Source organism: Pseudorca crassidens, chromosome 8 (assembly GCF_039906515.1).
Source record: "Pseudorca crassidens isolate mPseCra1 chromosome 8, mPseCra1.hap1, whole genome shotgun sequence".
NCBI lineage: Eukaryota > Metazoa > Chordata > Mammalia > Artiodactyla > Delphinidae > Pseudorca > Pseudorca crassidens.
Window position 1 is genome coordinate 67,295,423 of NC_090303.1, and position 903,785 is coordinate 68,199,207.

At 36.9% G+C, this 903,785-nt stretch overlaps 3 protein-coding genes and 2 non-coding genes across 11 annotated transcripts; 3 read left to right on the forward strand and 2 right to left on the reverse strand.

Moving 5' to 3' along the window:
• Positions 1 to 651: 651 nt before the first annotated feature.
• On the reverse strand, positions 652 to 8,602 carry THAP5 (THAP domain containing 5). The gene is made up of 3 exons (XM_067746737.1): positions 8,414 to 8,602; positions 4,493 to 4,685; positions 652 to 3,973 (listed from the first exon to the last, which is right to left on the reverse strand). Exons 1-3 carry the CDS (start codon positions 8,491 to 8,493, stop codon positions 3,059 to 3,061), a joined length of 1,188 nt encoding a protein of 395 aa, XP_067602838.1. The 5' UTR covers positions 8,494 to 8,602; the 3' UTR covers positions 652 to 3,058.
• Positions 8,603 to 8,728: 126 nt separating this feature from the next.
• DNAJB9 (DnaJ heat shock protein family (Hsp40) member B9) lies at positions 8,729 to 708,881 on the forward strand. Of its 7 annotated transcripts, XR_010945587.1 has the most exons (21): positions 8,729 to 8,883; positions 10,539 to 10,765; positions 11,692 to 11,958; positions 48,108 to 48,225; positions 51,393 to 51,472; positions 174,113 to 174,290; positions 176,091 to 176,254; positions 176,370 to 176,530; positions 191,317 to 191,427; positions 262,797 to 262,975; positions 329,679 to 329,772; positions 412,040 to 412,102; positions 419,998 to 420,445; positions 428,955 to 429,118; positions 433,201 to 433,294; positions 434,396 to 434,562; positions 445,446 to 445,533; positions 508,554 to 508,628; positions 509,194 to 509,250; positions 695,775 to 695,872; positions 708,255 to 708,881. XR_010945587.1 is itself a non-coding variant. In XM_067746746.1 (5 exons), the coding sequence occupies exons 2-5, from the start codon at positions 10,549 to 10,551 to the stop codon at positions 191,321 to 191,323; spliced, it is 609 nt and encodes a 202-aa protein (XP_067602847.1). In that variant the 5' UTR covers positions 8,729 to 8,883; positions 10,539 to 10,548; the 3' UTR covers positions 191,324 to 191,338. The 7 variants fall into 7 exon arrangements, 5 of the variants coding, with proteins under 5 accessions (XP_067602847.1, XP_067602848.1, XP_067602849.1 ...); XR_010945588.1 differs by lacking the exons at positions 419,998 to 420,445; positions 428,955 to 429,118; positions 433,201 to 433,294; ... (4 more) ...; positions 695,775 to 695,872; positions 708,255 to 708,881 and adding an exon at positions 416,049 to 416,694; XM_067746746.1 differs by lacking the exons at positions 51,393 to 51,472; positions 174,113 to 174,290; positions 176,091 to 176,254; ... (11 more) ...; positions 695,775 to 695,872; positions 708,255 to 708,881 and having other exon boundaries at positions 191,317 to 191,338.
• LOC137229541 (T-complex protein 1 subunit alpha-like) lies at positions 88,888 to 105,394 on the forward strand. Its single transcript, XM_067747618.1, is given in 3 exon segments — positions 88,888 to 89,000; positions 104,580 to 104,678; positions 104,680 to 105,394. Coding segments are annotated over 3 exon segments (870 nt in total). The 3' UTR covers positions 105,338 to 105,394.
• On the forward strand, positions 104,338 to 104,467 carry LOC137229636 (small nucleolar RNA SNORA20). Its single transcript, XR_010945788.1, has one exon. It is a non-coding gene; the product is annotated as a small nucleolar RNA SNORA20 (small nucleolar RNA).
• LOC137229594 (U6 spliceosomal RNA) lies at positions 267,012 to 267,118 on the reverse strand. Its single transcript, XR_010945751.1, has one exon. It is a non-coding gene; the product is annotated as a U6 spliceosomal RNA (small nuclear RNA).
• Positions 708,882 to 903,785: the final 194,904 nt, after the last annotated feature.

Here is a 903,785-nt window from a genome sequence, read left to right on the forward strand (position 1 = left end):
AAGAACTCTGTGCATCCTTTTTCTTAAAAAAATGACCTTGTGTGTGTCACAGAAGTGCTGCTTTATTGCTGCAGAGGTCAAAGTTCAAGGCTCAAGAGGTACAGGAGAGAATACAAAGGTAGCTTTAGGAAAACTGGTTTTATGTATAAAAAAGAAAGTTTATAAAACTTAATTTACAAACCAAGAACAAAGTAGTATGCATGCCTTATGTATAAGCATCCTTAAAACGTCAAAATTTTTGAAATGCATAGCCAGAAAACAAAAAACCACTACTGCCCCTTGCCAAAACCTGCATGATGTTTAGATCAACGTCACATATTATTTATATGATGAAGTCTTTCTAAATTTGACTTACCAATCTCCCTGACATGTAGGCATAAACAGCTTCCTTAGACTTATTTCCTTTTTAACTATCAGATAGAAAGTAGGAAATAGTCTGTGGTGGGGATAGCCTTCTACAACAAAAATCAGTTAATAGGTGGCGTAGCAGATAACTGGTAAATGGTACTGTCCATTGGAAACATGGAATGTTTTAAAGATTATATGAAGATCTATATCCTTCCCTAATCATTCTCAAGGTATCAAGGATATATTTGTTAAGAAGGTTCTTGATTTTAGGTGACCAGAACCAAGAAATTCTAAGTAGGCAAATTCAAAATATTCATCCAAACATTTATTGAGTTAATATTACATTGTCAAAGAAATGAAAGTGAATAAAAATTCTGCTTTCAAAAAGCATACAGTCCAGTTGAAGAGAAAGCTATGGATAACATCATGATATAAAACAGTGTAAACACTGTTACGGTGTTATAAAACAAGGCTCAGTGTTATAAGACAAAGCCCTGTAGGAAAAGAGAAAAAACAATTTTGACTGGTAAGAAGGGATGACATTCCAACAAAATCGAAATACAATTTTAACAGACTGGTTGAATTTAGAGAATAAAATAAGAAGACACAAAAACAAGTACCTGTCTAGCATGTTTGAGAAATGCTAAGAAGTCCAGTGTGGCTAGAACACAGGATGAACAGAATCACAGAGGATCATATACATGATAGTAACAAGTTTTGCTTAATTCTGTAGGTATTAAAGAGTGATTACAGATTTCTCAGCTAGGAAAGTTAGGTGGTGTGCAGGTGATACAGCTAGATCTATAGCTTAGGTAAAAAGCTGATAGCAGAGTCCAGGAAAATATGGAAGCAGGAGATTGAAAATACAGGTACTACTAGTTAAGAGGCTGCTATAAGAATGTAAGTAAGAAATAAAGTTGGTCAGAACCCCCAAATAAAATTTATTGGTTAACTGAGTTAGAGGGAACATTCTGAACTGAATATAGAAAAGCCAAGAAAGTATCTTAAATACTTATGATTTAGTAGTTTAAAGAAACACAACTAGTTTAAATTATTCCTGAGTAAACTATAACTTTAAATAGAAAATAACTGCAATGTACAACATATTTTATAATGACTTAAAAAGGCTATTTACATCTATATTATTTATTTTAAATACCAGCAAAATGCAACTTAAAAATAACATCACATCAACTTTACCAATTATATACACATAATTTATGCAAAAATTTTAAGGAATTTTGCCCCACCCATAGCCACACAATAAGGACACCACTAATCAACTTTTTATAATTAGCTGACACACATTCATATACTAATTAATTTTATTAGCCTAAAAAAACTAAGTGACATATGGCCCCAAATAATCATCCATTTACAAAACAATTAGTATACTATTTGCTGTGTAGTCAACTAATATTTATTGAGCACCTCCTATTTTCTGGCACCAAAAACACATTTACTACCTTACAGAATTCAAAAAACCATCCTTCAAAATAGGTAACAGTATTTTTTATAAAACAGATGAGAAAACTAAGAATCAGGCTGACAGGAATTTGCTTAATACCATAAAGAGCAACATATTTAATTATATTAACTGCCAATTCTAAGGGATCATCTATTTTTCACATTTGTGTTGCTACGATTATGTCTCTGCTTTTACGTTTCATTTTATTTCTATCACCATTATTTCTCTTTCCCACTTGTCTCTCCAAGGTTATCACCACCTATCTATAATTTCTTTTACTAAAATACATGTAAGTGGGAAGGTGTAACATTAAGTATTACTCTATCATTCTGGAATTTTAAAACAACATATGCACACATTTTTAAAAGTTACACATATTAAATAGATAAAAACCATAATTTAAAAAAAGTATTAAAAATTTAACCTCATTGAAATTTTTGGTTTATAAATATAACCTTAAATACAAGGTGTCAAGAAGCTTAAATGACTGTGTATTATGATGGTCTGCCACATATAAGGTACATATTCTTTCAAGTTTAAAGTACCTCTCCTAAGAACTGGGCTAATGGTTGATTCCTTATTTTAGTTCAATTGGAATAAAATTGTAACTGGAGTATTTTCCTTTATAACACAGAAAACTATAGCGCAAAGGCCAAGCAACACATAATTTAATAAATATTGAGAAGAATCCAACAGTTAGTAATATCAAATGCTAGCCAGCATCTAGTTTTATGTGAGTATAAGATTATCATATAGAAAACTTGTTCTATTAAAAGTATCTAATTAGAAAGGCAAGAAACTATAAAGAAACAGACTATGTTAGAGGTCTAATTAAGTGCCCTCTTTTTACAGATTAGAGACTGAATATCTTGATAAGTAACTTGTCCAAGTCACATGTCAATGGTAGAACCAAGACTGACTCCTGAGGCTGATTTCTATTCTGGGCTCTTGTTTACCATATTCGTGTTGTCTCATTTTACGACTTAACCATATTATTTATTCACTACATTTTAACTTCAAATTTGGAAAATTAACAAGTAATGACACTTCTTCTACCCAACAACTCTCTAGTTTTTCTCAAAAATGAGCATTACAAGAACAGGACGCAGTTCATAACATTAGAGCACTTGCTTAGCTTCATTAAGATAAGAACTTTACACAGGAAAAAGTTCACTTTACATATAATTTGGTTTGGCAAACAAAAAGCTTACATAAAAGTCACAGCTTTAAAATCTCTTTAACCTACATCATAGTAACTTCATACGTTGTGAAATGGTTTTCTATAATCTTGACATTTTCTTCAGATAGCCGGTTTTCCTGTTTTAGCTGCCTTATAAGAGCTTCCAAAGACTTCAATCTTCCTAGAGTTTGTTGTTCTTGTAACTCAAGAAGAGTTATCTTTGAATGTAGTTTAGAGACTTTCTGCCAAAGATGTTCCTTACTTACATCTTGTCTGCAGTAAGAATGCTCAATCTGTAAAACTTCCATCTCATTGTCTACATCCTTATATGAGTCTTCAACATCTATGTCTTCTACCATTTCCACCTTTTCTTTGGGGGCAGGTATAAAAGAATTAATTGTAGGTTTGGAATTTTCTGTAGGTACAAAAATGGCAATAACAGATTCTTTATTTGTGTTTAATTCTTCAACTCTTTGAGTAATTGTGCTGAACAAGAATGGATTTTCCTGTGCTGACTTAATTTCCACAGAATTATTTGTAAAGTGTGGGTTAGCAAGATGATTGGTAGTTATTTCAAGCACTTCTTGGGCTTCCAAAGACTGCTGAATACCTTCTGAATTTGAAGTTGTCAAAGTAATAGTTGTAGAATTTAGATTCTCAAAAGATCTGTGAAAACCACCTATACCTATGTCTTGACTAACTGATGTTTCCAAGGTAGGTTCTGATTTTCTGGTATCTTGTTTAAGCAGATTAAGAGTTAATACATTATTTTGTAAACTTTCTGTTTTTGTATCTGGTGGCTTTACCAAGGCAGATGAATCAAGTAATTCTGCATGCTCAGGGGGGACATCTGTGTCAACTGTATTCTTCTTTGGCTCATTTGATGAAAATGACTCTTCTGACTTGGCTTTTAGGCATACTTCTTTCTCATCTTTCAATTTTTTCTTCTGAGATTTTTTTTTGGAAGGGTCTTTCTCCTATAAAATAATATTTTCAAATTCTAATAAAGATGTCCTTACTAGGCTTATTCCCTTATTAGTTAGTGCTATTTCAGTACAACTACGAGCAGTATACTGGCCAAGCAAATTTATTCAGTTAAAAAAATGTTTTCAGTATATAACAGCTCAAAATATACTTGAAAACATTTTTTTAAAAAAATTATGCATAATCAATATATCAATATAATGGAAAAAAATCTCAGATCACTCACAAGACCAGTAAAATATCTAGATCATTAATTTACGTTAATAACTTAACCTGATAATTTATGTATGTTATCCTTGGCTCCTCTGAAGCTATGCTTCAAAACGGTTTAAATCTTTAAAAAATTATTACACTTTCAGTAAAAGCACAAATTAGTTTTTCTTTTTCTCAAATATGTGTTTTCCCAGCAGTTACCTTTCCCTCTCATCCCCTCTACCTGATTACCTGCCACCCTGCAATCTGCCACCATGCTCAGCATTATCCCCTTCTCCCCTACTCCCTGCCTCCAATACCTGATTCTCTTCAGGCAAAGAAAATATTGTTGGAATTGCAGTTTGTTTCAAATAGCGAATACCCCATCTGATGTCAAGAGAGTCAGGAGTAAAATGGTCACTACACAGGAACTGGTATTTACTGGGAACCCATGAATCTCGCTTCATGTTCTTTAACCATTTTTCAAGTCTTTCTTTGTCATGTAGAGGAAACCTGAAAGTAAAAAAAGGAAAACTTTGCTATATTTTAACAATTTTGCCAGATTCCAGGCCTGCACATATAGGTAACCTATCAATCAAGTGCCATAAAAGCAAGACAACCACTCCTACCATACAACAGCATCTTCATGACAACTACTACCATATCATCTCTGCAGCAAAGAGGACTAAGATATGAGATGTGTAGCCAAAGCTTTTGTCTGAGAAGAGTGGCTTGTAATACATAACTCAGAGTCCCTTCAAGTAAAACCTGTTACTACAAAAGATAAAATCTATTCATATTTGCTATGGATTACATTTCTTTTTCATTCTGTTGTGTAGTTTGCCTAGAACTAGTGAAGAGCTTTGTAACTACAAAGTCCTATTCAAATATATTTCATAGTAACATAACAAGTCAAACGGTTTCTGGTCTATAATTCAAGAAGTATTAAACTTCAGGCTCTTACATTAATATTTTTAAAATACAGAGATGTTAATTCAAACAAATGGTTTAGCTGACATAAATGAATACTCAATCTTATAAAACTTCTAATCCTCCATTCTCTTTACTAGAATCAGCCTCTATTCTACCCATTTGTAATTTAGTCCAATATTTCTAGTCTTCTACAGCTGGTAGATTGGGAACTCTAAAATTCAAGTGTTCAAGTTCTGAAAGAGAAATTGACACAAGAACTAAACGTGTTAAAGGACAGACTCAGATATTTTATAATATGAAACAAACAGAAAAGATAGAGAAAAGTAAAACAGCTCTTTATACGTGTTCTTCCTGTACTGAGTAACCTGGATTTTTAGAGTTGGCTTTAACGTACTACAATGTGTTTTATGGGTAAAACTGGACTAATGGCAGAATTTGACAGAAAACTTTATCTACCAGTCTAATCAGGTTTGAGTTAAACTGAATTAAACAACAGTGATTTATACTTCTTTTGAAGATTTTACAAGAATACAGTCCAAGACACATACTACATAATAATTTCCTACTTATAAAAAAGTTACATAGGGTTTCCCTGGTGGCGCAGTGGTTGAGAGTCCGCCTGCCGATGCAGGGGACACGGCTTTGTGCCCTGGTCCGGTAAGATCCCACGTGCCGCGGAGCGGCTGGGCCCGTGAGCCATGGCCGCTGAGCCTGCGCGTCCGGAGCCTGTGCTCCGCAGCGGGAGAGGCCACAACAGTGAGAGGCCCGCGTACCGCAAAAAAAAAAAAAAAACACAAAAAAACCCACAAAAAAACCAAAAAACAGTAACATAGAAGGTTCTCATACAAAAAGCAGCTGTTATACATTCCTCCCAATCACAACCATTTATGCTTCGTAGTAGCACGATTTTCTAAAATAAATATTGATAACTTTGTAAGATGCTAGACGAAAAGAGTCTGGGTATTTTGTAGGAAATAATTTTTAACCCTGATATCCTTCCGTGGAAAACTCAGATTATCTACCTTTGGAAGTTTTTACCATAGGTATAATATTCATACATGGCTTGAAAATTTTTTAACCTTACATATATCAATGACTTAGGTTATAAGTATGATAGGCCTAACGAGAAAAGGCACTTAATGGCAAAAAGCATTTTCTTTTCAGAGGACTTGGAACTCTGTTATCCAGAGATAAGTTTATACCTTTTCTGTTATAGCTAAAATGAGAATATGCCTTTTACAAAAAAATTTTTTAAATGTAATTTCATGTATATGGATGCCATTTGTAAATTATTTCTATTGTACCTATATGTTATCAAACAATTAAAAAAATACACTTTGTGAATGTCTTTATTGGTAATTGTATTGCAATGCTTTCTTAACAGGTAAATCTCTAAGAACTCTCCTAGAATATGTTTCTGGAACAACTTAGTATCTCTACATTGGTTCAGTTTGTTTGACTGGTAATTTTGTTTCTCTGTCTTATTAATTCTCCCCAAAACATAAAATAATCACTGGTATAAACTGGTCACCATATGCATATATTCACTGAATTCTCAAATTAGTATAAATTTATTTTGTAGCTTGCTATAGTGTTAGCATGAGAAAATTCAATTCTTCAAGTTTGGTGCTATTAGGGGAATAAAACTAATTCAATGTTTAGTTTGCTGATTACACATGAAATTTCAAAAACTCACTTAAAAACTCCACTTTCAGTAAATTCATTTTGAGGAAAAAATTCTTTATAATTGTCTTCCTCCGGCATTATTATTTTTCACTCCTTAAAAATAGTAACCACGCAGTCCACAAAGATTAAAAGAATTTTTAGTCTGAGGTTATGACGCTCCCAAATCCAAGGCCAAGGAAATATGGGGTTAAATCAAGCTCAACATGATCCTTTGCTACAAACCTCCTCAGAGCCAGAGCCATTAATATACTAGCATATATTTCTCCCCCTAAAATATCTCTTTGCAACTTGTGGAAGGGCTTCGAGGAAGATAATCCTGGAAATATTGCCACATGGTGTGAATTATTTGGAGTTATCAGTTTTTTTATTAGTTAAGATAATGAAAAGCAGCTGAGTCATTAGTGAACAGAAAGCTTTAGGTCTAATGTCAAATAAGCTTCACAAAATAGCTAGTGAAAATTCAAAGAAAGTTAAAGACAACCAGGTTAGGGCTAAATTAATTATTTTTAAATACAAGAAATAAAGCAAATAGAATAACATAAATACGTTGACTTTCATAAACACTAAGCACGTTATGAGTGCCAAACGCCATTTTATGTCTTTACACACTACGTGTGAATTAGGTATTACTAGTGTCTCCACTTTACAGATGGGAGGTCTTAGCTAGAAGGGTTAAATAATTTACGGCCAGTTATTCAGCTACAAAGTAGTGGAGCCAGTATTTGAACCTAAGTCTGGCTTTGGAGTCTGGCCTCTTACTTATTACACAATACTGCTTCACTATTCTTCCAAATAAAAATGGGTACTTCTCGGGTTCCACGAAAATATTTCGTGGCCGCAGTAATTTGGAATACAGGTATTCTCCACTTCTCCAAAGTTCGCTTTCTGCCACTTCACTTTTAGGAAAGTTAGGTCTAACAGGTACCGATGCCCGAACAAGATTTTCGCTTTCACCAAAAAAAAAAAAAAAGCAGTTGCTTCCTCGCTTAGGAAAGGTTTCAGAGTAACGCTCTACGTTGGGAGGGCGGGAAAAACCTGTTAGCCCTGACTTACCCTGCTCTCTGAACGAATGGAGAGTATCTAGAGCCCTGAGCAGGAGGTAGGTTATAATTCTGGGTCTGCCACAAAACTTTCAAGGTCACTTACCTAACCTTTCTCAAAGCCTTCAGTTTCGTCAGGAGAAAGTGGAATTAAATAACAACTATGCGACCTAACTCACTGGAAGTGTAAGTTAACTTTAAGTGCACCTTCCCACTTGGCACGTCTGATGCACCTTAAGTGGTGGTTAAGGTCGTCAATGAGATGAGTTCCGGGGAGGTGGGGAAACGCTCTGAAAACCACGGAGCATCGCGCAAACATGACTGCTTTAGGCGCCCTATGAACACTCCAACAGGCCCCAACGCCTCGCCACACGCCCAGCGACCTCCCTAGAAACGTCAGAACATTTCCAGGTAAACTGAACTCGAGCCTTCGCGCCCTCCTCCCGCGGAGGGGCCGAACACGACCGCAGAACCAAGGCCGAATTTATAGAGCTGACAGGAGATACGCCAAACCCCAACCCCAAACGCCACAGAACTGCGACCCAGAGGCAAGCTGACGCTTCTGCGTTAGGGACAACTTACGGGTAAAAACTCAGCTTCCGGTCTTTACTGTTTCGTCCCCGGCGGTTCTTACAGCAAATCGCTGCGCAATACCGGGGCATCGCTGCGGCGAGGCACAGGAGACCTGGGCCGCCGACAGGCACAGGCGGGCCTTCCTCGCTGAGGCGGAGCCGCAGATGCAGGCCACCGGAGCCACTGCGCCTGCGCCAGGCTCGGCGGAACGGAAAGACGGTGCAACCCTCGACTCACTTCCGCTTCTGCCGGCTTCAGTACGGCCCTTTCGGGGGTTGGGGCAGGAAGTGACGCACAGGCCGAGCGGCAACAACAGTTTTCCACGTGCGCGTAGGGCGCCAGGGTCAGGTGGGGAGGCGGGAGCCAATAGGAAAGCGTTTCGTGTAGGTCTCCTCCTGAGGTGGTGGCGCGGGCAGCGGCCGGCGCGCCTGTGGGGAGTTGGCTGTGAGGGGACGCGGCGGCGACGGCAGGAGTGTGAGGTCGGTGGACAGGCAGCAGTGGGTGCGCACCAGCTCCCGGAGGCCACGGAGGCCGGGGTTGGGGGGGCCAAGCCGCGCAGCCCTGTGGAGTAGCTGGTCAGCACCGCCGGCGCCTCCGGTCTCTGAAGGAGCAGCTGCAGCTGGAGGGTGCGAATGAGGGATGAGGCCGGGGTCTCCGGGAGGGGGTTTAGGCCTCGGTGTCCGCCACGATCGCCGGTAGGGCTTCGGGCTGCCTGGTGTTCTTGAGGAAGAGAATAGGAGAAAGGAGATGGCCTAAGCACAGTGTAGTGCGGTTTTTTTGGGGGGGTTGTACCGCTCGCCTTCTCGGGTGTCGGGCAGCTGGACCCCGAGCCGCGGACAACCGGACGGCGGCGCAAGGTCTGACAGGGCGAGTCCAGCCCAACCAGCCACTGGCTCTGGGGAGTAAGGGCCAGACTTGCCGTCCGCCGGCTCTCGGGAATGAGGAGTCAGTATAACGCAACGGTCCGTCTTTTAGGAGAGTATGGTATATTCAACTTGAAACTGTGGAGTAAGGTTTGTGAAACTGGGAAGATGCCTCCCTGTCAGTTTTAGACCCGCCCTTTGACTAGGGATCAGTCACGGTACGCGCTTGGTTTGTGTTCTTTAAACCAGGAGTTCGTACTTGATCCTTGGTTCGCGTGACTGTGAGTGACTCTCTGGGAAGAAGTAATCCATCTGCTAATTACGCTCTGAACAGGCCAACAGGAGAGGAACGCAGGCAGTTTGCACAAACCAGAGCGTCTTTCGTCCGCTGTTATGTCATCCTAGGTTCTTAAGGACTCCTGTGGTACGGTGTTCAACAAACAGGGTCGTTTGAATCCCAAGTCATTTAATCTGTACTCTCAAGAATTCTCAGTTGAATTCTAGGTTCAAACTTCTTTAAGGTTAGAGAAACATTTTAACGACTCCTGAGAAGTTAGAAAGAATTTACCTTATCTAAAGTACAAACTATGAAAGTTCATTTTTCTGGCAGCCTTCGCAGAAATCTTAAATTCTATTAATTATGAGTTTTTAAAACTCATTTATCCATGCTTTTTTGTTAAATATTTGGGATAAAATATTTTGTTAAATATTTGGGATAAAAAAAGAGAGATTACATTCTGTTGTGTTGCGTTGTCAATATTATGTAATATTGAGATTCTCTGTGTGCAATCCTTGGCTCACCTTGCTGAAATGAAAACTGAAAGTTTCTTAGGGAGGGAAGATTACTGCTAATTTAGATATACTGGGCTGATTACCTTGGTAATATACTTTTTTACCATTAAGTTAAAGTTTTTAAAAAATCCCTTTAGAATATGAATTCTAGAAGGGAAGATTGAGATATTGAGATCATTTTAAGCTATATTTTTGTAACTACTGTGTTTATGGCCAGAGTGTTAGTGGAAAGGCAAAGCCAAGAAAGATTTTTCTTAATTTGGTTGAATTATATTTGCTCTCAAGATTACAACCAATTTAGGGATAGTGCAGCCTGTATAAGTGAAATAACATGGAAATAGATACAAGATACACTATATATGCTTAACATTTTGATACTGCATTAGTATACTTTGAATCCTAAAAGCTCATTGTTTCTTTTAAAAGAAAAATCTTAAGATTAGTTCCATGGATAATATTTTTTTTCTTTTCTTTTTTAGGATATTAGAAATGGCTACTCCCCAGTCAGTTTTCATCTTTGCAATCTGCATTTTAATGATAACTGAATTAATTTTGGCCTCAAAAAGTTACTATGATATCTTAGGTGTGCCAAAGTCAGCATCAGAGCGCCAAATCAAGAAGGCCTTTCACAAGTTGGCCATGAAGTACCATCCTGATAAAAATAAGAGTCCTGATGCTGAAGCAAAATTCAGAGAGATTGCAGAAGGTACGTAAATGACTATCTTCAAGGTCTCGCAGATATTAACTAGTAAAGGTGAATGATACCTAAGAAGTTTGTATGTATTTGAAGGTTTTGTGGAGGCGGGAGGGAGAGTGGGATCTACACACGAATATAGTGAGAGTGAGATTCTCAAGGCTATTATAACATATTTTGATCCTGGATGTGTGGAAGTATATATTTTTTTGGCATTCAGATCTGAAAATGTTGAAAATGTATTATTTCATTCTTTTGTTATTTATAAAGTTGCTTATTGTTTCTATGTCAAAAGGAATTTTAGATACCCAAAACTTATGAATTAATTTAAGAAAGTTTTTATGAATTATGGAGATTAAATATAAAAAGATTAATCATAAAAAGATTAAATAGACTCTAAAATGCCTTGGTCTTTTTTCTTCCTCACTTGGTCTACATCTCAAAGCCACATTTGTCTTTAAAGGAAAAGTATGAAACAAGTTTTGCCTTAAGACTAATTCTAAAACAAATTGCATCTCTTGAGCATTTAGTAATTAATGGTGGGTGGAGGTAACTGAGTAGGGAGTTGGAGTTAAACATTTACTTCAACTAGTAAGTGAAAAATGAATTCCTCTGAATTTGCTCATTAAATTCTTTCATACAAGTGATGATTTTGCACAAATAATAACTCTGAAATTGTTGCTCCCATATTTATTTGTATTAATAGTAGCATTTATCAAATATTTATTGGTTATTTACTAGAGGCAGGCATTGTGCTAACTGCTGATAGTGTGCAGTGAATAAGACAAAGTATTTGCCTTTTGTGACTTCTAACTTTTATGTTAGTAGCATTTGGTTTTATTTGTGATGTGAAATACTTTCATAAAATAAATTTAAGAGGTTTGGGTATATGTAATTTTGATTACTTTCAATTACTAAAGTATTTTTATTTCTTTCAGCATATGAAACACTCTCAGATGCTAATAGGCGAAAAGAATATGATACACTTGGACATAGTGCTTTTACTAATGGTAAAGGACAAAGAGCTAGTGGAAGTCCTTTTGAGCAGTCATTTAACTTCAATTTTGATGACTTATTTAAAGACTTTGGTTTTTTTGGTCAAAACCAAAACACTCGGTCCAAGAAGCATTTTGAAAATCACTTCCAGGCACGCCAGGATGGTTCCAGTAGACAAAGGCACCATTTCCAGGAGTTTTCTTTTGGAGGTGGGTTGTTTGATGACATGTTTGAAGATATGGAGAAAATGTTTTCTTTTAGTGGTTTTGACACCACCACCAATCGACATACAGTACAGACTGAAAATAGCTTCCATGGATCTAGCAAGCACTGTAGGACTGTCACTCAACGAAAAGGAAATATGGTTACTACCTACACTGACTGTTCAGGGCAGTAGTTTGTCCTTTTTCTGTTCTCTTTAAACCCAACTAGTTGACTCTTCTTCAATATCTTTGATGCAGAACCAATTTTTTGTGAACTGTTTTGACAAGTGCATGATTTCACTTAACTTGATATAGCTATCAAATATATTTAAATTGTTTTTGAGAAATTCAGCGACATTCAGTTAGTAGAGAAATAGCTAATTATTAATTTCCCTGATTAGGCAAGTTTCTTTAAAAAAAAGATATTATAATTCTGCCTGGTCTTTTTTCTCTACCTGCCCTTGGGCTTATTAACATGACCAGTTTTATTACCAAGGAAAAAATGAGTTTGCCTGATAAATATTTAAAGGTTAAATTTTAAAAGTTATTGTAGATTTAAATTGTGTGAACTTGAATGATTTTTTTTGCAGTGAAACCTTTGCTAATTTAAAATTGCATGCTCTGTAGCATCTCTGACTTGGGTCACAAAATATGTGAAACTGTATAATTGAGTCGTTCCGCAAAGGATAGCAAGCAGTATCTTGGTTAATTTCCACTGAAAGCTTCAGAAAGGTATGGTTTAATATTTACCAGAGAACCATGCAGAAGAATTTGAGTGAAGGAAATGATTGTATTGCTCATAGTCATTTAGACTCAAAGAAAGTTGAAAACTTAATATTGTCCGGAGTTTGTTACATGTTTGGTCCCTGGCTAATGATTTTGTAGTGTTGAAATCATAGCTATTTTACACATATTTTCACATTTCTTCCTTAATTGTTGACGCTCTAGATTTTAGTATGGATTTATGTTTTTTTTTGTGTGTGTGGTTTTTCTTCTTTGCCCTCATCTTTAGAGATTGACTAATACCTCATTCTGTTTATAAAAACAGCCAGTAATTTCTGTGCAACCGTATTATGTGCAATATTTTTAAATCCTAAGAAATGTGTGCTTTTGTTTTCAGATAGACATTTCTTTAGTTCCGCACTTTTCCGTGTTATACTCCACATGAGTATTAATCCTATGGATACATATTAAAACTAGTAAATATCTCATACACCCTTGTGAGTGAGAGAAATATAATATTTACAATATGATGTTCTCTGTTGTCATTTTATTGTTAAAAGTTTAGTCAGCAATTCTGGAGATAGGAAGGGTATATAAGCAATTGGGCTGCTTATACTGATCATAGACCATATTCTAGAAGTTACTTTTCACTAACCTGAAGCCCTGAGGTGACCTTGTTAGATTGCCATTTAGTAATTTCTCTTGCTTTCTTATCATCCTCCATCCTCCTTCCCTCACAGATTTTGGTAGCTTGAAGAATTTGTTAATTATAATTTTGGTGTATTTGTTTGCTAGGAACAAGTATTCTTGCCCCTGCTGCTTTCCTCTTTAGGCCTGGTTGGGAAAAAGCAGACTTTGCATGAAGCTTTATTTGTTAGTGATCATCTTTAATTTGACATCTGTGAAGAAAATGAATTTATTCTATTATGTTTATGCACCTTAATTATTTCCTGAAAGTTATACCTACTACTTTTGTTTGATAATAAGAAAATAGCCATACGTTGTATTTTGGTCTGAGGATTATCTGTGGCCTATTAAACAGAACAAATGAGGCAAAAAAAAAATTTTTTTTTTCAAATGACGATGAACTTTAAGGATTATTTTAATGTTGTTAGCATCTGTACCCTTGATTATCTTTCCTGTTTTTCCCATTTTAAACATTTATTTGAACCCCTTCTTTTTTTTTAACCTCCCATTTGGCTCTTTGGCATACTTTTTACAAGGAAAAATGTACCATGAATCATAACTCTTATGATACAAACTAAATATAAAGACGCTTAGGTAATCTACAGGTGTGTGTGTGTGAGTAGTTAGTTATATAAGCAACTAGAAATTAGACCAGTAATCAACATGAAAGTTTCCTCAGTAATTTAAAATTTTTCTTCTTTATAGTTTATACGGGTTGAATGCACAAGGAGAATGGTAAACTCCTGTAGTTATGAAATGACCAAGACAGTAGCTTAATCTACACTCCCTACACAAGTCAACATGTGAAATCTATCACTTTTTTTTCTTTGGCGTAAAATAGTAATATTCATAACATGACTTAATCTTTTTCTTGAACTAATTTCTCTAATTCTTCATGTTTTCTGGATTGAGTATGTCTTGCATTGTATGCTATAGTGCATGTGGTAGGCGTGAAATTCTTTTGGTGCTCCAGATTGGTAGGTAGTTTTGTGCTCTAAATTTCAGGTCCAATTCTGAGATCAGTCCATGAAAATTTAGGTTGCCCAAGGTCAATTAAGAATTTGTACAGGGCTTCCCTGGTGGCACAGTGGTTGAGAGTCCGCCTGCCGATGCAGGGGACATGGGTTCATGCCGCGGAGTGGCTGGGCCCGTGAGCCATGGCTGCTGAGCCTGCGCGTCCGGAGCCTGTGCTCCGCAACGGGAGAGGCCACAACAGTGAGAGGCCCGTGTACCACAAAAAAAAAAAAAAAAAAAAAAGAATTCGTACAATCCTGGGGTAGTTATTCTAATTTTTTTGAAGTAAAAGCAAATAAAAACACACTAGAGGAAAATGAGACTATTGCCAAACAGAATAAAGAAGAGATTGGTATCAGCAGTAGGTCTCTAAGGTTTTATATTTTTCATGTTAATGCTGGCATCTTTAGTCCCAGGTGACAGGTTGAATAAAATCAGTCATGATTGTTTCCCCTCTTGGTCCCAATGACAGAAAATATAATAATGAAGTTGTAAACATGCTGTAAAACACCATACAGAAGTTTTGAGGCATGATATACAGGAAAAGGTATAAAGCAGAAGAAATTGAATTGAGAGGGAAATCAGAGAACCACAGTCAAGGTGTCCTGGAGAAGCTTTTAAGTCTCAGATTTTTAAGGGGGGTGGGGAAGGGGAAGCAAAGTGAAAGAATGGGCCAGAGTAGAACTTCATGGGGAACCCTTGCCCTTTTCTCTCCCCTTCAGGTAAACTGTTGACAGCTTTTTCTGCAGGTCAGGGACTTAGGATAACTTCGAAGAAAGAAATTATCCCTGGGCAGGCTCCCCATTTGAGGGTATTGAGATGCCAAAAAAAGAGCAGAGGTGAAGTGAATTTTTCACTTGGTGATGGAGTGGGTGCTGGTGAGTAATAGCAGCCCTCCACTCCCAGAGTGAATAAAGCCGTCTTACTTTGGCATGTGTAGGGAACAGTAACTTCTGCGTGCTGATGACATACTCAACTGCAGTTGCCTGCAGGTTGAAATACCGTGACAACTTACAAGAAACCATAGCTCCTATTCAAAAAGGAGCTTTAACATAGGCATACGTAACTGCTGAAGAAACTGCTTTTCTCATCTCTCTGTGCAAGTTGATGTAAGTCCTTCATAAACACATAACAGATGCCCAAGGAATTCAGACATTTAAGGAAAACCAACAGTAAGGAAGAGAAACCCTAACATCCAACCCTGTATTTACTGACATGCATCAATGAATCAGGCATAGGTCCTTATCTTACCTAACCTGCTTACACCAAGGTTTCCTTCCATGTGGTGATGGTGTCAGACAGTATTAGATGAAAGAGTATGAATCCACATTTAGTTTACATTTACATCAACCACAGCCAAAGTTAGTGGAAGATACAGCAGATATGCAATGTGTATGTTCCCTATTGTTAAAAAACAAAATTCACATGAGGGAATTTTAAAAATCTTACTGGCTTTATTCAACGATTCATGTGTTAGGCAGCTTTCCACCTAGCTGATAGAAAGGAGCTCTGAGGAACTAAACAACATGAAAGACTTACAGGCAGGAAGAAGCAGGACAAGGAAGTTATACCAGCAAAAAGTTGTCGCAAGGTCATTTTCCTTTAGGGGATGGCAGGGGTCTGTCAGGCAGATTACGTCACTAGTGCCCATCAGGTAGTTCCTGATTGGGTTAAGATTCCATTTCTGGGAGAGTTGAAACAGTACTTAAGCTTTGGTTAGGTGTTGTGGGGCTTAGCATAAACAACTTCGTTTTGGGCCTCTTGTCTTATTTTTCACGCTACCATGCAGGCCTTATTTTGACTTCTGTAAAATTCAGATTCTTCCTCTTAGCTAAACTTTGCTACTTAAACCACTCTCCAGCTTCTCTTCATTCCTTGCCCTGCGGTTGAACTACCCAGTGAAGGGGAGCAGAATTTGCCACCCCAAAAATATGCCTCTTTGGCATAAGGATTATCTTATACTGATTATTGTAAACAAACAAAATCATAGGAGAAGCTCAGAAAACCAAGTAAATGGTACCCTTCTATAAGAGACGTTTACATTTATAAGCAAATCTTCATTTTTAAGTGTGTCTCCCTCTCTGGACAAGGAAGAGGAGGGTGACAAAATCTCTAGGAACTCTTAGCAGTGAGGAAGGCATGGGCTTAAATCGACACAACAACCATATCCTTGCTTACTGTGCTTTGCCTGAAAATCTCCCATAACTGCCCCCCACTCCAGACATCTTTTTCATCTTTTTGTGTCTTTCCGTAGGTGATGGCTTGGGCCATTCCTGAGTGTTACTCAGTTTTCCTGTCTATCTCCCATATATACAGGAGGTACATGGTATTAAACTTCTTTTTGTTTTTCTCTTGCTAATCTTTTATTACCTGGGTGGGGACGTTCCTCAGCAAAGAGGAGGACTCTCTAGGAGGGTAGAGGAAAAATAATTCTTACTCCTCTACACTAGATAATTTGCTGTACAATTTTATTTATTGTCATTGATAATGTATTGTAAGGAGTATGGGGTGCAGGTGCTTACATTCTCTTGAAAGGAGATCGGTAATAACCATAATAAAATAATTACTGTTGACTTAAATAGACTGCCAGTAATTTCTCCAGCAAAAATGGGTTTATTTGGGATCAACAAAGAGTTGCCATTCAGGGTCTGTAACCATGGCAAACCACATCCAATTCCCCAGCAAAAATGGAGAAGAGAATTATTTCATAGAGGGGAAAAGGAAGCCGAGAGGGTTGTAGTAAAGAGTCCATGGCTTTTCATTGGCTGAGTTGTGACAGTCTCAGCCGACCTCTTGTCAGGAAAGAAAGGAAGTCTTTCTTCTTCCTGTTGGGCTCTGCTATGGTGTTAAGGTGTGAGAGCTCCCATTCTGGTCTACCCATTCTATTTAAATAATTGAGATTTCTGTTTATTAATTTTTTACTTTACTATGTAAGGTGATACACTGTACAAAAGAAAGGAAGTGTAATACAGGGGAAGGATATTGGCAGGGCAGGCAGGTCAAAAACGTGTTACAATTTTCAACTGGATGGTCTGTGTAGGCTTCATTGAGAAGGTGAATTTGCAGGCTTGAGTTATTTGTATGGAAGATGGAAATGTGTGACAAGTTCTAGGAAAAGCAAAGAAGCCAGTGTAGCTGGAAGTCAGTGACACGGGGGAGTAGTTGGAGATGAGTTTATAAAGATAGTGGGGTAGGGGGCAGGACAGATCATGTAGGGCTTTGTCAGCTTTTGTAAAGGTTTTGGCATTGGAATGTGATGTGATAGCTGAGCAAATAAATGATTTTATCTTCTATACGTTTTAAAAGGATCATACTGGCTGCTGTGTTGTTAATAGACTATAGAGGGGCAACAGTGGAACAGAGAGGCCGGTTAGTCTATTTCTGTATTCCAGGATGAGAAATTGATGCAGCTCACACACTACACCAGGAGCGTAGCGGTGGCAGTGGTGGGAAGTGGTTGCCAGTAGGAATTGCTTACCGATTGGATATAGACATCAAAGAGGAGAAAAGGATGATTCCAAGTTTAGTGTTTATAGAGAACCAGAAGGATAGTTGCCATAAACTAAGATGGGGAAAGTTGCAAGAAGACATTTAAGAGGGAAGATGGGAAATTCAGTTTGGACATACCAACTTAGAGACAATGTGTAGAGGGTTGGAGATAGGCCTGAATTTAGAGAGAATGTGGAGCTGAAGATGTGTATTTTGGAATTGTCAAAATATAGGGAATATTTTAAACCATGAGTGTAAATGAAATCACCAAGGGAATATATATAGATATAAAAAGAAACAATCCAAGAACTGAACCCTCAGGTGCTCTAAAATTAAAATTACAAGGAGAAAATGAGGAACCCACAAAGGTATCTGAGAAGAAGCAGCCAATGAGTTAGGAGTTTTGTGTCTTGAGAGAAAGTGAAACAAAGTTTATCAAGAAGTAGAAAGTGGTCAACTTTGTAAAATGCTGCCACTGAGTCCAGTAAGAAGATGCCTGAGAAGTAGCCATTGTTCTTTCTAGCAATTTAGAGCTCAGAAATGAACTTGACAAGACTACTTTTTATCAAGTGGTGGGGGTGTGCCCCATTGGAGCAGGTATAGAGAGAATGGCAGCAAAACCAAGTGCTTTTAAAGAAATGTGGAAAAGAATTTATACTGAATACATTTTTGGACAGAATTAACATGGATATTTTACTGGAGTTTCAATTATGACTCCATACGTGAGTAGCAAATAGCTTGCTCTTCAGAATGAGGTTCTACAGGATGATCATAAATATGCTGTGAAAAAAAAATCATGTTCAAATAGATTTGTGAAATATAGATTAAGATTTGAATCTTGTTAAGTGTTTCTTTATAAGGGCGTTCAGTATTGTGATTTATAAGAAATACATGCTTGGTCATTTAGATGATCAGAATACATTTTTCATGTATACAGTTGACCCTCAAACAATACAAGTTTGAACTACACAGGTCCACTTATACACAGATTTTTTTCAATAAATACTTAAAATTTATTTTAAGTACTACGCAGTCTGTTGTTGGTTGACTCTGTGGTTTTGGAACTGTGGATAAAACAAGCTGACTCTAAAGTTATACTCAGATTTTCCACTGCATGAGGTCAGTGCCCCTAACACCCATGTTGTTGAAGGGTTAGCAACTTGGCTTTCATTCAGTTCCCAGTTCCTAAAACCTTTGGAATTTCCTGTGATGACAGCAAAGCAGTGTCTCTTGTTATGCTAAGCATGTGACTTTTGGACCATACCTAAGGATGGGGGCTGGTTGCTAGAAGTGGTTAGAGGGTTAGAACTTTCAGTCCCACCCCTAGGCTTTTGGGAAGGGAGAGGAGCTGAAGATTGAATTGGTAACCAATGATTTAATCAATCCTGCCTCTGTAATGAAGCCTCTATAAAAACCAAAAAAAAAAAAAAAAAAGAGGGTTTGGAGAGCTTCCAAATGGGTGAACACATGGAGATCAGGGAGAGGTGCACCTGGAGAGGGTGTGGAAACTTGGTGTCCTTTCCACATATCATGCTCTATGCACCCCTTCCATTTGGCTGTTCTTAGTCATATCCTTTTATAATAAATCTGTAAGTAAAGTGTTTCTCTGAGTTCTGTGAGCCTCTCTAGCAAATTAATAGAACCTGAGGAAGGAGTCCAGGGAACCTCCAGTCTGTGGCCAGTTGGTCAGAAGCACAGGTGACAGTCTGGGCTTGCGGTTGGCATCTGAAGTGAAAAATAGTCTTGTAGGACTAAGCCCTTAACCTGTGGGATCTGACCCTGTCTCCAGATAGTGTCAAAATTGAGTTGAATTGTAGCACACCCAGCTGGTGTTAGGAGCATTACTTGGTGGTGTGGGGGGGAAACCTCCCCAAAACATGTTGGAAATTTGGGTCCTTGAATACCCATTTATTGGGCTTCTCAGAGTTTTTAATAAGCTAACCTATATTGTGCATCTCCAGTAGAGATACTAAGTATTGTTTGGACCGTAGAATCATTTTTATTGAGTACCAAATCCAGGTGTGCCACAGCAAAAGTTTGGTGAATACTGGCCTAAATAAAACTGAATAACAAATCATAATGAATTTTTAGAACATGTGCATGAACACGTATTAAATGGTACTTCAGGTAGAGCAAGGATGATATCATATATTATGCTTGTGCTCCCATTCTCCCCCTCCCTTTCTCTTTCTCTCTCATCTGTTTGAATTAAGTATGACCTGAAAAAGATTATCCGTCAAACACATTATGATTTTATTTAGTGTAGCTTACATTTAATCAACATGCTTTTCTTCTTTTGATCACCACTCTGAATAACATTGTTTTTTCAGAACTATTTTATACCTATAAAAGCCATCATGAAGCAAATTATGACAGTACAACTTATGTAAATGAAAAGCTCCTTTATTATTCTTCCAAGAAAATAAAAACTAGCCATTATTGTTTCTATGTTGTATTTTAAAAATAAGACGGTATTTGAGGACAGAAGAGTCAAAGTGGATAAAGAGCGAGAATGATTCTTATAGTCTCATCTGTTTACTTTTGGACTAGTATTAGGAACTGGTGCTATCAAACAGGTTCTGACAGTGAGGAATGAAATAATTACAGGCACACACACACCCCCATACATATTCTGCTTCTTGAAATATTCTTTGGCTATGTCTGCAAAATAATGGGGTACATGGAAACATCAAAATACTAATATAAGTGAGTAGTTTGTTACAGTCTTTCAAGAATCATCTGCTCTTTTTTACTCTGCAAATATGCCTAAATTTAAAAAATTACTGGTCTTATTCCTAATGTAAACTTTTACGGTAGGCTTCTGGTGAGATAGTCTCATCTTGTGGGGGGACATAAAGCATCCTTTTCTCACCCAACCCCGACCACACCAAAAAATAAATTATTACAAAAGGGTGACAGTGAGGGAGAGAGAGAAGGAGAATGGAAGGGGAGGAGCCGAAGATACCAAGTCTAGAAAAGCAGTGTGTAGAGTTTTTTGGGGAAGAGTTGCAGAGAAATGGGCAGTATTTGGTGGGGAAAGTGGAGTGAAAAGAAGTTTCCTACAAAGTAGCAAGAATTCGCTTCACAGACATGGGGAAAATAATAGCAGATGCTGAAGTGGAATGGAGTAGTGTCTCCAAATATCTGAGGGAAAAATGCTTTTGAACTTTGTAACCAAATAAATATTAATAGAAGGTGAACCCAAAATAAAGACATTTTAGAAATGCAAGAACTCAAAGATTACCATCCACATACCCTTTATGAAAAAAACTACTGGTTTTTTACTCTGAATTACAATGTACAAGAAGGGTTACAACATGGGAAACTAGACAGTGTGGCTGAGTATATACCCTCATGAAGAAATAAAGAAAGCTAGAAAGAAATTGAGAGCATACATTAGAATTTGACACTTGGGAACTTCTCATTTGGAAAACTGATATTGTTTTATTACTCAATTTACAACGAATTTGTTTATATAATATTATAAATGTTTTTCAATTAATCTATAAACAGTACACCAAAGATTTAATTACATTTATTGGTTAATGATGTAAAATGTACCTCACATTGGGAAATAGAAGAAAAAAGGAGAGGAAAAGGCTTAGTGTACCAATTCTATAATCTTTCACGGTAGGTGGTTGATTCTGTCTAAAGTTGATAAAGACCATGATTAGGTATATTATTTTCAATTTTAAATGACAACCACCAAAAGATCTGCTAATAGACACTGGTTACATGATAATTTCTGAGGAGTAGTACTGGGAGGTCAGGGAAGACTTAACTTTGCATTTTATATCAACCTGTTGTGTTCGAATTGTTTGTGAATGCATTTTTTTCTACATTAGTAGATTTTTAAAGGAAAAAAAAAAGCCTGGTGTATCAGTTAGGATGCCTGCAACTAACAGAAAACCCCTAAATTAAATTTACTCAAGCAATACAAAGCTTATTCTCTTCTTTAACAAGGAGTCCAGAGGTCAGGCAGCTGCAGGAGTGGTATTTGCCAGGAATCTGGTTTTGCTTTTTCATAGCTGTCTGGGCTTTGATCTCTGTGTTGGCTTCATCCTGATGGCTGTTAGGAGCCATGAAACCTTCTCTTGAATGCCCTAAAAAAAATTTTCCCTCCCAACTTACTGGCCAGAAATGTTCCATACTGTTACATGTTCACACCTAAACCAGTCGTTAACAAGGAGAATATGACCACCATGCTTGGTTTGGGCTAGTCAAGACCACCTGCTGGGGCTGTGGATATTCTCCCCTACAACTCATGGTCTCATGGAAAAGTATTGATACCTGGAGAAAAAGGTGCTTTATTAGAGAGGACTTAAGAAGATGGATGGGAAGGATGTATATATTACAAGCAATTGAATATTTAAACTTAAAAAAAAGACTTCAGTGGTCTTGAATGTTTTTACTTCCTTTATAATTTATTCTTCACCATTAGATGTTTTTAAAGAGGATTGGGCTTTTCTCTTTGTACCCCCAAATGATAGCTGAGTTTTTGTTTCAGTTAGGAACCAACCCCACCTTAAATATTGTAGAATCTTGGCATTGGTAGGTTTAATGTTTATGGTTTCAGCTATTTGGGACAGACCCCAAAGTTCCATAATATAAGAATTTGTGATTTTTCTGGGGTATAGAATTGAATTCCATACCTTGCTAGTCTATCATTCAGGATATAGTCATTTAGGTAGTAAGTAGGCCTAGTCACCTATTCAGCATCTACATATCAAAATATCTTTGAATAGTTTGTATTTATCATTATGTAGGCATTTTAAGAGGGAAATTATTTGCTAAATGGTGTTCACTAAATTTGAGATATAAGTCTCTTTCATCAAAGTCAAGGCTACTACATTCTTTTTCGTGTGAAGATTGGTTGCTACCCTCACCCATTTACCTGATCAAATCTTTTGCACCCACCCCTTTCTGTTCTGCCCCATTCTGCCTCTGTCAAACCTCAGTTTTCCTCATTTATTTGAATACTGGCTTTGAATTTTAACTACTGGCCTGTAGGGAGTCAAATCTACACCTGGATCATTTCCCTTAGCCTTGGCCCTGCCAACTCATTGTTTTCATCTTTCCGCCACCAAGCTATGCTGCTGACATCCCAGAGATGCCTCATGGTAGTCTTTTTTTGGGTTACAACACATTATGTAATTATCACTCACTAAATTAGCAACTTAAGGACTTTCCACTATTTAATTTTTTTAAACTTGATTTCCTATTATTCAAATTAATTTCACATAATAATAATCACTTGAATTACATGATTCATTACACATATTAGGGAAAAGTCACTAAAATTCTCTGCTGACATTTTACAGTTTACTTTTAGTTACAACTAAATGTATTAATATGTATGTATTATTTAAAAGAGCAATAACGTTTTTTGTTTTTAAATGAGTTTTCTTAGCATTTTCTACATTATATTACATGTTTCATAATTAGAAATGGAATGAACTGGTGTTTGCTAATGCATATATTTGGTTATTTATTTGTATTCATTCTTAACATTTAGATAATACCGATTCTCATTCCCTGATGCAGAGATCAGGAATATAGGCCCACATAGATCTGAGATATAAGATATGGAAAAAAACATTTTACTTTGCTTTTCAGGGAGGGTTTTGATCCTTTCATCTCGGTTCCTTTCCCTGTGTAGGCAGAGATGTTAATGTTAGTTGGCATAGGCTGGTCTATGCTGCAGTAATAGTCACATTCATTTTCTTAAATATTGGAATAGTATCAAAATAAATATGCCTAGTGACTATATTATGTAATGCTATATTTTTGAAAAAGGAATAGCTGTAAACCAGCTTTTCCCAAAGTGTGTTATGTGTGTGTTCAATGAAAATAAGAATTCTGTAGCCACGCATGGGAAAGAGTAGGTTTCCTCATTCTCCTAAGACTTCTCAAAGTCTTTAATATGCTAATTTTTACATTGGATAGCTCTAAGAAGCAAATATAGTTTGAGGCATTTCTAAAATCTGTGATCAAAAACTGTTTTTTCTAGGAGCATCTCTTTGGACCAATTAAGTAAGAGAAGAATTCCGTGTAACACTCTTTGGAAACTCTGGACTAGAAATACCTTTAAATCTAATTAAAGAACAAACTTTTGTGGAAAAGGCAAGCTTTTAAAAACTCTACTGTAAAAGCTTTCCATGAATAGGTGTTAGGACTAATGTCCCTTATAGCGCTACTATGGGCAGTAGAGAAAATTTATTACAAGAGTGATTTGAAGAGAGTCATGACATTAAAAGTGTAAAGCACATGTATATAGTATTACCTTTCCTTTCTTTGTTATAAATGTTACAAAGCTCTGGATTACAGTTAGATGTTGGTCATAAAGACAGAATACCTATGATTAAGAGATACATTATGCATGGTAATGCATCTTAAGCGGTAAGAGCCTAAAAGTCCTCCTTTTCGTATTCTCAGAATGCTCACTGAAATCTCAGTGTTTGTTTGCCACCTGGAAAATGACATAAAAATTATAAATATCGTAAACTAGTATTGGGGAAATCAGAAAATTCACCTAAATGGAAAAAAGTGCAAAGATAAATGCATCCATACTCATTCATAGCTGGCAATCTTCTTTCTTCATTGAGAAAATGGAAGTAGTCTGAAAAGAACTTCCCAAGTTTCCCATCATCTTCCTATAGCAGCAGCTCCACTTTCTCTGCCTTTCCATGAGCCCAGCCACCATCAATAAGCTCCTCAAGTCCCCTCCTAAAGCCAACCCCTCCACCATACACTGGATCACATCACTCAGAGCATTCAAAAATACTTTCCCAAAAATTCTTCCTTCCTGCTCCTATTACCAATTTTGCTTTTCATTCAATAATTCCTACCAGAGAACAAGCCTGTTGCTCTTTCTCCACATTAAAAACAAATTCTTGCCTTGACTCCACTTTTCCAACCAATTGCTGTCTCATTTCTTTGCTCATCTTTGTAGCAAGACTTCTCCAAAGAGTTTCCATTCCCACCACTCTACCAGAACTTCTGTTGTCAGCGTTATTGATGAGCTCCACACTGCAAAAGCAGTGTCAAATAACAGATAAATTGGCCACTTCTCAGGCCTCATTTTACACACAATATTCTCCTCCTTAATATTCTTTCTTTGCTTAGTTCCCAGAACACCAAACTCTTGGTTTTTCTTGTCCCTCATTGGTTGTTGCTTCTCAGTTTCCTTTGCTGATTTTTCCTTCTCTTCTTTGCATCTTCTCAGTCCTGGTTCCTCTCTCTTTTCTTTCTTCTCCCCTCTTCTCTCTTCCCTTCCTTTCTCTTCTCTTCCCTCTTCTTCCCTTCCCCTTTCATCTATTATCTCTCTTCTATTCCTATTACACTTATTCCTTTCATGTCCTCTTTTCATGGTTTTAAAGTCATCAGTGTACCTGCCGCTTCCAAATTTCTGTCTCTGGGCTGGATCTCTCTCCTAAACTCAGATTCATATATTCAGCTATCTAAAGTACAGTTCTGCTCAACATATCTAAAATAGAATTCTTGATATTCCAACTCAGATCTGCTCCATCTCAGCTGATTGTCAGTCCATCCTGCCAGGTGCTCGGGTTGAAACCTTGGACTGATTCTTTTTTTTTTTTCTTAACATTTTTATTGCAGTATAATTGTTTTACAATGGTGTCTTAGTTTCTGCTTTATAACAAAGCGAATCAGTTATACATATATCCCCATATCTCTTCCCTCTTGCATCTCCCTCCCTCCCACCCTCCCTATCCCACCCTTCTAGCTGGTCACAAAGCACCAAGCTGATCTCCCTGTGCTATGCGACTGCTTCCCACTAGCTATCTACCTTACGTTTGGTAGTGTATATATGTCAATATATACACTACCACTCTCTCACTTTGCCTTGGACTGATTCTTGATTTCTTTCTTGCTCTTGTACTCCCACCCCATAGCCAATTCTACTGGCTATACCTTCAGAATATTTTCAGAATCTCACAACTTCTTATCACCCCAATACCAATACAACCATCATCCCTCATATGGATTAGTGGGTAAAGGTAAATTTCCATCCTTTATTCCTTATATTGTGTTATCAAACCAGCAACTAAGATTATCCTTTTAAAAGGTAAGTCAGAACTTGTCATTTCTCTGCCCAAAGCTTTCCATTTACTCTATTCTCATTCACAGTAGAAGCTAAATCCTCCATAATATTCCACAAAGTATTATATAATCAGCCCACCCTCCCCCTTAGCTCACTAATTTTATCTTCTACTCCTTTTCCCCTTGTTCATTTTGTTCCTGCCAGACTGGGCTCCTTAATCTTTCAGTAACATACCAGGCATGCTTCCTCCTTAGGGCTTTTGCACTACCTATTTCCTCTCTTTGGACCATTCTACCATACAACCAACCCTTTCACCTTCTTCTAGTCTTAGCTCAAATGTCACCTTTTTGGTGGAACCTCCTGGCCCACCCTATTTAATACTACATGGTGTCCCTCCTCCTCCACCCTCCCCATCCCTTTCATCTCCATTTTTTTTTACACACAGTCATATTTGCTTACTTATTATGTTGTTATGTGTTTCTTCTTGATAGACTGCAAGTTCCATGAGGCTAGGAATCTTTATTTTGTTCACTGATGTGTCTTAAGTGCCTAGGTCTGTGACTGGCATAGAGTGGATACTCAGTATTTACTGAATGAATGAATTAGACATCTCAACGAGATGTGCATATCTCAGCAATTTGATTTTTGGAAACATTACAGTATTTTCATTTATCTCATAGAAAGGGGTTAATCCGAATAGGGACATTTTAATTATACCAGATAAACGACATCTGTTCATAAAGATATTGAGAATCTAACATAGTCATCTAGCAGATTTTTTTTCCTCCCAAATGATAACATCTCTTTTGCTATAAGTTTTTTCTCATTGTTTTTCTTTCAGACATTATAGTGTTAGAAAATAATATTCTGTTCAAATACCATAGTCCAAGCTCTCAGAGATAGTATCTCATAAGAAATTATTTTTGAAAGGAGACAAAAATGCAGTTTATATATTGATACTGGTGGATCTTCAGATACTCAGAATACTAGGATATGGCTCCTCACTTATAAGAAGATCAAAGGGGAACTTTAAAAGAACTTTTATTGAGTTAAGAAGTTAAAATCAGCTGTTAACTCTCTTTATAGAGACACTCTTTACTGCATGGGAATGTGTGAGCTTATTTTTACCAACTTTGAAAATAATAAATCTTCCTTCTCCCAACCCCTTTGAGCTGTGTGCACAAGGACCTAAACATGCAATTTAAATTTTACTTTAAAACTATAATAATGGTGTACTGAAAATGTCCCCTATTTGGTAATTACAAATAAACAAAAGAATTCTGTTTTTTCCAACATTTCCGGAATATTTTAAAATTGATCATAAAGTAGGTAAAAGAAAATCTCAATGAATTCATGTTTGGACAATTTATAGAATGTCCTTTCAGCCGAGACTGCTAACAGAAAGAATGATGTGAACTTGATGCTGCCAAGGGTTACATTATGGCAACAGAGAAAGGGCTTCCATGGAGGACTTCAGAGCCATTTAGCCCAGGATCCAGCTATGCCTGAAGCCAATACTTGCCTTGGACTCCTCGGTTATGTGAGACCAAAAAAAAAAGTCGTCTTTTTACATTAGTTAGACTGATGTAGTTGAATTCTAGCAACTGCCACTCAATTAAATCCTTCATCAAGTGTCAGGAGCAGTAAGGAATCACATTGGGTTGTCCCAGAGAAGGAAGGGGGAGGACAGGAGGGCAAAGGAAGATTATGCTTAGATAAGAAGATAGATATGTGCTGGCCTTGTGAAGAGAGGGATCCTCTGAGACTGGGAGGAAGCGGTGATGGCAGATTAAAGATGGCAGAGCTTCCCTTCCCACTCAGCTGCTCTGGAAGACTCCATGGAGACAGTAAGTACTTGCAGGTCTATGGTTTGATCCCTGAGTATCTCAGTCTTAATAGCATTTTTGTTAAGTCCCTGTGACCAGTCCTGTGGTCATTATACAAATGACCCAAAGTTGTGCTGAGGCCTGACAGGGTTATCCAGTTGCCCCAGTATGCTATAATTTTCACTGAATTCCCTGATGTAAAAAAGAGGTTGGGAAGCACTAGAGAGGATTGCATTGTGGAGCTTCTATCGCAGTGTCTGTAGTAGGTAAAATAGTGGCCTTCCCAAGATGTCCATATTAATTCCCGGAACCCATGAATATTAGGTACGTGACAAGGGAGAATTAGGTTGCAGATTGAACTGTGTGTGTTAACCATCTTTTACATAAGGAGGTTATCCTGGATTATTTAGGAGGGGCTAATATAATCACAAGGGTCTTTAAATGGGTCAGAGAGAAGCGGAAGAGTCAGAATATGAGAGATGGTGTCCTGAGAAGGACTTGATTTGTCATTGCTGGCTTTGAAGGTGGAGGAAAGGGCTACTAATCAAGGAATGAAGGCAGCTTCCATAACGTTTGAAAAAGGCAAGAAAATGGGTTCTCCCTAGAGCCTCCAGAAAGGCAAGAAAATGGGTTCTCCCTTAGAGTCTCCAGAAAGGCAAGAAAATGGGTTCTCCCTTAGAGCCTCCAGAAAGGCAAGAAAATGGGTTCTCCCTTAGAGCCTTCAGAAAGCCTCCACAGGCCTGGCAATGCCTTGATTTTAGCCCAGTAGAGTCCATTTCAGACTTCTAACCTCTAGAACTATGAGATAATAAATTTGTGTTGTTTTTTATCTGCTAAGTTTGTGATAATTTGTTGCAGCTACAATAGGAAAATAATGCAGGGTCCTGTAGAGGACAGAGGTTCAGTGCTTGATGGAAAAATCAGGCAGCAGAAGGTGGATGATGATGACAGGTGTGGACTAAGGGCCAGGCCTGCCCCATTTTGCTGTCACCATCTTAGTCTCAGGATTCTCATACATTTCTCAGAGGGTGGCAGGGTGTACCAGTAATGGTATTTACCATCCCATCAGCAGGTAGGTGGGAGATCCAAACCAGATTTAATTTTATTTGGAAAATGAGGTGCTTGTATCAGAATATCATGGAACAATGAAAGTGGTGTTTATCAATTGTGTAACTTCAATTTTGAATTTTGTTCATTTGTACTCTTTTGAAGTCGCTTTTTGAACCAATTACCAGTGTCAAGTCTTTACAACTGTCTATAAAATCCCCAAACTGACCTTTTCCTGGAGGATTTCTACTGTATGAAGTTGATACATTTCTCCCTTTTGACGTTATTCTCACCAGCAGTAGCACTACTCCATCGTTGTTTATAACCGTCACTAAACTTTCGTGAGCTCTTTTTCAACTTGCTCCCGCTTCGAGCAGTAGCCAGCTCACTATGAATCTCGTCTCTTCTGTTCTTGACCATCCCTCCCACCTCAGTGAACGCTGTAGGGCCCAAACCCTTCTCTTCTCCCTTCCATCCTCATCTGAAGACATCCTGTTGTCTTGTTATCTTAAAGGCGCTGATCATCATGAAAGATCATGAATTTATCCTCTGTTAGGATTCTAACTAGTCTTCATACTCTTTAAACACCACCCATTAGTTTGTTAAAAGCTTTCTCTTATTCCATTCTTTGACCTTTACATATATTTTCTTGTTACCTCTCCACTGAATTCTGTGCACCACATTATTAAAAATAATTATCATTTGTCTATCAACTTCCCAAATTTGAAGCTGATGTGAAACAGTTTCTGCTATATAATAAAGATGCAAAAACAACTCAGTGTCATTTCAAATGGAATCATACTACGAATTAGGCTGATAAGCTCTTATATTGGTGGTACCTGGTCAAATCTTTTTTCTTTTCCCACCTATTCTCAGTAATGATAGGAACTCTCAGACATTTAATTTTACTTGTTGACTGTGTCTTGGGTAGTCAGGTGCTATTTTTCGTATATCTTAAAGTATTTTCCACATTAAACTGTAACATAAAGAGTGACTTTACAGTCTTTAGTGCTGCTGTTATTTCTCATAAAAATCACTTGGTATATATTGGTTGAATTGTAGTTTAAGACGTAGTCTTTGTTTTAATTAGATGGATTAAAAATCGTATTGCACAGAGGTAAAAAGACTTTCTTCAAAATGATATTTTTCATTTTTTCCCAGTATTATTAGGAAAGAAGAAGAAACTACCTTTATGCTGTTTAGCTTACTGCCTGAAGGACAGATTTTTTTCATTTAGTTTCACTGATGCATTAGTATTTGTGATACAGCAGAAGCTGGAACACTACAAATGTCCGCAATTGTTTGCATTGCTGTAGGGAATTAAATGTTGTGAATATCTGTTACTGGACTAAATGAATTAATTAAGTAGCCAGAAACAAATATGATTGTCAAGCGTGATTTAGTTGGCGTATAGCTTTAGAACAGCTGCCAAATTTAATATGGGGGGGTGGAGGAGGGTTTCATATCATTTGCAAATAGCATTTTGCAATGTCGGACACCTCTGTTTTTCCACTAGATGGAGGCCTTGCTTTGCCTTAAAGCCGTGGACCGCTTGGGTGCTGCAGTGTGGTATAAAATGAATAAAATTCTACAGAGTTTTTCTTTTTCCTTCTTTGTTCCATTGCTTTTATTGTTAGCTAACATCTGTGCCTTGCGCATGCTTTTGTCCTTTGGAGGGGCCTGTAAAAGAAAGAGAGGATCAAGTTAGAAGCGGGGAGAGCAGGGAAATCAGAGGTTAAAACTGGTGCTAACACAAGCTGCACTGTGAGAAGGCTGAGGTTTTCCTTTATTTCCTCCCATTTTAGTCATCAGTATTGCTGACCCTGCTCTTGGACACACAGGATACACGGGGCCTCACTTTCTTGGGCATTCCTGATATATTTATTATCAAGATACACCTTTTCAGTGTCCTGTTTCTTCGTAAGGATTTAGATTTGTGTTTTGGTTCTTCTAATACTGTACTCATTGAGGCACAGTACTAGGAGCTTTCACATCAACCATCTCATCTCATTCTCAACAAAAAAAATAGCCGTTAGCTATTCTGGCAAGGTAATTTGCTAAAAGGTTTTCCAAACTGATGTGTTGTGGGTATTTCCACAATATTTCAGTATCGTGGTTCAGTAAATTTGGAGTACATTGTAATAGACACTATTAAAAAACATGTACTTATTGCAGGATTTCCCTAAGTCTTTAACAGTGACTTCTGGCTGTGAGAAGTCCTCACTCCATCACCCATCAATGATATTTCTGCTACCCGAGGGTGCTACGCTTTCTTATGTGTTTGGTGTATAAGGATCTCCTGGTATAGAACAAGCATTCTTCTTGAAGATCAGCTGTTCTCATTAAAAACACTACTTAGGACAACTGTAGCTCTAGCTATCACCTCCACAGAATTATAGGGAAGAAAGGGATTAGGAGGGAGCTAAATCTCCAGGACAGCAGATGAACCTTTGCCTTCCTGGCAATGAGTAGGATGGAAGCATCCAGCTATAGCATCTCTTTTGTGTCACCTTTCATTGCATGTGTATTAAAAGGTGAGTACCTCCTAAACCTGCCACTGGTTTACAGGCATTACCTGTAAAGTTCTCCTCCTCTATCACTAATTACTGGATTATAGATTATGGCTTTCAGTTGGTCCAAGTTGTCCCAATCTAATGGTTCATATTTACTGGAGATCATGGATATTAACACATACTTTTTTTTATCTAAAGGCTAACTTGTATAAGATACTAATGGATAAAAATGTTTCAGTAAATTAAATATTCCATGTCACAGTGGGGCTCATAGACCTGGGGAAAATTAAGCTGCAAGTTTCACAATTCTCCAAGGACAGGGATCTTTAGAGCTCTGCCAGATAAGGGTCTGCCAGCAGAAATGCTGGAGCCAGCCTCAGATGAGACCTGATATCACTACCCCACTAATTACCTGAATTGGTGCTGGCCCAGCTCCCTGGCTCTTTTTCTCTCTCTCGGTGATTTTTTTTAATCACAGGGGCCTCTTGGCCTTCTCTGGCCCTGACCTTTGGTCAGTGCCAGTGTAGTCCACAGATCTCAATGGCTAAATCTTGAGACAGAAGGTTGGGATCTTGATTCCTTCTTTCCTTAGAAGGCCTCTATGCTACTTACACAAATTTATTCATACCCTCCAGCATCCTTCAGGAGTTTCTCTTGCTGTGTTTGCCACAACCCCCATAATATACATGTATATTACTTATTACAGTTCTGCATCATTGGACATCTTATCATCAAAAGCCCCAAACAAGCAAACAAACACCTCTTATAACAGATCACTAAATGCAACTCTTGCTTTTGCTTCAGAGGAGGGCAGAGGCTTCAAAGGCTGGGAGCAATGCAGTAGATATTAAGTACTACCAGCAAAGGGCAGATGTGCTAAGATGTTGTGAAGTCTGGTTCTGCCCCCATTTTCCAATGCCCACCTCTGGACCAGGAACTGGGAACCAAGGGGCTGAGCAGGAAGTTGAATAGCACCCGTTGGAGGAGGCCCCCAACATCAAGGGAACTACAGAGAAGAGGTCCTGTGTGTGAGTGCGTGTGTACATGTATGTGTGTGTTTCTCATGAGGAGTAGTCTCAGAAGAGCCTACCAAAGTCCTCCACAAAACAGTTCTCTTTGACCATCTGCTCAACTCAGTGAGCACCAAAGCAATAAGACAACTGTACCCAGGCTTACCTGCCCTTCCTTCTTGTCCTTCTCCTCTCACTCTGGTCCCTGCTGAGGGGCCCCAGAGGGTCGTAGCAACTAGAGAAAGGAAGATGAAGGGGCTCACCATGTCCTGGGCTTCTCACTGCAAGTTTTCTGGCCTCAGGACCATCTATCTTGCAGATGGAGGAAGTGGGGGGTGGGGTGGGTTTGGAGGGAGTAAAACTGCATAGAGAATAAAGTTTTGGTATTAAATTTGGCAAGATATTCTATTGCCCAGAATGCTTAGGGGGCTTAAAATTTTTTTATGATGAAATATACATAATATAAAATTTACCATTTTAACCATTATAAAGTATACAGTTCAGTGGCATAAAGTACATTCACATTGTTGTGCAACTGTCACCACTGTCCATCTCCAGAACTTTTTCCTCATCTAAACTGAAATTCTATACCCATAAAACAATAACTCCCCACTCCCCCTTCCTCCAACCCCTATTAACCACTGTGCTACTATTCTGTCTCTGTGAATTTGACTGTTTGGGTATGCTCTGTATAACTGGATTCATACAGTATTTGTCCTTTTGTGAATGACTTATTTCACTGAGTATAATGTCCTTAATTTTTATGCATGTTGTAGCTTGTGTCAGAATTTCCTTCCTTTTTAAGGCTGAATAATATTCCTTGTATGTATGTACCACATGTTGTTTATCCATTCGTCTGTTGATGAACACTTGGGTTGCTTCCACCTTTTGGCTGTTGTGAATAATGCTGCTATGAACATTGGCCTACTAGTGTCTGTTGAGTTCCTGTTTTCAATTCTTTTTGGGCATACACCTAAGAGTGGTATTGCTGAGTCATATGATAATTCTGTTTAACTTCTTGTGTAATTGCCAAACCTTTTTTCTCAGCAGCTGCACCACTTTGCATTGCCACCAGCAAAAACACACTAGGGTTTCCGATTTCTCCACATCCTCACCAACATTTTAGAAGACTTTTTATTCCATATACTGAGCTGAATATCTGCTGGACCAGCCCATGATTTCCTTCAAGGGCTCAGAAGAGCAAGCTGTGAGAGCCAGTGTAAAGGGTTGAGTGGAGTGAGTATAACTGAGCAGGACCCTATGGGACCTTCCGAGGACAGACCCCTCCCTGCATGTCCTCTGCTATATCTCTTCTCCAAGTACCTAGATGGCAGTATCGGATACACATTTCCCGAGTTGATTTACAGAGGCTAAAACCCCCACCAAATGGAAGACATTAACTGCTTGATGACTGTGAGCACATAGCCCCCAGACCTAAGGAGCCTAAGGATTGATAATGTTAACCCCTGTGACACTGCCCTGTTACCTCACCATCAGCCAGTCAGGGAATTGTGCACAAGCTGATCACATACCCTGGAAATCCCCTCCCTCACCTGGCCTTTAAAAATGCTTCCCTGAAACCCATGGGGAATTTGGGTTTTTGAGCATGAGTTGTCCTGGACTCCTTGTCTGGCACCTTATAATAAATGCTGCACTTTCCTTCACCGCAACTCAGTGTCAGTAGATTGGCTTTACTGAGCGCACCTAGTGGACCCAAGTTTTGGTTTGGTAACATGACAATAGCTACCTTTTGCTTGCTCTCTACATCCTGTGGGGTCCAGTTTGGAAGCAGTCAGATGGTAGTGACTGTTAGGAAGTGGCTGAGGCTGGTGCAGTTTCCTCTGTCAACAAAATCCTGAGGCAGTAGCCTTTGCTTTTTAAGATCTGAGAACGAGGAAGGCCCAGAGCTCTGGATCATAGTCTACCTCTTTGTATCTTCTGTGCCTACAAGTGGGCAAAGTGAGTAAAACCAAGGCATGCAAATTGGTTCTTTATTTTGTACAGATTCGTCCTTTCCATTCTTTTCAAAAAGATAGGAAGAGTTACAGAGCTAGACGCTCATGACTCAGAGATTATCAACCCACTTTTGCAGACTGTTTATTTTTGTCTTCCTCTTTTATCATATGGCTAGTTTTGAGGTCAGAATGAAGACTACTAAAACCTGCAACATTAATGGTCATGGTTTCTTTTCCTCTCATTGTCCAACTTTGTCTTCCTTGGAGCTTCCTATCGAATACACAGTGGTACATGGGTGCCATCTCCTATTTCCTCAGCTTTATCAATGGTGGAAATTATTCCTCATTTAGCCCTTTTTATGAACTTACTAATTTCTTCATAAAATGTGTTCGTAAACTTCTACAGCCATGGTCCACAGTTACGCAATTAAAGTTGGATAAAATGAGCATTTTCTGGCTGATAAAAGCTGAATGAAGTAGCTAAGGGCCTCAGGTGAAACCAAGGGTCCCCTACCCAGCATTAATCAGCAACATTAATTGATAATCCTAGCAGTTATCCTTAGCACTTTACAAGCATTAACTAAACCTCACAACATCTTGTGAAGCAGATATTGTTTTCTCTGTTTTTACAGATGAGGAAATGATCTTAAAATGACTAAGAAGCAAATTGCTTAGAGAGTATCTGCCTAAGCCTTTGACTTTTCACAGTCATGTGGTGGGGAAAAAACAGGACGGATAGATGGTTTCTCCTTCTCCACCTTCCCTCCCCCAACTAAAAGGCTGCTTGGAATTTCAAAAACATTTTTGAAACAACATTATTATTATTTTTTCCTTTTTGCCGAGGTCTTTGAAGACTTTAGAAATCATGAAAAATCTATTTCTGTAATTAAAATGTGAAAACAAAAGCTATTTGTAGCCAAAAAACATCCCATTAATGTAATTTCCTTATGGTGGATTGACAAGTTCAAAGCAGGAATGTATGTTGCCATGGCCACCAGATTGTATTTGCTCTGCTGGTTCATTTGACTTAGCTGCTGGAGGAGGGTAGCTTTCAGCCAGGAATCACTGAGCATTGTTAGAATAGATTTGTAATTTTTATGTAACACCTTCTCTTTATAGATCTACACAGATAACAGCTGCAAATTGTTTACAGTCACTTTAGGGACAGAGTTTTCAGAATCTCTCAGGAATATAAACGACAGAAGGGGGCATAGGAGAATGCCTTTTCTCCCTTCTCAAACATCTCATCAGTAACAGGCCGTAAATAAATATTTGTCAAAAAGATGGGGGATGGATGAATGGATGACTCATTTTCATGCACCCGCTGCCTGAGTTAAACTTTGGGTTTATGGGGAGGGAGGTTGGGAAAAGAACTTGCGATACAGAAGAAAGGGAAGGGGAAAGGGGGATGTCAGGAGAGAGAAGGAAGCAGACATTCTGGAGTGGTTTGTAATCTTTCAGATAAAGGGGTGCAGAATGAAAGCTGTCCTTCTGCAGTGACAGAGGGAGAGAGATTAAGAGTGAGTGGGAGAGATTATGTGTGCTACTTTCCTAAGACCACTGAAGTCAAATACACAGAAAGCAGTTAAATCTTATTAGCCCGATGATGCTCCCAACCTCCTCTAACTCTCTTCTTTTACTATGGTTATAGGGTCTAATAGTAACTGAGAAAAGGTTGGGGAGCTCCCTGTCTGGAGGGGCAGGGGTGGTTTCCTGGTGCGGAGCCAAAGAATGAAGTTTGCTTTATTTATCAGGACCAGGTGACTTTCATTTTGAATTACGCATTTTCCTTCCCTGATAAATGAAGCCTCCTGCCTAGGCCTTTGGGTCAGAAAGGGCTTCTGCTCCTCACATAACAGCAGCAAGCGTTCACATTGTAAAATGATGGTTCCGCAATAGCAGTGGAAGTGGCAGTATTTCAAAGTGAGTGGTTTTCTCCCTTCCTTCTCACTGCTACCCCATGTTCAGTGTTGTCTAAGCAAATTCTGGTAGTGTCTTTTGTGTCTGTATATGCCTAAGTAAGCAACAGGCAGGATAAAGTAAATGTCTTCCAAATCTCCATTTATCATGAACACAGATTATAGTTTCGGCTCTTTTGCTTGATGCAAATAAGCTGACAGATGTATATCCATTGGCAGCAAATCTTATGGCTGACATAGCTGTTAAATTTATGTCTGTATTTTTCCTGGGGAGGGATAAATTGTGATGTAAAATTTTTTGGTGCTAATGCTCCCTGACCTTTCTGCTTCACTCCTCTGATTCAGCCCTGAAAGTACACCTTTTCAGAGCTCTAGTCCCATTTCACCCATTTCCTCCTCAACTTCCTCAGCCGCCACCTGCCACCAGTTACATCCTTTGCTCAGTTATTCCATGGCCCTTGCGGGTAACTGTTTGATCATGATAACCTGATATATTAATTCACACCAAGTACTAAGGGATGATAATAACGAAGTGTATAATTTCTCAAATGTTTCCACTAAGATCCTAAATTCACTAAAGTGAATAAGTATCTCTAATGGGGCTGAGGGACAGGTGGGAGGCAGGGGTGTAAGGTTGGGGGAAGAAAGGCTGGAGGGGAAGTGCTTAAAAGGTCTATTTTAAATTAGTTATCGTTTAGGTTACTTAATGCTCTAGCCCATCTGAAATTCCCAGCAGAATACACTTTCTACATGCCTTGTTCATCCTGTGCTTTCGCAAACTTCCAGCACACTGCTGTGCACTTTTGAAGGTAAACAGAGGTAAATATTTAATTCAGATGAATAAATCTCTGTTATCCTTTATCCCATCCTTTAAAAAATGTTATTAGTATTAATATATTATAAAAGTAATATTTGCTTTTGTAAACTTCAAGTAATACCGAGGAGTATCAAGAAAAATGCCCCCTATTCTTTTTTTTTTTTTTTTTTGCGGTACGCGGGCCTCTCGCTGTTGTGGCCTCTCACGTTGTGGAGCACAGTCTCCGGACGCGCAGGCTCAGCGGCCATGGCTCACGGGCCCAGCCGCTCCGCGGCATGTGGGATCTTCCCGGACCGGGGCACGAACCCGTGTCCCCTGCATCGGCAGGCGGACTCTCAACCACTGTGCCACCAGGGAAGCCCCTCCCCTATTCTTAATTCCATTCTTTTTGGAGAAAATCACTAATAATAATTTGCTGGTTATTGTTTTCAAACTTTTTTTTTCTTTTTTGGTAAATGCATATCATTATATGATCTGTAATTTATTATAAATTAGTTAAGTGTGCCTGTGTTTTAGCTTTAATCAATAGCTTAGGGCTGATTAGTTAATCTTTGACGTACCCTAATCAAGGTAAACTTTCAAGGAATGGTCAGTTACAACTGAAAGACTAATCAGAAGGCCCCACTCTGGAGGAACTAGCTCTCCAGTTATTTATTTTTAGTACAATGGATATTAGAAATAATATTTCCTTAGTAAGACTATTAGTGTTCAAGACATGTGAATTGATTAGAAATATTATATAGGCCCTCCTGCCCTTGATGAATAGGGAATAAGAATTTAAGTGCAGTCCTATACCATTTGCCTGGCACTCTAGGTTGAGGATTTTATTCTGTCTTGTGGGCACTTCTTTGAGCTAAGAGAATTGAGTGTAACTGTGTTTGTGCCTGCCAACTAATAAATTTTTGTCTCCTGAGCAAAAGTCGATGTGAGACCTGCTTTCATTGTACCAAATGCCCACTGGCGCGGTAGTTGTGGGAGAAGAGTCCATTACTATCACCTACTTCTAACCTTTAGAGCCTACAGCTCTATGAAAAAGAACCTGATGATTGTGAACAAGTTGAGTTGGGTCAAGTTCCCAACGTGTGTATAGCTAATATAAATAAATAATAAGTAAACAGATATTAAAATATATACTCATTTAAAACAAAAAAAGAAATAGGATTATAAATATATACTGTCTGCTCAAGATACGTTGTTGAATAAATTTCTAATTATAGGAATTTTGTGTACCTGCAGAATATTGGTGGAAGAGATTTTTGGGTAAGATGGAAATCTTCTTAAATTTCTATCACATAAGTGAATATTTGTCCTGCTGATTAGTTATCTCTTGAGGCAGGCTAGGCATTTTAACATATTTACTTATTTCCTGATTTTAGTAGTAAAATACATTAGTCATGGAAGGATTGAAAAAAATCCAGAAGAAAGTAAAAATCATCCCTAATCCTCTCATTTGGATATAACTGTGTTATTGACAGTTTGGTGTGTTTCCTTCCAGTGTGAGTGTGTGTGTGTGTGTGTGTGTACATCTGTACATACTTATAAATAAAATCATACTGTAAAATCATAGTTTTGTGTTATGCTTCTTTCACTTAGCCTTATATAGTGAGCATTTCTGCAGATCATTAAGATGACTTGAAAGCATAATTCTGTAATTGTCTAATAATTCCACCTTATAGATGGACCATAGCTAAACCATTTCCCTGTCATCGGATATTTACATATCTAGGTTTTTTGTTTTAACATTATCATATTGTGACATATTTTAGACCTAAAGTTTTGCACTCATCTCTGATGCTAGACTTCCGCGTATACTTTGGAAAGCATAGTTTATACATGACCTATTTCATCCTTCTCATTCATCTGTCATCCTCCAAAAATAAACAACAAAAACCTCTGTGACCTCATGCTCTGTCGTTTAGAAATATTTGGAAGGCTTTTAGGGAAAAAAATTAGAATGTTCTAAGGAAGAGTACTGTTGGTGTTACAAGCTATGCTTTGTTTTGAAAAAATAAAAAGCCACTTTGTGTTCTTTCTAACGGCTAGTTTAGGAAGCATGGGCTTAGGATTCTAGTCTGACTTCACCATCAGAGTAGCTCCTTGCTCAGCGCCATTCTTTGCCAATGGATCTGGCTTGTTCTGCCATCATAATGCCATCCACTGAATGCCATCCCTGCCATCCCTTCAATCTGAGCTCAAATGTTCCTTCCTCCTTCATTCCTGTTCTTTTTGTTGTTGTTGTTGGAGGGGAAATAAACATTTAAAGCTTTTGACACCAGCAAGTGTCAATGGCATCCATGGATCCCAGCCCCAAGCTGTACAAAGTAAGAGTGAGGTGGTGCTGGCCATCTTGGTTAGCGGTGAAGCAGAGAGAATTCACAGCTGTTCCCTGCTAGCCTTCTTATCTCATGAGTCTGTGAAGTGACAGTTTCCATGGGCTTGAAGTAGATGTTAGGAAAATTTTTAGCGTCCTCTGACCCTGGAAGCTGCTAATTAAAGTGTCACCAAGATGCTTCCATCGGCTCTGAGCTGGTTACACATACATTTGAAAGAGCTGCCCTTTCCCCTTTCTGTCTCTTGTACCCCATTGTGAGTGCTGTGGGTGGTCGGCAGATAATAACTGATAATAACCCTCTCCTATCCTTTCAAACCTCTACAGAAATGCAAATTGCTGCCTTCAGAAGAAAGCACACAGGCATATGAATTTTATATCAGCAGGGATTACCAATGAGTCATGCTTGATGTTGTTGTATAAACCATTCAGGTGGGAAGCCTAGCACTGCAATAAGAGAATACGGTGGGGAGTGTCTCTCTTCCCTGAATGTTCAATTATCAGAGAGCACACAATACACACGCGTCCCAACCCACAAAAACAGACAATTACATAAAGTGTATGCCAAAATCTCCACAGGGAGGAAAGCTAAACTCTTCAAAATCAAATGTTTATCACAGTGCAGAAGAGAAAAAATCTGGAAGGTGGTAAGCAGAATTAATACCTGAGCAAGTGCCAAAACTCATGCAGATGTGTGTTATTTATGCCCTTAATTGTTATTTCCAGTAGGTGTCTGGCTGCCAGTGCACCTGAGTTAAATACTGTAAAATAACAGATGTCACACATCACAAGAACAATAGGGAGTCAACGTAAGCAGCAGCATAAATCTGATTACCTTAGGTACTAGGGAAGAAAAAAGAGGAAGTCCACAAAAACGGGTGAGCCCGTGGCTGTAATTTATAAAACAAATGATCCCATTCAAATATGTTCTACACTAATTATATATCTGCACTGAATATACTGAGAGACAAGCCATCCTGAAATAACAGCCTATTTGGGTAACAAAGTTGCCCTTCATTTTTAAAAGGACAAAGGAAAGGGGAGAATGAGAATGAATGAGAGGCAACAAAAGAAGAGAACCAAGTCAACCAGTGCCATTTTGTAGAGAAAGACATTTTGCAAGAAAAAGACTGAGAAGAACCTTCGATGTAAATTTTAAAAGCATCATTAATGATCCGGCAGAGAGAAGATGTTCCAATGAGGCTTACAATCTAGCACCAAATGATGGTGCTGAGAACACCACAGACTGAGATCGTTTACAAAGACTTAAGGGAGCTCAGAGATTTGAGAAAAAAAAAAAAAAAGGAAGTACAGGATACAACTGAGAAAAGTGAATGCAAACACATCACCCGGGAAAAAAAAAATCTTAAATAAGGATACCTAGTTGGAGAAGAACTGTGTAAAGCCTGGATGTGGAGTGAAAGCTGATTGCAAATCCTATCAGAATTGCAAGGTAGTATTTCAACAGCTCCAAACGGTGAGAGTTCTCTCGGGGTTTTTAATGAAGAGGTGTCTTTTTTTTTTTTTTTTTAATAAATTTACTTATTTTTGGCTGTGTTGGGTCTTCGTTGTTGGGTCTTCGTTGCTGCGCTTGGGCTTTCTCTAGTTGTGGCAAGCAGGGGCTTCTCTTTGTTGTGGTGCGTGAGATTCTCATTGTGGTGGCTTCTCTTGTTTCGGAGCTCAGGCTCTAGGCGCACGGGCTTCAGTAGTTGTGGCACATGGTCTCAGTTGTGGCGCACAGGCTTAGTTGCTCCGCGGCATGTGGGATCTTCCTGGACCAGGACTCGAACCCGTGTCCCCTGCATTGGCAGGCAGATTCTTAACCACTACGCCACCAGGGAAGTTTCGCAGAGGTGTGTCTTTATGAAGCATTGACAAAGGAACTCATGTCCCTTTTTACTAACATAATGAGATCTTCATTACATAGCTGACTAAATGAACCTTGATCACGGTGTTGAGTACATTTGGGGTCGTGTAAATATGCACGTGTGGCTGAAACTGTTCTATCATTTCTAGTTAAACAATTTAACAGAAATTTGATTCTACCAACCTATAATTTTCAGAGCCTAAGAAACTATTTAAGGATAATAGCATTTACTAAACACCAGGCATTGTTGTAAGCACTTTACATATTTAACTAAATCCTTATAACCCCCCCAAGTAGGTGCAGTTGTTTTCCTCCTCATCAGATGGGGAAACCAGGATGCAGAGCTTAATGAAACATCCCTAAATCATACATTTAATAAACGGTGATTCTGGGATTCAGACCCAGGCAGGCTGTTCATGACCTTTCAGCACTACACAGAACTTCTGTGTGTGGGTAGAAAAAGAGGCTTACTCTATAATTCCCTTCAATTTGTCAGATAAACTTTATCTCTGAATAGGACTGGAAAGGCTGATGATCTATGGCCAGGCTATACCATTCATCCTCCTGTATGCCTACATGTCTCCTCACTCCCAAATATCCAGTTCCCTCCCAAAGGTGATCCAAGTGGTCTGCCAAGACACGGAGTCAAACGTTAAAGTCTGTGGCTCCAGCACCGGGACCTTTTTCATCTTTGGCCCATTGAGCTGCGATGGTCTTTGAGAGACATGGACATGCCAGAGACTATGAAAAGCTTTTATAGATCTAAGTATCCCTCATGAATTTTGTCATTCAGTTGAGAAATTAAAACTAGTTAATTCTGGGAGGTTACTAAAAACAACTGAAGTAATATAATTTTTGAAACATACTCCATTGAAAACATACATTAGTATATGTTATTTATGAAACGTTGGTTTCTTTGCAAACACTCTTTGTCCCCACAGAACCATGAAGTACAGATAGCTGCCCCCATGACAGTGTTTTGAAGGAATCAATAAAATTGTGACTATCAAAGAATACATTTCTCACTGGGCTGCCATGATGCTATTCTGTTTTCCTCCCTGTCTTGAGTCTCCCAGCATTAGAGTCATGACTTTTTACTGGGCAACAAAAGCACACTGCCTCTGAAATAGCATCACTCAAATCCATGTGCAAAGCATGGTGAGTGTCTTGTAACTGACCAAGTTCCCTTCCCTGCCTTGGCACCTGTGAACCTCAGAGTCAGAGTTGTGACACAGCCTTGATAAGTGTTGCTCTTTAATCTCTCACCATCTTTCCTATTCTTAACATTTACCAAGTCTCTTGACTTATTATTTTACTGTTATGGGCTGAATTGTGCCCCATGAAAATTGGTACGTTGACATCCTAACCCCCAGTACCTCAGACTGTGACTATGTTTGGAGACAGAATCTTTAAAGAGGTGATTAAGTTAAATTGAGGTAATTAGGGTGGGCCCTAGTCCAATATGATTGGTTTCCTCATAAGAGGAAATTTAGACACAAACATGTACAGAAGAAAGACCATGTGAAGTCACAGAGAGAAGATGGCCATTTATACGTCAAGTAAGAAGAAACCAATCTGAATTGTGAGAAAATAAATTTCTGTGGTTTAAGCCTTCCAATCTGTGGTACTTTGTTAGGTCCACCTGTTATGGACTGAATTGTGCCCCCCAAAGCCAGGAAGACAGGCCCAACCAAAAACCAATCCTGATGGCACCTTGATCTTGAAGTTCTAGCCTCAAGAACTGTGAGAAAATTAATTTTTGCTCATAATTACTAAGCTCTCATTTCTCTGCGTGGGGCTTAGGAGTAAACAAGTCAATGGAAATGAACCCTGCTTTTGAGAAGGATGGAGCAGATGGACCAGAAAACAGAGTCTGAGCTCCAACTGGGAACTGCTGTGTTTGGGTCGTTGCAGTGGACTGAATGTTTGTGTTCCCCCAAGTTCGTATGTTGAAATCCTAAGCCTCAGTGTAGTAGCATAATGAGGTGGAGTCTTTGGGAGGTAATTAGGTCATGAGCCCTCATAAATGGGGTGAGTGTCCTTATAAGAGAGGCTCTTGTTCTCTTTTAGCCACGTGAGGATACAATGAGTAGTTGGCAGTCTGCAGCCTGGACAAGAGCTCTCACTAGAACCCATCCATACTGGCACCCTGATCTGGGGCTTCCAACCTACAGAACTGTGAGAAATAAGTTTTTGTTGTTTATAAGTCAAGCCACGCAGTCTGTGGTACTTTGTTACGGCAATCCACACTGACTAAGGTGTGTAGGAACTGACTGGACTTGCCTCTTTAACTCTAGCATGGGAGCCTTAGTGGTGACCCAGCCCAGTGATGGTCCAAAAAGACTTGTTTTAGTGTGAATCTGCTGCCAGCCACATCCACCCTGAGCCAGAGTGTCGCAATCCCAAGGATAATTTTCCATGGGACTGGGAGAGTTGGAGATTAGATAGACTACAGGTTTGGTACCACTTATTGATTCTTTTACTTCATCTGAGAAATACCTTTCACCTTTTAAGAGACTGAGATTGAATTCTCAGTTCAGTAGGTTCAAGTGATGAGATCAAAAGGATTATGCTCAACATTTTCTACTTGTTTCATGTCTCCTGGCTCACTCAGAGATCATCCAGAATGAGAGGCTGGAAATAAGCTGATAGAATTAAAATGTAGCGTGTGGCATATCCAGAGAAAAATAAGCTCTAAGACAGAATTGTGTGCCTGAGTCTGCCTACTACAGGTGTCTTTAATCAGTCAAATGAGATACCTGGCATAGGTTTTCTAGTATAAGAATACCTAGATTAGCAGCAGCACAGCACGGAGATCAGCTCGGTGCTTTGCGACGACCTAGAGGGGTGGGATAGGGAGGGTGGGAGGGAGACGCAAGAGGGAGGGGATATGGGGATATATGTATGCATATGGCTGATTCACTTTGTTGTACAACAGAAACTAATACAGCATTGTGAAGCAATTTTGCTCCAATAAAGATGTATTTAAAAAAAAGAATACCTAGATTCATTATTTAGTTATATACGTATATATTATGCAGCATATATAAAGGTTTATTATATATATGCATATATATATATGTATATGTATACAGAGAGAGAGGGGGGAGAGAGAGAAAGAGAATGAGAGAATTTATTGGAGGGATTCATCACAGAATGTATAGGCTTAGACATGTGATGGCTTCTACACAATCCCAGAGTGAAAACGGAAACCAGGGCAGTCTAGTAGGTCTCTAGACAGTGGAAACTATCTGACCATCTTTTACAGGCCCTGCTTCTGGAATGAATGTGACCCAAACTTTATTTTTTTAAACTAAAAAAAAAATCACTCTTCTCAAAGTGCAAAGTCCAGAGAGAGAGGGTCACACTCCATGACTTTGTGCCAAATCTCTGCTTAGGGTAAGGTACAGTTCCACTAAGACTTCACAGAGAGGTGAAGAAGTCATTCCTCTAAAGGGAATTAGGATAACAGTAGAAAGAGGGAATGAATCTCGTTTAGCCAAACAATGATAATAACAACGACAACAATAATGACAACAAATGTCCACTAGATTCTAAGACCTTCTTGTTTTGGATCTGGTGATCCGCCCAGGGTGACTCCTTTTCAGTGTGTTTCAGGCTGTTCTTGGCACCCTGTCTGAAAGAGGATGTCTACCCCTTGCTTTAAAAATCTATGTAACTGGTCATAAAGAGTTGTTAGCATTATTTAAGCTCTGGCCCAGAGCATAGTTTTAAGGACTGAATTACCATTTGCTGATGTTCAGGGCATGGTGTCTTATCACTGTCTTCCCGGCTGTGCTGGATGCCTGCTTTGCTAGTTCATGGAGGAAGCAGGGTGGTGTGAAGCTGTCCCTCTGCACCTTACTCTGTGTCTGTGTGCTTTTAGCTGGCTGCTCTCTTGTTGTCAGGCTGCTCTGCCCCAAGGCTAGGTGATGAGGGCTTTCACCTCATCTTGCTGGGAATGACATTTAGTTTTGGTTTAGGACAGCCTGTCCATATCATGTAGGCTGGCATATGTTACTTGGGAAGGAAGAAGATTCTGAGGGTCCATAGTACTCCCAGGAATGATTTTTCTCAAATTAATTAGCTGTCACTTTGAAGGGGAAGCATAGTAGTCATAAACTGTGGGTGGATAGGTAATAGTAACAAGTATACAAGAAGGCCACCTTCATGGGTCCCTGAGCAGCCCCAGGAATGCAGGGGTCTGGAATGGTAGGGCTTCCTCACTTCACTGTCAGAGCATTTATGTTCATTCTCACCCCTCAGCACTTCACTTCCCTTATTAAGTACCCATAATCCTGCTTCTCTTTCTCAGGTCTTGTCAGAGCAGACAAAAGGTAGTTTAATAAACACCAACACAAACCAAGGTGCTAAGAACTGGGTGGACTGCTCTTCCAAGGGGAAAGTGCATTTTTAAATGGTAGAGCAATTTGTAGCACAATGGAATCAACTCTTTTGGTGGGATTTAGTTAACATAGTAGGGGGGAAAATATTATTGGACAATGGGGGTCTTCTTCATATCTTTGAAAGTGTACTTTATTGACCATTTCCTGATTCTGAACATGTGCAACCTTAGTGTGGGGCCATACAGCTATTGTGGAGAGAGGGAAATAACACTGATCAAGAAAAGGGGCCCAGTTTCCTTTGGCTGCAAACAAGTTCTGTGCTTTAAGGGAAGGGCTAGTGGAAGAAAAGCTGAAAAAGCTGGTTTGAATGGCATTTAGCTAACAAAATTCTCTCCTCTCTTAGCTCTCCTTAACCCCAGGAGAGATCACACTTTTTACCATCATACAAAGACCAAACCGGTCAATATACACTTAGAGAGCCTACGCAGATAAACCATAAACTAATCGAGGGCAATGATTATACTTTCAACTCCTTTGTATAACACCATCCACCCTTATTTATTCAATTCATTTAGCAAACATTTATTGAGTGTCTACTATTTGCCAGACACTATGCTAGATGTTAGTGATTCTACATGATTAAGTTGTGGTTTCTCTCTTTAGAGAGTGCACAGTCTAGCGAGGAAGACAGATGGGCACACGATAGTTTTAAAACAATGTGTGAAGTGCATTCTTAGCTATAGGAATAAATTGCTGTTGTATCATTGAAGAGGAAGAACTAATTCTGTCTAGTTTTAGAGACACTCTGGCATTTGAGCTGGTCCTTGAAGGACAAGAAGATTTCTCAGTATCTCATTAGCTCAGCATCCTGAATATAGCAAAGATGGAGGCAACTAGAATTCCTTGAAAGTGGAGTCCATTGTTGTTTCTCTCAGGTTTTGTCTGGACTGAGGTTGAATCAGTTCATCTCATTAATGAAACCCCTGCATGGTTCTAGCATGGCATCATTTGGCCACATAATCAATGTTCCTGAGATTATCACACAGACACCGTATAGGAGTTGAGAACTTGACCTATTATGGATGCAAACGTAGTTAGGTGTTGAAATTGTCATTTCTCCTTTTTTTTTTTTACTTTCGAGGGGTTTTGTATTTTTTTTTTTTTTTTTTTTTTGCTGTACGCGGGCCTCTCACTGTTGTGGCCTCTCCCGTCGCGGAGCACAGGCTCCGGACGCGCAGGCTCAGCAGCCATGGCTCACGGGCCCAGCCGCTCCACGGCATGTGGGATCTTCCCGGACCGGGGCACGAACCCATGTCCCCTGCATCGGCAGGCGGACTCTCAACCACTGCGCCACCAGGGAAGCCCAGGGGTTTTGTATTTTTAAGTTGTCAGTCTTGATACCACACTTATAACCCCAGTAATTCAACCCAAGTACATCCTCATGGGTGACTGAAATGTGTTGCTGTGGTGACACAATCTGGCACCACTGAGCAGTCAACTCTAGAGCTGCAAATTTTAGATTTTACAATGAAATTTTGATCAAACTGGGCTTTTTTTTTTCTTCTAGTGATAGTTATCCATTAAGTAGCACAGTATTTACAAAATAAATGGTGAGAAGCCCACCACAAATTCTCTGTGTAGTTTTAGCGACTTTATTTTTAGCAGTAACAATCACATTATTCTGATGTATTGAATTTCTTTTTTCGGGCACTCTAAAAAAACTAACAGTTGAATGTTGTTTGAAAAAATTTATTGACTGACTACTCCCATCAGTTGTTTTCGTCTGCATCTAGATAAGAAAAAGAACAAATCCTACCAACTATTAGGTTTTTCAAAAAGATAGGCATTTGGATGATATTCAGAAACAATGAGATGATTGAATCTGTCAATTTCTGTTTAAACTTGATACTGGGTATAAATAAGCCTTTGCTGTTGTTCACTGTCAACCTTTAAATTTCAAAAATAGTAAAATTCTAATTTTCACCACAAGGAGGAAGTAGAGCACTAAGATTGTTATGCAATGGAGCCTAATGAAAAATATAGCGTATTTGTATTAAGAAAAACTGTAATCTGTAGCAAAAAAAATAAGAACTTTAAAAAAAATCTTGACTAGAATTTAGTAATCGTTGTGGATTCGTATTCACATTAATTTCAGCCTCTTTATAGTTTGTAAATTTTCTACAGATTTCATCTTTGAGCTAAACATACGGTTTATGAAATGGACAAAGAAAAGAAATAACAATTATCAGTGAAGGGAAATACTTCACATTTCATCTTAAATGATAGCATGTATATTCTCAAGTATTTTGGGGTGATTATCAATTTTTTTTTAAGATAGCTGGGTGGGAAGTGTATATTTTTGAGGCTGCAACATCAGTGGAAAATATTCAATAGATCCGCCAAAGTAGTTGCATGATAAGGTTTAGCATTTAAACAGAGCCTAAACTTCTTTGAAAAGGTAAATATTTAATCTGTTTTTCTGATCTTGCTTGTAGTTCAGGCAAACCTTCTAATTCTTGTCAAGTCTGATTAAATGTTCTTTTCCTTCAAGAAACATTCCTGATCTCATTGGACCTGAAGCGGATGACTTTTCTTTCGTGTGCATCAGAATCCCCTGGAAAAGTTCTGCCAACAGATTGTAGGCTTCTTCCCTCAGAGTTCCTGGTTTGGTAAGTCTGGGAAGGGGCCTGAGAATATGTACTTCTAACAAGTGCCAGGTAGTGCTGATGCTGTGGGTCTGGGACCACACTTTGAGAACCATTGTTTTAGCATGTATTCACTCAGTTTATGCTATCATATGCTATTGCAGCAAAGTAAAGAATGTTACCTATTTGTTTGTTATGCTGGAATTTGGTTTGGCTCAGTATTGTTTGAAACCAGGTGGCTGTTGACTATGGCTCAGTAAGTTTTCTCAGCCCTGCAGTTGGATATATTTATTAGGGTTTGACATGAATATTGCCCCACATCTTTGGGTATGTTGGTTTCTCACGACACTTTGTGTGTGTATGTTGTGTCTTTCTGGGCACACTTGAAGTCACTTGAAGTGGGCTGGGCCTTTTGTTCTGTGCTTGCCCTTAGAGCCCCCTAGAGCTAATTACAGTGCTTGTTCTATACCACGTGTGTACCCAAACCTTCATGACTGAAGACAAGTTAAAATATCAGTACATATGCTATTTAATGAGTAATTCTTGCCAGAAATACTAGTACTGATATAAAATGAGAATTAGGGAAGTGTTTGGTCTGAATCATTCAGCCTATATATCTATAGTCATTAGTTAAATGGAAATTGTTAATTGTCTATATTTCTTTACCTTTTGCCTCAGTGAAAGAAAAAAATGAGCCTAACATTGTGTTGGGTATCAGCAGACTTCTATTGTTTTGGTCTCCGGTTTAGTGGGTAAATTGTAGCAACGTGATCTTTAGCCTTCCAGAGTAAGATGAAAATAGCCACACTTACCTAAATAGATCCATTGTAAATGCAACCAGCAGCAGCAACAACAAAATCCTTTGTAAATATAAAGTGCCATAAATATATTTAGTAAAGAGAATCAATTCCATATTGTGGGTTTTACTGGTCAGATCTATTTCTTTACAGACCACACTTGTAGAAATAGAAGAATTATAAGCAGAAATGCATGGATCCACTGAGGACAATATAATACAATGGCAACAATTTAAATATACTGAAGATTAAAGCTGGCTATTTACCAGCATGGCGTAATGGGTATAGGACTTTATAAGGCACATGTTCTAGTTGCTTAACAAATCAATGCAGGCAATGCGATTAATCTGGTAGGCCCCATACACTCTGCCACTGATTCCTTGATTCACAGTAAGCAACACATCCTTCGGAGGTTCTAGAAGTATGTGTAATCCCTGCAAAACAAGCTGTGGGATTCCAATTTCGAAATCATCACTGTCTTCTCTCTAGCCTAGGTGAAAGTACAAGATACCCTGAAGGGTCGTAGGAAGATACTGGATTCTTCTCTAATATTCCAACCCTAGCTTCAGGGCACTGAATAAAAAGGATTCTTCTGTGAGGGCCACTGTAAGAGTGTTTATGAAATGTTTTGAGACCTCAGATGAAGGCATGATATTCCACATGTTGGTACGCTCTTGTCAAAGCAAGATTTTCGATAATTTTTTTTTTTTTAATGAGGAGAAATGAAAGAGTTCTATTTGACCTGCAGAATGTGTTCTTGAATGATCCACACTTACCAAGATGCCTATTTCTAGTCATCCCTGTCTGATGGTGGTTTGTAATTACAAGTGATTAAAGAGGGACAGGTCACAGCTGCTGGATGAGGCTGAGCACAGGCTTCCAAAGCAGCATCACACACCTACCTGCTGGTCCTGGCTGTGGGGCTCAACCTCTTAAACATTTGTCCACTGACTCCTTTTGCCCCCCTCTTGATGTTTGGCTGATTCATTTCGGTTTCCCTGCTCATGTTTGCCATTTCCTCACTTCAGCCAGTGCTCCTGAGGGCTTCTGGCAAAAGCATGGGCCGTGAAGTTATATTGCCTGGATTTGTTTCCGATTCCACCGCTGGCTTTCTGAGTCTTAGTTTCCCTCTCCCTAACAGGGAGATAGAAACTATCAAAACCTCCTGTCAAGATTTGCTGAGATAAACACAATTCCTGGCAAATATTTGTGCTCAACATATGGCAGTTGTAGTTATGACTAATTAGGTGTTAGCGCTTTTAGCTCGACCCTGTGTTACTTTGGCCACATGACCTGTGCTGCTTTCTCCTGCCCAATTCTGTGGCACTGATGTCCTGTCCCAGCTTTTCTTGAGCTGGGTGTATCCTCTGCTTCTCTTATAGTCCCCTTGCTTCCTCTCTCGGGGTTAGGGCTCCTGGGGTTAGGAGAGCTTCTGCTTTTCTGTTAGCACCAATATCATTATGCTTCAATCTCAGACAACAGCAAGCACTCTTCAGATTTTACCACATAAGGGGCCAGATAGGCAGTGGAACTGACCCATTGGTTTTGTCATCTGAGTAAACAGATGATCAACTCCTGAAAGATTTGATTTTAGAAATCAATATTCATTATCAGTGTGGTTAAAGTGACTGAATGAGTTGGCTATTGTCCCACTGATTACTCATTGATTAATTGGTTGTATGACCTCAGCATTCCTATTTTGTGAACAATTATTCCAACCTCAGCAAAGAAGACATTAAACTTCTTTTGTCTCCAGCCAAGTTTTAGGTGTAACCATTATGTGTTTTAATTTTATGCCTTCTTTTAGAGAAACCTCATTCAGTTGATTAGCTTGAAATATTTTCTGTACCCTAAAGCCAACTCATTTTGCTATTCTGTAGGTTAGAGAGGTCAGGCTTCTGGCGTCTGGAAGGGGCAGGCAACAAAGCTCAGAGAATTTATTTTCTGCTCATACAGAACTAGTGGATGGAGGATTTCCTCCTTGTGAAGCTTTGTAGGACACATTTTGGCACTCTAGAGAATTGGCAGGGAAAAAAGTAGGGTTAAATAATGAAGAACATTGCACACTGTGAAAAAAAGAGCTTAAAGAAAGATTTTTACCTAAGGAATAAGGTATAGCAATGTGGCTCTGTTTTCAGATGAATCGATTTTAGCTTGTCCTTTAACAATAAGTAAATGAGGAACTTCAATCTCCATTAATTTGAATACCTGTACTACATCACTGTAACCAATGGTTTGTTCTTTTGTCCCACGAATGAGCTGAACACAGGGCCTTACTTTAATATAAAGTGTACTGATTTTGTTGGATTCTATTGCATTCTCATGCTGCTAAAAAGTCTCTTTCATGCTCAAATTCCACCGTGTTTTCAATGTCAGATTTTCTTCTTTCAAAAGGAAAAGGGTCCCCTGTGGAAGTTTATGAAAGCTGACACATTTTCTTGTAAAATATCCTTCTGAGACCATATGGTTTATTGGTAAGCACATATTTTTGGACCTTTTAAAGTGAGTATTATGAAATTAACATGAGATGTTTTTAGAAAAGTGAATGCTGTTGACTCAATAGGGCAGAATGCCTGTCTCCTTTGTGGTTTTTATTCTTTATAATTCCCTGCAAAAGGCATTTTCAGGTAATTAAAAAAGGTATTTGGAGCAAAAATACTTATCAAAAGAGGTTATATAACACATGCACAGCAGCCACTTGTCAAAGTTAAATATACCCGTTTCTTTCCCCCCAAAGCCATTAGCTCTATTACCACCTAATTGCTTGGAAAATTCATTTTCTTTTTCTCAAATCACAGCCTTAATTGAGGTCTGAAAGCTCACCAAGTGCCTCTTAAATCAGTAAACCTAACTTTTTAAAAAAATTTTTTTTTAGTTCTTCTATAATTTATCTTTGTGGCTAAGGGCATATTGTTTTCTTTGAGACAGTTATGGCAGTCAGTACTGGGAATAAAACCTCTCACTTTGAGAAATAAGAAAACTGAGGAGCATGTCTCATGTTTCTGATAATGTACACTGAGGCCAAGAATTCACAACAAAGTGAATAAATGTTGATGCAAGCATATTATTTAGTCACACTGAAACCAAAAGATTTTTAACCAGTTTATGTATTTTATCCTTAATGTCAAGATGTGAAACTCAAATCTGTTCTTCATTCTGACTATGGAAATCTGCCCTTTATGTAACCATCATCAGGAGTATCATATGTGTAATATATACAACCTTATTCCTTGTTATATAAACCCTGAAGAATGTACATAACAAGAAATGACTTTCTTTTTTTGTAGATTTTTTTAAAATTTATTTTTTATTGAAGTATAATTGAATTACAATGTTGTGTTAATTACTGCTGTACAGCAGAGTGACTCAGTTATGCATGTATATACACACTTTGTCATTTTCTTTTCCATTATGGTTTATCACAGGATATTGAACATAGTTCCCTGTGCTATAAGTAGCACCTTGTTGTTTATCCATTCTATGTATACCAGTTTGCATCTGCTAAATAAACCAAAGCTGAAAATTATTTCTTGGGATTAGCAGATACAAGCAATAATTTTCAGCTTTGGTTTATGACATATCAAGCATCAATGGTGATTCGAATATCTAAATTGGTGTCCGAAACTAGAATTAATTTTAATTATATAAAACAGATGAGAATAAATGTGATTTTTTTTAATGAATATAGAAGCAATCATTCAGTTTAGGGTTGCTATTTTAAGGAATTACCTTGGGAAGCTATAAACAAATTTGAAAAAAATATTTTTCAAAATGTTTTTAAAACCCCTCTATCAGAATTGCTTCAAGGTTAGTTTATGACCTTATGACCTGTTTTGCCTTATTACTTTATTTATTTTTCAAAATTTTAAGAGTTTATTTGAGCAAAAAAGTCAATTGGAATTGGGCAGTGCCAAACCGAAAGTGGTTAGGAGCTCAGGGAGATACTTTTCTAGGGAAGAGGGAGAAATGGCCTCCGTGTTGAATTAATTTAACAATTCCTCCATTTTGATCATCCTCTGATACATGAGATATTGACCAAAAATTTAGTATTAGCGCTACTCTCAGTCACCATCAGAGTTAAGTTGTTCTTGTCTCATTGTGAAACTCATAGGTTACGATGTCAGATCTGTGGAAGAGATTGTTTCTGCTGTTCATGTTGTTTCTGTTTCTCCAAGCATTGTGAGACCATCTAGTGTACTACTGGTGGCTGTGGACATGCATTTAAGACTTTTGAGAGAGCATAGTGCACCAGGGAGACTACAATGATAGCTACTAGGAAGATAATACCAAGAGAATGATGTATACTCCGTAGCCAGGGCCCCTGTGAACCAAACCAGTTGGTATCAAATAAATCAAAGAATATACCTGAAGGGGCAACAGTCTGTTTTAGCCAAGTGGTTTATTTGTTTATTTCCTCTCTTTGCTACAATACCACAGGTGTTGATCCAGGTAGAGCAGAAAGTATTTGCTATGGCACAGACTGCTCTTTGTTCAGCCAAGAAGTAATCTAAAGCAATCCTACTATCTAAAACCACCTTAGCAAGAAAATATAGGCACTTTTGTTGTTCAGCTATGGGCTTAGCAGTAAATTAAGCAACATTTGCCAAAGCTAAGGAGCTCTGTCTTCCCGTGCACTAACAGAGAGAAAAACCAAGTAGTGAAAAGGCAAAGGAATAAAGTTTTATATTGGAGATGAAGATCTTGATCTCTGAGTTTGGAAGAGCTGTCTACCTGAGAATGCCATCTGCTTCTGGGGAGGAACCTCCCTAGACGATTTTAATTTTAGATCTCCAGCTAGTGTGCAGTTCCAAGAGTCTAGAGGAGCCCATTTTAATTGGGGGATGTGGACCCAAGGTTCAAGTCCCTGAAGTTTGGCTGCCTTCTGGACAGTGAGGGGTACCTGGTATGGTCCCTGCCAGGGAGATTAAAGGGCAGTCTTTGTTCTTAGTGATTCCAATTCAAAAAGGGTGGGAGAAAATTGGAAATGTTAGTCTGGAGAGTTGTAGCCAGATAATTGAGGATACTAGAAGAATTCAGGATCTAGTTTGGTTTATAGATATATAACAAAACCTCAAAGACAATAGATGGAACTAGAATCTGATATCCACAAGGCTGTGTTATAATTTTCTACTGAAACATATTTTTTTTTTTTACGAACACCCTCATTTCTATCAAAGATAATCACAGCAGGACTAATTTGTTTGCAAAATAAGTCTAGTCTCATTAAATTTGGCCTGCTTATTTATGTAAATGTAGCAAGGATAGTGATTGACCATATATACTCATTTTAAATCTGCTTTGCTGGAATTTTTCGTAAGTTTTATTGGCTCCTTAAAGTCAACCTTAGTTCCTTAAAACTGTTTGGTCATATCTGATTTTATGGAATTCTCAAATATGATATTCCAGTCAAAGCCTTGGTAATATAACCAATGTTTCCAATCATGTCTTGTTACAAGGAGACCAGATCCTTATTGAAGTTATGCAAACAACTATATTGCTATGAAAAGAAAAATATTCAATAAATTTCTGTATTCTGGAGGGATTAGGTAGGGAGAAAAATTAAATATTTCAGTTCTGTTTACAGAGGTGTACTTTATAAAATTACTATAAGTCATAGATATCTTAAGAGAAAAAAGAAAAAGTTTTCCTTAAATCTGGAAAAACAAAACATTAAGGAACCAGTAATGTTTCAAAGCAAAAGTTGTAAAAAATTTATAATCATCCTCATCAGTTTATTCAGTCCCATATTATTAATATTATTCTTCTTGAAGCCAGTTTTTCCTAATGGAAATTCTTACCCAGTTCAGTTTTACCCAGTTTTACCCAATTCTTACCTAGTTCTAGAATATTTGTCAAAGTCCGTTCTATGAATCTCTCTGAAGATTAGGTACCTCAAAATACATCAGAGTAAAACAGTAACTATATGTAAATGAAAAAAGGCTAAAAAATGGCCATGGTTGAAGATCTGATGAGAGTTCATTTGACAAGGAAATTTAGTTATTTTTGTGGCATATAATAATTTTAGATAATAATTGGACAATGACAGTATGACAAATTTCTAAAGACTTTAGACAATTTTTGAAATAGCTATGTCAACAATATATATCCCTATACAGATAACATAAGGAGGATTATCATCACTTCTTACTTGACAGTGCTCCCATGTAATTTAACATACAAAATCAATCTCATTAGCTTAACATCTCTGTTTTACAAGGTGAGAGACAAGTTCTTTGAGGTTTTTCAGAGGTCTTCTGGAAAATCTCAAAGTTGCTCTGAGGTAAAAAAGACTCCATTTAGAATTTGATTTTGGGAAGTTGTCAAATGTCTAAAGGTTTGGACATTTGACTATGTTGGATGTAAGATTATAAAATAATACTAAATTATTTATTTAACCAAAGTGGTAATAAAAGACTTTGAAGGCAAATACAGAAGGTTACATATTTGTGAACAAAACTTAATTCTTTTAATATTCAGAAGACTGGGCTGATAAAGACAACATGAAGCACAATAAATTATTTTGGTAAGACACAAAACCTTTGCTTTCCAAGTAGATTACGTGGAAAAAAAAACAACTTTCACAATCTCTTATCAAGATCAGACCAATAGTCCAATAAAACTTTGTCCTTTTGACAGAGAAAACCAAATTCAAATTTTACACCAGTGTACTTTTGCTATTAAAACTTATTCTTTAAAAACTTAAATAAATCCATTCCAATTTTAGTTCATTTGATCACTCATAAAATTCCTTTTCCAATACTCCTTTTCCATACTCCTACAAAAAATTGTTTTAAATAAATTTATTTATTTTATTTATTTATTTTTGGCTGCATTGAGTCTTCGTTGCTGCGTGTGGGCTCTTTCTAGTTTGTGGCGAGTTGGGGCTACTCTTTGTTGTGGTGTGCGGCCTTCTCACTGTGATATCCATTCAGGTTTTGTCCTATGGTTCTTCTCTTTGTCATTTTGGAACAACCAGTCATGTTACTTTCCTTACCTACTTTTCATACATAGTTGTTTCCTTTCACCATTATTATTTCTAAGTAGTTTTAATTAAACACATTGATTAGATTTCTTAAATCTTAGAATCCTTTATTTCTAGTGGAAACTAAGAAGTAAGTAATTGTGAACTGTTTGTTACACTAGCATTCTGTAGATTGGCAAGTTTAGAAATATATTTTACAACTTCTAGAAGTATATTCTTCCTCATAGTAAATTTTTCAATGTGGCGCAAAACATGTTTACTAATAGACCAATATATCTTTACTTCATCTGTAAAAGGAAGCCAAAAGTAGATAAACCTCTGTTCAGCAATTAACATTTCAGTATTTTATCTTACTTGGAAAGAATCTAGATAGTCAATGAATATATATCATTCAACTTATCTCAGTATAACTTTAAGGTTTCAAATTACCAAAAAGATTTTGGAAATTATTTTTAAGTAGACATAAAGCATAATTATTGTTGAAAAGTTTATTTATAAACTTACTTACATCTATTTAATTTACTTGTTCTTAATAATAATGTTTAGACCATTCATGAAAATTTCATGAGACATTAGACAGCTAACCATCATCTAAGTCATCTTTCTTGGGTGCAAATTCTGTAACAGAAAAAACGTGAGCTTATCTGACTTTTAGTAAACCTAGGTAGAATAAAAGAATTATATTTAATGCTTATAACTCTAAAGACAAGCCCGTTGTAATTAAACCAATAAACTTTAGCTTTTATCCTAGATCATGTGAACTTGAAAAACATTTGGGTTAGTTTCTATATTTCTGAGAGTATACTTGATTTATGTAAGTTTTTGTTTGTCTTTAAGTAAATTAAATAGAGCTCTTGACAAATTAATTTTGGCAATATCATCCAGAGGTAGAAAAATTTCACACAACTATAACATACATACAAAGATATACAGATGCATTGATTTTATAGTTTTTGTTTTAAAATCTTACCCAGGAGACAGGTGCAACAATGCAAAACTCTCTAGTTTATAAAAGAATGGTTGGTTGTATTTCTGGCAGATAGAATAAGTTAAGGTTACCTGCTCAGATGGCTAAAGTTTTTACTACCAATATTTGTGAAAAAAACTTGAGACTTTTTATTCACTTCATTTCCAAATAGCTTAATTTTTTTTCTCTGATAAGAATTCTCTCTCATATTGCATTTCAAGAGCTGGCTCTGGGTTCCTAAAGACCAGGAAGAACATTTACATCTCAAAGGCACAGGGAAAGGCTGTAAGTTTCTCCAAAAAAGGGCTTTTGTTTCCTAAATTCAGATCTTTTCCAACATCTGCAAGCCTTTTGAGATAAATAGGGAAGTTTGGGTGTTTGGTAAAAAGATAGGTAGGTTTTGAATTGTTGCTACAACTGCATTTCTGTTCTTGTAAAGACTCAGTTGTAAGACAAGTACAATTTTTTAAAATTCCTGAAAGAATTGGGTTGCAACCTAAATAATTTCAAGATGCTGACCCCGCCGTCCAGCCACATTACCCTCAATTTCCTCTTTTATATTGGGGAGAAGATTTTCCAACTAAGATGGAAATCAAAAGATTCCTATGTTCTAGATTTAGAGCTGTGATTCTTTGGAATGTTTTAGTAATCCTTCCACAGTGGCTTCAGAATGTTTTTCTTTCCCTCTGGGTACATAGTTTCATTTTAGATTAGGCGAGAAGGTCTACAAAACAGTTCCTATCAGGCTCTGAATGTCAGCTTCCAATTAGGTCAACTTCTGACCATAGAGCTACTTAAAAAAAAAACAAAAAACGAAAAACACCTCTTGAATAGCAGTAAATATTCCGAAGTATTGAACAACCCCATGGACACAAGAGGGGTCCCCAACGAGGGTGCAAAAGATACTACCCTTCCAAGATCTAGAGCCACTCCCAAAGATAACCAAAAGAATGAAAGACAATTCCCCTGAGAGCTGGGAACGTCGGTAGGACCCTAGCTGCAAATGGAGTGCAACTCACATTTCTGTCTGTCCATATTTTGGGGTCCTGCAACCTGATGGTTGCCAAGCCAACCTCTCAGGACACAAAATGAGACAGGAAGACAATAGCTGCCCCTGGGAGAGAAAGGATCAATAATCAATGATTTCCCCTGCCAATCTAAATTTGGAAAAGAAGGAACTACGTAAAATTTTAGCTTCCTCTTTTGACCAGGCACCACAGAGAGATCTGGGGGAGCTGACTTTGGTGAGGATTCTCACCCTTTGCCAGCTTCTGCAATTTCCCCAGGATCCCATCTGCAGGTCGCATCCTGGTCACCAGAAACTGTAAAGGAGGAAAAATAATTTCCCCTCTATTCTTTTCAGCAAGTGCCTGAGTGAAACTCCTTTGTCTCTAGGGCACCTGTGTAAATGGATAAGCCTGCCTAAGATGGTTAAAAGTTCTCTACTGTAGACACTGTAATTCAAGATTATCTTTGGTAAAGTTAACCTACTTGTTTAGCCTCAAAATAATTTTATTCACCTGAGGCCGCACACTGCACCCAGTCCAGGTTTAAGCTGGATCCAGTCCAGATCATGTCCAGTTTCTAAGTTGAACTTAGTCCAACCCCAGACCCAGTCTAACTCTGACCAGGTTCTGGACCCAGTCCAGAAAAAGAAATGCTCAAAGTCTGAGCATAATGCAAAAGTTGTGGAGCTCAGATCCAGGATCCTGGAGGGACTTACCTATCATCTCCAGAGACAGTGAGATCAAGGGGCTCATGAGGTCCTACACCTGGCTGCTCATTGCTCTTGCGGGCCATTGGGGGTCTCCTTTGTTTCCCTCTTTGGACACCAGGGTGTTAAAAGATAAACCGAGGCGTATTAAAAAATGTAAGAGATTGTGCAAAAATTGATTCCAGTTGAGTAGCACCAAACCGGAAGTGGTTAGGGGTACTCCATATTACTGTAGTTACATTTTTACTACTTAAAGAGCAGGACCCTGTAGGGGCTCCTGGGCATGGGGAGCCTTTCTGTTCAGCCTCCATGACCTTTCCTGAGTTCCAAAGGGCAGATTCAAACAGTGGCTAATTCCGGAAGGGAAGGGATACAGAATCAAGGGAAGAACAGCCAAGAAACAATAGTACAGCTTTGGGGCAGCATCCTGGTTCCACCTCAAGGGACACACAGAACAATATCTTTAAGCCGTTTTATAGAACTAAAAGCCAACAAATGGAAGATTCAGCATTCTCCATGCCAGAGAAGACCACTTGAGGCCACATAAAGGAACCAGAGAAGTTCATCAAGAATATTGCCTGAGAGACTTCCCTGATGGTGCAGTGGTTAAGAGTCTGCCTGCCAATGCAGGGGACACGGGTTCGATCCCTGGTCCGGGAAGATCCCACATGCCACAGAGCAATTAAGCCCATGAGCCATAACTACTGAGCCCACGTGCCACAACTACTGAAGCCCGCACTCCTAGAGCTCGTTCTCCGCAACAAGAGAAGCCATCGCAATGAGAAGCCCATGCACCGCAACGAAGACTAGCCCCTGATCGTCGCAACTAGAGAAAGCCCGCGTGCAGTCAACGACCCAATGCGACCAAAAATATATATATAAATTTAAAAAAAGAAAAGATTACCTGAGGCCAGATTAAAGGAGAACAGGCCCTACACACACCCTAATCTCATCAGCAACCCCACTCTTGGATTATTGCTATAAAACTTTTCATCACATCATCCTGGGTTGGGATGTAGTTTTCTAGGGCAGGAGCCCTCTGTGTCCCCCTTTGCCTGGCAAAGCAATAAAGCTATTCTTTTCTACTTCACCCAAAACTCTGTCTCCTGTCTCTAAGATTCAATTCAGCACCAGTGTACAGAGAGGCTGAGCTTTTGGCATCACTACTGATGGTGTTGCCCTGCTTGGCTCACTCACTTTATTCATCAAACTTGACTCGGAGTGAATTTTTGTTAGTTGAGAAATTTACAGAGATGTGGCGTAAGCAATTCCAAAGTATTCTGTATAGCAGCATCCTCTGTGGAATGGCTGTGTGCCTCCTCTTCCACCACAGGATAACTTAGATTTAGAAACGGGAAGAAGCAAGCTCAGTTTTTAACATAAATCACTTTTATTTAATCTTCACCAAAGTCCTATGAAGCAGGTAATATCCCTGTCATCCAGATGAGGAAGCAGAATCAAAATGTTTAAGTGATTTAAATCCCGGGCTTCCCTGGTGGCGCAGTAGTTGGGAGTCCGTCTGCCGATGCAGGGGACGCGGGTTCATGCCCCGGTCTGGAAGGGTCCGGGAGGATCTCACATGCCGCGGAGCGGCTGGGCGCGTGAGCCATGGTCGCTGAGACTGCGCGTCCGGAGCCTGTGCTCCGCAACGGGAGAAGCCAGAACAGTGAGAGGCCCGCGTACCGCAAAAAAAAAAAGAATCCCTTCGAACTAGTGTAGAATTGGGATTTATCTGGCACTACAGTTCTACTCTTTCTTATACTCCCTATTATCTCCTTCAATGGTGACAACCTCACTGTGGAATGATAAGTTCTGTTGTATTTGTGAAAGTTCACATTATTTTTTAATTGTGTCACACGTGCGTTATCTATATAAGCTTGGGCCAGTGCATAAGAGATATTTTTAATATTGTTTGTGATTACGTAGCTTTGAGCGATGAGGAAAGGGGAAGAAATGCTTTATGTTTATGCATAGCAAGCACTGTGATGGGAAGCCAAATAATGTTGGGCACTCTTGACAGCAGTGATGTTTTACCTCCTAGTGTTACAAAAATTTGCCTCATTAAACAAGATGAAACAATGCGCCAATAAGAAGGGAGCCCCATTTGGAACAAGCAGGCTTTAAGAGAAAGTAAACCGTTGAGAAGTGAGTTTGTGATGGTAATGTGAAAACCCTGGGGAAGATGATACAGACATGATTCAGGCCTCTATTTCAAATGATTAGTTTGAAGACAAAAGAATCCATAGTAAGTCCTGGTTCCAGGCTGAGCAGTTTCGGTGGTATGCATCCTGCTTGCTTAAATGACTTGACTTTTGAAAAGACAGAAATGGGAGATATGTAACAATCCAGTTATAAGTCCAAATGAACTAGTGTCACCAACTATATCAACCGAAAAAATCTAACATGTTTACACTACTTACTGTGTGCCAGGTAGGCACACAGAAATCATCCTGGTTTGCCTGGGACTTTCTCAGTTTTAGCATTGAAAATTCTGCATCCTAGGACCCGCTCAATCTCAGAAAAACCAGGATGACTGGTCATTGATGCCGGGTTCTGTTCTAAACATTTTATATTTAGTAACACATTTAATCTTCACAACAGCTCTCTGAGGGAGGTACTATTATTATCCCTAATTAATTAATTAAAAATTATTTATTTGGCTGCTCCAGGTCTTTAGTTGTGGCATGCAGGATCTAGTTCCCTGACCAGGGACCAAACCCGGGCTCCCTGCTTTGGGAGTTTGGAATCTTAACTGCTGGACCAACAGGGAAGTCCCTATTCCTATTTTACAGGTGAGGAAATGCTTGCATAGAGAGGCTAAGAAATTTGCCTAGGGTTCTACAGCCAATAAGTGACAGAACCAGGATTTGAAATCAGGCAGTCTGGTTCAGTGTCAGTCTGCCTCTAAGTGGACTACCTCTAAGAGTGTCCTGCTTTGTAATAGATGGAGAAAGAGAGATGTTTGGGGAGAGAATAATGGAGAAAAGCCTAGTCCCACTCTCCTGCTGCATATGTGGGATATATAGGCAAGCAAACAGGCTGTCACAGGTCTGGAAAAGAAGAGAAACCCTTTTCAGAAAGTAGGTAGAGTGAGCCCTTTGAGTATGTTGGAAAATTAATTAACCCAAACTGCTTGGTCAGGGAAGGCATGAGATACTATGTGAAGGGTCTAGCTTTCTGCTTGACGTATGCTGGTTGGTTAATGAGCAGAAGTTTGTCATTAGCCTTCAATAATGGCAACTGTAGGAGAATTGACAACAATGACAATGGCAGAAAAGTGGAAACTGTGGCTAAGAAGGGATATGAACCACTCAGGGCTTCCAGGACAGCAGAGGTCAGGATAGGGAGATTAGGGTAGAATCAATCACTTTGTGATTGTCCCTAAGGTTGTGGTAGCATTTGTCTGTAGGTCTAGGTGGTCCATGGAAGCCTGGGTTAAATGAGTACATACAATTGAAGGTTTCTTGGCATGGAGATTCATAGGTTTATCCATGATGGGATGCCAATATGTTAATACAACCACAACCCAAAAAACAAAAATTAAAAACAAATTTGGAATCATTTTTCTAAAAGGTAGGAACTGTTCTGTGTTGTGCTATGTTACCCAGGGATTAACAGGTTTCAGAGTTTTTCCCTGATTTGGAAAATAGTAAGCTTTGTCATTTATTATAAGCCTGATGAATAAGAGGGTAATGTAACTGTTACTAGTAGGTTTGTCCACGACTCTCTTTAATTTAGCATTGAAAGTCCCACATCCCAGAAAACCACTTAGTCCTGAGCAAACTGGACAGTTGGCTACTCTACAAGTAGGCTGGCTCTGGAGCCACTCAATTCTAACTCAACAGCTCATTCTAAGCTCTGTGACCTTGGGAAAATTACTTCACTGCTTTTAGCCTCAGTTTACTTACTTGTAAGATGGTAATGGTAAGAGTACCTATCTGTATGGTTACTATGAATATTCATATACAATGTACCTGTCTTATCCTTATTGCAGCCTCTTGCACATAATAAGTGCTCAATAACTTTTAGCTATTATAAAGAAATAGAAAAATTCCACAAAGGACAGAGGTTTGTCTAAACCTCCCTAGTGCATTAAGCCAGCTCTAGCAATGTGCTGTAGTTAGTTTTGTTGCTCACCAAATATTTCTAGTTTTTTGTTTAGGCATGTGGTAGGATTGATGTCAGGTGTGGGTGGCCATATGACTTGCTTTGGTCAAAGAAATAGGAGAAGTGATCTGTGTAACATCCCAGTGGAAGCTTTAAAACTGTCACATGGAACACGATGCTCTCTCTCCCAGGAAGGTTCCAAACAGTGGCTACTCTGTCACTCAGGGTCCTGAACTAAGGACCAAGAAGAGCAAAGCTCCCATTGACCTGTGACAGACATGAAGCAGGAGTAAGAAATAAACTTCATTGCTTTAAGCTGCTGAGGAGTTTTGGGTGTGTTAGCACAGCGCTAACTAGCCTGTACACTAATGAAGGGACTGATAATTCCTGAACTCTGTCAATCGTGGAGAACTGCAGTCAGGCCCAAACTGACTGACTTAATACAGTTACAGTTATATTGTAAACTTAAGTTCATTTTTGGCTTCAGTTAGGTTTTCAGTTTTGTTAAACAAAGAATGAGTTGACTTAGCATGCTTTTTCATGGTTTGACTTGCATTGGCAATGTTATATGTAGCACGCTGTGCTTTTACTCTATTTTGCCTGTGTTTCTTTGCTGTTTGTGTGTAATGCTTCAGTTGGACAAGCATTCATAACCCTGGCTGCACGTTAGATTCTTCTGGGAGCTCTAAAAAATATCCATATCCAGACCCTAGCTAGAGTCTGGTTGTTTTCAAAAATTCCCCAGGTGATTCAAATGTGAAGCCAGCGCTTTGGCCCTGAACCAGATCTTTAACTTCTTAATGAGGGACTATGACCTGAAATTGCTGAATATCCCCTTTGTTGTAAGTAGGAGCCCAGAACACAGAGGGCCATGCAGCACCATGACCAAGAATGGCTGACATGGCTTAGAGGAGACTATTGTGCCATACTTCTTTTTTTAAAAATTTTATTTTATTTATTTATTTTTATACAGCAGGTTCTTATTAGTTATCTATTTTATACATATTAGTGTGTATATGTCAATCCCAATCTCCCAGTTCATCCCACCACCACCACCCCACCCCGTGCCATACTTCTAAGTGGTATTAACCAACCTAGAACAAGCACTCAGTGGGGTCTGACATCATCTTTCTGGAAGGGAATTCAGGGCTGTAGGTGCCAGTTGAATGTCTGCAGAATTAAGCTTGTTACAAGTGTCCACGTCGTCAAGAGGATGTAGTCTCTTTAAGAAAGGAAGGGATCATCTCTTAGTAGGTGTACTAAAGGAAGTTCACCACTTTTGCAAAAGGGTGATACCAGTCTACAAGCACTTCGGGAAGTGACATCTTGTCTCCTACTGTTACTTTGGCTTCACTTGTAGCAGATCTCAGCTCTCTTACTATTGGATCAATTATTCATTATCTGTTTGATACTGCCTACCTCCAGCTGAAATGTATACACTTGTACAGGCTCTAGGATTTTATTTTTGCTTCTGTCCTCATTCGTGCTAATGAATGCCCTCTATGGTATCATTAGCACCATATCCCGGTGGTCGCGTGGAACCAGCACTTGCTGAGCCGTGGAGGTCTGGCCAGGCTCTTCTCTTTGTTGCTTTGCCCACCTGGAATGTTTCTATTTTTCAGCTCAATTTACCAGCTTGTGCCCACCTAGGCTCAACATAGGTGGAGTGAAGGCAAAATCCCCTGCTTTCTGCAGCTTTTGTTGGCCTCCTTGTCCTTTGATACCTGTAAGTTGATTGAGAGCTGCCTTATTCCAAGAGGAGCCCTTTGCCTTCCTCTGACTTCCTACCTCTCTCACCTTATCTGAAGATTTAAATAGATCATAGGCAGAAGTTAATTGGAGATAAAAGTTTACAGTTAAGCAGGCAGGTCGTAACACAGTATCTGTATAATCTAAAGTAACTGGGGCTCCCTCAGGGTCATTGAAATGAACAAAGGTATTCTTCCAATGCATTTTTAAAACCTAGACAAATTGTGTTATAAAACCTAGACAAAATGCATTATAAAAGGTTCCAATTGAGTCATTGGATTAAATGAACATTTCAACACCTTTCGGAGGAAAAGAGATTGTATTTGGTGTGATAAAATAGTCAATGCTTGGCTTCACACTTAGGTAATGCAATGGTCATCAGGGAACACTTTACTTAAAACAAAAAAATAAAAAGAAATAAATCAATCAACCTCTGACTTTGTATCAGATATAAAATATTATTATTTTTAAATCATAGCTTCCAGGATATTCTCAGAAAGAAAAATGATATTTAAAGCTTCTTCTGTCTTCTGACCCACTATTAAAAAGATATCTAATCCTCCCCCCACACCCAATATCAACTACAACCTATTAAGTAATTGATCACTCATATGCTAAAAGCTGTCTGATTTCTCTCATTCCTTCAGTAGCAAGTGTTACATAAATTCTGCTAAGGTCACAATTAACAGGAAGCCAGAAGCCAGTCTCTGACAGTGAACTAATACAGAAGAATGAGAACAGATATGATTAGTATGTTAGAAAGGGTTTCCTCATTCTTTAGTTTTCTTTATTTTGAACCTATTTTTTAGAAAACTATTTAAGAGATTCAGTTTGGAATCCATTTAGATAGTCTCATATTTGGAGAAGAGTTTAAGGTCACTCTAAGAGATGCTTCATTTCATTTGAAAAACATTGTACTATCACCTTTATGGAGAATATCTAATGAGAGACAGTTGGAAGGTAGAGATGTTGAATAATATCCTCCGAACTGAGAAGGAACTTTAAGGCTGAAAAACAATGAAGCAGGCAACTCCATAAAGTGCAATTATGAAGTTTATTGTGGGTGACTTACATACAGGCAGGATTGGGCCAAGGGTGATCCAGAGACATACACTAAAAGGGGTACAGAGGGATTTAAAGGGGCCAAAGCTAAAAATAGAATCTGACAACTGAGGGAGAAGCACATCTGCACAAAAGGAACCAGGGGTTTTTCCTCCCACTGTGGGTCTCATGACCATTAACCTTCCAGTTTTCATATCAGATGAAGGCAAGGGTAAAAGTTGACAGGGAACTTAATTGGATTGGGTGCATTCCTTATGAGTAGGCTAAAGCTCAACCACGCAGAAAGGGGAGGGGCAGCAGGACTAAGATGGAGCCAACAAAATGGAGTCAGTGTGGTTCAGCCACACAGAGACATTCCCGAATCCTACATTGCCTAAATTCCAAAGTCCACTTCTCTCATGCCTTGGCTTCCCTCCTCTCACTTTCAGACTCTTTCTGTGTCTTGACCTTCCCACTGATTAGTCTGTGGCATCCTCAGTTTTCTTTTCAATTTAAAGGTAATATTTTGTTCAGTGTTTCTTGTTCCTTATTTGTATATCTATACCATGATTATTTTTCTTAAAATTTAAAGTATCTATGGGTAGGGGCCTTGCTCCTGCTAAAATGATGCTCTCAGATGGTGATGATGATAAACTAAAATAAGAAATCAAATTTCTATATGCTAAAATGGTTATAAGAAACATTGAAATCTTTGGATAAAACTTACATTATGATGTAGAGCAGAGTGTCTTGAAAACATTTAAAGACGCTGATAAAGTCAACATTTATAAACATTGTTTTTTCTTCTTGGAACCTTCTATTCAAATTTTTATTGAGCAGCTACTTTATACTTCATACTGACCTAGCAACCCCAAGCAGTCTTTTTATTCCAATCCTACTTGGATGGAATCCCAGATTTTCTTGCAGGACCCAGAGGGGACTGGGGAGAAGAGTAAATTAGCTGAGATTCTGGCATGCCAAGGGTGCTGTGGCAGAGTGGAGGTGACCTTGCAGCTGAGTGTCATAAGATAAACCACTGGGCCAGGACCAGATGTTCAAGGAGAGATAAGAGGGGCTTAAAGAGGATGAGGCTTTAAGGAAAGCAAAAGAGGTTAGGCCATAAATCCCACTGGCTGCCAAATTTAACAGCAGATGCCAGCAGAACATCCCAGGACAGGCTCAGTGGTACTTCTATGATTGCTAGTCCAGAGAAAAAGCATAAGGACAGAGAATATAAATGCCAGACCTCTTCCCCCTACTGTCAGGAGGACACAGGAAACGCCTCATATAACCAGATGTTTCCGTGGAGAAGAGAAGGGAGAGAGAGCGTATCTGAAAGACTAGACATTTATCCCCAAAATACTGAGTTATCTAGAAAGAATTAGATTAATTTATAAGAGAGGAATAAACTCAGTTTATCACCACTCAGCAGGTGGGTGCTAATGAGGAAGATTAGATTGGTTACAGATGAAATAAAGAAGTTAAATTTTCTCTACACATTTGTGTGAATTGAGGGGAATTTTGGAACCCTCTGCTGTGTGTGTGTGTGTGTGTGTGTATGTGTGTGTGTGTATTAGTCAGGGAAGGTCCCATCTCAAAACCCAGAGAGGAAGTAGTGATATAGCAGGAAAAATTTAGAACTGGTTCTTGGGTGGTTCTGGCAAGGAGTGACCGGCATGCCCCACCGTTATACATGACCATTCCCAAAAGAAAATAGAATAAGGGCTAACAGAAATAAAAGCAAAGAGAGCATTACTAATATTATTAGTCTTTAGTAGTATTAGTAATTTAGTATTTAGTATTATTAGTAATACTAATACTCAGCCAAAGAGAGTATTATCGACACAACTTGGGGAATCATGAATGACTTTATTGAAGAGGTGTATCCTGAAAGATGAGTAGAATTTCAGAAGGAACCTAAAGACTGTCATACAGAGTGAAGTAAGTCGGAAAGAGAAAAAGAAATATCGTATATTAACGCATATATGTGGAATCTAGAAAAATGGTACAGATGAACCAGCTTGCAAGGCAGAAATAGACACAGATGTAAAGAACAAACGTATGGACACCAAGGGGGGAAAACGGGGGGCAGGGTAGTGATGGTGGTGGGATGAATTGGGAGATTGGGATTGACATACATACACTAATATGTATAAAATAGATAACTAATAAGAACCTCTTGTATAATAAAAATAAATAAAATTAAATTGAAAAAAAAAAAAGACTTTCAGAAGGAGACTGTTCAAGAGCTCCAAAGCAAGGGGGTATGAAGCATGCTTAGTGAAAAATGAAATGTCCAGTTTGTCCAGGGTGTAGAGAACATGGGCAGAAGGAGTTGACAAGGTGGCTGAAAAGGTAGGGGTGGGGCCAGGCTGTGAGGGTGGGGCGTTGGGATCTGCAGATGGATTTTGTTCACCTCACTCTCCTGCTGAAACTCCTTCTTAGACAACAACTTCATATCCTAGAATGGGTTTAATAACATGTCCTGCCAGGTGTTCTATGGAAAAAGAGTTTCCAGGTCAAATAAGTTTGGAAAATGTCTTAGATCAAATTCTCCTCTTGGAGAGTCATAATACACATTTGCATATTAAAAGCTCTGAGAAATCCTACGGTAAAGAAATCTGTTGGTTATTGTTTACTCTTTTAACCCAGCATTTCCTGGACCTGTTTGATTCTGGAATGCTTTTTTTTTTAAACATCACTCCTCCCACCTTTTTTTTAAGAGTAGTGTTTTTTCTCTTTGACTTATTCTCTAATTCCTCATATGAAAACTGCAAACTTTTCATGATCTGGTCCTCTTTGTGCAATGAACTTCTTTTCCTTCAGCACTTTTTGAGATACTATATTTCTCAAGACTCACCTATTTCCTCTTTAGAAACTTCTTTGTTTGCTGACCAGGGAAGAATTGATTGTTCTTTTTGAGGGGGCTCCACTGCACCTTTTATGGTATATAAAAGGTATATATATGGTATATATTTGGTATATATATATACCAAATATATATATATTTATATATATATATACACCATATATATATATATATACCATATATATACCATATATATATGTGTATATATATATATACCATATATATATATGGTATATATATATGGTATATATATATATGGTATATATATATATACCATATATATGTGTATATATATGTATATATGCATGTATATATGTATATATACACATATATATATGCATATATATGTATATATACATATGTATACATACATATATATACATATATGTATATATGTATACATATATGTATATACATATATGTATATATGTATACATATATGTATATATATGGTATATATATATGGTATATATTTACCATTATTTGTTTTCTCTACTGTTCTTTGAGTCCCTTGAGAATAGAATACATACCTTATTAATTTCTATCATCTAGGATAGTGTCTGGCACATAGCAAAGACTCAGTTTATGTTAAATAAATGAATAATTCCACCTGGTCTCTACAAATTGTTCTGGCAGAGGTGTGGGAGATGAATCTGAAGAGAAAAGAACATGGAGACAAAGAGCCTTGTGGGAACCCACTGCAGTTGTGAGAGAGAACTTAGGCCTGAACTAGAGTCATAGCAGGGGGATGAAAGAGTGGGGCTAAGATTTACTGAGCGTCTGTTATATTCCAGTCACTAGACAAGCTGTTTGCACATCTTATCTGAGCCTCACCAACACCTGTTCTGTGCAGGTCATTCAAAAGAGCGCTCAATTACACTACTCTCTCCTGAGAAACCTCCGAGGGCAAGCCTGTCAACAGTTCTCTCTGCATATGTACCCATGCTTTGTCCATGTGACACATGTTAGCCACACTCGAGTGTATCAAGATGAGCATCAGTCTCCAAGGCAGCCACCCACAGGCTGAACAGGAGTCTATAAGGGATAGGCATCAAATTCTGTGCCAAAGCAGAGTTTTATTCCGATTAGTAAGTTGATCAGACCTTGTCTCTTAGGCAGCTTAAAAATGAAACGCACAAAAAAGGATGCAGTGAGTCGTGGAAGCAGCAGAAGAGAAATACACAAAGAAATGGCCTTAAAAAGAAGGCAATAGTAGAAGTAGGAAGTTAATGGGAGTGGTAACATGGGGAGTAGAGAGAATTTCGTTAGTAGTAGAATAGAAGGAAGCAGGTGGGGAAAAGAAGGAGAGAGAAAGAGAGAGAGAGAGATAGTTACCATTTTGGCAGAGGTTGCTAGTGTTAGGAGAAATGAACTCTCATCTTCAGGTGAATTTGAGTCTTGATGGGCCGTCAGAGCAGCACCTGCCCTGTTCTGAGTAATGATGAACAACGTGCTGATGATCAGGATGGTGACTGAGGCAGTTTCCTTTTTGTCTTTATAATATCTTGAGGTAACTGGAACATATCTCTTTTCCTTAAACCTGAGAAAGCCCAGCACAGCATTATTATTCTGATTTTTACAGTAAGGAAACTGAGGCAAAAAGAGACTAGGTATTTTGCTCAAGTTCATAAAACTAGGAAGCACTGGTGACAGAAGCAGAAGCCAGATTTGTCTGACTCAGAGCAGATATTATATCTAATTCAATACAAAGCTTCTGCCAGCTGGGAAGCAGAGAATGGATTCAAAAAACACTGCAGAATTAGCATCCGTGGTGCTTGGCGACCTAGTAACTGTTTCATTTGCATATCATTAAACAAAAGGTCTTAGAATGTTTCCTTTCCTCTTCGCCCACATTTTTTCTTAACCTCCATTTGTGCTGTGGGAAGGTGACACAGAATCACAGAATCAAAGGGCTGTGATGCTGTGGAGTCCGGTTCTTTTTATAAAGTTTCTGAAACACTTGTGAATTTGCTTCAGCTTAACAGCAGAGACTTCTTAAATATAATAACTCTTGATTTTTGGTAGTGATGAAAAGAGAAAGCTTTCCTGCTGCTCACCAGTCTAAATGGAAGATGGAAGCACAGCACTCACCCACACAGAATTCACAAAAACATTCCTTGCCCTCCACCACTGCAATAAGCATTTTTGTTGACAAATCCTGGTCTAACCCTTGTTCTGCTTTCAGGAAGGACCCCACTAAACTTCATCTGAGGGGACTTCCAAGCAAATTTTATAAATTCTGTCTCCACAAATTTAAAGACAAGTGAATAAGACACAAAGCAGTCTGAAGTTTATCCTGTATACATACATAAAAATAATTTTCTTGGGAAATCGTATGAAGAAGATTGGGGTAAACAGTATGCCTTCTGTAAGTAGTGTTGTGGGGGGGAAAATGTGGACCTATTCAGTGTCTGTTCTTAAGTTCTGAGCTTAATACATCATAAGTTCCACAAAGTCAGGGACCAAGTCTTTTTTGTCCATCACTGTATTTCCATCTCTGGTATAATGTCTGCTACCTTTTATGGAATGAATTATGTCCTCCCGAAATTCATATGTTGGAACCTAACCCTCAATGTGACAATATTTGGAGATAGGGCCTTTACAGAAGTAATTAAGATAAAATGAGGTCATAAGGGTAGAGCCATAATCTTACAGGACTGTGGCCTTACGGAAGAGGAAGAGAGACCAGAGGTCTGTCTCTCTCTAGCACAGAGGAAAGGCCATGTGAAGACACAATGAGAAAGCAGTCATCTGCAAGCCAGGAAAAGAGGTCTCACTAGAAACCCACCCTTGAAGGCACCTTAATCTTGGACTTATTCGAACCTCCAGAACTGTGAGAAAATGCAGTTCTGTGGTTTCAGCCATTCCGTCTGTGGTTCTTGTTATGGCAGCCTGAGTGGACAAATTCACTGCCCAAAAAGTATTTTTGGAAAGGAGAGGAAGGAAAAAAGGCAGGTAGCAGAAGAAATCTGACTTTTCTATTGACTAGATTGTATGGTCTTTTGTGAATCATTGCAAATGTCTCTATTTGAGCTTCTATTTCCTAATAGATAAACTATAGATGAAAACAAGGTCCATATTTTAGGGTTGTGTGGAGGAGTAAGTGAGTATATGTAAACTACATGATATTATTCAAGTACTAGTTGCTCTTGTTTAAGAAAATATTTTACCCCAAATATTAGTCACTTCGGCAAAAGGACTAACTCAATGATTTTTTTTTTTTTTTAAATATTTACTTATTTGGTTGTGCCAGGTCTTAGTTGCAACAGGCGGGCTCCTTAGTTGCGGCTCGCCACCTCCTTAGTCGTGCCATGCAAACTCTTAGTTGCAGCATGCATGTGGGGTCTCTTTCCCTGACCAGGGATCGAACCTGGGTCCCCCGCATTGGGAGCATGGAGTCTTATCCATTGCGCCACTAGAGAAGTCCCTCAATGACTTTTTTTTTTTTTTTACAAAAGTTTTTTATTTTGATGATGTCCAATTTAGTGTCTGGGCTTACATTTAGGTCTTGAATCGATTTTGAGTTTATTTTTGTGTATGGTGTTAGGGAGTGTTCTAATTTCATTCTTTTACATGTAGCTGTCCAGTTTTCCCAGCACCACTTATTGAAGAGACTGTCTTTTCTCCATTGTATATCCTTGCCTCCTTTGTCATAGATTAGTTGACCATAGGTGCGTGGGTTTATCTCTGGGCTTTCTATCTTATTCCATTGATCTAGGTTTCTGTTTTTGTGCCAGTACCATATTGTCTTGATTACTGTAGCTTTATAGTATAGTCTGAAGTCAGGGAGTCTGATTCCTCCAACTCCGTTTTTTCCCCTCAAGACTGCTTCGGCTTTTCAGGGGTCTTTTGTGTCTCCATACAAATTTTAAGATTTTTTGTTCTAGCTCCGTAAAAAATGCCATTGGTAATTTGATAGGGATTGCTTGAATCCGTAGATTGCTTTGGGTAGTAGAGTCATTTTCACAATATTGATTTTTCCAATCCAAGAACATGGTATATCTCTCCATCTGGTGGTATCATCTTTAATTTCTTTCTTCAGTGTCTTAGAGTTTTCTGCATACAGGTCTTTTGTCTCCGTAGGTAGGTTTATTCCTAGGTATTTTGTTCTTTTTGTTGCAATGGTAAATGGGAGTGTTTCCTTAATTTCTCTTTCAGATTTTTCATCAATAGTGTATAGGAATGCAAGAGATTTCTGTGCACTAATTTTATATCCTGCAACTTTACCAAATTCATTGATTAGCTCTAGTAGTTTTCTGGTGGCATCTCTAGGATTCTCTGTGTATAGTATTATGTCATCTGCAAACAGTGACAGTTTTACTTCTTCTTTTCCAATTTGTATTCCTTTTATTTCTTTTTATTCTCTGATTGCCGTGGCTAGGACTTCCAAAACTATGTTGAATAATAGTGGCAAGAGTGGACATCCTTGTCTTGCTCCTGATCTTCGAGGAAATGCTTTCAGTTTTTCACCATTGAGAATGATGTTTGCTGTGGGTTTGTCATATATGGCCTTTATTATGTTGAGGTAGGTTCCCTCTGTGCCCACTTTCTGGAGAGTTTTTATCATAAATGGATGTTGAAATTTGTCAAAAGCTTTTTCTACATCTATTGAGGTGATCATATGCTTTTTATTCTTCAATTTGTTAATATGCTGTATCACATTGATTGATTTGCATATATTGAAGAATCCTTGCATCCCTGGGATAAATCCCACTTGGTCATGGTGTATGATTCTCTTAATGTGTTGTTGGATTCTGTTTGCTAGTATTTTGTTGAGGATTTTTGCATCTATATTCATGAGTGATGTTGGTCTGTAATTTTCTTTTTTTTGGAGTACTTTGTCTGGTTTTTGTAGCAGGGTGATGGTGCCCTCATAGAATGAGTTGGGGAGTGTTCCTTCCTCTGCAATGTTTTGGAAGACTTTGAGAAGGATGGGTTTTAGCTCTTCTATAAATGTTGGATAGAATTCACCTGTGAAACCATCTGGTCCTGGACTTTTGTTTCTTGGAAGATTTTAAATCACAGTTTCAACTTCATTGCTTGTGATTGGTCTGTTCATATTTTCTATTTCTTCCTGGTTCAGTCTTGGAAGGTTATATCTTTCTAAGAATTTGTCCATTTCTTCCAGGTTGTCCATTTTATTGGCATAGAGTTGCTTGTAGTAGCCTCTTAGGATGCTTTGTATTTCTGCGGTGTCTGTTGTAACTTCTCCTTTTTCATTTCTAATCCTATTGATTTGAGTCCTCTCCCTCTTTTTCTTGATGAGTCTGGCTAATGGTTTATCAATTTCGTTTATCTTCTCAAGGAACCACCTTTCAGTTTTATTGATCTTTGCTATTTTTTTTTGTTTCTATTTCATTTATTTCTGCTCTGATCTTTATGATTTCTTTCCTTCTGCTAACTTTGGGTTTTGTTTGCTCTTCTTTCTCTAGTTCCTTTAGGTGTAAGGTTAGATTGTTTACTTGAGATTTTTCTTGTTTCTTGAGGTAGGCTTGTATAGCTATAAACTTCCCTCTTAGAACTGCTTTTGCTGCATCCCAGAGGTTTTGGATTGTGGTATTTTCATTCTCATTTTCTCTAGGTATTTTTGGATTTCCTCTTTGGTTTCTTCAGTGATCTCTTGGTTATTTAGTAATGTATTGTTTAGCCTCCAATGTGTTTGTGTTTTTTTACGTTCTTTTCCCTGTAATTAATTTCTAATCTCATAGCAGTGTGGTCAGAAAAGATACTTGATATGAATTCAATTTTCTTAACTTTACTGAGGCTTGATTTGTGACCCAAGATGTGATCTATCCTGGAGAATGTTCTGTGTGCACTTGAGAAGAAAGTATAATCTGCTGTTTTTGGATGGAATGTCCCATAAATATCAATTAAATCTATCTGGTCTATTGTGTCATTTAAAGCTTCTGTTTCCTTATTTATTTTCATTTTGGATGATCTGTCCATTGGTGTAAGTGAGGTGTTAAAGTCCCCCACTGTTATTGTGTTACTGTCAATTTCCTCTTTTAGAGCTGTTAGCAGTTGCCTTATGTATTGAGGTGCTCCTATGTTGGGTGCATATATAGTTATAATTGTTATATCTTCTTCTTGGATTGATCCCTTGATCCTTATGTAGTGTCCTTCCTTGTCTCTTGTAACAGTCTTTATTTTAAAGTCTCTTTTTTCTGATATGAGTATTGCTACTCCAGCTTTCTTTTGATTTCCATTTGCATGGAATATCTTTTTCCAACCCATCACTTTCAGTCTGAATGTGTCCCTAGGTCTGAAGTGGGTCTCTTGTAGACAGCATATATTTGGCTCTTGTTTTTGTATCCATTCAGTAAGTCTGTGTCTTTTGTTTGGAGCATTCAATCCATTCACATTTAGGGTAATTATTGATATGTATGTCCCTATGACCCTTTTCTTAATTGTTTTGAGTTTGTTTTTGTAGGTCCTTTTTTCTCTTGTGTTTCCCACTTAGAGAAGTTTCTTTAGCATTTGTTGTAGAGCTGATTTGGTGGTGCTGAATTCTCTTAGCTTTTGGTTGTCTGTAAAGCTTTTGATTTCTCCATCGAATCTGAATGAGATCCTTGCCGGGTAGAGTAATCTTGGTTGTAGGTTCTTTCCTTTCATCACTTTAAGTATATCGTGCCACTTCCTTCTGGCTTGTAGAGTTTCTGATGAGAAATCAGCTCTTAACCTTATGGGAGTTCCTTTGTATTTTATTTGTCGTTTTTCCCTTGCTGCTTTCAATAATTTTTCTTTGTCTTTAATTTTTCCAATTTGATTACTATGTGCCTCAGTGTGTTTCTCCTTGTGTTTATCCTGTATGGGACTCTCTGTGCTTCCTGGACTTGGGTGGCTATTTCCTTTCCCATGTTAGGGAAGTTTTCGACTATAACCTCTTCAAATATTTTCTCTTGTCCTTTCTCTCTCTCTTCTCCTTCTGGGACCCCTATAATGCGAATGTTTTTGCATTTAATGTTGTCCCAGAGGTCTCTTAGGCTGTCTTCATTTCTTTTCATTCTTTTTTCTATAGTCTGTACTTTATGGCAGCAGTGAATTCCACCATTCTGTCTTCCAGGTCACTTATCCGTTCTTCTGCCTCAGTTATTCTGCTATTGATTCCTTCTAGTGTAGTTTTCTTTTCAGTTATTGTATCGTTCAGCTCTGTTTGTTTGTTCTTTAAATATTCTACGTCTTTGTTAAACCTTTCTTGCATCTTTTTGATCTTTGCCTCCATTCTTTTTCTGAGGTCCTGGATCATCTTCACTATCATTATTCTGAATTGTTTTTCTGGAAGGTTGCCTATCTCCACTTCATTTAGTTGTTTCTCTGGGGTTTTATCTTGTTCCTTCATCTGGTACATAGCCCTCTGCCTTTTCATCTTGTCTCTCTTTCTGTGAATGTGGTTTTTGTTCTACAGGCTGCAGGATTGTAGTTCTTCTTGCTTCTGCTGTCTGCCCTCTCCCATTATTATATTTTCAACAATTTCTTTCCAACTCTGAATTCAGAGATGTCACATTGGTAGCTTGAAATTGGCTATGTAGGCGTACTTATACTATGGACATTGGCAAATGCTAGGAACCTCAACTTTCCCACCCCCTCCCCTGAAGACCCGGTGGTTAAATGGCAGACAATTGGGGACAACAAGCAGAAGTGACTGCAAGTGACCCTCAGGCTCACTCAGGGTGGCCTGGAAAATGAACCAGCTGGGATCTGGAGAAGCGCTTCTGTCAAGGGGAATGGGGAGTGAGGAGTGTACCAGACTCAACTTCCATGGGACCTTGGGCTTCCTCTCTCCAGCAGGTGGAAGACAACAAGTCATATGCACCAAAGTCTCTAGAGCTGGGCAGCTTGGTGTTTGCAGATATATACTATACAGGTCTGATATCCCAAAATAGACAGCGTGGGGCCAGCAGCCTGTGTGCTCCCCCACGGCTTTCTCTTATTGGTCCTATGGAAATGGCAGAATAACACAGTCCAAGGCCCTGCACTGAAACACAACTGCACAACTCCCCACCCAGCAGAGCCCTGGCCTCAGTATGTATTCCTGCGAAATAATGGGAACCATGCCATGTAACACTGTGCAATTTGTCCTGAATTCTGGTGCTTGTAAGATGGGACACAAGGTCAGCAACAAAAAGAAAGGAAAATAAGACATTAACCCAACAATTTTGAAAGTTATGGTAATGGGACCTAGCCATACACATAGCACCCACTTCATTTTTGGATCAGGTTCTAAAAGTTGCTTGCTGACTAAATTTTTAAAATTTGTTTTTACTATGTATTGTTACAAGAAGATGGTTTACAAAGATCTATATCTATATAGATATATACAAATATATATATCATGTTAGAATAAATTAAAAATAAATGAAAGTATTTAGACAAAGGGAATATGAGTAATATTGGGGGAGGAATAATAACAATAAAAGGGGAGGAAACTGTGAGTATACCAATGCTAGTCATAGTATCCTATATCCTTTCTAGAGGCAGGTAGTCCACGTTTTCTCTAGCAGCCAACATGAAGACAAAAATGCAGACATTTTATTTGAAGGATTCTTAAAGCACACACAAACAGGTTGTTTAGGAAAAGTATTAACTATTCCTGGTACTGTGACAATAGGACACTATTTGATGTAGTGAATGATGTCCTCAACAACACCCTGCAGTTAATAAAGCATTCAGTTTCACTGTGCTCTTTCATATCATGGCTCAATGTAAGCTGATATTAATTTCCATTGTTTCATCATTAATCAATTGTCAAACCCTTTAGTTAGACTTGGTTATAGGTGTTACCTCTGTCAAGTTTTTCTTTCATCATCTTGATTCTGCTTAATCCTCTCTTTGTATTCAGTTATTTGTGTCCTACTTTGGTATTTGTTGTAACAATCATTTTCTTATATTAAGACCTTTATTATTAATTGCAAAAAATTCTGTCTCTGGATCTGCAATTTTGTTAAAGTTTAGCCTCAGTATAATAAAGTTTATATAAATTGTTTTAATAAAAAGTTTGATGTGGCCAATATGCTTTGCAAAAGTTTTAACCCTAACAAATTATTACCTGGGAATGCTTTTTCCTCCAGGGGACTGATCCTGCAACCTGCCATCTCTTGCTCTTATTTCTGTGTGTCTTAGGCTCCCTGAGTAGTTAGAGAAAAATTTATACTTTTTGGCGTAAAGAATAGTTTCTAGGGCTTCCCTGGTGGCGCAGTGGTTGAGAGTCTGCCTGCCGATGCAGGGGACACGGGTTCATGCCCCGGTCCGGGAAGATCCCACATGCCGCGGAGCGGCTGGGCCCGTGAGCCATGGCCGCTGTGCCTGCGCGTCCGGAGCCTGTGCTCTGCAACGGGAGAGGCCACAGCAGTGAGAGGTCCGCGTGCCGCAAAAAAAAAAAAAAAAAAAAAAAAAAAAAAGAATAGCTTCTAGATCAGGTCCAACCTTATAGGATTACTTTGGGTGGAGTATGGAAATTATGAAATCACACTATGTGCCAGGCACTGTCCTACATGCTTTTCATGTATTATTTCATTTAACTCTCATAACACCAAAGCTGCATATGTATTATCTTCATTTTACAGAAAAAGAAGCTGAAGCTCAGAGAGGTTAAATGTCACCCAGTCAGGGGCAGTGTCAGGATTTTAACTCAGGTCTTTTTGACTCCATGGGTTATTTTTAACTCCTTCTGGTTCCATGCATTACATTTCCCCCCTCCCTCCCTCCCACCCTCCCTCCTTTCTTTCTTTCTCTCTTTCTTTCTTTTTTTCTCCCTTTCTTTCTCTTTCTTTCTTCTTTCTTTCTTTTCTTCCTTCCTTCCTTTTTTTCTTTCTTTGTTTCTTTCTTCCTTCCTTCTTTCCTTTCTTCCTTTCTCTCTCTCTCTCTCTTTCTTTCTTTCTTGACTATTTTTTTGAGCAGTTTTATGTTCATAGCAAAACTGAATGGAAAGTGTAGACACTTGCCATATATACCCTGCCCCCACAAGCGCATCTTCCCTGCCATTGACATCCTGCATTAGAGTGGTACATTTGTTGCAATCAATGAATCTATATTGACACTTCATTACCACCCAAAGTACAAAGTTTGCATTAGGGTTCACTCTTGGTGTTGTTCACTTTATGGGTTTTGACACATATATAATGACATGCTTCATTACTTTTTGGTTTTGCTTTTGAACCATTTCACACATTTGCTCAGGCAGGGTTCTTTCGCAAACTGATGAAGTCCCTGTGGGTCTAGCATTCAGCTTCAAGAAATGATACTATCAGTTCACTGAGGAATGATGAGCTTCTGTGGGGACTGACTTCAGGCTATCAGGTCTCATGGATTTATTTATAAACAAGTGCTAACTTATTAACATTCAGTGGGGATGTACCTTCCTTGTCACTAGAAAACCCTTATCTAAAATAGCCCTTTTTATTATCAGACTTCCCTGGAATGCAAGTTGCTAATCAAGAAATTGTGAGGCAGACATATGTATGAGATAATGGTAAAATAAATTGAGTAATCTTGAAGGATATGTCTTTTGGATTGTGGCAAAAACTAGAGAAATCACTCCTGCTTTACTGCTGACTACATATTTCTAATGACTTGTATTCCACGTCTCTCTAAATAAACCCCAACAGATTATTATTTGTCAACTCTCTGTTTTCTAAACATCATGCAGAGTGCCACATCATTTTGTTTGCATTTATTACGTGCATGTGGTTATCCAGGTTATCTAAAGTCAAAGCTCAGGCTACAGTAAGTAATATTTGGACTGGGGACCTTAAGGGGATTTAGAGGCACAACTCATTGCAAAGTGCCTCTCAAAGGTCACTCCTGCAGAAGGCTAATCATATCCATTCCATATTAATTAATATAAACTTCAATTGCAGAGGATGACTTTTCTGATTTTATTCCTATTTTTTGTGAGTGACTTTCACTTAGGCCTTGGAGTTTATTATGCACTGATTATTAAAAAATGCAAGGGGACCAAAAATACCATCTTGTCTTCCGTTTAGCAGGGTTCATCTGAGACTGGGAATATAGTGATAATCTGGCATGTATGTGTGATGATTAGTATGTCTTTAAGGTTTTTAAATTTTTACCTAGAATCTGAAATGAAGGCGTCAGTGTATTAAAGTAATACAAAAAGTCATTTGGTGAATTGAAAGTCTAAGAAAAATTAAAATTGAAAAAAATAAAAGCATCCATCCCATAATTTCCCTCAAAATTCTCCTTGCAGCAACTCTACCCTGGCTCCCAGCTTAGGCTGCTAACACTTTTAGGAAATGAATTCTACCCCGATTCAACCACAGTTGTGTATCTTATGGTACCAGGAAATTTTACTCTCTTGGATTCCTAAAACCAGGATCTGTCAAATTAATTGTCACTTTCTATTGAGTATGGTATGTGAACCGCTACCTTCAAAGGAACACTGTTAGAAGAACTCATTTTCCCAGGCTTCTGGGTGATAAGGCTTTTGTTTGTCAGTTTTAAATTTGCACATGCATGGTCTGAAAATAAAGAAAAGAATGTAAGTCTGTCACCAATGACTGTGGATTTGAGACCAAACATTAATGTTTTTTTTTCTTTGTCTATTCTTTGATTATGATAAGTAGCAATTGAAACTTTTTTGAAAGAGACATCAAAACTCACCTTCACCTCCTGATTAAACTCCTTCAGTTTGATACTATAAAATTTGTGCTTGATTCATGTTAAGACTAAATCATCTTGAGAGCACTTAATTTTTTAAAAATACATTGCTATTTTAATGGGGCAAAAAATTCCAAGTTGGAAGTCTATTTCCTAATGAAAATGATTTTGATTTTGAGCAGTGAAACAGTCATGTCAGTTGGAAGATCAATCTACCATATATTCCAAGCAGAAAAGTACAGTTTTTCTTAAATATATCCCTTTTGGAATCAGTGGCAAAATTGATGTCTCCCTTTCTTGATCGCTAAGCCAGACTGGTATAGGCAAAAGGGCTCCTGCACTGTATGCCTCTTCTCTTTTCCTTTAAATGCTGGTTCAAATTAAAACTTAAAAATTATAGTCAAGAAAATAATTACACGCTGCTTATTGTTCTTGCCAGAGGGGGGATTGATTGTAAGCAAACAAAGGAGAGCCCAGTGCTTTGAAGCTATAATAGGATTTCCCTTGTGTGTTTTTTCCTCTTTGTATAGTCATTAGTTGAGGTAAATCCCATTTCACTTAATAACTGCCTGGATTAAGGAAGTTTTTGAAGAGACTAATTTACATAAAGTAAGCTGATTTGAATAACTGGTGCTAGTTTTGATACTGAAAACAAAACACAGACCTGCAATTTTATAAAAGATTTTGGCTTGATTGGCATTGCCTCAGGTGTTTCTTCTTGTAACAATGAGGTTAAAGTTTCCTTACTATGTTTATGCATCAGTGGAGAAGGCTGAAGAAAAATTTCCATACAAATAAATTCTTTGGCAACTAATTGCTAGGCACTTTGCCTAAAAGTCGGTACTGCCTAAAATTACAGAAATATGAAACCAAAGGACAAATTAATTCTTCTGAAACTGAGGATTTAATGTTTACCTTTTTTAAATCCTAAAGAAGTGCTAACAATATTTAATGATAAAAATGGATACAAATTAAGAATTTCTTTATGTTCAAAAGTTACTTTTTGTGATAATCAAATAAAATTCTACAAAAAGTGTTTCACTCAATTTTGTGAAAACACCAAGATGTAATAATAATGTATAGTTTATGTCTAGAGTTTCATATCATTTAAGCAGAGGTTTCTGAACTTCTCCTGTGAACAGCGCTTTTAGTGTCTGATAACTTTTTCACTGCATCTTTAGGCCAGAAGACTAACTTAATAGACCTATTTTTGAGTATTTAGGCTCAAATAACTTAAGTATTTATATTGTAGCATTATAGAAGACAGTTGGAAAAATAATACACATAGAATGGAAAGAAAAATAATATTTTCATTCTTAAACACCCATAGTTATATACTATTAGTATGTGTATGATTATGCCACTGCACAAATTCTCAAACCATGGAGTAAAATGGACCTACTGCTCTCATTTCTTGTTCTGCATTGATTTTTGTTTAGTTCTCGATTTTTATCACAACAACTGATGAAAATGTTTCACAAAGATATGACATTATTGCAATATATACATATACCAAATCATTATGTTGTACACCTAAAAATAATACAGTTATATGTTAATTATATCTCAATAAAACTGGGAAAAAAATGACATCAAAAGGAATGTACATGTTGAAACTGAACTATCTCAGAGCTGTTTTTTGAGTGGTGTCTGACAGATGTTGCTGTGCTTCCTTTGAAAATTAAAATATCCCGTGGCACCCTTGTGAATTTGCTGCAGCTCCCTGGGTGGCTCTGTGAGTTTGAGAAGTACAGCATTTAGGACAGTATAGTTTAGAAAATTTTATAATACATCTTAATAGTTTAACTACCTAAAGCTAAATTTCTTGTTAGTGTTCTCAGTTCTTGAACTGACCATTAGTCATTAACTGCTAAAGAAGGTATTGGCTGTATTCATATACTCAATAAGTATCGATCTGTAATAATGACTTCTATTTCAGGAATGACACAACGTTTTGCATGATAAGTATCTGTTGGAAATATTGACTTATTTTAACTTTCCAGAAAAGCAGTATATAAGCAGCCTTCCAGTGGATCAGAGACCAGGATGGACCCAGTTGTGGAATGGAATAAATGACCAGATGAAAGAGGGGTACCAGCACTCCCCATTTCCTAGACTATTTACCTGACTCAGTTACCATAGCATTTCTGTCTTCTGCTTTGTTTGGAATTCCCATCCTTGTAATTGCTCCTTCACGAACACAAGAAACACAGGGCATGGGTTCAAGAGATTAGTGCTAAAATAAACATATCATCTTGGGGAATAGTGGAGAAGCATACAGTGGTTTTGGTGTTCTACCTGTATCGTTACCTGCACTTGAGTATCAGATTAACTGTCTATTACCTAGAGAAGAAGAGAGTTGTGAGGACTGAATGGAGGACAGGTAAAATTTAGAGTGCAGATTTAGAGTCGGAGTGGATCAAACATGAAACAGACAGAAGGCAACATGAGGGCAAGAACAGGATCTAGGTTAGGGGAGGATGGAAGAGACTAGGATCTGCAGATCAAGTATGCCCATTCGAATGGGGGAAACTGGACTAGTAGGGGATAAGCTATTTCCAATTGGTTACAAAACAATTCCATTGGATAGTCCTTAGATTCTTGACTCTTAGAACTAATAGTGTGCTAGATAGTCTCATACATAAGTCTTTGTGCACATTTGTGATAGTTTCCTTAGGGCAAATTTATAGAAATGCTAGATCATAGAATATAAGTATGTTAAGACTTTTGGTACACTCTGTCAGAGTATTCCTCAGAAAGGTAATAACAATGAAAAGTCCACCATCAGTGTATGAGAATAGATACCAGAAATGGAAAGTTCCATTTCTTTTGGCAAGCTCCACCTAGGACAGTTATACCTGTTATACTTCTACATAGTCATGAAGGGATTCTGCTTAAAAGGCCAGAAGTTGATTCACTGAGAAATACTAGATTTACAGTAAAAATTTAAAAATAAGCAAGGTAGACTAAGAATGTTGATTAATGAATATTGCCAAGCATCTGTGAACACTCTACAGTGAGATTCTGGCTATAAATTCTCATTCCTCCTCAAGAATGGGAATACCAAGCCAGAGTGGTACTAAAGGAGTGGTGTCTCTTTGTTTTGGTCTGGATACTTTTACTTTGCTTAACATAACCTTTAAAAATGACCTCATTATTTTTACTCAAAAATCTCCCCTTCTTTCTGAAGTTTCCTGTCTTTCCTAGAACTACCATCCCCACATTTCACCAAGCCAGACCTGGGAATAATATAAAAAATACCATTTTAAACCCCACCCAGATCCAGCAGGCAATTGGTTACCAATTGCTGTCATTCTATTCTCTGAATATCTTCCAAACATACCCCTCTTCTAGTGCCCTCATTTACACCTTTGTCATTTCTTGTTTCCTAATGTTCTTGCTACCTTCAGCCTTATATTTCTCCAGTCTATCACACTGACACTAGAGTGGAACTTTTAAACTACATGTCAGATCATGTCAGGTTCCTGCTCAGGATTTTAGATAGATTCCTATTGCCTACAGAATAGAAACTAAAACTTCTGTTCAGTCTTACAGGGTCCTATTCACCATAAAGCCCATTGTTATGTCACATAGCTGGTGTCACCCATGTACTGGTCATGGTTTTCATCCTGAACCTCTTGCCTTCATCCATTTGAGGTGCCATATCCTGACTTGGGCCTTATCCTTCACGCTTTTGGTGTATGACTTATCTTCCTAGGCACAGCTTCTCATTCACCTCCCCACCTCGTGCTCAGCACTGTGTCTCTGGTTTTGACCTCTTGTATCCTGCCCTGCCTGTTATTGAGAATCTCCCTTTCTCCTGGTTGCTACTGTGGAAAAAATATATCCAGAGTTCTACTAGGATCAGTGCATCAGTTCAGAGCAAAACTCTGTCCAGAGGTGGCCCACAGCCTGGGGAGGGGCAAAACTTGCCAGAAGGGGTTCATCTGCTTGAGTTTCAGGATTGAGGATCTCTAGCACCAAAACTAAGGCCTGCCTTGGTTCTTAGAGGCAAAATTCCATCTCAAAGTTCTGTCTTATTTGTGGTTTTTCCAAGAAAGCTATCATAGGAGTGCTGTAGACAGAATGAAGCTTTTAACAGAATTCCTTCTACAGGTATAGAAAGAATGGTTTCTATTTGCTAAACTATTTGCAAATGAGAAATGGTTTACGATTTGAAAAAGCAGAAAAGCACTTTATCCTGGCTGAATCTTTGTATACCAATAAATAATAAGGTGACAGCTGAATTGAGCTGGTTATCCTAATTTTAATGTTTTCCCTGCTGAAATGTAATCAGTTAATGAAAGGAAACAAAACCTTGCTCATATAAATAACATAGACACATATTTATCTTATTAAAATACTTCTTATTGTTTCTGGTTAAAGAAAATACACAGAATAAATTTATTTTAAGAAAATAAAAATTGAGGGCTTCCCTGGTGGCGCAGTGGTTGAGAGTCCGCCCGCCGATGCAGGGGACACGGGTTTGTGCCCTGGTCCGGGAAGATCCCACATGCCGCGGAGCGGCTAGGCCCGTGAGCCATGGCCGCTGAGCCTGCACGTCCGGAGCCTGTGCTCCGCAACGGGAGAGGCCGCAACAGTGAGAGGCCCGCGTACTGCAAAAAAAAAAAAAAAAAGAAAATAAAAATTGACATTGCTGTTATTTACCTAAATAATATGACTAAAATATTTATAATTTACCTATTGAGTCTAAAGTGCTTTGCTGACAATTACTTTATTTTTGATTACCTTTTGCATGGAAATAATGACTATTAAATTTTATGTGCATGGAAGATGAATATATATATTAAAATAAAGCAGTGCTGTAAAATCTATAAATAGGCCTTACAAGAATCAAACTTGTATTTATATCTTTGTTACAGTTTTTTAGAATTATGGTATGTAACGTTTTTAGGTTGGAAAGGCTTTTATTGGCCTTCAGTCATGCAGTGTATGAATAGATGAGGATGAATTAATTGGGAAAGTGTCTGAACCCCAGACAGAATCATAGTGCCCATTTTGTCAGGGAGACATGGAGATCAGAAGTGGGTCTCAGAATGGAAAGAGAAGGCAATAGTCATGCAGATCCAAATCTTAGACAGGCCATAAAGTGATGTTCTCAAATATTTGTTTTAAATGTATGATTTACATTTTCATTGAGTATTGAATAAATATTCACCAGATTAACAGTTAATAAAACATCAAAGAGTAAGAGATTCCATTTTTTCATGGAAAAAGAGAGAAAATGTTTTAGGCAAATTGCCAAATGTTTAGGCAAATGTTGATTATGAAATACATTGTGAACTTTTTCCATATCGAAATAATTGCCTCTCACTAAGAAAAGCTTTCACTGACACCTCATCTTGAGACGTAACAAACATATTTTAAAACCCATCCAACTGATTAATAGTTTTTGGCTTTTAGGAGCGTTTTCAATAAGATAAAGGTTGGAGTGAAGTGGAAGGGAGGCCGTCTGTTTCAGTGTTGAATTTTAATTTTCCGTTATTAATATGACAATTAGCAATTGATAATTAATCCAGATAAAAGCTGTGTTCGTAAATATTTAAAACAAGACAAGTGGTTGGGTTGGTTGGATAACTTGGAGGGGATTTGGATCAATGAAACCAGAATTTAGTGGTTATATGGTTTGTGTTTCTTGTTAAATTCTGGAATGGTACTGGCATATGGAGCGGCATTAGATTAATTTCTTTTTTCACTCTCGTTTTCATGCAATTTCCCACATTATACCCTTTGCTATAAAACGTGCCATGTTCAATTAAGGTATGCTAGTATGTTGAAGTATTTTTCAACAACTCTGTTGAAATCTCATGAATGAGGTCAGTTCACAGGGTCAAACTAATACATGCTAAATGCTTGTATGTAATTTTTTAGCTTGAGACAGGCTCAGAGGCATTTATTTGAAGAACTCCTGAGAATAATTGGTTCTCCAACAACCTAGACAGAATAGGCTTTTTGAGAATAAAACAGGTCCTCATTCATTCCTTTCCTGTAGCTCATTTAAAGTAGCATCTTATAACAATCCTAATTTTAAAGTTACTTCTATTCACCCAATGAAAGTAACTTGTTTCTTTTGATCCTTTTGGTTCCTGGGTCTTTAAATTGCTTAGAGCTATTCTCTCAAACTGTCACTGTTAATCACGCACATTTGTTTTGCCTTATGCTATTAGTAGGATCGAATTTACTAACTTCTTTGCATGATCCTGTTATACTGATACACTTAACATCTGCCATAAATGATTTATTAAGATTTAGTGAAAATTATATTTCAACATATTTAAGGAGCAAACTTCACTGAAAACACAAATGGTATACTCACATGTCAGTACTCTTCAAGTCTTTCTAATTATAATTAAGATATAATTTTATTTCCTTATTTTTGGAGACCCAAGCTCTCACAATTTATCTTTTCTTTTATGCAGCATTTCCCCCCTAAACACATTCAGAAAACTTTCATTTTGTCCAGATAAGCACAGGCTTTCGGTTGCAATTTCTTTTTCAGATCAAATACATGTTTCAGAGTATGGAAGATTTTATGATTTTCAAACTAATACAAAGGCCAAGGTTAGGAATTTAACCCAATAGATGGAGCACACACACACACACACACACACACACACACACACACACACACGGCATTTGATGCTCGTTTGTTTTTTTGTTTGTTTGTTTTTATATTGCTCACACCAAAATTTATTTTATTCAAATGCGTAAAATCACTTGGGTCACTGAAGCTGATGTGTAAGTCCAGGCTTTTATGTTAAAGCATTAGCCTAATAGATTAATATGTCTCCTCTGAATAAACAGCCCTCTTGAGACTGTTTCAGCCTGTGAGTTCAATAAATTTACCAACCCCACAAAAGCATTAGGCTTAAATAGAGTTCTCCTCTCTTGGGACATCAGCCTCACCAACACAAAATTAAACTTTGTAAGGGTCACCCATCGCATTTCCTTTCCCATGCTTCCCTTCCTTCCTTGTCCACGCTCTTACTTGTTTTGGGAGACTTTGTGACTAAGGAGACAAATGTAACCTCATTCTGAGTGACCTCATTCTTACAATAAGGGTAGACTTTATATATTTTTGTGGGTAAAATGGTTAAAAGGAACATCTTCAGAACCACTATGGGGAGGTGGGTAATGGGGAAATGCCTTTTCAGCTGAAATTGGGTCAGTTGACCTGAATCCATTAAGTACTCAGTAAATATTAACTAATAATATTATTATTATTAAAATAAATTTGCAACAATTTTCCATTGCTAGGATATGGAGAGCACAAAATTGCCATAGCAAGGCAGAACACAGACAACACAAGACAGAGGCAGATAAATAGAAAGCAACCCTATTTCAGTGTTAATAAATGAAATATCACAGGTTTAGTCTGAATATTTCTTTTTAAAGAGCACACTAAATCAATCATTCATTAAAAAATCCTTCAAGGAACTTCCCTGGTGGCGCAGTGGTAGAGAGTCCGCCTGCCGATGCAGAGGACACGGGTTCGTGCCCCGGTCCGGGAAGATCCCACATGCCGCGCAGCAGCTGGACCCGTGAGCCATGGCCGCTGAGCCTGTGCGTCCGGAGCCTGTGCTCCGCAACGGGAGAGGCTACAACAGTGAGAGGCCCGCGTACCGCAAAAAAAAAAAAAAAAAAAAAAAATCCTTCAATAAATGTTTGCTGCCCCAAAGCATACTTTGAAAAATCATTAAAGAGAGACTGAGAATAATCTAGAATAGTTTTCTTTTTCTTTTTTTTTTTTTAAGCAGTGTTTCAATCTGGAGGTCCATGAGTGAAATTTTCCCCTCAATTTAGTTTGCTTGACTGTCAGGATGGTTTTAAAAATGAGTTTGAAATGAAATTGAACTTATCAAAACATGTGGGATGCTGTGAAAGCAATGCTTAGAGCAAAATTTATAGCAGTGAATACTTATATTAGAAAAGAAGAAAAATTTAAAATCATTAATCTAAGTTTTCACCTCAGGAAACTGGAAAAAGAAGAACAAATTAAACCCGAAATAAGCAGAAAAAAAAAAAAGAGTTAAAGCATAAATAAATTTGAAAATGAGAAATCAATAGAGAAAATCAAACCAAAAGCTGGTTCTTAGAAAAGATGAATAAAATTGATAAGCCTCTAGCCAGTCTGTGAAAAAAAAGGACATGCATTACTAATACCAGAAATGAAAGAGGGGACATGACTACAGATCCCATGGAAATTAAAATGATAATAAAAAAGATAATAAAAATTACTATGAACAACTCTTCGCTCATAAATTTGATAATCTAGATTAAATGGACCAATTCCTTCCTTAAAAGACACAATCTGCTAAAACTTACACAAGAAGAAATAGATGGTCTAAATAGGCCTACATCTATTAAAGAAATAAATCAATAATTAATAACCTTCCAAAACAGAAAGCACCAGGCCCAGATGAGTTAACTGGCAAATTCTACCAGACATTTAAGGAAGAAATTATACCAATTCTCTATAATCTCTTTCAGAAGACAGAAGCAGAGGGACTACTTCCTAGTTCATTATATGAAAGCAGAATAAGCAAACAAACAAACTGCAGAGCAGTATCTCTCGTGAACATAGATGCAATAATCCTTAACAAAATATTAGCAACTGAATCTAACAATGTACGCAAATAATTATACATGATGACAAATTGGGATTTATCCCATGTATGCAAGCCTGGTTCAATATTCAAAAATCAATGTAATCCATCACCTCAACAGACTAAAAACAAAAAATCACATGATCATATTAATAGATGCAAGAAAAGCATTTGACAAAATCCAACACCCATTCATGACAAAAAACACTCAGTAACTATGAGTAAGGAGGAACTTTCTCCACTTGGTAAAGACTATCTACAAAAACCTTCAGCCAACATCATATTTAGTGGTGAGAAACTCATAGTTTTCCCACTAAGGTCAGGTACAAGGTAAGGATGTCCCCTCTCACCACTCCTTTTCAACACCATACTGGAAGTCCTGGCTACAACAATAAAGCAAGAAAGGTATACAGACTAGGAAGGAAGACGTTGTTCACAAATGGTATGACTGTCTAAGTAAAAAATCCAGAAGAATTTGATATAAACCTAAAACTGACCTAAAAGAAAAAGTTTTCAAAAAGTAAGTACCTCCGTAATAGAAATATAATCTATCTTCCATGATAAAAAAATGAATTTGAACTACTTTACTGCAGTTTCTTATACACTCCACTACTCCCCAGTGTTTAGAAATTGGCAAGGTTTCTATCTTTATATACCTGTATGGGATTTGTAGCTGATTGAGTTATGCTCTCTGAGAATCAAGCATTTATACTAAGGGTACTTGTATCCTGTCACAGAGATGTATGAGAAAAGAATGATGCTAAGTACTAACAGAATGCTCTGCTAAATCAGGAAGAACTTTCCAGACCAAACCAAAGAGAGACCACTCCTTTAGCTATGGCTCAGTATTTCTATTTTTGAGGAGGAACTAGAACTTGCTGCTCATTTTTCTCTGTGAAGCATCCACAGATGCTTAGAAGTATTCATAAATTAACATTATTAGTAAACTTACTTAATTCTTACTTTTTCGTGTGAATCTAGTAGTTCTCAGTGAATCAATTTCTGGCCTTAAATAGGTGGCAGAATCCCACTTGTCATTACTATGAACGCATGTAACTGTCCTGAGTGGATCTTGCCTGAGGATTTCAGTGCCATTTCTGGTGTCCATTCTCACACTGATGGTAGACTTTCAATTGTTATTACCTTTCTGAGGAATCCTTTGGAAAGTGTATCAAAAATCTTAACACACTTATATTCTAGAATCTAGCAATTGTCCTTCTAGGAATTTGTCATGTGGAAATTATATATCTTGTACATTAAAACATTTTTTTCAGAGTGTCTAGTACCCTATTAGTGAAGACTGAAAAATCAGAAACAATCTAAGTGTCCCCAAATGAGTATTTGTTAAGTAAATTCTAGTTTGGTAATTTGGAATTCACTGCAGCCATTCAAAATCACTATTAGACTAGTTAGTAATATGGAGACAATATTTACAACTAAGTATTCTGTGAAAAAAGTACATCATAAAATAATGTGTATGTTATGGTCCCATTAGAGTCTTTATAAAAGGAAAAATAAAGCCACAGAATAAGTTTAGAAAAATGTCCCAAGTTAGCAGTCGTTCTCTGGGGGGTAGGAGTATGGTTGGGTTGATTTTTGTTTCTTCTATGTGCTTTTCTATGTTTTCTAAATTTTATTGTTTTGTAATGAGAGCAATGCTAAAAATATCTATTTTAAGAGGTATTCTAGTGCTCTGATGGTTAATTCTAGGCAAGTAGCACCCTTTGAAGACTACTCAACTAGTCTAGTTTCTGGCTATGCTCCCTGCCTGAGCCAGAGGTCTTGGGCATCAGATCTCTGGAGGGCCCTTTCAGTAACATGGCCTAATTCTCTGATTTTAAGATAATCATGATTTGTAGATCTCTTGTCATCTCAAGCAACTTTTCAATTGGAGAGGAATTGGGAGCTTTTCACTGTCAGAGCTAATGGTCCATACCAGTACTGCCACCCTGTAGAATAATTATGCTTTTAAGAGGAACATTCTCTGTTACCCTGTGATGGTTAAGCACGGGATTGTTCTCTTCATTTCAAGAGGAGTGGCTCTAATTTAATTCTTCTGAATGCAATTGCAGGGAATGGATATTTGTTCTCAGAAGGATCTTTTTAATAGGATCATTGCCTTGAAGCAGTGTTCCCTTGGAAACTGCTTGATGTCTGTCTGTGTAGCAGGAGTATTAGATTTTTAGAAGTTGGGTACATGTGTGTGTATGTGAATTCATATTGAAATGGCTAAAGATAAAATGAATAAAAGAAATGCATTAATATCCTAAAAATTCAAATTAAATTAAAACATATAACCATATTTTTCAGAATAGAGAGATAATGAAAAGAGGGAACATCCAATTATTGGATGTATTGTTTCAAATGTTTACATGATGGGAAAAATTCATATCTAAAATATACAACTCCCAAACTCACACTAGTTTTTAAATTCTTTCTTAGCCTCTATGCTCCGGGTTATATGAAGAAATTAATATATGTCACTGCAAAGTTGCTTTCTTGGCCCATAAATCCTTGCATATATGGTGTTTTGGGGGTGTGGGAAGGTAAATTAATATAAAAACTATTAACATCTAGCCCTTTTATGGGTATTGTGAAAGAAGAAAAAGAAAGCTTACATTCATTAGATGGCATAGACAGATTGCATCAGAGACACAAAACATCATTTCAGTTAATGTGTTCAGACCACAATCTATAGGCGATAAATATACCTATTACATATTTGAGGGGATGTTGGGGAACATCTGCCTCATGGTCTTGAATGATCAGTGTGCACGCATGTCAAGGGATGGGCAACGTGGCTTGAGAAGATAAGAAATCAATTCTAGAGTATTTTCAGGCTACCCAAATCCTACTCTGCTCTAAAGGGTTGTATCAAAATTGAATGGAAGAGTAGGGGGTCCATTGGTTATGTGAATTTTGAAAAATTGCCAGATTCCTGCTTAAAAACCATGCTGCTTAGCTTTCTAAATTTATGAGTGAAAATATCACAGAAGTTAAGTGGCATTACAAAAAATTGCCAAACTAGTTTTTGAGAAAACTGAGATTGATTACTCATCCAGTGGATGAAGTATCTTGACTTTTTAAATAAAAATTAAAAGGGAGCGGTTTTATTTTTAAAAAATAAAGCCTCAATAGATTGAACAAATAGCTTTTCAAATTGCTTTACATTCTCTGCCCCATATCAACCCAATTCTTTACTTGTCACTTACCGATGGATTCAGTCCTCATGACTGCTGCTGACCCAACTCTGCATCGTATCTGCCCCTTTGGTAAAGAAATGAGTGACACTTGAGAAAATGGTCTCTATAATGTCAAGATGTAAACCTAATTTCAGGGGTTACAGCATGTGGGAATGAACAAAAGGAGACAAATACAGATAGACTGTTGCTTCAAGAAGTTACAACTAAAGACGAAAGAGTGATAGTGTTAGTTGGATACTAAAGAAAGGATAAAACCCTTTATGAGATATGGCAAAATAAATCATGGATAAAGAGTTGTAGAAATCTTTCTACATGATATTGGTGGTGTATATGAAATTACCTTCAGGTTTTTGCCACAATAATTCTGCATAACAAAACCCCAAAATCTAGTGGCTTTCAACAACAAGCATATATTTCTTTCTAATGGGCTTGTAGGTCAGATTTGACTTGTGGGCTCTGCTGGGCTTGGCTGAGCTTGGGTACTGTAGTGGAGCTGGCTCTAGATGAAGGCATGGAAAATTCACCTATGGTAACAGAAAAGAAGGTGGAATAAGTGTAGCTGCATGGGTGAAGGTGGTGGCAGTAGTTTCTAGAGCTGTTCTTCTCTCAGAGATATAGGAAGCAAAACTGAGAGTGAAGGTGAGGAGGTGCTAGAGTTTTGAGGTGAAAGTAGAGGTAACTGAGTGGAGTAGAGATATGTAGTCCATTCACTGGAGTCCATTCACTGGACGGCACTAACGGTCTCTTTGAGATCAGTGATCATGACTTAAGGATACAGCAGATTGTTTTTCTCCAGCCACATTCAGCTTCATGGGTGCCAGGACAGAGCAGGTGGTGAGTTGGCTTTAAGTATGATTAGAGTTTTGCCATGCGAGACCTATGAGGTAAGAAGACGACAAGAGAGTTGAGGTTTTATGCAAGAGAGAAATAATGGACTGTGGATTCTAAACTATCAGTACATAAGGAGAATATTAAATATATGAATAGTATGTGGGGAAAAAGTGATAGGTCCTTGTTGGGAATGGGATATTAGAGGAAAGATCTGGAAGGACAAGAGATGGTTGTGGGAGAGTGGGATGCTTGATGTTGAACTTATGGGGGAATTGCTGTTACTGGTAATGAGAAGGTGACTGGGTTAGGTGGGAGACAAGATCATTGAAGATGAGCTCAAATGGATTAGAAGGATCATCAGGGGAATATTGAAATCACCAAGAATAATGACAAGTAGAGTGCTGGAATTGACAGTGAGTTAGAAGCTTAATTCTTCAAGGAGTGGGGAAGGACCCAGGTCTGTGTATAATTGCAACAAGGAGGGGTAGTGGGTTGATATTCTGAGGAGTTGAAGAGTAGCCATAGCTTGGGGGAAGAGCCAGGTCAAGTTCAGGATATTAGTGATACAAGGGATTTTGCTGGCGATTGATTTTTGGATACAAGGGATTTTGCTGGTGATTGATTTTGGGTTCCAGGGGGATTTGGGGATGGGTTGGAGATAAGTTCATAAAAGGGTAAGTACACAGCTATCTAATAAGAAGAGCCCAGGGATGAAGGCATTTCTAGGTAAGGAGAGGGGCTAGGCTTTATGAGGTGATCAACAAATCAGGAATAAAGGGATGTCTGAGTCACAAGGCAGATAGATGATGAGAGTTGGTGTAATGAAGGATGAGAGTTGATTTTTACTCATAGCACATTAATTTGGAGGTCTTCCTCTTCATGTCAAGAATAGTACAGAAGTGGAGGAAGAGTGGTTTTATCTGATGCTTGTAGGGCTCCAGGGCATGGAATTAGGGTGAAGTGGTGTGTGTGGCTGAGGTAGTATCTAATGTTAGAATCACCTGGCATAATCAGTTGACTAGGGCTTGGTTTTCAGGGTCTTTAGGTTTAGAACATGGGACTCTTTTTCTCTCATCATAATGAATTTTTTCCTGATTATGTCATAAAACCCATGGCTCAGTAGCCAGGCGTTTGATAGCTGAGTTTTTTAAAAAAAACAACAAAAAGCAGGTATTGAGAACATGCATACAAGACAGAGTTATAGGACTAGTTTATCTAATTTAACTATCAATCTATCCATTTCTTTCTTTACTGTGTGGGAAGATGGTTGGGTGTGACACTGTTTGAACTCAAATTTCATAGAGGATAGAAAATGTGCCCAAACTATTTAATATGAAAAGAACAAATTCAGGCCATCTATCCCCTTCCTTCTGTTTCTGTAATCTGGTGAGTTGTCCAACTTTATTTTTAAGATTCTCTTCATGGGGTTTTTCATAAGATCCTGCAGAATAATAGGCTTGAAGAAGATTAATTTTACATACCTCATGGTGCAAAATCCTCTTTCCCCCAGTGGAAAGCTAGAAAAGATTGATGAGGTCATTTTGGCTGTTTCACAATAAAAATTCCCTTTATTTTTTTTAGCAATCGGGGCATAAATATACCTTATTTTTATAAGGTATGCTTTTACAGCTACTTTACTTTCACTGGGTAATTTTATGATAGAATTTAAACTTTTCACCAACTTTTATTTATGGTGTTAAAGTTTTACATTTTAGTACTTTGCTTAATTGGCTTCCAGAGAATGACGGACGGGCATGGCTTATATTAATCAGCTGTGAATCTCTGTGGCATATTTTCTTTTACCTTCTTTATTAATTTTATGCTTAGGGGCTGTCGGGAAATAGTATAAATCTTTTCAGGAATCCCACATTTTAGACAAACAAAGTGTGGAAAGATAATAAACCATAGCTCCTTGGCACTTGTGCCCCTCTACGTTGAGATTCTCGAATAATTATACCTCCACACGTTGAGAGCACCACTCTACTGTATTTAAAAATGAAATACATTTCAGTTCATCAACAGCATCCTTTAGTTTGGAGTCTTGGGGTAGAGGTTGTAAATACCTCATTCATTTGTTCCTTTGCTTTTCCTGAGGGAAACCACATCACATTTTGATTTCTTCTGGATATCAAATGGAGACAAAATGACCACTAGCAAGAGAATAGAACATAATTGTCTTAGTTCCTTTACGCTGCTATAACAAAATCCTGCAGACTGGGTAGATTATAAACAACAAAAATTTATTGCTTACAGTTCTGGAAACTGGAAGTTCAGTGTTAAGGTGCCAGTATCATCAGGCAAGGGCCCTCTTTTGAGTTGCAGACTTCTCATTGTACCTTCATGTGGTAGAAGGGGAGAGGTACCTCTCTGGGGTCACTCATAAGAGCATTAATTCCATTCACGAAGGCTCCTCCACTCTCATGACCTAAGCACCTCCTAAAGTTCCCACCTCCCAACACCACTACCATGGGCATTGGGATTTCAACATGGGAGGACACAAACATTTAGATCACAGCAATAACAAACTGTGTTGTAATGGGCATAGGTTGTTTTGTGTAATTTTATTTTTCAGGTGAAAACATTAGCTCATTATAGTATATAATATAGTTTCTATTAAGTAGTAAAATCTTGTCATAGCTTTATTTGATATAAATTAGGTTCACACATATTTTTAGAACTAGCAAATTTTTCAAATTACCACTGAGAGCTCACACATATTTTTAGAACTAGCAAATTAAAATGTATCTTGTGTGGTAATTCACATAGTTTGTCTTTATATGCTTGATTAAGTGAATGAAGTTACCATCATAAAACCTATAGAATTTTCTAATTTAGCAGTGTACATTGTGTTTTCAGTCAAAAGACAACATCTAGTTGAATAAGATAGAAGGGTCAAAGTGCATAGGAAGGTTATCACTGAGATTATCTAGTTTTGCCTAAAGTTTGTATATATGTGGGGTGTGTGTGTGTGTGTGTGTGTGTGTGTGTGTGTGTGTGAGGGAGGGAGAGAGAGAGAGAGAGAGAGAGAGAGAGAGAGAGAGAGAGAGATTATGAGGAATTTGCTTGCTTATGCAATTATGTAGGCTATGTTCCATTATCTGCTATCTGTAAGCTGGACACCCGGGAAAGCAATAATGTGATTCCAGTTGTCTGATTTTTGTCCTATTCAGGCTGTCAACCACTGCACCATGTGTACCCACACTGGGGAGGGCAACCCACTTTATTGAGTCCACCACCAATACAAATGCTCATGTAATCCAGAAACACCCTCACAAACACACCCAGGAATAATTTTAATCTGGGTACCCTGTGACCCAGTCAAACTGACACATAAAATTAGCCATTATACTATGTAAATACTTTTGGGGTGATTTAAAATAAAATAATATCAAAATTTTTTATTACTTTATTTGTCATTTGTTTTCTAACTCTAAGTTGCTTAAATTGCTTCTCATCCACCATTGGAAATGACCACTGGATTATTTCAAATTGCCAAGAAGACCATCCACATTAAAAAGTCACATTAAATAATGAAAAGTGATGTATTAGTTTCTTACTGTTGTAACAAATTACCACAAAACTTTGTGGCTTAGAATAACAGAGTTATTATAGTTTGCCCTTGACTCCACTCTCTCCTTTTTCATTCAAGATCTAATTTTGGTTTCTTTTTCCTTCTTAATATGCTTCCTGAATTTTACTTCTCCCATGGACCTACTGAATATACAGTGACATAAGGAGCAATTCCCTTTGAGAGAAATCCAGAAACTAGGGGAGTGACTTCTTCATATTGAGTGACTGAGAAAATGCCCACATAGAAATGGGTAGGAAAAGCTGATACACACTCTTGCCATAAATCCCACCATTGGGACAGTGCCACGCAATCAGGAGTGAATCCCTAACTCCCAGCTTCTCCCCAAGGAGTGGAGGGTTTGGACCACACATCTAGCAGCCCAGCTTTTAAGGCTGCCACCCAAAGAATAGACTGCCAAATCACCTAGCTCTGAAAGTCAATGGGTCAAAGAAGAAATCAAAAAAGAAACCAAAAAATATCTTGAGACAAATGAAAATGAAAACATAACATATCAAAACTTATGGGATGCAGGAAAAACATTTCTAAGAGGAAGTTTATAGGGATAAATGCCTACATAAAGAAAAAGAAAAATCTCAAATAAACAACTGAACTTTAATCCTCAAGAAACTTGAAAAAGAAGAGCAAACTAAGCCCAAAGTTAGTAGTAGGAAGGAAATAACAAATATCAGAGTTGAAATAAATGAAATAGAGACTAGAAAAGATCAATAAAGCTAAGAGCTGGTTCCTTTAAAAGATAAAATGAACAAACCTTTAGGTAGACTTACCAAGAAAAAAAGAGAGAAGCCTCAAATAAATAAAATTAGAAAGAAAAGAGGAGACATCACATCTGATACCACACAAATACAAAGGATCATGAGAGACTACTATGAACAATTAATTATATGCTAACAAATTGGACAACCTAGAAGAAATGGATAAATTCTTAGAAATATACAACCTACTAATAACCAGGAAGAAAAAGAAAATCTGAACAGACTAATTGCTAGTGAGGAAATTGAATAGTCTAGGACTAGATGTCTTTACCTGTGAATTCTACGAAACACTTAAAGAAGAATTAATATGCCTTTCTCAGACTCTTCCAAAAACTAGGAAGGGACACTTCTAAACTCATTTTACAAGGCTAGCATTACCCTGGTACAAAAACCAGACAATGACATTACAAGAAAAGAAAATTACAGACCAATATCCCTGACGAACATAAATACTTGAAAAAAATTTGCAAACAGAATTCAATAGTACATTAAAAGGATCATACACTCTGACCAAATGAGCTGTATTCCTGGTTTCAAGGATGGTTCAACATCCACAAATCAATTAATGCAATACACCACATTAACAAAATGAAGTATAAAAATTATATGATCATCTCAGTAGATGCAGAAAAAGATTTTGACAAAATTCAGTATTCATTTATGATAAAACTCTCAACAAAATGGGTATAGTGCTAGCATAGCTTAACATATTAAAGGACGTACATAAGAAACCCATAGCAAACATCATACTCAACGATGGAAAGCTGAAAGCATTTCCTCTAAGATCAGGTACAAGACAAGAATGCCCACTCTTGCCACTTTTATTCAACATAGCACTGGAAGTCCTAGCCAGAGCAATTAGGCAAGAAAATGAAATAATAGGCATCCAACTCAGAACAAAAGAAGGAAAATTTTCTGTGTTTGCAGATGACATAATATTATATATAGAAAACCCTAAAGATGCCACCAAAAACTATTAGAACTAATAAACAAATTCAGTAAATTTGCAAGATACAAAATCAGCATATAAAAATCAGTTGCTTTTCTATACACTAACAATGAACTATAGGAAAGAGAAATTAAAAAAAACAATCCCATTTACAACAGAATTAAAAAGAATAAAATACTTAGGAATAAATTTAAGCAAGGGGATGGAAGATCTATTCACTAAAAATTATAAAATACTGATAAAAGACATTGAAGAAGACACAAATAAATGAACAAACATTCCATGCTCATGGAATGGGAGAATTAATATTGTTAAAATGCCATACTACCCAAAGCAATCTACAGACACAATACAATGCCTGTTAAAATTCCAATGGAGAATCACTCTGAATGATTCTATATATATAGTATTCTTGAAATAACAAAGTTATAGAGATGGAGAACAAAAGAAAAATACCAATGGCATTTTTCACAGAAATAGAAAAAATAACCCTAAAATTTATATGAAACCACAAAACAGCCTGAATAGTCAAGAAATCTTGAGAAAGAAGGCAAAGCTGGAGGCATCACACTTCCCACTCTCAAACTTTATTACAAAGCTATTGTAATCAAGACAGTATGGTAGTGACATAAAAACAGACACACAGGGCTTCCCTGGTGGCGCAGTGGTTGAGAGTCCACCTGCTGATGCAGGGGACACGGGATTGTGCCCCATGGAGCAGCTGGGCCCGTGAGCCATGGCCGCTGAGCCTGCACGTCCGGAGCCTGTGCTCCGCAACGGGAGAGGCCACAGCAGTGAGAGGCCTGCGTACTGCGTACCAAAAAAAAAAAAAAACCAGACAGATCAATGAAACAGAATAGAGAACCCAGAATAACCCACTCATATATAGTCAATTAATTTATGACAAAGGAGCCAAGAATATACCGTTGGTAAAGAATATTCTGTTCATTAAATGGTGTTGGGAAAACTGGATATCCACACACAAATGAATGAAACTGGACCCCTATCTTACACCATACACAAAAATCAACTCAAAATGGATTAAAGGCTTGAATGTAAGACCTGTAGCCATAAAACTCCTAGAAATAACGTAAGGTGTAATCTCCTGGATCTGGGTCTTGCAGTGAGTTTTTGGATTTGACACCAAAAGCAAAGGCAGCAAAAGGAAAAATAAACAAGTAGGACTACATGCAATTAAAAACTTCTGTACAGCAAAGGAAACCATCAACAGAATGAAAAGGTAAACAATGAAATGGGAAAAAACATTTGCAAACCACATATACAATAAGTGGTTAGGGGGAAAGTGGGGGGGGTCGTGGTAGGATGAACTGGGAGATTGGGATTGACATATATACACTAATATGTATAAAATGGATGACTAATAAGAACCTGCTATATAAAAAATAAATTAAAAAAAAACAATAAGGGGTTAATGTCCAAAATATACAAGGTACTCATACAACTCAATAGCAAAAAATCAAATAACCCAATTTAAAAAAAGGGCAAAGGACCTGAACAGATATTTTCCTAGAGAAGATATACAAATGGCAACAGGTAGATGAAAAGGTAGTCAACATCACTAATCATCAAGGAAATGCAAATCAAAACCATGAGATATCATCTCACACCTGTTAGGATGTCTACTATCAAAAAGATACAAATAACAAATGCTGATGAGGATGTGAAGAAAAGGAAATTCTGGATGGGGAACTGGTGTTGGTGGGAATGTAAACTGGTACAACCACTATGAAAAACAGTATGGAGGTTCTTCAAAAAATTTAAGATAGAATTATCATATGATCCAGCAATCCCACTTCTGGGTATACAGTTGACCCTTGAACAACATAGAGGTTGGTGGCACTGACCCTCTGCCCAGTTGAAACTCCAAGTATAACTTATAGTTGGTCCTTCTGTATCCATGATTCTTCATCCATGGATTCAATCAACTTTGGATCGTGTAGTACTGTGGTATTTACTATTGAGAAAAAATCCTTGTATAAGTGCACCCTAGCAGTTCAAACCTGTGATGTTCAAGGGTCAATTGTATATCCAAAGGAAACAAAATCATTTTCTTGAAGAGATATCTATACTCCCATGTTCACTGTAGCATTATTCACAATGGCCAAGGTGCAGAAACAACGTGTCTGTCGATGAAAGAATGAATAAAGGATATGTAGTATAAATATAGAATGGAGTATTATTCAGCCTTAAAAGAAGGAAATCTTGCCAGTTGCAACAACATGGATGAATCTGGAGGGAATTATGGTAAATGAAATAGCCAGATAGAGGAAGACATTATTTATATGTGGAATTTTTTAAAAAAAGAAAGTTGAACTCAGAGAAACAAAGAGTAGAATGGCAGCTGTCAGGAGACAGAGGTGAGGGAAAGAGAAAGAGGTTAGTAAAAGGGTATAAACTTTCAGTTAGAAGAGAAATAAGATCTGAGGATCTAATATATAATGGCGACTATAGTTGACAATACTGTATTGTATGATTGAAATTTGATAAGAGTGGAACTTAAGTGTTCTCACGAGAAAAAAAAGATAAATATGTGAGGTGATAGATTTAACTCATTGGTGGGGATCATTTTACAAGGTATATGTATCAAAGCATCATCTTTAAATGTATTACAGTTTTGTCAATTATACCTCAATAAAGCAGAAAAAAAAGTGAGAAATGTATTGATAGTGGTGATGATTGTACCACTATCATTCAACTCTGAATATACTAAAAGCCTCATTGTGCACTTTAAAAGGGTGAATTTTATGGCATGCAAAGTATATTTCAAGTAAAAAATTTACATACAAAAATGAAAAAAATGTTGACGTTTCCTTTATACGAGGCGTTGTTGGTGCTGGTGATTCATTAGTGAATGGAGAAATAGAGGGTGGTACTTAATTCTAATGTGAACAATTCTGGTGGACTTCATAGTTCAAAGAAGGATCACCAGGGGGTGGGGGTGGGGCTGGGGGAGATGAAAGAGACCTGAGCATGGAGCTGAGAAGAATGGTAAAAGGGTTTCTCTTGGGAGGAAATGATACTTTCTCTTCTGAAACAGGAAAGAAAGGAAAGAAAAAAAGAAAGAGAGAGAGAGAGAGAGAGAAAGGAAGGAAGGAAGGAAGGAAGGAAGAAAGAGGAAGGAAGGAAGGAAGAAAGGAAGGAAGGAAGAAAGAGAAAGAAGAAAGAAAGAAAGAGAAAGAAGGAAAGAAAGGGAAAGAAAGGAAGGAAGAAAGAAAGAAAGGAAGAAAAGAAAGAAAGGGAAAAGAGAGAGGGAGGGAGGGAGGAAGGAAAGAAGGGAAAGGAAGGAAGGAAGGAAGAGAGAAAGGAAGGAAGGAAGGTTAGAAAAAGTAGGCTTAGATACTGCAAAATTTTGAGAAAGAACTCTGCGGTGTTTCTGTGTGGTGGTGTTATATCTGTAAAGAGAGATGAAATTTAATTCTTATATTGACTTTTTGTGCATATAGGAGAAAATATCAGTTTTATAGTCACAGTACTTCAGCACACTTCACCCAGGACAATAGTCTTCTAGAATCTAGGCATTTGGCAGTCCTGGTCGCAGGTGGGAATTTCTACCTCAGTAGCTGTCCTAGGACAAGTCTATCAGAGCAACTGACACACAGTTTCCAGCCAGCTGTTTGGTCTTATTTTTAGGTTGTAAATTTTTCCAGAAACAAGCTCTGCATTTTCAAGTGCCCTGTGTCCATGCTTTTGATAATAGCTTAATAAATATTTGATTCATGATGTTTGTTAACAGCTACTTCATTTCCAGAAGAAGAATGAATGTGAGTTGCCAGGGTATGTATTCTACTTAGTACTTCAGTTAGTAGGGGGATATGGCAGAGTATCCTATCTTTTATTTATGCTTATAGTTATACAATGCAACTTAGTGATTAAGTGAGGGTTGCAAGTTGGAAGGGACTGTGCTGGGTGGAAATATCTTAAAAATCCACAAGAGGGAGATATATTGCTATTGAAGTAGAATGGTGCTAATGAAATACCAATTCCTAACTTTTCAGAGCAGAATATTTTACTGCATTTCCCCAGCTGAAAATAAGAAAAGGATAGGCTTTCTCAAGTTTGACTTTTCAGTTTTCTTTTGGGATGGGAGATTAGATTTAGGAATGCTCAGTTATTTGCAGAGTCTTGGCATATGCATGATATGTCAAGGTTTATGATGCATCAACAGCTTCAATGAGCACATCCAAAGGCTTTAAGGATTTTTGTTTTTGATCTGATTGTGACTCTTTCAAGGACGGATTGCAAAGCTGTCTTTTCTCTGCTTCCTCTTTTCATTTCTTTGGCAGTGGGGAGTCCGTGCTGGCCAGATTGGGTCTTGTATTCTTACTGGGAAGTGCCCTCGCTAATCTCACTGTCTCCTTTGGGCAAGATGTCTCAGCAGGACGAATCATCTTGGTTTTCAGTGGCCTTTACCTACGAAGAGGCAGAGCTGAACTCTAAGCAACTATAGAAAAGGAACCTTTATTTTTTATTTTATTTTATTTTATTTTTGCGGTACGCGGGCCTCTCACTGTTGTGGCCTCTCCCGTTGCGGAGCACAGGCTCCGGACGCGCAGGCTCAGCGGCCATGGCTCACGGGCCCAGCCACTTGGCGGCATGTGGGATCCTCCCGGACCGGGGCACAAAGCCGTGTCCCCTGCATCGGCAGGCGGACTCTCAACCACTGCGCCACCAGGGAAGCCCCAGGAACCTTTATTTTAAATAGCATATATTTGTACTTTGAAATTCATACTCCTTGCCTGACCTCCTCATGTTTATGTGGTCAGCAGGGCAGAAACCCTTTATAATTTCAGAAGAAATGTTTGCAACATTATTACTAGATTACTTACAAGCTTTATTTGCTTTCTTTTCAGAAAAAAATATTTTTTTCTCTTCCGATACGAAGAAATGATATGTACTAATGATACCTTTAGTGTTTGCCTTTCCTGAAGGCTTCCTAATTCGTTTTTTTAGCAGCCATGGCTCACGGGCCCAGCCGCTCCGCAGCATGTGGGATCCTCCCAGACCGGGGCATGAACCTGTGTCCCCGGCATTGGCAGGTGGACTCTCAACCACTGGGCCACCAGGGAGGCCCAAGACTTCCTAATTCTTAAAACTATTTCTTCCTTGGTCTTCCCATTCCCTTTTTTTTTTTTTTTTTTTGCGGTACGCGGGCCTCTCACTGTTGTGGCCTCTCCCGTTGCGGAGCACAGGCTCCGGACATGCAGGCTCAGTGGCTATGGCTCACGGGCCCAGCCGCTCCGCGGCATGTGGGATCTTCCCGGACCGGGGCACGAACCCGTGTCCCCTGCATCAGCAGGCGGACTCTCAACCACTGCGCCACCAGGAAAACCCCCATTCCCTTTTATAGTGTCCTATTCTCAGTATTCTTTGAGTGATCATTTCCTTCTTCCCACATCATTGCAGTCCAGGGTGACCTCTGTGGTCAGCCTCTCTTAGGAAGGCTGTGTTGTGTAAAGGCTAAGAGCACAGGCTGGAGACAGTCTGTTCTGGGTTCATATCCCAGCTCCAACACTGACTAGCTGTGTGTGACTTTGTGCAAGTTGCTTCAGTTATCTAAGCCTTAGTCTTACAAACCACAAAATGGGGATAATGATTGGATTTATGTGAGGATGAGATCAGTTAATATATGTAAAGGGCTTAGAACAGGGTCCGGCAAATAGGAAGCACACTTTAAAGGTTGGCCATTACTATTGTTTTCATTATTAATCTCTTCCACCAGAGACTCTCCTTGCAGGAGCTCAGCTACACCATAAGTCTCACGTATTCCCTTCATATCTTTTCTGAGCTCTAGACACATTTCCTAGAGCTCTCTAGACATTTTAACATGGGCTGCCAACAGGGTACCTCAGACTCAACATATTTAGAACTGAACACATTATCTGTCAGTCTCCACTCCTGGTAACCTGCTTCTTTTTCTATTCCCTCTTTTAGCCAATGGCATCATTTCTTGTCTAGGAGCTGAAGCCAGGAAACAAAGAGTTATCCTTGCCTTCAATCCTTTACCTCAAACTCATTTGATTACCAAATTATGTCAATGCACCTATTCAAACTTCATTCACACTCAAGCCCTTTATTACTACAGGGACCTTGAACCCTCTTCTTGCCCTTACTTGTACCTCGTTCTTTCCACTTTGTCCAGAACAATATTTTACAAATGAAAATCTGATCCCATACCTCCTCAGATTAAAAAGTTCTGTATTTTTCATAGCTTTCAATTTTATATATAGTATGACACACAAGATCCTTCATGACCTGGCCCTTGCTTGCCTCACTGTGCTGACCTATTGCTTCTCTTTGCCACATAGAAAATGTTGTTCTCTTTCCCATTTATTTGCTGCTATAATCTTTCAGTGATACGAGCAGTTATACACATGGGATAAAATGATGTTGGGCCACTGTGAATTGAGCTGAAGTAACCATTTCATCTCTTCTCCATGGTCTAGACATTGCTTCCGTGTCTAAATGTCCTGTGTAAGCAGGATTTAATCGAGGCACTTAGAGTGAATTTCTACGTGGACTTATTAAAGCATTGATTTAAGAATTTCAGTATTTTTTAAGTAGCACTAAGGCTCATACCTCTGCCTCAGTCATCTTACGTGGGGCGAATGATTTCATGTGTGACCAGATGGCGTACTCTTTACATGATGCTCTTCGTGTGGTGAAGAGTTTTGGAGTCAAAATCTGTGATTCCGGGTGGAGGCGCTGTAGAAGCAGCCCTTTCCATATACCTTGAAAACTACGCAACCAGCGTGGGCTCCCGGGAACAGCTTGCTATTGTGGAATTTACAAGATCTCTTCCTGTTATTCCTAATACTCTGGCAGTTAATGCTGCCCAAGACTCCACAGATCTGGTTGCAAAATTAAGAACTTTTCATCATGAGGCTCAGGTTAACCCAGAACACAAAAATCTAAAAAGGATTGGTCTTGACCTGGTCAATGGTAAACCCCGAGACAACAAACAGGCAGGGATGTTTGAACCAACCATAGTTAAAGTTAAGAGTTTGAAATTTGCAACTGAAGCTGCAATTACCGTTCTTCGAATTGATGATCTTATTAAATTACACTCAGAAGGCAAAGACGATAAGCATGGAGGTTATGAAGATGCTGTTCACTCTGGAGCCCTTGATGACCTGATTTCTTTTATTTACAACAATCTTAGATGCAATTTTCTTGTACCTCGAGTATTACACATTAAAGTGCAAATTAAGCGGTCAAAAAACAAAAAGAAAAAATGTTCTTATTTTGAGTCGGGGACACAAAGGAGGAAACCTCATTACACGTGCAGCAGAGAGGGATTAGTATCTAAATACCTGTTTTAGTAGAGATCCTAGCATATAGTAGGTACTAAATACATGTTAATATTTGTATGAATAAAATCTGGGCTCTATATGAATGGGAGGGCTTTGTTGCTCACGGACTGTAAAACTGTCCTCAATGTGTTGATTGGGATCAGTATGTTCCACAGTATAATTAAAATGTGAGAAATGTTTCTTGCACATCAGTAATATAAACACTTTCAAATAATGTCTGAGGAAATGCAAGCTCAAATTTACAAATAGCCTTTTACATAAACAACACTCAGAGGTGCACTTTCCCCTTAATTCATGTATATAACTTCCATTAATGTTCCTTGCCTCGGTATTTAGCTTTTATTTTTATGTCTGTAGTATAAATCTGAGTCTTGACACTTTAATGGAAAGATCTTGGTTTGTGATGACATCATATCAAATGTAAAATAGAGATGGTTGCATTGTTTGGAAAACTTTCATCTGAGAATGTTTGTCTGTAATCCTGAAGAAAAATTATTTTAAGCCAGTGACACTCTGATTCTCAAGAGAGCCTCTTCCAGTTCATAGGTTTTACATGCTACCTTCACCCCTCCAAACTATATTTCCGCATGATTTATTGTGGGCAGCTATAGAGAAAATGGCTTGATATGGCCCAGTCCCAGTTAAAAGGCAAAGGGCTCAGGCTGGAGAGAAATGCAATAACTCATTATGGCTTCTATAGGAAGGGGCTGATATGTTGCTGGGATGGGGATGAGAAGGAACGGGTCGTGGGAAGGGACCAGATGTAGCTCATTCTGTTGTTGTTATTATTATTACTATTATTATTATTAGTGTAGTGTTTGGCATATAGTCGGTATTCGAGAAACCACTCTGGTGAGACTTTGTTCCACATCCTATAATGTAAACTTTTTTTTTTTTTTTTTCGGTACGCGGGCCTCTCACTGTTGTGGCCTCTCCCGTTGCGGAGCACAGGCTCTGGACGCGCAGGCTCAGTGGCCATGGCTCACGGGCCCACCGGCTCCTAGGCATGTGGGATCTTCCCGGACTGGGGCACGAACCCGTGTCCCCTGCATCGGCAGGCGGACTCTCAACCACTGCGCCACCAGGGAAGCCCTAATGTAAACTTTTTCATACCAACGTCGGGGCAAGTTAGAGGTTTGAATGTACCAGAGTTTCCTGGGTTTTCTTATGTTGTTCTGAGATCCTGAAAAATTGGAGGTAGGCATAAATCTTTGATTCTCCTCACAATTCTCTTTTAGGCATTCCTGACAGAGGGCGTGGCCATTGGGTCCTGCTTGTTATAAATGGAAGTCTGAAACCCAGCGGTCTCCCTGAGTTATCTTCACTCACTTCCCACCCCACCTACCCATAGTAGAGCAACTGCCCCGATGAATGATGTGAGGCTTTGACCTTCATGCTGAATTGTGACCATGACTTTTTTTTTTTTTTTTTTTTTTTTGCTGTACGCGGGCCTCTCACTGTTGTGGCCTCTCCCGTTGCGGAGCACAGGCTCTGGACGCGCAGGCTAGCGGCCATGGCTCACGGGCCTAGCCGCTCCGCGGCATGTGGGATCTTCCCAGACCGGGGTACGAACCCGTGTCCCCTGCATCGGCAGGCGGACTCTCAACCACTGCGCCACCAGGGAAGCCCATGATGACCATGACTTTTTAATCTAGTACTTTGTTCACTGCATCAGACATAGGCTGAGAGTTTTTATCCCAGGGCAATACCACTTCTCCAAACGTGAATCTCAATGGCTACTTCAAGGATCATAGAATACTGAGCTGGAATCTAGGTCATTGTCCTTTTATTAGGGAGGAAGAAACAGGCTCACAGACATGAAGTTCCTTGCTCAAGATGGGTTTAGTGACAGAGCAAGGCTGAGAGCTCAGTTACCTGATTTCCAGCACAGACATTTCCTCCCTCACTCCATTCCCTGTTTTTCTCATTCTCTCTCTTTCTTGCATTCCTTCTTCCCTTCTCCCTTCTATTTTATTTCTGTCATATGAGAACACTTTCACAGCAGAGAAGACATAATTTGATATGTTACACAATTATTTGGTATAATTTTATATCATAAAAGTCCTAACAAACAATTCTTAAATGACCACAAGGTATTATTCAAAGGCATAAAAAGATGGAGTTTACTTTTTGGGGGTTTTATTCACTGTTAACTTTCTCTAAATCAGAGAATTGAGTCCTGTTTTGCTATCAGACTGCTCAGCCACTGATGTTGTTTTGTCCTCCTTTGTGGCTCATTTTTTATAGCTGATGCTCTTGTAAGGGCAACTCATTGTCTTGTTCTTAGTTCAGCCCGCTCTCTCGTGTCATTTAATATCACCGTGACACTTCTCTCGGTTGAAAATTATACATTAGCTGCATAATTATTTTTTCTTTTTATTTTAAAAATATTTCAAGCATACAAGAGTTAATAACAGAAACCCGTATTTTCCACTATCCAGATTTAGTACATATTAACATTTTGCCATAACTTTTTCAGATAGTTTTAATGAAATATAACATTGCAGATCCATTGGAAACCCCCTTAACCCCCAAATCTCCCCAGGGATAAGCATTGTTAATGTGTGCCCCCTTCTTTATATTATGTCTCCAAAAACAATGTGTTTTAAATAATTTACATAAATGGAATCATTGTGTATGTTCTTTTTTGCAACTTTCCTTATTTACTCAAAACTACTTTCTTTAGATATATTCATACTGATACAGTAATTCATTTTCATTGATCCTAGTATGTATGATATTATTTTATGAAAAACATCATAATTTATCTATCTCTTCCACTATTGATAGACATTACAGTTGCATTTAATTTTTTCTGTTATAAACAGTGCTGCAGTGAACATCTTTGTCTATATTTTTTAGTGGATTTATGTGAGAGATGCTGTAGGGTCCCCACCTAAGAGTGAAATTTGAGGTTTGTAACTTATATTTAATTTTGCTAAATGTGCTAATTATTCCCCAAAGTGGCTTTCCAGCTGACCCTCTTCCCAGCAGTGCATGAGAGTTCACATTTCCCTATGTCCTCTGTTGCAGCAACTTGAGTACTGTTCACCAGTGACTTCCAGCTCTCTGCCTTCTAGGCATGTGGAGGCCTTGCACTCTCCCATTCCCTTTGAAGTTAGGCATAGCCATGAGATCATTTTAGACAATGAATGTGAGCAGAGTCTTAAGGGCGAGTGAGGCATTCATCACATTGTCTGGACTTTGCCTCAGTGAACTTTCATGATCCCTATGGTGAATTCTTCATTGTATTGGGTTACAGTGAGGATAACATGGAGTATAAAGCCTCCAGCTGACTGGACAGTAAACATTAACTATGAGTTATAAATAAATCATTGATGTTTTATATTAGAGCTTGGAAAACTATCCTGTTGGCCAAATCTGACCCACTGCCTGTTTCCATAAAGCTTTATTGGAACACAGCCATGCCAGTTTTTGTATGTCTTGTCTAGGCAGAGTTGAGTAGTTGAGACAGAAACCAGGTGGTGTACAAAGTTGAAGATATTTATTATTTGGCCATTTGTAGAAAGAGTTTGCTGACCCCCGTTTTAAGCCACTGATCTTTTGGGATTGTTTGTTACTGTCGTAGATCATAGCACATTTTGACTGATATGCTCACCACCATGTGGTATTATCTGACTGTAAGCTTCTTACCAATCTAATGGGTGTCTTGAAATATTTTTTATCAGGTAAGTAAATAATTCCTTTTTTAAAAAAAATAAATTTATTTTATTTATTTATTTTTGGCTGCATTGGGTCTTCTTGCTGCACACGGGCTTTCTCTAGTTGTGGCGAGCGGGGGTTACTCTTTGTTGCGGTGTGCGGGCTTCTCCTTGCAGTGGCTTCTCTTGTTGCAGAGCACGGGCTCTAGGCCCGCGGGCTTCAGTAGTTGTGGCATGAGGGCTCAGTAGTTGTGGCTTGTGGGCTCTAGAACGCAGGCTCAGTAGTTGTGGTGAGCTTAGTTGTTCCGCAGCATGTGGGATCTTCCCGGACCAGGGCTCGAACCCGTGTCCCCTGTGTTGGCAGGAGGACTCCCAACCACTGAACCACCAGGGAAGTCCCAATAATTCCTTTTTGAAAGCCACAGACATATCTTGATGACCCTAATGGCTCTTTATTTTTAAAGTTTTTAAAAATCAACTTTATTGAGGTATAATTACATACAATGAAATTCACCCATAAAATTCCATAATTTTTATTAAATATACAGAGTGTGCAATCATCACTATAACCCAGTTTTAGAGCAATTTCATTATCCCAAAAAGTTCCTTTGGGCCCTTTCGCAGTCAATCCTCACTCCCATCCCTAGCCCCAGACAACCACTAATCTGCCTCCTGTCTGTATGAATTTTTCATTTCTGGACATTTCATACTTTTGGAATCATGTAAGTCTAAATGGAATCATGTAATCTTTTGCATTTGTCTTCCTTCCCTTAGCATAATATTTTTGAGATTCATCCTTGTTTTATCACAAATCAATAGTTTGTTCCTCTTTATTGCTGAATAGTATTCCACAGTACACGGAAATCCCACATTTTATTTATCCATCCACAAACTGATGGAAATTTGTTTTGTTTCTACTTTGGCTATTATCAATGCTGCTATAAACACTTGCATACAAGTCTTTATATAGACATATGTTTTAAATGGGTAAATTTCTGGGAGTGGTCCTGTTGCATAAGATGGTTAGGTTTATGTTTCACTCTTAAAAGAAACTGCCAAACTGTTTTCCATTTTACCATTTTACCTTTCCACCAGCAATGTAGGAGAGAGTTCCAGTTTTTCCACACCCTCACCAACATTTGATGTTGTGTCTTTTTGATTATTGCCATCTCGCGGGTACACAGTAGTATTTCATTGTGATTTTAATTTTCATTTCACTAGATACTAATGATGTTGAGCAGTTTTTCATGTGATTATTAAACATTCACGTATCTTGTTTTTTGTTTTTTGTTTTTTTTTTTTGCGGTACGCGGGCCTCTCACTGTCGCGGCCTCTCCCGCCGCGGAGCACAGGCTCCGGACGCGCAGGCTCAGCGGCCATGGCCCACGGGCCCAGCCGCTCCGCGGCACGTGGGATCCTCCCGGACTGGGGCACGAACCCGCGTCCCCCGCATCGGCAGGCAGACTCTCAACCACTGCGCCACCAGGGAAGCCCTCACGTATCTTGTTTATGAATTTATTCAAATATTTTGGCCATTTTAAAATTGGGTTGTGTTTTCTTATTATTATTTAATTGAAAGAGTTCTTTATATGTATTCTGGATATAAGTCATTTGTTAGATATATGATTTCAAATAATTTCTCCCAGCCTGTGGTATGTCTCTTCATTTTCTTAACAATGTCTTTTGAAATGCGAAAGACTAATTTTGATTAAGTCCAGTTTATCATTTTTCTCTTTTATAGATTATGTTTTTGGCGTTGCTTCTCAGAACTCTTGGTCAACTGAAGATCATGACAAATATCGTCTATGTTTTCTTTTAGAAATTGTAAAGTTTTAGCTTTTCCATTTAGATCTATGATCCATTTTGAGTTGATTTCTGTGTATGGTAACCCTAGTGGCTCTTACTTCATACCTTTTGGGGTGACTGGTGGAGGGGAAGGGAGTATCAGGGCTGAAAAACTGGTGCCTTAGAGTTTGGTTAAAAAAAAAAAAAGGGAGACACAGTCAGAAGCCAGAGAACCTATTTTCCAACTTTCCAAATATGAAAATATGAAACTTTTAAAGTATAAAAATATGTTACTTCTGTGAAAAATACATTTGAAAATGTTATCAATGTTTATATTGCAAGCAAGTAATGAGAGCTTACTCCGCTTATGTGCATAAAGTTGTGGATGTTTGAAAAGAAACTAACTGAAGCTTATGCAAGCTTATCTATATTTTCCTTCCGGTTTTATAGACTTCAAGAGAGTTGGGCAAGTCCAGAGAGACTTAAGTTTTCTTCAAAAGTTTCAGGACATAACTCAACTCAGCAAGGAACACTTTCATAATTCTTTCATAAAATGAGGGGAACACAGACGTCTTTGAGTAGGACCAACACGGCTCTCTGTAGAGATTTAGTTGTACACGTGGAGGGAGATAAGCTTGTTTTTCTTTCTAGCTGCTGCAACTTGGGAGCAGAGTGGGAAGTTACACTGTGTTTACTTAGCTGCAGAATTATGCAGCTATGAATCAGTATTTCCCCCGAGGTCCCCAAACCTAAAGGGGCAGTCATCAGAGTAACAGTAACAGTAGCAACATCAAAAAAGATCCTCCTAATCTCCACCCACCAGGAAAATGCTCTATCCCCCGCTCCCCCCATGTTGCTTCCCTTTTGGGCAGAGTCCCAGGTGCTGGCCCCATCCTCCGTGTTATGGCTCTTGACTGTGTTCGATGTTCCTCTGCTAGCCAGGGCTGGTGGATTTCATGGTCAAGTACTGTCTTGCAGGCTCTTACACCCTCTCTCCACAGACCTCTCTCCCAATCACCATATACCCACAGGCCTTGGAGTCAAACAGACTTGGTTTGAATCCTGGCTTTGCTAATGGCTCCATGACCATGGACAAATCATTTGTCCTCTTTGAGTTTCAGTTTCCTTTTCTGTAAATATGAGACAGTAACACCCAACTTTCAGGATTTCTATGTGGATTAGAGACAATAGGAAGCACCTAGCACGGTGCCTAGCTTGGTATAACACTTCTCAGCATCACTCATCTTATTGAGTGTATACCATAAATGGTAGCTCCCAAAAATCCAAAAGAAAACAAAAAGACTAGTGGCAGTAGTACAAGTAGGTTTTCTCTTTCTTCCCCTTTTCCCTCTCCTCTTCTTTCTTCCTCCCCCTCCCCCTTACCTGTGACAGATGAGATCAATGTTGCAGACGTTTTGATGAGCTATGTGCTCTGAGCCTGAGCCAGAGCCACAGTCATTGTCACAAAAAACCTCTCCTTGCTGGCTAGTCATTATTGTCACCATTTCTACCATCTCCCTGTGACCCTAGACAGGGGTTTTACCCATTGGAACTAGCAATGCCTTTCATTTTAGGGTAGCATGGGCTGAAATGTTGCTAGCGTTGTAAGGGATAAGCCTTTCAGAGCATAATTTGGGAGCATCTGATGCATCAGCCTCTCAGCGCCTCATTCAAAATATACTCTGACTCCCTTAACATAGCCTCTTTGCTACTGCTGCAAACCCCAATTCAAGCCACCATCATGTCTCTCCTGGACAGGAGTCTCCTTATTGCTGTTTCTGCTACCGCTTTTGAACTCTATAATGTATACTACATTTTGCAGCCAGAGAGATCTTTTTTTAAAATTTATTTTATTTTTTATTTTTGGCTGCATTGGGTCTTCATTGCTGCACACCGGATTTCTCTAGTTGTGGCAGACGGGGGCTACTCTTCGTTGTGGTGTGTGGTCTTCTCATTGCGGTGGCTTGTCTTGTTGCAGAGTACAGGCTCTAGGCATGCAGGCTTCAGTAGTTGTGGCATGTGGGCTCAGTAGTTGTGGCTCGTGGGCTCTAGAGAGCAGGCTCAGTAGTTGTGGTGCATGGGCTTAGTTGCTCCGCGGCACATGGGATCTTCCCGGGCCGGGGCTCGAACCTGTGTCCCCTGCATTGGCAGGCGGATTCCCAACCACTGTGCCACCAGGGAAGCCCAGCCAGAGAGATCTTAAAACACAAATCACTCCATGCATTATACTACATAAAACCCTCTAATTGGTTCCCATTGCTCTTAGCATAAAATCCAAATACTGCATCATGCTTTTACAAAGTCCTATATATATGGGCCCCACTAATGTTTCTGCCATCATCCACTACTTACATTTGCTGTGCTGTAGCCACACTGAATGTCTTTTTGTTCTTTAACCTAACCAAGTTAATACATTCCTCAGGATCTTTACACGTGCCATTTCCTTTGCCTAGAATCCTCTTACCCCATATCCTCTCATGACGATCTTTTCTTCCTTCATTTAGATTAAGCTCAAATGTCATGTCTACAGGGAGGCCTTTCCTGAATACCTGACCTAAAGTGGTGTCTCCACTCCCCTAGTCTTTTGCTATTGCACTATCAGTGTTTTAGTTATGCATTTATGTGTGTATTTATTTTTTATTTGTTTGGTGTCTGTCTCCCCCAACTAGTATGCTAGTTCCAAGAGAAAGAGACATTCCCTGTCTTGTTCACCCCTTTATCCTCAGTATATAGAGCACTGCCTAGCACACAGAAGACTCAATAAATATCTGTTTGTTAAGCTGAATAAACAGATATCCATCCAGAAACTACTTCTCCCCTTCAGAAAGCACTTCTGGCCACTTCCACCTGCTCAGATGTTTTGCTCCATAATTTCTCACACTTGCCTCTGAGGAACATCCCATCACCATCCCCTGGAGAGGAGTTCCTGGTGGCAAGTGTGTCTGGCCTCTTGTTCTTTCAGGATTTGAGGTAGGATTTGAGCCTGGGTGCCTCCTATCCATAGTCTGAGTTCTTGTAAATGGTGACAGTCTGGTGTTTGAAGAGTGTTGGTGTCAAAGACAGGTTTGAAGAGCTGTGGAAATCAGTTGGGTTAGTCAAGAACACATATCTAAAACATGGAGCAAAACTGGGCATTGGAATTTTGGCTGGTGGGAAGCAAAGCTCAAGAAACCAATAGAGTGGGGTGGCCCAGGGAGAGTGGTCTAGATGAATTCTAGATTTGGAGTATGGATTCCTGAGACCATTTCCTATGGAGGCAGAGCCTGTATTTAATGTGGCTGATCTAGGTTTGTTTAAGGAATTGTAATGCTGTTTATAGAGTTCAAGACTCCCTTGGGACCTGCCCCAGCCATGTTTTTCATGCTCCCTCTGCATCTTCCTCTCTGAGGAAGACTGCTATACTCCTTTCCATAGTTATACCTTTACATTTCTTTAAAGTATTCTCCAAATTTTCTGTCCCTACATTTCTCTAAAGTACTCTCCAAATTTTCTGTCCCTGGAACAATGGAGAAATGTGATATTTTGTAATCAGATTTTCAAGAGTGAGCCTTGGACTCAGTTTTCAGGCACACAGTCTTTTGGACTAAACATTGCTTGCTTGTGAGATATCTTTGCCTGCCATCTATAGGACATAATTGTGGCAATACACAGAGATGTCCCTTAAGGAAATCCAGTACATATAAAGCTGAACTCTAATATATACACTAGAGGTGATTATGTTACAGAACAATAAATAGTGGATACCATTAATGATTCAAAATAATATTTAACTTAAAGCAATAGGTCATCATACAAATTTATGGCATAAAATAAAGAACATGTATACAAAAAAGCCATCACCCCTCCTGAAGTAGGGTATTCATAGGCTTTTTTCAACCTTGCCATATATAGAGAGTGTAAATTTTGGTTGGAGTCATTGTTTGGCAAAGCCGTTGTTTGCTCAAGGCAGCAGTAGAGACGTAAGTTTCCCTCAATTCTCACATAGAAAAGTATCACCCAGAAGTCACAACTCTCAAAAACTACCTTCTGTGCACCAGGCATTATCATTTGTGCTTGCAATAACCACAGTAGGTGCTATTCTTGCCTGTGTTTTACTGATGGGGAAATGGACAGAACAGCTGACTTCTTACAAATGTGGCTGAAGCTTCATAAATCAAGTCTTGCTTTTTGAATAATGGTCATACCTCTTATTTCAAATCAACAGCCCAGCAGGTTTTTAACTTCACCAACTTTCTCGATGAGAAGGAAGCTGAACAATAAATTGTCTGTAAAAGTATGAGCAAGAAATGTTACCCTAGAGTTGTGCAGAAATGGAAAGATGCAAGAACATTGATTTTTTTGTTGTTTTGTTTTTGACATGTTGGGAAAGGCTATAGACAATTTTGGGTGTGAAAGAAGTTGACTAAGATGTATAAATTTGCTCTGATGTTCTGGCCTCAGAAACATGTTGTACTTCATTTTAACATCTCTCTCTCTCTCTCCTATTTTATAATGACTTTGTTTTCTTGACTATAACATGGCTGGAATTCTCCAGGCATGACTATATTAGAATTGGATTAGTAAAAAAAAAAAAAAAAAAAAAAAAAAAACCACGAAGAAAAAAGACTAAAACAGAATATCATTAGTTATTGTTAATATTCTAATAGTTATTTATATCCATTCAGATGAAAATTCATATAAGATTTGAAAATAACTATGGATGAGAAAGATTGCTTTATAATGAAGGAAATATCCACTTAAACCTCCCAAACTTCCTAAATAATTGATAGAAATTTAACCATCTACTTTCCCTGAAGTAATGGCTTGAGAAAGTGTTTCAATAGATACATCTGATTTTATCTTACACAATTCTTTAAAAAATGTTGAAGAATTCTGGAAACCTTCTGGAACCACTAGTGTTTATTATACTGATATGTAGTTTAAAATTTAGAGAAAAAATTGATCTCTTCTTTGGGGAATCCACATAATCTGAGGAGATAGAAATAGCAGGTGTTGGAAAAAGAGGGGGTAGTTTTAAGATTACTTATTTTTTATCTACTTCCCATTAGAATTACCTGGGAAGTTAAAAAATCTCCATGTCAAGCCCACACCTCAGACCAGTTAAATCAGAACCTAAATTGATGGAAACCAAGGTCATTCCAATGTGCAGCCAAAGCTGAGAACCACTGCTTAAAGAGTCTCTGTTAAACAGCCCACTGGAATTCTCCCTTCCTTGAATTCCTTCTGCATTTAACCTATTTTCACATGCCTTTGTATATTTTGTTTTTCTAATTTGAAAAATATACTGCCTGTAGTCATTAGGTGTGTCTTAAATGAATTTTATGTATAATTAGTTAAACCACCTCTGATATACATAAATACTTTGGATAATTATTGGGCTTGTAGTCTATCATACTTAATAATGAACCACACTTCTCCTTCTAGATTGCTTAAACATATTTCAAAGTTGTTAGGATACAATCCACATTCCTTATAATTTGGTAACCCTAATCTGTCATCTTTGGCACAGAGTGTATGGGAGAATGTGAATCTGTATGTGTGTGTGTGTAAACAAATATACACATAAATAGAATTCTGCTGAAATTCCAAAGCAGCATATTAAATAGTAGAGGGAAAGTTGGTTTAATTATCTTGTATTACTGACAGCCACTTTTCACGATCTTATTTTTTCCCACTCAGTACAATCAGAAGCTTATGTTTTTATTAAAATTTATTAATATGCATCATCAGTATATCATTTAGTTCCTAGGATAATCTTAGACGAGCTAAGCTGGTGATTTAACTATATGAAAATATGCTATTATATCCCACATTTGAAAACGAAGATTATGACATTCATAGTTCATATGTGGACCAAACAAAACTGTAGGCTTTTTTTTTTTTTTTTTGCGGTACGCGGGCCTCTCACTGTTGTGGCCCCTCCCGCTTCGGAGCACAGGCTTCGGACGCGCAAGCTCAGCGGCCATGGCTCAGGGGCCCAGCCGCTCCGCGGCATGTGGGATCCTCCCGGATTGGGGCACGAACGCGCGTCTCCTCCATCAGCAGGCGGACTCTCAACCACTACGCCACCAGGGAAGCCCAAAACTGTAGACTTTTAATGAAAATATCTGTCTCTAGATTTCAGCTGAGCTAAAATGAGTTTAAATGGTGATGTGACCTACCTGTGTCTTGATTAGTGTAAAAGGAAAAGTTTGACAAACCTTTTTGGAAGAATTTCCCACTTTCACGTTTTGCTCTGAATACAAAATCAAGCTTTTAAGGGTATGACTACAAGGACATTTAAAAATCTTAACAATTAACCAGGGCATTGAGTGACTACATGCAGCTCAACCTAGTGGGGTTTTTCCCCCTTTGTTTTCTTTTTTTTTAAATAAATTTATTTATTTATTTTTGGCTGCGTTGGGTCTTCGTTGCTGCACGCGCGTTTTCTCTAGTTGCAGCGAGCAGGGGTTACTCTTTGTTGCGGTGGCTTCTCTTGTTGAGGAGCATGGGCTGTAGGCGCACGGGCTTCAGTAGTTGTGGCTCGCGGGCTCTAGAGCACAGGCTCAGTAGTTGTGGCGCACAGGCTTAGTTGCTCCGTGGCATGTGGGATCTTCCCGGACTAGGGCTCGAACCCGTGTCTCCTGCATTGACAGGCGGATTCTTAACCACTGCGCCACCAGGGAAGCCCTCCCCCTTTGTTTTCTTTTCTTTTCTTTTCTTTTCTTCTTTACCATGATTCATGGTGAATCATAGTTGTTTAAAAAACTATAGGATTAACTATTTATGATTTGTATTAATTATACAATATTAATTGTTATTAATTGAGATATTAATCATTTTTCTGAGATGGGAACCCTAACAAAATATCCAATTAAGACTTTTCAAAATTAATTAACTGGAAGATTCTACTGTTTTTTTCCTTGTAAAGTTTTGTCTGGGAAGCTGGCACTGATTCTCATTCTTCTATCTACTGTGAGCTACTTAGTAGCTGTAAAATAATGTCAGAGCCTGCTTTTAAGGAAAACATCCTTTCAGAATGAAGGGGTTAAAGAACTTTGAATTGCTCACATGTGACTGTGACAAATCGCTTTAACCTTTAGCTGCTCTGTGTTACTTCTGACTCACTAAAGAATAGCCAAACCCAGGTTGCTTTCAGAAAGGACTCCATTTTATCCCTGAAGGAAGTGATTATGTGTGAAATGCTTTTAAACTTAACAATTATGAATATTATCATCTGATGTCAGGCAGTACCTACTGCATCTGGATTCCCTTTGTGATAAAGTTTGACATTTCGTGCTAGAACTGAATATATACCTTTTCTTAAAATCAAGTCTTCTCAGGAATCACTTCCCTGGCTCATTCCAAGAGGAGGCACCTTGAGGAATAGTGTGTTCTTTCCCATTTGTATACCTCATGCAACAGCACTCTTGTTGATCAGAGGTAATTTGACAAATGGAATTTAAAAGAGGATTATTAAAACAGCTAGCAAAAATGCAGCACCAGAAGTTCTGGAAACCTACAGATATGACTTCTTAAATGCATTATTTAGTAATTTATATTTGATATTTTAGATTCTGAGCAGCTCCTGAGTGAGAAGAGAATTGGAATAGAGATAGTACGTTGCCTAAGGTTTCGCTTAGCTAGATGCATCTAGATAGCCACGTTAGAGTCAATTCTAGGGGTTTCATGGCAATGAGGAACTCTGAGCAGTAGAGACACTGTATGCTAATAGTGATTGCATCATCATCCTTTCCATGTGTTGAGGTCAGTTTGAGTTAAAGATATAAGTGGGTTTTTTTTGTTTATTTTTGTTGTTGTTGTTATTTGTCTGGATTATTCTGGTTGCAGTAAAGAAAGACCCTTCTCAAGTGTGCTGAAGAAAGGAGACCCTCCTCTAAGAAGAGGAGTAACAAGCGGTCTGAGTTTCACTGGTGTGTTCTGGATTCAAGGCTGCCCATGAACCTTAGTGGCAGGAGCTCATGCATTTTTCCTTTGTGCTAAGCCATTTCTGGGACTCAGCTGCACTCTGAATGACTGCATCTTTCTGTCCCCTTGTCCAATCAGCTGTGGAGAAGGGGGAATCAATGGCCTACTGTCCACTCAGCAGGGTCAACGGGTAAGAAATGGTTCCTTTATAATACGGATGAGATATTATCCCAAAATACATTGTTACCAAAAATGTTATTGGGAGCAAAGGAGGAAAGAATCCAGAGAAGAAGTGTTGTCAGAAGAAGATGTCAAATTCAGGTTTGCCTGTGTTGAACAAGAGGTGACTGTAGATACCCAAGTGCATATATGTAGAAGTGATTTGGTTGGTTGAATCTGAAGCTCAGGGCAGAGGGCAGAGCTCTAGAACTAGCCTTGGTTGTCATTAGCACATAGGTGAGAGTTTAAATCATTAGCTCAAATGAGGTTACCTGAAAAGAGCATATGGAGAGAAAGGCAGTGTGCAGAAAAAATGAGGAGAGGAAAAAACCCTGTGGAACACTGACATTTAAGGAACAAGCAGAGGAGAAGCAAATATACTCATATGGGAGATAGTAACAGAATAGGGTTAAACCTAGGAGAGAATAATATCATGGAAACCGAGGATATACAATTTTAGAAAGGACTGAGTCTCTACTATTCTCAAATAGGACAGAAAGTACCAAAAAATAAGAATAGAGAATTGACAGATTTGACATGATGGAGATCATTGGTTGCCATTTCCAGAGCAGTTTTTGCAGAGTTGAGGCAAGTGTGTGGTACACAGGAGGTGAAAATCAGCTTTTCATGGTTGAGAGAAAACAGGAATAGGAAGCGAAGATGTAGAGGTCGTTGGAATAGAGTATTCTTCAGAAGCAGCCGAACAGGGAAGAATAAAGCGAGCACATAGTTAGAGGTAAGGCCTGGGCCAAGAAGACATACTTTTTCAGGATAGAAAAAATTTGAACATGTTTATTAGCTAGGGGTAAGAGACTGGAGGTTGCAATAGGAGTAAAAGGTTGAAAAAAAATTATGGTGCTAATGAAGCTAGGGGAAAGTAATATGGAAGAAGATTTCACCATGATAGGTAGTTGCCAGTAATAGACTGGCAGTTCTGTGAGTTAGATACCAGTAAGTAACTATGAAAATATTTGTATATAAGGTATAGTGTCCAGTTAACTCTTAAATTGGTTTATTAAACCGCTGATATCTGTGCCAAGACTTTCTGTCTCAGCTCTCTCATTATAGGTGAGAGATCATTTCTTTTTCTTTGCTTTTTTCTTGTTTGTAATGGAGTTTGAACAACATCCTTGCTCTTGGTACAATGATGGCAGGAACAGTTAAAGTCCCCCGATAATTCATTATGAACTATTTTAGAGCTACTTTCAACCATTTGGCTCTGCCTAATATTTTAGTAAAATTCAAAATATAGTGTCATTGACTGACATGTTTTTTCTCCATTTCCTTTTCAACTTACCCCCAGGAAAAAACATTAATTAAAAAAAAATTCTAACATTTCCCTCAGCAAAAATATTTAATAAAATACTGTCCAACTCTTCCCAACTCCAACCAGATGGTTGAAGTGGCCTATGCAACTGAAAAATTCAAGAAAAAGTTTTTGTGATCAAGAGCTTTCTGCCATTTAAAGCGTTGTAACCATTTCCTCATGGTATTGGTGATTCCAGACTTGCCTTTTTGCTGCCAATGGAGCTCAGTCACTCATGTCAGCAGGGAAAGAAAACAGAGACAGGGACTCAGACAGACATAGCATGGGACATTTATACAGAATGAATTAAGGAAGTGTAACTATGTGCCATCTGCCACAAAGTAATTTACAGTCTCAACACAAATTCCTGATATTGCACCTTGAATTCCTTGATATGTGAAGTCAGATATAACAGTTAATTATTTTTTGAAGTGTTTGTCATTAACAGCCCCACTCAGCTATTCATGTTGTGATCAAAGCTCTAAGGATTTCTGTAGACTTGTAGCAGCCAACATCCCTTTCTGTTCAAGCAGAGAAAAAGAACTCTGTAGCTCAACCTGACACCCTGGTAAGACCCGGAGTGTTTCTCATCTACTTCATTTGGTGCCAGTGACTTGAAAAATTGATGACAAATAACATATGCATTGCTACCACCGGGAAACTTTATAGAGTTCCTCTTTTTTAATACATGGACTACTGAGAATTAAAATTTTAAACTGGGGAAAGATAAAAACCTAAAGTAATATTTGAGAGGGAGCAAAAACTGCTGAGAGTAGGAGAGGCAAATGATAAAGCCATGAAATTATTCTGCAATGTTCTGAAGAGGGAGAGGGATTAAAAATAGGTTCCTGAATCAAACAAACAGATTGGAATCAGGCAGTGAGGTTTGAATCTCGGTTTGGGCACTTACTAGCCCTGTGATGCTGGACAAATTATACGAGTGTATAAGCCCCAGTTTACCCAGCTGTAAATGGGTTGCTGTGAGTTTTAAATGAAATGTGAAGTGATAAGCATGATGCCTGGCACATGGGAGATGCTTAATAAATGTCAGCATCATAATTTTAAAGGGATACCTAAGGGATGTATGAAATGGAAAATGGGTCTGATGAATATACCCAGAGTGGTTTGTTAGAAACAGGTGGAGAACTGTGGATAGACTGAAGGAGCAGCAGGTGCACTCTGAGTGGGGGAAGCTAATCTCTGGCAACATTAGTGAGGAGTGGGCGTTCTCACTTCTCTTTAACCTGTTTAGTTCAAGGACTAAGGACAGTGACTACATGGAAAATTAAAAAATATACATATTCCTAGGTGCCTAACATCCTTCTCCCTCCCCAACTTAAATGTAATTGAATAGGGCTGGGGTAGGATCCTGAAATCTGTACATTCAAAGTGATCCTCAGTGGGTCTGATTACTTAGTCCAGGAAACACTGGGTTAGGAAATGAGGCTTAGAAGGATAAGACAGTTTAGAAAATCTCTATATGGCAATGATTTTTTAAAAATATTTGGGAGGCTTTGAAGCCCTCTGAAAATCTGACATAAAGATGCTTTAAAAATGCAGCCCATACCGACTCATAAAATTCTGCATACATTTCAAAGTGTTAACTTACCTCTGAAGCTCAGCCACACCAGGCTAAAGAAAACCCACTGTAAGTAATTAGTTATAGAAACAGAACTCTGTGGCACAGATAACAACTAGTCAAATAAAAGAATCCCTTCCACTGGTTCCTAGCGGGCTGTGATAGAGAGAGCTGGCTTTTCATCAAAAACTTGTGTCCTTCCTATGATAGTGTAAAACTGTTGCTGGGAAACGACTACATCTCTCCCAGCCTCCCTCACATCTAGGTGTGGCCATGCCGGTGGCCTTGCCAATGAAATATGAGCAGAGGTGACGTGTGTCACTTGCAGGAAAAGAGGGTCAAGAATGAGGCACACCCTTTCCATCTCTTCTTTTTCTCACCTGCTGGCTGGAAGAACACCCCTGGGGTAACCTTGGAAACCACATGTTGACAATAGAAGAGCAGTAAATTGGATGGAGGCTGGGTCTTGAAACACTGCTCAGAGGAGAGCTGGCAGCTGATCAGGAACATCCATTTTTCTCCTACATGCAGGAGAGATACATTTATGTGTTCAACCACTGAGATTTCAGGCTTTCTTGTTTTTAGAGGTGCTAGTGTTATTTTAACTAACCACTGTCAGTTTTTGGAACTATGTATAGGGTTGAGCCCCAGAGCACTACTTGGGAAATAAGCAGCAAGTGTATAGTCTTCTGGCACTGGTCAAGAGGTTCGATTTCCCCTGTTGTGGGCAGTGAATTTCACAGATGATGTACTTAGGAAGCAAAGCAATGAATGAAGCTGATTTTGCTCTCGAAAGCAATGGTAGAACTAGTCAGTTACTTTTTTCCCCGACTCCTCTCTCCTCTAGTACAAGCCATGTTTTCAGCTCAGTGTGTTTCATCCTGGCAGGATGATTAATACCAACCTCAGGCCTAATGTGTGTGTGTGGGGGGCAGCATACTCTCTGCACTTTAGCTTTCCCATTTAGAAAATGATGATTCTCTTTCTTCCTATTTCCTAGGTATATGTTTTGAGGGTTGAAAGAAAGGTTCAGTGCCACTGTAGCAGAGACTGCGAGATGTTCCCCAAGTCCCTCTTCTCCTTTTCTTTATGAACAAACAGCTGGACTCAATTCCTAGCCTCTTTCGCATTCGGCGTAGCTATGTGACTGTGTTCTAGCTCGAAGTGATATATGCCACATTTTTCTGGCTTTGAAAAATCATCTAAGTGTGATCTTCCTTCCTATTTTCCCTTTTTGGCTGGCTGGGAGGGAGCTGACCATGATGGCCTTGGAAGCTACAATTGAAGATGGCAAAGCTTCTGTCACTTTGTTGCCCTAAATGACTGTGAGGGCAAAACCATTGATCTGATCAGCTGCCCAGCACGAAATAAAGTCCTATTGAATTTGAAGCAAAGTACGTTTTGGCAACTAGTATTACTCTAACCAATATAGCTATTAACTAAACTTTGGACCATACGCTCCTCCTAAACTAAACATCCTTATGAAGTTTATAAATAAATAAACATAAATATTTATGTATATATATTTGCAGTATATATCATACACATAAGATCTTTACACACATATAATACACACACACATACACATCTATATGTAAAAGGAAATTACTGATGATGTTTTAATTGGAATGATGAATATAATGGTAAGAACAATGGATAAATACTCCAGAGATCTGATTTGAGGTGCAAGATATTTGATACTGGGGAGAGCCCTTACTTAACTTGGATAGGACTCCATTAATTAATGGAAAGTAAAGGGATGGCTTTGAATCAGAAGTGGCTTTCATATTTTCCTTTTCTTTTTTTAGCGGTGACTTGTTTGCTCAAATTAAAATTTGGCGGAAATTAACTTCAGAATTGCTTTTTTTGTAATGAGGGTGGTGGGTGAAGGGCTGAATCCCATCAGATTAAGGAATTCTCTGCAGAAGCTTCCTAGTGGCCCTGGGACCACTCAGAGCAGAATCTGAACATCTTCAATTAGATGAACTTTTAAAGTTTCTTTTGGATATAACGTCCTCTTGGGAAAACACAAGTTTTTCCATTTTTTGTTTCTGTGTTTAGTTGACAAATAACACTAAATTCTGCTTCCACTTTCTGTTTTGGTTAATAGTAAACTAACTAGACTAAACTGATGGGAATCCAATGATATTTTATCTTCTTTTCCAAGAGATCTGCATTTGAAAACATCAAGTTCCCAGGAGTCTGACCAAATTGCAGTCTAGGATCTGTGTCAAACACACTTGTAATTACTTTTGTGGAAGAATCTTTGCTATCTATCTGCTTTTAATGATAGAACTATTGCTACTGTCCCTTAGAGGTTTGAGTTGAATTTTATTCTTAACTCTGCATGTGTGCATTTGTGCTCTGTAAGTACATGTGTATGTGTGTGTGTAAAATGACTAATATCTATAGAAATGGTCAATAACACATTTGATGAGGGTCTTCTTTCAGCTCTATGGTGAAATCTATTTATTTGTTAGCTTATGGTTTTAAGCCTATCTTAAAGTATTATTAAACAAAAATGTTGACTGTTTTTTATCAGTGAGCATCCCAGCAGGAAATAGATGGGTTATTTAAAGGGAGTAATAAATAAAGGCAGGTATGTGGAGCAAGGCATAGCCCAATAACTACCTGAGAGCCAGTAACAGTGGGGTGTCATCACTATCTGTAGGCCTGAGGAACCAAAAGGAGGAAGTAGTTACCAGAGCCTAGAGATAGAAAGGCATCTGGAGAAGGCTGTCTGAAAGGAGCTGTGACCTGTGATTGAGGGATATTGCTAACCCACAGCTACCCCGCAGGAAGGAAATAGGGAGGGAAGTAACCCAATTTCTCTCTGCTCCCTCTGTTCCATCTTCAGGGAATTCTGAGTAACCAACCTCAAATGAAAGCCAGAGGGCAAAGGAGTCTATTTACATAATCCATGCCTGTCAGGCTATGGGGTCTAGAATAATGAAGAGAAAGGTAGAGACTTGATTTGGAAGGGTAAATACAGTATCCAGCCCACTGACCATGGGTCTTTGTTGTGAAATTCAAGAGTATTTGTAAATATTAGAGTAATTAGTGCTCATGGTTAAAGAACTAATCATTTATTTAGGGTGTTCTATCTTATAGAAGAGTATTCTTATAAAAAATAAAAATATAAAGGCTATAAAAATATAAAGACTCTGGTTCTCTGCCCAATATGATAGCAAGCAGCCCACGTGGCTATTTAAATTAAGTTTAGTTGAAATTAAATAAAGTTATAAATTCGGTTCCTCAGTTACACTAGCTTCATTTCATGTGGCTGGCGGCTACTGTACTGGACAGTACAGACAGAGGGCATTTCCACCATTGCTGAAAGTTTGGTTGGATAGCACTGCTGTAGTTAATTCATTCCTCATTGCCCAATTTCTTTCCTTTGTTCCAACTAAAAATGAAAGTGAAATGACTTTTGGAATTATTCATTTTTCCTAAACTCCTAGACCCCCATAGTAGTATTACTGTCAGATATTAAAATATCTTATTCTGAGTGAGTTAAAGTTATTTGGGTGCATGCAAAAAAAAAAAAAAAAATTCAGCTCTGGCCAGCTCAAGGGAAAAAAGAATATATTGAAAGGATCTAGTGGAGTTCTAGAAGGGGAATAGAAGGTGAAGGGAGACTGAAGAACCAAGAACGCAGAAAATCCAGGAGTTAAGGAAACATGAACTTCTAGACTCTCATTAGATGCTGAATGAAAGCTGAGCCTCTTCTTTTCTTGTTGCTCACAGAGAGGGTCCAATGTATTACCAGATGCCTGTACCTTGACTAGGGGAAAGTATGGTACCTTGATATATGGGTCCATTAAGGCTACACACAGTGAAAAGGGTCATTCTCCAAAGGAAATCTGGTTTTCTAGTACCAAGAAAAGGTGGCATGGATGGAAATACTCTCAACCCCCAAAGTTGTTCAATACAGTCCAACCTTTGGCTACTTAATATCTACATATGTCTTTCCTATACATAATGCATACATTCTCAACAGGGATGATATTCCTCCCAAAGGGGTAAAATTTGTTTTTTGGCGGAAGAAATGTTAGATATTTATGGTAGGCTGAATAACAGTTCCGTAAAGATGTGCACGTCCTGGTCCCCAGAACATGTGACTGTTACCTTACATGGTAAAAGAGACTTTGAGAATATGACTGAGTTAAGGATTTTGAGGTGGGGAGATTATCTTGCGTTATCTGAGTGGGCCCGGTGTAATCACAGAGTCCTTATAAGAGGGAAGCAAGAGGATCAGGGTCAGCAGTAGGAGATGTGATGACAGAAGCAAGAGATTTGAAGATGTGATGCTGCTGGTTTTGAAGATGGAGGAAGGAGGCCATGAGCCAAGGAATGCAGGCAGCCTTTAGAATCTGGAAAAGACAAGGAAATGGCTTCTCCCCTTAGAGTCTTCAGAACAAACGCAGGCCCGCTAACATCTTGACTTTAGTCCAGTGAAACTGATTTCAGTTGACGTCCAGAACTGTAAGAGAAAAAAGTTGTAAAAGCTGTTAAGAAAGAAAAAAGCTGTTAAGTTGTGGTAGTTTATGCATGAGTAGGAAACAAATACAGTACTTCAATAGTTTGTGGTTCTCCATAGCTCAACCCCACGTAACAAAGTCTTATTCCTTACTATTTAATTTTTCTCATTAAGGAGAATTTAAATTTAATTTTTCTCTTTGGGAGAGGTAATAATAAAAGGTTGAGAAACTCTGATAATAGAGTTTCAAGAATCCTCCTTTTACATTATTTGCAGCCTAAACTCTATTCATCCCTTTCCCAAAGGAACATAGCCTATAGTTGTGGTCAGCTCCTGTGTCTCACTCCATGTATGAGACATCTGGATGATGTTTTATTCCTCATGGTTTTCCTGTGATCAATCCATGCTGATATTACACACTATGGACAAAATGGCAAGGCTAATCATCATCACTAAACTCCATTTACAATATTGTAAGTGTAGGAAGCCACTAGGAAAGCGAAAGGAAATGATTAAAAGAAAAATGACTCAGCAATTAAAGGGATATGAGTGAGGGTTAAAATTTCTATTTCTTACATTTATTATTTCTTCTGTACTACCCATTCTAGTTCCTTTTGCCATTGGTTGTTTGCCCAGCGATATGCTCCAAACATTCATTCTTTAAATATCTGAAACCCTGGTGATCCTTCATTAATTTTTTTTTGTTTTTTTGGGGTTTTTTTTGCGGTACGTGGGCCTCTCACTGTTGTGGCCTCTCCCGTTGCGGAGCACAGGCTCCGGATGCGCAGGCTCAGCAGCCATGGCTCACAGGCCCAGCCGCTCCGCAGCATGTGGGATCTTCCCGGACCGGGGCACGAACCCGTGTCCCCTGCATCGGCAGGTGGACTCTCAACCACTGCGCCACCAGGGAAGCCCCTTCATTAATTTTTTAAAACAGCTTTATCAAGGTATAATTGAAATATAAAAAATAACTACACATGTTTAATGCATATGAGTTTGGACATATGCACACACCCTTGACACTATCACCACAATCAAGGTAATAAACATATCCAGCATGACTCCAAAAGTTTCCTTCTATCTCTATTTTATGTGGGTGGTAAGAGCGTGTAACGTGAGATCTACTCTGAATAAATTTTTAAGTGCACAATACCCTGTTGTCAACCATAGTCATTAGGTTGTACAGTAGATCTCTAGAAACTTATTCATCTCACATAACTGAAACTTTATGCCCATTGAACAACTTCCCATTTCTTCTTTGCCTCATCCCCTGGCAACCACCATTCTATTCTCTGCTGCCACAAGTCTGACTACTTTAAATACCTCTTATAAGTGGAATCATACAGTATTTGGCTTATTTCACTTAACATAATGTTCTCTAAATTCATCTATACTGTTGCAAATGATAGGATTTCCTTCTTTTTAAAGGTTGAATAATATTCCACTGTATGTATATATTATCTTTTTTTTATCCATTCATTTGTCGATGGACATTTGGTTTGTTTCTGTATTTTGGTTATTGTGAATAATGCTGCATTGAACATGGGGGTGAAGATACCTCTTCAAAATACTAATTTTAATTTACCCAGAAGTGGGATTGCTGGATCATATAGTAGTTCAATCTTTAATTTTTTGAGGAACATCCACATTGTTTTCCATAGTGGCTATACCATGTTACTTTCCCCGCAACAGAGTACAGGTGTCCCGATTTCTCCACATCCCCTGTAACATTTATCTTTTTTTTTTTTTTGATAATTGCCATCCTAAAAGGTATGAGGTTTTATTGTGATTTTTGACTTGCATTTCCCTGATCATTAGTGATGTTGAGCACCTTTTCTATACTTTGTGACCATTTAAGTGTCTTCTTTGGAAAAATGTCTGTTCAGGTCCTTTGCCCATCCATTAAATCAAGTTCCTAGTTTTTATCACTAACCATGGTTATAAAAGAACGTGTCCCAGGGAATTACCTGGGTTCCAGGTGTTATCCTTGAATGCATTTAATAATAGTAGACACTTCAGGATCTTGGTTAACACTGTAACACCTGCTTTTGCCTATTTTCCCAGTGGCATGAGGATCCCTGCATGGTCAAGTAGCAGTCTTAATTTCCGTTGCAGTGAATTGTTGTTGGATGCCTGTTGTAGAAATTCCTTTCTTGTATAGCAATTTGCTCTTTTATGTGGTGAAAGCCTCTAAACTACTCAGATACGTGGGGCTAGGAACAAAACACATTGTGGGTGGGTCATTATGTGTGATTGGGAGAAAACTTTTCGAAGAGTTTGACTTTTAAAAGGCAATGACATTTTTAGGAACTGGGGTGAGATGATCAGCTTTGCATTTAGAACGTAGGACTGTATTTAATTTGCTATATGAATTATTCTCTGTTTAGTTAGTTGATGATCAGTATACCTCAAAATAAGATTTGCATTTACTCTGCCAGTCCCCTGGAGCTGATACCAATCTGGAACCACCATAAGTTCAATTTTTCTCCTGAGGACTTTTTTCAGATCACTGAGATAGAGTGAACTCAGATTGCAAACGTGGTTTAGGAATGGCTTATGTTTGTGAATTACTAGGGTAAATACATATTTTTTCCCTTCCGAGAGAGCTTAGTTGGCACAGATGAATTTCTTTTCTGCTCCATTCTGTGCAGTGGGGTTTATGTCTCACTCACCCTTACATGGTGGGTGCAGCAGGGACCACTTATCAAATAACCCACCTTGAGGGGCCCTGGGCTTTATGTTACATCCCCTATTTCCTGATCTGGTGCCAAGTAGAAGCTCAAGGTTTCACAACTTCAATAAAAATCTTCAGGTCAAAAGTCAGCCTTGGCTCTCTTTTATTTCCTAGAGCTCCTGGTTACTGTTGAGGCTTGACATCTTTATACTTTTTTGTTCTCTCAGTGATGCATTTAAAAAATAATTAAAACATTTTATATGATTTTTTATCTTATTCAAACAGTTTGTTCAGGGTATCTAGTCTGCCATACTGTCAAATGTAGAAGTCCTTCTACCTTTATTTCAAAGGTAAAGAAACATAGATTCAGAGTTGCCATGACTTTCCTAAGATCATACAGCTCTTTTGAACAACCACATATGCACTGTTAGATACTAATTTTAGAACAAGACCGGGGCTTCCCTGGTGGCGCAGTGGTTGAGAGTCCGCCTGCTGGTGTAGGGGATGCGGGTTCGTGCTCCGGTCCGCGAAGATCCCACATGCCGCGGAGCGGCTGGGCCCGTGAGCCATGGCCGTTGAGCCTGCGCGTTCGGAGCCTGTGCTCCACAACGGTAGAGGCCACAACAGTGAGAGGCCAGCGTACGGGGGAGAGGGGGGGGAAGATAAGACCAAAATCTGACTTTCTGACAATTCCTGGAACCTTGTTTTTACCTCTGTACTTAAAAGATCAATGTCTTAATCAAAGATGATTTTTTTTTTTTTGCGGTATGCGGGCCTCTCACTGTTGTGGCCTCTCCCATTGCGGAGCACAGGCTCTGGACGCGCAGGCTCAGCGGCCATGGCCCACGGGCCCAGCTGCTCCGCGGCACGTGGGATCTTCCCGGACTGGGGCACGAATGCGTGTCCCCTGCATCAGCAGGCGGACTCTCAACCACTGCGCCACCAGGGAAGCCCCTCAAAGCCGATTTGACTGTACAACGTAGAACCTATTAAAAATATGCTAAACCAGGGACTTCCCTGGTGGTGCAGTGGTTAAGACTCTGTGCTCCCAATGTAGGGGGCCCGGGTTTGATCCCTGGTCCGGGAACTTGAGCCCACATGCATGCTGCAAGTAAGAGTTTGCATGCCACAACTAAGGAGCTGGTGAGCTGCAACTAAGGAGCCCGTGAGCTGCAACTAAGGAGCTCACCTGCCGCAACTAAGGAGCACATGTGCCACAACTAAGAAGCCGACAAGCCACAACTAAGGAGTACTCCTGCCACAACTAAGACCCGACACAAGCAAATAAATAGATAAATTAATTTTAAAAAATATGCTAAACCAAAAGGAACATTTGGGTGGTCTTAGAGAGCCCAAAGTTAGGATGTACAGTGTGACCTCAGGAGAGGTTGTCATTGGATGTGAAAAATGATCCAAATTCAAGGCAGTCATTCTCTCTGTCTCTCCCACCTACAGGGTCTCCTGTCTCTACAACTCTCTTGCACCCACTTCATTCTCTCATTTTTTCTGTTGACTGACTTTTTGTACTTCATTTAGCATAAGGTGAAAAATAACCATTCTCATCCCTTTTAGGTTATCTCACAACTAAAATATTCATCAGAGACTGACTGGGTTCTCCCAGTTCTAACTTCAAAATGATGATCAGAATGAGATGATGTAACTCATTCAGCTTGGATGTTTTCTTCCAATTAGCTTTGGCCAGAGTGTCATCTTGGGGTATGACAGCAGACTTTATGAGACTGGGGTATGGACATATTATTTAAAGAGAGAGAATAAGGAGGAAATGATTAGAAAGAATATATATCCATCTCTAGTACCACTAGGAAAACAAAGAAACAAATAAATTTTTTACTGTGGAATTTTGGGGCATGCCAATAACTTGGGCGCCTAAAATAATGGGACGGATTGTTTCCCCTTTTGCCAAATAAAAATAAGACAAAAAATCTTTGTCTTCATACTTACGCTTTGTTCATGTAATATGCTTGTTAGAGTGACATTTATTTCCTTTCCAAGGTCAGTCCAAAAGTCATTAAACATGGTTTAATGCATTATTCCAGCCAGTGCGTGCCAAATATAGGATGCAAAAGAATGACCTTTTTGAGCTTGACTCCTTGTAGAGATGGTTGCCAAGAAGTAGTCAGCTTACAGGTAGATTTAATGAATGGAACAATCCATCATGAATAGGACAAGACCTACTTGAAATTGCTGCTGATTGTGAGCCTATTTCAGATGCTTTATTTACCTAAGAATTCATAGAATCAGTTCTTTTCTTGGTTTATTTAATTTCTTGCAGTCATTCCCAGATGTGAAATACAGACTCTTTTGAATACTGGGTAGAGAAAAGAAGATAATTGCAAATTGTTCGTGTGTGTGTGTATGTGTTTGTGTAGGACGGAGAATTATTTTAAACAATTAAGGGAAATATCTTCTAAGCATTAGAAAACTAGATCGTCAGGAGATGTTTTGAGAATATACATTAAAAAACTTTTTTAAATTTAATTGTATTAATTTTTTTATACAGCAGGTTCTTATTAGTCATCAGTTTTATACACATCAGTGTATACATGTCAATCCCAATCGCCCAGTTCATCACACCACCCCCCGCCACTTACCCGTCTTGGTGTCCATACGTTTGTTCTCTACATTTGTGTCTCAATTTCTGCCTTGCAAACCAGTTCATCTGTACCATTTTTCTAGGTTCCACATATACTCGTAAATATACGATATTTGTTTTTCTCTTTCGGACTTACTTCACTCTGTATGACAGTCTCTAGATCCATCCACCTCACTACAAATAACTCAGTTTCATTCCTTTTTATGGCGGAGAAATATTCCATTGTATATATGTACCACATCTTCTTTATCCATTCATCTATCGATGGGCATTTAGGTTGCTTCCATGACCTGGCTATTGTAAATAGTGCTGCAATGAACATTGGGGTGCATGTGTCTTTTTGAATTATGGTTTTCTCTTGGTATATGCCCAGTAGTGGGATTGCTGGATGATATGGTAATTCTATTTTTAGTTATTTAAGGAACCTCCATACTGTTCTCCATAGTGGCTGTATCCATTTACATTCCCACCAACAGTGCAAGAGGGCTCCCTTTTCTCCACACCCTCTCCAGCATTTCTTGTTTGTAGATTTTCTGATGATGCCCATTCTAACTGGTGTGAGGTGATGCCTCATTGTAGTTTTGATTTGCATTTCTCTAATAATTAGTGATGTTGAGCAGGTTTTCATGTGCTTCTTGGTCATCTGTATGTCTTCTTTGGTGAAATGTCTGTTTAGGTCTTCTGCCCGTTTTTGTATTGGGTTGTTTTTTTTTTTTTTAATATTGACATGCATGACCTGTTTATATATTTTGGAGATTAATCCTTTGTCCGTTGATTCATTTGAAAATATTTTCTCACATTCTGAGGGTTGCCTTTTCGTCTTGTTTATGGTTTCCTTTGCTGTGCAAAAGCTTTTAAGTTTCATTAGGTCCCAATTGTTTTATTTTAGTTTTTATTTCCATTACTGTAGGAGGAGGTACAAAAAAGATCTTGCTGTGATTTATGTCAAAGAGTGTTCTTCCTATGTTTTCCTCTAAGAGTTTTATAGTGTCCAGTCTTACATTTAGGTCTCGAATCCATTTTGACTTTATTTTTGTGTATGGTGCTAGGGGGTGTTCTAATTTCATTCTTTTACATGTAGCTGTCCAGTTTCCCCAGCACCACTTATTGAAGAGACTGTCTTTTCTCCATTGTATATCCTTGCCTCCTTTGTCATAGAATAGTTGACCATAGGTGTGTGGGTTTATCTCTGGGCTTTCTATCTTATTCCATTGATCTATGTTTCTGTTTTTGTGCCAGTACCATATTGTCTTGATTACTGTAGCTTTATAGTATAGTCTGAAGTCAGGGAGTCTGATTCCTCCAGCTCCGTTTTTTTCCCTCAAGACCGCTTTGGCTATTTGGAGTCTTTTGTGTCTCCATACAAATTTTAAGATTTTTTGTTCTAGTTCTGTAAAAAATGCCATTGGTAATTTGATAGGGATTGCTTGAATCTGTAGATTGCTTTGGGTAGTATTGTCATTTTCACAGTATTGATTCTTCCAATCCAAGAACATGGTATATCTCTCCATCTGTTGGTATCATCTTTAATTTCTTTCATCAGTGTCTTAGAGTTTTCTGCATACAGGTCCTTTGTCTCCCTAGGTAGGTTTATTCCAAGGTATTTTATTCTTTTGGTTTCAATGGTAAATGAGAGTGTTTCTTTAATTTTTCTTTCAGATTTTTTATCATTAGTGTATAGGAATGCAAGAGATTTCTGTGCATTAATTAATTTCCTCCAGCTTTACCAAATTCATTGATTAGCTCTAGTAGTTTTCTGGTGGCATCTTTAGGATTCTCTGTGTATAGTATCATATCATCTGCAAACAATGACACTTTTATTTCTTCTTTTCCAATTTGTATTCCTTTTATGTCTTTTTCTTCTCTGATTGCCGTGGCTAGGACTTCCAAAACAATGTTAAATAATAGTTGTGAGAGTGGACATCCTTGTCTTGCTCCTGATCTTAGAGGAAATGCTTTCAGTTTTTCACCATTGAGAATGATGTTTGCTGTGGGTTTGTCATATATGGCCTTTATTATGTTGAGGTAGTTTCCCTCTATGCCCACTTTCTGGAGAGTTTTTATCATAAATCAGTGTTGAATTTTGTCAAAATCTTTTTCTACATCTATTGAGATGATCATATGGTTTTTATTCTTCAATTTGTTAATATGGTGTATCACATTGATTGATTTGTGTATATTGAAGAATCCTTGCATCCCTGGGATAAATCCCACTTGATCATGGTGTATGATCCTTTTAATGTGTTGTTGGATTCTGTTTGCTAGTATTTTGTTGAGGATTTTTGCATCTATATTCATCAGTGATATTGGTCTGTAATTTTCTTTTTTTGTAGTATCTTTGGCAGGTCTTTGTATCAGGGTGATGGTGGCCTCATAGAATGAGTTTGGGAGTGTTCCTTCCTCTGCAATTTTTTGGAAGAGTTTGAGATGGATGGGTGTTAGCTCTTCTCTAAATGTTTGATAGAATTCACCTGTGAAGTCATCTGGTCCTGGACTTTTGTTTGTTGGAAGATTTTTCTCACAGTTTCATTTCATTACTTATTATTGGTCTGTTCATATTTTCTATTTCTTCCTGGTTCAGTCTTGGAAGGTTATACCTTTCTAAGAATTTGTCCATTTCTTCCAGGTTGTCCATTTTATTGGCATAGCGTTGCTTGTAGTAGTCTCTTAGGATGCTTTGTATTTCTGCGGTGTTTGTTGTAACTTCTCCTTTTTCATTTCTAATTTTATTGATTTGAGTCCTAACCCTCTTTTTTTGATGATTCTGGCTAATGGCTTTTCAATTTTGTTTATCTTCTCAAAGAAACAGCTTTTAGTTTTATTCATCTTTGCTATTGTTTTTTGGTTTCTGTTTCATCTCTAATCTTTATGATTTCTTTCCTTCTGCTAACTTTGGGTTTTCTTTATTCTTCTTTCTCTAGTTCCTTTAGGTGTAAGGTTAGATTGTTTGGTTGAGATTTTTCTTGTTTCTTGAGGTAGGCTTGTATAGCTATAAACTTCCCTCTTAGAACTGCTTTTGCTGCATCCCATAGGTTTTGGATCGTCATGTTTTCATTGTCATTTGTCTCTAGGTATTTTTTGATTTACTCTTTGATTTCTTCAGTGATCTCTTGGTTATTTAGTAATGTATTGCTTAGCCTCCATGTGTTTGAGTTTTTTATGTTTTTTTCCCTTGTAATGCATTTCTAGTCTCCTATCGTTGTGGTCAGAAGAGATGCTTGATATGATTTCAAATTTCTTAACTTTACTGAGGCTTGATTTGTGACCCAAGATCTGCTCTATCCTCAAGAATGTTCCGTACGCACTTGAGAAGAAAGTGTAATCTGCTGTTTTTGGATGGAATGTCCTATAAATATCAATTAAATCTATCTGGTCTATTATGTCATTTAAAGCTTCTGTTTCCTTATTTATTTTCATTTTAGATGATCTGTCCATTGGTGTAACTGAGGTGTTAAAATCCCCCACTATTATTGTGTTACTGTCGATTTCCTCTTTTTATTTATTTATTTATTTATTGCGGTACGGGGGCCTCTTACTGTTGTGGCCTCTCCCGTTGTGGAGCACAGGCTCCGGACATGCAGGCTCAGCGGCCATGGATCACGGGCCCAGCTGCTCCGTGGCATGTGGGATCTTCCCGGACCAGGCACGAACCCGTGTCCCCTGCATCAGCAGGCGGACTCTCAACCCCTGTGCTACCAGGTTATCCCCGATTTCCTCTTTTATAGCTGTTAGCAGTTGCCTTACGTATTGAGGTGCTCCTATGTTGGGTGCATATACATTTATAATTGTTATATCTTCTTCTTGGATTGATCCCTTGATCATTATGTAGTGTCCTTCCTTGTCTCTTGTAACATTCTTTATTTCAATGTCTATTTTATCTGATATGAGTATTGGTACTCCAGCTTTCTTTTGATTTCCATTTGCATGGAATTTCCTTTTCCATCCCCTCACTTTCAGTCTGAATGTGTCTGTAGGTCTGAAGTAGGTCTCTTGTAGACAGCATATATATGGGTCTTGTTTTTGTATCCATTCAGCAAGCCTGTGTCTTTTGGTTGGAGCACTTAATCTATTCATGTTTAAGGTAATTATCAATATGTATGTTCTTATGACCATTTTCTTAATTGTTGTGGGGTTTTTTTTTGTAGGTCCTTTTCTTCTCTTGTGTTTCCCACTTAGAGAAGTTCCTTTAGCATTTGTTGTAGAGCTGGTTTGGTGGTGCTGAATTCTCTTAGCTTTTGCTTGTCTATAAATCTGTTGATTTCTCCAACGAATCTGAATGAGATCCTTGCTGGGTAGAGTAATGTTGGTTGTAGGTTCTTCCCTTTCATCACTTTAAGTATATGATGCCACTCTCTTCTGGCTGGTAGAGTTTCTGATGAGAAATCAGCTCTTAACCTTATGGGAGTTCCCTTGTATGTTATTTGTCATTTTTCTCTTGCTGCTTTCAATAATTTTTCTTTGTCTTTAATTTTTGCCAGTTTGATTACTATGTGTCTCAGCGTGTTTCTCCTTGGGTTTATCCTGTATGGGACTCTGTGCGATTCCTGGACTTGGGTAGCTATTTCATTTCCCACGTTAGGGAAATTTTCGAGTATAATCTCTTCAAATATTTTCTCTTGTCCTTTCTCTCTCTCTTCTCCTTCTGGGACCCCTATAATGCAAATGTTGTTGTGTTTAATGTTGTCCTAGACGTCTCTCAGGCTGTCTTCATTTCTTTTCATTCTTTTTTCTTTATTCTGTTCCACAGCAGTGAATTCCACCATTCTGTCTTCCAGGTCACTTATCTGTTCTTCTGCCTCAGTTATTCTGCTATTGATTACTTCTAGTTTATTTTTCATTTCAGTTATTGTATTGTTCATCTGTTTGTTTGTTCTTTAATTCTTCTAGGTCTTTGTTAAACATTTCTTGCGTCTTCTCGATCTTTGCCTCCATTCTTTTTCTGAGGTCCTGCATCATCGTCACTATCATTATTCTGAATTCTGTTTCTGGAAGGTTGCCTATCTCCACTTCATTTAGTTGTTTTTCTGGGGTTTTATCTTGTTCCTTCATCTGGCACATAGCCCTCTGCCTTTTCATCTTGTCTATCTTTCTGTGAATGTGCTTTTTGTTCCAAAGGCTACAGGATTGTAGTTCTTGCTTCTGCTGTCTGCCTTCTGGAGAGAATATACATTTTTAATGTAAATGCAATGTAATGTAAAGAACACAAAAATAAGTTGTAAATTTAGAAGCTATTTTGAAAGTCTAAGATCAATAATACATCTAAACAAGGTTGGAGAAGGGAGAAGAAAACCTGGGATGGATCTCTCTCTTTTTGTTTCTGATGGGAATGGTAAGAGCATTATAGAGAATTGGAAAAGAAATAAATGAAACAGTTTAAATTTGATGCAGTTTTTGTTGCAGAGATACTCTATCTACCCACTAATAGTGTCCAAGCTCCCAGTAGTTTCTGATTTTGTATTTGTCAATCAAATCAATTGATTGATCAATTCTCTAGTCCTTGAACCACATTGTGATGACCATCAAAATATACAATAAACCCATTTTGAATTGCTACAGATGGGGTTTTTCTGTATAACTTTTTTCGGTTGTTTATGTGATGTTATATAATATAACTCTGGTAAAATAAGCTTAGGATAGTTTACATCCTGGGAAATGGTTGTGATTTTCAGGATTTTCCCCCCAGATATCATTTCTGGAGATAATCAACAAGTGTCTTTTTGAGAGCTTACGCACTCTCATAAAGAAAAGTGATAGAAATGTACTACGTTTCTAAGAAGTCAGGGACTGTATTATTCACCAATGTAGGTACCACTCTTAACTAATGTAGTTCCTGGCACAATATATGTGCTTAATTACTATTTGTTGGATGAGTGGACAAGGTACATGTTCTATTGGTTCCAAAGAGAATAAATGACATGATATACTGTCTTAGACTTTTCATTTTATTTTGCAGGGTCTAATCAGGTGAATAAAATAAAAATAAATGTGATATCAAATTGATTTGTAATTCAGGCTTGGAAATCTAGGAGTTTCTGGGTCATAAAATGATGGTTAAGGTTGAATCTACATAATCTACATTAACTGCTAGTTCGTCCCTGAAAACTTATCCCGCTCATTGACATTAAAGGGAGAAAGAATTATGAACTGCAGCCTTCCTGGACACATAATTTATCTCTTTTCATATGGCATTTGCCTTGAATAGTGATGAGTATATTAAAAATATCATAAATAATGTCACAGAAGCCTGTTTTATTTTGGAATTTTAAAATCGAAAACTTAGGGAAGAAAGGATGCAATAGTGTAATGAATTCGGCTATGTAACAACATTTTTTAGTAAAATGAAAATAAAGTTTTAATTATGAGGGAGACCTCTACATATTTTCTCATATAACTAGAACTGGAGAAAATGTCAGTTGATAATTTGGGATATCTTGCTCTTGATAGTCTGCTAGGTTGAATTGCTAAAGTGTAGGAATAATGTCCTATTCTTCTTTGAATTCCTAAGGCCTAACATAAAGTCTGGCCTCTCTCCCTCAAAAAGGGAAGTGGAGCTGATAATAGTAAATGCTATGCTAATCAGATAATCATGTGAACTTGGCTGAGAACCCACCCATTAAGGCCTTTGTGGACAGCTTATGAGTGAAAGCATCAGACTTCTTCAGAAATCACCTCAGACTTCCTCCTTTTCACTAATGAGATGTTACAGTGCATTGTTGCTTTAATAACTATTTGGACCATTTGAACAGCAAGAATGTCACCAAAATTATCATATAAAAATTCTATTTTCTACAGGGGCAAAAGGACAAAGCATTAAAGACTGAGGCTTAAATTTCAGTTTTGAATTGAATGTATCTTGAAACATGAGGCAATATCTCTTTGTCTGACTAAGGTAATATGTAAGCTGAGATACCTTTCATAGAATCTGGCTTGAAAAGTATAAGCCAATGACAGGCAATCAGTTCTTTTTCAACAAGAGATAAGAACATAGTTAAAAGCCTTAATGTTGATGAGAAATGGGCTTGCTGGTGCTTTAGAGGACAAAATGGGCTGTTTGTAGGAAAAGAGCTTTCAGTTTTCAGGGAAATTTTAAGTACAATAAGATGTCACCGAAACAAAGTATTATGGAACGTTAAATCTCTGGTTAGATCAATAGGCTCAAATATTGTTTCTCCCTGGCTCCTCTTTACTGTCCCTACAGATTAAGTGATACTCAGTTTTATAATTACTCACTTCTCTCTTGTACATGTGCCATTGACCTCTGTATCCAGCATTGACATTTCCAACCACCTTGTGATTCATAGATACACATTCCTGGTGGACATCTTCACTTGGATGTCACACGTAGCCTGAAATTAATATCACAGTCTTCTTCCTTTTCCCCAGTGCTACCCAGCAATGGCACCTCTTCAAGTGTTAATGATATCACCATTCATCCCGTTGCTGAAGACAGAAAACTGGGAGTTACCCTGGACAGGGCTGCTGTTTGAGGTGCTTTTGTGAAAATCAGAAAGTGTTGACATTCCTCTGTGCATATATAGACTCTACTTGATAAGCAAAGCTCAGGTGGGATTCCATTTCCCATTTCCCCCCTCAGTTCAGAACATGGCATGCATAAATATATGAGACAATCTTCATTCTAGATTCTTCTACTTTTTAAATTTAAAAATTTTTTTATTATTTTATTTTTGGCTGCATTGGGTCTTTGTTGCTGCACATGGGCCCTCTCTAGTTTGCCGCGAGCAGGGGCCACTCCTCGTCGTGGTGCGCACGCTTCTCACTGTGGTGGCTTCTCTTGTTGCGGAGCACGAGCTCTAGGCGCGTGGGCCTCAACAGCTGTGGCACGCGGGCTCAGTAGTTGTGGCTCTTGGGCTGTAGAGCACAGGCTCAGTAGTTGTGGCACACAGGCCTATTTGCTCTGCAGCATGTGGGATCTTCCAGGACAAGGGATTGAACCCATGTCCCCTGCACTGGCAGGCGGACCCCCAACCACTGCACCACCAGGGAAGTCCCTCTTTTACCTCTTAATCTACATATCTGATTAATTTTCAACACCTAAATATCCTGTGATCTACAACTCCTTTTTCTTTTCTGCTTCATTGTCTATTAAACTTAATATTTAATACAGAAAACTGTATGTTATGCATGTATGTGTACTATAATAATATAGATAACACCAGTGAACCTACCACCTTCCCAAGAACCAGAACATTATTGGTATTTTGCCCTGTGCTTTTTGTTTCTTACTTATCACTTAAACTTCTTTTTTTTTTTTTATTGGAGTATAGTTGCTTACAATGTTGTGTTAGTTTCTGCTTTACAGCAAAGTAAATTAGTTATACATATACATATATCCACTCTTTTTTAGATTTCCTTCCCATTTAGGTCACCACAGATCACTGAGTAGAGTTCCCTGTGCTATATAGTAAGTTCTCATTAGTTATCTATTTTTCAATACATAGTAGTGTATATGTGTCAACCCCAATCTCCCAGTCCATCCCACACCCCCTCTTCCCACCTTGGTAACCATAAGTTTGTTCTCTACATCTGTGGCTCTATTTCTGCTTTGCAAATAAGGTCACCTCTACCAATTTTCTACATTCCACATATAAGCGTTATTATATATTTGTTTTTCTCTTTCTGACTTACTTTACTCTGTATGACAATCTCTAGGTCCATCTATGTCTCTTCAAATGGCATTATTTCGTTCCCTTTTATGGCTGAGTAATATTCCATTGTATATATGCACCACACCTTTTTTATCCATTCCTCTGTTGATGGACATTTGGGTTGTTTCCATGTACTGGCTATTGTAAATAGGGCTGCAAGGAACATCAGGGTGCATGCATCCTTTCAAATTATAGTTTTCTCTGGATATGTGCCTAGAAGTGGGATTGCTGGGTCATATGGTAGCTGTATTTTCAGTTTTGTAAGGAACCTCCATACTGTTCTCCATAGTGGCTGTACCAATTTACATTCCCACCAACAGTGTAGGAGGGTCCCCTTTACTCCACACCCTCTCCAGCATTTATTATTTGTAGATTTTTTGATGATGGTCATTCTGACTGGTATGAGGTGATACCTTATTGTAGTTTTGATTTGCATTTCTCTAATGATTAGTGATGTTGAGCATCTTTTCATGTGTTTGCAAGATCTTTTTCAATCCACCACCCAGATTAATGAAAATAAAAACAAAAATAATCAAATGGGACCTAATTAAACTTAAAACCTTTTGCATAGCAAAGGAAACCATAAACAAAACGAAAAGACAACCCTCAGAATGGAAGAAAATATTTGCAAATGAAGCAACTGACAAGGGATTAATCTGCAAAATATACAAACAGCTCATGTAGCTCAATATCAAAAAAACAAACAACCCAACCCAAAAATGGGCAGAAGACCTAAATAGACATTTCACCAAAGAAGACATACGGATGGCCAACAAACACTTAAACTATTGCTAAAGCCGCCTAGTTAGATTTCAACTCCCCAGTATGCCCAGATCCATCCATGTACCACACCACCACACATTTAACTTTTTCACTCTCCTGCTTAAAACTCTTCTATAGATTTCCATTCCTTAGAGAAGAGCCTCTAAGTTGCTCAGCATGGCAGAGAAAGATGTTCAAGTTCTATCCCCTATGGGGCAAAAGCCCCATCTTTTGCCATTTCATAGTTTAGGCAGAACTAAGGTGGTTCCTCAAATAGCTCATTCCACTGTTTGCTCTGCATGAAGCACTGCTTCCTTCTGCTTTGTCCAGTCAATCCTTTCCAATTTTATTGAAGTTATCTCTCTGAGTCTGTCTCCATTCCTAGACACTTATTTGAAGACAACATATATATCTCATTTATTTTTTATTTCTAATCCAGTTTTTGGGTCATTGCAGGTTTTCAAATATTTGAATCAAAATGATTAAGAAGGAAGTTTATCTTAATATTTTTTTGGGTGACACCAAACCTTTATTCTAAATTTTTGTTTTCAGTTCAACTGGTCATCTAGACATTTGTTATGGATGCCTTTCAATGTACATTTTATAATTCTTTGCCATCGTATAAACATGGCCTCTGAATTACCTTAAGGAAATTTCTTAATGTGAAACAGGGACTCTGACAGTTAAGAGTCAGACAGTAGTGTTGATTTTTCCCTCCACTCCAACATAGTTAAATGAGTGAACCCAGAGGATTTGCTTGGTATCATGTAAACATAGCTTACATGACTGTTGTCCCAGGGCAATCTTGGGTGAGGTTTTAGAAGTTTCCTTAGCACCCATGTATCTTCCCTTTTGTTTCCTTCTTTGATCTCTGGCACGCCCCTCTTCCCCTTCCTGATTCCTACCCTGCTGTTCAGGGTCAGCTGAGGCTCCCATCAGCTCTGTGCTCCCAGAGCAATTTCATTTGTTGCAATTTTCTCTCCATATTCTCTGTCTTCAAACCTGCTCTTCTTCCAGGGCCACCATTTATTTATTTATTTATTTTAAATTTTTTCAAATATTTATTTATTTAGGCTGCACCAGATCTTAGTTGTGGCACATGGGATCTTCATTGCGGCGTGTGGGCTATTTAGCTGCAGCATGCAGGCTTCTTAGTTGCAGCATGTGGGCTTCTTAGTTGCAGCATGCATGCAGGATCTAATTCCACGATCAGGGATCAAACCCGGACCGCCTGCATTGGGAGGGCAGAGTCTTACCCACTGGACCACCAGGGAAGTCCCAAAACATTAGAGATATTTTTGATAACTGAGTTTTGCCTGCATGATATTTTCCAGTGTTTCATTGGGAAGGGGCTGCTTTCGTCATCATTTTCTCCCCTGTTGGGATAGACCAATCCACAAATACATACCTATGCATTCGTTGGGCCATGGATATGCCTTTCTAGGGATAATTGCTGTTCATCATCACTGCGTGCTGGGGAAGGTGAGTGAGGGGGAAGGAAGATCTTCCATGTAGGCAGCAGCAAACCACCATCACAAGTAAGGTAAAGACTGCAAGGAATCCTATAGGCAGGATTCACTCTGAGGTTTCCCAGTTCACACAGCTAGTCCTAGGGTTATCTATCCTGCATATCCACACAGTTCTCCAAGAATACTTCACGGTGGGTATCTCTTAGTGAGTTATGGATGTCTCTTCTCTTTCCAGGTGAAAGCCACTACAGAGCAGTGAAAACTTAGGAGCTCCCTTTCGGGCTATCGTAGTCCTAAATGGTACCTGTGATTTGGAGAGGAGTCAGTAGTACTTAGTTTTTAGAGCTTTTTGGTGTGACTGTGGCTTCTTAGCTTTTAGTACTTTTGATGTGGCTGTGACTTGTCTCCAGTCTCCAGGAAGGCTTGCAATGAAATATGCGTATCCACATGGGTGGTCTGGTACAAAGTACAGCAGTGGGAGCAGGGCCACCATGTTTAACTGGCTGTCAGGAGGGAGGCAATCTCATTAAATTAATTCATTTAGTATATGAATAACTGTTACTTAACTTCATCTGTGGACTTTCTCAAGTATCTTTACCTTAAGGTAAAGAAGCTTGAATGATGCATTGTATTTAGTGGGTAGTGAATGCATCTTTATACTTTTCTAATCATACCAAATAATGCACGTGCCTATTCCTTTTCCCACAAATCAGCCTTGCTTGGATGTAAAAATCCTCAAATTGATCCTTTCATAAAAGAAAGCTTTATACATATTATTTAGCGGCAAAGTCAAACAGATGTACAGAGCATTTCAAAATCAACTTGGGTGATTATTATCTGTGGATGTCAGCCCTAAGAGCAAAATTTTAGCCTCTTTAGGCATTGTTAAACTTACAAGAAACAGGCTTAGTTTTTGACCTCCCTTTCCATTTCTACAACAATCTCATACTATGAGAAAGCTTGGTTAGTAATGTAGTTTCTCTTTTCTTCAGTCCTAATGCATACCATGGTGGTAAGGGATGTTTGAAAACTTTAGTACATTTTCCAAAGTGACAAAAATTTCTCAAGAATATACTATTTTCAGGGCAGTGTGCAATGAATAAGACGTGATTCCTGTTCTCACAGAGCTTATTAGAGGTCCTCATGCCCGGATAGAAGGCAGGATGTGATAAAAGTTGTACAGGAGGTACAAATAGCCTTCCTAAGTTTACAGGAGAAGATTAATTCTGTTTGGCAAAGATGGAAAATATTTTGCAAGCGGATGGCATCTGGAGAATAGCTGTAATCTCAAAATGTAGAGATACTGGACAAGGGTGTTCCAGATAAAGGGAGGAGTATGAGCCAAAATACAAAGGCAGGAAGTCGGGAGGAGGTGGAAGGGTTTGAGTGGCAGAGAGTTAGAGACCTTGTGTACTACTTTAGGTTTTTTTTTTTTTTTTTTTTTTTCTGGTGGTACGCGGGCCTCTCACTGTTGTGGCCTCTCCCGTGGCGGAGCACAGGCTCCGGACGCGCAGGCTCAGCGGCCATGGCTCACGGACCCAGCCGCTCCGTGGCACGCGGGACCCTCTCGGACCGGAGCACGAACCCACGCCCCCGCATCGGCAGGCGGACTCTCAACCACTGCACCACCAGGGAAGCCCTACTTTAGGTTTTGACTGAGAAGCACTCGGCGCATGGCAACTCCTTTGTTATCCTTGGAAAAATAATTCAAGGTTGCTCTTTTTGCTACAGAACATATTTACAATTCAGTTGTTCATCTTCAACTGGTTTGATTTTAGGGGAAATAAAAACTCCTTTCATATCGACTAATAGGAAAATTTAGGAAATTGTTTCACATTTTGATATTTAAATACTATGTTTTAAAACCTCATGTTGTCCAATGAGTTTTAAATTTTCTATAGTCCTGGATTGTATCAGACCCTGCTAATGAATTTTAACAAGTAATTATTGAGTATCAACTATATTCCAGATGGCATTTTTGGTGCTGTAAATGAGACAAAGTCTTTGCTTTAATGGAGCTTACATTCTACTCAGGGAGACAGACATTAAACAAGTAAAAAAATAGGACTTCCCTGGTGGTCCAGTTGTTAAGACTCCACAGCTTCCACTGCAGGGGGTGTGGGTTCAGTCCCTGGTCCGGGAAAGTTCCCACATGCTGTGAGGCGGAAAAACAAAACAAAACAAAACAAACCCCCCACCCCCAAAATAAGTAAAAAAAAACAAACAAGAAACCTCATAGAGTGATCCATTCTCAGAGCTTTTGCTGTGACAACAAAGCAAAGAGCAGTAAATTCTCAGTGGCTTAAAAAAAAACATTTATTTCTCAGATCAGGGGTCAACTACAGTGACTCTGTTTCCTGCTGTGAGTGGGTTCTGGTCTGTCCATGTGTCTTTCATCCTAGGACCAAAGTTGAAGGGGCAGTGGCTGCCTCAAACAAGCTCTGCTCATCATGGGAAAAGGGTCTTAGGAGCATAAGCAGGCTGGTGAGACTTACCGTACCTCCTAATGCTCACTGTCACTCCCGACCACATTTCAGTGGCCAAAGCAAGTCTCAGGTCAATGGACTGGGGAAGTACACATCTCTCATGGAGGATACTGTGGGAAAGAGTGACTATTTGATGAAAATAATCCAATCTACCTCAACAGATAAAGTGAACATGAGTAAGATCTTAGAAAGTAATGTGTATCATAAAGAAAATAAAATCAGGTAATGGGCTATGTTATCTGTGGAACAGCAAGATACTCTTAGATAAAGTGGCCAGAGAAGAGATGACTTTAGATGAAATCTAAATGATGAGCAAGAGCACGTCATGGAAAGAGTTGGAGAAAAGGGAATCCAGGCATAGGCAATAATAGGTGCAAAGGCTCTGGGGTGTAAATGAGCTTGGCTTGCTCAACGGTGAAAAGATGGGCAATATAGCTGAGGCGTGGTGACTAATGGTGAGTAGACAGGAGTTCGGCATGGTAGACAGGAGTCAGATCAGACAGGAACTTGTAGCTCAGTTGAGAGTTTGGGGTTCATGCTTAGTGCAATGGGAGAACATTAGACTTTCAAGGCGGAATAGTGACAATCTAATCTATATTTAAAACAATCTTTCTTGCTGCTGTGTGGATTAAGGATTATGGGAGTGAGGGTGGGCAAGGGTGGAAGCAGGCAAATGAATTAGGGAACTTTTGGAGAAGCCCAGGAGAGAGACAGCGGTAATTGGCAATAGGGCAATGGAAAAGAAACGGGGAGAAATCTAAAACGGAACATATTTTGGAAGTATAATTGAAGTAGGGTTCATTAACCTTTCTGTTAAAAGAGACCGTGTGCTTTGAATAGTCCAAGCAAACACACATTGTGGTGGAGGGGAAAGAGCTTGGGACTTGGGGTCAGGAGATCGTTCTTTATCCAGGCTTTGCTTCTTAAGTTGCCCTTGACTGAGGGCAACTTCTTAACTATTCTGAACCTTAATGTCCATAATTCCAATAAACAAATAAACAGATTAATGGCTGAATGATTGAATAACTAAATAGATAGGGAATGACACCAAAGTTGTAATTTTTTCAGAAGATTAAATGTGAAAGAAATTCATGTAAAATATAAATAGTTTGCATGGGTAAGGCTTAAATTTCTTAAGTATGGTCATTTGTTGGCATTCTCAAAAAAATGTTCAAAATATAGGCAGCCCCATAAGTTGTGTATTCTGGAAGATGATATAGTGGTGGTGGTACTAATTCACCTGCACTCTTACATAAAATGTTAATGTTGTTTCTCCCAATCTCCAAGTGAGTGTGATCACCGGGAAATGCAGGAACTGCTGATGCTAGAAGTTTTTCTAAGCATGGACTTATGATATACATTCCTGGGAGTCACTCTCTCATGGGCTGACCTATATGCTGCTGCCAGGGGTAAGGGATAGTGCACCATAAGCCTTACCAGTTAATATAGCAGTTTTGCTTGTAATGGAGTGATTAAGCCATTTTTTGGCAAAAACACCTTAACATCAAATTGAGCTGTCAGGGATTTGCTGGTAATGTAGCAATTTTTCAGACAAGGTCCTTGTATTTTCTGACAACATCACTGTGTTATATCTAATTAATACTACTGTTATTTGAGTGGTATTTCTGAGATGTGAACTTCGACTACTTCAGAAGTCCAGGATTGGAGAGAGAGGTGATATTTTCTCAAGTATCTGCGTTTGTTTTTCTCTGTTTTTTCCTCCTTTCCTAAACTGGTCTTCATAGCCCTACTACTGCTGCTCTTTATGATAAAAAGCACAAGCAATACCACCATGTAAACTTAAAATTATTTCCAGTTGGTGCTTTTAATAAAGAATCAGCTAATTATAGTTATCTATACACCTTTGCAGCTTAGAGGGTGTACAGTTAACTGAGTAACCTTAACATAAATATATGTATGTGTTAGTCAAGCTCCAGAACAACAAAAAAAATGTAGGGCAGTTGGTTCACAGGCCCACTCACAGAGGATGAGCAGTTTTAAGGCAATAAATGAGGGATGTTGAAGCACCCAGAAAATAGCGACGAGGGATGCCATTCGAGGCCCTAGGCTTCAAGAGAAATAGTATTATTTGAGCCTAGTGAGAGTTGGAGTTTTGGAGAAGGGATCAATTAATATTAATTGTAGTCCTGGAGGAATGTAACTTGAAGAAATATAGTCCAAAGCATAGAGTATAAGGGGAAAAAAATTGTGACATCTCTCTCCTCCCAACCTCTGGTTTCCTTCTGATGATGCCCACTGGCCAAGCCCTACCTAAGCTCGGCCACAAAGAAGTTCAGGTGCCCTGGACCATTGGACCAGTGACAGAGCAGGGAGAAGAAGAGCTAAGAACAAATTTGTGGGACTAAATGAACAATAACCACATCATTTCTAATTCTCAGCTATCCTACTGTATCCTGAAATGTGCTCCAGTTATCGGAGGGGGTTTAAAGATTTTTCTAAACAATGATTAAGGTCATCTTGTAGGTTCACGTCAAAAAGGCTAACAATAGCATTGCAACTCTAAGTCTGGAAATCGCTGGGTCATGAAGAATAGTCCATGCATGCACTTTTGGCTGTGCTGCTGAGCATGATGAAGAGGGGGCTGGGACTTGGGGGTTCTGGCTACACCACCAAATAAGCAACTCTCCGTGACTCTTCCTCATGTAATATTAGGAAGATTCTTTATTGTTCTAACCTGTGAAGATCATTGTAATCACTACTGAATCAAAGATAACTTCTGTAATATATACTTAGGAAAGGCAAATGCACAGCCAAAAATTTATGTAATAATGAAAGGTATGTATATGTGATTTTAGTTTTATCCCTGCTTGCGATTATCCATACTATCACAGCAAGGTTAGTTGGAAGTTGACATAAACACAGATGTCTTTTGTACAAACAGTCTACTATAGCTTTGTAATATGAAATTAAATGCAAATATTTGGAACAAATGAAAATCTGAAGCATGAGAGAGTGCTGGAATTCCAATACTGCAGAGACGGCTGTGTTTTTATGCTTCGCTTATAACACATCCTTGCAAATAAGCTCCACGGAAGGTCAAAGATACCAACGGTAAAGCCATTGACTGTTTTCCATGTGGTCTATACTCTCAAACCAGATTTGAGTCTTGTCTCTTGCTTTTCATGGGGAAAGGATTTATTTTCCTCCTAGATAGCACTTCTCTTTGTTTGTTTCTTTCCATATTCAGCTTTCTTCTTCCTCTTTCAAATTCTATATTTTTGTCTTATTCTCATGCTTTTTTCCTAAAAGCAGCCATAGTTTGGCATATAGTAGAGGTTGAGAGGTTCTTAGGAGCTGTCAAAGTACAGTGGAAGAAAGCAAGGGGAATCAAAGTGTTTGCTGATACCGAAAGTTATGGGAGTTACCTATTAAGAGAGAAGTTGGGTTTAAGGTATAAAGAGGCATGTCTGGTGTGTCTCTTTGTTCTCAGAATTATAGGGAATAAAGTATATATTTATTAATCACTAAGAGTCAGGCTTAGATGACCTTCCTTCTACTCCCTCCAAACCACTTCTCCTCCTGTAGCATCTCAATAGGTGGCACCCAAATGCATAATATAGAATTGTAGGAGCCATTCTCCCTAAATCATCACACCCAATTGACCATGACATCTGGCAGAATTCTGTTGATTGCATTTCCCAAATATCTCCTGATGTATTGTTCATTCATAGTGTTGTTCATTCACTCAACAAGTATTTAAGCGTCAAGCACTGTGCTAGATTCTGGATCCGAAGATGAATAAGTCATCATGGTCTTGACCTCACAGTGTTGATAATGTAGTACGAAAGAAAGATAAATACATACACAAATGCACATTTATAATTTGCTATATCATAAGGTGTTATGTTAGAGAATAAGGGAGGAAGGATCTAATTTAAAAAGGGTAGTTAGTTGAGACCTCCCTGAGAAGGTGATATTCAAGAGGAGGTATGGAAAGTGAGAAAGGTCCAGTCATTCAAGAATTGGTGTATAGGAGGGTGGCTAAGGTGGTGGTAGAGAGCTGTGTGAAGGTTATGAAGAGAGAAAAAACATAATTTGAAGAGTTGACTGGAAATCAGTGGTTAAAGATGAAGTGCTATAGGTTGAATGTTTGTGTTCCACAGAATTCATATGTTGAAATCCTAACCCCCAATGTGCTGGTATTTGGAAGTGAGGTTTGGGGAAGATGATTAGTTCTCATGAATGGAATTAGTGCCCTTATAGAAGAAACCTCAGAGAGCTCCCTTGCTGCTTCTGCCCTGTGAGGACACAGTGAAAAGATGACAATCTGTGAACCAGGAAGTGGGCTCTCACTAGACTGAAGTCTGCCAGCACCTTGATTTTTAAACTTCCCATCCTCCAGAACTGTGAGAAATAAATTTCTGTTGTTTATAAGCCATCCAGTCTAGGAGTTCTGTTATAGCAGCCTGAATGGATTACAACAGAAAGGCTTAGGGAGTAGTAGACCCAGGCAGGATTAGGAGTTAGCATTTTATTTTCATTGCAGTGGGAAGTCATTGAAAATTGGGGAGTGACATGATCAGCTTCACATTTCAAAAAGATACTTCTGGTTATTTGGTAGAGAGTGGATTTGAAGGCATCAAGAGTGAGGGCAGAGAAATCCAGTTCAGAGCTAACACACTGTCAAGGTGATAGCTGACAGTAACATCATAATTTTGGAAGCAGTAAAGAAGGAACTAAGTAGCTTTGATATGGTAGACTCTGTGCTGTGCCACCTAGATGCCCCCTTCAGGACTGAGACACTCATTCTCCCAGTGCTAGGAGTGTTGGCCACTAACAGCTTAGAGCTTAGTCCATCTCCAGGACTTGTCCTTTGCCTAACAGAAGTGCCTTATTCAAGATCATGCCTCTGGGTTAGCCCACACATCCTGTAACTGGTCAGTGAAGGGGGCGGGGGGAGGCAGAATAAGGTCCTTGCTTTAAATTGGGACAACTCTGAAAGGCCATTCTAGCTTCAGAGTTTTCTGTGGAATTATCTGAGGCCTCTGATGTGGCTGCATTTCAGTTCAACCTCTCCTTTTGCCCATTCTGCTTCCCTATTCTACAAATTTGTCTTGAGTCATCCCCAGTTGACTTCTTGCATACAAATCCTCTCTAAGTCTATTTCCAACCTGAACCAAGAAAATCAGAGATAAATTTTGAAGGCAGAATTAGTGAGATTTATGAACAGAGCAGAGAGGAGTGAATATGGGGGGCAAAATAAGAAAAAAATAGAAGAATCTGTTATATCTCCAAGGTGTCTGACCTCCATGTCTAGGAGAATGTGCCTCTTATTGAGCTTGGAAAGACCAAAGATCATTAGCAGGGTTTTGAATATGTTTTGCTTTAGAAGATTCCACGACTTGCCTGCTCAGGCAGGAAATGTCAAGTATGTCGTTAATACAGGAGTTGTTTCCTTCCTTAGATCACCACTGCAACCTCCCTTATCCTGGCCATCCTCTCTCATCTGGAGTTCTGTAATAGCTCCTAACTTGGCTTCCCAGTTGTAATCATGTTCCTCTTAAATCCTTTTTACATTCCTTGTTTCAAGAAATATTATAAAACTTAATAATTTAAGTTTCATACTTAAAATGCTTTCATGATTTCCCATTGTCCTGATATAAAGTCAAGATCTCTTAATCCAGTTTGTAAGATCTGCCACCTGGAACTGTTCCAGATTGTCGGCCTCATCTCTTTTCCCTACCTTCTTTCATATGTATCACTATGAATTTTTTTTTGCCTTAATACACCATGTTTTGTCTTATCTCAGGCACTTTGCACATGTGCCCAAACAGTGCACACTGGTAGAATGTCCTCTGACTGAGACATTTGTATCACTCCACACTCTCCTTTCAAAGGGCTAACTCCTAATCATTTTTTGGCTTAAATGTTAGCTCCTCAAGGAGGACTCCGTCCTAGAAGACCCCCTGTGACATATTTCAGGGATCACTGTACTGTGCTAATCATAATCCTCATTCTACATTTGTAGAAAGTAATTTATTTCTACATTCAGGGAAAGAAAAGTCTGGCTAAACACATACAATTCTATTTAAATTTTTCCATAGAGCCCTGTCCCTTCTCTTGCTCTCCTTTTATCATGAAATAAAAAAGGACTCAACACTACTGACAACCCTCTAACCTTGGGGTGTAGGTTTCTATTAAAATTGGCTTCCAGGTCAGATAAAACTTAATGAACTTGTCTCTTTACAACTCACTGATCTCTCCTCCAGTATCCCGCCCTGGCCACAGACATGGTAGAACCAGGAATCCGAATAACAGATTCCCCTTCTTGCCCAACCAAGGCAGCCTAGGAAGAAGGGGAGTTTCCAGCATGTGCTTTCTTTGATCTTCTTTGCTCAACTTTGCATGAATACCTCATCCTGCCTACAAGTTTCTCAAAGCTGTCCCTACTTATGTTTTTAAGGCACACCACCTCTTCTGTATAAGACTCTCTAAGTTATAATGCACTACATCAATTTATTCTTTACCATTAATTAGAAGCTTCTTCATCAGAGGCAACCCTGATCTGACATTTAATCTCTGAAATGCTGAGAGGGTGAGGATGAGGGCAGAGGATCAGTGATTCTGGCTATTGTGGTTTGCACTTGAGCCTAGATTTCAACCTCAGTTCCTTTATGGATTTATTAAAGGTCTCCAGGGCTCTCTCTAGAGGAAACAGATGAGTGACTAAGGGCTTAACATTCACAGTGTTGACTTCAAGCATTGAAAATGCCATGGCTGCATATTGCAGTATTGAAACTTGCTCTTGATATCCACCTCCTGGATGGCTGCATTCATTAGAGACGTAGTGGACAGAGATCATATCTAGACCCTGTTTCCCAAACACTAGGGTCCAATCAGAATGGGTTTTGTAGATGCTAGACAGCAAGATAGCCTTTTATATATTCATTTAATGGTGATTTCTGGCTGGCAGTCACCAAATACTCCACTTCACCGGTGATTTTCTGAAGGCTCTCCTTTTGAGATCTGGAGGACAATATCATCTTGGACTTCTTTGGCTAAGAGGTTGACAGATTAGCCATCCATTCTTGAGTTAAACACACTGATTGCCTGGTCATGAGCAAAGTGGCCAGCCTGGTTAGGCAGATCCACACACAAAGACTTTTTTCATGACCTCAGATCTCATCCACAGTGATGGATTCTTATAGACTGTGGCCTAGTTAGTGCCTCTTCCTCAACGGTGACATTGTCAGGAAGCTTGTAGCAAAAGTCTATAAAACTATCAGAAGTTCTTGTCATTAGTGTGCAAAGCATGGAAGGAAAATGGACAGAGACATTATATGGCCAATCTGTAGAATTCACTGGGTTCTCAGGGAACACTCAGGTCAACGGCAACCTGCCCAGATTGTCTTCCCCTGTCCAGCCAATTTCCTGTGGGCAGGGACAACGTCTCAGTTATCACTGCTGTATTAGCAGGGTGTCTGCCTAAAGAAGTCAATAAAAGTTCATGCCACCAATGGATGTCTAATCTGAAGACTTCAACTGGAGGCATTGTCATTAGTGCTTCATTTGGGTCTGCTTTTGAGACTGGGCAATTTGTCTTATCTGTTCTTTCTTGCTCCCTTGAAGTCCTGCCCTTTCTACTCAGCTCTCTGCACCATCAGGGAGACCCTTGGTCTGGATTCCTGTGGCCATGGTGCTTGCTCCCTTTGGGGTCTAGACTGAAGCCTTTGGGAGTGCTGTCCACTCTCTCTCACTACACATTGTTATAGCTGTTGTGTTTGTCAGGTTGGGCTGCCACAACAAAATTCCATAGACTAGGTAGCTTAAACAACAGCATTTTTTCCCCCCTCAGAGTTCTGAAGGCTGCGAAGTCCAAGATCAAGGTTCTGGCAGGATTCAATTTCTGGCTAACCCTCTCTTTCAGGCTTGCAGACTTCTTGCTGTATTCTCACACAGCAGAAAGAGAGAGAGAGTGAGAAAGCAAGAGAGAGAGAGAGGTATCCGTCTTCTTTTCCTGAGGTCCCACCCTTATGACCTCATTTAACCTTAATTGCCCCCTGAAGATGTTATGTCCAGATACATTACATTGGGAGTTAGGGCCTCAACATATGAAATTTGAAGGGACACAATTCAGTCCATAGTAGCTATTTTAAATATTCTACCTTCTGCAAAGATTATCAGCCACATGAAGGCAAGGATACTACCTTTGTATTTGGCAGTATCTTGCAGGGTCCTGACAGACAGTGAGAGCAAAGGAAACCTTGAATCCTTGAAAAGACGGGACATTTCTAGTTGACTAGCTGAATTTTCCTTGGGGGAAAACCCTTTACCACTTTAGGCCTAAATTTTTCCATCAGAAAAATGAGAGGTTGAATTCTGATCACTAAGATTTGACCTGAACCTTAGAATCTATAATTTTCCTTGCCTGAGGGAAATCATTTTAGCTTGCTTGGTAGAGCTTTTAATGCCCTTCTAAGGACTTTATCATTAGTCAGCAAGGATCTACTAAATGATGTTTAAGGGGCTGTTTGGGATGCCAAAGAAGAGTTTAGTAAAAGGCATTTAATATCTCACTTCCTACATCTTCCTCGTTTTTGTCTAAGAAGTTCATAGAGAATGCCAGCTCTCTTTGTTTTAGATACTGCTACTAAAGTAATATAATACTATTTCATAATACTATTTTCATCTATTACTGAGTAATGTGAAATTTCTAACCCAGCTATGCTGATAACCCTATTTGAAAAGTCACTTTTATTCTTCACATATGTAGAATGTCAGATATGTTTCTCTCCAATAGTTTTTTTTTTTTTTTTTTTTTGCGGTACGCGGGCCTCTCACTGTTGTGGCCTCTCCCCCTATGGAGCACAGGCTCCGGACGCGCAGGCTCAGCGGCCATGGCTCATGGGCCCAGCCTCTCCGCGGCATGTGGGATCTTCCCGGACCGGGGCACGAACCCGTGTCCCCTGCATCGGCAGGCGGACTCTCAACCACTGCGCCACCGGGGAAGCCCGCAATAGTTTTTTTTTTTTAATGGATATTTTCAATATAAATTTCCACTGTGTGTCTTATCATGAGTTTCGTGCTTTTAGGCATTCCTGACTGTTGTAGTTACTTTATTGGGGTGATGGTTTTACATGTCGGTATAACTTCTACTCTGAATGGCCTCTGAGTAGGTGAGTCCAAGACACACAGATTCACTATGACCTTCTCTCTCCACCTTTGGATTTAGCATGATCCTATCTATACCTGACAATCTGAAAGTGAAATCCTCTTCCAAATTTGATTAGCTGGCTATTGTTTTTGGAGAAGTAGAACTTGTTCTGTTTATTTCCCCCCCACCCATTAATGACATGATTTTGATAATGAGGACATAACTTCCAACTTCCCAAAGCTTGTGCAGTAGACTGGAAACATATAGTAAACCCTAGTACTAGTAATAGAATCTCATTCCCCTCATCTGCTATCTTATATAGAGAGACACTGGGATGAATAGGATGACTTCTAAAATGACCTGTGAAATCTCTGCTAGTCTATGGCTCAAGATAAAGTAAAAAAGGTATAATACAGATTTATTACACTTTTTCTCTTCAAGGTACTACCCTATATTTATGCATTTATTATGGATCCCTTCATGCATCTCTGTTTTTTTTTTTTTTCAGTGACTGCGCAATACTTGCTTTTGAAATTATTCTCCTTTCCTTTCCCTACTTCAAAAAATCTCCATTTTGTACATGGAAGTTTTTTTCAAAAGGCTATTTCTTTGGTTATCTTAATGATTATATCTATATATAAACTGTCTCAAGATGAACATTCTGAATCATGTCCTAATAGGAACAGGTTCTTTTCTTCTTGCGCATAGGAACTATACAAGTTTATGTACTTTTGGATTTATAAAGCAAATTTTCTGACACACTATTACAGTTCAACAGCAGTTATATAGGTATGGAATATGAGGACTATGCTGGAAAGAAGCCAGATGCTATTTAAGAACAGATAGGAAGGATGTAAATAAAACAATTAGCAGTGGGATGAGTTTTCCATGTACACCACGAGTGAGCAACAGTGGAACCCAAGAATATTCCTATCACTCAGGTGGTGGTGCTTCTTTGGGTTGAAAAATGCATTCTGTTGTACGGGCTTCATTAGCATCACAGTCTTGATTTCCTGTCATAACACCTACATGAGGCTGAGTACTGCTGTGGGCCTCAGCATCTGCCGTGCATGCATCACTGATCAGAGCCAAGCTTTCATTGCCTTTGAATTCCTACTCATCAGTTCAGCTTGGGAAGGGAGGCATTGTGCACAGAGGCAAAGAGTGAAAACAGTGTTTGGAAGAAATGCTGGATCAAAAGTCCTGTCATCTTTTGTCTTCACGGAGCATGAATGACAAGGGCAGGCTCACCGTGGGGTTACCTGATTTTCCCCATCCATGAGTAAGCTGGCATGCTCTCCTAGAGATAAATTGTGCTTCTTCTGCAGAGCCTGACCTATCAGTCTGTGCCGTCGGCGATGACACCAATTAGTGTCAATTTTAATGATGGCTCTTGAGACCCAAAGGGGACCTCTATTTTGGCTACTGAAATATGAGTTTGGTTTTCTATTCAAATGATGAGAAATGAACATTCTTCTTGAGTCTGCAGATGTGGGTGGAGAATGAGTGAGTTAGCCATTTGACTACCATAAACAATATTTTTGTCCAAGCATGGTTAATACTTATTCCTTGGGGTAGTGTTACGGGCTTGTAGACTTCTGTGGTCTGTATGTGCATATGAGATAAGAATGACCCCCAAGTGCATTCCCTAGCTTTTTGGTGCAAACAATGGCATACACCTTGAATACGTTTCCAGGAGTGGTACTGGATTGTGCTGAGCAGTTAACTCCTTTTAGACAGATCACTTGCATTTCCAAATTATCTAGACAGAGTCTACATGCAGTCTGTAGCTATTTGAAAGAGGCTTTGCACTTGTGTGCCTCCTTTAAAACGTGATTCTAAATTACATTTAGCTGATGTGTTCTTAATATGGTCTAATCTCTTTGGTGAGGAGGTCCTTGCCCTGGACACGTTTCTTTCATGTCTTCCTTCCTTTAATTATCCTTCTGCTTAGGGAAGGAACCGAACTGCCCATGTGGAAAAAAAATGCAGAGCATTATCTCTATCGAGCACAAATTTCATGTCAAGGCTGATAATCCAGGAGCACAGAAATGGTTACAATTATAGCCTAACACAGGAAAACACTTTTTAGAGCAGAGATTCAATACTGGGGATGAGAACTAGTTCAAGCAATGAAGTAAGTTTACCCTTGCAAGTCAAGTTGACATAGAAAACTGACTAGGCATTAAACCCCCCCGCCAAAAAAAAAACAACCCATGAGTTTTTCTTCTAGCATAAAAAAGAATTTAAGGTTGTTATTTTCTGGGGGAAGGGGAGCTACCACTTTTTTATCTGCCAAATTCAGGGTGATCATTACCACACATTTCTCTCTCTTTATGGTAATATCATATAGTACTGACAGCATGGTCCGCTCTTTCATTGTAGAAACAGAATAGATGGTTGTTTAAAGATTGAGTCCGTTCAGACTTAAAAAGGAGTCGGGTAACATTTTCGTTTTATCATATGATGTATTAGTCTCCCTTTCTGAACATTATGGCAGATTCTAGAAGGGCTTGTTGGGCTGTCTTGGCATGACAGGCTTCCTCTGTTTTACTGCTGTCATTGGTGAGTGTGACATGCTTCTCAGGAATTCTGAGGTCTGCTGAGGAGTGTAATTTGGGTCTTAGGATGGAATTTTAAGTCTCAAACTAAGAAACTTTAAGAAATCTACCCTACCAAAGTTTTCTTTCAATATAAAAATGAAGTTACGTATTTATCAGCTATTTGAAGCAAATACCAAAAGCTATGTTGAGGAACCACATACCATTACAGGGAAAAACGGAAAGAACATAATGAATGCTCATTTTCAAGTTAACTTAAAAATAATCTGAGATGATCTCATATATTTGTTTTATATGTATACTTTTATGTTTATATATATAAAACATATAGATATATTATTCACCGTTGTGTTTTAAATAATATCTATATTAACTCTGGTAATAGTACCATTTAGTTCTCATAGGAGTTAGGAGTTAACTCACATAAGAAGATGGAAGAAGATGGAAGAAGTGAACTCGTGCAAGAAGATGGCCGTGGCAGGCAGACTGCTGTTGGGGGCAGCTGAGACCTCCTCTTTGGGTTCTCCCAGGAATGAGCAGAGCAGTCAAACCACTGTGTGGGGTGAAAATCATACCATCCAAACTTTGCACACACAAAGGAAATGTGACCTTGTTTTGCGGTCAGAAGCTGATGATAAGCAAGTCCTTATTTTGTGGTTAGAGGCTGCATTCGGACTAAATGAAATAATGTATGTGAAATGCTTGTTTTGGCTTCACATTCAAGATGGCTAATTGAGCACATGTATTCATCTCCTTTTCCTTTCAAGACTCAAATAAAATGTTAAAGACTAAGAAATGGAGTTAACTTAGTGGTGAAGAGGGGAGCAACAGCTGAGAGGATATTTCACTCCTTCTTCTGGAGGATGAAGTAGATAGGAGCATGCTGGTGCATCCAGCAGAGTTGGGGTAGAGGCCAGAATAAGTCAGGCGGAACCCCTCAAAAGACCGCAGACCTTAGTGGGCTAGTATAGAGGGTGGGAATGGGAAAGTATGCAAATAATAAGCATAAGGGAATGAAAGGTGTGCCCACTGGAACAAAAATACTTTGGTTTCCCACTTCCCTTTCTTTTGCCCTTTCCTGTTCTCTGGCAGGCAGACTGTGGACGACTCAATATTTAACCCTTGACAAGAAAATCCAGAAGATTCTTTTCCACAGAAATTAAACAAACTGCCTGGGAAGAATTTGGGCTGCTATTCTGGCATTTGGGTTCTCTTCCTATTACAGCCTGGTTCCTTGCCCTTTACCCTAAAGTGAAGTCTATCGGATGACAAGCCCTCTCTACTACACGGCTCCTGGTCAAATTTCCTATTCAGTAGAGACCTAGTAAGGGAAAAAAGACATATATATATATATATATATATATATATATATAACAGCAGGAAAACATCAGAGAAGAAAAAGATCTAATTCAGAGGATAAAATATAGCTTAAAACAAATACAAACAATAAATTCCAAACTTCCAATTTGTATATTCAGAAAGAATAATATATAAGGACTGATAAAACCAGGTCAACATCTCATGAAAACAAAACCAAGAACAAGAAAGAACTCTTGAAATTAATGCAAAACTAACAAGAACATAGTAAATAAGTCAGAAATTAAAGTCAGCGTCAAGTAGAAAATTTCCCAGAGTAGAAAGAGACAGATGTAGAATGTATGAGAGAGACAGAGAGAGACTGTAGAAAGGTCAGCATAACATCCACTTAATAAGGATTTCAGATAGAGAAAAGATAAAATGAGGAATCTGTCAAACCATTAATAGGAAAAATAAATGCCCAGTCTTTAAAAAAAAATACTTACCTTATTTTATTTTTTTAAGTGTTTTTCTCAAAGTTTTTTTTTAATTGAAGTATAGTTGATTTACGTTTCAGATATACAGCAAAGTGATTCCGTTTTATGTATATATATTTCTATACATATACTTTTATTATTACAAGATATTGAATATAGTTCCCTGTGCTATACAGTAGGTCCTTGTTATTTACCTATTTATTGTACAGTAGTGTGTATCTGTTAATCCCAAACTCCTAATTTAGCCCTCCCCTGCCTTTCCCCTCTGGTAACCATATATTTGTTTTCTATGTCTGTGAGTCTATTTCTGTTTGTAAACAAGTTCATTTGTATCAAATTTTTTTAGACTCCACATATAATAATACCATAAATTTGTCTTTCTCTGTCTGACTTACTTCACTTAGTATGATAATCTCTAGGTCCATCCATGTTGCTGCAAATGGCATTATTTCATTCTTTTTTACGGCTGAGTAATATTCCTTTATATATATATACTACATCTTCTTTATCCATTCATCTGTTGAGGGACATTTAGGTTGCTTCCATGTCTTAGCAATTGTAGACAGTGCTGCTATGAACACTGGAGTGCATGTATCTTTTCAAATTAGAGTCTTCTCCAGATATATGCCCAGGTGTGAAATTGCTGGAACATATGGTAACTCTATTTTTAGTTTTTGAAGGATTCTCCATACTGTTCTCCATAGTGAAATACCCAGTCTTTAGATTGAAAGGACCCACCATGTATATATATAATGAATGAAAACACACACACACACACACACACACACACACACACCCACCCCCTTATAGTCATTATCATATCATTTTATCAATAGAACACCAAAGATAAAAATATGTATCCTACAAACAGAAAAGAAAAAAAATCACCCTGAAAGGAATGAGAATCAGGCTGACATTAAACTTCTCTTTGATAATCCTTAATACTAGAAAACCATGGAATGATGCCTTTAAAGCTCTGATGGAAATTATTCAACATTTTGAATCTAGACTTCCATACCCACTCAGTTATCATGGTAAATACCTTTCAACATGCAAAGATGAAGAAAATCAACCCCCCATACATATTTTTTAAAGGAAGTTACTTGAGAATTTTCTCAAGTGCTACAAATTTGAAAACCAATAGAAGGAAAGATGAGATACTCAAAAAGTGTAGAATTAATTCCAAAGTCCACTGGAAACAAATTCAGGAAATCAGCTATACAGCATGCCTAGAAATGAAGTACCATAAGGAATCTGCTGAGAAGAATGGAGTAGAATCCAAGCAGTAGATAAGAATTTCAAGAGTAGAATAAGTAGTAGAGAAAATTACATGAGAAAATAAAGGCAAATTTGAACTCAAGGAAAAACAACAGCAACCACACACATGCACACACGAACCTCTGTAAGAAAGCCATAGTTCAAATATGAAGCAAATGAACAAATTGGCAGGTTCTGAGAAATCAGTGGGGTATAAAAAACCATTTGACTTGGGTACTAGGACAACAAATACTGAATTCTGGCACATTTCTTGGCTTTCAGTAAATGATGCGTAGTCATAATAACGTTAAGTTCTGCTGTGGATTTTCAATTTCAATAATCAATTTATAGACAAAGCAAACAGAATAAAATGTAAATGTTATCGACCTTAACAATATAAAGGTAAAGATATAGCTAACATATGAGAAAAGGTGCCAATATCTTTATCCCATAGAGTCCAGAAATATTACCAACAACTTTGTGAAAAAAAGACACGCACCGACCCTCCGCTGCAGAAACCAGCAGACTGCTGCTTCCTCCCAGGCTGCTAAGCCTGGCAGCCCCTAAGCACCCCTCTCCAGCCGCCAGGCCCACCGAGGAGTCCTTGCGCCCCCCCCCCCCCCCCCCCCCCCGCCTAGTCACCTCCTCCTTTGACCCTCGCGTGCTGGCATCCGCGACCTGGGCCAGGGCAGCGGGAGCAGGAGAAAGAGCGTACTGAGCCGCATCAGCCTCTAGGACCCCAGAACTCCCAACGTGGGTGGCTAAGCCACGGAGCCGACTGCCGATGCCAACGCCAACCCAAGGGCCTCGAGGGCGACAGCAAGAGCTCAGCCGCCAAGGCCTAGGAGCCCCCATGTGCCTGCAAGGCGGGCCTGGAACAGCCTGAACTCCGGAGGTCCAGTGCGAAAGGGGGCGGGGCCAAGTTCACAGACAGAGGGACCAATTACAATCGGAACTACCCGAGGCCGCTGCGGTCCCCGCCACCGCCACGGGCGACCCGCCACCAGAGGGCGCCCCGTCCCAGCCCGGGGTGCACAACCTCCTCATGCCAACTCTCTTTTCCTGAAACAGGCGCCTAAGACCCGCGCCGGAAGCACATTTGCTGGAAATACACCGGCCCGCGACGGTGAGCAGGACGCTGGGTCCCTGAACGATGCTTTTAAAGGCTTTGACTCCACTGTCTACCCCTTTTGCCAGTAGCGTTAAGCCGGAGTCGAGAGCTCCCTGCACCCCACCCTTCCCAGGGCAATATTTAAGGGAAGCACCCAGAGTTGGAAACTTGGGGGGAGGGGCATTGGGTAGTTTTTCTTTTCTGTTTTCTTATTCTCTTTTCTTTTCTCTCTCTCTCTCTTTTTTTTTTTTCAAGTAGTACTTTTTTCGAAACATATAAATTGTATATAACCATCTTCACTTCTGTTCTGCTGCGGGGCTCCTAGGCTCCTGCCTGAGAAAACCTACTTGCGCATGTGAACAGCTGTGAGTTCCCTGGGCCTCAGCCCCAGCTGGCACTCCGCCTGAACGGGCCTGATTTTCAGAGACTCCCTAAAGCCTGGGGTCGCAGTCTGTGGCTGGGGGTCTGGTGGGTTTTCTGGGCAAAGCATATGCCCTCCTTCTCCTCCTCGTCTGCTGCATCCTCCCCCAGGAAAAAGGGAACAGCAAGCTTCTAGAGGGCACCGAACGCTGCTCACCCCGTGTTGCATGAGCAAGATGAAATGGAGCCAAGATGGCAGGCAAGACCCGCATGGAAGCAGGTCCAGGCATTTCTGGAACCCTGTCTCCTCTGCAGTGCGTGGGCCATGAGGACCCCGCTTCGGGGGCCAGTGGAAGTGAAAAAATATCAAAGAAAGAAAGAAAAGGAAAAGAGCCTGGGATGGGAGAAATGGAGTCCTTTGCCACTGCTTGTCTCGTCTGCATTCACACATGGGCCTTCCTGCCATCCTCCTTCCAGAGTTCATCCTTAAACCCGCACCCTCCAGCCTGCATCAGAAGACTCCAGGGTGAGAGATGGACCTGGAAGAGATGGACCAGGGCTGGTGTGGGACAGCGTCCCCCCAAGAGCTGCCTCCAGGAAACAGTATTAACCCCTGTCCTGGCCTGGCCTGGCCAGCCGTGCCTTTCTCCCCTCATGCCGGTGTCTATCCTGGTCCTCAGAAGCCAGAGCGCCCTGTGTGCCAGCCCCGGCCCCTCTGGGGGCAACTAAGGATGGGTGGTGTGGCCGCTTCGCCAGGCTCCCAACGGTGGGAACCCTGGGTGTGGTTCTAGGCAGAGTGTTTCTGCTTTATCTGCACCTCTTTGCACCATATCTTTAGCGCCTGTGGTTTTGGTGTGTTTGGTGTTCTGTCAGGCTGACAGGTGCATGGGTTCAAAGGTGTGTACGGTGTTGAATTTGTGGATATTTCTGGAAAAGAGGCCTGAGGAAAGGGTGGGAGACTAGTGGGGGCTGCTGGGCCCTCTCCAGGAGAGGCACTGGTGTTCCTGGTGTGAGTGGGGAGCTTGGAACTGGGAAGGGAGCAGAGATGCCTGCAGTGGACTCCCCCAGGACCTGGCCGAGGTCCAGTGCTGTCCACAGAGCCCCAGAGGAAGCCCACCCCGTGGCTGTGGCCTGGGGAGACAGGCCCAAGGGGAGTGGGCGAGGCCTGTGTGGCCGGGGGTCCCTCCCGCCTGTGTGTCGGTACTTGCCGGTGGTCTCCTGCCTTTTCCTCCTCATCCCACCTCCTCAGCCACCTTACTAAGGCCCCTGACTCTTCCTTGCTAATTATCAGGAAACCTGGTGTGCCAGCCACAGGGTTCCCCCTGCCAACTCCTTGGGGTGGCAGGTGAACGAGGCTCCTATACCAAACCCCCTTCCGCCAGAAAAGAAATAGTCATCGAGTTTGCAGCCAGAAGCAAGGGCGGGAGGGGCAGCCCCCCAAGGTCAGTGTGCCATGATCAGGTTGGTTTGGTTTGTCTTTTTTTTTTTAAACAATGATTAGTGAGATTTTTCTTCAGCCATGAGTGTTGGCCTTGAAGCAGAGGGTTGTAGCCCTTGGTGTTTGTAAGATACATGCTGTGGCTATGGTTGGTTTTTTTCCCCCTCCTTTGGGAATTTTGTTTTGTAAAAGCAAAACTCAATACCTTTTAAAAACAGAAATCTGTGGATGAAACTGGAACCAGCCTCTTGGAATCTTTAGCCTAAGCACCTCACAGGACTATGAATTCACCTGAGATTTTCATTTGCTGTCAGGCTGAGGTTTTAAAGAAACATTGTTCTCTAACCAGGATTGTAACAAAAGTGTAAATACTATTTCACAGTTGAAAGTTGATGGTGCAGGTATCTATAGAATGTACTGTATTTTTTACAGTGACTGTCACATGACCCTATTCCCCCCTTTTCTGTATTCCATATCTGTCTTCCAGAAATGTCACCTGTCCTTTCTGCTGTGGTCTCTTCATCCAATAATTGTATTACTGCCATCAAAGGATGCAGTGTTTTTTTAAGAAAAAAAGAAATATTATACATACTAATTATTTAAAATTATATAGGTGTCCAGTAGAAATGTATAGTAAAGTTATAGTAAAAATTGATAATAACTATCACAAATTAGGAGAGGCTAGAGAGAAGAAATAGAATTAATAAGCTGTCTTTATATTTCATACCAGAGAGTCAGATTTGACAGATCAAGAGATTTTAATGTAAGCATATTTTTAAATATTAAAGAACTAAACTACTAGAAGAGCTACAACAAAAAAGTCAAAAGTGATCACTTCTTGGGCTTCCCTCGTGGCGCAGTGGTTGAGAGTCCGCCTGCCGATGCAGGGGACATGGGTTCGTGCCCAGGTCTGGGAAGATCCTACATGCCGCGGAGCGGCTAGGCCCGTGGGCCATGGCCGCTGAGCCTGCGCGTCCGGAGCCTGTGCTCCGCAACGGGAGAGGCCACAGCAGTGAGAGGCCTGTGTACCGCAAAAAAAAAAAAAAAAAAAAGTGTTCACTTCTTGAAAGCTAGAGTTCAAATTGGAAAAGGTGGGTCGGGGGACATTACTTTTCATTTAAAACACCTATTATAGAATTTTATTTTTTTAACAAGTGCATATATTACTTTATTATATTTTTAGGAAATAAAATATCCAGAATCTAGGATATGCTTAATAAATATTTCTTTCCACATACATATTCTTCATAGAAGTCTCTGAGAAAGCATTTTTTCTAAGTTACTCCTTAGAGTGACTCACCTGACTTCTGAGTTTTAGTTCTGTGACTATTAATGTGAATTTAATCTCCTAAGGGATCCTATTAAAATGCAGATTCTGATTCTGTAGAGCTGAGGTGGTGACTAAGATTTTCGGCATTTCTAACAAGCTCCCAGGTGACACAGACGCTGCTGGTCTGTGACCCACAGTTTGAATAGGAAGAATATCCCTGGATTTCTCCCCATCCCCCATTTATGAGTTATATTTTCCTGCTTCTTTGCATGTATGGTGACTTTTTTTTGGGGGGGGTCAGATTTCCTTTAATTTCCAATTAAGTAAATACTGATTGATATCGAGGCTCATAGGTCTGGATGTTTAACTCAAATTCCTTAGGAAATCCCAGTGGATGCTGATTTAGGTCAGGAAATTCCTTAGCCAAGGCTCTAAGTTCTGCTCAGGTCCAGGGTGTGTAAAGTAAGCACCGAGGATGGTTCACCTCTCCCTGTAATAGGTTCTTCTGAAAGGGAGCTATAATACTTCTGATTTCTTTTTATCTGCCTTTGCTGTGGAAGAGGGAGCAGCAGGAGGCAGAAGAGTTGGAAGAGAAAAAGAACGTCTGGGCGTATGGTGACTTCTGATTGGATGCCAGACATGGTGAATGCTACCTTGTTGCATGCTGGATATTTTCATGTTCTTATAAATATTCTGAACTTTGTTCTGGGATGCAGCTAAGTTACTTGGAAATAGTTTGATCCTTTTGAGGTGTTGGTGGATCCAGAGAAGTCTTTAGTCTGGGGATAATTTTACCCCACTACTCAGGCAGTACTCTTCTGAGTTCTCCGTCACTTTTTCACTCTGGCTATTGGGAACACAAATGATTCCTTGCCCTGTGTGAGCTCCGGGGGGTTCTTTTCTCTGCCTTTGGTAGTTTCTTCATACACGTGCACTTATCAGTACTCAGTTGATGACAGGAAGAGAATCTCTGGAGTTCTTTCTCTGTCCAACTCCCTCCTATCTTGTCCTCTGCCTTGCAAATTCTAATTGCCTAGGTTTCTCAACTCTGTCTCTTTAACTTAGAGAGACCGATGGGCTCTTCTTGTGTTCTTCTCTTGCAGACTGTAAATTCATGCAGGCACTTTGTTTCCCCTCTCTCAGAGATCACTGTTGCACACTGACTGATGTCCAAATGTCTTAACAGCATTGTTTTCGGATATTTTTCTTAGCTTATAGTTATTTTGGTCTGATGATAAATTTGGCTCTCTACTCTATCTTGGCCACATGCAGAAGTCCCTGGATATTAGTTTCTATCCCAATTGGCTTTGCTTATTTAGCTTAGTGTCAAGAACTATGAAGAGTCTGAGATTATACCCTGCTTGCAAAATAACAAGTTAGTCGCCCACAGTTTTAAAATGCTAGCAGAAGACAGGAGACTCCGGGATCAGAGACAAAGGATTTATTATTCAAGGCACAGCAAGAAGCTTGAGCTTCCTGTTCTTATTGGTTCCCCTTGTCCCCTGAATCCTGTGGAGTGATGTGGAAGGATCTAGATAAACAGTGTGCACAGAGTGGGTCTGTGTCATAGCTGAGGAATGCTGAGTCTCAGTATTATAAAGAAGATGCTAGCCAATTTGCCAAAATTTGTTCCAGAGGGAGAGATTTTAAAACTTATTCTCATCACTAAAGACATGTTCTCTGCCGAGTGGGAGACACTATCTTTTTCTTCCAAGATTGTTTGCTATACAGTCATTCTTAGAAATATAGTCAGATAAAAGTTGTCACAACACATGTTGAAACTGTGGAGAGTAGCTCCTCAACATTGAACTTTGCTAAGTGACCTGGCTGAGTGCTTTTGGTACTGTGTGCTTTTGGTATCTCAGTTATTTTTTATTAGGTATTGAACGATGCAGAATACCTATGAAGGATGACTTAAATAAGGGCCAGACTCGTTTGGCAATGAATAGCTCTTAGGACACACGCATTGATTATTTAGCATGTACTTAATTTCAACAAATTGGATTCTTTCTAAGCATTAGCACAAAAGTTACTCACTTTTTCAAGGAAAATTACCAAGCAAGGTAGGTTTCGGCATTTTTAGAGTTGATATCTGATCTCAACTTTAAGGTGGGCACATATTCACAATGTACATTCAATGCCAACTTGTTGAACTTCTTCAACAAGGTATAATAATATTGTTGAGCATGTAAAAGGATCATTTCCAATTTAAATTTTATATGTCTCATCATCAAGCTGGTTATTTGCCAAACTGGAAAGGTAAAGCTGTGAGAGATAAGGCTTCTAGGTGCAGTGAGGATCTTTTTCTTTCTTTGGAGAATTTCTTGGTCTTTGATAATACTTTTCATGTGATACTGTCTGAAAGATTCTAATTATGAGAAACAGAGAGTAGATATGGCACAATTAGACTTGATTAAAGAAACAGAGCTGATAATACTGACTTTTTTTAAAAAAATTATCTATTTAATTTATATATATTTGGCTGCATTGGCTCTTCGTTGCTGTGCGGGCTTTCTCTAGTTGTGGTGAGAGGGGGCTACTCTTCACTGTGGTGTACAGACTTCTCATTGTGGTGGCTTCTCTTGTTGTGGAGCATGGGCTCTAGGTGCGCGGGCTTCAGTAGTTGTGGCACGTGGGCTCAGTAGTTATGGCTCACGGGCTCTAGAGTGCAGGCTCAGTAGTTGGGGCACATGGGCTTAGTTGCTCCGCGGCATGTGAGATCTTCCTGGACCAGGGATAGAACCAGTGTCACCTGCATTGGCAGGCAGATTCTTAACCACTGCGCCACCAGGGACGTCCCTACATGGACTTTATTATTTGGTAAAATCCCATAGGAAGCTAGAACTATTAGGCAAAACTATCTTGACAATGTCATAAGCAAGTCAATAGAAGCCACTCAAAAGCTTAGTTGGCTTATTTAACAATTTAAACACATTGCATTCTCTAAGGAGGCAGGTCTTATCACATATTCAGGACAAGTGCATGACAGAGGAGACATTGTGCTCATTGTACGGCTTCATGTTAGAGCAGAATGAGAAAGGCTAATATTTATAAATGATTTCAAGGTTAAGTTTGTGTCTGTCTGACTTGTAAATGGATCTAAAGCTTTTTGTAGGTAGCATGAGAGAAGTCTATAACTCCAAATCAGCAGGAGCTCTTACCTTAGTTTATGTGGACACAAGGAGATGCTTCAGGAAGTCTATGAATCTGTGTAAAATTTTATGTGAATGGATGTGTTGCATTTTAGGGGGCGGGGATTCAATAACTTTCATCAGATTCTTGAAGGATCAGTGAAGATTAGGAACAGTCTTTCAATGCCCAGATTAACCAAGGAATAACTCAGAGACATTTAGCTCGGTATTTTTATATTCTCAAAGTTATATGGAATGAAAATTGTACACTCAGATGTTAGGAAGAGTTGGTAGAATGAGTCAAGAGACGAAGGAAAAATGAGGATTAAAAGAGAGAGAGAAAAAAAGAGAGAGGGGTGAGGTAATTTAAAACAACAACAACAACTATGGTTAATCTGAGAACAAAAAATCTTGATTATACATTTTTTCGGTAAAATAATTATCTGACAAGTAGTACAGAAGTCAGGCTGGAGGGTTTTTGTTGTTGCTGTTTTGGTTTTGTTTTTGAGATGGCCAACTAGGGTATCGAAGAAAACAATTTTAGTTGCTGATAAATTCTCTCAATTGAGAGTTCTTGTAAGGTATACACATGACATGTTTCTTTCTTCACATGCCATCCATCAGTGCCTTCACCATAGTTAAGCTAGTTCAGCCTCATTTCCCTCAGGATTTCTCACAGCTCCAGTTGAAAATAACCCCAAGAGAAGATCACATGGCAGAAAAACCACACAAAATATTTCCTGAGTGATGAGCCCTGATCTCTAATAGTCAAACTCTTAAATTAGTTCTATTTTTATGCTTCTTTCAGGACGCAGTCACTTTATTACTTCAAAATTACGGACAAAGTTTTTGACACACATTTCAAACTCTGTTAGCTTAGAAACAACTGAATTATCATTTCCTCAAACTGTATTTTTTATGAGAAGCATAATTCAAGAGCACATGTTTTATTATTAGTCACTATGCAAAGCAATTTCATATTACTAGGAAAATTGCCAAGGATGATTAAAGTCTATTTAATAATTAATTGACCTATCAGAATCCTTTTTTCTCAGCATTCAGGGGCTATATATTGGCCTAATTATGGCCAGGAAATTGATCTCAGACTATCATTATTTCTTTATTCAGTTTTAAAACATTGCTGTCAAAACCCAATTAGAGAGGGGAGAGATGTAAAACTATATGGGATTCTATTTTTAATTAGTGTTATCTTGGCTTATACCTTAGGACTCCTTTCTGATATCCTGCTTCAGGATCTTAGGACATATTGTTCTGCCCGCTAGAATGTTCTTTCCCTAGATATTCACATTCAGGGGTTTGCTCCAAAATTTTCTCCTTAAAGATGCTTTCTCTAATTACACTGAAAAGTATTAATCTATATTACCTAAAATTTAGTTATCTAAAATGTTACCAACATTTTTCTCTTCTTCATGCTGCTTTATTTTTCTTCAGAGCACTTGCCCATTGTATTCCAGATATATTTTTATTTATATCCTTTACTAGAATGGAAGGAAGCTTAGCGAAGGCAGCTTCACTATTGAATCTCTTGCTTCTAGAATGGTGCCCAGAACACCGAAGTTCCTGTTTGTTGAAAGCATGAACATGTGGACTTTTATCTAAGTATTTTGAAATAGTTTCTTTAGATGGATTGTATAGTTGTCCTTCAACTATACCAAAAATAATGGTAGCTTCTTTGACTATGTTAAATACAGAGTATATTGCCTTGTTCTAGGAGAAGTTTCTAAGAAGTTCGATTTTATGCTTAGCAATTATTAGAAAGAACAGCTGAACATCAATAGCATAATCTTAGTTGTCATATTTACCACAAATGTATAAAATATAATCGGTCACTTTTTAACTTATTCAGTAGTTTAAAATTTCATCTTTTGGTGTTTAAATGGTCTTTTTTTTTTTTTTCTATTATTTTGTATGGACATGTGGTATCCTGACCTATCACTAGTATGGAAGATTAAAGATCAAAGATCTAACTTATCCATTTATCATTTTACCCCACATAATTCCAAAATCAAGGTAAGATCCATACAAAGAATAGCTGAAATAATAAAGAAGAAATTAGGATTCGTACAAAATGTGAGGGAAAGGATGGTGTGAGTGGCTAAAAGTCAAAGTTGCTGCAATTGTCCATTATTCATATTCTTTGATTCCAGAAACTCAACACCTAAATTTAGGATTCAAGAATTTTAATCAACTCAATTCAGGTGCTAAGAAGTAATATTCCACTTGCATCTTTCAGGTAGTCTGTTTCACTTTTATTCTTAAATATTACATTTTACATTCCATGATAATCTTTAAATTACTTCAGAACTTATTTGAAATGCATAGGGCACAGAGTCAATTTAAAAAAAAGCCGTGATCTTCATTTTCAGAAGAGCTGTATATGTAACTCTATCGCATCTTTTAGTATTCATGGTGATAAAAGTGTAGACTAATTTATGATCATCTCAATGTAGAAAATGAACCAATATCCATACAATATAGAGTCAAAATCATTTTACAGCTATTTTTAATCTAAAAATCTCAATTTTGAACAGAGATTTTTTTTATCATCAACCTTTATCCTTCTTTTTGATGAAATGGGGTAAAAGCTGAAAAAAGATAATTGAAAAAACAGTTAAAAATGACTTAGTTATACTGATCCAAATAGTCTTAGCCTGCTATCAAGGTTTGCTGCTGAATTTTTTTCCATTACCTGTCATCAAGAAGTGGAGAAGTATGGTCCCTATAAATTATGTTGCAGAGCTATTGCAGTAGAAAAATGGCAGCCATTATTTTATCAAATTACTTTTTATCTACAAGACTGCTCTCCTTGCTGCCATGATATTGTAAATTAAGTGGCAGTGTTTGAAAAAGAGAGTTGTTACTTAGTTTCTAATCTCTACTGCTATCGGTTTCTAATCTCTACTGCTATCGGTGACAGAATAACTTTGTCTTTTAAGTAAATCCTGTAAGACCCCCCTGAGTACTTTGTGGTCTGGGCTACTGTACTTGTTTGGTGCTAATACATTCTCATGATAAAAATAAATTTAAAGGAATGTTTTATTTCATTAGTATTACGGGGCTATGAGTTAGCCAAGAGGTATTATGAACTTGAAGAATGGTTAATTTAACATATAGTACTTAAATCTCTTGGTATTCCAAGTTCCAACTGCAATTTCTTCATTGAGCTAAAATTGTAACCTCTGACATAGGCTTTTATATGTTGCAGTGTTTTTCATAAATGTTATTCAGATATGGATGGGGTTGTGGTTTGGCAGAAAAAAAAAGCAAACCCTAATACATGTTTAGGGTCTATGACATATTAGGTGTTTTATCTTGACCAGTGCTTATGATTCTGTACCTTATGGATATCTGGTAACTATAGGTATTATTACATTTATTTTATTTTTATTTATTTATTTTTAATTAATTAATTTATTTATTTTTGGCTGCGTTGGGTCTTCGTTGCTATGCCCAGGCTTTCTCCAGTTGCGGTGCGTGGGGGCTACTCTTCGTTGCGGTGCATGGGCTTCTCATTGCGGTGGCTTCTCTTGTTGCAGAGCACAGGCTCTAGGCATGCGGGCTTCAGTAGTTGTGGCATGTGGACTCAGTAGTTGTGGCTCTTGGGCTCTATAGCACAGGCTCAGTGGTTGTGGTGATGGACTTAGTTGCTCTGCGGCATCTTCCTGGACCAGGGCTTGAACCCGTGTCCCCTGCATGGACAGGTGGATTCTTAACTGCTGCGCCACCAGGGAAGCCCTACATTTATTTTATAGATAAACGTTCACCAAATCATATAACTTCAAGAAAGAAGAGTCAAGCCTGGTCAGAATCTAAAGCTATGTTTTTGTACTATGTCATATTATTCGCACACATTTTTTATATTGGGAACTATGAGAAAAGCAAGGATAATTTTATCTATTTAGTATGAGGAGAAGAGGATTGAACATGTCTTTAAGAAGATGTAATGTTTAGGAGGCAAGATGATGTGTGGAAATAGTCCTGAAACTGAAGTTTTGGAACTCATCCTTGATTTAGGCACTAAATAACTATATGGGTGAACGAATAATTTAACTAAAAAAAGATCCCATTTCCTTCTATGTAAAATGAAGGAGTTGGTTTCAATATTTTAAGTTCTCTTCTATGCCTTACTTACTTTGATTCTGTGATGTTGAAAGATTACTGCCTCGATTTTAGGTGAAGAGAGAAGATGCCTTAGAATGAATTTATGAAAGGTACAAAGGGAATTCTTGTTTACTTAAAGGAAAGGTTATAATCAGAGGCCATGGAAACGCCATCTTTAGGATTTTTAAGAATTTGAAGGACCACTTTATTGGAGTGCCTTGAGAATGAAAAAAAATCACTCATCAACAAATATACTTTTGAGTCCTTTCTGTGTGCGAAACACTATGGAAATGTATAAGATATAACTACTACCTTCAAGGAGACTTTGATCTAGTGGGGGAGATAGCTGTGTAAACACTAGCAGAATATAGTATTTGTACACTACTGTACAATAGGATCTAATCTTACTGAAGTAGTCAAAGAAATGATTTAGAAACCCAACGGTAATTCAGAAGAGCTCTCTCTTTACTTAATATTTGCTTCAACCACATGAAAAGCATTACATAACCTAAAGCAATACTTTAAATACTTCTTTTGTCACTCATCCATTTTCCTCACACAATCCCAACTCTGTGCCTCTTTCTTCTCAAAGTTTTGCCACATTACACCCCCGCACATCTTGTGTTTTTCTCTCTTCTTTCTCCTCGTTCTCTCTTAATGTACTGCTTTTGAAAGACAAAATCCAGAGGAACCAATCTGGCAGGAGAAAATCCATCTCTGAAAGCAGAGAAGGAAAAGACCAAGCCAGCAAATGGAGAACATGCCTACAAGGGTCTCTGAGAGTCACAGCCTGGCTTTTCTAGCTTGCTTTCCTCCCCTTCCCTTCCCTTTCTCTTTGGTACAGAATTTCTTCCTGTGGAAAACGTGTATTGGGTAGTTTGTGGGGCTAACACCATCACAAACTAGCCACAGAGATAGACGGGCTCCAGGATTGGCCATCAGACTCCCTCATTCCCCTGACCAAAATGTATGGTTCAAGGACATACACATGTCCAAAACTGTGTCAGTCAGATGCCCTCCAGGGGATTGGTTGTAGACTCTTTTCTTCCTTTGTGTATCACAAGCTGTAAAGATCATAGTGTGGAATTGCCAGCATTTGTTTCCCCTTCTTCCCTTGGTTGGATTCAATAGGCTGCCCGAAGAATGAAGCTGACTAAGGAGGAGGGCAGAACTGGAAAATGGGAAGAAAAATAAACCACTGGCAGCCTGAGCCTCTAGGTCTAACAGTGTCTGAGGCTGATGCACCCCTGAATTTTCCACTTACATGAACTAATAAGTCCCATCTTTTTTTCTTTTCACTTAATTTAAGTTGATTTTTTCCCTCTTGAAATGAAAAGAGCTCTGTCTAATGTACATCTATAGCAGTATTTGTGGGAATAGTCACATATTAGTAATCGTTGTCCAGTCATACTTCCTGTGGGTTAGTCCATATAGGGGGTAACAAAATATTAGTCCAGAGCACCTAAATATTTTCATATCTCAAGTTCCCATCCTACTTGCTTAGTTAGTAGGGCTCTGTTTACAGTTCAGTGTCTCCTCTCCCTTTTCCTATGTTGAGATTGTATATAATACCTCTCAGGTTCCTCTGTAGGTGCTATGAAGTAAACCCCACCTTAGTTCATTGCAGTACCTTCTTCAAGACCTTGGGACTAGGGGATGGTTAACTTCTCAAAGAGCAAACTGGCATTCTTGGTATTTAATCCCCTCTCCTCATGACCAGTATTTTAACTCTGGAGATGAAAAAGGAACATGGGAAAGCCCTCTTTGACACAATAAAGCAAGAAACAAAGGCTTCCTTTGGAATATATTCCAATCACACTGGCTCTGCAATCCTCTGGGAGAGGATGATGGGGTAACTATATCCTTCCCACTTATGACCTGCTCTAATTTACTAGAACCAAATTCAGAAGCTGCATCTTAACCAAGGTCCCCAGGCTTACTTTAGAGGGCTCCCTGACCATGATTAGAGGAACCAGCTTATCTCTACCTGCTGAGATCTCATCTGTTAGGATTCGTCTTCAAGGGAAGGAGATACACCTTCTTTACTTCCAGCTTCCAAGACCACTCAAAGGGTGACTTGGCTGAGCTTCATCGGTCTGGCTATCCAAAAATGAGCTAGCTGTCTCCTCCGTTCTCATTAGATTCAGTATTCAGAGCTAATGAATGTTTTTAGCTTGAGTTTCCGGAAGATTTGTGATGTCATTTGTGTGAAATAGAAAATATAAGAGATAGTGTAACTTGTTTTGGGGGCTGAGACAGGGATAATTTTATCTTGGGGCAAGTGGAGTGTGAGTTATCAGATAGGTGTGCATGTGGGAATGCCTTGCCAGGGGCTGGGAATGCTGGTCTGAAATTCAGTAGAGAGGCTATAAGTTGCAGTGAAGAGAGTGAGGGAGACACTGCTGAGGGAGGAAATGATTATAAGAGAAGGAGAGCATCAGATGAGCATCATTGTGACGCCAGCCAGTGATCCTCAGACCAGGGTACAAAGAGACTTTCCATGGGGTATACTGGTGGTTCATTTTACAGGAACCATCTTCCAGAGAATTGCCTTCATGTGTGCTGTTTTCTAAAGCTGATTTACCTGAGCAGTTATCTGAGGTAGATACTCCCTTTGCCACCTGCCCTTCCACAAAACCTTTTTGCCCATGTTGCAAAAGAAAAGCCTACCTTCACCCATTAGGAATCTTATTTTGAGACTTGACCTTGGGACTTCAAAGCCTGCAGAGCAGCAGGCAGAGGGACTGTTCAATGATTCCTCTAATCGAGACATGATAAATTTCTTCTTCTCATTAAGATGTATAGACCCAATAAAGTTTTCCTTTTTGTATTTATTTTACTTTCTCTCTATATACTTTCTATATTTGTATTCACCTTTTAAATTTATATATGTTATTATATAGATTATTTTTGTTAATTTTATATCAGTACTAATTTAGTGAATTATTAATTCAAAGAAAATGTATAGTCTTGTGTTAATAGAATATTAAAAATAAATTCCTATATTTTGTTGCAGAGGGCTATAATAAGGAGATAATGAACAACTTTCAAGTATAAAAATATATATAAAGATCACATGCTGTGGAGACACAGGAAGAGAAATACAGATTTGAGGAGAAAAAGAAACACAGAATTCTCAGGACCTACAAAGAAAAATATTTGTACTACTTGAACGTTATTGATGCAAGCTATTGGTATGTCTTTTTTTTTTTTGCGTTACGTAGGCCTCTCACTGCTGTGGCCTCTCCCGTTGCGGAGCACAGGCTCCAGATGCGCAGGCCCAGCGGCCATGGCGCATGGGCCCAGCCGCTCCGCGGCATGTGGGATCTTCCCGGACCGGGGCACAAACCCGTGTCCCCTGCATCGGCAGGCGGACTCCCAACCACTGCGCCACCAGGGAAGCCCTATTTGTATGTCTTTGACATTAATGTGAGCAGTGTCCCAGTGACAAATGTCTTACAGGAAGCTAAGTGTTTAGATTCTTAGACTCCAACTGGCTTCTTAGAATCTAATATAGAGCCTTAATTTATAAATTTATTCTTTTGTAGCTCCTTTAGGGCTCCCCTTGGGAAAAACTCAGGGGCCTCAATGGTCATCTTGTTCAATCACTTTAGATCGTGAATAATCTTTTCAGTCATCTGAAAAAGTTATTTCATCTTTCCTTCTGTCTCTTCATCTGTCCTTTCCTTCACCCCCTTCCTTCTTTGCATGAACACAGTTATAAAATGAAAATTTTTATACTAAGGATTTATGATAAGTGCTGGGGATATATGACTGGTGAAGAAAATGACAAGTTCCTGACCTCTCTGAGCCAGTGGGAAATACAGCCAATGGAATAAGCATTTTTGTAAAGTTCAAGGGCTGTAACCAAGGAAGCACAGGATATTATGGTAAGAACAGATAAGAAACATGTTACTTTATCAGTGAATGTTTCTAAGAATGTGTCATTTAAGTTCACTCACTATTTTGTCATTTTGTTCTTTCTTGCCCAGTCCTGTTCTATTGAGGATCAAGACAGATAAACTTGCAGGGCTCATAGAACCTACATTCTATTGAAAAGGTAGAGACGGAGAAAACAGACAACAGAGGAAATGAATAGGATATGTTTCAGATAATGATGAATGCTATGTAGAAAAGCAGGGTGATTCATTCATTCGTTATATTAAAATTTAATGAGTGCCTAGTATTTTCTTGGCACTGCTCTAAGTGCTGAGCATACAGTCTCTTCTCCTGCAGTTTACATTTATTTTTATTAGGGGAGAGAAATAATACGCAGGCAAAAATGTGTAGTAGGAGGTCAGATAGTGATAAGGATTATAAAATGAAATGATAAAAGAGAAAGAGAAAGAGAAAGTGTGTGGAGAGGTCTGATTTTTTTTTAACATCTTTATTGGAGTATAATTGCTTTACAATGGTGTGTTAGTTTCTGCTGTATAACAAAGTGAATCAGCTATACATATACATATTTCCCCATATCTCCGCCCTCTTGCGTCTCCCTCCCACCCTCCCTATCCCACCCCTCTAGGTGGTCACAAAGCACCGAGCTGATCTCCCTGTGCTATGGTGGCTGCTTCCCACTAGCTATCTATTTTACATTTGGTAGTATATATAAGTCCATGCCACTCTCTCACTTCATCCTAGCTTACCCTTCCCCCTCCCCACGTCCTCAAGTCCATTCTCTACATCTGCGTCTTTATTCCTGTCCTGCCCCTAGGTTCTTCAGAACCATTTTTTTTTTTCAGATTCCGTATATATGTGTTAGCATACAGTATTTATTTTTCTGTTTCTGACTTACTTCACTCTGTATGACAGTCTCTAGGTCCATCCACCTCACTACAAATAACTCAGTTTCATTTTTTTTTTATGGCTGAGTGAGAGGTCTATTTTTGATAGATGCTGGTGAGGGAAATATCCCAAGGCAGTGAGAATTGAGCAGAATTTTGAATGAAGTGAGGCACCAACTCATGTAAATATCTGGGAAAATTTTGTTCCAGGTAGAGGAAGCTGCAAGTGAAAAGATTGTGAGGCCAAGAACATGCAAAATATGTTCAAGGAACAGCAAGAAATCTGGCATGGCTGGAGCAGAGAGAAGCACTGATAGAGAGCAGCTGAGGATGGAGGGAGCCAGAGGTCAGACCACGAAGCTTTGTAGATCATGGTGAGGAGGATTTTGTTCTAAATGTGATCAGAAGCCACTGGAGGATTTGAACAGGGAGTGAGGTGGTCTGGTTTATGTTTTAAAAAGATCACTGTGATTTTGTTCCTTTTGTTAGTTTATATAAGCTTGAGGGTGACTTTAGCTTGGTTCATCTGAGAAGGATATTTGAGCTGGATACCAAAGCTGTGATCTGAAGGACAAGAAGAACTTACCCAGACATTGAGGAGAAGTCATCGTGCTGTATGTAAAGACACTAATGAGAGCTGAAGTCTGAAGGTGAGTGAAGCATGTCCTGTTCAAGGATCTGGGAAATGTTCATTTGGGCTGAAGTCCAGAGTACAAAGGCAGAACTGTGAAAGAGGAGATTGAAAATGTATAGTGGTGAGGGAGGAGTTTTGATTTTATCCTAAAGATAATGGACTGTTTTGAAGACTTTTAGGTAGGGGAATATCAGAGCAGTTCTGTATTTTGAATGGTTTTCTTTGGCTGTTGGAGAGGAACTGGAGATGGGAGATCAGGTAGGAGGAAGGTGCAGAAGTAGCTCAGGTGAAGGGATGGATTATGGTCAGACTTTGTGTGAACATTTCTTGGAGCCGCTATTAATTTTGGAAAACTGTGATTGTTGAATAGGTCTTGCCTATACAGAGTCGATCCACCATCTTGGAACATCCACCAATTTATCTTAGATTTTTCTCTTGTCACACAGGACAAATTTAATTCTGTTTCTACATGGCAGTCCTTCATATTTTTGAAGGCAGCCATTAGTGTCTCCTTTTTCCATATTTCTTTCCATCATGTGGGAGTTTTTTCTTGTGTGTGAATGTCCCAAATTTCTTCAACTCGTGAGAGTTGAGTGTGCCCCACGTGACACAGCTTTTTGTTCCTTTTCAATATTCTGTTCAGTTTTATCTTGATCGATTCTTGTCTGTTAGTGACCCTCTCAGGGTGTGCTACCCTACTTTTACCAGCATAGTAAAGGGGGCAATTATTTCTTCCCTTTTTATGATCATTATATTTTACAAATAATAACTATTCTCAAAAATAATAAAATAATAAGTTCTCAGAAACTTTTCTAGTGCTTGTACAATATTACTGAGCTTCTCAGTCAACTAAAATCCTCATTTTCTTTTCAATTATGTTACCATTAAACTTGAGTCTGGCTGTGTGATAAATAGATGCAGGGCACCAGGGTGGACATGGTGTCCAAAAGGTGGCTTTTATACAATATAATCAGATGAGAGAAGGTAGAAGCTTTATCTAGGGTATTAACAATAGAAATGGAGAAAAAGTGGTTGAATTCTATGTACATTTTGAAGGAAAATCCAGTCCATATTTTGTGTCCCCTGGAAAATGTAAGGAATCAATGGTATGAAGTGTCTGTCTTTGCTGTATTGTCTCAGGTGACTGGCTCATATTCAGTCCCTATCACATGGTTCAAGTCGAAACCTTTAATTTTGTGCATATTTTACATGTACTATTATACATGACTACAGTTTTCAGAATAATTGACTCCTGTGATAGGCTGCAAGTATGTAACTTTAAAATACCAGGTATACGGTTAGATTTTATTTCGTTTCACCTTTGTTTTATTGATCTAAAATATGTCATATTATGAGACTATTACTGTCAACTTCAAATTTCATTAAATCACTCATATTATAATAGAAGACACTGAGGGGCTGGCTGTGCTTTGTGTCTTTTATAGGATTCATAGGAAATGTCATTACGATTATGTCTTTTTGCTAAATGGGATTTGTAAGAACTGCTTCACATTTATAGAGAAGATGACAGCCCCCTCCCTTCTGAGACTTAACCTCTCAGCTCCATTCAAAGTACCTATGAATCCTGGCACTTTTGCTCCACAGATACTCATTTCTTTAATGCACTGTGATCTCAGAATTTGGTGTTCTATCTGCAAGTCCTGGTGAGACAATGTCAGCTTGTCTTGTGCCAATTCATCTACACATTGAATGACAGCTTTGCTGTCTCTGAATGGTAGCAGGATGAGAGGTCGTTCTACCTGGCTGTGCTGCCAACTGAAATGCTTAGTGTGTTTTCAAATTTGGGGTTATTAGAGCCAAAGAAACTTTATAAATTACCTTGTCTGTTCTCTTACCTTATAAATGTGGAAAATGAGAGTAGAATAGCTAAGAAGAAAATGCTCTTTCTTTTTCTCTCTTTTCAACCATTATTACAGACAAGGACATGTACCTTAAAAAAGCCATTATCTGGAGTTGAAGAGTGAATACTTTAACAAGAAATCTTGTCAAAATATGATAGCAGTCATTCTGGGGTCAAAGTCATGGTGTCCGAAATAATGGCATGTGAAATTATCTTCAGAGCAACAGCCTGAGGAACAGCTAAGGGATGTGTCCCTTGTAGGTGGATATGTCTCCATCTTAACCTGAACAACACTCATATTAAAGAGAGAAGAAAGTAGTTCCTTGTTTCTTCTTGGAGGGCAAATCATTTTAGCTACTCAGAATTATTTTTAAAGGGCTATCCTATTAATAACAGTCAATAAAAGTCTGGGGGATAAAAGCAAGATTAGTAACCAGTTAATGCAAGGGGAAGATAGTGTGTAATAACATCTTTCTCCAGTGGGATACTGACACTTAAACTCACATCATGCCTTAAAGCAGTTCATACATGCCTTCTTTTTAGTCACCAGCTGAGCACTGGTTTTATTTTCTCAGATATTTCTAAGCTGTGAGAAGTTGCTGCCTAAAAGGAAATCTAGGGGCTGTTCTTAGGATGAGGTGAAAATTGATTCTGAGAGGGAAAACAGTGGATATTCTCTATAATAGGGTGAGTGGTTTGGGCAAAGAGATTCTCTGAGGGCTCCTTTATGATTGAACCAAAGCTTATCTACAGACCAAGTTTGCTTTCGAAACCAAGATATTATAGAAAGAGAGGTGGAGCGAAACAACAAACCTTTTTCAGTATCTGGGACTTCAATTCCTGGTTTTTTATATCTTAAAACCCACATTTCTTGGTCAAGGTTTAAATCTCTTTCTAGGGACTTTCCTGGTGGTCCAGTGGTAAAGAAGCTGCCTTCCAATGCAGGGGACGTGGGTTCAATCCCTGTTCGGGGAACTAAGATCCCACATGCCGTTGGGCAACTAAGCCCACGTGCCACATCTACCGAGCTCGCGCTCCTCAAGTAGAGAGCCCGCATGCCGCAAACTACAGAGCCCACGCGCCACAATTACAGAGCCCACCCACCCTGGAGGCTGTGCACCACAACTAGAGAGAGAAAACCCGCATGCCACAACTAGAGAGAAGCCTGCGCACCACAATGAAGAGCCCGCACTACAACGAAAGATCCTGCGTGCCGCAACTAAGACCCAACGCAGCCAAAAAAAAGAAAGAAAGAAAGAAAGAAAATAAATAAATCTCTTTCTGGAATAGTCCTTTTCACATTTCTACCTGCATGCTGTCCCTGCAGTGTGGACCTCTTGCTGCATGCTTCGTGGTGCATGTACAGACTTGCTTCACTTCTAGACAAAGAGAGGCTCAGAGAGAGACACTGAAGCAGACGTCTGAGACAGTTTTCACCATTTGTCCTTGAACCTCATGGACAGTGTTGTATATTCCCACGGGAGTGTGTGTTTATGGGGAATATTGCCTACAAGATGGTGTATCACTATACCGTGTACATGGGAGAACATCTTAGAAGAAAATAAAATTCTCTGCTCTTCATGATGATCAGGCTTAAGGGAGAGTGTGAGGGTGTGAGTAGGAGAGAGATGGAATGAAGAGGGATAATAAGAAACAGGGAGACCAAATAATTAATTGCTTCCCAAAGTGTGATTAAATGGGTCACCAGTATTTGAAGCATCTGCAAAGGATGAAGTAATTTGTTAATAATGAAGATTCTAGGGCTTCCCTGGTGGTGCAGTGGTTAAGAATCTGCTCGCCAACGCAGGGGACACAGGTTCGAGCCCTGGTCCGGGAAGATCCTACATGCCACAGAGCAACTAAGCCCGTTGGCCACAGCTACTAAGCCCGTTGGCCACAGCTGCTGAGCCCGCATGCCACAACTACTGAGCACATGCACCTAGAGCCTGTGCTTCGCAACAAGAGAAGCTACCGCAATGAGAAGCCTGCACAGCACAACTAAGAGTAGCCCCCGTGCAGCAACAAAGACCCAGCACAGCCAAAAATAAATAAATAAAATAAATAAATTTATATTAAAAAAAAGATTCCAGGCAACCAAACAGTATTTCTGAGTAAGGGGCATAAAAATCTGCATTTTTTTAACATGCACATCAAGTGGTCCTTATATAAAAAAGTTTTAGAATCATTGAGTTTTGAAGTTAATATAATTGTGAAGGTGAGAGTTGAGGCCATAGATCAAGAGAGGATAAAAGAAATATTTGGTTGGTAAAATATACAGAACTTGATAATTGTGTGGCAGCGTGAAGAGAATTGAATCTAGGATGATTCTCACAGGTGTTTGGTTACCTGGTAGATGATTGTATCATTACTCTGATTAACTGGAACCTAGAAAAAAGGACTAGGTTTGAGAAGGTGGATGAGAAACTTTGGGCTTTGATTATGAGTTTAAAGTGTTTATGAGGCAACTTAAATTTTTTTTTGCAGTAGAGATAACCATATAGACTTGTAGTTTGGTGGAGCAATCTGGGTTAGAAAGATAGATTTAGTGGTTACCAGAATACAAGAGGAAGTTGAATCTATTGGCATGACTGAGATTTCCCAAAGAGAAAATGTATCAGGAGAGAAAGCCTGGGGTGGAGTCAAGACCCAGGGACCATTGCTAACAGGATCATGTGATCAGGAAGCTGGCTGTTGAATTCCTTTCTTCAGAGATAGAAGACTTCTGACAGGTTGATAAGGCTCATTACATGATCTTAAAAGAGGAATATCAAAGAGGAGTGAAGGTAAAGGCAACAACAGTTGCCCAGGTCAAGAGATTAAGAGGCTGTCCATTTATATTAGTGTCCCTCTGGATAAAAGCTTGATGTAATTTAAATGATCTAGATGGTAACATCTGCAACGTATGTGCAGTGAATTGAAGTGGCACCACTAGATAGGGGAGAAGTTAGAGTTGTTTGATGGTATGAAAATAAAAGGAGGAATGTTTTCTTTTCACACTTGAGTGGAGTGAATTAATATGGAAGTGCCAGTGGGATGCCAAAAAAATGTGTGTGCCATCTCCTTCTCCTGGTGTATGTGGGTCATCAGCATGTGGGCATCTTCCATCCAGAAGAGTTGGAAGAAAAGCCCTATCCTAAGAGAAGACTTCTGTTTTTATTTAAGCACAAGAATGGGAAGAACATCCAGTAAAGCCACTGAGGATGCAGAAGAGTGTGATGGAATTGGGAGCTCCAGTATTGGAAAGAATTGAGAGGGAGGTTAGCTGTGAGGTAATGAGAGATAGAGAAATGGTGAAGGGAAGGGGGTGGGGGCGGTTCTGGGGTATGGACACAGGTGATGAGCATGCAGGAGAGGAAAGATTACCAGAGGGGTGCTAGATAATATCTCTACCTGTGGAGTTAGAGACAACACCTTTGTACACCAAGATATTTACATGTTTTTCAAGACCGTATATGGAATTGTGCCAAAGTATTTTGTGTATAAAATAAGTAGAGTTCAAAGGAGGACCAGAATGTGCTGAGAAGTGGCAGTGGAAAGATCATTGAATGGAGTGGGGCATGAATCAATTAGGTTAATTTATATGAAGCACCCTGAAAACTGCAAAGTGTAATATAAAACTGAGGTGGGGAGACGCAAGAGGGAAGAGATATGGGAACATATGTATATGTATAACTGATTCACTTTGTTATAAAGCAGAAACTAACACACCATTGTAAAGCAATTATACCCCAACAAAGATGTTAAAAAAAAAAACCCAAAAAACTATGAGGTGGTATAGCCAGGGCAATGATCTAGAAGTTTCCAAAGTCTTTTAATAAACTTGCTGCATCAGGATCTTCTGAGGTGCTTTTGAAATTTTGGATGCCTGGGCCCTACACTCAGTTTACTAGATCAGGCTCCCTGATACTGAGCCCAGGGGATCTCTTTTGTCTTTTTTTACAGCTCTCATTTCTGATATATACTTTAGTATTATACACCTACTTGAGTATTGATATTATAGTTCAACTTAGATGACAATAAACGTGTATGTGAATGGTAAAAAAATTAAAAGATCACAATGAATGAATAAATCTCATGAATGAAATTAACAAATAGTGAACAGTTGGTTGGAAAATCATAAAAGTTGTTTAATTTCAGAATTTTAATTTGAAGGCAATGAAATACCACTAAATTATTTTGAGCAAGTAGTGATACTGTGAATTTTAAGAGAATTATTGTGGTTTCTGTAAATAACATTTACTAATAAACTTACAGTGGCTCAGAATTATTCTATTCATGTATTTGAAAATATATTTAGAATAACAAGGGAATTCCCTGGTGGTCCAGTGGTTAGGACTTTGTGCTTCCACTGCAGGGGGCACAGGTTCAATTCCTGGTTGGGGAACTAAGGTCCAGCATGCCTTGTGGCACAGCCAAAAAAAAAAAAAAAATAAACAGAATAACAAGATTTTAAATGAAGTTTAGCCCAAGTTTTGTTAAAAATGAAACATCTAATCTATAATCCTCTGAGCATTATGTTTGTCTGATATTGAGAAATCAGACATTCTTATTTTAATGTACATGACTATATTTATATGAATAAGAAATTTAAGTGGAAAATCATTAGGCTTTGCTGTATTATTGATTTCTAGTTTCTCTAGTGAATTAAAAGTTACTGATTTTTTTTAAACTCAGAAATAAAACCTCATATATCAGTGTTTTTTCTACTAAAAAATGATTATCTTTAGTTTTGCCTTTCAGACTAATGAATTCCTTGTAGTTTGGTAAAAGAATTAAAAATCATAATTTGGTGAATTAAAAATAGTGTATTTTTTCATTTCCCTTGGGCATATAGAGTGACTTATTTTATGATTTGCTAAAGTTGTAGACGTTTTCTGATCTTTTCTAAAGCAAAAATTGTGTGCCACCTTTGCAAACTTTTCCTTATATTTGGATCTGTCTAAAGCTACTTTTAAGAAATATATAATTCTGATCAAGAATTCTGTTTCTCCCTGAAAAACTTCCTTCTATATCTGATTTGGATGACATGATGGTGATTATCTTTGTTCCTACTTAGATATGTTGAAATTGCCTCAAGGCTTTGAAGTTCTGAGATTTAAAGAAAAGATGAAATACAAATATGTATGTGCTATTTTCATATGGAAATAATATTCTGAATGAGAAGTAACTTCTTTGTTGGCATACACTGGGTCTTACAGAATAAATTAAAAAGCACTTGGAAGACAGGCTCCATGCTTTTTCTTATAACTTCACTAAGATACATTATTAAATTGGTAGACACCAAAACTTCTAGGATTTTAAAGAGTAATTGATATTTTCATTAAATTTTAGCACTTAAAAATTTGAGGATTTTGTTTATTTCTGTGTTTGAAGTGTGTCTATTTCATTCTTGAGTTCCAGTGTTCTTTTTTATAAGTAGCTTTATATTTTATTATTTTTGATTATTATTTCTGATTATTAAAGTTATAAATTTTCATAGTAAAAAAAATCAAGTAATATAGAAAGGTAGAGTGAAAATTACTTATAACCTCCCCACTCAGACTGAACCACTATTTAACCTTTTAGTATATATCCTTTCATACTTTTTCCTGTCTGTATGAATCTCTTTGGGTGTAACTCAATCTGTATATCTCAGACCATTCTGTGGGTGTCTGCTTTTCTCCACTCTGTCTGTAAGGGGTTCCCTACCTGTCTTATTTTAGCTTCTGGCCCCTCATCTTTTCTCTGTCACACACATTCTCATTGTCTTTCACATTCTCTGTATGTGGATTCATACGTATGAAGTGTGTGAGTGAGTCTCTATATATGGGTAAATGTATGTGTATATGTATGTCAAAATAGCACCGTTAGATACATGCTGCCTTGTAATTAAAAAAAAAACTTTTCTATAACAATAAATATAGATACAAAGCTCCATTTTTGATGACTGAATGGTATCCTAGAGTGTAGTGTGGGCTAGATTTAATTTATTTATCCAATCCTTTCGAACAATTTCTTTTGGACATTTAGGTTGTTTCCAAATTTTTTTGTTACCATATTTAGTCCTTTTAAGTGCACATTTTTACATATTTGTACAATCATTTCTTAGTAACTGAAATGTTACTATTAACTGTTACTAATAACCCAATTGTAAATATCTTTAATTAGATGTTCTAAATTATGTAAACTTAGAAATTCACTATTAGGCTAAGCTCAATACAGTTTTTATTTCTTGGGAAAGGTCAGTTTTCTTTAAATAATAAAATATTACAAGATATTGCTAGCAACTATTGGTGGGATGTGGCTTTATATTGTTAGACATTTCTAACTGTATTTTCTGATGGGTATGTCCTGAGCTCTCTTCTCCATGACTGACAGAAGGAGTGTTTTGAGAAAAGCAGTTAAGGTTATAGCTGTTGTTTGTGATCCAAAGAGCAGAATCAAGCTACACATTCACAGACTAGGAATGAAAATCACCACCCTGCCCTAACCACTTGGATCAATTGTATTCTTTTCTCAACAACAGCAGGCCTCCTTTTGAGTTTTGCCTCCTTTTTCTTTTTTTTTTTTTTTTTTTGCGGTACGCGGGCCTCTCACTGTTGTGGCCTCTCCCATTGCAGAGCACAGGCTCCAGACGCGCAGGCTCAGCGGCCATGGCTCACGGGCCCAGTTGCTCCGCGGCATGTGGGATCTTCCCGGACCGGGGCACGAACCCGCATCCCCTGCGTTGGCAGGCGGACTCGCAACCACTGCGCCACCAGGGAAGCCCTTGCCTCCCTTTTCTTTAGTTCTTTGTCTAAATAAGCTCTAAGCTGCTTGAGACATGAGCTTTGTTTTCATTGTGTTGTTTTGTAAAATGCCATATGCACGTATGACATTTTGTAGATAATAAAACAGCAACGATTATAGGCTGTTGGTAGTCCTCTGCTGATATCCCAGCTGGTAACAATACACTAAGATATCACTTGACATTCTATTGAGTTAACAGAAACTGTTGTGTTGATTTTTACTGCTGTTAAGAGCAGGGTGAATATTGATTTTAATCAGAAAGAGCAGGGAGAAATTGCTTTGACATGTGTCTTTTACTTGATCTTTGAGAATGTCATGAAAAAATGAAAAGAGTAAATAGTAATCTATGTGAGGTTCTTTCAAAAGAGCTGAAAGGTTGTTTGAAAATAGTGACCCAAGGATAGAGATTTAGTTTCAGAAATGAAATGTTTAATCAGCCATCTCAGAGTAATCTCTTACATGACAAAATGAAGCCTTTCTTTGGAATATTAAATAATTGCATTTTTAGTCACACTGCGATTGAAATATAAAGAGACATGGCTTAATTTGTTAACCATTTTAATATTTATGGAGCTATTCATTCAACAAATATACAGTGATCACCTACATTAAGGCTGTTGTTGTCCTAGGTCCTGGGGTCACACTAGAGAGCAAAGCAAAGTCCTTGCTTTAATGGAGTTTGTTTTCTAGAGGAGGAATAGATAACAATTAAAAATGATGTAGTATGTCAAGTGGCAATAAGTACTGTGCAGAAATAAACAGAGCAGGTTGGGGAGTGTGGATGGTAGTAGCCATTTTCGTATTGCAGTTGGGGAAGCCAACCTGGAGACCTAAAGAAGGGGTGAATGAGCCATATCCGCATTTGTTGAAAGAATATTTCAGGCAGAAGGAAGAGCAAGGGCAAGTGTCCTGCGGCAGGAGCATGCTCCAGAGACAGCAGGGAGGCCTCTGTGTCCAGGAGATTAGCAGATATGAGCAAGGAAGTGGGAAGATGTAGGTCTTACAGGGCCTTGGGGGCCATTATGTGCCTTTGGCTTTTACTCTTGAGTGGGATGGAAGTCAATAGAAAGTCATAAAAACAAAAGTGACCTGATCTTATTTTCTTGTGAAGGGATTAGTCTGGATGCTATAAGAATAACTGTCAAGGTGCCGAAATGGAGAAGCACTGTAGTAATAAGCTAGGTCATATCCAGGCAATGGGCGATGATGGTTTGGATCAGGGTAATAGCAATAGAGGATGTGGAAAGTGATTCGATTTTTGCCATGTTTTAGAGACAGGGGTGACAGAATATCCTGATGTATTGGATGTTGGGTATGAAATAAAGCAAGTAAAGATGTTTTCAAGGTTTTTGACCTGAGCAACTCAGAAGGGTAAGGCTGCAGAAAAGAGAGTTTGGTAGGGAACTTGGCAGTTTGTTTTGGGATAAATCCAGTTTGGACATTAGAGATTAGTATTTAGTTCCAAGAAAAAAGGTCATAGCTGGACATGTAGATTTGGGAGTTGTCAACATGAAATTGGTATTTAATACCATTACAGACAGGAAGCTGGAAGAGATCATTTAGGGAGTAATTTAGATAGAGAAGTTCTGAGAGCTGAGGCCTTGGGTGTTTCCAGAGTTAGAGGTTGGAGGAATCTGCGGTGAATGCTGAGGAGGAGTGAGATAGTGAGGTACAAGGGAACCTAAAGAGTGGTCTTTCAGGGGCCAAGTGAAGTAACTGCTTCAGGGAGGAGGGAGGGGTGAGTGGAATCAAAAGCCATTGATAGGTCTATTAAATAAGGACAGAAGTTGGCAACTGGGCGTCATTGTTGACCATCTTGTGAGTTGTTCAGAAGAATAGAAAAGGCTTTCTGGAGAGGGTCCAAAAGAGAACAAGAAAATAAAAAACAGAAGCAACAGTATGGGTAACTATTGAGGAATTTGCTCTAAACAGGAGAATGGTAGTGTTGTCCCAGCCATGTTGAACAGATGGCCAGACAGCATACGTGCCAGGCTTGCTGGAGCAGTGTTTATTGGGGGAGAACTCCTAGGGGCAGGACCAGTATCAGGACATGAACCCACACTGCCCATTGCATTTAGGGAAGTACACACATATCTAGCAGGGCTGAGTGTCAGACTCCAGGAGAGGAACTTTGACATTAGGCTGTAGGGCTTTAAAGCTGTACCAGCTCCTCTCTTGATGTGAGTAGGGCTGCCGTGATATTTTCATTTCAGCCCAGTTCCTTCAACCCCTGCCTCAACTGCTCACAGGGCTGAGGTTCAAGTTTCTGGTTGATCAGGATTGAATATAATAAGTATTAGCTCCCCAGTTTCCATAGGAGGGCTATAGGACACCGAATTCTTTTCTGGGAGCCCAGCCTAAAGGAGATTTAGTCCTGATAAGGTAAGCCTGATCTCTCAGTAACAAGAGAAGTATGAGAGGGGAATGCGAGGGTTTTTCTTTACTGCTCTCTTGTTCCCTTCCCTCGCTTCCCCTCTCCTCCTTCCTTCCCTCATTCCCTTTCTTCCTTCTTTACTTCCTTTTCTTTGATGTGCAATATTATAGATTTTTATTATCTAGTAGAGAGGAAAAACCATTGAGAATGTAAGGGAAATAGTCATTGGAGTGATTGCTGTTGAGAAGATAAGAGGATGATAAGAGTGGAGGGCTTGGCCCTGTGAGAGGAATGGATACACATCCATATTAGAGAGAAGCCAGGATTGATAAGCACAGATGTGCTTGTGCTGTGGTCAGAGCTTGTGGGCATTCTTTTAGGATTGTTTCTAATTGCTCAGTGAAAGGTGAATTTGCACTGAGAGCAAGGAGAGAGATGCAAGTGTTGGAGTGATTATAACAGTGTGTGATTAACAACCTTATTTTCCCAATGAAAACAAATTTTATTAGCTATGTGCTCTAAAAAAAGAAACTACTTTCCCTCTCTTACTGAGGATTGAATTTTGTGTATTTTTGGTGGACAGTCTTGGTTAAATCTGTTTAGCTTTTGGTCAAATGTTTACTTCTACGGGCCACCTTTCATACAAAAAAAATCTCATTTTTTATGGTGTTCTGTGATTTGAGTCATGTTAGATGATTTTGTAAACATAACACAGAAATAAGCAAAATGTACTTGGGCTTCTATGGGATGTGTGCAGAAGAATCTGTATTTATTAAGCATACAAATATGTTTAAAATTCACTAACCTTTGTGTGGCTCATTGCAAGCAAAAGCATGACATTTGAAATTGTGTCTTCATCACCTTCTCAGGGCATGGGATGATTGACACATCCTAACCTGCTCAATAACTGTGAGACAGAGCCAGTTATTCACGTGAGTTTCCCCCCCAACACACACACATTTAAAGCTTTAGATAATTGGATTAAATTACAGCAAAATAAGTCAGGCCAGCTATACTTACACTCTCTCAACTGGCAGGAGACTGACTATTCTGGCAAGATGAATACATTTTATATATGTCTTCTCTGGTTGTTTCCTCTGATACAGCATTTCCTTAGTTCCTTTTGAGATGATCCTGCCATTTTACTTCAAGTTGTTGAGGTAGCTCCAAGTGAATTGGGGGACTTATTTCAAACCTCATATGTTTCTAAATGGCAGGAGTCTGGAGGCAAAATTATCCTTAAACTTGTTAAAAATGCAGATTTCCAGGACTTTGAAACTGGGCTTGGAAATCTGCACTTTAGTAAGCACTCAAGTAGTTCTGAGGTGGGTAGCTAATGAAACACGCTTTGGAACACAGCCCTGGTTAATATGTAGAATTGAAAATATGGTCCTTGAATCTGTAACAAAATGTAACATATATAGTTCTATACATCCATCCTTGAAATCTGTCTTGAATCCAGAAAACTGTCATGTTGGAAATTAAGAACCCCATTGAATTATACTGTTAAATTTCCTTTCTTTCTCCCTCCCTCCTTCCCTTTATTCCTTCCCTCCTTTTTTTTTTCTCTCTCTCTCTCTCTCTTTCCTTTTTTTTTTTTTTCCTGGCAGTTTTTTAAAATATCTGAATCTTATGTATGTATTGTATAGTCAGGGGAAAGCCTTGTCCATTATTTTGTCTTTAAAAAATAAATATTTTATCATTTTAAAAAAATTATAAGCTCCACAAAGGTAAAGAATTATGACAAATGCTTATTTTAGAAACCCTTAATATTTTCTACTGTAATTGGTAATATTAGAATTGCAACCAGTATTTTATTTATTTATTTATTTATTTTTGGCTCCGTTGGGTCTTTTGTTGCTGTGCGCGGGCTTCCTCTAGCTGCAGGGGCCACTCTTTGCTGCGGTGTGAGGGCCTCTCACTGCGGTGGCCTCTCCTGTCACAGAGCACAGGCTCCAGGCGTGCGGGCTTCAGCAGCCATGGCACACGGGCTCAGTAGTTGTGGCTCAAAGGCTCTAGAGCGCAGGCTCAGTAGTTGTGGAGCACGGGCCTAGTTGCTCCGCGGCATGTGGGATCTTCCCGGACCAGGGATCGAACCCATGTCCCCTGCATTGGCAGGCGGGCTCTTAACCACTGCGCCACCAGGGAAGTCCCTGCAACCAGTATTTTAATGAGCTTTCTGCTGTTCCTTTGCTTGAAGTGTATTTCTCATTTTCTTCCTGGGGTGAAATCCTAGTAGTTCTTTGAGATTTAATTAAAACCTTACTTTCTTTGGAAGTGTCCCCTGATCACCATCCTTTAGCCTCCCCATCCCCCAAATTAATTGCTTTTTCATTTGAGTTTTCATAACAGTTTGATCATGCTACTTACCAATTTGTGATCTCCTTAAGCAGGGTGAGTATGTGTCTTAAATTTCTTGGGTCAATTTTCCTGACATAATTATTAAAAGAGCCCCCTTTCACTCTCTGAAGTGTCCCTGTTTGGGTAATAGATGAGATGTCCATCCTATAGTGAAGAACTTTTCATCTCTAGTACTTCGCCTGTTATCTGGTACATGGAGGTTATTCAATCAGAGTTTGTCAATGAGTTTGAATTGAATTAATCATTTAATGGCTGGAAGGACTGTTAGCGGCTTGGCAGAAGCCTTTGTGTATTTTATAGGTATTATTATTTGTATCTATTATTTATAGGTATTAATGTTCAAAGACAGCCGAAGTAGGATCCCCTGAAGCCATTAGTTACTCGGAAGAAGGTGGAGGTAACCTGGACCAAGCTTTTGAGGAATCGGCTGAACCCTAGTCCAGTGGTTTCTAAATGCTGATCCAGAGGAATGTCCACAGGACAGTAAATACCCTTGAAGATACTTTTATTGTTTCATGGCAAAAAAGAGACAAAATGAGGTCCAGGTAGTGAGTTAAAACTAAATGTATTTATTGGATTGATCTTTCTTTTTAAATTGTTATTGGTGTATAGTTGATTTACAATGTTGTGTTAGTTTCATGTGTACAGCAAAGTGAATCAGTTATACATATACATAAACCACTTTTTAAAGATTCTTTTCCCATAGAGGCCATTACAGTGTATTGAGTAGAGTTCCTTGTGCTATACAGTAGGTCTTTATTAGTTATCTATTTTATATATAGTAGTGTGTATGTGTCAATCCCAATCTCCCAATTTATCTCTCTCCCCCACCCACCTTACCCCCTGGTAACCATATGTTTGTTTTCTACATCTGTGACTCTGCTTCTGTTTTGTAAGTTCATTTGTACCCTTTTTTTAGATTCCACATGTAAGCAGTATCATATGATATTTGTCTTTCTGTGTCTGACTTACTTCACTCAGTATGACAATCTCCAGGTCCATCCATATTGTTGCAAATGGCATTATTTTGTTCTTTTTTGTGGCTGAGTAATATTCCATTGTATATATGTACCACCTCTTCTTTATCCATTCCTCTGTTGATGAACATTTAGGTTGCTTCCATGTCCTGGTTATTGTAAATAGAGCTGCAGTGAACATTGGGGTGCGTGTATCTTTTCGAATTATGGTTTTCTCCAGGTATATGCCTAGGAGTGGGATTGCTGCGTCATATGATAGTTCCATTATCAGTTTTTTAAGGAACCTCCATACTGTTCTCCATAGTGGCTGTATCAATTTACATTCCCACCAACAGTGTAGGAGGGTTCCCTTTCTTCCACACCCTCTCCAGCATTTATTGATTGATCTTTATTTTAAGATTATATCTAGTGTTAGGCTATTGTTTGTATCTTAGAATTTTCTTTCTTTTCTGAATTGACAGTAATTGAAAAGAACTTTCCTTATCAAAATAAGAAGTTGGCATGCCCCAAGTCTGGCAAACATTGACTAAGAAAACAGGCTGTGGATGGAAGGTGCTATCTGGACTCACAAGGTAAGAATGATCAAAGGGCTCAAACCTGTGAGTTGTAGAAAGACCCATCACCTTTCCCTATCCATTCTGGAAAATGAGACGAACAGTGTCTTTTTTGTTCACTACTTTGTCCCTAGGATGTATACAGCCTAGTACACAGTTAGTATTCAACAATTTGTTATTTAAATAAATTCAGAAGTTCCATGAATAAATCATGTGCTGAAAACATCTGAAGTGACCCAACCTGGTGAATGGTTGAGTTAGTTGTGCTCTGCTGATTATCCAGCCCTTTCCATGACTAAGAATCAGTAACTCCATCAGTTATTGCTTCTTGCCCTTTACTTGGCTAAAGTTTTAGCTAAGGATTCAGTGTTTTTTGTGTGTGGATTATTATAATGGTTTCTTTTTTTTCATTGTTAAAATACACATAAGATTTACCATCTTAACCATTTTTAAGTGTACAGTTCAATGGCATCCAATATATTCACACTGTTGTGCTACCATCACTACCATCCATCCACAGAACACTTTTCATCTTGCAAGACTGAAACTCTGTACCCACTAGACAATAACTTCTCCATTTCCTCCTTTCCCAGCCCTGGTGATCATCATTCTACTTTCTGTCTCTGTGAATTTGACTACTCTATGTACTTGATAAAAGTGGAATCATACAGTATTTGTTCTTTGTGTCTGATGTATTTCACTTAGTATAATATTCTCAAGGTTCATCCATATTGTAGCATGTTTCAGAAGTTCCTTTCTTTTTAAGGCTGAATAATATATATATATATATATATATATATAAATATATATATCACATTTTGTTTATCCATTCATCTGTTGATAGATACTTTAATTGCTTCCACCTTTTGGTTATCACAAGTAATGCTGTTATGAACATGACTTTACAAATATCTCATTGAGTACCTACTTTCTCTTCTTTTGGGTCTATATCCCAAAGTAGAATTACTGGATTATATGGTAATTTTATTTGTAAAATTTTGAGGAATCACCACACAGTTTTCCATAGGAGCTGCACCATTTTACATTCCTACCAATAGTGCCAAAGGGTTACAATTTCTCCACATACTTGCTAATAATTATTATTTCCTGGATTTTTGGTAGTAGCCATCATATGGGTATGCTATCATGGCCTCTGTCTCCAGGATTTTTCTCTAGTGTTTTTTATTTACCTGTAAATCTGACCATGTCAAATCTATTGATGACTCTCAATTTCTTTTTTTTAAATTCTAAGGTTCTTAACATGCTAACCTCTCAGGTCTAATTTCTATTCACCCTATAATCTAGTCATAATGACATATTTGCTCTTCTCTATACTTACTGTTTGCTTTCAAGTCCCTATGACTTTGTGTTAGTGATTTCTTCAGCATGGAGTGCTTTAATTCCATGGTTCCCAAATTTCATTTCTTCTGTTTGTGCCTTTTCCTTCATTAACTTCCCATCTTTACTATTAGTTTCCTATGATTTTTTTCTTTGCATACATATTAAACAGTTCACTGTTTAAAATATAGCCTCATTCTAAACAACAACAAAAAAATCCATGAAATAATGGGTTTAATAAGTTGATCTTATTAATTCTCCACACATCTTAATAAATACATTACCATTAAATTTTTAAAGGCCTATCTACATATCACCAAAAATTCATCTTGAACACCACCAATGATGTATATGCCACACTTTGTGGAAGACTTTGGTAACCCACCTTCCCAAGTCTATCTGCTCAGCTCCAGCTCATCCTTAGGATAAGTTTATGCATTAGTGTAAGTCATGTAGGGAGTCGTGGTGCTGGCTCTGGAGTTAGATGAGTGGGTCCAAATCCTGACCTGCCACTCACTATTGCATGACCTTGGCCATGTTATTTAACCTCTTTTGTAAAAAGGGGATAATAATAGTTCCTACCTGAAAACTTGTGAGGTGTTTTTAGGATAATGCATGCAGGATTCAATGTTTTCTAACTAGTCTAGCTCTCCTTTTGTGCTCCATATCATGAAAAGATGATCAACATTTGCTTCATTCAAAGTTATCCCATTATGAAATTGATGAAAACAAAGGTAAAGTGGAATCGATGCAGGGTATGCTTTCATGATTATTCTAATACAAGTTAAGTAATTACAATCATTTGACCTTAACTTTTCTGGGTCCCTAAATTACAATATTTTAGAGCCAAATGGGATGTCAAATTGACCCTGAGGGTGTTTTTTCTGCCGGTTTCAGTCAACATCTGCGGGATTAGTTAATGTAACTCAAAGTGGAATAGAGGCAGAGGGGTGTGAAGCCAGTTTTTAACAGCTGCCTCTTCCTCTGCAGTCCCAGTGGTGTCAAAGAAAACCACATAAGACCCACCATTTATTTCAGTTTCCAGTAACGGTTGTAGAAATTGGTTCCTTCTCTCAGCTGTGTTCCTTTCTAAGTCTCTTATGTCGTGGTGAGATTTTTCTCTTATATTCTCCAGTTCCTGAAGCAGCCCTATGCACTTGAAACTGTCCATTTCTTTACTCCTTTGTCCTCAAAATGCACGTTTTTCATTTACCCTTTCCATGAAAATACCTAGCGAACAGAAACCCAAGGAAGAGGAGAAAAAAAGAGGAAGGTATAGGAGGAAAAAAGGGGAAAAAAACCTAAAAGATTCTTGAAAGCCTGTACCTCTGAAACTGACATTTAACCAAAGACCTGGCTTTCTTGTTATATGCAAATGGCTCTGTCTGTATTTCTTAAGATAGTAAGTCCCTGGTATTGTACCAAGTACAGTGTGAGCATTCTATAAGGAGTGATACCATATTTTCATCTTCAAATCTAAGGATTCTCTTTGCAATGTAAGAGATACTCAATAAGAATAATGCCAATTTTTTTTCTACCGGATCTATTTCAGTCACAATCATGGAATAAAAAAAGAGATTTACTAAGTAATTATTATTTCCATATTAATAAAAGAAAGGTGGGCATAGTTTTCTTTTGAAATCATTCTTTTTTGTCTTAAGTTATTAAAAATATAAAGATTTTCTTTACTAGTTGCTTAACATATTTATGTATCCAAGACCTTTATCTTACAACTTTATGGACTTCTAGCATTTAACCCATGTGAACCTGACATTTAAGATGGAGCAGGTGGTATGGCAGTGATACTTGAAACTTCAGGGATGGTTACTATTTTTCAGATATCTACTTTCAAGTTCTTATGATTCCTTCAGAGATATTAGACCTTTTAACCTTAATAAAATATTTTATATTTAAAAAAATAATTAAGCTGTTTGTCAATAATGCTCATTAAGTGGAAGGTCATATCATTTGGCAGAAAACATGAATAATGGATTATACAAGCATGTTTACTGAAGAATTTAAATTATATTTCTAAAGAAGTTTACAAGTTTAGTTTGGTAAATGAATTCTTAGTGCTCTTAGCTAAAATTAATTAAATCTAGCAGAAAGAAAAAGATTTCTTAAATACAAAAAGAGTCAGATCACAGTCCTTTTTGTACTGATTGATTTCTCCACAATTTCTACCAAAAGTTGTGGTGTGTCAAAAGAAACTTTGTTTTTAAATTGTCATTGCAAAATGTAGTAACAATTTTTATTTAAACAATGAACCTCTCTTGAGCAGCAGCAGAGATTTAATTACATGTTTCCATGAGAACCATAATCCAATTTTATAAAATAAAATTAAATAAAACCAATAAGTTGGGACTTCCCTGGTGGTCCAGTGGTTAGGACTCGGCATTTTTCACTGCCATTGCCCCGGGTTCAATCCCTGGTCAGGGAAGTAACTAAGATCCCGCGAGCCATGCAGTGATGTGGCCAAGAAAAAAAAAAAAGCTAATAAGTTGACTTTTAGAGTAGCTGCAAAAGAACACATCTTCAGCAAAGAATATGTGAATGATGTGATGGGATGTGGGGTACCTTGGGGAATGCAGACTGCCAAAGATTTCTGATTATTGACTGGAATTAAAAAGATTAAAATATAATATATATAGGGCTTCCCTGGTGGCTCAGTGGTTGAGAGTCCGCCTGCCGATGCAGGGAACACGGGTTTGTGCCCCGGTCCGGGAAGATCCCACATGCCGCGGAGCGGCTAGGCCTGTGAGCCATGGCTGCTGAGCCTGCACGTCCGGAGCCTGTGCTCTGCAACGGGAGAGGCCACAACAGTGAGAGGCCCGTGTACCGCAAAAAAAAAAGAAAAAATATATATATATAATTTTTATGGGGAGAAAGGAGTTGCTTTAAAATATGATTTTATTCCTTGCTGGCATGTTTCTTCCTCTTTTAAATAATAAATGTACTGATCTGAATCCCTTATTTTAACACTGGCTTACTGTACAGAGAACTGCAAACTTAGGTTGGGAGGAGTTTGGTTATTACGAGACACACTCAGGGTCCAGGTCAGTTTTTAACCCAACTCTGGATAAGATCAGGATGTGGGCTGCATGGCAGCTCAGGTTGTTCTAATAGCAGATATAGGCTGTAGCTGAAATTTGGCTGTGGCAGAGCTATAAAAACTTTCTGAGTGTGTATCTGTAAGATTGACAGAGATTATAGATTAGTAGCTACTAACAGTGGCTGAGGAAGAAAGAAATAATCAAACCCATGGTTAGTGACACAAGGAGTCCTGGGTTAGTGGGCCAGGGAATGGCTCAATTCAGAAGCATTTCATGGTCTTGGATGACCCAGAGTAATTGATTGCGGTCTCCAACTTAATGACAGAACATTGCTGTACTTAGCAGGTATTTCCCCACAAACATGCAAACAAACCTCAATATTCCAGGACTATAGAGTTTATTTCAAGTGGATGTCAAAACCAAGTTATACTCTCTTGGGAGGAAAGGCAGGAGAGCAGCTACAAAAGAAATGTTAAGTAACAGCTCTTCATAGAACAGAGTGCTAAAGAAACCTTGGACAGTTCACTGTTTCAGTCCTGAGAATTGGTTTGGCCCAAACTTTTTAAATATCATAGATCATTGCAAATATTAATTGTTCAATGTGAAAAATTATTTTCACATTATGCAATGTTTATAAAAGCTAGTGGCTTTAAAATCAGCTATAAATCTAATCTTCCTACCCCTCCAGATACACAGTGGGGAGAAGAAAGTATCAGCTCCATGATATTTTCTGGTGTGATGAGTGATCTGACTGGTGATGATGAGTTATTTTAGATTATCAACTGATTGGTCTTTCCACAAGGAAGCCATAAGGGCCACCAATTATATTTCAGCTTTTTCTTCTAAATCATTTTGTAAGATTAGATTTCTCACAGCTGAAATGACAGAATTAATGAGACTGTATAATAATGTTTTGATATAATAAATGATGCCAAATGGAATTTCTGTCATCCAGTCCAGTAGATCTGAGGCTGAACATTATTCTCTAGTGAAAACTTGGAAAGTACAAATAAAGTCATAATGAAGTACCTTGCTCAGAAGTAATAAAACCTTGGCTAAAATTTACCTTCCACCCCAGAGTCAATAATATATTAACTGAGTTGGACTGTGAAGCAAAACAAAACTGAGTTCTCTCCTGGCTTGGTTACCTGTTTCAGAAGAGCAGCAGGGAGATTAATTGTATTGAATAATATCCATAGAACTACTACTGCATGGAATGTACAATAGCGGACACAAAGAGGAATAAGGCATAGTACCTTTGTCAAATGATTTACCATCTTTTGGGAAAGAAAAAACCTAAATACAAATGACTGTTAATAAGGAGGAACTTGATAGATCAAATATTTTAGAAAAAGACTGGGAGACCTAGAGGTCATTACAATGGTAGAAAGAAGGACATGAAAGAAAATACACTGTTTTCTAAAGATTTAGTGGTTGCTGTTCCTTATACATTATTACTAAATATATAATGTTGGTGTGGAAACTCTGTAGGTTCCTTGCATCTACCCTTTCTCTTAAATCCACCCCAAAGTGTAGGGATGATCATTTAATTGGTTAAGTTTTAGAGATTAATTGGGCAATATTTGCTAGTAGGCAGGGGTGTTACACGTTAATAAAATACATACATAGACCTGTCCTGCATTTTCTCCTTCGTGCCTAATACAATTAAAGTGATGAACTCATCCAGGCTATACTGTCAGAGAAATCCTTACCACATTTCATCAAATATTCCCTTTTTTCCTTCTCTTTTTGCCAAAGAGTTTTGTTCAGATCTGTAGAGGTAACTCTGCATTCCCATTACTTCTCTGCTCTGATTTTCCAGCCAGGTATGGGCTTAAAGATTTGCATAATCTGTCCAGATGAACTTGGAATTAAGCTTGGGATCAAATTCCTTTTGTTCTGTCTATTCCAGTGTTTTGGAATGTGTGTTGGATATGGCTTTCTGTATACTGCAGTGATAAGATCCTATAGTTGGGTCTGGGGATGGTGGGTAAACAGATAGTGTATCTTTTTTAATAGCTGGTATGGTTTTCTCTGGTTGAGTGGGCATATAGGTATGGAGACTTATGTTTGGAAATAATGTACGTCATAGCAACATAGAGTTTCTGTGTTGGGAGATGGGAGATACATCTCATGTGGGTACCTCAAAATGTAAATAGAGAGCTGTGCTGAGCTAGATGCACTTTGCTAGGCTGTGCAATTTCAAGGGCTGTTTTGAAGTTTTTAAAGTAAAAAAATATTATACAATTGTATGTTATTAAGTTATTAATATTACTTAAGAACTTCAAATGGCTTAACAAAGCAATGTGGTATAGTAAGAAAATCAGGCCTTTAGTTGCAAATAAAATTTACTGATTGAGTAACTTTAACCTCAGTTCCCTAACCATCAGTTCATTCTGTGAAATGGGAGTAATCAAGTTTACTCCATAGAGCTATTGTGAAATTTAAATTCAATACAGCACATTAAGCACCTACTGTAGTCCTTGATACACTGTGGGACATCAGCAGATTGTTGTTATTGGTAGATATTTCTTGGCACTTTGTAGGTTTCTTATAAATATTAGTTCTCTTAAAACTTTTAATCATTTTGTGGATAGTTATATGCCTAGATCTGGTAACAAATATGCTATATCAGCAGTAAAAACATTTCATCTTAATTTTATTATGATACTTATTGGAAATATTAGTGAGGTTTTGATTGTATAAAGGTGATTATATGGCATTATTATGCCATACGTACTCAGGAATAATCAAATTCTGTGCTAAATTAGAGCTGACCCTCCCTGTGGTGCTGAGAAAGATATACAGTACAAATTAGTATTTTATTAGTATTATCATTTACACATGCCATTTTTAATAACCCATGTACAGTTATACTAGAAAACAAAAAAAAAAGGCATACAAAATTCAGCCTAAAGACAAGGCAGACATTACTTGTGAAAATATAGATATTTCAGACACTAAGATTTATAGGATTTAAAGTTGTGGCAAGTGGATGGTTCCCTCATATCAAACATATGGAATGGCACAAATGTGAATGAATAGGATGTTCTTCCTAGTATATCTTTTAAGTGAAATACATTCTGTTTCTAAAAATTGGTCCAAAGTCACATGAAAAGAAATGGTAAAGTACTGAATTTATAACATGGGAAAATTCTACCCCAAATACCTTTATATTTTAATAGGTTTCAGGTCCAGATCCTAGAAATAATTAAGAACTAGAAACATGTAGTAAGATTTGAAGAAAATCACAAACCCCACAAACCCTATTTGTCTCAAAATATATTCTAGAGTGCCTAAATTCTTGCCATTGAAATAGGTTTATAGGTTTAGTGTATTTCTTCTAGATGGAACCTGGAAGTTTCACCTTTTATCTGGTGGAGGAAAAGAAAAAGTCAGGTTAGCTAGTACTCAGCTTGCAGAAAGGATTGCAATGAGAGAATGGATTGTGGTCAGATGAGTTTGTGTAGGAGACACATCAGAAAGGGTGTAGAGCTTATGACATTCCTCAGAGAGAGTAACGACAATAAACATGAAGACACTGGGCATATGAGAGAAGAGAATGGTAGTGGAGTAAAGATTTCAACTCTGATAGTTTCACTCAGAGACTTGATAGAGAATGTACTTGCTCATATGGATAGTGTCTAGTCCTTGTCAACACCAAATCAGAGAGTGCACACTACCAAATGTCCACCATGTATGAGGCACTGCTTTGGGAACAATGGGATATAAAAATAAGAACACTTTCTCCTTTATGGAGTCTCTGATCTATTTGGAGATACAGACATGGAGATACAGAAAAGCAGAGAGGCAATAGAAAAGATAAATATCCACAAAAAGAACTGAGCATGCCCATTGAGTTTTATAGCAAAGTGCGATTTACAATTTTTAGAAAGAGATAATTGGGACCAAATTCCAATGAGGAAGTAGGATTTGAAATGGTTCCTGAAGACTGAGAAAGGTTTGGATGAGTGGAATGCAGGGGCCATCTTTCAAAGGGAGTTAATCAGAAGAAGCACAATACAAGAGAAGGAGATAAATTTGTCTGGAGCAGATGATTCTCAGTGGGGAAAGATGGAAGATTAGTGAGGAGTTTGGGGACACGAATGCATTGTGGGGTCTACTGCTTACGCCCCTCTTACTCTATTCCTTAAATGTTAATGCTGCCTTGGTCTCCAACCAGAAACCCACTTTCACTTTGCATAATCTCCCTAGGGACTCACATCCTGTCCTAAGACTTCAGTTATGAAGAATATGTGTTGAAAATTTTCAAGCTTATATCTCTAGCCATTGTGTTTCTATGTTGCTGGACTCCAAGCTAGTATATCCAATTGCTTATCAGACTTCTCTACTTAAATATCTCCAACTTTTAGAGAGACTAATGGATTCCAACCTGATTTTCCTAATCTCACTCAACCCTCTCTCCAAACTCCTTCTCCTCCTATAATCTTATCTTCTCTACTTTTTACTTGAATGACTTTGCACAGGTTGCTTAAGCTTTTTGTACCTTGCTAGCTACATGTGAAAAAATAGGGATAAAGTTATTGTTATTTTCAGGAGTTTCTGGGAGGACAAAAGCAGCCAAAATATGTAAAACTGTAAGAACAGTGTTTAGCACATAATAAAGCCCCTACAAACATATACATATATTCAGTTATCTAAGCCAGTATGTTTCACTACTCTTCTCCCAGTATTTAATTGGTCACAAAGTGCCATCAAATATATGCTTCTCCATTTCCTTCTCTCAATCCCCTCTGGCATGGCCTTAGTCCAGATGTGCATTACTTCTCAACCGTATTGTTGAGATAATTGTACTAAACTGATAAATGCTCCTCCTATCTCCAATTTCAATTCTCTCCCCTCTACTTTCCAAAATACCACTATTGTCACCTTTTGAAACTGCACTGAACAAAGATGCTTCAAGAAAAGTGAATTGAATTCATAATGAGACCCCAATTCCTTTGAATCACACCAGGCTCTACATGATCTGGCCCCTGATTGCCTCTTTGGCTGTCTATTCCACCGTTTTCTGAACAACTCCAGATGCTTCAGACATATCATATATTCCTTGTTCTTTACATTTTTACAGATGAAATTTTTTTTCCACTTTTAAAGTCCATTCTTTAATCCCTTTTCTTCTCTTATCCAGTCTTCTCTTCTTTTTCATGACCAGGTGATATACTTTGTCTTCCTAAATATGGTTCTTCCCAACCCAGTCTGGGTTGGGTGATGTATCAAGAAAACAAACAGACAGCATATGCAAAGTAGGTAATTTGAGGAGGGTTTAATATAGGGATTATTTACAAAAGTGTAGATGTGATTAAGGGAAACCCACAAAAGATAGTGCAGGATCCCAGGACTAGCAACAGCTGGGGGTCATTATAACTGCTAGGCCTGACAGGGCAAGAGGAGGTAGTGGTTTACCCCAGAACGGACCACCTAACAGGAGATGTAGTCTGTTGTACAACCTGCAGCTACCTCTCAAGGAGGAATTGGGAGATAAACACCTGTCCTTAGTATTCTTGTGCCCTCTGTCCTGCTTTCAGTGTCTCTTATTACCTGAACCCAACTTGAAGCCAGAAGGTAAGGCTGTTGAAAGAGCCATAAGGTCTGCCTCCTGGCAGCATCACAGAGGAAGGGTGGAAAGGAGATCTGCAAGGACGATTGAAAACCATTAAGCAGAGGTGCTCCCTTCTGCAGTACCTAGTCTCCAGAACATACCTTTATTATAAAACTTAACACATTGTATTGAATACATATCCACTTTTGTCATAAATTGAGAAGTTTTTGGTCATACAGACTACCTTTATATTTTCTTAGCATTTAGCCAGGGACCCAGGTACTTTAACATGTGCTTGGATGAATGAATGAATGAGTGAATGTCAATGTCACGGTAAGGTCTGTGCCCTATAAAACGGGAATCATAACTGTTTGAAGCTGTTTATCTACTTCACTTTGTAGAACTCTAGATTTGGGCTGTAATTCAGGCTTTTCTGTTAAGACATGATGCCTATTTTTCTTTTGTGTGATATGTAAATGAATGCAAGTGTGCACGTGTGCTGTTTACCTCATAATTTTTGAAAATGATGATGGGTCAGACAAATACCAGACAATTCACAAGCTTGAGCCAAATTTGAGAAAACAATTTCTGTAAGAAAATGATCTCCATTTAGTCATTTATTCACTTGATTTAACCCCATGCTGCTATTAGTTATGCAGGGAAATAGCGTTTTAATGACTCTTCAGAAAAGGTTCACCACAGGAAGAAATACTGTATGCCTGGAATAGGCTAAGAGGATATTTATCTCTCTGTGCATTTTGTGGATCTTAATACTATCACACCTATGTGCTCCAAGAAAGATATTATAGTAGAACAGCTGCTAACAAAAGTATTTATAATTCAAATGGAAATTAGGACTTCAGAAAGAGCAAAGTCCTTTTGATCTGCTAAATATAAAATAGAAATTACATGATCTACTCCTTATGTTAATCACCATGACTATGATTGTAATTAAAGATAATTTAGAAAATAGTATAAGGAGTTAATGTAATTCTGTCTCTTGGCCTTTTTAAATGAAGCACTCTCATTGAAAAAGTAGTGTTAGCTTGTTGTGATAATTATGATCACCCCAACTTCTTTTGTAACAAGAAAATCGTTTTTGAGAGTTTGAAGAAGGGGCTTCCCTGGTGGCGCAGTGGTTAAGAATCCGCCTGCCAATGCAGGGGACACGGGTTCGAGCCCTGGACCGGGAAAATACCACTATGCCACGGAGCGACGAAGCCCGTGTGCCGCAACTACTGAGCCTGCGCTGTAGAGCCTGTGCTCTAGAGCCCACGCGCCTAGAGCAGAAGTCCGCACACCGCAATGAAGAGTAGCCCCCGCTCGCCCCAACTAGAGAAAGCCCGTGCACAGCAACGAAGACCCGACGCAGCCAAAAATAAATAAACAACAAAAAAAAAGGGTTTGAAGGAGACATAATCTTCCCCACCCCCCCTTTTTTTAACAGATGAGGAAACTGATCTTCAAAGAGGTTATAACTTATGGAAATCACTTTGTATTTAGATGCAGAGATAGAACCCTTGTTTGTGGATTTCCAAACCTAAATTTCTTATACCACATCATGCTGTCTCCCTAATGCTAGGCACTAATGGAATAAGACATCATCTAAAATTAGGCAGTCAACCCCCCATGGCATTTGATGTGGGGGGGCTGCGATTCCTGGAGAGTCAAGGACCTTATTACAGAGCACAGGGATTCATTTAACATGAGCTTTCATACAGAATATGGAAGCCCAGATCCATTTATAAACTACAGAACTAGAAAATCTCTCTGCTAAGGAGGTTTTGTGGGTGAATGGTTGTAAGGTGCCATCACTAATTATTTTCTTTCATTAATGGCTTATCAAAGGAAAGCCGAAGTGGTGTCTGTGTTGTTCTGGGGAAAATAGTTTTGCTTATTTTCTATTTTCATAAACAAGGAGAGCCATTTTTTTTCTAAAGTATTTTTTATAATAGTAACTTTTAATGGGAATTCCACTTCTTCTCTTTTGCTGATCACACCAAATCTTACCTCTCTATGTTTACATGGCTCAGATTTACTGTTAATTTTTTTGCCCTGTTCCTAGCTTCCTCCGTTATCATTTGTATTAGCTTGAAAGCTGAATAAAAGGAAAAATGAACTAAGAAACAACTGTTCACTTGATTAAATGGAACCCATTTATTCTCATATCATGGATGAGAACTTATCACCTAAAATCTCATCACCATTTGTTTCCATCTCCTCTATGTTTCTGGCTGCGAGTGAGAATCTTTAAGGCTTGGAGCTATTTTTTGATGTTAATCCTTAAAAAACCAGTACTAATCTTTGTCATTTATGACAGGTCCTGACATTAGGACTGCTGAGTGCCAATTTGGAGAAAACAGATATAGTGTTATCTGAGCCATTTCCCCCATCTGGCAAGCATCAGGGATCTCTGCTGAAATAAGAAAGGGGTTCACTTCCAGCATAGGAAGTGTTACCTCTAACCCTAAATTTTACCATAAGTTTCAGAGTAAGATTATCTGACTCCATCCTGAACCTCACTTGGCCCTTCCTCCCCAAACTTGCTCTTCCAGCAGTTTCCCCCACTTCAGTAGCATTGAAAATATGGCCCCAGTTTGGGTGATGGGAGTGACTAAAGATGAAATACAGAGACCTGAACTAAACACCTAGAAGCTCATCTCAAGGTCTCTCAAGAGTACAGTTAGTTATGCAAGATGGGAAAAGAATTTACAAGTCAGCCAGGCCATCCATCTACCTTGAGGTGGTGGCTACACCTAAAATCTCATTGATGTGAGAACTAATCTGCTTAAGGCATTTAGAAAACATATTCTAGAGTAGATATCATGACTTGCTTGTAAACAGACGCATCGAAGGTTGAACATGAATTTGAGATATGTATATATTAAAAGAAAGACAAAACAGTTGAAGCCTATTCCAAGAGTGGGGTAGTGTTAAGTGTCTATTAGAGGGAAGCTTTGTGCTCTGTGTGAAGGGAACCTTCAACTGCCTTCAAAACTTTCTTCTCTCTAAGGTATTCTGTGGAATAACTGGGAACAGAGGGGCTCAGCTTCAGTAACATTTGAATCAGTGTTTGGAGAGTTTTCAGAGTTAGCCTTAGATGCCTGTAATGGGTGAAAGTAAGCCACTTGTCATAAATCACACCAGTTTATTAGTAGTAGGTGGGATAAATCCTGCAGTAAGTGAAGAGAGACTTAATGAGAGAGTGCTTTATTCCTAAAGCATTTGAGAGAGAGACAGAGCTGTAAATAAAAGGCTTGGTGAGAAATAGAGGAGGGAGGGCACTGGGGAGGTGCCCTGCTCTGAAACAGCAAGTATCTGCCACTAAACACCTTGCTTTGGGGACCTAGATCGCTGGACATTGCAAAAATAGTAGGTTGTGTGTCCGAAGAGATTATAAAAAAATGACTGCCTGAGAAAGGCCAACTATTATGTTTTTAAAAGTATTGATCCTGGGCTCCTAACATCAGCAGGCTGAGCTTGTTCCTCTGAAAATATTGGGAGACTGGCGAGAGACTAAGCAGAAAACCAGGATATAAAGTGAGAGTTCTGTTACCCTTAACAGGGTAAGGGTAACAGAGTCGACCCATATCAACTCTTCTTAGGAGCTAGTGTTATTTCCCAGCTCTCTCATATCTTCAGAATTTTCCTCTTCACGGGCCTTAACCAGCTTGTCCATGTCTAAAAATGTCCACATACTGAGAATTATTACAGCTTTCCTGGATCTTGAGTCCCTTTGTTGCTCAATATTGTCCCTATTCTTTGTCCCCAAATTTGAAAGAAAACTCAATACTCACTTCTTCAGTCTTCCTCAACTTGCCGGGGATTCTTATTCCCATCCATCACTCTCCAGAAGCTAGCTTCTCAAAGGTTACTGACAACCTCCTACCTGCCCTATCTAATGGCTTCTTTTCAGCTGTTATCCTCTAGGACTTCTGTGGCATTTACCATGAGAAAGCATCCTTTGGCTTCTGAATCACTACATTTTCCCATTTTCCTCTTGATTTTTTTTTTTTTTTACTATTTTTTTTTAATCAGTCTCCTTTTAGATTTCCTTTCCTTTCATGAGCTTGTAAATATTGTTTTTTTTTTTTTTTACAAGAACAGGATAAGTTCTTGGTTTTTTACTTTTCTCATCCTCTTATTTATTGCCATGGCCTCAACTATGCTGATTTCCACAAACCTATATCTCCAGCCCAGACCTTGTCTGAGCTGCCAATTATTGCCTTCATCTAGTTGGCCCTAATGCCTCTCAAAGGTCACATAACTAACTACTATTCTCTGGTAAACTTTCTCCCCTCTTCTGCACTTTCACCCTCTTAATAGAATTACTTTGAAGTCATCCTCCTGGAAACTTTGCCACCTTTGACTCTTATTTCTCACAGCCCCAGGAGCCAATCAATAAGTCTAGCTTATAGTATGTCAAAACTAACTTTGAGATTTCTTTCTTCTTCCTCCATTTACTCTGCCATTCCCCTCATTTGACTTTCCTCATTTCTCAGCTAGTTTTAGTTAGATAGCCTCCTAATATTACCTTGTCTTCAGCCATCTCAGTACCTCTCCACACTTCTCCCAAATTTTCTCTTTCTCTTATCATGTCTATTTTCTTCTTAAAACAACAAATGACTCCTCATTGCCAAGAACATTAAATTAATTAGCATGGTTTTAAGGCCCTTCCTCATTTTTTGCCATCTGTTTCATGGCAATCCAAGTGTGTTAAGAAGGGTTTGGATGCGCTCCTTGGACCATAAATGGAAGGAATGTTGATTGCGCCTGATTCTGTTTCTCAGATTGTTTTATGCAAACCCCAGGCCACAGTAGAACAAAACAGCTCCTTTGAATGGCATTCCAGAGAGGAGCTGTGTGCATGCATGAGTGAATGTGTATAGTCCAGTGCTAAGGAGATGCCATCCTGAAAAGTTAAGTCCCCATTAAGAGGTAAGTATGAAGTAAAGAAAATAAATTTGAAAAGAGGGAATAACGTAGGGGCGTAACTAGGGTAGTTTGTTTATTATTAAAAAAGTCTTTTTTTGACAAGAAAAGCAAAGGCAACAAAAGCAAAAATCAACAAATGGGACTATATCAAACCAAAAATTTTTGCACAGTAAGGGAAACCATCAACATAATTAAAAAGCAGCCTACAGAATGAGAGAAAATATTTTCAAATCATGTATCTGATAAGACATTAATAAAAAAATATATGAAGACAACTCAATAGCAGAAAACAAACAAACAAACAATAGCCTGATGGGCAGTTCACTGATGTTCCACAGAAAATGTAGCCTTACTTGAATAAAACTTAATTCCCTCGCTTTCTCACTCCCTCCACCTATCTTCGCTCCTCCTACATTTTCAAGCTTGATGGATGGCATCGCGACTTAGCCTTCTAAGCCAGAAATGTGGGGATTATCCCAGATTTTTCCATTCCCCTGTATTCTGCATCCAACCGGTTGGCAAGTCTTATTCAGTTTCCTTAGTATTTCTAAACTAATCACATTTTCCTACTCTATTCCCACTACCTTTGTTCAGACCTACATCATTTCTTGTCTTGAAAACTGTAGCAGCCTCAGTCATCAGTCATCCTGGTATCTATTTCCTTGCCTACATATTATGTAGTGGTCCCTCCTTCCCTCCTTTCCTCCCTTGTATACAAAACCTATAAGGAATGAAATCATAATTCTCCTTCTGCAAACCTTTCAGTGGTTGAATCAGCTCTGTACTCATTGCTTTGATTTTGCTCTGTGAGGCTGTTTGGACTGTGCTTCAAGGGAAGGTTAGGGCATCCCAACTCTGAATGGAGTCTGGAAGAGAGTAAGGGTTCCAAGAGCTTGTTCTGCCATTTTCCTAAAGCGACAAAACCCATCAGCCCACCCATGGAGAGATTAGACTGCATGTTAGTTTTAAAAACGCTCCCCAAGCTGTGTACTTCCTCTCTCGATCTGCATTTTACTGCTCTGCTTGTACTCCTTAGAGAAGCTAGTTCTAATAGGACTGATAGCCAACCTGTTTGTGAGCAGGTGAAGCATCAGGAAAACTTTCAGAAGAACTCTTGCCACTGTCAGTTTTATTATTTTCTTGTTTTCCTTCTTAAATTTTCTTGTTGTTAGGTAGGAGGAAGTAAGCTTAATAGTTTTCAACATTCGCAAAATGACTGACTTGCTTGATTGATAAAAATGGCTACTCTGCTAATTTGTGAGATTCTCCGTCCAAGCTGTATAGATCCTGAGTCTGATTAGCCAACTTTGATTAAATTAGGTGGAATTGAGTTTCCCCACAGAATCCAGTGAACTTTGCTTCCCACACAGTTTTCCACGACTTTAGCAGGTCTCATAGAGCCCCTGAGTCATTCTCTACGGGGAGTGATATTTCTAAAATTCCAATGAAATATTACCACTTTCTTTCTTAAAATCCTTCAAAGGTAACTGATTACCTTTAGTGTAAAATTTATGTTGAATGATTTGCTTTTTAGGTAATGTGCCATGATCTCCCCTGCTTATTTTCTACCTTCCATTCCTTCCACCTAAGTTCTGCCCTCTCTCCACCACCCTGCATTTCTTCATCTCTTTCTGCACTATTTAAAAACCTACAGTTACCAGGGGATAAGAAGGGCAGGGATATGGGCTTCCCTGGTGGCGCAGTGGTTGAGAGTCCACCTGCCGATGCAGGGGACACGGGTTCGTGCCCCGGTCCAGGAGGATCCCACATGCTGTGGAGTGGCTGGGCGTGTGAGCCATGGCCGCTGAGCCTGCGCGTCCCGAGCCTGTGCTCTGCAACGGGAGAGGCCACATTAGTGAGAGGCCCGCGTACCGCAAAAAAAAAAAAAAAAAAAAAAAGAGGGGCAGGGATAAATTGGGAGAATGGGATTGATATATACACACTACTAAAGTAGATAATAAGGACCTACTGTATAGCACAGGGAACTCTGCTCCGTACTCTGTAATGACCGATATAGGAATAGGATCTAAAAAAGAGTGGATATATGTATATGTATAACTAATTCACTTTGCTGTACACCTGAAACCAACACAACATTGTAAATCAACTATACTCCAATAAAAATTTTAAAAAAGTCGGCGCTAATGCTATCTGGTCAGGGAAGACTTTTCTCATTATTGTTACTTCCTGCCCCCCTTCCTGCCCAATCTGGGTTAGGTAACATCTCCCCTTCTCACAGGCCACTCTCATAAAAAGAACCCAGTGCTTACCTTTGCCCTAGCATTGATGTGCTCTCTGATCTCAGGATCCACCAGACTGGAGAAGTCCCAAGGTCAAAAGTTCTGACTTATTTGACTTTGCTCACCTAGGTCTAATACAGTGCCTGGGGCTTAGCAGGTATTTAATGTATCTTTGTTGACTAAAATTAATAACAAAGTACAGCTCAATGGGAATGTTGCTTTTAATGAAATCGCTAACTTTCTCAACCATTCTTCCGCGAATAGCCCAGAACTTTTTAGTTTGTGACACACCCTGTGGAGAAGTCCTTGCGAGTTTAAGTTGGCCTAAATATTTCATGTATTATACTTTTGAGGAGAGAAATTGTGCATTTAAGCCATGGTGTCTAAAAGGCACCTATGAAGAAAGGATCCTTAACCTGACTGTAAGTTCTCAATAAATGTTTTCAGAGACTCTGATCTGGATTAGCTTCTTAGAGAAGAGAGGAACAATTTATAGGGAACTTGGAGCTGAAGCTCCTTGGTTCACTAGGGTAGGGCTGGATCAAGACCAAACTTTTCCCCATCATTTTGTATAAGCAGACATTTTTGTATGTTACCAGAATAGACACTAAACAAGATTTGATTCATTAAATTGTCCTCTTTGAAATGATGGAATTGACTCTAAAACATTTCTGTTCGGGTCCATGTGGAGTATCAACACAGGAATATGAAGGGCAGAGAGCAGTACCCTCCGTCTCTCAAAATGCTGTCTTATTCTCATTTTGTCAACCTTGACTATTAAATGAAAGCTCGTCCTTTTAGTTGCAGTAAACTATCTTTCCATCTTTCATGTTGACCCCGAATGCCAGATTTATTTTCCTATTTTGAGAATGTCTTAAAATGGCAGTGGGCCCAAAGTTCTCTTGGTGAGTACAGAGTAGTGATGAGCTGAATCTGCCACTAGGTGTCATTGCATTTTCAAACAAATGGCTTTAAAGATCTTTTCAGTAAAAGGTAGCTTCAAATCTCAGATTTTTGTTCTTTTACGTGGTATCTGTGGAGTAAGTAATAAAGCTATCATTCATTTTAACACATTTGCCCTGTTTAGATTTTGGAATTTATTTTGCCTTTTCCCAGCCTGTTGCATTGTGAACTGGTGCTTACAGTGTGTGAATGGTACTTTTCATAATGCAATACTGATCTTGTCTTCACTTAAGAAGATGTGAAAACTATTCAGAAGCACAAAACAATATATATTTAATAGCCTTTCCATTACAGAAAGCTAATAAAAATTCCAACATGAATAGATTTTGCTTGGGAAATTGCATTTCCATTTCTCTTGGGGAAAATGGGTACTTTATTTTTTATGTTCCTTCGTAAATGACTACTAAATTGCATAACTTCTGTGCATTCTAGAGTTGTACAGCAGTTTTATCAATTTTTTTGTAAAAGTGCTACCAAATTATTGTTATCAATTATACTTTCCAGTACGAACTCTTGATATTGTGCTAGTCATACTTCACCAAAGAGCTGTACGTGCATCTGTGTAAAAAAACAAACAGCAACAACAAAAAAACAAAAACAAAAACAAAGTAAGATTGACTATAAGACAAGGTAATTAGTGAAGCATAGCAATCTCACACTTGCATATTTTATAATCTCTGATCACAGCAGGAAAAGTAGTTATTCCAGTTGGATATCTAAATAATAGGCTTTCAAAATCTCAAGCCAAATTTGGTGCTATTATGAATTGATGTATGTTCTTTGTTTATGTTTTTTGAAAAGATTATTAATAATTGGAACTTATTCTGAAGGACTGATGCCTAGAACTAGAAATCTCATTTTCTATCCAGTGCATATATTCCATCTTTCTGCCCATTTCTCTAGTAGAAACTAGAAAATTTCAGATTTAAATATGGAAAAGGTCTTCCTTCCTACCATTGACCTATCAGATCTGTCCCATTTATACACCATTGTCAGAGTAGAGGATTTTTTTATTTTATTTTTTCTGGAACAGCCAATTCATCCTGCTGGTGAAACCTCTATAATACATGGACCAAAGCAAGATGAGGATTATTATGTGTGGATATGGCTCAATAATTCTTCACAACCACTAGTGAAGTTGATTAAACTTCCACTGGGTAAACCCTGCCTAAGCCTATCCTGGGAACGCGTTGCCCTCTGAGGCTGCTTCTGTGATGCTGAAATGAGTAGTACTTCCTCCCTACTGTTGCCAGGTCAGGAGAGGCACTGGAGTTGTTCGCTGCTGAGGGAAACATATTTAAGGATGAAAATTTTCACCCATAATAAGAGATGAACGGTTGATGGATAAAGGTTTACAAATGAGCAAAGATGATTAAGATTATACTGACATGGTGATACCATGTCACTGTCATCTTACCATCACTGGTGCTAAGAACAGAGAGGGGGCTGGATTAACATTTACTGAGTTGAATTATAAAAAGGAATTTTAAAAGCACATGGAAGTTTCTTTACTACTGTATGAGGTCTGTGTTCCTGTAGATACAAAATTATGCTGTCTTTTGAATAAAAAATATACAATGATATACATACCCTGATGTATAGTCAGGGTGATATGCTTGGGTGTGTGTCTCCCAGGGTAGTTGAATTTTGGTGATAAGTTTGTTGGTCATACTCTCGTCTTGTCTATCTTGGTCACTTGCATTTATCGCAAAACTGTGATTGGGGGATACATCTACTTTGTGTGACAGAGAAAGGACCTCAGAAAGAGAAAAGGACCTTGCACTTGCAAGGAAGTTCACTCTGATTAAAGAGGCAAGTACTGGCCTAGAAACAGATTAAAGTTGAGTTACCTACCACATAGAAATGAAAACCATAGCTTTTGCTTCTTTAACACATTTCTCTAACCACCATGGCTGTTGGTCACCTCTTGGGTATATAAAGGCTAGAGTTCTATGAGGTCATTACAAGCATATGACACCTATTGTAGTTACATGTAGTTGCCCTGAACATTTATTGTCATTATGGGGAATCTACTGTCTACTTCTTTATCTCTGCTCTAGATTGGAGACTTCAAAAAATTGATTGTTGTCTCATTCACACATGACTGTATCTTAGATCTGACTCTGGAAAATCAAATACAAAGGGTTCAAATGTATTTAAAAATATTAAGGTATAAAGGGAGACACTTCTGTCTAGTAAATCCAAGGACAGCATCACAGGTACTTTTCCAGATATCCATATATGAGATGTTCTGAAGGTAGGTTTCATTTAGACCAGTAGGCAGCCCTTGGGGAGTGGTCCATCATACCCATTCACTTCTAACCAGAACAGCTCTGATACATTTGTTTTTTTTACATACAAAAGCAAAGAGTGTAACTGGGCTCAGGGGCAGACTTATTCATAGAAACCTGGCTTCTTCCATTACAACTCGGGAGATCTTCACAATTTACTTAACCTCCCTATTACAAACTTTCTTCATCTGGTGCCAACTGGGGGTAATATTACCAATATCTGGGTGCTGCTGTGAGGTTTAAATAAATTAACACATATATTTAAATCAGCACCTGCCACATGGTAATATTCAGTATTAGTTATTGCTATTTTTACTGTTCTTATATTGGATTTCTGCCTACTAATCCCTTTGAAAAATGGGACAATTTTCTTCCACCAAGAAATTTTGAAACCTACTAATCTAGACTCCTACTATATGAAAATTCTCTTTTTTCCACTCGAAGCATTTTGCCTAGTATATTGAAATGGGCTCCACAGATCAGAGCAATGAAACGCTCAGGTCAGTGCTGGGTAAACCCTGATGAATTGTTCTTTGATGAGTTGTCATTTTCTATTCTTAAAAGGGGCATTAAGAATTTATAACAATGTTCTAGTTGCATTACCATTTGGACAGTATGTTTATGCTAATTTCTACTGCCAATCCTAATTACCAGTGGTTAAATTCATTAAAAAATATTTTTTTTCCAGACCCTTTTCTGATTCACCTTGCTTCTTAGAATATCTCAATTTCCTTTTGGTTCACTTGCCACAAGTATCAAATGATTTATTCACCAAGCAGTGTAAATCAGAGGTGCTTTTCCTTATTTGCCAGTCAGTCACTGAGTGCTTCTGGATGCCTCAGGGGTATCCCAACATTTTCCCATAAAACCTTAGAGGTCATCTAGTCCAACAGGTCACCTATTATAGAGTTATTTTTGTATGCTCAGTGACAGGTGGTTCTCTGTCTGTTGCATGGAGGCTAGATTCTTGCCTGGGAATAGCTTATACTGTAGTTGCTGACACATAACATAGAACTAAGAGTAAAGTTGCAAAGTTTTCACATTTTTCAATCTGGTAAGTCAAGCACACGAATATTACTTACTTTTCCAAGTCACAAACTAAGTAATAGTAGGGTTGAAAACAGAATTCAGATGCCCAGCTCCTAAAATAAAACTTTATCAAGAACACTCAGAGCCATTTCTTCTTGTGAAAAGTACTGTGAATAGTGATTCAATATTTAGTTACGTAATAAAACTAAACTTGGTTTAATGAAAAGATTGCTTGTTTTTGTGGTCAGAAGTCATGGATAAGAGACCAGGTTTTGTCATTGAACAGTTGTGTGAACACAGAAACCTCAATCAGCTTCAATTTTCTTCATGTATAAACTCAGGATTATAATCTTGCCCTGTCCAATTTATAAGCTAGCTAATCAAATGAAATTATTCTTGGGTAACTCTTACTTTGCTCAGACTCTTTTGTAGGAGGCAAGATTTCTAAATTTAGGAATATCTTCTTCCTTAGCTTATCTTCTCCCAACCATGTGGGACTACTTACGTCCTGGAGAAGAATAACATTCTTCACCTCACACATCTTGCAAGACCTCAATATAGGCTGTTGAAAGAGAGAAAATAACCTTATGTAGCAGGTATGAATCTCCACCCACAAATTCAGTCTTTTAATAGATGCCTCTGGTAGAAAGTGCTAATATTTCCAAATATTTCCCCAATATTTATTCTCCTTTTCTCTCAGAGATGGAACCCTGCTCATTTTAGTTCATGGATTCTCAGAATAAAGATCATATTTCCTTGACTACAGAATGTGTCCCTGTGACTACATTCTGGCGAATGGAACATAAACACAAGTGGTGTGCGAAACTTCTGGGAAGGAGTGTCCTGTCCTCTCAATTTCCCCTTTCTTGCTGTCTGTCATATGGATGTCTATACATTTTAACTTAATCATCCCAACAACACTTGAAACATATAACTATTAGTATCCTCACTCTGCTGGTGAGGAATCTGAGGCACAGGGGGGTCAGGAACCTTATTCAAAGTCATATAATCCTGAGAGCCAGGTTTCCCACTCAAAAAGTGTGGCTCTTGAGGAGATTACGTATGTAACTGCTGCCTCTCCTCTGAGGGAAACGGAATTAATACTGTTTCAGCTCTTCTCCTGCTGGGCTGGAGGGAAATGTGACTGTAGCCATCTTTGAGTGTCCCCTCCCCAAGCTTCATATACACTACCAAAGTTTCAGATAGGACTTGGTGGTCACTCATCATCTTTCTACCATGGATATAACTGAAACGGCCATTATTAAGAGAGTAAATCTTTAAAAATGTTAGCTAGAACACAGGTGGCTCTACATATTTTCAGCCCAAAAAAGGAGAGAAGCCTCGAATACAGTTGTCAGACCCCAAAGAATTAACATTTAAGGAGTGATGAAACTGTACCTATCTGGCTCCCAGTTGCCCTGACATTGAGCCTTTATCTTATGATAATTTTATAATGAAAAATAAGCCCCCCTCGTTTTTTTTCTCCATTCAAGAAAATAGCAAGAGCTCCTTCTCCTTTGTCTAGAGAAGTTTGTGGGAGGACTTTATGGGTTCTGTTTTGTGTACGGCCCCGGGCGTCCCCGGGAGTCCCGACCAGCAGGACAAATCCTTGTGAGTCTGAGGAGGAACCTGTGGGGGTTGAAAAAAGGGGGAAGGGCAGGAGACGCGAAAGAATGGAGGCAAGACAGAATCCTGATCAAGCCTCAAACTTTTATTGCTGCGGTAGCTGTATTTATACACTGCAGAGAAAGGGGGGCGGGATTCAGAATGAGGGAAGTACTTGGCTAATCATCATTGGTGCTGCGTGCGCGGGCTTTCATTTTAGGCGCGAACTTCTATCTCATAAATCAGGAAGAGAAGCAGGGTGTCGGCCATCTTCTAATGGCGAAAACTTCTTGGCTCCCAACATTTCCTCCCTTTTTATTTCTTTTAAGGAGGTGGGCATTAACCGAGTGAGGGAGTAGTGACCTGAATCCTCCCGTGGACAAGGTATGTGTGTCCACACTCATCGGCTCTTGGTATCTTTTGGGGAGGAGAGGCAGAGCCAAAGATAATCTTAGCTACTAAAAGCCAAAAACAATGTTTAGATACCAACCTCTATCATAATTCAGGTATACTCACAGGGAATAATAGAGATTACCTTGTATATACATATATACACGTTTTCCCTTGTGCATGCTTTGCTGCCACACTCAACTCGGTACCCATACCCTCCATCAAAGAGGGGGGTAGGCATGTCTCTGTTTCATGCCGCTCCAGTGGAGGGGCAGCCAGAATCATCCTTTGGTTCTGCTTCTGTAATGGCGAGGCGATGGTAATGTATCAGGTTAAATTTTGAGGCAAGTGGGGAGTGCTTTCAGCCTGTCCAACAACCAGCAAAGATGACAGGATCAGGGTCACAACGGATAACTCATGTCGTCTCTGCCGCTCTTTCAATATTAGGAGGGTCTCCATCTTTTTCTGAAAAAGAAAAAGAAATACAATCTCAGGGAAAAGGGCCCTGGATACAATTTATTACTTTATAGAACTTATAGGTTTAATAAGGCGCTCAGGCAACCAGCGTGCTCCACCTTCTTTGGTATTATATACACATGCGGATCCCCTCCCCCAGATGAGGAGTGGATCGGGTCCATGCCATTTAAAGGTCAAAGGGTCTTTCCACATAACTTGTGCATATTGATTTTTAGTTTCTTGATGCCAAAGGCGATCGGCGGCAGATCTACCATTATTATCTAATTGTAAAAAATTAATTACAAACAGGGCATGACTAAGAATATTTTTGGGGGAATTTTTTGTAGCAGTTAAATCATTATTTTTAAGCTTGGAAATGGTATTTTTAAGGGTTTGATGGGCTCTTTCTACTATGCCTTGACCCTGGGGGTTATATGGAATTCCCGTAAGATGTTTTATTTGAAGCCGGGTGCAAAAATCTTGGAAAGCCTGGGAGGTATACCCAGGCCCATTATCTGTTTTAATTATTTGAGGCTTGCCTAAAACTGTAAAACATTGGAGCACATGTGAAATAATGTTTTTTGTGGCTTCTCCTCCCTGAAGGGAGGCATATATAAAGCCGCTAAAGGTATCAATGGACACATGAATAAATTTTAATTTTCCAAATTCAGCAAGATGGGTAACATCCATCTGCCAGATTTCATTAGGTAATAGACCTCTTGGGTTTACCCCAAGATGTGGAAGAGGTAAAAATGTAACGCACCCTGGACAATTTTTTACAATTTGTCTTGATTGTTCTCGAGTAAGCTTAAACATTAAGCGAAGAGTATGTGCATTAACATGATGTAGCTGATGAAATTGAGTAGTTTGAGAAACAGAATCAGAGGTTACGGTGCACATCAGGCGGGCATTTTTATCAGCTAAATCATTGCCCTGAGAGAGGGGTCCAGGAAGATCTGTATGAGCCCTAAGATGATCAATAAAAAAAGGCGCTTGTCTTCGAAGTATAAGACTTTGAAGTTGTTGAAAAAGGGGAACAGCATTGGAAGAGGGTTTAATATATGGAACAGTTTCTAAAAGGGGGACGGACAAAGCTATATATGAGCTGTCCGTATATAAATTAAAGGGGATATTCTGTAACATCTCAAAAACCTGAAGAATGGCAAAAAGCTCAACAAGTTGTGCTGATAAAAAGGGGGACTGTACCCTATAGGGCTGATTATTTATAACAAATACAGCAACACCGGATGATGATCCATCAGTGAACACTAGGGCAGCATCTCCCAGAGGAACAGCAGAAGTGATTTTGGGAAATATAAACAGATGTTTTCTAGCAAACTGAAGGAGCTTATCAGGTGGATAATGATTATCAATATTACCCTGAAAGGAGGATAAGGAAACAAGCCATTTATCATCAGTTTGTAATAACCAACTAAGCTCTTCTTTGGTATAGGGGAGAATCAAATGATCAGGATCTCTGCCAAAAAATTGACGGCTTTTTTCTCTGCCCAAAGTAAGAACCTGTGCTACTAAGGAAGGGTAGGTCTTAAGCACTTTATTAGGAGATACGGACAAATGTATCCACAAGAGGGGATGATCTTGCCATAGGACTCCAGTGGGTGTATGTGCAGTGGCACAAATAATCAAACTAAAGGGACGACCATAATCTAAAAAGGTAATCTGTTGACATCTAATGGCCTTTTCTACTAATTGAAGAGAATTTTTAGCCTCCTTAGTCAGCCTACGGGGTGACAAGGGATCTGATGGCCCTTGTAAAATCTCGAATAAGGGTTTTAACTCTCCCGTAGTAAGTTTAAGATACGGTCGTAGCCAATTAATATCTCCCAAAAATTTTTGAAAATCATTGAGGGTTTGCAAATGTGATACTTGTATGTGTATCTTTTGAGTGGTAATTATTTTTTTGTTTAATTCGAAACCAAGATAATAGTATGGATCTTTTAATTGTACCTTATTTGAAGCAATTTGAAGGCCAGAGGAAGCAAGATTATCTTTTAAATCTTGATAACACTTAAGGAGTTCATCAGTTGATTTTCCAGCCAAAAGAATATCATCCATATAATGAATGATATAGATACCAGGCCAACGAGCCCTAAGAGGGTCTACAGCTTGTGCAACAAATTTTTGACATAAGGTGGGGCTATTGGCCATACCCTGCGGGAGGACCTTCCATTGAAAACGTGGCGTTGGGCCTTTAAAATTAATTACTGGGAGACTAAATGCAAAACGCTCTCTATCCTGAGGATGGAGAGGGATAGTAAAAAAGCAATCTTTAAGATCAATAATGATTTTAAAATAGCCAGCTGGAATGGCAATAGGAGAAGGCAAGCCAGGCTGTAAAGCTCCCATAGTAAACATTGTTTTATTAATTTCCCTAAGATCTTGGAGAAGTCGCCATGAGCCAGATCTCTTTTTTATCACAAATATAGGGGTATTCCATGGCGAAGTAGTGGCTTCTAAATGTCCAGCGGCCAATTGTTCCTGCACTAACTTTGTGGCAGCTGTAAGTTTTTCTTCTGTTAGAGGCCATTGGTCCACCCAAACGGGATCATTAGTTTTCCATCGTATTTTGTCCGCATGGGGCACAGGAAGGTCAATGGCCGCTAAGAAAAAGGCGAACTGCCTAGGCCCTGGCGATTTATGTTAGATGCCAGGGAAATAGGTCGTGTAATACCCTGATTATTTTTTCCTAAGCCTAAGCCTGGTAGAAACCCTTGGTTTAGCATTTGTTGGGTCACCACCTCATTGGGGCTGGCCATGATTAACTTTAATTGTGACAGGATGTCACGTCCCCAAAGATTCAACGGGATATGTGGCAAAATATAAGGTTGTACCTGTCCAGTATTACCTTCAGTATCTATCCATGTAAGAACTTTAGAGCTCCGTTTAGGATTGGTAGAATGTCCTATGCCTTGTAAATGAGTTATAGACACTGTACAAGGCCAAGAGGAGGGCCAATATTTTTCCGAAATAACTGTTGCATCGGCTCCTGTATCGACTAAACCCTCAAATTTCTTTCCATCTAACCACAGGGTTAGGAGTGGCCTTTCAGGAGTAATTTGTTGGACCCAATAAACATCTGAGGAGCCAAAAGCAGCATCTGCTCTAGGACAATTAGTATGGCTCTTATTTAAAGAATTTAGGGGCAACAATACTAACTGTGCTATCCTTTGACCTTTAGGGATTGATATAGGGCCTTGTAAAGCAGATGCCAAAAGGGTAATTTGACCTGAATAATCATTATCAATAACACCAGGTATAATTTGGAGGCCAGCCAAAGCGGAACTACCTCTTCCTAAAATTAAACCAAAAGTATTTGGGGGCAGGGGGCCATAAACTTCTGTGGGAATTGGTTGTACTCCTTGTTCTGGGACTAATATTGAGTCGGTGGAGGCACAGAGGTCCAATCCTGCGCTTCCGGGTGTGGCTCGACAGAGGGAGCCAACATCCGGGTGCAGGGAACTTGTCCAGATTTTTGAGGAACAAACCGAATTGCCCCTTGGTTTGGTTCCAAGGAAGGGGCCAGGGGCTGGCCCCGTGAAAAGTTTCCCTGTTTTTTGGGGAGCAATTGGCCATTTATATCCGTTTTTGAAAAACATTCTGAAGACCAATGTTTGCCTCTTTTACAACGAGGGCAAACGGTGGTGGGAGGAGCCCGGGATTGATATCGGGGTTGTTGTGGGTTAGCCTTTAATGACTGTCCTTGTCTATGTAATGAACAATCCCGGGCAAAATGTCCAGGTTGTTTGCAATTATAGCAAGTTTTTTGTTGTTTATCTAGGACGGATGTATCTTTAATAAAATCTTTTAGAGCAGCTCCAATCGCAAGACCAACAGAATGGGAGGGACCAATTCCGGAGCACAACTTAATGTAATCAGCCAGGCTACCACCACGATGAGCCCGAAGGGCAGCTTGGCAGGCCGGATTGGCATTTTCATAAGCTAAATGTTTAACAAAGGCATTATCAGTTTCACTATCACCCACTACACGCTCGGCGGCGTCCGTGAGGCGGCTAATAAACTCACAATAAGGCTCTTCTGGTCCCTGGCGAATTTTTGCCAAGGAAGTTGTGGGCGAACCCTTAGGCGGAAGACGGCGCCAGGCCTTAAGGCCAGCATTTTGTATTTGAGCCAACAAACCAGGGGGAAAAGCAGCCTGAGACTCATTGGATTCATAGGGGGGACGGCCAAGTAATTTATCTCGGGTCCATGATCGGGAAGTTCTGTTTTCAGCATTTCTTTGGGCAGTTTCTCTACAATTTTCTGCAAATTCAGTGCGCCATAAAACAAAATCTCCCCCAGAAAGGGTGGCCCGAGCCAGGGTAAGCCAATCATTTGGGGTCAGCCAGCGATCGCTTAATCCCTCCAAGATTGCCAATGTATAAGGGGCTGTGGGCCCATAATTATTGACAGCAGATTTTAAATCTTTTATATGTTTTAAATTGAGGCGGTGATATTTATGTTCAAAAGGGCCGCCCCCAGAAGAATTATGAATATCTGGTCCCTCATCAGGTTCAGGAGATTCTTTTCCCTCTTCCTCTTCCCCTTCCTCACTATCTTCAGCTTGAATTTCACCTTGAGTGGGTAAATTTTGACTGCGAGTAACAGGGAAGGCTAACTTAATGGATCCTGGTTTTTGTCGAAGCGGGGGTTTATTGGGACCGTTCGAGACATTAAAAGAAGTAAGCTCCACCTCAAGGGCCTTAAGCTCCTTTAGGAGATCCAAGCGTTCCCGTTTTTGTTGTAAAACATCTCTCAAAAGAGGAAATTTCCTGGGTTAAGGCCATCTTAGCCTGTCGAAGGGGATCAATCAGGGGGGCAATGGGAGCAGGGGCGCTAAAGGCAGGCATCTGATGAGGAGTATTATAAGATGGTGGAGGCTTCAAAAGGGGGAATCCCCAGGAATCATCCTTGCGATGATAACGAGCAGCCTGCTCATCGAGAGTTTCCTGATCTTGGGGGGAAAGCTGGTCATCATTGGGATCACCCTTAATAGCAGTAAGGGAAGGATAAATCTTTGGGATAACTTTATCATCTGTGGGATAATGATGACCGGTTTCTGGAATTTTTGGGAACTCTTCATTTGAACCCATATCAATGGTAACGGATGGACAAGCTGAATGGAGACGAGAGGCTGCTTTAAGAATTGTTTCCCCGGTCTCTACAACCTTTTGGACATCGGGGTCAAAAAAATGACCCATGAGAATCTCCCTAATTAAATTCCAATACGAAAATGCAGTCACAGGCACTTTAGAAGGCCCAAAGGTTTGATAATAATCATTTAAACAATTTCCTACACGATTCCAGCATTTTTTATCTATTGTCCCTTCCTGTGGGAACCATGGGCAAACATCAGACAAGAACATAAAGAATTCACGCAAATCTTTTTTTCTAGCCTTAATCTTCCGCATCTTGAGGGAATCCTCGATCCCCTGAAGAAAGAGTTCATGGGAACTCAATTCCTGTCCCATATTTATAGCTCCGCTTACCTTATCCTCAGGTCACGACTGCCGAAGGGCGGCCAGTCCTCCGGGGACCTAATCAAGCTGCACTTTCGAGTAAGTCTCGCGGCGGCTCAGTGGGTGCCTGGCCAGGCGTTCGTAAGCGTGCTACCTCCGTCAGGATCCGTTCCTCAGGCCCCACGTTGGGCGCCAATTGTGTACGGCCCCGGGCGTCCCCGGGAGTCCCGACCAGCAGGACAAATCCTTGTGAGTCTGAGGAGGAACCTGTGGGGGTTGAAAAAAGGGGGAAGGGCAGGAGACGCGAAAGAATGGAGGCAAGACAGAATCCTGATCAAGCCTCAAACTTCTATTGCTGCGGTAGCTGTATTTATACACTGCAGAGAAAGGGGGGCGGGATTCAGAATGAGGGAAGTACTTGGCTAATCATCATTGGTGCTGCGTGCGCGGGCTTTCATTTTAGGCGCGAACTTCTATCTCATAAATCAGGAAGAGAAGCAGGGTGTCGGCCATCTTCTAATGGCGAAAACTTCTTGGCTCCCAACACTGTTTTCAAAGCTGAAGTCCATTGGGATTTGAGGTGAGAGAAACTTCTTCCAAGTTAAAGGAGATTGTTAGACTGTTGAAGAGTAGAGTTGGATCAGTGAACAAAACTAGAGGTTGGATCCAAAACTAGAGGTTGATCACTGTTGGGTCAGTGAACGAAGCTAGAGGTTTATATTGTTTTACAATTTCATTTTGGGGGGAAGGTCAGGTCTGATAGTTTCATGCTGCAAATAATATATACAATGATGAGGGAAATACTTTTTTAACTATAAAAGGACTAAATTTATCTTTGAAGTCTAAAAGCTGTTGGCCAAAGAACATAGGTGATGTTCAGTGATAATCAACCAAGCAACTGAGAATTCACATGGTCCTGCCTGAACTTCTCATCCACCTGCACTGAAAACCCAGTTGTACTTCCTCACCTGTCAACTTGGCTGGGGACAGTAATAGTCTGTTGTATGGATACTCTTTCTGTCCCTTACTGTTGGCCTGAAGATTTGGACTGCTTGGAGAATGAAAGAAAGTGGAACCAGAGAAGTACCTCTCCTGCCAACATGCCTTACTCTTTCAGTTAGGTGGCTCTGCCTTCCCCATGCCATTCTTGGATTATGGGGCTCTGGTCAATCCAGAAGACCCACGTAGCACTCAGTTTCCTTGACGTTTTGTGTGACCATGGATTATAGTACCACTCCCAGTCCAAAGGCTCATAATTCAGCCTGGGGCCATCTTTTCCTTTTCAAACCTCATTCCTCCCACAGTCCAAAGCTTATGAAAAGAAAGAACAGATTGCCCTGCCGTGAACTTCTCCTGAAGCAACCAAACATGGAGCCTTTAAAAGCAAAGGAAGGGAAAGGGAATGTAAGGCAAACCATAAATTATATCCTGAAATTATCCTGCTCCACACATATCACACATACACATATTTTATCTGAAGACTAAGAATAAACAACTGAGAATCCAGCCAAACAGTCAGTCTTCCAAATGTTCATCTGCCTCATGACCGTTGAAGGCTTGGCTGGTGAGTCTTTCTGTCCTCAGTTGCCCATCAGAAGCCTTTGCCATGGGGGTCACTTCCAGTCTGTCAGCATTCATAGTCTCAGCTTCTCCTTCTTGCCAAGAAATCTGCATTTAGTTTCTTCTGGGATCCCTGAGCTTAGCCCACCTTCATTGTATTCTTTGTTGCCTGAATTCCAGGAGGCCCACTGCTGGCAGATAACTCACCTTTCTCATCTCGGACCACGGGACAGAGGTGTCCTTTCAGTTGTTTTCCTCAGGCATTACTATTTCTCTTTCTTTTCCCTCTATGATGTCTGGCATCACTTGCCAACCTGCATTCCAAAATTCCCTGACATAAAACTCGACTCACAAAGCATTTTATGAAGCATGTAGTGCTCTATAAGTAGGCAATTTTTTTTCCTGTATTAAAACAGTTATATTCACTAAAATTTTATTTTCTTAAATAGTTGTACTCAAGAAAATCAGTTTTAAATGGAGGAAGTTAAAACAAGCAAATGATTTTGGATCTTTTCAAAACCTTTAGAAATTGATGTCCCTTGTTCTTTTCCTATTTTTTATGTTGGAGCTACCGGTAACAAATAGGGTCCAGGGTATGTTGTGTGAATGTATTCTTGGCTCTAGTTCCATCAAAAGACTCAGAAAAATCTTTCCATGAGATATTCCAGAAAACTGCCACAACTGGCCATCCAACCGACAGTTGCCAACTGGTTGTCCAGCTGGCACCAGCTCATACGAGATTGAGCGTGAAATGCTTAAACACTAATACCTCTGAGCTGCTGAAACAATGGTCTGTACTGTGGGGAGACCTGCTTTTAGCTGTAATTCCAATCACCAATTTATGTTTTCCTCCAAAAAGAATGAGTAGGATCAAATCCTCCCATTATCACAAGGTAACTGGAAAATGCAGAGCAGACTCAAGTGGCCAAGCTGTGTGGCAGAGGTGGATCCTGCAGATGTAAGAATACCCTCATGGGGCAATGAGGATGGCAGGAATCTTAAGAACTGTCACGTACGTGACATTTCCTAACAGAGAGCCTGAGATAGTAGATGCTCAAAATATCTTAGCTGAATATGAAAATGAAGGATATCAGAGGGAGTGCATGTACTCTGGTTGACAGTTATAAGACTCAGACCTTGAGGTGAATTCTAAGTAATTATTGATTAGAGACTGAGATTTCCCGTTAGTGATAATCTGGATTTTGGTGTCTGATTATCCCTACCCCTTAAAACTCCTTAAGGTAAAATCCAAGTCCTATTGCCCTTAAGGTAAAGTCCAAACTCCTCAGTAAGCCACGTGTCGTGATTTTGGTCCTGTCTTTCTTTTCAGGTTTATTTTGAGATGTACTCTCCATTTCTCAACCATCCCCACATAAATTCTGTACATTAGCCACATCCAACAACTTGCTTCTTGAATAGATACATTATACGACATCCATACGGTGGAATACTACTCAGCAACAAAAAAGAATATTACTGATGCACACAGCTCAAAAATTTTATGTTGCTACCCAGACATAAGAATACATATTGATAATTCCATTAATAAGAAATTCAAGAACAGGTGAAACCAATCCATGGTGATAAAAATTAGAACAGAGATTGACTATGGTTGTGTTCTGCCTGCTGACCTAGTCAGATCATTGCTTTTTACTGGGGTGGGTACCTTGGCTTGTTGGGCTTGCTGCCCACCCTGTGGTTTTGTTTGTGCTGTCTTTCCTGGTCAGATAGATATCTTCACCAAGGGCAATCACAGCATTTCCTATGTCTCCTGGCTATTGAGGCAGGTAAAATATGGAGAGCCTGGGAGTTCTCCATATGTAATTTTGCCTATGATAAAAACATATGTCCATGGCTTTTATAATAAGGTATTGGAATTTTCCTCTTGAGTTGTATCCTGTTTACAGAGTAAACATGTTTACTTCCTAGATACTAACCTGGAATTGTGCCTCTGTTACTTCTTTTCTGATAAACATTTCCTTGACCACTGAAGGTCATGAAACTTTGATACTGTGCTCAGATATGGTAGTTGACAGCCCTGACCAGCCTCAGGAAAGGAAAAATCTCTTTCCTAGGGACTAATGTCTCATCATGCTTATTGTCATCAGACAAGAATAGTCAAATTTCCAGGGGTATTGTTGGCAAGTTACATCATCACTATCCTTTCTTAAGTCAGTTGGAGGGATGAGTGTGTTGAGGATAGACTTTCCTAGTATCAGCTCAGAATACTTGCTGTAAAGAAGCAAAGATAAAAATAAGAATATTATACCCTACAACTGACAAAAATAGAGGTTTGTCATTTAATTAACACATGTATGTTGTCAGCACTATTGTTAAATCATCAAGATTATGCTAAGTTTTTAAGTCAGAAATAGAATGAAGAGAGGGAACACGTTTTTCTTTCTTTCTTTTTTCTTTTTGGCCACGCCACTCAACTTGTGGGATTTCAGTTCCCTGACCAGGGATCAAACCTGGGCCCTCGGCAGTGAGAGCTCAGAGTCCTAACCGCTGGACCGCCAGGGGATTCTTGTGAACACATTTTTCTTGAGGTTAATAACTGACACTAGTGATCTGGCACAGAGCTTGTTAAAAATAAAGGGAGCAACGATATAGAAAGGAAATTAATGTGCAAAAAGGTTAGAGAATGGAAGTTACAGAGAATTACTGTGTAATGGGTAGGGGAAACAGAAGGCAAGGGGTCACATGACATGTTGACTAGATGAAAGAAAGGCAGCACTTGGGAAGAAGACATAGTATTAGTTCACTAGGAGGAGAGACGCATGAGGAGCAGCCTTGGGGAAGAACAAGGGAAAGAGGCAAGAAGAAGCTGGCTGTCTCCATATACTGGAGATGTACATATACAGGAGTCTGGAAAGGAGGGAGGTGAGGACTATGTGAAGTGACTGAACCCATTCCTTTAAGGTAAGCCTTCAGATGCCTCTGTAATAATTAACAGGACACTTCAGACGAACTGCATACTTGAATTTGCAGCACAGCAAGGAATAGGCCTCCTTAAGGTACCTTTGTGGAAGAAGAGCTTCTTGCCTGGCCTGTCCATCCCCTGCTCCAGCATCGCAGCTGCTCCAGACACTTGGATCACGAGGTACAAATATCTACTTAGGTATTCTTATGTTGTTCTATAAAAACAACATTAAATATAACTAGGGGAGGAGCTGAACCCACATAGATGACCTGTATTTAATGAATATAAAACTACTTAATAAACTTAACCATTATATTTTATATGTACATGTGGAAAACTCCACTATGACGCACAGTATTGCTCCAGTATTAATGGCAGCTAAAGAATTGGATGCTAAGGGAATGTTCTCTTCTGGATCTATTCTGGGCTTTCTTTCTTTGAAATCTTTGTGTATGCGATGATTCTTGTCTGTGTTCTACAAGGTTCTTCATAATGTGTTTTCCCTGCTCCAAACAGAATTGCTTGACTGATGGCTGAAAATTCTCAGTGGTTTTATTTGCAGTTTGTAAAACTCACACTTTGAGTGCAGGTTTCGTTACCAGCTCTTCCTGTTCTTAATTTGCTGCTTTACATGTTTAACTGAGGGACCTCTTAACAATAGCAACAATCATTGGAAAGACTAATCTATTCTATACACTTTATATATGTGTGAACAATTTAATCTTCACAAAAACTCCATGAGGTAGGGGCTAGTGCTATCTCTATTGTATTGTTGGGAGATGTGGGCACAGAGATGGGGAGTAATTTGTTCAGGGTCTTCGTACTGGTAATTGGCAGAGGGGTTTGAGCTTGGGCAGCATGAATCCAGAACTGGTGCCCTTAACTACTACCATTTATTGTCTCTCAAAAAGCTTCCTTCTTCTTCCTGTGCAACTTGGCTATTAGCATTATCTGGAATGGTTTCTCTGTCTTCTATCTAGCAATCAGAAGAATTATATAGATCATTCTCTATTTTGATGGAAGGCTTAACCTCCGGTCAGACTGATATATGATAAAGTTAACTCTAGTATGCAGAAGTCTATTTTTTTTCCTTTTTTCATGTTATCAAATGTTTCCATAACGTGGGTTAACTTTGGAATTTAATAAATATATTTTTATTCCCATCTATATATGCTGGCATTTAATCATCAATATTTTTTGCTTTAGTATATTGGTAATCCAAAAGAACAGGCCAAGATATAGCTGAAATTTGGTGTAGAATATTAGGGTGGAGGATGAAAAGTTGCAGTGGGCACATCTCGATGTGCTTCCTGAGCAGCTAGGAGAGCAAAGATGATGGTACCTTGATGTAGATGTTTAAAGTGGGAGAGAGAGTTCATAAATGGGTAGGGAGTAAAGTGAAGCTAAGCCTGGCCCCTATCTCGTGAGGAATAAAGGTATGATAGGAGGGAAGGGCTAGTGAGGTAAATTTTGAGTCTGACCTTGAAAGAACTAATGGATTTGGACTGATAGCACGGTACAGGGTGGGTGAGAGTATGAGCAAAGTTTGGAGGTAAAAATGACCAAGAAGCAGGAAATCTGCATCAGTTCCCTTCATTTTTCGCCAGATGCAGCAATCTCTATTATGGTTATTGCTTTTTGGCTTCTCAGATAATTTTAACTTATTTTTAGAAATATTATCACAGCTTTATCTTTATTGTGACCAGATGTGAGCATATTCAAAGCAATTGGAATTGTTTGGAAGTAGTAGAGTTTGTGTAAAACAGACACAGCAGTCAGCGGTGGACTGCTTTAGATTATAAGCAAAAGCCAAAATACTTTTTGCACAAATGACAAAAAGAAGAAACAAATAAAAATCCCTATAAGAATAAATGTAATTTATGTATCTGTTAAATACAGTATCATTTGGCTTATTAGATTGCTTCAAATGCCTATTTTCTATAAAATTATGAACTTGTAAGCTAATGCTATTTATTTTTAGTCATTAGTTCACCCTTCTCTATGAGAGGTAAGAGCCTCATAAAGCATTAGAGTTACAAGGACCTAAGAGGTAATTGAATTCAAGCCTTGCATTTGCAAAGGACAAAGCAGAGACTTAAAGAAATAGAATGATCTTCCCAAGGTCATGTAATTAGTTAGCATTGAAGCTGAAGCTAGAATTCTGATCTCCTGACACTTAGGTCATGAAGTGCTTGTTTTCCTAATATTCTCCAAGGTGGCCTTTATAGCAACACTTGGAAGTCAACCCCTTAAGTGTCTGGTACTAATTATATGATACATTACACACAAACAGAATGTTGCATTGTAAATCATAAGAAGACCTTATTAAACTAAATAAAATATAAACAGAATTGAATTTTTGTTATATGACACACTAGGGAGATTGACATTAGAGGCAAGGATAAAGAATTATGGGATTATTTTAGGGAGACTTGAGTTTAAATTAAAAAAAAAGGAACTTGATATCATAGTAAGCCATGGTAGATTTTTCACCCGGGAGTAATGTGATCAATGTGGTGTTCTAGGAAGATTATTCTGTCAGTTATATGGATATTGGCAAAAAGTCAGATTGAAACCAAGAGAAGGAGAATGATAGCAGAGGCTTCTGAGGTGATCCAGAACTGACATGAATGTGTACCTTACAGTGACAGTGGCAGCTCTGACTACTCTTCATTTAGTATCTGCGTCCTTTCAGGCTGCTATAACATGGTACCATAGACTGAGTGGCTTAGACAGTAAATGTTTATTTCTCACAGTTCTGGAGGCTAGGAAGTCCAAGTTTAAGGCATTAGCGATACTGTGTCTGCTGAGAGCCCGCTTCCTGGTTCATAAACAGTCATCTTCTCGCTGTCTTCACATGGCAGAAAGGGAAAGGGAGCTCTCTCGGGTCTCTCTTATAAGGGCACTAATCCCCGTCATGAGGGCTCTGACCTCATAACCTCATCATCTCCCATAGGCTCCACCTCCAAATACCATCACATGGGAGGTTAGGTTTCAACATATGAATTTTGAAGGGACACAAACATTGTCTATGGCAATTAGTGACTGAATAACATCAGTAATGAGGAAAGACAAAAAATTATCATGGTTGCTAACCAAGACTTTGAAATCGATGGAAATTTAAAAAATGCAACTACCCAAGCCTCAAACTTTGTGATTCTGATTTTGTCCTCAAACTATGGATCCTTGCTCTATAGGTGATAGTGTATATGAAAGGTTAAATGAGAGTGTTTTAGGGGGGCAATAGACAAAACTGACTCTTTAAAAAGCAGATGTAGAGATTCTTAGATTTATAAAAGCATGTTTATTCTTCTTCCTTGAGAAGTTATTTAATTAGTTAAATAAGTAAAGACCACTACTAATTAATGATGAGAGTATGTATTCCCTATAGATAACTAAGGTTAGACTCAACGCCCCCCCCCCCGACTTCCTAATATATAAGCATTTAGAAATAAGTAAATGTTACAGATGCAAGGATTATTCACTTTCAAATGTGCTTGTATTTTTATTTTACCTTTTTTTCTTCTCCTCATTTTTCATTCTCTTTCCCAAGTCCTTTTGTACTGTCTAGTTTCTCTTTTAATACATACGACTCTGTCCTTACTCAGGCTCATCTCTACAGATGGAGTCCTTTGGGAGGAAGGATGGAAAGGGATATTAATGGTGCCAAACCTCCTACCTGAGTGAGAAGACAAAGTAATCATGATTGTTTGTCTTTAGAGAAACAGTGTGGTAGGATTTATTTGAAAGCACAGAATCTTGCCTCTATCTGCCTTGTTCTGCTCTACTTCAGATATTCTGATCTGAAAGTCCTGCTATAAAAATTGAAAAATTCATTTAGATTTTTTAGATTTAAAAAAAATCTTCCATCTTTTAAAGAGTGCCACTCACTGTTTTTCATTCCAATGTTGTATGTATCTTAACCTTGACCCTGTAAACTCCAAAAGCACAGGCTGAAGATTCACAAATTCATGTCTCCATCTTGGACTCCTCTGAACTCTAGATTTGTATAGCCAACTGCCTGCTCAGCATCACCACTTGTATGTGTAGCAGGCATCCCATTTTTAATGTATTCATAACTGAGCTTATTGTTTTTCCCTCCAAACCTGTCTCCCCCACCCAGCCTTTCCCATTTTAATTACTTACAACTCCATTCTTATGGTTTCTTGGGAACAACAACAACAAAAACAAGACCCTTGGAGTCATTCTCAACTGGTTTCTTTCACTCAATTCTCACATCTAATTTTGTCAGCAAATCCCATTCACTGTGTCTTCAAAATATATCTTGGCTTCCAACTATGATGGACTGGATTGGACCTAACCAATCCTCTCCCTGAGAGCAACTAGAAAATCTGGATGAAATACAGAAAAACATCTGCTTGAAGGCTTTGTATGGTTTCCAAGGCAGCCAGGATTTGAAGAGTCATAATCCTAGAATAAAGACAATGGCAGAGAAGTGATATTTACCTTCTAAGCCACGTTTGCCCATGAGGCAGTGCTGGCCAGGGATTAGAGAAGCTGAGCAGAGAGCAGTTATCAGAAATCTGGTGGTGCTGGGAGATAAAAACTGGAGTACAAGGTCTGCCAGGTGAATGGGCCCAGACTCTCAGCTGAGAGTTCTAAACGACAACATGCAAGAAATAAGGGGAAACCAGAAATAGATCAGCTTGAGGAAGATTGAAACCTTTATCCCAATCAGCTTAAGCTCTGATTGGGTCAGTGTTTCTGCTCCTATTCAAAACTGCCTTCTAGAAACTTGAGAAAAGCCCTTTGGAGGAAGAATCACCCTTCAGTCCCTGTACAATTTTTCTGTCCAATGTCCTGATTTATTACTAGACAGGACCTTGGGAAAGAGTAGAGAATAAAAATACTCACAGGTGATTCAGATATTGGAATTTTAAATAACTCTGAAAAATTGATGACAAAATGGAGAGTTTCACTGGAAAGCTGACATCTATAATAAAGAATAAGTGGAAATTCAAGAACTGAAAATCATCCTTTCCTGATGGTGATAATTTTTTTTAATGTCTTCTCTATTTTTCTTGATAAATCAGAAGTTTTTCAATTTTACTGGTTATCTCAAAGAACAAATTTTAGGTTTTATTCGTTCTTTCTAGAGAAATGGATTTGTTTCCACTGGGCAGCTATAGGTAATCTAGTAAACCACTCTAGGATTCAGTTTTCACATCTTGAAAATGCAGGTTTTAGCTTAAATGAGTATTTATTGAACTTGAATAAATTGAACTTCAGTAAAATGTTGATTTTTGAGTTGTGAAGAGAACAATTATGTGGAGTTGTGCCATACACAGGTGGAATTTCAAAGCTGAGCTAAGGAGAGAAGTCCAAGCTAGACGGTGGGTCATCAGCCACGAGGGGGCAGTTGTAGCTAAGAGGGTGCATAGGATCACCAGAAAAGAAAGGGAAGAGACAGAAGAGGGAACATGAAAAGGATAGGAATGCAGATCCCCGAACCTGTGCATTTTGAATCGGCTTTCTTGATCAATTCCAGAGCTTGCTCACCAGCCAAGCTACTAACAAGACAAAACAAACAGCCCCCCTCCCCCTGCAAAACAAAACAACTTATGTTTTACTAAACAATTTTCTCCTTTTTAAAATCTTTTCCAACAGAAGGTATATGTAGAAGGTATATGTATGTATGAATGAATGACATACTTCAAAAATGTGGGGTTCTTGAAGGATGTTAAAGAAAAAAAGAATGGTTTCTAAAGATACAGTGAAAAGCTAGGATTATGCAGTCTGATTCTCTGGGATCAATTAATATAAAAACAAAGGTACTGGAATGGCCTGAATTGTAGATGACTCTAAGGGACGTGGTGACACCAGGGCATTGGAAGATTTCCATGGAGCTGTGATTTTAAAGCAGGTATTGGGTTCCTTGGAAAATAAATCAAAACATCTATTAAAGGTATATATTACAACTGTAATATTTTCAGATCTTCTGTTTTAGTCATTCACATCTATGTCTTGCCTAAGATTGAGTGCTTTTAATTTCTTGAGCATATCGACCATAAATACTATGTGAACCTGATGACATGTTAGTCAATGGCCTGTAATTTCAAATTGAAAAGTGGGCTGATCTGGCATGCTGTGTAAGAAATTTTCATCTCCCTGGTATTATCAAAATCCTGACATGCTTTTAATAAATCGTTAAAATTAACTATGACACTTGCTTTAGTATACACATTGCCTTATAATTTACAATGTATTTGCCATGCTGAAAGATTGATTTTAGATAGGTCTAGCCTGTCTGACTGGGGAAAAAAAATGTCATTCTGTTTTAGGGAATAAAACAAGATTCCTCAAGACACATTCAGTTAAAATGAAGCAAAAACTGCAGTGTCTGAGAATGGTAATGCTTGTGTTATCTGGATTTATTGATCAAAATAAAATCAGTGTTCCATTTCAAATCTGCCTGCAGCAGCGTGCTCTTTTCAACAGCCCCAGTTTTTTGAAAAGCTTCCCACTGTACTCCCTACCTACCTCTTTTGAGCATAAGAAAAATATTGCAGAATTGCATGCTAACTGGAAGACTATTGAGTTGCTCTCTGTAAAGTTAAGACAGAAAGCGAGCCAGTGAATTAAAAACTCGTAGGTAGAGGAGCTTTTGAAAGGTGCTTTCTTAGCATCTGAAATTACAAGAATTTTCTATTGAACTCAACTGGTTAGATTTGAATAAAACCTAATCTTACATCAAAAATTATAGCCTGAGAGACTATGGAAAAATACTCTCTCATATAGACTCTTAAAACGTTTTCTTTTGTGAGGAATTATGTACATAGGTTATTGATTTTAAACTCAACTAAATGAGAAAGAGCAATCTATTGCTGCAAACTACCCCAAAACTTAACGGCTAAAACAGAAGTATTTTATTTCATCTCAAAACTGTATGGGTCTAGAATTCAGGCAGAGTTTGGCTGGGTGATTTTTCTGCTGCTCATGATGTTGTTGGAGATAACTTAGTGGTACTCAGCTGGCAGATGAACTGGGCTGCAGGTTCCCAGATGTCTTCTCTTGGCATCCTGGTATGGATGGTTGGAAAACTGGACTCCCTGGGTCTCCATCTTTTAATGGGAGTAGCTGCAAAGAGTTTGCAACAGTCTTTAATACAGCCAGCACTGTGTCAGTTTGGGTCCTTTAAAAAGACAACATGGGATTAGATATGCAAGAGATTTATTGAGAGGACGCATCTGTGAAGTAAGGTACCTCTGTGGCCACCATATTTACCTAGGTTGGCAATGCATAAATAAAATTGGGAAGATGAAGTATGGTTAATAAGATGAGTAATTAGGCTTATATGAATAAGTAAACACCAATATCTGATTCATTTCATAAAGAGTGAATGATCAGAGAGGAACCATTGTCTACTGGCATTGAGGATGTCTGAGGAGTCATGCTTGCTCCCTCCCTGAACAAAGAGAGTGCAGCTGTAGTCTGGTTGCAAGCACTCAGGTCTTTGTCCAGGTTCATCTTCTGTGCCGTTTCTGATTTATTGTATAAATAAAAATTTAAAAATATTTTTTTCTTTCAGTGGCTGATTGGTCTGGGCAGGGGCTGGGTGTTGGCTGGGGGCTCTGTTGGGATGCTTAGGGAATAGGGTGGTCAGTCTTCTATGGAAATGTAAGACAAATATTACTGAATGTGAGCCTGAATATCATGCTGTGAGTCATTATGCAAAATCACTATGTCCAGAACAATTCTATTTGACTTACAAATTATTTATACCCAGAAGAAAGATGGAAATAAAGTTTCTGGGAGCTGGAATATTAATTTTCTGCTTTGGCTCTTCAGCTGGAACTGTCCAAATGACTTACAGGATTGAAGTTCCTTTTACCTTTCTTCTTGAACTTCAATGAAAGGAGGTTGCAAGTGATTAAAATGGATTATCCTCTGATGTCACAAGTAGTGACAGACCCTTCTGCCTAAGGTCACACTGCAGAGGGATTGAGAATATTTCTTTGGTCCTTTTCCTGGAGTGGAAAGTGGTTTCTGTCAGTTCTTGAGAGCAGGAGTTAGGTTTTGATGAGCGTGATGATCATCTGGGCAGCTTATTGTTAAAACAGATGTCAGAGCTGTAGCCCTGGAGATTCTGGCTCAGTACGTCTGGGATAGGGCCCAAGGCTTCCCTATGTATTTTTAAGAAGCTTCAGTGGTAAGTTTGGTGCACACTAAAGTTAGAGAACAATTGCTGTTAAACCTAGGTAAGAGAAAGGAAGCAGTTGTCAGGTTAATACCCAATATCTGGTTAATCCACAATTCCATGATTATATACTAACTATGAGCATATATGTTTTCAAGTTGTTCCTTTCAGTAAATACCTCGTGAACATCTACTTTGTATTGGGATTTATTCTAGGAGATGGGGACACACAAAGAGGATAAGACACCATCATTTCCTCAGACAGCTCAGTTTGGTGGACAAAATATACATTACAGTGACAAATGTGTTATAAATAGAAAAATATCTGTACAGTGAAGGTACATAGAAGGAAATGATATATTCTGGGGCCATAAATGAAGGCTTTACTGAGGAAGTGATATAGAAACTGGATTTTGAAGAGTGTATTGGTATATGCTAAATGGATGCGGGCAGAAAAAATAGTCTAGAAAGAAGTACTAGTTTATACATAGGCACAAGTTATACTACTTGAGTAACCGCACATAGTTTAAGTGGAACATAATATATAAGGGAAAGAAATGTAAGGGATGAGTCTGGAGAGGTAGGTAGGAAACAGATTATAAAAGGTCTTATATTCCATACTAAATATCTTAGTTTTCTAAAAGTCCATTTTATCAGTGGTTTTTTTAACCTTTTCTGGGTCATGGATTTTTTTCTGGGATAGTCTACCAGAAAATTTCACATACTTAGTCATTCAAAAAATTTTGCATCTGATTTCAAGGAAGTCATAGTCAAAAGAATCACTGTTGTAGACAGTTCGTAAAGAGAGTTACATGGTCAGGTCTGTGCTTTAGAGTAATTGCTCTAGTTGGAGTGGGTTGGGAAAAGGCAGCCTAGAGGCAGGGAGATGAGTTAGGAGGTAGTGGCAATAGAAATGAGATGGAGAGTCAAGATTATCAGAATTGGGGATTGTTGTTTATATAGGAAAAGAAGGAGTGGAAGACCTCTCCCAGGTTTCTGACTAGACTTGATTACGTGAAAGTGTTCTCAAATGCAATTGGAAATATGAAAAGTGCAGATAATGACTGGTTTTGTACATGTTGAGTTAGATATGAGAGCAGATGTTTTAGAAACAGTTGTATCCGTGTGTCTACTGCACATAGGAGAGATCAGTGTAACAGATATAGTTGTCCAACTAAATCTTCTCCATGTCCCTTCTTCCTTACTGGTAGAGCTCTGACTTTGTGCCTTCACCCTTCTCTGTGCAGCCATGTGCTCTGGGAAGGAGAGACTAACCTCATCCTCGGCAAAGGTTTCTGAGAAGCCTCTCAGCTTGAACCGTCTCTTCTGGTCATAGTGACATCACAGTGATTTGCTTAGGAAGTGGCTGGTGATTCAGTTCTGTTTAGAAATATAAGGGTGTCTCCTGGGCCCTGCTGGGAGAGTTCCTTAATGCTTATAAGGCGAGATGTGTGAGAATATGAAGCGTGGAGCAGGTGCAACCATTTTGAAGCCATGTAGTGAGCTAGCCAAGGTGCTAACCAAAATTATCCTAAATTTGGGATTTGGAACCTCTCTCCCTCTCTCTTTCTCATCTGTCTAACATCTATCATGGTAAAAAACATTTTTAAGTGTACAGTTTAGCGGTGTTAAGTATATTCACAATGTTGTGAAAAATCTCACAACAGAAATTGCCATCTTGCAAATCTGAGACTTTATACTCATTAAATAATTACTCCCTCTTCCTCCTTCCCCTAGCTCCTGGCATCCACTGTGGATTTTTTTTTAATAAGTTGTAAGAGAGAACACAACCCTACCCAGAGAGGATATAATACTATAGGAATAATGGTATTTTAGAAGGAGGCAGAGAAAGAGAGTTCCACAGAGGAGATGGAGAAAGATCAACAGGTGGTAGAACGCGAGAACTGGTAGCATACACGTCCGTGAGACTCAAGAGGAAAGGGGATTTAGGGGATGGAATAGTTACCAAGCCAAGTGTTGCAGAAAGATGTATTAAAGTAAAGCCTAAAAATGTCAACACTGTTTTGTAATTAGGAAGTCATGGGTAATGTCGGTAAGAGCCATTTGGATAGAGTAAGGAGATTAGAAGCCAGAGCTGAAGAGTGAATAGTAACTGAAGAAATTAGAAGAGGTTTCCCAGCAAGGGAGAGAGCCACACAGTGAAATCCCCACTTTTCTCATCTGGTACAGTTCAAACTCACCCCTTTAACACTCAGCTGATATTCGCCCTGATTTCAGCTGGATGGTGTCCAGAGACTGGTGCCGTAGAGACTGGAACAAAGCTGGACCTTGAGTCCTGTTTATCCTCCTGCTGCCTAAATGAGTACCTATACTCTAGAGGAACTTTATCGATTTGCCAGCTTTTGTTTATCTTCGTGGGCCCTGTGGCTATATATTGTTTTATTCTTACATGGGGGTCTGGGAAGAGGTATTGTTTCTTTGAAAGGTTTGAATTTGCCCAGCAGAGGGATCTAATTTAAACACTCTTAGTTTTAGAGCTACATGCCTTAAGAGAAGTATTTGGCCCTCTGTCTAGCAGTGCTTACAGCACAGGCTGGTCTGCTTTAAATTCAAAGCAGCTTCATTATTATTATTTATTTATTTCCCTGTATTAGTTTTGGTGAAAAACATATTAGTATTGTGCAGTAACCAAGGTCATTTTGCTCTCCACAATTTTCCTTCTGTGTCTACAAAAACAGACATTTCAATGAAAGGTTGCGATGTGTTTAATTATAACTCCAAGTGGTTGAACTGCCAGGTTAGTGGGCTAATGCCATTTCAGCCTCTGAAATGCTATAAATTGAAAGCATTTATAGCAGATTCTTGGATATCCTCAGGGCTAACTTGTAACATGACTAGGTTGCAGATTCCCCAGGCTTGACCAAAATGAATTGTTTTTATCTTCTCTTAAAAAGATTAGTGAGTGAAGATGATCTTAAACCCACAGAATAAGTGTATTCAAATAATAAAAAAATACACATATTTCTAAGAAATTGTGTTGAAAATAAAACTTGGATGTTGATAAACATCTCATTTAGTCATTTAATTCATATTCAATGACTGAATCAAGCATCTACTATGTGCAAGACACTAAGGTGATGTGTGTTTAAAGGGGCACTGTGTAGCAACTCAAAATGTTTTATGAAGTAAAAAGTCTCATTTTTTGAAAGTCAAATTTTCATGTGTTGAGGTGTTTTACGTGGGTATGGGAATAATACATATGGTTTAGTGGCTCTACCCTGCTAGAAAATATTTGTCTTCCCTCCTTCTATTTCAAATGATTGCTTCTAACATTGATATGGATATGAGCGATTCTCCTGATTATCAGTGAAAATTCGGAAGGTGCATCTAGACACTAAAGTGTTAAGATATTAAAATACGCTGCTGTACTCTTCAGGAGTTAGAGTGTGAGTAGAACCATCTTTGAAATATTTCATGAAAAAAATCTTTGGATATACAGATTGGTTCAGAGAATATTTGGTGTTTTCAATGAATAAAATAAGTCTTGCAAGCAACTTGAAGAAGTAAATGTCAATTAAATCCTATAAGGATAGACATACGTTTGTATGATAAAGGAAAGTTTTTGGAGAACAAACCATCCTGGGCTTCTGAATATTTAAATGAGAGCATTTCAATGTTCTACCAATATAGTGGCGTTAAATAAAAAGACAGTGACTATGTGCAAAGCTTTTTCATTTTTATTTCGCTTCTTTGCAGTCAGGATATATGCTGGAATCAAATCTAAGATATCTGTTTATTCATTGGCCTGATTCTCAAAATGTCTTAAATGTAAAATTGCTTGTTGGCGTTTAGACCCTGTGGATTCCTACAGATGTGAGGATTTAATTACCTGCTTGTTCACTTTGTGAAGTGGTCAGCCCGTGAAGCCAGCTCTAAGCTGATAATCACCTAGGAGGAGGAACCGCTGGTTTTTACCCTGATGATTTTAATTATTGCTGGTAGCTCAAGAAATAGTAAGTCTCTTTAAGGTTGTTGTTAACAAGAATTTTTGACAGCAGGAAAGACAGGGAATATATTTCAATGTTAGAAATGCCCAGATAGAAGAGAGAAGCTATTCACAAATGAATGAACTAATGGAGAGTAGGACTATAATTGGATTTCTCTCTTGTTCCTCTTCCTTTAAAATCCCAGGATAACCAATTTAGTCTGGAAAGGCCTTCCCTGTACCATAGGCGTTATTCTCCACAATTTTCATGTTGGCAACTTACTAAAAAAAGCCACAAAAACAAAACAGAACAGCACTAAAAGTTTCAAATTAAATAGGCCTGCAGCTTGATTTCAATGCACAGGCCACCAATTTCCACCAATTTCTGCTTCAAACTTTCCTCAGTATGTAAACGGAAGTGATCGCTCTCTCTTTTAAAATCATTTAAAAATTATTGTCTGCGCAATTCATTTTGAAATTAATCATGAACTGCCTCATGACATCTTTCCTATTATGTCTGAGCTGTTGTTTAATTTTTAATGGCTCTGAAACTTTTCACTTGCCTTGAACCATTAATCAATTAACTTCTTTAGTGCAGAAGATGTGTGTCTTATATTTCTTTGCATTTCCTCTACTGCCAAATACAATGAACCCTCAAGAAATTAGTGTTAGTTTTGTTTTATTTCATAAAGATGCATAATATTCCAAATCTACATTCACCTTTTTTGTAAGAGTACTGAAATGACAGAAAATGAGATATAATCAGTTCATATTCATGGAGTGATATTTATTTCTCCCTGGAAATGGCTGCAGAATTTGTAAAAAGACACAAATACTTGTAAGGAAAATCAGAAAACAACTCACAGATGCCTCAGATGTGCTAGCGGGGAAAATGCCTCCCCCTTTCCTTTTTCCTATGCTGCAGGTTGATCAGATGGAGGAGAACAGATGAGCAGACGAAGAGAAGCACCATATCAGGAACTTTACATACCCATCTCTTTATTTCTCAAAGGTCCATGAATAGGAATTATTATCCCCTTTTACAGATGGGGAACTGAGAGATACAGAGGTAGTGTACAAGATCACACAGCTGCTGTTAGAGCTTGGATTTTAATTCTGGTCTGTTCTTGCACATGTGGGGCTGCCTCTCTTAAGCCAGGCACCTTCTACCTTGCCTACTAGAAGAAGGCAGGTCTTTATAGATATTCAGGAAGAAAGGGCTCTGGGACAAGGTCAGCAGAGTGTCAAAATGGTGAAGTTGTTTTAGTTTATCTTTAGCAGGTCCTTCCTCTCTTCTCTTCATTTCTCTTCCTTGCACCCACTGACTTCAGTTCCCTCATGCTTCTCTTGGCTTTAAGAATCCACACTCTGCTGTTTTAGACCTCCCCAGGCCAGAGCACCTGACCTAGAATCTATCTAAATCTTTACTTGGTTGCATTCTTATTAAGACTAGGGTCAGGACAGGAATAAAGACACAGACGTAGAGAATGGACTTGAGGGCACGGGGAGGGGGAAGGGTAAGCTGGGACGAAGTGAGAGAGTGGCGTGGACTTATATACACTACCAAATGTAGAATAGATAGCTAGTGGGAAGCAGCCGCATAGCACAGGGAGATCAGCTCGGTGCTTTGTGTCCACCTAGAGGGGTGGGATAGGGAGGGCGGGAGGGAGACTCAAGAGGGAGGAGATATGGGGAAAAGATGTTAAAAAAAAAAAGACATCAGTTCTTTGTTTCATTACTGTTTTATAAGTCAATCTGTATTTACACATTAATGGTCAGTGATGGAATAATGGCATTCTTCTAGATTACATTTAGAAGCTGACAGGTATTGTTAGGAATTTCGGATATGGTAGGAGGCATAAAGGGGGATTCTTGATTAGGAGTTCTTCATTTCCATCTCAAGACCAGTTCTGTGATAGACTTATCTGAAGGGTAAAATGCTTTCGTTATTACATGCTCATTTATGTTATTTATTATTTAACAAATGGGGACTACCTGAAACCAAACAAAAAAGTGTTTCAATATATAGATTTAGTTAGGGAAGTCCTAAAGTAGTCTATTTCAAGTTATGTATCATAACTTCTTTGATCTTTGAAAACATTCTTCTTCGTAACAGGTAGTATGTGATTCCACATTGTCAAACTGAGAAATTCATTTAAATAAGCATATCATCTGCCTACACAATATCAAGCAGTTATTGCACTGAACACATCGTGGGAACATTCTCCTTGCCCCATTCTAAGGGAATTGTCTAAAATAAGCGCTTGGAAAGGTTCTTACAAAGCAGTATTTTTGAAAGTATGGTCCTACATCAGAATCACAGAGGTACTTCCTAAAAATGCTAGTTCCCAGACCCAATGAATCAGAACCTCTAAGATACTATATATTTTTTTAAAAAGAGTCTTACCTTAGATTGGTGAGGAGCTCTTGGGAGATCTTTTGTAATTAAGGCAAATCGCTTCCTGAAAACAATGCAGTGTTTTCAGTTAATTCAGCTGCTCACAAGTGCCAAATGCATTTGAAGACAAAACTATTCACACTAGAGAAAGATATAATACCAAAAAAAGGTCACTGGGTCACTGCATCACCAAAGTCAAAGAGAATCTGCACAATTTTCTGGAGTTTGTTAAATACAAGTGGAGTACACTACACTCTTTATGCTAGTTAAAACTATCATAAATGTGCTTATCTTCTAACATTTCCATAGAATAACAGAGATTCTATACAAAGAATGAAAATGTGCTCCTAGTCGTCAAAATAGTTGTGCAATCACTTTAAAACCTCATTTCAAGGCCGTTTTATATCCTAAAGTTATTATTTTTCTTCTTTTTTATGCTCTTTCTCTCCTTTCCTATTTTTTATTTCTATGGAAGGTAGTCCTTTTAGGAAAAGCAATTGTATATGAATTAACTTTTTGAGCAAACTCCTTTCTAAGAATACCACAATGTTTATGCTTTAGTCTCCTTTCGTTGGAGAGTAATTGGTCCATGAGCCAGGAAGAGTTTGGTCCTGGCTTTGTAGGCTAATGAACTGTGTAGTCTTGCTGACGTAGCTACATCTTGCCACGCCCCAATTTTGCCATCTGTATAATGAGGAGGCTACAGTGGCTGATTTCTGATGCCCCTTCCAGCTGTACAACGGGAAAGGAGCAGAGGTAGTCTTTGCAGGTGGTTTCCCTGGTAAATGTTAATTTCTAAGGAATCTTTTCTACTTTCACTGTGAAGTAATACGCACATTTCTCAGTAAGGGAGAAGGCACAGAAAGAAAACATAAAATGGATCATTTGCATTTAAGTTGCTTAAGTAAGATGGAAATTACTCACTTATTTAGATGACTCAACATATTCTCTTGGAATCCATTGTGTCATCATGCATTTCTTAAGTTAATCACTTCAGGAAAATGGCTCTGGAGGAGGGTGGGCCAAAGTTAGCAAAGCAAGGTACTTTAAAAAAAACAATCCCTGGTGGCGGGATGAACTGGGAGATTGGGATTGACATATATACACTAATATGTATAAAATGGATAACTAATAAGAACCCGCTGTATAAAAAATAAATAAAATAAAATTTTAAAAAAATCCCTTTAATGTGTACGTGCTTAAGTTAGTGGTTCCTTATGAAATGAGTTTAGTCAGCATTTCAGAAAAAATCAATGAGAAATTAAGAATTGACATGCCCTTTATTCTCTACTGATCTCTTCTTGCCCCTTGTTCTGTTTTTTTGAAGACTGGCCTCAATATTTTTGAATATACACATCTATCAGAAAAACTGAGCATGTACTCCCCAGATATATACTTATATATGTATTTATAAGCTATATCTGTACATACACACATACATATATATATATATATATATAAACCATCTCTAGTTACTATATCAAGAAACGATGTGCAATTAAAAGAAATTCATCATTAGAGAAAATAGATGGAAGCCTTTAGATAATTTAAAATTGGAGGAGGGGCTGACATAGGTCCACATACGATTGAATCATTGTCATTTTTGATTTATAACATGGCAGAGAATTCATGTTAAGAATAGATGTGTTAACTCTGCCACTGCCACTTTATTTTTTATCTGCTCTAACTTGCATCATTAGTTTTATCTTCAATCTGGGTTTCTTGGCAGAGATTTTTTAAAAAGCCCTTTGACCATGTTGAGAAGATTTAGTTTAGTTGAAAACCTTATAAATATAGCCTGTAGATCTATCTAATTAGGCATACACAATCTGTAATTCACTGCAATATGTTGAAATCTAGGGAACCAGTGAAAATGTCAAATTAGGGGGAAGTCCCGCCCTTCCCTCCGTCTCCTGTGTGGAGCATATGTCACATGTGACTCTCTGACATATGGACTGAGGGTGGAAACCCAGGATCATTCAACAGTAAATATTAGTAAAGCTTAATTTCCTGTTCTGTTTCTAGAACAGGATAAGTGGAATTTCAATATTTTCTTCCCACATCCCACTTCAAAAAAGTACTGCTTTGCGGCAGAGTAATGGGGACAAGCTGCATAGCAAATGAGAGGTGACTTTCTGAGTCATAATTAGTAGCAAGGATATAACTACTGTAGGGTAGATAAAGTATGTTTCCCCTTCCCTCCCTCATGCTCCCAGTACTTAGGCATGCACCTTCTTAGTAATGATGAAGTCGATATTAAATCAGGTGGGAAGAACCAAAAGAAAGCATGTGTTTGTCATGATTGGCTTTCCCTAACCATAAGCTGCTTTATGAGCCTACATTTGTGGCTTCTTCTATGTTTTGTGGTCTTCTTAACCAGGAATTATTTATCCACTGACACAGAAACATTATGATATCTGTCCTTAGCCAGGGCTTTAAAGTTAGCTCAAGTACAAATTGCCCATTTTCTTAGAGGGACTATATTCCTTTCCACGGGGTTGGGAAAGAAATATAATACCTTTGAAATAGAATATGTCACAGGCTTTTAAATCATGATGAGTATAGTTGCCCAACTGCCTGCTTTGACAGTTGGGAGCCATGCATATTTTCCTTCTGTCTTTTTCAAGTCTCGGTTATTCTCTGGGGCACGTTGTGAGCTATATAAAGCTGATGGTGGTTTTGCCCTGAATAAATACATACAGTCTGCCCACATGTTTTCTCTGTAGGTTCTCATGGTGATCTCATGGCTGCTTTTTAGTGCTGTACTTAACTTTCTCTAGTGTGAAACATTCTGTCTTCAAATGCATTTGGCACTTGCTGGTAGCAGAGTTAACTGAAAATAGAGCATTTTTCCAGGCCATGATTTGCTTTGATCATGAAAGAACATTTCCTGGGATTGCTCTGAGATAGCTTGAAAAGAAAAATGATTATTGCAAACACAGTTTTGTTGTCCACCTTTAGATACACACTTTATAAATGACTACTATATACTTAAAACATGTCCAAGGTACATAAACGCAGGAGAGAAGTTTATCTGATTTTTAGAACCTGGAAATCTTAAGCGCTAAATAATAATAAAAAAAAAAGTGGAAGGGTCTGACATTTTATAACCATTCCATGTTGAAAATGAATACTTACAGCCCACTACCTAGTACTGTCATTTTCAAAAAGAGAGTAGAGGAAAACCTGCCAGGAAAAAACTCTGCCATGTTATCTGTGAGAAAACCAAGCAGTGAAGTTATAAACCCAATGCTTCTAATTAGACTCATTTACTTAAAATTGATTTTAAATTTAAATTATGTAAGCAATGCAGTCTTGTAAAAAAAAAGAAATTAAAAAGTAAAGTCTCCTCACTCATCCCACAGACCATCTGCTTCCCCAAATCCTGTCCCTAGACTCTCCAAAAGGAAGTTATTAACCATTATTACGAATTTCTAATACATACATGTAGGCATTTTTGATTCATATAGAAGTGCATGTGAGGAAACACACACGCGCGCGCGCACACACACACACACACACACACACTAAGTGCTCTCAGAACCATGCACCGTTTGATAGTGGGGTAGGGTTCCTGGAAAGAATCAACACAAACACAGTGTAGGGCACCTTCCACGTGGAGGCACACTTTATGCACCATGCAGAGGCAATGACTTTTCCATGTTCATTTAATTTCCTAGACTCAGGTCATGCCTTTGGCCAAGGTTTCTTTCAGCTTTCCAATGATTTCATGCAGCTCTTGCCCAATCGTTTCCAGATTACAGTGATGTTTAACATGTCCTTCATGATGTCAGAGCATTTCCATTAGTTCTCAATTACTGTGTGAAATTTCCCTTGATTTCTTTTACTATTCTCTCAAAAGCCCTATGTGCATCCCCAAAACTTGCATTTTAAGCAACAGTGAGATCTTTTCCCTTTGCGGCAGGTCTAGTGCTGTCACTAACAAACCTTCAGTGAAGGTGGATTTAATTTATTTGCTAATCCATAGACAAATGGCACAAGATAGACCATCACACAGCAAATAGTGGAAGATACAGACGTCACCCAATTTATGCCATAGACCTCACTGACTCCATTTGTACTCTGGGTACTCACTAGTTGGAAGTATATGGTGTAGTTGGCTAAGAAGATACTGTCACTGGCTGAGAGCATACGAAATAGATCATGAGAAAAAAATATAAACACATTATTCTAGTTACCTATTGCCTGTTTTCTGTCTATAGTGTAACAATCAGCACAGATCTTAATGTCATCAAAGAGCCAGTTTCTAATGTTCAAAACCTCTGGGGACAGGAATTTGGACAGAGCAAAGTATTGGTGGCTTATGTTTGCTCCATGAAGTCTAGGACCTCAGCTGAACAGACTGGAAGGCTGGGGCTGATATCAACAAGAGGCATATTAGCTCACACGTTAAGTAGTTGATGCTGGTTGTTGTGTGGGCCTCAGCTGGACTATCAGCCAGAACACCTGTAGATGGACTCTTCATGTGGCCTCGGCTTCCTCAGAGCAGAAGCTGGGTTCAAGAATGAGTATCCCAACACCAGAAAGTAGAAACTGCCAGTTTCTCATAACTTGAGTCTGGAAACTGGGTAGTGTCACTCTCATCCTGTTCTATTGATGAAACAGAGACAGAGCCCAGATTCAAAGACGAGGAAATAGACCTCATTTCTCTGTGGGAAGAAGGTCAAAAAATTGTGGGACTGTTTGCTTTTAAACTTCCATGAGTATGAACAGTGTACTGTAATGAATTGTTTACATAGTTTTCCTCAGTTAAACACAAATAATATCTCTAAATAGTATGATACTGAACTACCCTGCCTATAAGTAGTGTAAAGGCAAGCCTCACTTTCCACACATCCTTGATGTCACATTGAATTTTGTTGTTTCACAATTTCCCTTTTTTATGCAACAGCTTTCAATATCATTATTTAATTTTATTATAAATTTATCTTTACTTTTCTGTATAGCATTCTATTGTATAGATGTATGGACTTATTGGTTTTTCTTTTATCTTTTTTTTGCGGTACGTGGGCCTCTCACTATTGTGGCCTCTCCCGTTGCGGAGCACAGGCTCCGGACGCGCAGGCTCAGCAGCCATGGCTCACGGGCCCAGCTGCTCCACGGCATGTGCGATCCTCCCGGACCAGGGCACAAACCCGTGTCCCCTGCATCAGCAGGCGGACTCTCAACCACTGCACCACCAGGGAAGCCCTGGACTTATTTAATTAGTTTCCAAGTAGATTTATATTTATTTCATATTTAAATAGCACTTACCATGTGCCAAGTACTGTTCCAAGCACTTTATAAATATCAATTCATTGACTTTCCATAATAACATAGAGACTCTTGTTATCCCTGTTTTACAGGTAATGAAACGTAAGAATAGAGAGGTTAAGTAACTTACCTAAGGTCAAACAACAATGAGTAGTGGAGCCTTGATTTAACCTGAGTCCCTCTGACTTCAGAATTCACTCTTTTAGCCATCATGCTTTGCTTCCTACTGGTAGACATTAATTTTTTCTTTGTATGCTAGTATAAGCTATGCTGTAGTAAACAACTTTTTATTTGTATCTATACTTCTACAAAATTTAAAGCGTGTATAAACATATATGTCTTTAAGTAGTACAACTTTTAATGATAACCTTATACACACATGAGCATTTTTCTTGGCAGAGGTGGATTTTCTGTGAATATAATGAAGCAGAAGCTTCAGGACACCTCACTTGCATGGCTCTTTGAATGCTGAGAGTTGTGGAGGATTTTTGGTGCAAGGGGACATCAGGATGCAAACAGAAAGCATTTCTATATGAGCATTTCTGGTAATTTGCCTAAGGAAGGTTTTTTAAAAAAAGAAGGGACCTGATTTCTAAGACACCTATAATTTGGTTTAATTTCTTTTCTCATTATAGATATTCACTTTTGTAACTAATTTTTAATTCATACTGCTGTGCTTTTTCATAAAGAGGGCTTTCCAAATTGCATAAGCTTCTGGCCTTACAAAGAGGCCAGAATCTGCCTCTTTCTGGGATAAATTCCTTAAGTGAAGTTGCTCAGTCATAGGTCTGCTTATTTTAAATATTGATAATAATAATAATGATGGCTAACACTTGTGTAGAGTTTTTTTGTGTCAGACAGTTCTAATTACTTTGTATATGCTTATGCATATGCTTGTATACATATATTTGTCTAACGCTAAGTATACAATATACTTACATTATAAATAAGTGTTATTATTTCCATTTTTAGTTGAAGAAATTGACAGCATTGTCACAATTTACAGAGACAGATATTTCCACATTGCCTTCTTAAAAATTTTCACCAATTCTTCTAACAAGTATAAATGAAAGTGACTGAATATTATTGAATATTTTAATTTTTAAAGAAATCTGAGAGTTAAAGCATTTTAATTTACGTTTCTTTTTATAAGAGACGTTGGGCCTATGTTTATTGGCTAGCTATACTTTGTGAATTGTAACTGGCCTTATTTTTAACTCTTTCAGAATCTTAGATGCTTGGAGATGTTCGGTACATGTGAGTCCAGATAGACTCCAGTGGTATTAAACAGGCCACTGGATCAGTTCTCCCACAGCTGGTACACAGATTTCAGGGAATGGCAGGCAATGCAGAGATGCCATGTAGAGATACAATGGCAATCTTCAAAGCTGTGGCAAATGAAACCACTGGGTTAGGCATATTGTTCATCATCATCTAGACTCATTCTGAGAGCAAACCCATATAAAAGAAGAGCAGGTTGAAAACACCGAGAAGAGTTCTGGAACAATATGGCAGCTGTTTGCATGTGAATAGCAGTTTTTGTATATTAGGCTCTTATAGGCTCCAAATTTCAAAATGTGTCTCTCATTGGGAGAAGTAAGAAGCTAAAGGGACCCTAATGAGACCTGAGGATCATAAGAGACCACAAGGTGGGTACAGAGTGTTTAGTGTGGAAATTTTCTCCAGAGCCAGAGTGGCCATCAAGAAAGGGTGACAGCTGAAATCACGAATGATAAAGCCAGAGTCCTTTGGAGAAGGGTAGAAGTGACTAGTGAAAACAATGATATTCATTTATAAAGTGTGATTGGTGAGGACCCTTAGAGGACATACCTATCAGTCTGAGGGGACTGAGAAGAGGCCTTGACCTTGAAAAGAGTAACGTAAGAGATCAGTGTAGCCTCACCACGTGGGCACCATGAAGTCCCCTGCTCTTAGAGGCAAATCACTCTGCACCAAATATAGCAGATGAAATAATCCTAGAATGTCCCAAGTAGACACAGGCATTTCCAAACCCCTTGTACAATTCAATGCAATCTGTGTAATTATAAAGAAGCAAAGGTAGAAGCAACATGGAAAACAGTGGTAGCAGAGTTGTAGACACAGAAGTAGCAACAGTAGCAATTAAGGCAGATACTTTTATATATTACAAGTTGGAATTAAATGAATTCAAATAAAAAACTACAGCCCTGACAAAGCTGGAGATAGTTGCTTCAAATACCATTAAAAAAAATGAGATAGACTATAATTTATTAACTAAACATAAATAGACAAACACTGCTAAAATCTACACTGTAAGCCAATTGAAATAATGTAATCAGCAAAAGAAGTGTTTTGGAACTCAAAAGTTGATTATGTCAAAGATAACTTACTTTAAGACTGACCCTCTTTTATTTGTGGTTAGAAGATAGCAGAAATTTGGCAATAAATGAGAATATACCCTTGTCATTCATAGCCCACTAAGCATCTAGTAAAACGGGTTTCTTTTCCCATATCATTCATTATATTAGTTCTTAATTCATTTATTTCTTTACAAAAATTTCTCTGCAAAAAATCATTCAAGTTAGGAAGTAAGAACATTATGTGGAACCCTTAAAATTTCTATTTTTTATTTCCTTCCATTGTGCGAGGAGATACAATTGTCTTCTACGCCTTAAGACACAGAAGCAGGAGTTATAAACTGACCTTTGAAAGGGTACTGCTTTTCAGATGTGAATACTGAGTGTAACCTGAACTTTACATGGGCATTATGAAACATTTCATCTCACCATGTTCACAGCATTCTGGACATCTCCTAATAATGCATCATCTGCTATATGTGTGGCCTGAAAATTAGTGTTAGAATTAAAAATAGTCAATGTCTTAACTTTCTGGCTACCCTATGCTTGTTGCCAAAGAGGTAAGTAAAATACATAAAATGGAAGAAACTCAATTTTTAAAATAATCATCTTAAAATTATTATCATTACAACTATTTCCCACCGTAATATATTTCAACTCTTCCACAATATTACTGAAGAATATTAATATTCTCTACTTAATATCTTACTAGTGGCCTGTACACTCTTAACCATTTTTGCAAATTATCTTCTACACTGAATATTTCATTCTGTATTCTTTCAAAAGTAGCCGTTTACTTATCCCTAATACAATGGTGGATTTCATATAATTAAAAGGTAATTTATTAGAAATCGATTTGGACTTTAAATGGCTTACTATAATTTGACCCATGAAAATGATCTCCACATTTTATTTATTTTTTATTTCTTCATTGAATCTATTCCAATATGGTAAGCAGACAATTCTTTCAGCTGTATTAATATGTATGGCCTTCTCTGGGTAGGTTTAGTTTCTTCAAACTTATGGCAGTAGCTGGCATTAGGAATGGAATAAACAGGTCTGCTTAGCTCTGCAGAAAATAAAATAAAGTGTAATTTTATCAACTTTCTTTTTTAGTTGTCAGCTCTAAATGCAACTCTCATGTTACAAGGTTAGTGCTAGGCTGACATTAAATCATCATCTAGGGCCACACAGAAATATGTTGAATTATGTATTTAAATGTGCTCACACATTATCTCCATATAGAATAAAACAAAGTAATCAGATTTCCGTTTTATTTCTCTGCCAGAACCTACAGTATTATTTTGCACTCGCTGGAGGGAATTTGGCAATGTGTTATTCTCCTCAGGCCTGTTTTCACACGATAGCAATTCGACTGAAGTGCAGTGTAAAAGTATTTATTAAAAGCTATTCCCCTCTGGCACTTAGAAAAGAAAGACAATAGGAGTATGCTGTTTTGCTCTCTGGGAAAGGTTCACATTTTGTGAGTTGATGAAAAAGTTCTGTGTATCACACCCTTAAATAAATATCTATGCTTGCCCCTGGAGAGAAAAGTAGCAGGAGTTTTCAAAAGTTCTTAAGAAGCTTAAAAATACAATGCCCAGCACCTTAGAACAAGGATGAAGACAGTTTAGTTGTCCAGTCTTGCCCATTCCTTTCATATGCTAACCTCTGTTCTCTCCACCTGAAGGCTTAGTCCATTTCATTGACCAGTCATCATTTCCCATCACTACTTCCCAACATCTAAGACCATCATGATTATTAGATGTGTTTACAGTCTCTGCCCAGTAACCTTTGGAATGCAGAATTAGTCTTGTTGACAGAATCAAATACCAAGGATGCCTGCTGCAAGCCATGGGTACATATATGTCCAGTGAGTTGCAGGTTTTCCCCCATGGAATTGTTCAGGTCACCTGATTGGTCTTTGGCTTCTGTTTCTCTGGCTAGGTCTTCCCTGAGTCCTTGCCATGTCCTTCTGACAGGAAGAATCCACTCAGCTCTCTGTCCCCTGACTACTGAAGGTACTCTTGGAATCTGCTCAACTTCAACCAACATGTGCTCTGAATTTCTGTTGCAATACTCCATTTGTTGGCTTGGACTGCAGTGCCTGCCTGAATCAAGTGTGGGTCTACCTAGCACTGGCATGTTGAACATCAGACCAAGAGTCATCTTCAGTAGCCAGTGCTACACCTGGGTTGGTGGCTTTCAAATCCACTACCTGTTCTTTTCTGTCCTGGTTTCTTCCTCCTCACAATCAGCTAGCACCTCTTTGGTCCTCAAATGCCTCTTAGCTGAGCCTACCCTGTGGCTGCCTGAGTTCTTGATAAATGATTCATGCTTGGAGATGCATCCATTTTGCGGTGGTTTAACATCCTTGATGGGTTAGTGTTTCAGTATCTACTGAAACTGAAAAAACTCTCATTTGTCATGTTTTAAAACGAATAATTATTGATCTCTCTTCTCTCTTCTGTCAAGAGATTTTGCTTTCTTTCCATTTTTTAAAAAGTGGCAAATTTAAACAGGGAAGGAAGACTTTATTCAAGGCTGTTGCAATAGGGGAGAGAGACCAGAACTCAGTTTTAGCTCAGCTCCACTAAAAGCAAAGGGTGTGAGGGTTTTTAAACACTGAGGTGAGTGGAAGAACACAGACCATCTGTGTTTGTTAATTGGGCTTTACCCAAAGGAAAAGTAAACTTTCTGTGTCTTTGTGACAGGAGGCAGTTTTAAAACTTGGAGCAAGTTTGGCACACTATGGTTAGTCTCCTACTTTCCCACAGAAACAGGAAGATGGGGCACTGTTTCCCCTGATGTTTACACTTCAAAGAGATGGCTCCCAGGCCCTTGAGAAAGAGATCCCTGCGTTTAAAACCGTTAAGAGCCTTTTCAAAATATTTACATACATTTCAGTGGGGCAGGGAAAGAATTTACAATGAAAAGTTTTCTAAAGTAAATGCTGTAAGAAAAGGAGGTCAGGAAGAAACCTATCTAAAGTTTAGTTGAGCTGAGGAGACCACTAAGGTAGTCTGGTTGGCTTCCTTCCCTCCCCTCTCCCACCCCCCCCCTCCTCTCCTCCCCTCTGCTCCCTTTCCTTCTTTCCTTCCTCTTTCTGTTTCTTCTTTTTCTGTTCTTAGCCCTTGTCTATTACCTCCCCCCCCCCCCCCCCCCCCCCCCCCCGCCAAGGGGGTATTTATTTAACATTTAATGATAAGTTTATTTTATTTTAACTTTCTCCTATCTTTACCTTGTGACTTTTCAGAGTTGTTTGTGTATTACATTAACTGCAAAAGAAGTGTGAAAAATATTTTACACATCCTCAGCTTGCTTGTTCATCACAATAATAATTTTCATGTCATGTTTTAAGAAAATAGTTATTTCTTATCATGGACAAACTTTATAGATGTGGATGTATCACAAAACTATCTTCTCAGAGAAAATCACCCAGACTTGTGGATTTCTTGGACCTTACACTTCTTATACTATCTCACTTTGAGAACCATTTCTGTAGAGCAAAACATATTTTTTGTTAAATATATAGTTATTTAAAACAGCTAAAACATACATGTGTTCAGTTACTTGTTTGTCCCTCATTTGTCCGCTCATCAGACAGGAACTGATCATCCACTACTCTTCATTAGGCTTCTTCTATAACTTGACCTTTATCCCACATTCTTTGTTGTTGTTGTTTTCTTTTGAAACATCTCTTGTCCTAAGGGAGCTTTGCATGTCCTGGTTGTTTCACAGTCCTGTAACTTTACTGCCTTCCTTTGTGTAACTGGAACTCCATTTTCAGGTAGTCCTTTCATTTTTATGCAGGTTTCCTAGATCTAGGAATGCTTTCAAATTATGCCCAATTAAATACTGTATATTAGATTTACTTTGTTAAAGTTGTCTTTTTCATTTTTATTTTGTAGAACATCAGTTCACTTATTGTAATTTTTTGTCTGATTCTGTAAAATTTTTTCATTGCTTATTAGGTAGAAAACTCCCTGCATTTCTCCATGTTTTCAAGCTGTGAACTCTATAATATGAGCTACAAATTGGCAAATTTGCCACATTTTAAAATTTCTAATCTATAACCTGTCAAATTAATTTTTGTCACTAATTCTCAGTTTTCAGAGAAATTGTTTTCTCCATGTTAATATATGTTATGTGAATATACTTGAATATAATATTCCTTATATGAATTTACTATTCGTTTTATGACTACGCTATTCCTTAAATACTGATTAATGAGTGCTAGGAAATATGAAAAATGTTGCTAAAGACATACCTAATTAGTGAACCAGTTTTATGAATATCTTTGTGAAGGCATCCAACTTTAAATTGCATGCTTTCAACGCCGGTGTACCAAGCACTGTTTCTGGTAATAGGAATACAGGAGTGAATCAAAGAAAAAAGTTTTTGCCTTGTAGAGCTTACTCTGTGTACCTTTTGGAGTGAAGTAGACAATACACCAGTAACAAATTGTGTAGTATCTTTCTTATTCTTTCTGAAAACATTTTGTGTATGGCTGACTTTTTTAGATCTTGCCTGAAATCTTAAGTGATGAAAAATATGAAATAATTGAAACCTGTAATGGGAAGGAAACTAGAACTTTATGAAACCCTCATGGAGTGCATCATCTATTGGGGTCATCAAAGAATGACATTTTCTAGAAGTCAGTTGCATTCTTTGACCACTAAGGATGTTTTATTTCTGATGAATGACCGCATGAATAACTAGTTATTAAGTTCATTCACATTAGAACTACTTCATGCATTTAATTGAAAAAGTGAAGCCGGAAGGAATTACTTTTTAAACAAAAGAACATATTATTAGATAATGTTAATTCTGTGTGAGTATAGCTACCAGTTGCCTCATACTGTAGCATTTATTACTCTTGTCATACTTATTTCTTTTATTTCCTTCTGGATATTCTGACTTTTCTCCTTGAACCCCTTTCAGCCTTCTGATGTTTCATCTAATTTCCAAGTTCTGTTATATTATTATTTTCTTCCCTTCATATTTGCTTCTGAGGCTTAGTTCCTGTGTTTTCTTTTGATGTAAAGAATAATAATAGGTTGTCGGTTGAATATTTTTCAGGCTTATTAATATTTATTATGCCTTTTGTTACCACTTTTTTTAGTTGTTCCTTAGAATTTACTTTTGTAGCTGCCTTCTAGCAGGCATAGAAAGAGATGGCATAGTTACCCAGGCTTTAAAGTGAGGACAAGTGGATGGGAGAAAAACAGCAATAAAAATATTACTAGATAGGATCATTACATTTTTTCATAATTTATTCCTATTACTCTACAATATCAAGACTATTAAAAGTCATGTTAAAGTGAAAAAAAGATTTAAAGATAATCCTACATTATCAGAAATAACATTAAGAGAAACAGATCTTTATAGTGAGGATTGACTCAGAACATGGCATTGTTATTTGAAGGAGATTGTCAAGGAAGAGAGCAACATCCTTCGAGAACAAGGGGAGATTAAAGAGCAAGCTTGGCCCAGAGGAGGGAAATATTAGGGACTAATGTCACTCATCAGTTGATGTAGGACACTACAAGTGTGCTTCAGGTTTCTTGAAAATAGTTACTGTAAAAAATTAGATAATAAATGATAAATGTGAGGAAGGCATACATCCAAGATGACATTACTGAGAAAAATCATTCTGACATCACTCTATAGATATTTGTTTAGGTAGAACAAATAATATCGATAGATGGAGCAGATGTTACTGCTTCTGAAGGAAAATTTCCAAGATACTTTAGTTGGACTTAATGCCTGACTTTGTTTTGAGAAACAGTGATGAAAACTTAGGTTTAACTTAATGTATATTTAAACAAAATTGTCTCATGTTTTCAGATAAAGAAGAAATATCTGAGAAATGTTATATATTTTGCATTTTCTCTCAATATTCTTTGATTTAGTCACTCATCCATTCATTCAGTCATTTGTTGTGTCCCTATTATGTGCCAGACACTGAAAGAAATGACTCAAGACTAAGACATTGACAAAACAGTAGTAAGCCTAAAGAACTTACTCTAGAATGAATTGGGATTTTCTAAATGGCAAAGTATTTAGTAATATTCTAGAGATAAGTTATTTTAAGAAAACCTCGTCTAAATGTTTAGTAAAGGAAATGATATTAGTGCCGACATTTAATCATATGCTGCTTTGATGATTATCTTTATAATCCCTATATGCTCTGTTCAGTTAAGCTGTAGACTCCTTAACAATAAGAATCGTGTTATATACTTTGTAAAAAAAATACATGGTACACTTTCTGGGACGCAGTAAAGGTCAACATCTGTTTTAAGTAAACAAGTCCAAGCTCTGGACATATATCTGGTTAGCAAACAAGTTGTCACTTAGTCCTTTTCAACAGGTATAGCAATTGTTGATTTGCCTTTTTCCCAGACCCATCACTGAAATTTTATAGAATGTAAATGTATCCTTAATTCTGTAGAAGCCTTCTGTACTCTAACCCATAAACAGGGTGAAACCACTGCAATTTAAAAAGAAAACACACTATAAGAATTATCTTAATAATTAAATCAAAGTCTTGATCTTACGTCTTTAAATCACTGTAGGCAAGAGTATAATAAAGTTAAAGGGGACTAGATTGAAGAGTTTAAAACTATAAACTTTAACCCAAAGACTTAGGGAGAATAAAATACTAAAAACAAGTATGTATTTTTAAGTATATTTAAGGATACAAATATTTTCCATATTATCTCCAGATTTCACAACTCCTCACTGATTTTCTCCTAATGTTAATTTATGGAGGCAAAATGTAAATGGCTTTAAAAATAACAAGATTTTAAAGATGATAATAAAATATTCTCATGTTTGCTCCAGTACAGAGATATTTTTGCTGATAAAAGGGGTGATTTACCGTGAGATGATTTTCAGTCTTTGTTAATTTATAGAATAAATGATATGACTTTTACAGTCTTTCAGACTTTCATTTATCCGCCCAAGAAGCTAATGAAAGTTTGCCTAAACTCTCCCATATTAAATGGACAGATTTAAACTTTTTTCATGTTAATATAAATTAGATGACTTTTGTCCTTGCCTGAAGTGACAGTGTCAGTGTCTGAAGCTTACATCTTTCCTGACTATCAGCTAATTAGAATGCAGGACAGCTTTAAAGGTCTCATCTCTAATCTGCCATTCTGGATTACATCCACTGTTAGCACTCCTGTCAGTCGCCACAGGGCCCCAAAACCTATGATAAGCATGATTTCCATGAGAACCAACAGTAGGAGGTAAAAAAGCCACCTTTTTATATTTCAGAATTTAAAGTAAATCTGATAATCTTACTCCTGTAAAGTCCTCAGTCCATTGCTGCTGAACAGATACTATCTTCCTTAGAACCGAAAGATTGTCAGAGAAGCACTCTTACTGTTTCTTGTTTACGTAAAGTGCAGAACTAGGGATTGTGTGTTTTGGAGAGAAGTAGTTTTTTTATTAGGGATTTCTCCTGGGTCCTGAGAATATATTGACTTTATTTATGGCCCTCCTATCTAGCTCTTGACTCTACCTCTCTCATCCTGACTTTTCCAAGTCCTCATCAGAAGGGCAAGTGACACAAGACAAGGTTTCTTCTCTTTCTCTCCATCTCACCCCTACCTTCCCCCATTGACCTCCCTCCAAATTTTATACAATGCACCCTCAGTTTTCCTGATAACCTTGAGCCTTTTCATTGATTTTGTCTACCATCATCTTATGTAACTGGAATTTATTAGTAAGTCTCGGTCGTTAGTGAAGCTTATTTGAAAAGCTTCCCTCCAAAACTTTGATTGGGACTGCTCATTCTTTCACTTCCCTGTGTCTCAGAAACTAGGGTCAGTATTTTCCAGAGTTTTACTTCCAAAACGTGAACAGAAGCCTATCTGCCCTTCACATTCCCTGGGTTATATCACCTTTCAGTAGTCTCTAGGTCTTTCCTCTTCAGAGGCATTAAAGAATTAATACTTGGCTGTCAGTGTTCCTCTGGACTCAAACTGTCCTCATTCTATGTGATTTAAATGTCTATAGGGAGGACCCACCAAACACTCCAAACACTCTTCAAACAACATTTACTGCCACTTGATTTCCACCACTCATGACCAGGACAACTCCCTGGGCCCCGTCATCCTCTAACACTGATCTATTTCAGAAAACCGAAATCCTTGAATTCCCACAGCTTTGTTTCTTGCCACGGTTCTGTGCCTTTCGTATCTGCATTTTGACATCCTCAAGATCTCTAGGTTCTCTGGCTACTCATAATGAGTTTGGTAGAACAGCAGTGGCATTGGCTTCACTTGGGAGCCCCTCCCCAAATTTACTCCACAATTTAACAAGGTCCCCAGGTGCTTCATATGCACATACCAGTTTAAAAAGACCTGCTCTACCACTTACAGATTTTCCTCAGAACAGTATGGTACTGGCATAAAAACAGGCACATAGATCAGTCGAACAGAATCGAAAGCCTAGATAGAAACCCTCACATACATAGTCAACTAATTTTTGAAAGGGTTCCCAAAACACACAATGGGTACATTACTATGAACTAAACTGTAGTCTTTATTTGGATTTCCCTAGTTTTTACACTACCACCCTTTTTTGTTCCAGGATCCCATCTAGGATATGACATTGCATTTAGTTATATGGTGTTTCCTTAGTTATCCCTGAGATGTGACAGTTTCTCAGTCTTTTTGTTTTGTTTTGGACAGTTTTGAGGGGTACTGCTCAATTATTTTGTGTAGACTATCCCTCAATTTGGGTTTGTCTGATGTTTTTTCATGATTAGACTAAAGTCTTGGGCTTGAGGGAAGAATACCAATGTTTTATTTATCTTTATATGCTCATTGCTAACCACATACTAGCTAGTTTTCAATACCCATTTACTCAGAGAAAGAAGGCATACAAATCTGCCAGCACCTTATTTCTTTCCTTGCCAGCTAGGTGCCAGTTCTAGGATGCTATTTTCTATTTTATACAAAAATAGACATTTTAACTTCAATTGATTTCCTTTGTTGACTGAAAAGAGAGCATTGTCCAAGGCTTAGACTATAGAAAAGGGCCTTTGAGTTTCAGAGAATGTTTTAGCAGCTGCTTGTTGAGATGGTCATGTTAACTATACCATCACTAGATAGTTTAGTTCATGATAAGCAGCTATGCAAAGGGAAGGACATATTGTAAGCTCTCCCATGATGGCTCTTTCTGGTGCTCCCACTTGCCTTGCCATGCTATGCTCCAGATTCCTAGTGTTTTCTGTCCTTTACTGACATGCTCCTTAACTACTCTTCTAAACATTTCTCCCTGTGTCCCCACTTTCATCTCCTTCACGAACTCTCTTAACTCCCCAAACTGGAATTTCTTTAACACACTCTATTAGGAGGAAAGTCATTTGCTTTTCTCGCTAATGATTGTATGATACCTTAGAATTTTAGCAGCAGCACTTTCCTCTACACTCTCATTTGATCCTACTTCAAAGGGCTATTATTATTCCCTTTCTTTTTTTTTTTTTTTTCCGGTACGCTGGCCTCTCACTGTTGCGGCCTCTCCCGTTGAGGAGCACGGGCTCCGGACACGCAGGCTCAGTGGCCATGGCTCACGGGCCCAGCCCCTCCGCGGCATGTGGGATCTTCCCGGACCGGGGCACGAACCCGTGTCCCTTGCATCAGCAGGTGGACTCTCAACCACTGTGCCACCAGGGAAGCCCCTTATTCCCTTTTTTAAATAAGCAAATTGAAATTCACAGAACTTATGATTTCCCTAATATTTCCAAGATACAGTAGAGTTGGGCATAGAATGCTGGCTTGATTTAAAATCCTGTATACTTCTCAACTCAGAGAAACCAGATCCTGATGACATCATCTGAATCCCGGAAAAGTAGTATCTAAATTAAAATTAACTAGGAATACCTCAGTTATAATAGCCAATATTTTTTCAGGAGGTACTTTAAGTAACATTTCTGTTTGCTGAGGAGAAAATTGCAACAAAAATATTCTGATCAGATGTAGCCTTTATAGGTTTTGATTTTGTGGTTGGTCAGTATTCACAAGCGTGGTTTATAAAGTGACTGAATGGATATGTCGGTGTGCTTAGTGTAGAAGAGGAAAAGACAGAAGCATTGTCATGTATTTCATTGTCTTTGCGACAGAAAAGAATCAACCATGAAATGGAAGTGTTCTTTTTAAAGTGTTGCTGCATTCATATTTTTCTTGAGTGCTTTGTTTTGTTTTGTTTTTAAAACCAGCTTAAGAAGTTGAATATAAATATAATGCTTTAGGCATATTAAAAAATACTTTTTTTTAAAACACATACTGATCACCACTGAAATTAAGGCTTTCAGGAACAAGCAATACAAGCCAGTTCCTGCCTTTTTCTCCCTCATTGTAACTGACAATATTCCTGGTGGCCCATTTGTGTCTCCCTGAACAGCTGGAGAGGATATGGGTAAGAGTCCCAGCAAAATGGTAGTAAGATTCATAAGGAAAGCCTTTTGATTCCTAAACAGCTTAGCTCACATACAGAATTTCTCACTCTACTCATTACAGCAGAAAGGCTGAATCAATACAGTGGTAGCCTGGTAGATAACCCTAGGGTTTTGGCTAAAAATTGCCCTCAGCATGAGGTCTATATGGCTTGATTAATCTAAGTAATTCAGAAGTAAACCAGCCTCTCTGAAGTTTATTGAGTTTGTTTTGCTTTATTTGTTTTCAGAGGGAGGGGAATTTGCAGCCTAATCTTCAAAGAGAAATATTTTGTTTGATAGAGGTTTTACTCTATACAACAAGAAGTTAACATGTGTTTTTGGATTTTAAATGAATTCTGATATTTTCATAAGCTTAAATTGACTCTAGGAATGTCCATAGGTAACAGGAGGAAGTCAGATTTTGAGTAGAACTGTTGTCCTCCACGACCTCCCTTGTGTAAGTGATCTTCCTGCTTTGGCTACCCAAGCAGTCTTCTCTAAAAGCCTGGCAAGTCATGGTTTTTTGTTGGAACTGACGTTCTTAATTCTCATTCTTTCAAGTCTCACTGCAAAACGAACCCTATGTTCATTTATTTTGTAGAATAGAATTCACAACCAATACAGCCCTTATACTCAAATTCGAACAGGTTTTAAAATGGTATTTGTAGTGAAATGCCATAGATGTGAAAGTTCCAAAGTATCATTTTAAAATGCTGCCCATACACATTGATTTTGTAAGAATAAATTAAAATAGGCAATAAAACAAACTAAAATTTCAGTTTTTAATATTCTTAAATGTCATCAACTAAACAAAAATGATTTAAGCACAAATTTAACAAGCAAACTGAATAAATGCTACATTTATTATCATAAAAACATGATGTGGTATAGTAGAAAGCCCAGCAGTTTTTAACTCAAATCGATGTCCTTTCAAATATCAGCATTTTTACTTCCTGGCCCTGTTTCCTTCCAGAAATTAAATTTATGTGAATAAGATTCCCTGTATGAAAAATGAAGATGATGATGCGTATCAGCGAGGTTGTCATGAGATTAAGAATAAGTGTAAAATGTGTGACACATCTAAGGACTGAAAAATGTAATTGTTATTATTACAATGATTTTCAATACTTTCATTTCATGGTTTTACCTTGTGACTGAAATTGTGTTAATTAACCCTGTTACATATATCATCAAGTGAATTCATAACACCCTTGCCCATAAATATATTTATAACAATACAAAGAATAGAAACATATCAATAGAATGAAGATTTTTACACTAAAGAATAAGAGCATATGAGCATACTAGCAGCAAAATACTTAGTAGAAGTTAAGAAGCCGACAAAATATAATTACACACATTTTCGTGATCTGTCGCAGTCTTTGTCACAAGTGAATTTTTATAGAGAAACTCAGTCTATTTCCATGATAGGTCCCGTGGCAGGCATGGCCTTCCCTGTAGGATACTCCTTCATTCATGTTAATATAAATAGACATTCAAGACAAATCAGTATTTTTTGGTAGTTTGAGTTGATTGCTTTTAATAACTATTTTTAGCCAAATTTTTTCCACTTTTTTTTTTCCACTTTTGAAGATAATTTTTTTTTAATAAGAATTGTTTCTGTTTTTTTTTTTTTTTTTCTGGCTGCGTGGTGTGGAATGCAGGATCTTAGTTCCCCAGCCAGAGATTGAACCCGTACCCCTGCAGTGGAAGCGCAGTCTTTACCACTGGACTGCCAAGGAAGTCCCCTTTAATAAGAATTTTGATTGGCTATCAGTGCATTCCCTTCCAGATGAGTTCATAGAACACCCCACCCACCACACCTGATACAGAGAGCAGTTCTGTATCAGAAGTCAGTGGGATAGCCACCATGAGGGTACCATCATAATGACTACATGAATTTGCCCATAACTATTTATATTTCCTGCAGAGACTTTTGGAATTATCACTCTGGGACACAGAGTGTTAAACTCAGTTAAACTCAGGCAAGGTGATGCCAGCTTTGCTTGGGTTGTAACTTTTGTCTGATGAGTTCTCAGTGGACATGGTGTTAGTAGTGAATCCAAATTTTGGTATGTTTATTTAAAAAGCCCATTCCTATCAAATATTGTTTACCTTTTCTTCAGGTTAATTTTTTTCAGTATTCTTACAATATTTTAAAACTCAATTTCTAAGTCTTTAATTAGCTTTGTGTTTCTCTGAACCTTTCATGATTTTTGACCCAGAGAACGTCTACTCTGAGGAAATTTAAAAGTCCCTGAACCTAATCTTTGCTCTCTGCCTATCTGTCTTCTCAAGGCTTGTTTTGAGTTCTTCTGGCCCTTTTGCCTTTCACTTCTAAATCAATTTCCTGTACAGGTTTGTGTTTTTTTTGGTTCTTGGAGAGCATTATGTTTGAGTCAAGGTATTACCAGATAAGGCTAAATTCATAGATAACTCAGGTTTCTTGAACATTCAAGGGGATGCAGCAGGCATGAGGAGAGTGGTGGTTGTTCACCGGTGGGGTTTCTCAGGAAGCACACCTGGTCTGCTGATTTACAGTACTGATCCAGAGCTGGGTACTCCATTCTACAAAGAATTTCACCTTTGCTAAGGGAAAAGGGACCATTTTACTTTTATAAATACAGCTTAAGATAGTACACATAAACTAGTATTTTGTTCTCACAAGGTACTCAAAGGTATGCAGTATTTTTCAGGCTTAATTTGAGAATAGTCAAGGTGGATGATGTATTTAACAGTAAATTCTACACTTTTTCTTATCTACTCTTTTCATTTTACCTCCTCAGAAACCTACAATGTCTTCCTCTTTCTCCATATCATTTTCTGTCTTTCTAATCTCTCTTCCATTACCCCAGAGGCAGCTTCTCAACTCCCTACCTTTGAACATCATTGTTGATTCAAAATTTAAATTTTTTAAAGAAAGTTCTAATACATTTCCATTTGTTTGGGTTACTCCTCTGATGGACATGCTTAGATTTTTGGAAGGCACAAACCATGTTCTTTTGTACCTTCAAAATATATCCAGAATCCAACCAGCTCTCACTACCTTCATTGCTATCGTCCTAGCCGCCATCATCTCTCTCCTGGATAATTGCAATTACCGTTAATAGGTCCCCTGACTTTTATGATACCTGCCCCATCACTGTCATTCTCTATACAGCAGGCAATATGAACCTTCTAAAAGATAAACCAGATCCCGTTATTCCTCTGCTCACAATCCTCCAATGGTGTTCCATTTCAGTTGAGTAAATGCAAAAGTCCATATAATTGCTTACAATGACCTTCATCATCTTGCTTCTCTCTGACACCATTTACTACTCCCTCCCATGTTCTCTCCACCTCAGCCACACTGGTCTGTTTATCTTAACCAAGCACATCAGGTGCTTGGTGCCTTGAAGTCTTTGCATTGCTGTCCCTTCTGCCTAGGTATCTGTAGAACTCATTCCATTACCTCTCCCGGGTTTCTGTACAAATATCAGTGAGGTCTTCCCAGACAACTCTAAGTAAAAAGGACAGCACTCACTGCACTTCCTAGCCCCATCCTTGCTTAATTTTTTCCCCACAAATTTTTCGCCAAATGACATACTATATGTTTTCCTTTTTTTCCCCCTTTCTCCCATAGAATGTAAGCTCCATGAGAGCAGGGTTATTTGTTTTGTTCACTGCTATAGCAAAGCACCTCACACATAGAGGCAGTTGATGAATACCTATTAAATAGATGGATCAATTTGTAGATAAATGCCTATCATGTTAATATTCTAACTAAAAGGCATTGGGTGAGATAGTGTTGGGCAATGAGGAAGAGTCAGACATATTTCTTACAAAATTTTTGATTAGTAATGACAGCGAGAGTCACAATTTTCTAAGTATGGACATGTTATGATCTTCTATGTTTAGATGTTTAAAATGTAATGGGTTACATATTTTGATCTTTAGACAATTTCTAAGGACAAGCTTTTTCATCCAAACAACTAGTTACCAAAATAAATGTAGAATCACAAGAACTCTAAGCTATTTCTCTATTTGTGGTTATTTAGGTCAATTAAAAAATCGTCTCAAATGTATAGACACCAAGGGGGGAAAGTGGCGGGGGGTGGTGGTGGTGGGATGAATTGGGAGATTGGGATTGACATATACACACTAATATGTATAAAATAGATAACTGATAAGAACCTGCTGTAAAAAAAATAAATAAAATTCAAAAATTCAAAAAAACAAAAAAAAAAACGGTCTCAATAGCATGAATGCTTTAAAAATTTCCAGAGAATGGAAATCAGTTTACTGAAGTATAACTTAACTATTTTCCCAGCTCCTAATGAGAATAAAACATGGGCGTTTGGGGGTCTTTCTAGTCCTAAGTCAGAGGGATTACTTGGGGAAGTAATTGTTGGTCCTGTGAGGTCACTGAGTTTTAAGAACATATCGGGATTGGATACAGTGATGATGATGATAATAAAATAACAATATCTAATAGCTAATACTTACTGAAGCTCACCATGTACAGGCATGTACCATGATTGCTTGTATGAATGTACTTGATCTTTACAATAACCCTGTAAATCAGATATTATTATTTCCATATTACGAATGAAAAAACTCAAGTTTGAAGAGGTTAGATAACTAGCCAAAGTCACACAGAAAACATATATGGCAAAGATGGAATCTGAATGCATGGATTCAGAGTCCTCTCTTTCTTGACCCCCATGCTATATTGTGCCAATCTCCTACCTGGAGCATAAGTAGAACTCCAAAAAAGTGTGTGTGCATGCTCATGTGTGTGTGTGCGTGCAAGGGAGGGCGTATGCACACTTGCTTGTGCATGTGTGCACGTGTGTATATGAGTTGATAATGGTGATAGTACTCTGTTAATGTTGAAAGTGAAGGTGATACAGCTCTGAAGAGAGTGAAGGTGAGAAAATAAGCACCATTGTTAAGCTTTATGCATGTTACATTATCAGCATAGCAACTTGTACAAGGGAACATTTTCACTTCTTTTTTAATAGATGAGCTATCAGAGGATCAGAGAAACAAGAGCCTCACCCTTGGATAAGGCCTTGTCCAGGCAGTGGCAGCGAGACTGGGAGGAAAAATCTCACCCTGCTCCTCAGGGGTAAAGCTGACAGCTCTCCTGGAGGTATACAGGAAGGCATTCTGGCTTCCATGCGGAGATCCTCTGTACAAGGTATGTGTGTGTTCCCTTTGTGGTTGGGAGGGGACATCAGCCAAGGGAAGACATTGGGTCAGTCTAGGGCTATGTAGTCTAAGGCTAGAGTTGCCAAGTATTGCATGGGAAATACTTATACTGAAAATTATTTGTTGTTTTTTGAAACTCAGATTTAACTGGGTGGGTGTTCTGTTTTTTGCTCAATCTCCCAACTCTACCTGTGGCATCTAAACCCCTGTCAGAAGTGCTGAGCCAAAAAAAAAAAAAAGTGCTGAGCAGATCACAAGAGCAGAGAGGGGCACTGCCTTAGACTTCGTGAATCCCCATACAGATTCATCAACTGTTCATTTATTCATACATCATTGACAGAACCATGACTACCTACCAGGGTCAGGCAGCATGCTAGGTTCTGAATGAGACTTGTGAATGTTCACTCCCAGGGTTTACAGTGTCTAGTACAGAGGTTCTCAAATTTTAGCATATATTAAGATCACTTGGGAAGCTTGTTTAAAAAATTCCCTAGAGATTATAACTCTAAGAGTAAAACCCTGGAATTTGTGTTCTTAATGAACACTCCAGGTGATCTTGAGGTAGGTGGTTCCAGGAGCAAACTTTGATAAGTACTGGTCTAGTAGATGGAAGGAGACTTCATCCAGAAATTACAAGTATTAATAAGAAATACTCCTCAGTCAGACTTATATACTGGTACATTGTGTGATTTGAGTTTCTCTAAGGTATTAATGCAGATTATAGAGTGCTGTATTCTCCACATTACTTTTTTTAAATGAAGGTGTCTTCTGGTAAGATATAACTAAGTGTGCTAGCAAGTGGGAATTGGCTCTTGAAAAGAGAGATTGTCCCCAGATTTCTGATCAGAGCCTCAAGTCAAGTGAAGTATGGCATTCTTATAAAGTAGCTTAGACCTCTTGAGCCACAGTCAGTTCTACACCATGGTTATACATGAAAGCCTTGTTTCTGGAAGGAAAAGGTTCACTGTTTCATCATGTTAAAAGCAAGGACCTGTACCTACACTTTTTCAAACCAGTTTTTTATTTCAACATAGTGTTTGTGGTACTGATAGGGTATGTGCAGGCATTTCTGTATTTGTTGTTGAACACCCTGACTGCCGAATCCTCTATACAAAGTCAAGTCAAAGCAGTGAGCTTTCTGGGAGGAATACCAACAACAAATTGTAGTAATCCAGCCTTGTTGTTATAAAAACATGAATCAAAAGCTCAGCATCTTGCTGAGACAGCAATTGTCTAAACCTTGTTATACTCTTGAGATGGTAATACGAGGTCTTATCAGTATTGTTGATATGGCTCTCAAAGGAAGGATGAGGGTCAAAAATGGCTGGAATTTATCATGGAGAATATTGCTTTGTGGGATATCCCGCTATGGAATTGTGACTACCTATTAAATCCTCTATGAAGTAAGAAATATATGGTCCACTGCCTGCAGGATAAGAGAAGGGGAAGGAGGTGGAATCAAAAGTGAAATAAAACTGGTCAAATGAGATGAAAGTCTGCTTTCTTAATTTTCAGCCATAGGCATCAGTGTTTGAGATTACCCCTTAGGCAGCTTCTGATTGAGTGGGGATAGTTCCATGACATGGAAGATTAAAGGTTTTCTGGGTGACTGTATTTTAAATGATGAAATCTTTTCAAAGAGATTTTATTTTTGTAATCAAGTCTAGGCTGTGTTCATGTGAAAGCAAGTTATAAGTGACCCAGATGATTAATAGCATTTAAATAAGTATATAGAATAAAGCTACTGTGATCTATAGTTTCTATTTTTTTTTCAATTTGGGCTTTTTTTAATGAAGTTCTTTTTTTTTAAGACTTATTATTTATTTATTTGTTTTATTTATTTTTTTGACTGCGTCGGGTCTTAGTTGCGGCACACGGGATCTTCGTTGAGGCATGCAGGATCTTCTGTTGTGGCACTCAGGCTCTTCATTGTAGTGCATGGGCTTCTCTCTAGTTGTGGTGTGTGGGTTTTCTCTTCTCTAGTTGTGGCACGCGGGCTCCAGAGCACGTGGGCTCTGTAGTTTGCGGCATGCAGGCTCTCAAGTTGAGGCATGTGAGCTCAGTAGTTGTGGCGCACAGGCTTAGTTGCCCTGCAGCATGTGAGATCTTAGTTCCCTGACCAGAGATCGAACTTGGGTCGTCTGCATTGTAAGGTGGATTCTTTACCACTGGACCACCAGGGAAATCCCTCAATTTGAGCTTTATATCTAGAAAGAAGTTTCTTAGAAAATTCTTAGAAAGAAATCAAACCAAGACTGATACCAAGAAGACAGCTTTCTTTAGGAATTGTCATTAGTGTTCAGTTCCAACCTCATGTCCTCCAGGAGGAAGGGCAATATGCAGAGTGTGCAAAAGCCTGGGCTTTGAAGTGAGAAAGACCTGGACATGAATCACAACATTGTCACTTCGAAGTTGTGAGACCTTGAGCGAGTTACTTACCTCTCTGTGCCTTGTTTTTTTTTTTTTTTTTTTTTTTGCGGTACGCGGGCCTCTCACTGTTGTGGCCTCTCCCGTTGCGGAGCACAGGCTCCGGACGCGCAGGCTCAGCGGCCATGGCTCACGGGCCCAGCCGCTCCGCGGCATGTGGGATCTTCCCGGACCGGGGCACGAACCCGTGTCCCCTGCATCGGCAGGCGGACTCTCAACCACTGCGCCACCAGGGAAGCCCTGTGCCTTGGTTTTATTAGCTATAAAATGCAGCTAAGATCAGTACTTGCTTCATAAAGTCTTTGTGAGGATGAAATGAGATATGTAAAATGCTCTCTGCAGTGCCTGGCATATGGTATGTACTCTGTAAATATTAGCAGTGGAGAATTTGAGACTCCCCCCAAAATTGCACCTCTCTTTTCCTACCCAGGTTGTGAATAATTGGGAATTTTAGAAAAAGAAAAGAAACAAGAAAATATCACCTTATTAGTTATAGAGAAAGGTTGGAGAACGCAGTTTAGTTTGAAAGATAAATTGGTCTGCTAAATGTACCCCAGAATTAGTAGACTCACCCTACCTGTTATAGCAGTACCACCTGGGCCAGCCTTCCCAAGGAAAGAGAAAGAAGAGCAGAACATGCTTGTCCCTCCAGGAAGCTCTTTTTCAAGAATGGCAGAACTGAATTGAGTATGTCCAGATATTCTTTTCAAAGTAAACAGAGACATCGTTCTATATCACCAGGGCCTGAGTGATTAAAAGGTCAGAAGTGAGGGGATGTGTTAGATAAAAGTCTTCTCCATGAAAACAAAGACTGAGGAGAAGATGTTCCTGTCTAACATAAAAATGTTATCAACATCATCAATGATTCATTTCCATTATACTTCATTTAATTCAATATTACCGCCTAACTTTATATTTTCAAATCATACCATAGCTGTATTAGTTTCCAACCACAAACTTAGTAGCTAAGACAATGTAAATTTTTTCTCATACAGTCCGGAGGTCAGAAGTCCATAAACTAAAGTCAGGGTATTGGCATGGCTGATTTTTCTGGAGACTCTGAGGGGAGAATCATTTCTTTGCCTTTTTCAGCTGGTAGAGGACACCTGCTTGTGGTTCTTTCTTTGCATCATTCCAACCTCTTGCTTCCGTCCTCATATCTCTTACTACTCTCTTGCACCTACCCATATAATCCAGGATAATCTCCTATTTCAGAATTATCAATCACATGGGCAAACTCCCTTCTGCCATGTTAAGTAGTAAAGTCAAAGGTTTCAGGGATTAGGATGTTAACATTTTGGGAGAGTCGATATTCAGCCTATCACAATGACATTTTTTTTTAACATCGTTATTGGAGTATAATTGCTTTACAATGTTGCGTTAGTTTCTGCTGTATAACAAAGTGAATCAGATATACGTACACATATATCCTCATATCCCTCCCTCTTGCATCTCCCTCCCACCCTCCCTATCCCAACCCTCTAGGTGGTCACAAAGCACAGAGCTGATCTCCCTGTGCTATGCAGCTGCTTCCCACTAGCTATCTATTTTATATTTGGTAGTGTATATATGTCAATGCCACTCTCTCACTTCGTCCCCAAAATATGGAACGCTTCACGAATTTGCGTGTCATCCTTGAGCAGGGGCCATGCTAATCTTCTCTGTATCGTTCCAATTTTAGCATATGTGCTGCCGAAGCGAGCACCACAGTGACATTTTGATTATTTCATTATGCCTTGTAGCTATTTTTCTTGTTTCTGTGTACAGTATTCTTTTTAATTTCCTGAGTCAGGTTGTAAGTTCCTCAAGGATAGATATCAAATCTTCCATGTTTTTAATATGTTTACTACTTCATTATATTGTGTGTTTAAAGTAAAACGATGCTCATAATAGGCACTCAGTAAAGCCTACTGATTTAAATACTCTTGAATCACACAGTCTTTAGAATGGAGACACGGGTCTGGTCTACGTATGTTCCAGGAGAAACAATCTTAGCTTTGACTTTGGATTCTACGAACATTCAGACTACATAAGAGACAATGTAGACTGAAGCATTAGAATGTAACTTGTTTTCCAGAATTCTCACTGTTGGACTGTAGACAGGCTTTGGGACAGTCAGTTAAGTGTTAAGATTTACTGGAAATCCGTGGGATTGCTTCGGCCACACTCTCCTTCCTTCTGATAAAGAAGAGAAATATTGCGATTCTTGTGAGTGGATGTGAAAACTTACCCTGCACAATTTAACTGGCTCTCCCCATTAAACTTTGGAGGGAGGAGGATTATTATACAATGGAATTTGTTTCTGATGTTTGCTGCAGTAGTTAATAAGTAGTGTACTGTGACTTGAAATGAATATGGACACAAAATAATTCTCTCAGACATAGGTACATCTCAAATGCATGGTGGTTCATCACTTACGGGTTGAATTAGAAAATTATGGAGACCAGTATGTAATTTTAAGGTATTCAATTTACATTAGCAGATATCTAAATGAACCATAGAATTATCTCTGAGACATATAGCCCAGTTCATACTCATAATTTTAAAAGTTAGCAATGCTGTATAGTAGCCTTGCATATAATATTTTGGTACATAATTAAGACAAAAGATTATCTTTGTGCTTAGCCCTCAAAATTTGCAATTGACCTTTTGTACCCGACCTGTGCCACCTTCATATCTTTCCTCTCCCTCCTTGAGTTTTCCTCTCTAGAATGGTAGAATCTGAATTGCAGAACTGGAAAGGACCCTAGAGGCCATCTTGTCAATTTGGATATTTTACAACTGAGACCATAGTTCTCAAAACATTAATTGACTTGCTTAAGGTCACACAGCTATTGGCAGAGCTTTATTAAAAACTCAGTTCTCCTAATTCTCTGTAAAGATTTTTCCCCCTCTACTTAGGTAAGATAATATAGAAATATAGAGGAATAAGAGAAATAATCTAGTAGTAAAGCAATGGAGGGTGAGAGGATTCTGGAAATACTGTGGCTTAAAGGAGACACAGTTCTCAGTCAACTACTTTCTAGAGCTTATCATCTGTTAGAGCAAGAGGAAGAAGGATGTGTCTGCCTTGGGGATGAAAATAAGGCCAACGTGAAGGAAATCACAAAAAGAAAAAAGAAAAAGAAAAAAGAAAGCAGGCGTGGCAATAGTAGAAACTATGTTAATAATAGGAAAAGAGGTATGTAAAGTTGAAAGTAGTAATCAATATAGGGGAATCTTGCAATAATAAAGTGATAAATTGAACAAACAGTTTATGAAGAATCTGAAAACCACACAATGAAAACACCCAAAGACCACATAATAGCTAAATATAAAAAGATATATCTATTAGATGTGCAAGGATAAATTACAAAACTACAGTTATAATGGGATACCTTAAAATACCCATTTTTAGAATTATACGAGATTATAAGGGAATTGAATAATGATATCAAGACATTTTCTTGTATAGAGAGAGCAAGACAAAAAGAAAAATTCAGAAACATATATCTCTTGAATGGAGAATATAAAATTTTTTTCTATGTCTGTGGAAACTTCACAAAAATAGATGTGTAATTGACCACAAAGCAAATCTTGACAAAATTTTAAAAGCAAGATTTTTACAGACTACTCTCTCTGACCATGTTAAAATAAGAGATAATGAAATAGTGATTTTCTTTTTTCCTCCAAGCCCCAACCTACTTGGAAATTAAGAATGCATTCCTGGTTAGCCCATGGACCAAAGACCATATGAAAACTGAAAGTACAAACTATCTTAAAAACAGTAAAAAAATGATGAATATCAAAACTTACAGGACAGCAAAAACTCAGAGAGAAAATTTATAGCCTAAATTCCTTTGATAAGTGGTAAAATAAAAGGGAAAGAGGATGGAAGATATTTGAAACTCCAAAGAAAATTACTGATTTCCAAGCAAAGTAAACATACCAAAATTGATAAAGAAGTACAGACCTAGAGTAAAACAATTATGAGTGAAGAAGTGAAAAAGGTGATTAAAGTTATATCATTAAAAAAAAGCATTGTGAACCCTTGCACATTGCTGGTGGAAATAGGAAATGATGCAGGCACTAAGGAAAGGAGTGATGGTTCCTCAAATAATTAGACATAAACCAAATGATTCAGCAATCTCACTTCTAGGTATATACCCCCAAGAAATGAAAGCAGGAGCTCAGAAAGATAGTTGCATACCAATGTTCATAGCAGCATTATTCATAATAACCAAAAGGTGAAAACAACCCCAAATCCATCAACAGATCAATGAATAAACTAACTTGGTATACACATACAATGGAATATTATTCAGCCTTGAAAAGGAATGAAGTTCTGATTCGTGCTTCAACATGGATGAACCCTGAAAACATTATGCTAAGTTAAATAAGCCAGACATAAAAGATGTATATTGTATGATTCCACTTATATGAAGTACCTAGAATAGGCAAATTCATAGGGACAGAAAGTAAAATAGAGGTTATCAGGGGTTGGAGAAAGGGTAGGATATGGAGTTATTGTTTAATGGGTACAGAGTTTCTGTTTGTGATGATAAGTTTCTGGAAATGGATAGTGGCGGTGGTTGACTAACATTGTCGATGTACTTAGCGCCACTGAATTGTACATTTAAAAGTGGTTAAAATGGTAAATTTTGTTATGTATATTTTTATCACATTAAGAAAAATGTATCATGACCAGTTATTTTCCTGAGTTCTAACTGATCTCAAAAGAACAGCTAAGGCTTCCCTGGTGGCGCAGTGGTTGAGAGTCCGCCTTCCGATGCAGGGGACACGGGTTCATGCCCCGGTCCAGGAAGATCCCACATGCCGCGGAGCGGCTGGGTCTGTGAGCCATGGCCGCTGAGCCTGCGCGTCCGGAGCCTGTGCTCCGCAACGGGAGAAGGCCACAACAGTGAGAGGCCCGCGTACAGCACAAAAAAAAAAAAAAAAAAAAGAACAGCTATTTCTCGTATTACTTAATTTACACAATAAAAAGATGGAAATTTCATCAAATCATTTTTGAAGACAGCACAGCTTTAATACCCAAATTTGGCAAAAGTATTTCAAAATCAAAAACTATAAACCAATTACACATATGAATTTAGATACACTAACATTAAAAAACTTCACATAAAATCTGGCTTTGTATTAAAAGAAGATTTATTAAGACCAACTAGAATTTATCCAGAAATGCAAAAGTGGTTCAATATCAGAAAAATCTTATTGTAATTTGTCTAATCAACAAACTAAAAGAGGAAAAAAACCTTATCATTTTAAGAGAAGCTGAAAGCATATTAGATAAAATTTCGAAGGATACCCTAGGGTAAAATATGAATAGAGTGAAATTACTTTTAAAACCTTGAAATCATGTCAATTGAAATCAGGAACTAGATGGAAATGCTCATTATTGCTGTTAATACTCAACAGTTTTGCAGTTATAACAAATGTTATAACATGGATCATTTGATAAAGTGCTGGAAAGGAAGAGATTAAATCATCTCTTTTTCACTGATGAATATGATTACATATTTAAAAATGCCAAGAATTCTAACACAAGAATGGTATGAAGAAAATAATTGTGTAGATAAACAAGTAGAAGATGAAATAGAGTAAAGGAATAGATTTTCTCTCAGTTAACAAAACCTAAAAGTAAAAATAGGGGAAAATCCATTAAAATAACAGTACAAGCATAAAATGTTTAGAAATACATTTACCAAGAGTAGAATTTTACAAAAACACTTATAAAATCTTTGAGTTATACAAAATAATATTTAAAAAAATGGAAAAGACACAATATTCTTGGAGGGTGAGATACAATAAAAATCTCAGTTCTGTTAAAATTAAAATAAGAATTCATTGCAGTTTTAATTAGACTCTAGAGAATTTTATTTTGAGAGGGATTTCATAAAATAATCCAATATGAAATAGTAAATGCCTGAGAATATTCATGAAAAATATAAAGAAGAGCTGGGATAAACTACCTACCTTATCATCATTAGAAATACAATACCATTGTAATAAAGATCAATGTGACATTGTGCTAAAACTAGGAAACTAGATAAAAATTGGTTAAATGATTCCAGTGTATATGAGAGTTCAATATATGATAAAGTTAGTAGTATTTCAATTCAGTGAGTAAAGGATGAATAATCAACCTAGGAGATGAAGGAACAAAGAATAGAGATATATATTTCATAGAAGATAAAATCCAAATGGCCAATGAACATTTGAGAAGATGCTCAAAATTACTGGTAGTGAGAGAAATGCAAATTAAATAAAAATCAGTGTTATTTACACCCATCAGAATGGCAAAAATGTGGAAAGAATGATAACAGTTATTGCTGGTTGTAATATGAGGAAGTGGGTACTTTCATATATTGGTAGACAAATGGAATTTTGCAGTCTTTTGGGAAAGCAATCTGGTACCAATTTATTGAAATGAAAAATACATGCATTCTTGATCCGTAGTCCTACTGCTGGGAATATATAGTAATACAAATTACTATATAGTTGTATGTAGTAATAAAATCACTAGCTTATAAAATTGCATGTACAAGGATTATGTACTACAGAATTTTTCAGTTGGGTAAAAATACAGAAAGTTGGAAATATAATAAATGCCCATTTATAGGGAAAGCTTGAAATAAATATTGGTTTGTCCACATTGTGGAATATAATGCTACTATGCATCCATTAAAAATAATAAAAAATAATAAAAACTAGAACTATACTAGTTAATTTAGAGCAATGTACTCAAGGCATTTTTTAAAGAGAAAAGTAAGATACATAGGAATGTGTATAGTATGATACAAATTTTATAATCAATTTCAAACTCCTTATCAATGCAGATATATGTGTATATGCTTGTATGTATGTGTGTGTGTGTTTTGTGTGTGTAATTACATGAGCCTGAAATAAAGCATGGAGGTACAAACACAGGGTTGTTAACATGGGTTACCCGATCGACTGGAAGAAAGGTCAGTAAATCTGGATGAGTTGGAGAGAATTGTTGGAAAGAGGTGAAATTGGAGGGAAGCAGAAGGGGTGGGGTAGATAATTAGCTTTTTCTTTATACATCTTCGTAAGTTTTATTTATTGCAGCAAGCATGTGTTAATCCATAGTTTGAAAATATATATATATAAGGAACCTTTAAAATATTGTTTAGATTAAATTCTCTTTGATATTGTAGTTAGTTGAATGGTGGCCTCCCTAGAGATATGTCTACTCAGACCATGTGAATGTGATCTTATTTGGAAAAAACATCATTGCAGATGTAATTAATTTAAAGCTCTCCAGATGTTCTCATCTGGATTAGGGTGGACCCTAAATTCATGACAAGTGTTTTCATAAAAGAAGAGAAAGGTAGAAGATGTGAAGAAGAGAAGGCCATGTGAAAGCTGACGCAGGAATTGGACTGAGAGCCACAAGCCAAGGAATTCCAAGAGCCACCAGACGCTGAAAGAGGCAAGGAACAGAATCTCCCTAAAGCTGCTGGAGGGAGTCCAGCCCTACTGACACTTGATTTTGGCCTTCTGGCCTCTATAATTGTGAGAAAATACATTTCTGTTGTTTTAAGCCACTAAGTTTGTGGTAATTTGTTATAGCAGCCCAAGGAAATTAATACAGATACTAAACCTTTATTTCAGTGGAATTTTTCTGTGAATTCCAATATGTAAAAGAGTTAGTCAGAACTGTTCTGGCTCTTGGATAGGATGTCCTGCCCCACCTGCCCCATCTCTGTGTCACCACAGAGACACGAGGCCTGCTGGAGCACAGCTGGAGCACCACTGATTTAGCCCAAACCCCTTTCTGTACAAATGAGAAGAGTGAGGCTTGAAGAGTGCCCCCACCTTTTGACAAGCTAAGCAAACTCAGGCAACTTTATACCTCTTTCTTAATTTCTCCCTTGGAAGGCCTGGGATCGTTGTGAGTTCTTTATCACAGTTGGATATAGTTCAGTCAACTCTTCTCTCAGCAGGACATTGATAATGGCATTTTTTTCACTTTTCACAAATGCATTTTGCTACCACACAGTCACTTTTGTAAAGTTTTATTAACTTTTTTTCCTGTTTCCTTTGGAAAGAATTTTGCATAACCCACGAGTTTCTTGCTGTAGATGCCTAGATATGCATCTTTCACTGGAAGTATGTATCCCTGATAAATTCTTAATTCTGTGTCTCTGATTCATCATATGACTAAACTAAGCTGAGAATTCCCCTCACATCACTGCATGCAAAAAGCCCAGGATGGAAAAATGCTTGAGAAGGCAGGGCATTAGGGGTGCAGAAAGAATGAGTGCACCCTGTGTGAAATCAGGGAAGAGGGAAAAAAGTGCTGAGCAGCTACAATTAAGGTTCCATGTCACACAATATGCCACAGGATTCCTGTAGAATGAGGTATACATTTTTCCCCGACCTGGATACTTCTTTATTCCTACCAAAAAAGAATTTTCCACCTTCCTCAAAACAGCATCACAAGACAACTGAGGCTGAAAAGGTTCTGAAGAGCTAGATGAGGTGCAGAGGCATGAGAAGCACCATTTTTAGGTAACATCACAGCCATCACCTTGCAAAGCTTATATGGATGTCTTCCAGAGTTTCAGCTCAAGATATGTCTTGTGCATTGGAGAACAGAGTTAGCTGAAGCTGAAGAAATAGTTTACAAAGACCTTCTACTTGACTCTTCAGCAATCACACAGATATTGTGAGAATTTTCAACAGTAGGTTTAAAAAACCATGATTGTTACATATTGGCATGGGGAATATGGAAAGCAAGGTATGAAGAAATGATGCAGAATCAGGATGATCAATACAGAAATAAACAAAAACAAATGGGGTGGAGCTTTTCCTATTTATCACAACTAAGGGGTTTTATATATTTATAATGAAGAAGGGCACAGATGATACCATAACCATGCTGGGTTTATTTGTAGTGTTTGATATATATATAAAAAAATTTGGTGTGGCACATATATACAATGGAATATTACTCAGCCATAAAAAGGAACGAAATTGAGTTGTTTGTAATGAGGTGGATGGACCTAGAGTCTGTCATACAGAGTGAAATAAGTCAGAAAGAGAAAAACAAATACTGTATGCTAATGCACATATATGGAATCTAAAAAAAACGGTACTGATGAACCTAGTGGCAGGGCAAGAATAAAGATGCAGACATAGAGAACAGACTTGAGGACACAGGAGGGGACAGGGAAGCTGGGGTGAAGGGAGAGAGTGGCATTGACATATGTACACTACTAAATGTAAAATGGATGGCTAGTGGGAAGCTGCTGCATAGCACAGGGAGATCAACTTGATGCTTTGTGATGATCTAGAAGGGTGGGATAGGGAGGGTGGGAGGGAGGCTCAAGAGGGAGGGCGTATAGGGATATATGTATACATATAGCTGATTCACTTTGTTGTACGGCAGAAACTAACACAACACTGTAAAGCAATTATACTCCAATAAAGATATAAAAGAAAAAAAAAAGAATGAAAAGGCAGTTCATAAAATCAAGGGGAAAATAAAATAAATGACCCTAATTGCACATTGAGTTGATAGCTTAATTATGCAGAGGTGTGTTATTTTAAATGGTTTGAAAATACAGTAATTCACCTATATGTCTCTGGTAGGATATACCTAAGAACTGCAATAACAATAATAATATTTTCACTAATCATATATTTGATATTGATCTTATATGAATATATGGGTGTGTTAAAAATGGGGTAAAGCAAATAAGCAATTATGCTATTGTCATTAAGAACTAAGATTTTTAGCATAAAAGGAAAAGATTCAAAATAAAATCACAAGTTTAGCAAAAAAAAAATTGTATTTGGTAAACTGTTTACAATTTCTATTCCATTTCATAATGTGGGTTCAGTCCTTTTTGTTGGGCTTTTATATAGTATAAATATGTCCCAAATATTGCATAGGACATATTGTACTTCCACTAATTTTTAAAAAATATTTATATGAAATTCAAATTTAACTGGGCGTCTTGTGTTTTTATTTGCTAAATCTGGCAACCCTATTCTAAGAAGTTGTTTGTGTCTTATTTTTAAGACAGAGAACTTTCCTGCTTCTTAGATCTAAATGAAATCACCTCATTGATTCTACTATGTTGAAGTCTCAAGGGATCTTCCAAATTTTTGGCAAATTTACAGGGAACTTATGTTCTCAGAGCTCTCCACGTCTTTGGGTTTCTGCATCCTTGCACACTATACCTGTCCTACACCTCCTCAATCTGTCGTGATGCTCAGCCCTTTCTTTAGTTTTCATGGACAGCCCCTGCACACCTTGCCACACACGCATACCAGGACTCTAAGAATTTGGTGTTTTGATTGTTTATTTGGTGGATGGATCAGCATGAGAGGTAATAATAACACCATAAAGTCCTCCTTTCCTCCCCTTCTTTCATCTTCTGTACTCAAATCCCTTCTTCCTGGCAGCCCTCAGACAGCTAAATTCTTCACTGTAACTTCAGGGTCAGCCCTTTAGGCCCTGATGGTAGAAATTGGGAAGGGAGAGGAGCTCACCTTCTACACTAAAAAATTAAAACATTTTTCCCAAGGGAGGTTGATCTCTCTTGAGGAGAAATTCTACCAACTGTGAAGATAATGCATTTTCTCCATCTTATTACATATTTATATGTAAAAGTGTAAAAGCAAGTGTAAAAGCAAGAAAAGCTGGGTTCAGTAATATGTTACATTGGAAAATCAGTGTGAATTCATGTCCTTAAAAGACTTATTTTCCAGCTCTATCATTATTATAAATGGCCCAACAGCAGGGGCACTACTCTAATTTATTATCAACCCTCATGTACACCCCTAGCACACAAATTTTGATCCCTGGAGGGTAGATGACTCTATGTCTGGTGCAAAGACAAAATGAGATGGATTCAAAACAACTTGTTATTAAGCAGAAGTCAAAGCTGCTTCTTGAAACATCATGGTAGAGCTTCAATGACAAAAAAGTCGGCAAATAAGGACAGAAGTAATAATGCTAATGGTTCAATTGGAACAAGTTAAGCCTGAAAAAAGCCATGAGTTTACAGTAATACTCAAAAGAGGAAACACAAAGTGTACAAAGAGGTACTTGTAATATAAAAAAAGAATAATTCCAGCAGGATCTTTGCATCTTTAAACAATTTAAACAAGTAGGAAATTGTTGACACGTAACATTTTATTCTCTGTTTAGCATATATTTCCATATGTTTAGCACATATACTCGTTTTGTGTAAAAAAGAAAAGGAACAAAGATATATAAATGAACCAATAAGACACAGGATTTCTGCTCAATAAGGTAGACGTTTTTCTTGAGGTAGAAATGACTGGGAAAAGAGGGCATACTAAATACTAAAGGAGGACTAGAATTAATGGTCTTATATAATAATGACTTACAAGGTTATTAACATTGATTACAACTATGGCATACAGGCATTACACCATGGCCATTACAAAATGGGGTGTTTCAAAATTATAAATGATCCAAATATTCTGAGAGGAAAAGCACAAAAATTCAATCCCTCATCTCCTAGGAGACAAAGAGTATCTACTTATTATGAATAAATCCTTATGAACTTTAATAAAATAGTAATAAGAAATATGTATATTTCAGTACTTGAAACAAACCAGGTCAATGTATCATAATATCAAGGCAATGGCATAGGGACTTCTGGCTATGAGAAACTTAGGGAAAGAAAAGTCTTCAAAAATTAAAATTTATATTAAAGACAGGGATACATGGGTATCAGGATGTAATGAGTGAAAGAAAGTTTGATATAAAAAGGCAATCAGCCTGTTGCAGAGACAGAAGTTTGCTTTATCTTGGACCATACAACTAAGTGTCACACCACAAATGTAAACGAACAGCCAGAAACCTGGATTCTGGTATTCTAAATTAGCATTGTTTTTCTTTTAGATCTGGAAAAACTTTTTTAAATCCCTGGAAAGATTGTAAACATTGGTTCTGGTAAAGCTTCAGAAAGCTTAGGAAGGTATAAATTAGAACCCTGAAAAGATGTAAAAATAAGAATTAAAGCACATTTCATTAATGGTATTAGTGCTTTTGCTACTAGTATTATTTTAAGATATTGGGCATTATGAGTATTGTGTTTCTGTATATTTTTCTTGCTGTTTAGGGTGTTTAAAGTATCCAGAAGAATCAGTCACACTAAGTTGCTAATTGCAGTTCAAATTGTTTAAAGGAATTTAATCAATCAAACTTAAAATAATTAAATGTCCACAAAAATGGATTTTCCAAGTTTTGTTTTTTAGATATGTGGATCTAATGAATTAAGCATTGAGTGAAAGGAACCATTACAGTTGAACTAAAATCACTCCTGAGATGTAATTATAAAATAATTTTGTTCTTGTCTTTTGCTGTTTCTTTAAATCTGTTCTATAAGGCTAGTTCTTCTCCTGTCTCTGTTGAAAATAAGGGCCAGATCTGTGGTTTCTAGTCATGGTTGCCTTAAGTTCAGACACAGTCTTCAGTTAATAATTAAAATGTCCATTCTCATGTACTAATCAAAATTCTAAACTTAAATTTGAGATTTCTCCCTATTCCTAACTTGAACGAGGTTGGAATCCTACAATTGGGAAAAGATGTGGTTGGTTGCCTCCCTAGCACTTCCATTTTTCACCTTCATCCCCTTCCCTTGATCTGGCTAACTAACTGCACTTCTGACCACTTTGTAGTCAGGGTATTGGAAGGGAAGAGAAGGACGAAGGTAGGAGAGTCTCAACCGACTGATGCTATCATTAACTGGTCCATGCTGTCTTGGACCATTAGGAGATTAAAGTAGGCTCCTTCTCTTTTAAGAGTACTTTAGAAACCCTCCCCTACCCCAGTTATGGGGACATATTACCTGAAGTTCTTTTGACCCTACCAAGTGCATCTCTATTTTGCTTTCTCAGCCCTTTAACATTTCTCGATATCTTCAAATTCTCTCTGTTGTTGTCAACTACCATGTGGTTTTCTTGGGTGAGACTTAAGACGACCTCACACTAGGTTTCCTATGTGTGTGCTCCTCACATCTGGTCCATGGAAAAGCATTTATGCATTATTTACTCTGAATCTGAATTTATAAGCCAGCACCAACTCTTTTGCTCCATTGTCAAAACGGCAAGCTACCTTCTCTCTCACGCTTTAGATTTCTTACCTGTGACTCAGAAACTTGTCCATTGTGTCTCCAGAATGCATATGACACATATAAAGCCCTCTAAGTGGTCTTGAAACCACTCATTACCTTCTCACGTCCCCTTGGGAGTGATGGGTGGGACTTGCGGCACAGTTCTCCCCGAAGAAATCTTCCCCTCCAAATTCTTTTGGAATATGCCACTCCTGATCTATTTAAGTCCTTCTAGTGAGTTTGTGGTTAAAGGACATGTGAATAGTTTCTTGAAACAACCTTTTGAATTCTGTGTATGGTCTAATGCCTCCTTTGGAATACAATACCTATTATATGATTTTGTTTCTGCCAAACTTCCATTTTAATATGTAGTAATATAAAGTACACATTTTAGTGAGTGTTCTGCTCCATGCACAAAACTTTCTCTTCATTGGAGATGCTTACAACAGTAAAGATCTGAGTTAAAGGACTCGGGATATTGTAAACATCTGTCAATAGCTACATAAACTGGGTAGACATCCAAGTGAGAACTACAGTTAATATTAAGGAACATTGAGCAGATTAGCAGCTCTACTTAGCAGTGCTTGAATAAGACTTTTCCCTAATGTTCCATTAGCATGGTCTTTTATGTTTCCTATTAAGTTATTAGTACTGGGGGACCAAGTTAGAGCTACTTAAGAACCTTTCATTGGTGGGAGGGATCACAGGTCTTAGTTGTTAATTAACAGCACAGGAGTACTCCTGTTTCCTTAGGTCTGTAATGGAAATCTTGGCTCGAAGCCTTAGCAGCTTTACCGTTAGAAAGGAACCCTGAGGTATCAGGTGATTTCTTTCCATTTTCAAAAGCACTTATGGGCACCAAGTAGATATGTTTTCCCCTGAAGATGACTTTGTCAGTGTTTAATAATATTTACTTCAGAATCTCCTTAGTTTTTTTAAATTAAACATGAAGATTTCTAGTCCCCGCTCCACATAGATATGAATCCGTAAAACTCTAATGGGCCCCAGGGGTCAGCATTTTAAATTAGTACTGAAGCTGATCTAAGGGACACACTTTGACTTAGAATTCTCCTTTCATGAAAAGTCCATGGACCTAAAGGGGCAGACAAGCCACCTCCCATATCCCCTGTCGCAACTACGTGAGATTGACTGAAAACTATCCTCCACTTGGTCAATATAACTAGATCCAGAGGGTTATTTGCCACTGAAAATGCCCTTTTCTTTTTTCAATGTTAGAGCCATGAGGCAGAAACCGACCCCAGGAAAGTATCCCTGCAGAAAACACCACTTTAAAGTATCCTCCTTGGGCAATTGGAAAAGGAACCTAAGCTTTGGAAAAGCATTTATCTTCTTTTCTGACTTTACTCTCAGATCTCATTGATGTTTCTGTCTTGTTTAATATTAGCTGTGACAGGTAAGTTTTGCAGATGTAATTGCTCGTAATGCCAGTGTTGATGTCCATCATTGACTCAGCATCATGGGAAAAAGAACTCTGGATACATCAACCATTACCCTGTTTGCCTTTTGTTTGATGTGGAATCAATGGTATATGAATCTCACAACGTTTATCTTCTGAAACACAGATGCTAGTAGCTTTGACTTCTTTTTCATTGCTTTGACAATCTGTCATAGACTGTGAGGCAGCTTTTAACTCTATGATGCCAAACAGAAACTGCCTGAGAATTGGGGTGACCTGGAACAACCTGGTATCTTGTCAGTCTAAGAAACCCATCCTGTTGCCACAAACTGATTCCTGCATTTGGGCATGTTCCCTTATATGTTTTTTTACTTCTAACCCAACCTATTACTTTATCCACCACACATAGATACGTTATGCTCTTCCTCAGATTTTCTAGGCACAGCCCCTACCTGAAACTTCAGCTGCTCTTTCATCTCAGTCACTTCTGCTTTGGACAGAGATAAAGTCCACTCAGTTCTGTCCCCTAAGACAACAGAGTCAGTCTTTTGGTTAGTCATTTACTCTGGGAGGGCTAGGCCCTTCCACTTGGCCACACTGAGCCACCAGGCTGTTCAGGATGGCCAACCAGCCACATGCCGGGTTTCTGGGCCTCCTGCCACTTCAGGACTTGGTGAAACAGCACGCTCCAGGGGTAGACTCTGCCATTCTGAGCAGCTGCCTGCCAGATGATAAGTCCAGAGTGCATGGGAGTTAAGTCCCCAAGGGATAGCCATTGGGAAACAAGTCAGGAGGGAGCAGGCAGATAGATTCCTTTACCTCCCTACCTTGTATCGGCTATTTCAAGGCACGGCTTCTCTTTGCATTTGGTCCAAAGAAGACTCATGTTTAAGTAGCCAGACCTACTAATCACGCTGCACCGTCTTTCTCTGCAGCTTATGGAGAAGTGATAGGCCACATCTAAAACCTCACTTCACATTGGTTTATAGCCTTTTTTGCTGACTTCCCTTTCACCATCATTCCTGCCTTGTTTCACACCTCCCAAGTAAAGCATCAGCACTTTAATTCTTGTCTCAGGCTCCACTTTCTAGAGAGCCCTGTCTAAGATCTGTGGAATTTATAATAGCCTGGGTCTTTGGAGTGGGTTGTATACTTTTCACAGCACCTAGGATGTTTTCTGATTTACAGCCCAATTAAGCAAAACAAACCTTTTGAATGTCTACTTTGTTTTGGAAAAACATTTGTAGGGCTAAATATGACACAATGCACACACATACATTAGAATTTATTTCTAATCATGAAACAACTGAAATACTTAATTTCTTGATTGTCATTAGTTGTAAGGAGGGAAACGTATGCTCTAAGTGGTAAATATAATCAGGTCCTTTATTTATGTATCAAGATTTCATTTTCAGTGAGTGATTTTGGTATATTCTTGTGCTGTCCTTGCTGCTCCTGGCACCATGGAAAGCTACAGGTAGTTACCTCAGTGCTCCGTTTTCTTCTCCTGATTGAAATCTCATGTAAAGTGTTCCTCTCTGTAATGAAAATAAGGACAATTGAGCAACCAACAAGTTATAAACCTAATTTTCTCCTTAAATAGAACTTGGGTTTTTTTTTTAGAATTGCAACTGATGGACCTAACAGAATACAATAACGACTTTCAAAAGAATAATTTGTTTCTGCAGGGACTCTGGAGTGTAACAAATCGAGTGATCTTTCACCACAAAGAAAGTAATTTTTTAGGCAAAAGGTTAAAGGCTGGGGAGAGGAGAAATTCTGCATTGTAATTATTTACATCAAATTTGACATGTAGTTATAAGATCGCACTTACAAACAATATCTTTTCTATTTCTCTTTAACTCTTGCAAATATTTGCCATTTTTAAGTGAATTGCATTTCATCCCCACTGAGAATCAATGACAACGTGTATTGATCAACTTTAATGGCTGAGCTTGATTGTTCTATTTTACAATCATTCCAATAATAGTATTTTTAGAGAAAGCAGTGAATTAGCTTTCAGTTTCTTTCAGTCTTGAAGCTGAAACAGGCCAATAAAAAGGTAAGTGACAGGATTTGACAATCAGAGCTTCTACATTTCAACTTCAAACTATCACAAACGACAAGAGCAGGGCTTCATCTGGCCCCATATGTACTGATGTAGACATACACATACCCACGTACATTTGTTTTTTGTTTTTTAAACATCTTTATTAGAGTATAATTACTTTACAATGGTGTGTTAGTTTCTGCTACATAACAAAGTGAATCAGCTATAGATATACATACATCCCCATATCTCCTCCCTCCTGCGTCTTCCTCCCACCCTCCCTATCCCACCCCTTTAGGTGGACACAAAGCACCGAGCTGATCTCCCTGTGCTATGCAGCTGCTTCCCGCTAGCTATCTGTTTTACATTTGGTAGTGTATATATGTCCATGCCACTCTCTCACTTCATCGCAGATTACCCTTCCCCATCCCCGTGTCCTCAAGTCCATTCTCTATGTGTGCGTCTGTATTTCTGTCCTGCCCCTAGGTTCTTCAGAACCCTTTTTAAATTTTTTTAGATTCCATATGTGTGTGTTAGCATACGGTATTTGTTTTTCTCTTTCTGACTTACTTCCCTCTGTATGACAGACTCTAGGTCCATCCACCTCACTACAAATAACTCGATTTCATTTCTTTTTATGGCTGAGTAATATTCCATTATATATATATGTGCCACATCTTCATTATCCATTCATCTGTCGATGGACACTTAGGTTGCTTCCATGTCCTGGTTATTGTAAATAGAGCTGCAATGAACATTGTGGTACATGAATCTTTTTGAATTATGGTTTTCTCAGGGTATATGCCCAGTAGTGGGATTTCTGGGTCATATGGTAGTTTATTTTTAGTTTTTTAAGGAACCTCCATGCTGTTCTCCATAGTGGCTGTATCAATTTACATTCCCACCAACACTGCAAGAGGGTTCCCTTTTCTCCACACCCTCTACAGCATTTATTGTTTCTAGATATTTTCATGATGGCCATTCTGACTGGTGTGAGGTGATAACCTCGTTGCAGTTTTGATTTGCATTTCTCTAATGATTAGTGATGTTGAGCATCCTTTCATGTGTTTGTTGGCAATCTGTATATCTTCTTTGGAGCAATGTTTATTTAGGTCTTCTGCCCATTTTTAGATTGGGTTGTTTGTTTTTTTGATATTGAGCTGCATGAGCTGCTTATAAATTTTGGAGATTAATCCTTTGTCAGTTGCTCCATTTGCAAATATTTTCTCCCATTCTGAGAGTTGTCTCTTCATCTTATTCATGTTTTCCTTTGCTGTGCAAAAGTTTTAAAACTTCATTAGGTCCCATTTGTTTATTTTTGTTTGTATTTCCATTCCTCTAGGAGGTGGGTCATAAAGGATCTTGCTGTGGTTTATATCATAGAGTGTTCTGCCTATGTTTTCCTCTAAGAGTTTTATAGTGTCTGGCCTTACATTTAGGTCTTTAATCCATTTTGAGTTTATTTTTGTGTATGGTGTTAGGGAGTGTTCTAATTTTATTCTTTTACATGTAGCTGTCCAGTTTTCCGAGCACCACTTATTGAAGAGGCTGTCTTTTCTCCATTGTATATTCTTGTCTCCTTTATCAAAAATAAGGTGACCATATGTGAGTGGGTTTATCTCTGGGCTTTCTATCCTGTTCCATTGATCTATCTTTCTGTTTTTGTGCCAGTACCATACTGTCTTGATTACTGTAGCTTTGTAGTATAATCTGAAGTCAGGGAGCCTGATTCCTCCCGCTCTGTTTTTCGTTCTCAAGATTGCTTTGGCTATTCAGGGTCTTTTGTGTTTCCATACAAATTGTGAAATTTTTTGTTCTAGTTCTGTGAAAAATGCCAATGGTAGTTTGATAGGGATTGCTTTGAATCTGTAGATTGCTTTGGGTAGTAGAGTCATTTTCACAATGTTGATTCTTCCAACCCAAGAACATGGTATATCTCTCCATCTGTTGGTATCATCTTTAATTTCTTTCATCAGTGTCTTATAGTTTTCTGCATACAGGTCTTTTTTCTCCTTAGGTAGATTTATTCCTAGGTATTTTATTCTTTTTGTTGCAGTGGTAAATAGGAGTGTTTCCTTAATTTCTCTTTCAGATTTTTCATCATTAGTGTATAGGAATGGAAGAGATTTCTGTGCATGAATTTTGTATCCTGCTACTTTATCAAATTCATTGATTAGCTCTAGTAGTTTTCTGGTAGCATCTTTAGGATTCTCTATGTGTAGTATCATGTCATCTGCAGTGACAGCTTTACTTCTTCTTTTCCAATTTGGATTCCTTTTATTTCTTTTTCTTCTCTGATTGCTGTGGCTAAAACTTCCAAAACTATGTTGAATAATAGTGGTGAAAGTGGACAACCTTTCTTGTTCCTGATCTTAGAGGAAATGGTTTCAGTTTTTCACCACTGAGAACGATGTTGGCTGTGGGTTTGTCATATATGGCCTTTATTATGTTGAGGTAAGTTCCCACTGTGCCTACTGTCTGGAGGGTTTTTATCATAAATGAGTGTTGAATTTTGTCAAACGCTTTTTCTGCATCTATTGAGATAATCATATGGTTTTTCTCCTTCAGTTTGTTAATATGGTTTATCACATTGATTGATTTGTGTATATTGAAGAATCCTTACACTCCTGGGATAAAGCCCACTTGATCATGGTGTATGATCCTTTTAATGTGTTGTTGGTTCTGTTTGCTAGTATTTTGTTGAGGATTTTTGCATCTATGATCATCAGTGATATTGGTCTGTAGTTTCTTTCTTTGTGACATCTTTGTCTGGTTTTGGTGTCAGGGTGATGGTGGCCTCGTAGAATGAGTTGAGGAGTGTTCCTCCCTCTGGTATATTTTGGAAGAGTTTGAGAGGGATAGGTGTTAACTCTTCTCTAAATGTTTGATAGAATTCGCCTGTGAAGCCATCTGGTCCTGGCCTTTTGTTTGTTGGAAGATTTTTAATCACAGTCTTAAGTTTAGTGCTTGCGATTGGTCTGTTTATATTTTCTGTTTCTTCCTGGTTCAGTCTCGGAAGGTTGTGCTTTTCTAAGAATTTGTCCATTTCTTCCAGGTTGTCTATTTTATTGGCATATAGTTGCTTGTTGTAATCTCTCATGATGCTTTGTATTTCTGCAGTGTCAGTTGTTACTTCTCCTTTTTCATTTCTTATTCTATTGATTTGAGTCTTCTTCCTTTTTTTCGTGATGAGTCTGGTTAATGGTTCATCAATTTTATTTATCTTCTCAAATAACCAGCTTTTAGTTTTATTGATCTTTGCTATCAAGGGTCTTTTAAAATTTTTGCACCTTTGGGGCAGAGAAAGAATTGATAAGTTTTCTAAAGTAAGTGCTCTTAGAAAAGAGCAGTCAGGGCCCAGAATCTGGAAGAAGTCTGTCTAAAGTTTAGGCAAGCCGAGGGAAATATTAAGCCCTTCTTAAATGAGTAAAGTTGGGAAAAATCAAGGGAGTTCTAATATGACTGGTTTTTCTCCTCTACAAAACAGAAGTCTAAATCCAGGTTCCTTTGTATATGAAGCCACTACAACTCGGCAGTTTGGATCATCTGCTTTTATCACATTTCAATATCATTTGATGATGATACTACTATGAAAGATATTTAATGGGAATTCTGTAAATATTTAGCCTATATTTTGATGGAAAAGGAAGTGCTCCGTAACTATATGAGAAAAGATTTCAGTGTTTTACAATTCAACATGACTAGCTCCTCATATAATAACAAACTGTCAAAAGTAAATTTCTTACTCAAGCTGAAAGCAGATAAAAGGAAGACAGCAAGAAACAACAGCTGCAGGATTAAAAGTGATTTATTATTTCACTAAATGATCACTTCAGGAAGCAATAGTGATTTCTCTGGTATTTGGGTAGTTTTTGCCTTGTGGGGAAGCCAGTGTGAAAATGGCAAGTCTTTAGGAACTGAAACAATACCCAACGATGCCTATTTTCATCATTTTTTGTTTATTTCTGTTGATGAAAATGACAGCTAGAAATTTAAACAAAGATCAGATGTGAATATTCTGGAAGGAAGAGTAATTTTTCCAAAATTCATCATTGCTCAGTTTTTACTTTGGAGAAATTTCAGAATACAAGGCCAAAAGAAAACAATTGTTTCACAAAAAAAACACAAAAAAAATGTGGGAACATTCCACATTCCAAGGGGCAAGATGTGAGGTCTCATGTAATCTCAGCTTTTATTTACTTGCATTGGACATGGTAAGCACTGCAGAGGTACTAATAGTGTTTAGTGGAGAGAAGAGATATATTTTGGACACTGAATTAAAATGTGGTGCAATTATTAAGACCAGTTTTCCTTCTGAATAATTGGTTCAATTTAGTGAAGCCATATTTGCACTCAGTTCAGAACTATGTTTTTTAATGTAATTGCATATATCTCTAAGAAACATCATATAGTAAACTGATGAAATGTATTTTACCCCAGATGGCAATACTAAAGTCCTTAAGCAAAATTCAGAAATCAGATTTTACATGACATATAGTTATACTCTGTCTACAAAGGGGGCTTATAATACAAAGTGGAAAGAACATTGTGTGTTTCCCCTCATGGGAAAAAAGTTTAGATTTTTTTAATCTCATGTTCTCCCCCATCTAAGTGTAGGATTCCATTCAGATATATGGGCAATAAAGAAAGTAAGTAATAATAGATTACTGAACAATGTCTAATCCTTGGACTGGTGGAACAGAGCCTTTTCTCAAACTTCTGGCTGCTTCACTCTGTGTAAGTGGTTGGACACTTCAATCATCACCAAATAAAAAGGCAACATTTCCTCTGATGATTAATCATTTGGTCCTTAGCGAGCATCAGAGACAGCCTTTGAGACATTTATTCCCTAAGAGCTCCCAACATTAGCTGTAATATTGTATTAATATAATAGTCCCCATGTTCTTACTATTTTTCATGGTTTCCACCTGCTCTTTACATAGTGCGGCTGTTTGAACTCACAGTCTTCCTTCTCATTTGCACTCACGGCCCCACCCTTTTTGCTCATTCCCTTTGGTTTCCACTTGACAGGTTTTCTGTGGCATGTGGTGGGTGGGTCAGCAAGTAGAGCACTTGCCCCAGTTTACTCAGAAATTGCTTCTAAATCTAGGATTGTGAGTTCTTCCCAAAGTTAGCAACTTCAAAATTCAAAAGTGGTCATTCATTATATGATAGCTGCTGAACAATAATTTAGTCTGAGACTTTGTTCTGACAATCTGTGTCCCTGGGACCACCCATTCTTCCCATCCATGATTTCCTAGGTGGCCTTCTATAGGTCACAACTCAAGGCCCACTTTGGTATTTCTGAGGTTAATACAAACCTCTCACACACATCTATACTACATTTTCTTAATAGCAAGTTGAATAATTGACTTCTTAATTGTATATTCAGTGCTATCTACATGAAAAAGTGATAACTTCATTGAGAAAGTAATATGAGGAGGAATAGAATCTATAAAAATGAGTAAATGGCCAGTAATAATTTAGGAAACATTTTTGTCTCTCTCTAATTTTTCATGTAATACAACTGCAATAAAACCAGAGAAGGGAAGCAAAAAACTAGATATGTGTATCGTAAACTCTTTGTTTTAAATCCACTTCCTAGGAAGCAATCTTTAGTAGTAGACTTTTTTTTAGAAGACTTATTTCATTTATTTTTGTTCAGGATGATGACAGTTTAAGGAGGGTAAAATAATATGTGACGTTGCATGTGCTACCTGTAATTTTTTGTTTTTGTTTTTCTTTTTAGTAAGGGAGAAGTAAGTATAAAGAAAGCCCTGATCAAAAGATGAAAACATTTTCTGAGATTTCTTTGATACTTAGCGTCAGATACCCAGCTCTGCTTTGTTTTCAGGGGACTCCAGAAGGTGATCAACTGATCATACAAGTGACCTACCTAGCTATAACCAAAGCATGACAAAACTTCTCTCCAGGAGAAGCATGTTTTCTCTATTACATTGCTGCACTAAAGGAAGCCCCATGGCAGTCCTAGTTCTTGTCTGGTAGTTTTAAATGGCCTTAGGTCAGACACAAAGGCAAAGAGATTTGACCCAGCAGTGTGAAGACATCAAGTGAGGGAGTATCATGCTGAACAGAAATAGAGAAAGAAGTAAGGATGTCTTTACCCTAAAGCTCCCAAACTTGGAATCAAACTTTGTGCCTTGTAAGTGTGTGGATTTGGCTCACTGAAGCTGAAATTCAGTTAGCTGTAGGGCAGAGCTTGACAGTGATTGTGTAAATGACCACAGGGTCATGCAGTAATCCTTGATTTAGTGGAGAAAAGATGGAGAAGAAGCAACGATTAGAGACGATCTAAGCATTCTGCAAGTGGGAACATTCCACATTCCAAGGGGCAAGATGTAAGGTCTCATGTAATCTCAGCTTTTATTTACTTGCATTTTTCTTTCCATCAACACCCCACACGATTATTTTATTTATTTATTTATTTTTTTGCGGTACGCGGGCCTCTCACTGCCGTGGCCTCTCCCGTTGCGGAGCACAGGCTCTGGACGCGCAGGCTCAGCGGCCATGGCTCACGGACCCAGCTGCTCCGCGGCATGCGGGATCTTCCCGGACCGGGGCACGAACCCGTGTCCCCTGCATCGGCAGACGGACTCTCAACCACTGCGCCACCAGGGAAGCCCCCACACGATTATTAAATGTCTTCTGTGTGTCAGTTGGAATATAAAAGGCACATTTCTCTGAAGATATTATTTTGTGGTTGAAAAGGCAAGGATTATGTTCAATAAATTAATGGGGAAATATAAAAAAAATTAATGGTGTAAGGACTCAGAGAAAGAAAGACGCTGCAGTCTTTGGGGATTTGATGTGTGTGTGTGTGTGTGTGTGTGTACCAGATATTGCAGTAAGTACAAGGATATTTAGGGGTTCATGAATCCCCTGAAATTGTATCAATAATTTTGGGTATATATACACATTTTATAGGCACATTTTTTCTGTGAAAGAAGATCCATTACTTTCTAATTCAAATTCTCAAAGTAATCTATGTAAAAAATTTTAAGGACCAACTACTGTTTTAAAGGCATCTGTATTTATGAAAAATTTTAAATAAATTACTGGGAAGGAGAATATTTTAATTTGACAAATAAAGAGGTATATTGTCCCATTTTATTTCAAGCATTATCTTATATTTCAGGAATCAATTATATAAGTATAGAGTATTAAGCATAACTTATAACAGTTATAAGGATAAATTGAGTTGTTCCATAAATATGAGCCATTTCCAACCACCTTTGCCTTCTTTGGACCAATAAGCCTCTAATATTTCTGTGTGTTTCTGTCATTTGGGTCTTTGTAGATAGTCAAATCATGCTTGTTTGAATTTGACTAACGGGTTGATCGACTGACTGAAAAAACTGAGTAACTAATTATGTTACTTGGTTTGATGAATCATCTTATGCTTAAATCCCTCCTGAAGCTAGTTTTGTCTCTCTGGTTGTGTTTTTTGGTCATTTAACCTGTTTTTGAGTAGGAGGTGGAGAAAGGTGGAAAAGATAAGTTGATATTGCAATGGTAAGCAGAAGTATTTAGTTTCACTGCCCAGAGCTCTTTTATTGATCCTTTCTCCACCCAAACATTATTCAACAAATGAATAAGTTTAAAATTAAGTCAAGGCATCTTGAAAACTAAAGCTGAGTCATCTTTATAGTCTGTGGAGTATATTTATGAGAGTTGGAGAATCATACTGCCAACATTAATTGAATCATACTGCCAACATTAGTTAATTCCTCCTTCTGCACCTTCTGCCATACTGGGCAACTCCCCAAGCCAGTGCTCAGCTTATAGTTTCCCCAGTATACTGGTCTGGGGGAAATTATGGCCGTCAAAAAAATTAGGTTGTGCTTTTAACACAGCTGGTTTTACTTCTCTTCAATGTGAGAGGTTTGAATTCAGCCATGAATGGGTGAAGGAAGCATATAGCAACTGTCAAAAGCCAACTGAATGTTGCCTGAAAACATGGGACAAAGTCTGCTGGAAATTAGACAAAAAGATATGCTAACCTTATAAGATATACTTCACTTCCCACACTCATAATTTTGCCATCATTTTAAGTATTCCAAACTTCTAGGAAATTATGGTCAAACTTTTGACATGAGAACTAGTCTCAAATTTTATGTCCTTTAGATTAGTGAGAAGCAAAACAACAGCAACAGTGCCCTTTTACCGTTGGAAACTCTATTGAGTTTACCTAATGTGGTGAGAAGTAGCTAGATGGTTTTATATGATTTGTGCAATTCTGCATCTTAATCACTAATAAGAACCACTTAACAATGGGGGACCATGTAAATTAGTTTTGCAGTAAGACAGAAAATGTAGGCGTTTGAATTACCAACATTTAATATAGGATAATGGGTAAATGTCAAATCAAGTCTTAGGGAGTATTAAATAAAAAGAATTAGCGACCTAGATGCTAACAGTAATAGACAATTGGGTGAAATGGCTGTGCAGTTGTCTTCAAAGATGGCAGAAGCAACCACGCTAATTAGTATTAGAAATTAGGCTTGTCACTCTTAATTGTAGAGATAGAGTCAATGCTTATTCACAAGTTTTAGAGTATAAATTAAAAGTTCCTAAAATTTCAGCTAACAGAATGGAATTGTATTACTTCTGGTCATAAAGAGGAAGAACTATGATTTTGTACAGCTGCTATGAAAAATGATTTAGCAGAAAGGAATGCAGTGTGCTGTGAAGTTGAGGATGTGGTGACCGTGAAAGGCTTTTTGTTTTGTTTTTGTGAGTGATTCATTTAGAGCCTTGTTTCATGTGATGACTGTTGACAAGTAGCTTTATTCCAAAGGAAAAAAAAAAGTCATTTTTAATGGATTTATTGAATATATATATTTCTAAGAGTGGTTTTTATAAATTATATATTTTTTCATCTAAGGATGAATAAGCCTGTGTATGAATAACATATAGCCCCATGGAGGTATATTTTGGGGAGAGATTAAGCAAATAAAAGAATGGGATTGGAATATAATGAAATCAGAGGGAGGAAAAAAGAAAACGCTTGAACATATTGAATGCTATGGCAAGCACATAGATTTTGGAGCGTGTGTTTGAGTTCAAGCTCTGCTATTTACTAATTCCCCTCACTCAACCTTGGTTTCCTCTTTTAAAATGAAGAATATTATTACTTAATCATGGAATTTTTAATATTTAATAACATATAATATATGCAAAGTACACTGTACAGCCTCAAGCACATAAAGATGCTCGATAAGTGCCATTGCTTACCCATATTGCCTTCATACTGTGAAATGACTTGCTTCTCCTAAGTGGATTTTATGGCTCAGTGGTTTAGCTGGTTCATATATTTTCTCTGATTGTTTGGAAAATGCCACCTGGAAGGATCCAGTCATGCAGGGTGGGACAGATGAAGTTGACCACAGTATTTTACCTCCCATGTGGAAACCTATGCCATCACAAGTCATTATTAGGAAAAGATAGAAATAGAATTGCTGATATAGGCTCTTTCTAAAATCATTAAAATATATATTTTATTTTTGCAAATTAAAATCTTTATTTTGGTTTGCTCTTTTTGTATTTTTATTTTAGCTTTAAGTAAGTAAAAGAGATAGACATAGTTTAATAGAGCTTTGGATGACGTGGATGATGTCTGTAAAGCTAATGTGCTTGTTTAGACCATCTTTCTTCCTGTTACATCAAGGGAAAGCACTTTTACTGTTTATGAGGTTCAGACTTAATTTATTTTAAAAGCTAGATTTTCCATCTTGTTGAAGACACCTCATTTCTTTCCTGTTGTAGAGAGAGTCAAATAAAGTGACCTCACATTTCAGCACAACTAGAGATCTACTTCACAACTAATAAAAAATAAAATGTCCCTCTTCAAACTGACCAGAAAATAACCTTATTCCATAGTTTGTTGTAGCATACTCTAGCTTATGTATTTTTAGTAACATGATTATGAGTATTATTACAGAGTGGAAAATTAAATATAATTACAGTGTGGAATTAAAGGTATTTAGGCCTATATATATATAAATTTTTAGCTGTGAGATGTTTTTAGTTTATTCCGTTTTGTTTTCTTTGTATCTTTTATACAAATTTTAATTGTTGTAAAAAAACACTTAAAATTTACCATCTTAGCCATTTTTAAGTGTATAGCATAGTGGTGTCAAGTATCACAATGTTTTCCAAAAGCTTTCCAGAACTTTTTCATCTTGTAAAACTGAAACTTTCTACTCATTAAACAACATCTCCCCTTTTCCCTTTTCTTCTTCCCTCAGCCACTGGTAACCACCATTCTACTTTATGTTTCTGTGAATTTCACAACCTTAGATACATTAGATAAGTGAAATCACATGATATTTGCCTTTTTCTTTTCAAACTGGTAGGCCCCAATTTTTTTTTTTTTTTTTACTATTTATTTATTTGGCTGTGCCGGGTCTTTGTTGCAGCACACAGGCTCTTTAGTTGCAGCATGTGGGATCTAGTTCCCTGACCAGGGATCAAACCTGGGCCCTTTGCCTTGGGAGCGCAGAGTCTTAACCGCTGGACCACCAGGGAAGTCCCGGTAGGCTCAAATTTTTAAAGTTGAAAGGAAAAATTTCAAAATACTTTGTCTAACAAATCACATATAATTAAGTTTGACAACTATATCAGTGTACAATACTGGGCGATAGCTATTTTCATCCCAATTTAAAGAAAATTATTTAAGAGTATGCTCAAGTTTGTATCAAACTATTTATATTTCTAGATGTCTTAATATGTGATGCTAAGAAAGTGTGAGTTGGTAATACTATAGAGTTTTGTGTAAATAGGTCATTAAGTGTACAGAGCATATATTTATCAAAAATTATTTTTGTATAATGTTTACACTTAAAAATGCCTCTACACTGAACTTTATTGACACTGATTGGATAGGGTTTTCTTTATAAAATAAAAAATATAAATCTCTTTATAATAGTAGAATAAATAGAGCTATAAAAAATTGGGCTTCACAATTCTTTTTAAGAATAAAAGGTAATATATTTGAAATACATAGAAATAGAGAATCACTATGTTGTGTAATAGGAACTAACATAGTGTTGTTGGTCAATTATACTTCAAAAACAAACAAGCAAACTCATAAAAAAGGAGATCAGATTTAAACTTCCAGTATAAGATAAATAAATACTAGGGATGTAATGTACAACATGGTAAATATAATGAACACTGCTGTATGTTATACCTAAAAGTTGTTAAGAGAGTAAAGCCTAAGAGTTCTCATCACAAGAAAAACTATTTTCTTTTTCTTTTATTTTGTATCTATACAAGATGATGATAATCACTAAACTTACTGTGGTAACCATTACATGCTATATGTAAGTCTAATCTTTATGCTGTACACCTTAAATTTATACAGAGCTATATGTCAATTATATCTCAATAAAACAATAAAAATAACTAAAAAGAAGAAATGATAAGATTTGAAAATCGTTTGATATTTATATTTCTTTATTACACCTAAGAGTCAGAAGACATATTCTGCAAAACAAAACATTAATTTTTAAGACATTCTCTGTAAATAAAATCACTAATTTTTAGTGAAACTTAGCAAAATCATTTGTGAGTAATATTATCTAAACAGACATTTATGAACACATCATTTTGTGAATTTCCAAAAGGGCCGGGACTGTGTCTAATTTGTGGTATAGACCAAAACACCATATCTCTAATTGGACTTCAAATATATTTTCTTTTATAAGGATAACCCCTTGCAGCAAAGGAGATCAACTCCTAGATTACCCAGCTATGTCTGTGCAGAGAATACAGGCTCCTTTTAATAACAAAATTGAAGCATTTATTACGTCACTAGTGGACCTGTATCACCTTTATTTTTATTTTTGCATGAAAGTATTCTGTGATGTTGCAGATTTGAAAACATTGTAAAACAGGGAACAGCTGATTTATACTCAATAGCAGACAATATCACCTGGTCAACATTTTCAATAACTTCAAAAATGTGTAGGTAGAGTTTGATTATATGCAGATTTTTTATGGCTCTTACAATATCATTGAAATTTGTTAAAAATGACAAGAAAATTCAGACAGGGTTATAGTTCATTTAACATGTAAAGGATATCTGATCAGGCATTTACTCATGTAGCCTGAAGAAAGTCTACTGGTGATGACGAATGGCTCAGAGGCCCTTTCCTCACTGTGTAGATGGAGCAGAGACACCACCCAGGGAAGCCCCAACTGACACTGATTAAAATGCTCACAGGCGCCGAGGATAAAACAACTGAAGCAAACATAATGGGAGAGCTCAAAAGGAGAGTGTGCCAGGGGCTAGAAAACTTTGCTGCAGGAACTAGCAGGATGGACTGAATATACTTAAAAGTCTCTATCTGGTATTCTATTCAGACGGTATATTCATATGCATGAGGAGGAGCGACAGGGTTGATGATGATGTAGTCACACATGTGGAGATCAGGTGGAAGAGAGCAACGGGAAGGTGAAAATCCTTTTAGCAGACCCTGATATAGAGAATTGATTGATGAGCGTGTAGAAATGGTGTGGACAATTGGGACTGGAATTCATTACAGAGGAAGAGGGTTGATATAGAGATCTTCCACTGAAGACTGGTGGTGGGGTAGAAGAAAGGATAATAGTCACTAATTGTTTGCAGAATGAAGGCAGTGATTTTGGTTTGTTTGTTTCTAGATGGGGAGTTAATGGAAATGTTGGTAGATTGAGAGGAAGGATCAGTGGAGAGAATGAGCATTAAGAAGACAAAAGGGAAAATTTCGGAGTGCCACTGAGATTCCTTCTTTCCTAAGCAGAGATTTTTTTGCCACACCACACGGCACGTGGGATCTTAGCTCCCCGACCAGCGACTGAACCCGCGCCCCCTGCAGTGGGAGTGTGGAGTCTTAACCACTGGACTGCCAGGGAAGTCCCTCCTGAGCATAGTTTGATAAATTATAGGCTACCATCCATCTGAAAAGGAGAAAGAAGGACTTGAGATGGTGGCAATGGTGACAAGGAATGTCAGTAGAGGAGATAAATTTTAATTCACAGTTTTGCTTGTAGATTGACTTCTTAAAGGAATTAAGAAGGAGTAAGTGCTGAAAGTATCCGTGGAGCTCCAGCGTTTAATCATATGTGTACTGGGCTAAAGACAGACTCCTCTTCTTACTCATATCTATTGACTGTTTCCTGTATAACAGGTACTCAACATTTTCTCATTTAAATCTCACAACAACCCTTTGCAGGAAACACTAACATTCTCTCAAATTTATGTTGAGGAAAGCAAGGCTCAGGAAGGTTAAGTAAGTTGGAGGTGGTTATACAGCTAGTGAGCGTCACAGTTGGGATCCAAACCAGGTTTGTCTGCCGGGGAACTCTCACCTCTTAAATATACTCTACAGGACTAAGGCAGATACCTTTCTGACTTAATTCGGTGTGTGTGTGTGTGTGTGTGTGTGTGTGTGTGTGTGTGAGAGAGAGAGAGAGAGAGAGAGAGAGAGAGTATGAAAAAGGGATTCTTTGATTTATCATGTGTGAATTTTCTTTTCCACTTAATTAAAAGTTCCTTGTGTATAGGGACCCTGCCCTCATTTGTATTAAGTGGAACATTTTTATTTCATTTTTTATAACAGCTCTTTTTCTGTTGTTCTTTACAAAAGGTATTTCTGGGCATTTGTTTTCACAAAATATTAATCAAGGTGGCATTTTATATTCTAAGTAATAAAGAAACACTCCCTCTACTATGGATTTCAGAGCAAGTTGGAGATAGCCCACACCTGCATATTGACTGTCTCTATCCTTTTCTTGTTGTCATTGAGTTTAGGGGGCATTTTATGACCTTGGGTGGCACTTACATTAGATTCTGAGTATAGAAAGAACCGCAGGGGTATCTTTTTTTCCAGTACCCATGTCATTATATAAGTTAAATGCTACGAAGAAAATGAGTCCATTTTGCTTTACTTAGACAGAACCTATTTAGAATTTGTCAAATGCTCCATACACAAATAACCTGGAGAAGTTAGTCACAAAGGACTTTCAGATACTTTAAAAAATTACTCTCCCCCAACACTGCCCTAAACGTTTTCATATCTCTATTGAAATGTGCTTAGGGATCTTATGTGTCCCAGACCAGCGTCAAAGTCAGAGTCCCATTTTGCAAGGGATATAAATCTCTGAATTTGAAATAGCTCTTGAAAATGTTTGGAGTCTTAATTTCATACTTGCCTAATTTTAATGTGGGTCAAGAAAACGGAATGGCAAATGCATCTGGTAGTTGGAATAATGGGACAACATCTAGCAAAGAGCAAAAAAAAAAAGAAAAGAGAGATAGCATTAATAATGTATTTTGAACCCATATGTGAAGAAGAGAAATAATTTATTGTTTTAACTAATAAAACTACATTATTTTGATGTTAATTGCTACGATATTAATTGAAACTCGTGATTGTTACTAATTACATATCTTCAACCTATCTTTTATTTACCTGCCACTGCTTTACTTTATCAGAATTTTCTGCTCTGACTTTAACAACCTACTCCTTTCTTTCCGTTTCAAGGTTCTTTGTACTTTGGTCTTAACAGTGGAATTGCTGGCAAGGCTTGCCTTAATTTTTACTTCATCCTTTCTGTTTTTTAAATTACAGTTTCCTTCCTCTGTCCCATCGAAGTCTCTTAAGGACTTTGAAGCTAATTTATAGTGATACTTTCACTGCCTCCACTTATTAAGGAGTGATAGATGATGATGAGTGTACGCTACAACAGAGTGAGGCTGTTGAAGTCAGTGCTCTCTTATTTGCTGTTTATTCTCAACTTAATAAAGTTGATTGACTTATAAAACTTGCTTGGTGGGAAAAATGTTTTCCAACCAGGTTAACTGCTCAATTATTTCACTGTACAATTCTTGCTGTGGGTTGCAAGGTGATCTTGCTTTTCAGTGAGAGATCGTTGATCAGAGATCATACAAGTTTATGCCTACGAGATAGTACCAACACCCTGTAGAATTACTGTTGCTAACAAATTTAGATTCACTGGGATAATAACTGCCAAGCTGTCCTTATAAGGGGAAAACACAGAAGTTTATTGACTCCATGATAACTCAGAACTGCACGGTACTTCTCTGCCTTCTACTGAGGAGGGGTATTGTTGCTTGTTGGAATTCTCTCTCTACATCAAGGCTGTGGGGACATTCTCCCTTCCACTTCTTGGGTACAGAGGCTGGTTGTGAAGATTAGACCCATTGGAGGGTCCACCATGTGTATCAATGAAAATCAACAGGACTGTCATGCTCCTCACTCTGAAATCCCTTCCTCAGATCACTATTTCAGGAAATTCAACTAAGGAAGAGCTGTGTTGATAATGATTATTCCCACTACACCTACATTAGCATTCTGTGCACACCAGTCTCTTAAGAATGTTAACTAAATATTGAAGAGTGATTCCTTAATCTCATGTTGGTACCCCAAATAACTGCTTCTATTCTAAATCTCTAGACATACAATACCTGTACATCAAAAGAACAGTTTCTCCTAACATGTCAGTCAACTAAGTTTGCAAGTAATTTCAGGTCCTCCTGAGAATTTTGAACTGTGTTGACTTCTCAGGGTTCTTCCTGCACTGATATGAAAGCAATAAAGCCAGGGTGCACATTTCTCACTTTTTAGGGAGCTAGCCTACATCTTCAAAGCACCCAATAAGTATAATTGTTCAAGGTGACATCTTCTTTCCCACCATTTAACCCTAATTCCTAACATGGGCTCTATTATAAATAATTGGATCCCCTTTCCTTCTGAGCTGGGAGAATTTTTGTCTTTGTTTGTGGCCTTTTGTCATTTTGTAGTACCTATTATAGATTCCTCCCTTTCCTCCTGGGTTACTGGACCTCTCCATGTTTTCTTGTTGTTCTTAGAGATTTTCTCTACAAAGTATTTGGTGATTGGGTATTAAGGGAACCATATACAACCAACATTTATTGTTGAGTGTAACTTTGTTTCATTAACTAATCAATGTAGTTCCCCAGTGTAAAGTCTCCATCATTTTTCCCTCTGGACCAATGAGTAGGCTTCAATTTTCAGAAAAGATGAATTTCAGAAGACGTAAGAGCAGCAGACTTAGCTTGTTTGACACTTCTAGCTAAAAAGACATAACTATAACTATTCCTATTAATGTGATATTTGAAAATTAACATCAAAAGTAGTTCACTTTACTTAATATATGAAAATAATAGTAATGCTTCAAATTCAGAATGATATTCATTAATTGTCTCCCACATCCCTACCGCTTCCTGCCCCACTCAGACAGACACAGATACATATCCAGCAGCGGTTATGACTACTGGTTATTTTTGTGAGTTTTGAGATGTTCGTATTGTTCGTAACATAGAGCAAGAGCATGATGGATTTAGTTTCAGAAATTAAGTGTGGCACCTACATCTGTTACTTAGCAGTACAACTTTGGGCAAGTCCTTAAATGATTCCCAGCTTTAATTTCCTCATCTAAAATAGTGGTTGTTGGTGTTTTACCTATGTTATAGGACTGCTCTCTGTCTCTTAGATAAGGCTTCACGTGCTAACATCTCATGAGTTTCATGGCTTATTCTGAAAGATTTGACCACTAAGATGTTGCAAATTCCAGTGTTCCCAAATTGCCATTGCTTGGGCATGGTGAAAGCGTGTCATCCCTTAATGAGTTTAGAAGTAAGTTGATTTGTCTGGAAGCTATAAAACAAATCCATAACAGCCTGAGGGTTTTACTCTAATTCTACTCATGGATTTCATAGCTTTGCAAAAGTCCAGGTTTTGTAAAAGTCCATAGCATCAATTTGAGGCTTTTAAGTCATGTTTTAAAAACACATCTCCTTCTTTCTAGCACCATTACTTCCATCCTGGATCCCAAAGCCTTTTCCTTTACTTAGTTGAATAAATTATCCTTATTCAACTAACACCATCGAAACTTAATATCCTCTGTTTTTTGCAAAGTATTGGGGAAAAAAGGATGAAAGACAGTCCCTGATATCAAGGGACTTGTGGTGTGGTGAGTAAATTTGACAGGAAAATCACTAAAATTAAATGTAGTAATTTCTAAGAAGAGAGATATACATAGGATTCAACTAGTGCAAGAAAACAACTAACACAGGTTTGCCACATAGGTAGCAAATAAAATAGGTTTAATTCAGGACAGAATGTGGTGGGGAAAATAAGCAATATCAGATGTGAGTCCTAAATAACCATGTGTTATGCAGGGCAAGGAGAGAAGAGATGGCACTCCATATTAGAGAAAAGCATCCACAAAGGCACAGAAGCAAGAGAGCGTAGTCTGTTTGGGAAACAACAAATGGAATATGCTAGAACGGAGTATTTGTGCAGGGAAGTTACTAGAAGTGTTACTAGGATGCTCCAGAAACACAGAACCAATAGCCCCCACCCCCTTATCTGCAAGGAATATGTTCCAAGATCCCCATCTGATGCCTGAATTTGTGGATAGTATCAAACCCTATACTTGAAGGACATTTGATCCTGTCCAAAAGGTCATTGATATTTGATCCTGTTCAAAGCATTCATAAAACATTTGTTCCACCCTAAAACATCCTTGAAATTTGGTTCTCTCCAAAACACCCATAAGACATTTGGTCCATGCCAAAAGATCCTTGAAATGTGGTCCTGTCCGAAACACCCATAAGACGTTTGGTCCATATGAAAATGTCCTTGAAATTTGGTGCTATCTAAAATGTCCATGAGAATATGTGTTCCATGCTAAATAGTTTTGGAGATATATATATAGTAGTCCCCTCTTATCCATGGTTTTACTTTCCATGGTTTCAGTTACCTGAGGTCAACTGTGGTCCAAAAATATTAAATGGAAAATTGCAGAGATAAATAATTTATAAGTTTTAAATTGTGTACGCATCTGAGTAGCATGATGAAATCTTGCACCATCTTACTCTGTCCCACCTGGGACATGAATTGTTCTTTTGTCCAGAGTATCCTGCCTATTAGTTACTTAGTAGCCATCTCAGTTATCATACTGACTGTTGCAGTATCACAGTGCTTGTGATCTAGTGACCCTTATTTTGCTTCATAATAGCACCAAAGTGCAAGAGTAGTGATGCTGTCAATTCAGATATGCCAAAGAGAAGTGTAAAGTACTTCCTTTAAGTGAAAATGTAAATGTTCTTGAAAGAAAAGAAAAAAAGTTGTACTCTGAGGTTGCTAAGATCTCTGAGGTTGCAGGCTTTATGTTAATTATAAAAGTTCATAAAGTACGAAGGATTACATCAATAGAGGGTGACTCATAGTTAAATGAGGTTTTCCATCCATAAGGCATTTATCGATAAAAAATGCTGTACTTACAAACGAAGCCAGCTAATGCACTAACAACATAATTATAATGATTTTAGGTGTGACAAAAGGTATGCATAAATTTCAACCTAAGCACATAAAAATCTACAAAGCATGACATTGTCTCAAAAGAACGGTTGATGGAGTAGCATGGGTAGTTATTGCACTTGCAGGCTTTTTATTTATAAAGTGTTTATAAGAAAATATCCCACTAACATCACACTTGACTATATCCTTACTAAGTGCTGTATTTTATAAATATTTTTTTCTGTAGAGAAATATCTAATTTTCGTTTGCCCTTCTCCAGAAGGTTTTGGAATTTCTTTGGACTTGGAGTGGAACTGCTGATAAAGTAGGTTGTGAAGAGTTGAAAATTTTGAAAAGAGAGGGCGTATGATTGAGTGATATAGATGTAATTTATAAAAGGAGACAAAAGGTAGAGTGGAAATTAAAATTCTTCCAACTTGTATTATATGATTTAAATAGAGTGCAATTTCCATGAGCCAGAGGAAAAAATCAATATAACAAGAGTCTGAAATGTAAGGAAATGCTTACCCAGCACATGCTCCCTCGGTTACCTTGACCCTCTCCTTTCTGAGGTTGAAAAAGTGGTGTGGAGTCATGAAAGAACACTGATTTCTCCCAGGAAAATGCTGTGAGGATAAAGAACTGCTTAACAGTTCAAACGAATACATTGCTGTGTATAAGAATTCAATATCCCCAGGGTTTGTAAATGAAAGGAAGTTTTAATATCAGCCTATGGGATTTTTCAGTCAAATTTAAAATTTTGGAACATGTGGAATTCAATATGCATGGATTCAATAAAAGCACGTCACTGCATTTTGGATATAATGAAGCAAAAAAGGAGTGATGTTTCCATATGCAGAAGTCTTCCAATTTATATTTCATCAAAATTGTATTACATTTGGCTGTGGTACTACATGCATTTATCTCTAAACATTGTATTGGAAGAAGTATATTTTCTATTCCCTTTCCAAGTATAAGTTTCACTGTAAAGGTTTTATATAGCTAAAAATCAGACTTGTAACATTTTCATTGCTAAGGCAAGTATTCCTTCTTTTTAATCACTCTAACATATGTAATAAAATAATATCTTGAAACTTCTCATTATTACATAAATAATCTTGCTATTAGAAGAGGAAACTTGAATTCTTATGAAATTACACAAGGACTATTTTAAGAACACTTACAGAGTTTGTTTCCTGGCGTGCCTGACAGTTTTCTTCGGAATGGCTGCTTTGTAAAGAAAGTAGTAATTGTTAAACCTTTCCCCATGAAGCATACAATTTCTCAAATGTGCCCTGCATTGTTATATTTTAAGAAAGGTTTCAATTTGGTTACATAATTTCAGCCCTTGCTAGGCCCACAGTAATGATAACATTGAAAAATAACTTGGTATGCTGCATGTTCTCCTATTGCTAAGATTTTATCACAAACTGCTAGTTTGCTAGAGATTAGCTGCTAAAATGCTCTCCTGATTAATGTGCTAATTAATTAATGCAGCTGCTAAATTGTACTGCTGATTAAAATACACCACACAGGGAACACTGGAAAAACTCCACAAATTAGTCACTCATTGCAGGTGCTTTTTACCCTAAAAAACCCCTCAGATACAGAGCAGAGTAGGCAGATCTATGGCCGGCTTATTGGAGCAACTGGAACATGTCTGATTCAGGTCTCCTGTTCTTTTATCTCAGTTCTGAAATTGACCTCATGTCCCAAACTCAAAGATGAGGCATAGAGAAGAATTAGGACAAACTTTTCTCTTTTTCTCTAGCAGATTATTTTCTCTAGGGTGTCTCAGGGACTGAACTTTACTAAGATATGAAAGAGTTTGTAGTGCACACAACGTGTGTTGAGTCCAAGCTCAAGTTCACACTTAGCTTGGTTAGCTATGTAGAAGTTTTAGCGATAAACATTTCTTCCAGGTGATTCCAATTGTGATATTCCTTCTCTAAGACCCTGATTCTCAGTGTTCATAGTCTGCCCAACAAAACAGGAATTATTAAGCATCTGCCATGTGCAAGCATTGCACTAGGTAAAAACATCAGGCATTTCTACTCTCTTTAAGCACTTTATTTTATAATTTTGGGAATAAGGCATGCACCTTAAAAGCATTTACCATTACCAGGCAACAAATGGACAGCTAACAAATCAGTGGAAGAGACATTAAGAATTACAGGAACATGGAGGAAGAATAAATAATTTGCATTTGAAGTGATATCTTCTCCAACGAAGAGGACGTTGTTAAAAACCTTGAAGGATGCATTGTTAAAATCCTTGAAGAATGAAAGGATTTAGACTGATGGGTTGGTAGCTGTTAGGCATAGAGAAATCATATGAATAGATGTGTAAAAACACAAGAGGGAGCAGGCCTAAAAGTGAATAAAGTTCAGTGCAGTTGACAAAAATGAGGCTTAATTGATGAGACCCATGAAGGTATCTGAGAGTAAGACTCAAAGCTAACAAGTCAACCAGGACCAGTGTAGAGGAGGCCTTGAGTGACAGGCAAGAACCGGGCCAATGAGTCACTCATCTTTTGGATAAGGAAAATGACTTGTTTTGAGAAGACCAGTCTCTGCACCAAGAAGACTGGTTTGGATGAGGAAGATTCGGGAAAGGAAGAGACAAATTAGTAAAATTTCCCATGATCCAGATATGTTATTTGTAACTTGGAAAACAGCTAATCCAAAACATCAAAGTGGATGGAGAGGGTGCCTTGGACAATAGACCAAGAAGAGTCTCTGATAAAATAAAAACACAGGCCCTTTTATTTGCTTTGTGGTCAACAGAGACCCTCAGTAAATTACCTTTTCATTTGTATTCATAGTTCTTACCTAACTTTGGGGCATTGTGAGTACATTTAATTAGCTTTGTTCAGAGAATTCCTGAAGAGATGGTTCACATTCTGTGCACTTAGATAAGTGACAACTCTTAGGTCCAGTACCATTGCTATGGGTTGAATTGTGTTCCCCCCCTTCAAAGATGTATTGAAATTTTAACTGCTTGTATCTATTAATGTGAACTTACTTGGAGATAGGCTCTTTGCAGAGGTAACCATGTTAAGATGAGGTCATTACTGTGAACTGTAGTCCAATGTGAATGGTGTCCTTATCAGAAGAGGAGAAGAGATACAAAGATAGAGACACACAAGGAGAAGATGGACATGTGGCAACAGAGGCAGAGATTGCAGTGAGCATCTACAAACCAGGGAACACCAAGGATTTCTAACAAACACCAGAAGCTAGAAGAGGCAAGGAAGGATTCTCCCTTACAGGTTTCAGACGGAGCAGGGCCCTGCCAATGCCTTAATTTCAGACTTCTAGACTCCAGAACTGTGAGACAATAAATTTCTATTGTTTTAAGCCACCCACTCTGTGTTCCTTTGTTACTGCAGCCCTAGGAATTTAATAGACTCAGTAATGATTCTAATAGTTAATTTTTGGTGAGCTCTTACCATGTGCCAAGGGTTACAGTGAGCTCTTGCATGCATTACTTCACTCACTCCTCACATTAACACTGTCTGGTAAGTATTATTAATACCCCTTTAATATAAATAAGAGAAAGAGAAATTAAAGGCTCATCTAAAGTCACAGTCTATCTGATTTCAGTGCTACCTCATAAAGCAGAGCAGAGCCAAAAGTTTTGTAAGGTGATGAGAGCATTTTTCAACCCAGGCATCCTGGAATCCACTGTGTGAAAAAATCAAGCCGTGTTACTAGCTTCCATCCTGTTTTTCTCATTGCCAGGCTCAGGAAGAGTACCCCTGTCTCTTCCTTGAAGATCCAGTGGTAGCTAAGATATTGGCTTGGGTATTAGCAAACATCTATGCCAATATTCCTTCTTAACAAGTGAGTGACAAAAGCTGAAGGTTTAAAGTGGAGGGTTAATATGGTCAAGAGCAAGTGCCTCTCGGGATAGAAATAGAACCAGGTCCAACAGTCCAGTGGTATTTGTTTTTCTTTCTTACCAATTTCATTTCTTCTGTCTTCCTGGATATATCATGTTAGAATGGATCTTTTTATATTCCTTAGCCATCATTGCTTATAGCAGGGCTAAATCCCCCCAAATAGAGAATAATCTCTGGAAGTGCATACTTTTTACTCCTGGCTAGGGATTCTGTACAAATATAGAGTTCTTTTTTTCCTTTTGGTAGGCATATTTTCCTCCCTGTTTTTTTGTTTTTTTTTTAAATTTATTTATTTATTTATTTATTTTGACTGCATTGGGTCTCCGCTGCTGCACGTGGGCTTTCTCTAGTTTTGGCGAGTGGGGGCTACTCTTCATTACAGTGCGTGGGCTTCTCATTGCAGTGGCTTCTTTTGTTGCGGAGCACGGGCTCTAGGTGCGCGGGCTTTAGTAGTTGCGACGCGTGGGCTTAGTAGTTGTGGTGCATGGGCTCAGTAGTTGTGGCACACGGGCTTAGGTGCTCCACGGCATGTGGGATCTTCCCGGACCAGGGATCGAACCTGTGTCCCCTGCATTGGCAGGCAGATTTTAACCACTGCGCCACCAGGGAAGTCCCTCTCTGTTTTTTAAAGGCATGTGGATGGGCAGTTGGAAAACAGTGCTAAGGCAAAACAATTCTTCTCCAAATGATTTCCTCAAGTTTTGTAATATCAAAACCTCAAAAACTGCTTCTAAGAAGGAGGTCACTACTCTAGTAGAAGAAGATGTGGTCTCTCTGGGTCTTTTAGATTCTTCTCCATGGCTAATGTGGCTCCAAGAATTCCACACCCAGGCATACTGGCCTCATCACTTGTGCCCATGTTGTTCTTATCCCATAGTGGAGCTTCAACTTGAGAAGTGTGAAGGGTGGTAATGAGCGTGAAGATGGAGAAAGGGCATGGTGAAAGAAAACGAAATGTGGTCAGTAAATGCGACATAATGTATTAAGTGCTTTAGTAGAGATATGTAGAAGGAGAAAAAGTAGTACATACAAACAACCGAAGAACTCTGCCTGGGGTTGTTGGCAAAGTTTTCATGGAAAACATACTAATTGAGTCTAAGGGTTGTGAGACATTTCTCCAGAGGAGGAAGAGGGAGAAGAGAATTTCTGAGTTAGTATATGCAGACCTAGAGGTAAGGTAGGACAATTAATGGAATGAGAGGATAGCAGTAAGCCAGTGACGGCTGGACCTTGGGAGTGTCTCACACTGGGCACAAGCAGTTGTTTAGAACTTAAGACTATATATATATATGTCTTTTATTTTTTTTTTAGAAAACAGTATTCACCACTGATTTTTTTTTTTTTTTTTTTTGGCCATGCCACGCAGCTTGTGGGATCTTAGTTTCCCAACCAAGGATGGAACCTGGGCCCCCTGCAGTGGAAGCATGGCATCCTAACCACTGGACTGCCAGGGAATTCCTTACCATTGACTTTTATTTATTTACTTTTTTTTGGGTCTCTGCCAGCTATACAGTTTTATGACACTGTTTCCTCTAATACACATAGAATAAGATTTATAATACATAGGAAAATTATGTACATTTTCAGATGCTCACTTCCACAATTTATATCAATATGATCCTGGTAAATGGAAAAATGAAAACAAAAAATGTGTTTAAAATTTTGGGCTGTTTTTTTAAACTGCCTTATTGAATAAGACTTTGTGCTAGAAAAGCTTTAAAAATCTACTAAAGTTCAAAAATTCTAGGTTTGTTTTTTTAATTAGGGTGTAGTTGCTTTACAATGTTGTGTTAGTTTCTGCTGTACAATGAAGTGAATCAGCTATAGGTATACCTGTATCCCCTCCCTCTTGGACCTCCGTGCCACCCCTCCCCACATCCTACCCATCTAGGTCACCACAGAGCACCGAGCTGAGCTCCCTGCGCTATACAGCAGGCTCCCATTAGCTATCTGTTGACTTTTAAAATAATAATGGTGATAATATTAAGCTGAATGACTCAGTAAATTTTATCATGCAATTTAATTTTCTGCAGGAAAAATTACCCACTTATTGCTTGCACCTAGAGCTCACCATCCTCATCACCCTCCCTTGACAAATTGTTGTAATAGGAGATTATTACAGGAAAGTATAGAGGGCAATATGGGAAGAAGTTTCCATAAGGCTAGTGAAGAAGAGAGCCAACATTTTCCTAAAGGCAGTTGAAGCCATCAGAAGACTTACTTTGTTTCATTTATATATTTCCTGTTTGTTAATTTTCCCTGTCATAAATGAGTACATATTTGTTGACAAAACAATGAAAAATTAAGTAAAATATAAAGAAAAATTTTGGTTATTCATGTTCCATACATGTAGTGAGCCTTTGTTAACATTTTAGTTATTTATTTCTGTCTAGTATCTTTTCATGCACATACACTACATATGTTCATATTTTACATATATGTTCATGATGTAAATGCAGTTTGATATCCTGCTTTTCTCTTAGCTGTATATCATGAACATTTCCCCATACAAATAAAAATTATTTAAAGTCATTATTTATTAAGGCTCCTTAATATTCCATTATTTGGATGCATTAGAATTTTTATAATATCATTGCCTTCCATAAGCTTACATTCTAAACTACTCATCCAGAGTACTCAAAAACTAGCTCAGCTAAGTTTGCTGCAGGGAGTCAACCCCCATTTATCTTATTGCCTTATGCTCTAAATTAGAATTGGGACTGGAATCTGACTGGATAGCTAAATGTACTAAAGCTATACTCTTTATTGACCTGGGGTTCTTCCTTATCTATTTCCTCAGCATTGGAGGAAAAAAATATATATATTGCAGAAAGTTAAAGGGCTCATTATAAGAATAAAGCTAGAGATGACTTAAAATATTTTCTTTAGTCTTGTACCTTCATCAAACTGGTGACACTACTATATATTTTTCAGTAACAAGATGTCCAAACAAAATGAGAAACTATTATTTTTGCCCTTGTCTAGCACTTACAAGATTGGGCTCCCACTGAAGCCCTATGTGTTTGTTTTAGATCTCCAGATTTACATTTTTTCTTTTTAACTGAAGAACCAGTTGTTCACTCTGCCCGCTGGTCACCTGGTCCAGATCTGACTGCACCAAGGATCTGAGTATAAGTGAAGATATGCATGACTCAGCCTAATTTGTTGAATGGGGTGCTTGATGCTGAAGTAGCTCAGAAGGGATCACTTTGGATTAGAAGGGAATAGTTATGGGGCATTGCCACCTGCAAATTTATTCATGGCTTTGCCTGAGTTTACAGCTGAGCTTTGGGCTGAAAAGCTCTTAAACATGATTTATCAACAGCTTCAGAAGTCTCCATGGGGTCTGCACTAATTCAACCAGGACTTTCTGCTACTGAAAAGAATTTAAGCACCACTTTCCAGGGGCATTCATGACCTTCACAGATCAATTTAACGGGTCATTTCAAAGTTAAAAAACAAAAAAGTATTTTCAAAGCCACTAAAGTATTCTTAATATAACTGTAGTTTCACTCATATTGTACCATGTTATACAAGTTAGAATTTTCTTCCTTCCTATTTTCTGTGATATGATTTCTGTCACAGGTTTATTTTAATAGAAGTCACTTTCTTAGGTTATAAAATCTACCTGTCATATCAGAGCTTCATTTTAGGGCAAGACCAGGATTCCTTGTGAGACAGCAGAAGACTTCAACCAAGATACTGCCAGATAAGACATCAAATAATTTGTTGGATTTTTAACTTTGTGACTTCTATTAGTTGTAAAGGAGGAGATGCTGCTGTCTTGGGTAAGGGCAGGATGAAGCTGTTTAGTTAACAAATTTGAATACTAATAGTTTGAATTTATTTTATTAAATGCTCCAGTGTTCCATGAATGAATATATTTTAGAAAATGAAGTATCCTATGGGGGTTAATTTCATCACAAATAGAAGATACATATTTCTGTAGTACCCTGCATTTGTATGAAGCTTTCTTCTACTTCAAAGTACTCGTCTCATATAAGTCTTCTGGCAATTATATGAAATAAATAGGTCAAGGAGAAAGTTTTTATTACCATTGGAAAGGAAAAAAGCTGAGAAATCTTTTGAATGACTTTTTCTGGTAAAAGAACCTAGTTCTTCAATGATTGAATTTACATAATGGCTTGAATTCTAATAACGAGAGTTTTTAGGAAAAGGTCAAAGTCAAAAACACCTTGGGGCTTATTCTGTCTTCTTTACCTTTGAAAATCTTAACAAAAGACTCTTCTGGGTATATGAGAAGTTGACTGTTAGTGACCAGCTCTCTTCTATTAAGGCAATCTTTGGACCAAAGAGGAACAGTTATTACTATAGTGATACATGAAGACGGAGACACATTAATTATATGCATCAATTTCCTTTGTGCACCTATGTATCAGTCAGGATAGACTGGGTTATACTGAAGTAAAATCAACCCCCAATTTTAGGCCCTAATGATAATAAATGCTCTGTGTCCATGTCAAGTCAGCTCTGGCTCTGCTTCCTTTTCTCCTTCACTCTGCCATCCATGTTAATGTAACAGCCTCTATCTAGAATACTGTTTGTCTCAAGCAGAGGGAAACTAGACATGGTAATCTACAGTCTTACTTTTAAAAGTTCTAGTTAAAATTGACTGCATTTCACTGTTGAAAAGAAGTCAGATGGCCAGGCTGATGCCAATGAATACAAGGATGTATTATGCTGCCGCTGGAGTGGAAGCTAATAATTGTCCATATTAAAATCTACCATAATCTTGAAAAGGTCATTATGAAATGGGAAAATGGCTTTGACCAAGTTTTAAGAAACAACATTTTGACTTTTGCTTCCAGATCTGATGGAATGGCTTGTTATAAACCAGTGCTTCTGATGAGAATAACTAGAACAGCTGAATTTTAAAAAAATCTTTTAAAAGATATCAGAGTGTCTCTCAAGCCACTGGGCCTTGACAGTCCAAGATCCTGGAGCGAAGAGAAGCTCATTGACTTGGGTCAGCATTCTATGCATTGCTTTCTGCTAGAGGGCATTTTCTGACTCTGAAGAGGCACACAGTAAGAGGCTAAGAAGCCAAGGGTAGGTGAGATGAGGTGGCTGAGAAGCAAGCAGAGTTTAAAACAATCTCATGGGACTAAAGATACAGAAAGTGGAGATCTAGAGTGCCAACGCATCTAAGACTTGAGAGCCCAAGGTTCTGGTTAGGAGGGAGATGTAAAGAAGAGAGCCCACAATCTGCAACAGTTTTTCCCTTGGGTCATTTGCTGAGTCTTAAACTGCACAGAGCAAGAGGCTTAGAAGCCAAGAAGATAAACACTAAAAAGATAAGCAGAACTGAGTTTTTAATAGAAACAACGGAAGTAAAAAGAAAATTAAATAACATCTTTAAAGTATGGAGAAAAATAGCTGCTTATTTTGATTTCTGAACTAAGTAAAAATACCCTTTAAAAGATAAAGGCATTTTTATACAAGCAAAAACTGAGAATTTGTTGCCAGTGGACCTGAATTAAAATATACATGAAAGAAATCCCTTTAGGCAGAAGAAAAATGATACAAGACCAAAAAATAGGGAAAAATAAGAAGAAAAGTGGAGAAGGTGGATATGTGAGTAAACCTAAGTGAAAATTGACAGTGAAAATAATAATACAAATAATGTACTTAACCGTATGTAGAATTAAAATTGATGACAATAATTACACAGAAAGTAGGAGAGAGGAAGATAAAGTGAAAGTGTTCTAAGGACCTACCATTGTCTGAGAAGAGATAAAATTCTAATTTATATTAAATTTTAATAAATTAAGGATGCTTATTGCACTCTCTAATGTTATCCCTACAAGTAAAAGAGGTATAATCTGTTATGCATTTTTGCAAGAAGAAAGACAGAAAGATAGAATATGTGGAAAAAATTAGAAATGAAGAGCAAGACGATAGATTCAAATCTAAGTATAGAAATTATTACATTAAATGTAAGCAAAATAAAATTTTCCATTAAGAGTTGTAAAACAACACACATCTCTAAGCTATTTGAAAAAAATACACCTTAAATTAAAGGAAATGTTGAAACAGAAATGTTGACATTTCAACAGAAATGTTGAAAATCAAATGTTAGGAAAAATTATAACATGTAAACACAAGCCATAAAAGTGCTTTATAACTAAATTAGTATCAGACTTATGGTGAGTTATTAAGAAAGTTTCCATACATTTCAAACTACTAAATCATAGAGATTATTTCCTTTGATCATATTAGAATTAAATCTAGGATTCAGGGCTTCCCTGGTGGTGCAGTGGTTGAGAGTCCGCCTGCTGATGCAGGGAACATGGGTTTGTGTCCCGGTCCAGGAGGATCCCACATGCCATGGAGCGGCTGCGCGTCAGGAACCTGTGCTCCACAGCAGGAGAGGCCACAACAGTGACAGGCCCACGTACCATAAAAAAAAAAAAAAAAAAGATACTGATAAATCTAGGATTCAATTACACCGTAACTAGAAAATTCTCAAAAATTTGGGAACAAGTAACAAAATTTTAAAAAAGAACAAAATTATGAGTAAAAAAATAAACTACAAGGGAATGAAAAGATATGTTTTATTAACTTATAAAAACAAAAGACATATACAAACTTTCAGATGCAAGACTATCAAAATAAGAAAGCCTTATATTCATATCTTAGAGAGCTACATACATGCAGTCATTTATTTTGTATAAAGATGACACAGAATGCAGGGAGGAAAGTACAAATTATTCTAGAAATTGATAAACTCAATAAATTGGATATCTATATGAAAAAATAAATATTCTCTACCTCCCATATAGATACAGTCAAATTTCAGTTAACTGTACAATAAAAACAATAAGACTTCTAGGGGAGAGCCTAAAAGAATATTTTCTAATACGAATAGCATCCAAAAGGCACAAACCAAAAGGAAAGATTGATAATTTGGACTACTTTAGTTTTAATAAAGAAAATCAAAAAACACTTAAGAATAAAAAGGCAAGTCACAGAGTTGGAGAATATATTTTCTCTATATATATAGAATATACAAAGAATTCCTACAAATCAATAAGAAAACAACCACGTGGAAAAATTGGCAAGATGTTCAACAAACATTTCACAAAGAGGATACTCAGGTTGTCATAAACATATGAAAAGATGCTTAATCTCATTAGTAATCAAGAAAATTCAAATTAAAACTAAAATACGATAGTACTACACGCCCAACAGAATGGTTGAAATTTAAAAGATGGACAATACCACTTTTGATGAAAATGTACAGAAATGGGTACTCTTCCACATTGCTAGTTGGGGTATAAAGTAATACAACTTATTTGAAAAATTGCTTGGCAGATTTTATACACCATTTGACCAGCAATTCTATTCTTACGTCCAACAGAGATATGTATATATAGAAACCAAAAGACTTATTCAAGAAGATTTGGAGCAGGATTATTTGTAATAACCCTAAGTTTAAAACAAACTAAATGTTGGTCAACTGTAGAATGGATAAATAAATTGTGATATAAATCATACAAGGAAATGCCATGGATCGATGAAAATGAATGACTATGCAACAATAAGGATAAATCTTACCAACCTAATATTAATTAAAACAATTTGGTAGCAGAAAGAACTATCCAATGGTGATGGAAGTCAGGGTAATTTTTATCTTTGGGGAAGAAAGTATACGAATTAGGTGGAGTCAGGAGATAGCTTGGGGTGCTATTATTGTCCTATTTCTTGATCTGTGAATTGGTTGCACAGTGGTGTTAACTTTGTTAAAATTCATTGAGCAGTATACTTGTTTATGTCATACCTAGATGAAATCTTACCTAAAAAAATCAGTGTTTTGGCTTGGAGCAACATCTTTTTAAGAGCTACTTGGTGACAAATGGAGAGAGGGCCATGTGTAGAATGTAATTCTGATTCCCTTTCTCATTTTATTCCTTTCTTTTGCTCTGGAAGTAGAAGCTTATTTATTTTCCCCCTCCGTTACCAGAAGTGTGGCAAGTTCAGAATAGATGGTAGCTTCTTTTCTCTATATTAATTTATCTTTCTGAAAATCACCCAGATTGATGCCTCTGGATGTATTTGGAATGTCCATGGAAAAATTAGATATCAAAATGCAAAAGGCATAAAACATACGAGCTTCTTTTCACGTTGTGAGTTTTTTGTTTTTTTTTTTGTTGTTTGTTTGTTTGTTTTTTGCGGTATGCGGGCCCCTCACTGTTGTGGCCTCTTCCGTTGCGAAGCACAGGCTCCGGACGCGCAGGCTCAGCGGCCGTGGCTCACGGGCCCAGCCGCCCTGCGGCATGTGGGATCCTTCCGGACCGGGGCACGAATCCATGTCCCCTGCATCGGCAGGCAGACTCAAAACCACTGTGCCACCAGGGAAGCCCCACGTTGTGAGTTTTAAGAATGTAAATATGAATCAGCAAGTTTTAGAGGTAAAATCTTCTAGGAATAGCAAAGGGGAAAAATAATAAGAGCAGGAATGCCAGTGCTCTAAGACATTCAAGCGTATGTATAGGTAGAGTGAGCAGACATCAAGGGAAAAGAAGTAAAGCATGACAAAGTATTCTGAGATTTGGTTTCGCCAGCGCTGAAACTGCAAACAGATGTAAGGACAAATTTTCATTTTCTCTAGGTGAATCATGTTCTCTACCGTGGCTCTGTGACAGATCTTGCATCCAATTTCTATTTGAAATAATCACCTAGTGAGGACTTTGCTGGTGTGGTAACTTGTTTAATGCTGTTTTGTGTGTAGCCTGCAGGCTGGCAGAAGCATGACAGGGGCAGAAAGCACAGGCAGAAGGGTCTCTGAGCTAGAACGAGCAGAGGCAGAGAGAGTGGGTAGCAAATGAAGAATTTTTCTGCTATCACCTTATAATAATTTACAGTACTGTCATTCTGCCTTTGTTGTATCTTTGGACCTTTTGTTCTTATATTCTGAGAAAAATACATTATATTTTATATGATATCTACAATGATTACAATATGATAAATGTACCAAGAAGCAGCTATTTAGTTTGGGTCATGGCTAAAGATGCCTGCATCCAGGCTTGCCTGTCTGTTAGTAGTCCCATTCACTATCAAAAGTGTCCCAGTTTGTCCAATATATTACATGGTCATCTTAGATCAACCTTATTGACTTTTTTTAAAATAAATAAATTTATTTATTTATTTTATTTTTGGCTGTGTTGGGTCTTCGTTGCTGCGCGCAGACTTTCTCTAGTTGTGGTGAGTAGGGACTACTCTTCCTTGCGGTGCGTGGGCTTCTCATTGCGGTGGCTTCTCTTGTTGCGAAGCACAGGCTCTAGGTGCACGCGGGCTTCAGCAGTTGTGGTTCGCGGGCTCTAGAGCGCAGGCTCAGTAGTTGCGGCGCTTGGACTTAGTTGCTCCGTGACATGTGGGATCTTCCCCGACCAGGGCTAGAACCTATTTCCCCTGCATTGGCAGGCAGATTCTTAACCACTGTGCCACCAGGGAAGTCCAACCTTACTGACTTTGAACGTGGACTTAGGACTCAACGGGTGATTGCTCCCCTAAATCAAAGAGGATGTAAGCTATATTTTAAAGCTGAAAAAAAAAATCCCTTCCTAAGAAGCAACAGCCAACTCATGTTAATATAGAGGTTTTTTCCTTAAGTAATAGACACATCTAAGTGTGTTCTGTCACATAAACTCTAAGACTATATAAGTCTAGAAATACACAGCCATTGGCCTTCATAGCAAAGGGAGGCCACGTGTATATGAAATCTGTGTAAGTTTTATATGATGGTGGATAGCTTAAGGAGTAAAGATAGAAAAAACAATTTGAGTTACACCCAAATGGGCTGAGCCTTTGAAAAATATTTTATGTTATCAGATGAGATTTGGCTATTATTGCATGACTTTGCTTTATTTACTTCCTGGGTTTTCATCAAAACTGAAAATAGAACACCTGTATAATGGATATTTGTATAGAAACAAAAGTGATTATGGCTATGAGACGCCTCCCCTCCCTGTTTTACTCCCTCCAAATTTTCCACTACTTTTGGGTTTTATTCAGTAGCTATTGATTATCTATTGTGCTCATGTATCATCTATGGAAGTTCATGTGTGCGCCCTTTCCCTGCAGGACTCAGAATAAGAACAGTGTCAGACATTACCTTTTGTTGTGGGGGGAGGAAGGCAAGAGCCCTGATTGTTATCCTTGGTTTGGCTAATTTTTAAACAACTGCCTGTATTTCTGCTTTTCTTCTCCCCGAGCTGACAGTCTATTTGCTAATAAAGGATTTTTATGTTCAAAAAGAGGGGCAAGGTTTTATTAGAGATAGAGTCCTATTTTATGCTCATTCAGAGGAAAGAAATCTCACTGCTGAGCACACACAGATACACTTACACCATGCATTCATGCACATACACAGACCCCAAACACTTGCCTTGTAAAACTGTAGTATGTAAAGAGACTTTTGGTGCTCAAACTTCATTTATGTTCAGGAATTCCTTTGACTTCATATTTAAAAACATGGCTTGTTGCAGTATTATGAAAATGCAAATTACTGCCACAGAGCATAGCTCATTCTGTATGTAAAATAGAAACCAAGTTCAAAAAGAGAAACCATGCTCAAAAATCTGCAGTTGCAGCTAGCTAACCTCTTCCAGTATTTCCTCCTCTAAAGCCCCCTCCTGGGTCCAAGCAGGGATGTCGATTGAAAGCACCATCTCACTGGCCTACTGCATGTATAATACTGTATATTATATTCTGTAAAAGGCAAAACAAGACGAAACTTTTCAAACAAACTTTTAATAGGAAACTTAAGGGAAAAAACAAAACAGAAAAGCACTGAAATGGATGAGTCTAAAAAACCTGGTGTTTCTAATCTTAACCAGAGATGACCACGAAGGGGCTAGGCAGGCAGAGCTGAGGCAACTGGCAGTCCTGGTCTCTTTACCAGACTTACCGCATCATCTTGGGAAATCCTGGCTGGAGATGTACCGCCAGCCCTTCCTTCCATCCTTGCCCCTTTCTTTACCTTCTTTATTTTCCCTTCTACCGCAGTCACCTAACTTAATGGGGAAAATGAAAACCACAGACATGGATACCTTCCCAGAAAGATGCTTCTTTCTCTTTCAGTGAAGAACTTAGAGCCATCCATTCTTAATTATAAAAGTAATGCATATTTATTGAAGGGAATTTAGAAAATCAGTTGTATAAAGAAAATAACAATTTACATTGAAAACAATCATTGTTAACATTTTAAAAAACTATTTGTAATATGATGATCACGTTCCCAGTCAGTGAACATTATTAAAATACATTATTTAAATGACTTTTCATTCTATTATGCTGAAGTTTTATAATTTAATGTATAATTGTTGGATATTAATATTATTTCTAATTTTTCACTATTAAAGATGGTGACATGATAAATGTCTGTGAATAGAGGTCTTTGCACTTTTGGAGGCATATTACCTAAGTGTATTCCAGACAGGTTATACTAATTCCATTTCTACTAATAAGTATATGATAAGTCGGTACTGCCATGTCTTTAGAAGAACTTGCTACTTTTAAATATATATTTTTCCAATTTGATAGAGTAAAGAACGTGTGTCTTCATTTTGAGGGGAGAACATTAAAAAAAAAATCTATTGACTGTTTGCTCTATGAATTTCCTGTTTTTGTTCTGTGCTCATTTAAAAAAATTGAATCCAGTGTATTTTTTACCTCTTACTATATTCTTTACTTAGCTTTTTTTATTCGTTCTTTTCTTTTGTCCTTCCTGCCTCTCTCTCTCCTTCTCTAAGATAAACAGATTTCACTGGAAATACTTCTTAAAATAACATTTACAAAATTGTGCTTCCAAGATGAAAGATTTTCTGTTGACTTTGATTTATAATTTGGAGTAGGTTTATAGTGCTTGTCCCTCTTAAGGAACAAACTATTTCCTCTTCAACGTGTAAAAGAAAGAAAAAGAATGAAACTTAACAGTGACTTATTTTTTTCTTTTAAAACACCTGGTTTCCTGTTCCCTGTTATTAGATCTAATAGTTCTTATGATGGAAAGATTTATTTTTTCCCTTTCTTTTCTGCCTGCTTTGCTTTATGCTGAATTAATATAGTACCTGGATTCAATTGTGCCTGCATTAATGAATAGGCTAAAAGCAATGACATTTATACTCCATAGTATAACATAGAAGACACAGAGATACAGTCCAGCCTGTGAATTTCTTCTTTGATGTACCATCCACCATAGGCTACTGTTTTCTAAATTTACCTATTTTGTTAGTAAGGACATTTGGGAAAGTTACTTAATCTTCCTGACCTTAGATTTCTCAGACACAAAATGTGGATCTTTGTTGGGCTTGAAGTTTTGTTTTGTTTTGTTTTTCCCTAACTTTTTAATATAATTGTAGGTTCATATGTAGTTGTAAGAAATAATACAGAGTGATCCTCTATATCCTTTACCAAGTTTCTCCCAGTTGCAACACGTTGCATAACTGTAGTGCAGTATCATAGCAAGGAAATTGACCTTGGTCCAATCCACTGACCTCATTCAGAGTTCACCAGGTTGACGTATGTGTGTGTTATCTTCTTCTGTGAAGGCTGACAGTTTTTTAATTGCCTGATACCTGCCTACCCTGTGGTAGGTTCTCAACAATTGTTTAATAACAATATTTGCCTAGCTAGTTTTTCTTCTCCTTTTCTTCAAATAGGAACCTCTGGGAACTCTTAGGCTTTGATGGCTTATCACAGTGAAAATGATGATTTGTTCAGTGATACAGAACTCACACTTAATTTCTTATGCTACTCCCAGGCATCTCATAGAAGGAGCTCAGGGCTGTTTAGTGGCAGACCCAGGGCTTGACACCAAATCAAATCGTCTGACTCCTTCTGCTATAGTACTTGTTTCCCAACCTTGTTAGACGATAAACATCACTGAGGTGGTGATTCTCACACTTAAGTGTGTGTACAAATACCTGGGGATCCTGTTAACTTACAGATTTGGATTCAACAGGCCTGGAGTGCAGCTTGATATTCTGCGTTTCTAGCAAGTTTCTAGGCGATGCTGCTGATCCACCACCAACACCTTATGTTGCAAGAATCTCAGCACTTGCTAAAAGTTCTGATTTCTAGTGCCTTCTTCCCAACATTCTGGTTTAAGAAAGCTAGAGTGAAGTCTAGGACTTCGTATTTTTATCTAATATCCTAGCCAATTCTTAGGATAAATTACTTTTGTCAAACACTAAATATCATTTATATCATCTCCATCCAGAGTTTCTGATTCTTCCAGCTCCTTTTAAACATACACATATTGTTTACCTTAATATTGTGGCTCAGAGATTTGGTGCAGTCAGTTTTTTTTTTTCTTTCTTTTTTGGCTTTTTTCATTGTTTTATTTTGCTTAGCTTGGCTTTCATCTCTTGAGGACCAAAAATCCCGAAGTAGAATTGAACTCTCTTGCTGAAAGTTTAGTTCAACTCGTAAGAGCTTTAAGGTATTAAAATAATTTCAGTACCATTCCATTTGACATGCAGGGATTTTATCAGTGCTTTAAAAAGTCTTCCTAAACCTGTATATAACAGCTCTTTTTCTGATCTAAATAAATAACACATTGGACTTGCAACCAGAAATTTTTTAGCATCTCTGAATTTACTCTTCTTAGGTCCAGATAAAAAGTGGTCCTTAATCCCCTGAAGATATAGACAGTTACGTGAGCTGGTCATATTGATAAAAGAGGATCATGGCCAGAGACGTATGGCTGGGTTCAACTGTAAAAGCTGAAGCTGTATAAATCATCAAATAACATGGGAATTGGAAAATATCATTATAAGCAACTTGTGTGAACCCTTGATGTTTTAAATTAGCCATGAAATGTGACTTGCTTTGTAATATTTCAGAGCTTCTGAAAATCCCAGCTTTTAAATCGAAATTTTCCTATTTGGCAGTAACACAACAGGCCTACAAAATAATTTACAACCATTTGCTTTGTTAGTTATCCCTTTTAAGCAACCCTTGCGGGGAGGAAAACATTATTAAACCCCATTTTATGGATGATAGTATTGACGTATTAAGAGGACTCAAAGCTTTGATTTAGCCAACATTGCATTTTTTAGTCTCAGTCCAAAGCTCTCGTCTTTACTTAGGTCAGGATGCCTGTCCTTATTATTTTGGTTTATCTTGATAAAGAACACAGACTCAATTTTCAAAAGTCAACTTAAACCACTTAGAAAAATTGGGGTAAATATAGCAGTATTGCTTTCTCAGATTGATACACTAAGGTTTTCAGTTTTGCAGCGCTATTTTATTTTGTAATTGCTATGAATGTTAGCATTTGTACATCTTCTCCAAATCATACCATAGGACTACTATTTTAGAGGAGTTTACCTCAGTCATTTTCAACAATCAAGTAAAGGAGAGAAGACATTGCAATTCTAATTCAAGTATGTATCTGTACATTGTGGACTATGCTACCCAATTCCCTGAACATTTTGTTCTTTAATTAAATATACACTTTGCCTTGGTGTTTTACATTTGGAGAAGTATTTTTACATACAGATTTAAAAAAAAACTTTTTGCTATAACCTTGTGATTCTGTAAAGCAGATCTTAAAAGATGAGGTCATTGATGCTCCCTCAGAAAGCTGAAGAGACTCTTGTTCAGAGGCAAGAATAGAGCCCATCTATTATAGCTTTTGCTTCAGTTCCCTTTCTATGGCAAAGGAAGTATTGATAATTGAAAGTAATACAGTGATCATCATCCCCACTCCTGGACTCAATATATATTTTACTGATTTAGTTTACACAGTTCTAAGTGTGGTACCCAGGCAGTCGACATCAGAATCAAAGACTGACTAAAAGAAAGATAGCTTTAGTGTTCCTGGCAGCTACAGAAAGAGGATTGGGGGGAAATCTTGGAATCTGCTCTTTAACAAGGTCTCCAAGTGATTTTCATGCTTACTAATATCTGAGATCCATGGCATAAGAGTAAGAGGCTTGATTCACATCTATCATAGAAGCTATTCTGCTCATGGAAGCTGTTTGAGATCTGTGAGTGACTGGATTGCTTTGTTTCAATACAGAGTGCACTTTTTTCCCAGTGTAATCTTCACTTACTGAAATAGCCTACATCTAGCAAAACTGTTTAAACATTGCAAGCAATCCAGATTAACAAGATGGTTGAATGTTCCTGAAACCTTCTCACATAACGTTTTCACCTAGGTGGGTGGACTCCTACCAAGGAAACCTTGCTGCTCAGGCTAAATACCTGGGCCTATAGTTAGATTTATTCCTCTTACTGGACTTTCTGGGAGTGGCTAATGGTGACCTGTGCTTGCTCTAGAGGGTACAGCAAGTTTTTCTTAGCTAGGCAATTTGCTTTAACTATCTACATTTTTATTACCTTCTTATCTCAAGTGCTAAATTTGATATCTCCTTTAAAGTGCGTAAACATTTTACTGAATCTAGAGCTCAGCCATACAATAACCCAGAACTAAGGGAGGCATAAAATGTAAAGGGCCACTCTGAGTTCTCTATTACTTCCTCATATTCTACTATAGGTAGTACTAGTACTTGATCTTCAAAGAGAGCATGTTCTAGTTACCTGGAATAGTACACTAAGTGAAGAAATATTGTAAGGTATAATGTGCTAGAGAAATATAATGCAACATTATTCACATCATTATCAAGAGAAATGGCATCAAATAAAGTTCTCTTGTTTATTTAAAGGAGCAAAAGCAAGGCACTTTTCAATAAATTTTTCTAAAATCCAGATTCCATAGTTTTGACATATTGTATGCTCATATAATTTCCCATTTTTAAATTTTCTAAGATCCCTTCATACAGAAAACTCTTTCTATCATCTCTGTTTCCATTACTGCTTACATATTCTTGGGCATTAACTCAAATTTTAGACAATGGACCAGGGTGAATTAGGGTCCAGAAAATGCCCAGGGGTACGCTGAACCTAATGGGTGCTTAAGACCTTGGCAGAAAGAAAGGAGGAAAGAAGAGTAAACTTTGGTGTGATTGGGGCCAAGCTTCTCAAGCTTCTTGAATTTTTCTTCTATAAAAGCATATATGTGGGGGATGGGGGAAAGGTAAGATGTGGAGATCACCTTCCTCCCCACAAATACATCCGAAATACATCTACATGTGGAACAACTCCTACAGAACACCTACTGAACGCTGGTAGAAGACCTCAGACTTCCCAAAAGGCAAGACACTCCCCACGTACCTGGGTAGGGCAAAAGAAAAAAGAAAAAACAGAGACATAAGAACAGGGATGGGACCTGCACCTCTGGGAGGGACCTGTGAAGGAGGAAAGGTTTCCACACACTAGGATGCCCCTTCGTGGGCGGAGACTGCAGGTGGCAGAGGGGGGAAGCTTCAGAGCCACGGAGGAGAGCACAGCAATGGGGGTGCAGAGGGCAAAGCGGAGAGATTTCCACACAGAGGATCGGTGTCGACCGGCACTCACCAACCCAAGAGGCTTGTCTGCTCACCCGCCGGGGCGGGTTGGGGCAGGGAGCTGAGGCTCAGGCTTCGGAGGTCAGATCCCAGGGAGAGGACTGGGGTTGGCTGCATGAACACAGCCTGAAGGGGGCTAGTGCACCACAGCTAGCCGGGAGGGAGTCCGGGAAAAAGTCTGTACCTAAGAGGCAAGAGACCATTGTTTCTGGTAACATAACCCCACCCATTAGCAGAGAGGCTGGCTAAAATCATAATAAGGTCACAGACAACCCAAAACACAACACCGAACATGGTCCTGCCCACCAGAAAGAAAAGATCCAGCCTCATCCACCAGAACACAGGCACTAGTCCCCTCCACAAGGAAGCCTACACAATCCACTGAACCAAACTTAGCCACTGGGGGCAGACACCAAAAACAATGGGAACTACGATCCTGCAGCCTGTGAAAAGGAGACCCCAAACACACTAAGTTAAGCAAAGTGAGAAGACAGAGAAACACACAGCAGTTGAAGGAGCAAGGTAAAAACCAAACACACCAAACAAATGAAGAGGAAATAAGCAGTCTACCTGAAAAAGAATTCAGAGTAATAATAGTAAAGATGATCCAAATTCTTGGAAATAGAATGGAGAAAATACAAGAAACATTTAACAAGGACCTAGAAGAACTAAAGAGCAAACAAACAATGATGAACAACACAGTAAATGTAATTAAAAATTCTCTAGAAGAAATCAATAGCAGAGTAACTGAGGCAGAAGAATGGATAAGTGACCTGGAAGATAAAATAGTGGAAATAACTACCACAGAGCAGAATAAAGAAAAAAGAATGAAAAGAATTGAGAACAGTCTCAGAAACATCTGGGACAACATTAAACACACCAACATTCGAATTATAGGGGTCCCAAAAAACGAAGAGAAAAAGAAAGGGACTGAGAAAATATTTGAAGAGATTATAGTTGAAAACTTCCCTAATATGAGAAAGGAAATAGTTAATCAAGTCCAGGAAGTGCAGAGAGTCCTATACAGGATAAATCCAAGGAGAAACGTACCAAGACACATATTAATCAAACTATCAAAAATTAAATACAAAGAAAAAATATTATAAGCAGCAAGGGAAAAACAACAAATAACATACAAGGGAATCCCCATAAGGTTAACAGCTGATCTTTCAGCAGAAACTCTGCAAGCCAGAAGGGAGCGGCAGGACGTATTTAAAGTGATGAAAGGGAAAAACCTACAATCAAGATTACTTTACCCAGCAAGGATCTCATTCAGATTTGACAGAGAAATTAAAACCTTAACAGACAAGGAAAAGCTAAGAGACTTCAGCACCACAAAACCAGCTTTACAACACATGCTGAAGGAAGTTCTCAAGGTAGGAAACACAAGAGAAGGAGAAGACCTACAGTAACAAACCCAAAACAATTAAGAAAATGGTAATAGGAACATACATATCGATAATTACCTTAAATGTAAATGGATTAAATGCTCCAACCAAAAGACATAGACTGGCTGAATGGATAAAAAAACAAGACCCATATATATGCTGTCTACAAGAGACCCACTTCAGACCTAGGGACACATACAGACTGAAAGTGAGGGGATGGAAAAAGATATTCCATGCAAATGGCAATCAAAAGAAAGCTGGAGTAGCAATTCTCATATCAGAGAATTTAGACTTTAAAATAAAGACTGTTACAAGAGACAAGTACGCTACATAATGATCAAGGGATCCACCTAAGAAGAAGATATAACAATTGTAAATATTTATGCACCCAACAGCAGCACCTCAATACATAAGGCAAATGCTAACAGCCATAAAAGGGGAAATTGACAGTAACACTATCATGGTAGGGAACTTTAACACCCCACTTTCACCAATGGACAGATCATCCAAAATGAAAGTAAATAAGGAAACAAGCTTTAAATGATACATTAAACAAGATGGACTTAATTGATATTTATAGGATATTCCATCCAAAAATGACAGAATACACTTTCTTCTTAAGTGCTCATGGAACATACTCCAGGATAGATCACATCTTGGGTCACAAATCAAGCCTTGGTAAATTTAAGAAAATTGAAATCATATCAAGTATCTTTTCTGACCACAGCGCTATGAGACTAGATATCAATTACAGGAAAAAAATCTGTAAAAAAACAGATACATGGAGGCTAAACAATACTAAATAAACAACAGATCACTGAAGAAATCAAAAAGGAAATCAAAAAATACCTAGAAACAAATGACAATAAAAACATTACGACCCAAAACCTGTGGGCTGCAGCAAAAGCAGTTCTAGAGGGAAGTTTATAGGAATACAGTCCTGCCTCAAGAAACAAGAAATATCTCAAATAAACAACCTTAACCTTACACCTAAAGCAATTAGAGAAAAAAGAACAAAAAAACCCCAAAGTTAGCAGAAGGAAAGAAATCATAAAGATCAGATCAGAAATAAAGGAAAAAGAAATGAAGGAAACAATAGCAAAGATCAATAAAACTAAAAGCTGGTTCTTTGAGAAGATAAACAAAGTTGATAAACCATTAGCCAGACTCATCAAGAAAAAAAAGGGAGAAGACTCAAATCAATAGAAGTAGAAATGAAAAAGGAGAAGTAACAACTGACACTGCAGAAATACAAAGCATCATGAGCGATTACTACAAGCAACTATGCCAATAAAATGGACAACCCTGAAGAAATGGACAAATTCTTAGGAAAGCACAACCTTCTGAGACTGAACCAGAAAGAAATATAACATATGAACAGACCAATCACAAGCACTGAAATTGAAACTGTGATTAAAAATCTTCCAACAAACAAAAGGCCAGGGCCAGATGGCTTCACAGGCGTATTCTATCAAACATTTAGAGAAGAGCTAACACCTATCCTTCTCAAACTCTTCCAAAATATAGCAGAGGGAGGAACACTTCTCAACTCATTCTACGAGGCCACCATCACCCTGATACCAAAACCAGACAAAGATGTCACAAAGAAAGAAAACTACAGGCCAATATCACTGATGAACATAGTTGCAAAAATCCTCAATAGCGTACTAGCAAACAGAATCCAATAGCACATTAAAAGGATCATACACCATGATCAAGTGGGGTTTATCCCAGGAATGCAAGGACTCTCAATATACACAAATCAGTCAATGTGATACAACATATTAACAAACTGAAGGAGAAAAACCATATGATCATCTCAATAGATGCAGAGAAAGCTTTCAGAAAACTTCAGCACCCATTTATGATAAAAACCCTCCAGAAAGTAGGCATAGAGGGAACTTTCCTAAACATAATAAAGGCCACATATGAGAGACCCACAGCCAACGTCGTTCTCAATGGTGATAAACTGAAACCATTTCCACTAAGATCAGGAACAAGGTTGCCCACTCTCACCACTATTATTCTACAGAGTTTTGGAAGTTTTAGCCACAGCAATCAGAGAAGAAATAAAAGGAATCCAAATTGGGAAAGAAGAAGTAAAGCTGTCACTGTTTGCAGATGACATGATACTATACATAGAGAATCCTAAAGATGCTACCAGAAACCTACTAGAGCTAATCAATGAATTTGGTAAAGTAGCAGGATACAAATTAATGCACAGAAATCTCTGGCATTCCTATACACTAATGATGAAAAATCTGAAAGAGAAATTAAGGAAACACTCCTATTTACCACTGCAACAAAAAGAATAAAATACCTAGGAATAAATCTACCTAAGGAGAAAAAAGACCTGTATGCAGAAAACTATAAGACACTGATGAAAGAAATTAAAGATGATACCAACAGATGGAGAGATATACCATGTTCTTGGGTTGGAAGAATCAACATTGTGAAAATGACTCTACTACCCAAAGCAATCTACAGATTCAAAGCAATCCCTATCAAACTACCATTGGCATTTTTCACAGAACTAGAACAAAAAATTTCACAATTTGTATGGAAACATAGAAGACCCCAAATAGCCAAAGCAATCTTGAGAAAGAAAAATGGAGCTGGAGGAATCAGGCTCCCTGACTTCAGACTCTACTGTGAAGCTACAGTAATCAAGACAGTATGGTACTGGCACAAAAACAGAAATATAGATCAATGGAACAGGTTAGAAAGCCCACTCTTTTACAGCTACATGTAAAAGAATGAAATTAGAACACTCCTTAACACCATATACAAAAATAAACTCAAAATGGATTAAAGCCCTAAATGTAAAGCCAGACACTATAAAACTATTAGAGGAAAACATAGGCAGAACACTCTATGACATACATCACAGCAAGATCCTTTTTGACCCCCCTCCTAGAGACACGGAAATAAAAACAAAAATAAACAAATGGGACCTAATGAAACTTAAAAGCTTTTGCACAGCAAAGGAAACCATAAACAAGACAAAAAGACAACCCTCAGAATGGGAACAAATATTTGCAAATGAAGCAACTAGCAAAGGAGTGATCTCCAAAATTACAAGCAGCTCATGCAGTTCAATATCAACAAAACAAACAACCCAATCCAAAAATGGGCAGAAGACCTAAATAGACTTTTCTCCAAAGAAGATATACAGATTGCCAACAAACACATGAAAGAATGCTCAACATCACTAAGCATTAGAGAAATGCAAATGAAAACTACAATGAGATATCACCTCGCACCTGTCAGAATGGCCATCATCAAAAAATCAAGAAACAATAAATGCTGGAGAGGGTGTGGAGAAAAGGGAACCCTCTTGCAGTGTTGGTGGGAATGTAAATTGATACAGCCACTATGGAGAACAGTATGGAGGTTGCTTAAAAAACTAAAAATAGAAATACCATACGACCCAGCAATCCCACTACTGGGCATATACCCTAAGAAAATCATAATTTGAAAAGGGTCTTGTACCACAATGTTCATTGCAGCTCTATTTACAATAGGCAGGACTTGGAGGCAACCTAAGTGTCCATTGACAGATGAATGGATAAGGAAGATGTGGCACATATATACAGTGGAATATTACTCCGCCATAAAAAGAAATGAAATTGAGTTATTTGTAATGAGGTGTATGGACCTAGAGACTTTCATACAGACTGAAGTAAGTCAGAATGAGAAAAATAAGTACTGTATGTTAACACATATATATGGAATCTAAAGAAAAAAAATGGTTATGCAGAATCTAGTGGCTGGACAGGAATAAAGACGCAGATGTAGAGAATGGACTTGAGGACACGGGGACTGGGAAGGGTAATCTGGGTCGAAGTGAGAGAGTGGCATGGACTTATATATACTACCAAAATAGATAGCTAGTGGGAAGCAGCCACTTAGCACAGGGAGATCAACTCAGTGCTTTGTGACCACCTAGAGGGGTGGGATGGGGAGGGTGGGAGGGAGATACAAGAGGGAGGAGATATGGGGATATATGTATATGTGTAGCTGATTCACTTTGTTATATAGCAGAAACTAACACACCGTTGTAAAGCAATTATACTCTAATAAACATGTTAAAATTTTTTTCAGAAAAAAAAGCATATATATGGAATCTAGAAAAATGGTACAGATGAACCTATTTGCAAAGCAGAAATAGAGACACAGATGTAGAGAACAATCGTATGGACACAGAGGTGGGAAAGGGGGAGTGGGATGAATTGGGAGATTGGGATTGACATATATACACTACTATGTATAAAATAGATAACTAATGAGAACGTACTGTATAGCACCAGGGAATTCTACTCAATGCTCTGTGGGAAGGAAATCCAAAAAGGAGTGGATATATGTATATGTATAGCTGATTCACTTTTCTGTGCAGCAGAAACTAACACAACATTTTGAAGCCACTGTACTCCAATTAAAAAAAAAAAAAAAAAGCAAAGGCTTGTATTAGATTATCTTTAATGTGGTTACCAGCTCTAACACTGTGAGTCTCAATGAAATCTAGTAGAAGGGGGAAAGGAGAGAAAGAGATAAATATATATATATATATATATATATATATATATATATAAAGAGAATAGATAGGAAGAGGAAGTAACAAAAGGAGGAGAAGAGGAGAGAGGGAATAGGGAAGTGGTTGAGAGAGAGTCCCACCAATTACCTTGGCTGTGATTCCTTGATCCTGAGCAAGGGTGGACCTTATCTGGTATTCAGAGGAATTCAATAAACAAGTGAGTAACTAAATAAATCACAAAAATCATAACATAATCATATATCATATAATATCATATATGATAATCATATATATGATAATCATATCATAATCATAATTTTCTCAGACAAGGTTGATTTAATAGCCACTTGTCCCTTAGTTAGTTTCATGAATTATTCTTGTATCCCTTTGGATACTACCTGTAGTTGATCGAGTTATATGGCATCACTGATTTGGACACTGTTACGCTTGGCTTGTAGAAGCCAGTAAATAGAAGACAGTTTATGAGAGGAATGCTAAAGGTGGCTGTGATAGATCTAAAATGTTATTTCCATTCATTTAAAAAGCCTCTGAAATATAAATAACCCCAGTGTGAATGGTAAGGCACTTAGCCTATCCAGTTCCTTTGTTCGCTAATGACTGCAAAAGTTCACTCTCACCTGCAGAGTCATAAAAGTTTACAGATAATAACAATACATGAACAGCCTCTCTGCCAAAATTCCTTGACCATGTCTTATTTTATTGATTCTACCCTCTAAATGTTCTACTAGAGGAAGAATGAATACGGATATTTAACAAGATTTTAGGAGAAATCAATATTAATGTATTTAGCAGCTGAGTTTAATTTTTAAAAGGGAAAAAGTCTGCATTAAAAAGGCTAAAGCTTAGATTTATTTGTATGCACTGAGGAACAGTTGGAAAGGAAGGGTGTTTTGAAGTTCAGTCAGCCGGACAGATCACTGGAGGGAGCTCTAACTTCACCACAAAATCAGAACTGAGCTCTTTCTTTGTTCTTAAATTTCACATACAGCCGATGCCCACCCGCCCCCCCCCAATAAAATCAATAATAAATACGAAAAGTGTCTGGAAAGGAAAAATGTGTTTTGGGGGGCATCACATGCCACATTTGCTTACAAATAAAGACAGAACCACTATTCAGAATTGGCAATAAACAAGTCAAAAATACAATATATATATAGTTAGAGCCACAGTATACGCTTTGTATGAAAAATACTTCGAAAAATATACTTTAAAACTCTCCACACTATCGCACCTCACCCCCATTATAATAGTGTAAATCCAAAATGACACCACTCTCAAGGCCAGCCAGGCAGAATCTGGCTTTGGTGTTCACAGAATTCACACAAGCTCTTGAGTACTTTATACGGGAGGAGACTTTGTAAAGGCGTGGGTGATATCTTGGGCCCGTTCTTAGCAACATCACAACTGTTTCTGTGTTGGACCAGCTTTATGAAGGGCATTTACTTTTTCAGAGGCTGAGTGGTGTGCTTAATAGCACCCTGGATTGGGAACCAGAACACCTAGATTTTCAGCACTGCTGAAATCCTAACTATATGTGAGCCTGTGGGCTTTATCATCTTCACATTCCTGATGAAACAGAAATATGAAAAGGTTGAACTAAGTGATTTCTAAAGTCCCTTCTAATTTTTAAGTATGATCATCAAGTTAAAATTGTTTATTTGCTTTTTCAGTACGAACTGACTCTGATTATCATATATGTTCATAGAGAGTGATATTTAGAATTCACTTCTGTCATTTAGAACCCCCACCCACCCCCGAATGCTGTGTCTATCTTAAATACATTTTCCAAGAGTTTTCCTACACCTTCCTTCTTATATACCCTTCCTCCTCCTTCCATTGCTTACCTGGTCCTTTTACAGTTGGCTCCAGCTAAGAAGCAAATCTGTACTAATATTCTGAAAAAATGACTCTCAGTATCTTCAGGATCAGGCCTAACCTGGTAGGAATTCTGGGGACTTAAGCAGGCTATAGAGCAGGGTCTTCTGGTAGGGATATGTTTAATTAAGGTGTTACCTCGAGCCAAGTACATAGTTTGCAGGACCCAGTGCAGAATGAAAATGCAGGGTCCCTGCTCAAAAAATTATTAAGAATTTTCAGATGGTGACAGCAGACCATTAAACCAAGCCAAGGGAACTTACGAACGTGAGGCCATTATGTCATAGTATGTGACTACACAGGTCACATACCCAGGCAGCCATTCGTGCCTGGAGTGGTGGGAACCCTGGGTTCAGTTTCACTGGTGCATAGGACTGAGTTTGACTCCAAAAGTATTATCCATTGAAAAAAAAAATCCAATACAAATAAGGTAACATAAAAGCAAGCCACTCCTGCCAACTTATTTTTTTAAAGGTGACAAATGGTTCCAACAAAGAAGCTCTGATTATGTTTGGGCCAAATCCTTAGAAGGATGATCAGTTAAATAGTTTCGGAAAAAGCACTGTGGAAAGGGAAGGTGTTGAAATCATATGATCATTATGTTTATACCAATTAAAATTTTCATTCTGAGAAGGTGTAATGGTTTCTTCCAAGTAGTTTCAAGAAATTGGAAAGCCAGATGGAGATGCAAACAGTGGCACAAAGACTGACAAGAAGTTTCCTGGAGGGACTGGCGAAGTGTAGGGAAAAGATGCTTTCAAAAGGCTAGAGGCATTAGTTTACCTCTACTTCCCAAAGCTTTAAAATAAAGTTTGTAATAGATCAACTGTATAATTTCTTCGTGTTTTTTTCTAACATTTTATTTTTGTCTGATTCTGTTATTCTAGTGGGGAGATTACCTTGGCAATGCATACACTGTATTGTAACCTTTGATGGAATATTTGTGGTTTCAAAACAAGTTCAAAGCTATTTTTTCCTTTCAACAATAGGCATTAGTCAGCATTGATTGACTTTATGACAGTGTTCCTTGGCATTCATTTTTATTTGAGCTCAGAGGTCCAAGTAAATTGTGTTAATATTTTAGGTAGCATCTTGTGATTTGCATTGGCTGAGATCTGGAACAAGACAATTCACATCTGTGAATTTGTTTTTTCCTCTCTACACAGCACAACTTGGTGGCATCCTGACTGCCTCAGAGAAGCACCATCATCACCTTTGAGATGGAGTCTTAGAAGGCTTCTTCCAGCCAGTTGTAAGCAGGTAAGTTTGCATTAGGGCTTCTGCTGCCTTCTTTCCCTCTTCCCCAGGTTCTGAGTCTCCTACTCCTACCCTCATCTGTGAACAGAAGCTTATACTTTTAGACTTTCAAGTTTTCCTTCTCCTACAGTAGTCCTCTTTCTCTCTTGAGTTAAAAACTAGCCAATCTGCTGAACTAAGTGTTATTAGTTTGTCTACTGGTGGATGACTATACACATAGGTGCACTTCTAAGTACTATGTTTGCTTTTCCTTCGAGCCTGCCGCTATGAGATAATTTAAGCCAAGTGAGAGTCAGAAACGTAGAACTATGTCATGAGGAAGGCCAGAAGGAGAGTTGACTTGGGTAAGGAGTGATAGATATATTGTGACCTTAAAATAACAAAGTTGCTTACTTTCTACCATAAAGGCAATCCTAATTCTTAGATAGTATATCTCATCCTTTTAAGGGTGTGTTGGACAACCAAAGATAATTTAGAGAAGCTAAAATTTAGGAATCTGAAAACAGTCCTTAATTATGGCCTTTGCATTCAATTCACAATGAAAGCAGATTGAATTTAAACTTCCCAATAACATAGCCCTTGGGGCTAATGCTCTTGGAATAAATTTAAAATGAAACTGTTTCATACTGAAATCCATTAGTCATTTCTTTAGCAAACCCTCTTAGGTAGGGCTCCTTTAGCCTACATTTCCTGATTCTGCTGTACTTTATGATGTTATGACTAGATCCCAAAGAACACTGTGGAATGCAATCTGCAAAAGCACTTTTTACTTAAAATTTTAAAATCAAAAATGACTGGAGAAAAAACATGGTAATTATAGCTTAACATAACAATGCAGAGGATACAGCCTGCAATGTAGTAGTTTCAATCACCATTATTATTAGCACAGTTTTTAGTAGTCATTAGTTGCTGAATTTTTAAATGTTTTGTTTATTAAGATAAAAAATATATTTTTATTTATGCAAAAGATGCCATCGAATCAGTTTTCCAAAGGTGGTGAGGAGTTAGTTTTCTCAGTATCACAAGATCTTTCCTCAGGCATGCTGCAGAGAGATATTTCACTTACAGCTAAAATCCACCCAATTGCATAAGGAAACAAAGGACATTTCTGCCCAAGGATTTGGTTTACACTGTTAATTTGGAATCATTTTAGACTTATAGAAAATTTGCAAAAATAATATAGAGAATTCCTATATACCCTTCACCCAGCTTCCCCTAATGTTAACATATTACATAAACATAGTACAATGATCAAAACCAAGAAATTAATATTGGCAAAATGCTATTAACTAAACTATAGATGGTATTTGAATCCCAACAATTTTCCCATTCATGTCCTTTTTTTTGGTCACAGAATCCAATCGAGAATCCCACATAGCATTCCGTCTTCAAATCTACTTAGTCTCTCCCGATGTGTAAAAATTTCCTCAGTCTTTCCTTGTCTTTCTTGATCAGAGTCATATTTCAAACAGGATTTATTCCTTTGAGTTGAATAATAATGAAAGAACAGAAAAATCCCCAACATTTGGGAACTTTAAGAGAAAAATTACATGTTTTCTTAGAAATCTTTCAAATTATTAGAGTGTGCTTTGCTTAATTTTAAATGTATATATTTAAAATTATGAATTAAACTCTAGATTATTTAAATATTTTAAAAATATTTTTGAAAGAAAAAAATTTTTTCTGCACATTGCTGTTTTGTTTTTTGTTTGCAATGACCTGTCTTGAGCAGTTTAAATCTAAAATAAGACTCCTTTGGGAGTGGTTTTTGGATTTATAATTTAGAAGAATTTTTACAGAAATGGAATTAGGATAATTGCTCTATGGCCTCTTTGGCTTAAATTAGAAGGAAATTCTATTAATTGTGTGGTATAAATTTACTCCTTTAAATAGCTTAAAGTAAATTTCAGAGTAGTAGTAGTCAAATTTCAATGTAGTCAAATTCTGCATGTAAATACTTGTATATATTCTATGTTCCTAACTTAAGTTTCTGAAAACATTATTTATATATATAATTTATATATATAATTGTATATATAGTCTGTATATATATGTAGACTGTATATTATATATATATATATAATTTGTATATACATGCGTGTGTGTGTAATTCTCTGCAGCATTGTTGAATGCTTTACTGAGAACACATGAAAAAAATACATATTTTTCAATAAGAGCTATTTCATGTAGCATAAATGCACTTCATCAGCTTGGAGAACAAACAAAGGTCACAATAATTCTTTTTAAAATAAAAATTAATGTGACTGTCCTCCCACTTTACCACTCAAAGTATGTCCTCTCTCTGCCCCAGGGACAGAGAGATGTCCTCATAGAGTCTGTCCTCATAGAGCGTTCCAAATCCTGAGGAGGCTCACCCATAGTTCAGCCCCAATCTGACCTCACTTTCATTGGTGTCTAAAGCCCAGGTGTGGCTCCTTGAATCTGAAGCATGCCCAGGTATAATCTTAAGCCAGTGCTTTGGATTGGATCACCTCCCTGTCAAGCTGGGGACTCTCTCCACATCCTCTTATACCACTCCTGAAAGCTGCAGCGTTCACAGCCAAGGGAGCAGTTTCTCTGTTCCTGAGGCATCATCTAAAGTACCACATCTGGTTCCTAGGACCTTGCAGAAGGAGAACTAGAGGACTCAAACCAGTGCCACATAGTGCCACCTTTACGTCAGGTGGTTTCGTAATGTCTGCTGATGTCCTTGTCTACTTAGTGTTCACTGATAGTACCATCTTTTCTTGAGGTCAGTGTTTGCATGTGTGGAGGGGGTTGCTGAGCTAGAGAGAAGGAAGTCTTTCCTCACCATGTTATGTTCACTGTGCTCACCCTACCAACCTTCAGTTGAGTTTCTGGTACCATTACCTTTGCTGTTCTCATACCAGAAGAGTGGCATAACAAGGCTAGACCCATTAAAGGAGTTTCAGAATCAAGGATAGGGCCCATGTATTACAAAAATGTGGTCTATTCAGTAGAAAAGCTATCCAGGCTTGTCAGACATGTTCATCTTTTTAAAAAAATATTTATTTTTATTGAAGTACAGTTGATTTATAATGTGTTAGTTTCAGGTATACAGCAAAGCGTGTCTGTGTGTGTGTGTGTGTGTGTGTGTGTGTGTGTATGTGTGTATATATATATATATATATATATATATATATACTTTTTCAGATTCTTCTCCACTATAGTTATTATAAGATATTGAATATAGTTCCCTGTAATATATAGCAGGTCCTCGTTGTTTGTCTATTTTATATATAGTTGTGTGTATCTGTTATTCCCAAACTCCTAATTTATCCTTCCCCCACTTTCCCCTTTGGTACCCATAAGTTTGTTTTCTATGTCTGTGAGTCTATTTCTGTTTTGTAAATAAGTTCATTTGTATCATTTTTTTAGATATATACATTCCACATGTAAGTGATATCATATGATATTTGTCTTTCTCTGTCAGAATTACCTCATTTAGTACGATAATCTCCAGGTCCATCCATGTTGTTGCAAATGGCATTATTTCATTCCTTTTTATGGCCTAGTAATATTCCATTGTATATATATACATACATCTTCTTTATCAATTCATCTGTCAATGGACATTTAGTTGCTTTCACGTCTTGGCTATTGTAAATAGTACTGCTATGAACATTGGGATGCATGTATCTTTTTGAATTGGAGTTTTCAGACGTGTTCATCTTTTTAATGATGAATTTTAACCTCTTTGGGTTAAAATATCTATATCTATATAGATAGATATAGATATTTATACACACACAAACACATACAAGTACAGAGAGCTGGAGGGATACTATAAAAAAATGTAGGATACTCACTTGTGAGTGGGTTGTGCTGACAACCCAGTATGCGAGAGTTCATTTAAAATAAAGGTGTCCTGCAACCCATTAGAGGGAAGGATCAAATCTTGAAACAGGGACAAGTTCTTCAGGTCATCATTGTTCAGTCAGTGTTCCAGATTTTCTACATAGGAAGAACCAAAGAAAACAGTCTTACTGGAATGGAGGGAGGGGTTGGAGGAGAGATATCTTGAAGCTGCATTTACAGAGCATCCTCCTCCACCTCCTTCTTTGATTCTCTTTATTTGGAGGTGGTTTGGGAATAGATACTGAAGGATTAGATTATATGGAGGCAGAAAGACCCTGCCCCTCAAGGAACTTCTTGGTAATCCCAAACCACAATGCAATCTCTGTGCTTACCTTACACACAGAAGTTATTGTTGAATTTCTCTGCAGCTCAAAGGCTTTTTGCAATTAAGTATGAAATTTTTTTGGAGTAGAAACAAAACTAGGATGTTAGCTCCAAGAGGGCAAAAATTTTGTGTTTGTTCTTTGCTCTGTTTCGAATTCCTAGAACAGTGCATGATCCATAGTAAGAACTGAATAATAAGAACTGAATATTGGGGGGATTGGTTCAAGATGGTGGAGTAGAAGGATGTGAGCTCACTCCCTCTTGTGAGAGCACTGGAATCACAACTAACTGCTGAACAATCATTGACAGGAAGACACTGGAACTCGCCAAAAAATACCCCACATTCAAAGAAAAAGGAGAAGCCACAATGAGACGGTAGGAGGGGTGCAATCACAATAAAATCAAATCCCATAACTGCTGGGTGGGTGACTCACAAACTGGAGAACACTTATACCACAGAAGTCCACCCACTGGAGTGAAGGTTCTGAACCCCACATCAGGCTTCCCAACCTGGGGGTCCAGCAATGGGAAGAGGAATTCCCAGAGAATCCGACTTTGAAGGCTAGCGAGATTTGATTGCAGGACTTTGACAAGACTGGGGGAAACAGAGACTCCACTCTTGGAGAGCACACACAAAGTAGTGTGCACATCAGGACCCAAGGGAAGGAGCAGTGACCCCTTAGGAGACTGAACCAGACCTAGTGTTGGAGGGTCTCCTGCAGAGGCAGGGGGTGGCTGTGAGTCACTGTGTGGACAAGGACACTGGCAGCAGAAGTTCTGGGAAGCACTTATTTGTGTGCGCCCTCCTGGAGTTCACCACTGGCCCCACCAAAGGGCCTGTAGGCTCCAGTGCTAGATTGCCTCAGGCCAACCAACAGGGAGGGAAATCAGCCCCACCCATCAGCAGACAAATGGATTAAAGTTTTACAGATCTCTGCCCACCAGAGCAACACCCAGTTCTACCCTCCACCAGTCCCTCCCATCAGAAAGCTTGCACAAGCCTCTTAGATAGCCTCATCCACCAGAGGCCAGACAGCAGAAGCAGGAAGAACTAGAGTCCTGCAGCCCATGGAACAAAAACCACATTCACAGAAAGACAGACAAGATGAAAAGGCAGACACCTATGTACCAGATGAAGGAACAAGATAAAACCCCAGAAAAACAATTAAATGAAGTGGAGTAGGCAACCTTCCAGAAAAAGAATTCAGAATAATGATAGTGAAGATGATCTGAGACCTTGGAAAAAGAATGGAGGCAAAGATTGAGAAGATACAAGAAAGGTTTAACAAAGATGTAGAAGAATTAAAGAAAAAACACCTAGAGGAATTAAAGAACAAACCAACAGAGATGAAGAATACAATAACCAAAATGAAAAATACACTAGAAGGAATCAATAGCAGAATAACTGAGGCAGAAGAATGGGTAAGTAACCTGGAAGACAGAATGGTGGAATTCACTGCCGCACAACAGAATAAAGAAAAAAGAATGAAAAGAAATGAGGACTGCCTAAGAGACCTCTGGGACAACATTAAACACACCAACATGTGCATTTCAGGGATCCAAGAAGGAGAAGAGAGAGAGAAAGGACCTGAGAAAATATTTGAAGAGATTATAGTTGAAAATTTCCCTAACATGGGAAAGGAAAGACCACCAAAGTGCAGGAGTCACAGAGAGTCCCAAGCAGGATAAACCCAAGGAGAAACATGCAGAGACATATAGTAATCAAACTGACAAAAATTAAAGACAAAGAAAAATTATTAAAAGCAACAAGGGAAAAATGACAAATAACATACAAGGGAACTCTCATAAGGTTAGCAACCAATTTCTCAGCAGAAACTCTGCAAGCCAGAATGGAGTGGCACAATATATTTAAAGTGATGAAAGGGAAGAACCTACAACCAAGATTACTCTACCTGGCAAGGATCTTATTTGGATTCAACAGAGAAATAAAAAGCTTTACAGACAAGCAACAGCTAAGAGAATTCAGCACCACCAAACCAGCTCTACAACAAGTGCTAAAGGAACTTCTCTAAGTGGGAAACACAAGAGGAGAAAAGGACCTACAAAAACAAACCCAAAACAATTAGGAAAATGGTAATAGAAACATACATATTGATAATCACCTTAAATGTGAATGGATTAAATACTCCAACCAAAAGACACAGGCTTACTGAATGGATACAAAAACAACACCCATCCATACGCTGTCTACAAGAGACCCACTTCAGACCTAGGGACACATACAGACTGCTAGTGAGAGTATGGAAAAAGCTATTCCATGCAAATGGAAATCAAAAGAAATCTGGGTAGTAATACTCATATCAGATAAAATAGACTTTAAAATAAAGAATGTTACAAGAGACAAGGAAGTACACTACATAATGATCAAGGGATCAATCCAAGAAGAAGATATAACAATTATAAATATATATGCACCCAATATAGGAGCACCTCAATACATAAGGCAACTGCTAACAGCTGTAAAAGAGGAAATCGACAGTAGCACAATCATAGTGGGGGACTTTAACACCTCACTTACACCAATGGACAGATCATCCAGACAGAAAATTCATAAGGATACACAAGTTTTAAATGACACAATAGACCAGATAGATTTAATTGATATTTATAAGACATTCCATCCGAAAACAGCAGATTACACTTTCTTCTCAAGTGCACACAGAACATTCTTCAGGATAGATCACAGCTTGAGTCACAAAGCAAGCCTTGGTAAATTTAAGAAAATTGAAACTGTATCAAGAATATTTTCTGACCACAATGCTATGAGATTAGAAATAAATTACAGGGGAAAAAAACCGTAAAAAACACAAACACTTAGAGGCGAAACAATACGTTGCTAAATAATGCGGAGACCACTGAAGAAATCAAAGAGGAAATCAAAAAATATCTACAGAAAAATGACAATGAAAACACAACGATACAAAATCTATGGCATGCAGCAAAAGCAGTTCTAAGAGGGAAGTTTATAGCAATGCAATCCTAACTCAAGAAAAAAGAAAAATCTCAAATAAACAATCTAACCTTACACCTAAAGGAACTAGAGAAACAAGAACAAACAAAACCCAAAGCTAATAGAGGGAAAGAAATAATAACGATCAGAGCAGAAATAAATGAAATAGAAACAAAGAAAACAATAGCAAAGCTCAATAAAATTAAAAGCTCTTTCTTTCAGAAGATAAATAAAATTGATAAACCTTTAGCCAGACTCATCAAGAAAAAGAGGGAGAGGACTCAGATCAATAAAATTAGAAATGAAAAAGGAGAAGTTACAGTGGACACCACAGAAATACAAAGTATCATAAGAGACTACTACAAGCAACTGTATGCCAATAAAATGACAACCTGGAAGGAATGGACAAATTCTTAGAAAAGCACAACCTTCCAAGACTGAACCAGGAAGAAATAGAAAATATGAACAGACCAATCACAAGTAATGAAATTGAAACTGTGATTAAAAATCTTCCAACAAACAAAAGTCCAGGACCAGATGGCTTCACATGTGAATTCTAGCAAACATTTAGAGAAGAGCTAAGACTCATCTTTTTCAAGCTCTTCCAAAAAATGGCAGTGGAAGAAACACTCCCAAACTTATTCTACAAGGCCACCATCACCCTGATACCAAAACCAGACAAAGATAGTGCAAAAAAAGAAAAGTACAGACCAATATCACTGATGAATATAGATGCAAAAGTCCTCAAAAAATACTTGCAGCCAGAATCCAACAGCACATTAAAAGGATCATACACCATGATCAGGTGAGATTTATCCCAGGGATGCAAGGATTCTTCAATATACGCAAATCAATCAATGTGATACACCTTATTAACAAATTAAAGAATAAAAACCATATGATCATCTCAATAGATGCAGAAAAAGCTTTTGACAAAATTCAACACCAATTTACAATAGAAACTGTCCAGAAAGTGGGCATAGAGGCAACCTACCTCAACATGATAAAGGTCATATATGACAAATCCACAGCAAACATCATTCTCAATGGTGAAAAACTGAAAGCATTTCCTCTAAGATCAGGAACAAGACAAGGATATCCACTCTCGCCACTATCATTCAACATAGTTTTGGAAGTCCTAGCCTCGGCAATCAGAGAAGAAAAAGAAATAAAAGGAATACAAATTGGAAAAGAGAAGTAAAACTGTCACTACCTGCAGATGACATGATACTATACATAGAGAATCCTAAAGATGCCACCAGAAAGCTACTAGAGCTAATCAATGAATTTGGTAAAGTCCCAGGATACAAAATTAATGCACAGAAATCTCTTGCATTCCTATACACTAATGATGAAAAATCTGAAAGAGAAATTAAGGAAACACTCCCACTTACCATTGCAACAAAAAGAATAAAATACCTAGGAATAAACCTACCTAAGGAGGCAAAAGACCTGTTTTCAGAAAACTATAAGACACTGATGAAGGAAATTAAAGATGATACAAACAGATGGAGAGATATACCATGTTCTTGGATTGGAAGAATCAATATTGTGAAAATGACTATACTACCCAAAGCAATCTACAGATTCAATGCAATCCCTATCAAATTACCAATGCCATTTTTTACAGAAGTAGAAGAAAAAAATCTTAAAATTTATATGGGGAATAAAAGACCCCGAAGAGCCAATGCAATCTTGAGGGAACAAAATGGAGCTGGAGAAATCAGACTCCCTTACTTCAGACTATACTAAAAGCTACAGTAATCAAGACAATATGGTACTGGCACAAAAACAGAAATATAGATCAATGGAACAGGATAGAAAGATCAGAGATAAACCCACACACCTATGGTCAACTAATCTATGACAAAGGAGGCAAGGATATACAATGAAGAAAAGACAGTCTCTTCAATAAGTAGTGCTGGGAAAACTGGACAGCTACATGTAAAACAGTGAACTTAGAACACTCCCTAACACCATACACAAAAATAAACTCAAAATGGATTAAAGACTTAAATGTAAGATCAGACGCTGTAAAACTCTTAGAAGAAAACATAGGAAGAACACTCTGACATAAATCACAGCAAGATCTGTTTTTGCCCCACCTCCTAGAGTAATGGAACTAAAAACAAAAATAAACAGGTGGAACCTAATGAAACTTAAAATCTTTTGCAGAGCAAAGGAAACTATAAAACAAGACGAAAGGACAACCCTCAGAATGGGAGAAAATATTTGCAAACGAATCAATGGACAACAGATTAATCTCCCAAATATGTAAACAGCTCATGCAGCTCAATATTAAAAAAACAAACAACCCAATCCAACAATGGGCAGAAGATCTAAATAGACATTTCTCCAAAGAAGACATATGGCCAAGAAGTACATGAAAAGCTGCTCAACATCACTAATTATTAGAGAAATGCAAATCAAAACTACAGTGAGGTACCACCTCACACCAGTAAGAATGGGCATCATCAAAAAATCTACAAACTGGCTTCCCTGGAGGCGCAGTGGTTGAGAGTCCGCCTGTTAATGCAGGGGACACAGGTTCATGCTCCAGTCCAGTAAGATCCCACATGCTGCCGAGCGGCTGGGCCCATTAGCCATGGTCGCTGAACCAGCATGTCCGGAGCCTGTGCTCTGCAACGGGAGAGGCCACAACAGTGAGAGGCCCACGTACTGCAAAAAAAAAAAAAAAAAAAAATCTGCAAACTACAAATGCTGGAGAGGGTGTGGAGAAAAGGGAACCCTCTTGCATTGTTGGTGGGAATGTTAATTGATACAGCTACTAAGGAGAACAGTATGGAGGTGCCTTAAAAAACTAAAAATAGAATTACCATATGACCCAGCAGTCCCACTACTGGGCATATACCCAGAGAAAACCATAATTAAACAAGACACATGCAACCCAATGTTCATTGCAGCACTATTTACAATAGCCATGTCCTGGAAGCAACCTAAATGCCTGTCGACAGACGAATGGATAAAGAAAATGTGGTACATATATACAGTGGAATATTACTCAGCCATAAAAAGGAATGAAGTCGGGTCATTTGTAGAGATATGGATGGACCTAGAGACTGTCATACAGAGTGGTGTAGGTCAGAAAGAGAAAAACAAATATCGTATATTTTTGCATATATATAGAACCTAGAAAAATGGTGCAGATGAACCGGTTTGCAAGGAAGAAATAGGTACACAGATGTAGAGAACTAATGTATGGACACCAAGGGGGGAAAGCGGGAGAGGGGGGTGATGGTGGTGGGATGAATTTGGAGATTTGGATTGACATATATACACTAATATGTATAAAATAGATAACTAATAATAAGCTGTTGTATAAAAATAATAAATAAAATTTTTAAAAAAAGAACCAAAAATAAAAAAGAACTGGATATTTGTTCTTGAATGAACTTGTGTATTTAGCCGCAAATTAGTTAAATTAGTCAAATGCATTATCTGGGCTTCCCTGGTGGCACAGTGGTTGAGAGTCCACCTGCCGATGCAGGGGACACGGGTTCGTGCCCCGGTCCGGGTAGATCCCACGTGCCGCGGAGTGGTTGGGCCCGTGAGCCATGGCCACTGAGCCTGCGCATCTGGAGCCTGTGCTCCGCAACGGGAGAGGCCACAACAGTGAGAGGCTTGCATACTGAAAAAAAAAAAAAAAAAATGCAGTATCTAATTCATCATGGCAGTTCTTGCAATAAAGTATTTTACAGTCATTAGGATGGTTTATACCAGTATGTATTGTCATAGAAAAATGTTTATGATTTAGGAAAGATAAGTAAATGTCTTATTTGCATAAATTATATTTATTTGTAAATTACTTTTGAAAAATATATATCATTTGAAAATTATGTAGGTGCATATATAGATGCAAAGTCATAGACTTGGATGTAAATAAAATAATTCTTAGGTGATTGTATTCAGATTAGTTGAATGTAACTAGTGGAATTCAAATGAAATCAATAGAGGTGACTTAAAAAATTAATAGTTGGAAAAAAATAACAGTGGTTGAATGTCAGCATTCAATATTATTTGTATTAATATTAGCTAAAATTATTAAAATCGAGCCACACCAGTGGTAGAAGTTATTGGAAATTATGGCATTAAAAAATAAAAAAGCAAGCACACTCACTTCTATAGTTGAACAAGTTACAAAAACTATACAAATGGACAAATGATATTGAAAAAATTACCGATTTTTTTCCCCAAGCCAAGAAATTACTGACTTTTTGGTAAAGATATAAAATTATCTTATAGATAGGGTTAGCATCAGTCACCCTACTTGACTAATGTGTAAGATGGATAACAGAGGGGATTTTCAAGGTGCCCCGTGCATAAGACAAATATCTCATACTTTTTGGGTTTATATATATTTGTGTTCAACCCTATCTCCCCTCTAGATCAAGGAACATGATACCAGCACAGGATAGGCAGTTAATAAATGCTCATTGAATGAACTCATGATTGTTTGGGTTTAGTGGGAAACAGTGGTACAGATACTGAAAAGTAGGGGCAATGGGAATGATAGTAGCAGTATCATGGACCCAAACTTTGTGTGGTGGTGTAGACAAATTCAAAAGATCCTCACCTTTCGCTGGCTTTTGAAAATTGGATCTTGTATAACTTTTATCTGTACCCAAACTTAAATTGTTTTGTCTTCCATTCTTTTTGGCAATAAAAGTTTTTTCCTGCAAACTCTGGCTCAGTAGAGGAAGTAAAACCCTAATTCTACCTCACCCTCCAGCACCATCAGACGCTAATAGAGTTTTACGTACAGGATATATCTCCTCATCATTGTATTGAATTTTTAGAATTGCTTCCTCAGTGCAGTTGTAAGGCTTTGAAAAGTTCTGTTTGTAGAGTTGGTGATTGGGTAACATATTTCGAGTGAAGTTGTAAAGAGTCCATGAATAAAAAAGAGCAGAAGAGAAGAAAAAGATATAGATTGAATCTAAGGATGTTAAAATGCAATTTTAGCTTTTTCTCTGATAACAGGCTCTGCCTTTGGTTTCTTTCTACATTTGAATGAGGTACATGGAAAACTGAGCTACTTTTAAGAGAAGGCTACACTGTGATTGTTTCTTTTTTCTTTTTCTTCATTTCTTCTTTCCTTTTTTAAAAAAAAATAATATAGGCAATCTTTTCCAAAAGTTGATGTCTTGAAGTAAATACTATACTTCTCTTCTTACGGTGGTTTGACTCAATGCTTCAGATTGGCAAAGAAGAAATTTGTACTCCATCTTCTTGTGTTTTTACAGCTTCGTTTGCATAAATGTGCAATTTATGTAGGGGTTGATGTACTGTATTGAGAAATTCAGAGACAGCTGCCAGGGCCATCTTGCAGGGAAACTGTGCTGAACCTGAAATTTAATTTAAATATTTCATTTCATTATCATAGATTGCAGTGTTGGTAGTAAACTCTCCCTTCTTTAGAATCAGCACTAATCCAATCCATGAAAATTCAATTGCCCTGTCCACAAATTTTGTGACTGAAAGCAGGGAACTGCAGACTTTGCAATGTAGATTGCCTGAAAGAATACTTTTGACTTCTTTCTTAGAAGGAAGAATCTTCGTCTTAGGAATTCAGGTAATAGAATTCAATTAAATTAACTAAAAAATTGTGCTTATTAATGTTCTCCTGCTACATCACCAGACATAAATGCAAGTCAGCTGACATCTTTCACTTTCCACTAAGCTTTTTGAAATTAACCATTTTTGTTAAGTTTAGCTGCTGCAATTAACTGCTGATTTCACCTCTGCATGGGCCTTGCTTCAGATGGTGTTAGGGATATCAACACCATTGAAGTCAATGGCACATGCTGGTGATTAATAACTACTTCGTTACTCAGAAAAAGGCTTCTCTTCGTTAATAATGATTATGGAAAATTTCCTATAAAAATATTATTTCTAGGACTTCCCTGGTGGTCCAGTGGTTAAGGTGCCATGCTTCCAGTGCAGGGGGCATGGTCGGGGAACTAAGATCCTGCATGCCATGCACTGCGGCCAAAAAAAAAAAAAAAATTTTATATATATATATATATATATATATACACACACACATATACATATATATGTGTATATTATTTCTACAAATACATGCATAGTTATTAGCTAAGATTGTAGGCATTATTAGAATCATGAGAATGTCAAGACTGCAAAAATACATTATGGTTTCCTTGATGTAGTAAAAACCATTGTTGCAATTATTGTTTGATTAATGTATTAGGAGAGTGTGGCTTTCTCAATGCTCACCCTCATTTTGGTTTAGCTATGAATATTAGCAAATGCTTTTTGAAAATAATACTTTAACCCCTAAGAGTAATTCTGGTCCAAAGAGAATGATTTGAAGCTGATGAAGTCATTGTGTTTTTCACACAGCTCATGCTAACTTATTCAATCTTTATGTCTAATTGCTTATAGCTCAAAGACTACATTAATGGCACATCAAATCGTCCATCAATGAAATAAATGCATGCACATACATAAAATTATGCTCACATCCCTACTCAATCTTACATACAAATACAGTGGATATGACATATCTTTTGGAAAAAAAATTTTTTTTTCTCTCCTCTAAGCTAAAAAAGGGCTAAATTGACGCTTTTATTTTTAGAATTGAATGGGTTGTGCGATCACCTTCATCTTGGACCTTGAAATTTCCATAATCCTCTTCTCTTCTGGGTTTGAGTAGAGAACATATTGATGGATTCAATATTCAATCCTGAAAAGACCCCAGGGGAACAAATGTAGTCAGAATAGACATGTAGCTTATCAGTGCTTAGCTTTCCTCCTAAGATGAATCAGTGCCTGTTTGGTCACATGGAGGTTTTTAGCCATGGAAAGCAAATTCCTTCACTGTCTTTATTGGGGATGGACTCTGTCTGCATATTCATGACATTGAAATTCTAATGTAAGATGCATCTCATCCCTTCTGAGTTTGGGCCTCCTTTCTGCTGACAGTGTTCATATTAAGTTTGGAAAGGATTTGCCATTGTTTTTACTTCTGTTTTTTAATTATTTTTATTGCCACATAATTTTGAAATTTATGGGCAACATTTAAATCAGTTGTAAATGGCTAGAATTATGAAGTAATAAAAATAAGTAAAAACTGCTTCATATTTTAAATTTGTTCTTAGAGATAAAAGAAAATAAGGAGGTACCGAAAGGGTCACAGCTTGGAAGGAGGTAACAGTTTCTGCCTTACAGTGCTATTTTCCCACAGGTGAAAAGTAGAATGGATCATATGGGGGTCACCAGTCATGGACTACGTTTGATTAATATTGTCTTCATTGAGAGGACTCACTGTACACAACATCCACGCTCATGAACAATATTCTATTGAGAGTGGGTGAGACTAGATGAAGGCCACAGGCATGAAAGTGTGTGTGTAATATCAAAAGTTGATATTAAGCTTCTTATTCTTAAGAAACTCATACTTTATCGTGCAAAACAATATACATACAAAAAATAAAGACCCAGATCAATATTAGTGGTACTGTATTTACAAGTGCTAATGGTTTGGTTAAAAAAAAAAGTACTAAAGGGATTCAGAAACTGGAGAGATAGGTGTGGTCTGGGGTTATTCAGAATATGCTTTTGGAGAAAGGTATGGTTTGCTCTGCATCTGAAAATATTTGTTAAGGGAAAGGAGAATAGGAGGACATTTCAGCTGGAGAATAAACTTGTAGAGATGAAGACTTTGCTGTATCAAAGTATAATATGGAGGGTTTTTTTGTTTTTGTTTTTTTTTTGTTTGTTTTGCGGTACGCGGGCCTCTCATTGTTGTGGCCTCTCCCGCTGCGGAGCACAGGCTCCGGACGCGCAGGCTCAGCGGCCATGGCTCACGGGCCTAGCTGCTCCGCGGCATGTGGGATATTCCCGGACCGGGGCACGAACCCGTGTCCCCTGCATCGGCAGGCGGACTCTCAACCACTGCGCCACCAGGGAAGCCCAGAGGGTTTTTTTTTTTAATGCAAGTGAAATGAACTTAATGCATAGCAAATTAATGCTAATAAAAATAATACTGACAAACAACCAATATTTACTGAATGGTTTCTATGGCCCAAAGCATTGAGCTAAGTGCATTACACGGATTATCTCTTGTAACCCATTTTTTAAGATTGACAGCAACATATTGGAAGACTTCACTTTTGTACTTGAGTCCCTTGGCAATAGGAACTAATGTAAATCTTAAAATATTCAGTGATTTGATTTGGATGAGTGAATATGAGATGGAAAAAAGGCAAGAAGAAGAGCTGAGAGATTACTCTGAAAATCTGAGTGTTAATGAATTGTACCATTCTGCATGAAAATAGTGGATTTATCAGTGGTGTTCTGGTAAATATTTAACAGTTGACTCTCCAGGGGGGAAAAGCCCTGATTTGATAACTTGCCACTTTCTGTGACGTAAATACTTTCACAATGACTGAATTCAAGCTGCCAATTCGAGGTCAACTGGCTCACCAAACTCCTGACAGCAACAGCTGGCTTTTGTCAGTCAGTATGAGCTGGCTCTGCACACCATCAAATTAATCTCAGACATAGAGAAAGTGAAGAATGAATGAGAGTTGGATGGTTTGGCTATGTGGAATAGAAGAGACTGTATCAAAAGTGGCATCCAGTTTTATAGCTTCAAGGAATGACAACCTGGGTGTCACTGCCTTCTAGGAGGGCAAGTCTAGCTGTGCCTCAACTGGGCAAGAGTCACGTAGAGACAGCTCTAGTAGCTCCTTCAGGCAAGTATCTGAGGGTTTTACTTGCTTGGAGGAGAAAGTTTTCTGCCTGGGTGACTAGGGGAGGCACGTGATACTGGGGCAACTAGAGGATGGTGTGGCAAATGTGCCTTGGTCCAGTTCAAGGATTAAGTCTGAGCCATCAAAGTAGAGAGGCTAGAGACTGATTTGGGAAGATTTCTTTTTCACTGAAGGGCCCCATGAAATGTTATCTATTTCTCCTGGAGGAAGGATATGGTGTAGAGTAGGGAAAAGAATCATTCTTTCAAGCTGTGCACATCCCTGTGGCACTGTGAGAGCCTCAGAGACATGGGACACTTTCTGGAGAGTCCTAGAAGTGTTTAGGGGAGTCGGAGAAACTCTCAATCAAAGTGAAGTCCTATCTTTGCAGATACAAAATGAAATTTGGATGTTAACAAATATGCAAGTTTGTACCCAAAGGCTTCTGAAGCCTGGGAAATTTGGACAGGGGAAAAAAGGCAAAAGGTGTGCATGAACCTAATTACGTTACATATGAGATGATAAGCAAGAAAATTTGTCTTGTAGTGCAGCTGAAGCTCTAGTGAAAAGACCAGAAGTAAGGAAGGGAGATGGGAGTCATCACCCAAAAGATGACACTTCTTGGCTGGAATCCAAATCAGGGAGAGTGTAGAAAGGAGATCAGATTGTCTCTGGTGAAGCCCACAAGAACATATCACAACATTCTAAGTGAAATCAATATATTTCACCAGTCCACAATCCTGAGTGTGTATAATAGATAAATTCATTTTTCCTGGGCATGCCTTAGAAACAAACATTTCTGTGCCATGCTCATTCAATTGCTAGTTACAGATCTTCATAGGTTTCTAAATTCCTCCTGACTTAACGACATTTTTGGTAAGCAGGGTCAGGCAGCAGGCATGCCATGCCTGTACTAAATAGTCCATGTGCTGAGATAGAATGCTTCTGTCTTTCTACTGTCTGAAGACTTCACAATGCATTGTGTCCTCACTGATGTTTTGGTGGCAGATGGCTTTTATTGTGTTTGAGCAGCAGGGATGATTTAATTTCCTTATTCCTTTGAAGGAATTTCTTATTCTTTAGCATTTTTCTCTTTCTCCTTGTCCTGAGTGAGCTCAGAGCCAAGAATTTACATCTTTCTTCTTTTCCTTCCCCCTTTCAGCAATTATTATCAGTACAGAGCTTTTCCTAAATGTTCCAATCCCAAACCATACTGTAAACCGTCTTTTCTTCTTGCTGGCCAACTTCTCAATGTTTGATTAATACATTTGGCTTAAAATTTGTATTTCCCGCTCAGTCTTCTGCTAAAAGTATGGCATAAGATCACACACACACACACACACACACACACACACACACACACACACAGTTCCAGCTGAAATGGCTAGACTTACTGGTGTTATTTCAATATATAAAGTCCATGGAGAAACATAGTGGTTCCATGCCCCCTGCCCATTCACCAAAGGAAGGACTTAGACTACATTTATCTCTGTTGATCTTATCTCTGAAACCCATGGCCTGAGGCCACTGAATTTAAGTTTTAAAGTTAAAAGTATTAAGGAGAATAAATAAAATTTCAACATGCACAAATCTGGTACATAGATTCATTGCATTTTCACCTTCACACTTCATTTCTTTACTTTTACATTTCATTTCTTTAGGTTTTAAGATTTTTGTTTGCATTTATGTTACACTTTATAGGTCTTCTTCAAAGGAAATATGCTTCCTTTGTGTTTATTGATATCTCCTAAAGATTTAAAATTTTGCTCAATCTCCTACTATCATTCCAAACCGTGAGAATGATCTCAACTTTTGCTTTATGGATTTGAGGTTTGCTTCTTCCTTCTCTCACATCCTTAAGTTTAAATTCATGATTTTTTCCCATATTTATTTATTTAAATTATATAGTTCATGCTCTTATTTCTAAATCTTACCTTCTATTTCTAACCTTTTTTTTTTTTTAAGATGTTGGGGGTAGGAGTTTAATAATTTATTTATTTATTTTTGCTGTGTTGGGTCTTCGTTTCTGTGTGAGGGCTTTCTCTAGTTGTGGCAAGCGGGGGCCACTCTTCATCGTGGTGTGTGGGCCTCTCACTATCGTGGCCTCTTTTGTTGCGGAGCACAGGCTCCAGACGCGCAGGCTCAGTAGTTGTGGCTCACGGGCCTAGTTGCCCCACAGCATGTGGGATCCTCCCAGACCAGGGCTAGAACCCGAGTCCCCTGCATTAGCAGGCAGGTTCTCAACCACTGCGCCACCAGGGAAGCCCCCTCTAACCTTCTTTAGATTGGCTTCAACCTCCTTATTTTCACTGCTTCCATCTCTCGCACTCAACTGGATTCTTTTTTAGTATATAAACATTCTCAGTTCTCTCCCACCTGCAGAAATATCCTTTCTCTTGATGCTGTCAACACTTTGCACACTCATCCACTTTTCTTTCTTTAAGCCAAACACCGTATAAGTAGTCTGGCTTCACTGTTACCATTTTCCTACTTTTCTCTAATTCCTCAAGTTTTTACAGTCTTGTTTTGTGCTCCCATCACATTACCTAAGTATGTAAAAAAATAAGGAAACAAACAAATATGTAAACAAATGCTCTTTTGGAGATTATAATGAGCTCCTTATAACCAATCAATATCATTTCTTAGTCCTTGTTTCCTTTTTCTCTAAAACGGTAGGATTTGACACTACTAATAATCCTAATTCTGAAATTCTCTCCCCACTGGATTCTACAGGTCAGTTCTATCTTGGCTCCCTTTCTACTTCTCTGATCATGACTCTTAGACTTTGTTCTCCAGTCTCATATACATTTTCAATGGGATCAGTTCTCTGGCTCTTTTTTTCCTCTCTCTTTCATTTAGTTAAACAATGTTTCATTTAGTTAAATGAATGCTTATTAATCACATATTATCTGTAACTCCTTTGAGTCTAAGGATGCCTTGGGGTACCACTGTGGTCCTGTTTGAGGACAATGGAAAACCATCTTGTTCCAAGAAATCTTGAGAGACTTCTAGGACCTTTCATTATGTGTGAAATTTCCATCCTTCTTTACTGCTTTTGGCTGAGGAATTTATGATCCTTGTTGAAATGCAAAAAATATTCTCCAATAGGCCTCATACATTGTCAGCCAGGTCTTTGGTCAAAATAGAAAAAACCAGATGGTCAAATTATCTAACAGAACACAGATCCAGAGGCATGAAATACAGGACAGTTATAGTCTAATGAGGTAAGGGAGAAAGGTGAGAGAATATTGGGTAATGGGAGGCGCTCCCTAGAAAGGTAAACAAGTGGTTTGCCCCCTGGCTGGCCTTGGAAATGCCTAATTAAAAAGACACAAAACAAATATTGTAAACAAATTCTCTCAACTGGATAAGCTTAGCATTTTGAAAACAAGAGTTTCTTTGCAGAGTATGTATTCCCACTGCTGTTTGTTTTTTGTTTGTTTGTTTGTTTTTCCTGAATTCTCTCATAGTTCTTGGTAAATGAATCTGAGTCACAAGAGATCAGCTCCCTGGAGGTGCTTAGTCTAATTAAGAACAATAATAAAAATCTCCATTAAAGCCTTTACTCTGAGAAAGCCATTAGGAAACTACCAGAGTGACAGCAGTTTTTCTTCCAAGTTCAAGTGTTTCCTTTTACTCTAGTGCATGATTATAAATAAATATTCTTTGATATCCTACTAAATATCTCTGGATGGACCATAAACTACTCTGTAATATAAATGATTTACTAGGCTAACACAAAAGGTGATTTTTGCTTATCAATGAAAAATGATATAAATTTAGCCCGTCATTTCTAATAAAACATTACTATTTTCATAATATGATCTGGAATTTGGTAGTCTTCGAAGATGTTGTACAAAACACTTATGGATTTAAAAAAATTAAAGAGCCGTAGTAACAGAAACTCTTTATTTTATAGTATTAACTGAAAACTACCAGCTTCATAGTGTTTTCTTCATTTTAAACTTGCCTTCTGTTCATACTACTTCACCGTAGATTCACCAGTGGGATTTTACTGAGTTAGAAATTCTTTGTTATGTGGGGTTCTTACTCTGATATTTATGTGGGGATTTTGAGACTACATATCCTAGCATCCGCCTCCTTGACTGTGTGCATATTAAATTTAATAGAACCTAGTCAATCCTTACCAAAACAACAATCTTATTTTCTGCTTTCTATATTTTAAGGAGAATAATGCATTTGCAGAACATCAGTAAGTAAAGAGCCTTCCTGAACAAGCACAAGAGTATTGATTATTTAAGGATTATTCATATAAAGAACAAATGTTTTAGCATTGCCAGAAAAACCAGCAGGGGTTAGTTTGCAGATGATGCTATTTATGGCATTTATAGTTCTCTGATGACTACAACTTTTGTTTGCATACCTCTGCCATCACAGCACCTTCATCCTGCCAACCACTCAGATGCCCAGAGCTTCCTGGTAATAAACGAGGTGGCCTCCGTGCTCCTGATTTTCTCACTTTCCTTCTATCCCAGATTTGCTTTTTTTGTGTGAGTCTTTCTCTCTGTGGGAGATGGGTATTAATTTGTGGTGCTTATACAACAACTAATATAAGAACATCACAATTCCCGCCTAACATTTACGGCTTTGGCTTCAACTACTGAAAGGAGTTTCAGGTATCATCATAGGTTAGTAGGAGAGATGTTTTGGGCTTGGGATCTTTCTTATCACTTTTTTTTTTTTATGCGGTACGCGGGCCTCTCACTGTTGTGGCCTCTCCCGTTGCGGAGCACAGGCTCCAGACGCGCAGGCTCAGCGGCCATGGCTCACGGGCCCAGCCGCTCTGCGGCATGTGGGATCTTCCCGAACCAGGGCACGAACCCGTGTCCCCTGCATCGGCAGGCGAACTCTCAACCACTCTTATCGTTTTTGATTTCAAATTTCCGGATATTTAAAGGCACTTAGAGTAACTAATTTGAAGATATAAAATAATTTAATGTTTTTTGAAAACCTTTTATGTAAGTCATAACAGACTTTAAAGATATATAAAAAGTATAAGTTTTTATATATTAAACTTTACTGAGTTGTAATTGACATTCAATAAAAGGCATATATTTAAAATGTACAATTTGATAAGTTCTGACATATCTATATACCCATGAAACAATCACCACCATCAAGATAGTGAACATATCCACTACCTAGTAATGTTTCCTCATGCCCTTTTGTAATAAAACTCTCCTACACTACCCTATCATCTGCTCCATCCCCCACCTACAACCAAACATTCACTGGTTTGAAAAGCTAAGACTTTTTCATACCAGACTATGCTTTGTGGTCAACACACTTAATAAAATCATGAGAATTCCCAACCACAAGTGTACCATTTAGGGTTCAATTATTTGTCCTTGACAAATTGGGTTAATCTGGGTCTGCCACGCAACAGGAGGGCTATTCTAGAGCACCACTGTGAATGGTCAGATCTGTATTGTGAATGGTGACTTCAACAGTTTAGTGGTGAAAAGAAATGAGAACAAGAATTATATGCAAGCAGAGACCTGAAGCAACAGCTTCTGAACCTTCTTAAGACCCTAAAGCTTGCATCATGGTTTCAACTGGTGTTTGCAACTCTAGCTGCACATTAAAATCGCCAAGGGAGCTTTAATTAGTTAACTCAGAATCTCTGGTAGGGACTGAGTCTTGGGATTCATAAATAGTATTTAAAACTTCCCAGGTGACTCTGATATGCAGTGAGAGCTGAGAATCATTGCTGGTGTTTTACTAATAATTAAGTGTTCTTTTTCTAGAACCGGTTTCAGGTTTAATTTTCTTAAGGAGTTCACCCAGAATTGATCATTCTGTATCACCGTTTTCTCTTAGGAGGTTGTCTTACTCTGGTCAAGAAGCGTTTCCTCAAGGAACAGTAAATGTGACACAGAAAAAAAAGAAAGATATTAAAAGTATTTATTAAAAAAAAAAGTAAATGGTTGTTGTTTAGCCACGATTTTGATTTATCTTCCTGCCTTATAATAATCTACAAATTCTAATCCAATTCTGCTGTGTTCTGTGATCAATTTTACCTTTCCTTTACCGTTTTCTGTTTCAATATGCATGAGAGGCCACAGGAAAATGTGGCATGTTTAGGTGCCGCGCTCCCTCATGCCTCTGATCTCTCTCTTCAGTGTCTCCACTGGGAGTCACTACCGTGTCTCACTATTGTGTCTTCAAAGTGGCTCCTAGCCCTCTATTCTGCCCCATCCCTGGGTCTTCCCTCTCTGCTCTCTGACTTATCCTGACTCCTTTGCTCCAGGAAAATACCCCTATCCTCTCTCCTATTTTTAATGTCCACTGGTTGCTAGATATCTTTTCAAATACATGTATTTATGTCAATGGCTGCCAGTATTTGAATATGGTATCTCAGGCAAGCTACTATTATGTTAATCTCAGCCTTTCGCGGATGATGCCATGACCTAAAGAACTAACTTTATTTTTTTAATAATACGTTTTATTTACTTTTCATTGAAGTATAGTTGATTTACAATGTTGTGTTAGTTTCTTGTGTACAGCCAAGTGGCTCAGTTATAAGTATATATATATCTTTTTCAGGTTCTTTTCCATTACAGTTTATTACAAGATATTGAATATAGTACCCTATGCTATACAGTAGGACCTTTTTATTTATCCATTTTATATATAGTAGTTTGTATCTGCTAATCCCAAACTCCTAATTTATCCCCCCCTCCCACTTTCCCCTTTGGAAACCATAAATTTGTTTTCCAGAACTAACTTTATAGTGGGAAATTCCTGTTTCTGTTTCAAGCTGGTGGGAGAAAAATTTGAGAACAGGTATGCCAGCCTGTGGCCTCCATATCATACCATGGACTAGAGTTCCCTTGTACCTCTGTAAACAAAAAAACCCTGCTCTGTCGGTAGTGTCACCTTTACAGTGTGTTAAGGGACATTAGTGTGCCTACCTCTGAGAAAAATGAAGCAGCTGAGTGATAGTGAAACACTGATGCTTCACTGTGAATTAATGGTCCAATGTCATTTTTCAAAGTACTTTTATGACTGTGGTGCAACAGGAAAACATTTCTGCTCAACGACCCTTGAATGCAAACTTCCATTTGTGAGGCTACTGAGTGTTTTAGCAGATTGGGCTCTAAATTAAAGATGTAGGAATTGATTTTTCTCAAAAGGATTTTATAGTTTTGTGTTTTTTCCCTCCCATCTCTATTTAGCTTCAGATACTTGTTAAATGCAGGAGTTTGTAGAAGAAAACACATCTCACTATTGTATATCATTCATGATAGATATGAGAATGATTTTTTATTGTCCGTATTATAGACTCACTTCTAGAAATTAAAATTGCATTTAAAGTGATATAGTGAAAGGTAACTGCAATATTATATGTTTATGAATCACAAGTTTGCCTTATATTTGCTTTGTTTCTTTTAGGAGAATTTTATTAGCACATGTAAAAGTAGCTAAGAGGTAAAACACTTTCCTTTTGTTTACATGTAACTTGGGAAACATTTTTACTGCTGACCATAAATTGAAAAACTGTGATAGCCATGATTAAGTCAGTCTAACATAGAAATGTGTTTTGGGCACCTGCTACATACACAGCACTGTGATAGAGATGTGGGGATATAATACATTATATCTAATTGGTATGATTAAAGAATTTAAAATGTATTAGAGAAAAATGTGGGCACAACTATGATTGGAATAAACTTCTGCTCTGATAGTAGGGCTAATAAATTTTCATGTATTTGGCATCAGTAAAATTCCTACAGATTCAAATGTTTAAGGAAGCTTTCAAAATGCCTAATTTGTCAATAGGAGTAAAAGGAATAAAAGCAGAATAAAGATGACCTAAAAGTTAAGACACCTAGGTGAACTGATAACTACCTAGTTCACTTAGGTAATTGATGAGCAATGGCTTCAACTTTTAAGTTTCCTGAGACCTAAAGCCCTCCAGTTTTTATTTTCTGACAAAGAAAAGACACAGTTTATCTACAAAGATATTTTTATGACAGGGCACTCAAATAGGAATATATCTCAAAGGCCTCAGTAGAGTGAATATCATACTGGCTAATAAAATCAACTACAGTCTTACAAACAGCAGGAAAAGTAAGTCCACAGAAATGATTCTAGGTTATAACTATCTAACTGTGAGACTAAGAACACTGCTTGAACTAAAGAAAGATTTATATCAGGAGTTGAGATCATATAATACAAAGACATTTTTCAATTAAAAATTATATCATAAAATATTACATGTATTTGAAATAAATTTAAATAATAAATAACATGAAATTAAAGTGAAATTCTCCCTTCTCTTTTTTTCCCAACCCTCAGTTGTATATCACATAAGTAATGTATTTAACCCTTTTGGTTTCCACGTATGGCAGTTAGCCTCAAAATACTAAATGCTATTCTCATAGAGCTATTTATTCACTCAATAATTTTGATAAAGTCTAATATCTTCTCACTATGACAGAGGAGATATACTATCCCCTCTTTTAATCTTCTCCCAATGTTTGTTAATTACCAGTTTTTATTTCAGCTGCATAATTAGAAAAACTAACCCTCTAAAAATTGTGAATCAGTATATTGTACACCTGTAACATTGTACAGCAACTATAGTTCAATTAAAAAAAAGACTAACCCCTGATTCTTTAATATCAATACATATTGGAGTGTCTCTTGAATCTCAACATCACAAAGTGAGGAATTTGGAATTTCTACTCATCTGTCAAACTCTGCTCTAAACTCCATTTCTGTTGTTATGGCATTACTTGTACATTGCCAACAAAATATTTTCCTACGCACTAAACCAGTGCTGCTGGAAGAGATTATTCCAAGTGTCATGATAAAATTCACCCTCTTTCCTTACATCCTACCAATTGCCAAAATTATGCCATATTTTACATTCGTTCATTGTTGAACCATGAGTTGAATGCACAACTTTTTGTTTTCCTTTGAATTTCTAGTTGTCTTTCTTTTGCCTTTGTCACATACAGTACATCCCTTCATCTTACCATTAAGATCCTACATACAGTTTATGTAATTCCAATCATATCCACTTTCTTCTTGACGACAATCTTTGATCTCTCGCCTTTCTGTTCTAACAAAGAAAAATTGCCTCTAAAACACTTGCTCCACTGTCACACTGAGACTTCTTTTTAATGTATTCTGGTAGTTATTTTGATTCCCAATACTTCATTTTTCTTAGATCCCCTTTTCAGTTTGTTGGCATTCTCCTCCTTCTTTTTTGGAAATGAGCCTGGGCAATAACGTTTTGTCTCTTGCTTATCTACAAAGTCTTAGTTTGCCTTCAAATTTGTTTCAGCTATGTGTGAAAATCTAGGTTTCAGTAATTTTGGCTCAAAATGTTGAAAGCATCCCTTCATTGTCTCGATTGTCATCTAGTGTTCAGTGGGCTCTGCCAATCAATGATTGAATTCCCCAGTGCTAACTTTTGCTTTAGATTTCCTTAAGTTGTACCGTCTAGTGTGTTACATATTGGTGAGAGGGAACACATCTGTAGAACTTTAAGAATCAGATTTACATTCTCTCTTAAAGAAAAGGCTAAATAATAATTCACCTTTTCTGTTTTCAGAAAGGAGCTTAAGTTAGAATCAGGCAATTTCCAAAAGCCTTTCTTGAGATCTCACAGTCGTGTGGCACAACATGGAAAATTCTCAGTGTCTTTAAGAAATACAGTTATATACCCAAAGCAATCCAAATAATTTAAAGCATTTCCTTTTTTTGGACTTGATACTTTACCATGAGATGTTTTCTGTGGAACCACTCTGAGTTTGTTAATGTTAGCTAACTCTGAAGCTGATTCTGATAATGGCAAGAAACATTCCATAAGAATAAAATTGCCCTAATCAAAAAGTGTATATGCCTGAGCTAGTAAGTACCAAAGAAGTCAATTAATGTATTTTACCCTTAAAATGTTCTATGTTCTTTTACAATAGTGTTCTTTTACAACAGTGTTTTCTTGCCGTTTTGTTTCACTGTTTGAGAACTTCCCTAGCTAAAAACTGTTTCTTGACTCTGACTCTTTGTCAGCTTCGGTTACTCAGTTGGCCAAGTCCTGCCTTAGAAGTGACAATTCTTAAAGCCACATCTAAGCTTAGTACTGATTACTTCCAACTCATCATAGAACTGGAAGGAAACATGAAGCATTTCTAATGGCTTCTAAGCCTTTAGAGGGGACCATCTAGTATGATAAAAATCATAGGATTTGGAGGCTAGCAGGAGCTTTCAATATTCTCTAACCCAGGGGTCCCCAACCCCCGGGCCGCGGACCAGTACCAGTCCGTGGCCTGTTAGAAACCAGGCTGCACAGCAGGAGGTGAGCAGCGAGCAGAGTGAAGCTTCATCTGCCGCTCCCCCCATCGCTCACATTACCGCCTGAACACGCCACCAGTCCGTAGAAAACTTATCTTCCTCGATACGAGTCCCTGGAGCCAAAAATATTGGGGACCGCTGCTCTAGCCCCTTTACTGAAGAAATTGAATCACAGCAAAGTTAGCAGTGTCTTAAAGTTACATGCTAATTAGGCAGGACTACTGAATGTAGTTTTGCAGGTGTGCACAGCAAATTCTAGGAGGGGCCTCTCACCTCTGTAGGCTACAAAAATAGCACCCACGGCCTTGTTCAGTGCTGTATGGATCTTCTCAGCAGTCAGGAGTCAATGGCAGAAGCCACGTGTCCCCACCCTTAGCTCAATGCTCTTTTCATTTCATTGTGACACTGATACACAATGAGATATATGTACACATGCTTGAATGTGGGTTTGTGATCTTTTGGGCTTTCAGAGCTTAACTTTAGTAATTATAAAAACCCTTTATGAAATTTTAAATGTATAAAGGATTAAAGATCATAAGCTAGCTCTCTCAACATATTGATGTACCAAAAGGTTCCAGAATGAGCTGAAGGGCTTATTGGAATATAAAACCAATTTATTATTTGTGACAAAATTTGAAGGTAAAAAGAGTTAAGGCTGGGATGACAATAAAAAATATTATGTAAGCACTTTTTTGTAGTTTCTTTTTCCTTATTGAAATATGGAAGGGACTAGGATGTGAGGAAAATCTGTCAGGCCAACATGACGGCCACTCAGTACATGCCAAGTTGACAATATTGGATTTTAAAGATGATATTGATATCACATATTTACTCTACCTTTAGAAATAAAATAGAGATAGAGAATAGTTCAGATAAAACATATATTTCAGATCAAACATATTGAATAATGTTTTTCTTTGGTCCTATGGTGCTGGCACAGCATAAGCTCTGCATCTTGTTTGGGCCCAGTAGCTGTCAGTATTAGGCTGTTGTCAAAAAGTCTGGTGTGGACATAGAGTTAGATCGAGAGTAGTTAGCAAGCAGAGGAGTTGTTCTCTGACCTTAACTATTTTTTTCAGGTAAACTTGTTTGCCTCCTCTATCCTTTATAGCGTCTCACATTTTATCTTTTTCAACTTCTCTGCTAATGCAAAAGGAAAAGAAAAAAAAAACAACTTTTCTCCGATCTGTGAGTGTTCTTTTTCTTTCTCTCATCCTTGGGAATTTCACAAAGCCTCCTCTGATTAGGTGGAAAAGAGGTGTGAAGTTTTTTCTTCAAACACACTGGTGCTATAAAAACTAAAAATATACTCATCAAAATATATGTTTGGAATTCATTTGAATGTATGCTGTTGGTGGCAGAAGTGTCTGTCTTCCATTTTTCATATCTCAACCATATGCCAGGCCATTTAAAATCATTATGGCTTGGAGTTCATAATTGTAGGGGAGTAAGAATTTTATAGTTGATCCAATGAATTCACACTGAGAACAGAGTCCTAGAGTGACATTCGGCCATTCATATAAAGAAGCTGGCAGTCTGGTTTTTACAAAGATTAAGTAGACTCTGTCTACTCTGTTTTAAAGCAGCATTGTAAAATTTTGGCAACAGATATACTTAGATCTTCTTTTGGTTCATTCTTGATAAATGAATGCATTTCCTACCCTGTCAGAAAGTCATACATATTGAAAAGTTTTTCATTTGCTTTTGTTTTTCCTAGAAAGAGGTAGTTTTGGTTTGCTCAAAACTATCTTCTGTTGGTTCATTTTATCCACAAGTGCCCAGTTTTTTACATGCTCAAGGACCGTAACTGATGTTAGAAGTGCAAACAGTGAATAATTTTTTTTTTTTTTTTTGCGGTACGCGGGCCTCTCACTGTTGTGGCCTCTCCCGTTGCGGAGCACAGGCTCCGGATGTGCAGGCTCAGCGGCCATGGCTCACGGGCCTAGCAGCTCCGCGGCATGTGGGATCTTCCCGGACCGGGGCACGAACCCGTGTCCCCTGCATCGGCAGGCGGACTCTCAACCACTGCGCCACCAGGGAAGCCCAATAATTTTTTTAAAATTTCTTTTCTCTCCAGAAAGTTAAAAGGTCAACATGGTAGTAGAAAAACAGTATACTTGTATGTTTATAATTGACCCTCATTGTTAAGATCCCTTTGGTGACACTACGCTCTAAGCAGAGCGTCTTAAAAAGAGAAATGTTAAAGAACTTGTGAACTTTCAGGGCAAGATAATTTTCATTCTGAAACTTACCAGCACATGCTCAAGAATTTCTGTCTGCTAGCCTAGGGCTATAGAACGTTCTCTCTTTTCAACTGAGGACAACCACTGTTAGCCTCCTTTTATGTTCTATAGGTTTAAAGCTCTTTTATTTCAAAAGGCCTTGGCCATGGTACACTGATTTTGTTTGATTTTTATTACTGATTTTAATTGCTTCTGCAGTTGTATATATTTTTGGTACTCCAGCTATATTGTTCCTTGTAAAATACCTGAAATATTTTCTAAGAGGGAGAATATCTTACGAATTGTTTTTTGTGTGTAATTAAATAATACATAATCTTTATGTTACTGACTCCAACTTCCTAAAAATTTTAGAGTAAATGCAAGGTGTACCTTATAGATTTGAGGAAAAATATTTAAATAACACATTCTTTTCTCAAATATTCTCTTCCACAGATTTGATGTAAATGAAATAAAATAGAAAATTCATGTTTTAGAAACTGCATTAATTATTTCTAGTTGCCTTTTGGGGACATCTTGATTTTTCACTTTAAGAATGGTTTAGCTTTCTTTTTATGACAAGTCAGATGTTACCAACTACCTTTTGTGTATAACATATAAATGAAAAATTAAAATTCCCTGTTGAAATGTAAAATTCAGCAAAGAACTTCTAAGTGCATCCAGTCAAAAAATATATATAAAAAATATATCTATATATGTATATATATATAGCAACTACTTATTTACAATGGGATGTTATAAACTTAGTTTGCAGTTGTTATAAATCTCATTAAAATAGATTTTACCAGACAGATATCTTTTCAAATATGAAAATAGCTCTATTGCCTTAAATATTTTGATGGAATCAACAGTAGCCAAAAATGATGTAATCATAAGAGTTTTGTATCAGATTGATTACACTTCTTTAAAATTACTTTATAAATATTGTGGGCAGGTATCTCCCCTGCTCCCGGACTAGGTAAACAGTCTGTGGTGAATCAAGTTGACTGACTCTCCTAAGTCCTCCCTAGTTCTCTTGTATTTTATTAGAGAGTTTTTATAAAAACTCAACTATATTCAAGTTTTTGAATGTAAATGACCTCCTGTGATCACAAGCTCAGTGCTGCATAATTTTCATAACAATATAAAATTATAATTTCTGTTGCTGTGTGGACATCTTTCTACACTCTTTGGGATGGAGGCTAAGGGGGGAAAGGGAAAAAGAAAAAGAAGAGAAGAAAAGCTGACTTGCTTGTTTGAGTGAATTTGGGGCTTAGGGAAGAGTTTCTGTGATAGGGGTCCCTGAGCTTTGTCTTCAATTAGATGTTATTCGTAAATTTAATTTTATTTTATGTGCACTGAGTAGTTTATGTTGAGAAGCACAGTATAATATTGGGTCAAGATTGGATAACAGATCATTTTACCTGCATTAATATCCATGTATTCTGCCAGTATTACTGGAAATATTGTTTAAAAATTACATAGATTATTACATAAATGAATTCCATTTCACAGGTTAGAAGTGCACAAAATTAAGATTATTTATGCCTCAATAAAAAACTACATGGAGAAGCCAATTCTTGTCCTTAGAGCCTTAGGTATTATGATTAAGAATTAATTTTTCTATATCACCATTAGGAACAAATTGTAAACCTTTTCCAAATTTGCAGAGCACATTTATGGAACATTACTCAGGGTATTCACTTAACACTAAAATGTAATGAAGTGAATTTGCATATTTTTCATTAGCTAAAGTTCTTGTATTTCTCCAAGGCTGTCTTAATAAAATGTATATAGTCTGCCCAGTCTCCCATTTTCAAAAATGTTGAATTAATGAATTTTGAGAAATCTTCCTATCGTCCACTTATTGGTGTGATTATTTGGATAATCATAACACTTGTAACTCTGAACAAAATCTTTAAACTTTAAATTCAAAAGTAATCTCCTAGAAAACATTTTTAAAGCTTCTGCAATATTCAGTTCCTTACATGATGTATTCTTTGGGAAATTCTCCCCACTTCTGCCTTTTATGAGGCTTCACCTCACTGCTGCTTCTACTCCTCTGGCTATCCTTTTTTTCCTTTTTCTACTTCCTTCTGAAACCCCAAGGCTTATCTCTTAGTCCTCTGTTTCTTGCCCAGCATGCTCAGGTCAGAGTTCTCCTCAACTCACAGATGCAGTGGCCATCACTTCACTCTCAGCTGTAGTCACCTCCTGAACTCAAGTCTGACCTCTCTAAGAGATGTTGAGATCCAACACAGTTACCTGCTCATTCTTCCCTAGTACCCCAGTGGAATTTTCCCTCTAGTTTCCTTTCTCTGTCAGTGTTATTTTTCCTTATTTAGCTCCCAGGGATGAAATTCCAGATAATCCTTACTCTTCCTTCATCCTCAGCCCACACATTCAGTACCCAAGTTTAGTCCTATGTTATGCTTTCCTAATCAAATTATTTCCTCTAATTTCTTCATTTCTACCTTAGTCCAAAATCTAAGTATTGCCTAAATTACCTCTAAGATTCCATTCCATCTCCTTTCTTTTTTATTTTACACCTTGCAAAACAAAACAAACCCAACTTTGTGCGTGTACTCACAAAAATCTTAATTGATACTTGAAGTTTATTTGGAGATTTAACTTTTTGCCCCGCCCCTACCCCCCAAATCCTTACCCACACACATCAACACTAGAAAACTGTTTGGAATATAAAGTCAAGGAAAGCCGGAATTTGATCCAAAAACTTGCCAAGGGTACCATTAGATACCAGAAAAAATTAAAGGAATTGTTGCTATTTAGTTCAATTGACCAAAAGGACCAGATATGACCTTCTATATTGAAGAAATAAAAAACAGTAGGATGTCTGTGCAGGAGACCTTTGCACAGTCCAGGGATTCCTTCTCATTTTAGGGCTTAGGGTTGGGGCAAGGACAAGATGCAGAGCAACTGAAGACCCTACCACTTGGTATTTTGTTTACTGTGGTTAATTAGCAATAAAAAGCAGCTATACTGGGAGTTGCAGGGCTCATGAGGTAGCTACACTGAGCAGAGAACGAGTAGTGCAATGGAGTTTTCATGATTCGGCACTAGCAAAGAGGCATTTCTTCCTTCACTATTTGAAATGACTGCAATGACTCAGTTTAAAGTAAAATATAGTAGAATTCTGAATAAAAATGATGGTAATAAATAGAAAGTGCACAGAACAATTTTTTTATCTATTTGGGGACTTTGGTGCCTGCCTTAATCCATACATATCTGTATTATTCCATGAGGTAACACACCTGTATATTTTCAAAGAGCTCTTCCTGAAATTCTAAAAAGGAGCTTCCAGATATGGGTCAAACTAAGACCTATTGTAGAGTAGGAAGTAGTTGGACTTGGGATTCAGAGAGAAGGATTCAAATGCTACCTCTGCCACTTAACTTCTCTGAGGCTTCTAATCTGAATTTTTTAAATGGGAACAAGAATCCTTACCTTGAGAAGCACTGTGAGGTTCATTGAGATAATTATGAAAGAGCTTGCCCTTAGTAGATTCTTTCTACCATCTTCACCTCCCATTTTCCAGAGGAATTTCTTACAACATTTTAGTGATAATTGTTTCCATGTTGCAAGTGTGCCTGTCTTTCCTAATCAATAATTCACTTTGCAAAACAATTTAAAGTGTACACTTACGTTATAATCTCCCTTGGGGCCTTGAATAGTTTGTTATTCAACAAAGAAGCAGGAAGCAGAAAAGTCCAAACTTCAGTTGCACCATTGCCAATAGCAAACCAATGAGGAATGATGGTAAAGTGTATCTGCAATGATAATTCAGGTCTGTGAAAACTTATGCTGTAACTTATAATCAACTGACATGTGATTTTTAGGAACATATGTTGACTGAAGGGAGGTGACCCTGTGGCAAGAATTTAAGCATGGTTAACTTTCATGAGTCCTCTGAAAACTTCATTAGGATTTGCTAATTGGCAATTGTTTAAATTATAACACTCCTCATCAACTAATAATCAGTGAACATTCTTACACATTCTGTTGTCTTTTAGGCTCCAGAGCATCTGGCTCTGAGATATGCCATTATAAAATGCCTGAACACTATAAAACTCTTAGAGGAAAACATAGGAAGAACACTCTTTGACATAAGTCACAGCAAGATGTTTTTTGACCCACTTCCTACAGTAAAAATAAACAAATGGGACCTAATGAAACTTAAAAGCTTTTGCACAGCAAAGGAAACTATAAACAAGACGAAAAAACAACCCTCAGAATGGGAGAAAATATTTGCAAACGCATCAACTGACAAAGGATTAATCTCCAAAATATATAAACAGCTCATGCAGCTCCATATTTAAAAAAACAAACAACCCAATCCAAAAATGGGCAGAAGACCTAAATAGACATTTCTCCAAAGAAGACATACAGATGGCCAAGAGGCACATGAAAAGCTGCTCAACATCACTAATTATTATAGAAATGCAAATCAAAACTACAATGAGGTATCACCTCACACCAGTTAGAATGGGCATCATTAGAAAATCTACAAACAGCAAATGCTGGAGAGAGTGTGGAGAAAAGGGAACCCTCTTGCACTACTGGTGGGAATGTCAATTAATACAGCCACTATGGAAAACAGTATGGAGGTTCCTTAAAAAACTAAAAATAGAATTACCATATGACCCAGCAATCCCACTACTGGGTATATACCCAGAGAAAACCATAATTCAAAAAGACACATGCACCCCAATGTTCATTGCAGCACTGTTTACAATAGCCATGTCCTGGAAGCAACCTAAATGCCCATCGACAGACGAATGGATAAATAAGATGTGGTACATATACACAATAGAATATTACTCAGCCATAAAAAGGAACGAAATTGGGTCATTTGTAGAGATGTGGATGGACCTAGAGACTGTCATACAGAGTGAAGTAAATCAGAAAGAGAAAAACAAATATTGTATATTATCACATATATGTAGAATCTAGAAAAATGGTACAGGTGCACCAGTTTGCAAGGCAGAAATAGAGACACAGATGTAGAGAACTAACATATGGACACCAAGGGGGGAAAGCGGGGAGGTGGGGTGGTGGTGGTGGGATGAATTGGGAGATTGGGATTGACATATATACACTATATATGTCAGTATGTATACTGACATATATACAGTATACATATATGTATACAGTATACATATGTATACAGTGTACAGTATACATATACATATATGTATACAGTATACAGTATACATACTGTATACATATACAGTATGTATAAAATAGATTACTAATAAGAACCTGCTGTATAAAAAAAATAAATAAAATTCAAAAAATTAAAATAAAATGCCTGAAAAAAGTTTACAAGGCTTAGTTATAAATTGTAAAAATTTTTGGTAAAAAGAAGTAGATTCCAATTTGAATAGCCTTATAAAAGGGGAAATGCTGGAAATTATCATTCTTTTTTAATGGTTGAATAAATAAATGGAATTAATTATATGAAAGATGAAATAAAAAATATTCCTAGCAATAAAATATATGGTTCTGAGCAACTTGTTCTTCATGTACTACTGGTTTAAAACTAAAACAAAAAGTTCTGAAATGTCTTATGTTTTTTGCAGTTTTTGCCTGCACTGATGGAACAATTCAGTCAAAATTAGAAGATTCTGTGTCCTCATTTTCTCTTTCTTTCTTCTCTCTCTAAATACTGTGGAATAGGGAAACAAAGGTTATAATTTTAGATGGAGACAAAAGTGTAAGGCTGAGAACTCATGACAAATAATTTAAACATCAGATATTAGGCTATGCAGGCTGCGTTCTATAACAAATTTATAAGAGTTGAAAAAATGTCAATGCCAAGAAAAAAATAACAAGGCATTTTAGAGGGTAGAAGAAAAACAGGAAACTGGCAAATAAAACAGAGTCCAAACCTTATCCTTTGTTAAATGAGGAACTGAATTTCTAAGAAATCAATCTCTGGCCTTGATGTTTGGGAAGCAAATGAAATGTTTATTCATATATCAATTTATTCATTTAAGAAAACCTTTGATATTGAAGATGATATTATAAAATAAAACTCTCTTGGACTTCTTTAAAGAGTTACAGTTCTTCCCAGAGTCAGAAAGATTGGTCCTTAGTAATAGGAGCCCTAAATACTTAAAATTGCTAAAAGATTAGACTGTACTCTTAAATTAAAAATATTTTTTCTAACCAAGGCAGTCATCTAAGAAAATCACTAGGTTTATATATTCATGAATTCAAAAATGAAACTGAAAGGGTCCCTCATGTTAATGTATTAGACTAAACTGGTATGGGAAACCTTCCCCCATCAAATACATTTTGGATGAAATATAAACATATACAAAAAAGTTAAATACAAAACTGGGCTTGAAATCGAAGAAGAAAGAGAAAGAAGAAGGAGGAGGAGGAAGAGAAGAAGAAGGAGAAGAATGAGAAGAAGAGTATCCTCAGTGTCAGAACTGAAGAGAGAGCTCAAAATCAGAAGAGTTCAAAAGTGGTTCTTTTCATGGATTTAGTCAGTGAATTCCTTTCATGTGTGTGTGTGTGTTTAGGGGCTATTTTGTTGATACAGGAAGGAAAGTCTCAGCTTTAGGCACTGTGCACATGGGGAACCTGGGACAGAACTTCCTTTTTAAAAGTCATAAGTGATCAGGTTATATATGAAATTAAGGCAAGAAAAGCTTGACCTCCATTCAGGCCAGGAAATCAGCAAGGAAGCTTGTCAACTGCAGAAGTGAAGGGTGGAAAGAAGAGCTACTTCTAAGAGATAAGAAGCTGCATGGGCCCTGAGCAGAGTTGTCTGGATTTGTGGTAATTCCTGGGAATGAGGATACCCACTGGAACCCTTTATACTGGGGTCCTAAAGCAGAGGCAATCCTCAAACTATGCTGCAGGGATACTCCCACACTCCAGGGCATGTAGGACTCCCACAGGAGTAACCCTTGATGAAGATAAGTTTACAGTAAAATAACAAACCTCATGAGAAAACAAGCCACCAAGAGAAGAGTCAACAGATAACAACACATGGGTGAACTTATACCTCATGGACTGGAGATTGCAGAGCACACTCAAGAGACTTTAATGTAAATTAAAAAGACAAAATAGAAAAGAGAAGGATAGACTAAATTATTTTGAGAAAAAAGGGGATGCAAAAGAACCACATGGAAGTTAAAGAAATTAGAAATGTAAGCCTTGACATAAAACCTCAATGGAGGGGTTATATAAAACTAGATTCAGCTGAAGAAAGAGTTAATGAATTAAAACTCAGATCCAAGGAAATCACTCAGAATGTAGTACAGAGTTAAAGATAGGAAACATGAAACTGAAGTTTGAGTTGTGGACAATGAAAAGAGAAGATCCAACATAATTATAATACAAATTTCAGGAGGAGAGGATAGAGACAGTGGGAAGGGCACTTTATATGAAGATAAAAAAAGGGAAATAATTATCAAAATTTTAAAAAACTGTTAATTCCAGAATAGGATAGGTAAAAACAGATTTGCTCCTAGAAACATCATAGTGAAATTGCAGTAAAGACCAATTCAGATTTTAAAGCTTTCAACTGGGAGGGGGTATATAACCTACAAAGGAACAGCAATCAGATTTTTCGCAGACTTTTATCTCAGTCTACTTTTATTAGAAGACAATGGAATGACACTTCCAATAAGCTGAAAACAAAACAAAACCTGTGCACCATTTTTGCATTCAGACAAGTAATTATAAAGAGTAAGGAAGGGAATAAAGACTTTTACAGATAGAAAAATATTGAGTTTACAACTCACCTATTTTCCAAGAAAAAAAAACTATTTAAAGATATAATACAGCAAAATAAAACTGAACTCAGAAAGATGAGTGGGATGCAAAAAACAATGCTGACAAATAAATTGATAAGTGTATTGTATTGTTAGGATTAAATACATATTAGCATTATTAAAAAGCTAATTTGAGGGACATTATAGAGGAATCAGGAAATCAAACTGAAATAGTTTAAGAAGTCACATAGGAGAGATTGAAGCAAAAGCATCTTAAATTCCTGTAATTGCTTTTGAGGTGAAATAAATTTGTTTAATCTCTGTTTGTAATACTTAAAAAGTAGAATTAGCCCTTCACTAAGAAATAGGTTAAAAAACATTGTATATTTATATAATTAATAATATACAGCCATTAAAATGAATGAAATAGATGAATACTGATGTAGTTTAATCCCAAAACCTAATGATGAATGAAAACAGCCAGTTGAAAATAGATACTTCATATATGGTAGCCCTATATAAACTTTTAAAACAAACAACACCAAGCCATCCTATGTATTATATATTCTATTTATTTTAAATGGATATATGTACAGTGACAAAAGAAATTGGCCTTGGGATACTTACTGATATTTTTCTGTTGTTGTCCTTGTGGTTTGTTTGTTTGGAAGAAAAACATATGTAGGCAGCTTATCTAGTTTGGATAACTTGCTTCCAGAATTAGTGCTCTGAAGAAACAGCAGCCCAGTGGGAAAAGGCAGAATATTCTTGATAAAGTTGATACCTTAGAGAGTTAAAGTTCTGCAATTAAAGGGGCCTTGATAAGATTTGATATTACACACTGATATCTCAGTGTGTGCAAAGATTTCCAAATTTATACCTTCAGATAAAAAGATACAAAATGATATGCAACTTGGGAAACTAAAATATTTCAAGATCCATGATTGCTTCAAACAAGTGGTATATTTTATTCTATTTTCTCCTCAGGGGAAAATAGAATCTACCTAAAAGCAAATTAATTTTGTTTTTCTTGAAATTCTAGACAAACTATATCTCTAGAATTTATTGACACCATAAACTAAGTTTTTTATCAAACCAACTTTCAGCCCTTAAAGATTTATATATGTGCTTAATGAGTTGAAGGATAATTTATTTATAACATGTAGTACCAGGATATTAGATTTTTTTTTTTTGTATTTCATAAAAAGTGTGTGTTTAACAAACATAAAATAAGTGAGACTTTCAGTGTATCTTCTATATAAAATATGCATTTGGTCCAACACCTACCAGAAAGAATAATGACATGTGTCAGACTATCTCAGAGGAATTTTGAAGGATTCACATTGCTTCAATGTGCTTTTTGGAAAAACAGTGTTTACATTATGAATTTTCATCAAAATGACATTCAGTGGGTCATCATCAGTGTGGCTCTGTGTAGCCATACCTTTAGTTAGATACCCTTAGTTTAAAACTGATTAGAGGGCTTCCCTGGTGGCGCAGTGGTTGAGAGTCCGCCTGCCGATGCAGGGGACACGGGTTTGTGCTCCGGTCCCGGAAGATCCCAGATGCCGCGGAGCGGCTGGGCCCGTGAGCCATGGCCGCTGAGCCTGCGCGTCCGGAGCCTGGGCTCCGCAACGTGAGAGGCCACAACAGTGAGAGGCCCGCGTACCACAAAAACAAACAAAAAAACTGATTAGAACCTGAATATAAAGTTTCCATAATAAAGGCAGTTTTAGTCAATTCCTGTATTCAAAAATCCATCAAAGCAGTATAAAACTGATAAATAAACAATAGCAGAGCAAAATGAAGAAAAGGGGGATTATATGTTCAATGAAATAAGCAAACAGACACAACTCTGGATCAAAATCTATTAACCTGACATCCAAATTATGAAAATTGGGGGCCAAAATGAACGAATCCGAATCTGAGAGCTGACGCAAACATCTTCAAACCTTAAGCCCAAAGCAGCTGTCCCTAAAAGCTGGTGGTCCAAACCAAAAGGTGTACCTGAAACACCGACTTCCCCCCATTCAAGCCTTTGTGCGACCTGTTCATCATGTCTGGAAGGCCGCTTTCCACAGACCCTTCTCTTAATTTTTTCACTTAGACGTTATCTCCCTTAAGTTACTGCCACTTGCCATACAGTAGCACAGCATCCCACCTTCATCATTCTCTAGCCCCCAATCCTATTTTGTTTTCTTCTTGGCATTTATCATTTCTAAAAGTACCTTCTTAATTTATTTGTTCCCGTGGTTTTGGTCCTTGCTTTCTGCCAGAAGTTAAGTCTGAAGCAGTTAGGAACTTGAGTGTCCTCCAAACTTAGATAATTGCCTGACAATTAAATGATTCTGAATAAATAAATGAAATAATGATTAAAAAACACCTAAGCAGCAGAAACTAAGACACCATTGTTAAGCAATTATGCTCCAGTAAAGATGTTAAAAATAAATAAATAAAATTAAAAACAACAACAACACCACCTAAATTAGGATTAAAAGTAAGTAGTGGGATAAATGAAAAATATTCCTGTAGTAACCAATTTGGATATCACAGTGTGTTAAGGATATAGAGGTAAAGAGAAACCACACTGACATGCCATCATAATTTTCTGTAGTCTGGTTTTCTTTCTAATCTAAGAAATTTGGAGAAGGAGGTCTGAAGGCTGGATGGGAGGGTGAGAAGCAGCGATCACCAGAGTGCAACACAAATGACCTGGGATCGAAGGGCTTTATCCCACTGATTCCTGCCATGTGAAAACTGAGGCGGGGAGCTGGTTCAAGGAGGAAAGCATTGGGGAGAAAATTCTTGTAGCAAAAATTGCAACAAGGCTGCCAAATGTTCTAGTTCTTCCCACTGTTCCTCTCTTACATATGCTTCATAAATTAGTTTAGTTCACTCTAAAATGAATAATAATAAACAAGGAACCAGCACCTGTCTAACACACTAATACAATAAATAAACAGGCAAGCAAAGGAAAAGAAAGCAAAGCACATTAACAATCTGTGGAATGTACATCAGAGTATTCAAAAAATCGAGACATAATTCAGTTAAATGCCTCCCTGTATTATCAACAAAATTATAGTCAACCTGTGAATTTATAGAAAAGATTCAAAGTTTAAAAAAGAGATAAGAGGATGCCAGAAAGAGATGAAAATCAAAGAAATTAGGAACAGTTAAAAATTTTAATAAAATAAAAGTCAAAATAGAAACAGCAAACATTACAAAAGAATAAACATGATGAAAACATGGTGGGAACATGGCGGGCAAGCTTGAGGAAAGCAGTTAAAACCACAAATGGAAAAATAAGAAAGATATAAAATAGATTTAGAGAAAAAGGGGAGAAAGTCAAAGTATATTTAATATAGACTTAATTGTACTTCCCTAAGGAAAGAACAAAACAAGTGGAACAGGAAGCAAAATTAAAATCTCTTAATATAAGAACATATTTCTTTAAATGAAAGACCACATTCTTAAACATGAAAAAACTTTGCTTGAAATAAAACAAAACAAAAAAATCTAAACTAACTGACAGTACAATACAGCTCTACAAATGACAAATCAGAATAAAGTACGCAGGACTGGAAAAGCAATATTGTTGGGACTGATGATGAAATTTAAAAGTTGACAATAAGATAACTGTCAATGATTTCAGAACCATGAGAAATGGGAGATGGAGGAGACAAACGTAGAAGTTTTCTAATTTTTAAAATCAGGGAGTCAATAGACACTGTAATTAAAAACAAACTATGTTGACTCCAAACTCTTAATGGTTTTCATAATCATGTTTCTTTAGAAAAAGTTTTGAGAATTTATTACCTCCTATGGTAAAAAAAATTTATCTGAAGTTCAGCAATTAAATTAAATTCTATTTTTATATTTTTTATCTTTAAATTCAATAAAATTATATTTAACATTTTTTCTTTAAAATAGCATGTGTGACATAAACCATTTTTTCTACATTTTAAACCTTTGTATCATTTAGCCTATATATGTATGCATGGACCCAAGAGATATAAAGAATTATGTTAACAACAATGACTTCTGCTTGGCAAATAATATTTTTGTTTTACTTTGTACTTTGATATCTTTGGTATATCTGTTTTATAAAACAAATGAGTACTTTTACAGAAAGTTCTAATTAATAAAGTTTCACATCTAAATAGTATTCTTTGCAGTCATTTTCATGTAAGCAATAACGTCAGTAATACCAGTATAGCTTGGAATATTCCTTATAAATTTTCATAGAGTTACCTCTAACATAAAGGCATGTCATGGCTGCATGATAAATGCACTTATGATGTTACTTATATGTAGTAGTGCTGTTGAGCTATGTCCTACCTGGTTCTCTTGATAAATTTGCATGCTCTCTTATCTAAAAAAATATTCTAGAGAAGACAAAAATAATTTATAATAAATATGTTTAAAAAATCTCATGAAGAAATTAAGAATTAAGGCAATTATCTAAAACATCTACTTGTGATAATGGACAGCCAGGTGGGGCAGAAGCCAGGTGATTTTGTACTTTTTTCCCTCATATTCTGAGATTGATGCTCCCTGACATGTGAAAAAATAAATTAGAAAGACACAGTCTTTATCAAGAAAAATTTATAAGGATGTTTTAAATAATTATCCAAACATGCTGTTAAACTATCAAGGTGCTTTAATATCTTTGGTGATATTTTTTTTCAGTGCTGAAAGTTAATTTTATTAATTAATTTATTTTGGTAACAGATCTGGGTTCATTACAAAATGTGTTCTCCTTCTGAACTCTTTCTCTCTTTATTAAATTGTGGTAAGAACACTTCACATGGACCTCCCTCTTAAATCTGTAAGTGAACAACACAATATTGTTAACTACAGATACATTGTTGTACAGTAGATCTCTAGTGATAGTTTTATTATTCAGAATATATTCATCACTCACTGAAAATCTTCAAAAACATTCATTTTCTGAAATGAAATTGATACATGTTAGAGGATTAACGTCCAAATTAGGGCACTCCATAAACCGATTACAACTTTTCTTTCCAACTTTATCTTCCATTCATTTTTCCACTGCATGAAGCCTCAGCTCCAAGCAGGTCAGCTCATGGGTAGAACAGACACTCACTGAGTACCTACTCTGTGTCAGGCCGTGGGGTAGGTTTTGGGAAAGTAAAGAGATGAGTAAGATTCAGTCCCTGACCTTGAGGATGTCACAGTCTAGTAGGGAAGGCAAACATTCAGCTAGTTATAATGACAATGTCCTAAATGATAAAATAAAAATGTGAATAAGGTGCTGTGGGAGATGTGATAGCAATTAATACTGCCTAGAGGTGGTGAGAAGAGGACATGGCTTGAAATGAAATTGAAAACTCTGTAAATTTTGTGTAATAGGGATAATATATTTAGACCTTCTATTCTAACAAAGACATTTTACCTACCTTCACTATGTCTGACTGGTAAGTGGGCAATATGAACATCAGCTAGGGAAGAAGTGAAAGAAAGTAAAAAGCCTGCTCCTACCCACTTCTAAGGGAAACAGGAAGGCAAGGAGATCAGACACCAGATCTAATCCACTCCAAGTTCTGAGTTGATCTACAGCGTTGGAGGGCTAAAACCACGCAGACTGGTATGGAATCTGCTGAAAACATCAGGTTCATGTCCTACTTTGAAGACATAGCCTTCAGCCTCTGGTGCTGGGAGAAGTCTGGTCTTTGGCATGGGGCCGCTTCCAACATCATGTCAGAGCAGTAGAGAAATTTTGGCAGTAGGTGGTGGCAAGATAGATAACCCTTAGGGAGATGTCTAGGCTCCTCATATTCTATACATAGTGCAGAGAAGACCAAAATTTCCTAGTGTCCCGGTGACAGAGAATGGAGGGTCTGAGAATACCTATAGATGAACGGACACCTAGAGCTAGAACACAGAGCACGGAGCTCTGGCTGTTCATCAGGCTGGGGGTGTGTGGGAAAGATCTGATCACTTATATAAGATAAAGCAGCTGAGGTCTTCCTTGAGTTGTAGTGTCTAAATGAATGTACCATATAACTATGGGGCCAGGTGAAAAAAAAGGTAGGCTATGTTAAGTTTCTTTTTTAAAATTAATTAATTTTTTGGCTGTGTTGGGTCTTTGTTGCTGCATGTGGTCTTTCTCTAGTTGCGGTGAGTGGGGGTTACTCTTTGTTGCAGCTCCCGGGCTTCAGTAGTTGCGACATGCAGGCTCAGTAGTTGTGGCTCACAGGCTTTGTTGCTCCGTGGCATGTGGGATCTTCCCAGACCAGGGATTGAACCTGTGTTCCCTGCCTTAACCAGCAGATTCTTACCCACTGCGCCACCAGGGAAGTCCTATGTCAGGGTTCTTGAACTTTCTCCAATTAAAAATGAAACGTTTGGAAAGATTTTAACTGAAGACCTGGCAAGTTTTGTTTCTAGACTATCCATCTATTGGGAGAATAGGGATGAATATTAAAGGCAAAGCAGCTAGGGGAAAGACTAAACTCAGTGAAACATGATAGAAGCCTGTAGAAACAATAAAATAAGCCCCTTAGATAAGGCAGTTAGATAATGGAAAGAAAGTGATAGAATTTTTGACTAATGAGATATCCCAAGGAAGTACATTTGTGGGAAGTGTTCATGAGAAAGGAGAAAAGTCCTAAAAATGGTATGAGTCTTTTACTATGAGCACCTAGATATATAGGGTTATAACTAATTTATATTGCAAATGAAAGAGGACAGGTGGGGTTTGATAGGAAGAAAATGTATTCTGTGTGAGGCATGTTTAAGGCACCCATGAGGTATTTAATTAGAAACAGTCAAGAAGCAATATAGGTGAGGAGCCATTAAGTAATGAATTGTTAATTCATTAAAGTAATATTTTGAGAACACACACTTTATCAGATACTTGTTCAGCATTACCCATATACTGGCGAGTATAACAAACAAGATTCATCTATGTACAAATTTGTGAGCACAAATCATTGGAATTTAAGTTCCAGTAGTGAAGATAGATATTAACTAATGACAGAAAAAAGCCTAAACCACAAACCGTGATAAGGGTCATGAGGGAAAAATACATGAGGGATTAAGAAAAAACACCGGGAAGAAATTGTCTAGTCCAAGAGGTAAGGAAAAGCTTCATCACAGTATAAAAAATCATTACCTGAGGTCTAAAGAATACATGGGTTTAAACTCCAGTGTGTGTGTGTGTGTGTGTGTGTGTGTGTGTGTGTGTGTTGGTATGGAGAGCAAACATTCCAAGGGGTTGGAGTAATTGCAAGGGCTCTGAGGCAGGAAGGAGAAAACAGCATACTTGAAAAACTAAACGCAGGCTGTTTTGGCTGTTTTGGTTGAGTGCCTAAGAAAGTGAAGAGATACTTACAAGTTTAGGTGAAGAGATCCCCTTCAGATAATGGTAGAAGAGCTTCTACCAATCTTTCCCTGTAGATAACTACTATAAATTCTGGAGAGACCCCACACAACAACTTGAAGCCTTTATAAAGCAACCCAAAAGAAGAAAAAACTTGAAAGAAGGGAACTAAACTGGGTAAAATTTTCAGTTGAGAGCCCTCCCCAGGATGCTTGGTGCTAAGGCAGTTATAATTGAAGCAAAGATCACAATGTTACTAGAGTCATAGGACAAAGAGGAAGAAAGCAAGAGCAACTGCAAAGTGAGGATAGAAAGGAGTATAAAATAGGGACAATGAATATTTAAAAAACAAATGTCCACAAATTTGCCAAATTTAATAAAATGATACACCCATAGAGCAAAGTAACTAAGTAGATGTTAAGCAGAAAAAATATAAAGAAAACTACACCCAGGCACATCATAAACAAACTTCAGAACACCAAGGAGACAGAAAAAATTCTCAAAAGCAGCCAGAAGAAGCAATATAGTACATGCAGAGGAACAGTAATAGAACTGATGAATGGTCTCTTTTTAGAAAAAATGAGCCAGAAGACATCAGAATGACAATTTCAAAAGGATGGAAGAAAATTAGGACTTCCCTGGTGGCACAGTGATTTCAAATCCACCTGCCAATGCAGGGGACATGGGTTTGATCCTTGGTCTGGGAAGGTCCCACATGCTGCGGAGAAACTAAGCCTGTGCACCACAACTACTGAGCCTGAGTACCACAACTATTGAAGCCCGGGCGCTAGGGCTTGTGCTCTGAAACAAGAGAAGCCACCTCAATGAAGCCCCCACTCACCTCAACTAGAGAAAGCCCACACGCAGCAACGAAGACCCAATGCAGCCAGAAATTAATTAGTTAATTAATTAATTAATTAATATAAAAAGAAAGTTAAAAACCTGTAAAGTCAGAATTCCATACCCAGCAAAAATGTCCTCTGAAACTGAAGGAGAAAGACAAACATTAGCAGAAAAATAAACCAGACTTTTTTTTTTTTTTTTTTTTTTTTTTTTTTTTTTGCGGTACACGGGCCTCTCACTGCTGTGGCCTCTCCCGTTGCAGAGAGCACAGGCTCCGGACGCACAGGCTCAGCGGCCATGGCTCACGGGCCCAGCTGCTCCGCGGCATGTGGCATCTTCCTGGACCGGGGCACGAACCTGTGTCCCGTGCACTGGCAGGCAGACTCTCAACCACTGCGCCACCAGGGAAGCCCTAAAGCAGACATTTTGCTGTCAGCAGCCTGCATCATAAGAAATGTCAGAGAAAGTTGTTCAGGTTGAAGTAAAATGACTCCAGATGGAAACTTGGATTCTACAGAAAGAAACAAAAAGAATTGGAAACGCTGAAATATGTAAGCAATATAAAAATTCATATATATATATTTTTCCTATCCTAATTTTTCCAAAAGACATATGGCTGTTTAAACCAAAAATTCTAACTGTATTATGGAGTTTATAATGTATGTGGACCATATATATACATGACTATAATAGCACAAAGGATGGTGGGCTGCTAAATGGACATATATTGTTGCAATATGAAATGATACAATATAATATAATAATTTTACGTGGACTGTGAAATGTTAAGGATGCATATTATAACTCCCAAATACCCTCAATAATCTGGATTCAATGCAACACAATTTCCAACAGACTTTTCTTAGTATTTATAAATTGACAATATAATTCTAAAATCTACACTGAAAAATAAAAGGACTACAAGGCCAAAAAGATCTTGAAAAAGAAGAACAAAGCTGGAAGATTTACACTGATTTTAAAAATTACGACAACTGTGATATTAAAGACAGTATGGTGTTGGCATAAAGACAGAAAATAGAATAAGAGAGCCAGACATAACATTTAGAAACAGATCCACACCAACATGAACATTGATTTTGGTAAAGGTAGCAAAGTAAATTTGATAAAGATGGAAAGGAAAGCATTTCCAGTAAATGATATGAGAACAACTGAATATCTATATGAATATAGAAAAATTAATTCATGGTAGATTATAGACCTAAGTGTACAATCCCGAACTATACATCTTCTAAAATAAAACATAGGAAAATATATTTTCTCCCTATGGATAAGCAAAGATTTCTTAGGATACAGAAATAAATAAACACAAAGTATGACGAATTATACTTCATCAAATTGAAAACTTCTGCTCATTGAAAAACAGCATTAAGAAAATAAATATCCAAGAGATCATAAGAGACAACTATGAACAATTAGTTGTCAACAAAGTTGACAACCTAAAAGAAATGAATAAATGCCTAGAAATGTAAAACCTACCAAAACTGAATCATGAAGAAATAGAAAATCTGAACAGACCAATAACTAGTAGGAGATTGAATCAGTAATCGAGGACGAAAAGCTCTGGACCAGATGGTTTCACTGGTGAATTCCACCATATATGTAAAAAGAATTAACCCCAATTCTTCTCAAACTTTTCCAAATTCATTCAATATTACCCTAATACCAAAGCCAGATAAGGACACCAGAAGAAAAAAAGAAAACAATCTACAAGCCGATATCCCCAATGAATATGTATACAAAAGTTCTCAACAAAATACTAGCAAACTAAATTCAACAACACGTTACAAGGGTCATACACTATGATCAAGTGGGATTCATCCCTGGAATGTTCCTATTCCAATCCAAGCATTATTCAAAATAGCCAAGACATGGAAACAACCTAAGTGTTCATCAGTGGATATATGGATAAAGAAGATGTTATATGTATAACAAACATACACACAAAATGGAATATTATTCAGCCACGAGAAAGAAGGAAATCTTTCCACTTGCCACAACACGTATGAAACTTGAGAATGTTGAAATAAGTCAAAGAGAAAAAGACAAGATCTCACTTATATGTGGAACATTAAAAAAAAAAAAAAGAAGAGCTAGAAATAGAGAGTAGCTTGCTTTATCAGGAGGAGCTCAAAGGACTCAGGGGCAGCGCTACTTTATAGTTCAATGGTACCTTCACTATGTCCTTTAGCATTGGTATGCCCCCTTTAGGAACCAGGACATCTAACTCTGCAAAACTCAAAGTTATTGCAGAGACAGGAAGCCAGATTCCCCTGGTGGTAACCATTTGGTTCCCAGACCCATGTATTCTTCCTACTGAAGATATAGTGTATATAAATGTCTTTGACTCAATGTGCATACTGTGTCCAGAAAAACCATACTCTATTCTCACAGAGTATTGCCTCCAAGACAGTCCTTCAATAGTGTGTATAGAGGCTGTTTCAATGCTCTCTCATGCCAGCTGCTTCTGGGTGGTACAGTATGTAATACAACCTGTGTATGCCCTGGGCATAGGCCCACTCCTGTACCTCCTTTATGTAGAGTGGGTCCCCTGGTCTGATGTGAAGTCCTGTGACATCCCATGCTGACAGATAAGTCATCCTGTGAGCCCTCAGATAGTGGTATTGCATGGTTGGTAAGACTGGAAAATTAGAAACATCTAAATGACTATTAATAGGAGGAAAAATAGTCTGGTTTATTGATATAAAGTATCACTTTCAAAGAACAAGATAAAGTTACATGTATTGCCATAAAAGTGTTGCTAAGACATACTATTAAGTAAAAAACAGCAAGTTTCAGAATAGCATATACATTATGATACCCTTGGTGTTACACATTTGTGCGTGCACACGTGTGTATCAATACACAAAAAGTTCTAGGATATATACCACCAAACTATTAACAGTGGTATTTAATGAGGATAGAAATGAGATTGGGAATGGAGTTTATCAGGCAGAAGGGGGAGAGACAGTGTGGGATTTTAACTTTGTATTCTGTAGATTGGTGCATCATGAAAATATATTCAAGTATTTCTTCTGTAAAAAATATAGACTTTAGGGGCTTCCCTGGTGGTGCAGTGGTTGAGAGTCCGCCTGCTGATGCAGGCAACACGGGTTCGTGCCCCGGTCCGGGAAGGTCCTACATGCCGCGGAGCAGCTGGGCCCCTGAGCCATGGCCGCTGAGCCTGTGCGTCCGGAGCCTGTGCTCTGCAACGGGAGAGGCCACAACAGTGAGAGGCCTGCGTACAGCAAAAAAAAAAAAAAAAAAAAAAAAAAAATATATATATATATATATATATGTGTATATATTTTAAAAGTTGAAGATGTATTAATGTATCAGAGAATGCTAATTAAGGGATTAAAGGCCTAGAGGGGCCTGGGGTTTCCAGCACTTACTTAACGACCTCTCTCCAAAGATGTATTTTTAGCACAAATTATCTCTCCATGTTTCTTACCATCTAATCCTATGCTTCTTTAAATTGTTATTTTGCTTTTAATTTTTTTGTGTGTGTCCTGATTCCCATATTATTACAAGCTCTTTGAGGTAAGGAACATGATGCTTTTCATACAATTTATCCAACACCTTCCCTCATACACTCTAACCCTTTTTCAGGGCTCACAAAAGCCATGCATGTGGGAGACATTCTAAATATTCATTAAATGAAAAATTATGTTCAAAAAATTCCATGTAGAGCAGTTTAATCCTTTCCATTAGTGTATAATTTTATACTTTAAAATCCATTTGGTATACATTACCTCATTTGACCTCACATTAACATAAAGTTCTAGACAGTGCAGGTGGTATTTTGCTGTTTTGTCAGTTTTCAGGAGAAGGAAGTGAAGTTAAAGGTCACTTGACCAACTAAGTCAGAGCTTAGAATGAAGCTGAGTCTTATGACTCCTCATCTAACGATTTTGTCACTGTAGTGCACGGCCCAAGATATTTCCACAGATCAGTCTACTTGAAACTCAAAATACAAGTAATTGAAGTAAACTGCCTGATTTTCTGGAAAAGAAAACATCATATTCAGAAATTCAATTGCATTTTAACAATAAAGACTAAACAAATGGCATTGTGGAATTTACATAGAAAAATTATTTGCCCAATTTATGAACAGAGGAAGATGTTGTATAATCTCTCAGTGTTGCAAAGCAGAGTGATACTGTCCATTAAATAGAAACACACACATGGAATGAAAAGACTGTGCTGCACTGTTCTTTATTCATGCATGAGCCACCAGAACTGATCTGGGGTGACTTACCTGCCGTGTTCCTCCTAATTCACTCTTTGTCAGGCAGGGTAGATGCAGCATTTGAGGCTGCTGCTGGAGTTGTCTCCTCTCCCCTGGGACTCCTTCTGATCTCCTCAGCCACCTCAAGGGTTTAACCTCTTCTCTAGACTTGCAGTTTTAGTCTTATTGTGACATACAACTTTCTTCTAATTGATGTAGAGAGCGTTTGGCTTTGTTGTGAGTAGAGAGAGGGGAATGCACATCAATGGACAGTCATCAAGATCAAACATATACAAAAATCCAGCACACTTATGTGGACAAGTATTATCACCTCCAAGTCAATCTCCAGCGTGTTACTATGCTAACAGTATCCCTCTTTTTTTTTTTTTTTTTTTTCTGCTTTAAGTTGCTTCAAAGTGAAACTTTTTATGTCATGCCCCAGGGAAGGGATGGGGTGGAAAAGGCATTCTTCCACAGTTGTCTCCTATATCCGCTTTGATTATTTCCCCTAATCTTATAGTTGACACTAAAGAAATGCATAGTACAATATTATAAATGTATTCTTATTTATAGAATCAAAAGTGTTTGGTAATATTTGGGTTTAGAATAGAACTATTTAGGGGAGGGGAGGGACTCAAATATGAATGTGTTCTGTTGATTTTACACACAAATTTAATTTTTTTTTTACAAATTTGATATTTTGTCTTCTAATATATAACAGAACAGATAGGGAGCTGGCCTAAAATAAATTATTAAAATTATTTTTGTGGGTTTAAACTTAAACCACACATGAATTCTTCACTCCTCTGGGTTTGGACCAGGACAACATAGCACTTGTATAGGACTTTTTTTGCCAGTGGGTACCTGGTACTCTAGTTAGTGAGGAAGATGGGAATTATTAGATCCATATATACTAGAGTTGTTACCAGGACCCCTAAGGAGTATGTTGTTTGAGTGAGTTCATTTCATTAAAATGAAATCTACTGAGTAAGCTCTGGCCATTAGAATGTCAGTAGAAGTGATCTGTTTCCAGGCCCATAAAATTCTCCCACCATGCAGCATCTCTCCAGGATCTTTTTTATTCTGGCTGTTGGGGTAGAGATGAACTGAAGAATAACCATGGAAGGCGCATGATAAAGATAACAGGGCCTGGATAGTTCTGACTTCCTGAATAACTGTGGAGGAAGGCTGTCTAGCAAACTCTTCACCCCCCTGCAGTGTTACAAAAAGCAAAAAATGAAATTTTATTCTGTTAAAGTTATATGTCTATATGTTGCATTGGTGAGCTTACCCTAATTCAGAGAGCAAAGAAGGACTTTCTAAGGAGGTGACAGTAAGCAGAGATTTGAAGAATGATTAAGAATTGTCTTAATTGGTGGGGGGAGAGGGAGGGAGGGAGAAGGGATGGAGAGAGAGAGAGAGAGAGATTGATTGAGAGAGATTGAGAGCAAAACTTTCCAGAATTGACCTTTGGACTTTTTTGGACTTAACTCCAATTATTTCCATACATGAACTGCATGATCCAGTCAAACTAGTCTATTTGTCAAATCATTGAACATATCTCTGCTCGTGCTTGCTACATAACTCTCTTTCCCTAATATCAAATTGCCATGTGCCTTTCCAAGTATAGTTCAAGTGCTATCTTTTCTGTGAAGCAATTATCCCAGCTGAAATTGACCTCTTTTTTTCTCACCTCAGTTTTGGCAATTTGAATCTTTTATTAGAAAACAGAACTCAAGAGATCAAACTTGAAAGAAAAAAAGAAGTTAACTTAGAATAATATGTATATATAGTGTTATATATGGCAAAAATGAGATCAATTGTCTTAAATATATAAGCTAGTGTCAAAATTCTCAGCTTTAATTTCTTGGGAGAATAAATGAAATTTTAAAAGATTTTCAACTATCTGGTGAATGAATTAGTGCAGAAATACCATAAGCCACAGAACATAACAGCCATCTCTCATGTATCCTTTCCTGAACACATTTCCTTTCTTCTAGGGGGAAAGTCATCTGTCATTTTCAATAATCATTTTCTTGCTTTTTTATAGTTAACCATCTATGTTTGCATCCCTAAACATAATAATTTGGTTTTGTCTATTTTTAAACATCATCTAAATGAAGTCATACTGTCTACATACTTCTGTGACTTGTTTCATTCATTCAGCATATTGTGTTCACTGTGTTTAGCAGTAGTTTATTCATTTTCAGTGTTGCATAGCATTCCATTTTATGTCATTATTTATTTTCCCATTCTAATTTTCATGGATATTTGGGTTATTTCCTGTATGGAACTTTTACAAGCAATGAGCAATAAAAACTCTTTTATGTGTCTTTTGGTGCACAAGTGTATGAGTTTCTTTGTGATTATACCTAGGATGAGAACTACAGGATCATAGGCTATACACATTTTCAATTTTACTGGATAATGTCGTATGATTTTCCACAGGGATTGTACCAAATGGCACTCATAGTTGCAGCTCATATGAGTTGGAATTGTTAGGCTTCTGAATTTATTCAATCAGATGAGTGTGAAATTGGTTGATTTTCATTTTTTCTAATAACTTGTGAGATAAAACATCTTTTTATAAATTTCGTCTTTTTGAAGTATCTATTAAGATATTTTCCCCATTTTCTACTGGGTCTCTAGACAGTATCTCTTTTGATTCTAGACATTATGTATATCTTGGATACCAGTCCATTGTCGGTGTTGGGGAGGAAGAATTTTTCCTCTACTCTTTTAGGTTCTTCTTGCTGGGCTAAGCATTAAATTGACATGGGACAGATTAACAGGAGAAAATTAAACAAAAGTTTTGTAACATGTATACATGGGAGAGACTCAGGAAAACTGAATAACTCACCAAAATGGCTGAATCTCTCACCTTAAATAACATCCTCAGCTATAGACAAAAGAGGATGTTGAGGGTAGTGGTTTGGGACCTCAAAGGGGAAGAAGGCAATTGACATGGAGAGGGAAAAACACCTAGAGGGGTGGGATAGGGAGGGTGGGAGGGAGGGAGATGCAAGAGGGAAGAGATATGGGGACATATGTATATGTATAACTGATTCACTTTGTTATAAAGCAGAAACTGCCACACCATTGTAAAGCAATTATACTCTAATAAAGATGTTTAAAAAAAAAACCCAAAAAACAAATGTTTAGTAAACAAATATTTGCTGGGCCATGCAGAGACAATAGGACACAGAGGAGAATTTTACACGTAGACTTGCTAGGTTCTTCCCTGTCTGCACACCTAGTTCATTCTATAGTTACTTACGGTGACAGCTTCCTTCCTGGAACAGGTCCTCTGTCTACATTCTTTAGGTAGTTAGGGAGAAGATCAGGGTTTCTTCAGAGTTTTTTGGGCCTCGATTGTTTTCAGCCTGAAATAATCTACATGCTGAAGAGATATTTTGGGGTGACAAATTTTTCTTCCTTACATCAGTTAAATATCATGCAAATATATTCTCCTGTTTTGCAATTTCTCTTATTTCTCTAGATGATGTATTTTGATGAACAGAAATTCCTTTTAAAGTGGTAAATTTAGCTTTCTTTGGTCTTAAGAGTTCCTTCCCTGCCACAAAGTAATGAAAATATTCACTTGTATTATCTTCTAAAAGCTTTATAGTTTTGTCATTTGCATTTAGTTCTATAATTTATCTAAAATTAATTTTTTGTGGATGGAGTAAGGTAGAAATCGAATTAATTTTTTCCATATGTATACAAAAATAACCTAGTAGCATTTCCTGAAAAAAAAAATCTGTTCTTTCCTTGCTAATCTGCAATGCTACATTTAACAAATATTTACATATGCATGGATTTATTTCTGGACTCTCTATTTTGTTGCATTGATTTATTTTCCTATTGCTGTGCCAGTAGCCACACTGTCTTAATAGTGTGGCTAATAGAGCAAGTATTCCTTATTTTTTTTTTATTTTTTAAAGTGTAGTTTTGCTATTTTGATTTTTTTTTTAATAAGTTTATGTATTTTTATTTTTAGCTGTGTTGGGTCTTCGTTTCTGTGCGAGGGCTTTGTCTAGTTGTGGCAAGCGGGGGCCACTCTTCATCGCGGTGCGCCGGCCTCTCACTGTTGTGGCGTCTCTTGTTGCGGAGCACAGGCTCCAGACGTACAGGCTCAATAGTTGTGGCTCACGGGCCTAGTTGCTCCGCGGCACGTGGGATCTTCCCAGACCAGGGCTCGAATCCATGTCCCCTGCATTGGCAGGCAGATTCTCAACCACTGTGCCACCAGGGAAGTCCTGATGGGTTTTTTTGGGTACAATTTTCAGAGTTGAGAAAAATCCTTACTCCATTGAATCTATAGATCAATTTGGGAATATTTGGCATCTTTATCACACTGAATTTTGCAATTTTCGGGGAGCAAAATTTGCCACCCCAAAATGTCTCTTTGGCACATAGATTATTTCAAGCTGAAAACAATCAAAGCCCAAAAGATTCAGGAAAAAACTGACTTTCTCCCTGTCTAAAGAATGTAGACAGAGAACTTGTTTCAGGAAGTGAGCTATCACCATAAATAACTATAGTATGGACTAGGTGTGCAGACAGGGAGGAACCTAGCAAGCATATTTGTAAAATTCTCCTCTGTGTCCTATTGTTTCTGCATGGCCCAGCAAATATTTGTTTACCAAACATTTGTTTTTCCATCTTCACGTCAATTGCCTTCTTCCCCTTTGAGGTCCCAAACCACTACCCTCAACATCCTCTTTTGTCTATAGCTGAGGGTTTTATTTAAGGTGAGGGATTCAGCCATTTTGGTGAGTTACTCAGTTTTCCTGAGTCTCTCCCATGTATACATGTTACAAAACTTTTGTTTAATTTTCTCCTGTTAATCTGTCCCATGTCAATTTAATTCTTAGATCAGCCAGAAGAACCTAAAAGGGTAGAGGAAATTTTCTTCTGCCACACAGTCCATTTGTTTTATGTCACCTTTAAGCACTTTTTCTTTGTTGTAAGAAATTAAGTCTCCATTTACTAAGTACTCATCAGAGAATCTGTGCTAGGAAGTGTGTGTATATGTGTGTGTGTGGTGAAATCTTTCTAGTGAGTCTTTCCATTTGGCCTCAGAGAATAGAAAAACATCGACTGTCTTGCTGTTGACCTCTGTCTTCACTACATAAAAGTTCTTCATTTTAGTAGAGGCGCTAATTATTATTAGGTTGTGTTTCACTAGTGGAGATGGTTCTGTCTTAAAGGCCAATGCTCATGTGAATCATGGTCTCCTGACCACATCCTTCTAGTTTCTGATGAATCCAATTTCCATTATATTTCTGAATTCAGCCCCATTTCTATGCAGTTTATTGGGTAAACAGATTCTGGATCTACTCCTTTGCTGGCCCATAAGAACAAGAAGACTCAATTGAGTCTGGGCTTAAGTCACATTCTCCAAATCAGCTTTTGCCAAGCAACCTTGTATTTGTAGGGTTATAGCAACCTTGCTCAGCCGGTGTTGCTTCCAGTACTCTCCTCTCCAATTGGCTATTAGTCATATGAATATGGAAGTCCAGGGCGTAAAGGTAGAATTCAAGAACTAAACTGTTCTTCAACATCAATGCTAAAATTTTCATAGAACAAGTTGTACCTGTATATAATTACAATTAATAACATTATTATTTTTTAAAATGATTTTGTTTTATTAAAATAAAAATATGGCCTTTTCTTTTTACTGAATATTAATATTATCTGATTCTTTTGAGCCTGAAGGTGAAGATCATAGCTAAATATTATAAAATAAACATGCATGTGAGGGTATATGCCTTTTCAAAACTGTACCATATTGAGTCTATTTGGCAAATACAATGAGCATGAATCAATGCAAAAGAAGTTATCATCATAATAATTATTATATGTATTTCTTAGCACTTTATAGTTTTCAAGTCACTTGAGTACTCATCATTTCATTTGTTCATTACAAGCTATTTGCATAGGTAAGGAAACTATTTTTTATACCCATTTTGTACTTGAGGAAACTGATCAAAGAACCTAGATTAGTTTCTGAGTTACTAAGATGAAGAGCAGTGTTCGCTGTGATAAATGAGATAGACAAAGACTCCAATTCTAGGGTTGATAAATTATAAAATTATATTTAAAATATATTTCTATTTAACCCAAGTAACAGTGCAGAGTAGTAGAAAGGATACAGATTGGGAGTTAGACACAAGTCAGCCATCTACTAGCTGTGTGACCAAGAACAATATACTTAACTTCCCCCAGCCTACTTTCTTTATCTGTGCAATATGTAGTACCTAACCCTTAGATTTTTTGTAAGATTATATGAAAGCCTCTAACATGGAAGAGTTTTAATAACTTGTATCAATTATTTTAATAATTAAACTTTTAAACGTAAAATGGAGATAAAAATCAAGCAAGGCTATATATTCCAATATGTAATATTAAAAAAAATTCCAGACTTGAATTTGAAATATCTACTCTTCCTATTTGAGCAGCTATTCATTTCTTTCTGCATTGAGGAACTACTTTGTGATGTGTTTGTTCGAAAGGATCAATGTATGCTTCATGACTTGGAGAGAAAAATAATAATCAGGAATGGATGCTGTGATATGCTGTCCAGATTCCTGTTCAGTACTGAAGAGCTCGTTACCCTAATTGCTGGGAACCCTCAGTTGTCATCCTTCTCTGGAAGTTGACCTTGGTTGGAGGAGCTGCTTCTCCCAAAGTCACATCTCTTTCTCGAGGTAGTCTACATCCTGTGACTGGTTGATTCAGAGTATAAAGACTTGACTTTCTCACAACAATGTGGAACAAATCTGAAGGACCATTCCACCTTCAGAGCTGTTTATGGCATTTAGTTTTGACCATTGTTGAGACTGCATTTCATCCCATCTTTCCCATCTGCCCAATATTGCTTTCTTTCCTCCCCTTCCACACAGATTTTCGTGTAAGACTACCCTTAATAGATATTAATTGACAAAGTTGGAGAACACAAACTGGATTTAAATATCTTCAGATACCATGTTTCACATAGGTGAGCACAGGCCCTGTATTTGGTTTCTCAAATGGTTGTTTCTTTCACCCCTTAGCGATCAAGTTTCAAGGTAATAGATTTATGCCATTTAAGGAGCAAAAATGAATGGCAGGGTGGAGGAGTTTTTTCACTCCTCCAGGAGTGAATGGAGATACAGATATATAAAATTAGGGGTTGCAGAGAGAGCTGGAGTACTTTTATTAAACAATAGCGTTTCCCTGTTGTCACATGAAGTCTAAAATTTTTTTTTCCAGAAGTTAAGACTTGCAAATATATTCTGTTCCTCTTTCCTGTAAACTCTCATCTACAGCAGTGGGGAATGCTATGGCAAGCTACCCTGAAGAAAGCAAATCCTATTTTGCTATAGTTTTAAAGTGTTTTTATGGCATAACTATATCCAGGTAGACAACTGTGGATAGAAATGTACAATATACACAGAAATTCACTGTCCTCAAGTTAGGAGATAGAAGATGTGCCTTTTAGTTAAATACAACTTGACTGCCTCAGGGCTACCTCCTCCATGTCCTGGAGCATTTCTTTTCTATAGTGCTCTTCAAATTGGAGAATGTGGGCATACTGGTGAGTAAAGATGTGTACAGCTGCAGGAAAATCATCTTTCTGTGCTGTGAGTTTTTCTCAGTGATTTGGAAAATATCACATTTTTATCCTCTTAATTTTTTTGGTCACATTGTACCTTCACAAGCAAATTATAAGAATATCACTTTTCCCTTTTGGTGAACTTCCATTTTGTCTCAAAAGTCTGGAGTGTTAGAGACTTAATGTGTAGGCAGTGACTGGAAAATTATGGTAGTTTTGTGTTCTGGAAAGACCTAGTGCTCTTAGGACCAGAGCAATGTAAATAATGCATGCAAAACAAAATATACTAAAGTCACCAGTCTTTAGATTGATGTACCAGAAGGAAATACAGGGAAGAACAAAGTATATGAAGCCCAGGAAGAAAGCTCATGGAAAGAATGAAGTATATGAAAATGCATACAACTTGTTTGTTGAAAAAATTAGTTTCCTCAAGTCAGTTAAATAGCTTGCTTTTTAAATATGTCTGTGAAGACATATTAATTTCACGATGCTAAATGATAAAAAAACCCAAAAAACTTGTGAACACATTTTATAAACAAATGTGTGATTTTTATAAAGCATCATACCATCTAGGAAAAAAATATATCTAGAGACATATGTGCACAGGTGGAGTCAAATCATGACAGACAAAACATTGTACCCTGCACATGTACCTGCAGCCACTTCATTATCCATGACAAATTACTAAGGAAATCATAAGGCAATCTTTTTGTAGCAGTTTGCTTATTTTGGGGGCAAATGGTGAATTGCATTAAAATGACTTTTTTATAAAATAGAAAGTAACTTTCTCAATCCTTCTACAGATAAATGTACTGAATGGAGCTGTTTATCAGTTTTTAAATTCATATCTTATCTATTTTCCTTCACTGAGGGAAAGGCACTATAATAAAGGGTAAGAATCTGTCTACATGAATTAATTCATTGTTAAATTTATTGAAAAGAGTGTATCACAATGTTTGCTTATATAGCAATTTTTTTCAAGGCTAAATACTTACAATCAATAACTGCAAGGCAAAAATCTAATGATTTAACTGCCTACAACAAAATGGCTGCCATGAAAACGAGGCTTGAGATTTGGATGAGAAGTTAATTGTTGAGAAAATGAGTCATTTTAGATTCTTAGTCCATTTGCACGGAATGAATATGAGAACATCAGCCAGCAAAGAACACCAACAACAATCTTTCTTTACTGACAAAGACCTTTCTGCAAATTTTTCCTTGAGATATTAATAGAATCTGATTGGTTGATTGGAGACATTTTCAGCCCAGCACCTGACGATCATTATCTTGACATTTCAATAAGAAGATGCAGTTCATGAGATTTCCATTGACAACACTCCCAAAACTTTGCACTTTCCCACTTCTTCAGTGGCTTTCTGGAAGTCTTCTGTCATGATAATTAACAAAGTCCATAAAAAAGAGAAAAAAAGGTACCAATTGCATTCTCTTAATAGGTAAGAATGAAGTCTTACAACATGTGACCCTGAGACTAACGGGAAATTGTATAAAAGATGTCAACTCTGTTTCAGTTCAAGCTAATTTGCCAAAGTTGACAGATTCAGTGCAATTGAATTGTTCATAATCAATAAGATATGAAAAATGTTTTGAGGTCTATTGCTTAGCCAATTGGAAAATAATTAAAATGATTTTGCATTCATTCCACAGATATTTACTGGTTGCTTAGCAAGGTGCTAGGCTTTCTGATAACCATTCAAGATCTAGCTGGAAACAAATGGTCTTTGCCTTCATGGTCATGAAAACAAACAGAAATATAAAATGAACTACACTGCTAAATTCGCATGAGTTTTAAAAAAGAAATTGTTTTTAAAGAAATTTTAAGCATTGCTTTAGGCTATATCTCCAGATTCATAAATTGCCCATCTTCACTTTGCTCTGTATTAAGCACACTAAATTAATACCCCATGGACTCAAACACAGTGAAACACTGCTTCTCTATTAGTTGTCACTAGTATTCTCTATGGTCCCATACCATTCACATAGAGTAGTTTCCAAGCCCAGATCTCTTGAGTCTCTGAAGAAATAAAAGTCCCCACTAGTTGTTCACTTCCTATCCCTGACTCTTTTTTTTTAATCTTTTTTTCCTCATTATCTTGTACTTTTGATGTCTAGTGTTAGTAACATGTATAACATCTACAGTGTTTTGTATCATATAAGAAAATATTGATGTAAGTACTGACAGATAATTCATCCTGTAAACAGACAATGCAAACTCTCAGTATCAATAAATACAGTACCGTACTTAAAATGTATTTTCTCTTCCTTATGATTTTTCTTAATAACATTTTCTTTTCTCTAACTTACTTTGTTGTAAGAATATGTATATAGCACAAACAACATACACAATAAGTGTTAATTGACTTTTTTTAACATCTTTATTAGAGTATAATTGCTTTACAATGGTGTGTCAGTTTCTGCTTTATAACAAAGTGAATCAGTTATACATATACATATGTCCCCATATCTCTTCCCTCTTGCATCTCCCTCCCTCCCACTCTCCCTGTTCAACCCCTCTAGGTGGTCACAAAGCACTGAGCTGATCTCCCTGTGCTATGCAGCTGCTTCCCACTAGCTATCTATTTTACATTTGGTAGTGTTTATATGTCCATGCCACTCTGTCACTTTGTCCCAGCTTACCCTTCCCCCTCCCCATATCCTCAAGTCCATTCTCTAGTAGGTCTGTGTCTTTATTCCCATCTTGCCTCTAGGTTCTTCATGACCACTGTTTTTTTTTTTTTTTTAGATTCCATATATATGTGTTAGCATATGGTATTTGTTTTTCTCTTTCTGACTTACTTCACTCTGTATGACAAGTCTCTAGATCCATCCACCTCACTACAAATAACTCAGTTTCATTCCTTTTTATGGCTGAGTAATATTCCACTGTATATATGTACCACATCTTCTTTATCCATTCATCTGTCGATGGACACTTAGGTTGCTTCCATGTCCTGGCTATTGTACATAGAGCTGCAGTGAACATTTTGGTACATGACTCTTTTTGAATTATGGTTTTCTCAGGGTATATGCCCAGTAGTGGGATTGCTGAGTTGTATGGTAGTTCTCTTTTTAGTTTTTAAGGAACCTCCATACTGTTCTCCATAGTGGCTGTATCAATTTACATTCCCACCAACAGTGCAAGAGGGTTCCCTTTTCTCCACACCCTCTCCAGCATTTATTGTTTGTAGATTTTTTGATGATGGCCATTCTGACCGGTGTGAGATGATACCTCATTGTAGTTTTGATTTGCATTTCTGTAATGATTAATCATGTTGAGCATTCTTTCATGTATTTGTTGGCTATCTGTATGTCTTCTTTGGAGAAATGTCTATTTAGGTCTTCTGCCCATTTTTGGATTGGGTTGTTTGTTTTGTTTGCTTTTTTTTTGCGGTACGCGGGCCTCTCACTGTTGTGGTCTCTCCCGTTGTGGAGCACAGGCTCTGGACATGCAGGCTCGTCGTCCATGGCTCACGGGCCTAGCCGCTCCGCGGCATGTGGGATCTTCCTGGACCGGGGAGCGAACCAACGTCCCCTGCATCAGCAGGTGGACTCTCAACCACTGCGCCACCAGGGAAGCCCGGGTTGTTTGTTTTTTTGATATTGAGCTGCATGAGTTGCTTGTATGTTTTGGAGATTAATCCTTTGTCAGTTGCTTCATTTGCAAATACTTTCTCCTATCCTGAGGGTTGTCTTTTGGTCTTGTTTATGGTTTCCTTTGCTATGCAAAAGCTTTGAAGTTTCATTAGGTCCTATTTGTTTATTTTTGTTTTTATTTCTATTTCTCTAGGAGGTGGGTCAAAAAGGATCTTGCTGTGATTTATGTCATAGAGTGTTCTGCCTATGTTTTCCTCTAAGAGTTTGATGGTGTCTGGCCTTACATTTAGGTCTTTAACCATTTTGAGTTTATTTTTGTGTATGGTGTTAGGGAGTGTTCTAATTTCATTCTTTTACATGTAGCTGTCCAATTTTCCCAGCACCACTAATTGAAAAGGCTGTCTTTTCTCCATTGTATATTCTTGCCTCCTTTATCAAAGATAAGGTGACCATATGTGTGTGGGTTTATTTCTGGGCTTTCTATCCTGTTCCATTGATCTATCTTTCTGTTTTTGTTCCAGTACTATACTGTCTTGATTACTGTAGCTTTGTAGTATAGTCTGAAGTCAGGGAGCCTGATTCCTCCAGCTCCATATTTCTTTCTCAAGATTGCTTTGGCTATTTGGGGTCCTTTGTGTTTCCATACAAATTATGAAATTTTTTGTTCTAGTTCTGTGAAAAATGCCAGTGGTAGTTTGATAGGGATTGCATTGAATCTGTAGATTCCTTTGCCTATCCCTGACTCTTGGGCAAGGGGAATATCTATCATTTTTTCTGAGACAGTAATTAAAATCTCTACATTAGTGTCAACTTTTAGAAGATCCATCTTCAATGTCTTGCTTTTCTATTGGCCTAACTGCTCTCTGTCTTTCACATTTAGTCTGCAATATTACTTGCCTTGACCAAGTATTGAGTTAAGAATTAGTATCAATGAATCTAATCACTCATTCACAAAAGTTATTCATCAAATTTTGTTGAGCATATACTACTTGTGAGTCAACAAAATATACTCTTTGACCTCATGGGATTTAAAATTTTGAGAAGGGATATAAAGAGTCATGCAATTACTTGAAGAGTCATTTAGCATATATGTTTAGGTAGTATCATGCTGTAGGGTTTTTTTTAAGAGCTTATATTTTTTGTAATCATCAGAAATTGGGAACTTTGAGACTGTGTTCATTTCCTCTTACTCCTATTAGGTATAACAGTTTCTTCCCAGTTTCCTTAAACAATATGGGAGACAAACCAACCTAATATTTTCCTTAATCTTTCATTTCTCCTGACTTCAGTTTTTAGCCTGTGTCTCTAGTTTCTGAAATTTTACTTCAATAAAGCACCTTTCTACATTCCATACCAGATAGTAAGTCATTGACTGTATCTTTTATTTCTGATTTTCCAGTACCAATACCAGGCAACTGTCAGTTGTATTAATAGGTACATATAAATGTATGTATATTTACTAAAAAATAAAGCATGTCATTTCAAATGGGTCTTATATAGCTTGCTTTTCCAATTAGTTTAGGAACTCCTGGAAGGAGAGACCCATGCCTTAGGAATCCTTCAATGTGTAGTGTATTTTGAGGCATTTTCATTGAGGAATTATAGCTCAATTTGTAAAAAAGTTTATACACTCAACTTCTTGGAGGAAAAAAATTTTTCCCCCAAATTATAGAGTAAATTATAGGTTAGTCTCTGAAGTAAGCACTATTGTCAGTGTAGACAGATGAGATTAAAAACAAGATGAGGAAGGAAAGCTATTTTGTGGGAGGACATGAATCTTCACCAGAGAAAATGTCAGTGCATCATATGAAAATGCCCTCGATGGTGTGTAACAGGAGTTAACAGAGTGACTGGGGTCATGGCAGCATCACTGAAATGAGGGCATTGTTTCTGCAGAGACTCTAAAATATTTGGATGTAAAAGATCTGTTAGGTTAAAAAATATCCCATCACTCTCATTGCTTTTGTTAGCACAATTCAGCTGTAGCACAGTGTTCCATTAGGTGTCTAAAATGAATAAGTGCTGAAGAGGAATTACAAAAAGGAAAGGTCAGTGTGTGGGATAATCAGATGAGGTTTCTTGGGAGAGGTGATGCTTGTCTGCAGACCCAGTAAAGTTGGAGTTCAGATATAGACTGGGATACTCCTCAGAAGAAGGTTCAAATTTCTTCCTTGCCTAACAGAAACAGTAAACTAGGTTATGCTGAAGTAGTATGAATGCTGCTTATACATTAGCCCATTTCAAGAGATTTGCATACTGTCACAATTACTCAGTACACCTATATTATGTTGACTGAATTCAATAACTTATGATATACTAGTGCATTCACATTTCTACAATCTCAAAAATGCAGCACAGTACAAGGTGGCATTATGAATTTATATTTAACTGACTCTTCAAGAACTGAACTTCAAAATGTGCCTATTAAAATTTTTAATTATACTATTACCAGGAGAGAAATTCACTTGATAAATAAACCATTCTTTTTAATGGAAAACTTTTCATGTTGATTACTACTTAAAGTTAACCTGAAGTAGAGAGCAGTGAAGGAAACACTTCTTTTGCCTTCCAAATTGGATTTGTTCAAGTCTATCTATGTGAACACTCTCACTTATGTTAATCATTATAATTTAAAAACAAGTGTTAAGTAGTGATTGTCAAGGGATGAGGAGAGAGGGAAATTGGGACTGAGTACAAATAGGTACACGATTTCTTTTGGGGTGATGAAAATGTTCTAGAATTAGGTAGTGGTGATGACGTACGACATAGTGAATATAATAAAAATCATATGAATCATATAAGGTTGGTAAAATTCTTTAAATCTACCAGGGCCTCATCCTTTTGTAATTAATAGAATTTTGCTGCTTCCTCAATTTTTTAATGGTTATAGTTTAATTCTGGCCTTCTATTTGCTCAAGTCAATTTGCTAATAATTTTGAAAATTGTTCTTTCAATATAATTTTCAATTTTATTTGCATAATTTTTCCATATATTTTCTTTTGATGCTTTTAAATCTCTGCTGTTTATACGTATGTCTCCTTCAACTTTCCAAAACCTAAAAAAATTGTTAATACTGTTGATCAATCTTGCCTCTTTTATTTTTTATTATTTTTAAAGCTTATTTATTTTTTTGATATTCTCTAGCCTTCCCATTAAAAAAATAGTTTCTACTCTTACTATTATAATCTCTTCATTCTCAGGGTTTTCTCTCTTGTTCTGTCTCTAGCTTCTTGATTTGGCCACTTAGTTCATTAATTTTTAGTCTTTATTATATGTGTATGAAAGTTAAACATTTTTTTCTTTGTACTGCTTTAGAGACATTTACACATTTTAATCTCTATTGCTTTCATTTTTATGTAGATCCAATTCATAAGTTTCATTCTAATTTAGCCTTTGGGCAGTGGATTATTCAGAAGTGTATTTTCAGTATTTTATGTGTGTGTGTGTGTCTGTGTCCTATTTTGACTCTTTATAACATTGTGGTGAGAGAAAATAGTTTATATAAGATATTCTTTCGTACATAGGCATACTCTGTGACTAAAAGGATTTATTTTCTCTTTTTTTTTTCCATGAAGGTGGTCTACATGTTTATAAGGTACAGCTTAATAATTTCACCTTTTATATTTTCAACAATCTCATTATTGTTTTGTCTGTTTGATGTTCAGTTTCTGAGGAATATATCTGTAAAATCCCTAACTGTATTTACAGATTTGTCAATTTCTTTTTTGCTTATGTTAATTTTTGCCTAAAATCCATTTTAGAAAATGGAGAGCCTTATATTTTAAACCAATTCTAGTCTTAAAGATACCTAAAGCTAGTTAACGTCTCTATGCTCTTGCATAATAATGCAAGGGACTAAAAATATGGAAACACTAATCTCTTTCTATTATTTTCATGCTATTGTTATGTTACCAGGTCTGTTAGCTCTATCCTCTCCTATTAATCCTCATTATTAATTTGTTTTTAGAGTCTATAATTAAATAGATTCACCAACATGTTTACCAATGTCTAGATTCACTACTTTTTCTTGTATTTTACTTTTGTGGTTACCTTCCTTCTTTTTTCTTTCTTCTTTTCTTCAAAAATATTAACTTAAGGCAGTATATAAATACATATATATATTATACTGTGGTCTGGGTGACAGACAATAAACATTAACATAATAGCTAAATTATAGTAAGTTAGTAAATTATAAATATTCTGGAAAAGTGAGAGCAGAAGGACAGAGATTTGGGCAGGTTACATTTTTAGACATGGTAATCAGCCATCAGCCATGATTCACTAAGAACATGTTCAAGCAAAAACTTTAAAGAAATGAGAGCGTGAGCTATGCAAATATTAGAAAGAAAAACATTCCAGGCAGAGGGATTATAGCTAATGGAAATAACCAAGATGCAAACATGACTGCAGTATTTGAAAAAACAATACAAAACAAAACATGGTGGGTAGTGTGGCTGGAGCAGATAGAGGGGAGGAGAGAGAAGGAGATGAGGTCAGAGAAGACACAGGTCAAATCACGTAGGCTTTGTAAGCCATTATATGGACTGTGGGCTTTTGCTGTGAGTGAGATGGGAAGTCATTGTGGGATTCAGCAGATCTCATATACCTTTTAAATGTTGACTCTGGCTGTTGTGTGGAGAATTGGCTTGTAGGAAGGCAAGAATAAAAACAGGGAAAGTAGTTAGAAGACTGCTATGGTCTGACTGTTTGTGTCCCCGAAGTTCAAATGTTGAAATCCTAACCACCAAAATGATAGTGTTAGGAGCGGGGGGCTTTGGGTGGTGTTTAAGTCATGAGGGTGGAGTCTTCATGAATAGCATTAGTGCCTTATAATTGAAACACCCCAGAAATCCCTAGCCTTTCCACCATGTGAGGACACAGTGAGAAGTAACCAGCTATGAACCAGGAAGAGCACCCTCACCAGAATGTAGCCATGTTACCCCTCAGTCTTGGACTTCCAGCCTCCAGAACTGTGAGAAATAAACTTCTGTTGTTTATAAGCTACCCCATCTGTTTTATTTTGTTATAGCAGCCTGAATGGACTAAGACAAGGATAATTACCACGATCTAAATAAGAGATGTTGGCTGGACCAGATCTGTAGCTGTGGGGTTGGTGAGAGTTTCTGGATAACTTTTGAAAACACACACACACACACACACACACACACACACACGTGCGTGCGCACGCGTGCACACAAACACACACGTGCACACACACACAGAGCAGGTTTGTTTCTTCATTTAATAAGGAAATCACTATGGCTATAAGAAGAGATCCTGGTGATAACCAGCATGTGGTAGTTAATTACAGTAATGCAAGTTTTTAGAGAATAATTATGCTACCAAATCTCTACTATAAATATACTTCATATATAAACAATTTTATTGAAACTCCTTAAATAAACTCAAAGAGCTGGAACTTTGTAGCTTACAATTTTGACTGATTCCAGGAATGACAGATTTGTTTTGTTTGTTGCTGTTACTAATTAGAAATTACCCTATAATATTATGTAGTAACTAAAAATAATAATAAAGGTCAAGAAATAAGAATATAAAAATTAGGGTAGGATAAAGCAAATAATATGAATTCTTTAAAAAATTACTTTAAAATTAACTTTGGGGCTCCTTTATGTTTTGTATTGTTTGACCCCACAGGAGATAGAGTTTGTTAAATTAAGAGAGTTTGCAATAATATGCATAACATGAAGAAATGAGGTTTTAAAATTTAATTGTCATATAGATCACACGAAGAGCCATGAGTATGGCTAATACTGTGTAGCAGTGTTAAAAATATAGTCACAGTGTCTAGACATTAAATAAAGGTAATTGCTTTTTGTGACAAACAATTTGAGATAGAGAAACTAGGCATCCATCTTTTTCAAAGATCACCAGGACCCATAATTACTATGGGTATATAAACCTGCTTTTCATTAACAGTGCATATGAGTGAATATAACTTCTGAAGAAACATTATGTACAAAGTCCAGGTCAGATTGAGGAGGATAAAACATTATATAAGAAAATTAGTTCAGCAGCTTTGATCTTCATGATAAAGATGTACAACCAGTGCATAGCAGATAGGGAACAAGAGATCAGAAAGACTAGTGTTGTGCTGGTGAATGTTTAATAATTAGCACACTGGAAAAAAAAAACAACACTGGTTTGTAATGCTTGCAGACTTCCATGATGTAAATACTCCTATTGTGGCCAATTTCAAGCTACCATCCTGATGTCACTGAAAGTGGTGTTAGGAAGACTTCTCACAGTTAAGCCTTGCAAGCCCATGCGAGTCAGTTTCAGCATGTCACTTCCTAGACTTATTATTATCAAATAGCTGTGACAGTTTAAATAACCCTGAGTTTCCTCACTTACAAAATCCAGAGGTTGGACTAGTTATTTTCTTATTCCCTTTCCAGATTTATCATTCTTTTTAAAGGAAAGTGGTGAGATGATTTTTGTCTCCATAAATAAAATAAAATGTATATAGAATATCCCCATTTAAAAATCTTACATACAACTACAGGTGGAAGTAATGGTACAAACACACTTTTTCCATTAATTACTGTTTTAATACCCTTATCTTTAAATGGAGTGACCGATTTGGGAACATCATATAGATGAACTGGCATTAAAAAAATAAAGTTCCAATTCGATGAAATTCTCTAATTCCAATTGTTATACCAATGATAACAGTGCAAAGAGATACCTTCTTGGCAGTAGAAAATATGTTTTCTATTATATTCTTCATACAACCTAATTCTGTGCAAAGCTGTGGTAAACCTGTAAGATTCCAGCTCGTGATATTCATATATTTATACAATTTCCTTTCTTTGAGTGTGGGCTGGATCTTGTGACTCATATCTAGTGGATGGAATTCGGCAATATTGTTGAATATTACTTACCTGATTAGGTTACGAAAAGACTATGATTTCTGTCTTGCATGCCCTTCCTTACTCTCTTGCTGGCTGGCTCAGAGAGGCAGTCAGATGACTGCAGCCTCAGCCATTTTAACTGAAACTTCAAAAGTGACCTGAGACCATCATGTGGCTTGGCCTCTCCCAGATTCTCAACACTCTGAAACTAAGATAATAAATCTATTTATTTTAAGTTGCAGATTGTTGTTTAGATGGGATCATTTCTATTGATCTATTTTCAACACTGTCTTCTCTGTTATCTTCATTCTGTTATTGACGTTCCCAGTGAATTTTCTGTCTTGTGTATTGTATATTTCAGTTACAAAACTTCCGTTTCTTTTTTCTTTATGTCTTCTACTTCTTTGCTGAAAATTTATATTTTTTCATCATTTCTGGAGTGTCCCTGATTGCTGGAGCATTTATCTACTAACTACTTTAAAGTCTTCAGATATTTTCAACAGCTGTGTCATTTTGTTGTTGGAAACTGTTGATTGTCTTTTCTCCTGCAAGTTGAAATTTTCCTAGTTTTCCACATGGAAAACCATTTTGGCCTGTATCTTGCAAATTTTGAATGTTATGCTATAACCTTCCTGATTCACTTTAAATCCCAATGAAAACATTGACATTTTTGTTCTAGCAAGCAGTCAACCTTGTTAGGTTTATGCTGAGAGTTCCAACATACTTTTTGTGGGCTGTGGTTCCAATTTCAGTTTAGTTTTCAAAGCCTTTGTAGTGCTATTTGAATCTGTCCCTTGTGTGTACCACCCAGTAGTAGTTTGGGACCTAGTTGGTAGTTTATGTGTTAGCTCCGTTCTCAATAGCTTTGATACACTGATCAGGGGTGGATCTACGTGTGCACAACTTGGTGATGAGCCCGGGAACTCATAACCAACTTTGTAGGGTTTCTTTTCCAAACCCTGCCCTCCGTCTGATCTCCCTGGTACTTTTAGGTTCCCTGGGACTTCCTTTTTCAGTCTTTGCCCAGAAAGCTGAGGCTTTAATTACTCCTCTCTGCCACTCACTTTTACAACTGTGCAGCATTCAGGGCCAAATGGTGAGAGTCCAAAGGGGAAAAAAATGGTCACCTTAGCACAGATCTGGTGGTTACTCAAATGCTCATCTTCTTACCTATTGTACCTGCTACCATATACTTTTCAGTGTCTTTGAATAGTTGCTTCACACATTCTGTCCATTTTTATAGTTGCAGTTAGTGTGAGAGATAGAGTGGCGTGTGCTTTGCCATCTTATGCAGAACAAGAATTCCTGTTCATTTATTTTTAGCATAATTATTGATATGGATTTGTTTAAATTTATCAAGTAGAGGGATATGAGTTAAGGGGTACATACATGTTCCTCCTGGGTGTTAGTTATCTGGAATAATTCTTTTTCTATTGTATATTAACACTCTACATTAAATTTTTCTTTGAGAATTAGCACATGTTGATTGCAGAAAATTTGGAAATATAGAAAGGTGTAAGTTTGATTAGAAACTATTCCAACCAGTCAGTGATAATAATAGATTGTTTAATTTTTCCTTTTACCTTTACAATACATGTATGTGTGCATCTGCTTATAGAAAATAAAATGGTACCGTATTCATAAGTTCTTTTCATTTTATAATACATTATAATAAGTTTTGTATTGTAAAAGTTTAATAGCTGCACAATATTCCACTATGTGGAAGTATATTAACTTTATAATACACCCACAGTTTCTAAATTTTCTTCCACAAAGTTTATACTTTCTAGAACCTGCAGTTCCTTACAGGGTATTCTTCACACAGGTGTATATGTCAGGTTGTTAAAAATGAATAGATAAATATTATACGAACAGTCTAATAAGAGATGTCAAAACAGTTTTCTTTTGGACACTAGTATGTTATCATTAACTTGTCTTAATTACTTTGAAACTTTCTTTTTAGTCTAAAACCTTTTGATTTTATGATTCCTTTATCTTTTTTCTTTCCAAGTGTTTAGGGAACAGTGGGCTAAGGACAAGGTAAGTTTTTTTCTGTGCACGTTTTGATGGCACTAGGAGAATAAAATTTATTACTTTGTCCATTTAAAAAAAAATCACCTACCTGGTATATCACAGTTTGATTTTACACACAATACATACACACACACTAACACACACTTAAAGAAAATAAAGGTTTCTTTAGTACGCATGTGGGAGAGATTATACACTATGATTTGTATTTATGTGCAAAAGGAAATGGAGCAAAAGAAAAATCTCTCTGAGTCAAATATATTTATTTATACTTGTAGTTTCTATTAGATGATTATCAGAACTATAAGGATATATAGCAAGTGTAGATAATCTTAAGTATGTCTAGCAAAATTGTAACTAAGAAATAACAAACCACTTATTAATTTGATAGATTCCTCAATAACATTATTCATAGCCCATTTTCATAATCATAGCTTTATTTGACTTTTTTTAGGAGAGCTATTTCAAAGACATTCTATTATAGCAACACTGTAAGTTTAACAAAGATATTGTTGCTTACGAAATGATTTAACTCTTTGAACTATAGTACCATATTCCATTTTGGACCTTACATAACTTTGCCCTAACTAACATAGCATATTATTATTTTAAAGAATTGTTATCGATTTTACTAAATAATTTTATTTCAATTTTCCATGGTTTTTGAAAAAGGTAACCACATTTAGCAGGGAGTATTATTCATCATATTGAAAGGAGTTATATCTTTTCATGATATTTAGGTCACAATATAAAGGCCTTTATATATAAAATAAATAATAGAAAGAAATAAAATGTAACATATATCCCTGTAAAATAGTTAATAGTTAAAATAAAATTTTATACTGTTCAAAACAACCACACAAGATTAACAAAATTTATATCACAATTCAGGTAAATTAGATTTCTTATTCATTTTTAGACTGTCCAACAAGCCCTGTGGTGAGAAATTTTAAGTTGTCAGCTTCAGAGTAAAGGTTACAATTTATATTTGGTGACTTTTGTCAAGTTCTGCTAAGGCCCTTTACACCTCCCTAATGTAAAGTGGTATTTTTGCATTTTTATACACCCTGATTCACTTATAACTGACAAGTGGCATATCTTAGATTGACAAAGATATGCATGAAGCAGATGTCAGAAGATGGAAATGATTACAGTATGGAGCACTTCTTTTGTAAAATATATGAGTTAATCCGCCAGGCATGACAGCGAAGGACTGAGAAAAGCTTTCTTTGTGTGTAGTGTTGGCAGGTGTCATGAAACCTCCACCAAGCAAGATTATTAATTCATGACCTATTTTCCTTATTGCCATTACAGTAGCACCTTTTTCAGAAAGGACAGCCAATTCCAACAGGTAGACCTTCAAATTATGCATGGGGTATGAAGTAAATGCAAATCTGCATCACAAATTTAAAAGCAAAGAGCGCTCTTGACAATCCAGTGCTTATCTTCCCAGGTTAAAACTTTCCAAGTTCTGATGGATGGTTTCCGCAACCCTGCATTTACCTTAAAACCCATGTTTCTCCAAGACTTGGTTGGCAACTGATGGAAGAGAAACATACTTTTCTTGAGAATGAATTGTATCTTTTACAGAGCTAAGGTTAAAAGAAATTGTAAGGGCAATGTCCACAAGCTGATATATGAAACTATTCAAAGGTCCTGTATTTTGTCTACCAAGAGGGGGTCTGGAGGAAGTCTTACAGCAGATGTCTGCCTTTAAATATGTAGCTGTCCTGTTTCAAATCTCTCATGACTTTTAACCTCATATTCTTGTGTTGAGTCAGGCAATCAATGTAAAACATATCTGGGCAGAATCATCCCTCAAAGACATTACTCCACTGTGCTTTAGAATCTGTCATTGACCTATGTTAGGGGAATTTCTGGAAAATTGTTCTGTCAAATTTTCTGCTATGTTGTTGAGGATGTTATTTGTTTATCATATTATTCACTGACTTCTTTTTGAGGTCTTTGGTCTTAGTATCAGTTGTGATTTTCCTGAGCATTTGGTTTACTTGTGCCATATAATACTAAATCTTTTATCTGATTTTCCGTATTCGTGTGGGAAAACAATCTTGTCTATCGCTTTTAACAAATGTATAACTTGTTATAGCATGCTTCTTAAAAACTTAACTTCTTTCCTAGGTACACTGCACTAATTTAAATCTTAATTTTTATTTTGACTCATTTTTTTCCTGAAGTGTAAATTAGGTTATTTTTCTTGGTTTTGCTGCATCTTTGTAAACTACCTCAAATCATTTCAGACCAAGGTAGGATGCAACTTAATAATACTAAAATTTATAGCTCAAGATGAAATTCAAGTCACTTTGCAATCTAAATCCAATTTACTTTTCAAATGTTACCTCTAGGAACATCTTTATATACCACTAGTTGTAATCAGCTTTGTCACCTCCATGTCCCTATACAAACCAGGTTCATTTTCATTAGGCCCACATTGAAAATGCCTTCTTCTTTAACCTCTATTCATCCAAATATTATCTTTCAAGATCCATTCTTTATTATACCTGATCATGACATTTTCCTAACGGTGAATTCATGGCATCTATTTACTTAACTGTTCATCTAGATCTTGACTTTGTTTCTCTACTGGTGATTCTCATATTGCTTGATATGTCATGTACCTTCTTAATATATTTAGTACCAAGATCTTGGCTTTCAGGTAAACAATGAGTTCCTAAAAGTGAGGAGATGAGTCTTGTCTAGAACTCATAATATTTGCATTCTGGTGCATTTATTGAAGGCATAAACGTTTATAAAATAATAAATCAATTTATATGATGAAATAAAAGTATTAACTAAGACTGAGAGGCCAAAGGAGATTTTAACACAACATCATAAGTTCACTGGAAATTCTAAAGTATTGCGTTGGCCAAAAAGGTCATTTGGGTTTTTCCGTGACATCTTATGGAAAAACCCAAACGAACTTTTTGGCCAACCCAATATTTACAATTGTCGCAATACTTAAGATTTCTATGTACCGAGCACTAACTTGGGTCTTGAACAGAAGTCGCCAGTTTTTCCTTATATTTTGTTATTCCATTCCATCTCTTTGTAAAATTTGGGATGGCTATGTGACTCTGAGTTTTTTCTGGAGTGAAGAAACTTAGGCAAGAATCCTATCTGAATTCAGCAGTGACATTAGGGTTTACATTGAGCAAAGGGTCAATCTATTGATCTGTGACAATTTACTAGGGCCACAGATTGTCATGGCTTGGTGACACTGAGAGATGAGTCATTATGATTTTTCTGGATGATGACCTGTGGTGAAATCAACAAGGCTCAGACTAGGCAACCCAAATGAAACAGTTGTTTTCCAGTGTATTCTTATACCTTACACACAGGTAGAATATAGTATAGGGCGTATTTGGAAGCTCAGAAAGGCACAAAGATAATTTCTCTGCCATTCTGAATGACTGCCATCTTCTTGAATGCTGTGACAATTTTCTATTCTAAACACTTAGTTCACTAAACATTCATACTACATTCCTTAACGGGTTTTGTTTTTGAGGGCTTTCTTTTTTTCTTTTCTTTATTTTTCTTCAGAGTAGATAGTAGCATGCTGTTGATAAAACACTTGAACTCCTGCTGTTAAAATTGTTGAGTTCTGTTCAGAGGAGTGAAAAAATGTTCTGCCATTTGTTCCCAGGTACTGAGACTGCTGCGGAAATGTACAAATAAGTGCTGTAATGTGTGTAGAGAATAGTTCTTTGTAGGGTTTAAGGCAGTGTAGAAGCGGGGTGTCTCACTTCTTTCCTTGTGGGAGGTTGAACTGCTTGTTTCCCCTGCTGGGACTCCCATCCCTCAAAAATTCTTATATACTAACACATGGATCACTAGAGGTTTTTTTTTTTAATTTGCTTTATTTATTTTTCCCCCAAAACAACTCAAAGTTTGCATTGTCAATGACAAGGTAACTCCCAAGTTTGCTAGACCAAACTTCTGAGAAGAGTTTAAAGTGCTTTAATCTGTCATTTAATTAATATGGATATTCTGAATGATCAGTGTTCAAAGTGTTTCATTTTTATTTCAGAGAAGTAAACCTCTTTCTTGACTTTTTACTTTGTTACATTTTGAAAGCAAGTTCTTCTCTGTACCAAAATAAACTTAACTAATGTCATAATTTTTTATCAATTCATGTTACCTAGATGATTTGATACTCTGAGTTTATTGGAGCCAGGGATGGATGATCTGTTCTAAGTGGACTGTACACATTCACACATGCCCACTCACTGGAACACATTCACTGTTTACTGCACAATCTTTTAAGATAGTTATTTTCCATCTGGTTCATGCTCCCCCACTACCAACTACCATTACTAAATTTTTTTAACGAAATAATCCTCTTGTGGGTAACGTCTCATTTTGCACATCCAAAGATATTCCCTGTATCTTTACAATAACGTTTTTTTTTCTCTCAGTCATCTTATGTCTATTAGGCATCTAGTACTTGCCAACAGTTCTGATAAGCCTTAATGTTACAAATTCAAAACAAACAAAATCTGTGCTTCCAATAAGTGAACAATGTGGAGTATAAAGTCACAAATGCCAATAGACCACTACTGTGTGCTGCATGCTGTGATGACTGTATTCTATGTGTTCTACAAGGGGTCAATGATTATGTTCTCATTTGCATAGTTTATAGGGCTAGGCCCTGTACAAATTTCATATCTCTGGGTACATTTTAAAGAAAATAAGATATATAATACCACTGTAATATATTATAAATATTACATAGAATGAAATTTTGGTGCTATATTGCTGATGAGTTTCTGCTCTAATTGATTGGATTGAATTGAAATCAGAAGTTCAAAGACCAAGGTTACAGAGCTACTTTACTCCACTTATCTCAGTCACAAGTACCTACTGTCTCAACAGACAGGTACACAAATCAGAAATGAGTTTCCAGGTGTTGGTAGAAAATGTGACCTCTTTTTATATCTTTGGAGGCCTAAGAGTTGGGTAGAGGACTTGATTCTAAATGTCAGTTCCAAGAAGGGATTATATACAGTCTTTTTAAAGTGCTTATGTTGGTGCAAATCCCCATGAATATGACCTATTCATGAGTGAAAGAAATCCTCTTTGAGCATTTCTTACAATGATGCTTTTCCATTTAAGGATTACCCATCCGTTTTTATCTTTGCTGCTTATTGCATATCGAGATTGCCCTTCTCTGTGATTTACTTTTTTCCGAATGCTCTTATTTTAAAGACCTAAGGATGAGACTGCAGATGAGAATTGAATTGATATTGAAACTACAAAAAAAAAAAAAAAATCCCAGGTTTTATTGTAACTCTAAAAGCGCATTTTAAACCCTGGAACACATTAAGAATAAAAGTTCAAACTCACACTTGTCAAGGCATTTATAGTTAAGTATCATCTATTGTTAATGTTTCCTAATTTGCCATTACTTTCTAACAGTTATGTGTTAATAAGAGAGGCCTAAATTTTTTATCTTGTGTCTCCTTACTGGGTTTTATGACCTACCTCCAAAGATGAGGCCGCTGGAACTCCTGCTCAGACAGACAGAAAGGCAGCACATAGCTCAGGAAATTGGTGCTGATCTGGACATCAAAAATCCCCTCTCCTCATTTTGGCCTTTTTCTCTTTAGAGACATAGGCTGGGTCAATCGTAGAGATAGAGAATAATAACAAGAAACAATTTAAGAGGAAGTTTTAAACTTTTCTTCCCCCAAAAGCTACTTTGAAGAAAAAGTTTCTTTCCCATTCCTATTCCAGAATAATATTTCTTCAGTTGCCTTTTAAACACAGGTTCTTCATGTCTCAAAAACACACTCTAGCATGATGGTTTAGATGAACGACTTGGTAGATGGTGTTTGTGGTCACTGTGCATAGGATGAAATTTTGGTGCTGTATTGCTGATCAGTTTCTGCTCTAATTGATTGGATTGAATTGAAATCAGAAGTTCAAAGATGACGGTTACGGGTTCAAAGAACCACCAGACAGCATTACTAAAACAATGGTCAGAATGAGTCACTGCAAATTGTGTCCACTGAATCTTCTGGTCAGTACAGTTCTCCACAATCATACCGGTCCATTTCAGAAGCAAATTTTCTACTCTTGGCAAAAAGAATTTGCCTCCTGAAGTCCAGCCCACTTTGGGGTGTGGAGCCATAGTCCCATATAGTAAGACTGCGGCCTTGCGTGCTTTGCTTACTTTATCCATCCATCTCTCATCCAGGAGCTTCTCAAAACGAGTGGCTGGATCATGGTAAGATGTTAGTATTCCTGGATACATTCTAGTATCTTATCCACATAATAAGGTTTCTTATCAAAACCTCAGTGTGTCTGTCTCTGGAAAACTGTATATAATTACGTTAGGGCTGAAGACTTATAAATAAAGCCATAATAATCAGGCTTTGTTTGCATTGTGTCTTTTCATTTACAAAACATTTCACCACATGTTTTAAAATTGGTCCTCCCAATCATTTCATTAGCTAACTAGGGATGTATTATTTATATCCATTTTCCAGATGACACTAGAGGTGTGACAAGTATAAGGTCATGAAACTTGTAAGCAGAAGAGCCAACACCGGCACCTAGTAAAGAGGTTACTTTACAATACAGACTGAATCTAACAAATAGCCCCATGAAGACGGGTGGGCAGTTCGTATCAAATTACTTTTTAGTCTCCCCTAAAATCTGCATCAGTAGCCATTGTAAATGAGTGTTGATGAAATGAAGAAGCTGTGCTTCATCTCATTTTCCTGAGTCTGGGAGAAGCTTCTTTTTATGGTGGGACTGTGAAACATGCAGCCCCTGAACAAATACTTGAATGCTATTGATTTAGAGATAAAGGAAACAAGAAAAGGACCTTGTAGAGGATGAGAGAGGAAGATGCTTATATAACATTTTACACAAAATACAAAGTAAGCCAAAAAACCCCCAAATAACCCAAAAAACCTTAGAGGAGAAAGAAAGGAAAAAAAGAAGAGTAATACTAGGCACACGTTTATCCCATCAGAATTGTAGTGTGATTAGTGCACAAATATAGTCCCATCTTCACTCTGGGCTTGTTTCCACAGAGTGTAGGGTCATCAGGATGATCAGGACGAATAAACATCACATTCTGCATCGCACAGCCCAGTAAGCCTCTGTGGCATCAGGTAGCAGGAACTAAGTGAGGTTCTATCAACCTCTGGGGAAGAATATGCGCGGGGAGGGAGGAATAACACCAAGGGCCAGAAAATTACTTGGTAGTCTCTTATCTAGATGAAACCGTGCTACACAGAGGATGCAGTGTCTTGAGGGAGCTTTGAGCCTCTGTTAACACTTAGACTTCTCTGCCCATGATTCTTGCTGGCTTGGTCAGCACTGGATTCCTAGGATAGAGCATCCCTTAGATTTGAGTCAGCATCCTGGATGGAGAAAGGATACTAATAGATGTTGCTGCTTCCTACACTTTGGCTCTAAAGAGAACAAAAAGTAGTGCTTTAGAATAATAATTTAAAAAGTAATCTTTTTTTCTGATGGTTTTTGTTATTCTCCTCAAAACAGGCAGATTATAAAAATATATTCAGAAAAATTTCAGCTAAGTTTGTATGTTAGCTGCAAAATGACTGATAAGGAAAACGAGGCATGTTTGAAATTTTTTTTTTGGAATTGACTTAATTAAGAGCAGCTATCGCAGCACCTCCCCAAAGCTCCTAGATGCCAAGGGTGGCAATGCTGAATTGATCTGGATGGCATCTTTGATTGATAAAAGGAGAATGGGTAGAAAGCTAAGAAGACAAAAGAGAAAAAAGGGAAGAAAATATATATGCACTGAGCATAATATGCAGTGGGTTCCAGTGTTGTGCTGTAGCCAGCTAGTACTGGCTCACCTGAAAGAGCTCATTGTTAAATTTTCAAGAATTTTTCAAAGCAGTTGTTAGAAACATCCATTATTAAAAATTAAATTGTGTAAACCTTCACTTAACTAAAAATTAAAAGCAAAATTAAAACACTCAAAGCTCAATCACTTCCAAATTATTTTTCATTTTACTATTATTTATGTTCTCGAGGTTATCCATACCTATTGTATCTGTGGTGGAAATCCTGTATAACAGTGCACTATTACACATATCTTTTCAGCCCTATATTCAATGACATCATATTGGCGGCTCAAATTACCCATGGCTGGCAAATGCTACAAATCAGGTATTGATTTATTGTTTTGTTGATTGTCTAATGTTGAGAAATGTTAATGATGAAAATTAAAATGGAAAGTGTGTCATGCAGTTACATTATGAAGAATATAAAATTAAGGAAATATTCATTTATCATTTGAAAACTATTATCTGATTCATCAAAGATGTGATGCACGTCATTCATGAGCAAATAAGCTTCTGACACACATCTTAGTTGTTTCACTTTCCTCCTAACTTGTTATAGTAAACAAAAATATCAACCAGCTTTGATGTCGCATATCAGATTTAATGATGAGGCATTTATTGGGAAAAGAGATGGCAGATTGGGATCTGACTCTTTTTGCCAAATCCTGGTTGAATTGAAGCCATAATTTGTCTATCACTACAAGAGTTTGGAAAATATCAGTGGAAGCATTGGTAGAACCAATTGGTTATGTAGAATTTACAATAATAAGTACTGTGTATTTTACCATTAATTGCTAATTGTGTGCTGCACATTCATGTCAATAACATTTATAATAAACTTATATACGTACTTTTTTCTTCAGAGAGCCTGTTGTTTATTTGTCAGCATACTGCTGATAATTATTAAAATTTTCTCTTATTCCCTTATTTAATTCTGTAACAATTCCTTGAAGTAGGTATTATCCATATTTGTAGCTATGGAAAATGAGGCCCAGAAGAGTTTGGAAATAGTACCAATGTCACATAGCTGTCAGAGAATATAGTTGGGTTGGGGTCTCAGGTATATTCTGGCCAGGGCCTGGGCTTTTGTACTGACACCACTCTGTCACTGACATTTACTAGTTAAAGACCTCAGTTAAGTCACTTGTGCTACATTCTGGCCTCAGCATCCTCTTCCATGAAAGGAGAATGGCACTATCTATTCATTCCTCCTCAGAATTGTTGTGAGGATCAAATGTGAAAATAATTTGGAAACTTAAGGTGCTAAAATATTACCTAATTATGTACTTAAGAGCTAGACATTTAAGATAGCCTTTTGCTTGCAGAGCTTTACTATTTCGAGTCTGACTCAGGCTCCTTGAAAATTAACTTTTCCATATACTACCTGAAAAACAGAATATGCACTTCATTTTCTTTGGGAAATACTTTCTGTTATAAATTTCTAGATATTTTCCTGTTCTGGGCTTCTTTGCAGGTCTCCAACATCTTTTCTGTAAATTTAAGCACTGTTCATTTTTTACAGTAATAGATTGATGGTTTCTTAAAGTGTTTGGCAGCTCTGTATGCCCACGTTTTTATCAGCCTAGAGCATCCCTGAGGGTAGTGTGTGACCAGAGGATCTGGAGAAGCAGCCAAAAGCTAAAACCAATGCATAAGAGAAAAGAAAGAAAAACAAATTATTTCTTTGAAAAGCAATCAAGTTGTTTGCATTAGAGCATTGTTACTTATAACCTTGGATAATTTAAAGTTATTGGAGAATGTAAGTACATTTTAATACCCTCTGATACCTCAGTATTAGATCGAGGTATGGATAATAGATAATTTTGCCCTGTATCTGTCTCCCAATGCCAAAGCACTTCCAGGTGATGACATTTTCTATTGCAATTCTGAGTGTTTACAGGCCTTGATTCTGCTAGGTAATTATAAAATCTACCATGGCAGTAAGGCTCACTGCATGAGCTAATGCCATGATATAGAATTAATCAAACCTAAATGAAAAGGTCATTAGAGAGTTAAATTATTTCAGTAATACCAGAGTAACACCACATAAACAAGAATTATCCTCCATTTTGATATAATAGATTCTGAAATTTAGTCATTAGTTTCACCTCACTAAGCCTATTTAATTACTGATGTGGTTAATTACTTAAGCCCATTGACCACTGTTTAGTATTCTGTTACTTATATTTTTGGCTCTTTGAAAAAAATGGTGTGTCACATTCTTAACTTATCGTTATGCTTCACCTTAATTACTTCCTATGAGCTAACAGAGATGATCTAATAAAACACTAACAGTACAGGGCATGACTATTTCTTAAAAAAAAAAAAAAACACTAACAGTTATTTATTAAACTTTTACTATATAGGGGATTGTGCATAGGTACAAAGGGAAATTGTTCTTTTCATGGTAAAATAAGTGAATTTCCTAACACATTAGAATGGTATTTAGTTTCTTAGGGGAGCTTTAATGGCCTCCTTTGCCATCGTCCCTGACCAGAACAGAGCAGATTAAGAATCTGTGTAGAAGTGTGCTTTAAGGAATTCTGGATGATTCGAGGCAGAGAAATGGTGCAGTGTCACTTAACAGCTGAATGTCCATTTTCTCTGGCAGGTTAATGTAGTTTGCTGATGTAAATGTGTAGTAGTCAGGGTAGGCTAGATGATGTTGCACTAACATACATTCCCAGTATCTCACTGACCGCAAAGACTTATTTCTTGCTTATGCCACATGTCCCCTGTGAGTTAGCTCAGTCTTACATCCTCTCTGTTAGGGGCTAAGGCTGACAGAGGCGTCATCTTAATTTCCATAACCATCAGGGTAGGGGGAAGAGCACGTAGTGAATTACACACTTATATTTTCCCCAGAATTACAATCTTACCACGTGCCCCAAAGAAACAGGGCCAGAATATTCATGTCCAGCAATAATGACTATCACACACCACCACTAAGGACTTCAATGGAGGGAGCAAGAAATGGAGCAAGTCTCAAGAAACTCTGTTGTAGTTCTTCTTGCTCTGTATGGTCACGTCACTCCAGCTAAAATTCTATAACCTTTGAGCAGTACTAGATGAATTCAACTGAGCATTTTGGGTTACGTGTGTGCTCTTCTTTTTTCTGTGTAATCGGTAATCTTTCAGAGATGCTTCAGTCCTTTTACAATCTCACTGCATCCTGATGTTCTCATATAGAATTGATCAAAAGCAAAGATTTAATTATTTGAATAATTATTTTCCTATGTACAATGAGGGAAGGAACTGTAATCACTGCTTTTCCAAAGCATCTCACTCAGTACCAATGTCAGAGTGTTGCAAAATAAATGTAGGTTGTGTGAACAAATGAATGAATGAGAAGATAGAAATTCCAGCCAATTTGAAGGCGGTTGTCAGCTGGAAATATTTAATATCTATTTCTATTTCAGTTCTTATCTTTATCATTTCTTCATTCTACATCCTTTGTGCTTAATTTATTCATTTTCATGTTTTTTCATTTTCTTAAATGAAAGCTTAGTTCTATTTACACCTTTCTTTTTTAATATAAGCACATAAGCATTTAAAGTTATATGTTTCCCTTTAATCAATACTCTTTCTGTGCTCCACAAATTTAGATATGTTGTATTTTAATTATTATTGAGTTCAAAATATTTTCTAGTTTCTGCTGTAATACATTTTTTGATCCACATGTTATTTAGAAGTGATTATTTAAAATGCAAATATTTGAGGGTTTTTTGGGTATATCATTGCAAATGAAGATAATTTAATATCATTTCATAATTAATGAAGACTTACCTTCTGGTTGAGCATATGGTATCTTTGTGAATATTCCTTGTGCACTTGAAATAGATGTGTATTTTTTGCTATTGTGTTCTGTAATTTGCAATTAGTCAAGTTGATTGACAGTGTTGTTCATATCTTTTATCTCTTTACTGACTTTTTTCTACTTGTTTTATCAATTTATGAGATATAGGCGTTGAAGTCTCCAAATATCACTGTTTCTTTCCTAGTTCTGATTTTAATATTTGTTCATAAAATTTTAAAAATTATTTATTACATTGTTAATTGCAAAATGGTGAATTTGTCCATTTCTTTTATTCTGTAAGGAAGTTCTCTCTCTCACACATAGCCTCTTGTCTTTCTTAAAAAGTGTCTTTCTGGTTGTATTGATTCATTTTTTTGGTCAATGTATTATAAGCCATTATGATTATTATATTTTAATTTTTAATTTGTCCTAAATATCACCAGGAAAGTCCTTTCAGGTAATCTCTGTACCCTTTTAATGTATCCCTTTTAGTATATGAACACATCTTTGATTTCTGATGCAACAAAATATTTCGGGCTCACCTTTTACTTTCCCAGTCCCAAACCTCATATCTTTTAGTTGGAAGTGACATTTAAAAACCAAAATCTGGGGGCTTCCCTGGTGACACAGTAGTTAAGAACCTGTCTGCCAATGCAGGGGACCAAGGTTTGAGCCCTGGTCCGGGAAGATCCCACATGCCGTGGAGCAGCTAAGCCTGTGTGCCACAACTCCTGAGCCTGCGCTCTAGAGCCCGCGAGCCACAACTACTGAGCCTGTGTGCCACAACTACTGAAGCCCGCGCATCTAGAGCCCGTGCTCCGCAACAAGAGAAGCCACCACAGTAAGAAGCCTGTGCACCGCAACGAAGAGTAGCTCCCACTTGCCGCAACTAGAGAAAGCTCATGTGCAGCAAGGAAGACCCAACGCAGCCAAAAATAAATAAATAAAAAAAATAAAAAAAGATATTAGTGATATCAAACTTAGCAATGCCATTATAAGAAAGGAAATTTAGAGAGCAATATACCTTATAAACAAAGACACAACATTTGTTAACTAAGAATATCAAATCAATCTAGCAATATATAACAAAAGATAACGAATTTATACTATGACAAATTCAGTTTAATCCAAGAAATTAAGGTTAATTTATTATGCAAAACTAAGTCAATCTAATGGAATACTAAATAATTAAAAAAGAACAAACTATTGCTATGTACAGCAGCATGGATGAATCACAAATTCATTGTGCTAAATTAAGGAACCCAATATTAAAATGTTATACCACATAATTTCATTCATTTGGCATTTTGGAAAAGGCGATAATATAGGAGGACAGAACAGATGAGTGGTTTCCAGGAGTTTGATTGGGAATATGTTGTGAATACAAATGAAATGAATGAGATAATTCTTTGGGATATAGGAATATTTCTGTATCCTACTCTGGTTGTAGTTATGAGAATACATGCACATGTAAAAACTTACTGAACTTTACACCAAAAAATGTGACCTTTGCTCTATGTAAATTAAAACAAATCCAAAAACAATTTTATTTTTTATATTAATAGAAAAAAGCAGATAAACTGTCATCTTAATAAAATTCAGACAATGCTTTTGACAAAAGTCAATATCCCTTTATGATAAAATGTCCTAGCAAATTAGGAGTAGAAAAAAATTTTCTTACTGTGACAAAGGGTATTTGCAACAAACCTAGAGTTAACATTATACTGACTCATGAAATAATGAATACTTTCGCCCTAAGATTGAGAATAAATACACCCACTCTCACTATGTCTGTTCAATGCTGTATTGGGCAACAAGGCTAAAAAAAACCCTCCCAATTCCAGAATATGTTTTCATATTTCAGTATCTACAGAGGAGAAAGGCCCACTAGAAGGATATTGGAATGGAGACCTAGTACCCAACAGAGGTCGGTACCATTATTATTTACATTTTGCAAATACCGAGTCTTAGAAATGCTATTTAGTTTGTTGTTAAGGCTGAAAATTGAACACTAAATTTTATGTTTCTAACCACTAAGCTGTACTTAATAAGTTACACTCAATTTCTCTTTGCATCTTGTTACTTCACCTCAACATTTTGTATAATCTTTGGTCCAAGGTCTATGATCCAGAGAATAATGACATCGGAAGTCTTGTTTGGAATATTTGAGAAAACTTTCGCCATCTGAGGCTTACTGTTTTTTTTAATCCAGACATTTTTAGCTACTCATTTTTAATTAAATGGAACATAATTATATGATTAGACTCAGATGAGCTACAGGGAAATTTACCAATGTATTTGAAACTAAAAGATAATTGGAAAGTCTATCTGTGATGCCCAAAATTTTAAGAAATACATATTTGAGTTTTATCAGTGGCTTTGCACTGAAAATTATTCTGGGCCTGCAAAGGCAAAGCTCATTCTGGAGAACCGTATTGCAGAATTTCATGACACATTCTGAGTTCATGTGGCAAATTAATAAAGGACATCATTCTGGGTCCCTTAATGTTATGTTTTGCGTTTTACTTTACAAGTTACTTAGAAATTCATTCTTCTATCTTGGCATGAGATTAGTTCAGCCTCCTAAAGGCTATCAGCATTGTCTTTGAGTGACAGGCTCTATATTGGAAGTTAAGACTTCTTAGTTTTAATTTGTATTTCAGAGTACTAGTTTGTAGGTGGGAGAAGCCAAAGTCCCTTCCAGAACCCATTCTACCTTGTTGGAGGTCGTTTCTGGACACTGCAGTGCTTGAATGGTGCTTGCGTTCACTGCCAGCTTTTATGGAGGATCTTTATTTCCTTCTGACCCATTTAAGCCTGTTAGGTGACGAGAGGAAAATGAAGGAAGCTCTTCCTTCATTATGTACATTATGTACTTCTATTATGTACTGCTTCCTCACTGTCACCTTTCCTGGGTCCCAGAAGGGAGAGTATAAAATCCCAAAGGAGAGTGTTAAATCACAGGTAGAGATTAGTATATTCACAGAATGAGTTTCCTGCTGGTATCCTGTTTTGTTTTACGTTTTGGTTTTTAGAACAGAGTTCCACTTAATTTTTTAAGAGAATTATTTTTTCTATGATAAGATTTGGAATTACCCTCAGGCGATTACTTAATTCAGGAACTATCTGCTGAATACCTAAACCAGTGATGGGAAAGGAATTTTGTTGAGAAGGAAAATAGTGCAAGTAAAATATTTATGGCTAGTAAAGTATTAATAATTAAGTTTATGGAATATAAAAAATGAGAAATAATATTACAGTACATTTTATTAAGTGGCCTTGTAAAAGAGAAGTGAAGATGAAAGGACATGAGTAATTGTTTATTAATTTGAAAAATAAGTAGGGAGGTGTGGACTTGTGTGGATATTCTGTTTCTTCTATTAAGTTTATTTCTGTCAGTAGGCATAGTTGTTTTCATTTTTTAAATATCGTATTAGCAGAAATCAGTGTATAGAGAGAGCAGATAACAGTGAGCCAGAAAGTTACCAAAAAAATGTAGGAAGTATAATGATTAAAAAAAAATACCAGATGGAATGGATCACCAATGATATGTTGTCAGATGCCAATATAGCCAAATGTCTTCAGAAGATAACTGACCAGGTAGGCTTCATCTCCTATCTCCTAGAATACTAATACCCTCATGGTCCCACCAAATGCAACAGGAGGCCAAACAGTCAAGAAAGCAAATCATAAACTATGGAAGCTTAATAAATTAGTAAAATAGACGTTAAAGGATGTATATGTGATAAGAACTAGGGTCATGTGAGGAATTAGAAATGTGGAAGGTTAGAGAGAAAAAAGGAAAATCTGTCTATATATCTTATTAATTTACTGATTTCTGTATAAGCCAAACTTTTCCCTGTGTTTTTGAGTTAAAGTAGGCTATAGTTAATTAAACTGAAACTTGTATAGGGTTTAAGATTGACTTACAAAACATTTTATCTCTCATTAAAAACTCTAATCAATTAGTAATGGCTACTTCAATTGCTCTATGGGGTTGTATCGTGAAGCCGTATTCAAGTTCTGTGAGAGTGTCATAATCAATTACTTATGTCTACAGTGATCATGAGAATGTCTGCAGTGATTATGACTTCTTAACCTGAATGAGACCTTTCAAAACGGATGGCTCTTATGTAAAGCAGGGCTCAAATCAGACTAGGATTGAAAATTTGTCAGACTTCTAATGTCAAGCAGATATGGAGTTTGATGAGGAATAGATGGCCAGTGACTGTATGTTCTAGAGACCGACTAGAGCCTAAATATAAAAGACAGTTTAAACCCAGACATGAAGAAGAAAGTGGACTCACATTACATCACATGATTCTTGGCTTGGAATCAAAGATTTGAGGAGAAAGATTCAGCCAATAGACTTCAGAATGTTCTTGGTTAAGGAAGGCTGAGATTGGCTGATACGAGGTTTTGTTTTCTTGAGTGAACCCTGGTTTATGGATAGTGCTTTTACATCTTTCTTGGACTTTGGAATATAATCCGTAAGGATTCCATATGCTTAGGGTATATCATTGAATATGTTCACTTGGGTTCTGATAATATAGTACATCCCAGCCTTAAGAGAACTGGTTGGCAGTTCTTGGGGAGATAACAATTCCTGTAATGGTTTGTTTGCTTTTTTAAAGATAGGCTTGTAGGAAAAACAGGCACAGTAATAGAATGCTTAAGAATATTGGACAAGTTGGATGCATTTTGAGTGTATGTAGACCAAATTCAGTGATTCAATAGGAACTTCTGTCTCTGAGGCTATAATGGATTTAGAAAACCAAAAGACACATCAGTGAGAAGAATGATTAACGCAACATTACTCTTAGCAATGTCAGTCAGAATCCAAGATCCTAGCTATCTGCTGGAACAGGTAACTGACAAATTCTAACATACAGACATTGACTTTGCTATTAAAAAGCTAGGAAACCAAGCAGGGTAACTGTGAATGAGGTAGGGACCCAGTTATCAGTGAACTCTAATCAGTGGATTGGTGGCATTGGACTGATAAAGCAATATCATGAGATTCCTTCTCCTTCTCTACCAGGGCCTAGTTATAAGGCTAGTTAAAAACCTATGGAAGGAAGCTATGACCAGGCTTAGAATCAAGGGCTACAAGTCTGGATATGAAGAAAAGAATTTGTCAGGTACTTCAAGTTTTATTCAATTTTTGAAGTTCTCTGTGGATGTAATTTTATAGTCTCTTTGTAGGTCTATTCTATTGATTAAGGGAGTGAAAAATAATTTTATAGTTATATATAATAATTGACTGCTCTCCTAGAGATAAAATTCTTCCTACTCTATAGCTGTGAGTGCGGAAAACGGTGTCCTTTTGAGACAATAAAACCAAACCAGGGAATTCCTTGCAGTCCAGTGGTTAGTACTTGGACCTTTCACGGCTGTGGCCCGGGTTCAATCCCTGGTTGGGGAACTAAGATCCCGCAAGCTGTGAGGAGTGGCCAAAAAATAAATCAAACCAAACCAAACCAAATGTACAATTAATTGAAAGTAAGAACTTTCCCTGAGGTCCATGGATCCTTAGGGTTTACGAGTGGAGTTTGAAAAACCACTGAACTGTTGAAGCTCTATCATATATATATATGTATATATTTGTGTGTGTGTGTGTGGTACGCGAGCCTCTCACTGTTGTAGCCTCTCCCATTGCGGAACACAGGCTCCGGACGCGCAGGCTCAGCGGCCATGGCTCATGGGCCCAGCCGCTCCACGGCATGTGGGATCTTCCCAGACCGGGGCACGAACCCGTGTCCCCTGCATCGGCAGGCGGACTCTCAACCACTGCGCCACCAGGGAATCCCCTATCATATATTTTTTAAAAATTTTTCATTGTAGTATAAAATATTTTATAACATATCATATAGGTGTACAACTTGATGAATTTTCTCAAAGTAAACACGTCTTTGAAATCAGTGCCTGGAACAAGAAACATTGTCAGCATCCCTGAAGGCCAGTATCCCTTCCATTCACTAATCCTGTAACAAAGGTAATTGCTGTCCTGACTTCTAACCCCATAGGTTTATTCTAGTATTGATCTAAGTGGAATTCTATAGAAAGTGCTTTATTCGTCTGTCTTCTTTCTCTTGACATTTTACTTGTGAAGTTTATTCATGTTATTATGACTAGGTGTAGATTGTTCATTCTCATTACTAAATAATGTCCCACTGTGTGACACTGCCATGATTTACTTATCTATTTACTGCTGATGGGTATTTAGATAGCTTCTAGTTTGGAGCTATTGTAAATAGTATGTCTATGAATGTTTCAGTACATGTCTTTTGGTAAATATATTTTGGCATTTCTGTTGTATAAATCTAGTAGTGAAATTTCTGGGTCATAACTGTAGACCCTCTACTTTCATCAGTCTGATTATCTCTCTAATTTCAATGTTCACTCTTCCATCTTTTCAAAATGGCATAGTAAAGTTTATGGTTTGAATCTCTCCACTTTTTTTTGCAACAAAAACATGGAGTAATATATTAAGCATTGAAAATTAAATTTAAAAAGATACATCAGTGCTCCAAAGAAAGATATTTCCATAAACTAGAAATGAAAACACACACTCATTGTGCATTGTGATAGATAATAATAAAACCACACCAAAATATTATCCTCGAACTAGAAAATATCAAGGATAAAAATGAAATTTTAAGTGCAAGTAGGTTGGAAAAAACAAGTTATTGACACAACAACTATAATCATAGTCGACTTATCAGCAATGCTAAATACTAGAAGATGAGGAAATGCTATTTAAAAATGCTGTTTAAAAAAGATGAGGAAATGCTGTTTAACACTGAAAACTATCATTCAAAGAAGAGAGGTAAATTAAGGTATTGCCAGGGATACAAAAAGCAAGGAGTCTTTCCTCCTGCAAATACTTCTCAGAAAGAATTATTAAAAACATAGTTCAAAAGGAAGCACATTCATAAAACCTTGACCACACTTTAGATCAGGTGTCATCAAACTTTTTCTGTGAAGGGTTGGATAGAAAATATTTTAGGCTTTACGAGCTACATCATCTCTGTGGCAACTACTCAGTGAGGCTGTTGCATTGTGAGACCAGCCATGGACGGGATGTAAAGGATGGTGTGGCTGAGTTCCAATAAAACTTTTTTTTTCTTTTTACAAAAACAGATGGCAGAGCATCTATGGCTCACAGACTGTAGTTTGCTGACCACTACTCTAGATCACAAAGAGAGACTCAAAAAAATTAAAAAATGTAATTATCTCTCTCTGTGCCACATCTGGTCTGGTACTACTCGGTATCAGAATTAGTATAGAAATGGCATGAAGTTCTTAATCCCTGTATTTGCAACATTTCTTTCTTTAGATTTTATATTACAAGATAATATAATTACAATTCTGTTTTAGAATCCAACAACAACATATCTTGGATCATTTTTATTTCTAATAGTTATCACCAATGCACACGAACCTTGGCTTTTCAGAAGAAGGGCTCTTTTGTGGAGAGAGCCCCATCATGCCCTGAAATGCTGGGGTCAGATGGGTCTCCACAGATTTTTGTGCCGTTGGACAGAACAAAAGTGTCTTCTGGGCTGAGTGCCACTTGGAAGACTTTGTACGATTATTCAGATGCTTTTTCCTTCATTGCTGTTTCCATGTCTCATTTCAGAAGAACCTCACTACAGAGGCACAACCTTCTCTCAGGGCTGGATTTAGCAGAATGTGTTTGATCATTTAATTTCTTCACGCCCTCGGTGCAGAAGGGTTACATTCATATTACTGGTTATTGGCAGAGTTGGCAATTTTTTAAGTCAATTGATTTCCTGACACTAAAGATTACACATTTAAAAGCAGTTTTATCAGAAGAAATATGAAGCAAATGCTTAAGTCTCTAAATCACTCTCAGGCTTCAATGTAGCTTGGTTATTCATACAATTTGAGTTAGAAACTGGGGACCCAGACAAGCAGTGCATGCCTGCTAATGTTGACAAAAAGGATACAATATAGAAAGTTTTTATTCAGTCTATTCCTAAAAATGTAATTTTTTCCTGGCTCTGTATTCTTCTGCATACTCCTGACTGAGAAATGCATGTTTCTTTTAATTCTTTTGCTGACTTTATTTTTTTTTCTGATAATATTAACGATGTACTTTTTTTTAAGTAATAGATTTAAGGATTTCAGAGGTAGAAGAGACTCAAGATATCCAATGTGTTACCTGATATCAAAACCCTTCTACAGGGCTTCCCTGGTGGCGCAGTGGTTGAGAGTCCGCCTGCCGATGCAGGGGACGCGGGTTCGTGCCCCCGTCCGGGAGGATCCCGCATGCCGCGGAGCGACTGGGCCCGTGAGCCATGGCCGCTGGGCCTGCGCGTCCGGAGCCTGTGCTCCGCAACGGGAGAGGCCACAGCAGTGAGAGGCCCGCATACTGAAAAAAAAAAAAAAAAAAAAACCCTTCTACAGTATTCTTGCTAAATAGTCACTTAGCTTTTGCTTGATTACTTCCTATAATGGATAATTCACTATATCCCATGATTGCCCAGGCCATTCTCAGTCATGTCCTATTGATTAGAAAATTTGTTTCTTATTATAAGTGTAATGTTAAATATTGAATTTCTATAATAGAGATTTTACATAGAGGGTTGAAAGATAAAATTTGTACAATACGAGTTATATCCAGTGTGATTTTGAATAGTTATGACTATGAAATTCTGATCATTTAGTATAATAAAGGTTTCTTTATGACCTCCATTATTCCAAAAATGATTCAAGAAGCCTCAGACAAAAAGCATGACAAGCAAGATAAAGATTAAAGTAGGTGAAGAAAACAGGCCCAAAAGAAATTAAGAAAGGGAAATGACATCAGCTAAAATTACGGTTTATCATAAAATTTGTGATATTAAATACTTCATACTTACTAGTCTAAGCAGCCAAAGCAAAGAGAGATACAAGATAATTTGTGGTTAAGGCAGAGCTATTGTTTTCCTTGGTAGGCAAACCGTGGGTCTTCATAACGGATATATACAGGGATGTACTGAACAAAGTCCTCAACCATATCTTCCCAATATATATTTCAGAGGAAGCTTGCTGATAACATGCTACACAGCAATCCAAGTGTGGTTTTGTCAAACCTGTTGCCCTATCAGAGACCTATGGCCTAGTAGTCTGGTTTGACTCAAGGATAATTTGGAATATAAATGGGAAGAGATAATTTGAACATCTACAAAAATTCCATAATTGAACTTTTTATATGAATAGCATAACAGAAAATAAAATGTTATATTCTTTGGCATGATTCAGAAGTACAGAATTTTTAAGTGGTTTCTTAAAGACATGTTCAAATACTTTGACAATGAACTGAGTAACAGAGAGTTGATGTCATTTTAAAATAAAAGTAACCTAATGAAGACAAGCAGCTATGTAGATAATTCTCCTTGAATGAGTTTACATTTATGCACGGCAGGTGGGCGTGTAATTCCCGAGTTCACTATGCAATCCTGAAATGCCATCTGGAAACTAACCAGTAAACTCTAGACTAGTGGTTCTCAAACTTTAGTATATTGAAGAATCACTTGGGAACCTTGTCAGACATGCAGATCTCCCCACAGCCAAATATTCTGTGTGGAATATAGGAATCTGCATTTTGCATGTGATGTGGACACATTTTGCAAAACATTGCTCTAGACCTGGTAAATCTCTACTCTGGGGCTGAGATTAGTATAGAGTTAGCCAAAATTATCAGTAGGTCATTATTCACAAATTTTGTTTCATTTAATTTTCCCCCTTTGGAGTTGGAAGATTATGTCTCTTTTTTCACAAGATTTCTATAAGACTGCCTTCATTCATTTAAAGTTCCAGGGACTTCCCTGGGGGCACAGTGGTTAAGAATCCGCCTGGCAATTCAGGGGACATGGATTTGAGCCCTGGTCCGGGAAGATCCCACATGCCGCAGAGCAACTAAGCCTGTGCGCCACAACTACTGAGCCTGTGCTCTAGAGCCCGCGAGCCACAACTACTGAGCCCACATGCCACAACTACTGAAGCCCACACGCCTTGAGCCAGTGCTCCGCAATGGGACAAGCCACCAAATTGAGAAGTCTGCGCACCGCAACAAGGAGTAGCCCTGACTCGCTGCAACTAGAGAAAGCCTGTGTGCAGCAACGAAGACCCAATGCAGCCAAAAAAAAAAAAAAAATTCCAGGTTCAGAGAAAGATAAAGGAGATTTCCAGAGCTAATATAAAAATCTCTTCTGGTTAAGAATTTTCAGTGAACCTCTACACTGTACCACCAAGTTGCCAGGTAACAACTTTGTTTTTATACTGTATTAATATAGTTCATCGACTTTTAGTATTATTATTCTTGGAAACTTCTTTTTATTGTTCACAGGATGCCTGAGGGAGACCATGTTATTTATAGTTGTGTGGTTATAAACACATTGAGAGACACAATCTGTGTCACTAAGTATACGGGGCATAGCAGGATGGAAGAGGCAGTTTTGCTTCTGGTAATCCACTTATCTTCCTGTATGTGATGGTGAAAAATGAATTATCTGGCTACCTGCTTGAGTAGCTCAGGTGAAAAATGTGCATATTTCAGCTCTTGTACAATCTGGTTATTTGCCTTCTTAAAAACAGAGCTGCTAAAAACAATGTCATGCTTAAATTCACACTAAGAGCAATGACAGAGAATGAAGTTCTCTTTGTCTTAAACTCGGGCTTCATTTACCTAATCACTTTCAGCATTTTCAGAGTCAAACACTGAAGAATGTAAAGCTCTTTGACTAAAGCAACAAAGCTGACATGTGTTCTTTCTACTATTTGTCAGGCACTGTGTTAGGTTATGGGAAAAAGGGAACGAATAGGACAGATGATATCCCCAAGGAGTTCACATTGAATCCCCTCACCTCCTTTTTGGGCTTTTCACTGCTGTACCTCACCCTTGATCCACCAGGGGAATTTCTCACTGTGAGACAGGTCACTAGGCGAAGAAATCACTTCACCAGGTTATTTTCTATTATCAGGGATTTAAAAATATTATGTTTTGACAATAAAGTGTTATTGTGTTTCTAAGCTTAGAGAGTAGAAGTAACAAATGAAATCAGTTTTTTGCATTTTTGTTTTTGTTTGTTTGTTTTTAAGTATCAGGAGGGAAAAAAGGAGAAACGTAGAGTAGGTAATGAAGTGGCTGTGATTTCTGATTTTCTTTTCATCTAGGGAAAACATAATCACAGGGTTTTTTTGCTGCTTATATTGATGTGCTATGCTTTCTTTCAACGTGGGTGAGATGCTAGCAGTTATATACAGATGATAAGAAATTCTGAGAATATTGAATGAAAGGATTTCTTTCCTTAGTGAATGGGCAATCTTCCTTGCTTGAAAGAATGCCCTCAAATAAAAGCCCCTGAAATGGCTTTAGATGCAAACTTGGTTACAGCTTCTGTAGAAAAGCCAAGTTTAAGAAACACTGAGCAATCAAGAAGATATTTGATGAGTTAAAAGGGGTTTTCTATTCTAGTTGAGTGGCAGGAAGTTAAGTTAGGCCAAGTAGTAACTAATAAATGATTTCAACAGGTAGTATTAGTGAGAAAATTAGATGTGTATCCTCAGAGTATTTAAATCTTTTTTTTCTAATTTGTGTATCATGTACTTTAGTATTTTCAGTGATTTTTTGGTATAATTTTTTTTCTGTTTTTGATGTTTTCTGTTCTTTTGATGAAATTCTTTCATCAAAAGCCAACCAAACAGAACCCTGAGTTTTGAAACATGCCATATATATATATATATATATATATATATATATATATATATATATATATGCCTGTATTAATTCCATCTACGGGATGTTTGGTTATTTATTTATTAATTTTTAATGGCAGTTGTCACTTAAATTATATTATAAACAACATTCCATTTGGCTAATTTATAAGATCACACCATAATTATTCTAGCATAGTTTCTAAAGAACAAATTAGTTCAAATCACTAACAGATTTGCTGAAATTGGTTATGTAATATAGTATTTTAGCAGAATAAATGATTTAAACTAACATAACTTGTGGAGGTTAATAGTAACAAACTTGAGAATAATTCATAGACAAGGTTAGAAATATACTAATATTAATGTTAATGACATTAACATGATTCTTCTATATTTTACTGATGTAACTAGTCCAGAAAACACATAGTAAGCAACAACAAGAAAAAATTAGAACCTCCAATAGCGACCAATGCTGTTGAATATAATTATAAGAAATTATAAATTGGCAGGTAAAACTCTAATCCTAAATATTATATCCATGTGATATCCCTGTAATTTGTTTTTTTTTTATTTTTTACATCTTTATTGGAGTATAATTGCTTTACAATGGTGTGTTAGTTTCTGCTTTATAACAAAGTGAATCAGTTATACATATACATATGTCCCCATATCTCTTCCCTCTTGCGCCTCCCTCCCTCCCACCCTCCCTATCCCACCCCTCTAGGTGGTCACAAAGCACGGAGCTGATCTCCCTGTGCTATGCGGCTGCTTCCCACTAGCTATCTATTTTAAGTTTGGTAGGGTATATATGTCCATGCCACTCTCTCACTTTGTAACAGCTTACCCTTCCCCCTCCCCATATCCTCAAGTCCATTTGCTAGTAGGTCTGTGTCTTTATTCCTTTTTTATGCCTAGGTTCTTCATGACATTTTTTTTTCTTAAATTCCTTATATACGTGTTAGCGTACGGTATTTGTCTTTCTCTTTTGACTTACTTCACTCTGTATGACACAATCTAGGTCCATCCACCTCTTTACAAATAGCTCAATTTCGTTTCTTTTTATGGCTGAGTAATATTCCATTGTATATATGTGCCACATCTTTATCCATTCATCCGATGATGGACACTTAGGTTGTTTCCATCTCCTGGCTATTGTAAATAGAGCTGCAATGAACATTTTGGTACATGACACTTTTTGAATTATGGTTTTCTCCGGGTATATGCCCAGTAGTGGGATTGCTGGATCATATGGTAGTTCTATTTGTAGTTTCTTAAGGAACCTCCGTACTGTTCTCCATAATGGCTATACCAATTCACATTTCGACCAACAGTGCAAGAGTGTTCCCTTTTCTCCACACCCTCTCCAGCATTTATTGTTTCTAGATTTTTTGATGATGGCCATTCTGACTGGTGTGAGATGATATCTCATTGTAGTTTTGATTTGCATTTCTCTAATGATTAATGATGTTGAGCATTCTTTCATGTGTTTGTTGGCAGTCTGTATATCTTCTTTGGAGAAATGTCTATTTAGGTCTTCTGCCCATTTTTGGATTGGGTTGTTTGTTTTTTTATTATTGAGCTGCATGAGCTGCTTGTAAATTTTGGAGATTAGTCCTTTGTCAGTTGCTTCATTTGCAAATATTTTCTTCCATTCTGAGGGTTGTCTCTTGGTCTTGTTTATGGTTTCCTTTGCTGTGTAAAAACTTTGAAGTTTCATTAGGTCCTATTTGTTTATTGTTGTTTTTATTTCCATTTCTCTAGGAGATGGGTCAAAAAGGATCTTGCTGTGATGTATGTCATAGAGTGTTCTCCCTATATTTTCCTCTAAGAGTTTGATAGTTTCTTGCCTTACATTTAAGTCTTTAATCCATTTTGAGCTTATTTAGTTTATGGTGTTAGGGATTGATCTAATCTCATAGTTTTACATGTACCTGTCCAGTTTTCCCAGCACCACTTATTGAACAGGCTGTCCTTTCTCCACTGTACATTCCTGCCTCCTTTATCAAAGATAAGGTGACCACATGTGCGTGGGTTTATCTCTGGGCTTTCTATCCTGTTCCATTGATCTATATTTCTGTTTTTGTGCCAGTACCATACTGTCTTGATTACTGTAGCTTTATAGAATAGTTGGAAGTCAGGGAGCCTGATTCCTCCAGCTCCATTTTTCGTTTTCAAGATTGCTTTGGCTTTTTGGGGTCTTTTGTGTTTCCATACAAATTGTGAAATTTTTTGTTCCAGTTCTGTGAAAATGCCAGTGGTAGTTTGTTAGGGATTGCATTGAATCTGTAGATTGCTTTGGGTAGTAGAGTCATTTTCACATTGTTGACTCTTCCCATCCAAGAACATGGTATATCTCTCCATGTATTTGTATCATCTTTAATTTCTTTCATCAGTGTCTTATAATTTTCTGCATACAGGTCTTTTGTCTCCTTAGGTAGGTTTATTCCTAGATATTTTATTCTTATTTTGCAATGGTAAATGGGAGTGTTTTCTTGATTTCACTTTCAGATTTTTCATCATTAGTGTATAGGAATGCCAGAGATTTCTGTGCATTAATTTTGTGTCCTGCTGTTTTACCAAATTCATTGATTAGCTCTAGTAGATTTATGGTAGCATCTTTAGGATTCTCTTTGTATAGCATCATGTCATCTGCAAACAGTGACAGCTTTACTTCTTCTTTTCCAATTTGGATTCCTTTTCTTTTCTTTTCTTCTCTGATTGCTGTGGCTAAAACTTCCAAAACTATGTTGAATAAGAGTGGTGAGAGTGGGCAGCCTTGTCTTGTTCCTGATCTTAGTGAAAATGCTTTCAGTTTTTCTCCATTGAGGACGATGTTGGCTGTGGGTTTGTCATATATGGCCTTTATTATGTTGAAGAAAGTTCCCTCTATGCCTACTTTCTGCAGGGTTTTTATCATAAATGGGTGTTGAATTTTGTTGAAAGCTTTCTCTGCATCTACTGAGATGACCATATGGTTTTTCTCCTTCAATTTGTTAATATGGTGTATCACATTGACTGATTTGCGCGTATTGAAGAATCCTTGCATTCGTGGGATAAACCCCACTTGATCATGATGTATGATCCTTTTAACATGCTGTTGGATTCTGTTTGCTAGTATTTTGTTGAGGATTTTTGCATCTATGTTCAACAGTGATACTGGCCTGTAGTTTTCTTTCTTTGTGACATCCTTGTCTGGTTTTGGTATCAGGGTGATGGTGGCCTCGTAGAATGAGTTTGGGAGGGTTCCTCCTTCTGCTATATTTTGGAAGAGTTTGAGAGGGATAGGTGTTAGCTCTTCTCTAAATGTTTGATAGAATTTGCCTGTGAAGCCATCTGGTCCTGGGCTTTTGTTTGTTGGAAGATTTTTAATCACAGTTTCAATTTCAGTGCTTGAGATTGGTCTGTTCATATTTTCTATTTCTTCCTGATTCAGTCTTGGCAGGTTGTGCATTTCTAAGAATTTGTCCATTTCTTCCAGATTGTCCATTTTATTGGCATAGAGTTGCTTGTAGTAATCTCTCATGGTCTTTTGTATTTCTGCAGTTCAGTTGTTACTTCTCCTTTTTCGTTTCTAAATCTATTGATTTGAGTCTTCTCCCTTTTTTTCTTGATGAGTCTGGCTAATGGTTTATCAATTTTGTTTATCTTCTCAAAGAACCAGCTTTTAATTTTATTGATCTTTGCTATCGTTTCCTTCATTTCTTCTTCATTTATTTCTGATCTCATCTTTATGATTTCTTTCCTTTTGCTAACTTTGGGGTTTTCTGTTCTTCTTTCTCTAATTGCTTTAGGTGCAAGGTTAGGTTGTTTATTTGAGGTGTTTCCTTTTTCTTAAGGTAGGATTGTATTGCTATAAAATTCTTAGAAGTGCTTTTGCTGCATCCCATAGGTTTTGGGTCATCGTGTCTCCATTGTCATTTGTTTCTAGGTATTTTTTGATTTCCTCTTTGATTTCTTAGTGATCACTTCATTTTTAAGTAGTGTATTGTTTAGCCTCCATGTGATTGTATTTTTTACAGATCTTTTCTTGTAATTGATATCTAGTCTCATAATGTTGTGGTCAGAAAAGATACTTGATACAATTTAAATTCTCTTAAATTTACCAAGGCTTGATTTGTGACCCAAGATATGATCTATCCTGGAGAATGCTCCATGAACACTTGAGAAAAATGTGTATTCTGTTGTTTTTGGATGGAATGTCCTATAAATATCAATTAAGTCCATCTTGTTTAATGTATTATTTAAAGCTTGTATTTATTTATTTTCATTTTGGATGTTCTGTCCATTGGTGAAAGTGGGGTGTTAAAGTCCCGTACTATGAATGTGTTACTGTCGATTTCCCCTTTTTATGGCTGTTAGTATTTGCCTTATGTATTGAGGTGCTCCTGTGTTAGGTGCATAAATATTTACAATTGTTATATCTTCTTCTTGGATCGATCCCTTGATCATTATGTAGTGTCCTTCTTTGTTTCTTCTAATAGTCTTTATTTTAACATCTATTTTGTCTGATATGTGAATTGCTACTCCAGCTTTCTTTTGGTTTCCATTTGCATGGAATACCTTTTTCCATCCCCTCACTTTCAGTCTGTATGTGTCTCTAGGTCTGAAGTGGGTCTCTTGTAGACAGCATATATATGGATCTTGTTTTTGTATTCATTCAGCCAGTCTGTGTCTTTTGGTGGGAGCATTTAATCCATTTACATTTAAGGTAATTATCGATATGTATGTTCCTATTCCCATTTAGGTATTTTCCTTCTCTTGTGTTTCTTGCCTAGAGAAGATCCTTTAGCATTTGTTGTAAAGCTGGTTTGGTGCTGCTGAACTCTCTCAGCTTTTGCTCGTCTGTAAAGCTTTTAATTTCTCCATCAAATCTGAATGAGATCCTTGCTGGGTAGAGTAATCTTGGTTGCAGGTTTTTCTCCTTCATCACTTTAAATATGTCCTGCCACTCCCTTCTGGCTTGTAGAGTTTCTGCTGAAAGATCAGCTGTTAACCTTATGGGGATTCCCTTGTGTGTTATTTGTTGTTTTTCCCTTGCTGCTTTCAATATGTTTTCTTTATATTTAATTTTTGACAGTGTGATTAATATGTGTCTTGGCATATTTCTCCTTGGATTTATCCTGTATGGGACTCTCTGTGCTTCCTGGACTTGATTAACTATTTCCTTTCCCATATTAGGGAAGTTTTCAACTATAATCTCTTGAAAGATTTTCTCAGTCCCTTTCTTTGTCTCTTCTTCTTCTGGAACCCCTATAATTCGAATGTTGGTGCATTTAATGTTGCCTCAGAGGTCTCTGACACTGTCCTCAGTTCTTTGCATTCTTTTTTCTTTATTCTGCTCTGCAGTAGTTATTTCCACTATTTTATCTTCCAGGTCACTTATCCATTTTTCTTCCTCAGTTATTCTGCTGTTGATCCCTTCTAGAGTATTTTTAATTCCATTTATTGTGTTGTTCATCGTTGCTTGTTTCACCTTTAGTTCTTCTAGGTCCTTGTTAATTGTTTCTTGCATTTTCTCTATTCTGTTTCCAAGATTTTGATCGTCTTTACTATCATTATTCTGAATTCTTTTTCAGGTAGACTGCCTATTTCCTCTTCATTTGTTAGGCCTGGTGGGTGTTTATCTTGCTCCTTCATCTGCTGTGTCTTTTTCTGTCTTCTCATTTTGCTTATCTTACTGTGTTTGGGGTCTCCTTTTTGCAGGCTGCAGATTCGTAGTTCCCTTTGTTTTTGGTGTCTGTCCCCAGTGGCTAAGGTTGGTTCAGTGGGTTGTGTAGGCTTCCTGCTGGAGGGGACTAGTGCCTGTGTTCTGGTGGATGAGGCTGGATCTTGTCTTTCTGGTGGGCAGGTCCATGTCTGGTGTTGTGTTTTGGGGTGTCTGTGGACTTATTATGATTTTAGGCAGCCTCTCTGCTAATGGGTGGGGTTGTGTTCCTGTCTTGCTAGTTATTTGGCATAGGGTGTCCAGTACTGTAGCTTGCTGGTCATTGAGTGAAGCTGGGTGTTGATGTTGAGATGGAGATCTCTGGGAGATTTTCACCATTTGATATTATGTGGAGCTGGGAAGTCTCTTGTTGACCAGTGTCCTAAAGTTGGCTCTCCCTCCTCAGAAGCACAGCACTGACTCCTGGCTGCAGTACCAAGAGCCTTTCATCCACACGGCTCAGAATATAGGGGAGAAAAAGTATAAAGAAAGACAGAAAGAGAATAAAAGAAAATAAGGTAAAATAAAATTATTAAAATAAAAAATAATTATTAAGAACAAAAAAAAATTTTTTAAGTAAAAAAAAGCAAAAACGGATGGAAAGAACCGTAGGAGAAATGGTGAAAGCAAAGATATACAGGCAAAATCTCACACAGAATCATACACATATACACTCACAAAAAGAGGAAAAGGGGGAAAAATCATAAATCTTGCTCTCAAAGTGCACCTCCTCAATTTGGGATGATTCGTTTTCTGTTCAGGTATTCCACAGATGCAGGGTACATCATGTTGATTGTGAAGATTTAATCCGCTGCTCCTGAGGCTGCTGGGAGAGATTTCCGTTTCTGTTCTTTGTTCACACAGCTCCCGGGGTTCAGCTTTGGATTTGGCCCCGCCTCTGCGTGTAGGTCGCCGGAGGTCTGTTCATCGCTCAGATAGGACGGGGTTAAAGGAGCCGCTAATTCGGGGGCTCCGCCTCACTCAGGCCGGAGGGAGGGAGGGGCACAGAGTGCGGGGCGAGCCTGCGGCGTCAGAGGCTGGCATGACGTTGCACCAGCCTTGGACGCGCCGTGCGTTCTCCTGGGGAGGTTGTCCCTGGATCCTGGGACCCTGGCAGTGGCGGGCTGCACAGGTTCCCCGGAAGGGAGGTGTGGTGAGTGCCCTGTGCTCGCACCCAGGCTTCTTGGTGGCGGTAGCAGCAGCCTTAGCGTCTCATTCCCGTCTCTGGGGTCTGCGCTGTTAGCTGCGGCTGGCGCTCTGGAGCTCCTTTTAAGCAGCGCTCTTAATCCGCTCTCATAGCGCACCAGGAAACAAAGAGGGAAGAAAAAGTCTTTTGCTTCTTCGGCAGGTCCAGACTTTTTCCCGGACTCCCTCCCGGCCAGCCGTGGCGCACTAGTCCCCTGCAGGCTGCGTTCTCGCCGCCAGTCCTCTCCCTGCGCTCCGACAGAAGCCCGAGCCTCAGCTCCCAGCCCCGCCCACCCCGGCGGGTGAGCAGACAAGCCTCTCAGATTGGTGAGTGCTGGTTGGCACCGACCCTGTGTGCGGAAATCTCTCCGCTTTTTCCTCTGCACCCCTGTTGCTGTGCTCTCCTCCGCGGCTCCGAAGCTTTCCCCCTCTGCCACCCGCAGTCTCCACCCGCGAAGGGGCTTCCTAGTGTGTGGAAACGTTTCCTCCTTCACAGCTCCCTCCCTGGTGTAGGTCCCGTCCCTATTCTTTTGTCTCTGTTTATTCTTTTTTCTCTTGCCCTACCCAGGTATGTGGGGAGGTTTTTTTTTTTCCCCTTTTGCGGTACGCGGGCCTCTCACTGCTGCGGCCTCTCCCGCTGCGGAGCAACAGGCTCCGGACGCGCAGGCTCAGCGGCCATGGCTCACGGGCCCAGGCGCTCCGCAGCACGTGGGATCCGCCCGGACCGGGGCACAAACCCGCGTCCCCTGCATCGGCAGGCGGACTCTCAACCACTGCGCCACCAGGCAAGTCCCGTGGGGAGTTTCTTGCCTTTTGGGAGGTCTGAGGTCTTCTGCCAGCGTTCAGTAGGTGTTCTGTAGGAGTTGTTACACGTGTAGATGTATTTCTGATGTATCTGTGGGGAGGAAGGTGGTCTCCGCGTCTTAGTCTTCCGCCATCTTCTCCTAGATTCGGGATGTTTGTTTTTTAGAACAAAGGAGTGTAGAAGGAGACCACTGATTTAACCAGGTAAATGATGGAGGGAAATGGCTTTAAGCAGATTGGTTGTAAAATTAAAGAAATTTATGCCAAAGACGGCATCTTCAGCTGACACTTCATGTAGGCATGCAAATCGTGACCTTCCCATTACTCCGATTTCTCTGTTCGTTCTCACTTGCTTTTCTTGGAGACGACATTTCTTCACACAGGTTTTGCCTCTACTCAGTATTCACTTTGAATCCTCCCTCAAAACCTCTGTCCTCCTGGGAGAGTTCAGAGTGGCTTCTCCTGACTCTGATCATCTCTTTCCTTTAACCCTTCTGCCACTAACATATCCCATGTACCATAACCCGTGGCTTTTTCTGTCTCTGGGATTGCACAGAAAACGCACCCAAAGGACAGGACAAGTGTAGCCTCTCCCTTTGCAGTCTGACAGCTCTTCTCAGAGGGGAAAGGTCATTGAGAAAGGATCTAACTAGAGACCAGGATGCTCACTTCTAGTCCACATTCCACCCCCAGTTAGCCACGGAACTTGGGCTCATCAGGCATCTCTCTAGTCTGTAAGAGGTGTTAAAAGATAACCTGAAACATATTAAACATGTGAAGAATTTATTTGAGCAAAAATAGATTTGAAACGGGCAGCGCCAATCAGGAAGTGGCTAGGTGGCCAGGGGAAGGACGGGAGCCAGGGTTAAGCAAGTTCAGAGAAAGTGGAGGAGTTTGCCTGGCTATAGCTTAAAGCCTAGTTTGCTCTTTGTGATTGATTGTTTCTTAGCGCTTCAATTTCATAACTTTGGCGCGTTTACAGGCTTAGATTTTGGTTTATGTTTGGCGTGCTGGCATTAGAGCTGCCTCAGTCTAATGGTTTCCTTGTTTAATTAATTGAACAGCAGATATCAGCTGCTCACCTGCAGACGGAACTGATGTGACAGGTGAGGTAAATGAGATGTGCTTTGTAAACTGTAAAGTGCTCTGTGAACGTGGTGACTCTGCATCCTGTTCAGTCTCTCTGGCCGGCCGCGACCGTTTCCTGGGCATCTGACCTGTGCCACTGCTCAGGGCCTTGCTCTGGGAAAGCCTGGCGCCTGGTTAAATGTCCTGCTGTCGCCTGCTGAAATTCTTAACCGCTTTGTCTTTTCACTTGTGGTTTATAAGTCAAGGCTGAGGGAAAATGGAGCACAGGAAGAGATGCTTGGAAATAAGCATAATATGCACCTCCTCTGCTCCTTGCTGCCTTATTTGAATATGACGCAGAATTCCAAGATATTTGGGGGTTAAGTATTGCTCAAAGCCACTAGGAGGTAAGATGTTAAGACTATGACTGAGTAAGGGGTGGGAGGCATTTACTGACTGCCCCTAGAGACCACACATTCCCGGTTGAACCAAGACTTGTCTCTAATGCAGAAATAAGGCCATGATGGCATTCTGAAAAATAGAAACAACCACAGAGCTCTACCAGGCCCTTTCTTACTTGTGTTACTTCCTTGCATTAGCCAACCACTTACACTGAAAGTAATGACAGGAAAAGGAAAAATAGGGCTTCCAGTTCCTTCTCCTTTTAGTTCTTCCTTACACATCAGTCAGCCAGTGTAGAGTGTCAGTAGAATGTATGCTTATCAAGAAAGGAAATAAAGATGGTGGTGATGATTGTACAATATAGGTGTACCTAATACCACTGAACTATCCACTTAAAAATGGTTAAGGTGGTAAATTTTATGTTATGCTTATTTTACCACAATTAAAAATATTAAAAATTAATTTTAAAAAGAAGTAAAATAAAACCAGTTGAAATTAATTTTGTGGAATGTTTCTGCTATTCTGGTGAGAATGAAATATACATGTACTAACCAAGACATATGAATTACATAATTTTGTAATACTGCAACTGAGTTAAATTCTCTCATATTTTCATTTAAAATGACATTGCATAATATAAAGTGAATGATAAAATTTCTTCCATTTAAAATTTTAATTTAAAAAAGTTTGAATTATGTTAAATAGCAAATATTAAACAATATGACAAGTTGAGAGAAAGACTACAAAAGAAAGGAAAAAAATTATATCTTAGGACTATTAGAGGCATTGTTTTTTCTTGCTTTTTAAACGAGGGGCCCCAGATTTTCATTTTGTATTAGACCCTGCAAATTATGTATCTTGCCCTGTTCATCTGTACTGTATTTATATTGGTGAGGAATGTATTTGGAAAATGTAAAGAATGCATGTAAACCCACATATATAGCTTTGTGAGCACAAAGTTCCCAGTGGGATGCTAAAATAGAGATGTACACTTTTTAAAAAAAATTTATTGGAGTATAGCTGATTTACAATGTTGTGTTAGTTTCAGGTTTACAGCAAAGTGAATTGGTTATATATATACATGTATCCACTCTTTTTTATGTTTTTTTAGATTCTTTTCCCATATAGGCCATTACAGAATATTGAGTAGAGTTCCCTGTACTATATAGCAGGTCTTATTAGTTATCTATTTTGTATATAGTAGTGTGTATATGTCAATCCCAGTCTCCCAATTCATCCCTGCCCCGCCCCCATCCCCTGGTAACCGAGACATACACTTTTAACCTGAGCCTTTTACCCATGTCATGTTGTTAATAAGCTTATTCTGTGGGTTCTCTTGCTTTACTTTTGTCTTCAATTCATTTCTTGATATATATGCTATTTGAGAGACTATTCAATGTCTCAGCCTGGCATTCATCAGTGACAACATTTAACAATGAAAAGTTAATGAAGCAGAAAGGATTTTAATTGTTCATAACCATCTTTTCACTTTTACTAATGGCTTTTTGGGTTTTCCATACATCTTCTTTAGGTTAAAAGAATTCTCAAAAATAAAGGAAGAAAGAAAGAAAGACTTTTAAATTCTCACATGCATTTTCAAGTCCTTCTTACCAATTCCATAGTAATAAAAAGAAAAAAGGAATGTTCCCTGCAGCTCTGAAGACCCCTGAGTGCTAAGCTAGACATTGAAAGTTGGTCTGCCTCGCTTTTAATCACTCTTTACATCTGTTGTTCCTTTTTATAACTTTTCTTATTTGCCTTGTGCTAATATTTTCATATTATTGATTACTGACAAGAAGAAGAAAAGAGCGCTTAATAAGTTCCTTTCTTCACTATATTTCACTGATTCCATTTTATCCCCTCCTCTTCTCCCTTTCTGTACCTATATCATCACTGACTCAAATGCCTGTCATCTTCAAAGCATGCTTGAGGCCTGTGTCTTGGCTGCAGGGAACCAGGCAGGTATTAAACCTTAGCATCTTGCTGTTCTTTTAAAAGTGAAAGGGTCAAGAAAATCCACCCTGTTGCCCACTTGGTAGATCATTCTAAACTTAAGCTGTTACTTTTGTTTTTAAGGGATAAAAAATATGCTGCCTTTCATATTAAGAAAGACCCTATTGTCCTCCTTTCCATAGAGCCTGCACTTTGAATTGTATTTCCAGTTGGAGCAATGATCCATCCACATCCCGTTTCAGGATCGGCTCTGCGACCAACAGCCTACCGTGAGAGGTACATTTACTGGGGTGATTGGTGCAGTCCAGTTTGTAGCTGAGAAACAGATTATCCGCAAGCCAGGTGTATTAGAACCTGTTTTCTGTTTCACTAATATGCTCTACTTTGATATCACCAAACTTAATGGACCCTTTCCTGTGCTTTGGTTAGCTCTACTTTGTAGCATTTGAACACTGACACCTACTTTTTCCTCTTTTGGTTTCTAGGTCATCCTTTTCTCTTTTTTATTCTTTTTCCTTATAGTCATATATCTTTTTCCAGCAGCTTCTTTCCTCTAGCAGTTGTTCTTAAGTGCCAGTGTTCTCCAACGCTTGTTCTCAGCCCTGTTTTCCTTTTACTGTATAATATTCTCACTTGGTGATCTCATTCAAACCGTGGCTTCAACTGCTATGTCTACCCTGTTGACTTCTTTCCTGCCTAGATCTTTCTTGAGTTTCTATATATTTATAGTATCAATTAGGAAAGTATCAGTTATTACACAAAATCTGACAAACAGCTGAAAAAAATAGTGCATATTTTTTCCCACTTACTGAATAATAAATCCAGAGATAGTTCATCTATGGCTTTTGCAGAAGACCTTTTAGTCAGTAATGATCCAAATTCCACCTGCCTTTTTGCTCCAGCGTTGTTAGCATATTGGCTTTTGTCTTCATGCTTATTGCTTCCTAGTCATGCAATGGATGCTACATCTCCTGGCATCACATCCAGAAAGGGAACATGGAGGAAGGAATAAACAGCTGAGTCTATTTTTTTAAATTGGAAAGCAAAGTATTCACTAGAAAGCCCACCCAACATATGTTCAGATGCATCTCTGATAAAGTTTCACTTGGCTGTCCATAATTTTAAGGTGGACTATAAAGTTGATTATTAAACTTTCTTCTTCAATAATGGATAAAGGCAAGGGAGAATTTAGTTATGAAAAATTCCTCCATAGTTTGAGGTACCCAATCCAGCTTTGGCCCATCTATTTTCAAACTTGACATCTCCAACTGAATATTCCACAGATACCTTAAACTCAGTGTACAGATTTTTTGGAGTGGGGCAAAAATTAGAAAAAAGGAATGGCAAATGGTGAGTTCCCTGTTTTTGTGGTTTTAGCCTGGGGATGAAAATCATGTCTTGATATAAGGCAGCTGAAACATCCATAGAAAACCTACTAGCTTCATGACCAGAGGAATCAGAGGACAGAACTTATGGCAGCTATAGCTGAAGGAAAGTGAGGGGACCATCCCAGAAAGGAGAAAGCCTGAAAATGGAAACCCCAGGTATGTGTAAACTCATACTTATAAAATTATAAAAGATAATGGTACATATGATTTTGTACATTGGTTGATATGAAACGTTTCCAGAAAGGTTCAGAGAAATTCATGGAAGCCTGAGGGTGATTATAAGAGAGTCAGGTAGACTTTCCTAGAAATTGTACCACTTTAACTAGATCCTGAAGGATCCACTTTGTTCTTCCAAGGAAGGATGACAAAGATGCATGACCAATGAGCCATCAGAATCAATAAAATTCTTGGCCCCTATAGTTTAAATCTTAGGGAAAGGAATATGGGTAATCCTATAGATATTCCTGCAGGGAAAATTTGAGTCCCAAGTGATTTAGGGAAGCTCTTTAGAACTAAAATATATATGAAGCCTATACCTGGACTTCTAGATGGAGAATGATAGAAGCATCTGATTAACTCTCTCTTCCTTAATTAGTGATAAAGTAAGTGCATGTAACATTAACAGGTTGCTGCAAGCTGGAAGAATGTCAAGATAAGGCCAAAGGAGAGAGAGAAATTCAGAGCATTTCACTTCTTTGTCAAAAAGCCTGGGTACTCATAGTAATGTGTAAACTCTGCCCAATGTCTAGCTGGCTTAGATCACACCTGTAAGGATAGATTCAGTGATGCTAAAAATGAAAGAACTTAATTGAGATTTGAATTGCCATCCACTGCAGTTGAAACAGTTGTTAAAGTTTGTTTCTAACCAAGTTAATTGCCTATATTTTCTGCTAAAACAAAAACAACATTCTTCAGAACAATGTAACAAAATCTAGAGACTCCACAACATAAATTTTGTGATGTTCAGGATAAAATCTATTTTTACTTGAAATATGAAGAGACAGGAAAATGTGACCATTTTCAGGGGGAAAAATAATCAGCTGAAGTGAACCCTTGGATGATCCATATTTTTATTTTTCGGAAAAGAACTTTCAAGTAGCTTTTATAAGTATGTTCAAGTAAGTAATGAAGGGAAAGATTGTCTCAGAAGATGAATGGAAAATATAAAAAGATCAAAACAAAAATTCTACAACTGAAAAGTATAATATCTGAAATTTAAAAATATTGCACTAGTTAGTAGCATAATAAATTTGACAGAGAGAATCATTGGATTTGGGGAAAAATCTAAAAATGAGACAGAAACTATATCAAAAATAGAAAAATCTTAGAGACTTGTGGAAAATTTTCAACAAATTTAAAATATAGTCAATCAGAATGTGGAATGAAAGAAGAGAACAGATCAGAAAAAAAATACATAAAGAAATATTGGCTCAAACTTCCCAAAGTTCTTGAATGAGCATGGCATCCCTAGGGACAAAATAGGTAGGCAACTAAATACTCTTGTACAATACTGGTACATAATTCAAAATGTAGCAAGGATAGATGAGCTGAGGATGATTTCCCCAACAAAAAGCCATGAACTTTTTCCCAGGTGCCTGAGACATGTTTTAGACCCAGAGACCACTGACTAATGAGGTGACAGTGTACACAGGAGGAAGGATTCTATATAACCATGGCAAAAATATATCAATGTTTTAATGATGCCTTCAGGCCTTCCCCGAAAGAACCTATATCCATTTACTTGGGTAAATGTCCCCTGGGGAAAGAGGAATACCCAGACATTTTGAGGATTATTAGAAGTCTTAAGTTGACATTAATAACAGAAGACTGGGAAAGACATCATTGAGCCATGTTAGAGTAGGAAGCTATGGAGACGAGGTAATAAATGGAGTCTTGGGCCAAATTTGGCTTACAGTTGGCTGGGTCCATATACTTGGCCAATGGTCATTTCTTTATTCTATGAATGTATAAATGGGGCTGGCATAATTGACAGAATAACTCCTACTTTCAGTCCTTGACCTATAGGGAAATAACAGTCATAGTGGGGAAGGCCGCCCTACCTACATGTGCTAAGGGAGAAATAAAACACAATATCTCATCCTGCTATATGTGTATGGAAGAGGGGATGGCAGAAACTGGTGCCATCTTTAAGGATCTCAAAAATGTAGGGGTGGTATTACCTATTGTGTTTTCGTTTAATTCATCAGTCTGCCTCCTGCAGAAACCAGAAGGATCTTGGAGAATGAACATAGACTTAACTACCCGCTTAATCAAGTGGTAGCCCTGATCACACCTACTATGTTAGACATGTTATCTATTTTTAGAGCAAATTAATATGGCTAAGGGATTATGGTATGCATTCTTTTCTATCCCAACCAGTTAAGAAGAGGATAAACAGTTTACATGCACATGGAATAGACAAAAATATACATTTAGGATTTTCTCCCAGGGTTGTGTTAATTCTTTTATGTCTAAGCTTTCTTGAATAGGGCACAAAAACATGAACCATAGAGAAAAAAAATAAGATAAATTGGATGTTATCAAAATTAAAAATGTTCATTCTTCGAAAGACACCATTAAGAAAATGAAATTCAAAATGTAGAATGGGAGAAAATATTCACAATAGTATATTTAACGGAGGACTTAGGTCCAGAATATATGCAGAACTCCTATAACTCAATAATATGACCAACAACTCCTTCCCCCAACAACAAAAAATTGGCTAAAATATTTGAACAAATACTTCACCAAAGAAGATATATAAATGGACAGAAAAACACATGAAGAGATGTTCAACATCATTAGTCATCAGAGAAATGCTGATTAAAACTACAATGAGATGCTACTATAAGCCTGTTAGAAAATTGATAATACCAATCGTTGGAGATGATGTAGAGTAACTGGAATTCTCATACATGTTTGGCGCAAATATAAAATCATATGGCCACTTTGGAAAACTTGAAGTTTCTTAAAATGTTAAATATATGCCTACCATATGAGCCAGATATTCCACTCCTAGGTATTTTTATAACAGCTTTATTCATGTAAGCCTCAAACTGGGAACAACCTCTTATTCCACACCTGCAAATCCAACTCATCTGTAGAGACGAGTAGCTTAATGGTTGCCTGGGGCTGGGTTGGGAGGGAGGGATAAGTTACAAAGGGACTTGAAGAAATTTGGGTGGGTAGTAGAAATGTTCTGACCTTAATTATGGTTGTATTTATACATCTTTAAATGTCTGTCAAAACTCATTGAATTATATGCTTCAGATGAGTGTACTTTCTTGTACATAAATTATACCTCAAAATTAATTTTAAAAAATCTACAGTGATTTTCAGTATACCCAGGATAAAGAACAGATTTGCTGGTTAGCCTGAAAATTCTTTCTTTATTCCGCCCCATAGGTAATTGCTCTTGCCTTAACTGCTGGCACTCCTCCGTCTAAACCATAATCACTTATACTTTCCGAGTGCATCACACTCCTGCAATCTAGGGTCCCTGTCCCTCTTTCTCTACAGGGATAACTTTTACTGATTCTTTAACAGTCTGCTTATGCATACTCTTCTCCAGGAAGTCTTCACTGGTTCCCTGGTGTGAGTTGATGACGCTCTTCTGTGTTCCCATGGGACCCTGCACTCACCTCTCATGTAAGAGGCTGTGTTTCACTCTCACCTTTTTTCTTAGTCTCCTCACTAGGTTTAAAATTCTGTAAGGAGAGAGACCACACTTGTGGTCACCTTTCTATCTTCAGTATCAAGCCTAGAGTAGATATTCAGGTGCTTATTACATTTTTGCTAAGTTATTATATGTAAAAATCAAAGTTTTGACATTTTACATTGCTATTATTTGCAAGTTTGAGGAAATGGGACCATATAAGAAACTTCTGGAGGAGAGGCTCATGTGTGAATATTACGGAAAGTAAGAGGATAACTTTCATGAACTCGGCTTTATTCTCCCATACACTTTCTTCTTGTGCTTCAGAACTACTCTGTTGGTAAAAATGGAAGATAGAACTTACCTGTGGTCTCCTTCTTAGAGGTTCTGTTCTTTCTCACAGCGAATGCTCACTCTCAGTGGTCTCTGGTTCTCAGAGTAACCTTTCACCATATCGAAAGGTGCCTGCCTTCTGTATCTCCTCTTCCCAGGCGTTACTCTTTTTTTCTCCTGGTTCTTGTCTATCACATTATGCACAGTCATTTCCACTCTTATTTGAAACCTCATGCTCTTTTTAAAAATCATGGTAGCTTAATAAAACATAATGGTAGGATTTCAGGCTTGATACATAGGAAGAGTGATGCCTGATTAGGCTGAGAATTGCTGTGTTTTGGAAGGTATTGTTGATACCATTTTTAGGAACTTAAGAGTTGCATGAAACTAGTAGCATGTGATCTTTGGCTTAGCCAAGGTCTCTCTGTTATTGGACATGACAAACTCTAGGCTTCCAGGCTTTATCCTAGAGGAGAAAATTGTTGTAGAAGGAAAAAGTGCTAGGATTATATCTTTCTTGTGCCTTTTTCCCATAAGCTGAAAATGGTATTTCTCCTTTTTCTTGACACACATATGATTTGTCTCTTTTTCTACCTGTATCCAAATTTTTAATAGTATTTAATAATATTTTTCTCTCTCTTTTCACACTTCTCTGTCTTTGCCTCTTTCTTTCCTACTCCTTCTCTCACCCTCTCTGACATGGCATCCCCATGAAGTGCTCTGAAAGGTTTTGATGTATTCCACTTTCTCTTGTGTGGCTCATTTTTAATAGTGTTTTCTGAAGGGTGAAAAGAAACCAGCATTATTACAGTTGTTAGAGTAATACCAATAGTAGTGATTGTTAACAATCAAAACAGGGGATGATGTTTTTGAGGGGATGATGTTTTGAGGGGATGTTTTGAGGGGATGATGTTTTGAGGGGATGATGTGAAAACTAGAGTCCGTTATGTTTTAAAATGCTCCTTCGAGGGAATGCTCCACATAAAATATAGTAATTGTTCCTAGCATTTTGATTAGTATTTGGGTAAAACACTCTTTGGAACGAACAGTGTGACTGTTCGTTCCAAACTGACTGATGTGTGACTGTTTCTGTCTTTTTTTTTTTTTTTTTTTTTGGTATTGAGAATTGATTGTAGAATATTACTGTGTTAAAATCATATCAACATATCAATGACTCAACTTTCCCCTTTAAAAAAATAGTTTCAGATGGAAAGTTCAAAGCCTTTACTTTCTAGGGTTGTTTCTTAAACAACTCAATTCACTGTATTGTAAATATGCACAAAAGGATCCGGTATTGTTTGGGGCAATATTTAGTGCAGGACCACTTTGTCAATCCATCACTCCCACTTGTGACAGAAGATGGAAAGGTCACTGGAGTGGACATTTTTATGGCCAACTCAAATGATGCTCTTGCATTAATTAAATTTAGAATCTCCCCAGCCACTAAAAACATAAACTCCTGGGCTTCCCTGGTGGCGCAGTGGTTGGGAGTCCGCCTGCCGATGCAGGGGACGCGGGTTGGTGCCCCGGTCCAGGAGGATCCCGCGTGCCGCAGAGCGGCTGAGCCTGCGCGTCCGGAGCCTGTGCTCCGCAGCGGGAGAGGCTGCAGCAGTGAGAGGCCCGCGTACCGCAAAAAAACAAAACAAGACATAAACTCCTTTTGCAGAAAGGATAAAATATGCAACAGAAATAGCTTCACTTACGCTACACATTTTCAGGATGCTTAGAGTTGTGTAGATATGCTCTATGGAAGATTTCTGTTTTCTTGAAAATACAATTTGACTCCATGACAGAATTATAAAAGGTGACCATATAACCTGCTCATGTTCATAAATATGCCAGGTTTGTTTGCAGGAGTGAAATTGTTTCTAGATTAAGCCAAAGATGAAAATGTAGCACTAAAATGAAAGTACTTTCCTTGTCACCTTTAACACAGAAGCTGAAAAATCCTCATACATAGGAAAAAAATGAAAACGAAATAAGCTTTACCTGAACCATTGATTACTCAGCTAACCTGAAGATTAAACTGAGGGTGCCTTTAAAGGAGGAGAAGGCTGTCATTGATGAGCTCAGATGAGAGGGTTTTAGGAGCCCAGTGAGATTACGTGGGTTAGGTCACAGGCAAATAGATGGGATGGCCTGGTTCGGGCCTAACAGGAGGAGCTTATTCAGGACAGAGAGTAAGAAACGTAGCCAGAAATTCAGTCGGCTTATCGGGAAACAAGGGAAATAAATTTATTAAAGGCAAGAAAATAAGCGCAAATGACACTTTAATACTAAAGGTTACTGACACACTTTGTTAAGCTTCCTTCAAGTGTGCATATTTGAAGGTGGGTTATTCCTAGTTGGAGGTGAAATTTTATGATCCATTAATGCATATTATAAGTAGTTTGTATTTAATTGGAGTAACATGTACATATTCATTTATATCACAGGTTTTTTTTAATGTTAAAATAAAAGGAATCACCTGTTATTTCCAGGGATTCTTCCTTTTACATCAATGAGTGATAACTGAAAGTATCTTAGGATTGATACATTCACTATGTTTTATTTTATTTATTTACATAATTATTCCACTATCTTGGATTTTCACTGACATTTTCTGTTTCAGCGTGTAGGGGACAAATAAACGATAGCTTCTGAATCTTGGAAGAGTGTTAGCAGCCTCTATAGCTTTCCAGGAGAAATTAACTTTCTCCTCCTGTCCTTGTTTTAAATTCAGCCCCTTGTTCTTGTCTTGGGACTTCGGTGGCTGAGAACTGAGAAACGGTGTTGCTTCTGCTCCTAGGACTTTACTTAGCAATATACACTAAGCACCTGCGCTGCACCAGGAGCTGTTCTGGGCTCTAGGGAGAGAATAGACCAGGGAGATCCTGTTCTAAAGAGGAGAAGCCAAAAATAAACACTAAGTGAATTTTAAATATTGCTCTCTACTGTGGAGACAGGAAAGCGGGGTGATGTGAAAGAGTGACTGACACTGGGGGATACAAAGACTCTACACTGAGAAACAAACTTTTCTCTGAAGAAATGAAATTTGAGCCAAGTTTTCCAGGTACCCCAAACAGCAAGTGAAACGGCCCAAAGGTTGAATAAGCTGGGTATGATCAAGGACAGAAGGAAGGCTGATAGAGTTGAACAAAAGGGTTAGTAAAGCTGCAGTGATGCCAGGAAGATAGGCAGGAGCCAGATCATGGAAGTGCTCATAGGCCATCAGGACTTGAATTTTAAGTGCAGAGAGAGGCCATGCTTTGTTACTATTGTGGAGGTGGTGCTTAGCTTAATCAAGGGTGTGACATATTCTGATTTTTTTCTTTAAAGATGGATTGAAGAAGGGCAAGACTAGATGCAGGGAGATAGGTCGGATGTGCCTGAAGGATTCGAGGGCAATATGATAACAGAGAAGGTAACATGAGATAAAACCGAACCAGGTGGAGAAACCTTGAGTTGGCCTCTGCCACCTGTAGGCCAAGCAGGTGTAAACCTCCAGGATTTGGTTTCAATGCTCACAGTTATGTTCAATGAGTATCTTCCTCTTCCCCTTGTAGACTGCAAGTAATAAAACAAAATCTATCATTAGTCATTTATTGCTGGGACTAAATTCTCCCTTTCCAAATGCAAGTACTTTTCTGAAAGATGCTATATTCAGACATTAAAAGCAAATTCAATAATCGTAATGTTACCCAGCCAAACTTGGGTCTGCTTGCCTGCCTGCAGTAAAACTGATCTACTGACACTGGGCTGTGGTGAAGGAAAGTGCAGCATTTATTGCAGGGAGCCAAGCAAGGATTCTGGGGCAGGTTGTACTTAAAAGACCCGAACTCCCTGAAGGCTTTCAGGGAAAGGTTTTTAAAGACAGGGTGAGGGAGGAGGGTTGTGGGGTGTGTGACCAGCTCAGAAGAATGCCAACCAGACGTTCTCCTGATTGTTTGGTGGTAAGGTAATTGGGAGCCAACATCATCAACCTTCTGGTTCCAATCAGTCTGAGGTTTACGTGCTTGTGGGCATCATACAGTTAACTTCTACCTGGTGGGGGTTTCAGTATCCGCAAAACAACTCAAGGGACAAGGCTCAGAATATTGTCTACAGCCCTTAAGGAGGAACTAAAGGTCCTTAACATTGTTTAATGGTTAAACTATTATTTTTTTGTCTTGCTTGACTAATTTCCTTTTTTTCTCCATTTCCTCACTTCTCTGATTAAATTTATTCTGGGACTAAAGTTTTTCTACAGACAAAAGGCAGGCAGAGGACATGGGCAGGGGTGGGGTTGGGGGGGCGGAAACATCTGCTCCTGAAAGGCCACACAAGGTCTTGCTTGGTTAAAATAACATTTCTTATGTACCATGGAAGATTCTCTTCACCAGAAAAAAACCGCTTGGTTAGAAGGGCAAGACAGACACAGAGGAAAACGTAAAAAAATATAGCATTGCATGTTCTTGATCCGTTGATTTGCAGGGACTACCGTATTGGATTTTTCTGTATCCTCTCTATTACAGCACTACATTTTAGCTACCGAGAAAATGTTTGTTGACAAATATGGTTGCACTCTCCAGCATTCGCATCTTAGTTTAATAGTCTAATTCTCCCATGTGATAAACACATGTGGCTTTTTCAAGAAGCCTACTTTTGGATATTCAACTTCACACATGATGAAGCACTAGATTCTTTTTTCTGAAGGGTAATCAAAGATGATGTTTTTTGGGGGGAGAAGAGTTTAAATTGAATTCCTTTGAGTTTCATCATATAATATTTGGCCATCCTGCCATGTTTTGAGCAAGATAGCATATGTTTTATGAGGCACAGCTTGAAAGAAGAACAAATTCAACGATGAGAGACAAACACCAGTCAAAAGCAGGGATTCAGTCAGTGCATCAAATAATATTTTTAAGAATTCGTCATGGGCAAACATATTAGGTACCTTTTGGGACATAAGGCCTTAGGGAAACTACATATATACTTATAAAAGATAGCGGTACATATAATTTTGTAAATTGGCTGTTACAAAGCATTGCTATAAGGGGTCAGAGTAATTCAGAGGAGTCTGAGGGTGATAGTAAGAGAGTTTGGCAGACTTTTTAAGAAGTCGTAGCAATTTAAGTGGATTCTGAAGGATCCACATTGTTCTTCCAGGAAAGAATGACAAAGATGCGTGACCAACGAGCCATCAGAATAATAAAACTCTTGGCCCCTACAGCTTAAATTTTAGGGAAAGGAATATGCGTAATCCTATAGTAGACATTTATGGATGGAAAGATTGAGTCCCAAGTGTTTTGGGGAAGCTCTTTAGAACTAAAATATATATAAAGCCTATACCTGGATTTCTAGACAGAGAATGATGGAAGCATCTGATTAACCCTTTCATTCTTAATTCATGACAAAGTAAATGCATGTAACATCAACAAGTTGCTGCAAGCTGGACGTCTAGAGAAGAGAGAAACATTGAGTGTTGTGTTTCTTTGTCAAAATATATGGGTACTGACAGTAATGGCTTATCTTTGTTTTTCTTTTCTTGTTACTCATTTGGATTCTGTAAGTTCTTTTCAAAGAAATAGACAGTCTATGTAGTTACACTATTAAAAGACGTTAAAAAAAGGTTTTAGCTTGGGGCACAATTATTCAAGTATAGTTGCAAAACACAAAAAGAGTACATATTTAAAATTGTGCTCTGGTGAGTATGTTTGGTAGCACACTTTTAATCTGGCCTAAATTACTTTTTTTTCATAGTGGCTTCTTGTTGTAGTCTATAGTAGGGAATGGGGTGACAAGTAGGTCAGTTTTTTCCATATCCGGATGAATACTTCTCATTCTGTAAGCCTTTCACAGATTTTTTATTTTATTTTATTTTTTTAGTGGAGCTACTCAGCTGGCGGGATCTTAGTTTCCTGACCAGGGATTGAACCTGGGCCCACTGCAGTGGAAACGCAGAGTCCTAACCACTGGACTGGCAGGGAATTTCCATCATAGATTTTATTTTTGTTTTCTTATTTGAAAGGAACACAGGTACTTACTCTATTCTCTTGAAAAAAAAATGAAAAACTGTATATTGGTACAATTTAAACAAAAGAATTATATTCTGATGAAAAGAAAACATATAATAATGTTATGTTAATATTTTGGAAATAGAAGTATTAATTGCTATTTTAGAAAACATTTCAAAATTTCCTCTATTCTAAGCCAAAAGTAAATGTTTATTGATTTTACCATGTGTGCGTCAACTGGGAAAACTGTTCTGGTTAACAAAAAACAGCTCATTATGATTCTTGACTTTATAAAAGCATACATTACTGAAGAGAATGTTAAGCCCATAGAGTAATAGTGACAAGGAACAAGTGGATATAATACAGATAGTTAATATATTTTTTTATATTATCAAGTATTATATATATATTTTTTTGATTTTGCCCAAACCAAAGTGAAATAAAACTCTCCTTTAGGAGCAGCAAGTATTCTTATTAAAGGAAACATAAAAAGGAAAAATAAATTTACAGAGATTGTCTAGTTCCAAGGGATAAAAAAAATACACATTTTTTTGTTGTTTATTTAGATTCATACTTCAATGGTGACAGTTATAGAATTCAGTGTATTTTATCTTTATTTTTTTATAGAAAGAACCTGAGTTCTATTTTTAAAATTACGGCATGCGATAATTTAGGCTTTCTTGAAAAACAAGAATGTATTGTGTTGAACATTGAATTAAATATGGTCCCTACTGAATGAATGAATCTTGAAAAAATTGCTAAGTGGAGTGAGTCATGAAGGAAAAGAAACCTATTTTAGAGCAACCATGTTTATCATTTAATATATGTTTACTGTCCCTATTATTTCAACAAAGAAAATACATATTCCAGTAAAAACCAAAATTTGCCTGAAGTTAGCCAATATAATCTTTCCCTTTTGCTTTTTTAGCTGCTATAATCATATATGTAATATATAATCATAGTATAGGTATAATATATATATCATATTATATATATATATTGAGCAATATTTTTCTCTTCTTCCTATAAGCTCTCCTCTCTCTAACTGTTTTCATTTTATACCTGGTATAAAATAGCTGATGACACTGAAACAGATGTGGAACAACAACATACTAGGAAAACTGTACCAACGGGATCCTCTAAAGAGAATTGGATCTCCTAAACGTAAGTGACCATCCATGGTTCTACATGAGCTGGTGGGATCTCCCTAATGAAATGGCCACATGTGAGCTGAATGGCATGGGCTCACGTAGGAGCTGAGAGTTGGAGTAAATAATAGTAGTAGTAGTAGCTAACATTTACTGGGTATTTAATATGTATTAAATATACTACTGACTGTTATAAGATATATATATATATATATGCATATTTATATATTCTTATTTAACGTAAACAATTCTTACAGTGTAGGTATCATTACTAACTCTACAGGTGAGAAATCCAACTTTAGTAACATTAAGTAACTTGCCCAATTCACACAAGTGTCAATACTAAATAGCAGAAAATAGCAGACTGAATTCAAATTCAGGCCATCTGGCTGCAGAGCCCATACTGCTAGCAATGATGCCATTCTACCACCACAGGTGAGCTCCTAGGCTCCTTTTATCTCTGAGATTATAAAATTATGATTTATGTCTTCTCCTTCAAGAACTCAGTAAGGAGATATCACTCAACAACATATTCCTTGGGAATATAGCTTTATGTATGAAGGCCTGGAAATATATCTAGCTAAAGATTATGGTTTGAATAGTAGAAAAGAGATGACATTACAACTTATTTTTAGTGAATTACTTTAGTTAGATGTGTTGTTGTTGGTTTTTTTTTTGCGGTACGCGGGCCCCTCACTGTTGTGGCCTCTCCCGTTGCGGAGCACAGGCTCCGGATGCACAGGCTCACGGGCCTAGCTGCTCCACGGCATGTGGGATCTTCCCGGACCGGGGCCCGAACCTGTGTCCCCTACCTCGGCAGGCGGACTCTCAACCACTGCGCTACCAGGGAAGCCCAGATGTGTTGGTTTTTAGTAACCGGAAATAATGATTCATTATCACAGGCCAGGACAACCTTTGCTAAGAGAGTATTTATATGTTTGTTAGTATTTGATGTGAATCGAAACAACCATAAAATGAAAGAAATACTTTAGGGTAAATGCCTCTAAATTTAAAACTAAAAACTCACTTTACAACTGTGAGCATTGCCAAATTATAATGTCATATAATGACATTAGAGATTAAAAAAATATTTGTGAGCTATGGCTACGATAACATTTTCATTTATTGGTGCTTACATAACACATTCTCAGAGGCTTTAAAAAACAATTTGCAGACATCTTGGAAATGTTCTAGCATTTCAGTAAGGTAAAAAGCAAATATATACTAATTTGGAAGATAGAAAAAACATAACCAAAAATAGATTAAGTAGTATGTTCAGTGTCACTGAATAAATTGGAATTAGCATGCTGTATAACTCTTCTCATAGAAATGATTTTCATATCACTCCTCTTGAACCGCAGTAAAAGCCTATCTCAGAACTCTGCTCAAGTTAGCTCCTTTGTTTATCTTGTTAGCTAGGATGACACAGATTTGCATTAAAAAATCAGTAGCTTGAGAACATCCTCATTTAAATGACAGGCAGAGAAAAATATGCCACAAGCAATAATGCTGGAAAGTAACTAAAGAGAGAGAGGAGGAAGACTATGAGAGTATATGTTATGAAATTGGTTTTCGTAGCATTGAAAGAGTCATGAAAAGAAGCAAGAAGTCAATGGTATAAATAGCTTCCAAGCCATCGAATGAGATGAAGACTGAATAGTGCTCACTAATTTGTGAAAACAGGAGCTATTTGTCAATCATGCTGAGTTTGAGATTCAGTTGAGTAGAAGAGATGGAATCTAGAGTGTGATAGTTTGAGAAGTGAGGAGACAGAGTGTAGATAACCTATATTTTAATTAGTTTGACTGCAAAAAAGGTAGAGATAAGTAATAGCCAGAGGAAGTTTTGAACTAAGAAGATAACTTATAGAATTTGGAAATAGTGTTAATTTCTGACAGTGAAACCAAAAATATAAAATTAACTATTTGTAGAGGAACCTAACCCATGCACTGGTTTGTATAGATGAAAACCTAGGAAATATACGTGATCAATCAAGGCAACTAATGCATTTCTTTATAACGGGAATGCTACTAAGAAGCTGTAATATGCCCTGCCTTATTTTATAACCTAATCTAACTTATGTGCTAATGGAAAGAAAAAAAAAGAATACCTCACAGCAGTGTGCTATGGAAATTTGCTCAACAAAGAAGTGCAGTGCTTATGGGAAAGATGGATTTAGAGCACAATATATAATGTCACATATCAGCGACATAAGGAACGATAGAAACCTAGTAAAAATAGTAGTACAGTTTTACACATGTTAAATGGATATGAAAAAATAATACAATAAATAAGACACTTTAATTTGAAAAATACCCATGTTTGCTTCTGGAAATGGGCTTCAGAAGGGTTTCAGCTTATGAGTTATTGTGAAGTGGTAGAAGATGGGTGTATTAGTTTTGTAGGGCTGCTGTAACAAATTACCACAAACTGGGTGGCTTAAAGCAAGGGAAGTTTATTCTCTCACAGTTCTGGAGGCTAGAAGTTTGAAATCAAGGTGTAGGCAGGTCTGTGCTTTCTCTGATGGTTCTAGGGAAGAATTCTCCCTTGCCTCTTCTAGCTTCTGTTGGTTGATGGCAGAATCCTTAGGATTACATAGGTACATCACTTCAGTCTCTGCCACTGTCTTCACATAGCCTTTTCCCCTGTGTATCTGTTTCTTTGTGTCCAAATCTCCCTCTTATAAGGACATCGGTCTTACTGGAGTTAGGGTTCACCCAATCTAGTTCACCTCAGTTTGACTTGCTTACATGTACAAAGACCCTATTTACAAGTAAGGTCACATTTATAGGTTCCAAATGGACATGGATTTTTGAAGGTCATTCTTTAATCCAGTACAATGGATCATATGAAATTAGAAAGCTGTAACACTAGATGTGGATGGGACTGGCTTATAACACATGTGGTGAACTGAGACAGCTGGTAGGTGTTTGAAGTATGTTCATTTTTTGCATTATTTGGCTCAGTTAAATTGGGTGCTGGTTTCGATGTTCAGCTAGTGTTTTTCATGCATAAGCTAACACTAAGTTCCTTTCCTATTATTCCCTAATACATCAGTCATGTTGGAACAAATTCACGCTATCAAAACTAGTGTTATAGATCTGATTATACAATGAAATACATAATTCTTAATCACATTGTTTGTTCAGCTTTGAAAAATGCATAAACTGTGTAATCTGTGCCTTTCTCAAGATGTCAGACATTTTCATCACTCCAGAATGTTCCCTTTGTGCTTCATACCAGTTATTCTTCCCAACCAACCATTGCTCTGATTTCTGTCATCATGTTTGTTTTGCCTATTCTAGAACTTCATGTAAATGGGATTATACAATAGGTACTCTTATGTATCAGGCTTCCTTTATACAGTATCGTGTTAGGTTCATCCATGCTGTTGTATACATCACTACTTCACTCCATTATTTTAAATTGAGGTAAAATTTATGTAAAATAAATTTCACCATTTTAACCATTTAAAATTATACAGTTCAGTGGGGTTTTTTTACATACACAATGTTGTACAATCATCACCATTGTCTCATTTCAGAATATTTTTGTCTCCCCCAAAAGCTATCTCCTGCCCATTAACAGTTACTCCCTATTCCCTTCCCCCTTTCTCCTAGCCCCTGAAAACCACTAATCTACTTTCTACCTATATGAGTTTGCTCATTCTATATGTTTCATGTAAAAGGAATCACACAATATGTGACCTTTGTGTCCGGCTTCTTTCAGTTAGTATAATGTTTTCTATATTCATCCAAGTTGTAGCTGTTTTAGTACTTCATTTCTTTTTATAACTGAATAACATTCCATTGTACGAATATACCACGTTTTGTTTATCCATTTACCAGTTGACAGACATTGGATTGTTTTCACTTTTTGGCTATTATGAATAATGCTGTTATGAATATTTGTGTTTAATATTTTTACTTGAACATGTCTTTAATTTCCTCGGGTGAATACTTAAGAGTAAAGTTGCTTGGTCATATGGTAATTCTATATTTAGCTTTTTGAAGAAATGCCAGACTGTTTTCTAAAGTAGCTGTACCATTTTAAATTCCTACCAGCAATGTATGAGGACTCGTTTCTCTGCATCATCATCATCATTTTTTAAAAATTATGGCCATACTAGTGGGTCTGAAATTGTCTCATGGGTTTTGATTTGGAATAAATGGCTAATGACATTGAGCATCTCATTGCTCATGGTCATGTGTCTATCCTCTTTGAAGAAATGTCTATTCAAATCCTTTGCCCGTTTTAAAATTGCATTGTTTGTCTTTTAGCTGTTGAGTTTTCAGTTCTTTATATATTCTGGATACTAGACCCTTATTAGATTTAAGATTTGTAAATATTTTCTCCCATTTTGTGGATTTTCTTTTCACTCTGTTGTTAGTGTCCTTTGAAGTACAAAAAAATTTAATTTTGATTTGATGAAGTTCAATTTTTTTTTCTCTTTTTGCTTGTGTTTTGGTGTCATGTATAAGTATCCATGGTCATGAAGATTTATTCTTATATTCTCTTTTATGATTTGTACAATTTTAACTCTTCGATATAGATGTTTTTATCCATTTTGAGTTATCTTTTGTGTTATGATATGAGGTAAGTGTCCCAACGTCCTACATTTTCATGTGGATATCCTGTATTCCCAGCATTTGTTAAATGCTTTCCCTCATTGAATGGTCTTGGCATCTTGAGAAGATCAATTGACCATATATTATGTATTTATTTTGGGGTTCTCAATTTTATTCCATTAATCTGTATGTCTATCATTATGCTAGTATGGCATTGTTTTGATTATAGTAGCTGTATAATAAGTTTTGAAATCAAGAAGTGTAAGTCCTTCAACCTTGTTCTTCCTTTTCAATATTGTTTTTCATATTCAGGGTCTTTTGCAATTCCATATGGTCTTTAGGATTAGCCTTTACATTTCTGCAAAATGGCAGATGGAAATTTAGTAAGGAATGCATTAAATTTCTTGAACATTTTGAGTATTACTGCCACCTTAAAATTAAGGCTTCTGATTCATTAACACGGATTGTCTTTCCATTTATTTAGGTCCTCTTTAATTTCTTTCAATAATGTTTTATAGTTTTCAAAATATTAGTGTAGTACAGTATGCAAGTCTTGAACCTCTTTTGTGAATTTATTTCTAAGTATTTTCTTCTTTTTTTTTTTTTTTTTTTGGCGGTACGAAGGCCTCTCACCGTTGTGGCCTCTCCCGCTGCGGAGCACAGGTTCCGGACGCGCAGGCCCAGCGGCCATGGCTCACGGGCCCAGCCGCTCCGCAGCATGTGGGATCCTCCCGGACCGGGGCACGAACCCGCGTCCCCTGCGTCAGCAGGCGGACTCTCAACCACTGCGCCACCAGGGAAGCCCCCTCTTCTTTTTTATAGTCTTGTAAATGAATTTTTTCCTTAATTTCCTCTTGGATTGTAATTTCCAGTACGTAGAAATACACATGATCGTTAGAACTCAAATTAATAGACATTTTCCAGTACTCTGGCATATGGATGATAACATACTTTAAAGATCATGGGAGCATTTTATCAAACACGGTTAGAACTTGTCACCTTAACTGGGATGTTTTGAGGAGTGGAATGGGGAATACATCTAGTTTACATCTAAAGTCATCTTTTATAGCCAAATTGTACAAATGATGTTGACTTGACATATTTCATGGGTACTATGTCAAACGCTTCAAAAGAGTGTAGACATATGTTTGCATGCATCTACCAAAACCAATGAAGGGTGAAAAATTCAGACAATCAAATGGAGTTTACATCAGATAGGTTTTTTTTTTCTTCACTAAATTACTTAAATTTTTCAGTTTTCAAGAAAGTCATTGGTAATTTTCACAAAAGTAACACTTCGAAATATATTTCAATTTGATATTTGAGTGATAGGAAGGAGTATAACAAGTTCTCAAATGCGGAAAACATTGAAATCACATTTCTAAAGAAATGTTTTGGAACTTTCTCTAAAAGAAACACTTTTCCATTTATTGTATGTAATTCAGGCATATATAACACTCTCAGAGGAAAATGAGAGCAATCAGGGAAAAATCCCTTGAAAATGCTATAATTTTAGTTTATCTCAAATTACTTTGAAAGGCACACTTTTTGCAACAAAAAATTTTCACCATCGCTGAATTTAAAATAGCCTATGAAATGTATGTCTTCTCCCATGACAGTTTTGTAGAACACCACTCTTATTACTTATTGCTCAAGTGAGTTTAAAAAACAAAACAAGAACAACAAATCATTCCTATGAAATGTCTTATTATTGCAGAACTCTTATACTAAAAAAATAATTTAAAATTATATCATATGGCAGTTCTAGATTTCAGTGTAGAATATTATGCTTTGTAGTAAGTATATTCTGTCTTTTAAATTTCACATACTTTTTGGTAATCATATTTCTGTAAAGTAACCACATTGCAGTCAAATAGAATTTGTCTTTGTCTTGATTATTCAGTATAAAACAGTACCCACACAACCAAGATGTATGCTTACGGTTATTTAATAATTGTTAAAGAGACAATTTTGATGCGTAAATCTGGAATGCCATCTACCAACCTAATGAAAAGAAATACTGTTATCTTGCGTTTTCCTTTTCTGTTATTGACTTGTGATGCCCCAAGACCATTTTTAAATTGATCAGTGTAGTCTTTATCTGTCATGGAAGCAAATTCATTCTTTGGGTGCCTGAGCAAGATGAGGGAAAATAAATTTCTCACAAATGTATCCCCTGAAGGTTGCTGTCCATTATTGTTACAAGTTTGCAATGGAAATGACTTCATTGCTATACAGAGAATATGATAAAATTTAAAGCTTGTGCAAAATGATTAGAAAACAAATATAATACATACATATTACTATATATCACCACAATATGATACATTTATTTATTAGACAATGTTTTGAGTATATCAAAGCAAACATAGAACAACTCAAATCTGAATGTTAATCCAAAGAATAATAAAAATGAAAAATTAATGCCTGCAGGGAATAGGGGATTGAAATCTTCTCCCTTTTTCAACATAGAGGACTTAACATTTTCTGCTTGGATGGCATGTGTGCGCTCTGTAAATCAGATTTCATCATATCAATGTTTCACTTAACTTTACCCCTTCCACATTGCTCCTAGTCTGATTTAGCATGGTTTCATGAGTCTTTCTAAGAGATCATCTCAACAGAAAAATAGAGCAAAACTTAATGAAGCTAATTCTATCACTTGAGTTTAGACTTAGCTCTATGTCATCTGTGCCCACTTTTATATAAACCACATCACATGAGTTACAATATATTATTTTTATTTTACTATATTTAAGTATAAGCCTTATCTACACATCTGTACACAGGTAAACACATACATTTATTTAAAATATTAATATATATTTTGACCTGTGTGTGGTATATCAGCAAGGATATTAAAGTTTCCATATATTTATAAAAACAAATAACTGGAAAAACTTTAATGTTCCACTAAGTGTACTAATATCATTCTCTCTGGATACTGATCTTGCATAATTTTAATTTAAGTTGCTTTTACATATAGTTTTGAAAAAAGATTTTCCCAAATGGCTTTGTTTTCCTTGTGTGGTTACAATTAGCAAAGCTAGATAATTGCATCCATTATACATATTACCTACTTTTTTGGTAACATCTTGTCTTTTGGCATGATTCTTGGAGGTATGCAGATAGAAAGAAAGACATTTTCATTAGAATAAACAAAGATTTAAGAAAATAATATATAATAGTGTTAGAAGATTTACTGTCATATCAACAAATGCAGTTCTTTATATCAGCACAAGTTTCTAAATTCACATGTAAATCTGTATTTGATACCTTGTTGCCAAAGTTGCTAACACTTGGATTTTCTTTTAGAATTATCTAATGGATCTAGTTTAAGAATTCCCCATTAAAGATCATTGCAGTAAAAAAAATATGACTATTATTATTGTGACTATCATAAGTCTATCATTTTAATGTCTGGTTTCAGTGATCCAGCATTGAGAAACCAATACCTTTAAATTGTTATTAAGCACACTGTATTGTACAGTCTAAAATTCTAAGTGCTATCTTGATATCTTGAGCCTCACAGGACCCCAAAAAGCCTAACCGTGAGCTCCCCTGCTCTTGCCAAATATGCATTCCTCCTCCAATCTCCCCAGCAGGAAAGGTTCTCCACCTGGCTAACCTGCTATGAGCCAGATGAACTATACTCCAACTGGTCATCAACCTAACTTTTCCAGCCTGTGGAATTAAACAAATCAATCACATCCTCCCGCAGGACACTTTATCCTCTTGTTACTATAGAATCTGCTTCCACAGTCCTCAAGTGCAAACCCTGTGTGGCCTTGAATAGCATGCAGTGTCCTTCTCCCCTAGACTGTGAGTATATGTGACTAACAGTCTGCTATCAAGTTCATCTGACCAATGTTGGGTATTATGTGTTTGGCTATCTAGTACTGTTTAGTGTAGGGCACTCCTTCATCAGTGGGATGAATAGGAGGTGATCAGAATACATATGTGATGAAAATGAATAATACATTAAATGGTTTTTCATATCTTTGTGAAATTTAAATATCTTCCACATAAATGAAAACTTTGCTGTTCTTTATCTTTTGTTGTTCTGAGCCATTCAAAGAGAGTAACATAATTTTACTTATATCATAAAAATGTTATTTCCAGAAGAATATGAAGTGTATTTTAGCAAAGTGTGATGACCCTTTTTCTTATTTTTGGAAATAATAATTTATCAACTTTATTTAATTCAGGAATAAATAACTCGTAGACATGATGAATGAATGGCATTTTTGCTTCATACATTAATTGTAAATTTATCTAACATGGCAGCAGAAATATTTGAGAATTAAATTGTATTCATGTTGATAGATCCCTGTGTGATTATTACTATTGACTAGATTCCATATACTTTGTAGGGATTAGCAAAGCAGCCTCACCTTCTCTAATTTGATTATAGTTCCTCAAACTTTAACAAGTTTTTTGCATATTCATGAATTTTAAAAAAATAATAGTTTCCTTACCTGATGGTAAATTCCACCATTAGCATTAGCCAATTAAATGGCTAACAGGGAAGTCTAAACCACATATACACACACACACACACACACACACACACACACACATACACATACACCCAAACACGTATACACATATTTGCTTAAAGAGGGTTGCAAAATACAAGCTTCCTAGGGGTAATATTTTGGGTTTCTCCATGACCATCAAGTTATTGACTCTACTTCTCTGTTTACTTTTATAATGTGAATCTTAACATGAAACTTGGAAAAACCTACATGATTTTTCTAAACCTACACCAACCCACACCTACAATAGTAAATCATAATTTAATTACTAATTAATTACCGTACTTTAGAAATTAGAACATTTTTATCTAACTTGCGTTACTCCAAAAAAAGATTTGAAACGTTACATTAAAGTCCATTCTCCACAAGGAATCTTCAGTCGTCTAGTTAAGAGTCTGTTGATTTGTAACTGCTGCTCAATTATAACCAGCTCAGAGCAATGGCATATTAAACGGCATCACGTGATGTCATGGCATAATTGCCTAAAAGTCTGTTTTTTTAACTGTCTTCATAACACTTATATTTTTAGCTCCTGGGTTTTCTCATGTGTGAAATAAAATAATCTCAAAGCCCTCTTCAAAACTAGAATATTGTTATTCAACATGTGTGGAAGCTATGATAGAGAAAAAGCAAGGATTGATTTTATTTTATGGAGGTTTTCTTTGGGAAAAAGATTCTGAGCATCTACTGGGTCAAAAGGTAAAAGGGAGATCTTGGATTCTTCTGGGTCTTAGTAAAGTCAACTGGTATTGGAATTTCTCCCTTCTTAGCTAAGTGAGCATCTTGTGAGCATCTGGGGTGAGGACCAGAAAGCAGTAGATCTTTGTCCTCAAAAATAATCTGAGGAATGGCTGATAGTAATGCTGCATTATTGCACCTGGCATTCCTGATTCCTAAGAAGCCATGAAAGAAATTTGTGTGTGAATGGAATCTTCTAATTCCGTAAGGTGGGGAGAGGACAGAGGGACCAGAAAGTGGGGCAACTTCTTTTAGATGCCTCTGCAGGGAGCTGGGAGTCTTTAATTTTATCAAAATCCTTAAGGGAAAAAAGCACCTTGCCTTCCACCACTTGTGGGCCTGCCACCTCTGAATATACTCCAGCAATAAGACTTGAACCTCAAAGAGCCGGCAAAGAAGAGTATAACCCAAATAACTTGAACCCATCAGCCAGAGAGAAGAAGATGAGTTGGCACAGACAGAGATACCCAGAAATATAGACATACACAGAGGTACAGAGTTTCTGAAAAAGAAACACTGGAACTAGACAACAATTAAAATAACTTGATAAAGATACAATGGCACCTACAAAACAAACAAAAAAAAAAAGAAATTAAGCAACAAAATCTCATGATATATCAACTAAACAATGTATTAGATGAATTAAAGGATGTTGAGACTAAAATATTTTGCACTAGGGGAACTACAAAGTAGAAAGACAAGAAAATAGAAATCATAATGGAAAAGTTAAGAGTCTTGAAGGATAACTCTGGGAGCACTAATGTACAAAACAATAGGCCTTCAAAAAAGAGAAAGTGACACTTGGAGGAGAAGAAGTACAACAACAAACAATAGAAAAATTTTTCTTAAGGTGAGAGCAAGTTTACAGCTTAATTGCTTGTACTGAATTCTAGTATGGAATGATAAGCAAAAAAAAAAAGATCGAGAAACATTCTGGTAAAATTGCTGAGAAAGAGAAAATCTTATAGTTTCATAAATTTCCAGGGAGAAAAAACAAGTTACCTACAATTGGCTCAGAAAGAGGTTACAGTAATATTGGACTTATCTAAGATTTGAAGCCAGAAGACAATAAAAAATCATCTACAGACTACTGGGAGGAAAGAACTAGAACTCAGGATTACCATGCTCAACCTAGATGTCATTCAGCCATCACAGTGAATGAATGAGGAGGAGATGCAAGAACTCAGAGTATTTAACATTTGCTCCCTTCTGAGGAAAATACCCATAAAACATATCAAGTAACAAATAATCCATAGTAGGTCTCTCTCTCTACACTCACACACCTCTTACACACAATTTTCTACACATAATTAAATGTGAGCTAATAAGGAAGAGTCAGGGTAGATCTTTTGCCAGTGTAAATGTAGTGCTTCTCTAGGATTCTTGGAGAAAAAGCATAGTTTAAGGAAAATATATAGAGTGTACAACTAAAAGTTTAACCATATCAGCAAAATCACCAGCGTTCAGAATGGTGAGGGACGAGGGAGAAGTAAAAAACTAAAAACATTCAAAGTGTGTGTCTTACTAATGATAGAAATGGAGAATAAATAAGAGGAAAAGGGGATAATGTGAAAATGTTTTAAAGATCCCATCTTATTGGAGTGAAGCAGTTTCAGATGAGGTCTAGGAGTTCTTGACATAGAAAAGAGTGAATCTTGGTAGGAGAAGTATTTGGTATATTATTTTTAAATACTTATAGAGAAATATGTGCTTGCCTATACCAGCAATAAAAGAAAGGTAATTACTCATGTTATCAAAAAGTGGGGCAAAACTTCCTAGTTAATAAATAGTAATAACTGCCAAATCAACAAAAATTTGGAAAATGAAAATGAAGAAAGAATAACACAAAATATGTGATAGGTATAAATAAGTTGGGCATAAAGAAATTATATATGTCAGTCATTATGTTACATGCAAATGAACTGATAACAGATTTAATTAAAAACAGGTATATTTCTGCAAAAAACACATGTTTTATTAGAGTTGAAAATAAGGCATGGGTAGAGAAATACTAGAAAAATTCAAACAACAGGAAAATAGGTACTGCAATATTATGTTAAAGAGGAGTCAAAGCACTAAACATAATACAGAGGGAAATTGCATAATGAAAAAAAGACAAAAGAGGTACGATATATGATAAGGATGAAACAGAGTAGTGCATACACATGCACAGACACACACACACACACAAACCAACAACAAATCAGAAACCAGCAACTAAATACATGCAAAAAATCTCTTTGAAGAGCAAAGAGAAGGTGACTAAAAATAAATCACAAGTATAATAATAGATTTCATGTTACTGTCAGAACTAGACTGTTCTAGTAGGGAAAAAGACTTGGATGAATAGAATTGTACATGAACACATATTAAGTATGGCTAGTGTAGTGTATCATTATTACAAGATTTTTAGAGCTATATATAAAGAGAGAGCGAGAACTTTGTCTTCATCAAATAAAGGATATATGTTTGTTTTGAATATTTATTGAAGATTTTGAAAAATTGGTCCTGCCCTTGGGCATTAAGAAAAACATTTTAAAATGAGCTTTAATATTTTACATTTTTCTGCAAAATTAAAAACTATAAAATGCTGACAAAATTTTAACTTCTTGAAATTAATATTATATCAAAAGGTATAATAAAATGAAAGGAAGATTAAAAACCACATAGAAATTAAAGGGGATACAGTGATACCTATACAACAGGATGAGCACTATATTTAGAAACAAATTTATAGGCTCTGAAGAAAGAAGGAAAATAAAGGTTCTAAGGACTAACAGTAAGAAATTAAGGAAAAAACAAGAGAAAAGAAACTGTGAGTAGAAGTGCTATGATTTCAGTGTGTACCAGCAGAATTCATATGCTGATATCCTAATGCCCAATGTGACGGTATTATGAGGTGGGGCCTTTGAGATGTGATTAGGTCTTGAAGGCAGAGCCCTCATGTATGGGATGTTATGTGTTAATTTCATTAAAAAAATTTCAACCTTGTAGTTTGAAATCCATTGACTGAGTTATTTTCAATATTTGCTGATTGTTAGAATTTTGTAGATAAAGCCTTAGTTGTTTTCCTTCAAGAAACAAAAGTAGGCAACTGAATTTTCTCTCCACATATGAAGCATTGGGAATAGGCTGTAAAAGTTACCTAAAGAAATGCTTAGTTTTTTTCTTAGCAATTAGGAGAACCCAAAGGCAATTTAATAAAGACTTTCAAACAACTCTTCTCAGTAGAAAGTCCTAGCAGGAATTGGTATAGATAAAGGAAAAGAGACTAAATTATAGAAAATATTAAACTTAAAAGTGGTGAAAACTGTGAATTATTTGGTGTATCTATTTTTGACACAAATGGTTATCTAAATTATTTTTATCAATTACAGTAAAAGTGCTTTCTTTAGTCTTCTTAGGTCTCCCTTAAGAACATTAAACTAAGGTTTCTGGTGGCACAGTGGTAAAGAATCCCTCTGCCAATGCAGGAGACACGGGTTCAAGCCCTGGTCTGGGAAGATCCCACCTGCCGCAGAGCAGCTAAGCCCGTGTGCCACAACTACCGAGCCCTCATGCCACAACTACTGAAGCCCGCGTGCCTAGAACCTATGCTCCGCAACAAGAGAAGCCACCACAATGAGAAGGCCGTGCACTGCAGCGAAGAGTAGCCCCTGCTCACCGCAACTAGAGAAAGCCTGCGTGCAGCAATGAAGACCCAACGCAGCCAAAATAAATAAATAAATAAATAAAATAAATTTATAAGAAAAAAACCCAAACATTAAACTATGAGTTATAAAAAAAAAAAAGAAAAGAACATTAAACGATGAGCTAGAAGAGTGGTACTCAAGGTCTGTCTCTAACAGTAACATTGTGACTCTGAGCAATTCACTCAAACTCTTTTAGCTTTAGTTTTATTCTCTTTTAGCTTTAATTTAATTTTCTATTATTATAATAAATTATCTCATAATTTATAATTTATTATGAGATCAAGTAATTATTTGCATGAAAGTGCATTATAAATCTAAGGACTATGTTAATATCACTATCAGTTTAGAACTATACCCTACAATTCTAATGAGCAGATATCAAGTTGAGCATATGGGACAAAGGAGTGGGCAAAAGATAAGATGGACCAATCATGTTATGGAAGTGGGAGAATGATGTTACCACATTCAGGATCATACATTTGGTGAAGAAATATTCCTCTCCTCAACATGGAGCTTTGGTTGAACCTCAGCTTGTTTGGTCCATAAAGGACCTTAAAGAAAAAGAGTCTTTCACAAAGAAATACTTATTCTTGAATGTCCTTTCTCTTTGAGGCATTGGAGCCAAAGAATGCCTCTTCCAGACAAGTCAATTATCCCTTTGATTTTCCCATATTTGCTTCTGGGCTTCACTACTTCATAGTTTTGTATGAATTTGAATAGGTTAATTCACTCTGTAAGCTTCAGTTTCTCTGCTATGGAGTGCTACTGACTGCTACCTTTAAGTTGAAAGAGCAGAACTCAATAGGGTACAATCATTAAACATTATTTTTCTCCCACTTCCATTGAGATCACCTTAGTGAATTAGTTGTTGGTCTCTCCTAGCATGAAATCTCAGAGAATTCCCATGACTTTTCCAGTCACTCTTGGATTTAAAAAAATAGTCTTGTAAGCACTTCTAGTCATTTTCATTTTATTAAAATGTTATTGCAGTTGAACAATCAGAATTCCAACCTTCATGTGAGCTTAAGACACTTTCTCTCCTCCCATGCCTTGAGTATACTGCAGTGTGGAAACCAACAAAGGGAAGGCAGGTATGGGCAGCTTTTCGATTTCTCTTTCTTCTGCTAAACCTTCTCTTCTTCCTCTTCCCCCACATTCCATCTCCTCATTCATTAGTTTGCTTCTGGTTCCTCCGGTATTGGGGTAGGTCAAGGGAGAGAGGAGAGATGTGAGAAAATACCTACTTATGAAATGGTATTTGCATTTTCTAGGCTTGGTGGACTTTGAAAGTTGACTCTCGCCTTGGGCAGTTTTGGCTTCTCAGTGATTCCCTCCCTGTGAACCTCTCACTGTACTCAGGATAATGCAGCCAAAGCATCTTTTCTAACTGGTCACTTCAGATCTCTCCTTGAGTCCTTGTTTATTCTCTTCTACTGGACTTTTCTCCAACCCCGCCCCACCCCGCCCTTCATGGCTTTTTATCCAAAGCACTTTTCACAATTTGACATATTTGTTTATTATCTCTCTTTCCTCAATAGAATATAAGGTTTTAAAAGGCAAAGGTTACCTATTTTATTCATTACTGTATCTCCTGTGCCAAGAATAATGCTTGGCTTGCAGTAGGTGTTCAGTAAATATTGTTGAAAAGATGAATGAATAAATGGAGGAATGAATCTTGGAGGAAGAGCCTCTATATTGGAGTCCCATTGTTTCTCTACACAGCCCTATTTGGTGTGATCCAAAACAAGCCCTCGATGGCTTCTATCAAAATATACAAAATTAATTCCTTTAAACACTAACGTTTGACAACTGAAAGTGCTGCTACTTCTCAACTCAGCCCTCTATACTCTTGGGGCAACTAGATAACCACAAACTCACATATTTGGACCTGTTACGATACCAGTCTGGCACCAGTTCCTATATCACATAAGGTACAAATTCAAGTTCTCTGAGTCTTGAAGTGCCTTCTCACTGGCTTAAAATGTGGAGGGTTTATCTCCCTTCTCATGGCTCTTCACCACCCTTCTTCAAAGAAATTCTCTCTGAAACTCCTCTCTTTTCTCTCTTCACCTCTCCCCTCCTCTCTCCTTACTCCCTTTAATCACTTACATATTAGATGTTGAAGATTTGGAAAACAGAATGGCAGATGCCTCCTTTGCTGGTCCTGTGTAGGTGTGCTCAAGCAATTTGCAATTTGCTTCAGACCTATTGCTTTGCTTTGTGCCATCAGAGCCTCAGTCAAATTTGAGACAAGGGGAGTTCAGTTTTAGAATCCTGTTACATCTACCTTGAAAAGCTGTTGTAAATGTATAATGAGATAAAGTGAATCAATCATTTAACAAAATGCTTACCGTAAAGCAAATGTTTATATTTTCTCGATATTCTTCCCTAATCTCACTTCTTGCTGTTCCTACTAAAATGATAGGTAGAATCCTAGCCCATAATTACCTTTCCTTGGAAATTTTTGAGCAAAGAAAAAGAGTAAAAGGACCAATAAATTCCTTTGAAAATCTGAAGAAGGAAAAAAAAAAGACAAGAAAAAACCCCACCATCATCATAAATATTTCATGTGTAATTTAGAATTACAGTATTTTTTCCTCACAGGAGTATATCTCCTATTGCTAATTTTTGAATTTCACTTTAGAGGTGCAAGCTAGGCAATTTAAAATTGTCAGAGTCGTATAAATTACTGACTGACTTTAGAAGCAAGGGCTATTTTCTGGTATTCAGCGATTAGACCTGAAATATATTTTATAGCAAAGTATGAGATTAGTTTCACCTCTAAATGTGGTATGCATATGCTTCTTGTATCCCCCTTGAAAATTAACTATTCATGTTTAGCAGAGAGTGAAATTCATCAGGGACAAAACCCTGCAGGTGAGCTCATTCCCTTGTTACCTTGGTGCATGGAATTATTCCCCCAGGTCCAAACCTAATCAGATGTGACCACAACTCATCTCATACTTTCTTCCAGATTTGTGCAGCCTTAGTGATATTACCAACTAATGAATTCTTCTACAGAGACACTGATAGTAAAATCCTTCTGTAACCAAGTAATTCTTCAGAGAATTATATTTTATTTTGAGGCTAGGAGTAGCTTTATTTGAGTTATCAGTACTTTGGGAATTTAGCAGATTACCAGTATGTAATGAAAGATGAATTAGAACATTTCCCCCAAATGCTATGAACATTTACAAAAAGTTGAAATAAATAGTTTGGATTAGAACAAAAATACAGTATGACTTAAGTTATTTGGATATACTATTTGGGAAATCTCTTCCTTGTTTGAGAACAGTCTTGCTAGTAAGAATTAGCCACCTGTATAAATCCTATATCTGAAATGTCCTTATGACAAAGGCACTCTTAGAGGTATTCCTATTCCATGTGTTTTGAGCATGTGCTTGAAGACCTGACACAAACAGACTTTTCATGAGTCCTAATGATTCTTCTAGATCACTGAATTACAATAGTCTACAATTGTAATCCACAATGTCCCACAGTGCACATTCCTTAAAACCCCTTTGGAGTCTTTGTGAAGGTTTAGGTAAATTGAATTTCAAACTCTATGCGCAACCAGCCATGACCTGGGGGCATTTGCTAACCTCAGTCTGGTAATCATTAATGTGGAAGATACCCAGTTACTAAAGGGGCTGCGTTGGTAGGGTTGACATAGTGAGTCTCTTGATGTCCTGGAATACCTTGAATTGGTCAAGGAAAGACCCTGAGTTTCAGATCAGGGCATCTGAACTCCATGTGTGTCACATGGAGTAAGACCATTGATCATAATTTTAAGAAAAGCATAACTGTGAGGGCAGTTCTAACACTAACCTTGTTATATTGCTTTATAGCTCCCAAGGTCTAGAACAGTGATAAAGAACAGGTGATCAATATTTTTTTAATTAAATATGGATATCAAATATCTGCTTCCCCTAATAGACTGATCTTATTGACATAATATGAGCCAGGGCACAGAATTCAGCCAGTTTTCAAAAGGAATCCAAATTTACCAGGAAACTTGTGATTTTTTACAGTCTTTAGAAAAGACAAAAGTATTATAAGGTCATGGTAAAAGAAGATATTGCATGGGTCATGCAGCAATTTCCTAATTTCTCTTTCCCTGGTCCTTCTTCCCTAGTACTTTAATTTTACAATTATTTCTTTTTATGGTGATAAAATACACATAATATACAATTTACCATTAGTGGCATTTAGTACAATGTTGTACAACCATCACCACTGTCTAATTCCAGAACATTTTCGTCACCCCCCAAAGAAACCCATTAAACAATCGCTCCCCACTTCCCATCCTTAACTTCTGGCAACCAATAATTTTTTTCTCTCTGTAAAATTGCCTACTCTGGGTTTTCCACAATGGAACCATACAATATACAGCCTTTTGTTTCTGGCTTCTTTCACGTAGCTTATTGTTTTCAAGATTTATCCATGCTGTAGCATGTATAAATACTTTGTTCTTTTATGTCTGAATAATATTCCATTGTTTATATATACTACATTTTATTTGTTAATTGATGAACATTTAGGTTGTTTTCATCTTCTGGAAATTATAAATACTGCTATGAACATTTGTGTGCAAGTTTGTTTGAACACCTGATTTAAAATCTTCTGGATACATACCCAGAAGAGGAATTTCTGGATCATATGGTAATTCTATGTTTAACTTATTGAGGAACTGCCAACTGTTTTCCACAGCATCTGTACCATTTTACATTCCCATCAGCAATGTACAAGGGTTCCAATTTCTCCATTTCCTTACGAACACTTGCTATTTTCTGTTTTGGTTTTTGTTTTTTAGTTAAAGCCATCCTACTGTGAGGCTGTATTTCATTTTGGCTTTGATTTGCATTTTCCAAATGGTGAATTATGTTGAGCTTATTATCCATTTGTATATAATCCTTGGAAAGATGTGTATTCAATTCTTTGCACATTTTTCAATTGGGTTGTTTGGTTTTATGTTGTTGAAGTATAAGTGCTTTTTATGTATTATACTAGATCCTTATTGGATATATAGTTTGTGAATATTTTCCACCATTCTGTGTGTTGTCTTTTCCCAATCTTGATAGTTTCCTTTGATCCTTTCCTTGTTACTTTGCCTCCAATATCTTCTTCCCCTACTGTCTCTCAGGAGTAAATATGTCCCTTTCTCATGTGCAGATGAGGAGTTCTTCCGTAGATTCTCTCTAACTCAGGCACCAATCTCAGTACAATCAGGCCCTGGGGCCTCAGGCTTCATTAGAGATGGTCTATTCTCTTAACAAAGACAGGTCTCCACAAAGAGACATTTCATACCAGCAGCTAAGAAAATAAAGTGTACTCCATATATTTTTCAGGAATAAGTTTTATATGCAGAAAAATGATTATTTTCTTTTAAAACATTACACAGAATGATAAGTTCTGCTATTGTAAAATAGTTATTTCTAGCAAGATGGGGTGCAATAGTTGTTTGAGGGTTTTAAATAATAGGTAACTTGTCCTGAGAGCATTAAGAACCTGATACAGGTGTGCCAGATATAATCCTCACAAGGTCTATACTACAGATAAGTCCTCTCTGTGGGAGAGTAGTTTTATTACACAATAATTGTCTAGAAGTCTTCAGTCACATGGTAGAATTAGGCCAAGTGTGAAGTATTGGATACCTAGATTACTGAAAACAGGAGTGAATTGAAAATGTATACTACTTGTGCATTTACTTTCAACCAGGATAAATAATAAAAACAAACAAAAAAAACATGTTGACTTTATGATTCAAGGCAGCAGCATCGGTAGACTTTTTTTTTTTTTTTTTTTTTTTTTACCATCAAGACATTCCCTCTAGTTTCAGAATATATTTAGGTCCATCCTTATCCCTGTGATATTAAAAAAAAAAGTTCTTTTTGACATGTTCTGACTTTACTTTAACATTGTCTGTCTCTCAAAACTGGTTTGACGACAGTACCTAAAGAACAAATATCTGATAGCTTTTATAGACAGTGACAGAGCAGTGAATGCAAATATAAACTCACTACTCCGTTAAGGATCAGCTGTTCCCAGCCACTCCCCAACAATTTTGGTGGAAGACTTCTTTACTCTTATTAAACTTATTTTATTGATAGACTGTTTTCATCAGATTTAAAATGTTATATCATAGGGCTTCCCTGGTGGCGCAGTGGTTGAGAGTCCGCCTGCCGATGCAGGGGTCATGGGTTCGTGCCCTGGTCTGGGAAGATCCCACATGCCGCGGAGTGGCTGGGCCCGTAAGCCATGGCCGCTGAGCCTGTGCGTCCGGAGCCTCTGCTCTGCAACGGGAGAGGCCACAAAAGTGAGAGGCCCGCGTACCGCAGAAAAAAAAAAAAAAAGTTATATCATATATGTACTGAATTTTAGCACTGTTAATAAGATAAATTTTGCTTCACACTTTTCAATCCTATGAAATTGTAATTAGATTTATGTAGCTATAGACTTTTATAGACTTATGTATTATGTAGTCATATATACATGTATATATACACACACACACACACACATAGAGATACAGAGTACACACATACACTTAAGGATCTGGAGATGAGATCATCCTGGATTGCCTGAGTCGGCCTGAAATCCAAGCATAGGTGTCATTACAAGAGTGAGTCAGAAGTAGATTATACAGACAGAAGAGGAGAAGATACAGAGAAGATGATATAAAGAAAGAGGCAGAGATTGCAGTAATGCATCTACTAGCCAAGGAAGGCCAAGGATTGCCAGTAGCCACCAGAAGCTGGAAGAAACTAGAAAGTATTGGTCCCTAGAGACTTTGGAGAGACTGTGGCACTGTTAGTACCTTGATTTAAGACTTCTTGCCTCCATAATTGTGAGAGAATACATTTTTGTTTAAAGCCACTAAGTGGGCTTCCCTGGTGGCGCAGTGGTTGAGAGCCCGCCTGCCGATGCAGGGGACACGGGTTCGTGCCCCGGTCCTTGAAGATGCTGCATGCCGCGGAGCGGCTGGGTCCGTGAGCCATGGCCGCTGAGCCTGCATGTCCGTAGCCTATGCTCCGCAACGGGAGAGGTCACACAGTGAGAGGCCCGTGTAGCGGAAAAAAAAAAAAAGCCACTAAGTGTGTGGGCTGTTCATTATGGCAGCACTAAGAAACCAATATAGATTTTGGTACTGAGAGTGGGGTATTGCTGTAAAAATACCTAAAATTACAGAAGTGGCTCTAGAATTGGATAATAGCTAGAGACTGGAAGAATCTTGACATACTTAACAGTAAAAAGCCTAGATTTCCTTGAAGAGACTTTTGGTAGAAATAAGGACCTTAAAGGTGCTTCTGGTGAGGTCTCAGAAAGAAATAAGGAACATGTTATAAGGAAACTGGAGGAAAACTGTTCCATGTCATAAAGTGACAGAGAACATGACTGAATTGTTTTCTATTTTGGAATGGAAAGCAGATCTTGGATATTTAGCTGAAGAGATTTCCAAACAAAGTGCTAAAGGTGTGAGAGGAAAGAGATAAATTAAGGAAAGAACTGTTAAGCAATATGGAACCAGAACTTGATTATTTTGGGAGTACCTAGTGTAACCAGATTGCAAATGATGCTAAAGTTGGGTTCTTTACTAATGGGAAAGCACCCGCTCGAGAGAGGTTCAAGGGTGTGGCTGGAAAACTTTTGCTGATGTATATGACTCCTCTTTTGCTGGATATATGACTCATGGATCCAATCAACTATCATCTCAGCAGAAGCCAGGAATAGATAGGGGTTATCCAGGAATGGTCTATGGAGAACCCTCTTGTCTAATGGTATAGATCCTTATGACATACATGGAAGACAGAGAATGTTTTTGAGACTGCTGTACCAGCAGAAACAATGCCAACGTGGACAGAAGAATACAGACAAGATGAAATAAAGGATGGTCGTTGGGCTTCTGGGATTCTACATGAGGGAAATGAGCTGATAGAGCTCATTGACTTAAAAAATATGCAGCCCTTCAAGAAAAAGGAGAATGGCTCCAAGCGCAGAGCTGCCAATGCAGAAGCACAAGCCAGAGAGGTGGGGGCAGAGTAAGATGGAGACACTGATATTGCCAGAGCCTCTGTGAGAGAACACATTTCTGTTGTTTTAGGCTTCCACGTTTGTAGTAATTTGTATGGCAGCCTAGGAAACAAATACATTCACATTTTCTGAAATTTGCTGGTATCATTTGCATTCTATTTTAGGTAATAAACCATCTTCCCCAACAGATGTGTCTGGATTTTTTTTTTTTTTTTACTCTCTCTTTTAAACCTTTTTTATGTACACGTAAAAGCTAGACAAAAGCAAAGTAGATGAGAAGACAGAATGGAGTAATGGAAATCATATTAGGATTTGAGTCAAACTAAGTTTAAGGTCTACTCCTCCACTAACTATGTGACATTGAGCAAATGAATTAACGTCTCTGAATCTACTTTCTTTAACTATAAGATGGAGATAATAACAATAAAGTTAACAAGAGAATTAAAGTAGAAAATATATTTAATTTGGCAGGCACAGTGTATGCTAGTTTTCTCCCTTCCCTGTATCCCAGTAGGAATATTATGAATAAGCAATAGGAGGAGGTTACCCTGTAGTCATGAATTTAATGCTTGCAAATTTTGAACATCTAGAATGATTTTAATCCATGTGGCAATTTAGAAAGACTGATCAGAAAGTTAGATCTTTTGCAGTCGTTGTAAAACCTGCTTTTACATAGATGTATATCTTTATGGCCCCAGGGAATTCATTTAAGAATATGTTTTGCATGACTACTTGTTAAACTTATGTGTACAAAAAAATGTTACACAGTCAGAGGAAAAGAAATAACTCAATCAGTGGTAAAAGAAAGGCTGTAGTCTGAGTTTTCTGTTACGTTATTCTATCTGCTATATCTGATCCTCATTATTAAAACATACTGACAAGCTCATAGATTCCCAAAGTGATCTTAATGGTGGATAAATATCTGTATTTATACTCTCTGCTCACATTTGAGGTTTCATTTTTGAAGACACTTGCAGAAGACACATGCAGAAGTTTTCATCTCTCCTGAGTTAAGTCCTCATTAGCCTCACAGGAAGCATGATAAGAATGCTTTGAAAAGTTGTATCTATTTGTATTGATTGCTTCTCCAACTTTTATGTTCTTATCTTGAGCATGTACCAAAATTCTGAAATTGAAAAATTGATTCCTCAAAGTTACATTTATAATAAAACCTCAAATAAATTTGAAGTAATTGTGCAGTAAAATTTTCTGAAGGGGAAGGAAGAGGCCTCTCCCACTTTATACAATGTCTTTTAAATATTTCTGTTCTCACTTAGAGCTCTTCCTAAAAAGTTGACTCTATATTTTTCCTCATCCTCAAGGACCTCAACTCTAGATGTACATTAGAATTGGAATGTCTGGAGTTGGAACATTGTTGTTTAAAAAAATATGTGAGCGTGTGGAAATTTTCTAGCATGTTCAAGAGTAAAGAGAATAGTATGATGTGTTCCCACATGTCTTTCACCAGCTTCAACAGTGAACTTATTATCAGCCTTGTTTCATCTATTCCTTGTTTTACCTGTACTCTCACCCAGCCTTGGATCACGCTGAACCAAATCTAAACCATCATTACAGTAAATTTCATCTGTAAATATCTTCATATGTATTTCTGTTGGAAACTATATTTAAACATAACTGTAACATCCTTATCATATACTAAATAACACTCCTTAATATCATCAAATATAAATGCTCACATTTCCCCCAATGTTTTATAATATAATTGCATACAATTTCTTTTAATAAAATTCCAAATAACATGTATATATTATAATTGGAAGATATATATATATATATTTAAAACTAATAATACATTTTATTTTTGAAGTAAAGTAAAACACAATAGAGCAATTTTTCATAGCATCTAGTATGTATCTATCTATACATCTAGATATGTTAATACATATGAATGTTTATTTTAAAATCATAACAAAATTATGAGGTTGATTGATATGATACACAATTGTCTCAATTTTACAGAAGAAACAAATATAAGCCCAGAATTTTCTCAGGTCGCATATTGATGAGACAGATCTAGGACTGAACATAGATTGTTCACTCTGATAGCTGAAATATGAAGCATCATAATGTAGACTACCTTTGGCTGTACTGGCAGCAGGAGGTATAAAAGAAATGACATGTTTCAAAATAAGAGAGGCTCACGTAATGTGTTTAATGCAGGAGGGTAAGGTATAGAAATTTATAAAATATTCCATTATCTAATGTATATTTTGAGGTCCTAGGAAGGTCGTGTCACTCTGTTAGATATAAGAAGTATAACTCTACAACTGAGACAATTAATCATTAATCAAATTAGACTGCCTTACCATCCATACCTGAAAAGTAATCATCAATCATCAATTCTTCACAGCAACATTTAATATTTACCAACTGCATGGTGTTTTATTGTTTTTTAACATCTTTGTGGGAGTAAAATCGCTTTACAATGGTGTCTTAGTTTCTGCTTTATAACAAAGTGAATCAGCTATACATATATATGTATATCCCCATATCTCCTCCCTCTTGCGTCTCCCTCCCACCATCCCTATCCCACCCTTCTAGGTGGACACAAAGCACCGAGCTGATCTCCCTGTGCTCTGCAGCTGCTTCCCACTAGCTACCAATTTTACATTTGGCAGTGCATATATATCAATGCCACTCTCTCACTTCATCCCAGCTTACCCTTCCCCCTCCCCATATCCTCAAGTCCATTCTCTGAGTCTGTTCTTTATACCTGTCCTGCCCCTAGGTTCTTCAGAACCATTCTTTTTTTTTTTAGATTCCATATATATGTGTTAGCATACGGTATTTGTTTTTCTCTTTCTGACTTAGTTCACTCTGTATGACAGTCTCTAGGTCCATCCACCTCACTACAAATAACTCAATTTCTTTTCTTTTTATGGCTGAGTAATATTCCATTATATATATGTGCCACATCTTCGTTATCCATTCATCTGTTGATGGACACTTAGGTTGCTTCCCTGTCCTGGCTATTGTAAATAGAGCTGCAGTGAACACTGCAATACATGACACTTTTTGAATTATGGTTTTCTCAGGGTATATGCCCAGTAGTGGGATTTCTGGGTCATATGGTAGTTCTAATTTTAGATTTTTTTTTTTTTTGGCGGTACGTGGCCCTCCCACTGCTGTGGCCTCTCCTGTCGCAGAGCACAGGCTCCGGACGCACAGGCTCAGCAGCCATGGCTCACGGGCCCAGCCGCTCCGCGGCATGTGGGATCCTCCCGTACCAGGGCACAAACCCGTGTCCCCCGCATCGGCAGGCAGACTCCCAACCACTGCACCACCAGGGAAGCCCCTAATTTTAGATTTTTAAGGAACCTGCATACTGTTCTCCATAGTGGCTGTATCAATTTACATTCCCACCAGCAGTGCAAAGGGTTCCCTTTTCACCACACCCTCTTCAGCATTTATTGTTTGTAGATTTTTTGATGATGGCCATTCTAACGGGAGTGAGGTGATACCTCATTGCAGTTTTGATTTGCATTGCTCTATTAGTGATGTTGAGCATCCTTTCATGTGTTTGTTGGCAAATCTGTATATCTTCTTTGGAGAAATGTCTATTTAGGTCTTCTGCCCATTTTTGGATTGGGTTGTTTGTATTTTTGAGATTGATCTGCATAGCTGCTTCTAAAGTTTGGAGATTAATCCTTTGTCAGTTGCTTTGTTTGCAAATATTTTCTCCCACTCTGAGGGTTGTCTTTTCATCTTGTTTATGGTTTCCTTTGCTGTGAAAAAGCTTTGAAGTTTCATTAGGTCCCATTTCTTTATTTTTATTAATTTCTATTTCTCTAGGAGGTGGGTAATAAAGGATCGTCCTGTGATTTATATCACAGAGTGTTCTGCCTATGTTTTCCTATAAGAGTTTTATAGTGTCTGGCCTTACAATTAGGTCTTTAATCCATTTTGAGTTTATTTTTGTGTATGGTATTAGGGAGTGTTCTAATTTCATTCTTTTACATGGAGCTCTCCAGTTTTCCCAGCACCAATTATTGAAGAGGCTATCTTTTCTCCATTGTATATTCTTGCCTCCTTTATCAAAAATAAGGTGACCATAGGTGCATGGGTTTATATCTGGGCTTTCTATCCTGTTCCATTGATCTATATTTCAGTTTTTGTGCCAGTACCATACTGTCTTAATTACTGTAGCTTTGTAGTATAGTCCGAAGTCCAGGAGCCTGATTCCTCCAGCTCCATTTTTCTTTCTCAAGATTTCTTTGGCTATTTGGGGTCTTTTGTATGTCCATACAGATTGTGAAATTTTTTGTTCTAGTTCTGTGAAAAATGACATTGGTAGTTTTATAGGGATTGCATTGAATCTGTAGATTGCTTTGGGTAGTAGAGTCATTTTCACAATGTTGATTCTTCCAATCCAAGAACATGATATATCTCTCCATCTGTTTGTATCATCTTTAATTTCTTTCATCAGTGTCTTTTAGTTTTCTGCATACAGGTCTTTTGCCTCCTTAGGTAGCTTTATTCCTAGATATTTTATTCTTTTTGTTGCAGTGGTAAATCGGAGTGTTCCCTTAATTTCTCTTTCAGATTTTTTATCATTATCGTATAGGAATGCAAGAGATTTCTGTGCATTAATTTTGTATCCTACTACTTTACCAAATTCATTGATTAGCTCTAGTAGTTTTCTGGTAGCATCTTTAGGATTCTCGGTATAGTATCATGTCATCTGCAAACAATGACAGTTTTACTTCTTCTTCTCCAATTTGGATTCCTTTTATTTCTTGTTCTTCTCTGATTGCTATGGCTAAAACTTCCAAAACTATGTTGAATAACAGTGGTGAGAGTGGACAACCCTGTCTGGTTCCTGATCTTAGTGGAAATGGTTTCAGATTATCAACATTGAGAATGATGTTGGCTGTGGGTTTGCCATATCTGACCTTTATTATGTTGAGGTAAGTTCCCTCTATGCCTACTTTCTGGAGAATTTTTATCATAAATGGGTGTTGAATTTTGTCGAAAGCTTGCTCTGCGTCTATTGAGATGATCATATGCTTTTTCTCCTTCAATTTGTTAATTTGGTTTATCACATTGATTGATATATGTATACTGAAGAATCCTTGCATTCCTGGGATAAACCCCACTTGATCATGGTGTACAATCCTTTTAATGTGCTGTTGGATTCTGTTTCCTAGTATTTTGTTGAGGACTTTTGCATCTATATTTATCATTGATATTGGCCTGTTTCTTTTTTTCGTGACATCTTTGTCTGGTTTTGGTATCAGAGTGATGGTGGCCTTGTAGACTGAGTTTGGGAGTGTTCCTCCCTCTGCTATATTTTGGAAGAGTTTGAGAAGGATAGGTGTTAGCTCTTCACTAAATGTTTGATAGAATTCGCCTGTGAAGCCATCTGGTCCTGGGCTTTTGTTTGCTGGAAGATTTTTAATCACAGTTTCAATTTCAGTGCTTGTGATTGGTCTATTCATATTTTCTATTTCTTCCTGGTTCAGTCTTGGGAGGTTGTGCATTTCTAAGAATTTGTCCATTTCATCCAGGTTGTCCATTTTATTGGCACATAGTTGCTTGTAGTAATCTCTCATGATCCTTTGTATTTCTGCAGTGTCAGTTGTTACTTCTCTTTTTTCATTTTTAATTCTATTGACTTGAGTCTTCTCCCATTTTTTCTTGATGAGTCTGGCTATTGGTTTATCAGTTTTGTTTATCGTCTCAAAGAACCAGCTTTTACTTTTATTGATATTTGCTATCATTTCCTTCATTTCTTCTTCAATTATTTCTGATCTGATCTTTATGATTTCTTTTTGTCTGTTAACTTTGTTTTTTTTGTGTTGTTCATATGCTTCCTTGTGTTTGTATTTTCTACAGATTTTCCCCTGTAATTGGTATCTCATCTCATAGCATTGTGGTCAGAAAAGAAACTTGATATGATTTCAATTTTCTTAAATTTACCAAGGCTTGATTTGTGACCCAAGATATGATCTATCTTGGAGAATGTTCTATGAGCTCTGGAGAAGAAAGTGTATTCTGTTGTTTTTGGATGGAATGTCCTATAAATATCAATTAAGTCTATCTTGTTTAATGTATCATTTAAAGCTTGTGTTCCTTATTTATTTTCATTTCGGATGATCTGTCCATTGGTGAAAGTGGGGTGTTAAAAGTCCCCTACTATGAATGTGTTACTGTCGATTTCCCCTTTTATGGCTGTTGGCATTTGCCTTGTGTACTGAGGTGCTCCTATGTTGGGTCATAAATATTTACAATTGTTATATCTTCTTCTCGAATTGATCCCTTGATCATTATGTAGTGCCCTTCTTTGTTTCTTCTAATAGTCTTTATTTTAAAGTCTATTTTGTCTGATACGAGAATTGCTACTCTAGCTTTCTTTCATTTCCATTTGCATAGAATATCTTTTTCCATCCCCTCGTTTTCACTCTGTATGTGTCCCTAGGTCTGAAGTGGGTCTGTTGTAGACAACATATAGATGGGTCTTGTTTTTGTATCCATTCAGCCAGTCTTTGTCTTTTGGTGGGAGCATTTACTCCATTTACATTTAAGGTGATTATCATTATGTATGTTCCTATTCCCATTTTCTTAATTGTTTTGGGTTTGTTATTGTAGGTCTTTTCCTTCTCTTGTGTTTCCTGCCTAGAGAAGTTCCTTTAGCATATGCTGTAAAGCTGGTTTGGTGGTGCTCAATTCTCTTAGCTTTTGCTTGTCTGTAAAGTTTTTAATTTTCCTGTTGAATCTGAATTAGATCCTTGCTGGGTAGAGTAATCTTGGTTGTAGGTTTTTCCCTTTCATCACTTTAAATATGTTTTGCCACTCCCTTCTGGCTTGCAGAGTTGCTGCCGAAAGATCAGCTGTTAACCTTATGGGGATTCCCTTATATATTATTTGTTGCTTTCCCCTTGCTGCTTTTAATAGTTATTCTTTGTATTTAATTTTTGATAGTTTGATTAATATGTGTCTTGGTGTGTTTCTCATTGGTTTTATCTTATATGGGACTCTCTGTTCTTCCTAGAGTTGACTGACAATTTGCTTTCACATATTAGGGAAGTTTTTAACTATAATCTCTTCAGAGATTTTCTCAGTGTTTTTTTTTTTTTTTTTCCGCTTCTTCTGGACCGCTATATTTCAAATGTTGGTTCGTTTAATGTTGCCCCAGAGGTCTCTGAGACTGTCCTCAATTCTTTTCCTTGTTTTTTCTTTATTCTGCTCTGTGGTAGTTATTTCCACTATTTTATCTTCGAGGCCACTTATCCGTTCTTCTGCCTCAGTATTTTGCTATTGATTCCTTCTGGAGAATTTTTAATTTCATTTTTTGTGTTGTTTATCACTGTTTGTTTGCTCTTTAGTTCTTCTAGGTCCTTGTTAAACATTTCTTGTATTTTCTCCATTCTCTTTCCAAGATTTTGGATCATCTTTACTACCATTACTTTGAATTCTTTTTCAGAATAGACTGCATATTTCTTCTTCATTTGTTTGGTCTGGTTGGTTTTTGCCTTGCTCCTTCATCTGCTGTGTGTTTCTCTGTCTAGTAATTTTGCTTAACTTACTGTGTTTGGGGCCTTCTTTTCACAGGCTGCAGATTCATAGTTCCCGTTGTTTTTGGTGTCTGCCCCCAGTGGCTAAGGTTGGTCCAGTGGTTGTGTAGGCTTCCTGGTGGAGGGGGCTTGTGCCTGTGTTCTGGTGGATGCGGCTGGATCTTGTCTTTCTGATGGGCAGGTCTACATCCAGTGATGTGTTTTGGGGTGTCTGTGACCTTATTATGATTCTAGACAGCCTCTCTGCTAATGGGTGGGGTTGTGTTCCTGTTTTGTTAGTTGTTTGGCATAGGGTGTCCAGCACTGTAGCTTGCTGGTCGTTGAGTGGGTCTTAGCATTGAGATGGAGATTTCTTGGAGAGCTTTCATAATTTGATATTAAGTGGAGCTGGGAGGTCTCTGGTGGACCAATGTCATGAACTTGGCTCTCCGACCTCAGAGGCTGAGGCCTGACACCTGGCTGGAGCACCAAGAACCTGTCAGCCACGGGGCTCAGAAGAAAAGGGAGAAAAAATAGAAAGAAAGAAAAGAGTAAAATAAAGTTATTAAAGTAAAACAAAGAAAATTATTAAGAATAAAAAAATTAAAAAGTAATTAAAAAAAGAAAGAAGAGAGCAGCCAAACCTAAAAAAAAAATGCAGCAATGATAACAAGGACTAAAAACTATACAAGAAAAAGAAAACAAAATGGACACACAGAACCCTAGGACAAATGGTAAAACCATTGCTATAGAGACAAAATCCCACAAAGAAGCATACACATATACACTCACAAAAATAAAAAAAGTAAAAAATATATATATATATAAAAAAAAAGAAGAGAGCAACCAAATCAATAAACAAATCTACCAATGATATAAGCTCTAAATACTAAAGTAAGATAAACATAAAACCAGAAACAAATTAGATGCAGAAAGCAACCCCCAAGTCTACAGTTGCTTCCAAAGGCCACCGCCTCAATTTTGGGATGATTCGTTGTCTATTCAGGTATTCCACAGATGCAGGGTACATCAGGTTGATTGTGGAGATTTAATCCACTGCTCCTGAGGCTGCTGGGAGAGATTTCCCTTTCTCTTCTTTGTTCGCACAGCTCCTGGGATTCAGCTTTGGATTTGGCCCTGCCTCTGCGTGTACGTCGCCGGAAGGCATCTGTTCCCCTCCCAGAGAGGATGGGGTTAAAGTAGCAGCTGATTAAGGGGCTGTGGCTCACTCAGGCTGAGGGGAGGGAGTGGTTCAGGATTCAGGGCAAACCTGCGGGGGCAGAGGCCAGCGTGATGTTGCAACAGCCTGAGGTACGCTTTGTGTTCTCCTGCGGAAGTTGTCCCTGGATCACGGGACACTGACAGTGGTGGGCTGCACAGGCTCCCGGGAGGGGAGGTGTGGATAGTGACCTGTGCTTGCACACAGGTTTCTTGGTGGCTGTAGCAGCAGTGTTAGTGTCTCATGTCCGTCTCTGGAGTCCGTGCTGATAGCCATGGCTTGCACCCATCTCTGGCACTCGTTTAGGTGGTGCTCTGAATCCCCTCTCCTCATGCACCCCAAAACAACGGTCTCTTGCCTCTTAGGCAGTTCCAGGCTTTTTCCCGGACTCCCAGCTAGCTGTGGCACACCAGCGCCCTTCAGGCTGTGTTCACGCAGCCAACCCCACTCCTCTCCCTGGCATCTGACCTCCGAAGCTCGAGCCTCAACTCCCAGTCTCCACCAGCCCCGGCGGGTGAGCAGACAAGCCACTCTCGGGCTGGTGAGTGCTGGTCGGCACCGATCCTCTGTGCAGTAATCTCTCAGCTCTGCCCTCTGCACCCGTTGCTGTGCTCTCCTCCGTGGCTCCGGAGCTTCCCCTCCTCCCACCCCCATCTCTGCCAGTGAAGCGGCTTCCCAGTGTGTGGAAATTTTTCCTCCTTCACAGTTCCCTCCCGGAGGTGCAGGTCCTATCCCTCTTCTTTTATCTCTGTTTCTTCTTTTGCCCTACCCCAATACGTGGGGGATTTCTTGCCTTTTGGGAAGTCTGACGTCTTCTGCCAGCATTCCGTAGGTGTTCTTTAGGAGTTGTTCCACATGTAGATGTATTTCTGATGTATTTGTGGTGAGGAAGGTGATCTCCACATCTTACTCCTCTGCTATCTTGAAGGTCCCTGTATTGGAAGATATATTTTGGAGTCTTTTGTAAGGTGTCCTTTTCTCTCTTGTTTTCTTTGTTATTTATTGAAGAAATGTCTTAATATATGACTTGATATGGTAGCCCCTAGACACATGTACTTATTTATATTTTAGTTAATTAAAATTAAAGAAAAATTTAGCATAGATAAATAAAATTTAAAATATTACATTAAACATATTTCAAATGTTTGTTAGGCCTATGTAGGTATGTATTGAATAATGCAGATACAGAACAGTTCCACTGTTGTTGAAAGTTCTATCAGAATGTTCTTTTGTAGGGTTTCCCACAGAAAGGTTTTTTGTTTTTTGGGGTTTTTTTTCTGATTATACCCTTATATGTCATTTTAAATGGTCTGGCCTCTGTATTTCTTGTAAATTGATAAATATATCTAGAGCCTTGATGTATTTATGTTTAATGTTTTGCCAAAACTGCTATATAATTTTATTGTGCACTTATATCAGGAGGTATATAAAATCTGATGGTCTCTTTTCATGATGTTAGTAGCCACTGATTATCATTGCCTAATTTTAATAAAATAGTGCATTTGAATTACTCCATAATTTTCATAATTTCTTTTCTGCCCCATGCCATTCTTGCCTGTATAATTGTAGCATATTTATTACAAGTGATGTTGATTATAACTAGATTTTTATCTTAGCCTCTATTACCCCAGACTCTTGGCATCCTTCAGGGAAAATCGTAATCAGCCGAAGATCTTCCATTGTCATAGATCTTAGTTCACATTTTGTATTATTCTGATCACAATAACAGAGAACCTACCTTTCTGGGTTGAAAACTACTTTGTTAATTTTTATTCTTTTATAAAATAAAATTTCTCTTGGAGGTTTTATGCTTTAAGAGGATGGATTAAATACATGTATCTAATATTGATCCTTTCAAACTTCACTAAAGCTATAATAAAGGAATAATTTTTTTAAAGACATAGAACCATAAAGACAGGAGAGAAAAACAATTGGAATAGCATTTTGGAAGTCAGGAAGCAGATGGGCAAGGACTACCCACTTAGCAAATGCTAACCTGGAAATAGAAAAAACTGAGAAAGAACCAAAATTAAACTGTAAAATTTTCAAAAAACTTAGGAACTGGCAGTACTTATGGAACTTGCAGTGAAGCAGTTTGCTGTTAAAGATGATATAAAAAGCAAATTCCTAGATAACCTCTCCCATTTCATTTGCCTTCCCCTCCATTACCTAAGTAGTGCTCTGGAGATTTGTATGCTAATGAAGGTTAAACTGTTCCTGGGCTAGACTGTTGAGAATAAATGTATAGTACCATAAAGAGAAGAATGAATAGAATATATATATATATGCGCCTATATGTATATAAAAGCGTGTGTATATATATATATACATATAAAAGCGTGTGTATCTATATATATATATACATATAAAAGCATATATATATATATATATATATATATATACACACATACACATACGAAAGCATATATATATATATAAAAGTGCCAAGGTTTTTGTCCCATACTTAAATTAGCTCTCAGGGCATGGGCAACCAAACTTCTGTTGCCTGATAGACGACTAAAAGATCTGCCTTTGGGAAATTGATCTTCCCATAAAATAAGAAAGCAAAGATATTGACATGCAAGTTTTCCTAATACCTGTCCAGATCTCCCTCCAGTGAAGTTTCAGTTTGCCAGTCCTCACTTGGATGCTCAGAGTGTTCAGTCTGGTTTTGAGCCCACCTCCTGCTATTCTTCATCATGAGCAGGCAAATAGATGATCAGATATTTGGGGAAGACTTTAACAAGGAAGGTAGAAAAAAATAAGCAAATAGAAAAAGAAAAGTAACTTGGAGAGGACAAGTATTATGCAGAAAGAAAACAATTAACATTAATATCCTAACAGTGATCATAGAGACTATTGTATTCATAAAAGAAAGACTGGACAGTTATGAAGAGAAACATTCAGAGAATACCATAAAATTAGAAAAATGATCACAGGAAAAGAATACTTATGAAAGTGTTGTGATATAAAGTTGTAGAAATCTCTCAGAGATTAAAACAAAAAGAGCAAAAAAAAAAAGATAACAAAACTAGAGGACCATTTTCTTTCAAGAGCAACATTGGAAGCAAGAAACAATGTACAATGCCTTCAAATATCTGAAGAAAAATGGTTTCCAACTGACCATTCTATACCTGGCCTGCTATCAGGTTTTATCTTAGACATGTAAGAAAAGGGAAATTTAATTTCCCATTCCCCTTTCTTTAGAAGGTACTGAAAAATGTGTTCCATAAAAATGGAAACATTAACCAGTAAAGATGAATACAAAGGTGGGATAGGGGTAGGAGACAGGAGATCCAATACAAGAAAAAGAAAAAGAACCTTTAGGATGTTGATGAAAAGGAAATCCCAGGTTGATTGCTGTGCTCTAGGTTTAGATGACAATCTGTGAACATGGCTGTCGTTTGGAAAGTTGGTGGCCAAGTACAATGTAGAGCTTCATATTCAGAGCAGTTCATCCCACAGAGTGAACTGATAGGCAAGGTGGATGTCAACAAAGCTATCTCTTTTATTAATATGATTCACAATGTTGATATGTGACTGAGACTGGAGGAGAAGAAAACCAAGAAGTCACAAATGGTTATATTGAAGCCTGGTGTCTTTTTCCACTAACATTATGATAAGACCCTCATCCCCTCATGCATTAAAATGCAGAAAAAACACAAATATAGCCCAACTTGAACTCTCTTAAAAAGAAAAACCTGTTGTACATGCATAAAATTCTCCCCAAATTCACACCCACCTGGAATCTCAGAATATGACCTTTTTTGGGAACAGGGTCTTTGCAGATGTAATTAGTTAAGATGAGGTCATACTGGATTAGGATGGACCCCAAATTCATATACGAAGAAGAGAGGAGAGGACACAAAGAAATAGAGAAGAAGGTCATGTGAAGACAGAGCCAGATCAGAGTTATGCAGGAACAAGCCAAGAACACCAAGGATTGCTGTCAACTGCCAGAGACTAGGAAGAGGCGAGGCAAGATTCTTCCCTAGAGCCTTCAGAGGGAGCAAGGCGACACCATGATTTCAGAATTTCAGCCTCCAGAACTGTAAGAGAATAAACTTCTGTTGTTTGAAGCCACCCAGTTTGTGGTAATTTACTTTCAATTAATAGGTTTATTTTCTAGAGGTTCAGAATTTCAAGTTCAAAAAATATGATCATTTCTATAAAAGTTGGGCACTGGGCTTTTGGTTCATAAGCATGATTTATTCCCATTGTTTTTTTAGGGGAAAATCAAATCAAGTGGTCTCATTGCAACTCATGGTTCTAGTCCCCCAAATGTAATCCTTACTAAGTGTGAGGACTGCTTGTAGAAAGGTGCCATCTGTCCTTTTGATCAGACTGGCAACGCTGATGGTGAAGGGATGTAGTCTCAGTGAGAACAATTTGGAAAAGATTAATTCTGACTCACTCCTATCATTGCTCTCAAGGTCCCTCATACCTGCCCCCTACATCCATATTACTTCATTTCCTTTCTGACTATTCATATGATGCAGCTGAGAAGGTTGCTTTACCTCTAACACTTCCCTTGAGAGTTCACATTCCTTGTTTCTACTGTTCTGAAGACGATTTCACATTAAACACAGTCTCTATTCTAAGCTCTTAAAATACTTCTATCTTTTAAAAAATAGGGAAAATAATCCATATACTAAATTGGTCAGAATATTCACAGAGAATGAAAGAAATATTTATATTATTTTAGAATAGAGGATGCTTATGGATTGAATGATTGTGATATGAAAATATTTTTGCTTTCCAAGAATATTTATTAAGAAGTAAAAATTTTAGGCACATCAAACCTGATGCAAAAGATAGCTCCTGGGGCTTCCCTGGTGGCGCAGCTGCTGAGAGTCCGCCTGCCGATGCAGGGGACATGGGTTCGTGCCCTGGTCCGGGAGGATCCCACATGCCGCGGAGCGGCTAGGCCCATGAGCCACGGCCACTGAGCCTGCACGTCCGGAGCCTGTGCTCTGCAATGGGAGAGGCCACAACAGTGAGAGGTCCGCGTACCGCAAAAAAAAAAAAAAAGATAGCTCCTGGGTTTAAGCCAATTTGCTGAATAGCACCCTCATGGGGAATTGAGGAATTCATTCTGAGTCTCTCGTTAGCACTTTTCCTATCCTTAACTCTAAGTACTCCTTGGTGTTCTTTTCAGAATAAGAATATAATAATTTTTTTCTTGCCTTGAGGACCATTAGGGAGTTTTGAAATATGATTCTCTATAAATTCAAAGTGGCATGAGGGGTTTCTGGCAAGCAGAAGCATGTGTTTTGCCAGTTTGGAATTCCACCAAATGCTATAATTGGTGTCTAAAGATGTGCAAGGATGGATTTTCTTTGTTTGTCTGCAGTAGGATATGGATATGACTCAGTTTAGTCATGGAACCAATTTGATATGTATAATCCAGGTATAGGTGACAATAAAAGAACAAAAGTAAATATTCTGTGGGAGTGTGAAACCTCAGAGATTGGCATTCCCTTGACTGTCTCCCTGTGTTTGTGGCAGACATCATTACCACTCAGATGGAGTTGCTTCCTTTCTCAGACAAATGGATTTCCTGATAGCACTTTGCCAGGAAGTCAGTTGACCTCATCAACTACAATTTTGTTTTGTTTTTTCTGAGAAAGATAAGGACACCTGTTCTGTAGAAAAGAAATAAAAGAAGATGTTATCAGTGAAGTCAGTGGATCAATTGGCCATGCGGTCGACCTGTGTAACCTGATAAATCTCTTTAGGAGCATTTGGTCCCAGCAGATGCTATGTTAGGTGAAGTGTGCAGAATGGAAGGAGGAATGTAAATGAATAGAGGTACATAGGGGCACCATAGAGAAATTGCAGCACACAGAAGGAATTGAAAAGGACTGTCCAGAGGCATAGGAAGTTAATCAAAGGAGAAAAGTGTCATGGAAACAGAAGGAAGAGAGGAATTCAAGAGAAAGTGATTAGTTACTTGTTCCAGAGATCTTAAATATGATAGCCTGAAGTCTGTCTGTGGAACTTGGTAATAAGGGTGATTTTTGGCACAACGTAAGATAATAACTAGTGTTGTTAATAAGAGGACTTTTGGTACAATGAGACAGCGTAGGTAGACTGCATTGGGTAAAGAGTGAATGGGTTATGGGAAGGTACAGAGCAACTGTCAACTTCTCTTTCAATAAGTTTTTGTGAAGGGAAGAATAGAGGCAAGATAGTAAATAAATAAAAAGTTGTGAGCAATGACCCCTAGTGACTTACAGTGTATAAGAGGGAGAAACATAGTTAGATATTGTGAACGCAGTGTAATAAGTGTATCCATAGAGTCTTTTAAGAACACAGAGGAAGAGCACTTAGTCATCCTGAAGGAGAAGCCTTATTGGTCGAGTAAAGCCTTCAGATAGGCACCGGCTTCAGAAAGGGCCACCTCGTGGGTGCAGCTTCAGTTTCTTCTGCATAATACTGTTCTAGGCAATTTGCTTAACTTCTTTGTGGCAAGGTAGTTTAACAGATTAATTTGAACATTTCTCTCAAACTTTTCTTTCTCATATAATTTTCCTTTCCCAATCCCACCCACCACAACCCACATTGAAGTAGAAGCAAAGATTAAAGGAAATTACCAGATTAGGTATGAGGTGATGATTCTCTTCTTAGACACTTTCTTGCAGAGTTGGTATTTGGATGCTACACAGGAGTGGCCTGAGGTAAGCGGAGAGAGAATGCTGAGTAGCAACGAAATTTAAATTGGAGAGGGAATATAGTAGAAGGGGAAGAGAGAATTTTTACTGATTAATTATTATCAGTAGTATTTTTTTTTCATTGCAGAAGACCAGGTTGGAAAATTGGAAGAGATTCAGGGTGAACTGATCTTAAGCATGAATGTCCCTTATCACAACTCATGTGCATCCTGCCTTTTAGCATTTCTGGATACTTATATGTCCCCCTGTACATTGTGGGGCAAGAGGAACATGGATGGATTGTTACTTCAATAAGAGGGAACTAGACTTAACCAGTGAGAATATTTCTATAAGTAGGAGCAGTAGTGGCTCAGCTACTGTTAATCAAACCTCAATGCTTTTACCTATAAAATGGAAGTAATAATATTACCTACTACGTAGTGTCATTGGGAACATTAAATAACATAATATCTAATACATCTGCCTAGAGAAAAAAATGAGTGAATTTTTATTAATTAAAAATTATTTTAATGAATTACATTAGATTATATATTATAATTTAATTAATATTATTAATAATATTAACTGGATAATCTTTAATTATTTTTACTATTTCCAGTATTTATTTAAAACAACAACAACCCTCTCAAGAAAATCTCAAGTATACAAGGGATTTGATTATATAGAAGCCAAGAGAAAAAATAGAAAATAAAAACAAAGCCATAATTGACCTAGATTCTGGAATTACCTATCCAGAACTTTGGAAGAAGTATAATTTATATGTTCAAAAAGGAAGGAAGGAAGTGTTAAGAAGTTGGATTAATAGATAAAGAATTTCAACAGAAATTTTGAATTTATTAAAATATCAAATAAAAATTGTATGCATGAAAAATGCATTATTTGATATTAAGAATTTAGCAGAATACAAGATCAAGGAACTAGAAGGCAGGCTAATAGAAAATATCCACAATGAAACCCTGAAAGGGTAAAAAAGATACAAAGTAAAGAATAGAGAAAAGTAATGTGAAAAGTAGCGAAAAGGGATTGTAGTTGACAGAAGAGTGGCAGCAGTGCCATTCCTAAGTATATGCTCAAAAGAAATGCATAGGTACATATATGACCATCAAAAGGCATGCATGATAAAGTTCATATAAGGAATATTTGTTATAGTCCCAAACTGAAAACAACCCAAATTCTCATCAGTAGCACAATAAATAATACTAAAATGCTTTGAGAATAAACAAACTAAAACTACATACAAAATAATGAATAATTTTCACAAACATTATTTAAACTGCATACTGAATGACTGCATTTCTATGAAGCTCAAAAATACTCAAATCTTGTCTATGCTGTCTTAAGCCCAGATAGTGATTACTCATGGCGAGAAGAAGCAGTGTGGACTAGACAGGTGTGCAAAGGGAGGTTTCCAGGGGTGCTGGTGAAATTTTGTTTCTTGGAGTTTTGGTTAAAACGATATACTTACTTTGTGAATTTATAGGGCTTTATATTTATGGATTGTATACTTTTCTTTTCATGTTAAACTTTATAAGAATTACTAAAAATGTTTACTTATACATTAAATACCTTTGTAGTCTAAATGTCAGTATTACCATTATGGTTAATGCTTATGATTATATGTCCTATAAGGAATGGAATTATCAAAAGTTTCTTTTCTTCTTGTTTTAGTAGCAACTTTATTTTTTTTCAATTTCTTGTACTGATACCAAACAAACAAAAACAAAACACCTTAAGCATTAAAATGATGGTGTTGCACCAATTTTACACTTAATTTCAACATTAATATTAACACTGAACAGTAATAACTCAAACAATGTGAAAGCCTGATATATCAAGAGTTTCAAAACAAAAGGAAACACAGTCTCTTGAATAAAAGAATCATAAGCATAGATGCTAGGAAACAATAATATGTACATGTTACCAAGATGAATGTGCAGTTTTGTAAGAAGAGCAGTCATGTTCATCATTTAACATCCTTCAGCTGTTGGAGTTGTATTGTAAATTCAGTTAGAGCATGTCATTTCACTTTATCATGAATATAGTATACATGTTTCTGTCCCTTTATTGGAACATATACCTGTAGCAACTCTCCCAGCTTCAAGCTACCAGGAGTATTGGATACAATTTTACATTAAATGCAGGCTAAGTTTAAATAACATAAAGAAAAATCTCTTGACTCCAGATGCAAAGAATGACCTGTAGTAGATAAGCTATATCTAAAGCATGGCTCCCTCAATATGTTTGTTATCTTCTTGACCTAGAGACTGAAATCTTAACAGCCCCTAAGTAAGGGTGGGCATGGAATAGATGGTGAAGGGGCAGTTAAGACTCTGTATCTTCTCAATATGGAGAATTGTGTTCCCAGAGCTCTGCTCTACACTTTTAAGTAAAATAGGAGTAGAAGAAATCTACCAACCTATCAAAGGAAAGGAAGCTAGAAAGTGATTTAATTCAGCCTGCATTCTGGGAATTTAATTTTTTAAAAAAGGTTTCCCCTCAGAATATCTAATCACAGGCCTTCCCCACTGCAAGTTTGCATAGGGGACAAGAGATGGAGACCTCCTATTCTGCCATCTTTCTGACTCTTACTGCAAGTTTAAAGTTCAAATTTATATTACCCATATGGTCTGAAAAATTACAGCCTGAGATATTAATGTAAGCATTCCTAAGTAATACTCCAACCTGTTAGCAAAATATGTGCATCTTTCTTCAAAATGCATCTAGTATCAAATAATTCTCATGGTTTCTCCTTACCATACTATCTTAGCAACCACCATTATCTTACCTGTGCATTGTTGTGATAACTGCATAACAAGTTTCTTTGCTTCTATACTTGACATCTCTATTTATTTACAAAGTCAGATCTTGCCACTCATCTGCTCAAAACTCTCAGTGATTTCCTATATCACATGGAATAAACTACAAGTCCTTACCATGCTTTACCAGGCATCTTGTGCCAGGCTCCTCCTGATCTGGTCCCTTACTGATTTTCTGATCCTATCTTCTTCCACCACCACCACCCCCCTTCACTCTGCATCACACACACTGGATGCTCTTCTTGGGAAATGCCAGGCAAGCTCCCATCTCATACCTTTGACTACTCCCTCTGACTGGAACACTCTTGCCCAAGAAAGTCTTGTGTTTATCTTTCCCTCCTTATTCAGAGCTCTTCTCAATTAGCATCTGTTATTGGTTGAATTGTTCTCCCACCGCCCCACCACCTCCCCCTACCAAATTCATATGTTGAAGTCCTAACACCCAGTATCTCAGAATGTGATCTTACTTGGAAATTGGGTTGTTGCAGAAGTAATTAGTTATATTAAGATGAGGTCATTAAGGTGGGCCTTAATCCAATATGACTGGTATCCTTATAAAAAAGTACATTTTGGACACAGACATACATACAGGAAGATTATCTTATGAACTTATAGATACATAGACGGTCCTCTATGTACCAAGGAGAGAGGCCTAGAACAGATCCTTCCCTCTCAGAAGGAACCAACCTGCTGATACCTTGATTTCAGACAGCTAGCCTCTAGAACTGTACATTTCTGTTGTTTCAAAGCCATCCAGTTTGTGGTACTTTGTTACAATAGCCACAGGAAACTAACAACAGCATTTAGTCAAAGAGGACTTCTCTCTGCAGTTAATATAAAATAACATTATGATTTCATTTCCCTTTATCTCATACCTAGTGTTATTTATTCTTGGGGTCTGAATTCTTTGTCTCCTTGTCACAAAAATGCAAAGTTGGGAGAATTTGTGCGTATTGTCTTGTACTATCAAAAACAATGCAAGAAACAGAATCCAACAGCACATTAAAAGGATGATACACCATGATCAAGTGGGGTTTATCCCAGGAATGCAAGGACTCTTCAATATACACAAATCAATCAATGTGATAAACCGTATTAACAAATTGAAGGGGAAAAACCGTATGATCATCTCAATAGATGCAGAAAAAACTTTCAAAAAAATTCAACACCGATTTATGATAAATACCCTCCAGAGAGTAGGCATAGAGGGAACTTACCTCAACATAATAAAGGCCATATATGATAAACGCACAGCCAACATCGTTCTCAATGGTGAAAAACTGAAACCATTTCCACTAAGATCAGGAACAAAACAAGTTTGTCCACTCTCACAATTATTATTCAACATAGTTTTGGAAATTTTAGCCACAGCAATCAGAGAAGAAAAAGAAATAAAAGGAATCCAAATCGGAAAAGAAGAAGTAAAGCTGTCACTCTTTGCAGATGACATGATACTATACATAGAGAATCCTAAAAATGCTACCAGAAAACTACTAGAGCTAATCAATGAATTTGGAAAAGTAGCAGGATACAAAATTAATGCACAGAAATCTCTGGCATTCCTATAAACTAATGATAAAATCTGAAAGAGAATTTAAGGAAACACTCTCATTTACCATTGCAAAAAAAGAATAAAATACCTAGGAATAAACCTACCTAAGGAAATAAAAGACCTGCATGCAGAAAACTATAAGACACTGGTGAAAGAAAATAAAGATGATACAAACAGATGGAGATATATACCATGTTCTTGGAATGGAAGAATCAGCAGTGTGAAAATGACTATACTACCCAAAGCAATCTACAGATTCAGTGCAATCCCTATCAAACTACCAATGTCATTTTTCACAGAACTATAACAAAAATTTTCACAATTTGTATGGAAACACAAAAGACCCCGAACAGCCAAAGCAATCTTGAGAATGAAAAACAGAGCTGGAGGAATCAGGCTCCCTGACTTCAGACTATACTACAAAGCCACAGTAATCAAGACAGCATGATACTGGCACAAAAACAGAAATATAGATCAATGGAACAGGATGAAAAGCCCAGAGATAAACCCACGCACCTATGGTCACCTTATTTTTGATAAAGGAGGCAAGAATATACAATGGAGAAAAGATAGCCTCTTCAATAATTGGTGCTGGGAAAACTGGAGAGCTCCATGTAAAAGAATGAAATTAGAACACTCCCTAACAGCATACACAAAAATAAACTCAAAATGGATTAAAGACCTAAATGTAAGACCACACACTATGAAACTCTTAGGACAACATAGGCAGAACACTCTATGACATAAATCACAGCAAGATCCTTTTTGACCCACCTCCTAGAGAAATGGAAATAAAAAAAATAAACAAATGGGATCTAATGAAACTTAAAAGCTTGGCCACAGCACAGGAAAACATAAACAAGACGAAAAGACAACCCTCAGAATGGGAGAAGATATTTGCAACTGACAAAGGAATAATCTCCAAAATTTGCAAGCGGCTCATGCAGCTCAGTATTAAAAAAGCAAACAATGCAATCCAAAAATGGGCAGAAGACCGAAATAGACATTTCTCCAAAGAAGATATACAGATTGCCAAGAACACATGAAAGGATGCTCAACATCACTAATCATTAGAGAAATGCAAATCAAAACTGTAATGAGGTATCACCTTACACCAGTCAGAATGGCCATCATCAAAAAATCTGCAACCAATAAATGCTGGAGAGGGTGTGGAGAAAAGGGAACCCTCTTGCACTGTTGGTGGGAATGTAAATTGATACAGCCACTATGGAGAACAGTATGGAGGTTGATTAAAAAACTAAAAATAGAACTATAATACGACCCAGCAATCCCACTACTGGGCATATACCCTGAGAAAACCATAATTCAAAAAGAGTCATGTACCACAATGTTCATTGCAGCTCTATTTACAATAGCCAGGACATGGAAGCAACCTAAGTGTCCATCAACAGATGAATGGATAACGAAGATGTGGCATATATCTCCAATGGAATATTACTCAGCCATAAAAAGAAACAAAATTGAGTTATTTGTAGTGAGTTGGATAGACCTAGAGACTGTCATACAGAGTGAAGTAAGTCAGAAAGTAAAGAACAAATACCATATGCTAACACATAATATGGAATCTAAGAAAAAAAAAAGGTCATGAAGTACCTAGGGGTAAGACGGGAATAAAGACACAGACCTACTAGAGCATGGAATTGAGGATATGGGGAGGGGAAGGGTAAGCTTGGACAAAGTGAGAGAGTGGCATGGACATATGTACACTGCCAAACGTAAAATAGATAGCTAGTGGGAAGCAGCCGCATAGCACAGGGAGATCAGCTAGGTGGTTTGTGACCAGCTAGAGGGTTGGGATAGGGAGGGTGGGAGGGAGGGAGACGCAAGGGGGAAGAGATATGGGAACATATGTCTATGTATAACTGATTCACTTTGTTATAAAGCAGAAAATAACACACCATTGTAAAGCAATTATACGCCAATAAAGATGTTAAAAAAAAAAGAAAAAAACAAAACTAAGTAAATTTGGAGTAACTGGGAAAAGGTCTCCTAAAATCTCGGCAAATATCAGTCTTATTTTGTGAAAGGTAGAAGTGTTTTCTTTTAAATCAGGAAAATGACAAGAATGCCTGCTGTGGCCATTTTTATCCAACATTGTGCTTGAGGCCCTAAGTAGGGCTGGAACACAAAAATATAATAAAAGTTGTATGATTTTGAAAGTAAGAAAAAATTATCAGTATCCCCACACAATATATTTGTATTTGTACCTTGAAAATTTGAGAGAAATATTTGGGATTAATGTGAGTTTAGCAGGGTAGCCATATATAAGATCATAAATGCATTATGTTCTTATACACAGCAGCAACAAATAAGATAACACTATAAAAACAATAAAAACTGTAAAGCACTATGTAATAAATATAAAGAAAGTGTGTAAAATGTTTACGGGAAAATTATAACATTTTCTTGAAAAGCATTAAAGAATTGAACATAGAGGTATTCATATCTATGCCTGAAAAGTCTTAATAATACATATAGGGTAATTCAGTCCTAATTGATACATGAATTTAATGCATTAGCAATTATGATCCCTTCATGGTTTTTATGGAATGGACAAGTTGATTATATCACTTACAAAGTGATTGAGAGGGCCAAAAATTATTAAGAGAAGATTTGAAAAAGAATAAGCTGAGGGTATTTGCCACATAGATCTCAAAAATAATGTGGTAGTATTTGTGTTAAGAGTTAGATAAATGGAATAATGGCACAAAACAGAGAAAACAATACATTTTAAACCCTGCTTTAGGACATATGTGGCACCACAGACCAGTGAGGGAAAGAATTAACTCCTACATTTATAATGATGGTGGAAATAGTTATTCATATGAAACAAATAAAATATATGCTTACCTCCTATCATGCCCAGAAACTAGTTATAGGAGAAATGAAAATCAGGAAAAGTGAAATGTTAAAATGAGCAACATCTATTTTCTAAAAGACAGCATTAAGTGACATGATGATCCTATGGTCCATGGTCCAGGAGAGGGTAACTGCAAGATACATAAATGCCTAACATTAATAACTGAAATACATAAATTAAAAAAAACTTTCAAACAAGATTTGCATGTAAAAATGGGCAAAAGATATAGAATGGCAATGATCAGAAGAAAAAAATACTAAATATAGCTATAGACATAGATATGCATATAGATCTATGCAGACGTACAAACACTTTCCACATTATAGTGGTTACTCTGGAGCAGATGGAGAGGAATGAGATCAAAAGGAGGAACACAGACTATTATATAGATAAGTAATATTTTATTTTTAAGTGATTGCTGGGTGCACAGCATTTATTATATTATTTGCAGATATATTTCATTTAACTGAAATATTTTGTTATAAACTAAAAAATATGGACAAAGGATATTGCATGTTAAAAATGTTGAGTGATTCCCTTGACCACAGGGAGGGTAACCTTTATATCTCCAGACTCTGGTATAAAAAGTCACTCAGATAATTTGTTCATCTGAGACTGTGAAAGGATGTGATTGAAGCTCTGTTGAACCCTCCAGTTCAGCTCAGCCACTCCCTAAATACTTTATTCAAAAAAATAAAGACAAATTTGTCTTAAAGAGAAAAAAAAAAGGTGAAGATGAAGCAGAAACCCATATCTAAAGACAATGTAAACATTTAAAAAGAAAAGTTGGGGTTTAGGAGACCTGAATCCAAACCCGAGCTACTCTACTAACTCTGAGTGATCTTGGGCATGCTGCTTGTGATAGATTAAAAATTATCACACATTTTGGGACAGTCTTCCTACTCAGAAGTGGGATCCTTTTATCCACCCTTGCTTCTGGGCTGGCTTGTGACCGATTTGGAAGATAGCAGAATTGACACTCAGCGAGTTACTACCCTAGCCTTTAAGAGGACTAATGGCTTCACCTTGGTCTCTGGGATCCCTGGACTGCAGTATCGGAAGCCCCGCTACCTAGAGAGCAGGAACACATGGCATGTCCCTGAGAGTAAAGGGAGAGGGTGAAGGGCTACTATGAGCCCAGCTAACTGTCACTGTAAAGGTGTAGGGATGTGATTGAAGCTCTGTTGAACCCTCCAGTTCAGCTCAGCCACTCCCTAAATACCACTGAATAATCTCAGTGAATGACACATGAAGCAGAATTGCCTAGCCAGCTAGGCAACTTGGACTATTGCTTACACATAGCTCTTTTCATAGTGAATGTTTTTTATGCTATCTGAACATTATTCTTTAAACAGGCTGGAATTGCTAGTCAAACTAGCAATTTATTTAATAGAAATCTTTTTCAGAGTTCCACTTCTGCTCAGACTGGGTTTTGCTGACTCACAAAATCATGAGATATAAAAAATAAAGTTTTTGTTTGAAGCCATTAAGCACCCGATAGTTTATGATGCAGCAATAGATAATTGGAACTGAATTTGTTATCTGGAAGTGGGATGCTACCATAAATAAAACCTGAAACATGTGGCATTGGCTTTGGGCCAGCAGTGGATAGACAGGGGACCTCAAGGAGACTGATAGTAAAAGCTTGAAAGTAGATGAGGGCTTGAAGGACAGTAAGGAAGTTGTATTTGATGGCTGGATTAAAAGTGGTCCTTTTTATGTAGTGGTGGAAAATTCAGCAACACTGTCACCAACAGTAATAGGGAAGATCAGAAATATACATAATGGTTTAAACTAAGGAGCTTTCCAGGCATAATTTGCAAACGGCCAACTGGGTTCTAGTGGCCTCGCATAGATTTACTAAAGAAGAAACTTTTCATTCTATGTTATGGGTAAATATGGAGGGAAGCATATAACTTAATTCTTTAATTCACAAATGTTTTGATTAAAAGGAATTTTACCCAGGGCATGTTATTCACACCTGGACTTAATTTAGATACTAAGATATTAAACGTGAAGTCGGTGTTGAAATAGGATAAGACTTTCAGGGAATCTTGGGAAGAGCCGAGTGTATTTTGCATGTGGGAGAAATGGAAATAATTAGTGGCCATAGGCAGAACTATGGCATATTTAAAACGGCAAAAATTCTTTGGCACTCATTACAGTGAGTGATGAGGTCTGCTTCCCTACCACTTGAATCTAGGCTGGTGTATGACTACCTTGACAAGTGGAGTAAAGCATCGTCTTTAAAAGAACAGTCAGCTCCTGTCTGGATCTCTGGAATAATATATATTATACGCCTCCATATATTAAATCTGGCTACCCTACTAGACAAAATCCAGGAAGAGTCCTTCAGACAACATAAAGAGGAGAAGTACAGCTGTCTCCTGCCTTACCCTCTTCTGCTCTGTTATCAGGCATATGCTTGGAGCCCTCTTAGATTCTTCAGAACAGCTCAGGGACCAACTTGATACCACAGAGTGATCCAGTCAGCTCCATGTATAATAGAAGAAATGCACAAAGGAGCCCTACCAATTTCCTGACCCACAAATCAATGCAATACAAAAAGCTTGTTAAACTCCTAAATTTTGGAGTAGGTTTTTACAGAGCAATAGATAGTAGACAGGCAGATAGATAACAGGTAGATGAGATAGATAGATGATAGATAGATAGATAAAATACTAAGTTAGAGTTCTATTTATCTGTGAAATAAAAAGGGTTTGAACTACATTATCTTTATCCTAACCATCTAATTCTTAAGGCTAAAGATTTATTCCAGCTTATTCTTTCCACTTTTGAAGCATCTTTCCTAAATCTGCAAAATGTCCATGTCAAAGTAATACAGTACAGGATAGATAACTAAATCCTTGCTAGGCATTAACTAGGGTAAATACATTTGGAGAACTGCCTCTCAGTTTAAACCTGTGGAACAGTGACTATACCATGGTTTTAGAGAGGCTGTTTCTTCGTGTCATGGCCTGTCTTATAAGACTATGGTTTCAGTTCCCTGACACTTTAAAAATAATCACAGTCAAACAGAAACTAAGCTGCTGGGGTATGTGTTAATTGCTCCACACTAGTGAGTAGAGATAACAGGAGCTGAGGTTCCCTTGAGATCCAGAAGAATTGTGAAGGGTCAGTTTCAAAATGAGTACTACTAGATTGGTTAAAAATAGGTCTTTTCTTGGACAGTATATTTAACATTGTTTGAACATTATTAAATAGGCTGAAGGTGCTAATCATAACAGTAAATTATTCAATAGAAATGCTTTTGAGTATGTATCTTTCTGTCCCCCCGACACTGGCTGCTGGGAACTTTTATTATATACAGGGGCTTTTATACATAGATTTCTCCATGAAATAGAGGGCACACGTTCAACATTCCGGTCCTGTGATGATCTGTATGAGATGAACTGATGATTCTCAATGGCTTACTTGATGTTTGGTGCAGTGCTTGTCTGTGGCTACAATGGTCCCTAAAATTCCAGGCCAGTGTTTTAAGATAAGAATTTAACTCAAGCTTTATATTTTTATTAATTATAATTTTTTGCTGTTTTCATAAATAAGGATCAAATGCACAGTTTCTTTTACTTGAAAACTCTCAACAGTCTACGCATAAATAGTACCAAAATAGATATAAAAAATGAGAGGTGTCAGAGTTGAACTTATGAATTTCTGATCTATGAGATCAACTATATTCACTGGATCAACATTATAAATGCAAGACTGTAAATGACTCACTGCATTTTCTGATAACTGAAGCGACAGATTACTAACTTGGACAGACGAATGCTGTTAGTTCACATTTTGGCATTTGCATTTGAATAAAATTTTTCCTTTCATTCAGAATGAACTAAAATAAAACTGCTTTACACTTTCTTAGAAGAGCATTTTTCATTAATATCAACTATTTGTCTTTCACATTTAAAGGAAACTAAAAAAAAAATGTGTCTACAAAATGTTAAAATCTGGGAGATGTTTGCAGAGAATACATTCTTTATAAGCCACAGAGAGACATTTATTTATTATTTATTTCTGGGTAACATTATTGATAAATTTTCAACTATAATTTATACTTGCAGGAAGAAATGTGTTATATTTTCAAAAGTACTAATTTGATTATATAGAACATTTTAACATTTTAAATTCTAAATGCTTTTCAATTAGTATAAATAATTATATTGTGTGAATATATGCATAAGTTGAATTATCACTGATTAATATTTTTTGAATAGATACCACTTCAAATAGCAAATAAAAATAGTGAAAAATAAGTGATGTGAAAGAAAAGATTCCATCACCCAGAACTTTAAATAAATAATTGTTTTTAAAATTTATATGTATATTTTTCTAGTGCTTATGAATTCTACAAGCGTTATGTCCTCAGTATATGGTTTTAAAGGATAGGTTTTTGAGTTTTTAAATTATCTTCTTTCTTTAACAAAACAGGAACCTGGAGAGAGGAGGAAAAGATGGAAGAAAAAATTACAGAAATGCACTCATAATATTTTTCATATTAAGTGGACACCTTATAATAAATATTCAAGTAACTGATAATCTGATAGGCATATGGTATAATTTATAAAAGGGACACACATACACACACTCACACATACACTTTTCTCTTTTCTAATCTATAATAGAATTTGAATTTAATATAAACAGAAACAAATGTTCAATATGATAATTAAAATACATTTTAATTTAATATAAAATTTGTTTAATGTAAACAAATAAATGTTCAAAATGGCATTAAATTCTCAGACTTTATAAGAAATATTAGCTTGTAAGAAAAGATGGTTATATCTAATAGCTTGGATTGTAGGAAGAAGTTCCTGAAGACAATTAGACCAATCACACACATGAAAAAACATTGAAATATGCTTTACTGAGTCAGTGCCACTGTACCAAAGCATTGTAAGGCCACAAAAACTAATCACCAGAAATAGCTTTCATAATAAGGAGCAATCCAATAGAGTAGATGAATGTAAATAAAATATAATAATACACATTGAATTTGAAAAGTTTTAAGTTAGAGGCAAGTAAAGTCTCAGAGGAGCTCCTGGAAGGAAAATATTATTTCCTCTGTGGAAGATCATACAAACATTAAATCTGTATGAGGGTCTTCTCTAGTGGCTCAGTGGTTGAGAGTCCGCCTGCCGATGCAGGGGACACGAGTTCGTGCCCCGGTCCGGGAAGATCCCACATGCTGTGGAGTAGCTGGGCCCGTGAGCCATGGCCCCTGAGCCTGCACGTCCGGACCCTGTACTCCGCAATGGGAGAGGCCACAACGGTGAGAGGCCCACATACCGCAAAAAAAAAAAAAAAAAAAAAAAAAAAATCTGTATGAGATTTGGGTTTTGTTTTTATTTTTATGTCTTTATTGGAGTATAATTGCTTTACAATGTTGTGTTTCTGCTTTATAACAAAGTGAATCAGTTATACATATACATATGTTCCCATATCTCTTCCCTCTTGCGTCTCCCTCCCTCCAACACTCCCTATCCCACCCCTCCAGGCTGTCACAAAGCACCGAGCCAATATCCCTGTGCCATGCGGCTGCTTCCCACCAGACATCCACCTTACTACGTTTGTTAGTGTGTATATGTCCATGCCTCTCTCTCGCTTTGTCACAGCTTACGCTTCCCCCTACCCATATCCTCAAGTCCATTCTCTAGTAGGTCTGTGTCTTTATTCCTCTCTTACCCCTAGGTTCTTCATGACTTTTTTTTTTTCTTAAATTCCATATATATGTGTTAGCATACGGTATTTGTCTTTCTCTTTCTGACTTACTTCACTCTGTATGACAGACTCTAGGTCTATCCACCTCATTACAAATAGCTCAATTTCGTTTCTTTTTCCAGGTTGTTTCCATCTCTGGGCTATTGTAAATAGAGCTGAAATTAACATTTTGGTACATGTCTCTTTTTGAATTCTGGTTTTCTCAGGCTATATGCCCAGTAGTGGGATTGCTGGGTCATATGGTAGTTTGATTTGTAGTTTTGTTTTGTTTTGTTGTGGTACGCGGGCCTCACACTGTTGTGGCCTCTCCCGTTGCGGAACAACAGGCTCTGGACGCGCAGGCTCAGCGGCTATCACTCACAGGCGCAACCGCTCCGCAGCATGTGGGATCTTCCCGAACTGGGGCACGAACCCGTGTCCCCTGCATCGGCAGGCGAACTCTAAAACACTGCACCACCAGGGAAGCCCTATTTGTAGTTTTTTAAGGAACCTCCATACTGTTCTTCACAGTGGCTGTATCAATTTACATTCCCACCAACAGTGCAAGAGAGTTCCCTTTTCTCCACACCCTCTCCAGCATTTATTGTTTCTAGATTTCTTGATGATGGCCATTCTGACTGGTGTGAGATGATATCTCATAGTAGTTTTGATTTGCATTTCTCTAATGATTAATGAAGTTGAGCATTCTTTCATGTGTTTGTTGGCAGTCTGTATATCTTCTTTGGAGAAATGTCTATTTAGGTCTTCTGCCCATTTTTGGATTGGGTTGTTTGTTTTTTTGTTATTGAGCTGCATGAGCTGCTTATAAATTTTAGAGATTAATCCTTTGTCAGTTACTTCATTTGCAAATATTTCCTCCCATTCTGGGGGTTGTCTTTTGGTCTTGTTTATGGTTTCCTTTGCTGTGCAAAAGACTTGAACTTTCATTAGGTCCCATTTGTTTATTTTTGGTTTTATTTACATTTCTCTAAGAGGTGGGTCAAAAAGGATCTTGCTGTGATTATGGCATAGAGTGTTATGCCTATGTTTTCCTCTAAGAGTTTCATAGGTTCTGGCCTTACATTTAGGTCTTTAATCCATTTTGACCTTACTTTTGTGTATGGTGTTAGGGAGTGATCTAATCTCATACTTTTACATGTACCTGTCCAGTTTTCTCAGCGCCACTTATTGAAGAGGCTGTCCTTTCTCCACTGTACATTCCTGCCTCCTTTATCAAAGATAAGGTGACCATATGTGCGTGGGTTTATCTCTGGGCTTTTTATCCTGTTCCATTGATCTATCTTTCTGTTTTTGTGCCAGTACCATACTGTCTTGATTACTGTAGCTTTGTAGTATAGTCTGAAGTCAGGGAGCCTGATTCCTCCAGCTCCATTTTTCGTTCTCAAGATTGATTTCGCTATTCGGGGTCTTTTGTGTTTCCATAGAAACTGTGAAATTTTTTGTTATGGTTTTGTGAAAAATGCCACTGGTAGTTTGATAGGGGTTGCATTCAATAAGTAGATTGCTTTCGGTGGTAGAGTCATTTTCACAATGTTGATTATTCCAATCCAAGAACATGGTATATCTCTCCATCTATTTGTATCATCTTTAATTTCCTTCATGAGTGTCTTATAATTTTCTGCATACAGGTCTTTTGTGTCCTTAGGTAGGTTTCTTCCTAGATATTTTTTTCTTTTTGTTGCAATGGTAAATGGGAGTGTTTTCTTGATTTCACTTTCAGATTTTTCATCATTAGTGTATAGGAATGCCAGCGATTTCTGTGCATTAATTTTGTATCCTGCTACTTTTCCAAATTCATTGATTAGCTCTAGTCGTTTTCTGGAAGCATCTTTAGGATTCTCTATGTATAGTATCATGTCATCTGCAAACAGTGACAGCTTTACTTCTTCTTTCCCAATTTGGATTCCTTTTATTTCCTTTTCTTCTCTGACTGCTGTGGCTAAAACTTCCAAAACTATGTTGAATAAGAGTGGTGAGAGTGGGCAACCTTGTCTTGTTCCTGATCTTAGTGGAAATGCTTTCAGTTTTTCACCATTGAGGACGATGTTGGCTGTGGGTTTGTCATATATGGCCTTTATTATGTTGAGGAAAGTTCCCTCTATGCCTACTTTCTGCAGGGTTTTTATCATAAATGGGTGTTGAATTTTGTTGAACATTTTCTCTGCATCTATTGAGATGATCTTATGGTTTTTCTCCTTCAATTTGTTAATATGGTTTATCACGTTGATTGTTTTGTGTATATTGAAGAATCCTTGCATTCCTGGAATAAACCCCACTTGATCATGGTATATGATCCTTTTAATGTGTTGTTGGATTCTGTTTGCTAGTATTTTGTTGAGGTTTTTTGCATCTATGTTCATCAGTGATATTGGCCTGTAGTTTTCTTTCTTTGTGACATCCTTGTCTGGTTTTGGTATCAAGGTGATGGTGGCCTCGTAGAATGATTGTGGGAGTGTTCCTCCCTCTGCTATATTTTGGAAGACTTTGAGAAGGATAGGTGTTAGCTCTTCTCTAAATGTTTGATAGAATTTGCCTGTGAAGCCATCTGGTCCTGGGCTTTTGTTTGTTGGAAGATTTTTAATCACAGTTTCAATTTCAGTGCTTGTGATTGGTCTGTTCAAATTTTCTATTTCTTCCTGATTCAGTCTTGGCATGTTGTGCATTTCTAAGAATTTGTCCATTTCTTCCAGGTTGTCTATTTTATTGGCATAGAGTTGCTTGTAGTAATCTCTCATGATCTTCTGTATTTCTGCAGTGTCAGTTGTTTTTTCTCCTTTTTCATTTTTAATTCTATTGATTTGAGTCTTCTCCCTTTTTTTCTTGATGAGTCTGGCTAATGGTTTATCAGTTTTGTTTATCTTCTCAAAAAACCAGCTTTTAGTTTTATTGATCTTTGCTATCATTTCCTTCGTTTCTTTTTCATTTATTTCTGATCTGATTTTTATGATTTCTTTCTTTCTGCTAACTTTAGGGTTTTTTTGTTCTTCTTTCTGTAATTGCTTTGGGTGCAAGGTTAGGTTCTTTATTCGAGATGTTTCCTGTTTCTTAAGATAGGATTGTATCGCTATAAACTTCCCTCTTAGAACTGCTTTTGCTCCATCCCATAGATTTTGGGTCGTTGTGTCTCCATTGTCATTTGTTTCTAGGTATTTTTTAAATTTCCTCTTTGATTTCTTCAGTGATCACTTTGTTATTAAGTATTGTTTAGCCTCCATGTGTTTGTATTTGTTACAGATCTTTTCCTGTAATTGATATCTAGTCTCATAGCGTTGTGGTCGGAAAAGATACTTGATACAATTTCAATTTTCTTAAATTTACCAAGGCTTGATTTGTGACCCAAGATATGATCTATCCTGGAGAATGTTCCATGAGCACTTGAGAAAAATGTGTATTCTGTTGTTTTTGGATGGAATGTCCTATAAATATCAATTAAGTCCATCTTGTTTAATGTATCATTTAAAGCTTGTGTCTCCTTATTTATTTTCATTTTGGATGGTCTGTCCATTGGTGAAAGTGGGGTGTTAAAGTCCCGTACTATGAATGTGTTACTGTCAATTTCCCCTTTTATGGCTGCTAGTATTTGCCTTATGTATTGAGGTGCTCCTATGTTGGGTGCATAAATATTTACAGTTGTTATATCTTCTTCTTGGATCGATCCCTTGATCATTCTGTAGTGTCCTTCTTTGTCTCTTCTAATAGTTTTTATTTTAAAGTCTATTTTGTCTGATACGAGAATTGCTACTCTAGCTTTCTTTTGATTTCCATTTGCATGAAATATCTTTTTCCATCCCCTTACTTTCAGTGTATATGTGTCTCTAGCTCTGAAGTGGGTCTCTTGTAGACAGCAAATATATGGGTCTTATTTTTTTATCCATTCAGCTAATCTGTGTCTTTTGGTGGGATCATTTAGTCCATTTACATTTAAAGTAATCATCGATATGTATGTTCCTATTCCCATTTTCTTAATTATTTTGGGTTCGTTATTGTAGGTCTTTTCCTTCTCTTGTGTTTCTTGCCTAGAGAAGTTCATTTAGCAGTTGTTGTAAAGCTGGTTTGGTGGTGCTGAACTCTCTCAGCTTTTGCTTGTCTGTAAAGGTTTTAATTTCTCCATCAAATCTGAATGAGATCCTTTCTGGGTAGAGTAATCTTTGTTGCAGGTTTTTCTCTTTCATCACTTTAAATGTGTCCTGCCAGTCCCTTCTGGCTTGCAGAGTTTCTGCTGAAAGATCAGCTGTTAACCTTATGGGGATTCCCTTGTGTGTTATTTGTTGTTTTTCCCTTGCTGCTTTTAATATGTTTTCTTTGTATTTAATTTTTGACAGTTTGATTAATACGTGTCTTGGCGTATTTCTCCTTGGATTTATCCTGTATGGGACTCTCTGTGCTTCCTGGACTTGATTAACTATTTCCTTTCCCATATTAGGGAAGTTTTCAACTATAATCTCTTCAAAGATTTTCTCAGTCCCTTTCTTTTTCTCTTCTTCTTCTGGAACCCCTATAATTCGAATGTTGGTGCGTTTAGTGTTGTCCCAGAGGTCTCTGAGACTGTCGTCAGTTCTTTTCATTCTTTTTTCTTTATTCTGCTCTGCAGTAGTTATTTCCACTATCTTATCTGTTGTAGTTTATCTTATGACAGGGTCGAAAGTAAGCTCATCACAGGAGATGAATTGTGCCGAAACACAGCAGTAGAGGGCTGCCGCTAGCTCAGGGAAAACAGCGCCGTCTGTCCTGCTGTGGTAGCTTTTATTAAAGCATTATCTATGTTTACATTTTAAGACTTATTTTCTTAACATTCCAGAAATGCCAAAGCAGCAACATATGCTTCTATTGATTATACAAGCAATAATGGGCTTTCTTGAACACATGCCATGCTTCGTCCTTGAGCGCAAAAGCAGCACAAAGTTCCCACCATTATTTTGATTACACTGAAGTAGCACAAGGACATTTCCTTGCGTTCCCACCATTCTGATTATTCTGAGGACATCTCATGGATCAGTGCCCAAAGCACTCAATGCTTATTCGCAGGCCCCCAGTTTGCCAGGGGGGGGAGGGGGGGGCTCAATGCATTCAGGACTGTTTACAGTTCTGGCTTATTTGCATGCCCCCAGTTTGCCCGGGGGGCTCAAAGCAATCAGGACTGTTTGCAGTTCTGGCTTATTCGCCAGCCCCCAGTTTGCTGGGGGGGTGGGGCTCATGGGTCACGTCCCCTTTCCATGTCCTCAGTTATTCCACTACATTTCCCCCTTTTTTTTGCAGCTTGTGCAGCATCAAGAACACGGCAGCTTGTTGCAATGTTGCATGGCGGGTAGCTTTCACTCGTTGTCGGACTACAATTAAACATATGATTATTATTATAATGAGCATTAGCAATCCTGCAGTAGAACCAAATAAAGCATGTAATTTAGACATGGGATTTAGATTATTAAGTCCTTGAATAATTCCAGTCCATACGTCTTGTGAATTAAGTCGTTGTAATTTCTTCTGAAAAGTTTGTTGAATTTTCCCTTGTAAATTCACAATTTCTTCTGTCAAATTTTTGTGATGTAATAGATGCTTTTTTATTTTTGCCCAGGGGAATGCAGACTGATTATATGGAACCGAAGTGACACAAAAGGCACTTTGATTCCAGTCACAACGTAGCTTCTTTTGTCTTTGTAAATTTACAAGTTGGTCCCCCAACATAAACACAGCTTGTAAGTCTGCTATTTCCGAATGTATTTCCGAATCAATTTGTCGTTGAGAGGACCAAAGCATTTCAGAATTTTTATGCCAATCAGTTATATAATCAATGGTCTGAATAGATTGTTCTAAAGCAACTCCAGCTACTGCAGCAGTAGCTGTTATGGCTATAATACCCATGACACCTGCAATCAACATTCCTACAAATCTTTTACTTCTTTTTAATGCATCAGCTAAATATTGCAAAACAGCCATAGGAAGAGATTCTTGCCATTCCCTTCCAAGATTGACAGGAAGCCAAAGACCTGTCCGAGCTCATAAGATATACAAACTTTCAGTAGATATGTTAAAAGATATAGTAGGGTTAATGCAGGTATACAGAGAGCAATTTTTACACATTATAATACCTTGAGTCTCATTCCATACAGCTGGTCCCTTTAACAATATATAAGGTAATTTCACACAATTACGAGTGTACCGAATAACATTTCTATGAAAAGTCAAACTGTGATTTCCAGATTTGTTAACTATATGTCCTACCCAAGCATTAATCTTTTTCAAAGTTGCCATAAGCTTCCACAAGTCCTTTTGGATAGGATATCCATTTAAATGAGGACCTGGAGGAGAAAACCCTCCAGCATGCCATACTATGGTATCGTTAATAGTATTGCTATAAATAATGTTATCCTCTCTATGCCAGTGTAAATTCTTCAGACCCCTTTTTCCTCGGGCGGAGCCAAAAGGGCTCCAATCAATGATGCTTCCCCAAGAAGTATTAACAAGAACCCGAGCCATTTCTCCTCGGCATCGAGTCCAATGGACCCAATCCGATAATCGATCCACGAGAGGCACCTGGCATGGAGGCAAGTAAGGTGTGGAAACATTCTCATTAAGAGTGGAATTAGAACTTTTAAAACTATAAGCACTCAAAAGATATAACCCATGATATCTGCTTTCGTTTTTGACAACACTTAACCATGCCTGATAATTCATTTTAAGGCAATGATCTCCCTTTCCCATACAAATAGGAGGTCCATTAACACCCACCGTGTAATTCTCTATTATCCTTCCTTCTTCCAGCTTCAAAGGGCCTCTATCATCAAAAGGACCAGGCAATGATCCAGACTCATTTACATATACAAGAATTGGGGCATCCCACCAGGTAACCCACATATTAAGAGGAGGGTTAGGAATGTAAGTCCAATAAGTATGGTTAGTACAATTTATCTCATTGGCTGATATGCTTATTACCTGTGCAGACAACACTGCCAACATGGCTACAAAAAGATTGGTGCTAGTGAGGGGTTTACCCTGTGAAATGACAAAATTTTTAGCAGTGCCTTTAAACTTTTTCATTTGCCCCCAGGTCAGTGGAGGCGCCTTCTTCTTTTCCACCAAGTCTTAAACTGCATATATTGTCCAGGTTCAAGAACAGTCTTGGCAAGCGCCTCCAATCCTGAGGAATTAATATGTTTTTGGAAGCATACCTAGACAAAAGACCTTGAACATAATTAGAATGCATCCCATATGCATTAATGGCTTCTTTTAAAATTTAAAAAATTTTTACATCATGAGGGTTATACTCAACTTTTACATATCTATTCGGAAATTGATCATTAGCAGGCATAGCTTGTCTAACAATAGGGAAAGCAAAAAATGATTCAGAATATTGCTTTTCTTCCTTATTCATCTCTTCTTCCAACAATAGTCTATTAGATTCAGGTTTTAGAGGAAAGCGAAACTGACGAGAGGCTCCAACAGGATAAGCTGCTAATTCTAAAGGAGAAGCCAAAGGAATAGTAGGACATGGCTCCTGATATAAAGGAGTGGTACCATTGTTTTTATTTTCTTCCAATTTAACCATCAAATTTTTTAACTTTGAAAGTATATCAGAAATCTCATTCTGTTGAGAAAGTGGCATCTCATTTTGTTTGCTAGTCTGCTCCTAAACTTTATCATCATCAGAAAAAGCCCCTTAATCACTGGAACCTGAAAAATCCTCTCCTGTCTCAGACACAAGGGGAGGAGGAGGCGGAGGAAGGTCCTCTATAGGAGACTCACGAAACAGAGTACGAAAAGCAGCAGAATGATCGGGAGCAGAATTCGGACGCTGAGGGCACGCCCCATTTTCACTTTCCGTTTCAGATTGTAATGGTTCCAGGGCAAGGGAAATTAATTTACAAAGAGACCAAACTCGGACAGATACAGGGTCTCCATGCTGATGAGCTCTTCTTAAGTCTTACATAACCTGTTTCCAAACTTTTAAATTCAACTGGTTATGACCAGTAGGTTGAAACCAGTAACAATGTTTACGAACCAGCGCAAACAATTCATCAAAAGATTCTGGTTTCACTTTCACTCCTGAACTCCATAATAACTGTTTCAGGAATCTAATGTATTGAAATTCTACTGAATGGGAATTCCCCATTACAGTTACTCTACTGCTCCCGAAGGTTTCGCTTACTCTTGAGCAGACCAATTTCCCCTTCGGTCCCGCGATCACGCGATTACTTACCTTCAGGTCCCTGTTCGGGCGCCAAATGCTGTAGTTTATCTTATGACAGGGCCGAAAGTAAGCTCATCACACGAGATGAATTGTGCCGAAACACAGCAGTAGAGGGCTGCCGCTAGCTCAGGCAAAACAGCGCCGTCTGTCCTGCTGTGGTAGCTTTTATTAAAGCATTATCTATGTTTACATTTTAAGACTTATTTTCTTAACATTCCAGAAATACCAAAGCAGCAACATATGCTTCTATTGATTATACAAGCAATAATGGGCTTTCTTGAAAACATGCCGTGCTTCGTCCTTGAGTGCAAAAGCAGCACAAAGTTCCCACCATTATTTTGATTATACTAAAGTAGCACAAGGACATTTCCTTGCGTTCCCACCATTGTGATTATACTGAGGACATCTCATGGATCAGTGCCCAAAGCACTCAATGCTTATTCGCAGGCCCCCGGTTTGCCGAGGGGGGGGGGCTCAAAGCAATCAGGACTGTTTGCAGTTCTGGCTTATTCGCCAGCCCCCAGTTTGCTGGGCAGAGGGGGGCTCATGGGTCACGTCTCCTTTCCATGTCCTCAGTTATTCCATTACATTATCTTCCAGGTCACTTATCCGTTCTTCTGCCTCAGTTATTCTGCTATTGATCCCATCTAGAGTATTTTTCATTTCATTTATTGTGTTGTTCATCGTTGTTTGTTTCATCTTTAGTTCTTCTAGGTCCTTGTTAAATGTTTCTTGCATTTTGTCTATTTATTTCCAAGATTTTGGATCATCTTTACTATTGTTATTCTGAATTCTTTTTCAGGTAGACTGCCTATTACCTCTTGATTTGTTAGGTCTGGTGGGTGTTTATCTTGCTCCTTCATCCGCTGTGTCTTTTTCTGTCTTCTCATTTTGCTTATCTTACTGTGTTTCGGGTCTCCCTTTTGCAGGCTGCAGGTTCGTAGTTCCTGTTGTTTTTGGTGTCTGTTCCCAGTGGCTAAGGTTGGTTCAGTGGTTTGTGTAGGTTTCCTGGTGGAGGGGACTAGTGCCTGTGTTCTGGTGGATGAGGCTGGATCTTGTCTCTCTGGTGGGCAGGTCCACATCTGGTGGTGTGTTTTGGGGTGTCTGTGGACTTATTATGATTTTAGGCAGCCTGTCTGATAATGGGTGGGTTTGTGTTCCTGTTTTGCTAGTTGTTTGGCATAGGGTGTCCAGCACTGTAGCTTGCTGGTCGTTGAGTGAAGCTGGGTGCTCGTGTTGAGATGGAGATCTCTGGGAGATTTTCACCATTTGATATTATGTGGAGCTGGGAGGTCTCTTGTGGACCAGTGTCCTGAAGTTGGCTCTCCCACCTCAGAGGCACAGCACTGACTCCTGGCTGCAGCCCCAAGAGCCTTTCATCTACACGGCTCAGAATAAAAGGGAGAAAAAGTAGAAAGAAAGAATTAGTAGAAGTAGAAAGAAAGAAAAAAAGAAGGGAGGGAGGGAGGAAAGAAGGAAGGAGGGAAGGAAGGAATAAAAGAAAGAAAGAAAGATAAAGTAAAATAAAGTAAGATAAAATATAATAAAGTTATTAAAATAAAAAAATAATTATTAAGAAAAAAATTTAAAAAAAAAAGGAAGGATAGAACCCTAGGACAAATGGTGGAAGCAAAGCTATACAGACAAAATCTCACACAGAAGCACACACACACTCACAAAAAGGGGAAAAGGAAAAAATCATAAATCTTGCTCTCAAAGTCCACCTCCTCAATTTGGGATGATTCGTTTTCTATTCAGGTATTCCACAGATGCAGGGTACATCAAGTTGATTGTGGAGATTTAATCCGCTGCACCTGAGGCTGCTGGAAGAGATTTCCCTTTCTCTTCTTTGTTCGCACAGCTGCCGGGGTTCAGCTTTGGATTTGGCCCCGCCTCTGCGTGTACGTCGCCGGAGGGCGTCTCTTCATCGCTCAGACAGGACGGGGTTAAAGGAGCCGCTGACTCGGGGGCTCTGGCTCACTCAGGCCGTGGGGAGGGAGGGGCATGGAGTGCTGGGCGAGCCTGCGCGGCAGAGGCCGGCGTGACGTTGCACCACCGTAAGGCGTGCCGTGCGTGCTCCCGGGGTAGTTGTTTTTGGATCCCGGGACCCTGGCAGTGGCGGGATGGACGGGCTCCCCGGAAAGGGGGTGTGGATAGTGACCTGTGCTCGCAAACAGGCTTCTTGGTGGCGGCAGCAACAGCTTTAGCGTCTCATGCCCGTCTCTGGGGTCCGTGCTTTTAGCCGCGGCTCGCGCCCGTCTCTGGAGCTCCTTCAAGCAGCGCTCTTAATCCCCTCTCCTCGCGCACCAGGAAACAAAGAGGGAAGAAGTCTCTTGCCTCTTCGGCAGGTCCAGACTTTTCCCCGGACTCCCTCCCGGCTAGCCGTGTTGCACCAACCCCCTGCAGGCTGTGTTCACGCCGCCAACCCCAGGAAGCCCGAGCCTCAGCTCCCAGCCGCGCCCGCCCCGGTGGGTGAGCAGACAAGCCTCTCAGGCTGGTGAGTGCCTGTCGGCCCTGATCCTCTGTGCGGTAATCTCTCCGCTTTGCCCTCCGCACGCCTGTTGCTGTGCTCTCCTCCGGGGCGCCGAAGCTTTCCCCCTCCGCCACCCGCAGTCTCCGCCTGCGAAGGGGCTTCTAGTGTGTGGAAACGTTTCCTCCTTCACAACTCCCTCCCACTGGTGCAGGTGCTGTCCCTATCCTTTTGTCTCTGTTTATTCTTTTTTCTTTTGCCCTACCCAGGTATGGGGGGGGGGGGGTTCTTGCCTTTTGGGAGGTCTGAGGTCTTCTGCCAGCGTTCAGTAGGTGTTCTGTAGGAGCTGTTCCACGTGTAGATGTATTTCAGGTGTATCTGTGGGGAGGAAGGTGATCTCAGCGTCTTTCTCTCCGCCATCTTCCCGGAAGGCTAATCTGTCTTTTGATCTGGGTTTTGTTTTTGTTGTTTTTTGTTTTGGTTTTGGTGATGGGGTGTGAGTGGGGTGCAAAGGCTGCCAGAGATTTTGAAGATATTTGGGTGAAGGCTACACATGCACGCTGTGGAGGAAACTGCAGCAGGGGGCCTGCATTATAAAGTCCAGCAGTGAAGGCCGTGCAAGGATGCTTCTCTTCTCCGTGTCGCCAGTACTCTTGCTCTCCTTGTGTTTCAGAAGGTAGCTGTCTGGAATTCAGGTCCCTAAGTTCAAATAAGGAGAGTTTGTGTAGTGTGAGTTTGGATAGGTAGCGGTACTTGCATAGCATTTTTCAAAATTCTCCACTATATGAGATATTATTTAGACACAGTATAATTCAAAAATTGGCGAAAGCCTAAGAACATTTGCATCACCCAGTTCCATGTCCCCATTTACAGTTCATCCTCTCCTCCATCCACGGAACAGTCAACCACTGACCTTTCCATCTTTATAGTTTTGCCTTGTCTAGAATTTTACATAAATTGGAGTCATACAGTATCTACTTTTTGGTGATTCTGACTTTTCATTTAGTATAATGCTTTTAAGATTCATCTATGCAAAAAATCATGTATTTATGTGAATATCAGTAGTTTGTTACTTTTGATTGCTTATCCTATTATATTGGTCTGTCACCCATTGTTTACCCACTCACCAGTTCATAAGGATTGGGTTTTTTTTCAGTTTTATCCTATTATGAATAAAGCTGCTAAGACCATTCAAATATAACTTTTTTGTGTAGAGAGATGTTTCTATTTCTCCTGGGAGTGCAATAGCTGGGTTGTATGTTGAGTGCATGTTTATCTTTATAAGACACTGCCAAACTGCTTTCCAACATGACTATACCAGTTTGCATTCCTGCCAGCAATGTATAAGAGTTCCACTTGCTGTACATTCTTTCCAAAACTTCGTCTTTTTATTCTTTTAACTATTTTAAATTGTTTGTAATGGTATCTCATTGTGATTTTAATTTTCATTCCTCTAATGATAAATGATGTGGAGCACAATTTCATGTGCTTATTTGCCACATATAAGTATATGCTTTTACTTTGCTGAAGTGTCTATTCACATATTTTGCCCAATTTTTGAAATAGTTTTAGTTCTTATATTTGTCTATGATCCAATTTGAGTTAATCTTTGCATATGTTGTGAGTTAAGAGGCTAGATTTGTCTTTTCATATGTAGTTATACACTGGTGTGAGTATCATTTGTTGAAAAGACTATCCTTTATTCATTGGGTTCTTGGGCATCTTCGTTAAAACTGAATTTACCATGAATATAAGAATTAATTTCTGGATTCTCAGTTCTGTTCCATTGATCTATGTGTTTCTTCTCTTGCTAGAACCACAATTCTTGATTGTAATAGCTTTATAATAATTTTGAAACTGGGCAGTATAAGTGCTACAGTTTATTTCAATATTATTTTGGCTATTCTGGGTTACTCATCTTTTCATGTATATTTTAGAATCAGCTTGCCAGTTTCTGCACAGAAGCCTGCTGTAATTTTGAAAGGGTTTGCAATAAATTTGTATATCAATTTGGGGAGAATTGCCATTTTAATTTATTCTCCTGATCAGGGGATATACTGTATCTCTATGTTGGTCTTTTAAAATTTCTTTCAACAATGTTCTATAGTTTTCAGTGTACAGTCCTTCCCCGTATTTTGTTAAAGTTATCTCTAAGTAGTATATAATTTTGATGTAATTAGTAAAATAGTATTTTTGTTTTCAATTCCCAATTTTGTTGTTAGTATTTAGAAATAAATTTTCATACTGACCTTGAATATTTGATGTCCCTAAACTTATTACTTTATAGCTTTTTTTGCACATCCCTTATAATTTACTTCATGTAAGATCATATTTATCTCTGAATTAAGACAGTTTCATTTTTTCCTTTCTGATATTTATGATTTTTCTTCACCTTCCCTTTTTTCCCTTATTGCAGGGTCTAGGACCTCTATTATTAAGATGAATACAAGTGGTGAGAGCAGATATCCCTGCCTTGTTCATGAAGTTATAGGTGAGCATTCAGTGTTTCAACATTAAATATAATGTTAGCATTGGGTTTTCATAGATGTTCTTGCTTGGTTTGGGAAAGTTCCCTTCTGTTATTAGATTGGTGAGAGATTTTATAATCAGGAATGGATGTTGGGTTTTGGTAAATGCTCTTTCTACAGTTATTGAAATCATTGTGTTTTTTTCTTTTTTAGTCTGAAAATACAGTGGATTATATTCATTGCTATTTGAATGCTATACTAACCTGTATTCTGAGATAAATCTGATATGGTCATGTTGCATAATATTTTTAATATATTGTTAAATTTAATTTGCCAACATTTGGTCATGAAATTTTCTACCTATGTTCATGAGGGATATCTATCTATAGCTTTCTTTTTATGTAATGTCTTTTGCTGGCTTTGATGTAAACGTAATGCTGGCTTCAAAAAATGAGAGGGATATCTTCCCTCCTTTGTTATTTTCTGAAAGAGTTCTGGTACTATTTGTTTTGTTTTGCTTTGTAACATTCTTTGTAACATCTTTCATTTTCTCTTCCTTTGTAACATTCTTTCCTGCCTTTTCTTCAGTTCTCTTTCAGTGGGAGCTGCCCATACTAGATATTCAATTTGGTCTTCCTCTCTTAGGTAAGTGAGTGCCTTTTAATGAGGTATATTTTTCATTTGTTGTCATAATTTTGTGATTCTTTAGAAGTCACTAAGATCAGATTGCTGACATATCTCCTATAGCAGCCAACCAGCATATGGTGGAAAGCAAAGCAGCTTCTTTTTTGGACTAACAGCCAGTGAGTAGGAAATCCAGTTCCTCTTCTGTCTATTCAGCTCACCAGAGTAGCTTGAAATCCACAGCAGGCAGGCAGATGCAGACTCCTAGTTCCTCAAAGACTCCATAGGGGGGCTTGTTTGTTTGTTTGCTTATCCAGGCAACAAGGAGTAGCAAGCACTTTTCTCTGTAGCTGGTCATTTATTCAGTCATTCACAAATATTTAGTGAGTGTCAACTATGTGTCAGACAGTATTCCTAACACATAGGATACAGGAAGAAACAAACAGAAAGGGATATCTGCATTCACAGAATTTATCAGGGTGATAAAAATAGAAATAGAATAAATTATAAAACCATATAATATTTTAAAATGTGGAAAATGCAACTTTAAGAAGAAAAATTAGAGAGTATAAGGGAGACCTCAAATGCTAGGAGGAGAGGGACAGTTTGCTGTATTGAATTTGCAGTTAGATTTCTTCTTATAAAGAAGAGATTTGAGAAAAGACTTGAAGGAGATGAGAGATTGAGGCAAGAGACTCTCTAGGGAAGAGCGTTCCAGGAGAGGGAAGAGCAGGAGCTAAGGCTCCAAGGACAAGACAAGAGCCCTTCTCCGTTCCCTGGCACGAGGGATGAGGTCCAGACCCCGCTCCCCGGGAGATCCAGGTTGTGACAGCATTCCTGGCCTGGTTTTATTACATCCCAGGGGGAGCTGGGAAGAAGAGGGAGTCACAGATATACAAATATAAGCCTTGGCTTATCAGAACTTTTCTACAAAATATGCATGAGAGGTACTACCAGAAAACCCATACTAGGATATCTAGCTCAGCGTACCACTTTAAATATTCTGAAATGAGACACAGAGAAAACCAATTAATCTGTCACTGACAGAGATTATTTTATGATAGGGCAGTCCTGATGACAAATAGCAAAATACAAGCAAAATGATGATTAGTGTTTGATTTGTTGCAAAAACACCTACACAGAATAGCTGCTGCTGCTTCTTTTTTTAAAAAACGTTAAAATAGCCAAACAGAATATCTTATCTAAATGCAAAAATGCATTATTTATGATTGGCTTTCATCTATTTAAAGATTTCAAAATTCAGTTTTCTGCAGTATCCTTAGGATCCATCAAGAACATTAGGAAGTAAGATAAACCTGAAGGCAGTATCGTTTATAGAAGAAATATAACACTGAGACTTTGAATATTAAACAATTTATATACCAGACATTTTCGTCATTGAAAATTTCTTCTTAGTAGCTGATTAATATAATCCAGTACTAGTAGGTTGAATTTTTTTCCCCTCTTTTGGTAACAAGCTGGAATTATTTGTAAATCTTTCTAATTCAGAATATGGAATAAAAATTAGATTACATCATGAAAAATGCAGTGGTTGATTTGACAGTTATTTTAAAGGTAAACCTGTATTTTTCAATAAATTTCCATGCCTTTGTATATTAAGTATAATTTTTATTTTTTGAGTTTTAAATATACAGGTGTGTGTATAAACATGTACATAAATGAATTGAACGTTTGTATATATTCATGGTAAAGTAAGTGACAACACTTCATACCTAAGCTTACTTTGGTTCTCAATAATGATAAGTATTTAAATGTACAAATATGAATCTCCAGGACTATAGTTTTCATATTTGGAAGAGGAATTGTGTTCGGCTTTTTGTATAACGTGATAGAAAAGTTAATTATTTTCTATGGACCTGGGCATATTTACTGTTCACCAAAGATTTAGAGGTGTGTGTGTGTGTGTGTGTTTGTGTGTTACCAAGTTCTTCTTGAGCCAGTTAAAAAGGATTTAAGATTCTGAGTCAACAGGCCACTTGGATTTAGTAAAGATTTATTTACACAAAGATTCAAGAATCATCACAGGTTCATTTTTAGAAACCAAATTCAAGTAAAATTGCTTTGAAGAAACAGCTGAATGAATCAAACTAAATGAACATTAAAACATGGCACAAAGGTCAATAAAAGTGAGAAACATAACATTTTTTTTAAAACTACAGTTGAGTAAGAAGACAGTAACCCCCAAATTTTAAAAAATACTTCCTAATTCTTTTAGTCCTAGCACTCTTGTATTAGTTTGCTAGTGCTACCACTAAAAAAGTACAACACATTGAGTGGCTTAAACAAGAGACATTTATTGTCTCACAGTTCTGACGGCTAGAAGTCTGGAATCAAGATGTCAGCAGGCTTGGTTCCTCCTGCAGGCTGTTTGTTCTGAGGAAAGTATCGATTGCGGGCCCCTCTTCTTGGCTTGTAGATGGCTATCTTCCCTCTATGCCTGTCTGTATCCATGTCCAAGTTTCCCTCACCAGCCATATTGTATTAGGGACCACCCTAATGACCTCATTTTAACTTGATTACCTCTGTAAAGACTCTATCTCCAAATAAGGTCACATTCTGAGGTACTGGGGTCTAGGACTGCAGCATACCTTTTTTTGAGGGGACACAATTCAACCCATAACAACTGTCTTGGGAAATGAAAATAAAACATTAAAGTATTAATATTGTCTGCTGTTACAAAGTACAAAAATCTTGAAGTTAGCTATTAGTTTGAAGTAGCATTGTCACTAATTTTGATAGCAGTAGATGGTTCCCTCACATAAAGTTATAACTTCCTTTGTCTAGTTGGTTTATTTGCTTCTTTGTGACAGCCTCACTATCCAAATCATTTCTGCTCATTTAGAGCTGAGACAGAACACATATGATTAGATGGAAAAAATCCACTCCAATAATTAGAAAAGATTATGTCAAATAACTGTTTCTGCCTCAGGGACACAGGGAAAAACTTGTCTCCTTATTAGAACAGAGTGCCAGGCTTTGCATATTTCTGAAGCTTGCTTCAGTTTGAAGTCTTTCAAGATAAATTAGCAGCTATAAAATTCATAAATTGAAAATCAGGAGATCATTTGTTTTTCCTGTTGGCATTCATCTTTCTCATTACTATAAAAAGGAATGTGTTTTTATTTACCTTATGCTGTTTTACTACTGCAGCTAAACACAAAATTGGCAGTTACATTATTTATATTCATAAGGTCTTATTCCAGGCATCTTATTTTGCTTTTAGCCTCTAGTTCTTGAGTGTTTTGACTAAGATGGCCTTATTCTTCCTCTCATGACCTCTGACTATAGGTTCATGACCTCCCTTTTCTTAGAGCCTTTACTTTAGAAAACTTGCAGTTGTAAATTCTTTCTCTGCTCTTTTGAGGTGTAAGTCTTCTGCAACCCAGAAATGTGGTTCTCAAGGACCTGGGAGTCATCTTTTTGCAATGCAGTCATCAAGAAAGATAGGGCCTCTGTTTCCTAGTTTCTGTGCAAGGGTAGGAGCCTAACAAGTAGCAAACACAAATGGCCCAATCACTGTGGGCAAACTCCTCACCCCCTTCTCAGAGTCCTCCAGTACTTTTTCATTCACTCATCCCAGCAAATCCTTCTGTCTTTTGTTTCAGGGAAGTTGAGTTCAGTCTCTCTCCCCTATTGCAATAGTCTTGAATAGTCTTCCTTGTCAATTTTAACAAGTGTCTGGTGCAATTTTCTCCCTAACAGTTTCGTCTGGTCCTTCATTTGGGGGTAACTTCTATGAATAATAGAAACTACATGACTGTGTACTTGAATTGTACATATTCTGTACTTAAATTAACTGCAATCTTACTATTCATTTTTATGTTAAAGTTTTGAATAAACCTGAAATTATTTAGTGTCACAAATATTATATCTATGACCTACTCAGAAATTCTTTTTTTTTTTTTAACATCTTTATTGGAGTATAATTGCTTTACAATGGTGTGTTAGTTTCTGCTTTATAACAAAGTGAATCAGTTATACATATACATATGTTCCCATATCTCTTCCCTCTTGCATCTCCCTCCCTCCCACCCTCCCTATCCCACCCCTCTAGGTGGTCACAAAGCACCAAGCTGATCTCCCTGTGCTATGTGGCTGCTTCCCACTAGGTATCTATTTTATGTTTAGTAGTGTATATATGTCCATGCCACTCTCTTACTTTGTCCCAGCTTACCCTTCCCCCTCCCCACATCCTCAAGTCCATTCTGTAGTAGGTCTGCATACCGTATGCTAACACATATATATGGAAACTAAAAAAATAAATTTGAAAAAATGGTCATGAAGAACCAAGGGGCAAGACGGGAATAAAGATGCAGACCTACTCAGAAATTCTGCTTTAGTTTATTCCATGCAATATTTGGATTGTTTTTGTTTCATTAGAAAGGCAGGGAGATGTTTGATGTCAACCTCAAATATAAAGATTTTTGCTTGTAGAAATCTGGGATTTCTATCCATTTACCATCTAAATATTTCTTGCATTCTCTCTGTCCAATTTCTACAACTACTCATGTACTCAAGGCCTGCATCATCTTCATTTGGGCTAAGTATATTTTACTTGAATCTGTCCTATCTGTCTAAACATACTCAGATCTGTTTTCCACACTGCAAAAAGGTGATCTTCCTAAAATGGAAATCAGCATATATAACTGTTCAGACAATCACTGCCCTACAAGGTACACTTACGTGAATTAGATAAAGGTCCTCTTCTTCAAGTAAAATAGACTTTAGGTTAGTAGACCACAATCTACACAACTATACTTGGGCTGATCTGGGGAAATGGGAGCTTGGGCAGTTCTCCCTTGCAGGACATGGCCTCCTGGTAAAGGATAGGGAGGGAATAGATAGCTTGTTGGTTGCCATGGGACACCTGGACAGTGCTGGCTGTTCCCATCTTAATGCACTGGCCAACTATAGCATCACTAATAGCAGAACTGCTGGCTTTAGATGCTTTCTGACATCATGCACGTGAGGTACACAGTTTCGTCCATGAAGTAGTCTTGCTGAAATGATTATAATTAAGACTTACTTTTAGGTCTAACTTTCAGTTTACAGAAAGGACAGACAATGGAGAAAAAACTAAACAGCCTCACAAGAGCACAAATATAAAACATCAGACATTCTTTTTTTTTTTTTTACAAAGACCTTATTTTTATTTATTCATTTTTCTCTTTTTGTAATTTATTTTTATTTTTTTAACATCTTTATTGTAGTATAATTACTTTACATTGTTCTGTTAGTTTCTGCTGTATAACAAAGTGAATCAGCTATATGTATACATGCATCCCCATATCCCTCCCTCTTGCATCTCCCTCCCATCCTCCCTATCCCACCCCTCTAGGTGGTCACAGAGCAACAAGCTGATCTCCCTGTGCTATGTAGCTGCTTCCCACTAGCTATCTATTTTACATTTGGTAGTGTATATTTGTCAATGCTACTCTCTCAGTTGGTCCCAGCTTACTTTTCCCCTCCCTGTGTCCTCAAGTCCATTCTCTACATCTGCATCTTTATTCCTGTCCTACCCCTAGGTTCTTCAGAACCATTTTTTAAAAAAAATATTCCATATGTATGTGTTAGCATACAGAATCTGTTTTTCTCTTTCTGACTTACTTCACTCTGTATGACAGTCTCTGGGTCCATCCACCTCACTACAAATAACTCAATTTCATTTCTTTTTATGGCTGAGTAATATTCCATTGTGTATATGTGCCATATCTTCTTTATCCATTCATCTGTTGATGGACACTTAGGTTGCTTCCATGTCCTGGCTATTGTAAATAGTGCTGCAGTGAACATTGTGGTACATGACTCTTTTTGAATTATGGTTTTCTCAGGGTATATGCCCAGTAGTCGGATTGGTGGATTATATGGTAGTACGATTTTTAGTTTTTTAAGGAACCTCCAAACTGTTCTCCATAGTGGCTGTATCAATTTACATTCCCACCAACAGTGCAAGAGGGTTCCCTTTTCTTCACAGCCTTTCCAACATTTATTGGTTGTAGATTTTTTTGATGATGGGCATTCGGACTGGTGTCAGGTGATACTTCACTGTGGTTTTGATTTGCATTTCTCTAATGATTAGTGATGTTGAGCATCCTTTCATGTGTTTGTTGGCAATCTGTATATCTTCTTTGGAGAAATGTCTATTTAGATCTTCTGCCCTTTTTTGGATTAGGTTGTTCATTTTTTTGATATTGAGCTGCATGAGCTGCTTATATGTCTTGGAGATTAATCCTTTGTTAGTTGCTTTATTTTCAAATATTTTCTCCCATTCTGAGGGTTGTCTTTTCATCTTGTTTATGGTTACCTTTGCTGTGCTAAAGCTTTAAAGTTTCTTTAGGTCCCATTTGTTTATTTTATTTTATTATTATTATTTTTAACAACCATTTGCTTATTTTTGTTTTTATTTCCATTTCTCTAGGAGGTGGGTCAAAAAGGATCTTGCTGTGATTTATGTCATAGAGTGTTCTGCCTATGTTGTCCTCTAAGTTTTATAGTGTCTGGCCTTACATTTACGTCTTTAATCCATTTTGAGTTTATTTTCGTGTATGGCATTAGGAAGTGTTCTAGAATCCAACACCACATTAAAAGAATCATACACCGTGATCAAGTGGGGTTTATCCCAGGAATGCAAAGATTCTTCAATATATGCAAATCAATCATTTTGATACACAGTATTAAGAAATTGAAGGAGAAAAAACATTTGATCATCTCAATAGATGCAGAAAAAGCTTTCAACAAAATTCAACACCAATTTATGATAAAAACCCTAAAGAAAGTAGGCATAGAAGGAACTTACCTCAACATAATAAAGGTCTTTTATGACAAACCCACAGCCAACATCATTCTCAATGGTGAAAAACTGAAACCATTTCCTTTAAGATCAGGAACAAGACAAGGCTGCCCACTCTCACCACTATTATTCAACATAGTTTTGGAAGTTTTAGCCACAGCAATCAGAGAAGAAAAATAAATATAAGAAATCCAAGTTGGAAAAGAAGAAGTAAAACTGTCACTGTTTGCAGATAACATGATACTATACATAGAGAATCCTAAAGATGCTACCAGAAAACTACTAGAGCTAATCAATGAAGTTGGTAAAGTAACAGGATGCAAAATTAATGCACAGAAATCTCTTGCATTCCTATACACTAATGATGAAAAATCTGAAAGAGAAATTAAGGAAACACTCCCATTTACCATTGCAATAAAAAGAATAAAATACCTAGGAATAGACCTACCTAAGGAGACCAAAGACCTATATGCAGAAAATGATAAGACACTGATGAAAGAAATTAAAGATGATACAAACAGATGGAAAGATATTCCATGTTCCTGGATTGGAAGAATCAACATTGTGAAAATGACTATACTGCCCAAAGCAATCTACAGATCCAGTGCAATCCCTATCAAACTACCAGTGGCATTTTTCGCAGAACTAGAACAAAAAATTTCACAATTTGTATGGAAACACAAAAGACCCTAAATAGCCAAAGCAATCCTGAGAAAGAAAAACAGAGCTGGAGGAATCAGGCTCCCTGACTTCAGACTATACTACAAAGCCACAGTAATCAAGACAGTATGGTACTGGCACAAAAACAGAAATATAGATCAATGGAACAGGATAGAATGCCCAGAGATAAAAACACGCACCTGTGGTCGCCTTATCTTTGATAAAGGAGCCAAGAATATACGTTGGAGAAACGACAGCCTCTCTTCAGTAAGTGGTGCTGGGAAAACTGGACTGCTACGTATAAAAGAATGAAATTAGAACATCAGACATTCTAAAGGATAACTGGTCTTTTATGTTCAACAATGGATGCTATGAAAAAAAAAAAAAAGGTAGTCTGTTCTAAACTAAAATGCATTTAAAAGCTAAAACAGCCAAACAGAAGTCATAGTTCATGATTGATTACTGGTTTAAACTAATAAGCTATACTGATTGGGGCTCTTGGGAATATCTGAATATGGGCTGGTAATTAGATGTTATTTTGGGATTATTGTCAGTTTTGTTAAGTAAGATAGTAGTGTTTCCAGTATGTAAGAAAATATACTTATTTGGGGTAAAATATCATAATATAGTTTCAGTTTATTAAAAAAACCACAAAATGTGTGAAAAAATAACTGAAACCAATATGACAGTGTGTAAGTAGTTGTTAAAGTTAAGTGCTCTCTATAGGCATGTAATTGTATTATATTGTTCTTTTGACTTTTCCTTAGTTTTGGATTTTTATAGCAAAAAGTTAAATACTACAATATTAAAAAATAGAAAGAATGGACATCTAGTTTTAGCTCTGACATGTAAAGAACTTGAAGCTGTCACTTCCATCCTTATAACAAGAAATAGTTGGAAATACTGAAAATCAATGAGTTTTGTTGGAGCCATCAGAGAACTAAGTTTGAAAGGCAAATAGCCTGTCAAGTCTAGACAGGTAATACTCAGAGAGATACAGATGAAATTTGGTTATTGCATCTAAAGCCAGTGAAGCCATAAACTGGTAGCCATAAAATGTTAGTTTTGGCAAACTTCTGGAGGTTGATTGTGGACTAGCATGACAGTGAGAAACTCCTAGGTTTGCAATCATGGAGTCAGGGCACACTTTCTGGACTTTACCTCCAGGATCCCTACCAGCTTTTCATAAGGAAGACCTGAAAATATTGCTTTATGACACTGGCAAGGAGAATGGAGGAGTAATCATTGAGGAATGATTCTCCTTAACAAAGAACCTTCTCCTTCACAAAGTCTACACCAGGGGAAAGGATTTTGCCACAGCCTTATCCCAGTAGAAGGGAATCATCCCACTCCAGGCCCTCCAGCTTCCCTGTCTAATATAAGGGAAGGGTTAGAGAATATATAATATAATATATATGTAATATTATAATATAATATATTGGGAATGTTGTAGCTAGGGAATGGAATAGGAAGCAAAGAGGAAAAAGCTATATCATTGAAGAAAGCTAGAGGTCCACTAAATACTGAGATTTAATCAGAAAATTACAGAATTCTCCCCATGTCCATTTCTCACCAGCACATCAACAAGACTATAGTATAATAACTGAATTACAGCTAGAAGAGTTGTAAGGACCAGACTCTATTTAAGGAGGAGTTCTTGGGAAACCCAAGGCACAAAGGCATTAGAGGAATTTGAAGCCTCTGGAACAAACATTAAACACAGCCCAACTCTCAGCCAGATTAACATAAAACCTCACACTAAAGTCCTGTCAATCTTAGTTCTTGTTACCTAATCTATCATGCCTGGGTTTCATCAAAACATTACGAGGCAAAACAAAAGACAAAATACCCCTCATTCTGAAGAGGTGAAACAATCGTCAGATCCAGACTCAGATATGACAAAGATATTATAATTATCAGACAGGGAATTTAAAATAAGTATGATTAATATCCTATAAGAAACATGTAAGAGCAGATGGGTAATTTGAGCAGAGAGATGTATAGTCAAAAAACAATCAAAAGGAAATGCTAGAAATAATAATTAAAAAGAAAACTGTAACAGAAATAAAGAATGCTTTGATGGATGTTTCGGTAGATAAATCACACATGACTGCATAAACCACATGACTGAAGAAAGAATCACTCTTACTGTACCTGGTTAATACTCATTCATTTCTCACATGTAGATCAATCATCATTCCCTCAAACATACATCTTTTTCTTAATGTTTTCGTGACATATTGACTCCCTGTCTACATGGACATCATACATTATCTTTTAGACAGCAGTTTACTCTAGTAGTCTCTAGCCATGGTGCATGCAATATGGATCACTTTGTTGTTATCAATTTCAATGAGTCAAGACTAACTTAGCTTAATGTCAAACAGATGCTGAAGAATTAAGTCAGTGAGTTGGATATTTTATTTTCCAAAAACCTTAGTAGTCTATATTATAAAGACCAAACATCTGAGATATATAACTTATATTTAATCATTGTTTGGCATCCAGAGGTCAATAATTGGAAGGTTTTGTAAAACCATGCTAAGTTGTAATAAGTTGAGATGTGGTGTAAATAATATGAAATTTGATTAGAAAGATGTAAATATTGAATGCACATCTAATTATTTTCCCCAAAGAAATCACCTCTTTGGAGGAGTTACTTTATGTGCAAAAACAGCTTAAAATTGTGGACTCAATTCCTTGCCCTGGCTTTGACCTCAGTGTACTTTGGGTGACAATTCTCCATAGGTCTCTCATGTTTCTGCCTATCTTGTGAGCAGAGACATTGACTATCATTGTCCTGGTCTATATTTTCAGGGACATTTGTATAGTGAAGAACCTTGGAAGATAGAGATAGCATCTTCCTCCAGAGCAAAAAACACATGTAGTTACTTCCCACTATAAAAGATTCAGTATCCGTAAGCTCAGAGTTCCTCCCTATAGTATAATCCACTGTGCGTGCAAGTGTCACTTGACCTTCTTTGCATTGTCATGTGGGAATTGGGGCTCAGGAACTCAGAGAAATGCTGAGAGTCTGGATATTGCTACTGCTCCAAGTAGTAAACTGTCCTTTGTCTCTGACTTGTCTTCTGATAGCATTTACGTTTACGATCCTATAGCAGGCTGACTTGTTAGCTTGCAAGGAGGATAAAATATCAGGTCCTTTACAATTCTTCACATACAGTGCCTTCAGGTGGAGAGTGTAGGCTGCTTTTTAAGCAACAGTTATTTAATTGGGGCAAGAATAGGTTCTTCTGGAACTATGCGTCATGGCTCACCTCAAGAAAGAAGTGATCCCACAGTAACTTAGAACGGTCCTGGTTAGGAATATCAAGCACAGTCTATATGACTTCAGTCAGATGCATAAGAATGGCCTCTCTCTTCTTGTAACTCAGAGCCTGGGGTTGGGGGGTGCGGGGTAGGAAAACAGTACACTGGGATGTATTTCTAGGATATCTTACTACTATTTTAGTCAATAAGCTAAATATAGATAAATACATTAAATAATTTAAAGTCATTCTGTTGCTCTTTCTACTATAATAAGAGAAAAATTATACCCTAGTCTTCAAATTAACTCATATCGGGGGGACAAAGGTGAATAACTCTGTATTTGTTTTCTATTGCTGCATAACAAATTTACCATACTTTCCCAACTTCCAAACTTACCACAAACTTAATAGCTTGAAACCACACCTACTTTCCTGTGTCTTTAGGTCTGAGGTCCCCATTTTCATGTCTGTTGTGAGCTGGGGACTGGCCCTGCTCCTAGAAGTCGTCAGCATTCCTTCTTGTGTGGTCCCTCCGTCTTCAAACCAGCAATGACAGATTGAGTCCTTCTCACATTGTGAATCTCTCTTACGTTTTCTTCTACCAGCGAGAGGAAATGCCATGCCTTTAAATGGCTTACATGGTTGGGTCAGACCCAACCTCCGTATCTGAAAGTCAACCTACTTGGGATTTTAGTTACATCTATAAACTCCTTTCACAGAACTACATAGATTAATGTTTAATTGAATAACCAGGGGAAGGGAATCTTATGGGTAGGGAATCTCTAGAATGTTCCCCACTATAGTCTCCTGGTAATAACCGAATATTTGAAATGGGTGGTGCAATTGTTTTAAGCAACTGGGATTTATAGCTTTATGCTTTCATCCAATGTCCTTTTAAATCTGCTCTGGTGGGTCTCAGAGTTTTTGCCAGGTCCGTTAACCATTCTAAAAGCTTTCACTGAGTAATTAAATTCTCAGTGCAGTTTAATGTAATAGCATAATTCTTAACATCCCAGAATTAATCTTGCTCTTTTCTCCCTGAATAAGGTATATTTTGATATGGAAGCCTGACGTTAGAGGTGGCAGTAGGGAAAATCTGGTTTCTTTTGCATCCCATAATCACTTCCCTTCAACTTCCTGGCTGCTGTTTGTGACTCCTACGGCGTCAGGCTAAGGAATAGAAAGAATTAGGGCAGAATGGACGGATCTAGCATGATATGACCATAGTGCTTTCCAGGTTTAACAGATATTTGAAATTGTTTCCTCTTGTGGAGTTTTTATGAGAGACTTAAAGATTCCTCTGGTTAATTCCACTCTCCTTCTATTTGGTTTCTGTACCCACAGAGGAAAACACGAAGACCATCCTGAGTGTGCTCAGTCTGCATTCCTAACGATTGTTCTTATGTGGGCCTTGAGTGCTGCCCAGTCATCATCCAATATGTCCTTAGTCTTTCTGCCCTCCCAGATGAGGTTTTCATGCGTTAGCCTCACTCTTCAACCTCCAACACCTTTGGGGAAAAAAAAGCCATCAGAACGGACACCCCCAGTTCTACATCAGTCTCCTTCTGTGCCCATATGTGCAACCCCTCTCCTGTCACTATGGAGGAGTTTTCCATGCTTCTCTAAGGACACCTTAGTGTGTTCTATATCCCAATGCTCTCACTTCCTCAAAGAGTTCCCTACCCCTCTCTCTCTTTCCTGCATTATCAGTATTTCACTCTTTACTGTATTTTTTACCGGCCTACAAACATGTTTTTCCCCCCATCTTAAAAAAGAAAATCCTTCCCTCTCAGCTACTGCTTACATGACTGGCCCATTTTACGGGAAACACTCGTCAAGATAATTGTGTATAATCACTTTCTGCAAATGAGCTTTTTTTTTTTTTTACACCATCTGTTGAGTCTCTTTGTAAATCATGTTTTCTCTACCTTCACAATTTGTCCAACATCAAGCCACTTTTCCCCGCTTCCACCACCATGAGTGCCTCGTCATCTCTATCTTTGATTACTGAATGACCTTCTTCCTATTAGGACAATCGGCCTGATACAGTTTATTCTAGACACAATTTGTTCTAAATGTAGTTCATATCATGTCATTTCACTTAAAAACCTCCAATCATTCTGCATTTTACTCACAAAGTTCAGGATGGCCCATAAGACCGTACAAGTTCTAGGCTCCTTGTTCCCTTGATCGCACTTTAAACTTCTCTTCGCCTTGTTTCACCTCTCTTGACAACGGTCCCTTTTATGGTCTGGAACAGCTGAAGTCACTCCTGCCTTAGACCTTTTGCTGTTTACCCTTCTGGAAAGATCTTTCCTGTATTTCCACAACCCCGTTCCTTACTCCTTCAGGTCTTCTTGGTGAGACCTTGCTTGACACTGTATTTAAAGCTTAAAGGACAACAGTGTTCTACAGATTCTGTCTTTCCCCTCTTTTGTTGGTTTGTGTGTTTATTTTTGAGTTATTATTTTTCCAGCTTTATTGACATATAATTGACATATAACATTGTGTAAGTTTAAGGTGTAAATGTTGATTTGATACATTTACATGTGGCAAAATGATTACCACCATAGCTCTAGCTAACATCTTCATTTTGCTACATAACTACCATTTCCTTTTTTGTGGTGAAAATATTTAAGATCTAGTCTCTTAGCAACTTTCAAGTATATAATACAATATTGTTAACTATAATTACCATGTTTACATTAGATTCTCACAACTGATTCATCTTATAATTGGAAGTTTGTACCCTTTGCCCAACATGTCCCCATTTCCCCCAGCCCACAGCCCCTGGTAACCACCATTCTACCCTGTTTCTTTTAGTTCAACTTTTTAAAAGTCCACATATGAGTGATAGCATACAATATTTGTCTTTCTCTGTCTGACTTATTTCACTTAGCATAATGCTCTCAAGGTCCATCCATATTGTCACAGATGGAAGGATTTCCTTTTCTCTCATGGCTGAATAATATTCATATCATTGAATAATATATATATTGCATCTTCTTTATTCATTATTTTTGATTGTAGCATTTATCACTTTCTAATTTATGATCATATACATTTTAATTTTTTTTTGGTCTATATTCCCCAAAAAACTCTAGAAGGACAGGTAATTTTGTGGGGTTTTTGTTTATTATTATATTCCCAAAAGGGCCTGAAAAAGCATTGGTAGTCATCTGTCTCTCTCTCTACCTATCTAAATTTGGATAAATTTTCTTTTAAGCACCAGTTAGGTTGCATTTTCTAAATTTTGATGCAGTGTGTTATATTGTCATTTAGTTCAAAATATTTAAATTTTTTCTTTGTGAGTTTTCTTTGATCCATGGATTATTTAGAATTTATTTTTCTTTTTCTAATTATTTGAGGTTTTCTTAGCGATCTCATTGTTTTTAATTACTATATGTATTCTGTTTCAGTCAGACAATATATTCTATATTATTTAATACTTTAAATTTATCAAGACTTTTTTATGGTTTGGAATGTGGTTTATCTTGGACAATGTTCTATGTACAGTCAAAAAGAATGTATATTCTATACTGAATGTGATTTTCTATAAATGTCTTTTAGGCCGTGGTGGATGATAATATTATTTTCTTATTGATGTATCATTAACAATTTTTGGTCAACTTAACAATTAATAAGAAAGAAATGGATAATTGCTTTTATTTTTTTATTTACTTTTTGTTTTTAACATCTTTACTGGAGTATAATTGCTTTACAATGGTCTATTAGTTTCTGCTTTATAACAAAGTGAATCAGCTGTACATATACATATATCCCCATATCTCCGCCCTTGCGTCTCCCTCCCACCCTCTCTATCCCACCCCTCTAGGTGGTCACGAAGCACTGAGCTGATCTCCCTGTGCTGTGTGGCTGCTTCCCACTAGCTATCTATTTTACATTTGGTAGTATATATAAGTCCATGTCACTCTCTCTTTGTCCCAGCTGACCCTTGCCCCTCCCCATGTCCTCAAGTCCATTCTCAATGTCTACGTCTTTATTCCTGTCTTGCCACTAGGTTCTTCATCACCATTTTTTTTTTTTTAGACTCCATATATATGTGTTAGCATACGGTATTTGTTTTTCTCTTTCTGACTTATTTCACTCTGTATGACAGACTCTAGGTCCATCCACCTCACTACAAATAACTCAATTTCACTTCTTTTTATGGCTAAGTAATATTCCATTGGATATATGTGCCACATCTTCATTAACCATTCATCTGCTGATGGACACAGCACTATAAAACTCTTAGAGGAAAACATAGGCAGAACACTCTATGACATAAATCACAGCAAGATCCTTTTGACCCACCTCCTAGAGAAATGGAAATAAAAACAAAAATAAACAAATGGGACCTAATGATACTTATTTTTTTAATAGATCTTTATTGGAGTATAATTGCTTCACAATAACCGTGCTAGTTTCTGTTGCACAACAAAGCGAATCAGCCATATACATACACATGTCCCCATATTCCCTCCCTCTTGTGTCTCCCTCCCATCCTCCTTATCCCACCCCTCTAGGTCATCGCAAAGCACCTAGCCGATCTCCCTGTGCTATGCTGCTGCTTCCCACCAGCCAACTATCTTACATTTGGTAGTGAAAAAAAAAAAAGTGTTAATTTCTCCAACCATGTTGGCAGGTTTGTCTATTTCTTCCATTAGTTGTATCAATTTTTGCTTCACATTCTCTGAACTTTTGTTATTAAGTACATACACATTTAAAATGGTTAGAACTTTTTGTGAATTCATCCTTTTGTAATTATGAAATATCAATCATTATTCTGATAATACTCCCCGAACTGAAGTTTTTATTCTCTATTTTATATGTATTTTAGACACACTAGCTTTCTCATGGTATTTACTTTGTACACATTGTTTCCATTCTTTAACTGGCAAACAATCTGTGTCTTTATTTACTTTAGTGTGTACTCTCTTAACTACCTGTAATTAGATCTTGTTTCTTTTTATTATTTTTTTAACATCTTTATTGGAGTGTAATTGCTTTATAATGTTGTGTTAGTTTCTGCTGCACAGCAGTGAATCAGCTGTATGTATACATATATCTCCATATCCCCTCCCTCTTCCATCTCCCTCCCACCCCCCCTTTGTTTCTTTTTAATTCATTGTGATAATATCTGATTTTTAATTAGATTTTTCTCAATCCACTTAGTTATTGATATGGTTGGGCTATTGTTAAGGCTTTATCATCTTGTTTATTTTATTTCTTTCTTCTGTTCTTTTTTCCTTGGTACTCCTTACTTTTCTTATTTTAATCAAATATGTTTTAATATTCAGTTCTAACTTTTGTTAGAGAACTTTTCTGTATCTAATCATCTTTGTGAGTGTGTGTGTGTGTGTGTGTGTGTGTGTGTGTGTATTTAGAGGAGTTTCTAGAGAATATAACATGTATCTTTAACTCAGCATTTTATTATATATTAATCATATGCCATTTGATGTATTGTATTGTAACTTACCAATGGTATACTTTCATTTAAACTCTTCCCATCCTATGTGGTATGTTTTTCTTTTATTTTATGAATACATATGCTATATATCCCTCAATACAATGTGACTTTGCTCTAAAATTCAAAGGTCTTTTAAAGAAACTAGGGAAAATAATGAAAGGCCTTTATGTTTAAAATATTTATCATTTTAGTTGCTCTTCAATTCTTGTACATACATGTTTATAAGTGGTTTCATTCTCTTCAAACTGAAGAGCTGGTAGCACATTCTCTCAGCCTTTGTTAATCTGACATTTTCTTTTTTAAATTTTCACTTTTGGAGAATATTTTTGCTGGATAGATTATGTTAAATTGACAGTTTTCCTTCTCCTTTACAGATATATTTCATTGCCTTCTGGCTTCTGTTGTTTCTGGTGAAAAGTTAGCATTTATTCTTATGTTTATTCTTCTGGATTTGGTGTCTTTTTTCCTCTGACTGGTATTAGAATTTTCTTATATCTTACATTTGTATCTTTGGTATTTGGTAGTTGTACATGCCTAAGTATGATTTTGTCTTTTTATCTTGTTTAGGATGTATTGAACCTCTTGGATTTCTGCATTTATATTATTTATCAAGCATAGAAAATGGTTCACACAATAATGAGAAATATGATTGATACTCATACTCGATTTACGAGAAAAAAATCTACTGGAAAGTAGATTTATAATGCTTTTTGCAGTGAAACTTGACATAAGAGAAAGAGATAAGAGCCAATTTAAGCTATGCTTAAGCATTTCAAATTTATGATAAAAAGTCACAATATAAGAGGAACATATAGATGCTATTGCAATAAAATATTAAGTAAAAACTTGAATAATTCAGAATACATTAATAGAAAAATGGATGTGAAAGATATGTAATTATAAAATTTTACATGCATAATCATAAATATCCTGTCAGCATAAAACCTCAAGTAATAAACTGTAAAAAAGTTCCTAAAAACTGAAAGGCTTATGAATTTTAAAGTATATGATATTATCAAATTAATTAACTGTTGACATAAATGACTTAGAGAGACCACATCACCTCCACAGATTTCCAAAGCATGATAGGAATGCATGGGCCGAAGAAAGACTGGATTTTCAGTCTTGGGTGTTCTAACTACACCACTCTTACTGCTATTTTTAAAAGAGCATAGTTTAGGCCTTGAGTAGGAGTTCATAAAGAAGGCACTAGAATTAAATAGGAATCAGATTATCAGTCTATGTAAAGATTTTGCTATTGGTAAAATAATATTCTCTGATTTTTTAATAATTGGAATCAAGATGAAAATAGGAATTACATGCTGTACTTAAACTTTGTTTTAAGTTTTTAAAGCAAAGTGCTTGTTGAAATAAATTGTTTAGAAAGACATGATAGGCAGGTTTAAAAATTCTTTATTTAGATAGTATCTTAAAATTAGTTTGAGCTTATTATATGAAGAAAATCTCTGGCTTCTTCATGAGGTGTTTAAGAAAGAAGAGACATTAAAGCACCAGCTATCCAAGAGTGGAATGCTGTTACTACTGATATTTTAAAACATGTCATATGCTTCAGGCAAATAAATTTAATTAAAGAAACTGAGTGCCTTCGTAACTATAGTTGCATTATTCATGCATCCACAATGATTCTTCGAATCTAAGAATATAAATGAAAAGTGACAGCATAACAACCAAGGGATAAAAGAACACAGATTTAGTATTATGATGCCAAAATAACTTACCTAAACAAATGGACAGTTAAGTGAAATGGCCAGTAAATTCAATAAATAAAACCAGTTGTTTTATTCTACTGGTATTTTTGATTATTAAAAATTATGAATTTGGTAATTTCAGGTAGGGGAAGAAAAATCCCTCATTGTTAATTTGGAAAAAAAAAGAACTTATTTTTTAAAAATAGCTAAAGATTCTTCTAGTCCCTCATTCAGAAGTTTCCAAAAATAGTCTCTTTGGCCCTTTACCTTAAGAATACTTTTTTAAAAAATCAGTTTATTCCTATAAAGTGGAAAAAAAAACAAGTGGTGGGGTCTAAAATCTTTCTTGATTTTAGTCTAGTATCCTCTCTATTATTTTTTGAATTCTACTCCATGCAGAGCACACCTGTTAATAATTTACCCTCAATAAAATGAAAATTCAGTGTTCAAGTGGCTATAATATAGATGCATAGAAGCTTTAGCCAAGGTAGTTGTTAAATGAAAATAAATATATTTTAGAACTAGCAGAAAAATTAGATTCAGTAATCCAAAGATAGTTTTACATGAGGAGAACAAGGACGTGATTTTCCTGACTTCTGAACAGGGGATCATCCTACCACATTAGAATGCATCAATATTTGGCCATGTTTTATGGAACGTATAATATTTCTGATGAAATAATAATATTCTCTATTAATTAGCAAACTTTCCATAAGGCTCCATTAATTCCTCCAGTTAGAGCATCCATGGGTAAGAGTGAGTTATTTTTATTTATTTATTTATTTTGGCGGTACGCGGGCCTCTCACTGTTGTGGTCTCTCCCGTTGCGGAGCACAGGCTCCGGACGCGCAGGCTCAGCGGCCATGGCTCACGGGCCTAGCCGCTCCGTGGCATGTGGGATCTTCCCGGACCGGGGCACGAGCCCGTGTCCCGTGCATCGGCAGGCGGACTCTGAACCACTGCGCCACCTGGGAAGCCCAAGAGTGAGTTATTTTTACATTTACCTAGTTGACCAACTTTTTCTATAAAGGGCTAGATAATAAATATTTTAGGCCTTGTGGACCATATGGCCCGTCACAACTACTCAACTGTGGAAAAGCAGCCATAGATGATACATAAATGAATGTGCATGGCTGTGTTCCAATAAAACTTTATTTACAAAAACAGGCAATGCAAAATAGATCTGGCTCACAGTCTGTAGTTTGATGACCCCAGGTTTAGAACAATGATAACTTCTTACGTATTTCATGAATCTGTACTTTGTGTATATTTTTATCGTATCATTTTCTAAGCTGTACAGTAAATGCTTGCCCTCTCCCCCATCCACACACAGAAGATAAAGTCTTAAGGGTAGGAGCCCTGCTTCATTTATTTTTATGTGGTCAAGAATATTGGCAGAATGAATTTTATCTATCAGATATGACAGTTCTCACAAGCAAATGGAAACAGCATAGTGAATAAGAGCATTTCCAAAAGCATGTTCAGCCAGTTCCTGACTCCAAGAAATGCTTACAGGGACTTTACTGGTGGCGCAGTGGTTAAGAATCTGCCTGCCAATGCAGGGGACATGGGTTCGATCCCTGGTCCGGGAAGATCCCACATGCCACGGAGCAACTAAGCCCGTGCGCCACAACTACTGACCCTGTATGCCGTAACTACTGAAGCCCACGTGCCTGGAGCCCGTGCTCCGCAACAAGAGAAGCCACCACAATAAGAAGCCCATGCACCGCAACGAAGAGTAGCCCCCACTGGCTGCAACTAGAGAAAGCCTGTGCACAGCAACGAAGATCCAACACAGCCAAAAATAAATAAATTAATTAATTTTTTTAAAAAAGAAATGCTTACAAAAAATGAGTTTATTATCAAGTAAGTTTGTAGAATATGGTGTGATATAAACCTCATGGATAGTTATAAGATGCATTAACATAGTAAAAGCCATGATAAGTACTTGCTATTGAAGAAGTCAATTGTTTCCCAAACTCACCTGAAAAAAAATTAATTCACTGTTATCATCTTGAATAGCGCATTTCTTCTTTCTCCACTTTATATCTCCATTCACCGTTATTTATAACTGCGAGTGCTAGGCACTATGCTACCCACTGGACATACCAGCTTAAAACTTACTAAAAATGTCCTTTATTCAATAAACACTTTCAAAAGAATATAAAATGTCTTTTTAAAATAGAATTTATTTTTAGAGCATTTTTTGGTTCACAGCAAGAAATGGAGCAGGAGGTACAGGGAGTTCCCATACATCCTCTGGCCCCAAACATGCACAACCTCTTCTACTATCAACAGCCCTCATCAGAGTAGTACGTTTATTATAATCAATGAACATATACAGACGTATCATTATCACCCAAAGTCCATAGTTTACAGCAGGGTTCACTGTTGGGGTTTACATTCTATATCTTGACAAATGTATGACAGGTATTCACCATTATAGTATCATACAGAGTAGTTTCACTGTCCTGAGAATTCTTTGTGCTCTGGTTATTCATCCCATGCTTCCCCCTTAAGCCCTGGAAACCACTGGTCTTCTTTACTGTCTCCATAGTTTTGCCCTTCTCAGAATGTCATATATTTGGAATCATATAGTTTCAGATTGGCTTCTTTTACTTAGTAATACACATTTAAGGTTGCTCCATGTGTTTTCATGGCTCAATAGCTCATTTCTTTTTAGCACTGAATAATATTCCATTGTCTGTGTGTATCACAGTTTGTTTACCCATTCACCTGCTGGAGGGCAGCTTAGTTGCTTCCAAGTTTTGGCAATTGTGAACAAAGCATCTGTAAACATCCCTGTGCAGGTTTTTGTGCCGACCTAACTTTTCAGCTATTTTGGGTAAATATCAAGGAGTACATGTGCCGAATTATATTATAAGAGTAGGTTTAGTTTTGTAAGAAACTGCCACACTGTCTTTCGAAGCGGCTGTACCATTTTCGCTTCCACCAGCTATGAATGAGGGGAGGGTTCCTGTTGCTCCACATGCTAGTCAGCGTTTGGTGTTGTCTTGTAATGTCTTTTAGAGTCTTATTTCTTGAAAGAGCTAAAAAAGTCAGAAAATCTACTTTCTTATTTTTAATTGTAGTCTGTTTGAGTAGCATAACCATAGATGGTTGCAAAAGATTGTTTCTAGGTATTAAAACAAAATCTTTGAATGGGTTTGCATTTCATGATCCATCACTTCCTTTAATTGAAGATATCCACAGTCTAAGATGCTGGAATTTGGGGCTGACACCTTGCTCATTATATATATTTTTTGTCCACTAGACAGCAAGGATTTTCTGATAAGTATGCACACATTTCCCAAACATATTTGGCCAAGTACAAAAATAAGCAGACAGGACTCTTACAGTGCCAAAGTAAAAAGAAAAGTAAATTAGTTTTTTTTAACTATTCAGTTTGGCTATATATAAATTTAGCCTTTGTGGCTGAAGATGAACTGGATTTGACTGAGTCAAGATACTGTTATTGGTGTATCAGTGCTTAGACTAGTAACCAAATTCTCTATTCCGAACATTTTATCTACATGTTACAAGACGATTCCTTAATTTCCTCCTCAGTCTTGTAATCATAGATATAAGGAAAAATAATTACTACGTATATAGAACCCACTCTCAATATTTCATTGAAAAGCTAGCAACGTGTGAAATGAATATAGCAATCACTTAATATTCCTGGTTTTAAGTATGTCAGACATCTTCTTTCTCCCCTTTGCCAAACATGACACAGAGCAGGCATTAGAAACACTTTGCAACTTGCTACACCAGTCCTAAAAGAGTTAGGAAAATTCCACATACTTTTTTCTGAACTGTGTCCAGAAGATTTTATCATTTACTAATGATTTTTGTTTATTTTCCTAGACGTTTCATCTTGGTAAACTAGGGTTGGAGGAAGAGAGTAGAGAAGCCTTAAGAGCCAGCATTAAGAAGTGCATATCACCTCTTAATAAACAAAGCACTCTGCAAGAGCCTGGGGTACCTTTTAGGTTCCCACCCTCGGTTTCCCCAGCAATTTCCATGCTGCTTTGGTTATCAGAGACTAAGTTTTAATAATGTTTTCTGCATTCAGATTGAAGGGGGATTTAGAGCTGGTGAATGTGGGAGAATGTTTAGTATATGCAGCTCTTGGTCTAAAAGGTGAAAAGAACACACTTTCATTGTATTAACCTTTTTTCATCTAACCGCTTAGGCATTGTGATTACTGCTGATTTTTAGATCAGGACCTTTGAAGCCTAAGTAGCGTTTCCTAGAAATTGCTCCAAAGAGAAAAGATGGAATGAAAGAATTAGGATGTAGGACTAAGAAGCCATATGAAATATAATGAGACATAGGGTATTAATCAAATCAGTCCATGTAGAGAAGCTTTCACAGATGGGGGATGTCGGGAAATGATGGTAGAAGTAAAGTATGAATTATGAAAGATATTGAGAATTGTAAAAAGTTTGAATTTGATGAGAGAGAAATATCATGATGATAAGCATATAAGCATGATTTCTTCATATTATAACATGAAGAAAATGTTAAGTAAATGTCAGAGAAGATATGTAGCTTTTCGTGTTGATCATTATTTCAACTTACAAAGTGGTCCTGGAAATTTGTTTTGACAGACAAATTATTTAATTTTTATTGTTTCTTTTCAATTTAATGGTTAATTTTCTCATTTGAATGACTTGTGTTTCTCATTAGGTGGTGTGGAAAAATGGTAATGTAATGAAAACCTCTCAGAGATAAGAATGACTAGATAGAAAATACCTTTAAAATTAGATGTTGAGAATTTTTAATTAAGAAGAATACATTACACAGTTCAAAGTGGAAAGAAAACCATTCGAGAGAGGAAAATTAAAGATGACAGTTTGAAAGAACAACTGCATTTTTGCATCTCTCATACTAAGAAGTTGTTAAATGTCTTAGAAATAAATGAACAAACACTAACGTCACACTTTTAAGGTGTCGTGAGGCAAGTAAGAATTAGGAGGTATCAGCAGTACTGGTGCTGAAAGTGATGATCAGTACGTGAGAAGAAAAGTAATAAATTATCCATTATTGGCCTAGTTAGGAGCTGTGTTGCAGGACTGTGTTCAAGAGAGTATCCAACATGTAGTTGTCCTGATAGTAAGGAAAAAGGAAAAGTTTGTGAGCTCACTTGAGAAAGTAGCTTATTCCATATTTTCTACAACCTCACAAAGGTTCTTCTGACATTTTTATTGATCAGTTTTTTTTACATCTTTATTGGAGTATAATTGCTTTACAATGGTGTGTTAGTTTCTGCTTTATAAGTGAATCAGTTATACATACACATATGTCCCCATATCTCCTCCCTCTTGCGTCTCCGTCCCTCCCACCCTCCCTATCCCACCCCTCTAGGTGGTCACAAAGCACCGAGCTGATCTCCCTGTGTATTGATCAATTTTTGATTAAATCTGGAATCCACTGATAGGTTGGCAAGGGAAAAAAATGACATTTATTTTGGTAACACTTATTTGCCCAGATAAATCCTTCAGAAGGATTAAAATTCAGCATCACTAGCTGACTTAAGGCCTCCTAGTGAGTCTGAGTTTCCAACCAACCTCATTGGATTCCCAGGCTTATGTATTTCTTACTTCTGAAGGAGGATATACAAAAAATTAAAAAATCTATTTTACCCACATGAGGTTATTGGGGAAATTGGACCAGTTATCTCTTTACCTAAAACACGTATATGGATTACACAAAACACTAGGTTTCTTGAAGTTTTCACCTGTGAAGTCTGCATAGTCTCATTTGGATCATGGACTTTTTTTGATAATCCGAAGAAAGCTATTATTCTCTCTCTAGGAATATGCATATATATACCGATACGAAAAATCAATCATACAATTTCCTGAGATATGACAGACTCACCTGAATCATGCACGGAACCCAATTTAATAAATAGTCTATACAGAGTGGGTCAGTGTGTTTCTTGAGCCCTCTAGAGGCTGCCACACAGGGTGACTGTAGTGATTGCTGTTGGTGCTTCTACCAGATCCTTTATCTCTAATTAATCTCTCTGTGCCCTTCCATATCCAAGACTGCCACTCACAATTGCTTTATCTTGGGGGACTGTCCTCAACCACTGGAGCCACCTCCCCTAATCCTACACAGAGCTGGAAGCGCCTAGGAACACCCTTTGCCGATGACTAGGGTACAGGATAATGAAAACCCAGCTCCCTCTCCTCAGGATGGGATTAACTCTGAGGTGTAATTTACGCTCCAAACGTCTGTTGAGGGGTCAAGCTAAAGCCTCCTTCAGCAGGACTTTGCATGAACGCATATTCTCCTTGGCTTCTTCCCCTTTCCTGTTCTGCTTTTCTCATCCCCTTACCCGTTTCCTCTGGGAGCCTTTCCTTAATGAATCACTTAGCATAAAACTCATTCTCTCAGGGTTTGCTTTTCACCCAAAACTAACCATATAATTTAGTTATCCAGACTAGGAAACATACTGAAGAGCAAATGGGAATGCTTTTATTAGTTATGCTGAGAAAAGGGTATAAATGGAAATGGTCCAGGACAAATCAGGGCACATGTTCATCGTAGGGACACATGGCACTTTCAGAGACAGCTCTGGAGACACCCTCTTATTCAAAGCCCTTTTAAGGTATGTGTTGCACTGATTGAACCCTGCCTAACATTTTGCTGTTTCTAATATGTCAGTTTTGCTGTTTCTAATAGTGTAAGTCTCTATTAGCTCCTGGTTGACATTCTTTTCAAGGCTACCTTATTCCTACTCTCAACTCCAAGACACCTTTCTTCACTTCTCATTCTACCCTTACCTGTCACACTGCATTATAGCTTCAAGTCTTCCTTTCCTTTGGAAACATCCTAACTTCAGTATGTTCTGGGACTTAGCATAACCCCAAATTGCTTCTCATATATTTTCCTAGAGACCTCAAAAGCACAGACACAAATTGTTCTAACAATAGCCCAGAATGTCCCATATTTCCCAAAGGAATCTAGGAAAATTAACCTTTGTAAGTTGTCATTAGTTACATGTGATTTTATTGTTCTGCCTTAGTTTTGGGTAAACTTTTTAATTTGCAGACTAAATTTAAGGGACATATAATTATGACATTCAATCCAGATTCTGATGTTTGGGAATTTAAAAAATTATTTGCAGAATTTATTTTGAGCTATTTAAACCCTATCCTAGTAGACAATGTACATTCTCTTTGTTTTCTGTTAAATTCTAAAGGGTAATTTATGAGTTTTCTGTATGAATGACGTAACAAAAACCCTTTGAAAATAATACTATTGAAATCAATCCTACTTTTTTAGATTAAAAATTCTTGTCTCAAAATGTTTATCTTTTGCAAGTTCTGTTATGGTGTACTTGACACATATTACAAATATAAGTGGCATAAACAATTGTATTTTAGCTATAGGTCTGAATGGACCTAATTCAGTTTAGAATCATCCAGTTGATTCCAATATGACAAAATATAACTGAATTGGTTGTAAGTATGATGATATCTAAGCTCAGTCAATATAAGTCATTTCTAGAGGTTAAAATTGATTGAAATTTAAACCGCCGTCACTACAGGGTAAATATTACCCCCACAGCAGATAGAACTTAGCTTTCATCAAATCAACATCATAATACAGTTTTAAAGTAGACATAACACAGTTTCAAAACTTTAAAGTCTTAGTTTGTTTGCTTTAAATAATATTAAGTTTTTTGATGATATGTTGATGAAGAATACTGTTGGATTTCAAAGAAGCACTGAAATGAAGTGTTGTAGTACATACTAGAATCTCATAATCAGGCACAGAGATTTATTATGTCCTTTTCTCAGCCTAAAGTAAGTATCATTTTTGATTTTACACATTACAGAAAAATGTTTAAACTTAATTTTTTCAATGGATTGGGTATCTTTTCAAAACAAAGACATAAATTCAGGAAGTAGAGAAAATAAAATAATGTGTGCAAAGTCATGAACTTTTTGTCTGAGTCAGTTAAGCATGGAATATTGGCAGTTCTTGGGACTTCAGTGTAATGTTATAGTTTGGCATAATAAACCAATTAAGTGGAATATAAAAATAAATATTATTATAAAAATTTATATTTTGCTACCAGTGAACTTTAAGCACATTAATTGTCCTTTAAAAAATTCTCTTAAGACTTCACAGTACTTACACAAATTTAGCTCTTTACAGTTTTGTTCCTAAAGTGGTTAAAAGGCAAATAAGTATTTTATTTTATTTGATGCTTACATCAGAGCAAAGCCCTCCTAGAAAATAGGACACTTAATTCTTTAAGAAATTACTAGTATATTGAATTAGTAAGGAACTAATACGTTATAACCATTATTATTGTCATTATCCCAAGTGTGGGTGACAATTTTCGGAGTTTTTTGCATAAAGCGACAAACATTTTCCATAATTAGATGTGGCCAACATATGTATGCATGACTAAAAAATTCTACACCGATTGAAAGAGATGCATCTCTTTAAGAATGCTGATTTCATCTAGAGGAGTGGGATAGGGAGGGTGGGAGGGAGGGAGATGCAAGAGGGAAGAGATATGGGGACATATGTATATGTATAACTGATTCACTTTGTTATAAAGCAGAAACTAACACACCATTGTAAAGCAATTATACTCCAATAAAGATGTTTAAAAAAAAAAAAGAATGCTGATTTCATGTTACAGGATCAGCAATAGAAAAGGAAGGTAAGCAGAAGTAAACATACTGTCATGTGTTTTTCCTATTTTTCCAAATCATTAGTCAATAAATAAGAAAAAACAGGATCATCTGTTTGCAGCCAATTAACTTTTTTTTTCATATTTAAGGGAGATGTGTGAAGAGTTTTGGCAGAATTATTGAGGTGATGTATATAGCAAATCATATAGTTTGCTGGCTTTTAGAAGTTTGAAAGTTAATCATTGTCTTATAGATGTGGGATTGGTTCTTCTTTTAGACCAGACTTGCCAGTCATTTTGTTAAAATTTGGGGTCTGATCATATCACAAAACCCCATTCTACAAACTCTCTCCTGCCTTATTCTTTCTTTCTGTTATGCATCAGCCATGAATGGTGACAATTTCTTAAGAACCAAACCTTAAAAGCAGAAAAGATAACAGATGAAGAGAAGTCATTCTTCTTAGTCATTGAATTAATACCTTTTTTTTTTTTTTTTTTTTTGCGGTACGCGGGCCTCTCACTATTGTGGCCTCTTCCGTTGTGGAGCACAGGCTCCGGACGCACAGGCTCAGCGGCCATGGCTCACAGGCCCAGCCGCTCCGCGGCATGTGGGATCTTCCCAGACCGGGGCACGAACCCCGTGTTGCCTGCATTAGCAGGCTGATTCTCAACCACTGCGCCACCAGGGAAGCCCTGAATTAATACCTTTTTGACACTCACGTAGCTGGCCCCATCCCATGTCCTTCTCTCACTTCTATTGTACTTACTAGGTTGTGAGAAGTAATTCATCTCCTAACGTTCTGAGTTATCCAAGTTATTTTTCTATAGTTTTCTATATTTCAAAATTTAACAATTTAATACATTACTTGGAAATTGAGATCTCAACTGCATCATTGATAAACGCCTGTCTAATTTATATAACGAATTCGAACTTTAAAAGTTGGCGTTACACACTGAGCAAAGTGGTCCTCAAGAATATTAGATCTGAGACCTACAATGGTGAAAAAATCTTGATTTTCTTATTTACATTTGAATGCTCAGCTCTTTCTCCATTTCATGACTCTTTAATTGTTTTGATTCAATAAGATGAAATTAACATTGAAACTCCATGCATGTATTTTGAATTTATTGGAAAAGACTAACAATAAAACTGTCACCTTCCCTTAGATTACATTTGCCCTTTTGTGGACACAGCACCCATTAATGAATTCATTTTCTTTATTAAACATAATTTTAAAATGGAAAGCAAAGTTCTCTATTAATGGTGATAGAACAGTATGAAGTTTTTGTGTAGTTGTGTTTTTTTGTGTTCAGGGGTTTTGCTCTTGTCAAATGTTAATTATAGTAACTGAGCATATTAATTGATATCATAAAACGTATCTGCTCTATTTTAATGCTTAACATGATAAATTTGAAACAATTTATAGTAGATTGGGGTAACCATACATTGGGGGGACAATCATTTCTTTCAGAAATTGTCAGTTGCCTTAATGAAATAGATGGGTTCAGTGGGACATTGCTTTAAACAATATGGACATAATAGTGGAAGGAAGATTAGCTAAAACAGGAAATCTAGTGTCAGTCTGCAATATGCTTCTCCTTGCTTTGCCTAGAGGACAAGATCTAGTGCTCTGAGGGATGTTGTTCTCATTCAGAGAGCAATTGTGTCATAAAATTTTACCATTAAATAAACACTTAGAGTTCATTTTCTAAGTCAAATTCCATTCTTTAAAATGGATTGTAATGTTTACTTTCTGTAAACTTTTCTGCAATTTCCAGTCATATCATATAAGCTTCATCATTATTCCATCATGTGCTTATTTTTATGCATCTTATTTGTATTTATATCACCAGTTTTAAATATAGGAAATGACATAAAGTAATTGCATAACAAATTTCTGATGAATGGAAAAATGAATTAGCGAAGAAATCTTGAGATGATTTGCTAGTGAGAAATTCAGCTTCTGTATTTTCTTGAGTGATCTTTGAGATTTTATATTTTTTAGATGTAGTCACCAAAAGATACTTTACACAAATCAGTCTAATTAATTACAGAATATATTGTAGTCCCTTGGACCAAAATATGTAAATCTCAATCTGGATTTAATAGGAAATTTGTCTATATAGTTCCTCATGAATAAATCTATGAGAAGAATAATTTTAAGTTGCATATTTTAATAAAGCTTGTAATTATACTATGCTGTTAGAATCAAAATGATGAATTATAATTTATTCTTTTAAAATATAATAAAAATTTAGCCTGAATTATTTTTTGTTTTCTATAATACGTTATGTTAAATTTATCTGGTATTCATTAACTCTAAGTAAAAATCGGTACACAGCAAACTTAACAATATCTAGTATTTGTTTTTTGTTGTTTTTAAATAAATTTTATTTATTTATTTATTTATTTTTGGCTGCATTGGGTCTTTGTTGATACACACGGGTCTTCTCTAGTTGTGGAGAGTGGGGGCTACTCTTGGTTGTGGTGCATGGGCTTCTCATTGCGGTGGCTTTTCTTGTTGCAGAGCACGGGCTCTAGGTGCGCAGGCTTCAGTAGCTGTGGCACACGAGCTCAGTAGTTGTGGCTCGCGGGCTCTAGAGCACAGGCTCAGTAGTTGTGGGGCACTGGCTTAGTTGTTCCACGGCATGTGGATCTTCCTGGACCAGGGCTCAAACCTGTGTCCCCTGCATTGGCTGGCGGATTTTAACCACTGTGCCACCAGGAAAGCCCTAGTGTTTGTTTTAAACTTGATATTGACTCCAGGAATAGGAGTGAGCTAAAGGAATGTAGGACAAAGAAGGAACACATGTAGGAATGAAAAATAGTTTTAAGGAAGGGAGAGGAACTGGTATTTTTAATCTAGAGGAGTAGGATTAAAGTTGTTTTTTTTGTTTGTTTTTTATGAAGGATACGATTATCAGAGATTGTTTAGGAGAAAAACCTTCCTGACATAAATAAATATATGATAGACTTTATAATATAATTATCTTCAAATTTTAACGAATGAACTGATACTCTTTTGGGGATGGTCCAGAAAGCTACAAGATTAACTCAGGTTATTCCCAGCCTTTGAATTAACAAATGCTCATTGAGTGCTTACTGTATGTCATGAATTGTATTAATAATGAGGAAATGCCAGTGAGGGTATTTTGAAGGCGTCTGACCTCAAAAGAGTATTCATTTTAGTACGGAAGATAGATGTGTAAATACACAATTGCACTGTAACATAGAAAGTACAGTGCTAGGGACATGAATAAAAGTCTGTGGCAGAAAAAGAAGTAAAATGTTTCTGCCTGGAAAGGGGAAAGGCTTTTGTAAGTAGATGACATTTAAGGTGGGTGTAAGGAATATGAATAGGGATAAAGAAAGTGGGAGATATGGAAGAGGGAAGAATATTTGTCACACAGGAAATAACGCGGAGCCACGAAGAAGCTTGGTTATGTTTGGTGAATAGATTGTAGTTCAGCTTGTCTGAATATAGGATCTGAAGATGGGATGCATGTGGAGGTAAGACAGGTGGTGGAAAAGTTCTGTTTTAAAGATGTTTGCACTTCATTCTGTGATCAGTGAGCAGTCACTGAAAGTGTGTAATTAGATAATCCAGGTTGGAGATGACTAAAACCTGCACTAAGGGAGTGGTTGTGGGGATAGTCAAGAGAGCATGGATTTGAGTTATTTGGAGGGTATAATGCATAGGGCTTTTAGATCAATTTGGATGTTGAGAGCAAGGGAGAAATCTAGAATTTCTGGCTTGCTGATAATGAAGAAAGAGAAGAGAAGAGGAAGTGGAGGGTGGTACAGAAGATAAAATAATGATTTAGATACTGAAAATGATGTGTCTAGGTGCTGAGAAACCACGTAGTTAAAGAGATTCTGAAGGCACTAATGTGGAGAAGGATAAAACTTTAGAGAGAGATTATTTGAAAGTTTGGTAGAGTGATCCAAACATGCCTCAAAAAGGAAGTGAAATTTTAAATTCTTCTTGAAAATACACTAGTATAGATTTTAATTGGTTGAAGTACTAAGAAAAATGGAAAATATTTTAGGTCATGTGTATTTTATGAACAAACATGGAAGGACTGGAAATTACAAAGGCGTATTTGGGTAATAGTACATATTAAGAAAGACTACAAAATTTTCTAGGGAATCAGTGGGAGGAAAGCCTTGAAAGATAGATTGACATACATGGCGTTAGGTTTTGAACTTTCTAAGCATTTTAGAAGTTTTAAAAAAATGTACTGTGTAGATTTTGAAAGTTTAGGGAGTGACATGATCAAAACTACTTTAGGTCACTAATGGCACTGATATGAGTATAGGTAGAAAAGGAGGGAAAAAACAGTCAAGAAGCTTGGGGTAATGATGACTTCAGATAAAATGGTGATAGTGTAATTGCAGATGAAAAGATGGGCATGAAGCATATTGCAAAGATGAAACCAGTGTGGCTTAGCAAAAGATTTGTATATGAGAAATAATGACTACATAAAGAGATGAAAATACCTCCAAAGGTCTGAGATGATGCGAGAGTCATTGGTGGACATGGGGAAGTCATTGATTGGGAAGTGAAGATTAGGATTCATTTGTTCTGTTGACATTTATTGCATGCATACTATATGCCTGTCATTGTGCTAAGTTCAGTGCATAGAGATTTTAAAAATGATAGAAAGAAAAATGTTTAAAAAGAAAGGATGCTGCCCTTAAAGGGTTTATATTCTAGCTGAGGCAACAGAAATATAAACAATATCAAGAATAAAGTGTGATAAGCGTTACAACAGTGGTATGAAGACTGTACTTGTGGACCTTCTTTAGAGAGATGAGTGCTTGCGATTCCAGTGGGACATCTAGGTAGAAAGGTACAGTTTATAATTGGAAATGAGGAAATATGCCCAGAAAAGAGGATAGGAATGGACTTAAGGTCTTATTTTACTTGAGCATACTGATACTTCGGCGCTAATAATCAAACCCTCTTTCAGATCTTTAGTTGAAATTATGTCTTATTTTATGTTCCTGTCTAAGCTCTTATCATGACCCAATAAATCTTCCATTCTTTCCTTTTTTTGGTCTCAGGAATCCCACACACATCATGGGTTAACTTATTACTTATACGTTCATGATTCCAAATTTATATCTCTGGCCCAGAACGATCTTTTGAGATCTATGTATAAAGCAGCTGCTTCTGGACATCATTACTTGTAAGTCTTACGGGCATTACAGACTCAACATACCTCAAAATTTACTATCTTTCTCCAGCCCCTTTTACAGTATTCAGGTACATGCAACTGGTACTAATCATCAGCCCAGTTGTCCAAGGTAGGAATCTAAGGATCATTTATCATTTTGTCATCTTTATCATTTTGTCTCATCTCTCATTCCTAACAGTCCTATAGAGTCAAACTCCTAAGTAGCTCTTAAACCAATTTTCTCTTCTCCATTCATGTGGCGATTGTTATGGTCATTCAGTACCAAGATTATGCAGTGAACTTCCATGTGGTCTCATTACTTCCAGTTTGACTTCCCTTCAGTCTGTGAGCCATGCTCTGGTGGTTGTGAACTACTACTGTGTGCCAGGAACTGTTCTAAGTGCTTTACATGTATTTAGTCCTGAGAGATACAGATTCAAATCTGAGAGAGAAACATATTGCTCTTTCTACTGTGCAGCATGTGGAAATTAAGGTAGAAAAGTTGGTCAAGGTCATGCAGTCAGAAAATGGGGGAGCTGGTTCTAGACCAGATACTCTGAATGGGGGTACCATGCCCTTGTGTACTATAGGTTATGTACTGTAACCTTCTACTGCTTTTATACTGTGTGCTGCTTTGACCCTTGAACTGTGGGTTGCTGACCGCTAAAAAGAACAAATTTAAAGCCAGTGATTTAGAGCCATTTATTTTAACATTTGTTCACTGCAATCTTTCTGAAAAAATTTTAATATTTTATTTAATTGATAAATAGAAATGAATTTTATGGCAATCTTATTTAAAAACTTTATTTAAAACTCACCATTTCTTTACTTTTCTCTCCATTTTTGGCTGATCCCAGTTAAACATTCATTTGTGCTTTTTCCGCCATAAGATATGCCTTGAAATTCTTGTGAACGTGATGTTAATAAGAAATTAATTTGTGTTCCAAGGGAATAAGTGTGGCATCAATTTTAAAAGTGTTCTGCCAAAAAGAGCTGAAGAATTGGCATGTAACTGAAGTCTTGTTTCTTATGTCTTAAAGTGATATTTAAGTCACCCATTGGGTTAATGCACCAGATGTAATAAAACCCTCTTACCTAGTGAGTCTACTTGGACATGCTTCACCACGTGATGGTATATGGTAAAAGCCTGATCTGCTACAGTTTCTTTATTTAGCTGGAATACTAACCTGGCTCCATGTTCCTTTCCAAAAGGAAGACCCAAGCAAGAATGTCTTCATATTCTCACTGATATTGGTTAGACATAGTTTTAATTCCCATGTGAATCTTTACAGGTAACAGAAAGAAAGAGGTGAAAATAACACTAAGAAATATTAAACATGCCCCAAGTTCTGTTTAACTGCCATGTTGTCAAAATTATCTTTTAATACCTAAATTTAAAATAAGTTAATGTTAACTTCTCTTTCTGATATATTGCTATTAAAGAGACACTACAGGTACACGAAGAAAAGTAACTAATAGGATGATAAAACTTTTTCCATTATGCATTTATTCCTTTCATCCTTCTGTTTTTCCAGCTTTCCTTCAGCAAATATTTACTGATCACCAACTATGTTCCAGGAACTGTATTATATACTTGGTATTTATCACTGAATAAAACAAAGATCCCTGCTCTCATGGAACTCACATTCATATTATTCTCAGAATAAAATCTGTTGGACATAGGTAGAGGTGGCCTGGGCATCAGAGTAGAATGAAGATAGATACATAGGTTTCAAAAAAGGAAAAGAAGTGTGCCAGGAATGGGAAATGGACATAAATATTACATGTTTAGCAATTTTTATTAGTGAGGATCCTGATCTTTGCATCAACATCATAGTGTTTTTTTTTTTTTTTGCTGTACGTGAGCCTCTCACTGTTGTGGCCTCTCCCGTTGCAAAGCACAGGCTCCGGACGCGCAGGCTCAGCAGCCATGGCTTATGGGCCCAGCCGCTCCGCGGCATGTGGGATCCTCCAGGACCGGGGCACGAACCTGTGTCCCCTGCATCAGCAGGCGGACTCCCAACCACTGCCCCACCAGGGAAGCTCCATCACAGTGTTTTGTCATAAATAACATGTAAAAGTTGAATCCAGTCTGAAATTCTGAAAGCTGAGTCCATAGAAAATGTCCCAGATTCAAGAGAACTCATCTGCTGTTTGCAAGCCTTCCCAAAAGACGGACTGACCATTTGTAACACTAATGGACACATGATGTGCTCTAAAATTACATTTCCACCTATCTTGAGATCAGTTAATGCCTCTCTTGCAGTTGTAAATTTATCTGATATTCTGATTTTCTCTATATTGAAACACTGTTTTGGTTCCCACTTGGATATCTTTGGCTTTAAATTAAGAATGAGAAGTAAAACATTCTTAAGGTAGACTCCTGACCAGTGTCTGAAATATCTGAAAGATGTGGAGTTGATCTCAGATTCTCTATTCTTTCAATTATTTGAGCCTCCACATCTGTTGCTTGGGTGGTTTGATTCTAATTGCTAAGAGCGAAAACCATTTTATTACCATCTCAACATGAGCTTCCTAAGTAGCAGGTTAGTAGAATTGTGTCATGTGGAGGAAGCAGAGACTGATGACACAGTGTCATCATCAACTGTTTGCTATCATTTAACTGAGCCACCATTTAATTATTAGTATAATGTAATAACTTGAGCTTGCTTTGGTGTCCTGGAAATTAAAATGAAGCACATTAGTAAATTCCACTAAACATTATGTTTTCGTTTCCAGGTGTAATGCAGTTAGCACAACACTATTTAATAAGGTACTAGCCCACAGCTATTTATGGCCAAGCCCAAGTTTGCTGCACAACCAACCCATCTCAAGTGTCTGTTTAATATTAGAAAGCAGGAAACACAAGGCAATAAACGCTTCAGAATTTTTTGTTAGGGTTTGATTAAAATTCATTATTAGCTAACACCTAACAATATTTTTATGGGAAAGGATTCTCAATTTTATGAGAATAGTAAAATATTCTGGGTAAACTGTAATATTTCCCTGGCAGCATGAATTTCTGTCTGGTTTATTAAATGCCCATGTTCGTTACTTTTCTTCGAGATACATTCATAAATGTTTCCTGAAAAATAGATAATTTTTAAGCAGTTCTACTTAGGACAAAATTAAATGTATAGATGGCTCTTTCCAATTTCATTGTGCTTTTTATTCATGCTAAGAGAAATACAATGAAATAACTCAGATCTTCAGGAAAATATGCTTTGAAAATTTAAAAGGTTTTGTGTCATGAAACCCTCAGGGCATATAAGCTGGTTAATAGCTGTGCTAACCTCATTTGAAGTTAATACCAGTGTATCAATTTGCAATACAGTTTTTCCTGGTATGGAACTTAATATTTAATTCAACATTTGTTGATCCCCTACTATGTGCAGAGCATTGTGCCAGGGCATTTGGGGGATACAAAGTCAAAAGAGAATAAACAAGGAACCTACTTCCAAATGATCTTAATATTTGGCTGGTGATAACGAGAGGTGAGAAAATTTGACTATCATTCAAGGCAAAATGCAGTAAATATTTCACTAGAAGTGTAAGTGGAAGACAGTGAGAGGAAAGAGTGATTAAAACATCCATAGGTATTTTTCTCTGGGCCTTAAAAGAAAAACAAGATTTTTAGGGGTGAGTAATTAGGAAAGTACATTGTATATTGTAGACTGAAGGAATAACATAGGAAAAGGAGTGGACTTCTTGGAAAAAGAACAGTCTGAAGGAGTTGGATATAAAGAATAGCATGTCATGTGTTTGGAGGGAGATATAATGGAAGTCAGAATGTGGAGATCCTTGAATGCCATGCATTTTACCCATACTCTAGAAAACAGAGCCTGCGCAGAGCTTACATGTTCATACTTTATTGGGTATTTTGGTCCCAGAAGGTTAAGAGCATTGGAAAGGACAAGTTAAGGAGATAGGATGAGAATTAAATATAAGATGTCTTATTACTGAGTTTTTATAAGTTGTTGCAAGAAATCACAGCTGGTTGTTTTGTCAAGCTGGACATGTCTAGAGAGACCATATGGAACCACTGCATATCATGACAGTCCGTCACAGTGTGGAAGGTGAGCAATTTATTTCCTGGCTGCTTCTTAGTCTGTTTTTCATAGTTCAAAATTCAAACCATGGCTGATGAGAATGTTGTAAAATTAGATAGAGGTGATAGTTGTGCAACTCTGTGAATATACTAAAAGCCACTGAATTGTACACATTGGGTGAATGGGTGAATTTTATGGCATGTGCACTATATCTCAATTAAGTTATTATTAAAAAATTCAACCCATGAGAAGCTAGAACCTTTTGGGGTCCAATCAGGTTGGGATTAGAAGTTAGAGTTTCTGGGGATTCTGCCATGAAAGGTGGCAACCCAGATTAAGTTCAAACCCAGTTCTCACCTTTCAGGACAACTGAGACAACTGAAGTGTGAGAAGATGAAGTGAATGTGCCTGTCACAGTGGCCAGAGGTTTGTAACCTAAGAAATGGTCTGATCTTCCACAGGGACCATTCTGATCAGGAAACAAGTAGTTTGGCAAGGACTAGAAGAATAGGTCAGACTAAAATATCTGGGAAGAAGCAGAAACTAACTCCTAAAAAAGGCTTAAAGAGGATTAGCACATCAACCCACAATTTCTATTGTTGTAACTGATCTTGAGAGCTGAGATTGAAGACAGCCACAGATTCTTTGTTCCTTCACTCATTGAGAGGTGGAGTCCGATTGCCCTCTTGTTGAATATGGTCTTGTCTTAGTGATTCTTTTGACTAATATAATGCAGAAGAATTGACTTCCTGGGACTTTTGAGTCTAGGTCAGAAAAAGACTCGCAGCTTCCATCTTTATCTCTTGGAACACTCCCTCTTGAAACTGCATGTGGTGAGGAAGCCCAAGAAGCCCAGTGGAGAGGCCCCTGTGGAGCAAAACTGAAGCACACAGCTGAAAAGCCTTTCTGAGTGCCCAGGAAACAGCCAGCTCCAACTTCCTCCCAGCCAACAACGAGCAATAACTTGCCAGCACTGTGAGTGGTCTATCCTGTACACAGATCCTCCATCCCCGTCAGGCTTCTTTAGTTGCTGCTGTGGGGAGCAGAGACGAGCTGCCCAAGCAAGCCCTTCCCAATTCCTGACCCACAAAATGATATGGCTTAGTAACATTGATGCTTCTAAGCTACAGAGTTTTGGAAATTGTTGTGCTATAACAGAAAACTATGATTGATATTTATGATCACTTAATCACCCATTCTAGATTTCTCTCACCACCATTTGCCTGGTCTGAGTGATTTTACTGATAGTATCGCTCAGACCTTCTTCTCCAAGATACCTGAGCTCTTAATTTCCTTGTCTTTTTGAAGCCATGTTTACTTTAAATGTCCACTCACCATTATCACTTAGCATGGAAGCATTGGAGATACCCAGTGAATAACCTGGGTTCAAGAAATACTCCTCCTTTCCCCCATGGTTTAGTAGCAAACCTGGATCCTCATGATTGTTTCATCTTTACAGCATTTTTTTTTTCTTTGCCCACTGGTACACTGGCATGAAGGCACAGGTAGCCACATGTCTGCTGCAGCTTTTATTTTGGTGGAAACTTTGCTGTGTTCCCTGACAGAAGTGTTTACCCCTAGGAACTAGGGTCTCTAGGTTGAGAGGATTAAGGTTTTAGGAATACAAAGGAAAAATTCATCAAGTAGATCACTTGGTGGTGACAGTGAAAGGAGCCAATCTTATTTCCATCTATACTTGCTAGACCCATAGAGTGTAGTTATTGGGACACAACCCTATATACTGGCCATTGGTTCAGTCTATACATGCACTGTACCCAGCAGGAAGCATTCAAATCCTCAGAGTGTTGTCCTTGAGCTGGCACCCTGGATGACCTTTCAACAGGCCATTTAACTATGTTATCAGGCTGCCTGTTTCTGGGTGAATGGGGTATGTTGTCAGAATGGTGAATCCTGCGTCATCTTTTGCATCTCCGTTGCCATAAAATATGTCTCCTAGTGCAAGGAAATATTATATGATCTATGTCAATGAATTAATAGTCTCTAAGCCTTTGGATACTGATGCAGTCAAAGTCATTGCGAGCATGGAAAGCAGTATTTGCAGTATGAAATGATTCTAGAAAGGACAAATCAATGCCCACTGCTAGGTGGAATATATTGCAAAAACTTAAACATTGTAGCAGTTTCCTGAATTCTAGAAGGTTTATACTACAACATCTGTCATGCATATATTTTATTAGAGTATCTAGAGTGCTTATGAAGCTCTGCATGGTTTCATTAGCATAATGATGCAATACTATAGACCAGGGTGATTTTTCACTGGAATGTCAAGATGACCAAAATTCTCGAGGACTATATTCTGACAAAGATTGTAAGAGTTAGTATAGTTTTGAGGCAAGACAGGGATTTTTGATTCTCTCTACTTTTTAAGATTGAGAAAAAAATGGCTTTCAAAATATAACTGTATACAATGTGACAGAGTCTATGTTGATAAGCTCCTATAAAGATACAACGTATGGCATGGCAACTCAGTTTGGACTATGACCTGATTAATTTTACTGAAGTCAACCTTTATCATTGATGATTTACCTGGTTTTGCCGAGGCAACACAGATGAACTGAATGGAGATAGGATGGAACTTAACTATACCTGTAACACTTAAGTCTTTGGTGGTGGCATTGATCGCCATCATTCCTCTCAGGATACGTCTTCTAATTTACTATCTTGGCCAGTGGTGAGGGGTTACAGTATAGCCTTTTCCGTAAAATGGCCCTTATACTGCAGATCACGGAACCAAATGTGAGCCTTTTTGTTAGCAGCTAAGTATATCATCCCAGTTATAAAGGTGGAGCCTGAATAGATAACCACAGAGTAGGTCTATAAATTAATTACCTGTTCTCCATGTGTCCCCATTATGAACTGATATCCATGATGATAAATTTTTATGGTGACATCAATTCCTTAAAATATCTTCGGTATTTATCTTTCTAGTTACCCTGGAAAATGGCATCAGTGCCATTTGGAATTAATCTGTCTCAGTCATTACACACCATTTTCCTTTGCAGTAGTGCATCCCTTATAATCACATAAATTTTTGGCAGTGTGCCCTGTGGCTGCAAAAAAAAACTTCTTCAAAGCTACTATTAAAACAGTCTGGTTACATAGCATGACATATGTTGGCAGATAGCTACCTTGAGCCCATCATTTTCTTTTTTGCAAGACTTCCCATGCTATTCAATGAAGCCGCCAAATGCCAAATTCCATATAATTATCACTACATCATACTAATCGAACAGCATCACTTGATCATCCAATTCCTTGCATTCTATCTACACATTATCATAGTTGCAGGTGAAGGCTTTCATTGTGATCAAAAGTGAGGAGAAAGAAAGTAAAACAGGAATGGAGGAAAATCAAACAAATAATGTATTATGGAACCACAACTTCAAAAGAATGCATAGCTGGTGGCTAGGTCATACATGATATATCTGGGGAGGCTATTTGTAATCCCTGCATTTTGTAATAGTCCATTTGAGGAAGTAAGTCTTAAAATACTTCATCAAGGGCAGGGAGGGAAAGCAATCTATCTTCCAGCTTTTTCTGCCTCTCCCTGGTTAAAGTTCTCTTAGGGTGCTCATGTTTCATGTTTGGATTGTGTTACATACATCCTCAGGGGTGCTAGGAAATTTGGGGGCTTAAAGAGGTAATTGAGTCACACTTGGGTCTTAGAACTGCTGTGGTTCCCACTGTGGTAGGTATGATGTATGTCATGCAAAATTATAAAAGTCTGAGACAATTTAGAAGTGATAGGAGATGAGGTAATAGTGGTGGCACTTGGGGCTTGAAGACTATGCATCCAGAAAAATATATACTATCACTAGAATATTTTCATATTCCATAGGGGAAGAAAATTGTAAAAAATATATTTGGAGATGTTCAATGGAGTCAGAACATAGTTCTTTTCTATGTCCAACCTTTACCTTTTTCAAGGATTATGTTGGCTATAGATAAGGCATGAACTGGATATATCCTCTGATAGTAAGAAAAGTTTGTCCAACAGTGTTTGATTAATATTGTGGACAATTCGTTCCTTTTATCATGGGTTATCTCATTAAGTATTTCAGCAAGTGTCCATTTGAGGTTATCTTATGCCACTATTCAGCCATCCTAGCTTTGCTATAACTTGTCTTACAACACAATCATTCTCAGTATTTCATTTCAGAACTTGCAGCCAAATTCTGTGTATTAATGTATGGAATTTTTTAACTTCTCCATGGATTTTTCTTTTCACTTTACAAGAGGTTTTTGCACAGGGCTTTAGTCAGCATAACTGGCTTAGCATAATGGCCTGCATAACCATTTCCTCTAGATGTACTTTTTATGTCATTTATGGTAGGTCTCTACCTTTATAACCATAATTTCATCGGGTAGCATAAAGTACCAAGCAATTCATATATTTGTTGTCCAGTTTTTAATAGGAGTACCCGAGGAGGTTAAGACTCTTCTCTGTTTCCATAGTTGATTTCAAAGTTATGAACTATAAAAACCTATCAGCTTTCTGTGACTATATTTAACCTTTTATATTAATCACATTGACATACCCCAGAAAGGGCCATAAGTTTAGCTATCTGAGTTAATTTCTTTAGATAAGAAGCAGGAGTCTACAAGGGAATCTGAGGTAGTTATTCAATAACCACTTTATATTTTCTCTTTTCATTTGCGAGATAAGACACATCAGCACACAATATTAAGTAAGTTTTTGTATGAGAATGTTTAAATGATACGTTTGAAAATGGATAACTCTTAAACACAGTTATTAGATTCTCCATCACATAAGGATGTTTTCCGAAATAGCTGTATCAATTCACATCTTCATCAGCAGTGCACAAGGGTTCCTTTTTCTCCACATCCTGGCCAATTCTTGATATTTTTTTGTCTTTTTGATAATAGCCATTCTAACAGGTATGAAGTGATACCTCATTGTGGTTTTGATTTGAGAAATACCCTGAGGAAAGGGCAACTTATTTAGATGGTCTGGGGAAAGAGCAGAAGGAATAGAAGTGGTATAATTTATGGGTAAAGATAAGTATGGCTAGAGAGAAAAAGAGATACAAGGAGGGAAGACTTCAGAAGTTTGGAAGGACATTTTTTTTCCCTTTGGTTTTGCTAACGAATTTTTGAGAGTGTCTATCTTGGAATCAGTGTTTTGTTTTTAGGCCTTAGTATATCCATAAAAGAAAGTCAACCATAGATTATTTGGTATTTTGTTTCATTTTTTTCCCTAGAGTTCCACTTAAATGTATTCTTTACATGTCAGAAGTTCCCCATAATGACCATTGTAATTCCAAATCACTCTTAAGAAAATCTTCCCATTTATCAAGATAAACAAAATTATTTGGGTTATGGTAAGACAAAATATAGGAAGCATAAATTTTTCCAGATGGAAGTCACAGCTTTAATGCAGAGATAAACCCATGATAAATAAGTAAGAGTCTACCAGGGTGAGTCAACGGTGTGCACTTGTGAATGGCTCTTGGCTTCCCCAATCAAGCAGAGAGTGTGATCAAAGCCTCAATAATTATTGACCTCAGAATATGGACCGATCAAAGTAACTCTCTCTCTTTTTTTTTTTTTTTTTTCTTTTTGCGGTACACAGGCCACTCACTGTTGTGGCCTCTCCCGCTGTGGAGCACAGGCTCTGGACGTGCAGACTCAGCGGCCATGGCTCACGGGCCCAGCCGCTCCGCGGCATGTGGTCCCGGACCGGGGCACGAACCCGCGTCCCCTGCATCGGCAGGCAGACTCTCAACCACTGCGCTTCCAGGGAAGCCCGTAACTCTCCTTCTTAATCTGCCATCATGAAGGTTTTGTAGGGAGCCTGAAGCAAAATTTAACCAAGTATCTTTTCCTTTTTATGAATAGATCACTGGTTTAACAGACTTACAATTTTTTTTTTTCTGGCCACACCACGTGGCATGAAGGACCTTAGTACCCCCACCAGGGATCAAACCTGTGCCCCCTGCAGTGGAAGCGCAGAGTCTTAACCACTGGACTGCCAGGGCCGTCCCCAGACTTACAACCTTCTGACATGTAAAATTTTATTCCGTATGGTGTTGATTTTTATGTATGGTGTATGGTCACTAACAGAATCTTTAAAATTTTATAATGAAGTTATATATATGCATTTTAATTTCCACTTATTCTGTACTTTTTGCTATTTTTGGTGTAAGGAAATAATACTGTTTGTGTATGTGTGTGCTCACATTGATCATTTTTTTGTCAACTCTCCTTAACTCTCTTATGAATCGTTATTTATTATAAAACAAGTTCCTCTTTGGTTTAAAATATATGAGTATTTCTAAGATCTTCATCTATACCTCTGAATCCTAGACACTTGACTTTTTTGAAAGCTGTTAAATATAGAATCTGTTGAACCTCACCCAAGAGGCTGGTATCCTTATTCTTTATTAAAGTAAATGATGCATTTTCTTGCTTGAGAAAGGAGACCATTTTTATTACATTATTTTTATTGGATCCTATTATTGGATTGCCTCTTAGGTCATTTTCATGGGAAAATCAGAGAAGAACAGTAAATTATTTTAAATTTTATTTGTGAATTTCTAAAACAGATTATCAGCAGCATGCATTTAGAATTACAAAATCTTGATTCTGCTAAGACACTGTCTTATCTAAGTTTCCTTCTTAACTAAATCTTTTTCCAAACGAGAAAAATCTCAACATGCTTGCAAATCTTCAAAGGTTCATCTCTATTAAGGCAAAGAATTTCACAGCATTGCAGTTCTTCATATTTCAGTGGGTATTTTCTAGTGAAATCTCATCAAGCGGTATTTCATGACTGTTCCATTGTCCCTCCTGATCAATAGGGATTCTGTTTACTATAACAACAAGAAGTCTAGACTATAAGGGTCTTTGGCTCACCAATAGTATTTTGTATTAAGGAAACAAGAAGTTCACTATTTTTTTTGAATTTTATTTTATTTTTTTATACAGCAGGTTCTTATTAGTTATCCATTTTATACATATTAGTGTATATATGTCAATCCGAATCTCCCAATTCATCACACCACCACCCACCCCCCCACCGCTTTCCCCCCTTGGTGTCTGTACATTTATTCTCTACATCTGTGTCTCTATTTCTGCCCTGCAAACCGGTTCATCTATACCATTTTTCTACGTTCCACATATATGCGTTAATATACGACATTTGTTTTTCTCTTTCTGACTTACTTCACTCTGTGTGACAGTCTCTAGATTCATCCACATCTCTACAAATGACCCAATTTTGTTTCTTTTTATGGCTGAGTAATATTCCATTGTATATATGGACCACGTCTTCTTTATCCATTCATCTGTCGATGGGCATTTAGGTTGCTTCCATGTCCTGGCTATTGTAAATAATGCTGCAATGAACATTGTGGTACATGACTCTTTTTGAATTATGGTTTTCTAAGGGTATATGCCCAGTAGTGGTATTGTTGGGTCATAGGGTAATTCTATTTTTAGTTTTTTAAGGAACCTCCATACTGTTCTCTATAGTGGCTGTATCAATTTACATTCCCACCAACAGTGCAAGAGGGTTCCGTTTTCTCCACACCCTCTCCAGCATTTGTTGTTTATAGATTTTCTGATGATGCCCATTCTAACTGGTGTGAGGTGATACCTCATTGTAGTTTTGATTTGCTTTTCTCTAATAATTAGGGAAGCTAAGCAGCTTTTCATGTGCTTGTTGACCATCTGTATGTCTTCTTTGGAGAAATATCTATTTAGGTCTTCTGCCCATTTTTGGATTGGGTTATTTGTTTTATTAATATTGAGCTGCATGAGCTGTTTATATATTTTGGAGATTAATCCTTTGTCAGTTGATTCATTTGCAAATATTTTCTCCCATTCTGAGGGATGTCTTTTTCTCTTGCTTGTAGTTTCCTTTGCTTTGCAAAAGCTTTTAAGTTTCAGTAGGTCCCATTTGTTTATTTATTTTTTTATTTCCATTACTCTAGGAGGTGGGTCAAAAAAGCTCTTGCTGTGATATACGTGAAAGAGTGTTCTTCCTATGTTTTCCTCTAAGAGTTTTATAGTGTCCGGTCTTATATTTAGGTCTCTAATCCATTTTGAGTTTATTTTTGTGTATGGTGTTAGGGAGTGTTCTAATTTCATTCTTTTACATGTACCTGTCCAGTTTTCCCAGCACCACTTATTGAAGAGACTGTCTTTTCTCCATTGTATATCCTTGCCTCCTTTGTCATAGATTAGTTGACCATAAGTGCGTGGGTTTACCTCTGAGTTTTCAATCCTGTTCCATTGATCTATATCTCTGTTTTTGTGCCAGTACCATATTGTCTTGATTACTGTAGCTTTGTAGTATAGTCTGAAGTCAGGGAGTCTGATTCCTCCAACTCCGTTTTTTCCCCTCAAGACTGCTTTGGCTATTTGGGGTCTTTTCTGTCTCCATACAAATTTTAAGACTTTTTGTTCTAGTTCTGTAAAAAATGCCATTGGTAATTTGAAAGGGATTGCATTGAATCTGTAGATTGCTTTGGGTAGTAGAGTCATTTTCACAATATTGATTCTTCCAATCCAAAAACATGGTGTATCTTTCCATCTGTTGGTATCATCTTTAATTTTTTTCATCAGTGTCTTATAGCTTTCTGCATACAGGTCTTTTGTCTCCCTATGTAGGTTTATTCCCAGGTATTTTATTCTTTTTGTTGCGATGGTAAGTTAAAAGTGTTTCCTTAACTTCTCTTTCAGTTTTGTCATTATTAGTGTATAGGAATGCAAGAGATTTCTGTGCATTAATTATGTATCCTGCAACTTTACCAAATTCCTTGATTAGCTCTAGTATTTTTTTGGTGGCATCTTCAGGATTCTCTATGTATAGTATACTGTCATCTGCAAACAGTGACAGTTTTACTTCTTTTCCAATTTGTATTCCTTTTATTTCTTTTCTTCTCTGATTGCTGTGGCTAAAACTTCCAAAGTTGTGTTGAATAATAGTGGTGAGAGTGGGCAACCTTGTCTTTTTCCTGATCTTAGAGGAAATGCTTGCAGTTTTTCACCATTGAGAAAGATGTGGGTTTGTCATATATGGCCTTTATTATGTTGAGGTAGGTTCCCTCTATGCCCACTTTCTGGAGAATTTTTATCATAAATCGGTGTTGAATTTTGTCAACAGTTTTTTCTGCATCTATTGAGATGATCATATGGTTTTTATTCTTCAGTTTGTTAATATGCTGTGTCACATTGATTGATTTGCGTATATTGAAACATCCTTGCATCCCTGGTATAAATCCCACTTGATCATGGCGTATGATCCTTTAAATGTGTTGTTGGATTCTGTGTGCTAGTATTTTGTTGAGGATTTTTGCATCTATATTCATCAGTGATATTGGTCTGTAATTTTCTTTTTTTGTAGTATCTTTGTCTGGACTTGGTATCAGGGTGATGGTGGCCTCATAGAATGAGTTTGGGAGTGTTCCTTCCTCTGTAATTTTTTGGAAGAGCTTGAGAAGGATGGGAGTTAACTCTTCTCTAAATGTTTGATAGAATTCACCTGTGAAGCCATCTAGTCCTGGACTTTTGTTTGTTGGAAGATTTTTAATCATAGTTTCAATTTCATTACTTGTGATTGGTCTGTTCATATTTTCTATTTCTTCCTGGTTTAGTCTTGGAAGTTTATACCTTTCTAAGAATTTGTCCATTTCTTGCAAGTTGTCCATTTTATTGGCATAGAGTTCCTTGTAGTAGTCTCTTAAGATGCTCTGTATTTCTGCGGTGTCTCTTGTAACTTCTCCTTTATCATTTCTAATTTTATTGATTTGAGTCCTCTCCCTCTTTTTCTTGATGAGTATGGCTAATGGTTTATCAATTTTGTTTATCTTCTCAAAGAACCAGCTTATGGTTTTAGTGATCTTTGCTATTGTTTTCTTTGTTTCTATTTCATTTATTTCTGCTCTGAGCTTTATTATTTTTTTCCTTCTACTAACTTTGGGCTTTGTTTGTTCTTCTTTCTCTAGTTCCTTTAGGTGTGAAATTAGATTGTTTATTTGAGATTTTTCTTGTTTCTTGAGGTAGGCTGGTATTGCTATAAACTTCCCTCCTACAACTGCTTTTGCTGCATCCCATAGATTTTGGATTGTCGTGTTTTCGTTGTCATTTGTTTCTAGGTATTTTTTGATTTCCTCTTTGATTTCTTCAGTGATCTCTTGGTTATTTAGTAGTGTATTGTTTAGCCTCCATGTGTTTGTGTTTTTTACGATTTTTTCCCTGTAATTGATTTCTAATCTCATAGTGTTGTGGTCAGAAAAGATGCTTCATAGAGTTCAATTTTCTTAAATTTTCTAAGGCTTGATTTGTGACTCAAGATGTGATCTATCCTGGAGACTCTTCCATGCTCACTTGAGAAGAAAGTGTAATCTGCTGTTTAGGATGGAATGTCCTATAAATATCAATTAAATCTATCTGGTCTATTGTGTCATTTAAAGCTTGTGTTTCCTTATTAATTTTCTGGTTGGATGCTCTGTCCATTGGTGTAAGTGTGGTGTTAAAGTCCCCCTCTATTGTGTTACTGTCGATTTCCTCTTTTATATCTGTTAGCAGTTGCCTTATGTATTGAGGTGCTCCTATGTTGGGAGCATATCGATTTATAATTGTTATATTTTCTTCTTGGATTGAACCTTGATCATTATGTAGTGTCTTTCCTTGTCTCTTGTAACATTCTTTATTTTAAAGTCTATTTTATCTGATATGAGTATTCCTACTCCCGCTTTCTTTGATTTCCATTTGATAGAATATCTTTTTTCATCCCCTGATTTTCAGTCTGCCTGTGTCCCTAGGTCTGAAGTGGGTCCCTTGTAGACAGCATATATATGGATCTTGTTTTCGTATCCATTCAGCGAGCCTGTGTCTTTTGGTTGGAGCATTTAATCCATTCACGTTTAAGGTAATTATTGATATGTATGTTCCTATTACCATTTTCTTAATTTTCTTGGGTTTGTTTTTGTAAGTACTTTTCTTCTCTTGTGTTTCCCACTTAGAGGAGTTCCTTTAGCATTTGTTGTAGAGCTGGTTTGGTGGTGCTGAATTCTCTTAGCTTTTGCTTGTCTGTAAAGCTTTTGATTTCTCCTTTGAATGTGAATGAGATCCTTGCTGGGTAGAGTAATCTTGGTTGTAGTTCTTCACTTTCATCACTTTAAGTATATCATGCCACTCCCTTCTGGCTTGTAGAGTTTCTGCTGATAAATCAGCTGTTAACCTTATGGGAGTTCCCTTGTATGTTATTTGTCATTTTTCCCTTGCTGCTTTCAATAATTTGTCTTCAATTTTTGCCAATTTGATTAATATGTGTCTCGGCATGTTTCTCCTTGGGACTGTATGGGACTCTCTGTGCTTCCTAGACTAGCGTGGCTATTTCCTTTCCCATGTCAGGGAAGTTTTCGACTATAATCTCTTCAAATATTTTCTCTCATCCTTTCTCTCTCTCTTCTCCTTCTGGAACCCCTGTAATGTGAATGTTGTTGTGCTTAATGTTGTCCCAGAGGTCTCTTAGGCTGTCTTCATTTCTTTTCTTTCTTTTTTCTTTATTCTCTTCTGCAGCAGTGAATTCCACCATTCTGTCTTCCAGGTCACTTATCCGTTTTTCTGCCTCAGTTATTCTGCTGTTGATTCCTTCTAGTGTAGTTTTCATTTCATTTATTGTTCATCTCTGTTTGTTTGTTCTTTAATTCTTCTAGGTCTTTGTTAAACATTTCTTCCATCTTCTGGATCTTTGCCTCCATTCTTTTTCTGAGGCCCTGGATCATCCTCACTATCATTATTCTGAATGCTTTTTCTGGAAGGTTGCCTATCTCCACTTCATTTTGTTTTTTTCTGGGGTTTTATCTTGTTCCTTCAACTGGTACATAGGTGTCTGCCTTTTCATCTTGTCTATATTTCTGTGAATGTGGTTTTTGTTCCACAGGCTGCAGAATTGTAGTTCTTCCTGCTTCTGCTGTCTGGCCTCTGGTGGATGAGGCTATCTAAGAGGCTTGAGCAAACTTTCTGATGGGAGGGACTGGTGGTGGGTAGAGTTGGCTGTTGCTCTGGTGGGCAGAGCTCAGTAAAACTTTAATCCACTTGTCTGCTGATGGGTGGGGCTGGGTTCCCTCCCTGTTGGTTGTTTGGCCTGAGGCGACCCAACACTGGAGCCTACCCAGGCTCTCCGGTGGGGCTAATGGTGGACCCTGGGAGGGCTCACGCCAAGGAGTACTTCCCAGAATTTCTGCTTCCAGTGTCCTTGTCCTCACAGTGAGACACAGCTACCCCCTGCCTCTGCAGGAGACCCTCCAACACCAGCAGGTAGGTCTGGTTCAGTCTCCTATGGGGTCACTGCTCCTTCCCCTGGGTCCTGATGTGCACACTACTTTGTGTGTGTCCTCCAAGAGTGGAGTCTCTTTTTCCCCCAGTCCTGTCGAAGTCCTGCAATCAAATCCCACTAGCCTTCAAAGTCTGATTCTCTAGGAATTCCTCCTCCTGTTGCCAGACCCCCAGGTTCGGAAGCCTGACACGAGGCTCAGAACCTTCACTCCAGTGGGTGGACTTCTGTGGTATAAGTGTTCTCCAGTTTGTGCGTCACCCACCCAGCAGTTATGGAATTTGATTTTATTGTGATTGCGCCCCTCCTACTGTCTCATTGTGGTTTCTCCTTTGTCTTTGGATGTGGGGTATCTATTTTGGTGAGTTCCAGTGTCTACCTGTCGATGATTGTTCAGCAGTTAGTTGTGATTCCAGTGCTCTCACAAGAGGGAGTGAGAGCACATCCTTCTACTCCGCCATCTTGAACCAATCCAGAAGTTCACTATTTTTTGTGGCCCATTTTTTGACTGGTGTCTCTCATGTGTGATTTATGTCTGCTTAATACATTTGAATGGAGACACTTCAAAGATAGTTTACCTCTCCTTAAGAAAAAAAGAAAAAATTTAAAGTGTCCTAGAATTTCTTTCTGAGGGCAAAATCAGCAAAGTGTAAAACAATGAAATATCCTGATGTCAGATTCCATAGATAGACATAGCAACACTGACTTTCAGTACCAAGGAAATGTAGGATCAGATTATTCACTGGTATTTTCTGAAAAAAACAAAAAGAAAAACAAAACAACAACAATAAAAAAACAACGTTAAGGACCCCTGAATTATGGAGTAAAATTTGATTAAGTCAAAGGACTGGATTTAATGCCATTTAAATAGATAGTGACCTACGACAGCTGAAAGCTGCAGAACATCACATGAGAAAAATCTTAAAATTTTTTTTAATTTCAAGATTGAATTGGATCTGCAGCTGATGTTTGACATATATTTGATCTAAGTATGTTGTAAAATGGTAATTGTCCAAATAAAAATTACTAATTTTTTGAAAACATGTACTTGTAAAATACTGTCTATTTTTTGTACTAATCAAGGCCTAGAGATACAAATATGAATTTTAAAGAGTCTGGTTTTTCTCTTTTTCCTTAACAAAATGTGATTTCACGTAACTTTTCCTCCAGTACCCGTTTCATCTGATTTCTCCTCTCTTATCACTCATACTCAAACTACCCACAACATGGCCTCTTCCTTTGTCCTCTTTTGGAAATCTTTTTGCCAGGATCTCCAAAAACCTCTTAATTGCCCAATTTAGAGAATTCAGTTCATTTGATACCTTCTTCTAAGATTTGTCCACTGTATTTCATATTTTTGACATTATGCTCCCTGTTGCAATTGTTCTGCTTTCTGGTACACTGTACTTGGCTTGTAATCTTGCCACCACTGTGAGATTTTACGCTTGGCTCTCTTATTACTTATATCCTCTTCCTGAGTCATTTTATCCACTCTTTGTCCTCAAATTCTCTGTAGAAGCAAAATCCCACTAAGTCTTTATTTCCATCCCAGATACATTATGTGAATTCTGGACTTTTATTATCAACTCCAGTCCTGAGCATCGTATACTTCATATGCTGAACTCAAAGGCTTTGCTCCATAAGCATTTCTCCATGTAGTCTGACCTATTTCAATTAAAAGAACCATTATTCATTTACATTCTAAAGTCTGAAAACTGCATATTTCAGATATATATTTCACCATCAAGTTCTGTTTTTCTGGACTTCATCTCATCTTTTTACCCCTTATTTCTCATTTGGCATGTCTCATTTAGTCTGCTTATTAGTCTCCCAACTTGTGGTTTTCTATAGCTTTGCCCAGTCCCTTCTCCACAGTCTCCCTAATAGAATGTTTCAAATATCAAAAGAGTAATTCATCTTAAATTGAATTTGGTGTATGAAATAAAATACCAATTGATTTTCTTAGAATTGCAAGTTAGTTGTTTCAGATCTATTTACCAAATATTCCTCATTTGATTTGTGATGTCTATATTACTGTATAATAAATTCTTACAAGTAATTGAATCTCTTTCTGGGCAATCTTTTCCAGTCTGTATTGTTCGTATAGTTGCTTATCTGGGAACAGTATTACTCTATATTACCTGTTATGTCTTCATAATGTACTGAGATTTTTTTTATAAGTAGATTCTTCACATTAGTCTTTTCTTTCTGAATTATATTTGATATAGTCACTATTGATTTTTTTTTCAAATCACTTTTTTCAGTGACTCCCAAAGAAACCCATTTGAATTGCATTAAATTATGGCATAAAATGAGGGAGAATTGATGTTTCTATATGTACAGTTGCGTTTGAATAATATGATATATCAGCTCATTTATTCTCTCAAAGTGTTATATCCTTAAATAAAGATTTGTAGTTTCTTTATAGCTTTCACACAGAGAACTAGAAGGAAGATTAAAAGGTTCTCTTTTGCCATTTTCTTTTTCAAGGGAATAGTGTAGTGAAAATATTCTCTCCTATGAATTCTATATAATTTAGGATTGTCCCTAGAAAGTTATTCATTTTCACCCCTCCTCTCTATAGCACAGTTATCTGTGAACCTTTTAGAACACTCCTCCTGTACATCTAAAGAGAGTGATTAAGTCCCAGTTTGGGCAAAGATAGCTGAAAGTCCATTACAATTAGGTATTTAATAGAAATGTGACCTTATTTTGTAGTGACAACTGGTGGGATTGGAATAGTGTAATTGCAATTTAATTTATTTAAAGATGAAGCATAAATCATTATTTTTTTCCATATTCTCCTTATAATTTTGTGTTCCAAGATATGATCAGTCTCTCTGATGGAGTCAAACTAACCAAATTCATGAAAGAGTAATCTGTAAACCAAACTAACTAAATTATTATTTTAAAATCGCATATACCAACTTGTAGCAATTAGAGTCACCAAACAAGAACAGTAATACTAGTAATAATAGCTCTTACTTATTAAATACTCTGTTCCATACACAGAGGGAATAGAGCCTTACTTTTCAGAATTTAGGCACTGTCAAACTGCTTAAATTCAACCTTGGCTCTTTAAATTAATCACTGTTGCCTGGTACAAACAACTTAATGTCTACATGCCTGAGTTTTATCATCTGTATAATGCTTTATAGAGCTATTGTGATGAAAAAATGAGATAATATCTGTAAAGAACTTAGCATAGTGCCTGATAGCTACTAAGTGATAAACAGTAGATATCACTTAGATAACAAGGATGGTATTTTGAAAGCAGTGAACCAAGTTAATTTAATTCCCATGCTCATTTAAATTTTATTTCCCTATGACCTTTCTATCATTACGGTCAAAATATGAGACATCACCCAAGTCAGTTTTCAACATGGAATGTTTTGACCACCTTTGGCTTTCAAAACTCTCCCTTGAAACAATAGAACCAGGCTTTATTGAGAGAAAGAAGGGGATTTATACATTTTCAAACAAGTTGAGACAGGTCAGGATTGCTCAGATCACCAAACTTTTACTATAAGTTAAAGGCAGAGAGACCTCAGAATATACATGAGAGAAAGGAGGGAGGGTTCTCATGGTGGAGAGGATAAAGGAAGGGATGGGGAAGAGGTCCCATTTAAGGGCTGGAGGTGGTAGAAATCCCAAATAGTTTATGTGGGAAGCGAAAAGCTGAGGGTCTTAGACCTAGATTTCTGCCTAGAACTGTGAGAAGTGACCACTAGGCAGGTGTCTTTGAACCAGAAGAGAAATGGAAGCATAGCGTGCTTACAGGGTCATAAACAGAGTACCTGAGTTTCCGTTGGCTCTTAGGTTTTGAAAACATGGATGTTCTAGTATGATCTCAGAATTGGAACTGGGAGCTGAGAGTTGGTGGAGCTGTTCTGGGGCTATCAAGGTTAAAGGTTTGAAGGGGCTCCCCAGCAGAGACCATCAGGTAGATTGCTAAATCTTTAATCTTGATGGAAGTTGTGACTAAGACCCAGTATCTGCAGAGTTCATGAGAGCTGTGATGGGACCTTGTCAGTAAAGTGGGGCTGTGCCTGGAGAATGGACTGAAAGCTGAACATGCTGTTGACTTAGATTGGTGTGGACATTTGCCACCAGAGTATCCAGTGACCACGAATTACTGAAAAGAGCACTATGAATTTAGAGGGCAGTACAGCAACCTGTATACATATCAGCTGCTCCTTTAACTCTTTCCATGGAGACACACCTGTGCCATATGGGGGAGAAAAGATAAATAACTTGGAAAGGCTATTTACTGAAAAGATTCCAGTTCATCCAAAAGAAACAATTAATTTTAATTGCCTAGTTCAATTTTCTGCCCCCGTAATCCCTTCCACCATCCACATAAATTGGGACTTCAGAAGAATTTGAATATAATTACAGAAAGTAAAGAATTCTACTCTTTTTATTTTTCCCCATCCAAGTCATGATGTATATGTGTCATTTCTTAACACATTAGCATTATCTTATTAATACCCACAACGACTCTGTGAGAAAACTACTGTTTTTCCCATCTATTTTGAAGATTTAACCCTGCCCCAACAACAACAACAACAAAAAAACCACAAAAAACCCCCAAAACTAACCAAAAGTCACCAATCTAGCACATGGTAGAACCAAAACCCAATCAAGGGAGTTATTGCTAAAATCTGAGTGCTTAAGTGCTATTGTACTGTACAGTGCCGCCTGTAGACAGCGCATCCAGATTGTTCTTATACATTTCCCAGTATGGATTTCTTCGTTAGTCTCCCACACTACCATTACATACTATTTTTCTTCCTTAGAGCCATTTCCCATATTCCTCTCTCTGAAAACTCTTCCCTTCTCTTCCCTGGAACTCTTATAGTTAACAACTACCCGCCAGCCTCTACTCTTTCACTGACCATTCCCTCCACTTTCAAGTTTTGCGTAAGGACTGGCTGTTTCCTGAGCTTCTCTTTGAAGCTGCTCTTCTCCTAACATCCTAGCATCTGCGGGCAGGTGAGGGATCAGGAGCGTGCTTCTCTTCCTATCACTGATGCTTTCACATTACAACTCCTCTATCTTCCTGTTAAAATCCCTGTTGCTTCAAAGTTCCTGACTTTCAGTCTAAAACTTCAGCATGCATCAGAATCACTGCTAAAACAGACCACGGGCTGGGGACTGAGAATTTGAATTTCTAAGAAGTTATTGTGTGATGATGATACTACTAGCACAGCTACATACATATAAATCATTTTTAGATCTGAATGTTAAAAATAAAATCTATAGAGATTTTAGAGATGATGTTTAATCTTGAGTAGAATAGAATTATCTCACAATATTCTTTGTTGTTGAAATCTGAAATAATCCTTTTATATTTAGCAGGAATTTCCACTTCTTAATTTCACCAAATATTAGTTTGACAATGATACTCTTGTGTAAAACTTTGCAGTTATTTCATATATTAGAAAAAGCACATGTAGCAATTCGAAAATGCTTTTTGTGAGTAAATTAGGTAATTCATGATTGAAGTAGTAATACATGGACATAAAATTACCCTGTTTCAGAAGTATTCTGCAGTACATTCTCTCAGATATCATTTTGAATTTCAGTCTTTACAAAACCTTATGAAAGAACCCAATATCCCTTTTCCCCTGAAGTATTGTTTATGATAATATTTTATGAATAGTAGTATTTTATCTTTTTCATTAATATTTATATGCCCATTATCAGCCTTTTGCTACTCTCAGTATATGTAATCTCAGTAATTACACTATGAATGAAACATCCAACCGACATCTATTATTTGGGACGCTTTGCAATTTTCTTTTCAATATATTGTTCAGCTACACAAATAAATTACTGCTAACAGCCTGAATTGAGGATAGCATGTATTCAGTGACAATTCTAATTAAAAATGTGGGTTGATTTTCAGTTATTTTAAATGACAGGTAAGATACCGTTTTCTAGATAAATATAACACATATCTAAAAGATCTTTTTTCAGCAATGTTAAAGTCATTGTTGGTAAACAAAAGAGAGAACAAGATTATCTATGCATTATTTTGGGAAATACTTACAGAACAAGGTTAAAAACGATTAAACAAACAGGAAAAAAGGGAAATTTCCTTATTCTCTCCTATTTTAGTCCGCTGAAAATGAGTTATCTCCATTCCTATGTGGAAAGCTATGTTCCCTTATTTCACATATACTATGGGTCTAGATAAATTTTGTATCAACTCCTATGTGAGATATAAATTTTAACATAGCATTGAAATAAACATAACCAGGATGAAAATCTAATTTTCTTATCCAGGGGTGCTTTGTTGCATAGAATAGAAAGCAGTGAGAATTAACTTATCTAAAATCAGTTACATTTTAATGTTAGCAACCTCATGGAAGCCCAGGAGGGTTTCCTGGGAACTTGAAATTCTTTACCAAACTATTCACTCAGCCTTTCTGGGACACATGCTTTCTTATCTCTTCTTTCTGCATGTCAGCTTGATTCTCCTGCTTCTCTCTGTGGCCCGGCTCTCCCTGCTTACGTATCATTGCATTCTTGACTCATGGTGGCTATTTCATGGCACCTTCAGCTCCCAGACTGTCAGAGCTTTCAGTTCAGCTCCATGATTGAGCAATTCATTCTGTTTCCCAAATGGAAATTGCCAGGAGAGAGAAACTGAACAGCTGATTTTGGATCAGATACCTACCTCTTGTTAAATCTGGGATGCCTAGAAGACTTGAGTTGCATATATTTTAGGCCCACAAAGTGGGGGCAATATTCTAAATCTTTATTTCTCTTCCTGTAAAAAAAAGAAAATATGCCCTTATCTTTTAAGATGTAAAATATTCTTCCAAACCACTCTCCCCCATTGTTATTAATTATTAGTTATTACCATATTGTTATCATTATATAAAGCTGTATTAATCCCAAATGGGGTTTCAAAAGGGCCATGCAGCCTACCTCAGTGCATTTATTTTCTTTATACCTCCAACTTTGCCTCCATTATAACTCTAAGTTAATGACTATTTCTTGTACATTGTAGAAAAATTAGCAAGCAGGAGTTCCTCTGCCTTTACAACACTCTGTAAAGACACCTGCATCTGCATGCATTCTTCCATTCTTCTCTCTTGTTACAAAGGACTAATAAACTCTCCTTTTCCAGCTCCGGTACACTTGCATATACTCTGGTCTTCACCCCCTTCAGCTTTCCCAGGGTCCTCACTCCCCAGCCACCTCTCCGATGAATACTCCTCATCAGCATTAATGTATGCTGTTGTCATCTGGATTTAAAATGATCCCCTCCAACCACATAATCCCTCCAGAAGTTGCCTTGCATATATACTCATCTTTTACAGCCAAACTCGTTGCATGTTTCCCTACGCTTGTAAAAGTTCCATTCATTCTTTCCCTTCACTCTCAACCCACTTTAACCTGGTTTGTCCGCCTACTCCACCAAAACAGCTCTGGCTAAACAAATGCATATCCGTGTTGCTTAATATAATAAACACTTTGCAGTATTAACTCTATGTGACATTTAACAAGTACTTGACATCACTGACAATTTCCATTTATCTGAACACAGTTTTATATTGGCTTCCATGGTTCTGTATTTTTCTCATTTTCTTCCTCCTTTTCTGGCCCCTCTTGGTTAGTCTTTATTTGTGTCTCTTTTCTTCTTTCATATATTTTATTTCTGACAATATAGTCTTGGATTTTCATCTTTTATCTGTCTGTATTATATAAAAGTGATATTAACCATTTGCACATCTTTGAATAATATTTAATTACTAAAAATCCCACACATACCTCCAGTTAAGAATTCTCTTCTGAGTTTCTCATATATATGAATGTCTATGTGAAATCTCACCTCCACAGTTTCACAGAAATCTTGCAAGTGTGGCATACCCAAGAAAAAAATCATTTACCTCAAATCCTGTAGTTAGAGCGTAACCCCCATCTTGGTAAAAACGTTTTCTCATACAGTCCTTCATGCACAAAACTGGGAGTCACTTTTGACATCTTACAATGCCTAACTTCTCACATTTAATCTAGATATTCCCTCCTCTCCACCATCATCACTATCATGCCACTTCATGCTACCATCACTTCATGCCACATCTCTATAATAGCCTCTTATTCTTACACCCATTTTCCATAGAGCAGCCATGGTAATCTTTTCATTTAGATTTTAAACAATTTTTATGAAAGCCATACATGTATTTAGTTGAAAGGGTCAAATTATTCTACAAAGTTTATAAGAGAGCAAAACAAAACACACGCAAAGCAGAACTGAGGGAATTTCCCACCCCCAGTTTCAGTCTCCTTTCCACAGAGGCAACCACTTTTCAAACTTATCAATTATCCTATAGTTTTGAGTTATCTCTCTTTACCTAATAATTATGATTCTGGGACTACTTTTTGCATTTCCAGTTTTATCTTTTGCATTTTCCTTGTTGCTTTTTCAGAAATTATCTTTTGGCCTTAAACTACAGAACATGAAGATTTATTTAGCTCACCTTTACTTACAATTTCTTCAAGGCAATCTAGGCTTTCCTCAGTATTCTCAATATTCTTTCATCCTCTACCTTTCATGTTAGTCCTGAATAAAATCTGTGTTACTATTTTAACAGTGTCCTGAGTAGACTTTTTCTTCAGCAACACTATCTCCTGTTATTTAATCAAACACTAATTTAGCTATAAAAGAATTTTGCAGCTGTAATTAAGGTCACAAAGCAGTTGACTTTAAAACAGGGAGATTATTTGGTGGTCTTGACCCAATCAAATGAGCCCTTTAAAAGCAGTTTTCTTTGGATGGTCACAGAAGAGGAAGACAAATATTTTAAGCATGAGAAAGTTTCAGTGCACTGTTGTTGCTTTTAAACTAGAGGAAGCCATGTAGTAAGGAATGAGAGTGGCCCCTAGGAGTTGAGAGCAGTCTCTGGATGACAACTAGCGAGGAAAAAAGGACTTTAGTCCCACCACCAAAAGTAACTGAATTCTTCCACCAACAACAATGGGCCTGGAAGCAGATTTTCTCTGCTACCTTTAAATGAAAACTGAGCTCAGCTGGCACCTTGATTTTAACCTAAGCGGAGAGCCCAGTCGTGCCTGGTAGACTTCTGACCTGTAGAACTGTGAAGTAATAAGCAAGTGGTGTTTTAAAATCCTTAGTCTTGGTAATTGGTTATGCAGCAATAGAAAATGAATACACCAGTTTTCTCTATTCATAGATTTCTGAGAAATCTGAAACCGTTCTAATCCAAGTATTATGATACCTAAGTTTATCCTCCTCAGGGAGATTATTAGGCTCTTCTTTTTGACTTACCGTTTTGAAATTTCTGAATTATATATTTTAACAAGAATCTATTTCATCCTTTTTTCTGGATACACGGTGAGCTTTTTTAATGTGGAAAATTTTTTGACCCGGGAAAACTTTCTTGAATCACTTATTGTTTTTTCCCTATTTTTCCTGTAATATCTTCATAGAGCTACCATTATTCATATGTTGAAAATACTTGATTAATGAACCAATTTTTAAATATTTTTTCCAGTTTTTCATTTCCTTTTCTTAATGCTCTTTTCTTTCTTGATTTAATCAATTTCATTTGCTAATACTTCTATTGAGTTTCTCGTTTATGCTATCATATTATTCATTTCCATGGGCTGTTTTTTTCCTTCTGATTTTCAATTTGTATAACATTCAGTTACTACTTTGTGGATATTTTTCTCTTAACTCTCAGAGGATATTGATAAAATGTGTGTGTGTGTGTGTGTGTGTGTGTGTGTGTGTGTGTGGTTTTCAACTTTCTTCACAAGCTTGTCTTTCCTCCTCCTTATTTCAGTTTGTGGTGTTAGTCCCTGTCTTTCATGTTAGACAATTTCTTATGATGTCTAGTGCTTTTTGGCTTTCTGTCATACATGAAAGTACAGCACTACATACTTACAGGAAGGTATTGCATGTGAAGAAATTGTCATCTGAAGGTTTCATTATAGGGTGATCCAGCAGGGCTATTTCATTGGAAAAACTTCCAGTATCATAATCTATAAATCTTTTCTCTGAATCCACAGAGTAGAATCTTTCAGTCACTTGCATTAGAAGACCTTACAACTGTGGCAAACAAATTACCTGGCCAGTGCTCAAGGAATAAAATGAAGAAAATGTAGTCTTGATACTCCACACTTAAACTTTCATTAGTCTCCGTGTTTTCTGTATTAGTATGTTGGCCTGTTTTCTCCTAGTTCAGAGACTGTTTGAATTTCTCCAAAGAATATACTTCCTATTTCTGCCAAGCATGAGGCATGAGGTGGGCCAGTGGCCTGGTTGTGAAAAGTAGGGGAGGGATACTGTAGCAAGGGCCTAGGGTGAGGTGGGAGTGGGCAGTTTTTTCCCCAGCATGTTTTCCTGTTTCTGGTACCATTCTCATACTTCTTTCAGAAGTATCAGAGTATTAGGGGAGTTCTGAAGTGTAAATCAAATTACTTGGCACTTTTCACCTCTTATGACTTAGAATTAGCTTTCTAATTGTTCAAAATCAGTCATCACTTATCCTTCCAGATTCCAAATTTTGCTGACATCGTCTTTTCTCCTGTTCTTTGTCCTTATAGGTTTGTGGACTTAAAAATGTGTTTTATTTTTGTTTTAGTAGAGGTTGGAGAAAGTATCTGCCATATTTTTTAGAGTAATCACTTTAAAAACTTAGGTTATATCGTGTCACACCTCTGCTCAAAACTTATCAATGGCTTCCTGTCCTGTTGGAATGGAATGCACAATTCTATCTGTATGGCCCCTGCTGCCTGCCTCTTTGCTGTATTTTGTACCACTCTGTCTTGATCAGTGTGCTTTAGATATTAACCTCTTCTCTATTCCCCAATTATGTTAGATTTTTCCTACTCCAGGGTTTTTATATATTTCATTTCCTACACTTGGACTGTTTCTTTTCCCCTTCTTAATGCTATCTTCACATTACCCCCCTCCTGCCAGGTTAACTCTCATTTATTCTACACTTTAAACATCATCTTCTATAGGAGGTCTTTTCTACGCTCCCAAACTTAAGATGGTTGTCTTGTTATATTACTTGAGAACACCCTATAAAATTTTTTGTTCTTTCTGTTGCATGACACAGTTAGCAATTTTATCTTAGTGTGATTACTTCTTTTATGTCTGTCTACTGTGCTTGTCTTTAACTTCCTGAGGAGAGGAATGCACATCTTATTGACCAGTGTATCAGAGGCTCTTGCAGTTATAGATGTGTAATTAGTACTGAATAAATTTTGTTTACTATATAGAAAAGTTGATGAATGTGTAGAGATGCCCCTTGCAGGCTGTAGGTTTCCTAAGGGAAAGTGGAGAATATGAGGGAATAATGCTGTGGAGAAGTGTGTGACTGAACTTGCTCTTTGGTGCAGGAGAGAGAACTCTCAGATAGTTTCTGAAAAATGTTACTGAATTGAAGGCTTCTGCCCTACTCCTTTCTTTGCATCCAGTAGTTTTCTTTAGAGAATTTAACTTGTTCTTTGTTAGCTGTGTAGTTTTGAGCATGATGCAGACATTCTTCAGTCCGTAATTATCTCATTTATAAAATGGGCATAATAGTGACAATTTTAAGCACATTGGCTTTTTCAAGGATTGTTTAATATACACATGTAAAGCAAAGCCATTAGTGCTCTGCCTTGAATATTGAATGTAATTATTAAAGAATAGTTTCTTTCCCTCCTCATTTCCTCTGTATTCTACATTGATTAAGCATAAGGAAGACATCTTTTCTAGGTAGTGAAAGCCTTAAAACAGAATAACTTATCATGGGACACTGTGAAATTTGCTTTTCTAGCTGCCGTAACCATTAGGGTAGACTTACCCGTCAGATCTTGATTGACTAAGCCAGGGTGTGGATTAAATGAACTCTCAAGGTCTTTTTTAACGTTGCAGATTCTAAAGTAAGAAAACCGTGTAACTGGCACTAGGGATATCACTCATGATATAGAACAGCCTTACTTACCAACAATGGTAAGACGGTGATGGCTCTAAAAACTGGATCACCCTACAAGGCTTAAGATACATTAGGAAAAAATACCAGTGTAGCTAAGAGGCAAAATTATATTTATCATGTCCTTGAAGGTAGGAGGTTCTATCTTATGTATTCTAGATTCATTAATATATGATGTGTGCCCTGACATGCAATATTGGCTAAATTAACTATTTTAGCTAATTAGAAATTAACTAATTGGCTGAAAGGAGAATTGCAGTTATATTTTCTTGTTATAGCAGGCAAGAAATGTCTAAACAATCAACATCTTGACATTACTTTTAGATAGCAGTCTTTCACAGGTCAATTTTATTTATTCACTCAACACACATTAGTTGAGAACCTGTTACATGTAGAGAACTATTACCTTTATTTATTTGGTTATTTATTTAGTATAATACTGTAAAGAAATATCATTCTAAGCGCACTTCTTTTTTTCCTTTCTTTAAAGCTTGACTTAATAAGTGGTAACTTGTGATGAAAAGTTAAAATCATCAGAAATGACCAGAAAGGAAGAAGCCATATTCATCTGGAAAAATCAGTTAATGCTTCCTAAAGAAGGTGGCATTAGTGCTGCATATTGAAAGGTGCTCATAAATTTGGTAGTTTGAGGTAAAGTCTGGCCTGTATCATGAGTAGAGGCAGAAAGTATATTCAAGCAATATTAAAAAAACTAACTTGACTGGATTATTGATTTCATATAGGGTAGCTGTTGGAGTTCAGGTTAGAAAAGTAATTTCTGGGCAGCATCTTTATGTCCCAATTTTCTCTGCCCCAACCTGGCAAAACTCTTACTCATTCTATCAATAGCAGTTTACTTCTCTTCTCTGGGGGAAATTAGACTTTGGCTCCTTATACTACCTTAAGTCCTCTTGTAGCTTTTGCTTACCGGCTTCCTTTTAAAATGCTCAAAACCTGCCTAGCTACTGAAGTTGCAGGGGAGATCTGGGCCCAGTAGCTGTAACAATTGGTATAGTGTATTGGGTTTGGATTGTAATTCATGGTCTACTGAAAAGCCTGTCTTGATCATACGATCGAAGGTGATCTTTTCCTGGTCACAGCCTGGTCAATTGATAGAACTTGTAATACTGCCATAGGGTTGGGTCAGTTTCTGAGTCATTTTATTGAAAATGAGTTGTACAAAGAATGGCTTACAGATTTTTCCAGTGTTGATTGAGAATTTAGTTCAAATGTTCAGGGTCCAAATAGGCATTGGCATATCAGCTTGTCTAGGGGATTTTCCAGGCATGCAGTTAAATTGTCCTTTGTCTATGGTGGTGGGTGGGAAGAAGAGTAGTTTGGGGAATATTTCTAAGCTCAGTTGGATTAGTAGTTCCTGGTGATAAAGCCATGGAAGCCATTATCCAGACTGGGCACTTTTGGCATTTAGCGACTAGAAAGGCTTATAAACTTGAGTAAAAGGAAAACAAGTTTCTTTTTAATTAAGTCATCTAGTCTGTAAGCAAATAAAGTGAATCAGGGGCATTCTGGAAGTCTCTCTATTTGATGGAGAAGAGTGGGAGCTCCAGCTTTCCTGGAAGTCTGTTATCCTGAGCCGAGGCTCACTAGGTCAGCTTTGCAAAATGTCTGAAATGGGAATGAAGTTGTGACCATTTAGGAGAGAAAATAATGGCTTTCAGAGAAGGCTGTCCTCAAAGTCATATATTGACCTTTTTCTTCTTCACGTTTTTTTGAATTGTGTTCATAAACGTGCGTTGAACTTACTTGTTTAACCTTTTAATAAGCTGGTGAGGAAATCTTGAACGATTTTATTCCTTGGGTAGAAGTTGAACTGAAATCGTTATGGTTTAGGTTTCTCAGATGCCGTATTTGCTTACATAGTCCTATCTTTAGAGAATTTTGATGTGTATATAATCCAGGTGGAAGATAGGATGGAATGTATGTTTTGAAAATGGGTCAATTCTGTGCTTTCTGTTCAGCTATAAGAAATGTCCTGATTCTCAAGGTTATGATGGTTTTATATTTTAAACCAAATCTGGATTTCAATTTGTCGTGTTTTCCTGGTAACGCAAGCACACAAACAGACTCCATAGTTTTCAATATAGAGGGACTTTATGACTTGTTTCAAATAAATAGGTTAATTATATTAAATGTTCCCACTGGCAAAGTTTTGTTTCTAGTATAGAAAGTGTCTCTTACACTTTACATATTTAGGTAAAGTGACTAAGACATTCTCTTGCACGGTATTGAAAAACTCAGAGTTTGTGGCCTGCTGATTTTAGGGGAATAGGGAAGTGAAAGCTGACACTGACTGACAGCCATTTTTTTTTTACAAAGAAATGTGTCTTGGAAGTTTGTTACTTTCTGAAAAAAATTTCTGTCCCATAGTAAAAAAAATAGCATAGAAATGGAAATAGATTATTTCTGGGGGCTTACTTCATTAAGAAACTTTGTATTGTTTTTTATCTTAGAAAAAACTTCACTTGGAGACTTTTTTTCCTCTAAGATGCTAAGTGGATGAAGCAGCTATTGAAGTAAGTGGGAAAAATGTTCCCTACAAATTTTGAAGCAACTGTTTGAGTTAACATTTCTTTTTCAGATACACACACACACACGAAAACTCCATGGTGAAGATAAATTTTAAAATAGAATTTTAGGATTTAATGCTGCTAGTATCAGGAATTTTTCTACCTGCTGATCCTAATTAGAATTTGTTGCGAGTAGAAGCCATGGTTGGTACAAGTGAGAGCAATGCATGCTCCATTTCATGTTCTGTGAAACTACGTTGGCCCCTAGCACTGTGGACCTCCAGTTGTGCAACCTCAGCCAGTGGTGTACTTCTCAGGGATATTTTCATAATGTTGAAAGGTTCTCTATAGCAGTTTGTTGAGATCAGATTAAAGGATTATTTTTGAGTTAAAAAAAAAAAAAGTCATGGGGCTTCCCTGGTGGCGCAGTGGTTGAGAGTCCGCCTGCTGATGCAGGGGATACGGGTTCGTGCCCCGGTTCGGGAAGATCCCACATGCCGCGGAGCGGCTGGGCCCGTAAGCCATGGCCGCTGAGCCTCTGCATCCGGAGCCTGTGCTCCACAACGGGAGAGGCCACAACAGTGAGAGGCCCGCGTACCGCAAAAAAAAAAAAAAAAAAAAAAAAAAAAAAGTCATGGAAAAAAATATGGTCACTTCTATCCATTCAAGAAAGAAAGGAAGGAGAGATGCTCTTCTTGCTCACCTGCATTTTCCCTAAAACTGTAAACAATGCACAGGACGGTGATTTCTCTTTTCTAAAATGGATATTATCATAACTCAATTGTATTCACCTACTGTCCTGCAAATGTATTTATTTCTTGAGCATAAAAGTAGAATTGTTTTCTAAAACATTGAATTTTACCTATTTTTGATGAGTTTTATATAAGTGTTCTATCTGATTGTTAAGCAAGATGGTATTTTTAGTTTTATATCACGTTTCTTTTTGCACTCCTGTGCATGGTTGAACTGGCTGATGTGTAGGAGTTCTCAGGAATTTTAGCATTAGTCTAATAAAAATTTAATTAGAAATATGATACATCAGTTGCAGAATAAATCATGTAATAAATTCCTGAGCTCATTGTGAAGGACTTTGAGTTATGGCTAATTTGAATAATCCAGCCCAATAGGGAATTTCCTCTCACCGTCATTTGTAAGAAAAGAAAAGCAGCCCTGCAGCTGCTGATATGTTTTTATTGACACTGGAAGTAATTTCTAAATAAAAGGAAAGAAAGAGTTGCCGAGAGCTTAGAATGAAAGGTGTTCAGAAATGTTTTTCTCTTTGAGATTTCTTTCTTTATTCTTATTATATCCCCTCTAGGAGTAAAAATAATGTCCTCCAGCCCAGTCAGCATTAACAATTATATGTTTGTGAGTAGACAGAAATTTAGGATGCCATAGACTCTATTCCTATAGATATAGTAAGGATAGGGACTGCAGAGAGGGGTAAATGGGAGGTGGGTGGGATGGAAGTCTGCCAAATAAGCTTATGGGCATTATATAGATCGAGATTCACAGGCTTAAATGCCCCTAGGACTGTGTGAGCATCTTAGTGAGTTGAAGAACACATGCCTCATTTAAGTAGTCTCACCTTTAGGAATCTTTATATTGTTGCAATGAATTAATCCTGCCTCAGTGTTGCCAGAGTGTGGGACCACCAATAAGTGAATCATCTCCTAGATGGGAGCTGAATACTCTTCCACAAGAGACAGCAAAATAGAGACACTCAAGAACATAATATTCACTAATGTCTTGCAACCAAGAAAAAATTACTAGACAAGCAAATAAGCAGGAAAATATAACTCATAATCAGGATGAAATTTAGTTAATAGAAACAGATTCAGAAATGAAACATGATGGGATCAGAAGGCAAAGACTTTAAAACAGCTTTCATAAATATGTCTAAAGTAAAAATAAAGTACCATTATAAATAGGGAGTTGGCCAAGGGAAACTAATCAGAAACAACACCATCAGTAGTGAAGCTGAGTGACTTGTTGCTTAATGATATCTCCGAAAATAAAATGTGTATGGTTTGATAGGGGTGTGTGTGTGTGTGTGTGTGTGTAATTTGAAATATAGATACATACTGCCTAAGAAACAAAAGTTTATTTTGGATCTTCTGGCTCAGCCATGAAACATACGTGTACAAATTCTCTGATAGAGCCGCTGTGTTTTGAAAGTAGCATAGGGTTTCTTTAATGCTTCAGCACTGATTGTATGACTTAAACACACACATACATACCTGTACAAACAGAGATTTACCTCTTGCTAGAGATACTGAATTAGGGGATATATGGAATATACTTGTTTGAGTATTTAAATATAGCCTCCCTGTAGAATGATCTAAGTGAAACAGTTGACCATTAAAAATATAGAGAAACAAAAATACTATTTTCGTGTTCATCACTTTGTTTTTCTATTAAGAGCTATTTAAAGGTTAAAACTTTTTTTTTTTTTTTTCTGAAGAGGCGAGAGGAAAGCCTTGTTGTGTTAAATCCTATAGGCAAGTCCTTAACTCTTACAGAGACTCAGCTCTGGAGTTGAATAGATAGCATCTCCAACTTCACCTGCTAACATTAAGAGACCCGTGCTCTGCAGATACTGACCAGAGAACTTTAACACTTCCCTTCAGTATTGAACAATATCTGGGATAGTTTATAAATCATTATTTCTCATTTTAATGGTCTTGATCCAAAGGATTTTCAAGTTCACTTCAGATTAACCAGACTAAGTAGGTTACATCATACTTGTGAGTGCAATTTAGTATAACTATTGACATATTACCAAATAATTCTGTTTTAAATATTTCCCTGAGGGGAAGTCTCATGTTTTACTCTATTTTCGAGGGTTATGCAAAATTTCCTGGCACTCAACCTTAGCTTTCTGATTCCTTCTGTGGAAGAGCTTGATTTATAAATTTGTTGTTTTGTTCTGTCTGTTTTTGGTTTGTTAACAGTATTGTATCTTTCCCTACCTTCATCAATATTTTTCAGTAATTTTCATTCTAAAATGTCTTACAGTGTAAACAAGTATTTTTTTTTGTCATGAGAATACTTTCTTACTAAATGTTACATACAAAACCTGTTGGTAAAAGAGGGGAAATTTTAGCTGTTTTGAAAAGCCTCCTTATCCCAAGTCACTGAGGCAACTCCATGGATTCTTAGATTTTTTGAACTTTAGTTTTACCGATAAAATAAGAATAACACCTATTAGTAAAATAGGAATAATACCTATTCACTTATATAGTAGGTTTGTTGAAAGGATGTTTATCATATGGTAAAATGTCTCCTGCCCTTTGATGATATTTAATGAGGTTGTCATTGTTATTCCCACAATATGCATTACAAATAAGAAATGAAGAATATCAAATCTCTAGGCTTAGCTTTTCTAGATGAATCAGTTTATAAAGGACACAAGGGTTCTTGAGATGACCAGAAAGACAGACCAGTTCAGTTTTTCATTGACCAGAGGCAAAATACCTTTCATGTGTGTGCATTCATGGACAAACATCTGATTTTTTTTAGAACTGTTTCAGATTTAAAGAATTACTATTAAGATAATACAAAGAATGCCTGTATACCCACATTATTTTCCCTATTGTTAATATCTGATGTTAGTTTGGAATATTTATAAAATGAGTGAAACAATATGGATACATTATTATTAACTAAAATATATAACTTGTTAAGATTTCTTTAGTTTTTCCCTAATTCCTCTTGATTGTGACTGTTTCTTAGACTTTTCTTACTTTGAGGACCTTGACACTGTTGAGGAATATTAGTCAGGTAATTTGTAGAATGTACCTCAGTTGGAATTTTCCTGCTGTTTTTCTCATGATTATATCAGGATAATGTATTTAGGGGGGGGATTTTCATCACATCATATCAAAGGCACTTAATATCAAATGACTTATTATCGTTGATGTTAATTTGGTCACCTGACTTGAGGTTGTGTTTGTCATATTTCTCCTTTCTCTGCTATACTTTTAGGAAGAAAGCCACAATGTGCAGCCCACATTTAAGGAGTCAAGAGTTATATACTATCTCCTTAAGGACAAAATACCTACATTAACTATTTGAGATTCTTACAATGTGATACGTTTGTTTATTCCACCCCCCCCTTATTTATAAACCATTTATTTTTCTCAGTATAGGCTATTTGTTTTATACTGTGGTTTATAAATCCAATACTATTTAATTCAATTTTTTGCTCACGTTTTTTTCCAGCTTTGGCCATTGGGAGTCCTTTTAGTTGGCTCTTAAAATTTTCCAGACTCATCTTCTATATTTCTTGTCCCAGTCCTAGTATCAGCCATTTCTCAAGGAGCTCTGACTCCTTGTATTGTAGAATGATATTAGAAGCCAACATCTTGTGCTAGATGTGCTCATTATTGCTGGTGTGTCATTGTTTCTAAGTCCTCTCAAGCTAACAGTACTGAAGATATATATGTCTGTACTAATATGTGTATTTTCACATATCTATACATATTTCTACATGTAGCCATCTGTATATTAAGCTAAATATGAGTTTGTATTGATGTCTCTAACTCTAACCCATTATCACATGGATCATTTTAGCCATCTCTCCTATTTATCTGTAACTTTGTATTCCAACAAAGTTGGAATTAAGTTGGAATAAAGTTACAGCAAAAAACCTAGATCCCACAAAAACCTAGATCCCATCAGCCACCACTGTATTAGTATTCTATTGCTGCTATAACAAACTACCACAAACACAGTGGCTTAAAGAACACTAATTATATTTCTTTAGGTCAGGAATATGTCATAATTTTACTGGCTAAAATCAAGGTGTCAGCAGGGCTGCTGCATTTTTTTATGGAGGCTCTACAGGAGATCTATTTTCTTACCTTTTTCCAGCCACTACAGCTACATTTGAATGTTTATAACAGCTTTACCATAATCACCAAAAACTAAAGCCTCCTATAAACATGTAAGTTTTGTGTGAACATTATTTTTTAAATTGGTTGAATAAATACCTAGGAGCACAGTTCCTGGATTGCATGTTAAGATTATGTTTAGTCTTTGAAGAAACTGACAATCTGTCTTTCTAAGTGGCTGTACCATTTTGCAATTTCACCAGCAGTGAGTGAGTGAGATATCCTGTTAGTCCACCTCTTTACCGGACATTGATATTGTTGGGTTTTTTTTTTTTTTCATTTTAGCTATTCTAATAGGTGTGAAGGACTATCTCGTTATTGTGTTAATTTGTGATTCACTAATGACAAACACTGTTGGCATGTTTTCATATGCTTATTTGCCATCTGTGTATTTTCTTTGAAGATGTGTCTGTTCAGATCTCTTGCCCATTTTCAAATTGTGTTTTGTTTTCTTTTGAGTTGTAAGAGTTCTTAGTACATTTTGGATTCAAGTTGTTTATCAGTTATATGTTTTACAACTGTATTTTGCCAGCCTTTGGCTTATCTTTCTATTCACTTAACAGTGATTTTGACAGAGCAGAATTTTTTTTTTTATTTTAATGAAGCCCAGTTTACCTTTCTTCATGGATTGGGCTATTGGTATTTTGTTAAAAACTCATCACCAAACCTGGGTTGTAGACTTTCTTCTATGTCTTTATCAATAAGTTTTATGTTTTGCATTTTAGATGTAAGATCCATTTTGAGTTAGTTTTTTATGTAAGGTGTAATTTTGTCTTGTTTTGTTTTGTTTTATTTTTGCTTTAATTTTTGCAAATGAGCATCCAGTTCTCCAACTTTTTTCTTTTTTTTTTTTTTTAACATCTTTATTGGGGTATAATTGCTTTACAATGGTGTGTTAGTTTCTGCTTTATAACAAAGTGAATCAGTTATACATATACATATGTTCCCATATCTCTTCCCTCTTGCGTCTCCCTCCCTCCCACCCTCCCTATCCCACCCCTCCAGGCTGTCACAAAGCACCAAGCCAATATCCCTGTGCCATGCGGCTGCTTCCCACTAGCTATCTACCTTACTACATTTGTTAGTGTGTATATGTCCATGACTCTCTCTCCCCTGTCACAGCTCACCCTTCCCCCTCCCCATAACCTCAAGTCCGTTCTCTAGTAGGTCTGCGTCTTTATTCCTGCCTTACCCCTAGGTTCTTCATGTCATTTTTTTTTTCTTAAATTCCATATATATGTGTTAGCATACGGTATTTGTCTTTTTCTTTCTGACTTACTTCACTCTGTATGACAGACTCTAGGTCTATCCACCTCATTACAATCCAACTTTTTTCTTAATTATTGTGTTGACTCTTCTAGGACATTTTCTTTTCCATATAAAATTTAGAATCAGTATCTGCAGAATAGCTTGTTGGGATTTTGTTTTGGATTTCACTGACTGTATAGATCAAGTTAGGAATAATTGACATCTTAATAATATTGTCTTCCATCCATGAGCATAGAACATCTCTCCATTTATTGAGATCTTTTTTGGATTTTTTTTCACCAGTGTTTCATACTTCTGCTTATGGGTCCTATACATATTTCATTAGATTTATGCATATTTCATTGTTTGAGTGCTATTATAAATGTTATTGTTTTGTATACTTTTCAAAGTCTAGTTGTTCATTGCTGGTATATAGAAAAGCAATTGACTTTTATGTATTAATCTTGTGTCCTGAGCCTCATTTATGCTCACTTACTAGTTGTAGTGCTTTTTTTGACAGTTCTTTAAGATTTGCTACATAGACAATCATGCTATCTATGAATAGAGATGATTTTATTTCTTCCTTCCCAGTTTGTGTAAATTTTACTTCTTTTTCTTGTTTTATTGCACTAGCCAGAACTTCCTGTATGACACTGAGTAAGAGTGCTAAGAGGGGACATCCTTGTCTTGTTCACAAGCAGAAGGTGTCTAGCTTCTCACTATTAGGTAGGATATTAGCAGTAGATTGTAGATGTTCTTTATCAAACTAAGGAAATTTATTTTTATTCCTAGTTACAGAGAATTTTTATCATGATTGGGTATATGATTTTGTCAAATGATTTTCCTGTGACAGTTAATGGGATTATATGATTTTCCTTCTTTAGTGATGTGATATCTTACATTGATTGACTTTCGAATGTTGAACCAGCTTTGTATACTTGGTCATTGTGTATAATTCTTTTCATATACTGTTGTATTTGACTTTCTGGTTTTGGTGTTTGGGTAATGCTGGTTTCATAGAATGGTTTAGGAAGTATTTTCTTTGCTTCTATTTTCTGGAAGAGATTTTTGTGAATTGATATCCCTTTTCCCCTTTATTTGTTTGGTAGAATTCACTGGTGAAACCATCTGGATCTGGTGATTTATTTTTTACAAGGATATTAATTATTGATTCAATTTTTAATAGATATAAGGATATTCAGATTGTGTACTTTACCATGTCTGAGTTTTGGTAGTTTGTATATTTCAAAGAATTGTTTTATTTCATCTACATTATCAAATTTGTGAGCATAGAGTTGTTTGTTATATTTTTATGGTAGTTTTAAAAAAATTTTTAATAGAAGAGCATAAAGAGCTGAATGATGTGTTTTTAGTTAATTCACTTAAGAAACCTTATTACTACCACATGTCAATCAAGCACTGTGCCTAGAGATACTGATGATATAAAGTAATTTTTGTATAAGCCAATATATTATGTGTCCTTTTCAGCTCTTTATAAGCAAAGGTTTAACACATTTCCTGGAAGTAGCAGATATTCAATAAATATGTTAAGATTTAACAAATTATATAATGAGTTATTTATTTGGCAATTCTTGCTCTCAAGACCTTAGAGTTTAATGTTAAAATCCTAGCAAAATTCTAGACTGATTAACAACATATTTTTCTTCAAAAATGCATCATTCTGGAAAATTTTCCCTATGTAAACAGACCCATTAATACATGAAAAACACAAAACTTGGTCAAAAGGAGGTACATTGTTTGTTAGAACAAATACAAAAGAAATTTTGAAAAATTTGGTATAGTAGTCAAAGAGTACTATAATCTTTGAAATAAGTATGCAAGAAACTTTGTGACTTAGCAAATCAAACTGAATAACTGAGTCGGTAGACAAAAATTTCTAATTTTTACTAATAAATTCCTTATCCATATTTTTCTGACGTCTTAATACACTTTTCACATAGAGAAAAAAAGTGTGGTATTTTTCCTCCACAATGAGCAAGATTGTGTTGTCCTTCTGTTCCTTCAATACTTCCCAAATCTAGATACTTCGAATAAAGGGGGAAAAGCATATAACAAAGGGAAGGAAAGAAACCAAAGTTAAGTCATTGAGTTTAAATTGAAACATAATAAGGGAAAGTGGAGAAAAATAACTAAGATAATAAGGTACTTCAAACATTTGAGGACTAGGAATGCTGAATGTTGAACGATCCAGAGATTCAAGTTTTGCCTTTAAGAGGAACTTTCTAGAAGAAGATATAACTTCTTAGGGAATAGTATCAATAAGGATTTTCTAGTAAAATATGTAATAAATTGAAAGAAACAGAGTTTACAAACCAAACTACACATGAACAATTGATAAGTTAGATACAAATCTTAGTATCAATATTCACTGAATAGAGCTACTCTTATAGGACCCTTTAGCACCAACTAGGTATTTTAGTTATGCTCTGCATAGCAGAACCATAGTTTTTGTTTGTTTTCACATGGAAGTGACTGTAGAAGTAATCCCAAATGACTGTTTCTTTTTAACAACTGATGACATATAAGTCCATTCAGTGGAAAAATTACTTATTTTCAGCTACACGATGCCAGAGTTAAGACTAGAAGTGAAGTCTTCAGGCTCCCAGCTAAAGATGTTTTTCTCTACTGTTCACCACCTCATGGGAGCACACTGTCATATCTAAAACCATTTAAATCATATGGAACTGGCCTGTTCCCCTGTGACTCAGTAGACCTAAATAACTTGCAGATAATTTAAAAAGTGGAGAATATTTTTCTAAGCTCCTTAATTAAGTCTATACTTTCTCAAGAATATGGTTCTCAAGTTAGACATAAAAACAATATAACCCAGGTGTCACAGAGTGGACAACTCCCAGTTCAGTGGTTCAGACAGCTAGGAAGTAAATCTTTAATTTGAAAATTGATTCAAATATTGCAATTCAAGTATTGCAGTTATAGAGTACCCTTATCAATTATGCTTTCAACAAGATTCAGGAAGAGAGGAATTAAAGGAAATCACCTGTGTATCCACGCCCCTGCCAGTCTTTATTTTTGTAATTGTAAACTCAAAATAGCTTGTGACAATTATAACTTGAGCTGAAAAATAGCTTGGAAGGTGTAAGAAAGCAAACTCTTAATATTTTGGATTATAATTTGGCACATTAATTAGAAATAAATAAATATTTATTTAGGTCTGCTAAATATATAGGTGATAGAAGAGTAAACTCAGCCAGGAGTCCCAAAGTAACTTTCAATTTAGTCACTGGTATTGTTCTTCTGAATTGCACTACTGAAAATTCCAGACTGATTCGGGGATGCTTAATTTAGTTACCCCTGAAGCTACTCCTTTTGTGAATTTTCTACATTTCGACACCCTTTAAAAAATACACCTTGCCATCTTATACTTATTTTTTCTTAAGATTGCTAAAGGGTATATTGGTAACATCAAGTTATTCCTTATAATCTTCCCATGAAGTAAGTAGGTTATGGTTATAATTACACACATTACCTTGTTCAAAAATGAGGACCAACAAGTTAAAAAATTAGCCCTGAAATCTGACAGTCATTTAAATTTCAGTAAGGTATTTCATTGATTCTATAGCACATTCCGCTATTCAAAATGCAACAAACCACAGAACAACAGTTATAAGAAATCAAAATGTTTACGTTCCCACCATAGCAATTAATAATAAGAAATGAGACTAGGGTCTTAACATGTCTTTTACTTTTCTTATTTTCACTGGCATGTAAGAAGTATGAGAAATTTTCTTCTTAATTTGAAGTTCTTGCTCACCAGCTCATTCTGTTCACAGTTTCAGCTGGCATATATTTAAGTGAGCATGTTCAAAGTATTGTGCTGCTATTGACGTTTTTAAGGATGAGTTGATTGGGAAAAGTCATAATTCAGCTTCCTCTGAAAATCATCTATCAGTATGCAAAAATCTAAAGCTTTCCCTTAGGGAACTCATCTAAATTCCATCTTTTGCCTGTGATTTTTTTCTCAGCTCCTGGCATTGAAATGTATAGTAGCTACTGATCATTCTGCCATATTTTTAGGGTGTTTTGCAACCGATAATCTGTGAAGTTAATTTTCCAATTTGGAATATTTTGAAAGGAGTATTCATTCAGCTTTGGTAGCTATGCATAGAACTTAAGCTGGAAGGCAGAATCAGTTTTCTAATAGGTGGAAAGTGGATGGATTAGGGAGGCACACACTTGGCATGGCTAGAGGAGTTCAAAGTCTCTCCTATCCCAAACAATACTGCATTTTGCTAATGCTTAAAATTTAATTCCTAGAGCTCCAAATGTGTGGGCTTTATAGATAAGACTTATAGAGCAGCAATCTTGGGAGAAATAACAGAATACCTAATAGTCACCTATCCTTTATAGAAATGTAAAAATTCATTTCCAGAGAACAAAATTTCGAAGTAAAAAATGATGACAACAAAAAACTCAGAGACAAGAGGATAGGATGGCAAAATGGTGTCACAAAGGATATGGAGTAGGGACGGTTTTAGAGTATTGAAATATTACCAACTTTTCCTACTTTACAAATTTTCTTTACACTAACCTCAGAAGAAGGTCATTCCCCCAGAAGTGGGATATGTTCTTCCGAAAAGCTACATGTCTTATATTTTTTGAAATGGAAAAGGTGTCTGTTTTGAGAGTCATTTTCAGATACTATACTCTGGTTTCATTAGCCAGTTGGAAGGGTGGCTGCCCTTAGTGCTTAAACTTTTAGGCTGAATGTTTTCTTAAGAAGAGCACAAATGCTTAATGATAGAGTCAAGGCTAGGTTTCATTCAGCCAATGTTAAGGAAACAAACCAAAAACGGTGACTTTGGATTATACTGTATTTTATATTAGTGATGTACATCCCAAGAAAAGTTCTGCAGGACAGTGTTATCTTTATCTGGCTCATTGTTTAGGATGCTAATTCTGATCCTGATGTTACTGAATGGAGTTGGGGTTGCTCTGCTCCTTGACTACTCAATTCAGCTGAACTTTAACCAACCATATCATGACACCATGCTGTCAATCACAAGGTAGAATACTGAAAGAATGGACTCAAAATTATAAACTAATAACTAAAATGGTGTACTACACACCTGAATTTTACTGATAAATATACTGCTAATTGGATGACCTTGAAAAAGTCTCATAACCATTCTAGGTCTCATTTGTCCTCTCAAGTAAAAGGTTAGGGTTGCCCTCAATGATCTCTATAACTAGAGTCACATATATAATCTAAGGGAGAACTCTTTTGAGAGCAAAAGTGGGCAGTATTAGTAATTATACCTAAAACACAGACTCAAACGAGCTATGTCTCAGGAAACCTAGGATATATGAAACCCTGTCTACAATAATCAGACACCTATTGGAAGTTCTTCCTAGTGCTACATCCTACAGACTCCCAGCTTCCTCCTCGTAACAGTGATGAGGCTTCTGCAATCATTTTGTAAAATACAGTATTACTCTTCTGTCCTAGCCTTCACTGGGTGCTGGAGGGGTAAGCACTTGAACCAAGCTGGGCCTGTCAGAGTTCTTTACCCAGGAATTTAGAATTGGAGCTAAAACTTTAGAGTTTAGTCTGCCTGTTAACTTTACAGGAGAAGATTTAACTGAAAATTGTAAGTAAATATTCAGAAACTAAAAAAAATCATTTTGCAGAACAAGAGTAGAATGAGGCAGACAGATCGTTCATCTCTGTCACATTTAGTCAGCGTGGTGACCATCATAAAATAGCACTCAGGAAAAATCTTTTAAATGAATCATCTGTTTCTTAGCTGATAATAAATAGTGTTTGACAGATTTCAAACCTTATTTTCATTCTTTGATGATTATAGGTTATCCAAAATGGGTACCCTATTTCCAAGAAGGATTCCAGGTGGCTAGAATTATTGACATGTGTATTAATTAAGAGCAAAACAGGGCTTCCCTGGTGGCGCAGTGGTTGAGAGTCCGCCTGCCGATGCAGGGGAAGTGGGTTCGTGCCCCGGTCTGGGAAGATCCCACATGCCGCGGTGCGGCTGAGCCCGTGAGCCATGGCCGTTGGGCCTGCGCGTCTGGAGCCTGTGCTCTGCGACGGGAGGGACCACAGCAGTGAGAGGCCCACGTACCGCAGGGAAAAAAAAAAAAAAAAGAGCAAAATAAAAATGGAAAAGTGTTAGGGGAACTCTAGGTGGTAGGAGAGATGAATGGATCAGGAATTTCATACCAATGACTTGTGGCTTTTGAGCATTAAATATTCTTTTTGGGGTAAGAAAGGGATGAGAGAGGCATTTCATGCAACAGAAAACAACTCTGGGAGGGGGGGTTATTGAAATGTTTTGAGATAGCCTCATAGTACTGAAGAAGAGGCAGCAAGCCTTGGTAAAGAAGCCTTTATTGAGCTTTCGGACCTCAATAAAGGAGTTTTTCATTATTTTTTCTAGGACACGAACTTTAACATGCCTCAGCCAGTCCAGTCTCTGGGTCCTTTATTCAAGTTTTAATTTTCTGGAAGAAATAAGATTGATCCAGCTGGGGTCAGAAGCTTCTATTACTAGGCCAGCCAGCCATGGTGGGGAGAGAAGAATCATAATAGCACAGATAGGACCTTTGAAGGATTTAATGTGAACCAAGTAACCATCCAAATATAGGTGAAACATACAATGTTACATCCCTATTTCAGTGATGTAGAAATGTGGGGAAAATCAAGCATCTTAAAGATTAGTATCTTAGTTTCCCCAGGGACAAACCCTGAGAAGAGCATTTGAGTACAAGAAACTTATTTGGAAGACAGTCCCTGGAAATGCCAGTAGAGAAGTAAGGAAGTGTGACAGCAAAATATAGGAGGCCAATAAAGAGTATTTTATCAAATAAGTTGCCTGTATGAGCAAATAGAGCTTAGTATCATTGAAAGGCTCTGAGAAATGTTGTAGAACGTACACCAACGCATGTGACTTATCAGTGGAGCTATATTTATGGGGAGCATTCCTTCTATTGCACTTCTGTCCTGATCATACAAACAATGAGCAGGTATCAGCAGTCAGTGAGAACTATTTAGGCATAGAGATATGATGCTGAGAGCAAGGAAATGGTAAATGAATGAGAAAAGGGATATTGGTGCAATAAGAACAGCATCTGTCATATCAAGGAAGAGCAGCAGTTTTGTAATCCGAAGAGGAATGGAGAATTAATGGCATTAGACAAACTCTTTGAAACGTTAAATTTTTTAAAAAACAAAATTTACACATCTTTTCAAAGGTTGAGCACTGGGCTAATTAGTGATTTTGATATTTTGATAAATGAAGTCTTCTTTGGGGCCTTAGAAAATCACTAAGAAATCAGCATTAAAGAATTATCTACGGAGGAGAGGGGAAAGATGGCGGAAGAGTAAGAATTATCTAGTGGCAAAATATATAAATAGAAGAAAACTTTGAAAGGTGGATTTCATTCTGTAAAACTTGGTTTCCAGTAAGCAAATTATGTCTATTCTAAGAAGTCTATTAAACAAATAAAACCCCCAACTTTTAATGTCATATATATATATATATATATATATATATATATATATATATAGTCTCATCTTCCAAGAGTGCTTTTTTTCATTATTGAGAGCTAATTTCCAAAATACTATTAGAGGACACATGCAACAGTTTGGATATGCTCATAGTTACTGACAACATTCACTGCTGGATGGTCTAATCTATCGGCCAAGAGTGGCAGAATATTTACTGACTTTTTAATCTAGGTCATCTGAGGAGCAAAGCGGGGCTCAATAAGAAGTCATGCAGATGCATAGAATGTTATCCTTTGCCTGATTTTGGAATTACATTGGATATGGATAAATTCAAGGATACAAAGAAAATATTTGGAAGCAAGCATACTGAGAAAATGGTAGCTGGTCAATGAGCTTGTGGTGATTCTGGGCTCTACAAAGGTGTAAAATTCAATTAAGTGAGGATTGAATAGAAACAAAATTTTGTTATGATATTTGGTTGAAACATTTATCAAATTAGAAGAGCATAAATCTGTGCCTAGGTCATGCACATTATCAATTTCCTTTAAAGAATTTACAATAGAGTATTTGAAATCTCTTGTTCATTCCTATGCAAACAGGCAATACAATTAAAAATCTTTTTCCAGATTAACTATTGGTACTTAAGAAAATCCCTTACCAACTTTTGCAAGTGAGTTTATTCAAATAGGGGAAATACATTAAATCACTAAATGGAAAGACATATTTTTAAAATAAAGTCTTCCCAAATTCTTTTGCGTGGAAGACACATTTTTCTCCCTAAATACCTCCAAAGTGCAGAGAGAAAGTACAGCAGAGCTTTGGGTATTTCAGATAGACCTATGACAAACCTTTTTTTTTTTCTTTTCCCCTAGCCTATATACAGAATTTCTGCAGAAAGTAGGTCTAAATCACAAAGATGTAATGGCTTCTACATTCCTCCCATGTATAAAAGTGGTGATATTTATATTTCTTTGACATAATTTTCAAGCAAAGCTTGACTTAAAGCTGAAAATACTAAAGCTAGAAAAAATTTACTTAAGGAATAATTTCTGAGGTTTTATTTATTATTAAATGTGCAATATATAATTTGTCATTTTTAAAGCAATCTATTTTTTAAGGTATTAAGGGTCCAACTCTGCTGAAGTATACATGTTTATTGTAAAGTTATGGTGGTAATGCAAAATAAGGATACATATAAATATACTTTTGCATGGTTTTAAAAGTCACTGTCAATAATGAAAGTGAAAGCTTATGAGAACATATAGCATTGAAAAATGCATTTTAACATGAATTGTGCAGTCATGCTCTCTGTATATCCTTTAAAAAAATGTTTTAATTAAGAAGTGCCAAAACTTGAAATTATTTCTTGGTGTATCAGATCATCTATATTTTTAAAGCAGAACTCTAATTCAGTTGTAATTGCTGGCATTCCTCACCTAAAAGGCAGACAAGGAAATATCAACCATCCAAGAAGGTAACAAGGAAGAGCAAGGAACTCCAAAGAATAAGAGAGCAAACATAGGGCACCAAAAATGAGAACACTCTGTGCCAAGTATGTATGTGTTGCTTTGAAACATTTAATGATTAGTCATGAAATATTAAATATGTTCATTTATATATATTCTATTTTGAAGAAAATAAATGGTTTTATTCATCTCACACGTGACACAATTTGTATAATAATCAATTTATTGATAAATCAACTTACAGTTTTCTTCCAACTAAAGACTAGTGCCCAAAGGAAGAAGAGATTTCTCAAATGCTGTCTTTCTGATTGACTCTGGTACATACACTCTTATACACACTTTTTTCCCTGAGTTAAAATTTATTTTTATTGTTTATTTATTTTTTTGAGCTGGCCCACTCACTCCCTGTGAAGGCAGCAAGTATGAAGCTGATAGATAACCTTAAATTAGAGAGGGGCTACTTGTTCTAAGGTTGTGTGTTTCTAAGATGCATATTCTCTTTTGAGGAGTAAGATAAAAACAGTTAACCCATCTGGGATAGTTATTTTTAAGAAACTACCAAGGCATGCTGGGTGTTTTTTGTTGTTGTCGTTTTGTTTGCAGGGCTCTTCCCAGTGTGCAGACCAATCCTATTTCTGGTCTTTTAGAGCCATGGTTATCATTGTTGGAAATGATCATTTGACCCTAGTCTTTAATGTTCATTTGTCAAAGCCTGTTGGGTGCTAGCCTTTCCATTGTGTGTCTACCACACTTCTGGGTAGGCTTTGGGGAAGTCCTGAAATTGTTGTGAGGTGATCTCTGGATATCAGCACAATCCTTTGCTGGAGTGATTATTTTAAAATAACTTCCATTGTGGAATCTGAATGAAGTCATGCCCAATTCAAATGTGATGTGACTAGATAGTTAAGTAGAGGTGGATAGATAGATACATAGATAGATAGATAACATAGAAAGAAAGAAAAAGATAACTGTATAGATAGAAAGATACATGAATAGTTTGGGAAATATGAAATTCTACCTACCATCACTGGATATATATGGAATAGCCTTACATGTTCACCTTCATGTTTTGGAAAAATTCTTACTTTCTAGTTGGAAGTGAAGGTGGTAAAATATGGGTACATTTACACAGCATCTGATAAATTAACAGCTAGTGGAAGAAAGAAATTACTTTTCAGCTGTCTTTGTAATACTCTGTCAAATAGGTATTTCCTCTGATTTTCTCACTACTCATTTTCTGTTTTCTTTGTTGACTGCAGATCTCTAATTCCTGCATGCTTCTGACTTGACCATTACCATCCCAAGAACACTTTAGAGTCAACAAATAATATCTTCTTCACTCTCTTTGTATTTTAATGTCATTTCTTAAGAGACAATTATGTACATACACACCTAAATACAAATTTTTTCAATATACATAATCACAGAAGGTAATTTGCAGGTGATCTGGTTCTATTTCCTTACTATCTAGGTGAGGAAATAAGTCTGTGGTAGTTGAGGTTTTCTGAATATGTAAACAGCTTTGAGTGGAAAAGGAAAGACTCACGACATCAGACACCATGCCATTTTTAGGATTAACACGTTTCTCCTGGGGATTATTGAAATTTATTTGTAACTTGGGGAGATTGACTTCAGTGACAGGAAGTTTTTTTGTTTCTTCTTCTTTTCACTTTTCTCTTTATTTTGTTAGAAAGGAGATTTGGAAAGAATGGAAATTTTGGAATGAGGTGCACTTTGCAAGAAGGTTGAATCTGATGACCTTGTTAATGGAAAGCCTTTGAGGATGAGCAAGGGAAAGGAGTCTGAAGGACTTGCATAAACTAAGCTATGACCCTGAGTGGGAAAAATGTGAGGCATAATTACTGTTGGATTTAGGATGTCAGGTTTTGTTTCTATGATGGAAATGTTCTGTCAATTTTGGCACATTTCATTCCTTTTTTTTTTTTTTGTGGTACGTGGGCCTCTCACTGCTGTGGCCTCTCCCGTTGCGGAGCACAGGCTCCAGATGCGCAGCCTCAGCAGCCATGGCTCACGGGCCCAGCCGCTCCGCGGCACGTGGGATCTTCCCGGACTGGGGCATGAACCCGTGCTCCCTGCATCGGCAGGCGGACTCTCAACCACTGCGCCACCAGGGAAGCCCGCACATTTCATTCTTTTATTCCCAGGTTTGTTTAGTGTCTCCCATTTCTGTTTAGTATTTCCTTTCCCATCCATGCCTCCTTTCCTCCCCTCCCTCACCACTCACCTCCTTCTCCATCTCTCTGTCTCTCTCTCTCTCTCTCACACACACACACACACACACACACACACACGAAAAAAATGAGGGAGAAGTAAAGCAAATAGCTATTTTTTTAAATACAGACTTTATTTCCTAGTAGGAGATGAGTAAGGCAAGTATTTATATATTTAAATTATCTTTACTTGATTTGTAAATTTGATTTGTTTACTTAATCCCACCTTCTGTTTCTTCACTCTCATAGATAACTTTTACTACGTAGATGCTGATGGCCTCCTATACACATACAATTGCAATAAGTATGATCTTATTCCTTTGTTCCTTAATTTTTCTTCCTTCACTTTCTTCTTTTCTTCCCTCCTGCCATTTATATACCATCCAATATTCAACACACTACTCATGTATCGATAACTTGACAGTATGCATTGTCTCACCTAGGTAATTATTTATCATTTGGTTGTTCTACAAATCACTTTGATTTAGGGATTATCCTTTGACCTATGTGAAATATGTTCAAATAATCACATTTCTTCTAGATAGGGGAACATATAGCCATTCAAGAACTTGGGACTGCAGTTAGTAGAATCAGCCAGGAAACTAATGGGTGAAAATGACTTAGAAAGAGCATGAGCCAACTGGTTTATACTAGTCTACAGGACTGGGTTAGTGCTACAGTTTTATTTGTTTGTTTTTTTAAAAATCACATTGCATATAATACCTAATGGCTTCTGAATGTTTAATATGTTCAAAGTTAGCCTTAGTCCTTCAAGTTTCTAAGGAATATGGAAGCATTGTTGCTTTTATCTGTGATTGTTTTTTGCCTGTCAAAAAGGAACTTCATAGTTATAAATTATGACTATATAAATTGAAGAATTTCATAGATAACAAATTTGCTGTTGAGCTTTTTATCCTTATAAAATTTATGAGTATGTTAATATTGCAATGAAAATTGCTTAGGAGTCAAATTCATAATTATAAATGACTTAATTTAATAAAAATGTTGGTTCAAGTAATTACTTAAAGCTTCAGTTTGCTGGAAATCTTCTAGCAAATTTTTTATTAATATCATATAATAAAGTAATTGTTATGCTTTTAATTAAATTCTCAGAGGTGACATTATACTAATATGATTTTTTTCTTCTATGCCTTTGAAAAAATTGGCTTATCTAATTCTGTTATTCAAGATGTCAGAGAATCAGCATTTAGAAATATGAGAGGTTCATCCACCAAGGTTGGAGTTGGGAAAATTTGGTTCATGCTTTCAAGCTGCTGGAGCAATTTGGGGAAGAGAAATTAATGAAATACATTTTCAGTACTAAATTGCTTGTGGAGGAAACAGTTTTCAAAGCATAAAGTTTACCTCTTGATTGAGAATTCTCTGGTGAGAAACAGGATGGTTCGTCACTTGAATATATTAGATTGAAAATAGGAAAGCAATAGAAAATATCTTTAAAACTCTAAACATTCATGTAGTCTTAATGGATGTTTTTGATAATTTACACATTCGCCATTTAAAGAGTGTTTCTGAATATCCTTTTCCTTTGACATGAGATTCCTATGCAGCCTGCTAATGAAGAATGGAATGAATGAATTACAACATCTGCAGACTTAGGAACTCATAACACAGCATGGTGAAAAACTAAATACCTTTGGAACAACTTCCTAAATTTTCTCAAAACCACTGTCATGGAGTAAAGTTATAATATGCCCTGTTAAAAATGGCAGTTTTAAAAGTCTTTAAGTCTAAGAAATCTTTGCTAAAGCAAAAGTGCATAAACAAAGTAAACATGAAACCAGGATAAGGTTGAACTGCCGTGGTTCGATTTGGTCCTCTGGCTCTGAGTTCCACTCACTCACACACATATAGGAAACTCTAAGGGAACCTTTTGGAACAAGGTTTATGAGACACTGGTCTACAGGACTGTTTATAGATTGGCTTGACACTTTGCCATTTTAAAGCACATGAATAGTTTTTCCCTTAGAAAAGAATTCATGAACAACAACCGTCACATATCCCCCCTCCCCTTTTCCCTCACTGTTCACTTACGTTATTTATAGTAGCATGAGGTTAAGTAAAGTAAATGATAACTTCGATAAGTTATTATTTCTCAATTTATAGTTATGTTTAAAATGCCTCAAAAATTCTCTCTTACAACCTAAATGATATAATTCATACCTCTCAAGAATATTGCCAACATTACATAAAACCATTTTTGAGTGAATGCTTTGTAATATTTTTACTAGGAGAGTGTATTTTTTATAATTACAATTGCCTAGTTGAGCTTAGAACCCACACCCTTTCCTCTAAAGCATGCTGCTGAGTTTCAAAACTTATTTAACAGTATCCATAGAACATATGCCAAGACCAAGTCCAACTCTGAGAGCAAAAACAGCAATCTCTGGAAGTCATTAAGCGGTCACCATCTTGAGTGCTGGAAATAAATAGCAGCTTTCTTGCCTATTTACTTATGTTCTTATATATTTCATATTTCCCAGAAAGGCTTATAACACAAGGATTCAGATATGGTTTTATTTTTGCTAGCTATATTGTAATGACATGCCAGGGTTTTACATTTAAATTCTGGAGCCAAAGACCAATTTTGAAAAAGTTATTTTAAAAACACCATTTGGGCTTCTCCAGCACTTAGAGACAACTTGTCAGCAGTTACTATTTTACTCACCTTTCCTTGTTTACCATGTTCCTTTCAGGGAACTGTATTACTATACTAGGTTGATGCTTCTTACTCATTTTCAGGAACCATTAGTCACATACATCATAAAAGCTGCAGGAAAAGTTTTTATACTTGTAGAAAACTGCATTAAACTTAAATATAGTTCCTAAATATAAATCATGATAGTTGGAGAATTCAAGGTATAGCCATGTGATATAATACTATTCATAAATTAAAAATGATTTTACAGACTAAACTTTATCAACATGAAAAGGTAATCATGTAGAATGACCAATTGAAAAACAGATTATTTTCTTTATGATTTATCTTTCTATTTAATCCTTCTCCGTTTCAAATAACAAAAAACCAATACCCTTGCTGGTAGGATAATTTTTTCCCCCGTTTCTCTCTTCTTCCTCCCTCCATCTTTCTTCTTTTTTGATGACCTACACCTTTAGTTTTCTGCAATGAATTGATGTCCCACTTACAGTAAAATAGTATAAAACAAACATTTTTAGAAATGATATTTTAAATGTGTTCATAGAGCAACATGAGAGAAATTTGGATTAGGACCAAGCTGCCCTTATATTTTTGGGAATGTTTGCTGGTCTCAATGGCCTGTACATTTCCTCTTCATTTATGAAAGGGATGGTGCTTCAGAGATTAATCAGTATTAATAGCTGTATGACAGGTTATTTACTTGCTTGACACTTCTACTAATTCTTAGGCCTGATAATTGCTTTTCTTCCTCATGACATAGAACAATTTTAAAATGATTGACACTAAATGTTATTATAGTGTTACTGGACTCAGAATTAATTTCAATCAAATGTTGAAGCAAGGGCTTTAATAATGAATCAAGAGCATTGCGTAAATATTGAACCATATTTTTTTGTATAACAAATGAATAATTTAAATTTCAGTGTGTATAGTCATTATTGTGTTCAGGTATATATTCCTCACAATAAGAAATACATTGTTTATTGCATTTCAAAAAGCATTTCATAGGAATGTTAAGTATAAATATTTAAGAACATCAAGTAACTCCAGATATAATACTAATAGAAAATGTAAGAACCTTTCTAATCCTACTGTGCTTATTCTTCTTCTCCTTCTCTTTTGTTTTACAAAAATCACCAGTATAGGGATTGTCTACAGTTAAGAAATATATTTCTACAATTTTGAGTATATTTTCATTTCTGACATGTATTAAAACCCATGCAAATGTCTCTCATTTTTATTGTCATTAATGTACATTTTTCTTAGAAATTAGTTTTTTAAATGGTACTATAATAGTTCTTTGTCTTATTATTTCATTTTCTTTAGATCTTACAAAACATATGTATGTTTTGCTTTTATTATTTTATGTAGAAATCAGTTTTCTCTGTCTTCTATATAAAATAATTACACTAAAATTAATGGAACTAATAAAACAGACTAGAGTAACCTAATTTCACATTGCATAAGTAAAAATAAGTGATGCACTTGTAAAGAGAAACTACTGTAGGAAGCCCTGGAGTCTCTTAGAATCCTAAAAACATTAAAATGAAATAATAGAGGTTTTTATTTACTTTAATTTAGCACTGGATTTTTATCTCAAGCTCTTTATTTCTTATGTTTAGCTTATAATACCCCATCATAAGTTTAAACAGATTTTAAGTATTGAAAAGTAAGTACACATGTCAAATATCAATTTATTATATTTTAAAATAATTTCTGTGTGGAAACCAAGTGAATCATGGATTCGATATTGAAGTATTGATATTCTGTATTAATCTTTAGCTTTTTGATCAGCAGGAACATGACATGCAGCATGTAAAATATTTTCAAACTTAGCAAAAGCAAATTTGCTTAAGAGAGATCTTAAAGACTCTTTACTTTGCATAATCATATTTTAAACAGAAATATCCCAACCAAAACTTAATGTCCTTTGAAGTCCATACAACACAATGGATTTTTATTTATAGTTTTTCCCTTAAAATGATCTTTTAGGGGCTTCCCTGGTGGCGCAGTGGTTGAGAGTCCGCCTGCCGATGCAGGGGACACGGGTTCGTGCCCCGGTCCAGGAAGATCCCACATGCCGCGGGGCGGCTGGGCCCCTGAGCCATGGCCGCTGAGCCTGCGCATCCGGAGCCTGTGCTCCGCAACGGGAGAGGCCACAACAGTGAGAGGCCCGCGTACTGCAAAAAAAAAAGAGTTTTTAATTAGCTTAAAGTAAGCCTATTTTCTGTAGATATTTTCGTTAGTACTTCAATTTGGGGTTATTTTTATGTTATCTCAGCTGAACTAGACCAGATTAAACGTTTGGATTATTTGCTTGGAGTTCAATTCTGTACAAGTAAAACAAACCATTTTGGGGATGTTAAGATTTTGTCAATAAAATAGTCAAAAGGATTGTTTGAGCCCTGCAAGTGAGTTAGAAGGTAAACAGAAGTCAGGGTGTATCATAAGCCTAACCTTAGTTAAGGTGTGTTTAGTCAAAGTTAAGGTGTGTTTGGATTCTTATTTCAGTGTATTCAGCTACCCATTCAGAATGGCAAAACCAATAGGAAAAACCCATGCCTAGTGTTTGGAGGCTAAAACAGTATTTATTTTTATTACTATTTTTTAAATTTCTGTGGCTCTCAAAATCTGTCATCAGTTGGTGACAGTTTCTTCTTCCTCTTCTGGTTGGGAAATATTCTACAACTTGACAATTAAATATTGATTAAAATTAAATATTTTGAGTACTTTTAATGAGTTCATTTATATGGCATTAAAAATAATGAGTAAATAAAACAGAGACAGACTCAAGCTTTGCCTCAGTTATCAGCACATAGTAAGAAAAGTGCATGAAAATTGAAATATATGAAATACAAATTGAATAACTCAATACTATAAATTTCCCAACTCGCTTCTATTGTACTTTGAATCACTTTTAAATCATTTATCATACTTCAATATTTACAGTGAAAGATATATATTATCTTCTTTCCCTTGTTTGTAGCTGAGTTGCACCATATTATTTCCATGTTATTCTCCAGTGCCTAGCATACTTGCACAAAGTGGGAATATTTCAATAGAGGCTTATTTAATTAGGGCAATTAATGACATCTTCAGTCAAGAGCTTTTTTAAAATGAATTTTGAGTGGTACAGCTTCAGTAAAGTACTGGCTGAATTTTAACGGAATGTGTTTGTTGATTGCAATGAGGGAGAGAGAGAATGAGAATGAGGGAAACAGAAAAAAAGACCAGAAGGCAAGGGCAAGGGAGTAAAAGAGGAGAGACCAGGAATGAGAAGAGGAGAAACTAAGATGGATTTCTCACACCCAGAGAGAATGTGCCTGAGCTTTCCTTTCTCTTTTCCCTATAGATTTTAAGACTTCTCCAGGCATATTAAAATAGCTCTGATCATAAAATTGTAAAAAAATACTGAATTTATTTCATTATTTTGTATTTAATGCATTACTGACTGTTCCATAGCAATTGTTGAGAAATACTGCGCTTTGACCCATAGAACTGAAAAAATCATGGGTTCCAGTTTGTATACGTTTTCTACACATTGAAACAATACCAAGTGGTACCTGATAATACTCTTAAGCTCTGCCCCGAGAGTGATCTGCAACCCATGAACTTGTCTCAGCTTCATCCTCTCTAGGGTACTTTTGAGTTTTAAAATTCTATTCCATGAGACCATTTTAATGACAGTGTTAAAGCTGACACGCCTTTCAGAAAATAACTTTTCTTCTTTTGAGGACAGGTGTCAAATATTTCATCTATGGCTGACTAATTTACCACTTCACTGATCTTATCAGCTAATTAAATTACATTTCTTAAGCATGTCATCTTCATAGTACTGGTAATCGTTAGACATAATTTTTAAAGGTATACCTGAAGCTAAGGCATAAATGAAATAAAAGGCATAACATACACATGCACACAGACATAGGCATAATTTTCCAAATACGAATGATTAAATTAATTGAGAGACAAACTTAAATATTTTTTTAAAAATATTGAATTATACTTACCAATCTCTTAAGTATTAAGGTAAATAAGCTAAATGGGTAGTCTAGGGTATGTCAATAGATAAAATCAGGGAACATAATGAGAGAAAAGATATCAAGAAATTATGATCTAGAAAATTAGAGCTTGAGTGCATGGTTTGGGAGAGGAAAGAAGAGAATGCTGAACTGTTTTAGGTAAGATAGTATCAGGAGTTGGGGGGTGGGAGGGTCAGTAAAGTGCAAGAGAGGAAAAGGGAACGGGGTTGAGCAAACAAGAGCAGGCCTCCATCTTTTAATGGGGACAAAGGAAATACTGCAGGAAGGTTATTTAACCTCTCTGAATCTCACTTTAATCTTCTAGAAATGGAATTAATAATATCTAATCTCCAAAAAATGTTTGAATATTAAAAGAGATGTTCATAAAGCATCTAGGATAGTACTTGACACACAATAACCACTTATAATATATTAGTTCCCCAAAATGCTTATTAATAATAATAAAGCAAACCTTGTGTTTACAACATTGGTAATCAAAAAACCCCATATTGATAACAAAATCTTATCCTTTTTTTTCATCTTTATTTCATAAACATATAGAATCTTAGAAGCTTCTACTTCAGCCTACCCAAAACTCAGTGAATGCCTACATTTCTTTTATGTTGTTAAGAATAAAGAATTCCCACATAAAGACATTTCAAAACCAGAGATATGTACAGAGGGAATTTATATATTAAGTAGTTTTCCAGGCCATGATGCCAATCCTCTATATTGTCTTGAATACTTTATACAAATCTGACATATATAGTTTTGGGTCAGTATTATTTTGGATGTTGAAAGATTCAACATGAGGTGACATGACAGAGAAATAGTACAGCAAGTTTGAAATGGCAAGATGATCTAAGGACAAGCCTCTTTTCTAAAAATAGAGGTAGTAAAAGTTAAAATTGAAAGAATAAATTAACTTAAAAAATACATTACTCTTACTTGTTATGTAACTAGTTACTTCTCTTCTTGGCCCTACCCTCTTCCATTATCAATAATGCTCAGAAAATTAACCTGGATCTTGATGCAAATGGATCATGAATCTGTATCTCGAGCCTTCACCCTTTGTAGTCCTTCTCAGGCACATCTCAGTCCTCTTCTTTTTATAGTCCTCTGCAGCCTGGATATTACTGCCAAAGTCAATAATAAGGAACAGCAAAATAAATACCTGAATTTTGCAAGATTAGATTCCTATATCCCTAATTCACTCCCCATTCTCTTATCTTCTTTATAGTTGAATGCCTTATTCTCTCCTGTCCCATCCTACTCCCTTCTGCTCAGACAAAACACCTAGGTCTCATCTTCCCTTTCTGTTTATTCTCTCACTTAATTCAATCTCAACTATAGAGTTGCTATTTTCTGATTTCTAATTCCAGCATGATTTCATGATTAATAATCAGATCTTTCTCCCATATGACAAGAATGAAAATTATTTCACTAAGACTACTGTTGTTTTTTTTTTAACATCTTTATTGGAGTATAATTGCTTTACAATGGTGTGTTAGTTGCTGTATAACACAGTGAAGCAGCTATTCATAAACATATATCCCCGTATCTCCTCCCTCTTGCATCTCCCTCCCACCCTCCCTATCCCACCCCTCTAGGTGGTCACAAAGCACCGAGCTTATCTCCCTGTGCTATGTGGCTGCTTCCCACTAGCTATCTGTTTTACATTTGGTAGTGTATATATGTCAATGCCACTCTGTCACTTCGTCCCAGCTTACCCTTCCCCCTCCCTGTGTCCTCAAGTCCATTCTCTACATCTGCGTCTCTATTCCTGTCCAACCCTTAGGTTCATCAGAAACATTTTTTTTTTTTAAGATTCCAAATGTATGTGTTAGCATATGGTATTTGTTTTTCTCTTTCTGACTTACTTCACTCTGTATGACAGTCTCTAGGTCCATCTACCTCTCTACAAATAACCCAATTTCGTTTCTTTTTATGGCTGAGTAATATTCCATTGTATATATGTGCCACATCTTCTTTATCCATTCATCTGTTGTTGGGCACTTAGGTTGCTTCCATGTCCTGGCTATTGTACATAGAGCTGCAATGAACATTTTGGTACATAACTCTTTTTGAATTATGGTTTTCTCAGCGTATATGCCCAGTAGTGGGATTGCTGGGTGGTTTGGTAGTGCAATTTTTAGTTTTTTAAGGAACCTCCATACTGTTCTCCATAGTGGCTGTATCAATTTACATTCCCACCAACACTGCAAGAGGGTTCCCTTTTCTCCACACCCTCTCCAGCATTTATTGTTTGTAGATTTTTTGATGATGGCCATTCTGACTGGTTTGAAGTGATACCTCATTGCAGTTTTGATTTACATTTCTCTAATGATTAATGATGTTGAATGTCCTTTCATGTGTTTGTTGGCAATCTGTATATCTTTTTTGGAGAAATATCTATTTAGGTCTTCTGCCCATTTTTGGATTGGGTTGTTTGTTTTTTTGATATTGAGCGAATGAGCTGCCTGTATATTTTGGAGATTAATCCTCTGTGAGTTGCTTTGTTTGCAAATGTTTTCTCCCATTCTGAGGGTTGTCTTTTCGTCTTGTTTACGGTTTCCTTTGCTGTGCAAAAGCTTTGAAGTTTCATTAGGTTCCATTTGTTTATTTTTGTTTTTATTTCCATTTTTCTAGGAGGTGGGTCAAAAAGGATCTTGCTGTGATGTATGTCATAGAGTGTTCTGCCTATGTTTTCCTCTAAGAGTTTTATAGTGTCTGGCCTTACATTTAGGCCTTTAATCCATTGTGAGTTTATTTTTGTATATGGTGTTAAGGAGTGTTCTAATTTCATTCTTTTACATGTAGCTGTAAAAGAATGGGCTTTCTATCCTGTTCCATTGATCTATGTTTCTGTTTTTGTGCCAGTACCATACTGTCTTGATTATTGTAGCTTTGTAGTATAATCTGAAGTCAGGGAGCCTGATTCCTCCAGCTCCGTTTTTCTTTCTCAAGATTGCTTTGGCTATTCGGGGTCTTCTATGTTTCCATACAAATTGTGAAGTTTTTTGTTGTAGTTCTGTGAAAAATGCCACTGGTAGTTTGATAGGGATTGCATTGAATCTGTAGATTGCTTTGAATAGTATAGTCATTTTCACAGTATTGATTCTTCCTATCCAGGAACATAGTATATCTCTCCATCTGTTTGCATTATCTTTAATTTTTTCATCAGTGTCTTATAGTTTTCTGCATACAGGGGTTTCACCTCCTTAGGTAGGTTTATTCCTAGGTATTTTATTCTTTTTATTGCAGTGGTAACTGGGAGTGTTTCCTTAATTTCTCTTTCAGATTTTTCAACATTAGTGTATAGGAATGCAAGAGATTTCTGTGCTTAATTTTGTATCCTGCTGCTTTACCAAATTCATTGATTAGCTCTAGTAGTTTTCTGGTAGCATCTTCAGGATTCTCTGTGTATAGTATCATGTCATCTGCAAACAGTGACAGTTTTACTTCTTCTCTGATTTGGATTCCTTTTATTTCATTTTCTTCTCTGAATGCTCTGGCTAAAACTTCCAAAATTATGTTGAATAGTAGTGGAGAGAGTGGGCAACCTTGTCTTGAACATTTAGATTTCTATGCCGAATTTAATGTGAGTACCCTGAACCCTCACCCCATGGGAAGGCAAAATTTTGCTTGAAGAGAGAGGTTCTTTTTGGAAACCAGAATCAAAATCATAGATGGGCAAGAGAGAAGAAAAGTTCTATCTTGAATAACCCTGAAGGAGTTGTCATAATACGGAGAGTTAATGAAGAATTTATATGTATAAATATCACTTATATATATAAATATCATATATATAAATATCATTTATATAACTACTTGTTGGTTTCCAAATAAACCTGGGAAAGAATCAGTTATATTCTTATCGCTATTCTCTGAACCTCTGAAAATAAGAGAATGGCAGAGACAATGAGAATTAATGTATCCTGGATTAGGGATATTAGAAGAGTTATTTGAAAAGCAAAGTAGTCTCACATTTAACCAGATTTCCTTTCTTTGGCTCACTGTGAATATAGTTTTATTCCCATTATTGGAAAATGGATGTGGAATGATCAAAAGTGAATTTTAACTAGAAATTTTTTAAGAGTTCAGAATTATCTGTCTCATGGGCAATTGATATAAGGACTCCATAACTGGAGAAGTCTAGAAATTCTATAATACTTTTTAATCTTTTATTATGAATAAAATATTAATTTCCTTATATATTTAGGCTATCATGTGCTGTTTTGTATTTTTCTTTCCCCTTCATTTTTTGCTTTTTTATACCACATTAAAAAAGAACCGTTTATTTAATGGAATGATAACTTTTGTAAGGCATCTATGTGATAACTGTCAGCTTTGAGATAACCATGTCTTTGGATCTTACTTCATGTTAGAAGATACGTGCATTCAAAATTATTGATTTTTAGTTTTGACCTTAGCAAAAAGAATGAGCAAATCACCTCATTTAAACCAGTCCATAATATCACACACTTTTTTTTATGGCTTGATTTATAATTTCAGTTCAGCATGAACTTGCCTTCTATGTAAACTTAACTCACTTTCAAGGAGAGATGTTAGTACAGTTGGTTTTGAATGACCTTAATTTATTAGAAGTTCTGAATCATAAGAACCTATTTGTGAGTGGGACTGTTTGCAGATATGGGCTGTAGCTTCACTGAAATAGAAAATAGAAGGCATAGTTTTTGCCTATGCCTCCAGAGAGTTTGTTTACCTTCATCAGTAGGTGATTATTGTCATGAAGCAACAGTAGGGAAAAAGATCTCCAGTCACTTTCCCTGTTGAAGTTGGTTTCAAGAGAAAATGTTCATTTTTGCCTAGAAAGTACTGAATACATGTTTGGGTAAAATATTTTTAAATAGTTGTATAAAATGCTATCTCTTGAGCTTCCCTGGTGGCGCAGTGGTTGAGAGTCCGCCTGCCGAAGCAGGGGACACGGGTTCGTGCCCCGGTCCGGGAAGATCCCACATGCCGCGGAGCGGCTAGGCCTGTGAGCCATGGCCACTTAGCCTGCGTGTCCGGAGCCTGTGCTCCGCAACGGGAGAGGCCACAACAGTGAGAGGCCCGCATACCGCTAAAAAAAAAAAAAAAAAAAAAAAAAGCTATCTCTTTAAATTTTTACTAACAGGCTTATATTCAATGTAAAGCAGTTAGTAATAGAGATATGTAATTCAGGTCAGAAATTCAGGCGTTTACAATTTTGGTCAAAGGCCATTACAAAGTTACTTATATAAAACAGAGTGCATTCTCACAGGGGAAAAAGTCATGTGGTACCAAAAAAAGAGCTTAATGAGATGAGTTTTTGAGTATGAATATATAACTTGGTTGCATTTGCATAAGGGTGGATCAGTTTACATTTAGGGCACTTGTTTTAAATTCAAAGGTCATTATTGTCATTATTATTTTTCGGAGGGGAGAGGCTTTTGCTTTCAGTCAAAAAAGTAAATAAGTGGCTGTGTGTTAACTTTATGTCAAAGACTAGGATGAAGGACTTCCAAAGCCTAGAAGTTGTTGAAATTGGGAAAAATAACAATTAAGCAGTATATTTAGGAGTGTATTTAGCATTAAAAGGAAGAGGAGTCATTCAAGTTAATACAAATTTAGCTTAAATATTTAGGTTTTGCAGAGATTATTTTGTAAGTATCTACCTATCTGGTTGTGATATATTTTTAAATTATTTATTTATTTATTAGTATTTTATTTTATTTTTGGCTGCATTGGGTCTTCATTGCTGCACGCGGGCTTTCTCTAGTTGTGGTGAGCGGGGGGCTACTCTTCGTTGCGGTGCACGGGCTTCTCATTGCGGTGGCTTCTCTTGTTGCAGAGCACGTGGTCTAGGCACTCGGGCTTCAGTAGTTGTGGCTTGTGGGCCCTATAGTGCAGGCTCTGTAGCTGTGGCTCACGGGTTTAGTTGCTCCGTGGCATGTGGGATCTTCTTGGACCAGGGCTCGAATCCGTGTCCCCTGCATTGGCAGCCGGATTCTTAACCACTGTGCCACCAGGGAAGTCCTGGTTGTGATATTTATTCTGCATTCTATCTGTCTGTCTCTCTATCCACTTGTTATATTTATTCTGCAGCTAAATGTGTTAGTTATCCTAAAGATAAACCTTAGAGTCATTATATGAGTGGAGGAGAATGGTGTTGGTCAGATTAACCGGATGGTTAGATTCAAATGCCTTGGTAAATAGTATATAAAAATCATGCTGAATCTGCTTATGAAATTAATGATTATGTGGCTATAATTAGGTATCCGTAACTAAAAAAGGACATACTTTCTTAGAGTAAATATGTCTCTAGAACTTTACATTTCTACTTCAATATTGAGACTTTTCTATAGTTCTTTTCTAAAACACAAGATTTTCTTCCTGGTATAAAACCTGAAAAAAGTGTACATATATATATATATACTTGGGGGTAGGGTAAAATCTCATGCTCAGTGGGAAGCATCCCCACACTGAAAGAAAATTCCCTTCAACCAGTCTTTGACCAAAAGAATGACTGCTATTGCTCCATCTTTAAATTTCAGTGTCATAGTCGTTTATAAAACATATAAATATTCTTGACCTATTTTCATTTCCTGTTACAGAAAAAATTAAGCTTTATATATTTTCTCAATTTTAAGTCATATATCTGTTGTGCTTATTATTCAGAAAAGAAATATTTAAGATTTCTCATTTTACCAAAGAGAAAAGTAGACATTAAATGCCATGTGATGGAAATACAATTTATTATAGCAGTTCTGAGCTGTTCCTAAGAATAAATAGCTCCTGCTATTTGGGATCTATGCATTAAGGCTCATCTTTGAATTTCATTGTGGAAGGATTTTCAGATGCCAAGATAAGAAGCAACAGTACAGATGATGGCTGTATTCAGAAGGGCACTGGGCTGTTTTACAGAAAAATCATATTAAAAATTTGTATCTTTTTTTATGTCACTTATCATCCATATATCACACCAGAAAATTGCCTGTTTCTTGCTTTTAATCCATAGATTGTAACTCTAACACATTTGTATGTATTGTATTTCAAGTTGAAATCCACTCACAAGGCCTTAAATATATAACATATTTATGTCCTGTGCTTATTTTTTCAACAAATGTTAATTCTATTAACATTTAATACATGTTAGTACTATTCTCATAAGCAAAATCTAGTATATTATTGGAATAAGATTTATAATCTCATAAATAAGATTGTAAATATTTATAAATATAAATAAGATTTATAAATATTATCTTAAAATAATTTACATAAGATATATAATGTCAATTTAGTGCTAGTGAAAATCTCTTATTAACTTTTTTAAACTTATTTTATTTTATTTTTTTAACATCTTTATTAGAGTGTAATTGCTTTACAATGGTGTGTCAGTTTCTGCTTTATAACAAAGTGAATCAGTTATACATATACATATGTCCCCATATCTCTTCCCTCTTGCATCTCCCTCCCTCCCACCCTCCCTATCTTGTTAACTTTTTATTGAATATTTACTAAATTAATAATAGAAGTTATTTATTAAAGAATAGTAAATACTTTTGAGAACATTATTATAATTAAAACTCACAACTAACTACTGTTTTAATTCCTTTCTTTCAGATGAAGGAACTGAGAATTAGAATTAGTTACATAACCTTTCTAATGTTGTATGTCTAGTAAGGGGCAAAAATTGGATTTAAACCCAAGTTTTCTTGACTATAAAATCTATAACTTTAATTACTGTACTATAGGGCACAGTTCTGTGTTGTATATAGGGTACAAAGAAATATAACAATTGCTGTATTCTTTTAAGGAACATCCGGTCTAGTTGAGAATTTAATTATTGAAAAAAAATTTTTAATTATTGGCATTTTTAAAGTGGCCAACTATTTCGATTACCATTCAGCCATCTTGCTTATTTGTATAGCATCTTGGTTTTAATTTCAGTGTATTAGATAAAGAAATTCCACTAGATTATATTTATGGTCAATTACAGTTCTAAAAGTTTATGATTATTGCAAATTGAAAGCAAATTAAATAATTTGTTTAAAATAACTGCATGTTATTAGGGTCTCTTCAGGTCTCTGCTCAGATGTAGCCTTCTCAAAGAGGTTCCTTTCATCCCCGCTATCCTAAAGTGGCCACATGCCAGGCAGGACATTGTTTAGAAAAGTCTGAGAAAGAAAGACATGAATAAGTCAAAAAGTCACTATCATGATTTATGTTTGTATGCCAATAAAAGTATACTCAAATAAGGATAAAAAAGAACCAGATTACCTACTGTGAGGGGTATATATAATTGCGTATATTTTTATGAAATTGTAACTTATTGTTTTCACTTAATGAGTTACATTTAGAACGGCTAGGATTTTATTTTCAATAATGCTGCCCCTGAAAATCTGTAAAATAGACCAAATATGGATAATTTTTAGTTAATTCAGATTTTGAGCAATCTTAATTTTTGGATTTATATGAAAATCAACACAATAATTTTTGCATAGATGTGTTGTCATGTAACTGGGTACTTTTAAAGCATTTTATCTTTAGGTTTTGCTATAAAAGGATCATAAACTCTATGATTTAAATTAATATTAAAGCAGTTCTGTTTATGATGTTGAATAGAGCAAGTGTCTGTATTATAAAAATGAATAAAACGTTTCCCCAATTTTTACAGAGTAATGTCTGTTTACTCTGAGAAAACAAGTTGTTTAGGCTTCATATTACCACATTTATGTTCTTTGGTTTCTTTTATTGTGCACATGTTCTATAAAACCTACCTTATCTATAGACCTTAGATGATAACAAAGAACCAGAGAGTTTCACCTAAAGAAAGTTAGTACAGTAGTTGAAAACAAAAGATTAATTATAATGATTTCAAATATATTATATACATCATGATATTTCATGTTATAAACAGTTCATAAATCTGAAAGGAAATTTTAAAAATTTTTAGAAAAAGTAGAGGACCTGTCGCTCATTATTTCATCACTAATGTAAGGGTGTCGTTAACATGTTAATACTAAACAGACATTACTCTGACATTTCCCCTTTCAGTTGTTTTATCTATACATAGTTTTGTGTTGTGTAATTGTAAATTTTTTACATAGTAATACTTATAACCTTTAAGTAATACTTAAAACCCTTTCAATTTTCTAAGAAAACATTAAATTAAAACTATTTTGAAGTAAATAAGAAACAACAACTATTTCTTGCTATGTGTGCAACCATGATTTTTATTACCATGATGCTATCCTCTTGGTTTTGGATATATCATAGTTTACTTATTATTTATCTATTGAAATTCTTCAACAACTATTAATTAAGCACCTGTATGTGCCAGGCATTTTTCGGGGCCCTAGGAATTCAGCAGTAAAGGCCATAAATGCTTTCACCGTACAGAGCTTGCTTTCTATAAAGCAAGCCAGTCAATAAACTAATAATGATATAATATATATCAGGTGATTATAAGCGCATAAAGAAAACAATAAAATAGGATATAGGTTGGAGGGGGAGAATACACAATTCACCCACTTATGACATTGAGAAGGTTTCCATATTTCTGTTCTGCTTTTATGCTATTATAAACAAAGAATTGAGAAATAGAACCAGAGACATAAATGAAGGGCCAAACACATAATAGATATTCAAATATTTGATGTGCAAATTAAAAATAGATCAATTTAGTCATTCTAAAGACTATAGACTTTATTCTGAAGGAAACTAAAAGCAAATTTAGTATATTTTCCTTGTTGAATACTGTCAATAATAAACATAGAGAGAATGAGGCTGGAAAGAAATAAGTATTAAAGTAAAATTTTTTCAGGGAAGAAATAAGTACAGCTAGCACTATGGCATTAGGGGCTGGCAGTAAGATACACAACCAAGAACTGTAAAGGAGGCAGAATGTAGTTGTTAATTTGAAATAGAGAGTCAGAATTGTATTTAGGGAATAGTCTTCTTTTCCTGCTTTTTAGAAGAATGTCTTATAAGAAATCTCTAATTCCTTTGTGGCTTTTATTGATGTGTTAATGTAAAATATGAATATTTTTTTTAAAAAATTGAGCTGGACTTTCATTCTTGGCATACATTAAAAGATGCAATTATAGATTATTTCAGAAATACTAACAAGATTCCCTTGTTAATATTTTCAACTGTGTTAAATGATTTTTAATTCCTGTATTTCATGTCACTGTATTTGATTTCTCATTCTAATTATCATTATTTCTACTTTTTGGTAGACTTCTCAAGGGTCTATCTAATTATTTTTTTCTTTCCTTGAGTGTAAGTATCGATTACAATATCTTTCGATAATCTAGTCTAAATGTTTCTGCTTTTACCCTTTTTTGTTTTTCTTTGAATAGTATTTTTTCTCCTTTTACATTCTGAAAATGAATAAATAACTCATCCCTTTTCTTTCTGTTATATAAGAAAACCGTATTAGAGTATAAATTTATGACTTCAGCCTGACTTAAACTCATGCATTTCTCCTATAATTATTTTATCATTATTTGCTGAGTAATCAAATTGTCTATTTTTATTTCCCTCTTAACTGACAGTTACTCAGGACATAGAAACAATCCAGTGTGGTTCTCTTTTATTTTTTCCCTTCTTACTATAGAAAAGGCCAATGATATACAAAGTAAAGAAAATAATATAATATCCCCATGTCCTCAACTTCAAATATTATCCCCTCATGGCCAATCTTAGTTTATTGATGACCCAACCCTCTACTTCTCCAAAATTACTTTGAAGCAAATTTTGGAAATTATGTAATTTCATTTGCAAATTGAGAATGATTGGTATGTTTCTTAATTCTCTTTTGGAAAATGTTCTTCCTCTGTACCTATTTTTCTTTCACATTTGTTTGTAATTGAAGAAGCCAGGTGACATGTCCTTAGAAATTTTAAATCCGGATTTTGTTGATTACATTCCCACATATCTATTAACATGTTTCTCTCTGTTACCTACCGTTTTTTTCTGTATAAACTGTGAGGTAGACTTACAAGTTTGATCAGAAACCAGTTCAAGGTTTTGGCAAAACCACTACAGAGATAATGTCTCATACTTTTTTCCAGAGGTAAAAAAAAATCTATCTCTCTCTCTCTTCTCTCTTTCTCCACATCCCACCCCATCTCTCTGTTATTAGCCATTGATAATCATTGCCAACATCTTTCACTTCATTAGGGATTATGAAAAGATGACATCTAATTTAACAATCCTAATTATTAGCTGTGATGCTTTCACAAAGAGAAACTTTCCTCATTAACAATTTAGTTATCATGAATAACAGTTTTTATATAAAGATAACATACTAGATTATTTACTCTTATTTAACAATTTTTCAAAATATTTAGTTGGTTTTACTTATATCCTCCAAAGGTGACAGGACTTTTGTTATGGTTGTTTTTAATGATTAAAAACTCATAGGTTTAAATATTTTTAACTTGTTAAAATGGTTGCAATTATTGTCATTTAATTTAAATTTTTATTGCAGAGTTCTTGTTTAATTTTATTATGATCAGATCAGGTGACTTTATTGTGTGTTTTTTATTTTATTTAAGAATAGTCCACTGTATTATAGAGAGGAAGAGAAATGAGCAATAGAGGATAGTAAAATGAAGTATAGATGACAAACAAGAAGTGCCTGAAACATGTTAGCCATAGATGAGGTAAGTAGTTCATTTGTGTGCTGACATAGATAGGAAGAGATACAATGAGCAAGTATTAGCTATTCAAGGAGCACCACATTTTTATGACAGTTATATCACCCTTAAATCGGGCACTCATTGGTGCTCCCTATCTGGCCCCATGTAGCCTCTGACTGAGACATGTAGAAACAAGCCACAGGTGCATAGCAGGTTATAGGAGCTACAGCTACTGGCTAGGAGACTTGCCCCTGCATCTTTTCCATAAAATAAGCATGTGTGTTGGTTCCAGTCACCTTCCTTCCGCTGAGCCACCTTGACTGAATTCAACTCTGGTCCTTATTACCATACTATAGCAGGGAAGGCTGATGCAAGAGAAAAGTGGTGGATAAGGGAGAGGAGGAAGGGAGAGAGGGAAAGAGGAGAGGGAGAGGGAGAGACTGAGGTATTACGGTCCTTCTATCCCACCTGCAAGCTACCATAACGTATTAGTCTATGTTGCTTTGCCATATGGTTTTTTTTTAATTAATTAGTTTTGGCTGCGTTAGGTCTTCGTTGCTGCATCCAGGCTTTCTCCAGTTGTGGCGAGCGGACAGTGCACGGGCTTCTTATTGCAGTGGCTTCTCTTGTTGTGGAGCATGGGCTCTAGGCACACGGGCTTCAGTAGCTGTGGCATGTGGGCTTCAAGAGTTGTGGCTCGCAGGCTCTAGAGCGCAGGCTCAGTAGTTGTGGCGCACGGGCTTATTGGACCTGCTGCATGAGGGATCTTCCCAGACCAGGGCTCGAACCTTTGTCCTCTGCATTGGCAGGCAGATTCTTAACTACTGCGCCACCAGGGAAGTCCCCGTATGTTTTAAATTGATTCAATAAACCTTGTGATTTGAACATCTTAACTTGATCTGGAGACTTTTTCTCCTGTGACTTCTAGGATGGAATGCCTGATTGTGTACTTGACAGGTAACAGCTTCAGGGTGCTTTTCCTCTCCAAGAGGAGCCCATACCCGGGGCTGAATTATGACTTTCCATGGGCCCCTTCTTCCACAAAAAATTTTAAATTTATATTTTATAACTGCATTGGTATAAAAATGAATATATTAACATTCTATACTAAACTATTTTATTTTACCTAAAAGTTCATTTTTTCCTCTAATTTAGAAAGAAGTTAAAATATTTTCATGGATGCCTAAAAGTATTGTGGGTGGTAGGCACTGTGCCTACTGTACCTAATGAAGAAGTTGGTCCTACTGTACCTTTCCTTTTTGCTATGAAGTCTTTTTTATACTTTTGTTTTTTTTAATTAAAAAAGCAAATTTTAAAACATTATAGAAATATGAAAATAGGAAGTAAAATCCCTTTTATTTCTACAGATAGCTATTGCTGACAATGTGATACATATACTTACAGGTTATGTTTTACTCTTCTTATACTAGCCTGTACACATACACAGGCACACACTGTACTCTATGGGATCATCCTGTGAGCCCTGTTGTTTTATGTTGATCCTTCCATTAATAATCTATTATGGACATATACATTGTGAATGATACCTTAGATATTGGTTACAGTGGCTATAATATATGTTTGCTGGATTGTTAAAGAATATTCAAATCTGCTGTAAAGAATGTGATCAACAAAATAATAATGAAGATAAATGAAATAATATAAATAGTAAATAAGCAATTAGCCTGACGTATGTTGTTATAAAGTTCAAATGAAAGGATATCTGTTAAACTACTTACTAGACAAGGAATGCAATTTATATTCATTCTATTTCTAATGATAATTTAATTTCAACAGGATGAATTTTAGGGGAGTCCTATAGAAAGGTCTATAACTAGTACCAAAATCCTAGTTGGTAGAGAAGAATAAAACAGAGGACACAGTGCTTCATAAGGTGTGATAACTTTCTAGAGGTTATAATTGATAGTAGGTTAAAAATATCACCATTGTAGCAGAAATAGAGACACAGACGTAGAGAACAAACGTATGGATACCAAGGGGGGAGTGGGGGTGGGTGGGATGGATTGGGAGATTGGGTTTGACATATATGCACTACTATGTATAATATAGATAACTAATGAGAACCAACTGTATAGCACAGGGAACTCTACTCAATGCTCTGTGGTGACCTAAATGGGAAAGAAATCCAAGGAGGAGGGGATATATGTATACGTGTGGCTGATTCACTTTGCTGTACAGCAGAAACTAACACAACACTGTAAAGTAACTATACTCCAATAAAAACAAAAATCACCATTGTAATGTTACCTCCATAATTAAACACAAACAAGCAAGCAAACAAACAAATAGGTTGTTTTAATGGACCCCTGTGTTCACAATGGGAACCTTACTTAGACCATACCTGTGGCAATGGTCTGAATCTGGACACTGCTCTATTTTTCCTATGTTATAATTATAATAGCTTCCTATTTGATTCCACTTCGTGGCAGACATTGATCATCTAAGGTGGTTTAAAAAGAGCAATCAGGAGCATGAGGACAATCCGATCCATATCATGTCATCAGTGTCTACAAGAATTTGAAATATTTTTATAAAGGAGAGAAGCTTTTGGAAAGATTTGATGTAGCATATCACAGAAGTCTAAGAATAAGATAAATTATCTCAAGAATTAATGAATTCTCATCACTGAGTTGATCAAAATCAATGGTTTCAATCCTGGCTGCATATTAGAGTAATATAGAAAGATTGGGAAAAAAATACCAAAGCTCAATTCCATCTCAGGAAAATTAAATCAGATCTCTGTTTGAGAGATAGTGTTTTTTAAAAAAAGATCCCAACCATTGTATTGTGTATCCAGGGTTAAAATTTCCTATTTGAGTACATGAGTTTGATTACTGGGCAAATGAATCATAAAGAGTATTTTAAAACTGTTCACATAGTCTTTGAAGTCACCTTTGTATCTGAGATCTTATCATGCAGTAGTAAGGCTGACTCTTAAAAGAAATTATAACTTACCCACTCATTATTAGCAGCGGTTGACACAATTCATGAAACACTTTCTTCACCTGTGTGTTTCAATTCATCTTCTCTTGATTCTCCTTTGTCGTTATTGGTTGTTCCTCCTTCCTCTCCTTCACTTGTTCCCTCTTAAATATTCAACCTCTAAAAACTGAACTACCTCAGGACTCAGCTCCTCCTCTATTTAACTTTAAAAGAAACTGCCAAATGCTTATCCAAAGTGTTTACCATCTTGCACTCTCAGCAACAATATATAAAATTCCAGGTGCTCCACAAACTTCGGTGTTGTCATTTTTTTAATAACATTAGCAATTTCTAGTGGGTGCTAAATTATAACTGATCATGGTTTTCATTTTCATTTCTCTGGTAACTAATGATTTTGAGTCCTTTATCATGTGGTCATTGGCATATATTTTTTGAGAATTGTCTGTTAAAGTCTTTTGCCCATTTTTTGTTATTTATCTTTTCATTTATTTGTAGTCTTTAACAATCTATAAGTCCTTTCTTACTATATATGCTGCAAATCTAGTCTGTGGTTTGCTTTTTATTTCCTTAATGATTTTTTTTTAATGAGCATAGATTTCTTTGATAAGGTTTAATTTATCTTTTTTTGTTTTCATTTGTGCTTTTTCTGTATTAAGTTGAAGACGTTTTCACAAGGTTGCTTTCTTTCAGAAGCTGCATGATTCTGGATATTCTGTTTGGGTCTATGGTATCCATCTCAAATGGTTTTGTGTGTGTGTGGGGGGAGGGGTATGAAGAAATGAGTTTCTTTTTTTTCTCCTAGTATATATCCCGTGTTTCCAGCACCATTTGTTTAAAATGACTTTTATTATCCAGTTGAGTTGACTTGATGCCTTGATCAAAATATCATGTGACAGTATATGTTCCATTTATGAATTCTCTATTATGTGTTATTGTTTTGTTTTGGTTTGGTTTTTTTGGTCCTTCCTTTTGTCAGTACTTCAGTGTTTGATTTCTGACTTTAGAGTAAGACCTGAAATCAGGACATGTAAATCATCCACATTTTTCCTTCATTTTCAAGATGATTTTGGCTGTTCTGGGTCTTTGCCATCAGAAAAGTTTATAGTCGCTGACTGATCAGGCTACAAAAATAAGTCTTATAGAAATGTAGTCAGGAACTGTGTATGTATTCAAGAATGGGAAAAATAAGCTCTACAGTTTATTTTTTAAGTCTAAATCGAAGTAGCTGTTGTTCTACTTACTCCTTTCTCATTATTGCTCTCCAGGATTTCCATATAATCCTTAAGAACTGTACAATTCCTCTTTTGTAGCACTTAGAAAAAAGTTTTTTTTGGGCTGAACTTCAAACCTAAGTCATTTTTACCTCAGAAGGAAAGATAACTGCTTTGAAGATAACACTAATCACATTAGGTCTTCAACAGTCTCTTTTCCATTCCACAGTTATATTTATCTTCAAAAGGTCTAATCCAGTTCAAGGAAAAGATGTATGAAATCAGCTTGATTCCCTAAGGCAAACCCAGAGAGAATCTTATATTTATTTCTTTTAGTAAACTTATCGCTGCTGTCTAAGCCAAAATTAAAAGCATAAATGACAAATACAGATAGACCAAGAAGCTAGATAGGTTGACTTCACAACTAGATTTACATGTTGAATCATCAAAACTTTTCCTGCCCCAATCCTTAATTTATGAATGCTATCTTTAATTTGAGCTTTGACATCCTTTCCTATTGTTGCCCAGCCTTCTATGTGATGGTACCTTGGCTTTCCCCTGAAGTATAAATCCTTTTCTGACAATAATGTAATAAATAGAAAGGCACAGTTTATTAAATGTATTCTGCTAAAAATCTTCTCTGGTGTGCACCCTTCCAACCTCATAGGTACATTTTAGGAAAATCCTCCCTAGCACTTCTATGGGAGTAAATGAAGAGCTATGTATTTAGTCTCACACACATTCATAACAATATTTAAAAGTGTGTTTCTGAAATTGACATAACCAGCGGAAAATGACACAATAGATATATAATAAAACATTTTAAATGAAAAATTTCAATGTGTCAACATTTGAAATTTGCGTTATTTTTTATGTCTGTATTGGCTCTTTTGTTGGCCAATAATTTTTATATATAGTGAAAATCAATCACAGAATAACTAATGTATAGACTAAGATCTATAACCTAATCTTTTTTTTTTTTTTTTTTGCTTTCAGTGTGAACTTTCTTTTGTTACATTGTTACACTACTCTCTTCCTTGTTCCTCCTATGAACATCACTAGTTGATTTTTTAAAATTTCCTCATGGTATTATTGCTGTAAATTTCCTTTTAATAGTCTCTTGACCTACATAAATCATAGCAATCTCTTCTCTGAAGCTGTTACAGAATTTGCACTCAATTTAAAAGTACCCTTCCTCCAATGCATCATTTATTATAGTATGTATCACTGACTTCAGATTTCATTGCATACTATCATGTTCTACTCATATGTGACACCAACTTTATTACTTTTGGTTTCGTTGATTTTCCATTTGTTTTTCTGTTCTCTGTTTTGTTTATCTACACTCTAAACTTTATTATTTCCTTCTGCTAGCTTTGGATTTATTTTATTTTTTTTCTATCAAGTTGTAAGTTAGGTTATTGATTTGAGATCTTTCCATTTTTAACATAAGCATTTAGAGCTATAAATTTCCCTCTATGCAGTCATTTTGCTTCATCCTGTAAATTTTGGTGTGTTGGGTATATGTTTTTTCTTTAATTCATGTTAAAGTATTTTCTCATTTCCCTTCTGATTTCTTCTTTGATCCCTTGGTTGTTTAAAAGTGTGTTGTCTAATTTCCACATATTTGTAACTTTCCATCTTTTCTTTTGTCATTAATTTCTAATTTCATTCCATTGTAGTTTGAGAAGATATGTTGGATAATTTCAATTTCATTCTTTTAAAATATATTTAGACTTGTTTTGTGATTTAACATATGACCTATGCTGGAGAATGTCCCATGTGCACTTGAGAAAAAGGTATTCTACTTTTCTGGAGCAGAATATTCTGAATATGTCTATTAGGTCTAGGTGGTTTGTAGTGTTGTTCAAGTCCTCTATTTTGTTATTGGTATTCTGTCTAGTTGTTAACTCCATTTCTGAAAGCGGGATATTGAAGCCTCCAGCTGTTGTAGAACTATTCATTACCCCATTTAATTCTTGCAGTTTTTTGTTTGTTTCATATATTTTGGAGCTCCATTGTTAGTTCATTTTTTATACCCATCTCCCTGGCTTGTGTATCAGTGGTGTTGATGTTATTGACACAGGGATAGGCCAAGTGCTAACTTATATGGAACTAGAAATATTCTGGGATTCTGATATTTAATTTTGATTACAATTTTTATGATATCTAGTTGTACTTCCTGCCTTTGATTCCATGTGATGCCTCTCTATCATGACAATAAATTTAGCTTTTATCCTTAAATTGCCTTGAGTAAACTTATAAGCTGAAAATCAACTTATAAAAAACAATAGGCCAGTATGATCAGAAGTGAAATGTTATATGTTTGGTTAAAAACAAAAGCTCTTAATGGAAAAAAATCATTCTATTTGGAAGTTAAACTGAGAAATTATACAAAGAAAGGAAACTTATTGTATCATTGTATCACAATAAAGGGTAAAGTTACATACAATCACATTTTATCTATCTATCTAATATCTATCTATTGTCTCTATATCTGTAATGTTTAAAAATCACTTTACATGTATCAAGCTTTTACATTGCATTAGAGACAATAAAAAGCGCTTTAAACTGATTTGATAATCATAGACATGTACTCTAATTATGTATATAGTTATATATATATATAACTATATATATTTATACACAATAATATGAATGATTCAGTGTAGAAATATGTGATATGTATCTGTGCTTCTCATAAGGTTCACAAAGACTCTAATAATCTTACTAATGTCTAGTTTTCAACACTTGCTTTCCTTCAAGTTTATCTAAGACAATCACTATTCTTTTCATTTTATTTTTTTTCTTTTGATAAGACGTGCTGCTCCTCTACCATGATGATATTGACACCCTATGTCAAAGTCCTAGTTGTTTCATATATCAGAATAGAAAGATACACTCTCTAAATAAGTGCCTGTGGTGACAAAGAAATACCAAAATTGGAATATACTTCTGGGTAGACACAAATAAATTTTCCAAGTGAGTTTTTTTAATATCACATATTTATGGTCTCTCTTGCTCTCTCTTCCTTTCTCCGTTTCTGTGTCTGTCTCTCCTCTCTTTCTTTCCATCCCTTGTTCCCTCCTACCTCCCTATTAGGTATTAGAATATTTGAATTCTAGTCTCTGCTAAATTGTCTTAGAGAAGTATAACCTTGGGCAAATCACAAAATGTAATTGGGATTCTAAATTTTGGTCCTTTAAAATGATAACATAAAACTAGATGATATCTAATATTACTTTTCGACTTAAAATTCTGTGATTCAAAGACGTAATGAAACACCACATGGGGTTGTATAACATGGCAATGATAAATTTCAAATGAACGCTGTTGAAAGTCCTACATTTGCTTGAAAAGGTGAATTTTACTTTGAGCTGAAATGTCACATTAAACATGTGTCTTCCCTAGATATTTTTTTGTTTCAGGGAAGAAAGGACTAATGAAGCTAGGTTTAGCCCAGTGTTATTTATTGTGAGAACATAAATGGAACATAACAGAAATCTACAAAGAAGAGACTATATGAAGCCCACTCTCATGAAGCTTAGCTTGCATATTAATGCTGGACTCAGCTATGCTAAGGACTCAATCTTAGCAGTCTCAACTTGGGTACCCTACCATGGACATAACTTGGGACATGACTCATACTCTACATGAACTCTTCTTTGTGATTTATTTTCTTTCTTTTTTTAATAGATCTTTATTGGAGTGTAATTGCTTCACAATACTGTGTTAGTTTCTGTTGTACAAAAAAGTGAATCAGCCATATGCATACATATATCCCCATATATCCCCATGGTATATTTCTCCATCTGTTTATGTCACCTTTGTTTTCATTCATCAGTGTTTTATAGTTTTCTGAGTACAAGTCTTTCGATTCCTTAGGTAGGTTTATTCCTAGGTATTTTATTCTTTTTGTTGTGATGGTAAATGGAATTGTTTCCTTAATTTCTCTTTCTGATTTTTCGTTGTTAGTGTATAGGAATGCAAGAGATTTCTGTGCATTAATTTTGTATCCTGCAACTTTACCAGATTCATTGATTAGCTCTAATAGTTTTCTGGTAACATCTTTAGGATTCTCTATGTATAGTATCATGTCATCTGCAAACAGTGACAGTTTTACTACTTCTTTTCCAATTTGTATTCCTTTCATTTCTTTTTCTTCTCTGATTGCCATGGCTAGGACTTCCAAAACTATGTTGAATAATAGTGGCAAGAGTGGACATCCTTGTCTTGTTCCTGATCTTAATGGAAATGGTTTCAGTCTTTCACCATTAAGAACAATGTTGGCTGTGGGTTTGTCATATATGGCCTATATTATGTTGAGGTAGGTTCCCTCTATGCCCATCTTCTGGAGAGTTTTTATCATAAATGGGTGTTGAATTTTGTCAAAAGCTTTTCCTGCATCTATTGAGATGATCATATGATTTTTATTCCTTAATTTTTTAATATGGTGTATCACATTGATTGATTTGAATATATTGAAGAATCCTTGCATCCCTGGGTTAAATCCCACTTGATCATAGTGTATGATCATTTTAATATGTTGTTGGATTCTGTTTGCTAGTATTTTGTTGAGGATTTTTGCATCCATGTTCATCAATGATATTGGTCTATAATTTTCTTTTTTTGTGATATCTTTTTCTGGTTTTGGTATCAGGGTGATAGTGGCTTCGTAGAATGAATTTGGGATTCATTATTTGAATGAATCTCAAATCTGGAATTCATTCAAAAATCTGCAATTTTTTGGAAGAGTTTGAGAAGGGTCAGTGTTAACTCTTCTCTAAATGTTTGACAGAATTTGCTTGTGAAGCCATCTGATCCTGGACTTCTGTTTGTTGGAAGATTTTAAATTACACATTCAGTTTCATTACTTGTGATAGGTCTGTTTATATTTTCTAATTCTTCCTGATTCAGTCTGGGAAAATTGTACCTTTCCAAGAATGTGTCCATTTCTTCATGATTGTCCATTTTATTGGCATATAGTTGTTTGTAGTAGTCTCTTATAATCCTTTGTATTTCTCTGGTGTCAGTTGTGATTTTTCCTTTCTAATTTCTAATTTATTGATTTGCATCCTCTCCCTTTTTTTCTTGATCTATCTGGCTAAGGTTTATCTATTTTGTTTATCTTCTCAAAGAACCAGCTTTTAGTTTTACTGATCTTTGATATTGTTTTCTTCATTTCTATTTCATTTATTTCTGCTCTGATCTCTATGATTTCTTTCCTCCTACTGACATTGGGTTTTCTTTGTTCTTCTTTCTCTAGTTGCTTTAGGTGTTGGGTTAGATTGTTTATTTGAGATTTTTCTTGTTTCTTGAGGTGAGATTGAATTGCTATAAACTTCCCTCTTAGAACTGCTTTTGATGCATCCCATAGGTTTTGGGTCATTGTGTTTTCATTGTCATTTTTTTCTATGTATTTTTTTATTTCTTCTTTGATTTCTTCAGTGATCTCTGGGTTATTTAATAGTGCACTGTTTAGCCTCCATGTATTTGTGGTTTTTACAATTTTTTTCCTGTAATTGATTTCCCATCTCATAGTGTTGTGGTCAGAAAAGATGCTTGATGGGATTTCAATTTTCTTAAATTTTCTGAGGCTTCATTTTTGACCCAAGATGTGATCTATCCTAGAGAATGTTCTGTGTGCACTTGAGAAGAAAGTGTATTCTGCCACTTTCAGGTGGAATGTTCTATAAATATCATTTAAATCTATCTGGTCTATTGTGTCATTTAAAGCATGTGTTTCCTTATTTATTTTCTGTTTGGATGATCTGTCCATTGGTGTAAGTGGGGTGTTAAAGTCCCCTACAATTATTGTGTTACAGTCAATTTCCCCTTTCATGGTTGTTAGTATTTGCCTTATGTATTGAGGTGCTCCTGTGTTGGGTGCATAAACATTTATAATTGTTATATCATCTTCTTGGAGTGAGCCCTTGATTATTATGTAATGTTCTTCCTTATCTGTTGTAACAGTCTTTAAAGTCTGTTTTGTTGGTACTCCAGCTTTCTTTTGATTTCCATTTGCATAGAATATCTTTTTCCATCCCTTCACTTTCAGTCTATATGTGTCCCTAGGTCTGAAGTGGGTCTCTTGTAGACAACATATATACGGGTCTTGTTTTTGTATCCATTCAGCTAGTCTGTGTCTTTTGGTTTGGGCATTTAATCCACTTATATTTAAGGTAGTTATCAATATGTATGTTCCTATTACAGTTTTCTTAATTGTTTTGGGTTTGTTTTTGTGGGTCTTTTTCTTCTCTTGTGTTTCCTGCTTAGAGAAATTTCTTCAGCATTTGTTGTAAAGCTGGTTTGGTGGTGCTGAATTCTCTTAGTTTTTGCTTGTCTGAAGAGCTTTTGATTTCTCCATCAAATCTGAATGAGATCCTTGCTTGATAGAGTAATCTTGGTTGTGTTTTTCTCTCTCAGCACTTTAAGTATATCTTGCCACTCCCTTCTGGCCTGCAGGGTTTCTGTTGAAAAATCAGCTAATAACCTCATGGGGATTCCTTTGTATGTTATTTTTTTTTTTCTTGCTGCTTTTAATATTTTTTCTTTGAATTTAATTTTTGTTACTTTGATTAATATGTGTCTTGGTGTGTTTCTCCTAGGGTTTGTCCTATATGGCACTCTCTGTGTTTCCTGGACTTGGGTGACTATTTCCTTTCCCATGTTAGAGAAGTTTTCCACTATAATCTCTTCAACTATTTTCTTCTGTTAGATTCCTTCTATTGTATTTTACATTTCAGTTATTGTGTTGTTCATCTCTGTTTGTTCTCTAGTTCTTCTAGATCTTTGTTAAACATTTCTTGTATTTTCTCAATCCGTGCCTCCATTCTATTTATGAGATTCTGCATCATATTTACTATCATTATTCTGAATTCTTTTTCAGGTAGATTGCCTATTTCCTCTTCATTTATTGGGTCTTGTAGGTTTTTACCTTGCCTCTTTATCTGTGAAATATTTTTTTGCCATCTCATTTTTTTTTCCTTTTTTATTCTGAGTGGGATTGTGTTCCTGTCTTACTGGTCATTTGGCCTGAGGTTTCCAACACTGGAGTTTGTAGGCTGTTTAGTAGAGCTGGGTCTTTGTGCTGAGATGAGCACCTCCAGGAGACCTCACTGTGATGAATATTCCCTGGGTTCTGAGGTTCTCTGTGAGTCCGGTGGTTTGGACTCAGAGCTCCCACCACAGGAGCTTCAGCCCAACCCCCAGCTTGTGAACCAAGATCCCACAAGCTACGCAGGGCAGCAAAAAAAAAAAAAGAACAATAACAAAGTAAAAAATAAAATTAGACTAGGAAACTAACAGATATGTTAGAAAAAATATAAAACTAAAAATATAGGTGAAACAGCAACCAGAAGGTAAAAGAAAACCACAATAGTAAAAAAGAAGAGGAGGAAAAAAAAAAGGTGGAAAAGGCCTTGGCTCTGGAGGGCAGGGCCTAAGCAGGGTCAAGGTTTGGGTGGTGGGTGGGGCCTATGCTTAGGACCCACAGGGCTGGAAAAGGCCCTAGGGTGTGTGGATGGGTAAGCTCAACAGAAAAGAAGGGGCCCAGGCCCCTGGTCTCAGAGGGCAGGGGACCCCACCTTGGAGCCCAGCAAGCTTCCTGGCTTCAAGTGGTTGGGGCAAACACCCTCCACTCCTCTCCTGCTCCTCCTGTCCTGGAGGGCTCCTCCCACCTGCCTCTCCTGGCCTCCCTCCTATGTCCCCAGGACCAACCCAGCCTGGATGGGACCTCTGAGGGAGTAGGACCTGGCCTGAGAGTCAGGCAGACTTCCCTGGCCGATTGGGTAGGGGAAACGCTGGGCCTGCTACCCCCGATCTGAGCCCCTGAGGGTCCCTTCAGGCATGGGAACCCCGCCCCTTCTCAGCTACCCCTCAGGGGCACCAGTCCTGTCTGGCCTCCACTTCTTCTCCCTCCTCAGTCCCCCCATGTCCTACCAGTTCGCTTGGGGATTCTTCCCATCTCCTTGGGTGTCAGAGTCCCCCACCAGCATCCGGCAGACACCCTAGCTGTGGGGAGACGTGAACTCTGCCTCTTCCTACACTGCAATCTTGACTCCACCCTCTCTGATTTATTTTCTACCTCTGCTTACTTATTGTTTCTCTTCTCTCATGCCTTCAGTGTACACATGGCTTCAGCTTACCATGACCCTTAATCTACTTTCAAGAAATTACTCTTTCATCTTTGACACCCATCGCTAATCAGATATTTTGTTACCTCTTAGTTCAGATTAATGAGAGAGAATCTCATGAGTCTAGCTCATTTTTTTCAAACCAAGCTTTTTGGAAGGGACCAAATCTTGTCCCAGTTAGCTGTGGTAGGCTAGTACCTAGGTCCATGCAACAAAAAATACGACCATCAAGGCTACACCCTTCAGCAAGGTACATGGGTTTCATTCTTCCCCTTCAAGCAGGTATGGCCATGTAGGTGACATGAAACATGTTTAGCACACAATGGTCTAGGCATAAGATAACAAATAGCAACAAGAGCTACTGTTGGCCATAGTTACCATTGTATAAAGCATTCACATCGCTGAGCAAGGAATGTTTGAGGCGATTTAATATATGTCTCCAATCCTAAGGAAAGTGGACACTGACTTCCATTAATTAAAGCAGCAACTCTAAAGGAAATAGATGTAAGAAATTAAAGTTCCTACATCTCTCTGCCAATCGTAATAGCATAAAACCTCAAAGACTTACATGAAAGCAAAGGCTAATTGTAATATTTAGATTAAAAAGTTTTGTTTTTAAAAATTATTTATCGGGCTTCCCTGGTGGTGCAGTGGTTGAGAGTCTGCCTGCCGATGCAGGGGATGGGGGTTCGTGCCCTGGTCCGGGAAGATCCCACATGCCGCGGAGCAGCTGGGCCCATGAGCCATGGCCGCTGAGCCTGTGCGTCCGTAGCCTGTGCTCCACAATAGGAGAGGCCACAACAGTGAGAGGCCTGCGTACCGCAAAAAAATAAATGAATATTATTTATCTACTTACTGATTACCTCCTTTTGTCATTTTTTCCTCCATAGCAAAAGTACAAGTTCAAAGTTCAAAAATTGAAAATGACCTATGAGTTTGACAGGAGAAATACATATCTGATGAGAAATGGGAGTTTGGAGTACTTGGGTTTATACCCTAGTAGTGATAACTGTGTCAGAATTCTCTTATGTGAATAATACAATGAATATGTAAGGCATTCTAAAATGGCTACTAACAATAATTATTTTATGTTAATTTTTTTAATAAATGGGGCCTTTAAACTAGTATGAGACAATAACCAATTTTTATATCGTGTAAAGTGTGTACTGTATCACCAAATGATGAAATTGAGCTGAAATTTATAACTCATTTATTTGAGGAATATTTTTTAGTACATACAGCTATAAAGACATGTATTATTCATATAAACTGTTAGCTCATTTGCATTTTCATTAAACTGTAAAGACTATATCACTGCTATGCAAGTAGAATTTTAACTTTTTTCTGCTTTGAACATGCAAAATCCAATTTTTTTTGTTTAAAACTCAAAGTGTTTACTAATAGGCATCAATACATATATGCTTGCATGAACATTTAAGATACACATGTATATGTATGTCTGTAATTGAGGAAGCAAGCAAATAAAACATTTAATACCCAATTTATTTGTTCTTATTTGAAATAAGATATTTCTCATATAAGTGAAACTTCCAAGCAAATGAAGCATTCCTTAAGGATTGAAACTTTAAAAAAATTGTTATTGTTTGAAGTATGTTACAATTTTTCTTCTGTTAAAACAAATGACACAATATATTATTCTATTATTGATGATTCAAAGATATAATTTTCATAAGCTATTAAAACTGTTAAGATTCTCTTCCTAAAAATAAATGACCACTGAGGCAAGCTTTTTAAGTTTCATATATTTGTATATAATATTTTTATAAATATTTATAAAATATTTAAAACATCTTTATGGACTCTGACTTACAAGATGTGAAAAAGAAAGTAGAGGAAATGCCTCCCTTTTAATAGTGTTTGTCATCTTTTAGTTTGTTTCTTCAAACTTACTTAGTACATCAGTAAATAAATATTTATTGTTGTTCATGGATAGGCACTTGAAGTACATTGAAGGAGAAATTGGCAGAGTTTTGTTGAGGAAGGAGACATAAACTGGTGAACATTAAAACGCATAAAGATAATTTCTTGTATTACTACAGATTTTATTATGCTGTTAGAATAATAGCAATGCTTAATAATTATCAAGCACTTTTATTGTAATAGATACCCTTCATTGCATGGTTTAATTAATTTGTTTCCTTATAGAAACTTAAGAGGTTTTATTAGTCCTGGTTTTTCATATGAAGAAAATGATGCAGAAATGTTAAGTAACTTGCTGCTTCACAACTAGTAAGTGTTGAGAAAATAATTAAAAACAAAATTTCCTGCTAACCCAGACAACCTCTCCATTTTCTCCAAAAGTAGAAGAGAAAGAAAACATTTTAATTATTGAAAGAGTATTAAACCAGAATGTGATGCACATCACAGGCATTCTGCTAAGAGACTGCAAAGACAAAAAGAAATCTCACCGTATCTGTAGTCAAGCAGATACAACCCATTACAGATATGTCTTCAAGATAAACAGTAGCCCTTGAGCAAGGGGACTTGAAGGTACCTTTTGTCACACATAGTTCACCCTAAATTCACCGGGTAGTTGGGATGACCTTCTGTGTCAACTAATCAGCCTTATCCAAAGGAAGAATAAACTTCTTATATCTTTATGACAGGAGGTAGTTTTGCAACTTGGAGTGTGACACCTGCCAAAGTTAGCCTCCTAAGCTTTCAAAGAAACTGGGAAATAGGGATGCTATCTTCTGTGATAATTACGTATCAAAGAGATGGTTCCCAGGTCCTTGAGAAAGGCATACCTAGGTTATAAATCTGACAAAATTCTTACTTAGCTTTTCAAAAATTTTACATACATTTTAGAGAGACAGAGAAAGAACTTACAGTTGCAAGTTTTCTGAAGTTAATGCTCAAAGAAAAGGGAGGGAGAGGTTGCTTATACTGAATCTTCCTTATATTCAACAGGAAGAATTAAGCCTCTTATTTTTAATTTGCGTGTGCCTTTACACAAGTAAATAATAGAATTAAGATTTGAGTCCAGGAAATGTTGGCAGAGCCCTTAAATACTTCCATATATATCATTCTGCTAAGTGTATGCTTGGCATGGAGACGACTTCATTTGATTTGATACTTATATGATGAGAAGGATCCAGCCATATAAGCTCCAGGGAAAGAACATTCCAAGTAGATGAAGCAATACGTCAAAAGACCTTGAGATCAAAAGACATTTGATGTGTTAAAAGGACACAAATAAAAACCATGTGGCTGGATACAGTGGATGGAAGAACATAAGGTTGGACATTTAAGTTAGGGTTAAATCTTATAGTCATTCAAGGCCATGGTAAGAAGTTTGAATTTTTTTTCTACTGGCAGTGGAAAACCATTTGAAGGCTCTTTTAAGCAGAGAATTATAATGACATCATTTTTGATTTAGAGGAATTATTTTTCTTATTGTGTGAAGAAGTTTTGTTGTATTTGGTTGGGGAGTTAACAATGGGGGAAAAGTAGCCAAAAGTAGCCAAAGTAGCCTGCAGTATTCCAGGTCTCTGATTATAGCAATAGAGATTTCAGTTAAATTCTGCTGTTTTTTTGGGAATTCCCTGGCAGTCCAGTGGTTAGGACTTCACACTTTCACTGCCAAGGGCCCGAGTTCAATCCCTCGTTGGAGAGCTAAGATCCTGCAAGCCGTGCAGCATACCAAAGGAAAAAATAGATAAATTCTGCTATTTTTGGAGGTAAAACTAAGGAGCTCTGCTGATGTGTTAGATGTGAGGTGTGAGGAAACAGAGGAGTCAAGGGTGATTCTAAGAATTGTGTCCTAAGTAAAAACTGGTAGTATTATTTACTGGTATAAGAAAGGCTTCAAGTCTAGAGCAGATTTAAGGAAGGAGTAGGGAATGAGTAACAGTTGTAGTTATTTAAGGTTGTAATGTAACTTAGATATATCTTGGATACATCCAAATGGTGATGTCAAGTTAGCAGTTGGATTAAGGAGTCTGTGGCTCAGGGGGAATAGTCTGAGCTACAGAGGCAAATTGAGTGGTCATCAGCACATGAAAAATATTCATATAACTATGGGATCAAGACTATATAAAATTACCTATCCTGTGTAGGGAAAGAAGAGTGCTGAGAACAGGAAGCTTCTTGGATATATATGTAAACCAAAGTAATGACCTCTGAAAGAGTATTTGGCTTAAGGATTATTTATTGGCAAATTGAAGGAAAAAAATCTGTGTAGTAATATAAAAAGAGATAAGATGAAAGCCGAGAAACAGTATTATTATAGAAATGAATAAAGGAGATAAATCCTACAGAAAAACAAAGTTTGGTAAGGATGAATGATCTCCCGTGGGATTAAGAGCTAAAATAATATTGAGTATCTACTATGTTTCAGGAACTTGCCTAAGTGCTTTACACATATATTAACTAATTTAATAGTCACAATTGCTATCTTCTCCCAGAGATAGGGATGAATACTACAGACATTTTACAGAGAAGGGTAGAAATCAATTAACTTGTTCAAGGGCACCTGATTTGTAAGTGATGTAGTTGGATTCAAATTTAGGAAGGGAGACTTAGGAGCCTCTGCTCCTAATAACTATGCCCACTCTCACTGTTGTGGCGTCTCCCGTTGCGGAGCACAAGCTCCGGACGCGCAGGCTCAGCGGCCATGGCTCACAGGCCCAGCCGCTCTGCAGCATGTGGGATCCTCCCGGACCGGGGCACGAACCCGTGTTCCCTGCATCAGCAGGCGGACTCTTAACCACTGCGCCACCAGGGAAGCCCCCTCTCCGTCTTCTTAGATCTCTGTACAATGTCACCTTATCAGAGATATTTTCACTAACTAATATTCAATCCAATCAAATCACTCTGTCTCCTTGCCCCACTTAATTTTTCTTCTTGGAACTTGCTGATTTCTGAAATAATTTTATATTTGTCTGATTATCTATCTAAATATAGATCTGTCTAACTGTATATCTGACAGCAAGGACTTAAATTTATTTATTTTTATTATTATTTTATTTTTTTTGCGGTACGCGGGCCTCTCACTGTTGTGGCCTCTCCCGTTACGGAGCACAGGCTCCAGACGTGCAGGCTCAGCGGCCATGGCTCACGGGCCCAGCCGCTCTGCAGCATGTGGGATCTTCCCAGACCGAGGCATGAACCCATGTCCCCTGCATCGGCAGGCGGACTCTCAACCACTGCGCCACCAGGGAAGCCCAGGGACTTAAATTTATTTACCGTAGTATGACCAGTGCCTAGTCTATGGTTGTGGCTCAGTAAAGATTTATGGACTAAAAGACTGAATGATGAGTTAATGAATAAAGGAATGAATGAATGAGCATACTTTTGGCTGCAGTTTTGAGAGTCTAACTGATATTGGAGACTATAGATCTTTAGCTTCACTTATCTTTAGGGTCATGTCCTTTTCTCCAGCAGGGCTTGGTCAGCAAGAGGGAAGATGATTGTGGGAGTGACCCAGGGTTAAAGTAGCAAGAAAAGAAAGAGAATCAGGGGATCTTAAATAGAGGGAAAAGAACAGTGGAAGTAGAGGGAAGAGAGTGACTTGGTATAAAGAGTACTTGAGGGGACAACTAAGTCATGAAGAGGAAATTTGATTGGGAGGGAAAAGTCAGAAGCCAAACATGGAAATAATCGAGAGGTTCAAGAAACAATTTGAATAGAGTAAGAAATGCCAAGAACTGAAACAATGGAAAGTTGTAGTCAGATTGTGCAAAGGAGAAAAGGTGTAAACAGTAAATGTCTAAAACCCATAAAAAGTGTCTTCTCTGAATTTCCCACCAAAGTTGACATCAAGAAAGTTTTAATTTTATTAAAACCTTATCTCCTTAGAAGCACAATAATAGCTCTATTTTTAAAATAACAGCCTCTCAATTTAATGAAAACATGCATATGCATATGCAAACTTTGACATTTCACAACTTAGATGTTTAGATATTAAAATCTTAGTAATTATTTTAAAAAATTAATTAGTGCTATCTCTGTGTAATTACAGGCCACTAGATATTGGAATACCTGTTTTGAATTATTTTTTCCATAACTTATTTTAGAAAAATCTCTCTTCAGTCTAACCACTTTAATCAACAGAATTATTCTGTTAGCTATTTAACTGGAGCTATAGCTAAAATCTATGCCATTGATCCCTGCTTTTCTCTGCCTAAGCCTAAGTAGACCTTCATGAAAGGCAGCAACCAACTGGCAAAAAACAGAACAAAACAACAAATGTCTGTGCTTCAATATCAATGTGAACAACTGTCCAATACATCCTTACAAACTAGCTCTAAATTCCAAAACCCTTAGTATAATTGCATTTGATGAATGATTTGGGGACAATATGATTTTTTTAAAGAGCCCACTTGTTCTGGATATGTTCAATTTTTGTATTTGAAAAAAATATATTTTTTCAATTACATTTTTCTGTAACAGAAAAGGGAGCAAAAGTTATCTTCAATTCCTCAAATTGAGAGGAACATTTCAGGCAATTTTACAACATTAATAAATAGGAAAACCCATTAACATCTGATTTACTGGGGTGGTCAGGACATGTAGCATGGTTTATTGCAGTTCACTTAGCACATTAGGCATGCATATTGTTTTCAATTTCCTTATACTCCCAGCTGAGTGGTAAAACTATTCTACACAGGATATTAGTAACAATAATACAGTAAAAGCTGGAGGGTTTTCTGGAATATCTTAAGAAATTTATTTCGACTTCTGCTGTAACAACCACTCAAGGCATAAAGTTCTTAATGTGACACTTATAGACTTCAAGGATCATTTCAAATAAAATCTAAAACATTAGCATTGTTTTAAAGCAGGAAATCACATTAAAAATCTACATTCTTGTGTATTTAGACATTTGTATGTATCACTCTCCTTTGCCACAACCATCCATCCCCTTCTTATCTCAAATGGTGATACCTTTATTGTAAACAGAGGGAATTCACAGTTAAAATAGTAATTGTGATTTTTATATTTCAATTATAGTTTCAAGGTTTTAATTCAATAATGTTCAACTTTAAATTGAGTTGTTACAAGAGCAGTGATCTGAGAGCTTTATTCCATATTGAAAGAGGCTTCACTCACTAGTTATCCTGTCAGCCTGGCTTTGGGGTCTGTCTCCACAGCTTCACATAGATCTAGGGAAGCAGCTTAACTTAACAGATAGGGCCCTAGGTCATGAGAAGAAAGATTATATATTTCTTTACTGTCATAGAATAATGTGGAATATGGATAATTTACTTAGGTCATCCCTGATATAGATTCTTAAATAATTCATTCAGGGCAAAAAAATTGAAATATTATGGTTAAAGCACCTCTGAAAGTCAGGATGGATGAGTGATTACAGATCTTATTTATCCGCTTAACTGATTTTTTTTGGTATCTCTCTGAGCCAAAAATTGTGCTGGGCTCAAAGCACTCACTGCTGTATAAAACAAACTTCGTTGCTATATTCCTAGTATTTACATTCTAGTATGGAGAATGGACAAACACAGGAGTAGAAACAAGTACAAACCCATCAAGCTGACTGCTCTAAAGGAAGCTGAGAGGGACTGGGGTAGCAACTTCTGGGCATGCTACATTAGTTGCTACAGAAGTCAGCAAAGTCCTCCTTCAAGAGGAGACGTTATACTTGAAATGAAATATGAGAAGGATTTAGCCATGACAATAGCAGGGAAAAGTGTAGTAAGAAAAAAACAAAAACAAAACAAGCAAACAAACAAAAAGGAAACAAACCCCAAAAGTTCTGAGGCCAGAAATATTTTAATTATGGAGTTACAGAGAGAAAGTCAGTTTCACTGCAGTATAATTTCTTTCTCTATTTTCATTTATAATTTCTGTAATTATTTTACTAATATATTAAGTTATATATTTGTAATATATAAGTGAAATAATATATCATTCTATATACGTGTTAAATGCATTGTTTTTATTATTATTAAACACCACTTCAATTTATATATAATGAATTACCATCCCATACGATATATGTTATTGCCACTATGTAAAATTTTTTGAGTAACTCAGGGGTTGTAATGGTTAAATAAACTGAAATAAAAAAAGGTCACCACGGAGGGCAGACAGAAGAAGCAAGAACTACATTCCAGCAGCCTATGGAACAAAAACCACATTCACAGAAAGATAGACAAGATGAAAAGGCAGAGGGTTATGTACCAGATGAAGGAATAAGAAAAAACCCCAGAAAAACAACTAAATGAAATGGAGATAGGAAATCCTCCACAAAAAGAATTCAGAATAATGATAGCGAAGGTGATCCAGGACCTCGGAAAAAGAATGGAGCAAAGATCGAGAAGATGCAAGAAATGTTCAACAAAGATCTAGAAGAATTAAAGAACAAACAGAGATGAACAATACAATAACTGAAATGAAAACTACACTAGAAGAAATCAGTAGCAGAATAACTGGGGCAGAAGAACGGATAAGTGACCTGGAAGACAGAATGATGGAATTCACTGCTGCTGAACAAAATAAACTAAAAAGAATGAAAAGAAATGAAGGCAACCTAAGAGACCTCTGGGACAACATTAAATGCAACAACATTCGCATTATAGGGGTCCCAGAAAGAGAAGAGAAAGAGAAAGGATCTGAGAAAATATATGAAGAGATTATAGTCGAAAACTTCTCTAACATGGAAAAGCAAATAGCCACCCAAGTCCAGGAAGTGTAGAGAGTCCCATACAAGATAAACCCAAGGAGAAACATGCCGAGACACATATTAATCAAATTGGCAAAAATTGAAGACAAATTATTGAAAGCAGCAAGGGAAAAATGACAAATAACACACAAGGGAACTCCCATAAGGTTAACAGCTGATTTCTCAGCAGAAACTCTACAAGCTAGAAGGGAGAGGCATGATATACTTAAAGTGATGAAAGGGAAGAACTACAACCAAGATTACTCTACCCAGCAAGGATCTCATTCAGATTCAATGGAGAAATCAAAAACTTTACAGACAAGCAAAAGCTACGAGAAATCAGCACCATCAAACCAGCTTTACAACAAATGCTAAAGGAACTTCTCTAAGTGGGAAGCAAAAGAGAAGAAAAGGACCTACAAGAACAAACCCAAAGCAATTAAGAAAATGGTCATAGGAACATACATATTGATAATTACCTTAAACGTGAATGGATTAAATGCTCCAACCAAAAGACAGGCTCGCTGAAAGGATACAAAAACAAGACCCATATATATGCTGTCTAAAAGGGACCAACTTCAGGCCTAGGGACACATACATACTGAAAGGGAGGGGATGGAAAAATATATTCCATGCAAATGGAAATCAGAAGAAAGCTGGAGTAGCAATACTCATATCAGATAAAATAGACTTTAAAATGAAGAATGTTACAAGAGACAATGAAGGACACTACATAATGATCAAGGGATAAATCCAAGAAGAAGATATAGCAATTATAAATCTATTTGCACCCAACATAGGAGCACCTCAATACATAAGGCAACTGCTAACTGCTCTAAAAGAGGAAATTGACAGTAATACAGTAATAGTGGGGAACTTTAACACCTCACTTACACCAGTGGACAGATCATCCAAACAGAAAACTAATAAGGAAACAGAAGCTTTAAATGACATAATAGACCAGATAGATTTAATTGATATTTAAAGGACATTCCATACAAAAACAGCAGATTACACTTTCTCCTCAAATGTACATGGAACATTCTCCAGGATAGATCACATCTTGGGTCACAAATCAAGCCTCAGTAAATTTAGGAAAATTGAACTCAAATGAAGCATCTTTTCTGACCACAACGCTATGAGATTAGAAATCAGTTACAGGGGAAAAAACGTAAAAAACACAAACACATGGAGGCTAAACAAAATGTTACTAAATAGCCAAGAGATCACTGAAGAAATCAAAGAGGAAATCAAAACATACCTAGAGAAAAATGACAATGAAAACACGACGGTCCAAAACCTATGGGATGCAGCAAAAACAGTTCTAAGAGGGAAGTTTATAGCTATACAAGCCTACCTCAAGAAACAAGAAAAATCTCAAATACACAATCTAACCTTACACCTAAAGGAACTAGAGAAAGAAGAACCAACAAAACCCAAAGTTAGCAGAAGGAAAGAAATCATAAAGATCAGAGCAGAAATAAATGAAATAGAAACAAAGGAAACAATAGCAAAGATCAATAAAACTAAAAGCTGGTTCTTTGAGAAGATAAACAAAATGAATAGACCATTAGCCAGACTCATCAAGAAAAAGAGAGAGAGGATTCAAATTAATAAAATTAGAAATGAAAAAGGAAAAGTTATGGCACCACAGAAATACAAAGCATCATAAGAGACTACTACAGGCAACTCTATGCCAACAAAATGGACAACCATGAAGAAATGGACAAATTCTTAGAAAGGTATAACCTTCCAAGACTGAACCAGGAAGAAATAGAAAATATGAACAGACTAATCACAATTAATGAAATTGAAACTGTGATTAAGACTCTTCCAACAAACAAAAGTCCAAGACAGATGGCTTCACAGGTGAATTCTGTCAAACATTTAGAGAAGAGCTAGCACCCATCCTTCTCAAGCTCTTCTAGAAAATTTCAGAGGAAGGAACACTCCCAAACTCATTCTATGAGGCCACCATCACCCTGATACCAAAACCAGACAAAGATACTACAAAAACAGAAAATTACAGACCAATATCACTGATGAATATAGATGCAAAAATCCTCAACAAAATACTAGCAAACAGAATCCAACAACACATTAAAAGGATCATACACCATGATCAAGTGGGATTTATCCCAGGGATGCAAGGATTCTTCAATATACACAAATCAATCAATGTGATACCATATTAACAAATTGAAGAAGAAAAAGCATATGATCATCTCAGTAGATGCAGAAAAAGCTTTTGACAAAATTCAACACCAATTTTTGATAAAAACTTTCCAGAAAGTGGGAATAGAGGGAACCTACTTCAACATAATAAAGGCCATATATGACAAACGCACAGCAAACATCGTTCTTAATGGTGAAAAACTGAAAGCATTTCCTGTAAGATCAGGAACAAGACAAGGATGTCCACTCTCACCACTATTATTCAACAGAGTTTTGGAAGTCCTAGCCACGACATTCAGAGAACAAAAAAGAAATAAAAGGAATACAAATTAGAAAAGAAGAAGTAAAACTGTCACTGTTTGCAGATGACATGATACTATACATAGAGAATCCTAAAGATGCCACCAAAAAACTACTAGAGCTAATCAATGAATTTGGTAAAGTTGCAGGATACAAAATTAATGCACAGAAATCTCTTGCATTGCTATTTACTAATGATGAAAAATGTGAAAGAGAAATTAAAGGAAACACTCACATTTACCACTGCAACACAAAGAATGAAATATCTAGGAATAAATCTACGTGGGGAAACAAAAGACCTGTATGCAGAAAACTATAAGACACTGATGAAAAAAATTAAAGATGATACCAACAGATGGAGAGATATACCGTGTTCTTAATTGGAAGAATCAATATTGTGAAAATGACTATACTACCCAAAGCAATCTACAGATTCAATGCAATCCCTATCAAGTTCCCAATGGCATTTTTTACAGAACTAGGACAAAAAGTCTTGACATTTGTATGGAGACACAAAAGACCCTGAATAGCCAAAGCAGTCTTGAGGGAAAAAAACGGAGCTGGAGGAATCAGACTCCCTGACTTCAGACTATACTACAAAGCTACGGTAATCAAGACAATATGGTACTGGCACAAAAACAGAGATATAGATCAATGGAACAGGATAGAAAGCCCAGAGATACACCCACATACGTATGGTCACCTTATCTTTGATAAAGGAGGCAAGAATATACAATGGAGAAAAGACAGCCTCTTCAGTAAGTTGTGCTGGGAAAACTGGACAGCTACATGTAAAAGAATGAAATTTGAACACTCCGTACTATCATACACAAAAATAAACTCAAAATGGATTAGAGACCTAAACATAAGACTGGGCACTACAAAACTCTTAGAGGAGAACATAGGAAGAACACTCTTTGACATAAATCACAGCAAGATCTTTTTTGATCCACCTCCTATAGTAATGGAAATAAAAACAAAAATAAACAAATGGGATCTAATGAAACTTAAAAGCTTTTGCACAGCAAAGGAAACCATAAACAAGACAAAATGACAACCCTTAGAATGGGAGAAAATATTTGCAAATGAATCATCGGACAAAGGCTTAATCTGAGAAATATATAAACAGTTTATGCAGCTCAATATTAAAGAAACAAACAACCCAATCCAAAAATGGGCAGAAGCCCTAAATAGACATTTCTCCAAAGAAGACATACAGATGGCCAAGAAGCATATGAAAAGCTGCTCAACATCCCTAATTATTAGAGAAATACAAATCAAAACTACAATGAGGTATCACCTCACACCAGTTAGAATGGGCATCATCAGAAAATCTACAAACAACAAATGCTGGAGAGGGTGTGGAGAAAAGGGAACCCTCTTGCACTGTTGGTGGGAACGTAAATTGATACAGCCACTATGGAGAACAGTATGGATGGTCCTTAAAAAACTAAAAATAGAATTACCGTATGACCCAGCAGTCCCACTACTGGGCATATACCCTTAGAAAACCATAATTCGAAAAGACACTTGCACCCCAGTGTTCATTGCAGTAGTATTTACAATAGCCAGGTCATGGAAGCAACCTAAATTCCCATCAACAGACGAATGGATAAAGAAGATGTGGTCCATATATACAATGGAATATTTCTCAGCCATAAAAAGAAACAAAATTGGGTCATTTGTAGAGACGTGGATGAATCTAGAGACTGTCATACAGAGTGAAGTAAGTCAGAAAGAGAAAAACAAATATCGTGTATTGACGCATATACGTGGAACCTAGAAAAATGGTACAGATGAACCGGTTTGCAGGGCAGAAATAGAGACACAGGTGTAGAGAACAAAGGTAGGGACACCAAGGGGAGAAAGCGGTGTGTGGTGGGGTGGTGGTGGGATGATTTGGGAGATTGGGATTGACATGTATACACTGATGTGTATAAAATAGATGACTATTAAGAAAAAAAATAAAAAAGAAACATAAAAAAAAGAAAATAAGACTATTCAAGATTTAATTTCTTTTTGTTTTAGTTCTGGAAAGTTATACTGTTAGAAATTTCCATTACTTCAACATATTCTAATTGGAAAAAAGTTGTCATTATTACCCTATTGTAAACTTTTCCAGGTCTACGTAATCTATGTCCATGTCCCCTTTTTCTTGCTGATAATGATTTCTCATGCCTTTTGCTTTTTTTCTCATTAGTATCAATATGAGGTTTTAAAAATTTTACTAATGTCCTAAATGAAACAATATCTGAATTTCACTGATCTTCTAAAAAAAGAATAAAAGATCACCATGATAAATATTAGATATAGTTAGATTTCTAGTTTCATCTTGTCTCCCTGTTTTATCACTATTCCTCATTTTCCTCTGCACTTGATAGCATACAAAATCTAAAACAGCAGAGGTGATTTCAGTTCCTCAGTATATACACAGCTCTTACTTTCCCTCTTATTTGGAATGTGCTTCTTTTCTTTATCTATTTAAAACCTAATGATCAAGGACACTAATGCTGCCTCTTCTTCCATAAACTGCTTGGCGATGCGTCAAGTTAACTCTGGATTACCTGTTATGTGGCATTATTTCTGAGCCTTACTTAGTATCTTTTAGTTAGAATTTAATTTTGTAATGATTTTCTCCATGTTCTATTTGTATCTTAATCTACCTTATAAGCTTCTTGAAGGCGTGACTTTATCTTATACTACTTTGGGATATTTCTTAGTGTCATATTCTTGCTCACAGAGATTTGATCAGTGGCTACATTATAATTGAAATACTCTAATTTTATTGAGATATTCTGCTTTACTAAGACCTTCTTTTCTCACCAAAATGACCTCATTTGATTACTTCACTATTTGGAACATAATGAACTCATAGTCCTCTTTTCATCTTCTTTTATTACCATATAGTCCACATCACCCACACAAAGACATACACATGTATATGTATATGTGTTTATGTGCATATGTAAAGTTTTCCGTTTGAATATTGGTTAATATATTTTGTACTAGAGAATATAGTCACCAGCTTGAAGCCTACCACCTAAACGATATAACAATGATACTTAACCCTGGTTATAGACTAGAATATCTAAGGAATTAAGTATGAATTCTCATAAACCCTAGAAAGTGTTACAGTTCTTATCCTTGAAGCCTTGCTGGGGTCTTCTGCATCAATTCTGGCTTCTAGCTTCAGTTCCACTTCCTTCCCCACCACACACACACACACACACACACACACACACACCCCCCACACCCCACACCCCACACCCCACACCTGACTGACACCTACTATAGTTACTTAGATTTTGACTTCTTTCTGGTTTGTTTAAACAGTTACCACTTTTCCATTTCAGCTTCCAAAAATATGTTGACGTCTTCCATGCAGAGAGAGTTCAGGCACACATGCAGGTTCAATCTGTTGGGTTTAACCAAAATCTGTTTTTGTTTTTGTTTTTTTCCCTAATGGTTTTGGTAACAAGAGACAGAATGAGGGAGAGAAGAAAGAACAGAATACACATTGCATAGTAACTGACAATGCCATAGTCGTTAAAGGATATGTGTGAGAGTCGTTCTCAGAGGTACAGATATAACTGGGAAGCATTTTGCAAAAGGATTTAGACCTGGCCATTCTGAGACTGGCTTAGCTCATTGCTACTTGGGAAATAAAAATTAAGTAGAATGAAATATTAAAGCACTCAAGTTCTAGAATCATGTGATTAGCTCAAATTCCAAATGTGATATTTCCCAGGTGAGTAAAGTTGGGCAAGATTCATAGTCACTTGCACTTTGCCTTACTTAGCTATGAAATAGAGACTAGAATATTCCCCAATTCATAGGAACCTTGTAAAAGTTAAACAAAATGAGTATGAAAATACTTGGAAGAATGCTTGGGCTAAAAAAAGGATGTAATATTTCCTAGTGATTATCATTATTATTATTAACGTGTTTTATGTTTTTACTGAATGGTGATTACAATATAAATAGCACATAAGGACAATTCACTAAGATAACTTTATTCACTTTAATCAAATTAATCAAATTTGTGTGATTACTTTAATGCTCAAAATATATAGGGAAGGGCTTCCCTGGTGGTGCAGTGGTTGAGAGTCCGCCTGCTGATGCAGGGGACGCGGGTTCGTGCCCCGGTCCGGGAAGATCCCACGTGCCGCGGAGCGGCTGGGCCCGTGAGCCATGGCCACTGAGCCTGCACATCCAGAGCCTGCGCTCCGCAGCGGGAGAGGCCACAGCAGTGAGAGGCCCGCGCACCGCAAAAAAAAAAAAAAAAAAAAATATATATATATATATATATACATATATATGTGTATATATATATGTATATATACATATATATATAGGGAATAAGGTAAATTTCAACATTCCTTTTGATTATATGTGAAAAAAGTTAAACACACACTTTTAAACGAGACATAAAGATGTGATTAAAATATCTACTTCAAAATAAAAATCTGTATCATACTCAACAGTGAAAAATTACTCAGTTGAAGTCAGGAGCAAAACAAATATGCTCTTAATTATCACATCTATTAAACAATGCTCTGAAGTTTTAATTATTTCAGTACCTAGGAGAAAAAAATAAAACATAAGAATTGGCAAAAAGAACATATACAGCAAAAGAAAACCAGTTGGCACTTGCAACTGAGTGGAAATCTTAGCCAAATGTACCAGTTTATTTAATATATTTTCTATTTTCCATGTTATCCCAAGCAACAGTTTTCTAAATTCCTTTCTTATATAGTAGAGGTAATCTTTCTTCCAGCTTCTAAGAAAAAATTTCATACTGTCCTTGCAGCTTCCATTAATAATCCTCTTGATGCCCTTCAGGCCTCCATTAACCATCCAATCCTAAAACTGAAGTCATATAGTTAAAGTTTTGTGGGTTTTTTTCAGTTATATGACCCCACTCTAGGTACCAATTTTTCTTCCAGTTATTTCTGCTCCATAACAAATCATCTGAAACCTTACTAGCTAAAAATAACATTAAACAAAACATTATCTGTCATGATTGTGTAGCGTGACAGGGTTCAGTTGAGCACTGGGTTCTCTTAGTCAGTTGCCATTAGATAACAGTTGGGGACATTAAAGGCTTAATTCAGATGAATGTCCAAGATGTACCACTCACATTACTGGCAGCTAATATTTGTTGTTGGCTTTGATCTCAGCCTGTGCTATCGGCTGAAGTGACTAGGTGGACTTTAAACTATGTGACCTCTCTACGTGGTCTGGGCTTTTTGCACGGAATTGTTGCTGGTATCTGTGAGGCTGCATCACAACAGCAAGTGTTCCAAGAGGCCCAAGTCTCCTTATGAACTAGCTTCATTCTGATCTATTGGTGAAAAGCAAACACAGGGCCAGCTCAGATTATGGTAGAGAATACCACACAAGGATGTGAACACCAGGAGGTATGGTCTATGGGAAGACTGTATTGGGAGACAAGCTACCACATGAAAATTATTAGGATCTTAAATGTTAATTATTACAAATATGCTTCACTGAGTGCCTTAAAATTCTCCAGATATAGATGCATAAATATTATTGAGTGGTTTTAAATTTTTCAGAAATAAAAACAAATTTTTTTTTTAATTTTCACGTGAATATCTGATATTTTCTTTAATTGGAAATTCGTGTCAACTTTGCCTTTTTATTTTCAACTGTAACCTTAAAAATGGTAAGTGTTATTGGTATCAGAGTCTCTTTAAAATAATATTTATAGTTATATCTTGTTTAATTTTAAAAATATGAAAATCAAATAACATCTATGAAAACATGTGACATGGCTAGGGCCATAGTAAGAATAATTTTTAGCTTGAGTAAATGATCTTCTTTTCACTTTCTAAATGTTTTAAACCCATTTCCTATTTTTCTTCAACATTCACTATTACCTCATAAGTATGTTGTAAAGATTAATAACTTAATGAATAGGCATATGGAGGGCATTTTTAAATTGTCAAAAAAACGTGATCAAATGATAATGATAATTGTATAATGATTATTTTAAAAAAGAATTGACTTTTTTGAGGTAACTGATTAATTGTGCCTAAATTTAGTCAATTATACATCCTTCTGAAAAGGTAATCCCAGTCTTAATAGTATCAGGTTTATCTTATTCATACCTTCTTAGAAATTTTTACTTTACTTTTTTTTTTTTTTTTTGATGAAATCCTGGTGATTTGCAGACCTTTCTTTTCTGAGGTCCAAACTAACTGAGAAATTAATTACAGAAGTAATGTAAATGGAACACCACAGATTTGCTTTATTAGATCACAGTTTCTTTTTATTCTTCATATATAAATTGAAATTACTCATCCAATATGACATGCTTTTCACCTTGCAGATGAAGAGTCTTTCATTAGAAGCTTTCCAAATAGAGGAACAAAGGATGCCAGTGTTCTTCACCCTGAGTACAGATTATCTAAAAGAAAGAGAAAAGGCTGACCCACATATACTCAGTTTTTTCCTTAAAATCAACAGCTAAGTCACTAATTTTCCAGGATTATGAATGAATGAGGAAGTGGAGAGAAGCTAGAAGATTTTCTTCCCAGTACATGAAGAAGGGTAAAATGCCCAAATATGATAGGCAGAATAGGAATGCTAGGAGAAGAAGAGAATGACTTCCTCTACCAGATGATATTAAACATTTCATATTATTTATTTAGATTTTCTAGGTAGTTAATTGTAAATAATTTATGAGTAGTTAATAAAAACCCGGAAAGAGCTGCAAAATAAAATATGTATGTATATACATAATTTATTAGGCTAAAGATTATTCATGAAAAGAGAAATTGATATGTATAATACATAAATTAAAATTTTTAATGCTATTCTAAGAAAATAAATATTCAGGAAGTCTCTGATTCTAGAAAACAATAAATTTATTAGGTGCAGATTGTTTTCATATTTCTGTAGTATAAAGATTGAAAAAGCATCTTCAAATGTATTGTCAATTCATAATTTGAAAAATGAAAATTAGATAAAATTCTCCCATGATTGCATTCAAAGTAGTGATGTTTGGGCTTTCTAAATCTTTTTCCTATATAAGTTTTCATATTACTTATCAGTTTAACTTGTTCTTACTACAAGGATGTCAAAACACAAACTGCATATATGTAGAAGAACTCTATAGCCATTATAATTAAGTTTATTTTATAACAATGTAAAACTTTTTCTTTTACATGATTTGTGTCATGATTCAAGCAAATGGTTCAGCCATGAGTCAAAAACTAAGAGGATCAATGAGAATTGTACCATCCTTGAGTATTATCTTTGCTTGTGGATGGATTTTTTTTCCTTCAGTGATATTTTTTAATTAAAATATTCTGAATAAGCTAAGGTGTTTCAGTCTAGGATATTTTTCCCACTCTGTACAATGCTCCTTTGACCAAGGCACTCAGTGTTAAGGACTTATCATGTATTTTAAATGTGCACTGCAAGAGAGGAGGTGTGAAGATCAGGCTGAAAGGCAAAATGTAAGCACAGAGAAGATAGATTACTCATCTATAATTTAGGGAATATATGCTCATTCATTTTCTCATGAATCATGGATGTTAATAGTTTCCAAAAGATGAATGTTGGGTTTTCATTAAGAATCTCAGCATATTCTTGATTATTTGGACTTTGAAATTTAATGACACAATTGAGAAAGAAAGTCAGCTAAATTTCAGCTTAAATGTCCCTTTTCTCGAATTTGACCTTCATCACAAATATATAGAACTCATGATGCTCTGAGGATCTGGAAACCTGTACCTATTAGGGCAGATTTCAATTTAAAAGGATTATGCTCCCAAATGCCAGAGCTGCCAGCAGCTATCTATGGGAAGCTGTTTTGGGACATCTTTCCTAAAATTATTGCTTCTAGCAGATGGCTTACCCACAAGTGCGGATGATTCAATACTTAAAATGATGAAAAAGATGGGACTTTTGGAGGTGAAAGACACTTGTGATGTTGAAAACCTTATATTTATATAAAATCTCGACAGTTAAAACACTAATAGGAAAATACTTCCTCCACCTCTTCTCACAAAATGCTTTTCCCCAAATATGGTACATATTAAAAATTATTGAGGGTATTGTGAACCACAATGGAAATAATTTTCTAATTTTTTTCAAATACTAGACTTTCTGCTCTCATATGGGCCCCAGTTTATTAATTCATGTTGTAATATATTCTATGACAAATGCTTTTGAGATAATGGTTTGTTCTCTGCTGAATTCTGGGTAGCTTATTGAGACAGTATCACACTAATTAAAATGCACCTAGGAAAGTATCACTGTGGTCAGGACTTCAAAGACAGTTAAGACAAATTAATATTGTTGAACCCAAGAGATATATTAATTCCTCTTTATGCTTCCTTTATTTCTTTCAAGGACAATTTACCGCCTACAGACATAACTTATCTTTTAAGTTTCTTATTGTCTCCTCCTGAAGAGTACTTTAATTCACTGCTTGGCAACTTCAGACATTTTTTGCTGCATTATAATTTTTAACTCAAGCAACATGACATAAACCACAATTTCCAAAATTATGTTGGGAATTAGAAATTAGGAAGGATTTAAAAGGAGGTAAATTGTGTTTTAGAAAAAATGTTGTAAGCAAACTAAAATCATGACTTTTGATTGTACATTTGCCAAATGAATTTAAAACATATTACTTATAAATAAAGTTACTTATGTTACAAATACTCACTGGAAGAAATGGCTAACTATTGAAAGATGGCAATTCAAGTTTAAATTTAATATTCTTTGTGTTTAATTAGTATTCATGAAATATTTTTCTGTATTTAATATAGGTATGAGGATGCTCATAAAATTGTGAATACTTATTTTTCTTTGAAAACTATATAACTGATGGCACATAATGTTTCTCAGTCTCAGAACTTGTCATGTGGAATAGTTCATATTCCCAGATTCAAGTAAAGATTGAAAATATATATATAAATGGGGAAGAAAAGATAATAAGAATTGGGCTATAAAAGAATATATTTGCGGGCTTCCCTGGTGGTGCGGTGGTTGAGAGTTCGCCTGCCAATGCAGGGGACATGGGTTTGTGCCCCGGTCCGGGAAGATCCCACATGCTGCGGAGCGGCTGGGCCCGTGAGCCATGGCCGCTGAGCCTGAGCGTCCGGAGCCTGTGCTCCGCAACGGGAGAGGCCACAACACTGAGAGGCCCGAGTACCTCAAAAAGAAAAAAAAAAAAAAAAAGAATATATTTGCGTTATTAATTCGAACAAATGAGGCAGTGTTCTCTAAAGGTTATATGCTCAGTATCTGGAGTCATACTGCCTTGCTTCCTCTACCCTTTCCAGCTGGGTTACTATAGGCCTATGAGTTAATTTCCTTAAGCCTCAGATTCCCAATTATAAAATAGGGAGCATTATAGTAACTGAATTATAGGATTGTATAGGGATTAAACAAAATAAATGATATAACGGCCTTAATTCAGGGCCTGGCACAAAGTAAAACCTTAGTAAACATTTGCTTTATTATAAATAATCAAGTCATTTTTAATTGAGATATAACTGAATATAACATTGTATTAGTTTCAGGTGTACAACATAATGATTCAATATATGTATATATTGGGAAATGATCACCATGATAGATCTAGTTAACATCCATGACAACACATAGTTTTCTGTTTTCTTGTGGTGAGAACTTTTCAGATCTACTCTTTTAGCAACTTTCATATGTACAATATGATATTTTTAGGTATAGTCACCATACTGTACATTAAATCCCCAGAACTTATTTTATGACTGGAAGTTTGTACCTTTTAACCAACCTCACCCATTTCATCAACACCCCACCCCCCTGCCTCTGGCAACCACCAATTTGTTGTCCGTATCTATGGATTTGTTTGTTTGTTTATATTCCACATATAAGTACAATCATATGCTATTTACCTTTCTCTGATGTATTTCACTTAGCATACTACCCTCAGGGCCCATCTGTGTTGTCACAGATGTCAGGATTTCCTTTTTATGGCTGAATAATTTTATATATATATATATATATTTCACGTTTTCTTTAACCATTCATCCATCCATGGACACTTAGGTTGTTTCCATATCTTGGCAATTGAAAATGGTGCTGCCATGAACATTGGGGTGCATGTATCTTTTCGAATCACTGTTTTCATTTTCTTTGGAAACGTCTAGAAGTAGAATTACTGGATCATATGGTAGTTCTATTTTTAAATTTTTGAGAAACCTCCGTAATGTTTTCCATAGTGGCTCCACCAATTTACATTCCCACCAACATCCAGGCTAACACTTGTTATTTCTTGTCTTTTTGATAATAGCCATTCTAACAGTTGTGAGGTGATATCTCATTGTGGTTTTGATTTGCATTTTCCTGAATATTCGTGATGTTGAGAACCTTTTTATGTACATGTTGGCCATCGGTATGTCTTTGGAAAAATGTCTGTTCAGATCCTTTGCCCGTTTTTTAATCAGATTGTTTGTTTTTTTAGCTATTGAGTTGTATGATCAAGAGTCATTTTATGTTCTTCCATTTGGCCATGATACATTTTCCTGAAGGAAGTATCTGGTTTTATTGTTCTCTTCAATACATTAATTTTAAAGGCTTTTATCTAAGAAAATTGAAGGTCAACATCATGTAAATATTAATAATCTGAAGACTATGTTATTATCTTTTTCATATCTGGTATACTACAGATCTGTAGGAGTGTAATGTTATGGGAGGGTCATTTTTTTAAACATCTTGCACCTTAGCAGGTATGCAGGAAAAAGTTAACATGGAAGTGCTGTTTATTAGAAGAGCCTGCTTGCAGGGCTGACCCTTGGCTGGCTTTTGAAATTTTCCCTGGGTGATAGGTTGCTTTGTGTGCCTGAGTCAGGGAATTCTGTTGTCCAGCCTCTCTAGACTGTATATATAAACAATGCGATTAATGGTAAGCATCTACTTTCCATCTGAAAGTTTGGGATTTCAGTGATTGTGGCTGGTCATAAAGGCAAAGTGTGGCTTTATTACCAAACCACAATAATAATTTTGGAGTTTTAAGTGGCCTTACCTGGGCAGAAACACTGTATAAGTACTGCTATGCTTTGCCGCTGGAAGGAGAACTTAGGAAGCCTGCACATGTATTCCTCTAGATTTCACCTAATATGTCTTTTATGTCTTTTTCCCTTGCTGATTGCTGTAATAAGCTGTATAGCTATGAGTACAACTGCTTTTAAGCCCTATGAATCATTCTAGAAAATCACTGAACCTGTGTTTGGTTGTGGGGACCCCCAAAGAGAAGTCCTCAATTACATTATCTAAAATATCATGCTGGTGGTTAGGTTATCAGCATTTATCTAGCACAGAATCATAATTATCAGTTGGTTCAGAGTGTGAGAAGGTAACAGTTCTCTGGGCTTAACCCTAAAGAAGGAGTCAGAGATGAAGTGAAATCCAGTAAAGGCATGTTTTTGATTGTTGGCAAATATGATATTAACCAAGTGATAAAAATTTAATATCACCAATAATGAAACATAGCAACATCATGTGCCCTCTGTTATGATGCCCTGAGGAGAAAATAACACATCTTTGGTCTTCCTCTCCCCCCCAAAATTTTTTTTAAATAAGGAACAATCTATTCACAGGGAAAATCAGGTAAACCCCAAATGAGGAACTTTCTACGAAATTACTGTCCAGTATTCAATAAAAATGTCAAAGTCATGAAACACAAGGAAAGACTGAGAAGCTGTTCCAATTTTAAGGAGATTAAAGAGACATTACAACTAAATGTGATGTGATTCTGGGTACATAAATGACCTTACTGGAATAACTGACAAAACTGAGTGAGTTGTATGAATTAGATGATAATCTAATATGTCAGTGTTAATTTTATGATTTTGAATACTATACTGCTCTTGTGTAAGAAAAATTATTTTGGGGATATGCACACTGAAGTATTGATATTAAGGAATAATGGGATCATCATGTTTTAAATTTATTAAGAGGTAGAGAAGAATATATTAAATAATATATATGTACACATATATATTTATACAGACAGGTATATTTTTATATACACAAACATACAGAGAGAAAGCAAATGGTGAAATGCGGAAGAAGGGCATGCTGAAGTTCTTTTTTTTGGAAAGACTTTATTTTCTAGAGCAGTTTTAGGTTCACACCAAAATTGTGGAGAAGGCAGTACAGAAACTTCTCCTATAAGCCCTGCCTCCACACATGAATAGCCCACCTCCACCCCATTATCAGCATCCTCCACCAGAATGTACATTTGTTGCAACTGATGAATCTACGCTGATACATCATAATCACCAAAAGTCCAGAGTTTACATTAGGGTTCACTCTTGGCGTTCATTCACCAAGAGTTTGGACAAATGTATAAAACATATATCCATTATTATGATCTGGGGTCCTTTTACTATTTTTGCAACGTATCTAAAAATTTAAAGTCATTTCAAAATAAAAAGGTTAAAATAACCAAAGGTGTTTTTTTTAGAATTTAGGAAATATCCTCGCTTCACTAAAAGGTTTCATTGCCTTGGCTGCGAGTCATAAACTGGCACCTCCAGTATTGAAAAACTATATTGGTATCTTTCACTGGAGAGAGTGTTTTTTAAATAACATATGGACCTAAGTATTTTAAGTGGTACATGCATTCTTCAGTTCCAACAGGCTCTATCTTTCCCTATTGCCTTATGGTCAGCTTTAATCACAAATAATAATAAAACCAATACTTAGAACTACTTTTCCTGAGTACTGTTCTAAGCACTTTACATATATTAGCTCATTGAATTTTCAACAAGTTTTATAAGGCAATATGGCAGGATGTCTCTAAGATGACCCCCAATCATCTTCATCTCCTGATACTCACTATCTTGTATAATCCCACCCCTTGAGAGTAGGCTGGACCTAGGGACTCAATTATAACCAATAGCATACAGGGGACATGGTGAGATATTTGTCCCAAGGCTAGGTTCCATAAGACTGTGACTTCTTTCTTGTTCTCCTGCTCTCACTCACTTGTTTAAGAGAAGCCATGTCTTACTGTCATCTCCCAAAATGTCTTCTGCTTATGACAAAGAAAATCCAAGAGCAAAGGTTTTCAGGGATTGTATCCCAAGAATACCATGATCAAACGCTTTAGCTGAATTGTCTGTGTAGGTCCTATTTGCACGCTAGCTGAGAATATTATACTTTCAATAAATGTTTCAAACTCAGACTCTCTAGTTTGGACTCTGGAATATTTCCCAGATTTCATGGATTTTTAACAATCCCTTGGTAAAACTATGCTAGTTTATATTATTTCAACTGGATCTAGAGTCTTCTGAATTCTTCATATTGTATATTTTCGATTAGGAGTTCTGATGGGGGTAGCCTTAAGTAGTTAAAGGTCACAGGGAGTGCTTAATGCTAACCACTTTATTTACATAAGTATCAGTATAATGGCCTCCCTGGAGTTCCTGTGTGTGCACGTGCATGTGCGTGCATGTGTGTTTGTGTGCGTTGTTTTCTAAATCAGGTGCTCTTTATAGTTTTCTTTCCAATGCTTTCAAAGTAAAGTCTGTTTAAATTTTGTATAAGTAAGTGTATTTTGCAGAGTTTATTTTTCATTATTGAACAAGCAAAATAAGAGCTAGAAAAAAGGATAAAATTGCAATAATGTTTTCTCAGTTACATGTTTCAGAGGCACGGAGTTAATTATCTCCTCAGCCCTTATATAATGTGTATGGATTCCCCAGGGCTGTCACTGAGTAGCCTTGCCCAAAGTCACAGTCTGCAATACAACTTTTAAAATTCTTTTGGTGTCATGCGAAAAATAAAAGCAGCAGGGCTTCCCTGGTGGCGCAGTGGTTGAGAGTCTGCCTGCCGATGCAGGCGACATGGGTTCGGGCCCCGGTCCAGGAAGATCCCACATGCCGCGGAGCAGCTGGGCCCGTGAGCCATGGCCGCTGAGCCTGTGCGTCCGGAGCCTGTGCTCCGCAATGGGAGAGGCCACAACAGTGAGAGGCCCGCGTACCGCAAAAAAATAAAATAAAAGCAGCAAATAGCTTAGTAATATCTCTAATAATGTACCTTTATTCTCCTTCTCTCATTCATTCTCTCTCTGTCTCTCTCTTTCTCCCTCTCCCCCTCCCTTATTCAGTCACAGATATATTGGGCAGGACTTTTAATTTCAAGAACAGAAATCAACTGTAGTTCATGGTTTTTTAAAAAGTTATGAAAAGAATTCTGTAGATGGTCACAGGAATCTCTGGGGAGCTGGAGAGCTAGGATTTGAGGCTAATCAGCAAGGAACAGTTTCGAATTTGATTATACCCCAGGATTGATCTTGCAGCTGGATTCATACACCACACCCTATGCTAACAATGCCACTGATACCACCAAAGCCTCTGCGTTAGAACTGCTCCACTCTTACAGCAAAGAGGATTCCACTGCCACTGTCACTATCTGTCCCAGAATGGATGCTGTGTGACTCTCCCTTCTTCATGTCACTGGCTTCAAATTAAAGCTCCGGAGCAGGTGCTTGAATCCAAAATTCCAGTGAGTTGAGGCATATAAGTATCTCAATTTGACTTCTGTGTGGGAAGAGGTTTTGCCTCCTAGATTGAAGGAGCCTCCCCCACACAGGACTTTTGTTTACATGCAGGGTACCCTGAACCAATGGCAAATGTCCATGCAACCAGCTATTGCCATGGATCCATTCAAGACAGCAGCAAAAATGAGTCATTTAAGAATGACGGTTTAAATTATGAAGGACTAAAAAAATATCTTTAATGGTTGTTTCTGAAAATAACACACCGCTAAAGCATTTAAGTAAAATTTAATCGTCTCAAAGCCAATATTCTGAATGAAATTATCTTGGTTCTAAGTTTGGAATCACACAACTATACTTATTGACTTAATAGTACTCTAGGGGCTCACCTGCTACTATGGGAGAAATGCTAGTTGATATTTCAGATTCATTCATGATAGAGGGAAAAACCCAAAGTGAATAAAATGAACCAATTAAATAACACTTTCCCCCCTCGCTTTAGACATTCTTCAGAAATAACCATGTCTATTCATTAATTTTTGTCTACCACACAGTAGTTTAACACAAAAATTATGTTTTAGTTATTTTGATTCACATTTAAATGCAGATCATCTAAAGGAATATTATGATTAGATTATGGAATTTGACTTTGGTATCTAAATCATGAAATGCTTATGCTCTAGAAATGACCGTATTTCTACACTTTCAAAGCAATGCATAGGTATAGATTCAAATATTATGGGATCACATTTAAAGAAACTTTAAACTCCTGGGATTAGTGAGTTCTCTAATTTGGGTGATTCAACCAGCAAGCCACGGAACTTCCCTGTAATCTGAGCGACAAGGTGTGGCTGAGTATAGCCCTTTCTAGTATAGTAAGCTATCAAAATCTTCTAAAAAATTCTCTCTTATATTCAATAATTAATTTTCAAAATTCAGTTACAGAATATTTTAAACTTGTTTTTTACTTTCTTCTCCTACCCCACCTGCACACACATGCACACACACACACACACACACACACACACACACCCCATGGGACCCAGAAGAGTAAAACCTGCATTTTACTATCAGTTCTCTCAGATTTAATTCTTTGAAGAACAAGACTTCAAGTGAAAATAAGTCCAAATACAGATGAATTTACAGCTGAACTCAAGTCCTGAGCAGTAGATAGGTGAGTTTTTAATCCTCTTAAGTCAGTTTATATAACTAACCAATCCAATTATGAGAAAAACAACATGTGGCAAGGAGGTAATGAGTGGTGGTGGGGTGGTCAGTGAAAGCAATAAACTTGTCAAGTGGTATAATTTATTTCTTTTATTTGGTTATTAGAAACCATTTGGGAATCTATCTTGATAAATAACTTATTGGCTACAGCCCCTTTAAAATTCATTTCAACCATTTTAATTTTATATTTACTGGCACTCCTCTTGCCCTTAAGGCATGTATAATCTGAAACAATACTGGCAGTTGTGCACCTTTAGGATATAGAAATAATAGAATAAAAACGGAATTAATACAGAAGTACCTAGTACACTATACCCATTAGGGCACAAACAACATTACTCTCCCTAATGTAAAATCTTCTTTCTATAGCTTAGACATTACTGTAGAGCAATAGAACATTGTATAATAGTATTTAGAGCTTTTTCAATTTTAAGGAAGAAAATCTAAATTATTAGGTAAGAGTTACCAAGGGAGTTAATCTATTCTTTTGTCTCTCTACACTCTGAAAAAATATACTGTCAACTTGATAGAACCGTCATGATTTTCAGACTCTTTTGGATCACGCTGGTGAGATGACATGTGACACCCTCTTACGAATGTGTGTGCTGTAGGATCGGTGGATGTGAAGCACTTGGTGACAGAAAGGTTAGGGTGATTAGTGAGGATGGGGGTTGGATGGCACTTGCAGATTGTAACATTTTCATAAACTGTATGTTCTCTGAGGAGCTGCTTATTATGACTCCTTCAGTATCAACGCGAACATTTCTTGTGAAACCTGCCACATTCCAAATTAGTGCTCCATTCCCAAAGCAACTCTTCTTTGCTGTGCCGTGGATTCTTCAGACAAACTATTTCATCAAGTGACAGGTGGCCTCTAATTCCTCCTTCATCTCATCATAGTCTGGCCCATGAATTTGCAGTTCATGTTCTCTCACATTTGTGAGAACTAGAGCAGTTAGATCACTGTTAACTGGACAAGTGATTAATTTCAACCCTGGTCATCCAACAATCTTTTCAGGATTTTAATGTTTTCTTCCACTTCTACCTTTCCTCATAGTCTTATACTTAAAGCTATGTTAGTTCTATTTTACCAAGCACTATTAAAATAGTCAATAACATGGATGATTCCAGCCTCAATATCTTTGTGAAAAGAAGTGGCATATAAATTAACATTGTCTGATCTGTACTTACAAAGATGTGGTGCTCCAGGAGCCTAGATTGGGGTGAGAGCAGCAGAGAAAGGGTTTACCTATGGGCTGGGTACGTGATAATAAAGGAAGGATATAGAAGATAGTATCTTGTTGAAAAACCAAAATTGAATGCCAAGCAGAACAAAAGGAACAGAGGAAAAACACAGACTCTCTCAAGGAAACAAACGGATAGTAGGGAGGAATCTCTGTGCCAGAGGAATTTGGTCAGAGATTCATTCTCTTTACAGGCTTGTATGCTTTCTGCGTTTGGCAGAATCTGAGTTCTTAAAGGCAATGAGCTAACTTGAAACTACACCGTTCTCAGAAAACCCTAATCCCAAATAAGGTGGGGATGGATTTCCTCAGGTTTTCCCAGTGGGTGCTGTAGATTTGTCTTTGGATACTCTACCGTGGAGAAACGCCTTTCCAGCCAACTAGGAGTGCAGTTGCCAAGGCATTAAAGAGATTCTGTCTCTCCGCTCATTTTACTTACCAGTTTATTTTGTCTTTACACATCTCATTGAGCTTCAGAAATGAGGCTTCTAATCAGGGTACTGCTCCTGTGAACCCTCTGTGAACTCAATTTATGAAACTTCTGTGACTCAGTTTCCTCATCTCTAAAATGGAGGGTAAGAATACTTACCTGCTCATGTTAGGGGCACAAAATTAAAACCTATGCCAACGTAAATTATAACCATGTTTCTCATTTTCCCTCTTAATCATTTCATTTACATCCCACCCCCACCCCCGTTTCCTGAGGGTAAGTATACAGGAAAATATGCCCTTGCCACTAATCCTTTGCTCAGTGTGCCCATCCCCTTACCTCTTTAGGTAAAGTTCTATTCACTTTTCAGATCTCAGCTCAAGACTAACTATTTCAGGAAAGTTGACCTCTAGTCTCAATATAGACCAGCCTCTTGTAAAAGAACTGAATTTCATTTCCTTACAGGACGTAACTTGGATTTTAATTAAACATAATTTTATGATTATTTGTCTAATATCTGTCTCCCACATGAAAATATATGCTTCTCAAGAACATCAGCCTTGTCTTTATTCATCATTTCTTTACTCCCATTGCTTAGAATACAGTTTCTTGAAGGTAGGTATTTAAAAGTATTAGTAGAATTAACTGAATGAACACATGAATAAATGTTGTCTTCAGAAATCAGTATAAGAAAGAGGAGTTGAAAATAGAAAATGATATTTAACTTAGCAACTTGGAACTCTTGTGTGAAATTAGGAAGAGCTAACTCAGCAAAGCATTTATGATGAAAGATGAATTGAACATTGAAGAGCAAGCAGGAGGTCAAATGCAGTGATAGTGAACAGACAACTTGTTCAAAAGGTTTGGCAATAAAAGAGAGAAAGGAGAAAAGAGTAGAAAAGGAGAAAAAGGAAAAAAGGGAGAAAGCAGTGGAAGTATTCCTCCCAAACCTAGTAGGATATCTGTCTTTTCTTGTTAGTGTATCATTGCATTTGGCCAGCTTGAACATGATTCTGTAGTGCAGAGTGAATAATGTCCCTCAGTGAGCTTGCTACAGCAGATTCTGGTAAGAGGTTAGTTGATGTCGGAAGGTGCAGGGCTCAGAAGAAGGTTCAGTGGTCCTTCAGGTTGCTTAGCACAGGTGGAGCAAGTATTGATATATCACATATGCTGAGTCCTTGAGGATCCTGTGTGTTGCTCTGAACAGGCTGCAACGGCAAATGCATGTAGTACAGTACTTCACCAGCCTAGATAAATTATCTCCCATGTTCATATACCAAGTCTTATCAGCAATCTCAGCTGCTCACTTTGATCATCTCAGTTGTTTTTTAACTAGATTGCATCAATGAAATTTCTCCATAAACAACAATTTCCAAGGGCAGAGTCCCATTATACTTCAAGACTCCAGGTTAATGCATCTTCCCCCCAATTTTCCTGTCTGATACATAAGAAGTGGAACTGTAAAAGTTCTCAAAAAGGGCTGCTTCTGTATCTCCAGCTTGGCTGATATGAAACTTTCACATTTTTCTCTAAGGCTACTGTCATCTGTTGCCAGACATCTAACCTCTTAGATAAAATTTCTAACGCTTGGAGAAGAATTTGATGACTAGAAATTCTCTCTCGAACCCCCCACCCCCAAAACAGTTGGTCTCCAGCTTTCAGGAGAAGGGCTAGGGGAGGTAGCCATTGGAGAGTAGGTCATTTAGGCTCAGTGCCCTATACCAGTTGCCAGAGGCATTGGTTGTAATACAAAGAGAGGGAAAGGTATTTTCACATGTGAAGTTCCATCTCAATGCTAGTTAGATGTCTACTGTAATCAAAATAAAGCCAAGTCTCCACATGACCTATTCTTTACCCAGTGTTGTATGTTAAGAAATGTCCTGCCTGTGTCTAAAAGTAATCTTAAAACATTTAGATCTTAAATGCAGTCTCAAGAAAACAACAAAGGGGGATTATTTTTCTAATGCAAAGAAAGAGTTCTTAAAGGTTCTATTTCCTTCTTTTCTCTTGGAGTCTTACAGTAACTTTTCTGAGCCTTCTCATCTTTTTTTTTTTTTTTTTTTTTGGTACGCTGGCCTCTCACTGCTGTGGCCTCTCCCATTGCGGAGTACAGGCTCCGGACGCGCAGGCTCAGCGGCCATGGTTCACGGGCCCAGCCGCTCCGCGGCATGTGGGATCTTCCCGGACCGGGGCACGAACCCGCGTCCCCTGTATCGGCAGGGGGACTCTCAACCACGGCGCTACCAGGGAAGCCCGAACCTTCTCATCTTTTGTTAAAATCCCAGAAAATCCTTTATCTACTCAGCCTGAGTGAAATCTTCTCTTCACTCCTCCTGCCCGTTCCCTTTTGGCCACCAGATGCACCAGTGGCTTTCCATACTTTAAAATATAAAATAACTAATGTTGATTTTTTGCATCTCAATTTTCCCAGTCATCACCCCGATTCTAAACAATGAAGAGACAGAAATTGAGCAGTTAGTCTGAATTCTCCTTAGCAGAGGAAGAGTAAAAGTGTGAATTCTTTATTTTCTTGTCACACAAGGTAACCCCCAGATTTCCCCTTTCCTTAGCAAATGAATGTATTGTATACCTATTGACTGAAGTTGCACCAGCCTCGTTTGAATTCAAAGCTGACTTGGGGCAAGTCAAGCAATTTTCTCTTCTCTCGGTGGAGTTAATAGCTTCCACACAGGGATGTTGAGAGGGGTTCATGGATAATATAAGGAAAGTTTCTGTTGTGAATGGCACACAGGTAGCTTGCAGCAAGAGCTAGTTGCCTTTGTCACAAGTTGCTCTGCTTGTGACAACAATTATAACTGGCACCATAATAATTATGATGATTTATTTCAACACTTTTTTTGTTGGGCATACAAAACAAGTTCAAAAATTTGTCCAAAGAGATTGGTCACTTTTACATTTGACCTTGAATTGTATAATGTAAATGCTGCAGCTAATTTTAAAAGGCTTAATATTCGAATACCAGGAAAAAATACATGGAGAGAATAAATTTTAACATGGTTGTTGACAATTCCTTACCATACGTGAAGCTGGAATTTTTTTTTTTTTTTTTTTTTTGCTGTACGTGGGCCTCCCACCGCTGTGGCCTCTCCTGCTGCGGAGCACAGGCTCCGGACACGCAAGCTCAGCGGCCATTGCTCACGGGCCCAGCCGCTCCGCGGCATGTGGGATCTTCCCGGACCGGGGCATGAGTCCGTGTCCCCTGCATCGGCAGGCGGACTCTCAACCACTGCGCCACCAGGGAAGCCCGAAGCTGGATATTTTAACGAGATGTTTTCTCTTATTTCATCACTTTTGTTGACAAAAATCCCTTGAATATGATCAATGCTAAAATCTCACTTTGGATACGATTTAATATTATCACCTTCGAAAATTAAAAAATTACCTCTATCCCCATTGACTTTCACTTGCCTTTGTCTCTTTTTGTAGTTCATTGAAAAAGAGTGATTCTCATAAATGTGACATTACCATTAGGATTATTTAAAAATAGTTTTTATTGGTGTTCACTTCTGCTTCAAAGGAAATAGTTAAATAATTTTAGTATCAGCCTCATCCTCAAGTAGAGCGGTTCTAGTGTACTTTGCATTACTGTGTTTATATCTAAAAATGAAACAACATGCTGAGTCAGTAAGAAGAGAAGGAATCTTAAGCCTTAAGCCTAATTCCACTAGAATAACTAATTGAATATATAACCCAGAAATTCTTTTAAATCAAGATGTTTGTATTTTTCTTAAAGAATCATAGTTTGTGTCAAGGTACTTTAATCAAATGGGGTCAGATGGACAGATTGAATCTGTTTTAGTATATGTTTTATTCAGGGAGAACTAATGACATTCTTTCACTCAGGGATTTAGGGAATGAAGTTGTTTATTAAAACAAAATTAGCAAAACTATCTCAGAGTAAATACAACTCAAGCTGAAGGCCTTTGTATTTGAAAATAGAAAGTAACTAATCACTTTTTTTTTTTTTTTTAAATAATGTGAGGGACCAGCAGGAGTGAATGCTATCCACAGGGATTTGAGGATGAAGAAGTGGAGAGGAAATACAATATATGCAGGCAGTTTGCCATGTCTTTGAAAATTGTTCGCACTGGTAGCTTCAGGAGGGATAAAGAGAGAAAAGGAAGGTTATGTTAGAATGTACTTGAATGTGTTTGTAGGCTAAGGAGAAGATAGAAAAATTAATATTGATCCACACATGTTAAACACCTGCCTGACAATTGATATCTAGCTAGACGTGAAACAGGGGTTTAATACTATATTCCTTTGACTGCAAGGACTACATGGTAATCCACCCTCCACAAACTCCTGTCGTGCCCATAGGTAAAGGAGTGAGGGGAGAGAAAAGAAGAAAACTGTAGTAGCAACTGTAGAGAAGACTGGTGGCTGGATCAGGTACAACTATTAGTCCTAAGGTGATACACCTTCCTCAGTGGTAGGAAAAAAAAAGCATTGGTAAAGTTATAGATAAATTTGAAAAAGAAAAATATTGACAGGTGCTAATAGATGCACAATACCTATAAACACCAACCACTCTTCTTTCAATTTATTCCTTATTTATTATTCACATTTTCCTACTTCAAAACTGGATTTTGGTCAACTTACAATGGAAGGCACACCCAGAGCATTTGCTTTAATTTGTGTGATTCAGCCTCCTGAAATTCAGTGGGGTCAAGTTACACATCTTTTATTACCTGCCTACCAGAATCTGTTAATCTATGGGTATATTCTTTTGCTAATACTATGCTATCTTGATTACTGTTGTCTTATAATAACTCTTAAAATTGGGTGTAGTGAGTCCCGCTCTCTGCATCTCCCACAGTACTGTATTGGCTATTCTAGGTATGTTATCTTTCCATATAAACTTTAGAATCCATTTGTTGATATCTAGAAAATAACTTGCTCAGATTTTTTTAAAAACAAATTTATGCCTTTATTGGAATTTTAATGCTTGGGGGAAGTATACCTGATATTGGAAAATAACTCAGAACATTTTTGAGTGGTGTGAATGTAACAGAACACAGGAAATTACAGTCAATAAAGAGTAAGACACTCATCTCTAGAGGAGCTTCTGCATTAATGTTTGTTTACAGCGAGCCTCTGGAAAGTATGGGAGTAAGTGATGTTTGTCTTCTATGAGGATTCCATTCTTGGCCAACCTTCTTTTTGCTCCAGTGTTCTATATTTTGAAACCAGGCCTGCTAGTCCACTGTCATCCTAATCCCCAGGATTACCTTGATTACCTTCCCCTTCCTTTAATTAAATTTATTTTTCCTCGTATCCCCTTCATTTCAGTTTGGTTCTTTGTGAATTCCAAGGGTCCAGTAGTACTTACAGCAAATATTTCTGTGTACTAAGAGAATCCTTTTAGAGACAATGTCTTTGTCCTTGTAATCTGATCCAATCGTGATTTCTTAGCAATGGGTCATATAGGTGGAAGAGATCCCTAGAGTTCATCATTTTTCATGTACTCCTTTTCTTTCTGGGAACAGAGATAGATTACATTCTCCAGACTCCTTTGCAGTTAACCAGGGCTATGTGATTGAGGGCTGGCCTAAGAAATATGGTCAGAGTGATACATACTACTTTCAGGAGGGGATCATAATGAACCCCTCCCTTTTCCACATTATTTTTTTCTTTCTTTTCCTATTTTTTAATTGAAGTATAGTTGATTTACAATATCGTGTTAGTTTCAGGTAGATAGCATAGTGATTCAGTTTTTGTGAAGATTATATTCCATTATAAGTTATGACAAGATATTGTGTATAATTCCTTGTGCTATTTAGTAAATCCTTGCTGCTTACCTGTTTTGTGTATGGTAGTTTGTGTCTGTTAATTCCATACCTCTAGTTTGTCTTTCCCTCCTTCCCTCTTCCCAAATTGTGTCGAATGTAGAGATCAATTTCAGAAGAACTGACACGTTAAAAATACTGCAGCTTCAGTCCATGAGCACAGAATATCTCTTCATTTATCTATGTCTTCTTTGTTTTTTATTCAGTGTTTTGAAGTTTTCTGCATATAAACCCTACACATATTTTGTGAGATTTATGCCTAAGTATTTCATTTTATAAGATGCTATTGAAAGAGTGTTTTTTAACATTCAGAATTCCAGTTCATGACTGGTATAGGGAAACCATTGACTTCTATGTATTACCCTGTAATCTGAAACTTTGATATACTTGCTGTTTTAGTTCTGAGGGGTTTTCTTTGGGGGGAAAGGGGTCAATTCTGTGAAATTTTCTATATAGACGATCATATTATCTGTAAACAGAGACAGTTTTATTTCTTCCTTTCTAATCTGTACATCTTTTATTGATCTTTCTTGTCTTCTGATTTCTTTATTTTGTATTGTGTTTTATTTACTTCCAGTACAATGCTTAATGGGACTGGAGAGAAAGAACATCCTTGTTTGTTCCTGATCTTAGGAAGAAAGTGTCCAGTTTTGCATGATTTAATATATTAGCTGTAGGTTTCATGTAGATGTTCTTTGTCAAATTGAAGAATTTCCCCTTGATTCCTAGTTTGATGTGAGTTTTTATCATGAATGGACTTTGGATTTTGCTAAATGCTTTTGTGACTCCACTGATATGATAATATGATTACATTGATTAGTTCTCAAATATCGAGCCAGTCTTGCATATCTGGAATAAGTTTTCACTTGGTCATGGTGTATGGCACTTTTTATACATTTTGAACTCAATTTGTTGATATATTTTAGGATATTTTGGTCAGTGTTCATAAGAGACATTGTTCTGTAGTTTTCCTTTCTTACAGTATCTTAATCTGTTTTGGCATTGGGGCAATGCTGTTCTCAGAGAAAGAGAAAAGTTTTCTTTTTTTTAAAGTTTTTTATTGGAGTCTAGTTGCTTTACAATGTTGTGTTAGTTTCTACTGTAAGCAAAGTGAACCAGCTATACGTATACATATACGCCCTCTTTTTTGGATTTCCTTCCCATTCAGGTCACCACAGAGCACTGAGTACAGGTCCCTGTGCTATGCAGTAGGAAGAGATAAGTTGTCTCACTGCCTCTTTTTCTGGAAGAGATTTTAGAGAATTGGTGCCATTTTTTTCCTTAACTGTTTGCTAGAATTTACCAGTAAAATCATCTGAGTCTGGTAACTTATTGCTTAGGAAAGCTATTGGTTATGATTTAACTTCTTTACAATATATAGAATTATTCAAGTAATTTACTTTTGTGTGTGTTTTGGTACTTTGTGTCTTCCAAATACTTGGTCCATTTTATCTAAATTATCAAATTTGTGGACATAAAGCTGTTCATATATATTTTTATTACCATTTAAATCCAGGGAATTAGCAGTAATGACCCTCTTTCGGTTATGATACTAATAATTTATGTCTTATTTCTTTTTATATTTGTTAACCTTGCTAGAGGTCTATAAAGTTTGTGGTTCTTTTCAAAGAACTGCCTTTTAGTTTTGTTGATTTTTCTCTATTGTTTCCCTGTTTTCAATTTCATGCTTAGCGCTCTAATTTTAATTATTTTTTTCCTCTGCTTGCTTTAGAGTTAAATTGATCATCTTTTTCTGGTCTTTTAAATTGGAAGACTGGGTTATTGATTTCAGATCTTTCTTTTGTATTATATACACTAAATGTTATACATTTTCCTTTAGGCACTGCACTATTTTTAAGTATGATAGTAATTTTGATGTTATATTTTTATTTTCATTTAGTTCAAAATTTGTTTTAATTCCTCCTGAGGCATCTTATTTGATCCATGTGTTACTAAAAATGTACCATTTAATTTCCAAATATTTGGTGATTTTCCAGCTGTTTTTGCTATTGATTTCTTAATTCCATTGTGGTTGGAGAATGTACTTTGTATGTTTTCTATTCCTTCTATTTGTTAAGGTATGTTTTATGGTCTAGAATGTTGTCTTTCTTCGTGAGTGTTCCATGTGAACTTGAGAATAATGAATATTCAGCTGTTATTGAAGAGAATAACAGAGAATATTCTAAGATTACCAATTAGACCAAGATGATTGATAGTGACTTTCTCTTTATTGATTTTCTACCTACTTGACCCCTCAGTTACTGACTAGGAGAGCATTTTAATTTCCAACTATAATAGTGCATTTACCTATATCTTGTTTTAGTTCTATCAGTGTTTGTCTCACGTATTTTGATGCTCTATTGTTAGGTGCATACCCTTTTAGGAATGTTGTGCCTTCTTGGAGAATTGACCCCTTTATCATTTTGTAATGTCCTTTTTATCCCTGATAACTCTATTTGTTCTGAATTTATTTTGTCTAAAACTAATATTGCTCTTCCAGCTTTATTTTGATTGGTCTTAGCTTGGTAACTCCTTACAACTTTCTTTACATTTAGCTTATCAGAATGTTTAATTCAAAATAGTTTTATTTTAAATAGCAAATAGTTGGGTTTTGTCTTTTTATCCACTCTGAAACTCTTTATCTTTTAACTGGTGTATTTAGAACATTTCCATTTAAACTGATATTGATATGTTTGCGTTAATATTAACTATGTAATTTTTAAATTAATTCTTGTCAGAGGCTTCTTTTTCTAATTTCTCTCATTTTAATTAAGCATATTATATGTTCCTATTTTGTTTCTTCTCTTAGCTCATCAAATGTACATGTTTTACAAATATTCAATTGGTTTCCCTAGAGTTTACAGTATACTTTTTTGATTAACATAAGTCTTCTTTCAAAGCACATTATCCTTTACCCTATGGTTCAGGTGTCTTATAACCAAATATTCTCAATTCCTTGCTCCTATCCCTTATGACTTTACTGTCATTCATTTTACTTACCTGTGCTAAAATCACTCAATACCTTGTTACCATTATTACTTTAAACAAGTTAACTTTTGGATCAATTAAGAATTAAAAAAATAGGACTCCTGTCTTAACATTACTCACAGAAATTAACTAGAAATGGAATACAGACTTAAATGTAAGACCTGGGACTGTTAAACTACTAGAAAAAAAAAATAAGGGGCAAAGCTTCTTGTCACACATTGGTCTTGGCAATGATTTTTCGGATCTGACACCAAAAGCACAAGCAACAAAAGCAAAAATCAACAAGCAGGAATACATCAAACTAAAAAGTGTACAGCAAAAGAAATGATCCGAAAAATGAAAAGGCAGCCTATAAAATTCCAGAACATATTTGCAAACTGTATATCTGATAAGCACTAAGTATCCAAAATATATAAGGAACTCATATAATTCAATAGCAGAAGATAATAATGATCTGACTTAAAATTGGATAAGGAACCTGAACAGACATTTTCCCAAAGAGGATATACAAATGGCCAACAGGGACATGAAAAGATGCCCTACAACCCTAACAATCAAGGAAATGCAAATTAAAACCACAGTGAGATACTACCTCAAACGTGTTAGGATGGCTGTCATCAAAAAGAGAAGAGATACAAGTGCTGGTGAAGATGTTGAGATAAAGGAATTTTGTGTACTGTGGGTGGGAATGTAAATTGGTACTATGGAAAACAGTATGGAGATTCCTCAAAAAATTAAAACTAGAACTACCATATAATCCAGCAATTCCACTTCTGGGTAGATATTTGAAGGGAAGAAAATCACTATCTCAAAGAGATATCTGCACCTCTATGCTCATTTCAGCATTATTTACAATAGCCAAGATGTAGAAACAACTTAAGTGTCCATAGATGGATGAGTGGATGAAGGAAATGTGGTATACATACACACACAATGGAATATTATTCAGCCACAAAAAAGAAGGAAATCCTGCCACTTGCAGCAACATGGATGTATCTTGAGGGCATTATACTAAGTGAAATAAGACAGAGAAGGACAAATACTGTATGTTCTCACTTATATGTGGAATATAACAAAACCAAACTCATAGAAACGGAGAGTATATTAGTGGTTTCCAGGGCATGCCAGATGGGGAAATGGATGAAGGTGGTCAAAGGATACAAACTTTCAGTTATCCCCCAAGTCATGGGGATACAATGTACAGCATGATGACTATAGTTAACAATAATGTATTGTCTGCTTGAAAGTTGCTAAGAGAAGAGAGTATATCTTAAAAGTTCTCACCACACACACACACACACACACACACGCACCACACACGCACCACACACACACACACACACACACAAAGGTAACTATGTGAGATGATTCATGTATTAACTAACCTTATTGTGGTAATCCTTTTGTAATATATATACATATTAAGTCATTGCATTGTACACCTTAAACTTACACAGCATTATATGTTAATTGTACCTCAAAAAACTTGGGAATAAGAAAAAAAATTGTTTTACTTCTATTTATTCCTTTCCCAATGTTCTCCTTTTCTTTATGTAGATCTGAGTTTCTGACCTGTGTTTTCCTTGTCTCTGAATAACTTCTTTGAAGATTTCTTTCAGGGAAGGCCTGCTGGTGATACATTCTCTGCTTTTGTTTGTCTGAGAGTCTTTATTTCTCCTTCACCTTTAAGGATAGCTTTGCTCGATAGAGAATTATAAATTGATGATTTTTCTTTCAACACTTTAAATATCGCACCCCCTCTTTTATGCTTGCATTTTTTTCAGAAAAGCCTGCTGTAATTCTTAAACTTATTCCTCTATAAGTAATCCCTCTCCCCCCCAACTTCTTTCAAAGTAATCTCTTACTCTTTGGTGTTCTGCTCTTTTAATATGATAGGTCTAGGTTGGGTTGTTTTTTTTTTTTTTTTTTTGCCATTTATCTTCTTGCTGTCTCTGGTCTTCCTTTATCTGTAGTTTATTGTCCACGATTAATTTTAGAAAGGTCTCAGTCATTGCTACTTCAAATATTTCTTCTGCTCTGTATGTTCTTTTTCCTTCTGGTTTTGCAAATTTTTGTTTAATTCATCTTTTGAACTTGCCCCCAAAGTTCTTGGATTTTTTTCTTCATCCTTTTCTCTACTTACATTTCAACTTTACAAGTTTCTATTGCTATATCTTCAACTCACTGATTCTTTCCTCAACCACTTCAAGTCTACTAATGAACCCACTAAAGACATTCTTTATTTCTGTGTCATGGTTTTTAAAGTTGTTTTGTTTTCAGTAAAAAAAATTGTTTTGTTTTTCTTTTGATTCTAAATTCAAATTTCCATACCTCTACTTACATTACCCATATATTACTGCATATTATTTATTTTTTTCATTTAGAACCCTTAATATATTTATCATAGTTATTCTACATTCCTTATCTGATAACCTCAACATTTGTGTCATATCTGAATCTACTCATGATATTTGTTTTCCTACAGTCCATGCTTTTTTCTTGTCTTTTGGCAAAAAAAAATTCTTGCAATTTTTTGTTGAAAGTTGCACAAGTTGTTTTGGGTAACAAAGAACTGAGATAAATAAGCCTCTGGTGTGAAGATTTATGTTAATCTGGTTAGATGTTTGTCTGTATTTAGTATTTGCTATTGTCATAGTTGCCAGATATGCCAACTTGTTCTAGCGTGCTTGTTTTTGTCTCTCTTCTTAACTTCGGGTTTTTCTAAATACTTTTCCACAGATAGTGTTTGCATTTTGCAGCTCTTTCAGCTGTAATCCACTGTAATTATACTAGAACCTGTTGATATGGTGATAAGGTATGGGAGAGAGGAGGTATTCTGTAATCTTATTATTAACTCTCAGTCTTTCAATGAGCTCCTATGTCTGGTCTGTGATCTTCTCAAGTCTTTCTTTGTATACAGTTTTCAGGTAACGATACCTGGCCTGGCCTGAGAAGTCCCCCATCATCTTTATCATACAATGCCTATATAGGTAGTAATAATGCCCCCCCAATCCAGTCCATACCACATAAAGCAATAAATATAGTAATAGGTAGCACTTTTATAACTCTTACTATGTATCAGACACTGGTTTCAGCACCTTAAATATATTTATTGATACTTATGTGTTCCCTGTAAATAGCTTATGAAGGAGCACTGTCCTTATCTGTATTTAATAGTTGAGGAAGCCGAGAGACACATTAAATAATTTTCCTAAGGTTAGTAGCTAAATGGCAGGTCAAGATTTTGTCATTAAGAAGGACTACATCTTGAATAATTAGAAATTTGGATGGATGGATGTTGGATAAATCAGCTTTTGTGTCGCCAAATAAAAGCATGATTTTAGCTTGTTATCGCTTTCTCATGTCACCCTGGAAAGGCAGTTAATAGCACAGTGTTTCTACAACCACTTAGTATATTGTTTACCAGCCATTTCTGTGATTGCTACCTGACAGCAAGTCAATACTTATTACTTCTGAACGTTTTTGTTTCTTTAGTAATCCCCAAATTTACATTCCTCCAATACCATGAGGTACAATTCAGTTTTCACTATGAAGTGAATTAGCTAGATGGATCTGTAAATGTTTCTGATGAAATTAGGTTTCATTTTCTGTAGAGTCTGGTGGAGGCATTTAATTCAATGAATTATGAGGGCACAGGCTGAGCTTCATTGATTTAGTCACCTTTTTCCCTATAGTGTGGACTTAGAAAATGTAGTTATAACTATTATATTTCCAACAGAAAATAAAACATTGAATTTTCAGTACTGGAATGGTGGCACAAATTTGGTTTAGTTTCTTTTTAATTAATTCTTATATTTCATATTTAAAATTGCTTATATTGATACATGGTAACCTGTTTTACATATTTATTGACATGATCAAATATATCTTACATCTTAGCTAAAAAGTTGGGACATCTGGCTGTCAAACATTTCCCATCTTGCTCAGACTATATTGGTCTATATTATATAAATTTTCACATTTTATGGAATTTGGCAAGAAAAAAGAACCAGTGCTCAAGAGACAGCTTCTGTAAGCTTAAACTATGGATTTACCAAGTATCTGTGTTTTCTATAAACTCCTGAATAAAGTTTAGATATGAGAATTTGATTCTTTAAAAATATATTTTTATGAAGATAGTAAACTCTGTCAAACAATTAGACCCACTGGTCAGCTGACATGAAGGAAATAATTATTTTTAGGTAAATATGGTGGAATGTATTACCACAAGGAGTGATGCCTCAAACATATAGAATATAGCTGAATAAATTAGATGCATAGCTAGGCTTGAAATCAAGAATGGGAAAATCCACAAGTGTTTGAAATGGAGCAGAAAAGCCAAGAAAGAACACTGATTAGATGTAAAGCCAGGATGCCCATAGGGAAATTGGAACCAGATATGGACTTTAGATAAGGAGTATAAGGCTCTTTATACAACCACATGGATAATAATCCTGACCACTGATTAGAGAAGTACAGGAAGCAGGATTTGAATTGCCATGAGAAAGCCAGGAGCCACAAAGGCATATATTATGAAATGCAGCCTAGAAAAATTCCACCCCAGCTGCCACAGGGAAATAGCAAAGAAATTTTCTGTCTATCATCTCTTTGAATTTTCCCCTCCCAGTATCACCCTTGTCAACCTTTGTTACACTTGAAAGTTGAATAAACTAAACATTCTCTTGACTCTTTGCATCTGTTGTTCTCTTTGCTTTGGATGTTCTTCCTCCAGAGAACCATGTGTCTCATCATTTCTTTTTTGTCAGGTCATTGCTCAGATATCATCCTGTCAGGCCTTTCCTGACCACTATATATAAAATAGTGTCTGCTTTCCCCCAGCCAAGAATACTGTCTGATCCCTTCACCCTGCTTTAAGTTTCATCATAGCACCCACCATCATCCAAAACATGATAAATTCATTAGTTTGTTATCAATCTTCTTCCACTAGAATTAAGCTCTATGCAGACAGGGACCTGTTTAACCACTTAGTGTATAGCATATCATCTGGGATGTAGAAGATGCTCAATAGCCATTATTAAGAATGAGAGAAAGGAAAGGAGAAAGGAAGGAAGCAAGAGAAGACATGCCTGCAAACAGGTAAAAGTTCGCCTCTCTAAAAGTAAAGTAGACACAATAATTCTGGTTTCATTGCTCAATGAATTAACAAGCTCTTCTCATTAAATAAAAAAAAGGAACTACCATATGACCCAGCAATCCCACTACTGGGCATATACCCTGAGAAAACCATAATTCAAAAAGAGACATGTACCACAATGTTCATTGCAGCACTATTTACAATAGCCAGGACATGGAACCAACCTAAGTGTCCATCGACAGATGAATGGATAAAGAAGATGAGGCACATATAAACAATGGAATGTTACTCAGCCATAAAAAGAAATGAAATTGAGTTATTTGTAGTGAGGTGGATGGACCTAGAGTCTGTCATACAGAGTGAAGTAAGTCAGAAAGAGAAAAACAAATACCGTGTGCTAACACATATATATGGAATCCAGAAAAAAGAAAAATGGTACTGATGAACCTAGTTGCAGGGCAGGAATAAAGATGTAGACATAGAAAAGGGACTTGAAGACACGGGGTAGGAGGGGGAAGCTGGGGCGAAGTGAGAGTAGCATCAACATACACACACTACCGAATGTAAAATAGTTAGCTAGTGGGAAGCAGCTGCATAGCACAGGGAGATCAGCTTGGTGCTTTGTGTTGACCTAGAGAGGTGGGATAGGGAGGGTGGAGGGAGGCTTAAGATGGAGGGGATATGGGGATGTATGTATGCATATGGCTGATTCAAAAAGTTGTTGCTATTATGGAGTCATCAGTGGTATTGTGTGAGGGAGCAGAGATGTGCATTGGCATTGCAAAGAACCACGGCTGAATGTGTTGAAAGTGCCAGTTTAGTAACCATCAATGCATTACTTCCTTGTAATCTGGGATCCAGTTTCTGGCAGGAACAGTTTATTCTTCTTGATCCTGCTTGATTATAAGGAAGTTTGTCCTCAAGATTGTGCTACTACAAAGATACCAAAGCATTTGCACTCACTTTTCTTTCTTAATTTATAATCTCTATGTTTTCTGTATTCCACTCATCTGTACCAATAGATACAATGCTTACAAACTTTTGTTCCTTATAAATGTGTCAGATGTCAAACAGATTTTGAATAAGATCAAAGTAAGCAAATATGGCCCAGTCAGCAGAACTCTTCATGTCAGATGGGGCAAATATCAAGTATCTACATTTAAGAGTGCCTAGAAACATCTTCTCATTATTTTGGTATATTGCTTTGTGCTATTTAAGTCAGATATGCTCACTTTCTATCTAAAAGTTTTAATTTTCCACAATATAGGATGTCAGCTTTCAACTAAGTCTTGAAAGATGTATATATAATACTGTGTCTTCTTTGGATCAATCCTGAAGGGACATATAAAAGTCACAATTTTTATCACATTACCCCTGATTTTTAAGCAAGAGCCATCAGAATTGCCCTTAGTTATGAATATTTGACGTGTTCGGGGCAAACTTGGATGACAGTAAAGAGAAAACAGTGTCATAGTTGCAAAGGTTTGTCAGACTGATGGAAAAGATACCTTTAAAAAGTTGAAACGTTTCTATGAGAGACTGAAAAATGAAGTCTAGCATTCTTAAGACATTTTATTAACTCAGTTCAATATCATGAATATTGGATTTGATTCTTTGAGACTTCTCTTTACATTCCTGTTTTGAATCCAGAATTCTAACTGAAAGTATAGTATGGTTCCTTAAATGTTGTTGTCGGATTTACATTGTTTCAATCATGCATCCTTTCAGTAAGCGTTTATTGTTTGTTACTGCATGCATAAACCTTTAAGCTGTGGGAGAACTCTGTCCCGCTTAGTGACTTGATTCAGCATGCTACTATTGTGATCCTCATATTTAAGCTTGGGGTCTGTACGTCTGGTAGGCTGAGTCACCAAATATGAAAGTTAGTACATTCTTCTTCCTTTGTTCTTTATGATAGTTCATAGGGGAAATAAAGCTGTTATTTTAATGTTGTCATTTTTTGTTTCTGTGGGGAAGAGGGGGGGAATGGTGGGTGACTGTGACCATCCCTATGTGATCTACCAAGGGTAGCCTGCACAGAGCTGAAAGGCAGGCAGAAAGAAACTCTACTTCCTTAATCTCTCAGATGAGTGTGTGATCGGCTAAAAATTGAATTCATTGGCTTGATATAATTATAATTCAAACCAGTCTACGAGAACTGTTTACATCTTAATGATGATGGAGTGCTAAAGTTATCATAATTGTTTATAAAAGATATCATAACTGTAATTAACTCATATTGAACTGCCTTCTTATTAACAGCTTAGCCAAAAGTCACACTTGGATGCATTTGGCTCCTTTTAATGAGCAATATGTGATTGAAGGAACCCTTCCAAAGATTCTTTCTGAGCATAATTTAATATAGCATTTGCTATAAATCATTAACAGTGGTGCTATGATTATAGCATTTATTTTTATACAGTTTTTATTTAAATTAAGAAGAGATAGTTTGTGGATACAGAAGAATAAATTCTCTATTAATATATAGTGGGATCTGAAGAAAGGTTGAAGAAAAGAAAGATCACTCACTTTTCAAATGAATTATTATGTTATGGTTTCTATTTTATGGCACTGCTAATTTCTACAAGAAGATAATAAAAACGTTTAATAATTCAATATCTATGGGTATATATGTATGTGTATACATGCACATATATATGTGTACATATGTACATATACAATATACATATATATAGTGATTGGATAAATTGTTGGCTATATGATATGGGGAATTTGTGGATAAGCTATAACTTTTTACCCAACCATAAAATAGTCTGTGAAAACCAATGTTAAAAGATGAAACATTTGCTGGAAATTTTATGAACTTACTCTCCTGAATAAAAGTATTATTTTATCAAAGAAGATGTAAATGGATACCTGGTAGGCACCTAGAGGCTCTGCCACGGAAAGTAAGATAGTAACAGGGATAAAGTGTGAGGCTGGAGGTACCTAAGCAGAGTATTGAGAGGTCCAGTAAGTAATCAGGGGCCAGAAAGATCCTGATTCTTTGATGTCACACACCAGGATTTCTGTGTGAGAAAAACAAAACATTAATAAATACAGAGGCAATGGCGTATCTTTATATTCCAGTTGGGGATTAAAACAGACTTCCTTTCTAGACTGGTTGATTTTATAGTCCTCCTTCTTAAGGAAAATTTAATTCCTACATGGTTAAAAACAAGACTTTTGGAAGACCTGGCCTGGAAAAAGAATGAGAATAAAAGGAAATGCAGGTACAAAGATTTTTAAAAATCATTCATTAGTTCTGTTTCTTTGAAACAATGCTCAGTGATTAGTCTTGTAAAATCTAGTTATTTAATCATTATGACAACAAATTTCTTCATATTGCAAAGAACAGTACTTTATAATATGGCTCATATCATCTGAGGAGCTTAATCCTGGATTTAGTAATGCTCATTCCTGAGCCCCACCTCTGGAGATTTGAAGACACTACAGCTTTGATGTAGTCTAGGACTTTCTAGTTAGCAAAACACCAAGTTGGATTTATGAGGCATGAAATAATTATAGATAGTATGAAGAAGAGTTTTTTGTTAATGCAAATTGATAGTGATACTCAAGACTCTGGTGTTTGCAAATTCTGTTAATATCCAGGAAGTGCATAATAAAAAGGAATAGAAATATAACTAAGCAAATATTAAATCATGTAAGTTTATAAGAAGTCTTGTTTTTTGAAGAAGATACTATTATTGTAGCAAAATAGGTTGTATATTCATGGTGCCAAACACCCAACATAGAAAGATAATTGCTTTTTTTTTCTTGTAGGTTGGCTACATGTTAAAAGTCATTATTAGGAAGGTTGTACTTATTTTACTATTTTCTTATCTTATTTTTTGTGATTGAACAATGACCTAAGTCACCAGTATGACACATTTTAAATGATACATTCTCAGTCACAGGGATTTGAACTAATTTAGGAGTTACAAATTTAAAATGCTGATGGTAATATATTCTCATCAAGTTAAAAGAAAATTTGAGTGAGATGTATGTAATCCTTTTGACTGAACAAATTAACATTTGAAATTTCATAGAATTAAAAAGAAAATGATACATGTCAGTTACCAGCAGGGTGATAGATAAGACACTCTGAAGAGTCCTCCTCCTACAAAACAATTAAATCTTGCTTATAAATACATTGTTGGGTTTCAAGAAATAAGGAACATATTCAAGGGCCCAAATAAGCAATCAACACAGCTATAAGTTGAAGCTTGAGTAGGAAGCTGTGCTAAGAATAAGTTAACCTGAAAGCTGAGTTAGTCCAAGGTATAGATAACCATGCCAAACGTGGGATTAAATGCTACTATATGAGAGTTTATCAGAGTGTGCAGAAGCATAAGCAGGAGATTCAAGAAGCCTCAAGTCATTACCAAAACCTCTTGAATCATAGCAGAAGCAAACATGAATCTTCTGTAGTTTAAAGCGTCTCACTTTTAGTCCCTTAGGATTTCCACAGAGTGAGAGCAAGAAAAGACATGCTCATAATCAGAGATCACAAAACACAGAAGGAAACAGGCACAAGGGGTAAACATCAGCATAAAGAAGAAGCACGTCAGTTGTTTTAAAAAAGTTTGTTTTTAAAGTATAATTGGTATTCAACAAAAGGAGAGAAAATGGAATTGTATGAAATGCTCAATTAAAACTACAAAAGGCAGACAAAATGTAGAAGACAAAAGTAGAAACAAGGGCAAGAAGTGGAAAACAGTAACAAATATGGTAGATAGCTATCCAACCGTATCAATAATCACTTAAATGTCAATGGTCTAAATACACCAATTAGACAGATAGTCAAAGTTGATAAAATAACAAGACCACAATATATCTTGTCTACAAGAAACCCACTTTAAATATTAAGACACATTAGATTAAAGGTAAAGGGATGATGAAAAGTATGTCATGCAAACTCTAATCAAAAGAGTGAGTGGTTGTATTAATTTCAGACAAAGCAGACTTCAGAGCAAAGAAAGTTATCAGAGATAAAGAGAGGATTACATGATGATAAAGAGGTCAATACAACAAGAAGACATAACAATCCTTAATAAATATGCACCTAACAATAGAACATTAAAATACACGAAGCAAAAAACTGATAGGACTACAAGGAGAAATAGATGAATCCGCTGTTACAGTTGAAGACTTCAATATTCCTCTGTCAGAAATGAACAGATCCAACAGGCAGAAAATCAGTATGGACATAGCTGAATTCTATACCATCAATTAACTAGATATAATTGATATCTATCAAAGACTTCATCAAACAACAGCAGAATACACATGATGTTTGAGCTCACATGGAACATTCACCAAGATAGACCATGTTCTGGGCCATAAATCACACCTTAAAAATTTTAAAGAATAGAAATCACTTAAGGTTTGTTCTCATATCAACATGGAATTAAAAATCAATGACAGATTCCACATATAAATGATATCATAGGATACTTGTCGTTCTCTGTCTGGCTTACTTTACTCAGTATGACAATCTCTAGGTCCATTCATGTTCGTGCAAATGAAATGAACTTATTTACAAAACGGAAATAGAGTCACAGATATAGAAGCTAAACTTACAGTCACAGGGGTAGAAGTGGGGGAAGGATAAACTGGGAGATTGTGATTGACATATACACACTACTATATATAAAATAGGTAACTAATAAGGACCTACTTTGTAGCACAGGGAACTCTACTCAATACTTTGTAATGACCTATATGGGAAAAAGAATCTAAAAAAGAGTGGATATATGTATATGTATAAGTGATTAATTTTGCTGTATACCTGAAACTAACACAGCATTGTAAATCAACTACAATAAAATTTTTTAGAAAAACCTTTATTACAGATTAAAAAAATCAGTGACAAAAGATAGCTGGAAAATTCCAAAATATTGTATATTAAACAACACATACAGGGATAACAAAGAAATCTCAATAGAATGTTTTTTAAAACTTTGAACTAAATGAAAGTGAAAATACAATGTTTTAAAATTGTCAAATTATTCATCAGTTGTCAATTTCAAATTATCAAAATTTGTGGGCTGCAGCAAGAGCAGTGCTTACAGGAAAATTTATAGCATTTAATGCATATGCTGATCATCAGATTCTTTACATAATATATCATAGAGCTATCTAAACAAATTTCAAAGAACAGATCTGTTAAGAAAAAACTATACTCTTCCTGTGTGTTTCTCCTTTACTACTCCCACAGAGCACTTCACCTTTGACACTTCTGATTACCAAATGTATATGGGTTTTTCCTACACTAACCAATTCTCTGCCATACCAGCTGGGTGTCTTACAATTTAACTCAATTCTGACCCTGTCTACCTGGAGATAACATAAGACCCCATAGCTTAAAGTCTCAGTCCCACAAGCGCTCCACCCTCCACCTCAGCTGCGAATTGCAAGTACCTGTTGCCTGTGCTTCTGGATATAAATCAGAGGTTCCCACAACTCCCTCCTTGGGTTCAGCTGATTGTCTGGAGCAGCTCACAGAACTCAGGAAAACAGTTTACTTACTAGATTACCAGTTTGTTAGAAAAATATGTAACTCAGGAATAGCCAGATGAAAGAGATACATAGGACAAAGAATGTGGGAAGGGGCATGAAATTTCCATACTCTATCTGAGCATGCTTCTCTCTCAGCACCTCCATGACCTCACCAACCCAGAAGTTCCCTGAAACCCCTACCTTTGGGATGTTTATGGAGGTTTCTTCATACTGGCATGATTCATCATTAACTCAATTTTTAGCCCCTATCCTCTCCCTGGAAGTTAGGGGATGGAGCTGAAAGTTCCAAGCTTCTAATCATAGCTTAATCTTTCTGGTGACCAGCCTCCATCCTGGAGTCCACCAAGCACTGCCTTATTAGAACAAAAAATGCTCGTCACACCCAGGAAATCCCAAGGGAATTGTTATTCAATGCCACTTCTACATAAATACAGTTTCCAAATATGTAGATTGTTGCTGAGATTTCTATTCAGTTCCATTGTTGAATTTGTTTGACCTTGTGCTAGTACTATACTGTCTAAATTATTACAGCTATTTAATTAATAATTAATGAGGTAAGTTCTTGTCAACCCCCTACCTGTGCTTCTTGTTAGGGAATATCCTGTATATTCTGGAGTCTTTTTTTTAGCCTAGTTATTCTAAATCAATAATCCACTTTCAACCACGTTGTCATCATCATTTGATATTACATTTGACAATTAACTCAACAAAAACATAGTTGGCATCTACCATATGCATGTACTCGAGGTATGTTTGGGGCTCCAGTACTGAATTATGTTGTTATGGCTCCTGACCTAAGAGAGCTTATAGACATACTCTGGATATCTTTTATCAGTCTCAAAGATCCAAGCATTTTCTCTTTCAAAGGAATGTGAAATTCAAAGTTGAAGAAGAAAATATGAGTGTCTTCCTCCTGATTTTAAAAGATGCAAAATAAGACTGAACCTTAGTAGTTTGTGTCTGAGCATAACTCTGACTTCCAGCCAATTCCCAATATGTTTTTAGTGTCGGAGAGGTCCATACACCTGTATACCTTTCTCCACATTTGTGAAAGTCTGAAAAATTGGTAAAAGTCTGTTAAAGCAAAATTAGAAAGTCCAGCCCTCAGGATAAGTAGAGGAGGTGCTTCCGTGGTGCGATATATGTGTTTCTAAGAAGGTCCTGGTCTTCTAAATAGTCATCGTCCTGAGTTGATGGTTAAATTTTAAATAATTAAATCTTTACATACCAGGGTGATCAACTGCTATAATGCAGCTAACATTGTTGATGATGGTAGGAAGTATTTTAATTAAGCAAAGTAAGACTTTTGAGGATTAATTGTCAGTTAACTTCTAAAATGACAACTAACCAGGTGAGGACGAACTTTCATAAAGAAGAAGGATAAAGAAAATGTCTTGAAAATCCTTCCCTCTGAGGCCAGACAGCAAATGAAGACAGTGGGGAAGCAGAGGGTCAATAGAAAGAAGTGACAAACCAGCACTCTCAATTTCTACTTAGCCTATCACTTTCTTACTGCTTGAACTTAAGCTGTGAATTTTCTGGAGTATTCTGTTCTCAAAGAACTTTGCCAATTTGAACAACACTGGACCTGAAAAGAGTGATGAAACCAGAGAGCACATATAGCTAGAAGAGTGCAGATGAGATAGCAAAGGCTTGTCAAGAGATAGAAGCCTTTTAAAAAAATGTTTTTAGAAGGGCTGGCATATTACCATAGAGCAATAAGGACACTAAGTTCCAATTGAGGAACTTATTAGAGGCCAGGAAGGGCTATATAATTTTGTATTCAAATCCAATGAAAATGAAGAGCCAGGGAGGTTAAGGGAGTTAAGGTTGAGCTGAAATGGGGCAAGGCAGCAATTTATTAGATGGTATTTTCTGGTACCTATGCTAGAGCGACTTTTTGAAATCTCATGTGCTGTCTGCATTTGCACATAGGAATAGGCCCATCAGAAGACATGGGTCCCAAAGCTCATTGCCTAACTGAACTCTCCATATGTGGTAAAAGAAGCCCTAAAAAAACCCTGCTAAATAGAGAACAAATGAACAGAGAGAAGCCGTTTCAGTACCCTTCTGGTTGAGAACAAACTCTGTTTTAATGCTAAGACTCATTAAACTTCTATAAAATGAAAATCTATTAAATTTCTTTATAAAGTCTCTTCTGTAAGTTAGCTATGTGTATACAAAAGGTCCCAGATGCCACAGGCATTTGTGTTTGTCCAATAGTTAGAAATGTACATTTTTGGGGGTACAGATGTACTTCTTTGCAAAGCAGAAATAGAGACACAGATGTAGAGAACAAACTTATGGACACCAAGGCGGGAAGGGAGGGCAGGATGAACTGGGATATCGGGATTGACATATATACACTACTATGTATAAAATAGGTAACCAATGAGAACCTACTGTATAGCACAGGGAACTCTACTCAGTGCTCTGTGGTGACCTAAATGAGAAGGAAATCTTAAAAAGTGGGAATATATGTATACATACAGCTGATTCACTTTGCTGTACAGCAGAAACTAACACAACATTGTAAAGCAACTATACTCTAATAAAAATTTTAAAAATAAATATAAAAACAAAAATAAAAGCAAAAAACCAACAAAAAATATACATTTTCCCCCTTTTCTTCTCTTTTCTTTCCTTTCCACTTCTTTTTATCCCTCCCTTCGTCCCTTCCTTCCTTTTTTCTTTCTTTTTTCTTCTTAATTTTTGTTTGCTTCTTTGATCTGTCAGATAGATTTAGAACACAAGTGGATTTCAGAAGAAAGCAAAGAATTGAGATGGGAGAAATGATGCCTAGGATTAGGCCACATGTTTGAGTTTTAATATGTTTTCATTCTCTCTTCTCAATTTTGAATATAATCACAATTTGGGGAAAAAGTGCTTCACAGCTTGCATACCTGACTCCACATTCTCTCTTGTTTTTATTATTTCCGAAATGAGCTCATATTTGATATGATTTTAAGGGACTAGTTTTACAGAGCTTATGTTTCCTTATTTAAAGAAGAATTAATCAAGGGTGTTTAACATCATAATTGTCCAGAAGTCCACCTTTAACCACTTTGGGTTTTTTTTAATTAATTTTTATTGGATTATAGCTGCTTTCCAGTGATGTGTTAGTTTCTACTGTACAGCAAAATAAATCAGCTATATGTATACATATATCCCCTCTTTTTTGTATTTCCTTTCCATTTAGGTCACCACAGAGCACTGAGTAGAGTTCCCTGAGCTATACAGTAGGTTCTCATTAGTTATCTATTTTATATGTAGTATTAATAGTGTATATCTGTCAATCCCAATCTCCCACTTCATCCCACTCCCCCCCTTACCTGCCTTGGTCTCCATACGTTTGTTCTCTACATCTGTGTCTCTATTTCTGCTTTGCAAATAAGATCATCTATACCATTTTTCTAGATTCTAAATATATGTGTTAATGTACAATATTTGTTTTTCTCTTTCTGGCTTCCTTCGCTCTGTGGGACACTCTCTAGGTCCATCCGCGTCTCTGTAAATGACCCAATTTCATTCCTTTTTATGGCTGAGTAATATTCCATTGTATATATGTACCACATCTTCTTTATCCATTCCTCGGTTGATGGACATTTAGGTTGCTTCCATGTCCTGGCTATTGTATATAGTGCTGCAATGAACATTGGGGTGCATGTGTCTTTTTGAATTATGATTTTTCTCTGGGTATATGCCCAGTAGTGGGATGGCTGGGTCATATGGTAGTTCTATTTTTAATTTTTTAAGGAACCTCCATACTGTTGTCCATAGTGGCTGTATCAGTTTACATTCTCACCAACAGTACAAGAGGGTTTCCTTTTCTCCACACCCTCTCCAGCATTTACTGTTTGTAGATTTCTACAAACCAGTATGAGGTGATACCCCATTGTAGTTCTGATTTGCATTTCTCTAATGGTTACTGATGTTGAGCATCCTATCATGTGTTTGTTGACAATTGGTATACCTTCTTTGGAGAAATGTCTGTTTAGGTCTTCTGCCCATTTTTGGATTGGGTTGTTTGTTTCTTTGATATTGAGCTGCATGAGCTGCTTGTGTATTTTGGAGATTAATCCTCTGTCAGTTGCTTCATTTGCAAATATTTTCTCCCATTCTGAGGGTTGTCTTTTCATCTTGTTTATGGTTTCCTTTGCTGTGCAAAAGCTTTGAAGTTTTATTAGGTCCCATTTGTTTATTTTTGTTTTTATTTCCATTTCTCTGGGAGGTGGGGCAAAAAAGATCTTGCTGCGACTTATGTCAGAGAGTGTTCTGCCTGTTTTCCTCTAAGAGTTTTATAGTGTCTGGCCTTACATTCAGGTCTTTAATGCATTTTGAGTTTATTTTTGTGTATGGTGTTAAGGAGTGTTCTAATTTCATTCTTTTACATGTAGCTGCCCCCAGCTTTAACCACTTTTATTACATTGTTATGGCAATGTGGAATTTCTTTTTCAAATACACATTATTATCTTGCACATTATTTTATAAAATAAAAATAATTACTACTGCATTTCAATTAGATTTATTGCCAAATAAGTGAAATACCTGAATTTTTAAGTCATGTGCTCTGTTCTGTGAACTATTTGTGGAAGAGAATGGTAGTTAAACCAATTCTGTATACCACAGAGCAATCAAAATATCTAGAACACAGCCTCACTTTACTTCATCTGGTTTTCTCTAAGAAGTTGTGTATGGTAATATTGTTTAAACTAATGAAAGTATTATTTTGCTGGGGAAAAAATAACTTAGCCTCATATGTTCATTTATACAGTGGACACAAAACTTTGAAATGCATCTCTTTCTTATTAAATATTTTTAAAGTTTCCACATATTTCAAATACTCCAATATTTAAAAAAAAACAACTAAATTGACATTTCAGATTTAGTTCAATATATAAAGCTGCCTTCATTCAGCCTGAAAAATATGATTTTTTAAATGACTCCCTTATTCTCATAGAAATTTACATTGGGTATATGACCCTCATAAGCTAAGAAAATATGAAGTTGCCACAAAATGGCAAATGAATTACAGCATAAAGGTCATTTTTAAAATTTCTGACAGTTCAGAACATTAGAAGGTCAAAAATCAGTGGCACATTGTCCTATGCTGAAAGACATCTTGATTTAATCAAGGCACCCTGTAGGCTTATATAATTCAAAATAATTGTAATGTCTGTGAAATCAGACATTCAGACATGTAAGTTACTGTTTTAATAATAAATGGATCAAGAATTAGAGAAACATTGCATTTACTTCCTTGTCTTCTTATAAGTAAATATAACTTTCCAACACAAAGACATTTCTTCCTTCTGTTTATTCTTTAAAGTCAAATTTGTACACTTGACGTATGTTCTCAACACTAATGAAATATCTGTCAAAATGTATAACAACTCAGAAGTATAAAAATTGTAAATTCAAGGATAATTTATCCTTGAAATTTAGGTTTTTACTGTCTTTCATTGGGAAATTTGAGATGGTCTTTGTGGGGAATTATTTTGATTAGTATAACCACTAATTCCTCCGAAATACTCTTTTATATGCTTAGGGATTACCTTATTTCAAGTTAGAAAAACACATATTTTTTCTTTGCTCTTTTTTTCATCTACAGAGCGAGAGAATTTCATGTTCAAAAAAATCATTGGCTAGCCAACTTAACAATATTAACTATATCCTAGTAAGTGAAACTCATGAGTAAATTTTTCAAGAAATAGTGTGTTGAAAGACCATGGAAATTGGAGCCAATAAACATGAGTTTGAATTCTAATTTTGCCACATTCCAGCATTGTGAAAACAGAAGATCATTCTCTGAATCTCCCTTTTTTTTTTTAATGTATAAGAGGAAGACAAAAACCTCACTAAAAACTCAAGTATTTTTGTAAGGAATAAGTAAATGTATGTACACTGACATGTTAATGAACCCTAAAATGCTATAACATCTATGTTAATATATAGAACAAAAGATAAAGCAGTCCTTGAGAATGTAAATTGGTGCAGCCACTGTGGAAAACAGGATGGAGGTCCTTCAAAATATTAATAATAGAGCTACCATATGAACCAGCTATTCCACTCTTAGGTATATATCTGAAGGAAATGAAATCACTATCTTGAAGAGATATCTGAACCCCCATGTTCATTGCAGCATTATTTACAATAGACAAGACATGGAAATAACCTAAGTGCCTACCAATGGATGCCTAGATAAAGAAAATGTGGTGTGTGCATGTGCGTGCGTGTGTGTGTGTGTGTACACACATACAATGGAATATTATTCAACCATAAAAAGAAGGGAATCCTGCCATTTGCAACACCATAGATGGACTTCAAAGGCATTATACTACATGAAATAAGTCAGACAGAGAAAGAAAAATACTGTATGATCTCACTTATATGTTGAATCTGAAAAACAAACAAAACAAACTCATAGAAACATAAAATAGATTGGTTATTGCCAGAGTGGGGCAAATGGATGGAAAAAAGAAACGTAAGATAAAGTAGGCTTGATTATTTAGAAATTGGGCAAATTAGATGATATTTTACTCTGAGAGCTAAATACAAAATCAACATAGCATAGCTAAGCAAAATTATCAAAATACAGAATGACCCCCATTAGACATGATAGAAACCAAATAGTATAATAAAATTGAAAAAATAAAACTAGGTTAAAACCAATTTATCCAGGAAGGGCGTTGACAGCAAAAGACACTTAAGAAATTCAATTATCAACTCTACAGACTCCCATTTGACTCCATGTTGATGGAGTCATGACCTTTAAGTCCAATTACTATTTAATTAAATTTCATTCTACCATTATTTAATATGCTATGGGAGCCCAGTTTTCTTCCTCAGACCTCCAGGGATTTTTTTTTTTAGGGAAAAGTGCTATTTCATATATTCGTCTGTAACTCAGTTCTTACTTTTAATCTCCATTTTGTCTCCTGCTGAACAGATCCTTTACCATTATTCTTTATCCCTACCAGACCCTTGTTAACTTCCTCCACCTTCCCATAGAACCACCCAGTTGAGAATGAGTGCGTAACAATATGCAATTTGTGACCAAAACCCCAAGGGTCATGAATATGGGTAGCAATTATAGCACAGCACAGAACAGCACAGAACTTCAAAGTTACTCAGCAGCCATATCTAATCACTGGATAACTTCACAATTCATCTCTCTTTGAAGAGTCTCAGCTTTGTAAGCTTCTTGTTTCCAATATGAAGAGCAATTCAGTACCCTACAAATTAACTGCACATCTTCTCTGTTTAGGCAAAATTTACTAGCATGGTCTATTAAAAAAAGGGCCAGTGAACGCTTCCAGAATTCGACACTTTCTAATTGTTACTTTCCTAGGGCTGTCTTAACTAGGTAGCAAAAGCCATGTGGCTTAAAACAACAGAGATTTATTCTTTCACAGTTCTGGATGCTAAAAGTGCAAAATTTAGATGTCAGCAGTGTTGATTCCTCCCAGAATTTCTGAGAGATAATCTATTCCATGCCTCTCTCCTAGCTTCTCGTGGTTGCCAGGGATCCTTGGTGTTTCTTGGTTTAGAGACTCATCACTCCAATCTTTGCTTTTGTCTTCACCATGGCCTTTTCCCAATGAATCTGTGTCCAAATTTCCCTCTTATGAAAACATCTGTCATTGGATTTGAGCCCACCCTAATCCAATATTACCCTCCATTTTAACTTGATTATATCTGTAGAGACCCTGTTTCAAAAGAAGGTCACATTCACAGATTTAGGGATCTGGATTTCAATATATCTTATTGACGGACACAATTCAATCAATAAAATGAGACAAATGGCTTAAGAAGAAACCTTGAAACTAGACTCTTCTCTATGGTTGGCCAGCCCCAATTTTTGGCAGAGCTGCTACCCTCTGATATGAAACACCCCGACTTATTCAGTGCTGAATATTTTTGTGTTGTGTAGGGGGACAGAGTATGCCACTCCGAAATATTTCATTTTGGCATAAGGATAATTTTAAGCCGAAGGCAATTGAGAAGAAAGAGATACAAGAAATCTCTCTGTCCTCCCCTATTTGCCTAATAGCAGAACATACATTTACAAAGATGCCCTCTTCCCCTCTCTACCAGGAAGGACAAAAGTTAATCACTGGAGACAACTTCAGACCTTTATCAGCTTAGTGACAGCACCAGAGGAATTTATATAACAAACTTTACTAACTGGATTTATCTATCATTAGTTTCCTAGATATTCGTCTTCCCACAATTTGCCAACCTTAGAGACCCAAGGTCTTTTTTCCTTTGTTTTTTCCTTTGTTGTCACTTCTCTAAACAATGTATTGTTCTTCTGCTAAGATGCTATATAAGCCCAAGTTTTAACCAAACCTTTGAGTTGCTCATCTTGTGTATTCCCATGTGTTAACATGCATCCCATGCATGTTAATATATGCCTGTTTGTTTTTCTTTTGCTAATCTGTCTTTGGCCAGTCTAATTTACAGGACCCCAGCTGGAGAACCTAAGATGAGTAGAGGAAGAGGTTTTTCTACTCCTACAACTCCTATAAATATCGTTGAGCTCTATTCTGGGATGCAGATAAATTACCTGGGAATAGACGAATCCTTTCAGATCTTCCTTTTAAGATTTGTTAGGTGGAAACAGAGTAGTGCTCAGTTTATCACTAATTATTCACCACAATTGCGGCAAGACTTCTAAGTACTCCATGAATCATGAGGTTTTCCAGTTAGGTCAGTGGGAACAGGCACTATTTTTGGCCCCATGTGAGTGCTAACATGCTTACTTCTAGTCTTCTGGGTGATTCTTTCCCTGGCTTTGGGGAGTTTCCTCACACACACATGTTGATGAGTATTATGGGGGCTTATCTGTGGACCTCTAGATTTCTCTCTCTGGGGAGCCCTTTTTCACTAGCATTCTGTGCTGTCAACCCTACCTACTTTGGTCTCCCCAGACTCTCACCTTTATCTCCTCAAATCAGGGAGTCTGCTGATCACTGGTTGGGTCTTCCCCATGTGCTGCAGACTTGTGAGGCTTTACCATAGGTTAGGTTTCCAATATTTTGCAGTTATGAACAGTGCTGCAATGAATAACTTTGTGCTTATGTATTTTTATATTGTTAGAGGTGAATCTTCACAGTAGATATCTAGAATTGTAATTACTGGATCAAAAAGAAAGCACACATGAAGTTTTGTTATGTATTGCCAAAATTTTTCTCTGAAGTTCGTATTGATTTCCATTTTCAGTAGCAATGAATGAATGTGCCTGTTTCTTCTCAGCCTCATGAAGAGAAAATATTGTCATGTTTTAAAATTATTGTCAGTCTGTTGGTTGAGAAATGGTATTTCGATGTTGTTTTAATTTGCATTCTCTAATTAAGAGTGAGCTTGAACTTATTCCTATAAATTCTCTGTTTTTTTCGTTGTTTTATCAATATGTTTTGTTTGGTTTGAATGTCAGCTTGATATACTGAGAATAAGATATCTATCAGTTTTTAAAGTGGAGATATTATTTAGGCAGAGATCTACAAGAATGAAATTCAAAGGGAAATGCTAAACTAAAATATGAAAATAAACATAATTAGTTATAAACAGCGACTCAATGAGATCATATATAGCTCACAGAAGGTCTTTAGTCAACATTTGTAAATCAATTTATTAATTTGTAGGGAAGCGTTTCAGATTAAAAACAGAAAAAGACTTAAAACTAAGCACTGAAACTGCAAAATTCAGAGGTCAGGTAGAGAAGGAGGAGGTCAAATAGAAAATTAAGGAATGATGGGCCAGAAATAGCAATACCACAAGAGGGGAGAATTGTCAGTGAGCCAAGCTGTTTCTAGAAGAACTGAGTATAAATTATAGAATTTTTCTAAGATGGCAAGTAAAACAAAGATACATTGGAATACTTCTAATTAAGGTACACTTCCTGAATGCAAGTCAGTGGCTTCATCTGCCTGCTGTAGACACCAAAACTCTATGTACAATAGTGAGTTGGCTATAAAGGAAGAGCTTTTTCTAACCATTATATGACCTGAAATTACTGCTGTAATGTGAAGAGGTCACTAATCAAACTTTAGAGCAGTAGCTTCAGTAGAAGGATTTAATCTTTCATGAAATATAATGCTAAAAAAGAAACCTCATAGTGACCATTTGCAAATAAGGACATCTATGAAGTGTACATGAGATGAATGTCAGGAAGTTGGGCACCTGTTTGGTACATATGCACTATATAAGTAAAAAGAAAATTAACTGCTGCTGGAAATGTCATATTTGAGAAATGTTTTTAAAATGCTACAGACAAAGGCAAATTTAGAGCAAAAAACAAAATATCATTGGAAATATTTCTAAAATGTATTAAATGCTAAGCTCTTTGAGAACTGTGTGTATATATGTGAGTATATTCATAGTCATATTTTTATGTCTGGGTATTTAATTTATTCAGACTTAAAAGTATTAGAGAATTGATGTAAACCTAAAGTTTCCAATAGCAATAGAGATTTGAAAAGGATGCTAAAACAGTATAAAAATTACTTTATTTGAACAAGTTCTTGGTCATTCAGGAAGAATTATGGACTCAGCATTTCAGAAGTACTGATTTTTCCATGATTTTCATATGTTTATTTTTTTGTTCAATGTTCAAAAGAAATTATGTTTGGGAGTAAGTTTAAGAACCTTTTGTTAATGAACCTGCTGTCTCTCTGCATAGATTTGCAAATATTTTTATCAGATTTAATTATTGATGAAAAAGTACTTTCTTTATAAGAACTGAGCTTCAGTGGACCTTCAATTTCTAAAGTAGGAATTGACACACTTTTTTCACTGTAGAAAGGATATATACAAATAATTCAATTTCATGTTTAATTATTATCTTAATAATTTAGTCTTTGAACAAATGAGGCCAAGTCTGTTAATAATTTGATAAAATAGGATTCAAGTAGTTGGTAGTATAGTTCAGTTTTTATGGATGGTAAAACACAAATGTTATGTTTGAACCCTTAATCATATCGTGCATACAATTTTGTTTCTTTTTTGTTAGTATCATTTTCATTAGTGACCTTTGCTCTTGATTTATGTTTAACCTACTTACATTATAGAACTTAATTGTGGATATGAGAACAGAATGCTTAATCAGGACATTTCCAATGTATTTACAATTATTTTTATAAGTAAGAAATCCTTTTCAGTCTATTTGCCTGTTATTATGTACTATGTTGTTTTGCAACGTCTTGCGTGTATGTGTGTGTGTCTATGTAAAGATATCGTATTATCAACAGATCAGCAGTTAGTGAGAGTGATCTTTATTTCCATGCTTACCAAAAATTGGCATTGTTAAACTTTTTTCATGTATTGTTCCTTTAGTTGTCCCTTCTAGGATACACCTATTAATATATATACTTTTTTTTCTATTGGGTTGCATATTTTAAATTTATTTATAACAGTTATGTAATTTAGATAAAATTGTTTTTTCATTATGTATATTTTCTTTTTTACTCTTTATGGTGTTTTTGATAAACAGAAGTTGTTCACATAATTAGATTTTTCAACATTTTAAAATTATTTACACATTTTGGGACTATTTCAAGAAATATTTACCCATTTCTAAATAAATGTGTCTGATATTTTTTAAGAATATAAGTTATTTTACACAGGAAGAAACCTTTTTGTAGCCCCATCTTTTGCTAATGTTGAGGCTCCTTAGCTGTGCTGTCCAATAACTTATGTGCTAGCTATGTGTGGCGTTTTAAATTTAAATTTAAATTAATTAAACTTAAATAAAATTAAACATTATATCCTTGGTTTCACGAGGCATATTTCAAGTTCACCCTCACATGGCTAGTGGCTACTATATTGGCGAGCACAACTATAGAACGCTTCCACAAAGAAAGTCCTATTGGACAGTACTGCTAGAGGACTTGGGCTTTCTCTCAATTCTCCTTGTCCAAGATTAGTTTCCTTTTTCCCATACATGTATAGCCCTTTATCTAGAGCTTTGAGAATTAGCATCTTAATTTTTAATGCTCTAGTTTCCTGATTTGGATATCTGTCCTTTCTTTAGTATTTGCTTATTTCTTCAATTTAATATCTCTGTTCATCTAAATAGGTTCTTTGGGATTTTCCTTAACTTACTATGAACTTAGAAATGCATCTTAAAATATGCTTATTGTAATTTATTCAGTATCTGTGAGTTTTCAAAGGGCAGTAGACCACTATGATATTGGAATAAAAGACAAGATTAACTTTTTTATTATTCATATATATTTTCTTTTTTTGTGTGAACTGCCACTGTATTGCCCTTTACAAATTACCAATTTCTGGTGGTTTTTTTAAATGAACTTGAGGGAAATCTGAGGGGAACCATACCTTTGTTATCAGATGTTGTTAAGTGATGTTGCTTTTTTGCTGTTTTTGCTTTGCTTCTCTTTGATGTCTGCTTTTGATTCTGTAATGACATATATTGTCAAGGAGACTGCTTTATTGTAATTTACATACCTTTTCTTTTCATGGCTTCCATTTTTTGTATAAAATTTAGGAAGGTCTTCTTCATGCTGAAATTGTACCTTCTTATACTGCTGCAGTTTATTTTTAATATTTAAATCTTGAACCCATCAAGAATTAATTCTAGTGTAAGCTATAGATAGTAGCTTTGTATATTCTCAAGATGCATGGATTTTTCCCAATGCCATCATTGAACAATTCATTATTTTCACCCATAATAAAAAATCACTGATGTTTTATGCTAAAGTCCTACATACATGTATGAGATTCTAATTTAAGACTCTTTGTTTTCTCCTCTTTTGTGGTTTCTCTGATCTTGCACCAGATTAATAGGATTTCCAGAAGTTTACTGATCTTTTTCTTCTTTTTCTTTCTTGTGTTATTTTTAAAGTTTATGTGTAGGAACTTTAGAATTCACTTTTTCAAGAAAAATTACATTGCTGTTTTTATTGGTAACAGATTATGTTTTAAATATTAATTTAGGAAATTTAACATTTTATCTTCTTGAGCCTTTCTAGCCAGAAACAGCATATTACTTTTTAATCGATTCAAATTTTATTTTTATGTCCCACAAGAGAGTTTTAAAATTTATTCTATGTGAATCTTGAACATTACTTTAAAAATATATATCTCTCTATGCTTAATCCCTCCATTGAAAATGAATATATTTTAAAAACAGTTTTTCAGTCGATTTACTTCAGTTTTCCAGGCACACAATATTGTTTTGGGTATATAATGATAGTTTCACCTGTTTCTTACCTCATTTCTCTCTTTTGTCTAATCACATAAGCTGTTATGTCCAAAACAATGTTAAACAAGAGTGGTAATAGTGAATATCCTTGCACCGTTTCTAAATTTAACAGGAACACTGGTTTGCACATTAAAATCTATATCCACATTAATACTATGTTCTAGATTTATATCTAAATATGTGTTTAAACATATCTATATTTTCTAATGTCAAATAAATATCCATGATTTTAAACTTATTATATGTACTATTTAAGGCAAATGTGGATGTTAAATTTTTCTTTTAAAAATGTTAAAATGTCTTTTAACATTTGAGAAGTGATTATAAGTATTTTATATTTGAATCTATATTACTATGCAGATTATATTATTATAGTCCTTCAGTATTGAATTATACCAGAATCTAGTAAGACTCTAATTAATAATGGATTATTATTATTTTGTTCTTGTATTCTGTTTGCTAATATTTAATTTAGCATTTAGGGAAATTGCCTCTTTTTTGCTTATCTTTTACCTATGTTTACATTCGTTAAAGATTCTCTTGAGCAATGCAAATAACATAGTTTTGCATTACTTAAATAATTGATAGAATTCCGTGACTTTCCTGAAGAATCTATTTATGATTAATGCTTTAACTTGAATGTGTTTGTGTGTCTGGAGACGGGAGGTGAGAAGTTATTCTTTGACAAGTTTCTCTATTCTATGGTAATCTGTAGGTTTCAATTTTTTATGCTATCTTGATTATCTTAGATTATTTACCTACATTTGCAAATTAATTTTTACAGAGATGAGCAAAGTAATTTATAATTCTTTAACGTCATCTTCTGTGAAAATTCGTGTCTTTATGTTTGGTGTATTTGTCTTTTTCCTTTTTTAAAATTAGATAATGATTTATCTGTTTTGTTCTTTATTTTCCATATATACTCGTCTCTTAGATAACTAATTTCTATTTTTCAGTTCAATATTTGCCATTTATTACTTCTTTCAATATACTTTTTCTCCTTTTCTTATTGCTCTTTAACTTATTAGGTTAGATATTCATTATATTTTTTTCTGTTTAGTAATGTAAATGGTTAGGCTATTAAGTATTTCTCCAAGTACTGCTTTAGTTGTGTCATATAAGCTATTAAATGTAATATTTTCATGATTGCTAATTTTTAGGCAGTTTATGTTGTTTTTAAATGAAAAGCCATTTGAGATATTTTTCATATTTTAAAGTTTTGCTAAGTATAGGAAAAGCCCTCTCCCTTTTTTTAGATTTATAAGGTTTTATAATATATTCTGTTGTCTCATTTAATTCTTATACTAAACCTGAGACATCTTTATTCACATTCTGTGCAGGGCAAAGGGATCCTACAGTATTTAAGTAGCAAGACATATTACGGAGATATAAGAGTGAAAGCTAAAATTAAGCCTACCTCTTCTAGATGTCAAATGTTTCTTTTTTTCAAGTACATATAAAAATAATATGTTTATTGAGTAAATGAAGGGCTGTGGTTAAACAAAACAAAAGGGCCTTTGGTACCCACAAAAATAGCATGAACCGCACTTCTGGTAAAATGTACCACTTGAAAGGAACAAGAGATGGCAGTGGAAATGGTGGAATTAGGAGACAAGGTTCCCAGCACCTTCACTGCATTGGATGCAGCAATGCTTTTTCAAATTTTCTTGCCCTGAGTCACAAACAATGCCATCTTGCAGTAAAACTGAGACTCTTCCTGACTAATTACCATTTTGTTTTTATTTCCCCAGTTAAATGGCTTTAGATCATGATAGGATAGAGTCTGATAGGTGGATATAAAATAATACTGTCACAATGTATAGTCCTAATGATGTATTAAAGACAGGGTATCGCTTAGGGCTTCTCTGATTTACAGAATGATTATTAAAAAATTCAAAATTAGAAACATAATTTGTAACAGAGGAATCCTCTCTCCCATTTAAGCTTGGATTATTTACTGGAACGCACAAAACTTGCAGATACTCTGCAAGGATACTTATCTTAAAATTCAGAGCCTGAATCTGTAGCGAGCATTCTGCCATACCGTAGCTTAAATGTGATTTTTAGAAGTTTCTGTGGGATCGAATTCACACCTTCCTTTCCTAAAGAGAATGTGGAAACCTGACATTCAAGCTATCCTTTTTGGTCTATCATTTAAAGAGAAAATCTAGGCCTAGGCTTTCCCAAAGGCAATCACGTTCACACAAAACTCTATTGTAATGCCCTTGAAAAGGTGCAAAAGAACCCAGGTTGGGTGACAGGCGTAGTTAAATTTGTTCTTTCAGAGACACCTCTAACTTTGGTCATAAACCACAATACAAAATAAATCTGCTTGGGCTTCCCTGGTGGCGCAGTGGTTGAGAGTCCGCCTGCCAATGCGGGTTCGTGCCCCGGTCCGGGAAGATCCCACATGCCGCGGAGCGGCTGGGCCGGTGAGCCATGGCCACTGAGCCTGCGCGTCTGGAGGCTGTGCTCCGCAACGGGAGAGGCCACAACAGTGAGAGGCCCACGTACCACAAAAAAAAAAAAAAAAAAATCTGCTTCAGCAGAACAACCTGAGGATAACAATACAGCTTGTGCCAGTAAAAGACCTGCTTTAATTATTTTATTTCATTTAAGTCACTGAATGACTTGTCTCTTAAATTACTATCAGCCAAGAACTAATGTAGCCTATTTACAAAAATTTAGTAAACAATGCCTATCAATGTCTACAATTCCTTTTATTTTTATGTATGTAAGAGAAAATAAGTAAAAACTCCTCACATTCGGAAACCAAAACTATTCTCCTTTGAAAGCAAAGAACATCCGGCTTTTGTAGCGGGTTTGTCTTTTTTAAGGCAGCAGAATTACTTAATTTGTTTTTACCACAACCTATAAATGTCAAATATCCTCAGTGAAAATGATAAACATGTAATTTAAGTGTCATATATATACTTGTAAAGCAAGAACGTATGCTTGGTGAAACTTGGAGATGGGGTTTAACATGGATTACACTTTTGTAAAGTTAAGATTTCGTATGGAATACATATTTACTGATCTTCAAAACAGACTCGCTCTTTAATTATTAACATATTTCGGAAAGAATCACGCTCACCATTTTCTAGTAAAAGACATCTTTATTACTCTGAAATGAGACATATTTTTATATGGGTTTATGATATTGGACGTGGGGCCATAATGAAACTTTATTCTGGACATGCTATGACGCTGAATGTAAGCAATGACTTTAAATTCAGTTCGCTCCTTTACAGGGTGTGAGATTGAATTGGAATAAAATACTGATAGAAATCCAGTCCATAAAAATACCATTAAAGGGGCTTCCCTGGTGGCACAGTGGTTGAGAGTCCGCCTGCCGATGCAGGGGACACGGGTTCGTGCCCCGGTCCGGGAAGATCCCACATGCCGCGGAGCGGCTGGGCCCGTGAGCCATGGCCGCTGAGCCGGCGCGTCCGGAGCCTGTGCTCCGCAACGGGAGAGGCCACAACAGTGAGAGGCCCGCGTACCGCAAAAAAAAAAAAAAAAAAAAAAAAACCATTAAAGGCTTGGGGATAATGGTGAATTTCTACCGTTGCCACATGTTCCAGTAATCCATGTGTTCCAAAGTACTGATAGATCAGATACTTTGCTTTCGATGTGAGCCAAAGAAAAAAAAAGCTGGTATAGATTTTACTAATATTTGTGTAATTATTTCACTTTTTTCTTCTTTCAAAATGGCATGAGAAGTCTCATAAGATCCTTTAAGTTGCTAACATTATATGATTTTTTTAAGCGGATTAGATTACTCCTGTAGAATAAAATAATCATATGGGGCATAGAGAGGAAGCAAAATCAAACTAAGCTTTGTACTTTTTCTAGTTGAGGAATAATTATAAAAATAGAATTATGGGCCACCTGCCATCAGAGTAGTAGCTATTTTACACACATGAGTAAAACAAGTTAAGAATGGAAAGGCACTGCCTACATCATTCTCTTGTTTAAAAACACTTCTTCCCAACCTATTCCCTGAAACTCAGATCCCAGACTAGAAATCTGTTCATCATCCTTAACACCTCCTTCTCATGCACCCTCTCATATGAAATCTATTAGCACTGCTCTTGACTTCATTTCCTAAATATTTCTAGACTCTACCATTTTTCCTTGCTACCATTCTGTTCTCTTGCAAGCTGACATCTCAGCTCTTTGTATCTCTTCAGTGCGAGTGAAAAGTGCCATTTCCCAGGTAAACCCACTTTCATTTTTTCGATCCCCATTTTGTTTTCAATCTTCAATTGTACTGTGAATCTCAAGCTAAAGTCCATGTTAAATCCCAAGAGCCTGGGTGCTGTCACCCATATCTATCTCCCCAGCCTTATATTGCACTGTGCTCCTCTCTTGTCGTCGTTCTACCTTACAATCCATAGTTCTGGGCATGTTCTTTTCCACCCCAGGGCCTTTGTATATATCATGCTTACTGCCTAGAGAATTATTTCCTCCCTTTTTATCTAGTTGGTATCTGAAGAAGGAGACTGAGACATTTGGGGGGGGGGGGGTCTTAGGTCAAACAGCTCAGCCTTCCCTGACTTCCTTAAAAATATAGTCTCTTGTAATTTTCCTTCCTAACACATATTATAATAGCAGTTTCACACTTGGATAATTATTTGGTTAACACCTCTCTCTGTCAATGGACTGTAATCTTATGAATGTAGGGCTGTGTTAATTATTAATAGCACAGTAACATTTTATTCTTTCTATTTTTGCAGAGTTTGCCACCTCACTGAATATTTCTTGAATGAATGACTGTATGAATAAATGTGTGAGGAAATTTAAAGTTCAGCTTAAGAGACTGGTAATATTGGTGCTGGGGTACCTTGGGAAGTAAGTGGAGTTTGAAGTTGGGTCACATTCCCCTGATGGCAGATCCTACTCAAAATAATTGTAAACCTAGACTTATAATAATAAAAAAGAGTATGTAAATATTAATTACACATTCATTAATATTATATTAATTGAATATTTACTATGTCTTAGGAACTGCACTATGTACTTTCTATAGTGCTTTAAAAGATTTGAACCATGATTTTAAAAAGGATCTACTGTATAAGGAGATGTCAAATGTTCCCAATATCTTTGACATTTTTGTCTCCAGCAGGCAAAGGTATCTGCTGAAAAGAGATCAATTTGAATAAGTATGTGAGGATAATATTTTGAGATGTAAACAGATGGAAGCTTCTTTTCTTGATATTTTCAACTATTCCATATGGCAAAAGGATTAGATTTTTTTGAACAGTCAGCATCAGGTTTTTCTGCCCCTAAGGTTAAAATTACTGCCGTGTCTGGGATGAAAGAGAAAGGAGAATGAAAGGGAAGTCTAAAGATAAAAAGCTAGTATGTCTTAGACAGTGGTTTAAGATGGTGGTTTAGGGAGATCCTGAATTCACCTCCTACCATGGACTAACAGATCTACAACCACATATGGAGTAGTTTCCTCTGAAAAGACCTGAAGACTTGATGAACAAAGCCTCCACAACAAAGGAGAAAAGGGGAGCATTGAGATGGTAGTAGAGGCAGAGACACAGTCTTGCCAAAAACTCCCACCCCAGGTGAGGAATCCACAATTGGGAGGGAGCTCAAAAATACAGAACTTTTTCCTAAGAGTGATGAATTTATGCCCCACATCAGGCACCCCAACCCTTAGATCCCGTGCAGGAGAGATAAGCCTGCACACACACACACAGTAGAATACTACTCAGCCATAAAAAAGTAGTAAAATCTTACCATTTTTGACAACATGAATGGACCTTGAGGGTATTATGCTAAATGAAATAAGTTGGGCAGAGAAAGACATATACCTTATGATTTCACTCATATGTAGAATATTAAACAATCCAAAATGACCAAACCAAACTCTTAGCTACAGAGAACAATTCATGTTTAACAGATGACAAAGAGGTGTGGGGTTGGCAAAAAGAGTGAAGGGGGTCAAGCATATGAGGATTCATGGTAACTTTAGACCTTTAATGGTGATCACTTTATAAGGTGTACAGATGTTGAATTATAATGTACACCTGAAACTTATACAATGTTATATACTATTTTACCTCAATTTTTAAAAGAAGCTAGTGTGCCTTAGAGCTCTCGAGAGAGATGAAAGAAACCCTGTGGCAACTAGATCACAAGAGGACTTACGCCACTGTTGTCTGTTGGGACCAAGAATACATCATGATCTCAAAGTTTCCCTTTTTCTGCATGATATGGAAGCAGAAGAAATACCTGTGATGGCCATCTAGTCATGTAATGTTATTGAATAAGTAGACTATCCTCTGTAATGTTTAATAGTTGAGGTTTTGATAGAATATCTTATTCATTTGACCCCTTAGCTTTTGTAAAAGAGATCGTATTTGCATTTAAGTTCCTTTTGGGAAATGAATAAATTATTTTTACCACTTTGTGGTTTTTTAAAATAGCAATTATATTTTCTAGGGGAGGAAGGGAGGAAAAGAGATTCAGAGTATGGAATATGTTCATTGGTATTAGCCAGAGGGATCTTAGAGAGGTCATAGCTTGGAAGTCTAGAGTGACTAACACTGCTTTTTAGTATCATAGAAGTAAAGTGCCTTATACAGATGTAAGCAGTAGCTGAAATTACATTACTCATAAGGCAAAACACATTTTTTTTTTTTTTTTTGCGGTACGCAGGCCTCTCACTGTTGTGGCCTCTCCCGTTGCGGAACACAGGCTCCGGACGCGCAGGCTCAGCGGCCATCGCTCACGGGCCCAGCCGCTCTGTGGCATGTGGGATCTTCTCGGACCGGGGCAGGAACCCGAGTCCCCTGCATTGGCAGGCGTACGCTCAACCACTGCGCCACCAGGGAAGCCGGGCAAAACACATTTTTTTTTTTCACATCTTTTATTGGAGTATAATTGCTTTACAGTGGTGTGTTAGTTTCTGCTTTATAACAAAGTGAATCAGTTATACATATACATATGTTCCCATATCTCTTCCCTCTTGCGTCTCCCTCCCGCCCACCCTCCCTATCCCACCCCTCCAGGCGGTCACAAAGTACCGAGCCGATATCCCTGTGCCATGCGGCTGCTTCCCACTAGCTATCGACCTTACGTTTGGTAGTGTATATATGTCCATGCCTCTCTCTCGCTTTGTCTCAGCTTACCCTTCCCCCTCCCCATATCCTCAAGTCCATTCTCTAGTAGGTCTGGGTCTTTATTCCTGTCTTACCCCTAGGTTCTTCCTGACATTTTTTTTCTTAAAATCCATATATATGTGTTAGCATACGGTATTTGTCTTTCTCTTTCTGACTTACTTCACTCTGTATGACAGACTCTAGGTCTATCCACCTCATTACAAATAGCTCAATTTCGTTTCTTTTTATGGCTGAGTAATATTCCATTGTATATGTGTGCCACATCTTCTTTATCCATTCATCCGATGATGGACACTTAGGTTATTTCCATCTCCAGGCTATTGTAAATAGAGCTGCAATGAACATTTTGGTACATGATTCTTTTTGAATTATGGTTTTCTCAGGGTATATGCCCAGTAGTGGGACTGCTGGGTCATATGGTAGTTCTATTTGTAGTTTTTTAAGGAACCTCCATACTGTTCTCCACAGTGGCTGTATCAATTTACATTCCCAACAACAGTGCAACAGTGTTCCCTTTTCTCCACACCCTCTCCAGCATTTATTGTTTCTAGATTTTTTGATGATGGCCATTCTGACTGGTGTGTGATGATATCTCATTGTAGTTTTAATTTGCATTTCTCTAATGATTAATGATGTTGAGCATTCTTTCATGTGTTTGTTGGCAGTCTGTATATCTTCTTTGGAGAAATGTCTATTTAGGTCTTCTGCCCATTTTTGGATTGGGTTGTTTGGTTTCTTGTTATTGAGCTGCATGAGCTGCTTGTAAATTTTGGAGATTAATCCTTTGTCAGTTGCTTCATTTGCAAATATTTTCTTCCATTCTGAGGGTTGTCTTTTGATCTTGTTTATGGTTTCCTTTGCTGTGCAAAAGCTTTGCAGTTTCATTAGGTCCCATTTGTTTATTTTTGTTTTTATTTCCATTTCTCTAGGAGGTGGGTCAAAACGGATCTTGCTCTGATTTATGTCATAGAGTGTTCTGCCTATGTTTTCCTCTAACAGTTTGATAGTTTCTGGCCTTACATTTAGATCTTTAATCCATTTTGAGCTTATTTCTGTGTATGGTGTTAGGGAGTGATATAATCTCATACTATTATATGTACCTGTCCAGTTTTCCCAGCACCACTTATTGAAGAGGCTGTTCTTTCTCCACTGTACATTCCTGCCTCCTTTATCAAAGATAAGGTGACCATATGTGCGTGGGTTTATCTCTGGGCTTTCTATCCTGTTCCATTGATCTATCTTTCTGTTTCTGTGCCAGTACCATACTGTCTTAATTACTGTAGCTTTGTAGTATAGTCTGAAGTCAGGGAGCCTGATTCCTCCAGCTCCGTTTTTCGTTCTCAAGATTGCTTTGGCTATTCAGGATCTTTTATGTTTCCATATAAATTGTGAATTTTTTTGTTCTAGTTCTGTGAAAAATGCCAGTGGTAGTTTGATAGGGATTGCATTGAATCTGTAGATTGCTTTGGGTAGTAGAGTCATTTTCACAATGTTGATTCTTCCAATCCAAGAACATGGTATATCTCTCCATCTATTTGTTTCATCTTTAATTTCTTTCATCAGTGTCTTATAATTTTCTGCATACAGGTCTTTTGTCTCCTTAGGTAGGTTTATTCCTAGATATTTTATTCTTTTTGTTGCAATGGTAAATGGGAGTGTTTTCTTGATTTCTCTTTCAGATTTTTCATCATTAGTGTATAGGAATGCCAGAGATTTCTGTGCATTAATTTTGTATCCTGCTACTTTACCAAATACATTGATGTTCCTATTCCCAATTTCTTAATTGTTTTGGGTTCGTTATTGTAGGTCTTTTCCTCCTCTTGTGTTTCTTGCCTAGAGAAGTTCCTTTAGCAGTTGTTGTAGAGCTGGTTTGGTGGTGCTGAACTCTCTCAGCTTTTGCTTGTCTGTAAAGGTTTTAATTTCTCCATCAAATCTGAATGAGATCCTTGCTGGGTAGAGTAATCTTGGTTGCAGGTTTTTCTCCTTCATCACTTTAAATATGTCCTGCCAGTCCCTTCTGGCTTGCAGAGTTTCTGCTGAGAGATCAGCTGTTAACCTTATGGGGATCCCCTTGTGTGTTATCTGTTGTTTTACCCTTGCTGCTTTTAATATGTTTTCTTTGTATTTAATTTTTCTCAGTTTGATTAATTTGTGTCTTGGCGTATTTCTCCTTGGATTTATCCTGTATGGGACTCTCTGTGCTTCCTGGACTTGATTAACTATTTCCCATATTAGGGAATTTTTCAACTATAATCTCTTCAAAGATTTTATCAGTCCCTTTCTTTTTCTCTTCTTCTTCTGGGACCCCGATAATTCAAATGTCGGTGCGTTTGATGTTGTCCCAGAGGTCTCTGAGACTGTCCTCAGTTCTTTTCATTCTTATTTCTTTATTCTGCTCTGCAGTAGTTATTTCCACTATTTTATCTTCCAGGTCACTTATCCGTTCTTCTGCCTCAGTTATTCTGCTATTGATCCCATCTAGAGTACTTTTAATTTCATTTATTGTGTTGTTCATCATTGCTTGTTTCATCTTTAGTTCTTCTAGGTCCTTGTTAAATGTTTCTTGCATTTTGTCTATTCTATTTCCAAGATTTTGGATCGTCTTTACTATCATTATTCTGAATTCTTTTTCAGGTAAACTACCTATTTCCTCTTCATGCGTTAGGTCTGGTGGGTTTTTATCTTGCTCCTTTATCTGCGGTGTGTTTTTCTGTCTTGTCATTTTGCTTATCTTACTGTGTTTGGGGTCTCCTTTTTGCAGGCTGCAGGTTCGTAATTCACGTTGTTTTTGGTGTCTGTCCCCAGTGGCTAAGGTCGGTTCAGTGGGTTGTGTAGGCTTCCTGGTGGAGGGGACTAGTGCCTGTGTTCTGGTGGATGAGGCTGGATCTTGTCTTTCTGGTGGGCAGGTCCACGTCTGGTGGTGTGTTTTGGGGTGTCTGTGGACTTATTATGATTTTAGGCAGCCTCTCCGCTAATGGGTGGTGTTGTGTTCCTGTCTTGCTAGTTATTTGGCATAGGGTGTCCAGCACTGTAGCTTGCTGGTCGTTGAGTGAAGCTGGGTGCTGGTGCTGAGATGGAGATCTCTGGGAGATTTTCGCTGTTTGATATTATGTGGAGCTGGGAGGTCTCTTGTGGACCAGTGTCCTGAAGTTGGCTTTCCCACCTCAGAGGCACAGCACTGACTCCTGACTGCAGCACCTAGAGCCTTTCATCCACACGGCTCAGAATAAAAGGCAGAAAAAATAGAAAGAAAGAATTAGTAGAAGTAGAAAGAGAGAAAGAAAGAAAGAAAGAAAGGAGGGAGGGAGGAAGGAAGGAAGCAAGGAGGAAAGGAAGGAAAAAAAGAAGGTAAAGTAAAATAAAATAGTTATTAAAATAAAAAATAAGAAAAAGAATTAGTAGAAGTAGAAAGAGAGAGAGAGAAAGAAAGACAGAAAGAAAGAAGGGAGGGAGGGAGGAAGGAAGGAAGGAGGGAAGGAAGGAAGAAAAGAAAGGAGATAAAGTAAATAAAATAAAGATAAAATATAATAAAGTTATTAAAATAAAAATTTAAACAAAAAAACGGACAGATAGAACCCTAGGACAAATGGTGGATGCAAAGCTATACAGACAAAATCTCACACAGAAGCATACACATACTCACAGAAAGAGGAAAAGGGGAAAAAATCATAAATCTTGCTTTCAAAATCTACCTCCTCAATTTGGGATGATTCGTTTTCTGAAGGAGGGAGGGAGGGAGGGAGGGAGGGAGGGAAGGAAGGAAGGAAGGAAGGAAGGAAGGAAGGAAGGAAGGAAGGAAGGAAGGAAGGAGAAAGAAAGAAAGAAAGAAACAGTATTAAAATAAAAAATAATTATTAAGAAAAAAAATTTTTTTAAAAATGGACGGATAGAACCCTAGGACAAATGGTGGAAGCAAAGCTATACAGACAAAATCTCACACAGAAGCACACACACACTCACAAAAAGAGGAAAAGGGGAAAAAATCATAAATCTTGCTCTCAAAGTCCACCTCCTCAATTTGGGATGATTCGTTTTCTATTCAGGTATTCCACAGATGCAGGGTACATCAAGTTGATTGTGGAGCTTTAATCCGCTGCACCTGAGGCTGCTGGAAGAGATTTCCCTTTCTCTTTGTTCGCACAGCTGCCGGGGTTCAGCTTTGGATTTGGCCCCGCCTCTGCGTGTAGGTCGCCGGAGGGCGTCTGTTCTTCGCTCAGACAGGACGGAGTTAAAGGAGCCGCTGGTTCGGGGGCTCTGGCTCACTCAGGCTATGGGGAGGGAGGGGCTCGGAGTGTGGGGCGGGCCTGCGGCAGCAGAGGCCAGCGTGACGTTGCACCAACTTAAGGCGCGCCGTGCGTTCTCCCGGGGAGTTGTCCCTGGATCCCGGGACCCTGGCAGTGGCGGGCTGCACAGGCTCCCCGGAAAGGGGGTGTGTATAGTGACCTGTGCTCGCACACAGGCTTCTTGCGGCGGCAGCAGCAGCCTTAGCGTCTCATGCCCGTCTCTGGGGTCCGCGCTTTTAGCCGCGGCTCGCGCCCGTCTCTGGAGCTCCTTTAAGCAGCGCTCTTAATCCCCTCTCCTTGCACACCAGGAAACAAAGAGGTAAGAAAAAGTCTCTTGCCTCTTCGACAGGTCCAGACTTTGCCCCGGACTCCCTCACGGCTAGCCGTGGCGCACTAATCCCCTGAAGGCTGTGCTCACGCCGCCAACCCCAGTCCTCTCCCGGCGCTCCGACCGAAGCCCCAGCCGCGCCCGCCCCGGCGGCTGAGCAGACAAGCCTCTCGGGTTGGCGAGTGCCGGTCGGCCCTGATCCTCTGTGCGGGAATCTCTCCGCTTTGCCCCCCGCACCGCTGTTGCTGTGCTCTTCTCCGCGGCTCCGAAGCTTTCCCCCTCCGCCACCCGTACTCTCCGCCCGCGAAGGGGCTTCCGTGTGTGTGCAAACTTTTCCTTCTTCACAGCTCCCTCCCACTGGTGCAGGTCCTGTCCCTATTCTTTTGTCTCTGTTTATTCTTTTTTATTTTGCCCTACCCAGGTACGTGGGGGGGGGGGGGGGTTCTTGCCTTTTGGGAAGTCTGAGGTCTTCTGCCAGCATTCAGTAGGTGCTCTGTAGGAGTTGTTCCACGTTCAGATGTATTTCAGGTGTATCGGAGGAAGGTGATCTCCGCGTCTTACTCTTCCGCCATCTTCCCAGAAGCCTCCCCAGCAAAACACATTTTAAGCAGAATTCCATAGGCTGAAAAGGCAAGATTTCTTAAAAGGACTAGATTTGCTGCAACCTCTTTTTTTTTTTTTTTTGCAGTACGCGGGCCTCTCACTGTTGTGGCCTCTCCCGTTGCGGAGCACAGGCTCCGGACGCGCAGGCTCAGCGGCCATGGCTCACGGGCCCAGCCGCTGCGCGGCATGTGGGATCTTCCCTGACCGGGGCACGGACCTGCATGAGCAGGTGGACTCTGTGCAGTGAGAGGCCCGCGTACCGCAAAAAAAAAAAAAAAAAAAAAAAAGAAGCACCAGCCTGGGAGACAGAGGACAAAGGACAAGGTATTCCTCGACTCTATTTCTAATGATCTTGTCTTTGCTGAGTGCACCTGACTTGCCTCCCATTAGTTCTGAGCCAAAGAAAAATAATTATTTCTTTCATATCCATGAATGTGTAAACTTTGTTCCACCCTCTCCCAAATAGGAGAATATATCCCACTTTAATATGCTCCAAGTTAATAAGAATGAGAGATTGTTGCATATGACTAATCAGCATGAGGTTCAACCCATAACCATTAATTGATTTTATAATAATTCCTGTGAAAGTCAGTATGGTACCATTGAGGAAAGAATTAGATTTAATATCGGCGAAACCTCAGTTGATATTCTAGTTCTAATACTAGTTGTGTGAACTTGATCAAGTTCCTTAAATTTGGGGGTCTTATCTGTAATGTGAGGTTAGCAATATCTACCTTCCAGTGTTGTTATGATGGTTAAATAAAATAATTGATATATGTAATGCACATCTTACATAGTGTTCCATAAATTATGATTTTTGTACTGGAAAAAACTCTGAAGTTTCATCTTCACTGATAGTTGTATTGCCTTTCTTCTGATAAACCTCAGATGCCTGTTACTTATTTTGTCCTCTTTGGACATTTGCTAAAGATTTGATGGTTATTCAGCTCTCTGGTGAGAAAATCTTTATACAAAGATTGCCATACTTTGTACCATGCTACCCTGCCTTTCTGGCCAACATTTGATTGGTCTATAACCAGCTGACTGATCAAAGAGCTAGTAGCCTATGGCTTAGTGTAGGGATATGACAAGAGTACAAAAAAAGCCATTTGTATCTTTCTTTGAGGGAATTTTTAATGTGACGCTCACAAAAATGTTTCTTCTTCTTTCCTATTTTCCAGTATACCCTCATAATAAATCCCCATTATTTGCATTTTGCCTGAGTGTGTCTCTGTTCATCCAGTGCAACTGAAAAGATAACATATAACGCAGTTCTTCCTTTCATTTCATTAATAATATGGTACCCATGTGATATTGTTAACGGTGAACATTTTTTCCTGTTAAAGAATGGTATTAAAGACCATTGTCTACTTTATTTTCAAGGAATAGAACGGCATCACTGGGAATTCCCCCAGAAGCACAAGAACTAGATATGAAGGATAAAACTGTCCACTGGTCCAGGTTCCTGATAAAATTACTATGTAAGTATCTAATGCTTATCTCACTTAGTATCAGAGTAAATGGTAACTGGGGGAAAAAATGATGGATTAGTTTAGCTGTGAAGTGTAATGGTTGCACAATTATATACAGTGCCACTAAGTGGAAATTTTAACCATAATCACTTTCAAGGGAGATAAAATTTTCAAATAGCCTCTTTGGAAGATTACTTAATTCATGTCTATAAATTATGTCAAAGATAAAAAGCATTATTTAAATGTTAGAGTATCATCTAATGTGCCTCAAAGAATTTAATTTATGTGCAAAATGACAATTACCAGTTTCTAATTAAATAGTAAGAGAGAATAATAGTCTAATGCTTTGATGATAGGCGCGCAGTCCTTGATTCCTAGAATCCAGATCTAAGTTTATTGGTCTTAGGCAACCTCTACTTTTTCTGCTTAGACTAAATGAAATTTTCTTCTCATGGGATTTGAAAAACGTAAGATCAGAGTGTTTGAATTTACTCTGACATTCTAAATATCATTGTTAATTGATTTTAACAGAGCTAATCAATTGTCTCCTTTAAATCTTAAATTAAAGAAGTTAAGTTAATCCTGTCTCCTTTAGCTCTTAAGACAAGGTGATGGAGACAAGTAGACATGAATGATTATTTTATTCTCATAGTAATATTACTATAATCATTCATTTGCTTTCATATGTATATGCATATGTTTAATATGTATGAATATGAAAAATGATTAAAATAGGATGTAAAAAGTTGTATATAATATTCTTTTTAATGGTAGACCGATAAAAAATCTCTATAGTGAATTTCATGTTTTAATTTAACGATGATATTAATACTTTTACCGTAAATCTACCAGCTAACAATTATCTGCATTATAGCCTTATTTAAGAATCAACTTAGAATGAAATAGAGCTGTATTTAAACTGAAGGCTTGACATTTTCTTGTCCTCAGCTCATGGTTATTTATTCTCAGCTTCAGTAGTAAGCCAGAGTATGCGATTAATTCATTCTTTCATCCATTCCATAAACTATTATTGAAACCCTCCTATGTGTCCTGGATATTCTGCTAAATTTAGAGAATGCAGAGAAAGTTGGATCTCATCTTCTGCTCAAATATTTTCCTCTCCAGGGAAAGGGATGCATACGTAGGTAAAGTACACCAATGCCTCAGGTTGTGAAGATAGTATATGCACTATACATTATGGGAGAATAGATGAAATACCTAACCAAGTCTGGGAAAGAACAGAGAAGACTTCCTGAAGTGTGTTTCCTGAATGGAGTATTAAAGGATGAGTAGCTGTTAGCCAGGGGATGTGAGGCAGGGAAGTAGTGAGCACATTCCAGTGAGATGGAGCAGTTTTAGCAAAGGGAAGATATAATGTTAATTTGGGGTATGCTGTAATGGTGTGTGTTTAAAAAGGGACCACTGGAACGTGAGGTCAGGAAAAGGCGGGAGCCAGGTCAAGATGGACCTTGCAGGCTAAGCTAAAAAACGTGGATATAATCAAATAAATCATGGGTTGCGGAGGGTTTTTTTGGGTTTTATCTCCTCAAGGAACCACTCATCACATACTTTTTCTCTGTAAGAACATTCAGTATCCTGCAATGACAAACATACCTTTGGTCTCATGGCTATGAAGAGAGGAGGATCTATACATTCTGGCTCTCCAGAAAGTATATACCCTAATTAGAGCTCTGGACTGAAAGTTACCTTTCATATTTCCTAAAAGAAAGATGCATCCTGATGGGTTAGGTAGTTCTGTTAGGCAATGTCTCAAGGATATCAGTCTAATTATCGTACCACTTACTATTCCATGTACCATTATACACTACATGCATATTTACATGCATGCATTAACAGATTCAACAAGCTAATTGATAGCCGAGTTCAGTGGTAGGATAGAAACTGTAAATTATCTATGTAAAAGAGTGATGTTTTATTTTTTTTTGCGGTACGCGGGCCTCTCACTGTTGTGGCCTCTCCCGCTGCGGAGCACAGGCTCCGGACGCGCAGGCTCAGCGGCCGTGGCTCACGGGCCCAGCCGCTCCGAGGCATGTGGGATCTTCCCGGACCGGGACACGAACCCGTGTCCCCTGCATCAGCAGGCGGACTCTCAACCACTGCGCCACCAGGGAAGCCCGTGAGTGATGCTTTTATGTTGAATAATCAGGCATTATATATTATAGGAGAAGGCCTTCTTCTGAACCTGGAAGCAAATTTTCATTATCTTACTTCTTGACTCACCCACAAGGAGTCAGAAAACTGTAGTTAATTTTTAGAATAAATTTAACTGTACAATTCCTTAGGGTCAGAGGAAACTCCAATAGTAATTAGCAACCTAGTTACCTAGGAGGCCTATACATTAAGTTCAGGATATGGAATTACCAGAAGAACCTGAAAAGAAATGGAAGGTTATTCCAAGTTATGTCTCATACTCTGAGTTTTTTTACTCTTAATTGGGGGAGCCATTGCCTTCCCTACCACATGAAGCTCCAATTAATCTTCAGGTACTGTTTAAGTAATGTGCATGTTAGTTCTACTTATAGGATGATAATCTATCATAAATGGCTAAATTTGTCCGAAAATAAAGCAAGAAGCTTCATTTCATGACCTTTTAATTTCTGTTAAGTTAAAATTATCTTTAGGGAATAAATTCACTTGCATTATCTACAAAATGGAGAGTATATGTCCCAGTTAATTTTGATGGCACGGTAATTCATTGAGATGTAAAATTGTGGATGTTTGGGAGGGTATACTGTTTTTTCCAGTGTTCTGGAAGAGCCCCATTACCATCCAATTCCAAAAAAGTGTTTCTTCTTCTTAGTCTCAGGAGCGCTTTCAAGCCCTAAGCATAGACCACTAGCTATTGTCAGGACGACCACACATGTCAGTTTTCCTGGGATAATATGATGCTGTCAGTGCTCTGCCCATACCCCCTCAGATCTCTTTTTTCCCATCTTTGCAAATGGAAGCTCCCAGTGTGGCTTCTGTGCCAACAGCTAGCACTTGTGTCTCTTTGTGGAAATTCTGCCCTCAGACTCCTATGATCGATCTCCTTTGCCTGAGTACCCAGAAAGATGCAATTGCCTGGGAATTTATATTCGTCCAGAGCTGTGCTCCACCAGTGACTGATGGATATGGAGGTTTAAATATACTTTCTTGTCCCGTGGCCCTCCCAGGTGTGATCCATATTCTTTCACTCTCCCAAGGCCTCTTGGGTAGGTTTGCCAAATTTAGCAAATAAAAAACAGGACAGCCAGCAAGGAATTGTTTTTTGGTATAAGTATGTCCCACGCAATGTTTGGAACATACTTATACCATAAAAAATTAATTATTGTTTAATTTAAAATCCATTGTGACTGGATGTCTTGTCCTTTGTCTGGTAAGTGCACTACCACGGGACTTCACTGGTGCAGCATTCTTGCTAGGCCTCTTTCCCATCACAGTTCTACTTCCCCACTCCTCTACCAGGTTTTCCTGGGAATACATCCTAAGAAATCACTTTAATATCAACCAGAGTCTGCTGCTGGGGAGCCTAATCTAAGACAGCCAGCTATATTTGTTGCCTTCTCATGATTATTAATACCTCTTACCCCCAAAATGCTCTGGTTTGGATGACGAATTCTGCGGTCACTCGAACTATTATAAGACAAAACTGATTGAGGACATTATGCTGTGTTCTCAAGAAATATATGGAACATGATGAATTAGTGACTAAGAGGTGGGAATTGGAAACATTATTATAGGGAAGAGCGGGCTTGGTCTAAGATCTATGGTTTCCAGAACAAGTGGGGATAATAAGTCAGGCTCTTGCAATATCCTGGAGAAGTTGGAGGATATTGCCTATTTACTGTGACTGAGAGGCTTAATGGTAGACATCAGGGTTTTTGTCCTTATCAAATATATGCCCTACACCCAAATATATCATAGAAATAGTGGAACAATCAGACTATAGAAGCTGTGCAGTTATGGACGGTGTTCCATATCAGCAAACAGAGTACTGATGTGAAGGATGTTCAGTGCCTTCACATGGCCCTGAGCTGCATATGGATTAGCCCTATAATAATCTAAATTAAATTTCCCATTAATCACAAAAGATGCAAATAAGTCATATTTAATTTGCTTCAAATAAAACTTTTTTTGTACATCCCTGTTTGTGTCGGGGTGGCCAAAAAGTTTGTTCAGGTTTTTCCGTAAGATGTTGAAGCTAATAATTTTTACCTTTTTAAGTTTTAGTTGTAACTTCTTCCAAGCATTTAAAGTGGCAACCCAATAAGTTTTGTATTTATTTGAAATTTGTGATATGAATCTAATTTCTAGATTTATAATCTAGATAATGTACAGGATCATTTTGATATTAACTTCCAGTGATCTCAAATAGCCATGAAAGTAAGACAAGTATTTCAGGAGGAGAAACGTACAGACTTAGCATGTGACTACCCTTGCAGGATTTAAAATTAAATGTGACAATTAAATTTCAGTCACTGTGCTATCATGCATTCATAAATTGAAAAATCACATATAAAGCTGAAGTCAAATATTAGATTCACCTTTACTTAATGGAAATATAAATTAAGTGAGATGAACAGGATGGTATTAAACATATAACAGCAAAGAGTATATTTTCCAATGCTTTAAAAAATGAGCTGTGTTCATCAGTTTCCTTGGCTGAATTAGTAAACATAACCCCAACTTTTAAATGCACTTAATTTTCTATTGTCAGTACTTTCTAAATGAAGAAATAAAATTTAGAAATTAGAAGACATGATGCATAGCCTTTATTCTAAGGTCAGACATATGATACTCAAAGCTAATGGAAAACATAATTCTAAGCCATAGCAAATGAGCCCTACCTACATAACAAACTGCTGATATCAGCCTGGAAACCATCTTGAATGTCAAGGGATATGCTCTTCATTTACAGTGTTTGATTATTCATATAAATATTTAATGAAAATATTATTAGACTATTCAGCTGAGTGAAATAAACTGATGGCACAAGTAGCTAAAGAAGCTTACTTAATATTCACTAAGTGAAGTGGCATAATAATTTATTTTGCATATTATATAAGTCTTGAGAGGTTTTATACTTTTAAACTTCTTAGCACTATTTAAAAGTCATCATTACTGCCATAACTATGAGTTTTTAGTGTATTTTTATGGTTAATGAAAATGTAACACACATTTTACAGGGAGAAAGAAGACCATCATCCACATAATGCTTGATGAAAATGAGGTACCTGATTCTGAAGTTTGACTTACCGTTAATATAGCTTCACTGAATCTCACCAAAAATGTTAACTTTATACTACATAAAATTACACAGTGGGTTTCTCAAGAGTAGAACTTAAATGATTAAATGGATAAGGTAGAAAGCTTTTTAACTATCATGTGGGCTTTGAGTTTTCAGGAAAATTGCGAGTCACCTGTTTTGAATCATACTTTTAAACACTGTTTTAGTGAGGTGATATAAAGAAAAAATTGGCAAGACAGGTTTTAAAGAATTGTTACAAGTTCATATATCTATGTGTAAAATTTTTCAAATTGTCTTTCTAAATGCTGCATATGTTAGTTGTTTTGGAAAAATATTTAAGTTCATACAGATGTATGCAGGATAGTAAAATACACAGAAAGAGAAAGTATATGTTCTAAAAATGTTCTTTGGACGTCAGGAACACAGAAGTGGCATCAACTTTTTTTTTTTAAGTTAGTAGAAAAAACAGATGACACTAGAGAATAAAGCATGTGTGTGCATGCACGTGCTCACATGCTTGTAATGTTAGCTCTTCAGTTTACCCCCAAATTATAAAAGGAATAAATCAATCATATTACTACTTAAAGGTGAGGCATAGGGCTTCCTTGGTGGCGCAGTGGTTGAGAATCTGCCTGCCAATGCAGGGGGCACGGGTTCGAGCCCTGGTCTGGGAAGATCCCACATGCCACGGAACAGCTAGGCCCGTGAGCCACAACTACTGAGCCTGTGCGTCTGGAGCCTATGCTCCGCAACAAGAGAGGCCGCAATAGTGAGAGGCCCACGCAACGTGATGAAGAGTGGCCCCCGCTTGCCGCAACTAGAGAAAGCCCTCGCACAGAAACGAAGACCCAACACAGCCAAAAAATAAATTAATTAATTTAAAAAAAGAAATCCAGGACACCAGTGGCTAGAGACAGAGCAGGTGCTTTACTTTAAAAAAAAAAAAAAAAAAAAGGTGAGGCATAACAAGCATTTGCTCAAGATTGCTTCCATTCTCCTTATTTGTAAGGAAACAAAGACAGTGAACCCAGTTACAGAAAAATGCTTAGGAACACTTCTGAGTAAACAATAAAAAGTAACCTTTATGTTCCTCAAACTTCAGCAGTTTATGATACAAACAAGCTTTTCAACCTGACAAATGTGGACAGAAATACAGAAGCACATTTAGAAGAGGCTACTAACCATGAGTAATCAGCATACTGTGTGTATCAGTCAGAATATCTTCCAGAAGGAAGAGTGAAGAGTCAGTGAATCTGACAAATCCATTAAATAGAAGTGAATTCAGAGAGCTCCTCTCTGAACTCCTCTCCCACAAAGAATTTACTGAAAAATGCAAGCTGGAACCAGTTCTAGAAAACAGCTTCAATTAGCATTTTTTAAAGTTAATTTTGAGGTATAGGAACACTGACAAAATACTTTTTTTAAGGAAAGCGTAAGTCATGTCACAGAGAAAATAGTACTCTATTTTCTAAGAGTATAATTTTATGGGGAATTTTTTGTTTTGCATTTGTTTTCTTACTACCTCTATTAATTTTATCTATTTAAAAATATATTCAGCCTTAGGGTAATGGCAGTCTAGAAAATTAGACCATTTTCAGTCTTAGGTAAAAATATACTAAAACTCACCTGGAAGACATTGCAGAGCTATCAAGGCAGTGAAGAATCATGGAGTCCAGGTCTGGGAGAAGAAAGAAATCCAGAGAGGTAAGCCTCATATTTGAGGGGGCTGATTTCTGAAGATACATCTCAAAACCAGAAATAAGAACAAGAGTTTCTACAACCTCCTATGACTCAGAGACAAAACTTGGTATTCACAGAGCATCAAAGAAGAATAATACTGGTGAATTCCCATATATTTTAAGTAAGGGTAAATGTGGGAGAGATTGGCATTTAAAGCTATTTCAGTATACCTTCTCAATCCTGACATTAGATCAAGGTGCTTTGAATTGCTGTGTCCCTGCTCACTTGCCAGTAGCAAGTATAAACTTTCTTTACTGGAATAGAATATCTTCCTAGGTTTACATTTATTTCTTTATTTTGTGAAATCAAAACAATACAGGCACATGAAGGAAGAAAAATTTTAAAGTAAAAACAAAATTAGAAGAAGAGGAAAGGGACTTCCCTGGTGGTGCAGTGGTTAAGAATCTGCCTGCCAATGCAGGGGACACGGGTTCGAGCCCTGGTCCAGGAAGATCCCACATGCCGCAGAGCAACTAAGCCTGTGCCCCACGACTACTGAACCTCCACTCTAGAGCCCACGAGCCACAACTACTGAAGTCCGTGCACCTAGAGCCCTTGCTCTGAAACAAGAGAAGCCACCACAATGAGAAGCCCACGCACCGCACCGAAGAGTAGCCCCCGCTCGCTGCAACTAGAGAAAGCCCGCGCACAGCAATGAAGACCCAAGGCAGCCATAAAGAAAGGAAGGAAGAAAGAAAGGACGGAAGAAGAAGAAGAAGAAGCAGAGGAGGAAGAGGTAGGGGAGGAAGAGGTAGGAGGAAGGGGTGGGGAAAGGGGAGGAATGGGTGGGGAAAGGGGAGGAAGAGGAGAAGGAGGAGGAGAAGAAAACAGACTATAAAAAAGGATCCACAGGGAATCCATTTAATGGAGTTGTCAGACACAAACTATGCAATCACTATTCTTAATATATTTAAGGAAATAAAGCACAAAATTAGATCTTTAGCAGAGCATGTATAAGAATTAGGTGTGTGCGTTATATACATACATACAGAAAATACATTAGAAAACAAATTGAAGCTATTGAACTAAAAAATAAAACAATTAAAATTACGTTCTAAATAGATTAATGTAATTTCATGTTCGTTACAGTTGAAGAAGGGTTAATGAATTGGAAGAAGTGTCAGGAGAATATAGCTAGAAGAAAGCCCAGAGACGCAAAATGATGGGCTGCGCAGAAGAGAAAGTTAAAAACCTAAGGGCAATAGTCGAGTCGTCTATCATATACGAAAATAGAAACAAAGGAGAAGAGAGAGATATTAGGCAAGAAAACAATGCATATAAACCAGACACAGCAAAAAAAGAAAAATGGTAAATCTACCTAATCTTATAATTTTAAAGTGATTGAATATATAATTTTTTTCAAAAAATAAATCTACAGTCCTTCTTGGTTTCACTAGTTCTACCAAATGGTTAAGAAAGAAATAACACTCCCATGACATAGAGATCTTTTCATATCTTTTTATGAGGTAAGGATACTCTTTGAAACTAAACCCAACAATGACATTACAAGGAAGGTAAAATGTAGATCAACTTTACTTTAAACATAGATTCAAAAATTATAAGCAAAATAAAAGCATATCCAATTCAGTATTATATAAAAAGGATGACATATCATGATCAAATTAGGTTTATTCCAGGAAGGAAAGGTGGGCTTAACCTTTAATAATCAACCAATTTAATTTTTCATATTAACAAAATAAAGGACAGATATATAATCTACTAAATTAGTACAGAAAATATTTGGTAAAATTAAACATCTATATATGATTTAAAAAAAAAAGCTTCTAAAAAATTAGGACTAGAAGAAACTTCCTTAATTTGATCATGGGTAGGCACAGAAAACATCAAGGAAACTTTGTATTTGATAGTGAACTACTGAATACTTTCTCTCCAAGATTAAGGCTAAAACAAAGATATCCTCTCTTAACACTTCTATTATGCATTATACCTGAAATCATAGCCAGTGCAATAAGGCAATTTTTTAAAAGGTAAAAGAATGGAAAAGGAAGGGAGAATACACATATTCATTATTAATGTGCAAATTTGACAGAGTTGTTGGATACTGTGTCAAAAAGTAGAAGTAAAATTTTGTGCATGTATATATAGCCTTTGCAATAGCATCAAAGTATTTTAAATACATTGCAATAAATCCTGTGAAAAGTTCTCACAGCACTAGAAATATTGTTAAGTATCATGTCCAAGAATGAAGAGATTTAATAATTTAAAGATGTTTTTACATTCCCTCAAATTGATTCGTAAATTCAATGTAATCCCAGTAAAAATGCCAGCAGGTTATTATTATGTGAACATTGGTAAACTGATAACTGGTTTGGAAATGCAAAGGGTATTCTCTTATCAGATATATACGCTTAATTATAAAGCAAGAATAATTACGAAAGTACTGGCTAAGATAAATAAATCAATGAAACAGAACAGATATATCAGAGCAGCCTCATGAATATATGCAATTTTATATGGTACAAGGGTGGTGCTGTAGACTGGTAGGGAAAGATTTTCATTTCAAAAAATGGGACAATGCCAAGTGGATATCCCTATGGGGAAAAAAAATAACTTGACCTTTCTTCAATTGCTGGTGCAGTACAGACTTTGGGAGGCACAAACATGAAAGATTTTGGAAAACATAAAAGAGCACTTTTATGATCTTGGGTAGAGAAATATTTTTAAACAGGACTCCTAAAAGCATTAATAATAAAAATCATTGAGAAATTGGACTAAGTTAAAATTATGTATCGGAAGTTACCAGAAAGAGAGAAAGGAAAATTAATGAAAACATTTGCAATCCATGTAATCTAGAAAAGACTCATATCCAGAATACAGAGAAACACAGAATCCAAAAGAAAACGGGCAAGAGACTTGAACAGGCACTTCACAAAACACGATATATCAAAATGGCCAATGAAAATACAAGAAGTGTGCAATCTCATTAATCATTGGAGAATGCAAATCAAAACTACTACAGCATACCACTAAACACCCTCCTGAAGGGCTATAAAGATTGGCAATACCAAGTTTTTACAAGAATTTAAAGCAACAGTATGCACCCCAGTGTTCATTGCAGCACTATTTACAATAGCCAGGTCATGGAAGCAACCTAAACGCCCATCGACAGACGGATAAAGAAGATGTGGTACATATATATACAATGGAATATTACTCAGCCATAAAAAGGAACGAAACTGGGTTATTTGTAGAGACGTGGATGGACCTAGAGACTTTCATACAGAATGAAGTCAGAAAGAGAAAAGCAAATATCATATATTAACGCATATATGTAGAATCTAGAAAAATGGTACAGATGAACTGGTTTGCAAGGCAGAAATAGAGACACAGATGTAGAGAACAAATGTATGGACACCAAAGGGGAAACCGGGGGGTGGTGGGATGAACTGGGAGATTGAGATTGACATATATACCCTAAGATGTATAAAATAACTAATAAGAACCTGCTGTATAGCACAGGGAACTCTACTTCACTTTGCTGTACAGTAGAAACTAACACAACATTGTAAAACAACTATATACCTCACCAAAAAAATAAATAATAAAACTAAAAAGAAACTTTAATATGGAAAAAAATTTAAAAACTAAAGCAACAGTATCTCTCATACACTGCTGATGGAAGTAAATTTTTGTATAAACACTTTGGAAAACCATTTGATATAATCTATTAACTTTAAAGGTAGATATTTTCCAGGATTTTGCAATTCCTTTCTGCTTCCAACATAGGTGGGTACACATGTGCAACAAGACTTGTCACAAAATATTCATAGCAGTGTTATTTAAAATTGCTAAAACCTGTAAGTAGTATAAATGGCTATCAAGAATGAAATGGATAAATGATTGTGATATAATTATTTCATGAAACCATCTATTGCACTGAAAATCAGCAAACCTCAGCAAACCTCAGCTACACATACAACACAGATGGAGCGTATAAACATAATGCTGATTAAAATATGCTAGACACAAAATAAGGCATTTTGTATTTTAAGAAGATATTAATTCAAAGGACCAAATACATGTATATGTTTCAGGCAAAACTGTCCTCCAGAATATATACTTCTTTTAATAGAACACGTTTATCTGTGAACTTGTAACCCCTAGCACAGTGCAGCATATGTTATTGAAAGACCTGCTGATTAGATGCATCCTTCAGTTGGGTAAATGTTTTAGTGAGTGAGCTATCTATTATTCTAATTGGATGACCTGCTATATAACCCAGATGTATTTTTTCTAAGCACTTTTGCATTTTGGAGTAGATACAGTGAAACCAAAGGGAATAGAAGGGGAGAGAATAAAACAAAAAAGAACTTGTTACAAAGTGTATGACGTTGGTCTCTTTAAAGAGATCATTTGGAATGAGTTTCTAAATGCCAGGCCGGGCTGATTTGGTTAGGGAAGGTAAATTGTTTTTCTTAGACTGAAATAATTAAATAGGAAATCAAGAAGACTACAAAAAAATGGTGCAGGCACAAGTACCAGTGACAGATTTGATTGGCCATCTCTAGAAGGTGTCACAAATCTGATGATGATCCAGTTCAGTTGAACTATGTCGTTAAGCTTGATGCTCTATCCTAAAACAGAGGTATTTCAGTTATAAACCCAGACCTCTATGCAGGATCAGTGTTCTATGGCAGTGGGAAATATTTATAAGATGCTGTCGTTGCCTTTCTTCATGACTTTAGGGAAGGCAAATGGAGTCTTTAGAATTCCAGCCTTTTTCTCTCCAAGTTGAACTTTTTGGCTGGATATTATACTCTTTAGCATTTCTCTGTAATACTAACCAATGTATGGCCAAGGGTAAATATCGTAGGGAAATGAGTCTCTTGTTGTCTCACTGTAGAAAGAATTGAATCCAAAATACCAGGGAAAATCAATAACTGAAATCCAGGTGAAGAACTCATAATTTGTTTCTCAGAATGTTGAAGCTAAAATAGGATACTGAAACTCTTCCCTTAAGCTTCAAAACAACAATCTTGTAATGCAAGATGGGATCTATGCGACTAAGTAACCAGATTTATTCCTTAAAAGAGAAAGCTGAGACTAGCATATAATTATAATCATATAATTAATATTTGAACATTAATTTTGACATGAAAGAGATTTTTAGCAAGGGTTCTTGTGACTAGTTGTCATTCCGGGGAACTCACTGATAATATCCTAAATATACAATGTCATGTCATTCTCTATTTCCGTGGAGGAAATAAATTTAACCTACAGCAGCATGAACCCAGTCACATATATTAAGGACTGTTTTGATAGAAAAGGTCTTTGAATTTAAGAATGAACTTATTTGGAAGGGAATTTGTGGTTTCTGCTACTGTGTAGTTGTTGAATAATAAGACTCACCCATCTAGTATGACTTTCATGCATTTCCAGCTGAAGCCAACAAAAGGAATCAGATACACTTTCAAGGATCTTTGCCATCATATAATTCTTCAAGACTGATGCAATATATTTTAAGAAGCATAATTCAAAGATCAGAAGACAGAGACATATGTAGCATTGTTGTGAGTACAAATCACTTCTGTAATATTTACAGTTATGGATAGATGGTAGATATTGAGCAATTTGCTTTCTTAACAATTTCCATGAAGAAGAATGCAAAATTTCCAATATATTAAGTTTTCTGATGATGGTACTTTATTACATAAAAAAAGTCTAATATAATACTGGAGTAAATTTTGATACATTTTATGTGGAATCAACGTATTTTTATAATAACAAGAAATCATACTTCTTTTGTAGAAAATTGTATATCATACATTATTGGTACCAAAAAATATTTAATTTGATTTGCTTAAATACTTTCCAGATCCTCAAGATCTTATTTAAAAAATTTAATGAAAATTGAACCCTGTAAAAAGTCACTGTGTGGTTAAGATTAAATTAAATCATATTCTTTCCCAGGCTTGGTATTCTCATCCTAAATGTTACCATAACATAGTTGTGATTTTAATCACCATGTCTTTCTGGGCCCAATTTATTAAAATACAACAAAATGAATTTTAAAGTCTACATTTTTATGCATAATATTACATTTTACATGTTTTTCAAATATTTATGCTATTTACCTTAAATTATACTTTTTAAATTTACTTTTAAATTATACTGTTTTTTACCTTAAATTATACAAAGGAAAGGCATTTCCTTTCTATTTCCTTTGAGTATAAACATTATGAGAAGACACAACATCAGAATACCAGTGTTTAGAATAAAACATGAATTTAAGAAGTATTCATAATTTTCCTTATGGAATAAATTCAAACTTGTCTTTTACTTTTTTTTTTTTTTTGCGGTACGCAGGCCTCTCACTGTTGTGGCCTTTCCCGTTGCGGAGCACAGGCTCCGGACGCGCAGGCTCAGTGGCCATGGCTCACGGGCCCAGCCACTCTGCGGCATGTGGGATCTCCCCAGACCGGGGCACGAACCCGTGTCCCCTGCATCGGCAGGCGGACTCTCAACCACTGCGACACCAGGGAAGCCCCTTTTACTTTTTTAAAAAAATGTATTATTTATTTTTTGGCTGCGTTGGGTCTTCGTTGCTGCGCACAGGCTTTTTCTAGTTGCGGCGAGCGGGAGCTACTCTTCGTTGCGGTGCGCGGGCTTCTCAGTGCAGTGGCTTCTCTTGTTGTGGAGCACGGGCTCTAGGTGTACAGGCTTCAGTAGTTGTAGCACGCGGGCTCAGTAGTTGTGGCTCACGGGTTCTAGAGCATAGGCTCAGTAGTTGTGGCACATGGCCTTAGCTGCTGCACGGCATGTGGGATCTTCTGGACCAGGGATTGAACCTGCTGGTGGATTGGCAGGCGGATTCTTAACCACTGCGCCACCAGGGAAGTCCAGTCTTTTACTTTATTAATAAAACTTTGAAGCATCCCTGTGTGTCAAAAACAGAACATTTAGAACCATCAGGTGATGAGGTGTTGATTGTACAAAATCACGTCCGGCACACTGAGTGAAGAAATTCACACAGGCTGTTTGTATTCATTAAGAACTGAAAGCAGAGTTACCACATAGTGCTTATTTTTACCATGTTGTCTACCAGAAATTTCACCATTATGTCACTGTATAAAGAACTGAACTCTTATAGCATTCTCTGTGGTCTGGTGCTTCCGTATGTAATTTGAAATAGTTTCCAGTAGATGGCAATATAGGTACCATATCCAAGTGGTCAGTCACATCATAGCAGATATGACTGCTATGATAATGGATATTATGGAAGATCATGGAAAGTAGCTTTAGTGTAGGGCATACTAAATAATTCTATTTATTTTTAAGTTAAAAACTTAACTCTTAACTAACAAAATGAGGTCAATATATAATGAAGAAAGTTTGACAAGCAAGAATTTTAACAATGACAAAATGCTCTGGAATCTAGTCCTATACCAGGCACTACAATAAATGTGAATTTTTCTCATTAGGATATATATATCACAGTTGAAGCCTTTACTGCATTATCTAATTTCATAGATTTCCAACTTGCCTATTAGCTCTATATCCTGACTTCATACCTTTGAGGCAGCCTGACCCTTTGAAACTTGCTGCATGTCTCAACAGCAAAGAATAGTAAGCAGGCCGCTCCAGTCACACTTGCAGTAGCTTTTCTGGGTCAGCCTTGCTTCACAACCATCTCACTGCCCTTCTATTTCAGAGATCTGGGCTCCGGCTGTATCTGCATTTTTCGTACCCTCTCCTTGCCTTTGGATTTGTGCATTGATTTTGCTTTTCTAGGCTAGTAGGATTAACTAATATTCTCTAATAAGGATGCTGACTGAGCACCATCCCTGTTTTCTCCTTTCCCAGATTCTTAGTTCTTAGTTCCAGTTCATTCTCTTGACTTGTCATTGGCCCCCTGACAGAGTCTACTCCAAATCATCAGGTGAAGACAAAGTTCTCAGTTGTTAGCTGCCTAAAACATAATACAGATTACAAATGGTGACATTTTTGATTTCTGGCAGAATTCTTAGAAAGACACTCCGGCTACTCAGAAGGTGGATTGAGCACTAAAAATACTAGAGCACATCAAATGTAAATGACTCTGGTATTTCAGAAGGATGGAGAAGTCTGCCAATGTGTTGCTGTTACCACTTAAACATTTCTGATTTTAAATTCAGGAAAGTACCTCCAGACCAGAAAGCTGAGAAAAGAGATAGTTTTGTTTTTCAAGCACTCCGTTTTCCAACTTTAATTAAAATAGATGTCTTATGTGAAGATTCTTTTATTTATGTAGAATACACTGCTAAAATGTAGGTTTTTACTGTCTGAAAAGCCTTTACTGACCAGGAAAATGAGGCCAGGCTAACTCAACTTCATTTAAGTCCTCTGAAATTTCAAACGTTTCAATTTCAAGCACTCTTCACAGTGTTTCATGCTAAGCTCTCTGGATAGGTCTGCACAATGCCAAATGAATTGCCAGGGAAGGAGTGAGAATGACAATTGACCAATCCTTGATTTTTATTCTTGAATCTGTCAAGACTACTCATTGGGAAGTGGATTAATGTTCACAGAAGCCTTTTAATGTAAGTCTCAGGCTACAGGGCTAACATTATGAATCCTTTTAGAAGGTTTGCAACATTCTGCTCTGAAAACTCCTGAAGTTATATTTTCAAGGTTATAGGTGTGTAAAGATTTACTTAATTTGTGAAACTTATTTTACAGCTTTTTTCTCTCATCATTTAATAGATTGATGTCTTTTTACCTCTGTGAAGCATCCCTCTACCTATATCCTAAGACTATCTGACAAGTACCACAGGTATACAGGGGAAGCATTTCTTTTTGTTCTTTTTGGCTCCTATCATGCTAGGATGCCACCAATTATAATGCAAAAACTTTGGGAAGTAGGTTTCCATATTATATTTCCCTTTAAACATGTAGTGAAGTATTTCACATAAAATGAGTACCAGTAATTTTTTCAAAGATTGATTGATTGACCTACCTTTCAATATGAAGTGACGTAGCAGCCTCATGAAATGTTAGCTTTCATTTCCCATATTGCTTTTCTGACAGAACATGCATTATACAGGGTATTTCCTTCAATTTAGTTGAAAACAGGTGTTATAGATCATCCTCAGAAGATCGTAAGTGTGCATAAATTCATACATCTTTGGTAAGAATTCTTGAATTAAATGACTTCCATTTCTTTGGGAAAGGGGAAAAAGTACAGAAAAGGCATTGCATACAACCTGGTGAATGCTCAATAAATAGTAAACATCAGCTAGAATAAACATATTTTGAATAAGTATTTTCAATAATTATGTTAAGTATGAAAATTTGATTTTGGGATTTTTCAAAATATTCTTTAACAAATTATATTTAAAAAGACTTTTACTCATAAGCATTCCAAATACATGAGAAAAAAGTAAGCAGATGACGGCAAATATCGCCAACAATGATGCTAATCATAATGGCAAACCCAACAGGAAGGAATTTATATACCGCTTGCAGAAAGACAAACAATGACTCTAGAAATTCTCTGGAGATCATGTCTTTTTTTTTTTTTTTACAAAGGGAATACATGTTTTCATATAAAAAAACATTGATTAGTCTGTTCTCCTTGTAAAAATCTGAATTCCTAATTTTAAGGAATCAATGTTAGTTTTTTTCTGAGAGATTTTCACCTCAGAATTGGATATTATTAAAAGCAAAACTTTTTCAGTTTAAGTAGAAATATAAAACTTTCTCTAATATTTAATAAAACTGACATTAAATATTATTTTAGACATTCAAATAAAGTATTTGGGGTTTTTTTTAATATAAATTTATTTATTTTTGGCTGCGTTGGGTCTTCACTGTGGTACGTGGGCTTTTCATTGCAGTGGCTTCTCTTGTTGCAGAGCACGGGCTCTAGCTGCATGGGCTTCAGTAGTTGTGGCGTGCGGGCTCAGTAGCTGTGGCTTGTGGACTCTAGAGCACAGGCTCAGTAGCTGTGGCACACGGGCTTAGTTGCTCCACAGCATGTGGGATCTTCCAGGACCAGGGCTCGGACCCGTGTCCCCTGCATTGGCAGGCGGATTCTTAACCACTGCGCCACCAGGGAAGCCCTGAAAAGGTTTCTTTTAAAAAGTAGCTAATGCTGGGCTTACCTGGTGGCGTAGTGGTTGAGAGTCCGCCTGCCAATGCAGGGGACACAGGTTCGTGCCCTGGTCCGGGAAGATCCCACATGCCGCGGAGCGGCTAGGCCCGTGAGCCATGGCCGCTGAGCCTGCGCGTCCGGAGCCTGTGCTCCGCAATGGGAGAGGCCACAACAGTGAGAGGCCCGCATAACGCAAAAAAACAAAACAAAAGTCGCTAATGCTATTTATACTCACTGTATCCCCCAAATTATTTATTTGGTTTACAAGAATTTAGTGGATGCTTTTTTTCTTTCTTTTTTTTCCTTCTCTTCCCTTCCCTTCTCTTTTTCTTACCTTTCTTTTCCTCTTCTCTCCTCTCCTCTCCTTTCTTTTTTTCTTTGTCTGCTCACGTTCTCTTCACCAGCAGGACGAACGTTCACTGCCAAAGGCCCAAAGTTAACCCCTGTATCAGAGGATTTCCCTCAGCTAAATAGGAGCAAACCTATCCGGGAAGTTATACATTCCCACCCCAAAAGCACCCACCAGCACTGCCCAGGAGAGCCATCAGTCAACAACTGATTGAAATGAGGGTACATAAAACTGGCCCGCTTGCCTCACGGTGGAGAATGACTCTGCTTTAGTTCGTGTTCCAGAGCTTCCTGTGGGGTCAGGCGAAAGGCAGTGCTCCGGGCAAAACCACACCTTTCCTGACTTGCTCTCCTTCCGCATCCTGCTTCCCTCTCGCCCCTTCTCCTGAGAGCCCTCCCCTCCGTACATCACTTTCACCAAGTTTCTAGCTCAGGCTCTTCTTCTTAGGGAGTCTAGTCTACAAAAAATTCCAAAACGTTTACAATTAGCAAGTTATGGATTGCTAAATATAGTCAGAATGAAAGACAGACATGAAAGATTACAGCTTGAAAAAAAAATAAAATTCAAAACAAGACTCAGAACTTCTCTTTCAGCCTTGATGGGTTAACTGGCACTTGACTATGTTCCCATACTGGGCGTTTGACAACAGACAGCAAAGGATGATGAATCCTCAAGAGAAGTGAGACATACAGTTTAAGCCTCATGTTTGTGTTGCCTTTCTCTCTGGGGGAACTCTGACAGGACAGTGTGGAGGTAGAGCCTAAGAAGAGAACAGCGTTGCTAAGCTGAGGTGGTACAGATCAAAGTTTGAAGCTTCCGAGGTGACTGTGGAGCAGAGTACACGAGGAAAGGCTGCTGAGCAGAGGAAGGCATAAGAGGTCTGGTGCGGGGGGGCAGGGGTTTACCTTCAGGCATTTGGCCAAAGGCTGGCCTGTGCATGCACAGAGCAAAAAACTCAGCAAGATCTAACAAAGACTGGCTGCTGTAGGGCTAGAAATAGCTCAGAGATGCAGCAGGTTATTCAGTGCCAGAAGATGTTGGCGTTCCAATCCAGACAGGGTGGAGAGAATTACTGATGACCTCAGGCATTCAGTGAAACACCATAAAAATTGTTACCAGGTGGTTTAAGGCTATAGAAGTGGGAAACTAGGAAAATGATACATAGAGAACTGGAGCAGTTGGTCAGTCTCACCTGGGAGAGAACTGGAGCAGTTGGTCAGTCTCACCTGGGAGTAGGGTGAGCCCTGCCTGTGGAAAGCACAGAAGTTTCAGGTAGATTTGAATCCAGGTCAGGTATGTAGGCATCCAGCAATGAGTTAAAGTGAACTGTGTGATGGAGGAAGAAGAAAGTGGAGTAGGACAAACAGGCTCAAGAGGGCTATTAAAGAGTGAAGCAGGGGATGAGGCAAGTTCAGGGCAGCGTGACCAGAACTCAACTTTGAATGTACCGGTGCCTCCCCACCTCTCCACCTCCGTTCCCAACCCTGTGCTGCCATTCTTAATATGACCCAGTCACATAGAAGTATATTTTGAGTCCATACATGTTACGATTTTTCTGTGTTGCTGCAGATTATTTTCATTGCTTGTTAACCTTTGCAGGCATCAGAATCAATGGGGAAACCCCTAGAATTTCTGATTCAGTAGGTTTGGATTAGGGCCCAAGAATCTGAATTTTTATCATGGTCACAGGTGACGCTGACACTAGGCCAGGAACCACATTTTAAGCATTACTGGGCTCTATTATAGTGGCGGAAGAGGACAGAGAAATCTTAATTCACTGAACTCCCTTTCAGGGGAGTATGTTATATTTTAGGAAGAAATACTTGTGTTTCGTGAGAGGAATCAAAATTCATGCTTAATAAAATGCCATAAAATTCAGGAGAGTCCTGTTCATTAGAAACCCTTTTTGCTTTGCTGAGCTCTGGCATGAGTTGGGACATGCATGTCTGTGGAGAAAAACGGGAGCTAAACTTAACCTCTCAACATTAAATGGAGAAGAGGAATTAAAAGATCTCAGGAATAAATGGAGGGGAGAGGGGCCAGGAAGGCTTTGTGCAGAGAGGGGAAGAGAAGCAAAAATAATTCTCTGGTAATGCAGACTTTAAGGTGGAACTTAGCAAATGGAAAATGTATAAAGGATTTTAAAGTAATTAGTTCTGGGTGATGAATTATCAGAAATGCCATGGGGCAAGAGAACGCTCTGCAAAAATGGAAAATTCTGCTGTCTGAACGCAGGAATTAGAGTATAATGGGGGAGCTGATGACTGGTTAAAGTGGCCTCATAAAAAAATGATTAAAATAACCATTTTATCATTTATGAATCATAAATGGAATCCTAATGATGTTTATTCCTGTCGTATTTAAACATTTGAAATGTATGCACTACTTTTCAAATGAAATAGACACTTCAAAGTTGCCATTTGCTAGGAAAGTAGAACAAAAAATCTCAAGAGCTTTGGGGGCAAGTATATCAGGTAAGAATAAATATTTCTTCAAATGATGAAAAATAAACAAGTTCCAGCTCATTTAATATCCAGCATTTCTAGAGACACATTAAAATCAAGGTCATGATATCTAAGAATATTCCCTGTGCATAGCCATTAATTCCTAAATTTATTCATCTTTGCTGAAATAAAGTACTGACTTGACTAGTTAATTAAGCAAGACAGATGAGAAATATTCTGCTCAAACAAAATAATAAATAAGCCAGAGATATTTGTTTGCTTTTTCATAAAAATTTCGACTCCTAAACTAATCTTAAAGTATATACTTTTTAAGAAAAAAATGGAAATATAGAAATTACAAATTGTAAAATCACCTATAGTACCAACAAGGATAGCTGTTTAGGGATATTATTTACCTATACCCATTCTCATAGGCATCATATACAAAAACTCTTAAAATTCTCCATATTCAAAATTATTTCACATATCATTCCATTTTTACATTTTTATTTAATTTTGTGCTTTAGTTATTTCTCAAAAAAATAATATATTCTTACAGTTTATTGCTTTTTCTGCAAATAAAATACATGTTTTCTCTTAATGGGTAATTTTTTTAATGTATGTTAATATCTAGTGTGTCTTTTATGTATTATTTTTCATGATATTTAAAATTATTTTAATTATAGTATTTATTATATAGGTATATCTTTGCTTTTTTGCTCTTGTCTTAAATGATTGAGTTTATACTATAGCTTTAAATAATACACGATTAAATTTATGATTTTCAAAATTTCCATATTCAAGAACAATTTCATTATTTATGACTCCTCTTAATCTAAGATAAATTTAGCTTAATACTCTCTTGCTCCACAGTTTCCTTCTTTGCAGTAAGATCTGTGTTTCTAGACTTGTATCATTAACTTTATGTAATCATCCTGTAAGATTCAATATTGGTCTTTTTCTTTTGCACTTTTGTTACCATGTTGCTCATTATTTTTGTCATTATTCTGCTGCCTAGCATAGTCCTTGGCCTAATTCGTGCTCAAAAAATATACTGAATGAATGAGTGATCTAAACTTCATTTTAAATATAACGAATAGCCATCACAGAGATGATGAGAGATAGAATCAGGCTTATGCCATTCTATAAATCCAGACTTCTCTGTTTTAGAGTTAATGTTTTCAGTTAGGGAATTTTTGGGACCAGGTAACAAAGATCATTTTTAAATGTTGTGTTATTTTGCATATTAAAAAATCTCTTTAGACTGTCTTTACACATTGATGGTAGGTTATGAAAATGTAATAAACCAGAATTACTTTACATTCCCTAAAAATGGTTATGTTTTTATGCATTAGAATTTATTATCTTATTTTCTTTATTATCAAAATGTAAAACTTTTCCAGAATATGTCAAACTCATGTTATTTTTGCATTATTTGAGCCTAGAATATAGTGAATTCTTACAGTCAGTAGGTTAGTTAAACACAGACACGCACACAGTGGGAATATTTTTGAATATTTCTTTTGTTTTTTCTTTATTTTTCTATTTTATTTATTCAAGCTTATTTTTCAGAAATGTAGTTTACCCATGATGTGAAACTATATTCTCTGTATATTTTCTATATGTTATCAGCTTTTCATATCCATTATGTCTTTCATAGTTATATTTTAAAGATATTTTCAGTCTGTTTCCCAAATTGCTGATTTGACTTTGTGTTGGTTCATTCTGTTCTTTCTTAACTCATGAAAATATTTTTTCTGTTTTCATCTTTAATTTCTTAGCATTGTTGCATATATATCATAATACTCTTTTAAATTTCATTTTTAATATTTTATTTCATGAATTTTTAAAATATTCTGAAAACTCAAAATTGATATAGTTTTACACGTCATATTCTTTCCTGTCATAAATATTTTTATAGGTTTACTTCTGCTTATTTTAAGAAAATGGCTCTATGCTTTGTTGTGGAATATTTTATAGGCCGCCCAGCCCTACACACACCCTCACCTCCCAAGTCTGTATAGCAGTAGAGATCTGTTCTGACCAAGAAGCTGCTGACAGGATGTCTATGTTCTGTACTTCCATGTATCTTTACTTTACTTTTAAGTTAAATTATTTAGATAACTCTTACATAGGCCCTACTTTATATTAGGCGTTTATAGAATGCAGCTCTGTTTGCCTGAGGTGAGAATTATGTATTTTTCATTCCTGGTTCCTGTCATAATTTAAAGGAATCTGTATGTCTTCTTTTGCATGGAAACACAGTTCTCTCTGGAGTGTACAGCTCTGTATGCTCATCTTGTTTTTACTTTACATGACTTAACTCAGAATAAAATGTACCGTCACAGATTCCCTTCTGTTTCAGACTGTGTTGCTTTACAGAGAAATGTCGGATCTACAAATACATAATAAATATTGAGACTGAGAGATGGAAAGTGGTTCTGGTGGAACAGGCACTGACTTTAATGTTGAAGCAAGAAGTGAGGTTGGGAGGAAGTCTCCTGTTTTCCCCCTTTCCAGTTGTTTTATTATTTCAGAAGTCTGGGTATGAGTTGGTTTCTTACAATGTCTAAAAACAATCCACTCATTTATTTATAACTTCAGTTATCTCAGGTGAAAGAAGCAGCATGGTCAAATGCCTTTTGGTCTGAGGAATCATGGAAATTGAATGGACTGAAAGATAGCCAGCTATGCTGTAGAACCCAAAGCAAGGAAGAGTATGATACAAAAGGAGACGGTAAGGTGGAATAATACAATGCATGCTAACAGGCATAAAATATCAAATATTTTTAAGGAATTTTGCCTTTCTCGTAAGAACAGTGGTGATCCGTTAATTTCCAATGGGTTTCCAATGGGTTACTTAGAGTAAAATGCAAATTATTTTCCTTGATAGATCAAGTTTTATGTGATAATAACCTTTGCCTACCTCCCTGGAGCCATGCATGCCATTTCTTCTCTTACCTGCTTTAGCAACATAGCTGCTATTTCCGTTTCTCAAAGTTAGATCTCACCTTAGGGTTTTTGCGCCAACTGTTCATCTGTTAGGAATTTTTTATGTTGATTTTCATATGGTTAATTATTCTTGTGATTCATTTAGAGAGATATTCCCTGACTCGCTATCTCCCCTTTAAATTATCCTTTCGCATTAACTAGCTGAAATTTTCTGCAGAGTCCTTATCAACTGCTATTTGATTTTTCTTTTTTAACATCTTTATTGGGGTATAATTGCTTTACAACGGTGTGTTAGTTTCTGCTTTATAACAAAGTGAATCACTTATACATATACATATGTTCCCATATCTCTTCCCTCTTGCGTCTCCCTCCCTCCCACCCTCCCTATCCCACCCCTCCAGGCGGTCACAAAGCACCGAGCCGATATCCCTGTGCCATGCGGCTGCTTTCCACTAGCTATCCACCTTACGTTTGGTAGTGTGTATATGTCCATGACTCTCTCTCGCCCTGTCACAGCTCACCCTTCCCCCTCCCCATATCCTCAAGTCCGTTCTCCAGTAGGTCTGTGTCTTTATTCCTGTCTTACCCCTAGGTTCTTCATGACACTTTTTTTTCTTCTTAAATTCCATATATATGTGTTAGCATACGGTATTTGTCTTTTTCTTTCTGACTTACTTCACTCTGTATGACAGACTCTAGGTCTATCCACCTCATTACAAATAGCTCAATTTCGTTTCTTTTTATGGCTGAGTAATATTCCATTGTATATGTGTGCCACATCTTCTTTATCCATTCATCCGATGATGGACACTTAGGTTATTTCCATCTCCAGGCTATTGTAAATAGAGCTGCAATGAACATTTTGGTACATGACTCTTTTTGAATTATGGTTTTCTCAGGGTATATGCCCAGTAGTGGGATTGCTGGGTCACATGGTCGTTCTATTTGTAGTTTTTTAAGGAACCTCCATACTGTTCTCCATAGTGGCTGAACCAATTCACATTCCCACCAGCAGTGCAAGAGTGCTCCCTTTTCTCCACACCCTCTCCAGCATTTATTGTTTCTAGATTTTTTGATGATGGCCATCCTGACTGGTGTGAGATGATATCTCATTGTAGTTTTGATTTGCATTTCTCTAATGATTAATGATGTTGAGCATTCTTTCATGTGTTTGTTGGCAGTCTGTATATCTTCTTTGGAAAAATGTCTGTTTAGGTCTTCTGCCCATTTTTGGATTGGGTTGTTTGGTTTTTTGTTATTGAGCTGCATGAGTGCTTGTAAATTTTGGAGATTAATCCTTTGTCAGTTGCTTCACTTGCAAATATTTCCTCCCATTCTGAGGGTTGTCTTTTGATCTTGTTTATGGTTTCCTTTGCTGTGCAAAAGCTTTGAAGTTTCACTAGGTCCCGTTTGTTTATTTTTGTTTTTATTTCCATTTCTCTAGGAGGTGGGTCAGAAAGGATCTTGCTGTGATTTATGTCATAGAGTCTTGTGCCTATGTTTTCCTCTAAGAGTTTGATAGTTTCTGGCCTTACATTTAGGTCTTTAATCCATTTTGAGCTTATTTCTGTGTATGGTGTTAGAGAGTGATCTAATTTCATACTTTTACATGTATCTGTCTACTTTTCCCAGCACCACTTAATGAACAGGCTGTCCTTTCTCCACTGTGCATTCCTGCCACCTTTATCAAAGATAAGGTGTCCATATGTGCATGGGTTTATCTCTGGGCTTTCTATCCTGTTCCATTGATGTATCTCTCTGTTTTTGTGCCAGTACCGTACTGTCTTGATTACTGTAGCTTTGTAGTATAGTCTGAAGTCAGGGAGCCTGATTCCTCCAGCTCCGTTTTTCGTTCTCAAGATTGCTTTGGCTATTTCGGGTCTTTTGTGTTTCCATACAAATTGTGAAATTTTTTGTTCTAGTTCTGTGAAAAATACCAGTGGTAGTTTGATAGGGATTGCATTGAATCTATAGATTACTTTGGGTAGGAGAGTCATTTTCACAATGTTGATTCTTCTAATCCAAGAACATGGTATATGTCTCCATCTATTTGTATCATCTTTAATTTCTTTCATCAGTGTCTTATAATTTTCTGCATACAGGTCTTTTGTCTCCTTAGGTAGGTTTATTCCTAGATATTTTATTCTTTTTGTTGCAGTGGTAAATGGGAGTGTTTTCTTGATTTCACTTTCAGATTTTTCATCATTAGTATATAGGAATGCCAGAGATTTCCGTGCATTAATTTTGTATCCTGCTACTTTACCAAATTCATTGATTAGCTCTAGTAGTTTTCTGGTAGCATCTTTAGGATTCTCTATGTATAGTATCATGTCATCTGCAAACAGTGACAGCTTTACTTGTTCTTTTCCCATTTGGATTCCTTTTATTTCCTTTTCTTCTCTGATTGCTGTGGCTAAAACTTCCGAATCTATGTTGAATAACAGTGGTGAGAGTGGGCAACCTTGTCTTGTTCCTGATCTTAGTGGAAATGCTTTCAGTTTTTCACCATTGAGGATGATGTTGGCTGTAGGCTTGTCATATATGGCCTTTCTTATGTTGAGAAAAGTTCCCTCTCTGCCTACTTTCTGCAGGGTTTTTATCATAAATGGGTGTTGAATTTTGTCGAAAGCTTTCTCTGCATCTATTGAGATGATCATATGGTTTTTCTCCTTCAATTTGTTAATATGGCGTATCACGTTGATTGATTTGTGTATATTGAAGAATCCTTGCATTCCTGGAATAAACCCCACTTGATCATGGTGTATGATCCTTTTAAAGTGCTGTTGGAATCTGTTTGCTAGTATTTTGTTGAGGATTTTTGTATCTGTTTTCATCAGTGATATTGGCCTGTAGTTTTCTTTCTTTGTGACATCCTTGTCTGGTTTTGGTATCAAGGTGATGGTGGCCTTGTAGAAGGAATTTGGGAGTGTTCCTCCCTGTGCTATATTTTGGAAGAGTTTGAGAAGGATAGGTGTTAGCTCTTCTCTAAATGTTTGATAGAATTCGCCTGTGAAGCCATCTGGTCCTGGGCTTTTGTTTGTTGGAAGATTTTTAATCACCGTTTCAATGTCAGTGCTTGTGATTGGTCTGTTCATATTTTCTATTTCTTCCTGATTCAGTCTTGGCAGGTTGTGCATTTCTAAGAATTTGTCCATTTCTTCCAGGTTGTCCATTTTATTGGCATAGAGTTGCTTGTAGTAATCTCTCATGATCTTTTGTATTTCTGCAGTGTCAGTTGTTACTTCTTTTTCATTTCTAATTCTATTGATTTGAGTCTTCTCCCTTTTTTTCTTGATGAGTCTGGCTAGTGGTTTATCTATTTTGTTTATCTTCTCAAAGAACCAGCTTTTAGTTTTATTGATCTTTGCTATTGTTTCCTTCATTTCTTTTTCATTTATTTCTGATCTGATTTTTATGATTTCTTTCCTTCTGCTAACTTTGGGGGTTTTTTTTGTTCTTCTTTAATTGCTTGAGGTGCAAGGTTAGGTTGTTTATTCGAGATGTTTCCTGTTTCTTAAGGTGGGCTTGTATTGCTATAAACTACCCTCTTAGAACTGCTTTTGCGGCATCCCATAGGTTTTGGGTCGTTGTGTCTCCACTGTCATTTGTTTCTAGGTATTTTTTTATTTCCTCTTTGATTTCTTCAGTGATCACTTCTTTATTAAGTAGGGTATTGTTTAGCCTCCGTGTCTTTGTATTTTTTACAGATTTTTTCCTGTAATTGATATCTAGTCTCATGGCATTGTGGTCAGAAAAGATACTTGAAACAATTTCAATTTTCTTAAATTTACCAAGACTTGATTTGTGACCCAAGATATGATCTGTCCTGGAGAATGTTCCATGAGCACTTGAGAAAAATGTGTATTCTGTTGTTTTTGGATGGAGTGTCCTATAAATATCAATTAAGTCCATCTTGTTTAATGTATCATTTAAAGCTTGTGTTTCCTTATTTATTTTTATTGTGGATGATCTGTCCAGGGGTGAAAGTGGGGTGTTAAAGTCTCCTACTATGAATGTGTTACTGTCGAGTTCCCCTTTTATGGCTGTTAGTATTTGCCTTATGTATTGAGGTGCTCCTACGTTGGGTGCATAAATATTTACAATTGTTATATCTTCTTGGATCGATCCCTTGATCATGATGTAGTGTCCTTCTTTGTCTCTTCTAATAGTCTTTATTTTAAAGCTTATTTTGTCTGATATGAGAATTGTTACTCCAGCTTTCTTTTGATTTCCATTTGCATGGAATATCTTTTTCCATCCCCTTACTTTCAGTCTGTATGTATCTCTAGGTCTGAAGTGGGTCTCTTATAGACAGCAAATATATGGGTCTTATTTTTGTATCCATTCAGCCAAACTGTGTCTTTTGGTGGGAGCATTTAGTCCATTTACATTTAAGGTAATTATCGATATGTATGTTCCTATTCCCATTTTCTAAATTGTTTTGGCTTCGTTATTATAGGTCTTTTCCTTCTCTTGTGTTTCTTGTCTAGAGAAGTTCCTTTAGCATTTGTTGTAAAGCTGGTTTGGTGGTGCTGAACTCTCTCAGCTTTTGCTTGTGTGTAAAGGTTTTAATTTCTCTATCAAATCTGAATGAGATCCTTGCTGGGTAGAGTAATCTTGATTGCAGGTTTTTCTCCTTCATCACTTCAGTATGTCCTGCCACTCCCTTCTGGCTTGTAGGGTTTCTGCTGAGAGATCAGCTGTTAACCTTATGGGGATTCCCTTGTGTGTTATTTGTTGTTTTTCCCTTGCTGCTTTTAAAATGCTTTCTTTGTATTTAATTTTTAACAGTTTGATTAATATGTGTCTTGGCGTATTTCTCCTTGGATTTATCCTGTATGGGACTCTGTGCTTCCTGGACTTGATTAACTATTTCCTTTCCCATATTAGGGAAGTTTTCAACTATAATCTCTTCAAAGATTTTCTCCCTTTCTTTTTCTCTTCTTCTTCTGGAACCCCTATAATTCGAATGTTGGTGCGTTTCATGTTGTCCCAGAGGTCTCTGAGACTGTCCTCAGTTCTTTTCATTCTTTTTTCTGTATTCTGCTCTGCAGTAGTTATTTCCACTATTTTATCTTCCAGGTCACTTATCCATTCTTCTGCCTGTTATTCTGCTATTGATCCCATCTAGAGTACTTTTAATTTCATTTATTGTGTTGTTCATCGTTGCTTGTTTCATCTTTATTTCTTCTAGGTCCTTGTTAACTGTTTCTTGCATTTTGTCCATTCTATTTCCAAGATTTCGGATCATCCTTACTATCATTATTCTGAATTCTCTTTCGGGTAGACTGCCTATTTCCTCTTGATTTGTTAGGTCTGGTGGGTTTTTATCTTGCTCCTTTATCTGCTGTGTGTTTTTCTGTCTTCTCATTTTGCTTATCTTACTGTGTTTGGGGTCTCCTTTTTGCAGGCTGCAGGTTCATAGTTCTCGTTGTTTTTGGTGTCAGTCCCCAGTGGCTAAGGTTGGTTCAGTGGGTTGTGTAGGCTTCCTGGTGGAGGGGACTAGTGCCTGTGTTCTGGTGGATGAGGCTGGATCTTGTCTCTCTCGTGGGCAGGTTCACGTCTGGTGGTGTGTTTTGGTGTGTCTGTGGCCTTATTACGATTTTAGGCAGCCTCTCTGCTAACGGGTGGGGTTGTGTTCCTGTTTTGCTATTGGTTTGGCATAGGTTGTCCAGCACTGTAGCTTGCTGGTCGTTGAGTGAAGCTGGGTGCTGGTGTTAAGACGGAGGTCTCTGGGAGATTTTCGCCGTTTGATATTATGTGGAGCTGGGAGTTCTCTTGTTGACCAGTGTCCTGAAGTTGGCTCTCCTACCTCAGAGGCAGAGCCCGACTCCTGGCTGGAGCACCAAGAGCCTGTCATCCACACGGTTCAGAATAAAAGGGAGAAAAAGTAGAGAGAATTAGCAGAAGTGTGGAGAAAGAAAGGAGGGAAGGAAGGAAGGAAGAAAGGAAGGAAGAAAGAAGGCAGGCAAGAAGGAAAGAAAGGAGGGAGGGAGGAAGGAAGGAGGGAAAGAAGGAAAAAAGAAAGAAGATACAGTAAAATAAAATAAAGTATAATAAAGTTATTGAATTAAAAAATACTTATTTAGAAAAAAAAGGGACGGATAGAACCTTAGGACAAATGTTGGAAGCAAAGCTATACAGACAAAATCTTACACAGAAGCATACACATACACCCTCACAAAAAGAGGTAAAGAGGGAAAAATCATAAATCTTGCTCTCAGAGACCACCTCCTCAATTTGGGATTGTCTAAAGGAGGGAAGGAAGGGAGGGAGGGAGGAAGAAAAGTATAATAAAGTTATTAAAATTAATTATTAAGAAAAAAATTTTAAACCATGGACGGATAGAACCCTAGGACAAATGGTGGAAGGAAAACTATACAGACAAGATCTCACACAGAAGCATACACATACACATTCACAAAAAGAGGAAAAGGGAAGAAAAATCATAGATCTTGCTCTCGAAGCCCACCTCCTCAATTTGGTATGACTCGTTGTCTATTCATGTATTCCACAGATGCAGGGTACATCAAGTTGATTGTGGAGCTTTAATCCGCTGCTTCTGAGGCTGCTGGGAGAGATTTCCCTTTCTCTTCTTTGTTCTCACAGCTCCCAGGGGTTCAGCTTTGGATTTGGCCCTGCCTCTGGGTGTACGTTGCTGGAGGGCATCTGGTTTTTTTTTGCTCAGACAGGACGGGGTTAAAGGAGCCGCTGATTCGGGGGCTCTGGCGCACTCAGGCCGTGGGGGAGGGAGGGGCACTGCGTGCGGGGCGGGCCTGTGGTGGCAGAGGCTGACGTGACGTTGCACCAGCCTGAGGCCCGCCGTGCGTTCTCCCGGGGAAGTTGTCCCTGGATCCCGGGAACCTGGCAGTGGCGGGCTGCACAGGCTCCACAGAAAAGAGGTGTGGATAGTGACCTGTGTTTGCACACAGGCCCCTTGGTGGCGGCAGCAGCAGACTTAGCGTCTCCCACCCGTCTCTGGGGTCCACGCTTTTAGCTGCGGCTCGCGCCCGTCTCTGGGGTCCGCGCTTTTAGCTGTGGCTTGTGCCCGTCTCTGGGGTCTGCGCTTTTAGCCGCGGCTCGCGCCCATCTCTGGAGCTCCTTTAAGCAGCGCTCTTAATCCCCTCTCCTCGCACACCAGGAAACAGAGGGAGGAAAAAGTCTCTTGCCTCTTCGGCAGGTGCAGACTTTTCCCCGGACTCCCTCCCGGCTAGCCGTGGCGCACTAAACCCTTCAGGCTATGTTCAAGCCGCCAACCCCAGTCCTCTCCCTGCGCTCCAACTGAAACCTGCCATTTGATATTTGTTCTTGTTTTCTTTCCATGTTTATTGTCTATCATCCCTATTAACATAAGTTCTATCAGAAGAGACATCTTGTTAACTTTACATCTCAAGGAACTAGAAAAAGAACAAACTAAGCCCAAAGTTAGCAGAAGGAAGGAAATAATAAAAATCAGAGCAGTAATAAATGAACTAAAGACTAAAAGGACACTAGAAAAGATCAATGAAACTAAGAGGTGTTTTTTTAACACGATAAACAAAATAGACAAACCTTTAGCTAGACTCAACATGAAAAAAAGAGAACTCAAATATACAAAATTGGAAATGAAAGAGACAGCACTACAACTCAATCATGAGAGACTACTATAAATAATTGTACTCCAAAACTGGACAACCTAGAAGAAACGGATGAATTCCTGGAAATATACAACCTATTAAGACTGAATCATGAGAAAATAGAAAATCTGAACACATCAGTTACTACTGAGGAGATTGAATCAGTAATCAAAAATCTCCTAACACAAGTCCAGGACCATAAGCATTCACTATTGAAATCTACTCAACATTTAAAGAACTGATACCAATCCTTCTCAAACTCTTTCAAAAATAGAAGAGGAGGAAATGCTTCCAAACTCATTTACAAAGCCATAACAAGATAAGGATACTAAAAGAAAAGAAAATTAGAGGACAATATCCCTAATGAACGTAGATGCAAAAATCCTCAACGAAATATTAGCAAACTAAATTCAACAGCACATTAACAGCATCAAACACCATGATCAAATGGAACTTATTCCAGAGATGTAAAGATAGTCCAATATCTGTAAATCAATAAATGTGATGCACCACATTAACAAAATGAAGGATAAAATCACATATTTTCAAGAGAAATAGAAAAAGCATTTGACAAAATTCAACATCCATTTATGATAAAAACGCTCACCAAAGAGGGTATTACCACGAGGGTACATACCTCAACATGATAAAGGCTATATATGACAAGCTCACAGCTAAGATTATATCAATAGTGAAAAGTGAAAATTTTAACCTCTAGGATCAGGAAGGAGACAAGGGTGCCCACTCTCACCACTGCTATTCAAGATAGTATTGGAAAACCTAGTCATAGAAATCAGGCAAAAAAAAGGAAATAAAAGAGATCCAAAGTGGAAAGGAGGAAGTAAAACTGCCACTATTTGCAGATCGATCACATAATACTTTATCTAGAAAACCCTAAACACTCTAACAGACTATTAAAACTAGTAAACCAATACAGTAAAGTTGCAGGATACAAAGTCAATATACAGAAATCTATTGCATTTGTATACATTAACAATGAACTAGCAGAAAGAGAAATTTTTTTAAAAATCCAATTTACAAATGAATCCAAAAAAAAAAAAAAAAGGTTAGGAATAAATTTAACCAAGAGATGAAAGTCCTATACGCTGAAGACTATAAGACATTGATGAAAGAAATTGAAGACCACACAATAAATGGAATGATAGCTCATGTTCATAAATAGGAACAATTAATATTGTTAAAATTTCCATACTGTCTGAAACTGTCTATAGATTCAATGCAACCCCTATGAAAATATCTGTAGCATTTTTCACAGAACTAGAATAATCCTAAAATTTTTATGGCACCACAAAAGACCTGGAATAGCCAAGACAATCTTGAGAAAGAAGAACAAAGCCGTAGGTGTGACACTCCCTGATTTCAAACTATACTACACTACTAGCTACAGTAGTCAAAACAGTATGGTACTGGCACAAAAACATACACACAGATCAATGGAACACAAGAGAGATCCCAGAAATTAACCGACACTCATATTGTCAAAGGTGCCAAAAACATCCAATGGGAAAAAGACAGTCTCTTCAGTAAATGGTGTTGAGAAAACTGGACAGCTACATGTAAAAGAATAAAACTAGACCATTTTCATACACCATATGCAAAAATCAACTCAAAATGAATTAAACATTTTATATAAGGACTGAAACCATAAAAATCCTAGAAGAAAACATAAGCAATAACCTCCTTGACATTGGGCTTAGCGATGTTTTTGTGAATCTGACTCCAAAGACAAGGGAAACAAAAGCAAAAACAAACAAGTGGGACAACATCAACTAAAATGATTCTGCTCAGTGAAGGAAACTAAAATGCTTCAACAAAACTAAAAGACAACCTACCAAATGGTAAAAAATGTCTGCAAATATGTCTGATAAGTGATTAACTTCCAGAATAAAGAACTCGTACAACTCAATATCAAATAAACAATCCAATTAAAAAATAGCCAAGAGGCCGGAGGGGAAGATGGCAGAAGAGTAAGATGCGGAGATCACCTTCCTCCCCACAGATAGACCGGAAATACATCTACATGTGGAACAACTCCTACAGAACACCTACTGAATGCTGGCAGAAGACCTCAGAACTCCCAAAAGGCAAGAAACTCCCCACGTACCTGGGTAGGGCAAAAGGAAAAAAGAAAAAACAGAGACAAAAGAATAGGGACAGGACCTGCACCAGTGGGAGGGAGCTGTGAAGGAGGAAAGGTTTCCACACACTAGGAAACCCCTTCACGGGCGGAGACTGTCGGTGGCGGAGGGGGTAGCTTCGGAGCCGCGGAGAAGAACACAGCAACAGGGGTGCGGAGGGCAAAGCGGGGAGATTCCCGCACAGAGGATCGGTGCCAACTGGCACTCGCCAGCCCGAGAGGCTTGTCTGCTCACCCGCCGGGGAGGGTGGGGCTGCGAGCTGAGGCTGGGGCTTTGATTGGAGCGCAGGGAGAGGACTGGGGTTGGCTGCAGGAACACAGCCTGAAGGGGTTAGTGCAACACGGCTAGCCAGGAGGGAGTCCGGGAAAAGGTCTGGAGCTGCCGAAGAGGCAAGAGACTTTTTCTTTCCTCTTTGTTTCCTGGTGTGCGAGGAGAGGGGATTAAGACCGCTGCTTAAAGGAACTCCAGAGACGGGCGTGAGCCGCGGCTAAGAGCGCGGACCCCAGAAACGGGCATGAGACGCTAAGGCTGCTCCTGCTGCCACCAAGGGGCCTGTGTGCGAGCACAGATCACTATCCACACCACTCTTCCGGGGAGCCTGTGCAGCCTGGCACTGCCAGGTTCCCGGGATCCAGGGACAACTTCCCTGGGAGAACCCAAGGCGGGCCTCAGGCTGGTGCAACGTCATGCCAGCCTCTGCTGCCGCAGGCTCACCCCGCACTACACACCCCTCCCTCCCCGCTGGTCTGAGTGAGCCAGAGCCCCCGAATCACCACCTCCTTTAACCCCGTCCTGTCTGAGCGAAAAACAGACGCCCTCCGGCGACCTACACACAGAGGCGGGGCCAAATCCAGAGCTGAGCCCCTGGGAGCTGTGAGAACAAAGAAAAGAAAGGGAAATCTCTCCCAGCAGCCTCAGAAGCAGCGGATTAAAGCTCCACAGTCAACTTGATGTGCGCTGCATCTGTGGAAGTGGAATACCTGAATAAACAACGAATCATCCCAAATTGAGGAGGTGGACTTTAAGAGCAAGATTTATGATTTTTTCCCCTTTTCTTCTTTTTGTGAGCGTGTATGTGTATGCCTGTATGTGAGATTTTCCCTAGGGTTCTATCCGTCCGTGTTTTTTTGTTTTAATTTTTTTCTTAATAATTAATTTTAATTTTAATAACTTTCTCATATTACTTTATCATTTTTTCTTTTTTTTTCTTTCCTTCCTTCCCTCCTTTAGACAATGAATCATCCCAAAATTTCTGATTTTTTCCCCTTTTCCTCTTTTTGTGAGTGTGTATGTCTATGCTTCTGTGTGAGATTTTTGTCTGTATAGCTTTGCTTCCACCATTTGTCCTAAGGTTCTATCTGTCCGTTTTTTTTCTTTGTTTTCTTAATAATTATGTTTTAATAACTTTATTATATTTTACTTTATTTTACTTTATCTTCTTTCTTTTTTCCTTCTTTCCCTCCTTCCTTGCTTCCTCCCACTGTCCCTCCCTCCCTCAATCCATCCCTCCCTCCTTTCTTTCTTTCTTCTTTCCTTCTTTCCTTTCTTTGTTCCTTCCTTCCTTCTTTCCTTCCCTCCTTTCTTTCTTCCTATTTCTACTAATTCTTTCTATTTTTTCTCCCTTTTATTCTCAGCTGTGTGGATGAAAGGCTCTTGGTGCTACTGGGAACAGACACCAAAAACAACAGGAACTACAAACCTGCAGCCTGCAAAAGGGAGACCCGAAACACAGTAAGATAAGCAAAATGAGAAGACAGAAAAAGACACAGCAGATGAAGGAGCAAGATAAACACCCACCAGGCCTAACAAATCAAGAGGAAATAGGCAGTCTACCTGAAAAAGAATTCAGAATAATGATAGTAAAGACGATCCAAAATCTTGGAAATAAAATAGACAAAATGCAAACAACATTTAACAAGGACCTAGAAGAACTAAAGATGAAACAAACAACGATGAACAGCACAATAAAGGAAATTAAAAATACACTAGATGGGATCAATAGCAGAATAACTGAGGCAGAAGAACAGATAAGTGACCTGGAAGATAAAATAGTGGAAGTAACTACTGCAGAGCAGAATAAAGAAAAAAGAATGAAAAGAACTGAAGACAGTCTCAGAGACCTCTGGGACAAAATGAAACAAACCAACATTCAAATTATAGGGGTTCCAGAAGAAGAAGAGAAAAAGAAAGGGAGTGAGAAAATCTTTGAAGAGATTATAGTTGAAAACTTCCCTAATATGGGAAAGGAAATAGTTAATCAAGTCCAGGAGCACAGAGAGTCCCATACAGGATAAATCCAAGGAGAAATACACCAAGACACATATTAATCAAACTGTCAAAAATTAAATACAAAGAAAGCATTTTAAAAGCAGCAAGGGAAAAACAACAAATAACACACAAGGGAATCCCCATAAGGTTAACGGCTGATCTCTCAGCAGAAACCCTACAAGCCAGAAGGGAGTGGCAGGACATACTGAAAGTGATGAAGGAGAAAAACCTGCAACCAAGATTACTCTACCCAGCAAGGATCTCATTCAGATTTGATGGAGAAATTAAAACCTTTACAGACAAGCAAAAGCTGAGAGAATTCAGCACCACCAAACCAGCTTTACAACAAATGCTAAAGGAACTTCTCTAGGCAAGAAACACAAGAGAAGGAAAAGACTTACAATAACGAACCCAAAACAAACAATTAGAAAATGGGAATAGGAACATACATATCGATAATTACCTTAAATGTAAATGGACTAAATGCTCCCACCAAAAGACACAGTTTGGCTGAATGGATACAAAAACAAGACCCATATATTTGCTGTCTATAAGAGACCCACTTCAGACCTAGAGATACATACAGACTGAAAGTAAGGGGATGGAAAAAGATACTCCATGCAAATGGAAATCAAAAGAAAGCTGGAGTAACAATTCTCATATCAGACAAAATAGGCTTTAAAATAAAGACTATTAGAAGAGACAAAGAAGAACACTACATCATGATCAAGGGATCGATCCAAGAAGAAGATATAACAATTGTAAATATGCACCCAACATAGGAGCACCTCAATACATGAGGCAAATACTAACAGCCATAAAAGGGGAACTCGACAGTAACACATTCATAGTAGGAGACTTTAACACCCCACTTTCACCCCTGGACAGATCATCCACAATGAAAATAAATAAGGAAACACAAGCTTTAAATGATACATTAATCAAGATGGACTTATTTGATATTTATCGTATACTCCATCCAAAAACAACAAAATACATTTTTCTCAAGTGCTCATGGAACATTCTCCAGGATAGATCATATCTTGGTCACAAATCAAGCCTTGGTAAATTTAAGAAAATTGCAATTGTATCAAGTATCTTTTCCGACCATAATGCAAAGAGACTAGATATCAATTACAGGAAAATATCTGTAAAAAATACAAACACATGGAGGCTAAACAATACCCTACTTAATAAAGAAGTGATCACTGAAGAAATCAAAGAGGAAATAAAAAAATACCTAGAAACAAATGACAATGGAGACACAACGACCCAAAACCTATGGGATGCCGCAAAAGCAGTTCTAAGAGGGTAGTTTATAGCAATACAAGCCCACCTTAAGAAACAGGAAACATCTCGAATAAACAACCTAACCTTGCACCTCAAGCAATTAAAGAAGAACAAAAAAAAACCCCAAAGTTAGCAGAAGGAAAGAAATCATAAAAATCAGATCAGAAATAAATGAAAAAGAAATGAAGGAAACAATAGCAAAGATCAATAAAACTAAAAGCTGGTTCTTTGAGAAGATAAACAAAATAGATAAACCACTAGCCAGACTCATCAAGAAAAAAAGGGAGAAGACTCAAATCAATAGAATTAGAAATGAAAAAGAAGTAACAACTGACACTGCAGAAATACAAAAGATCATGAGAGATTACTACAAGCAACTCTATGCCAATAAAATGGACAACCTGGAAGAAATGGACAAATTCTTAGAAATGCACAACCTGCCAAGACTGAATCAGGAAGAAATAGAAAATATGAACAGACCAATCACAAGCACTGACATTGAAACGGTGATTAAAAATCTTCCAACAAACAAAAGCCCAGGACCAGATGGCTTCACAGGCGAATTCTATCAAACATTTAGAGAAGAGCTAACACCTATCCTTCTCAAACTCTTCCAAAATATAGCACAGGGAGGAACACTCCCAAATTCCTTCTACAAGGCCACCATCACCTTGATACCAAAACCAGACAAGGATGTCACAAAGAAAGAAAACTACAGGCCAATATCACTGATGAAAACAGATACAAAAATCCTCAACAAAATACTAGCAAACAGATTCCAACAGCACTTTAAAAGGATCATACACCATGATCAAGTGGGGTTTATTCCAGGAATGCAAGGATTCTTCAATATACACAAATCAATCAACGTGATACGCCATATTAACAAATTGAAGGAGAAAAACCATATGATCATCTCAATAGATGCAGAGAAAGCTTTCGACAAAATTCAACACCCATTTATGATAAAAACCCTGCAGAAAGTAGGCAGAGAGGGAACTTTTCTCAACATAAGAAAGGCCATATATGACAAGCCTACAGCCAACATCATCCTCAATGGTGAAAAACTGAAAGCATTTCCACTAAGATCAGGAACAAGACAAGGTTGCCCACTCTCACCACTGTTATTCAACATAGATTCGGAAGTTTTAGCCACAGCACTCAGAGAAGAAAAGGAAATAAAAGGAATCCAAATTGGAAAAGAACAAGTAAAGCTGTCACTGTTTGCAGATGACATGATACTATACATAGAGAATCCTAAAGATGCTACCAGAAAACTACTAGAGCTAATCAATGAATTTGGTAAAGTAGCAGGATACAAAATTAATGCACGGAAATCTCTGGCATTCCTATATACTAATGATGAAAAATCTGAAAGTGAAATCAAGAAAACACTCCCATTTACCACTGCAACAAAAAGAATAAAATATCTAGGAATAAACCTACCTAAGGAGACAAAAGACCTGTATGCAGAAAATTATAAGACACTGATGAAAGAAATTAAAGATGATACAAATAGATGGAGAGATATACCATGTTCTTGGATTGGAAGAATCAACATTGTGAAAATGACTCTACTACCCAAAGCAATCTACAGATTCAATGCAATCCCTATCAAACTACCGCTGGCATTTTTCACAGAACTACAACAAAAAATTTCACAATTTGTATGGAAACACAAAAGACCCGAAATAGCCAAAGCAATCTTGAGAACGAAAAACGGAGCTGGAGGAATCAGGCTCCCTGACTTCAGACTATACTACAAAGCTACAGTAATCAAGACAGTACGGTACTGGCACAAAGACAGAAAGATAGATCAATGGAACAGGATAAAAAGCCCAGAGATAAACCCACGCACATATGGTCAGCTTATCTTTGATAAAGGAGGCAGGAATGTACAGTGGAGAAAGGATAGCCTCTTCAATAAGTGGTGCTGGGAAAACTGGACAGGTACATGTAAAAGTATGAGATTAGATCACTCGCTAACACCATACACAGAAGGAAGCTCAAAATGGATTAAAGACCTAAATGTAAGGCCAGAAACTATCAAACTCTTAGAGGAAAACATAGGCACAAGACTCTATGACATAAATCACAGCAAGATCCTTTCTGACCCACCTCCTAGAAAAATGGAAATAAAAACAAAAATAAGCAAATGGGACCTAGTGAAACTTCAAAGCTTTTGCACAGCAAAGGAAACCATAAACAAGATCAAAAGACAACCCTCAGAATGGGAGGAAATATTTGCAAGTGAAGCAACTGACAAAGGATTAATCTGCAAAATTTACAAGCAGCTCATGCAGCTCAAAAACAAACAACCCAATCCAAAAATGGGCAGAAGACCTAAATAGACATTTCTCCAAAGAAGATATATAGACTGCCAACAAACACATGAAAGAATGCTCAACATCATTAATCATTAGAGAAATGCAAATCAAAACTACAATGAGATATCATCTCACACCAGTCAGAATGGCCATCAAAAAAAAATCTAGAAACAATAAACGCTGTAGGGGGTGTGGAGAAAAAGGAACACTCCTGCACTGCTGGTGGGAATGTGAATTGGCACAGCCACTGTGGAGAACAGTATGGAGGTTCCTCAGAAAACTACAAATAGAACGACCATATGACCCAACAATCCCACTACTGGGCATATACCCTAAGAAAACCATAATTCAAAAAGAGTCATGTACCAAAACGTTCATTGCAGCTCTATTTACAAAAGCCCGGAGATGGAGATGACCTAAGTGCCCATCATCAGATGAATGAATAAAGAAGATGTGGCACATATATACAATGGAATATTGCTCAGCCATAAAAAGAAACGAAATTGAGCTATTTGTAATGAGGTGGATAGACCTAGAGTCTGTCATACAGAGTAAGTCAGAAAGAGAAAGACAAATACCGTATGCTAACACATATATATGGAATTAAAATAAAAAAAATGTCATGAAGTATCTAGGGGTAAGACAGGAATAGAGACACAGACCTACTGGAGAACGGACTTAAGGATATGGGGAGGGGGAAGGGTAAGCTGTGACAAAGCAAGAGAGAGGCATGGACATATATACACTACCAAACGTAAGGTAGATAGCTAGTGGGAAGCAGCTGCATAGCACAGGGATATCAGCTCGGTGCTTTGTGACCGCCTGGAGGGGTGGGATAGGGAGGGTGGGAGGGAGGGAGATGCAAGAGGGAAGAGATATGGGACCATATGTATATGTATAACTGATTCACTTTGTTGTAAATCAGAAAGTAACACCATTGTAAAGCAATTATACCCCAATAAAGATATTAAATAAAAATTAAAAAAAATAAAAATAATACAAAACTTCATTAGGGAGGTTAGGCAATGATAGATGCATATCAATGATGCCAAATATTGATAACAAGCAAACATAGATTGTATTGTGAAGCTTATGTATATATCTGACATAGAACAAAAACCAAGCTATATGGAGAATCCCTGGAGAAAGAGACACCAGAGAGAGAGAGAGAGAGAGAGAGAGAGAGGTCATGTACTAGTTTTGACTATATGGACATAAAATCTCTTGACTAAGGTCACATGGCCAGTAAGTATTGGTGCTGAGGCTCAACACCATCCCATCAGTTTCCAGAGATTAAATGTTTAACTTCCAGGCTGGATAGGTAAGTTTCTCAACCACAAAATGGTGATAATAGTTGCATATACCTGACCAAGCTATTACAAGGATTTAATGTTATATATTTGAAGCAATTAGAATAGAGCTTGATACATAGAAATTATGATATAGGTAAATGTTATTTTGGTTTTCATTATTATTATTAATCAATTAAGCAAATATTATATGGAACCAAATTTTAAGAAGTAATTTTTATTCTGATATAGATATTTTAAAGTTATGAAGAGAACATGTTGAAATTTTATAGTCTTTAAAATTAATGAACCAAAGTAATCCATTACCTTAGTTAGAAGACATTAACTAATCATAAGCAACAAGCCTTGTTATGAAAGGATGTAGCCTATTATGCTAAGTATAGATTTTGAGATCAAAGTGTAAACAACTAAAAATGAGAGTAAATGGTTCCAACATACGCTAGTTACATAAAGAACATAATTTGTTTTCTTTTCAATGTCATTAAATTAGGTCTACTTTTCAATTAAGATTAAATTTATTTTGAAGGTAATAATATGCTTTTACATCATAATTTGATAAATTCTTAACAGCTTTCCTGGAAAAATATGTGCCCTCATTCCTCCTGCATATTCATTTATGTTGCAGAACTTTTACAGTAGTTTTAGAAATTTTTTTTCTTTAAAGATATATCGACTTAAATCCAATTGGGAATAACCCATTAAAATCCCCCTTTAATTTATTTATATACTTTTCTCCAAAAAATAAATAAATATATATATATATATATATGTAAAAATAAGTAGATGACATCTGGGTGAAGGAGAACTAAGAAAGTGGGTGAGGGAAGAAGCAAGTAAAACAGGTTTATATGCCATAAGGACATGTTCAGTCATTAAATGTAAGACATAATGCAATGTACTGGAAAGGAAATGAAAATGTTCTTTATCATGATAAGCTCTGGGTTACAGGATTATGATGAAATTGTATAATTAATAGCTGGATGGCCAAGATGGTAGAGTAGGAAGACCCTGAGCTTCCTTCCTCCCATGCACATACCAAAATTACAACTATCTACAGAACATTTGTGAGAATGACCCAAAGACTAGCAGAAAAGATTTTCCACAACGAAAGATATAAAGACAAAACTACAATGAGTTGTGTAGGAGGGGCAGAGATGCAGAATAGTCAAGGCCTGTATACCAGGGTGGGTGACCCACAAGTGGGAGGATATAGTTGTAGAGGTTCTCCCCAAAGAGTGAGGGGAAACACACACTAAAAAAACTCAAATAGCCAAAATAATCTTGAGAAAGAAGAACAAAGTGGGAGGTATCACGCTCCCAGATTTCAATCTATAATACAAAGCTACCGTCATCAAAATGATATGATTCTGGCACAAAAGCAGACATAAGGTCAATGGAACAGAATAGAGAGCCCAGGAATGAACCCACACTTATAAGGGCAATTAATCTACTACAAAGGAGGAAAGAATACACAATGGGGAAAATATCGCCTGTTCAATAAATGGTGCAGGGAAAACTGGGTAGCTACATGTAAAGGAATCCAACTGGACTACTTTCTCATACCATATACAAAATAAACTCAAGATAGGTTTAAAGACCTAAATGTAAGACCTGAAACCATAAAGCTCCTAGAAGAAAACAGGCAGTAAGGTCTTTGACATCAGTCTTAGCAGTATTTTTTTTTTTTGATACTTTCCCTCAGGCAATTGAAACAAAAGCAAAAATAAACTAATGGACTACATAAAACTAAAATACTTTTGCACAGTGAAGAAAAAACTATAAATAAAACAATACGGCCACCTACTGAATGAGAAAAGATATTTGCAAATGATATGCCCAATAAGGGGTTAATATCCAAAATATACAAACTCATACAACTCAACATTAAAAATACAAACAATCCAATTAAAAAATGGACAGAGGACCTGAATAGACATTTTTTTCAAAGAAAACATACAGATTGCCAACAGACACATGAAGAGATGATCAACATCACTAATAATCGTGGAAATGCAAATCAACTCCACAATGCAATATCACCTTTTACCTGACAGAATGGCTGACATCAAAAAGGCAAAAAATGGGGCTTCCCTGGTGGCGCAGTGGTTGAGAGTCCGCCTGCCGATGCAAGGGACACGGGTTCGTGCCCCAGTCCAGGAAGATCCCACATGCCGCTAAGCGGCTGGGCCCGTGAGCCATGGCCGCTGGGCCTGCGCGTCTGGAGCCTGTGCTCCGCAATGGGAGAGGTCACAACAGTGAGAGGCCCGCATACCACAAAAAAAAAAAAAGACAAAAAAGAGGCAAAAAATGACAAATATTGGCAAGGATGTGGAGAACAGGGAACCCTCATGCACTGTTGGTGGGAACGTAAATTGGTATAGCAACCGTGGAAAGCAGTACGAAGATTCCTCAAAAAATTAAAATCATCACATGATCCAACAATTCCACTTCTGGGAACTTTTCTGAAGAAAACAAAATCACTAATTTGAAAATATACATGTATCCCTATGTTCACTGCATCTTTAGTTATAATAGCCAAAATATGGAAAAAAAAAAACCTGTGTCCATCCATAGAGGAATAGATACAGTGTATGTGTGTGTGGTATATATATATATATACATATATATATATACCACACACACACACTTTGGAGTATTAGTAGTAAAAAAATGAATGAAATCTTGCCATTTGTGACAACATGGATGGACCTACAGAGTATTATGCTGAGTGAAATAAGTCAGAGAAAGACAAATACTGTATGTTTTCTCTTATATGTGGAATCTGAAAAACAAAACAAATGAACAAACATAACAAAATAGAAACAGACTCATAGAGCCAGAGAATAAACAGGTGCTTGTCGGGGGGCGGGGGGGAGATGAAAAAAAAGGTGACATAAAAAAAAACTATGAGGTAATGAATGCTAATTAGTGTGATTGTGGTGATCATTTCTCAATGTATATTTATAGGAAACCAATCACACTGTACACCTTAAATATATAGTGTTTTCAACTTTACCTCAATAAAGCTGAAAAAAATTTAAATTGTATAGTTAATATTTGTGCAGTTTAAGGTATGTAAATTTTACATAAAATAACTGTGATTATAATGGTAATTATGAGGAGAAGGAGGTAATTTCGATGAAACAAAAACTAAAGACTGGAGTATTATTGAAGTTTGATGATAGATAAGTGGAAGAGTATCATGGACTATTCAGTTTATCTTACATGTATTTCAAATTTTCCTTAATTAAGAGGCCAAAACCTTAATTTAGATTTTCCACTCGATCAGAACAGAGTCAACATAATTATTTATAATCTTATTAGAGCACACCAGAAAACTAGAAGTACATGTTTTCTTGATACCATTGCCTTACAGAAATTATGCCCCTGAGTTCTCATAAAAAGGATATATGTGATTATTTGTCAACATTTTCAGTAAATATAATAGTATGTCTTAATAGATCAGTCTTATTCTTAATCTCTCTAGTCAAACTGATGGCAAAAAAAAACAGTTCTTAAAGCTAAAAGAACTGAATAATGTTGATAGTGTTTCTCTCCAACTGTTTAGCTTGATCCTTGTTTGTTTAGCTTGATCTTTCAACTTTGTAAAAAATTAATTTGCAAGTTTCAGTATTTTATTAAAAATAACAAATGAAAAAAAAATAGCCAAAGGACCTGAATAGACATTTTTCCAAAGAAAAAGGTTGGTCATACAGATGGCCAACGGAAGCATGAAAGATGCTCAACATCATGAATCATCAGGGAAATGCAAATCAAAACCACAATGAGATATCAACTCATACCTATCAGCATGGCTGTTATCAAAAAAACAACAAATAAGCATTAGTGAGGATATGGAGAAAAGGGAACCCTTGTGCACTGTTGGTGAGAATGTGAATTGATGCAGCAACTATGGAAAACAGTATGGAGATTTTTCAAAAAAAAATAGAACCACCATTCTATTCAGTAATTCTACTTCTGTGTTTAGCTGAAAACAATGAAAACACGAAAGGTGCATATGCACACTGATGTTCACTGCAGCATAATTTACAGTAGTCAAATTATGAAAGAAACTTAGTTGCCCATTGATAGATGAATGGATAAAGAAGATATGGTATATCAATGGAATACTACTCAATCATAAAAAGAATGAAATATTGCCATTTGTAACAACATGGATGAACCTTGATGCCATTATATTAAGTGACACAAGTCAGATAAAGACAAATACCATATGATTTCACATATATGTGGAATCTGAAGAACAAAACAAACTAACATAATAAAACAGAAATAGTCATAGACACAGAGAACAAAGTGGTGGTTGCCAGAGGGGAGAGGAGGTAAGGATATGGGCAAAATAGGTGAAGGGGATTATGGCATATAAACTTACAGATATAAAATAAAGAAATCACAGGGATGTAATGTAAAGCATTGGGAATACACTCAACACTCAATAATACTGTCGTACCCTAAGGCTGCTGCTGCCGCCACCAAGAAGCCTGTGTGCGAGCACAAGCCACCATCCACACCCCCGTCTGGGGAGCCTGTGCAGCCCGCCACTGCCAGGGTCCCATGATCCAGGGACGACTTCACTGGGAGAACGCACGGCGGGCCTCAGGCTGGTGCAATGTCACGTTGGCCTCTGCTGCCGCAGGCTCGCCCTGCACTCAGCGCTCCCTCCCTCCCTCCCTCCGGACTGAGTGAGCCAGAGCCCCCGAATCAGCACCTCCTTTAACCCTGTCCTGTCTGAGCGAAAAACAGACGCCTTCCGGCAACCTACACGCAGAGGCGGGGCCAAATCCAAGGCTGAGTCCCTAGGAGCTGCGAGAACAAAGAAGAGAAAAGAAAATCTCTCCCAGCAGCCTCAGAAGCAGCACATTAAAGCTCCACAATCAACTTGATGTACCCTGCATCTGTAGAATACATGAATAGACAACGAATCATCCCAAATTAAGGAGGTGGACTTTGAGAGCAAGATTTCTGATTTTTTCCCCTTTTCCTCTTTTTGTGAGTGTGTATGTGTATGCTTCTGTGTGAGATTTTGTCTATATAGCTTTGGTTCCACCATTTCTCCGAGGGTTCTTTTTTGTTTTATTTTTAAAATTTTTTTTCTTAATAATTACATTTATTTTTAAAACATTATTTTATTTTACTTTATCTTCATTCTTTCTTTCCTTCCTTCCCTCCTTTGGCAACGAATCATCCCTAATTGAGGAGGTGGACTTTGAGAGCAAGACTTCTGATTTTTTCCCCTTTTCCTCTTTTTGTGAGTGTGTATGTGTATGCTTCTGTGTGAGATTATGTCTGTATGGCTTTGCTTCCACCATTTGTCTTATGGTTCTATCTGTCCGTTGTTTTTTTTTTTCTTTTTCTCTTAATAATCTTTTATTTTAATAACTTATTATATTTTATCTTACTTTATTTTATTTTACTTTATCTTACTTTTTTTCCTTCCTTCCCTCATTCCTCCCTCCCTCCCTCCCTCCTTTACTTGCTTTCTTTCTTTCTTCCTACTTCTATTAGTTCTTTCTTTCTACTTTTTCTCCCTTTTATTCTGAGCCATGTGGATGAAAGGCTCTAGGTGCTGCAGTCAGAAGTCAGTGCTGTTCCTCTGAGGTGGGAGAGCCAACTTCAGGACACAGGTCCACAAGAGACCTCCCAGCTCCACATAATATGAAACGGCGAAAATCTCCCAGAAATCTCCATCTCAACACGAGCACCCAGCTTCACTCAACAACCAGCAAGCTACAGTGCTGGACACCCTATGCCAAACAACTAGCAAGACAGGAACACAACCCCACGCATTAGCAGAGAGGCAGCCTAAAATCATAATAAGTCCACAGACACCCCAAAACACACCACCAGACGTGGACCTGCCCACCAGAAAGACAAGATCCAGCCTCATCCACCACAACACAGGCACTAGTCCCCTCCACCAGGAAGCCTACACAACCCACTGAACTGACCTTAGCCACTGGGGACAGACACCAAAAACAACGGAGACTACACACCTGCAGCCTGCAAAAGGGAGACCCCAAACACAGTAAGATAAGCAAAATGAGAAGACAGAAAAACACACAGCAGATGAAGGAGCAATATAAAAACCCACCAGACCTAACAAATGAAGAGGAAATACACAGTCTACCTGAAAAAGAATTCAGAATAATGATAGTAAAGATGATCCAAAACCTTGGAAATAGAATAGACAGAATGCAAGAAACATTTAACAAGGACCTAGAAGAACTAAAGATGAAAGAAACAAACAACGATGAACAACACAATAAATGAAATGAAAAATACTCTAGATGGGATCAATAGCAGAATAACTGAGGCAGAAGAACGGATAAGTGACCTGGAAGATAAAATAGTGGAAATAACTACTGTAGAGCAGAATAAAGAAATAAGAATGAAAAGAACCGAGGACAGTCTCAGAGACCTCTGGGACAACATTAAATGCACCAACATTCGAATTATAGGGGTTCCAGAAGAAGAAGAGAAAAAGAAAGGGACTGAGAAAATCTTTGAAGAGATTATAGTTGAAAACTTCCCTAATATGGGAAAGGAAATAGTTAATCAAGTCCAAGAAGCACAGAGAGTCCCATACAGGATAAATCCAAGGAGAAATACGCCAAGACACATATTAATCAAACTGTTAAAAATTAAATACAAAGAAAACATATTAAAAGCAGCAAGGGAAAAACAACAAATAACACATAAGGGAATCCCCATAAGGTTAACAACTGATGTTTCAGCAGAAACTCTGCAAGCCAGAAAGGAGTGGCAGGACATATTTAAAGTGATGAAGGAGAAAAACCTGCAACCAAGATTACTCTACCCAGCAAGGATCTCATTCAGATTTGATGGAGAAATTAAAACCTTAACAGACAAGCAAAAGCTGAGAGAGTTCAGCACCACCAAACCAGCTCTACAACAACTGCTAAAGGAACTTCTCTAGGCAAGAAACACAAGAGAAGGAAAAGACCTACAATAACGAACCCAAAACAATTAAGAAAATGGGAATAGAAACATATATATTGATAATTACCTTAAATGTAAATGGACTAAATGCTCCCACCAAAAGACACAGTTTGGCTGAATGGATACAAAAACAAGACCCATTTATTTGCTGTCTACAAGAGGCCCACTTCAGACCTAGAGACACATACAGACTGAAAATAAGGGGATGGAAAAAGATATTCCATGCAAATGGAAACCAAAGGAAAGGTGGAGTAGCAATTCTCATATCAGACAAAATAGACTTAAAATAAAGACTATCAGAAGAGACAAAGAAGGACACTACATCATGATCAAGGGATCCATCCAAGAAGAAGATATAACAATTGTAAATATTTATGCACCCAACATAGGAGCACCTCAATACATGAGGCAAATACTAACAGCCATAAAAGGGGAACTCGACAGTAACACATTCATAGTAGGGGATTTTAACACCCCACTTTCACCAATGGACTGATCATACAAAATGAAAATAAATAAGGAGACAAAAGCTTTAAATGATACATTAAACAAGATGGACTTAATTGATATTTATAGGACATTCCATCCAAAAACAACAGAATACACATTTTTTTCACATACTCATGGAACATTCTCCAGAATAGATCATATCTTGGTCACAAATCAAGCCTTGGTAAATTTAAGAAAATTGCAATTGTATCAAGTATCATTTCTGACAACAACGCTATGAGACTAGACATCAATTACAGGAAAAGATCTGTAAAAAATGCAAACACATGGAGGCTAAACAATACCCTACTTAATAATGAAGTGATCACTGAAGAAATCAAAAAGGAAATCAAAAAATACCTACAAACAAATGACAATGGAGACACGATGACCCAAAACCTATGGGATGCAGCAAAAGCAGCTCTAAGAGGGTAGTTTATAGCAATACAAGCCCACCTTAAGAAACAGGAAACATCTCGAATAAACAACCTAACCTTGCACCTCAAGCAATTAGAGAAAGAAGAAGAAAAAAACCCCAAAATTAGCAGAAGGAAAGAAATCATAAAAATCAGATCAGAAATCAATGAAAAAGAAATGAAAGAAACGATAGCAAAGATCAATAAAACTAAAAGCTGGTTCTTTGAGAAGATAAACAAAATAGATAAACCACTAGCCAGACTCATCAAGAAAAAAAGGGAGAAGACTCAAATCAACAGAATTAGAAATGAAAAAGGAGTAACAACTGACACTGGAGAAATACAAAAGATCATGAGAGATTACTACAAGCAACTCTATGCCAATAAAATGGACAACCTGGAAGAAATGGACAAATTCTTAGAAATGCACAACGTGCCAAGACTGAATCAGGAAGAAACAGAAAATATGAACAGGCCAATCACAAGCACTGACATTGAAACTGTGATTAAAAATCTTCCAACAAACAAAACTCCGGGACCAGATGGCTTCACAGGCGAATTCTATCAAACATTTAGAGAAGAGCTAACACCTATCCTTCTCAAACTCTTCCAAAATATAGCAGAGGGAGGAACACTGATACCTAACCAGACAAGGATGTCACAAAGAAAGAAAACTAGAGGCCAATATCACTGATGAACATAGATGCAAAAATCCTCAACAAAATACTAGCTAACAGAATTCAACAGCACATTAAACGGATCATACACCATGATCAAGTGGGGTTTATTCCAGGAATGCAAGGATTCTTCAATATATGCAAAGCAATCAATGTGATACACCATATTAACAAATCGAAGGAGAAAAACCATATGATCATCTCAATAGATGCAGAGAAAGCTATCAACAAAATTCATCACCCATTATGATAAAAACCCTGCAGAAAGTAGGCATAGAGGGAACTTTCCTCAACATAATAAAGGCCATATATGACAAACCCACAGCCAACATCGTCCTCAATGGTGAAAAACTGAAAGCATTTCTACTAAGATCAGGAACAAGACAAGGTTGCCCACTCTCACCACTGTTATTCAACATCGTTCTGGAAGTATTAGCCACAGCAATCAGAGAAGAAAAGGAAATAAAAGGTATCCAAATCAGAAAAGAAGAAGTAAAGCTGTCACTGTTTGCAGATGACATGATACTATACATAGAGAATCCTAAAGATGCTACTAGAAAACTACTTGAGCTAATCAATGAATTTGGTAAAGTAGCAGGATACAAAATTAATGCACAGAAATCTCTGGCATTCCTATACATTAATGATGAAAAATCTGAAAGTGAAATCAAGAAAACACTCCCATTTACCATTGCAACAAAAAGAATAAAATATCTAGGAATAAACCTACCTAAGGAGACAAAAGACCTGTATGCAGAAAATTATAAGACACTGATGAAAGAAATTAAAGATGATACAAATAGATGGAGAGATGTACCATGTTCTTGGATTGGAAGAATCAACATTGTGAAAATGACTCTACTACGCAAAGCAATCTACAGATTCAATGCAATCCCTATCAAACTACCAGTGGCATTTTTCACAGAACTACAACAAAAAATTTCACAATTTGTATGGAAATACAAAAGACCCGAAATAGCCAAAGCAATCTTGAGAACGAAAAACGGAGCTGGAGGAATCAGGCTCCATGACTTCAGACTATACTACAAAGCTACAGTAATCAAGACAGTATGGTACTGGCACAAAAACAAAAAGATAGATCAATGGAACAGTATAGAAAGCCCAGAGATAAACCCACACCCATATGGTCACCTTATCTTTGATAAAGGAGGCACGAATGTACCGTGGAGAAAGGACAGCCTCTTCAATAAGTGGTGCTGGGAAAACTGGACAGGTACATGTAAAAGTATAAGATCAGATCACTCCCTAACACCATACACAAAAATAAGCTCAAAATGGATTAAAGACCTAAATGTAAGGCCAGAAACTATCAAACTCTTAGAGGAAAACAGAGGCACAACACTCTGTAACATAAATCACAGCAAGATACTTTTTGACCCACCTCCTAGAGAAATGGAAATAAAAACAAAAATAAACAAATGGGACCTAATGAAACTTCAAAGCTTTTACACAGCAAAGAAAACCATAAACAAGACCAAAAGACAACCCTCAGAATGGGGGAAAATATTTGCAAGTGAAGCAACTGACAAAGGATTAATCTCCAAAATTTACAAGCAGCTCATACAGCTTAATAACAAAAAAACAACCCAATCCAAAAATGGGCAGAAGACCTAAATAGACATTTCTCCAAAGAAGATATACAGACTGCCAACAAACACATGAAAGAATGTTCAGCATCACTAATCATTAGAGAAATGCAAATCGAAACTACAATGAGATATCATCTCACACCAGTCAGAATGGCCATCATCAAAAAATCTAGAAACAATAAATGCTGGAGAGGGTGTGGAGAAAAGGGAACCCTCTTACACTGTTGGTGGGAGTGTAAATTGATACAGCCACTATGGAGAACAGTATGGAGGTTTCTCAAAAAACTACAAATAGAACTACCATATGACCCAGCAATCCCACTACTGGGCATATACCCTAAGAAAACCATAATTCAAAAAGAGTCATGTACCAAAATGTTTATTGCAGCTCTATTTACAATAGCCCAGAGATGGAAACAACCTAAGTGTCCATCATTGGATGAATGGATAAAGAAGATGTGGCACATATATACAATGGAATATTACTCAGCCATAAAAAGAAACGAAATTGAGCTATTTGTAATGAGGTGGATAGACCTAGAGTGTGTCATACAGAGTGAAGTAAGTCAGAGAGACAAATACCATATGCTAACACATATACATGGAATTTAAGGAAAAAAAGTGTCATGAAGAACCTAGGGGTAAGACAGGAATAAAGACCCAGACCTACTGGAGAATGGACTTGAGGATATGGGGAGGGGGAAGGGTAAGCTGTGACAAAGCGAGAGAGAGGCATGGACATATATACACTACCAGTTTATGGTAGATAGGTAATGGGAAGCAGCCGCATAGCACAGGGAGATTAGCTCGGTACTTTGTGACCGCCTGGAGGGGTGGGATCGGGAGGGTGGGAGGGAGGGAGACGCAAGAGGGAAGACATATGGGAACATATGTATATATATAACTGATTCATTTTCTTGTAAAGCAGAAACACACCATTGTAAAGCAATTATACTCCAATAAAGATGTTAAAAAAAGAAAACAATAATAATATTGTCATAACTTTGTATATGATAGTTAGATGGTAACTAGACTTATCGTGGTGATCATTTTATAGTGTATAAAATTATTAAGACAAAACTTCTGCCTTCATGAAGCTTATGGGTGAACAGAGTTAAAGTGGTAGTTAGAACTGAATGTGAATAATATATTCTCAAATATACATTACATGACGGAAAGATTAGATGTATAAAGAACATAGTATTCAATGCATTCACATAAAAAGAAAAGTGATTAAATATTTTAGCATCATCTGTACACATTCATATTCATTTATTTTAATTAAAAACAAAATACTCTAATATGGTTAGCTTAATTTAATTTTATTAATCATGTCTAACCATCATCAATTAGGTAAATATTTCATGAAGATTATAATGTCTTAGTATATCTATTTTTATGTCATTAATTTTTAACCTTCATTAATTTCCAATTTTCAAGTTTCAAATGCTTTTATGAAACTGCTCTCTGACATCTTAGGATTTTACTCCACTTTCCTTACCAAAATACTGCATAAAACAAAACATTTTAATATGTTTTTTCCTCCAAAAAGACCACATATTAGGCTTTGTAAAATGTGTTAATATGTACAACATAAAATATGTGTTTATGTTGATAATCTCTGCTATAACTTTAATTTGTTTAAAAGCAATTTATTTTTTTTTATTTTATCTTGGGCCATGCCACATGGCTTCTGGGATCTTAGTTCCCGGATCAGGGATTGAACCCGGGGCCATCCATCGCAGTGATAGCATGGAGTCCTAACCACTGCACCACCAAGGAATTCCCTAAAAGCAATTTTAAATGTAGTGATATCTTACTAGATGTTAATAAAAACTCTTAAGTTGATCATATACATGTTTACAAGGCGGATAAAAATGGTAAATATTATTTTTCATGAGACAGGTTAAAATTTTAACTTAAACATGTAACAATATTCAGCTTATAATAGGAAGTGTTTTATATTTCTGGTCCACTAGTCCTATAAAATAAGTCCCTAGTACATATCTATAGAGTGCAATTTGATAATTCACATATTGGTCATGCTTTATCAGAGAATTGAGTGTTTAAAATATAGAAGTGTCTATATTTGTAAAAAAAAAAAAAAAAAAGTCTTTTAAATGAGCACAAATAGAGCTAGTCGTTAGTCCTTCAGAGTTTCTTTAAAAAAAAATTAGATTTTATTGCTGAGCCTTTATAAACATAAGAAGCAACTAGCCAACAATCTTTTTAATTGGACTTTCCAAACATATACAAAGTCATAAACCCTTTTTCTTTAGAAAAAATAATTTAACTCTAAATGTTAAGTTCTGTAGACTAGAGAAATGGTAAGTTAACCAATATTTATTTGGCATATTAGATGAGCTTGAAATGGACTTTGAGGTCCTTCTTTTAAAAATCATTGTGCAACAGAATGAACTAAGTATCTGAATGCATACAGGAGCCATATAGTACATTATAAACTTCATCCCTTAACAGCCAAACCATAGTCTATGGACGAAAAAAAAGTAGTATGGCAAAACAAAACAAAATCTTGCTGCGGTCATAGAGTCCATCTTGTGTACTTCGTGCTAATTGTTTATGATTTGTTTTCTTCCTTTATTAAAAAATCTATATAAATTTCACATTTGATTATATATACTTATAAAGTCCAAAGACAACAGATTAAAGAAAATAACAGTTAGAAGTCTTCTTAATGTCAACTTCTAATCTGACACTTCTTTTAAGAGATAACCACTTATGGGCTTCCCTGGTGGCGCAGTGGTTGAGAGTCCGCCTGCCAATGCAGGGGACATGGGTTCGTGCCCCGGTCCGGGAAGATCCCACATGCCGCGGAGCGGCTGGGCCCGTGAGCCATGGCCGCTGAGCCTGCGCGTCTGGAGCCTGTGCTCCGCAACGGGAGAGGCCACAACAGTGAGAGGCCCGTGTACCGCAAAAAAAACCCCAAAAAACAATGGCAGCTACTACCTGCTTACCATTTTTCTTGAGCACATACTACTGTCCTTCCCTAATTCTTTTTTTCAAATAATAATGCACAATTCCCCCATATTGTAATATCTCTGTATTTGGGTTGACTACTAAATCTTTCAGTCACTCTCAGCCTCATGTCAGTTGTGAGACGTTTGTCAATTGTCTTTGAGTAAACATGGTTGTTACTCATGAAAGTTTGACTAGACAATTGCATTCACTTAACTGTTAAATCAAAAATCATCTTGGGACCAATTTGGAGAAAGAATGTTAGTCATGGTATAATTTGAAAATCTTTTGTTGATAACTTCTGATAAAATTATTTTATTTCTAGCACCCAAACTAGAAAAATAAGTCACTGGCTGGAAAAATAAACACCCTGAGCCAACAGTTGACCATTCTTTTCAGTAATGTTTGTATCATGATGCTGGTAGAACAGAAGATGGACTTATGAATTTCAAAGGTATTGAGTCAATCTCAGAATGTTTAGAAGTTTTAGACATGCCTCCATCAATTCATTTTGCTTATGTTTTATTTTCATGTATGCAGATAATGCTATATGATTAGATATATGTACATACATGTTTAAAATAACTCTTTCAATAAATACAAAATAAAATGTCTAAGTGATTACTGAGTATCATGTCATAGTGTAATTCCTCTTCTTCCTACTATACATAAAATAATCTTACATCTTTAAATTGATGGCATATTTGATGAAATGTAATTGGTTCTAAGAATTGTACTAAAAGATTTATAAGTAATACTTTACTATATTTTCATATCTAGTCTGTACTACATTCTATACTATACTGTACTTCAGATATGTAAAATGAGCCACACATGTTAAGTCCATTTCCACAATCCTACATATAGTAAATAGCAATTTCCTTGCACCCCACATCTGTCTAATTCCAAGACTTGCTCTGAATCATGGTGGCAGTGGATATCAACTTCACTGTGCACAATTATCACCCAGTGAACTTGGTAAATACTTAGTTTTCTGCACTATTTCCCAAAATATTCTGCTTCAATAAGTATAGTAGAGACTCTGGAATACACATTGTTAACAAACATCTAAATTGATTTTTTAGCAGGAGGTTTGCATGCCTCACTAAAATTCTTCTCTATTAGATGATGGTGAAACATAAAAAAGGAACACAGCCTATTTGGGGCACACAATCAACAGTAGACAGCAGGAAGGCAAATTGGAAATTAGTTCTCCAAGTTCCCTTGGCAATTATACAAGACAGACTCCAGAGTCTGCTGGAAAATAGTAAAAGAACAACTTGAATGCATCAGTTGTGAAGATTAGACAAATTCAGGGGCAGATAGCCAATCAAATAACTGCTCCAGTGGATTTAGGTAGAGACTATCAAGTATTTAAACAAGTCACCATGCATCTGAATTGCAAACATATTTAAAATAGTAAATCTCAGAATGTTTAAAAATATTATAAATAACTTATCAATTTGTTTTGCTTTTATTTATTTATTTATTTATTTGCAATACGCGGGCCTCTCACTGTTGTGGCCTCTCCCGTTGCGGAGCACAGGCTCCGGACGCGCAGGCTCAGCGGCCATGGCTCACGGGCCCAGCCGCTCCTCATCATGCGGGATCCTCCCGGAACGGGGCACGAACCCACGTCCCCTGCATCGGCAGGCGGACTCTCAACCACTGTGCCACCAGGGAAGCCCTATATTTATTTTAATGTATGTAAATAATACTATATGATTGTATATGTGTGCATATACATATATGTTTAAAAGAGTTCTTTCAATAAGAATTTAAAAAACAACTATGTTCATAAAGATGGAATTGATGACATCTAATTTCCTTCAAAAAGCAATATCCTATGTTACTTTGATATGTTAAGTCATCAGTTTAGACAAAAACAATGTTTAAAATAAAATATTTTGTATACTCGCAGATAACACCTGAACACACTTATCTAATTTCACTGCCCCTACTTCGAAACAAAAATCTCATTAAAATTAGATTTTAATAAATTCAAAAGAATATCAAAGTAATATCCACAGATTTGGGATTCTGATTAATTTCTCCCACAAACAATATGGACATAACCAAATGCGAGAAAGGAGACACACTACTTTGGCTCCTTGGTAATACAAAGGAATATACCACATGAAAGTAAATGGGAGAAAACCTGGAAGAGCTTTACTTAGAAACCTTATCAATTAATAAATGCTAGAATCAGAGACAAGTTATGGGGCATGTGCAATACAAACATTTCCCTCAGTCATTTTTGGGAAGCACACCAGACAAAGGCAGTTGCACTGAATTTGGATTCTGTGGCAGTGCTTGTACAAGCTTATTTTGACGTGGATGGAAACACTAATTCCATGCTACCACACAAAATGCAAAATTAATTGACACAGAAGCCAAGCTAATATTGGCTTCCACTCTATTCCCAACAAACTTCTGTGTTTCTAAATTAGCAATGTAATGTTATGGCCAAGCTAAGCATTTCTACTTTGTTTTGTTAGGACTGAACTATTTGAACATATCAAAACAGGAATAGAAGCAACCAGATAGAAATTATCTAAGTTTTCTACTGAAAAAGAAGAAAACTCTCTTTAAAACATAATTTTAAAAGCTTCACTAAACATAAGAAAACATACTTAAATAGAAATAAACCTTTGTGTAAACTCTCTAAGATTATCTTATGAAATAGAACTAGAAGAACAAAAGGAATTTTAGAAAATGTGTAAATCTGTTCTCAATAATATTCAAGAAGAAACTGCATCTATAAAATTTATCAAAAGTCCCGATTAGGAACCATTTAAATAAGGAAAAATTGAGTGGAATTTTAAAAAGAAGTTAAAACCAAAATGAGAAACAGAGAATACAGATTTAAAATTTTAAAACATGATTCAGTGAAACAGCAGACAAACTTAAGACTTTTTCCATAATGAAAAGAAAAGGAAAAACAATGTAAAATAATGAGATAAGATTTGAGAAGCATTTTGTTTTCATTAATGTAATATGGCTACTGGTAAAGGAGTAAGAAAAATATCTTCTTCAAAGCGTTGAAGAAATGACAAGCTACTTAATCTAGTAAAGACTGGAGTTAGAGAGGTATGGAGAAAAATGAATCAATTTTTTTCCTGATGGCATTTGCTAAACCTGGTGAACTGGATCTCAGATTTTCTCATCTTTATGGAGCAAGAAGTTTGAAAATAAACCTAGGTAGAGACCTAAGGCAGAGAATCCAATAGTAGATGCAGCCACCCATGAATCTAGAAGCCCAAAGATCTAAACATTCAGTACAGAAGTATGTTTAAAGAAAAATTCAACTGAGTAAATTTTAAAGATCTTATTGGCTTTATTCAATGATTCATGAATTAAGCAGCACCTGATCTAGCAGATGGAAAGTAATTGAGTAGCTCTACAAAATGAAAGACTTTTATAGGCAGGAGGAAGCAGGAACAAGGTAGTTAATACTGGACAAAAAAGTGGGTTGGTTATTGCAAGGTTACTTTTCTATAGGGGATGGCAGGGATCTATCAAGCAGATTACCTCACTAGTGCTGATCAGACGATTCCTGATTGTCTGGTTTAAGATTCCATTTCTGGGAGAGTCCAAACTGTAATTAAGTCTCAGTTTGGTGACATAGGGCTTAGCCTAAGCAACTCCATTTTGGGTCTGTTTTATTGTTCTTTTTATAAATTTATTTATTTTATTTATTTATTTTGGCTGTGTTGGGTCTTCGTTGCTGTGCTCGGGCTTTCTCTAGTTGTGGCGAGTGGGGGCTACTCTTCATTGCGGTGTGCGGGCTTCTCATTGTGGTGGCTTCTCTTGTTGTGGAGCACGAGCTCTAGGTGCGTGGGCTTCAATAGTTGTGGCACGTGGGCTCAGTACTTGTGGCTCATGGGCTTAGTTGCTCCGCGGCATGTGGGATCTTCCTGGACCCGGGCTCGAACCCATGTCTCCTACATTGGCAGGCATATTCTTAACCACTGCGCCACCAGGGAAGCCCTGTTTTATTGTTTTTAAAAGATTCTGGAAGAAGAAAATTCATCCCAGATGTTAGGGTAGAGATACAGGAAGGAGTGGGAGTGAGTGCTTGCTATTCTAGGAATGATGGATGGGACAGTCATATGCAATAATCTTCAAAAATATTTAAAAACCATCTTCTTGAGACCATCCAAAAGCTGCTTAAGCAATATGAATTTTTTTAGCCACTATTTAGGAGAAACTGGAAGTCAAAAGAGGTAAAAATGACATTGGGTGCTGCTTTTCCAGCATGTTGATTGGTGATATTAAAAGCTGTAACTGAGAAGTAGTTGAAAACTTGAGCAGAACTTTCCATAGTCTCATGCGGTTAAGGGCGGGTGGCAGGGGGGTGTGGAAATCAGGACTTGCCAATGAGGAAAAGTTCTTGTAAATAACTGAGGTTTGGGGACCTAAAGGGCTACAAAATAACGATTAAAGTTGAACTGAAAATAAACCAGAGAATAAAGACCAGCTGTTATAATTTCAAGTGCTGATTATATTAATTAGGTTTGTCATCTGCCTGCCAGAGAAAAAGTAAATCCTCTCTGGAGAAAGATAACATTATCCAGAAGCTCAAATGATCTCTAAAACATTTCACTTGTAACGTTTAACTTATAAACAAAAGTCGCCAAGTATGTAACAGGACAAAATTTGAGTAAAAACAACAACAAACAGAAAATAAAAGAAGGACCACAGGAGAAGCATAAAGGAGATTATCTTACAAAACACAAGATTATGTTTAATATAGTCAGAATATGAAAACACAGATGGAGAATTTTGGTACAGAAATGGAAATATATACATAAAAATCATATGAATGCATTATAAATGCATCAAACAATATCACTGCCAATGGGGGAAAAGGGTGCTAACCTTAGTAACTTTGTAAATTAGTCTGTAAGACTAAAGGCAAAGAAACTTTGCATAGCACTATACTCTCCTTGATAAATTTGTGTCCAGGGGATATGGGTTAACAAGGTTAAAACCAATAATATTTATACTGGAATTGAACAATTAAGTAAATGGATGGTGGATACTGAGAGCCAGGTTTCTCAGTGTTGAAGTAATAAGCAGTTACAGATAAACAAAGGAATGTTCTATGTGGTAATGGATAAGGTTTGGTGACATCAGTATGAACTCATGACTTAACATAGATACAGATGGTTACATATAGAAATAGTTATATGCATGTATAAATACATGGGTTAGTAGTATCCATGCATATATTTCCTTGTTCTGTCAGCTGAGTGGGCCCAGAAGCAACGGGCACATCTACTGCCCATCTTGTGGTTTCTAATGCCATTCTCCAATAAAGGGAACCAGCACCTCTTGGAAAAAAAGGCTGATTCTAGGACTGGGGCAGGAAGTACACAAGATGAGCCTGGTGTATCGTATAGTGCCAGAAAATATAGATATGCCTCCTCTCCCCCAAAGTAGTACATACACACTGATGGGGGTATGTCAAAGGAATACAGGAGCTAACTGAAAGATTTCCCAATTGCCAAAGCTGGAACACTTTGAACAACAAAATAAATAAAGCAGAGTTGAATTATATGCCACAGTATAAATAAATATCTATGTCTTATGTTGATACAAACAAATGACTGAATTAAATAAATGAGGACAAATAGGCAAATTTTCTATGCAAAAAACTCTAAGTTTTGTCAATACTCTGCTCTCAAGGAGGTGAAGTGTCACTTCCCACTCATTATGTGTGGTCTGTACATAGTGACTCCCTTCCAAAGACAGCACTATGAAAAAGTGGAGGGAAGTAACTTTACAATAGAAACACCCGCCAAACGACCTCAGTTTTAAGCCATGCTGATAATGTATCCTTGATATGATGTAATGAGAATGGCACTTTTCCTTTCTGGACTTTCTCCCCAAAATGCACAACCAGAGTCTAATCATGTAAAAAGTAACTAACAAATCTTGAGGGACACTCTGCAGAATAACTGACCAGTACTCCCCAAAATGCAAAGGTCATCAAAAACAAGAAAATTCGGAGAAATTGTCACAACCAAGAGGAATCTAAATGTAATACAATATCCTGTTACAGAAAGAAAATAGGTAAAAATTAAGGGAATTCAAATTAAGTATGGATTTAGTCAATAATAATATATCGATATTGTTTCATTGATTATTTCACACTTACCATTCTATAATATAAAGTAATAACAATGGAGGAGACTGTGTATAGGGTATGTGGGCATTCTCTGTAGTATCTTCACAATTTTTCTGTAGATTTAAAACTGTTTCAGGGCTTCCCTGGTGGCGCAGTGGTTGAGAGTCCGCCTGCCGATGCAGGGGACACGGCTTCGTGTCCCGGTCTGGGAAGATCCCACATGCTGCGGAGCAGCTGGGCCCATGAGCCATGGCCGCTGAGCCTGCGTGTCCGGAGCCTGTGCTCCGCAACGGGAGAGGCCACAACAGTGAGAGGCCCGGTACCGCAAAAAAAAAAACAAAAAAAAAACTGTTTCAAAAATTTTTAATAGCATACTACAAATTAGAATGGGCACAATACCATTTATATTAGGACCCAAACAGAATGAAATACTTAGGTATAAATCTAACAAAATATATACAAGATCTATATATAAGAAAATTACCAAACTGATGAAAGAAATCAAACCATGTAATTTATAACATTAATAAAATAAATGAGAAAAATCATATGATCCTATATGAATGCAAAAAAAATCTAATGATTGAAAATTTCTCAATCAGCCAAAACTACAATAGCAATCTAAGTTATTAAAGTGTATATACAAAAAAATAAAGCAGCAAAAACAAGCTTAATAGTTAGATGTTGAAAGCCTTCCTCCTAAAATTGAGAATTAGATAGCAATGTCCACTTTCATCATAATTCAACACTGTACTGCAAGTCATGAAAAATAAAACAAACAAGAGAGAAAACATATAAAGATTACTCATAGATGATATGACTGTGTAGATAGTCTAAAAAAATCTATAGGTAATCTAATTAATTATGTGTATTCAGCAGTGATGTTGTATGCAAGGCCAACCGGAAAGTAAGGTTTTTTCATGATTAACCTAACCACAAAAATCGTGACATAGCTTCAAATAGCAATATTGCAAAAATGAGGAATAAACTTGCTTTTACTAGCTAGTCAGTAGGTTAGGGTAAATGTTAAAGGTTTCATTTATTTTGGGACCAGAACTATACAGATTAACCCTGTTTGTTGTTTTGTTTTTTAATCTTGAGGGAAAAGTGTCTGTTTCTCTTTTGACTGTGAGATCTATTTACTCATAAAGTCAGAACTAAAAGTATCAGTTTCAACTCCATAAGGGAAAAGTGTTTGTATAACAAAATATAAGTAATTTCCTCAAATAAATATAAAAAGTAACAAACCATTAGAAAAATGGGCAAAAGAAAAAAAGTCAACTCTCAGAAGAGAAAATCCAAACTGGTAAATTAACATTTGAAATATGATCCACCTCCTTAGCAATCAAAGATGCTCAAGTGAAAACTATAGTAACATACTTTAAGATTGACAAAATTGAAAGACGAGATATCAAATGTGTGACAATGTAAAGCAATGAGTCCTCTAATATGCTGCTTGAGGAGAGAAATTTGACTATATCTGTAAAGATGGAATTTTAAAACAGTTACTCAGAAATCTCTCTCCTAGATATATATCCTATCAAAAAAATCTCACATAGTTGCCTAAGAAGATATATGTAAGCATTTATAACACCATTGTTTGAGGTTAAAAATAAAATTCTTGAACTAAAGTTCCTCAGCAGGAAAATGAATATTAATATATATTCATAAAATGAAAGTACACAGAAATTTTATATAAAAATACTAAAACAATAGACAGATGGTTGGTTGGATGGATGGGTAGATAGAAATATAGTGAGATAGATAGATGATGGATCACAAAACATTGAATAAAATGTAGCAGAAGAATACACAGGCTATACCATTCATAAAAATTAATTGTGCAACAATATATATATTGTACTTTATAGGGGTATAATATGCTGGCTTTAAAATATGCCCACAAATTCTCTGACACTCTTTGAAAGTTGAAGCCTAATTTTCCTCCCCTTCAATGTGAGTAGATTTACTGATTCAAGCAAACAGACTGTAGCAGAAGTGACAGTTTATGATTTCCAGGGCTAGAGCAAGAGGCCATCTTGGCTTCTGCCATGACCTTGGATCATGTAATCTGGGGAAAGCTGGCCATCATATCATGAGGGCAATCAAGCTGTCCTGTGGAGAAGCCAACATGGAAAAAGTCTTGAAAGGATTTGAAACCTCCCATCAACTACCAGCATCAACTTGCCAGGCATATAAGTGAAAGAAAATAAGTGAATAGAATACAATACATTAACAATGATAATTCAACACTTATATAATTAAAAAAATTGACAAGCTAGAAATAAAATGGAACCTTACTAGATAAGATATGAATATTGGGATGCAGAATTCAAAATTGCAATTGTTTTCAAACATTTTAATTATAATGAAAAAACAAGAAAATTAATTTCCCATTTTTAGACATCTAAAATAAACAAGTGGCCAAATTAAAAATTAACACAAAATTTTCTACCTATGTGCCATTTTTATCAAATAGAAAATGAAAGAAGTATTTAAAAAGTGTAGCACACACGCAAGAACCACTTTAGAACTCACAAATAACCAAAAAAATGGTCATGTCTAAATGAAAAAGAAAAACTATAGAGCTTTCCTGAAAGTCGTAAAAGAAGACCTCAATGAACTGAAAGAGAACACATTCCTGTAAGGGAGAACTCACTATTGTAAAAATGTCATTTCTCCTTCAATTACTCTATAAATCCCTACAGGACTTTTATGAAACTTGTCAAACCATCTAAAATGTATCTGGAAGTGAAAATGTGCAATAGCCTAGTACATTTTGAAGAGGAGGACAGCAAGCAGTAACCAAAACATACATATAGTATTTAACACAAGTTGATATTATCAAAGACATATGTGAACTTTATCTTTGTGCGCCCTGCACATGCATAATGTTTTAAAGCAGCAACTGCCAACCTTTTTGGCAGCAGGGACCGGTTTGTTGGAAGACAAATTTTCTACGGACGGGGGTGGGGTGCCGATGGTTCAGGTGGTAATGCAAGCAATGGGGAGCAATGGGGAGCAATGGGGAGAGGCAGATGAAGCTTCGCTTTTTTTCGGGGGGGGGTTGGGGACCCCTGTTTTAAAGCATTAGTTTTCACACTTATGCCTTAAAGACTCAGTTGCCTTACCAACAAATCCAAGTACATACTTTGACCAGCGTCTAAATTTAAAAGCCCTTGTCTAATATCATCCAAAGCACAGGCATTATTTTCTTATACTGCTTATCTGCTCCACTCCCTCATTCATTAATTCTTTTCCATCCCAAAGTTCTCTATTAAGAACCAGTTATCTTAATTTTGCAGAGTTCTCTAGTTGCTTGCTATTAGAATCCTAAGAGATTCTTCATCTGCACGTGTCAGAGGACAAAAGTGCAGTAAAATCCTGACAAAAGTAGACTCATTTTATAAAGCTCTAATCTTATCAACTTCAAGTAGTTTTGCATCTCTATCAAAATTCTGCTAGAGCTGGCTAGCAATGGCCTCCCTTTAAACAAAATGCTGTTAAGAATACAGTTCTACTGCTGTATAGCACGGGGAACTCTACTCAATACTTTGTAATGGCCTATATGGGAAAAGACTCTTAAAAAAAAAAAAGAGTATATATATGTATAACTAATTCACTTGTACACCTGAAATTAACACAACATTGTAAATCAGCTATACTCCAATAAAAATTAAAAAAAAAAAAAAGAATATAGTTCTCCAGTTTAGTATGTCTTAATTTTACCCACAGCTTCTATAATCAATGATGGCTGTAACTGCATAAAATTTAAAGGTTCTATATAACCAAAAGCACCATAAATAAAGGCCGTAAATGATACAAATAGAATAAATATTTACAATATATAACAGAGGATCAACATCCTTAATATGTAAGAAATTTCCATAAACTAATCAGGAAAATATAAGCTACCAATGGAAAATGTTTCAATTAGAAAAAAATATATACAAAAGAAAAACACAAATTGCAAATATTTAAAAAAATCCTTAAAATCTATCCTTAATATTAAAAAGTGCATGGGTAATAATTTTTTAATGAGATTCAATTTTTAACTGATCATATTAAAGAAAAAAGTAAATGATCATGAACAATGCTGGTAAGAGTACGAAATCTGGTATTTTCATACACTATTAAAAGAGTACAATTTGATGCATATATTTGCAAGTACATTTAACAGAAACTATCAAGATTTAATATACTTATAACTTCTAAATTAGCACTTCTTAGGATTCCAAAGCAAAGCTATGTGTGCAATGATGTTCATTGGTGTATGGTTTGCAATAGCAAAATACTAGAAACTATCCGAAACTCCATTAATGAAGGAATTTCTGAATAAACCATGGTACTTCAGTACCACATGTTACTACATGATAATTAGAAGTAAAATGTATACACAGATATGGACATACTATAAAGTTATATTCTCAAATGAGTCCATTAGGAATAAACACTGAAGACATGCATGGACCTTCCATGGAAACAACAGTCATGGTGGTTAAGAGAACCAGATTGTCTAGGTTTAAATCGACATATCCTATTTAGTTTAAGTGTGGTCCTGGGTGAGTCACTTTAACTTTCCGTGCCTAAAGTTTTAATCTATATGCCCTAAGGGAAAATACTGAGCCCTAAATGGTGGCATTTCCTTTATGGTTCATTTTAGAATGTAAAATGAGCACTGAAGGACTTTAGTTCTGAGCTGTGAACATTGGACAAAATTCACGGAACAAAAGTCCTGCTAGATAAAAAGAAAACAAAATCAGTCTTGAAACTCATTACAAACTGTATTAAACCGTTATAAGTGGTTATCTCTCTTTTTTTTTTTTTTTTGCGGTACGCGGGCCTCTCACTGGTGTGGCCTCTCCCGTTGCGGAGCACAGGCTCCGGACGCGCAGGCTCAGCGGCCATGGCTCACGGGCCCAGCCGCTCCGCGGCATGTGGGATTTTCCCGGACCGGGGCACGAACCCGTGTCCCCTGCATCGGCAGGCGGACTCTCAACCACTGCGCCACCAGGGAAGCCCTGCCATTTTCTATTGAGTGCTTTATTGTGGTCCTCTCTCACACCATGTACTTGACACCTACTTCCATCTTTCAGATCTTGACCTTGTAGAAGTGTCTGAGTCTCCATTACTCTACCAGATCCCCTTGTAACATAGTTCCTACTTGCTTAGAGCTCATCAAATACCCGTTAACTGAGGTTGTGTATCTAAAGTCCTTTGCACACAGCAGTCCTTCAGTAAATGTCAGGTTCTATCCTTTGCCCCTATGCTGCTGAGACTCTCCCTGAATGCCTTGTCTCCAGGTCACAACCATCCCTAACCTGGTCTGCCCCAGCTTCCTTAACCCACTTTTAATGCCTATAGAGGTTTCTGAACTCCACCTAGAGATTCATTCTACTTCTATAATTATTTTGTAAACCATGGAATACTATGAGAATATTAATGATGCATCTCTTTCTTTTTCTTTTCTTTAACAGACATTTTGCCTTTACTGCTACAAGATATTGGAAATCTGTTCAAGGTTTTGACCTTTTATGAATCTGGATTTTTCACTCCACAGTTAGCCGGAGGACTTAATATAAGGTGAAAATTATGTACAAAGGTTATTTTCCCCTTCTGTTTCATGAGCAGTAATATACAGTTAGTTATAATTTCACCAAAACTGGGAGATAAGTATCTGTTGGTCCCTGTGTCACTTCTACTCTTAATTCTACAGAGCACAATCAGTTATTTAAATTGACTTTCAAAGCCCTTGGTAATCTGGCTCCATATTAATTCTTAACCCTCTCTCCTTATGCTTTCTTCTAAAAACCTCTGCTCAAGTCAGGTTGATCTCATCACGGTCTTCTGAACACACCATGAGCATTCCCACCTTTACTCTTCAAACATCACTGCAGCTAAAACAAATTTCATTTTCTCCTTTTTTTCTCAAGTGTTGCATCTTCTCTTGCTATTCTAGAACACATTCATATTTCTCTTCTTTCATTCATTCAATAAATATTCCTTGAATATATATTATTACCAGGCAAGTAAATAAGAAAAACAAAAGCCTCTGTCATCTTGGAACAATAAAGGGTGTAGGAAATAATCAAATAATAAACCTAACTATAAAATATATTTTTAAATATTATGATTATGCTAAGGGAAATTTGAATAATTGGAATAAATTAACAGACTTTATCAATAACTGTCAATTCCAATCTATAGCATGTTCAAATATTGTGCATCGGATTGTTATTTTACTCATATGTATATAGCTTGCCTCCATAATTAGAGCATAGAATCAAAGAAACTGAATTAATTCATATCTGCAGTAGAATTATCAGTGCATTAAGAAATAAGAAAGCAATTCAAACTTTGCTCATTCCCTCATAAGATGGTTTGCAATCACCTGGTATGTAAATAAATTAAAGCCTCACAATAAAACAAGTATCTGTTACCTACGTTGACTCTTGTGTTTCCCCTACCCTGTGCAGTGGAGTGAACAAATTCTATCAGGTAGTGACAATCTATTGCCCAGACTTAATGAACGATGAATATAAGGACCCTCACATCTATGTTGATAAGCACTAATAAGTTATTGCAGAACTGCACTGAATATTTAAATTAGAGTGTAGATTGTTTCACCTATTATTATTAAAACCAAAGATGTTGATAACATTTTCCACAGATTTAATAAGTATCTAATGTACTTGCTATTTGCTTAGTATTAACTGACAATTCTGTAGATACCAAACTTTTAGCATAATATTTGTATAATTTTATAAAACATCAAAACTTCTCTCTCATGCTTATAGAAATAAAAATTTGGCAGTGAATTCAGCACATGAGATATATTTTTTTTAACATCTTTATTGGAGTATAATTGCTTTACAATGATGTGTTAGTTTCTGCTTTATAACAAAGTGAATAAGCTATACATATACATATATTCCCATATCTTCTCCCTCTTGCGGCTCCCTCCCACCCTCCCTACCCCACCCCTCTAGGTGGTCACAAAGCACCGAGAGCTGATCTCCCTGTGCCATGCGGCTGCTTCCCACTAGCTATCTATTTTACGTTTGGTAGTGTATATATGTCCATGCCACTCTCTCACTTTGTCACAGCTTACCCTTCCCCCTCCCCATATCCTCAAGTCCATTCTCTAGTAGGTCTGTATCTTTATTCCTGTCTTACCCCTGGGTTCTTCATGAGATTTTTCTTTCCTTAGATTCCATATATATGTGTTATAATACGGTATTTGTCTTTCTCTTTCTGACTTACTTCACTCTGTATGACAGACTCTAGGTCCATCCAGCTCACTACAAATAACTCAATTTCGTTTCTTTTTATGGCTGAGTAATATTCCATTGTATATATGTGGCACATCTTCTTTATCCATTCATCCGATGATGGACACTTAGGCTGCTTCCATGTCCTGGCTATTGTAAATAGAGCGGCAATGAACATTTTGGTACATGACTCTTTTTGAATTATGGTTTTCTCAGGGTATATGCCCAGTAGTGGGATTGCTGGGTCATATGGTAGTTCTATTTGTAGTTTTTTGAGAAACCTCCATACTGTTCTCCATAGTGGCTGTATCAATTTACACTCTCACCAACAGTGCAAGAGGGTTCCCTTTTCTCCACACCCTCTCCAGCATTTATTGTTTCTAGATTTTTTGATGATGGCCATTCTGACCGGTGTGAGATGATATCTCATTGTAGTTTTGATTTGCATTTCTCTAATGATTAATGAAGTTGAGCATTCTTTCATGTGTTTGTTGGAAATCTGTATATCTTCTTTGGAGAAATGTCTATTTAGGTCTTCTGCCCATTTTTGGATTGGGTTGTTTGTTTTTTTGTTATTGAGCTGCATGAGCTGCTTGTAAATTTTGGAGATTAATCCTTTGTCAGTTGCTTCATTTGCAAATATTTCCTCCCATTCTGAGGGTTGTCTTTTGGTCTTGTTTATGGTTTTCTTTGCTGTGCAAAAGCTTTGAAGTTTCATTAGGTCCCATTTGTTTATTTTTGTTCTTATTTCCATTTCTCTAGGAGGTGGGTCAAAACGGATCTTGCTCTGATTTATGTCATAGAGTGTTCTGCCTATGTTTTCCTCTAACAGTTTGATAGTTTCTGGCCTTACATTTAGATCTTTATATCCATTTTGAGCTTATTTTTGTGTATGGTGTTAGGGAGTGATCTAATCTCATACTTTTAAATGTACCTGTCCAGTTTTTCCAGCACCACTTATTGAAGAGGCTGTCTTTTCTCCACTGTATATTCTTGCCTCCTTTATCAAAGATAAGGTGACCATATGTGCGTGGGTTTATCTCTGGGCTTTCTATCCTGTTCCATTGATCTATCTTTCTGTTTTTGTGCCAGTACCATACTGTCTTGATTACTGTAGCTTTGTAGTATAGTCTGAAGTCATGGAGCCTGATTCCTCCAGCTCCATTTTTCGTTCTCAAGATTGCTTTGGCTATTCGGGATCTTTTGTGTTTCCATACAAATTGTGAAATTTTTTGTTGTAGTTCTGTGAAAAATGCCAGTGGTAGTTTGATAGGGATAGTATTGAATCTGTAGATTGCTTTGGGCAGTAGAGTCATTTTCACAATGTTGATTCTTCCAATCCAAGAACATGGTATATCTCTCCATCTATTTGTATCATCTTTAATTTCTTTCATCAGTGTCTTATAATTTTCTGCATACAGGTCTTTTGTCTCCTTAGGTAGGTTTATTCCTAGATATTTTATTCTTTTTGTTGCAAGGGTAAATGGGAGTGTTTTCTTGATTTCACTTTCAGATTTTTCATCCTTAGTGTATAGGAATGCCAGAGATTTCCGTGCATTAATTTTGTATCCTGCTACTTTACCAAATTCATTGATTAGCTCAAGTAGTTTTCTGGTAGCATCTTTGGGATTCTCTATGAATAGTATCATGTCATCTGCAGACAGTGACAGCTTTACTTCTTCTTTTCTGATTTGGATTCCTTTTATTTCTTTTTCTTCTCTGATTGCTGTGGCTAAACTTCCAAAACGATGTTGAATAAGAGTGGTGAGAGTGGGCAACCTTGTCTTGTTCCTGATCTTAGTGGAAATGGTTTCAGTTTTTTACCATTGAGAACGATGTTGGCTGTGGGTTTGTCATATATGGCCTTTATTATGTTGAGGAAAGTTCCCTCTATTCCTACTTTCTGCAGGGTTTTTATCATAAATGGGCAGCACATGCGATATTAAAATTTACCTTTCACTCTTGCCTTTTAAATGACATCTGTAAATAATTTAAATATCTGTAGGAATATTTCTACTTCTTTTCCGTTTGTCTACTGGTGTCTGCAGAGTTCCCATCTGAATTTGGAAATCTATAGTAGATAGTATTATGGCTCCACAGGACATTACATTGGGTTCCTTGGAACTGGAGGTAAATCATCTCTACAAAAGTTTCCTTCTTATGGTTGAAGAGCCCATACTGGTTTGTCTATAAACATTTGAAAATCTCAATTATTTTCCCACTCTTTGAGCCCTAATCAGATGTTACTTTTGACAAATTATTTTTCCCCTCTTATTCATGAGGTCACCACTCCTTCCTTTTTATTTTTCAAGAGGCATTATACATTCAACTTCAACAGATGTATTGCTTTAAAAATGCCTTATCATGAGTTATATTCATCTGTGAAAATAGATGTAAGGACAAAATAACTCGAAGAAAAGTTTATACCAAAACTCATGTAATGGGTGTTGAATGGTTCCAATCACCTGGAAAAAAAGGTGTTACATTTAGTAATCATTGAGAGTTGCTAATCAAACATCCTCTGTTTCTTTTTTCCCCTGTTCTTTTATTTTCTGCTATTTGCATCAACTTGGGCTCAGGGATTTTGGCCCTGGATTCCAGCCCATTTTTCCCACTGGAAGTTTTTCAGAAATCCTGTGGGTAAGAGAGCATGTGGTTTATGATATTTATAAGTGTTTGAGCTCCCTAATATGCCTAGTTACTGTGGAGACTAAAAGCAAATAGGAACGTGCAATGAAAACAAACTGACAAAGGCTGAACCGAAAAGACAGCTTAAGAATGGAAAGTGCATGGCATTATTCTCCAGTCCTTTCCAACTGAAGTTTAGAACAGGTCATGTTCAGTGTCCTTTCTTTGCAAAGAGGCCAACTTAAAAAATGACATTATTTATCAATACTGAAAACAGACGTCAGATAACCCTCACAGCTTAGCGTAATGCACAATGAAAGCTTTCTGACATTTGAATTGATTCATTCTGTATGAGAGATTATATATGCTTCTACTGCTGTTTGTTCATTGCTATTTTAAAATGTTACTTTTTTCTTCTGGATAAATATTGCATATATCTACCTCAGTTTACTCATTATTATAACAAAACAGGACCTCATACATTTAAATCACATTATTTGTAAGTTAAATCCACTTTTCATAGACAAGTTTTCCTTATCTGAAAAATGAAGGTGAAAAATGATGCTACTCTGTTTGCTACCCCACTTCCTTCTGTACCTTTGCCTTCCTGGCTTTACCACTTCCCTTTTAATTTTTATTATTTTAAAGAGATGCTGTTTTTTACTCTAATACTTGATGTCTAAGGACACTCCCGGCTTTAACAATACCAGTCTATTCTGTTTGGTATCTATAGAATTGTCAGTTAATACTAAGCAAATAGCAAGGGTGCTACTATTTGATGCAAATGAATAAAATAAGGAACACTGTATTTCACTTAAAAATACTTTTCCAACATTTAAACATTATCTTATACATAAAAATACATCTCTGATACAAACATATTATAATTCTTCACACATATGCTTTTTATCCTAATTACAAACTCAGCTTTATTTAGAAATGTTGAAAAAGGATTTTGGTTGGAGAAGAGAGGATGGTGCCGGAGACAAGTACTAAAATAATAGAATTGGAAAGACCTGACATATGGGCTTTTTTAGGACTTAATTTCTCCATCTGTAAAATTTTTTCTTTGGGGATATTTTTTGGAGGAGCTGTGATACTGTGGAAAGAAGATGAAACAGAGATTCAGAAGACTTGGATGCTGCTCCTGGCTCCACCATTTATTAACTGGATATACTTTCAGTTAATAAGCACCCTGACAAGGTCCTTGTAAGGATCAAATATATATGAAAGTACTTTATAAATTACAAAGTTCTATCTAAGTCTAATCTATTAATATTTATTGCTGTATCCCTAATTTACTAAGTGGGCTTATTTATAGGAGATTCACAATGCACTGTTTTTAATTAAATATTTTTAAATTGTAAAATGATGGATGCTTCTTGGAAGAAGAGAAACAATGCAAGAATATGTAAAGACAAAATTGATAACTTTCCTGTAAACCCCTTTCTTAATTCTCAGACACAAGTGATATTAAAAGCACAGTATATAACGTTCCACAACTTTGTTCATGTTCATGTAAGTTGTATATTAATACAGTTAACTTTAGTTTTACATTTGATAATTATTCTTCTTTTTCCTCATTATTCTTCACTTTTACATATTCTTGTGGCTTTGTTTTTTCATTCACTTTTTTAAAGTATGTCATGTTTGTGTACTTTGTGATCTCTGCACATGAAAGGTAGAAGATCTAACATATTTTTAAAAATCACTTTATAATTTTATATGGTGAACGTACTGTAAGTTATTCAACTATTCCTTTATTGATGTCCATTCATGTTGTTTCCAAGTTTTTGGCACTAGAAATTATTCTAAATAAGCTTCCTTCTATAGCAAGACCTTAATTTCTATTGGATAGATTCATACAGGTGGGTCAAAAATGTATATTTTTAACTACAAAAGATAATATCTGATCTCTTACTGAATTTACATTCACACCAGTTATGAATGAAGAGGGCCAATTTTTAAAGTTTGGTTCATCTTACAGATTTTTAAAAAGTCATCATGAATACATTCATTTTATTTGACTATTAATTATGTTGTGCTTATTTTCATATGCTAGTCTACTATTTAGAATTATGCCTGTTTTTATTTTTAGCCAATTAGGGGGAAAATCTATTTTTTTATCTTTTATTTGTCCATTTGTAGAAAGTTAAAACTGATAATATGGTAATATCAACAACCTTTTGTTCAATATTATTATATCTTTGAAGGCTCTTACAAGACTTAATAATTAGATAGTCTCTAATATAATACACAAAAGCTTAATTTCAGCCAATGAAATTCTCTAGATCAATGCTGTCCAATAGGACTTCCTGCTATGATGGAAATGTTCTGTATCTACGCTGTCCAATATGGGATCCATGAGCCACATGGGACTGTTGAGCACTTGAAATGGAGTAATATGGCTGAGGAGTTACAAACCAAATTTTATTTCATTTTAATTCATTTAAGTTTAAATTTAAATAGCCACGTGTGGCTAGTGGCTCCTTTAATGGAGAGGGAAAGTCCAAAGTTCTTTCATGTGCTTAGAATTGATTCTCTGGGCAGGGGAGGGGGAGAGTGTGGTTTTTTAACTTAAGAGTTAAAATATACTGAAATGGTTATTTTTGCATAAATAACCATTCGTATGTGTTACTGAAGAACTGGTTAGAATGACTCACACTCAGTCAAGTTGATCCATTTTGACGTGTCAAATCAATCAACTCTCTTGCAATCAGACTTAGCATTTAGATGCTCAACATTCAGAAATAGTAAATGATTCTGCTCAAGTGAAATTTAGTTGGTCAACTATGAGGAAATGGCTCCATAATACTGAATGTCATGCTATTCTATTTTGCCAATATTCTGTTAATATATTAATACTTTTACAAGGTATGCATTCTTAATTCAATAGTATATAGTTTTATGTAATATCTTGTAAAATCCTTTTCTATTTTTTATGAGAAAACATTTTCTTTTACCTAGGTTCTGCCTCATGTGACTTTAGTCAACACTGGAGTTTTTTTTAAAGGTAAATTTAATAAAAGTAAAGTATTCTACTATTCTCCCTGTATTTTGAATTTCCTATAATTAGCACCTGAAATGATTTTTCTCTCTTCCTCTGATTTGATATCAGATTGAGTCTCATCTAATCATGAGATTTCAAAGCAAATACTTTGAAGGAGGCTTTTTTTTTTCTCCTGCTATTTTTTCTTTGCAGAAAGAAAAGTCAAGAAAAGTTCTAGCTTCTAGCTGTTACTGGCACAAATCTGGGCTCATTAGAGCTATCCCAATTTGTAAACCTTACCAGTTTCATATGCAAACATTGAGGGCTTGAGTAGCAGAAAATGTAATCCTATTACAGTCTCAACTTTATCTGAGTTTTTAGAAATGCTGATTAGCCTTGGTAATCACCTGGCTTCTTTCTCAGATACTATTAGTATTTGTGGTGGTTTCACATCCTTTCATGTGAGAAAATATGATTTTGGCTACAGCTGCTTCCAAGGTTCTCTTCTGTCAGAGAAATATCTGCATATCTGCAAATATCAGCATAGTCTCTTTTACTTCTCAGTGTGAGTTTTAGTAATAAAATATCTAGATAGATATTTTGTTACACATCCATTAAATTAAAAATTATCTATTTCACAAAATCACTTAAAAAATACTCTGTAATCTCAAGCAGTGGAAAAGGTTTTTCAGTTCAAATCTACCTGAATTTGAGTCTCAGTGATATCAAAAACCTACAACATAACAATACACAGTACAACAAAATATGTAAGCCTTGTTAAGCAGGAAGTTTAAATAAAACTAAAGTGTATCTGATAGTTTACAAGCATAAAATAAAAAGGACTGCTTTTATTATTTCAACATGAGTAACTTAGAATGTCTTAAGACTACTATAAATTCTGATTAAACATTGATTAAGAAAGCTTAGATATTCTAAATCAGAAGGATAATGAAAAGAATGTAACTGTTAAAGTTTCAGATACAACCTTTTTGCTGATAATGTATTGTGCAAGATTAAGGATGAGTACACATACATTGACACTTCTCCTATCAAGGATCTGGGGTCACCTCGCTACTTCCTTAACAAATAGAGCACGGTAGTAGTGACACCATGACAGCTCTGGCTTAGCCTTTAGCAGGACAGACAGATTCCCCCTACATCTCTTGGAGCCCTAGGGTGTCATGTAAGAAGTCCGATGACCCTGTTGAAGAGGCCACGTGGAGAGGCTCAGAGGTTTACATGGAGAAAGAAAGTGACCCAGTTGAGACCAACCTTCTCGCTATCTGTGCCAATAAAACAAAGCCTCTTGTGCTCTTATAAAAGAGACCCCACAAAGCTCCCTTCTGCCATATGAGGATTCAAGAAGTCAACCCAACCATGCTGGCACCTGATCTCAGCCTTCTAGCCTCCAGAACTGAGAGCAATACATTTCTGTTGTTTATAAGCTACCCAGTCTTTGGTATTTTATTATAGCAGCCCAAACAGACTAAACTAGGTTGCAAATATTTTAACACTTCACAACTAAATGTGTACCAAACCTAGGAGGTTTGAGAGCAGATAACTTCCTTCCCTACCATTACGTTATATAGTATTATAAACATTTGTGGTGATCCTAAATATTTCATTCTCCTAAACTAACCCTTGATAGTTTCCCAGTGAGAACTACCTATAGAGGAAGGAGTTGATATACTGCTTGATTCTCAGGTGTTGGATTGTCAGGTAACAGGTGTAGCTGGGAGAATGCTTACCTATACATTATTTATCACTAGAGGCTATACTATCTTATGCCTCATGTGAGCAATCCAGTATATAAATAATATGTATTTTTCCATTAATTTGATTCCTTCTCTGCAGTTTCCATACTTTAAGGTTAATTGTGACAGATTCAAATTATAAAATAATATTAGAGGTAATTCACAATGTAGTGTTAGCTATAGAAATTTTCTAACATTTGAATTCCCTAAGCATGTGAGTTTTGGGGGAGCATTACTACTGCACATGAGTTTTACCTTTAGCTTCAAGTAAATTGGTTACATTGTGTATTTCACAAGTCTATTTTTTGTAGACTTAAGTTTTTTGCAGTTGGTGTTAGGCTAAGCACTTTGAACCCGTGCTATGCGACAGCCTTGTCATCTTTGAGTAATAATTATTTCTCATCTTTGTTCTCCTTCTGACTAGGGAATTAATTTTATTTGCATTTATGTCTCCTCTGCTAGCCTGTGAGTTTGACAAAGGCAGAACATGTATTTATGCATTTCTTGTACCCCAGAGCCTAGCAAATAGCTGGGTATGAAGTAGGTGTTCAATCAATATTTTTCAATAAAATTAAAGCCCACAAAGTACATTTTTTCTCTCTCCATAAAAATAAAGCTGGTAATTTTGCAGACATATTTTCAAAATGTCTTATTTTTCATGATTGTGACAGTTGCTACATATGTCCTAGAATTTTTTTCTTTTTACAGAGGAGAAAACAGCTAACAGTTCTTATTATGTAAAGGATTTCGCCATAAAGCTTGAAAATAGACTGATTTTCTTACATTCTCAGGGCTTTGCTCTGGGCGTTGGAGCACATATTTTCAAATAAAATATAATTACTGATTTTTATAAAGGAAGAAACCATTGACTTCATTTTACTCTCCTGTGTGAGCTGATGCTTGGTGACAGTTCCTATCCCCCATGGGCTTCTCTGACAGTTCTGACTAGGCAACTCTATATTGGAACAGGGTAGGAATATAATTGTGCTCTTGTTAAAACATGCTGTAATGTCAAGCGAACTGAATTTTAATTCCCTTGGTGGGTCCAGATAATCAGGAAATTTTCCAACTGCAGGAGGACTTTGAAATGGCATGTGACATTTTTACAGCTGGCCATAATTTCATGTTTTGTCACCTTTGATCAAAGTGTCATCTTAAATGAAAGCAAGGAGACAGAAAATGCTACAGTGAAATACACAATGTAACCAATTTACTTGAAGCTAAAGGTAAAACTCATGTGCAGTAATAATGCTCCCCCAAAACTCACATGCTTAGGGAATTCAAATGTTAGAAAATTTCTATAGCTAACACTATATTGTGAGTTACCTCTAATATTATTTTATAGTTTGAATCTGTCACAATTAACCTTAAAGTACGGAAACTGCAGAGAAGGAAACAAATTAATGGAAAAATACATATTATTTATATACTGGATTGCTCACATGAGGCATAAGATAGTATAGCCTCTAGTGATAAATAATGTATAGGTAAGCATTCTCCCAGCTACACCTGTTACCTGACGATCCAACACCTGAGAATCAAGCAGTATGTCAACTCCTTCCTCTAAGTAATCATTCCTTAAAATGTAATTGTCCTAAGAAGGTGAAAAGTATACTAATTCACTGATTTATAATGGTTTTCTTATTAACGTATGTCTTCTAAATTCAGGAACCACTTCAATTCATTAAACATGTTTGGTATTGTCGACAACTTTTTAACTCTAGTTAAAAAGAAGGCTTTTTCTGGGGGCTTCCCTGGTGGCACAGTGGTTGAGAGTCCGCCTGCCGATGCAGGGGACACGGGTTCATGCCCTGGTCCGGGAAGGTCCCACATGCCGCGGAGCGGCTGGGCCCGTGAGCCATGGCCGCTGGGCCTGCGCTTCTGGAGCCTGTGCTCCGCAACGGGAGAGGCCACAACAGTGGGAGGCCCGCGTACCGCAGAAAAAAAAAAAAAAAAAGAAGGCTTTTTTTAAACTCTAGTTTTTACTGATGTTTGGTGCTTTCGTCTAACAAAAGGTAAAAATTCTAATATAATCCGAAGACATAAAGTAATGGTAAAGCTAAGGAAGAGGAAAAGGGGAGTTTTGTGGAGGTATATCAGCGGCTCCACAGTAGGAAGGTGGAGGTGTGCAGAAGAGGTGTCTGAGCTTCTATTCTACATTTGTGAGAGTAGCTTTGAATTCATCTACATCAAATATTGAGCATCAACAAAAGACTTACTTAAAGAAAAAGTCACACTGCTCAAAATATTTTGTGTATTTCATTTATCTTTCTCACTACATTAATACCATAAGGAGGCATTTCCATTTCTGTGGCAGGCAAGAGCAGTTTAATCCCATTGCAGATTTGACCCAAATCTTTAACTTGTTTTGATTCCTTTGAGACTCGACGTTCCACTCATTTCCTTGGTTAGAAGAACACCAAGTATTCTAAAGTACTGCCTTTTACCTCTTCTTTGATTTTTCTCCTCCCACCAACTAGCTGACCTGAAAAATATCTCAATATATGAACTTAACTCATTACTGCTGATTAAATTTTTTTTTTTTTTTTGCTGATTAAATTTGATACACCTCTCTTGTCTTATATGTACCCTCAATTCATCTTTTGTGAATTCTTCTTACTCAATGATACCACTAGGTGGTTGGGTGGTATTGGGTAGGCTGAGATACCCTTCCAAAGTGAAGAATAAGTTGTTACATCTGACCCCTCTTACAACTGAAAAAAAAAAAAAATTTTTTTTAAAAAGTGCCAGAATGTCTAGTGTCCTCTTTGGATTCTGGAGGCAACGTATTACTATTTGGGTATGTTATTCTGGCTCCTTTACTGAGTGACCAGAAAAGCTGCTAGTTTTGAGTGGGGCCCAGAACAGAAGGCTCTACAAAAGGTCCAGGCTACTGTACAAGCTGTTCTGCCACTTAGGCCGTAAGATCTAGCAGATCCAATGGTGCCTGAAGCATCAGTGGCCGAGAGGGATGATGTTTGGAGCCTTTGACAGGCTCAGAGGAGCCTGACTAAAGTTTGGAAAAGGAGAGAGTTAAGGGGATGGGGTCAGTATAGCTACAATTTTTCAATTTTGTTGATCATATCAAAGAATCAGCTTTTGGTTTTCTTGATTTTTCTCTGCTTTTTTCCTGTTTCCATTTGATTGACTTCCGTCTGATTTTTATTATCATCTGCCTAATTTTGGCTTAATTATTTCTCATAATATTTTAAGGTGGACGTTAGATGACTTGTTCAAGACCTTTTTACTTTTTTAAAACCATATACTTCCCTCCAAGAATCGATTTATCTGTCCCCATAAATTTTCATATGTTTTTATTTTCATTCAGTTAAAAATACTTTTAAAATTCCCTTATTATTTCTTTTTTAATGTATGTGTTATTTAGAGATATGATCTGAGATTATAAGTATTTGGGAGTTTCTCAATATTTTTCTATTATTAATTTCTATCTCAATATTTTGAATAATGTCAATCCCTTAAAATTACTGACTTTTGGTTTAAGGCCTAACCTAAAATTTATCCTGAAGAATGCATGTATACATGAAAAGAATGAGTATTATTTTCTTGTCTGGTAGAATAGTCTATAAACATCAATTAGGTCAAATTAACCAATAGTGTTGGTCAAATCTTATATAATCTTACTAATTTTCTATCTAGTTTTCAAAAATAATCTATCTTTGATAGAGGGTACTGACATTTCTACCTAAAATTTTTAAGTGGCCTATGTATGCTTTTAATTTTCTTAGATTTTGCTCCATGTTCTTTGTTAGGTTCATATATATATTAGTGGCATTATATTTTCCTGATATATCGATCCATTTATTATTTTGAAATGTCCCTCTTTGTCCCTAATAATATCTTTTGTCTTATAGTCTGTTCTGATATTAATCTATCCATTTCAGCTCTTTAATGTATGGTTACTGATTGCATGATGCAACTTCTTCCATCCTTTTACTTTATTTTTTTAAATAAATTTATTTATTTTATTTATTTATTTTTGGCTGTGTTGGGTCTTCATTGCTGTGCACAGGCTTTCTCTAGTTGCAGCGAGCGGGGGCTACTCTTCATTGCGGTGTGAGGGCTTCTCATTGCAGTGGCTTCTCTTGTTGTGGAGCATGGGCTCTAGGTATGAGGGCTTCAGCAGTTGTGGCACGTGGGCTCAGTAGTCATGGCACATGGGCTTAGTTGCTCTGCGGCATGTGGGATACTCCCAGACCAGGGATCGAACCCATGTCCCCTGCGTTGGCAGGCAGATTCTCAACCACTGCGCCACCAGGGAAGCCCCCATCTTTTTACTTTTAATCTATTTGTGTTTATGAATTTGCAGTGTATATTTGTAGACAGGCTATAATTGGGTATTGTTCTTTAATCCAATCTAACAATATCTTTGGATTAGTGTTTAATCTATACACAATGTTATTATTGATTGGATTAACCTCTGTCATTTCGCTATTTTTTTTAATGTGTTGTCTTTTTTTGTTCTTCTGTTTTTACTTTTCTACCTTGTTTTGTGATTATTAAAAATTTTTTTATTGTACCATTTTAATTTCTGTTGTTTTTTAGCACTTTTTAAAAGTTATTTTCTTAATGGTTGCTCTAGAGATTACAATATGAATTTTAACTTATCATGGTCAATTTCAGGCTAATACTTCGTTAATTCTAGACATAGCAATACTTCTCCAGTATGATTCTATTTCTTTTCCTTCTTTGATACTAATATTTTCATGTATATTTCATTTATGTATGTAATAAGTTCAATGATATAGTGTTATAGTCATTGACCTTTGCAACAATATTTTCTTTATTTCAGAGGAAATGGAAAAAATACATTTGCAGTCATTTATATTTACCTATGTTTTTGCCATCTACAGTGCTCTTTATGTTTTTCTGTAGATTTATCATCTGATGTCATGTACTTTAAGACTGAAAGACTTCCTTTAACACATTTTAAGGCATTTCTGCTAGGAATGAATTCACTTAATCTTTGTTTATCTGTGAATGTCTTTATTTTCCTTTTTTTTTTTTTGGCGGTACGCTGGCCTCTCACTGTTGTGGCCTCTCCCGTTGCGGAGCACAGGCTCCGGACACGCAGGCTCAGGGGCCATGGCTCACGGGCCCAGCCGCTCCGTGGCATGTGGGATCTTCCCGGACCGGGGCACAAACCCATGTCCCTTGCATCAGCAGGCGGACTCTCAACCACTGCGCCACCAGGGAAGCCCTCCTTTAGTTTTGATGGTAGTTTTATCACATATACATTCTGGGTTGACAGGTTTTCATTTTTTCTTTCAACACTTTGAAAAAGGCATCTTGTTGCCCTCTGGATTCCATTGCTTCTGATGAGAAGTTAGCCATGAATCATATTGTTGTTTCCTTGTACATAATTAGTCATTTTTCTCTTGCTGCTTTCAATTTTTCTTTTATATTTGTCTTTTAGCAGTTTGACTATGATGTGCCCAGATGTAAATCTCTCTTCGTCCCATGGGAAGTTTTTTGAGCTTCTTGGCTCTGTAAACTGTTTATCATCAAATTTGGGAAATTTTGAGCCACTATTATTAAAATAGTTTTCTCTCCTTTACTTCTGGGACTCATTATGACATATATGTTGATATGTTTCATGTTATTCTATAGGTTTTTGAAACTCTATTCCTCTTTTAAAAATATTTTCCTTTCTGTCTTTAGATTGGATAAATTAAATAGATTCATCTTCAAGTTTGAGCATTCTCTCTTCTGCTATCTAAAATATGATGTGGGACCAATCTATTTTCATATTGGTCATAGTGCTTTTCAATTTCAGAATATCGATTTGGTTCCTTTTAAACAGTTTCTGTTTCCTTATTGAGATTCCCTTAAGTGTTGATTCATTGACCACATATGTTTCTTTAACCTTTAAGCATGTCTTTTAATTCTTGAACATATTTATAATTTCTTCTTTGACGTCTTTGTTACACTCAACATCTGCACTCTCTCAGGAACACTTTCTATTGACTGCTTTATTTCTTGAGTAAGTCACATATTCTGTTCCTTTGTATGCCTCATAGTTTGTCATTGAAAACTGGACATATTAGGTCATGTATTGTACCTGCTCTGGATGCTGCAGTAGTTGATGTCTTTGCTCAGTTATTTTTCTTCTCATTTTTGATTTTTTCAACTCCCCTGACTTCCTGGGGTTGCTCCTGTATCCACATATCTCACTGGTCAGCCAATAATTGGTTAGAGGTTGTGCTGAACACCATGAGCCCATAAGATTTCCACCCTCTGCAGATAGATGTGTGTTTAGTTAAGGAGCGTATGTAAAGTTCAGACAGCTTTCAAGTCTCTTTTGGCATTTGCTTTTAACCATGTCCCCTTGGGCCTCCCCTGCATGTGCACACAGCCTGCTAGTAAACCAGGTGTGAATTAAGAGTTAGTCTCACTTTTATAATGTTCTTTCATTCCTGCGGTTCCCCGGTAAAATAAGTGGCAGGTCCATTGATAGCCTCACGTGGGACTACAATCCAAAGATAGCAGAATTGAAGGCTTTTCTCATTTGTTTCCTATTGAATGTGCTACTTTACTGACAACGCCCTTCACAGCTTGTGCTTTGAACCTGCAGGTCATGGCAGCACTCCCCATGCAGTGAAGCCTCTGCTTTACATGGTCAGCACCACACTAACCAAGCTGGGAGTGGGATGAGACCAGGTCAATGGAAAAAAGCCACTGTCTCGCATGGATCTTATTCAATGTTTTGGCAGCTTTTCATAAATAAAGCCTTTTCCATTTATTGTTAGTAGTTTTCAGAAAGATTTTTGCTGATTTTGCCCAATTTTATAGTTTTTTTAGGGGGTGAAAAGAATTTACCAATTTTTTTATTCTTTCACAGTCACATTTTTTAAAATGAGTATTGAGTGGGAACTTACTACACAATGTATTTACAACTTACTGTAAGGTTACTAATTAATAGAGTATGAACCTGGAGTAGAAATAATTTACAAGTCTATAAATAAAAGTTCACAAAAGGATCTAAATGAAGCATGGAAAAACTATGTGACAATGTGTTGTTTTAAATGAATGGGGAGAAGGTAGTTTATTTAATAAATGGTGGTGGTATAATTGGCTGTCTATCTGGAAGTAACAAAATACTGTCTACCAAGTATGAATTACATCATAAAATAATAAATTTCAATAAATCAAAGATTTAAAATTCAATAATTAGTAAATAATAATATTAGCAGAAAATGATATAATTTGGGGGCAAGTAAGATTTTTCTTAAGCAAGACTAGAAACACAAAAGCTCCAAATGAAAACAAAATACCTTGGGGGGGCAGGGGGAGAAAGCATCATAAATAGAGGGGAGAAGTCAGATGGTATTCTGAGGGGAAAAAAAGTGTAATAAATAAAAAGACACAATTTGGCACTGTTCAAAATGTACCCAGAGTCACACATTTGATGAGAAAAAACAATAGAGAGCAAATGGTGAGAGAGACTGAAATTGTGAAGTAGACATTGAAGCATTATCATTCAGATCTCTTTTCAAGAGGGAACTTCTGCACTGGTCACTTAGCTGAAAACCTGTAGCTAAAGATGCCTTCTAGACCCCCCTCTGCTACCACACACCCCCTCACAGTCCCAGGCAATGATTTGATTGGTGTTTATTGATTACTTTGTAGCCAAGTTGTTTTCTGAGCAAGGTGATGTTGCAAGGACTCACCATTTCTGCCCAGTATAGGAGCAATATTTGTATCATCCCTCCCACTGGGCTAGCAGAGGCTTTCCCAGAGCTGTCCTTACTACAAAATTCTCCTTCCTTTCATCTTTACTTTCACAGGTCTTACAAACGCATCTTGGATCTGAAGGCTCCCTACCCACTCCTACTTCCTCTCCCTTTTATCTTTCATATGAATTATCCCCATAAAACTTCTTTTTTCTTCCAACTCTTTCTCATGTTTCCTTTCCATTGTTCCTAAAATAAAGTTCTAAGAACTTTGAATTTAAGAATTCAGAATTATAACCAAATAAAAGGATGTTTCAGAAAGACTCTTCCAATACAGTGAGTTATTACCACAACAAAGTGAATCTGCCGTTAAGATACCTGGGGAAGTAGGTTGCATGTTGTTCCCCTGTACACAGTCAATAAACTGAGCATATGAATTAAGATTTGAGAACCACTCTACAATTTTGAAGGTAGAAGAACTTCACAGTTACTCTTCCATAAAAAAAGAAATAAAATCATTCAATCAATTATAAAATACATCATCATAATAAATGTGAAAGAAACACAAATCACGAAGGGCAGAATATTAAAAAAAAAAAAAAAAGTTCCGTGAACAAGCCATGTGATTCCTATTGCAGTGTTTGCATGTTTAGTTCCTTCTGCCTGGATATTCACTATTCTTCTCTTTTTTAAGTTAATTACTACTCCTGTGTCTAAAATCAGGTGAAATGTCACTCCTAGATTGATCTAAAACAACCATCAAGTGTTCTCATACACTTTTTCTTATTAGAAGGTATTTGTAGTTAAATAATTCAATTTGTAATATCATAATATTTTGCTCTCTTACCGATTATAAATTTTATAAAGAGAGAAACTGCATTGTTTGTTCACTGATTTAACTTCATCACCTAACCCAGGACCTTTCACTAGTAGATCACCTATAATTATTTGTTAAATGATGGCATACACAGAATTCAAAAATCATGACCCCTTACATTTATGTAACTGTTTATGGTTTCCAAAACTCTTCCAGAACAAAAGCTTATTTGAACTACACAATTACTGTGTAGCAGGAGAGGGTACTTATTCCCATTTTATAGATGAGCAAATTTTGTCTCATAAAAATATACTTGCACAGACCTGTGTTAGAGGGAGGAAACAACTTTTGGTAATCAGTGATCATCCTCAATTTTCTAACCCTTGCTACCCAAGGGATGGTTCCCAGGCTTAAAACATCTGTGTCATTCAGCTTTCAGAACTAGAAAATCTGTTTTCCTCCCCAAACCCACTAATTCAGAATCTGCATTTTAACAAGATTTCCAGGTGATTCATACGCCCGTTAAGCTTTGAGAAGTATGTTTTAAGGCACGTTGATCCTTTAGATGAGTGAAGTGATGGTGGCCAGTGGTGGGTATAAACTGTTCTGTATAAATAAGAAAGAGAGAAGAGGCAAGAAATGTGAATTGAAAAACTAGGGTAAGTAAGCCCTGTAAAGGAAGAGGAGAGAGAAGAGGCTCTGTGACTTCAAAACAGAGACTTGAAAATTGAGAGTGGATGCTTAACTTTCTTAATTGAAAATTTCAGTGTTAATAATGAAAATCTTCTCTCCATCTCCACTATGAAAGCTTCAGTAAAATATGTATTGCTTATACTTCCAGGGAATACCAGCCCGACAACAGCAAGGGCATTTTTCATTTGATTGGTGTTTACTGATTACTTTGTAGCCAAGTTGTTTTCTACCATTTATATTATTCACAGAGCAGAAGGTTCATTGAAAAAGAAGGTACAGAGGAAAAGTGAAAAAGTACGAATAAATGTGTTTTAAGTAGTACAGAGGATGCTAAGTAAAAGCACAGTATTATGATAATGTTCATGAATTATCACAATTATGAATGAAAATGCTCATTTGTGTTATTATGGGATTTTCTCTAGAAGAATGTAAATAGAAGAATTTAAGTTTTGTGGACACTCTCTAATACCTAATTTCTATTTTTTCAGTGTCTGTTATTATGGAGTCAGACAAGAACGTGAAAACATTAAAAAAAACCCCACAAACTTAAGGCAAAAAACCAGCAGTGTGATAAGAAATAGTTTACTCATGAGTTCAGTAGATACGAACTGTGTTCCCTGCTAGGTTTGTATATAAAGTTTTTTATGCAAGGAATCCAGTATTCAATTAGATTCAACAAGTCTTATGAGGGACTTCCTTGGTGGCGCAGTGGTTAAGAATCCACCTGCCAGTGCAGGGGACATGGGTTCGATCCCTGGTCAGGGAAGATCCCACATGCCGCGGAGCAACTAAGCCCGTGCATCACAACTACTGAGCCTGTGCTCTACAGCCTGCGAGCCACAACTACTGAGCCCACGTGCCACAACTGCTGAAGCCTGCATGCCTAAAGCCCATGCTCTGCAACAAGAGACGCCACCACAATGAGAAGCCCACGCACTGCAACAAAGAGTATCCCCTGCTCGCCGCAACTAGAGAAAGCCTGCACGCAGCAACGAAGACCTGACGCAGCCAAAAATGAAATAAATTTATTTAAAAAAAAAAAGAGTCATGAGTCCTAGACTATGCGGAGATAGAAATTTGTGTGATATAGTCTCTTACCTCAAAGATCTTAGACTCTGCAGACCACACACATACACACATACAAGTGTGGATGTTGTTTTTTTAGAAAAATTGTTCTGGAAGGCTGTTTACTTAGTTCAATGTAAATATCTTTTTTCTTAAACAAATATACAGGTGATTCACTTTCCAAACACAGATTCTTAGTGTATTAGTCAAGACACTCTTTTTTTTAATGACAAAATTCCAATAATCATAGAAAAATATTAGTGACTTGTATAATTGAAAATTATAAGATGAGAGGTGCTTTTTTTTTTTTTGCGGTACGCGGGCCTCTCACTGCTGTGGCCTATCCCATTGCGGAGCACAGGCTCCGGACGCGCAGGCTCAGCGGCCATGACTCACGGGCCCAGCCGCTCCACGGCATGCGGGATCCTCGCGGACCAGGGCACGAACCCGTGTCCCCTGCATCGGCAGGCGGACTCTCAACCACTGCGTCACCAGGGAAGCCCGAGAGGTGCTTTTAAGAAAGCCAGGAGCCTGGCATGGATACAGTCCCCTCAGAACTATATCTCTCTTTTCCTCCCATTTTTGTCTCTGCTTTTTGCCTTTTGCTTTATTCTCAGGGAAGCTCTCACTATGTGGCAGCAATTGGCTAACATGTTTTTTAGTATCCAGGAGCATCAGGGGGAAAGAGATCCTCTCCCAGCATCCATACCAGTTCCAAAATTGATGTTGACTGCTCTGTTTGAGTTATATGCCCACCCCTGGAACAAGCACTGAATCCAAGGATATAGCACATTGCTGTTGGCATGCCCAAGCTAGGTGGGTTGGAAACCTTTTAACTGACAACTCCTGCACATGGGCCAGTACAGTTATGAAAGCAAATTAGTGATTTGTTAAAGGAGAGAGGAGACAGACGAGCAAGGATAATAAGTCCTTAGGGGACATGTTTGCATGTTGGTACAAGTTTTATAGTATCCCCATTTTTTATCTGGTATGATAAGGGGAGCAAATCCTAATTCACGCTGAAATAGCAGTGTATGTAAATGAACATGCACACTATAGTTTTTCTTGAAAAGTAAAATTGTGCTTTATAAGGAGTGTTTGGCATCAAGATTTCCAAGAATTAGTTCTAGAGAAACCCAAGTTCTATTCAACAGAAAATCTTGCTCCCGGTTGAGATTCATTTTGTGTTTTTCCTTATTGAAAGCATTGCAGAAAATCAATGAAACTGCAAAGTAATCTTAAACCTTAACAATATCAAAACCATACCCCGTACCTGAAGGTCCTCCTTTATCCTTCTCAACAAGAAGTTGTTAAGCTGTACTTCGCTGAATTTGAAGTCATCACATGACAGTTTAATCAACTCTTCTCTTTCCTTTGCCAAGAAGCCATCTGGCAGTGTGTCTTTTTCATTGAAAATGTGTCCCTGATCCAATTTTCATTTGTTACTCTGTCGAAGAAGCATTCATTCCATTGGGGGACCAAATTTGAGCACTGTTCTTTTCTGCCAGCTCTAAGGATGAATTTTCATTTTATTTACAATGAGTAAATTTCCTTAAGGTTATGGAATGATTGGCAATTCTTTTTTGCTTCTTTTGTATGTTCTGCTGATGTTGCTTTCTTGTGGCTTTTGTTTTGTCATGAACATTCAAAGGCAAGCTTTTTAGTTCTAATATACTGGCATCCCTTTCTTTCATTGTGGTGTGTCAACAAGTCAGTTAAGTAGACTCAGATTCACAGACATAATTCATCCATAAAGAAATGACTACACTAAAAGAAATGTGTACCTCAGCATAGACTTTCAAGAGGAGAATCAAGTTCTTTGGAAATATTTATTTTAAAAAATACATAATACGGGCTTCCCTGGTGGCGCAGTGGTTGAGAGTCCGCCTGCCGATGCAGGGGACACGGGTTCGTGCCCCGGTCCGGGAAGATCCCACATGCCGCAGAGCGGCTGGGCCCGTGAGCCATGGCCGCTGAGCCTGCGCGTCCGGAGCCTGTGCCCCGCAACGGGAGAGGCCACAACAGTGAGAGGCCCGTGTACCGAAAAAAAAAAAAAAAATACATAATACATTGGTCACCTCACGGTTACCATTTTGTGTGTGTGTGGGAAGAACACTTAAGATTTACTTTCTTTGAAAATTAAAGTATACAATACAGTATTATTCACTATTGTTGCCATGCTGTACATTAGATCTCCAGAACTTACTCATTCACTGTAACTGAAACTCTGTATCCTGCGGTTAACATCTTCCCATACCCCCACGCTTCAGCTGCTGGCAACTACCAATTCTATGCTCTTCTTTTATCAGTTCAATGTTTTCAGATTACACATGTAATGAGATTATGTAGTACTTGTGTTTCTGTGGCTGCCTCATTTCACTTACCAAAATATTCTCCAAGTTCATTCACGTTGTTGCAAAAGGCAATTTTTTTTCTTTTTTCTTTTATGGGAGAAAGTATTTGCAAATGAAGCAACTGACAAAGGATTAATCTTCAAAATTTATAAGCAGCTCATGCAGCTCAATAACAAAAAAACAAACAACTCAATCCAAAAATGGGCAGAAGACCTAAATAGACACTTCTCCAAAGAAGATATACAGACTGCCAACAAACATATGAAAGAATGCTCAACATCACTAATCATTAGAGAAATGCAAATCAAAACTACAATGAGATATCATCTCACACCAGTCAGAATGGCCATCATCAAAAAATCTAGAAACAATAAATGCTGGAGAGGGTGTGGAGAAAAGGGAACCCTCTTGCACTGCTGGTGGGAATGTGAATTGGTACAGCCACTATGGAGAACAGTATGGAGGTTCCTTAAAAAACTACAAATAGAACTACCATATGACCCAGCAATCCCACTACTGGGCATATACCCTGAGAAAACCATAATTCAAAAAGAGTCATGTACCAAAATGTTCATTGCAGCTCTATTTACAATAGCCAGGAGATGGAAACAACCTAAGTGTCCATCACCGGATGAATGGATAAAGAAGATGTGGCACATATATACAATGGAATATTACTCAGCCATAAAAAGAAACGAAATTGAGCTATTTGTAATGAGGTGGATAGACCTAGAGCCTGTCATACAGAGTGAAGTAAGTCAGAAAGAGAAAGACAAATACCATATGCTAACACATATATATGGAATTTAAGAAAAAAATAAAAAGTCATGAAGAACCTAGGGGTAAGACAGGAATAAAGACACAGACCTACTAGAGAATGGACTTGAGGATATGGGGAGAGGGAAGGGTAAGCTGTGCCAAAGCGAGAGAGAGGCATGGACATATATACACTACCAAACGTAAGGTAGATAGCTAGTGGGAAGCAGCCGCATAGCACAGGGAGATCAGCTCGGTGCTTTGTGACCGCCTGGAGGAGTGGGATAGGGAGGGTGGGAGGGAGGGAGACGCAAGAGGGAAAAGATATGGGAACATATGTATATGTATAACTGATTCACTTTGTTATAAAGCAGAAACTAACACACCATTGTAAAGCAATTATACTCCAATAAAGATGTAAAAAAAAAAAAAGGCTGAATAACATCCATTTTATATATGTGTGTGTGTGTGTGTGTAATATTTTATATATATACACACAAAATATATTTAGTATATATATATGAACAAATAAAAAATGTGAGGTTATATGTATATATGTGTTCTATATACATATAACCTCACAATTTTAAAATTTGTTCATCTGTTTTAGGCACTTGGGTTGTTTTCATATCTTGGCTCTTTTGAACAATGCTGCAGTGAACATGGGAGTTCATGCATCTCTGAGATCCTTGTTTCATTTCCTTTGTATATATACCCAGTACCCGTGGGGTATATGAGATCATATGCCTTCTCTCAATCCCACAAGCCAGTTTGACTGCTGAAAGCCTCCCATTTATTTTCCTTGGGCACCGCCATGAAGTGTTTAAGGGTATGTGCCTTCCCCCAATCCAACAGAGTCGACTAGCTATCTGTATGTGCTCATGCATGATTCTATAGAGCTTGTAGGTACCTTCTGCTGGGGTACTGGCTACAGGGGAGGGGTCCTTGGAGTGCTGGGGGCACATGTGGCCTAGTTGAGGCGGGGGTGGTCTGCAGGTGATGGGTCCTAAGAGATTAATAGGAAGGCCTCTTAGTGGAGTCCACAAGGCATTTAGTAGAAACCAAGGCCCTCTGTTGAGTTCTGCACCCCAGCTGCTGTGAACTCCCACCCCTTTTCCTGCTCCCAGCTACTCCTGAACTATTCAGCCATGCTGATCTCAATGTTCTGGGTGGGGCAAGAAAGAAGTGGGCCTCTAGGGCAGTGCTCTGCATAGCTGGGGGAGCCACTGCTCACTACCCTCACTCTTCCCTGTGGGAGAAATCTCTCTTGAGGAGAGATTTGTTGGAGTCTCTCTTCACACTGAGCTGTGCCACCCTATAGAGGAGGAGTAATGTGGGTAAAGTGAAATTGTTTTTACCTTATTAAATGCATCTATTATCAGATTTTTTTGCTCCAACAGAGTGCTATGGCCTCTCTGCCAGAGTCCCTGGTTCCCAAAATGGTACTCTCATCCACGGGTGGTTGTCAAAATCAATGTTTCTGTGGGGCACGAGCCCTGAAAATACTTATTCCACCATCTTGCTGACGTCACTCTCCTAATTTCTTTCCTTCTTTCCATTATGCTGTCCAAAAATATAATCAGACTAAAGTTGATTCCTTTCTTCAAAACAAATTGAGCATCTTTCATGAGTATCTTTGTTAGAATAGGCAATTTTTATGAGATTTGGAGGTAGGTGATATAAAATAAGGTGAATGAATTCAACAAAATATATAAAATATGACTATTTGTTTAACTGTAAGAAGCAGACAACCAGGGAAATGGGCCAGAGACATTATGACAAAGTATGAAGCAAGAAAGCAAGATATTTAGAATATTGTTTTAAAAGTTTGTAGCGTGCTACATGAAAAAGGTAACACTTAGCAAGTGCAAATTAGCTTGCCAGAATGTTCTTTCTTCCAGTAACTGACAAATTCCTTGTTTTTCACAGGCAAGGCCCTTGTCTGGTGAGAAGTCTTTGTTGACCCATTTGTTCAACCCCTGTGTCTCTATTGTAATAACATTTACCACATGTTCTTGCTAATATATGTTTAACTTCTTGTGTCCTATTAAGATATGAACTCCTATAAAGTCTGTTCCTATCTTTTTGTGCCAATGCCTAGCATTTTGTGCTCAGTCCAAATTAGCAATGAGTGAATGACAAGGTGTATAAGTTAGTAAAAGGCAGCTCTCTCAGAAACCTCCAAAGAACGAAAAACTCTATAATCATTTACAGGAGGAGGAGGAAAAAATACATGTATCTAAAAATCTCAGAAAATATACTTATATGAACAGCTCGCGGGATCTGTGTTTGTTAGTAAATAAGCAGAGTGTCATAAATTCAAGCCATCAGTTGCCTAAAGAAAAATGTGAAGGAATTTGAGAAATGGCAATCTACATTTGGCTTACTAGAGAGGATGAAAATTTAGTAAATAAGATGAACCAAACAATAAAATCTGGAATTAAAAATGTTTTGAGCAGTTTTTATGGAATCAAAGATGCCAGTTAGGCCAACAGAATACCACAAAGGAGGATGAGGGAACAAACCAACCATTGAAATTAAAGCAAATATAAAGTTCCATATATAGAACATTAAACTAAACCTTCAGAAGAAATCACAGCTAAGTCATTTCAAACCCAGAAAAAAGTAATATTCACTGACACTAATAGGTAAAAACAAACAAACAAGCAAACAAAAACAAAACAAAAACACAAAACCATTACAGGTTTCTGGAGAAAAGACATAACTGTTATATGTAAAAAATTGTATAAGAATTATAGTTGACTTAAAGCTAAGACCAGCAGTTTAATTTGGGGGGGGGGGAACCTCAGCTAGTTCTAAAGTAATGTATTTGGTTTTAGCAGTCTCGTTTCTTTTTAAAAGTGGAGTATATACAGAAGATCTAGGCTGGTAGTAGGAGGTATAGAAATTTTGTCATAAGAATAGAAAAGTTCATTTTATTATAACATTTAAGTATCTAAAAATTAAACCCACCTATTAACAGAAAGCAGTATTATAAGAGGAAGTAATCTTCCCATCATCTGAAAAAAACTTAGCAGAGAAAGAAAAACTATCTTTATTATGCTATGGTAGAAATTTCTGCATTAGTGACCTATTCAATTGGTGACCCCTAATAGTCTCTGCCACACCTAAGATATCATTCTGGGTAGCAAATATTAATAGATCTTTGCAAAATAACTGATTGCTACTGAATATAAAGGAATTAACAACCTTTCTCCTAGCCACCCACATTAAAAACTTGACAGCCTTCATATTGCAATAAACCAGCCTCTTTCTTAATATTATTAGTTTCTTCATTTTTAAAATGCCATTTTCTTTCCATCCACAATTCTTACTGTTTTAGTAAAAGTTCTCTTTCCCTCCTAAGGATTTTCTTGCCTCCAGGGTGTCTGTTCTCCACACTACTCAGTAATCATTTTTGTACATAATATGAAACAGAAGTGAGCTCATGTCTCTCATCTACTTGAAAAATATTCAAGAAAGGATGAGTTTTGTTTAGTTTTGCTTTTGTGTGAAGATGATTATATAGCCCCAGCACCCAGACATAACTAAATCTTATTTTGTCACAGTCACCTTGTTTCTCATAAGTTCCTTGAAGAAGATGCATTCAAGAGCAAAAACAGCAAATGTCAAAAAGGTACTGCTTTAGAGCTGGGCTTCTGCCTGAGACCCTAGTACTGGAGTCCCTAAATCCAAACTTGTGGTTTGCCCCGAATGTCTTTAACATTGCCCTCAGTTTGACTAAATTTTAGGGGTTTTTTTACCCCTGACTATAGGCCCCTGACCTTCCTTTCCTTAGAGCATTTACTTTAGAAAACTTCCAATTGCAAATTTTTTTCTGCCCCTTTGAAATGAATATAAAAGTCTCTTTCTAGTTTTAAGACTCAGAAATTCCAGAGACTGTCTTTTTTAAGGACCTGGAAGCCCTCTGTGTTTGCTTTTGTGGAAGCAAACACAGAAGGCCTAAGACCCCAGATCTTAAAGATTCTACAGCCATTTTTTTTTTTTTTTTTTTTGCGGTATGCGGGCCTCTCACTGCTGTGGCCTATCCCGTTGCAGAGCACAGGCTCCGGACGTACAGGCTCAGCAGCCATGGCTCACGGGCCCAGCCACTCCGCGGCATGTGGGATCCTCCCGGACCAGGGCACAAACCTGTGTCCCCTGCATCGGCAGGCAGACCCTCAACCTGCGCCACCAGGGAAGCCCAGCCATTTTTTTTAAGTGGAGTTGAGGTCAATCTCTCTCCCTTGTTGCAACAGTCTTGAATAAAATCTTCCTTGCCTGTTTAACTTTGGTGGTTATTTTTGTTTGTCTTGTTGTTTTACTTATATAGGCATTTGCCAATGGAGGGGTGAAAGCTCTTTCTCCTCTAACATGAAATTCAAAATTCTTTTTTTTTTTTTTTAAGGAGAACACTTTTATTTTATTTTCTGGTTGCTGCACGTGGGCTTTCTCTAGTTGTGAGCAGGGGCTACTCTTCGTTGCAGTGTGCAGGCTTCTCATTGCGGTGCCTTCTCTTGTTGTGGAGCACAGGCTCTAGGCATGCGGGCTTCAGTAGTTGTGGCACACAGGCTCAGTAGCTGTGGCTTGTGGGCTGCAGAGTGCAGGCTCAGTAGTTCTGGTGCATGGGCTTAGTTGCTCCGAGGCATGTGGGATCTTCCCGGACCTAAGCTCGAACCCATGTCCCCTGCATTGACAGGCAGATTCTTAACCACTGCGCCACCAGGGGTGTCCCAAAATTCTTAACATCAGCCATCTGTTGAGCTTTAACCATGAGCAAGTTCAGTGAACGATGAGAGAGAGGATGAATAAGGTGACCTATCTCATTATTAGCTAGCTTGTTCTGAATCATTTTTCTAAGGTAATAAGAAATACGTGAATATCAGAGGCAACATGGTAGCTGGGCTGGAATGGGTAAGGTATAGGTGAGTGAGAGCCACATCAAGTGTCTACCAAAATGCACACCAATAAATGGAGCTTAATCAGTGTCCTAGAGAGGGGCCCCATCTGATTATTATTACTTCTTGTCCTTTAAAGCAGAAACCAAGGCAGGAGAGGTGGTTTGAGAGGAAGAAAGACAGGTGCATTCAAAAGTTACCATTTGACTGTACAGAAAAGTCCAGCCTCAGACTGTCAGCTAACTTAAGAGTTTCATTTCCAAATAGTGCTGTGATGAATTGGGCTATTGTTTGGCAGGTATTTACTCAAATCTCTTTCATTCTTGAGGTTTGTATGAATTCACTGCTGCATGAGCTTAACCATGCAATTTGCTCTGGTCAATGGGATATGACAGATTTGAAGCCAACAAAGGTTTTTAATGTGCCTGCATAGGTTGGCTTGTTCTGCTAGTGTCATTCCCCGTGAAAAGAATATGCCCCAAGTGACCACTAGTAAAAGAATAATGGGAGAAATATGAAACAGATTTCATTCCAATCCATAGTTTGGAGACAGGCCCAGATGCTCCAAAGCCTGAAGCAGTGCCGCTAAACCAATCCAAGGCTAGATGCAAGAAATAGTTTCTTATTTGTTAAGCCACAGAGATTTTGAATTATTTCTTATATAGTGAACACTAATACATGTGCTAATATACTGCATTATAATTATTATATCTGTCTCTCTCCTGAACTACACCATCAAAATTAGAGGGCAAAGACTTTTTCTTATTCATTTTTATAGCTAAGAACTCAATACATAGTAGATGTTTTTACTGTGAGTCTAGTACACAAGTTTGACTGAAGTAGCCACTCTGGTGATGCTAATCAAATTATTCCTATTCAGTGCATAATTAATTTTTTTGAAAACTTATGGTAGATGTTATTTTTTTGCATCTACCTCAAATATTCTTGGAAGTAAATAGAATATAAATTTAAAATTCTAAATATCTGAATAATTTCAAACTCTTTGGAATTACGTGAATATTTTAGCTATAAACACTTGCTGCTATTAAAATCTATGACATGCAATGAAAAATATATCATGTGGTTTTACCTTTATTTGTCAATTATCTAGCCATCCAGCAATGTAACATCTTTTCACTTTCTACCTTTGTGACACCATTACAATAAATAGAACTTGGAATATGTTGTGAATGATGACAAGGGAAAACAAGAGCCTAAGGACAGAGTGGATATAAAAATTAAAAACCTAAATGAATGTCTGTATAGATCATTATTACGACTTCTCTTTGACACTCAATCATAAAACTAACATATTTGACATCACCGAACACTGATAAAATTATACTTTATTACCAAACATTTATTGGGAAATATTAGCTAGGTGAAATCTAAACTACCAGATATCTTCCAAGTTTTGTCAAATATTAAAAAAGATGATTTCTAGCATGCAGAAATCCCTAATTAAGTATTTAGCAGTCTTTATGTCTGATCTTTTCATCAGTTATCAATCTATCATTTGAAATTTTGTGCAGCTCTGGTTTGTTCCTCCAAGAATATGAAGTAAGGATGCCAGTGCTCACTAAAGCACAACATATTTAGAAAGCTGTTGTAAAAGTCTAAGCGAGAGAAAATGAGAGCTAGAAATTAAATAGTAGCTGTGGAATCTGAAATGAAAGAGTAGTTATAGTTCACATTAATTCTTGCAGGCTTGCATGTGATTGAATGTGCTAAAGTAAGGGGGAAAAATATATATATATATAAACCTGAAACTTTAATCCTGGGTGGTAGAAAGATTTTTATGTCATTATCAGAAAGTGGGCAGTCAGAAAGAGGATCTAATTTGAGAAGAAAGATGATATTTTATACATATAGGTCAATGATGCAATGTACTTTTCATTATTCTTTTTTTTAAATTATTTCTCTAGATGGGACTACTCAGTTTAATTAGAGCCACTATTTTCTATTAAGTTGACACATGTACAGAGGTGTTATGGCATGTATTAGAGTCTAACTGATTTCTTCCTTTCACCAAAACTCCCAGTTTCGAATATAGACATTCCTAATAATAAGGAGGATGAAGAAGAAAAGAAGGTGGAGGAGTGGTGGAGGGGAAGAGGAGAAAGAATTATCCTCCTATGTTGGTTGTCTATTCTCCAAGCATCACTTTACACACATGATTAATATTATTACAACTTAAAAATTATCACATTTCTGTGTGTACTCATTAATTCTTCTACATTTTATAAATGCATATAATGAGGTCAAAAGATGTTAATGACTAACCTTTGCTATAAAAAAACTGGAAAATATTTGCTCTGAGGCTTGAACTCCCCATTGCCTCACATGTGACTCTCTCTTCCTTGTTTGAAATCAGTCATAAGTGTAACAAAGGAAAGTTTTCTAATTCTTTCTGGCCAGAGACATAACTTAATGCCTATCTATTTCCCAAGCAATTGTTTATGTATATAAATTCAGTTATTTGTCATAAGAATGGGAACATCTTAAGGAAAATATTAATCTTTTCAATGGAATTTTAAACCAAATTAATTTGATTTCAAATCATTACTCATAGATTGTATCATACCACCACATATTTTAACCCATGAGTTATAAAATGATCTCACATCAAGCAATCATTTCTGCATTCAGAAATCTTTAGGCAAAAGTGTAATATAGGAAAAAAATGAAGAGACAAATGCTTACCACAAATTGCTGTCTCATACTAATTCCTGATATCCACTTGTATATATTTTCTTTAGCTCTCAGATATAAAAGACATCGTGAATTCTGTGACCTAAGAAAGTTCTAGAAAGTGTTAGCATTTGAAAAAAGTCTGAAATCTTTCCCAGCCTTCCTCAGTTAGGGGTTTATCAAAAATATATGTTTCCTTCTTCTACACTGTGAATCTAACACATTTTTCTCTTCCTCTGGTTTGTGTTCTACCTACTCACTACCTTTTCCAGAATCACTGCTTTAAGGGCATGCCCAAGATGGAGAAGTAGAAAGACCCTGAGCTCACCTCCTTCCACGGCACGCCAAAATTACAACTATTTACAGAGCACCTATTGATGAGAATGACCTGAAGACTAGCAGAAAAGATCTTCTACAACTAAAGATAAAAAGGAGGAACCTCACTGGGGACAGAGATGAGGTACAGTCAAAACACATACTCCTGGGTGAGAGACCCACACATGGGAGGATAATTACAACTGCAGAGGTCCTCTCCAAAGAACGAGGGGTTCAACCCCACATCAGGCTCCCCAGCCCAGGAGTTCTGCACCGAGAAGACAAGCCCCCAGAACGTTTGGCTTTGAAGGTCGACAGGGCTTACTTTTGAGAGAACCAGAGGGCTGTGGGAAAGAAAGACTCCACTCTTAAAGTGTGTGCAAAAAATCTCACTCCGAGACCCAGGGCAGAGCATTAATTTGAAAGAAGCTTGGGTCAGACTCACTTGATCTCGCAGAGCCTTTCAGAGAGGTACGAGACAATTAAGACTCAACCTGGGGACATAGATGGTGGCATAGCTATTTTGGGGAGCTCACTGCACCATAAGAACACTGGTGCTGGCAAAGGGCCATTCTGGAATCCCCCGTCTAGCTTATTAGTGCTGGGAAACAGCCCTGCCCACCAGCCTGTCTGCACCAGTCCTAGGATGCCCCAGGCCAAACAGCAAGCTGCATGAGAATACAGCCCTATCCACCAGCAAGCCAGCTGCCATAGGGACCCCTGAGCCCCCAGCTGCCCAGGAAGCAGCCCTGCCTATCAATGGGCCAGCAACAGGCTGAGGACCCAGCCTAACCCACCAGTGGGTGGGCACCAGCCCCAGGACCACTGTAGCTCCACAACCAGTTGTGTCAAAGCCTGGCCCAGGGATTTCCCTGGCGGTCCAGTGGTTAAGACTCTGCGCTTCCAATGCAGGGCACGCGGGTTTGATTCCTGGTTGAGGAACTAACATCCCACATGTCGCATGGTGCTGCTCTCCCCACACAATAAATAAATAAATAAATAAATAATTAAATAAAATGATGTCTTTAAAAAAAAAAAAGACCCGGTCTAACCAGCAAGCAGGAACCACCCTGGGACACCTTGGGTTCCTCAGCCAGCTGCCCTGGGATCTGGCCTCACCCACCAGTGGGCTGTCAACCGTTCCGGGACATCCTGGGCCCTGCAGCCAACCATGTCAGTCAGGAACTGGCCCTGTCCACCAGCAGGCTGACACTAACTCCATGACCCCCAATCCTGCAACCAGTCACCCCAGGACCAAACTCCTCCCAACAGTGGGCCAACACTACCCCTGGGAACTCCCAGAGCTCTACAGTCAGCCATGCAAGGACTCAGCCCTGCCCACCAGTGGCTGGCAGCCTCCACACGAGGTAGGTTCTGGTAACCAACCAGACTGGGGTCCAGTCATGGCTACCAGAGTGTCCTCAGTAGCAAGCCACCTGCAAGAAGATCTAAGTAGCCCACATAGAGGGCACTCCTAGGGCATAAGTGAACCTACACTTATATGGGCAATGAATCTACCACAAAAGAGGCAAGAATATACAATGTGGGAGAGACAGCCTCTTCAGTAAATGGTGTTGGGAAAATTGGACAGCTACATGCAAAAGAATCAAACTGGACTACTTTCTCACACCATATAAAAACAAACTCAAAATGGATTGAAGACATAAAATGTAAGAGTTGAAACCATAAAACTTCTGGAAGCAAACATGGACCGTATACACTTTGATATCAGTCTTAGAATTTTTTTTTTGAATATGTCTTCTCAGGCAAGGGAAACAAAAGCAAAAATAAACAAATGGGACTACAACAAATTAAAAAGCTTTTGCACAGCAAAGGAAACTCTCAACAAAATCAAAAAGGCTGCCTATTGAATGAGAGAAGATATTTGCAAATGATATATCTGGTAAGGGGTTAATATCCATAATATACAAAGAACTCGTACAACTCAACATCAAAAAAACAAGCAACCTGATTAAAAAATAGACATTTTTCCAAAAAGACATACAGATGGCACATGATGTTAGGCTCAGCATCACTAATCATCGGGGAAATGCAAATCAAAACCACAATGACATATCACCTCACACTTGTCAGAATGGCTATTATCAGAAAGACAACAAATAAGTTTTGGTGAGGATGTGAAGAAAAGAGAATCTTTGTGCACTACTGGTGAGAATGTGAATTTGTGCATCCACTATGGAAAACAGTATGGAGATTCTTCAAAAACTTAAAAATAGAGCTACTGTATGTTCCAACAATTCCACTCCTGGGTATTTATCTAAAGAAAACTAAAACACTAATTAGAATAGATACCCTTATGTTCACTGCAGCATTATATACAATAGCCAAGATGTGGAAGCAACTTAAGTGTCCATCAACAGATGAATGGATAAAGAAGATTATATATATATATATATATGTATATATATGGTCTATTACTTACATAATAGACTATTACTCGGTCATTAAAAAGAATGATATCTTGCCATTTGTGACAATACAGATGGACCTAGAGAGTATAATGCTGAGTGAAATAAGTCAGAGAAAGACAAATACTGTATGATTTTACTTATGTGTAGAATCTGAAAAAAAAAAAAGAACAAACATAACAAAACAGAAACAGACTCAGAGATAGAGAACAAACAAATCATTGCCAGAGGGGAGGAGGTTGGAGGAGAGAACTAAGTGAGGGAGATTAAGTGGTGCAAACTTTAAGTTACAAAATAAATGAGTCACGGGTATGAAATGTACAGTGTGGGGAATATAGTCAATAATTGTATAATATCTTTATATGGTGACAATGGTATATGGTGACAATGGTATATCTTTATATGGTGACAATGGTACTAAACATGGTGATCATTTTGAAATGTAGAGAAATATTGAATCATTATGTTGTATACCAGGAACTAACACAGTATTGTCGGTCAATTACATTTCAAAAACAAACAAACCAACCCATAGAAAAAGAGATCAGATTTATGTTTAACAGAGGTGGAGGCCTGGGAGGAGAGGGGGGAGGAAGATGACCAAAAGGTACAAACATCCAGTTATATGATAAGTAAGTACCAGGATGTGATGTACCACATGATTAATATAATGAACACTGCTGTATGTTATGTATGCAAGTTGTGAAGAGAGTAAAGCCTAAGGGTTCTCATCACAAGGAAGAACATTTTTTTTCTATTTCTTTAACTTTATTTGAAATGGTGGATGTTCACTAAACTTATCATGGTCATCATTTCATGATGTATGTAAGGTAAATCATTATGCTGTACACCTTAAACTCATATAGTGCTGCATGTCAGTAAAACTGGAAGGGGAGAAAAAAGCAAACAAAAACAAAACAAACAAAAAGAAGCATTGCTTTAATTAGTCATAAATACTGATAGGATTATGTCAATGCCACAAGCATAGGCTTTAAGAACTCCTGATAACTGTGTAACCCCATTTACAAATGAGAGTAAGTAATGCACCCGATGTTACACAATTAAAATTGACAGAGATAGGAAAGGCCTCATTCTGAATAATCTAACCCCTAACCAAATATGATTGCTACTACATTGATGATACTTATGCCAAGGAGAACAGTAGGCATAACGATCAATCTGTTAAACAGTGATCAAAATTCCGTCTATTTCTTCCCTCTTTCTTCTTCAGTGGCTGGGCAGAGAGAAAATTTTCTTTGTATTGTATAGCTAGCTATTGGGATTCCAAAGAGGTCAATGGGATGCAAGAACTTTTGATGTCAATGAATCTTAAAAATTGTGTATTCCTCTCCCTCCCATAATACTTAGGTCCTTATAAGTAAAAGCAGAAACCTGTAGGTACAGGTATAGGCAAATATAGCAAATGATTCCACATGGCACAGTGGTAGAAATGTACTAATTTTCAGATAGATGTGGTAATCTGAGAAGGATAAGAAGCGTTTCCTCAAGATGTGTTTTAGTCAGTGGAGATATATTTTAAATTCAAGTTGTAGGTACAAGAGATAATAGAGCAGAACAAAACCACTTGCTGGGTGATTAGGCAAACAGGCCTGATATTACTCACTAGATTTAATGAAAAATGTGTTAATCAGAAAGGGAATGGTAATTTGAATCTTTAAAAAACTTTGTAGTGGCAAACTCTAGTGGTAACATCCACAAGAGGAGGCTTTAATTGATGTAGTTCTCAAGTGTCAGTCCCCTAAGCAAGAAGAATCCTCCTTGGAAAATGGACATATCAGACTATCATAGACCAAAGCCTTTAACGGTTGCTTCTTCCAGCTCTCCCTATTGTAATTCAAGGACCACTCATCAGCCTTCAGTTTATGATTTGGTTTCCTGTATACATCTACCTACAGGGAAAGAATGCAAAGATTATGTGATGAAACCTGTCATTTAAAATGAGTACATCAGCGTTCTGGTGTTTACAAGTAATCCCATTAATCAAGATAATTGGTCTCTGAGAGATGATGCACTCAGTGTCTTGAGACATTTAGATTGAAGAGTCTTCAAAGTTGACCATTAGATCCTGTATCACAAGAAATTCACTAACGTAATAAAGGGCCCCTTGGAGGTTTCTGGGGAGTCAATCTGTAGACCTCGCTCCCTGGAGTGTGCAGTGACTGAGAGAAAAATAATTATATATGTTTCCACCTTCCATGTTTATTCATTTAACAAATATTTATTGTGTGCCTACTATGTGCCAAATATATAATTTTGCTATATATTTGAATTTGCTCAGAAGCTTTATAATCTGGCCATGTTTTTCCTGCTTTCATTATTTCATAGCATGTGATGCAGCAATCGTTTTTATCTGACACAGTGAAGTTGTCTATACATCAGCGTAGTTTCCTGCATAAGACCTAAAACTTTCTTGCATTTGCTAACGTTAACATTAGTGTGCTTTAATTTTCTGAAAACTGTACATTTACATTTGTAGTTGAACCTGCTCCTCAACACGTTTTTTTACTGCCCTGCTTGTGATCTGTAGTGCTATAATTTGTACTGCATTAAGAGATAGCATTCATTAAAATATTTTATGTGGAACAATGGGAATATTAAAAATGGTTGCTCTTCATAGTGAGAGTTGAAAACTCAAAGTTATAATAATAAGATAAAAATAAAAATTATACCACATAATTTTATATTATGATGATAATTATATTATCCCTTAATATACCACTTGGTCTTTTGCTTAGAAGTAAACAACATGGTTAGATATGGAAGGGATGAATCTGACTAAATGATACCTACCACACAGGCTTCTAGTCATTTGACACACTTTATTATTTCTGAAATAAGTATTACAGTCTGATGGTATGAGATTTAATAGTAAAGTAGTTCTTTACACTCAACATTCTTCAAAAATCACTACACAACTGGTGTTTAAATATAATAGAATTAAAGTTGTATACCAGAGAGTGAATGGGCTCAGATATGAGAGCTCTTTCTTAATAGTAAACAGCTGTGTGATAAGAAGTACTTCAACTGAAACTAAGTTAAACATTAAACATGTAAGTACCTCTGTTTTGGATTTCTCAAGGATATTAATTTTGTGAAGATGTTCTTTCTTGTTTTCTATAGAATACTTCTAAAGAGAGATTTTTCAAAATCAAGAAATGTATTAACCCTTAATCATGGATGGATTTGTAAAAGGAGCACTTGTGAGCACTAAAAAACTATTGTCTCTAATAGCCTGGGGTCCATAATATTTATTATTTAGGTAACAATCCACCTAAACAGTAAAAAAAATTAAGCCTAATCTTCATTCCTTAATCTTACCTATTCTAATAATCATTTAATCTTCATTGCTTAATCTCCATGTGTAGGAATAAGATCCCTGATATCCTTGACCCAAATAAAATATATGCGGTTTTCTATGACAGCACTCATTTTTATAATTTATTAATTTAATATAATTATATTGTAATGAGCTTAGGACTTAGCTAATTCATCATCAAAGCAATTAGGTCATTACTCATATAAATTGCTATGTGCCGATGGAGAGTAACCTCTGCACTGGCATGATGGCGACTCAAACATCCACCAGCCTTGTCACCCAGTCTCCGTGCCTTGTTCCCCTGATAGGCAGCTTAGAAGAGCAAATAGAAGTTTTGGCTCTGGAGCTCAGAACACCTAGGTTTGAAACCTTGTGCCATATACTCACTGATTTTTCTGATATCGGCAAGTTATGTGTCCTCTTCACCTCAGTTTTCTTATGTGTTAAATGGAGACAATGATAGTACTACAACTCACATGATAGCTATGAGGATTTAATAAGAATCCTGGGCAATATATTTAGGACAGTGCATTAGCACACATTCGGTTTCTTAATAAATGTCGATTATTATTACCTGTTTGCAGTTATCTTCTAAAGGATTTGGGTGTTCAATAGACTAAACAAAATGTATAAAAGCAACAAACTGGGATTAAAAATGGAATATAGAAAGTAAGAAAATTCCTTCCATAAGACATCTGCGAGAAAAACTAATTATCATAGTAGGGCAATTAACTTGACTTTGTTTCTTGATTACTAAATAATGTTCTGATAAAATAATTATGAATAAATGGTAGTTAGAGATTTTAGTCTAGAATAGCCTTTATGCAAAGTATATTCTCAAATTTCATTGGGTTAATAATCTGTAATCTGAGCTAACTGCTAAAATATAATCACATTGCAGTAACAGGTACTACAGATAGCAAACTAGTTCATGAATCCTTCAGGTGTGTCCTCAATATGATATTTTGCAGTCCATGTTTCTACTAGCAGTTGAAAGTCAATTTTGCTAAACAATTTATATGTATTACAGTTGGATTTGCTATGAAAATATCAATAGCAGTTACATTTTGTATTCTAGAAAAAAAATACATCATTAATTGTTCTTTCACTTTTTTACTGAGTGGAATCATTTTCAGTGACGATAGCTTTGGGAGCAACAGATTTGCTATTTATCACTCACAATCTGGTATTGCATTCAACACCTCCTAACTCTCCATTAATTTTCATTTACATTTTAATTGTTTGCAAAGTGCATTTATTTTCTAATATTTATTACTTAAGAAATTTTGGCACTTTTTAAAACAACCATTTACTCAGCACAATAAGTTGCCATTTCTTAATTGATGGGGAATCACATTTACATATACCTAATTCCATTTGATTTTTCTCTCTAAACTTCGTGCTCATTTTCAGTAGGTTGGGCAAGTGTTTTGGAATGGGTCCCTCTCCTCATGGAACTCTTACCTCACTTTTTAGCCTAAAGTTCTTTCAGTGGTGTTTTTTCTGCTTAGTTGAGTCTGTTTAAAACAACTGATTCATTTTTATGAAATCGTATCAGTTTTAGTTAAATTAATTTTTATCTGAACTTTCTTCATATTTTGTTTTATTTATTTATTGTATCCGAACATATTGAATGTCTATGGATCTGGTTCAAAAATCTACAAAATCCATTCAACCTCATATGAATGAGTAGGACATTAAGTGAAAATTATTTTATAACAGATATTGCACTTTATCTTGTAATTTTTTTTTAATTTAGGGATTACCTTAGTGGTTTAAAATGTAAGATCTTTCTAGGATCTCTTTCCAAATTTAAAGTCCTTTGTATGGTTTGTAACACTCTGCATACTTTACCCTCAGCACCATTCTCACCCATTTTCTCCCTCTTTCTCTTTTTTTCTGTATGCTTTAATTACAATGACCTTTCTACCCCTCAGACATGCTTTTACTCACAGGGCCTCTGCTGTTTTCTTTTCTGCAAATCTTCCCAAATAGTAGCCTGACTTTCTCCAACACATCTTCTAGATCTCTGCTCAAACACCTGCTTCTCAGAGAGGCATTTCTTGACGACCCTATTAACATTTCACTCCTTTTTATTCTCCTTTCCCTTGCATTATTTTTCATCATAGCATTTATCATTACTTGAAATTTCACTATCTATTTATTTGCTTGTATGTTTATTATCACTTCTGTCCAGTGGAATATAAGTACCTCGTGGTGTGAACATTATCTATTTTGTACTCCAGTGTATCTCCAGGATCTAGAAGAGTGCCTGGTGGACACCAGACACATGTTATTAGATTTAAAAGTGAATTAATTCCTTCATATATTTTCATTTGTCTTCTCAGATGAAGGAAAAAAGTCAGCATAGTTTAAATCAAGTACATCTCCTGACTATGTGATATATTTTCCAACTTACTTAAAATATTGATTTTTAACAAATTAGTACCTCTTTGCAAAAATTCTTATTATAACCTAGTGCATTTAATATCAATAATGCTATTATTCAAACGTGGAAGAAGTTACTATCATACTTTTATTATTATTGAAGTATAAATGTGAAAGGAAACAAAACAACTTCTTAGTTTTAGGAAAGGTTAAGACACTCTCAGATTTCAGAAGACTGCTCCTAAATGTTTGTACCTGTTTTCATTATGTGCATAAAATAAATATATATAGGTCCTTCTCACTATAAATTAGTTTACCCTCAAATTCAATCACATATCAACTTTTTATCCCCCAAAGTCATGTTTATTTAAATTCTTATCCTCTGACCATATTTTTCCTTTCTTTACAAGATTATGTTTTACTCTTAAAGCCAATTTCTAAATAGTTGCAAATATTACACAAATTCTATTTAAATTCCCCATGCTACTGTAAGATTAAGCAGTGCCTATTTTGACCACGTGTCTATGTGTCTGAATATATATGACATAAAAGTTAATAAAAAGCTGAAGAGTAATTTTTAGCACCTAAAATATATTTAATAGGATGGATGCCTGTAAATCTGCCCATGAATCCAGCATAATCTTAATATTGGCAAAAGTGAAAAGCAAAGTTATGATTTTATGCTAATATTATGTATTTGATGGCTGCTCAAGGAAATAACTATTGTAAGATTAATCTGAAGAGAGCAGAAGCCAGTACCTTTCAATGATTATCATTCTGAACACAAACATCCTTCCTTTTTTATTGGTAGAGAAAATAGCAGAATCCTTCCAAATTGTGGAAAGCAATTTTTTTCTTTCAAAGTTTTATCTGAAACAAAATAATGAGTGGTAGCATAGAAAAGTGGGAATTTGCCTCTTTTAGACAATTTTTAATTTATTTTTTATAACATACAGTATAAATTGTTTTTAGTGGGCAACAATCTAGATCACTTAATTTAATATGTAATCTTTTCTCAAATTAAAGGTATCAGAGCTCACATTTTAGTCTTGGCATATCTTTATACTGTAAAGTAGAAAATGGCACATGTTAATTATTTTTATGCATCCAATGATTTAAGCTCTTTCTGGGAGAGAGAGGGAACAGGACAAAAATTTTAATTGAAAGAGTAATTCCTAAATAGTCTTACTGACAAAGAAAAAATACCATAATGTCTAGAAATGGCCCATAGAGTATATGAAAAAAGTGTTATACATTCCTGTTGGGTATTGTTTAATTGAACATTGGACAGTAATCAAAGGTTCCAATACTGGCACTTTTATGTTGTATGATATCAGACACTGAGATTAAGAGCTGTGAGATTTAACTTCATGATTTTTACTCAAAAAACTCTGGAGTATCAGTTAGCTTTAGTCTTCTAAAAAAAAAGACTGAATAGAGAGTAAATTTGTAATTTAGGCCATATACTGTCATTTCAGGTACTTTTCCACACTCTTTGGTCTTTCACCCCTTCATCGTAGATCGTCAGAGTTAGATCAGAACTCCCTCAAAGCTCTGGTCCCTACTGGAGAACTAATAGAGAGATGTTCGTTTAGAGGCTGACAGTCATGGATTATCTAATCAGATACATTTTAAAATACTTTGTTAGATAATCTAGTACTTTAACACAGTGGTCTTTAAACTATATCATTGGAGTTATAAGTCACACCACAGAGTACACAGTTGTGGACAGATGGTTAACATCAACTTCCATATGTATTCTTTTCTAAAACTGCTCTACCTAAGGAACACCTGTGCTGGAGAGGTCTTGACCATTCCCTTTTCCTACCTTCTCTTTCATAACCTCTTTTCTCTCATCTCACCGAAAAAAGACCTATTCTTATCTGTCTTTAAAATTACTGTGATGCATTTCCCAGAGTTGTATAAAATTCCATAGTGCACAACAGAAAGATAACTTGATATACGTATGTCGGCTAAGCCTTTTATAAATAAGATACCAAAAAGCCAGGTTACAGTTTTATGTCTTTTTTTATCTTACTACACATTCCCTAAAGGCACTATTCTACTTCATGGAGCACATAAAAATTTAGAAGTTGTATGACAGATGGTGGCAAATTCAGAGATACATAAAATATAGGTCTTTTAGTTTGATCAGTTCATGAGTATTTCCTATCACAGTCAGTTAGTCATTTTAATACACTATTCCAGCAAAAAGAACATCAAATCTAATCATTATTTGCTTTCCAAGACCTCCTAAGAATATGATTGGTAAGGGGATTTACAAAACTTTGGATATTATCTTTAACATGAGGATGCTGTGATGACTAGGCTCTAAAGTAGCTTTATTAAGATATGTATATATATAACTGATTCATTCTGTTGTAAAGCAGAAACTAACACACCATTGTAAAGCAATTATACTCCAATAAAGATGTTAAAAAAAATGAGGATGTAATACCTATCTCTTAGAGATTCTGTTAAGATAAAAATATAATAATAATACATCTGTACATTTCTGACATCGTAGGCACTTAGTAAAACATCTATTAATATTAAAAAAAGATAGTCACATTTTAAATTATAGTTTGGGAAATGTTTGGCTGCAAAAACGTATTCAATTCAGATTAACATGAGTTTTGGGTATTTCCTTAAAACAGTAAATATGATTAAATATAGGACTTTAAACTTGCATCTTTATAATGTGCATTTAGAAATGAGATGGTAGCAAAGTGAATGCTATTAACATTTGCTTTGATTGAAAAAGGCAGTAAAATTATTTTCTGACTGGGAGGATAATTTGACTGATTCTTTTGAGAAGGAAAACTGGCCTTTCCCATTATGTAATGGTAGACAGTTTTTTCACTTTTGCAGCAAAATCTGCAGTTCATTCACTTCCTTTACAGGGTAGGTAGGGGTGGTTGGGTCTTGGGAATGAGAAAAGCAGGTAACCCAGTCTGTTTTCTTTGTTAATAACAGACCTTGTGGCATACAAATTAAAAATGTGTTATTAGCAGGAGAACTCTAAACTATGGAATTTTTGCAGAATATTCCTTGTTGTCTAGGATTGCTTATGATAAACCAGCAATCCGTGGATTTATGGGGCAGAGGCTCTCTGGAAAAATGTCATATTAACTATATGTACTATCCGAGTGTAAAATGTAAATGTTGCATGAACCCAATAGTTATTTGTATGTAAACAGAGTGACTATAAACCCTCCTTATAAACTTTATACATTAATCTGTTCCAGAAAATGTCAGATCCAGATGGAGTCTGGGGAGCTACTCCAGGGGTTCAGGACATCTCCTCTGCTTTGTGCATGGGAACTATTCTTGAAATTATTAGGAAAACTTGATACTAGGTAAGACCTGTGATTCAGGTAAATTTGATTTGACAATCCAGTTCTTCGGATTATCTCAGTTGGTTTCCAATTCCTTGTTTAACAATATGGAGAAAAGAGCTAATCAAATTATCAGCTGATTGATCATTAAACATAATTTTTTCATGAAGACGCAACCCAGAAATTGTTCAGAATAATTGAGTGACAATGTTATAAGAACACATCTACTTTCAACTGCTTGAGCTGTGCTCCTCAGCACTTACATGTGCTCAAATAAAAACAGTATATCAACTTTAGACATGGAAATGTAATAAACCATAAGATCCCATCCTTATGCCTAAAGAGATGTTAAAAATACAAAAGAAAACTGGAACACATTCCAATAGGCAGTTATTGACTTTGTTTGTTTATCTTTGGAAAGAATGCAGATTACTCCTATTGAAGTCCAGCCTTCAATCCTCAAAAGACTTTGAAATCAGCTCCTATAAAGTCCAGGTGTAAACCTCTCCTGGAAATTGTATAACTTTCCTTGGTACAAAATAGACTTTCACTCAAACATACAATTAATTTTCTTATCAAATATTTACTAACTTTTAAAAGTAATAAATCCATTTTCTAAATTCTAGGAAATTTAAAAAAATATATACAAGAGCCCAAAACCACCTCTTATCTTATTTATATTAACCAAATATAAACATTGCTAGCATTCAGATGTTATTTTTTTAATTCCTTTTGTTGTTATTGTTCATATAATATTAGTGAATTTCCTTTTTAAAATTTGGAATCATAGGCTTTTCACTTAAAACATTAACATTTTCATGTGTTACTAAATATACTTTGAATGCATGACTTTAATGGCTGAATAATATGCTATCAAAAAATAAACAAAAATGTATTTCAGTATTCTGTGACTAATATTGTTACCTCAATCATCTTTTTATAGAAATTGTTGCCTACATTTATTTATTTGAAATAGTGTCCCTAGGTCAGGAAGCTTGTATAGATGACTAGGCTGACAGGGAGCAAAAATGCCTGTCTCTCCGCATTCTCCACATCATTTAGTATGACGTTTTCAACTTTGATAGGTGAGAAATTTTAATTTGCCTTTCTTTGATTACACAGAGGTTGAATGGTTTTTAATTTTTTTTGGCATATGAAATTTTTTCTTCCATGAATTGCTGAGCAACCTAACCTTGACAATTAAATGTGCTGTTCATTTTATTCATTCTCCATATCCCCAATAATAAAAAATATAGCTATCTCTTTACTACCATCTTAATGAACAGGATTTAAGGTCAATCATTTCAGAACATGCACAGACAACATGCTCTCTATAAATGATCTTGTTTCAAGGATACTTCATTTTCCATTACGTAGGAGAGGACTAGTAAATAGTTCCTACTTGGGTACATGGAGATTTAAGGGTCCAGTGCAGCAGACACAAATTTTCATTTGCCCTGAAAAATAACGTATGGCTCTCTCACACAACTCTGCCGAATGCTTTTCATGTATCTGTAACTGTTCTATTTCAAAAAAGTATAACAAACCATTTATATACAACCAGCAGGAAATATGTTTTGTATCTCAAAACAGCAGAAAAATAAAATATAATAGCTTATCATTTTCCTAAGTGCAAAGGACCGTATTGGTCCTGGAAATGAATCATGGAAATCTCATGAATGACATATGAAAAATTTCAAACTGCGTTTGGAGTAGAAGCCAAAAATCTCCACACCTAAGAGTTGCTGATGTGGTATTATTTGTTGTTAGATTATTTTTAGTTCTGCTAGCTGAGACCAAGCATTTCCATATTATTTGCATTTGCATCCCCTTTTTTATAATAATTAACAATTCTGTTTCACAGTCAGCAGTACAACCAATTTACTGACATCAACATTAAATTCCAACAAAGTTTAGGCTACTATTCAGAGTGAAACATTACTATAAACTACACTTAGCAAAAGGAATCTTTTAAAAGTAATTTTAGCAAAATTTTAACTACAAATATTTGATGTTTTATATTTGTAATTTGACTGAAGCGTTGTCATCAGTTGGACATTTACATAAGTTTATTAAAGCAATACAGAAACTCTTTTGTAGATATATTAAGTTTTGTTTATCTGATAAAGAATAACTGAATTTTAAACCAATATTTCTGGGCAAGAAGATGAAATAATAGCAGAGAAAAGCTTTTTGGTATTGAGATTTTTCTAAACCATCCTGGTAAACAAAGATGGTAGGCAAAGTTAAATCATTTTTAGGAAGCTCTCTACACTAAGCTGTCTAATTTGAAAGAAAGCATCCTTAGGGAATAAGATAAGCCTACACCTGATAAGAGCTGAGCCTGAATACCTCAAAAGTAAAACTAAGTGACTAGAAAAAAGTGATTGCAAATATCTATGAAAGAAAAATTTGAAGAGTTTTGACAACTATAAACTCATTTCTACAAACATACACACATATTTTCAGGTAAGTTCTCAAGTTTGAGACTATTTCTGACTCTGTGGGCCCAACAACCGAATCAACTCATACTGTGCTGGTGAATACATTCAATTGACCCAGTCACCTGATTTCATGAGCACAGTGATGTGTGAATGGAATAACTGGGGGCTCTAGCTTTCTTGACTGTGCCGGCTGGTTAATAAACTTCAGTATGTAATTGTTTCATTTCACATGTATGTGTGCCATGGGTCTGTATACTACTTATAAAATTAGATCATTTGTAGGACTGTTAAGCTTTGTGGGGATGCAAAAAGTTCAATATGGAAATCAAAACAGTTGGAGGAAACATAACTACATACAAAGACGTTATTTCAGTCTATTCCAGTTGTTCTCAAACAGGGTAATTTTAGCCCCCAAGGGACTCTTGGTGATGTCTGGACACAGTTTTGGTTTTCATAACTGAGGGAGTACTACATGCATCTAGTGGGTAGAGATCAAGTATGCTGCTAAACATAGTACAAGGCACAGAACATCTTCCAGAGCTATGGAAAAGTACTGGAAGGCACTGGGGAGAGGAGGCAGGTTGATCAATGGGATTTGGGATGTGTACAGCAAGCGCATTGAGTTATTTCTGAGTTTGCAGATGTATTAACTGTGATTAGGTCATCTATGTCAGCTAATCAGTATTCATGGAAGTTAGGCTCCGACCCTTCCACAGAGACTAGGAAATGGGGTGTCTCTCTGTCAATGTTTACATTTCAAAGATAAGGTTCTCAGTTTCCTGAAAAAGACATTTCCTGGGTTGTAACACTTGCAGAAGGCTGGGAGAACACTGACAAATATTTCAAAAGGGCAGAGAAAGAATTCACAATTGCAAGTTTTCCAATGTAAATCCTTTAAGAGAAGGTGGGTTAGGGGCCTAGAATCAGGAGGAAACCTCGCTAAAGTTTAGTCACGTTGAGGGGAACATTAAGACCATCTTGGTCACTTGTTATCAAGTTTGTTCACTATTACTTTATAAAAGTTACCTATTTCTTCCAATTATGTGATGACCTCCATAAAGAGTTTTTCTTTCTTTTTAATTTAAGCAGAGAATTGGTTGTATTTTGTGCTCAATACGCAGAGTGCAGCACACAGAGATGAAATAAATCCTTTTAAAGTAATCTGACTGAAATAGGTAGAACTTTTCAGCTCAAATATTTAACTATAATAAAACCTGACTTTTTATTCAAGTGTAACCGACTATAAACTATTTAGCACAAAAGAACTAGATACATGTTACACTATATAAGTTAACAATCATAAATATAACTACTTGATTATAATCTAGTTTATGGATGCAAGTATAAGCTTTAGAATCAAACACATATGGGGTTGAGTCCCAGATTAATCACTTACTATCTCATTGAACTCTGAGCTTCAGTTTACTAACTGCAAAATGGGTTTAATAAATCTACCTCGTAGATTACTTTAAAGATGAAGTGAAATTATATGTGCTCTTCTTACTCTATTCACATCTTCTCCTTTGGTGGTCTGATCTACTCTCTTGGTGTCAAATACCATTTAAATAATGATGAATTTTAAATGTGTAATCCAGAAGAGGATTCTGAGCTTGGGATCCACATACCAATTGTCTTTTGATTCCTCATTTAGCTTTCTCATAAAACCTCACACTAACATATCCAAAACATGAAGCAGCACCATCATCTACACAGCTACTCAAGACATAATCATGGAAGGTTGTCTTTTCTCTTTCTTTCTCACGGGGAACTGTATCTAATCCATTCAAATATTTTCCATTTTATCTCCTAGCCATTTCTCAAGTCTGTTCACTTCCCTCTACTTCAACTGTTATCTCCTACTCCATGCTATCATTCATTCTGCTCTTAATAATGAAAATGTCTTCATGTGTTTCTTGCTTCATTCTGGCCTTTCTATAATCTAGTTTCCACCAGATCTTTCAAAAGCATGATGCTGAAATATTTGGACACCTGCTAATTCCCAGAGTCTGGAATACAGTAAGCCCTCAAAAGTTAGTAGGCAATATTGCTATGACTGCTTTCATTATTCCTACAGAAAAAGTACTGTGGGTCTCTGATATAAATTTCCAAATCTACATACCCTAGGATTAGTGAAGGGGCAGAAATGTCTTTCCTCTCATTTGTTCTGCAATTCTCACTCAGCTTTCTCTAAATTCTACTGATATCTTTCTGTGTATTCCACTCTGTTCCTCTGTCCTTACTAATTTGTGCTTATATTGCCCTTCCGTAACAAGAACCATATTAATTTGGCTAGTTTTGCAGGTTAGTACTGGGTTGACAATGTTGCAGGCAGCCTGAGGTCATAACCTTTGGCTCCATCACCTACTATAGTGTGATACATGATAAGTTACTTAACTTCCCCATGATTCAGAAATCCCATCTTTACAATGGGTATAATAATATGAATTGTAGGGAACTCACAGGGTAGATATGAGGATTAGAATTAGAATGTAAAATATTTATAACAGTTTTTGGTCACTGTCAGCACTTAGACATATTAGCATTAATAACGTGTTATCATTACAAAGAAAAATGTCATTATAGATTGTTAAGAGCAGACAAAGTATCTCATCTCAATTTTAAATTCTAGGTATTTTTTTTTAATTTCTGGAATATCTTTTAAAGTTACTGACCTCAGCAGATCAAGACCCTTTGTGCCCCTTTCCAGGCAAAGTAAGTGGTTGCTCCAGGGTTCCCAGAGTATTTTTAGTTGGATTATTGGCCCTCTTTCAGTTTTTCTTTGGCTTAAAAGCATTTGTGAGGTTAAAGGGACAATTTCACAAGGGTAGCATGGCCAAGATATCTGGCAGTAAGATAACTGGTATGTTCAAATTGGAATCATCAAACTATGGTCCTACTGGAATCATTTCCTAAGCAAAGAAATTTAACCAGGGCAGCTGAATTAGAGAAATACTTGCTCTCAATTGATCTACCTATAGAGTAATTTGCTAAATATGCTGGACTATATAAACACTTTTTTGAACAGACATCATGCTTTAAAGTTATTTTATATTTTCAGTAGTTTGTAAAACCATGCTAGGCATGCAGGAGATAATAAATACTTAATTGATGATTGATTATTACTCAGGGATTTGGAGTAATTAAAGCAGATCCTTGGGACTTCCCTGGTGGCACAGTGGTTAAGAATCTGCCTGCCAATGCAGGAGACATGGGTTTGATCCCTGGTCCAGGAAGATCCAACATGCCGTGGAGCAACTAAACCCGTGCGCCACAACTAAAGAGCCTGCGCTCTAGAGCCCACGAGCCACAACTACTGAGCCCGTGTACCACAACTGCTGAAGCCTGCGTGCCTAGAGCCTGTGTTCCACAAGAAGAGAAGCCACTGCAATAAGAAGGCCGCACACTGCAACAAAGAGTAGCCCCCACTCGCCGCAACTAGAGAAAGCCTGGGCACAGCAACGAAGACCCAATGAAGCCAAAAATAAATAAATAAATAAATTAATTAATTAATTAACGAGTTTAAAAAAATACAAATGCTACCAAAGCATGCAGAGATAATTTTTTTAAAAAAAGCAGATCCTTATGTACTTGTGAATAACCTAACTTGCTTGTTATATATTCAAGTCAGAAGCTTTTGGATAGAACCTTTCTCTTTATCCATCATACTCCCAGTTATTGTCAAGTACAAACTCTATTCTAGCACATATTATTCTGTCTTGCCATGATTTGTTTACATGTCTTCTCTTTCCTCAGTCTTCCAAGGAACTCAAATATTTGTTGAAATAATAAACCAATTAATGTAGTTTTGTTTGTGTGTGTCTGTGTGTGTGAATTCTCAGGCAGAATCAGTGAGTGTAGAGGTAAATAAATATATTTCCTTGAAGACTTTCTGGATAATGGAAACTTTACTCCCCCCAGAAGAGGGCAAGAATATCATAAATTAATACTGGTCTGTTAAGCCTAAAATCCTAATGGCCTGATATGTTTGTTTTGTTTATAACAATATGTCAACCCTTTGAGAGGAGATATGTTCCTAGAAGCAGCAACTCAGTCTTCATATTGGCACAAATGAATCTAATGAAACCTAAGTTGATAAAATTCTCTTAAATATAATTTTTATGAATGCCACAAATCCATGCTTTGGATATTATTGGGGAGTTGCAAAACCTAAAGTGTCAATTATTAATAACTGAGTGAAGGGGAGTGCCAGAGGAGAAAGCCATGAACCCAGGAAACAGGTTGTTCTCTACTGTGTGAAAGTTCATGGTGCTAGGAAAGTAGGCACAAGAGAGTATGGGAGAGGTTTTGGCTCAGTGACCCAATACTTATAAATTCCCTAGTCATTCTCCCAGTAGTTCAGCTTTTTCCAATGTAGTCCAGAGAGAGGAATTGTTTGAAGCTAAATTAAATTGTGTATGCAAATTCCAGCATACCCTATAGGGAAAAACACAGATATTGACAGCAAGAAGACAGAACATGCTTGGCATTGGGCATGTGGAGAAATAATTTAAGAGACTGAGGTTTGAAGAGATGGTGAAATATATCCAAGGTTATACAGATTCATATTAATTCAAATTACATCTTCTGAATACCTATTATGAGACAGATATTGTGGTAAAGACTCTAATATGCAGTTTCTCATTTCCATATCAATTTAACTCCAAGAGGAGAATCGTAAGTGTTAGATTTGGGCAAAAATACAACACCATATCAAGACTGCTCTTTCATATCTTCAGTTAGTTCTAGAAAAACTATTTTACATGAACAATACTTTCAGGATAAAGAAAGTCTAATTCTTTTGTCCAGACAGCACTGGGGCAATTCTCTTTGTCAACTCTACTTGAGTGAGAGGTAACGTACTATTTAAAACCAGAGCTATTCCAGAGAAGAACAGAGAGGGATATTGGTAAAAACCAGTAGTAGTCTTTTGGTTCCATTCCTTAATGTGCATTTGTGAAACTGTTATCCTTGGACTGTTGCATAAAGTGAATAAATTTTAAGATCCTTCAAATCTAACAGCATGACAACTGACAGAACACTACTATGTCTCAATTCAAAATCAAGCCAATAATAGGCATATTTCTAGAAGGGGAAACCGTAAGTATCAGAAAACTCCGCGTCTCCTTGTCAACAGCAGATTGGACCAAATGGGCTGGGGTGAACCTAGCAGATAGTTTACAAGAGAGATGAATGACCAATGTATAAACTCTCAGCAGAGGCACAAAAGTTTAATGCTGGTCCCAGTAATTATAGCAGTCCATGTGCGAACGAAAAAGAAAACAGATGAGCAAAGAGAATGGCATACATATGAAAAGAAAATCAGAAATTGGAGTGGTTATATAGCTCTTTGGTCAGGCCAGAATTGCTGTCCTTCAATTCCAATTCATTTAAAGCCTAAACATACTTTCTCCCCTTGGGTTCCATGAGATTCTCTTTATATTTGAAAACACACACCGTCCTACCTCTCATTGAGTGGAACTTTTGTTTTCTTCAACCTCAAAAGATCCTAGCTACAACAAGCTCATTCATTAAAAAAATCTCTCAATCTCATATTGATATATTGACATACCAAATTATCAACTGTCAACATTATGAAGCTTCGGTAACAATTGGAAAATTGTTACTCTCTTCATTTTTATGTCTGAAAATAGATATCTGGGTCCAATTGGACTTATCTATGTAGTTCTTTGGTAAAAAGTCTTTTGTTAGTAAACTTCTGAGTTTTTGATTGCTAAATTTTTGTTATAAGGCAAACCTTGTTTAATCTTCAACAGATCTACATTGTTTTTTATTTTGACCTTAGGGATGTATTATTTGTTTTATATTTTTTCTGAACTTCAGGTTAAGAAGGCTGGTTGAGTTTTGTATCGTTATAATCAGTGTAGTTCACGTAGAATTTGTGACTGTTTTGAGGACACTTTGCTCAATTTAGATACTCAAGCTCTCTACTAATTTTCTTAAGAAATTTTCATTGAATATTTGAAATATCAGAAACCATATATCTGGATTTATTTCTCCCAACATCTGAATAGGTTTGTTCCTGTTGACAGACTATTCTCATGCCAAGTATGTAGTTTTCATCTTTTGAATCTGAGGCTAATATAACTTTGGACAACCTGTGAAGTATTTAGCATATCTGAATTAATGTTTACATTGTCTTGCACAAGCCACTTAACTCTTCTGCTAAGTTGACGTGAGTTATATCTTTATGTATTTTAGAAAGTTTCTCTTGATATTTGAGATATTACCAGTACACACTCACTGGTGAAGGAATTCTTCTGAGCCATTAAAATGTCAGTGAAAGAGGACGTCAAAATTGGAATTTCAGCTTAGGCACCAAGAAGCAACAATTGCCACAGAAGGCGGCATATCAATATTACAAAGAAAATGAAAAAAGATTCGGAGCCAAGATTCTCAGGAACCCCTCAAGCAAGAGCATAAAAAATGTATCAGGTTTAGAGAGGCAACAGATTTTTTAAGAGGTTTTTTTGTGTGTGTGACTGTTATTTTTTTTTCTGTGTGTGTAAAAGTGCTATTGTCATGCTTTGAATGAAGTTAGAAATATTGATTAATATCTTACACTAAATGCTTCTAATCGCTAAATTGAGACTACGTTTTATAACTTGAGATAAATCTAGAACCGTCTGTCACACTAGATTCAGCACACATTTTCATCCAGTGGGAGAAAAAACAAGCTTCCTCACTGAATAAAATTAAAAAATAAAATTGTGTTTTATTTACATCCACAGGCTGTACATTTCAACATATTGGCTACAACAATTTTTATTTAGCCAAAATATGCTGCTGGAGAGTTATCTCTTTTTTGTTTCATACATCAGGTGGTCAGGAGAGGTCATTAAAAGTAAAACAAAACAAATTTTAAAAGGACTGTAGTGTTAGGATGATGACTCTTCCTGGAAACTGGAATTTATCAGAATATTTTATTTTGCGATTTATAGAACTGGTGAGAGGTATTCCTTAAATATCAATAATTTTTTGAAGTGACTTGCTCTTTTATAAGCCCAAGGTAGTTGGGTAAAGAAGGGTATTTTAATGTAATATATTGGACCCTTGAACCAAAGCAATACTATCATTCAGACAGAAGTGATAAGAAATGAATTCAGGTCGGGGTTGAGATTTTGAAAACAGAAAAAGAAATAAGAGGAAAGCAATATTTTAAATTTTAGTTCCATTAATAACTAAAGGTAAGATGTTTGCGTTAATCCTGACAAGAGTATAATCTTTGAAAATGGCAGTTGGCTGCAGTGAAGGGAACCAAAACCTTACTGGAGAGTTGAATAAGAATTAGTTGGCTAGAATTTTTTTTAAAGCTTAATAAATGGAGAAGAGTAGCCTTTTTAAATGCTCCAAGGAGAGCCAAAGGGGGAAACCTAACTATATTCCTATGGAGAAGTGAAGAAAATGAAAACTAGCACAACTCATGTTTCTAATACACGATTGAAAGAGAATGAGAAAGGACAGGGAATAAAAGCGAGCACTGAGAGGTTATGAAGAGAAGCCAGTGCGGGTAGGTGAGGTAGTCTTTATCTTTAAGCCTAGTTAGTCAACAGAATAAGAGACAGACGGAGAGAGAAGCTGCCACCACTAGAAAAGACTGTCCTAGTGCTAAGAGACAATTATGGTGACACAGTTTCATTTCACTGAATATGTTACTCACTCAAAAAGCCATTTTAACAACCCATGGTTGATTTTATATGGGTTGGAATTGATATAACCGAACTGATGGAAGAAATAGACAACAATAAAAAGTGTCCATTTATCAAGTTTGCCATCATTAAAACATCCCCATGCAGCTTAATACCATAATTGACAACAGAGATCTGAGAAGCTGTAATTAGAGAACCGCCTTAGTAATAAAATGTGAGCTATTGACATATGCATACCATTATGTTTGAGAAATAGTCACATAAATTCAGGACAATTAATATTTTACATTTAACTTTTGGGTTTCATAGCCTGACTATATGGTACTGGATTCACAGAGTCTCCATGCTTCTTCTCCTTTTTTTTTTTTTTCTGTCTATGACTACTTTTCAATCATTTCACTTCAAGTCAATAGGTTCATCAAAGTGTGGGAGGAAGATGACAGAGAAGCTATAAAACCTGAACCAGTTAGTACCTGCAATTGCTAGTAGTACTGTCAAGAGCTTATAAAGAGGGAAAGATGGAAAATACTATCTAAAATTACATTAGGGTATTATTGTGGCTTTAAATTACCCATGCAATTTTTGTCTCTCATTATCACATGTAATTGAGAAGTAGCTGTTCATGACAAGGCAATAATAAGCAAAAATTCTTGTCCTTAACAAACAATAGAAGCTGTTAGCTTTTTAAGTATTAGCTTAAGTATTAGCTAATACTCTACCAGTTTTAATTAGTGGAATTATTCCCTTTCTACTACATTAGTGCTTACTTAAATGTAAAGAAACCCAACTATTTCTGAAAAGCAGGACAGAACTTATTCCATTTCATTCATAGGCATATGTTCTTTTTGAATGTTATGCAACTGAATTTGTAAAGTTGTTTTCAATTAATCTGCAATTGTAAAATTAATATATTTTTTGTTATTAAAAATCTCTAAAAAACAGTCTTACAATCTGAAAATACATTTTCCTTTACAATACCACCTTCTTTAATCTTGCTTCCTAGAGATAACCAGCCACCATTAACAATTTAGTTTGTAACTTGCCAGAATATTTTCCATGAACATGTAGACATACGATTATGCTACCTATACATAACCTGCTTATTGAGGAGTCACAATTCATTCAATAATCAACATAATGACTTTTAGTTTTATGGCTTCTATCTTCAGAAACAGTATGTTTTATTCTTCTCTCTCAACTATCTCTTCCCTTAAATTCCCTACTTTTGTTTATTAAAATTGAACTCAGTATTCAGTACATTTTAAGATTCTAATATCTTATGTAATTCTGGTGGCCTCCACTGGTGTGTGATTTCTGAGTTTACAATGTGTATGATTTCTTGAGGTAGATTGTATCAATAGCTTCGCTCCCAGTCATACAGAAACACCTGAGGGAGAAAAACCCATCTCCCTTTTGGGCCCTGATCAGCACCCTAGACTCTGTCCAGGGCATGACTTCCCTGGGCACCAACAGCTCTTACCCCTACGCTGGGCTCTATACTCCTTTATGAGACCCTTTTTATTCTCCAAGAATTGCAGAGATTGGCATGGGTGTCTGCTGCCCTCATCTCAGGCATACTATCCCAAAGATCTTTTCCAGCCTATTGCTGGCTACTCTCAAAAGCCTCTACCTTCAGGAACCTCACACAAGATATTGTCTTCAGCCTCAAAATTCATACTTTCTTCCAAACTCTAGAAACACAGGCCCAGTTTTTGCAGAAACTTTGTCACCACATTTCACTGTTTCAGTTGCAACAGAGAAGCCTGAGTTTCAGTGGGAAAGAAGATGCTCATCTCCTTCTAGAAAACCACTCTCAGTATCTACCAGACAGTTTCTTAGAGCTACCCATTCATTTGGTTTTGAGTGAAGTGGGACTCAAACCCCCTCCCCTGCTGAGAGGGAAGGACGTTACCTCTCACTCCTAACACTTATCATCACTAACACTACCTTTCCCATAATGCCCTGGTCCCTCCTGCTCTCTCTTCTTCCCGGTCCTCTCCTGGGAAGGGTGCAGGGGAAGATTTTTGAGCGGAGATGCATTTTCAGAGTTTGTTTTTTTTCTCTTTCCTCTTAGTAAGCCCAAGAAAGTATCTGACCCTAGCCATCATTTGAGGGCCAATAGGAAATGACCCACTCAGTACAACGTCGCACAGATGTAAACACATTCACACACATGCATACAAAGTGCAATAACATATTACTATACTATCCACCTTGTTATGCAAATTGATATTGTTTAACATTTTATCAATATTTCCCTCACTGTAAATATAATGCCACCACTTTCTATTAGTAGTGTGAAACTGCTATGTCTTCAATGGCTATATTTTTTATTTTGAGCTTTCTGATTAGCTAACATTTATTATGGCATACACAGCATTTACTTACATCTATGCAAATGCACTTTTTTATTTTTCAAAAGAAATTCTTTTAAGCTTTAAAATATTTTTTAAAATTATTAAAGTTGGAATAGCTTTGATTATATGCAGTAATTTGAAAAAAATAGTATCAATATTGAATTAAACCACATGAATTGGTTTTTACATTTTTAAATTCTTCTTTATAATTCTTCTTAAAATTTTATTTATTCTTTTTTCTGCAAAATCAATGTACATTTTGTTTTAATTTTATTCCAATGTTTTTGTATGCTATTTTTTTAAATAAGATTATTTTCAGTGTAATAATATTGTAAGTATGTAAGGAAGCTATTTCTGAGGAGCTGAAAAAATAAAAGTGCTCATGAATGAAACTCTGAAATAGTCTTTTTCAGAGTCTGAATAGTTTGAATTTGATAATTCAAATTATCAATCTATTATTTCAGAGTTTGAATAACAGTTTGAATTTGATAGCTTTAAATTTTTCTTTCAGTTGTACTAGGTAACTTATGTTTTCTATTTTTAACCCTTTTGACCTTTTCTTTTTCTCATGGAAACATTATGTCCTGATTTTTTGTTTTGTTTTGTTTCAGAATTGCACACAGTATTTTCCGATAATAATATCTATTCTACCTTCAAATTATATGTACTGTTATCTCCTTTTTCTTTGACTTTTGAATATTATTTGACAATTACATTATTTTACAAGGACTTGGCCCTTGGAGTGACTTATTTATTTTATTGTTTTACTGCTTTTATAACTCATGATTTTCAATGTTTAATTTGATTGCTCATCTTCATTTGTTTCCCAAAAGCTTTGTTTCAGAGTTTCTGATTTTTAGTTTACTGAATTTCTCTAAGGTCACTCATGTAACCATCTACTGTAAATGCTTAATGGACACTATAAAAAGCTTTATCTTTTCACTGGAAGGAGAAAATTTGGACATATAATTACCATATAATCATTAATAATTACTTAATTCAGCTATCTCATTTATTTTTCTACTTAATAGTGAAATACTGAGAAAGCCATGTTAAAATTGTTAATCTTTCCTAAGAGTTCAATGATTCATTTATACATGTTAATGACATACAATTATGGCTTATTATAAATTTTGTTTCTCAAATAATAAAAACTTCATTTAGTAGAGTTACTTCAGAGTCTACCTAGATTCATGTATATATTTCTTAATTTACTTATTTATATATTTTTGGCTGCGTTGGGTCTTCGTTGCTGTGTGCAAACTTTCTCTAGTTGTGGCGAGCGGCGGCTACTCTTGTTGTGGTGCGCAGGTTTCTCATTGAGGTGGCTTCTCTTGTTGTGGAGCATGGATTCTAGGCATGTGGGCTTCAGTAGTTGTGGCACACGGGCTTAGTTGCTCCACAGCATGTAGGAACTTCCCGGACTAGGGATCGAACCCGTGTGCCCTGCACTGGCAGGTGGATTCTTAAGCACTGCACCACCAGGGAAGTCCTTAGATTCATATTTATATTTTGCTTTCTGTTTTCTTTAAAGGCCTGTAGCGGGTGTATATTTTATCCTGTATTTACCTAATTATTTGAGATTTTGTGGAAGCAGTGTCTGTCTAAATTTTGGTGTTGTTTTTCTATTTTAATGATGGATTTAAATACTTTAAATTTATTGCCATGACTCATTTTAATTATTGGTTTACTTTCTACTCATTAGACTGCCAGTTTCTTGAGGCCTGGAGTCTATACATCTCCAAAGACTAGTATAAATTCTTGTTCATAGACCATACTAAAAAAATAATTCTTGGATGAACAAATGAATCTCCTCTATCCCTTCATTTTTCATTCATCAACTTATACTACGATCCCAGATCACGTGTTAAAATATTCCATTTTAGTCCTCAAAACTCCAAATTTCGCACTGTTTTTATAGAAATTAGTTTATAAAATAAATAATTAAGAAATTAAATACATTTCTAGTAGTGTAGAAATGGTTAAATTGGTAATGCCAAACTCCTCAGTGTTTTATAAACTAATGCAGGAGCTTAATTCACTTTTAGAAGTGTAATCTTTAGGTTTTTCTAAAATCATTGGCCAAATCACTAGAAGCAATTTTTATTTGGAATAAATAGTAGGACTAGTTACTATTTATTCCGAAAATAATCTCACTGAGCTGTTGCGAAGAATTTTGAGGAGGCAAATCCCTTTTGGGGTTAAATTACAAAACATAATAAATGCTGTTGGAAATCGATACTCTGGAAGTTCTGGCACATACATTATAGATGAATTAATTTGACGTTCATTTAAAATTTAATCCTTAAATTAAAATTATTTTCACAATTAATTATAAGGTTACATACAGAATTATTCTGAATCATGTATATTAAAATTTACTTTTCTAAGCATCTTGGATGTAATAAAAATGTACTTATTTAAATTGCTTGATTAAAAGAGCAGTAGGAGTTAAAGAAATATGAACTGTAGGATATTTTTCAATCAATGCAATGACCGGAAATAGACCAACATATTGCCTTGAAGACAATCAGATCTCAGTGTGCTTTATTATTTTGTAAAAATTACTTATGCATTGAAATCTAAAGCTTTTAATATGTAAAATTAGAATAAAATACATTATATGTTTCAAGCAGTCTTGAGATAAGAATGAAATTGTGAATTTAAACAAAATTAAAATTGTGCCTGAATTTAGTAAATATTGTGACCAGGACTGGAGTCCAGATCAGTCACCAAATCTTCAAGAAGGAAGGGGAAGAAATCATGAGTATTCTCCCTCACACACACCTCACATATTCTCAATGAACTGGCGAAAAGAATTCGTGGAGAAACAGTGGTCCCCACCAGCAGGTCTTCAGCATCCTCATGACTCTGATCTCTGATTTTTAGGGCTAATTCTTCCCTCTACTTTCCAGACTTAACCATGATTAAAAACATCTCCCTCCTTTTCCCCACTAGTTTAGAGAAAGCAGAGTGATTTTATGAAAAAATCATCAAAAAGACTTTACTGAAGAAATAAAACAAAGAAAATAGAGCTAACAAAAAGATTATGAAATAAAACATAAATCTACAATGCTTTCTGATGATAAATGGGTTAATGTTATTCATAGACCTGAGTTTCATGCATTCTCCTTATAAAATTCCGTGGTCTTTGCCAAGAAAATTTTCTTTTCATATGTGTAAATAATTATTCCTATTCATCTCATTTTTTTCCCCTACATATTCTCCTGGAGTGGACCAATATATAAGTTTTTTAGACAGCTGACTATTGTCAAGATGTCATGGACAACAGTATATTATTACTTAACTCACATTCAGAGGCTTTCTTTTAACTATCTTAGAAATCTACAACAGAACTTTTTACAAATTACTGTGTAAACTAATGCATAAAATGCATAAATGTATTAGTGATTATGTGCAAAAATACTACTAGTGAATCATGTTTATCTAGAATAGACAATGTTTTATACTGTAAATGTGCAAGTTTACTACTATATTATCTTGCTCTTTCTACTGATTACAATTTGTATCATTTCCAAATCTGTATCAAGGTCTGAAAATATTATTTTATACCTGGTCCTTAATAAAAGATAATTCATGATTTACATCAAGAATGTTATAATGTAACAACACATCCTCTTCCACCACCTAATTTCAAGAAAATAATGGAAACATAATTACTCTGTTACAATTTAATGAGTATATGAGAAGAATATTTTTATATGCCATCCCAGGTAAAATTTCTTCTCAGGAAAAAAATGGTAATTTCAAAACAGAGCTAGAGATATAAAATTAATAATTTCAATAAGTATAGTGAAGATAATGAATCATAAGTAATAAACATATTTTCCTAGACATAAACAACAGATAATTAGTAGAATGAATATCACATAATTTATTGTGCATTATAATGTGGGAGAACTTTAAAAATATCTTTAAATGAAATGATGGTAGTAATTTGAAGGAGGTAAAGGCATTTTATTATGAAAGCAAAATATTTCCTTTATCATATTTGCATGAAATTTAAATATTCTGAAAACGTTATCAAATTAATATGCAGTTACTTCGAAAATGTTCCACACCTGAGGACTTACAGAGTTACAAACTATGCTTTATCATCATCATCTCTGTTCTTCATTTAAACCTCTTTTAAGAACTAAAACTGTTTCCGTTTGCCTATTTATTATGCAAAACTTTTCTCTCCTAAACTCCTCTGCAACATAGTGTATTAGAAATGGATAACAGCTTCAAAAGACCCTTCTCCTAGTACTCTGTTTATTTTAGCTCCAGTGACTCAGCCCCCACCATTTTTCCTTAGAATAAGAATATAAAATGTTTATTTTGAACCTATTTTATTTTTCACCTGTAAAGTGTGAGACCAAGTAGATCTTGCAGCTTGTGTTGTAAATAGTATATGAAAGTAATACAACACAGCAGGATGTTTGTTCTTACCATGCTAAAACTATTCCTATGGGGTATTTGAGGAGAAGGCACAGCTGTTACAGGGGAAAAAAATGCAAAAAAAAAAAAAAAAAGGTTTTATGTAAATCTTTATTGGGGAGGAAGATGAATGGCGTTCCTCCCATTATTGAAGAAAGGTTACTTCAAATATGGATGGACAAGCAACCTCAGTTCAAGAATAGGTTACTAAGAAACTTTCATTTATTAACTCGGAAAGTAGTATCAAAAATGACTCAAATATAAAATGTATTAAAATAGCAATAAGATGTTTTAATTTAAGCTTGACAATAATATGAATTTATATTTGATATTGTATTAATTTTTGACATTCTTTTTATAATATTAATGACATTAATTAACTCTAAGTGGAAAATACTTATGTAAATCTAATAAGTTATATACCCTTCTAAAACTAATTGATCTTGATTTAATGAATTTATTTATCCTTATTATTTGAAAACACCAACACTATCTACAGTGAACACCATACAATCAACACTTTCTTTTTAAAAAATTTGCTCCTTTTATTCAAATATTATTTAAAGCTTATAAGAGCAAAAGAAAACAAATGATTAAGTTTTATACTCTTCCTAAATTCAGGATGCTGGTAAAAATAGAATATTTTATCTTTAACATTTTGCTAAAATTGTTTCAGAAATGTGGTAAAATGGATGCTTGTTCTCCTCCTGTCAGATCCCTCATGTCGGATATTGTGCCCTGATTTGATCTGCTCTCGTTATTACATGTAAACACGTGTTAGGTGTTAGCCACATCCAACATTTTGATCTTTTATCAATAAATATTTATGGATAATATCTAATTTTATTTTGTTGTTGCTGTAGTACCTGTACCTAATGATTTGTGCACTAAGCAAACTATTAGTAATAATACCCTGAATGTTGTTTGATTCTTAAAAAACTATAATAGGAACTTGAAAGACTGTGATGCTTGTATGATATAAAATTAAATATACATATAATAAACCACTCTACATTTGGCATTATACACACACACAGAGACACACACATATATTTTTAAATCCATTTTGTTCACACAGCTTTAGGTTTACCACTTCTAAAAGAGCATGAAGTTTGATTGTATTCTTGATCCATTCAGACAGTCTTTGAATTTTAATAGGGAAATTTAATCCATTTTTAATTGTTGTCATAAGTGTTACTTTGGTTGTTTATCATCTACTTTAAGTTTTCTATTTTTACTCTTTTCATTAACATGAACTATGTTTTATAGACTTTTTTTTTTTTTTTTTTGCTGTACGCAGGCCTCTCACTGTTGTGGTCTCTCCCGTTGCAGAGCACAGACTCCGGACACGCAGCCTCAGCGGCCATGGCTCACGCGCCCAGCCGCTCCGCGGCATGTGGGATCTTCAAGGACCAGAGCATGAACCCGTGTCCCCTGCATCGGCAGGCAGACTCTCAACCACCGCACCACCAGGGAAGCCCACTTCCTAACCTTTAAAACGTACCCTTGATCAAGAGAATAGATCCTTATTTTATGAATACAGTTGACAACATGTTAGTTTGGAGAGATTATCACTCTTTGACAAAGTCTACACCATTTGCTCCACACTTTAATTACTAATAAAAGAAGGACCTAATTCACAGTTGCATCATAAAAAAGTTAGATGTGATTTAAATGCACTTGTTTGTTTTTTATTTAAAGAATTTTCAATGATGCATCTGTTACACATTTTTCAATATTTTGACACAGAGCATAAGAAAGTACTTAAAAAGGTGTATAGCAAGCAAATATGCCACGTTTCCAAAGGGACAACTCCTATTAGTATATGGACCTTAAAAATCTGTGTTATTAACCATTAGATTAATGATTGAGTAAAGGAAATTAATTATAGAATTAGTGAGTATTTTAAAACAGCATTTTAAAATGTTTAAATTCAGATTACCTAAGAAATTACATAAGTAAATTTACAAGTGATTATTATTTCAAGAAAAATCAGTCAATTTATATTAGGAGGTGGAGCATTTCGGAGGTAATTAGGATTAGATGAGGTTGTGAGAGTAGAGCCCTCATGAATGGGATTAGTGCCCTTATAAGAGTCAGGAAAAAGGTTGCTTCCTTTCTCTGCCCTGCTATGTGAAGATACGAAGAGAAGTCAGGAGTCTGCATCCCAGAAAAGCGTTCTTACCAGAACCTGACCATGCTGGCACCCTGATCTCAGATTTCCAGGCTCCAGAACTGTGAGAAAGAAATGTCTGTTGTTTACAAGCTACCCAGTAATGGTACTTTGGTATAGCAGCCCAAACTAAGACAGGGAGCATGTGAGTGTGGAGCATCCTGGAGCCACCTTGAGGCTCCAAGAAGAGGAAAACAGCAGATTCCTGATGTCATTTGACCTCTTGGACCAAGCTGTGTTTAAGAACCAAAATTTCCCTGGATTAGTCAATTAGATAATCCAGTAATTTTACTGATATGCAGGTTCTATTTTAGTCCATTAGCTTGCAATTGAATGAGTCCTCATTAATCCTAGATTAAGTAAGAAGCAAAGTATTCAAACCTTTTATGCCAATCATTCATATAAATTTAGTAATATATCATTAGGAGTTTAGGAGAAAATATGGAAAGATGTTTATATTAATTTACTGCTCTTCATTATCTTATGGATTCGTGTGAAAATAATATTATTATTGGGAACCATCATGTGATTATGTCTTTGGTAATATATGGTGGCCTTTGAATGAGGTGCTTTTCATATATCATTTAATTTAGTCTCTTGTATACAAAGAAGTGCTCATTTTTATTTTTTAACTTTGTTTTTTGTTATTTAACTTGTTTTACTTTAAAATATTTCAAATGTAGATATAAAAATATACCAAAAACCCTGTATCTACTGTTCAGTTTTATGCCATATTTGCTTCAAATATTTTTTAAACACAAACATAAATTAAGCAGGTAAAATTGAGGTCTCTCTCTCCAATCTCATGTCTGTTTATCTCTACCTAGTTGTAACCATCTCTGTAAGTGTTTATCATTCCTATGTATGATTTTACACTTTAATCACATATTTATATTTATATCGAGTAGATGTTCCATAATTGGATTATTTGTATCTAAACACTATAAAATTGTATCATACTGTGTTGAGTCTTTTTTTTAACTCTTCAGTATATTTTGGAGATTTGTCTACATCTTAGCTTATTCCTTTAAAACTGCCATAGACATATTTATTTTATACACGAACCACAATTTATCTTTATATTTTGAGGTCAGCATTATCTATATGCTAAAAAATTTAAAAGCTTATATGAGAAAGTAAAATTACAACCAAACTCATTAAATAACTAAATGCAAAATTCCTAAACAAAATATTTATGAATAGGATAGAAATACCATGTATTTTGAATCAATACATGAATAGGATAAAATACCATGGAAAAGTTTTCTTGACTCTAGGAATACAAGATTGTCTTAATGTTTTCTAAAAACCAAAGTAATTTACATTTTAGCAAAATAGAGAAGAAAACAGTCAGATCATATCAATAGATGAATAAAAAGCATTATATAAATTTTGTTATTCGTTCTGGGGAAAAAATAAAACTTTGCCCTTAGTTCCCCTTTATAACATTTTATTTCCTGCCACTGAGGCATGCAAAATACAGAAATACATTTTATAAGGATTTTCATGCAAGAAACAAAAAGTCATTATTTTCAGAGAATATGATTATGTTCATAAAACTTTTTAAAGAAAAATAAAATCTATGAATAGGATTACAAAGGCCTAAAAAGTTGCTAGGTACCAGATCAATATACAAAACTCATATACATTTCTATATACCATAAACAAACATACAATAAAGTAAGTATTGGGCTTCCCTGGTGGCGCAGTGGTTGAGAGTCCGCCAGCCGATGTAGGGGACGTGGGTTCGAGCCCTGGGAAGATCCCACATGCCGCGGAGCGGCTGGGCCCATGAGCCATGGCCGCTCAGCCTGCGCTTCCAGAGCCTGTGCTCCGCAACGGGAGAGGCCACAACAGTGAGAGGCCCAAACTACAATAAGATACCTCACCAGAATGGGTAAAATTTAAAAGTCTGATGGAAGTCGAATACTGGTAAGGATGTATAGCATTAGGAGCTCACATAAACTACTGGAATATGACAAAAGTTTAGCACTATAGTTGAAGCTGCACATGTTCTAAGAGCCAAAATTACACACCTAGATATGTAACCCATTGCAATTCATGCACACATGCTCTAAGAATTGTCCAATGGCAGCAATATGCTTAATCAGCATAAATTGAATTTTCCATCAATATTAAAATGGGTAGAGATTTTTTAATAAAATGTAATAATATTCAGCAATGAAAACGAACAAACATGCAACATAATTAAATCTCATAAAATCAATGTTGAACAAAAGAAGCCAGACGAAAAATATAAACTGTGTGATTCTATACATTTAATGTTCAGAATGAAGAGAAACTCAACTACAGTGTTGTTAAAAAAAACATAACAGGTCCAAAGAGAGTCACTTGTGCTAAGTGCATGTCACCGAATGGAATGGTGACTTAATACCTAACCTAATTTCAGTTTCAGCCTCTCCCTGGAAAGTAATCTTAACCAGTCTGTCTGGAATAACCTGCTCAGCACTAGTGAGCTAATCTGCCTTATAGACCCCTGTTGTCCCCCAAAGGAAGGTGACCTTGCCTGAAATAATCCACTCTTTGCTAGAAGTTTCTTTTTCCCACCTTTCATTTTGTGCAGCTCCTTGGCAATCCTTTCTATTTGTTAAGATGGGATGCTGCCCGATTCACAAATCATTAAATAAAGGCAGTTAGATCTTCAAATTTAGTCTGTTGAATTATGTTTTTTAAGTGCTTAGGCGTATATACTTAGTTGGTATCTAAAGAACCAACCTACTTTAGGAAGAAAACTCAGGAAGCACTTCAGTAAAATCAGGATAGTGGTTACCTTAGGATGGGAAAGGAGGGTTAAGTGGTTTAGACAGGACAACATGAAGAATGGGCTCTGAGGCTGCCATTTGCTATTTGTCCTCTTGATATGGGTAATAATTACATGGGATTCACTTTGTGATAAAGAACCAAATAAAACAAAGCAAAACAAAAAAATATACAATCTTAAGTCTTACTCCTTACCAAAATATCCTTTAGGTTATCTGGACTATAGGGCATCATGCCACTGGGAATAAAATAGGTATTTCAGGTAAGAGTTCTCATTATCTAACATAATTTAGTGTTGTTTTTTTTTTAATATAGATACACACGTATGATTGAAGTGATGGTCTAAATGTCCCTCTCATTTACAACTTGTTAATGACCTGCTGAGTAGCAGCCTTGGGCAATCTTTAGATTTTTACTAAATCAGTCATTAAGAGAGGAAACTGTAAATGACCAGCAGGAAGTAAATTGCCCTTAGTTAAAATGAAAATGTGTTAACTTCATTTGACTAATAAAATAACTTTTGGCACTAAGCCACAAAATAGGAGACAGCTACAATTCCTACTGGGAACTTGAAATTTAAAAAAATGGTATTACCCATTCATCCAATGATGGACACTTAGGTTGTTTCCATCTCCAGGCTATTGTAAATAGAGCTGCAATGAACATTTTGGTACATGACTCTTTTTGAATTATGGTTTTCTCAGGGTATATGCCCAGTAGTGGGATTGCTGGGTTATATGGTAATTCTATTTGTAGTTTTTTAAGGAACCTCCATACTGTTCTCCACAGTGGCTGTATCAATTTACATTCCCACCAACAGTGCAAGAGGGTTCCCTTTTCTCCACACCCTCTCCAGCATTTATTGTTTCTAGATTTTTTGATGATGGCCATTCTGACTGATGTGAGATGATATCTCACTGTAGTTTTGATTTGCATTTCTGAGTGAAGTAAGTCAGAAAGAGAAAGACAAATACCGTATGCTAACACATATATATGGAATTTAAGAAAAAAAAATGTCATGAAGAACCGAGGGGGGGCTTCCCTGGTGGTGCAGTGGTTGAGAATCTGCCTGCTAATGCAGGGGACACGGGTTCGAGCCCTGGTCCGGGAGGATCCCACATGCCGCGGAGCAACTGGGTCCGTGAGCCACAAGTACTGAGCCTGCGCGTCTGGAGTCTGTGCTCCGCAACAAGAGAGGCTGTCCGTGATAGTGAGAGGCCCGCGCACCGCGATGAAGAGTGGCCCCCACTTGTCACAACTAGAGAAAGCCCTCGCACAGAAACGAAGACCCAACACAGCAAAAATAAATAAATTAATAAACTCCTACCCCCAACATCTTCTAAAAAAAAAAAAAAAGGAACCTAGGGGTAAGACAGGAATAAAGGCACAGACCTACTAGAGAATGGAGGATATGGGGAGGGGAAGGGTAAGCTGTGCCAAAGCAAGAGAGAGGCATGGACATATATACACTACCAAACGTAAGGTAGATAGCTAATGGGAAGAAGCTGCATAGCACAGGGAGATGTAAGAGGGAAGAGATATGGGAACATATGTATATGTATAACTGACTCACTCTGTTATAAAGCAGAAACTAACACACCATTGTAAAGCAATTATACTCCAATAAAGATGTAAAAAAAAAATGGTATTATGTACTTTGATGCTTCTGAATTTGAGACATCTTGTGTCCAAATAATTATATTTCAAAGGGCTAGAAAGTCCTTTATAAATATTTTGCAAATAATAAATAATTTTGAAAAGCATAGGAGCTGTAGCAAAACAGTATGTAACATTTTGAACTCCTTTTGTTAAGCAAACTTTAAGAAATGAAAGCATATTTTATTGAGGAAAATATGCCTCAGTTTATTGGCAACTCTTAACATACAATATTGACAAAAAAATCCTGTGTTTTCAAAGGACACATTACTGTTATATGCACTATAAATTGACGCAAAGTGTTAGTATTCTTGAGTATTTCTGCTTGTCTCTCTGCCTTTAAGCCTTATGTTTTCCCCAACTGAAAGGCATGTTGCTCCCTCTCATTTTTCTGTTTTCTTCATGGGGTAGCCTAGCTCTACTGCCATCTATTCTAGGAATAGAACGCCCCCCACCCTTTTCTTTTCTCCATCTGAATGAATACTCCATCCTTTGCACCTGGATCCCTTAGTTTCCCCTTCCACTATATAAAGTATCATAATCAACCAATTATTGATTTATCCATGCATGTTTCTATAGCACTAGATTCTAAAGTTCTTTAAGGACAGGGACAGGTTTTATCTATCTGTGTGTGTCTTTAAGACAGAAAAAACAAAAAGCCTATGAGCAGCATATATATTGATAGTTCATTCATGAATGAAATCATAATTAAGTTTTATAGTATAATGTAGTGAATCTGAAGTTAAAAGTAGCTTCAGTTTTGCCCTATTATAAACTTTTGAACAAATTACTTGGTAGATAATGCTGAGGCTATGGTATTTCCGGTCATATTTAGAGGATTTTTGAATTAATATTTGAAAAATGTCTTTAAAGAAGCTATACATTAAGGAAATATATGAAATTATTATATTATGGTTCTCTTATCTGAAGCAGCTATTATGATGGCAAAAATATATCAGGTCTGTTTATTTAATGTGTTGTTTACTTAGCAGTGGAGGAGTTTCCCTAAAACATCACTTAGAAAAAGAGCTGGCATAATCTTTGCTGTCAAATGTTTTACTTATTCAAGTTACTTTAGACAGGTTGATAAGAGATCTATGATCTTGAGAATGCTATTGTAGCAGTACTTCTTTTCATTCCAACTCAGATGACACTTACTGAAGCATGAGTCTGAGTCATTTAATAACTAGGCTTACTTGGCTTAACTTTAGCTGCTCTTAAGCAAAAAGAATTGTATTTTCAGAAGAGATAGTCATTGAAGGGTTGGGTATACACAATGCTCAATACATAGTAAGGACTCAGAAAAGGTTATACAATGATCCTTTGGATAGGAATGAATTGGGAAAGGTATAATCACTGTATCATGGTAGTACAACATTTAGAGATCCAATGAAGAATTTGAGAAATCAAGTCCTCTCGTACCCCAAGAAATCAGACTAAAGCAAGTGGCAGTGGCAATGGGTGAACTTGGTAGACTTTGCACATAGTCTAGTGTGTTCTGAGGTGAAATAGTTCAGTGTTTTCATGGCTATAATCATGTCTATTTCTCATTGAGCTGCAAAATTCAGCATTAGGCTCTTTAGAAGCAAACTTCAGAGCACAATACAATATTTTATGAACTACTCCCTCAGCGATTTGGTCAGTTAGAGCAATTTACAAATCAGTTCAAATTAATAGACTCTAGGAGGATCCTACATCCTCAGAACTTGTTCAGGTAGAACAGTTTTAGTTCTAATCTACCCAAACCAAAACAAACAATCACGGCTTAAATTAGGTAGCCCTACTTTAGTACTATTGTGGCTGAAATTACGGAATAATCTATATGGTTCTCCAATAGGGCAAGATTGGCACTTCCACCTAGTTGGTGTTATATTTGCAAGTGGAAAATATACATTCACAAATTTGCAAAAAATCAGCAGGTGGCCTGCCTATCTCCAGTCACATCTTTCCCCATTTACCGACATCTACATGATGAAGTAAGTCAAATCCCTCTTCACAGAGTTACAAGGACATTCAATAGTCTCTAATGCTACAAAACCTTTTTACCTATACTTCTCTTAGAATGCCCTTCAGTGCTCACTACACATTTTTTTTATAACTCAGAAAAGACTATCAGATCAAAATGGCATCATTCAGCAAGGCTGTTCCAGATTTTCATTGAAATAAGATACAGAACAAGATTTTTAAGGATCACCAACTGAGACCCAAATTGAGACCCTAAGTGCTAAAAAATGACAGGAACTTTCTGATTATAAGACATATGAAAAATACCTTTTGGGGGGAGTGACTGGAGGAAGTATATAACAGACTCCTGTTACAGGCATGCCTGGCTTACGGAGCAGAGCTAAGACAAAGACAGAAAGAGAAGAAGGAATTGGTATAGTAAGCCCCCATCCTGAGGTATTATCACTGGAATCTTGATTCAGAAACCCAGAACCCATCAAAGCAACTTAAAATGCCACACGCTTACTGTTCATACTGAGTTCAGCTGTTTTTCTTGAATAAACACTCCTCATTGTTGTAACTTTTTAGTTAATATCCAGAGGTTTGAAAAAGTTGATTTTGACAGATTTGCCAAGTATCATTGATTTTACAGAAGGGTGAATTTTCAGAGGCTCTTCCTACACCATTCTGGAAGTCAGGTCACAAGTCTTCTTTAACTAAAAATGAACAAGTTTCATTGAATCTAAATCAAATCTGTGAATATTGTGAATATTTGAAAGACCATATGTAGTTGGCTGATTTAAACACTTCCTTGACCTGAAGGATGTCACACAGAAAAAAAAATGATTTGTAAAACATGTTATCCTGACATTAGGTATGAGTATGCAAAAAATAACAAATGGGAATATTCTCCAATGAGCAAGAAAATTTTAAAAAATATAATAGAGAGGCACCTTCAAGGTGGCAGAGGAGTGAGACGTGGAGATCACCTTCCTCCCCACAAATACATCAAAACTACATCTACATGTGGAACAACCCCTACAGAACACCTACTGAATGCTGGCAGAAGACCTCAGACTTCCCAAAAGGGTCTTGGTGCTCTGGTAAGCTGTCAGGCCTGAGCCTCTTAGGTGGGAGAGCCGATTTCAGAACACTGGTCCACCAGAGACCTCCCAGCCCCATGTAATATCAAACAGTGAAAAATCTCCCAGAGATCTCCATCTCAACGATAAGACCCCGCTCCACTCAACAATGAACAAGCTACAGTGCTGGACACCCTATGCCAAACAACTAGCAAGACAGGAACACAACTCCACCTGTTAGCACAGATGCTGCCTAAAATCATAAGTTCACAGATACCCCAAAACATACCACCAGATGTGGTCCTGCCCACCAGAAAGACAAGATCCAGTTTCATCCACCAGAACACAGGCACCAGTCCCCTCCACCAGGAAGCCTACACAACACACTGAATGAACCCTACCCACAAGGAGCAGACATCAAAAACAAAAGGAACTACGACCCTGCAGCCTGCAAAAAGGAGAACCCAAACACAGTAAGTGAAACAAAATGAGAAAACAGAGAAATACACAGCAGATGAAGGAGCAAGGTAAAAACCCACCAGATGAAACAAATGAAGAGGAAACATGCAGTCTACCTGAAAAAGAATTCAGAGTAATGACAGTAAAGATGATCCAAAATCTTGGAAATAGAATGGAGAAAATACAAGAAATGTTTAACAAGGACACAGAAGAAATAAAGAGCAAACAAACAATGATGAACAACATAATAAATGAAATTAAAATTTCTCTAGAAGGAATAAATAGCAGAATAACTGAGGCAGAACAACAGAGAAGTGATCTGGAAGATAAAAATGTGAAAATAACTACCACAGAGCAGAATAAAGAATGAAAAGCACTGAGGACAGTCTCAGAGAGCTCTGGGACAGTATTAAATGCACCAACATTTGAATTATAGAGGTCCCAGAAGAAGAAGAGAACAAAAAAGGAACTGAGAAAATATTTAAGGAGATTATAATTGAAAACTTCCCTAATATGGGAAAGGAAATAGTCAATCAAGTTCAGGAAGCACATAGAGTCCCATACAGGATAAATCCAAGGAGAAACATGCGAAGACACATATTAATCAAATTATCAAAAGTTAAATACAGGGCTTCCCTGGTGGTGCAGTGGTTGAGTCTGCCTGCCAATGCAGGGGACACAGGTTTGTGCCCCAGTGCGGGAAGATCCCACATGCCGCAGAGCGGCTGGGCCCGTGAGCCATGGCCGCTGAGCCTGCGTGTCCAGAGCCTGTGCTCCACAATGGGAGAGGCCACGACAGTGAGAGGCCCACGTACCGCAAAAAAAAAAAAAAGTTAAATACAAAGAAAAAATACTAAAAGCAGCAAGGTAAAAGTAACAAATAATATACAAAGGAATCCCAATAAGGTTAACAGCTGATCTTTCAGCAGAAACTCTGCAGGCCAGAAGGGAGTGGCAGGTCATATTTAAAGTGATGAAAGGGAAAAACCTACAACCAAGATTACTCTACCCAGCAAGGATATCATTCAGATTCAACGGAGAAATTAAAACCTTTACAGATAAGCAAAAGCTAGGAGAATTCAGCACCACCAAACATGGTTTATAACAAATGCTAAAGGAACTTCTCTAGGCAGGAAACACAAGAGAAGGGAAAGACCTACAATAACAAACCCAAAACAATTAAGAAAATGGTAATAGGAACATACATATAGATAACTAACTTAAATATAAATGGATTAAATGCTCCAACCAAAAGACATAGACTGGCTGAATGGATACAAAAATAAGACCTGTACATATGCCGTCTACAAGATACCAACTTCAGACTTAGGGACACATACAGACTGAAAGTGAGGGGATGGAAAAACATACTCCATGCAAATGGAAATCAAAGAAATTTAGAGTAGCAATTCTCATATCAGACAAAATAGACTTTAAAATAAAGACTATTATAAGAGACAAAGAAGGACACTACATAATGATCAAGGGATCAATCCAAGAAGAAGATATTACAATTGTAAATATTTATACACCCAACATAGGAGCACCTCAATACATAAGGCAAATGCTAACAGCCATAAAAGGGGAAATCGACAGTAACACAATAACAATAGAGGACTTTAACACCTCACTTTCACCAATGGACAGATCATCCACAATGAAAATAAATCAGGAAACACAAGCTTTAAATGATACATTAAACAAGATGGACTTAAATGATATTTATAGGACATTCTATCCCAAAACAGCAGATTACACTTTCTTCTCAAGTGCTCATGGAACATTCTCCAGGACAGATCATATTTTGGGTCACAAACGAAGCCTTGGTAAATTTAGGAAAATTGAAATCATATCAAGTATCTTTTCTGACCACAACGCTATGAGAATAGATATCAATTACAGGAAAAAATCTGTAAAAAATACACACACATGGAGGCTAAACAATACACTACTAAAGAAGCAACAGATTACTGAAGAAATCAAACAGGAAATCAAAAAATATCTAGAAACAAATGACAATGAAAACATGATGACCCAAAACCTATGGGATGCAGCAAAAGCAGTTCTAAGAGGGAAGTTTATAGCAGTACAATCCTACCTCAAGAAATAAGAAACCTCTCAAATAAACAACTTAACCCTATACCTTAAGCAATTAGAGAAAGAAGAACAAAAAAACCCCGAAGTTAGCAGAAGGAAAGAAATCATAAAGATCAGACCAGAAATAAATAAAAAACAAATGAAGGAAATGATAGCAAAGATCAATAAAACTAAAAGCCAGTTCTTTGAGAAGATAAACAAACTTGATAAACCATTAGCCAGACTCATCAAGAAAAAAAGGAGAACATTCAAATCAAAAGAATTAGAAATGAAAAAGGAGAAATAACAACCGACATTGCAGAAATACAAAGGATCATGAAAAATTACTACAAGCAACTACATGACAATAAAATGGACAACCAAGAAGAAACAGACAAATGCTTAGAAAAGCACAAACTTATAAGACTGAACCAGGAAGAAGCAGAGAGTATAAACAGACCAATCACAAGCACTGAAATTGAAACTGTGATTAAAAATCTTCCAACAAACAAAAGCCCAGGACCAGATGGCTTCACAGGCAAATTCTATCAAACATTTAGAGAAGAGCTAACACCTAACCTTCTCAAACTCTTCCAAAATTTAGCAGAGGAAGGAACTCAAACTCATTCAACGAGGCCAACATCACCCTGATAACAAAACCAGACAAAGATGCCAAAAAAAAGAAAACTACAGGTCAATATCACTGATGAACATATATGCAAAAATCCTCAACAAAATACTAGCAAACAGAATCCAAAAGCACATTAAAAGGATCATACAACATGATCAAGTGGGGTGTATCCCAGGAATGCAAGGATTCTTCAATATACGCAAATCAATCAATGTGATAAACCATATTAAAAAACTGAAGCAGAAAAACCATATGATCATCTCAATAGATGCAGAAAAAGCTTTTGACAAAATTCAACACCAATTTATGATAAAAACCCTCCAGAAAGTAGGCATAGAGGGAACTTACCTTAACATAATAAAGGCCATATATGACAAACCCACAGCCAACATCATTCTCAATGGTGAAAAACTGAAACCATTTCCATTAAGATCAGGAACAAGACAAGGTTGGCGATTCTCACCACTATTATTTAACACACTTTTGGAATTTTTAGCCACAGCAATCAGAGAAGAAAAGAAATAAAAGTAATCCAAATTGGAAAAGAAGTAAAACTGTCACTGTTTGCTGATGACATGATACTATACATAGAGAATCCTAAATATGCTACCAGAAAACTACTAGAGCTCATCAGTGAATTTGGTAAAGTAGCAGGATACAAAATTAATGCACAGAAATCTCTTGCATTCCTATACACTAATTATTAAAATTCTGAAAGAGAAATAAATGAAACACTCTTATTTACCACTGCAATAAAAAGAATAAAATACCTAGTAATTGCGGCTTCCCTGGTGGCGCAGTGGTTGAGAGTCTGCCAGCCGATGCAGGGGACATGGGTTCATGCCCTGGTCTGGGAAGATCCCACATGTCGCGGAGCAGCTGAGCCCGTGAGCCATGGCCACTGAGCCTGTGCGTCCAGAGCCTAAAAAAAAAAAAAAAAAAAAGACCTGTATGCAGAAACTATAAGACAGTGATGAAAGAAATTAAGGATGGTACAAATAGATGGAGAGATATACCATGTTGTTGGATTGGAAGAATCAACATTGTGAAAATGACTCCACTATCCAAAGCAATCTACAGATTCAAGGTAATCCCTGTCAAACTACCAACGGCAATTTTCACAGAACTAGAACAAAAAATTTCACAATTTGTATGGAAACACAAAAGACCCCAAATAGTGACAGCAATCTTGAGAAAGAAAACAGGAGCCTGAAGTCAGGCTCCCTGACTTCAGACTATATTACAAAGCTACAGTAATCAAGACAGTATGGTATTGGAACATAAACAGAAATATAGATCAATGGAACAGGATAGAAAGCCCAGGGATAAACCCACACATATATGGTCACCTTATCTTGGATAAAGGAGGCAAGAATATACAATGGAGAAAAGAAAGCCTCTTCAAAAAGTAGTGCTGGGAAAACTGGACAGCTACATGTAAAAGAATGAAATTAAAACACTCCCTAACACCATACACAAAAAAACCCTCAAAATATCTTGAAGACCTAAATTTAAGGCCACACACTATAAAACTCTTAGAGGAGAACATAGGCAGAACACTCTGTGACATAAATCACAGCAAGATCCTTTTTGACCTACCTCCTAGGGAAATGGAAATAAAAATAAACAAATGGGATCTACTGAAACTTACTTTTGCATAGCAAAGGAAACCATAAACAGGACAAAAAGACAACTCTCAGAATGGGAGAAAATATTTGCAAATGAAGCAACGAACAAAGGATTAATCTCCAAAATATACAAGCAGCTCATGCAGCTCAATATCAAAAAAACTAACAACCCAATCCAAAAATGGGCAGAAGACCTAAATAGACACTTCTCCAAAGAAAATATACAGATTGCCAACAAACACATGAAAGGATGCTCAGCATCAGTAATCATTAGAGAAATGCAAATCAAAACTACAATGAGATATCACCTCACACCGGTCAGAATCCATCATCTAAAACCTACAAACAATAAATGCTGGAGAGGGTGTGGAGAAAAGGGAACCCTCTTGCAGTGTTGGTGGGAATATAAATTGATACAGTCACTATGAGAACAGTATGGAGGCTCCTTTTTTTGAGGAGGTTCCTCAAAAAAATAGAACTACCATACGACCCAGCAATCCCACTACTGTGCATATACCCTTAGAAAATCATAATTCAAAAAGAGACATGTGCCACAATATTCACTGCAGCTCTATTTACAATAGCCAGGACATGGAAGCAACCTAAGCATCCAGCGACAGATGAATGGATAAAGAAGATGTGGCATATATATACAATGGAATATTACTCAGCCATAAAAGGAAATGAACTTGAGTTATTTGTAGCAAGAAGGATGGACCTAGAGACTGTCATACAGAGTGAAGTAAGTCAGAAAGAAAAAAACAAATACTGTATGCTAACACATATATATGGAATCTAAAAAAAAAAAAATGGTTCTGAAGAACCTAAGGGCAGGACAGGAATAAAGACGCAGACATAGAGAATGCACTTGAGGACACGGGGAGGGGGAAGGGTAAGCTGAGACGAAGTGAGAGAATGACATGAACATATATACACTACCAAATGTAAAATAGGTTGCTAGTGGGAAGCAGCTGCATAGCACAGGGAGATCAGCTCGGTGCTTTGTGACCACCTAGAGGGGTGGATAGGGAGGGTGGAAGCGAGAGGCAGGAGGGAAGAGATATGGGGATATAGGTATATGTATAGCTAATTCACTCTGTTATAAAGCAGAAACACACCATTGTAAAGCAATTATACTCCAATAAAAATGTCAAAAAAATAAAAATAAAAAAGTGTAATAACTCTAATGTAAATGTGCATGCTGTTTCCAATTAGCAGCATTTACTATTCCCCTAACTTTTAACACATGTAGCAGTTTTGCAGAAAACTCAAGGAAAAAGACCAGAAATTATCTCAGATTATTTCAGCTAGAGTTTAAATGCTTCATATACTACTAATAATAATAAAGCAAGATGACTGAAGCAGCTTACTAAACACAGTAGACAATTTCAGAAAAATAAATTATTTGATTTGAAATCAGAAAGTAGCCTTGTACTTCTTTAAAAACATTTAGACTTTATAATTCTAGGGGTCCTCATTTCATAAGACCTAGACTTATGTAAAATAATGCACATCCTCCTGAAAAACATTTCAGCTTAAATTATTAACAAACTAATGACATTGTATTTACCATAGTGGTAAAGAAACAAAGATACAGTTTTCCGGTATAATGAGAAAGTATTGGGAATATACTGTATGAGGAGTATGTGTAAATCAAGTGTACGTGGCCAGATGATATAAACAAAATGATTTCATGGCTGCTAAAGGAAAAGTGTTTCAATAAAATTTCTGGTTAGTTCAGAAAATCATTTAGTTGAAGATGTCACAAAAAGAGAAATAGTCTAATTTTACTGTCACTACCATATAGATCCATTTGTACATAATTTGTTTAAAGCATACTCATTTTATTGTACTTCACTTTATTGCACTTTGCAGATACTGCATTTTTTATGAATTGAAGATGTGTGTCGAGCAAGTCTATCAGCTCAATTTTTCCAATAGCATTTGCTCATTTTGTGCCTTAGTATGACATTTTGACACTAATTCTCAAAATACTTTAAACTTTTTCGTTATTAGTATATCAGTTATGGTGATCTTTGATCAGTGTTTTTTTATGTTATTATGACCATTCCCTGTAGGCTCAGATGATGGTTAGCATTTTTAATAAAGTATTTTTTAATTAAGTATGTGCATTGTTTTTTTTAGACATAATGCTATTTCACAGTTAACAGACTACAGCATAGTGTAAACATAACTTTAATATGCACTGGGAAACCAAAAAATCAAGTGACTCACTTTATTGTGGTATTTGCTTTATTGTGTTGGTCTGGAACTGAACCCACAATATCTCCAAGGTATGGCTATATTTATTCACTTCCTTAATTTTACGGTGATCCCTTCCTCTCCAATGGTCTCAATTGGCCACAGAATAAATTCTAAACCCTGGTGTTGGTATAAAGAGCTCTTCATCAGCTGATCTCCGTATATTGTTCCAGGCTCATCTCATCAATTTCCCCCCATCTGTCTCCAGAAGCCCAAAGACAGGTCAGCAACTATACTGACCATATTTGTAGTCCAATGCATTCGTACTTCTGATTGTTTTTGCATGTTCTTTCTGTTTTGGGAACTACCTTCTGATTTTCTGCCTTCAGGATTCAGTTTAAATGTTACTTTGTAAAGCCTGTTGGGACCTCAGGGAAATCTTAAGCTGCTCCTTCTACCTCTATCACTCCCATCGCCAACGCTTTTAAAATGTAAGGAACTTAGGAAGAATTGTGGGAGATGAAACTGGAATGGAAAAGGAGTGATAATTTTTCAATAGAGTCTGAAGAAAGGAATTAAGAGACAGTAACATGCTAAAACAAGTGTGGACTCCTCAGACCAGTAATGACAGGAACAGGACTTGACTAGAATATTTGGAAAGATCCTCTTGGGACCTGAATTTCTGCTACTGCTGCTAGCTCTCTGCACACTGGCCAAAATTTATGATTATGCTGCCTCTAAAGGCATGTACAGTCTCATGTTCCTATTACATCCAACTGAGCTTTATTTGAACAAAAAGCAAAGAAAAGATTTCTATCAAGGAAAGCAAAAAATGACGCTGGCAGCATCTTTCACAATATATTCTTCAGAGACTTGATCCCCTGAGATGTTCTTTGAGGAAAAGTATTAATCGGGAAAGTAAGTACAGGAAATATTGCATACTGTCAAACTATATTCCTCTCTTGGTAATTCACACATTATATTTAACTTACTGAAGAATTTGCAATCCTGTAGTAGAGTATCTTGCTTAATTCCATTTATTTCAGTTTTCCCAAATTATTAATCACTTAAAATCAAAGTCACCCCTTTTTTTAATTTTTTTGACTATTGTCCAACATCAATTAGCATTTTATGAAAGTAAACTGTGTAACATATAATCTTCAATAAATATTTTAAAAGAATTTTTGCAGTGTAGATTTTTATCTACAACACTGTTAGTTCCCCCTATTGGGCTGAGTCTTGGCAAATGCTGCCTTGTAATACAACTTGAACTCTTTGGTTATTATTATTCTCAAAATTAGTTAAAGCCTGTAGGCCTGAATATATACAAGTAAATACAGCAAGAGTATAATGTCTAAATGCAAATTAACTATTAATTTTTAAGTTTGAGAAGTCTGGTCATAAATGATATAAATTGAAATATTACTTTTACATGTACCACTCAACTTTCAAACTCAGACTTCAAATCCTCTAGTAAGGTCAATGACCAACCCACTTTGCCACATTAAAAAGAGAACTTCATTATTCTATCTCCAGGGAAGCCTAAGGTGATAGAACATACCCTGTGTTCCTTACTGAGCCATTACACCTACTAGATATTTTTGGTTTCCTCCTCTAACCAAACAATGCAGATCTAGTTTCAAGGACACCACCTACCCCTTACTGTTCCTCATTCCTTCCTCCTGTCAGCTCCCACTGCTCCCTGTCTTTCATCCTCATGGTTGCCTAGTAGATCTGAAGTCAGCCCTCAAGTATATTTTTCTCATATACTGAGTTCTCTATTTAAAGGCTTTACAGAGACACACCTGAAATTAGGAATCTAGCATATAACTAATTATAACATTTTAAACTCTTCTTCATGAAAATTCCATTCTTTAGAATAATTTGACATTGTGAATGTGTACTATTACCTAAAGAATGAAGGAAACGTTGAAGGAATGTACAGCGTCATGCCCTGCAAAGAGTAAGTTATCACTATCAGCACTCAGGTAATTATCTGAAAGATGACGGTGACACTTACAAGGCTCCAGAAAAGAGTGAGAAACATACCTGCTTTATGTCAGATGAGTGTAAGCTCATAAATTGTTGCTAGAGATTCAATTTGGAGGTGGAAGCTTTGGGGCTCAGTCCTGAGTAATAACACTTACAGGTCAAGCAGAGATCATATGAGGTTTGTGGCAAATTATATCTTTGTTCTTCAGTTTCTTCCTCAGTATGATAGTCATTATGTTATTTCTGCCTATCTCATAGGGTTGTTTCAAGGAAAAAAATTGGATTTTTGGGGATGTCACAGCAGCAAGACAAATAAGTTTCATGATTCCTCTCTTCTCTCCCTTTCTATCAGTCTTTACTTTTAATTCTCTTCTTTCGATCTCCCAAAGATCCATCTCTTCAATATCTTGAAACTGTCCTCAGTTCCCTTGTCCTCTGAATCCATTGTCCATACTAAATGTTAAATCCCCAGCCGCGGATTAATTCAGCTATTACCTTTCTTTCTTCCTTAGCTGGGACTGGAGTCCTAATGGAAAAAAATAATATACATTGGTGCTACTATAAATCCATGTCCTCGAACTTCAGTTGGACTCCAAGACTGTCTAATAATCCCTCAATTTCCTGGATAGGGAATTGTCCACAGTGGTATTTCCAAAATACGTCCACTCTTCTTAAATACTCAACCCCTTCATTCCTCATTTTTGTCTCTTCTTTAATAGAAAAGTGGAAATCCCCAACGTTTCATCTTTTTTTTGAGGGCGGGGGTGCACTGCTTGGCTTGTGGGGTCTTAGCTCCCTGACCAGGGATCGAACCTGTGCCCCCTGCAGTGGAAGCATGGAGTCTTAACTGCTAGACCGCCAGGGAATTCCCAATATTTTATTTTTATAAACATTTTGCAACTATAAAATTACTTACATCATAACTCATCTGTTCCCTCATTTTTAACTGATATAGTGGGAAAGATGACCTTAGTCTTACCAAAAATTACCTGCACTTTGAATCTTCTCATTGGCTACTTCTTCAGTGACCTGAGACTGCTGATTTCCTCATTTTATAGCTTCATTCTATTCATTTTTAAAAATATTTATTTTTTAGAGAAATTTTGGGTTCACAGCAAAATTGAGCAGAAAGTACAAAGTATAGGTATATTTCCCATATACCCTCTGCCCCCGCACCCAGGCAGCCTACCCCACTATCAACACCTGCGCCACAGTGGTACCTTTGCTATCACTGAGGAACCAACAATGACATAATTATCATCCAAAGTCCATAGTTTACATTAAGGTTTGCTCTTGATGTTGCACATTCTATGCATTTTGACAAATGTATAATGATATGTGTCCACTATTATATTATTATTTAGAGTAGTTTCACTGCCCTAAAAATCCTCCGTGCTGTGCTTGCTCATCTCTCCCTTCCCCCAATCCCTGGCAAGCACCAATCTTTTTACTGTTTCTATAATTTTGCCTTTTCCAGAATGAAATATATTTGGAATTTTACAGTAGGTAGCCTTTCTAGATTGGTTACTTTCACTTAGTAATATGCATTTAAGTTTCTTCCATGTCTTACAATGGCTTGAAAGCTCATTTCTTTTCAGGACAATCCTCTTAATTTCACCATCTCCTTCCTTCTTAAGGAAGTAAATACTCATTTAAATACTTTCGATTCTCATTAATCTTTAACAAAAATAAACCAAGCACAAATGTTCCTACAGAAACTTTGTCCTTCAGAGATCATCCTCTCTTCTCCTTTTCCTAACAATCCAGCTTCTTGAGTTATTTACTCACTCTTTATTTCCTCTTCTTCCATTTACTTCCCACCCACACACTGAAATCTAACGGCCACTCATATATCCAGTTTCTTTCCAAACTGGGATTACCTAATAAACCTTTTTTTCCTTTGACTTTCATGAAAAAAAAAAATTCTGATCTCTACTTTTCCTTCTTCTCCTTGATCTACCTCCCTCTCCCCTTTGATCTTCTTATTGAATAAGGTGGCAGATAGATAAATAGATGATAGATAGATAGCTTTCACTTTGCACATTCTCCTCAGACAATCTTATCCACACCCATGTCTTTTATTACAAAATAAACTACAGGCAGTCTTTGCTTTTCATGGTACCATATTAACTGAAACACATATGTATTAGAACCATGTCTGCACTTTGCATGGTTACCATGGAACCATGTCCATGTTACTAAGGACACGTTTCTTATATGCATGAGTTTCAGTTGATACAATATCATACAAAGTGAGGATTTCCTATCTTAATTATAGATGCTATTTGTAGATCCAAATCTGAATTTTTCAACTTCCATCTATACTCCCTTCTTGCTATCTTCTCTATCACAGGTAATCAGTCAGTAAGCATATTTACTAGTATATGCTATTGCCAAGCATGGTGCTAGACACCAGTGATACAGTGATGATAGTATTTCAACAACATGTCCTCTGCCCCCGTGTAATTTACAATCTAGAAGGGAAGGCAACTCCTAATATAATTAACACTATATAAATGATTATAGTTATCCAATGTCCTATAAAAGAGACTGTAACTGAAAGAAGGATGAATCTGGCACCTCTCTTTGAGGAAGTAATAAATAGACTGAGATATGAAAGGTATATTGAAATTAGGTAAAAAATAAAGAGCAAGAGAGAATATAAGGATGGGAAACCGCATGTATAAAAGCTGTAGGGAGGGGGAAAAAAATCAAACAAATTTTGATTTAGCATACAAAAAAATCTGGAGAGACGAATACGAAATGGTCATGAAGGGCTTTGTGATTAGCATTTTCTTGTGTTGCCCAAGTCAAAATCTACAAGTCGTTCTCATTTCTCCCTACTCCTCACTCTATATAAGCATTTTATTAACAAACTCCATCATCTCTATCTCCAGAATACCTACCAAATGTATTGATGTCTTCCTATCCCATTTCCTCACTCATAGCTCTAACCAATAATAGCTCTACTGGCTCACTCTATTATTATCTGACAACTGATTATCTTGTAACTGTCTCCTTTCATATCCTAAAATCCAGGCAAACATTCATTGATTGATTGATCGATTGATTTTTAACACTTAAAGGAAGCCCTGTTCCATATATAAACTCTTTTAATCCTATTACTATAATTAGAAACTATTACTATAATTAGAAAGTACTATTATTATTCCCACTTTAAATATAAAGACATTGACATACAGAAAACCTATTGCAGTTCCCACAGTAGCTTATCTTGTTAAAAGCCCTTACATAGGCTACTTCTTTTTCACTTGCTCACCTCCACTTTCCCATTCCTCTTTCTCAAGCTAACTCCTACTCATCTTTTGGTGTCCCTTCACTCAGGAGGATTTCCTTTATCCTGAGACTTGATTTTATCTTCTTGTCACTTGCCCCAGCCTACACCATGCAGTATTATAATAATCTGTGTGTCCATCTTCTATTCTGCACTCTAAGCTTGTTTTAACTGTGTAATTGTAATTCTGTAATTATTTTTTGAATGAATCAATTGATCGATGTATCATATGAGATAATGTATGCAAAAGTGCTTTGAAAAAAAGTGACCATAAATGTGAAGTATTGTTTATAAATAGTAAGAGTGTCAACAATAACAATTATACTTAATTTTATTTCATTCAACTGACAACTGCCTACTCTTTACAAGACACTATTTTATGAAGAGGGAATAAGTAAAATGAATCAGAAATAACTACTGCCCTCAAGGAACTTACATTAAAAATAATTGTATCAAATTACATAAAGTAGCTTTCTGAAATGAGTGCATTTTAAGTTATTCGTGTGCCTTAAAAAATAAAGGCCTAGAAAGAAAATATTTAATGCTATTTATATTACTTTACTATCTTTCCTTCATGTTTATGAAATTTGGGACTCATAAAACAAAACACTTTTGTATAAGCATTACATAGACTCCTCTAATAGTTAAGAGGCATATTCTGTTTGATTACTTGATTTTTTTTTTTAAACTTCCTAAGGGGCAATGGACTAAAATGAACATTATACAGCACTACATATATTCATTTAATTATTATTCCATTTATCTATTATTTATGAATATAATATAAATATCACATAAAAATACTGTGCTAAGAATTTTAATTCAACAGTAAACCAGAAACAGGAAGATTTCATGGTCATTTATTGTAAAAGTGGCCTAAAGATAGGAAATTGTGCCAAAACCCCCCTAGGAGACTGGAGACATGTTGTTGGAGAGAAGAAAAGAAAGGAAACATCTTATGAAAGTTCTTCCTACCAGCAACACTGGTGAAGGTTTGGGGTTATTTGTTCCTCAGTACAAAGAGGCAGACAACAGCCAATCTGTACTCTCTGCATTATTGAAAAGTTGGGAAGCAATCTACCACAATTCAAGAGGTTTACTGGATGCCTCCAAGACAATGTGGATCTCAGAGGAAGATTAACTCTCTTATCCTAATGATGACTTGTCCATTATCTTCTTAGTAGGAGCAGAAACCAGTACCTTCAGCAGTCTTGGGAAACCTGAGAAATGCAGTATGTTCTCTGGGGAATGGCTTTATCTTATGGTGGTCTAAAAATAAAATACTTGGATCTGATGAGTCAGTAAGGGCATGTTAAGTCAATCGTAGAAAGAATATTCTAGATCTAAAATCCATAAACAAGGCCAATTTAACATCCCACAGTTAAAAAAAATAAAACCAGTCAGTAAACTTTGAACATTTTATATCAGTAGAAAAATTGACTATGACCCACCAGACTGGCATATTAACTAAAAAGGTTCTGTGGAAGCCGAGTAAAATTCTTCATCTTCAAAACATCCTAGTTTTTTACTCAGGCTGATTATGAAAATGTTATATATAAAATGAAAAATCTAAAAGGTTTGATATATTAGGTAGCTATTTTATACTGACTACTTAAATAGATGAGTAGAAGTCATTTCCTTTTTTTTTTTTTTTTTTTTGCGGTACGCGGGCCTGTCACTGCTGTGGCCTCTCCCGTTGCGGAGCACAGGCTCCGGACGCACAGGCCCAGCAGCCATGACCCACGGGCCCAGCCGCTCCGCGGCACGTGGGATCCTCCCGGACCGGGGCACGAATCCACATCCCCTGCACCGGCAGGCGGACTCTCAACCACTGTGCCACCAGGGAAGCCCTAGAAGTCACTTCTTAATTGTGGTTACTCGTGGGGACTCCTGTGGGGTCTCGTGAATGCATGACCATAGAAATGGGGCAGTCTCTAATCAGTTCTAGTCAATAGTAGCCATCAGAAATTGTTACCATGAAGACCCTGGAGGAGGGGTCTCCCTATGGGAGTTACAGTCATTTAGGAATTCAACAGCTACCAAATGAAGGTGTCAAAGCAAGGAGGAAGTAGAGCGTGTACTACTCTTTTTTTTTTTTTTTGGCTGCATGGGGTCTTAGTTGCGGCACGCAGGATCTTCGTTGAGGCATGCAGGATCTTTTGTTGCGGCACATGGGCTTCTCTCTAGTTATGGCGTGCAGGTTTTTATCTTCTCTAATTGTGGCACACAATCTCCAGGGCGCATGGGCTCTGCAGTTTGTGTCACGCAGGCTCTCTAGCTGAGGCACGCGAGCTCAGTAGTTGTGGCACGCGGGCTTAGTTGCCCTGCAGCATGTGGGATCTTACTTCCCTAAGGATCGAACCTACGTCCCCTGCATTGTAAGGCGGATTCTTTACCACTGGACCACCAGGGAAGTCCCAAGCATGTACTACTCTTAATCTCCCTTTCCTCCTGCTCTCTGATATCCTGTGGTACTGCTTCTCCTTGGCCAAATCACATAGCAAATCAGTCACAAAGGGGTCTGGGTGATGCAGCCAGGGGTCAGCAACCTGGACCCAGAGCAGGGCAGAACAACGTAGAGAGCAGATCTTTGGTGCCAAATTGAATATAATCAGCATAAGGAGTAGCTTTTTCTTTGTAAAAGTGAGAGGAAAAATATAAATCACTGGTATAGTTATGAATCTATTTTGTTAAATAATGCTGCTTTGTTTTATTTTATTTTTAAAAAGATGTATAATATTTGGAACTGTGTCGACACATTGAAGCAGGTATATGTGATATTCAAATATGGGATGCACTATTTTCAGTTTACTAAATATTTACTGTTTGACCACTACGTAAAAAGCCTGCTCTGGGATGACTGGATATTCTTCTCTATAATCAAGGAAAGAACAAGAAACAGGCTTAAGTATAAGATGTAGAATTTATCATTAGTATTAGTAAGACCATGACACTGTATTAAATATACCTGTCTGAGCCAACTTAGATTAGCACAAGCTGCAGACAGAGCTGTGAAATCATTTTTTTTATATACCTAGGTGTCATAATGTTTTTTTTTTTTTTTGCTAATGGAAGAATAATGTTCATCTAGAAATAGGCTAGAATTAATAATTCCTGCTCACAAGTCCAAAGAAATTTAATCTACTCATAATGCCAACTTACGTGAAAAAATGCCATGAAAATAAATTGCTTTAGAATTTTTTTTTCCTGTAAACACAAGGAAATAAATGGCAATAGGCATCAGTAATGTATGCTTCTACATGCTAGTACAGAATCACTCTGTGGGGTTCGTTTATAAGCTTCAATGTCAAAACTACATTCAACGGTAGAGGCAATTTCCTGAAAAACATGTTTAAATATTATACTCTTTTTTGCTATATTTTACCATATGTGTGATTACACTACAGATAAAAGGGACTAGACTTTTTTTCACTCAAATCATTTGAAAAAGACCCTATAAAGAAATCCTTTCCACCCACATGGAGTGTATTCATTTCCTACGGCTGCTGTAACAAAGTACCACAAACTGAGTGGCTGAAAACAACAGAAATTTCTACTCTCACAGTTCTGGAGGCTAAAAGTCCCAAATCAAGGTGTCTTCAGGGCCATCCTCCCTCTGAAACCTGAAGGGGAATCCTTCCTTGCCTATTCCCAGCTTCTGGTGGTTTCCAAGTAATATTTGGTATCCCTGGGCTTGCAGCTGCATAGTTCCAATCTCTGCCTTCGTCATCACATGTCATTCTCTCTGTGTGTTTCTGTCTTTGTAAGATAAATCATTTTTGTTCTTTTTAAGCCACTAAGTTTGTGGCATTCTGTTACAACAGCAATGAGAAACAAATACAAAGTATTAAGGTAGCTAGTCCTATGCCACTCAATATGTGCAATTACCTTTCTAATTCTATTCTTTAATACTTGTTTCTGATGCTGGGTTTTTGTTCTGTTTTGGTTTTGCCACAATATAATTTAAAAGTTGTACTCAACGGTGATACTCAAATAAAAGCTCTTCAAGTAACTTTATGGTTTTGTATTTTGTATGCAAAACACTGATCTACCTGGATTTATTTTGGTGATGCTATTAAAGTGGTAATATAACATTATTGTTTTTCCAAATGATTAGCCAGTTGCCTATTTATTCAACAACCCCTTTGTTTCCTACTGATTTGAGACACAATCTCTACTACATTCTAATTCCCACATGTTTTGATGTTTATAGCATAGCTCTGTACTATATTTTGTTACCAGGTCAGCCAATACCTTCTCCAGTAACAAACTATTTTCCTTAATATAATTTTATAACACATTTTAATAGCTTGTAGTTCTATACTACTCCTGTTACATTTCTTTCTCAAAATGTTGCTTATTCTCTTCCCATGTTTTTTTCATGAGAACGTCTATATAATTTTAAATTATATTGCCATCAACACCCCTATCACCAACACAGGAACTACAGAAACAAAACAAACAAATAACCACAACAGCAAAACTATCTGATGATATTTTGGGGGAGTTAATATTAACTTTATCGATCAGTTTAGACAGGAAATGACATATTTATAATATTAAAGAAAAATAAACTTGGAGGAAGCATACTGTCTGATTTTAAGATTTACTTTAAAGTTGCAATAAGATAATTGAGGCAATGTGGTATGGGCAAAGCAATGGACACATAGGTCATTAGAACAGAAGAGAGAATCCAGAAGTAGAAACATAAAAAATGTGGCCAATTTTTGGCAAAGGTGCAAAAAAGGGGGTGGGGGAAGGGGGCACGAACCTGACCTACTGAGAGTACAGACTTACAATTATAAGGTAAATAAGTTCTGGGGAATCTAATGCACAGCATGGTGATTACAATTAACAATACTGTATTAGATACTTGAAAGTTGCTGAGAGAGTAGATCTTAAATGTTCTTACCACAAAAAATGGTAACAACCATTGCAAATGGCAACAACCTAAATGGGAAAAGAATTTGAAAAAGAATAGATACATGTATATGTATAACTGAATCACTTTGCTGTATACCTGAAACTAACACAACATTGTTAATCAACTATACTCCAATATACAATAAAAACTTAAAACAAAAAATAAACGAAAAAAGAAATGGCAATTATGTGACATAATAGAGCTGTGAGCTAATGCTACAGTGGTAATCATATTTCAACATATAAGTGTATCAAGTCAACACACTGTACACCTTAAACTTATACCATGTTATTTTTCTATTATATCTCCGTAAAACTGGTGAGGGGGAACAACCTGACCTAAACTTTACAACTTATGTGATATTAACTCAAAACAGACCATAGGTCTAAATGTAAAACAAACTATAAAAATTTTAGAAGAAAATATAGGTGAAACTTGAGGGTAGGCAAATAATTCTTAGACATGACAAGAAAAGCATGATCCATAATTTATATAGAGAGATATTTATGTATGTGTTTATCTATATATACATATATATAGTATAAATTACTCAGCCATAAAAAAGAATGAAATATTGCCATTTGCAGCAAAATGGATAAACCTAGAGAATATCATATTAAGTGAAGTAAGTCAGACAGAAAGACAAATATTATATGATATCCTTATAAGTGGAATCTAAAAATACAAGTGAATTTATTTATGAAACAGAAACAGACTCATAGACATAGAAAACAAACTTATGGTTACCAAAGGGGAAAGCGGGGAGTGATAAATTAAGAGTATGGGATTAACAGATACACACTACTATATATAAAATAGATAAACAACAAGGATTTACTGTATAGCACAGGGAACTATATTCAATATCTTGTAATAACCTATAATGAAAAAAATATATGTATATAACTGAATCACTTTGCTGTACATATGAAACTAACACAATATTGTAAATCAACTATACTTCACTAAAAAAATTAATAAATTGGACTTCATTAAAATTAAAACTTTTGCTCTGCCAAACACACTGCTAATGGGGTGAAAAGACAGACTATAGACAGGAGAAAACATATGCAATCTACATGTCTTACAAAAGACTTGTAACCAGAATATATATATAGATGTATATTTTAAAACTCTCAAGACTCAACGATGAGAAAGCAAACAGTCCAAGTAAAAAATAGGCAAAAGATTTGAACAGATATTTTTAAAAATGAGAATAGGTGGATCAAAAATAAATGCATGAAAATATGTTCATCATTATTAATCATTAGGAAAATTCAAATCAGAACCGTGAAGAGATACCACTACATACTTACTAGGTACATACTTATTAGGATGTAAAAATTAAAATTGAAATTAAAAATGGCTAAAATTCTTATAATGCTAATTCTTGGCAAGAACACAGAACAACTGCAACACTCACATGCTAGTGGTGGAAATGTAAAATGGTACAGTCACTCTCAAAAAGTTTTCCACTTTGTTATTTGCTATTTACACTTTTAGCCTAACAGGGTCACCCTAAAGAGATCCCAAGTTCCTAAGTGTAGAAGATATGTTTTACAACTCTAATTACTCCAGAAGTCGATTTCTTAAATCCAAGATTTATTCTTAAATTCCAAAAATTATTCCTTTGGAAGTCAATGGTGAATTTTTTATTTGTGATTTAGATTGATGACAATTATGATTTTGACTAATTTTTCCTGAACCTGAATAAATACACAGCAGCACAAGGGAGATGTGAAAATATGTACAGAAACCAGGTTGACTCAACCTTCCCTAATCCCTCATTTTTTGATATTTAGAAAAAGAGCGTAAATTGAAAATCAGAATTTGTCCCTGTATTTAATGTATGAAACAATTAGTTTCATGAATCTACAGGGCTTTAAATATTTTATAAATATGAAAGTTTATTTTAAGAATATTTTCATGTCTCCATAATTCAAGCAATCCAACTGAAGCATTTTCATGATTAGAATGTGAAATCCTCTTAGGTCACAAGCATTAGTCTTAGAGAAAGAAAAAATAAAAACAGAATTTAGTTTATGGCAGTGGCACCTTAGATATTCAGAAAAAAAATTGGAATTCTGGATAAAATAAAGCAAATTTCCTTTTAAATACATTATTAACCTTGTATTGAATTAGGGAAATCTCCAGGGATTGAAAAAAAAGTTGCTTAAAATCAGAATGGTTTTTAACTATACCAAATGAATTTGTCAACTTTGGTCATAATGAAGCTTCAATATTGACAGTTATTAACTGTTAATTAATAATACAGGGATAGGGACTTCCCTGGCAGTCCAGTGGTTAAGACTGAGCTCCCAGTGCGGGGACCACGGGTTCCATCTTTGGCTGGGGAACTAAGATTCCACATACTGCACAGCACTGCCAAGTAAGTAAATATAAAACAGAAGTAAACCAGCCGACCCACTTGTAGCAATTTGTCTTAGGAAAATAGGAAGCAATGAAGCACATGGCATACAAAGTATCTTCGTGGCTGCTTTGCTTAGAAGAGCTAAATAAATAAATAAATAATACAGGGACAGCAGTAAAAACCTTCGGTAGCATAAACTGGAAAGCTGGATCTGAACTAACTGCTTATAGTTGGTACCCTCAAATAATGAGACTAGATTAGGAAAAAAAATCATAAACAAAGATGAGATAAGAAGTTTTTTTTTTTTTTTTTTTTTTCCACCTCAAACTGAGCTCTGGCTAGGAAAAAAATAATGTCTCTTAAAAAATCATAACCACTGGCTTGCTGTCTCACACAACTGGGTGACTAAATTGATACTATTTATGTTATTAGGGAAACTTCAAGCTGGTAAATGAAAATAAAAACTGAATCTCTTATAGTAACTTTCCTGTGCTATCTGGCAGAAATAAAATGAAACCTTATATTGAGAAACTAACCTTCAATTAATGCGTTATGATACTGTGGCATATGAAGGTCCACTAAGCTTTAGTGAGCAATTCAAAATTACAAAGATATATGAGGAAATATTATGGGGATTGTCAGCATAAATTAAAGAAAGCAACATAGGACAAGACACTTAGAAAATAAAATAAATGAATCATCCGATTTAAAAAGCATACAAAATCCCAAGCTTGATTCTAACAAATAAATTACACCACATTGCAGACATCCTGCAGAACGCTGAAGACAAAGCAAAGATCTTAAAATAAACCAGAAAAGGAAAAAAAAAAAAAGGACAATGCCATGACAAAGAGTGTTCTTAGACTGAGGACAGAATTTTAACAAAACAGAAATATTCTAAAAGAGCTAAGAAAAATAACTGAAAATGCATGATTTTCTGTCAAAGTAAAATATTATTCAAGGAAGATGTAGAAATATAGACATTTTCAGATAATCAAAATTCAGAGAGATTATTGCTAACATTATCAGACTGAACGACCTTCCACAGATATCTCTGAAGAAGGAGAACATTTTAAGTAACATATAATATTGGTAAGTGGAAATCAGGACAAATTACTAGAAGATTGGAGACATTCTGTATCGTTTCAAAATCAGAAAGAGAAAAAAGAAAACAAAAAACCCTCTACCAATCTAAAGCAATATACAAAATGTGAAAAAGGACAACTAAAAAAATTCAGAGTAAGTAGAAATCACAAATATAAGTTGTAGAAACAAATCCAAACAGATGGTGCTCGCAATAAAGTTAAATAAAGTCACCTGTTAAATGATAGAGGTTGTCAGAATGTATTTGTGAAAACGAAGATCTTCCACGAATGTGCTGTTTATAGATACACACATAAAATACAAAGGTAAATACAAGTTGAAAGTATGGAAAAAATTATATACTAGGTATACAATAACCAAAATAAACCTTGTATAATTCTATTAATATCAAACACAACTTCCAGCAACATGGATGGACCTAGAGATTGTCATACTGAGTGAAGTCAGACAGAGAAAGACAAACATCATATGATATCACTATATGTGTAATCTAAAAAAGGGTACAAATGAAGTTATTTACAAAACAAAAATAGAGTCATAGAGGTAGAAAACAAACTTACGGTTACCAGAGGGGAAAGCGGGGTGGGGGGAGAGGAGGAATAAATTAGGCGATTGGGACTGACATATACACACTACTAATATAAAATAGATAACTAATAAAGACCTACTGTATTGCACAGGGAACTCTCCTCAATACTCTGCAGTGACCTATATAGGAAAAGAATTTTAAAAAGAGTGGATATATGTATATGTATAACTGATTCACTATGCTGTACAGCAGAAACTAACACAACACTGTAAATCAACTAAACTCCAATAAAAATTTTGAGAAAAGCAAATTTTACTCACCTTAAATATTAATAAACAAACAAGGACAGACAAGGCCAATTAAAGCATAGAATATCCACACAATGGAATGCTATATAGCAATGAAAATAGCTAGAAGATGAATAACAATATTAAGTTGCTAAAGAATATATATGGGCTTCCGGGAAGATGGCGGAAGAGTAAGACGCGGAGATCACCTTCCTCCCCACATATAAACCAGAAATACATCTACACGTGGAACAACTCCTACAGAACACCTACTGAACGCTGGCAGAAGACCTCAGACCTCCCAAAAGGCAAGAAACCCCCCACGTACCTAGGTAGGGCAAAAGAAAAAAGAATAAACAGAGCCAAAAGAAAAAACAGAGCCAAAAAGAATAGGGACGGGACCTACACCAGTGGGAGGGAGCTGGGAAGGAGGAAAGGTTTCCATACACTAGAAGCCCCTTCACGGGCGGAGACTGAGGGTGGCGAAGGGGAAAAGCTTCGGAGCCGCGGAGAAGAGCACAGCAACAGGGGTGCGGAGGGCAAAGCGGAGAGATTCCCGTACAGAGGTTCAGGGCCGACCGGCACTCACCAGCTCGAGAGGCCTGTCTGCTCACCCGCCGGGGCGGGCGGGGCTGGGAGCTGAGGCTCGGGCTTCCTGGGGTTGGCTGCGTGAACACAGCCTACAGGGGGTTGGTGTACCACGGCTAGCCTGGAGGGAGTCCGGGGAAAAGTCTGGACCTGCCAAAGAGGCAAGAGACTTTTTCTTCCCTCTTTGTTTCCTGGTGCGCGAGGAGAGGGGATTAAGAGCGCTGCTTGAAGGAGCTCCAGAGACGGGCGCAAGTCGCGCCTAAAAGCGCAGACCCCAGAGACGGGCATGAGATGCTAAAGCTGCTGCTGCCGCCACCAAGAAGCCTGTTTGCGAGCACAGGTCACTATCCACACCCCCTTTCCGGGGAGCCTGTGCAGCCCGCCACTGCCAGGGTCCCGGGATCCAAAAACAACTCCCCCGGGAGCATGCACGGCGCGCCTTACGCTGGTGCAACGTCACGCCGGCCTCTGCCGCGCAGGCTCGCCCAGCACTCCGTGCCCCTCCCTCCCCACGGCCTGAATGAGCCAGAGCCCCCAATCAGCGGCTCCTTTAACTCCGTCCTATCTGAGCGAAGAACAGACGCCCTCCAGCGACCTACACGCAGAGGCGGGGCCAAATCCAAAGCTGAACCCCGGCAGCTGTGTGAACAAAGAAGAGAAAGGGAAATCTCTTCCAGCAGCCTCAGGTGCAGCGGATTAAATCTCCACAATCAACTTGATGTACCCTGCATCTGTGGAATACCTGAATAGAAAACGAATCATCCCAAATTGAGGAGGTGGACTTTGAGAGCAAGATTTATGATTTTTTTCCCCTTTTCCTCTTTTTGTGAGTGTGTATGTGTGTGCCTCTGTGTGAGATTTTGTCTGTATAGCTTTGCTTCCACCATTTGTCCAAGGGTTCTATCCTTCTTTTTAAAAAAATTTTTTTTCTTATTTTTTATTTTAATAACTATTTTATTTTACTTTACCTTCTTTCTTTTTTTCCTTCCTTCCCTCCTTGCTTCCTTCCTTCCTCCCTCCCTCCTTTCTTTCTTTCTCTCTTTCTACTTCTACTAATTCTTTCTTTCTACTTTTTCTGCCTTTTATTCTGAGCCGTGTGGATGAAAGGCTCTTGGTGCTGCAGTCAGGAGTCAGTGCTGTGCCTCTGAGGTGGGAAAGCCAACTTCAGGACACTGGTCCACAAGAGACCTCCCAGCTACACATAATATCAAACAGCGAAAATCTCCCAGAGATCTCCATCTCAGCACCAGCACCCAGCTTCACTCAACGACCAGCAAGCTACAGTGCTGGACAACCTATGCCAAACAACTAGCAAGACAGGAACACAACACCACCCATTAGCAGAGAGGCTGCCTAAAATCATAGTAAGTCCATAGACACCCCAAAACACACCACCAGACGTGGACCTGCCCACCAGAAAGACAAGATCCAGCCTCATCCACCAGAACACAGGCACTAGTCCCCTCCACCAGGAAGCCTACACAACCCACTGAACCGACCTTAGCCACTGGGGACAGACACCAAAAACAACGTGAATTACGAACCTGCAGCCTGCAAAAAGGAGACCCCAAACACAGTAAGATAAGCAAAATGACAAGACAGAAAAACACACAGCAGATGAAGGAGCAAGATAAAAACCCACCAGACCTAAGGAATGAAGAGGAAATAGGCAGTCTGCCTGAAAAGGAATTCAGAATAATGATAGTAAAGACGATCCAAAATCTTGGAAATAGAATAGACAAAATGCAAGAAACATTTAACAAGGACCTAGAAGAACTAAAGATGAAACAAGCAACGATGAACAACACAATAAATGAAATTAAAAGTACTCTAGATGGGATCAATAGCAGAATAACTGAGGCAGAAGAACGGATAAGTGACCTGGAAGATAAAATAGTGGAAATAACTACTGCAGAGCAGAATAAAGAAAAAAGAACGAAAAGAACTGAGGACAGTCTCAGAGACCTCTGGGACAACATGAAACGCACCAACATTCGAATTATAGGGGTTCCAGAAGAAGAAGAGAAAAAGAAAGGGACTGAGAAAATCTTTGAAGAGATTATAGTTGAAAACTTCCCTAATATGGGAAAGGAAATAGTTAATCAAGTCCAGAAAGCACAGAGAGTCCCATACAGGATAAATCCAAGGAGAAATACTCAAGACACATATTAATCAAACTGTCAAAAATTAAATACAAAGAAAGCATATTAAAAGCAGCAAGGGAAAAACAACAAATAACACACAAGGGAATCCCCATAAGGTTAACAGCTGATCTTTCAGCAGAAACCCTACAAGCCAGAAGGGAGTGGCAGGACATACTGAAAGTGATGAAGGAGAAAAACCTGCAACCAAATTACTCTACCCGGCAAGGATCTCATTCAGATTTGATGGAGAAATTAAAACCTTTACAGACAAGCAAAAGCTGAGAGAGTTCAGCACCACCAAACCAGCTTTACAACAAATGCTAAAGGAACTTCTCTAGACAAGAAACACAAGAGAAGGAAAAGACCTATAATAACGAACCCAAAACAATTTAGAAAATGGGAATAGGAACATACATATCGATAATTACCTTAAATGTAAATGGACTAAATGCTCCCACCAAAAGACACAGATTGGCTGAATGGATGTTACATATTTTTGATATTACAAATGTATATGTAAATATATCATATGTTTGATTATGTTATATATACAAATATATGTTATATATGCATATATATGTTATATATATGTATGTGTGTATATATATGTAAAACTATATATATATAAAAAACAATCTTGACTAGGTTTAGTTCAGTTTTGCTTCATTTTAGTTTTTATTTAACTATGGTAGGATAATATTATAGGCTGGGTTTGAAGTCCCCCTGAATATATCTTTTTTCTTGCTAACCTTCCTGCCTCAGCTACCACCCCTTGTAGATTTTTATCTCAGTATCACAGCGATTGATGGATATCGTTACACATCTGTGCATGTTCTTGTTCTTGTTTTTCTTTGATTTGATTTGATTCTTTCCTATGGTAAACCCACTGTGATGTCAATTTGTGAGGCCTATCTCCATGTCCTTGGCTGCAAATGCAGGCATATGATCCCTGATGAATGAATAAAAGGACCTTACCATCCTCACCGCTTATTTCAATGAGGATATATGAACCAAGCTAGTTCAATCAGAGTCTTCACTGTTTAGGTGTTTATTAAGTTGACCTGGACCTTCCATTTTTAGGCAATAGCTCTCTATAGAAAAGTCTTCTCTGGGTGATTAATATCAAAGCCACAGCAGAGACCCAGCATGCTTAGTGATCAGTCTTCATTCTATTCATGGCTCTACTTGCTGTTGATATCAGTTCACTCCAAAGATGACCAGTAAAGTAATAGGCCCTTTGAGCAATTAATACAATCTGTAGTCCTTGGTATAATATTTGGAAAGAAGTCAGAAAAATCAGTATTGCATACATTAAATCAGCCTTTTATTTATTGGGTTAATAATCAACTTCAAATTCTTTAAGTGTTTACTCTTACCTAAGCTTTTATTCTCACTTCAAATTTCAAGGTGTGTTGATAAATGCAGCATGTTTTTTAACGAAAAAGTTACCTGTTTCACTTATGTCATCAATAAGAAGTATATCAGCTGTTAAATGCTGGAACCTATGTTTACTTCCGTGCTTTGATGCTATCCTTGGTGGAGACACCACTGCATGTTAGGGATGCTGTGCTTTCATTTTCTAGTATACCCAGCAAGATTCTTAGAGTATGGAATCTAGCTGCCCTTTCCCAAAGGTAGTGTACCATTGAGGATAGTCAATGGCATTTTTGGTACCTTGGAATCCACGTTCTGTGCAGGTCACTCTGCCGTCCTATTCTCTTCTTTGACGCCCGCTGCACGTTCTGCCTCCAACCAAGGTGGTTACTTGAGTCTCTAACTCTGATCCTCTGCAGACCCCATGATGCTCTTTTGTTACATATTGCAGAACATGATTATTTGTTTACGCTTATATGCTTACTTTGCCTACATACAGTCCTTAATGGTACTTAACTGTCCTTAGTCGGAGTGTATTAAGTACTTAAAGACTCAAGTAATATTTCACCCACACACTTGAGTGTAAAGAAATACAATTTTCATGTGAGGGTTAAACTATAAAATCTGCTCATAATCAAAACTGCCAGAATAATTCAGTTATGATAAAAAGGTTGGCAATTGACTGGCCCCCAAACCAGCAAATTTAATCATAATACTTTTGAATTATTCATTAATTTATTCAGCCACTCAATTTCATTTATTCAATCAGCAAACCTTATTAAGCAACTTCTATGTGTTCAGCACTATTCAGAGCAATGAAGGTACGAAAGTGAAAATGATACAAAAGTCCTTGCCTTTATGGAGCCCACAGACAATTGCCAGTGTAAGATGTCTAGGAATAGAATGAACTTGGCATGTTTATGGAGCATAATGAAAGGCAGTATAATGAGAATATAGTGAAAGTGAGAATTTGGGAAAATGGTAGTAATGAGGACTGTGACAGAGACAGGATTCAGCTTTTCCTGGGCCCTATGGGTATAGTGTTATGGACTGCATGTTTGTGTTCCCCTCTAGTTCATATGCTGAAACCCTAATCCTAAATGTGACAGTATTTGGAGATGGGCCTTTGGGAGGTAATTAGTTCATGAGGGTGGAGCCCTTATGATTGTATTAGTGTGCTTATAGAAGAGGCCGGAAAGAGCTGGCTTGTCTCTCAGCTCTCCATCCTGTGAGGACACAGCCAGAAGGTGGCTATCTACAAGCCAGAAAGTCATTTTCCCCAGAAGTGCACTGTGCTGGGGCCCTGATCTCAGACTTCCAGCCTCTAGAAATGTGAGAAATGAATATTTGTTGTTTACGCCATACAGTCTGTCTTATTTTGTTACAGAAGCCTGAACATACTAAGAAACATAGTAAGTATTTTGAACTGAATTTATAGCGTGATGATAAAGCTATAATTTGAAAAGATACATGCACCTCAATGTTCATAGCAGCATTATTTACAATAGCCCAAGACATGGAAGCAACCTAAATGTCCATCTACAGATGAATGGATAAAGAAGATGTGGTATATATATATACAATGGAATATTACTCAGCCATAAAAAGGAATGAAATAATGCCATTTGCAGCAACATGGATGGACCTAGAGTTTATCATACTAAGTGAAGTAAGCCAAAGACAAATATCATATGATATCACTTATATGTGGATCATAAAAAAAAAGATACAAATGAACTTATTTACAAAACAGAAATAGACTCATAAACATAGATAACAAACTTATGGTTACCAAAGGGGAAAGGGGTGGGGAGGGATAAATTAGGAGGTTGGGATTAACATATACACACTACCATATGTAAAATAGATAACCAACTAGGACCTACTGTATAGCACAGGGAACTATACTCAATATTTTGTAATAACCTATAAGGGAAAAGAATCTGATCTGAAAAAGAATTTATATATAAATATGTATATATATATATAAAAATATATGAATCACTGTGCTGTACACATGAAACTAACACATTGTAAATCAACTATACTTCAAAAATATATAGTAATATAAATTTTCCAAAAAAAATAACCCAGGAAATAAATAAATGAATGAATAAATAAACAAATAAATAAAGTATGATGAGAAACCTTTGGGGCAATCTGATCAGGGGAGTAGTGCATTGACCAAGCTGGCCTTAACGTTTCCCTCAACTTGACCAAACTTTAGATAGAATTCTTCCTGCCTCTAGGTCTCTGGCCTCCCTTTTCTTAGAGTATTCACTTTGAAAATCTATAATTGTAATTTCTTTCTCTGCCCCTTTGAGATATAAATCTGTTAAGAAGCCTTTTGCCCATTTTACACTCCAGGAATGTCTTTCTAATAGGTAACTAATTACAGGTGAGTGTGTTAGTGGCAGGGTGATTCCTACAGAATGTAAGGGAGCATGGCCTTTGAATGAAAAGAAGTTCAGTGAGGCTAGAGGCCCGAGAGAAAGGAGGAGTGAAGTGTAACCTAAAATGGCAGTATCAAGTAGGGACCAGCCCATTGCAAAATGTTGTAGGCTATGCTGAATATTTGTATGTATCCAAAAGCAAATGAAGCCATCCAAGTGTTTGGGCAAGTAGAAATGTGGGAGGTGACATGGTTTAATTTATTTTTGGGGAAAAGTAAAACACTCCATGGGCAGTGAGGGAACTGAGTAGAAAAGAATAGAGTAGATGAGGGTTTAATTAGCAGGCTGGTGTGCTAACTTAGGTAAGACAGTAGCTTGGTTTGGATGACCGTAGAGATGAAGAGGAGTGAATATACTTTAAGTATTTATGAGGCAAAAATAGACAACTTCGGGATAAATTAATGTAGGAGATGAGAGAGAAAGAGCAAAGCTGACTCTCAGGTTTGCAACTGAACATGAATAGACCTACCATTCACTGAGAAGTAGAATGTGCAGCAGGACCAGTGTTGGGCGGAAGGAGGGGCTGAGTTGGGAGAAGTATATAGAAAGAAAGGATGGGAGAAAGGGAGTCAGTGAATCTTGAAAGCACAAGAAAAGAATCAGAGAGGCATGTGTGGACAATGGCTTTGCAATTACTATCCAGGGAAAGGAGTCATATTCTCATTCTCTGGTCATAACCTGATTGGTGGGGAAATCCACATGGCAAAACAAAACAATCAAAAACAAATGGCAGAACAAATATTATCTCAACAAAAATGTTTATTAAGCACCAAGTGCTGGGAAGTTTAAGTGTAGATTTTAGAATCATGTCAGGCTACCCGTTTTCTGATACCATGCTTATTCACTCTCTTTATATTCATAATTTGGATTTTTTGTAGCTTTCCTACTGGGACAAAATGGGCTATCCAAAGAACATGAGTTTGCAGGAGACATTTTGGCATTTAGATGTCCATTGCAACATAATTAATTTGCATTCTAGCTTTATGTATCAGTGTCCTCAGCTTGGAAAATGTGCATTTATCCCAGATATATGGGGCCACTTGGAGTAAGCTAACAGCCTACTGAGCTCTCTGAGTCTGAAAGAATGAGATTAGTGTACACTCAGGGTTTTTTAATCACTCAAAAATTTATGGAAAATCCTTTCCATTGGCCAGATTCACAAAATGTTCACATACACATTAAGTGTAATGTCTTGAATGGAAAGCCACCTCAAGTGAGAAATAAAACTGTAATGTCTCTATAAATATGCTCGAGGGAGCATTTTTGAACCATTCCATACCTGTGTCATTTTTAAAGTGTTAGGTATAGTTCACTTATCCCATGAATACCATTTAACATTATTTGAATTAACACTCACCCTTTCAGATCTTACAGCTACTAGCATTTAACTACATTGTTGACTGGTTAATTCATCTTCCACTAATGAATGTTTCCAGCATGCGGACTTGACAGACTATTACCCAACTTGTAAATGAATTATTTGGTGTTTTAAAGTCAGAAGTGATTTGACATAACATGACCTATAACTGAATAAACAATTTAAAAGCCATATGCCAACACACTGTGCTATTCTGTTGATTTTTAGTTAGTGCCTAGTGACATGTAAAAGGATTGTTTTAAAGTAGCCACTTTTACCACACCAAGGAATGATGTGGTGTGGATACTTAGAAAACATTTTAGAGTAAGGCAGACCATGGATTGAATCACTGCCAGCTCCTGTTTACCACTGTACATTTCCCTTATTTTCCTATACTGCATAATTATTCTGAGGCTTGGGCATCATGTTTATAAAATATATACACAGTAATTAGCAAAAAGAAAGGGCCTCAGTAGATAGTTAATGAGAAATAATAATAAAATTATGATTATGAATAATTATCATTGTCATTTTCAGCAACAGCAGCTTCTGAAATCTTTTTCAGAAGAAGCACCATTGATCTGGTATTTGGGGCAGATCCAGGTTTTACAGAACTTGAATCTTAAACAATTATGGGTTTTTCTTTTTCAAAAAACTAAAAATCACAAAAAACAAAATTAGGTGCTGGGCCTTAGAAGAAGCCATGCTAACTGAGGAGCCCTGAAGCTCAAGCTTCAGGTAATAAATAAAACTCTAAGGAAAGCAGATGAGGGTTTATAATCTGGAAAATCTGTACCATAACAGTAATTAATAGTTTTCCCCCTCAGGAGTGAAACAGAACTGCAGTTCAACGATGCTCATCTCTCTAGTGATGTCCATTCTCTTTCCCATATGTCTTTATCTAAATTATGAAAACGCCATCAGAACAGAGCACGTGGGCCACCTGAAGTCCCACTGATAGACATGAAGATATGCCTACATATACATTCTGGGACTTTAGTGACAAATATTCACCAATAAAGTTTGGAGGGAAATCAGAGGGGGAAAATAATGAGAATTACAAGATTGGACCTGGACTTGCATTTCAATGGCTGGAACAATTTCAAGTGTCAGTGGAACAATTTCAATTCAACTCAATTTAACAAACATTATTTACTTTGAACCAAATAAACCAAACCAATAAGATCTGAGAAAACTTCACAGAGAAAGTGACAAGTTTGGCATCAAAAGATGATTTGAATCCATCTTATTACATTTCTCTTGCTATATCCATTGCCAGAATAGGCTTTCCTCTCTTGAAAGGATCGGGATAGCAGCCCCAATGTTGTCTCTAAAATGCACCATAATAGAAGAGCCTTCTTTTTTCTCCATACTACTACCTACAGCTCAAAGTTGTGAGATACAGGCACCTTGAATATTAAATCATTTAAAGTATTTTTTTTAAAAAAGGAAGCAATGTCATGATCTGGAGTGGATATGCCTGTATACAAGATTAGGAAATTGAGGTTCAGATGCCATGCTTCTTCAACTCACATGTGGCAGAGACAGAAGTTAAATCCAAATTGCCACAGATCTCTGTTTCCAGAGCACATGCTTTTTCCATCCTCCAATGCAGTTCTATGTCTTTCCTGATTATTTCTCTGCTTTCTCTCACCTAATAAGGATAAAATGCTAGAAATTTTTAAACTGTTCGTTACACAGGTATTTATAAAATTATTGTCTTTGTTAAGATTTTTTTAGAGATTTGTATCTCACTCATATTCAGGAAACTCATTGTCTAAAGTACATGTGATAAACAAGCTTGTTATTTAAAGTCATGTGATACAAATTAAAATCTATATATTGAAATCGTTCCATCTGCAAAGGACATAAATTACCTGCAAACTCTTGTGTGAGTTACCCTTCTATAGGGAAAAGTTGACTCACTAAAAAAGTTAAGAAAACTATTTGATCAATGTAAATACACTTACATATTTTCATATGTGACTTTTGATGCATGTGACATCTTGATAGGAAATCCAGTTTACCAGTTAATATTTGAACTTAAAACTAGAGTTCTAATCTAATTCAGTTTTTCATGAGGAAGTAAACTAAATTTCACTACTATGTTCTACTTAGATTCATGAAGTCCTTAGTTTTTACTTTAGAGACATCCTCTTCTTTTTTCCTTTCCTCCCAGTCATTGCTTTGGCTGATATTTTAATTCTACAAAGGGGGAAGGTCTTAATCTTTACTTGATTTTGGGAAAAAAGAAAAAATCTCTTACTAAAAGTAGGAAAAATTTTTCATATCTTTGAAAAAAACTTTTTCATGTCTATTTCCCAGGGGGAATCTTTGAAAAAAAGAGATATGCAAATGAAAAGAAAAATCTGTTATCTGAAATATTTTATTAAAATTTTAAGATTCCAGGAGGAACTCAAAATGACCTTCAGCGCTGAGCATACCCAATAACTACAAAGAAGAGACACTTTCCAATGTACCTGAAGTCTCTCTGAAGGAAAAAAGAAAACAAAAACAAATAAACAAACAAAGAAAAACGTAGGGATCAGGCTGATAGGCAAGTGGAAAAAGAGAACACAGGCGACATGGTACTATCACCAAAGTAGACACCATAAAGAATTTTTCTTCCACTGGTAACTATCTCAATGGAGATTCAACTGGAAACTTCACAATTTTTTTTTCCTCCACAAGGTGTTAGAGAAAAGAAAAATAGGTAATGGGGGAATAATAGGTAATAGATAATAAAGTGATATTACTAAATTTTGCAGTAGCTTTTTCTGAGAAAATATAAAATCCTCACAGAAAAGTGTCTAATTAACCCTCTGAGCATACTTATGGGCAAGGAGCTCACAAAACTAACACATACAGGTGAAGTGATTTAAACAGACCCTGTGTCTTACTAAGAATTCAAATACCGTCATGGATGTCTCAACTCACTAATCCAGCCACTAGAGTTCATTGGCAAATGCCAATGCAAGAGTGATGACCCAGACAGTGAAGATGGAAATGTTTTTTTAGCATGGCTCACTCAGCAGAATACCCAGAGCCTGACTATATTTATTAAATTCTCTGCTTATTCTAGCAGTTAAGTAGCTTTTTATCCTGAGTCACAAATGTAGTATAGTGAAAGCTCATTAATTTCTATTTCAACGGTTTATACTTTTTATAATTTTGAAAGAGGTTATACAATATTTCCTTTAGAGTATCTATAAAGAAAACATTAGAAAGCAAATTAACAGCAAACACAGGTTGCTAGGGGGCTTTCTTAAAATACTTTACAGATGAAACTTTTCATTCACCATCAAATAATTTGTAATCACCCACTTTCTTGCAAAGGCAATCGTATGTTAGTCGGAAATTTTTCCTATATCTTTATTTTAAAATGTTCTCCAAGACATTCCCTGAAAGATTTGGTTTATCTGATTCCAGATACTTCGTTTACAATAAAGGCAAATATTTTAACACTCAGTTATTATCTATCTATCTATTTATTTATTAATCCAATTAATTTCTCCTCAAAGATGCCATTTAAAAACTGTTTGTTTTTACCATAGTCAGTCTCCACTTACAATTTTTATGTCTCATTTAGTCCTTGGCCTCTTTTTCCTGCTCTGTTCTCTTTATCTCTCTTATGTGTTCTGCATTGTCATATTGCTGACTTGTTGTCATTAGTCTCAGCTTGTGCCAGGATAGCACTTAATGAGACAACAGTTTTGCATCTCCATCTGTGGTCAAAACCAGTGACCCATTTCTTAAAACCAACCCTTTCTGCTGGGTGAACATGGGTAAGAGTAAAAATCCAAGTCCTCCTGATGTCTTAGTCTGACATTTACTTCACTTAAGCAATCAGATCTATTAAGTCAGTTAAAAAAGCATATTCTTTCAGAACTTTTAGAGTGATCGTATTAGGATACTTGAAAACCTTGAAGCTCACGGTTTTGGTTAGGTAAACCTTGAAATCACCACCAAATTACTATGGATATGACTGACTGTTTTGCTAGACATAGATGCTTTTTGAAAATGGGGACACTACTTTCACTAATCCTTCCAACATTTTTTCCTTCTAGCACTCATTTTGTTTGTCTTGTCAGGCCTTTTCCACTTGTGAAGGTTTTAAGAAATAGAGCACTACATGGAGTCAGGCAGAAATGTGTTATTTTCTTTCAAATTCAGGCCACACTATAACTTTAGTATTGCAATTAACAGATTTTTTAAGCTAATAAGAAAATACTTGGCATATTTTCAAAGTCACTTTCAAGCTGAAAATTTTAGAAATGTAAATCCGCCAGTGTCTTTACAACCTCTCTTAAGTGTTCTTTCATCTGTAAAATGCAGGTAATGCATTTTATTTCACAGAATTGTTCTAAACACTCCTACTGTGCTTGGAATAGGTGCACTGCTCAATGTTTTGGTGGTTCTATTCTCTTCTTGCCCCTTATCTCTCTCTCTCTCTCTCTCTCTCTCTCTCTCTCTCTCTCTCTCTCTCTCACACACACACACACACACACACGGAAAATTGTATACACTTGAATTTACTTGAAGATGTTTATTTAATGTAAATAGTGTTTTTTATTATATTATTTCACTTAAACTTATACTAACGAGAGCTATACCACGCTTCCTTCCTACTCTGTGAGAAAGAGTGTATAGGCTTCATTGCTATTTTTGCTTATATATTCTTAATATCAAAAGAGGTCCTCATCCTTTTAATTCATCTTAAAAAAGTGCGTTTTTGTTTATGTAACCACAAAGCCACAATGTAAGTAGATATGAATGTGTGACTCTGTGAGAGCAGAGATCATTCTCCCATATCCCCAAGACACCCCAGCTATGTTTCTCTGAGGCACTGAACACACTGATAAGGCCCATGAGGGTAGGAACATTGCCTGTGTACTCTGATTGGCTTAATTAATTTCATACTGTTAATTTTTTTTGAAATAGCACCTAATAGATTCATATTGTAATTTTTATTTTAGAAATAGTACCTAATAGATTCATACTGTAATTTTTACTTTAGAAATAACACATAATAAAGGAAGAAAAGACCAAATACAGGACTGAATGAAGAAAGAAAAATGTCCTACATCTAATAGAGCATATGCAACTTTTAAGTCTTGACAATTAGCAGTACCTTGTCACTTAACAGCTCTTAATGTTTGAATTTTCCCCAGCCTGTTCTGCACTTACATACATGCATGTGCATGAACACATGGGTGTTCATGCATACACACCCCTCCCCCCAGCTCACTGTCTCACTGATCTATTGTTGACCAGAGAGGATAGGTGTTTAGGATTCACTCTGATTCCATTCAGACTTACTTGTTTACTTTTTGTATTGATTGCTACATCTCCTCCTTGCCATAAAGTTGACACTTGTGTAGCACTGGCAAAAACAGAGCCGATGAGTAGGCTTGACTTTAATTTTCTGGTGATTAACTTTCCTCTGTGCAATTTGAGTTGAGGTAGACTTTGTTCACTGTTCAGAGAATTTCAGGATGTTAAAATTGCCACCTTTGTTTAGCTTTTATCTCACCTATCTTTTACTGTCAGCAATTCATGAACTAAGTTGTTATTATCATTAATAATAGCATCAACATACAAAGGTTTATGGAAACCAAAGTACCCCAGACCTTGTGGCTGAGAATGACGTCACACAAGTAGTTGGATCTGAAACTTAATATCTCATTATTTCCAAGGTCTGCAGGTCTTCTTTGCAGACCTTCTTTGAGGTCCCTCTAGTAGACCTCTGAAAGTTTGGAAGTCTGAAATGGTATTTCAGATGGATTTTCCATCATAATTCCTGGCAACTCTGGATATTTGCTGTTTGCATACTACATTTGAGTCAGTCCCACCACATCCTGGGCCCTTCCTGGGCCAGCAATGTTCACCCTCTGTAGCCCCCAACCACTACAGATTTCTTACACAGTACCCCAACCTCATGCCATCTTACCTCCTCCTCTCTTGTGCTTTCTCTTCTCATCTGTCCTTTGTTTTCTCCATCTTCCCCAAATGTTGGCTCCTTGCTAAGCAACACTGTTTGGCTACTGCCTTTTTCACTTTGGCTGCCAAACAACAAAGCCACCCTCTTCCGAATGATTTATCAAGATATTCTTTTAAAAAACAACAATTCTTTCCCCATAAGACAAATGCTATGTTCAACTCCTAAAATATTAAATTTTGACCCTAAGTGTTTAAAAAGTATTTAGCTCTAAAATGAAATACAAATGTACAGGAAGTTTCACTTTGAGGAAAGGATTTATATTTTTACCAGCAAAGGTCAATCTCTCATCCTCCATCACTGGGTATTGAATAAACTCAGAAATCACATATAGGAAAATATTTCATGTTCTCTCTCTCCATTTACATATATTTTCTCATTTATTTCTAAGTCAGGATGATATTAAAATATGTTTAACAGAATGTAGCATAGATACTGACTACTCAGAATGGAACCAACAACGAACCAGAATGGATACTGGGCACAAGCCAACTTTGGGAAACCTGTCCTGGTATGTGATGACTTAATATGTCTTCCTTTTAGTCAGCTTTTAAAGCTTTCTTCCAATTTGTTTCACACATCTTTTATAAATTAAAATGATCCCTAAATACCTTTCTGTTGCCATTTTCAATGAGGTGATTCCCTTCTGTATTTTCCTACTTGATTATGTGTGTGTGTGTGTGTGTGTGTGTGTGTGTGTGTGTGTGTTCATCCTTTTATAAAAGAAAAAGGAGAGCTGGGCAGTAGAGTAGTAAAAACAGATTTTATTCAAGACTATTGCAATAGGGGAAAAGAGACAGTATAGAACTGGTCTCACATATGAACACAACATGGGCAAGTGGGAATTTAGAACCAAGGAGCAGGATGTGGGTCAGTGGATGAAAAACTACTAACAGGAAACCTGAGCGGTAAGGAGGGATTCTGGCTAAACCTACCTACCAGTCCAGGGTGATCAGACATCACCTGGGAGATGGTAGGAAATGAAGAATTTGATCAGATATTACTGGGGTCAGGTATCCAGGGCGAGGGTTCTGGTTAAACTGACTTAGCAGGGATTGGATTTTACAAGGAAGTGCACAGATGGGCCTAGGGGAAGGTTCAGGAGCTTGATTACAGCTTGGTTCAAGCAAAGTATCTTTGTTATGATATTACTCTAGAGATATCCTTAATCATTCACAATACTAATGGATTCTTTGGGTTTTTAAGATTTATTTATATGTTCAAGATTAAAAGTATTATCTCTACCTATGCAATACATGGTTATTCTTGCTCTATTTAATTTTTAATTTTAATTATTTAATAGTTAATTGTTATTTTTATATTTTGTTAACATTGACACATGCATGCAGTAAAAAGAAAAAAAAACAAAAACTCTAAGACTATAAATGTGCTTACAGTACAAAGTAAGTTACCCTGAGGGCTATCGTCTAAAGAAGATGCAGCAATATATACTCCTACCGAGAAGGTTTGAAAGTACCTCTTAACAGAACTTTTCCCAGTATATAATTAATGTTTGTAATCTTTATGAGAGTAATAGATAAAACAGGTGTGATTGATGTAATTTGCCTTTCTCAAGTATACATGACTTAGCATATATTACATATGATTAAAAACATGCATATTTCTATTTTTGTATACTACCTCTTTCTGTCCTTCATAGGTAAGTAATACATGAATAATTACTACTGTAAAAATAAAATACTACAGATAAAGCATATATGCCCTCAGATCACCAACTTCAATCCTATGATTTTTATTACCTAACTTTTAACATATGCACATACACACACATACACATATACACATACACGTAAAATATAAGGTTGTTTGGGGGACTTCCCTGGCAGTCCAGGTGGATAAGACTCTGCGCTTCCAATGCAGGGGGCACAGGTTCGATCTCTGGTCAGGGAACAAAGATTCCACATACCGTTCGGTGCAGCCAAAACAAAACAAAAACATAAGATTGTTTGTGTGTGTTTTTGTTTTTCATAAGCCTTATTATTCTTTATGAAATGTCCTTCAACCTGCTTTTTGTTTGTAGCAATATCTTGAAGTTTTATTTATGTAGATACACGTAGATCTACCTCTTGCTTTTAACTGCTGCATATTATTCCATTGTACAAAATACATTTTAGTTAGGCTTTTCTCTTGTGATAGGAATTTGGGTTGTTTAAAATTAGTGTCCTGTACATGCTTCATTCGGTGTATATATGAGTGTTTCTCTGGTGTAGGAAAATTTAAAAGGAATCGTTGTTATGCAATATGTATATTTAGAATGTTTAAATATTGCCAGACTGCCCTTCAAAGTGACTGCATGAAGTTCCACAGCCACCAGCACTGTACGGCTGTAACCTTCTCTACATACTTACCTATAGTTTATATTCTTAAGCTTTTTGATTTTTGCCAACATAATGGGTTAGAGATATCATTTCATAGATATTTTAATTTGAATGCTCATGTTACCTAGTTGGATCGAGCAACTTTTTCATGTGTATATTTGCAATTTTTATAGGCAACTTATTTGTTTTTATTCCTCAGCAATTTTTTATTTGTTTGCTTATCTTTAACTTAGCTATAAATAAATAAATTTTGGATTCAAGTTTGTTTTTTTCTAAGTCTATAGCTAATCTTTTCACTTTGGTTATGGTGGTTTTTCATACACAGGATTTGTTTGAAATTTTGATGTAGCTAGATTCTTAGAGCTTTGCTTTTTAAATCTTACTTTTTAAAAAATCCTCCTACTCTGTGTCTTATAGATATTATTTTATATTTTCCTCTAATACTTTATAGTGTTGCTCTTTGTATTTAGAACCTGAATCTACCTGGCAAATACATAGCAAAATGTCTCAATATAATTTACTGGTTTGTTCTTTCTAAGCAGAACACTTCTAATGTAATACATTTCTATACATGCATATATGATCTATTTATCTAATACACACAAATACCATGGCATTTCAATTATTAAAGTTTCATATTACATTTGTTCTATGATTTTTCTCTTTCAAAAAGGTTTGCTATTTTTGCATACACTTTTCTATGTGAATTTTATCTTCCCTTTGTTACCATCCTTAAATTAAAATTTAGGGTTTGACAGGGAAACATTGAACACAGAGATTAATTTGGGGGATAATTACTTATAACATTAAGTATCCCCATTCATGAACATGCTATATTTCTACATTTATTTGGGTCCTATGCATGCTTATATTTTGTATTTTTTTCCCATTACAGTGCTGAATGTTTACTCTTTACTTCATAACTATGTACTATATATTTTTGTTGCTACTGTGAGATTTTAAATTATATTTTCTATTGATTATGTTTGGTGAGTAGGAAGCTTTAGAGATCTGATGTTCTTCTTGAATTCAGCAACTTTCTCACAATTGGCTAAATGATTATCTTTTTTCCCTGGGTAGATGATCACCTGTTCTTTACATCATTTATTTCCTTATTTTTCACACCATTTATTTCTACATTATGTTTTACTGCAATAATAGAGGGATTTTATTGATTTTTAAGGTTTTAAATTATTTAAAAATGTATGTAATAAGAAATGTTATGTCATATTTTAAGGAAATTATACCTGCACCTGCCACATATATTTTTACTGACTGCCATCTTTCCTTTTTTTCTATTTTTTTAAATTTTATTTTATTGAGTTGACAGAAGCATCTTTATTAAGTGATCTGTTCGGGATTGCTATCCTTGCCCTCCAGAAAGAGAATAATATAATCTTTGAGAAGGTGGAGGTGTATTAATTGGAAGTAAGGAAAAAATCTAGATGAAACAGGTTTTTTTTTCAATAAATAACTTAGTACTTATTTTAAATAAAACACTGCCATTGTTTTTACAGGGTTTTACTTTCCCTTAACTTTTAACATATTATGAGTTATTATGCAGTGTGTAAACTACTCAATTAAGCCAAATAATGGTGGGTCGATACAACCAAAGTGATATAGCCAAATGACACTTCCTTTTGGCCATAAATATGGTTATTATGATGTCCATAATAGAACAGGTGAATGACTTAATAGAACAGGTGAATTTGATATGAATTTCTTTCTCTTTCCATAATAACTGAAAGATGACTTACTTTTGGAGCACCATACCTTATATTCAAAATACTGTAGGTGTTGTTACATTATCTCTTTGTATTGTTGTTAAGGAGAAATCACAAGCGAAACGTTTTTGTTGTTCTTTTTTCTCTTGTAGATGACCTTTTTTCTAAAAAAGAAAATACATTTATTTTAGGATAAGTGTTGTATACTTTCCTAAGTTACGAATTCAAATATTCTCCTATGGTGACTGCTTTATTGTTTGTTTGTTTGTTTATTCATTATCTGACAACTCAGTTTATTTAAGTGACTGTTGTTCTTCTCTGGTTACCTCTAATGGTTTGTACTGTCCTGTATCGATTCTGGAATCACCGATTTTTTCAAAGGGCCCCCGTTCCTTTTAGAAATAGATCTGAGAATTTCTGTGCTCAATGCTACTGTGGTATTTTTTTATTCTAGACTGATTAGAAGACAGAGCTAAAAGATATATACATCTATTCATTTTCTATCAGCTATCTCTCTTAAAACCATAAACGGTGAGCTAATACTGATCTCTCCAATTCCAATTTAACAACCCAAAGTTCATCCAGCACATCCTCTAACCATATTAGTAACTCTCTTATCCGGTAGTAAGGAATCTGGATCCCACCAATCTCAATATATTTATCATTTATTTCCGCCAGCCACACACAAAATGTACTTTCAGAATTGCTAACCCATACCATTGAGGAAAAAAACTCTAATTAGAGTTCAATGTATGTTTACATTGTTCCCCATCTTTAGATTGAGTATATGGACTCAAAACAGTGAGTTCAAAAGTTACTTGAGCTAGTACTCTTTTCTCTCCTTTTACTAAAGTTAAACTATCAATCTGGAATTTGTTTAGGTTCATAAGTTTCTGTTTGCATTCTATTCTGGATTTTTTCAGCTATTTCCTCATTTTGTTATTTTGCTTATAGTTTTTTAAGTATGTAGAATGTACTGTGGTTCCCAACATCAAAACTATAAAATGTACGCTACAAAAAGAGCTACTCCACCCACCAACCAGTCCACATTCACACCACTTTTGACATTAACTCACTTCATTTTCCAGTTTATCTCTTGTATTTCTTTTTCACAATAGATGAGTAGATAGATGGACATTTTCTTATTTCCCCCTTTTATTTCTTACTCAAAAGTTGGCATGATATGAAATCAGTATTGCACTTAAAAAAATTAACAGTATAACCTGGAAATCTCTCTGCGTCAGATCATAGAGATCTTCCTCATTCTTTAAAATAACTGCCTAGGACTCCATTGTACCTTAGGATATTCAACCAATATCCCAAGTATGGGCTTTAGGTCATTTCCAATATTCTTCCAATGTAAATAATGCTTCAATGAATTATCTTGTGCAATTGTATTTTCTTATGATAGGGCTGAATCTTTAGAGCAAATCCCTGTGAAAGAAATTGATGGATCAAGAGATATTTTCAAATTCTCCTCCATATAAGTTATACCATGTCACACTCCCACCAGCAATGTGTGACAGCCTCACCAGCAGAAGATATTTTCAAGTTTGTTTTTTTATTTTGTTTCTGTTTTCTATTAATCTTGGTGGGAAAGCACTGAAATCTCAGTTTGGTTTTAATTTGTATTTCTCTTATTAAGAGTGAAGGTGAATATATTTTCATATGTTTAAGGATGGCGTTAATATCTTTTTCTTAAAATTATGGTAATTTCACTTGCTCATTTTTTCTATAGGATTTTTGTACTTTTCCCTTAAATTAAAAAAATGTGTATTGTGCATAGTATCCTATTCCTATGATATGTTGTAAATATTTTTTCGTGGAGTTATATAATACTTTTGCAAGTTTGTCTCTTAGTCTGTAATTATTTTTCTTTCCAATGCAAAGATATTTTTTATTATCTCAATTTAGTCAAATATTTGTTTGTTTGTCCATCTGGATTTTACGTCATAGTTAGAAACCTTTCCCAGTGCCAGGTTACAGAAGAATTCACCTATATTTTCTTCAGGACCTGTACGGTTTCATTTTTTACATTTAGATCTGTGACCTATTTGGAGCATATTTTTGGATATGTTGTGATAAGGAATTTAATTTGCTCACTTTTCCAAGTGGCTATTCTGTTGCCTCAGTACCACTTATTAAAACACTCACCTTTTCCCTTGTGATTTGAAATGGCTTCTTTATCATTTACTAAATTTGCATATATATATATATGTGTGTATGTATGTCACTCTATGGATTCTGTTTCACTGGCCTCTCTATTCACGTATCAGTACAATACTGTATTATTTACAGAGGTTTCAAATGCCTTAATATCTGGCAGGACTAGTCCTCCCCTGTCCCTCTGCATAGCTTTTTTTTTTCCCATTTTTTTCCCAGATATCCTTGTCTGTTTTTCTTTCTATATGAACTTTACCATCAATTTGTCTGCCTTCTTCAAAAAGTGCTATTTCTATTGAGATTGTATAAAATGTATAAGTTAAACTGGGGAGAACTGACCTCTTTATGATATAGATTCATCTTATCCAAGAATGAAGGGATATTTTTCCATTTGTTCAAGTATACTTTTGTGCTTTTCATGAATGCCTAAAAATTTTCCTTTCATAGGTTTGATGACTTATTAAAATTGTTCCAAAATATTTCATCTTCTTTGGTGATACTGTGATAGTTTTGCTATAATTATATATATAGTTGTTATATAATATATGTATATATACTATACATATATAATATTCATATATGTATAATATATAATATGTATATTATTGTTGCTGTTTGTTTCTGCATACTTAATTCTTGATTTCTGATGTATTGTATGAATGGATTTCCTATTAAAAACAAAACTTTAATTCCTGAAATAAATTTCACATTATCATAGTGCATTGTTTTCTTGCTCTGATAGTATATATAATTTTTAAAACCAATATTTATAAATGATATTGGCCTATTAATTTATTTTTGTGTGTGTGCTATCATAATCTCATTTTATTTTACTCATTAAAAAGAAAGAGTTTCTAAATTTCCCTTCATTTTCTATTCTCTGGAACAACTTGTGTAGCATTGCAATAATCAGAATTTCCTTTTGAATCTACTTGGGCCTGATGATTTTTTTTTTAAGGTGGTTCATTAATAAAATTTTCTTCAGTGGGAGATGGTCTATTTGAACTTTCTATCTCTAGTGGGGTAGATTTTGACTAACAGCATATCTTCCTTTGAAATTATCCATTATATATACAATTTTCAATTTCACTTCAGACACGTCTGCAAAGTAGTATCTTAATTAATTTCTTATATTTTAAAAATTATACCAACCATGTGTATTTTTGACTTCTCACTTTTTGATTGATTAGGTTAGATAAATGGTTTGCCAACTTTGTAATTTTTTCTTAAAAATGAACAGGATTTTTAGTTATTTTTCATATTTATTCTTTTCTATTTCTGACCTTATGAATTTCTTTCTTCCAGAAAGATAAAATTTCTTAAGAAAACAAAAAACAAATAATGCCTACTCCCAACAAAACTCAAGGGCATTACCTTACTTTGGGTGAAATAGTTCTAAGCACTTCCTCTTCTTTCATATCCTGTGGTTTTTGGGAATTGGTGCCTCTGAAAGGGCATAATAGATTAAAGTGAGTTATTCTGTCGTTTTGGCAAAAAGCATTCAGATATTGGCAATTTCATATGGTTCAAACCTTGGATGATAAAAATCTCTTTGGAACATGTGCTCTAGCTGCCCCCAGAATCAGTTTCCACACATTACTAAAAAGTTCCCCTGTTTGGTTTGTTGTTAGATATCTTTGTTCTGTGAGTCAGAGGAGAAAGAAAGACAAAGGAGGAGGAGTAGTGTTCACTTTGATTTTTTTTCCTGAACATCTTTTTTTTTTTTTAATGTGGAAACAGGTACAACAAGAAAAAAATTGTGGTTGTATTTTGAAGATTATTTTCTTATTCCAGATCCATATGCCTTAATGCAAAGTCCTCCAATATTCAATACAATATCTATTCTTTCATACTGGATTTTTTATGATATTTGTTTTATAGTATTTTAGCAAGCTGAGAGAGGCTATATCTAGTCTATATCTCCTTGCCCAAGAAAACTGAGATTGGTGTCACCTGAAAGAAAAAAAGAAGCCCGACACTGCAATCATTTTAGCAATTGCATATCTAGACCTGGCTGGTATTCACAGAATAAGAATCATATGGAATTTTATAGAAAAAGAAAAATTTCCCCCAAATAGCTCTGGGGACTGGCATGATAAAGCTGGCAGCCTACATTGTTCAAAGAAACTAGGAAGGCCTCTATCTTCCTTTGCTATATAATAACTTATTAGTATTCTTTATGCATTTTCAACCAGGAATTTGGTAGCAAACACCCTTGTATTTGAGGCATGATCCCTACTGAGGTCATTTGAGATTTTCAGAAATTCATTAGACAACTATCTCAGCACAAACTATTATTTTTATTTGTAATGCACGCATCATTGTGTTAGGAGAAAGGTAGCCTTTTGTAGACATCCAGTAATGTGGCATTTACTTATTTCTTATACCACGTCATGTTTCCGAATTCTCTTAGTGTTAATACATATTGACATACAATTTACTGACATTGGAAATTAAGTTTGTTTATATGCATTATATTCAAACTAACAAACATCCTTCAAAGAAAAAATTGGCTGGGAGCATATAAAGAAGTCTACGAAATACAGAAGCAAATGTGTCTTGGGAATTTTATTTACCCGAAACTAGTATCAAACTAGAAATATGTTTTATAGTACATGCATATAATTATACTTTACAGCTATTTCATTTTCGGCCAATGTTCGGGTAATGAAAATGTTTTTTGCTTTTTATGGGTCCAGAGACCCATTTTCAAAATGGAATTGACTCTTTTAAATGAAGAGTTCTTTTAAAATGAAATAGCAGAAAAGTGTAGAAATTTGGAACACAGGAAACAAACTCATAAAGTCCCATTTTATTTAGAAAGCTCTACATTGTATATTCAATGTCTCTTTCTTCTAAATAAAAGGAAATAATTTACAATACTCAATTTAATGTAGTGTTCTAAATGGCCAAGTGTCACAGACAACGCTCTACATCTTAAACGAAAGTGCACAGTAATTGTCCTTGGAAGTTGGAAGTGAAATGCATCATAACAAAGCAAAATTCATTATTTTTTCCATGGGCTTGACAATGTTAATGTGTCTCAGTTGTGTTTAAACCATAAGTAAAGTACACTTCTGCTGGGTTAACTTCATTATGCTTGACTAAATGATTCAGGGAATAAAGCAGCTTAAATTTGCTTAAGCAATTTGTTTGAATTATTCAATGTAATGTAACTGTGATGACATATATTTTTAAAAATTTCAACTAAAAGTTCATTTTCACATGATAGAGAAACTATTCTTAGTATAAAACAAAAGTAAAATGAGCAAAATGAAAGCAAAAATAATAAAGGATGAAGGGAAAAAAGGATGATAATACCAGATACAGTATAAAATGTTTTCCAGATACCACACATACATATTTTCCCTTCTCAACTTTTTGAGGATGCACATTATTCCAATCTTTTTTCTACAGCCAAAACTGCTACTAACACTATGTAATGTATCCTTTCTTTGTTTGTTGTCTCAGATAATTTTTCATGGTTTCCAGTTTTCAAATTTAGTAAGTCTGCTATAAAGAAAAAACAAAAATAACTAAGGATAATATTACCACTACATATGGAAGAAAGTACTTGGAGGTTACTGCACCAAGGCATGGAACATGGCTAATTCCTCACTGTCCTGAAAGGATGAAGTCCTTGCCAATAAACTTCAAATAATGTGAACAATGTCTGAGAAATTTAGCATTAAGGTTTTCTATAGACAGTATACAAAATCTCATCCACTCAGAGCCACTAGAGTGACAGTGCAAGAATGGGTAAAAATAACCACCAATGAAACATATTATTATTAACTGTGCTTCAAATCACTGGCTTGATGATATATTGAAAAGACCTAAATCTAGTGGAAAGGTTTCATGAGGCCTCATTTTCCCATAATAATTTGGTACAGAGTTAATGAGCTCATTCTAGACCTCTGCCTTCAATTCCCTCTTTCTTTGTGTTTTTTCCTCTAGTAGAGAAGTAGACACTCCAACACAGGTCATAGGGACTCCAGAAGGAAACACCTGTCTAATGATGGGAATGCCATTGATTTTAGAAATATAGCAATAATTAAAATGTGAAGGATAATTTCTCTTTAAATTTATATTGATATTTTTAAAACACATTTTCTTCTGAAACCACTAGGAATCATATTACATTGTATTATAGGTGTTACTTTTTATAAAAATGTTAAGTTTTGCTTTAATTTTTGTGTTACATAGTAAATTGTGACAGACACTATTACCCACTGAGTATAATAACCAGCTCCCTCTAAAAGGGGCTCATTAGGTAAGTTAACACTCTGTGTAACCCATAGAATGAGCTTTACAGGTATCCCCCTGTGAACAATTTATACCTTCTCTGTTATAAAATGTGTGACTAAGGAAGGTGATGACTGAGTTGAATTTATCATAAATTATATTCCACATTCTGTTGGCCTCAGGCAAACTAGGTGACTTCAAATTCTGTTTTATTCCTCTTTTATACTAATGTGAAAATAATGGTACTTCATGTGGGTATTGTGAAGTTTAGTTAAAATCTATATAGAGTTTTATATCCAAGTCTATAAAGTTATGTATGGGGGTCTTGTTTGTTTATAATGCTGATATGTTGTCCAAATAGGTAAGGAGAATTAGAACATTATATTGGGTGGGCCAAAAAGTGCCTTCGGTTTTTTAAGCAAAAATAAAAAGACACATTTTTCATTTTCACCAAGAACTGTATTGAACAACGTAGTCACCCTTTTATTCCACTACCTTCTGCCATTTTTCAGGTAACTTCATAATTCCATCTTCCCAAAACTTTTTATCGTTTTGAGCAAAGAACTGTTTTAGGTGCTTTTTACAGTCTTCCAGGGAATTGAAATTTTTTCCATTAAGAGAATTTTGTAAAGACCGAAATAAATGGAAATCCAAAGGTGCAATGTCTGATGAATACGGCGGATGAATCAGAGCTTCCCAGCCCAGCTGTAACAGCTTTTGCCTGATCATCAGAGAAACATGCAGTCTTGCGTTATCAGATTATGCATTTTCCATTGCCTAATTCCAGACGTTTTTAGTTGAGTGCCGCTTTCAGTTGGTCTAATTGGGAGCAGTACTTGTTGGAATTAATCATTTTGTTTTCCAGAATGAGCTCATAATAGAGCACTCCCTTCCAATCCCACCATATACACAACATCACCTTCTTTGGATGAAGACCGGCCTTTGGTGTGGTCGGTGGTGGTTCATTTCACTTGTCCCACGATCTCTTCCGTTACACGTTATTGTACAGTATCCACTTTTCATTGCCCGTCACAATTTGTTTTAAAAATGGAACGTTTTCATTACATTTCAGTAGAGAATTGCATGTGGAAATATGGTCAAGAAGGCTTTTGTCCACTTAACTTATGTGGAACCCAAACATCAAATCAATTCATATAACCAAGCTGGTGCAAATGATTTTCAACGCTTGATTTGGATATTTTGAGTATGTCAGCTGTCTCCTGCGTGGTATAATGTTGATTGCTCTCAATTATTGTTTCGATTTAATCGCTATCAACTTCCAACTGGTCTACCCGACCATGGAGCATCGTCCAGTGAGAAATCTCCAGCACGGGAATTTCGCAAACCACTTTTGACACGTTTGATCAGTCACAGCACCTTCTCCATACACTGTACAAATCTTTTTGTGTGTTTCAGCTGTGTTTTTACCTTTCTTGAAATAATAAAGCATATGCCAAAAACGTTGCTTTTTCTCCTTCCATCTTCAATATTAAAATGGCTACACAAAAATTCACGAATTTTGATGTCCTTTTTTTTTTTTTTTTTTTGCGGTACGCAGGCCTCTCACTGTTGTGGCCTCTCCCGTTGCGGAGCACAGGCTCCGGACGCGCAGGATCAGCGGCTATGGCTCACGGGCCTAGCCGCTCCGCGGCATGTGGGATCTTCCCAGACCGGGGCACGAACCCGTGTCCCCTGCATCGGCAGGCGGACTCTCAACCACTGCGCCACCAGGGAAGCCTTGATGTCCTTTTTTAAATGCAGTATGACAGCTGTTACATACAATCTAAGAAAACTGTTTCAAATAAAGTTAAAGACAACTAAGTGCTACTAGAGCCGTCCTATGGAAAAAAACCATATGAACATTTTGGTCCACCCAATATTTCACACAGGAAACTGTGGTTTTAGGGAAAATAATTTTGAACCTGAAATTGGACGTCCTGGAATTGAGTCCTTATGATTTTATGAGTTGAGCCATGGAAACTCCTTGGACAAATTTTGAAACTTACCTGGAACTTTGATTTTTCTTTTTTAAACCTGATAAAGTTGAACTGACTTCACATGGTTTCTGTAAATCACAAATGTTACAGCATTTGTAAAATAAATTATTTTGAGTGACTACTAAGATGTTGAAACACTGAGGGGCGCCCAGAAGTGAAGAATATTAAAGTCCAACCCAAGAGAGGATGGTGTGATGAGTCGTCAGGGATGCATCTATATACCCCCAGGGGAATTTATTCTATGGTCAGTAAAAAATTAATAAACAAAAACCATAATTAAGTAAAGTCAGGAAATCAAAAGAGGGAGCTCTCATGTCCTGAGACAACATCAGCATGCAACAGGAAGAAGAAACACTCCTCTTGTTCCCTGGGAAGAACTCAGCCCATTAAAAGCCACGGCTTCTTTGTTTACTATATCCCTCCCAACTTCCTTTTCCCCTCTAAAAGCACTCTCCTTGCCTTGCTGTGCAAGGACTTGCACGTGGCTCACCATGGCAGCCGACCACACATTTCAATTCTCTAATGATTTGAAATAAATCCATCTTTGCTAGAGAAATAACTGGCAGTCTATTTGTTTTAGATGAATTCAATAATCTGATTAATCAGAAAATGAGGAGGGTTAAGAATGTGGGCTAGTGTCAGAAACACAGAAATTGCCTAGATCCTTGCAACACAAAGAGCAGTCCACGGATCAGCGGCATCAGCAATAATTGGCAGCTTGTTGGAAATGCAGAATCTTAGGCCCCATCCCACACATACTGAATCAGAATCTGCAATTTAAAAAGAAGCCCAAGTGATTCACACATATATTAAAGTTTAGAGGTATTGACTTTGACCTTGTGATATAGCCTAGGAATGCCTATTCTTTTCTTTTTTTCTTTCTTTATAAACCCTATCCTAAAACATGTACTTAAAAAAAACAGAAGCCAATTTCCTTTTTACTTTATAAACTACAGAGTTCCTTCTTACTACTGCCTCTGGTAGGGCCCTTACTTTATTTATAGTCTTTGTGATTTAGACAGAGCTTTTTAATATGATAGCTATCCATCAAACTGCACCTGTTATAACGATAATTCTGCCTGTTTTCTTTTGACAAAGAAGCCACATGGTATGATTGCTAAAATGACATAGAGAGAAATAGAATAAGAATCTCACGTCTTCCTACTATTATTCATGACCTGCTTCATGAATTAAAAGAAGTCACTTATGACATTTTCCTGACGACTACACTTACTGCACCATTTCCTCCACTTGAATATGCTCCATTTCTCCAAAATGAAATATAGTAACAATCCTGTGAAGGCAAGGAACAGTGGCAAGGATAATGAATCCAAAAGCAAGATATGTGAGAGTATAGCTGGGAATTGTTCTCTTTCGAATTTGAAGATGGACATTTCTTCACTGGTCTGCAATTATAATGACAGAATCTATTTGGCTTTCGATGAGCAGAGAGGGAGTTATTAGGTGAACATGAGAAAAAGGTTTAAGGTGTAGAAAGTGCTGTTACTCAGGACGGCAAAGCACCAATGTTGACCTGATTATTTTCATGTAGGGAGACTCATTTTGTGATCACCAGTTGCAGGCTATGTTAGCCAGAAAACTGGTTAGACGCACTATAGGACATTTAATACTGATGGATGCCCATCCCCACTCCCCAGACCAAATAAATCAGGAACACTGGGCTTGGAGTACAGTAGAGTATACTTGAAAATGTCCTCAGGTGATTCTAATGTGCAACTAGGGTTAAGAAGTATGCCCCAGAGAAGTGGTTTCCAGACTTGGTTGTGTATTAGATGTTCATGGGGAAACAGAAACAACGCCAATTCCATCCAGTGACCCTCATTTGTTGGGTATGGCCAAGGTACCTGAAATTTTGACAGGAATACCAGGTACATGCAGGTGGTTCATGGACCTCAATGGAAAACACTGCCCTGAACATTAGTCCCTAATGCATGCACACTGTGAGGTAAATTTCTGGTAACAGAGAATGAAAGAAGGTGTTCACGGCCAGTCTATTCAGTCAATTCATAAATAGGCAAAATCACAGGTTTGAATAAAGCCAGGGATAGTGAATTTATCTGTAAAAGAACAAAGAATAGTCCATTTTAAAATGCAGAGTCCTGGAGAAATCAGCCTTTGGGGCATTGGAATCTTTATTTTTATAAGCTTCTTATGCCCTGAAAATATGCCCTGGTCTTGCAGGGATCTCCAATGCTTCCTCTGAGACTCTTAAATGACTTTTTGAGTAGTTGTAAGGAAGCAACCAAGGTGGCTAGTCTTCCTGTATAGAATAGAAAACAAAGCAAAACAAACAAACAACAACAAAACAGGCAATAGGTCTTATTTGAGATCTCTGTTTTTATAAAGACCTAAATCCTAAAGTGACTTACTTGTCTAGTTATACTCATTACTAGTTACAGACCCACAATAAATGGGTCTGTGCTTGGGAAAATTTGTGACTAGGAGGATCTAAGGATCAGAGAAGGGAGAATAAAATTCTAAAATACTACCAGGCTTAATTGGTCTAGTCCTCCTGCATGTAGTTGGTTACTATTCATTTCAAGGGGTTGTATCAAGAATAGGCATTCCTGGTGGTGCAGTGGTTGAGAGTCCGCCTGCCGATGCAGGGGACACGGGTTCGTGCCCTGGTCCGCCAAGATCCCACATGCCGCGGAGCGGCTGGGCCCGTGAGCCATGGCCGCTGAGCCTGCGCGTCCGGAGCTTGTGGTCCGCAACGGGAGAGGCCACAACAGTGAGAGGCCCGCGTACCGCAAAAAAAAAAAAAAAAAAAAAGACAGAAAGATGTATATTTATGCAGGCACAATAATTTTATATAATGGATTAGACAAAAGAGACCTTAGAAATTCTCTAGCACTCGTTTACTTGTTTACACGTGAGAAGAAGACAAAGACCATTGGAGATTCTATGACCTTTTTTTACACTGTAGTTAGAAGCAGGTTCAAAACAAAAAGTCAAGTGTCCTGACTTCTAGCCAGTGTTCTCCCCCCTCCCAACATCTCCTTTGTCTTTGAAAGGATAAATGAAATTAAGTATAGGAATTTGACATTTAGATTCATACCATGAAATCAGGTTTTTTAAAGGTGGGATTGATTTTTAAGGTGCAAAAGATCACTAATGCATGAGCATTTAAATATCTAAATTAGATGTAATAATACATTTTATTGAAGATTTAAAATGTCCTGGGCTTTTAACGTTAATAGTTTTCAAACATCCCCTAATAGGTAGGCCAGTTAATGCGGAATGAATACTTAGCACCATTATTTAAATAATGTGAAAGTTAAATGTGCTTCTTATCTTATTTTTTCCTTTATTCTGAGATACTGTCTAAGTGGTGGTTTGCATCTGATAATTTTTCCTAGTCACATGTTGCTTTTGTAGTGCAGTTTGTAAATAAAGCAGGACTTGCAGCAGGTTCAACTTAAAAAATAAAACGTGTGGCCAACAGTATCCTGAAAGGCTGGTTAGATGGCACGTGAATAGAAAGAGGCCTGGCAAATTACCTACCCCCTCTTCTCCTAATTCCCTAATTTGTAAAATGGGACTTACAACTATTCCTTTTTCAAGAGATATTTACATTTTAAAGATCCCATTCAAATTGTCAAGGGCAACTTTTGTAGCTAATTGCTTTTGAGATGTTTTTTGAAGAAAAAAAAAGAAAGGCAGCATCTTTACTAGTCTGGGTAGAGTAGGATTAAAAAGTTCTTAATGCAAAATAATTATATAAGAGTAAGTTTTTTGTATTCCATATAAAATTTTATCAACAATAATCACTTAAATAAGTAAAACCTTGTTTGAAATAAAGATAATCTGTTTAAGGAAAGTTGAAATGCTTTCTCAAGGAAGTTTGACATGTGTGATAAATTGAATAAGAGAATTGAAAGTTTGATTCAGAATACTTACTAGCTGTGAAAGGCTGGGGAAAATTATAGATGTACATTGACCAAATGTTTTCATAAACGTAGGCCAAGACTCAAAAAGAAGGCAGTGTACTCAGAAATATAATAGCCTAGAGCCAATTCATTATCCAGTGAAAAGAAATAAAAGTGATTACCTCACTGATCTTAGTACTAATTGCAACATTTGCAGATTTAAAATTTTCCCCAATAATTTGTGAGAGGCACATTTAGCTAGTGAGTAAACCTAGCTAGCTGCCTTCCCAGCAAGCGAAATGCCACGTGGCTTTTTTGTTCCATATGCATTATTTCATATGCTATAATGCTTAGGTTGTGATTTTAAAACAAAACAAATTTATAAATGCTTAATTTTTTTAAAAAAGCACACTCAAAAGAAATAACTGGCATTGATGTAGAGAGTAAATATTACATAAACCCAAGAGTTCTAAGAAACTAGTAGAGAGGGGTTCAATCAAGAGCTGGAGAGCCTCCTGGGGCAGGCAGTGCTGAGGGCGCAGCAGCACAGGTAGAGGCAGTTCACCAAGGGCCAGTCAGACACTGACTGGTGTGTCTTCTTCTTGCACGTGGTCACAGTGTTGCCCAGGTGGATGGCAAGCTGGCGGGTGTAGAGGAAGGCATGCTGGTAGCCGACACTGGGGCCCAGGGCCAGCAGCTTGGTTAGGGTCCGCTGCACAAAGCTAGGAGGGGCAGAGCACTCCAAGAGGTGAACTTGAAGTCTCTCAAGTACGTGATGTACGTTTGTTGAGGACTGGATGAGGAAGGCATCCTTCTTGTGCCGCAGACTCTTATGAGGACCAGGAAGGCCAGCACTCGCAGCCTCTCTTCACTCCTGCTGCACAGGACCACCGTCCTTGTGGGCAGCATGAGGCACCACGGCCACCAACTGCATGACTGAGCTCTGGTAAGCCTTGAGGTCCAGATGGAACCACCCTCGCTCACCCAATGGACTGCTGGATGGCTGCAGCACTCAACTGCTGTCCTTCAGGGCTTTTCCAAACAACAGTTTCTGAAGGCAGCCGAAGAGAGCTCTGATGGAGAAGGTGACCAGAGCACTGAACACAGCACTGTCGATGACCTGGAATTTGCCAGCCTCGGTACCTTCCTGGTCTCCTTGGGTGGTGGCCAGGACAGCTTGGAACACTTGCACAACTTGGTGGCACAGCTCTGGAGTAAGGGGCTGCTTTGCCTGCTGCCTACTTCCATATCTTGACCCGCTAAAGTTCAGCAGGCTCTGGTCATTCTCCTGCAGGACCTTGTGGAACTCAGAATCTTTGTCCTTCAGCCAGGAGAGCTGTTCCTTGTGCTCAAAGGCATGGCCTTGGTACTGGCTGGTTGGGGGGCTCCTGTCTGGCCAACCTACCTCTCTGTAGCTCTGTGCCTTTTCTGTCTCTAGTTGCATTATCTATTTGTTTGTTTACTTGTTTACTTATCTATTGCTTATTTGCTTATTTATTAGTGATTAAACAATGAGGCTTGTGGTCAGTCTGTTTTGTTTTTCTGTTGGCAGTAGTGGGTGTAAGGAGATGTTAAAAAATCAGACTTACAGACCTCAGTTTTACCTCAATTTCCATATGGTTTTCATAGTAAATCAAACATAATCACATATATTTTAAAAAATAGTTTTCATAGTTAATTGCATATGATCAGGTATATTTATAATTAATGCTTAATACATAAATGCTATGTGGATTTTATTTAATTAATTAATTTATTTATGTTTAACATCTTTAGCTATGTGGATTTTAAAATGTTGTACCTACTCACAGTTATTTTATAATATTTTATTATTTCAGCAAAGGAATATGCTGCAATTCCATAGAAGAAACATGCCAGCTGTTTTCACTGAAGGGTTTTCTGGAAGTTAAGGTGTAATGACTTTGTTTTTTCTAGTATGTTATATCCCATTTCTAATAAATCAACCTTCCAAATTGTCAAAGGTGAGAGTTATGGATAACATTTCTAGTCAGGTGATAACAGAAATTGAGAAAAATATAGAAAAAAAAAAGAATGGAAGACAAAGAAGAAAGATACATAAACAACCTTTTTTTGATATCTTGCTGTAATTCTTTTCACTCTTTTTAAAAATCATTATAATTAATCATTCTCTTTTTTGGACAAAATGATTGTGTCCAGTTTCTAGCTTACCCTTTGAGCAGCAAATTCTCTTTTAATTTTCAAAACATATTTTGAAGGAAATCCTTCTAGATATACCATAAATCCCTTTATCTTCTTGAACAGAAAATAGAAAGTGTTGTTTTACCTTCTGTTCCTAAGTCTGTATCATCACCGTGAATGAATTACTATCTTGCAGCAATGACCTCAGTGGGTACTGAAATGTGTGGACTTGCTTACCTTTCACACAAGGGGGCAATCTGTTTCTTAGGATGTTTATGTGGATGTGCTTGAGTTTTAACATTGAAATATCATATATATCTTCACATCAATTTCTCCTGAAATATGTCATTGTGTTCACTCTAACATACATCAAAATAGTACTCATTTCTGGTCCTCTGGCTAGTAGGGATCTGGGATCATTATCCATAAGCTGATATTCCCGATCTCTAAAATCTTTTTACATACAGTAAAAATAGAGTTTCTTATCTAGTACAGCTTTGCTTAATAAGTACATAATCGTTCGGTGGTTTCTGTCTAGGCACAAATATACCACTCACGTCTTCAGAAAATTCAGGTCATTATTATTCTTGGTGCCAAACTTAATCAGATAACCTGAGCTTTGCTTTTTAAGAGATGAAATATTACATTAGCTATAGGACATTAACAAGAAAAACAATGCAACTGTGGACTGAAATGCCTCTGATAACTCGATTTTTGAATGTATTATGCTGATACTGCCAAGCAGATGTTACAGCTCTGTGGGCATTTTACATGAGCGGCCGGAGGAAAGACTGAGGATTTTTTTTCTTCTTTATTTCTGAGGATGCCTTTTAAATCAATAAAACATATGATAGTAATCATGAGGAGAGAACATCCATTCTGGTAACTTTTAAGTGATATCCCCATTGGCAATGGCTGTTTGGGGGTGTCTGTTAGGGAGATTTTCTTACTTGTAAGTTAAACCAATTTCTTATCCAACAAGGAGCTGGACATGATTTGTAATCTTTGAAAAACTTCAGGGGCAGTGATGTGAAGGTTTGAGCATTTCACAAATAATTGCACACATTTGGTGAAATCAATTCTCACTTAGTTTAGTGTCTAAGAGGGAAAGTATTGCTCTGGGCATGACTAATGACCTTTCCACCTTAGATAAGGATGACTATTCTGTGTGCAGGATATAATTGGATAAAAGGATTCAGGCTCTTGAATCCCTTGGTTATGACCCATTTCATAGATCCCAAGTCTCTAGCTGATTCTTCAACAAAGTGTCAGGTTTTCTCAGGTGGCTGATGGTGTGAAATCAGTCCATGCATAGACTTTTATTTTAGTTTGTTTTTTATTGCTATTGTTGTTTTTAAGTACTTTTGCCCTGTGACTTCACAAAAGCCATTTAAAATTTTCCATATAACATTGATTTCATAGTAATGGTAGTACTTACCTTCTTTAGGTTCTATACATTCCTCAAGTGGTTGCTACATGATTAGATGTATGATAATTGATGAAAGTGAAAAATTCAAGACAGTTTTCAACTTTCTTGCACTGTCATCTTGAAATGCTATTAAAAGTAAAAATATCAACCTAGGCAGAATGAAACATGAAGTTAGAAAATTACCATTTGGCAAGGAACACAATAAAAATTGTTTAGACAAGAGATATCAATAGTTACTAAATTGAGAGGATTATAAGAAACAGAATATCCTCAGTACCTTCCCTAAAATACTTATTAATTACAAGTGCAATAACAGCATCTCTGCCATGTAGAAACCTGGCAGGTACCACTGTAACCAGGTGATCACAGCTAACTTTACTGGTAATGGAATAAATAGGTACCATTTGCCTCCTGCTGAATGATTAACCAAAAGTACAACATCTCTTTTCTGGTGTTCCTGCCAAAAATGTATAACTTGAATTGAATTATGAAGATACTTCAGACAAACTTCTATAAATAAAGAGCTTGCACTCTTCAAAAATGTCAAGGACATGATAGAGAAGGAAAGAGTAAAGAACTGTTCCAGATTAAAGAAGACTAAAGAGGAATGACAACTAAATGCAACATGGGATCCTGGCTTGGATCCTGGACCAGAAATTTGTTTCTTTTGCCATAAAGAACGTTAGAGGGACAATTAGAATTTGAATAAGGAATGTAAATTAGATAACAGTGTTGTTTTAATGTCAATTTCCTGAATTCGATTATATAAGAGACTTGTGATTCTTAGAACTATATGCTGAAGTGTTTAGTGGTAAAAGGGCATCATGTGTACAACTTACTGTTAAATGATTCAGATACTATAAAGGATGCACGGATAGAGAAATAAGGGACATGACAACGCAAGTGTCTACATATCAGAAATGAAGAGTTTGGGACAAAGCTACTCAGCACTAGAGCACAGAGGAGGCACACGCATAGGAACAACACACAGTCGGAGGGAGATTTCCAGAGCGATCTTCTCTAACCTTCTACTCAAAGTATGCTCCATGGACAAGCAATATGGACACTAGCTGGACAATTGTTAAGACATGCAGAACTTTTGCTCCTACCCAAGATTACTATTTGAAAATTTGCATTTTAATAAGGTCATCAGGTGATTACGAAATTCTGAGAAGCACAGCTCTGTCACCTTCATGACAGGCATAGTATGGCTGGAGTAACAGTGACGTGGGAAAAGCTGGAGTCTTGCTATGCTTAGATATGCCATCGTTGGAATATGTTTGGAATGCCAGGTCTTATTGTTATCCAAGTATATAATATGTTAAAAATCAGAAGACTAAAAATCATTTAGATTCAGAATTTTTATGCTTTCCTTATCTTGAACTAGAATTTTCAAATGAAATCTACAATTAATGGGTTATAAAATCACTGTAGAAGTTTATGATCAGTATTATTTTAAATGAAATACCATGGAATGGAATAGAAAATATGAAAATTCATTACACATCGTTAGGTAAGTGCTGTGGTCACTCTAAAGACATGGAACAGCCCCCAGATTTGGTTCAGATGTGGTGACTGATGATGCCACACATGCAACAGGAAAGTACGAAAAAATACATGACACACATAACAGGCTTTCTGGGGAGAGTAGAGAAGCTCTAAGCAAGCTAAAAAATGACTTGGGAGAGTCATGAAAGGGGAGTGGCATAGGGTTTTTATAGTGGTTAAGGAGGGGAGATGTGGCAAAAATTCCCATAGGCAGACTGGGCCTTGGGTGATTTGAAATCCCACACCTCTCTTAGCTCAAAAGGAGGGATGTGGGGGAAGAAAAAAAGGGAGAATGTTGGGGTATGAAGGCTGTCCGTGGCCACATATCAAAAGTTGAGTCACACTCTTTATCACAGTAAGCGTCACTTCATGAAACCTTTTTTCAGTAGTAGTGTGCTCATGCATATGGACTGGATTCTGAAAATATATATTATTTTGGTTTGTGGTCAAGAAAGTTTGAAAGTTTGAAAGCCAGAAACCTCAAAGTTATTGAGCAGGTTACATTAAATTATAGCTTGACTTAAAGAACATAGATTCAGAGGCTATTTTCCCGAGTTCATCACCAGATTAAGTGCAGAAATGAATTTTAATGGTCTCACTCAAGTTCTTACTGTCTCCCTTTTCTTTTATTCCAGGGAATTTAAGGACTGGGAATTTAAAGTCCATTTATTAACACTGTTACTAACTGCCAAGCCATTTGGATCACCTGGACTATAATACTAAAGTTATTTCATCTAATTTAACCTTGACAACTAGACCCTGTGCTCCAGTCCCAACATAGGTTCAGATTTCAGAACAATCTGATCACATAAATACTTGAATCTCTCATATATTAATCTTTCTCACAGCAACTTACTTGATACTTCATTCTGATCTATTGTTTTGCACAATTTGGGGTAGATCTTTTGAACTTTTAGAATCCACAAAAACAGAAAATCAAAATAACCTCTCTTTCCTATCCAGCAGATGTTCTTTCTATTGTTTGGTTTACCCAGATAGGGGTAAAGTTTCTATTATATATTTTATTATCAAGTGGAATTTAATTAATATAAAAATATTTTATTTTGATCAGCCTATGAATATATTTAGCACTTGTTTTGCCTCATGACTCCTCCTGCTAACCCCTCTCCCAACCTGACCCTGATTATAGCACGTCATGATGTTTCTGTGCTTTACGGTGTATTGGCTTTTATCTAATTATTTAATTTGTTCCTTTTTCCCAGAGTTATACCTATGAATTATGGTCACAAGACTAGGATTTCCAGAGATATTCTAACTTTCTGACATAATAATAAGTATTTAATTACTTTTATTCTTGAGCTAAGTGTACTTTTGAAATGTATATGATTTAGCCTTTTTTATGCTATTTAAGCAATGCAGTGAGATGATGCCAACCACACAGACATACACGTACATACATACACACACACACACACACACACACACACACACACAGAGCCACATGCCTTTGATAGACGGATGGAAAATGTTGATTAAAATGATATCGCTTTTCAATGTTAATTGGACTGTGTTCTCACTGTATAATAAGTTTCCATGTTCAAAAAGTCTGCAATATGAGGTGTTTTGGGACAGTGCATTTTAGATCAGAACAAAATTGAATATACAGTCCGCTGCCTTAAAAAGCACAATTGCACAATTATCACTCTTTGAAAGAACAGCATAAGTCACTGGGTAATCTGACATGTGAGTGTCTCGTGATGTTGTTCATCTAGAAGCAATGTCTCAGGCCTGTGAGTTGGGAGCCGTATGAAGAGGAAGGGAGAGTAGAAACACACTTATGTTTTACTTGTTTTGACTTTGGTACTTCTAAAGATTTTCATCAATAAATTGAGCATTTTTCTTTTCATGCTTTTCTTGGCTGTACTACTGCCACTTCTGCTTTTTAAAATTATTTTTCTATTATTCTATTTTAATCTATCTCTTAAATGCTATAAAATTCAAAAATATAGATGGGTTTGTGGAACAGTGTTGATTAGATAAGAGGAAATCAGGGTGGGACTTTTTCCTCTGCCTAACAATCTACTCAATATAGAGTTCGGTTACCTCAGTTTTCAAAAATGCCTAAGTTTTGTCTGAACTTATATTTGGAAAAGACTCGGAGGAAGCGCTTAGTTTTGCTCACAGCAGAGCAATAAAGGTAACTTAACTAACTTTGGTAGTGTAAATGCCATATGGGCTACAACCTATTAGAGTACAAAAACCTTTGGAAAAAAACCTTACTGACAAAAAAGGAGAAGTATCATCTATTACTGTTAGGTTTTCCTCCACAGAACCTCTATCACATGGCAGGCATTCCAATGTACCATGTGCTCCAAATTCCAGGAGGAACACATTTCATTAAAATACCTTGGCTCATTTGCAAGGTCTCATTTTTATTAGCCTTGTTTGCTATATCACCACACATTTGGATTTGTTATTGTGTAATTGAGCTAAAAATTTGATTTCGAGAATGTTTGAGAAATACAGGCTATCTATTAATAGTATAGACTAATCAAATAATGTGTGTGAAACTAATTAGTCAACAGTTGCCCTAGAGGTAATTTGCTATTTTAAACAGTTAAGTTTCAAAGGTCAAGGGCAAAACAACAAATGGTGAAAAATGAAGTTTGATGGGTAATTTAGTTATGCAGCAAGTTACACTTTACATAAAAATTAAAATATATTAATGTATTATCTGCACATTAGATATATTTTACCTAAATCATCAATTAAAATGATGAGTATTAAAGTATTCCATGTGTGACTTCCTTCTATACTGACATAATTAACATTTTTTTGTAACAATATTATACGAAATATCTCATACTACTGCCTTTCAGCACATATGTTAAGCCTAATCTGAAAATTGAGGGTACCAAAGAAATTGTGAAATGCTTTACTAATCTCATGATTAGTAAAGCAAACATAACTGCTTTTACTGGCAATGATCTGTATTTAGATCCATATGTATGAACACATCTGTTTTTATTAATAATAGCCCACTCCTCACCCTCATTTTTTATTGCCTAAATATTAATCAAAATATGTATGCTAATCCATGACAGCAATTCAAACAAGCAACTCTTACCATTTAGCTCTAGTTTCCAGAAGACTCTTTTTTAAAAAAAATCATGCTATTTACTAACCTTAATTCTGCTGACTATATTTCCGTTCACTGTCGTCTTTCAAAGACCATCCAAATCAGCCCCGAGATCGCTTCAGCATCTCTTCATTACAGAACAGTAAATTGAAAGAGATTAGGTATCAGTGTGGGGTCTCCCTGAGAGGGACATTTTCAAAATCAAAAATCAAAACTGGGTTTTGCAAATCAAAAGCCATCATTCATGTTATTGAGATGAAGAAAGGGAGATTTATAAAGAGGATTTCTTTGGAGACAGCAATTGAGACCTGTAGAGTAAGAGCGGAAATTGTTCAAGCCTGGTGAGGGGACTTTTCAACAAAACTTCTGAGAAAGTTTAATAACGTGACCTACAATGTTGAATGGTGGGTTTCTGTCTGGCTTCTATCTGAAAAATACAAGGGTTATATATATGATGTAGCCAGCAGCTGATAGATGAGTTGAACAAGAGGTGTATGTATTTCCAGAGTTCATTGGAGAAAAAAATACATGAATGCTTCCCAGAATGAGTGGTGGGCTACAAAGGGGTGAGGGTTGGCCTGTTAGTATTTTAATCTGAAGGGGTCTCTGTAGAGTACAGTGGACCAGCAAAAAACAAGATGAGGAGAGGAGTGAATGTGAGAGGAAAATGCTTCGTGGGCAATGCAGTGGATATTCCCAGTGGGACCTCTGAAAAATCCATACAAAAGTGCCCTACAAGAGTAGGCTTTAAATACCAGCAATACCCAGAGACTATAAAGCCATCGAAAAACAGCAGCAGTCAAGTAAGAATTTTTCTGTTCCCTTTTACTCTCCTCTCTAAACTAAATCTGAGGGAGATAAAAATCCTCTTTTTGCAAATGGACAAATGAATAGGAAAAGAAAACTGAACCACAATACCACCCTACTCTATTTTCTGGCCTCTTGCCTGCAGAATATCATAACTTGGGAGGGGAAGATTTAAGGTTATAATATAAGAGTTTTATCATACAGGTCTTGCAATTAGAATTTTTGAATTGAGACATTATTTCCTGATTTAAAGCAGCCATATGATTTTTATTACCTATGAGTAGTCAGAAAAGTCAACGGACTTAGTTTTCATGTACACTCAAGGAAAAATTTTGACCACTGAATTAATTTTTTAAACTTTTTATTACAGAAAATTTCAAACATATAGAAAAGTAGAGATCATAGTACAATGAGCTCACATGTGCCTATAACCAATGAGAACAGTCATCAACTTATGCTCAGCTTGTTTCATCTATACTGCCAGCTTTGGATTTACTGAAGCAAATCTCAGATATTGTATAACCCATTGAGTTAATTTTAAAAAGACAAAGGGGGACAAAATTACTTTAAGATTATACTTTAAGTGTCTTATAAGTAAAACAGTTGTAGAACAAAAGACATATGAGTGTTTCTGTGTGCCATGTCAGGGATGGGGCTGGCCTGGATTTTAAATCATGCTTAAAGACAGCTGGATTTATGAGATCCAAGAAAGTGGAATTGATTTTAAAGTGACTTGAAACTATTGTCTCCTAATCCACTTTGGGCTTCTGGGAAATAATTCATTCTCTCTCTTAGAATATATTGTGAAACATTTCATTAATACATGGGAATGTTTTAATACCTTTATAAGGTATAGATAATAATATAATCCAAGTAATTGAATTATCAATACTAGGGAAACACTCTGTGTACTCCTCCCTGACCCTGGTCCATTACTCCTCTTCTCTGTGATAACCATGATCCCCACTTTTGTATTTATCATACAACTGCTTTTTTAAAGAACTGTTTCACATGTATGTATCCTTAAAATATATATGATGTAGTTTTGCGTGTTTTTGAACTTTATGTGAAAAGTATGATTGGCAATGAACATTTGGATTGTTCCTATTTTTTTTGGACATTACAAATAATGCTGCCATGAATATTCTTTTATATGACTCCTTGGGCATCTGGGGCAGAATTTCTCTAGGGTATATGCCTAGGAATGAACTTGCTGGGCCATAAGACTCACATCATCAACTTCACTGGTTGAATTTAGGCTTATTTACAATGTTTCCCAATATACATTCCTGCCAGCTCTGTGTGATAGTTCTCAATGCACCACATCCAAAAATAACCCCTAAAATGGGCAAAATGTTTAAAGTTCTGTCAATCTGATTCATGTGAAACTGTAATTTAGTATTGGTTTGATTTGTGTTTCCCACAAATTTTCCCATAAATTTCATCACATTTTTGTATTGTTATATATTATGTGTGCCTCTCTCATTTAAAATGCAGGGCCTTGATTTTTGCCCAAGTTTTAATTTGGTTAATTTTCCCCCTCATTTGTAAGAGTAAATGATTTATTCTGCTACAATGCCTTTACCAGTTTTATATGTTAAAAATCTGTGGCTTGGGGGCTTCCCTGGCCCTGGTGGCGCAGTGGTTGAGAGTCCGCCTGCTGATGCAGGGGACACGGGTTCATGCCCCGGTCTGGGAGGCTCCCACATGCCGTGGAGCAACTAGGCCCGTGAGCCATGGCTGCTGAGCCTGCACGTCCGGAGCCTGTGCCCCGCAATGGGAGAGGCCACAACAGTGAGAGGCCCGCGTACTGCAAAAAAAAAAAAAAAAATCTGTGGCTTTTAATTTTAAAATGGTCTCTTTGATGAATGAAGGCTTTAAGTGTGTAAATTTTTTTTATCATGAGTTGTACTTTTTATATCTTGTTTAATAAGTTCTTACCTTAATTTCGTGACATCGTCTCCTGTACTTACTTCTAAAACTTTAAAGTTCTGTTTCTCACATTTTCAGATTTTTTTTGTCTGTTTGATTTCTGTGTACAGTCTAAAGTGGGATACAAACCAATCTTTTGCCAAATAGATACCCAGTTGTGCAACCATCCTTCACTGGACAGTCCATTCTTCCTCCAGCTGATCTTCAGAGGCAATTGAGATTAATACCCAAGATTGGCAATACCGGGGAGTCTGCTTCTGGGATCTTAGTATCCTACCATTGGCTGTTTGACTACCCATATACCAATGCTACTGTTTAGTTATTATTATTATTTTATAATAATTTTTGGTAGAGTCAAATAATGTCCTTTTATAGTCTAAGAAAAATATTTTCTTGAAACTTTACAGACTTTAGAATTACCTTATGTTAGGTTTTGATTGGAAAAGAAATGTGTATATAGATTAATATTGGGAGAAATGTCAGATTCATAACATTGTGTCAAAGTTGAACCATACGAAATTGCTGATATCTGACCATTTTTGACCTGCCAAAACAGCAGTATCATATAGTTCAACTTAATAGTTTATCTCTTAATTTATTTGTATCTCTTTGATGTCTTTCATTAAAATTCTATTATTTTCTCCACGAATTCACAAACATTATTGTTAAATTTAACTCTAGGCACACATTTTTATTTTAACCTATTATTGTGAAATAAATTCCTTTTTAAAATTATACTTCTGTTCTGCTAGTATAATTTACTTAAACTCATCTTCTATCTATTAACTGTATTTCCTTAACTAGATCCTTTAGTATAATATTTATTTGAGGAGTGATTGGCAATGTCTTTCTCTCACTCAGTTCTTGATTTTAAAGGAAAGGCTTAAAAAATTTCACTATTGAAGTATAATGTTTGCTGGAGGTATTTGATCAATAACCTTAATAGGTTTAGGAATTATCCTTTTTAATCCTAGTTCACAAAAAGGCTTTATTTTATCATGGATGAAGGTTGAATTTGATCAACAGATTTTTCTGTGTTTATTGAAGGGACATGTGGATTTTCTCCATTTAACTAATAGATTATAGTGCAGGATACTGATAGGTATTTGTGGAGAAATATACATGCCTTTCCAAGTTGTTTCATTTTTTATATTTAAAAAATTAGATAACATGCCTACATAAAAGTGAGTAAATATGTAGGTATGGTGCAAAATAATATTTATAAAATGAACACCTATTTGCTTTATCCAGTACAAGGGAAAGAAACCTATCAATAGCCCAAAGGTTACCCAGAAATAAATATTAGCCAAGATTTTGTAAAAAAAATAATAATAATTTACCTGTATTTTCTTTTGGACAGCAAACAATTCTGACCTCTGCCCTGGAGGGAGACACTGTTTCTATCTTCCCAACTTGTGTGCTCTACAAACATCCATGACAGTTTGGAACAAAGGCTGAAACACGATGTGCAGCAACATGAGAAACTCATGGAGAACTGTCTCTCAACAATCCTGTACTTCCAACTGGTGTAGCAACCTAGTGGGATTTGGAGTTGTCTGTTTTAAGGATGGCTGGATGACCTCTCTCTGCAAAGAAAGGAGTTACATATTTGGAGACCAGAAAGGCAGATTATAACAAAGACCACAAATGTTCGATAATATCCATTCTTTCTCTTCATCCGGGATTTACTACTAGACCTCATTTCTCAGGGCCCTTGTAACTACGTGGAGCTTTGTGATTAGTTCTTGTCAATGGACCATGGGCTGAAATTATGTGTTAACACTTACCAGAGTTATTAAGAGGGGATATACCTTCCACATGTTATTCATTTTTGCTTTTGTGTGACAGCTAACTACAAAGAATCCAAGACATCAGAAAATGACAAAGGTGTGCAATGAGTAGAGTCTAGGTTCCTGAACGACTGAACAGAGCAAAGCCTCCCTTCTGACTTTCGTTAGACTGTAAAGTAAGAGATAAATATTTTTTTCTTGTTAAACCTCTGAGATGTTTGTTACAGCAACTAGACTTCCCTGACTCATATAGTGATCACAATAATTTATTACTGTATTTTATTGGGTACTTATCATATGATAGATACCATATATTAGCAAATTTAATGCTTTCACAAGCCTATGATAAAGGTTTTATTAACCCTCTCTGAGAGATTAACCTTCCTCTTCAAAATTGTCACATGGCTGCTAAGTGGGGGAGTTAGTACTTCAAACTAGTTCTAACTGAACCCACCATGTGTGCTCTTAACCTGTTTTCTATTATGCCTGTAGTTAATTTCTTGGTGTACCAAACAAACAAAATCATATGCTCAGTCTTGGGTAAATCCATCAACCCAAACTGTGAAAATCTCAAAGTGTAGCTCTCATTAATGTTTGGTTCGTAGAGTAATAGTTCATAATAAAACACAGCTGAAGGGAAATGTGGAGCATACTCATAAACGAAACAGTTAGTTTTATTAATAATGCACGTGGCATTGCTGGTTAACATTCATTATTGCTCTAAGTTTATAGAGAACTGAAGCTCTGACCATCTACGTGGAAAACTATTTCCATCATTTTAACTTCTAACGTTCCCACACATACATATATGAGGGTGTTTATATGTATATAACACTTTACTTATGCTATTAAGTATTTTTAAAATCATATTTTTAAAATTTTGAAACAATCTTTAGGTTATAAAAATTGAAATTTTTAAATGTTTTAAAATATTTTAATTTATTTTTTAAAAGTACAGTGTTGACCTTATACCCTATCACCTCCAAATTTCTTTATGTACTTTCTACCAAAAAGAATGTTCTTCCACACAAATGCAGTGTAACCATCCCTTTTCCTTTCTTTCCTCCAAACACACACACACACACACACACACACACACTTATTTCTACACTTGTCTATAACTATATATTGAAAACCACAAGTTCATATCAATACTTTCAATCTAATCCAATACCAGTAGTTTATTCTGCTTTTATTCTGCTTTTCTCCCTTTCCAAATTTGGTAATGCCTTCACCTTCAGTGAGAAACCAGCTTTCACTATCCCTCACAGCTATACTTTCTGTTGTATCTACTTCCCTTACATGGATGCCTTGCTCACCCTTCTCAGGCTCTAGCACCCTGAGCCAGGTTCCCTTCTCTTGGACTCTGACACCTCACACATGACCACCCTGACCCAATACATATATGCTCTCCTTACCCCTCTCCAGCTCTAAAACCCTACCATCCTTATGCTGCCCAGGCTCTGACACCAAAGATGCCCTCCCTACCCTACTTGGCCACCAATATCCCACTCAGGGCATCTGAAATTCTCCCCATAGGACGTGTTTTAAACACAGAAATTATATCTGTGAAGGACAGTGAAAGCTGGTTTTTCACTGAAGGAAAACGGATTGAAAAATTTGGAAAGGGAAAAAGTAAAACAAACTATGCGGTATTGGATTAGAATTGAAGATATTGGAACAAACTTGTGGTTTTCAATATATAGATATTGAAATGCTTACCTTTCTCTGCCTTACCTAATGATTTTGAGTCCAAATTGTTCAGGAATGGAAGGAAAGATGAAGAAAAGACAATATTACAATTTTCAATGGCTGCATTCTTTTTTGTGTTTGTGCCACAGTTTTAAATTCATTCTTCTAGTCTTGGATGTCTTAAAAATCTTGAATTTTTCTCTTCAATACTGTAATAATTTTTGGATCCTCAGCTTATTAGGGAAGATTGCTAAAATTGAAATCACTTGATTTCAGCATGTAAAATTCTTAAACCTTTATAATATGACAAGAAAAATAAAGCCCTCTCTCATTGTTATAAACTCCTTTTTTTTTAAAATTAGAGTATAGTTGCTTTACACTGCGGTGTCAGTTTCTGCTGTTCAGAAAAGTGAATCAGCCATACATATACATATATGCCCTCTTTTTTTGGATTTCCTTCCCATTTAGGTCACCACAGAGCACTGAGTAGAGTTCCCTGTGCTATACAGTCAGTTCTCATTAGTTATCTATTTTATATATAGTAGTGTATATATGTCAAACCCAATCTCCCAATTCATCCCACCCCCCCTTCCCTTTCCCCCTTGGTATCCATACATTTGTTCTCTATGTCTGTGTCTCTATTTCTGCTTTGCAAAGAAGATCATCTATACCATTTTTCTAGACTCCACATATATGCATTAATATACAATATTTGTTTTTCTCTTTCTGACTTCCTTCACTCTGTATGACAGTCTCTAGTTCCATCCACATCTCTGCAAATGACACAATTTCATTCCTTTTTCCGTTTCTTTAATTACCAATAAAATTACATGCTTTTTCTTGTTTGTTTCCCATTTTTGTTGTGAATTATTATTTTTCATGTTAACTGACACTACTTTTTTTGAAGAAACAATTCACATCTGCTACTTTATTTCCGGAACTGGTCACAAAGCCACAGATGATATTTACAAATTCCCTTTTTCTACCACCCATTCTGTATTCCCTTCGCCTTCAGCCAGCTGGTCAGTGTGACACTACTTCTTACAGTGCTTTCTTAATGATTTTTTAAAAGCTGTTTATATTAAGCAAAGTCTTATTTACTGCAAATATGTTTACTAGGTTTTCTTTTAGCTTTTATGATATATTTTTAACGTACCATAATTTAAAACAGTTTTAGTATTATTGATAACTTCTTTGGCATGTTTAGAAAATTCTATCTCAATGGTAATTTAACTGTTTAAAGCTTTCTTCTAGAGTTTTACAGTTTCAACTTTCATTTTTAGCTCTTTAATATATCTATCAAAGATTTATTTTGTGTGGTTTCTGGTGAAGATTTAAATTATTTCTTTTATAAATATAGCACAATTTCCCCAACATTATTAGTCAAACATATTTTCTTTATTTAAATATTAAGTTATTATATATATTAATATCCAGTTAGAGGCAATTTCTTTTATTCTGTCCACTATTCAAGTCTTATGCGAATACTGCAGTGTTTTAATCACTGTATGTTTAAATAGCCAATAGAAAGAATAAATTCCCTTCATACCTCATTAAAAGAGTTCTGGAGCCAAGTCCAATGTGCACGTGGGGGGAGCAGGGGGGAGGGTTTTCCCACACTAACAAGCAATTCTCAGACACCAATAGTGTGTCCAAGAATTTAACTCAATTCAACTCAATTCTCACACTCTCTATCTGGAGATAGCGTCAGATTCCACTGGTTAAGGGTTCAGTCTTACAAGACTGCCCCCACCCCCCACTTCAGATGCTAGTCAGAAGCCTAGGATGCTACCTGTGCTTCTGACTGTCTGGCTATAAAGCAGAGGTTCCCACAACCCACTTCTTCCTTAGGTTCAATTAATTTGGCTCACAAACTATAATGGCTCACAGAACTCAGAGCAACATTTCACTTACTAAATTACCAGTTTATTATAAAAAGATATAACTCAGGAACAGCCAGAAAAAAGATGCATAGGGCAAGGTGTGGGAGAGAGAGTGAGGAGCTTCCATGACCTCTCCAGCAGCAACACTCTCGCCAAACTCTATGTGTTCACCAAACCAGAAGTTCTCCAAACCCCATCCTTTTGGGTTTTTATAGAAGCTTCATTACATAGTCATGATCAGTTAATTACTGGCCACTGGTATTTGATTCAAACTCCAGCCCCTTCCCCTCCCTGGAGGTGGCGGGGGGGGGACTGAATGTTCCACTCTAATTTCATGGTTGGTTCTCCTGGCAACCAGCCCCATCTTTAGGTGGGGTCCAAAAGTCACTTCATTAACATAACAAGAGACACATTTGTCACTGTCAACACTTAGGAAATTCCAAGGGTTTTGAGAGTTGTACGCCAGGAACTGTGGATGAAGATGAAATACATATGAGAAATATATTTTGGTCATGTGAATGTATGTATTTCTTATAAGTCACAATATTGCATTCATCATATTCAATAATGCCTGAGCTATGATGAGTGTTCTTCCAAATAGTTTTAGAATCACCTTTCCTGTTTTTCCCAAAGAGACTTTAAAGTGTACTTAATCTATTATGGTTTATCACTCATCCAAATCTATGATATGTCTTTCGTTTTATTCAGCCTTTTTGTTTCTGGGTAAAGTTTTCATCTTTTCTTGTTACTCTGATTCCTAGTTGCTTTTTTTTTTTTTAATTATATTTCATTGTCATTGTGAATGAATTCACATTTTTCTTATAATTTCTACTGTCTATTATACAGGAAAATGATTGATTTTTGTGCATTTATCTTATGTCAAGATATTTTAATGTAGTCCTTTGTACTACATTATTATATCATGTTTTTCTTGATATTTTAGGAATAAAATGATATTGCCTGAAAATCTACCTTGTGTCTTCTCCCAAATAAACTACTACATTCAAATAAATTTATCAGTATATTATGAGAGCTAATCTATCCCAACCACATTCTCCTCTGGGATGACAAATTTACTTTAGAGATATCTTGTTGGAAAACATACTGTCTAACTGGGTTTGGGGAAATTACAATGAAAACAAAACCCATGTCCATAAGAGGACATATAAATGGCTATTTAAATATATATATTTTTAGTAACACAAATAATACTGTAAAACAAAGAATGTTGCTCACCATCTGGTTCTGCAAGGATTGAATCATAGCCACTGCAGTTGCTGACCAACAGGACACCCTGAAAGGAATTCAGGAAGAAAAACAGCATGAGGCACTCTGTGCTTTGGAAAAACAGGCCTCTAAGATAGATAAATCTCAGGCAGAACTTTAATGAACCCAGATTCTTGAATCTTCCTATACACATAAAAGCACTAAAATCATTAACTGAGATCGCTGTTCCTTGTAACTAGCAATAACCTTTTACAGAGATGTATACTTGATTGCATGTATTCCCTCGGCAAAATTGTATATATACTGACTTCTCCCCCAACTTCTTGGAAGCAGTTCTCTCAGAGCTACTTTACTGAAAGGCTGTTTCCCAAGCTATAGTCCTCAGTAAGACCCTGAATAAAACTCAACTCACAGCTCTTATGCTGTGCATTTTTCTTTCAGTTGACAATACACAGCCACAATATCATGTAAACATTTTATTTTATAGACAGTCTTTTTTTTTTTTTTTTGCAGTACGCGGGCCTCTCACTGTTGTGGCCTCTCCCGTTGCAGAGCACAGGCTCCGGACGCGCAGGCTCAGCGGCCATGGCTCACGGGCCCAGCAGCTCCGCGGCATGTGGGATCTTCCCGGAACGGGGCACAAACCCGTGTCACCCGCATCGGCAGGCGGACTCTCAACCACTGCGCCACCAGGGAAGCCCTATAGACAGTCTTAATATGTATTTTACTAAATTTATATTTTTTCTCTGTGTTTGTATACAGACCATTCTTGAATCTGATTGCTAATAGTAGTGAATTGCATTTCAAAGTCATTCTGTATTATTTTGATACCCAATCATCATGAAATAGTAAATGCTTTAGGAAACCCCAATCCTTAACTTCAGGAAAAGTCCAGCATATATAACAGGAATCTCTAAAGTTTATCTTTAACAGAGAATTTTATAAAGATGTCTAAAGTCCAAAACTGGAAAAAAAAAGAAAAAATACTTTTTAGACATTAATTTGAAGATCAGTCAACATAGGCTGAAGCTCTATTTACAATTCAGTAAAGGATATGACCTTCTCTCCTCTCTGTTCTGTTCTTAATTCTACTGACCTTAATCTGTATTTGCCTCACTACCCTGTGCCAGGCCAATAATAGTAAGTGGTGAACCATTACCCAAGAATTACTGAGATTTTTATAATTTGAAGAAAACTCATCTTAAAATAACTTTTCTTTTTAAATAATGTCCTATCATAAGGGAGTGATTTTGTTTTGCTCTTGTCTAAATATTCCAAGCCTCATAACTTGGTAGGTCTCTTAATTCCATGAGAACTATTAACTTATCCTTGGAAACTTAGTCTATGAGTATCTCAGTGTTTATGCCACCTCAGCACAGGAAATCATAATGGATCCACTGGTATTTTCTTGAAGATAAATGTCTATATCTATACAGTTTGACTTTATCTATTCAGTAAACTTTTAATTAGTCCATATTTTGCTTCCTCAAATATGCAGAGAAACTAATTATCTTGGAAAATTGGTTGGGTAGAAAACCTGGTGAAAACTTCTACGGGCAGTATCATTTTTCAATATGTTTCCAAGGATGGGGGAAGGTCTTGGATTGTAATTTACCTGTTTAATAGCTACCTGGAGTAAGCTGATATGCAGGACTCATTCTGCAGATATTCTTCTCTTCACCTTCAGCAAGATATTAAATGCTTTTAAATAGCTATTCTGTACTGTTTTATTGATGTTAACAGAACTATTATTTCTGTTACTGGCCATCTTTATAGCCCTTTGCTGCTTCACTTCCACAGCATGCAAGTCTGGCTACCAAAAATGTCATTGATCCAAGTTTTAAGCATCAACCTTAGATGATAAAAATGGTGATATCCTTGAATGACAGATTCAAAAGTATCATAAAAAGTCTTTCAAACAGATGGCAAATATACCACTGTTTACATATTTTAAATGAATGCTACAGATGGTAAGAAATTATTCCACTACGTTTAATAGGAAAATTCCACAGCATTTCTACAAAGGCACTTTTCTTTTTACTGCAAGGAAATATATTCAGTAATTTAGCTACCAACCACTCTTTTGCCTTCCAAATTGTATATTGGAAGCATATGGGAAAGATAGCTAAAGAGCCTGTATTCATTTTTTCTTTATGTATCCTTAAATTTATTGAATAGTAAAAATAAATAGGAATGAGAAAGGTGTATGGATGTGTTCATTTTTAGGAAAAAAATGATAATTCTTAAAGGCATTTTTAGATAATTTACTCATTCAATTACAACACATTTCATGCTTAAAAATTTGGGGCTATAAAGAAAACATTAAAATGTCAGATGTTAACAGTTTAAAAATATCATTTTTTAATGTATGAAGAATCCGTTTGTATTGTATGCTAATGTTATGTTTATTTTATGAAATGATGGTATAATAGGAATAATTCAGTAAATTAAGTAAAGATTTGAAATAATATTTCAGTAATAAATAATTCAGTAAATTAAGTAAAGATTTGAAAACAAGAATTTCAAATTTCTATTTGATTATAAATATGATTATAGTTATAGTAGCTGAGCATCAAAGATTATTGCACTTTATATGAGCACTTGTCCAATACCATAAAATATTTCATTCTGTTCTCTCAATATTGTACACGTATTCCTTGCATATTGGTGAGGAAATCAGTCTCTCCATAAGCAAACTTACTTGATGTCACAAATTCTAAAAAACAAATTAATTCCAAAATCAGGATCCCTTCATAGAACTTCAATATCATTTTCACCTTTTTTTTGAACAATTACTATAACTGTCTTCTTTTCAAAATACATTTAACTTAAAAAAATGTAAATTTGATGTATTGAAACATAGATGTTATCAGATTTTTCCCTTCAAATAGTTTTTTGAAATATTTCTCACTTTTGAGCATAAGGCTGTCCCTTCGTGAAGGACTGGTAGTAGAGGTAATCCCTGCTTCCATCACATATAAAAACATAACCTGTTACATTTATGTGTTAAGAGTTGAGGTACAGTCTTCCTTGCCTTCTGGCTACTGTTTGTTGCCATTATTTCTTCTTCACATAGACCTTTATAAAAAGCATTGTTAAAATTCAAAGTTTTAAATCTTTTTAAACAAGATAATATAGAAGGGGAAGACCTTCAAGATGGCAGAGGAGTAAGCCGTGGAGATCACCTTCCTCCCCACAAATACATCAGAAATACATTTACATGTGGAACAGCTCCTACAAAACACCTACTGAACACTGGCAGAAGACCTCAGACTTCCCAAAAGGCAAGAAACTCCCCATGTACCTGGGTAGGGCAAAAGAAAAAAGCAAAAACAGAGACAAAAGAATAGGGATGGGACCTGCACCTCTGGGAGGGAGCTGTGAAGGAGGAAACGTTTCCACACACTAGGAGGCCCCCTCACTGGCAGAGACGGGGGTTGGCAGGGTGGGGAAGCTTCAGAGTCATGGAGGACAGCACAGCAACAGGGGTGCAGAGGGCAAAGCAGAGAGATTCCCGCACAGAGGATCGGTGCCGACCAGCACTCACCAGCCTGAGAGGCTTGTCTGCTCACACACCGGGGTGGGTCAGGGCTGGGAGCTGAGGCTCCGGCTTCAGAGGTCAGATCCCAGGGAGAGGACTGGGGTTGGCTGTGTGAACACAGCCTGAAGGGGGCTAGTGCACCACAGCTAGCTGGGAGGGAGTCCAGGAAAAAGTCTGGACCTGCCTAAGAGGCAAGAGACCATTGTTTCGGGGCGTGCAAGGAGAGAAGATTCCGAGCACCACCTAAACGAGCTCCAGAAACGGGTGCGAGCTGCGGCTATCAGCGTGGACCGCAGAGACGGGTATGAAATGCTAAGGCTGCTGCTGCAGCCACCAAGAAGCCTGTGTGCAAGCACAAGTCATTATCCACACCTCCCTTCCCGGAAGCCTGAGCAGCCTGCCACTGCCAGGGTCCCGTGATCTAGGGACAACTTCCTTGGGAGAATACACTGTGCGCCCCAGGCTGGTGCAATGTCACGTTGGCCTCTGCTGCACTTTAACCCCGTCCTGCCTGAGCAAAGAACAGACGTCCTCAGGTGACCTAAACACAGAGGCGGGGCCAAATCCAAAGCTGAACCCAAGGAGCTGTGCGAACAAAGAAGAGAAAGGGAAATCTCTCCCAGCAGCCTCAGGAGCAGCGGATTAAATCTCCACAATCAACTTGATGAAGCTGCATCTCTGGAATACTTGAATAGACAACAAATCATCCCAAAATTGAGGTGGTGGACTTTGTGTGATTTTGTCTCTATAGCTTTGCTTTTACCATTTGTCTGAGGGGTCTGCCTGTCAATTTTTTTTTTTTTTAATTTAAGTACAGTTTTTAGTGCTTGTTATCATTAGTGGATTTGTATTTTGGTTTGGTTGCTCTCTTCCTTCTTTCTTTTTTTATTACTTTTTAATTTTTTAATTTTTAATAATTTTTTATTTTAATAACTTCATTTTATTTTACTTTTTCTTTCTTTTTTTCTCCCTTTTCTTCAGAGCCGTGTGGCTGACAGGGTTTGGTGCTCTGGCTGGGTGTCCAGCCTGTGCCTCTGAGGTGGGAGAGCCGAGTTCAGGACTCTGACCCGAGTTCAGAGACCTCCTGGGTCCATGTAATATCAAACGGCGAAAAATCTCCCAGAGATCTCCATCTCAATGCTAAGACTCAGCTCCACTCAACGACCAGCAAGCTACAGTGCTAGAAACCCTGCAGCAAACAACCAGCAATACAGGAACACAACCCCACTTATTAGCAGCGAGGCTGCCTAAAATCATAATAAGGTCACAGACACCCCAAAACACACCACCGAATGCGGTCCTGGCCTCAGAAGGACAAGATCCAGCCTCATCCACGAGAACACAGGCACCACTCCCCTCCACGAGGAAGCCTACACAACCCACTGAACCATCCTTAGCCACTGGGGCAGACACCAAAAACAATGGGACCTACGAACCGGTAGCCTGCGAAAAGGAGACCCCAAACACAGTAAGTGAAGCAATTATGAGAAGACAGAAAAACACACAGCAGATAAAGGAGCAAGACAAAAAGCCACCAGACCTAACAAATGAAGAGGAAATAGGCAGTCTACCCGAAAAAGAATTCAGAATAATGATAGTAAAGATGATCCAAAATCTTGGAAATAAAATAGAGAAAATACCAGAAACGTTTAACAAGGACCTAGAAGAACTAAACAGCAAACAAACAAGGATAAACAACAAAATAAATGAAAGTAAAAATTCTCTAGAAGGAATCAATAACAGAAAAACTGAGGCAGAAGAACGGATAAGTGACCTGTAGATAAAATAGTGGAAATAACTACCACAGAGAAGAATAAAGATAGCTAGTGGGAAGCAGCTGCATAGCACAGGGAGATCAGCTGGGTGCTTTGTGACCACCTAGAGGGGTGGGATTGAGAGGGTAGGAGGGAGGGAGATGCAAGAGGGAAGAGATATGGGGTTATATGTATATGTATAGCTGATTTACTTCGTTATGAAGGAGAAACTAACACACCATTGTAAAGC

Bases quoted from the DNA above. Each gene is read 5' to 3' on its own strand.
- THAP5 (XM_067746737.1), bottom strand. From the start codon at position 8,493: ATGCCCCGGTATTGCGCAGCGATTTGCTGTAAGAACCGCCGGGGACGA. The intron at 4,686-8,413 runs GTAAGTTGTCCC...TTTTACTTTCAG, and splicing joins CGGAAGCTGAGTTTTTACCC to GTTTCCTCTACATGACAAAG. The intron at 3,974-4,492 runs GTATTGGAGGCA...ATTATTTTATAG, and splicing joins CTTTGCCTGAAGAGAATCAG to GAGAAAGACCCTTCCAAAAA.
- DNAJB9 (XM_067746744.1), top strand. From the start codon at position 10,549: ATGGCTACTCCCCAGTCAGTTTTCATCTTTGCAATCTGCATTTTAATG. The intron at 10,766-11,691 runs GTACGTAAATGA...TATTTCTTTCAG, and splicing joins ATTCAGAGAGATTGCAGAAG to CATATGAAACACTCTCAGAT.